Source organism: Mucor velutinosus, assembly GCF_035048745.1.
Source record: "Mucor velutinosus strain NIH1002 chromosome Unknown tig00001563, whole genome shotgun sequence".
In the NCBI taxonomy this organism is placed as follows: Eukaryota; Fungi; Mucoromycota; class Mucoromycetes; order Mucorales; family Mucoraceae; genus Mucor; species Mucor velutinosus.
Window position 1 is genome coordinate 2,568,885 of NW_027041904.1, and position 906,373 is coordinate 3,475,257.

Below are 906,373 nucleotides of genomic sequence, written 5' to 3' on the forward strand. Positions count from 1 at the left end.
GTTGAGATACTTTTGCAGTAAATGCTGACGGAAAGAGCATCTTTGCCAATCTTGCTGGCAAGTCGCGTATATTTATCCAACAGAAATGAATTTTGAGTTTTTAAGGTCACTCCTTGAGTGGAGCTACTTGTTATCGATTCCTGTAAAGGCCATCATTATACTAGCGCCTCAACGCATATGCAAACAAAACTTATTAATGGCAGTATATATCATATGGAAATAGATGCTATTTGGGCGTAAACTCAACTCTTTCAGTCGTTTCCGATTGCATGCTTCAAGGTAATCGACATGCTTTTTTGGAACATTCGAGTAAGAACATTGAATTCGACAGTTCAGACGAACCCACACCACTCAAGGCATTCATCAACAATTATAAAATCACAATCACCAATTCCATCTTACCCGTGCTATATGATTTTCTTTTGAATTATATATAAACCCTCACAAAAAACGTGCAATCTTATTTACAATTACCATACTGGCTAAATTAAATAAATACCTAAATGTCATTTAACTGATAAATGTACCTTTCAACAGAGTAAATTTTATAGTACTTCGCTTTGATTTACCACAACCTACTATAGGAGCATCTGTTCCATCATTATGCACTGAGTAATAACATGGTAAATCCGTTCCTGTTTCATATTTATTTAATGGCTCATGCGATCGTGAGTTTCAGGTTGTCTTAATTTTACAAGGATACTCTTGGTATTGATGGCAATCCATTGCACTGCGAGTTACGTCTCAGTGCCGCCGCAATCAAGAGTAACCGGTTTTACCAGCACATGACCCCTAAAATTAGCAGGTTCGTTAGTAGACATGAGAAGCTGCATCTTACCATGGGTGATTAGAACCTACCGAACGTTCATCAATATCAAGAATCCATCCCTTAAAGAGGTCTTCTTCGCAGAATGTTACGCTCCTTTGGTTTCCGTATACCGCTCATTAACGAGTACATGACTTAGAATACCTGCCCCCCCCCCATATATTTAATACCGCCACTGGAGATGATGAGAAACATTAGACTTGCTCCTAATCCTCAACCAAACCACAGACAACAACAAAACTACAGCCAGTGAGACTCTATTGAGGTCTTGTTAGGTACGTAAATGATGAGGCGGCTGGCGAATGCAATCTAGGTTTGTGTTAAACAAAGCATGTGAAGCTAGCACCTTGATACTAGAACAACAAAGCCAAGCTCGTGAGCTAAATGCTGAAGCAGTGCCTACAGTGTATAGTAGGCTTCCTCACGCACATAATAAATTTAACGGATATCCCTAACATGAAACTACTCAATGGATGCCAAATCAAATGATTGCACCTTAATTGACCTTTGAATAAGGAAGGGCTTCAATTTTATACATTTGATTACGCTTTTATTATTACAAAAGATAAAATAATGTTAAATGGCAGTGTTATATCAAATGTTATAGCAAGGTCTCACACTAAAGGTTTTAGGCTATTCTTAGGTCCTTTGGTTAAATTATGCTAATCATGATTTACAAATCAATTGTTGGGTAGATAGTAAACCTATTTGTATTATAGTTCATCATCATGCTGTAAACCCTAGCATAATGAAAAAGTATATAAATGCATCCCAAGGATGCATTCTCGATAAAAGTGTAATTCTTTGGCAGATTCAATTTTACATTGTATTTTGACATAACAGGCAGATCAACAGAAAATCAACTAGTTGTAGACCTTTTTTCTTTCAACACCAGAGCCAATCAAATCGCTTGAAAACTCCGCTGACCTAAAAAAAAATTTGCGAGGGTTTCCCCCTGTTTTGATGTGAGGCAAAATTTTAAGCTCCGCTATATATAGCAATATAGCCGTTACTATCATCAAATTTCCCTCAGGTGCTAGAGCATGCCTTACTTACACCACCTAGCTTTAGATTCTGGCGTTGAGACTCTCAATCATCACTAAAGTAAGTAATGATAACCAAGTGGAGGCAGCCTATCCATCTCCTAGTCTCGGATAAAGTCTTGTTGAGCTTCAGCGATAGGCACATCCACCACAACGTAATAAAGAGGTATGCTTCGAAAGAAACATAATAAAAGAAAAAAGGAAAAGAAGAAAAGAACATACTACTGTAGGAGTATAGTAGCATGTAGATAAAAAAGGAACACTCACACAAAAAAGTGAGTCAAAAGAAAAGCATAACACAAATACAACATCAAAGATGTTCAGGACAGCTTGTTGTTGTTGCAACAAAAATGCATACATGAGCAACGCGCATGGTAGTAGTCGGATGTAAAGCAACACAAACACGCACAATTGCAGGAGCAACAGCAGTATTATAAGTGTGCAATACAACATAATGACTAATGTTGTTTCATGTGAAGCGACAGAGGCAACACAAACAACAGTCCACGGCCATATAACAAAGTAGTATTACAAAGGCAATACAGGTATATAGCAGCACATCGTGCTTGTTGTTCGTACATACAAAGAAACAACATTGCAAGCATCCGTTGAACTGATCATATCACAGCCAACAAAAGAAAAAGAAAGCGCAACAAAGAAAACCTCATGAATGCACTATTATGAGAAAGGAAACAATAGTAAAAGCGTCCAGAGAAGCTTTATATCATTGCGACCAGAAGAAAAAAGATACTTACCACTTACCATAGCCACGAATAGACCAGAGAATAGGCAATCACCATAGATACACCAGAGAACGAGCAAATACCACAGATAGTACATCAGAATAGGCCAGACTAGCAGCAGCAACACCATCAGAAATACCAGCAGCGTAGAAAAACTGAAGAACGAGTGACACCAGAGACCAGACAAAGATTAACGAAGTAACCGCCAGAGAAAGAGACCAAAGAAGCAAACACTAGACATGATAAACCAAAGAAGCAAACAGCAGAGATAGCATAGAAGTAATAGCAGCAGCACTTACGTCAAGCAGGCAAAAAAATTATCGAAACCTAATAAACAAATTCGATTAGTGCTTGTTCTACATCTTTCTGTGCTCGTTATCGAATGGTACCTATTATATTCCAATTCAAAGAAGCAGTATCAAGTATTTTTAACAGTGCAAGGTCGTGTTATCAGATGATAGAGTGTTATTTTCAATCAAAAAGGTTCCAAAACCAATATGGGTTGATACTAAACGCGTTTTGCAAAAAGGCTGAAAAAGGGGTAATGTAAAAATGAGAATGCACCCTATTCGTCGACGTCACTGCTATCATATATAGCCTCATCAGTCTTCTGCCGTGGCAGCCGTGGTTGCGGTGCTCAAATTTGTATTTGTGCAGTGGCCATTTTTGTGATCAGACTTGACTTGGTCTGACATCCTTCGAACGTTTTTGCAAAGTTTGACTATAGAAAATGCCATTGTCGCGCCCAAGTTTCTAATACATTCATAGAGAGTTAAACATGGCCCATCGAATGGTGCTAGCTACATTCTGCTTACAGACTAAAAATAATAAGCAATTTTCAAAAATATGAAAACAGGTTTTTTGTGAATATATCGAAATCTAGCATACAAAACTCTCATAGAAACAATTTCCAGTGTTGCATTTTACTATTACGATTAATTTGATTTAATATGTATCATAGAAAAAGTTTTCGTTTTTGGGGTGAAAAACACGATTATTTGATTTTCAAGAATTTTCCCTTGCTAGTACTCAAGTAAAAACGATGATTTTTATGAATTTGCCATGACCCAAAAAAAAATTGAGATAAAGCGTTAGTAAGTAAGGCGTATCAAAGGAGAGACGTTTGGCGCTATTCCAAGCGTCCACAACGCTTTGTAGCATGAGTTATTCGTGCTTCAAAACGGCCAAGTTTGGACAGAATATAGCCTAAAAATAAGGCTTAGTATGTTGTGCTGCCAAAGAAGTGGGTAAATTATAGTTCTGTTGTCTAATGTCCCTGAAGTTCTGCACTGTACGGGACTCGATCCCTAAGTTAGAAAACTATAGCTCGATTGTGCGGAGAAATGGCTGATACTGGACATGCAGAGCCGGCACTAGCACGATGAGAGAAACAATCAGCGAAATCACGTATCAATATCGACGGAACAGAGATTCATGGTAATAACAAATTCTGTAATGTAATAATTGACATCAGTAAGCTGTAATGAAATCTGGTTTAAATGAATTATCCACGATGCTGCACTGCCAAAAAGGTCATCTTTAGGCAAAATTATCCAAAATCAATCGCTCAAACGGTATCTTTTGCTGTAGTAGTCGCGCATATACGTTTTCTTTTGCGCTCCATCACTAGTCAGTACGCGCCCTGGGTTTATTTTATAGACTTGAGCATCGTATGGATGCTTCTGTCCTGTTGTTATTGAAGAAGAAAGACCAATTTTTGAAAGATAGCATTGCAATAGATGTCCAAACGAGGTCCTCCTGTTTTGTAGAGCAAACACGAGGAGCAAAATTTAATCAATCGAAAGAAGCCTGGTCGAATTGGCAGTTGTATACGAATAATGGTGTCGAAACACTGATGTTTTATATAGAGTACTTTTACACTTTACTCGGCTGCTTAATTATTTGACAGCCAATGTAGCGACTTAAATCCAATCATATGCTTAGCAACTCATCAAAGTGGACATATAAGCTTTCTGATATGAAATATTTAGCATCAATATGGGGCAAAAAGCAATCCCCCCCCCACTTTTGCTGAAATGCCCAGCACAACTTCAAACTTTTGCCAAACCACAGAGAAGTAAGATATCAACGGTTTTTATTTCAACGTTTTTCAACACTAACCCATCGATTTATTACGCTTAGCTACTCGTAACCAACAGACTCTTAAATAAACATCATGCTTCAACATTGACTTATTTTAAAAAATTCTCGTCAATTATTCATCCAATCTAAAATTCAATTGCATTATCGTTTTTTCCGTAAAAACCAGCTACGGAGCATGCTACTTTTAAAGCTGTAATATCGACTATTCAAAACTCGATTTTGCATGTATCAAAAGTTGCTCGAACATGGTTTTTTTTTTCAATGGTAGCCATTGTCCCAAGTCCATGGTAAGTTTGCATAAAATCAAAATACACTTACGTTACATTACAATCAGCACGTTGAGATTATCAATCAAGGATCTGAAATCTTGTCCTATCCAAGTCTAGGCAAATCATGGCTGTACCAGACTAAACGCAGATACAAACATGCACACTAATTCTGAAGTCGTCATCCATTGCATGTATTTGGAAGAGGTCCATACTGACTCTGCCTCATTCAAATTGTTGTAGAAACAATCAAATACAACCACTTTATGAACAAAGCCCCCCTTCAACATATCTCTCTAGTATTTAACATCAATGAATTTGCCTTTTATCATGCCTAATAATCTATCGTTATAAAAGCAAACAATTTTTTAATGTATACAAGAAGAAATCAATGAAAAAAAGATGGAAAAAGAGAAAGCAAAACAGTACTATATTAATCTAAATTTTGGAGTTGTTGTTATTGTTGAAAGATGTTTCTAGCATATACATCTTCTACTTTGATGACCTGAGCAGGATGACCCATGAGATAAAAGGATTGCGCAACTTCTTGACTTTTTGCACATGAAGTAACAATGACATGGTTGGAAGTACGAGGATCGAAAATGGGTAAAATGTACTTGAGAAGAATTTTTGTCACATCTTGCATAGTGACATCCTGTAGATTGATAAGTCAATGGATGTATACACAATGGAGTTATGGTTCTATATATAAATGTACCTGAACAGCTTTAAAAAACTGACACTTTTGTCGCTTTGATTGTCGCAGCACCTTGTTGATGAATGATTGAGCAGCTGCAACTTCTCTCGTGTTCTCGCAATCAGCAATATCAAAAATCACACTGCTTTTGGCACCTTCTAAAGCATAAATATCTAATTGTATTTCTCCAGTAGCTAGTTGATGTGTGGCATTTTTGACATGCTCAAATGCGCCCAAGATGTTGGAGGAACGCATTATACACAATGATATCAGTCCAGATTCTGTTAAATTGGATAACCAACACTTGTAAGAAAGGCCAAGTCCTCGCACTAGCCGAGTATAGACACCTTCCATGGCATGCAGCATTTCCATCAGCACTAAAAGAGGTGGAATTTCGGGTGAATCGAAATCAGAGGGTCCCTTTGCCGAATGAATAGAAAAAGAACTCTCCGTAGCCGGTAATGCCACAATCGTTGTCTGCAAAGAGGCCAGAACTGTTACTATCGTACATTAATTTGCATGTATACCACTTACGCATTGCCCTGGCCTTTGACCAAATAACCCAAAAGCATCTTTGGAGCGGATGACAGGCGGGATAGCTTTTACCTTTTTCTAAAGAGCTTTGTATTAGCATGGCCTGAGCTGAATAGCCTCAAGCCCGACTTACCTGGTGCAACTTCCACGATCTAAAGACACACTTGGGTTGCTTCAGTCTCAAGATGTCGCCCATGACATGCACCCTTAAATTTTCACCTCGACATACTAAGGGAAAACAAACAAAAGCTAAGTGACAATAGAACTCTAGTGGTACCCAAACTTACAGATGGATCTAAATTCATTCATGTCCTGGATAACTTGGCTGGGGGCCTTCTTCATTTTATCCAGTACCTTGGGAAGAAAAGTATCTTGATATAGATAGCTGCAAGAGGCCTCTGTTGATTTTGTGATATCCGTGTTGATGGCACGAATGGTCCAGTCTGTGACCAATTTTCCGCTTCTCTTTGCTTGTGGAATATCATTCAGTGTCTTGTTGATGGCTACCACCAGTCTATATAAACATAAAAACAAAAACGCCCATGAGTGTTCTTGTGTCCATATTTGTTTTTCTTTCATAAAACAAACCTGTCATGTGTAAATTGAATGTTCCACATGAGATATCGTAACCAATTTACACCTGCTGAATATTTCTTGGCCTCCACTTTGATGGTTATCACAATGTATTCTCGGAAGGCTCCTTGGTAGCCTAGCGAAGCGTCGTAGGAAATAATGTCCAGGTCGAGCTTCTGCACCACATCGTCATGCGATATGAAGTTCCCATCGTCTAGGCAGATGGGAGAAGCGAAAACAGTATCCATGTACATTCTACCATAGGGTCGAAGATGAGAAGGCATGCTGGATGTGTTCATGTAGACTGAAATGGACACAAATGCCGAAGAAATGTCTATAGCAAATAAGGTTGGTAAAGCGGATCACATGCTACTTTACATCTGTTGCTTACCATCGTACTGGATGAAGAAGGGTATATTACTTGCAGGACCATCTCGACTGACATGTGCTTGAACTGGATTGTTGGGTAGCTTGGCGGTGGCATCTACTAGTTGGCAGTAAGGGTTGACGGCAGTCATGACTTCGATGGATGAGATGCTGGACACGTCAGGTATAGGAAACCCTTCCATGATTCTAGATGGGATTTGAGCTTCGTTGATGCGGTTGGCATGGTCTAACTGAGCAGCTAGTAGCTGTAAACCTTCTTCTCCTAGATAAGCTCGTTGTGCCTCGACTCTTGCATTTTCTTCCTTTATCAATCGTTCAGACATGGCGAGAGATGGTTTTCCAATCAAAGCAGTGTATGCTGAATCGATATAGGTTCTAGGTAATACGGGATTGTCAATACTGGAAACATGTCAATCAATGAGAGGAATGGTTTACTTTTTCAACAGGTGTAGCCAATCTTGTTTTGTAAAGTCGACAAGCACGTCTAGATATTTTGCTTGCTGCAAAGCATCTACGAAATCATCGCTACCTAAATCACCGTAAAGACAGGCTGTGCATTATACGTTATTACTAATATCCAAACACTTGCACACAATAAAACATACCTGTGATAGCGGGTAGAGCTACCATGTAGGTTGCACGAGTTTCATATTCATCTAGAAACTATACCACAATTAAGGAGAAGTTTTTTCAGGATTCACAACAAATAAGATTACCTTGAGCTTTTCCTTTCGAATGAGAGCAGCCATTCTATCCATATCAATTTCGAGCGAATGCAAGATGGAGTGCAATGTCGAGACCAAGGTAGGGACAATGTCGTCTGCCTTTGCCAAAGGTACATTTTGAAAACTCGCTGTGATGGCGATTCGGCTTCTTTCTTATATTCTGAAATCCAATTCCGTACAATAAGGATCATTCCTCTCCACAAAGACTTTCTTCAGTGGCGCAATGGGTGTCTCGCTCAAATACGCATTGAGCATATGGATGGCTTGAATCTCCAAAAAGGCGTTCCAGTGCGGACCCAACCATGTCACTGTAATCTCGCTCATGTCCTCCAATTCATGGCCTGGAAAATAAACAATTTCTGTGTGGTCGTGCAACAAGTCTGGAATCATGGGTGCTGGTATCCATGGTTTGATGCTTCTCGTCATGTTGTGGTTTTTGTCCAGTATGGATTTATCGATTTGCTCCAATGTAGACAGTAGATGCACTTGGTCCAGTTTGCCTGTAATCACAATCACCAGGTTATCGGGTGTGTAAAATTGACGGTGGTAATCTCGAACTGTTTGGAAGCGTTGTCAGTGACATGATGGTTTGAAAGCGTTGTTTGTTATTCTTACTAGATTCGATTTTGAGAGTGCGCAGGTTTTCCATCAACCCACCTGCTTCATTCTGATAACCGCTTTCTTTTGGATACACGAGATGTTGTAAACGACGCTGCATAATATCTGTCATTGAATTCTCGCGGGCTTGCATTTCGCAATAAACGACCTGTTGGCATGATTGAATCAGTGTAAATTATGTGTGGCATTCAAGCTGTTACTTACACCTAATGAGTGGAGGGGGGGGGGGAGGATAGTCATTTAGAGATATATAATTAGCGCCAGTCAAACAGGTTGGTGTAATGTTATACAATACCAGCGTCTTGTCCATCTTGATCAATATGATGCACTTCTGTATAGAATCCTTCGTTTGTCAGTGTTGGGTATAAAATATGGTCCACGTACACTGGGAGTAGCTGCAGAAACCCATCGCTGCCAGCTGTTGTAATTGCTACAATCACCCATTCCCAATTAGTTTTCTACAGGCAGGCATGCCACCGTCCAACACTCACTGTAACAAGTATGATCCACGTCTGTCCAGGCATTTGTTCCTGGCGCATACGCTCTAGGAGCCAATGAATCCAGCGCACCCTACCTCATCAGTGAGTTTTATTGATCCATCATTTCAACCCCACGATGCTTACCTTGTATGGGTACTTTTCGCTACCAAGAAACACTAGGCTACAACAGGACATTAGCGGATGACATGCTACAGCGCGAATTGTCTAATTACTGTTCAAGTGTGTGTGGACATCCATCATCATTTAACACTGTATAAATATTTTGGTTTGTTAAATGTTTCAGGTTGTGTATCGTGTATGTGTGTGTGTGTATGTGTGTGTGTGTGTGTGTGTATGTATATATATGTGTGTGTGTGTGTGTGTGTGTGTGTGTGTGTGTGTATGTATGTGTGTGTGTGTGTGTGTGTGTGTGTATATGTTTTGCAATACCTTTTGTCGCCAAAGCCAAAAATCCACTTACAAGCGGCCCTGCAGAATCAAGGTGATTAGACATACACACGAGCACATGTTGCTCTCTTGTAAAAACCTTCAATGTCGGCATGAACAGCTGTTAACCCAGTTTTTGAGCTCTTGTATCGCTTGATCTGGATTGTTTCACATGGATCCACTGAAAATGAACTGAAATGAACAAAATCATCTGTCACTGTGGGTGTCATCTTTTCATCAAACTTGAAGAGAACAAAAAAAAAGAGAGAGAGAGAGAGAGAGAGAAAGAAGAAAAGAAAGGAAAGAGGAAACCATAGAAAAAAATAAAAAAAGGGGTACAAATAAACCGTTGTTTTTTTTGGCAATGTCAAGTTGTAAGGAAATGTGTGCTGTCGGCGTGAATGTAACCATCAAGGTTTCACATTGTCAAAAAGAAACTTTAGTCCCGTCATGAAGTTGTAATAATGCAAGGGATTCATTTTTTTTTTCTTTGGCTTGCGCCTCTTTTTTTCTCTCTCTCTCTCTCCCTCTCTGTCTCTTCTTTCTCCATCACTCTTCAAAATGTCAATTGATACATCCAAGCTAAGCGATCTATTTCGCTACAAAGAAAACGATACCGAGCTCAAAGGTAAAATCATCAATGTGGTCAATCAGATCCCGTACAATTGCTTTATGCAAAACCAAGAGTACGAGGCTGATTTAATGAAGCGATTGAATTTGAACAACTCACAAGCACCATCCTCTGAGCTATTGGACACGACACCCATTTCTCACCTGGAGAGAAGGCGAAGATCGACTGTAGTTGCTCTCGGTCAAACCAACATTTGGCAGCTATCAACTAGACGAGGTCACTCGGCCATGTATGCCGCTCTTGATTCACTAAAAAAGGACTACCGAACCCTTTACATTGGTGGTACAGGCACTATCTTGTCGCATCACGACAAGAGCCATGTCATTGACCCTGCTTCCATCTCGGACAGCGACAAGGAGTCGCTCAAGCACTTGCTCAGGACACGACACGACATGGCTCCCATCTTTATTGATGATAAACTGTCATCTGGCCACTATGAAGGCTACAGCAAACAAGGTTGGAACCAGTTACACGACGGATTTTGCTTTATATAGACTAACCGATCTCTTACAGTTCTGTGGCCATTGATGCATTATTTAATGTGGTCTGATAGCGTGGATGAAGTATCCTTTTGGAATAGCTATGTTCAAGTCAATCAGATATTCGCAAATGAAACCATCGCCAACTACCAGGAGGGCGATATCAGTAAGTTGTCATGGGGGGGGTGTGCGTGTCCATGGAGGCTAACACACGCTGTAGTTTGGGTCCATGATTACCATTTGATGCTTGTACCACAGATGATCCGACAAGCTTTGCCGAATGCTCCCATTGGGCTCTTTGTTCATACGCCATTTCCCAGTTCAGAGATATTCAAATGTCTTCCACGTACGTTGAATTAAGCAGATACCCAACAGGCTCATAGACATACTCACTCTTGATTCGGTAGACCGCAAGGAAGTTCTGTTGGGTATTTTGGGTGCCAATGTGGTTGCATTCCAAACGTACAACTACGCCCGTCATTTCGCCTCAAACTGCACTCGCATTCTTGGCTATGAATACACGCCTTCCGGAATCCTTGCCAACGGTCTCTTGATTCAAATTGAAATTTTCCCGATTGGTATCGATGTAGAGCGCACACGCTATCACTGTCATCGGCCTGGCGTTGCTCCCAAAGCCAAAGCCATCCGCGAACGCTACGCTGATAAAAAGATTATCATTGGTCGCGACAAGCTGGATCCTGTCAAGGGTGTTTTGCAAAAACTGGAAGCATTCGAAACGTTTCTGACAGATTTCCCAGCATGGCGGGACAAAGTGGTACTGATTCAAGTGACATCGCCTGGTGTTTTGGGTGCTACAGAACTGGAAAACAAGGTGTCCGAGATTGTTGCTCGTATCAATGCCAAGTTTGGATCCCTTGAATTTACACCCGCCAACCTGTTTAATCAACATATTGATCGTGATGAGTACTATGCTCTGCTGGAGGTGGCTGATATCGGTTTGGTCACACCTATCATTGACGGTATGAATACTGCTAGTTTCGAATACGTGGTCGCACAAGAGCAGCACCATAGCCCTCTGATCCTGTCTGAATTCACGGGTACTGCCAACAGTATGGGCGCTGCAGTCATTGTCAATCCTTGGAATTGTAAAGAGGTGGCTCGTGCTATTGACGAATGCTTGTCCATGAGCGAGGAAGAGAAGACACTCAAGTATCAGCAATTGAGTCAGTTTGTCACATCGCATACAGCTGCTTACTGGGCTCGATCTCTGGTCAAGGGCTTATTGAATAGCCCCAAGAGCAACTGGGGAACAACGACACCTTTGGATGTATCGCGAGTAAGGGCTGAATACAGCGAAAAAAGAAAGAGAGCTCTCTTTTTCGACTATGATGGCACGCTGGTTCCCATCTGTCAGAATCCTGAAGATGCTAAACCCAGCCAGCAAGTGATTGACGTACTGACCAAGCTCTGCAAGGATCCTAATAATGTGGTTTGGATCGTGTCTGGTCGAAGTCAGGTAAGCACTGCTTGGATACCGTAGCAAAACGCATATTCATCATCTCCATACTACTACGCTAGGACTATTTGGAAAACTGGCTGAGTCACATTCCCAACTTGGGTCTCTCCAGCGAACATGGCTGCTTTATCAGAGATCCCAACAGTAAGACATGGATTAGTTTCGTTGAAAATCTCGACATGTCTTGGAAGGACGATGTCAAGGAAGTCTTTGAATATTACACCGAGAGAACACCTGGTAGCTTTATTGAAGAAAAGGAGTGCGCATTGACATGGCATTATCGTAAAGCCGATCCCAAATATGGCGCCTTCCAAGCAAGAGAATTGCAGAACCATTTGGAGCAAAACGTGGTTGGTAAGCTGCCTGTGGAATGCTTGATTGGCAAAATGAACGTCGAAGTCCGGCCCAGCCTGGTAAACAAGGGTGTTATTATCAAACGTGCCATCACTCAAAATCCAGACATTGAATTCATGTTTTGTGCTGGAGACGATCGCACAGATGAAGATATGTTCCGCATCTTGGAGAGAATGGAGTTGGGTGGCGTTCAAATGATTCAGTTCACAGTTATTGTGGGTAACGTGGATAGAAAGACGCTTGCTAGCTGGAAGGTGGATTCATGTCAGGATTTACACAACATCCTACAATTATTAGTTGATCAATGAATAAAGACACTGGCTATTTTTAACCAAGTAGTATAATAATTACACGGGAAAACTGGGGCTGATAGGATCTATTGTTATATCAAATATTATGCAATCTATCTCATATAACATCTGCCTAAGCAAGATGATAGAGAGACTTGATTTGAGCAGTAGCCCAAGCACCAAGAGCAGCATGGACCTCCTTTGAAGGGTGAGCAGAATCATAAAAGAAATGCTTATCAGGATCATCACAAGCAGCAGTGTTGCCCACACCCCAGGCACAGGGACCATTGGAAGTCTGTTGACCGAGCTTCTCTGGATGTTTGAGTTGCTCAAGGAAAACGCGTATATTGAATAAGCTATTTGCTGTGCTAAAAAAAATATATCTCAAAAGATGAACACTGGTCGCAATGCATTCGTTGTATCACTGGAATGATGATTAACGTGGATGGGATGTAGAAATTGTGGCCACGTTCTTTGATGGATAAAACCAAAGAGTACTTTTTTCCAGGACTTGACTGTTACAGGCCGTAGTTGTGATCCAATGCAAGACACGTTGGCCGTTGAGGTTTTTGTTGTTTGTACAATGTCCCCCTGGTAAATGTGCAGCAGAAAGCCTATAAGTTTATATAATCAAGGCATGTGCGACTTGATGAATGTCGATCTGGTACACACTAGATGCAGGCTATCTATTGCATCACTGATAAGCTGTATCATTGTGTCTATGATATAGCGATACGATACTGTAGTACTACTTGACCAAATATTTTCAGCTGAATATTTGGGTGTAACAACATACTCTAATGTTAGATCGATGAATACAGTGTTTTACGCCTGTCATCATAACAAACGCGCGTCTATTGACAAGCAAATGTATAAAGCACAGCCAAATTCGATAGCTTTCAAGCCTTCATATCTTGACATGTAGGCCTTTCTGAGCCGCTGGAATGACGCCAAACAAATGTACTCGAGTAGTAGTAACTTCCTGACACCTTTGCTCAACTTTTTGGGGACCAAAAAAAAACATGGCCAAAAATCGACCAAAAATCATGAGGGGTACCTCATGATTTTCATCGAAAATCAAACGATTGCGTTTTTCACCTTGAAAATGGAGACTTTTACTATGGTATATATCAAATCAAAATGTTTCTCTCGATCCAAAGCAACCTCTGAGACTACTTTTATGAGGTTTTCATATGCAAAATATGGTTATTTTCGCTTAAAGCCTCATTTCATACTTTCAAAAATTGCTCAATAAGTTTATTCAAAACATCTATATTACTTGGCACCATCGGAAGCGCCTTGAAGAATACTCCAAGAATGTACTAGGAAGCATGGGCCAATCATCACAGCTTATATAGTCGAATTGTTTATAAAAGACTAAAGAAGTCGAAAAAATACAAAATCTGGCCAATATTGAGCAGGTAAGGATGCTCTGAGTTTGAATCAATCTTTAGCACTGCTGGTTGACCAAAATGCCTTTCTGAGGATCACAATGATGATTGGGATGCTAATGAGAAGGGGACCATGAATTTGACAGGATTATAGCTTAGCCTAAAGATTCTATTTTGATTTTGTTTGTTATATCTGACAACGCCAGTCAGCTTGGCTCACTACCAAAATACATGTAATCGCAACTTTTAATCATAATCTGCAGCATTTCAACATGACATGCTGACAGCACGCGTTTCATTGAATCGTTTAAAAAAGGCTACTGCCACTAGCCAAAAAGTTATTTTGATATGTACTGAGGATATTTCTTAAATTTGTATCAAAATTTTCATTAGAAGTGATAACTGCAATCTCGTTGACAGTTGGCAGTTTCTAAGTGCGCCTATCTTCAGCAACAATCAACTCCAATCTCAATTGAGGGTTGAGCCAAATGTGAGCATCTTTGTTCATATGATTTCCACCTTGATGTCCTCTTTCCTTACTCAGTATTTTATAAGCATGCTTGTGAATACGAACAAAGATTTTTGAGTGCTTAATTTTTCTAAATTTGATGTTCTTTGATTGGTCACGACAACACTTTTTCATGGAATATCCACTGAATAAGCAAATGGTTTCAAGCGTCTTGGAGCATGAGATATGGCTTAAAGACGCCACATTTCATGTATTTTGTTTGATGAGCATATATAAGCAATAAAGCAACTGTAATATAAAGCATGACGACTCGGACAACTAAAGCAGTAGCAGGCATATCTCACTTGAACAGAAGAAAGTTAATGATCCGTATATGGTAGCTATCATATGTAGTAATTACTAAATCGACTATTGGAAGATGTATCTGTGGAGCCATACCTGGGTCTTTTAAGTGCACACTATGCGAGAAAACCTACTCAAAGTGTGCCAAGCTCCGTAGATTTCAGGTACGCATACACTCTCGATAAGACTTCATGTTGAAGCACGCTTAGTAGTATTAAAGGTGTCTTATATTTATACGTCAAGTGTATCTTGCTTGATTTGACATCCAGACTTGCCTTGTAAAACGATAGTTCTCGCCTCTCATAAAAATGGATAGTATATACCATGTCAATGGTATTGAATCCCTGGACCAAAACCAATGGAGCCATTCAGGGCAGGCTTCGATCTGCATAATTCTACAATTCTTTTGCAAGCTCCGCCAAATGACCAATGTAATTTGTACTTACTATCTCTAACAAACGGCTACTCTCTGCTAATCAAACGATTCAATTTAGTTTTAGGATATGCTTTTCAAATACTCTCAGTATCTTAATTAGGTTCAAATGCTCAAATTCAGACTCCCGGGCTTGATATACAAAGTCTACATAGTTTTCATGATTGTCATTTGGTGTAACTCGCAAAGCCAGGGCATTTCTATATCGTTGACAACAAGCGGAAACTAATCAACGATGGCATTTGGAGACAACAGCCTCGTTTTATTTGATAATGCAATTTGTAATGATATGATGTATGATATGTAATGTAGAAATATAGATGCAGATAGTCATTCAAGGATGAACAGGACAATGTTCTGTAAAAGAGCAAAAAAAAAAGTGAGTGTTCTTATCAGATTGAATATTCACTCTTTAAAGAGCTTACTTGTCATGTGTAATCGAGAACCACAAACAGCACAAGATTTGGCAGCATTTACTGTTTCGGTTTCTGTAACACCCTGGTCATGATCCATCATTAATGAAGATGATGGCAGGGACAGGTTGTTGTTGATAGGCATTGGGTCGTAATAAACAAGCTTGATGATGATGGTAGCTTTAATATGAGCAATTGAATGAAAATCCATGATGCGTATACAAGAGATAAGCGAAAATAAGGAGACAAAGTGAGCCAAGGAAGAGAAAAAGTTTTTTTTTTTTAGGATAATCTCTTTTTCTCTTGCCTCTTTTATACAAAACAAGGACCAATTCACAACATGGAGGCATAAATTGTATCAATTACGATAATCTTGAGTGATACAACTCTCTTATCGATCAAAAGGAAGAGAACAACAACAAAGAAACATGTATACTTATCAAGAAAATGAGGGTATTTTTTTAATTTATTACAAAATCTTCCACTGCGTTTGTTCAATCTTTTCCTTGCAAGAGTAGTGAACGACAACACCGTTAGGAAAGACAGCAAATACACTATCAACGTGGATTCAGCATCGCTTGTTCACTTTCATAATACCAGTTCTTACCTGTTTCCAATGCGCTTGTTACATTGAGGGCACATCCGATCTTCTGTGATTTTGACAGCTCGAGACCTATAAAACATCAATTGTTCCTCGACCTAAAAATGTTACTTATCTCTCTGTTCCACGATGGCATGTGAAAAATGTGTGTGTGTGTGTGTGTGTGTGTGTGTGTGTGTGTCCTACCTGTATCTGCTCGGCTTTGAGCAAGTTTTTCACTACTAGATCCATATTGCGATTCTTGTTTGTTTCTCTTATGTACTTTTCAAAAAACGGGAATAGTCCAAACAAGCGAGTGGAGGAAGGCAAGATAGCCAATACTTGGCTTGCATCGATATGAGATCCATGATGTGCTAGTAAGTCCAAAGCGGGCTCAATCAAAGGCTTTTGCTGGTTGCTTGTAGGTTGGAGATAGACTTTGAGCAGTGTTAGGTACATTTTCTCTCCCTTGACTGGATCCTCTTGATAGACTTTGGTGCAGTATCTGTATACACATGTCAGAATGAGGAGCAGAGATGCATATGTGTCTGATAAAATACTTACTCTTCTGCCATGACGTAGTTTTCGAGTTTGTATACATAAATATCCAGAGCTTGATCGTGCTGCCCGATACGACTCAGAAGAATAGCACGTTCCTCGAATAAATCTATATTAAAATGGTGTTACTATTAGTTGTTGTTGTTATATACGTATGTGTGTTATCAATAAATACCATCTATGGGTAACCGAGATAATATCTTTTCAGCTTTATAGCAAGACGAATCAGTCAGGAATGAGATAAGCCTAGATCGCACGTTGGCAGTTGCACTTTCTTTATCGACTACAAGTCAAATTAGCTTTTTGCCTTAGCCGCAACAACAACAAGTCTACTACCTCCGTGCTTATCTGAATTGATTTTGTCAAGATAAGCTATAACAAGTCTGTTATGAAACTCGGTGGATTCATCATGAAGCTCCTCGATAATGTATTCCAAATACTGAATGGCTAGATCGCTTGAAATAGATTCCAAATGGTGCAATACTTTCTCTCGTGGAAATGTCTCTACCTCGGTTAAATCATCGATGAAGATCTACAGTTGATGTCAGCACTCGAGCACAAAGCATAGCGAAACACGGGCCAACTTACATCCATGCCATGCTTGGGATCCTTCTCCAGCACCCAGCGAGAGTACTGTAATACAATATCAAAATGATCCAATCCTAATTTCTGTAAATACCGAATGGTAGGTAATACGCCTCTCAAAGGCCCATCTGATTGCTTTCCTAGTCTGTGATTTGTTCAATATACCTTCAAGTATATACAAATAACTTGCTACATACTTTTCTAGTAGATCCAAGGCTCTAGCATGCAATCCTTTGCAGTTGTATAAATCAACCAGTTCTTTGTATTTCTATACATCCTTTGTGAGTACATACTGGCTAGCAATGTTACTGCCATCAACGCACCTTTTTATCCATCAAGATGTTTTCGCACTCTTCCACATCACAATGATTTTGAACTCGGAGCAAGGGGCCCACAAGAGCGTCATTTGTCATCATGTAGGATTTGAGGAGCGAGGTATCTACTAAACTGGCTTGATAAAGTAAATCGTCTCCATCTCCACTGTTGCTGCTGCCATCTGACTTGAGTGAGGCGCTGCTGTTGAGTCTTCTGGCTAGTTTTTGTCGCTTATCGGTAAGATAACGGATCAAATAACTGACAGCATCTCGCAAATTCAAACCAGTCAGGGGCACTGTCTCTTTCTTTTTCAGTTGATGGCTCTGATGGCTCGCTACGGTCGTTGCTTTGCTTCGAATCGATGCTGCGCGGCTGGAAGGGCGACTCGTCGACTCGTCATTAAGGGCGGTTGATTTCTTGCTACCAGGCGAAAGCAATTCACTGTCCTCAGGCAAACCTTCTTCATCTTGGTCTTCATCCTGATCATGATGTTTAGCAGCCAAACTGCCAGATATCATCTCTGGATAGAGACGAATGACTTCAGCAGCGGGTGTATCCAACTCTTGAAACAAGCCGAGTGCTGTATCATACTCTCCACAGCGGAACAAATCATGTGCATAGGCTGTGCGGATCGTGTTGAGCTTCTTTTCCTTGTTCTCTACCAGCACGGCATCGATTTGATCCAACAAACTCACTGCCTCTTTGTATTCCTGTCTTTCCACCAGCTGATCAATCTGAACAGAGAAACTGAAAGGTGTGAGGCGGTAGATTTGAGAAGTGCTGGCTACGTAGACGAGTTTGCCCTGATTGAGGAACTTGGTATTGGCGAGATCAATCTGCTGTACCAGTGTGAGCGTTTGAATATTGCGCACCTCCACATGCTTTGGCAAGATAGCAATCACATAAGGGTAAGAGTAGCCAATCTGTTCGGGTGGGCCTGACCATTCAATGCCCACTTTCCGTGTGGGTGTTCCATCCAGACCCAAAAAGATACTGACATCTATTGTTCCAACGCTTCAGTATCCGAGAGCATTGCTGTAGTGCCACTATTATCACTTACGATCTCTAGCCAGCAGCATCTCGTTATTGGGAATCTTTGTAATCATTGGTTTTCCACCTCTTGCGCCAATGGACATGTTGTATAAACTGTTCAGCGTGCTCATGGGGCCCGCGTCTGCGGAAACACCAGTAGGAGCAAACAGTTCCGTCAACTTTCCTTGCTCCACATCCATCAGTGCATATTCTGTAGAGAATCCCAAGCAAATCTTTGTTGTGCCCACCCACGACATGGTTTTGATGCGGTCTGGTATATTCAGTTCTTTTGTCTCGAAGAATTCCGTGTCTTTCCATACAAATACAAATAGCTTCTTGCGGACAGCCACAGCTAACCGTGTTGTTAGTACGGGGATCTGTTCTTCAGGACTCATCTCCACCATGGTTTGTATAGCAAACAGGTTGGCTCCTTTGGTTTTGCCTAATGCCATGCGCAATTCAAATGTACGTAAATCGTGAAGACTGACCAAACCATCTACTTGTTACGATCAGTGGGGGGGGAGTGCGTGGATGCTGATGTGTAGATAGATATTACCTGACAGCGATACGAGTACGTCAATCTCCTTGATAATGTCTAGTTGCTCAATAGGCTTTTTGGAAAATTGCTTGATTGTTTGTACAAGCGTAACCTCAGGCACTTGATTATCATCAGCAACTATTTTGAATTGTATCAGGAGATGTAAGCTACATATTCGAAAAGGCGCTTACATAAAGGCTCTTTGATATCATAGATAAGAAGCTGACCCACACCAGTGCCTATCAATAGTCTATCACCTAACATTGAAGCAGTGAGCGTCCTTGTCGAGCAGCGTGCTCATCGTTCAAATCTACCATGAGCAAAGATGGATTCGATGCGAGTAAGTTTATCGACAACTGTTGTTACTTGAAAAGCGTCGTGCATTTTACTCGTTCGACGTTGTTTTCAAGCGATGATGTATAGTGAAATTAAGGGAGAAAAAAGTAAAAGCTCTACAAAGTGTATCATCTTTTTTTTTTTTTAAAGCATGTGAGGAGAAAATGCAGAGCAACACAGGTTGACTTCCCGATCGCTTAACGTGGTAGCATTGCTACTAGCCGATCTATCTCGCTACACTCAATGTTGTCGTCTCCCTTTGGGTTCTCGCCAAAGACATTTTAAATCAGACATTATAACATTTTGGTATATCAAGTAGATTTTAAACAACCACTTATTAGCTAGTAAAAGAAAGGTTATATCAGAGCCAGGAGGAGGAGAGGAGGTATCTCCCTCAGCATCGTTTTTGCTTACACTGATATCAAACGAGGCCTATTATTGAGACAATGTGAAAGAGAATCCAAATTTTATGCAGCAGTTGTACATCACAATCGCCATTTTCTGATAATACAATTGCCATATCATTCGCCTCTGTTGATGCTCTCAATAAGATGGCGACATAAAGCTGGTCATAAGTAAATACATGATTCAGAACATGTGTAAATTTTACAGCGACTTTTTTTTTTGAGATATAGCCATTGCAAAATATCCCTTTATTCATGAGGCAAAACTCTCCTAAAAATGTATTCGGGCTAATCAATTTTCCTTTCAATTCCATGATCCCCATTTAATCAGCATCGCAATCGTCATTGCCATCAACAGAAACGCATTTAGGTCAGACAGCAGCAGTGCCGCCGCCAATTTTGGTTCAAACTCAGTTTATTATTTCTGTTCAAGATTGGGTAAATTTTGTCTTTTTTCCTTTTCTCTTGGCTCCACTCGATTTCCTTCCTATCACTGGTCTCTCCTTTTTCCTCCATGTCGTCCATCTGGTCTTCCTAATTCTGGCCCCGTCTTCAACATCATTCGTGCTGTCGACTCTATCCAACGGAATTTCCACTTGTGCTTCGTCGATATCCCCACCATCCTACGCCTCCCCTTCCTATCCCTTCTTCAACACACTCTCCCCCCTTCCCATCCTCTAACACCTACATTCTCACCTCCATCCACCATCCTCAAAGACCACCCCACAATTCGTCTCCACCTCTACGGTTCTGACATTTTCGATTACAACTCCAATAATCTCACCCTTGATCTCAAACAATCTTTTCGCAACCTCCCTCACCCAACATCTACCTCTCGAGCCATTACCATGATCCGAGCCCATTCCTTACTGTTAAACACATTTACCCTCCAAACCATGATACCTCGCTACCCCATACATCTCTTAACTGCCTCACAACTGGACATTACCAACCCCCCAACCATTGACAGCCTTCATTCCTTTCTTACCTCCATAATCTCATGCCAATTCGACCTAGAGTCACACCAATTCCGAATGGCTGATCCATCCACCAAGGGCTTCAAATCCCTTCCCTCCTCCACTCCTTTACCAGCTCCAGTACCGATCCTGTCTCCCAATCGATGGAAAACGTTTTGGTCCCTTCGCATTCCCTTGAATGCACGGAACACCTGGTACCGTGTTCTCCATCACAAAATCGCTACTGGTGAAACCCTTCAACGCCGCTTAAAAGTCCCTTATGATGCCACTTGTACCATCTGTAGATCATCCATGGAGACAACAGAACACTTTCTCTTCGCCTGTCCCATTAAACGCTCCTTTTGGACCACTGCTCTCCGTACATACATGCCACCGCCCATTAATCAAAACAGTTACTCTAACTTTAGAAAATTCCTACTCTTAGAACACTTCCCGTCTCGACAACAGCATCCTCTTTTTCCCGACTTATCTGTTCCCCAAGTATTTGCCTGTATGCTACACACCATTTGGTACTATCACTATCAGCATCTTTTTCAACACACTCCTTTCTTACCTTCTATCCTTCTCTCCTACCTCCAAAAATGCCTTTCCACCCTACAATCCCAAGAAACCTTAGATCAAGTTCTCTAAGTTGTATCCCATATATCCAGTCTTTTTCCCCCCTCCCTTTATTTAGGTGACGTTTAAAGGACTTTAAATAAAGCATTCATTTGCCCTAAAAAAAAAATTTTGTCTTTTTTAGACTTCTTAAATTTATTTTGTGATATTCGACTATGTAAATTGTGATGATCACCCTACGCTTCCTAATAAATTCTTGAAATACTCTTCAAGGCGCTTCCAATGGTGCTAACTGTAATAAGTGTTTTGACTGAAATTATTGGGCAATTTTTGAAAGTATGAAATGAGGTTTTAAGCGAAAATAGCCATATTTTGCATATGGAAACCTCATAAAAGTAGTCTCAGAGGTTGCTTTGGATTGAGAGAAACATTTTGATTTGATATATACCATAGTAAAAGTCTTCATTTTCAAGGTGAAAAACGCGATCGTTTGATTTTCGATGAAAGTCATGAGGTACCCCTCATGCTTTTTGGTCGATTTTTGGCCATGTTTTTTTTTGGTCCCCAAAAAGTTGAGCAAAGGTGTCAGGAAGTTACTACTACTCGAGTACATTTGTTTGGCGTCATTCCGGCGGCTCAGAAAGGTATACATGTCAAGATATGAAGGCTTGAAAGCTGTCAGATTTGATTATGTATTACTTTATAGAGTTTATTTACACGGCATAAATCACATCTTTGGTAGCTGCCTTTTACTGGAATAGCAGTTCTGTAGCTTGAGCAATTTTTAATTCGAATAGGAGGCATGTTGATTTTGGTAAAGCTGATTCATGCATATTTTGATGCGATATGTTGCTGGTAAGCTTATTAACAATGGAAATGAAACCCCAAATTAGTTGCTTAGATACTCTGGTTTTGCATATTCGCTTCGCTACAATCAAGCCCTCACATAGATCAATGTTACCAAGTGCTGAATTAGATGAGTTATGTTCTTCCCCCAAACCCCCTCCCCATTGACGGCTCTGCCGGTGGATTTATTCATCTTGTACGGCACACAATTCTTTAAATTTTGGAAAGGATATGATTTGTTTATTTTTTTTTTGAATGTTTCACAGTATATATATTAGATCACTTGGTATCAGAATCAATGCTGTACCTCTTTCTACTCAAAATCATGCATAATAGGGTGCTATTCAGGTGCATCTGAGCTGTATTTTTTTGCGATAGAAGTCGTTTCAGACCGCCAGAATAGCACCAAACAATTGCTTTCATCCAGCATTTGCTTACTAGCGCCTTTGCTCAACTCTTTTAAGGCCTGAAAAACATGGCCAAAAAATCGACTCCAAACCATGAGGGGTACCTCATGCTTTTCATCGAAAATCAAACGATCACGTGTTTGGCCCCAAGAATGAAGACTTTTATTATGGTATACGAGCCTTTCAGCACTTCGGGTGATTTTCTGATCTACGCTTCGCTTCGGTGGAAACCAACCTACGTTCAAACGGCTCGTTATGGTATATATCAAAGTAAAATGTTTCAATTCAAGGTATCCCTTAAAATTCCCTTTTGTGAGACTTTACTATGTAAAACCTCTACATTTTGGTCAAAACCCTCATTTCATACTTCTCAAAATTGCTCAATAGATTTATTCGAAATGCGTCATTTTGCTGGCACCATTGAATGCGCCTTGAAAGGCACTTTAAGGAAGATTGAGGGTGTTTAGGATGACCATCGCAGTTTTATAGTCGATTCTTGCAAATTAAATCAAACAGGTCGATTTTTACTAAAGATTGACAAATTGAAACCATGTATAATTACGAGCGGCGTGTGAATTAGGTTTGGCGGCGGCGGCTGACAAAATTAATGCCTCCTCTCTCCCTTATGAAGGCAATAGATGTTTTAAAGCTAAAAGGAAGGAAAATGTGAATTGAAACGTGCTATAGTTGGGACTGAATACCATCCACCTCTTCTGATACATATTGGTATGTTTGACAGGCTTACCAGTAACAGCTTTATTATTGAAATTTGGCCATCATGGGAAATGCAAGGTCATACACGTTAAGATTGACCACGTTTAGCCGAATAGAGCAATTTATTACAATTGTTTTGCTGAAATACAATATTAAGAGGGACAACGGCTGCCGGTCAGTGGGTAGACTATAAATACGACATTTCATGTTCTTTTTTCCAGAAGGATAAATTCAGATATGGGTTTCATAACGGAAACACACCTGCCAAAGTGTCCTCAGTCAATTAAATGTCTGATTGTCTCATAAGATTAAGGAAAAATAGATCCTAGGCTTGATCTGCAATGGCATCTCTATCCATACGCACAACGATAGATGAGTGCTCAACAATTGCTTGTTGTAAAACATAAAATACAACCGCGGTTATTGGATGAACCAAGATACCACTGTATCCACATCACAAAGGATATAAAAAGTAACTTTGCTCCGCTTCAACAGGCGTGTTAATCCCTTCAGCTACGTTTGATGGCTGCCCCTCGTGAACCAATATTGACTTAATAGCAAACAACAAGAAACATGAAATAAATGAACTGTGAGCACGTGAAATTAGTATCTCGATCCTGCTTTCTTAGACTTTTGCTTTTAATCCTTACAAGACAAGAAACGCCAACATGATCCATGATTACACAAGAATCCAAGGAGAGATGTCATTGTTAAATCAGGAACAGAAATTAGCTGTAAAAAAAAGCTATTTTCGAATGAAACTAATTTTTTATTGATGCTCAGCGTGTGTGTGTGTACATTCACAAAGTCGATACGGGGTGGTAGAACCAAGATGGTGGCCAAAACGATGATATAGCTCAATGGATCGGGACACAGGGACCTTTCAATTTTTCGGTCAAGAAAAACTTTTGAGCCGTTGCATGTGTGTTGCGTACAAAAAGCATTCCACTTTTTTTCTTACTTCTTCTTGCTCTTTATACTAATACGCTCATTTCTTATACACATCGTTCCATTCCTTTCATATTTAGACATAGCATCATGTCCAATTACTATCCTCATCAGCATCAACAGCACCAGCAGCAGTTGAATGGCACGCCAACATTGCCGCATCAACAGCAGTCTCTATTACATCAACCTCCCATTGTCTATGGCAATTACAACATGCCATCATTATCGTCCCAATACAACATGTATCCCTACTACCATTACCAAGCCAATATGGACCTGACAAACTCAAGCCCCATTTCAATAGCTTCTTCTGATGAGTCTCCTCGTACACCTCCCACCGCCATCAACCATAGCAACAGCAATAAGCATTTGACACATGTTCCACAAGGCACAGCCTCTTTGATGGTCAATCCTCTCGTGCCTCCTCCACCGCCACCACCATTGCCATCCTCGCCACTTGCTCACAACCAATTGAAATCAACAGAAGATCGTGTCAAGGCAACCATTGCTCGAGCCAATGCACTTCCATTGGAATTTTACCAGACTGAATTTCTCGAGTATTCAACTACACCATCTTCTGCTGGTAAAAAAAGAAAGCGCACTGTAACAGCAGATAATGAACAAGAAACAGATGAAAAATACACACAAGATCAAGAGTAAGTGTAATTTCATAATGTAGGCATAAATCAAAGCTTACACCAAAAGCATATAGCACTCGTTTATCCAACGATGAAATTCGACGCCAAATCCACATTCAATCTGAACAAAAGAGACGTGCTCGGATCAAGGACGGATTTGAAGAGCTAAAGCAGCATTTGCCTGGCTGTAGCCACAAGAAACTAAGTAAAGCAGCACTCTTGACACGCACAGTTCAGCAGCTGGAGCATATGAAAAAGATGCAAAATGAACTTTTGGCTGAAGTAGAGCGACTTGCCAAGGAGAACTCGAGCTTGAAAAAGTTTGCTGCTGTTGGCACTTACATGTAAATACCTATATGAATACCTTGCTTTATTAAAAGATTGAATTATGCTCTATATTGTTTGGGTTTACATGACACATTACAGTAAAATGATGATAGGAGCAGTAGCTGCATATTTGATGTTGGCTTCAATGCACTGTCGCTACACTTCAACCCTCAGCACACATGAGCACAACTCTTGTAGATCGTAACTACGTGTTATCGCAGCAGCAGTGGTACAGGTATACAATGAACTATGTATGGTGTTGCTTGGTTGCAGTTTCTATCAAGTAAATCTTGCTCAAAAAGGTATTCATGCCACAACTAACACCAACTTTTGCTTGTCAAAAACCCAAGACGCATGATACTGAATGCCATAACAGCAGTAGAAGGTCTTGGTATATGTATCAAGGTCTGGCTGCCATATAGATTAGATGCTAGCTAAAATGCTCATAGTCTTTAACAAATACATATAGTTCAGGGCATTTTTTGCTACTGATACATACTCCCATTGCTACAAACATGTAGATAACTACCATGTATTATTAAATATTGATTTTTATGCGTCATTTTCATCCAATTTGTTTATATGTGATGTGTGTACAAGACTAAATTTAGCATTGATTTTATGGTGGCAAGGTTGTACATGCAATGTGGGTGCGTGGGCTGGCAATTGCTCTCTCTCTCTCTCTCTCTCTCTCTCCTCTTTTCTCTCTTTCCCTTTCTCTTTTTGCTTTTCTTCTGGTTGAAAGATGATATTATCATTCCAACAACATCTGAGTAGTCTATTTATTTTAGTATGGAGTGTACAAATGACATTACAGCAAGACGATAATAGCGACAACAGCAGCTGCTCATTTATTAGCGGGGAAGGATGTATGAATGGTGTATGCAAATTTTGTGCCATGTGTCTTCCCAGTGTGTGTATATTAGCAACACCTTATTCCACTGGAGATAATGATGGCTCCACATGCGCAGTGACCAACCAGCCCTATGGTTACGATTTTTACAACTATTGCCTATCATCTGGCTTCAGCAGCAGCAGCAACTACGACGGCGATGAAGATGGTAATGACGATGGTGATGATGAAGGTATATAGCAGAGATGGGCCATTCTGTTGTGCCTACGCTAATACATGCATTTTGCGTCTCAGATGATTGTAATACAAGCACTGCTTGCTACCCTTACCGACAAGGGGATTCAGCACAGCAGCATGTTTGGAGAAATTTGACATGTAGCAGTTCTTGTCAGCTTATATTGAACAATGGATCTCCTCCACCAATACCTATTCCCATCACCAATATCACTACAGTAACCAACACACATCATCCAACATATGGTACCACTAGTAGCGGCAATGCCAATCCACATCGCAGCCCGTTTGATCCCAGAACCAGAAGCCCGACCTCAATAGCGCTGATATCCGTCTGCTCTTTTGTTTCCTGTCTGCTAGTGATATGGCTGGTAAGGATCGTATTCTATAAAACCAAATACTGGCCATGGATCAATCGCTATTTATGTTGCGGACTCTGTCATCCACCCGTCAAGCCCTTACCCACAGCATCACTGACATCCACCAGCAGCAGTAGCATGAATGAGTCAGCACAACCTCATAGTCGACCCCCTTCATTCCAATCCACTCAGCACAATCCAATGCAACAACACAGCATTCATAGTCGCAACAGCAGCTATACAAGTCTGCCATCGTATCACTGTCAAGACCCTTCGCTTCCAAAATATGAACAAGCCATTGTCACACAGATTCGTGGAATGTCATTTTTTGATCATCACCCTTCTGCTGCTACATCAGCATCAGCATCATCTGGGCAACAGCCTATTTGGATACCTATTTACTTGTCCTCGTCATCCGTCCATAATTCAACCATTGTGAGTTCGCCTGTATTTAATACGTTTTTGTCGTCCAATTCAGACTGGGCCAGGCCTCCCAACACCAGACATCAACCACAGATGCAATCCTCCTCGCAGACCTCCCTATCAATACAAGAGCTAAATGATCAGGAACAAGAGCAAGAGCAAGAGGAAAGAAGACGGCCGCAAATACAGTAACGAACGCCCAAATTGCTTTTATGGATGACACAAAAAATTCAAGGAGTTTCACAAGCTTGCAAGGGGAAACATATAGATAGAACACAATGGTTGCTGTTGTTATTGTGTGTGTAAAGGAGAGCACATAAATAGTGCGTTTTTTTTTCGCTTTTCTTTTTTTTCCCTTTTGTTATTTTTTTGGCTCGTAAATTGAACGCTGGCTTGTAACCAAGGAAAAGCTTGCTTTATGGCTCTTTGCTCCATTCGCCGCCACGACCATCACCAACACCACAAGAAATGAAAACGACAGATTCATCCATTGGCAACAAGAATAACAAATGGACATGTCTGATTCACCTGACATTTATCATTCTTCTCGTCTCTCTCTGTGTCATTATACCCGTTGTCAGCAATACAGTTAGCGCCATCCCGTATTGGGCCATCCTCATCCTGTTCTTGGTGCCGTTTGCCATCTACATGTCTCTTTTGATCATCAGTCGAAAACTGAGTGCGGCGACAAACGTGCCTGTTGCCGACATGGAACAAGATCAAGATGAAATTACAGGTTTACATCAGCATATCGTTGTGACAGAGGAGCAGGAGGATGGCAATGGTGAGGATGATGATGAGGAGGGTGTGCCGTCATCCATAGACAATACAAGCTACAACCCTTCCACTGTAGGTATTCCTCCAAGCTCCTTCTTGGCACCTACCATTCATCAACAAGCATCCATCCGATCCTCCAGCTTAGAGTATACACCACCACCGCCAGCTTACCAAGACATGATGTATCCACCTTCTTACCGATCTACGAACTCGGCCAAAGACGATAATGTGTCTGTTGTGTATTGATCCATTGACTACAGTAATACCAATAGTAATAAAGTACCTTTCGTTTAAAGGTATTCATGTAAATATATTAAAACATTATAGATACGTCTACACTCAAATATAAAATAAAGCTCCTTCACCTGTTCGGCTCTCCCACTTGATGTCATTTAGAGGCAATGGTGATATCGACATAACCTGTGCTTACGCAGTAACGTATACGAGAGCTATATGCATGGTGTGGCTCTAAATGTCAAATGCTTCATACAGACACAACATACTCCCTCAGCGCATTCGCATTCTCTTGATTCATGCTCAACCATGATACACTTTGTTTATTGAACGCATCATCCACAAGAAAAGGGTATATATACATATATATTACTTGCACAAGTTCTTTGGAATAGTGTACTGATGTTCATCCAAATTCTGTTTGATCGAAGTCCACATGTAATTCAATCTTCTGCGCTTATTATTGCAATCCACCAAAAAGTCTTGCGCTTCTTTGAAGGCTTGTTCATCATCGCCTTGCTTGAGGTAATTTGATTTCAACATGGCTTGGTATTCAGCATTCAAATCGTAGTAGGATCGTTTTGTGCCCTTGGGCGGCTCTGTCGCTTGCAAGACTTGAATGTATTGAGGAAAATTGCTCTTGAAAAATCGTTTAATGCGAATATAGTCCTTTTGTTGTTTTACATAACTGTGGCAGTAGGCATTGAATTTGTGTTGACTCTTGATGTTGAGGGGTTTGATGCTGGTGGGTTCCTTGTTCGTTGGAGGAGAAGGAGGAGGTGGTGGTAAAGCAGTAGTCATGGTGGGTGTAGCAGCAGCCGGTGTGGGTGCTGCTGAGGTAGGTAACGCCATTTTGCTAGATTTGCTAATAGGTGGTGTAGGAGTAGAGGAGATGGCTGCAGATGATGATTCCTTTGCTCTCTTTTTGTGCCGAGGAGTTGGCATGACCAGCGCATTCTGGCTAGGCACATCCACTACAAATATCAAGTCAACCCATCAGCGCAATTCTCATTGTTATAATTAGATGCTTACCATCATCCATCATCATGTTCTTTCTTTTTGTTGGCGGGGATAACTTTTCAGTGGGCGTTGAAGCACTGGTGGTGGTGCCATTCTGTTGAGGTAATGCTTTGGAACCATATTTCTTGTTGGCCGAAGAAGGCTTCAAATAATGCTGTGTGGGTGTGCTCTGTGATGAAGAAGGCAGTGGGGGTGGCGTCATGGTTGCTGATGGTGGTGTCGGTGTAATGGGTTTGTTTTGTAGCGGGGAAGCAGCTAATTTCATCAATGGTGTACTGGGAGAAGCATGATCTACAGGCGTTAATCTACCCTTACCCTTTTCTTGCTGCTGCTGCTGCTGCTGTGCCGAAGAGGAAGAGGAGGAGGATGTTTTTCGACTACTTAGAGGCGACGCTATCTTTTTACCGTTGGCAAGCATGGGGCTGGTCATGGCAGGTGGTTTATAAGGTGAATCGGGATGATACAGGTTGGATCGATCACTGTCTACACCTTGACTCTGTAATAAATCGTAAGCTTCCTTTGCATTCTCAGCGGCAATCTTCTTGTCTTCATTTGAATAAAATGGCCAAGTCCAAATCTGTATGTCTTTGTAGTGTTTTGGCTTGAGGCAGAACTTTTTGCGTTCATCCTTCTTGATGGGGAATGCCACCTAATAGTTGCAGGTTAGTGTGCGAGAACCTCTCTTTCTTTCTGGCTGATGTGTATTACCATGTCCAAAATGTGCTTCACTTCCAATTGCTCGCAGCGTTCCAATTGAGATCGGTTCAATGATTTCGTCATCTCAATCAAAGACCATGGCTGTATAGCTAGTCGCTGCAAGATGCGAGACTTCATAGAGTATTTCTCCTCAGAGGGCGCTGTTGTCTTTGTTACAGCAGGGTCAAATGATTTGGATGATTTCAATGTCTTCTGTGTAGCTCTGGAAGACGAGGACGAAGCCGATAAAGGTGTGGTGGGTGTGGGTGGTATACTGTTGGTTGGTTTTGACTTTTTGTTGGAACTCGGCTTTTTCAAGCTAGATGTTGTCTTTGATTTCGTCTCTGGTGCTGTTGTTGATGTTGCTGTTGTGCTGGGTATATCTAACAATCGGGTCACCTTGTCCCGTTGTTCGGCAGAATCCTTGGCTTTGGGTTTCTTCTCCTCTTGTATCTTTCGAATAATAGGTGTAGCAACTACTGTATCGCCTAGGTAATGGAGCGTGCTGGAGTTGTTATTGTAGTAGGTGGCGTCAGCAGCTCGAGGCGATTTAGATCCCTTCATTGTATCGAGTCTTATTCGAGCATCATCCATGACAAGTTCCTGTTCTGCGGCTAAGTCCTTCTCGTTCTTTTGACAACTGCAAGAAACACCTTACCAAAACGCCTGATTTCCTATAAGCAACGTGAAGCGACTTTTGCTTTGTCAACTTTTCAATGGTATGAGCATCTAATTTAAAGTTGATGATTTTTTCTCCAGCCATTTGAAGAGATGTGTATGTATATGGTGAATGAATGGAAAGTGAAAGAAAGAGAGAATCAGAGAGGGACTGTCTGTGGAAAGACTTAATAATGGGCATCACAAACAAAGAACACCAACAAGAGAGAGGACTGTGGTTTAAAACGACAGATAACATGAAATGGGGCAATGAACCGGCGCTCCAGATTTACAAATTGTTTGTATTCTTTCTTTCTCTTCTTCTTCTTTCTTCTCCACACACACACACACACATCATCATCGTCATGTCTGCTCAAATTCTTACTTATGAGGAGGTTTCCAAGCACAACACTAGAAATGATCTCTACATGATCATTGACAAGAAAGTGTATGATATCACTAAATTTTTGGATGAGGTAAGACATCAAGTGCCTGTAAGCTCTGCGCGCGTGGAAGACTGATTTGTTTTCTGTCAAGCATCCCGGTGGTGATGAGATTTTGATCGAAGAAGGTGCAAGAGATGCTACTGGACCATTTGAGGATGTCGGTCATTCTCCTGATGCTCGTGAGATGCTCGAGAAATACTATGTTGGTGATGTGGATCCCGCTGTAAGTAAAGAAAACAAGAGGATGAAGGGAATTGGACATTGATGTGTATATATCTATAGTCAACACCTGTCAAGGTGGAAGCACCAGTTTTAGCTCACACTGCCAATGGACAAGGTGGAAAGTAAGTAATAGTAGTAGTAGCGTAGTGGATCGTACTCATAAAAAAAAAACACATTTTTTTTTTTTCTTAGTCCTCTTCGTATCATTATTCCCGTAGTTTTCTTCCTTGGTTACTTTTACTGGCGTTTCTTTATCCACAGCGCTTAATTCACTGGTTTTATTTATCGAGCATCATAAACGTAATAAAAAATTTAGATTTCACTCAGCATCTATTTCAGACATATCGCTCAAGTCAGGTCCATCATCAAAGATGCCTAGATCAAGCGCAATATCGCCTTCCGGCTGAGATCCAACGGCAGTTTGATTGTGTTGCTTGCGTCTTTTCAGTGTATGAGGTTTCTATAAAGAGATCAAAGCTCTGAATTAGAGATAATCCACTGTCCTGTAAGATTATACAACTTACAATGTGATGAGGTGCTTTGTTTTCGTTTTGTGAACCAGCACCTGGATAGAAATCATCTTCATCCTCATCTTCATCGTCGTCATCGTCAAAAATATGGCCTCGTTTAATGGGTTTCTGTTCTCGATGACGACTATTTCTGGCTCGCACTTTGTGTAAAATACTAGTAGATGTATCAATCTTGGTATCAGCAGTGGTAGTAGTTAGACTAAAGCTTTTGGCTCTTTGGAATTGAGGTGTGTTGAAAATAAGGCGCTTGGTCTTTGTGGGCCGAGGACTCGTCATGGGTTTACGAAGCATCGATGTTATTTGTTCAGGACGTCGTGGTGTCCTTGGGAGTAAACTAGTTTGATTCTGTTCTCTACGAGGTGTCTTTGGCTATAGCATTGAATTAGTGACACTCCATACAAGTAAACAACGGACAAAACACACACACCTTTTCCACCAGAGTCGATTCAGATTCCTGATCTGCATCATTGTAAATGACATTAAAGTAGGATTTACCATAGACCAAGAAAGGACGGCTCTTCAAGGCTTCGTATTCCAACAAGGCACCTTCCAATTCCTTGACCACCTTGGGTAATTCCCTTGAAATACGCTTTCTGAATCGCTCTTCACGCAGCAAACGACCAGGATCACGGTTTCCTTTACCAAACAATCGATTGGGATCACTTGTAGTTGCTTCAAATTCTTCCACTTCCTTTTTCAGTCTCATGTGCTTCTCAATCAGCTCCAGAATATAGCGGGAATCCTCCAGTTCCAATTGAAGTCTGGATATTTCATTTTCATACGCTTCCAGCACGACATCGGTGACATGATCTTGGCATTGATCTGGTTGAAATTGAGCTCGTTGCTTATCAGTGTAGTACAGTTTATCCCACAACGATACAAGTTCTTCTTTTGCTGTCTGAAGGAAATCGCCAATGCGCTCTTGCTTGAGTGCGTTTAGCTTGGTCAATTCTGCTTCAAACTGTTCACAAGGTGGTCAATGACTCTTCTATTCCATACCAAGAAACAGCGCTTCCTTACCTTGTCTAGGTCTTTTGTCGTCAAACCGCGATTTGCCATTAGAAACACTTCGCATTCTTGTTGATCAATATGCAGTCGATTCCAAAGATGCTTGAGACTGGCAATCATTTCTTCCTTGCGAGACTCCACTTGCTGTTTCTGCTCGTCTAGTTCTTTGATCCTCTTTGCCATGTATTTCATAAAGTCGTCAGACACCAGCATATTGCAAAGATGCATTTTTTCGTGAGGATCATTCTCGATGAGGAACAATTCAATGATTCTGTCTCGATCCCTTTCTGCCTGTAATCCAAGCTGATTCAACATACTGCAAATGCGTTCGACACAGTCATCCACAATCTCCTTTCTTCGCATGTATTCCACTTCGCATCGTGCAATTTCTTTGTCAATAGTTTCAACAGCGGTAGAAGAGACATCAACGTTGGTGTCTTTCAGCATGCTTGTATCCACGAAATCACCCATGGCCTGCTTGAATTCCTTTAACTGCAAATATTGTTCTATGAGAATAGTGATGAGCTTTCAGTTGTTTATTGCAGGCATGTTGTTTAGGTTACCCTCCACTGCAACAAGTCGCTCTTGATATTTCTATAGCAATTTTTAGAAACAAGTATTGGCACACGCCCTCTCTCTGTTTCAGCAAACCTCTTTCACCACAGCCAATTCCTTTTGTAAATCATCCAAATTTGCTTGCAACGATTTGGATGGATCCAAGACAGCTCTATCAGAAGCAAATTCACCCATTAGCTTCTTGTACGATAGAATTGAAGTCTGCGCTGCCTCTACTTCATCAATGATGCGCTGCTTTTGCTTTTCCATTTGATTCACTTTTTCATTTGCAAAACTGGTTACAGCATCAAAGAAATTGGCGTTAGATGCGTCCTTGGCCTCTGTTTGCAGACCAATTTCATCCTGTATTGTATTGAGTCGTTTGAATTCTTGCTGTATACTGTCAATTAGGCGCTCCGTCTGTTGTTGCTGTGAATCCATGGTATGGTGTATATGTAATAATGCGTGAAAGGGGGGGAGAAAAAGAGAAAAAAAAGAGAGGGAGGTCAAATGATATTGGGTGTGTAGGCACGAAATTCTACAAATTAAACAGTCCAGATGTGGGCAGATGTGGAAGTGTTCATCAACTACATTGCCCTTTGTTTGTCCAAATGAAACTTCACATTCGATCCTTCGCTACGTCAAGAGTAGCCTAGCCATCATTGCTCAGCCTTTGAGCATGCTTCATCATGGCTAACTAGTATGCAACATCCTGATGTTGGGTCAATGTGATTGAGTGTGCTTCTGCAAACAATACAATCATCTAGAGTAAACAGCAATCTTTTACATCCAGGCTCACTGTCTTGAGATCTTCAATGACACAAATTGGCCCATCATTGCACTCTGCTTTCAAAATATTCGTTTATGATAAAACAACGTTCTTAGCAAGTGAATATGTCCCATGTAAGACTACAACACATACCATCCTTTGAACAAGCTACGATATTTGATGCCATGATTGCAAAATGAGCCTTGGTCAGGCTGTCCATGGCCAAGAGTACCACTGTCTGTTGAAAGTCAGCAGCCATTTCAACAACAATCGAGCCAGAAAATCATGTCGAGTGCTTTTTTTTTTTTCTCTTTTCCTATTCAAAAGCATTTTGAAATGAGACGCAACTCGGCATTATCCGACACGAATTCAGACTCTAGCATGTCTTCAGCATTCTCAGCGTATTCAGCTGATGATTTGACAGAAGACAGAACACCTACATCCAACTCAAAGCAGTTTTTCACCAACCTTGTACAAAAGACTCGTTCTCAAGTTGAACAAAAGACGTCCGAGATAAATGCAACTATGCAAGAAAAGCTACCCGAGTGGAAGCAGCGTGGTGCCATGTATTCAAGCAAAGCAAAGGAAACTGGCATAGAATGGTCCAGGCGGGGAAAGGAAGCAGTCGATAGATGGAAAAAGGACAGAGCAGGTTTGTGGTTGCTGTGCTGCTGTGTGTTGCCAAGTTGCTTACAACAAAATACACAGAGGAAAATGCTCATAACAGCAACTCGAGACAATCTTCTTCTTCTTCTTCAATATCACAATCTGAAAATGCAGTATTTGGCATGCCTTTGGAGGTGGCAGTGGCATTGACTAAAATTGATGCCGATGATTTGATACCGGCTGTATTCAAACGCTGTATAGAGTACTTGGATCATGTTGGTATGGGCGGATGGTTTGCTTATCAGTTTTATTCATGCTAAAATATACTATTCCTAGGCATACACGAAGTTGGATTGTATAGGTAATATTTTACTACAATTAGAGGCCATGTCCGTGTGCTCATGATGAGTTAGGATTCCGGGAAGTACAATCACTGTGAACAAATTGAGAGCAGTGTTCAATGATGGTAAGTGGGGCAAGAGAACAGCTCTATTGCAATCAACTTGTCTTAACGCAACCCTTAGGATCCGACATTGATTTTGATACAACACAGCCAGATCCTCATGCTGTCGGAACATTACTCAAGATGTACTTGAGAGAATGTAAGTCTATCAGAGTGTGCACCACACCATGTCTACTGACCATTATTTTTAGTGCCTGAGCCCATTATCCCACTGGAACTCAACCATGAATACTCTCAACAATTTATGCAATCCATCAAATCATCCAACGAAGGCGACAGAAAAGCAATGGAAGATACTATTAATGTCACCACCTCTCTGTCCACGGTAGAGACCAGCAAACTACCGCCCATCTCACCCGAGCTGCTAAACACTGTTAAATCCATCACATCCAGGCTTCCCATTTACAACTTTTGTTTACTCCAGTTGTTATGCAAACATTTAAAGAACGTAGCAGATCATGAATCAGAGAACAGAATGTCGATATCCAATTTAGCCGTTATTTTTATTCCTACACTGAACATTGGAAGAGCACTCTTCCATTGCATGGTAGAGCATTACCAGGATTTGTTTGAAGGCATCAAAAAGACCAAGGCGCCTCCTCCACCGTTACCACAAAAGCCTCGCAATCTTTCCATATCATCAGCAGATCATGCCATCACACCGCCATCATTACCTCCCACCAATTCGCCGAGAAGGATATTCCATGCAAAGACAATGTCAGATACCGACTTGATGAAAAGACCAATGACCGCAACGACTGCCACAGCCACCAGCAGCCATAGTAGCAGCAGTACTAATAGCAACCGTACTACTAATTGCAACAACACACCTCCCTCCTCAATAAAGATTCCCCCTCCAAAACCAAGTCGATCGCCTGCAGCACACAGTCAGCAACAGCAGCATTTACCACCACGACCTCCTCAAGCACCTCCAGTAAAACCAAGGTCTAAATCGGTATCATCACCTCATCGAGTAGTGCAGCAGCAGCAGCAGCAGCAGCAGCATCAGCAACAACAACAGCTAGTGCAAAAACAACAGGCCAACAGTGAGGAAGCATTTTGGAAGCAAAGCGGTCGAGTAGAAGCCATTGGCAAGCAATTCGAGACACTGATGAACAGTAACATCACAATGTCTTCTCCTACATCTTTCTCCGCATCTTCCTCTTCTTTACGGAAATAACAATAAATGCATCAACCTACTTAAATTTGCTATTCTCATGCTCTTTTTCGAGGCACATGGAGTTTTCTAAATGTTCAATATAAAGTAAACCAACTACTAGATAATCAGCATTGCTTTAAAGTATAACTCCTTTTCAACTGAGCTCCGTGACGCTTTATCAAATGTGAGAACTGAAATCTTGACTGTTCATCTTGTATTGTTCTTACCAAACCATCATGAGTGTCAGTTTACAAAAAAAAACCATCGAATACAGTGAATACAAGTCAGAACTACAGCTGCCAGAGATCATTCGTCTGATCGAAAACGACCTATCAGAGCCTTATTCAGTATATACATATCGCTACTTTATTCACAATTGGCCAAACTTGTGCTTCTTGGTAAGCTTTGGTGGCTCTTTTCTTGAGAAACTCTTACTCATGTTTGGTCCTACAGGCAAAAGATGGCGACAAATACGTAGGCGTGATTATCTGCAAGCTAGATAGACATAAAGACAGACTTAGAGGATACATTGCTATGTTGGCAGTAGCAAAGACACATCGCAAATTGTCGATTGGATCCAACCTAGTCAAAAAGGCTATACACGCTATGAAGGATATGAATGCAGACGAGGTACGGTTTCATCATAACATTGCAGAGAACGGATGATTGACCAGATATCAATAGGTGGTATTAGAAACAGAATTTACCAACCAGGGCGCACTGGGATTATACCAACGATTAGGATTCATCAAGGACAAGCGACTCTACAGATACTATCTCAATGGCGTTGATGCATTTCGACTCAAACTGTTTTGTAAAACCATGATTAAACAAGATGCTCAAGTAGTTTGAAAATTTATTAGTGTAATGGCTTCTAAAGAGATAAGTCTGTGCTAGTTTTCGACATTAAGAATTCCTCAGCGACAACAGGATCCAGCATGAGTTGCGATGCTAATGTGAATACGGTAAACACGCCTTCTCTCATGCCACTAGACACTCGTTTCATACGTTCCTCAAATTGCTCCAATTTTGTCAGCAGAGGGATTTCGGGATTGGATATCTGCTGTTGTTCTTCGGGTACTTCAGTTTCTGCCATGGCATCCATCGCTAATTGTGAAGTGGATCCCCTTCTCAGTAAAGACGATTCTCTGGACAAAAATTTCCTTAGACTTCTATAGTAAGAGTCGGGTCTTTCTTGTGCTAGTTTATCCGCGTCTCTTGCTCGCTGAGACGTTACATCGTGTATAAAGATCTTTATGATTTGGTCTGGATATTGGTTGTAGATTTGCTGGTATACTTCAGGATCAATCTCCCCAGAGTCACCCACCAAAATGAATTTACGACGAGGAAAGTCTTGTAGAATCTTTGGAATCATCTCCAGCTTGTGTTTACCGGGTTTGCCGCGAATGAGCTCTTGAGTACTGACAGCCCTGAGATGCACGCTGCCTTGTGGAAATTGCTTGTTGGTGATGAATTCGCTCAGCGCGGGATACACTTGCCATGGTGAATTGGACACATAATGGACATGTGCGCCTTCGCTAGCCCATGACCTGTATACTTCGTTCATGTGGGGTACTTCAACTGCCGTCTTGAAGAATGTGTTTGTGAGAATAGCGTCTTTACCATCCAGAATATCCGTCACTTTGATTGTATCGTCTATATCAGAAATAATGGAAATGCCATAGGGCTCAATGATATCAATGTAACCCGGAAACGGTTGTTCTATGTGAGAAAAAAAAGACAGTTGGCTTATGTATCCATTGCATCATTATGTTTGTGCTAGTACCATTGTCGGTGAAACTTGCTTGCACAGTTAAGTGATCCTGCTTCTTTTTCAATGCCAATACTTCATCCAGATCCAAGAAAACTTCCTTTTGAAATCTACCACTCGGGCCCGTGTTTACAGAGGCAGCGAAATCTCTGATCTTTTCTTGTTGCTCAATGGGTATCTTGTCTGTGTTATCGTCAATGATCTTTTGCGCAATGATGCCTGGCAGAGTGAGTTGTATATCAACCATGCGCATTGTCTGACAACGAAATTGATTCAACAATGTTGAGAAATGATTATCTTCAACTGAATCTCGGGCCAATCCTCCATACGTTCTACCAGCAGCTAGTTGGTCAACATGAGCATCATATACTCTTTAATAACATCTGATAATCATGTACCTAGTAACCAACGGTCAAGACGATTTGAGCCAGGTTTTGCAAAAGCCCAGCCAGCAAGTATGATCTTGTATTTGGTTTCTTGATCCTCTTCATCTACTTGACAAGCATAAGTGGGGAACAGCATACATTGTGGCTGAATTATCTCGGGAGTTGGATCTTTTAGAATGTCATCAATCTCCTGAGTGTCGCTACGCTTCAGATCATTTTCTACTGCCATGTCTCTGCTTGTTGCTAATGTCGTTGTTGAGGAAGAGGCAGAAGGTGTGATATAATATTGTTTGAGAGCTTGGCCTTTTGAAGCTACAAATGATTTAAATTGATCACGTCTGCGCACTCGTGACCCATTGATGGCATTGCCGTTTACTGTGTTCATGATGATATGAAGGAAAGAGAGGAGGAAAGAAGGAAAAAACTCGAGCTCTTAATTAATGTTGGAGACGGTGTTTCATTACTCTCTGCGTTTCTTGATCTCATCTGGCATCTTCAGCAACTCGCATCAAGACATCCTTGATGCTGACTGATAATGGGAGCAAATCACACTCAAATGGTGTGGTATTGGTTCTGTCTGATGTATGTTTTTTGATAGCATATGATAAGCTGCAAAGATCGAGCCATAAATACATCGTCAAATACATTAACTGAACTCAAATATATGGAACAAACCTTGGTTTTTCTCTGTGATAAACTGCTGTTCTCGAATATACCCAACAGAGTAACGAGCATTTGTGCATTTCAAGGAGGGTGCAAATACCATAAAATCCATTAGACGGTCTATTCGCACATGATAATCAGCACATTATACAAGGATATTGAATATAGTGGTTTGCACTAGTTTAAGCTTCTCGTAAATGTGATTGTGTTACCAATTTCCAGGTGTTTACACAACAGCCGCAAGAACGGAAGCTTGCTGCTGGTGTCTATTTGCCAGTGTCAGTTCTGAAGGCAGTGAAATCGTACAACATTCTGAAATAACATGTTGTAGAAGGCCTGATTTTATACTTATTACTGATTTATCTAATAAATATTGGTTTGAGTTGATTTTATTGATCGAAACTGTTGAGATTAAAGCTTGGTTTATAGGATGGAATATAAATAATTTACCGAAACATGCTGCTTGCCTTCATACACAGTATGGCGCAGGCTCTTCATTGTAATATTCCAAACTGTGTTCCTCGTATGATACTTGATCAATCTTCTAGTTTAACGTCTTCTAGTTTTTCCTAATCTTGTTTGGCATCTTTTCATCTATCACCTCCTTACAACCTCTTCCTTACCATACCTTTTAATATTTTCCAATGTACAAAGATCTGTCTGTTAATGTTACCACCTCGCAACCATTGTGCAAGGCCGCCTTGCCATAGTACTTCTTGTTGTCACAGTACTTGATGTAAAAAGCTGTATTTAATTTGTGCGCACTGTAAGTTTTAGTATTTCCCATGCAAATTAAGCCGTCCCTAATAATTTCTCTTTCAAAAAGTATAAAAGACCACATCACAACCAGCTTCTTTCCTTAGTTTGGATTCTTCCTTTCTTTCTTCCTTATCTTTTATCCATCTTTGAATCATGCTTTGATGCTAGAGCTTTGAAAGTAGCATGTTTCTATAGCAATTTTTTGCGTAGAAAACGATGGTGCAGTTGGATTTTAGATATAATGCGTTGATGATGAGAAACGAGAGATTTTTGAAATTTGCAAAATTTGAGCAGATGCTACTAATAAAAGTCATTGAATTACTATATGAATGTTGATTGTATGTCTAGTAAAAGTTGTAGAAGGTACTTTGTTTGATCAGAGCGTGTTTTATTTGGGCTTGTTGAGAGCGATGTCGATGAGTAATGATGAAAAGGAGTGAAAATGGTCAATCTTCAAAGGGCCGTACCGGTTGATTGTACTAAGTGAACATGAGCTTAAAACTTAATAGCTTCTGTTTCTTTTTCAATTCTCTATACGATGGTATGGTTATTATAGATAAATAAATAAAAAGTTGAATATCCCCTGCTTGTAGCTCATAAAATATATGATTTTGAGCAAATTTATGAAAGGAACATACATCTGGTACTTAAAACTCTTTATATTATAATGGATATAATATAGAGCTATCGAATGGTCTTTGTTTTGTGCGAATCCAGTGAGTATTTGTTGAGATATGGTCAAAAAAGAGTATCATGCAAAATCATGGATTTTTCTTTGAAATCTGCCTGTGATAGCAAGCGAAAAATCTGGGTGACCTCTTTTTGGTCAGGATAGTATTGTCAATATTTTATGATAGAGTCATACCAGAGCTTCAAGCAATAGCTCATTCGATAGGAAATTCTTTGGCCTACAATGTTTAGTAATGCTTAACAAAATGTTTTGATGACAGATACTGATTAATCTTTAGAAAACAGTCAGAAAATCGCAAAAACAATTGTACCAAATATCAAGTGAACAATGTACACCAGAAACTTGATATGAATACCATTGTATTCTCCTTTGAATTCTCTACAAGTTTTATATAAGTTTGAAGGGGTGTTTACTATCAAGAAACACGTAATCGTAAGGTCGATAGATTTTGGAATCCCATGGATCATCATTCAGAACAATAGAAATTGAAGCTCCGTTGACCTTCCGCATGTGTACACCTCACAAGGATGAATTTGACCGAGCATTTTAAAAATCGGAGCGTACGAAAACGGCCATATTAACTTGCTGGTTTTAAGTTATCAATAGATACTTGACATGTTGAAGAATCTTGTTGTTAAGACTAGACAACTGTAGCTTGCTTTATTCAAGAATAATAACTTTTCTAATTTAAAGTATATATATTCCCCCGCTTAAAAACAGCATCTCCAATGTTGATTATCTCGGAAACCAGGGCATCAGTCAGCAGGGCAAAAATATGAGGTCCTTACGTGTTGGATAGTCCTGAATTCTATCGTCATATCATCGCATTGTGATTACACTGCGAAATTTCCCCTTGAAATTACTCAAAGCAGATAATATACAGATTCGCATCTTAAGGCCATCGTATTTACATGTTTCATATAGAACTGTCAAGTACAAAGAATAAAAGGATTATTATTTGTAGCTTATAAAAAAATGTTTGATATTATAAAAACAAGAAAAGACTTATTTGAATAAGATCAGACACAAAAACTAAAGATTTATTGAAGAAGACAAGAGCTATTCTATTTATACTAAGTTCTAAATGCCAAAGTAGCAATTTATCTTGAACAACGTTTATCACATCTGATGAACCTCAGTATTTAAATAGCTGAGATGTACTTCAATTATCATAGCTTGTCCATGTTGTTGCACAACACAGACATATCTACCCATCAAGAATACCTTAATCTTTATAGACAGTTGTAGCCTTTCTGGCACAACAAGAACATTGTCTTTTTGTTTTGAAAAACATTGCAACTTTTTGTACGGTAATAGTAGATTAATAATAGGGGCAAATTATACTTATTACCCTGTTGTGTAATATTTATGAGGAGGTTATTCGGCTATTTGCTGCTTCAATTTTTTTTTTGAAGATTCATTTAAATGTATGTGCAGTGAAATCAGGTTTAAATAGATTTTACAAAAAAATAAAGCAATAGTAAAACACAATAGAGATCAACTGTATTCTATTTGTGTATAAAATGAACTGAAAATCCTGGAATTGAGTAAAAAAAAAGAAGAGTATTTATACATTTGCACCTAGCTTGTAGGGTTAGTGATGATAGAGAGCAATAGGTGCTGCTATTGCGATATCTGGCAAATGTTGTTGACGTTTGATTTAAAGTGGTAATCAATGCAGGAGCACTGGCCATAAGGGTCGATTTGAGTAACCTTGATGGGCTTGGGTGAGCTATCGTCATAGCATGGTTTAATGTAACCTTGATGGTTTAAAGTGTAATGTTTGTTATTGAAGTATGGAACCCTTTATCAGGGATATTGTGCATCTATGGCAGCAGGGCATAGTTGTCATATTTGAATATGCTTGTTATTGATTTGATTTTATTTGGATAAAGATACCATCATCACTTATTACGACCATCATGGGTGTGATTGAATACACTGTGATCAGGAGTGATTCATTCACACGATGTGCGATATAAGCATGCATCTTTACTTTAGTACTTTTAAATGGGTTTTTGATGTACATTTGAGCGCTTTCATTAATAGATCCAAATAGCATGAATTCGAATGAGTGATATTTGATGAATTTCGCTTTTCAATCAAGTTGCGTTTGGGTGGCTATTTCATTACAGTATGTATTTGTTATTTAAAACATAGTGCAGCTCTAAAATTTTCAAAAGCACTTGATTTTCAGTTTACAGAGACCTTAAAGAACTTATCATCTACCTGCAATGAGGATACTCATATATTACCCCTAGAAAAATATAGAGTAAAATATCAAAAAGTTACAGTGCAGAAGAATTCAAAAAAAATTGCTGTATACATATGTATGTTTTTAGGCTAGTCATATCTGTCAGGGTTAAAGGGTATTCTGACAGTGATTTAGATCTGCAGGATATCATTGACAGGCTAAACACAAACAAGAATAAGAAGCGCAGGTTTAAACCTAGAGCGCCAGCAGCTAACAGGAACATCAAACAGCGATTAACCTGGATAGCACACAACATTACACAAACTATATTGGATAAAACCAATATTCAAATATAATATTAATAAAGCACCTTTTTTATCCATTCAAATAAAAGGCTATAACATCTTCTTGAACACTCTCTACATCTACTTCCTTATATATCTCGATCAGATCTCACGTCTTATATACTACATATAAATATTAGCGTCTAACAATTTCATCGGAAGCTGGTATAGTATAGTTGAAATGTTTATTGAAGAGATATAATATTGGAGCTGCGTCCCTGTAGGGCAAAGTGCTCATTATAGTGCGGATCAAAATGATGACAGCTGGAAATAAATTCGGAAAGAGAATATAAAAAAATAACAAAAAATTTAAAGATTAAATCCTTGGTTCAAAAAAAAGGCAAACGAAAACAGTTGGAAAAGGACAGCAGAGAAACAGCATCTTAGTGAGACAAAAGATGTGGAATAGCGGCAGTAATGCCAGCACTATCTGAGGAAGAGATAGGAGGCGTACCCGAAACAGAGGTAGTTGAGGAAACCGGGGTCAACCAGTCGAGAAAGGCAGAACCAGACGAGTCCAGAGCTTTACCAGTAAATTCAGCATCAGGATGACAGATCATGTCGATATCCAAAAAGATTTGGAGCATGACAGGCCAGCGAACAGACCAAAAGGAGCGAGACGACACGAGTTTAGAGGCAGAAGGTTGCATACGAGGTAGTCGATTGAGCCAAAAGTCCAGAGGATTGGGCAAATAATCAGCACCAAGAGGATCATCAGTAAACAAAAGCTTTGAAGCAACACCAAGACACTCTAGCAGATGGTTGCGGCTAGCGTGAGGAGCACCACAGCGACATGGAACTGGCCTAGCAGGTAGCCATCCCATACGCCAACGGAGAATACGACTACGGTCAAACACAGACATTGGAAGATACAGGATGGGATCCACCATGAGTGAAGGACGACAAGCAGAGAGGAGAACAGGAGGAGAAACAGGAGGAGCAGGATGTAACCGACATTGGAGGGAATCAAGACGATACACCTTGATCTTGTCAGCAAGACCACGACGATCCAAAGCAAGAGAATTATCAGCACCACCACCAGCAAAAGTAGGATCCCAGATTGGATTTTTGACGGCCAACTTGTTCAAACGATGCTTGAAGGACACAAGAGAGGGAGCCAAAACCATAAGAAGAGTATCACCAGGCAGTTGCGTATGCACCCGCCAGAGCATTTTACTAGTCAGAATATCAACACGTTCCTCCATAGTTGGAAGATTGGTTAGATGTCGAAAAACCACGACGGAAGAGGTACGATGGCCACCAAAAGCCAGACGGAGACACTGATTTTGAGCTTTTTCCAAAAGCTTTAAATGACGTTTCAAGAACCAGGAAATAGACAGACCAAACTCAAGTTTGGGCCGAATAAAGGCCGCATACAGTTTAGCAGATAGGAGCTTGGAGAAACCAGCAGAATGAAGGCCAAGAGATTGCAAACCACGCATAGCACCTAACGCTGATTGACTATTTCTAGTCAATAAGAGATCGGTGTCCAAGCTACCCTTCACATTGAACGGCAAACCAAGGTAGGTAAAAGAGTGAGCAGTAGGTATAGCTTGACCATAGAGAGACAGAGAAACACCAGCACCAAGACCAGGAGAGACACCAGTAGCACCACCACCAACACCAGCATTGAGGACGACAGATTTCAGAGGGTTCCACCGATAACCCAGAGACACAGAATGAGCTTCCACACGAGCAAGTAACAAAGGCATAGACTCGGCAGTTCCAATTAGCACCACATCATCAGCATACATCAAACTATTGATCCAAAGACCGTTATACAAACGAGGAGGACGCTCCACCACCCGAGGGTTAAATGGAGCACGCAACACCGCAGGCAGAGAGTTGATGTACACGGAGTAAAGAAAAGGACTCAAAATGGAGCCCTGCAACACACCAGTACCAGGCCAAAAACCATCAGAAACAGCACCAGACACCAAGACCTGAACAGACACCTCATCAAACAAATGCTGAAGGAGACCAAGCATCGCATCTGATACATACGTTTCGAGAGCACGCCAAATGACAGCTCTGTCAACCGTATCGTATGCAGATTTGATATCCAGAAAAGCCAAAACAGGAGGAGAACCATAATCAAGAGTATGGTGAAGACAGAGTTCATGTAGACAGAGCGCCTGATCAGGAGCACCACGACGCTCACGAAAACCACCTTGCACCACATCCAACGCAGGAGCAGAAGACACCAAAGGATCATAGAGGCATCGTTCCAACAACTTTCGAAACACAGAAGTCAAAGAGATGGGTCTATGATTACCAGGATCAAGAGGATCACCCTTCTTGTAAATTGGCACCACCTGTGCTAATCGCCAAGAAGCAGGAGTACGAGACCAACGCCAGCACAGCTGAAACAACAGGTAAAGTACAGGCACCAGAGATTCACGGATGGGAAGGAGCATTTCCGCACGGATATGGCCCCCACCAGGAGCACGCCGCCTGGCCAAACGCTTTCTTAAGTAGTAGTCAACATCATCGGCATCAAACGGACATTCATCCACAGAATGAGGCACAGGAGGAGTAGGAGGAGCATTAGGCCGGTTTGGAAGCAGGGAATCACCAGCATAGATACCACGAAGGTGTTGGGCCATAGTAGAAGCAGCAGCAACAGGACCTTCAGGGTGGGAAAAAGGAGCACTGAGACTACGACCACGGATAATCCGCTTGAGCGTACCAGTAGTATCACCTAAAGGCTGTGTAGCCATCTTGGTACAAAACTGTTTCCAGCTTTGACGACGCCGACGACGAATAGCCTTTTGGAATGCCTTCTTAGCAGCAAGATATTCACCCCAGCGTTTACATTGTTTGAAGGGGTTAGGAGAACGAAGCCAGCGGGTGCTGGTATAGTATAGTGGCAGTACATCACGTTGTGGCCGTGTCGACGCAGGTTCGATTCCTGCTACCAGCATTTTTTTCATTTTCAAGAAAATGATAGTGCGCCTAGCTTTTTCTTTTTGTGTTATAGATTGACTGAAAACCTGTCTTCCTTTCCTTTTGCTACCAAATCTTTTGGCAAACCAATATCAAATTGTATTGCCGACTTGTACCAAAATCATTTTGATGTTGTATTACTTGTCAGACCCAAACAAATAATTTGGATCTTACTATGAAAGATGTACGTCCTTGATTATGTTGACTAAGCCAATCTTCGCGAAATACTTACCAAAAAAAAGCATAATAAACGAGAAAGCCGTTATACAATCATCAATTTATGTATTTGCAAGCAATGAGCTATGTGAATAATCGCAATTCAATATTATTACTAAACCAAATCTCGCAATCCAAGATCTTATTAGATCAAAATCATCAAAGGTGTGGATCTCTGGATGTGTTTTGAGGCAATCATAATACCAGATATGCCTTTAGTGGTCTCTCACCCAGATCCTAATATGCCAAGGTTTTCAACAAGTATTTATCGTATAGATTAAACCATCGTATTTAGAGAAATACGCTCTTTACCAAAAGCTGAGAAAAGATGTTAGTATCCTTTTGATCTTTGTAAGGCTAATTGAATTGTAGCCAGAAAGAGATATGATATTTAAAGCAATAACAGACTGAAATTCTACTTCCACTTATTATCAAATTACGTTCCGCGGTTGTAATACTATGAACCCATTGTCTTTTCAACATAGAGTGATCTTCTTCCCTCAATTTCCTTCTATACTTCTCAAACGTGTTTTATTGCCGAACTCTGTAAATGCTAATATTGCCAATTGTAACAATGTAAATACTGATTTATGCATTGTTTACTACATGTTGAAATGTGTCAGAAGAAAACGGTATCGCCCTACAAAGTATACATTCAATGGCCAAGTGTAAAATAAAAACCTTGGACGTCATACTCTTGATGCAGCTATATTCTGCTTGAGTAGTAATTTTGGTACAAAGTAAGCTTAAAAGCGACACAACATTCAAAAGCAAATTCTGTTGTTGAGGCCGCTTATAAATCAACCACGGATGGGGCGAAATCAGCATTCTTAACTGTATTTCAATAAATTAACAATATAAAAAGATTAAGTGTTACAATTGTGGAGAGAAATAGTAGAGGAGATGGTAAATAGTCAAAGCAATTGGGCGAATGTTTGAGATGGTAATGGAGGAGATACTTGCAAGTAGTAGCAGAGTCTTTGATACGGGAATGCAGCGGTTTGATAATAGTATAATAGTAGTGATATTGATAATAATAGTATTGAATGTTGGAAAAGGCAGGGATATGCTCTTATGAGTCAAAAGTGTGTTGCTGTTGCTATCGTTATCGGCTTTGTCGGTTCAGGAGTAGTCTCTCTGATCCAATACTTTTTACTCGATTGACCAACGTCTGGAAGAGTCTGATTTCTCAATACCCAAAGGAGCCATCGAATGAGCTGAGGTAGCTGATGCTGTTGCATGAGAAACTATTACAATAGAATTAGGTAAACATGGGTTCCATCAAATGACATGCGCAACGTACTGTGATTCATTAAGCCGAGGTTAAAATTTCTTAGACATATGATGGCGATAGGTACAGAGGCCTGATATTAATTTAATGTTTATCAGCATTTGTCTATTAGAAGCAATTGCATGACTATAGCAACTTACCAAAATTAACACCATGTCAACACATACTATAGATGTATTTTGGGTTAGGGAGATGCTACATGAGATGTCTGAAAAAGGAGAGTGCACTTACAGAAAAAGGTCAGGAAAACCTTTGAACCCAGGAATCTTGCAGGGTCTGATGCAATCTGAACCAACATGTAAATGTAGTAGCCCATACTTGCCGCGCACAATATTAAAAAGATGTACATGTGCACCTTCTTTTCTCGCCTCAACTACCAAGATGAAACAAGCATTAATTATCATTATATAAACCAGTTTTTGTCCTAATTGCACTTACACCCCAATATGCTGAGCATAACATTGTAATTGAGAGCACACAACTCAATATAATGTGCTCTATCAACTCCCGGACAATTTCTGATTCATTTCCATTTATAGTGGCATCAGGCCACCATGCAACAATCAAAAGAGCAAGATACTGCACCGAGAATCCAAGGAAAAAGAAAAAATCAAACTTGAGCAACATCATGAAAATCTGATACATTTTGTAGCGATCTACAATAGGCAAGTTCCGTTAGTGTGTACACCGAGATATAGGTAAATTGATGATTACCTCGCATAGCCAAGTCTGCGCCGATCTTTTTATAAATATGCCAGCCAAATTCCAGATAGAGTTTGTATGCAAGAAATACAAAGATCATGGTGCTGACAATCATGACGCAAATTTGAGTGATTTCCGCCCACTTTGACAGATGATACGCATTGAGAAGATATTGTAGCGCCTCGCTTTTTGTTCCCTGATCATCGTCGATGAGTGTTGAAGACTGATGGAATTGAATGATTGAATAAGCACTCATGCCTAATTCAAAAGCGACCAGCGCAATAAGTTGAATTGTATTACGTTGATAGATCTACACTCTTGATGATTAGTCATTCAACACACATAATGATTATAAGGATATACTTACAGCATCAACTACTAGTATGACAGTGAATACTTGTGCGAGCATAAATAGGATAAAGTAGACCAGCAATGATCTTGCATTGGCGTAGGCTGTAGTCATAGAGGAGGATGTTCCTGGCGATGTCAAATTTAAATTGTTGATCGTGTTGATCTCATTGTTGTGAAATGCGAAAATTACAGCTTCAAATGCAATGGCCAGCAGCGCCTGGAGAACTACAGCACAAAAGATGGCTCTGGTCCATCGTGACTCACCAAACTACAGTAGAGAGAGAGTGTGTGTTATTATACAGGGCCATCACATCCACTGACTGTCTTACAACTCGAGATATGATCCACATTATATTTGTGCTGCTGTTGTTATTGTTGTTGTCACAAGAGGTGTTGTATACTTGAATAAAGAAGAAGAAACTGCTGTTTAATGCTTTGCTTCTAGTGACTGAAATGTAGATTAATTGAAGGACATATATAACTATAATAGTTATATATCAAGACAGGTATAGTGGGAGAAAATCAATCAATATTCAAAAGAGAAGAAAGTTAAAGAGAAGAAGAAAAAGGGAAAAGATAATTAAGTGAATCTAATATGAAGAGGAAGGAGGTGGGGGGGGGAATGAAAATGAGCAATAATAATAGATTGTTTAATATAGGCTGTGAAATTATATGATCTTTTGCTTGTGTGCCTGTACCTGTCCCTGTGCCTATGCCTGCCTTAGTTCGTGTGCCTGTGATGAACTGTGCAGAGGAAGATAACACCGCATATCGTCGAATCTTTTGATTTATGAAATATAATAGGAGCAAACTAACACATTAATTTATCCGCTGTGTTACTTTCACGATGGTTTATTGACTTTTATGATAATCGTCTTCGTGATAGTTTATTTTAAGAATGTATAAAAATACACATTTTACCATTGCTACATCTATGAAACAGCTTAATCTATATATACTGTCAACTTGGGTTTAGTTTGATGAAAGTAAATGACATTGAATGCTGGATTCAAACGCTCGATTTATTTATGAAATGTCCTCATGAAAACAGTGTTCAATTAAGAACACTAAAAGATAGCGTTGTATCATCTGGAAGAAACTATCACGTAGTACAATTTCTATTTCGTTCTCGCCACATTTACTTTTTAGTATCTTGATTATTTATATCTATCAGATTATCTTTCCACCATCATATGACGATGCAACAGGGATATTGCACTCTTTCAAAGATTTTATATACTGCATTTTATATATTTTTATTGCCTGATCAAAGCTACAGAATATATAGCAACGCATGTCTCGTATTCATTAAAGCTTTACTTGCTTGATTTGCTTGTGGTGTCAATTGTAGTGAGCACTTGATCTGATTGAAAAACTAAAGAACAGGAAGGTGATGACGGCTAGCATTTCCATGGCAACAAGGGAGAGACCTGAAATGGATTCATTGCCTCCTACCAAAGCTTTAAAATAAAACAAGATAATGGAAGATACAGCATAAAAGGAACCCAAGTAGATCAAGCAAACAAAAAGGAGTGAATGCGCATAAGATTCCGTAGCAAGATGGCATTTTGTAGATCCATTACCATTTCTTCAGTGGTATTGGCTTGATAGGAAAGCAATGTAATGAAAAGGTATGGGTTGGCACTGTCCATCTCATGCAAGCATTGCTAGACATCCAATTAGGAGCATCTGCTTGAAGCAAACGATTAGTTGAGATGTGAATGGTTGTGCCAAACATTTGGTCAGCTCTGATCGATGCCATTTGATCATCAAGTGCCTCAAAGCAAAAGCAACATCCTACTTCAACTTGGTGGATGGCCCAATTCAACGCAAACTCCATTTATTAGTATGCAGGCATGATGAGACAATCAAGTTAGCAATTGCATACGTGAATAGCTATAAATATTACAACTCAAAAGAGCTTTTCATTATCTAGCCTGCAATGATCGAAGCAGGTTAAAGAAACAGAAGTCTTCCCACACTCTGTACACACCTGTAACTCTACTTTCTTCTATATAATAACATGCCTATTTGGTGTTTTAAGCTTATACGCGTATCACAAGTTTGGCACTCACAATCCCGTGGGAAATAAATCAAATTTGTTTGGTGTAGCATGGCTGGTCTGCTGCATGATTTGGATTCATTCTACAGTTGGGATGTGATATGTGACGACAACCCTATCCCTTGGAAGGCTATAGTCTCCTTTATCTCTCATTGCATAGGGGTTTCTCTTTCTTTCTCTTTAGCTTTTTCTTTTATAAAATGACCTCAAAGCAACCGCTTGATTACAGCCAAGACCCAAAGCATGATTCTTGCCAGCTGATTGTCCGTAAGGATGCTCCATTCAATGCTGAACCTTGTCCTGTTGACCTAGTGAAGAATTACATCACACCTGAAAAGTACTTTTTTTGCCGCAATCATGGTCCATTGCCTGATATTCAGGAGGCAGAGCATACAATCCTGGTGCAAGGCATTGGATGCGAGAAGCCCATCCATTTCAACATGAAACAAATCAAGCAGGATTACGAAAAGGTGTCCGTAATGATGGTGATGCAGGTATGTAATGTGTTTTTTAGCCGAATATAAATGAATATAGACTGACCATGATACATGTAGTGCGCGGTAAGACGATACAAAGGTGCGAGCATCCAACATCCAACTAACATTGGCACAGGGCAATCGAAGAGATGGTCTTCATAAGGTGAAGCACACCAAGGGCGTAAGTTTTGTTTAGCTTGATTCGAAAGCACATCACTCATCTTATCCACACAGGTCATTTGGGGACCTGGTGCCTTAGGAAATGCTATCTACAGTGGGTGTAGACTGCGCGACATTCTTGCTACCGTTGGAGTGACCACAAAGATAAAAAATTTAAACAAACTCCACGTTGCTTTTGAGTCTGTGGAACAGGTAACAAATAAATAACGTTATTGAATGATGCAATAATACTCACGGTACAAAATAACCTGTTTCTAGTGTGAAGAAGACAAATGCTATGGCTCTTCAATTCCATTGTCCAAGGCATTGTAAGTATTTAATAGATTTTATTGGCTCATTCTTACCATGTATCAATGTTAGGGACGAGTTTGGAGATGTGCTATTGGCTTATGAGGTAAAACTACGAATATTTTCAATGCTATAGCAAATGTTCATCATGTGTATGCAATAGATGAACCACAAAACATTGACTCGCGATCATGGATTTCCTATTCGAGTCGTAGTACCAGGCTACATTGGCGGTAGATCAGTCAAATACCTCAAATCAATTACTATCCAAGATTATGAATCCATGTCGTATTATCAACGCAGAGATTACAAGATCTTACCAGAGAGTGTATGTAACGAGACCGAATACCATGTAACATGCACTTATATGATGTAGGTCTCTGATGAAAAGCAAGCTGATGCTTACTGGTGTAAAGTACCATCCATTGGAGAGTATAATGTGCAATCCTATGTCTGTAACCCATCTGACGGCATTCACGACGGAGCCAAATCAAATCAAACAGTGCAAGGCTACGCTCTATCCGGAGGAGGAAGATCTATTCAACGAGTTGATGTATCAGGAGATGATGGAAAGACATGGGCTACAGCTCAGTTATACCAGCCTGCTGCAGAAGGAAACAACTGTAGAGTATGGGGTTGGTGCTTGTGGTCTGTCACCATTGCAACAAAGAGAAATGTTAGAATTGTCAGCAGAGCAGGTAAAAGTGTCTGAATCATTTATGATAGGTGTGGTTTACTAATGTAATGTTCAAACTAGTTGACTCGTCTGGTAATGTCCAGCAAGAATACCCTGTTTGGAACTATCGTGGAGTCATGAATAATTCATGGAGAACTGTTGACTCAAATTCGATGGAAATGTCAAACATTTAATACCAATAAAAACCCTGCCATTTTTTTTTTGTAAATCAAGGCTCTCCTGCAGTTTGTCTTGTTGAAAGAGAATAACAACAGGGTCTGCATTTTCAAATCATGTCAGCGAGACCATGGTATTCGTCTACTTTGATAGCCTTGTAGCCAATTTTGATTCATGTTGCTCCGAGGGAGACTGGACAACTTTGATCCAGCAATGAATGTATAATAGCCATACATCTTAAGTTGATTTGATACTCTATTATTTTTATTGATTGATAAATGGTATAATAAATACGTAAAAAGTAAAGGGAGCGGTGTACATTGTTGTAAAACAAAACTACATGCAAAAAAAGTCTAACAGGTAATACAAAGTAGTTTAGCGTAAAAATACATGAAAATATAGGATAAATCAAACAAAATGATGCTTAACGTCTAGGCTTTCTAAAGATATAAACGAGGCCAATAAAGAGGATAATATTGAACGCAAAGTAGGCAACCAAGATACCAAAGTTGCGCCACTTGTGGCTAGCACTCCAGTCAAATCTAGATTCGTAGAATTCAGGTCCAGAGCTAAAGGTACAATAGCCACATAATTCAGGAGAGGTTGCATTGGGATTAGCAATGTAACCGGGAGCACCATAAGCAAAGAAATTGGTAGTGTACTCTCCACAGGTTTGACCGGGAGGAGCACTGAATCGAAGTAGATCACCTTCATTACAATCAACCTTGAGATCACCTAATTCATTGACAGCGAGACCTTCGATATAGTAATGGAAAGGATCAAGCCAATACATCCAAGAGCTCCAGAACTTGGGCATAGCGGATGGTGCTTGCATCAAACCACAGAAAAGAATCAAGATGGAAATGACCAATGGGTTAATAACAGCAGCCATCAAGGGAGACTCTGACACAGCGGCAATCACGAAGCCAAGAGTAACAGCCCAACACACTAGCATGGAGAACATGATGTAAAAGTAGCCACCAGATTCAGCAGAAGGGTTCATACCGGCAGTCCAGTAGAAACCAAACATGAAGCAGGCAGAATAGAAAAAGATGTAGGGAAGTTCAACGAGCACAGCAGAGATGGCCCAGGGCAACCAACTGTAGTAACGCGAGGCGTATTCGCGTCTGAAATACTGACGCTCAGTGATGAATTTAGGTTGAGCAAGAATAATGAGAGTCATGGCCATGATGAAGGTACCAAACAAAGCAAAGACTTTGTTCAGCATGTCAGAAGAAGAGGATCCCATTTTCCAAAAGGTAAAACCAGTGATCAAAGAGGTCAACATGACATTGAGGAAACGACCAATGTTGTAATCAGGAGAACGCCAGTAAGCCAAGGACATGCGAGAGAAGACCAATTTGAACTGGGTGCCCAAGCTAGTAGCGTAGGTTTGAGCATTGCGAGTAGGGTTGGGGTTTGAGCTGTTGTGGATCTCTTCAAGCTCTTCAGTCAAGGCCTTTGCTTCAGCAGAATTCTCCCAGATAGTAGCCCAATCAGCCTTGGCCTTACCAGCAGTACCAGCGCCAACGCATTCGAGGATGTATTCCGCAGGATTGGCATCAGGAGAACACTTGGGACCACCATTAGATTCAAAGTAATCAATCATAATTTGAGAATCTTGACCAATTTCGCCGTGATAGGCAGTACGTCCACCACGCACCAAAAGCAACAAGTGATCAAAGTGCTCGAAGAGAATAGCAGAGGGTTGATGAATAGTACAAAGCACAGGCCATCCAGAATCAGCAAGCTTGCGGATGAAACGAATGATGTTGTAAGAGGATTGGGCATCCAGACCAGAAGTAGGCTCATCCAAGAAGAGGAGCTTGGGCTTACCCACGAGTTCCATACCAATAGTAAGACGCTTGCGCTCTTCAATAGAGATACCAAAGCCGAATTCAACAGCACCAATTTGAGCATCACCAATGTCTTCCATTTCAAGCAACTCAAGGATAGTTTCAACATAGGCATCCTTTTCTTCCTTGGGCACATCTGCAGGTTGACGAAGATAAGCAGAGAAACGAAGAGCTTCACGGACAGTAACGGCAGGTTGGTGGACATCCATTTGCTCGCAGTAACCAGTAATACGCTCGAAATCAGTCATCAGGGCTTCGTTGTTCAGGTAGACACGGCCATCCACTTTACCAATGGTCTTTCGACGAGCCAAGACATCCAACAGAGTAGTTTTACCAGCACCAGAGGAACCCATTAATGCGCAGAGATGCCCAGGTCTGACCACACCAGAGACATGGTTCAGCAATTGAAGACTGCCACCCTTGACAGGAACAGTATAGTCAATGTTTTGCCACGAAAAGGTGGTGCCAGTGGAAACGCTGTCCATGTTTTTGCCGAAATCAGCTTGTTTTCTAAGACGGGCTTCTTCTTCTTCAGCAGTACGAGGCTTGGGAGCCTTGCCAGGCAAATAGAGCTTGGTGAGAGTACCGCTCTTACTGAGACCGACCAATTCCATAGCACTTGCTGTCATGACAGTGAACAACAAGAAGAAAGCAACAACGACAATGAAATCAGGAGCCCACATTTGACTAGGATTGTAACTAAGATAGTCATTCAAATAGTCGTCGCCAAGGACGTAGCTGTTACCTGGCTTGCCACCAGCCATGGTACAGACCTTGTAGTTCCAGTCATCGTAGCCAGGACCGTAAGGGACAGCATTGCCAGGACCTTCGCACGAATATTCGACACCCTTCAATTCGTTGATCAAGAGAGCCTTGTAACAGTAGGTCATAGGATTGATCCAGTAGATCCACGAGAGCCAGGGATGCATCTTGTTGTAAGGGATGGTATAACCGGTGTAGTTGGTGACAGCAATAAGAATAACACCAGACACTTGCGTAGCCAAAAAGAAACTAGTTGTAGAAGCACCAAAGAATCTAAAGAAGCCGTTCATACACAAGTTCATAAAGAACAAGATGACAAAGAAACTAAAGAAGGCACCGGCAGTCAATTTGAGACCCATCATAAAGTAGGCACAGATTTCAAACAGCAGCACTTGCACAATAGCATAGGGAATATCCATGACGACTTGAGCAATGTAAAAGGCAGAAGGACGGTAGAGAGCGTATTGCTTGTGCTTTTCCAGAATAGGACGACCCATCAAGAAATTAACAAGTTCAGCTTGAGAGATGAAAGAATTGAACAATACGGCGAAAAAAAGGGCACCTCCTCTTGCAAACTAATTCTTTTCGGTTAGCAAAGCAAAAGTAATAACGTATACATCTACTTACGGCGCCAGTGCCATCTTGAGTCATTTTGAAGAAACAGGAAGCAGTGATAAGAGATTGAATAAGAATGGTACCATAGCGAGAGATCAGGGCACCCAAATCAGTAATGTTGAGATAGTATTGACGGATAGTGAGAGCCTTGACTTGCTGATAGAAAGAAGCAGTGAAAGGAGCCTTCTTGGGAGCACGCTTTTGATGCTCTTCATCGACAGCCTTCTTAAAGACATCAGCAGGGTTTTCGTTTTGAACGGTCTGTTCATATTCGACAAAGTCAGCCATCATTTGCTTGTAGATATCAGAGGCAAGGTACTTCTCTTCGAACTCATAGGCGAATTTGGGAGCGACATTCTCCCAGCCTTTGAGAACTTCACGTTCATTGGGATTACAGAGACCTGTCAAAAAGTCAGGAACGGACTTTCTCTTGGGGCAGACAAAACCGAGAGATTCAAAGTACTCCTTTGCACCAGCAGTGGGACCAAAGTAAAGACATCGACCCTCATCCAGCAAGAGCACTTTATCAAACAAGGTAAAGATGTTGTTGGAGGCTTGATACAGAGTAGCAATTGTGGTCTTTTTAAAGACATCTGTCATGATGCGAAGAGAGCGCACATAATCAAGGGCAGAAGCAGCATCGAGGCCACGCGTGGAGCAATCCCAGCAGTTGATAGAACTGGATGTTGTCATTTGTTCAGCAATAGACATACGCTTGCGCTCACCGCCTGACAAACCACGGACCCAAGCATTGCCGACCATGGTGTTCATCTGCTTGGTCAAACCAAGCATGTTGCCGAGCATGTAGAGCACCTTGTTGACAAAGTCAGTCTTAGACTCATCAGGAAGACGCTTTCCAGGAGTCTTCATACGCAAGGCGAATTGCAGTGTTTGCTTGGCTGTCAATGTAGGATAGTGCTGATCTTCTTCTTCGTTGTAACAGACTTGACCTCTGTATCGCTTGGCGAATGTTTCAGCATCAATACCGCCATAAGACACGATACCGTCGACATCAGTGTAGGCACCTCGCATGTTGGCAATTACTTTGAGGAAGGAAGTACCTAGAAATAATCAAAATGTTAATTCATCATTGACATTGAAGCATCTAGTAATAACACATTACATCCAGCTCCAGGACGACCTAGAAAAAAACAACCAATGTTAGCTTGTTGTTAATAGACGCATTTAGTTAAACTGTACCGAGTACCAGGAGCATCTGGCCTGGTTCACAGTGGCCTGTCAGATCATTTAAAATGACCTTTTTGTTCTTGCTGACACCAATGCCCAGGAATTTCCAGAATTGAAGAAATGTAAAGACAGTTGGAATGGTGTGAGCATCCGCAGCTTGACCCTATGAAATGAACTGTCGTTTAGATCATGTAGCTTTGGCATGAATCTAGTCCAATTTTACCTTGACTGTCAAGTTTTTCCAGATCAAGCCTAAGTTTTTCAGTTCGTGGCCATTCTCGTTTTGACCCTTTCTCATGTCATGGAGAAACTCGTCGAGATTGAACTCATCAGCTTCTGCGGCACCTTCCTCTAATTTGCTGGCATGAGTAGATAAACGACTGATACGGGATAGCTCTCTTTTTAAATCCACATATTCGTCTTTGGCGGCTACTCATCTTGAGGTTAATAAAAAAAAAAATCCTAGGTGCAAGGAGTAGGTGTGTTTATTTACCATCAATATTGACCGCATTGGCAGTGGGTTCACCGAATGCATCTCCATTGGATTCATATTCATGGAGGCCGTTTTGATATACAGTTTGAGTAGATCCATCGCTGGAGTGTTGATCGTATTCTCGACCTTTTTCTCCTGAGGATTCTTGGAGATGATGAGTTGAAGTCATGCTTTAAATGACAAGTGGATGGTATGAATTAGTAAAGTTGTATGAAAATGCAAGAAATCAAAGTAATCAGAAGGAAAAAAAAAGGGAATCTATAAATGAGAGAAACGAATGCCTTTTGTGATTCAACATGATGGCCTCTTTTATACAGAACGTGCTTCTTGAGAGGATGAAACGGAGCGTCAGTGCCGTAGTTTTTCCGGTTTCTATCTTCTATATCTATATCTGCTGAAGTTGAACCAAAACGTATACAAAGTTTTTTTTTGAAACGAGCATTGATTTGAGAGACGGCACTATCATGGCCGGTCCTATGAAATGAGAAGATTTTAGACAATTGAACCTGAGCAATGTCTGTCTCTCCGCCTGCCTCTTCTCAGTGTAGAGTGACCAACATGTTTATGTGTTATATCCATCAATGATGCCTGAGGGCAATGGTATCACAATAAGTTGAAAATTGGGAAAATATACCTAATTCAGAAACATTTATTGCAGAAATATGTCAATTCAAAGCAGTTTGCTTGAGATTCAAGCCATACTGACCTAACAGTGGCCTAATGTGCTTCAGCCGAAGTTACCGATGGGATGTGTTAAAAGGATAATTGCTTGATCTGTTGACAATCCTAATCTATATACAACGCACCGGTAAATAGAGTTGGACCTACTCCGTGCAATCAACCTGCCTTTTCGGCAATGCGTATTCCACAACCACCTATTGGCTGATTCATTAATAAAGTAAAATTACAACGGAGTCGAGATACACTAGGTCCACCGGCCCGTTTTTAGATTCGATTGTTGTGAAATGTATTTAGAAATGGTATCATTGAAATGGACATGTTCTTTTTCGCAAAATAATGGTCTGAATTACGAGCTCATGCTTTGTACTCAGCTGCTGCTAGGACGACAGATCAGTAATGGAGTAATGATAGCAAGACATGTCTATAGCTGTAGACAACCTTGACTAATCTCGCATTTGAGAAGAATGACTCTCCAAGATCTACATTGGTAAATTCCCAAATGATCAAATAACACAGAGCGTATTTTTAGACTTGTATTACGCTTGGGGTATCACGTACGCAACACACTTCAAAGTACATGCCTTGAGAGCAAATGATAACTTATCTACATAGCCCGCAAAATACTATCGGCTATGCGTCTCACTTAGCATGTAAAACTGTTGATATGTCCTTTTTCTTTTTGAATACATGTTAGTCATCGCTGATTACAGGCTGCAATTGCGGTTATTCTGCAATTCTCATGTCCTGTAACATTAGGCAGAGTTTTCCTTCTCAGTATCATGTCGTAGGCAACTTTCACGCATTTGTTTGATGCTACACCATTTGCGATACGATAAACTTGTACTCTCGATGTTCAGAATTTGACTGTTTGCGAGAAATGTCGTAAATGTTTCTTCCAAATGTCTAATGGCAATATAACTCATTTTCTAAATTGAGATGTGTACATATCATTCATCACCAAATCACTTTACTTGTATTTATGATGCCGTATCAAGATTGATGATGATGAGGACAGCTCAATAATGAAACCACTTCTCTTCTGGGAGCTATCACTGTGGTGATGGAGATGTCTTGTTAAGGAATAAAATCCATAAAGCTATGCAACGAATGCGGCAGATGTTTCAGACTGAAAAAAAGAGCCAACGGATACATGTGCAGATGTGTTATTTTCGTCTACCTCCGTTAATCGCTAGGCTTAGCAAGCGATTTCTATTCTAATGTTTATTGCAATGTCTCAGCAATGGTTCAGCATAATAGCATCAGCGAGCCTAATCAGCGTAGAAGCAAGCGCAACAACAACAAAAAAAAGCTTTATACGCCATTACTCAATCACAAAGGTGCCCTGATGTAACCGTTCATTTTATAGCCTTTTCATGTGTTGCATTCGACATCTGTATGACGGGTTTTACTTTCAGCAAGGGCCATATTTGTTCCTGGATCAGGCTCCTCTTCGGAACCGAATTGCCACAGCAGTGAAGTTCTGCATGTCTGATCTGGATTGAGGCGTAACGTCTTTGAATTTCATGAAACGTTACACATTACAATCATGTCTGTCATGTCAAAAATCGGTATAAAGTAGAATAACAAGGAGTTCTACAGACTACATTTTAATTTGTATATGAGCATGCTGAATGCGAGGGGGGGGGGGAATAATAAAATATCATACAATAGATACACTCAATATATATATAAGAAAAGAACAACAGCTAGATTTACAGTTTCAACAAGACTCTTCCCTTCTTTGGCTTCTTTTTGTTTGCCTTGACTGTCCAATTTCTCACCAACCACAAGACAATGACACGTTCCCAGATGATGTTAATCAAGCAGTTGCCGAGCACAAAGCCCCACAGCTCCCAGCGAAACCATTTAGGCAGCACGTTATGGCCCAAAGGTGAGTTGTAGGGCTCAATCTTCCACCATGGATAGGGGTATCCAAGCGATTCTATCACATCAGGCGAGCCACAGTTGACACGAAACTGTAAAAGTGATTAGTAACATGTATTGTCGTTACAGCCTTAAACTTACAATGCAACTGTATGGATTGGGATCTGCCAGAATGAGGAAACTCGTGTGTACAAAGAAGCAGCAGTAGAACACTACCAATACATAGTTTCTCCACCAAGAGCGTCTGAATGCTGAACCAAAGTTGACAATGGCTGCACTGTTAAAGAACTGGAAAAGAACGACAAGAGAGATGATCTCTGCTTCGTAATTGTCTCCCAACAGCCACCATTTAGCCGAATCGATAGCAGAGCTATCAAATTCATTGCACACAAACCAGTCTTGCTGAAACAGCCAAACAACACTATATCAGAATTACATGAGTCGACGCATTCACAGGGCCATCAATTGTTATATTCTACCTTGTCACCATGAACCAAAAATTGACAAAAATTACACCTAAACAAGATGCCAGCGTGTAAGCACCCAAAGGCTTTGCTGTCGGCCTAGAGGGACCCAAGCGCTCTGCAGGTTGTGCCTGAGTGATGGCAAATGTCATTGTTGTCGTAATAAAACCATCAATAGTAATCCAGATGGGTTGACAGGCAATGACGGTGAAATAGAACATGATGAGCTCCCAAAATGCCATGGATTCACCGTAATAAATCAAGAACTAAACTCAACGCATGAGCCAAATGCCGCAATGCCAATTTGAACAACATACCTTGTAATTAGAGAAACTAGTAGCAAGAGCAGCGCGTCCTTGCTTGAGTAGCTCTACACACTGCATAATGGACCGATTGCTTGTGCTGAAAGGAGATACCATAGAAGCCTCTGCCTCTGACAGAGCCATACCCACATGCGCAGCACGAAGAGCACCACAATCATTGCCACCATCACCGCACATGGCAGTAACACCCTTCTCCATATGCAACTGAACACATTGCACCTTGTCATTTGGAGTCATGCGAGCAAACACGCGAGTAAGCAGTAAATACGGACGCATCTTGTTTTGCGCAGTGAGCGACTCAAAGGCCCTCCCTGTCAAAGCTAATTCGATCCTCTTTTCGTGATGTTGTCTTGGATCGTTATGAATAGCCATGTCAACACTGTCCACTCGCTCACCCGTATCAACATTATGCCACACCATCTGACCATTGACCAAATCGCCCAGCAGAACCGTCTGCTCGGGTTCGATCATGCCACATTGACGTGCAATGAAGATACCTGTCAGGGCGGTATCACCAGTAATCATCACGGGTCTCACATCACCCTCTTTTAGCTGAGCAATCGCATCGGTAGTGTCTTCTTTAAGCATGTTTCTAAACAGCACAAAACCAACAAAGTTGCAGCCTACTTCCAGATCATCACGACTCATCGTCTTGACTTGATCCATGGTTACGTCTACACCCAATTCACCTATATCGCGGTGGGCAAGAGCCAGTACATAACACCCCTCTTGCGCATGTTTTGCCGAAATTGCATCATAGTTGCTTGGAATAGAATCCTCAGTAGATAAATATTTTACCCGCTCAAAAGAGCCCTTGAGGTAGACGTGCACATGATTGTTGGATGGATCTAAAACGGCAACTGATTGCGATGCACGGGCATGGACAAATTCACACCGACGAATGACATGCACCGGGCTATCGGTGTTCCTGGATCCTTTGGGCGGCATAAGACTATCGAGATAATCAGGGCTGGTGGTTGGTATCAGCTCCCATTGCATGGCATGGTAAGATTCGATGTCCACTGGGTTGCCAATGAATTGATCTCCTACTCTGGTTACTGCGTGACAAGTGGCAATGCCCATCGCCAATAAAGGCTCCATCGTCAAAGGGTCCATGGTACGTTGGTCCAACATGGGGGAGGCCACAGAGCCGTAAAACTCGAGTCCTTCTTTGGTCAATGTACCTGTTTTGTCAAAACAAAAGATACGCACCTTGCCAGACAGATTGATTCGCGGTAGGTCAATACATAAAATGTGCTTTTTACGCAACCGAGCAGCACAGACAGATTGGTTGATAGTGAAAGCAGCAGGCAACAGAGGGGAGAAGATTTCAGACATAACAAACACGCCATAGTACCAACTGGTGATATTGCCACGGCCCATTAGATACAGTGTCAAGCAGAATGCCACCAAGCCCCACACCAGCAGAATACAAATGGCCACCTTGATGTGCTCATCAAAGATGAAGCTCACAGGCGATGGAAACAGAATCTTGTGAATTAGCATGCCCTTTTCGCTTGATATACCAGTACGAAGCACAAGGGCACACACTTTTTGATGCTGGCCATCCTCAGCAATGGCAGGCATCACTTGGGACACCAGTGTTCCAGCGTATAGCGTATTGATTTTGCCTGAGCCATCCATCTCATACACGTTCGTATCGTCAGGCAAGGCAATTTTTCGTATCGGCATTGCTTCACCGGTCAATGCGGATTCATTGACAACGACAGCTCCCGAAAGCAGGACGCAATCACAGGGCACTTGGGATTTCTCGTCAATCTGGAATACATCGCCTGGCACCAGCTGAGCGCTTGATATATTACTGACCCATTCGCCATCACGATAGACGCACACATTGTTGACATATTCTGCCATCGATTTGATGCGGCTTTCGGCTCTCAACCGTAAAAAGATGCGGATAAATGCTGAAATCAAGATAATGCTCGTTTGAACCAGGCCCATTGGGTAGTATTGGAAATAATACCAGACCCACATGCACATCATTTGGTATAGATATAAGAATGAGCTAAATCTGTAGAGAATATAAAAAAGTCAAATTATGGATGCCATCTACTGCTGGAAACAGCCTTGAACTTACTCTTGTACGATAGCCCACGGAATCGATGGCACATAGACTGGGATGATATTTGACCCCAATAGCTCTTGCCTATACACGGCTTCTTCAGTGCTGTTGCCTCCAGACCAGCTTCTCAGTTGTGCATTTGTTGAGCCAAGATCAAACTCATAGGGCTCAAACTTTCGCTTCGACGGGTTGTAGACATATCTCATGCATTGGTATTCGAAATAGCGCAACCCATTCGAGGTAAGGTGCACAGGACACGTCTCTACAACAATGTTCAATCTGCAAACAGTCAGCTAAACAACGGATTGCGGCACTGCCCATCATGCTGTATACAAACCCCAGTTTTTTGGTAACACGCTGCTCTAGTTTTCTGACGGTGGAAATCCACTTGTTGTCATCTTCCAGGAACACAATTTCATCTTGCTGTCGTTCCACTTGAACAAATGGACATGTGTGCGGGTGTGATTCAATTCTAAAGTAATTTTGAATGCGGTTTCTGAACAGCATGGCTGTAGCAAACCAAGCAGCAGCGATATGCCACACGGCACAGAAGATTTTCGACGAAGCATCCGACGATAAGAATACATGCAAGACTCCACCATGCAATTTTCCATCTATAGACGGATTAGTTCATCTTTCTTGTCAGTTGCCGTATACAAACTTACAGTAATCACCAACAAGACAGCCGAGAAAAATCATAAACAGCAATGTCGTTAGGATAACCGATGCAAATCCCAACAAGCCATAGTAATCTCGCTTAAACCCTCGAAATCTCAACCTTTCAGAGTCTCTCAGTGATGCAGTTTCTGATGTGCTTTCGCTTTTCGCTCCTTTGGCGTCGTTTATCACAACCTCCTCCTCCGTCGTAGCAGTGATTTCAGTGGATGCTGGTTGCTTCTCCATGCTTTGAATATTGCCGTTCGCATCAAGGCCTGCGTGTGTTGCTATCTTTTCATTGATGGCTGCAGAATCCGAACTGAGAGAACTGGCTGTGGCATTTTTCGCTGTCGGTTGCTCCTTATTGAATTTCACTTCTCTTGCGTATTTGTATAGCCTCCAGCTGATCAAGATGAATGCCTCTAAAGCAGCAATCGTCCAAACTGTAATCCACATGGGCTCCCTAAATGTAAACTCTGCGGGTGGTGCAGCAGGACACTCTGCCCACACAAGATCTGATGTGGACCCGTTGGGAAACCCCCAGATGCCAATGGTGGACGGCGCATTGGGTATGTTGGCATTGGCAGCACAGAGGTTTCGAGTCTGCAACTCTTTTTGACGTGGATTGTAATGAGTAATATTGATCACTTGGGTAGCAGCACAAGGCACCAGGTTGGCAGGTGCTGATGATGGGTCGTTACACAAACAAACATTGTTGATCGATGCTGAATCGCAAGAGGTATGGCAGGTGCCATCTAGGCAGAACTCTTGCCCGCTGGGACATGTGGGTGCCAGTGCAGGTGGACAAAGGTCATGACTAGTAACACACAGCACTGGGCAGACTACATTGTATTGCGGAAACAGTGGACATTGGTGACCGTATCTATCATGGTCATTGGCTAATTGAAGTGTTGGTATATACTGTGTAGACATTAGCGTGCACAAAACCTTTACCTGTTTCAAAGATGGGTAATGCTTCTGTCCATATGAGCAATGTCAGTAAGGTAACGAGAATAGAAGCAACTCTCATAACTTCTTGTTTTGTTTTAAATTGTTTTCAGTAAGAGAAAAAATTCCTATCTGATTACAATGGCTTCAAATATAGTAGGGGGGAAAAGGTGCAAAAAAAAAAACCTTTTTTTTTGGTGTTTTGTATTAAAAAAAAAGTTATACACTTGCTGTCAAATTCTCTTTTTCCGCCACGGGCCACTTTTTCATCTACATTTTGAATATCAGGGCCACTAACCATGGAACAGATATCTGTCTGTCAGAATGTCAAAACGGATAGGAGTTTTCAACGGATGAATAGTTGATCCGGTATGATGTAAAGGCATTGAAACATTTCAAAAGCGTTTGTAACTACGTTACCGGCGATAGTAACGAGTGATATATGGCTAGCTGCGATCTGATCACTTCTAATCAAGATGCATATCGCTTGGCTTCAGCTTTTAAAGCAGCATCTGCTTTCTCGAAAAGATGCCCATTATTTTACAATCTCAATTTCAGTCAGGCAACATATATATATATATATATATATATATATATATATATACAGTATCAGACTCCAGATCAGCTTCCAAATCCAACCTTTTCTACTTGGATGATACAGTGATGGTGTATTGGATACACACTAATAATGAAATGCCTCACATACAATGGATAAAAGTACAAATTAGCATGTGGTTTTCAATTTTTTGGGAATCTTTTGGCCGGATCAACCACCAACTTTGGCTATTGATCCATTCGTCTGTCCATGGTAATGTGAATGAATGATACAGCCCAAATGTTCAAAGAAGGAAATTGACTCGGTTATTTCTTTTAGACTCAGGCTATCAATTTTGCAGTTTCTTTTCAGTTAGCCATCAAAGCATACATATGTCTGAAGAGCAGCAACCCGAAGAGCGTATCAAAAAGAGGAAGTTTGTAACAAGATACAGCCGTCCTATCGAGTTCGTTGCCTCAGAGTCATCACCCAAAAAGCGAAAAGCAACAGCCACAGTTGTGGATTCATCTGACAAAATCAATGGGGACAAAGTTGCTTCATTCTACCGCAGCATTGTCTCTTCGCCGTCAATTGCAGCAACTGCTTCATCATCCACAAAGAAAGAATCAAAAGAAAAAGAACTAGAACCAAAGGAAAAGCCAACTGAGGAGACCATGAAGTGTGAGAGTTGTGACATGACAATATCTAAATCTGATTACAAACGACATATACAAGGGACAGCGCATATGGTCAGCAATCAAGCAATGTATCCACTGACACCTGATATTCTCACTCTTAATGGGAGCAATGTAGGATTCAGAATGCTCCAATCCCAAGGCTGGCAGTACGAACAAGGTTTGGGGCCAGATTCTCAAGGAAGAAGACATCCCATAGCCACGGTGCTCAAGCAAGATCGATTAGGTATTGGCCATCAAGACACTGGCAAGAAAGTAGTAACTCATAGATACAAGGAGATTGAAAAAAGGGCTATTGAACGTCAACGCATGCTAGCCGAAAGCCAAAAGGATCCTGGGAAAGAGATAGCGAAGCAATCAAAAGCCGAATCAGAGAAACGGGTTGCCATCTTGCGGTACATGAAGGAATGATATGTTCCGCTCAGACGCTCTATGTATATGTATACGCATCTATACCCTGTAAATAACATATTGAAGCCAATGAGTAGACTGCGCAATCACTTTATTGTCTGGCTGTGTCACTGTATCACTATTGAGATAATATAGATCTGAGTCAGAGAGTTTCGCATGTGGGTACAAGTATAAACTATCTCAAATCATGTCATCCTTCTTGAATATGTAATAAACTTTGTCTTTTTTTTTTTTTTTTTTTTTTCTCATCGAACAGATAGAATTCTCATCAACAATTCATTAGATAGATTATAAATCTACTCACATAAGTAGGATCACTGGATTTCCAAGCAGTTATGTAATGTGTTGAATTGAGTCCCATATTACATTATCCACTCTGGTGGACCCGATCAGAAGTTGCACTAATCAACAACAAACGAGGAAGGAATTGTGTTTGGGGATTTTTGGGCAGTCTGACCTGCTTCATGTCTCATAGGAATGGACATGCGAAGAGTCCTGTAGTTACCACTTAAACTTTGTATCGTTGTGGAGAGCGTCCATCAATTGCAAATGCTAGATGGGATTACATATCTTCCGCCAATGATAGATTAAAATCTTAAATTTGTAGAAAGGTTCAAGATTTCTCATGAAGCATCTCAAAATCTTTCAGATCAAAACACGCCATTGTTTTTAAAAAGACCTCATTACTATCTCTACCTTTAATACTTTATGCTTATGGTTAAATCACTGTACAAAGTGGACATGTAAAAGACATATAAACATTTAGGCTAAATTGATTGCTGCTGCTGCCGCCACAACACGACAACATTTAGAAGCGCCGCTCCTGGCTTATCAAAATTGGCAATTCAGGGGGGAGAGTTTGAGTACATTTACTTCATACTTTGTGGTGAAGTAGATGTAATGGCCCTCGTGTATGTGTGATTCAAGATGTATGGGCAAAATGATGCACAGACAAAAAAGGCAATTTTGAGTAGAATAGTGATGAATGGTAATAAGCAATTTCTGTAGTACATGCATCATGAGTCTGTAATATATCCTTAAGTTGCTATAACCGAAAATCCGGAGATGGCTTAATGGCATAGGCCAAATTACTGTAGGCATGTAGAAATTTGATGAAAGTGAGGGGCCATAAGGCTTTGTAATAACACTGCATATTAAGCCAGCGTTTGTTGGGTCCAATCAATCATCACAAACGAGGAAATTACGTTATTCTGTACAAGATGTTTACATTGGAAGGTAATCTACAAACAGCATCTTAGGTTTGTTCTACACAAGATATACCAGATTTAAAGGTACTCAATGTTTACGTTGTACGGGTATGACATGAGTGATTCAAACAAGACTAGATCTTTTTTGTTTGTATAATAATTGCAAGATCAGATACCCGTCTTTTTCAGCTTTTACAATCATCATACCAAGAGCATCCTAGACGATGATGGGAATTTGAAAAAGCTTGTTCTTAAAAAGTCTAAAAATCCTACAAAAGGAATTTTCAATATTCTTTGGGTATCAGTCAAGATGGTGCTTCTGTGTCTTTAGTAATAATAGCCTTTCTCTTTTCCTCTCAGCCAGCTAGGGAATAAATAGATTTATTTACAAAAGTGATTGGACATTGATATGGTTGCTGAACTGTTTGGAAAAGGGGAGATGATGGTGGGAACAACCTTATTACACATGCAATTGAATCAACGAAGTTATCAACCGGTGGGTGATCTGTCGATAATGATTTCATCTGCGGGAGGTGTTAATTTGCCTGTACTAAATCTTCGGTGTGGTGGTGTAGTTAAAAGGCTATTGCTCATGCCTCGATTCTCTTGCTGTTTACGGGCTAATTTAGCGTAATCTAGCAACATAATCAATCAATTTTTCCACTCACAAAGCTTTGTTAAGCATCAACTTACGAAGGCCACAAGCATTGCAAAGGGTACGTGCTCCGTCAGGACCCCTTCTCCACTCTGGTGTTTCGGATATGTTACAAGAATGGCATCTACCTCGAAACTGAGGACGCTTCTATATTTAATCATAAATATACAACAACAAACACTTCGGATAGCACAAAACTTACCCCTCTTTTACGCTGTCTGGCATGATTGTTGACGTTGGTTACAGATTCAGCAGATGATGAGCGCCATGCATCAGATTCTGCTTCATTATGGTGTTGGAGACGCTGATGCTCTGCGGCTGCGGCTGCTTGTTTCTGTTGTTGAAGCAAGCGGCATTGGTATTGCTCTGATGCAATCTGATGCTTACGAAGTCTCAATAAGGCATTTAATACCTCATTTGCTCTTCCAATCATGTCATCCAATAATGGTCTAGTTGATGAGTACTCATGATGATGATGATTGATAAATTGATCTTTGTGTTGAATCATGATGTCGCTCAATGTGTTGCATTGTAAAACTACTTGATCAATGTCATGGTCTACTTTATTCGATGTAGTGTTATGATACGAATGAAGCGATGAAGAGGGGCTGGATGATAAGTCCCTCTTTTGCTGTTGCTGTTGAAGATGGTATGCCTTTGATGTATATTGGAAGTATGAAGATTCAAGGGGTTTGTTATGATGTTGTTGCATGTTGGGTGAGTGCTGTTGATGTTGATGTTGCTGCTGTTCTGTCATCATATTTGTGCTTGAAAACAACAAAGGTGATTTATATAAACTGTCTCTTGTCAATTCATTTCTACTGTTATAGGGGGGTGATTTCCATTGCTCCGGCTGAGGTGGCGTGGGTAAAGATGATGTAGATGATGTCTCTTTAGGCGATATTGACGAAGCTGAATATGGCGGCGGGTTCCATGAGCGCGTTGGTAAAAAAGTATCCATTGATGAAATGGGAGGCAGCTTTAATCCGCTGTAGGTATCGTTTCTAAAAAAAATGGTTTGGTGTTAATGACATACTTGTCGCCATGGTGATACAAGTTCTCCTGCTATCAATCAATCCGGTTGACATGGCAACCAAATAAAATTGAGGGGCCGACTTCTGGCTCAATGTTACCTTGATGAGGATGAAGATGATGTTGGATATTTGTGCATATAGCTGTTCCTGAATACGATTCAAATCTTTAAGAAACTTGTCATTTCACAATAAATGGTGTTATTTACTTGTTGAATGCCATTTTTTTCCTGATTGATGGTGCTCTAGACGATTAAAGAAGAAGAGAAAAGAAAAAAAAAAAAAAGAAGGAAAGAAAGAGATAAAGAGAGAAAACGAACAGGATAGCCCTTTTTATTTCAAATCAACAATGCCTACAATAAATTGCAAATCTGGGGTGTATCTAATGCTTATACACACATCAACACAATCTCGATTTATATACCATCAGTGTAGCACAAGAAAAAAGTCTCTATAGTTTCCATTTTTGATCAAATCATGAAACTTTTTGTAATTTTTTCTCATATATAACGTTAATTTGTATGTGTGTCACATGGGCTTCAATTTGATCCAAAAGGTGTAACTCGATATACCCACGTTTGTGATTCGATATTACATTGTATGTCAATGACAGCAATCTTTTATCTCTACTCTTTAAGGTTTTATACTCGATACGCGCGCCACGTGGAATGACCCAGCGTTCTCCACCACAATCAACACCTGCTGATGCCAGCACGCATTGATTGGTTCAGCATGAATTTTATTTATTTCTTATGTTGATGTGGTAGTAACATTTGTGCTATTGGTAGCAGTAGATGAAGTAGATGCTGAAGGATTTACTTTGGGTGTAATGGCCTCTAGCAGGATGTCTCGTAATTTGTGATATTCTCTCTTTCGTCTCACATAGTACACTTGCCGACATCCCAAGGGATGAGGTCGGTTCTGTTCAATAGCCATCCTAATCGTCTCGGTCTCCTCATCCGAATCAATGGCTGCATTATTGGCAAGATCATCATCGATTGCTTGTTGCTGTTGCTGTTGCTTGTGTACATTCGCTTTGCCAGACAATGATTTTTGTTGTTGCGCATGTTGGTTTACTTGGCTCGACGTACCTCCAGCAGGCACTGTATTCTGTGGTGAGATGCCAGCAAACAGACATACATATCACAAGCTTACCTTGTGGTCTCCCAATACCTTTTTTCTGATAGGCTGCCAGTAATTCGTTAAATGGTTGTGTTCTTCCTTCGACAGCTCTTTTCGCTCCCATCGCATGAATTTTACATGTGAGTGATCTTGTGCATGGATTCATCAGTGGTGCTATCAGAACGCCACACTGACGATCCAGATCCAATGGTGCTGCAATTGCCATCCATTTGGATAAATTAATTATCTACTCCTGAATCCCTGCTATATAAACCAACCTTTCTTTTTGGGTATCGCTTTCGGCTTGGCTTTCTTCTCTCGTTTGATCTTTTTCTTTTCTTTCTCCTCTGTATCATCAGTATCTTCCAATTGTGGGGTATCTAGTAATCGATTGATAATGGATTTAGGTACATCCGCGCCTTGATTTCCTTTTTGTCTCCTTTCCCCATTGCACAGGTACAAACAAGCACACACTCACGCACAACAAATACACGTTTAGTATTGTCATTCGTAAGTGCGCACACAAACACACGCACACACACACAAACCACAATTTACCTTTGCTTGCTATCGCTGCTGTTGCTGTATTTGTGTTTGTTGCATGTTGCTCATCGTCAAATCGTTTTATCGCATTTCTCTTTCGCTTTTTGTTCGGTTTCGTTTGTGGTTTGTTTGTTCCCATATCATCGCTGTCATCATCATCGTCTGAAAATATCTTCTTACTGTGTATTGCGGCTGACATGACTACAAGAAAAGCGGATAAGTTGGTTCTTGGATATTTGGTAGAGATACGAAACGGGAAAAAAAAGATACACACAAAATTCATTTTCTCATGCAAAATCAGATTGAAATTTAATGAGGTCTGCATATAGGGTATGGAAAGCCCCTGGCAATCATGATTGGCTCACCAAAGCCACACTGGCCCTTGGATTCACTACATTCGCATAAATTTCATTCAAATGCTTGCTCAAAATTTGTTAAAATTGAATAAGCTATAAATAACCTGTCATTTGATAACGGTATATTAAATATTTCTATGTTTTGATTAGAGTAATTAGAGGAAATCAATGTCTTAAAGTTTCCTAAAATGCAAATGTTCCCAGATGTCAGATCAAAGATCATTGGCGCTCACTCCATCAGAGTTTGTTTCAGTGTATATTTGTGAAGAGTTAAAAATACAGTCTGTGTACTCACAGCGAAGCAACTTTCTTTTATGATTTTGAGCATCAGTATGAAAACAGAAATTCAAAGCAATACTATTCAGCAATACGAGATATAAAGCATTGCCTACAGTAAAAGGAGATTAACTAGATCAACCAAATCCTTATTCCCCAAGAGATTTGACATATGAGAGGAACAAAGTTTCCACTTGCTTCTGATAACTACCAAGCCTTTTGAAAATATACTGAAATTTCAGTCTTCAGCTTTTGTTTCTTAAAGAAAGCCTTCTGGAAACGATCTATAACTGCGAATCTAACTTTTCTACGGTACGCCACTTTGTTTCAATGGAAGCAATCCGTAAACAGGCATACAGTATGCTAAAATTGTCTCTTACTGCTCAAATGTATGCAAAACATTGCGAAAATTGGACACCTTTAAGCCGTGTTTCCGCGTATTAGAGGCCGTTTTAAACCGTCAGAATAGCACCAAACTATTGCTCTTGTCTAGCAGGAACTGTCTGATACCTCTGCTCAACTTTTTTGGGATCATCGAAAATCGACCGAATATCGACCAAAAAGCATGGGTGATACCTCATGATTTTCATTGAAAATCAAACGATCGCGTTTTTGACACCAAAAATGAAGACTTTTACTAAGGCATATATTAGATCAAAACGTTTCTCTCGATCCAAAGCAGCCCCTGAAACTTTGTTTGTGAAACTTTCATATGTGAAATCTCGACATTTTCGCTAAAAACCTCATTTCGTATTTTCAAAAATTCTTCAATAGGCTTGTTCATAACATCCGGTTTGTTTGGTACTGTTGCATGCGTCTTGAAAAGCGCTGCAAGAGTGTATTAGGAAATATTTTTTTTTTTTTTTTTTGTAGGGGAGTCGAGCTCCAGGTTTTATTTAAAGTCCTTTAAATGTCATGCTGAGGGATAGAAAAGACTGTTGGTGGACCCAATGTCTGCAAAGAAGGGGAATAAGATATTTTTTGAACTAAGTTGGGAAAGAAATCTACTACTAATAAGGTGCGACTCCTAGAGCCAGTACAGTCTTGCGGAAAATCGTCAAAATATAGATCATGGATAAGAGCACAAAACACCAAACGAGGACATCAGTACTACGTCAAAAAAAATCAAACAACTTGCGTTCACCAGGATTTGAACCGGGATCCTCCCGTTGGCATACGGGAGTTCTACCACTTCGCCCTACCACCAGGGACATGTATTAGGAAATATGAGGCGATCATCACACTTACTATAGTCGAATCTTGCAAAATAAATAAATCAAGTCGATTTTGAGCAAAGTGTAGCCAATCTAGGACATTTACAAAAGCGGAGTTATAATCTGGGTTGGATGCTGGTCAGTATGCCTTTCTCATGCAGACAAATGACGTTTGTGAAGTTAATGAGAAAGGGATTGTTGATGAAGCAGTACTGTAGCTCTGCCCAATCACTGTTCTAGCTCTATATTTGTGTCTTCATGGTCAACAGACAGTTCAATTGGTACAAATTGCGATTTCAAATGTGAACCTTAACGCGAAATGCAAATTTTCTACCCACTTCAAGGCTCCATACTTTGAGTGTGAGCAGTTGTGACTCATACTAATACGTTTGGAGATCAAAAACGCTACGTAAGCTTAGTTTTATCAGTATAGCCACCTTATAGCTACTGAACTTTGAAGAAACAGGTTCAAAACCAACAGATTTAAAGGATTTGATAGGAAAAGCCTCCTGAAATCTTACTTGCGATCGATAATTTTAATCATGTCAGTCAAATAAGAATTATTTTTATCGTTGCAGGCCCTAATCTGATATGCTTTTACAAATGATTCAGGGCATTGATTGCACCGTAGATCAGACATGCAGTCCTTGATTGCCGATCAGAGAAGCTCTTGGCGAAAGAATCCCTACCGATCCTCATGGATTAGCTATTCTGAAATATCATCTGCTTTGTGTTGCTTCAAAAGCGCAGGGAAAAAGATATATGATTTAAGCTTCCTTGATATTCTAGATAGATCTACAACAAAACCTTAGGAATCTCCCAATACCTGAATACAATCATCGCCGAGAGTATGTGCGTACCTGTAATGGAGGCAGCTGTCAAAATATCAAAACAGTCTCTTGACAGTCCCTTTACATGAAAGGAATAAAAAAGCCAGAAACAAAAAAAAAACTTCTTGTTAAGCTCTTACAAAATAATAATGCCACCTAAAAAGAGTATCCAGAAAGTGAGCAACAAAATTGCCTCCAAGGGACCCAAGAAGTCAGCTGGTAACAAGAACAACAGCAAAGACAACACTCCAAAGCCCAAGAAGACCAAAGAGCAAAAGGTAAATCCAAACATCTAGTATATAATGTTACCATGACCAACACTTCACATCAGGAAAAGGACAGAATTCCTGACTTTGTACCAGTTCCAGAGAACGACAATGAAGATGATATTGCTATCTCTGATGACGATCTTGAATTTTTCGCTGATAACAAGTCATTTACTTCCTTTCTGACTGGATTGGATCAGAATGAGCTTTCTAGGTACTTACTGCATGATACAGCACCGATACAACGTACTAAATCACCCTGTAGAAACACTGCCAAAAAGGACAAAAAGAGCAAGGTCAAGAAAGCAGCTCCAAAAAAGGAAGAAAAGGACGAGGATAACGAGGGCCTTGCATCATCTTCAGAAGAAGAGTTCAATTCAGACGATGATTTGGATAATTTCGAAGAGATGAGCGACGATGAGTTAGCGTTATTGGAGGAAGCCAATGAATCAGAGGACGATGTTGATTTGGATGATGAGGAGGAAATGGAGCAACTCTTGGCTCAACAGCAACAGCAGCAATCCCAGCAGAGCAAGAAGAAAGCGGCCAAGATGGACAATGAATCCGATGAAGAGATGGATTACGAAATGAAGCCTAGAAAGGTGGCCAGTGAGTGGACTCGCAAAGACTATCATACGAAGCTTCCCATCAAGTTGGCCTCTGGCAAAATTCATCAATTGGACGAGAATCAAGACTCAGAGGAAGAAGAGGAAGAGGTGCCCGCAGCACCTCCTGCCCCAGCTGTTGAAGAGAAGCAAGAGGAAGAAGAAGAAGTGGAAGAGCAACCCAAACTGTCAAAGAGAGAGTATCTCATCAAGAAAAAGGAAGAATTAGCGCTGATAGCTAGCAATCTCCAAGGAGATCCTGAGGAATATGTGTCCCAATTGAAGACCCTTCGTACAATCTATCGAGATGACAATGTCACTGTCAAAAAATTGGCATTGCTCACACAACTGGCTGTATACAAGGATATCATTCCTGGTTATCGTATTCGTCCTTTAACAGCACTAGAGGAAGAGGCTCAAGTTTCCAGAGAAGTAAAAAAGATGAGAGAGTACGAAAAAGCATTGCTTAGCAACTACGAAATGTACCTCAAGGATTTGAATGTCTTATTGACTAGTAAGTGCTTCACGTAACTCCAGCATGCCGATGACTGATATTTTCATCACTTGTAGAAAAAAAGACTGAGGAAGATGCCTCCTTGGCGTTTGTGGCTACTCGCTGTTTATGTGAGCTGTTGATTGCAAAGACTCATTTCAATTTTCGTTTGGAGATCATGGTCGCTGTAGTCACACGCATGAGCACTATCAAATGGAATGAAGCAGCTCAATTGTGTAGCGAGGCGTTGGTCACCGTGTTTGAAAACGACGAATCAGGTAGATCTTCGCTGGACGCAGTGAAAATGATCATTCGTATGGTCAAATCCAAGGGCTTTGCTATCAGTGAAAATGCCATCAATGTCTTTTTACATTTGCGTCTCAAAGATGAAATGGCCCACAACTATGCCAAGGACAATAACGATGATCAAGTTGGTAAAAAGAGAAAGAACAACAGCAAGCCATTTTTGACAAAGAAGGCTCGCAAGACATTGAAAGAGACCAGAGAGATTGAAAGGGAGTTCCAGGAGGCAGAGGCTGTAGTCAGCAAAGAAGAAAAAGAGAAAAATGTGAGTTGATCCACCAGATCTTCCTAGGCGTACTTACTAATCTTGCATAACAGCACACCGAAACCCTCAAATTGATCTTCACATTCTATTTTAGAATTCTGAAAAAGCAAACCTCTTCTCCTCTATTACCAGCAGTTTTGGAAGGTCTTTCACGATTTGCTCATTTGATTAGTGTGGATTTCTTTGACGATCTCTTGAACGCACTCAAGGATGTGATGCACTCCTTTGAGGACTCCAATGACATTTCTCGCACAAGCAGTGGCACTCGCAAGAGATTGCTCTGTATTATTACTGCATTCCAGCTGCTGTCGGGCCAAGGCGAGGCTTTCAACTACGATCTCAAGGATTTCTATACCGAGATTTACAACATTTTATTCAAAGCAAGCTATCATACCAAAATTGAGGATAAGCCTGAATCACAAAAGGAGACCGAGAGCGAAATGTTGATTAAGGGGCTTGAATTGATGTTCTTGAAGAAACGCCAGATTCCCGTTAACCGATTAGCTGCATTTACAAAGAGATTCACTTTGGTTGCACTAAACATGCCTAATAAGACAGTTTTACAATGTCTTGCTTTGGTAGATAGACTTGTACAGGTTAGTTCGAAAAAAATGGGATGGGGAGAGGTCTGGGGCCCACTTATTTTGGCTTGATATTGACCGTGTATAATCGCCTTGTAGAAAGACCACCGTTTAGATGCGCTTTTGCAATCAGAAGATAGAGCATCAAGTGGTATCTATGCTCCCTTATTAGAAGATCCCGAGCTCTGTAATCCCTTTGGTACAAGTCTATACGAACTTTTCCTGTATCAGGTTAGTTGTTGTTACTATTGCTGTAATTTAGGATGCTCATCTAATCACTTTCAATTAGAACCATTACGACCCTAATGTACGCACCATTGCAAAAGCACTACAAAAATCAGCACAGTAGATATAGATAGATAAATAAACATAATTGGGCATTGTCAAATATGCCTTTGATAGTAGAAACGCCTGCATCGGATACATGGGGAGGCGGAGATCCACGGATGATTGAAAAGGGCATGTGAAATGTTACATTTACAGCTCACTTGTATTACAACTATTTTTCGTCCATTTTACCAGCGAAATATATGACATGACATACCTTTAAATACAACGGCAGTGTTACATTGAGCAATTATTGTTTAGATAAGGGAAAAAATGCTAGTTGCATGATGTGATGAAGGCGTTTCTTCTCCATCTCCAGTTGCAAATGTTCATCAACAACCTCTGACTTGAGCATGTATAACACTGAAAAAGTCCAATTGGAGCCTATATGAGAAATCGGGTAATAATTGAAATTAACTCATGCTCACCGGAAAGTGTATCACAATTCAACATAAAAGCATCAATTACAAGTAACGTACCACCACAACCACAGGTCTAGTGTACTCTCATTTTTTTCCGTAAAATGATTGCCGAAGTAGAATGAAACAATGAGAGAGCAGTAGAGAGAACCGGGCTATCCCCATGCGCATATGTAATCTAGTGATTATATACTTCTATATCATCTTGTAAGCTTATACTCCTATTCTTGATCTGAACAGTGAGTACTGTACATTGGCCCTCACTCTTTTTACGCAATTCTCACGATTCAATCCTCTCTTCTGCATTGATTTCATAAGCAACAGCTATATCATTCCAAGACAATACAAGAGTCTCAGTTGTCATGGTATACAAAATGACTTGTGTACAACCAATGTCTAATCTCCATATGGCATTAGTTGTAGTATATAGTAGTGTTCACTCTGTAAACTGTATCATTATTACGTAGGACACGCAGTTGGGAGCAGCCATTCAAGGAAACAGAAGAGGCGTATCATTTGCTTTATCTTAGTAAATCCCTTGTCCAAAAGCCTCTTAAATAAAGAGATCTTCTCATACGTTTATTTTGCATGAAAATAGACATGTAAACAACAACATGTGAATAGTAACAAATCGATTATCTTCCAAATCAAAAAGAAAAAAGCCATCATATACTGTATACAATTCGGAAGACGGGAAGAATGCAAGTTGAACAGCTTGCTGTTGCTGATTTCCCCAGCCTTATTCTGCCATGTGCACAGTATGTGTCCATTTGAGCAAGAGTCCCCACGTTTATTGTGTACAATTAATATAAAGTTTATTTCTTCCAAAAGTGGCAATTCTTTTATGGAGCGGGGGGTGACAGATGAGAGAAAACCTCTCTCGTCTGCTCACTTGCAAGTAAAATCAACATGTAGTAGTTTTTATTTCTATAGCAACAATCATGGAAAATTTTAAGGACTTCTATATGGGTTGCCATGGAAATCGGCGGGGTATATACACATATTTTTTGCGATTTAGGTCTCTCACTTTCTTGGAGAAACGGGGCAATTCTATCAATATAGTCAGTACGATGATCAATGAGCATGCGAATCGAGCAACCTACCCGAGTTTGATGTACCCGAGAGCCACAAATCAGACAGCTCATAGCTGCATTGACTAGTTCTGAACACGGATGTGGATGTGATTGATTGACGGGATTATTGATTGATAAGTAGCTGATCATTTTTTTTTTTTTTTTTGCTGAAATAATGAATAAATGGGAAAGAGGGTGGAAGTAAAGAAGGTTTCAATTACACACTGTTTATATAAGAGCAGATTGTGTCAGTTGCCCTGAAGTCTTTGTGTTACAAAAAAATGTATCATAAAACAACGTTTTCTGCAATTCACATGCGAAAGACGTAAATTTTAACAAAGTGAGAACAGATTTCAAGATAACGAAAATAATGATGGTGATGGTAACTTTTTCTTTTGTCTTTTCTTTTTTTTTTTAAAAAAAAAATATAAATCTACATGTTACATTGTCTAAAATTATAATAATAAAACTTTTCATAAAAAATTATATAGCTATGGTAACAGAAAAAAAAAACGAAAGAAAAAAAAAAAAAGAGGTGATTTCTTGCTTTGCCTCTGTATCTTTTGAGTAGTGAGGATTATTTGTAATGCTGTTTGATTTATCCGAAATGGAAGCTGTAGCCACCTTGTTGCTGTTGACGTCTTCCACCTCCACCGAATCCTCCACCTGGGAATCCTCCACCAAATCCACCACCACCTTGTTGAGCAAACATTTGGGCAAAGATCTATATAATAAAACAATTAGAGACTGTTCTCATTTTGCTGATGCTAAACAAACAAACGATAATCACCTCATTTACATCCATACCTCCACCAGGGAAGCCTCCTCCGCCCATGCCCATACCACCATCTAAATCAGCACCTGAGTCAAATCTGGCCTTCTTTTCAGGATCACTCAAAATGGCGTAAGCTTCTCCCACTTCCTTGAATCGAGCCTCTGCCTTGTCGTCACCAGCATTCTTATCAGGGTGGTATTGAAGTGCCAGTTTACGGTAAGCCTTTTTGATTTCTGTTTCACTTGCAGTCTTTGATAAGCCCAAAATCTTGTAGTAATCTTTGCGAAGTGATTTCTTCAACTCGAGTTCTGCCTTGCGCAATAAATTATGGTATTCTACATTGGATCTTAATATGCTGTCCCAAAGAGCGTTTGTGAAAACTTACCTCTGTTGGATGCATCGACTTCTGTTAACTTTTTGTAGTCTCTGACAGCTTCTTCGTATTGCTCAGTTTCCATATAACAACCAGCACGTCTACTGTAAGCCTTGTAAAACTCTTCATCTAATTCAATAGCTTTGTCACAATCCAAGAGAGCTTCCTCGAATTTCTTTTGCTTCTGTAAAACTGCAGCACGATTAGAGTAGAGGCGAGAATTCATATGATCGTTGGTGGGATCGATATCCAAGGCAGCAGTGTATGCATCGTATGCTTCTTCTAATTGATTGGCTTTGAAGGCATTGTTACCCTCTTCCTTTTGCTTCTCAATGGCACGGGCCATTTTCAGTAGAGAACGAGCTTTGATGAAGTCAGGATCGCAACGAAGTGCTTCTTGACAATGTGCAACTGTCTTTTGGTTCTCTCCTTGACTGTAAAATACGCGAGCTCTGAGGAACAATGCATCTGGATTTTGACTGTTCAAGCGAACAAGAGAGCTACCACCAGCAAACATGTTAGGTTATCTGCATCAAAGGCTTCAACTATAAGCACAGAAAACTTACTTGACAATACGGCTCGCTTCTGAATAGTTCTTTTCTCCCAAAGCACATTCAGCCTGCATCACTCGCCATTTGACAGGAATCACATCTGAATCGACAAAAGAGATAGCACGGTCAAGACTGTTGCGAGCAAGACCCCATTGGTTATTTGCCATGAATGTGGTTACTTGAGCCATATAATTGAGTACATGTTGCAGATTGTTGTAATCCCGTTGAGCGCTGTTGGCATCAATTTGCATGGCACGGTTGTACTGACGGCCAGCTTCCTCCAAGTTGCCCATATTCAAGTGGCATTTACCGCCACGCAGGAATGCCTTGACATTCTGAGGATCCAACTCTGTGGCAGTGCGACAATCATTAGCAGCATCCTTGTACTTTTTCTGCATCATCAAAGCAGCAGCACGGTTGTTGTAGTAGGTGGATGTTTGAGGAGATGCCTCTGTATATAGGGTTTAGACGCTGATTCATACGATAGACAAGTTCATTTACCAATGGCTTGAGAGTACAACTTGACAGCTTCCTCGTAATGGCCTTGCTTGTATTGCTCGTTGGCCTGGTTCTTAATCTCCTCAGGGGACCTGAATAGCAGAATTCATGTTAGCATCAACTGGCTGCATCTCATTTTTGTGGGATCAATAGGTACAATTGAGGGGTATTGTCGATATCCATAGGTGTTGAATCTTCTGACATGGTGATGCTGTACTGATTTCTTGAAGAGAATGAGAAGAAGAAGGAGCTGATCAACGCTAGATGATGATAAATTTTTTGTAATGATTGATTTTCATTGAAAAAAAAAGTCACCTACAGCTAAGTGATGATCCATCGAACTTGCTAGAACCAGACAAGATGTGTTGCAAGTTGTAAGCCTATTTGGCGAGATCCATCAATCAGCAGCGGAGCTAGTCGAAGGACTGGATTTGTGATTTGAGGCTGGGCAGTAATGATTTCCATCACAAAGCAGCTTCTGTGTTGGGTTTCTGCCTTTCACATCAAAAATCACCATGGCAGATTACAACGGTGGCAACAGCTATTACTCTGGAAACGAATCAAGTCCAAATATGAATGAGGAGTTTATTAGCAATAAACGACAAAGGTTGGACACGCAGCAGCAGCCAGACGCCAACGCTACTTCGGATTTCTTGAATTTTGACTACAATGCAATCGTTGATGCAACGGCAAATAACACAGCAATACCCGAGGATTTCTTCATGTTTGTCACTGACAGCAATCAAGATGCGAATCAAGCCATCAGCACTCGAAGCTCTATCCCATCTTCTACCAGCAGCATCGCATCACCACAGCAGCAGCAAGCTATCCAGCAGCAACCTCAACTGACGCAGCAGTTGCCAATCCAACAGCCTCCTCTTCAGCAGCAACCGCTTCAACAGCAGACACCACCTGGCAACGATCCTCCTAATCATTCTGTACATACCATTGTTGTAGGAGGAAGGCCGTTCCGTCTTAGCTGGGAATCACTCAAAAGTGATGGCCCTAGCAACTTTTTCGTCGAGTATTTTAGAAAGAGGAGGACAGCCAAAGCCATGCACATTGATCGCGATCCAGATACATTTGAGCTCATTGTGCGCCATTTACGGGGCTATTATATTCGGTCTCAAGACGATATACAACACCAATCTCTACTATGCGATGCTACTTACTATGGATTAAATCGTCTGAAAAAGACACTGCAGGAACATTTGTATGTCAATGTTGGTGGACGAGTTTTTCGATTACCATGGAATTTATTTCAAAAAGGTAGTATCAAATTTTCACACACAAACTAAGAAGACAACCTCACAAACAAATAGACGGCACCCATAATTTTTTTACGGGACCTCTGATGCATTCACTGCTATCGCCTCATACAGAAGACGGGAATTCACCACCAATTTACATTGACAGAGATCCTGACATTTTTGCAGACATTGTAAATCATCTCCGAGGTTACACCATTCATATCAGAGACGAAGTGCATAGGAAAAACTTGTTAAGGGATGCACAATATTACGTATTTAGACAATTAAGTGATAAGCTACTCACGGCACAACAGACAGTGGCAGGGTTTGGTGATGGTAGTAACCCGGAAGTTTTGCTGCTCTTACAGGATATGCGAGTTGTCAACATGCTGCCATCGCAGGCAATGAAACAGGACAAATCGTACACCATACAAGACATGTCATCTGCCCGAGATTGGAGTCTGACTCAGTTACAGTACAAGCGCATTGCGGAAGGACCCCCTCATGCACTATTGGTGCAGGTGTCTGATTTATCTATGCAAATTCACAAGACTGCCGCCAATACAACCAGATTGCTGTTCGAGATGAATGAATCAGATTTGAAAAAGATGAGAAACATGGCACATGTTGCCAAGGCAACGCAGGGCGTACGAATGGAAATCTTTCTGGATGAATATTGCGCAATTAATATTGACGATAATCAAGTACAATCATTACAAGATTGCATAGACCAGGATTTAATAGAGACCAACTGGGAGCCATGCCAAAAAGCAGATCACCAGGATTGTCAAATGTCAAGGCTCATTCTTCAGCGGGCTATTTGCGGTGTGCATGTCATTGACTCTATGATAACTCTATGTGCATTAAGATTTGAATGTATTAGCTCAAAATATAGACTCAACCTCAAGAGACAATTCTTGTCTAATTAAGGTTATTCCAATCTTATCTCTACTTGCTCCTGCTGTTGATTGGATAGTGATAAAAGAAGTTTTTTACTTAATAGAGACGTATTTTCTCACACACACACACATACACACACATTTGAATGCTAAATAGAAAATGCCATATAAAAAGAAGCTGTTTTCATTTGTAATTTTCATTTTTCTTTTTTACTTTTTAAAACGTTTACAAGACCAAGATGCCTTTCCGTTGCAAATGTGGTAGAACCTTCGAAAAAACTGATTCCTTTGCATCGCATACTTCTGCATGTGCTCCATTCCATCATCGCCGTATGTCCGATACAACTCAATTATCAACCTCAAATCAACAGCAAAATCAAACATTGCCTTTCATTAACACAGCTTCATTCTCAAGAGGCTTCTTGGGAGGTTCTACTTCACCACGAGCTACGTCTCCTTCTGACTCTATCACTACTACGGATAGCACAGGTGCCTCGTCTCAAATAAATGATCTATCCAGCTCCGTGCCAAGTAGCTTCTTTATGCCAACTGCGCTCTCCCTTCAAAATGCGTTTGAAGGTGCCAGAAGAAGATCCATGTCCTACGGCTCGTCCCTCAAATAAGAAAACCTCTATCACAGACTATAGCAAATCAACAAAGAAAATACCCTCATGCCTTGCTCCCCCATCTTGCTCGTCGTAAATTATGTAAATTTTCGTTATATCAACACTTTTTTCTCTTCTTTTGTAAGTAACAAACATCACAATTTCAATTTAGTACCTCTCTTTCACATAAACATCTATACATATATCTATTCCTTTCTTCAATAAAAAAAAATGTCAATTCAATAAAAAAAAAAGGGAATTTCATGCAATATGCTTGAAGATCATTGGAATTGGGCGCTTTTTCTTTATTTACAGCTTGAAATTGAGGGGTGATATGACGTATTTGGAATATGGGAGTTACAGACTATATGTTGAACAAACCTTTCAGCTGATTCGTGCTTAAGCAAAGCAGCAAACAATCGATTAACAGCTTATAAGGTTAGGTTTTTGTACATTTACACATACTATGCATGCTTCTGTTTGTTTGTGTATGTGGACAAAAGTGTCACGCTATCATCGACTTGATATTTGCATGAATCTAATGTACAAAATTGGCTTGTGAATTTTTAATGGACACACACTCCCACTGACACACAACATCATGATTTATGATGAAATGTCGACCTCCTCTGTGAGTAGACATCTATCCTCGTCTGCTTTTTTCTTGATCAAAGACTTGTCAAATGGCTAACAATCTTTTATGATAATTGGTAGTACCAGGAAATTAATTAATTAGTTGTTAGTGATCAAGATGGTTTGGCACCAATCGTTCCGCTAAAAGAATAGTGAAAAGTCAATTTTTCAGCCTCAAAGACAAGAATCATCTTGTTTGCCAACAAAACTAACGGTAGAGATAATACAAACAAATCTTCATACTAACTTCTAAATTGGCGTTCATTTTGAAAGCAAACCGTTAGTTTCCATATCAAATAGATACATTTACAACTTGATTATTTAACTCAACACATCAATTGCGCTAAAACTGAATCAAATAGAGCTTAACCTAGTTGATTGCATAAAATCAAAGTTGCTCTGAACGGATATCAAATCTATATGGCCTCTGTCAAATTAAGCGTTGCTCCTCGGTTTTCCTTTCGTGCTTATTACTGGTTACTTATCTTATCTTACCGTGTAGGACAAGAATAATTTGGTTGTTCCTAGTGCACTTTGTAAGTACCACTGACAATGTGATAACGATAATCATAGAGTTCAGCCTGGCATTCATACAATCCGTAATCCTACTAATATACAGTAGAATTGTGCTTTTCAGCTTTCAATTATCACCCAAGTACCCTCCATATACGCGTAGATACTTCATATATAGGCAAGCAGCATACTGTTATTGCCCCCTTTCTAGTCGACAGTGTACCTAATACAACAAAATCCGAGGGCATTTGAGCTGCGTTTTCTCGAGTTCAAGGCCGTTTTAGATGGTCAGAATAGCACCAAACAATTGCTCTCAACTAGGAGTTACTTCCTGACATCTTTGCTCAACTTTTTAGGGACCAAAAAAAAATGGCCAAAAATCGACCAAAAAGCATGAGGTACCCCTCATGCTTTTCACTGAAAATCAAACGATTGCGTTTTTGACACCAAAAACGAAGACTTTTACTATGGTATACGAGCCTTTCAGCACTTCGGGTGGTTTCCTGACCTACGCTTCGCTTCGGTGGAAACCAACCTACGTTCAAACGGCTCGCGCTGCCGCGGGCCTTTGGCTAATATCCCAAAATTAATATAGCTAAAATGTTAGAAGAGGAACCCTGATTGTTGATTGATATATAATCACTAATCATATGAGTGTTTATGCTTCGGATGGTTCTCACCGAAGCGTAGCGAAGGTAGAGAACCAACCTGCGCAGCGGCAGCTCGTGCTACTGATTGCTCTTGCGTATTTTATCAAAATACTGCTACTTTCATTTTGACCCTCCACTTACACATAGTAACCCTTCATATTATCTGTGGATCTGATTCTTATGTGATGTTCTACATCCATATACACGTAGCTACTTCATATACGGGCAAGCAGCATACTGGTATTCCCACTTTTTAGTCCTTAGTGTCCCTAATACAGCAAAGTATGAGTGCATTTGAGCTGAATTTTCTTGCGTTCAAGGCCGTTTTAGATCGTCAGAATAGCCCCAAATGGTTGCTTTCATCTGGCAGTTCCTTTCTGACACTTTTGCTCGACTTTTTGGGGACCAAAAAAACATGGTCAAAAATCGACCAAAAAGCATGAGGTATCCCTCATGGTTTTCATCGAAAATCAAACGATCGCATTTTTCATCTTGAAAATGAAGACTTTTACTATAGTATATCTTGAATCAAAATGTTTCTATCAATCCAAAGCAACCTCTGAAATTATCTTTGTGGGACTTTGATATGTAAAATTTCGACATTTTGGCCATAAATCTCTTTTCATATTTTTACAAATCATTCAATAAGTGATTTCAAAACATCTATTTTACTTAGTACCATTGGAAGCGCCTTGAAAAGTACTCCAGGAAAGCTTAAGGAAGCATGGGGTGATTATCATACTTCACTTAGTCGAATCTGCAAAAATAGCTCGATCGAGTCCAGGATCATCAAAATTTGTCCAATCTGGAACAGACTATGATTCTGGGTTTGAATTAATTTTGGCTGGTAGGGCCAGCTGGAAAACTCATGCCCTTTTCATAAGGCAATACAGTAGTAAATGCCCTCGAAGCGTATAGAAAGTAGGTGGAAGGTCATAGCACTATCGTTTATAATGATATTTTATTGCCTTCTATATCGTTCATAATGATATTTTATTGCATTCTATATTTAATAACGTTAGTCTGGACATTGACAATGCATGGGTTGCATAAAATGTCTGCAGTAAGTAATGAAATCTCTGAGGCTCTGAGACGTCGCTCAAATAAAACATTGACAGCACTGAGCAGAGGAAAGAGGGTAGAAATTACAGTGGTTTTTGTTGATTGATTGTAAAATCATTATTCTCATATGAGCCAGGTCTGATAGATGCCTTGAAACTCAGGTTCCATATTAGGATTGTAAAGTGCAAAAGTACTGAACATTTATTATGTTATGATATGAGCCAGGTCTGATAGATGCCTTGAAACTCAGGTTCCATATTAGGATTGTAAAGTGCAAAAGTACTGAACATTTATTATGTTATGATATGAGCCAGGTCTGATAGATGCCTTGAAACTCAGGTTCCATATTAGGATTGTAAAGTGCAAAAGTACTGAACATTTATTATGTTATGATGATATGAGCCAGGACAGATAGATGCCTTGAAACTCAGGTTCCATATTAGGATTGTAAAGTGCAAAAGTACTGAACATTTATTATGTTATGATACGGAATTAAAATGTTTCTATCGATCCAACGTAGCCCCTGAAATCATCTTTGTGGGACTTTGATATGTAAAAATTCGACATTTGGGCCAGAAACCTCTTTCCATATTTTTGTAAATTATTCAACAAGCTTATTTAAAACATCTATCTTACTTGGTACCATTGGAAGCGCCTTGAAAAGCACTCCAAGAAAGCTTAAAGAAGCATAGGAGGATTATCATATTTTACTTAGCCAAATCTGGCAAAACAAGTCGAATCGTGTCCAAAATTATTACGATTTGTCCAATCTAGAACAGGCTACGAGTCTGGGTTTGAATTGATTTTGGCTGGTGGGGCTGGCAGGCAAACTCAATGCCCTTTTCACCATGAAGGCAATACAGCAATAGGTGCTTTTGAAGCGCATGAAAAGTAGGCGGCAAGTTATAGTACTATCGTTTGTCATGCTATTTTTTGAATTCTATATTCGATAACGTTAGTCTGGACATTGACGATTCATGGGCTGCATAACATGTCTGCAGTAAGTAGTGAAATCTCTGTGGCTTCGGGCCGTCGTTCAAAAAAAATGTTGACAGCATCGAGCAGAGGAAAGAGGGTAGAAATAACAATGATTTTTGTTTATTGATTGTAAAAGCATTAATTAATCATATATGAGCCTGACCCGACAGATGCCTTGAAACTCGGTTTCCATATTAGGGTTCTAAAAGTGTCTAAGGACTGAACATCACCATACTCCTAAAAAATACATTTTATTCTGCCGTTACATAGTAAAAAGTTAATTACAAGAGTGCCCATAGGGAAAGCAGCCATTACTGTCAGTTTGGCAGAAGCCTAACAAAATTCTTGGAAAATAAAGCATTTACGTAATCCTTTTCTCTTCATATTCCCAAGTTTTACCTAACAATCCAAATGCCTCGAAGCTTGAGAAGTCGTTTAAACCGCTCTGATTCTTTGAATACTCCAGTTGAGCCATATACTGTAAATTTTGTCTTTCACAACTTTGCCGAAACTGCAAATCCTGTTGTTCCTGAACCTATTGAAGGTAAGGTTCCAGTAACAACTTCCCCAACCTACATGAGCCCAATTTTGGAATTAGGAGCTACCGTCAACGAGAATATAGTAAGGTGTAATTGGTGTGGCCGCACTGGACACCAAAGGCGTTCGCATAAGGATTGTGGAATGAGGATACTTTGAAACACTTCTGACAGGAGAGCAGCTTGCCCATGGTGCCATAGAGAAGGACATACACGCAGAAATCATCTTGACTGTGCGCTAAATCCAATCAATCAGCCATCTGAGCAACCGTCTCCAACACCAATTGTACAAGACTTTCCAAATGCCTCTCAATCTGAGGCCACAGCTGAAACTCTGGACCCCAATGTCATCGTAACAGCAGTTGTATGCCCCTTTTGTGGAATAGAAGGACACCAACGCCGATCTCATTATAATTGTGCCGAAAATCCTCTACGTACAGGTGCAATAGATTCTTTTTTGATGGCGCGAAATCCTGAAGCACCTGAGGCTAACCGAAATGATTTGGGAGGCATGAATGCTTTGTGCTCAAAATGTGGAGCCTACATGTGGATTGATGAAAGAAAGCAAAGAACAACAAGAGCTTCTCCAACGTTTCAAATCTGCTGTCAAGATGGCCAGGCAATCTTGAAGCCAGTACACCATTTTCCAGAGCTTATTGCCAATCTTTTGAGTGGCAATGACGATGTTAGCAAAGAGTTCAAATCGAATATTAGAACGTACAATTCTGCTCTCAGCTTTACCTCCATGAATGCAACTTTAGATCAATCAGTTGCGAATAATCAAAATGGTGCCTACGCATTCCGTATTCACAGTAGCGTCTATCATCTCATGAGCTCTGCACTTATGCCAGCAAATGATACACGCCCAAAATTTGCTCAAATATATATATTCGACGGGGAAAATGAGCTCCAAAACCGACTGAATGTTGCTGGAAACCCCAACGCTGAGAGAACCACTATGCGTCTCCTCCAAAATATGATGCACGAAGTCAATCCTTTTGTTGACTTATTTAAAACCATGGAGGAGCTATCAGTTGGGCAACCTGGAGGAATTCAGAATATACGAATGGTATTTCGTTCAGAGGATTCTCCTGATCCAAGAAGGTGCAATAGACCTAGAGTTCCAGAAATGGGTATACTATTGTTTGATGGCGACGATGAAAGCAGCAACGAACAGCCAAAAAATCGTGATATCGTTTTAAGATTGAAAGGCTCTGGTGATAACCTAACAAGGATTAATGAAACCAATCAATTCTTTGATCCTCTTCAATACGTTTTGATGTTTCCATTTGGCGATCCTGGGTGGCACATCAAAGTGAAAAGCTTTGATCCCTCTGAAACCGAAATCGACATTGCATCTGATAGCAATAATGATGATGAGGACAAAACCATCACCATCATGCAATACTACAGCTCAAGATTGATGGTACGACAAGGACAACAGCAAGGACTACCAAAAAATCAGCAAATTAGCTTGCATTCATTTGGAAGGTTATTTCACCAATACGTCGTCGATATGTATGCAAAGATGGAACAACAGCAACTGAATCTTATTAGATTCAATCAAGATACCTTACGAGCTGCTGTTTATAGCGGTCTGTTAGATCCGAATGCTCCCTGTATGGTGAACGGCAAATGTTCAAAAAATTACCCGTACCCATTCATGGACGAAACGACTATCAACCCAGAAGAATCAAGCAAAATTATATACAGAAGACGATTGATGACTGATCGTACAATTTCCAGGCATAGTGGAAGAATCACTATTGATAATCGTTGGATCGTGCCTCATAATCTTTATTGGGTCGCTAAATACAACGCACACATCAACGTGGAGATTTGCAGCCAGGTCAACTCGGTGAAATACATATACAAATATGTATACAAGGTCCATGACAGAGCACAGGTATACATGGGTTCATCTGCTCAAGATGATCATCAGGATGAGATCAAAAAGTTTCTTGATGCAAGATATGTCTCGGCATCTGAAGCCTGTTGGAGAATCATGTCTTTCCCTATGCATAAGGAATACCCCTCTACACAGCGCCTGGATATCCATTTGGAGAACGACAGAAGGGTGTACTTTAACGAGAACGAAAGTTCTGACCAGGTCTTGAGTCGTACACTTCCAGAAACAACCCTGACAGCTTGGTTCAAGCACAATCTCGAAAATCCTGAAGACAACGAAGCTAAGCAAACTTTGTATCCGGACTTCTGTGAAAAGTACGTTTTTCATAAACAACAGAACCCAAGAGTTTGGAGACCTAGACGTTCAGGTTTTGGTGGAGCCATTGGCAGAGTCTACGCTGTATCTCCAAAAGATATTGAAAAGTATCATTTAAGAATCCTATTGTATCGAATTCCAGGAGCAACATCCTTTACCTACATGCGAACGTACAATGGCCGCGTCTATCCGTCTTATCAGGCTACTGCCAGAGCAATGGGTCTTCTTCAAGATGACAATGAATGGAATGATACCATGTCAGAAGCAAGCACCACTATGTCACCTCAAAAAATACGGCAACTCTTCTGTATTCTGCTCTCCTTCTGCGATGTCTCTGATCCTTTTCAGCTATGGTTGAATTACAAACTGCATCTAGCCGAGGACTATCTGTATCGTAGGCAACAAAAGGCAAGAGATCTGAATCAACCTGTTCCCACTGAAATAACAGATGAGATGTATGGCCACTGCCTTCTTGATTTGAATCAAATTTTGGTTGCCAACCAATTTGATTTGAAAACTATGGATGGTTTCAAGGACGTTTTCCCTACTGTTGATACCAGGGATAATTATGCTTACCCTGAGGACTCTACCCCGCTGGAAAGGATGCATGCCACTCTGCTAATTGAAGCCTTGGAAGTTCCTGACCCAAACTCTTTGTCATTCAATCCAAGCCAATTGATAGCTTACAATGCCATTCAACGTTGCGCGTTAGCTGACGAAAACTATGATGCTGCACAATCCAAACTGTTTTTTATTGACGGGCCTGGCGGTACTGGGAAAACTTTCATCATCAATGCTTTGTTAGATGCCGTTCGCAAACAAAATCATATTGCAATTGCAGTTGCTTCAACAGGAATGGTGACATTACCTGAGGACATTCCTTCGGATTTTGTGCGTATCCCAGATGAAATGTATTTCAATTCTACCAACTTGCTGGATTTGCTAGCTGCTGTGTTTCCAAACATCAGCAATAGCTCAACGATTGACCAATATTTTGCGAAACGTGTTATATTGACCCCAAAGAACCAAGATGTCTCAGTCATAAACAATCTGCTACTTGACAACTAGCCGGGAAGAAAGTTCACTTATTACAGCTATGATCAAGTCTGTGATCCTCAATTTCGAATGCAGGTGCCTCTCGAGCTTCTCAACTCCATAGAATCTGGCTCTCTGCCTCCACATGAATTGGTTTTGAGAGTTGGGTCTCCAATAATGATCTTGAGAAACTTAGATCCTTCAGCTGGATTATGCAATGGAACCAGGCTAATCGTGAAATCTTTGGGTGTTAGAATAATTGAAGCCACCATTGCCACAGGGCCAAAAGCAGGAGACATTGTGTATATCCCAAGGATCAAGTTTATTACAGAAGCCAACGGAAGAATTCCCTTCGACTTCAGTCGCACCCAGTTTCCTGTGAGATTGGCCTTTGCCATGACTATAAACAAATCGCAGGGCCAAACATTATCTAACGTTGGATTATATCTTCCCTCTCACGTCTTCTCGCATGGTCAGTTGTACGTCGCAATATCAAGGGTCAGTAAGTCATCATCGATAAGATTCATGGTTGATCCTGATATTTCTGTACTGGAAAACTTACCTGGCCACTATACACACAATATAGTATACTCTGAGGTCTTTCAATAAAGTTTTTATATATTTATATCTCAAATTACATCCATTTTTTATTGTCAGGCCGTTAATCTCATCATTTCTCAACAGATATAAAGCTTTGTTTAATGGTGGAGTAAGCCTGCGGCAGCACGACGTTGTATACACCGCGAAGCGGTGTTGTGCAACTAGTCATATTGATAATATGATATAAATGTTAAATAGGGATCACACTTATTGAGTAGTAACAGATTGTTGCGAGGGCTTGGTTACGGGATGTAAATTTACCTGTGCTTTAGATAAAATACGCTTATTCAACTAGATGGGTTCCTTCACGTCAAGTAGCTATTACAAAATAATACTACTTCTATGGTGACAGGACAGAAATCAAACAGAAAAATAAAACTTTAGGGGGGGTAAAAAACTTCTGTTTACTGATAATGCATACGATTTGTATATTTAATATATTGTTGGCTTTGTTTGCTTGTTTGGCTTGTTTGGCTTGTTTGCTTGTTTTACTCCTTGATTCAATCTTCATGCGGACATGACTGCTCACAACAAGCAAGTAATCATCAGCTTCAATGGCGTTAAAAAGATGGCAATTATTCTCTTCTCTCTCTTTCCATTAAGCCTAAATTTCCTGAGACCTAGATGTATCGCTTTCACTTGGATATATCTCTCTCTAGCTGTCGGGCAATAGCCTGAGATCTAGATGCACCGTATATCCTTGGGTTTCTCTCTCTAGCCGTAGGGTAATTTAACAACTGTCTGAGGCCTAGATGTATCGCTTTTCATCTACTGGGGTTTCTTTCCTTAGTCGTAGGACAGTTTCGTTATGTTTGAAAAGTTAAATGCGTGATCCCTAGATGTACCGCTTTCACTTGGATATATCTCTCTCTAGCTGTCGGGCAATAGCCTGAGATCTAGATGCACCGTATATTCTTGGGTTACTCTCTCTAGCTGTAGCGCGTTAGGACAATAGCCTGAGACCTAGATGTATCGCTTTTCCTCTACTGGGTCTTCTTTCTCTAGCCGTAGGGCTATCGGTCTGGGGGATAAACATAACTCTTTTTGGGAGTAGAAGCATCTCTACCTTCTCGTGGTTACTCCTGTTAGTAAAAGTGTTCAGCTTTGAAGCTAAAAGAGATGCATTAATTATACCAATCTTCCCATTTTTTCGTATTACATGTAATACGAAATCTAGTTTCGTTTAATTTGTTGTTCCTGTCTTGTAAATATCGTCAACTGACGATTTGATGTTTGACAAACCCCTATAAGCTATTGAAATCAAAATAGCATTGATAACTTAAAGATGCAGTTGTCTTTTATTGTGGGGCCAGGCTCATGGTTCTGTATCATTAAGGCCATATTACCTTTTATTTCTGATCCTATGGGTCTATTCTATTGTCTATCTATTTGCTCGTAGCATGTTTCTAGTCATGTTTAAAAGTATATCCACCACTAGATGAAGACTATCTATTGCCTCTAGAACGTCCAGCGTGCGTCATAACCGCCATCATCCCAATAACAAGCTATATCGTTGTGCTATAATACAGCGATACAGCAGTGCCACTCTGCATAATATTTCCAGCTGAACATTTGGATGTAACAGCATGCTTTGATTCTAGATTAATGACTACAAATGTCTTTACGCCTTTGTATACTAACAAAAACGTGCCTATTGGCAAGCAAATGTATGAAGCACAATCAAATTAACCAGCTTTCAAGCCTTCGTATTTTGGCATGTAAACCTTTCTGAGCCACCAAGCCCGTACCACGGATGGACAGGTTCCTCTTCGCCAGCAAATTGCACTGACGCTGCAGCTTGACGGTAATCGCATCCAAGAAATGACCCAGCTGTCCCTTTGTGTGATACAGTGGGTATCCAAGGAATCTAACAGAGCCGGTCGACGATTCATCATACCATTCGATGTTAGTGACAGCTGCCAGCTGCTTCCACTCGTCGTGGCTTCGGCCAGACAGCGACACAAGAACTGTTTTGTCCAGGTTGACTTTTGCATTGGAGGCTTGACCATATAGCGACAGTAGAGACAATAGCACTGGCCATTCCCTCGGATCCGCCAGGAAGACTTCCAGATCATCGGCATAACTGAGCAGCTTGACACGAGGAGGCAGCACAGGAGCACGCAAGAAATCATCAGAGGTAGCACGAGGAATTTGAGAGGAAGCAACCTCCATCCGTTCAGCAATCCGAGGGCGTCCATCGGTAGACATGGCCATACCTCGTAACTCTGAGCACGCTAGAATGGTTCGAAGGAAAGGCTCAAATGCAAGATTGAAAAGCAAAGGCGATAGAGGATTGCCCTGACGATGGCCACGCTGTTGTTGGATGGGAGCACCCAACCAGCCATTGATAGACAGTGAGATATGTGTTCCAAAGAACAGGCTTGACACACTCTCTACCAACGAGGCGGGAAAGCCAAACTGATGGAGTACTATCCTCAGATACGTGGGGTTTACTCGATTATATGCCTTTTCCTGGTCCAACAGCACAGAAACATTGAGGTCATCAGGAGCAGCAGCACGAAAGTTGTTCATCAAAGTTTGGTTCAATCAAGCATTGTCCGAGATAAGCCGGTGAGGCATAAAGCCCGTTTGATAGGGAGTGATCAGCTGGGAGAGAACTTTCTGGAACCTGTTGGCAAGCAACTTGGTGAATAGTTTGGCATCGCTGTTGATCAAGGAAAGTGGTCGCCAGTTTTCGAGTAATTCTGGGTCACCCTTTTTGAACAGGAGCACCATCCTCGTCTGCATCCACGATGCAGGAAACAAGCCATGCAAAGCCTCTGTCAACAGTTGTTGCAAGAGACGCAGTACAGGAGGAAATTTCGCAGCCAAATATCGATAGACCTCGAATGGAAGGCCATCCAAACCGGGAGACTTGTTCTTGGGTGCATGGTCAAGCAATAGCAAGACAGAGTCTGCGGAGGGTGGTTCGATGAGCCTTTCTGCATCTGCTTCTGGTAGCTTCACCTCTTCAGGGACATTGGCCAAGAGAGAATCAACAGCAGTCAGATCAATTGCTTCAGGAGTATATAAATCTTGATAGAAGGAGCAGGTTTCGTGGAGAATGTCACCCATGGATGTTAGTTTCTTACCCACAGTGGCCTTCTTCAGAGATTGAATAGTTTGTTGAGCCTCCCGATCCTTAATCACATTAAAGAAGTACTTGGTGTTTTGTTCCCCCTGCTCGAGCCATCGAGTGGCCGAACGCAGCATGGCTTGACGAGTGTCTTCCTGAATCTTTTGCTCAATGATTTCCTCTAGCTTCTTTATTCGAGCCGATGCCTTCTTGCCACCCAGCAACTGTTCACGTTCACGTTGAAGACGAGAAACTCGAGCTTCGTATCGGGCCTTCTGGCCTTTGGTAAACTGTTGTGCACAGTACTTGATGATTGACTTTAGGGACTCCCACTTCTCCTGCACAGACCGTATACCCAGACCCTAAGCACCAGCACCAGAGACGCCTGATCCAGAGCCATCAGCACCAGAGATACCAGCACCAGAGACACCTGCCAAAGCCACATTTTCCCCACAGTAATCCGAAGCCAAAAAGAATGCCACTGTTGTATCCAACAGAGCTTGGAATTCAAGGTTTTCCAGCAAGTATGGATTAAAACGCCAACTGCCCGGGCCCAGCTTCACGTCAGTTGTGATCAGACCAATGGTTAAAAGACTGTGATCTGTCCACGGTGGTGGTATGTGGTGGGTTTGAGCATTGACCAGTCGAGTAGCCAGATTGGGAGGAGCAAAAACATAGTCAATAGTGGTACCGGTGTGAGGGAGGGTCGTGGTGCCGTTGGGAAAGCAGTTGAAGAAGTGAGTATTTAACCATTCCACAAAGGGCTTGATCCTAGGACCTCGAGATTCGACGGCATCATGTAAATGTATGTTGAAATCCCTAAGCAAAATCCATTGAGAATCCAGCATATCAGACCAAAAAGGCATGGACATCAGCATCGGAAGGAAAGCATGGCGACTGGCTGCCTGTGCTGGCATATACACGTTGGCCATTTTACATATGGTGTGCTCGGCAGCCTTGACTGTAGCTGTGACACAGCGTTCATCGAGAGAAATGGTAACATCCGTTAGCTCTAGGCCTTGCTTCAGACAAATGATGGCGCAATGTTTCGACACGACAAAAGAAGACCGAGGAAACATAAACGAAAAAGTAACCATATTATCATCAGAGAGGTGATCCTGCTGACGATAATGAGACACCTCCTGCAGACAGAAAACATCAAGCTGGAGGGTTTTGGAGCGTAAGAAAGAGGTGAATTCTTTCTGTATAGATTTAGAGGAACCCTTAAAGATGCTCCGAGCATTAAGGGTACCTACGCGTAATGATTGTTGTATCATTATGCCCTATGGGCGACATGATACACTGGAGTCTGCGACATAGACGCCGAGCTCATGGAATGACGGCGGAGAGGGAGCACATCAGACGTAAAATCATTGGAAGACGAAGCAATGGCAGTAGGCTGTTGATAATCCACATGCATATGAAGAGAAGAAGCTAAGGGAGCATGCTTGGAAGCATCGCTACCATTGGAAGTACGCTGGATGGTCTTTGGGTCTATCTCCATCTGATCCACGTCCTGCTCTTGAGATGAGCTGTCAAAGTTTTTGGACAAATTAATGATCTGGCTGTCGGTCACCTCGGTTGACTGACTGGCTGGTTGGGTAGGTATGGCGGCCTTTGTTCGACGGCGTCTCTCTGGTGCCTTAACTGTGCTACGCTGGTTGTCGACAGTGGAATCAGCGCGATCTTTCTGAATAGCGACATACTCATCCAGTGCTTCGGTAAACGTTGGTTCCTCCTCACAACAGAACTTGGCTGTGTGGCCCGGTTTGCGACATTTGAAGCATTGGCGTTTGACCAGGACAGGACATGAATCTCGAATATGGCCACTCTGGCGACAAAAATGGCAGACGGGAGGTGCCTCTCGAAATGTTGCAGGTACATAGATATCCCAGGCTGACAGGTACATCATGCGACTCTAAGGCTGAATTTCATAGGTGTGGCCTTCAACGTCCGTGTGCTTGACAGCAGTGTCGATCAGAAAGCTGACAAGGTCCTCGAAGAATCCATCTACAGTGTACTTCTTGATCTGGTATACCTTGCCATAGTATTTCAAGGAGCGTTGTAAGTCCTCCAAGAAAGTGGTCATGTCGGGCATGCGAACAATAGTCATCTGAACACGGGTGAGTTTGCCTTCGTTGTTGTCCTTGGCTGCCGTAGCTTTGTATACGACCTCCCTATGGGTAATGCCATGACTAATGGCGAGTTTGGCAGCCTCGAAATTGTCAAATTTGGCTTCCAATAGGAGATCGCCATTGGCCTTTTGGTGGTACAGGCTCAGAGGACGGAATTGAGCCAGAGGGGATATTTGCTCCTTGATTAAGCGATATGCTGCTGTACGATGCTCGAATGTTTTGCTTGGGAACGTAAACAAAACAGATCCGGGTGTCAAATCTTGTTGCAAGATGGCTGTAGCCTTGCGAGTGAGTACCTCGGCTTTCAGATCTTTGTGTTCATACAGAACTTCGGGAATCAGTTTAAATTGGTCATCTTTTGCTCGTTGTGGTTGAGCATTGGTGACCTTCTTGGACAGGCCTCGAGAGAGAACCTTGACCCAGGAAAGGTCAGAGGTGGTGGTCATGAGGGTGGGTAATGGAACACTGATGGTAGTAAAGTGGTTGAGGTAATTTAAGCAGTGGCGTAATTTTCACCTTAGGGTTAGTGATGGTTACGCGAAAGAGCCTATATTGAGTCTATTGATCCAAAGCAACTCCTGAAGCTTTGTTTGTGAAACCTTCATATGTGAAATCTCGACATTTTCGCCAAAAACCTCATTTCATATTTTTAAAGAGTACTCAATAAGCTTGTTCAAAACATCTGTTTTACTTGGTACCATTGGATGCGCCTTGAAAAGCACTTCAAGAATGCATTAGAAAGTAAGGTATGATAATCCCGACTTATATAGTCGAAGTTATCAAAAACGTTCAAAATATTCGAAATCAAGTCGAATTTGAGCTCGAAAAACTTTCGTCGCTTTGCAGAAAATTAAAATGCCGCGCTATCTTTTGCTTGAAGTTTGCATTCTACACCATTATGCTTACGAGATGGTGAAATAAAAGTAATGATTTAGAGTATAAAACAGAGGGATCAACCGGCGAAAACTCTATTTTTATATCTGTCCCAAAAAGAAGTATCCGTTTATCCTCAAGTTTCTGACTTGCGCCATATTTGCCATCGAAGTCGTCATGCCTGTCAACAATTCGTATACCAATCTCCCTTAAGCACTTGAAATTATCTCTTTCTCTCTTTTCGTTTTGCAGAAACACTTTCCCTTGTTATTGTACAGCAGGATTGGATGGCAGTTTCCCGTCATTCTGCAACATGAATTGCAATGCGAATGTAGGTATATTCCCCATGATGAGTCACAGCATTGAAGCGGCTATATTTATTGTTGTAAGATTTTAAACTTTTACACATTTGTCTGACCATATATTGATCTTTTTCTCGCATTTGTCTTAGAGCCAAATCAACATCATAGAATGCCAGTAACCAGAAGATCTTCAGTGGAAGTAGGATCCGACATTGAACTGAAAAAGATCTCGCATACCAATGCCAATAAAGATGTAAGTCCATCTGCTGCATCGGCTGTCTCCGAGGTCTTCGACACAACATCGTCAACAGCGCCTTCAGTCGACAACAACAAGACCAAATCTAAACTCTCAATTCCTTTCAAATCTTCGTGGCTCATGTGGTGGAATTCAGAAGAATGGTGGTCTTGCTGGATTGGTCTCATTTTCTTTGGTTGTATAGCATCTGCAGTAAAGCACAATATACCTCAACCTGAGTTTTTACCCTGGGAAACAAATCCCTTTCACACGTTTGGTACCACAGGCAATTTTGGTCTACTTGTGATATTTGCTGTCATGGGCATACTGCTGTGGATTGCTATGGCAGCCACAAGAGCTCCCAACTACAAAAGATTCCCCATTGGCTTTGTGTGCGTGTTTATGATTGCCCTTATCAGCAAGATGCTTGCCAGTAATGGTATGTAAAAAATGATTATCCAAACTTGTAGAACAATGGCCGCTGAATTCTATATTGTCTATAGTTGTGCTCAAGAAAGGCAGTGTGGGAGATTCCATCTGGGCTATTATTTTGGGCTGCTTCATCAGGAATGTCATGTCATTTGTCACGAAATCAAGCATCTTGGCTCCATGGCTCAAAGTGGCGCAACAAACAGAGCTCTACATTGCCATCAGTTTGGTGTTGCTCTGTATTGATATCAGTGTTTTGCGTCCATTGGCACCCCGTGCACTGTTTGTCAGTTGGATTGATACACCTACTCTGTTCATTGTGGTAGCCTATTTCGGGTGGAAAGTGCTGAAGATTGATACACAAACAGCTATTATCATGTCTGGTGCTACCTTCATTTGCGGCTCCTCGGCAGCCATTGCATTGGGCGCCAGCATGGGCGTGCCACACAAAACTGAAATGCCCATTGCCATCATTTCCATCTTTACCATTCCCAGCATCATTGCCCTACCCTATGTTGCAAAGAGCATGGCATTATCAGCTACAGTCAGTGGTGCCTGGTTTGGTGGCTGTGTTGATTCAACAGGTGCAGTCATTGCTGCTGCTAGCATTTACGGTGATCACGATGCCATCAACACATCTGCTATTGTGAAGATGATGCAAAATGTCTTGATTGGTCCTTTGTCTGTGATCATGGCTTGGGCGTGGTCTCGCTATGAGTTGCAGGCAGCTTATAAACGTGAAGAAGAGCTGATTAATCGCAATGAAAACCTGGATGATGCTGTAATCCAAGAGCAAGTACTAGACGATACTGCTGGAGAAGACAGTAATACACCCTCTGTAAAGCATCCTCGCAATATTCACGCTCCCTCTAAACCCAAAGAAAAGGCGTATATCTTGCTGTGGAAACGATTCCCCAAGTTTGTCATTGGTTTCATCATTACGGCTGTCTTGTTCAATACGACTATCAGCGATAATACAGAGACTAGAACGCTTGTCAATGACTTTTGCTTTTACGTGTCTGAATGGTTCTCCACGCTATCTTTTGTTAGTATCGGAATGGGCCTGCAATTAAGTGATATCAAGCAGAATATTCGTAGCTTGGGCAAACTGGTAACATTGTACATTGTTGCCCAAATGGTCGATATCGTTGTTACGTGTGTTCTGGCTTGGACGGCGTTTACCTATTTGTAATGAATAAAGTGCTAGCTTGCCATTGTTATGCAGCCTTATTACTTTCCCCTGCACCTTTTTTTTTTTTTTTTTTTGTATGGCATATATTCAATGCTTCAAAGTTGGTATGATGATCTAGCTTCAATCCAATACCACGTTGAGATTCACCAAAGCAAACAAACTATATATGTTGCCGTTCAAGCGTATTCCCCTTGATATGGACATGCAAGAGCATAAACACTGTGCTGCTGTCAACAGATCGACATGGCTGGCTCCGTTTCAGTTGACTGTGGTAGGCATGATTTCTGCATTTGTGCTACATAAAATGCTTGTTGGTTGTATTCAAATTCCTTCTTTTCTTTCTCTTTTCAATACTTCTTATCATGGATAATTCTGTGATATCCACCCAGCCCAGTCGAAATGAAACAGCCTCCAGAACAAACAACGCACTGTTCAGCCCTGGGACAAGTACGTCCAGAACAGTGCGAGTGAATTGGCTCAAGTTTCTATTCTACTCTTGGAAAAGAATATCGATACTAAGCAAGGTTGTCGTTTCTTGCAACATAGTATTAGTCATTGCACAGGTACATAGCTATAAAGAGCGCTGTTCAGTATATCGGTTGATCTCACCCAGGGAAACATGTATAGGTTGCAGTCGGTATAGCCATGCTAGTGACAGCAAGAGGTGAAGCCTGTGATCAGCCGCTGCAAACATTCATCATTGTTTACATAGTGCGCACTGTCATATCTTGTCCTTTTTACGTTAGCCAACATTTTGAGAGGGCAGAGGAAAGATTGCGTATACGCAGACAACGGGAGAGAGATACACGGCGAGAGGAGCAGGTACGCCAAAGACGCCAGCAAAGGCGAGAGGAGAGACGTCGACAGCGTGCTCAGCAGCAGCAACAGCAACAACAGCAGCAACAGCAACAACAGCAAGCGGACAGCGAGCAAGTAACGCCAGCAAATACACAAGAGCAACTTATACCATCGAATGCCTCTATTCATTCCACTGTTATTGAACCTAGATCAAACCAAATTTTTACTATTACTGAAAGGTACATTGGGCATGCTGTCTGTGTCGCAGTGCAGCAAAACTAAACGTATGACATAGATTACGACCACTTATCGATCTCTTTTCTGTCTTATGGTTCATTGTGGGCAACTACCTATTATTCAGCTCCAAGACTTGCTCAACATTAGCACCAAGACTCTATTACACATCTCTCGCCTATGTGTTGATTGGCTATTTAGTCGTCATTGTACCTATCTTACTGTGCACATCTGCTATTTTCTGTCTTCCCTGCGTGATGTGTAAGTTGCTGAGCGGAATTGAAGAGCATGTAAAACTAACCAGTTCGTCTCATAGTGGGTATGCGTGTTCTGAATATCCCTGAAATGGACGGCATGGATCAAGGTGCGGGACAGGAAGAAATTAGCAAGGTCCCTGTGTATCGATTCAGAGTATCCGAGAGCCAGCAAACACAAGGCGTGACAACGCAACCTTCAGAACAAAAGGGTAAGGGCATTTTGGGCAATCTTATGCAAGGAGGATATCGTCATCAACTGGATGCAGAGCAAGGCTCTGTGGATGATATTTTTATCACGCCATCCGAAGATGCCATGTGTTGTATATGTCTGGCAGAATACGAAGATCAGGATTTATTGTGTCGACTGTGGTGTGGACATCACTATCACAAGAGCTGCCTCACTGAATGGCTTGCACTCAACAAGAAATGCCCACTGTGTAAACAAGATTTTCGAGGAAAAGAGTACGAAGAGGACAGCCAAGACGAAGACGATCCAGATGACGACGCTCTCGAAAATACAATTCCAATGCACCAGCTGCACACTGCGACTACGCCTGATCATCGTTCGTAAATACCTCTTGTATATAAAAATTCCGTTCGAGAAAGAAAACATCCACTGTACAATAAACAAGGAGCTTTTATCCAATCAACGGTATAATACCCGACAAGATCCTGTAAAGATCTCGGGATTTACTCTTTCTTCTTGTATTTCTCTCAACACCATGATGAGCAGCACAAAAGTATCACTGAAACCTGCCAATGCCTCAGAGAACCGCATGCCAGTAAAGAGCCATAGAAGACAAGCATCCATTGGTCTCGGTATTGTCACTCATCTCACAGAGCCAACTGTGATCGCTCCGCGACGACAGAGGATTTCGAAGAACGACTCATTCTTTGATACAGCTGCATCGCTTTCAAATCCAATGAAGCCTCCACCATCACTGAGCATACCCACCAAGCTCAAACATCATTGCTATCATCAGCATCAGCACCATCCAGAGACAGCAGGAGCAAGACCTACATTTGCAGATCGCATCCGAAGCATTGTATTAGCCAATAGAAAAACTGCCGCCAACACGCCGGTTGTTGAACGTAGCAACAGTAGTAGCAGTAATAGTGATCAAAAGAAAAAGAATGGCAAGCTAAAGAGTAGCTCCAGCAGCACCCACAGCAGTAACAACATCAACCTCTCGTTTCCTGAGGAAAAAATCATCCCACTCCCTAGTCCTGCACAGCCCTCGTTGTCGAGGACCAACACATTTACCAGACACTTAGTAATCACGCCTATACTGACACAACAAGATGCTGACACAGCCATGGAAGAGGACGAGAGCCATACACCGCCGCCTAGCTCTGCCATTCCCATTATCTCACTCTCTCCTAGCTTTTCGCCCAACAAGACCAACGTGATTCCACCACTGCAAGAAGTGCCCATGCTGGGAGACATGGAGGATGATCCAGAGTATCACTGTAGCAATGGCAATATCACTCGAGAGTTCAAATATCCTTCGCCCGCACCAACGCCTTACGACGATGTTGATAGTCTGCTAGGAAAGCATATTTGGAAGTTTCGCATCAAAAAGCTCTTGGGAGTGGGCGCGTTCTCAAAAGTGTTTCTGGCCCACAACATGGAAGAAGGCGGTTTGTTTGCAGTGAAGATGATCAACAAGGAAAGAATGTATCAAGATTTAAGAGTGAAATCCAGTATAGAAAGAGAGGTTGGTGTTCTCAAGGTGCGTATACATGTAGATGGCCCTTAATATGCTGCTGCTAACTTTTGTACTCTAGTTCCTCAATCATGGCCGCATTGTTCAGTTGGAGGCGACTATGGAAACAGAGCAACATCTATGTATTGTGCTGGAGTATGTTCAAGGCGGCGAGCTGTTTGATTTTGTTCAACACATGCATAATGATATACATCAGGTTGGGATACAGTCGAATATAGACGAGCTGCTGATCAAAAGGCTGGCATTGGAGTTGATACAAGTTGTACTGTGGTTACATGAGCATAATATCGTACACCGTGATCTCAAACTGGAGAGTAAGTAGGCGCTCAAACGTTGAAATTGAGACAATGATTAATCATAGGTTATAGATATCCTGGTTTACTTTGACGAAGAGACGGGTGAACCGCATATCAAGGTGACAGACTTTGGCTTAGCTCGCATTGTCAATCCACAGGAACCAAAATTAACAACCCGTTGTGGCAGTGAGGAGTATGCTGCCCCTGAAATTGTGCAAAGTCTAGGCTATGATGGCCGCTTGACCGATACATGGTCTATTGGTATCATCATATTTGCTTTGCTGGTTGGGTACTTACCATTCACGTATGATGCGAGCAAGGGAGAGAAAATTGCACACCTATTCCATCGTATTGTGATGGCACAAGTCAAATGGCCACAAAATGACAATATTAGCCTCGAAGCCAAAGAAGTGGTGGAGCAAATTTTGGTGCGAAATCCAGACAAGAGAGCTCGATTACAACAGATTAATACCTTACCTTGGTTCACAACTTAATCAATAATATATGTAGTAAAAAAATAAGCAAACATTTTGTATATAAACAGCCCAATCATCTTCCGTCCAAAGCAGCTATGACCAAACTTTGCGATAAAAACGATCATGCTGCAACTGGGTTCTTGATTGCAAAAGTTACAGTTCTGAGATGAATGCTTCTCAAGATAAAGCAAATTTGAGTAATGAATTTCATATAACAGCCTGCTAATCACAAGTGATTACGCGCAAGAGATTGATGTATCAGATGTGGACAAGCGTTCTATTCAAAACCGCTTGATTATACCTTCTTGCTTCGTCGTAGAGTGGCAAAGGTTTAAAGCTGTGGAATTTGAGGCTTTATAGACTAAAATTCACGGGGAAAAAAAATAAAAAACAGTAAAGTCAACTTGATAAAGGTATGCTTTATTATCAAACTGATAGGTGTAAAGTAAACTGAAGTATCTCTACTGGCCAGGTAGATGATCCTTCTTATATACTATAACAATGGATAAAAGTTCTATTAATTAGATTGAAAAATAAGTCAGCTCAGATCAGCTAATGTCTAATCATGCTAAAAGACAACTCCAGCAAGCTAATCATGATTTAGCTTTGCCTGGATGAATAATTAGACTCTCATCCGAAGTACCCTGATCTATCCTTTCTATAAGGATAATTAATATCGATCTAGTAGCATGTATCCGATAGGTACAATCTCCTTAGTCTATATCAATAGTACATATCTGAGTGTATATCGCTGAGCATACATCTTTAGCATGTATCTGGATATATGGCAGGTCTATAGCATATCGTATGCATGTCTATAGCATGTCTCATATATAGTACAAGTCTGTAGTACATAAAGTATCTGTAGCTAGTATCACGGATATAAGCATGTGTCTTATGGCGTGGATCATAAAATGCACATCTGAAGCAACAAGCTCATATTGCATTAATCTTGGTGCCTATCCAGATATGGTAAACATCCGTAGTCAATGTCGAAATACAAGTGTAAGTCTATAGCGCCATCCATGTTCGTGGTGCCATCTATAACCTATATCTTATATAGTATGAATCTTGTAGTACTAGCGTATCTGAAGTCCATATCTTCTTATAGTATAAATCGATATCGCACATCTAATCTAGTGTACATACAGTTTATATCTAAATCTAGTAACTGGATGAACTGTCGGAATGCAGATCATAGTGGACGTATTCCACAAATACATCCAAATAACATGAATTTGAATGAGAACTATTTGATGAATTTTGGTTTTCAATAAAGTTGAGTTTGGGTGGCTGTTACATTGCAGGTACATCGCATGTTTGGCGGGACATTTGGTACTGGGAGAACCCTATACCTAATGTTCCGTACTACTGTAGTACCACCTATTATATAATATTCCCTGGAAAATACCGGTATATTTTAAAAAACATTGCTCACATAAAATTATTTACTGGATAATGAACTCAATGATTGCACCTTATATTACTCTTGAATAAAGAAGGATTTAAACTGTTTCCATTTAATTACGCTTTTATTATTACAAACGACAAATCATGATAAATGACAGATCAACAGAAAATCAACCCGTTGTAAACCGTTTCTCTTTCAATCCCTCAGCCAATCAGATTGCTCAAAAACTCCGCTGACCTAAAAAAATTTTTGCGAGGGTTTCCCCCTGTTTTGATGTGAGGCAAAATTTTAAGCTCCGATATATATAGCAATATAGCTGTTACTATCATCAAATTTCCCTCAGGTGCTAGAGCATGCCTTACTTACACCACCTAGCTTTTAGATTCTGGTGTTGAGACTCTCAATCATCACTAAAGTAAGTAGCAATAATTAAGTGGAGGCAGCCTATCCATCTCCTAGTCTCGGATAAAGTCTTGTTGAGCTTCAGCGATAGGCACATCCACCACAACGTAATAAAGAGGTATGCTTCGAAAGAAACATAATAAAAGAAAAAAGGAAAAGAAGAAAAGAACATACTACTATAGGAGTATAGTAGCATGTAGATAAAAAAAGGAACACTCACACAAAAAAGTGAGTCAAAAGAAAAGCATAACAACAAATACAACATCAAAGAATGTTCAGAACAGCTTGCTGTTGTTGCAACAAAAATGCATGCATGAGCAACGCGCATGGTGGTAATAGTCGGATGTCAAGCAACACAAACACGCACAATTGCATGAGCAACATCAGTATTATAAGTGTGCAATACAACATAGTGATTAATGTTGTTTCATGTGAAGCGACAGAGGCGACACAAACAACAACCCACGGCCATATAACAAAGTAGTATTACAATGGCAATACAGATATATAGCAGTATATCATGCTTGTTGTTCGTACATACGAAGCAACAACATCGCAAGCATCCGTTGAGCTGATCATATCACAGCCAACGAAAGAAAAAGAAATCGTAACAAAGCAAACATCATGAATGCATTATCACGAGAAAAAAAAGCAATAATAAAAACGTCCAGAGAAGTTTTATATCATTGCGACCAAAAGAAAAAAAAAAGTTACTTACCACTTGCCGCAGCCACGGATAGACCAGCAGAGAATAGACAACTACCAGAGATAGACCAGAGAACAAACATACAACTGAGACAGCAGACCAAGAAGAAAGACCAGACTAGCAGCAACAACACCAGCAGCAACACCAGAAACAACAGAGACAGCAAACCAAGAAAGACCAGACTAGCAGCAACAACACCAGCAACAACATCAGCATCATAGAAAAACCAAAGAACGAACGGCACCAGAGACCAGACAAAGATTAAAGAAGCAACCACTAGAGATAGAGACCAACGAAGCAACCACCAGACATAATAAACCAAAGAAGCAAATAGCAGAAATAGCAGAGAAGTAATGGCAGCAGCACCGACGTCAAACAGGCAGAAAATTATCGAAACCTAATAAACAAATTCGATTAGTACTGATTTTACGTCTTCTAGTGCTTCTTATCGAATAGTACCTACTATATTCCACTTTAAAGAAGCAGTATTAAGCACTTTTAACAGTGCAAGGCCGTGTTATCAGAAGCTAGAGTGTTATTTTTAATCAAAAGTGTTCTAAAACGAATATGGTTTGATACTAAACGCAATTTGCAAAAAGGATAAAAAACGAGGGTATGGAAAAATGAGAGGGCGCCTTAACCGACGTCACGCCCAGTAGATTTGGCCTCAGCCTTCTGCCGTGGCAACCGTAACTGCTGCACTTTAATTTGAAATTGTGCAGTGGGTATTTTCGTGTTCAAATTCGACTTGATTTCACATTCTTTAAACGTTTTTGCTAAATTTGACTATGAGAATTGTCCTTGTTATACTTTACTTTCTGATGCATCTATAAAGAGTTAATGAAGGCGCATCGAATGATGCTGGTTGCATTTAGCTTTCAGACCGAAAATAATGAGCAATTTGCAAAAGTATGAAAACAGGTTTTCTGTAAATATGTCAAGATTTAGCTTATGAAAGCTCCAGAGAAACAACTTCTGATGTTTTATTTTATCTTTACGATTAATTTGATCTAATATGTATCATAGGAAAAGTCTTCATTTTTGCGCTGAAAAACGCGATCGTTTGATTTTCAAGAATTTTCCCTTGCTAATACTCATGTGAAAATGACGATTTTTAGTAAATTTGCAATGACCCAAAAAAATTGAGATAAAGCACCGGTAAGAGAAGCGTGGCCAAGAGAAGGTGTGTGGTGCTATTCCAAGCGCTCAAAACGCTTTGTAGCATGAGTTATTCGCGCTTCAAAATGACTAGATTTAGACAGAATTTGGCCTGAAAATAAGGCGTAGTATTTTGTGCTGACAAAGAAGTGAGTAGATTACAGTTCTGTCTAATGTCCCTGATGTTCTGCATTGTACAGAGTTCAATCTCTAAGTTATAGACACTTTTATTCTAATCCTGGCCATCAGATCTTTCAGATCTTTCTTTTTGAAATGCTCGATTACAGTGGTTCTAAGACTCGAGCGTCAGCGATGCAGTGAAATCAGGTTTAAATAGATTTCACAAAAAAATAAAGCAATAACAAAAATACAATAGAAATCAACTGTATTTTATTTTGTGTATAAAATGAACTGAAGACCCTGGAATTGAGTAAAAAAAAAGAAGATTATTTATACCTTTGCAACTAGCTTGTAGACTTAGTGATGATAGAGAGCAGTAGGTGCTGCTATTACGATATCTGGCAAATGTTGTTGATGTTTGATTTAAAGTGGTAATCAATGCAAGAGCACTGGCCATAAGGGTCAATCTGAGTAACCTTGATGGGCTTGGATAAGCTATTGTCATAGCATGATTTAATGTAGCCTTGACAGTTTAAGGCGTGCTGTTTGTTATTGAATTGTGGAACCCTTTATCTGGGATATTGTGCAACTATGGTAGCAGGGCATAGTTATCATATTTGAATATGCTTGTTATTGATTTGATTTTATTTCGATAAAGATACCATAACCTATTGATGATGTATCATTTCTAAACCGGATCTCCAAATGCGTAGAAACAATCAGTTCAGGCACCGACCACATCAGATTAAAAACTTTGACATGAAACAGGATTCAGTTACGATCCGAATTATGGCATGTTCAGGAAAATAGATTTGATCTATTATCCTATCACCCAAATCAACCCATCTAATACCTTATCCTCGCATCAAATCCCTCAATTCGAATAGTATATAAACCCTGTTATTTCCAGTGTAGTAAACGACATTCTTTACCTGATTAATTTTATACTCTTTTTTATAAATAATTTATTTCTGATAAATCACCTATTACGACCATCACGGGTGTGAGTGAGTACACTGTGACCAGGAGTGATTCATTCACACGATGTAAGAGATAAGTGTGCATCTTTACTTTAGTATGCTTAAATGGTTATTGATATACATTGAGCGCTTTTATTAATACATCCAAATAACATAAATTTGAATGAGAACTATTTGATGAATTTTGGTTTTCAATCAAGTAGTTGCGTTTGGGTGGCTATTTCGTTACAAGCGTGTTTCGTTTTGGTTATTTCTTCTTAATTATCAGCGTTGTTCAACATTGTGGATAGACTTTAAGCTTACCTTTACGGTTAAATATGATATATCTGTTGTGGACGACCATCAACAGGGTTTTGCTGAGTTGAAAAGCATTTTGATTAGCCCGAGCAAGCCGTTAGATTCAAATTTGCATAGTACCACTGACGCTCAAGTCTTAGAACCACTGTAATCGAGCATTTCAAAAAGAAAGATCTGAAAGATCTGATGGCCAGGATTAGAATAAAAGTGTCTATAACTTAGAGATTGAACTCTGTACAATGCAGAACATCAGGGACATTAGACAGAACTGTAATCTACTCACTTCTTTGTCAGCACAAAATACTACGCCTTATTTTCAGGCCAAATTCTGTCTAAATCTAGTCATTTTGAAGCGCGAATAACTCATGCTACAAAGCGTTTTGAGCGCTTGGAATAGCACCACACACCTTCTCTTGGCCACGCTTCTCTTACCGGTGCTTTATCTCAATTTTTTTGGGTCATTGCAAATTTACTAAAAATCGTCATTTTCACATGAGTATTAGCAAGGGAAAATTCTTGAAAATCAAACGATCGCGTTTTTCAGCGCAAAAATGAAGACTTTTCCTATGATACATATTAGATCAAATTAATCGTAAAGATAAAATAAAACATCAGAAGTTGTTTCTCTGGAGCTTTCATAAGCTAAATCTTGACATATTTACAGAAAACCTGTTTTCATACTTTTGCAAATTGCTCATTATTTTCGGTCTGAAAGCTAAATGCAACCAGCATCATTCGATGCGCCTTCATTAACTCTTTATAGATGCATCAGAAAGTAAAGTATAACAAGGACAATTCTCATAGTCAAATTTAGCAAAAACGTTTAAAGAATGTGAAATCAAGTCGAATTTGAACACGAAAATACCCACTGCACAATTTCAAATTAAAGTGCAGCAGTTACGGTTGCCACGGCAGAAGGCTGAGGCCAAATCTACTGGGCGTGACGTCGGTTAAGGCGCCCTCTCATTTTTCCATACCCTCGTTTTTTATCCTTTTTGCAAATTGCGTTTAGTATCAAACCATATTCGTTTTAGAACACTTTTGATTAAAAATAACACTCTAGCTTCTGATAACACGGCCTTGCACTGTTAAAAGTGCTTAATACTGCTTCTTTAAAGTGGAATATAGTAGGTACTATTCGATAAGAAGCACTAGAAGACGTAAAATCAGTACTAATCGAATTTGTTTATTAGGTTTCGATAATTTTCTGCCTGTTTGACGTCGGTGCTGCTGCCATTACTTCTCTGCTATTTCTGCTATTTGCTTCTTTGGTTTATTATGTCTGGTGGTTGCTTCGTTGGTCTCTATCTCTAGTGGTTGCTTCTTTAATCTTTGTCTGGTCTCTGGTGCCGTTCGTTCTTTGGTTTTTCTATGATGCTGATGTTGTTGCTGGTGTTGTTGCTGCTAGTCTGGTCTTTCTTGGTTTGCTGTCTCTGTTGTTTCTGGTGTTGCTGCTGGTGTTGTTGCTGCTAGTCTGGTCTTTCTTCTTGGTCTGCTGTCTCAGTTGTATGTTTGTTCTCTGGTCTATCTCTGGTAGTTGTCTATTCTCTGCTGGTCTATCCGTGGCTGCGGCAAGTGGTAAGTAACTTTTTTTTTTCTTTTGGTCGCAATGATATAAAACTTCTCTGGACGTTTTTATTATTGCTTTTTTTTCTCGTGATAATGCATTCATGATGTTTGCTTTGTTACGATTTCTTTTTCTTTCGTTGGCTGTGATATGATCAGCTCAACGGATGCTTGCGATGTTGTTGCTTCGTATGTACGAACAACAAGCATGATATACTGCTATATATCTGTATTGCCATTGTAATACTACTTTGTTATATGGCCGTGGGTTGTTGTTTGTGTCGCCTCTGTCGCTTCACATGAAACAACATTAATCACTATGTTGTATTGCACACTTATAATACTGATGTTGCTCATGCAATTGTGCGTGTTTGTGTTGCTTGACATCCGACTATTACCACCATGCGCGTTGCTCATGCATGCATTTTTGTTGCAACAACAGCAAGCTGTTCTGAACATTCTTTGATGTTGTATTTGTTGTTATGCTTTTCTTTTGACTCACTTTTTTGTGTGAGTGTTCCTTTTTTTATCTACATGCTACTATACTCCTATAGTAGTATGTTCTTTTCTTCTTTTCCTTTTTTCTTTTATTATGTTTCTTTCGAAGCATACCTCTTTATTACGTTGTGGTGGATGTGCCTATCGCTGAAGCTCAACAAGACTTTATCCGAGACTAGGAGATGGATAGGCTGCCTCCACTTAATTATTGCTACTTACTTTAGTGATGATTGAGAGTCTCAACACCAGAATCTAAAAGCTAGGTGGTGTAAGTAAGGCATGCTCTAGCACCTGAGGGAAATTTGATGATAGTAACAGCTATATTGCTATATATATCGGAGCTTAAAATTTTGCCTCACATCAAAACAGGGGGAAACCCTCGCAAAAATTTTTTTAGGTCAGCGGAGTTTTTGAGCAATCTGATTGGCTGAGGGATTGAAAGAGAAACGGTTTACAACGGGTTGATTTTCTGTTGATCTGTCATTTATCATGATTTGTCGTTTGTAATAATAAAAGCGTAATTAAATGGAAACAATTTAAATCCTTCTTTATTCAAGAGTAATATAAGGTGCAATCATTGAGTTCATTATCCAGTAAATAATTTTATGTGAGCAATGTTTTTTAAAATATACCGGTATTTTCCAGGGAATATTATATAATAGGTGGTACTACAGTAGTACGGAACATTAGGTACAGGGTTCTCCCAGTACCAAATGTCCCACCAAATAAGTAAAGTACCGCATATCATTGATTTCCAACATCTATGTTTGAATTTTTCCATCAAGATTAGCTATCTTTTACCTCATATCCAAGGCTCTGAATGTACAAACATATTTCCGGTTTTAAAAATTGGGCCATCTGAAATCCAGTTCTGAAATATTACTGATGCTAAAACTCTGACAATAACATGTTCCTAGTAAAACCTTACGAAGAAAACAATAGTGCAGTTGGATGGAACTTAGATTGCATGGTAGGTTATCGATGACTGATGATGAGAGACCGGTAATTTTCAAGATAATCTTACGATGCACCTTGAATTTCATATGAGAACCTATCAATTACAAGAAGTAATTGCAAGCCATAGATGGATGGATTAGAAATTGGAAATTGTTATATTCAAAACTGTTTGTTGATATTTACTTACATTATGGTTTGACAAACTCTAAAAGCAGTATAGCAGCACATTTTATGAAAACAGAAGGAACAGCTATTCCAAGCTCTATGTTAATGCTAGAACCTTTATATTAGGGCTATTATATACCCCCTTGGAGGGGCTGCTATACATATGGACGGATTTTCAGTCGCTATATTGGTTGTCAAATAATTAAGCGAGGAAAGTGTAAAGTAGCCAGTATATAAAAGAACAGTGTTTGGACGCTGTTTCTTGATCAACGTTATCCGACTACTGTTACATCTAACGGGTCCCTACCCATTAGTTTCCATGAGTGAAAATACCTGTATCCAATTCATCATAATGCTTTATATTCTTCTGATTTAATTTATATGTCGTCCTTTGATAAATTAGCCTTTTTTTCAAATTTCCTTGCAGCAGATGGCTCTATAAACTGTTTGGGATTACGTAATTAAATTCAAGACATTAGAGTACTGGATGACACGTTCACATACGAACCAAGTGGAGGCCACAAGATCCAACCCTTATGGCCTCAATTTTGTATTTTTTTTTTTTCTTTTTCTTTTTTTTTTTTTTTTTTACCATGGCGATAACGTAAGATGATTTTGTGCAAGAGCCCTTAATTTTACAGCACACAGCATCAAGAATCAATCTGTAGATACCAGGGAGACACTACCGAATAAGCTCCGTACATTGATCGTGGAAGTTGCTACAATCAACGAGAAAATGCTCAAATTTTTACGGAAGAACGCCCTGCACTAGAGCAATTTCACTCTCGAAATCTTCTAATAATCTCCACATTAACGCATCCCACCTAAGACAATTCATCGTCCCTGCCAAGAATGGAAATGAGGAAGAATTGGTAAAAGAGTGACATCTTAAGGAAATTCGTGATACATACAGAGCCATTCTATACTTTCAAACATCTTCCTCAATTGCCAACCAAGAAGCCCACCTTTATATGTTGTTGAGCAATGCATCGCACTACCTCCGTCAGCAGATAAATACAAAATGCACTGCAAAAAATTGTTTTCTGTGTTCAAGGTCGTCTGTAAGTCTTTGGAGCGTCTGAAAGTAGATTTGAGGTTTGACAAGGACTACAGTTTGACAAACAGCAATTGGTGTTGACTTCAGCAGAAGTTAGATATAACAAAAAACATGCATGCTAACAATTGAAAGTGATGATTGAATATAATACTACAAACAGATTACCTTTGGCTTGATGTATGGATGCTATCAAATGTAAAGTCTGGGGCAACAGAGATTGACCTCGTAGGCAGTGTCTGTAGTGCCCATATTAAATTTACCAGCCAATACACAATATTTTTTTCTTGTACTTCTTTCACTTTTTTTTTTTACCATCACAAAGCTCGACTTGCTCCATGACCCTCATCACAACAGAAGACAACAACAGTAATACCACAGCGATCAATTTAGCGCTTACAAAGGGACATTTCTCACATCCAACACCGAGCGGACGACAAGATGTCTTGGCCTTGAAGCAACGTTTAGCAGATGCTTTGGGTGAAAATGGGCCATTGTACTGGGACGCACTCAGAGACTTTGTGATGGGAAAGCTGAATCGACAAGAATTTGATTTCTATGCAAATTTATACCTCAGTAGACAGAATGGTAACGATGGTGTGGAGCACGATGGATGGCATTGCCCTAATTTAATGTGTTTGTTTTCTTAGCCTATCTTCACAACGCTTTCATTCTTAGTACAGTACATAATGCGCAAACAAACACACCGCCACCTTCAAAGCATAGACTTGTAGGCTGGGCAAAAAGAAAACGAGGAAAAGATGGAAGTCTCACAGCTGATGGAGAGTTAGAGCAAGACCCCAAGAAGCGAAAATTAAAATCAGATGTCATGGCATTGAGCAAAGCAGAGCGTGAGCGACTGAAAGCGCTAGTCAAGGTGCGTTAAATTTTGACCATGTATACCAAAGGAGCGTCTAACATCTAGCATAGTCTGGCGACAAGAACAGTTTAAGGCCATTTGTAGATAGACTATTAGGCACACGCATCAGTCGACCACCTACACTACCCATTGCATTCAATCAACTACCACCAAGTAAGGAGAACGCATGGATTAAAATCGATGCGAGCCTGCTAACCTTTTTGCAGATTACAGCCAAGAATATTCCAAGGGACTTATGGCGCCATTATGTGTGGATTTGAAGGAGCTGCCATCTCCAGAGACATTGCACGCAAGAATGACAAGTATTGCATTGGAAAATGGATTACTGGGAGGGATCGGAGAGGATGTAGTCAATGTAATGTTATTTGCAGCCGAGGTAACATCTAAAAATGATATTTGTCTTGAGTGGACATTACTAACTGTGGTGTATACAGAATTATATCAAATCATCAATCACCAGTGCCATCAGTAAACGACGAGTGAACCGATGCATTGGAGTTAAAATGGTGCGCGAGGAGGATGAGGACCAGGACATGACAAACGAGCAAGAGCAATCATCCATTTCATTGCGTGATCTTGCATTTACATACCAAATTACACCCTATGTGCTAGTGGAGAAACCATTGAATGCAGAAAAGCTTACAGCACTTTTGGAGGACAGTGAGGACGAAATGATGGTGGACAATCTCAGTGACAGTAGTTCAGAGGAGGATTATGAATTGTAAAAACAATAAATAAGATCAACGATCAATACGTTTATTACTGCTATAGTCATTGCTGTGGATGGAGTTTGATAGTGATGCGCTTAAAGCAGCTGCCACAGTCGCTGTTACACCAACTGTCGTGTATGCAATTTGTTGTTGCGATGTGCCTGCCAGTAATTTAGCCAGTGTCTTTTTGAAGGTATCTTCTACAGGGCCTCGCAGGAACAGGTATAATATGACCCAGTACAGAGCGCCTTTGTAGGCAAATGACAAGTGAAACAGCTTTCTTGTCAGTCGAAGCATCTTTTGTTCAGCTCGTAGCAGTTGATGCTTCATGGGCGAATTCAGATAGACACTTTGAGGGTGATTGTCGGGCAACATGTGAGGGAAATGCACTAGCGACTGCTGTCCATTCAATAAAAGAGCTGCTGTATCGCTATCTATAAAATCGTCCTCACCATTGTACAAGTCCTCGTCTCGTAGTTGCTGTAATTCGTCAGAGGAGAGTAATTGCGAAAGTCTATTTGATAATTCTTGGCCATCCAATGTATTCGGGTTGTTGTTGTGGGATACGCTTGAATTGAATCTGAAAAAGGAAGTTAAGAATGTGTCGCCCATGTGGAATCCATTCAAAAAGTATCTTGGCTCTGATGGAGATCGACTCACGAGTTGCTGTTGACGGTTTGGCAGGTATGAATTGATGGGTGTAAGTGTGCCAGGTGTGCCATAGATACTAGGACATGCGGATGTATAGGTGGATCGAATAATCTCAGAATGCCTAGAAGGCTGTCTGGATAGATAGGCGGGTGCATCGAAGAATATACTGCTGCCTGTAGAGGATATCGATGACACTGACGAGCTTCGAGACAAGCGAGTGGCTGGCTCTTCAATCTGAAATCTGTTTTCTGTGGCATACAGATCCAGTATTAAATCTGATTCTAGGCTCCAAACATACTCATCCTTGCCACCAAGCGCTACAGTCTTGTTAGTCATGTTGACAGCAAAAACGCTGCTTAGACCGAGCTTACCTTTGAGACAATCATTCTCGTCAATCACTTGCTGTATCTCAGCACCACTAATAAAATTCACTCGAGCCTTTGCTTGCTCGGATAACACCAATTTCACCACCTGCCATATACCTTGATACATCCATCCAAAGTTCATAATGTACACCGAGCCGATAAATCCAGGGAATCGAGTGTTTGTGATATTTTTCAAATTATGCATTAAGTTGGAGTCGATGGGGACAAACGGAGCTTTTTGAATGTCGATAATGATGGATATCTGTGAAATCAGCACTGGTTTGTCCTTGATTTGATCTTTTTCGTTTTTTCTAGTCAAATCTCGGGTCATTTGTCTTGCAATCTCCATGACGAGACAAGCAAATGGTTGCATGAAATCTGAAAGTGGTCTATTTTTCTCTCTAAATTTGGGAAAATGACGCATCTGAATCACTGCCACGGGACGACCGATGAGATCCTGCTTATGAAAGAACGCAAATCCACTTTCAAAGAACTCTGCTGCTATTGACTGGTACGTCATGCGACCGATCTTTTCGTCTTTTCTCCATTGAATTGTGTCAAGTAGTCGCTCCAATGCTAGGTCTTCCGAGAAATCCGAGTCTTTTAAAAATCTAAACAGTGTCACTATCGCAATATCAATACAGAATAAGATATTGGGCGAGTGGTGTCAATTGAAGAAAGCTTACCTCGATCGCTGGCATATTCCAGAGCATCTCGTTTGTCTTGTATGTCGAAGCCAAGTAATGGGATGTCTCGCTCAAGTCGTTGATGTATATTTGCAATTGAAGGCTGGTATTTGAGGTATTCATCGTTGAATAATATACTGTTTTCTCTAGCGACAGATAGCATGATAGATGTCTAGTGAAAGAAGGAAAAAGAGAGAGAACCCTCGCTAATGCCCCCCAGGTATCCCAACTTTTGTGGATAACTTTTTTTTTTATACGGCAATTGAATTTGCTAATGGAACTGCAAATCCACATCATAACGTCATTTTACACAAACAAACAAAGGACATGCAGTTCAGATTTGACGCATCTTGCGATTTATGCTGTGTTTATTGCCATGCTTTTTGGGCACTCTAGAGTCAATATTGTAAGATATGCAGTGACGAGAAAGTTCAGTTAATAAATGCAATGCAAAATTGTTTTTATTTTAACAGAAACGTTGCTTTCTAATTCTGTGCCACTTGGCCGCCATCTTCTGACTTGAACATGAAATTGACAAATGGTAGTATAAAAGACATTGCCAGCTCATCACCAATCCAACTATACTTCTCGGCTTATGCAGCTTCGCTTGATCAATGCCTATGTCAACAAACTTGAACTTCACAAGCATGAGCAACTCTTGTTCAATCTTCTCGGCCATCAACATCTGCGCTATGGTCCACTTGAGGGCTGTTGATTGTGAGGAGAGCACCGAGATTCATTCTGCGATACCTCTGATGTGTCTTAGCACTTTCTTCTTCGAGGATTATGAACTACCTGGTGTTTTCCCAAGGCTATACTTAATTGACATGCCGAAAACAATTTCAAATATACGCCTTTTACTGGAGATTGTCGTAAGCAATCAAGTCGATGATGTGCTCATGCACATCCGTTTGCATCGCTTGTGCAACCTTTTCAACCGAATTGACCTCTACATGACCACTTGCCCGAATTCTCTTCTCCTCAGTGTCCCTGATACAGCAAAACCTGAGTGCATTTAAGTTGTGTTTTCTTGAATAATGGTCATTTTAGATGGTCAGAATAGCACCAAACAATTGCTCTCATCTAGGAGTTACTTCCTGACACCTTTGCTCAACTTTTTGGGGACCAAAAAAACATGGTCAAAAATCGACCAAAAAGCTTGAGGTACCCCTCATGGTTTTCATCGAAAATCAAACGATCGCATTTTTCATCTTGATAATGAAGACTTTTACTATGGTATATCTTGAATCAAAATGTTTCTATCAATCCAAAGCAACCTCTGAAATCATCTTTGTGAGACTTTGATATGTAAAATTTCGACATTTTGGCCAGAAACCTCTTTTTATATTTTTACAAATCATTCAATAAGTGTATTCAAAACATCTATATAACTTGGTACCATTGGAAGCGCCTTGAAAAGTACTCCAGGAAAGTTTAAGGAAGCATGGGGTGATTATCATACTTCACTTAGTCGAATCTGCAAAAATAGCTCGATCGAGTCCAGAATCATTAAAATTTGTCCAATCGGGAACAGACTATGATTCTGGGTTTGAATTAATTTTGGCTGGCGGGGCCAGCTGGCAAACTCAATGCAATAATAATAGATGCTCTTAAGGCCAATGGAAAGTAGGTGAGGAAATACATATATTGTTATCGTTAGCCATGTTATTTTTCTTTAAAATCTTATTTTTTATTACGCCAGTCTACCAAAATACTTTCAAGGTCCATGTCTTTCTTTTTTGATGCTTCGAAAGTGTATAGGGACCATAAATTCATTATGCTATGATGTGCAAAAGCCATATGCATGCCATCAATCTCCTACTCACACAAGTAATTACCGGTGTCTCCAACCAAAGTCAAGCATCTGCCAAGTAAACACGGGGAGGATGTTTCAAAGGTATCAACTCCCTCATGTACTTGTAGAGTTTTCAATCAAATGCTACTCTTTAAGCCTTGAAATCTAGTAGAAGAAATGCCATCTAAGCAAGATGATTTGTCACAAAGTGGACATGTTGTCATGGTTGGCGGCTGATGCACTTTGTTATCCAAATATACTTTTGTGGTTCGCAAATTACCCAAGATAAGTTCGTTCGCATGTATCATTCAGGGCTGTCTATACAAAGCGGTTTATTGGGAAAATCAGCAGCTTACATGGAATCTATCATATTGTTTTAGTTCAATGTTTTTCTCGGATTACAGCATTCGCTTCTGCAATCAACACTACCTGTGTAGACAGCTGGAAATACACAGTGTGAATGCTCATTCAAGACAAATGAATACAAGGCGGTCCCTATCATTAGAGACGATATAAAGTGCCTTTGTGGGTGTTTGATCATAAAGATCAAAATCCTGACTATACATGATAGAAATCAAAAACCTCCAAGTGCGCGGAGCATGATCTACACAAGTGCAAACTGAAAATGTTGACTGGCTCTTTTGCCATTTTCTTTTACTCCCATCATGTCATTTTCACTTTATGGAGCATTGCCTCCATCTAAATCAGACAAAGCTGGAGCTGACGGCACCAAAAACGAAGCTTCAGCAAATCAATCAAGCGGGCTATACTCATCTTTGTCTGCTCCAGAGTCAGGATCCACGAAATTCAAAAGCAATCCACAAGAGTCGTCTTTGAAACCAACATCGCTAGCAACAACAACAACCACTACTACCACTACAGCAAGTACAGCCGATGTGCAACCAACTAAACCAGCAGGTAACTAGGTTTTATCACAAGTGAAGCGTATGCATTACTCACATATACTTAGGATGGTCTGCCATCAACACATTTAGACCTGTTTTGCGTCGACCGACTATCCAAGCAAAGCCAAAGCTCAACAAACCATTCATTCCCGCTGGAGCGACGATTGTATCAACAAAGACGATTACCAAGGAGGACAGAGAAAAAGAGCTCCAAATGGAATCCGAGGCAAAGAAGGCGTCCCTGGAAGAGCAGCAAAAGAAGAATGACAATATAGACTTGGGCGTTATCCCATTACTGACAACAGCCGACGATGTCAATGGATTTCGTGCAACACAAAAGGCCAGCAAAAAGAAAAAGAAAGGCGGCAAAGCAGCAGCAGCCAATGCACCTCCTCAGCCTGTTGTGTTTAATATGCTGGAGGATTACGATCCTCATCGACCCAACGACTACGAGCAATACAAGGAAGAGCGACGAGAATTAAAGGAACAGCAAAAGAGAAAGAGAGAATGGGAAAAGAAGCAGGACGTGGAGAGATCTTGGTCCAGATCAAGGTCGCCCTCGAGATCCAGATCCAGTTCAAGGTCAAATTCACCATCAAAATCCAGATCATCGAGTCCTCACGCACATGTTGCTGTGGATCCTTCGCCATCGTCCAAGATCAATGTAAACGAGACAGCAGAGGATGCTTATAGGCGACGATTAAGGATGAGCCAGCAACAACAACAACCAAATATCATGCCAGAGCCACCCAGGTAGACGAGATAAACTGGTGGTTGATAAAGACAGAGACTGACTTGTAGTTGTTTGTGTAGAATGGAAGAGTTAGGTCCAGCTCCACATGTAGCTGCCCCTATCATAAAAGAGATACCATCCCAAGTGATTCTGCTCACCAACATGGTTGGGCCTGGAGAAGTAGATGACATGCTACAGGAAGAGACAGCCGAAGAGTGCTCCAAGTATGGCAAAGTAGAGAGATGTCTTATATTCGAGGTCCCCAAAGGCAGGATCAGTGACGACCGAGCCGTTCGTATTTTTGTTCAGTTTTCAAGCATGGATTCAGCACGAAATGCCATTCAAGATCTGCATGGCCGTTTCTTTGGCGGCAGAATTGTGTCGGCTACCTACTTTGACATGAAGCGGTTTGAACGGCTGGATTTAGCTCCTTCCAAGGAGGAGTTTTGCTAGAGCAACACAGGAGCAGCGCCGTCTCAAAACCAAGGGCATGACAACGACGAGCTCTTTTGTCATAACACATAAAGCAAAATAAAAAATTACCTTCTTCTCCTTTTGTTCAAGTCTTTAAATACATATACACCATGAATGGGTAAATTAAATGCTGTTACGATGGGTATCAAACTGTATCAATTGACTGTCTCTTTCTGTAAAGGTTGGATTATGACCTGCATTCTCGTATTCTTATGAGTCTTGCAGGCGTGCTGGCAGACGCCAGAGCAAAGACAACAAACGAAGAAGTCGAACGATTGATATCCAAATGTCCTGATATTCCAGTCATGTCTATTGGCGATACAACCATCAATGTGCCTGGCCAGCAGCTCAGCGTGGGACGTATGGTAAGTGTAAGCAATCCACTAGTAGGCTAGTTTGACCGACACAGACGCTTCCTATACAGACGTACCGCTACCAACATACACTGGATGCTTTGATAAAATATACGACAGACGCAACAGAAGACAGACAGACTGAACTGGCACCTCGCATCCTCAGCTATTTGAAGCATCTGCCCATCTATGAATGGGATGAGCAGATTATCACAGCAGGGTCCACATTGCCAGACAATGTCACTTACAGCCTTGTTTCCGGGCTGTTGGAAATAGCTCATCAACGCTCAGAATTGAGAGAGCACATTTACAGCACACTGTGGAACTATGGACAATGCATCATCAATCTGATGGACGAGACGGACAAGGAATATATTGTCTATTTCATCCTGCCCTCCTTGGCAGGCCTGGCCCGTGCGTTGCAAGTGTCGCCTTACCTTTACAAAGCATATCAGCTTCAGGCGCTCTGCGAGTACATGCAGCCATTGATTGTAGACAAGACATTGGAAAACATTAGAAACGCCATTGACAGCTGTCTCAGGGAATGTGATGCCGAAGCCTACAGTAGACGAGTGCTAGCCAGTTATTGGGAAGCAGGCATACCTCTCAGCTCCAACAGAATCATCCACGACCTGCTCATCATTCTTCGCAATGTCACCGCACGTGTGATTGCAGTCTCCAACCCCACCAACGAGCAGCACGAACAAATCAGCCTTAAGAAGCTGCATCTCACCACTAACATTGAAAATGCCTGGTCGGATTTGATGATCAAGGTGGCAGAAGGTGTTCAGCCTCAAGGAGACCAGGTGTCTGACACGGACAAGAAACTCAACAAAAATCTGAGAGGGATCTATGTCATGAGTTTGGGCTATTTCGATGACATCAAAAAGTATGCGGTCAAGAGGGAAAACGAGGGCAAGAAGTGGTCGTTGGACTCTTACATGAAGGAGATCATGGGCACCAGTTTGCAGGTAGCAGCTTTGTCGTCTGTCTATTTGCATCAAGTGGATGATGTCTTGATCAATTATGTGTACGAATGCTTGTTTAAGAATCCCAGTGGCAGCGATGCCTGGGTCCACGTAGCGTCTCTAGACACTGCTGTGCTCTTGGCTATCAAGTAAGTCTTCTCCTTATGTATGACCGCAAAAATACTCATCTCGTCCTATAGTTTCCCTGGCTTGAACAACAAAATGACAGAAACTATCTGCCGTTACTTGGCTACACCATCTCCTGTGTTTGAGTTGACCACTGAGTTGGATCAAGAGACACTGACGATGCAAAGGTTTGCCATTATTCGCTTGGCTCAATGTGTGCAAACCAAACCATCTGCTCAGATGCGTCAAGCAGCCAACTCGACGTTTTACGCTCTTTTGAACGAAATCGCACGCTACTCTGATCAAGACACCATTGGCAAGCAGCCTTCTCTGGTGCATCCCAACGACATTGCAGGTACGCCTGCTGTACAACTACTAAACGAATCGCAAAAGCAGCAAGTATGCGTCAATGCGCTCTCTGCCATTGTCGGTGTGGCTGTGTATCTCAAGGATGAATCTGTAAGTAACTGCTGCTGCTATTGTAATCCGTATGATGGAAGCTCAACATATCATCTAGATCATATCTCAAGCTTACTCTGTCTTGTCGCTGCGTCGAAAATCCTTTTCCGTATCAGCCATCGCCACACTCACCAGCAGCTTGGTGGATTTAGCACTTGTCAGCTCTTTGAGCGTGTTTCGCGATATCATCAACTTGTTTTCTGTACTAAGCAGAGAGTCTTTGATGGTAGACAACAAGCAGCTCACCTCAGCCATCCTCAATGCTCAATACGGTCTCGCCAAGAAGCTCTCATCCAAGCCTGAACACTATGATTGCTACCTCAGCAACTTGCTGGGCTTGTTTGTGGAGAACGGTAACACTATTCAGCGCATGATCAGCAAGAACAAGAAGGAATCCGAACTGCCTTGGATATCCAAGCTGGGCAAGCTTCTCCCTGTGATTCGCACGCTGCTGGAGCACGACGACTTTAACCCTCATCTGAGCCCGAGCGAAGACACCGTGTCTCTCTTCCGCAACACTTGGTTCCATTGCATCTTGTTTGGCTTTGTGACAGAAACCATCTGGATCCGTGAATGGCACGAGTCGATGCTCTTTATCGCTAAAAAGACACCTGCCCTTGTCATTGAAAGCGCTACCAACTATCTTGAAAGCGACCTCGAATACAATTCCGTGCTGCGTGGAGCAAACACGTCAGATCGAGACATTGGATCCTTGCGACAAAAACTGACAGCATTGTTACCCGCTTTGGCCTACGACACCAAGAATTTCTCATTTGCTCAGGTTGTGTTTGCGCTCAGTGTATATCATATTGAAATGATGAGAAGTAAAGCAGGCGATTGCAGCTATATTTTGCGCTACTTTATGAATGACGGTGTCAGCAACAGCACCATGTCCAACTGCTTGGAAACCATTGCAGACCGAGTGGTTACTGCTTACATCAAGGACGCTTCTTACAAGGCTGCCTTCCAGAGTTTGGACAGTGAATTGCGTACACAAATGACTAATTTACTCAAATTGTGCTGTCATCGTCTACGCAAGGTGCACTCGCTCGCTGTCAAAATATCAGAGCGCATCGTCACTACGTTTCCTCAGGTATTCGCCGAGAAGTCATTGATTACGCTGTTGCTAGAACTGGTGCAACTGCTGTGGTTGAGTTGCGAAGCCGAATACCGCGACGAATACTATCCTACGTTCCAATTTACGTCGCCTCGCGTGGGTGTCACGATTGAGCTGGGCGACTCGTTTACTTATCGCAAGGACATTTGCTCTCACATGTATGAAAATGGCAAGAAATGGCTTCAGATATCCATGGACCGTGCTCCCATGGAGATCAATGGCTTGCTGCAAGACTATTTGGCCGAGTATGTGCGCTACGATCCTGGCGTGCCCATTGATTCAGCTCATCTAGGCAGAACGCTGGCTCTGGAAGTGGGTAAAGCAGCTGCCAAAAATGAAATGACAGTGGATTTCGTGCCTCGTGTGCGTGGCGTGCAGCTGGACGATTCATCTGATTTTGTCGATGGATTCACCTCAAGACGCTACTACATTGGTGAAGTCAGCGGGATCGAGTACCTTGCGGGCATGCGTCATGGCGCTGACAAGTTGCCAGATAACAATACAGGCACTGGTTTGAACGAACAGGTGCCTATTGTTTGTAAAACATTGCAAGCCCTGTTGGATGATGTGAAGCAAAGCCGTAAGATTCCAGTGGATCGTTTGAGACGCACCATGCTCCAAACAGCCAGTTTTATCGTGTCTCTACCGACCATTCATCCTGATCTGATTACGTATATTGTGCGTATCCCTGTCCATATCTTCACTCCTGAATCACTGGAAATAGGCACGGATGTCTGGAACTGGGTTCTTGTGGAGAGATCAGACATTGAAAAGCGATTGATGGTGGAGATTCTCAACATGTGGAGTTGGGCTCAGCGCTACAGAAAGGGCCTCTTCTCGCCTAAACTGAACGCAAAGCACCCGTTTGTCAGCAGAATGACCTATGCCCCCTCAGATAGATCCATCATCGACAAAAACAGCCGCAACATGACACGTCTGTTTACACCTCACATCACTTGGATCAAGTTCTTGACCAGTCGATTTTATGCCATTCGTCATCGCAGTAAGCATTTGATCAACATGCTGATCCGTCTGCTGCAGGATACCTTCCACAACTCGCACTTGATGAGCACACACTCGTTTGCTCGTCTTCCTCGCTTCCAGCTGCTGTTCTTGGGCATGAAAATTCTTCATTCGGCACAGATGGAGGCATTGGCAGAGTATCGCTTCCGCTCTCTAGTGTATGGCTCTGCGTTTAACTGGTTCTCTCTGCCGCCCAAATGGCATTATGGCTCTCGCAAGAGTTATGCGCTGGTGGAGCAAAAGATGCTCACGGATTTCTATGGCGTGGTCATCAACGATACGCCGCGTCTCACGGATCTTGTCACCAGCTCCACGTCTCGCAACAGTAGCTCTAAGGTTGCGTCTGGCCTCTACATGTTTTTGAGCGACAAGACCAAGGATGATATTTTGCGCGAACAAAAGCTGACCAAGCGCCTGCTTTTGTTGCTGTTAGACAGTGAGCTGTCTCGTCTCGCTGTGTGGTGCAACCCCTTGAACGCTGTGGGTCCTGGCTATCCTGCCAACTATATTGGCAACACGGAAAAGTCATTCACGACGGACGATAGCTGGAAAGAAATGGTGCGTTTTGCCTGGGAGACATCGCCCAAAGTAGCCGTGCAAATGGCAGCTCGTTTCGTGCAAGTGGCAGTGCAAAGAGAGTTGCATACCTTGATTGCCAACAACACATTGGATGTGGTGGATGTGCCCGAGGCATTGGAGCTGTTGCTGGGAGAAAAGGTGCAGCCCAACGCTAAGCTTGATTTGCGCTATTTAAAGTACTGGGCACCTGTACCAGCCATCACAGCCGCCAACTACTTTATGCCCGCCTACGGCAATCATCCCTTGATCTTGCAGTATGCTATGCGTAGCCTGGAATATTATCCTGTGGATACTGTCTTCTTTTACGTGCCTCAGATTGTGCAAGCACTTCGCTATGATGAATATGGCTATGTGGAAAGATACATCATGGAAGCTGGCCAGGTCTCTCAGCTGTTTGCACATCAGATCATTTGGAACATGAGCGCCAATTTCTATGTGGATGCAGACAAGGAGTGCGTCAAGGTAAGTGCTTTGATTTCTTTTGTAGATTGTGCTAATGTTTGACGCTCTCTTCTTAGCCTGATCCATTGAAACCCACTTTGGAAAAGATCATTAATAATCTAGTGTCATCCTTTACTGGCGCAGATCGTGATTTCTATGAGCGTGAATTCAAGTTCTTTGGTGATGTTACAGCCATCTCTGGTTATCTAAAAGAGTACATTAAATACGGCCAGACAGAGAAGAAGCCCATGCAGAAGGTAAGCATGTGGGGATAGTATTACAAATGTATAGCTCCTTACAAAGATACAATCATATGATAGAAACGCCTGGATGAAGAACTCGCTAAAATTAAGGTGGATGTGGGTGTCTATCTTCCCAGTAATCCAGATGGCCATGTCGTTGACATTAACCGCACCTCGGGCCGTCCCCTTCAAAGTCACGCCAAAGCACCTTTCATGGCTACCTTCAAGATTGAAAAGGAAAAGGAGCAAGAGGAAGGCATTGACGATAACGCCAATGACGATGAATCACAAAAATCCGTAGTGACACTCTGGCAAAGCGCTATCTTCAAAGTGGGCGATGATTGTCGACAGGATGTGCTTGCCTTGCAACTGATTGCCGTGTTCAAAAACATTTTCACCAGCATTGGCATGGATCTCTATGTGTATCCATACCGTGTGGTTGCTACTGCACCTGGTCGTGGTGTTATTGATGTGATCCCTAGATCTATTTCTCGTGATCAGTTGGGCCGTGAAAAGGTCAACAGCATGTATGACTACTTTGTTGCCAAGTACGGTGGGCCCAATTCCATCGATTTCCAGAGAGCAAGGACCAATTTTGTACAGAGTGTCGCTGCCTACTCGTTGATCTCCTACTTGCTGCAATTCAAGGATCGTCATAATGGTAATATCATGCTGGATGACGATGGTCACATCATTCATATTGATTTTGGTTTTATCTTTGACATTGCTCCCGGTGGTATTGGATTCGAAAGCTCTCCATTCAAATTGACAACAGAGATGGTACAAGTCATGGGCGGTAATTCAGAGGAGCAAGCCTTCAAGCAGTTTTCTGAGCTTGTCATCAAGGGCTATCTTGCCTGTCGTCCTTATGCTGAGCTCATCATGCAATTGGTTACTTTAATGTTGCAATCAGGGTTGCCTTGTTTTAAGGGCGAAACAATCAAGAGAATGCGCACACGTTTCCAGACAGACAAGTCCGATAGAGTAGCTGCTGATTTCATGATTCAAAGAGTCAAGGATTCATTTGAGAACCAGAGAACAGTTTTATATGATTACTTTCAGAAGGTGACTAATGGCATTCCATACTAAAGCTCATTAATAAAAACATGCTCTGTCTATACTGAATAAGAACAAGATCTGCATTAGAGTGCACAAACCTACACATCAAGGTGGTGGGTCCGGAGATATAAACGTATTCAACGCTGAAATGAGACGGAAATGGATCTTGTACGAGTGTGTACATTAATGTCGCTCTGTGTTCTGTATGACACTGATTAGAGTGTCTCGCAAACAAGGTGCTACACAAATCTGCAACAATTTAACCAAGATTCTGTCAAACCACGTTTGATTTATACAAATCTAGCTATTCGCAATGGAAAGGAGTTGAAATGCTATTTAGAACGTTTGAAGTCCCAGGCCATGGAGCTCTCTGTCTTCAAACAGAGGATACGGATATCCAAAGATGCTGTACTGTATGTATTGGCAACCGTATCGTACAATGCACTAATGCCTATCATTCAAAAGAAAATTGCAACAGTGAGAGATCGCATAATACCTGATGTACACAAGCGCATGTAACACCTATGCTACAAACCAGTACTGCATAAATCACACGTGCAAAGATCTCCAAGTCGATGCAAACAAACAGATATGCTGTGCAATAGGTGAGGAGGGGTTCAGAAGACCTTGGATGGAGCATATTGACCAGGCAACAGTGCTTGAATTCTGTGGATAACAAGACATACTTTTCAAATAATCAAGTGAGGATATTAAGCATAGTACAAGAAAGCATCCTTAGCATCTCTCCTGAATATGTAACGATAGCTTGTGTACAGTTGAATAAGAACATGAGATGATCCTCTTATTGACCAGTCAAATATCTTCCTGTAACAAGTTTTTTTCGAAATCAGGAATTGATGGATTGCTTACATACAAACAAGTAACCACTAGAGGGTTAGAGCGTGCATATCACATACATAACACACACACTGTCAAGTACATAGGTTGAACGTGCATTCAAGTCATTCACCACAACCCCCTTACATTGTTCACGACATTTAGATGAAGTGGGTTGTTTTCACATTACACAAATTAGATGAGAAAAAAAAAAGGCGGTAAACCATGTATACGTTGAGTGAATAAATATTTAGCATTATTATTAGTATTAAAAGGAATTATATAGTATAGAAGCGAGCGAGAAAAGAAGCAAAAATTACACGGTAAATGGAGGATCAAGGGGGGGGGAAGGAGAAGAAAGAGAGGGATCTAATTTTTTTTTTTGTCGATTTTGTACAGTTGCTTAAGAATTTCTGATGTGATGAATGATATAGCCAGGTAAGCCATAGACACCAAAGCCCATAGCTTTAGCCATCTTTGCAAAGCCCTCAGTCTCCACTTGGTGTTGATAGACATAAGGAGGAAAGTTGGCACCTTCTCTATGCACTTGAGCTTTCACCAGTGTAAATGTGGCACCGACACCATCCAAAGGCACTTTCTCCAATTTTCCCAAATGCGTAGGCATATCTACCATAAGATAACGATTTGTCAAGAATTCGTAGTAACCCTCTAATAAGACATAATCCTAAAATAAGAGTTTATAAATAAGTCATTATGGAATAGCAAGAATCTAATTAACTTACCGGGTCGAGATCCTTTTGCATTTCAATAGACTTTTCAGTTTCCTGCCAGTTGTTCTTATCGTAAGCCCAGAACGAGCCGTCTTCAGTTTCCAGCAAACAGTTTGGCACAACGACATCCACATCCACAGATTGAAGGTCTTCCAAGATAGTGTCAGGGTATTCAACAACATCCACATCCAACCAAAGCACCCAAGAATGGTATTCACGCAAAGCCGCAGTCAACAGATAGTTTCTTGAACGAGCCATAAAAGATCTTCTCAAGGGTTGCAATTCAAATGTGTGTCTCTTGTCTTCCGGCAGTTGAAAGTCGAAATCCTTTTCATAGATGGCAATTTCATGATAGCGTTGAGAGGGATCTTGGCGATTCAAGTACTCGTCTGCCTTTTCCTTCAAAATGTTTACAGTTTCATCGGTTGTATCTGATACCAGAAATGCCACAGTAATTAAATCCTTGGGATAGGTTAGACGGTCAATCAATTCAAAGTATCTTGGGAGATAGGCTTCAGCATTTTTAAGGGGAGTGAGGATGATAACATGTTCTTGCTGATCTTTTGCATTTGCAGTTGCTTCCAAATCATTCAGATTAATGAACTTGGCTTGACCACCGCCTCTTTGATTGCTATTGCTGCTACCAGTGCTGCTTGAAAGTGCAACTGCTTCGTTCAGTGATCTGATTGTTCTGCCACAGGAATTGAGGCCAAGTGATGATCTTGAAAATGTAAAGAATGACAGTGTAATGAATGATATGATGGCCAGCACAAAGACTGTCAGTCTCTTGTTTCCTCTCAAAGCTGATGTGTAAATGTTGGATGGCTTTTCTGTGAGGATCATTGTTTTGTGTAAAAGGGATATAAAGTGAAGGAAAGGAAAGAAGAAGAAAAAAGAAAGAGCAAAAAGGAGCAAGATTATATAAGGGTGTCCTGCCTTTTTTTGACGTAGATCTTGCAATCTATTTTTAACAGTAATGGGGGGGACAAATGAATCTATTTTTCTCTAACAAAGCCTCTTTTTTTAACTTTGCCGGTTACACATAATATATACACAAGGTAAATTTGATGAAATGTAGATTATTACAGTGAAAGTGGACATCTATTCTAGAGAGCATCCTAATGGCTTATTAGTGATCGTGCTACCATGGATCGACCCACCATACAAAATCTCATCAAAGGGAGAGTGGGCTCATAATCTGGAATCTGTACCTGTCTCTTTCCCGTTTTCTGTTTTAACTAAAAAAAGACTAATAGACTATAATCTACACTTTTTTGCAGTCTAAAGTATATTTAGTTCATTGATATGATAGCATTTCGTTCAACATGCTATCCGAACCGCACATGATACTCTATAGCAAGATGCCTTACTTGGCAATGTTGATGGTTCAGTGTAAAGTACTCATCAATTTGATTACATGAAAGCAATGGATCCGAGAAATGGCTATCGTTTTCAGCCACAGCATGTTCTAGTTCCTTGATTGTAATCTTGATTTACAGTTTAATTGGGTAGGTTTTGTTGATTGTCAGATACGAAATGAAGGGCTTTTTCGCCAAGAAGCCACTCCAGGGTATCAACTAGGCTGAAAAAAAAAAAAAGTATTTCCAAAAATCCCAACTCCCATTACGAAATGCAAACATGATCTTCCATCAATTTGTCATTTGTTTACTTTTACTCAGCCTAATCCAAGCTATCATCAGGGCATATAAAGCGAGTGAGCATTTAAGACCATTATATTTATCTGTAGATAGGCAACAAATCCAAGACTAGATGTGGAATACGATAAATAATATAATATTTGCCATGTATTTAACAGCATCATTTAAAGAAGCGGCTGTCGAACCTAGGAAAGAGCTTTCTTGGTGCCCTCAAACCAGATCTTGGCATACAGCATTAATTTAGAATGTATATCTCAAAAGAGAAGGTGCTTCTATTCTGATTTATGATAGATATACTTTATTAGAGTGTATCAGCTGTACAAGCAATATACTATTATACAATATCGGTATTGTCCCGGATGTAGGTTATGTAAATACTATCTGAGGCCAGAACGTTTTTGAAAGCCTGCTTTCTCAAGCTTCTTTTATAAAGTTGGGTCAGACTACCTTCTGGACTTTCGAGTAAAGACAACACTGACAATCTAGATTTAAAGCAACTACGATGGCACTGGTTATGGAGCCATTGTTTTTATTGCGGCGAAGATCACCTTTCGAAAGCAACGTGTCAAACTGATGCCATTTTCTCTCGAAATGATCTTCAATGGATCGTTGTTCAATTTGTTGTACAACCATCATAGATTTTAACAGTAACTGATAAATATTGCACTGTTAGCATTTTGAAGATGATTTTAAGGAGTAAATTTCCAAGTTTTAGTCATAATTTAATATTGTTTAATGAATTGTAATATGAAAGTAGCATATCTTCTGTTTTTGTCGTGGAATGCTGCTGTATGACAACACACATGCTTAGTGACACTGCTACAAAATATGCTCAATCTTTCTCATAGGTGACGCTTCATTGGGTGGTTTCATTGATCCTGAGCAATTTATGCCGATTCGTAGCCAGTGGCTTATTATACTCAAAATTGCTGTGTATTGCGTCTCTTTTCTTTTTTATTCTGGAGCATTTACATATCAAAGATGGTTATACTGATCAATGGAGAAAAATACGCATGGTAAGAGGCTTTAGCAGCTTGCAATGAGATGGAGCATACTGACAGACGGCTCCAGCGCTTCTTGTATCAGAGGACATCGAGTAAAAAAATGCAATCACAACGACAGACAACTTGTGCCAATCGTCAAACGAGGTAGACAGGTCAGTCAATGCAATCATTGCCGAGATTTACGCAAAACAAACGGCACACATGTTAAATGTACCTGCGCCATTGCGAGCAGTAAGTCATTATAACAAACAATATATAACATATATCACTAATTTATTTAATTTATAGCGCCTAATCCGATCAATGGCTGCCTGTGCGAAGTAATAAATAGCTGTTCATGTGTAGCGAGTCATCTACAAGAGGTGCGAGATGATAATAGTACAGAAGGAAGTGTGTATTCTGAAAGCCCTTCTGTTGCTGAGACATTTCCGCCTAGTACTGATATTAGCAGCTGCCATAAAACGGCAAACACCAACATGAACAATTTTGGGCAATTCTCTCCTCCCTTCCCCGATCATCAGCAATTACCTGAAACATCGACTAATACAGCGCCTTTGATTGATGATGACGATTTGATGAACTTTCTCGAAAATGACCTGGATAAATACCTTACAACAACTAACCCCGGTAATGCTTTTGTAACTTCAGCGAACATACCTGGCATCAATTAAGCAGATTCGATTGATTTATACAGCCTGCAGCAATTTTGTAAATAGTTCCTTGTAATAGAGAAATAAAAGGTTATTCGTTCTTTTTTTTTTGGTTGCCTTCGAATCAATTCGAACGTATATACCATTTCGAAAAGTACAATGCTTACATATTCTATCCCGTTATTGTTTATGCCAAGCTACGATGAAAGAAAGAAGTGATGGAACGCTAAAATTTTGCTTTGACCTTCTAATATCATGCAGGAGCCCTTCGCCAATGAGCCGTGGCTGTGTGTCTGACTTTTCTGGAATGATCCACATCTACATCCATGTGAAGGATTCTTATAAGGACAGACAGCATACTAGCATTGGTTCTTACTACTCGAAAATATACAAAATACAGCATAATCTGGCTGCATTTAAGCCGCAATTTCTTGCGTTAGAAGCCGTTTTAGACTGCCGGAATAGCACCAAACGATTGCTTTCATTGAGCAGTGGTTTCCTGATACCTTTGCTCAACTTTTTTCAGATCGTCAAAAATCGACCAAAAACCCATGAGGGATACCTCATGATTTTTATCAAAAATCAAACGATCGCATTTTTGACACTAAAAATAAAGGCTTTTACTAAGGCATATATTAGATCAAAATGCTTCTCTCGATCCAAAGCAACATTTGAAACCTTGTTTGTGAGGCCTTTATATGCGAAATTTCGACATTTTGGCCATAAAAGTTATTCCATATTTTTATTCATTGCTCAATAAGTTTGTTCAAAATACCTATTTTAATTATCACTATTGAATCCGTCTCTAAAAGTACTCTAAGAAAGCTTAAGAGAGTATGGGATGGTTAACACAGTTTATATAGTCGAATCCTGCAAAATATATCAAACAGGTCGAATTTAGATCAAAAACTTTCAAATTGGAGCAATCAGATCATAAGCGGAATTTGAATTAGGTTTGGCCAGCAAACATCTTTCACCTAGGAGGCAATGATGATTTCGAAGCTAATATGAAGGGAAATATGAAATGAAGCGTGCTGTAGCATAGCTTGGCTGCTTTTTGTCGATTTTTTTTTACTTATTCCTATAATCGACAGATTCGCTCGTTAAACAAGGCTCAATCAATTACAGATTCTAATTATCGCCCTTATCGGAACTGCATTCAACATTTTGAATGTGAATGTATTCAGTTCTTGAATGATAATAATGGTGCTGATTAGGTATATGCCAGATCCATGACTGTTGTTGAATGGTAGCAAAGAGCTTAAAAAAGAAGCACGCTATTCCCTGTATAATCTCGGATTGCATTGTGCTCTGTGTATGGAGCCAGCTGAGCATGTTCTGCCGCTGAATACACCCATTACCAGCTATTATACATTGTTTGATAGAAACCCATCTTCTCATCAAAGTGCTTACGAATGTTCCCTTTTAGGCAAATAAAGTATTACTACCCTGCATTAACGTCAATCTCACTGTCTGCTGTGTGAAAGTCTCACAAATCAGTGTATTGTCCTGTCATGTGATATCTACTGAATACATGTCCATCCCCAAGTATATCATATGAATAAATTTACGCTTTTGTTTTCACTGATGATTCTGTATCATAACCCCACCGTTTGCTAGCAAGAATTCTTATAAATCATTATGAGCAATTCCCCTTTTTTCTTATTTTACTCTACTAAACAAAATGTCTCTTGTGTATACTTCAGCCGAATCAATTGAAGACTTTGCAACTTGTCTTAGAGGGACATACGTAACAGGTAGCTTTATTTGCTATAATAGATCGCCTACGTCAACACTGACTGATTCCCATAGGCAAATCAAGAGACGCATTTGCAAGAAAGTTCTACCTCGAACGTCTTCATGCTCTTGTCAAGGAGAACGAGGAATTGTTTTACGATGCCTTAGCCAAAGATTTGAACAAATCAAGAGCGGAAGCATTGACAAGTGAGATCAGCCCTGTTCTAGAAGAATGTGCTTACTTTCTTGACGTAAGTAAAAAGCGTAAACGTTAGGTTTGATTGATTGCTAATTCAGTGTTTAGAACTATGACAGTCTAGTCAAAGATAAGAAAGTAAAATCACGCTCTGGAGCTAATAGAACAGATAGTGCTTACATTCGTCGTGAAGCTTTGGGCGTCGTTTTGATTATCTGTAGGTTAAGGAAATGAATTTTGTCTATCCTTGATACACACTAACCTGATGTTCATAGCAACCTGGAACTACCCTCTTCAGGTAAATAAGTGGAAGCATCTCATAAACCTATAATCGACTAACAATGAATGCAGCTTTCTCTAGTCCCATTAGGTAATAATAGGATTTGTATAACATATAAAAAGCACGCTCTAACCGTGGTATAGCTGGTGCACTTGCTGCTGGTAACTGTGCTGTTATCAAGGTATGATGGGAATTACCAAAGATGTAGGTATTTGCTGATGCATTTGAATAGCTCTCTGAAATTTCAGTGCACACATCGGCATTAATTACAGAGCTTTTGCCCAAATATCTCGATGCTGCCATGTACCGTGTAGTCAATGGTGGTGTTGAGGAAACACAACACTTGCTTCGACAGAAATTTGACCATATTTTTTACACTGGAAATTCTCAGGTAGCCAAATCTGTCATGGCAGCTGCATCCCAACATTTGACGCCTGTCACTTTGGAGCTTGGTGGAAAATCGTAAGCTGTTTATTCAATTTGATGTGAATATAACATAGACCAATCTTTGTATGTAGACCGGCTATTGTTACAGAAGATGCCGACATGCAAATTGTAGCTAATCGATTGGCTTTTGGCAAGTTTTTTAACGCTGGACAGGTACAAATCTCAAATACATGTGCATTGGCACTACGCTAAATCCATCACCAGAGTTGTGTTGCTGTAGATTATGTCTTTGTGCCAAAATCTCGCCAACAAGAGTTCTTAGCTGCCATTGGCAAGACACTGAACTCCTGGTACGGAAGAAACCCTCAAGCATCCAAAGATTACGGCCGTATTATCAATCACCGTCATTTCGACCGAATTGTGGCGCTTTTAAACAATCGATCCAGTGGAAACATTGCAATTGGGGGTCAAACTGACCGTGAAAGTCGATACATTGCACCTACTGTCATTTCTGACGTGAGATTTGATGATGCCTCATTGATGGAAAGCGAGATTTTTGGTCCTTTGCTGCCAGTGATTCCTTATTCAGATGTTGAAGAAACTATGGGCTTGATCTCCAAAAAGGAACCTCCACTTGCATTGTATTTATTCACCAAGAGCAGTAACACTATCAAGAAGGGTAATTCATTTGTGTTTATAAGATGAGCAAATCAGTATTCATCCAAATTGTATAGTGCTGGGTTACACTACTTCTGGCGGCGTCACCATCAATGACACTTTAATGCATCAATCAGGTATATGCTTGGCTATGACATTCAAATACGTATGATTCTGACATGCTTGTCTAGAATACGCTCTGCCATTCGGTGGTGTTGGAGCATCTGGTATGGGTGGCTATCACGGAGAGCGATCATTTCAATGCTTCTCGCATGAACGTGGCATTCTTGTCAAGAAACAAAGATTAGAGTGGTTGCTTCAATCTCGCTATCCTCCAGTGTCTAAAGCCAAGTTGACCATCTTGAGAGCAGTGCTGATCACAAATCCTGTTCATTTTTGGTTTATTGTCTTTAAGAGACCTGTCAAATGGGCTGCTTTGATTGTGGTCATTCTGGGCATTTTTATCAAAAGGCATTTAGCTTAATGTTATATACTTTGAAATGAAGTAAAAACATATATTTATTTGTAATATGCAGAGGGTGGTTGGGGGAGGGGGGGAGGGTATCCAGTGAGTATAGAAAACATTACTTATTGCGAGTCTTAATCCTTCTCTTCCTGAGAAAAAGAGATGATTTGTTGTTCTACTAGCATCAGGTCAGAAGCAATCCTGAAATCTACTCATTTCTGGCGAGGGCTTAACGTATTGATGTGAGCGGCTTCTTGTTTCTAGGAATAGCCTTCGTTGTCATCCTCTGATGGAAACAACTTTAAATTGATAAAATCAGTAATAAGACAGATTGCATTTGTGAATATGGATGAGTGTACCTCATCAAATGCTCTCTTCCAGAGCTCTCAAGCTCCAGAATTACTCAAAACAGGATATAATACGATCCCCACTGCATGTAAATTACATAGATATGAACGTTTCCCTGCGTTTCCCTGTATTCCCATGTAGTGTTATTCGTATCCCTGAGTTTTCCGTCCATTTCCGTGCCAAAATCATTTCTTTTTGTAAGGCGGTACCAGTGGCGTTTCCTTGCTATCTATGTATGCAATTTGGGGAAAGAGTGGATTGGGAAGAGGGAAGTTCAGCTTTGCCAGAATATATGTCGAAATGGCATTGGATGAGCCAACCAACAGTACCCATTGATAAATTTTTTTTGAATGTAATGATTACCTGAATGTTTTGTCAGCATCAAATAAAACAGGATTCATTAGTCAAGCAATCAGTTGCTTGGCTATATAATGGGCCTTCTCAGGTTTAAATTGAGTTCTATAATCTGACATGATTCTAGCATGTGCATGTGAACTTTGAAACGTGTTCTCCAGTATCATCATGCAAATAATGTATAGAGTGTACCTATTTTCTGGCTGGCTGATGTCCAGCATGCTGAAATTCAACTGCAAAAGACTAGTTTCCCTGGCCGACGCGGTGAGTCTTGGTCTTCTTTTAATTCTTTTACTTCTGTAATAAACAAAAAGCCAAGCGTCGAGACAGCAATATCATAAATCCATCAGGGCAATACCAAAGACTTTCTTTTAGCTTTATCAAACCAAAAAAGTTCAACAATATCGCTCATAGGCTGAATCAGAGATGAGTGTAGGATTAATAGGAATTTTGCATTAGGAAAGATTCCCTAACAAGTATAGCACACAATAGGACCCATATCAAACCAAGGTGAATGAGCTCAAGGCCAAGATCGTTCAGAATGAAAGGATGCGCGACAAAGCATACCAATTGAAGCCGCTCTTGACTGATCGCAATGCTCTCTCTCAGTGTGACACTGAAATAAGAGAGTGTCAAAAGTATATTGATTACTTTACAGAGGAACTTGCCAAGATGGCAACCAAGAAGGAGTTGGATATAGACCACAGCAACGGCAGTACATCAGATGGACATCTCAATCCCCGTGATGGCTCAACTCCTCCTCGCACAAGCAGCATTGGCCCTTCCTCAGACACCCATCATCCAGTGAAAAAATATTCAACGCTAGGTAATGCCAAGCATGATGTAACCAGCGTGTGTGCATGAAATACTGACATTGGGCACAGATTTGCTGACCACGGACACTTTATACAACAAATCAAAGGTGTCTCTCAAACTGCATGAACTAGAGTACAAGCTAGATGTCGAGAACAAAGTGTTGGCAGGTATCAAAACAATGGCTGATGTCATGGACAGAGATCCTTCCTTGAGCGACAGAAGAAGACGCATGGAACTTCAAGGACAAATGTACGAGAGCATTGAGAAATTGAATCTTTTGACAAAGGCCTTGCGGAAGTACAAGAGTCTGTATATTGGAGAGGGAGACGATGACGATGATTATGGTGAGAAACAGCTCTTTCATATAGTGTGTATATCCATCGATTAACCATGTTCGTGTACATAGAACTGGAAACGCCACCATCAGCTCGTATGCCTCCAGGCTTCAGAAGGCCAGTGACAGGAAAGCTACAGCTTGAACTTGTACAGGCACGCGGGCTTGCTCATGCGCCCACGAGAATGTTCAAAATGCCAGACACGATTGTCTATGTCAAAATTGATGGCAACATTGTGTATCGATCCAAGCTGTCTCGCAATGACAAATGGCTCGACATGTGCGAGACACATGTCAACAAGGCAACCGAAGTTGAAATCTCTATCTACGATCAAGAGGCAGAGCGCAGTTTACCTATTGGTATATTTTGGCTCAAGATCACTGACATTGCAGAGGGCTTACGTAAGAAGAAGATCCAACAAGAGAGTGGCCCTGGCTGGGTACCAGCTGAAGTGTATCAAAAGCAAGAGCAGAAGGGCATTGATCCTACTACTAACCAGCAGCAACAGCCACAAATTGTCCCTCAGCAGCCATCCCATGCTGAGTCTACGCAAGACGGCATCCAAGCTTGGTTTGATGTGGAGCCCTCGGGTGAAATGCTACTTCGAGTGAACTTTGTGCGTGAGGCTGCCAATCGTCGTCCATTGGACAAGTTGGGTCGTGCTGGTGCTGTCAGACAAAGACGTGAGGAAGTCCATGAAATGAATGGCCATCAATTTGTCGAGAAGAAGTTTTACAACATCATGCGCTGTGCTCTGTGCGGGGAGTTCATGGTCAACAGTGGTTATCAGTGTGAAGATTGTGAGTACACATGTCACAGAAAGTGCTTTACAAAGGTGGTTACCAAGTGCATTTCCAAAGCGAATGCCGACAAGGATGCTGATGAAGACAAGCTGAACCATCGCATTCCTCATCGTTTCGAGCCCATCACCAACATTGGCGCCAATTGGTGTTGTCATTGTGGATACATGTTACCCTTGGGATCTAAAGGTGCTAAAAAGTGCTCTGAATGTGGTGTTACTTGCCATACAAAATGTCAACATTTTATTCCTGATTTTTGTGGTTTATCCATGGAAATGGCAAATCAGATGCTGGCTGAAATCAAGGCAGCCAACAAGCGCAAGACCCTGGAAGGTGCTACTGTCACTCCATCTACCTCTTCGACTACAAGCAGCAATAAGCCAAGTCGTTCATCACGCCATGAGGACGAGAATAAGCTCAGTGATCAAATGTCTCAATTGTCGTTGAATCAACAAAAGCCGCTGCCTGTTCCTCAGCAACAGCAACAGCAACAACAGCAACAACAGCAACAACAGCAACAACAACAACAGCAGCAGCAACATATGCAAATGCCACCTAGTCCTGTTGGCCGCATTCAATCTTCTCCTCCACCCCTATTACCCCCTCATGGCCAGCCTTACCAGCCTCAACAACAGCAATACCCAGTTCAAACCAATGATCCTCGTTACCAGCAACAACAACCATTTGATCCTCGCTATCAACAGCAAGCCCGTCCTCAATCACCTTATCAACAGCCTGTTTCTGGTGGCAATTCACCCAACATACGTCCTGTGTACACGCAGACACCGTCTGCGATGGAAGTAGCACGTCCGCCTGTGCAAACAAAACCAGTGCAACAACAGCAGCAACAGCAACAAGTGCAGCAGCAGCAAGCAGCTCAAAGACGTGTTACACTCAACGATTTCAACTTTTTGTTTGTTCTTGGTAAAGGTAACTTTGGCAAAGTCATGTTGGCAGAGGACAAATATGATAAGCGTCTTTACGCTGTCAAAGTGCTAAAGAAGCGTTTTATCATTGACAATGATGAAATTGAAAGGTATACGCTTATACTGGCTTGCTTTGTGAGCTGAATACTCATCTAGTTGATATGTAGCGTTCGATCAGAGAAACGCATCTTCCAAGCTGCTAATCGTGAAAGACATCCCTTCTTGATTGGTCTTCAATCATGTTTCCAAACCGAATCTCGCGTCTACTTTGTCATGGAGTATGTCAGTGGTGGTGATTTGATGTGGCACATTCAAAGAGAACCATTTTCTGAAAGACGAGCCAAGTTCTATGCCTGCGAAGTCTTGTTGGCATTGGAGTATTTCCACAGTCAGGGTATCATTTATCGTGATCTGAAGCTGGACAACATCATGTTGGGATTGGATGGTCATATCAAGGTGGCTGATTACGGTCTCTGTAAAGAAAACATCTGGTATGATGACACTACAGGCACTTTCTGTGGTACACCCGAGTTTATGGCACCTGAAATCCTGCTGGAACAAAAGTATGGCCGTGCTGTAGACTGGTGGGCATTTGGTGTCCTTGTGTATGAAATGCTGTTGGGTCAATCACCATTCCGTGGTGAAGACGAGGATGAAATTTTCGACGCTATCCTCGAAGATGAGATCCTTTATCCTGTAAATATGTCGAGAGATTCCGTCTCCATCTGTCAGAGAGTAAGTGTGGATACGTAGAGTATACTATCGTGGTTATTGATGCGTTGCATGAATGTTAGCTGTTGAATCGTGATCCCAAAAAGAGATTAGGTGCTGGTCCATCCGATGCTGCCGAGATCAAAGAGCATCCCTTCTTCCATGGCGTTAATTGGGATGACATGCTTGCCAAGCGTGTACCTCCTCCCTTCTGCCCGTCTATCACTGGTCCTCTTGATACATCTAACTTTGACGAAGAATTTACGCGTGAGAGACCTGCCTTAACTCCCATCAACAGTGTCCTGAATCGTGTCGAACAACAAGAATTTCAAGCATTCTCCTATGTTGCTGATTGGACTCAAGCAGGGCCATCATGGTAAACTAATTTATGTCTTTTTTTTTTCTCTTATTTCAAATAAACAATGATCAATTCATTTATTTCTTGTGGAGACGCACTCTTTCAAGGTAAGCATCCCAGCCAGCTTGACGATAACGCTTGGCTTGAGCCTCAACTTGATCTGGGTTGCCATAGATACCACGGCCGACAATAATGATATCTCCTCCACTCTCCACAATAACTTCATGAGGGGTTCTGTATTGCTGTCCCAAACCGTCTCCTTTGACATCGAGACCAACACCAGGAGACATGACTACGAAATCTTCATCATCATACTCGTTCATCTTGTGTTGAGCAATGAAGCCAAAAACGAAATCCTTATTACGACGAGCCATTTCAACAGACTCGGATGTGTAGCTACCTTTGGTCAAGGCACCCTTGGATGACATCTCAGCCAGCAAAAGCAAACCACGGCCAAGAGGGAGGCCGATTTCACCAAGACCCTTGATGATACCTTCTCCAGGAACAGTGTGTGCATTTGTAATGTGAGACCAAGAGGCAATCTTGTAGACACCATTGGCATATTGATGCTTGACAGTGTTGCCTAGCAACTAAAATGAATATCGATCTTGACAGCTCACTCTCAAATCAAGCTTACCAATATCAGCAAATTTACGATCTTCAAAGATCAAAAAGTCATGCTTTTTTGCCAATTGCTCCAATTGAGCAACTAAATCATGGTCAAAGTCTTCAACAATGTCAATGTGTGTCTTGTTGTATGCTTTTAATCAAGGGAACTAATGTCATGTGTGATGCAATTTTTTGATTTACCTTGAGCACACAAACAAAAGGGCCCACAGCATCAGCGATGGATAATAATTCCTTCTTTGTAGTAACATCAACAGCAACAGATAAATTGGATTGCTTACGCTCCATCAATTCAAAAAGAGAGCGAGCACAGGCATTGGGATGTTGTTGTCCACGTTCGGTATAAGTCTTGTAAGTGTTCATATTAGAATTAATTTATTACTAAAGAAGTGGATGATGGATGAAATGATTAAAATGTTTTTTTTTTCTAGCTTGGAACTAAAGTCACGGATCTTCTTCCTCTATAGGTGATAAAAGACCTGATGAAGACGATGGTTTGCGATCTAATAAGCTCATACGTAGATTGTCAAAGCTTCCAGAAGGCAGGGAACTGTAGACCTTCTTTACCCACTCACTTTCCATTCGAAATATCACCCAAATCCAACGTCTAAACACTTCGAGTAGTTCCATCAAAAAGATGCTTCCATCCAGTTTCCGAATGTAGATGTGTGAACTTAGTTTCAGACTCCAGGTGATGCGAAGAAGGAAATCAAAGAAGATTGCAACAATGTACCAAATGGGCTGTGAAAAGTAGAGTTGTCGTCGAAAATGTACAATGGGCGTTGCGTGCTTTTGTGGTGGTAGTTGTACGGTTTTGTGGTGCCTATTCTCTTCTGTTTGTGGAGTGTCAAATGTAATGCTTAAAAGGTTCCAATCCATTGAAATATCCCACCAAAATGAATACATGGAGTTAATAAACACAAACATCATCCTAGACTTTCGCTGTTAATCATTTGCCCGGTAGGTTTCCCTGTGTCCTTTACATACCAGAACCTAAATATGGTGTCCTCTTTCAAGTACCAATGTTGAGGTACGGTGCCTGATTCTGCAATGTAAATGGCGGCTTTTCTCTGAACAGCTGAGAATACGACTACTGGTATCGATGATGTGTATTTGAGTGCATTAAATATATGTCGCCTTTCCTTTGATTCGATATATTCGGCTATACATTGTTTTAATCGGATCAGATAAGGAAGACTGTGCAATGGAGTTGTTAGTTGTCATTCAGAGACACATGTATCTTGTAACCTGCCTTATTAAGAGGGGGATCATGTAGTCTCTATAGTACAGATTGTGCGTATTATCCATGAAATAAGATGAATCATGTCCAGTAAGCATCACGCACGATGCTATAAACAAATCGCCAAATACATTCGAGAAACTGGTCAACATATCTGCCAAAATGATATCAGAGAAAAAGACTGGAGCAAATATGTTGATTGAAAACACTCTCTTTAACATCCTGAGTAATGTACGAGTTAGTATGTAGTACGCAAAAAGGATCATAAAACATTTACCTCGTGAAACGAACTCTTTCCCTTCGTTGCAGGGACTTCCCTGGCCAAAGCAATAACACTAGGGCAGAGATATATGGAACGATAGCCAAGGCTTTATCATAAAGCCAGTAGATAACCAGATTGGCAATGACGATGAGAGATAGTATGCCTGATAGTATGAATATTGGCTTATAGAGTGGTGTATGTTTGTCGGTTTGGTGAAGCTGCAGTAATGACACAGGGTCTATCGAGTACTTTGAAAGAATAAGCAGGTTCATGGCCCATCCGAATATACCTATTGAGAACAGAACGATGGGTCTATATGTAATAGGTAAGATTGTACCCTCTACATCCATGGGAAGGGGTTTTTAAATATAAAAGGAGTGATCAAGGTGAAAAAGAAAAATCCTGGTTGAGGTAATAGAACTCTTTAATTTCAAAGAACGTAACACAGAATGATTTACATTAGGCTTGGTTTAATGCCCTCCTTCTATTCTTTCTTTACTATCATTACTGCACTCGATAGTATCAGTAAAATGGCCATCAAAGAAGTACAGAAGCCTGGAAAAGGAGTTTCTACAAAGTTGGTGATGGTAATGAAGATTGTAACTTACTTAGTCAACCGTTGAATGTGGCTAGCTATTGCAAGTACGTCAACTTACTTCTTGAAGATGCCAAAAACCAAAGAATTGCTTACTTGAAAGTAAGCAGGAGTTATTCGCATCAAGAGCAGAGAAGAGACAAGAGAAGAAGAGATAGTAGAAGCCAATTGGAACTTCATACATAAGGGTCAAATGTAGGCATATTCAGCTGCAGAGCATGGATGCTTTGAGATAAACGCTAGCTTAGAAAGAGACAAGGCAAGAGGAAGGCAACAACGGCTGAGGATGCAGAAGGCGGCAAAGGTGATGGATGTTTTTGTCAGGGGAATTGGAGGAAAGCCATTGTGTAGTTTAATGTAGGTTAGAAATTAAAAGGCTTCTAGCAAGCTGTAGATTTATCTTTCCTCGCCACTACATTGGGAGGCACCTCAATTTTCCCCTTGCTATCACAGACAAATTTTGGCCAAAAATTGATGATGCCGAATCGCTCGTGGAGAGTCCTTACATGGCTTATATTACCAGTTTCGACCAAATGGAGCCTATATTCTTGATGAATCTAGGAAAAAAAAACATTGTATATTTCCAAATCTGAGGCAGATTGGAAGATGCAATTGCTGACATGAGTTGTTCACACACCTAATACTGTACCTCTCACTTCATGGGAAGTACAATGGGATTGAATTCATCAAAGCTTGTGAATTAAATAACTCTTGTAAAAATGGTCTAAATTGAAAATATCATCTCTGTAGAATGGTATGGACAATAATGTTCTTGTCTATTACACGATTAAAGGAGGCAACATACACGTCATGTATCCGTTTAGATTCGAAACAGTATCATGAGTTTTCAATTTATAGTGTGATGTATACCAATATTGAAGGGGCAAAAATTAGTTTGTTTGCCGGGATACGATATATGAAAGAACCATTTCAATTTCAAATCTCAATATGATACCCCTCTTTTACTCACAAGCATATCATTCATCATTTGCACACCATCAGTCTTATTACACATGGTGAAGTCTTGGATAGGTTCGCTTTTGCAGCAAGGCAATAGTAAATAGTACTACTGAGCTCTATTTCCTGTAAATCGTTACATAGTGATGCTATAAATGATTCACGCAACCGTTTCCATTGCCGTTTTCTTGCATTTCTGCTCCTTGATCAGTCGAGTCCTTTTACAGGAAACAGTAAGTATCACTATCATTGGTTTTTTTTTCTCTCTCTTTCTCTCTCTTTCTCGAGCATATATAATGGGCATTTGCTACTCAGGAGAAGATGCAAGGGAGGCTGAAAGAAGTTGCCAGATTGACAAGCAACTCGAAAAAGAAAAGATCAAGCAAGAATACAAAATTCTGTTATTAGGTAAGATGGACATTTAGCCTTAATGGTGCCAATTTAGATTGACTCAATATTTTTCTGCGGTTTTCAGGCAGTGGAGAGTCTGGGAAGTCAACTATATTAAAACAAATGAAGATTATCAATCAAAACGGATATACCAAAGATGAATTGCAATCATGGAGAACAATAGTGTATAAAAACTTGGTTGAGTCCGCCCAAACATTGGTGCAGGCTATTCTTACCTTTGACCTGAAGTTTGATAATGGTGTGAACAATGTGAGTGCGATCGCTTGCGTTGGGATGTTGTCAGAAATATCTGACGCATAAATATAGGAAAAGACAATGATTATCAAAAGTTACAAATTCTCGGGCGATAGTCGAATAATACTGGACGCATCCCTTATAGAAGCAATTGAGAGTGTTTGGGCCGATACAACTACGAAATTCTGTATTGAAGACAAAGCAAGTGAATTTTATTTGATGGATTCTGCGCCATAGTAAGATCTTCTTATCCAAAAATAGTTCATTGCACTCACACTAGTATGGATAGCTTTTTTGAGGACATAAAACGCATTGCAGAAGCTGATTACATTCCTAACGAACAAGATGTGTTGCGAGCAAGACTCAAAACGACTGGAATCACCGAGATTAAGTTTGCCCACGAAAAGCATACCTCAATACAGTAAGTAATCGGCGAGAGGGAAAATGAGCTGCACTGGCGATGATCCAGCCGACCAAGACAATCCTGAGAAGTTTGATTAACTTGTTCGTATATATACTTAGCATGTTTGATGTAGGTGGACAAAGATCCAAGCGACGAAAGTGGATTCATTGTTTTGAAGCCGTCAGTTCGATTATATTCTGTGTCGCTCTCAGTGAGTACGATCAAGTTTTACTTGAAGAAACGCGCCAGGTAAGAACAATAGTAACTAATGTTGGAGGTTTGGAAATTCACAAATTCATTCTATAGAATCGGATGTTAGAAAGCATTGCATTGTTTGAGTCTGTAGTCAATAGTCGCTGGTTTCTATATACATCAATCATGCTTTTTCTCAATAAGGTTGATCTTTTCAAGGCCAAAGTCGCCAGGGTGCCTCTCGAAAAGTACTTCCCAGATTACGGAGGTAAAATTTATATCCCATACACAGTTTTTGACACCCTGTAACACTGTAGTAGGAGGTGCTGATATCAACAAGGCTGTAAAATATATTTTATGGCGATTCCTGCAAGCCAACAGACCAAAATTGAACGTTTATCCCCAGTAAGTGGCTGCAATACCTAATGCTTTCCCTAATACTAACTAATAATATATAGTTTAACGCAAGCTACAAACACAAACAACGTAGGTTGCACTGTACATATTCATAAAATAGCACTCAAACCTAATTGCGTATCATAGATTCGGTTTGTGTTTGTCACTGTTGAAGAAACATTGCTACAAAATGCACTGAAAGCGTCTGGAATGATGTAACGTCGGTACTGTTTGCACATTTGTAATATTATCATTCTGTTATAGACCATACTTAACTTATCATCAAGCATACACTATTCATTAATTAATAAATTACAATGCAATGCCCATTGTAGACTGCATAACTATAACTTGAATAGCAGAAGCTCAGTAACTTTTTACCATATCGCGCGTACGTAATAGGTAGAACAAAAAGTTTTTATAAGATACGAATGTGTGATGGCTCTCTACCTTTGCTTCGTTTCGGTGAGAACCATCCTGCACAGCGGCAGCTCGCGCTACCGATTGCCCTTGCGTATCTTATCATAATACTACTACGCTCATGTTGACACTCTACTTACCCATAAAAATCCTTTATATTATCTGTGAATCTAATTCTTGTGTGATGCTCTACATCCATATACACATAGCTACTTATATACAGGCAAGTATCATACTGGTATTTCCCATTTTCAGTCCATAGTCTCCCAGATACAGCAAAATCTATGGGCATTTCAGCCGCGTTTTCTCGCGTTCAAGGTCGTTTTAGATGGCAAGAATAGCACCAAACAGTTGCTCTCATCTGGCAGTTACTTTCTGACACCTTTGCTCAACTTTTTGGGGATCAAAAAAAAACATGGCCAAAAATTGACCAAAAAGCATGAGGTACCCCTCGTGGTTTTCACCAAAAATCAAACGATCGCATTTTTCACCTTGATAACGAAGACTTTTACTATGGTATATCTTGAATCAAAATGTTTCTCTCAATTCAGGGCAGCCCCTGAAACCATGTTTGTGGGACCTTCGTATGTAAAATCTCGACATTTTCGCCAAAAACGTTATTTCATAATCTCATGAATTGCTCAACAAGTTCACTAAAAACAGCCATTATAACTAGCATCATTGGATGCGCCTTGAAAAGTTCTCCTAGATAGCTTAAGGCTGTAAAGGATGATCACTACAACTTTCATAGCCGAATCTCGTAAAATAAATCTTTTTTTTTTTAAAATTTTGTTTATTGATTGATTCGCGTACACTGAGAGTAATAGGTCAGAGTGAAGAGGCGAGTGCAATTTAGATAAAGAATTGGATAACTATAAGCTAAAATATGAAGAATAATATACTAAACTAAACTATATAAAAAAAAACTATCTAATAATTGGCTTTGGATTACAGGAGGGAATGGCACTGATCTTCCGCAATGGTCTGACGAACACTGGTTCGAATACTGGCCAATATCGCTGTATGGTCCATAGGAACATTGTCATAGATGAACCTCATGTGGGCAAGCCACAGTTGACCAAGGGTGATAATGAGGATTCGGAAAGGCTTGATTCCAGCAATTTGGCAATACCAAACGTTGGAGAAATCAAGTTGCAGAAGAGCCTCTTTAATATCTAGAATCGAGGTGGTAGGCCACAGAAACTCGAAGATGACTCCCTGCCAAACTTTCTCTTTAGAAGGACAATGAAAGAGGAGGTGACTTGGGGAATCGTTCATAGACAAACAAACTGGACAGAGAGGAGACACAAAGACTTTGGGCATAATAAAATGCAAAAATCGACGGTGAGGAATTCGACCCAGAATGAGACGGTATATCACATTACGTTGGACAGTGGTAAGAGACAGGGACCAAAAAAATTTCCAGCTGGACGCAGAGATTTTGCGCAATGCCAAAGGAGAGACCACAGACGAAAGGACAGCCTGACGAAATGCCTTAGCCGAGGCCTGAACATTACCAAGAGGTTGATCATCAAGGAGACGAAACTGCTCAATCAAAGGAGCAAATGAGACGACTGAATCCTCTAAAGGAGCTGGGCTACAGACTGGCTCGAAGTAAGGTTGAAACTGTAATTTCCCTGTCGCTAGGCCTTTGAATACTGTGGAGGGAGTTCTTTTCCAGGTGAGCAGAGAGGGGTCGCGAGTATCCTTCCAATGGACGAAATTGAGCCGGGAATCATACTGAAAAACGTCGGCCACCATCATTTCTTTGACACGAAGGGGAAGCACGAAGCTGGAGGAGGGAGGTACAAACACTGCAGCCTGCAGTGGCAACGCCATAGCAGTAGCTGTATTAATGCGGGCAGAGCCAAAAGAACGAGGGAGATAATCAACAGCACGATATATCATATCCACAGTGCCAGTTCGTTGTTTCAGTAACCCTTGAGAACGAGACGAGGGAAAAAGCAAAGGGATTTGGTGAAATTGGCAGTTGTTAACATTTCGAATGTGATGGCTGAGAAGAGATGACACAGGATGGGCATCAATGGTGGATTGATCATACACCAACAAAGGTTGCAACCATCGAAAGTACAACGCTGAAGCTTGTAGCTGGATGTCGATCACCCCGAGACCACCTTGTTCCTTTGGGAGAGTCCAGACAGACCATGGGATGACGGGGAATATGTTCTTTCTCAAAAATTGTATGGCAAGAGATCTCAGCTGTTTGAAGTCTGCCAGAGTCAACGGAGTAACCCGTAGGATGTACCAAAGTTTGGAGAGCAAAAGAGAGTTCAAGACAGTAGCTCGACCGACAACCGACAGTGATCGAGTAGAATGTATTTGAGTGGCAATTTTGATCTTTGTTACCAGCGAGCCCATGAAGTTGACACGTTGGAGACGACTTTGAACCAAAGGAAACCCCAAATAGATTAAAGGTACATCATCTTCGACGGAATGTAGATGATTGATGTGGATTTGAGCCAACAAGGTCTCCCAAATATCCCATGTATCTCTGCCAGATACCGAAAAAGCCTCCACCTTATCGTAGTTGAATTTGGCATTGGAAGCGCCGCAATACCTGGACATATGTATTTGCAACCGAGCGAGATCAGCAGAATCATGGACAAATACCAAGGCATCATCAGCATAACACAGAAGCTTGGTTCGTTCAGTTCCCATAAGGTACCCTTGGAATTGACGATCGTTAATAATGGCCAACAAGAAGGGTTCAAAAGCTAGATTGTATAGGATTGGAGACAGTGGATCACCCTGCTTCAAACCTCTCAGTTTCGCCACTTCGGACGATAAGTGTCCATTGAGGTTGATGCGAATCAGGTTGTCACCCATTAACTTGTAGATGCATTTCACCAAAGGACGGGGGAAGCCAAATTTCAGCAAGACGTGCCGAAGGTAGTCTAAATTTACACGATCATACGCCTTTTCTTGATCAAGGAGAAGGCCAATATCAGTATCCAAAGAGCCAAATGTAGGATCGTCGTCCCGTTGTTCCGCAACTGTCCATTTTCGTTGTGCGTCTTCCATGATTAGTTGACAAATCATACCATTTTCAGCAATATATCGTCCTGGAATGAATCCTAACTGGTGGCGGCTGATAAGCTGGGTAGAGACGTCCATGATACGCCGGTTGATGCATCGAGTAAAAAGCTTGTAATCCGAGTTGGCCAAGGATAAAGGTCGATAGTTTTTCATGTGAGCTGGATCGCCTTTCTTGTACAAAAGACACATAATGGTTTCGTTCCAAGATTTAGGAAACTTACCCTTCTGTAGAGCTGTGTTGAATACATCGGTGACAAGGGCCTGCAACGGAGGATATTTCAAAACCAAGTACAGAATCTCGTAAGGCAGGCCATCTGGGCCAGGGCTACTGAGTCTGCGGGTGTGTTTGCTATCTTCCAAGAGTTCTTCCATGTCGATTGATAACATCAGAGATTCCTGCTGTTCACTAGAGATTTTCAAATGACCAGGAATGGATCGGATCAAGGTACTAAGAGCTACTGAATCAGTTGGGTCGGGAGTAAATAGAGTAGAGTAGAAGTTAGTCGCTATGGTGGAGATACCCTGTTGATCGCGACAGAGTTCATCAGTAGTGGGGTCCCTCAATTCAGTGATAGAGCGCTGATTCTCTCTGGCCAAAGCTCTCCTCTTCAGGAAACCAGCAGACTTCTCACCATTTTCCCTCCAAAACTTGCCGGCTTTGAGAATCTCAATTTCCGCTATAGTGTGTTGCAGTAGTTTGATTTGAGTATTGACATGATCTAGGCCTTGGAAAACCAAACCTCTATGCTTGTGTTGTCTCATCATCTTGTTTCGCTTGGACAATAACTGATGCAGTTGTTTCTTCCTCCAATTCAGATCTTCTAATTGAAATGACTTGATGAAAATCTTGACTTCAGCTTTTACCCAATCCCACTGTTGTTGAGGAGTAGAAAAGGATTTGATTAGTGTAAATTGCTCTTCATTAGCCAAGAGAAATTCGGCTAATGCCTTGCGAAACTGTCGATTGCGAGCCAAAAATGGGTTAGCCTTCCAGCTGCCAGGTCCTCGTCCATTGTTGTCTTGATACTTGAAAGTGAAGCCTAATAATTCATGATCCGTCCATTCTGGAGAGAGATACTGTTGATGGATACTAGGAATTTGATGATGAGCATTCGTACTGCAAAACACATAATCCAAGATGGCCGAGTTTCTCCCACTATGCCATGTTATCTGTTTGTCATCTCCAAAAATGTCAATGTAGTAGTCATCTAACAGATCCGTCCATTCCTTAGGGGCGCTAGACAATGTTCCGTCCATCCTTCGATCCTTGTATTGATAATTAAAGTCCCCCATAATAAAAGTGTTGTGTAGTGTGTTGGTAATAGTATCCTTAACAATGGGTATGTCAAGGAGTTCTGTATAAAAGGCTGATCGAGCTGATGGAAGCGATGATCGACCATATATGTTTAGAATAGTTGCAATTGGTGTTGTAGTTGTAGATTCCTGTATATCGCGAGTTAGGTGAACAGAAGCTAGTATATAGCGTCCCTCATCGATGCCTTCCGATATAAGATTAATTGTTAAATGTTTGTTGAGGGCTATGATGCCACAATGTTGTGTCCAGAGACTTGATTTGCTGATAAAATGATTATTGAGTATGTCAATTGATGTTGAGTTTGTAGCATGTGTTTCTTGTAACACCAGTATATCATATTCTAGTGTTCGAAGATATCGAATGAATTGTTGTCTTTTTTTGGGATTTTCTGATTTGATTAAGCCACGGCAATTGAGGGTGGCTATTTTGAGTTGATAGTGGATATTATTCATATTTAAAGATTGGTGGAAGGTGGTGTACCTGGAGGTGCAGGTGGTGTCAAATTCCTATCAATCGTATCCGTATCATCACCAGACATGCGCCTGGCATCACTGTGGGGGTTAGAGGTTTCAGCGTGTTGATATCTGGCATAACCGATATCTAAAGATCCTTCCTGGCGGGTTAGCTTCTTCGCTGCTTTCGAGGGATCAAATTCAGGATGAGATCTGCGCACATCCTTGGAAACACTGTTTAATGCATCCGCATCAGAAAACTTTGTATTCGTGTTGTTCTCTTCCATAATGGTATCTCCAGTTATTTTGGTTTGTTGTTGAGAAGCTTCAGGGGAGGGTGCATCAGCATTAGGTTGAGGAGCATCCTGCATGATATGATCCTTGTCTTCTACTGGTTTGCTTCGACGTTCAGAATCGGCCCTCTTTGGAAGAGTAGGCTTGGCTCCCTTTCGTTCCTTGGGCTTAGCAGAAGTTCTGTCAACAGCACGAACCTTTGCAGGTACCGATTCTGCGTTGTTTCTATCACAATTCTTCGATACATGTCCACGTTTGTTGCAGTGGTAGCATATTGCCCATTTGTGGTAGTCTGGGCAGTCAGCACGACAGTGATCAGGTTTCTGACACTGGCGGCAAAAGGCTGGCATTTGATCCCATTGTAATAGGATTTGTCGCTGGTCATCTTCCTTCGAGCGAGTGTCCCAAATGATAACTCTCTTGAGAGGTTCCAAGTGTCGCTGTCCACTACATTCAACTCCAGCTTCATGTGAATCCATACATTCATTACCAGGAACATTGGATAAGGTGAGATTGAGGGTGACATATCCTTCACCTTGAAAGATACCAGTCTCTGTCTTGAAAATACCATGTTCCAATACGTCTCCAAAACAAGAGAAGCGCTCCGCCATTTCTTTCTTCAGCTGGACAGCAGGAAGAAAAGGTAGCTTCTCCATAGTGATACGCACAATGTTGGCATCTTCGGTAAAAGAGGGAAAGCCCTTCAGGTAGGTCCCATCCTCCAAGGTAATTCCCTGTTCGATGAGAGTTTTTCGGCCAGCTGCATTTGGTAGCCAAAGAGTTTCCAAGAATTGGTGACCAAGGTAGTGTCTAGTTTGTTTTCGATATCCTAGAAAATCCTCATACAGATCATCTCTTTCTGCCTCTTCATTGAACTTGACAAGTGCCTTGTCCAGAAGAGTTCTATCTTTAACTGTAGTCAAGTCTATGAATACCGAGTCCTCTTCTATACCATTCATGAATGGTCGAACCATTGCAATAGGTTTGGGAGGAGTGGTGTTAGCTGCAGACGCGTTCTGGATCGAGTCGGCAGGAGGGGTGATCAACGTAGGGTTGAATGAAACATTTTGCTGTTGTTGTCGTAGTTTGCCCTTCTTGTTGTTGCGAACGACATGAGTCCACAACTCAGGAAGTGGGTGTTGCGATGTCATTGATACCGTAAAACAGATTAGAATAGCTTTGGCAAAGTCGTAAAATAAATCGATCGAGTCGCAAAAGGGTCAAAAATCAACGAATTGTGATAGAATGTCGATCGAGATTTTAATTCCTTCTGGCTGGCAAAAAAAGACACTCCTTGATTGCTCAAAGCACTATAATATAACGGCAATGATACTCACAGGAAAGATTACGAGAAAGTGAGACTCCTTCCCAAATGGACAGCGTACCCAACGTGAGACCCAAAAAGAACAAGCTGGTGACATAGGAGGAGCGTGACATGATCCAAAGCAACAGAATAGCACACAGACAAAAATGATATTGCAGGTGAAGTTTAATTCAGAAACCTCTTTCTTTTGGAAATCCCACGGCCTTGTTTGATGAATTTCGCGATGTGTACTTTACTTAGAACCCTGAAAATAGTACCATTGGATTCCTCAAGCGATTTGCTTTCTAATGATGTACATACTTTCTAATAAAATATCCTCTCTTTGACCACAAATTGGCCATTTACTTGCTTATCTCTCTTCAATTCATGTCCTTTTGTTTACTTTACATGTGATTTTTTTAAAGCTTAATTTTGCCTAGCAAATGAATTATTTTGATCTTGCATGATCCGAATACCTTCTAAAAGAGGACGATCCCTAAAAAAAAAATGATATGAAAAATGTGTTGACTCTTTATGAGATGCATGCTCTTGGCATAAGAACTAAAAACAGGTTGCAGGAATGATACACGAGAATGACCAACTCACTATGTAAATGTGGGCATATTGATGATATCTAGTAGCGCAAACACTTGATTGACATCATTGACAGCAACCATGATAGCTGGAAACAAGATGACTTGCACTGGTTCGAAAACAATCCATTATATTCCATTCCATGGAGATTGCCGCAGTAATATTCATATGGCACGCTTGTTTTCCGAGGTGTACACTTGTTTCTTGGTCCAGAATCAGTTATGCTGGCTCCGATGTGATGTAAACGACAAGTAAGCCAACCTTAACACTCGTATTGTCCGATTAGATGGACAGTTTATGGCTGATGTAAACAACAAGAGAGATGGATCGAGAACCTTATGATCTTGGAGAGAGAAATTAAGGAGAGGTAAAAAAAAAAAGATTACTTAATCAAGCAACCAGCTGCATCTGTTTCAGTGTCAAATGACATTTTTTGTTTACTTTTTGATGAAGTTGAGCCAGTGAAAAGTTGTCTGTTAATTACATCTAGGAAGAGATGGGGGAACTCGTTTCATGTGAAGGTGGAAAAAGGGCTTTTTGAAGTAGCAAAATGGACATAACTCGAGACAGAAAACAGTTGAAAGCCTCGGACGAAGCGGATCAAATAGAGCAAGTGTCAAACGTCAAAATGGTACTATTTTCACGCGCTCAAAGTAGTATATCGTGGAGAAAAGTAAAAGGAAACGAATTTGAGTGTGGCAAGGATACTGGACTCACACAAAAGTCGATGAGAAGGATATAAATAGATGGTTGTTTCAACAGCTTTTCCTTCTTCTTCTTCTTCTTCATCTCATCTCTACTCTCTATTAACAAATCTCTCTGCAAGCGAACTCTCTCTGCAAGCGAACTCTCTCTTCAAGCGAACTCACTCTCTCTTCAAGCGAACTCTCTCTCTCTGCAAGCGAACTCTCTCTCTCTGCAAGCGAACTCTCTCTCTCTGCAAGCGAACTCTCTCTGCAAGCGAATTCTCTCTGCAATATTCTTGGGCTCTCTTTCTGCTCTATACATGGTCAAGTAAATCAAACACTCTACTGATGATTGGCTTTTTCTTACACAATGCTCTCATAGTTCCATGGTTCTCTTAGGTTGCGGTCCATGCAAAACATGGTCGCACTTTCCTCGTATTTTTAGATAATAGCAACATACAATCAACTCTGCAGGTATGTACTCGTCACTTCTAGCTTATAAAGCAGCATGACTCACCATCTCTCTATTAATAGAGCTCAGGTCCTCTATATTTTGACTTGCAAACACTCCATACTTGGTTGAAGCCTTGGATGGGGTCTAGGGGTCATGCGCGTAAGGTGGTTGTCTCGTGTGGCCTCAGCACCTGTTGCCCCGGTAGCTCGTAAGGGTGATGCGACGAGGCGCTAGGTGCGTTTCCCGGGAGGTGTCATCCCATCCTTGTTGCTAGGGATATGCAAGTTGTGGCGGATGGTTTGCCCTGGAAGCCTGGCTTCATCTTTTGGTCTCCTCGTGTTTCAAGCTGCTCTTTTCATCGTCCATCAAGTATGCTACAGGGTAAGTATCCTTTGTAATAATCCAATGTCCCGCAATATACTGTAGATCTATTTCCTGCAATGTCAAAACCACTTTAATACACGGTGCCATCTCTACATCTATACAAGACCAAGCCATGCTCGTATCTCTGCTGCCTGCCATCTATTATAGTGTCAAGACTCATGCTGCCTAGTATATACAAAGTCAAGCCATACTCGTATCTCTGCTGCCTGCCATCTATTATAATGTCAAGACTCATGCTGCCTAGTATATACAAAGTCAAGCCATACTGCCACATCTGCTGTCTCTATTCTATACACGAAACCTTGCAATACACACATCAATACTATCTCTTACCTATACAAGTTAAATCAAATTATATTCAAGTTAGCTAGCATCTATTCAAATCTAAACAAACTCTCATACATTACCATCGTTTTCTATAAAGTTACAAGCAAATTAATAATAAAAAGAGTTTTGCATTGCCTACTATATCATCGTCTTTTATTACATTCTCTATTAAAACCAATGTATAAACAGAAAGCCGTTTGAAGCAACTGATATCATAAGTGCCACTGATATAAATGTTCTTGGATCGTGAAGCTGTGGTTGAAGATGAATGGAGAAAGTCTGACTATGGCCATTTCGAAGCATTGTTAGGTTTGATGTCATACAGAGTACCGCTATCATTGTAGGCAATACAACTCTCCTCTCGGAAGAGATAGCTATTTAGTCATTGTACACACGCAGTCTTGCACAAGCTTCATGCCTCATGTTATTAGAGATAGACACATTTATTGGATAATGCGCTTGAGAGTTTATGTACTAATATACAAGTTGTTGGATTGCTATGGATACAAGGTATTCCAGACTTCAAGAAGTTTCTAGAGCAAAATATTTAGTCGTTGCAAAAGCACTAGTAGTGTGAGGGACTATATACACACATGTAATTATACAATGACCTACGTTCGCTCAACCCGTAGTTTAATATAAAAATAGCCAAAAATATCTTAAAGCTTTGATAGAGATATGACTTTTGCTACAGTATCTACGGTATCTATAGTTGTATTAAATGCTAGTATCATATGCATCTAAGAGGGTATTGGATACCGTAAGCGCTACTTGACAGAACCAGCCGCTGATTTTTCTGCATAAAGGTTATTCACAGTCTAGCGATGGTTTATGCTTGATGGAAGTATCTTGGTTCTGGCATACCAATACATTGATTTCTTCAAATTTCACTACTCAACAAGTGATCAAGGCATACATTATACCTGAATTGCCTCTTGGCATTCGACAGAATGCAAAGCACAGCAAGAAATGGGTGAATTTGAGCAACAATTTCTTGTGCTGGAAGCCGCTTAAAACCGCCAGAATAGCACCAAACAGTTGCTCTCATCTGGCAGTTACTTTCTGACACCTTTGCTCAACTTTTTGGGGATCAAAAAAAAACATGGCCAAAAATTGACCAAAAAGCATGAGGTACCCCTCGTGGTTTTCACCAAAAATCAAACGATCGCATTTTTCACCTTGATAACGAAGACTTTTACTATGGTATATCTTGAATCAAAATGTTTCTCTCAATTCAGGGCAGCCCCTGAAACCATGTTTGTGGGACCTTCATATGTAAAATCTCGACATTTTCGCCAAAAACGTTATTTCATAATCTCATGAATTGCTCAACAAGTTCACTAAAAACAGCCATTATAACTAGCATCATTGGATGCGCCTTGAAAAGCACTCCAAGAAAGCTTAAGAAGTTTTTTTTTTGTAGGAGAGTCGAGCTCCAGGTTTTATTTAAAGTCCTTTAAATGTCATGCTGAGGGATAGAAAAGACTGTTGGTGGGCCCAATGTCTGCAATGAAGGGGATTAAGATATTTTTGAACTAAGTTGGGAAAGAAATCTACTACTAATAAGGTGCGACACTTAGAGCCAATACAGTCTTGCGGAAATCGTCAAAATATAGATAATGGATAAGAATACAAAACACCAAACGAGGACATCAGTACTACGTCAAAAAATCAGACAACTTGCGTTCACCAGGATTTGAACCGGGATCCTCCCGTTGGCATACGGGAGTTCTACCACTTCGCCCTACCACCAGGGGCAAACTTAAAGAAGTATAGGAGGATCATCATATTTTATTTAGTCGAATCTACTAAAATAGTTCAATCGAGTCCAAAATTATTGAGATTTGTCCAATCTGGAACAGACTATGATTCTGGGTTTGAAATAATTTTGGCTGGTGGGGCTGGCAGGCAAGCTTAATGTCCTTTTCATAAGGCAATACAGTAATAGATTCCCTTGAAGCGTATGAGACGTATGTCGCAAGTCATAGCACTATCGTTTATCATGATATTTTATTCCATTCTATATTTAATAACGTTAGTCTGGACATTGGCGATTCATGGCTGCAAAACATGCCTGCAATAAGTAGTGAAATCTCAGAGGTTTCGGGTCGTCGTTCAAACAAAATGTTGTCAGCATTGAGCAGAGGAATGAAGGTAGAACTAGCAGTGATTTTTGTTGATTGATTGTAAAATCATTAATCATATATGAGTCAGGCCAGACAGATGCCTTGAAATTTGTCTAATCTAAATCAGAAGTAGATTGAAATTAGACAAATTTTGTTATTGCTGGCAGAAGCAACCTAAAGACAAATGTGGTATCACTTATGGGGAACATATTGTACTTGGAGACCTGAACGAACATAGAATTGGCTTTTTGTAATAGCTTTTCCAAAAAGGCCTGTCTGACAGTTCGGAAGTATAAATGGATCAAGGAACCAAAAATTTGACAGGCTCTCCATCATTAAATAATATTTCACAGCAACACTTCCTTCATACCAAAAAGAAACTCACAATGCAAAAACCAACACATACGTTAGTCAATTGTTTAGTCTAGTACCATAAGATTAAATTAAATTTATTTATGATAAAATGAGTTAATGGCAACGGAGAGAGAAAAGATTTACTCTTCATCATCCTCAGCATCATCACCACCAGCACCGGCAGCAGCTCTCTTTCTCTTGACACGACCAGCACGACCACCACCGAGGGGAGAGGTCAAGGCAAAGTCAATGTGCTTTTGAGAGTCCAAACGAACAATGAAAGAGGGAACGTTAACGATTTGCTTACCAACGCGGATATGACGTTGACGGATCAAGACACGGGCATGATGGATAGACTTGGCAAGTCCCAACTTGAAGACTTGGGTTTGGAGACGACGTTCTAAGAAATCCTCAATCTTCAAAGCCAAAACGTAATCAAGCTTCATACGGGATTCATCGAGGACACCAATACGGACAAGACGACGGATAAGAGCGTTACCTTCGAAAAGACGACGAGGATCCTTCTCATCAAGCTTCAAAAGCTCACGAGCAGCACGACGAATCTTGGAAAGAGTCAATCCGACTCTCCAGATTTCCTTCTTGTTCTTGAGACCGAACTCACCGATCAACTTGAGTTCTTGATCAAGACGAGCAGACTCGAAGGGACGACGGGGGACAGTGGAAGTCTTACTGTAGGTTCTGGAAGCACCGGTCATTTTGTTAAAGAGAAGGAGAAAAGAGAAAGAAAAAAAAACTTTTTTTTTAGAGGAGCAGGAGCCCAAATCCACTGTGAATTGTGTGCCTTTCTTTGCTGGTTTCGGTGCTCTCTCGGGGGCTGCAACTGCCGCAAATTTTTTGGATGGCTTTGACATTTCATGATCTCAGTGACCATTTTTCGACTACATTGGAAGCAAAGAAAATTTTTTTCTGAACGGGGAAGCGGTTGGAGGAGGAGGGGGTTACAATCATTAAGAGGATTGCCCCTTTAAACTAGACTTCTTTCTCTTTTTTTTTGTGCAAAGTTTGACAGGTAAACTTTCGTTTTCTGGAAGGGATCTCGATACAATAGATAGTACTAGCGAGCGACAGAGATAGCGATAGCGGGAAATGTGGAATCAGAAAGCAGAATGGTCGACTAATTTTTGATTGTTTTTTTTTTCTTCACCTTGTACAAAAATCAGTATGCCTCACTCATTCGGTCGTAAGTATTATCTTAAGCATATTTGAATTGCAATGGAACTGATGGGTCATTCATGATAGTCCGTGCTCGTACCCGTCATATGTTCTCTCGTAAGTTCAGAGAGCATGGTTCAATCCCTCTCTCTACTTACTTGAAGACCTACAAGGTTGGTGATATTGTTGATATCAAGGCCAATGCTGCTGTCCAAAAGGGTATGCCCCACAAGTTCTACCACGGGTAATGTATAGATGTGAGCATTGGGTATAGTCTTGATGAATTGACATTGGATCATTCTACAGTCGCACCGGTGTCATTTACAATGTCACCAAGTCTTCCGTCGGTGTCCTCGTTCACAAGAACGTTGGTAACCGTTATTTGGAGAAGCGTGTCAACGTCCGTGTTGAACACATCAAGCACTCCAAGTGTCGTCAAGAATTCTTGGACCGTGTTGTTTCCAATGCTCAAAAGAAGAAGGAAGCCAAGGAAGCTGGTGGTAAGTAAAAGTACTTATAGGTATGATTGAAGGCGTTGTGTTGATTTTGTGTTGCATTCTAGTCTCTTTCAACTTGAAGAGAATCCCTGCTCAACCTCGTGAGGCTCGTCACATCTCTACCAAGTTCAACGTTCCTCAAACTCTTGCTCCTATTCCTTATGAGACTCTCATTTAAGCAATAAAAAAGCATTGTTTCTATATATTAAAGAAAGAAAATTGAATAAATCAACACTGTGGTGATAGTCTTGCATGATATAAACATCGAAATACGAAACTACTGTATATAAATTTCTCTATTGATTCCGTGATCTCTTGTTTTGAGTCAAAATGTCAAAAGGCATAGCGGGATCTTTTGGATCTCAACCCTGATTGAGCCGAGCACAAGGGGGGGTTTTCTTGAGATTCATTAAAGAGACAAGGTTGCTTTCGTTTTATAGCCGCTTTTCGTAGTATGTCTTTATCTGTGGTAAGAAGCACCATCCGACAAAATGTTAGGTAACTTACAGCTGCTGCATGCTACCTGTAACACGTATTCATCCATCCTAACAGGCCATTCACAATGGGTTATCGTCCCTTGTTGGTTGCTACGGTAGCAAAGCCTAGAATCAGTCGCATCGGTCTGGCTCAATATTCTCTTAGATCATTCTCTACATCCATGATCCATTTCAGTAACGAGCAAATCGGCAAGCCTACCACCAACACCATCAATACCCACGTCGTTGAGGCTAATACAGAGACTGCTGCGTCTTCCACAGCCAAACAGCCTACCTCTCGTATTGGCAAATTCATTCAGCAATCCAAAGATCTCATCAAATTTTACAAGGACGGACTAAAGCAACTTTGGGCAAATAACAAGGAAGCCAAGGCGTTGCAGCTCAAAGTAGCTAACGAGGGCTATGAATTGAGCCGATCTGAATTCCAGATGATTCATCAATCAAAGAAAGACATGTTGAAACTTATTCCTTTTGGTTTCGTATTCATGGTTTTACCTGAATCTGTAGGTGTACCTGTAACATGTTTCCTCAGACATACTCATATTTAAGCGAATATAGATTCCATTGCTCGTCATGTACGTTCCTGGTATGGTCCCTGGAACATGTCTCAAGGATAGCCAAGTTGTAGGTAGCACCGTTTCCGCACTCTGAATACTGACACTTATATTGACTCAAACAGCAAAAGCAACGAGTGAAATTGAATGAGCTCAGACAAAAGATGACCCGCAATGTATTGGAATCAGCACAATATGTTCAAGGTGTAAGTGAAATTAGCAGTTATGGACAACACGACTCTGTATTTACGTCGACATAATAGATTGCACCAAAGGACTTTTTGTCGCTATCCAAGTTTCAAAAACTCGAGAAGAGCTATGGCTATGATTTCAATTTGAGTCGTATTGACAGAAGACATTTGCGATCTTACTGCAGATATATGGGCATCAATGATTATGGAACCAGATCAATTTTGCAGAAGAGACTTACCAAGTACATGGAATACCTCGATCAAGACGATAAGGTGAGATTGAGCAATTCGTATAAAGCGATGTGATTATCTAATCTGTTGCTTTTAGATGATTTTGAAGGAAAATCTTGTGGATCGCTTTACGTTGGCTGAACTGAGCCATGCTGTTGAGGAGCGTGGCATGAAATCAGTTGATGAAGACGAGGAAAACTTGAGAAGAGGATTGAAATATTGGTTGTCTTTGACACAGCCCGCTAATCCTCAGGACAAGATTGGATTTGGATTGCTTGTGTTCAGCAGAATGTTCTTGTTGAATGCCAATTACAAGGGAAAGCAATTATAATCCAATGTTAGACATGAAACTCTAGAATAAATCAATATATTTCATTTCAATTGACCATTTTGAGTATGCAATACTGCTACACATCTCATTTGATCTCTGTATGCCTCAATTTCATTCGTAAATGTCTATAACTGACAGCCAGACCAACAACAACAGTCCCAGCCTTTATTGTTCTGCAATGTGTTGCCTGAATGTTTGCCTTTTTCGACGTGTTTCTCTTTTCATTATAATAATGGCTGATACACCAACAGAAAGATTCAATCCATATAGCAGAGATGGTTTTCAACGCAGAGTTGCAAATGAAACAGCCAGTCAAATAGTCAAATTATTGAGTCGACGTAAGCTACAAACATTGCGCATACTGATGATTATGACTAACCAAGCCATAGAACCCCCAACTGATTCAGAATTCAGAGAGCCTAGTCAATCCAATGGAACTCGATCTGAAAGCACAGAATATGTCATGAACAGACCAGAGCGCCGCAGCCCAGTACGACTATCTAAAACAAGCGCCAGATTCAAAAGCTACAACCCCTCCGTGTTGGAGGATCAAAGACATATCCACATGTTCAAGAAGAGACATCGCCATAACGAATTAGCTGACGATACACTTTCTGTCATTACTGAATTGACCACAGATAAATACTCTCGCTTTGATCGCTTATTTCGAACCATAGAAGAGCCATTACAGAAACGAATACCGCTTCTACCCTCTCAACAAGAGAGCTTCGATCAATCAGCTAAAATGGTCCCGGAGAAAGTCAACATAGAGCAAACTGCGCCTATATTTGAAGAACTAGGGCCATTACGGCAGCAGCAGCAGACGCAGCGGTCAGATAGAGATATCTCAATGGACATTGATTCGTCGTCATTTTATGAAGGTGGTGAAGGAAACAACAATACCTCTATCGAAAATACGCAGCGATCTTTATTTCATGATATTCGATTAGCTACCCAAGAAACAGGTTATGGAAATACGCAGAAATCATTGTTTCATGAAATCACACTTGCTACACAAGAGATACCAGACAAAAGAGAATTATTACCGCAAGCACAAGCACAAACGAACATTGAGACACAAGATTTACCAATACAGCTATCATCACCAATAGCACCACACTCTCCGTCCTTACCACCACCAGCATCACCTGTGATAGAAACACAACATGATACGTTTGAGGAGGACATTCGAAGGGCGCAAGAAGGAATGGATGACGATAATGATTATTATGGAGGTGGTTTTGAAGAGGACTACGATGACGACGAATTGAATCAAAGAAATGCTGGCAGTGTGAAGAATTTCAATGAAGGTGATAGAGACCAAGACATGGGATTCAATCGATTCATAGATGGGCAGCCGAAATCGAGATCAAAGGATTCAGCTATGTTTGATGCGGATGATAATAGCCTGCTTGTACCAATGTAAATGAAACTAATAGAAATTTCCCATTTATATTACTCGATACTAATTTGAATGCATGCTTTTTTTTCTGCAATACTAGTAGTACAGACACAAGGAAACCCGTTGAACCGAGAAATAAGGTGGTGGTACAAGGAGATTCATTTATAAGCAAGTTGATGGATAAACTTCCAACTTCAGGGTAATGAAGCAAGCGTTTGTTGTGAATCGAAATGGCTAAGATAAAACACTAGACTCAACGTAATACCAACAGCACAAGTCAAGTCTTTATTTGATGGTTATTTAGGACTGAGCAAGCTGATTTCGATGCCAGTTGGTCACTATGCGCAACTGAGAAGCCTTTTTTTCGAGCAAATGTTGGATGATTTGAAAAGCTACAAAGAGAGCCAACCTGAGGATTTACAAGATGAAATTACACCGGAAGACATGATATTATTGATGAAGAGACAAAAGATCATAACAGACAGGCAATCATTGGAAGCAGTTGCACATAAATATTTACCCAAGGAATACTCAGATTTCGTTAGTCAGTCTGCATTAGCTTACAATCGATTGTATCCAGCAGGAATGCGTGTCAATCCAAATGACTCTATTGATGACGATAGATATGGCTATGGCGATGAATAAAGAAATGTGTTATAAAGAAAGCAAGGTTTTTAATCGTTTTAAAGATAGAGACATTTTGTTGCTATGGTTACTACGAAGGCTTATTGCGCTGTGATTGGTTGCCATGGTATCGAGATCAGCTGTTGCTGATGCTGGAGTTGTAGTAGGAGAGAGAGGGCCAAATAACTTGATGGACAGCTTCTTTTTGAGGCTTTTGGCTGCTGCTGAGCGATGTGAATGTTCATTCTTTTGTGAATGATTACTGCTGCTCTTCGGTGCTAATAAATGGTCATCGCACAGTTCAATGGCAAACTGCGAATCATCCCAACGTTTTCTCGGTTGCTTCTGAGTTGTTATTGTATTAGATAGTGAAGAATTGTAGCTTGAGATGGATGAACACAATGATGGTAATGTAGTCGAGTCATGGCTGTTTTGGCTTGAATGTTTTTTGGTAGTCGTTATAGTTGCAGACATTAATATTAAAATAATTGGAAAAGGGAAAAAAAGGCGAAAAATAGAAAACAGAAAATATTTTGTGCGTATTTAAAAGGGGAGTTGTGTAGAATAGAACATGTAGTGCTTTCAGTAATTCAAAGGGGGCATGATTGGGTTATTTTTTCCATTCAACAGCTTTATAGCAAACTCGGAAAATACAGCTGCTATCTATTTTTGTACAATATTTCAATACCCAAATGTTTCAATACACAATGGCATTTGATTGGACAAAAGTGTGATTAATTGTAAACATGTGCGATTACATCCTTTCTTTCTTCAGTGCAACAAATGTTGCCAAGATGAGATATAGTTCGCACAGGGCGGATATGAGAATAACATGACAGATTTCAACTTTTTCTGGATTGTATGAAATTCTGTTTTTGCACCAAACCATATAAATTCTAGCAGGTTTCACTATTTGCATGCAAACTTTATCACGATTTGAGTGATATTTCCATATTTGAAAGGCATTTGCGTTTTTTTTTTTTTTTTTTTTTTTTTTGCAGTGGAGAAGCAACAGAATAGTTTGTACATTTGATTGAGCGGAGCGTGGGCAACTGATACAATATATACACCATCATACTAAGGAGAGAAAAGAATCATCCCTTGTCATTGCTGCATCATGAAAATATCGTTTTTTTTTTAGAGATTTATACAATCCAGTATACATCATTTCCCAATGAAATGAAAAATGCCTCACCATAGAATCGAATTTTCTTGATTTATTCTATTCAAAGCAACGTGAACAAACAGCAACCCTTGAATAATCAGAACTCTATGTAAAGTAAAGGAATTTTTTGATGGAAACGGAGACCAGGAGAGCCGTTTAAAGTTAGCGTACATCATTGTTAATAGTAGTTATTATCGGTATTTATGAGTTGTTTGTACACAGCAATCAGTTGAAAACTGATACGGTATTGAGTTGAGTACAAGCAATTGCAGGCCACTGTTCATCCAAATCGTCCACACGAGCTTACAAACAAACTTTATTACCTCAATCTGGAACAGGCATGGCAAGTTATAGCAGCATGGCGTACAAACAGAGATGCAGCTCAGAGCTATGCATGGGATTGTTATGCGAATTGCGACGAAATTAGTTATCTCCCTCGTGAAGTGAGACACTTGACACGCACTTACGCTAAAGCACAGCTAAATAATTGGAGAGTCTCTCCCAAAAACCAACATACGAAGCATTCGAGACGTCTCTAAATTCAACATGGGATGTCTTCTGCAGGTTCTTCAATATAGGGGCAAAACTATGCATTTACATTGCGATATGTAGTGGCAAATCGCCGCTCTAGTGGCTTTCAAATCAGAAACTACAGAAGCTCTTATTGTAGCGCTTTTCAATCTGTAAGTTCCTTCCATTAGCTTCAAAGACATTGATTGCATTCATGCAAAGGTGTGTTTGCCTGCTGCAAACAGCCGCCGCCAATATCAATTCAAACTCAACTTTGCTTTTGCTCCAGATTGGCCAGATTTTAACGTTTTTCGACTTGATCCTTCAGTTTTGCGATAATCGACTATACGAATTGTCATGATCATCCAATGCTCCCTTAAGCTTTCTAGAGATACTTTTCAAGGCGCATCCTGTGGTGCTACTTACAAGAGGTAATTTGATTAGACTTGTTGAGCAATTTGGAAAAACATGAAATGTATTTTTTGATCAAAATGTTGAGACATTGCATATGAAGATATCACAAAAGTTGTTTTAGGGGTTGCTTTGGATCGAGAGAAACACTTTGAATTAATATCATAACATAATAAATGTTCAGTACTTTTGCACTTTACAATCCTAATATGGAACCTGAGTTTCAAGGCATCTATCTGTCCTGGCTCATATCATCATAACATAATAAATGTTCAGTACTTTTGCACTTTACAATCCTAATATGGAACCTGAGTTTCAAGGCATCTATCTGTCCTGGCTCATATGAGAATAATGATTTTACAATCAATCAACAAAAACCACTGTTATTTCTACCCTCTTTCCTCTGCTCAATGCTGTCAATGTTTTATTTGAGCGACGTCTCAGAGCCTCAGAGATTTCATTACTTACTGCAGACATTTTATGCAACCCATGCATTGTCAATGTCCAGACTAACGTTATTAAATATAGAATGCAATAAAATATCATTATGAACGATATAGAAGGCAATAAAATATCATTATAAACGATAGTGCTATGACCTTCCACCTACTTTCTATACGCTTCGAGGGCATTTACTACTGTATTGCCTTATGAAAAGGGCATGAGTTTTCCAGCTGGCCCTACCAGCCAAAATTAATTCAAACCCAGAATCATAGTCTGTTCCAGATTGGACAAATTTTGATGATCCTGGACTCGATCGAGCTATTTTTGCAGATTCGACTAAGTGAAGTATGATAATCGCCCCATGCTTCCTTAAGCTTTCCTGGAGTACTTTTCAAGGCGCTTCCAATGGTACTAAGTAAAATAGATGTTTTGAAATCACTTATTGAATGATTTGTAAAAATATGAAAAGAGATTTATGGCCAAAATGTCGAAATTTTACATATCAAAGTCCCACAAAGATAATTTCAGAGGTTGCTTTGGATTGATAGAAACATTTTGATTCAAGATATACTATAGTAAAAGTCTTCATTTTCAAGATGAAAAATGCGATCGTTTGATTTTCGATGAAAACCATGAGGGATACCTCATGCTTTTTGGTCGATTTTTGACCATGTTTTTTTGGTCCCCAAAAAGTCGAGCAAAAGTGTCAGAAAGGAACTGCCAGATGAAAGCAACCATTTGGGGCTATTCTGACGATCTAAAACGGCCTTGAACGCAAGAAAATTCAGCTCAAATGCACTCATACTTTGCTGTATTAGGGACACTAAGGACTAAAAAGTGGGAATACCAGTATGCTGCTTGCCCGTATATGAAGTAGCTACGTGAATATGGATGTAGAACATCACATAAGAATCAGATCCACAGATAATATGAAGGGTTACTATGTGTAAGTGGAGGGTCAAAATGAAAGTAGCAGTATTTTGATAAAATACGCAAGAGCAATCAGTAGCACGAGCTGCCGCTGCGCAGGTTGGTTCTCTACCTTCGCTACGCTTCGGTGAGAACCATCCGAAGCATAAACACTCATATGATTAGTGATTATATATCAATCAACAATCAGGGTTCCTCTTCTAACATTTTAGCTATATTAATTTTGGGATATTAGCCAAAGGCCCGCGGCAGCGCGAGCCGTTTGAACGTAGGTTGGTTTCCACCGAAGCGAAGCGTAGGTCAGGAAACCACCCGAAGTGCTGAAAGGCTCGTATGCTATAGTAAAAGTCTTCACTTTCGAGGTAAAAAACGCGATTGTTTAATTTTTGGTGATAACCGTGAGGTACCCCTCATGGTTAGAGGCCGATTTTTGACGATATTTTTGTGGTCCCAAAAAAGTTGAGCTAAGGTATCAGAGAATGAGTGCTAGTCGAGGGCTGCTGTTTGGTGCTATTTTGAAGGTTCAAAACAGCTCATAACACTAGAAAATGCTGCTCAAATGCACCCAAAGTATGCTGTGTTGTGCCTATCTTTGAGTAGTATTAGGCAATGCAAGTATGTTTATCTCCTCATATAAGGATTGCTCGCATTGATGCAGAAGTGGGGCATCGTAGAAGAATCAAATTCATAGCTGTAGGCCTGTTTTAGCGGGTCCTCATGTAAAATTTGAGAGTAGAGAAGCGAAAATTCTTAATGATTAATAGGAAGGCCACATAGATGGAATGCGACATCCTAAATGATTCAGCTGAGCCTTGTATAGGTTTTCTTCAAAGCTTTTTTCTATGAAAACCTCTTGCTCTTATTATCAAATTTTTCTTATTACAATCAATCTGCAAGCTTTTCTTTTGAACACATCTATAACTTAAAAGCCCTATGTTAAAAAAATAGAGGCAAACTTGCTATTAATGATTGTTTTTGCGCGAAATTCAACATCGCAACATTCTTGACATTCAAAGTATGCAAGTTTGCACACGTTTGATGCAACACAAATCAGTAACCAAGTGTGCTTGTAGAGACATCTCTCCCCTCTGCTGTGACCTTTTGGACAAGTCAGCTCGAGCTTTGATTGTTTTCCCTTCTTTTTTGATTATTTCCTTAATTTTGTGTTAAATCAAATGGACAGCAACGCCAAAACTGTAAAGTAAACATATGCCAAGTGGCTGTTGAACGATGCTAACGTGTCATAAAGGAAACCGCATTCAACTCTGAGCAAGTAACTGGCGTCATTAAAGAAGTCAGTAAGACCACATTTAGCAATACGAAACTACAGATATTCAGGGCTAACTCTCTACTTGAACAGATTGTCGAAACTACTTTGTCTGACTCAGAGTACTCTCACTCCAAAGTACCTGCTTGGAACGCCAACATCATCGAGACATGCATTGCTAGATTGAAGTCAATCAGCACAAATTACAAATACATAGGTAATGTATTGATAAATGAAGTTACACTATAGAGGGAGGAGACTAACTTTGGATTGTGTTCTCTTTCTCTCTCTCTCTCTCTCTCTCTCTCTCTCTCTCTCTCTTTCTCGCACTTTAGTTCATTGCGTGATTCTTCAAAATAAGGGTGCTGGCTTCTACGTTGGAAGCCAAGTTTACTGGGATAACCAAAACGACGGCAATGCAAGCTATAGACATGAATCAAGAACGATGTATGCCATTGTCAATGTCTATGCTTTGAGCATCAATTAAAGATATATAACTTTTACTTTATTCATTAAAAAGCGTCTACATTAATGTCATTTAATGCAACCGATTTGATACCAAACCCTAATCCCTCAAATCCCTTTTGAATGTCTACAATCTTTGTAGGTGTACTAATTACAACAACATTGCTTGTATCAGGTTTAAACATATTTACAAAATATTTGTTCAAGACATGTTGCAAATCATCCATGGTGACAGCCTAAATTCATCATTTGTTAGTATGTGAACGCCCGACATGTGTCAAATCAACTTACTTGAATAGCAATGAGCATGTCTCGATTGTAAGAGGCAGGCATCTTCTTCAACACTTGGTTGACAAATGATTGCAATGCTGCACGATCCATGGTATTTTCTCTAGCCACAAGACTGTAAATCACAGCACTCTTGGCACCATCTATAGAGGAAACATCAATGTCCATTTCATGGTTGGCCAGCTGCTCAACAACAATCTTGGCTTGCTCAAAAGCCTTAAAGGCATCAGGAGAGCGATAAATGGTGAAATTAATCAGCCCTGACTCAATGTTGGCATCCAAGAAGCACGAGTAGGCTAATCCTTGACCACGGATCAATTTCCAAAAGATACCTTCCATAGTATCCAGCAATTCAATCATCACCAACAAGGGTGCAATATCAGGATCATCAAATCTATCAGGGCCCTTTACAGAATGAAGCGAAAATGAGTTTTCAATAGTGGGCAGAGTGACCAATAGACCATGGTTTCCAGGTTCACCGCCAACGGGCTTGAGTACCTGCTTGGCCAATGTGATGGGTGCCAATGGCTTGATGGAATTTGTAGGAGCAAATGCCTTGAAAGCAGTGCGAGGGGTCTTGAGGTTCAAAATATCACCGGTAACATGAATGCGGATGTTTTCAGGAGAGCACAGGTGAGAACGGAACTCGTTTAATTCTTCAATGACAGAGGTTGGATCATCTTCCAAACGCTTGACGATTTCTTGCAAAAACGAGTTCTGGAACAAAATGTTGCGAGCAGCATCGACAGACTTTTTGGGATCTACTTGAAGTGCGCGCATGGTAGCATTGCCCATATCATGACCATCACGCTTGGCTTGAGGGATGTCGTTCAAAATTTGTGCAGCTACAATCTTGAGTCTTTCAGCGGTGAATTTGGTATTCCACAAAATGTCATGCAACCATTGAATGACAGCTTCAAATTTGGAGCTGTTCGCCTTGAGAGTAAACACTGCCAATTCTCTGAAACCAAAGCTGGTACCTAGGGTAGCGTCGTATTCGATTGTGTCCTCACCCAAGCCCTTGACGACATCCTCGTAGGCAATGAGTTTGCCATCCTTTTCGATAGGCAGAGAAAAGATGCTTTTTAAGAAGAGTCGAGTGTACAAGAGCAAATGCGTAGGAATAGATGAAGCACTGATGTGAGCAGAGAGCTTGACAAAGTGAGACTTGACATGGTCGAATTGGATAAACAAGGGAACATCAGCGCTGTTGTCTTGATTGATATACGTTTGGACTTCATTTGAGATCTCCTTGTCGTTGTTTCTGGCAGTGACCACATTGATAAACTTGATGGAAGAAGCTGATGGAATCCTGAATCCTTCCAGTAGCTCCTTGGGCACAGGGACGTCATTCTTTGCCATAGCATCATCCAGTTTGTGTTGCAATTGCTCCAGTCTCTCCTCGCCCAGATCAGCACGCTGCTTCTCAATACGACTGGTTTCTTCCTCTGACTGTTGCTCAGCGAATTCAGCAGAAGGCTTACCAAACAATGTGATGCGGGGTGCATCAATGTACCATTTGGACAAGACGTTTAGCCAATCTTCCACAGTGTATTTTGATAGAACATCCAAATACTCTTGATCCTTAACAGATTCCTTAAGATCTTTGCCATCAGCAGATCCGTACAAAAAGTCAGAGATGGCAACAGCAGCGGCAGTGTCGTGAGCGTCCGTTTCTGCACTATCCAAGAGCTTCAATGTCTCCTTTTCAATGACAGTGGCCATTCGAGTCATGTCAATTTCCTTGTCTTGAACAAGTCGCTTCAAGGTTGAAAAGAACTCTGCTGGGAAGTTTTCGATTTCTTCAATAGGCACACTGGAGGCTGTAAACATTAATGTGGATTTCAAATGGTCGGTAATGTGGAAATCGACATCTGTGCAGAGTGCGTCTTCCGTCTCTACAAATTTTCTCTGCAATACCGACACAGGTGAGTCAGTGAGGTAGGTGTTTAACACTTCCAATTCTTTTTGTACAAGGAATTCCTGAGGAAGCATCTTTTTTTCAGTTACTTGCAACTGACCGTGTCAACCAAATTTACTTACGCTGCACATGGGACCGTTCCAAGCAATAAGCACGGTGCCCATGGATTCGTCTTCATCCGCAAAGAGCACGGTTTCTTCAATGTTCTTGTCCAGGTTGGGGAAGTCGCTAGTGCTGATCCAAGGTCTCTGCATTTCAGGCAAAGGCCCTCTCTTGATGATGGACTCCTCAACTGGTTCCAATGCTTTCAACAGCTCATTCTTGTCCACCTTACCAGTGATTATCAGGCAGAGGTTATCAGGTCTGTAATAAGATTTGTGGTAATCACGAACTAGAGACATACCATGATCAATAATCCGCTATCGACACGCATTGACCAAACTTACTCTTTTCCACTGACAATTCGCGAAGTCTCTCCATAAGGCCACCCGTTTCTGATCTGTACCCACAGGTCTCTGGGTACATGATTCTCTTCATGCGAAGGTGAAGTCTGTCATCGCCTAGGTTTTGACATCCTTGCATTTCACTGTAGACAACCTAATCATCCAGTGTGAATCCGTGTGCCAATGCAGTGATGATACGTGCTTATACTACTTACACCAGCATCTTCGCCCTTTCCGTTGATATGGTGAACTTCAGTATGATATCCAGTCTCAGTCAAGGTGGGATACAAGATGTGGTCAACATAGATAGGCAGTAGGTTCAAAAAGCCCTTTGATCCAGCGGTTGTGATGGTGTAACACGTGTGGTCCACATCTGTCCATGCATTTGTGCCCTGGGCAATGGCTCTGTTGGCAAGTGAATCCAAAACACCCTAATGACGCCATGTTGGTAGATGCCATTTGTAGCGCAATGCCGTTCTTTACCTTGTATGGGTACTGATCACTGCCAAGGAAAACAAGGCTACGATTCGTGTCAGTATGCAAAATTGGCAATGCCTCAACAACTGTTTGCTTACTGCTCCAATGTATGAGGACAGCCAAAATCATCAAAACCTAGAGCGGTGTTGTTAGTGATATATCTACCCATCATTGATTGCTGTCTGCTTACTCTCAGTAGCCAAGGCAAAATAGCCATTTACAAGTGGCGCTATATTCATGATACAATGCAACCCTAATCAGCGCCTGCCATTTCAGCCCTTTCGTATCATGTCCCTACCTTCAATGTCTGCCAGCATGACAGTCAACCCCGTCTTTTCGCTCTTGAGCTTTGTAAATGTGACGCCAAAGTCAGTGGGCACAGTACAGATTTCTTTATAGTTGCTCATTCTGTTCAATGATATAGAAATCAGAAAGAAAAACGATGATAAAGCATCTGAAACGCGCGTTATCTTTTTATAGAGAATGCCTTTTAGTCTACAGGCGGTCACGTTGTGTCAAATAAACAATGTGGATACACAAATCGAGATGCTTTATTTTTACATGGTTACACTTTCTTTCTCTTCTTTTTATCACTATAGGCTTAGTCCTCTATGGGCTGATCCAGTACTGTCGTTTCCAACTTTACAGGCACAGGCAGTGGCTCATTTAGTGTCATTATGTTATCCAATCTGTTGATGCTAACCTTGACATCAGTATAGGGACAAGATGTGTCCATCATGTCATTCCTGTTAGACGCTTCTGCCTCTGCCTCTGCCTCTGCCTCTGCCTCTGCTGCTAACGCTGCCTCTTCAGGGTTCTCCCAAGTCCAAACTGGCTTTGGTGTCACAGGTAACTTCATCTTATGCACTCTTCGTAGATGGTCTCTGTAGCTCTCTCGCTTCAACCATGACCTCTTGCATGACTTGCAGTAATAGTTCGGATCATCGACATCTGGCACAATGCCTGGCGTTGGGTTGCAAGAGCCTGTTCTCTCAATCTTCATCTTGTGCAAATGTACAAGGTGATATCTATAGCGCTCCCAATCAGGAAACTTGTACTGACATGATTTGCAAAAGAAGTTTGGATCATTGCGGTCAGGGATCACTTCAGGTCTAGGATAGTACTTTCGTTTCCCTCCTTTGTCTTTTTTCGACATTGTATATACTACCAGGTGTTGCGTTCTCAAGTGCTGAGAATAGGACTTTTCGTCTTTGGCTGTTTTGCGACATAGATGGCAGTAGAGCTTGTCAACGTCGAAATCAGATACTTTGAGGTAGGAACCGCCATCGTCCACAGGTGGTTTCATGAGGTCTATGTGCTTATATGACAAGTGCAGTTTGTAGCGACGTCTGTTGGGAAATGTGATATCACAGGAGACGCAATGATGTTTTGGGTCATTCGGATCAGGTTTCACCTCAGTATTCATTTTACCTCGGCGTATCAAGGGCGACAGACGCATGTTATGTACTTTGCGCAGATGTCTGCGGTAGCACTGTGCATTTTTCAAGGTTCGTTTGCAGGACTTGCAGTAAGATTTGGGATCATCAGCATCAGGGATGATATTCGGGTTAGGCTTGTTCAACGGCTCCAGCTTCATCTTATGAACAAATTTTAAATGTGCACGATACTTGGCTTTGGTTGCCATGGTAACCTTACACGATGCACAGTGTAAATTAGGGTCATCTACATCTGGGATGATGGAGGCATCAACATCATATGCATTGTGGATGAGCCTGTCTAGCTTGATCTTGTGTCTGTAGCGCAGATGACTACGGTAATGGGTGTTATCGTTGAACTGCTTTTCGCAAGATATGCAATAGAAATCCTTGGAATGGATGTCTGGGAGAATGTTGGGGTTCGGTGTTGTCGCGATTTTCTTTATAGACGATTTCATGCCATGTCTTCGCTTGAGATGGCCTCGATAATCGGACACATTGGAGTAACCCACAATACAGGAGCGGCAGAAAAAATTGGGATCGTCGGGATCAGGGAGGATTCCAGGCGTTGGCGTGCACAGTTTGACAAGAGGCTCCAGCTTCATGTTATGGCGAGATCTGAGGTGAGCACGGTAGTCCCTGTTGTGTGGAAACGTCTTGTTGCAAGAGCGGCAATGGTTATTGGGGTCGTTGACATCAGGCTCAATGTCGGCATTGGGATGCGTCATGGTGCGCAATGGAGTCACCTTGTGCACGGCCATCAGATGATTTCTAAAAGAGTGTCGATTTTCAAATGTCTTTTTGCAGGAGCAGCAGTAAAAGTTTGGATCATCCACATCAGGCTCAATGTCCTTTTGAGGTCTGGCAAACATTGGCTTTAAGTTCAACTTGTGCATAACACGCAAATGAATTCTGTAATCACCCTTGGTTTCATACGTGCGGTTGCAGGAGCGACAATGGAAGTTTGGATCTTCAGGGTCAGGCTCAACACCAGGTGTGGCTACACTGATTTCCAGTAAGGATCCCAGTATCATTTTGTGAGGTCCCTTCAAGTGTACTCGATAAGCGGCTCTATTGGCATACTGCAGGTTGCAGGATCGACAGCAGAAACTGGGGTCATCCGGATCCAGCTTGATATTGGGGTCAAATGTGCGCCGGTTGGTCATTCTGACACTATGCGTGGTCTTGTAATGATTCACATACATGCCCAGTGAGCTAAACGATGCTTTGCAAGAGAGGCAGTACGTGTGCGCATTCTCAATGTTCTTGCCGTCTTGATTGAAAGCTCTGATATTCTCCAGATTCATTTTATGTTTGGTTACCAAATGAGTATGATAGGCGTCCGTCGTTCGCTTGTATTCAGCATCACAAGAGCGACAGTGCGAGTTCTTGTCGTCCATGTCTGGGATACCACCCGTGTTTTTTCTCTTTCTCAATTCTTTTGCAGGGAATTCAGCCCAGTGTTTCATGTTGAGATGCGTTGAAAAGGCTTTTGCAGAGGGAAAACTGGCTTGACATGCTCGACAATAGTTATTAGGATCCTTGGGATCGGGCTTGACCCCAGGGATGGGCTTGTACAGCTTTTTCAGGGTATCAAGTTTCATATGATGTATTCTTGTACAGTGCTTCCTGTATTCCCATAGCGCTGTATTGGTTGTCTTGCACACACGACAGTAAAAGTTGGGATCTTTGGGGTCAGGCAGAGTATCTACTTGACACGCATCATGAGTGAATTGACACGTTGTGAATCGGTGTCCCACTTACCATTTCCATTATCCTCCTGATATAAATGTGTCACTGGAGCATCTGTCTTGACAGTATGATTATCGCTACTGCAGCTCGAGTCTTCGTCATCTGAGGTCAGTTGTTGCTCTTGGATCACATCTTCCATTTTATTCGTCTCTTCTTCCTTGAGATCTGGAGTGGGTGAATAGCTGTGGGCAGTGACAGACAAGTCCTCCACGCTTGCGGCAGAATCGTCTTGCCTGGTTTCATTCTTAATCTGTAGGTTAGACAGCCAGCTGGTGATGGAAGCTTGTTGTCTGAGCCGAGTCTTGTTTCTTGAACCATTCACATTAGCAGTAGATGTTGATCTTTTTGCCCGCGTCATTTTGAGTATACCAAGTAAGAAAAAGAAGAAGACGAGAATTCAAGGGGTAATCAACTATTTGTTTCAAAAAAAAGACCTGTATGGCGTTTTTCCTTTCATAAACAAACAACGTGTGTGTCTCAAACTCTGGCCAGTGTTTAATGCAAATAATAGAGTTTTAATTTTGATGCAGTACATCAGTGCCTGACAGCTTTCCTGCAAGGTTTAGATACATTGAGTCAGTAGTTATGGCTTATTACCAATTGATGTTGAGAACAGCGACTACTAAACACATCTATCTTTTATACCCCCTTGCAAGTATATTGCCCAAGGTGGCATGCACCACTCGTAAATTCAAGCAAGGAACAGCTCCAAGTATGTAAAAATTAGGCTTAAACAATAACAAGCATCGACAATGCGCCATACCAAGATCGCCATACGGTAATTGACGTTGTTACTCTGCATCTCGACTCGCGTTGTCAATGGAAGAGTATCATGGTATATACATGGCATACTGTTGTGCTAAATAGTATTCAATACATAAAGGCGCATTTTGTACACACGTTATTTCAGTAGAATAACATGTATTTTTGGTTGAATTCGGCAGCAATATTGCTTCTATTCATTGATCCATGGCTCATTGTCCATTTTCGTTAACCACGTCTGGTTCAGGAATCTCATAATCAAACGAAAATTACATGATGCAGTTCTCTATATACCATGTATAATTCACTATGCTTTATTTAGCATGGGAACTATACCAGGTAGAATACACTGATCCATCCAATATGTTGCCAGAACCGACCGCTGTGGGAATTCACACTGGTATAAATGGTGATACAGGCAAACTGAGTACAAAGAGGATTGCTTCAACAATCACGCTTATCTTTAAATACAAGCATGATAAGCATGTCAAAGCATTCCAAGTATATAAGCTACTGGTATACGATCATACCCATAGAATTCACGTGGATCCCCCTTGCCGTGTGTTACAGAAAAAGCAATTTAAAACTAACTTTTAAAGACGTTATTCTGATTCTTCTTTTCTTTCGTATAAATACAGTGTGTAATTTCCAGCATTTCCTCATACAAACAACAATGCCCATTGTCAAATCCAAGCACACACCCGAACACTTAGTCGATACTCTTTTCGATACCACGGTCAACAAGATTATTCCCCTTACTGCTAAAGGGGTCTCTTCTGGATCCAAGCTTTTCGGTGCTGCCATATTTAAAAAGGACACTTTGGAGCTGGTGCATGCTTCTACTAACAACGAACAAGTATCACCATTGTTGCATGGCGAGACCAATTGTATTCAAGAGTTCTTTACACAAATTCCCAAAGAATCAAGGCCAAGTCCTAAAGACTGCGTGTTCTATGCTACTCACGAGCCATGCTCCCTCTGTTTAAGTGCCATCACCTGGGCTGGTTTTAATGAATTCTACTATCTTTTTACCTATGAAGATTCAAGAGACGAGTTTTCTATTCCATATGACATACAAATCTTGGAAGAGGTTTACCGCGTCAAGGCGCCCAGTGATACCGAAGAGACGTTCAAGAATAGACCACTGTACAACAAGAACAATCACTTTTTCACTTCAAGCTCTGTCGCTGCCATTGTAGATACCATGGATGCATCCAAAGTAGATGAATACAAGCAGCGCATTCAAGACATCAAGAAGCAATACACCGAATTGAGTAAAACTTATCAAGATGGAAAGGCAAAGGGCGTCGGCAGCTCTGCTGTTTGGGCATAATGATCATAAATAAAGTCTGTGGTCGATTGAATCCATAATCTATGAGCACAACGTAATGTTGCATGAGGCTATTTAAGTATAGTAATGTGGGCAGAAATTAACCCAATATATTTCACTCATTTGACAGCATTTCTCAGATTTTGAATCAGGCCGTTTTTTAATACATGTATTTAATATGTGGCTTCTTGAATGCTTGTATTTTATCTGTCAGAGAGCGATGATTTCATAAAGCAATGCTTGTATTATTAGATTTGCGCAGCTCGCTCCGATTCAGCCTCATTAAATAATGAATACAGTTGAAGCCTTGCTATCTGCAATTCGAAGTCTAACGCAGTATTCACAGTAGAAGACTTGCAGCAGCCTGTTTTGTTGTTGTTGAGAAACCTCGATTGCATATTTAAATGATCGATCCAATGTGGTATATTTATGATGCTGATTAAAGATTAATTGACACTTCCTGCTGTTAATAAACACGATTCAATTCTCAGCAGTTCCTTATTACTCGAATAAAATAACAGGAAGAAAAAGAGCCTCTTTTCTGTCTACTACTTTACCTCTCCTCCTCATCATGTCCAATATGAAGTCTGCAATACCGCTTGTAAAGGACTACTTAAATCCACCCTCTGCTATTATGGTAGGCTTATATTTCATTTTATTAAACAGAGCGAACATTTTTCAAGAGAAGTGCAGTTCATCAAGCGTTGCCTCTATCAAAGAGCTACATGAGAGATGAAAACACACATATAGCAAAGCTCTCAAAGAGTTTGGATCATTATTGGAAAGGACTGTGTACAGAAGAAAAACGTTACGGCTGCTATTCAGGAAATATTCAATGCTGTTGTGCCAGAAGGGCTACAACTGTCTATAAAGATTAAGGTATTCTTGATGGGGCAGATATGTCCATGTTGTTGCACAACACAGACAAGCTATGATAATTGAAGTGCATCTCTGCTATCTAAATGCTGAGGTTCACCAGATGTGATAAGCTTTGTACAAGATAAATTGCTACTTTGGCATTCAGAACTTAGTATAAATAGAACTAGCCGATTCATCTCGCTACGCTCGATGACGGCGTCGCCCTGCGGGCTCTCACCGAAGACATTTCAAATCAGAAGAGATAGTAAAACTCTGCTATAAAAGTACATTTTAAACAATGACTATATTAGGCATGAAGCTTGATTTAAACGTCAGAACTTTGGAGGTACAAATCAACATTTTTTATGAAGCATTTACGTTATATTACTATAAGACTTCTGGTTTACTACATCCTCCGTCCGAGTCGCATTTTCTGGCGGTAGAACTGTGATACCATTTGCGGATGCTGCTCTTGAGATGGCGACACAGAGCTGGCCATGCGTAAACACAGGACTTTTATGAGATCTACAGCGATTTTTTTGAGAGGTTATCATTGCAAAAGACACCTATATAGGGAAAAACTCGCAAAACAACCAAATAAAAAAGGATTCAAGCTAATTGATTGTTCTTTCAAATTCATAATCCCTAATTAATCAGCATCACAATCATCATTGCCATCAACAGAAAGGCATTTTGGTCAGCCAGCAGCAATGCCGCCGCCAAAATCGATTCAAACTCAATTTATTTTTTCTGTTCAAGATTGGACAGATTTTGTTTTTTTTCGACTTCTTTAATCTATTTTATAAGGCGTCATTTTTGAGTTCCTATGGCCCACCACGTCCATCACTGACATCAAAGAGGCTCTTCTGTCCCTGGACTTTTCAGATATCTGGTACTCCCAAGTCAAAGGCATCCATCCATACAGAATCCTACTCATCACCCTGTCTCAAATATGGCTAGCCCATATGCGCTTTGTTTTTGACGGCACTATCTTTGTCCCTGAGGCGATTCTGGTACATATCCACTCCACTGTCCGACAGACAGTGGATGAAGATCAAATCCATTCCCTCTTGTAATTTAGATAGTTAGATAGTTCCTTTTGTTAGTTTAGTTTAGTTTCCATTTATATTTATATTTTTTTCATTTCTCAATTGCACCCGCCTCTTCACTCTGACCTATTACTCTTAGTGTACGCGGCTCAATCAATAAACACAATTTAAAAAAAAAAATCTATTTTATATTATTTGACTATATAAGCTGTAATGATCACCTTATGCTTCCTAATACATTCTTGAAGTACTTTTCAAGGCGCTTCCAATGGTGCTAACTTTAATAAGTGTTTTGACTGAAATTACTGAGCAATTTAATAAAATATAAAATAACGTTTTTAGTGAAAATAGCCATATTTTGCATATGAAAGCCTCATAAAAGTGGTTTCAGAGGTTGCGTTGAATCGAGAAAAACATTTTGATTTATTATGTACCATAGTAAAAGTCTTCGTTTTCAAGGTGAAAAACGCGATCGTTTGATTTTCGATGAAAACTTTTTTTTTTTTTTTTTTTTTTTTTTTTGGATGATATTATTTTATTAGGATAGTAATTAGAAATAAAACAAATGCATCAAAGAGATGGACAAGTGTATGGAGACAAAGTGACTTGCCATATATAAATCTTGAATAATAGACTAATGGGAGAGTTGCCTAAGATTTGACAATCTTAACAGTTCTGTGCGGATGTGGCGACAGACTTGGATGGCATTAAAGGGGATGAGGTTGTAAAACTGTTGATAATGGTGTCTCCAGATAGTACGCATAATGGTGGCAAAGAGGTCATATATGGTAATGTGTAAGTCATAATTGTAGATATAATAATGCTTCAGTTTGAAGTGCATAATTGAGTTGTAGATAAGTTGTGGATCGGCGGTTTTGGGGTAGCTAAGGAACTCGTTGAAGGAGGAGTCCCAGACATCAAGTTTATGGACGCAACTGATGAGCAGGTGTTGAGCGTCTTCCACTTCATTGCAAAGGGTACAGCGGTCTGATGCGGCATGTTTAAGATTGCGTTGGGCCATTGCCAGTTGATTTGAGCTTTGTTTGTGGATCATTCTGTACCAAAGGTTGCGAGCTGAGTAGTGCATCGTGTTCTTGTAGAATGCCTTCCATTGCTGTTTGCTGAGTTGGTTACTGTAATGTCTACCGACATCGAGGTTAGCCATGTCTAGCATGACGAAACGGAGCTCTCTATTCGGCAGTTTGAAGATTGGGTGCTGTTGGTAGATCATGGATTCAACGAAAGGCAGGAAATCCATCTCACCGGCATTGTTGTGGTTGACAAAGCGTTGGAAGGAGATCTGATGGTTGGCTAGGGCACGACGAACTTTGTTCAAGGTGGTTGGTGTGGGGCATTCTGACCGAGGTCGAAACTGGAGGCTATGCTGAGCAAGGTCATATGCAAAGAAGTCGCGGATACAACTTCTCCTAACCGAATCTTTGGTCATGAATTCCAGGTCTGTTGTAACAGCAAAGGGGTTGAAGGCAGCAAGGAGGGGGAGACTCATGATGGTAGTGATTGTTGGGCGTCTATCCCAGTCTCTGTGAAGGCTGCAGATGTCCATGGCATTGAACATCGATAGGAATGGATGGAGACCATTCAGCGTATTCTTGTAGCGAGCAGATGGAAACAAGAGAGGCAGGGCATGATGAGCGACGTCGTTTGTGAGACGAAGTGCGTGAGTGAGCAGTTGATATGTGAAGCCAGGTAGGCGACCATGGTTACCGAGTAGTAAGACTCGTAGGTATCGAAACTGTAACGACTTTTGTTGTGCTCCAATGTCGATCAGGCCTAGCCCGCCTTGATCACGAGGTAGAAAGAATGAGTTTGCCTTGAGCGGTGGGAACAAACCGGACATCACAAATTGGTAAATGGTGGACTTGATCTTTTTCAAAACCTCTTGAGGGAGCGACACAACTCGGATAACATGCCACAGCTTGGAGAGGATGAGCGTGTTGGCGATGTTGGCCTTGCCGTAGAGTGAGACCTTTCTAGACCCGTAGATGTCAGTCATGACCCTGATATTGCCCAGTAGCTCTGAGACGAAGACATCGCGTTGGTGATTAGCAAACCAGAGTGGGTATCCAAGATACTTGATATAACCCGTGGAGTGGCTGTCGTACCATTTCATACGCAGTTGAGTAGTGACATAACGTTTGACCTGTTGGCCATCAGTATCTTTCATCTTACCGCCGTGCAGCGGGAAGGCGACGGATTTACTGTAATTGATCTTGGCATTGGAGGCTTGATTGTACACTCTGAGACGATCCTGGAGCTCAACTAATTCATCTTGCGACTTCACAAAGGACAGGACATCATCGGCGTACGCGAGGACCTTGATGGGAGCAGGAGATATCCATGGGTTCTGTATTTGGTGTGGGAGCTTGACGTGTTGCAGGCTGTATCCTGTGAGGTTCACATTGTTGACTATGGAGAGTAGGAACGGCTCAATGGCCAGGTTGAACAAGACTGGCGAGATACTATCACCTTGACGAATCCCTCGTCGCTGAGAGATTGCCCCGGTTAAGAAGCCATTTACATTGACATAGATGGAGTTATCGAAGAACAGGTTGGTAATGCATGTGACAAACGCTTCAGGGAAGCCAAACTTTAGCAGTACTTGGGAGAGATACTTTGGGTGGACCCGGTCATAGGCCTTGGCATTATCAAGCATGATGCCAGCATAAGCAGTAAAATTGGAGGGGTTCCGCCAGCTAGCAGACTGAGCATTATCCATAATCACCTGGAGAGACATTCCATGATCCCCAATATAACGGCCGGGCAAGAAACCGCATTGATAAGGGGTGATAATCCTGTTAGCCACTTGGACAACTCTAGAGTTCATGATGCGAGTAAAGACCTTGCAATCCGCTGCAATCAATGTGATGGGACGGTAGTTAGCTAGATCACTCTTGTCACCTTTCTTGTGTAAGATAATGATACATGAGGCCTGCCAAGATTTGGGGAACTTTGCCGAGCGAACAGCGTCATTAAATACCTGATGGATAATATCACGACAGCTTGGGTGAGAGACAAGGAGGTAAAGTATCTCATAGCCAATGCCGTCCAGTCCTGGGCTACTCTGTTTGGGGGTTCGACGGGCACCGTCCAAGATATCATCATAGTCTATTGGCTCCATAATCATTGTAGCATCCTCCGGTGATACCGTACGGTCAATATGACCGAGCATGATATTCAAGCAATCCATGTCAATTGGCTCCTCCGTGTACAGATCCTGGTAGAAGGATTCAGCAGCATTGAGTTTGGTTTCCGTGTCTAGGCAAGCTTCTCCAGTGCTAGGATGTTTCAACATTGCAATTGTCCGTTGGTCAACACGCTGGTCAATGGTGTGTTTGATATATCCTGGGGACTTCTCACTCTGCTCCAACCATCGGCGGCCTGCTTTCAACATCTGAATCTCCACAATTTCCTGCTGTAGCTTGGATAGCTCTCCCTCCACATCCGGCAGCAGCAGTTTCAAGCACTCAATGTCATTCCGGTAGCATCGCAGCAAGTTATTCCTCTCGCTTTGCAGCGCCTTGATTCTGGCCTTTCTCCAAGTATCATGATGTCTAGCAAAGTTGATAGTAACCTGCTTGGTCTTCCGCTTGATCAAATCCCATTTGTCTTGAGCTGAAAGATTGTAGTCCAATTTGGTCGCCACGAATCTCTCGATTTCATCAGCCAACTTCTGTCTGTACCTAGGATTTTTGGCAAGGTGAGGGTTTGCACGCCAAATGCCTTTACCACAGTTTGTCAATCCGGTTGTGTATGTTTTGGTCACAAGAGCATGATCAGTCCATTCAGGACGGAGGAACGAGTTGGTGGCATCGCTCATCTTTGAAGCTATACCCTGTCCAGCAAACATGTAATCCAAGGTAGACATGGTTGATCCGCGCTTGAAGGTGTATGCATGAGGTTCATTTCTCGGGTTGAGGCAATCAGAGAAATGGGTGTTCAAGAATTCCATAAACTGTTTCGGTTTACCTGCTCGGTGAGAGTGGTGATAACTAGCATTGTCAAAACAGTAGTTCATATCCCCTGCGATCAGTAATGATGGCAGAATGTTAGGCATAGTGTTGAGGTGAGTGATAATTTGACCAAAAAGCTGATTCCTGGCCCTATAGTCATCAGCATGTGCATAAATATTGAGTATATACATAGGTGGCATATTATTGTCGACAAGAGAGAGCTTAGCCAATATAGCTCTTCCATCGTCAAAGGTCTTTAGTTGTTGCAGGTGTAAGGCTTGATTGAAGTTGATAATTCCACACTGTCCGGTCCAGATGGCTTGGTGGTATTGGAACTGGTATTTGAAGGAAGTTGTAACAGTGTCAAACGAGTGTGATGGAGTGTTGGTTTCCTGGCATAGTAATATGTTGCATAGTTCTCCTTTGAGATATCTTATGAATTGTGTTGTTGTGTTTTGATTGTATTGTTTGTTAAGGTTCCTACAGTTGATTGAACCTATCTTAATTTTGATATTCTTAGTTTGGTTTGATTCACTCATTAAGATTATAATGATTTTGTTGTGGTGGAGTTGCCTTGCTCGGCCTCATCCATATGGCTGTCCTCTTGTTGCTTGGAAACCTTTTTGGCAGATCCCTCTTGGTCAGATCCCGGTGGAGTAGAAGCCAGTTCCCTGATAGAACGCTTCTGGGAAGCCTCCTGTGCTGTATCACCTTCAGCAGTAGAAGTCTTCTTTTTGCCCTTACTAAGATTGTATTTGTCCCGGTAGTTAGTATATTCTACAGAGCTTTCGGATGTATCACCGCCTTCATATTCAGATTCCTCACTGGTGAGATGAACGGTCTCCTGTTCATCTTTAGAGGCTGGTTCCTTGTCATCAAGGCTGTCATCTTGGTAAGGTTCCACCGTTGAGGGTGGATCAAAGACAGTGGTTGGTGCAACTGAAGGTAATGCTGCAGTCTGTGGCTCGACAGATTCAACTGAATCAACTGGTGCTACTTCCTCCTGATGGATTGAGTCGGCTGGTTCCTGAGCCTCTTGTTCAGGAGTGGTGGATTCATCGTCGGTTTCCATAGCGTCTTCGGCAACATCCACATCCTTCTTCTTGGCAAGGTATTTGGGTTGCTTGACATTCATCAGTTCTAAGAGATTGACCTCTCTTCCTGTAGGCTTTGATGAAGGGTTACTCTCCTTAGTAACGGAATTGCGACGACGTTCCTGAGTAGTTTGGTCCTTCTTTCGATTCCAATGAGCGCGGGGACACTGGGCAATAAGATGCTCGAGACTACCGCATTTATGACAGGCCTTCTTCTTTGCTCGAGGACAGTCGGCCTTGACATGTTCATCAGTATGACAATCCTTACAGATGGGCTGCATATTGGTCCAAACCAAACGGATTTTCTCCGGAAAATCTCCAAATGGGATCTGAGGTGCCAACTCAGCTTCATATTGCTTGGATTTATCCATATTAAGTGTAACAAAATCTCTACCAGTGAACCAATTACCATCCTTGGAGTGACAGAGACCGACATTGAGAATATCACCATATTGTTCAAATGTCTGGATTAACAAAGGTTTAAGAAACTCTACAGGCTTGTAAGGGATAGCCGAGACAGTAACTCTAACAACGTTGGCATTCTTGTCCAAAGCCTTGCTGACCTGAATAGTTTTACCCTGGAGGACGAACTCCTTCCCCAAGGCCTCCATACAGTCCTGTTCAGTGGGGAAGTTCATTTCAATAACCTTATGATTCTTGCCGACCATACGATGTCTAATACCAAGACCTTTGGGATATTGTGCACGAAGACAGCTGGGTAGCGTCTTCTCCTTGAACACCATGCCAATAAATTGTGAGCAGTCGATGATGAACGAGAAGTCGTCGGTCGCTTCAACAAAGGTGGAAGTGAAGTCGAGGGCCTTGCCTGGGGATGATCCATTATCAACAATGGAGGGAGCAACTTCAAATGGAGTGCGCTTTTGGTTGTGAATATCTTTGAAGAAGGAAGCATATGTGAACATATTGTTGCCTGGATTATGGCTAGAATCCAGCGTAGAGCCACCATAAGTGGAGACTCTGCCTTTATCTACTAGATTGTGATCTTTAGCGGAGAAAGCCATGTTTTTCGATGAAAACCATGAGGTACCCCTCAGGCTTTTTGGTCGATTTTTGGCCATGTTTTTTGGGTCCTCAAAAAGTTGAGCAAAGATGTCAGGAAGTTACTAATACTCGAGTACAATTGTTTGGCGTTATTCCGGCGGCCCAGAAAGGTCTACATATCAAGATATGAAGGCTCAAAAGCTGTCAAATTTGGTTATGTTTTTGCTTTGTAACTTTTATTTTCATGGCATGAATGACATCTTTGGTAGCTGAGATCTTCTGAAAGGGCGGTTCTGCAGCCTGTGCAAATTCTAATTCGAGTAGAGGCGTATTGCTTTTGGCAAAGCTACTTCATGCAAATTTTGATGCGATATGCTGCTGGTAGGCTTATTAACAATGGAAATGAAAACCAGAATTTACTGCTTGAATACTATGGTCTTACACCTTTGCCTGGCTACGGTAAACCCCATTAAGGCTAATATTACCAAACGCTGAATTAGATGCAACCTCGCTACGCTCGACGACAGTGTCGCCCTGCTGGCTCTCATCGTAGACATTTCAAACCAGTAACAATGAAAATCTGCTATATAAGTAGATTTCAAACAATCAATTATTAATTTAGGGAATGAGAAATTGGATTTGTTACTGAATACTATGGTTTTGCGCCTTCGCTTCGCTGCGATCAAGCCCTCATATAGATCAATAATGCTACCAACTATTGGATTAGACGCCGTATTACCATGACTTTGCGCCTTTGCTTCGCTACGGTAAAACCCCCCTATAAATCAATGCTATCGAGTGTTGAATTAGACGCCTTATGCTCTTCCTCAAACCCCCTCCCCATTGCTGGCTTCGCCAGTGGTTTTACTCACCTTGTATGGCACACAATTCTTTATATTTGAAAGGATATGATTGGCTTGTCTACTTTTTTTGAATGGTTTACAATATATATAGTGAAGATTACATTAGTGATAATAACTCTTGTCTTCATCAATAGATCTTCAGTTTTTGTGTCCGAACTTATTCAAATAAGTCTTTTCTTGTTTTTTATAATATCGGACATTTTTTATAAGCTACAAATAATAATCCTTTTATTCTTTGTGCTTAACAAATGCAATGCATGCAACAGATCTAAACATGATAATTGATAATCATGCATCTTTTGGCAAATATTTCTCAAATAAAACTGTTTGGTAGACGCCAGATCAAATGATTGCACCTTATCGTACTTTCGAATAAAGAAGGATCTAAACTTTAACTATTAGGATGGAAACCCTTTTATTACAAACACTATATCATGATAAATGAAAAATCAACAGAAAATCAACTAGTTGTAAACCTTTTCTCTTTCAACCCCTCAGCCAATCAAATCGCTTGAAAACTCCGCTAATCTGAAAAAAATTTTGCGAGGGTTTCCCCCTGTTTTGATGTGAGGCAAAATTTTAAGCTCCGCTATATAGCAATATAGCTGTTACTATCATCAAATTTCCCTCAGGTGCTAGAGCATGCCTTACTTACACCACCTAGCTTTAAATTCAGGCGTTGAGACCCTCAATCATCATTAAAGTAAGTAGCAATAATTAAGTGGAGGCAGCCTATCCATCTCCTAGTCTCGGATAAAGTCTTGTTGAGCTTCAGCGATAGGCACATCCACCACAACGTAATAAAGAGGTATGCTTCGAAAGAAACATAATAAAAGAAAAAAGGAAAAGAAAAGAACATATTACTATAGGAGTATAGTAGCATGTAGATAAAAAAAAGGGACACTCACACAAAAAAGTGAGTCAAAAGAAAAGCATAACAACAAATACAACATCAAAGAATGTTCAGAACAGCTTGCTGTTGTTGCAACAAAAATGCATGCATGAGCAACGTGCATGGTGGTAATAGTCGGATGTCAAGCAACACAAACACGCACAATTGCATGAGCAACATCAGTATTATAAGTGTGCAATACAATATAGTGATTGACTAATGTTGTTTCATGTGAAGCGACAGAGGCAACACAAACAACAACCCACGGCCATATAACAAAGTAGTATTACAACGGCAATACAGATATATAGCAGTATATCATGCTTGTTGTTCGTACATACGAAGCAACAACATCGCAAGCATCCGTTGAGCTGATCATATCACAGCCAACGAAAGAAAAAGAGATCGTAACAAAGCAAACATCATGAATGCATTATCACGAGAAAAAAAAGCAATAATAAAAACGTCCAGAGAAGTTTTATATCATTGCGACCAAAAGAAAAAAACTTACTTACCACTTGCCACAGCCACGGATAGACCAGCATAGAATAGACAACTACCAGAGATAGACCAGAGAACAAACATACAACCGAGACAGCAGACCAAGAAGAAAGACCAGACTAGCAGCAACAACACCAGCAACAACACCAGAAGCAACAGAGACAGCAAACCAAGAAAGACCAGACTAGCAGCAGCAACATCAGCAGCAACATCAGCATCATAGAAAAACCAAAGAACGAACGGCACCAGAGACTAGACAAAGATTAAAGAAGCAACCACCAGAGATAGAGACCAACGAAGCAACCACCAGACATAATAAACCAAAGAAGCAAATAGCAGAAATAGCAGAGAAGTAATGGCAGCAGCACCGACGTCAAACAGGCAGAAAATTATCGAAACCTAATAAACAAATTCGATTAGTACTGATTTTACGTCTTCTAGTGCTCGTTATCGAATAGTACCTACTATATTCCACTTTAAAGAAGCAGTATTAATCACTTTTAACAGTGCAAGGCCGTGTTATCAGAAGCTAGAGTGTTATTTTTAATCAAAAGATGGTTTGATACTAAACGCAATTTGCAAAAAAAATAAAAAACGAGGGTATGGAAAAATGAGAGGGCGCCTTAACCGACGTCACGCCCAGTAGATTTGGCCTCAGCCTTCTGCCGTGACAGCCGTAACTACTGCACTTTAATTTGAAATTGTGCAGTGGGTATTTTCGTATTCAAATTCGACTTGATTTCACATTCTTTAAACGTTTTTGCTAAATTTGACTATGAAAATTGTCCTTGTTATACTTTACTTTCTGATGCATCTATAAAGAGTTAATGAAGGCGCATCGAATGATGCTGGTTGCATTCAGCTTTCAGACCGAAAATAATGAGCAATTTGCAAAAGTATGAAAACAGGTTTTCTGTAAATATATCAAAATTTAGCTTATGAAAGCTCCAGAGAAACAACTTCTGATGTTTTATTTTATCTTTACGATTAATTTGATCTAATATGTATCATAGGAAAAGTCTTCATTTTTGCGCTGAAAAACGCGATCGTTTGATTTTCAAGAATCTTCCCTTGCTAATACTCATGTGAAAATGACGATTTTTAGTAAATTTGCAATGACCCAAAAAAATTGAGATAAAGCACCGGTAAGAGAAGCGTGGCCAAGAGAAGGCGTGTGGTGCTATTCCAAGCGCTCAAAACGCTTTGTAGCATGAGTTATTCGCGCTTCAAAATGGCTAGATTTAGACAGAATTTGGCCTGAAAATAAGGCGTAGTATTTTGTGCTGACAAAGAAGTGAGTAGATTACAGTTCTGTCTAATGTCCCTGATGTTCTGCATTGTACAGAGTTCAATCTCTAAGTTATAGACACTTTTATTCTAATCCTGACTGTGGAATTTGAGGCTTGATAGACTAAAATTCACGGAAAAAAAAGAATAAAAAAACAGTAATGTCAACTTGATAAAGGTATATTTTATTATCAAACTGACAGGTGTAAAGTAAACTGAAGTCTCTCTACTGGCCAGGTAGATGATCCTTCTTATATACTATAACAATGGATAAAAGTTCTATTAATTAGATTGACAAATAAGTCAACTCAGATCAACTAATGTCTAATCATGCTAAAAGACAACTCCAGCAAGCTAATCATGATTTAGCTCTGTCTGGATGAATAATTAGACTCTCATCCGAAGTACCCTGATCTATCCTTTCCATAAGGATAATTAATATCGATCTAGTAGCATGTATCCGATAGGTACAGTCTTCTTAGTCTATATTAATAGTACATATCTGAGTGTATATCGCTAAGCATACATCTTTAGCATGTATCTGGATATATGGCATGTCTATAGCATATCGTATGCATGTCTATAGCATGTCTCATATATAGTACAAGTCTGTAGTACATAAAGTATCTGTAGCTAGTATCACGGATATAAGCATGTGTCTTATAGCGTGGATCATGAAGTGCACATCTGAAGCAACAAGCTCATATTGCATTAATCTTGGTGCCTATCCAGATATGGTAAACATCCGTAGTCAATGTCGGAATACAAGTATAAGTCTATAGTGCCATCCATGTCCGTGGTGCCATCTATAGCCTATATCTTATATAGTATGAATCTTATAGTACTAGCGTATCTGAAGTCCATATCTTCTTATAGTATAAATCGGTATCGTACATCTAATCCAGTGTACATACAGTTTATATCTAAATCTGGTAACTGGATGAACTGTCGGAATGCAGATCATAGTGGATGTATTCCACACTGACCATCAGATCTTTCAGATCTTTCTTTTTGAGATGCTCGATTATGTTGAGGATATAGATCATCTCTGAGAGGCAAATGTATTGGGCGTTGTATATTACACAAGAGGATCTGAGAATGAGCTGAGATGCATAGTAGAAGTGAGAGGTCTTTATTCAAGCAGCACGAAGGAACATGAGTGGTGCCATCAAATGGCTAATCTATATCCTGGTTCCGAGAGAGTGGTAGCCTATGGCCTTTCGTCCCTGGAAGTGGGTTTCAATTCCGACAAATGTTCTTCCGTCAAAGCTATTAGGAAGAACATTCTATCCTGGATCATCTTTGTTGTTTATCCTTGACTGGTGGTTCATGAGTTCTGATGCAGCACATCCTCGTTACTGGTTCAAGGCTTATACAATTATCCCGCATTCAAGATCAAGGTCCTATTGCTGCGGCACTGTCAAATAACTATAAATACCTTTGATATCTACACTAGTTTTGATCCCTATTCAATCTTGGAATAACATAATAAATATATTCAGTTCTAATTGTATTTACTCTGTCTATATTTCGTTATTCTAAACAGATTACAGTGGTTCTAAAACTTGAGCGTCAGTGGTACTATTCAAATTTGAATCTAACGACTTGCTCGGGCTAATCAAAATGCTTTTCAACTCAGCAAAACCCTCTTGATGGTCGTCCACAACAGAGATATCATATTTAACCGTAAAGGTAGGCTTAAAGTCTATCCACAATAATATTGGACAATCATAATCAAGGAAAAATGGCTGATACTACGAGACAGCAGATTTAGTCAGTGTCAGCATCATTGGGGGACTAAACAACGAAGTCTTGTATCAGAGTCGAGCGAACAGAAACTCATGATACCTACGTATTCTGCGAGACAAGAATCGACATCAACAAACCGTAATATTGAGATCGGGTTTATATAATTTCACGGAGCTACACTGCCGAAAAGGTTTTCCCCCGCCAAATTGTCAAAAAACAATCGGTCAAGGCTAACTTTTGCTATAGTGGCGCATATAAAATTATTTTTGTGCATTGCTACTAATCATACCACGCCCTGTATTTATTTTATAGACTTGAGCACCGTATGGATGCTTCTGTTGTGCTATTGTTATTAAAGGAAAACATGTTGTTTTGCGACTGTGAACTCCAATTTAAGTGTTAAGCCCGATTTTTGAAAAAAAGTATCGCAGTAGGTGCCCAGACGAGGCTTTATTTGGTAGAGCAAACATAGGGGAATAACATATAGTTAATAGAGAAGAAGCTTGGATGAATTGGCAGTAATACATATAGTAGTGCTTGTCGAAACATTCGTTTTTCTCTGTATAATATTGGTTTCTTTACATTTTCCTCCTCGCTTAATTATTTGACAGCCAATGTAGCGACTGAAAGCCCCTTTATATGTTTAGTAATTCCTCAAAATGTGTATATACTCTTTCTGATAAGAAGTCTTCTTTGGCATCAACATAAGACGTAAAGAAGTTGGTCTCTGTTGTTGGTAGTAAAATATGCAACACAGCTTTAAACCTATATCATACCGCAACAAAGCAAGATATTACGAAGCAGTTTTTATTACAAGGTGTCCCAATGCCTCGTTTATCCCTTCGCCATTCTTAATTACTTGCAAATGACAAGCTGTAAACGTATTATCCATTTTCTTGAAAATTTTGGTCGAGCCAAAACTTGCCTGTGCAGCCAGCAGCAAAAGATCGTAAAGGCCTCTGCCCATTCTTTTTTAAACCATGAGATTATTTGCTTTCTCTCTCTCTCCTCTTCTCTTCTTCTGGTTATAAGTACTTGTGCAGAATAAGAGATGGCTATATCACCTCAATCCTTCATACCACTTGTCATTTCCAAGCTCTCCAAATTTGCTTTGTATAATGTAAAGTTTACACTAGACACTCGATGCGCATCAAATGGCTGGGTTAATTTGCCCCGGATCCACAATCTGAAAGTCTTAAAATACCTTTAGTCAACTTTCTTTTTCTTTTCAACTTTCCTCATTTCTCTTTTTATCAAGATCGCTACGACAATGTTCCCTAGCAAACTCTTCCCTGCCGCATCCAGAGCCATGTCAACACTGACTCGTGTCCGTAAGTACATGTAGTCTTTCCATGATTAAATCTCACGCGTGCCATCATAGACACCACTGGCGCACCTGCTGCCATTGGACCTTATGGTAAGTAAAGACGACATTTGCACAAGCACAACAACCGCTCACAATTGAAAAAGCTCAAGCTATCAAGGTAAACGGCATGGTATATACTTCTGGATCTCTTCCCGTCGTCCCTGAATCAGGTAGGTTATATAAAGTGTGTTTGACAGCATTCAACCTCTAATCCAGCTGAGATCAGGCAATGTCATTGAGGGAGGCATCACTGAACAAACACACCAAAGCTTATCCAACATGGAAGCTGTTCTCAAAGAATCTGGATCTGGATTAGACAAGGTCGTCAAGACTACTGTCTTTTTGAAGGACATGAATGATTTCGTCGCCATGAACGATGTCTACGCCAAAGTAAGCAAATGTGCAGTAAAAGGAAATGTTTAACGCTAACTGCTCCATCTTATATGTTTCCTTTTATAGTTTTTCGACAAGCATCAACCTGCTCGTAGTGCTGTCCAAGTTGCTCGTCTTCCCAAGGATGTTGCTGTCGAAATTGAATGCGTTGCAGTTACTGAATAAACTCTTTTCTTTTTGCATCATATATATATAGTATACACACACATCGTTTATTGGGCAGTTCAAGTATATAGTCTATCCGTGATCTTAGATGATAAATGTAGCTCCACCACTCTAATTATATCGCCATGAGTATGGAAACGTTCCTCCTTGGGTACTGTATGTCACTTACCTCGATAGCCTCCATCTCAGCCTCGGAAATGGGGGCACGCTTATACTTGGCAGCTAATTGGCTGAATTCGAGGACACCTTGTTGTTGAGATGAAGCAGCCTTACTGGAAGTAGCAGCGGCAGCAGCAGGCTTTGACGCCTCGGCGACATGCTTGACAAGATTAGGTGGTGTTAAAGGGTGAGGGCCAGTATGTTGAGGGGCATCTACAAACATGTTGCATTAAAAATCAGTAATTATGCTTATCCATGTTTTGGAGCTTGAGCTCACCCTTCCAGAGATTGGCTCTAGGACCCAAGAATCGAATCAAAGGTTTGTGAACTGCACGCAAAGTAGCTGTAGGTTGCATGTTTCTATAGTGTTATCGAAAAGAGAACGAAAAAAGCAAGAAATTAAAAATTGAAATCCCTGGACCATCTTTCATTGCTATCACGCTGACCCCAGATTTTTCGGCAAAACTTGGTGCAACTACTAAACATTCAGCTTTGTCTCTACAGCTACAGACACTAGCTGCGTCACGAGCCTATACTTCAGGTGAAGCAAGAGTGTGTAGCATCCCAAAGTTAGGCAGCACAGCGGGATAATTCTCTTTTTCTCTTTCTTTCCATAGCCCCACACACCTAATTTTCATTTCATCTTTTGATCAGCTCAGTAAGCACACATTTCCTGTAGAGTGAGAACCCTATGAAGCTATAAATGGACTCCGAGGTGATATCCCAAGTAAGTTGGATGATCTTGCAATGAAGAGCCTATATACTCACATGAGAACCAGCCCTTGGGTCGTCCCCATACACATCCAGATAAGTCTGACCCACATTGGTCCATCTTAGAGTCAAAAGGTAGATCACATTAAAGCATTTGGGTTCGCTAAATTGACGCAATGCAGTAGATACCCACCTAATTAAAGAGAGACGAGCGAGTGTGATTGATGCACCCGTTGCAGACTACTTCCAAGAAGACTACACATATTACTCGAATCAACCTGATAATACACATGACATCAAGGTTAGTGCATGCACGCAACAGCAACAAACAAAGATGATTGACACACACACACACATACTGTAACTACAGCCTACATCCTCGTATTCGACTCCCTCCATCACGCAGCAAGACCGCAACAATACGCTTGATGCCACTGAACGAATGCAATTCTTGCGAGAGATGGAGCAGGCCAGAGAGGAGCTTGCTGAATTTAGACGAAATATGGCTGGTCTAGTCAAACAAATGGATGGTATCGCTGTTGATTTGGAAAAGTCAAAAGACCGAGTGTGTAAGTCTCTGTGATGTGATGTGAATGCCGTCACTTGCAACTAACATAACCTGCTTCCAAACAGCTGAAATTGAGCAAGACCTAACAGCCACAGAAGAAGTCAATGTCAATCTACAAGTCTTGCTTGAGAGGGCTGTCAAAACGCAAAAGGAATCTGACGTCTTTGCAACTCAAGCCATCAGAAACATGTATTCGGATTTAGCATTGGTAAGAAAGAGCAACAATGCGCATGGAAACCCAACACACTGGATATTAATCAATCTGTCTTAGGTTGTGTACGAGAACAGTCAGCTACAAGGTAGATTGAAGTCCATAGAGAATCATCAAAAAGAGCAAAAGGGGAGTGTGCATGATATTGTAAAGAGGATGTTTGAATATACACAGATGCTTGAGCAGGCTCAAGGCACCATACACATGCTACAAGAACCACGGCTTGTCAAGCTGGCATCTGTTGCATCGTCCTCCTCCTCCTCCACCTCACGCCGCACCAGCATCATCTCCTTTTACGATGACGATAACTCTTCCATTGTGTCAAGCTCCACCACCAAAGAATCACACTTGAATACGACCACGGCTCGAAAACCAGCAGGGTCTACCTATATTCAATCACCACCACTGGGACCACAATCAACAGCCTCCATACTGAAGCCACAGCAGGGTTTGCGCATGTTGTTTGATAGCCATGCAGGAAATCAGCTTGGTTTAAGCTCGATTGCATACAAAAAATAACTCTTTATACACATACTCTCCTTTATACATAGCCTTTTATACTACACTCGAATGCATTATAACAACCATTAATCTACACTCTTTGTTTCTTTCTTTTCTTATGTAATATTAATAACTTTTCTAATACCATTACACAATTTGATTGATCATGCACTCGCATAAACATGCCAAATGATGATAATCTCACCGCCCAATGTCCAGAGTCTATGTTCCTTATAGTGGTCATTTGCAGTAGGGCTCTTGTTCCAATGCAATGGTGAAGCGATGCTATAATAGATCTACTGATCATCCAATGTCAACCTTATCCACATCCAAATGCTGATTTAGATAAATTGAGCCTTCAGCAGTGATCCAATTGACATGCCATTGATATACATATCAGATCAGCAGCTACACATAATCGCAACAACCAGCACATTTCACATACTAATCCAATAAATATCTAGCAACTGGCCAAGCAACGGAACACTGTGCCTTCCATGAAATAAAGTTTTGACAGTGGAGCAAAGAGGATATCGATGTTTGCATAGTGGCTTTTGCTGGGAGTCACAACATGAAAAGCAGGCGGTGGAGGCGTTTCTTGATTTCTCCATAAAAAGGCAGCGAAAAAAAATAGTAAACATGCAATCTATCCCCCCTCACACACACACACACACACACGCACACACAAAATTTTATAATGGGAAAATCTGTTGCTCAAGTCAAGGCTGAAGAAATCGTCGAGTCTGCCTCCAACGACGAGAGTTCCTCCTCTTCTGGTGAAGAATCTGGCTCTGAACAAGAAGAAGAAGAGGAGAAGGTAAGCATGAAGCGTTCTCGCTCTGATTCCGAAGAGGAGGACGATGTCGAGGAGGAAGAAGAGGAGGAGGAGGAACGTCCCAAGAAGACTGTCAAGGTGGAAGAGGTTGTCAAGAAGACCTTTGGTGCTGATGGTGCTACTGTGTGGGTTGGTCAACTTAGCTACGATGCTACATCTGATGATGTCCGTGAACACTTCAAGTCTTGTGGTGAGATCACTGACGTTAGACTTCGTTTGGATCCTCAAACTGGCCGCTCTCGTGGTTTTGCTCACATTGATTTCACCGAAGAAGCTGGTAAAATTGCTGCCATGGAACTCGATGGTACTGATTTCATGGGTCGCACTATCAAGGTCGACAATGCCACTCCTGCTACCCCTCGTGTCAAGGACAACAACTTTGGCCCCAAAACAAACACTGTGTTCATGGCCAACTTGTCTCATAGTCTCAACGAAGATGATATCCGTGCTGCATTCGAGAAGTTTGGTACTATCATTGGTGATATTCGTTTGCCTTTCAATAGAGAAACAGGTAAAATTCGTGGTATTGCCTACGTCGAGTTCGAAACTGACGGTCAAGCCGAGGCTGCTGTCAAGGGCATGAACGGTGTCAGCATTGAAGGCCGTCCTATTCGTACTGATTTCAGCGGTGGTGATGACTCTGACAGAGTCCGTAGCCGTCCTCCTCGTGGTGGATTCAACGGCGGTCGTGGTGGCGGTCGTGGACGTGGTGGCGATCGTGGTCGTGGCTTTGGTGGCCGTGGCCGTGGTGGTGATCGTGGCCGTGGTTTCGGTGGTCGCGGTGGTGGACGTGGTGGTGGACGTGGTCGTTATTAAAGCATTTCATTGTATAGCATATATTTGTAGTATTATTTTCTCGTTTCATTCTATTTCCTATTATTTGTTACATATTCCAAAAACACTTTATTGAATAAATTACCTCTTACTGACGTTTCTGTATATATTGGATCTGTTTATCCGAGTTGAGCAGAGTATGGCCTTTCTGATTCTCAACCATCAAATCTGACATCCAGCCAATCAAGATGTGCCCCTAAATTAAGTTTGTTGCCTGGATCAAATCCAGAGAAATTGATACAAGTTTAGTGTGGGGGGGGGGGTACTACAAGTTTGATTTTATTTTGAAAGATGCTTATATAAAACACTACACTCTATCCGCCTTTTGAAAATGAGATGCCAAATATGCTCATGCGTTGCAAACCTTCCTTATTCAAATTGATTTTTAGAGGATCCATTTCAATTCTCTTGAATGAGATACACTTCTCATCAGTTTGTCCGCTTGTCTGTAATCCGATTCTATCATCCACACTCTTTATGTCAAGCGAGACGCCGTCAATAGCCGTTTTGAAAGAAACTTGCAAATCCACCATTGTACCAGGAGAAAGCAACGGAGAATCCGGCAGATCAATCACGTATTCAGCGACCTTTTTTACGTTTTTGCCATCATTGGATGTGTAGGGTTCAACCTCCTTCTTACACTTGCCTACTGATTCAACTTCATCCGCAGCCTTGCCTTCTGGTTCATCGTGGGCGAAAAGAGCTAAAGTAAATGCAGTTGAGTCTTTATAATATCTACATCGATCGCTCTGTCCAACATTACCTATGACCGCGCTTCCAGGATACATGACTGATACAGTCTTTGTGTATAGCTTTTCTTCTACTTCAATGGACGCACCTTTTCGAATGAAATAACACAGATGGCTTGCGTTGTTCGACTTGTTAGCCAGGTCAACACATAGAGCATAAGAACTGGAAGCAATCTTTCTTGACACAAGACGAGGCTCCAGGAAATAGCTGACAGCACCGCGAGAGATGGCAGTGACACCTTTAGGAGGAGCACTTACATGAGGAATGTCTTCTTGCAAGCAGAAGCTTTGAATTCTTTGCTTCAGATACTTTGACTGGCTGAAGCCACCCACCATCAGGATAGCGGAAGGTCGATTATTGCTAGTTTTTTCCAGGTGTGTCTTGAGCACGTCAACTGCCTTATCCACAATCGGATCAAATATGCATCGCTTGATTTCAGCCACTGAAATCTCAAGAACAGTATTCTTGTCAATGAGACTACATTTTAGCTTGGGTCTACTAGGGTCATTCGATTCTCCATAGGGCTTTGGCTTGGTATCTAGAGGAATTTCAGGGAGAGCAGGTAGCGGGATTCTATACACGGCATCAGTACGGCTGCTAGGCATAAAGTTTTTCTACATGTGAATGATTCAAAAAAGTGTCCCGTTTATATCCACAAGACGCCCTACCTTGATATTCTCCTTAAAATACTCCACGTGATAATTGAAGAAGCCTTCTCCTTTGATTCTTTGTCCCATGGTATCATTGTAAAAATCAATGATGGCTTCTTTGAATCTTGTGTCCAAATAAGCGGCACCGCAAGTATCGCCATTACCATCTCCAATCTGCTTGATACTTCTTTCCTCCTTGCCATCCTCTGTCTTTCCAATGGTCTGCTTGAAAGTGACTAGATCAACAGTACCTCCTCCAGCGTCAAAAACAGTAAAGACCAATTCTTCTTCATAGAAAGCACTATTCAACTTCAAGGTATCCTTCATGAACTTCTCGCAAGAAAGTGCCGCTGCCTCGGGTTCTGTGATTAGTTGAATATACTTTCCTTCATTGCTTTTGACAAGGCCAGCCTGGATAGCAGCCTCGATCATAGTAGCTCGTCCAGTATCCGTCCACATGGCAGGCACAGTAATGACATATTTTAGTTTCAGTGATTTAGCCTTGATGCCCGTCTTTTTCTCCAAATGCTCCTTGATTCTGCTGTTAAAATACTTGAGATACTTGGCAATGATATCAACCGGTGTTAAGGCTTTGGAATTCCCGGCCTGTCTGTTGCCATTAGAGCTCAAGTCAACCATGTATAATTGGTCTTGAACGTCTCTGATCTCTCTGTTGCCATTGCCATAGAATCTCTTGACATTTTCAGGCGAAAGTAAGAGCTTAAAGTACTGTAATTTTAGGTCTCCAGGCTTCATTTCGTTCTTGGCTTTCAATGCATCAAACCCCCAAAATTTCGAAAACTTGCCAGAGCTCTGATTGTACCTCAGAGCAGTGGAGATCTTTGGATAGGTAGAGGCTTTGTCCCTGCCTCAGTATGAGTGAATGTACTGGAGCTGCCATTTCGTAGTGTGTCTTACCAAACGTCGATTGTTTCGATGGCGCGCTTCTCTCCCGGCTTCATCTTGCTAATATCAGCATATGAGCATCCCGAAAATGTGGTACCAAAATCTATTCACAAGGATGAGCAATGGCTGTATATTCATAACGATTTAACCTACCAATGCCAACTGCAAAATGGCCCTTGGGTAAATCTAAATGAGAGAACTTGTCGCTTGATGTAGTGCTGTCCTTCGTTTTCTGCACTTTACTGCTTTCATCTGATTGGTTGGCAGGAGTCTCTGTGGGCTTGAATAAGGGAACCTGTACCAAGGCAGAGCGAAGACCATAGGAAACAGCGCCATTGGAAATCATGTATTCTGGCTCCTTTCCCCAGACGAAACATCTGGGTATACGATGAAAACTGTATTGACCGTCTGTGACAAAGTTGCTGCAGGCCTTGTCAAAGTACGGATCTTGGCAATACTGTCCACGGAAAAAGATCTTGGCTATTCTGTAGGTTTGACAATGCTTAAAGACGAGGCTGAAAATGTCATCCAGGTAGGGTTTGAATACATGTTCTCGCAGATCTCTGTTGCTAATAATGACGGGCTCATTGTTGACAGTAAATTCGGTTTCTCCAGTGTCGTTATTCAAGTCAATATTGCTCTACTCCATGGCTTAGAATACGAGGGCTTTGCAAGGACAGATGGTGAACTTACCGTCTTGTATGTTTCAAAAGCAGCAACAAACAAATCCACCTTCTCGGGTTGAGTGGCATCCAGGTTGAATGTATCTGATCTCTCTGTGATGTACTTTCTAAAATTGTCACTGAAGCTACCATAGCCTGCAATTGCAGTTTCGTGTGCGGATGGTAAAACAGTGCTGGTGGCTGCAGTTTTTTGGGCTTGAACGATGGCGATTTTGGTTGAATCATACCCCAGATCAGCGACAAGGTAGTTGGTGTCAAGCTCTATGCCGCTAAAGTTCTGTGGTGCGTGAACACAACTGTAACCTGCAGCGACCGCGTCGCTTACGAATATCAGTCGATTGGCAACATCTTCCTGCTTGAGAAAACCAGCCTGCACAAAAGCCTTTCGAATGAGATTTGTATACTCTGATTTGCAAGCAAGACCATCAGGCACGGCGAAACTAAATCGACAATCACCCAAGCTATAATGTTTTGTAGCAGCAGCAGTTTTCGGGTTGCAAGCTTTTTGTTTTTGTTCTTGAGTCTTGTCCAGCTTTTCATTGAACCTCTTGAATGCGTTTTCAAAGTGAGTACGAGTAGCCTTGAAAAAATCGGAAAGAACCAGAAGGGCATCGGGTTGGTCATCTTGAGTGCCTTGTTGAATCCATTGGATGACATGGCGTTTGATGCTTGGGATGTAGAGATCACCTTCGTCCAGTGGATTTTCTTCAGGGCGGCCGTCAAAGCCTATTTTAATGTTGTTGCAGTCTGTTGTCTTTGACCAGTTCTTGTACTGGATACAAGAAGGAAAAAGCGGTTCGTTTTTCGATCCATTGGCCCAGTCCTGAAACACAGTGGCAGTAATTGGTGTCTTGTCATTGGAAAGCGAGCAACTAAGGGCAGATGATCCAAGATCTGTAAATATACATACACACATGGCGTCAGTCTCGCGGCTACATGCAGCCACTATCTTTCCCTACCAAAGCCTAGCACACGGCTGAATTGCTTCTTTGTCTGCTGAGAGAACAGAATCTCCGGTAGAACGTCGATTTCTCCCCGAGTCATTTGGAATAAGTAAATGAAGAAGAAGAAGAAGAAAAGAAAGATGTAACTAATCCACTCAAAGCGAGTAGTCTTTAAAGTAGATGCACCACTGAAATTTCCAAATCTGTGTAATCATGCCTAAGCCTAAAAGCTTAAACTGAACACAGAAGAAAACAGATGCAAATGCGCCCATTAAGACTATAGCAATGCCAGTGTCTTTAGGTATCTAGTGCCTGAGACATACGCAGCATCATCCACGCTGTATAATAAACGATGGTTTTCCATAGTCCATGGCAGAAAACGTGGTCATGGCATTTCCTCACATCCAAACGCTTATTATGTGGTTGCACAAACAAAGTGACAGAGATGGAAATAAGAGAGGTACACACTTCATAAACAACCCATCAGTGCATCAGAACTCAACCTATTTGTTCAGGCCAAGTTATTCACTACTACGGCTATTCTCATTGCTAGACCTGCTGATTTGTATCAATACGCCAAGTATAAAATGGTTGAAAACATAGTGTCATACAATGCATCATAAAGTGCGGGTGATCTAGAAGCTCATATCGCATTATACTTCGTTGAACAATCAATATCCACAAGAGGGGCATTTTGCTATGCCCAAACTGCATGCAAATAATAAGGAGTAGCTTTTTTTTACTACTGTCTGCTGTGCCCCAAAACAAGACAAACACCACACGCACATCCTATCAATGGCACCATGCCTATTACTTAAATAAAACTTTTCGATCTGTATATTGATATTGCTGCAAAAGAGTCTGTAACGGTAATGCCTAGTCTATGTATGTGTGTATATCACCATTACAATCTACGCGCGGGCAAATCACTCCAATGCCTCCTTGTCTAGAATGCCTTGCGACACTCGAGTTATCACCTTGTTCTTTGATGGATGAGGGAATAAGTCACCCCACATGGCCTTCCTGGCATCACGGTAAGGTACTTTGCCCTGCGATTTGGGAATCACCATGCGTTGTATCTCTCCTTCTTTTGAGCACACATCCATCACCACATGTCCATTCTTTTTGAGCGCAGGCTGTATCAATCTGGGCCATGCGTAGGCCTTGTCTTCCATGGTAGATCCAGCTGCTGTGGGCCGACTCTTTCTACGCAGTACCACATAACTGTATTTGGAATCTTCCGTGTTGAATTTTGAGTGTTTGGTCTTCATTAAAAAGGTTGGACGTTGCACTCTTTGTGAGAAATGGCACCATAGATCATCTGGCTTGGCTTGTGGTGAGAACAGCAGTGGACAGGGACGATCATGAGGGCACTGTTATTAGAGTGAATAAGACATGGTTTGGCTTGTTTTTCATAGTGTTACTTACAGGCGCTACTACGTGGGCATTAGCTCCCTCCAAGTCTAAAATCCATTGTCTGGCTCTGGCGATATTGGAGAAACCAATGGGTGTTCCTCTATCAATCAAAACCTAACGGTGCGGTTAAATCACACGTTAATTTCGAATGCTTGCACAAACTTACCAATACATCGCCTGTCTGCTCCCATAATTGCTCTATTGTGGACTTTTGGAGTGCAGTGGATGCAATGTCACCCAATGTAAATGCGCTGACCACCAAATCAGTCTTTGGTGCCTAAAAACCATCCTGTCAATATCATGTCCAAACTTCAATGTGCCATATGCAAAGTGACCTTTGGATCAAAGCCTAAATATCTCTTGAATTCTATCGCAGCATCGTCCTTGGATTTTACTGATTCTATACAACCTCTCGTCAGTCGCTTGTTCTCTACGAAATTTTCGACATCCTACCCTCTAATAGTTCGGCAACCCGCAGCATGTCCTCTGACAAATCGACGCCCACACATGTCTCTAGCTTGAACACCTTTCTTGTAGCCCTGTAGCGTCTAATCAGAACAACTGCACTTTATAAACCTACTACTCCACTTACCATATGGCAGTACCTGGTCCAGTGCCAAAATCCAGCATGGATCGAGGCTTGAAATCAGCAATTCTCCCTGCTATTTCATGCATGACATTGGTGATTGCTGCGAATGTAGAGGGTAGCACACCTGCTGCGTAGGCTACTGACTCTCTAGGGCCGTACGACAGCTTGTGTGGCTCAACCAGCGTTTTTGCTGATGAATTTCTCAGTTTTTTGGCTTTTCTCGAGCCATCAAAATCCTCGTTTGACTCTTTGGGTATTCTAGCTGTTGATCGCAATGCATCGTACAACCGAAGCGCATCCGTTCTGACCAATCGCTTGTCTTGTCCTAGAAGAACAAAACAACCTGTCAATAGACATATTCACTCAAAGTCGCTAGGCAGTTACCTTCAACAAGCTCTGTAATGCCATGAATCAACGGCTTTGGAAGCTCTACACATCCAATTCTCTTACGGCCAAAGTCAGCCTCTTCAGAGCTTCTTACATGATGTTCAGATGCGACGCTAATTTCCTTGGCAACCAACTCACTATCTTCTGTTTAGAGGTCTACACTTATGGTATACAATGAATAGCTTACCTCTCTTGATCCAAGGCGAGTGATTGCAATTGTTTTTCAGTCAAGAATATGGCCTTGTTGTTGCTGCTGCTTGAAGTCGAGTAGCTTCTACTTGCCAACCGTCTCAATAATTGCTTGGTAGCCATGTCTCTTCGGTGTGTTAGTGTAAGGTAAATGAAGAGAAAAGAACAGTCGTTTAACATGGAGCCTATTACATCCCAATTTTTTTCCTCTCGTCGGGCAATGCAAGACTGAGACCGAAATGGCATATGGCTTCTCTGCTACATGCTATCACACAAGATGCTCGCTAGAAGCACAATGCTGCTGTTTTCGTGTGCTTATCGTGTTCAGGATAGATGAATACAAACTGCTCTTTTTCAATGAGACGCACAAAAATATGTTACCTTAATAGTATCGCTTTGTTTTCACAACAAGAAAAAGGAGGTTTGCATTGTGCCAGAGGCAATAGAATCTAACTCATGATAGAACTTAGGGTACCGCCCATGACGCATAGTCTCGAGATGAACATAGGGCAATAGCATAGACAATAAAAATATTGTTACAGCGTGCTAAAGAGATACTGTGCTCAGGTGACACATTGTACGAACACAACCAACTAAGCCTGTCCAATATTAAAACGCTGCATGCTCCTGCTTCTTAATTTTTTTTTTCCAATTCTTTATTTGCAACATGAATCCCTCTCTCAAGGACGAATACGAGTTTGTTGTTAGTATAGGTAACTCGTCTTACGCTCAAGATGAAGCAATTGTGCTGACACTGTCTACTAGATTTTGGGACGACGTATTCCAGCTGCTGCTATGCTTCAGTCAGAGATCCAGAGACTGTGTATTCAGTAAAGAACTGGCCAAGAGCCTCCATTTTGGATGAAAAGATACCCTCAGTCATTGTGTATTCAGGAACCACCAACTGCCATGATAGCGACACCAGCGTCATTCCCTCCGTTATTGCCTACACTTTGACAAAACAGCAGAGCTCCATTGATATCGACAGTCAGATTGTAGGCTTTGGAAATGTGCCTGAGACTTCAACCTCCATTCGAATCAAGCACTTGCCGTTCATCCTCCACATCAAAGACTTAGAGCCTGACGAGAGCAACCGAAACCCTGCTGCTGACTACTTGAATCTGTTTCATCAGCATGTCATCAGAAAGATCGCTGAACAGCATGGCGAGAAGGGCATCCAGCGCATCAGATACTGCTTTACACTGCAACACCCTGAGCAGCCTAGATACAAGCTAAACCTCATCAAAGCAGTCAAACTGGCAGGTATCTACATCGACCAGGACATTGACGAGAAAGTGCTGTTCATCAACACCTACACAGCAATGGCAAAGCATTTTCTTAAAAAGCACAGTCTGCGGTTAGATACCAAGTTCATGATTTGCGATGCTGATTCAAAGTACCTCAAACTGAAAATAATGCGTGTTGTGAGCACTGGTAGAAATGCGGATATTGAACAACTAGAGCATGATTTGACGAGCGATTACTTGTGCAGTGACCGATTGAATGAGCTGTTTGAGGACTATGTGTTGGATATCATCAGGCAACATCCCACCTACACGGAAGACAAGGAGGCTGCCATGAAGAAGACGGCACTCAAGTACTTTAAAGAGAAATTAAAGGTATTCGACTGATGTGAACCCAAACAGACCACGTTTTCCAACTGTTGTATTGATAGTTTTCTTTGGATCTTCAAGCTGACAGAAAAGTAAACATACTTTTATCGCCTGCCATTTCAAAGAAGCCAGCACCTTATCTCGCACTGGACATGAAGGACCTCAAGCACAAGGTGTATGACCCAATTGTAGACGGCATTTGCAAGCATGTCGCTGAAGAGCAAAAGACACACGCAACTGATTACGTTTTCCTGTGCGGAACCCTCTCAACGCTAGAATACGTGAAACAGAGATTGGATGCAATAACAAACAATGTCATTGTTGTGTCAAATGATGACCTCTCGGCTGCGCACGGTGCTGTGTATTATGGATTGAATAAAAAGCTCGGGGTCCCAAGGAACGCACCCATCTGCATCGAGACTGAGACTAGCCGTTTAGCTGAGGACGATACAATGCACAATAAAGAGGAAGATGACTATACGCATATTATTGGTATTGGTAGGTACATCACTTTTACTTGGAGAGTATCTATTGACATGGCTCTAGACTTTGGCACTAGCTTTTCAAAATGGTACTATAGTAAATACGGCAGCAGCGAGCAGGTTGAGTTTGAGTGAGTATGCAGCAGTGCTATCATTGTGTTGCAACCGGCTTAACCGACGTTTATAATAGTAAAGCGACCATGCAGCTTCCAACATTATCTCTGTACGATGAAAGTTTAAGCCAACAGAAATACTGGGGAAAAGAGGCATTTGATGATTATTACAAATCTGGAGAATCAGGCAAACTCATGTCGAGGTTCAAGCTCTTCCTCGATGAAGTCAGTAAGGATGATGAAAATGAACAGCTCGTGATCGATGCAATATCCAACTATTTGCGAGCACTGAACGGCAAAATTAAAGAGACAATGGAATCGCTGTTTCCAGATACACCCAAGAGATACAGATACTGCTTTACAGTGCCTACCATATGGAGCGACAAGATGAAGCAAGTGATGCGTGATACTGTTACTTGTGCTGGTATCGTCTCCAAAGAAGACCCTCCTAGCAGATTGCTGCTTGTGAATGAACCCGAGGCAGCTGCCATCTTTTACGCCAACGACCCCAAAACTGACTTCTTCAACACATATTTCGAAATGAACCCAGAAAAGACAATAGTGCGAACCTTGATTTGTGATGCTGGAGGAGGCACTGTGGATATGGCTACTTATGAGCACTCTAGAAAGGATCAGAGCAGCAAATATTACATTGAAGAAATAACAGCAGGTACTGGCAGTCTATGTGGATCTTCCTTCTTGGATGATGCTTTCAGAAAATACATACAAAAGGAGTGCTATGACCAAGATTACAATGTGAGTAACTACGAGCGGGAGCAGATGGTCCTACACTTCATCTTGAACATCAAGGTAAGGCTCAGAGTAACAGGCTATATTGGCAGTGCTGACATTTAGTTATAGGAGAACTACACTTACAAGAACCAGCAAGACACCATCATTGATGTGCCAAATAAAAAGGGCGATAAAATAGTCATCCCAGCAACTGACATGTCTACCAAGATATTCGACCCCATTGTAGATCAAATTCTCTCACTGATTGAGAATCAATACAAGGCTATGCAGAAGGTTGAGAAGAAGCTTGATATGATTGTTCTGACTGGTGGTTTAGGCCAATCTGAATACCTTCGCAACAAGATTCAAGACACCTTTCATGACAAAAATATACAAGTACAGGCACCAGTGCAGTATGATCAGTCTGTTGTCAGAGGCGCTGTGGAATTAGCAAAGGATACAAGCTACATTACAAAGAGAATCGTGCGAAAATCATATGGTATACAGGTGATGACTCCACTGGCAGACGCTTCCGACTTAATGGACCCATCGTCCGAACCCACATTTGCAAAGTACAAGCTTGACACTCTCTTCAGAGCAAATCATTTCATGAAGAACCACGAATACATTGAAAAGAAGTACTATGTGACCTATCCTCATAACACTTTTATAAGTAAGTCGTGCTATTCACTGCGACATACAATTACTAACATTTGCGTATGTAGCCGTGTTCAGTTTCAGCGATGCTTATCTAAGGATTGATTCTACTTTGGATCCTCGTCTAGATCAAGTGCTCAAAAGAAACATTGACATGCCCAATATACCATCCTTACAAGCTGGCGATGCGGTGCCCATCATCATTAGACTGTATCTTGGCCAAACAGAGGTTAAACTGCAAGTTGTCCTGGATGAGAAAACGACAAATAAAATACCCTTACGCTCCATCATCAAAACACCAGGGAAGCAAGAGCTACCGCCACTACCACTACCACCACCACCACCACAACAACAACAACAACAACAACAACAACAGCAAAAGCAACCATTGCCATTACCACCAACGCACCAAAAGGCATATGGCCCAACCCCGAAAAAGAGCTTGTCATCCAAACTCATACCACAAAAAAGCTTTAACAAGGCGTTGGAAAAAGTCAATGGAAGTAAATCAGAGTAAGTTCAGCATATGTAAGCATGGTTAATCAAGCATTCTGATGATTAATACAATCAGAAAAGCATATTTAGATTCTTCAAAAAAGGCTAAATCTCACTGGGCTGGTGTATTCAAAAAGTTCAAATTACCATCCAAATGACACGTCTTGCCTTTCATTGCAAATAGATCTATATACATTCATCTATTCTATACGGTTGAGTTTTTTTTTTTTTAAAAAAAAAAATACCTGTTCGGCTGAAGCCAATGCTAGCAGAATACAATCCAGTTTTTGCTCAAATATGCGGTACATTGATCTGCTTTCTTTACTTGATCATTACAAGCAACAGAGAAATGTTGCTGGCCTTGCTAGACTACACAAGCCTGATTAAAAATTGCTAAGGAGGCGAATGTTGTGCAATTTTGGTTTTCTTCACCTAAATGACACATAAAAACGCGATAAACTCAAAATTCAACGCCATTGGCATGCGAGTATCCTAACAGATAAAGGTCAAATATGATCAAATCATTGGGTTGGTACGTAAACGACCTGATATGTATTCCTGTAAATGATACTATACGTGTAAATCTTGGATTGTTAATTCAAATACATGAAATACTTTGGTTAAAAGTCCCTTCAACGTGAATGTGAGTTGAGTGATTTAGCATTTGCTGCTGCCGCTTAAAAACTTCTTGCTCTGCGTATACATTATCTTTTATTGACGCATTTTACAACCCTGGTAATTGTTTACCAGCTTTCATAATCGCCAGAGATGGCATACATGTTCGCATTGTATAGCAAAGTATACCATAACAAGCAAATGTACGAAACACAACCCAATTTGGCAGCTTTCAAGCCTTAATACCTTGCCAGGTAGGCCTTTCTGGGCCGCTGTAATGATGCTAAACTATTGTACTCGAGTAGCAGTAATTTTTGGGCACTTCTGCTCAGCTTTTTGGGGACCCAAAAAACATGGCCAAAAATCGACCCAAAAGCATGAGGTACCCCTCATGGTTTTCATCGGATTTCAAACGATCGCGTTTTTCACCTTGAAAATGAAGATTTTTACTCTGGTATATATTAGATTAAAATGCTTCTCTAAGCCCAAAGCAACCCCTGAAACCACCTTTGTAAGGCCTTCGTATGTAAAATCTCGACATTTTGGCCAAAAACCTGATTTCATATTTTCTGAAATTACTCAATAATTCCATTCAAAACATCTATTTTACTTGGCACCATTCGAAGCGCCTTGAGAAGTGCTCCAAGAATGTGTTAGGAATTACGGGCTGATCATCACGTTTTATATAGTCGAATCTGTCAAAACAGATTAAAGAAGTCGAAAAAAGGCGAAATATGTCCAATCTTGAGTAATAGAATTGTTCTGAGCTTTAATTGATTTTGGCTTTGCTGGCTGACCAAAATGCCTATTGATCATGATAGTGATGATGGGAACCATGAATTTGAAAGGACTATCGCTAATCCTGATGAATAGTTTTTTTTTAGCAGGGTATTTTAATATCTTACAACGCTATTCAGCCTGGCTTATCACCAAAATATATGAAATCGCAACTTTCTAATCATGATTTGCAGCATTTCAACATGGCATATAGGCAGTCTGCATTTCCTTTTAAAAGAAACTATTACAACTGGCTGATGAAGAGCCATTTTGATATGGGGTGAGGATATGTTTAAAACTTGTATCAAAATAATTATTGGGGATAATGGCTGCAATCTCATTGACAGTTGACAGATTCTGAGTGCGCTTATCTTCACCGGCAAGTAGTTCCAAACTCATCTGAGGGTTGAGTCGAATGTGAACATCCTCGTTCATATGATTCAGGCTTGTTATTCTTTGTTACTCAGGATTTCATGAGCATGCCTGTGAATGCGAACAATAGATTCTTGAGCATCTTTTCCATAGTTGTGGAGTATAGTATATAATAGAGGCTACCTTACGAATTCATATAATATTCACACCGCCGTGTCTAATGCAAGCAGTTACACATGGCATGATATCATTTCAAAGATGACAACGTTTTACTTATCCACCACTATGGTGGATTACTACATATAGGTATTTTGACAGCATCCTATTATATTTCATGGTAAAAGTATTATTGTATTATTTAAGCTTATTGGTGCATCTTTTGAGGAATCAAAGGTGGAGGCAAGGTGTTTCTAAGCAAAATGCGATAGGCAATGAGTTTTCATGTTGTCTATACTGAATAGCCGTCTTACCCTGCATTATTCGAGGCATCGGAAGCCTGGTTTGTATCAGCAAATGGATCAAAAGGATCATCACTAGAGTAACCATGATAAGCTTACGGTAATACATATCGTGTTACTGCACATCTTACCTTAAAGTGTTGCAGATTTGATAGGGATTGTGTGAATTGGCCGTGTTGGCATTCGCAGTAGGAGGAGGAGAAGGGGGAGCGTATTGTTGAGATTGCGCTTGAGGTTGAGGATGAGGTTGAGAGGACGAAGAAGATGGAATCAAGTCTTCATCGATTAGTTGCTGTTGCTGCTGTCTAAGCTGCTCGTCCTAACGTTGGTACATGAGCTACGTGTTCCGTGTCCATGTCCAACCAACTTACATTGCGAGAGGTACGATCATGAAGTGTTTGTGAGTTGACAGTGGCTTGATTGACAGTGGCTTGCTCCAACATTTCATCATACGACTTGAAACAGCTCAATAATTCATTGTTGGCATTAATCAGGGCGGCTAAATGATTAGATGAGTAGTGTAACCCTTTTATCTTTGAAGAAATACTTTACAGATAATTTCAGAGTCTTCGCATGTTTCCAAATGAGAAGCTAATATTTGCTGTGCGTTTCTACAGTTGTTGTAGAATTCCTAAGCAATTTACCTGTCAACACTACAGTCCCTTATACCCATTGCAGCCATTGCACTTACTTGGATCAATGCGTTTTTGGAGATGTCCTCTTGTGTGGGGTCAGTGAAGGACAAGGTTTGAGAAAATAGTTGAGCACTGTTCTTGGCAAGCTCAATATCACCCTTCACATCTGCAGGCTGTCGTAAAAGTACGTATTAGCCATTTCGGTATCTTTGTGTCATGATGGAAAGTTCTGACCTTGGGAGGTTCTCTTGGCGTGCTGGCATGTGTGCTCCTAGATTGTCCATGCACCTGTCTTCTACTGTTATTGGTACCTGATAATGCAGCGCCGTTCATCATAATGTCATGAGCCCTTCTCACAGCTCCGTACTGTGGATCTCCACCAGTTTGACTAACCCACGTTTGCAAGCATTGTGCAAGTTTACCATGTACTCTATCGTCCGTATTCTATCAAATCCCACTAGAGATTTATCATTCTCGCTCTTGCCAATTGTTCCACTCGGCCACTATCCAACTTACCTTGGATGAAGCCAAAGTATGAAGCTCTTCACCGAACGATTTAGCAGCCAACTGTGGTTGAAACTTTGCAGGACAGTTTTCAGACAGAGAATTTAATATCTAGATTTATGCGACCATGTATCAGTAATTGCGGGTACTATGTCATATCAGCAAAACGCACCTCCAAAGCGAGCACCTGAGTCTTGGGATCATTCGAGATCATCTTTTTTTGAAGGAGTTTTCTGGCTTCTTTGGCACCTAATTCTGATGAATTTATAGAATCACAGATTTGAAATACAAGCGACCAATCCAGCTCTGTCACTGAGGGGTTCGTGGCTTTCTCGATGTTTGTCGTGATGTCAGTTGGCACGATTTTCTTGGAAAATAAAGGCATCTGTTTGTTTGTTTGTTTCAAAAGAGGAAAAGTATATGAAAAGAGGAAGAAAAGGCTAAACAATGAGCTAGGGAAAAAAAGAAAATCTTAAAAAGGGTGAGGCGAGCTTTGTGCTAAAAGGAAAAATATGTAGGAGTTTGTATATGATGATGTTGATGTGAATACCTCCAGCTGTGTCATTGATGGATATCTTGGTAGAATGGACTATAGCTCGAGCTGAGCTTCCTCTTAAGTCTCTCTCTCTCTCTCTCTGACAAATGCTTATCTAGTAGAGCTCTTTTATTACTCAAAATGCCTGCTTTTGAGCTGTCTATATGTACATTTCAGAACATGCTATCATCTATTACATAGCATGCCTCTTGCTACTATGTCTTTTATCAAAGGGAGATGATATGGTCTGATAGGAGAGACGCGCCTCTATACAGGCATCATCTTCTAGGTGGAGGAGGAGACAGGGAAATTTCAAGTTCGGAACGAAATTTCATACTTGTTGAACGATGTATATGAGGATGTTGAAAGTATTGCAATGTCGTCTCTACGTATTTCAGTCTCTCAGATTCTATGGAGAGTAGTTTTGTTATTTGATGAGAGGGTGTAATTTGAGAAATATGAGTAGCTTTAGATGGTAGTGCAGAGCTTTGATGTGTATTATTGCTGCTAAGGCTGGCAGCTGAAGAATTTTGGCGTCGTTGATCATGATGGCCCGTGGGATGATATGTGATGGGTGCCGACTTCTGGCGCTTATTATTATGATAGCCACTGCTAAGAGTGGATGCATGGCTACTAGAAGTCATGGTCGCAGGTTCAGAATATAGACTGCCATTGTACTCTATTGTGCGGATAGATTCGTTTGATCTGTGCTTGGATGTGGAGGACGATGAGTGTCCAGCCCCATTGCTATTGGAACGACTATGATTTGGAGAGCTGCTAGTGTTGGATCGCCTTGTAAAATAGTCTGAATCATCATCAGACCCATCATATAAATCCAGCTTGTTGAGCCATCTATCTAGCACACTGAGTAAAGCATGATGGCCGTGTGTGCCACTGTCTCTGTCATTATAGTGATGCGAATCCAAGGAGCAAAAGTGCGCTGAACAGCAATGAGAGCAGTTTGACAGTCTGTTGAGAATTGTCTTGATTCGTTTCATCCACAACTGCTGTTCTTCCTTAGTTTCGGCGTACAATATGGGTATCCAATGCCCTTTGTTGGTCTCTGACACCAGTTTAAAGCCAAACAAATATGATGTGTTGTGCTCTTCAATGTCCTGGAAGTCCCTGAGTTGAATGGCACCTGCTGCGTGAGTGTCGTCCTACATTTTGGATAAGCAGTGCGTTAGTTTGGCTTGCAGACATTCAAATGAGCGTAATGGAAAGATGCTGTTACAGGATGCTTGTAGTATCGCAACTCTTTATCGAGCAGCACAAAGTATCTCATTTTCAGTGGATGTAGTAGGCTGAATCGAGCGGATTTATGTAGCCAACCACTCGGCACATAACGGTCGTCCATGGGCATCCTGCTTTTATAGCGAGTGATATTCAAGGCAACAGAAGAAAATAAGAGAAAGGCATTATTAGTAAGGATTTTTGTATTTTTATTAGTATTTACGAAAATTAATATGAAACATGTTCAACAGAAACCGTTTCACGGAAAAAGGCACTAGTTCTCTTAACATTTGTGAATCTAAGCATAATAGCTTGGTGAGATCAACATGTCATTGAGCACTGACAACTGATCTTCGTTGAACTTGAGCATATCCTCGTGCCATGTGTCTGAATGTGTTCTTCTAAAGTCTGAAAATGTCTTTCGGATGGTTGCCTGTTATAATCAAAAACAAGGGGGGTTAATCCATTATCCTCTCGAGTCCTCCATGGTGTTTTTTTTTTTCCATTACTTACCTGAATCTCAGCCGCTGGATCAGAGATACAATCAGCCAACTGACACAAAGTGACAGGCATCCATTCAGGCACCTCGTAAGGGAACGCATTGATCAATGACGAGATACCAAGCACACCAGCATGCTTGTGCAGAACGGCCTCTGCAAATCCCTCGGGCTCTACATTTCTTCCCGTCACCTTGTCTCGCTTACGCTTTGGAATCTTGACCTGGATCCTGGCAGTGAACTCTGTCAGCAGCTCCTGAATAGCGTCTCTTTGAGAGCAGCGCACTAAACCGCCCAATGTCACCGAGGCCAGCTGTCGTACTTCGATTTGCGTATCCAAGAGCAACTGTCCCACCACTTGCATGATGCGCAACAGTTGAGCACTGGTCATGACAAACAAATGCTTGAAAAAGAAGATTTGCAACACAGGCAACGCTCTGATGCGAATGTGCCAGTTGGTGGATGTAGTCAGGATCTCGAGGAACTCATCAATCAGCGTAGGCAGCATGGAAGCAGGATAGTTGACTTGAGCAGTTAGATTGAGTACTCGTGTCGCCATGGCTTGCAGATCTTGGTCGTCGTTGATTTCTTGCATGGCAAAGATCTTGGGTAGCATGGGTACTATATATGGTAATGTTCCAGACACATTCCAGTAGTTCATGGCTTCATGGAGCCAGCAGAGCACTGTTGGTTACGTATTAGAAAAGAACCACTCACGATAATATTGCATACTGTTACCTGTCTTGCTAGCATGTGCGTAATCACTGGATCCACTTAAAACGGAAGCGCTGTTCTGTTGCATCTCAGCCAGCCAAGCATCCAGACTGCTGTTCAAGATATTGATTCTCTGTTGTTGCCGTTCTGTCAAAGTTGTAGGCACGTTACCAACACCATCTGTCATTGCATTGGCAGTCAAGAGTCTCTGGACCGACGGGAAAGAAGGAATCCATTCCAGCTGCAGCAGTTGATTGATATTCACGCCAATGACTTCACGCACCTGCTTGTAAGGATGCTGTATATTGTTCAGATACGTAGGCAGAATACGATGAATCAGAGGCTCAAAACGCCATTGCAAAGAGACTCCCACTTGGCGCACAAGCAAGAGCTTTCTAGACTCGTTGAAAGCAGCATCAGAGGTAGGATCCAGTTCAGCCTCCAGCAAGAGATCAATCAAGGGCTGGATTCTGCGAGGATCACGACGGTTGGTCACATAATGCACAAAAGACTCCCAGTAAGTCAGTGAATCAGGTGTGATGGAACTAAAGACCTTGCTGAGAAGAGGTGTCAGCCACTGCCACAGTTGGGCCATTTTAGCAAGACTCCAGTGCTTGGTACCGCGAATCAGACCAGCCAGCATCTCCGAAGCAGCACGTTGAGCATTCTTTTGGTCAACCGCATAGCAGAGCTTTTCAATGTGCTCTTTGGCACACGTCAAGGGCACATCACCAAACGTCTGGAAGATGCTTTTAAAGAGCGAAGCATGAATGGATTCGAAGCGATCGACATCCTCTTTGGGGTTGATTTCCTCAGACAGGTAAGCACACATCTTGCGCCAGTAATCAGACGTGCTGAACGTCTTTTGGAACTCGTCGTAGGCTTCTTGACACTCAGCAGCCACCGTATCAAACAAAAAGTCATTGGTGTTGACCTTGTAGCCAGTGTAGTGAGAAGGCCAGACATACCAACCAAGCGCCATGTTATCAATCAGCACGCTTTCTTGCGCATTTTCGGGTGTCAAGCCCTGATACGTAGCATCCAATAAGCGTCGTCCCATGCCAAAGTCTTCGGGGTCTTGCACTTGCATGTCTACCTTTAGAGGGTTCCTGGTCTTGCCAGTGATGAGCAGCTCTTCATTGCCAGCAGCAAAGGTACGTTGCTTGATGTACAGCAGCAACACGGTAGTCGCACGCAGACCTACATCACGCATGTCCGGTAGCTCAGACACAGTAGCTCTATTGGCAAATTCAGCAAGACGACGGGAGGCACTCACTTCACACTTGAGCAACATCTTGATGAAATCAGCTGACATGGTGGAGAATCGCCAGTGCACCTGAGGATCTTGAATAAAGTCAAGTAGAAAGTCCATCACTTCACGGCAGGCCGCAGTGTTCTTTTCCAACCTGGCGTTGACGCGCTGCTCAACTAGCGATACCCTTTTGCTAAAGTTGGGATCCTCTGTCGTGGATGGTGACAAGGGCTTGACGTAGTTGGCCATGGAATCAGGCGTCAGGGTCTTGAATATGAAAGAGTTAAAGGATTTGATGTATCGGTCGTGGATGTCTCTCAGCAGCTCCTGGATAGTCAGTTTGTCTTGATGCTGTGCACTACAAATGGCCTTGATAAAGGTGGGAATGTACGACCAGTCTCTCAAGCAGGGATGCAAAATGGACTTGTGAGAGAACAAATACAAGGCGCCCTTCATGCGATCTGATGGCACATTGGGCTTTAAGGCGTCCAGTAAGACAGGAATAAACAGCTTCTTGGAGCCGCGGAACGAGCGAGATGTAGCAGACAAGGCACTCTGACTCAGCTTTCGAATCTCTGCATAGGAACCCAGGGACAGTTCAAGCAAATCACACAAGATGGCATCATGCAGAGGTGTGCGAAGACGTGATTGATTGTTCTGGCGCAGACGCAGCAAATGATGATTGTAGGCACGACGCACCAGCAAGTTACGAGCATACTTTTTGCCACAGTGAGGCGTCTTGCTAATGTCCTTTCCAAGGCTGTAGTTTTGCTTCTTGTTGTCAAACACTGATTTCTCAACACCTCGTTCACTGAGAAAGGCGCGCGCAATCTTAATCCATATCTTGACACTTTCCACATCATCTTCACGGTGAGAGCGAAAGAAATCAGACAACTTGTGAATGAGCTCTCCCATCGAGCGACGGATAGTGCGGGCTTGTTCTGTACGAGGATCAGCAGCATCGTTGAAGGCATAGCCTACTTCCAAATGCTGTTCTGGCATACGTTCTATACTCTCATCATCGTCGTCGTCTTCATCCACCACCATGGCATCTTTCTGATCCAAGCTGCTAGAAACGCCGTCATCACCCACCATGGCAGAGCTTCCCATCAGACAGTTTCTGACCACTGCTAAATTGCGACAGAATTCGTTACTGACTTGATGATTGTTGGCAGGGTTTTGTTGAATGAGTTCTTCCAGTCGCTGCATTGCGGGAGCCAAGAATTCAGCTAGAAATTCCAGGGCAAAGTTCTTTTCAGCCTCAGATGGAACATGCCAGTCGATCTCTAGGTTGGCAGGATCACCAGGCTGGCCCCACAGCTGATGTGCGTGCTTAAGCATGTATTCTTTATCATTCCATAGAGAAGGCACTACGCTTCTGTAGTCCTTTGGATAGACATTAAGCAAAGTAGAGAGTACATTTCGCAGCAGCTTGCCGGTCCACATGATACCACGACGACTACGGCACTGCTGGATCATGGCATGAGCGACAGAGACAACATCTTGCTTGTAGGGCAGCAGCTCGGGGCCTAAAAAGCGGATCACAGAGAATAGGATGTTTTGGTACCAGTGAAAGGTGGAATCGGACTGAATCAAATTGGAGGAGGCAGCATGAGTCACTGTAGAAGCAGCACCATGTTCCAGCTCAACCTGAATGTTGGCGATACAGAGGGGAATAAAGGCTTTGGCTGCCTTTTGGGGGTTTGCTTTCGCGATGGCCTCACACAAGAGGCCCACCACACGAACAGCATTTGGCAAGACACGATCCGAGATGAATTCCACCATCATGCGCAAAACCAAATCATACAAATCGTCAGATAATTGACCAAAGATGGTATCACAAGCGTGCAAGAGGGTCTGGGTGATGGCAGTCTCGATAGTTGGGTTGCTGCTGCTACGGCCCTGCATCTTGCGGTTCTCTTGAGGCAAGTTTTCGAAAATGGTGAATACTCGGCGCATGAATTTAGCAAGCCATTCCTCAAATTCTCCCGTAGTCGCTTTGACAAGGTAGTCCTCTGTCTCTCGAGATAGCTCAGCATGCGGATCATCGATGAATTCTTCAGTGGGATAGTAGCCATCTTGTTGCTGTGACATATCAATGATGGGGACAGACATGAGTGCAATAGAGATAAAGAAGAACGAGCCGAGTGTCTTGCTGGGATCGTTCATGTCAATGCCTGGGATGGACAAGTGTAGCAGAGGCAATAAATGCTTTCCACCCGCTGGGTAGTTTTCACGAGAGATCAAGGGCGATGCAATGTCTTTGAGGATGTTGATGGCACTGTTTGTACGATGTGTTTCAGTCAGTGTCTCCAGAGAGGGGTAGATACGCTCCAGCAATCCAGGAAAGATGATGGCAGGCTCCAGCCAAGCGAGATTCTTTATGCTGCCCTGACTCAGTGTCACAACGGCATGGTCTTTACCAAACATACTGATATACAATACTGATCTCAATGTCAGCACGAATTCTCTGCGTATGCTAGGCGTCAATCGACGGTGTGGCGGTGTGGTGCAGTCTTCCTTTTGCTCCTCTTTCCAGCGACTCAGGAAGGTGCTTGTTAGGTAACGCAGGAAAAATGTCAACCACCAAGACCACATGCCATGATTGGAGGGATGAAAATAAAGCTCTGTCGCCTGGATAAAATCAGATAACAAGGACAAAGCGTAACTGGTGTCCTTATTCTCTTGATCAGGCATGATGGTATACACCATGAAACGAGCTAGTTGCGAGAATTTTTCCTACATGTGCCTTTTGTGTCAGTATCCAGCTTAATAACCTGTTTCAATGCTTGTATACTCACAGTAGGCCCTCTCTTGCAAAGATAGACAGCGCTACCAAGCTTCTTGTCATTTCTCGATCCAGCACTTCCATATCCAGTGGTCGCTCCTCCTGCTGAACTGCTGCCATCACTGCGACTACCCACTGGCAGATTAAACGCCCTCAAAGCATATGTAAACACACTCTTGACCTGCTGCTTTGAAAACACGCCAATTTCATTGTCTCCATGCTCGATCTGGTGCTTTGCGATTTTGGAAACCAGACATAGTAGTTGCGGATCAAATGCGTTTGAATTTGTGTACATGGACCATAATGAATAGATTGTTGGTAGGTAGTCTTGTGCTTGTACTGTTCGTTGAGGTTTATAGTCGACTGGCAAAAAGTAGACAAGATATCCTTCTGTCAGAATAGCGTCTGAAGGTGAGTGCGTTGTAAAGTGAGGCAGAAATTCCTCCAATATCTCCTTGGTGGCATTGGCTGGAAAGAATCGTTGCATGTAACCCACGGCTCGGAGCACTGGATGCATGGCCATCAGAAATGCATTGCGTTTCTTGGGAAACAATGATCTGCGGATCAGCTCGTATAGAGGTCGCCACTCGAGTGTCAAATCATCAGGGTCCAGTCTCTTTTTATGTCTATAAATACGAATAAGACACTGCAAAAGCTGCCGTCGCCACTTCTTTTCACTTACTTGATTAATCGCACACAAGTGTTTGACCACAATTCAAGCAGAGCATAATTCATGCCTGGCATGACAAGCATTTCGTAGTAAATCTTCGCTAAATGAGCTCTTGTTTCCCGGGAAATTGCATGTTTCATGTCCAAATAGCTAATATAACAGCGCTGTTGGTAAGCTATCATATAAGATAAAGACTTTTGAATACCTACTTGGCTAAGCGTTTCGTCCAGGCAACGGCTCCGCCGGTGTAATCCTTTGCTTGAATGCTAATGACAAGATTACTGCGTATATCATTGAGCCAATCTTGCGCTTCATGCTCTAGCTTATCGACGTAGGGCAGACTTTGAGCATAATGCATGGCATGTTCTTCGTCATCTTGAATCACAGATAAGGGTACCATGATGCCGTCAATACGAGATGTTTCTAATTTATAAAGGGAAGGATGAAATGTAAAAAAAAAAAAAAAAAAAAAAAAAAAAAAAAAAAAGTCTAAATTTCTGCACAACTTTTATAGTCAATCAAGCGTCCAAAAAGGAGTCTCTAAATGACGCGTCCACCCGCTAGACCAGAGAATCAGCAGTTGTTCTTTATCGCTGTTGGTTGCGAAAAGAGAGATTCATGCGGCGCATTGTGAATCGGGTCAGGTACACAGAGTTTATACATAGTTTGATTGATGTGTGATATACGAGCCATAGCAAAATGTGCTTTTTGTTTATTACACGACAATGACACTTGTCTCAAATCATCGTTTTATGTGAGCTGCGCACGGATCCTTTGGTAATTAAATGTGTACTTGTATCATTAACATTTAACCAAACAGCTCAAGGCCCATCCTCAAGCAAGATCATCATATTGGGCTCAATAATTAGCTTTTGTGATTACCTAATGACGGTCCTTGATTAGTGCTGACTATGCAATCTGAACCTTTCATGGCTGCTGTATCATCAAGCGTCTGTCAATTGAGACAGTAAAGATGCCTTCGCATGAGCAAGACAATGCAATTGTTAATTCTCAATTAAGCTAGCATCTGATTTCGTGTAATTCAAAATCATGGTTAGTCATCTAAGCAAAGCCTGTACTTTCATTACAATAATAGGATTATCTTTGATACAAGAGGAATATAGATATACAATAATGTAGAATTTGCTACATAGGAGATTGATCGATATTACGTTATGAACGAAAAGTGATAGCTTATGAAAAGAGGAATATAGCTAACATGGCACTAGATATGACTGAATGTTTTAGGTTTGCCGTTAGTTGTAGACTTCTTGTTGCATGTGCATGTTTTTTTGTTGTTCGCTTAGAGAATAGGCACACGTTTAGCAAAGTCAACTAAATGTGTAGATATGGGCTCTCGATGTAGCTGATTTTTGGGCAATCTAAGTATACTTGCTCCTTTCTCAATGTTGCATTGCAGCTTTTTTTCATGAATTATGCTGCAATCATGCGAAAAAGAAACTAGGTTTTCTTTTCGGATGACATATTGTCGTTTCTGTCTTTTTTTTTTTTTTTTTTTTTATTGTGTCCAAATGAAAGCTGGCTGAATTTTCAATTGTGAAGCAATTGATAATCAGAATCTGCAGAGTAAATATGTCGATAGTTTATTAAACTTGCTTTGAAACTGTCATTGCATGTACAGTTGGAGCATTGTTTGGGAGCGACTTGTCTGAGGGTTCTTCATTATAATGTTGGCAAGTTTAACAGATTCATTCGCATCATCTAATTGATAAGTGATGCAAGTCTGGTGCCTGTTGCCCTTGGGTTAGTCAAAATAATGACCCAATTGCATTAAATTTCTGGAACCCTGGAACCTTGTCAGAACCTTTCTCTCAACCGACAAGCGTCCACATGCCTAGCTTCGTGGTCATCATTGCGTCCTCCGCATTGGTTATCGAAACTGCCTTGAATATACGCTTGACAGTAACGTTTCGTCTTTTTTTGGGGAATGAGTACTTAAGGGCAATCAAGATAATGGTGCAGAATGATGGATATTCTCTTGATCATTTAAGCAAATATTGTCTGCATCACTTGGAGTTTTGTCATTTCCGTCACTTGTTATTCCATTCTCCTGATTAATGCTTTCCACAGAATGCAAGATGGAGTGTTTCTGATGGGATGCAAATACTTCACGACTTTTCTAAATTACTTACTTTCGTTGTGTGGATGTGGCTATCGCTGAAATCAACCGAAATTTGTTTCGGATTCTGAGTAATGAATGATCTGGTAGCAGTACAAGATTTTTTTGCAACGACACCATCCTCGCCTCTGGTTGTCGACTTTTGATCTTTCGTGAAAACTGATTAGATCTTAAAGTCACCAAGATGCTAGGCAGATTATCTTCATATACCTACCATCAGGAAATACTTCATTATTGACATGACAATCAATTTGGTGCTGAGTGAGAAGTGCCATTGCAGTTTTCACAAACAGACTGATTTATCAGAAATAAATTATTTATAAAAAAGAGTATGAAATTAATCAGGTAAAGAATATTGTTTATTACATTGGAAATAACAGGGTTTATATACTATTCGAATTGAGGGATTTGATGCGAGGATAAGGTATTAGATGGGTTGATTTGGGTGATAGGATAATAGATCCAATCTATTGTCCTGAACATGCCATGATATGGATCGTAACTGAATCCTGTTTCATGTCAAAGTTTATGATTTGATGTGGTCGGTGCCTGAACTGATTGTTTCTACGCATTTGGAGATCCGGTTTAGAAATGATACATCAATAGGTTATGGTATCTTTATCGAAATAAAATCAAATCAATAACAAGCATATTCAAATATGACAACTATGCCCTGCTGCCATAGTTGCACAATATCCCAGATAAAGGGTTCCACAATTCAATAACAAACAGCACGCCTTAAACTGTCAAGGCTACATTAAATCATGCTATGACAATAGCTCATCCAAGCCCATCAAGGTTACTCAGATTGACCCTTATGGCCAGTGCTCTTGCATTGATTACCACTTTAAATCAAACATCAACAACTTTTGCCAGATATCGCAATAGCAGCACCTACTGCTCTCTATCATCACTAAGTCTACAAGCTAGTTGCAAAGGTATAAATAATCTTCTTTTTTTTTTACTCAATTCCAGGGTCTTCAGTTCATTTTATACACAAAATAAAATACAGTTGATTTCTATTGTATTTTTGTTATTGCTTTATTTTTTTTTGTGAAATCTATTTAAACCTGATTTCACTGCATCGCTGACGCTCAAGTTTTAGAACCACTGTAATCGAGCAACTCAAAAAGAAAGATCTGAAAGATCTGATGGTCAGGATTAGAATAAAAGTGTCTATAACTTAGAGATTGAACTCTGTACAATGCAGAACATCAGGGATATTAGACAGAACTGTAATCTACTCACTTCTTTGTCAGCACAAAATACTACGCCTTATTTTCAGGCCAAATTCTGTCTAAATCTAGCCATTTTGAAGCGCGAATAACTCATGCTACAAAGCGTTTTGAGCGCTTGGAATAGCACCACATGCCTTCTCTTGGCCACGCTTCTCTTACCGGTGCTTTATCTCAATTTTTTTGGGTCATTGCAAATTTACTAAAAATCGTCATTTTCACATGAGTATTAGCAAGGGAAGATTCTTAAAAATTAAACGATCGCGTTTTTCATCACAAAAATGAAGATTTTTCCTATGATACATATTAGATCAAATTAATCGTAAAGATAAAATGAAACATCAGAAATTGTTTCTCTGGAGCTTTCATAAGCTAAATTTTGACATATTTACAGAAAACCTGTTTTCATACTTTTGCAAATTGCTCATTATTTTCGGTCTGAAAGCTGAATGTAACCAGCATCATTCGATGCGCCTTCATTGACTCTTTATAGATACATTAGAAAGTAAAGTATAACAAGGAAAATTTTCATAGCCAAATTTAGCAAAAACGTTTAAAGAATGTGAAATCAAGTCGAATTTGAACACGAAAATACCCACTGCACAATTTCAAATTAAAGTGCAGCAGTTACGGCTGCCACAGCAGAAGGCTGAGGCCAAATTTACTGGGCGTGACGTCGGTTAAGGCGCCCTCTCATTTTTCCATACCCTCGTTTTTTATTTTTTTTGCAAATTGCGTTTAGTATCAAACCATCTTTTGATTAAAAATAACACTCTAGCTTCTGATAACACGGCCTTGCACTGTTAAAAGTGATTAATACTGCTTCTTTAAAGTGGAATATAGTAGGTACTATTCGATAACGAGCACTAGAAGACGTAAAATCAGTACTAATCGAATTTGTTTATTAGGTTTCGATAATTTTCTGCCTGTTTGACGTCGGTGCTGCTGCCATTACTTCTCTGCTATTTCTGCTATTTGCTTCTTTGGTTTATTATGTCTGGTGGTTGCTTCGTTGGTCTCTATCTCTGGTGGTTGCTTCTTTAATCTTTGTCTAGTCTCTGGTGCCGTTCGTTCTTTGGTTTTTCTATGATGCTGATGTTGCTGCTGATGTTGCTGTTGCTAGTCTGGTCTTTCTTGGTTTGCTGTCTCTGTTGCTTCTGGTGTTGTTGCTGGTGTTGTTGCTGCTAGTCTGGTCTTTCTTCTTGGTCTGCTGTCTCGGTTGTATGTTTGTTGTCTGGTCTATCTCTGGTAGTTGTCTATTCTATGCTGGTCTATCCGTGGCTGTGGCAAGTGGTAAGTAAGTTTTTTTCTTTTGGTCGCAATGATATAAAACTTCTCTGGACGTTTTTATTATTGCTTTTTTTTCTCGTGATAATGCATTCATGATGTTTGCTTTGTTACGATTTCTTTTTCTTTCGTTGGCTGTGATATGATCAGCTCAACGGATGCTTGCGATGTTGTTGCTTCGTATGTACGAACAACAAGCATGATGTAATGCTATATATCTGTATTGCCGTTGTAATACTACGTCGTTATATGGCCGTGGGTTGTTGTTTGTGTTGCCTCTGTAGCTTCACATGAAACAACATTAGCCACTATGTTGTATTGCACACTTATAATACTGATGTTGCTCATGCAATTGTGCGTGTTTGTGTTGCTTGACATCCGACTATTACCACCATGCACGTTGCTCATGCATGCATTTTTGTTGCAACAACAGCAAGCTGTTCTGAACATTCTTTGATGTTGTATTTGTTGTTATGCTTTTCTTTTGACTCACTTTTTTGTGTGAGTGTTCCTTTTTTATCTACATGCTACTATACTCCTATAGTAGTATGTTCTTTTCTTCTTTTCCTTTTTTCTTTTATTATGTTTCTTTCGAAGCATACCTCTTTATTACGTTGTAGTTGATGTGCCTATCGCTGAAGCTCAACAAGACTTTGTCCGAGACTAGGAGATGGATAGGCTGCCTCCACTTGGTTATCACTACTTACTTTAGTGATGATTGAGGGTCTCAACGCCTGAACTTAAAGCTAGGTGGTGTAAGTAAGGCATGCTCTAGCACCTGAGGGAAATTTGATGATAGTAGCAGCTATATTGCTATATAGCGGAGCTTAAAATTTTGCCTCACATCAAAACGGGGGGAAACCCTCGCAATTTTTTTTTAGGTCAGCGGAGTTTTCGAGCGATTTGATTGGCTAAAGGACTGAAAGAGAAACGGTCTACAATTAGTTGATTTTCTGTTGATCTGCCATTTAACATTATTTTGTCTTTTGTAATAATAAAACCGTAATCAAATGGAAACTGTTAAGCACAAAGAATAAAAGGATTATTATTTGTAGCTTATAAAAAATGTTCAATATTATAAAAACAAGAAAAGACTTATTTGAATAAGATCAGACACAAAAACTAAAGATTTATTGATGAAGACAAGAGTTATTCTATTTATACTAAGTTCTGAATGCCAAAGTAGCAATTTATCTTGTACAACGCTTATCACATCTGGTGAACCTCAGTATTTAGATAGCTGAGATGCACTTCACTTATTATAGCTTGTCCATGTTGTTGCACAACACAGACATATCTACCCATCAAGAATACCTTAATCTTTATAGACAGTTGTAGCCCTTCTGGCACAACATTGCCCCCCCAGATTCAGGTACTTCTTGTGGACATTTCGTAATCCCAGATTACAAAACATCATGACAATATAGCACATAAAGCACTTTCCAATAAATAATTACCAAATGACACTGCATCCGAGATCAGTCAGTAAAAACCTTGTGTAAAAACCTTTCATAGGACAAAAATGTAAGGAAAAGACTTGATCCCATCATGCTAGTAGCCATTTAAGACCTGTTTGATCTACCACTCTGACCAATTTCGCGAGTAGTAGTAGTTCGCCAGTTAACTGTTTGAGGAGCTAACCTACGTTTACCAGCAGCCTTTGCACCTTCTCTTCGAGCCCAATACAGCTCAATGTGTTTGGCCGAATCAAAGTTTTTCACAGGCTCCCAAGTATCTTCACTAGAATCATCGAACCCTTTCCATTTTACCTTATACTCATAGTTACCAGGAGATCCTCTATGATCAATCACAGCTTGAATTTCGTAATGCTCTGCAGAGAATTCATCAATTGTGATTGGCTGAGGATTCGCAGCGACTTGGTACTTGATATGATGGGTAGGCACATCTCGACTAAGGAGTGCACCCGTCTTGTCAGCCAGCACATAGGAACCTTTATCGGTTATACTATAAATCAAATAAGGTCCTTCATACCGTTCATCTAACTTATTTTGACGATGAACATTTTTAATCATAACTTTACTACCAATAGGATAGGGTTCGGCAATGACCTTATGTTTCTTCGCAAAGTTAGCATGATCAGCATTTTGTGTATCCACAATACGCTTAGAAATAGCCGGGATAAGAACATCTTGTACAAAACGGTATCGTTTGTCAATGAGTCTGTTTGTGGAATTTGAGGCTTGATAGACTAAAATTCACGGAAAAAAAAGAATAAAAAAACAGTAATGTCAACTTGATAAAGGTATATTTTATTATCAAACTGACAGGTGTAAAGTAAACTGAAGTCTCTCTACTGGCCAGGTAGATGATCCTTCTTATATACTATAACAATGGATAAAAGTTCTATTAATTAGATTGACAAATAAGTCAACTCAGATCAACTAATGTCTAATCATGCTAAAAGACAACTCCAGCAAGCTAATCATGATTTAGCTCTGTCTGGATGAATAATTAGACTCTCATCCGAAGTACCCTGATCTATCCTTTCCATAAGGATAATTAATATCGATCTAGTAGCATGTATCCAATAGGTACAGTCTTCTTAGTCTATATTAATAGTACATATCTGAGTGTATATCGCTAAGCATACATCTTTAGCATGTATCTGGATATATGGCATGTCTATAGCATATCGTATGCATGTCTATAGCATGTCTCATATATAGTACAAGTCTGTAGTACATAAAGTATCTGTAGCTAGTATCACGGATATAAGCATGTGTCTTATAGCGTGGATCATGAAGTGCACATCTGAAGCAACAAGCTCATATTGCATTAATCTTGGTGCCTATCCAGATATGGTAAACATCCGTAGTCAATGTCGGAATACAAGTATAAGTCTATAGTGCCATCCATGTCCGTGGTGCCATCTATAGCCTATATCTTATATAGTATGAATCTTATAGTACTAGCGTATCTGAAGTCCATATCTTCTCATGATCATAGTATAAATCGATATCGTACATCTAATCCAGTGTACATACAGTTTATATCTAAATCTGGTAACTGGATGAACTGTCGGAATGCAGATCATAGTGGATGTATTCCACATTTGCCCCCACCAGTTTCAACGCATGTTGACTAATTCAAAGAATTATGTAAACGATCAATGATCTGTATTTCGCATTCGCTGACAAAGATATAACGCAATGTGATAGTCTAAAGGTGCTACTGCAATTTGCATGTTGCCCTGATATATCCCATGACAAACATCACTTTACTGTTCTGCAACGTTGAGTCTCTTAGAGCCTCTCAAACGCTTGTCAGAATCATCACGCTTACGCTTTGATTTGGAGGAAGCAGTGTCACTATTTAGTGCCTGTCTTCTCTTCTCAAGCAGCTCATATTCCTTGATCTTTGCCCAGTACTTACGAATGGTTTGAGGGTTGTTGAACGATGCAGCGGTTTCCCAGGAGTTGGCAGCTTCTCCAAATGTCTTCCATTTTACCAAATACTCTCTATTGTGTTCAGGACCACGATGCGCTCTGATCTCGTCAACCTCATATACTTCTTGTTCGATGATAGACTCGTCGATTGCTACCAGCTTCAATTCAGATGGCACATAGTCGCGATGTAGTAGTTCATTCATATCGTCTTTCAACACATATGTAGATCTTTTCTTTTGAACAACTTGATAGGGTCCATCATAAGCGGCCTCAAGTTTGCTTTCTCTATGCGGAAGTCTTACCATAACCCAATCACCAACTTTGAAGTGTGTAATCTTGTGATGCTTATTGAATCGCGTTGCTTGCTCTTCAATAATGCGTTGTGTTCTTTGGTTAATAGCTGGAAAGACAACCTGGTTCATAATCTCTGCCTTCTTGCGTAGCTCACCGAGAGTCATTGGCTTCTTTGGTAAGTTGTCCTTGATCTTAGGATCATCGTAGTCTACGAATCTATTCAATGGTCTAGCAAACATCAATTGAAAAGGTGCACTCTCTGTGCGATACCTAATTTTTGTGTTTATAGCCAGTTGAGTTCCAGGTAGAACCGAGTCCCAGTCATAGATGTGTTCACTGACCATCTTACGAAGTGCATTAAGAATATTTTTAACACCTGATTCGGATGCACCATTGCCCCTAGCGTGGAAAGCCGTAGAGTATCTTTGATTGATGCCAAGTGCTTTACCGATCTCGCTCATCAAAGCACTCTTGAATTCACGTCCATTATCAGATTGTAGTATTTGTACTATGCCAAAGTCTCCAAAGATAGTAGTCAGAGCTCTAGCGACAGTATCAGTTTGTTTGTTGGGCAATGCACGAGTTATAATAAATCTGGTGCAAATGTCGTATACAACTAATATATATATATTGCCATTGTTGGCTGGAGTTAACGGACCAAGAAAGTCAATGCCTATGTGATCAAATGGACCATACGCTACAACGTTTCTCAGTTCATGATAACCCTTTTGAACTACATTGTGTCTTGCACATTCCATACATGATTGACAAATTGCCTTTGCATCATCATATAGACCTGTCCAATGAATACCTTCTTCATGTAGTTTCTTGACAATACTAGCGGCACCAAAGTGTCCAAATTCATGAGTTTCACGAAGCAGTTGGTCTCTCTCATTGTCAGGTGGTGCAATGTAAGCAACGCTTTCATAATTGCCCTCCTTGATCTTCATAGCAAGTACATTCAAGTGCTTGTCTTTATTATAGACTACTTTGTTCTTGGTTAGATAATGCTTTGTTTGCTTATTGTTGCCAATGAATCGTTTCTTGGAGCCTTTGCTTCTCATGATATTCTTTTGTAATTTAGCAATTTTCTTATCACTGTCTCCCGCCAGCTCTGTATGATCTTCTAAAGGTTCATACAAGCGACTAAGTTTGTCAGGTAAGATGTTGTCTAAGCCCTTGATATGAGTGAATTGCAGTTGGGGATACTCGTTTAAAATCTCCATGTAATTTTGAATGACTCTAGTAGGACATTTACATGTGTAGATATAAATCAGAGCTCGATGATCTGTCATAACCTCAATCTCAGGATGCCCGTACAATAAGGGTCGCAAACGAACTAAACCGAATAACACGGCATACAGTTCTCGTCTCAGGACAGGCCAGTTCTGTTGGGATTTGGTCAGAGATTTGCTCAACATCGCCACATAGACTGTGCGTCCTTGATCGTCGCGCTGCGTCAAAATGACTGCAACTGCATATAAGCTAGCATCACATTCAAGATAAAATTTCTTATTCATGTCTGGTGCAGTCAGTAAAGCTTCAGATAACAAGACCTTCTTGATAATCTCAAGTCGTTTGGTGTGCTCATCAGTCCATTTGCTACCAGCATCTGGATCATTTCGTAGAGCATCAATAGGCGCCATCAGTTTTGACAGATTTGGGATGTGTGGTCTCAAATATGAAATAACACCAGCTAGTTGTTTAACCTGTTTGGCAGATCTGCATGGACCCCAATGATCAATGTCAGAGAGACGTCGCATGTCAACCTTGGAAACATGAGGACCAACTACAAAGCCTAGCAAGTAGATGCTAGATCGAAACCAGGAGCACTTTTCAACACCAATCTTTAAGTTGGCATGTGTCAAGCGTCTCAGCACCTCCTTAATCAATTCGCAATGACTGGATAAGGATGAAGATACGAGGCATAGGTCGTCCACATAGATCTCCACGTTAGGCATACCAGAAAACAAAATGTTCATGACCAAGGTTTTTCCTTTTCGAAAATATCGTCCCCTTCTGCTTGATCCGGGTGAAGATCTCAAATTGGTTTGTATTGTTGGGCATATGCTGGTTGATCCTCCGCACATCCATACAAACTCGAGTTTTGGTGGGTTTGCCATCATTGTCCTTCTTTGATACTGCAATGATAGGGCTGTTGAATAAGCCGTTAGGTCTACACTGTTCTACAATTCCTGCATCCAGCCATTCATTCAATTGCTTTTCGATTTCGGGCATTGCATGATGTGCGATCGGATATTGCTTGACGTAGTAATCAACATTCTCCTTGATTGGTATAATGATCTCAGATTCAGGCACGTTACAAAACGTTCCAGGCTTGATTCTCTGATTCTCATCAATAGCATCTTGGATGTTGCTCATATACTTATTCTCCTCAGCTTGGGATTCAAAGATTGATGCGGTTTCTGGATCAATAGAATGTTTAGTATCAAAATTGACATTTTCGAAATCGATGCTTTCAAGAAGCTCTGATTTCTCTTCCTCTGTAAGATGTCCAATATCAGCAAACTTGTGAGCAACGCCAGTTAGCCCAATTCTAAGTCGACTCAATGTGTCTACACCCAGTAGCACATCAAAATCGCCTAGGTCCTGAATAAAATTGGATAGCTCAAACGAGTGATCAAATGCAATGTCATTAAGATATCTTATCTTGATAGCTGGTGTTTTACCCAATCTCTTTACTGAATGACTCAGAAAGTTCAAATTGCCTTCAACAGAAATAATATCTTGGGAAGTGAATAGTAGTTTATTGTGAAAAATGTTTTTTATTTAAGAAGGTGGAATCTGATCCCGTATCTACTTTCGCGATCAAACGGACTGGTTTTCCTTCTTTGCTCTCTAAAATAATAGGAGTCAGTAACTGAAATGGATTGAAACTTTCAGGAACATTTTTCACATTAGACTTACAGTTGAGCGAGGCATCCTCTGCTTCAATCTCGTCCAAGCAAGCATCTATCTCCTCCATGGTGACATCTCCAACAGCATCACCAATGTCAGAATCAGTGCTACTTTCCATGGTAACATCGTTGGTCTCAGAACCAGAACCAGACTTGTTGTCCTTGCGAACAGTGGTTGTTTGTACAGTATGCACACCAATGTTCTTCCTTGATTCTCTCTCCTTCTTCCAGTCGTAGAACTCTTGACAACGATGACCGTAAGCACGGGGCTTACCACAAAAGTTGCAGGTTTTGGGATCAGAGGATGAGGAACTCATAGAATACGGAGCAGCAGTAGTAGCCCGGTTAGGCTTGTTGTCAGAGCCAAAGTGCTTCAATCTTGACTTACAGTCAATGGTGTTGTGGTTGGCATTGCTCCCGCCATGCTTCGCACAGAAATACCCAGTGGCAGATACCCTTGCCATCTTTGTTCTCGAACCAGAACCACCAGAACCACCAGAACCACCCTTACGCTTACCTCTGATGTTGACCTCAACATCATCATCACCACGATTTTGCTCGTCAACAAGGAACAAAGGCAACACACACTCATAGATCTCGTTGATAGTCCATTTGTGGTTGGAACCATGCTTGACGGACATTTGGTTGACCATCATTTGCTGATTCTTGCGTAACAGCGTGAACTGATAGAACTTGGCTAACATGTTGCTGTTAGGAGGGAAGCCACAATCCTTGACGTACTTCATGAACTTATTCGTATAGTCCTGTAGAGTATCATTGTTCTTCATGCGCATGCTGAAGAGTTTGGCCATGGATTCCTCAGAGTTGATGGGAGCACCAAAATGTTTGCGGAACAATGCCTTGGCTTGATCCCAATCATTACATGCCAGAAGATCATTCTTGGTCCATGATTCGAAGTCAAATGGCAGTGAAACAGGCACGTAGCGTTTCCAAACCAAATTTACTTCATTACCGGATGCTCTGATGACGTTCTCAAAAGCACTGAAGAAATGATCGACTGTGGTGAATCGAGGATGGTCAGGCCAATGCTTAGCTTGTCCTACCACCTGGAAACGGGGGATCTCATTGAGATTGACAGGTCTTGCTTTGGAATCAGCCCTCTTAGTAATTGCACTGACTTGCTTGCTGAGCCATTCGATAGACGCAGATGCTTCATCAGCCGCCAAGCGTTCTTCCTCAGTGTAAGTATCACCAGCGTTACGATGGATCTGATCCAAGCGAGCCTGAGCAGTGTCAATCTTCTTGAGAAGATGATCAACTGCGGAAAGTTGAGCGTGCTCATCCACTTGCATAGATGAGTCATTAGGAGAAGAAACACGGATAGAGTCTTGAGCAATATCCTCTTGAGTGTTTTCGGTAGCGTTGTATTGGTTGTGAGACATGATAAAAATAGTTTTTAAAGTAGAATAATAAAATGTAGAGTATAAGATAAAGTGTAAAAGTGATAACCTTTGAGTTGAAAAAAATGTGGAATTTGAGGCTTGATAGACTAAAATTCACGGAAAAAAAAGAATAAAAAAACAGTAATGTCAACTTGATAAAGGTATATTTTATTATCAAACTGACAGGTGTAAAGTAAACTGAAGTCTCTCTACTGGCCAGGTAGATGATCCTTCTTATATACTATAACAATGGATAAAAGTTCTATTAATTAGATTGACAAATAAGTCAACTCAGATCAACTAATGTCTAATCATGCTAAAAGACAACTCCAGCAAGCTAATCATGATTTAGCTCTGTCTGGATGAATAATTAGACTCTCATCCGAAGTACCCTGATCTATCCTTTCCATAAGGATAATTAATATCGATCTAGTAGCATGTATCCAATAGGTACAGTCTTCTTAGTCTATATTAATAGTACATATCTGAGTGTATATCGCTAAGCATACATCTTTAGCATGTATCTGGATATATGGCATGTCTATAGCATATCGTATGCATGTCTATAGCATGTCTCATATATAGTACAAGTCTGTAGTACATAAAGTATCTGTAGCTAGTATCACGGATATAAGCATGTGTCTTATAGCGTGGATCATGAAGTGCACATCTGAAGCAACAAGCTCATATTGCATTAATCTTGGTGCCTATCCAGATATGGTAAACATCCGTAGTCAATGTCGGAATACAAGTATAAGTCTATAGTGCCATCCATGTCCGTGGTGCCATCTATAGCCTATATCTTATATAGTATGAATCTTATAGTACTAGCGTATCTGAAGTCCATATCTTCTCATGATCATAGTATAAATCGATATCGTACATCTAATCCAGTGTACATACAGTTTATATCTAAATCTGGTAACTGGATGAACTGTCGGAATGCAGATCATAGTGGATGTATTCCACACTGTTATCAGCTTTCTCCAAACGTTTGGAATAGTCCACCTTTGAGTAATCAGCCAGACCATTTGGTTGACGATTAAACAAAAGTGTATACGGACGAGATTTATGTAGTCGAGCATACTTGACATTGATGCAGTAATTCACCCACGGAATGAAGTGCTCCCATTGATCCCTCTTACCTTTTAACAACTTGATAGTCGTTAACTTACATATTTTGATAAATGACTCAGAAACCGAGTTACCCAATGGATTGTACCCTAATGACAGGCGATGGTCTATCCCACTGATGTCCATCATAGCACGGACCACCTCATTTATCCATTCCAGGCCTCTGTCTGAAGTCAACTTGATTGGCCATCCAAACAGTGAGAAAACTTGAAGCATTTCCCTGGCAATTGTCGTAGCCTTCTTGTCTGGAATGCATCTTATCACAGTAAATCTCGTAAAGTAATCAGTAAGGACAAATAGAAAGTTGCTGCCGAAAGAGCTAGTAACACCCATATCACCGAGATCCATGCACCAATGATCCAAAGGTTGAGCTGCATTGACACTACGGAAAGGATGATATCCCTCTCTAGCGATATTGTACCTGTTACACTCGTCACAATCAGCTAATATTCTTTCTATGTCTTTCCGAATGTTCACCCAGTGAAACCCTTCATGATGAATTGCAGTTTCAACATGTTTGATCCCAAAATGTCCAACCAGATGCTGAGCAATGATCATATTGTCTCTTTCATTAGTAGGAGGAGTGATATAGTCAGCAAACCTAAGCGTACGCAATATGAATTCCTTTTGCTTTTGCGAGACAGCTGTGGTGGTGCCATCTTTGATAAGAGTAGCGTTTACCGCAGTGCGTGCATGGTTGCTAAAAGAATTAGATCGTAACGCCTTAGTTGTCTTGACCAAAGTACGTTTCATTGGAGGCGAAGGTGTGACAACCTTGAGTTTGTTTTTGGAACCCTTTTTCTTTCTCTTTACACTTTCATCACCATCAGCATAGTACCTGCCCCCCAGAAGATGTCGTGCTGAAGCATCAGCATCCGAATCTTCGTAAAGTCGAGATAAAGCATCAGGAATTACGTTAAGGACACCGGGCAAATGCACAATATCGAAAGTATAAGAAAAAATGGTCTCCCACCACCCAAGCATGAGTGCATTGGGGACTTCCTGTGTATTCAAGTAGATCAGACTGTTATGGTCCGTATGTAAGGTAAACTCTCGCATATACAGAAAACGATGAAACTTAACCAAGGCATAGCAAATCCCTAGCAATTCCCTTTTCGTAGTACCGTAGTTACGCTCAGAAACAGACAATTTACGAGATACGAGACCTACATATCGAATTTCATCGTTGACTACTTGATATAAAACCGCGCCAAGAGCAGTTAAACTAGCATCAGTAGCCAAGTGAAATCGAATCGAAAAATCAGGAGGTGACAGCACAAGTGCCATCGTAAGTGCATCCTTCAAGTCGGCAATCGCTTTTGTATGAGACTCATTCCAAACATCTGTTAGATCTTTGTACTGTTTCAAGCTATCAAGATCTCGAGTCAGACGAGAATAACATGGAATGGCAGCACGAAAGTACGACATTAAACCCAGGAAAGATGCCAATTGACGACCAGTGGTAATAGCCGGCCAATCTGCAATGTTGGTAAGTTTTCTACCGTCAGGCAGTAATTTACCATTAATAACACTCCATCCCAAGAGATAAATACTACGCTGAGCGAAGACGACTTTCTCAGGATTGAGCACCAAATTAGCATCGGTTAAACGACGAATTACCTCAGCAACCAACGCATAGTGATCTTGTAGGCTCCCATTACTACTGCATAAGATGTCATCTACATAGCAGGAAACCGAGTGATCACCATCAGTAGGAAACGAAGTAGAACTAGAGCTTGTATTCAAATCAGAGAGCAGTGTTTGCAATGTGCGTACAACCACCGATCCGACATGGCGAATTCCATAAGCAGCCTTTTTATGGGTATATTGGATATTCGTGAAGGGACAAGTAAATGAAACTTTATGAGCTTGCTCTGGATCCAAACCAAAGCTAGTAAAGCAAGCATGGATATCGAGACAAGTATGAATCATTTTTGTACCAATGCTCTGATGGATATGAGAGATCAAAGGTAACTGTTGTTTGTCATCCACTTCCAAGATAGCATTCAACTTACGAACGTCACACACCACTCTAGGCTTAGACATTGTGTAATTACCATCAGCGTCCTTTTTCTTTACAACCAACAATGAATGATTGAAACGTGTATGACTAGCAGATCTTTCAACAACACCCTCATCAAGCCATATCTGAATTTGTTTGGCAACAGCATCACGATAAGCTTCAGGCAAAGGATATTGAGCTCGCCAAGCGACAGCACCTGGTTTAGTATCAAGCTTAATAATCGAATCCGGCAGATTACACTGAGTATTCTTCATATCAATGCGCGAATTCTCTTCTAATAACCCCTTTAGTGCAAGTAAAAACGGTTGTCTCTCTTCCTCACTACCAAAAGGATGTGCGTTTGGAGTAATACCATCATCAATAGGGTCTGGTACACGAGGACCTGATTGAAAGCCATGTTGACTCACCAAGCCCGTAAGACCAATGCCAAGCTTGGACAAAATATCCATACCAAGCAATACAGGTACGTTTTCCTCAGAATAGAATGGAAATACTTCAAACAAATGGTTTTTATTTGATTTATTGTAGCTAATGTGCAAACGTACCGCACCTATTCTAGGCACAGTCGTTACTTCATGAGCCATTTGAACAAAGCTCTCATCATCATCATTAGCCTCAAATCCAGCAAGGGAGGTTCCTCCTAAGAATTGAAAGAACTTGTCAGTGACGCACGAAAACGTAGCACCCGTATCCACTAAGCCAAAGCAAATGACATTTTGAACCACAATAGGAACACAAATAGCATTGGTGGTCATAGTAGGTGGAGCACTAAATCTAGCATCGAACTTACATTGCTGAGCAAATATATTTTGTAGCGTATCGTCGTCCACAGACATGCTACTCATCTCTTTTTCAAGAAGAATAGACTGGGCACGATTCACCAGGTCAGTATCCTCAAAGATACCATGAGCTTCACTCATCACAGCATCTTGGTCAACATCAACATTGTCACTATCACCAGAAGAAGGAGCAAGGACAACATCATCCACCGATTGTTCAGCAGAGGAGACAGCAGGGGAAGAAGCACCTTTCTCAGCTAACGCACGATCAACACGAGCAGAGAGAAAAGCAGCTTGGATTGCAGCATCCATCGAATGTTTGCCACCACGTTTCTTAGTCATGGCACGCAAAACTTTTTTACCACCATTGCCCTGATGGGTGTTACCACCACCAGTACGAATAGCAGTGTTGCAGTGATGCATCTGCCCCTTTGGTCGAGGACCGTTACATTTGGAGCAAGTCCCTTCAGCAACATGTTCAGCAAATGTTTTGCCAAAACGATTAGCACTAGAACGTGGAGAGTTGGACGAGGGACCATTGGATCTCGACGAAGAGCTACTTTGAAAAGCGTTTCCACTAGAAGAAGGTGCGTACCGAGACTTCTTTGCTTCGTTCGAAACAGGTATGTCAGCAGCGCGTTTTCTTCCATCAAAAACAGAGCCCAAAGATTCTTGACCCGTCTCAATAGCCATCATATCCATCTTGCGCACGAGAGAGGACACATAATCAATGTCATAAAATGACGATTCTGGTGCCTGACTCATAGCAACCATTAGCAACCTAGCGGTAACCTTGGGGAAAGCGTCAAAAAACACCATCGCAACGACACCCTTATCACTGATGTCAGCTCTATTTCTCAACGTCTTAAACCGCTCTACGAAACCATCAACGGATTCTTCGTTTCCTTTAGTACAACGAAGAAACTCCCTAATTCTTTCGAATCTGAGCTGTTCTTTTGGTGTACCAAAACGACCGATGATAGCTCCCTTCAAGGTAGCCCAAGACACAGTGGAGCCAGATGCTTTCACAAACTCATCAAGCCAATTGCGAAGATCGCCGGGAAGACAAGGAGGAAGCAAACGATACCAGTGTTCGTCAAGATCAAGCGTGCAACTGCTCAACTTATCGGAAAACCGGCGACAACACTCCTCAATGTTGGCAAAAACTTCCTTTTTTTCATCTTTGACACGTCCAAACCATTGGAACAAAGGAAGATCATCAGGTACAGTTGAACTATTAGCCGCACCTTGACTAACCACTGTTACTTGGGAAGGACTCTGGTTAGGTGTGACCATAGAGAGAGCTTTCTCTATAGCCTCCAAGTTAGAGCACTTCTTTGACAGGGCAGCCTTCAAAGCGTCGACCTCTTCGTCCGACTTGTCCCCACTGTTCGCAACTTCAGCGATCAACCCATGAACCTCCTGACGAAGTCGCTCTACAGCTCCTCCGTATGAAAGCTCGCTTCCAACAGCTTGAACATCTGAACTCTTGTTCTGTTCTGCAAGAGACACAGTAGAATCATTCATAGTCATATTTCGGTTTAAATTAGATAGGTAGGTTAAAATCTGGAAGATTCTGATTTACACGATCTTAAAAAATGTTAAGCACAAAGAATAAAAGGATTATTATTTGTAGCTTATAAAAAATGTTCAATATTATAAAAACAAGAAAAGGCTTATTTGAATAAGATCAGACACAAAAACTAAAAATTTATTGATGAAGACAAGAGTTATTCTATTTATACTAAGTTCTGAATGCCAAAGTAGCAATTTATCTTGTACAACGCTTATCACATCTGGTGAACCTCAGCATTTAGATAGCTGAGATGCACTTCAATTATCATAGCTTACCCATGTTGTTGCACAACACAGACATATCTACCCATCAAGAATACCTTAATCTTTATAGACAGTTGTAGCCCTTCTGGCACAACACACATATATTAACCCCCATGTAAAGTAAAACCCTCTAAGCGCTTTTATTACACACATAAATCCTCCATTTTACTTTTTGAAAAGTTGCAGTGGGCAACAGCGGGTATACGAATAAATGTACGCCTTACTATCATCATTTTATCTTCCTCTTGTTGTCTGAGACAAATTACATCAGGCATGGTAACTGTTGTGCCAGAAGGGCTACAACTGTCTATAAAGATTAAGGTATTCTTGATGGGTAGATATGTCTGTGTTGTGCAACAACATGGGTAAGCTATGATAATTGAAGTGCATCTCAGCTATCTAAATGCTGAGGTTCACCAGATGTGATAAGCGTTGTACAAGATAAATTGCTACTTTGGCATTCAGAACTTAGTATAAATAGAATAACTCTTGTCTTCATCAATAAATTTTTAGTTTTTGTGTCTGATCTTATTCAAATAAGCCTTTTCTTGTTTTTATAATATCGAGCATTTTTTATAAGCTACAAATTATAATCCTTTTATTCTTTGTGCTTAACAATGGCTGTTGAGAAAAGGGAGATTTAAGAGAATAGTTCATTTTGAATAGATGCTGCTAGCAAAACTTTTTAAATTACTATATGAATGTGGTATGCATGTGTAGTAAAAGCTGTAGAGGGTACATTTCTTGACTAGGACATGTTTGATGTGAGGTTATGGAAAGTGATGCCAATGAGTAATGACGGAAAATGCTCCAAATGACCGATTTTCAAAGGGCCATATCTCTGAATTTTACTAAGTGAACGAGAGCTTCAAACTTAATAGCTTCTGTTTCTTTTTCAATTTTCTATACGATGGTATGGCTATTATAGATAAATATAAAAAAAGTTGAATATCCCCTGCTTGTAGCTCATAAAATATATAATTTTGAGCAAATTTATGAACGGACATACACCTGGTACTTAAAACTCTTATATTATAATGGGTATAACGTACATCTATCGAATGGTCTTTGTTTTTTTTTGCGAATCCAGTGAGTATTTGTCGAGATATGGCCAAAAAAGAGTATCATGCAAAATCAAATGTTTTACCTATATATTGTTTAAAACACGATTCGTCTTTTTTAAATTTTTCAGGCATCTATTTCTTGATTTGCAGGGATCTTAAATACCTGGTTGTCTAATTGCAAAAAGGATATCTGTACTTTACCCTTGAGTTAATAAAAGGTAAGATATCGAAAAATTGTAGTGTAAAAATAAAAAAAATAAAAACTCGAAGTTGCTAAAGTAATTAGAATAAACCAGCGCTTACAGCAAATATGGAAAACCGGCTTTAGCTCAGTTTAAAGATTGTTTTTATTTATATACGATGTTTTATAATTGGGCACTCGGTATGAGCATATGCCATAAAACTAGTAACTATATAGACTAAAGAAAGAAAACCTCAACAGAGACAACGGAAAAGATGAGGAAAAAAGTTTGAGATGGCAGTAAAAGAGCAGAAGACTACTTGTAGTGGCACGATTGATCTTGAGGGATGAACCAACGGATGGGAACTTTGATTTGACTTACCACCGAGGCACCGCACAAAGAAAACAATCGGCCAAACGTTCATCTCAGTTAGCCATGAGAGGGAGGATAGAACCACAATGATCCGGGATCAGGATCAGGGGCGATAGTAGCCAAAGGGTGGACCAGACAGTCGATTGCATGAAGCAAAGATAGTAACGCAGACCAGTATACTGGAGGACCAGCAGAACCACTTATAGGCAGCATGTTCAGGGCATTGTCAATGGCATGTACACCAGGAGGAGCAGCAGGCAGAGCATCCCACAGATCACGATCCAAAGCACGACATTGAGGGAAGTGATTTCGAGAGATGAAAGATCCATCCATGCAGGGACATTCCTCACGCATGTTTGCAAAACGACCAAGACGCCAACGAACCAAACGACTACGAGCAGATCGACCAATAGGTAAGTAGAGTATGGGATCAGGGCGAGAGACAGAAGGACGGCACGCACGAAGCAGAACATGTTTACCAGTAGTAGTAGCAGCAGCCAGTTGTTGGTCAACCTGATCTTGCCAGAAGTCAGAGAAGTGAGCCTTGAGACCAGCAAATGAAGGGACAGGGTCAGGCAGAGATCTATACAAACTGTTTTCACAGATGTACCGATCCAGTCGAGTGTACGACAGAGCACCACGAAGAACCACCACAAGACTATCCTCAGGTAGAGTAGCAGAACGAAGAGCATACCTAGTTGCCAAGACATTATACCGATGTTTCATTGAAGGGAGACAGGTAATGTGCTTAGCAACGTTGAACCAGGAACCACCCACGAACATACCAACCAGCCGGTTTTGGAGCTTGTCAAGAGCCTCAAAGGTACGATAGTCAAGATGAGATATAGCGAGGCCATACTCAATCTTGGGTCTAACGAAAGCCTTGTACAGACGAGAACAGAGCAGCAGAGAGAAACCATTACGGTTGACACCAACAGAGTTCAGCAAAGCCATAACCTTGACAGCACCAGCGGACCGCAGAGACAAGATACTAGGAGCATGTAGCCCTTTATATCGAAATGGCATACCAAGGTACACAAACTCATCTACCACCGGCAGCGGCTCATTGTAGAGAGTAAGACGAGCATCAGAGAGGGCAGCAGGAGAACCGAGCACAGCACATTTAGATGGCTTCCACCTATAACCAAGACAGACAGAGTGTTCAGCAGCAAGATCCAACATAGACTGGACACCAGACAAAGACCCAAAGATAGCAACATCATCGGCAAAGAGCAAGCTATTGATGGCAATAGGACGACTAGCACCAGGAGGACTGACCATCGTAGCACCAGTATCAACAGAACGCAAAAGATTCGGTAAGGAGTTGATATACAACGAATACAAATGAGGACTGAGTACTGAGCCTTGAAGTACACCAGTAACAGGAGAGAAGGCAGCAGAGGTATGATTAGCAATCAAGACTGAGACTGAGACATCGTCAAACATGTTCATCAGAAGACCCAGAACAGGACGAGGAAGTGTAGAACCAGCCAGGGCTTGCCATATAACCCTACGATCGACAGTATCATAAGCTGACTTGATATCCAAGAAAGCCACCACAGGATAGCGACGGTGAGTCAGAAAGTAATCATGCATCAAGTCATGCAAGCAGAGGGCTTGATCCAGAGGACTACGTTGAGGACGGAAGCCACCTTGAGCAATATCCAGAGCAGGGGAGTGTTCATCCAGAGCCGGCATGAGACAGAACTCAAACAACTTACGCACCACCGAAGTGAGCGAAATTGGTCGATAATTACCAGGATCGGAAGCATCACCCTTCTTGAAAATCGGAAACACCTGAGCTTGGCGCCATAAACCAGGAGTATAAGACCATTGATAGCAGAGGTGAAACAGCAGAGAGAGCACTGGGGCAATTTCTGAGGTCAGAGCTTTTAACATCTCAGCCTTGATATGGTCAGGACCAGGAGCTTTGTGAGTCGGCAGACGTTTAATACACAGTACCAAGGTATCAGTATCAAACAAAGACATGTCCGCAGGGAGACAGAAAGGCAAGTCAGAAACCATAGGAGTGACAGGAGCAGGACGAGAAGCAGTATTTAACAGAGCACCTTCGTAGACCGTAGCCAAATGAGAGCCCATAGTAGCAACAGAAGCAGCAGGACCATCTGGGTGACTGTACGTAGGTGAAGACTCTTTATTGCGCTTGATGCGTTTTATAGCAGCAGTAGCTTTTGAGAAGTCTCTTTCCAGAGCACCACAGAACTTATGCCAGGACTTGCGCTTAGCAGACTGTACCAAAGAGCGAAAACGGCGATGAGCTTGCTTGTATAAGACCCAACAATCAATCTTAGTATACCCAAGGGCATACCGCCATCGACTGTAGAGACGATCCCGTTCAGTAGCCGCGTCTTGGATCTCTTGCGTCCAGTATTTCTTCCAATGGCCAGGACGGCCAGACTTCACACCTATTGAGCTATCCAAACATTCATACAAACATTGGTTCAAAGAACCGTTGAGTGCATCAATGTCGGGACGAGTACCAGGAGGAGCAGACACCAAACCAGAGAGAGTAACAACCACACTACGGCCCAACTGATGTTCTCATGAGAACATCGAGGTGCTCATATAAGAATCTATTTTATGTTCTCATTCGAGAGCATCGATGTTCCCAAAAAGTGGAAAATGCTCTCATATGGGAACATCGGCGTTCCTAAAGATCTATTATAAGTCGGCCGATGTTCTCATAAGAACATCCGAGATGTTCCCATATGAGCACATCCATGTTCTTAAATAAGAGCAAATGTAGCTGTTTATGAGCGCATCGATGTTCTCAAATCAAAATATCGATGTTCTTAAATGAGCAAATCCATGTTCTCAAATGAGAACATTCATGATCGCGCATGAACCTATCGATGAGCTGAAATGGGATCATTGAAGGTCTGAATCAGCTTAAATATTGGTAGCTTTTATTGGACCATAATTCGTGGTTTAAATATTGGCAGCTTTCATTGGCTCAGAAATTGTGGTTTAAATATTTATACATTTATTATTGGTTAATTTTAATGGGTAAACGAAGGCTACGTGCCAAAAACGTGCAATAGTAAAGCCTTGTAGTGGTAATGGTCATGCTGTAGGCTATAGTAGAGTCAAAGATAATTGAGAATAATAGCCTGGATCAGTATGAACTGTTTCGTGTTTCCCAATATTATCAGTTTTTAGGGCAATATAAAAGTGATGTTTCCAGGCGAGATCCAGAGAGAGCATAGAATGAAAAGGTTGAAGCCATCAACAGTGTTCCATGTAGAGCAACGAATTGTACAAAAGCCAGCATAATATCAAAGATGTGCATGTACCTATCAGCAAAGATGTGAACTGAATCAAGTTAGTAAAGCGTTCCAGCAAAGGCGTAATGACTACAATACCTCTTTCACAAGACAGATAGAAAGTACAGCACACCACCAGGCAGCGACTCATTGGGAGCAGACATTCTTGAAAAGAAAACATCGAACGAATGTTAATGCGTCTTATGCTGTCAGAAGAATCAGATGTATAGACCGCATCATTCAACTATGAAGCATCTGCCATTGTTCACTGGATGCAAAAGGGGATCCATAAAGTATGCAAGAGATGTGCTCAGTTATCAAGCCAAACCCGCCAGACCCACTCGACGCTGGCACTAGTCAACTTATCAGGTGAGTAACGACTGATTCTTCCTGGTGATGCAGCAAAAGATGACTTACTACTTGAACAGTGATAAGCAAGAAAGCAGATAAATGGAACCAGCAAGATGGAGGGAAACGGTTAACCAAATGGCATACTTGCGACATCGAAATTGACCTGGCAAAGTCGCCTTTACATTTCTACAAGATATTTGTTAGCTTTTATATGGCAAGAAGCATTGGACATACCATAAATTTGTTGTCTCGAAAGGGTGTAAATGAAGATTCCATCCTGGATACTATGGCAGGGATATGAAGCTTCCCACGGCGCACATTTGAAATGGTATTCCTTCTTCAATGGCATTGAAACCTAGCCTCCACCTTTAAAGCCATGGACGGTAAATGCTGCCTCTTCTTCTTGCTGCTACAGAGTACATGTCTCTTATGCTGATAGAATTAAAGTGAAAATAGATGAAAAATGAAGAAAAAAGAGAAACAAAAGCACTTTTTTCTCAAGGGATGACCTAAATATACAAAGTTTCGATCTAAAAATATAGAAACACGCTCTAATCATGCACAGTATCAGACTGATGTAACCAAATCAAGTAACTTTTTAAGCTGAAGTGACCTATCAAATGTGATTTTAAATGTGGCATCGCAGCTAATCCATCATCTCAAATCCCAATAGAGCAAGGCAGCATCAAATGTACAAAAGCAAAGTAATTTTATTTTGGATGAAATATACAAGATCTCACAAACGCACACACCATTACATATTGCTAGTAGTACTAAGGTTGTCATCATCCTCAGCATTACCAACACCGGCAGTTTGAGCAAGCTGGGCAATATCACTGTCTCCAACAATTGCTGATTCAGTCTCCTAAAAGCATTTGAAATGTTTCCAATACTTAGATGTTAGCCATGGCCAAAACAAATAATAGGAGCTACTTACCAGAAGATGGCTTCTTGCCTCGTTTTCTTGCAAAGACACATTGGCAGCAGCATTGGCAGCATTGGCAACATTGGCAGCAGCATCAGCAGCAGCATCAGCAGCAGCATCAGCAGCAGCAGCTCGGTTTCTGCTTGCTCTATTTGCTTTGAAGGCCTGGGAGAGCAACAACCTGGCACACCACTGCTTCTTGCAGAGACAAATCATGAGATTGTCCCGTTGCAGGGCCTGCTCCTCCAGTGCCAGGCTGTAATATACCTGTTCATCCTGCACATGGTCCAGGGCATTCCAATGCGAGATATTTGGATGCATCACCAGTATAGCCTCCAAGACCCTCTTTGCTGTGCGGTGGAGCTTCTCCCTGCGCGATTTGAGCTGCCCTGGTGTCAAATCGGGTACAGATGCCCCATTGCATAGTTTGTGTAGATGCTGGAGCATTGCGTTGTATCTCTCCACAGGAGAAGCTCTGGCCCTGCCGGTAGGGTTTGCTTCAATTACCCGAGGACCTCTTCTGTTGCTGTTTGATAGTACCTGGCTTCTGTAAGTGGGATCCAGGATGCTTCTTGTTGCCAAATCGCTGCCTGCGTCTTCCAATGGCGACATGAATTGCTGTCGAAATCCATCATTCAAGACGTTCAGTTGTACGCCTTGTTGGCTGATTTCGGATCTCATTGCCATCATTTCTTGCAAGAGTCTTGCGGTGAAGTCAATGCTGGCAGCGTTGTTGTTGTTGTTGTTGTTGTTGTTGTTGTTGTTCATGGTTCGCGCTGATAATAAAAATTTAGTAAGCAAAGAAAAGATATGTTTAGAGTTGTGTTATACCGTATATCTCGTTGCGCACACACCACCACGTTGTTGAACGTCATTCGGTTCACAGGCTTCATGCAAGTAATGCTGACCTCATTGTACGCCCATAGTATAAGCATATGTGCACAGTGAATACCACTCGATTTGACATGATGTTGAAAGTGAAATGACGTAGAAGTAGCCTGAGGCGACATATCACATCATAGGAAACACGTTCCTTACTTGATCTTGGACTTTGAGTTACCAAACGTTATATGCAAGACTACGTATCACTTGCTTGTAAACGATGATAAACGCATTTGTTGGCGAGCGCAAATAAAACTTGAATTAGTATATAAAGCTGCCACTTGAAATTTGTTTTTACTTGCCTATTTTTCTTGGTTTCTCCAAACATGTCATTCTCAATCCGTATATCACGAGAAACAGAGCCATCCTTCTGTACAAATTGCTATACCAGCTTTGACAGTGCCCGTGCTCTACGCAACCATCGCCGAAACTGTCGTGCTCCCATTTTGAATGAAGATCAAGATGTTGAAATGGAAGAGCAACCTCCAATGGAAACAACGCTGATACAGCCACAATCTCCCCCCAGTGCGCTAGTCACAGCCAATTCAGATCATGCAAACCAGCTGCATGATGATGATGCCATGAGTGATATTGAAGAAATGATTCCTGCTGCTGACGATGCTGATTACGACTACGCAGGCTTTGAACAGACGCCGGGTGCTGCTGATCTGCTGCCTATTGTCGATAATAATGGTAAGGAATTGCAGCGCTAAAGTAGATGTATATACTCACAATAGCGGATTCCACACATGCGATAACAGGAGACAATCCAGAAGAACCAGGGCTTGAATTTGATTTGCTAAATGTCAAATACAAGACAGTTGGAGTAGTCGACCCAGATGCAGAAGATCAGGCTTGCTTCTACGATTGCAGATCCCTCGAAGACATCAACCAAAATACATATACAACCACAGAACTGGTTTCGATTGAGCTGTATGATATCGTCAATGATTTTGCTATACCACGGGATGCATACAGAAAGTTGGTCAGGTTGATGAACACTGTTTTGAGAGATACAGAAAAAATTAGTCGAGGTAATTCGCATTGCAATGACATGTCATTTATACAATAACTCACCAGCTTCCGATCCTCCCCCTCCCATGAACTGATAGAAAGCAATCCGGAGATTATGCATGGCCCTCGTGTGCAAAGCATGCTTCAGCGCCAATCATCGTTGACATCCCATGAATATGATGTGTGTATCAATGGCTGTAAGCTGTACGCATTGGAAGTAGATGACGAGGAGACAATTTGTGATATTTGTTCCCATGAAAGATACGATGCACGGGGAGATCGTCGAGCCCTGTCAACAATGAAAGTCATGTCAATTGGAGACATCGTATCACGATTAGTTGCGAATCCAATAACGAGAGAGGAGCTTCGGTACCGACATGCCTACGACAACAGAGACCTTGAAGAAAATCCATCCGATGTTATCATTGCTGACGTATTTGACGGCGCCACGTACAAGTCCATCAAGAATACGCATTTCACAAATGACCTGGATATCGCAGTTGCGATCATGAATGATGGCTTTGTAGTTGAAAAGAGAGGTGATCGGCTATTCACAATTATTCATCTGATGGTGTTCAATTACGATCCACACAAGCGTTACAAGGAGGAGTACACGCACGAGCTTTGTATCTTTCCAGGAAAAAAGAAGCCCAAATCATTTGACTCGTTCATTTCCATCATCTTGGCAGAGCTCCAGTGGCTTTCTACGTATGGAATGGTAGTCGAAACAAATGATGCTGGGCCAATTCGTTTGAAGGTTCATCCTCTAATTTGTGGTGGTGATACTCCAGGTAATTATCCTGATTGATAAAGCAACTAATCAGCATCCACAATGGCTAACATGAAATTGATTTACCTACCTGCTTTATTCTAGCCGTGTTTGACTGGAGCAAGTGTGCTCATCATGCATCTGAGTATGGCTGTCGTTGGTGTCTTTCGCGTGGTATGCACCCTGATAATCGCAGCCATGGGATGTACTTTCCAAATGCTGGAAGCATGCGTACGAATGAAGATTACGAGAGGGCTGAGTCCAACCTTGGATTCAACGGTGTTAGCCTTTTCAATCAGCTATCGTCATGCATTGCACCCCAATGCTTTGGATTCGAAGAAATGCATACATTAGCACGAGGTGTTGGTTCAGAACTCTTCGAGATGCTCACTGTCGACCTGTCTCCGAACAACACAAAGTTCTTCTACACATATCCAGATGGTGAATTGGAGCGAGAAAATTATCCATTTTTCATTCCAAAGCAACGGCTGTTCGAGATTGGCAAAGCAATTGAGGACACAAGATCATATATACCAGTTGCATTTGATGGAAGCTTTTTGAATCTGGTGGAGAAGCTACGAGGCACCCGCAGTGTTGACTATCTTGATAATTTGCTGGTAAGATCAGTTCCACTGTAATCTGCAAACGTACACATGTAAGGCGTGAATTAGGATCTGATTATTCTGATTTGAAATAGACCATCATACCTACTCTCTTTGTCCCAGAATTAGCCAGTCCACAGGCTAGGAAAGCAATCATGAAGCTGGTTAGAGGCGTCTGTCTTGCATTGCAATGGGAGTTCACTGAGTCTAGGTTGGCAGAGATTGATGAATGCATTGACTTCTTCATTGACTACTGCAAAGCTCAGAGAGATGCCATGTGCTTGTCACTTTCGGTCTTCCGTCCCGTAATGCATCAGCTTACACATGTAGTGTGGATGATAAGAGAAATGGGGCCAATTGTAGCCTACTCCTCACGAAGTCAAGAACGGTTAGTCATCTATACATGCTATGTTTATCACACACATCCAGTTACTTACATAACAACATCATCCATTTTACAGAAGCATTGGAAAGTTTGGTGATTTGATAACTGGCAAGTCAAGGACAGGCAAGCAATCTTCCAACTTGATTGAAATTGTTGCAATCAGAAACCAGCTGAAAAGGATCTTCGACTCAAATGAGTTCCTCCAAGGCATTCGACCGCAGCCATATGCATCCATCACATACCTCAATCATCCAGAATCTCTAACAAGCTCACAGTTGTGGGAACCTGATCAAGAAGAGACAAATTTGGATCATCATTTTGGCTTCGATGGTACTGATCGTGCTGAACTCCATGGTGTTCCAATTGCAAGATTCAAGCGTGCTTTGTCGAAATACTATTGCAGGATATTCTCTCTTCAAAGGCTGAACAGTCCATTGTCAATGACGATCAAGGTTGCCCATCGTGCTCTAATCGGTTCTACTGTCATAGGATCAGAAATATACAGAGAGAAGATGCATGAGTTTCGTAGAAGCAACCATCTGGTCATGTTTAGGTCAACTCACCTCAATCGACTTAATCACCCTGTTTCCTGTTGGTTTGTTTCGCGAGTGATATTCTTTTTCCAACATGTCTATGATGGGTCGACCTACTTTTTGGCTTTCGTTGAAACCATGAAAAATCATGGTGTTGCTTCTCACGACAGGTCTGTCCCTTTTGTTCGTATGAATGAGCCTGTCGAACAACAAATTGCAAGAAGGGTGCCGAGAGTGATTGATCCCAAGTATGCTGTCATTTCTATTGACGATGTTGAGATGCAAGTGGGATTGGTGAAATCTTTGGATAACGACTTGCACTTTAGCGTCATTGCAAACTACCATGCGTTTGAACAAGATATGTCGATCGATGCTGGCGATATTCGCAACCTTTAACGAGGATTGAAATCGCAACATACAGATTTTTTTTTTTGCTTTCGCGTAAAACTACCCACTTGAGGCTACGAAATAAAAGATAATACATTTGTCAATACAATACATAGCTACATTCATTAATCATACTTGTATACCTCTTACAGCTTTGTTGTCCATGAAGGCATGCGCAAAATAATTATAAAAAAAAATAATAAAAGAAAAGGATCCGCATCACTGACCATCAAAGCATTTTGAGAAAAGCATAATTAACCCAGCAAGGTTAACGTCCAACGAAGAAAAAACGAGTTTGCTCGGATTCGAACTGGCGACCTTCAGTTTGTTAGTCAGGAATATTACCACTTTGACATAGCGACTCAAAGTAACCAGAAACTTGGGTCACGTGATTTTTTCTCCTGATTTGTTTCAAATTGAGCAAGTTTGGAGGCTTCTAACTTCGTAGATAATGATGCTACGAATTGGCGTTCGGTACGAAAAATAAACAAAAGAACTCAAAAAGTCTGACCATACCATTTAAAAGCGCATATCTGATAACTATCTTCACAGTGTAAAGCCAAATGTTCTGATATGGGAACATCGAGGTGCTCACGAGAACATCGATGTTCCCAAAAGAGCGCATCGATGTTCTGTGAGAACATCAGTTGGGCCGTAGTGCCAGAGGAGCAACAGAAGATCGAAAGGATTCACGGAGTAGGCCCAAAGGCCTCTCTTTCGTCAATTTCGAGAGCTTCCATTGCCGCCGAGGAGCCAGAACAGAATCACCAGGAGCCACAGTGTCATCGAGAGGTGGCACATACCCGAAAGTAAGTGACATCAATCGATGGTCAGAACCAAGAGACAGATCAGACTCAACCACCAGTTGAGGGTTCACCAAAGCAACATCACCAATATTTGTCAGAAACAAATCGATAATACTACTCAATTCTTGCTGCTGCCGAAAAGAAGAGTAAGTCTTGACACCAAAAGCCAAAGACGCATTAAGCACAGATAAGCAATGTTCGTCAAACCAAGGTTTGAGAGCATTACCACGAGCATTGGAGATAGCATCACCAGTCAGAGGACCCAACCAAGCATTGAAATCACCGCAGAGAATAGTATCCCTAGTCATAGGTAATGAGCTGAGGGCCGAGAGCACCTTATCAGAGGATAAGGGTGGAGGAAAGTAAACACAATGAACCGTTAGGGTGCCAACCTTGAGAGACAGAGTGTGCGGATTGTATGAAGGGAGTTGGAAGACCGTAAAGGGGCAAGAAGGAGAGACAAAAGCAGTGATACCACCAGAACCACGGTTGAAAGCACCAGGTACTTTTGAACCATACAAGTGGTATTGAGACCAGTCAATCGGATAGGAACCAGAAGTGAGCCAAGTTTCAGTGACAAACAGAACATGAGTATCAACAATATGAGAAATAACATCATGAACTGTTGTTTGACGAAGACCATTCGCATTCCAAAGAGAGAGAGAGACAAAAACCGGGGGGACAGACACATTATTCAAATTACCAGACCATGATTCATTGTTAAGAGACATTAGATCTCCATTTCAGAATCAGTAGAAGTATCACGGCGACGCTTGAACAAGAAAGCAGCCTTTTTAGGGTCCTTTTCCTTTAGTCGGTCCATAGCACCAGCAACAGCCTCGTCCAGTTCGGCTTGACCTATCCATCCAAGATCCAGGAACCAACGGCCAACACTACTCACATTAAGTGGGCGGATGTGGGACAGAGCATCTACGCTGCGAGCATTGACCATCTCAGCAATGAGATCCATTCGATCGTGTTCAGAGTAGGCATCGTATTGTGGGTCGGCAATATTAGCAGGATTCAACGGGTCAAAATCCTCCAATATTTCCGATTCACTTGCACGGAGCAGAGCCAAGAATTCAGCAACATATTGGGTATGCAAGAGAATACCAATAGCTTCGGAGGCAGGGAAGTTGATGTCGAGGATACGAGACGTATCCACCCCAATGGCCTTGAGAGTGCGTCGAATTTCAGAGCGTAAGATCTTGCCAGATCTACCAATATATACATATTGGTATCCTTGGGGACCCTTAGCAGCAGACGTTTTGAAGAGACGACCAGCAGCCAACTTTCTCTTAGTAGCTTTAGTTGGATCAGGGCGATGTGCAGCCTTCTTAGCTATAGCAGAATAGCTAATAGTACCAGAATCAGTGGTGGCAGTAGCAGAGGTGGTGGATCCAGATGCCCCCTTGATGGGGGTGCTTGTAACAGAATCCTGTGACGTGGCTTGCAATTTTTCAATGACCAGATCCTTGTCGTGTAAAATTTTTTTCAAGGCTTGGTTTTCCTTTTCCAAAGCATCGAGACGAGCCAAAATACCATCATGTTGATTAACACGTTCAGAAAGAGAGGCAAGTTGTTGCTGTAACTGTTGCATGATAACAGTAACCTGATTCATATCAGTTGGGTGCTGAAACTCGGGCATATTGCTGATTATTTTTTTAGAAATTGTTGAAGATCCAAAAAAATATGAAGGAGATGTTCAATAAACTTGAAACTATAACACAATAGACAGAGACTAAAGGCAAGTATACTGGTATAGTTTTGGAGTTGATTGAATTGCTGATTGTTGGGAAAATAGCGTTTTTCGTGATTCTAAGGAGACTTTTTACGGAGAGGGTGGCAAAAAGTGATGAAAAACGGAAAGAGATCCCGGCTTTAGCTCAGTTGGTAGAGCGGAAGACTGTAGTGAAACTGTCATCTTTAGGTCACCTGTTCGAATCAGGTAAGCCGGACATCTTTTTTACATTTTACAGCAAATGTAGTGTATGTAGCCTATTGCTTTTGACTGTATTAACAGCTGTAGCATCTTACAAAGCTGCTATGGGGTAAGGAGCAATGATCATGTCTACAAAGTTGAGCCGAATCGAAGTTGGCAATGTTCTATAGCACTTTATACTATTTGCCTTCCATATGTTTAGCAAAGGGTATCTTGTGATATAACAATATTGATCCGAAGGTACCATTTGCAAGGCAATGGTCGCTAATCAAAAGTCTCCTGATGCTCCTGCAAGGAAAAGAACGTATGACATTGCTTAAACTTTTCTTCTAGCGTCCATAACCATTCGTAAAGCACCTCCAAGTTGAAATGTTACCAAAAAAAATTCTGGATGAGAGTTTAATGCAGCTGTTGATATGACTTTATTTATAAAATGGATCGATTGTACTAATGTCTAAAATATTCTAATGACGATGAGCAGGAGTGAGCTGAACATCACCCTCACCACTGTTTAAAAGTGCCTTGACTTTTTCCGTATACATTCTCAAACCATCACCCATAACAGTAATCTTGATCTGAACATCCTTGGTATTTTCCAGAGTATCTTCATTTTCAACGGGTGTGAGTGTCCATCGACCAAAAGCATGGTTCACAATAGACAATTGACCATCATCCAAACGAACAAAACCTTTGATACGGTAGATATCTTCCTTGGGCATGGACTTGAGGAATGTCTCAAATTGTTCGAGCGTCAACTTGTTGTCATTGACAGATTGGAGGATCTGGATCAAATCGACCTCGTTTTCTTGGTGCTTAGGATCAAATACAGATTCTTCCAAATGCTTCTCCCTTCCATAGCCCACCTTGAAGAGTTGAGTGTCTAAACCAAACACAAGATCAGGAGAGACGCCCTTTTTGTCGCATTTGACCTTGGGTGTATCGGTATTCAAAACGTTGATGTGATCAATGACATTGTCTAGTTGACGTTCATCGACCAATTCATGCTTGTTGAGTAAAATGACATCGGTATATTGAGCTTGCAACTTGGCTGTATAGCTAGTGTCCTCATAACCAGTAAAGTTCTCGCAATCGACTACTGTAATGATGGAATCCAAAACAAAACCTTCGCTCTCCATTTCACGAATTTGCCAGGCAATGGGAGCTAAAAAATTTTCAACTGGTATTAGAACAGCTGATATGATCATCTCGTCATGGATTGCACGTCTTACCAGGAAAAGCTGAACCGCTAGTCTCGACAATAATTCTATCAGGGTTGTACTGGTCTATGGGCAATGATATTAGTAATCAAACATACATCTACTTAAAATGAGCATTCACCTCTTAGTTCTTGAAGCGCCAACTTCATTTGACCAACAAGTACACAGCACATGCAGCCATTGACCATCTCTTGCACACCCACATTGGTCTCCTTTGCCAATTGACTATCAACTGTGGCAGTAAATGTCAGCATATGTTGGTATGAAAACCAGTTACCAGACCATTCTTACCTGCAATATCACCAAATTCATTCTTCAATAAGCACACTTTGTAGTCTTTGGGAACACGCTGTAATAAGCTCAAGATTTGTGTAGTTTTACCACTGCCCAGAAAACCAGTAAAGACAGTGATAGGGAGAGGTTTGATAGCAGTAGGCATTGTAGTTTGAAAATCACGAGTGTAAAGAAAAGAAAGAGTGCAAATGAGATTTCATGTTTCAAGATAAAATCAACTACAGGTTTCACAAATCCAAATAGAGACAGTACTAATCTTTGGTTATCAGAACGGATCTTTTATTAATGATGTCTTTGTTTCTTCTCCTCAAGAGACATCTTGTTCAATGTCATGATATCGCCCTCTCTTAGTAACTCTTCCTCTCTTGAGGCCCCATCTCCCTTTTTGCGCAAGGCGGGAAACTCCTTTCGTGGTATGAGAATTTGATGTTCTTCTTCCTCTTCCTCTTCCTCGACGTCACCGTTAAAGTAGCCATTTACCAAGTTTCTAATGCGAGGGCTTGCAGGAGCAGACAATGGCTTTGGGATCTTCTTGACGACAGCGTCTAGGTCTAATTGATCATCATCGTCAACAAATGACTCTGGGTACACGCGGCGCAATGCCAATTGACGTGCTTTAATGTATTCTAAACCCATGCGCTTCCAGTCTAGCAGATCTGATAATCTCTCGGTACGATTACGTTGATTGATACGCTGACGTCTTGTCTTTTGGCAGAATCTAAACATTTGCTCGCACAGTTGCTGGATGGACTCTTCGACAGATTTGAGTCTTCGATCGACAATGTAAATACCATAGTCCTCGCAGTTTTCAATGTTTTCATCCATAAAGCACCCAAAACCAGATAAGCTAGAGCCAAGTTAGTCATTGTACAAGTACGTATCATCTCATAGACACACTTACTTTGTTGTAATAGACGGCACACCCATCACTGTGCACTCAGCAGGTGTATATCCCCAAGGCTCATAATAAGATGGAAAGACACCCAAGTGGCAACCACGCACGAAATCTTCATAGTCGAGGCCCAGCAATGGATTGTTAGCATTTAGGAATTCAGGGTGGAAAATAGTCTTTACGCGGTCATCCGATTTGTTGTATAGCTGAAGGCGTCTCAATTGATTGATGATAGGGTCGATGCCATCATCCACCATGTTATGCGTGACAATAGGTGGTAGGCTGTGATTCTTCAGCGCAAATACTCGACGTTTCAAGAGCACCCTATCCTCACTATGCAGGAATTCCGCAGGATCCAGCTCTTCGCCTTTGAGAGCACTTTCAAATATACGCTTACCAATACGATCCTGAATCTCGTTGACAGTTTCACGAAGCTGCTTGGTGACAGCCTGGCCCTTGAGAGCTTCCACGTTGAATGAGCGAGTTGCAGCAGGCATGACGAGGAACACCACAACAGTTGTGTTTGATTTGGCTGCTTTCAAACGATCATTCAAACCTTAAATGGGTTGTTTCATGTCAATATGATGCGTGCTCATAACGAATAGCACATGTACTTACGTCCAAGTGCCTCTACAAACATATCCACGCCCTTGTTACGGAACTCGTAGCGACCAGCAGTAAAGAGATAGACAGTGTTGTCCAGATCAAAATCATAATGACCATAGAAATGACCTCTGACAAAATCATTGATCTTTTCCTTATTCAGGGCATGCTTATTTTGAAACTCGTGGACAGCTTGGAATTTTACTACGTTTAAACCGTTTGGCAAGACGCCATCTATCTCATATGTTGAGTCAGACGTCCATAAGACCATATTTCCAATCATCGCTTTACCTGGCTTTCGCTTCAGCAAATGCTCGCTCTCATAAGCAGTGATATGACTGACAGTCGTAAAAACATCGGAACAATGGGCTGCGCCTCGCTCAATACAGTAACGATGATAGATACCACGCTTACCGGCCTCGTGATCAACATCAAAGTCTCGGAGGTTGTTGTAGAAATCAACCGAGCCAGCACACAAGTAACGACCCAGAAGAGTAGCATGTGTTGTGAAGATGGTAGTGATGTCAATCTTGCGCTTCTTGATGAGAGGAATGGCAACACCAGCCAACCATTCGTGAAAATGAGCAATAATAGCTGGACTTGGTTCAGATTCGGTTGATTGTGCACTGTACTACTCCAAATCAGCGTGAATAACTTGATGTGTGTCTTTGACTAGGTGCCATTTTACCTTGCTTGCTACTTCGCCAAGGAACCAGGTAACCATGTATCCAAATAGAATAGCCTCATTGGTCTCTTGATCGCTTGGAGGACTAGGGATGCCTGCCACTCGCCAGAGATCTCCTTTCCATTCATCCAGCTTATGGGTCACACTACCTGTATCAAACAAGAGCACATAGGGAGCACCTTCGACTAGCCATCGACCAAAGAGATACTTTACACCCTGAGCGGACATGGCCTCTAATGTTTCCCGTATAATCCCAGAGGGTGGCTCGAGAGCCTCCACTTCCATAGGAGCCGTCTTGTAAGACAAGGGGCCGATCAGGCAATATCTATCTCCAAATTCTCGAACTGTAACAGGTACTTTTGTCTTGATGACAGTGTAGATGCCGCCCACTAACAGAATATAAACAATGGGCACAATAAGCGTATCTCAGTGCCATTTACCTTTGTTTGCAACTTCCCAGGCAATCTCGAATAAGAGCGGGTTGTAGACGTCTCTGTGTTCAGGCATTGTGTGTGAAATAGTGTTGCTGATTTAAGAGAAAAAGCAAGAAACAGAAAGGAAGAAGGAGCTATTTTATAGACGTCAGGATACCTCAATAAGATGCTACTTTTCCCAACAAAGTATTCATCACAGATTGATTGGGGTTTAATACACTTTTACTATTTGGTGGTTGCCGTGTAACCATTCTCACGTATAAAAATATCTAGTTCTTCTTTTGTTTACTACTACCATTTGCACATTGATGGAAAACAAAACAAACATAGTGCACCATGGAAGAACAATGCTCTTGATTCAATGCAGTGCTACCAGAAGACAGCGCTCCAAGCGATTACAGGAGGGCTTAACTAGTGCCAACATCTAATTGATCGAACAAAGTGTAAATGTATTCCTGGAGCATGACACAAATCAAGATCCCAAAACCGAAAAGATACGCACTCTTACAATGAATAACAGTTAGAAATTGCTAATGTATTACCATCCGCTCTCATCAGTTCATTCCATGTGTTTGTTTGTCTCGTAAATTGTGGCTATAACGCAACGGGAAAACTTCCCACAGGAAGTGTCGTTCATCAGAACAAGGCTTGAGCGTTTGCAATTTGATTAACCAATAACATTTTGTTGATCTATCTGTTGAGTCGTTTTCGTCCCTTGATACACAGCCCATTATGTAATTTTTTGATCCGACAAAAATGGCTGCATTAGCAGTTAATTATAGTTTGGTGGGCCATCTCTTTCTTTATCTCGGGAAGATCTATAAGGCTTTTTTAAACTCGGTCCTTCAGATTAGGTATGTGATGGTGTACCAGCAGAAATGAGAAATCAAAAGTTTGTACACGGCAATCTAGAACCACCGATTTTGCTTGCATATTGAACGCACTGACAGCAAATGGCGCTATAAACTACTCTAGAGATTGTCTTTGTTATTATACTGGCCACTACTTCTGTAGTATGATCCGTGGCAATGCTAGCTTCATTGACTCAACAGGAATAGGCGATTGCATCCTTTGCGAATGTTATTCAAATGCTAGAACTGGATGTAATTCCGGGCCAAAGCACACCATGTAATTCTTGAAATAAACATGCTTGCATTTGCGAATGGCAGGTAAGCACAAATGTCTGCCATCATTATGAAATAATCGTGTATTAAAGTAGGTTCATGTTTATTTGCATTTCATAAAGTATTCTACAAATAGATGTGCGTTTCTAACATTTCTTTTTTTTTTCTTGACAAAAAGCAGGCTATGAGTCCATATCAACATCCTTGGACGCAGATGGCTGTTCAGACTCGCGGATCACATCTGCACTTTCACCAACAATAATACGCTCTTCAACTTGATCTTCAGGTACAGAGAATTGGCGAGTGTTGATGTTTTCAGACTTGTTGATTAAAGCTTTGTTTTGAGTGTTATTTTCTTTTGTGTGCTTGTAGAAGCAGTTGGGTCGTGTGCAAGCGCCATCAAACTTACACTATTGCATACAAATGAATTAGTACCTCTTTGCAATCACATACATCCATGCCAGCTTACAATCACTTCGGTCTTGTTGAAATCAGCATCTTTGGGGTGAAGGAAATGGCAATCTGGTCTTGTACAAGCATCACCGTTTTTACAAGGAATTGGCACTCGTTGTCCAACCTTGGAGAATGAAGGCTGGGCTTGCATGAAATACGCTTGTTGAGGTGGCATGATGGGATGCATGTATGGGCATACTGGGTTGTTGCAGTAAGGGAAGAATTTGCAGGGATATGGTAATTTGGTTGTATGAGGCTGTAAGGCCGGCTTGCCGATTTCTGGGTGAATGCCTAGACATTCTGATGCCTTTTTTGGGCAATTGGGGAAATCGCTGTGTATTCAAGTTAGTACCTGCAGTCAATGAATCACAACATGAACTTGGACTTACGGGCAGATGCTAGTAGGGTGGACAAACATGCAATTATCACCGTTTTTGCAGTTGGGCCAGTATTTACAACGCTCTTGTTTGCTATTGTGGTGACGGTCAGGGATGTCGATAGGTTTAGATCCACCCAAGCGATCGAAAACACTAGGTCTATCACCGCTATTGCCTCTTGCATTTCCAATTCTAGAAAACACATCATTCGATTTGCGAGAATCCCTGTCTTCATGGCGAGAAGTGCGTTCAGGGCGTTCGTAACGAGTAGGGCGACGTCCAGGTGAGCGAGATCGACTGCGAGAACGATCGCTGCGGTGGCGTGCTGATGAGTAGTCGGTGCGCTTGCTGTCATTTGTCAAAGCTCCAAGTGCCTGACTAAACATTCTGCTCTTAGGCCTCTCGCTATCCATGCGTCCTGTTTGTCGAGAAGATGCTGTGTTCTGCCTATCAGATTGGGGTTGCTCTTGTTGTTGAGGCTGCTCTTCTTGCATTGGCGTGGATGTTTCTGGTGCGGATGAGGGCGCTTCAAGTTCTTGCTTACGAGTGAAAATCCATTCAGTGAGATTGGAATCTACAGTACCCAGCGGTTAGTGATTAATCCATTGCGCAATGTGATTTGCACTGTATATACCATAATCAGTTCCTACGACTATTAAATGATATGTTAGACAAAGAATGCTTGCATGGCTCATCAGGTAGCAGCATAAACTTACGTAAAAGAAGCTCATCATTGACTTCCTGAGCATTCTTTCCAACTTTCAATAAGGTAATGATAAAGCCAGAGAGGGTCTTGTCTAAAATGCAAATGGTCAACATATAAGAGCTTGATTACAACGATGCTGTTGCAGCGTTTACCTCCCGCGTCACTGTATTCATAAGCGACAACCTTGTTGTGAATGTCGTTCTGCAAGCAACATGTTACAGTTAGTTCCACATCCATGAAGTGAGATTTCAACCATCGTCTTTACCTCTAATTGCTCTAAAATTCTGTCGTCCATTGTGTTCAAAAGGTCAAGTGTAATCGAAAAGAAAAAAAAAAAAAAAAAAAAAAAAAACTTCAATGCTAAATGTCGAAGTTCATGTGACTTTCTGCATGTTATGTAGGTTGATTTGGGTGACTTGTGAAGGCGAATGAAGCTTCTAATGCCTCGTAAGTGAATGACCTCTCGACTCTCAATCATCTCTGATATGATATATAAATAGCAGTATGTGTTGAGAAAACTATGTCGTGGCCAGGATCTATATCATCTACGAAAGATGCTCAAATTATGATAATATAATCACTTGCATACGAAACATTTGGTTGCTAATTGACAATAATGGACATATGCGATTTTGATCTGAGGCAAATATGTCAAAATCGGCTTAATTAGACCCCTAGTTCTATAAGTAGAAATAACAGAATTACTCGCACAGACAAATGTGTAAGATCAAATTATCTCCTTTCAACGCGACATACTGCATTGGCAGTAGATGTTTTTGAATTGTTCATTATCTTCAAATCCCTCAATGTCTGACCCACCTCCAGGGAGTTGTACGATATACTGGGCTTCATGAATTAGCTATAGCAGCATCTCAATAAGAAAGAGAGTGTGCGGCAAAAGTAGCGACATCTAGTGTATTAGAAGCAACAGAAGCACTGTGCAGTCCGTAAATGAGCCTTCAGTGAAGCTGATCATCATCTCTAGTAACTGCAATGCAACTTGTTTCATACACTATAGCATGAAAGACTTGTTGTTAAATATGCTGATTTATGCCAATTTACTTGTTCGGAGAGGCATCAAACAATTCCTTTAGATGCAAACATCTGGAGTACCTTTTTTTCGACCCATTTAGGGCACTAACCCTCCATGCGCTAGCTATCTTGATAAAATTGCTAGTATATTTGCATCTATGGTGTTCAATTACTATGACAGCACACAAAATAAGCCTACAACGCTGTATCTCGGATAAACATTGATGAGCACTTGCTTGTACCCGAGCTTCAAAGCCATCTGTAACATGATGATAAATGAAGCGAGACTCTGGCTTAATTTTGTACCCTGAATCTTTCTGACATTAAACCCAGGGACCAGCATCAAACTGAGAGTCTATTACAAATCGATAATCACAAATCAAAATGGTTCCTTTTGTTTGTATTACACTGATCTATATCTCGTTAATTTTCCCAATTATGGTCAAGTGTGGAGAAGAAACAGAGTAAAAGCTGGGAAGAAATTGGTACAGAAGATTGGAATAATGAAATGCTCTTGATAATTGAATGAGTCGGCAGGATATGAGAATACAATATGGTAAGATATTTATTTCAGGTAATATACGTATATGATATTAAATTGCTACAATAAAAATACAGGCCAGCATCATTTTTCATTAAAACGATGGGAAAATGAAGGAAAAAAGTACATGGTAAGTTTGAGGAACAGGGGGTAGATGAATATTATGGTACAGTAGTTGAAAGTAGAGATGATGTGATGGCGACTTTGCTTAGAATTCGTCATCACGACTAATGGGAGTCTTCTTGTTGTCCATCTCTTCATCAACGATTTGCTGAGAAGACTTAGGAATCATAATCTTGTTGGCTTGTAGATAGTAAGCGACACAACACATGATGACCATAGCAGCTGTCATTCCCATAGTGGTGATTTTACCAGTACGATAGGTGGGTGCGTCTTGAACATTCCAGGCCTCGACATTGACGAAATTGGGTACGAGGTTGCCGATGGAATTGATGATGGCAATGGCTAAAGCGCGGGACTCTCTGTCGCATGCGTAGATCTCGTTTGCCCAACTCATCATGATGGGAGAGATACCAAATACAGGAGGAACAAGGTAAGCACAAGCAAACAAGAGGCCAACGGGCACGTTACCACCATTGACAGCTACCAAGACAATGTACCAGATCAAAGTAAAGAGGCCGCCAGCAATAATGTGGAAAGCACGATGACCGAATCGGCCAGTGTTAAACTTATCAGAAAGCTTTCCTTGAGCAATGATGACCACACCAACCCAACACCAGATAGGAACCATCATGTAATTGGCAAAAGAGGATTCGTAGCCCATGGTCTTGAGGATGATAGGGAAGTTTTGCAGAATACCCATACCCATTTGCATACAGATAAACATGGCAGTGAACAGGTAAATGAATGGTGTCGTAAACAAGTTACGGAAGGTGGTCATGTTCAAGCCAGTAACAGCAGCGCTTTTACCTTGGCGCTCAAGACGAACAATAGCCATGTCACGCAATTCACCATTGATGAAACGAGTGTTATGAGGGAAATCAGGAAGAACAAAGAAGCCAGCGAAACCAATGACAACGGCAATGATACCTTCAATAATGAAAAGCCATTTCCAACCACGCATGCCGTGAGCACCATCTAAACTATTGGCAATAGCACCGGAAATGAGACCACTGAAAGCACCAGAGACTTGAGAGCCAGCGACAAACACAGCCGTACGTGTACCCAATTCTTCTTTGGTGTACCAAGAGCCGAGTAAAAAGACAATACCAGGATAGAAACCAGCTTCAGTCAAGCCAAGACAGATACGGAGACCGTAGAGACCTTTGTAATCCTTAACGAGAGCCATGAAACAAACAATGGCACCCCATACAAAGACAATGAGAGGCAACATGATACTAGGACGCACTTTTGTGATGATATAATTGGAAGGAATTTGTAAGCTATAAAGAGAGAGTGTTAATGACATGTCATTCATATCCGAATAGTGAAAATACATTACATAATGTAACCGATAAAGAACATGGTGAGAGCCCAATTGTATTGGTTGCTAACAAGGTTCAAATCCTCACTGAGACCAGTAGTTTGAGCATTAGGCATGTTGTTTCTGTCTAAACCGTTGGCAAAGTAACCCCAGAAGGCCCAAATCATAAGACGGTAATCCAAGAGACGGACAAGCTTCTTTTCGACCTGAGCATCAGTGGCAGAAGGCTGGGCTTGATCCATGCTCAATCTCTCGCCATCCTCAGCAAATTCGCCATCCATATGATGGGCTTGATTTTTATCTTCTTGCATGTTTATATTTTGTAAGTTGTTGGAGTTATGAGAGTGAAATATAAAGAGAATAAGACAGACATTTTGACCTGGTTTATATATGATTTTCGATGGACTTTGATTTACATGTTGATTGGCTCCTTCCCCACATTTCCCCGCATTTTACACGCCAATCAATCTATCTCCGTGGAGAACGGGAAGCACATAAAGTTTAGCCAGACTAAATAAGTGCAAAGGTAATATTCATCATCCCAACTTTTAGATTGAGCATGAAAAACAACTGTCATGTGGGAATATTTAATGGCTAAATAAAGTCAATTACATATATCTTCATTTGTACAAATTGTCCTTGTATAGTTGATTTGCTTCTACAAAACAGAAATATTCTGTACATTTGGAAGCCTGAAGTAACAAGGAAAAATCTGGAGAAATGCAGCCATGATATTCATACATGAACAATAAGATTAAAAAAGGTGGGGTAGTTTTTTTTTTTTTTTCAACTGACGCAAAAAATTTATAGACTAAACGCATATTATTAATGTAACAAGCTGGGTTACCACTTGGCGATGAGTATAGTTTGACTACAATTCGGTAAATGGTGTCCATGACAACAAAACAGAGAGTAGTAGGAGATTGAACGGTAAAATACGGGGTAAAATGAACTTAAAACTCGTCCATCTACACTTGATTCCATTTAATCGCTGGCACTGGATCAAAGGGTCCTGCATGCGCAAAACATATTTCATCGCAAAGCAGGTGGAGCCATACAGAGAAAGTAAAGCTAGGCAGATATTTGCTACCTCTATTCTGCCTACATCTGGCTCTGTACTTTAATGGATCTGCCAAGCAGAGTTTCACCGCATCGCCGGAGGGTCGCACTAACATGACTGGAGATGCTTTTATCACTGGTATATTCAGTAGGATCGAAGAATAATGTAAGCAACCTATTTTTTTACTAGGGTCGAAAGGGGCAAAACGGTAAAAAAGCAAAAACATTTGAAAAACACAGGGTAACATTGTTCATGAGCTACAAGAAACCCTTCTAAACATCTTTATAACGAAATGAAGAGTGCTTTCCATTCCATAATGTCTTTAGCTTTGAAATTCCGGAAAAGATTGGGGTAGTTTTCTCATCTCGTAATGAAAGTTTGTTCTCATCAATATGACCATATTGCATCAAACCATGCAAACACTACCATTGCTTACCTAAGCATGTTCTCCCAGGCTTACGGAAAAAAAACGTATATAAATATACACAATGGCAAGACTGGGGCCACAAGATGACTGATACTATTTTATAGATTGTAAACTTCAATATGCCATTTTAATTACTAAAATAGGCACGGTATCATTCGTATTTACCCTCTTGGTTGCTATGATACCTACTTGGAAGCAAATGGATCATTTGCATCCGTTAAAGGATATGAGAACTGACGGCTCCGTGGCAGAAGAATTTACCGATAATTTAACCACCTAGTTTTGGTTTTGAAAATGGATATTTCTATAAGATTGAACAGTTGCATGCCATCTTGATCATTTCTTTCAGAAGTGAGACCGTGGTTGATTTCTTCTGCTTCCATTGTACGCCCGTTCTACCTCTTGAGACGCAAAAAAAAATATAGTATACAGGGGCCCTATTAAAGTTTGTTTGTTGTAGAGTTTGTGCACCGTAAAGATGCTCCCAGAAGTTCCGAGTGCCAATGAAGCAATGAGCGCGACCAAGAGATATTTTGGCAGTTTTCAAAAGACATATTGTATTAACGCTCTGAAATCTACATTTGCAGCAAATACAACGCGAAGAGACCTGGCCCTCCTGTTATGCTTTATTTGAAGTCTTTCAATACATTTGGATCAGCTGGCTATTTTATTACTCGTGTTGAGAAATGTTTCCAGATCAAACTTGACTTTGAGTTCAAGAATCAGAGCACATTAAATGTCCCATTTCACGCAATCAAACGAGCCATTTGTGTAAAGTAGTAGTAAGCCGCAGTTGAAACAAACGATGGGCTACCTTAGTTTGCAATTGTCTTTTATTGGGCCTCCAAAAGCATCGATTGCTTTTATAATTGAGCAAGCATTGAATTCGCCAGCCATCGACAAAATCAGCTGTAACTCCATCAAACATTTTTTGCCTTTATCTGACTTGATTGATCTATTTTGCTGTCTCTGCTGCTAATTGGAAATTCTTTTGGTCCCTATCTCTTACCTACATTCAACGTAATGTGATATACCGGTTCATCGCAGGCTGTATCCCTTCTAGAAGCAGATTACACTACATGATGCCTGCAGTCTTCGAGTCTCACAATTGTCCTGTCTGCTTGTCTCCCAATGAAACCGCCAGCCACCTGCTCTTTGACTGCCCATCCAAAGTAAAGGTATGGCAAGGCGTCATTTTCGAATTCCTTTGGCCCACCACGACTATCACTGACATCAAAGAGGCTCTTCTGTCCCTGGACTTTTCGGATATCTGGTACTCCCAAGTCAAAGGCATCCGTCCATACAGCATCCTACTCATCACCCTGTTTCAAATATGGCTAGCCCATATGCGATTTGTGTTTGACAACATCATCCTTGTCCCTGAGGCGATTCTGGAGAATATCCGCTCCACTGTTCGCCAGACAGTGGAGGAGGACCAAATCCATTCCCTCTTGTAGTTAGATAGTTTAGATAGTTCTTTAGATTAGTTTAATTTAGTATTTTATGTTCTTATAGTATTTCTGCTCAATTGCACCCACCTCTTCACTTCGACCATTACTCCTAGTGTACGCGGCTCAATCAATAAACAAAATTTAAAAAAAGATCTATTTTGCAGGATTCAACTATATATGATGTTCGAAATCTTTCAAACTCTCTTATGCTTTCTTGTATTACTTTCCATGGCAAATCCAACGGTACTGATTATATGAGGTACTATGAATAAGCTTATAGAGCAATTTTTGAAAACGTGAAATGAAGTTTTTGGCGAAAATGTCAAAATTTTACATATCAAGGTCCCACAAAGATGATTTCAGGGGCTACGTTAGATCGATAGAAACAATTTGATTCAATATCTGCTTCGTCCCAGATCCCCAGCGGATTTCCTCACTCCCTGGCTGATGTATACATTCCATGTATACTCAGGTCATGCTACTGTGCTGCCTTTGCTGCTATACCCACGTACCTGCTGGCCGCGTGTGCGGAAATGCCCTCACTTGGAGCATCTGGCTCGTCTACTCACTCGTTTGCCTCCCTTGACTCTCACTCCTGAGTGGCCGTCTTGGTGGCTCCTAGATCTGCCCTGGTTACAAGTATGCTCCCTGTCTCCCACAGCGACTTTGCCTTTGACTAGGAACAGTGACAAACTGCCACCTCATGCCTTGATTGCCAGCCTCTTGAGCGTGCTCCCCAACTCCCACATCTTGGTTTGCGTGCGTCCCCGTGATACTGCTGCATTGCAACATCTGTTCAATGCCTTGTGCCCCATCGAGGGTCCTCCTGTTTGGGTTGTCCCTGCTCCTCTCAGGTCCGTCATGGCCTTCACCGCTCCAGAGCGAACCGCACTGCTGGAGAGTTCCACTACCCCCTCTCCACCCACGGCTAGCTTTTCGCATTGGTTCATCACCACTGGCCCTCGCTCAAAAGCTACAGTGGACAAGATCACTCTCGGGGCGTTACGCCGTTCCTGGCATCCGTCATTTGACATGTTGCGTCGCCCAGCCCATCCTCCTGGCTATCGCCCACCACATCTCCTGCTTCCTCCTCACCTCTGGCGTGATTTCTGGTCTCTCTGTCTCCCGCCCAAGGCATTTACACCGTGGCGGCGTTTGCTGCATGGACATCTCTCGGTGCAGGTTCGCCTGCACTCCATGAACCGTGTGAAGTATCCTTCCCCACTGTGTAAGATGTGTCATGAAGCAACTGAAGATGAATACCATATGGTCATTGGCTGCAGTATGAAGTCCCTCTTCTGGTATGAGTTTGTCTCTCACCTTGGTCTTGCTGATCTGTTCCCTACGGACGAGGCCATCTGGATTGGGTTGACCACCCTTCACGGCCAGGACAACAATCCTCTGGACATTTCCATCTTGGAACTTCTCGGCGCTGCCTTCTCATCTATCTGGCAACATCATTGGGGCTGCACAATTGATGGTAAATCTTGGATCACTCGGGCTGTTTTCTCCTCTTTTCTGGAAGATCATTCCAAGTTAATTTCTTCTTTCTTAGACATGTAAGACCCTTATGGCACCTTACTGTCTATAATATAAATAAAAAACACATTTAAATACAAAAAAAAAAAAAAAAAAAAAAATTGATTCAATATTTATCATAGTAAAAGTGTTCACTATCAAGGTCAAAAACGCAATCGTTTGATTTTCGATGAATTTTTTTTTTTGGATGATATTATTTTTTTAGAATAGTAATAAGAAATAAAACAAATATTTTTGATAAAAACCATGAGGGGTACCTCATGCTTTTTGTTCGAATTTCATCCATGTTTTTTTGATCCTCAAAAAGTTGAACAAAGGTGTCAGAAAGTAACTGCCAGATGGGAGTAGCTGTTTGGTGCTATTCTGGCGGTCCAAAATGACTTCTAACTCTAGAAAACACAACTCAAATGTATCCAAACGTCGCAGTGTTTTGTGTGTATTTGGGCGGTGAGAGACGATATTAGTAGGATATCTGGCCGTATATGGTTTGTTCCCATTGATATAATTGTGGACCATCGCAAAAGAGTGAGATATACGGTTATAGCTTGTTTAAGGAAAGTTTTCGTGATAATTGAAGACTAAAAAGTGAATGTTTGTATAATAGTAGGTGAGAGATCCATGTGCTACCTATGCTATGTCCTCTTTTTTCTCAGTAGCTGCAACATCGCTTTTAATTAATACAGGCTGAAAACTAGCTGCGTATAATGTTGCCGCCTAGACTTCCAAGAACTCTGTCTTTCCATGCTACATCTCGCTTAAAGTCTGCGATATAGAGAAATCAGCCTGGCCAAGCCTGAGCAATTTTATGATTTAACCCTTGAATATATATATATATATATATACGAGACTCAAACTAGGTTGAGGGCGTCTTCAAACCAGTTTTGAATCTTTGCGAGACTTACACAGCAGGGTATGACACACACTATTAGTAACGGAAATGTGTTTGGAAAGGGTAAGCTTTGTAACTGCTCAATTTGTACTACACAAAATCCAGTGCCCCCCTAGAATGCAAAATGTCATTCAAACAAGGTTGTCATTGTACCGAGTATTTCTGTAATATCAAACAAAACAAACAATTTCAGTGGTATAAATAGCATGACAGGCGGGCAAAACCATAATGTAAAGTGCCTTCAAGTAATATAAAAGAGTATATGTTATTTTAATTAGGTTTTTCAGGAGTGATAATAATAGGAAAAAAATTAGGGAGGCAATAGAGAAAAACTTGTTATTGTTTGTAATCATCATCCAGTGACTCATCGCTCGTTTTCCTTGTGAAAAAAAAGGGGATTATTATGAAATTATATGTGGAGGCTATATGAAATATTTAAGATAATCAGAGTTAGACTCGATTGTTTAGTTCTGTCAAAATGACAACTTCTTGGTGCTGCTTGATTTCAAGTCTGACAGGCTTGTCACCATTGACTCTTTGAAGGGCTCTCTCATTCAATTGGATTTCTGCAGGATGTGTGGTAACTATAGTAAAAAAAAAAAAAAAAAAAAAAAAAAAAAAAAAAAAAAAGTGAGTTGAGATGGCTTCAAATGATATCATAGCTTGTAACCTACCCCAATGGATCACCATACAGACGATAGTAAGACTCAATGCAGATGCACTGGAAGCAACCAATCCTCTCTCGTGTCCGTTCAAGCAGATCAAGATGGTAAAGTTGGTGCTAGATGTAATTAATGCAGTGATGGCGGCTATAGCATTGCGTTTTGCCATCATATGCAAAGACGACGATTGGTGTGCTGTTTGTTGTGCTGTATTGGGGAAACAGTAAAACTTGATGAAGATGACAATGTAGAGGATCGATATCAAAACATCATAACAGAGAGCCGCGGCGGAAGCGGGTAGACCAAAGCCCACAGTGCAATGGAAAGGATATTCACTTGACACGATATTGGTGCGAAACATGATTTGGAGCAAAATAATGGCAACGTGAGGCAGCATTAGACCTAGATTGATTAAATACAAGGGTGATTTAAATCGAGTACTTTTTGGCACAGAGATAATGTGGATCTATACAAACAGCATGAGTAACTGATTATTCATATACATTCTAGAGAGGCGTACCTTTTCAATAAAGTACAGGTAGAGCACCAATTTGGCAGCAGTGTACAGAATTGCGCAGTTGAAATTGGTCAAGACACAAGAGATGAAATTACCGTTGTTTGTGCTAGTGAGCATACAAGCAATCAGATTGAACGCCCAGCAGAGACCGTATAAAAGCAGCAATAGGCCTCGAACATAGTGAATGGGGCCATCTATACTGGCAATCTTTCTTCCAAAGATCAATGAGACGATGGTAATGCAGGTGACGCTATTCACTTCGGCGAGGATTTCCCATTGATCGGGCGAATACATGATAGTTATTTATTAGAACGATGAGAAGAAAAAGAAGAAAGATAAATTCACAAAAAAAAAACATCAAGTGGAAAATAAATAACACACAATCAAGGAGGGAGGCAGAGAGGATCAAGTTACAGGTTCAAACAACAACATCAAATATTAAAAATCAAGGAGTAAAAAAAAAACATAGAGTTGCATGCTAGGTCTGTGTAACTGTAAACGATGGCATCTGCTATTTACCAAGGTCTCTTATGAAACTACTAGCACCAGGAGGCAAAATACAAGCAGCCAGGCATGGAGAAAGGTGGAAGGATCTGTAATATGTTATATCTATCGTTATGATATATCATTGCGCCATCCACCTTTATCTCTTCATCCTTATTTTTTTTTGTAAATGTCTCCTTTATCACTATTACCTTTATATCCCCCCCCCCTCCCTTCATTGATATACTTATGCATTCTAGGTTAGTGTCGTCAAACAATAACAGGATTTCGCCTTCATTTCTCTATGCTGCCAATCCATGGCAACAACAACAATAAACAGACAGAGCATCAGGAGAGAAGAGGCACAATTTGATCTCCGTGTATCGCCTTGACACACGGCTTTCCGGGCTATGAGAGAATGCAACTACATGCTACTGCTGCACCGCGCAGAAGCGCGTGTGTTGAAAAAAATAGGAAAAAAAAAAGTAGACACCTTCTTTTCCATAAAACCCGCGTTCTTGTACTGCCATTTACAATTTACACTAGACAACATGGATGAAGAAGCACAAGAGATCGAGGGAACTAAGGGATACATCCTGAGCTTGTGTTCTGCTATCGGTGGTCTGGAGGAAATCAAGCAAGATGATGGAACAGTGGGCCAAATCTACTGTGCTGGTGACGAAGCGCTAGGTACCAAAGACATATCATGATGAAGTGTGATTGTGCTAACAATGCGTACAGCTTGTCTGAGAGATCTCAAGAAGGCCATTCGTATTGATAGCCAAAATAACGAAAAGATTGTGCTCAATACCCTCAAGGAACACAATGTTGTAAAGACGGATATTGTACCTCTACTGTTATCATACCGCAACCAACGTACAGAAGTAGCAGATCGATTCATCCTTGCCTGTGGTAATGTAGAAACAATGCAATAGTAGAGCGAGGTCATGCTGATAAGTGAGCACACAGTTGAACTGCTGGTGCCAATGACATGGCCATTGGAAAAGAAGAGTCTCGACGATGAAGACGAGGACGATCAAGAGGAAAATCCCAATGTGATGCAATGCTACCGAAGATACAAGTTGGAATTACTGACGCCTGGTGTATTCGAGACTATCCTCACCATGATTATTAAAGCACTTCGCAAACCACACAGGTAACAAACAAAAGGAGAGACATCCCTGACTCAATGCATCCAGAAGGGTAACCGGCATTCGCCTTTCTGTTGTGTAGAGAGAGATCCACTGTCGATCACACCAGTATTCGACTTGTGCTCTATCTTTTGCGTAATTTAGCTGCGATTCCTGACTTAAATATGCCCGAATTTGGTACTGAAGATCAAGTGAGAATGTCGCATATGCAGGAAATGCTGCTGGTTCGATTTTACGAGTCGGATATCATGGAGTTCTTGCTGACAATTGCATCCAACAGCGAGAGACAAGGCGGTACCTCAGAATGGAATGTGCTGGTGCTGGAGACCATTTACAACTTGATCAAATACGTGGATCCCAAAGATGTGTTTTCATACAAGCCCTCAGAAGATACAGTAGGTTCATGCACTTTGAGGACGACGACAAAAGAAAACCAACTCTATTTGTAGAAACAAGGAGAGCTCCAGGAAATAGCAGCTAAATTATCGACATTACTAACAAACGAAAACTCCAACAAACGACGCAAAACTGGATACACACCATCAAGACACAATCGATTCGGTGGCACCTACGTGCTTGATTGGGATGGCAAAAAGCGAGTTTCGCACAAGCAAGTGGCTGGCTTCGCTGACTCTGCATTTCTCGTGGAAGGAGACAAAAAGACAAATAGACTAGGAAAAAGACGCAAACTGGAGGATATGCATACAGCAAAGAAAGTATACCAGAACAGGAAATCGCTGAAATATCTCAAAACTGTCTCTCAGTCATTCCTTACATCGTGTTTCAATGGTAACCTCGCGCAATGTGGATGCTGATTACAATTGCTCATTTTTTCCTATTTAGCATTTTTCGATTGCATCCTCAAAGACATGCAACGTGAAGATGATAGCATTGTCGAAAAAGACTATCCTCGCTACTTTTTCACCATGAAGTGGTTCCTAGAATTTCACATCTACGAACACAAGGCAGCCCTTGAGCGAAAAGCAGATGGATTCCACATGCCAAATGAAGACCCACAGCAGGAAAATATTGACAATAACCATTACGACTACTCTCTCGTTGCCAGCGCACTGAATCTCAAGACTGTTACATATTGTTTGCGACACATACGAATCAAACTGGATGAAAAAGCGTGGTTTGATGTGCAAATGGCAGTGGATTGCTTCCGCCAAATGCTGGTTACAGTGGGTACCATGGTCAAATCAGACGTAGAAGAGCACCGAGAAGTAGCAGAGCACATTCAGCAAAACGTGTACTATGAGCAATCATTCCTGGATCTGTTCCTTGAATTAGTGAAATGCTACAAAAATCAGTCGTATGGTTATCTGAAGGCTGTTGTCATGCTGACACATGTGCTGCTAAAGTCACTGGGTCACTATCAGAGGGGAAAGAAGATGATGTTTGTCCGCAAAAAGAAGAATCAAAAGAAAAAGAAGCCAACCAAAAGAGGGGAGGCACCTGAAGAAGAAGAGGGCGTTGCAGTCATTACATCCATTGCATCAGAAGATGAAACTGAGCCTGAAGTGGACAGGAGCAAGGAGCAAGAATACAAAGACATCCAGTTCAAATTCTCAGCATTCGAGCAACGATATGTTTCCTGGGATGTGGTGCGCGCCTATACATCTCTATTGGAATTATATCAACACTTGACACCAGAATACTTGGTTTGTATAGCGGGTATGTTTCATAGACTGATGGTCAAAAGAAAGGCAGAATATCTCTTTTGGAAGGTAAGACGATAGATCACTGCGAAAACTGCAGCCATTGATGTCCCCCCCCCCCCTCTGTAGCTTCCAATCCTGGAGTTGTTCAATCGCATACTGCAAGACGCCAGCAAGTTTTCTAATTCACCAGCATTTGCAGAGCTGGAGCAATTCATTCGGTATTCAACCCGCCAATTCTTCAAGGCAGCTGCTGAATATCCACTCCTGTATGTAGAGGCACTGAACCCTAGCATCAAGTCGAATCGCACTTGGTGGGAAATGCCCAGTGAAGAAGAGCAACTAGAGAAACAAAGATACGAGCAAGACGTCAACTATATCCCGCCTGCCACTTGGGAGCGTGAGGGGCCTCAGCAGGCGGGGCAAGCACAAGTAGATAAGGAATTAGATGAAAATGGATTGGATGCTTCCACGGAAGACTATTACTACTCGGCATTTGACAGACGAGATGAAATAGAAGCTGGGGGCAGTGGCACTATAAGTAGCAATCCAGTAACAACACCAAAAGATAATACGAATGATAAGCCTACAAAAGAATCGAGCACTAGCATTAATGAAGCCGATATATTCAGTGACGAAGAAGATCCACTTGAGGCTGCTTATCGCAAATATAAGGCCGACTTGACTAAAGAAGCAGATCATGAGATGACAGAGAAGCCTCAAAAAGACAGTAATTTATTAGACACAGAAACGACAGAAAAGCGTCATGAAGACACTGTTTTATTAGATTCGGAAATGACAGACATTTAACTGTAGTAGTAATAGTAATAAATTCATGTACATATATATAGCAATTAATGTTTGTCTTTTTGAGCCTTTGAAAATATAAATACGCCTACAACAACGACACCCAGGAAGCCAATGGCAGCATGCAATAGCAAGTTGCTCTTTGCAGCTGGTGCTGGTGCTGATTTTTTGGTGCTTTTTGGCTTGCTTGCATTTGGCTGTACATTGACAGTATGAACGTCTGCCTCATCTTCGACATCAATCATTTCTAATCTAGAAGGTACAATTGATGTGGGTGGCACTACTGATGCTGATGCTGCTGCTGCTGCTGCTGCTGTTAATTGCTGGTCATGAACAATCAACTTGACATTGGATTGCTCTAATTTCAATGCCAACTGTACAGCGTCTACTATATCGGAATCACTAGAAATCAACACCTTGTCTTGCTCATCATCCACATAAGATATGCTAAGCCATTCCTCTTCTCCCACATCGTCACCGTGTTCTGGCAGCAATTTAACCCGAACTGCCTCCAGTAGATCACTGTACAAAGGTCTGCATACCACACGGTGTGTCTTTTGTCCTGCAGAGGTAAACTTGAATGTAAAGGTGTCACTCGTTGCTTCCATGACAGAGGACGATTGATTCACCATGCTGGCAGATTCATTTGGTGATATGTCAGAGTAGCTTTTTAATTGTGAAAGTGATGTGGATGGTTGAGGTGATATCGTGTTGGAAAGATGTGATCGTGTGCGTTGGTGAGATGATGTATCTGATAGTTGCGACGAGCTTTCAGTATGATCCACAGCGCCAAAACTGTCCCAGAAGCGTCCCCACATTGGTCCTTCTCCTTCCTTGCCTTCCATGCCACTCATCTAGTATTTCATGCGATAAGTAATCCATGATTCTCTGTGCCGTTCATCTCAATATCATGTACCTGCTCTAATGTAACGTACGTCAACTTTAATACATCTACCATGCCAGTAACAATGCCACTATCAAGAACTGGGAGATTCAAATAGTGTCCCTCTACAGCGATAAAAAAAATGAGATAACAAGCAGAACAAAAAGCACAAGACCTTACCATTCATCAATTTAAGAGCATCCAGAACGGTCGTCTCGGGAGTAGCAGTATCAGGGTTGGGTGTCATTACCCTGACAACGGTGCAGTTTTCAGGATTCAAACCTGCTGCAATGACACGTAGTACGATATCTTTTCTATTACAAGCATGAATTTGGGAGCCCACTTTGCATATACAATCAACCGCTTACGATGTGAAGATACCAGCCAAGTTGTGATGCTTTTGAACCAAGACGGCTGTGGTATGCAATTCCTTCATCATGACGGCAATGTCTCTCACATTGGTTCTGTACTTGACTTCTGCTGGAGGTGTTCCATCCAACACAGAAGCCAGATTGGGACATGACATTTTCTCTCGTAGCGACTCCATATACTCGGTCAGTTGTGCTGGTGTGCCTGCCCATTCCTTTTCCACGCCTTCAATAGCATCGTATAACAATCGAGATGATCCAAAGGCTCTTTCCATCTTTTCCAGAGCTCCATATAAGCATTTTGTAATGTCCAATAAGCCAAATATGTCGCCATCTTCATTGCAAACGGGCTACCATTATGCAACACTCAATATTTTGAAATCTGTCATACGATCAAAAACTTACCAAATGACGAAATCCTTTGGACACCATGAGATTCAAGGCCTCTGTAGCCGAAGTATCTGATGTAACACACATGGGATTCTTTGTCATGATATCAATGACGGGTGTGGTTCTATCATTCAAGGATTATATAAGTATGGTATGCATGTCGTGTCGAGTATGTGGCATTTCTTACTTGGCGTCTAAATTTTCCGCAACAAGCCTGTATGCTATATCCTTTGCCTATCATTACCAAGAGTGTCAGTTACCATTGCAAATAGATTCTAATACCTCTTACTCACTGTAAATATACCAGATAAATGATCGTCCTCATTGATGACCAAGACACAATCACAGCGCTTGGCTGCCATGAGTTGAGCAGATTCAATCACCAACATATTCTCCTTGACTGTTAGTGCTTGGCCTGGCCTCAGGGCAGACACTGTACCCGGCACACGTTTACTCTGGAGTGTTCTAGAGGAATTTCCCTTCTTTTTCGAGAAATCTTGCTCTAATTTCTTGCGAATAGCCTATACTTGGTTTCAGATATTGAATGACTGAGGGCTTGTATTGACTATGTTATTTTACCTCGTCTCGTTTCAACTGTCTTTGACGACCTGTGGAATCCGCATTCTCAACGCTCTCTACTGCACGCACTTTTGTTTGTCTTTTGGAAGACGACATATGTTGTTGTTGTGTGTGTGGTAAGGGAATAAAAAAGAAGAATGCACGTTTTCCGTTGTATAATGTATTACGCGGATATTCAATTGGCATTGCTTTGACTGAATGATGCATCATTTCATCAATAACTATGTGGCTTTTTTTGTTCTAAATATACCATTTACCACATGTTTTGCCTGATTCTTTACTATTTGATGTAGCTGTTTGATTTTTTGGTAATACTAAAATGTGTCCTTCCCTCCTTATAAGTAGCCCACTAACGGGAGTGATATTCATCATCTGAAGAGATAAATTAAACCGTGCCTGACTGTCGAGACAACATGTCAAATTTTTCCGAAACCAAACAGTAACATGCCATCCTGTAAATCATGTTTGGAGATGAAAGCGATGCTTTGACAATGCTTTAAGCTTGTTCAATTCGACCCAGCAAAGACTCGCAATTGCATTTATTATATATTAGTTTACATGCAAGCAAAAAATTATCACTATCAACGTCTCACGCTAACATAAATTTGACAAAAATATATTGCTGACTGTGAGATTCGAACTCACGCCTCTTGCGAGACCGCAACTTGAGTGCGGCGCCTTAGACCAACTCGGCCAAATCAGCTTCTGTGATTTTGAAATATTAGTATAATACATAGATCTAAGACACAAGTTTTTGCTTGGCGTGGCCCCTGCCTCTGTAACTTTCTTGCGTGTCAGCTAAGGTTAATACAATGAATATACCTTTAAACAATAAAAAGAAATAGTTTACAAAATTCCGATACGTTAGGGACAGTTATATCTCAGTGTATGTCAAGACAAATTCTGAATACAATATAGAAAAGACGACACTTTTCAATAATATATAAAAGAAGTTGTAATGAAATAGCCACCCAAACGCAACTTAATTGAAAACCAAAGTTCATCAAATAGCACTCATTCAAATTCATGCTATTTGGATCTATTAATGAAAGCGCTCAAATGTACATCAAAAAACCATTTAAAAATACTAAAGTAAAGATGCATGCTTATTGCAGTGAAATCAGGTTTAAATAGATTTCACAAAAAAAATAAAGCAAAGGTAAAATACAATAGAAATCAACTGTATTTTATTTTGTGTATAAAATGAACTGAAGATCCTGGAATTGAGTAAAAAAAAGAAGAGTATTTATACATTTGCATCTGGCTTGTAGGATTAGTGATGATAGAGAGCAATAGGTGCTGCTATTGCGATATCTGGCAAATGTTGTTGATGTTTGATTTAAAGTGGTAATCAATGCAGGAGCACTGGCCATAAGGGTCGATTTGAGTAACCTTGATGGGCTTGGGTGAGCTATCGTCATAGCATGATTTAATGTAACCTTGATGGTTTAAAGTGTGATGTTTGTTATTGAAGCATGGAATCCTTTATCTGGGATATTGTGCAACTATGGCAGCAGGGCATAGTTGTCATATTTGAATATGCTTGTTATTGATTTAATTCTATTTGGATAAAGATACCATCACCTATTACGACCATCATGGGTGTGATTGAATACACTGTGATCAGGAGTGATTCATTCACACGATGTGCGATATAAGCGTGTATCTTTACTTTAGTATTGTTGTGCCAGAAGGGCTACAACTGTCTATAAAGATTAAGGTATTCTTGATGGGTAGATATGTCTGTGTTGTGCAACAACATGGACAAGCTATGATAAGTGAAGTGCATCTCAGCTATCTAAATACTGAGGTTCACCAGATGTGATAAGCGTTGTACAAGATAAATTGCTACTTTGGCATTCAGAACTTAGTATAAATAGAATAACTCTTGTCTTCATCAATAAATCATTAGTTTTTGTGTCTGATCTTATTCAAATAAGTCTTTTCTTGTTTTTATAATATCGAACATTTTTTATAAGCTACAAATAATAATCCTTTTATTCTTTGTGCTTAACATTTTTTAAGATCGTGTAAATCAGAATCTTCCAGATTTTAACCTACCTATCTAATTTAAACCAAAAATATGACTATGAATGATTCTACTGTGTCTCCTGCAGAACAGAACAAGAGTTTAGATGTTCAAGCTGTTGGAAGCGAGCTTTCATACGGAGGAGCTGTAGAGCGACTTCGTCAGGAGGTTCATGGGTTGATCGCTGAAGTTGCGAACAGTGGGGACAAGTCGGACGAAGAGGTCGACGCTTTGAAGGCTGCCCTGTCAAAGAAGTGCTCTAACTTGGAGGCTATAGAGAAAGCTCTCTCTATGGTCACACCTAACCAGAGTCCTTCCCAAGTAACAGTGGTTAGTCAAGGTGCGGCTAATAGTTCAACTGTACCTGATGATCTTCCTTTGTTCCAATGGTTTGGACGTGTCAAAGATGAAAAAAAGGAAGTTTTTGCCAACATTGAGGAGTGTTGTCGCCGGTTTTCCGATAAGTTGAGCAGTTGCACGCTTGATCTTGACGAACACTGGTATCGTTTGCTTCCTCCTTGTCTTCCCGGCGATCTTCGCAATTGGCTTGATGAGTTTGTGAAAGCATCTGGCTCCACTGTGTCTTGGGCTACCTTGAAGGGAGCTATCATCGGTCGTTTTGGTACACCAAAAGAACAGCTCAGATTCGAAAGAATTAGGGAGTTTCTTCGTTGTACTAAAGGAAACGAAGAATCCGTTGATGGTTTCGTAGAGCGGTTTAAGACGTTGAGAAATAGAGCTGACATCAGTGATAAGGGTGTCGTAGCGATGGTGTTTTTTGACGCTTTCCCCAAGGTTACCGCTAGGTTGCTAATGGTTGCTATGAGTCAGGCACCAGAATCGTCATTTTATGACATTGATTATGTGTCCTCTCTCGTGCGCAAGATGGATATGATGGCTATTGAGACGGGTCAAGAATCTTTGGGCTCTGTTTTTGATGGAAGAAAACGCGCTGCTGACATACCTGTTTCGAACGAAGCAAAGAAGTCTCGGTACGCACCTTCTTCTAGTGGAAACGCTTTTCAAAGTAGCTCTTCGTCGAGATCCAATGGTCCCTCGTCCAACTCTCCACGTTCTAGTGCTAATCGTTTTGGCAAAACATTTGCTGAACATGTTGCTGAAGGGACTTGCTCCAAATGTAACGGTCCTCGACCAAAGGGGCAGATGCATCACTGCAACACTGCTATTCGTACTGGTGGTGGTAACACCCATCAGGGCAATGGTGGTAAAAAAGTTTTGCGTGCCATGACTAAGAAACGTGGTGGCAAACATTCGATGGATGCTGCAATCCAAGCTGCTTTTCTCTCTGCTCGTGTTGATCGTGCGTTAGCTGAGAAAGGTGCTTCTTCCCCTGCTGTCTCCTCTGCTGAACAATCGGTGGATGATGTTGTCCTTGCTCCTTCTTCTGGTGATAGTGACAATGTTGATGTTGACCAAGATGCTGTGATGAGTGAAGCTCATGGTATCTTTGAGGATACTGACCTGGTGAATCGTGCCCAGTCTATTCTTCTTGAAAAAGAGATGAGTAGCATGTCTGTGGACGACGATACGCTACAAAATATATTTGCTCAGCAATGTAAGTTCGATGCTAGATTTAGTGCTCCACCTACTATGACCACCAATGCTATTTGTGTTCCTATTGTGGTTCAAAATGTCATTTGCTTTGGCTTAGTGGATACGGGTGCTACGTTTTCGTGCGTCACTGACAAGTTCTTTCAATTCTTAGGAGGAACCTCTCTTGCTGGATTTGAGGCTAATGATGATGATGAGAGCTTTGTTCAAATGGCTCATGAAGTAACGACTGTGCCTAGAATAGGTGCGGTACGTTTGCACATTAGCTACAATAAATCAAATAAAAACCATTTGTTTGAAGTATTTCCATTCTATTCTGAGGAAAACGTACCTGTATTGCTTGGTATGGATATTTTGTCCAAGCTTGGCATTGGTCTTACGGGCTTGGTGAGTCAACATGGCTTTCAATCAGGTCCTCGTGTACCAGACCCTATTGATGATGGTATTACTCCAAACGCACATCCTTTTGGTAGTGAGGAAGAGAGACAACCGTTTTTACTTGCACTAAAGGGGTTATTAGAAGAGAATTCGCGCATTGATATGAAGAATACTCAGTGTAATCTGCCGGATTCGATTATTAAGCTTGATACTAAACCAGGTGCTGTCGCTTGGCGAGCTCAATATCCTTTGCCTGAAGCTTATCGTGATGCTGTTGCCAAACAAATTCAGATATGGCTTGATGAGGGTGTTGTTGAAAGATCTGCTAGTCATACACGTTTCAATCATTCATTGTTGGTTGTAAAGAAAAAGGACGCTGATGGTAATTACACAATGTCTAAGCCTAGAGTGGTGTGTGACGTTCGTAAGTTGAATGCTATCTTGGAAGTGGATGACAAACAACAGTTACCTTTGATCTCTCATATCCATCAGAGCATTGGTACAAAAATGATTCATACTTGTCTCGATATCCATGCTTGCTTTACTAGCTTTGGTTTGGATCCAGAGCAAGCTCATAAAGTTTCATTTACTTGTCCCTTCACGAATATCCAATATACCCATAAAAAGGCTGCTTATGGAATTCGCCATGTCGGATCGGTGGTTGTACGCACATTGCAAACACTGCTCTCTGATTTGAATACAAGCTCTAGTTCTACTTCGTTTCCTACTGATGGTGATCACTCGGTTTCCTGCTATGTAGATGACATCTTATGCAGTAGTAATGGGAGCCTACAAGATCACTATGCGTTGGTTGCTGAGGTAATTCGTCGTTTAACCGATGCTAATTTGGTGCTCAATCCTGAGAAAGTCGTCTTCGCTCAGCGTAGTATTTATCTCTTGGGATGGAGTGTTATTAATGGTAAATTACTGCCTGACGGTAGAAAACTTACCAACATTGCAGATTGGCCGGCTATTACCACTGGTCGTCAATTGGCATCTTTCCTGGGTTTAATGTCGTACTTTCGTGCTGCCATTCCATGTTATTCTCGTCTGACTCGAGATCTTGATAGCTTGAAACAGTACAAAGATCTAACAGATGTTTGGAATGAGTCTCATACAAAAGCGATTGCCGACTTGAAGGATGCACTTACGATGGCACTTGTGCTGTCACCTCCTGATTTTTCGATTCGATTTCACTTGGCTACTGATGCTAGTTTAACTGCTCTTGGCGCGGTTTTATATCAAGTGGTCAACGATGAAATTCGATATGTAGGTCTCGTATCTCGTAAATTGTCTGTTTCTGAGCGTAACTACAGTACTACGAAAAGGGAATTGCTAGGGATTTGCTATGCCTTGGTTAAGTTTCATCGTTTTCTGTATATGCGAGAGTTTACCTTACATACGGACCATAAGAGTCTGATCTACTTGAATACACAGGAAGTCCCCAATGCACTCATGCTTGGATGGTGGGAGACCATTTTTTCTTATACTTTCGATATTGTGCATTTGCCCGGTGTCCTTAACGTAATTCCTGATGCTTTATCTCGACTTTACGAAGATTCGGATGCTGATGCTTCAGCACGACATCTTCTGGGGGGCAGGTACTATGCTGATGGTGGTGAAAGTGTAAAGAGAAAGAAAAAGGGTTCCAAAAACAAACTCAAGGTTGTCACACCTTCGCCTCCAATGAAACGTACTTTGGTCAAGACAACTAAGGCGTTACGATCTAATTCTTTTAGCAACCATGCACGCACTGCGGTAAACGCTACTCTTATCAAAGATGGCACCACCACAGCTGTCTCGCAAAAGCAAAAGGAATTCATATTGCGTACGCTTAGGTTTGCTGACTATATCACTCCTCCTGCTAATGAAAGAGACAATATGATCATTGCTCAGCATCTGGTTGGACATTTTGGGATCAAACATGTTGAAACTGCAATTCATCATGAAGGGTTTCACTGGGTGAACATTCGGAAAGACATAGAAAGAATATTAGCCGATTGTGACGAGTGTAACAGGTACAATATCGCTAGAGAGGGATATCATCCTTTCCGTAGTGTCAATGCAGCCCAACCTTTGGATCATTGGTGCATGGATCTCGGTGATATGGGTGTTACTAGCTCTTTCGGCAGCAACTTTCTATTTGTCCTTACTGATTACTTTACGAGATTTACTGTGATAAGATGCATTCCAGACAAGAAGGCTACGACAATTGCCAGGGAAATGCTTCAAGTTTTCTCACTTTTTGGATGGCCAATCAAGTTGACTTCAGACAGAGGCCTGGAATGGATAAATGAGGTGGTCCGTGCTATGATGGACATCAGTGGGATAGACCATCGCCTGTCATTAGGGTACAATCCATTGGGTAACTCGGTTTCTGAGTCATTTATCAAAATATGTAAGTTAACGACTATCAAGTTGTTAAAAGGTAAGAGGGATCAATGGGAGCACTTCATTCCGTGGGTGAATTACTGCATCAATGTCAAGTATGCTCGGCTACATAAATCTCGTCCGTATACACTTTTGTTTAATCGTCAACCAAATGGTCTGGCTGATTACTCAAAGGTGGACTATTCCAAACGTTTGGAGAAAGCTGATAACAGACTCATTGACAAACGATACCGTTTTGTACAAGATGTTCTTATCCCGGCTATTTCTAAGCGTATTGTGGATACACAAAATGCTGATCATGCTAACTTTGCGAAGAAACATAAGGTCATTGCCGAACCCTATCCTATTGGTAGTAAAGTTATGATTAAAAATGTTCATCGTCAAAATAAGTTAGATGAACGGTATGAAGGACCTTATTTGATTTATAGTATAACCGATAAAGGTTCCTATGTGCTGGCTGACAAGACGGGTGCACTCCTTAGTCGAGATGTGCCTACCCATCATATCAAGTACCAAGTCGCTGCGAATCCTCAGCCAATCACAATTGATGAATTCTCTGCAGAGCATTACGAAATTCAAGCTGTGATTGATCATAGAGGATCTCCTGGTAACTATGAGTATAAGGTAAAATGGAAAGGGTTCGATGATCCTAGTGAAGATACTTGGGAGCCTGTGAAAAACTTTGATTCGGCCAAACACATTGAGCTGTATTGGGCTCGAAGAGAAGGTGCAAAGGCTGCTGGTAAACGTAGGTTAGCTCCTCAAACAGTTAACTGGCGAACTACTACTACTCGCGAAATTGGTCAGAGTGGTAGATCAAACAGGTCTTAAATGGCTACTAGCATGATGGGATCAAGTCTTTTCCTTACATTTTTGTCCTATGAAAGGTTTTTACACAAGGTTTTTACTGACTGATCTCGGATGCAGTGTCATTTGGTAATTATTTATTGGAAAGTGCTTTATGTGCTATATTGTCATGATGTTTTGTAATCTGGGATTACGAAATGTCCACAAGAAGTACCTGAATCTGGGGGGGCAATGTTGTGCCAGAAGGGCTACAACTGTCTATAAAGATTAAGGTATTCTTGATGGGTAGATATGTCTGTGTTGTGCAACAACATGGACAAGCTATGATAAGTGAAGTGCATCTCAGCTATCTAAATACTGAGGTTCACCAGATGTGATAAGCGTTGTACAAGATAAATTGCTACTTTGGCATTCAGAACTTAGTATAAATAGAATAACTCTTGTCTTCATCAATAAATCATTAGTTTTTGTGTCTGATCTTATTCAAATAAGTCTTTTCTTGTTTTTATAATATCGAACATTTTTTATAAGCTACAAATAATAATCCTTTTATTCTTTGTGCTTAACAAGTATTTTTAAATGGTTTTTTGATGTACATTTGAGCGCTTTCATTAATAGATCCAAATAGCATGAATTTGAATGAGTGCTATTTGATGAACGTTGGTTTTCAATTAAGTTGCGTTTGGGTGGCTATTTCATTACACTTATATCGCACATCGTGTGAATGAATCACTCCTGATCACAGTGTATTCAATCACACTCATGATGGTCGTAATAAGTGATGGTATCTTTATCCAAATAGAATCAAATCAATAACAAGCATATTCAAATATGACAACTATGCCCTGCTGCCATAGTTGCACAATATCCCAGATAAAGGATTCCATACTTCAATAACAAACATCATGTTGTAACTGTCTGAAATACGTGAGAATGGATATGTCTTTTTATTTTCAGTAAAATCAGATGGAGAAAAGGGAAGGGTGAATGTCTACTGCTATTTATATGTATGATTTATGGATTGCTTACACACCCGTCTAGAATGGTGTTCTCATGCTAAGTTTTAGTGTCAATCCTCACTTATGCTAAATGGTAATTATTTCAGATATAGATGATCAGTCTAAATATCTTTAGTAGCTCTTGGCAACGTTAATTACTTACATTCCTTATCTGCTATCTTTTGACATATAGAGAATAGCTTATCGAAACTTAGCTTATGTGAATATCATGATTATCGTTTACATGTTGAACAGCTTATTTACATATGCTACATATGTGCATAGTTTATTGCTCAATTCAATCTACGACATTATGATTCAGGAACAGTTATATGTGTGAATACAACACATCACACTTTAAACCATCAAGGTTACATTAAATCATGCTATGACGATAGCTCACCCAAGCCCATCAAGGTTACTCAAATCGACCCTTATGGCCAGTGCTCCTGCATTGATTACCACTTTAAATCAAACATCAACAACATTTGCCAGATATCGCAATAGCAGCACCTACTGCTCTCTATCATCACTAAGTCTACAAGCTAGTTGCAAAGGTATAAATAATCTTCTTTTTTTTTTACTCAATTCCAGGATCTTCAGTTCATTTTATACACAAATAAAATACAGTTGATTTCTATTGTATTTTACTATTGCTTTATTTTTTTTTGTGAAATCTATTCAACCCTGATTTCACTGCACATTCAACTAAAAGGCTATAACATCTTCCTGCACACTCTCTATATCTACTTCCATTTATATCTTGATCAGATCTCAGATTGAATATACTACCTATACTTATTAGCATCTGACAAATCTGTCGTCTTGATAGATAGATCCAATGGCAGGAGTTAACAAATAACTTAGAGTGTAACTAATAAATTGAGATTATGTTCGAAGATGCTGTTTATTGAATGCATTTACAGCTTATATTTATACTATTTCTACGATCGATAATTACTTGATCAATGGAGCTTTCGAGTAGATATAGTACATGATATAGCAACCGATAATCAGATCAATGCCTGCTATCAGTTTCCAGAACCTTCGAGTATATGCTGGCGCCTTTAGTTGCTTTCTTCAAATTTGACTTAAATTTAAATTTAGGCACAACAAATCTGTCAGATGCTAATACGTAGAGATAGTATATGCAATCTGAGATCTGATCGAGATATAAATGGAAGTAGATATAGAGAGTGTGCAGGAAGATGTTATAGCCTTTTAGTTGAATGGATAAAAAGGTGCTTTATTAATATTAGATTTGAACATTGATTTTATCCAATATAGTTTGTGTAATGTTGTGCGCTATCCAGGTTAATCGCTGTTTAATGTTCCTGGTAGCTGGCGCTCTAGGTTTAAACCTGCGCTTCTTATTCTTGTTTGTGTTTAGTCTGTCAATGATATCCTGCAGATCTAAATCACTGTCAGAATACCCTTCAACCCTGACATCACCCCCCTTCGAGACAAATGTTCGACCCTGAACATCACTTGAACTTGATGAACCAGTGGCAGTGTTTGGCATATGAGAAGAGAGATCGACGATTTTTGCAGGTTGGGTGGTCTCATTTTGCGTGTGGATCTTTGGAATGGCAGGAGTTTTGAAGACAAAAGTACTTTTTGGTGGCCCAGGACGAGAAGTAAGTGCAATGGGAGTTTGGTTTGTAGCAGCAGGAGGGAAAAAATTCACAGTAGTAGTGGAATCAGGTTCTGGAGTAGCTTGAATAACGGAAGATGGGCTGGCAGGAGAAACAACATGAGGTTCATTTCGAAGACCTGGCACCATTTCTGTGTTTTCTGGCTCTGATACACGCTCATCCAGTTCAAGACCTGTATCAACACTGACTGTTTCATTGATTATTGCTGCATCACCACTACTTATATTCGATACTGTAGACTGAGATGACAAATAAGACGATTCTGTAGAAGGAGATGGTGGTGGAGACATGGTATGTGGTGGGGATAGTGTTGGTGGTTGATCTGTGTCTTCAATATCGCTATCAGTAGATGACAAAAAGTCGTATCCATCCATGATTTGACCCAATCCACGTTCGTTGTCCTCTGTTTCATCCATCACACTACTCCCATGTAGAGAGCTATCCTCATCTGATATTTGTTGTGTAAGTATGTGATGATATTGAGAGTGAGTTGGCGGTTTATTAGTGGTAGTAGGTTGTGTAGTGGAGCTGTTGTTTGGCGTGCTCTGATCAGAAATTGGCATGTCGATAAAATCATCTTGAGGTTGATTTAGACTTGGGTTTGATGAGAAAATCGAAGGTGATGGTGAAGAGGAAGTAGCAGTGGTACCATTGGGGTCAGTGGAACTAGTATTTGAGGCCATACGAAGAGAATCGGCTTCACGAACAGCACGACGACTAGTAGTAGGATCATACCATGGCTCCCTGGGTTTGTCACCTTTCGCTGCTTTCAATCTGTCCACATGTACTAACGATTGCAATGGTTCACCAGCAATAGTTTCCAGTTGATAAGTACCAAAATCAGGGAACACCTTTGTCACAATGTAGGGTCCTTTGTAGCGAGGTTCTAGGCCAAATTTGCCTTCATGAGTCAGCATAACCATATCACCCATTTCGAAGTGCGTGGGTTTAATCTTGGCATCCCAACGCTTCTTGTCCGCTTCGCTCATGGCTTTCAAACGAAATTCAGCAGCAGCACGATGTTGACCAAGTAGTTCTAGTTCACGCGAGGTTAGGTCAGCTACCGTTCGTTTGTCCAACAGCATTTCCTTGGTGATATAGGGTCTCAAAACATCTCCAGGCAGTCTAGGTTCACGTCCATACACCAAGTAATAAGGGGAAAAGCCTGTTGTTGAGTGCACTCGAATTCGACTTGCCCACAAAGCCGCATTCACAAAGTCATCCCAGCGATGAATAGCACCATTGACATACTTACGAAGCATTTGCTTGATCACGCCATTGTATCGCTCTACCTTGGAGTTGGTGCGCGGGTGAAATGCCGAGGTGAGCTTGTGATTTATTCCAACACGTTTGGTGTAAGCTGTTACAAGACCACTAGTAAAATTGGCACCTCGATCCGTCACAATTTCAGAGGGACAACCAAATCGCATGACAATCTCCTCATAGATAAAATCCGCTACCGCTTCCATAGATGCTACTGGTACTGATCTTGCAATAGGCCAGTTTGTGAGGTAATCCACAGCCGTCAACAACCATTTGTTTCCGTTTCCAGTTGTAGGCAATTCACCCACAAAATCCAAATGCCAACGATCAAAAGCTTGAGGTATTTGCAGAGGATGCATGACATCTTGATGAACCTGATCACGGCGACTATTCAGCTGACAAGCAGTACAAGTTTTCAGCCAGTCTTGAATATCCTTTCGCAAACCTGGCCACCAGTACCTTTCAGTGAACATTTTTAGCATAGTCTTGATACCAGCATGGCCAAAAGCTTCATGATACTTGAAAACCAAATCAGCACGATCCGAGAACGGAATAAATTTGACTTGCTTTATGCTTCCATCCTCCATCTTGACTAGTCGATACACTGTTCTTTGGCGTACCACAAACTGATCCTCCTCTTTTTCCATGCGTTTTCGCAATGCATCTGATTTCATTTTTTCGTAGTTCTTGTCGACATACAGAATAGGCCAATCAGTCTTGATAGTATCAGACAACTGATCCCAAGCAGCATATAAGTATTCAGGTGCCAACGAAGGTATATTCTCTCCATTTTCCACAAGTAAATCTGGTTTTCTTGAGAGAGCATCCGCCACTTCGTTGTCTTTTCCAGCTTTGTACTCGATATTTGGCGAGAATGCCTCATAATCTGCAATCCAACGAACAAGACGAGGTGTTGGGTTCAGTTGAGACTTGAAGTAGATCAGAGGCTTGTGATCACTATACACAGTATAACCACCTTGACAACCGTCCACAAAACATCGCCATGTTCTCAAAGCATGGATGATAGCAATCAGTTCACGTTCCTGGGCAGGCAATTTTTGTTCAGCTTGAGATAATTTCTTGGATTCATACGCAATTGGCAACCAAGTAGAAGAATCAGGATCCTCCTGTAAAAGCACGGCGCCTACTCCAAAGTCACTTGCATCGGTTTCAATGCGGTATGGCTTGCTCATATCAGGTAGTTTCAATAAAGGAGATGATGTTAGCATTTGTTTGATAGCTTTGAAACTAACTTCACATTGATCATTCCAGACAATAGCACGTTTCTTAGCACCATTACCATGAGTCAATTCAGTAAGAGGAGCAGCCACAGAAGAGAAGTTCGGGCAGAAACGGCGATAATGCTGTGCTAATCCAACAAATTGACGCACCTCTTGCACATTAGTAGGTCTTGGCCAGTCTTGGATAGCTTTCACTTTCGATGACGATGGTAAAATACCATTCGCGGAGACCTTGAAACCCAGAAATTCTAGCTCACGCTTACCGAATTCACATTTCTTCAAGTTGACAATGAGCCCTTCCTTTTCAAAGATGGAGAGTACTTGACGAACATGCTTGATATGGTCTTCTAATGTCTTGCTAAAGATGCAACAGTCGTCCAAGTAAACCAAAGCGAATCTGTCAATGCAATCTTTTAAAACTCCGTTCATCCAAGTTTGGTAACTGGGTGGAGCATTTGAAAGTCCGAAAGGCAGCACGAGCCATTCCCATTTACCATATCGGGTATTAAATCCAGTAAGTGGGATATCAGAGTCTTTTAGCCTAATTTGGTGGTAGCCGGAACGAAGATCCAGGCAAGTGAACCACGAAGCGCCTTGCAAACGATCCAGGCATTCATCTATGCGAGGCAAAGGGGTAGAGTTGCGAATAGTGACCTTGTTCAGAGCGCGGTAGTCAATGCACATTCGCATTTCACCATTTTTCTTCTTGACGAATAATACCGGAGCACCCCATGGTGACGACGATGGTCGAATGAGGCCCAGAGATTGCAATTCGGTCAGTTGACGCTGCAATTCATCAAGTTCAGCTGGACTCATACGAAAAGGAGGTCTGTTGATGGGATTGACACCTTCAGGAACGTTGATCACATGTGAGAAATTTTGTCTGTTGGGTGGTAGGCCAGGTAATTTGTCTTGAAAAACCGTTGGAAAATCCTTCATCAGTTGATCTGTCCATACCACATTCTCTTGAGTAATTCCAGTACTTGCGCCATCCTTCTCTCCTTGATCCATCATGTACAAGAAACATGCATTTGTGCCTTCCTCCTTCAACATTTTCTCTGCTTGAAGATGAGATACCAAGTAATTTAATTCAGGCGGTTGTTGAGTTGGTGTGCTTGACACACAGGAAGACGACGTGGGTGAGATAGTGGTTTTACCAGGACCACAACAAGACAAGGTCCACGTATCATCAAACCAATCTGCAACAGGTTTGTGTTCCTTGAGCCAGGATCTACCAAGAATGACATCGAACTTTGTATCAAAGACGAATGCTGACATTGGGCTTGTATGACCTTGCAAATTCAAATCGTAGACAATCTTTTCATTAATAGGAGATACATTGCCACCTGCAGTTTCAACCTCTCTTCCATGGATCACGCTACGATGGCCTTCAATCATGTTTGCAATTCTACCTGAGATGTAGTTTTCACTAGCACCATTGTCAATTAGGCACTTGACTTTGACTACACCCAGAGAATGTTTGAGTCTGACGGTTGCTCCATACAAAGGTAGAGTTGAGGTATTTGCTGCATTCAATAAATTTGTCAGGTACACAGAGTCAGTGGTGAGGTCAATGGTGGTTGACGTATCCAAGTCTTGAATGATAGGAGACAATTCCACAGGACGACGAGTATTTGAGTTCGCAACGACAGGGTTTAAATTCACCACTGGATTGTTGTCTGGCACAGGTACAGAGACATTATCCGGGGTAGTAACAGGCACAGAAACCAAAGCAGGAGAAGACGCAACAGAGGAATCCATCATGGCAATGACTTGATTCAATTCATCCATCTGTGCGTTTCTTTTCTCAACCGCAATTTTATCACACAGGGACAACAGGTAAGAGGAACCGCTAGCTTTATTACTACTTTGACATTGGTTGCAATCACAACCATGGTTATCCTCTTCTCTGTATTCAACATCCAAAATACAGTTCAAAACACCAACATTCTTGAAAAGCTTGCGTCTAGTGTCCAGATCCAACTTGTCAAATGCATGCATAATTTCAGTGGCACGGGAGAGGCAATTCTTGGTGGTATGTCCAACTTTCTTGCAGTGAAAACATGTGAGGCTGGAATCATACCTATTACGGCCGCGATTATTGTTGTTTCTCCTGTTGTTATTTCTGTTTCTGTTGTTGTTGTTGCTGTAGCTGTTACTGTTGTTGTCGTTGTTACGATGCATGATGGCATCTAGGTCCATAGGCTGTACATCACCGTTGTTGTTATTGTATCTAGTGTTTGTCTGAACACCAGCACTGATCTCCGGATGGTGGGCGAATTCATGAGCCAGAGCATCAGAGAACAGCTTCTCCAACGTACGTGATTCAATAGGCATGGCGCGAATTTTGGCAATCAATTCCTTGTCCTTTAAACCTCTCATGAAACGATCACATTGCTCACGTTCACTAATATCCTTGATGGGAATGACAGCATCCATAAAACGATCCACATAATCCCGAATTGAACTGGTTTGGCGAATGGTGACCAAAACATCACGGGCCAAATCTTGATCGTTGGTGGGACGGAAATTGCTAATCAAAATGTCCTTCAGCTCCATCCACGTTGTAGGTGTGGTAAGATTACTGTCGGGATCTTCATAATGGGCAACAATAGTGGCAGCACGTCCAGATAGCAAAGAAGAGGCAAAATTGTAGGTGCGTTCTTCATTCCAGCTGTTGTGCAGCTTTTGTTTGTCAATCAAACGAATCCAGGCATCAATTTCACTTGCATTGCGAGTGCCACTGTATGTAGGTGGTGTTGGCAACTTGACAGCAGGTGCTTGATTTTGTGCCTGAATGAAGGCAGTCATCATGCTGGTGAGCATGTGTTGGTTTTGTTCCATGAATTGAACATAGTTGGGTGGTATTTGTGGTTGTTGATTGTCTTCAGCCATGTTGTTTTAATAAAATGTGGTGAGAGAGACCAGAGAGAGTGTTGACTCGAGATTTGTGTGTTTGTTTTGATAGTTGGATTATTATTTGGGATCTCCGAGTTCGTGGAATAGGAATCAACAGCGAACGAGATGGGGTAGGTAGTGTTCACAGAGAGGAACTATGAACAACTGTAGTAAAGAGGGTTGACTATTATGATTCAGTAAATGCAAAGATCTAATATAGATGTTTCGATCTTTCCCTTTAATGAATACTTAGCCGGCGTGCCTTGATGATCGACTTTTGTTTACTATCTGTTATAGGCGACAAATAGAAAAAAAGGATTTAAAAAATAACAGAAGTTGCTACCAATTGTCAGATGCTAATACGTAGAGATAGTATATGCAATCTGAGATCTGATCGAGATATAAATGGAAGTAGATATAGAGAGTGTGCAGGAAGATGTTATAGCCTTTTAGTTGAATGGATAAAAAGGTGCTTTATTAATATTAGATTTGAACATTGATTTTATCCAATATAGTTTGTGTAATGTTGTGCGCTATCCAGGTTAATCGCTGTTTAATGTTCCTGGTAGCTGGCGCTCTAGGTTTAAACCTGCGCTTCTTATTCTTGTTTGTGTTTAGTCTGTCAATGATATCCTGCAGATCTAAATCACTGTCAGAATACCCTTCAACCCTGACAAATCACGGAAGCTGATTTGGCCGAGTTGGTCTAAGGCGCCGCACTCAAGTTGCGGTCTCGCAAGAGGCGTGAGTTCGAATCTCACAGTCAGCAATATATTTTTGTCAAATTTATATTAGCGTGAGACGTTAATGTGTGTTTTATTTTTCACAGGCTTTGTGAGCAACCTTTTAGTTAGTATTAAAATCAAATTTGTTTGTAAAACTGTCGCGAATAGAGGTATGGTTATTGAATAGACTTACGCTAGTGTATATAGAAGAAGAGAATTGATATAAAAGATTATCTTTATTATTTTGCAAATTGATTTGTTACTTATACTAAATTAAAATGTTAAACACAAAGTCTGCGTGTACCTGACAAAATAATAGAACATTATATTTTATCTTATATCTATTGTTACAGATGAGTTGGTAGTATTGTGTATAGTTCTGATAAATGAGTTTGACAAGGGATGGTAAATTAGCTTAAGCAGATTGAACTACTAAATGAGCACGAAGTTTACAGTTGTCCATTTGGAGTAAACAAATAAACAGAAGAAAGAATAGAAGGTAGATAATAATACAGAGATATATACAAAAGAATTTTTAATGAGTCAATTATTCTATGAAATATGTATATATATAAAGAATTCAAGGGGTCTTACAAGTGTCAGATGTAAAATATAAGGAAAGAGTAAATATAATAGCTAGCAAGCTTTATAAATGATACGTATTGAAATGTTTGTTGAAGTATAAGATGATTTTATTAACTGACTTTTGAGATTTATGATTTTTGCTATTTCTCTATTCTATATGTTTGTGATAATGTCCTGGTTTACAAGGATTGAATTGGGGTTTGATAATACTACTGTACTAATATCCTTCGATGAACGAGGGATAGCTTGCTTAATTTACAAGGGCTAGTATATATAGTTTTATATAGCTTGGTTATGTAATAGCACTTGATGGATCTAAGATATAGAATTTGATAATATGGCTGTCCTTTTTGAATACGGAAAACATTGCAGGGCTGATTGGGGCCTTTAATTTATACCCGCTTGATGTGAGTCAGAGTGAATTGTGAATGGAATGTAATTTACGCGGTACCAAGTGTGATGTATTTTATTCGTTTGATGGTGAAGAGCAAAAAGAATGGTTGTACATAGTGACAAGGAAGTGGATATTACGACTCGTAACACTACTCTTTTGTATGCTTGTCTAAATCTACTTTATAACAGCGCGTGTATTTATGCTTTGGATGGCTCTCTACCTTCGCAGCTCGCGCTACCGATTGCCCCTTCTCGTTTTATCAAAATACTGCTACTACTTTCATTTTAACTTTTATCTTGCACCTGAAAACCCTCCATATAATCTGTGGATCTGACTATAATGTGATGTTCCACATCCGTATACGCGTAGATGCTTCATATACGGGCCAGTATCATACAGATATTTCCTCTTTTTAGTCAAGAGGGTGCTTAATACAGCAAAATCTGAGTGCATTTGAGCTACGTTTTCTCGCGTTCAAGGCCGTTTTAGATCGCCAGAATAGCATCAAACAACTGCTTTCATCTGGCTGTTACTTCCTGACACTTTTGCTCAGCTTTTTGGAGACCAAAAAAAACATGGCCAAAAATCGGCCAAAGAGCATGAGGTACCCCTCATGGTTTTCATTGAAAATCAAACGATCGCGTTTTTCACCTTGATAACGAAGACTTTTACTATGACACACATTAAATCAAAATGTTTCTATCGATCTAACGTAACCCCTGAAGTCATCTTTTTAGAACCTTGATATGTAAGATTTCGACTTTTTGGCCAGAAACCTCTTTTCATATTTTCATAGATTGCTCAATAAGTTTATTCAAAACATTCATATTACTTGGTACCATTGGAAGCACCTTGAAAAGCACTCCAAGAAATCTTAAAGAAGCAAGGGATGATCATCATATTCTTATAGTCGAATCTAGCAAAAGAGTTCAATCAAGTCGAAAAACTATTGAAATCTGTCCAATCTTGAACAGAAACAGTATTTTGGGTTTAAATTAATTTTGGCAGCTGGTGGGGCCTGCTGACAAACTCTATGCCCTTTTAATCGTAAAGGCAATACAATAATAGATGCTTTTGAAGGGTATAGAAAGTAGGTGGTACACTACATATTGCCATTGTTAACCATCCTGTTTTCCTGTGAAGCTGTATATTTAATAACACCAGCCCATCAAAACGCTTGTAAGATCGACTTTTTTCTTTTTGAGGCTTTGAAAGTGTCTAGGGTTCATAAATTTATTATGTTCTGTTATCTATACACACGACAGCATAGTACTGTACATAAACAATGACAAGTATAACTGATTAGTGATAAATGTGTGTTCAATGTGTATTAGTAGTTGTGCATTAGAATAATTTTGTTGGATCCTTTTTAAAGACTTCAACCAACCCATTTGATTTACCATCTTAAAATGTATGACTTTGATTCACACAGTAGCAACATGCTCTATGGTTCGCATAAGAGAAAAAGTTGTTGTCTAAACAGCCAATGTGCTTTTATTATGGATGAATCAAAACAAATGCTAATTAGTTTTTAAGGAATGAGACTCGTCTTCAGAAGTGATAGTGACAGTTGGTACATTTACAATTACATTTTTTGTTGGAGAAAGTTGTTGTTGCATATCTATCGCCGTACTTGGTGGTTGTTGTGAACGATGTGCCTCTTCAGGAGGAGTGGATGAGCTGTAACCTTCTTCTTCATTGTCCATTACAAGCAAATCGCTGGTCATAAGGATCTGGGTATATGTATGAAGCGCTGCTTCAAGCTCTTCCTTTCGAACAGGTTTACTGACATAACCATTCATACCTGCATTTATACACTTTTCACGATCTCCAGGCATAACACAAGCCGTCATAGCAATAATGTAGGGTTTCACAGCAGAGAAAGCCAATTCTTGACGAGTTTTGGTGGCAGCTTCAAGACCGTTCATTTCAGGCATCCAGATATCCATGAAGATGAGGTCAATAGGTTCACCAGCATCTCTGGCACTTGCAATAATATCACACGCTTCACGTCCATTGCCAGCGATTTGAGGATGCATGCCCATGCGTGTCAACATACGAGATAGCACCTTTTGGTTGATGGGGTTGTCATCTACTAATAAAGATCTCACACTAGACAAGAAATCAGCAAGTGGACGGCCGGATGACGTGCTTGAGAAGCTATTTGATCGATGCCCAAGGTATTGAGGAGACTCAATATTGGAATGAGAAGAGGATAGAGTAGCAGGGTTTGATACTTGGGATCGAGTTCGAGTTAATAATGCATCTGCAGGAGAATTAGAAGATGAAGAAGCCTCCTGGTTGCTATTAGAGCCATTGCTGGTCAAACAATGAAGAGTAGACAAGAGTTTAGAATTCTTGAAAGGCTTGTAGACACTGAAAAATGAATCGTTGACTATATCAAAGGGGTTGCTTAACTCATCTTGAGGGGTGGATGGGCTGTCGTCCAATGCAGGTGAAGCACTGACTTGTTGACCTATAGTTGAAGGAGGTTTCTCCAGTTTAGTTGGTTTTCGAAGTCGCAAGTCATTGATGCACAATGTTGGAATGCTGGTCAAGAAGGGAAACTGTGTCCGAAGCTCATTAATAATGGCCTCGCTTGATGTGGTTTGAGGGTCAAAACCATCAACTACGTGCAGGTCGTCATCCACAATAAGTACTGAATGCTTGGTTTGCAATGTATCATAATCTTCAAAGTAAGGCAGGGATTCCTTGTAGCTTAACGATTTCGTGCCTGCAATTTGAAGGCTGGATAAGATGCTCTTCCAGCAGGTCTTTGAGGATTCCTTTTCGGTAATAACCAGCGGGTTCTTGCACAGCTTTGCAAGTTCACCCAAACGGTTCTGCTCGCCATATGTAGGACTATCTGGCTGCTTTTGTAGCAGCATTTGAAAGTTGAATGTTGAGCCTTTACCCAGTTCAGATTCAACCCACTAAAGAATAACATAAAGTGAGTATTCGAGTGCATATATATTATAAACCAATGCATCATACCATATCACCTCCCATCATGCGACACAGTTGTCGACTGATGGCCAAACCCAAACCAGTGCCGCCAAAATTACGGGTTGTAGAAGCATCAACTTGAGAGAACGATTGGAATAGTTTGCTTGACTTGTCCTTTGGAATGCCAATACCAGTGTCAGTAACGGATACCAGGAATGGCACTACATCGTGTGGTAGCTCGGATTCTTCAGTAATTAGAGGCACAGTTTCCGAAATCTCTTCGTCATTTGTTACATAATCTGACGCTGGTTTTGCGATATGCAGTTGGCTATGCGGACACAATTGCACATGAACATATACATGGCCCGATTTCGTGAATTTGAACGCATTGGACAGCAGATTCAGAATGACTTGACGGATGCGCACTAAATCACCATAGATCCGCACGGGTATATTAGGATCAATTTCATACCAAAGTATGAGGTCTTTGTCCAGGTAATTGGGCGCAACAAGCTTGATCGCGCTTTCAATGACAAATGTCTATACATTTAGGCGAGACAAAGTACATTAGTGCATAAATTCCATGTAAGACATTTGCAATAGCTTGTGTTACCAAATCCAAGATGCGTTTTTCCAGCGAGAGTTTTCCAGACTCGATTTTTGAATAGTCTAAAATGTCATCAATGATGGCCATTAGGTGATTACCTAGTATAAAAAAAATCAATAGCCGTACCTGGCGGTGCATGCGATCATGTTAACCTACCAGAAGATTCGATTGTCTCGGCACACTCGTACAGGTCGCTAGGTAGATCGCTCTCCATAAGTATACGAGACATGCCAATGACAGCGTTCATTGGAGTGCGAATTTCTAAGGATCGGCAATTAGCGCAAGCATTCAGAGCATAATTGCGCGGAAAAACTCACCGTGAGACATGTTTGCTAAGAAGTTTTGTTTAGCAGCAGCAGCAGCCTCGGCTACCTCTTTAGCTGCCTTCAAGTCTAGTTACAATAAGAGTTAATTTCACCAAATTAAGGCAATATGGCTTGTATTCTGTTACCTTGTAACAAAGTTTGTGCGCGTGCCCGTTCTTCCTCCAGTTCTAAAGTTCTTTGTTGGAGATTCGCCGTACGCTTACGAACCAGGTTCTCCATATCATTCGCGTATTTCTCTAGCTAAATTAGGCAGTGGGAAAAGAAATGTTTGTTAATCTGACATTCACGGCGTTGATTTCAAGAATAATCCTACCAAGTTGGCCAGATTGTCCACCACATTATCAGAGTCTGTCAAGTAGGGATCAATGTTTCTCATTTGACTCTATACAAATATAAGTATTAAGAAAACTGAAGGCAAAACATGCTCTACAGCTTACCTTGATTGCTAAACAACTGGGCCTAGAATTAGGATCAGACTGAAGGCAATCATGGATAATCATATTAATCTTATCAGCATATTCATCTTCTGCAGCCGCTCTCATGGTGACTCGAAGGTTCTCCTCGGAAACCCTCTGAAAAATGTTCTCGTATGAAATTCCTTGATTTATCAGTTTCTGATAGGGCCTCTCCCGTGTAAGAATTTCATTCATAATGATGCCAGCACTATTTTTAGCAGAAGTATGTTTGAGTGTTTGTCAAATGAAACAAATTGTGCAGATATACCTGTAAATGTCAGCAAGCTTTGTGGGGAATGTCCTGTAAAGACCTATAGGCGTACATGCCACTGACTCCGGTGCCACCCACAAGAGATGTTCGCTACTGGCCAAAATTCGAGTGTGATCTGAACACAAATCCTTGCAGTCCACATGAGAGTTCTTTCGCAATGCACCTATCACTGTGGGATCAACTTGTGAGCCATGAACCTTACGAAGGCCGTAATCGGTGATTTTCAGCTCCCATTTGCCAGTAATCAAGCAAGAGAATGACGTAAGGCTGCCATGATAATTAAACCGAGAATGCTGGAGAAAGTCTAAACCATTTATTAGATCATTGATCAGTGAAAATCTGAAGATCCAACTGAGGTCAATGTCAGAGTTTGCGAGCACATCAGCTAGGGATCCTTTGGCACAGTACTCTAAAAGCAAGAAACAATCTCAGTATATTCCCGCAACGCTGGCTTCAATCACATTACCCTCAACAACAAACGTGGAATGAGGCTCTGCACACAAGCCTACGAATTCAACAAGTTTGGGGTGTCTTGCACACTTCATCAATGCGACTTCTTCACGGATAGAGTCATCAAGCTTGAGCTTTCTGAACCCAATTTGCTTGATGAACACCGGTAAATTTCGACTGATTATATATCAATTTCTGGCGTTTCCACATATTACTAAATGACACTTACTGATAGCCAACAGTGAATTTGAGAGTGTAGTTTTGTTTTTCATATGGATGATCTGCTGATGACCGCGCGGTACTACAGGAACATACACTTAGTTCAAACATACAAGCCGACCGCATCATACACTACCTTGGGGATTTGGTGGAGTCACTTGGGGCTGCAAGACTTGAATCAAATGCGCTGCCTTGCTGATTTATTTGCTGCTGAAATGGAGACAAAGGGCTCGAATAATCTGGTGTAGTGAAGGTCGAGGCAATGTTCTCCGCATCAGGACCAATAAGTGGAACCTCCATCAGAGAAGATGGCACTGGCGACATGTGGGGCAACGAAGGATGGGTCAGTTTTTGATACGATAGCAACCAGGTCTCATCACTAATGTCATCGACAGAGCGTTTCCTCTTTCGCAGTAACCATATCAGCCAGCCTATGATAAGACAGACTATAACGATACCAATGGGTAAAAATATGGACATGTAGAGTTTCTTTTTGGCATCAGATTTCGACGCAAAATAATCTAGACAATGGTCATTGTGGCTACTGTCAGCTTCACCCTCTACACAGGTTTTGCATTGGTCAGATCCAATATCGGAGTAGGTGCCCCGAGGGCATGGTAGGCATTCGACCATATCATCAATGGGTGAATAGGTATTGGCAGGGCATTGGGCACAGCGAATGGATTTGATAGTATGACCAGCTTCATCCATGCAGTAGTAGCTCTTGGACAGCTCATAGTAGAATGTGCCTGGGGAACAGACAGAGGCGACTTTTGGCACTGATAAATATGTCAATTTCCATGGCTGGGCTGTCAATACCTTTGAGAAGAGCACGTCCAAGACTGATGTGAATCCCATTGAAAATGTGTTGAGGAACCAAAACTCCCTCACTCTCTTCTCCAAGTAGGCTTGAATTTGATCAAACAGGTCAGCAGAGGTAAACATGCGCGTTGAGTTGCTCAGATAACCCTTCAGTATCCGCTGTAGGGAAGAAGAGAGAGAGAGAGAGAGAGAGAAAAGGGTAAGAAAAGAATCAAGATCACTTTAAACTATCCACTTACAGAATTTATAGTTTCAAAAGTATATTCAGACATTGTAACATAGGTATCAGGACTGGACCCTGTTTCCGCTAAGCGAGCCAGAATAGCAGCAACTTCTAGATCCATTGAACTGTCGGTGGAGATATTCATATTGAAGGACGGTAATCGATCTACAGTCATGTTTCTTTGTGTTGCTAATGAAGTGAGTTCATTATAGAAACGGTCGCAAAGCCCACTCTGTTTCCATGGTGTAATCTCTGCGATGCATAAAGGTCGAGAATAGTTGTCATTCACCACAGTTTCTGCTATATTTCTAGAAAGATCAAATGTATCGAGAGCAATGTTGTGGATTTTTCTATATATAGTATGTAGTTAGATCAAATGGTCGTTCCTCTGAGTTCTGTGGTATTTACGCCGAGGTTGTGTGATTCAACTCCTCGTAAAAGGTGCCCATGGTAACCAGTGGTATACCAGACGCATTGGCTCTCAGCACGCTGTAGTTGAGCAAATCTTGGTCGCTGGTCTGCATCATGATTCCCGCTACATTTTCATTTACATAGTAGTCAATTTCCTGCTGAATTTGTCCTCTAAAACCTATGCAATTCGATTTAGCTTCGTCTTGAAATTGTGTAACTGTTCGAAGTTTCTTATTTTACCTAATGGACCTTGCTAGAATTGCACACATCAATTATGGTTAGCATGGTCTTAGTTTTTTTTTTTTTTTCTGTTTCGCTTCTTTAGTACAGATGCTTACCTCAACAATATTTAGGACTTCCCAGTTTAATTTTGTAGCTAAATCCTTGATTCCAGTCATAATAGCACCGTTGTATGTGTCGCCTTGAGCATTGGGTAAAATAGCGCCTATACGAGCTTCTTTGGCAGACAAAGGGATCAACGTGGATTGCTCGTTTTCGCGCACAAAAGAAAGGGTCTCATTGGTAACTAATAAGGGTCCGGTATTGATGGTTTGATTGTTGTACACATTGTGCCCTGTTGTAATTCTGAGGTACATTAAAAACACAGGTATAGCGGCTTGATAGTAGGGCAGCTGTGATATGCCAAATACATCCGGATGCTGATTCATAAGCCTTGTTAAGTTACGCCCGCCAGTGTCAAAGAAGGCGACACCCAATTTTCTAGTGCTGTTTCTACTCAATACATTCAGCGCTGCGCTACTGACAATATCTGTTCCAAGCTATTGGATAAAACTTAATAAGTCTATTATGTAATCTGCACATATCCATCTTACATAGCCACCTAGCGATATAATAGAGTCAAACGATGCGTGTTGTTCAAAATAGTTGGTGAGCTGGGCAATGGCCTTCTGAGTATCATTGGAATCAGAAATAGCCATCATTTCAGGTTCAAAGCCGAGTATTTCTGATGCACCTCGATAACGAGAAGAGAAGCTTGTACCCTCAATGTTTGTGAATTGTAGGACAAGCGGTCTATTGTACCCTCTATTCATTAGCTCTTTGGCAACGTATTTTCCCGTTTCAAAATTGTCAATCATCACTCGAGTAAGCCCTAGTTTCTTGGCGTAATCAAGGCCAGTATTGTATACAATAACAGGTATACGATGCGATATGGCATACTGCACTGCCTCTAGCACGTCTTCGTTTGGTATGGTAACAATGATGCCTTCTACTTTCTATAATTTATGGAGTCAGATACAGCCATATGTCATAGCATATTTTTCATACATTGTCTACAGCATCGTGGATATCAGCAATCATTTTAGAAGCTGAATTGATAAAATGTCGATTCCAATCAATCTGAACGTCCAAGATAGCAGCAGCATCTCTTGCTCCTTGCTCTGGGTTCTGCGCAAATGTACTGATGGCTGATTCGTGTGATATCACTGCAATTTTGGGACGCACATTGGGATCGTAGTATTGTGAAGTTGCGCATTGAGGTATGGACGTCTTTCGAAACGTGAATTGTGATGTGTGTCGAATTTGATTGAATACGAGGATTAGCAGAATAATGTAGAATTTTGGCATATTCAATGATGCATTGTATTTTCTTTCATATAAAATTGAAAAAAAAGAACGTAATGGATTATGAATCTGATGTGTTTAACCTGATGAAATAATTAGACTGAATGGTTTCATATTTCGGCAAATGTAATGTATAGGGAGTTTTCCTTAAATCTCTTTCTGAATCAAACAGTAATCCTAACATGAAGCTTTGGATGTGGTAGTCGGTCGATTAAGTATGCATACTGCTCAGAAACAAATGCTTTCAATAGATATATCTATGGGCTTCTACAAAACTACCAGATGTAACATTTTGCTGATGTAAAGATAGCGCCCAGCCACTAGCACATCATTTTCAAATAACAACACATTGAAATGTTTCCTAGATGCTGCATAGTTTCATACGCTGATCCGCATTATGGTTACGATAGATTGGATAATAATCCTTTAGCTCAAGGCAATTCACTAGATCACAATTAAACATATTCGTACTATAATAGTATACGTTTTTGATGTTTACAAGAAATGTCAAATGCTAATGTATTAGAATGGTTGTTTACCCACCAGGGCATAAAGAGAAGGAAATAAAATGGAAAATGCAACATAAATATATATATATACGAAAAGCAAAAGGGCATAAATAAATTAGGGTGAGAGCAAAAGTACTGAATACAATTGTTAGGTTTTAAACATAAAGTGCTATAAAGAGAATATGTGATACATGCAATGGGATGAGTAATGAATGTTTGAATCAGCTATGCTATCGTACATAGTATTAAATACGGGGTTTGAGGAGGGGGGGTTGTTATAATGGTTGATGTTGTAATATTCGAGAGGAAAGGAGTAGTAGTAAGGTGATGGTATTGTTATTGGATCAACCAATATCATTCTTGCCTTCTCTCTTCATAGTTGGATTTAGCTTTGACGCGAAGTTTTCTTCTTGATGATGCTGCTGCTACCAACTTTTGTAGATCTCATTTCACATTCCTTCCAGTTTCGATTTCCCATGTCTTGAGCAACAGCTTTCCAAGCTTGCTTGAATAACCTCGAGTTCTTTTTGATAGCCAACATCAAAAGACGATCCTCAGAATCAGACCATTCTCTCTGTTCCAATGACTTTGCTTGTAGTGTTTTGAAACGACCCCAGCAACAGCCTCTTGAGCGGTGAGGCAAATAGACGGTAGATATCATAGCCCATGATAGACCTTGAGAGTAGCCTTGTTGTAATAATTGATCCTCTTCAGAGGACCATGGAGTACGGGTTTGTGAATGTATATGACGATTGTTGTTGGTGCGTTGAGAAGTGGAACTAGTGTTCTCAACGACAGAAGCAACAGAAGCAGCAGTATGAGAAGGAGAAGAAGAAAGAACAGAAGCAGAGGTAGTCATGGGTGAGGATGGAATGTCAATTTCTGGGGATGAAGGAATTGAATAGTAAGACGAGCTGCTAGACGAGCTGGCTGGGCTGCCAGGAGATGAGGAACATGATGATGAAGACCAAGAAGGTTGACGCTGATGAAACTGAATGGGTGTTTTTTGTTCTGATGAGTACAGGTTGCTTGTTTCGATCGATTGTGGAGAGCACAATAAGCTTTTGATATCCATTTTAATAGTTGTAGTAGATGTGACGATTGTAAAGAAGATGATAATGATCAGATTCTTCAACGAGAAAAAACTCTATCTTTATATACTATTTTCATTTCTCTGGTGAGCCCCTTCCACGTACATGCTCTCCTCGATTGTTTGAGATCAGCCCAAATCATCCCACAATAGCTGCATCTGTCAACCAGACATCTTCCACAGTAAGCAAAAATAGGAGATGGATATATTAGACTAAATGCAAGGTTACACGAATTAATAGGATCATCATGTCAGATTTCATTGTGGACAGTATGCTACCTGTATCTGCGTTATGTGTGTGCATGTGTGTCAGTGTAAATGCCTATGTATATGGAATGATTTGGATACCAAAAGTCCTGGTTTATATTTGGATTACACAGGTATACATGAACGACTTCAAGTCTATTTTAGCCATTTGCCTAATATTCGAGAGGAGTATTGTCCTAGATGATAGCAGCTACAGATGGTGATGAGAATATAGATGATGATAAAGTAAATGACAATATAGTGTGTTAATAAACAACATCTCCTATTACGCATTATATTCAATTGGTCATTCTATCATAGCATCCTGGACCTGCTTTTCTCTTGCAAACAAGTAAGCCTTACTTGCAATGTTTTTTTTACCATAATAGTTCATTAATCCGACATGATTTTTTCATGTATGTAATCATGGTCTGTTTTGCTATTTAATAGCCTTGGTACTACACTAGAATCCCTATTTCTTTGCACTTAGTTTTTGCTCCACGTTTGCAAAAGGAGAAAACAATAGGAAATGGGGGAAACTATGGAAATTAGCAAGCTGAACAGATAAGCAATCTTTGTTCCATGAGAACCCTTCATCCCAATCTCGCTCGCTTGCTTCACGTTGTCAAGGGGATGAGGGGACCTTGATTCTCTCTCTCGCTTTTTCATTTCGATTTGTATGTTTTATTATTTTAAAGGAGTAAGGAAATAAAGTGCCTCCTCGCGATTCAATCTACTTCGTTCCATTCCATACTCCTCTTCGACCTGCATTTGCTGGTGCTACTGCTATCTGCTGCTGTTTCTGCTCGCTGCCTGCGGGATATGAGTGCTTCTGCTTTTACTGTTGAGATGTTTGTTCAATCTGTAACTAAGCACGTTGAATGTAAAGAAAAACGCGCGTTGGCCCCGTTTTTATCAATATTCTTGTGCATCTTTCCTGTTTCTCTAGTCATGCTAGCATTAAAACCAATACAGTATCAACATTCTCGAATCAGAATTTTATTGACATTTAAGTCATCTAATCCAAGGGAATGCCTCGTCGTTTATGCAAAATATAAAGAATAATTACTCTTCTTGGTGGCCTATACAGCTTGTAAGAATGACACTCTGTTTAGTTACCATGGAAACCTCCACTAGAGTTTTTGCCTTAGGCCTTGGTAACATGGCAACAACCATGATAATCGCTGCCCTTCCCTAATCTTTTGGAATTATTATAATGTTGCGCCTATACATGATGCGTATGTGTGTTTTTGCTGTTACAATGGTCCCCTATACAATCTCTAACCAGCACAAAAAAGAAAGACCACTAGTCTCCTAAAAACACAAGGATTAAGATCTAGTAATGGATACACCGTCCACGTTTTGATTTTATTTTGATAATGCTTAGAAAGCATGTTTTGTAGCGTAGGAGACGGAGGTTAGGCATGATCATATTTTAATAAACCGCCATTTTTATTGCAAATGTTGCTGTATATGTACCTTGTTCAAATTGTAAAACGCCCAGGCTTGGTTATATGTATCTACACTCATGAGTATATATGCAATATTATTACTAATTCTCTAATACAAATTCACAAATTTCACAAACGAATGCAAGGTCAATCTTACATTTTAATAATGTAATATGACATTCAGGGAGAATACTACGAACATAGAAGAAGCTCGGATGACATGCAACAAGGGGATGAGCAGGAGGAGAGAAGCACACACAATAAGTATATTTCCATTAATTTCTATATCCATGAAAATGATCCTGATTTAGGAGATCGCTCAATGTTTATTCAGGGTCTGGATATCCGTGCATACACCTTATTAAGTGAGCCCGTTTCATTAGTTTAGAAGACGAAGAGATACATTTTCGTCACAGAATAGGTGTAGTAACATTATTTCCTTTTATACCACAATATGTCAAGCCATTAACTCAAAATATCAACAGCTGTAGACTCTACCAGAGTGATAGTCTCTACATTTCATAGAAATAATTTGCTGTACACATTTGCCAATGATGCATGCGTACAATCTAATGATGTAAAGTGTCCTGATTTCAATGAAAACACAATGCAATAGACGTTTCCTTGCTGGGTAATCAAGATCACACATAGCAGGTGTATTTAATGATTTCTTGACGCCAAACCCTAAACTTGAATACATGCATACATAAATGCTCAAAACAGGGATCACTGCTGCTGCTACTACTGCTTGGGGTACAAACAATGAGCTTAGTAATGCAAGTTTTTTGCAATGCGATCTGTGGGCTAATTGGCGCATTGCACAATGGATGATGTTTGATACATAACCTTGACTCTTCCTCCCTTTGCTACCCTGTAGAGCCATGCTTTCTGGTGTACGTTGAAATTACAGCCATGACCTGTAGCATACTATCATTGCTATGGAAATTCTCTACATGTAACGCATCATAATATATGAAAGAAGCTTCAGCAACTTAATTACTTGCTTACCTTGAGCTGCATGGTTGCATTAGTAAGCAAGTGTTCCCAGGCCTCCGCTTTGAGTAATGTATCATAGCTACTGCTGCTGTAGAATGACCTCTTACTACGCTGGGTGTCTAGGTACTTGCTGCGAAAGGCAAAGGACCCCTCCCACTTGCAATATGCCTTGTGATTCATACGTTTAATAACTGCCATGATGGACAAATGCCATTCCCCTACTTACAATATAGGACTCGAAGCTGTTTCTCCTATCTATTTAGTTCCCTTTCTGCTGCTGTAAAGCGATGGCTTGCTTGTTTTCTCCCTTTTTCTTCGCTTGTTCGCAAATCCCGGCGATTTTGCTCGAATTGTACTTCTCTCGATCATTTGTATATAAAGCCTCCTTCCCTAATAATTTTCTGAAAGGGATGATGTGCTCTCCTTGCTATAATAATCACTTGGGAATACCTTTTTGGGTCTTATTACCGAATTCATGTCATTCCAACAAGCACTTGCATTCATATGAATGTTTTGATTACATTAATAACGTTTCGCTAGCGACTACTCTAGCTATATGAAAGTCAAAGCACCACTTACTATAATGGTATGTTATTCATGCACTGTAAACATGAATGCCACGTTGAATCCATCACAAAAACGTGTTGTCTTGTTTACCCAAAGCTTCGGTGTTGAAATCATAAATGTCAAGAAAAGTCGTATTTCAAAACCATCGTTCAGGGCAGCAAACTTAAACTTTTAATTCTTGGGTGTAATTGTCCATTTAGTCTTTCTCATAGACCAATGCTCTCCAACGTGTTCCAGAGCAATCAAATTACCAAAGCATGTTTTGCGCTAGATTGGCTAGTAAGATTAAAAAAGCTATATTGTGCATGAAAAACACAAGTTTCTCTCACATGTAGACTACCAAGAACAACAAATGTTCCTTGAATTTTTACAAATTTTGTTTAATGAAATAGAAGAAAAAAGCAAAGATGAATGTGTGTATTGATAAACGAAGGAGTCTAGATTAATATTTAACAAGTTTGTGTTTTGATTGATTTACTCGATTTGCTCAACTTGACCATTGTGATAATAGCTGATCAAATCAACGCTGAACTCAGCAAGTTGATGGTAGAAGAGTTTACAGAGATGAGCTTGATTTGTTGAAAGAGTTTCACCTTCCATACAGATGGTATAAGGAACAAGCAATGTAACAATACCGTTCTTCAACACAGTGGGCATACCGAGCGATCTGATAAGAGGCTCCATGTTGTGAGGCATGGGATCAGCTCCACGCTTGACAGGTCCTTCAGGAAGTGTGATGGTTTGAGTAGCGATAGCTCCTGAACGAGCATAATCAGGCTTAACAAATTCAGCGAAATATGTCTTTACTTCCTCTGGTTGCTTGTTGGTGAAAAGAAGACCGACTTCACTTGACAATTCCTACATTAACGTAGATCCATATCAATCATCGGATCTTCACATATTCCAATCCCTATAGTTACCTTGGCAATAGCAGATAAGCCTTCCTTGTATTCCTCTTCAGCAGTTGTACCAAGAGCCTTGGCCATGACACGATTCTTACCATAAAAGAAACGAGAATCTTTGAAATCATGACGGATCTCCTTGAGATATGTGTTACGCATGTCCTTGACAGAATACAAGTACAAGTAGTCATAGTTATCAACACATTCATGAATCTATTTGGCCAGTTGATTAGCATGATAGATCCTTTCCAATACAATAATGCCCATTTACATCTTCGATCAATTTCTCCTTTCCTTCACGACCCTTCTTTTCAGTTTGAGTTAAAGAAACTAAAGATCAGACAATTGAGTTAGCGTTTTGACTGCTTGAGTTGGAGAGGGTCATATCAACTTACCAACGGTACTACGCTTTGACTTGGGCATACTATATAGATATTTTGATACTTAAATAAGAAAAGGGATTTGACGCTTTGTTTTCTATCAAACTTTTTTTCTAAACTCTCGAAAAGCTTGATTTTTGCATCCGTTTTTACAGTCACCAGAAGGAGGGTAGAAAGTCACCATGATTCAAGCTGTGGCTGCCACCGACTAGTATAATGCAGCTCATTTCATCGAATTGTGATCAGTGCAGAATATTTAATAGTTGTCATGGCAACCAGATACGGCTGTGATAGCCAGTGCTTCTTCAGATATGATGAATACCCTAAAGATTAGAGGAAAAAAAGCTGGAATTGAAGAACATGCCATGCAGTGTCGAATGCAGATCTGTTGACAAGAGTATGCTGTGATATGTATAATATGTACATTTTATTCATGGCTTAAACAATGATATGTTTTCTTGCCCAAATGCTCAATCGATTGATGGGCTTCTTCTTTTGATCCTTTTGTATTTCTTGATGCGGTATGATATTGGACGGGATGGATAAATCAGATATAGATCGTTTCATCATGCTATGTTCTATTACATTATTGTCGCAAGTTGCAATGCTGTATAAGTCACTAGGATAGCTATTGGTTCTTGGAAATAACGATGGTGTCAATGCATGGTGATCAACCTGTTCTTGTTCTTGTTCTTCTTGGCTATATACAGTAGAAGACGCTTTCTTTTTTAGCAGGTCCCATTGGGAATATTCTTCTTCTAATTTGAATGGTGACAGAGGTATAATGGGTAAATCAAACAATGCACTGGTTGCTTTTGCTGTCGTAATCAGCTGTGCATTGTCATCGTTGTTGTTTGTAAAGAATGGGTGGTTCAATGCTTCTGATGATGTGATGCGTTTGTAAGGATCAAACTGTAACAATTTTGATAGCAAATCGAGGCCATCGTTTGAGATTGGGTGAGGCTGTAATACAGATGAGAGGCAATCAATTCTTGGTGAAATCTAGAACTTCAAAATTTAGGTTATGATTAAAATACTGTCCCTATTTCTATACCTTTGGAAATTGAAATCCCATTTTCTGAGCTAGCTTGACTCCATCTTTCCATTCACCACCGATACCTGTATAGATATTGACTAGAGGCGATGGTATCTTTTGATGCGTCAATAGCTGATGATAGCTCTTTTTTCGTGACACAGTTGAGGTTATACCAGGACTACCGAGGACCTGACATATTCTGAACAACTGATCAATCTCTGATTGTCCTGGGAACAGTGGCCTTAGGGTCACCAGCTCTGCAAAGATAGTACCCACAGCCCATAGATCAATGGGATAAGAATAAGCTGGGGATTTCAGTAAGATTTCTGGTGCTCTATACCATCTGGTAGAGGTGTAAATGGTGTACGGAGGCTTTGATTTTATGCTTGTTGCTAGCCCAAAATCAGCCAGTTTTACCAGCAAAGTGTCATTATCGTAAGATATCAATATATTTTCTGGCTTCATGTCTCTGTGAAAGATGCCTTCAACATGATGAATATGGTGTAGTCCAGACAAGACTTGAAACAAAATAGTTTTCACTTCGTGGGTCTGGATGTTGTCAAATGCTTCTTTTCGATCCTTGATGAATTGATACAAATTGCCGCCATTCATGTATTCCATGACAAAGTAAAAGTCTTTGGTGGTATCAATAAATGTTTCGTACAGCTTTACAATGTTTGGATGTGCTGTGAGCTTCTTGAGAGTGTTGTATTCTTTAATGTGGTCGCCATTTAGCTTCTTTTTCATAATCTTTATGGCTACCTGAGATATCATATTAATATAGTGATCTAGGATGTGATAAGGACAGAGCTACTCACTATTTTGCTGGATGTAATTTTCCTTGCTTTGTGAACAGATCCAAACGACCCGTCGCCAATCTGCTTTAGTAGTTTGTAGTGTATTAATGGCGATTCTTTTCTTGGTTCCATGATCTTGTAAGATAGGAATACAGATGGAAAGAGAAGCCAAATAGGCGCCTTTTCAATCTTTATATGGATGCTAAATTGCCATACATTTTCGGAGCTGCCTCTATCCTTTCACAGAACATGCACGCTTTACATTAACTACTACTGTAGCATCCATGTTTCTCCTTACCATGATTCCACTTTGTAAAATAAAGAAAAAAAACATGACAATTTCAAAGATGGATGAGAATACCCCCTTTTCTGTGTGTGCTATTTACGTTGCTTGTGTGTGATAACAAACCCTTAAAAGCATCATCATTTTTACGCCCGTTTACAGGATGCACATTTCGTTTATTAATTTCAGCGTCATTGTACTGGCTTGGCCCTTCTATAGAATACTTCGAGCAAATTGGAATGTCCTTAATTAGCTGAATTAAATCCTTCCTTTCAATCTATGGGTTTAGAGGATCTACATTTAATCTTTGAGCATTTGATTTCTGTTAATTAATGAGGCATTGGATGCTAAAAATATTGTACTTGTGTGCCTGAACATCAATTCAAACAGAGTTTCAATAATATTTAGCAATACACACACCGCGGATCCTAGATACGTTTCTGAGAGATGAATTACAACCGAAGATTGGTATGGAGAGACACGTAAAGCAATTAAAAGGGCCTTTTGAGAACCCTATTTTCAGATTAGACGTTTTAGAGAATTACCTTACATTGGTGTTTCTTGGTACAAGCCTCTATAAACTATAGCATACGGAATTTGAACAAATCTACACTCTCAATGCATTGGTAGATCTGTATGAAGAAAGACTTTAATTGCCCATGTTTGGAGTATGCATCTGTAAAATTACTCGCAATCACCATGAAATGCTTTGTTATATGTATCAGTGTCTTAGCCTTGTTTACGTTGGCACAAGGTTTTCCCGTTTGTAAGTACCAAAGATCCCTTCTGTGGTGCTCATAATGATCCACAGCGGCTGGATGTGCCATTATCACATGCTTATCTTGGACAAAAGAAATGTGAAACCTCGCTAAGCATAAGTGGTCTATTGGCAGTAAATAATTAACTGACAGCAGCTAAATTGATATTACTTAACAGTATTACTTATAGAAGCAGCGATGTAGTTGGTGTAAGGCTTTACGCTCATGAACTGGCTAGAGTACGTGATACTGTTTGTTTACAACAATTAGATTCCATAAATAAAAAATGTATACAGTAAGCAAAAAAAGGTATAAGGGCCTAGTGGAAACGCTATTAGATTTGTGATATTCTTCTTAAAAGCCTCTAACATCATCCATTACCTTCCTATTAGAATGAGAAAAATCTCATCGTCAAACAGCAGTAGCCAAAAATTACTTTAATCTTCGCTCAATATACTGACCTGATTTGTTAAATTTGATAAATCTGCAACTTGATTGAACTCTTTTGCCAGATTCGACTATAAGAATATGATAATCATCCCTTGCTTCTTTAAGCTTTCTTGGAGTGCTTTTTAAGGCGCTTCCAATGATACCAAGTAAGATCGATGTTTTGAATAAAATTACTGAGTAATTTACGAAAATATGAAAGGAGGTTTCTGGCCAAAAAGTAGAAATTTTACATATCAAGGTTCCAAAAAGATGATTTCAGGGGTTACGTTAGATCGATAGAAACATTTTGATTTAATATATCACCACTAGCCCTCGTTCAACAGCTGCAGTGGCCCAAATCAAGCTCGGGGCCTTACGCCGTTTCTGGCATACATCTTTTGCTTTGCTACGTGGCCCAGCCCACCCTCCAATGTCTCGTCCTCCACATCTCTTGCTTCCTCCTCGCCTCTGGCGTGATTTCTGGTCTCTCTGTCTTCCCGCCAAGGTATTTACACCTTGTGGCGGCTGCTACATGGGCACCTCTCGGTGCAGACTCGCCTATACAATATCAACCGTGTCAGGCATCCTTCCCCTTTATGTAAACTGTGTACTGAGGCACCTGAAGATGAATACCATATGGTCATAGGCTGCGGTATGAAGTCCCTCTTCTGGTATGAGGTTATCTCCCACCTTGGTCTCACAGATCTGTTCCCTACGGACGATGCCATTTGGATTGAGCTGACTACCCTACATGATCAGGAGCACAATCTGTTAGATATTTCCATCTTGGAACTTCTTGGAGCCGCTTTCTCGTCTCTTTGGCAACATCATTGGGGCTGTACCCTTGAGGGTAAAGCATGGCGTACGCGCATAGTTTTCTACTCTTTTTTTGAAGATCACTCTAAGTTGATTTCTTCTTTCTTAGACATGTAGGTATCCTCTCGGATATCCTGATATCTATAATATCAATAAAAACCACTTTTAAATACAATTTTTTTTCGATTTAATATGTATCATAGTAAAAGTCTTCGTTATCAAGGTCAAAAACGCGATCGTTTGATTTTCAATGAAAACCATGAGGGGTACCTCATGCTTTTTGGCCGATTTTTGACCATGATTTTTTGGTCCCCAAAAAGTTGAGCAAAGGCGTCATTAAGTAACTGCCAGATGAAAGCAGTTGTTTGGTACTGTTCTAGCGGCTCAAAAAAGTATGTAACCCGAGAAATTACTGGTCGAATATACCCAGATTTTGCTGGGTATTGCATATTTTTTAGTAGTAACAGGTAATGCGAGTATGTTGTTTGTCTTTGTGTGTCCTGTTTCTATCGATGCAAACGTGGAGCATTACAGGAAAGGCAGATCCACATCTACAGATCGTTCATAGAGAGTTCTTGTGTTAAATTGGGAATGGCAAAAAGTGAAATGTCGTAGAAATACGCTTCAATATCCAACCAACTGCGAAGCATAACATGATTTTCAAATCTCAATTTTGAAGCTTGATTCTTTGATGCGTAACACCTAAACTCTTTCTTTTTGGTATGCTATTCGACACTAACGAGCAAAGCGGTTTCATGCCTTACATGAACACTAAACAAATTACTCCATCATGATGACTTTCGTCTAGAAAAAAAATGGTGCCTGTATTTATAAAGCTTAGTTTCATTGATTTTGCTTATCAGATGATATTTTCAGTTTCCTGCTTGATTGACATTTGCTTATAATGACGGCATGCTGTTGTGTGCCACGCTAGCGAAACTTGAGGCTATAAATAGAGCCAGAATATGGGATCAAGCTTCCTACAAAAATCAACAAGAAAAAAAAAAATGAACTCATCTCCCTCAAAAACTGAAGCTAGAAAGGACCAATACGTTGGTGATGCCAAGCAAACTGTTGGTTCTGCTGTAGGCAATGATCATCTCCAAGCAAAAGGTCAAGCACAAAACAACGATGGTTTAATTCAAGAAACTACCGCCAATGCAGCCAATCTTGTCACTGGTGTCGTTAATGGTGCTGCAGGAACTGTTCAAGGTGTCCTTGGTGGTCTCTTGGGCGGTAACAACAACAACAGATAAAGGCTTATTCTCCCTCTATACCTTGTACATAAATAAACAACTGTTTTATTCGACAAATTAATGCTTTTTGCACCCATGACATGCTCCTTTCCATTCACTTCCATCTTGATACACCTCTTTTTTCCAGATCGGACATCTAAATTTGAGTTCGTCTATAAGATAGCGTGCTGCATCCATGGAATCAGCTCTGTGCTTGGAGGATGTAGCTACTACCACACTGACTTTGCCGACGGGCACGATACCGGTTCGATGATATATCGCTATATGCTTTAAATCCCATTTCTCTCGAGCTTCTTGAATCAATTCTTTCAACACTTTCTTTGCCATGGGTATATACGCTTCGTATTCTAATTCGACTACTGCTTTGTCTATCAATATTTGTGGCTATGAGTATGATTAATCATCGAAAAACAGTTGAATGATGAACCTTCAAATGTGTCTCTCGTTGTACCAGAGAATGTAGTGATAGCTCCAGCTCCATCGTCTTGAACTAGTCCAGATATATAGTCTAGTGCCGGTAATCCTTCAGCAGATATCTCTATAATGTCCCTGCAAGCCATTTTAAGTTGATGTGTGCAGACAAGAAGAAAGAGAGAATTGCATTTGATGGCGGTTTCTTAAATAGTCTCAGATCCTCATTGAAATGTAGTACTCATAATGGCTGGGAATTGTTGAAATCAAACAAATTTGTAGGCATACTATGAGTAAAAGATGGAGCCATACGCTGAGGCTATCTCAATCCATCTCTACTCGCAAGATCACCCACAAGGACGCTCTAGATCAAGAGAATATTGGATCCCCCTGCTTCATGTGAACACCAAACTTGTCAATACCGTCACAGATATAAAGGGACATAAGCTTTAATTTCGCATTCTTTGTCTCTTTCTTAACATTATTACCACTTTGCAATGATGCTTCTAGGTAGAAAACGCCCACACAACGGCAAACCTATAACACAAACGTAAGGCAGCATTATGTTAATTTACGAGTCTTTTGCTAACATACCCTGTCTTATTGTAGTGCGATTGTAGATACCAAAAGCCAGTTGAAGGAAACGGTAATGAAGCGATGCCCAGGTCTCGACAGCTCAACATACTGATACGCAGCTATAGAGATCCAAGGAGGTCATGGACATATTCATGCAACAAACTAAACTCACACCTACCGAGAATAACCTACCCACAGCGAACTTAAGACAGGATGCCAACATGTCCTCTTATAAGACCACCACACTATCCAAACACTCAGAGGATGTCCAATTGATTTGGTCCCTGGCCATAGCACTTACTCAAGCAAATCAAGCAGCCTCCGTCAAGAAATGGATGCGTGATCTTGTTCAGCCAGGCCTCGAGAACCAACTGAAGCGTTCACAGGAACTCTACGTTAATGATCCATTTATCACCACATTTGTCTACATGACATTTGGACAAACAGACGCAGCGAGTGAATCAGCACAAGCACAGAACGACTTCAATTTGGCCATGTTTATTATTCATTCAGAGACCAAAGATACCACACAAGTCGTTCAGCAACAGATTTTGGATTTCAAGGCAAACGGACAATGGCAGACAATGACAGTGTTTCACAAAAAGTGCTGGTATGCTGTTGCTGGCGATTTGGGATACATGGCAGCCGATGATTTCGCGGTGACAGAACGTGTTTATTGGCAATGTGCACTGGGCATGTACATTTGGTTTGGCACTCGACATGGCAGCTTTGATCTGAGTCGATACAACAAAGCGCTGGATGACCGCACAAGCTCCAACATCAATCAGTTCAAGACAACTAAACACACCGCAGTGCCAGATGTTCGATGTCTGTGGTACCAGCTATTACAGTGGTGGATAGGCAATGACAGAGTTGCAAACATTGACGAATGGCCATTGGATTTAGTGTGGCTGTTGACTTTGTACAAACAACCGAACACAATGAACGAAACGTACGCCTTGAGATGGATTGAGTATCTGGAGACGCAAGATATGGCAGAATTAGCCATCTACGCCACATTTTTTTTGAAGAGGTAAGTTGTAGAGTAGGAAAGTGGTGCTTCAAGGTGTATTCAAGTCATATTTACTACACAGGCCAGCAGAAAAGTTGAACCACATTTTGCGTGAATGTGAGTGGAGCAACGAAGCCAAACTGATCAACAGCTACCACATACCCAGAAAGCAGGTTTACGTTGCCAAAGCACTGAACGCACATGATTCCTGGGACTACGAAGGCGAATTCAGATGTTTGATCCAAGGCGGACTAAAGGAACAGGCGAAAATGGCATTGTTGCACTTTCTGCTGCCAAAGATATATGATGGTAAATATGCCTATTAATTTTCCAGTGGATCATTTTTGTACCAACACTATTTACATTAGATAGCGACACTGCTTTGACAAAGAGTATACACTTTCTATCCGAGATGCCAAATCCTGACGAGGACGACGACATCAAGACATTGACAGACACATACAGAGCGCTCCTCACCAAAGACAATATGGAGCATGCTGAGCGCTATATTAAAGAGCTACAGCAACTGCAGCAAAAGTATAAATCAAAAAATTTGCACACGCTGTTACAAGGATTGATCGAGTCATTAACGGACCACATGTAATAAAGAATTTATTCAATATCTTGGAGAATTGGAAACGTATTTCTTGTAAGCCAAGACGATAGCGACACCAGTGACCAATCCCTTGTAAAAATTGACAGCGGCAGGAGAGGTGAGCAAGTTTTCTGCTTCTTGAATCTTTGGCCCAGCTCTTCTCTTGAGATCAGCTAATTCAGCCTTGAGCTTGTTGACTTCTTCCTCTGCTCGTTGGGCTGCTCTGTCAAAATCTTCGTTGGCATTGTCTAATTTCTTGTCAACTGCTTTGGCAGCGTCGGAGGCACCTTCTCGAAGTGTGTTTTCGATTTCATCAGCCTTCTCAGAGGCTTTGGATTTGTTATTATTGTGAGCCATCGCGTTGTACTAACTTGTTTTTAAAAAAGAAAAATATACATTTGTTTATTGTGCTTTCAATTTATACGCTCAAGAGACGAACAACCAAAAAAAACATCCTCGCTGAATTATCTAATCTTTTTCTGAGACATGTCGACTATAGCTTTAATGCACGTAGTCTCTCTTGACAATAGCATTGAATGTCTCTGCGTTAAAGGCGTATTCCTTGACAAATTCAGCTTCCATTTCATGCATACGAGAGCCGATCAAGACAAGTGAATGAAGAGGGCCTCCGAAATCGACATCAACCAGCTCTTCCAATGTACCAGCCACAATCTTTTGGGTATCTGTGCCAATACGAGCACAACCAATTGCTAGTGAATCAGGTTTGCAAATGCCCTCTTCACGCTTCTCCTCAATCTCCAAAAGCTGCTCGACTGCTTGATTGACTGTCATGTAGCGAGGAGGCTCGTAGATCAAACGACCTCTGATAGAGACATGTCAACAAACACACTCTCCAGACCCTCTCTACTATGCTACTTCTTACCTTGCCATGTTTTCGATGCTTTGCTCCTTGACCTTGATGTCCAATAAACATAACGTGTGAAGGCCGAACTGATGATTCTCCTTGACACGATCGTAGAAACTGTCAGGACGCCATGTCTCTGTAAAGAACACAATGGAGATAGTTTGTCCAAAGTTGTATAATTGAAGACCACAAGCACCAATGGCATTCATGATGGAAGCATTGTGAATGACCTTGACGGGAATGTTCATCTCGCGAGCACGGATAACAAGATCAGTGTGAGTGGTGGCACTATAATAAGAGTCAGTAAACGTCCATGCTGAAAGCTCTATACAAATACCCATAAGGATCACCAACGACCAAGAAGGAGACATCTACCTTGTCAGCATTGGCGAGAATGGTATCGCTGTCAGATTCAACCATCTCACGATCGGCGACAACAACATCCTTGCCATAGTACTCTTCCAATTTCTCTTTACCGACAGTCAAAATGGAGGTATAAGCTTCGAGATAAATACGCTCGGAACCCTTGACGGCCTCTAATCCAGCGACAGTGATGTCCTTCTCGTCACCTAGACCAAGACCCACAACGTACAACATAGTAGTAATTAAAGCAAAAGATGAATTAAACTTTTTTCTTTTGGTTATTGCTATCTAATTTAAGAACCTTTACAGTAGTCACTGCCGAATGTATTGGATTCGAGGATGTGTGCAATAATGCCTACAGTCATGCTTTTGATTATAGCTAATGGTAGCAACTATAAGAAAGCAGCTTGTCTATCAGAAGAGCGTAGCCAAATTTGCATTTAGGTTGAGGCATTTTATTTCATGATATCTCTCTCACAATCCTATCGAAATGTTTCTCAACATTTGATGGCTAAATCATACATCCAACGCTTAGGTAAGTTAATTGTGAGGACTTTGCTCAGTCTAAATGAACATTTTATGCTAAAATCATACAGTATGACCACATTGGCATGCACTCTCCAGGGTAGATCACCAATGTTTATTTTGAATAATAACGCAAGACCTGTCAAGCTTCCTTGAGTTCATGAGATGACAACAAGCCACACATTCTAAACTGTCACGAAGTGCTTGATTTTTTCATTAAAAAGCTGTATCCGCAACTCTATTAACGTCTTCTCTTTCATAACACTTACATATAAATACACAATGGCACCTGCTATCAAAAAGGAAGACGAAAAGCCAGTTGCTGTTGATCAAGGCGATCAAATGGATGTCGATGAAACATCTGAAGTCGAGGAACAAGAAGAGGAGGAGGAAGAGAACTCGGACGAGGAAATGGATGAAGAGCCTGACTTGGTTGTTAGTGCTGATAAAATTGAAATTGTAAGCACTGACCAATACATATCAACAAGCTGATATTTACAGTGCATTATTGTAGGTTGGAACTCATGGTGATCCCACTGCCATGACCTTCTGTTTCAAGGAAGAAGATCACACTCTTGGTAACGCACTGAGACATGTCATCAACAAAAAGTAAGCGTCATGTTGAGTACAAGGTAGTATCGACTAATGAACCATTTGGGTATAGCCGCGATGTCGATTTCTGTGGTTACTCTATTCCTCATCCTTCAGAAGCCAAGATGAATGTTCGCATTCAAACAACAGGTAAAAAACATCTGTCTGCAGTATTTAAAGTGCAAGGAATTGACGCAACATTCGCTAGACAACACAAATGCGATAGACGCTTTGAAGACAGGCCTTCAAGATTTGTACGATATGGTTGCCCATGTCCGTGAAGCATATGTCGAGGATTTGGAAAAGAAGGAGTATGTCGAATTCGAGGAAGTTGCATAGAGTGGAAACAGCAAACAAGGATATCTTAGTTTCCTTGACATCAACACAGAAAACGATCATTGTTATTTAGAGCTCGATATCAGATTATTATTACACATTACACCCATTGACACACAACAACACATCAACACTGTCATTGCAGCGACTTTTTTTTTTTTACTGTTTTTGACACTATGAATAAATAAAGTTTTGAAAAGCAACCTTTGAATGTAGGGAAAACCAATGTATATTCAGTGGCAACTATAGTAATAGGAAGATCAAACCTGGAGCCACCATGATGATAGACAGAGGCTAACTGGTTCTTATTGATGCATATGCTTTTTCCCGATTGCATTATTTTTGTTGCTTTGCCAGTGGAGGAGCACCTGATTTCAATTGTTCCTATTTCTGCCATCTGTCATGATTGCTGCCGTCGACGAGATAGAATATAGTACGCAGGCCGATCCTTTGGCTGATGACACTTTCCTTGAGCCCACTATACTCACTCTGGGATCAAGCTCTGTAGCATCCGATATTGGTACGCGAAAGAATTTTGAGGATAGGCTTCTACCTAATGTAAATCCTATGTCTGCTCGGTGTTGACACGTTTGTCTCTCTCTTGTACTGCGTCATATTCAGTATGAATTCCATATTATCCAACAGTTTCAATTCAAAGCATTGTGCGTAATTTTTTTGTGGAAGCATATAATATTGCTCGTCTTTGACATACGTGAATCGAAAACATATTTCGATGCAAAGTGTTTTAGGATTTGAGCCAGCACACTCAAGCAATTGATGTCCACTTCATTGCTCAACGTTGGTAGTATTCACGCTTTGAGTACGGCCAAAGGCGTTCATCGATGCAATGAATAAGGTATTGCTATTTGCACTATCCAAATTTCTATTTAGATCATAATTAGTCACTTTATAGACGCCTTCCTGGTACAATTGTCACTAATTTTGAGGGAGGGAGAGAGAGACAGAGAAAAGGCTCCGATATCCAGCGTTTATAAAGTAATGCTAAGAAAAGAGCATGATGCAAGTTTACATCTGCCTAATGCTGATTAAATAAGCCATATTTTCTTTGCTACTGCTGATGCAATTGCTCTAAATTCATTGTGATCTGCCGGGTAACGCTCTTCAATTAGAGAGAATAATAAAGATGTTTTGAGACCAATACACTGCTCCTATCGTGAGGCTCCTCCATTCCTGTCGTCAAGAAAGATATCTATTTTTACAATGTCAATGCTGAACCAAGAACAAGTTAACTCAAACTGTGGAAGTACAACACGGATACCAAGACATGAGCCGAGCTCGCTGAATTGCTACTCGTAAAGCGCTGTGATTTACTTGCCACAGCAACGACAAAATGTACTTTATAGGCGCTAATAATGATGGCGTTCTAAGGAGTATTATCTATACCCACAATCTGGCTACTGACTACTGGGAAGATGTCATATCTAATTCGGAAAACGCATAACTGCAAGAAAAATTGTTTGCCACTATACGCATATATCCATGATTGACGATGAGATATAAAACAAAGCGAACATGTACGGCCCAAGTTCCAAATAACTAGTATAAATGTTCCCTAGACACTTTTAAAGCCTCAAAAGGAAAGAAGTTGATATGTCAAGTATTTTGATAGACTGGCTTTATTAAATATAAGATGCAATAAAAATAGCATGGCTAACAATAGCGTTATGTAATTTGCCACCTTCTTCCCATACGCTTCAAAAGCATCTATTACTGTATTGCCTTCATGGCTTAAAGGGCATTGGGTTTGTCAGCCAGCCCCACCAGCAGCCAGCCAAAATTAATTTAAACCCAGAATATTTTTTCTGTTCAAAATTGGACAGATTTTGATAGTTTTTCGACTTGATTGAACTCTTTTGTTTGTCCCTGAGGCGATTCTGGTACATATCCACTCCACTGTCCGACAGACAGTGGATGAAGATCAAATCCATTCCCTCTTGTAATTTAGATAGTTAGATAGTTCCTTTTGTTAGTTTAGTTTAGTTTCCATTTATATTTATATTTTTTTCATTTCTCAATTGCACCCGCCTCTTCACTCTGACCTATTACTCTTAGTGTACGCGGCTCAATCAATAAACACAATTTAAAAAAAAAAAAAAAATGAACTCTTTTGCCAGATTCGACTATAAGAATATGATAATCATCCCTTGCTTCTTTAAGCTTTCTTGGAGTGCTTTTTAAGGCGCTTCCAATGGTGCCAAGTAAGATCGATGTTTTGAATAAACTTATCGAGCAATTTATGAAAATATGAAAAGAGGTTTCTGGCCAAAAAGTCGAAATTTTCCATATCAAAGTCCCACAAACATGATTTCAGGAGTTACGTTGAATCGATAGAAACATTTTGATCTTATATATACCATAGTAAAAGTCTTCGTTATCAAGGTCAAAAACGCGATCGTTTGATTTTCAATGAAAACCATGAGATACCCCTCATGCTTTTTGGCCGATTTTTGACCATGTTTTTTTGGTCCCCAAAAAGTTGAGCAAAGGTGTCATTAAGTAACTGCCAGATGAGAGCAATTGTTTGGTGCTACTCTGAAGATCTAAAACGGCTTTGAGCGCGAGAAAAAACAGCTCAAATGCAATCAGATTTTGCTGTATCAGGGATCCTAAGGACTAAAAAGGGGAAATACCTGTATGATACTGGCCCGTATATGAAGCATCTACGCGTATATAGATGTAGAGCATCACATAAGAGTCAGGTCCACAGATAATATATAGGGTTTTTATGTGTACGTGAAGGGTCAAATGACAGTAGCAATGTTTTGAAAAGATACGGTAGCGCGAGCTGCTGATGCGCAGTTTGGTTCTTACCGAAGCGAAGCAAAGGTAGAGAGCCACCCGAAACATAAACACTCGTATGTAATGAATAAAAACAGGCTTTTTTTTTCTCAGAGCGACGTCAGTGTTCTTATAGAAATAGAGCTTACCAAGTTGACAGACGTTTGGCCATTATGACGATCCTATTCATTCATCTAGTGATTTTTGCCCCACAATCTATAAACACTGACTTTCAATACCACCACTAAACCCTGGTGAAGCAAGATAATTTGATAGAGGGGTAGAAAGACAGACAGCTTTTCTTCTTCATTTCACTTACATTACTACGGAAATCTCCAATGAGCTTGCTTGTTCAATCACGACGTCAAGCTATTGCAGACATCTGCAAAGCTTCCTTCACAGCAACAAGGCACCATTCCAGTGTCAGCCTTGAACGTATGCAAAATGCTTTGAATTACTGCAAAGATTCCGTTAGGTAAAAGAAACGGAATTCACTCGTGTGTCAGATATAGGTTGGCTAAATGTATGGCGATGATAGGCAACGAGATTACGAAGGCTATTTATGCGTGCCTTTTTTCCCAGCACATTTGAGAAATACGCAATACGCTATCCGAGCATTCAACGTAGAATTAGCATCTATCCGTGAAAATGTGTCGAAACCAGAAATCGGTAAAATGAGAATGCAGTTTTGGAAGGACACCATCGACAAAATCTATGCAGTAAGTATAGTGCTAGTAAGGGCCGACATGCGGAGGGTCATTGATTCAGTTTGTATAGGGCCATCCACCTGAGCAGCCTATCGCTTTGGCTTTGTCTGAAGCATTGAAAACATCAAAAATGTCAGCCATGTGGATGAAGCGTATTATCTCAGAGAGAGTGAGTTTTTCATGGAATTATGGAGAAAAACAGCATGACTAAACGAATGTGATTAGACCAGCAACTTGGACGATCATCAGTTCATGACAATGAAGGACATGGAGGATTATTCAGAAAATACCCAATCCAGTTTGCTATACCTTCAGCTGGAGTCACTTGGCGTCAAAGATGTCAATGCAGATCATGCTATTAGTCATATTGGTAAAATGATTGGTATCGCAACATTCTTGAGATCCTTGCCTTTCCATGTCAGTCAAAAGAGATTGGTTTTGCCAGCCGAGATCACTGCCAAGGTAGCTTTATAGTGTGGATACAATTGATGGAGACTGGACTGACATGTACCGTAGCATAATTTAGTGCAAGAAAACGTGTTTAGAGGCGAGATTGATGGCATGGAGGACGCAGTGTACGATGTGGCAACTGCGGCTTATGATCAGTTACTGACAGCCAGGTCGTTGTTAAGCCAAATACCTGGAGAGGCATTCCCCGCCCTTTTATCGGCTGTAAGTTGTGCTTGTTTGTGTGTGTGTGTGTGTGATAAGGATGATTGTCATCTGACGCTTTACATACCTCCTTAGATCCCTTATGTGAGATATTTGGAAAATTTGGAAAAGGCCAATTTCAATGTGTTTGATGTTAAATTACAAAAGAAAGACTGGAAGTTGCCCTTGGTCATGTACAAGTCATACAAAACACATACAATTTAAGCATAGAGTATATTCAATAAAGCCTTGTAAATATTAGATAAAAGTACAGTTAAGAATAAAAGATACGATTCAGCGTTTGGTCAATGATTTGCGACTACTTTGTGATTCATGGATGGAAGAAGAACAGAAATTACTGTCTGTCGATGATTGATCTTCGCACGTTGTTTCCTTCTTGTTGACGAACGATGGCTTGTTGCCGATAGTAGTGACATTAGGAGACGCAGAATAGGGAGGCACTGTTTTCATGTCTTGAATATGGAGATTGTTATTTGTGAAACCATATCCAACAGCAATGTCATTTGTGTGATGCGTGGCTAATATCTCGACAATATCACTGTGATTATGATGCAATGTGGTGTCTGGGTCATCGTGGGCATTATGATGCTGGTAAACTGAATTCTCATGATTGGAGTCTCTTTGATGTGTTGAGTAGTCGACGCCTGTTTCCTTCATCTTTCTGCCAGGTGTTTGTGAAGTGACCTAAAGCAAAATTATGCGGTAAATGCTCGTAGCTCTGTATGTGTTATTTTTGTGAGCAAATACCCAATGAATAGTAACAACATTGATGGTTACATCAACAGTGCAACATGTTAAACAGACGAGACCTCTTTCACGGCCGTTGAATAGAACGAGAGCAAGAACATTGGCAAATGAAGCTACTAAACAAACAACAGATGCCACCATGGTTCTCAAGGCCACTTCGTTCAGACGGGATGTTCTCCAGCCTACTTTGACACCAGCACCGAGTTTCATCAGAGGTTTGACAAAGAAGATGGTCATGTAAAAGTTGATGAACTAATAAGGCGATTGTTAATATCAATTCATGTCTGTCTGAGCTTTTGCTTACAAAATCATAGATCTATGCCAAATAGTTAATACAAATGTTGAAATTAGTAGGCATGAGCCTTACCAAAAGTGGCAGAGATGCAATAGACTGTAATCCGATAATGCAGATGCCACTAGCATCAATTTCAGAAATATGAAAGACCAGCTATGGATGTTAATTAGAATCAGGTCTTTCCTGCTGCTGCTGTCGTTCTGTATTATAGTTTACCATCAATGTGAAAATGGCGATATAAGGTAGCATGAGACACAAATGAAATCGATATGCCTTGGATCGCCATCTGGTCTCGCGGATCGAAGAGACTACATATACCTTCTCAATCAGCCTATAACTGAAGTATTAGTGTATTCTATCTCTGGTTGAGTAAATTGGCACGACACACATACCAAGCATAGATTGTGATCTTGGTGCCCGAATAGAAAATATCGCAGACCATGATTGACAGAAAGCATGATGTGTAGTTTTCTGTGTAATGCGTGTTATTATTGCCATCTTCAGTTATGAGACTTTACCTACTGTTGTTTGTTGTTACTAAAAGCATGCTGATGGTAGTAAATGACCAAGAAAATAGATAAAGAGCTAGAATCAACCATTTCGAATAGGAAAGGTATTTGAAATGCACATTGTACGTTTTGACACCAAACAAAGCGGACAGTAATGTGATTGAAAAGACAGAAACAAGCTTTGCTGCTATTTCAGGGCCATCTGGTTGTGGTGATTGAGCGAGATAGTGAGACGTATCCATCGAAAACTGTGTAAAAAGGAAAAGAGAAATCATCAACTACAAATCACAAACACAATGCTTTTATAGGCACCATATGGAAACACAATTGGATTTGTTCCATGGATTTCGCATCAAGTATTTTTTAACCCCTTAAATTTTCATAAATCAATTAGGTTCTGTCATCTACAATTTCATTTTCTGCATGCAAGAATATCTGTTTTGACACTGCATTTTCGCAGTTCTCTAATGCAAATGACTTGAATTTGTCATTAGACCTTTATATATCTTTGCTTGTTTGATTCAAAGAAACGAAAGTAAATTGAACAAACAGGGGGGGGGGGGCAAGAGCTTAGTATTGTTTGTTTTGTATCGTGGTTACACTACAATTTTCTTTCGGATTCTCTATCGCCCAGAAAGAGCCTCCTTTCATTTTAAGCAATAAAGTTATCAGGCCATAATGCTAAACTGTTATTATGTCTGTTTTCTCCCTTAATTATATTGATTTGGGCATTTGGGTCGTTCAAAATGAGCCAAATCAAGTAGATCCATCTCACGAAATGACATATAATCCACTTCCGCCTCAATTATCACCTTCAATCGAGATTTGCCCTTCAGTGAGAATATTAATATCCTGCCGTGTATTGTCAACAACCAGGCTTGAAACTAGATTTCGTTGTGTGGATTGTATCACTGTAACCACTGTATCAATCACCAAGACTCTGTAAATGTTGTATCGTACAGAATTACATATTATTTTATTATAAGGATTACATTTAATGGATAGGCTTGGCTTGCATGTTGGTAATGCCAGCCTTTTCGGCCATAGCAAGAACGTTGGCATGAGGCTTGAGCAAAGATTCAGGAAGAGTTTCCTTGAAACCCTCTGTATTCATCCAATCAAGGCCATGTTGGAGAATAACAGCAGCACGATGATGACCACCTTCAATAGTGCCCATAGAGGCATGAAGAGTAGCACGCTTTTGCGAAGAGACATAGGAAGCACGATGCAAGATGTTGTTATCGTAGAATACAGTTTGGCCAGGCTTCAAATCAACACGCAATTGGCCAGGCATCTTGTGGCTCTTGGGATCATTGATGGTGATATCTCTCTCGGCCTCGGTTCTGACACGACGATGAGAGTTGGGAACTACAAAGAGACAGGAGTCGTCATACAAGGCTGTATTCCATTGAGTGCCGTAATGAGGGATTTTGAGCTTCTCCCTTTCTTCCTCTTCCGATGCCTCGGCTTTGACAGCATCACGATGCCATGTTAAATCAAAATCAGAGTCTTGAGGATTGATCAGCAAGTTGAACAATTCTGATGGAGGGCGGTTAATTGTTGCGCTCATAAGCAAGTGTCCAAAACTTACCAAGTTGAAGATCATCGTGCTTTGTGTCTAATAACTGCTCCACAGCCTCCAAAAGCTTGGGAGATCCGTACCATTCGGCAAATACCTTTTCCTTTAAATCAGGATGAATCATATGTTGAACACCCCACACATCAGTGCCTTCAGTCCATGGAGGGAATTGTGTGCCAACAAGGCGTCTATGTACGTGTGTTTGAGTGTGAGTGTGTGCATGCATGTGCGAGTAGGTGGAGTATTACTGCGTACCTGTACTTCCAATCACCCTTTCTGGCTCTATCGACTACACGATCACAGGCTTCTCTGAGTCTAAGGAACATTTCCTCCGGGATCAAGTTGTCTACAATGACAAAGCCATTTTCCTTGATAGCTTGATCGATGGGGACGTTGTTAATATCAGTGAGCATAGTGAGAAGAGTGTTTGTGAAAGAGATATGAATGCCAAAAAACTTGGATTTTGCAGGGTCTTTTAAACTTTAACAGAATGGACTACAAAAGGAGCATGAGCTCCGCCTGATTGGTAAGATGTCCATGTTTTCACACGCTAAAGGTTTCCCCAGGGTTCCTATCGTTGCATTTCATAAGATATCCTTGAACTTTATGGGCAGGGTTCTTTATTGTAGAGGATTCGCCCTTGTATCACTTGTCTAGTTTACGTAAGCAGATGTTTATCTATTACGTCCTGAGAAAAAAATATGGCATGATCCTCTGACGATTGACCTATAAAAGTTAGTTTACAGCAGATCAAGGAATACCAGTCGAAGTAGAATGACAAGCACTAGCTGAGATGGCTGCTGTTTCTACAAATGCCATACTGCAGATTAACAAAAGGAGGTTGTGGGATAGAGTGTGATGGAATGCATCAGAGTTAGATTTGTTAAATGCACCGATGATGTTGTGGTGAGATAAAGCTTGATGATATATCTCACATTTGGCCTGCACCAGTTCTCCGTGATATAATCGTGATTGAAATATGCTGTGAATATAGTATTACAGTCCACTTCCCAGAATCGGCACCAAAAATGCTGATGAATGGTAATATATACTCTGTTGGAGAAAGTTCCATCTTCCCATGAGTTTAGTACGCTGGTAAATACTAGATCAGTATAACTCTCAAACCTCACCATTTGCTCTTCTGAGTAGAGGTAAACAAACAGCTAACCGGGATTGCACAGAAGCATATCTTATCTTCCTTCATACGATATCTGTCAATGGCAAACTTTCTCTTTGCCCGAATGTTACAGTTGGAATGGACATCGCTTCCTGAATCTTTAGTTACCCCACACGGATATATTGTTATCCATGTCTCACAAGCGTTTGTCCCCTTGTACAGTATGTCTCAAGGCTCCCTTTCTCTTGCCAATAAACACATTTGCTTGAAGCAAGCATCATATCAGTCTGAAAATGGGTACAGTGTGTGCCATTCATTGGCGTTGGATAAAAAACTGTTGAAAATTATGAAATGTACTAGGAAAACACCTTAATTGGCTATGCAAAGATGCTGTTTGCCATTGTATAACGTCAAGAGATACAAATTCATATATCAAAGAGATGCATAGCCTTCAAAAAGACCCAAGATGAAGGCCTCACCTGTCAAATCTTATAGTTATCCAGTTGCGTTGACGATTTACTCTGAATAAAGACTAGTTAAGCGATCTAAAAGTGCCAGGTTGCTATCATTACACGGAACAGGATGATAGCAGTTATCCTTCTTTGTGTACTCGAGAGGGTTTGAGGGGGGACGGAGATCTTTATAATATGTAATTTCACTAGCAGTTTTTTTTTTTTTTTTTTTTTTTTTTTTTTTTTTCACACTCGAGAAGGCATCCTACATTCAGAGCTGTTACATTTGCCTTTTAATGTAGCCTTTGATTGCAAACATTTGGATGGCCTTTGTCACTGATTTAGCATTCATTACCTTTGATACATGATATAATAATCAAACACGTAACTCGTCAGTTCACCTTGTTACTATTTGACTGATTTAACATTGGGCGAAGCCAGCCAAGCGCAGCATTTAGTTGCCACTGCTGAATTCGGAATGCTACCAAATGCAATACCAGATTCACTATGTGACTCGGCGCTATTGTGTGAGTGTGCTGAACGAGGCTGAATAAAGCACACGAGTAATGCCTTGATAAAATCAATTGCATTTCTTTTGATTTATTCCTCGTTGAAATGGCTTATCCCGGATCATACGGTACTCACGGCTATGGACAGCCTCAAAAATCACAACAGCAACAACAGGGATACCCACCACCATCGCAAGGTGGCTATCCACCACCATCGCAAGGTGGCTATCCACCACCATCGCAAGGTGGCTATCCACCTCCACCCCAAGGTGGATACGCTTCTCAAGGTTATCCACCTCCACCACCCCAACAAGGTGGCTACCAAGGCGGATATCCCTCCCAAGGATATCCTCCTCCTCCTGCTCCTCAGCATTACGGCGGCTACAATCAGCCTCCTGCTCAGTATGGTGGTGCTGGATTCCCATCGCCTCAACAACAACAGCAGCAGCAATTTTCTCCACCTCCCAATTACGGCAATTACCCACCCCCATCTGATGCTTCTGTAAGTAAAAAAAAATGATATAGACACTAGTTGAAACTAACCAATGTGCGTACTAGCTCAACAGCAACAATCGTCAGCAATCCAGTGGTATTCAGCCACCAGCATATCAGGGTATATCTAGACTATATATATATATATATATTGCTGCCAAATGAATGTACTTAAATTTCGTCAATTCAGGCCCTGATCCCGTCTTCCAGCCTACAGATCCCACGTTGAACCAAGCCAACTACCCTCAGCCTCCCAACTCATCTCACAATCAAGGAACTCACCCAAGTAAGAAGGGCAGAAAAAGAGCGTTTTGAGTATCATCTAAATCAAAAGTGTAGTCCCCTACGGTAAACCACAAAGTGCAGACGTAGCCAACAACTTTGTGATGCATGTGAATCCATCTATGCAAAATGAGAGGCCACCCAACTTTCAACTTTCCAACTGTAAGTGAACGTCTTTTTTGAAATTAGCAAGACGGTGTATTTAATTACAACATAGGTCAAGGAAGAAAGAGAGCCTTGTTGATTGGTATCAATTACATTGGTAGTAAAAACGCACTGAACGGCTGTATCAATGATGTCAAGAATGTGAAACAGTTCTTGACCACCTTGTATAACTTTAGGGAGGTACTGTTGATGGATGTGTATTACATGTACTTGTATTGACCTTTGTGCACGGTGTAGGAGGATATGGTCATCTTGACCGACGATAAGCAGGATCCCAAATTTATTCCTACAAAGCAGAATATTCTTAGTGCTATGCAATGGCTTGTAAGTGGAGCAAGAGAGAACGATTCGTAAGTGTGTCACAACAGGATTGAGGTCAGGAGTATTTACATATCTTTATCAGATTCTTTTTCCACTTCAGTGGTCATGGTGGCAGAGTAAAGGATACAGATGGCGATGAAGATGATGGCTATGATGAAACCATCTATCCAGTCGATCATGATAGATATCAAGGCGATTCTGGTCAAATTGCAGATGATGTACGGAACGATGTACACAAGTTGTATCAAATTGGAATTCATGCCTTTTTATGATAGGAAATGCATGCTATTATGGTGCGTCCCTTGCCTAGAGGTGCTCGTTTGACCTGTATCTTTGATTCATGCCACTCTGGAACCGCTCTCGATTTACCTTATGTGTATAGTACTCAAGGTACTATCAAGGAAGACAATCCTTTCAAAGATGCTGGATCAGGTCTGTTGAGTGCTGGTCTTGCTTATGCCGCCGGCAACAAGTCTGGTGCTTTATCCTCTCTCATGAGTTTGGGTAAGAATATCATGGGTAGAAAGAGCGTCGATGATCGCGTAAAGCAATTCAAGAGCTCAGAGTCAGATGTCATCATGTTCTCTGGTTGTAAAGACAATCAAACATCTGCTGATGCTATGGAAAATGGTGCCTCTACTGGTGCAATGTCATATGCCTTTACTAGTAAGTTGACCAACCGTCTATATTGCACTCAACATTATACTGATTATGTGGATATAGCTGTCTTGCGTCAAAACCAACAATTAACCTATCTTCAATTGCTCAATGCAATCCGTGAAATCTTAAAGTCTAAGTATTCTCAACGTCCTCAGCTTTCTGCATCTCATCCTATCGATGTCAACCTTTTATTTATTATTTGATCGTAATCACATTCATTAGTACAATAAATAATAACTCAACAGTGCACACACGGCCATAGGGGGCAGTAATCTAACTAAAAAATTCATCGTCGTCTTTTGAACAATGCAGTAGATAGCTGAGATCAAGTTTTGCTTTAATAGTTAGATGTTTATACTGTGCTCGAGGCTCAAGAATAGAGGATATAGATAATTTGACATATGCTAATAACAGCATCTATCTCACCACTGATACATGATTGCTATTTTCATACCCAACTTGCCCCTCATACGCCGTTTTCTTTAAATTTGTTGCCTGATGGTATGCCGTTGGTGCTGCCTTCTTTGATCAAGTCCATTCGAATGTTGATCTACGATTTTGGCGGCTGCTCCGTCAAATGCTGCGGAGGTTAGGCAGGGTTAAAATTTTATCGTTTAACAGATTATTAATTTACAGCGAAGCAACATCTGCCAACTGTTACATCAAACGTCCTAGCAAGGTCTCATACTAAAGGTTTTGAGCTATTCTTAGGTCCTTTGGGTAAATCATGCTAATCATGATTTACAAATTACTTGTTGGGTAAATAGTAAACCCTAACATAATGAAAATTATATAGATACATCCTCGGGGTACATCTGTCTTCATCAATAAATCATTAGTTTTGTAACTACTGATCTTATTAATTTAATTAAGTCTTAGCTTGTTTTTCTGAATAATATTAATTTTTTTTACAAGCTACACATTATGAACTATGTGTTCGTTTTTGCTGTTGTGCATATCATAGTTGAGCCAAAGTAACAGATTTCTTGAACACGCCTCTAAAGAAATTTAGTACAGTTTTAAAGAGCATCATCAATACAAATGTATTCTCCATGAAGAAAACTAATCGGCCGCAAATACTAGATCATTGTACATCTCGGTTGCACTACCACCCAAAGAGCCTAACATGGCTATTCTGCTATCAAACGCGAGTAAAACAAAGAGAGAATCCTGTTGAAGATGTGGCAACGATGCTTTATTGTCCTTAGTTCATAAAAGCTACCTGTATCAAGTTCCCTGCTGATTCCTGGTTAAAACTTATTGATGAGCTGATTATGATACGTTTTTTTTTTATCATAGTTAAGCTTTAAAAATCTCACTAAAGCGCTTATTATAATTAGTACTATCTGATATTTGCATTTATTGCGAGGGGGCTCCTTCAAATCATGGAATACGGTCTTGATCTACTCTATAAATCTTCTGGCAATACAGCCTCTCACCCTTAAATTATACTCCAAATCAGACCCAAATATGATAGTTTTTATCGCAAATATCTTTTGCTACAAGCTGTTTTGAACGCTTAGACGGTTGTCAAACAGTTGCCTATGATTGAGATTTATTTACTGATACTTTATCTCATTTTTTTTCGGGTTATTGCAGATTCATGAAAATCCTCGTTTTTTCATGAGTATTAGCAAGGGAAAATTCTTGAAAATCAAACGATCGCGTTTTTCACCCCAAAAATGAAGACTTTTTCTATGAAACATATCAGATCAAATTGATCGTAATGGTAAAATGCAACATTAAAACCTGTTTCTCTGGAACTTTTATATACTAAATTTTGACATATTGGCAAATACCCTGTTTTCATATTTTTGCAAATGGCTTATCATTTTCGGTCTGAAAGCTAAATGTAATCAGCATCATTCGATGCGCCTTCATTGACTCTTTATAGACGCATTAGAAAGTAACGTATAGCAACGACAATTTTCATAGTCAAATTTAGCAAAAACGTTTAAAGAATGTGAAATTAAGTCAAATTTGAACACAAAAATACCCACTGCACAATTTCAAATTAAAATGCAGCAGTTACTACGGGTGCCACGGCAGAAGACTGAGACCAAAACTACTGGCCGTGACGTCGGATAGGTCGCCCTCTCATTTTTCCATACCACCGTTTTTTTATCCTTTTTGCAAAACGCGTTTAGTATCAAACCATATTGGTTTTGGAACCTTTTTGATTGAAAATAACACTCTATCATCTTATAACACGGTCTTGCACTGTCAAAATACTTGATGCTGCTGCTTTGAGGTGGAATATAGTAGGTACCATTCGACAACGAGCACAGAAAGATGTAGAACAAACACTAATCGAATTTGTTTATTAGGTTTCGATAATATTTTTTGCCTGTTTGACGTGGGTGCTGCTGCCAATACTTCTTTGCTATCTCTGCTGCCTGCTTCCTTGGTTTATTACGTCTGGTAGCTGCTTCTTGGTCTCTATCTCTGGCGACTGCTTTGTTAATCTTTATATGGTCTCTGGTGTCACTCGTTCTTCGGTTTTTCTACGCCACTGTTGTTGCTGATGGTCTTGCTGCTGGTCTTGCTGCTGCTCGTCTGGTCTTTCTTGGTCTGCTGTCTTTGTTGTATGCTTGTTCTCTGGTCTATCTGTGGTGATTACCTATTCTTTGGTCTATTGGCGGCTGTGGTAAGTGGTAAGTAACTTTTTTTCTTACGGTCGCAATGATACAAAGCTTCTCTGGACGCTTTTATTATTGCTTCCTTTCTCGTGATAATGCATTCATGAGGTTTTCTTTGCTGCGCTTTTTTTTTCTTTTGTTGGCTGTGATATGATCAGCTCAACAAATGCTTGCAATGTTGTTGCTTCGTATGTACGAACAACAAGCATGATGTACTGCTATATATCTGTATTGCCGTTGTAATACTACTTTGTTATATGGCCGTGGGTTGTTGTTTGTGTTGCCTCTGTCGCTTCACATGAAACAACATTAGTCACTATGTTGTATTGCACACTTATAATACTGATGTTGCTCCTGCAATTGTGCGTGTTTGTGTTGCTTTACATCCGACTATTACCACCGTGCACGTTGTTCATGTATGCATTTTTGTTGCAACATCAGCAAGCTGTTCTGAACATTCTTTGATGTTGTATTTGTAGTTATGCTTTTCTTTTGACTCACTTTTTTGTGTGAGTGTCCCTTTTTTTTATCTACATGCTACTATACTCCTATAGTAATATGTTCTTTTCTTCTTTTCCTTTTTTCTTTTATTATGTTTCTTTCGAAGCATACCACTTTATTACGTTGTGGTGGATGTGCCTATCGCTGAAGCTCAACAAGACTTTATCCGAGACTAGGAGATGGATAGGCTGCCTCCACTTGGTTATCACTACTTACTTTAGTGATGATTGAGGGTCTCAACGCCTGAATTTAAAAGCTAGGTGGTGTAAGTAAGGCATGCTCTAGCACCTGAGGGAAATTTGATGATAGTAACAGCTATATTGCTATAGCGGAACTTAAAATTTTGCCTCACATCAAAACGGGGGGAAACCCTCGCAATTTTTTTTTTAGGTCAGCGGAGTTTTCGAGCGATTTGATTGGCTGAAGGACTGAAAGAGAAACGGTCTACAATTAGTTGATTTTCTGTTGATCTGCCATTTAACATCATTTTGTCTTTTGTAATAATAAAACCGTAATCAAATGGAAACAACTTAAATCCTTTGTGGAATTTGAGGCTTGATAGACTAAAATTCACGGAAAAAAAAAGAATAAAAAAAAAATAGTAAAGTCAACTTGATAAAGGTATACGTATGTTTTATTATCAAACTGACAGGTGTAAAGTCAAACTGAAGTCTCTCTACTGGCCAGGTAGATGATCCTTCTTATATACTATAACAATGGATAAAAGTTCTATTAATTAGATTAACAAATAAGTCAACTCAAATCAACTAATGTCTAATCATGCTAAAAGACAACTCCAGCAAGCTAATCATGATTTAGCTCTGTCTGGATGGATAATTAGACTCTCATCCGAAGTACCCTGATCTATCCTTTCTATAAGGATAATTAATATCGATCTAGTAGCATGTATCCGATAGGTACAGTCTACTTAGTCTATATCAATAGTACATATCTGAGTGTATATCGCTAAGCATACATCTTTAGCATGTATCTGGATATATGGCATGTCTATAGCATATCGTATGCATGTCTATAGCATGTCTCATATATAGTACAAGTCTGTAGTACATAAAGTATCTGTAGCTAGTATCACGGATATAAGCATGTGTCTTATAGCGTGGATCATGAAGTGCACATCTGAAGCAACAAGCTCATATTGCATTAATCTTGGTGCCTATCCAGATATGGTAAACATCCGTAGTCAATGTCGGAATACAAGTATAAGTCTATAGCGCCATCCATGTCCGTGGTGCCATCTATAGCCTATATCTTATATAGTATGAATCTTATAGTACTAGCGTATCTGAAGTCCATATCTTCTTATAGTATAAATCGATATCGTACATCTAATCCAGTGTACATACAGTTTATATCTAAATCTGGTAACTGGATGAACTGTCGGAATGCAGATCATAGTGGATGTATTCCACAGGGGAAATCATATAATAGGCACTACAACAGCGGTACGGTACATCAATTACTTTCAACATGTATATTATAATCTTTCCATCAAAGTTTGCTATCTTTTACCTCATAATATCCAAGACTCTGAGTGTACAAATATTCCCGGTTTTGAAATATTGGCCATCCTAAATCAACTTTTGAAATATTATTACTGATGCTAGAACTCTGACAATACTATGTTCCTAGCTAAACCTTACGAAGGAAACAGTAGTGCAGATGGACGAATCTTAGATTGGGTGATGGGTTGTTGATGATCAAATACAGACGATTCCGACAGTAGTAGACGGTTTTGAACAAAGACATATGTGTTGCATACAAGCATGCATCTTGGGCTACATTCACTTTCTCCTCAAGTCACCTTTTACAGTGTAGCAGCATAGATGATGTTTATTGTATCACATCACATCTATGTTTACAAATCCAGTCAATTGTGTGTGTACATGTGCCTCAGGAACTACAATACATTCAATCTCCCCAATGTCAAGATATCGAGATCCACCTACACTACATGAAACATATTATCGAATTGGGTGGCCTCTCAACAAGCTATACCAACAATCCATAAGGCCCCAGTGGCCCGCTATTTATATACCATCTCAACGTAGTAGTAGTCATTGACCAGGGATCTACCATATTTAAGCAAGCTAGATGCCCTGTAATAAAGAAGCTTTTTGCTTTCGTTTTAGATACAGTTGACAACTGATTATTATCATCGACTTATTATTACGAATTCACCAATATGTATAAAAGTTACTACTGAAAGCTGTTGTAATTGCAAGAAGTGGTGAAAGGTATTAGATCAATGGATTAGGTGTTGGGAGGCGCTGTAGTTAGTGGAAACCTGCTTGTTATATCTTCCTTAAGATTTTTTGGCAAGAAGTCAAAGGTGTGCTGAGTATATTAGCAAGTTTTGAGTAATGAGCTTCATATAAAAGCTTATTAATTACGAGCGACTACGAGTAATAGATCAATGGAACAGAAAGTGTTGGAGAGCGTTGTGCAAAACCGCTTGTATATGCACAACTGTCAATCACTAGAAACTTTCAGATTTTAACGAATCTAAAACTCATCCAATGACGGCTGGATGATGGTCTCTCAGCCAAGTGTGTGGTTGATGTTGAGCTCGCTGTGTGCCATACCTTACTTTATAAGTTGCTATTTCAAGTTATCTATGAACACTTGATATGCTGGTGAGTCATACTTTTAAGATTAGATGACTGTGGCTTGCTTTGCTTAGCCCTTGTAAGCCTTCCAATTTAAGGTATTCATGTTTTCCCCGCTTGAAAAATGCCATCCGTAGAATATCGTTTAGCTGGTCTACTAAGCTACTCCAGCTTCCCAGTAATTAAATATGCCTTGCTTCGTAAAGATGTACCACAGACTTCACTAATGTGGGGCGTTATATTTCACCTCGTCTTAGTTACTGAATGTGATATTCAATGCTCATCAATCAAACTTTTACCTTGGCAAATGGCATCAGGAAGACAAACGATTTTACAGAGGACGTGGAAGCATAAAAGATGTGCTGGCTCATGCTGATTTGCAATCATCGCATTGTGCGCGCTATAACATTGCATAAATGATGCTTCCCTCCACACTGGATACACATGACGACATGTATGATATGCAAAAGCTCAGGACCCAAGTTTGCTGCGAAGGTTTGCAAATGTAATACAACTGTCTTTGCTGCGAAGGCCTGCCTCTTGATATATTATAATTCGTTAGCAAATTGACTTGTATGCACTATGTGGTTATTGCTCTCTGCAGCTGTACATCATGTTTGTGTCAACCGAACTCTATTAACTAAAACTGGATATCAATGACGATTTTGCCATTACCGGATGTTTACCGAATCTGTGCGATGCTCTTTTTTTTTTTTTTTGTACAAATTATCATTCACATTTACGTATTTCATTCACACAAGTATCAGCAGTGACTGAAAACAGAGGCAAGCATCATCAAATACGCGAAGGTTTCGAATGGGTTACTCTTTTGCTTTAGGTCGCTCTTGCATACCACAGACTGATCTTGGTCAGGAAAGCCTATTTTTGGACGTCGATCTGTATCAAATAAAGACAAGCAGTATCAGTTCTGTCCGACTGCAATGTTCCACACTGTTGCACCTGCATATTTATATGACTTCATGTGCGGATATCCTTTTGTAGTCTAAGCCTACTGTTCGCGGCCGGTAAGAAATGATGGGATGAGCAGCATACAACGATACGAGTGGCTCTGACTTCATCTTGTGAGATTTGCACTGAATCGGATGCTACTTGACAAGACCTACATCCGCTCTTGACAAACAATACATCATCTTGGTATAAATGTTGTGTACCTGGGTTGATTAAGTTTGTACAATGTTGGTGTAATCCAAAAGAATAGATTTCCAAATCTAGTTGCTGTCCCAGTAAATTGTATATAAAAGGCTCATTTCATAAAGTTTTCCTTCTCGCCCTTCTATTCACACTAATACATTTAATTATAAATTTTCTTTGTATGGATAAACAGCTGAGCTTTGAAGGTTCATCTGCTGTCATGATGGATCAATCTCCCACTTCGTCCACAGCGGCCATGCATACACCTGCTTCAGCATCGTCAACAGCCACGGCCCCAGCACCACCGCCACCACTGGCACATCAGAAAACCATGTCGAGCAGCATTCACAGCGAAAAGTCATCAAAGACACCTAGAAAGATCAGCGCCAAAGAGGGCTTCATGGCTATTGTAAAGTCCTCCTGGGTAAATGTGCTTCTGGTGTTTGTGCCAATCGGCATTGCTTCTCATTTTGTGTGGTCTCCTACTATTACTTTTATAATGAATTTTTTGGCAATCATCCCACTGGCCAAGTTGTTGGGGTTTGCTACTGAAGACATTGCTCTCAGAACAGGCGAGGTAAAAAATAAAAAAAATAAAAAATAAAACTACATGGCAGATCCAGGCCCGTTGCTGATACTTGCTCATAGATCATCGGTGGTCTGCTTAATGCAACATTCGGAAACGCTGTAGAACTCATCATTTCAGTCATCTCTTTAACCCAAAATTTAGTCGTTGTTGTTCAAGCGTCCATGTTGGGGTCCATTTTGTCTAATCTGCTTTTGGTGCTGGGAATGTGTTTTTTTGGCGGTGGAAGTCGCTATAGAATACAATACTTTAACAAGACAGTTGCACAGACATCAGCCTCTCTACTGTTTATATCTGTTGCCTCCTTGCTGATCCCAGCATCATTTTACGGATCGATTCACAATACAAATACAGAAACCAGTGGTGAATTGACTCAGGACATTTTGAACATTTCAAGAGCTACATCCATCATTTTACTGGTCCTATACTTTTCATACTTGTTCTTCCAGGTATGTGATACATAATGTATTTGTGGCTCGTGAATAGTACAGCTAAACAGCCTTGGTTTAAAATTTAGCTTAAAACTCACAACTATTTGGTACGTACTGTGCAACATGACATTTTACCATTTTCGTATTAAAACCTTATATCCATAGTTTACGGGTCCTTCTAGCCCAGAGAATCGCAGAGCCAGCCGAATTCAATTGCAAGAACAGCGCCAGAGCCGTCAAGCTACTGCTGCCGAAGAAGGCCAAGCCTTTATAAGCCCAGCCGAAGAGGAGAAGGAGGAAGAAGAAGAAGAGGAGGAGGAACCTCAGTTGCCTGCATGGATGTCTATTGCTCTGTAAGTTGCCAAGCCTTGGAGTAGCACACACATTCTCACCATGTTGCATGCTAGCTTGATTATTGTCACCGTGATTGTAGGCGTTTGTGCAGAGTTCCTGGTATCCGCTATTGAGGAAGTAACCAAAGTGTGGCACATTAGTGAAACCTTTGTAGGCCTTATCCTCATTCCTATTGTGGGCAACGCAGCAGAGCATCTGACTGCAGTTACGTGTGCTCTCAAGAACAAGATGGACTTGGCCTTAGGTGTTGCTGTGGGAAGCAGCATGCAGATTGCACTCTTGGTGACTCCATTGATGGTGATCATTGCTTGGCCCATGGGAGTAGAGATGAGCCTCTTTTTCAACATTTACGAAACTGCTGTTTTGCTGATTGCTGTGATTATGGTCAACTATTTGATTATGGTAGGTTTAGTATACTAGAACTGTATGCAGATTCACTCATATCAATCTTTGATAGGATGGCGAGAGTAATTGGCTGGAAGGATTGATGCTTATGGCTGTTTACATTGTGATAGCTATCAGTTTCTACTATTATCCTGATGAGAACACCGGCGCTTCGTCAGGTGCATCTAATTCCACCATGTCTGGATAGACGACTCTAATGTACTATATTAATAAATAAACGCATTCAATTTACATGGCATTTTTGCTTAGTAGATCAAGTTGGATGGCCAAGACAGAATCGCATATGCTGTCCCATTTCTTTTCCAGCTTGATTTACACCATTCCCCTCGATATTCCTTTGCTGCTTCATATGCATCTGCGACGCCCAAGTGGATGATGTTGATGCACTTCCATTTGGTTCAGTTGCCGCTTGGACTAATATTATCTCATCTCGTGAAAATAGCCTCTTTTTTTTATTTCTTTTCCCATACCATTCAAGATGGCAACGACTCATGCAGCAGGCTGGACAGCAACAGCCATTACCAAAGCGCTACACATTCAGTATCCTATCATTCAAGCACCCTGTGCTGGGCATACAGGGGCTGACCTCATTGCTGCTGTAAGTAACGCAGGTGGTTTAGGCTCATTGGGTGCTGGCATGATTCCAGCTGCTCAGCTACGCACCACTATCCACAGCATTCGCGAAAAGACATCTCGCCCCTTTGCAGTCAATCTCTTTTGTAGAGCAGCCAAACCTCCCACGCACGCTGAATTGCAGAAACATTATCCTGGCACCGATGATGTCTTGAACGAGATTCGCACAGAGCTGAATCTACCTATTCCCACTGAATTCCAACTACGTTCTCCACCATTTGAGGATCAGGTCAATGTGGTTGTGGAGGAGCGTGTGCCTGTGGTGTCATTTACATTTGGTCTTCTGCCCGATAGTGTTCTACAACGACTTTGGAGCGCAGGCACCTTTTTGATAGGTACAGCTACTACGGTGCAAGAAGCATTGGCTTTAGCAGGTTTAGACCCCTCGGATCCCACACGAAAAGCAGATGCGATTGTTGCGCAAGGCTTAGAGGCTGGAGGTCATCGTGGCTCGTTTTTGAAAATCAGCCATGACGATAAGCATCATCAGCAATTGCCCGTTGCAGACTTGGTGAAGGCAATCCGATCTACACAGAACAATGGTCGATTTCCTATTCCCATTATTGCTGCAGGAGGCATTAGCTCTGGCGCAGATGTCTATCATGCTATTCATGACTGGAAAGCGGATGGTGCTGCCATTGGCACTCTGTTCATGCTGTCCAAGGAATCCACCACGCCACAAGGACACAGAGATTACATGTTGAGGGCCAAGGCCAATGCTGTGGAAGAGACCAAGATCACCACAGCCATCACGGGCAAGAGTGTGCGTAGCTATCCCAACCAACTGATGAAGCGCATTGAAGCGGCCAGCAAGAAGAGTGGAGGCGAGATTCCCAACTATGACATTCAATCATCAAAGACCAAGGACATTGCTGCTTATGCGACTCAAAATGGCATCCAGGATTACATGATGCTGCTCTCTGGTGTGAATGCCCCGTTGGCAGCCGAGTATTCTGAGCAAGGCACATTGTCTGCAGCAGAGATTTTGAACAAGCTTGTTAACGATGTTGATGCAAAGATAGCAGCCGCATAAATAAACGGTTTTTATTGAACGACTTGTGTAGTAAATGTATCGAGTAAGCGTTGGTCAGGGTGGTAAAGCGCTAAAAATCAAGCGAGGTTTCTCTGCTATGAGCTCCATCAACATCAATCTGCTTTGGCCTGGACTTAAGCGCTCTGATCTCTCTTTAAAAGAGCACAGGACCTAATTCTCTGCGCTATCTAGACAACAACAAACATCCCAGCGCGCAAAAGATGGGCCACGATATAATATCATTTAGATGCAGCTCATAAATACAATCCACTGCTACACATCATGAAAACCAGCCTCGGTTTATCCACAAATCCAGGCAGAGAACTCCGTTCATACAAGGGGATTTCCTCAATCTCGGTTGCAACTAGAAGCTTTCCCCATTTAACCGTACCAAATGTCATGTTGTTGTTGTTTCATAGTAGGCTTGAATTGTTTGTATTTATATCTTTTCATGAATAAAAAGGTACCATTCACTACTGAGTTCAAATGAGCTTAATTGCCATGAATGAGATGGAGATGGATCGAATCGACTTTAGAAGAATGAGAAAAACCAGGCACATATCCTAGTTGGTGCGTGATTTTCCAGAACATGACATATTTTACCTGCCACACTGGGCTAACACAGCGTAACCTAGAGATCTGCGCACTGGAGCCTTATAAATACATCCTCATGTTATTTTTATGTTTGTATCTCAACTTGAAATCCTGTAGATTTGATCATGTTGGTGGCCTGGATAAGATGGTGTGTTTTCTAGTGCTATCAGGCAGCCCTGCGATGGCTCTGGCCTCTGCACAGCAGCGCACTGGGTGCCCTCATTATCCTCTCAGTAGGTCTACAGCAGCCACCTTGCTATCCATCATGGTTGGCCTTGACTTTCCTTGTGTTCCCTCACACAAATTATTGAAATTTGATTAATGAATCAATCCTAAAATAAAAGGCGAATATACAAAACATTCAAAATCCAAACGAAATGTAGAGGAGATGTAAATAGAGTAAATGCACCTTTGCTAAATACGGTTATATCGATACAGCAACAAAGGATCAACACGCTGGAGAAGACAAGACTCTGTCTCCCTTGTACAACCAGCGAGCCCCCCTTCATTAATGGTTTTAACGAACGCCCAACTAGACTAATTTCTTTCTCTCTTTCTTTCCTTTTCATTTTTCTTTCAGTTGATCCGGAAATCCCTACAGAAACATGATTCGAGTACAGAGATTGCTATATTATATCGTCATACTGGCGTTTTTCGCCTTCATCTCCATCACAATATTTCCGCATTTAAAAGCATCCAATCCCACTACGGGCGCTGTCAGGGAGCAAGTCGAGACAACCACCAACACAGCACCTAAAAAAGTATACGACTCCAATGAAGAAAGATACTTGTCGTGGTTTCCTCACAGGTAAAACAAGCCTAGATCTCGTCTTGTACATCTATTGAACCCTTTCTATTTTGCAGTGATTTCCCTGAGCAACAGGAATCATTCAGAAATGCACTCCGACTTGCTTTAGAAACCAAGCGTACCATCATTGCACCTATGCTTAGAATCAACAACATATATCCTTGGATGCCGTTTGAAGATCTCGCTAAACGCTACGAGGCACAAGAGAAATCCACCTTACAGAAAGCATGTGACGCACATCAAACCAACTGGCAAACCGAATTAGAGCCTTGCGAGACCATCCATGATTGGATTGAGATACCTTGGTCTAGCATCATGGATTTGGAGGTCATCAAGCGAGAGTACGGTATCCGCATTATAGAGCGTACACACGGACATGGCTGGGGTGTCCATGAGTCTGTTCTCGGTGGCCATGTCGATCCAGAGGATGTCGCTATTGTGGATGTCATGTCATTTAAGGAGAACGGTACAGATTGGGAGCATGTGGATCCAGCAGAGGAAGCATTGAAACAAAAGCCATCTCGTTTCTCCAATTGGATTCAATCTCATTTAACACCAAAACAGCCTGAAAAGCTGACTCAACCATTGAAATTTGTACTCAATGTGGATCAATTGCATGCTATTGACGCTAAAATCATCCAATTCGGTGCACTAAACTCGGCTGCTCGCTATTTAACCACACAGAACGAAATCCAACAAGACTTGCGAAAGGCGCTGATGAAGACTCGCTTTGTTGTGCCTGATAACATGGCTCAGCTCACTGCCCAATCCGCCAAGATCATCGATGCTCTCGGTGGACGATTCCAATACAGCACTCTGATTTTGAACCTATCCAAATTAGTCGCATTGGATGCACGCGCTGGTACAATTCAGCATTTAGCAGTAGACGGATTAAAGAAGCAAGACGAGGATACATTGGTAGAGAACGGACCTTCTACCATGGAAGATTTGGATGTCAAGTCTAGAAAAGAACTGATGGAGGCAGTGGTGCTGGAGATCTTTGGCGACATTCCCATCAACCAGGCTGTTTCTGCTGCGATGCCCATACAACCATCTAAATTGGCTGATATTTTAAGTTCAAAGACCTTGACCAATCAACCAAATGATCGACGTCAATTGTTGGAAGCTTGTGTTGATTATCACAAGAATGTTGAACAGCGCTATCCCGTCTACTACTTGATGAATGATATGGGTGTTGCACCTGAAACTAGACCAGATATCTTTGGCCCTTTGCTCGACATGTTTCCCTGTGTCTTTTCTCGACAAGACATGCTAAAGTGGGGCATTCAGACAGAATCATGGGCCTTGGGTCAGCCTGGTTTGACTGATTTAGCTGTAAACTATGAAAAACTACTCCAACCTCTCCTTGACATTTTGATTGCAGGCAAAGGTAAATAGAGGCGAGACATGTGTAGTGTGATGTGATATACTCAAACTACTCTACATTTACAGGCTACTCATTTTTCGAGATTCCTACAACACCATTAACACGGTTCCTCAACTGGAGTCCAAAGGAATGAGATGATGATGGAAGACTTATATATAGAAACAATTAAAACACTGTAAAGTCATCTCTCTCAGTGTGTGTGTGTGTGTGTGTGTGTCTGAATTGTGTGAATTTATCCGAATCATTGTATAAAATTGTTGTCAAATGAGGTCATGATACAGTCATTTATGTAGAATATTACCACACATGCAAATGGCATAATAAGACAAGATTTGGTAAGAATATATAAAGCACTGCACTGTTGACAGATGCCTTCTATTTTTCTCTCTTCTTTTTCTCTACTTGTAATACATTGTATCCTCTCCCATCTCCACACAAAACCATGAATCAATTCAACCTCAATAAGGCATCTCCTTTGATGAGACGCCAATCTGCCCTCATGATGATGAACACCAGACGTCTCATGTCATCGCAATACCGCCAACCAGTGCGTCGAGGTGGTGTCAACAAAGGTCTAGTGGCAACGCTTGTCGTTGCTGCTGCTGGTTTTGCATACTACAAACGTACAGTCGATGAAAAGAGTAAGTAGCCATCACATTCATGCAAACAATTTCAGATTTCTAATACTTGTTTCAGAATTCTATAACGGTGATTCAGATCCCTATGAAAGAACTAAAAAGAACGTGACTCAACTGGGTAACAAGGTAACCAAGGACGCAGAGCCTGAGGCCCATGGTGCTGTTGATGAACTCAATGCCGCTGGTAAACACATCAAGAAATCTGCCAATTTGGCTGGTCAAGCTGCTCAAGATGCCTACCAAAGTGCTACTTCTTCTGTCAAGAAGGAAGGCGAACACGTTGCCAACACATTCAAGAAGGAATCCAGTGAACTCGCCTCTGAAGTCGACAAGTTTCGTCAAGAACACCATTTGAAGGAAGGCGACCGCACACCCGAAGACGTCTTGTCTCACAAATACAACCAAGCTGCTGACAAGGTCTCTTCCAAGGCCAACGAATGGAAGCAAGACGCAAATGAAGCTGCTTTCAAGGCTGCCGACAAGTTCAAGAATGCAAAGACCTCTGCTTCTTCTGGTAACAACGTGGACCACAACCCCATGGTAAATGAAAAGGTCTCTGCTGATAAGACCAAGTCTAGTTATGAACGTGGTTTGGAACATCACGCAAAGGAGAATGTGCGTGATACCTCTAGCCTCGTTGGTAAGGATACCGACAAGGTCAAGAAGGTCTGGGACGACAAGAACAGCCAAGAACATCCTACCGAGGAGAAATCCAAGGGCTTCTGGTCTAGTCTCGTAGGTGGTAGTGGTGCCTCCAATGAAGCGGCTCCTCCCAAGTCAACTACTCACAGCAGCACTCCTTCTGTCCCTTATGGCCAACCCGAGAAGAGAGTCTACGACACTGCTTCTACTGACCACGGCAACCCCATGGTGCACGAGAAGCACAACTTTGACAAGACCAAGCCTGGATGGGAAACGCGCTTAGAAAACTATGCTGAAAAGAATGTCCACGATACCAGCACTCTTGTTGGCAAAGACACTGAGAAAGTCAGAGGTGTTTGGGATGAGAAGCACGTTCGCGATAACGGTGGTGTTCCTGTTGCTCAAGAGAACTCCAACTCTTTCTGGTCTAGTCTCTTTGGCCAAGCCAAGGACGTTGAACAAAAGGTGGAAGAACGTTTGGAAGAAGGTTGGGAAGACGTCAAGTCCAAGGTCGGTCTTTCTGCTCATGACGTAAAGAAGGATGCCTCTGAAGCCTATCAAGACGCTAAGGATAAAGCATCTGCTGAAGCCAACCGTCTCAAGCGCGATGCTAGCAGCACTGCTGATAATCTCTCTCATAAGGCTGATCAAGAAGCCAATCGTGTCGAAAGCAAATGGAACAACCTCAAGTCCCAAGTCAAGGACGATGCCCAATCTGCCTATGATAGTGCTGCTAACACTGCCTCCAATGTCTCTGATAAGCTGAAGCGTGAAACAAGCAGAGCTACCTCCGAAACACAACGTAAGGCTGATGAGTTGAAGCGCACTGCATCTGGTCGTCTTGAGGCTGAAAAGAACCGTGCTTCCAGCAACTTGAAGGATTTGCACAACGAAGTCTCCTCCAATGCTGAAAAGTGGAAGGATCAGACTGAGGAAACTGCCAAGAGCTGGTATCAAAAGGGTACTGAACAGATCAAGAGTGGCCTCGAGACTGTAAAGACGACTGCTGACAAGGATCTCCATTGGGCTGAAGACAAGGTCTCTGAAGGTTTATCTACTGCCAAGACTGAGGTTGATCGTCTATTAGGTAAAGAAGTTCCCAAGGAGTCTGGCTACAGTGGCCATGTCATTCGTGGTGAGAAGTTCGCAGAGGAAGAAGAAGGCATGCTGAGACACACTCGCACCAACACCAACTTGAAGCCTGCTGAAGTTGTCGTTGGCAATGCTGATGGCAAGGAAATGTAAACCATGCACCAACTACATATAAAAGAATCTATTTATTACTATTCTCATTCAAATCATCCTGTAAATAACAAAATAAAGAAAGCTTGATTTTCCAATCCAACGTGTGTCTATATCAAGTGTTCTATTGTACATCTTCATGCTCCATTATGTGGACATACGCTGCTAAACCGGGGTTCAAAGCACCACATCAACAACCAAGCAGTAAATTAGTCACAGGCGCCCTGTCGAAACTGGTAAATCTTGTCATTCATGCCCCCAGAGCTGTCTATTTTATCCTTTTTCTATTAATACCAAATAGCATCTAAAAGAACTTTATATACACAAATGACGTCTAGATTCGGTAGAGTGGTTTTACTAGCCAGTCGAGCTTCATTGCTACGACAAGTACAGAGATCTACAGCATTCCATCTGACAAGAGCAACTGCAGCTTGTCAAACTAGAAAAATTGCCACTACCACTGTAGCCAAAGAGCAATATTTACATGGCTACAAAGACAGCGAGCGATACCATGGTATGTGGTTCATGAGAAGCACCTTTTTTCAGCATTGACATTACTCTATTCAAGGTGAATATCCCGGACGCACGCATTATTGTGGAGAACTGCGTGCTTCCAATGAAGGCGAGAAGGTTGTACTGTGTGGTTGGGCTCAATCGTCAAGGTAACTCATGAGATAATGGTGATTGTTGGCTTATTTAATAATGATGTGATTGTCGTTAGAGATATGTCTCAAGATCTGATCTTTTTGCCACTAAGAGATCATTCAGGTGTTACACAGCTTGTTTATAGAAATTCCAATGATGACCATCTTAAATCACAAATCCAATCATTATCAGCTGAAAGTGTGGTTTGTGTAGAAGGAGTTGTGAAGAAGAGGCCTGAGGGCATGGCCAATAAGACACAAGCTGCTGGCGATATCGAAGTTGAGATCACCAAAATCTACTGCTTGAATCCAGCTACACCCTCCCTGCCCTTCTGGCCAAATCAAGCTCAATTACCAAATGAAGAGGTTCGACTTCGCTATCGTTATTTGGATTTGCGTAGACAAGAGTTGCAGCACAACATTCGCCTTCGATCATTGACAGCAAACACGGTGAGAAACTATCTTACAGAGAATGGATTCACTGAAATTGAGACGCCCACACTGTTTAAATCCACACCAGAAGGTGCTCGTGAGTTCATCGTACCTACCAGAAAGAGAGGTGCCTTTTACGCACTACCACAAAGTCCTCAACAGCACAAGCAAATGTTAATGGCCGCTGGTTTTGATCGCTACTTTCAGATTGCTCGATGCTTTAGAGATGAAGATTTGAGAGCTGATCGTCAGCCTGAATTCACTCAAATCGATCTGGAAATGTCGTTTATTAAGATCAAGGATATTCAGCAGATTATTGAAGGCATGGTAACGTCTATCTGGGACAAGGCATTAGGCAAAAAGTTGACCAAAGAGCACTTCCCTCACATGACATACAATGAGGCCATGTCCAAGGTAAGCGCACATGCGTATAATCCAACTTGCAACACACAGCTCACTCATCGGCCTTGTATAGTACGGCTCTGACAAACCAGACATCCGATTCGACATGAAAATCAATGACATTGGATCCTATGCAAAGGATGTTGCAGGCGATGACGCGATTGATTGTATGGTTGTCAAGAAGGGATCCGCCCTAACTGGTGGTGATTTGAAAGCCATGCAAAAGGTATTGGATCTAACTGACGACAAGAATTTTGCATTTGTCAAGATCAACGAAAACAATATCCACTCTTGGTCGTCTAAATGCAACTCATTACGCCACTCACAGCACATTGCGCAATCCAAACAACTTGAGCAACTCAATCAGTCACTCGATATTGAGCAAGGGGATTTAGTCTTGGTGCATAAACGTCCCAGCTATCTTTACGGTGGCAACACAACCATGGGCCGCGTCCGTCTTCTCGTCTCTGATTTGATGCAAAAGAAGGGGCTTTTGACATTGGATCAAAACGAAAAGTTCAAGTTCTTGTGGGTTGAATCTTTCCCCTTGTTTACACCGGATGAGCAGGGTATCCGCGCATGGCAAGCAACACACCATCCCTTTACTGCACCTTACGACGAAGATATCCCGTTGTTGGCTACTGAACCCGAGAAAGTCAGAGGCCAGCATTACGACTTGGTGTTGAATGGTATGGAGATTGGAGGCGGCTCGATTCGTATTCATTCACCAGTGATGCAAACATTCATCCTGGAAAAGGTGTTGCAATTGGAAAAGCACGAGTACAAGCGATTTGATCATTTAATTGATGCCCTGGGCGGTGGATGTCCTCCTCATGGTGGCATTGCTTTAGGCTTTGATCGACTGATGGCTATTCTGTGCGAATCTGCCTCCATCAGAGATGTCATTGCTTTCCCCAAAGCTGCTGGTGGTAAAGACTTTGTCGTGAATAGTCCCTCTGAAGTGACAACGGCTCAATTGAATGAATATGGTCTTCGACTGGCCAATGTGGATGAAAAGAAATAAAATAGAGTATCACATTAGCCTTCTAAAAATCGGTAGATATTGTATGGGCGCACTTTGCAAGCAAAAGATACCAGCTTTTCTACGCAGTGTATTGAGCTTTCTTGTCTTCTCGATGGGATGCCTGGTGATGGTAAGAATAATAACGTTGAGGAAACCATCCACTATTTCTGCGCCTGATACGATGTCGTTTTCAAGACTTGCCAGCCAACCAAAATCAATTCTATCTCCGCTCAACCTCTGCAATAGATTGGATAGCTTTTGCTTAATTTCGACTTGATTGATCTATTTCTTGAGAACCGACTATATAAATTGTCCTAATTGTCCCATGCACTCTTAGGCTTTCTTGAAGTACTTTGCAAGGCGCATCCAATGGTACCAACTAAGATGAATGTTTTGAATAAACTTATTGAGTAATTTATGAAAATATGAAAAGAGGTTTCTGGCCAAAAAGTCGAGATTTTACATATCAAGGTCACACAAAGATGATTTCAGAAGTTGTGTTAGATCGATAGAAACATTTTGATTCAATACATACCATAGTAAAAGTCTTCATTTTCAGCGTGAAAAACAAGATCGTTTGATTTTTGTTAAAAACCATGAGGGATACCTCATGCTTTTTGGTCGAATTTTGGCCATGATTTTTTGGTCACCAAAAAGTTGAGCAAAGGTGTCAGGAAGTAAATGCTAGGTGAGAGCAATCGTTTGGCGCTAATCCGGCAGTCTAAAACGGCTTTAAACGCGAGAAAACACGACTGAAGTGTATCCAAATTTCGCTGTGTTCTGCATATCTTTGAGTATTAAGAGGTAATGCCAGTACACTGTCTGCCCGTGTACAAACTATTTCTCTGTGTATGAATGTGGAGCATCGCATAAGAGTCAGACTCACAGATATGGTGGGTTCTCGTGCAAGATTGGAGAATTACTCAATCTTTAATCATTAATATTCTGAGGCACCAAGCGGAGGGAAGCTGACGCTTCAAATGTCTAGTTGCCAGCTGTAGAGTGTCTTGATCCGCTTTCTCTTGGCTTTCCACCTTCCATTATTTAAGACTTCGTAAATTGGAAGAAGATCTGGGTTTCTTGAATCAGCAGTAGCCGTAAACAGCCTTATTGGATTAGATCAACAGTTGAAACTCCAAACGAGATCCTCAATCTAAGCTGAACCAGTCGATGCTCTTCATTTTTTCTGTGTTATATCGCCTCAATGTAACGCATAGGCATCGATCATTTCAAAAAACTGATGGCATGTACCTCGAATAGCATTTACTAATAGTAACTGATGTATACAAAATATTCATCTGTGCTGTATCTGACAGGTGGATCAAGTTTCAGTCTCCGACTCAGGGGTAAAATAAATTTCGTATATGTTTTAGCTCCTTTTCATGAATTGGAAAGAGTGTGGGGTAAAGGAAACTAGTGTTTGGATTCTTGACTGCACGGTGAAAGAGTCTGCGATCAAACTGATTGCTTTTATATGGAAGATCAACTAAATAAATGGACTGAAATGTTATCATTATCAACAAAAATGACTTTTTCTTTCATCTTTAGATATTTTGGACAGGCTTTATATATGAATACTTGCTCCTTCCCGGCAATAGTTTGCCGAATTGGGAATCATTTAGCACATGAAAAATAGATCCATCTCATTTTTTTTTTTCGGTGACTTGTTGATTTTTGATTGTCAAACAAAATGAATATGACTAACAATGTAGTCCAGATTAGACTTTTAGACTATAATGGTCCACATGGCATGAAGTTTTACCCGATTCATTTGTCTGTAGTATTATTTAATTTTACATAAAAATTGGGATTTACACAAACCAAGCTGGAAAACTCGCTCAATTGATTCGAGATGCTTTTCATTGACACATTTGATCTCTTGTATTTTATATCTCCACATCTCAATTCTATCTGGTATCTCTGGAATAGCATGGCGCTAACTGGAAAAAGACAATCTTATTTGGTACATCTGAGAACCAATGCATTTCATTTTTCATCCAGCTTTTCTTATCAACATCCAAAACAACACATCCGTTGATGGCATACCATCCGGATATATCATGGATTGATCAGAATGACAGCATGATGAAAACAAGATGTTGGCTCTCTTTTTTTTTCATCATTAAACCTTTGTCCAACTCTGAATTCCAGCTCTACTCGTACAACAAGTAACATTGCATTCCTTGTTTGTAGGATGGCATCCCATCATGATTGGTTTAGAAAAATTTGTACCTGAAAGCCTCGCTTATCTTGAACTCCATATCCAATCAAGCAATTCGGAAGAGGAATTAGTTTCAAGGCAGTGTTTGCAAGTATGACACATCTTGTATAATGGCGAGTCACTATTTAGGGGTATATTAGATCTACATCTTTCACTTTTGCCCCAGATTTTTTCTCTTCTTTTTCTTCTTCTTCTTTGTCAAAAAAATCCTCTTTTTTAACAAAGCCTCTACTATCAATTATCAACATAGCATAGGCAATTACCTTTACCGTTCTTTACAAGACGTAACTTTATGTATATTCACGCTTACGAAAAGTGCTCAGCCGATTATATTTGCGATCAAAGTAAGTTGAATGTCAATTGGGAATGTTGATTCAATGCTGATTTTACCGACCACTATCAGTTTGGAAATCCTCAGTGAATCTCTAAATTAACCACCAACTCTATCTAAACAACATTCAATCAATCTATTTAATTAATTAACTCATATAAGAAAATAATTCTTAAAACTATCAAGAAATCTCTAATTATTCTATACATTCAATTCAATTATTCTCAACATGTCCAACAACGTTATCGACAACACTCTTCCTGCCTCTCTCAAGTTGAAGACTGGTCAAATCTTCCACGGTACCTCCTTTGGCGCTCCTGTCAACACTTTTGGTGAAGCTGTCTTTACCACATCTCTTGTCGGCTATCCCGAATCAATGACTGATCCCTCTTACACTGGCCAAATCTTGGTTTTCACTCAACCCTTGATTGGTAACTATGGTGTTCCTGGTCAAGATAAGGACGAATTTGGTCTCTACAAGTACTTTGAATCCGATGGCATCCAAGTTCAAGGTATCATTGTCAATGATTATGCCACTGAATACTCTCATTGGACTGCTGTCGAGTCCTTGAGCGAATGGTGTGTGCGCCACAATGTCCCCGCCATCAGCGGTGTCGATACTCGTGCTTTGACTCAACTTTTGCGTGATCAAGGCTCCACTTTGGCTCAAATCTGCGTTGGTGATGAATCTACTGTCGATAACATTAGTGCCCTCCAATTCCCCAACCCCAATGACGAGAATTTGGTTGCCAAGGTTTCCACCAAGGTCCCTGTTACTTACAACCCCAAGGGTGAGCTCAAGATTGCCGTCATTGATTGTGGTGTCAAACAAAACATTCTCCGTTGTCTTGCCAGCCGTGGTGCTTGTGTCACTGTGCTACCTTACAACTACGATTTCAACGCTGTCGCTGATCAGTTCGATGGTGTCTTCGTCTCCAACGGTCCTGGCTCTCCTGTTGCTTGTGTTGAGACCATCAAGAACCTCAAGGTTGCCATTGACCACTTGAAGAAGCCTATCTTTGGCATCTGCATGGGTAACCTTTTGCTCGGAATGGCCGCTGGTCTCCAAGTCTACAAGTTGCCTTTCGGTAACCGTGGTCATAATCAACCTGCTCTCAACGTTGATACCGGTCTCTGCTACATTACCTCTCAAAACCATGGTTATGCCTTGAATGACACTTGCATGCCCAAGAGCTGGAAGCGTTTGTTTGTCAATGCCAATGATGGTTCCAACGAAGGTATTCAACATGAAACCAAGCCCATCTTCTCTGTCCAATTCCATCCTGAGGCTAAGGGTGGTCCCCAAGATACTCAGTACTTGTTTGAAGAATTTTTGAAACATGTTCGTGCTCAAAAGGTTGAAAGTGAAGGCTTCCATGCTTCTATCAGTGATCTTCAAACATCTACTGTTGCTGCATTTGCCTAAATCATTTTCTTACTATCAAAGCATTATTTCATATCAAAAAGAAACAACTTTTATCAAGATAATTTATCCATTCTCTTATACAAACCAACTCAATTATCCCTTTCATTTTTTGTTTCTAATTTTCTCTTCGTTAACGTTTTACTCTTTTATTTTTCTGCATAATTATTTCACTTAAAAGTTTTTTTTTTTTTACAAAATAAAAAAAAAAAAAAAATTCCATATTAAACACTTATACATAATACCTTTGAAACCTCTGAATTCAACGCATCCTCACTCCTCTTCAGATCATAAAATTCTATGCTGGACACGATCGATGTATACTTGAGACAAAAAATATATTTTATTGGTAAAACGTTGAGTTATCTGACAAAGATACTATGGATCTTTTCAAATTCCAAAAGGCTGCTCAATTGGACGCATCTGTTTTGGTTGCTCAGTTGTGTTCCATTCAAGGGCAGCTGCAACTTGGCCAATGATTTTAAATTCTTGGTTGACTATTGAATATGAGATTAGATCAGATATACATATGAAGATCTGTATGAAATCTTACCTTGACCAGCGCATTGGGGTTGATGTGCGACACTGGTGCTTGGTGCTGATGTTGATCTACTCGCACTTTATCCATCTTGTCCTTTAATTGATCACATCGTTGCTTCAGGGTATACAACACAGATTGTTGTGTTTGGTATTGATAGTCTGGTAATCGCTTCTCGCTTTGCCATTTACCGCCCCTACGATCAGCGGATAATTGAATGACTTTGGGTGTTGCACTCGCTGTACGCATATCCTTGACCAGCATGCGTGTCTCGAGAGCAAAGGATCGCATCATGGCTTGCACTTGTGGCTCTACAGGCTTCTTTTGCTTGTATTCGTCTTGCAAGTGGAGTGATCGAATAATATCCGAACTCTTGAGATGGGCATTCTCTGCTCTCAGGTAGCGAATAGCAGCTTTCAAGGATTCCACTTGGCTGGTCATTTCGTGAATATTGGTATTGGCCATTTCCACATTTGATGAGGGTTCTTCCATCATATCGAATTCTGCCTTTTTAGGTGCTGATAATCTCTTTTCCTCTTTCTTGGCTGCATTCTTTTTGAGTTGTATATTCTCCTGCTCCAATGCATCGTATTCTGCTTGAAGATTCTCGACTGCTTCTGTGTACATCTTTTCTTGTGCCTGTGTCTTTGCCAAGGTCTCTTCCAGTGCTTGATCGGCTTGTTTCTTTACTGTCTCCATTCTCTTTTCAAGCAGTTCGATCTTTACACTGGATTCCTGCAGCGCTTGGTCCTGTACATGTGTTACGAAGTGCCTGTGCTACCCTGCATGTGGGATTCCCGACTTTACCTTGAATTTCACATCCTTGATCAGTTTCACAATCTCATCACAATGTTGTTGTAATTTGCGCTCCATATCATGGTTCATTACTACTTCTGCCTTCATGTCAGAGGCTCTTTGGACCCACGGAGCGACGCCAGTGGCAACTAGGATCATATGTTGGCACCTGGTATTGCACACACTATCATTCTACTTACTTTTTTCTGTCTTGTTTTCGTTGGAAATACGCTCGAATGTAGTGCCCAGCTCGTTTGTCAATGACTTCAACGTTTTGAGACATGCTTCCCACATGGTGCTCTCGGCGATTTCGAGTATTTCGTCAGCCTTGCTGTATACAATCTGCTGTATGATGCCTAGACTAATTTCCTCCTTGCTGCTCACTTTGGCATCCACATAGACTGATATCTGCTTGTACGTTTCGTAACAGAATTTGCTCAACTTTGAACTGATGGCGTACAACATTTTGAATCGATGCAGATACTCAGACTTTAAAGTGAGTGCTTGTTCAGAGAGGTCCTCTAATTGTCGCAATAGTTTTCTAGATACACAGGGGCGTTCATTTGTCTGTTATCACAACAGCTTGTCTAGACTTACTTTGCCAAAATCTTGCTATTTTTAGCTTGCACAATCAGCCTGCCTAAAGGCTCCAGATAGTCATAGTCGAGCCTCTCTCTTCCCTCAATGATATTGATATCTAGTTACAGCTGTATCAGTTTCCGATGTCCACGCTAAACAACGACTACTTACTCTCATTTTGAGCCGCATGATCCACAGCTTGCTTGACATAGGTCAACTCGACTGTCATTCTATCAGCATTCAAATCCAAAGCTCTCGTCAAACCAAAGAACTGATCCACATGGTTTGCCTCACTTTGCGCCAAGTGAATTTCACTCAAATGTTCCAATTGAGCAATCATTCGCTGCAATTCCACCACGCATTCCGTCTCGTTGATCTCATCTGTGCGCAATAGATCCACAATTCCCGTCAATCTTCTTTCAGTGCCCACCAAATCATGGTATACCTGGCCCATCTTGATGAATGTTAAGGGATTGCAGTTGATGACGAACGTAACAAATCGTTTGCCCAGATCGCTCAACCAACCAGCGCGCTGCCTCATCTCGCAAACAGCCACAAGACTCTCAGGCACAGTATCCATGATCTTTTCGCTGATGGGATGATTCTGATCCAAATGCTTGATGATCAATTCTGCCTTGAATACCAGACGCTTGTACAGCAATACGCATGATATAGCGTCATTTTCAGTCTTGAAGAATGAATCTGGGAGATAGGGCTGAATGTAACTGAGGCGATCATTGGCCTGCGCTGCGTCCAGCTTACGCAGCTCGAGGTCAATGGATTTAGCTTGGGCTTTCATGACGGTGGATTGTAGCTGCATGTTGAGCGACATCATGGCTTGAGACTGACTACTGAGTGTTCGTTTCTCGGATTGTTGGCTCACTTCCTTGTGTCGAAGCTGCTCCAAATCGTTCTGCAAAGTGGTCACCAGCTCTCTGAACTGCTGGATAGTTGCTTCATAATCTGCATTTGTCTCTTCGCAAGAACGAAGACGTTCCACCTGTTCGCGCAGTAGCATGTCTCTGTGGTCAATTTCGGCCTGTAGTTGCTTTTCAGTTTCCATGTGGTTCTCTTCCAACTCGTCTGCTAGCTCCTTCAACGCTTCCAAGTCATCGATCACCATGCGCATCTCATCCATCTTTTCAGTCAAGGCCAGATTCTTCTCAGTAAGTTGCTCCACGAGATCTTCAGCACCCAACGCATCATCAAGACGCTGCTTGAGCTCTTCAATCGTGTATTCAGCATCTTCTAATTTGCCACGAGTTTTGTCGTACTGTCCTTTGACTTCTTCCAGCTCGTACGTCTCCTTCTCCAAGTCTTTGATTCGGTTGCTGAGCTCGTCTTCTCTTACTTTGGCTACGTCTCTTAACCTAAAATCGCATTGACATCTGAGCCATTTGCGTGTATAGCCACAATGCACATCAACCTACTTCATCAATGCCTCCTTGAGTCGCTCATTGTGTCTCTCCAGTTGAATCACTTCTAAGGGCGTCTTCTCATCTCCATCACGATCAGGTACACGGTTGATGATATCAGCCTCCTTCTTTAACACGTCAAGGTCCACACTAATCTCCTCAATTTTATCCTTGAGAATGCTGACTTCTTGCTGTAAATGCTCTGCTCGCTCCTCTGCTACTTCTTTGTCCAGTGTCATCATTTCAAGCGATTCAACAGCATCGTTGTAATTGTTCTCATACGCCTCTCGCTCAGCGGAAGATTCTTTGAGCTGTCTCTTTGTGTCTCGCAGCTCCTTTTGCAACTCGGAGATCTTGTCTTGTAGCTTATTTCTCAGAGTCAAAAACTGCTCTGCTTCTTCTTTGACTTTCTCATGCTCGCGATAACGCTCTCGATCCTCCTGGCGTTTGCTCTCCAAAATCTTGAGTTTCAGGCGAAGTTCCTCGTATTCTTTGAGTGGGATCATTTGTTCTGATTTGCTGACAGGCAAGTTGATAGCCAATGATCCATAGCTTTGCTGTTGTTGTTGTGGTTGTTTCTGAGGCAAAACGGTGGAGGATGTAGTGGAGACCATGCCTACCCCTCCTCGATCTGATATGCTGCTCATGGATTCTGATTCAGACATTTCTTGTTGCTGCTGCTGCTGTTGTTGCTGTTGCTGCTGCTGTAGCTCATAAGCGTCTTGCTCTTCTTGATCTCTACCAGCTAATTCCTCCTCCTCTTGCAACTGTCTATGCAATTCTGCTTCTTCTTCGTCTTCCCTCTTTTGCTGTTGCTGTAGCAATTGTTGTTGCTGCTGTAGCTGAGCGAGTCTCTCCTGCTGTTGCTGCCTCAATTGCTGTAATTTATTCTCCTTGACATCCTTTTGTGAGTTTGTATTAGAACGAGGTCTAGTGGGTGTGGTAGGCGTGGCAACCTTGCTCTTTCTTGCTGCATTGGTGACACTGGCAGTAGGCGAAGCAGATTTTCGACTGCTAGCAGTAAGCCCAGCTACATTTGTCTTTCTGCTATTTGCATTAGGAAGTCTACTGATTCTGGAAGGAGATGTGATGCGAGAAGGCAGCAAGGTGGATGAACTCGACGGTGTATGCTGTTGAACTGTTCTTGCGGCTGCTAAATTTGGGTCCTGAGCAGGTGCAAATCGACGTTCAGAGAGTGAAGGAGAAAGGCTTTCTTCATCTTGTTGCTCTTCCTCCTCCTCCTCCTCGTCTTCTTGTTCGTCGTCTATTGTAATGACCTTAACTTGGCTTGGCCTGACAAATACACCATGGTTTGTTTTGCATTCAAAGTAACGTTTACCCTGAACGACACCACTGTTCTTGCCTTGAGCTTCGTCTAGCTCAATACCCACCCATTTTCCAGTTTGAAAGCTGGTTGTGCCTACAAATCTGATGGTGCCAATTTTCCCTTGAACCTGGGCACGAGCTCCTGCTTTGAGTTCTGAGGAGATGTCATGATTTACGCTGCTGAGTGAGGAATTACGTGAAGAACTCATGATGGAACGACGTTTTTGTGGGTCGAAACCTGACATTATCTTGTACTGTTATATCGCTTGGTTGTCTGGTGGATAGTGATTACTGCTGTATAGTCGTTAATATATAGTGCGTATAGTAGAAAAAGAGATATTAAATTAGATGGTTGGAGAAAAAAAAAAAAGAAAAGTATTTATTGTTGCCTGAAATTCCACCACGGGTTTGCACCTTTTGTATCCCCTTAGATTGCCTTTTTAGGCCTTATTATACTGAGCAATGATATGGTCAATGGCTTCGACAACTGATTTGAATACGTGTAAATCAGTATCTTGGTTGCTGTCTTCTGGGCGATATTTTCCTGTTTGAACTTGATGTATGACATGTGTCATTTGAGTGCATTTCGAGTGCAAACATTGGATCAACATTTACCTAGAAATCGATGCAAGCCCAATTCCTTTGCACCGCCCCCTAGATCATTGGAGACATCATCACCGATGATGGCAACCTGCCCGGGTGTACTTTCCATGTTGCTGTAGCAAAGAAAAAGGTGAATAGTCTATTGATATGCACTAAAGTGATCGACCTTACATTTGCTGGAGAGCCAGCCTGAAGAAATTAGTGGTGGGCTTGCCCACGATACTAGCTGTAACACCTGATGCATATTCAAGAGCTATCACATCACTGTCAGCATCGCATATTGACAGACCAAACAAACAGAGTAATATACCTTGAACAAATCCGCCAGGGCCCATTGACAACTTCTCATCTTTATCAGCAAAGTATCTCGCCTTGTGAACAGCAATCAATTCAGTGCCAGGATTGGAAGACAACAAACGAAATGCCTCATTCAACTATCGCATGCCGATTTATGAGTACAAAGCTCAACTGTAATAGCATCTGTTTCAACTCGAGACAGGCTCCATCAAGTCATCGTTATACCTTCTCATAGTTGAATTTCGATGGAGCCAAACCAACCACAACAGCATTGGGATCAGCTACATCTATGTCCTTAAACTCTTCCATAGCAGCATCCTCCATAATCAAGAAGGGCCTATTCAGTTCAATTAATCTTCCGTCTACGAATTATTCCTGCAAAATGACATACCTCAATTGCTTTGATTTAATCATATCGCGGCATGCTGATAAGGAAGTAAACACCTAGAATATCGGTTACTTCTTCATCTCGGTCGAATATAGCAGGTTTGCAATACATCTCTCTCCTCAACATCAAAGCCCAAAGTAGTGAGTTTATCCACCAGCTGCTTTGATGACACTTTCGTAGTATTAGTTGCGAATCTATCAGAATTGGTCAATTTTGGTATAAAGATTCGCTGAAAGAAGCTGTTTTTTGATACCTAAAAGGTATTTTGCTAGCTTGGAGGCGTTGAATGGCTTCAATTGCGCCGGGAATAACCTTTTTGTCGATATGAATCGTGCCACTCAAATCAATAAGAACGCCTTTGATAGTTGACATGATGAATATAAAGAAAGAAAAATGCAGTTTAGAGACGCGAACTCGGTGCAGGATTCAAAAATAGAATTTGCAGCTACAGCAACGTCTGAATGTATAGGTTGATTATCACATTTCAGTAGACGGTTTCAGACATAACGTTTCAAAAGCTTACGAATAACGTCATGTAAGGGTGCAGCCACCTAGACAGCCCATTGCCTAGCAATAGCTGCCATCTTTTCTTTGGCAAAAGAGACGCTGCTGGTAGGATAGCCTTTAATAACTCTCAGTCGCTTCTAGCAGCGATCATGTTAGGAAACTTTGCTTTGTACAAGTACATGTAGATAATTTATTATATATCATTCATAATTAAAAGATATGTCATGTTGTTTAGAGTTGACCACAGTTATCAATGATAATCTTCTTGGTGGTACGACCAGAACCAGTACCGTAAGATTCAATCTTCTTGACGATATCCAAACTAAACACCAAATGTGTTAGTAATCAGCCCCCGTGTATGTCTGCTTGGCATTTCCATTCAAAATGCTAACTTACCCTTCAATAACCTTACCGAAGACGGTGTGCTTGCCATCTAACCAAGTAGTCTTGATAGTGGTAATGAAGAATTGAGAACCGTTGGTGTTGGGACCAGCGTTAGCCATGGACAAATCACCGGGACCAGTGTGCTTAAGAGTGAAGTTCTCATCGGCGAACTTGTTACCATAGATGGACTTACCACCGGTACCGTTGTGGTTGGTGAAATCACCACCTTGGAGCATGAAATCAGGGATAACACGGTGGAAAGAACAACCCTTGTAACCGAAACCCTTCTCACCAGTACAGAGAGCACGGAAGTTCTCAGCAGTCTTGGGGACGACATCAGATCTCAATTCCATGACGATACGACCGAGAGGAGCACCATCAGCAGAGACATCGAAGAAAACCTTGGGGAGAGACATGTTTAAAATATAAATTTATACAGAAAAAGAAGAAGAAACCCTTTTTATGAAAAACTTTTTGCAATTTATACTCTTGCCTTTGAAATGATGGCACACATCATCCTGATAGTAAGCTTTCTGACGCGCTTTTGAACAACCGATATTCTTTTAGCTTCCAAAAGTTGCCATTGCTCGAGTTTTACTGGGAGAACTAAATTGAATGGGGTTGAAATGCCTTGACATTTGTTTAAAGATTCATGGATCAAGACATGTTTATCATTGATTTGCATTGTTTGTTTGCTACTTGTATGATTCATGTGAACCTTATTTCTAGGCTATCGTCACCTACATTTTGCGTGCATGTATATTTAACATGACAATACAAGAGTAGTGAGAAATTTTTGACATTTAACACAGTCTTCAGTCTTCAGTCTTCAGTCTTCAATCTCAGTGTTGTTTTATGGAACTTTACTCCACTTTATAAATTCTTTGAAAAGACATTTCATTAGTCGTCCATACCATTAGCACACATAGAACTAGACTGGGGTAATGTTATAAACCAGCGCGTTCAAAATCTAATAGCATTACAGCGAAGAGCACTAATCCGTCCTTGCCAAGAATGAAATCTCGTCGTCATTCTTCATTTTAAATCCTAGCGCATTGATGGGCACATTAACGCATTGATGGGCACATAAACGTATTGAATTGAACATTTCGGGGGCGCTGCTTTGAAGGGCAAAGCTTATAACAACACAGATACAGAGCTGTTATCCCAAGATTTACCAAACCTTCATAAATTTATTACTCGTGAGAATCTTTTGCAATATTTTTTCAAGCCTTTTGAACCGTAGCAACGCTCAAATCCCCTAACTTGGATATTACGACATGAGAAAACTATATGATCTACATGCTTGTGAGATAATAGCATGGGATTTCGAAGCAGCACTGCGCATTGGCTCGGTCTATTTGTTCGAGACTTGATGTCAATGTTTGATTTCAAAATATTTCACTGAAGAGATCCTGAAACAAGTATTGTCAGAGGTGTTTTACTACCATAAATCAACATTTTCTTGTTGAAATTAATAGAGAACAGCTTACGATGTGAAGGTTATTCTAAAAACGAGATACCATTGTGATGACCTCTAAACCCACAACTTTGTCAGTGATTAAAAATGATGGCTTTAAAAAGAATAAAATTTTGGGATGAAAATTGTCATGTCTTCGGACCTCTGACACTTATTAAAATTGGAACGATACAGAGAAGATTAGCATGGCCCCTGCACAAGGATGACACTAAATCTCTGAGAAGGAAGCTCTACGGAGCACATTTTTTTTTTTGTCAGTGCTCTCTATCAGTCCATCTTCTGGATATCTCTCTAATTGTCTTCTTTTTTGAAAAGAAAAATACAAACAAATCTCCAGACATCCTTGCTTTTTGGCTGGTTGCTTGAACTTCTTTTATAGGGCCACATCCCAAAGTATGGGATCATGAAAAAGGGCTGAGCGATTTACATTTCCCATTGAAAGCCGCATATGGACGAACAATTTGTAGCGATTACCTGACGTAGATAGACCAAGCTACATTACGCATTTGATTCGCAATTTCCTTTTTATGAGTCTCCAATAGCATTGATTACGTTCGGTTCAAAGGTTTTTATTACTCACTCAACATAAATCATAGTATAGCACGATTTTAATCAAGCGGCAGACGTAATTTTCTGTGATATTATATATTGAGACAAACGTATGAAAACGATTAAAATAAGGACAAATTATAGGCTGGCATGAATGAGATCCTTATCGATCATCTTTTGGATGTTGAGTCGGATAATACTCAGCACAGCGACGGGAGCGAAGGAAATTTGATCAAAGATAAGACAATAGTGAGCCTTCCAACTGTTAGCTATCGAAATAACAGATTTATTATGGGAGGAGTCACGAAGCCGTTGACTATATCGAATATTGTGCAAGTCAAGAGTAAAGAGAGAATTTGATTATCTTCGCACTGATCTTGCCAGCCAGAAATTAATTGAACCATCGCTTCACATTCTGTCCTGATTTGTTCATTTTCGAACTTTATGGACTCGATTCGACCTATTTTGCAAGATTCGACTATATAAATGTTATGACCATCCTATACTTTCTAATGCGCCCGTGGTGGTAGGGCGAAGTGGTTAAGCATCCAACATGCCATCTGGATGATCCCGATTCAAATCTCAGTGAATGCATTTTGGTGATTATTTTGACGTAGTACTGATGTCCTCGTTTGGTGTTTTGTGCTCTTATCCAGTATCCATATATCCATATTTTGAGGATTCGCATGATTGTATCGGCTCTAGGTGTCGCACCTGATTAGTAGTAGATTTCTTTCCCAACTTAGTTCATTATATATCTTATTCCCCTTCATTGCAGACATTGGGTCCACCAACAATCTTTTCTTTCCCTCAGTATGACATTTTAAGGACTTTAAATAAAACCTGGAGCTCGACTCCCCTACAAAAAAAAATACTTTCTAATGCATTTACGGAGTGCCTTTCAAGGCGCATCTGATGGTATTAAATAAAAGGTGCGTTTTGAACAAAGTTATAAAACAATATTGAAAAACATGAAATGAGGTTTTCGGCGAAAATGTCGATATTCTATATATGAAAGCCTCGCAAAAGTGATTTCAGGGGTTTCTTTGGATGAATATCATCATTTTGAAGTTATATATGCTACAGTAAAAGCCTTCGTTTTGAAGGTCAAAAACGCAATCGTTTAATTTTCGAAGAAAATCATGAGGTACTTTTTTTTTTTTTTTTAAATTGTTTTTATTGATTGCTCCGTGTAAGTAGGTCCCTAGGGCACTACCAAGAGGCGGGCGCAATTGATATGATATTCAATTGTATTTAGGATAAAGCGATAGATGACAGGAACAGATGATAGATGATAATTGTGATTAGAGAATTACAATTGCTTGTGAATTTCAGTTTGGGCATGTAGTTGAAGGAGCTCGTTCTTGATCTGCTGGACCACATCGATCCATATAAATGGAGTCGAGTGAAAGATCATACGAACTTGAGCTCGCCAAATGTTGCCAAGTGTTACCAGTACGACCATGTGAGCAGTGGTGTATGATTTGGAGACATACTTGATGTTTTCAAAGTCAAGAGAGGAACAGGCTTGGATAATATCACCAATCGAAACGGTTGGCCACAAGAATTCAAAGATGATAGCTTTCCAGATGGATGCCTTACTGGAACAGAGGAAAAGCAAGTGTACAGCATTTTCTTCGTTACCACAGATCGGGCAGAGAGGTGACTCAGCTATCTCAAAGTAGTGTAGCAGGCGTTTGGTCGGGATGGTGTGGGTGAGGAAGCGATAGATGACATTACGGTGGACAAGGTTCAGGGACAGAGACCAGAAGAAATTCCAGTTGGACCTGGCAATGCTGGAGGTGTGAGCCTCGATGCATGCTGTGCGGAATGTTCTGGTTGAAATCTGTCGAGTGAGGCCTTGCTGGCTGTTGAAATCATAGGAGTCAATAAACGGTTTGAAGGAGATGTCGGTTGTGCGGTTGGTGCCACCCTGAGGGGGTTGTAGCATGAGGCTAAAGTACGGCTGGATATGTACTTTGTTCTCGTTGATTTGCCTCAGGATTTTCTTGCAAGCGCGTCGAATGTCAGCTGGGATGGTTGGTGCTTTTCGTGCTTCGAGTTGCAGAGGTTGGTCAGGATTGGGTTGATAAAGATCCTTTACTTGCAACTGAGTGGCCCTAATCGGCATTTTGGAGACAGTGGCAGACGGCTGCAGAATGGCTTTGACAGGTAGGATTGAGGCGGTAGCAATATTGAGGTGAACTGGTTCATTGATGCGTTTGAGGCGGTCAACTGATTTGTAGATCATTGTTACCGTGTTGGTGCGTTGTTTGGTGAGACCAGTGGTTCGTGTGAGGGGAAAGAGCAACGGAACCTGCACATGCGCACTCTGATTTTGCTTATTCACTAGCATGACCAGCATGAGATCTAGGATGTGGGGCGAGTCAGAGGGATGGAGGAGCGGTTGAACCCAACGAAAGTATAGGGCTGATTGTTGCAGAGCAACATCCAGAACACCTAATCCACCTAATGGCTTCGGCTTGGTCCATGTGGCCCAGGGGATAACAGGAAAGATGCCTTTTCGTAGAAACTTGGTGCAAATGGACTGGATAGCTTGGACATTACTTTGAGCAAACGGAGTTACTCGTAGTACATACCAGCATTTGGACAAAATCAAACTGTTGAGCACTGTAGCTTTGCCAACGACGGAGAGACTTCTTACACTGTGGATTTTGGTAGCTGTCCGGAGATTGTCGACAAGACCACCGATAAATACTTCACGTTGTTGAACCGATTGCAGCAGAGGAAACCCGAGATAGATCACTGGATTGGAATCCTTGTTGGATGTGAATTTTGTGATATTCATTTCCGAGAGTCGTGCTTGCCAATATGACCATGTGTTTTGACCAGAGAGCGAGATAGCTTCGACCTTGTTGTAGTTAATCTTGGCATTGGTTGCATTGCAATAGACATCTAAGTGGTACTCGAGTCTTGCCAGATCAGGAAGGTCTTGAACAAATACAAAAGCATCGTCAGCGTAACATAGGATTTTTGACACATGAACTAAAGGGTCATTAGCATTATAGTTGGGATGGTCAGTTGCATACTGCATTTGATAGCCGTGGTATAATGGATCATTGAGAATAGACCGCAGAAAGGGTTCAATAGCCAAATTGTACAAAATAGAGGAAATGGGGTCACCTTGCTTTAAGCCTCGCAGCTTGGGAATATCATCAGTAAAGTAACCATTCACATTGATGCGCAAGAGATTTTGGCCCATCATGTTGATGATGCAGCGGACAAGATTAGCAGGGAAGCCATAAGTAATGAGTGCTGTTTGAAGGTACGAGAGGTTAACTCGATCGTACGCTTTTTCCTGATCAAGACTAAGGCCAATTGCTTTGGGCATTTGGTGTATCACATTGTTCTTCTTGGCCAAGTTCATGGTTCGTTCAGCATCTTCCATTATGACCTGACACCGCAGAGCGTTTTGGGCAATGAACCGCCCAGGTACGAATCCCGCTTGGTTCTCGTTGATCAGTTGCTTAGCGACTTCCATCATTCGATGATTAAGCAAACGTGTCAAGAGTTTGTAGTCAGTGTTGCAGAGGGAGATAGGTCTATAATTTGCCATGTCATTGGGGTCATTTTTCTTGTAGAGGATTGTCATGAGGGAGACGTTCCAAGACGCAGGAAATATGCCTTTGGTGAGGGCATCATTGTAGACCGTGGTGATGAGAGAGTGGAGGGGCGGGAACTTGAGAATCAGCCGGAGGAGTTGGTAAGGGATGCCATCGCTGCCGGGAGACGCAAATTTAGGCGATCTTTTACATTCAAACAACAAATCATCTAGCTCTACTGGTAGTTCGAGGAGTGATTGCTGTTCACCGTCAAGTTGCATGTCAGGTGTGATTTGATCCAACAATAGCCGCATTGATCTGGCATCGGGTGGAGTTGGTGTGTACAAATTCGTGTAAAAGCTGCCAGCGATCTCGCTCATAGTACCTTGATCAGAATGCAATTCTTGAGTAACTGGATGCCTCAGTTGTTTCAATTGACGTTGATTCTGTCTAGATACGGTGAGTTTCTTCAAGAACCCAGCATTTTTCTCTCCATTTTCTCTCCAATACTTCCCTAATTTGAGGACTTCAATTTCGGCGATAGAGTCTTGTAACGCACCAATTTGTTGGTTGATGGTGTCTAGCCCTTGAAATATCAGTCCCCGGTTCTTCTTTGCTCGCATACACCGATTCCGTTTTGCTTGTAACGTCTTCAGTGCCTTTCTACGCCAGTTGACTTCTTCCAGTTGGAATTGTCGGACATGCTCCTTAAACTCGTCTTTGATCCAGTCCCAGATCTCTTGAGGGGATTGGGTGGCTGTCTTGAGCTCAACTTGCGGCTGTAGACCTTGCAAGAAGATCACCAATTCACGACGAAACTTGTGGTTGTTGGCCAAAAAGGGATTGCATTTGTAGGCGCCAGGCCCCTGTGTTGCATCCTTTTGCAGTTGTAAAGTAATGACCAGCATTTCATGATCTGTCCATGTCGAGTTCATAAACTCCTGGGTACATTCTGTAACTGTTCCATAGGAAGTGTTGTTGCAGAAGATGTAGTCCAAGATGTAATGGAGATTGTTGGATCCATGAAAAGTGGCGCTCTTGTTTTCCCAAAAGCAATCGATGAAATATTCCTCCAATAAGGCTGTCCATTCGACTGTAGTTGCTTCGACTGTTCCATTAGATCGGCGAGACTCATATTTGTAGTTGAAATCTCCCAAAATAATCATGTTGTTCTGAATAGTTGTAATCTTGTGTATCAAAAATCTGTGTTGCATCAATTCCGTGTAGAATTCCACGTTGTCTTTTCTTGATGCTGCTTTTCCGTATATGTTGAGTATTGTGGCTATGGAGTTGGAGGAGTTTGGTTCCTCTTCCGTCGCATAATGTACGTGTGCTAGTATAAATCTACCGTCGATGCCAGTGTCAATGGGTGTAATAATGTATCTGTTGTTAAGTGATATGATTCCGCAATGTTTGGTGTAGGTGCTGGACTTGCTGGAAAACTGCATATCTAAAGTGTCTTGAGTATCTTTTTTGTCAGCATGAGATTCCTGGATGGCAAGAATATCAATGTCTGATGTTTTGAGGTATTTTATGAATTTTTTTTCTGCGTTTTTTATGTTTTTGTGTGTCAGACCACGACAGTTGAGAGTCGCAATCCGCAATCGATGATTAGGTGCTCTAATCATCATATTATTCTAAGTGTTGAGGGTTGGACTGAGCAGTTTCTGATGTTTCCTGCCCTTGGGAGTCGTCTGAAGCTCCTTTGCCGCCCTTGTCGGTGACAGTGTTGAATTTGCTGGCTGCACTGCCTCTGGTGAAGCGCCTGGTGAGATTGGCGCGCTGTTCCTGCTCCGTTCTGAGCTTTTTGCCATCTCTGCCATCTTCCAGATCTGGTCGTTCCTGAATGAGAGGCTCCTTCATACTGTCATCAGGCATAAATTGCTTGATCAGCTCTTGTCCATTCAGAGTTGATTCAGCTGCATTAAATGATGTCAATGTTTGCGTGTTGTTGGCAGATGTCTGTGCGCTCGCAGCATCTGCATTTGGTGTAACGTCATCATTGTTACTTTTGGGTTGAGGAGTGGGAGAATCAATATTCATGTTGTCCTCATCAGTACCCTCTTCCTCCTCCTTGGTGGGTTCAGGCTTGTTCTGTTGCTGTTGCTTCTTGGCCGACTCAGTGTCTGTGGTTTCCTGGGTCTTGGCTACTACCACTCTAGGGCCAATGGGAGGGTTGGGCTCTCGGGGAATGATCGGAGTAGGTACCTTGCGATCTTTCCTGGGGATCGTAGTGGGCTTCTTGTTGGGGGTGTCAGTGTTATCCTGTCTAGGGCAGTTGCGACTGACATGTCCATGTTGATTGCAGTTGTAGCATTGCGTGTACCTCTTGGCATCAGGACAATCGGCTTTGCAATGATCCGGTTTTTGACAGAGACGACAAAAATCTGGCATATCTTGCCATTTGAGAAGGACCTGACGGTTGGTGCCATTATCCAATCTGAAGTAGATAATTCGATCCAAGATTTCATACGCTGGTTCGTCTGGCTTGGGGGTGATGTTCAGAGTGGCATAGCCTTGTCCGACGTAGTCGCCCTGAGTGAAGGAGATGCCATAGTCCAAGACTTCTCCAAAATGTGACAGTCTATCCTTTATCAAAGATTTCAGGACAGGAACTGGCTCCATGGGTAGTCTGTCTAAACGAACATTAACTATAGTATCATTAGCTGGAAGAGAGGGGAAACCCTTGACAAAGGTCCCATCCGTCAGATTGAAGCCCTGCAGGATTGCGATGTGGCCAGGACTGTCGTGGATCCAACATGTTTCCATGATCTCTCGATTCATATACTTGCGAGTGCGAGATACTTTGCCGATATAATCGTTGTAGCCTTTTCTGAGATGAGCATCTTTGTTGAATGCTTGCAGAGCCTCTCGTAAGAGCTGTTGATTAGGCAAACCAGTAATGTCGATGAGCACCGAGTTGTCTTCAATGCCCTTGAGGAAGGGTCGAACCATTTCCACACTTTTGCTGACGGTGGCGTCCTCGGTCATCAGAGACTGATTCGATTCACTGGTGGCGGTGGAAGGTGTGATGGGTGTCTTTACGATCGTTGGATTGAAGGTCATCGTTGTATGCTTGATGCCCTTCGTTACCTTTGCCCATGATGCGTCAACAACGGTATTTGTAGCCTTGGAGGTGCTACTTTCGGTCGTTGAACCTGTTTTCTGTTTTTTAGCGGGAAGAGCCATGTCATGAGGTACCCCTCATGGTTTGGAGCCGTTTTTCGACGATCCCAAAAAAGTTGAGCAAAGGTGTCAGGAAGTAAGTGGTAGCTTGAAACAATCGTTTGACACAATTTTGGTGGTCTAAAACGGTTTTTATCACGAGAAATTGTGGGGTAAATGTCATCATCTTTCATTGTGTTTTGCATACTTCCAAGTAGTAAGCAATAGTATAAGAATGCTGTCCGCCTGACGATGAATTTTTTCCATGAGGATAGACGTAGATCATCGCAAAAGAGGTAGATTCACGGTGACGGATGAGTTATAGAGGGTTCTCAGGTGATTTTGGACCGCTGAAAGGCGAAATTTTACTATAAATTCATAAATAGACGAGCTGTGAAGATATAGCAGCCTTTCAGCTTATCATAAATCAAGAGCCAGATAATATACTGTTCTCTGAAAAGTTTTAATTTCGTGTTATTTATTAGTAAAATCAATCACTACGCTATTTAAAGGTTGTATGGCTTTATTTTGCTCTGTTCTACTTGAGTAAATTTCCTAAATTAATGTATGTATTTCCGCCAGCTCTTACACACGACGTGCAATGTCGATTATTATACGAACTAGAACTATTCATTATGTGGTTTCAGCTAAATACGATGTAATCTAAAGACATCCAATTCATTTGCGTGCACATCACACAGGGTAAAGACTAACAATGGCTGCATAATTGAGTTTGTCAGGACGCTGACTCTACAGGCAAGACAGGTTGACCTGTGATCGAACGCAAACATCAGTAGGAACAAAAATTCATTTCATATAAGCTGTTAACTTGAACTGTAATGCCCTCACATTAAAGGACAAGTTGCTCGTCATTATTATATTACCAGGTGTTTTAGCTGAAATTTGGTAAAACAAATGTACCGGATGTCCGTTACGCCATCAGTTGAGGCAAGACGTTATTGAGCGTTCATCAATAGTACTTGTGGGTTACATGGAGCTATGACTAATAAACAGATCTAGTAAGTTACAGGATCATTATTCTATATGTGGTTTCAAATCTCGCTTGAGTGAGTCTTGCACTCTAAAGCAGAGTTCTCCTGCATGCAACTAGACGTAAACTTTGAAACGCTTATCAGATGTGATAGGTCGTATTATTCAAAACTGTAATAGTACAATACTTATCAGGTACTGACAGTGCAATCTCAATCATTATCATTGAATGAGTAAATAGGTGCATGCATTCTTGACCGAGTTCGAATCAAATTAGCTTGATACTTGGCTATTGAAATTCACTACACTCAAATTAATTAATAATGAAGAATGTAGTTTCCTCATTACACTGATAAAGCTCAATCTGTGTTAATGTTACGAGCTTGATATCCTTGCGCTTGTAGTGTGTAGTGATCAAGGTTGAGGCGAGATCTTTGCGTGTAATTCAACCACAACACAACACAACTAGCTACAAGTGCCAAATGAACTACTATTTTTATTAATGTACTACACAAAGGTTTTCAAGAGCGTCACATAATCAATTAGCAATACATTCTCGTGAAGATAAACAATGAATGGAGGGCTTAAACTAAATTAGCAATATGAATTAAAGTATACGAGTGTTTATGCTTCGGATGGCTCTCTATCTTCGCTTCGCTTCGGTGAAAACTAACCTGCGCATCGGCAGCTCGTGCTACTGATTGCTCTTGCGTATCTTATCAAAATACTACTACTTTCATTTTGACCCTCCACTTACACATAAAGATCCTTTATATTATCTGTAGATCTGATTCTTATGTGATGCTCTACATCTATATACACGTAGCTACTTCATATACAAACAAGCAGCATACTGGTATTGCCACTTTTTGGTCCTTAGTGTCCCTAATACAGCAGAATCTGAGCGCATTTGAGCCGCATTTTCTCGCGCTCAAGGCCGTTTTAGATTGTCAGAGTAGCACCAAACAGTTGCTCTCATCTGGCAGTTACTTCCTGACCCCTTTTCTCAACTTTTTGGGGACCAAAAAAACATGGCTAAAATTCAACCAAAAAGCATGAGGTACCCCTCATGGTTTTCATCGAAAATCAAACGATCGCGTTTTTGACCTTGATAATGAAGACTTTTACTATGGTATATCATGAATCAAAACGTTTCTATCGATCCAAAGCAACCTCTGAAATCATCTTTGTGGGACTTTGATAGGTAAAATTTCGGCATTTTGCCAGAAACCTCTTTTCATATTTTCATAAATCATTCGATAAGTTTATTCAAAACATCTATATTACTTAGTACCATTGGATGCGCCTTGAAAAATACTCCAGGAAAGCTTAAGGAAGCATGGGGTGATCATCATATTTTATATAGTCGAATCTGCAAAAATAGTTCGATCGAGTCCAAAATTATCAAGATTTGTCCAATCTAGAGCAGACAATAATTCTGGGTTTGAATTAATTTTGGCTTGTGAGGGGCCAGCTGGCAAACTCAATGCCCTTTTCATACTGCAATACAGTAGTAAATGCTCTTGAAGCGTATAAAAAGTAGGTGGTAGGTCTTAACAATATAGTTTATAATAATATTTATTGCATTCTATATCGTTCATAATGACATCGTCTTGCATTCTATATTTAATAACGTTAGTCTGAACATTGACGATTCATGGGCTGCGCAAGATGTCTGCAGTAAGTAGTGAAATCTCTGAGGCTCAAAGACGTCGTTCAAAGAAAAAATTGACAGCATTGAGCAGAGGAAAGAGGGTAGAACTAACAGTGGTTTTTGTTGATTGATTGTAAAACTATTATTCTCATATGAGCCAGGCCTGACAAATGCCTAGAAACTTAGTTTCCATATTAGGGTTATAAAAGTATCTAGGGACAATAAATTTATTATGTCATAAAATAATGCTCATTGTGGATCACGGAATGTAATCGATTGTTTTCTACAAGATTAAAACGGAAAAATTTAAACAGTCTGAGGTAGCTCAAGATCTGTACACTTAATCCCACTTTTCAGCAATATGTATTAGGTATTTACAATGATAATAGATCAGCTACCCCCGGCTGCCGTTATCGTTGGTTGTATATTTATAGATACTGCCAGGTACCATCGCTCAACATGTGCCCTTCTTTCAATATTTCGATCAAATATCAAGAAAACAAAAGTAATCCGCTTATATTCTATATCACTTGGCTTCGCAACTTCCCATTGTATCCACATTAGATTAAATTGATGATCTGATTCAAATCTAGCTAAAATAGTAACCATAGTCCTCCCTATACGGCTTGTGATAGAAGCATTCTTTTGCATACATGTGAGGCCTCAGTTAATGCATACGTAATTTGTATTAGCAATATTATCCTACCATTATCTTCAGTCAATGATAGCGATCATTCTAAGTGATTTTTTGCAGTACAGCGATTTCTAGCAGAGATTCCGTTGCCAATGTTTAATAAATTTAAAGTTTTTTTTATACAGAAATTCGTACAACCACTACATAAAGTCAGTACACCAATAAGGCAAATTGCAGCTTTTGAGAAAATATATAGCATATTCGCTTATTACATGATCCGGAAACCTAGAAGAAGGGTATAAATGAATTTCCATGATATCAGCTGGCTTACAAGCAAGCAAGCATCCCGCATTTATGAAAGGGCAAAAAGTGATGCTCATACATCGCATTATATCAGATTCACAGAGCATCATTGAGCAAGTTCGGAATTGCATAGCCTTGTTTTAAACAATGTAAAGCATAAGGAAATGAAGCTCAGGCACATTTCACATATTACTTCAAGGCTATTCAATCATTGATGGATACGAAATCAACCGAGAATTTCAAGATTATAAGCAACATGCCTATTGGGTAAATGCATCTATGCAATCTCCATTGAAACTAGGCACAAAAAAAAGCAAAGATACCGATCTGGTGGTATATTAGAAAAAAAAAGGGTCCCTTACTGTACAATTAGGCAACTCTTAAAATTTAATGTAAGCTGGATAGTTGGTCTTTCTGCTCGTATTGAACAAGCTGAGCAGGATGTAATTTCGCATACATTGAAGTCAACTAGATGCCTCGATAGTATTGCTTTGGAGTGATCCTTAAATCTACGAGCACTGATAAAATATATTATAATCTGATAAAAGGACAGGATCAGGCACTAAATACACCACTCATTTGCCATGTTGTATATACGCTGTGCCTCCACAGTGAGAATATACCCGCCCTTTAAAGGCAACAAATAAGATGTACAATATCGGAGTGACAGATAGATAATAGCAAGACATTTAATACTTTCCTTCTCAATACAATTTTCTGTTCATCCTCCTCAGGAGCATGTACGTGATATGATCCACTACCTTTATATTTCAAATAAATATTTAGGGTCGTGTGAGATTAATTGTGTTAAAGAGACGTTTCCCACGGCTAATGACAAACATCAAGCCATTTTTAGAAAAAGAAGAGACTTGTATGATGTCCAGCAGTTTTGCTAGAGAATGAAGGCAATTTCCGTATTCTTCCACTTGTAGGATTTGAAGAGGAATTAAGGCAAGATAGATATTCGAACTTCTAAATGTGGAGAAAAGAGAGGGGTCTCAATTAAAGGCACGCATAGGAACACACACACACGCACACATATACACACGGATGTGCTTTATTTGTGTGTCAAGATGTACATACTCCGTTTTATCCGCTACTCTCATTTCATATAAATACTTGGGTTCCTCTTTGCTTTTCTTTTGCTTTCTTCTTCTTTATTCAATTCCACTAAATCCAATATCTTCATAATGGCTTTCCTCTTGAGACGCTTACCGTAAGTCAATTTATTGGAATCCTTTAGATGTTTGCAATGTCCTCATTCATGTTTGCATCAATCCAGTGCTACTGCTCGTCCTTTGACCACTCCCAACACCCTCAACCGTGTTATTTTCCCTTCAGTTGCCAGATCATTGACTACTGGTAAGTGGCCTGATCCAAATCTTATATCAGCATCATATTCAATCCCATCAATCAATAGCTGCTACTCAAGCTGCCTGTAACAATGATGAGCCTTCTTTCTTGCAATCCGTTGAAAAGTACTACGATCATGCTGCCGGTCTCAGTGAAGTTCAGCCTCACACTCTTGCTCATCTTCGTGCTGTTGACAGTGTCCTTCGTGTCACTTTCCCCATTGAAGTCGAAAACGGCAAGTATGAAGTAATTGAAGGTAATTTTGAAATGCAGATATATTCCGTTAGTGCGTGTATTGATAGTTAAATGCTTAGGTTATCGTGCTCAACATTCCCGCCATCGTTTGCCTGTCAAGGGTGGTATTCGTTTCTCCGAGGAAGTCGATATGCAAGAAGTTGAAGGTAAATTGCACGCGTGTTGCCATGGCAATGGGAATCAGTCTGAGGCTAAAATCACTGTACAATAGCTTTGGCTTCTCTCATGACCTACAAGTGTGCTGTTGTCGATGTTCCTTGTAAGTAATTGAATAGCACAGTGCATTCAGAACCGCAGTTCTAACCAGTACATATAGTCGGTGGTGCCAAGGGTGGTATTAAGATTGACCCCAAGAAGTACTCTGTTGAGCAATTGGAAAGAATCACTCGTCGTTATACCATGGAATTGTGCCAAAAGAAGTTTATTGGTCCTGGTAAGTTCTAATGCTGTTGCTATTTGAATGTGGTTACCAACAGCAATGTGTAGGTGTCGATGTCCCTGCTCCTGATGTAGGAACTGGCCCCAGAGAAATGGCCTGGATCATGGATACTTACTCTCAATTCAACGTGGGTGATGTCAATGCTGCTGGTTGTGTCACTGGTAAGCCCTTGTCCTTAGGCGGTGTTCGCGGTCGTAACGAAGCTACCGGTTTGGGTGTCTACTACGGTATTCGTGAGTTCCTCAGCTACCCTGAAGTTCAAAAGAAGACTGGTGTCAGCGGTAACATGGCTGATAACACTGTCGTCGTTCAAGGTTTCGGTAATGTCGGTTACTTTGCCGCCAAGTTCTTTGAAGAGAACGGCGCCAAGATTGTCGGTGTCGGTGAGAGAGACTGTGCCATCTACGACCCCAACGGTTTGAACGTCGAAGATCTCCACAAGTACTATAAGGCCAACGGTTCCTTCAAGGGTTACTCCAACACTGCTCAAATCTTTGAGCAATCCACCAAGATCTTGGAAGCTGAATGTGATATCCTCATTCCTGCTGCTCTCGAACGTCAAATTGGTTTGCGCAATGTTGCCAACATCAAGGCCAAGATCATTGGTGAAGGTGCTAACGGTCCCGTTACTCCTGCTGCTCACGATATCCTCGAATCCTCTGGTAAGGTCGTTGTTCCCGATTTGCTTCTTAACGCTGGTGGTGTCACTGTCTCATACTTTGAATGGCTCAAGAACTTGTCCCACGTTAGATTTGGTCGTATGAACAAGAAGTGGGACGAACGTGCTCGCTCCAAGGTTGTTGCCCTTGTCGAGGAAAATGCCGGTCGTGCCTTGACTGAAGCTGAACGTAAGGCTATCGTTCACGGTGCTGAGGAAGCTGATTTGGTCTACTCTGGTCTTGAAGATACCATGATCCAAGCTTGTCAGGAAACCAGACAAACTGCTGAGCTCAAGAAGGTTGATTTCAGATCTGCTGCTTATATCAATGCTATCCAAAAGATTGCTGCTGTCTATGAAGGCTCTGGTATGCTCTTCATGCACTAAATTCCTAGATAGATGTCTAATTATTTCGCAATCAACTGTATTAATTACATCTCTTTTTTTGTATTATCCACTACCACCTATATATATAATAAAATCAATTTCTGTCTTAAACATGAATTTTGTGTCATTTGCGCAGAATTAGTAGAATAACTGGGCTTTGGAGACGGAAATCAAGCTGATTGATAGTTTTTAAAGTAGGAAACTTCTATCAAAGATGCAACACCAGACGATTCTATGATCTTGCGATTGAATCGGATTTCCGAATATCTGTTGGCATGAGTGATTTTTGCTATGCGTATGCGTCTATTGAAATGTCCCAATAATAGAGTTGATAGCAAGCAGTTAGACAGCACGTCCATGTCATGAACAGTACTAAGTATCTCAGTACAGAGAAATATAAGTTCATGCGACACTTGCCTCGCAACATATCTGATTTCACCCTTCAGCCAGTCAAATGCCTTCTTCATAAGCTTCCATTTTGACTCAAATGAGAGGACGATACAACATGGGCCATCCTTTTACCCACAGAGAGGGACCGGCTTCTCCCATATTTTACGTAGTTGCCTGCAGCTAGCATAAATATAGACGCACTGGGGGTTTCCGCCATTTTGACACTTGTTTACCTTCTATTCTACAATGCTATCACGTCTTGGCTTAGCCAATGCAAAGAAAACGGCTGCCAAATATGCTGTACGTAGTACAGTAGCTACTGCTATTCGCCCAAAGAATCACAGCAAAATGCGTCTCTATACTACAGAGAGCAACAAACCCGATCAGAACCATATACCAAAAGGATTCGAAGGTTTCTTTGGTAAATCAAAAGCAAAGCCTTCTAGCAACAGCAGCGCAAAGCCGAACGAAACCTCCAAGCCAAATTCTAGCAACAACCAAAAGCCACCCGAGATGCCAAATATCAATGTTATTGTAGGCACTTTGGCAGGTACTTACCTTCTTTACAAAGCAACCGCGCCATCAGAAAACGCTCGCGAGGTCACTTGGCAATCATTTCGCTCCAATCTACTCGACAAGGGTCTTGTAGATCGTTTAGAAGTGTTGAATCATAATAGAGTGCGAGTGTATCTGCGAAGCGAAGCCAACTCGCTCGGTGTATCACCTCAATCCTCGTTTTATTTCTCCATCGGATCTGTGGACGCATTTGAGCGCAACTTGGAGGACGCACAAAAGGAACTGGGCATTCCATCAAACGAAAGAGTACCTGTCGCCTATCGAGATGTCGTGAGCGTTGGCCAGACCTTACTCCACTTTGCCCCCACACTGTTGATCATTGGTGTGATCTACTACATGACCAAGAAGGGGCCTGGAGGTGCTCAAGGCGGTATCTTTGGTATTGGTAAAAGTAAAGCCAAGATGTTCAACCAAGAGAATCAAGTCAAGGTGACATTCAAGGATGTTGCTGGCGCAGATGAGGCCAAGCTCGAAATCATGGAATTTGTCAGCTTTTTGAAGAACCCTGCCATTTACGAGAAGCTGGGTGCCACCATTCCTAAGGGTGCTGTCTTGTCGGGTCCTCCTGGTACTGGTAAGACATTGTTGGCCAAGGCCACCGCTGGTGAAGCTGGTGTGCCCTTTTACAGTGTCTCTGGTTCTGAATTCGTCGAGATGTTTGTTGGTGTTGGTCCTTCCCGTGTGCGTGATCTGTTTGCCACTGCCAAGAAGAACGCTCCCTGTATCATCTTTGTGGATGAAATCGATGCCATTGGTAAAGCAAGAGGAAAAGGCGGTCAAATGGGTGGTAACGATGAGAGAGAAAGCACACTGAATCAATTGCTGGTTGAAATGGACGGTTTTGACTCCAATCAGCATGTTGTAGTCTTGGCCGGTACAAATCGTCCTGATGTTCTAGATCCTGCATTGCTTCGTCCTGGCCGCTTCGATAGACACATATCCATTGATCGTCCTGATATTAGTGGTCGTGCTCAAATCTTCGAGGTGCACTTGAAGCCTATCATCACCAAAGTGGACAAGAAGACACTGGCTCGTAAATTGGCTGCATTGACACCCGGCTTTGCTGGCGCTGATATCCACAATGTCTGTAATGAAGCCGCTTTGATTGCTGCGCGTCATGTCAAGGCAGAAGTCGAGGAAATCGATTTCGAAGATGCCATTGAACGTGTGATTGCTGGCCTCGAGAAAAAGTCAAAGGTGCTATCCCCTGAAGAGAAGAAGACGGTAGCCTACCATGAAGCTGGCCATGCTGTTGCTGGCTGGTACCTCCGGTATGCGGATCCTCTGTTGAAAGTGTCTATTATTCCCAGAAATTCAGCATTGGGCTATGCTCAGTATTTGCCCAAGGACCAATACCTGTATTCCAAGAAGCAGCTGTTTGATAGATCGTGTATGACATTGGGTGGTCGTGTCTCTGAGGAAATCTTTTTTGATACCATCACTACTGGCGCTCAAGATGATCTACAAAAGGTGACCAAGATGGCGTATGCTCAAGTTACCGCCTATGGTATGAACGATAAGGTGGGTCCCTTGTCATTTAGTGATCCTCAAAACGAGCAGCAATTCCAGAAGCCTTTCTCTGAGCAAACAGGGTCATTGATTGACAACGAGGCCAGAAAGATTATTGTTGATGCTTATCAACATACTCGCCAGCTGCTGACTGAAAAGAAGGCTGATATCGAGAAGGTCGCTCAATTGCTGCTGGAGAAGGAAGTGCTGAGCCGTGAAGATATGGAAAAGCTTTTGGGCAAGAGACCTTTCACTGAACTCACAGTGTACGATGAATACGTCAGAAGACCTAATAATCAGGTATGTATTAACTCATTTTGAATCAGTTTCGGATACTCATTCGGTATATTTTCGTAGACGGAAGGTGCTCCTCCTGATTTTCCAAAGGAGGATGGCGATGGTAGTGTGCAAATCAAGTAGTCTTGTTCTTTTAAAGTGTTGTACATGTATATAAAATACACTTGATAATTTAATCTGACCAAGTAATCTGTGATTGATTGGAAGCAGTGCCTAAAGAGCTGTGCAATTTGAAAACTCCATTAAAATCATCATTCACGCGCCATCTCACACTTTAAGCTCTATTTCATCCTGAGCCATGATGGGACCTGAAATCTGTACACACAAACGCAATCATACGTGAATGTAGCCAAGTGTCAAAATTATCTCAAAAGACAGATCAGAAATACACATCACAGGGGCTGGTGCAAATGTGGGATTTATTAGTCTTTTTCGATGGAGCAAGCTATACAACTACCAATTTTCATCTCCTTTGCTGTGTACAAGGTTCTATAGTAACTCGCCTGCTCTTAATCTCTTGCGCACCATGTTATATACAATACTTTTTTTTTTTCCTTTTTTTTTTTTTTTCTTGAGCCTAATTCACTTGCACGTTGTTTTGAGATATAAATTGATACAGTTGCTCACCCTCTGCGGTAGACTGTGGCTGCTCGTTTTGCTGCTGTGGTTGACTGGTGGTAGTGGCGTCTGTGGTCATATTGGCGTTTGCGGCACTGGAGGGATCCATGTTGTCAGTAGGAGCTGAGGCAGCAGCAGCAGCAGCAGCAGCAGCAGCATTGCGGGCAGATGCACAACTGGCTAAAGCGGGTTTGCTGCCTTGGGTGGTGGGTTGTAATGTTGTTTGAAAGGCTCCAGATAGATCAGCTGCTGGTAATGATGATGGAGGAGCTTTAACATACAAGAACTGCTGTGGTTTTTGCATTTGGTTACCTTTCTTTGATTTGTTATTGAAGTGTGCTTGTCGGATGTTTGCAATGTCCTTCTTGAGTACGTTATCGATACCTTTCAGTTGAAGATATTCCATGATGGTGGAGTTGGTGGATCCAGAGTTCATCAAATCAATGATTAATTGTTTTGTCTCTGTAGACAGCTTTCGATGTTGAGCATAGGCCTTGATGTCTGTAGCCATCTCATGGTTGTGCTCGTAATTCACCTTGTAGATGATCCAGCTGGATCCCATGGGCTTTGCTCGGATTTCAAATGGACACTGGATCTTTTGACTTAGCTTTTTGCGGGTGTTTTTCTTTGTGCTTGAAGTGCTAGCGGCCTCTTGTGTGGTTGTGGATGGATCAGCAGCGACAGTGGTAGTAGTAACTTCCGTAGATGCTTGCGCTTCGTTGGATGGCTCTTCAGGGGTGGCTAATTGAGAGTCGTTTGTAGCTGTCTTGGACTTTGTAGCACGATAGGCACCGGAATGCTTGCAGACAAGGACTAACTGCCTTGCCCCACTTCTCAGAGTTGATACAGCGAATTTATGTCTTCTTGCATAGCGAATAGCGGCTTGACGGATATCATTGATGCTATCGAAATTCTGTCTCACCTTGATCAACTCGTCTTCTTGTCTGTCGTTCTCCAGCATTTGTGTCAAAGAGTCGCGAATGAATGATAATTCTTCTGTCATTTTTGCTCTCAATGGGTGCAAGATGAAAGAAAAGCAAACAGAAAAAGAAAAACCTTTTATAATTCAACTGAAATACATCAACTTTTGCTTAGTGACGTCTCCTTGCCCGGATGGCTCTGCTTGTATGACTCTGTTTTAAGCATCTCTCTTCCTTTATTCAACTCTCTTTTTCTCCCTTCAAACGACTCTATTTCCTTCATCATGTCCGTGCCTTCACAGCAAGGAGAAACACCCTTTGACAGCTCAAGCAGGCTCAGCATGCCATCCAATGCCAATGTCAATCAGATATTGCAAACCTATTTTCAAAAGAAGGGCTTCAATCAAGCAGAGCTCGCGTTTATACAGCAACAGAATATCGCCTCTGAGCATAGTGTCCTTTCTCTAGAGCAATTGTCCAAGAAATTTAGCGCAGAGACGGAATCCATCAAGGAAAAGACATTGCCAGATCACATCAAGCTGCTGAAAGAGGATCCACATACCGGAGGAGGAGATTTAGAAGCACCTTGTCTAGAATATCGAAGCTTGAGAGAATGGACTTACAATGCTCTTGATCTGTACAAGGTAGACGGGGTAATGGCACATGGATATAATGCTTGACACTCAACGACTTGCACATGTAGAATGACCTCAGCACGCTATTGTATCCAGCATTTGTACACACATTCCTCCATATGATGTCCAAACAACTGGTGGATCATGGTAACGTTGGTTGTAGTTGGATATAGCAATGTGTGTGTGTGCTCACTGCATGAAAATAGCTGTCGATTTCTTCCAGGACTACAAAGACGATCACAATGAGAACCACAGCAAAGATTTAGACCAACTGCAGCAGATCAAATCAGTCAACGACATTCAGGACAGCACCATTGCCAAACTATATCTTAACAACAAGTACAATATCCGCATGCCATCCGTTCCCTTCGAGCTCTTTTTCCAATACATTCAAGACAACAAGTTTATCAACCTGATACGAATCGTAAATCAGTACTTGAATATACACATTGTTACCAGCAAACTGTCGCCGGTGTCTGCCAGTGGATCAGCCGCAGTGGATGAGGGTATTGCTGGCCATGCGAATAATCAATTGGACGACTTTCATCAAGCAACCACTGTGACAATAGACAGCCAGGTAAAATATGGCATTTGACAGGGGAATCAGAGTCATGCATGTACTCATATCTGTGCGGATAGGACAAGGCGGATGAAGACGAAATCGATCTAAACAAAGTAAAGGAAGAAGCTATTTTAGAGACAATGCAGCTGGATGATTTTGCTGCAGTGCCATAGTAAGGATAGATCTGCACTGACGTGAATGAGTAGCGCTGACCTGCTTGTTACATTAGCCGTAGCACAGACATCCAAGCAGAATTAGACTCGCTCAGTGATCTCAGAAAACGTGTGTCCCAAGGAAGCGCTGCATTACCGAGTGTCTGCATTTATACCTTTCACAATACACATGACAAGTAAGGTAGTTCTGATAGCAAATATGGATAATAGACTGACTTTCTTCGTTTCAAGGCTGAATTGTCTCACCATATCAGACGATGCAACACTGGTAGCGGGTGGGTTTTCAGAATCGTTCATCAAAGTCTGGAGCTTACAAGGCAAAAGGCTACTCAGCAAATCAGAAAGAGAGCAAGATCAGCCAGGCACAGCGTACAAGAAACTGATCGCTCATGCGGGGCCTGTGTATGGCGTCAGTTTCAGCCATGACAACCAATATCTTATCTCATGCTCAGAGGATCAGACAGGTAGGCATTTCAATGTACAATATGCAACGACACACTGTATTGATGGCCGAGACAATAGTGCGATTATGGAGCCTAGACACATTTACCAACTTGGTGTGCTATAAAAGCCATAATTATCCTATCTGGGATGTCAACTTTGGTCCTCATGGATTCTACTTTGCAACGGCGTCTCACGATAAAACGGCAAGATTGTGGAGTTGCGATCATGTAAATCCTCTGCGTATATTTGCTGGGCATTTATCCGATGTCAATGTGAGTGTGTGTGGTGTGTTTATGATGTGAATAGAGACTGATCACTTTGATAGACTGTCCGATTTCATCCAAACTCCAAATACGTGGTGACTGGTTCCAGCGACAACACAGCTAGATTATGGGATGTGCAGAGAGGAACTTGCGTGCGTGTGTTTACGGGACATACTGGACCAGTACATGCGGTCGCTGTGTCACCCAATGGACGACTCATGGCATCAGGAGGAGAGGATCACAGCATCATACTATGGGATCTAGGCAGCGGCAAAAAGCTAAAGAGTATGACAGGCCATACAGGCTTTATTTATACCGTGTGCTTTAATTATGAAAGCACTGTGCTCGTGTCGGGTGCTGCAGATGGTACAGTGCGCTCTTGGGATGTGAAAATGGGGACGCCGTATGAACACAACAGCGATTCCCCTGATCCAAAACGAAACAAACCCAATGGAAAGCAACAAAATGACAAAAAGGAGATGGAAAAGGCGAAATCCACAACGGATACGAGCAAAAGAAAGAAGGGATCCATAAAGAGGTTTGTTTCAAATGTTTGTTTTCTTGGCTTATATCCAACTCACCTCACACTGACATAGCAATGATCATCTCGCTGCATTTCATACAAAAAATACACCCATTTATACTGTACAATTTACACAACGTAATTTATGTCTTGCTGGTGGTGCTTTGAGTTCACCGTCTCTTGATTTGTAAAAAAAAAAGAAATATATACTCATCATACAATAAAACGTATTTGAGTGGGTTAAGGGTCCATCATTCAGTGGATATCTGGTCATTGTTTTTACTTGCGGGCTTATTTTTGTCAGTGTAGGCTTTATTTGTAGTGTAGGAAGTAATTGACATGTTTTTCAATCGCTACTTCAAGATAGCATTCATGCAATTCAAGATGCCTTGGTATATATTTCCTGAACAGGTCGATATCTATCATCAAAATGGTAGGACATGCACTAAAATGGTAGTTAGAGATCTCTGGTACACATTTTCGCCAAGATCTTGCCATTTAAATCCAAATATAAGCCTAGAAGTAAGCATTTGCTCATGCTTCAATGCCAAACGGCTCTTCAAATCATTGTAACTCATACATTCAGAAATTCTTGATACAATAAGGGCCATTTTGAGCCTTAAGCAAGAGCTCCAATTAGTATTTAGTGTCTTGTGAAGCAATTATTAACACTGGAAGACGCTCCTAGATACAGTGTAGCTGTTGAGTTTTGTCCGTTTTGAAAAATAAATAGCGATTTCCGAGTTTTCGAAATTTGTCACTTAGAAAAAAGGTTATACAGATAGAAGTGAAATGTTCAATTAAAGTGAGCAGCTAATTAATAGTTTGTTTTGCTATAGCGTTTGACAACTTGGCGCTTGGAGTGTCTACAGAATCCCAAGATATCAACAAGACGTACGTTGTGCTTGGGGTGACGCTACTCTTTTATGGAAATAAAGTGTGGGTGGGCTTTTCTTTCTAATGAGACATCGTCTTTTCCCGGTGATCCAATGTTGCTTGGTGCATGCTATTTCTTACTATGAGTTAGGCGTTTCGCACAATTGAAATCCGATGCTCGTGCTCGCACGTAACATCAAATTAGTAACTGTCAATTCATTTCGTCTTGCAAGGCAACCCGTTCCTGAAAAAAATCAGAAGAGCCATTTGTAGTTTTTGCGACCATCGACGCTGCCTTTATTCCGCTGGCTATTACACAAAATGACATTAAAAATAAAGAGCCTTCATCTTGACCTCGGGCCTTTTTTTTACGCATCTGTAATTCTTTGCGACAGATTTTCTTCATTCATCAACCTACGGCGCTTTATTTTTCCTTTCACAAGAGCCCAAAGCTGCTCAATAGGGTCAGCATTAATACACCACAATCTTCATTTTCTGATAGTAGAATTGCCACACTATTAGCTGCTGTTGATGCTCTTAAGATGCCCACATAAAGCTGGTCATGTGCAAATACAGGACTTGTATTAGATCTTCAGCGACTTTTTTTTAAGAGATTGTCATCACAAAAGACATGTTTATAGGGAAAAACCGCCAACAAAAACAAGAAAAAAAGTATTTAAGCTAAGCAATTGTCCTTTCAAATTCATGGCCCCAATTTAATCAGCATCGCAATCATTCTTGTCATCAACATTGTCATGATCAGAAAGGTATTTGGATCAGCCAGCAGCAGCAACGTCTGCCAAAATTGATTCAATCTCAGCTTATTTTTTTCTGCTCAAGATTGGTCAACTTTTGTCCTTTTTTCGACTTGATTGAACTATTTCATGATATTCGACTATATAAGCTGTAATGATCATCCAATGTTTCCTAGTACATTCTTGCAGTGCTTTTCAAGGCGCTTCCAATGGTGCTAATTGTAATAGGTATTTTGAATGAAATTGCTGAGCAATTTGGTAAGATATGAAATGAGGTTTTTAGCGAAAATGTCGAGATTTTGCATACAAAGGCTTCAAAAACAGAGTTCCAGGAGTTACTTTAGATTGAGAGAAACATTTTGATTCAATATATACCATAGTAAAAGACTTCATTTTCAAGGCGAAAAACGCGATCGTTTGAATTTCGATGAAAACCATGAGGGGGTACCTCATGGTTTTCGGTCAATTTTTGGCCATGTTTTTTTTGGGTCTTCAAAAAGTTGAGCAAAGGTGTCAGGAAGTTACTACTACTCGAGTACAATTGTTTGGCGTCATTCCAGCGGCTCAGAAAGGTCTCTATGTCAAGATATGAAGGCTTGAAACTGTCCAATTTGGTCATGTTTTTGCTTTATGGCTTATATTTACAAGGCATGAATCTCATCTTTGGTAGCTGAAATCTTCTGAAGGCCAGCTCTGCAGCCTGTGCACCTTCCAAATCGAATAGGAGGCAGATTGATTTTGGTAAAGCTAATTCATGCAAATTTTGATGCGTTATGTTCTTGTTAAGTTCATTGATAACAGAAATGAAAAGCCAAATTCTCTGCTTGTATGTTATATGATTAAAAGTAAAGCTTTCTAAGGCACGTTGTTATAAAAAGCCTGGGTATTACTATCTCGGTAAAAGCCTTATTTGTGCTTGCCATATAACGATTAAGAGTTTATTTAATTATGGTATTGCTTTAAAAAATGCAGGTGTATTTATTACTTATTTATAGAAAAAAAAAACTACCAACCCTACCCAACCATCCAACCAAAGGGTATGCTTAAGAGAAAGAGATAAAGAAAAAGTATAAGAAAAAAAGACTAATCATTGTCGCCTCCATCATCGTTATCCTCCTCGTCATTTTCATCATTAACGTCGTCCTCTTCATCATCGTCGTCCTCTTCATCATCGTCGTCCTCTTCATCATCGTCGTCCTCTTCATCATCGTCGTCATCTTCATCATCGTTGACCTCGTCTTCCAATTCATCCTCTTCTACATTGTCCCAGACAACCTTGCTGGTACCATTTTCTTTTTGTTTTACTGTGATATTACTTATACAATCGTCAATGCCTTTTCGTTTTTTTCCTCTACAAGCTTGCTTTTTTATCGCTTCACATATAGCCTACAAAAGCATTGTTAACAATATTATTATTATTGTTATTATTTTTTCCACTTACCACGAGATCCAAAAGACCTTTTGCGACTTCAGTTGATTCTTCAGCAAAGCTATTCAGGTTTGAGGGAAAGGTTATTGATTTAACCTTCTTGGTAATATAGAGGTTATTAGATTTTAAAAATACGACACATAAGTGCATTTCAAAACCCATAGCAATGAGGTAGGGAATGTAGACATCGTCTTTTTCTTGATTGATTGCGTTCTTGTTTATCACCGAGTTGAGCAAGGCTTTTGAAGCTACAACAGTCTTTCTTTTGTCTTTGAAGTATTTGGGTGTTGAACATTCTTTCGCAACTTCACCGTAGCCATGGTCTTGAAGTTTAGAGTTGCTGATTGCTATTAATCTGAGGTCCATCTTCATCTTTACCCCTAACGAAAGTAAAGATCCAGGGATCGTATCGCCCCTAAGATAAAGAGTTGTTGAATGAGAACACAGGGCACGTAAAATGCAACAAAGTAGTATATTACCAATGGGGGATGATGGAGGAATTTTTGAACGCTTTTTCAACCAATGGTCCCCAGAATTTGACAACATAATCACATTCAGAATAAGACTTGATCAGTGAGCTTTCGAAAAGGTAGGCTTCTTTTAGATGCTTTTTGATCCTATTCTCGTAATAAAGTCAGTACATACTTGCAGTCAGCCAAATCATTTAGATACTTACAGAAATTTAAGGATTGAGACACAAGTAGTAGTGTCTTTGTTCTTCTTTACAGTAGTTTCCAGCTGATTAAGAGATAATTGTAATCCCCTATTTGTTGTTTTATTGCTCTAAAAAAGGATGAGTTTTTTGAACAAACGGTTACTTTCAGATTATACCTCATCACGTGGTCAAGCTCTTTTTCGTCGAACTCAGGACCCTTAGAGAATTCAACAATAATATTTCTTAAGGTTGGTGACAACAGCATCAAGGGCGAGCCAGGGCTTGTATCTGATATGTCAAGTATATGATTTCTTGATAGTCTTCAAGTGTACGTGTTAGAATGAAATGTATTCTTCAAGAAAAAAAAAAAAACGATACGTTTTGTAGTATAGAGTCTTGTAGTTTCTAGGCTTTGTGCGACTTATTGAATTAAACATAGACTTCACATCGTTGAACTAAAGAGGCGTGTCAGTGAGGGCAGTTAGTGTTTAATCCGTCAGCACCTACTTGCTTTGGTTTCTTTTTCGTTTTCTTCTGCTTGCTCTTTAAAATATAGATGAGAAACTAGATTATCAGTTCAAAAAACTGTTAAAGGTTTACCATTAATGCTTTTCTCTATTTGAAGTCTGTCAATTAGTCTTTTATAATGACATATTAACGATGAATGATTATACCTGTTCTAAAATTGCCTTCTCTTGAGCCTCTGCATAAAGGAGTTCTCTGTTTTTCGCGTTCCTGAAAAGTTTTTTATTTAACTTATTGGTGTACATTTTTATTGAATAGTAAAGATAAAGGGATAATACTATGCGCTTCTGTACTCCCAAATATTTTCAGTATATTTTGGAGACTTGGCCAAATAGCAAATCATATCTTGGGCTTTCGATGACGTATGCTGACAAGAAACGTATGTTTCAAAATTTAAAAAAAGTTGATAATAATTCTGTTTTTCCTTGTTTTATATTTCATCTAATGCTCCAATATCAGACTGAACTTGTGGCAAGGAGAGCGACATCAACGCGTCTTGTTGCAAGCAGTAGGTCTAGCTGCTCGTGTTTGATATTGTTGTGTGTATAGGTGGTGTGGCCTGCAGTCAGTAGCAGATATTGGGTTGATGTACCGTGCTGCCAAACATCGCTAGAATTTGAAAGCTGTCTCTTTTGACTGGTTGATTGTAGGTTCACATCACAGTTCTCTTATCAGCATACAAAGGTAAGAAGATAGCAAGTTTATATTCAGATATATATATTGACTAGCTGCGTGCTGTCTTGAAAACGTTCTGTAGCGGGCATACGCATGAATCACCCACAGCAATATCAGGCTGAACTTGTGGCAAGGAGAGCGACATCAACGCGTCTTGTTGCAAGCAGTAGGTCTAGCTGCTCGTGTTTGATATTGCTGTGTGGATAGGTGGTGTGGCCTGCAGTCAGTAGTAGATATTGGGTTGATGTACCGTGCTGCCAAACATCGCTAGAATTTGAAAGCTGTCTCTTTTGACTGGTTGATTGTAGGTTCACATCACAGTTCTCTTATCAGCATACAAAGGTAAGAAGATAGCAAGTTTATATTCAGATATATATATTGACTAGCTTCGTGCTGTCTTGAAAACGTTCTGTAGCGGGCATACGCATGAATCACCCACAGCAATATCAGGCTGAACTTGTGGCAAGGAGAGCGACATCAACGCGTCTTGTTGCAAGCAGTAGGTCTAGCTGCTCGTGTTTGATATTGCTGTGTGGATAGGTGGTGTGGCCTGCAGTCAGTAGTAGATATTGGGTTGATGTACCGTGCTGCCAAACATCGCTAGAATTTGAAAGCTGTCTCTTTTGACTGGTTGATTGTAGGTTCACATCACAGTTCTCTTATCAGCATACAAAGGTAAGAAGATAGCAAGTTTATATTCAGATATATATATTGACTAGCTGCGTGCTGTCTTGAAAACGTTCTGTAGCGGGCATACGCGTGAATCACCCACAGCAATATCAGGCTGAACTTGTGGCAAGGAGAGCGACATCAACGCGTCTTGTTGCAAGCAGTAGGTCTAGCTGCTCGTGTTTGATATTGCTGTGTGGATAGGTGGTGTGGCCTGCAGTCAGTAGCAGATATTGGGTTGATGTACCGTGCTGCCAAACATCGCTAGAATTTGAAAGCTGTCTCTTTTGACGGGTTGGCTGCAAGTCCTCCACCCTAGTTGCTGTTACGAAACTGGTTGGCTAAACGTGGTGCTTTCAACGCGAATTGGCCTTACTAAAGAAGTGCTTTTTGAATAACTTGACTCGATGAGATCAAACATCAAGATACAATTTTGACCACAAACACTTCTTGATGGACTATCTTTTGGACAAATATACACTCATCCCGGTTCCCAATAGCTGCCTCACGGGCATTTTCTGCTAAAGTTTATCGACCTTGTAGGCTAACTTGCAAAAACTAAAAATAAACTGAACACTGATTGAGAATGGATGGGCCATACCTTTATGAACAACCAGAGGTCTTTTTTTTTTTCAAATAGGCGTGTCTGGCGACTTTTGCACATGAGATCATGGCTACTTGCGTATATCTGTGGTATCTAATGTTATACAGTATGCTGCATCTGACTTTTAGAAATTGTCATGCTTCTCGAAAAATTACTCTCAATTTGTCGATTTCTTCATCTGATTGCTTTTTAGGCACAAGTGAATGTCTATTAAAATAAGCAGTTAACCAGAATTGCTTTTTTTCTATAGCAATTAACGATTTGGCGTTCAGGTTGTCTACAAAATCTATGAACATCACTGAGGCGTACAATGTCACACGCATCCGCAAATCTTCGAGATAGTTTTTTGCTCAAAACTGCTCGAGGGAAGCACATTGCTCTATAGCCCTACGCTCAATCTCTGTTATCGTTAGATGCGACTCATTAATAGTGTAATTATTCGTTACAATAAGGCCTCCGTCCGTGTCCATGGTATCAAGAAGCTCATTCATGAATTTCACAGAATGGGGAGAAGCTGTGCCCTTTGCTACTGGCTTGTTGTTCTCGATGACAGTATTCTCCTCAACATCAACTTACTCCATAGTAATCATGTGCTTTATTTGATAATATTTACAACTTGTTATTGGTGATAGGATCAACCTTGGCGAGGAACTCCTTCAAGTATTGATTACACTCTTCAGGCTTCTCCCAGAGAATCCAATGACCAGATCCAGGAACAAGGTGCATCTCTACACCAGGGATGAATTCAGGCATCTTGGCAGCCATGGAGGGAGGCAAAGCTCTATCGAGTTCAGCAATGACCATCATGGAAGGTTTCTTAATAATGGGGTCCAAATCCTTGCATTGAACATAGTTGTTGTGTGTTTGCTTGTACCAATTCAAACCACCACGAGCACCTTGTTTGGTATACCACTCAATGTAATAATTCATCACCTTCTCGGGTATCTTTTCACTGCGAGGTCTGTCTTCACGACCTTCAGCCAATTTACCAGTCTTGGGGTCAATCAAGGGTTGAGAGATCATTTCATCGACAGGACGGAAGATGCGACGAAAGAATTTGCCCACATTTTCATTGATGTCCTTTTCAGCTTCAGGTGTGGCCAAGTACAGTTGGTATTTGAAGTTGGGAAGTACTTGGACAATTTGCTCTAAAGTGACATCTTGTTGAGCAGGAGCTGTGTAGGGAGTACAGAAACTAGCAAGAGCTCTGACTCTCTCGGGGTAGAATTGACCAAAACGCCATGTAACGGCTCCTCCCCAATCATGACCGATGACAGTGATTGTAGGAATCTTAAGATGATCTAAAAGACCAGCTAAATCCTTCGACACAGTGCCAAAGCCATATTCAGCAGGATCGGCAGGACCATCCTTGAATTTTCATGCAAAACGGGTAAATAAGGTTTACCTTCCAATCTGATTCTAATACTTACTGTTTCACCAAAACCACGGAGAGAAGGCACAATGACACGATAACCGAGCTCTACGAGGAAAGAGATTTGCTCTCTCCATCCAATCCAACTATAGACAACATGAACATGTTGGTTTGTATACAGTTGAATCAAGTACACGCTGAAATTACTTACAGATCAGGCCAACCATGGATAAGCAACAAGGCCTTTGAAGAAGACGAGTTTTCATCCACATAATGCATACGTATGCCATTGATTTGAGCGTATTGATGGTTGTAGGTAGAGGGATCGTATTTATCCAACATGTTTATTTGTGTGTGTGTGTGAAAACAAGAAATGCGAAAAAAAAAGAAAAGGATGGGTGTGCTTTTATATGCTAAAACGAAACATTCAATGAACGCGCACACTGCTATTTTGGGATTCTGCTTACTTGATGAGAAATAAAGGTTAAACAACAGAAATTGAAGGGTAAAAATGTTTAGCCCTTTCGATCACTTGTTACTGCCAAAGAGTCTATTCCAAAAAGAGCTCTTCTCCTCTCTGCTTTCCTCTGTTCGGCCATCGGCATAACGTATCTGCTTGATCGTTTCTGTCACACCGTTGGATTTCTTGGTAATGGTCGTTTCCTGGGTCCCATCCGGTTGATATATAGTTCGAGAAGTTGTGGATGTGAATGACCAACCACCATTCTAATGCAAAGGAGTTTAGAATCAAATGGATTAAATCAAGCAAATTCCAGCTTACCTTATCTTCAGAGGGTGGTGCATCCTTACTGTTAGTATGCGTTACAGGAAGTGCATCTCTGTTTATGTTGAATATCTCGGCGGGTGGTTGCTGGAAAAGTAAATTGAATATCAATCCTGCTGGTGAGGGTGTCGTTGCTGTTGAAGATGATGGCACCATGTCTCTTGATGCTGCTGCCACTGGGGTTTCTTCTGTAGTAGAGATACCTCTACTTTCTTTGGATTTTCTGGCTAATCGCTTGAAATCGCTTCCACCATAGCCATCTTCCTCTACTACAGTGGATGCAGGCACCATACTATCCAAGTTTCTACCATTAAACACGGTGGTAATTGTATCGCCAATCTGCTTCGCTCCAGGAAATCCACTCTTTTCTTCATCTTCAAATATGCTCGAGTCAATCAGCTGTCTAAACATGGTTGAGAATGCCCCTTGCATAATGTTGTTCATGGCATTTTCAATGGCCTCTAAATCAGCGTCAAATTGGCTGGCATGGTTGTTGTTTGTTGGTGGTTGCTTTGACATTCCCGTGCGTAGTAAACTAGAGAATCTTGAAATGAAAGTGGAGTGTATTTGTAAGCTACTAGCAGGTTGTTTTTCAAAGTGACCGCAATTCGTTTATCAGGGTTGCATTGATGAGGATTGTTTCGTTTCTGGTAGTGTCTACTTGCACCATTTTGAGTGGTATATTAGGCTTTTCGAGTAACGAATGGTTTAATGAGGCTATATCATTTTCAAGAGGTTACCAAGGCTCTAGCCATGGATCTGGAGATATCGTTAGTAGTACCATTGCCTGATCAACTCGCTCCAAATAAACACTGAACTCTTTCAAATGAATCTTGCTCATTATTACTGAGGATGCCGCTAAATATGAATGGTATTTCCTACTCTACTTCATTTGTTGCATATTCTCTTTAGCGCGATATAGCTGCGCTACTGATAGGTACAATTAGATGGCGTAGTAAAGCCTTGCTAAGCATGTATTTGTAAGCCAAATACTGTTAAAGTGACCGTAATTTGAATTTAGTGTTGCATAAGATTTGTCATTGAAAAGCAAAGATAAATTTTCCATACTCCTTTCTCTCTCTCTCTCTTTATATCCAACAATGTCTACTATTCTCAGTGAATTCAATCCTTCTTTCAAGACGCATCAATCCAAGCCAAATGAACCCAAAAGTACCATGTTTACATGCCTTTCATGTCAGGTAGCTTTCCCCAACTCTGAAAAGCAAAGAAATCATTATCGTACCGAGTAAGTGTAGTATACTATAGATGAACACCTCTTCATATGACTAACATGATGATAGCTGGCACAAGTACAATCTGAAGCGTAAGATTGCTAATTTGTCCTCTGTTAATGCTGAGCAATTTGCACAAAAGGTGCTTGGTAAGTGGATCCAAAGCAGGAGCATGGCGAAGAGTTACTGACATGGACCGTCTATAACAGCCCAGCAGCAGCAAGGTAGGGAGGAACAGGAAAAACAAGGGCTGATTTATGAATGCCCTCTTTGCAAGTAAGTCGCTATACTTGATCTGATATACATGGGATGCTGATGAGCATTTGATCAGGAAATCCTACTACTCTGAAAATGGCTACAACAATCACATTCAATCGAAAAAGCACCTGGAATTAGAACAAAAAGCTGACGAGGAAGCGGAAAGAGACGATCTAGAGGATACTGTAATGATGGATGATACCACTTCACCTACTAGACAAGCAAAACCGACTGATCCTCTTACTGACTGTTTGTTCTGTAACCAAAGCAACCAAGACATCAACACCAACCTCCAACACATGTCCAAGGCTCATGGCTTCTTTTTACCCGATATCGAATATCTTAAGGATAGCCAAGGACTGATCAAGTATTTGTCCAACAAGATCCAGCTGGAAAAGTTATGCTTATATTGTAATGGTCGTGGAAAGGAATGGCAATCTGCAGCAGCAGCTCGTGCTCACATGTTGGATCGAGGACATTGTAAAATGGCATACGATGAAAGTGAGGATCCAGAGCAATTACTTAAATTCTACGATTTTGGCATAGAGGATGAGGCAGAGCCTATGGATGTGGATGAGGATAAAGTCAATTCAGACGAACTCGTGCTGGAGAATGGAATGAAGCTGGGTCATCGTAAATTTCTCAAATATTACAAGAGAAACCAAGCTAGAAAGGTAAGCATATAGACGAGATAATAAACGGTTTAGCTGTGTATTCACACACACGGGTAGACACTTGTTTCTGAAGCCGATGAAGCACAGCAGCAACAACAAGACCAACCAGAGACACTTCGTAGAAAGGAAAAACGCCATCTGGCTATCACAGATGGAAAGGAACAAGAGATCCAGAGAACTGCAGAGGGAATCAAGGAGACAGCCAAGAAGCAAGATTTTGCTAGACAACTTGCTTTCAAACAAAACAACAACCAATTACTTCGTGCTCGTATCCAGAATCCCATTTAGACACTCTTTTTATGTTGCATTATATATCGAATTACTAATAAAAGTGCATTTTTGATCTTGTATGAGTGTTTCCTTCAAGAATTTGCTCCAACCCTTATATTTTACATTATGGTATGTCGTATGAGACAGTGTATGTCTTGGAATCGGGTGCGATGTCCAAGATCTAATCAACGTAAAAACGTATGCTTCAAAGAAACATACTAAAGACACAATACCGTAAAGAAAGAAAGAAAGATATTATGTATGATAATTCACTTGAGGACTATTAATCAAAGAAAGCAAGTATATCATGGATACACCATTAAGCAATAAGAGCACCAGACATTACGGTTAAAGCACATTACAGCAATAATGCAGCAGGAATACAAGTATACAATGCATCATATTGGCAACATTACAAAAATGAGGTATCAACCTGCATTTACACTAGAATTTTATATGATACACACTCCACGGAACTTTTCAGATCAAGGTACACGAAGCAAATTGGATCAAATACGATGCTCCCCATATACAACAATACACACGGCTCATTTCTAATCTTACAATACACCAAGGCTGTGCCTTTACATACGGTAATATACCCAAACGCTGCAACATTTGGCTATATTGAAGTGTTAATTGCTCGAGTTACAGGCTGTTTTAGACAACCAGGGTAGTGCCAAACAGTGTTTCTCGACTTGTAGCTACTTGCTGATGCTTAATCTCAAATTTTTTTGGGTCACGTCAGATTGATGAAAATCCTCAATTTTTCATGAGTATTAGCAAGGCAAAATCCTTAAAATTCAATTGATCGCATTTTTCACCCCCCAAAACGTCGTTTTGTCCTATGATGTATATTAGATCAAAATGGTTCTAGAAACCCAATGCAACACCCTAAGCTGTTTAATCAAGGCTTTCATAAACGAAACATTGACTTTTTTGCCAAAATCTTATATTCACATTTTTGATGATTACATGGTACTTTTGGTGAAAAAGTTTGATGTATATAGCACCGTTAGATGCTTCTTCAAAAATGCTTCAAAAAAGTATAGGACGAAGAGTACGGCAAATACGACTAATGTAGTCAAATTTGCTCTGCAAGCTCAAAGAGGTCGAAAATTAAATATCTGAAAAGGAAATAAACCTACCTTGCGGAATTTGAAATACTCACTGTCAGCTTAAATGCTCATTACAAATGTATGAAGCAATCGATGCTTACTGTAGCTACCTCAAGGAAGTGTATTACGTGCTATAGTAATTGCCTACATTTTAGAGAATAAAATACACTTATATGAGCCTTTGCGCCTCTTAAAAGAGCTAAACGGTTGCGAAAAGCTGTCCGAAATGCAGCGAGTTATTTGAGGATGTGCAAACTTGGAGCAGCAGTGATATTACATTTCATCTTGTGTCTAGATACGTTTTAAATAAAACTTTAACAGGCAATACCTCAAAAGATAAAATACTATAAATACACCTTTGCTACTATAATCTGGCAGAAGCTCACTGCTTGTCTTTTTGAGATCAAATATGCTCACTGTCGTAACTTGAATTGAATATGGGTGGGTCCATTCATATTGAGCCAGCGCGATGAGCAAGCAAGCGAGAGAGAGAGAGAGAGAGGACCTTCGCGTCACTCTACAAACTAAATTAACAAGTACCTTTTCTTTCTCTATTAGAAATTAGCATATAAAATACCATGGTAAACACATTTTGGCTTTTCTCAATGTCAAGCCAAGCATCTAAATCTTTGTAAATTAGGTTGTATTAGCCGCTGCCGTTGTCACCAAGAGTGGAAAAGGTATTTATTTACACTCTTTTGTTCGAAACAAGTAGAGAAAGCTAACCCTTCTTCAAAGCTGTTATCTCTCGTCAGTTCCATGAGATGCAACGTTCTCGTATTGAAGGTCTTTTGGCCTCTTTTCCCAAATTAACCAGTACTGGCCAGCAACATACAACAGTTGAAACTGAACATGTTCGTTTTGTCTATCAACCTTTGGATGAATTGTTTATGGTTTTGATTACCAACCGTCAGGTAAGCTATACTGGCAGTAACTATATCCAACAGAAGAGCCTGACGACTATATAGTCCAACATTCTGCAAGATATCGAATCTCTTCATCTGTTTGCTCGTGTTGTTACTGATCTCTGCCGCTCCTGTGATGAAATGAGTATTCTTCGTAACGCTTTCGAGTTATTATGCGCCTTTGATGAAATCATCTCGGTTGGTTACAGAGAGAATGTCAACTTGTCTCAAGTAAAGAGTTCCATTGAAATGGAGAGTCATGAAGAAAGAATTCAGGAAATTATTGCCAAGGTAGGTGGACATTGAGTATTACACCTTATGGCGATTGACACACATACGCACTTCGAAATAGAACAAGGAGCAAGAGGCCAAGGAAGAGCTCAAGAGAAGAGCTAAACAATTCGAGATGCAAAGAAAGGAAGCTCAAAAGCGTGGACAAGGATTTATGCAGGGTAACTTCAACTCTAGCAACAGCAGCATGATGGGAGGTTACGGTGGTGGCGGAAGTGGATACTCTCCTTCATCAGAATCAATGCCATCTATGAGAGAATCACCATCGTCTTACAGCAGACCTTCCAGCAACGCACCATCTGCTACATCCAAAGCAAAGGGTATGCAATTGGGCCGTAAACCCAAGGCTGCTGATCTTTTCGAGGCTATCAAGCCTGATGTCGAGGAACCTTTATTGAACACCGCATCTTCTTATCATCAAAAGACTGCTCAAAGCAACCAAGAAAGGTGTGTTTGTATGATTTATGGAGAAATTGCAAATATTCATCACTTCTGCATAGTGTTCACATTGATATCGAGGAACGTGTGTCTGTTGCTGCCAACAAGGACGGTGGATTAGAACAAATGGAAGTGAGAGGTGTCTTGACACTGAAAATTGCTGATCCCTCTAGCGCACGTATCAGCCTTGCGCTCAGAGCCAGTGATGATGCTTCTATTCAATTCAAAACTCATCCCAACGTAGACAAGAACGCATGGAAAGACCAACATATTGTCCAAATGAGAGATTTATCGCGACCCTTTCCAGCTAATCAAAACTTGGAAGTTGTTAGATGGAAGCTATCTACAAGAGACGAAACAGCTGTTCCTTTGACTAGTAAGCATGCTTGAAAAGGCTAGCTATTAATGCAAGACTAATCGAGATTTTTTTCAGTTACATGTTGGCCATCCCCCGCTGGAAACGGTACATGTGATGTCAATGTAGAGTATGAATTGGAGAACGATGATTTAGAATTACGAGATGTGGTCATCTCTATTCCTTTACCGTAAGTAACCTGCTATACACTACTATTTACAAGCGACTAATAGCTTATAGTGCTGAACCCACTGCTGATGTGACTCAAGCAGATGGATCCTACTTTGTTGATCGTGCCAGAAGAGTACTTGAATGGCAACTTCCTGTCATCAACAGTTCCAACAAATCTGGTCTTTTGGAATGCAGTATTCCTGGTGATGATGCCAACAGTTTCTTCCCTGTTGTGGTTTCATTTATGAGTGAAAAGTTGATTTGCGGTGTCGATGTCTTGAGCATCTCCAATGTTGAGAATAACTCTGAAGCTCCCTACTCAAAGGAGATTCTAATGACTGCAGAGGATTACGTTATTGGATAAATTTACATGAAATAAACCGTTTAATCATATCGTATTATACTATTGTCTCGTATGCAATGGTTGGAAGCTCAGGCGACGTTTGCAGTGGGGCGTTTCAATAAAAATCAAATATGAAATGTCAAGAGTCGGTAAGGCGAGCTGACGATCATTTAAGTTGAGGTAAGCATCGTTCTAGTTGCTTGTAAATGAAAGTCCTTGGAGGCATTTTGGAATGAATGACGTCTTTTACATGTTCTCTACCTCATCTTCAAATGCAAGAGCCAAGAGAAAAGTGCACCATGTCTCCCCAGATGAAAAGTTTATACCCAATAGCGAATGCACTGGTAAGTTCGATGAGTATACCAAACAACTTAAAGGTTCTCACTATTTCGCTTAGCATAAAAGAGAGCCCGCTGGAAATCTGAATTTACCATCGAAGAAGAGCTGTATCACCAATTGCTTGTACAATCTATCCATGGAATTCATTAACAACTTTGCGAACCTCACTCTCAGTCAGACGTCATTATTACAGTAACTGTGAAGTATATAATTACTAGTCGATCTATCTCGCTACACTCAATGTCGGCGTTGCCCTGCGGGTTTTCGCCAAAGACATTTTGGTATATCAAGTAGATTTTAAATAATCAATTATTATTAAAAAAGGTTATATCAGATCCAGGAGAAGAAGGAGAGGAGGTATCTCCCTCAGCATCCTTTTTGCTTACATTGATACCAAACGAAGCCTATTATTGAGACGATATGAGAGAAAATTCAGCATTTGTATACCACAATTTCCATTTTCTGATAGTAGAATTGTAATGTCATTCGCTGTTGCTGATAATTTTAATAAGATGGCTGCATAAAGCTGATCATGCGAGAATACAGGACTTGTGTAAGATCTACAGCGACTTTTTTGAGATATTCTCATTGCAAAAGACTCCTTTATCAGGCAAAACTCCCCAGAATGTGTTCGTACTAATCAATTGTCCTTTCAAATTCATGGCCCCAATTTAATCAGCATCGCAATCATTCTTGTCATCAACATTGTCATGATCAGAAAGGTATTTGGATCAGCCAGCAGCAGCAACGTCCGCCAAAATTGATTCAAACTCAGCTTATTTTTTTCTGCTCAAGATTGGTCAACTTTTGTCCTTTTTTCGACTTGATTGAAATATTTCATGATATTCGACTATATAAACTGTAATGATCATCCAATGTTTCCTAGTACGTCCCTGGTGGTAGGGCGAAGTGGTAGAACTCCCGTATGCCAACGGGAGGATCCCGGTTCAAATCCTGGTGAACGCAAGTTGTTTGATTTTTTGAAGTAGTACTGATGTCCTCGTTTGGTGTTTTGTACTCTATCCATTATCTATATTTTGACGATTTCCGCAAGACTGTTTTGGCTCTAGGTGTCGCACCTTATTAGTAGTAGATTTCTTTCCCAACTTAATTCAAAAATATCTTATTCCCCTTCTTTGCAGACATTGGGTCCACCAGCAGTCTTTTCTTTCCCTCAGTATGACATTTTAAGGACTTTAAATAAAACCTGGAGCTCGACTCCCCTACAAAAAAAAAAAAAAAATGTTTCCTAGTACATTCTTGCAGTGCTTTTCAAGGCGCTTCCAATGGTGCTAATTGTAATAGGTATTTTGAATGAAATTGTTGAGCAATTTGGTAAGATATGAAATGAGGTTTTTAGCGAAAATGTCGAGATTTTGCATACAAAGGCTTCAAAAACAGAGTTCCAGGAGTTACTTTAGATTGAGAGAAACATTTTGATTCAATATATACCATAGTAAAAGACTTCATTTTCAAGGCGAAAAACGCGATCGTTTGAATTTCGATGAAAACCATGAGGGGGTACCTCATGGTTTTCGGTCAATTTTTGGCCATGTTTTTTTTGGGTCTTCAAAAAGTTGAGCAAAGGTGTCAGGAAGTTACTACTACTCGAGTACAATTGTTTGGCGTCATTCCAGCGGCTCAGAAAGGTCTCTATGTCAAGATATGAAGGCTTGAAACTGTCCAATTTGGTCATGTTTTTGCTTTATGGCTTATATTTACAAGGCATGAATCTCATCTTTGGTAGCTGAAATCTTCTGAAGGCCAGCTCTGCAGCCTGTGCACCTTCCAAATCGAATAGGAGGCAGATTGATTTTGGTAAAGCTAATTCATGCGTTATGTTGTGGGTAAACTTATTAATAATGAATATAAGAAACCAAATTTGCTGCTTGAATACTGTGGTTTTGCGCCTTCGCTTCGCTACGGTAACGACTTCATATAGATTAATGTTATCAAATGTTGAAATAGATGCTTAGTTACCATGGTTTCGCACTTTTGTTTTGCTACGGTAAACCCCTTCTATAGGTCAATGTTACCAAATGTTGAATTAGATGCGTTATGTCTTTGATAGGGGGGCCAAGCCCTTCCCCAAACCCCCTTCCCATTGCCAGCTTCGCCAGTAGTCTATTCGTCTTGTCCAGCACACCCAATTCTTTGAATTTTCGAAAAGAAAACAAAGTGTGTAAATCATATCAATATATTATATGATTATTGCATTAGTTTCATTGGACATTCCCATGCAATGTGCGCAAATGATTGCATAGTCATTCTCACCAGGAAGGATTTTATTTCCTTTTTATATGTTCTTTACTTTCAAAGAAATTTGCGTATGGTAATGTATTAACGTTGTCAGGTATTGCATGGTATTGTATTCGAAATTGGAAGACCGAGGCTTGGCTGAAAAGCGACAAAGTTTCTTTCTTGCTGAGGGATCAAAAAGACACGAAACAAACAGCCCAGCTCAGTGTTGTTAGACTTGGAGGCTATTCCTGCCTCGACAAAATGGCTCATCTTGCGGTGGTAATGATACTTGCAATCATATCGTTTCCTGACGGCCCTAGTCATCATGCTGATATTACCTTCATTTATTTTTGTGGGAAATGCTCTTTTATCCCATCACTACTAAATTCTTCATGTAGGACCGATTAATAGGTATTTGTACAATATTGAAGTAAATTTATTGGCAACTCCCATAGGATTGCTTCGTTAGCCTAGTGGCAACGTATGTCTACGAAACAAATCGCTTTGCAATCCGTTCCTTAACCCAGTATTAGCAAGGCTGTCAATTATGGTGCTCCACGAACCAACAGAAAATGGCCATCTGGGTAGTGAAACTGCCAGCCGCACGATGCAATTGCCTCCTCATTTCAACGCAATATTAGGAGCCTGCGGAATACCGTTCAACAAATAGATCCTTGCCGTCATATACTATAAATATTATATTAATACACATCGTTAAGATTTCAACGCAAAGAATAGTGCAGTAGCAAGCAGAATCGTTCATGGGATATTAAGATAGCCAAAATATCTCTTTAAGTAGACTCTGGAAGCTGTTATCTTGTGAGGTTCATGCGCAGATATTCCTATTATAAAATGTTGCTCATCTTCTAGCACACATGAACTTTGACACGCACTATGTCAATTTGAACGGCGCCAAATGTTGCACATACAAGAGTTGTGTGTATTCTTCATAAAGTGCGCTTTTCTTCTCTTTCTTTTCTCTCGAACAACACACTATAGTAACATGTCTGACGGTATAAGACAAGCACTTATCTCAAGCTTGTTTCCTCCAAGTAAGTTGGAAAGATACACATCTAAAACATCCGCTCATCTCACCCACATGTAGGCTCTCAGGAAAAGCTAATAGTTCACGTTAAAACATACAAGGATATCCAATCTTCAGAGACGAGCAAAGACATCAAGGGAACCCCTCGTTATCTATGCTTAACCCGTAATTATACAATGTTCTTGATCAGGTATAATACTGTTGCTAATTTGAGTATGTATTTTGATAGAAAAAAAGAGCGCTATACGACTCTTGAAGGTCAAGAGAAACCAAAATGGCACCTTCAGCATCAGCAAAGCATGGTCTCTGGATGATATCAAGCAAATTCAGATTGTGGATGTAAGCTTCATATCATATATATATATATATACCAGCTGCTTGACATCTTACGCTTCCTGTAGGCTCATCAATTTTCTATTACACTCAACAAGACCTACTTGTGGGCCGTTGAGCGAGGCAGAGATAAGATGATATTTTTAGCCTTCTTGATCGACGTAAGAGCACCTATACAGACTGATTGACTTTGACTCACACCATTCACAGTCTTGTAGACGTTCAGCAGCTCGCATGCCAAAGTTGGTCAACATTGATGAAGCTCGTATCATTCGCTGTAAGTGTCTCATGTTGAATGTTTCCCGACCATTGTATTGAATGACTCGCTTAGTCCTGGCTGATCCATCTGCACCCTCCATGGGATCCACCAACACAATAACCACCAACATTTCTGACAGCAATGTGGACAACCATCTAATGACTCAATCTCCTGTTGCGCATGACAATTCGTATCCTCCATCGCCTTCCACAAGCACTGGATACAATTATCACAACAATAGTCTGCCAATGTCTGCTCGATCCGTCAGTGCCATGTCTGAGAATCAACGTCCAACTTCCCCTAAAGCTGCATTTGCCCCATCTCAACCTCCTGCTCAGTCAACACCCCCGCCTCCTCAGCAACAGCGTCAACATGAGCAGCCTATGCCTTCTTCTCCACAGCCATCCAGTTACGCACAATCTCCCGTCAAGACCAGCATGCCCAAGCAACAGCCCGCTGTAAGAGCTTCCCCGCCACCCCAAACTGCAATTCAGTCAGGTAATGTTATAATTTGTGATGTGTGCCTAAGTATCATCTAACTTCCAACTCAAAGCATCTCGTGAAGATACTCATAACAGGTACAATGCCTCTGAACAGCAGCAGCAGCAGCGCAATGATCGTAAAGAAAGAGATCGTGTCCGAGAAGCCAAGCGAGAGCGTGATAGAATGGAGAGACGAGCTCAAGAGGAAAAGCAGCGTCAAAAGAAGGCCGAGGAGATTCAAGAAAAGATGGCAGAGCAGGCTTCTTTGATGAATGTAGAAGAGTTGTTGACAGACTTCAATTGGAAGGCAAGCGGTAATGCAGCAGCATTGGAAAAAAGACTACTGGGTGAATTACACGCATTGGAAGCAGTAAGTGGGAACACAACGTGGGACTCGAGAGTCAGCTATTGACATGACCTTTGTATAGGCCAATGTGCATGCCATGATCCAATCAGACGAACGAGTTCGCTCCATTGTAGAACACATTGATAAGTCGTTAGAGGAGCTCGATAGTATGGAAAGTTGGTTGTCGCTTTATGGCGCAGAGCTCAACGTAAGTGATCAGAAAGCAAAAAGTGCTTAAGCTTCTTCTTCCCCTCCTCTCCCTCCTCCCCCACACATTCATGCATTGTTACATATGTTCATCCTTTAGGCATTTTTTTTTCTTTTCTTTCAATGTATAATTAAACGCATCCTTTTCTCTCTCTTTTGTATACTGTTCTAGAGTATGGGTGATGATATTCGTGAAATTGAGACACAAAACAAAGCGCTTCAAATATTGAATTCGAATCAGCATGCTTTGATTAATGAATTGGATGGTTTATTGGTAATATCTAACAAGTGTGTGATGCGGTAGTTTCTAATGCTTTCAAGTAGACAGCCATCTCTATACCCAGGCGTTGTCTTGACAGCCTTCAAAATGACCCCATGGACACAGTCGATGATGTGATTCGCATCCAAGAGTCTGCTGAAATGCTGCAAAAAGTCATCAAGACCAAACTAGGCGACGGACTGCAAGACATGGCTGCTGTTCAGCAACGATTAGAGACTTACAACATACACGGCAACAAGTTTAGCGAGAGAATCTTCAAGTTTTTGAAGGAACAGTTTGAATATCAAGCCAAACAGTACTTTGATTACAAAACGAGAGCTTCGCCGGTAGATACCAGGAAAGGAGGCACAGCAATCATCGCTCAGCCTCATGAACCTATTGAAGACAAGCTGATCAAATACCAAGGATTCAATCTATGGGAGAAGGAGATGGAGCCAAGAATGTATAATGAACTGCAAAGAGTAAAATTGCTACTTGTAATCTATGAATGATGTGAACGCTAATCAATCTGAATCTAGTGCTATGCGCAAGCCATGGCGCCTTTATATGACCGGGATGTTCGTGATTTGATTGAGAGTACTCGCGCTTATTATGCTACTCTGCGCAAAAGAGACGTTGATGAACTTGAATACAGTAAGTACATGTGTGTATTACCGATGCCACTTAGACTCAATGTGTGTGTGCGTGTGTGTGTGCTAGTCTTCAAGCCCGAAGAATCTCGTCCTGCAAGAGCTCTCGCTTATGCTCCCAACTTGAGAGGTGATGATTCCAAACCTCATCGATACAGACACATGCTTCGTGGTTCAGTAGAAGGTGTGATTGGAGGCAGTTTTAACAACGGTAGCGGACGTGCTAGTGTAGATGAGGATGAAAAGGCTGCTGACGATGTAAGTTTTCAAACGATACGCTACCTGGACACACCCTCTAACATCGATTCAATCCAGGCCTTTGCTCAAATGATCAGCCAAGCAGTAATGCTAGTTTGTAGAGAGCAAAATTACATGAGTGATTTGTTTGAACAGACATTAAACGGGTCAAGATCTTTCTTGGAGAGAGGTATGGTGTACTCACAAGTGCCCAACAAATCAGATCTGTACAGTCGAAGAGATAAAATCAGAGATGTCAAGGTCTCTAAAAAAATTCTGTAAGTACCACTTAGCCAGTGCTTTATGTGGTTTCATGTACTCATACCGTATGCGTAGCACATGGATGGAAATCATCTTTGAGACGCTAGAGCCAAATCTTGTGGGTCTGTTGGAATACGGTGTAAAGAGTGATCCTACGTAAGTACCTCAAATCAGCTAGCATGTTTTGAGTACCAACACATGGCGATATAATAGACAAGCTGTCAGCATGCTGGGAGCAGTAGAATTTCAGCAAGAAAAATGGGATGGCTCAGATCAGGAATTCACCTTGCGTCTGTGCAAATCTATATTACAGAGATTGACAAAGATGTTTGAGAGCTTCATTGTAAGTGGTCTCTGGGCCATTCGACAACGCACGTCTGACTGATAGTATGTAGGCGGATCAAGTGCGCATCATTGAAGAAACCAAAGTGAGTTCCAAGAAACGAAAAGGCATCTTATCCTTCTTCCGCACATTCCCTGTGTTTGCCATGCGTATGGAAATGGCAGCTGTCAATGTGCAGCCTGAATCAGAAACTCGTGTTACGGTTAGTGAAGCCTATGAAAAGATTATTCAAGCCATGATGGGAAGTTTAGACAGTATAGCTCGTGAAAGTGATCAAACTGGTGATGATAAAGAGCAACTGAATGCCACCATTATGTACATTGGTATGTAGTGTTTCTAAAAGCTGCTAGCAGATAACTGACTCCAACTTGATGACACAGAAAACATGCATCATATGTACCACACATTGCGCACAAACAAGCTCCATGTATTAGAAAAGTGGATCAAACATGCCAAAACGCAATACGACAACAGTCTGAATGCATACATCAAAGTCATCATTCGCCGTCCTTTGGGCAAACTACTCGAGTTTTTTGAGGGTGTTGAGCAAATGACACATACCAGCACACCTGAAGAAGTCTCCTTCCACATGAACTACAACAAGACTCAATTGCGTCGAGTCATTATGATGTATCCTCCCAAGGAAATCAAGAAATCACTGGAACAGCTGTACAAGCGTGTGGACAAGCATTTTTCAGAGGAAGAAGGTTTATTGCAGGTGGTATGGCGTGGTATCCAGGAAGAGTTTATTCGCCAGCATGAAAAGATGGAAGACTTGATCAACAAGTGCTATCCTGATGCCGGGGCTCATCTGGAATTCACCATTCAAGACCTGCTAGGCATGATGAGTGAACTTGCTCGCAAGGTCAATGTATAAGCTATTTATGAATAAAGACAATCAGCATTTTGACAGGTCTCAGTTACCAAAACTGTGAATCATAGGCATCCATTGGCTCAGGATGCCCCGGATATTCAATTGCATAACGCCTTTACATCCTTAGGAGCGACATGCTGCTGTTTTAAAAAGCTTAAGGAGATTCTGCTTAATACATTTTGTTTCTTTACAGCATACATCGATATCATGAGTGACTTACCAGCTCTTAGACAAAAGATTGACTCATTGGATACGACACTTGTAAATATCCTCAATGAGCGTGCTCGTGTTTCATTAGACATAGGTGCTGCAAAGAGAAAGGACACGTAAGTCATCCTGTCTGTCTTCATCTGTCATGTATTGATCCCTGTACAGTGGGGCTGACGAGACAGCCGAAGTCGATGTTCAAGTATTCAGACCTGGCCGTGAAAAGGAGATTTACAAAAAGGTAATTGATCTATCCAAAGGTGGAGTGTCATCCATTCACATTTCCTTAGCTGACCCGCCTAAATTCTGGTCCCTTGAACGATGATTCATTGCATGCCATCTTTAGAGAGGTAAGTGGACGGAGCGATCTGTCAGCCCATTTGGTTCAATATCTCACAGATAAATCAGATCATGTCTGCTTCAATTGCGCTTCAAAAAGACGTTTCCATCGCATACTTGGGTCCACCAGGCACCTTCTCACATCAAGCTGCATATAAACGGTTAGGCGACAGTGTTGCCTATGTTCCTCAAAAGCAAATTGATGGCAAGTTGTTCTGTATCAGAAGTGTAAAGTTGTATCTATGTTAATCCTTTTATTTAGATGTCTTTGATGCCGTTGAAAAGGGTCAAACAACATATGGCATTGTCCCCTTTGAAAATTCTACCTTTGGCTCAGTTGTAGAGACACTCGATTACTTTATTCACACCTCAGTCAGAGTGCGCGCAGAGACATATTTGACTGTACATCAATGCTTGCTCTCCAACAGTAAGCTAGACAAGATCACCAAAGTGTACAGCCATCCTCAGGGATTAGGACAAACGCAAAAATGGCTTTCAGCACATATCCCCAATACCAAACGCATCGCAGTGAAATCAACAGCTGAAGCAGCAGAAAAGGCAGCGCTAGAGACAGGCGCTGCTGCTGTTTGTAGTGAAATCTGTGCTGAATTGTACGGCTTGGAGATCGTTGAGGCCAACATTGAGGATCTCGCAGGTAAGTTCGAGGCTGCATTAACGATTATATCAGGCCAACTCATACAGCACATAGCCAACACCACTCGTTTCTTGCTCATCGGTGCTGCCAGTGATTCACCCACCAACGACGACCACACGCTCATCACGTTCACTGTAGATCACCGTCAACCAGGTGCATTGTGTGATGGACTCAAGGTGTTCAAGGATTACGGGCTGAATTTGTTCAAGATTGACTCACGTCCTAGTGGACAACGTCCATGGCATTATGTATTCTTTGTCGAATGTTCAGGCCATTTTGAGGGAGAAGACATCAAGAAGGCACTCAAGGATTTAGAAGAATTTTGTCTAGATATCGTGGTACTGGGCAGTTTCCCAAATCAAAGACCTGAATAAAAAGAGGTGGATTATATGTGAATTTATTAAAGTCTAGCTGTTCCCTTTTCAGAGGATATAACGTGGCGTCTCAAATAGTCATTCAGGAACATGCCTTGTGGGTCTAATTGTTGGCGCACACGCAAAAAGTCGTCAAATTTAGGATAAGAAGCTTCCAAATCTTGTCTTGTTTGACCATGAGCCTATATTCATAAACATTGTTGTGAGATCAAATGCCCATATCGTATCACCCATCCATCAACAAGCTTACCTTGGCCCAATGAGGGCGTCCATTGTATTCACGCATAATGTCTTCATAGCCCTTCCAGTATTTCTTATAGGGCACAGGCTTACCATAAGGTCTATACATGATCACGCCAATATAACACGTCTTGCGACCATACGCAGGGCTCAACCACACATCGTCCTCATCCACAAATCGAATTTCCACAGGAAAATGCACCTTCAGATCATTGTCGGTGATAAACTTATCCAACTTGCGCAAAGCATCAGGTGCATCCTTCCAGTCGATAGCCCATTCATTGACATACTGAGGAAACAGGCAATCAAAATTGAACACCTTGTTGGATACATCCACTACTTGCAGAGTTTGAGAGTGGAGGGTATTGAACATCAATTTAGTAAGATAGGGGATGAGGTAGGTGCTGTAGCGAGTGATGTTCAACATGGCTTGATAGGCATGGAAGCCGTAGCCCCTCTCCATCAAAAAGCTAGGACCAGATCGAGAGATCTCCTTTGTTGTACGATTTGCCTTCCAAACAACACAATCGTCTGTATGGGGATACCACCACACACGAGCATGCTGAGCAGAATGAATCACTGCATCCCAATCGTTCAAGATATCAGAAAACTTATATGGCCTTTGAATGGCTTCCAACTTGAAATCAGGTTCAGCTTGCAGTGTCATCCGGGTGATGATGCCTAGTGCTCCTAAACTACAGCGTGCTGCCTCGAATACATCCTTGTTCTCTGTGGGTGAGCAAAACAAAATGCTGCCATCGGCTGTGATCAAAGTTAAATCGACGATCTATAAACATTAAACCAATGAGAACCCTATTGTATCTTTTTCATTAAATATTACGAACCATGGTAGATAAGCAGCCGTATTCAGCACCAGTGCCATGAGTAGCAGTAGCCATGACACCTGCGATGGTTTGATCCGAAATAGAGCCCAAATTGCTGAGCGCCAGTCCGTTCTCTCTCAACACCTGATGTAACTTGTGAAGTGACATGCCTGCTTGTACAGTGGCTCGACAAGCCTTGGTATCCACAGCAAGCAAATTGTTCATCTTGTCGATATTTATCATGAATCCTGGAGAGCATGCTAGATCAGAGGGAGAATGGCCGCAACCAAATGCCTTGAGTGGTTTGTTGAGGCTTTTGGCCAACAAAATCACCTAGTGGTCATCTGTCAATTCTAGAGTGCTATCAAAGAGTTGACATGTAAAGAATTCTATACCTGGCGAACTTGCTCTTCCGTAGTAGGCTCAAATAATAATTCCGGTGTACATTTGAAGGTCTTGGCCCAGTTTTGAAATGTAAAGTTATCGCTGGCAATTGCTTGCAATTCAGGTGATAATTGATCGAAGCGATAAGGACCCATGTTTGTGAACGGAATGTTATGTAGAACAGTAGAACAATGGAATAAATGAGACAAGGACAGGTCTCGATGCTTAAAAATGAGGAAACTGGGTTTGAAGAGTGGAGCCCACCCCCAACTTCCCATCAATCACCTACAGCATCATCATCATCATCATCATCATCATGATGGATGGCTATCGAGATCGAACGTCAATCTATGGAAGCATTGTGCATAATTCATGCCAGGCACTAGTAATTGCGGATGAATGATTTCTTGATTGCCCTTTATTTGCGTACCTTTCAAGCACTACCTTCTATCACATCAAACAAGGATCTTGAATTTCAACCATGGCTGTTGAATTGCTATGGATGTGGTATCCAATGCTGAATCAGAACTGCCATGTGAAAAACATTTTAGTCGTAGGCTTCTCCAACGAAATGGCTTAAAATTCGATACAAAGCAAAACAACAACGAACAGAACAAAACGGACTCCTTTTTTGTGTACTATGGGGATAACTGCTAGTCGTTTGCCATTGCTAATGCTCAGCAAGACTCCTGATATATTCTGCAGTTTGATTGTTGACAAAGTGACTAAAGCAAAACGGCTCTATTTCGTTGCTAGTTATCGTATACAATACTACCATTGCTGCAATAAGCATTGCTCGCCTACATTTCACATTAAGCTTCGCATGCGGATAAGCAATTTCTAACGATAACTTTTTTTTTTTTTTTTTTTTATAAATACAACAATTTGCGGCATAGTCATACTAAAGTCGCTTAGGCTAAGCTAAATTACGTTTTATAATGCGCGATTCCCTTGTTACGAGGCTCCAGCAGCATCAATTACCTTCGCAATCAGCTTGGCATTGATCTTGCCAACCAAATAATCAACTGAATTTCCGCTTTACATTTTGTTCTGATTTGTTCATTTTCGATCTTTTTGGATTCGATTCGACCTATTTTGCAAGATTCGACTATATAAAGTGTGCTGATCATCCCATACTTCTTTAAGCTTTCTTGGAGTGCTTTTCAAGGCGCATCCAATGGTACCAAATAAAATATATGTTTTGAATAAACTTATTGAGCAATATATGAAAATATGAAAAGAGGTTTCTGACCAAAATGTCGAAATTTTACATATTAAAGTCCCAAAAAGATAGTTTCAGGAGTTACGTTAGAACGATAGGAACATTTTGATTCAATATATACCATAGTAAAAAGTCTTCATTATCAAGGTCAAAAACGCGATTGTTTGATTTTCGATGAAAACCATGAGGTATCCCTCATGCTTTTTGGTCGAATTTTGGCCATGTTTTTATTGGTCCCCAAAAAGTTGAGCAAACGTGTCAGAAAGTAACTGCCAGATGAGAGCAACTGTTTGGTGCTATTCTGGCGGTCTTAAACAACTTTTAGCACGAGAAACATTACTCAAATGTACTCAAATTTCGCTGTGATTTACCTATTCATGAGCAGCAGGAGGCATTACTAATACGTTCTTTATCTATATATGAACTTTTTTCATTGATACGCTCGAAGAGCATTGTAGGAGAGCCAGACCTACAGTTACATAAATTTATAAAGATTCTCACTTGACGATGGAATGTCAAAAAGTGAAATCTCAATAATGCATCGGTAAAATTGATATAGTTTTTGTGGAGATTGATTGCCCTTAAGAGAAGGGTACTTGGTTTAGAATAGATAGCATAAATTGCCAAGAATAGCTCAACAAGTTCTTTGCAAAAAACCTTCTCCTACATCTGGCTCGAAAAACTAGCACTTCATTGCATGGGATCTGGTTCAATACAGATCAAAAATCATCTTTGTTCAGGCACATTTTATTACTATTCTCGCTTGTGCGGATCGCGGGCCAATACATCTTTAATGTTGGTAGCTCTTGTGACGCCCCCTCTACTCGCCTTGTCATGCATTTTTTTTTTCGTACAATTTTGCAGAATTGTCCTGTCTTCTCTTTGTATTTTCTTGATGAATATGTTCCAATATGATCCCTTAGAAGACGACCATGGTCATAATTTTGAAACTATGCCATGGCATAGGCGGCATCATCAACAACAGCGGCAGAGTCCATTTCATGACGATAAATCTTTGGGTAAATAGGTTTCCACACTTTACTGAAGGAGCACAACAGTATTAACAAAGAAATAGAGTCAGATTGGATCCACCAGCAATTGCAGTTTCAACCGCTTTCCAATCGGCCATTCGACTTTCTGGACACGGATGCTTCCATTGGGAGTGCGATTACAGATGGCAATAGCACGGATACATCCATCTCACAGTACCAGCACCAACAGCAATCACAGGGTCAATCACACTTACAACTAGAGCATGAATACCAAGACATGAACGAAGAAGAGGACATTTGGACCGTGAATGCAACAACACATGCTCCCTTCAGATACAATACTCTATCCTGGGATACTCGAAATTCGCATTTTCCTTTGTATGAGCAAACGCAACTGGCAGATCGCAACATTGGGACGCCCTTCATCACCGAAGTTCCTCACAGCTTATTTGAGCCTTTGATTCGACGATTGCAGGACCCTTCCAACACTGTTGTCATCCACGAAGCCGAGCTAGTCAAGAGTTTGATACAAGCCATCACTGGATTACCCTCTATTTACTTTTACTGGGACCATCAGCAACATGTGTTTAAACAACGTTATACGCACTATCGCATTCTTGGCATCAGTGCATCTGCTATTCAGCCGGTATTGGATCAAGTGTTGTTGTTTGGTACTCGCATCAAAGGATTGGAGTTTGTGTCTCAGCAGTGCCAGTTACAGCCCAAGGTGTATGGACTTACAGGCGTGGCGTTTGGTTGTTGTTTGCAGGATCTGTTGATGCACATTCAGCAAACTACAATGTCTGTGTTCTCAACTGGCAACCATGAGTCCATGACAGTGTTGAAGCTGTATCACTCTATTCAGAGTCTAGCTACTGTCGTCGATAAGCTATATGGACTATGTCAAATGCAACAACAGCAGCAGCAATTTACAATACCCAAAGGCGCCTCATTGTTGAATTTACTGCAACGCGAAATCAGCGGGTTTGATTTGGCTTCAAACGGAGGAAATTCTGCCTTGTACCGAGATATCTGTCTGATTGCCTTGAGCTATACCAGTGTGCCGTATTCAAACATGCTGAGCAGGTGGCTACATTTCAGCAACACGGGCTCAGATGATCAAGTGAGTGGAGATCCTTACAATGAATTTTTCATTGGCGAGAAATCCACAACGAATAGACATGATTTGCTTCAAGGCTATAAAGTAAGGCGCAACATACAGACGTACTAAAGAAAGGTGTCACTTACTTGTGGATAGATCCGATCAGATATCGAGTTACCGTACTTTATAGATAAGGAGCTTGCACTTTACATACTTCGATCCGGTATTTCAGTTCGACTGCTGAAGCTATCAAGACCAGACCATCCTTTATTTGGCTTGACTGACTGGATTAGTCTTAAATTTTCAGTGAGCAACACGGATAACGAAGAGTAAGTGTTATGTTGCTCTATGCAAGCGATGCCGGATCTGACATGTTTGACATGCTAGGTACATGTTTAGACTGCGGCGGGTATGCGACGCTATTAGATCTTACAACACAACAGGCTCTATTGCTCCACATCAAACGGCAACTATTACTATTGATGATGATGACTACGACAGCAATCAGGATACTATGCAGCATGACATTCCTACGTTGCCCCCACTGGCAGACGACACCAAACAAAGCGGCTTTTCTATCAAACTGATGCAACTATTACAAGATGAAACCAGCCACTCTATACCCACATTTGATACCATCACTCTTCAAACCTACATTGTGCCTATCCAAACATGGTGTCCATTACTCAATGAATCCTTCATGATTTCCTTCTTAAACCAGTTCAAACTGCAATCGCATCTGTCATTATTATATCGCTATTTCCTGTTTGGCAATGGTACTTTTGTGAATGGTCTCAAAGCTACTTTCTTTGCCAAGATTGGATTAAACCACATGGGCGATTGCTGGCCGCCCAAGGTATTCAATCTGAATCTAGCATTGCAAAGCCTATTACTTGAGAATTCGCAGCATGAATACGATGATCTCATTACATTTTTTGTGAGAAAAACTACAGCAGACAGCCCTTGGTGCCATCCGCACGGTAAGGAATCACGATTTACACAGGAAGTGTTTGGCTCACACGTTTTATTTGTTTAGCCGTTGAAGCATTAAGCTTTTTGCAGCTCCATTATGATGCGACATACCCATTGAGTATGGTCATCACACCAGCTATCCTAGACAAATACAACCGAATATTTACATTCCTGATACAACTATTACGAGTGGCCACAGTCATCAAGCGATGCTTTGAACCACTGCGCAACATACGGTGGTACAAGGCATCTACGCGAGATGCTATTTGCAGATACAGATTTCAGATGGATCAGTTCACAAGTGCACTACAGAGTTACATTCACGATACCGCTATCGAAAGCACCTGGTCCTCGTTCATGCAACATGTACAGGCCATGCAATCGCAACAGACGTCCTCAAGCAGCAACAGCAGCAGTAGCAAAGACTATGTTTCGGTTATCATGGAGCCCCACAGTTTCCGAGATTATCATGAACACGTCCTTGACCGTATCTTGTTTCAATGCTTCTTGAAACAAAGCCAGACTCGTATCTTCAAAGTGCTTAGACCCGTACTGCAGGATATCGTATTTTTTAGCGTGATTCTGGAAGATTATGCAGTCAAAGATATGGAGAGTGAAGATAAGCTCAATATGAAATGTGCCCGTATCTTTGACCAATTCAAGAACCACGCGAGGGTGTTTGTGAGTGTGCTACAGTTACTGGAAACCAAGGGATCAGGTAGATTAACAAACGTGCTCAATAGCACACAACCCAGCATATTTAATGATCTATACGCAAGGCACGAGGCGAAAAACGGAATGGATGTATTTGTGAAGGATTTGCTGACTCGATTTACATTGAACGGATATTACAGCATCAGGCCTGGAACGGAGGCACCTTTTTCCTATTTTAATGAAAATTCCTCCTTTAATGAAAATAGAGGAAATGGCGATAGTGACACTAATTTCACACGATGAGCATGGGTAGCACCCGAGGAAGATTTGCCCTTTATCTCCCAGCAATATCGTTAGAAAGTTTATATCATAATAAAACCAGGGGTGCCCTTTTCTCTTTTAATAGTTCAAGATATACAGGAATCTCAAGAATTCTAGTATAATCTGTCAATTTTGATCTCCCGTTGAAATGGAAAAGGTGGATTTTATACAAATCTAAATCTATAGTAACTCAAACAAAATTTTGCGTTTTGTTTATTGTACACATGTGCTGTTTATAGAACTTTTTAGACATGCAAATCTGAACACAACATTATTGTAATCTACATATATATATATATAAATACACAGTGCTTTTTTGTATAATGAATATACGTCGACACATCTAACATACCCATTATTGCATTTGAGGCGGCGTTCATGATGTGTATATCGACATGATGGCGCTATATCGTGTATGTACAATATACATGTTGGCATAATGAAACAAGAAATCCATTATTAGAAACCTGTAGAACTTTATGATGGATATGATTTCATTCATGCTGTTAATTACATACTGTCAGTTGAATGGCTGAATGGATTGTCCAGACGAAATCCGCCCAATCAACATTTTGCCGTCTTTTGCAACAAAGAAAAAAAAAAAAAAAAGATTTTCGAGAAGAGTATTTGTTGTTCTCTCAATCGCGCATATACATCTTGTTTGTAATGAATGGCCCTCTTTTTGCGTTTTCGAGTTGTCATGGCAACCTCATGGCACACTAGTCCAAACATGTAATAAGATCAACTTTTCCTATGACTTTTTTTTTTTTTTTTTTTTTTTACTTACCTTTCGGTTTTCCCTGCAAAGCCTGTCAAACTAAACAAGGTTGGCACACCTGTTGTACATGCCATGATTGGTTCGAATGGTGGGAAATTACTAGATTTAGTGATTTTGTCCTACACTGTGGAGTAGCCATTTGGAGCTGAGATCTTCTTTAAAGTGATTTGGCCTTATCCCCACATTTTCAGGTAAAAAGATAAAGGGATTGGTTTAAACTCGTATATAGAAATTTCATCCAAAATGTTTATATAAAGGCCAACATTTTTCCTTGATTTTCGTCCTGATATTTTTTTAAAAAAAAGCTACAATAAATATCGACTTTATATCACCTACATTCAATGCACCGTATTGTTTCTCGCACTGCTATCGCTTCCCCACTCATCCGTCGAACACAGTTATTGAACAGAGCTAAATTACCGCAATTACCCATCAGATCCTTCGCTACACAACATCAACAACAACATCATGTAACTCGCTTACCGTTTAAGACTATCACTGCTAGTGTTCTTTTGACATCTTCCTTCTACATGTACACTCAAAGTGTAGCTCAAGCCGAAGCTCAAATGAAGGCTGCTACTCCTGCCTCTACCATTGATGAACTTCATGACAAAGAAAACCGTATTGCTGTTCACTCCAAGAGCACTGCAGAATTAGCAATGGCTTTGTTTGTTTACAGATTATGCGCTCTTCCATGGCTCGTGGATGCTGCTCCTCATCTCATTGCTATCTCTGAGAAATTCGGTCTCCAAGCTCCCGTCTACTGGTTTGTTAAGCAAACATTTTTCCGCCATTTTTGTGGTGGCGAGACTCCAGAGGAATGTATTTCTAGTATGGACAAGTTGGCACAATCTGGTATCAACTGTATTTTGGATTTATCCGTTGAGGCTGATTTGCATATGGATGCTAATGCTCCTGCTTCTACTGAAGGTGGTAAATATCATCGTGATGAACAACAAGCTGATGTTATCGCCAAGATGATCAAGACCTGCATGACCACTGCTGCTAGTAGCGTCAAGGATAATGCCATGGTTGCTGTCAAGGTCACTGCTTTCTCTCCTCCTGAACTGTTGCTTCGTTTGAATCAAGTCATTGCTGCTTTGGATCAATCCTTCTTGGAGAATCAATCCAATGGTTTCATTGATGCTCAAGGCATTCGTCAAGTCATGAACCGCGTTTTGCCAGCCCCCATCTCTGAAGACCAAGCCATGCAACGTGAATCTCTTGTCGCTCATTTGGAAAAGAACAAGGCTTCTTTAGATGTCATTGAATTCAGAAAGTTGTTCAACTTGCAAGGTCCTGCTCGTGATGTCTGGTGGAAGACTGACAGCCAAGATGCCTCGTCTGTCTTGTTGACTTTAGAAGATCTCGAGGCCTATGATCGTATGATTGCTCGTCTTGAAGATACCTGTAGTCTGGCTTATGATTTGAAAGTGGGCGTCATGGTAGATGCTGAGCAATCTTATTTCCAGGATGCTATTGATCACGTCGCTGTCAACTTACAACGCAAGTTCAATGCCAACAAGAACCAACAACCCACCATCTTCAACACTTACCAGATGTACACCAAATCTGCTCGAGGTAGACTTGAACTGGATGTCGCTCTCTCTGAACGTGAAAACTTTACTTTTGCTGCCAAGTTGGTTCGTGGTGCTTACATGGTCTCTGAACGCAAGCGTGCCGAGGAGATGGGCTACAGCTCTCCTATCTGTGATACTTTGGAGGATACCCATGCTTCTTACAATGGTGGCGTTCAGTTCTTATTGAACAAGATCAAGCAATATCAAGATGCCACTGGTGAATCTGTTACCAATACCACTTCTCCTATCGTTTTCATGGTTGCTAGTCATAACCGTGATAGTGTCATCTTGACTATTGAAGAGATGGAAAAGAACAACGTACACGCTCAATCTGGTGTAGTTCAATTTGGTCAATTGTTTGGCATGCAAGATCAATTATCTTATACTTTGGGTCGTAACGGTTATGCCATCTACAAATATTTACCGTATGGCATGATTGATGAAGTGATTCCTTATCTCTTGCGCCGTGCTCAAGAAAACTCATCCGTATTGGGTGGTGTTGCAGTAGAACGCCAATTGATGTGGGAAGAAGTCAAGGACCGCATCACTGGTAAGGCAACTAAGCCTGTTTCCCCCAGTCCCGATGTCACTATCACCACCACTACCTCTGTTTAATTAATGTTATTTGATTCCCTTTCACCTTTTGTATTATACTCTCTCTCTCCCTCTCTCTCCCTCTCTCTCTCCCTTTGTACTTTTATGCTATTTAAATTTGCATCATTTCCCTCCATAAAAAAAGATAGACAACCATCTCTAATAAATTATATATTCCATTCGAAACGAGTAAAAAATTCGAGATTATCAAGTGTAACAATGTCTGTTTCTGGTGTCCCCCGTTAGCGCGGGCAACTGGAGAGAGAATCATGAACAATAAGCAAAAAACGGGTGAATTTTAACGGCAAATGGTTTCCAATTTGTAGCACAACATGTAAAAATAAGTTCACCTAGAGTTAAGATTAGGTTTATATTTGATTTCTATGTGTGTAGGACAGAACTAGGCAAATTGTGATACAGATTCATTTCACCATGGATGTAGTCATTAAATGGTATCTTTTGGGTCACCATGTTCAAAGTTACCAGAAAATGAATATGTATAAAAAAATGGTGTAGCTGTTGCTTTTCAAATGTCTCATTATGCAAACATGCAATCCAAGAGTTAATGGTCGTCTATTATGCTGGTTGGCATACAGAATCACCTCGGAGCGGGACGGAACTGATTTCTATAGAAAATGGCAATGCATGTTGATTTATCGTTTGAAAGAGCATGCTTGTGATGAGTGTTTTAGTCTCGTTGAATGAAATTTTAGTCTGAATCAGACGTTAGGTGTAATTTCATAATCAAGATCAGAGAACTTTAGTGCCAGGTACCGAGTTTAAAGTCGATTCCTAGCTCGTTTATGGATTCTTTTAGATTTCTGCAAGTGCATGATGAATCATCAAAGCGACAGTTCTGTGCAATAGCATCGCAATTGCAAAAAGGCGGGGTACATGCAGTCATTTTAGCCGCAACTGAACTGTCATGGCGTGATAACTAGCTTCAATAACATGGCATACGAGTTCTTTACACTTGTATGATAGTTTTTGATGGTTTGATCAACCCTCATTTCCACCACTCATATTCATGCCTCTTCAATACACGACAAGCCGCTAAACCATGCTTTGATTCGCACTGTTGGAGCCTTTCCAAGCATCTGAAACTTCCAATCCAGGTTATTCAAATTCGAGCATCGAATAAATATGAGTTATAGAGACTCATTTCATGATTTGCAACCATATAAACTATGACGAGAAGCCTCATTATGGATGTGCAAGGTATGATCAGTCGTTTTTCACCTAGTCGGCTTGCTCGCACACGTATCAGAGGGTCCACATTCATTGCATCCCCAGCATTTACAATAGTGCTATGGAAATACAACATGTGTGATCCCAAGGGCCGCTTTAGAGCTCTTTAAAATGTCAGGAACACTATCAAAACTCTAGCTTGGAGTGATCTTGTTTGCATTTGTCTACAAAGAAGCACACTGTCGGTTATCATACTACTTGATTCCAAGCAAAAATGAATCCGCTGATCACTGCCCGCAAATAACAAATAATTGATCGACATCCATTAACATTTATTTGGCAAACTAGCCATTTACACTGCCTACATCAAAATTTCGTTATGGAAACATGATTTAAGTTCCTTGTGAGGCAAAACAATGCAATTACGAATAATTGTCTCATCCATGACAGATACATCTTTACCTATATAGTACAGCATGCATCAGTATTAAGATCACAACTACACAAATCAAGAACTACTGACCCAAAATGGTAATGCTTTGACTCTTGACGCCATTCTTCATCATAGAACTGTCTTCCTCGTGAACAGGACAGCCCTCCACACGAGCCCATGAACCAATACGACTATTCCAACCAATGATTGAATGAAGCACACAACTTGCTTTCTGTTGTATAACATGATGTTAATACTCTAATGTTGAATCTTGCACTTGAGCACTTACGCCAACGTGGACATTGTCCAAAAGGATGGTATCCTTGACACGAACACCTGCCATAATATTGACACGAGGTCCAATAGATACATTAGGGCCAATCTAAAAGATGCTCCACATCAGCAGCTATACTCAACATTCCGTCTTCAATATACACGTTACCTTGGCAGTGGGATCAACGTGAGCAGAAGGATGAATATACACAGCGCCAATAATCTCGGGTCCACCAGGAGTATTCTTTGCTAAACGCTCAGAGCCTTCATGGGCCTCAGCCTCAAGGTAGAGAGCATTGGCAGAGATAGCAGATCTACATCCCATTTATAAATAAACTCTTTTCTGCATGATCCCACACAAACAATGATTCTTACCCAGCTGTCTTGATTTGTCTCCAGAATTGCTTGGTGACATGAACGTAAAGGTTGTTGTTTTCAGTCAAAGGTCTCAAGATGTCTTGCTCCAAACGCAATTCATCACGAGAAGAAGTGACAAATTCACCTTGCTCCTGGCTCTCCTTCTTTTCCAAAGCCTTCTTCATCTCGGCAAATACAGCAATATCAAACAAAAAGACACCACAAGAAATCAAATCCGAAATGAAAGTATCTGGTTTCTCGACATAGTGGAGCACTTGGTTCGTCTCATTGTCTGCCACAAGACAACCGTACTTGGTGGCTTCACTAGGAGGCACCTAGTTTTCCACGATGAGATACATTACCTTCCCCTCGCTCCCATCACACAACTTACCTTTGTTCCCAACATGGTACAGATGCTACGATGACCTCTGTGAGCAGCCACCATCTCGTTCAAGGGAAATGAACAAGCAATATCGATGTGCATAACGAAGAACTGTTTTGTATGTCCACGCAAGATTTCATCGCGGAAATGGTAGATGCCACCAGCTGTACCTAAAGCTTGATATTCATGGAGATAGCTATACACAATGTCAATCACCAAGACGGCCGCTCGTGCGAGATGTGTGATTTACCGAATATTCAAATGAGGGAACTCCAGAGCAGCATTATCGATATAAGGAGCGAAAACCTTATCCTCAAATAAACCAATGATCAGAACTTCCTTCAACCCCTTCACCTTGGACAAAGCGTCCAGATGATGAGAGATCACAGGGCGGCCTGCTACGGGGAAAAGAGGCTTGGGAGAGTTGAGAGAAAGAGGTCTGAATCTGGTGCCTCTGGAGGGGCCACCAACAAGAATAACAGCTTTTGATTCTGACATGCTATATGGATGATAACAAAAGGGAAACACGTAAAAAATGGAACTCAACAAACCTTTAGTGTGGATCCATCTTATTGACCTCTGAGTTACAAACATCATCCTATACTATCCATCACATTTATGGCCTCATTAATGAGATTGGTATAATAAACCATCTCCAATGTCCATGCCTTCTTTTGCTTCTTTACCCTCCATTGATTAAAATGCCTGACATCAGCGCTCCATTTCTGCCTACGATCAAATGTACCGGCTGCCATCTCTATATTGACATTCGAACATTGGACAAACATGCTTGTGTTCCCATCATTAAAACCAGCTCGACACTGCCCTTGTCCGAATCCATTGACATCCAAGACAATCAAGCATTACCGCCTCCCAGCACGCAGAGACGGTCTAGAGAGAGATCGAATGCTCTAAACAATAGTGTCAGACGTATATTCCAGAAAATTAGGGGCAATGATCAGCAGTACAAGAGCACAGACAGCAGCATGCTATCACCCACTCTATCCATGTTCTCGTCCGCATCATCGCATCAAACCATCCCAACCCCAAGATCATCGGAAGACCATATCCAGCAGTACCTGTTGAAGCAAGGTACATGATACAAGCAATGCGCTTTGCTTTCAATTGACTCTTTGTATAAAGTAGATACGGATTCCATTATTTCTCGAGAGAGCAACAACAACAGTCTGATTCGTCTCGAGTCAAGAGATCGCAAAAGTAAGGTTTTGTATTAATTGAATATACAATTATCTAAATTTCCTTTTACAGAACCAGTTACCGAGACAGCAGTACTCGAACAATTAGTCACCAGCATGAACATCAAAGATGACCTTTGTCAAGCATGCTCCAAGTTCATCACTTTTTGCGATGATGAGGCTGTCAAAGACCCTATTACTCAATACAGCTATCACCAGGCATGCTATTGTTGCAGTCTTTGTCGAGTGTCATTATCCATCTCTAGCTCATTCAAATACCATGGCAGACTATATTGCGTTCGAGATTACCAAGTGATGAAATCAAGGTCAGTCAGGGGCCTAGTCCATCGTTCTGTGCTGTCATTCATTGCATTGTGAATCCAATAGATCGAAACCATCGCCCAGACAACAGAAAGCACCGCTACCTATTGCAACTAAAATGGTAATGCCAAAGTCCTGTTACCATTGCAAGATGACATTTGATGATGAAGACTTGAATTACAAGACATTCAGAAACCGCATATATTGCAACTCGGATTTTAGGCACCTCTTTCATCCTAAATGCCAATCCTGCCACAAACCAGTAGAGAAAGAAGCCATTTCTGCAACGGATGGTAAATTACAAGGGAAATGGCATATCGAGTGCTTTCATTGCCAGGTAAGTTCTGATGTATGCAATTAATTGAAAGCAGCTGGATTTATGATCTCGTATTAGATGTGTCATGCTCCGTTTCCAGACAATACGTTTTACGTTTTTGAGAACCAACCCTACTGCAAAACACATTATCACTATCTGAACAACTCACTTTGCAATCGCTGTCATCAAGGCATTGAAAATCTATGTGCTCATACAGCAGAAGGGTGGCGATTTCATCCCACATGCTTCACTTGCGAGGTGTGGATTGCATGCGTTTAATCAATTTTGAATCATGACATTGACATATCCATTGTAGGTGTGCCAGGAGAGATTGAATGACACGTACTATGTCTTTGAGAGTAGAATCTATTGCGAAACGCATATCAAACGACAACTTGCCAAGAGCCATAGCAACGAACACCATCATGAGCCCCCACTGGATAAACGACGCACACAAATTTATGACATAGTTTAGACAATCAACCCCTTTATATATATATATATATATATATATATATATATACATACATATCCATCCTGTAAATTTTAATTCACTAAACACCATTGCATCCTATGTAATTCACTGCATGCTATCAAAATAAACGTCTGAATCAGCCACCTCTACTTGCCAATTCACATGAAAGCGGTGATCAGCATCAAAATTGACATGACAAACACGAATCCACATACAATGATCATGGGTGTAAGGATACCAAACACTGACCAAAGTGAATAGTTGAACCCAAAGAATGACACCATCGTGCTGATACTGGCAATTTGGATGTATAGACGAGTTGTAGGGTCTTGCTGCCAATTCTTATACTCGGCACCTTGCACTTGCAATACAAGAAACACACCGCAAATAACCAGACCTGCCAACAGGGATATATAAAATGCGATGCCTCTACAGAAATTGCATATGAATACTCTCGTCATGTATGAATGGTACTCTATATCATACCCTACTTGGCTTATGCCCGACTGAAATTGATTTCCTGCGAAGAATAGAATCGCAAATGATATTGCTAGTTGAGGGAGCGTTGAAACAACGTGTTGAATAGCGTTCTTTTTAACTTTTTTTGACCTGCTGTCATCTTGTAAAGCAGTGTATTTAGAGCCTTTGTTATTGAATTGTCGTTTGTGCATAATGGACCAACAGTGTCTACGGGAGAAAAACGCGTGTTTGAGATTATGAATTCATCGGCTATTTAATCGTTTCATTTCATAAACGGCAAATGCAGAAGCATGAATGATGGTCCAGCGTAAAGATGTCTCTCTGATCCATCAAACCCTATGAAGCAAAGATAAATATGGTATTTTGGAATGATGATACTTGTGTGGATGCAGGGTACATGCTCATCGCCTGTCAGCCCCATGAAACAATCTCCTTGTGCACCAGTTCAAAAGCAATCCTCGTTTCCTAAAGTGAATTACTATCATTCAGAGCCGTGAAACAAATAAAAGTGATATATTATATCATGTAAACTCAAATTATATTTGTAAATGCCAAATTAAGGAATATTCAAATACATAAAACTGGCATTTATGCCAACATGTGAATTCATACTTTCGTTTGTATGTTTACTAAGCGAAAAGAGGCATTTTGTCAATAAAAGAGCTTTATTATTGATTTTCTATATTCTACTCCAAATTGCCTCCCTCCCTCCATTCCTTAAGAATCTGCCCTAAAAAAAACCCCAGTTCTTTCATTCTTTACTACCTTTTTTTTTACTTCTTCATTACACTAACCCACAATGACCGATTACCGCAATACTGTATCTCGCGATAGACTTGCAGAATTCCGAAGGGTTTGTGTCAACTAATCTTAGCACAAAACGCTTGCTGATCGGTCTACATAGAACTCGAATAACTTTGACGATAATGTGAATGCTAATCAGCACGGGTAAGTAATCATCAGATAATTAGGATGCACAAAACTGACGCAAAGCACAGTAATTACTCTTATCAACCTGCTGTACAACAATACCAACATCAGTACCAGCAATCAACGTTTGATCGCCGTGATTTACAACCTTATTACAATGGCCATGCAACTGCATATCAGGCACCCTCACAGCTAGCATCCACTTTTGCGTATAGCAATTACAACCGACATGAAAATATCATAGCACAGCCCATTCCAACTGATTTCAATGAGAAACAAAGCTCAATCGCATCCACAGAGGCCTTTTTTGTAAGGGTAAGTAGGCAAATCATGGCTGCAGTAAGAGTTCCCCGCATTGACACGTTCAAGTTTACAGGTGGAGAACATCAAATGGCTAGTGGGAAAGATTAATGAAAATGTAACTCAAGTTGAGTCATTGCAAACGGCTGCATTGTCGAGTATCAACGGTGAGAAGGCTAGTCAAGTCAACTTGCAATTGGAACAACTAGTCCATCAGACGAGTAAACTGAATAATGAGGCAAAAGAGCACATTCAAGGTAGCCATATACACGTTTCCCCCCCCCCCCCTTGAATTTAATTAACTTGATCGCTGACTCCATTTTCTTTGACCAACAGCTTTGGAATTGAGCAATGCTAAAATAGCCTTGAATGCTAGTGATGCTCAAATGAGGAGGACACAGGTAACATCTACATCAGCACATCGTTGCAACGTATTAATTTGACAGTCAGTTGCAAGCCTTGAAGAGGAAATTTATCGAAACGATTCAGCGTTATCAAGATATTGAACGCACATTTGAAAAGAGACAACGACAGCGCATTGAAAGACAAATCTTGATCGTAAAACCAGAAGCTACACCTCGAGAGATTGAGAATGCCATCGATTCCAATGATGCGCCTCATATATTTGCGCACTCTGTGAGTACATATTCCATGTTCTAATAGCTGCAAACTCATCTTGACTATAGTTGCTCAATTCTAGTAGACTGAGACACTCGGCACAAGTGTTGGATGAAGTCCAAACTCGTCATAGAGACATAAAGAAGATTGAAAAGACGATTCTGGTAACTCAATTCAAGGCAATGTAGATTGTTTCCATTATATTGACTATTGGACACAACAGGAACTGCATCAACTGTTTCTAGACATGCAAACAATGGTCGAAATGCAACAGGAAACTGTAAGCAGCATTGAAAAAACAGCAGAACATGCCGTTCATGACCTTGAGCAAGGTAATAAGCATGTAGCTGTAGCCGTAAAAACAGCTAAAATCACTCGCAAAGTAAGTACATCTTTTGAATTATGTTTATAACGATGCCTGACACGAGAATCACAGAGAAAATGGTGCTGTTTTGTTATTTTCATCATATTACTAGCGGTTGTCGGCATTCTTATTTGGTGGTTTGTGTTTCCTAAATCACATTCATCTTGAATTGCTTGACATTATGCGAGATGATTGTACTATTTGAATAAAGCCTACAAAGAGCAGCTAAATGCATTGGTTTGCTCAGTAATGTCGATAACATCCAAATGTGAGTGAACGTCTTTGCACAATCAGCAAGACATCTCCATCGAGACAACGCATAGCACCTGATTCCGGATAAAACTACTAGCCGAGAGTGGAAGACGGCTTTTAACACGATTTTTCATTAGCTTGGATACGTTTGCTGTTTCTCTTGTCAAAAAGCACCATCAGACAATCATGCGTTTTAAGGCGATACTCAATAACCCTGTTGGCCTCCACAGTGAGTTCAGTTTGTATTGTGGTCAATGGATTATGTCTAAAGTAGCACACTAGAGCTTGGACAGACAATGGAAAAGTTGGGTCCTGTTTGTATTGCCTCTTTTGCAACGGATAAGCTACGATTCATTACATATCAAGACACTGCTGTTGGACCGCAAGCGTGGACGTAAGTTTTATTTGTACAATGCGCTACACTCAAGAGATACTAACAATATGGTTTACAAGTGATGTAGTAGCTGTAAATATACAGCTCCCCATAGTAAAAGGTGCTGCGCTGACCCAGTTCTGATAGACGTCTTTGTTCTCGGATTATCGCATCGAAAGCCAGCACGGCAACGAGATCAACTTTTTCTTCAAGATTCCCGATCTTCTTCATATCACGAAAGATTTGCATGACATTACACGCATTCAAGTTGGATTGAAACGACGAGGAGAGCAGAGTATCATCTTGTTCAGATGGACTGGCGTGGTATGGTTGCATTAGAGATAGTCAATGCTGATCTTATGGCTGATGTTATCACGGACAGAACTTTGTGGGATCAAAATCTTTGGAGCAAAAGGAGCTGCCCATCGAATTGGTTCGAAGAGATAGATTGGAATTGATCAAGGAGCCTGTTACGATTCGCACACCCGAGGTAGATCGAGGTTGGCGATTACACAATTGAATCCTAATTGCAGTGAAATAGACCTACATCCTATTGCCCCCACTGGTATCACTGACGCCAGCAGCTGAGCAGTTCAGAAGGCTTAGTAAATACATCACCATTGCAGCCAATATGAACGGAGAACTCAAAATTGAAGTGGAATCTGCTTATGCAGTTTGTAGTGCCCATTTTGACAATCTGTGCAATCCCAGCTTGAGCAAGTATATACAACAACCGAACTTGAACAGGAAAGGCTTACAGCATAATTAGGTGGCCATATACCCACAGGAGATCTGACAGAATACTCGCATGTCCGTATCAAAAGTGAAGATTTTGTCAACTTCCTCAGTTGCACACATTTAGAGCCTGATGATGTGATTTGCAACATTGCGAGCGAGGCACAGATTGTCTTTCTTGTGTATTTAAATCTGGATACGTATCAAAATGAGGATGCACCTATTCGAACTATGCAAATGAATGCCAATCGATGCCAACTGACATGTCATTTACCTATTCATTTTGAGTAAATGGCAAAACACATGTTGATCTGAACGCGGACCATTAAATCAATGGAAAATTTCTTTGATTGGATCCTCCCCCCCCTTTAATTAGCTTTTCTTTTTCTTTTGCTTTCCATTCGATTATTATACCCCTCCATTCACCATGTGTAAGCATATTCTCAACGCTCAGGTACGCTATTGATTTCTGCAGAAATAAAGCATGTGTTGATCATGAACCATATACAAAAGGTCGCTATCCGTGCCCCCTGCTGTAAAAAGTGGTTTGATTGTGCTGAATGCCACGCAGCTGTATCAGACCACAATCTTAGAAAGACCAACGAAATGGTATTTGCATGTAAGAAATGCAAAAAGGTGTTCCGCAAAGACATGACGTAAGTTGCTAAAGGACATGGCTTTGGAGAGCTGTGGGCACTCATACATGGAGACACAGTGATTACGAGGAAGAGGATGAGTTTTGCCCTCACTGTGATAATCAATACGTGGTGGATGCGGTGATGCCCGAAGCATCCATTGGTATCGAAACTGAAGATATTCGTGTAGACAATAGGTAATATCAGGTATAAAGGAGACGAGGAACAAGACCATCTTACTAGTTTTCAAACAGAGTTGTCAAGGATGATCGTTTAAGGACCAAACAGGAACAAATTGACAGCATTTTCAAGATTGATGGATCGCATATGTTGGGATAAATGTTCTAGTAGATGAACACAAGAAAATATAAAGTTACATTTGAAGCTTGTGTGTGTGTGTGTGTGTCCAACAATGCTAAGGATGGGCCACGCGCAATCATTTCGGATGATTAGATACTATAAATGAAAGATTAAATGTATGCCTTTATTTCCTTCTCTTTTTTACTCCCTTCTTTCTATACAAAATGATTTGGCACCTCTATGGAGATAGCTCTAACGATGGCAAAGTTATCATGACAGATTCCTCTGGTCAAATGATACATCAATACAAATCATTCACCAGCAGTGACATTGATTCAAAAAAGACCACCTACACATCTCCTCATTCACAATCACTGTTTCTTAATTTTACAACAAATCCAGGCAAGGTCAAAGAAGTCAAAATAAAGCCTAAAGCTGCCTCCAGGAAGACTGCCACACCCTCTCCTTCATCCACATCAGCAGCACCGTCAGCAGCGACCAAAAAAGCATCCGTCAAAGTCAGTGGAGTCAATATTCTAAACAGGAAAAACTTAGATAGCAAAACAATCATTGACAGAATTCAAAAACGACGAGAAAGCCACAACAATTTAGAGAGACGTCGAAGAAGCAGTATCAACCATACAATCTCTGAATTATCTCGAGTGATTCCATCGCAAAGATCATCAGGGCAACCGCAAAAGCTGAACAAACACAGCATATTAAAATTGGCCCTTGATCATATATTGGTAAGTCTACTAATTTACTGGCAAATGTTGAGATCTATCAAATTAAGCATATATTTCCCTTTTTAGTATTTGCAAACTGAAAATGCCCTAATTAAGCAACAATTGCGTGATGCTTATAATGGTGTACCGGTAGAAAGATATCCCCAGTATGAATGTTATCATCCTCATCCTGGCCCTTACTACAGTAGTACCAGTAGTGCCAGTAGTGCCAGTAGTGCCAGTAGCATTTGAATAAATACATTTTATTGTTTGTCATCATTCTTTATGAGGAATCACAACACAAAGCTTCTTCTTGGAGCCTTTAGGGCCATTGCTTTTTGGTACCCAATCGTATTCAGGGGCAATAAAGAACTGGGCACTGGTAATCTGTTTTCTTCTTTCAAATCGTGTCATGGACGTTGAGGGCGATATGTCTCTGATACTGACATTACTGCCACGACGAGAGATATCATGTGGCAACAGTGAGGGTCTCATTAATCTGCTCTCTTGTCTTGGCTTCTGCTTTTCGTCAGTCGTTATAAAGAACGGCACATTGTCCATTTGCCATAGTGGTGTCGGTGGAATAGAGACGTCGTTGTAGCCAGCAGTGCTGTCATTTTCCTCCTTATCATTTTCTTCCTCCCCGTCCTCCTCATCATATTCGTAGCCATGATTTGAATTATGATCGGATGATGATACTGCTGACAATGATACACTCGGTGATACTAGCAACGAAGGTGTTTTAACGATAAATTCTTGAGGTATCTGCGGTGATTCGCCCAGTAAAACTTTGCGAAGCTTGTAGATGGCAGCATCAATGGCTAATTCGATTTTGAGACTATGATGAATCTTGGAGAGATCTACATTGAAGGTTACGTTAATTTTTCGCTAAAAAAAAAAGATTGTAGATACACTTACTATCCCATGTTCTCCTTTCTCCTCGTTGAATAAAGCTCACAGCCTCTTCCCTCGTCAGATTCGTCAAAATCTTTCCAACGTCTGTAAATGTCAAGTCAGGCGACAAAGTGATGTCTCCTACGTATCTTTGATTCAGGACACCCTGCAAACGTAAAACTGCATTGGATGATACGCCAATTTCCATCAACTGAGAACATCTATGCTGCAGTTCTTCTTTGATCAAGCGTAATACAAAGTTGATACTAGCTCTTAACCAGCTTGGTTTTCCCTTTCCTCTGTGTAAGAATGGAGCTACATGAGGATTGACTATGAGGATGTCGTATTAGCCACCATGAGAACTACACTTGATCTACAGTTGATTTTACTTTGAACGACAATGAAATGGTTGACGCTGAACATTTCAGAGATCTTTTTCAATGGCAAATCACTATTTCCGCCAATAAGTATATCAGAATTGAATAGCGTGTTGAACTTACTTGTCGATTGAGCCATCACGGTATTTATCATCTGTTGAACGAGAATTTTAGGCGGATTGCTAATGCCATTGTATTCGGCTGTGAGCTTACCAGTAGGTGTCCATTGCTTTAATCCGCCTTCTTTGTCTTTTACGTAGAGATATCCGTCTGGATACACCAGGGGCACAGCACATGATAAGATACTGTAATTAAGCCCATGTGGGTTGTTTAGTCCACTAAACAACGATGACCGTAACGAGACTATATACAAATCAGCAACACTTACACTGCCGACCAAACAACCTAAATACAAGAAATGTTAGGGTCCAAGCTCTGGTGTATTTTATCCCACCTCCCATCTTACCACATCGGGCGCAGTAATATGGTTCAGCAATCTAGGCATTTCGTAGACACTGGTCGAACTAACAGTTATGTTCAAAATAAGTTGCGATCGGTTATATGCTTCTGCAAACGTGATATCCCCGTATTGATTTCTCAATGCATCTTTGAGAATGACGGGATCATACAGGTTGCCGTTGAGTAGATATCGATTCAAGCGAAGCAGAAGCGTGTCTGGTGCCTCTGGTCGACTAAACACATCCTAGACGAGATGAATGAGAGTGAGCTCAACGTTTGGACGCTTTTACTTACCACTGGAATAGCATCATAATCATTCAGCATGGTTACTCTGTCTTGCTCATTCAGTGTACAGACGATAGATGCCATGACGCTACCAGTAGATGCTCCTGATAGGATCCGAGGCAGAAGCCGAGCATTGACCAGCGTCTTTAGCACACCGATATGAAAGTACCCTGTACAGTGGTAAGATTAATCTTTTGTAAACACACGCCCACACACACACACACACACACACACATGCAACTCTGATATACCTAAAGTACCACCACCACTCAATAAGAGAGCAGTTCGGCCATAGCTGTGTCTCAGATTCATAAAGTAATCGTGTCTCTGTTTGAAATCCATATCTACCGTTGGGGTAGTGGTATCTCCAATCCATTGAACTTGCTCTATAATGTGATCAATGTAATCCGAAATCAATGTCTTTGTGCCGATGTAGCAATGCCCGTATAGCTAGAGAGGAAACATATTAGCATGTGAAAACTCTGCTATCAAACGCACATACTGCACTGTTGCCCATATCACCCAAATTTCTGGATAGACTTAGTCTCAATGCAAATGTCATGGCTCTTCGGTCCTGTCTAGAAGAGCGGATGCGATCAATTTCATTAATACGGGATTGCAGTAGCTTGTAGTCGTAATCCTTTGAAACAGGCGAGTTTTTCCATTCATTGGCACCAGTCAGATTATCCAATGCTATGGCTGCCTGGCTCCATGCCTTGTATGATTTCGCACCGTCTAGTTGTTTTTGGAAATATTCAAGATAGGAATCCTTTTTGTGATAACTTGTTGAGCGGAAAGCGGTATTTTGAAAGAAAATCAAGCACTTGATCAAAGTATAAATGTTCTCGAGGAAGATCAGACACGGTTGCATGGATTTCAGTGTAACACTACGCAGCGTAGGTTTCACCCAAATGTTATCATTCACTGACATGTCTGTGGTGATGGTTGAATTCAGTAGTGTTTTCAGCATGTTTTGTATGGATAAGCTAGATGAAAAAAAAAGGAATTAAAAGGAGAGCACTAACCTCGATACCCAACTTGTACTTATAGGTGTATGGCATTCGTGTAGAGCATCGATCATAATCCGGTAAATATGTATATACCATGTGCTCGTTGATCTCGTTTGAATAAAATACAGGCACAAACGGGGCCCTCCTACAGCAACAAGAGCAGTGATTGAATACCGCGTTTTGTGCATGTGCTTCTTTTGAACAAAATGCTACATTGTACTTGTTGTATATTGATTACCTCGTGAAGCATGATGTAATACAGCTCTTCCAAGTGTTGTGCAAACCTTGTTTTTCCATCAGAAGAAACATTCGGTACAAAAAAGAAAAAAAAATGGTTTTTATTTCGTAAAGCCGTGCGATCTAATTCATGGAAACAAGTGAAGGGGGAGGGGGATATACATGTATTATACGAGGAAAGATTACTATTTACAAAAAGGTATACAATGACGATAATTATTGATCAATGTGGTTGATAACATCAGTGAAGCCTCTGACTTTTCTACATTCATTGCGCAAGTTGTCAGCAACAGAGGTTTCCCATTGATTGTTGGCTACAAACTGGCGAGAATAACGCAGACAGAGCTCTTCGCGAAAGTTGGCATAGACCTTGCGGTTGAACAGGCGCTGTGAATGATGGGTGAGAACAATGCAGCATGTTATCAGATTTGTCTCAACTTACCTCTCTTTTGCGGGTGGCCTCAGGGTAGTCATGAGATTGGTGAATAATGAAATCATTTGGCAGCACATAGTAATCGATGCCAGAGATGTAAATTTCATAGAGACAAGCAGCCTTGTTTGCACCGTAACCAATGAAACGCTCATCGCACCATGGAGATCCCTGTCTTTTGAAAATGACATAGGGCTCGTATGAAAAGTTGTAGTCTTCCACGAGATAAGGTTCGGTAGCAGTGTACCATTTAAAGTAATTAGTAGCAGAATGACCCTTCTCCCAGCTACGATGAAACATGTCGAGCTTTTCTTCTTCAAAGACCTCCATCAGCAAGTCATCTTTAGTTTTAGGGAAGTTTTCATAGTTAAATCCATCCGATTGGACAATGTATTCAAATGCGGGTATAACCAGAGCTGTATTGCCTTGTCGCAGCTTGTTCATGATAGCAGTGTTCTCCAGAATGTCTCTTCGGAAGTCGGTGCAGAGATAGAAATCGATATCCAACATCATGATATAATCTGTACGAGCATACAGCTTGGCTGTGTTTCGCCACATGTTGAATTGTCGATCAAACTTGTCAATGATCAGATGCACATCAACATGACGTTTCATATCTGGATTTCCATGGTAAGTTTGCTGCAGTTTGGCCAAGATGCTTTCCTTTTGTTCATCATCATTAATGTGAATCGCCGCTGAAATTGGACCTGATTCATGAATGTCAAAATGGAAATTTCTGTTAGCTTTTTTCTTGTCCTACTCAACATCGTCATTTCCTTTTAGGCTTCATGTATATACCTTGATATCGAGATGCCAATCTACTAAGAACAGGAAATCTGTCGCTAGTGACTATAGTGGAGATGGTGATATCTTCTCCTTCCGTTCTCTCTGAAGCCTTGTAATAGTAAGGTTGAACATTAGAGGGCCCCATTGCACCAGAGAATACTTTAGATTGAAAAATAGGATCAGAAGTCATATCAATGCTTGGTCCTATACAGTGTCGCTATGAGCCGAGTGTGCCTTTTTTTTTTTTTTTTTTCTTTCTTAATATGACCAAACGTACCTCTTTTTACACCGAAATCTGTTTGCGATGATTGCAATTGATCATAATAGATAATGCTCTCCAGTTCTTGTTGTGCATCCTTTTCAATAGAAACTTGATCTAAAGGAGCAACGAAGAGGGGTTTCTTCTCTTGCGGTAAGGGTTCAATGACACTGCGACGAGTTCTTGCATGTGAAGAACCAGTGATATTGTAGAATCTAGCTGTCGTGTATGTAATTGACACTACAGCATACGCCAGTAAGACGTATTTAAGGTATCTTCCAATGTGCTTCAAAAAGTAATCCAACATGGTGCAATTGTCAAAAGTGGAAAAAAGTTGAAGGAGAAAAAAGAAAGAAGGTTACCTGTTCATCTGTCATTGCCATTTATATTTAAACATGTCCGTTCTACGTGGTGCCCACATTTGAGCTTGAAACATGATCAAAATTAGTGTAGAATTTGGCCAATAAGTGTCAATGCACTTGTTGATTCCATCTATGAAGACTTTGAGGAAAGGGTATGTTTCAGTTGCTTTGTTATATTTTTACTTGCAAGATAAAGTGTAACGCGAATTTGCTACTATTTTAAAATGGAGCAATGATTGGAAACTCGAAAAAATTGTCTAAAAAGCAACTGTAATCTACATAGTTTCGGTATTGCAACAATGACTTGATCATGGAATTGAAAGTTAATTCTGTATAACGGACTGATCCATGACAACAATTGAAGTAGAAAAGGAAACTGTGCACCTCTTGGCGCTAAAATGAGCTACAAGTGATGATCTGGTCCCATCATTTTGACAGGTGTTGTTTCGAAGGCATCTAGTGTAACAAACCCAGTGTTTACTGTTGTTATTTTTGCGGTTGTTTTCGTTGCGATGTGAATCGAATTGCCTCGGTTACTGAATAGGTGAATGATAAACATCTTGTTCAGTGAAGTCCATTTTGTCACTTGTAGCTTTACTTGATACTTCGTTGTCAATTTTAGGTCAGCCTTTCCATGTGCACAATGTAAATGCCTCAATCAGATTGAAACAGCATAATATTCGGATTGAATTATATAATAATACCTCAATGCTACCCTTGTCAATCTAATTATGATGCTTTGTCCATGTTCCAATTGTGTAAAAATACGTTACAAGCAGAGAAACTCAAATCTATATAAAGCTCATACAATCAAGGACACAAATTTAGAAGATTATGCTTAAAAAGCGTCAATTTAAGAAGATGAATCGAGAAGATGTGAGTAACGGAGATAATTTTACACGTCGCATTAAGCTTCGCCTTTGGATGAGTAATTTGCAGCGACCGAGTCAACCGGACAGGATGAATCATGGCAAAAGCATATTAAAGTAAACAGGTAAAGCCATAGCTCTTTCTAATTCGCAATGCTCTATTCATGTGCTTTCAGCAGCATCAATCACCTTTAAGAAGAGCATGAGATTGCTTACACCAGCAGTCAAATAAACATTCAATCTCCTCTTTACAATCTGATCTGATTTGCTCATTTTCACACTTTTTTGAATTCGATTCGACCTATTTTGCAAGATTCGACTATGTAAAGTGTGCTGATCACCCCATACTTCCTAATGCATTTCTAGAGTACTTTTCAAGGCGCATCCAATGGTGCCAATTGAAAGAGATGTTTTGAACAAGCTCAATGAGCGATCTTAGAAAATATGAAACGGAATTTTTGGCCAAAATGTCGAAATTTTGCATATGAAAGTCTCATAAAAGTGATTTCAAAAGTTGCTTTGGATCGAGAGAAACATTTTGGTTCAATATATACCATAGTAAAAGTCTTCATTTTCAAGGCGAAAAACGCGATCGTTTGATTTTCGATGAAAATCACGAGGTATCCCTCATGCTTTTTGGTCGATTTTCGTCGATGTTTTTTTAGGGTCAAAAAAAATTGAGCAAAGGTGTCCGGAAGTTACTGCTAGGTAAAAGCAATTGTTTGGCGCTATTCTAGCGGTCTAAAACGGCTTCAAAGACCAGAAATTGCTGCTCAAATACACCTAAATTTAGCTACGCTTTGGTTTATAACTGAAGAGCAAGACATAATTTTTATATATTGTGTGGATGGGAATACATTGTATTCATCGATCTAGATATGGAGCATCGCTTGGAGTCTGAATCTTTGTGTATAGGTGGTTTTCTACTAGTCTAGACAGCTATGTATCACCCGAAATCGCCGTGCAAAAGCAAGTTAGTGCCCCTTATAAAGAGGTTATTACAGCGTACGCTCAAGAGTAATTCCGTATTCTTCGGCTTGTATATTGTCGACAGAAGGCTATGAGAAAGATGCTTTTGAATTTGGAGCATACAATGGCAATGGTCAGTGTTAAGTGTGTCGTTCTTGCGGAAACGCGGCATTTTATGGCGTTAATTTCATAAAGCTTATTCAACTAACATGGCTTGAGATGAATACAGCTGCTGCTGGTATCACAACGCCCATATTATAATGGGTAGGGTGTATATGATATTCGTGTTCTCTTCATCACTTTCTGGTCTGCAATAAGCTCATTTTGCTACCAGGTATCCAATATTGTACAGACATAACTCGACCGATATTCAAGCCATGTCGTAAAAAAAAAATGTACACAAAGCAATACAAGGTTCATCTCGTAACAGAATCTCGGGTATCCCGAGCACATAATCAATCACTACACATGTAACCCACCTTAAGATTTGACAATCTGTGGAACTGTGCGCACGGTGGGATGCTCTTAGCGATACGACACAGACCACGGAATTGTAGAGATGGTATACTTCCAGTGTATTCCAAGCAATTATAAATCATACAAGGCCAATAATATTAAGAGTCGTAACTTCTCTGATTCAGCATTCTATGTAATCTAAGTTTAAATTACACTCTTGCCAAGCAATATATCTACCAACCAATCTAAAGTGGTTTAAAACTGAAATATTCAAACCGCAAAAACACTGTCCTCCCTCCATCACCTCTCTTGTACTCCTCTTTTCCTTCTTTCATTTTCTAATACACTTCTTTAGCCAGCTGTACTATTCTCTACATTATAAAAAATGCCAGGTTATCAATCGTTTCCAGTCTTGAATCAACAGTTTATTGTTGACAAAAAGTTCCAATTTATTCGTGAAATGGGCCAAGGTGCTTACGGTGTCGTTTGGTAAATGAAGATTGAATCAGATGTTATATATGAACAAGGAAATAACCGGGAATATCGTACAGTGCTGCCAAAGATTGCGAGACAAATGAGCAAGTGGCTATCAAAAAGGTGAGTGGGTGGCAAAGTGGGGAATAAGGGGTTGCGTTGCTGAAGGACGCTCTGTAGGTTTGTCGTATTTTTGAAAAGACCATCTTGGCCAAGCGTGCTTTACGTGAAGTCAAGCTGCTGAAGCACTTTAATGGACATGAGAATGTAAGTAGACACGCTTTGTTGTGTAGAGCAAAGGCTCAAACTGCTTTTTTCCTCGACCCAGATTACATCCATCATTGACATGGACATTGTCAATCTGCAAGACTTTAATGAAATGTAAGGCAAGTTTGTTTAATCGTTGGATCCAAAACTAACAAAACTTTACAGCTACTTGGTTCAAGAGTTGATGGAAGCCGATCTCCACCAAATCATCCGTTCAGGCCAGCCTTTAACAGACGCTCATTTTCAATACTTTGTATACCAAATCTGTAGAGGTCTTAAATATATCCACAGCGCCAATGTAAGCAAAGCAAAAAGAAGGTTTTTGGTTTAAAAATAGAATTCCCTGTTCTCATATTGGCATATGTTAGGTTTTACATAGAGATCTAAAGCCTGGTAACCTGCTTGTAAATGCTGATTGTGAACTGAAGATCTGCGATTTCGGTTTGGCTCGTGGTTACTCTTCCTCTCCTGAAGGAAATGCTGGTTTCATGACTGAATATGTAAGTAGACAGACATTTCATTATGTGATTTGACGCTAAATGGGGCGTGTTAGGTCGCTACCCGATGGTACAGAGCTCCTGAAATTATGTTGAGCTTCCAAAAATATACCAAAGCGAGTAAGTAGCGTTTAGAAAGGAAGGTTTAGCCATTTGAACTAACATATATGCAGTTGATATGTGGTCTGTTGGTTGTATTTTTGCTGAAATGCTGGGTGGCAGACCTCTGTTCAAGGGAAGAGATTGTAAGTGTTGGCATCAGTGGAGAGCAGTGCAGAGAGAATACTGACATGCTTATATAGATGTCGATCAATTGAACCAAATTCTCGGTATTCTGGGTACACCTGATGAAGAGACCTTGTGTCGTGTTGGAAGTGAAAGAGTGAGTTTGTGAAATAGGACAGTGCCTAGTGTGCAGACAACTCATCAGGGCTATAATTTTAGGCACAAGTCTATATCCGTAGCTTAACAAGAATGCCCAAGATCCCCTTCCAAAACCTTTACCCCAGAGCAAGTCCTTTGGCCATTGATCTTCTCAACAAATTGCTTACATTTGACCCCGCAAAGAGAATTACTGTTGAAGAAGCTCTTGCTCATCCTTATCTCAGCGCCTACCATGATGAAGATGACGAGCCTTCTCATACGCAAAGCTTTGATTTCTCGTTTGAGGTTGTTGAGTCCATGGAGGACATGCGCAGTATGTATTTCGAATGCCTAATTACCACAATTATGTTAACATGTACCATGTAGAAATGATTGCACAGGAAGTTATGACATTTAAAGCACAGAAGCAAGGATTGCCACCATTACAAATGGGAGCAGCCAACCTCAAGCGAAAGGAGAGTTTGAGTGCAAACGACCGTGAAGCGCTTGAAAGAAGTAGAGATGTTGCAAAGGATCTTGACAACAACAGTAATAGAAATTCATCTTCTATAGCAGCCTCAGCCGCTGCTCCAGTCGCTCAAAACCGACAGGACAGCATGGATGTCGATGCACTTGAAAGAGAATTAGGTGGTGGGATCTAAGCAGATCTAATGCTTTTCCTTCAAAATTAAATAAATAAGTTCAAACAGATATGGCAGATGCTTGTGTTATGAATGATATAACGGCCCTACGATCCCCATATAGTAGTCATGTAATAGTGTCAGTCTTTGTACCCATTGGAGACGTCTAGTTTGATATGTTGTAAATGTAGATTTCGATCCTTTATTCAATAAATAAATATATATATATATATACAAGCACAGTGGTTTATTGGCCTTTCTTGTCTATTTGTTCCTTGGCCAATACTTGTTGTTCAGTAGGCAAATCATCACCTGTCTTGTTGTGGCCAAGGCGAGCAACTACGTTACGTGATACCTTTTCTTCAAGAGGCTTGAAGACCTTGTCTACAATGTGTTCAATGGGCTCATCAAAGATGTAGGGCAAGAAGGGCACAATACCGAGACCCAATAATGTAGGACCCCATGCTTTCACCTTGACATTCTTTACATTTTTGAATCCGTAGGCACTGTACTTGACGATGGAGTGGATAGTCATCATAGGGAAAGCCATGGAGGCCAATGATTGGAACACACCTCTCTTGACCATGGTAGTAGCAACCACTGCATTTTCCTATATGATACTCTATCAGCGACTCATGCGAGATTCACCCACAATGGAGATACTACTTACTTGACCAGCGTGATGAGATTTATAACCTTCATAGCTCACATCCAAACCCAAATAGAGCCAACTGATACCATAAGCAGCTGTAACAACAGCAGGAGGTACAATGGGTCTGAAGGCCTCACCCACATCCGAGGTATACGCTAAATAACGAGATGAAGCGGCAAGAGCTGTACGCAATCTACCAGCATAAGCTAGGTAACGAGCATTTCCTTCAAGAGAATCGAGCTTTCCCTCAACTACCTTTTCAGTCAAGGTTTCCTGGTGAGGCTGAATTTGTTGAGTGGTGGTGATAGCGCTGTTCTCGTTGGCAGACATGGAGTGATGAAAGAGAAAAGAGGGGGAAAAAGCATTCAGATTCAATTTTAGTGCAATTTCATGTGAAGCTGAAAAATTTGGTGATTGGCTTGACACGGAAATACCATTTTTTTACCTGGTCCCTCGTTTCCTATTTGATTTGATATCTGTGCGGCTCTTTACGGGCTAAATTTAGAGTCATAGATACTCTGGATAAATCGGGTTGTCATGTTGATTTCATCGTATTACACCATGCTGTAATCATTTCTTGCATCCCGTAGAATGCGAGCATGGCTATAAACAATGGGCACCCCTGCTTGTCATCAGTTTCAAGTATATCATAGACACATACCATGTGTAAAAAGTCTGCTGTAGGGCCAGTCAACCACCGTCATTATATGGTACAAATGTATTCTTTTTATTAGTGTTATTATATTTTTGAACGGTTAAAAGCATGCATGGGGTTTAGTTATACGCCTTAATCTTGAGATGCGAGAGAGACAAGTGTGGGCGCAGTGACAACCTTGGTTTGAGGTTCATGTAGCATGGTGTAGGCCAAAGTCCATTGAATTCTGTGTACAGCCCACAAACCCAACTGCCACCACCTTAAACTATCTTTTTCTAAGCTACGCAGCGCTCTGATGCCGTCCCAATAGCCAAGACCGTCTTTGTGTCCGTAGGTCTTGACCATCTTCGTCACCTCTTCCTTGGGTTGATGCAGCATGGGCGTCTTGTAGCTGAGAGCATAGGTCAAGTTGTCTGTATAAATTGGTAGTAAAATGAGATCAAAAGGTGACCTGTAGATGAACGGGAATCCCCAAGGAGACGTTAGTGGCGAGAGACGAATGTGCATCAACAAAGCGCCAGGAATGATAGAGAGCCATGAATAGCCGAGTCTATAAAGAGCAAACATGGTATGGAAGATGGTGATTCTACCAGTTTGACTACTATCGAATGTACCAAGACGGGCAGCCAGTGCGTCTTCATCTTGGCCATGCTCTCCAGTGACAATTTCTCTACTCTTTTCGTAGGTTTGCTTGTCTTTCTCTTCTTGCTCCTTTTGTTCTTTGGTGGGTTCAACCTCTTTCAATTCTGTTGTTCGATAAAATTTAGTCTGTGTCCATACTGTTGTCAGTGTAGACTGCCTACCTTCTTCCTTGATCAATTGCTCATTGTTGCCATGTTCAGCTTGAAGATTCTTTCTTTCTTCTCTCTTGGCAGTTTCCAGGTAGAGGGTTTCTTCATCATAGACGGGATGCTGATCGACGTGAGGAACAGCAGAAGGAGGAACTTCGTCCAAATTGGAGCTGGTGATGTCGGCAAAAGACTTTTTCAAGTTGGGATCTATACACCAACCGCATTAGTAGCTATTCCTACACTCTCTCTCTATGACAGTATTTTGCTTACCTTTGTTTTCCTTGGCTTCTTCCTCATGGAGTTGATGGAATCTTGAGATTTCAGAGTATACAGCCTTGTCTTCTACAGGAGCATTTTCCTCAGACATCAGGTTGGATTGCTCCAAAGTAGGGAAGTTTTCTTCAGTCATGGCCAAAGGCTCTTCCTTGGGTTGGTTATTGATGATGTGTTGTGCGCGCTCGCTTAAAGGTCTATCCTCGGGAGGAATTGGCTTTGCGGCTATCTTGGCAAAACTTTGAGCAGGAGGAACTGGAGGAACATGAACGGAAGGTTGTTTCAACATGTCCTTAACATCAGGTAAATCAGATAAAGGAGGCTGTTCTTCATCTTGAGGAACAGAGTTATCGTGCTCAGGAGTAGGGAAGTCCTTGTTAGAGGTGACAGCAGCAAAGGATCTATCTGGATCAGGTGGTTGTGTGGTGTCTAAGAATGATAGAGCTAGATGAGCACTCGAACAAGCTTGAGCCCTGTCCTTCCACCCGGTATCCTCTTACCTTCTACGTGTGTTTCGGTTGAGTTGCTGTTCAACAAGTCGCCTACGCCTCCAGATGCAGGCAGCGATTCAGTGTCCACCGTCTTGAGAGCCTCTTGTGGGGTAGGGAATTCCTCTTCTTGCTTCTTTTCATGACCCGCGATTTCAGCAAATGTCGCCTTATCCTTTGTAGCTTCCCACGCATTGGGTCTGTGATCTACCTCAGAAGTAGCCTTTTGCTTTGGTTCAAGAGATGTGTCCTCCTCAGAAGCAGCGGTAGACGCGTTGGTTGTATTGATGTCGTTGTGGGGTTGAGCTACCTCAGCCCAGGATGAGCCTAATGCCGATTTCTCGACACTGGGAGTAGCCACTGACTCGTCGAGTTTGGGAAAATCACTTTTATCCATTGGCTGCCATCACAAGCCTCATGTTAGTCCAACTTGTATGAAAGATGGCTCAAAAATACTTACAATGCTTGTTCTTTTTTTTAAAAAAAACTGTTGAAAAAAAAGAGAGAAAAAGCAAAAAGGAAATGAAGCCTCACAGACCTGTTTATTTATTGAAACCTGGGGAATTAAAAAGAACGAACGACAACATTATTACTCCATACCCACAATGATGTCATTGCATTTCAAACACCATTTTTTTCTATTCTTCTGCCATTTGTTTCAATTTCGAGCTCTTTTCTGCATTGATATCAGTTCGCCGTTCGTCTAAAAGATCTCTGCTATGTGGTTTATGAGTTCATCACCAAAAGCAACTGATAAGTAGCAGAACATCTACTGCTGCAAATGCATTTGCATTGATCTGTACCACAAATGCAAATCATTTTCTTTTTTTCAATACCCCCTCCGATGTAAGGTTGTACCAGAATAACGTCATTTTATCATTTGCACATGAAGATTGCGATAACAATGGTGAAATCCTTAATTTATTTATGCGGATTGACATGGCTTTTCATGCAAGGTGAGTCAAGCCACACTGTGCTTGTCTCTGACAATGGATACCGTATAATCTATTATATTTATGAAGCTGATCTAAGGTAGTGGGTATGGAAATTATTCTTCGCTTTACATTACACACATAGTTTTAAACGAGTAGTTGGTAGAAACCGAGAAAACAGCTTTTCCATCATAATGCTTTATTTGAGATACTTTGAATCAGAGGAGGCAGGTGTCGCACGATCAGTAGATTTGGTAGATCAACAATGTTATGTATCCAATGTTGAATATTTAACGTTGGATCTGGCACAATGAACGACCATATTCTTTCCAAGCCGAGAAAAAAAAAAAAAAAAAAAAAAACGTCTGTTACATAATCAAACAATATAGAAGCTCCAATAATCTGCCAACATCGCTACCATTTCAGATCATTCGCCTTTGAACCAAACAAACACCTTCACTACACCACAGTGGTTTCGCTATGAACTGTTTGATATCCGCCTTATTTATTGAAATGTGTGGAGAAATTAGGTATACATTATGACTTGTGCACGCAGCCATCACCATCTCATCATCTTAGTCAAAGAACTCCTCGACGACACCTGCTCTTGCTACTTGCAGTACGGGCGATGACTTTTCCTGCGTCGTGGCTTCCTTCAAGTCAGGCAACTGGCTCATTTTCAATAATTCCAAGAGACCCTGATTCTCCTTTTTTAGCTGTGATATTTGCTGTTCGTGCACATCTACCGATTCGTGTTTGTATACATCTCGTAATGATTTCGATAATTGTCGAAGTTGTGTTTGTAACATGGTATTTTCAATAAATAATGCAGCTGTCGTTCCCTTATCATAGCGGCATGTTAATCACTACCCCTTCCTCGACATCTCCTGAATATACAACGCTTACCTTTTCTGCGTTTAATAGCGCCTCGTATTCCCTTCGAAGTCTGATTTGCCCCTCTGTTGTCGCATTCTAACAGGGCGAGCTGGATTAGTACCCCTTCTCTCTTCTTCTGGTTCATCTCATTCAGGCTACTTTACAGCATGTGTTCGAAATTTGCTTGTGATCGACTCCAATCCTGTTTCGTACTCTTTCACAAGCCCTTGTAGCTCTTTTACTTCCTTTTCCAGCTGCTGATTTGCCTGTAATGTCGTTTGCTGGTCTAATAGTGCCTTTTCTAGTCGATTTTTGAGGTCTTCCATGACTTGATCTCGTTGCTCGGGTAGTATAAGATGAGGGATCAGAACTTTCTGGTCTAGAAAGACTTGTTAGTCATGTCCAGCCCCTCTCTCGCCTTACTATTCATTTACCATCAGTAGTTGACTTTGATGCTGCCTTTGTCTACATACAAATGAGTAACAGAGAAAACCAGATTACATGACCTGTGTACAGCACCTTCAAATCAGCCAGCTGCCCATTCAGCGTGTTCGCTAGATCTTGGTTGCTCTGTTGCTGTGATGCGAGCTCGTTGGTTAACTTGTATATCTTTTGTATGATTTCTTCTTCCATTGTGGGTAGTGTAAAAGTATTGAAAAAGGAGAAAACAGTGCTGTTGACTTCTTTCAATGACCGTAACTGTTTTAATTTGGAAAACAATGCAGGCTAGAAGCACTACTCTCTCTCACTCGGATGAATTAAAGCCGTTGAATCTCACTGCCTGGAAGTAGTATCTAGACATTCTGGTTTATGGATTCCATTGCGTATACACGATAAAAGAAAGGTCGATACTCTTTGAAAACACATGGAATAGAACTGGTTTGCATGGCAATCTTTAATCAACAGCAAGAGTAATGCATTCCATGTCGTCTTGTTCATGATCTATCATTGAATTTCGATTCTTAATCGCTGGCAATAAAACGGTCTGTAAAATTAGAAGCAAACCAACAAACTGTGATAGATATAAACAATAAATCTTTTGAATTGACTATATCCTTATCATTAAACCTGCTAGAAAACGTTGAAAGTAGCAACGTCAAGGCTGGAAGGGGAGCGTCAGATAAAACAAAGCTAACTGTACATTGATGCGAGTGTTTATGCTTCGGATGACTCTCTACCTTCGCTTCGCTTTGGTGAGAACCAACTTGCGCAGCGGCAGCTCGCGCTACCGATTGCCCTTGCGTATCTTGTCAAAATACTGCTACTTTCATTTTGACACTCCACTTACACATGAAAACCCTTCATATTATCTGTGGATCTGACTCTTATGTGATGCTCTACATCCATATACACGTAACTACTTCATATACGGGCAAGTAGCATACTGGTATTTCCATTTTTTAGTCCTTAGTGTCCCTGATACAGCAAAATCTGAGTGCATTTGAGCTGCGTCTTTTCGCGTTCAAGACCGTTTTAGGTGGTCAGAATAGTACCAAACAATTGTTCTCATCTGGCGGTTACTTTCTGACACTTTTGCTCAACTTTTTGAAGACCCAAAAAACATGGCCAAAAGTCGACCAAAAAGCATGAGGTACCCCTCATGGTTTTTATCAAAAATCAAACGATCGCATTTTTCACCTTGAAAATAAAAACTTTTACTATGGTATGTATTGAATCAAAATGTTTCTCTCGACCCAACGCAACCCCTAAAACCACTTTTATGAGGTGTTCATGTGCAAAATATGGCTATTTTCGCTAAAAACCTCATTTCAAATTTTATTAAACTTCTCAATAAGTTTATTCAAAATACCTATTACAATTAGTACCGTTGGAAGTGCCTTGAAAAGTACTTCAAGGATGTATTAGGAAGCGTAGGGTGATCATCACAACTTATATAGTCGAAGATCAAAAAACAGATTAAGGAAGTCGATAAAAGACAAAATCTGTCCAATCTTGACCAGAAATAAATAAACTGAGTTTGAATCGATTTTAACTAATGACACTGCTGCTAGCTGGCCCAAATTTCTTTCTGATAATGACAATGATGATGACAATGATGATTAAGACATTAAGCAATTGTCCTTTTAATTCCTTAATTCCCATTTGATTAGCATCGCAGCCATCGTTGTCATCATCATCGTCATTATCAGAAAGACATTTGGGCTAGCTAGCAGCAGTGTCATCCGCTAAAATCGATTCAAACTCAGTTTATTTATTTCTGGTCAAGATTGGACAGATTTTGTCTTTTATCGACTTCCTTAATCTGTTTTTTGATCTTCGACTATATAAGTTGTGATGATCACCCTACGCTTCCTAATACATCCTTGAAGTACTTTTCAAGGCACTTCCAACGGTACTAATTGTAATAGGTATTTTGAATAAACTTATTGAGAAGTTTAATAAAATTTGAAATGAGGTTTTTAGCGAAAATAGCCATATTTTGCACATGAACACCTCATAAAAGTGGTTTTAGGGGTTGCGTTGGGTCGAGAGAAACATTTTGATTCAATACATACCATAGTAAAAGTTTTTATTTTCAAGGTGAAAAATGCGATCGTTTGATTTTTGATAAAAACCATGAGGGGTACCTCATGCTTTTTGGTCGACTTTTGGCCATGTTTTTTGGGTCTTCAAAAAGTTGAGCAAAAGTGTCAGAAAGTAACCGCCAGATGAGAACAATTGTTTGGCGTCATTCCGGTGGCTCAGAAAGGTCTACATGTCAAGTTATGAAGGCTTGAAAACTGTCAAATTTGGTTGTATTTTTGCTGTATAGCTTTTATTTACACGGCATAAATCACATTTTTGGTGGCGGAATTCTTCTGGAAGGGCAGTTCTGCAGTCTTTGCAATTTCCAAATCGAATAGGAGGCATATTGATTTTGTAGAGCTAATTCACGCAAATTTTGATGTGTTATATTGTTGGTAAGCATATTATTAATTAATAATGAAAATGAGAAGCCAAATTTACTGCTTGATCATTATGACTTTGCACGTTTGCTTCGTTATGGTAAAACCCTCTTAAGGTCAATGTTACCAAATGTTGCCTTGAAACCACGAATCACTCAATCCACACCCCAATAGCAGGCAAGAAATCACTTGAATTAGATGCGTTATGTTCTCGGGAGAGGAGGTTTTAATCTCTGATTCCAGTATATATAATGATGGACTAGTTGTATTGTAAGATCATCCTATTTCAAATATTATTGCCAAATTCAGAAAGTAGAGATTTTGGTTAAATATATAGTTTGTGGTCTAAGAGAGAAGATGTAACGATAATGTAAGATTTATATTGCTAGTGATCTCGATCTACTAGTACAAAATATACTGAAAAGATATGTTCTTCAAAACACTGCTCTTCAAATCACCAGCCAAGTCTCTGATCATAGCATGATGAACGCCATTCACTTTTTTTGCCAGGAAAAGTGGCCTATATAAGAGTGTTAGTGGATTCTATTAGCAATGCTGGATAGGGAATGCTGGATAGGGAATGATGACATGGAAATGATTTCAGCCACTACGTACTTCCAAGCGAGGCACAACATACTGTTCATGGAACGCCTCTTTTTTATCATGCAAATGCGACATTCACCTCCTTTGGTTCCACTTGAGACATAGCAATGCTCTTGTTGGTGGCGTTGGCGAAGGTATGATTTGATGCTTGACTTTTCATCTTAAGAAGATAGAGATACTCCGATAGATCAAGATGAACACTTGTTCTAAGAGTGTAGGGTGACGATGGCATCATCTGCATCCACCATAGAAAGCGTCTCTACCCATGTGAAAAGCCAGCCTTATCAACTCTTTCAACAGAATCATTAAGAAGCTCTCAATGCTTTCGCGCACCATTGATCTTCAAAAAGCTATCCTTGTCCTGGTTCATTTGAGCATTTCTTGCCCTGTTGAAATGGTGTCGCCTTCCGGGCGTCCATGCTTGCCCTGTTGGATGGAAATGGGAATAAGAAGATTTTTGCCATCTACATTCTTTAAAACTTTGTAAGGCTTTTCGGCCTCGCCTTGTCATGGTGGCTTGCATTTGTCATGAACATGGCATTGCCGCCAGGTTAGCGGGAACATCCATCAAAAGTAACGGGACGAGCTCATCATTTTTGTAAGCAGTAGAATTTCCCGAAATTAGCTAAAACTATGAATTTCGCTGTACATCTACTATTTTCTTCTGTTTCTGTATCTACTTGGCGCAGTACTATGCGACATTGATACAGACGATAGCTTCAGAATGACAAAGACTCATTTCCATACATGTAAGAATGATAGACTACAAACGACTGACCCATCTCATTCAACAACCGATTCCTTTCATAGACAGGTTTGTTTTGTAATCTCCATTTTCTTTTTCTTTTCTCTCTCTCTCTCTTCTTTTTGTATAAAACGAGACCTAAACAACATGTATTGTATGCGTTATTTTGTGCCTTTGCTCCTACTACCGTTTCCCGATGCACCGCCCATTTTTGTCATTTTGTTCTTGGTATCCTTTTTTCTTCATCAGAAGCCATGGTAAGCGTCGAGATTTTCGTTAAAGAAACACCTATTCTAACATCAATTCAACATAGTATCTATTGTACGTTATTATTAATAGCATTGTTTTCATCCACTTGCTACTGGGGTCAAGGTAGATGTTGGATAGATTTGCAGCAAAACCGACTGTTTGATGTTCGACCTGACTCAAATGCAACATTTGGACAAGGAGATGGATGGTGGAACTGGAAGATTACGTTACCTATAGGACAACAACCGCAATAGTAATGATCCACCAAGCGCATTTTCATATACTTTAGAAGGACACCAAAAAAAACTAATTGTATCATATACATGACAGCTCTACGAAACAAAACAAGAAATAACACGCATTTTTTTTTACAATACCCAAATGTATTCTCTCGCTCGCTCGCTACGTCCAAGTCTCTCTCTCTATTTTATCTCTTAACGCACATACCGCATATATACATACACACACATTTATATATAAAATATCAATTCAACACCACATGCCCTCTGATCACGTTCTTGCACGTTTGATGATGATGATGGTAATGGTAATGGTAAATGATGAACGTGGCGAAATTAGAAAGAGAATGTCGGAAATCCTGTTTGTGTATATGTACATGTCAAATCTGTGGGCGATCCTTGTAGTGCTAAATCTAAGCTTGCATAGGTACATGCCTCTTTTCTTGTCTTTTACACTAGCCAAGCACTAAGCTGTGAACATGATGACAGATCCAGCATTGGATGAGAAAATAGCCACCATTTCACATGAATATAGAGCAAAATCTACACACGGCCATAGTCTATATAGATTTTGTATCACCTAACCATTGGTACACTAAATTATTGTACGAGTACACATTACAAATTCTTTCTCTTTCTCTCATCCTACATACAAAAAAAAAAAAAAGTACAATGAACAGTATTCGTGCCAAGCTACGCAAGTTACCGCCCAAAGCCGTCATCAAATTACTGCGAAAAGTGTTCTCATTGCCTGCGCCTGCAGCTAGGTTGATCTTGAACGACATAACCAGAGCCCGAAAATGCCATTTACCTTGGATACATCGAGTCAAGCTCAATCCTCATCAGCATCAAGACTGGTCTGGCTGCTGGATTGGGGAAAATGTCCAGAAACTGGACGAGCAAGCCTTGTTGAAACGGATCCACGAAGCAGACATCATCTTATTCTATGTACATGGTAAATGCTGGGTGTATTATTGTGTGGGGTAAATCATAAGCTTACTAGAGAAATTTCAAATTAGGCGGTGGATTTCGTATTGGTAGTTGCACCATGTACATGGACACCAATATCGCATGGATCCAAGTACTCAAGGAGAAATACAACCTCAATGCCATGATCATGGCGATCGACTACAAGTAAGTGCTTATAGAGTGGGGGGGGTGGGGAATCAGAAAATGATGCTCATTGTATTAATTTAGATTAGCACCTGAATACAAATATCCAAGTCCAGTTGAGGATGTAGTGCGTGCCTACGAACATCTCATACAGAAACTAGGGATCAACAGCGAAAAGGTCATTGTCATTGGCGATAGCGCGGGAGCCGCATTGTCTCTGGAAATGTTATTCATCACGCATGACCCAAGCATGTTTGAAATAGTGACAGAAGATGATGGCAACTCAACTGAGGCGGCGGTTTTGCAAGAACTGCCTAGACCGGCAGGCACCATTCTCATTTCTCCCTTGGTCACGGATGAAACAACGTCTGAATCATGGAAGCATAACCAGAAATACGACTACATTACACAATACACAGCAAAGGTCATCAAGAAGGACTATTTCGAGCCTGTAAAAAAGGGCCAGGAACCAGAGCAGCAGGTACTGGGTATTGCCAAGCTCAAATCAGGCTTTCAGGCATTCATGTCGCCCCAAGTGCTCATGTACATTGGCAATTTGGAAGTGTTGCGCGATGATGCCTTACAGCTGGCCATGAAGGCAGAGCAAGACGGTGTCGCCTGGCAGACGGTGATTGAGGATTGTGTGCATGATTGGTTTTGCGTGCGTGAAGTGGTCAAGGACAAGGAAGCATTGAGAAAGGCAGATGATATATTTGCTGATTTCTGCTATTCTGCTATTGGAGGATCTGTGCATCAAAACAGACCTTATGCCAGCAGACGAGAGTACACACCCACGCCCAGAGACAGTCTATTGGAAGCAGTAAAGGAAGAAGCATCTGACGAGGAGGAGGAGGACTATGACAGTGACTCTACCCCATCCACATCATCCGTCTATGACGACTTTCGACTATCCAAATTATCCATTTTCGAGCATAGCAACAGCAGCAGCCAAAGCGATGAAGTAACGACGCAACCGCCCACCAACGCATCGTCCAAACGCTCTTCAGATATTGTATTTGTTTAGTTTCTTTGAGTTCATCACAAACAATTAAAATAAATAGGGGGGGAGGTTATTACAATGTGACGTATTGGGGGATATCCCCCATTTAAATAACTGTTATCTAGTATGTTTGGTTAGTAAGAAGCATTTCTCTCTTTTGCTCCCTCCTTTTATGAAACTTTTGTTGTTCCTGATCACAGTGATAGTCCTGTGTGTCCATCAATCAGATCAAATCAATCTCAAATCCAATGAAAAAAGCTGCCAGTTGCTGGATGGATTTGGCATTCTGATTCAGTTCCTGCTCGCATTCACAGCACTGATAACATTGATACATAAACGGGCCAAAGAAACACCACAGCGGCCACTGCAAATATGGTAACCATACTGCGAAACCGTATATTGAGTTTCCACTGTATTAACCACCCCCCTCCCTCCCTCAACAAGGGCTCTCGATGTCAGCAAGCAATTTTTCGGCGCTGGCATGATCCACTTCATCAATCTAGGCATCAGCTACTATGCATCCGAGCCAACATCAGGGCCGACCACCAATCTGTGTGTCTGGTACTTTCTCAATGTGGGAATTGACACTACCTTTGGCGTGCTGTTGCTGTGGTGTTGGTTCACTCTCTTGATGAACGCCTGCGAGAAATGTCGTCTATTCCATGTTGGAGAGACGGGAGACTATGGACCTCCGCCATTGTCTCGCATGCTCTGGCCATGGATGCGTCAAATGTCGGTATTTCTGCTGGCCGAGATGCTCACCAAGGCTTGTTTATACGAGATTGTCATCAGCTCACCATGGCTATTTTGGTTAGGTGAGTTATGCATCAGTTGGACACAACACGACCCCAAGATCCAAGTGGTATTTGTCATGTTGATGTAAGTGCTTTTCTTGCTCTCTGCACTGCTTATTTACCTGATTTGCTAGATTTCCTCTGATCATGAATGCCATTCAGTTTTGGCTGACGGACACGATCCTCAAAGTACATCAGGATCTCAAAGAGACCAGCAATGACAAGCAGCCCTACATCTCCACACCCATGCTCGCTGTGCTGATTGAACAGACAGAGCGGACGCCTCTGCTGTTTCCGCCTTCCAAGCACCGCATGGCTTCTTGACTTTAATGTAGATATACCCTCGATTACATTTGTACATATTCCTCCATCTCGTTCCTCCCTTTCTTGTTTAATAAAGCACGGGGTTTGTTTATTGTGTGTCAGTTTTTATCAGTTTAAACTTTTTTTTTTTCTTCTTCTCTTTTCCTCTTTCTCTCCTTACCCATAGCAAGAGATGGAACCGTCATCATCTGCAGACAGGCCAAATCTACAAAAGACTCGCACAAATTCCTCGTCTTTTAGAGTGAGAAGACCGAGTCGTACAACATCTAAATACGGATCCATTGTAGAGGAAAGAAACTATCCAAATGTCAACAGTACCCAAGACGACAACGATGCGGACAATGACAGCGAGCAGGATATGGACCCTAATCACGACACGCGTCAAGGCAGCACGTATCATGCTAGCGATCGAATGTCATTCAGTAGTCTGGACCATGAAATCACACTCAAAGACAAGCAAGATGTAAGCGCCCTAGAGAACCATAGCCAACTCCCCTTTTACACACACTGACACTGATTTGCTAGGCCATGAATACGCAACATCCCTTTGGGTTGCCTCTCTGGAAACCAGCACTCTACAAAAAATCTCGTTCGGTAGTTCGTAAAGCAAACAATGCTTTGCATTCATCTCCGGCTTCATCGTCCGATTTCTTTCTCAATCCAGGTAACTTGCTTTGGGCTGCTCTGTTTGGCTGGTGGCTGGCTCTGGTCGTCCTGTTTGTATCACTTGTCATCTCACTCTGTGGTGGCCATGCTTATGGCGTCATGCTGAGAGAACTGAGCTCCTATTTACTATGGCCATTCGGCCGCTATGTCGAGCGATTGGTGGAAATCACACCTTCTGTCATGAGTGATCTGGCAAGAGAGCGGTCTTCGGGCCAGTCGTCGGTAGTGATTGATGACGATAATGAGATTGACGTGGACGATGAGGAGGGTCATCATCACCACCATCATAGACGCAAGAGATACAACTGGCTTCGTGCTGTACTTGAAACCATCAAATTGGGACCTGTGGCATGTCTGTATTATATCTTGTTTTTCAGTATTATTGGTAACGTATAGAGGCAACCGAGATACAGCACGACATACTCACTATGGAGCAGCGCCTCTTTTGCTGCTGGTCTCTAGCATCTGCTGGATGTGCGTTGTCACTGTGCCCATGGCAAAACTCAACTACATCTTGGTCCGTCATCTGCGTCGCCATCCATTGAGCCTACGATTCCATTCCAAACCATCCATTCTGACAGGAGCACATCAACAGCCGACCATCATCTTGCTGTGTACATATCAAGCATTTGGCTGGCAATACTACAAATACACTTACAATGGCATCAACATCATGTTTATCAACTTGATCCCCTTGGTATTCTTTGTCATTTTCGATGATTATGTGCTCAAATCCTACTTTCCAGATGCCTTCATCACATCGCCGCATGTCATTTTTAGTTTGTCGTTGGCCTCTGTGATTCCATTGTCCTATTTCATTGGTATGGGTGTTAGCAGTGTGTCCGCTCAAAGTAGCATGGGACTAGGTGCAGTCATCAATGCAACATTTGGTAGTATCATTGAAATTATCTTGTATGCAGCTGCCCTCATGGCTGGTAAGAGCTCGCTTGTGGAAGGTTCCCTGATCGGTAGTATATTGGCGGGCGTCTTGCTGATGCCAGGCTTCTCCATGATCAGTGGTGCTGTCAAGAGAAAAGAGCAGCGATTCAATGCAAAGAGTGCGGGTGTTACTAGTACCATGCTAATCATGGCCATCATCGGTGCCCTGTCTCCCACACTGTTTTATCAGTTCTTTGGATCCGTAAGTCAATCGCTTCACATTTGCTTCCTGTGTATTTATCTTACTGCATAGTTTGAATTGCGTTGCACAGGATGCCCTGAAGTTGCTGACCCAAATGGCTCTCTTGCTTGCTCACACTGCTACTATGATCAAATGAATCCATCTGAGGATCCCGTGTACCAAAACAGTGTCAAGCCCTTCATGTTGATTTGTGCCGCTATTCTACCATCTGCCTATGTCATTGGGCTTTTGTTCAGTTTGCATACGCATGCAGACATGGTGTGGAAGAACCCCACATCCACCACTACGAAGCATCCCATTGTAGAAGCACATACAGCAACTGTTGTTCATCCTCAGAGAGTATACCCTGTACATATCATCTCTCAACAAGAACAAAATCATCCCAGTGAGCAAACACCCATCAATGCCTACAGTATCCATGGTAACACACAACAACGCACACGAGACATCACGTTGACTGACATGTTTGTTTAGCTGTCGATCAATCTGCCACTTCATTCATTGCAAATCCAAGCACAACTACCAACGCAACTACAACCACGACGACGCTACCTCAACCCTTGGCGTTTGTGCATGCTAAAGAACCAGAAGAGGAGGAGGAGGAGGAAGCAGCAGCAGGTCATGATTCGCCCAACTGGGGTAAAGCCATGAGTTATTCAGTGCTGTTTGGCTGTACATTGCTGTACTCTATCATTGCAGAAATTCTAGTGCAGACAGTGGATTTGGTCATGGAGAATGTAGCCATTGACGAGAAATTCCTGGGTTTGACATTATTTGCTCTGGTGCCTAATATTACAGAATTTATGAATGCCATCTCATTTGCTCTCTATGGAAACATTGTACTAAGGTAATGTATCGTGGACATGGCCCCGCACAAACAATCCATCCTGTGCTGCCTCTCCTTATTTCTTTTTTTTTTTTATGGAAACTAACTTTCTTTGTGTAGTATGGAAATTGGCTCAGCTTATGCTTTGCAAGTCTGCTTATTACAGATTCCTGCCATGGTAGCATTTTCATTGTGGTACAACTGGGGTAAAGAAGAGATCAAAAAGTTTACATTCAAGTAAGTATAAAGTATCTAATGCATAGGTCACAGCAAGCTCATTATGTTTAAATAGCTTAATGTTCCCTCGTTGGGATGTCATTTCTGTCATATTCTCAGTCTTTTTGCTAACCTACACCTACCAGGAAGGCAAATCCAACTACTTTAAAGGTTCGATTCTTTGTCTGAGTTACGTTGTGTTGGTAGCAGGATTCTATTACATACCTTCCTTTAGTAATGCGTCTAATTTATACGTTGGTATTGAGCCAAGAGCATAGGAGTAATAAAGGGATGAAGAAGGTGATACGGAGCCCCTTGTTGTTTATTTTGCATTATTTGAAAAAAAAAGGGCCGTCAACTCGACATTTGCATATCTATTAGTGCATGGCATCTTTTAATAATTTGATGACGGATGAATCACTAATGTAAAGTAAAGCATAGAACTTGTGTAGTCTAATAAAAGCGCGCATTTGCTATATTTTAGCTAAATGAGTATTGGGATAAGAAATGATAGACTTTATAGACTAGTCTTGATGCATAACTCTGCGACAGCCAAGAAACAGATTCTAAAAGCATCTCTTACACGTCGAGCTTGATAGACTTTACTATGATATGCATTTTGTTTTTTTGTGGCAGATAAATTTAACATAACTATAGAAAGCTCATGCTGGATACAAAGCTTCTGTCAGCCCACTGCTGATACTCTCTCTTCATGTTGGGGTCTTGATGAAGCGCTGTCTTGTTGGCGGATAAACTGCACCTCTTTCGTTCCTTGTCGAGCAGGTTTCTCTTTTCATTTTGAGACAATTGGATGACGGAAATCTTGTCAGCAGGGATGCCTTTAACAACGCTCTCAAAAACAGCAACAGGCAGTATTTGCTCATCACAAAGGAAGATGCCGTATACATCGTTGAAAAGTGGGGTTTTCTCCAGTGAGACAGGTGCCACTCCCTGAGGACCAAAGTACGCTGAATGAACCAATTGCAAATGTGTGTCGTTGAACAGTTTCTTGTATTAATTTGCAAAAACATCGAGCTGAGGAACCTCAGTTTGCAAAGGAGGCGCTACGAATATCTACTGATACTCTAGCGAGAGCCAATCAGGAAGAATAGAGCCACATTGGAAGGCTCGACGCCCTTGGACGATGATAGTATTGCTGGTGCCCACTATAAAGGTATGGTCCTTGAACAGAATCATAAGCTTAATATAGCTGGAGCTCGTAGGCTGTTATGTAGTTGGTTGCATTATAGATAGTGCTTGAGACTCTTTGGACAAATGCAAGCTTCAGCTCATCTGAGAGATCTTTCTGATAATAGACGACAAAGAGACAGTGCTTGAGCTAAATATTTGGGCGCAATACAATGCTCGAAGTTTAGATTAATGCATACAATGTCTTTTACGCCTTTTTATCAGAACAAAAGCGTGCCTATTGGCAAGTAAATGTATGAAACACAGCCAAATTTAACAGTTTCCAAACCTTCATCTCTTGACATATAGACCTTTCTGAGCCGCCGGAATAACGCCAAACAATTGTACTCAAATAGCAGTAACTTCCTGACACCTTTGCTCGACTTTTTAAGACCCAAAAAAACAGGGCCAAAAATCGACCAAAAAGCATGAGGTATCCCTCATGCTTTTTTACGAAAATTAAACGATCGCATTTTTTCACCTTGAAAATAAAGCCTTTTACTATGGTATATATTGAATCAAAATGTTTCTATCGATCTAAAGCAACCTTTGAAACCACTTTTATGAGGTGTTCATGTGCAAAATATGGCTATTTTCGCTAAAAACCTCAATCCATATTTTACCAAATCTCTCGGTAACTTCACTCAAAACATGTGTTACAATTAGCACCATTGGAAGCGCCTTGAAAAGTACTCCAGAAATGCATTAGGAAGTATGGGATGATCAGCACATCTACATAGTCGAATCTCGCAAAATAGGTCGAACCGAATCCAAAAAGATCAAAAAATAAACAAATCAGAAGAGAAAGTAAAGCGGGAATTGAATTGGTTTTTGGATGGCAAGATCAATCCATGCTAATTGCGAAGGTAACGGTTGTTGATGGAGGCACATAATAAGAAAGGAATTGCGAGTTGGAAAAGATACTTCAGATTAGCATAAATACATGGTTTTGCTTCTGTTAAGAATCTTCGGGTCTATGGAATACAGTTGTTACAAATTGCTTATGCAGCGATGATAGTATTGTTGTTTATTATGAATGCAGCCAAATAAAGGAATCTGCCCAATTTTACTTTGTTGAGGCGTGATGGATACCGATGCCTTACGCTATATATTAAACCTAATACTAAATCAATCCCATACACACAATTAATTGGAGAGTAAAATTGTGGAAGATCCTCATTGAGCTATAGAGAGATCCGAAAGCTAATTCACAATCACGTAAATAAGGGCAACACTTTTTATACAACCGGAATTAATCCAAGATTTCTACATTGAATAAGAAAAAAAAAGGAGAGGATTGCAACCATCAGAAAATTCTAATCCAACATGTAGTACTCGAGAGCCCCTGCATCCATGTATAAATATATACTCTCTTGATTATAGCAAGCAAGTGCTCCTATAGCTTGATTGTAAGTCTTCTTTTTTACTTTTACGTAGCATTTATGGAGGCATACTTTCTGTCTCTTTCCCACTTTTTTTTTTGTATCTAGATGTTGTTGTGTACACACAGGCACACACACACACACCAAACCTCCCTTTTTTTGTATGTGTATCTAAATGATCCATGATCTGTAATTCTTTATTTCTTTCTTTTCTCTTTCTCTCTTCTTTTTTTTTTTTGCACGACACACACATATCAGCTCTTTCCCAACTGATCTCTCAAACGCTATATTACTATAAAAGGACGATACACATTGTGCGTACATTGATGAATTTCAACCGAGACTATTGCAACTAGAAAATAGAAACAACATTTAGCAATCAACGTATTTCAACCTTTTTTTTCTCTCGTTATTGAACTTTGAAGCATGTCAAGCACTGTCTCTAATATTGTGCAATTGGCAGAAATACAATCCAATGACACACATGTCACAGGTCAGGAAGCCATTGTGCGACTATTACAGTCTCGATTCAAAGCAGATCAGCCCTATACACAACTAGGAGATCATCGTTTAGTTGTCGTCAATCCATTCAAGCCATTGGATCTATTGAATGATGCCACATTACAAGCGTATGGCCAGCATGGATACAAAGACATTTCACCAGATCGATTTGCACCACCAGAGCCTCATGTGTATGATATGGCAACTCGAGTGTATCTACTGATGAGGCGTAGATCAGAGAACCAAGCAGTGATATTAAGGTACACTACCACTCGACAACCATTGCTCAATTACATACTAATCTTTCATCACCAGTGGAATGACTGGATCAGGGAAATCCACCACACACCACCACTTGATCAAAGAACTGCTTTATCTCTCGACACACACACGAAAAGAAGAAAAGACGCAAAATCAAATATTAGGAGTGCACACTATTTTCGAAGCATTCGGCAGTGCTGCATCCAATACGAATGAAACTGCATCTTACCTGGGCCAATTCCAAACCTTGCAATTCAATGAACGAGGGAGGATTGTTGGATGCAATACGTCCGTCTTCTTACTTGACAAGCATAGAATCTCTCGCAGCCATACACAACAGTACACTATATTCTACCAGCTATTAGCAGGCACTACACCCGATGAGAAGCAGGCACTGCACATGACACACACCAACTTTAACTATCTTAAGCAGCTAAACCAGCGCAACTCGCAGCGAGATCAGATAGGCTTCAATGACATTAAAGCAGCATTAAAAGTGTGCGGCTTCAAGACCAAGACAGTAGCACAAATGTGTCAGTTGCTGGCTGCTATACTTCATCTTGGCAATGTGCAGTTTGTGGATGGCAACAAGCACTTTGTAGGCGGTGATAGCTCATTTTCCTCTTTCGCAAGCCCTAACACGACTTCCTCCAACAGCACCAACACAGCAGCAGGTGGCCACGAATCATGCCGCATCAAAAACAAGGAGATCTTGGTATTGGTGGCGGCTGCTTTGGGTGTGGCCACTTCCAAACTAGAAACTACATTGACCCACAAGCTCAAGCTGATTGGCAACGAATTTTGTTCCGCCTTCTTGACGACAGATACAGCCTCACAACAGAGAGATGCGCTGGCCCATACGCTTTATTCTGTGCTGGTGCTGTGGATCATGAATGCCCTAAATCAGAAGTTTGACACAGCAGCTAACAATGCCAATGCTATGCTGCGCACTATCAGTATCCTAGACACTACCGGATTCCAACTGTCCACCAGCACAACACAACGAGGACGCACATTTCATGATTTATGTGTCAATTATACGGTAGAGCAATTGCACAAATACACGTTAGATCGCACCTTGTTTCCCGACTCGGCCACCAACGCAGCCTGTCAACAAGACGGTATTTGGCCCAATCGCATACCAATGCAAATCAGATCCGTGCCTTCGCCTCTAGCATTGTTTCATGGCACCAACAGAAACAGCTTTGCACTGATTCCTTTAATGAACAAAGAGTCAAAGCGCTTTCAGGCTTATGCGTTGGATGCTACGGACAGCAATTTACTCTCTGTGCTGTTTCAAAAGAAGAGATCCAGTCAAAATAACCCCAGTAATGATTACACCACGCTGCTGCATCCATCTACACCATCCTACAGCTTTGCCATTCGACATTTTGATGACTCAGTCAGTGTGGATTACTCAATTGATGGCTTCTTGGAAAGCAATCTGGATGCTATCTCGCCTGATTTCCTTCACTTGTTCAAGTACAATTGCACCAATGCCTTTGTGCATGGTCTGTTTGAGGCCAATTCTTTGGCTGGCTGGATCACAGACGTTCATCCCAGAGATGCGCGCACTGTGATTAAAGCGCAGTTGCCTGTATGGCCATCCTCATCAACAACCAGTGACAACAGCAACAAAAAGATCACCACGAGAGAGGAGATCAAAGCAGCAGCCAGCACCGTGGTAGATGATTCTCAAAAGATCGAGCTCGCAGATGTCAGTGAGGAGAAGCAGCAGCAGCAGCAGCAGCCCCCTAAACCCCGTGCACCCTCTCTCAAGCGAAAGAAATCTGTAGCAGCAACGCCGCCACCCGCCAGCAACATACAGTCTGTCTTTGATCAAGTGGTTCACAGTGTCGAGTCTCTGAAACAAATATTGGACACCATGTGTCTCTCTGAAATCATCCACATCCGTCCCAACGACCAGCAAAAGCCAGACGCATTCGATGCAGACTTTGTTCAACGGCAAATCCAGGCGCTTCGTATAGCAGAATTGGCTGTGCACGCTGTGCATGTTGATGTGCTGTATCCCTACACACAAAAGCAGTTCATGTCGAGATACAGACATTTGATGGACAGTTACTTGCAAGAAGAAGAGAACAGCAGTAGCAGCATGACAGATCTGGATGACACGATTGTCGATGACGATGGCATTGGCGATGATGATCATGAAGACCAAGACATTGAAAAGGAAGACAAGGTCGAAAAGCAAAAGCAATGCATCTCGCACTGGGTTCAAGTCATGAAATGGACACACCAGCAAATTAAATTTGGCAAAAACGACATTTGGCTGACGTTTGATCTCTGGAGAAACTTGGAGAACCAGGTACGCACCATGGAGAAAGAGGCTCGACTGCGTGAAAAGGAGAGGTTGGCTGCCATAGAAGCTGAGAAGGAAGCCATGCGACAAGCAGCCATTGAAGCAGCACTAGAGGCAGAAGAGTACGAAGCAGCACAGAAAGCAGCGGCAGAGGCAGAAGCAGAGGCAGAAGCAGCCGCGCAAGCAGCAGAGATTGCAGTCATTGCAGCAGACAGATGGTCCAGTGATAAGAATCAATTTGATGATGATTGTCGGTCAGATATGACAAACGAAGATGACCGTACAGAGATCGAAACACACTTCGATCAGCCTGGTAAACGAAGCGAATGGGGAGACGACGATGATGACACGAGAGGCATCGCTGAAGGGTAGGTTTAAAATGCTATTGTATGATAGCAGACAGCAGCAGAGGTTGATAGTGTAATTTTAGATATGGTCCCAACTTGGACATGAGTAAAATGATGGAAGACTACAGTGTTGAGCCAGAGGAACAAGTGGAGGAAGTAAACATTTCTAGCATTCGTCGATGGTGGGCTCGGTTTGTCTATTTCTCTACATGGTGGGTTCCCTCTTTCACGTTAAAATACATTGGCAAAATGTCTCGTCAAGACGTTCAGATGGCATGGCGTGAGAAGGTGACCTTGTGTCTACTGATCTTTGCCTTCTCTGGCAGCATCATTTTTTTCATCGTGGGCTTGAGCCAGATTATCTGTCCTGGAACCAAGGATCTCTACTCTGCAGAAGATGTCACCAACCATCAAACCATCAGTGATTACTGGGTGTCTGTTCGAGGCACTGTGTATGACATGACCAAGTTTGTAGCTACCGATCATGGCACTGCAGCCTACATGGCTGGCAAGTCTAACCTGGACCCTTTGGCCGGTCGAGACCTGTCGTATACGTTTCCTCCTCCTTTATCTGTTGCTTGTGCTGGCTTAGTCTCTGACCCCATTATCACTGTAACCCCAAATGAAACCGTCGTATTGGGTCCCTTTGTCCACTTTTCTGGTCCTCAGCAACCCGAGCGCTCCCTGGATAAACTACAAGATCCTTACTGGCTCAACAAATATTTTGGACCTACCATGAACATTTACAAGCGAGGCGATTTGGTAATTCCTATGAAGCAGATCAAAGACGACTACTCGAGCTGGGGCCGATTGATTGCCTCCATTGATGACAAGGTGTACGATTTGACAGATTACATGGCTTCTGCTCGGAGATATCCTAGTGCCAGTGCTGGTGTTCCCAATTACCATTATTTGGATCCATCCATTGAGACCTTGTTCAGCAAGTTTGGCGGAAAGGACGCCACTGCAGAATGGAACAGATACAGTGCTGCCATGGATGAACAAACAAAGATCAAAAACAAGGCGTGCCTGGACAATGTGTTCTATATTGGCCGTCTGGATTACCGTGAATCACTCAAGTGCACATTTGTCAACTACTTACTACTGAGCTTTGCAGTGGTCATGTCGGCGGTCATCCTGGTCAAGTTTCTGGCAGCATTGCAATTTGGAAGTGCCCCTACACCCGAGGATCACGACAAGTTTGTCATCTGTCAGGTGCCTTGCTATACAGAAGATGAGGAATCACTGCGCAAAACCATTGACTCGCTCACCGCCATGACCTATGACGATAAACACAAGCTGCTGTTCCTCATTGCAGATGGCATGATTATTGGAAGTGGTAACGACAAACCAACGCCTCGCATTTTGCTCGACATTTTGGGCCATGATGAAAACGATGATCCTGAGGCACTGATGTTCAAGTCAATCGGCGAGGGTTCCAAGCAACTGAATTATGGTAAAGTATATTCCGGTGTGTATCAGCATGAAGGTCATGTTGTTCCCTATGTGGTGGTGGTCAAAGTGGGTAAATCCAGCGAACGCGCCAAGCCTGGTAACCGTGGTAAGCGAGATTCACAGATCATTTGCATGAACTTTCTGAACAAGGTCCATTTTGACTCTGAAATGTCTCCTCTGGAGCTGGAAATCTTTTATCACATCAAGCACATCATTGGTATCGAGCCTAGGCTGTACGAGTATATCCTCATGGTGGATTCTGACACGGAAGTCTATCCAGATGCCCTGAATCGACTGGTATCGTGCATGCTGCATGACAGCCGCATCATTGGTTTGTGTGGTGAAACTGAATTGGGCAACGAGGATCGCTCTTGGACTACAATGATACAGGTCTATGAGTACTACATTTCGCACCATTTGGTCAAATCTTTCGAGTCACTGTTTGGGTCTGTCACTTGCTTGCCAGGATGCTTCTGTATGTACCGTATCCGCACAGCAAGCAAGCACCAACCGCTGATTGTATCGCCCAATGTCATTCATGCTTACTCGGATAACCAAGTCGATACACTGCACAAGAAGAACCTGCTGCACTTGGGCGAAGATCGATACTTGACCACATTGATGATGAAGAATTTTCCTCAATACAAGATGATGTTCACGCCGTATGCGAAATGCAGAACAGTTGCGCCAGACCAATGGCGCGTATTGCTGTCTCAAAGAAGACGATGGATCAACTCGACTATTCACAACCTGCTGGAACTCATTCTGCTCCAAGAGCTATGCGGCTTTTGCTGTCTTTCCATGCGATTTGTGGTATTAACCGACCTCATTGGCACCATCACGCTCCCTTCTTCTGTCATCTACCTCATCTATCTTATATACGAAGTCATCTCTGGGTCTGGACCTATACCCACAATTGCGCTTGGCATGCTGGCAGGTGCTTATGGTCTTCAATCCCTCATCTTCATCTTCAAAAGACAGTGGCAGCATATTGGCTGGATGGTCATCTACATGCTTGCTATTCCCATCTTTAGTTTCTTTATTCCTCTCTATGCATTCTGGCATTTCGATGACTTCTCATGGGGGAATACGCGTGTGGTAGTGGGCGACAAGAAGAAGCAGATTATTGTCACCGACGATGAAAAGTTTGATGAAAAGATGATACCACTCAAGAAATGGGCCGTGTACGAGCAAGAGATGTGGGAAACCAAGACATTGCGATCCGAAGTAACTCATTCCAAATGCTCTGTTTACTCTTGCGACGATGACGAAATGCCTAGCGTCTATAACAGATCATATAATGATGACCACAGCTTACAGAGCCATCCCAGCTTCATGACAAGCAGCAAATCAAACTCCAACCACACCATAAACAGTCGATATCAGCTGCTACCTCCACTTATATCTAGCTTCTCGGACAATAACTCACTTGGCCTCGACCTTTCATCGGTATTCAGGCCCAATGCATCACCATCAGCAGCAGCAGAGGATAGTAATGGTATGAGAAGAGAGGATATCAAAGTGGCCATGCTGCCAGAGGACAACGACATAGAGAAGGAGATCATCAGAATTTTGACTAGTTCTAATCTTATGACATTGACCAAGAAGCAAGGTATGTTGTTGATACGCTTTTAGATTATATCACAATGACTGACATTGGGTGTTTAGTGCGAGATCAACTATCCAAGATATTTGGAGTTGATTTAACCATCAAAAAAGGATTCATTAATGCAACCATTGAGCGCCTTTTAGAGCAAGACTTTTAGAATACATAAATACATATACATATCTCAACATAATGTAAATCATATAATAAATAACGCATTCTATTTTCGTGTAATTAGCTATTGTGAGAAAGCAGGCAGACTTGCCATCATTGTATCATGATATTGTCATATGTGGGCACAACAATGTAAGTAGTAGCCTTTTTGGTTCTTATTGTATGCTGTTTAGAAGCGTATTCCCTCGGCGACGTGTTGATGTTATCTTGGTCTGTGAAACGAGTGCTAATGATGTCGAATTGGAATTATGCCACCTTGGGTTCAAGAGAAGTGCAGTTAGCGATCCGGTATTGAAGCAGCAGCAAAATAAAAGCTTGAAGATCAACGCCGGTATCCCGAATGGCATCAATCTTTCGCTGGACAATATCCCAATTACTACCTACTCCATGGACTTTGCTGAAAGTGCTGTATACGCAGTACGGCTAATTCGCTTTCAATATTGTATGGCCGTATTCCCCATGGGCCGTTTTTCTTTGATGACTTCTCTACTGTAACTCAATAACTTCATCGCCTTCTCGCCAAGCAATGAATGTTTTGAGCAACGTTGCAATCAGCACATGGGCATTGCACCAGCCTCCTTTATACTTATCCATCTATCGCTCTCTTTCTGCTACACCTGCATCATCCATAAACATAGATCTTTCACTGATCCATTAATGAAATCAGGCGGCAAACTATCCCTCCTAGAAATATTGAATAAAACTGCGCCGAGATATTGTCACAAGCATCCTCTGCAAGGACTATATGTATGTAAAAGAAGGCTAGATCAATAAGCAAATATGTTCACATAGACTCCTAGTTTGTATAGAAATTCTTGAAAAAGGGCGAGTTCACAAGGCAATGTAGACACTGGATCATTGCCTGGAATAACGAGGGAAAGAATATACCATCCAATAGGAAATCACATAAAAAGGATTTGTTTCTACTGGTAGGTATAGTCTTTGCTGCTTTCTACACTTGCAGAATCGGGTTACATCCCGTAAATGATCCAGGGCTCGATGTGATGTTCTTTATACATGAAAAAGTAGATACTCTTTCAGCTTTAAGAAAGGTAAAGTATATATCCCCACAAAGCTAGGCAGTCGTTCCACAAGATGTGCGATCATTCAAATATTAGGAGCATCTAAAGTATGGGGTATTCGATCCTTGTTTGAAACGACCAACAAGGTGATGGAGTTTGTAAATTAGAGTTTCTTTGGAAACCGAATTAGCTTATCTAATTCATTTTCTTATAAGAAGACTAGGAATACTTTTATTATGCATAGAACGAAATTTGAATGAATGAAATTTGAATGAATGAACTGTTTTTACAAGAGACAAAGGCACTGCGGACGAATGAGGCATATATCTTTGTTTCAAATGAGTGGATGAGTCAATTTTGTCTATGGAATAACGGATGATGCTGGTTTCTATGTTTGATATTCACGGAAAACGAATTATGCCTAGTGTAACATAACGTATGGTAATACGATACTCTTCTAACGGATCGATCTTGTTGTAAACAGTGGTAAAAACTGGTAATTTACAGTTCGTAGTTATTTTGTCATTCCGTGGAAGCTTGAATATTACCTTTCAGAGGATTTTTATTGTGAAATCAAGAGAAAACAAAATGTTTCTATTGTAATTTTTGATTTGAGGCGGTTGCTGCGCCAAAAGACTGAAGCAGCTGCTAGATGTCTAGTATTTTTGACAGCGGCAAATGGCTGTATTCAGAGCAGAAAAGATGGTATATCTCATTTGTATGATACCTTGTGTTCTGTATGAATTGTAGACATACATGTAATGACATTGTTATACGGTCATTTCTCACATGGAAAGCGTAAGCGCTTCAACATGGGAAAAAATGGTCTGATTTGGTTCTCTTTTTCTTGTTATTCTTGTTTCAGAAATAGATTTACATAATCAATTCTTTAGAAAATGTAGGTTTTGATCCCTCCCTTCCAAGTTAACATGTACTAAACATGGTATTTTTCCATGGTATTGCTACTTTTTTTTTTTTTTTTAGTCATGAGTAATAACAAATACGATGCCATGTTGCACTTGGCTACTATAAATAAAATCATCATGGTTATTGGTACATAACAAGCAAGTTGGAGAAACATTGGGATTGGGCGGTATTTCATTCATCAAGAAGGGCTACTCTAAGGGTCTACCTATGGAATTGCTTGTAATTTACTCCAAAGAATGTGAGACAACTAGAAAATCTCTTGAAGGCGGATACCAAATTGTGCTTCTCCGGCAAGTTACTCCACTCGAGTTCCCATTTTGAGCATTCATTGTCGAATGATATAGCTGCTCTTAACGGGAATAAATGGTAAAAATACCAGCTCAAAATAAAACGGTATCCTAGGTCATATCAGGAATGGCAACAGTTGAACAGTACTGAGCATCTAGACACCATATTCACTGCAATCATGCATGGCCATTTAGTGAACCAAATTTCAACATTGCGGATAGAAAGAAACCGAATAGGCATTTCTGATTTGATCTGTTTTAAACGAAAGAATACAAAACGTGCACAGCTGAAACCCTCCAGCGGCAACATTGGCTGAAACAACAGGCATTCTTATATTGAATTTCATATGAATGAATATCAATCAAACGGGTCTGAAATGGATGTAACTCTTGACTTTATACAACATTTTGGATGTCAATCGAGTACATGTCTAGTAAGCAGCTTGTCCGAATGGCCAGGTGTCATTTTCTGTCCAGGGTAACCATTGAATAAAATGGAAAATTTCAAGAAACATACGACCTGGTAAAGTTTCTCTATTTCTTTCGGATCAGATAGAAATCAGATCTACGCATTCATGCATAAACAAACGAAAACCAAAAGAAAAGCAAGGCCCTTTGGTTACTTGGAAGCACACTGGTACAACTGCATCTCACACTCAATGGCACCTATAGATGTTGAACAATCTGGTGGCACATTTCAGCCAATATGTCTGTATAACTCCTTCATTGGATGCTAACCCACTCTTCTACTCATTTGCCTGAGTGTCAAATCCATGTACAACCCAAATGGCGTGACAATATCGAATGGTTCTTTGCTTCTAAAGCTCAGTTTCAACCAAAAGGTTATTTCCATTTTCGTTAAGTGGGGTAGGTTCATTGAAATGTATATAAAAGGAACCCGCAAAATCCAGTTTCCATTTCATTATTATTTTCTCCATCAAATAAATATATTAAAAATCAAAATGAATTCTCTTGATATGAAGCTACCGGGCTACATGGTCTACTGTGTAGTCATCGCTTGTCTTGGCTCCTTTAGTAACGGTTGGGTTATTGGTTCTGCCAATGTCCCTGGAGAAGTCACTCATGCCTGTGCTAATGGTGCTGCTCATGTTGCAAACAGTGCTTTCCCTGATTGTCTCCCTATGAACGACGCTCTCTGGGGCTTTGCTGTCGCCTCTTTCTGTGTTGGTGGTCTTTTCGGTGGTCTCTTTGGTGGTCATATTCAAACTAAATTCGGTCGTAAGAAGACTATCATTTTCAATAACATTGGTTGGATCATTGGTGCTATCTTGATCGGTGCCTCTGTCTCTCCTGCCATGTTCATCATTGGTCGTATCTTCTGTGGTCTGTCTTGTGGTCTTGGTTCTCTCTCTACTCCTACCTATGTTGGCGAAGTTTCTACTGTCAAGGGTCGTGGTACTATGGGTACTTGTAACCAATTTGCTATTGTCATTGGTATCTTGCTTGCTTCTGTTATCGGTCTTCCTCTTGCCTATGTTCCTCTCTGGAGAATCAACTATGCTATCGTTGCCATCCCTGCCATTGCTCAATTCTTCTTGATGGCTGGTTGTGTCGAATCGCCTCGTTACCTCATCTCTCAAAACCGTCTTGAAGAAGCTCGTGCCAACCTTCAAAAGCTTCGTCCTGGAGCTAATATTGAGCAAGAGTTCTTTGAACAAGTTGAAGGTATCCTTGGTTCCTCTGCTGCTCGTGCCATCACTGCCTCCAATGCGGCTGCCGATAAGCTTGAAATGAAGGAAAATGAAGAACAAAAGGAAAACTACGAAGAGGCCAAGCTTGAAGATGGTGTTGTCCCTGAAGAACGCAATGAAGCTGCTCGTGCTCCCATGAACATGATCCAAATCTTTGTTGATCCTCTCATCCGCAAGATTGCTATCACTGTCCTTCTTCTTCACGTTATCCAACAATTGATTGGTATGAACGCTGTCATGTATTACTCCACCACCATCTTCAACATGTCTTTTGATGCTAATATGTCCAAGTACATGGCTATTGTCACCACTGTTGTCAACTTTGTCTCTACCATTGCTTCATTGATTTTGATTGATCGTATGGGTCGTCGTCCTTTGCTTTTGATTGCTGAAGCTGGTGCTTGCATCTTCTCTGTTCTCTTGATCATTGGCTATGTTTACTCTATCGGTGCTCTCTTGATTGTCGCTGTCTTTGGTTATGTCATCTCCTTCGCTATCGGTGTTGGTCCCATTCCTTGGATGATTACCTCTGAAATGTCTCCTGTCTATGCTTCATCTGCCGTTGGTGCCATTGCCACTGCTGTCAACTGGGCTATGAACTTCTTGATTGGTCAATGTTTCCCTGTCATCTTTGCCAAAATCCAAGGTTACTCCTTTGCTATCTTTGCCGCTATTGCTGCCATGGCTTTTGTCTTTACCTGGTTCCGTGTTCCTGAGACCAAGAACCGCTCCATTGAAGCTATTGTCAAGTCTTTCGAGTCTTAAATTGCCTTTTTTTCACTTATTTTTTGTATTTTTATCTTGCTACATGTTACCTTTTTAATTCTTCGCACCCCATCCTTGTATATTAGTCAATTCTCTTTCATATAATTTCTCAATACGTTGATCGTCAAATAAAAATTTTAAATAATCATTCAAAACCTGTCTTTTGGGTAAAAAAAAAAAAAAAAAAAAAAAAAAACGTAAATGATGAAAAACGTGTAAATAAATCTTCAAATATGCATTATGCATCAAAGCATTGAAAAGGCTTGAGATGCATCAGTAATGCGATGATGTCAACTCACTTGCTAGTAAAATGATTTGGAATAGGCTTTATATCGTACAGTAGACAAATTATGAACAGCCATGATGATGATAGCATGTAATACTACCAGATTTTATATGTTTTTAAAAGCTTGATCTATGCATTCATCTCGATACTAGGCATCCACCATCAGCATTAGATCCGTGTCTGAATAGCCAACTGTCCAAATGTGCATACCAATGTCTAGGTACCACTTGACAGTTCTGAGAGGATAGAGGTGGCCTAACGTTTAAGTGCTGGGAATCAGCTATGACCTCAAAAATGCAACTGAACTCCCTGTTCGACGCAAGCATTCTAATTGCAGTTGCAAGGCGAACATTCTCACTAGGTGTCACCCAACTCTAACTGCTTGCCTAGTTGTTGGTGTCCTTTCATCAAAGCGGTCTACATATGTTTTACTAGCATCGCCAGTATGATGGAATGCTGAGGCGACCAAGAGGTTAATTCTGAATGGGCGGCTATTGATGCTGGTAAATACATTACCGTGAGTGTTATATGAGGGCTTGCTCTTGGATATTAACAATGATTTTTGCTTTGCTAGTCGTCAAACAGTCTGACTATGTATGTGAAGGGACCCAATACCTGTTGCAGCTGATCCTGCCAGTAAGCAAGCACTTGCTTCAATACACTGTTGCGCAAGAATATCCCTGAACGACTTGTAAATGTGAAAATGAATCTTCTGTGATGCTATACGTCTGTATCAATGGGAATAAGTCAAAGGTACAGGAGCAATCAGCTCCTCAATACTCAAATGCATGCAAAATACAACGAAAACCAAGTGCATTTAATTGGCAATTTCTCGCGTTAGAAGCCGTTTGAGAACGCCAGAATAACACCACACGATGACTCTCAACTAGCGCTAACCTCCTGACACCTTTGCTCAACTTTTTTGAGATCATCAAAAATCGACCAAAAAGCATGAGGTGCCCCTCATGGTTTTTTACGAAAATTAAACGATCGCGTTTTTCGCCTTGAATATGAAGAGTTTTACTATGGTATATATTGAACCAAAATGTTTCTCTCGACCCAAAGCAACTCCTGAAACCTCTTTTGTGAGACATTCATATGCAAAATCTCGACATTTTCCTCGAGAACCTCATTTCATATTTTTGATATTGCTCAATAACTTTGTTAAAAATACCTCTTTTAGTTGGCATCATTGGATGCGCCTTGAAAGGTATTCCAGAAATGCATTAGGAAGTATGGGACGATCAGCACACTTTACATAGTCGAATCTCGCAAAAATAGGTTGAACCGAATCCAAAAAGATCAAAAATGAGCAAATCAGAAGAGAATGTAAAACGGGAATTGAATTGGTTTTTGGCTGGCAAGATCAATGCCATGCTAAATTGCAATGATAGTCGATGCTGCTGGAGGCTTTCCAGAAGAGAATTGCGCATTGAAAAAAATATTATAGTTTATTTTGGCGGCTTTATTTTGCTTTTGTTAAAGTATCGTTATTCGATCGTTTCAAACTATATATCTCAATGTAATGTCAACTCCCTTTGCATGTGTCATTGTGATGCCAACCCTAGCTCTCGTAGGATAATTTGTGTCAACTGCTATCAGTCTCTCAAATGATTTTTTTTTGTCAGTTATAACAAAACCATGATGATAATACAGGTCCATTTTAGGGATTACAATGATAACATGACTGATGTGGATCCTTGTTAAATATTTGAATAAGGTTTATCAAATATAATTTTGGCTTATCGTTTACTTGAATCTACATGCATGAGACGTATCAATAACAACGTTCAAAAATGTATCTTCTATTTTGCGATAGCACAAAGAATTTAATCAGTTTTTCTTGTAGAAGAATCGATTTACCTATTGCAATACAAATCCCAAAATTGGAAGCCTCTTGACAGGTAAGCTCCGACAGCTACATCCAGTAAATGGTCTTTATCTGATAATCGTGCTATGCGCAAATACTCTATCAGATCTTAAATGTGATTTCTTGAATCTTTGGTTACTAGAGCTTTCCAGTACAACTATTCTGTGAATTCAATAAGAAATCAAAAGCAATTGAAAACTTACAGTATGCAAAGTTATTGATTATTTGAAACTGATTAACAAAAAGTCAATCTTTTGATCAACTTTTTACATGAGGTTTATTTTTATATGTAACAGATGTATGAAAATGCAATGTTTTAAATGATTGATTGATTTAAAGAGCACCATCAACCTTGGCAGCGTGGACAAGGAGATCGACAACACGGTTGGAGTAACCATATTCGTTATCGTACCAGGCAATGAGCTTGACGAAAGTAGGGGTCAATTGGATACCGGCAGCAGCGTCAAAGACGGAAGAGTTGGGCTCACCAACGAAGTCAGATGAGACGACAGCGTCAGTTGTGTAACCGAGGACACCCTTCATGGTGGTTTCGGAGGCCTTCTTGACAACTTCCTTGATTTCATCGTAAGAAGCACCCTTGGAGAGGTTGACGGTCAAATCAACAACGGAGACATCAGGGGTAGGGACACGGAAAGCCATACCGGTGAGCTTACCGTTAAGAGCGGGAATGACCTTACCGACAGCCTTGGCGGCACCAGTGGAAGAGGGAATGATGTTGGCAGCAGCGGCACGACCACCTCTCCAATCCTTGTGAGAAGGACCATCGACAGTCTTTTGAGTAGCGGTGGTGGCGTGGACAGTGGTCATCAAACCATCAGCGATACCGAAGTTATCGTTGATGACCTTGGCGAGAGGAGCCAAACAGTTGGTGGTACAAGAGGCGTTGGAGATAACCTTGTATTCAGACTTGTAAGCCTCGAGGTTGACGCCACAGACGAACATGGGGGCATCAGCAGAGGGAGCAGAGATGATGACCTTCTTGGCACCACCCTTAAGATGAGCAGAGGCAGCTTCAGTAGTGGTGAAGACACTATTACGTCAATGTTAGTTTAGATATCCCATGATAAACCCCATTCAATATATTTACCCAGTGGATTCGACAACGTAGTCAGCACCAGCGGAACCCCAAGGAATGGAGGTAGGATCACGCTCAGCAGAGACGGCGATAGCATGACCGTTGACAACGAGCTTGCCATCCTTGGCCTCGACGGAACCGTCGAAGCGACCGTGAACAGTGTCGTACTTCAACATGTAGACCATGTAGTCAAGAGGAATGAAGGGATCGTTGATGGCAACAACTTGGACGTCCTTGTTGGACTCAGTAGCACGAAGGACAATACGACCAATACGACCGAAACCGTTAATACCGACTTGAACAACCATTTTTAGAATTTATAAAATATATATAGAGATATAATATGAAGAGAAAAAAAAAGAAAACCTTAGCAAGACGAGAAATGCATTGGGTTTATATACCATTTGAAATGTCTCACACTTCATGGGTATTTTGAGGGAGAATTAATCTTGTTTGAATCGGATTCGGATCCATTGGAAAATAGAAGCATAAATTGTGACCTGATGTCGGATGAGTGATGATTGCGATGGACTCAGTCAGACATGATATTTTAAAGTGATAACATTGATAACGTGTCATCCATTGTCCGCTTGTCGAGCAATCAAATGTATCTCACGGATGTCCATGTAGATGTTGAACGATAGAAGATACCATTTCATTTCTTTCCTTGGTGAATAAAATGGGTCGATGGTGGAAATTGTCCGTTTGAACTATCCCTGAGCTACCTAGTGCAATGCTGAAAAATACCCACGAAGGCTGCTACACGTGGAAATTGGATATCAAGGGTTTCTAAACCATTTTAACGTTGCATTATTTGTCAAACGTCATTTTTTTGCAGTAAAGCATTTTTGACTAGTAGTATGGCTGCGCGTGGTTCAGACTAATGCTTGTACCACAGCATTTTTTTTTTTTTATGAAACAGATAATATCAGTGAGATTATAATCACATAAACAGCAGCCCCAATCTATCAAATGTGATGCTGTGTAGATCTTCGGGATTTCATCAGAGATTGCAGGATGAATTGTTCATCCAACACATCTGAAAGCTTTACATCATTGACCTTGGCTGCTCGAAATCCTGATGGGTATATGATGAGTAGAGATAAGAGATGATTGCATCATGATAGTATGTTGCGAGCGAGTATGAAGCAGTAATTTAGTCATTCAACTTTGGTATATTTGTGTGGCGTTTATTGAACACAGATGTCTCAAATCTCAAAGGATCTATTCCCAGTTTTACCCATAGAACATTCAGGTTTCGCAGTTATTGTTAGGAGAATGCGATGAATGTGATGGCATTTACGCGATATCCAAGCGATAGAGAGTGCGTTGACTCTAATGCAACTGCTGCATACATTGGCGCATTAAACGTTGCTCGCAAATGATAAAAAACACGCTTTTCAGTGACACTGGCAGAGATGAAAATTTATGGCATGTTTCATATCGTGTGTGGTACTCCTATTGAAATCTAAAAATTATCCTCCACTTTTGGAATCAAAACAATCGATGCAATCGCCCCTGATCAAATTGCTCTTATCCGATATCGAAAATACGTAATGGATTTTATAATGAAAATGTGAGTTGATTTGCTTTTCTTTCCACTACTATATACAAGTTTCACTTACAAGATGAAGTTGCACGCAGAATGAATGTAAACAGTCGAGGTATTGTATCAGTAGGTCATAGAGTGTGAAATTAGTATCAAAACGCGTGTGGAGAAAAGAGCTGAATACAACGTTTGCACAACACGGTAATAGCAAATGATACTGGATGAGGGGGGGGGGGAGTAGCCATATAATGCATCATGTCAGACCTAGTAGAGCAGCACAATATCAATTATTTTAGATGAGTAGATTCTGAAATGCAATACATCTTTCATGCGAACATGCTAACGTTGATAATGATGGTGATAAGGCTGTGTACTCGGTTTATAAGGGATGTGCTGGAAGCGGACAGTTGCTATTGCTTTTTATGGTACTTGTGAGCTATAGCGTCTAGAAAGCTTTAAGGATATAGGGGTTTTCAAACTTTTATCATAACGAGGTCAATGCGTATCGCGTTTGAAATGTTCAGGCGGATTACAGACATATGGGATGATTGTTCAAGCTGTACGACATACAGTATACTTTTGTAATACAAAAAAAAAAAAAAAAAAAAAAAAAAAAAAAAAAAACGTCATTTTGACAGAATCTCTACACTCTATCTTTACATACAAAGTCGCGAGCTCATGCAGACGACACCAAAGATCTGCTTACATTTACTTGTTTGCAAGGGGGAGCTGCGAGCTTTCCTAATTAGTAATTCATGTCAATTCCTGTTCCTGGTCATTGAAAAGGTTTCAAATGTAGTTTTTTTTTTTTTTTTTTCCAAGGGGAAACTCGAATTTCGGTGATTATTGTTGATTGTCCTCGATTAATCATATCAGATACCATACGTATGAAAATACCTTACGACATTTTTGAGTGTAGCAACTTGGGGCCAATTGACTACACATCATTACCGAGCACCAAGAATGCAAACTTAAACAATAAATATTATTTATTCATTCAGGAAAAGTGATATCGACGCTGTAATAGCAGTAAAAAAAAAAAGGGTCAATTGAAACTATTTGTTACTCTTCTTTTCGTTTGTATAATCATAGGGAAGCAACTTCTTGAAGCCAGCAATCAATTCATCTAACGTGCTGAACAGCTCATTGCTTTTCTCCAAGTACTGTGCATCCTTCTCATCCTCCTTTGAACCTTTACTACCATTGCTGCTAATAGCGGCCTCTTCATCGTATTCTTCGTATTCATCTGGATACTGACTGGCTTCACTCATGTTACTGTCGTCTTGGTTGTTGAGATGTACTTGAAAATGGTGCTCCAACTCATGAGGTTCAGAAAAGTGCTTCCAACAGGAGGGACAAGCAAGGCGCTCCACTTGACAATCGGCCTGGTCCTTGCTAAATTCATATGCAGGATCCCTGGGTCTATTTTGACCTGCTTTTCTAGCTGGCAATACCATCTGATGCTGGGTCTTCAAATGATTGATGAGGGATTTGGGCTGAGACATATCTGAGGCACACACAGGGCAATGATCGCGGAGGTAGGCAGTGATTCTTGGAGACATAGATGAGACTAAGACTCGATGGATAAAATCGAATAGAGAAATAGAGATTCAGAATGTGAGGTGGTTAATCGAGGTGTATTTATACTAAAAATGTTGCCAAAGCAAGAGTATTCTTGAATAAAGACGCATTATACACTCATAAAGTGCCACTTGTATTTGATTGTCTATGTATACATACGAATGACCTTGCAGCATTTCATTGAAATGATTGCCATCAAAACATTGGTTCAATCAAGCTTTCTTTGTTGGGCTCATGTATGGTTCTACATAGAGGGGATAATTTACATTGCATGTAATCGTGCGACTGATTTAGCAACTATTCGCACTTGTACATATCCATGATCTCCAATCTTGACCGTAAACTACCAACAGCAAATGTGTATCAAACTACAGGACAATTCTAATTGGATTGCCAGATACATTGGCTTTGATTGTTTCCATACAATTCAAGAACCTATAGCCTTGAAATGGATGAAAGTTGGAGTCTACATTGTACAAATTAGTCAATGTAGAGTCAGGGTAAATCCTCAAGAACAATGCTTTTGGAACTGCACTGTTGGATCAAACGTTTATTGGTAAAAAAAAAAAAAAAAAAAAAAAAAAAAAAAAAAAAAAAAGTATATCATAAAGTTATCCCTTTAGCTTCAAAATGTCTTTAAATAACTCGGTAACATCAGTTATCTGCTGAAATATAGATCGTACAGCTTCCTTCTCAAAAAACTTGCCATTGTAGACAAAATCAGGATCACTCTTGGCACCAGACCTGCGACGAGGAACAGTGACTCCAGGATCATGGTCATTCATATGCTTGTTGAGAAGCCCCAAATCATCTGTGTGGTACCAGCAGCTTGGACAAGCAAACTGCTGTTCATCGTACTCCTTGTTGCTATCAGTTTCATAAAAGTAATCTATGTTTCTTGGTCGATTGATGCCAACGGCTCGACTGGGGAATACATAACCATGGTGTTCTCGGATGTGTGCAATGCACTTGTTGGCCTTTTGGTAACCGGGTCGATGATCTTGGCAAATGTGGCAAGGATATACCAAGAAGAGAGTCTTGTTTTTACTGTTGGCCATAAAAAGACGATGATTGTTATGAATAGTTTGGAAAAAGAGAGATGCCATTACTGATTTTTAAGCTTTATTTATACTACTACTGAAGGCTCCCTCAGACAACATTTGCGTTGAGGTTGTTTTGTAACTACGGGAATGGCATGTGTCCTTTAGTTTTGTGGTCATCTGTGGCAACATGCTGCATATTTAGATCTTTGAACTTCCTAGGCCAGCAGGCACCATTGTACTCCCGTTTTTGTGATATCAAAACATTCTGAAGAAAAGAGATAATGAAAACCGAGGGCTCTCGAAACATGCACATGATCCACTAAATCAAATACGTGGCATACTGATTGATCTATCCATGGTGACCCCATTGTAAAAACTGGTGCAAACGGCGTCTTTGCAATTTACAAGGTGTTTTAAAGTGCTCATGATCATGGCTGATACAGAGGGGTTGAACTATTATGCACACTGTTTACGGCTTTTATTATGACAAACTGATCTAGCAAAACCACTGAATTTACTTTTGCTGTGTGGCTAAAAGTTCTTGCATACGTTGTTGTGTCTACTCATGAACTGAGAGTCAGTAAAGATGAATCATGTCCATATGAGCCTACATTACCTTGGATGTCAAATAATGAAAAACTGCCTCCTTTACCCAAGGTTGCTTATAGAAATCAGTTTGTCGCACATCCTCCAAATTGACCTTGGTTTCTCCCAAGATGGCCTACAACCATCCATCATCAAACAGTGCACAACCAACGACTAATGCATTATGAACATACCTCCAAATTTCTAGCTTGACTTGTAATCCATTTGTTTGTAAACTCGATTGGATCCATGGAGAACTGAGTCAAGAAATCCCGCTTCACTTTCGAATTGTTGATGCTTTGAACGCATTGCACAATCTTATCATCTAATGCCATCACTTCCTTTTGTGGTTGACTTGACGAAACGATATTCAGCATTTTCTGGCGCAGAATACTGTCCAGTTCCACATCCATATCATAGGCAGTGGGCCCTTGATTGAATTGCTTATCCACTCGAATCTTGTATTCAAGCACAATGGGGTCTGGTTGAGATAGATGGCGATTGATCAAGTCTGGTAAATCTGAAAAGTGCACTTGAGATGAGCCGAATAAATCTTTCAGTTTGTCGTCGCATTGAATCACTCGTTTGTCTTGTTTATCGTGTAATTGGCGAAGCTATTTTTTTTTTTTTTTTTTTTTTTTACCATCGCATTAGATCACTGTCAAAAGCCCTTCTCATCTATTTGCTTACCTTGACATAATTCCATAATTCATTGAGAATGTGTGGTTTAGCAGCCAAGGGAGGCGACACAATCTCTGCCAAGGCAGCGCTCAATTTGTATTTTTGAGGGTTGTAATCAGGTACAAGAATGATACGTGCATTTACATCCACATCTCCTTTGCGTTTCAGTTCGATGCCATCGGTATCCACAGCATTGGCTTGCTTATGCCACTATCACGATACACACGCTTGAATACCATGGTAATCGCTCCAACTGGTATAGTCTACATACCTCTGTGATGTTACCCTCTGGGAATGCTTCTGGATCACGGTCAAGTTCAACAATGATGGATTTGAAGAATGATGTAAACTTTTGAACTGGCTGTGCTTTTTTCGTTGGGATCAATGGCTAAATGAGCATTAGACATGAGTGTCAATAAAATACATGTAGCTGCTTACATCCAGCAATCTGCCCTCTATCCTCAGTGTCCAGGATGGTGCGTTGTCGTCATTCAGTTCAAAGCTTGTTGCTTCCTCTAGTTGTCCTGACTGATCAGCAGCTGTGTTGGATACAAAGATGCGAAGCGTACGACGCACTTTGGTAGGCTTCCCTAAAGCCTCTTGTATATCAAGTCGCTTTCTCATGATGGCTACATCCAAGTTCTTTTCAAATTCGCTCAATTCAGTATACAATTTCGACTCTGGCACGTATGCTTCAACCTATATATGCAGCAGTAGTGTGAGATGGCTGACTCGTATAGCATGTCAACAAGACATACCCTTGGTGGATTGTTGCGGTCTGTAGGCCTCTTTTTTCTACAAACATTGTTAGTTTCTTGTACATTGGCAATCTGGAGCAGCAGTACTTTATGTGCTTTGTGATAGAGTCTGCCTCAGCCAGTCTTCTTTTGATTTGTATCGTGGGTGTTATTGTGGATTGTTGCATATGGATGAGAAAGGTGAAAGAAAGGCAAAATCAAATGAGGAAAAAATTTATTTTTTAAAAAAAGGTCATTAAAGCAAAACAGGCGTAAAATAAACCGACTGGATATGCGACTAAAAATCTCTGCTCGTTCAAATGAAGCACACTGGAGAACATACCAGAGCTCGAATAGGTGCACCACAGGATGCTGATCACCGTAAGAGCAGTTCCAATAATGTTATCCAGCTTCAATACAACGCTAAATCCACTCAACATCACCATAGGCAACAAACAGTATCCCAACACACTTGCTGTTCTCGACCAATCAATGCCGTTTTCACTCATTAGATTCAGGATGAGGTAGATGCTAACAACGCCCATGACACCAACGCCATAAATATATCCAAAATGTGCTTTTCGTGACAGTAATAAGAATGTACCAAACAGAAAGATGAACAAAAGTGGACCTGCTAGATCAGTGTCGTCCATGATTGTATGAGGCACAGTGCGAAATGGATTTAACACGGCAAGACTCTATCTCTGTGGAATCAGTGATGAGTCCGAAAGCTCCCAATAACCAACGACTTACCTTTGTCTTGATGTGGCCAAAGTTGAGTCCAAGTTCTTCTAATAAGGGTGGTTCATCAGCAAACCCACCTGTTCCAAACGCGCTCCAGAAAGACCCAGAGGATCCAGTGGTATAATTGTAGTTGGGAGTATGCATATCGCCTGTGGGTGGACTACTGTAGTAATTGTTGGCATTGGTACTGTACTGGTCTCCATAATTTGATGAGTAAAATTGTAAGCCATCTCCTCCTCCACCACCACCACCAGCAGCGCCAGCAGGTGCAGTGGCAGAAGGCTGGCCATAGTATTGGTTTTGGCCTTGGTTGTTATCAAACAAGACTGAATGAACAGGTTGTCTCGAAGCCATATGTAATTAATTAATTGAATAGAGAAAAGAAGAGCGAAAAAAAGCTTGAACGTGGTCCTCTCAAATGAACGGCTTTCAAATCTCAGCCTGTGATGTGCAGCAGTGTTCTCTCGCTGCCAAGTTTGCATCATCCGCTTCTTTCTCTCTCTCTCTCTCTCTCTCTCTTCTTGATGCAATAGACAAGACATTAGGCACTATAACACCAATAAGCACTGTACATACAAAGTTGGATTTATTTAGAAAGGGATGATTTTTTTTTTTTTTTTTTTTTTTAGTAGAATGAAATGTTGGAATCGCCTTCAGCAGGAGCATCGAGGTCAACATATGATTTAACTTGACGAGGATCCTTGGGAAGCAGTGATTCCTCTAGATCCATCATGGCAGCATTAGCAGGAGCAGCTCTTGATCTTCTTGCAGCATTGACAGCATTAGCCCAACCAGCAGGATTCTCACTACCGCCAAAGCCAATACGAGGTATTTGATCCCAAGGCGTGCCAGGCACAGCAGCAGGCAAACCGCTCATGCGCATATTTTGATGTGGCATCATGAAGGGCTGTTGACCACCTGCGAATGGCATGTTCATGGGCACCATCTGTGTATTGGTGTGGTTCACTGTGCTAGGAATAATGTGATTTGGATCGCAAACATAATTGTTGTAGTATTCGACTTCTGATTTGATGCGTTCGATTTCCTCGGGATGTTTGGACAGAATATGTTTTTCCACATAGTCAAAGCCCTTGAACGCCTTGGAACATTCGCCGACTTGACATTTGTACTTGGATTCATGCTCCTTGAGGACATGTGATTTCACGTAATCGTCAATTTCGCTATTATACAGTGATGAGTGGCATTCCCCTAGGAATGTAGATCAGTCGCTTACGTTTGTAATACACGGCCACCCAAGCGCTTTAATTCGCGATCATCAGGTGTATGGATTTTGAGTGATATCTTTTGATCCAGATTCTTGGCCCATTGTGCGACTAGTATCAATGTGAGCATAGATCTCATTATGCGGATTGGCACTCGACAACTCACCTCCTCTCTCAGTTTTAGCGGCTTGCTTGGGATCTACAACTTCATCGGTAGCAGCGGCACTTGCGATGGTGCGGCAATGAGGATCACAGCACTTTCTCGACAATTCTTCAGCCGAGTCGCACTCCAGAGCACAGTAATAACAGTACATGTGAACACGTCTCAGATAAGCAATGATCATATCCAGCGACTTTTTCAGATTCCATCTATCCACAGACTCTTCTTCTTCTACTTTGCCATCTTCGCCTTCACCTGCTCCTTTGGACTCGTCTGGCTTGTGTTCGCTGATTACTTTTTGAGCACGCACTTCCACAGCCTTTAGGCCCTCTTGCGTATCTTCTCCTAGCAGGGATTCCAGAGCTAAAGCAACTTCCTTGGCTTGCTCCAAATCTTTTTGCAGTCGCTCGGTTGTGTTGGTGATGTCAGGTGCAATTCTTGGTGAACGTGTTTGAGTCGTGTTTTTACGGTTCATGGCCAGATGAAATACAAAATCATCCACCTTTTGGTTGTCCATGAGCTCGAACACTTTCTTCATGTCAGTGCCCTGCTTGAAATTGATCCAGCCAATGCGGTGAAACTTCTTGTTGGGTCCTGGTTCAGAAAGAGACAGGTAGTCGAATCCTTCAATCTTTTTGCACATCTGCAGAATGATACACATCAGCATGCGAAACACGAGAGCTGCCTGTCTGCTGCTTACCTCCATGATCTTTTCTCTGGCAATGGTGGGTGGTACGGTCTTGATGACCAGCCTTGTTTCGTACTCTGCATTAGCGTCATCTTCGTTGGATTCAGAGCCAACTGCTGCTTCAGCAGGCTCGTCCTCGTCGTTCTGTGTTGTGGTGGTGGTGGGCCCATCTTTGTCGTAATTCACCTTGTCATAGTCGCCACGCTCCAACTCTTCCAAAAATTCCTTCAAATAGCGACGTCTACGCACTTTGATATCGTCTAGTCGAGGAATGGAGATGGTTGGGTGATATTTGTCTTGGAACCACTCCTTGTCCTTGTTGGCGGCAAAGAATTGTGCGAGTAACCGGACGGCAAACTTCTCCTTGTACTGAGCAAACCGCTTTTGCATGTCTTCGTCGTCAATGCGCCGTGTGGATGTTCTTCTGGTGAATTCGAAAAAGTGCTTAAAGGGCACAAGGTAGTCTAGCTGTGCGGGATCCACTGGTGTGAATCTACAGTGCGTGTGTTAGTTGCCAGCAACCGTTTCTTTCCTTGGCATTCTACCTGTCGACATTGCCTGCCCAGCCCTGATTGACCATAGGCGCACTCATCATGTCTACCATCCAATGTGTGAGCACACACATATACACTCAATCATGTATCAACATTACATACCTATCATTGGATAGCCATTGCCAGCACCAGGCGCACCCACCGCAGGATTGTTGTTGGCAAAAGGCATAGGTCCAGGGATTTCAGGTTTGTTTCCATAGCGAGGACCAGGTACGTACCCATCGCGCTCATAGTTGGGGATGTAATGATCGGTTTCTGGATCGTTTCTGATATCTCTGTTGTTTCTATAGTTTCTCATGGGAGGAGGAGAGTATGAAGGTCTTCTTTTGTGTCGACGGTCTATTGTAATTTCATTTTTTTAAAAATAAAAGAATGAAAAGAACGATAATAATAATAATAATAGCAAGAATAAGATAAAGAAATAGGGAAAGATGGTTGTTATACCTTCAGGAGGAGTAGGGCTGCGTCGACCGCGCTTCTTTCGATCATAACGCTCGTATTCTTCACCATACCTCTCACGCTCTAAGCTTCGCTCATGTCGAAACTTATCACGCCCATGATTGCGAGAGGCATTTTCATCATCAGACCAGTCATTGAATCCCATGTTTCTTTAGCAAAGCGAACAAAGAAAATGGATAAAGTAGAGTAAAGTATGAAAAGAGAAAAAAAAAGGAGAACCTGATGGTTTCTTCAACTCTTATATATATATATATCGCCTTGATGACGACAACTACAAGAAGATCATACAGAGCTTCTCGGTTGTTTAAAGCTAATTTGGTGACCGTTTTGGTTTGATTCATGAAAATTTTGACATTTGCAATGAAAAGCTTTTTTTTTTTTTTCTCCCTTCTGCACACTTGACAAGAGTAAATCTCTCTCTCTCTCTAATACATTAACAATGGGAAAAGGTGGTTACGGTGAACAAAGAGGCGGTGGACGTGGTGGTTTCCGTGGAGGTACAGTATCCATCTCATGACAGTCTTCAACATCATTTTGGCTGGATGTCAAATGTCAACATGTATGGATCTCACTTACACACCTTCTTTTCATGATTTCACAGGTCGCGGTGGTGGACGTGGTGGTTTCAACAACTCATTCAATCAAGGACCACCTGCTGAAGTTGTCGGTAAGACTGTCGACCATGGATTTGATCCTGATTGCCCTGTGCTCACTCCATTTTGTAGTCGTCGGTGCTTTCCAAAGTGCATGTGAAGGTGAAATGGTCTGCAAATTGAACAACCCCAAGGTTCCCTTCTTCAATGCGCCCATCTACCTCGAAGATAAGACCATGATTGGCAAGATTGACGAAATCCTCGGCCCCTTGAACGAGATTTTCTTTACTGTCAAGATGCAAGATGGCCAAATTGCCAACAAATTCAAGAAGGATGACAAGGTCTACATTGGCCTCGATAAGCTCTTGCCAATGGACAGATTCTTACCCAAGCCCAAGGTTGCTGGCAAGGGTAACGTATAGACCTCACCTAAATGCATGAATGGAATGATATTGATTTGCCGTTCCTTATAGCTTCCAAGCCTACTGGTCTCCAAGGAAAGGTCGAAAAGAAGCAAAGCGCCGGATTCGGTGCCCGTGGCGGCCGTGGTGGTCGTGGCGGTGGTCGCGGCGGATTCGGTGGTGATCGCGGTGGCCGTGGTGGAGGCCGTGGTGGATTTGGAGGCTCTCGTGGTGGCCGTGGTGGATTTGGTGGCGATCGTGGTGGCCGTGGAGGCCGTGGAGGCTTCGGTGCACCTCGTGGTGGTCGTGGTGGATTTGGAGCATCTCGCGGCGGATTCAGTAGTGGAGGCGGTGGCAATCATGTCACCTTTTAAACAAACCAAATTGTACATATAAAGCCCTTTTTTTTTATGCAAATACGTTTTCTATAAATTACGGTAATTCAAATACACAGATTTGAGGAGACCCATACACGATGATTGGTTCCAGAGAGTATGAATAAATCATCATCATCATCATTTTTTGCAACCCATAAATACCTTGTTTTTTTCTTTTTTTCCTTGTATCTGTTTTTTTTTTCCACCTTTTATTTCACATCATTATGAGAATTTTATCCATCTATACACCCATACTAAAGACCTCTTGCTATACGAAGTCTGCCATAGTGTTCAGCATTTCTACCAAATCAAGCCGGTTCTACCACAGTGCTGATTACAGTGGAGGAGGGCTCATGGGAAGAGGCGATTTCCCAAATATGTCTATCCCACCTTCCTCTTCACATGCATCGTCATCATCGTCAAGAGGACCCGAAGATCCATTTGCTCATCTAGATCTTGGCCAAATCGCTGATCCACGCTCCGTAAGTGCTTGTGTTTATCCATGTGTATGTGTGTGTGTGTGTGTGTGCGTATTAAATTTGCATGCAAATTAGATTGTACAACATCTCAATGAGTATGTTATTGGTCAGGAAAGAGCAAAGAAAGTGCTTGCCGTAGCCATCTTCAACCACTACAACCGTGTAAGAGCCAATATGAAGCGCAGTTATTTGCAGCAACAGAAATTGCAGCATCAACAGCAACAGCAACAGCAGCAATTACAGCAACAGCAACAGCAGGCAGCCAATATCGATGGAGTCATTGCTGTGGATGAAAGACTTCATGCTGAGCACCACCACCAACCTACTACTCCACATCATGACGGTTACTACTCGAACCAAATACCCATTCAACCACATCCTGCTGAATTTCCTTCCACAGAACGAAGCATGTCATTTGGTACTTGAAACTCCAAGCTGCTTGATATTTGGCCTAACATGACTAATGATCAAACATCTAGGTGCACAAAGAAGAGCCTGGCTAAATCCCCCTACCGAGGCAACCAACGACAAGTCCGCTTTTCCCCATAATGATGCGAAAACAGCTTTAGCCGGCCTTGCAGACGACATAGCAGAGGAGGAAGAGGAGAGCACTGTTCATGACAAGAGTAATGTTTTATTGATCGGCCCCACTGGCTCAGGCAAAACACTGTTGGCAAGAACATTGGCTCAGGTATTACAAGTGCCATTTTCCATGTCGGATGCTACACCTTTCACACAGGCTGGGTATGTGGGAGAGGACGTCGAATTGGTCATCCAAAGATTACTCCAATCGTGTGATTTCGATGTGAAGAAGGCTGAAACTGGCATTGTATTCATTGACGAGATTGATAAAATCTCAAGAAGATCAGATAGTCATACAGCATCCAGAGATGTGTCTGGTGAAGGTGTACAGCAATCCTTGCTGCGAATGTTGGAAGGTACAGTCGTGAATGTTACTGACAAATCGGGTGCAGGCAACCACAAGCGAGGACCCAATGGTGGTGGATCCATGTCGCCCAACAAGGGAGAGACATACTCTGTTGATACGAGCAATATCTTGTTTATTCTGAGTGGTGCATTTATTGGACTAGACAAGATTATCGGCGATCGTATGTCTAAAGGAGTAAGTACTTTGGCATAAACGTTGATAGCAGCAGTAGATACTGACATGATATGTATAGTCCATTGGCTTTGCTGCCCAGCTGAAATCTGATGCTGATATTGAGAAGGAGAGCAAAGACTCTTTACATCAAGTGGAACCTACTGATCTTGTGAAATTTGGGTTGATTCCGGAATTCGTGGGCCGTGTTCCAGTAGTTGCCTCTGTCAATAACCTGCGTGTAGATGATCTTGTCCGTGTGCTCAAGGAACCAAAGAATTCTTTATTGAAACAATACGAAGGCCTATTCAAGCTGAACAATGTTGATTTGAGATTTAGTCAAAACGCATTAAGAGCTGTAGCTGCACAGGCCTTGGAGAAAAAGACGGGTGCTCGAGGACTGAGAAGAATCATGGTAAGTAGAGTGTGTAGAACCAGAGTATATGTATCATGCGCAATTAACAACAGTGATTAGGAAAACTTATTGTTGGAACCCATGTACGATGCACCAGCTTCTTGTATCAAGCAAGTCATTATTGATAGCAAAGTAGTCAACAACGAAAAGACACCCGTATACATCACATCTGGGAAATCACAATTGGCCGAGAAAATAATTGCTGAAGACGATGGTTTGGACTTGTCATCAACCGAAGACGATGTGCCTCAACAAATGACTCAAATATAACTGTAAAATCAAGCTGTAAATACCCCCCTTTTCTCCTCCTGTTTCTTTCCCTTTTCGCGTTACATTACCACTACATCAGTCGCTTTCTGTTTGCTTTTTTATTTTTATTTACGCCAAGTAATAAATTTCGAAAATCTGTAAAATGAAGCCTCCTCTCAAGATCATCTTCAAGTGATTATAACAATCAAAATTTGCTTGCTTAAACTGGACTCAATATGTTGGTGTCTAGGTAACTTTCCTCGGTCTGTGTGAGAAGTTATATCAGCATACTTTCTTAGGCAACCACGAATGTGTGAATGAGCTCTAATTTACTATATGCAGCCGACCAATTTTCCTCATGGAGAATTCATTCGTTTTGATGATATTTCTTAAAACTGCCAGAGATCTCTTTAGTGGTGGAGAATAGTGTGTTGTTTAAAAATCGGTTATTTTGCCTCAATAACTAGCTTGAATAGAATGAACAGCGACAGTTTGCAACACCATAATTGCAAGTGACAGATCGAACAGATGTTGGAAAACGGTGTATTAAAAAAAAACAGCTTGGTAGTAGCTTGCACCTACTGCGATACTTCCTTTCAAAAATCGGGTTTGACACTTAAATTGGAGTTCACTGTCGCAAAACAACATGCTTTCCCTTAATAACAACCGCACAACAGAAGCATCTATACGGTGCCCAAGTCTATAAAATAAATTCAGGGTGTGGTATGACTAGTAACAATGCACAAAAATACTTTATATGCGCTACTATAGCAAAAGTTAGCCTTGACCGATCGTTTTTTTGACAATTTGGCAGGGGAAGACCTTTTCGGCAGTGTAGCTCCGTGAAATTATATAAACCCGATCTTAATATTACGGTTTGTTGATGTCGATTCTTGTCTCACAGAATACGTAGGTATCATGAGTTTCTGTTCGCTCAACTATGATACAAGACTTCGTTGTTTAATCCCCCAATGATGCTGACACTGACTCAATCTGTCTCGTAGTATCAGCCATTTTTCCTTGATTATGATTGTCCAACATTATTGTGGATAGACTTTATGTCTAGATTTTTGGCTAGATATAGCATCTCTGTTGTGGACAACCATCAAGAGGGTCTTGCTGACTTGATAAGCATCTTGATCAATCCGAGCAAGTCGTTAGATTCAAATTTTCATAGTATCGCTGATGCTCAAGTTTTAAAATCACTGTAATCGAGCATCTCAAAAAGAAAGATCGGATGGTCAGAATTAGAATAAACGTGTAGATAACTTAGAGATTGAGCTCCGTGCAATGCAGAACATCAGGGACATTAGACAGAACTGCAATTTAATTACTTCTTTGGCAGCACGACATACTACGCCTTGTTTTTAGGCCAAATTCTGTCCAAACTTAGCCATTTGAAGCACGAATAACTCATGCTACAAAGCGTTGTGGACGCTTGGAATATGACCAAACATCTCTCCTTTGATACGCCTTACTTACTGATGCTTTATCTCAATTTTTTTTGGTCATTGCAAATTCATGAAAATCCTCATTTTTGCATGAGTATTAGCAAGGGAAGATTCTTGAAAATCAAACGATCGCGTTTTTCACCCCAAAAATGAAGACTTTTCCTGTGATACATATCAGACCAACTTGACCGTAAAGATGGAATGCAACATTGAATGCTCTTTCTATGAGGCTTGCATATGCTAGGTTTTGACATTTCTGCAGAAAACCTATTTTCATAATTTTGCTAATTGCTCGCTACTTTCAGTCTAAAAGCAGTACATAATTAGCATCACTCGATACGTCTTCATTGACTCTTTATAAATGCATTAGAAAGTAAAGCATAACAACGACAATTTTCATAGTCAGGTTTAGCAAAAACGTTTATAGAATGTGAGATCAAGTCAAATTTGAACACGAAAATACCCACTGCACAATTTCAAATTAAATTGCAGCAGTTACAACTACCACGGCAGAAGACTGAGGCCAAATCTACTGGCCGTGACGTCGGTTAGGGCGCCCTCTCATTTTTTCATACCACCGTTTTTTTTTACCCTTTTTGCAAAACGCATTTAATATCAAACTATATTGGTTTCGGAATCCTTTTGGTTGAAAATAATACTCTAGCTTCTGATGACATGGATTTGCACTGTTACAAGTACTTGATACTGCTTCTTTGAGGTGGAATACGGTAGGTATCATTCGATAACGAGCATTGACATACTTAAAATCAGCACTAATCGAATTTGTTTATTAGGTTTTGATTATTTTTTGTCTGTTTGACGTTGATGCTGCTGTCATTACTTCTCCGCTATTTCTACTGCTTGCTTCTTTGGTTTATCATGTCTGGTGGTTGCTTCTTTGGTTTTTATCTTTGGCGGTTACTTCTTTAATCTTTGTCTGGTCTCTGGTGTCGCCCGTTCTTCGTTTTTCTAGGTTGTTATTGCTGCTTCTGGTGTTGCTTCTGGTATTGCTGCAGGTGGTGTTGCTGCAGGTCTTGCTGCTGCTGCTAACCTGGTCTTTCCTGGTCTACTACTGTATTTGGTGCATGCTCGTTCTCTGGTCTGTCTCCGGTGATTGCCCATACTCTTCTTCTGGTATATCTGTGGCTGCGGTTAGTGGTAAGTATGTCCTTTCTTCTGGTCGCAATAATATAAAACTTCTTTGAACGCTTATATTATTGCTTCCTTTTTCGTGATAATGCATTCATGATGCTTGCGTTGTTGCGTTTTTTTTCTTCTTTTTCTTTTGTTGGTAGTGTTTCCTCTGTAGCTTTATATGAAACAACATTAGTCATTATGCTGTATCGCAAACTTATAATACCACTGTTGCTTCTGCAGTTGTGCGTATTTGTGTCATGTTGCTTTACATCCGACTATTACTACCATGCACGTTGCTCATGCATGCATTTTTCTTGCAACAACAACGAGCTTTTTTAAACATCTTTGATGTTGTAATTGTAATACTTTTCTTTGGCTCGCTTCGTGTGAGTGTCTCTTTTTTGCCTACATACTACTATACTCTTAGAGTATTATGTACTTTTCTTCTTACTTTTATTATTATTATGTTTCATTTGGAGCATACCTTTTTTACGTTGTGGTGGACGTGCCTATCGCTGAAGCTCAACAAGACTTTATCCGAGGCTAGGAGGTGGATAGGCTGCCTCCACTTGGTTATCGCTACTTACTTTAGTGATGATTGAGGGTCTCAATGCCTGAACTTAAAGCTAGGTGGTGTAAGTAAGGCATGCTCTAGCACCTGAGGGAGATTTGATGATAGCAGCGGCTATATTGCTATTATAGCGGCGCTTAAAATTTTGCCTCACATCAAAACAGGGGGAAACCCTCGCAAAATTTTTTTTAGGTCATCGGAGTTTTCAAGCAATCTGATTGGCTGAGAGTTTGAAAGAGAAATGGTCTACAACTAGTTGGTTTTCTGTTGATCTGCCGTTTAACATTATTTTGTTTTTTGTAATAATAAAAGCGTAATCAAATGGAAACAATTTAAATAATCTTGTGGAATTTGAGGCTTTACAGACTAAAATTCACGGAAAAAAAAGAATAAAAAAACAGTAATGTCAACTTGATAAAGGTATATTTTATTATCAAACTGACAGGTGTAAAGTAAACTGAAGTCTCTCTACTGGCCAGGTAGATGATCCTTCTTATATACTATAACAATGGATAAAAGTTCTATTAATTAGATTGACAAATAAGTCAACTCAGATCAACTAATGTCTAATCATGCTAAAAGACAACTCCAGCAAGCTAATCATGATTTAGCTCTGTCTGGGTGAATAATTAGACTCTCATCCGAAGTACCCTGATCTATCCTTTCTATAAGGATAATTAATATCGATCTAGTAGCATGTATCCGATAGGTACAGTCTTCTTAGTCTATATTAATAGTACATATCTGAGTGTATATCGCTAAGCATACATCTTTAGCATGTATCTGGATATATGGCATGTCTATAGCATATCGTATGCATGTCTATAGCATGTCTCATATATAGTACAAGTCTGTAGTACATAAAGTATCTGTAGCTAGTATCACGGATATAAGCATGTGTCTTATAGCGTGGATCATAAAGTGCACATCTGAAGCAACAAGCTCATATTGCATTAATCTTGGTGCCTATACAGATATGGTAAACATCCGTAGTCAATGTCGGAATACAAGTATAAGTCTATAGTGCCATCCATGTCCGTGGTGCCATCTATAGCCTATATCTTATATAGTATGAATCTTATAGTACTAGCGTATCTGAAGTCCATATCTTCTTATAGTATAAATCGATATCGTACATCTAATCCAGTGTACATACAGTTTATATCTAAATCTGGTAACTGGATGAACTGTCGGAATGCAGATCATAGTGGATGTATTCCACAAATCTTTTTTCAGGAGTAATATAAGGTACGATCATTGAATTTATCACCCCCTATTAAAAAATTTTATGTGAGTGATATTTTTTTAATTGTATTTCGTAAGGGAAATCATAATGTAATAATAATAGGCACTACAGCGTTACGGTACATCATTGTTTTCTAACATGAATGTTTCAATTTTTCCATCAAGATTTTCTATTTTATATATCATATCCAAGACTCTGCACGTGCAAACATGATATTTCACATTTCGAAATTTGGACTGTCCGGTACCAAGTTTTGAAAACTTGATGCTGGAGCCTTGAGACTAGTATATTCCTGATTTATCAAGGACCAAATGTGAATTAAATTAGCATAAAAAGTACCGTTTATTAAGATGGATATAACGTGGGTATGATGAATTCGTAATAATAAGTCGATGATAATAATCAGTTGTCAACTGTATCTAAAACGAAAGCAAAAAGCTTCTTTATTACAGGGCATCTAGCTTGCTTAAATATGGTAGATCCCTGGTCAATGACTACTACGTTGAGATGGTATATAAATAGCAGGCCACTGGGGCCTTATGGATTGTTGGTATAGCTTGTTGAGAGGCCACCTAAGTCGATATGTTTCATGTAGTGTAGGTGGATCTCGATATCTTGACATTGGGGAGATTGAATGTATTGTAGTTCCTGAGGCACATGTGCACACACAATTGACTGGACTTGTAAACATAGATGTGATGTAATACGATAAACATCACCTATGCTGCTACACTGTAAAAGGTGGCTTTAGGAGAAAGTGAATGTAGCCTAAGTGTTGCATACAAGCATGCAACAGGGTATTTATAATAATGAATTACGGGTGATGGGAACTAATGGGTAGGGCCCCATTAGATTTAGTCGTATGTGGGTAATAGATGCAGTTATGCTATATGATATGTTTCAATGGTAATTTTGCTATAAGGTATGTTTCATGGCTGTCACCTTGGGTATTTTTGGTACGATTATCCGTCAATTTATTTCCAAATGCAGATATTGTAATTCTGATAGATTAGTTCCTATATCGGTTTTTTGCCCTCTAAACGATGGTGCAATTGAAATTTGCGTAGGTAGCATGGTTGTTGAGAAAAGGGAGATTTTAGAAAATAGTTCATTTTGAATAGATGCTGCGGCAGTGAAAAGGGGGTTAAAAAAGCAGGTAGAATATTGTTAAAACCCTTCTTTATTTGCATCTCGGAGATGATCTACATCCTAAACAATATCTCTTATCTGGCAGCAGTTTAGTAGTTGCCATTGATTCCATTATTTTATATATTTTTGTTGGGTCATTTAGTTGTTGATCTGATGGATCAAAAACGGTATTTCAATATATGGTTATTGAATCATGCGTAAAGAGTAGCTCTTCATTTTTGAGCCTGTATCCCTTTTAGGTATATTCATGTTATAACACATTACAACACCCTTGACATTTACTTTAATATCTATCATCTTGTTATGTCAAAATAATACAATGTAAAATTGAATCTGCCAAAGAATTACACTTTTATTGAGAATGCATCCCAAGGATGCATTTATATACTTTTCATTATGCTAGGGTTTACAGCATGATGATGAACTATAATACAAATAGGTTTACTATCTACCCAACAATTGATTTGTAAATCATGATTAGCATGATTTACCCAAAGGACCTAAGAATAGCCTAAAACCTTTAGTGTGAGACCTTGCTATGACATTTGATATAACACAACTCTTATTTTTAGAGCATTTAACTTTTGCTATCATCATGCTAATACTATTATTATGCATGCTTATCTGCTGATGGTAGCATGGTTTGATTGAGATGACATTTATTTTGGGCTTTGTTTACGATGGAAATCTAGTCTAGTTCACTTCAGCTGTTAGTAAAAGTTTTTAAATTTACTATATGAATGTAGTATGTATGTGTAGTAGAAGTTGTAGAAGAAACTTTTTTTTGACTAGGACATGCTTGATGTGAGGTTATGGAAAGTGATGCCAATGAGTAATGACGGAAAATGTTCCAAATGACCGATTTTCAAAGGGGCATATCTCTAAATCTTACTAAGTGAATGAGAGCTTCTAATAGCTTTTGTTTCTTTTTCAATTCCCTATACAATGGTATGGTTATTATAGATAAATAAATAAAAAGTTGAATATCCCCTGCTTGTAGCTCATAAAATATAGGATTTTGAGCAAATTTATGAAGGGAACGCACATCTGGTACTTGAAACCCTTATATTATAATGGATATAATGTAGAGCTATTGAATGGTATTTGTTTTGTGAGAATCCGGTGAGTGTTTGTTGAGATATCGCCAAAAAAGGGTATCATGCAAAGTCATTGATTTTCCTTCAAAATCTGCCTGTGACAGCAAGCAAAAAATCTAGTAACCTTTTTTTGGTCAGGACAATATTGTCAATATTTTATGATAGAGTCAGGCCAGAGCTTCAAGTAATAGCTCATTCGATAGGAAATTTTTTAGTCTACAATGTTTAGTAATGCTTAAAAAATGTTTTCATGACAGCTGCGCACTTTAATTCTTTAAAAACTTACTATGGACTGATGAAGGCAGTTATTACTGTTGAAAAGATTGCTGGATTTTTAGATTTTTAAACCTTTTTCTCAGTTTTCTCGCAGTAGATGACTTCTGGTCGCGCAATTGCATTTTGTCTTTATAAATAACTAAAATATTACGTAATAAAATAGTATTGTTATAGTCCAGTGAGTAACGCGTTCAAGTGAAAGTTATAAGGCCACAAGTTCGGCTCCTGCTGCGCTCATTTTTTTTTGTCTTTCCCATCCTTAACGTATGATGTTTTCGTGTGGAAGGTTATAGCCATTGATTTTACAAGTAGAAATGTATATGAGATGAAAAAGTTTTTGTTTCTTTTTTGTTTGGCAAACTGTGATAGTTGCCTGTATGTGTACTACAGTCTCCGTGTTCCTTTTTGTTGTATCTGCGAGAGATGTTAGTTTGAACGAACTGTACACCAGATTGAAGAAGCTCAAAACCAAAGTTATACTCTTCTTAATTGTTACTGATAATCATTATTGTAAACGTTATCTGTAAAGAGGTTATTTATTCATACTATATCAATTACTAACTAATTTATCAAAGTGTGTTACAATTTCTATTCAAGAAAATAAAACATAACCATTGACTGTAGTAGTGCCTGACCTAAAGGCCACATACTCCAGAACGGCAGGTTTCAATGCAATCATCGCTGCTAGTGCAGCAATAGCCTGAGTCGCCGTTGCCTTGCTTTTTGCCCGATACGCCAGCTGTACATTTTGTAGATGTAGATGTGGGAGCTTTGGTAGTAGTGGTCTTGGTTGTCGCTTTAGATGTCGTTTTGGTGGTGGTCGTTGTCGTTTTGGTGGTGGTCGTTGTCGTTTTGGTGGTGGTTGTTGTCGTTTTAGTGGTGGTAGGCTTGGTTGTTGTTGCTTTAGTGGTTGAAGAACTAGTGCTAGTAGCGGTAGGTGTTGTCTTGGTAGTAGTTGAGCCGTCAGCGCCATACGTAGGATACTCGAAATCTTCCCAATAAATGTCTTTGGTAATACCGTTACAGGACAATGCAGGAATGACATTGAAGGTCTTTGTTAATTTGGGCAACCAGAACATGGACATGTTGACAGTGGCGTGATTGAGCTCATGTTCCAATACAATATGACCGGATGTATCCTTTCCACTCTTATACGTATTTATCCAATTAGAGAAATAGCCATCCACGACAGCAGGAGAGAGTGAGCCGGAACCCAAGGCTGGAAGATTCCAATCTTCAGAATCTCGGTCCCAAAGCACAGTACGCATGCCCATTTGCCATGCGATTGCACGTACACGATCATCAACATCACCTTGAGGAGGACGGAAGCATCTTGAAGTGACGCCTGTAGCGGCCTTGATAGCTTTCAATGTCCAATACAGCTCAGCTACAATCTGAATATTGGTTTGAGTTGTCAAGGGTGGATGCGACCATGTGTGGACACAGAGCTGATGGCCATCATTCAAACCTCGCTGAGCTGCAGCAGGATAGGTTGCAACATTTGAGCCAATGTACTATAAGCATATTAGAGCATGTACAGGAGACAACATGATAGTTGACACTTACAAATAAAGTAGAATGAAGGTTGTTCTCAGCCAAAAAGTTGTAAAGAGCTGGCTCAGCATACTTGTTTTCAACAGCAGCATTGGAGTCAGTGTATCTATTAAATGGACCATCATCATAGTTTAAACCCCAATCGCCTCTACAGAATGAATGAGTACAATGCGACATGTCATAAATCAAATGACCTTACTTGTTGGGACATGTATAAATGTCTGGAGGTAGCAGGTTTGTCTTGGGAACTACACAGTTTGTGCTGGACCACCAACAGTAAGGGTCGCTGGCACCATCAGAGCTCGAGACCCAGCTTCCATCCGATTTTTGCTTTCTAACAGGTGCTTTTGGGATTTTGCTGAGATCGAGCTTGTTATACACAGCCTGTACTTCTGGATGATTTGTATCTGGCTTTGACCATGGCTCGGGGAACCCGCTCAATGGAGTGGTAGACAGGGTAGATGAAGTGTCATAAGGACCCGGATTATAAGATGTAACTACGCCGGTTGGTTTAGCCATGGGAGGGAAAGATGGGGAGAATTGAGGAGCATAATTGTAGCGTTTATTGATTGTTGCGCCGTAAACTTGGGCAACAGCCGCAAACAGAACGATGGAATTGGTAATAATCATACTATACTAAATCAATAAAGAATGAATACACCTTTGATAAACAGACAAAAGATTTAAGAGGAAAAAGGAAAGAGATAAAGAAGATGGACGATAATGAAAGGGGAGGAGAGGGATAGATAGATGAGGATCAGATCAATACATACAAGTATTTATACATATACACATACAGTATCTTGAGTTACCTAAAATGTCGCAGGGACATCACTTTTCTGTTCCTTATTAGATTGAAAGAGTCGGGAACGAGTATCAAAAAAGGCTGATCGACGATCGACCTTGTGTGTTCATGTACCAGTGAAAGCACTGATATTATTTATAAATTTAAGGTTCGCTACATGATATCCTGCCTCAGGCGATATGTGCTGTACAGAGGGATGAGCACTCCTTAATTGTCTGTTTTACACAAAAGAGAAGAATTGAAAACGTTTTTTCAATGTACGTGTACCCGGAATGATCCCAAAATGACATTTTTTCTTATGGTATATGTTGTGTCTCTTGTACAACGCAAGAGGGCATTACACAGGAGATTCCCTAACCACCAATGACAACGTAGAGGAGGAAACTCTCAATGTATATTAAAAATGCGAGGTTGAGAGACAACAGCAGTGTGATTTTCAGATTTTTCAATTGTACCAAAGAAAAAGAAGCATGCAAAAAAGAGACTTGACTGATATTCAATGATGAGCTGGTTAGCATGATGCTCACACAAGTTTTTGTAATTAGTTGCTATAGCGTCTTTAGGAGAGATGCCAGTGATTTGCAAATTACGATAAAATTTCCTATTTTTAACATCTCTTAATAGGCTCAATTCAAGTAAATCGTGGTTGCCAGTAGCTGAACAGTGTAACAATCCTGTATCCAATCCCTATAGTCTTGGCGTCAGATTTTCGTTTTAAAGCAAGTTCCAGGTTGGCGAGTCTGTAGGCACACTCGAGCCATGCTTGTAGCAGAGAATCGTTTACGGTTTATTGCGTACTAACACAGTTTCTCATCGCTCAGTAGAAAGAATACAATATGCTAATTTTTTTCATTGAGGAAGGTGTAATCGTCACAAGACTCGTGCTTTTGTTGGATAGGATAGCCAGCAATAAGGGCAATAGCATGTCTTTTATGATTTATAGCAACAGAAAGTGCTCTTGCAAGTGATCCAATTGCACCTTTTGAATGGCACATCCTACATTAGATTGCGGAACTGAAAATTTTTCGTGAAAAGCCAAATCTTTCATGTATGAAATACGCAGCTCTTCTTTCTCTCTGTTCAACTCATCACGAAATCAACGCCCTCATGGATTCAGACGACGCCGAAGAAGTCAACATCAACACCGAAAACAAGTACGTCAAAGATGCCAAAGTAGGTGAAGGTACCTATGCCGTGGTCTACAGTGGTAAGCATATTGACATAGTGCATTAGAGGAGAAAAAGCTTGTCCTAACGTTTTGCTCTAGGTACCTCTGTACAAACTGGACGCAAGGTCGCCATCAAAAAGATCAAAATGGGCCAATTCAAGGATGGACTGGATCTCACAGCGATAAGAGAAGTAAAATACCTTCAAGAACTACGCCATCCTAATGTAATTGAGGTATGAACATAACAGCATCAGCAAGTGAGATAAAATCAGCACTGATACAGGAGCTTCGCAGCTGATAGATGTCTTTTCACACAAAACCAACTTGAATCTAGTATTGGAGTACCTGGATTCAGATCTAGAACAAGTGATCAAAGACAAGAGCATTTTATTTATGCCAGCAGACATCAAATCCTGGATGCTGATGATGTTGAGAGGGTTAGATCATTGCCATAGACACTTTGTATTACACAGGGTAAGCAAGGGCTCTAAGCCTATATCCAGCAACATGGCGCACTGAGCATTTGTCACTAGGATATGAAGCCCAACAATTTATTGCTTACCAGTGGAGGTGTGCTCAAGATTGCAGATTTTGGTTTAGCAAGAGATTGGGGAGATCCAGGAAAGCAAATGACATCTCAAGTAGTTACTAGGTAAACTTTTTGATTGTTGTAAGCATAAATGCCTGTAACTAAAATCCTAAAAACTAGATGGTATCGATCCCCTGAATTACTATTTGGAGCAAAAGAGTACTCATATGCAGTGGACATTTGGGCTGTTGGATGTATATTTGCAGAACTCATGTTGAGAACACCTTACGTAGCAGGCGACACAGACATAGATCAACTCACCAAAATATTTCATGCATTGGGTACGCCGAGTGATGCTGACTGGCCGGGTATGAGCTCTTTACCAGATTATATTCAATTCAAATCATTTCCCAAAGTACCACTGCGACAATATTTCACTGCTGCAGGCACAGATGCACTCAGTTTACTGGAGCAAATGTTGGTGTTTGATCCCAACAAGCGATGGACAGCGGAGGAATGCCTTAGCCATTCCTACTTTAGAAACACACCATTGGCTACTGAACCGTCAAAGCTACCACAGCCCAAGAGAGCAGAAGTAGAGATATCCTCATCGTTGAAACGCAAAGCGACAGATCATTTGGATAGAAAGGTACCAAGAAAGCTGAACTTTGCTGTCTGAATGCCTCCGTCGCACCGAGCCATAGAGTCACAAGAAAACACCACTTGAAATGAGAGAGCACCAAAGGAGCGAAAAAAGAAATACAAATCAATCAAATCTTTTTTCCCTTTCTTATTTCTTGTCAAAAAAAAAATAAAATAAAAAATAAAATAAAAAATAAACCCTTTTTTTTTTGTTTTCGCCTCTTCCACTCTTCATAAAAGATACAAAATGAGTCGTCAAGATCCTGCTGGTAGATACAACAATGCTGCTACTGGATACAACAACACTGGCAGTACAAATAGTGCCAATTGTAAGTTGAATCAACATGTGCCCTTAAGCGATTTCTAACCTGTTGAGAACACAGCTCAAACCGAGCAATTAAAATCATTGAGATGTGTCTTTTGCGATATGGTAAGTCGATGGCCATTTGATGGTGAAATTTTTTGTCTAATGCAATCTTCAGGACAAGCCCCTTGATGCCTTTTCCGCCACACAAATCCAAAAGGCTACCTACAACCGTAAGTATAAACCATCGCTTGGTCAAATGCACAGCCAGTGCTGACATCTCGCTTCTACAGCTTATGCCCCTCCCTCTTTCAACGCCAAAAAGAAGACCATCAGCTGCAAAAAGTGCACTCCTGCCCAAACTACTCAGCTGACTTGCATGATCTGCTCCAAGACCTTGCCACTGGACAAGTTTGCAAAGGTAAGAAAGAGAGAATGAAGGGCAAATGGAGAGGAATTGGAGCATTGACTGTTTTGTGCATGTTAGTCTCAACGTAGAAACGCTGAAAAGGCTCGCTGTATCAAATGCATCAAGAAGCGTGAAGAAGAGGACGTTTGGGCATCTGACCCTGATACCGATAGTGAAGATGATTACTATTAAAGATTTATTTCTTTTTGTTCATGTAGAATAAAGGGGGTAAAGAGGAAATATATGAGAGATTATTGAATAGCTATTAAAGATACATGTTTATGTTTATATGGCGTGTTTTTTTTTTTACAAGGTATATTTATATATTATTTGCCACCTAACCAGCTTGAAGAGAAATTGGTAGTTGAGTTATCTCTATCGGAAGGTATAGGTCGAATGGCTGCTGGTCCAATGCCTTCGTAATCAATGTGCATTCTGTGTAAGCTGCGTTTGCTACGGATAGGTATAGCAGGTGTAGGTCGAGTTGTATTGTTGCTGACGGATGTGGACATGACGGGAGGGAGATAGGGTATTTGACGTCTTTTTGTTGGATGAACAACATTGCGGGCATATTTCGTGTGTGGAGTGGGGTCTTCATGGTGTAAAGCAGAGGCTGTAGTGGCTATCATAAGTTTTCGTAGTGTATTGAATCTACCCTCGTCCACGTCGTCGTCTGCGTTTTCGGAAGGGCTTAGTATTAGAGTGGATGAATTTGTGGTTGTTTTAGTGAGTGTGGATCCTCTGTCATAGTAATGATGATCTGTAGTCGATGCTGTCGAAGCTGTAGTAATGGAGGAAGGAGTCGTGGTATTGCTACTCGTGTTACAAACTTCGGGCTGTTTGTTGTTATTTGAAAACATATTAGCAAGCCAAGATAACGGCCTTGTATTGCTGTTGGCATCGGCAGTGGATGTAGATTTAGACGACTTTAGTTTCAATGTAGATTCTCGCTTGAGCTGCCTCTTTTTGATAATCTCTTCTTCTACCCGTAATCCGCTTTCCTCTACTTTTTTGACGTATTCCACTTGTAATTCGTTCATTGTGTTTCTTAAAATGCCTAATTCCTTGAGCATGTCTTTTAGCAAATCCACCAAGGGAAAGAATGCTAGTGTGTCTGTATCCGCTGTATTGACCCACAGAAATCGAGTGTCTAAAATATCCACATCCATCAATATGTTGTCAATAATCGAGTTGCTCATGTTGCTTAATTCTGTGATTTCAAATGCTCGTTTCAAGCGTCGATTCAACGCTCGGATGTCTGAACCCCTTAATCGATCCAGGACTTGTGTTACATGCTCCTGTAACAGTATGAAGGGTGATTTTGTCAAACCAGGGGCTGAAGTAGTAACTGTTCCATCCTTGATTGTGATGACTGAAGATGTGGATGGGGTAGGTACAAGTTCTCGCTGGTTTGGCTGTTGCTGTTGCTGTTGCTGTGAAGGTGGAGGCGGCATATTGTCCATGTCGTCCAATGTATTGTGCTGTTGCCGCATGAGTTCATGTCTTGTCCCTAAATCACGATTCAAACATACCTCGCTGTAATCCAGCATGATCTCATGACTGCTGCAATTGCTGGCAGTGCTCTTACTACTGGAACTATCCATATCATCTGTGATCTGAATTCTTTCTCCTCTACTGTTCTTGACATAGTAATGATAGTGATGATGAACCACTGCATTCTTGCTATTGGGCGAAACCACAGGTGATGAAGCTAATGAAGACGTAGGCATCGATGAAGACACCGAAGGCAGTGGCGGCTGCATCGTTGTCTTTGATCTGATAGGGAGTCCAACCTTCTTCTTGGCGGAAGAGGTGGTAGTTGCTTCGTCCTTGACAGAGGTGGCTCTTTTTAGCTTTTTTGATCTCTTGATGCTAGCCTTGATATCATCTTGCAGTCGCTTGCCATCTTGCTCCGTCGTGCTGCTAGCTGAATCTTCTAATTTTTGATTCAATGCAATGACTTCTCCTCTTGATTCTGACAGCTGTTCTTTGCAGTTGATGAGATCAGATTTTAACTTTGTATTTGCTGACGATAGTTCTTTAATTAAACTAATGAGATCATTATTGTTGTTGCTGTTGCTGTAAGATGACACAGACTAACATGAAATAAGAAATCATGTGAATACACACACTGTTGAACAAATGATGCGCTTGTGTAAAACTTGCCTTGATTGTATCAGATTCAGTACGTGGTGCTTGGGATAATATCATGGCGTTTTCTTGTACTTGGCGAGAGAGTTGTTCATGGTTGCTGTAAAGAGATTCTTTTTCTGATGGTCAGCCTTGCAATTCAAGCACTCTGTCATGAATGCTTACCATATCTGATCTTGAGCTTCTTGATTTTGGATTCCAACACCAGCTCATTCTTTCGACAAATCGCCAACTCCTGATTTGTGTCTTCCAGCTGTATCGCATTCTATCAGTAACATGGACGTATTAGACCCGCCCACACGCTCTCACCTTGGATGTGAGTGTTGCCTCATTGGATTCAGCATGTCTTGCCATAAATTTGTACAATCTCAACTTTTGCAGTTCTGACTCCTTGATTTTCAGATCCATCTCCAGTTGACTGCACTTTTCATTTGTCATTTCGAGATCTGCTACTGTTTCATCCAGAATCTATTTAATGCGTCAACCTTTGCGACCCCATAATAAACGGCATTTAGCCCACCTTTTGTCTCTTTTGATACTCCCAGAGCCACTTGTTCTTTTCCTTTGCAATGTCGTCTTTCTGATTCTCTACTTCGTCTAGCGACTGTTCTAATCCAGCAATTCTTTCGTGGCACTCGTTCAGCTAGAAGAAAATGATACAACAGTGTTTGTTACACATGTGAAAAAAAAAGAGGGCACAAATATCCATGCAAAAAATGCTCACCTGTTTCTCCAATTGTGCTCTTTGTTGGCTTGATTCAGCTACATATGTTTCGTGTTTGTGGAGAAGTCCTTGGCCGATTTCTACAATGTATCTGAGTCAATAGAAGAGATCAAAATCAAACGAATCAAGGCTACCTGCAGCGAGTCTTGTGTCAGATTCAAGTTTCTTCATTGTTCGGTTATAATACTCGAGATGCTCGCAGTTTTGTCTTGAACAGCATCTGCACACTTCAAACAGGCTACTAGCAACCGAAGAAGGGGTGCCCAGCACTAGCTGTTGGCTGTTGGTCCAATCTTCGTCCAAGATTGACGTGGATCGAAATTCCATGTTGATGGTCGTAGGTGTTGTCGTTGTCGGTAGAGGTGTAGTCGCTGATTTCATAATGTATGGTTTTCCACTGCTGGTCATTCAAATGGAAGGGAGGAAAATAAAAAGGAAATTTAATGGTTGAAAGAGAAGAAGAAAGAGAGAGAGAGAGAGAGAGAGAGAGAGAGAGAGAGAGAGAGAGAGAGAGAGAGAGAGAGAGAGAGAGAGAGAGAGAGAGAGAGAGAGAGAGAGAGACAGAGATAATTGTGCGAGAGAATAATTTATAGGCAAAAAATAAGGGTCCACGCACACGACCACAAAAAAATTGGGCACAAACAGAGAGAAACAATATAGGCACGAACAATAGAAAGGTAAACAAGTTTCAGCGTCAATTGTCGTTCAAATGTGCATTGTTGATCAAGGAAAAGAGAGAGAAGGAGAAGCAATTTTATTAAGGAATTCATAAATAAGAAATAAAGCGGCCCACATTTTAAATGTCCAAATAAATCAGATGAATCGAGTTACACTGTCGAGATGTCTCTTCCCCAAATAGCGCAACGAGTCCAATCTAAACTGAGGTTCATTCGAGTGCGCATGCTCACTTGCTCGCTCCAATACACACTGCGCCATAAATACAGTGCCCATAAACCACCGATCATTTGATATCCCCACTTGAAATCTCCTACGGCTGTGTTTCCCAAATAAGCCAGCGTACCAAGATGGTTGTATCGGAATGGGCCCACTGCCTGCTTTGTGCTGGATTCGTCCTTCTTTTCGTAGAGTGTGTTTAGGTATTTGGCAAGATATTGGCCTTGCTGACTTGCAACTTGGGCAGTCTATGTGGGCAATAGAGCCGGAGATGGGTGAGCTTCTTGTATATTGGATCCAGTTTATTACTTACAGCTGGCAAATTGGTTAATTCGCTGTCGACATCCTGTAACATGGCCTTCATTTCGTCAATGTCCAGTGTTCCGCTGTGGTCCTTGTCGTATTTTCTAAACTTTTGCTCTAGATTCACCAAATGCTCTTCGGTCAATGGGAATCGCTCCTTCATGACATTGCAGATGGCTGAAAATTCCTGTAACGAGAGAGATCCGTCCTTGTCTGAATCGGCTTCTTGGAAAAACTCCATAATGTGTTCCAACAGATTAGGGTTTTCAATCGAGGCACAGTCGCCTAGTGCGTAGATGGAGTCATCTTCCAGCCCTCTTAAATGAAGGTAATTGTCGGTAGTGAGCACACGTTTATGTGCTTGTTCCGGCAATTTCTGAGTCAAGTGCTGAGCAAAAGGTGTCATGGCTACACACGCCCATCATAAAATTAAACACTCTACCCCGCTTATATGATATCACCTTACTTACCAATACCAGTTGACCACAGGCACAGTCCGTAAGGCAGCTTTCGAATGACAGGTTCGGCATTGGGATCACTGGTTTTGAGCTTGTAAACCACCTCCTTGTCTTCAATACGAGCCACACGGGCATTAGTAATGACATTCACATGTTCACGATCAAATCTCTTTTCAGCGTATTCACTGATCTTGCTATCGAATGTGTTGAGGATATGATCTCTTGATTGAATAATGTGAATTGAAATGTCTTCACGCACCAATTTGGGAAACTATAGGCATGAATTTAGATGGTGTTCAATTCTTCCTCTTATATACAGTTATCGCTGCTTACCCATTTCACTAAATCCTCGTTGATCCAGTCAGACATTTCAGCAGCGAACTCAACACCGGTAGGTCCTCCACCACACACAACGAATGAAAGAAGTCGTTTACGCTCTTCAGGTGATGTTGTAGGCAAACAGGCCTTTTCGACATTTTCAGTAACCAGATGGCGGATACGGATAGCGTCTTGAATTGTCTTTAGTCTCACTGTATTGTCAATGCCTTCGACACCATGTGTCATGCTGGTGGCTCCAACTGCCACAATCAATTTGTCGTAGGGCACATAAAAGTTCTCGTCGCCGTTGCATCCTTGCACCTCCACCAACTTGTTCTCGAGATCGATATCAGTAGCACGTCCTTCTACGAAATGCGCCTTAATTCTAGCTGTAATTTTGCGTACAGGCTCAATCAGAGATCTAGAGTCATGCATTTAGCATTGTGTTACACTCTTGCAAAGATACACTCACCTTAATTCCAATGTTCCCACTGTTGCGCTTGGTAACAGAGGTGTGAATAAAAAGTAGTTATTATCGCTGACCACGGTGACATTGTATTTATCCTTGTCCAAGTTCTTGATGACTGAGATAGCGCCCCATCCAGATCCAAGAATAACCACTCGCTCTTTCGTGTTTTCATGCTTGGTGTTATCATCAATATAGTATTTTGAGATGGGGAGTCCCTTGGCACCGCCTCGTTCTGGATGAAGAGCCAAGTAGGGCACATGTTCTGATTCACCAAAGGCGCCGACGACTCGGTCTTGGTCTTGGGATAGATAATAAGCAAAACTGCCAACTGCACCCACTGTACCTCCAACGAGGAACAAACGCTTCAGCTTGGGGCCAATCCATGCATTCGGTACCTTTGGTGATGAAGAAGAGGAAGAACCGAGAAAGGCTCTTTGAACCAAACGCACGTTGGTTTTCCTGGGTAAGCTCTTTGATGTAGCTAATAATGAACGCGAAAACATAATGATGCCAAAAAGTGAAAAGAAGGAAATTGCGTACCTCTGCTCCTCTACTGTTTATATCTCTTTGCATTACCTGTTTCATAATTACATCATATCCGCCAATCGAATTGCTATTACTGTACAACCCCAGGGCCACATCTAAGTGTTTAAGCTTTCCCTGATAAACTCGAGAAACAAGGCCAAATACATTCGAAAAAAAAACGTATCGTTGTATCAATGAGCATAGAGACGCTCTTTTTTTGCGATTTTACATCTCTATTTATCATGGCATGCCATGCATTTAAAAGTCGATTTCAACAGTGCTTTGAGCATGATAACAAACTCACTGATATTCCGAGAAACCCAATCATTTCCCAGTTGAATTCACCGTCATCGGCCCGTCAATTCATTATTCATTCTGACAACAATAACCACCACACAGTGCTTAGAAAGTGCAATAGTTTACCCACCCGAAATCCAGAAGAAAAGAACGCAGTTATTGTAGTGGTTGCAGCGTCCATCTCTGTTACTACTTCTCCTCGTTTGCTACAACCGACGGCAAAAACAACTGCCTGTTCTCTAAAGAGAAGAAACCACATTCGAAGGAATAAAAGGAAAATATATAGACAGAAATCATGCAGTTCGTCCAGCAACTCACCTTCATCGTCATTATTACAATCACATTCTGTTACTGCTGCTACTACTGCTACTAGTGTTGTGGAAGCTAAATAAGCATCCTGTCATCATCTTCCTCACATTCCGCAAGCGATAATATCACTATATTTATCCATTTAATTTCAAATGGAGCCTTTATTTAACAATAAACACTAAATAGAGGAAGCATATTATGGTTCCTATTTTCTTGGTGCTAGCGTATTGTAGATAAGAAATCCCATCAGCCTATTTCTTGGGTGGCAAAGGATAAGGGCTTGGGAGAGCGGGCTTGTCAGGTCTTATCTTGGGCATGTTATTAGTGAGAAAGTTTAGCAAGAGATAGATGTAAATGTAAATGTAGATTCAATTGTTGATTTGAAAAAGAAAAGAGTCTTGTTGTTTATATACTTTTCGTTTCTATTTCGACTAGACAAAGAGTAACCCAAATCAACTTGTATTCAGCATGTTTTAATCAGGTATTAAAGCGTAGAAGATACTTATCAAAGGTCTAATTTGATCGTTTATCAAATGTGTTGGATGGCATCACGCAAATCCAAATAATGAGGGACGTGATATAAGTTCTCATAACTGTACTGTACACATAATGAGCCTCCATTAACATGATACTTACTGTGATGCCATGACTATCTTAGGACAATTGAACACCACTATGGTACATGTTTACCACAATTGATCCACTTTATAGACACAATCACACTTCAATGACCATGGCCCTTATGGTAAAGCATATTGCTCTTGAGACCATTGACATCAAACCAGGGTCACAGCATGATACTATCATCATGACCTGAGCGCAATATATTTTACATCTATTACAATAAGGGTTTCTCTGACTAATCTTACAAAGAACTTCTTCTCTGAATTTCATTAACAAGGTTTCATAGTCGAAATACCATTCGAAACGTTGATTAGGCTGGCAAGTTTCCATTTCACATTAACATTCCCATTTAGATGAGCAATTTGTAACCATTAAATCTAATAGTAAAAAAAAATGGCTAGCAAAAGTAAAACGAAGTATCCAGGCTAATCTATAGTATTCTTCAATTCGCAATACTCTTCTTATTAGCTTCGAAAACATCAATTACCTTGAGCGAAATACAGTTGTGCCAGCAGCAGCCAAAATGCTTAAATCTCCGCTATCCATTTTTTTCTCTCGAAATGGAAAATTTTGATCGATTTTCGACTTCCTTGAACTATTTTTCCCGCTGGTGGATCAATTTTGTCTGCACGATGGCCAATCTCTTAGAAACGCTCAGGCTTCCGCCAAAACATTTCGTCTGTCTGTACTGTCGTCGGTGGAACAGCCCTTGGTCTTGCAAAATGTCTCTGCTGCTAATTGGAAATTCTTTTGGTCCCTGTCTCTTACCTACATTCAACGTAATGTGATATACCGATTCATCGCAGGCTGTATCCCTTCTAGAAGCAGATTACACTACATGATGCCTGCATTTTTCGAGTCCCACAATTGTCCTGTCTGCTTGTCTCCCAATGAAACTGCCAGCCACCTGCTCTTTGACTGTCCATCCAAAGAAAAGGTATGGCAAGGCGTCATTTTTGAGTTCCTATGGCCCACCACGTCCATCACTGACATCAAAGAGGCTCTTCTGTCCCTGGACTTTTCAGATATCTGGTACTCCCAAGTCAAAGGCATCCATCCATACAGAATCCTACTCATCACCCTGTCTCAAATATGGCTAGCCCATATGCGCTTTGTTTTTGACGGCACTATCTTTGTCCCTGAGGCGATTCTGGTACATATCCACTCCACTGTCCGACAGACAGTGGATGAAGATCAAATCCATTCCCTCTTGTAATTTAGATAGTTAGATAGTTCCTTTTGTTAGTTTAGTTTAGTTTCCATTTATATTTATATTTTTTTCATTTCTCAATTGCACCCGCCTCTTCACTCTGACCTATTACTCTTAGTGTACGCGGCTCAATCAATAAACACAATTTAAAAAAAAAAAAAAAAAAAAAAAAAGAACTATTTTTCGGGTTTCAATTATGTAAGTTGTGATGATCATCCCATCCTTCCTTAAGCTTTTTTGGAGCACTTTTTGAGGCGGTTCTAATGATGCCAATTATGGGAGGTGTTTTGAATTAAAGCATTGAGCAAATTTTTAAAAAGTGAAATGTGGTTTTTGCCCAAAATGTCGAGATTTTGCTTATCAAAGTCTTACAAACAAAGTTCCACGGATTCCTTTGGATCAAGAGAAACATTTTCAGTTAGTATGTACTATAGTAAAAGTCTTTATTTTTGAGGTCAAAAGCGCGATCGTTTGATTTTCGATGAAAACCATGAGGTATCCCTCATGGTTTTCAGCTCTTACACACTACTGTACTCAAAAAGAGTTGCATGTGTCACTACAAAAATGAGCATTATTTGTACTCATTCAGAGTTATATATTTTTCCATTAACACTTGGGGGATTTTTGTACCAATCACAGATGATATCGAAATTACATGTAATATCAAAATCCAATGCTGTTGGGCTTAATAGGCCCTGCTGCCTATACCGAGCTGCCTATACATGGCTGCCTATACATGGCTGCCTATTCCTAGCTGCCTATACCTAGCTGCCTATTCCTAGCTGCCTATACCTAGCTGCCTAAACCTAGCTGCCTATACCTAGCTGCCTAAACCTAGCTGCCTATACCTAGCTGCCTATACCTAGCTGCCTATACATGGCTGCCTATAATGCGTTCTGCCCTCTACTATACCTTGCTGCCAATTGTTTATTGATCGCAATCATTGGGGAATACCTTCTAAATATCATTTGATCCCAGTAGGCTATCATGCCTTCCACAACTCACTTGTACCCCCACGCTACTAGTTGCGCTTGGTTTAGCTTTCTCTTTCGACTGATGCAGAAGCTTCTTCCCTTAACTATATTGCCCTGCCTGCCTATCTAATCCTAGCTTCATTCTCTACGCTGCATTATTTTTGTAACAATAGTTTCAAGCATGCTATTGGCAGTTTTTATCAGTAGTTTCTTTTGCGAAAGCATTTGATGCGCAACCTCCTCAAAACATTGCAAATAATTTTGATGAGCACGCATCAAATACAAATTTCTGATTGCAGTCAACGCAAAGCACTTTCATCTGCTGGTATGTAATTCAGCAAATTGGTGTTTAGAAAAGAGCACAAACATCTTCCCCAACTGTGTAACTGTGTAGGTTGTGGAACAATCGAGTCGACTCACCAAATACTCTTTATAAGGAAGCCAGCATCACTTTTCTATTTTCGTCCGCTATTCATCAAATGTTGAAAAACGACGCAGCTTATAAAATTGCTAAGAGAGCCAAGAAAGCCACTGAAGAAGAGGCAAACAAGGAATCAAACAAAAAGGTTATCAAGAAAATGCCAACGAATGCAGAGGAGATAGCCTTGAAGAAAAAAAACAAAAAGCACGCAAACAACGTAGCCGCTCTATAACAAAGTCTCAGATGATGAAGAAGAGCGCAAAGACTGCACATGCGAAAGCCATCAAGTACATCAATGAGCTGGAGAAACGGAATAGGCAAGCTGTAACCCAGCCTAATGCTTCGCTGAACGACAACACTAAACAACTTGTCCATGCAAACGGAGCATTTCATTTTGACGATGACAGCATCGACCATGGCTTCGACTACATAGAGCCTTCTAACCAGCGTTATGGTTTCACAACCATTTTCAGACAAAAAAAACAAAGGAGAATTAGAAAAGACTTTTGGGCTCAAGAAAGTGTCTCGCTCAAGAAGTGGTATCTTGAATCTCACGAGATTCATGGCCATGCTGACCCTACCCTCAAAGTCCCAAATCAATTGAAAAGCACATATCAATGCGACTGCAGCAATAAGAAAACATTGGAGGTATATTGTTATATGCTACACAGTAAGTAAATTTAGTGAAACTCCAAATATTACACAAGCTAAACTGACACTTGATTTGCAGACCATCAAAAAATCAAAGTTGATTATTGTATGCATCAACCAATCCTAAAGAAATTGGTATTGATGCAAATGTTGCCAAGCAGCACAATTCAACCAAAAGCTGCGGTCCATTTCGCCGTCTTTGAAAAACTGATGAGCTTGAAGCTACATGGAAGCATTACAAATTATGCATTCGTGAAGACGCAGAATGTTGATAATCTCTTGTTGAGTAACTATGGTGAAAACGACGTAAGTTAAATGCTGCAGACCATTGTGCTGTTTATCTCAATATCTCGCCGTTCTCTTTTCTCTTTAGTTTAAAAATTTGAATAACGGCTTGTTCAACACACTACAAGTAATATATCGAAATTTGAAGAGCCATGCCTTGGATGATTTACGACTGGTCAACCACTCTTTGTACTGTCATGCGTGTTTTGTGAGTTGCGTTGCAAGGCATCTCGTTAGCAAAAACTGATTCAGGCTTTCTTTTAGGATGGTGATACCGTTGGAGTTGTAATGGATGGCAACTTCCAATTAAAAAGAAAGATGAACAAGCGAAACCGAAATGATGTAGATCTCTATCCTAGTATCTTTTCAACAAGCTACGACATTGCACAGCTGTGGGAAGTCGAAGGTGAAGTTGAAAAGTTTGCTAATGAAAAAGATGATGCGAAAGAAGAGCTGGTAAGCATATTGACAATATAGATGCACTAAAATGTTTGTACTTGATGGTGCATACTAATCACATTTTCATCAAGTGTGGTCTTGAAGAACTAGACAACATCAACAACCCTACGTTCAAAGCTGGCTCAGAGAAAAATCGAAAGGTGAGTAACCGTTTTGACGAAGAAGGAGTTTTTTCTATGAATTGTGCAAGACATGGCGTGCCTATTCGATTATACGATATTTATAATGGCGAAGGGTAAGTAGATCTTGGTAATGCTAAAAAAAAAGACTAACAACTTTCTGATTCCCCTAAATGATTGTAACAGGCGTAAGTACGCACTTGCGGCTATCAGTCATCTTATGAGTTTATTGGGTAACTCTCAGAAACTACTAATTATGTATGACATTATTTGCTTGTGTAAGGGCAAATTAGAGGTAGGCATATACATATTCAGAGACTGCATACATCGATTCCAACACAAGAACGAACTATTAGTCGTGTATACCAGGGCTAAAGGAGAGGGCTCCTTTATATCTCGTGACAGTGTTCCACGCCTATGCCCATAGCATGCATTGTCAAGTCCAACACCATCCACGAGTTGTCAATGGCAGTGGCAATACCGGTAAATAAGCATGAACAATAAAAGTGGAGAACAAAATACTGACTCAATAATCAGATGGCGAAGGTGTAGAGCGCTTCTGGAGCACAGCAAATCGCTTCATTTCCATGATCAGACAGATGAGCAAATTCAACCGCAAATCATTGTTAACAGATGTCGTATATCATTTTAGACAGAACAAAATGTTGGAAATTCGTAAGCTATACATAGCTTTCATATTGTTGTCTTACTAATCTATTTATAACAGCGGGACAAATCTTAAAAAAGTACACCAATGCAATGAAGAAGGTGAGCGAGCTCAACATTACAAATGAGAAATTTTTTGCACTGGAAGAACAGTGGAGTGAGCATGTAGAGATCGTGATGATTCCAGCAACTCCTGCCGGTGTGCAAATCCTTATAGATAAGGCAGAACAAGAAACCCATGTCAGTAGGTATTCTTACTACCTAAAATTAACCGTTGAATATTTGCTGTTGAATGACTTGAGAGATGAAAGGTAACTTTTAAACATGTGCATAGAGGAATATTACTGTTGAACCATTTTTAAAATGTAGTGGAAGAAAAATTGAAATCACTACCAAGAAAGATATCAATAGAAACAATTTTTTGGTCGATCAAATCAAGCAATTACAATCTGTGTATGGGTATGCGATGATCAACAGCCTAGATGATCCAGCCTTGCAAGAACATCGAGAACGGATCATTGAAGTTCGATACAATGTAATGAATACATTTGTAAAACACCTCTTGTTTGCAATTCTGATGAAAGAGCACAAGATATCTCAACCTGGCTCATTTGGTAATGGCTTGGCCTTTTGTGAGAACGAAAACTTCCCTTAGATTGAACTCTAACCCAAATGATAGGCACTGCAAAGGCGGCCAGAGTTATTTTGTCGCTTGAAATATTGAAGAAGAAAGCAGAGGCGATCATTTCGATGATCAACAAATTTGTAGAAACCTCATACAGTGAGTTATAATTTTGAATCGCAAGCGAGAGCAATATCTTAGTGTATAATGGTATGAAGGTACGCAGGCAGAGATCGACAGAAGAAAGAAGAAGACAGTCGGAAAAGAAGTGGAACGGATCAGACTGTATGCTGCCGAAAATGGTCTGGATTTGCCCACCCCTTTGAACAACTGGCATATATTGAAAAGAAACGTCGAAGAAATTTCTATTTTGATAGTAGGCTCGAGTAAACTCAATAGCATAAGAAGCATGTATACTAATGATACTTTTCGATGAAGGGTGAAGCAAAGAGGGTTCTTGGCAACTACGAAAGTGAGTTGTCATCGTTGAGGGGAAAACAGAACAATCATTTTGTCAGAATGAGAGTTCTGGACGTTGCTCGCCGTCAACGCAGTGCCAAGTCACTGTTGAAAAATATTTCAAGATCCAAACCTCCGGTATTGCTTGCAAGCAGAGATGCCTCTGACTTGCTAAACAATGTCGTTATTTTTCCTGAGGTGGATCTTAGCGATGACGGGAATGAAATTTTCGACAACATTGAGGATGATGTGGTTGACGCCGGTGATCCAAACGATGCAGATCCTGGTGAAGGCGGTGAGCCAAACCCAGAAGACGAAATTCTACTCACATTTCAAGACATTGAGGAAGGATCATAAAGCATCAAGTGCCTATTTTTTTATTTTATATATATATATTATCTAGTAAAACTTTATCGTATGAAAAAATCTCAACATATATGTTCCTGTATCAAATTATCCCTGAATTAAATGAACGTTGCTACAAACACTAATAATGGCAATTTTCTCTAAAAAAGAGAACGCAGGGACTTGAACTCGTAATCTTGTCTGTTCCGTCGACAAAAAGTTACCATTTCGCAAAGCAAAAATTTAAGAAATTTCAAAAATTCTAGGTAATACTATAGTTATTACAATATTTTGTACTACTACTCACGTGATGTGAATCAACTTGATTGTCTACTAGCTTTACATGTATACAAAACTAATTGTATTCTTGTAAAAGTATCATAAATCTAATATTTTTAGCTTCTCAAAGGTATTTCCGATGTATCAGAAATGTAGAAACAGTGATCATATTGACTTAAACTAACGATAAGCTAATAATAAACTATGAATCTTCTGAATCATCTTTAATACAGTCAGCCCAACATAGCATCGTATTAAATCATATCAATAATACAGCAATAAAATGGTAAAAAGCTTTTAAATGGCGTATTTGTTGAACTGGATCATATAATATATTAATGTAGTGAGTACACTTTGTCACAGAAAGCTTCTATGTGGTACCTTACTGTAATGCTAAGTTTTCTTGTTTGCTTTGTACTTTGCTATAAAATCATTGAATTAATAATATTAGCTGTTTCCAACGATTCTCTTTATTTGAAATAACATTTCTAGTATTGAATACATTTGCCACGTGTGTCATTCATCGCGTTTGATTAAGAACAAGTACTGTAACGACAGCGAACGGCTGTTGTTGTTTTATGCCTCAACAGTGACTAACGCTATCTAACAAGATATATTCAACATATGATTATGAATTACAGAGCACTGTTGTATTATAACTGAACCTCGTCATTGACATTACTTTTGCTGCTAGGTGCTTCCGTTTGTTTTCTATTTCGCAGATAATTTGACGTACAATTATATATTATTTATAACGCTATTATGAAAAAGCTACTGTGATGTATGAAAACCGTTTCATAGTTGACATCCTCATATTCCAATAACTGAATGCATTTGCTTCCTAGTCATATCAATACACTGATAAAGCAAATCAATTCAAGCTAGTGGTTTTATCTTTAGCTCTTCTTCCTCCACTTCCTCCTGACTATCACCTCTTAACAATAAAGGTACGTTCTTTTATTGCATACACAAATATTTTTAGTACTTGTACCTAGCTGCTATTGCTCTCAGTACAACTGATCAAAGTGGGCTATAGTCATATAATTGAGGTAGCAATCATAGTCATAGAGGCATTCACGCTTGCTTTGTCATGAGTCAAAAGTCATTCGTACTTTGTCAAGTTAAGCTACCACTAGTCTCGTGTATGATGAATGGCACAATAATTTATTGTATATAGCATACTGCTAGTAGAAAAGCTCTGTGTGAGCACCGTTTTTGCCATACTGTAATTCAGCGATGGTTTACTTTGAGGCTTGAAATGTCCTTTTTGAAATATTGCCTTGTCCATACTTGAATTTCTCCTTTGTGCGTTAATCAGCTTTTGCAATTTGTATCATGTATATTTTGCTGACGGGAATCTATGTCTTTGTATAATGTAGTAATAGAGCAAAATTCAGCACTTGGTTTCGACGCGCTTCTTGAGTTTTTAATGATTAATGGTCTCAAACACTGAACAACCTGTATAGTCAATGGAATTGTCGTAGCAGGGTCCATAAATTGGCTAATAAAGCAATATAGTAATATCTGTCATATAGACGGTAGTGGTGACACTGTTTGTGATGTTATACCCTTGTCTCGGCTTTCGTTGTATATATTTTGAAGGAAGACTCATACTTACTCTTGTTCAACCACATATAGCTTGATTTAAAGTGGCAAGCTTTCGTCTCAGAAGAGTTTTTTATTCGTCTTATTAGACAACCCTCTCTTGAGTTCAATCTTTTGTTGAAATCGAATGATGAAATTTAGGAACGAACATGAAAATGACGAATTCCAGAGGGTATTTTGACTGCAATGCCTATAATTCCCATGCTTCATTTTGTGTTCGCCCCAGAAGTCCAATGAAATCCTCTTGATACTGTACGTGGAATGGATAAAGCTAATAAAATCAGCAATCTGTTTACACTAAAAGGTGTAACACACGGAACAAGTACTCGAGTACGAAATCCCTTTTGTAGATGCGTCAATCTTGATCAAGGTTCAATTCTATATTGTGTATGATCTGTTTTTCAAGTGCCAGCTCCTCCAGCGACTATCAAAATATCTATACGTTGTGGTCTATTTGTTGATTGACTTCAAAATTCGCATTATGCTTTAGGTAAAGCTCATACCAAATAATCGTATATCGTGACCATACAACACCGCCGAAATTGAATGCTAGACAGCAAGAGGATGATGAAATGGGATGGCAATGCTGCTCTACTGATTTTATGATGTATCTTGATCAATCAAAAGTAAATTGGAAATGAAGCGTTGATAAAAAAGATGAAAACAGTTGACTGCAATTATTGAAGAAAGCCTCACTTTTGATCAGCAAGGTGATACATTTTAATAATCTGTGCAACATTTATTAAAGGAGTGCTGGCCCAAAGTATATATAGATACACGCAATATTAAATTAACAATCCCCCTTTTTTTTCGAATTTACGTCTTTTTACCACTTTATAAACACATATACAAAACTACATCCAAGCTAATCAACTGTCTTTGTAAAGCATTTATTCAATTAACAAAATAAAGATGGCGACACTCGATATACAACTTCAACTACAAATGACCATTACACGCAAACCACATCAATTGAGCCTTTTAAAGTCAATAACACCATCGCGAAAGCCTTTTAAAACCCTCTTTGCATCATCAGTAGATAAACCCTCAATATCATGATCAACTTTGCCCTTGCGGTTTGTTTTTGGGTATGGCAAGTCCTCTGGCCATCCAACGAGACCATACACATGACCATCACGATATTTAGTTTTCGTAAACACCTTCTTCCAACTAGGAGCCACTTTTTTTTTGTCAGACAAGCCAATTGCCTTTGCTATAAAAATTATTAGAAATGAATTACATGGATTGGTTAGATGTGCGATACTCACACCAGGCATCTTTGGCTACGACTCGTAAATCTTTGATATCTTGCTCTTTGCTTCCACGAAGCTTCTTGTTTGATTTTTGAACAAGGTCAGCTGAAATGGCATTATTGCTCGGATCAAAGGCAGCCAGTAGAGCATTCGATGATTTGGAAGAAAAGTTCGAAGGAACAGGCGCAATAGCTGCAAAATATCCAGCGATCGTTGGTGTATCGTCCAGTGTTGAAATTGCTGCAGCAGGCCTTTTTTGAGAACCTCGTGCTTCATTATCCTCTCGTGAATCATCACCATCCTGGAACGAGCCATCAGAGTCATAATCGTCATCAGAGTCCTTCAGGATTTTGGGATACCTGCGAGTAGCAGTGTGGGGAGTGTGGGGAGTGAGGGCAGCATGGGCAGCGAGGGGAGTGAGGGCAGCGTGGGCAGCGTGAGGAGTGTGGGCAGCGTGGGCAGCATGGGGAGTGTGAGCAGCATGGGCAGCGTGAGGAGTGTGGGCAGCGTGGGCAGCATGGGGAGTGTGAGCAGCATGGGGAGCCTTCGTATTACCTGCCAAAAATTATCAATTTTAGACATTGAAAAACCAGTGTAATACATACCTGGGGTAATACGAGTTTTTCGCATCTCTCTTTCCAGAAAACCGATGATACTCATCGATGGCAGCGTTTCATCGATTTGTTTAAAGGCTTCTTTTGATTCATCTATGACATACATGTTAACGAATGTCCTTATAACCGACCGTAAAAAATGATTTACTGTACCAGAATTTGGCTGATACAATGGTACGTAGAGTTTATCATAAATGGTGTCAGTTGCTCGGTAAATCATCAAATGTGTGCGATAATTCTCTCTGAAGAAATCTGCACTTCTGCGAAATTGTTTCCAATGTCTATCAAAAGACTTGTACTTGGCCAACATGTCAATGTTCGAGGACCGCTTCTTCTCTTCCTCTGCCTCTAGTTTGTATGGCCGTTGCTGCTCTGCACTAAGCGCCTTCCATTGGGCTCCAAGTTGCTGCAAATGGGCTTTGCGCTCTGATTTCAGAATTTTTTTGCCCTGAGTATGTTCCTTCTGATACATACTCCAGCCACTGAGCTTTGTCTTGATTGCTTGGGGAGGCTTGAACTCTCCAATGAATTTTGTGTGATGCTCGTAGCACACATGTGCTCCAAGGTATCGCTTCACTTGGTCTTTGGTGAAGGCTGCATTTGTTTCAGCGAAATCATTTATCAAGAGATCCACTTTTTGGAATAATGGTCTTAATAAGATTTCATCATCACTTCCATACATGAAGAACGACTCAGTATGACTGTGTTTGTCTTCATCCTCATCTTCGTCTTCATCTTTGTCTTCATCTGCGTCTTCATCTTCATCTTCATCTTCAGGCTCTACAGTTAGGCGAGTGCCGTCGCTGTTATCACTCCAAACGTCCCCAGCATCTTGTTCAATGATTGATTCATCATCGGAACCACGACCAGTCTGCTGGCTCGCGTAATCCATCTCTCCTTCTAAGGCGCCAAAATAGTTTTTAATCAATTTACTCATTTTAATGTATAAAGAAAGAAAGAAAGAACAAAAGCAAAGAAAATCTCAAATGTATTTATAAAGATGGCTTGCTCTTAACGAGAACTGTATAATTGCAACGGCTTATCAACAGAAAATATGATCCACAGCTTTAACAACGCATGCATGAAGCGAGATCAATTCATAAATAGAAGCATGCGAAGATTTCAAAAATGGTACAAACCCGTTTGTGCTTCTCCCTTATGATAAACAGACAACACCTCGTCATTCTCCTTGAAAATGTTCTATAAGAATTTGAGTTGTTCCACAGTTGCGTAACATCGCTTTTGTCCAACATTAATTATCAACTAGGTTCTGAATGGCAAAAAACCTATGCTTATTTAAGAAGTGCAGCTTAAATGCCGACAATCACTGTACTAAGCAGCTACTTTGACGAATAATACAACGAAGCCATAATAAATGTAGGCATAGGCATATATGACAGTTGGCAGAGGCACACAGAAAAGTGGGCAGAGATGTATCTAAATGTGGGCAGAGGCATATATGAAAGTTGGCAGAGATGCATATGAAAGTAGGCGGAGATGTCTTTAAATGTAGGCAGAGATGTTAATGAAAGTGGGCAGAAAGTAGGCAGAGAAGTATTTAGATATGGGCAAAGGTATATATAAATGTAGACAAAGGTATATATAAATATAGGCAGTGGTGTATTTGATAATAGGCAGAGATATATATAAACGTAGGCAGAGATTTATATAAACGTAGGCAGAGATATATATAAACGTAGGCAGAGATGTTAATGAAAGTAGGCAGAGATGTTAATGAAAGTGGGCAGAAAGTAGGCAGAGAAGTATTTAGATATGGGCAAAGGTATATATAAATGTAGACAAAGGTATATATAAATATAGGCAGTGGTGTATTTGATAATAGGCAGAGATATATATAAACGTAGGCAGAGATATATATAAACGTAGGCAGAGATATATATAAACGTAGGCAGAGATTTATATAAACGTAGGCAGAGATTTATATAAAAGTAGGCAGGGATATATTTAAATGTAGGCAGAGATGTATCTTAAAGTGGGCAGAGATGTATATAAAAGTGGGCAGAGGTGTAAATGAATGTAGGCGAGAAAGGTATTCATGGGTTGAAATGAACAACGTTTCCATTGGACTAAAAATCCATGATGTTGGGGGAAATCTGATTGAACTCTGTAATAGTTAAATTTGCGCACTTTGTTTAATGTAACATGTAACTCTTTTTGAGTACAGTGTGGTACGCAACAGGTCTGGTTTTTGGTCGAATTTTGGCGATCCCAAAAAAGTTGAGCAAAGGTGTCAGCAAGTAAGTGCTAGCCAAGCTTGATGGTGTGGTACCAGTCTGACGGTTTAAAACGGCTTCTAGCGCGAGAAAATACTGCTCAAATGTATCCGAATTTCACTGTTTCTTGCTGGTTTTTGAGTAGAAAGACGTGATGTCAGTATGCTGTCTGCCCCTTATATGAATTATCTCCCTTGGCAAAGATGTAGAGCATCATGGAAGCCTTGGATCTTAAGTCGCAGGTGAATTCTGAAGAAATTTCACACGAAAGTAGTAAAATTCCAGTAGAACCCACACATAAATTGTACATATTTACATATTCGGTCATGGTATAAGTACTGCAGCAGTAGTAATGCCGCAGACGCCATTGTATATCAGCATTCTCTGGCCATGGTGGTTGTCGAATTCGAAGTGATGGAACACATTTCTATAAAGGCGAAACTATTAGGGATTTTGAAAGTTCTTCCATTCACGTAGTGGTTTTTAATGTGCAGATATCATAGAGCTCCCATCATAACTTATAAGTATCAGCTTTAATGAGAGAAAAAAAACTCTTTTTCTCCTTCAAACAAGCGTCTCATTACTGCCGCATTCTGAACATTGTGTCCTAGCTACGGAAAACGGTACTTGTCTATTAGGATCTTAACGAATCTGTCAAAGAAGCAACTCAGCTAGAACTGAAAAGAGCCAGCTTCCAACGCTGACACCACCTTGCGTTCGTTGTGAGCTATTTTATCAGTAATCCAACCAGTATTTTTATGTTGTTAGTAGCACCACGTGGTTTCTAATGTTGATCAAGAAAACTAAACATGCTAATGAGTAGCCATATCATTGATCCTTAGGCAACCCGTGGTACCTCAATCATTGGATCACGAAACTGAGGAAATAAATGTTACATTCTGATCCTAATTCTCACTTAGTAAGAAGCCTATTGCGCAATCCTTTGTTATCTCAGCAATGCTGATGCAAGCCCCAAGAAACTGAATATTTTACCATTATTGTGTATTACTTTTAAAACTAGATCATTGACAGATGACAAGTTTGATTTACTTGCTTATCAGCTTAACTATTCATGCTGTACACTCACTTGTTGTCCAATTCATTTACTCGCCCTTGATGTACTCTTCAACCATTGTAGAAACTTGGGAATTAAGGTTGAAAGCCCTTTATTGCCAGAGAAAACTTCTGCTTTCAATTTTGAATTGAAGATCAAATTCGAATGTTAAGGTTAGAAATACAGATCTTACGAGATTTTCATATTACGGAGTCAGATTCAAACAGACAGGCAGACACAGATTACATTCTCATATCCAATACACCCATTATCAGATTTGAATTAATAGTTCATGTAGCAGCTCGTACAACTTAAACTCATGTCGCTTGAATGCCTATAAACTGATATTTCGCATATTGCTTAAACAAGCAAAATGTAGGTATATCTTGACCAAGTAAAATGATTCCAGTCCTCGATCAAGTACTACTAAACAAGCTGGTGGTACACATCGAATTCTGGTACATAATCACAGGGCTTAAACCTCAAAAAATTTCTAAAAGAAATCAAATATCCGGGCAGAAAATCTTTCTATGAAATTTAAATGTAACCATGAACCACAACGCTTATCCAAATACACAGGATAAAAAAAAAGTACTTTACGATGGTAATAAAGGGATATATATATATATATATATATATATATATATTATGAATAATAATGATACAAAGTACACAAGTTTGAAAAAAAAAGAGTAGAGAATAAGGAGGTATAAGAAAAATATGTATACATAAACTAGAAAGTAAAGTTGTTGAGGTTACTATTATACGTTGTTGTGGTGGTAGTGGCAGGAGATGGTTCAGTTGCTCGAGTAATCAATACGCCCATTGTATCATCTTGCGCTGCTACACAGTATACGGACACTGGTTCATCGGTAACAAAGTTTTGCTGCTGATTGTACAAGCCATCACCAAAGCAAATGTTGTCAAAGTCCATTTGAGAAGACAAGAATTTGTCGAGATCAGTGTTTTCAGTGGATGAATCCAAGAATAGGTTTTGTTGTTGTTGTTGTTGTTGTTGTTGTTGCTGTTGTGGCTCAGCCGCTGTTGTTGTTGTATAATAATAAGGTTCTTGTTGAGGTATCATCTGAAAGTCTAATGGAGTAAATGGCACTGATGAGTTGGCACCTTTGGCCTGATTTGCCATCATTCCAGTGTTGTTGTTGTTGTTACTGGGAATGTATTGCATGTAAAATCCAAGGTTTTGCTGTGCTATTGCATTATCAAACTGGAATTGTTGTTGCGCCAATGATGGCTGCTGCTGCAGATGATGATGGTGATGCTGACGATGCTGCAGTTGTTGCTGTTGCAGTTGTTGTTGTTGTTGTGGTGGTGGTGATGGCTGTGGTGGCTGTTGTTGTTGTTGTTGTTGTGTATATTGGATAGGCTGATCTTTATCGAATTTGATCTCAAATTGATCTTGTGGCTGCACCGTTGGTTTCTGATCTACAATGCTGCTGGAAGAGGTTGAAGCAGAGGGAAATACACGCTGCAATTTTTGTTGTCTTTGCTTTTGCTTTTGCTTAAGCTTGTGCTGTTGATTTTCAAGAGCCATCTGCTGCTGCTGTTGTTGTTGTTGTTGTTGTTGTTGAACCTTGGCCCTCTTTTTCTTTTTGTTTGTAGCGTCAATTTGATGGTTGTAGTCTTTAATTACAATTGAATTGCGCAAAGATGAAGCATTGGCGTCGAGCTGGTGCACGGATGACTGAGACATTGATCTATCGCTGTTGCCAGGTCTTTCTTTTCTCTTTTCTGTTGTTCCTGGTGAAAAGACAATTTGAGCAGCAGTAACAATGGGCTGATTCATCTGCATCTGCTGTTGCAATTGCTGTTGCATGCGATTATCGTCTTCTCGTTCCTGAGCCAGAGAGAATCTGTTATTGTACTGTCGCTCCAGATCAATGAGTGCATGATGCAGCATGGAATTGGTGTCTTGCGATTGAGGTAGTTTGCTTAACGTGGCGAGACTCAGGCTAAAGTTTTTGTTGGCATTGTATTTCTCGGGATTTGCGCTGGCAGCGTTCATGATATGTACACGGAGAGCCATGACAAGAGCGTAGGCAATCATGGGCGATTTTGAATGATAGAGAAGCTCACTGAGATCTAGTTTTCTTGCTGCATCAGTGATGATAACAGCGGCGTAGGAGCAAATGTCGTAAGAAGGTCTGTTGCTGGTGTTTCGAACAGCCAGCACATCATTGACGTAGGGTCTATGAAGGAGAATCAGGTTGGTGCACAAGAACATTTGCTTTTGGAATGCAATTCGCTTCGAGATGGTCGATTCTTCCATAAGGACATTGGGTGAACTCGATATAGGCGATTCTGGTTCTTTCATCGGGTGCATGATGTCGATCAGCCATGAGTCTACACTGACTAAAAAGGCATTGTGTCGCTATAACAGACGGATGAGATGATATGACATGTCATGATCTACTGTTCTGCATACCTTGACGGGCCCCTGAATGATAAATGGGGGTGGCGGGCAGTAATTGAATTTGATGACTCTGGCAGTGATCTTGCTAAGGGCAATCAGCGTGTTTAGACCATCTATCCATTGAGCCGTGGCATGATCGTCCGTTGGTATTTTTATTGGCAATGTAACATCACTTAGTAGGACAAACAAAAGAAAAGGTCAATATACAAATAAGGTCATAGTGTTGTATTTCCTTTGGTACTCACAGCACTTTCTCCTCGGTTGCAGAGGGTCTTCCATAAGTCATACTGATGGTGCAATCCGCAATGTAGGCCAGCCAAAATGTGCGTATACAGAGTTGCCCTGTTGAATCTGCCTCTGTGGAAATAACGGCCCGATGAATTCCCAAATCAAGCGCCATACGAAAAGCTTCTCCAGCCCATAGCCATGCTTTTGTGAGATCTTGATGCTTCTTTTCTTGTTCTAAATGGTTTGTCATGATCACCAATGCCAAGACAGTGCTGATTCTCGGTCTGTCTTTATAGTAATTAACAAGAGTAGATGCATAATTCATGCATTCTGTTCCCAGCGATTGAAAAGAGCGATTATCAGTTGTGAGTCTGCCAGTTGTTTCCACATGAGCAGCACGTGCAAATAAAGCGTAAAAGAAGAGAGGAGATAGATAGCTGCATTTGGGGTTGTGTAATTGCGACAAGACTTCCTGCTTTGACATTAAGGGGTAGAATGGGTTCATGTTGTCATAGTAAGTGTCTATTAAATAGAGCTTGTCGCTTGTATCGATATATGGCTCTTTTGGTATTGAAGTAAATGTGGGGAAACTTTCTTCAACGAGTACGACCGAGGGTTGTTCCAAAGAGGGAAGATAACCACAAAATGAAGTTTCCCCTGTATAATGGCCTGATTTTAGCAGACCGGGTTTACGGAAGACGGTTGTCGAGGGTATTGATTCACTGGATTGAGTGGCTAAAGTGTTGGCAGTAACAACGGAAGAGGAGGATGGAGAAGGAATATCTACTTGATCTTCTTTTGAGACATCTTCATGGTGCAAGCATTGACAATTTGTCCTTGTGCAATGCTCATGAGGAAATGAATTTATATCACATCGAACCTTCTTCTTTTTGCACACTTCGCAGGCCTTGTTGGTGGGCCTCGCCTTCTTCTTCTCTGCTTGCGAATTGCTGGGCTCCGGCTCAAAAAATCGAAATTCGACATCTGGCGTTGTTGGATTTCTTTGGATCTTTATTATATCAGCTGCTATGGCTTTGAGGTTTTGTAGTGATGGAAAGGGCAGTGGTGGTGGCTCTTCATACATTGGAGAAGGAAAAAAATCAAGAAATGGAAAGAAGAAACCAAGATATGAGAAGAAAAACGGGCGCGTTACTCATATATACAACAGCAGTAAGGTAGCACACATATCTATACACACACACAACCAATATACGAAACTTTTTTTTTATATATAAACCACGCACACGCTCACTCTTGTCTCTACACCCTAGATGGTAAATCTATTCTCACTGGTTTTGGAGGCAGAATCACCGTGAGGAGTAAATTCCACAACTAATGCACTGTTGAGATTGAGGAATTCCTTCAATTGACGACTATACATTCAAATGTGGGTTAAGACCTAGTTCCTTGAGGTGATCAGCATGGCATATACTTTACCCAATAGTTTCGATTCTCTCATTTCTTTCGGAACTCTTGATCCAAAGAGCAACTCTATAAAATACTTTACGCACAGAAACAACAGCACCACAAATCTCGTCCTCGTACTTGAATTGCTCTCCCAACATGGCGAGAATCTGCGTCGCATGGTTAGTGATATCATTTCATCCTTTCTGTCATCATCCAACATTACCAAATTAAGCCAGTAATCGTTGATAGCCTCACCGGTTCTATTTCTAGGGAATTGAATGCTGAATTTACCACCGTTTGCATTGGCAGCATCCTCCCATTCAGGACGGATACCCTTTTTGAAAACATGGTAATTTGTGTTCAGTTCGAGATGGTTGACTTTGACAATGTTGTTGTGAACACTAGCCACAGTATCAGTATCTCGAGTAAAACAACACTACGACATGCTTACCCCCAGAAATCTTCGACGGTGCTAACATTGACAATCTCCTTTAAATTTTGAGACCAAGAAGCTGCACTGGCCTTCTTTGGTGGGTTATCAAACCATAGAGTCCACGTATTTTGGAGAGGATGCTTTACGTTGTAGTTTTTGGAGTCGTGGAAAACTGTCTTTACTTGGTCAGAGCTGGCATCCACGGGCGATTGTGTTTGTTGTTGTTGTTGTTGTTGTTGTTCGTCACTGATAGTCTGGTTGGTCTGTTCTTGAACAACTGGACGTGTTTCTTGTTCGGTCATGATATGTATAAGTTATTCTGTTAAAGTCGATAGTATTAATATGCGAATGTTATAGTCGAAATAGTGCTTACTGACCCTTTTTGAGAAATAGAAACGCTGAGAGAATGCAAGGCAACCAAAAAAATCTTTCATTCAGAAGGGCATCATCCATACTAGATGCCATTTAAGATCCGGGAATGTGACGCTATACGGTCTGAACCGGGTGTTTCCCGGGAAGATGCGAGTGAGATTTCAAGCTCTCGTCAAACAGCAAATCCATTACATCAAAGGGAAAAAAGTGTACAAACCTATAGATCCTCCTCTCTATCTGCGGTATGAAGGTCCGTAATATACACCAACTTACCATCATCGTCAATGAAACAATCCATCCAACATGATTACAGCACGAGATGGATGTTATAGATGCATAGATCTAACCATCCATTTTTCCCAATCTTATAGTTGAACATTGCCAACCCAGCCACCGGCTGCCAAAAATTGATTGAAATCGAAGACGAACGTCGTCTGTAAGTTGTTGTTGTAGATGCAATGAGCATTAGGGAATCTGTCGATGATATTAAATGCATGTTAAATAGCCGTGGTTTCTACGATAAGCGTATGGCCCAAGAGGTCTCTGGTGATTCTCTCGGTGATGAATTCAAGGGTTATGTTTTCCGTATTTCTGGTGGTAACGATAAGCAAGGTTTCCCCATGAAGCAAGGTGTCCTTTTGCCCCACCGTGTTCGTCTCTTGTTGTCCAAGGGTCACTCTTGTTATCGTCCTCGCCGTACTGGTGAACGTAAGAGAAAGTCCGTTCGTGGTTGTATCGTTGGTTCTGACCTCTCTGTCTTGTCTCTTGTTGTCGTTAAGCAAGGTGAGCAAGATATTCCCGGTTTGACTGATATTACCGTTCCTAAGCGTCTCGGTCCCAAGCGTGCTTCCAAGATCAGAAAGTTCTTTGTAAGTTGACATGTGTAGATTTAGGCACCTTTCATTAGACATCTAACATGTTATTGTATAGAACTTGACCAAGGAAGATGATGTCCGCAAGTATGTCATTCGCCGTGAAGTTCAACCCAAGGCTGAGGGTAAGAAGGCTTACACCAAGGCTCCTAAGATCCAACGTCTTGTCACTCCTCTTACTCTTCAACGTAAGAGACACAGACAAGCTCTTAAGCGCAGAAGAGCTGAGGCTTCTCGTGAGGCTGAGTCCGAGTACAAGCAATTGCTCGCCAAGCGTGTCAAGGAATCCAAGCAAGAGAAGATTGAACGTCGTCGTACTTCTTCCATGCAAAAGTCTGCTTCCGCTTAATTTCAATTAAGTTATCATCATTAAAGAAAATTTTTGATTTACCTATTTTTTGGGCACCTTATTTCAACATCTGCTACGTTTGTGAGAAGAGGGATGGCGATGAGCGAGAGAGAGAGAGTTGCTCGTGATTCATGCATTGACTAGTTGTCATGTAATGGTGCATTTTGTGTGATTTATTGGGTTGAAGGGGTTTCTTAAGCTTTGGAAATTTCGAGTCATTGAACCTGTTGACCCAGCCAACAATTCCTCTATAGTATTGGCTTGACCTTTGATTCATCATTGAGTATTGATAGCGTATCCTAGAATTAACGATTGTATCCATGTTAATGCCCATCATTTACCGATAGTACAGTGCTCTGACATCAATGCCAATGATTAGAAACTAATGCTCCAAGAGTACGAGTAATTCGTAGTGTTTCCGAAACGAGAATCAGTCAGGCACCATTATTCAAACAGCTTGATTTGACAGCTACAGCATAAAAGTATGTTGCTTGCCTTCGTTCAACAGCATCCCCTTGATTCAATCACTTTACCATCATGGCAATACGCTCCACCACAATATCGTAATTTTACCACAAAAAAAAAGTAGGAGAAAAGAAAGATGAAGCAATGGAAATAATAAGAAATTTATTTGTTTATTTTAAACTGGAGAGATTTAAGCACGGGCAAGACGAGCGTTACGGGCCAATTGACGAGCATTGAGCTTGACAACCTTCTTGTCGTCAGCACGGGGAACAACCTCATCCTTTTCAGTGAGAACAACCTCAATGTGAGAGGGAGAAGACATGAAGGGGTTGATTCTACCGTGAGCACGGTAAGTACGACGACGGTGTTTGGGGGCTTGGTTGACGACGATGCTGGAAATGTAGAGTTCCTCAACGTTCAAACCCTTGGCCTGTATTAAAAGTAGCGTTGTCAACAGACCACATCACAAATAACAGAAATCAACCTACCTCAGCATTGCTTTCGGCATTCTTCAACAAGTCAGTAACGAACTTGACAGACTTGACGGGCCAGCGACCTTGAGTGGTACCGAATTCCTTGGCTTGAGAAGCACGGCCAACACCACCGTTGAATCTACGGAAAGGAATGACTTGCTTGTGTTCGGTAACGTTGTTGAGGTAGGCATAAGCCTTGGATAACTTCAAACCCTTGACAGCGACAGCAACTTCGTGGGTGTTCTTGAACTACAGTTTGAAATGAAGGATGAGTTTGCTTGCGCTTTGTAGACATCATTTGCAAGTACATACGTGAACACGAAGGTAAGAACCTCTAGACTTGGAGGCTACAGGAAAGAGTTAGACATGTCAATCATAACATTTGGCATAGTAAATGTCAATGTATTTACCCTTGGCGGGGTTAGCCGGTGTAGCAGCGTATCTGACCATTATTGCTCAAGTCTATTAAGGGTGACATGAAGGTTAGCTACTGTTTACTCGTACATGCCATCATGCCAATCCATCCAATCTAACAATGCAATTTCTTGACCCCTCTCCCCCTCTTGATTTTCAAATCTACACATCCATCCGTATCTGTCATCCAGCATCATCTACATTACAGTATCCACATCTGTTCCATATCTCTATAAATCCACCCATCCATGACACATACTTGGAAATACGCAAAGAGAGAGGAAGATTCAATACATGCTTGTTGATTTCTTGTGCTAGTAACAGCAGGCAAGCCTCGATTTTTTTGCTTATGACTCCGGGGGGGGGGGACAAATCTCAACCGGACACATCACGTGCTGTAAAGCATGGCATCTAAACGTCTGTTGATATTCCTAATACATTTGCCAAGAACATTTGCCATTTTACTACACAATTTCATTATAATGAGGAGGAAAATTTTATTGATTGAAATATACATTTTTATAATACAAGTATGCAGGATGATTAAAACAAAGTAGGGGGAGAATATAGATAGATATGAACATGAATAAATGGTTAAGAGGAATGACATTTGCGGGAACAATCCTGGCATTTAAGCTTTGAGGAACTAATCGCCGAGGTCAAGAGAATATCAGGCGATTGTTGTTTGGCTTGATCATAGTTGCTCAGGACAAAATAGCCTCGACTACGACCACCTTCTTCTTTGCTGCTAGCCATCATAGCTCTGAAGAGATCTTTTGTATGCACCCACACGCTAGGATATTTACCACGAGCAACGTCCATGATCAAAATTTGGCCTTCAGCCTTGTTGTAACCACCAATGGGACTAAAATGAGCAAAGTGGTCTTGCTGGCCAAGACAAGCTCTGGAATAATTGACCACCATTTGGCTTGTAGTGTCCGATGTTACAGTCTCAAGATCTGAGAGGAATTGGCTATAGCTTACACCACGACGAGGTTGAACTTTGCAATGGGTTTGAGCGAGACATGTGAATTCATCAAAGGGGATGCCATGTTCTTGAATAGACTCTGCAGGTGAACACGTTTTCATTTGCTCAGATGAGAACCAGCGCCAGTTTCCCTTCCATGTTCTTTTAGGATCAATCTCAAGAGCATTTAGTACCATGGCCACTATAAAATCAAACTGCTGTTAGTTATTAGAGCATCAAGTGATTTGTAATAACTACTTACAAGAGCTGACTCCGCCATGAGATGGAGACGATTGTGTAGAGAAGTTACCCATCAACTTGAAGAAGCTTTCAGCATGTCCTTGAACCATGGCGTTACGAAAGAGTCTCTTACCCTCAACAGATGTAAATTTGACGAGATGCACGTCTTCTTTGTTTCTATTTGTGAAATCAAAGAGCTGGAAAGAAGCTTGTCTTCCTTGCGTAGCAGATGTATCTATTGCAGTAGTTGTAGTTGCTTGGCGAGATGCCTGAGACCCAGGAAAAATAGTGGTACGATTATTCAAAATGTTCTTCTTGTTCGCTGCTTGTATGAGAGAAGATTTGAGGCAAGTTTTTGATAAAAGTGTGCGAGAGGCCATGATGATGATGAAAAAAAATGAAAATGTAGATGGGAAAGATAAATAAAAAGATCTATTATCAGATCCTTTTTTTCTAGGCCTTTTTATTCTTTTCTCCAGGGCGTAAAAATTTTATCAGATTCCGACAGATCTGATAAACTGTTGTGTTACTTTTGACCCAATCAAATTACAAGGATCAATCAAGCAGTTATACGTTAGTAATGAAAAACAATCTAAGAATTATGTATGTATATTATGTGTCACCACAATGGGAAGCACCCACGACCTGTTATAAATTAGCCGGGAAGATCATTCATTCTCATTCAATACTGTAATCTTTAATCTGAAATCTCACTCGGCATTCTCTTTATCTCTTTTGGAGAAAGTAGAAGAAGAATTTACTAATTGTGTACTTTTGTCATTTTGTAAAGCATGCCCATTGATATTCTGATTTAAAACGCACATGAAGTTTTGTTGATATGTATTTCATTATGGTAATTTTGATCTCCACACATAAAACAATCTGATAACATGTCCCCTGCGGTATAAGAATTTCTCATATCTCGAGATGGAAGTGAACGGAAAGTTTAAATTGAACTAGTAAACACATGGATCCCTTCAATTTACCATGTTGAAAATCGCCCACTCCTATTGAGCCTTCCTGATTGTTGCCTAAAGCTCTATAAATTCTACCTGGATCAGGCTCATTATAAATGTATGAAATATGATAACAGGAAAGGTGATGGCATCCATGATGAAAACCCCGGGAAATAATACTGATAAGATCCTTTTTTAAAAACATAAAGGTATTTGTAAAAAAAAAATCAGCGAGATGAAGTTGCAGACATATGGCTCTCTTCTATCGTGGTAAAATAGCGAGGGTTTATATCCAAAATATCACCTGCAATGTTGGATAGGGCGAGCATTTATATTTTGCGTTTGGGTAAGCGAATCTCCGCAATTAACTACCGTTAAACATAAAATCGCGCATTATAATTAGAGTTTAGTAGCTAGGCTTAACTGTAGTACTGTTTGATTCGCAATCCCCATCTTATTAGCTTCAAAAACGTAGATTGCCGATGTTAGAAAGGCATTCTGGTCACCAGCCTGAAAGCAATTTTAACTTCGCTTGCCATTTTTTTTTCAGATTGGTCAAATTCTGAGTAGTATCGACTTGATTGAGCTACTTTGCCAGATTCGACTATACAGATTGTGGAAATCATTCAGGTTTCCTAATACTTTCTTGAAGCACTTTTGAAGGCGCATACAATGGTACCAAGTAAGATATATGTTTTAAATAAACTTATCAAATAATCTACGAAAATATGAAAAGAGGTTTCTGGCCAAAAAGTCGAAATCTTACATATCAAGGTGCCAAAAAGATGATTTCAGGGGCTACGTTAGATCGATAGAAACATTTTGATTCAATATATGCCATAGCAAAAGTCATCATTTTCAAGGTAAAAAACGCGATCGTTTGATTTTCGTAAAAAACCATGAGGTACCCCTCATGCTTTTTGGTCGATTTTTGGCCATGTTTTTTGGGTCTTCAAAAAGTTGAGCAAAGGTGTCAGAAAGTAACCGCCAGATGAGAACAATTGTTTGGCGTCATTCCAGCGGCTCAGAAAGGTCTATATGTCAAGATATGAAGGCTTGAAAACTGTTGAACTTGGCTGTGCTTCATGCATTTGCTTATCAATAGGTACGTTTTTGTTATGACACAAAGCCATAAAAACATTGCATGCATTAATCTAAACTTCGAGCATTGTGTTGCATCCAAGTATTTAGCTCAAGCACTGTTTCTTTGTTATCTATTATCAGACAAAATCTCTAGATGAGCTAAAGCTTGCATTTGCCCAAAGGGTCTCAAGCACTATGCACGATCCAACCAACTACATAACAGCTTACGGACTCCAGCTGTATAAGCTTATGATTCTGTTCAAGGACCATACCCTTAAAGTGAATACCAGAAATACCATCATCGTCCAAGAGCTTCGAGGCTTGCAATGTGGCTCTATTCTTCCTGATTGGTTCTCGCTAGAGGATCAGCAGGTATTCGTAGCGCTTCCTTTGCAAACTGAGGTTCCTCAGCTCGATATGTTTGCAAATTAATACATGAAGTTGTTCAACGACACACATTTGTAACTGTTTGTTCAGCGTATTTTGGTCCTCAGGGCGTGGCATCTGCTTCACTGGAAACAAACCCACTTTTCAACGCTATATACAACATTATTCCTAGTAGATGAGCAAACACTGCCCCTGAATTGGATCCATTCGTAATGCACATCACTTTGGCTCAGTACAAGACCAATTTCACCAATATATGAAACTCAAAAAGGTTCACAAAGCTCTCAGATTGCACATTGCTTCTGAGCATGAGCAAAAGAAGCGGGGTTGCATTCATAAGAAGCAAGCCAACACAAGAGAGGAATCTGCTGCTGTTTTTGAGCATCCCTGTTGACAAGATTTCCGTCATCCAATTGTCTCGAAATGAAAAGAGAAGCCTGTTCGACAAGGAACGAAAGAAGCACAATTTATACGTCAATAAGTCAGCGCTTCATCAAGATCCCAACACGAAGAGAAAGTATCAGCAGTGAGCTGACAGAATTAGTGCAAGCAGCAGCATCAGAGGCTATTATGTATTGGCACCAAGCCACCCAAACCTGTTCAGAATATGCAGGAGATTAAATCATTGCAGTGATTAATTGTCACACAATGTGCAAAACAGTATGAGAGAAGAGTATGAGCAAGGCTGCTTGGGATAATGTGATAATGAGATAAGTATATTTAGACATAAAGGAGGGGCATAAGTGGTATCATCAGACGGCCAACGTATACATTGGTGCGGATAGGATCTCAGAATATATCAGCCCAAGATATCTCGTTCTTCAAAGTGGGTCGCAACGCTGATGAACATATTTGGATCAATCCTACTATAGCAAGAGGAACATATTATTCATTGTTCTAATAACTATTGGAAAAGCGCCTTTAGATATATGCCTTACCGCGTGCCCCCAGATGTATATTGGTGACAATTACTTCTTTCGAACCAGACGGCCCTTTTTGCAATGTCTACTCTATGTTTTGTATGGCACACAACGGCTATTCCATTTGTGTTAACCCTATTACGGAAGCAGCTTATGCTAGGCAGGTTCAGTATTCCCTTCGAGCCCTGTACAAGCTGCTTGATGCGATCCCTTGCCTGTTCTGCGCAGATACCTTCCTGCCCTTTCTACCAGATGTAGACTGACCGCATTCTCAACTGAAAACACCAATCTCATATCTGACAATTCACAGTATCATTCATGTTGCAATTGTGGCTGTACCCTTCAATCTGTGTGTTGGAAATATCTTGATCTAATTCGCATTTAATTGCTCACAGTTCGGAATGACCATTTGATATCAAAGCGACAGAGGTCATCTTGTAGCATTTATAAGTTTTGTATTGCAGTTTTCATCACTAGTGATAGTAGTCTGTATGCTTCTTGATACATGTCATTTTCGCCTTCCCCATCAACGGAACTATCTCAACTGCCATTCAAATAGACCCGAAAGTACGGTACGAGTAAGTTCTAAAAGGAAATTCGTGAGCTACAATTAAGCATCAGTTTTGTTTACCGTCATAAACATTCAAAATGAGTAGAACATGATGTATCCTCAGTGTGAAAATCGGGTACCTCATTTCTTTTTTCGAGTAGATTATCGTAAATCTTTATTACAACTAATTGCTACTCAAGATCGTCATCTTCCGTGTCATCTTCCGATAGATCAACTGTCGCTAAAGATGATTTTCTAGTACTTTTTTTGTGGGTTATAAGAGCCCTATTTGCTTTTTCTTTTCGAATGGGTATTTTAATTCCTTGTCGGGCAAAGCATATGGATAGTGGAGTAGATTCTATAAGAAGGGCGTTTCAGTTTTGGGCTTTTCTTACTCTTTTCGTCTTTTTTCCACGATAATCTACTTACGAACGACCCCTGGGTACTTCTTTACTGTGTAGACTATAAAAGAATCTGTCTCCACTACTGCCAAAACTTTAGATACGGTAGTTGTATTGACGCTATTGAAGTGGGGCCTAGATGGAAGGAGGTAAGAGAGAGAGAGAGAAGGGGTTCGTTTTGTGAGACATTATATCGAGCAATTCGCGTATTTGTGTGTTTACTTACGATCCAATATCTGTAAGAGAAAACTGCAGCCGAAACAGCCCTTCAGTCCTTAAACTGATGTCTTGGAATATGAAAAAGATGCCTAGTTTTCCATCCAGATCGTATAGTTTCGTAGCAGATGCTACTGACGCGCCCACGAGATTCTTTAATTTCGTAGCTGTATATCTATCGCTTTCGAGTTCATGTTCTGTGCTATTTGAAAAACTGACGACTTGAGTCGTGAATTGCCCTGACTGGACAACATCCATTGACGACGAAGCTTTGTCATCAGCCTTTTGAGCAACATGTTCCTGGCATGCGTCGCACATGACAACCAAAAATGAAATATCAAATGTTCTATGGATTATCAGCTCAACTTGTCAATACTCTTCTAGAAGAAAATAGAAGGATCACTTACTCTGGGTCTATGATGTTCCCATTCTTGGTGAAAACTGTCAGCTTGAGGATAGGTGGAGGAGAAATGGGTCTTCTATCTTTATCGCCAAATCCGCACATCCTAGCCCTTGAAGGTTGTTGCACAATTTCTAGCTTATAATCTCTAGAAGATTCCGATTAGAATTAGTTTTGCTTTTCGTACTCTATACTACCTGTACTCATTCGCGAAAAGATGTTCGTAATCTTTCTGTAGCACTATACCGCTTTTTGCATTTTTATCAGCTTGCAGAGGCAATGAAAAATGCGCATTGTTTGGTGGATTCGCAGCCGTAGGGTTGTAACAAGAAGCATCTTGCCCTTGTTGCGTAATCAACGTGGAAGTATCCAAGTTGTTGATGAATGCCGTTGTATGTGTTTGCTCACTATGCCACACGTTGTTTTGCATATTGTTCATCGAAGCCATATTGAGCAGCTCATTAAATACATCTTGTTCTTGTCTGGCAGGTATTGCTGGGGTCTGTTGTTGTTGTTGTTGTTGTTGAGAAACATAACCTTGCAAGTTTGAATCAAGTGTCGTTGGATGATAACTATGGTTGTTCATCATTTGAAGGTATTGCTGGTAGATGTATTCGTTTTCGTCTTGTATAGCATTGGATTCTATGATATCTACGCGTTGTTGCTTTGTCGGATCCATCGTGTTATTAGAAGATGCGGATGAGGATATCCCCTGATGTTGCATGTACAGCAATGAATGACTAGCAAAGTTCTGAAAGGGAGCTAACGTTTCAAAGTTATTAGCATTTCCTGCTATAGTTTGTACATTATCGTTTGAAAAGTATGCCGTGTAGCTATTCTGTTGCGGCTGCTGCTGATGTTGTTGATGCTGTTGATCAAGCTGTGATGATAATGCTTCTTGTATGAATTGTTGATTGATACGGTCGTTTTCTGATTGATTTCCATCCATGATTTTGGATGCCCACTCCTTCAAGGATTGTATTACTCGAATGCTTAGTCTAAACCTGATTTGTAGGTGCTGCTTTTAGGTTGAATATATGTAGATCTTTTTTTATCTGGAAGCTTTCTTTTCTGTGTATGCAATACACATGAGCTGTTACCAATCCTGTAAACTAAAACTAGAATGTAAATGTCTATGGACAGAAACTCTAATCTAAAAGAGCCAGAATTAGTCTTTTGATGCCGAAATGTTTAAAATGAAATGGATATTGAGTACACTGAGAGGAAAAAAAACAAGCAATTCAGTGATTGAATTGATGTAAAGAGGAAAGAAAAGGGAATGAAAAGGAGAAAAAGGACAAGAAATTAAATAGGGCAGTGGAAAAGAGGTTGTGCTACTGAGTGCCTAAAAAAATTACCATTTCAAATGTCGAAAGCCAAATCAAGCAGAAAGTTAAATTGAGAAGCTCTTCAGAAATTGATCCCGTCGTTCGACCCAATATATTCAATCAAAATTAATATAGCTTTCGATTCAAATCGTACATATCTAGATACCAACTGTCCTTTCAAGCTCCCATGTTGTACATGACATTAGACTTTGGACAGCCTGCCATCAAAGCTGTCCTTCTAAACCGTGCTTACAACAAATTTGGCAAGTAAAGAACATTCTTATGCATTCTTCTTCTACTTGGTAGAATAAATCACGTTTTTCTACTACTATACCATGTAGAAAGAGAGTGTATGGCGAGAATACTGAGAAGTGTTTGATACAAGGCATTCCTCTATAAGTAAAATAAGGTTATTGCTATTGTCCATCATGTCATCATCCTACCTTTCCAAATAACACTAAAAAAATATTTAGATTTTTGCATGTAACATATAAACTGCACATTTCCTGGACGCCATACATGTGCAATGTTTTTGGGGCCATGTATACTCACTCTCTGCTGAGTATGTTGGTCGCTTTTTAACACTTTCAGCCATGACTATTACGATACGTTAGCATAGGTATCATATACATCCAAGCATTCTATCATTGCTAGGCAGCATAGCCCCTTACGTTTCTTCCTAAAGTCACCTGGCAGTTTGGATCAGTTACACGGCGGGGTCTAGTACCAAGTTGTTGGGCCTCTCTCCTCTTCAAATGATTGATTTGCTTGTTCAGAATCATGAAGCAATCAAGTATGAGTGGGCTAGTTTTTCATTTGTAGAATTATGTAATGTAAGGCTGATTATTAATGAAATGTAACTTTGTAAAGGCTTAAAGCTTATACCAGGGTAATGTGAAGTTAAAATCAAGATTTGTCCTCCCTTATTTCAATTCGAATTGAGAATATCCATCCCATGATGTTTGTATCTTTGTACATGTTGTCCAATAGCTCATCGTTTGAGTATCTGAACTCTGCATTCAATAAATAAGACATTAGCTTAGCTTGCTGCATGAAATAATATTCAAAAAATGATACACTATTCATCGTTCTGTCACAGTTTCAATACTTCTCGGCACCCGTTTGAACCGTATACCTAAGCTTTCTCAGACGGAGTTACCCTTGTTGCTTCAATTTCTATTATTCATTCATAGAGCTTGAGGCTTATATGATGTGCTTGCCGTTCCAATCTCGAAGGCTCTGCCACTCGGTTTCCTTTGCAGGCATACTGCAAATAGATTTCAGCATGTAGGCTTGATTCGAAGTATTCGCAATGCTGCCGGAAGTACTGCTACAAAAGCTTCTATGAAAGAATTAGCAACGGATGCTGCTATTTAAAGTAATATTTGTATTTTAAGGTTGAGTCGTGTAATACAAGTGAGCCGACAAAAGTAGTTTATATAGCTTATTCTGATTGATTCAATCTCTCAGCTATTCTCTTAAATAATCTTCCTCTGCAAGTGAATCTGACTAACCAGCAACTGCGATGCTTCAACAATCAGTCGTAGCCGATCGATCAGATCGTATCAGATTTATAGAGTACATGCAACCGACCTACAATGTCTGGGCTACCGAAGCTGATTCTAGACTGATCAATGTCTTTGATCGATGCAGCCGTGAGCGTATATAGAGATACCCTTCATTTTTACCGCAAGGTTTTAGACCCATTTGTAGAAGATATTTGAACTAAAGTTTTGCCTCAATTTTTCTTTATATACGAGAAAACTCTTCTACATGTACTCACTTTCTTCAGTTGTGATATGTAATATACTTCTTTTGGTTTACAAGACTGGGCAAAAAAAAAACGAAATCTTGTGAAAACTGGTCCACAGTAATGTTTAAAGAAAAGATACACGAACTAAATCTTATTTTGACGAATGATATAGCAGAAAATAGATGTCATTCTTGCATAAGACCTAAAGTTTTGAACCAAACATTCCTTTCAAAATTTTAAAGAATTATGTGCCGTACAAGGTGAATAAAACCACTGGCGAGGCCGGTATTGAGGAGGTTTGGGTGAGAAGTTTAGCCTCTCCATCAAGAACATAACGCATCTAATTCAACATTTGGCAACATTGGCCTAGGAGAAAGTTTTGCCTTCACTTCGCTGCGGCATAAAACCATGGCAACTAAGCATCTAACCTAACATTTGGTAATATTAATCTTAATGAGAGTTTTACTGTAGTGGAGCGAAGGTGCAAAATCATAGTATTCAAGTAGCAAATTCGGGTTTTCATCTCCATTATTAATAAGCTTATTACTAACATGACGCTTCTAAATTTGCATGAATTAGCTTTACCAAAATCAATATGCCTCCTATTCGATTTGGAAATTGCACAGACTGCAGAGCTGCCCTTCCAGAAGATTTCAGCTACCAAAGATGTGATTCATGCCGTGTAAGTAAAAGCTATAAAGCAAAACATAACCAAACTTGACAGTTTTCAAGCCTTCATATCTTGACATATAGACCTTTCTGAGCCGCTGGAATGACGCCAAACAATTATTCTCATCTGGCGGTTACTTTCTGACACCTTTGCTCACCTTTTTGAAGACCCAAAAAACATGGCCAAAAATCGACCAAAAAGCATGAGGTACCCCTCATGGTTTTTTACGAAAATCAAACGATCGCGTTTTTTACCTTGAAAATAATGACTTTTGCTATGGCATGTATTGAATCAAAACGTTTCTCTTGATCCAAAGCAACCTCTGAAACCACTTTTATGAGGTTTTCATATACAAAATATGGCTATTTTCACTAAAAACCTCATTCCATATTTTACTAAATTGCTCAACAATTTCATTCAAAATGCCTATTACAATTAGCACCATTGGAAGCGCCTCGAAAAGTACTTCAAGAATGTATTAGGAAGCGTAGGGTGATCATTACAATTTATATAATCGAACATTGCAAAATAGATTAAAGAAGTCGAAAAAAGACAAAATCCATCCAATCTTGAACAGTTAAAAACCCCCTGAGTTTGAATTGATTTTGGCGGGCGTCTGTTGCTGGCTGGCCCAAATGCCTTTCCGGTGATGATAATGATGATTGCGATTCTGATTAAATGGGACAATATAGTTTATGAAAGGACAATTAATTAGCTCGAACACTCTTTTTGGGTAGTGTTGCGTCATAAAGGTATCTTTTGCGATGAGAATATCTCAAAAAAGTCGCTGTAGATCTTATACAAGTCCTGTATTTACGCATGGCCAGTTTTATGTCACCATCTCAAGAGCAACATCAGATCCAGTTCTTACGGTTGAATGTAATCAGCAAAAAAAAATTGATAACTGTTGTTGTTGTGCAAACATCATATGATATACACAGCTACAAAGGGAGCATCAAAGGTTGTTCCCAAACAGAGACAAGCTGAAATCTTGCAAAAATGCTCCAAGGTCAACGTATTCAATCCTATAAACAATATCAATATGAATACTACTGGTATAATCGCATTGATCATATTGATATATGCGAGATTGCTCTCAAACGCAACAAATCATTCTCTTTTTTGGGATGCCATGCCAAACCAGTCTTGCAAACAACCCAATCTTAAGGAACACTGGTAAAACAAAGCAGCTGGGTCGAGCTTGCTTCCTCAAGCTTGAAGTCCCTGACTTGGGCTACCCGCTGAAAGTTAACGCCCACTGGCACCAGTTGCTAAACAAGTACATATTATATATCATGCAATATTTGAAGAAAACTCACCCGTTCACATTATATTCGTTATAGATTCATGTCCAATTATGCCCACGTTTGGCGGTGTGTTCATTCCTGTCGGATGGGAGATGAAAAAGGGTAATTACCTATGCTTTGTACGATGGTCAACATGGTACATCTGCTAATAAAGCTACTGCATCATGAAACTATACCTTACAATATCGTGATATAGTATATGGGTTACATCAGATAAGCCTTATAGCTTTTGAGCGACAGATTTAATGAAACACGCTCTGATGTTGGTGCTACATGATAAATCATTATCAAAAGCTCAACATCTTACGACACCTTGATAGAATATACTTGTTGAATGAGCGAGCAATAGACACTACGATAAGAAAATTATAAAATTGTCATATATTAGATGTATATCTGTAAGTTGGCATTGTCTTAATCAAAGTACTCTCGGTTAAGAACTATAAACACTTACATGTTGCTTTCATAAGCTGTAATTCCATGACAGTAAAAACCGTATGACGGCAAATCCTGGGCAAATTGCCTTATATTTGACCGAAATGAGAGTCTTAGCTACTCGCATATACTTATTAACAAGCTCCAGGTATACTTGATATTGAACGAGGAGATGATTGTGGATCAAATGATCCAAATAGCAGTGCATATGATAGGATTTTGATCCAATTAATGAGAAAATCTTTCGGCCTGTTGTATCAAACCATATTATTGTACCACGAAACTGTCAAAGCAGGTAGGATTGGATCTCTTTCCCCAAAACTTTTACCAACTAATAAGATTCTACCGCATGAACGTGTATCCAAACACCATCACAGCCTCCCTTCATTCCATATGACAGCATAAGTAGCAGCTTCTCTAACCTTGTGCCAACTCCCGACAGTCTCTATCAGCAATTCAACAATTGGCCTAGCAACAACCAATTCGATCATCAGGACATCAAGGAAACTGACAGATCCAATCATGCAATGTCTTCATCTGATTTTCTATTACATAATCACAAGAGATCGTCTCTTTCCTTTACTGCCATCAACAACCGCTATCATTACAGGAACGGGTCAATTTAAATCAGGATATTCCTTATTCTTGTTGGTGACCATGGTGGCCATGTTTGGCTCCAACCTGGCTGGTGCGTTGGAGGCATACTTTACGACACAGCATAATTAGGAGCCTTACTTGGCATACAAATTGTTCACTGGCGTTGGGTACATACTAGGCGCACTTATTATAATTGCTTTGAAATGAAAGATCAACCATGGTCATTTGCTCTCGAAGCTGTGAGAGATCCAGGCACATTATTGAATTATTCTCTATTAAAACACCGTTCTTCCATGTCCAATCGACTCCTGCTTTGCAGTGGGCTCTGTTGCCCTCTGTTTATTAATATATTACATTGATTTAGCTCTCTTTTTGTTTCCAACGCTTTCTTTCTGTTTCGTTTCCCTTGTTCACTAACAATTTAGTAATGTCTTCTTCACCACGATTCTGGCAAAAGCTGGGGATAGGAAAGCAGCATAAACCAACATCCTCTTCTACTGTAAATTCAGGTACGAACAATTGAGCTGGATACTACAACAACGAAATTCATGTATCTAGCAGATAACCAAAGCCAGGATGGCGCATTTCTTCATTCTTCAATTTCTTTCTATCATCACCAGCAAATAAACCACACGGATGAAAACCATGAGAACATGAAAATTAACAACAATATGAATAATGGAAAACAAGTGAAACGTTTCAGGTAAATTAGAGTTATCTCCAAGGAAAATTCGCTCCTTAATCAATCCTTGTCCTACAAATATTGCCAAATACAACAGTAGCAATATTTCATTACGACACAGAGCAAGCTCAGCTTCATTGTATCAGTTGCAACAACAACAACAGCAGCCCAGCTCAGAGAAGCAAATAAGGAGAAGTTCCTATACAAAACCATTGAAACGTATAGATCCAGGTAAATAGCTGACTTCATGTGATTTTCAGTAGTACAATTGCAATTGTCAAATAACAAAATCATACAGACAACTCATTCATGCCAATCAATACCAGCTTTAAAGTGAATCAAGATATGGCTGTAGGTATGTTGCTGCCGTTGTCATGCAGTTCAGGCACATTTTGATCCAACATGATATAGAAGCTCAGCACAGCATCCGAAAAATGCCATCTTCCATTGGCACCACATCAAAATTACCGACATCTGGATTACCAACGAGAAAACAATCATGTATCGATATCTCTAATACCGGTAACAATAAAAGCACGCCTCCACCGCCTCCCTCTGCACCTCCTCGCTTAAAGAAAACCAAAAGCAATCAATCTCTCATGTCTACATCTACTACCACGTCTGCTGGAAGCAGGCCCAGTGTGGAGTGCACTAATAAGTCTAATAGTAACAGTAGCAGACTGCGCCAACCCTCTCCTGCTATTTCTCATACTAAACTGCTTGTCAGGAGCGAAAGTAACTCATCGCTCCATCAGCATGTAAATAAGAAAAAAAGCCTCCCAAATATACCTCCTCCGCCACATTCCACAACCAACAGTAGCAGTGGAAACGATGAAGATGATGAAACTAAATCCTTTCTCACAAGAACTTCATCAAATGGAAGCACAGCTACTATTGACAAGCGAAGCAGTAGACGTAAAAGTAGTCTAGTTGAGAAACGAAAGAAATCGACTACAGCAGTAAATGATCAATGCGGAGACAACTTTGTCATGGAGATGCTCAGGGACGAATTAGAACGTGAAAAATCCTCAACAAAAGCACTACAAGGGCAGAAAGATGGTATATTTGCACAGTGCCTAACCCATCTAGAAGTGAAATTAACTAGTCTTTCAGCTATTTCTAAAGATTTGGACTATTTCTGTAACCTGGTGGACGAAGTGACCGAAGAAAAAGATGAATACAAGCGTAAATACGAGGATGAAAAGGTATTTTGGAGCAAGCAAGCGCTGCAGCTTACGCTAAACTCTAAACATGTTGCTTACAGAATCAAAACAAGCAACTGCAAAAGACAATTAGAGACTTGGAATTAAGGTAATCCTGAAACTCCTATAAAGCAAGTATAATCTAAAAATGTATATATGCAACAGGGCTTCTTCATCATCTTCCATGACATCCAGGGATTGTTCAGGAGAAGCTATAGCCCAGTTACAAACTGAATTACAAGTACAGTGTTTAAAAACAAGACAAAAGATGATGCATGAGCTGATATGTTTACATTTACTTGTATACGTGTACATGTTAGAACTTGCAGCAACAAACAACAGAGGAACAGTATGCATATTATAACAATTTGCAGTATAAAAACGAAGAAATCAATGTGCTCAAGACAGAACTGAAGCAAGCTCAGCGGCAGATCCAAGTGCTTCGCAAAACCATGGAACAAATGCTGAGAGCAGAAGGAGGAGGAGATGATTTTGAACCTAGAAAAAGGTAAACAGATTGAGCATTTGTCCAAGTATATGCAAAACATGCACTTACATGAGAATTGTCTAGTTTCATCGTGGCAGAGCCAGCAACAGCAAAAGGAGAACACAAATGCCTGCTGCTACAAACAGGCTATCACCCAGATCACAGTAACTCAACAAGCCCGCCATCGCCGTTGCCATGTTATCATAATGAGCTGCATGATGATGATGTATTGTCCATCTCATCTAAAGACTCGTATCATAGCAACAAGAGCCATCACCAACTGAAATTACAGTACGAGTTTCTAAAGTACGATGATCAGGACCATCATCAACTGTCGTCGCTTGCCAAAAGGAGATCAGAAGATTTTAGCAAGAAGATCGCCATGTCGAGACGACGAAAAGATCAACTAGAAGAGATGCTTGGTGAAGTGGACACTCAATTGAACAGAGTCAAGCAAAAGATCAGACCTTCCCCGTAATAAAATATACAAATAAACACTAAAAATCTTTTATTTATTATTTTTTTATTTTAAATGATTTTTTCTTCCACAACTTCAATCAAATGATGTATGATATAAGAAAATTTAGTAACCGAGAGCAGCAATGGAAGCATTGACATCCTTGAGGGCATCAGCCTTGGACTCAACAGCCTTCTTTTGGATGGCAGCGAGAGCAGACTTGCGTTGGTAGTAAGCAGCAGACTTGGCCTTACGCTTCTCTTCGAGCTTGGCAACAACATCTTGGTACTTCCAGCCAACTTCGTGAGAGATACGACCAATGGTAGTGTACTTACGTCCGGGCTTGAGACGGAGGACACGGAGGGCAGCAGGAATGACCATACGCTTCATACGGTCATAGGGAGCAGGAACACCTTCGAAAAGCTTGATACGATCCAAAGCAGCGGCACCACGAGCAGTCTTGTGGGGGACCATACCACGGATGGCCTTATACAAGATACGAGAGGGAGCACGGAAATGGAAAGGACCACGAGTAGGGTTGACGAGACAACGCTTGTTGAGGTAAGCGTGATACTTCACTATTGATTGCATGGACTGATTAGTCGATCAATTCGAATCAAGTCGATCAATTCGAATCAAGTGTTCCATCACAAACACACACACGCTCTCTCTCTCTCTCTCTTCCCCCCCTTTTTTTTTCAAGCTGAATGACATGCCCACATCACACAGATCATTCTGCCTACTCTCTCATTCTAGTACACACACGCCCACACACATATATATAGAAAGATCTACAACATACACTTGTTACGGAAGAATTCACCAGAAACGTTCAAGGCTTCACATCTGACGACGACAACCTTTTGACCATTGAGGGCTTGCTTGGCGATGATGGAAGCAAGACGTCCGAGCAAATGACCCTTGCCATCAATAATAACGGTCTGTGTAATTTTTCAAATTGATTGATGTGATTTTATATTAGTCTGATTGCATGAATCCATGTACACTTGTGTGTTATATACCTTTTCGAAGGTACTCATAGTTAAAGTTGTATGAAATAAAGAGACAGAGCAAAATTTTACAATTCACAAGTTAATTTCTTGACTAGTAACTAAGCCACTATCCAATTCGACGTTTAAAATTTTTTCTGGGCAGCCTCCCATTCACAAGTTTGCCCATCATGAATCACCATAAATTTATGGATCAATCTAAAGTCACGAGAAAGACATCCTTCATTCATTCATCCTGTCAAATGTGTGCTTTCTTCCTGAATAGAATGTAACTGTACATTATGAGCTCTTGATCTAAATACTTGGAACGAGATCCAGAGGCAACTTTTTTGACATTGAAAGTGCTTTGTCATGTATTGCATTGGATCTGATGTCATGAATGAGTGAGATGGCCACTCTATGTATTATCACAGTGCCTACAATGATATTTGATTACCAAATAGCAATTGAGAATGTGCCATCGAAGAAGTATCTTATGAATGAACACTCTGGATGATCTAAAATATTAGTTTCATGAAGGCATGGCTATATCTTGCCTTAATTTTCAGCAGCTAGCGTCTCACGTTGAGGTACATCAGGGTCTTCAAAACCAGCATATGGCAAGGTCAGGTATTCTCAGAGGATGCTAATATGCATATATACATATACCGTCGTATATTCTCATAAACAAAAGTGGAAGAAATCTCAATTTGATAATTTCTACGAGATTCGTCCGTCAGAGAATACCAAGAGACAAACCCCTTATTAATTTCATCAAATTACATCAGTTGACAGACATTTTTAATAAAAATGTCTGTCTATACTCTCACCAAGAGAATGTTTAATATAAAGGTACGATTATTAATTAATCGCTTAAAGAAGGTAATACGTTATATGTATCTCTCAAGGTTGATTGAAGACTTGCTTAGGACTGTAACTCCAAAGCCTTCTAAATGACTTGAGAAGCCTTTCAAGCACATGGAAAAGGGAGTAAATCAGGAGCAAAGGTTATATTACTGCTCGAATGCAATGCACTCGCCTCGATTAGTACTATTGAGGCAATCCAGAGTGGCAAATATGAAGAGCCCTTAACACTTTACTTGGTATTAAATGCACTTTTATTCTACACAAACATAGCAAGTTAGCATTCCGTCTCATGCTATTTTCTACGTTATGCTCCCTTTTCGATGATCTTTGCTACTGTAAAGTATTAAATGCCTAATTCACCATATCTCTCCCTGTTCCATTCGACTCAAACAGTATAAATAGGGCTTCACATCCACCAATGCCCATGTTCCAGAATTACCTCTCTATATTCATCAACCCATCATCATGTTGACTGTATTTCGTACTCTGTTTGGTGTGCTTCTCTTATTCAATCTGATCTCTGCCTCTTTTATGGTAGAAAGCAGACCTATTGTGGACAAACGTGGTGTAGGTCATGTAGTGGATATTGTAGCAAATTTGTTTCGAGGTACTGGCACGTTTTTCCATCCGGTAACTGAAGGCGGTGCTATTGGATCGTGTGGGCCTATTGAAAATGATCATAGCCGAATCTGTGCCATGAACATAAAGCAGTATGGCCAAGCATCAAAAAAGAGCCCATGGTGCTTTTTACAGCTGCGTGTGAAGCATGGTGGTAAAAGTACGGTGTGCACAGTAACTGACTGTTGCCCTGGTTGCGCAGAAGGTATATATATATATATATATATATATATGTCTATTGAGAGAATACAACAGTACGGCTCATACCATTCAACAACATAGGCTCACTGGATATGACACCTCAAGTCTTCAATGATCTGGCCCATCCCAGTGTTGGCGTTATTCCAATTGAATGGTGCATCCGTGGTTATCGTGGCTGTACCTGATTACAAGCTACATGTAAATTCCGTATTTGTACAATAAATGGTATCTTTATTTCATCCACAAAACGATATGAGGATTTGTATGTTGCGTATAGTTATGTGTGTGTATACTGTATATCATACTAGCAAGTGTCAGGTGTTAACTGAGAATAGGCAAAAACTAAGAGTAGAGATGTTTTAGTCTTTGATTCAGTACAGTGAAGATGAGATAACTTACATTGCCCACAATGACACTTGGTAAATCAAAAATATCTCTCTTGATGGTAAAGCAGAATGTACATGGTACTGGTTTTTGCTGTGGCGTACGCAAAATGCAAGAGTAGCTACAGGCCTTATCTGTATTATCAAATGCGTGTGTACTGAACTTTTCCCAGTATTCTACAGCTGACTGATTTTCCATCAACTACGACTCGTTTAGTACACGCCCGCGTGCTCTACTGTATCCTGTTATGTTACCTCGTAAATATATGTTTTTTTGTTCAGCAGCATGTCTCTTGTCCACTGAGTGAGAAGCGAGAACTCCTTTCCAACCAAACACACCTCACCCGTTCTTCTCCACACAACAGTGGGTGTTCCAGAGAAACTAATCAGCTTTTCGTATTCCAGCAAGGTTCTTTGAATACAGCGCTCCATAAACACCAGGTCCTCCTCTGTCAAATTCATGATCAACGATAGAAACGAAGGTCGAAATAGCGATAATGATTTACTGATTCGCATCAAATCTTCACGCCCCATACGATCCGTCACATATTGAATCAGGTAATGAAATCCCTCTGCGTAATTGAATGGTCTTTTCACACTATTGTACACAGCCTCGGGTGTGTTGCCACAATTGCCCTTTCGCCTCGATGTTGATTTGGTACTGGCAGCAGAAGACGTGCTATCTCTTTTCATGGGTGCAGTAGGTGGAGATGAGAACTGCTGTGGTTGAGGCTGTGGTCTACGCATGGGCGATTGGAACTGCACTTGCTGCTGCTGTTGTAGTTGATGCTGGTGGTGAGGAAGAGGGCTTGTAGGCGATGAAGTGAATGGAAATAATGCTGAGAGTGCTTGAAATGTACTAGGAGAAGATGCTGCGGTAGTGGCTGTAGTATTAGTAGTAGGTGTGGTTGCGGATGTCGTCAATGTCTTTTCATTCATTTGAACCGTAGTCGGTGTGGTCACAGTTGTGGTAGTCGTAGTAGAAGACGAAGGAGGGCCATCCACCAGCATGTTGCCCAGTATACCGTATTCCAGCCCAGTTGTCTCTGATCCAAATCCAAAATCAGTCAATGAGAAGTTGAATAACTGCGATGTATCTATGAAGCTGGTATTGTTGTTGCCTACATGTATATATCACATATGAACATTAGTAGTGGAGTGGGAGCGATCCAGAATGTAGACAACATACCATCGGCAGGCGTAAATGGCACATTGGCATTAGGTGAGTACAGCTCCTCGTTGCTGTCCATGGCATTCGTAGCAGGCGTATTCAGTTTCATCTTTTTGCGGTTGTTGTCTGAACATGTAGTTGCTAAATCACGTTTTATACATCCTTGACAAGGTCGGCCTTTCGTACAAAATAAGAAACGTGAGAAATACAGCTTTCATGTTACAATTTCATGTATAAACGCATTTACCTCCATCACAACTAAGATGAGCCTACGGATAAAGGTTAGTGTGGCTCATGCAAATAGCAGCCTTTGTAGAGCTTACCTTTTGGCAGTGCGTGCATGATTGAACTAGATTTTTTCTCTTTTCAATTTCGATTGTGGGATGAAAAGCGAAATAGTTTTGGTAGGCAATTAAATCAGGTCCACCCACATTCGATGTTGCTGCTGCTGCTGATGCTGTTGTGGATGATGAAGACGACGATACTCCTTGAGACATGATGTGCAAAATCAGTAAGCAAATGTGCTTGTAAAGAGTGATTAAAAAGAGAGAGAGAGAGAGAGAAAGAGAAAGAGAAAGAGAAAGAAAGAAAGAAAGGTATACAAAAAAAAAAAAAAAAAAAGTTTGTTTATTATTGTTTTCATGTCGTGTGTGGGGAGAATCTGGCACCTGACCTTTTTTACCATACACTTTTTTTGCTTGCCCTTTGTGCGACAATGCTCGAATTATTTGATTTAGTATTCACTTCAACTTGTAGCATTCAACTTGCCCAATTCAGTTCAATTCAGTGCGCTACAGTAGTGCGGTTTGGCTCAGATGTTGCTCTTTTCCAGTCTGATCGACCTTCATCAAAATGAACCCCTCGAAATCCCCACTTTTTTCCCTAATGAATGTGTTCCAATTGGAGTACAGAGATGTGCGTTTAAATTAGGGATGTTTGTTCAACCAATCAAGAACGTTGTCAATCAGGTTTTCTCTCACAAATGCTACTCGAAAAAATGCAGCTCTCCTACCAGATGATGGCAGTGAGGTCGATGGAATCGCTTCTCCTGCTCTTTAAATAGATATTGGGATCTAGGCAGGCCAGTCCAAATGACATGGCTCCGTCTGCAGTAGGTATGGTCTCGGAAGCACGGCGTTACTCGGTGCAAATGTTGACGCTGATCAGACATGCATGAGGTGGCGCTTTTTTCTCATGTCTTACAATCAAGGTGGTAAGGCTCAAGGGGATTGCCAGGTCTCAAGTACTGCTTGTGAACAGAAGGCACCAAAGATCTGAATCTCTCACACTGTCTATTCTAGCTAGAAATGAGGTATTGCACTTGGATCCATGACATGTGAGTGTATTTCAGCATAAAGCAAGTAGAATTTATCTCTGACTCGTATCTAGTTCAATTCAATGTCTCATGCCTTGCTGATTACATTGAAAGCAAGCAGTGTTTCGTTATGTAGATGGCATGACAAATCAAGGTACCAAACTACACTTCAAAAGGCGAATCTAATGTGACTCTTGGGATACTTATCTCTGCTTGAAAAAAAGATCATCTAAATTGATCAACATCTCTGCGCTTCTTTCTCATTTGTCAACAAAATCACAGCAAGAAATGTCAAACGGTATGTCCTGGACGTTTCACCATAAAACCATACTGATCTTTATGCCAACAGATCGCCAGGCAGCAGCTAATCCAGAGCTCACAGACAAATCCTTGAAAAATAAATTTCGAGGTTTCGCCGCAGGAATGGCGTCTGGCATTACAAAATTAGCAGTGGGCCATCCATTCGGTATGTAGCATATATCCACGCAACAGTGCACGAGTACTGAACTATATACAGACACTGTCAAGATTCGTATGCAGACGACAAGCAAATCAGATGGCAAATTCAAAGGCCCATTGGATTGCTTTCTCAAGACAATCCGACAAGAAGGCCCAAGAGCTTTGTACAAAGGTGCTACTCCACCACTTGTCGGCTGGATGTTCATGGACAGTATCATGTAAGTGTTGTGCTGGATGTTGGCGCCGTATCCGAGATTGAACCTTAGTGTCTGGAAGGCTGGGCACGTTGCATAATGCTCGAATGATCCAACAACAGTGGAATGGAGATAAGCCTCTCAGCATATTTCAGCATGGTTTGGCAGGTTTGGCAGGAGGCATTACAGTGTCCTTTGTCGCAACGCCAGTGGAACAAATCAAAGCAAGATTACAAGTGCAATACGACGCTAAATCGAAGACTTATTCAGGTCCCATTGATTGCATCCGGAAAGTGGTAATTTCATTTCCAAGGTGTACATGTATCAATCCAATGTGCCTGACTGTATCCCTTATTAGGTGCGAAATAACGGTATATTTGGGCTGTGGCAAGGCTTGACACCTACTATGCTATTCCGTAGTTGGTTTTTCGTCTTCTGGAGCTCGTATGAAGTCTTTACAACACAACTCAAAAAGACGAGTTTAACAGACGGCAGTATTACCTTTATTGCAGGCGGTCTTAGTGCCACTGCATTTTGGATAGGCGCGTTTCCATCAGGTAATCCATGGTTGGTCATATACACAGACAGCATACTGAATGAGTCATTTACAATACAGACATGGTCAAGAATCGCTACATGACGCAACCAGATGTATCTCCTAAAAAGTTCCCCACGCCAACCTCCGTTGCACGTTATGTATACCAAACAGAAGGCCTCAAGGGCTTTTACAGAGGCTTCGTGCCTTCATTTTTGCGTGCATTCCCTACCAATGCCTCTGCTGTATTCATGTTTGAGCTCGTCATGAAGCTGCTAAGCACCAACAAATTAGAAAATGAGCCTCTTTAGACATAAAACGTTGATTGTATTTATTAATTAACCATGTTCATTTGATTGCATCCCTTATTTCTTCAATCTCTTGCTTAAATCCTTGAGGATCTCATTCATGCTCTCCAAATGATGCAATACGGATCGCTGGTACTGACGCTGTTCTTCAACGTAGGCTTGATCGAACTGAATGTAGTTGAAGACAGGAGGAGGAACGGGTGCAGCAATGTATTGAGGAGGAGGTCCAGGCATTGCGGGCGTGATACCGCGGCTAGCGATTTCAACAGGTTTTTCACCTGCCAATCTTTGAATGATCAATCGCTTCATACGCTTTCTTTCCTTCTTGGATTCTTGCTGAATGAGCTTATCGGCCTTTTCACCCTCATGCTTGTTTCGCTATAAACGCAAAAGATGTAAGTAGATGGCTACATATTACTAGGCAAATTTTTAAATTACCTTTGTCAAGGCCGCAATAGCCGCCTTTTGGATACTTTCTTCCTCCATGTATCTTTCCGAAATTCTGTCTACAGCACGTCTGCAGGCATCATAACGAAGTGGCGTGTCATTGGGCGCAACAGCATTGACAGCATCCACAATTCTTTGCCATGCTTCAGTGCTCTTACCCCAGGGAGCTCCAGGTGGAAAGTGTTCAGCATACTTTTGCAAGAGGACAATTTGCTTTTCAGGCGTCCATGAACCACGATTCTTCTTGGATTCTTCAGCATCATCACCATGGTTATTTTTGTTGCCGTCGTTTTCACTTTCGTTGTCGTTGTTGTCCTGGTTACCAGCAGAAGTATCACTTTCATTATCTTCCACGGCTATGGTTTGAGTCGCGTCGGATACTGGGAATTCTTCTTCTTGCGACGTAGAAGCGGACGTGGATGGAGCGGCAGACTCTGCTTCAGGTGTGCTAGCCTTCTTTGCCTCAGCTGGCGTTTGAGTTTGTCTGCGAGGACGGTAAGGTCTGATTTGGAGTGTCTCTCTTGATTTACCCTTTCTTCTTGGAGCCATTTTAATGATAAGGAAAATTGATGAAAAGACTTAATAGGAGGGGGAGTTTGGTTTTCGACTTGTTTTGAACACGCAATAGTCGAATTAGCCGTGTCACAATTGCAAAAATCTTCATGTGAGCCACTCATCGTTCAATATTTACGTGGGGATCAAGGAGCCCCCCTCCTTTTTAGATGGGTTGATTTTTTATAGGTCGATGCCCCAGCCGTAAAAGCGAAAGTACAAACAATTGGCGAGAGTTGTATTTCAACCAGTGTGCATAGGCAATGAGGGTCTTTCTGATGTGGGCATATAAATGACAGTGCACTCTAATGGCTTTTGATTTGCAATTGGGCGCTATAGCAACAAAAAGTTCGCTTGTGATCATGAAATATGTTTCGCAGTTGACCAGTACGTGATGTAATAGTGATAGTAGGGTGGGTGTGATACACAATTGCTTGAATACATGGCTTGCTCTGAATATGATCCATAAGCAAAAATGCATCATAGCCCCTTCATTCAATGGCAAGCATCATATTCGTTGGTCTTTTGAGTCTTGTTGGCTGAAGGTGGAGCATCCTAATTAGTCTACTAACAAGGCATTAGCAACCGTTCATTGGCATTCAGATTGCATGAAGGCTCATCTTTGGGAAAGATCTTTGTGTAGGACCCAGCCTCTGCAATTTCGCAGATCCTCTCTTGATAGGCTCCGTTTATAGTTATATGAATAAAGAAGCAGCGCCTGGCTGTGAACCTGACCTTTCTAGGATGCTACCGGCTTGTATCAATGGGAAAAAATCATATACAGATAGACTACATACTCGGAATACCTCTTGCTATGCAAAAGCATGCAAAATATAGCAAAATTTAAAAGTATTTGAGCCGTGATTTCTTGTGTTAGAAGCCGTTTTAGACTACCAGAATAGCACCAAACAATTGCTCCCATCTAACATTCACTTTCTGACACCTTCGCTCAACTTTCTTGATCCCTAAAAAAAAAACATGGCCAAAAATCGACCTCAAACCATGATGGATACCTCATGAGAAATATCAAAAATCAAACAATCACGTTTTTGACCCCAAAAATGAAGACTTCTACTATGGTATATATTAATTCAAACCACTTCTCTCGATTCAAAGCAGCCTCTGAAGCCATCTTTATGAGATTTATATATATACAGTCTTGATATATTCGCCGAAAGCATCATTTCTTATTTTCCAAGATTACTCAATAAGCTTGCTCAAAGCAATTACTTTCTATGGTACCATAGGATGCGCCTTGAAAAGTACTCCAAAGATGTATTAGAAAGTATGGGATGATTATGACGACTTGTATAGTCCAATTATCCAAAATATGCGAATCAATTTAATTTTGAACGAAATCTGACCAATCTGGAGGAAAAAAAAAAAAAAAAAAAAAAAAAAAAAAAACCACAAATCGAGGTTTTAATTAATTTTGGCGGTAGGCAGTATCATCAGTGCTATGCTCATAGCAAGGTTCCACATCTCGAGTATGAGCATTGGCTCTTTGAATGCTAGCTTTATATGTCTAGAATTCTATTCAGCATAGTCCACATACTTTGAACTGGCCGAGACATGAAGCTATTTCGACACTGTATCTGGGTATCACAGTCATGATCTGCAAAGAAAAATTGGCTTTCAAGGCATAAACAAAGGCTGTAATTACTACAAGGAACATCCCAGTACCTCAAAAGCTACGCATTTACCTACGACTATTGTAAATGATTCTTTTGGAAAGACTTATATCGCTGTGAATCTAGAAACTCATAGTTTATTGAAGGGCAAATCTGAAGATGGAGATCTACACCTTGATTGGTTCACAAAGAGAGGACAAAAGCGTACAATCTTTTTGCCCTATTTTTTGGGTTTTCTTTCTTCTCACAACAACAACAACAACAACAACAACAACAACAACAACATGACCATACCATCAGCAGCACCGTTTTTCACCTCCAATGAAACCAGTAGCTGGCTGCTCTACATTTTGACCGATTCTGCTTTACCAACAGGTGGCTTTGTTGCATCTTCAGGCCTTGAAGCGAGTTGGCAAGCAGGACTCATCGATAATGAAAATCTGGCAGCCTGGGTCACCACCTCAGCACACAATTACGCTTCCAACACCAATTGCTTTGTGAGAGCTGGCTATGAAGCACCTGACCATGAAGATCCACTGGCCTATTTGATTGAATCCGACAATATATGCGATGCAGTGATGGCAGCCAACACAGTAGCTCGAAGAGCATCCTTAGCACAAGGCATCGCCATGCTAACTCTATATCTAAAGTGCTTTACAGATAGCCCTGAACATATCACAGAGAAGGAGCATCAGCGAAACATGGAGGTTGTTAAAAAGTGGAAAAGTATGATTCGAGGCGAGAAGATCGATGGCCATTTTGCCATTTGTTACGGACTCATTTGTCGATACCTCAAAGTGGATCTCGACAACACGCTTCACTTGTGGCTCTACCTCTTTACTCGTACTATTTATTCCAGTGCGGTTCGATTGAACGTGGTGGGACCTTACGAAGCACAGAAATTACTATTGCAATCTAGAAAACCCATTGAAGTGATCATCAAGGAGACCAAAGATATAGGTATTGAGGATTGCTGTCAGACAAATCCACTTTTAGATGTATGTCAAGGCATGCATGATAGACTTTATTCTAGATTATTCAACAGTTAAATAAATGAAGAGGGATGTGATGGGGGGGGGGATATCTTAAACTCTACAATTAGTAAATGCCATGACCAAGATATCGGTAGCACCGACTTCTGACAAGCGATCCATAATATCACCCTTTTGCTTCTTTTCAATCATGGCGGATACAGCAACCCAGCCCTCATGAGAATCCAATGATGAGACAGTAGGCCCTTGACGGCCAGGAGTCATTTGAACAGCACGAGCCAAGTTGTTGCGCTCGACATTGTAAGTACAAAGCACATACTTGCTGGCAGTGATGACACCGCGAATGCGAGAGGTGATTCTATCGATGAGTTCCTGGTGCTTGGAGTTTTTGTTGGACATAAGAACAGATTGAGTCTCCAATAATGTATGAATATCGTGAAGACCAGCTGCACGCATCGTTTCACCAGATTCGACAAGATCAACTAGTTGACATGTTAGACAACCGACAAATGATGTCCCCCCATCCTTAACTTACTGATACCATCAGCGAGGCCCAGGGCGCAAGCTGCTTCTACAGATCCAGAGACATAGTTGATAGTTGTCTTTGTGCCCTTGGCAGCGTCGATGGGCTCAAATACCTTTCTAGCAAAGGCATCAAAGCTAGTGACGATACGCTTACCAGCCAATTGTTCAATTTCCTTGAAATCACCCTTGACAGGCACCTGCACACACAGACGACATTTACCGAAACCGAGTTCCATAATCTCAGTGACCTTGTCTTGTACTTCGTTTTCAACAATCATGTCCTGTCCAGAGATACCTAAATCAACGTTGCCCTCAGCGACGTACTTGGGGATGTCTGCAGCAGGCAAGAAAATAAGAGCCATGGGCAAGTTGGTGCTCAGAGCAATGTCTTGACGAGAACGACGGTTGAAGTGGATGTCAGATCCTGATAAGAGTTGCATACATTGCTCGTAAAGGCGGCCCTTCTTGGGAACAGCAAATAAGAGTCGATTGTCGAGATCCTTGACGAAATCCATGGTGTTTGTGATGAGAGTTGGAAGAAAAAGACTTTTTTTTTTTTTTTTTGGTTGCTTCTACCATTATGACTAAATAGTTGGTTTTACTTGTCAAGCAACGTCACAGAGAAAGGTATAAAGAAGATCCTATGGATACCAGTTCTCATCAAATGCCTGCCACGAAGAGCAGTGTAACTGTAGTGAGCCACTAGTCAATGTTGTTGAATCAGTAGTGTGGCATGCTTTGATTATTTGTTAGAGCATAAAACTTGGAAAGCAGACACTCAAATGCTTTTTGACGGTGTCAAATGTCAGACCGGAAATGACCTTCTGATGAATCCAATGGATGATTTGGTCTTGCTTGGAGCATGTTGAAAAGGGCCAGTTTCCTGCTTAAGGCCTCTTATCACTCACATGCCTTGAATTTGTGTATTTGAAGGCAAAGCAACTCTTTTTCATTTTCTGACTCATATTGAATCACATACGCTTATCGGGAGTTGATCTCCAGATGCTTGAAAGTCGCTCAGTTTGCACAGCCATTCAGATTCCATGTTAAAGGCATGAGCAACAGTGTGTATTTTATTATATACGAGCCTTTGGCTAACATCGCAGAATCTATATGGTTAAAATGTTATAAGAATCTTGGTTGTTGATTGATATAAAATCACCAAATAGATGAAAGTTTATGCTTTGGATGGTTCTTTACTTTTGCTTCGCTCCGGTGAAAATCAACCTGCAGAGCGGCAGCTCGCGCTACCGATTGCCCTTGCGTATCTTATTATAATACTACTATATTCATGTTGACCCTCTACTTACACATGAAAACCCTTTCTATTATCTGTGGATCTGATTCTTATGTGATGCTCTACATCCATATACACGTAGCTATTTCATATACGGACAAATATCATACAGATATTATCCCTTTTTAGTCAAGAATGTATCTAATACAGCAAAATCTGAGTGCATTTGAGCAGCGTTTTCTCGCGCTCAAGGCCCTTTTAGATCGTCTGAATAGCACCAAGTAATTGTTCTCATCTAGGAGTTACTTCCTGACATCTTTGCTCAACTTTTTGGGGACCAAAAAAACATGGACAAAATTCGACCAAAAAGCATGAGGTACCCCTCATGGTTTTCATCGAAAATCTAACGATCGCGTTTTTCATCTTGAAAACGAAGACTTTTACTATGGTATATCTTGAATCAAAATGTTTCTATCGATCTAACGTAGCCCTTGAAATCATCTCTGTGGAACTTTGAAATGTAAAATTTCGACTTTTTGGCCAGAAACCTCTTCTCATATTTTCATAAATTGCTCAATAAGTTTATTCAAAACATCTGCCTTACTTAGTACCATTGGATGCGCCTTGAAAAGTGCTCCAAGAAAGCTTAAAGAAGCAAAGGGTGATCATCATATTTTATATAGTCGAATCTGGCAAAATAGTTCAATCGAGTCGAAAACCATCCAAATTTGGCCAATCCGGAACAGACCCTGAGTCTGGATTTTAACTAATTTTGGCTGGTGGGGCTGGCAGGCAAACTCAATGCCCTTTCATAAGGCAATACAGTAATAAATGCTTTTGAAGCGTATGGAAAGTAGGTGGCAAATCATAACACTATTGTTTATTATGCTATTTTCTTGCATTCTATATTTAATAACGTTAGTCTGGACATTGACGATTATGGTCTGCACAGCATGTCTGCAGTAAATAGGGAAATCTCTGAGGCTTCGGGTCGTCGTTCAAAGAAAACGTTGACAGCATTGAGCAGAGGAAAGAGGGTAGAAATAACAGTAGTTTTTATTGATTGATTGTAAAATCATTAATCATATATGAGCCAAGTCTGACAGATGCCTGGACACTCAGTTTCCATATTATTAAGGTTGTAAAAGTGCCTAGGGACTGTATAATATGATCTTTTTTTTTTTTTTTTTATTATATTGCGAGCATGTTGATAAACAAAAAAAAAAAAAAAAAAGACAAAAGAGAGTGCCTGATATGAATGAAAAAGAGGTAAAGCCTATTTTACTATTTTCAACCAAAAGCAGGTACAGATCTAATAACAGAGATTAAGCCTCCCTTTTTCTGTCTCACTGAGATCATGATTCCACTTACTTGTTAGATTGTGCAGGACTTCCCACTGCGGAGCTAGCAGCACCAGGACTCGCGAGGGCATTGCTGACTAAACTGTTGGGGCTGACCATGGTATTAAGGCTATTGGGAAGCATGCCATTGGGTGTGGCTCCAAGGGAAGCTTGACTACTAGCAGGTTGAGTGGATTCCTTGATAGCCAACAGTTGCTTTGCACGGAATGCCTCATAGTGGATCTGTGCAGTTGTCTCAATCAAGTCTTGGAGGTGAGTGCGAGTCAAGAAGTTGCGGAGATAAATGAATTCACAATGCTCTTCATTTTCGACTAGATATCCACACGAAAATCAGATTTACAATGCCATAAACAACCTGTCATCCACTTACCGTTGATCACGCCGTATCTGTTCTTTCTGCCTCTGACTGGTTTACCATCAATAACAACATTGCGCTCCGAACCGACGATAGCAAAGGGCAAGAGTTCCTATCCAAACGTATCAATGGCTCCATGCTGTGCTCAGGTTATCGCCAATGAACTTACTCTAATGCTCTCGTTCAAGGCTTGTTCTTGCTCATCATCCTCATCGCTTTCATAAGGGTATAATTTGATGTTGTGGAATACGAGTTCTGCCTTGATCTACAAAGGGAGTGCATTTTTAGGGGATTTTTTTTTCCAAACGAGAAATGTGAGTTTATATTTACTCTTTGCTTGAATGCAGCACGCTCATCAATGGTAAGTGAATCAGACTTGGCAATCACAGGTACGACATTGACAACTTCAGAGAGCTTCTTGAGGACGACAATATCAATAGGCTTCAACCTAAACAGAAGAAAACAAATAAGCAATCATGACAACATACACATGCGAAGGCTCCTATATTTACGCATGTCCTGTGGGGCCAATAAAGAACAAACAGCAGTGGACTCTGGTATCTTGGATGTAGCGATCACGGGTAGCAGTTAACTCTTTGCGCAAGTAGGCTGAATGTTGGTCTTTGATGTATTTGATAATGGGCTCCCAGCTAACACGCAATGCAAGTTTAGCACGACTTGGTCTCAACTTGCTATACGAGTGATCTTACCAGTTTTCGTTATTGACCTGATCTCCGTAACCAGGGGTATCAACAATATTGAGTCTGAGACGCACTCCGTTCTCCTCAATCACTGCAGCATTTTTAGTTGTAATTAGAAATCAAAAATTAGGAGAGAAGTCAAGGGATAGTTACAGTGGGATACAGTTTGGATTTCGGTAGTCTGTCTTGGCGGTTCATCAGCAGAGAGGCGAGCCTTGCTTTCAATCAAGTGAGAAGCAAAGATGGTGTTGACCAAGGTGGATTTACCCAAACCAGATTGGCCTGTAAAAGAGGTGATTTAGCATGAATTCCAGTGCTACTATAGCGTCAATTGTACCTACCCACTACCATGACATTAAAGTGGAATCCTCTTTTCAGCAGCTTCTTTTCAATTTGCTGCGTGATGGTATCAAACCCAACATAGCCTTCCAAGGCAGTTTGAAGTGAAGACTATATAACAGACTTTATATTAGCATTTGCGCACACGTATAACACTGGCTAAGCATTGATGGGATCAGTTACCGCAACAGGTTCAACAGTTAATGACGAAGATGACATGATGGATTCTTGTTTGTCAAAAAAGAGCAACAAGAAAGAAAGAGAGCAGAAAGCAAACAAAAAGCAAGAAAAGAGATGGGATACAGGAATCAAGGAGATAAAGAAAAGAGGGGCACAAGGGAGTAAAGAAAGGGGCGATGATTTATTTGGAATGTGTATATCATCAATACGGCTGTAACTCGTTTTCTGCAGTCAGGACACTTCTATCCAAGCTGCCATCTTGACAACTGCCTGGCTTCCGTTCGACATGTTTATTGATCCCATCCATTATGCTAGCAGTTCCTAATGCTAAACAACAGAGTCACGAGCATTTGATTATACCTCTGTTACAAACCTAGTAGAAAACAATTTTCTCTGTTTTACTGGATCCAAACAACACCATGGTAGCCAACACAGAGAATATTAGACGCCTCCATTCATACTTGAACTTCAAGTCGCGTATCAAAATCACCGATGGCAGAACATTCATTGGCACCTTTGTATGTATTGATAAGGAAAAGAACATTATTTTGGCTCATACAGAAGAATTTCGAGGAGGTACGTTTGGTTCATGTACAGATCGTTCCAATGCTGATGGCATACCATAGCTGAGAAACGACTTGTTGGCCTCATCATGATTCCTGGAAAGCACATTGTAAAGATTGAAACTGAAGATTTGGATGTCTCCAGCCACTCCAACAGCAGCAATGTGGATTCGCCCATGTACACCTAATGCAATCCTACACACACTGTATATATATATATATACCCTAAGCTCTACACTGCATGCCGCTCTAGACCTTATACTGAATAAAACGAACATGTACCAGGAAATTCAAGTACAGTGTGATCGACATGGATGTGTTTATTTGAAATAGTAGATGGCATAGATATTTGTAGTAGTTGTATCAAGTTTGCTCTGCTGATAGATGTTTCCAAGGATCTTGTGTCATGCTTGGTAGATAGAACGCTGCGAAACGGTGTTCAATTGCCTCTGGTGTGTAATCGACATCCGGATGATAGGCAGGCTGTCTAGGCGTATGTTGATGGAAACCTCCTCTGCCTCTGCCTCTACCTCCACCTCGACCTCGACCTCCACTGCCTCTTGATCCGCCTCTGAATCCGCCTCTGAATCCGCCTCTGAATCCGCCTCTGAATCCGCCTCTGAATCCGCCTCCGCGCCCTCCTCTTGACTGATATGATTGTTGTGGTGCTTGCGACATGGATGGAGAAGAACAAGGTACAATTCATTTTGAAATTGAAAGTATGGTTTACTCGCCTTCTCCTAAGCAACAAGCCACTTGGTGGTGGCTGCAATTGAATTCTGCATAATGATCAAGGATACCAAATGCCATCTTGCTCTATTTTAAAAGGACAACCAAACTACCAATTGTGCAGTATGATGCACTGGTCTATCATATAACAAGAGTAAAAGACACAGCAAGCATGCCGTCCAGAGCAATGCATGTACATGCTTTACCATATACCAAAAATTACATCATGTGTCAAACCAGCCAAAACTCAATTTATCAAACAACAACGTGCTCCCAACATCGCTGGACAATGAGCTGAGCTCTGTCTCTGTCTCTTCAGGATGATTTTTCCAATACGGTTATGTTTTTACCGAGAAACCCAAAAAATTAATAATAGAAACAGACTAAAAATATCCCTCGCGGCTATTGTGTTCTTTCCTTTCGACCTTTACCTCTTTTTATCTAAGCAACAGTATGGGTAGAAGCGTAGAAGAAGCTTACAACAAATGGAGATCTAAGTAAGCAATTGAGCACAGCATCCATTCATGCGCATGTTAATGGATGACATAGATATTTGCGTGCGTACGGGGACGGTTTCTATGTCTACTACAAGGAACCGAGTGAAGGATGCCCAGAAATGACATGCTCAGAAGCACATGGTAAGCACACCTATAGAGGTCGATAAAGAACGTCTATTTATATCTCATGTAGGCTACGGCATGTTGATTGCCGTGCTCAAGCGCAATCAGCAGGACTTTGATGGATTATACAGATATTTCCTGCAATGGAAAAATTCAAAAGGATTGATGCAATGGCAACAAAAGAGCACAAAGACTGGATCATTCGTGCCAGGCGATCAAGGAGGACAGAACTGTGCAACAGACGGTGATGTGGATGTGGCCACTGCTTTATTTATTGCTGGTAAAGTCTGGGGAAGAGGTGGTGCTCAAGGAGAATACGATTATCACGCTGCTGGCTGTGCACTGGCCGCCTCTATTTGGCAGTACTGCTTTAATCATGATACGTTTATGCCTTTGGTGGGCGATTGGGCTGATCCAGGAGATGAAGCTTATGCTTTGACAAGACCCAGTGATTTCATTCTGAGCGGGTATTTGATGTTTTACCATGTAAGTCTTTAAGGGATGAATTCACCATATACTTGCACACTCACTCATTATCAGTGCGATCAAGAAAGGCAACAGACTTGGGGAAATGTCATCCATACCATTATCAATACATGCCAAGCACAATTGGCTTTAAACCCGCAAACAGGCTTGATTGCTGATTTCTTGACCTTGGATCCAAGAACAAAGACATACAATCCAGTGCATAAAGAAGTCTTGGAGAGTAAGCATGACCCCGATTACAACTGGAACTCGTGTCGTGTGCCTTGGCGGTTGGGACATTATTACATGCTTTCAAAAGACGAGCGACTGTTACCATTACTACAGACAGAGGGGCAATTCTTTGCTAACCAACTGGCTAAAGATGGCGACGAGTGCCCTATCAGAGCTGGCTACAAGTTGAATGGAAAGTGTATCGCCGATTATAGCGATCTTGCATTCAGTGCGCCTGTCAGTTTCTTGTTCTGGGTGCTTGGTTGGCAGCAGCAACTGCATCAATTAATGCGGTATATTGATGAGGATGATGAGTGCACGTATTTTGGAGAAACAATTGCCATGCTAGGATTTTTGCAAGCGCAGGTACCGTACTAATAAATTCCTCTCCAACATCAAAGTGACCTGATGCATGCTTTGCGCTACATACGTACAAATGTACTCTATGAATCGACCCCCCCCTTTTTTTTTGTAAGGCTCTGATAAACCTTATACATTAAGAAACAACCCCTACTTTTCCGATACATCTTATTTTTAGACAGTGAACGCAATAAAGATATCTTTTTTGTTTCTCCCTGATTCAGCAAGCTTTCTTTATCCAATGTATAGTATAATATATTATATCGCATTTCTTTTGACTGTGATCACAGTTGCTATGACGGATGAAGCAACGACAAATGTGCTTGTTACCATTACCAACCCAAAGGCAAATCAAATACTTATTCCAAGCCAACAGCTTATTTTCCAATATACCGTCAATGGTGCATCTTCAAGTAAGAGAAAAACATGATATTCGGTGTTTGAGGTACTCATATAGTGTATCAGATGGAACCAGTCGCCCTAATCCTGCTCCCAACTATCCATCCTCTCTCGACGTCTATTTCAAATGGACACAGAACAGCCAAAATATTCAACTTAAAGCTGCTAGTGGTTTGGCAACCGATGTGGTGGCAGGTGGAAGTAGTAAACTATACAACCACCGCTGGAAGCTCCCTAATTGCCGTTTCTTCAGACGCTACATGCCATCTGAATGGTCGTATAGTTTAGTATTTGATCCACAATACCCGGATCCAGCAGCCAATAACATGTCTAAACCGGTGCACACTCCTCTTGTACCTTTAGGCCCTAAACAATCCCAGATCACTATCCCAATTTCTATCCTGTTCAATGCAACAGCCATGGCAGATTCCCATCATAAAGGATGTTAGGTTTTTAATAATTCAAATAAACCATTATTTCTCAAAGTATCTATTAGCATCAATGTAAGAATCCAACCCACCTACATCAATACGGCCAGAGATGGGATATGTGGAGATGGTGTAGCGAGGGTAGAGATAGGCGAGGCACTTGCCAGTGGCATCATACGCTTCCTTGGGAGCATTAGATTCTCTGCATGCTGTGATAAACTCGTCAATGATTGGCAGCGACTCTTTGCGAAATAGGTAAAAGCAAGGGCAGGCAGATCGAGCATTAGTTGCAGTAGGTTCAGGTTTCTCGAGAAAACTTGTGATGGCGCCCTGTTGATCTGTCTCGACGATGCCAAATTTATGTACATCTTGATCGGTCACTTGATAGGTTGTCACTAAGCAACTGGATGGAAGCTCACTGAATGTCTTGAGGAACTGAGCCAAATCAAAATCATGCAAAAACAAGGTATCTCCACCTACAACCAGCACATCCTGTTGCATCAAGTCAAATGCTTTAATACCAAACATGATGTCAGGAACAGCACCGAGACGGGTTTCATTGGTAGTTGTGCCATCGCTGACAATATGCTCTGGTGGAATCGCATGCAAGGAAGCCCATTGCTTGAAGGCATCGCAACATTGTCCATTGGTTACAACATAGATGTCCTCTTGTGCTGATATATGGTGCGATTCAAACAGCTCTATCCAGTGTGTAATCAGTGCATCTTTGTCGCCCAGTGGCAAAAGTGCTTTGGGCACGCCCAGCAAGTGATTGTATTCTAATGAGGCCCTCAAATCTCTTTGCAGACGCGTGCCGTAACCAGCTCCGAGAATCAATACTAATACGAGATGTTAATGCTTGCCCACAGAGCGAGATGTGCGTATGTTTTACCTTTGACCATGATTTAAATGTGTGAAAAACTGGGAAGAAGACTGAAAAATGGGGGGTTTTTTTTTAGTAACATTACACTGCAACCAGTGCTAAATGGCGCTTTCTGAAATCAATGTGCGCCTTTGAGCATCTCAATCCGCGCATACATTAGAATGGCAAAATGCGCATATTGACAGGCTCAAAAGTGTTACTACGTGAATGATGGCAAAGCATGGCTTGTTTGAGCTTGTTAAATTCCAGAGCGGATTTCGGTATATCTGATACTAGCCAATCTATCTCGCCATACTCGATGTCGGCGTCGCCCTGCGGGCTCTCGCAAAAGACATTTAAATCAGATATATCAAAGTTTTGGTATATCAAGTAGATTTTAAACAATCAATTGTTAGTAAAAAAAAGTTTATCTCCCTTAGCACCATTTCTGCTTACACTGATATCAAGCGAAGCCTATCATCGAGATGATGTGAAAGAAAGCTCAAGTTTCATGCAGCATTTGTACACCACAACCTCCATTTTCTGATAGTAGAATTGTCATACCATTTGCTGCTGCTGCTGCTCTTAATAAGATGGGGAGAGGGGTTTGGGTGAAGAACGTAACGCGTCTAACTCAACACTTGGTAATATTGATCTATATGAAGGCTTGATCGCAGCGAAGCAAAGGTGCAAACCTATGGCAATTAAGCATCCAATCCAGCATTTGATAGCATTGATCTATAGGAGGGCTTAAATGTAGCGAAGCGAATATGCAAAACCATAGTATCTAAGCAGTAAATTTGGTTTTTCATTTTCATTATTAATAAGCTTACCAACAACATAGCACATCAAAATATGCATGAATTAGCTTTACCAAAATCAATATGCCTCCTATTCGATTTGGAAATTGCACAGACTGCAGAACTGCCCTTCCAGAAAATTTCAACTACCAAAGATGTGATTCACGCCGTGTAAACAAAAGCTACAAAGCAAAACATAACAGTTTTCAAGCCTTAATATCTTGACATATAGACCTTTCTGAGCCGCTGGAATGACCCCAAACAATTGTACTCGAGCAGCAGTAACTTCCTGACACCTTTGCTCAACTTTTTGAAGACCCAAAAAACATGGCCAAAAATCGACGAAAAAGCATGAGGTACCCCTCATGCTTTTTTACGAAAATCAAACGATCGCGTTTTTTACCTTGATAACAAAGACTTTTACTATGGCATATATTGAATCAAAATGCTTCTATCGATCCAAAGCAACTTCTGAAACCACTTTTATGAGGTTTTCATATGCAAAATATGGCTATTTTCGCTAAAAACCCCATTTCATATTTTACTAAATTGCTCAACAATTTCATTCAAAATACCTATTACAATTAGTACCATTAGAAGCGCCTTGAAAATTACTTCAAGAATGTATTAGGAAGCGTAGGGTGATCATCACAACTTATATAGTCGAATATCAATAAATGGATTAAAGAAGACGACAGGAGACAAAATTTGGCCAATCTTGAACAGAAGAAAAACAAACTGAGCTTGAATTATTTTTGCTGGTGGTGCTGCTGATGATAACAATGATGGTTGCGATGCTGATCAAATGGGGATCATGGAGTCGAAAGGACAATTGCTTAGCGTCACAATCATCATTGTTATCATCAGAAAGGCATTTGGGTCATCCAGCAGCAGCGCCGCCCCTCAAAAAGTGTCCAAATTTCTATTCAAAGGACTCCCAAGTGAAGCCCATAATTCTACGCCACTCAGAAATTTTGCAGTGTAGTGCTGTTAGTAACATCATAATAGTGTTTCAGAATGTGACTCTGAAACAAGTTGTATTTTTATGCATAATGACACTGGTCTTTTGGTTTTTCTCCACCTTTCTGTCTGCTTTTTTGGTCGTCTCTTTCTATTTGGTCTTGGTCTCTTTCTATTTGGTCTTGGCCTCTTTCTATCTGGTCCTTTGGCGGTATCAAGTGGTGCCTTTATATCCTTGGCCGGCTTGCCACTGGTCTTGGCTCTGAAAAGATGCTGCTTTTTACGAAGAGATTGGGTTGCTTTGCCTTCTCATACAGATCTATCTTGGCAATCATTCGATGATGGAGTATTAGCCTGAACTCTCCCCAAACCGGATTTAGCCACAAATGCGTCCATTTATATACTACGGAATACATGCCATCTCCTAGTAACTTTCGTGTTGCTATGTACGCTATCCGTATTGGTTCTTTACGAGAATAGGGTAGTTGGTAGGGTGACGGCCTACCAAGCTGTTGATCTCGCGTATACATGTTACATCATGTGCTCTTTTGCATGTGGTCTATATCATGTAATTGAAGAGTAGGTAGTTGGTGGGGTAACGGCTCACCAAGCTGATAATCTTCGTGTGCTATCTGCCCAAAGTAAGGAAAAGTTCCTCTTGTTTTGGCTGCGGCAAGAGACGACTATACGCTATGCGTGAGGATAAGGGTAGTGAAGGGTCCTAAAAAAACTCCTGTGTATGAAAGCAATCAAATCTAGGGAATGCAATCCTCAAGGGAACTGTTCTGTATGGCTGCTTTGATATTCTTTCTGGAGGTGAAATCGAGTCAAAGCGGCCATATGCAGTCATATACAAACTGGTACGTATCTTTTATGAATGCAAAAGGTTCCTTTTACTAATATTGTTTCTCTGCTTAAAACTGCTTTACGCCCTAAATTTATTGATGGGCGTGGGTGATTAGGGGGGCATCGTTTGTGTGCGCCGCGGTCAACCCTCCTTTCACTCACTCGGTTGTAAATAGTCGGGCTATCGATACCTACTCTGGCCTGGCGACCCTCTCTGGTGAACTGCTATCACTGCTATTGGAGTGATAGTAGTTTCTCTCCCTTGGTCTTGGTTTATCTTCTTGTTTTTTATAATAAAAATAAAGCTATATTCTTCGTTATTTTTCAATGCAACCTCTATACTCCAAAATCATATAACAGGCTCAAATAAAAATATTGTCGTCGTGGCCAACCAGATACATATTAAAAAGTATTTGTTTGCATTTACAAGCATAATCATGAGATTCTGACTGATGAGGAAGGATAATAGACCTGAAATTTTATCAACAAGGATGTCCGTATTCGATTAAACCCTCAAATGAGATTGGAGCTAATTGTTCGCGAAAATACGCGCACTCAAAACCTGCCAGCTGTCAACGAGATTGCAGCCATCATTCCTAGCGAATATGATGATACAGGTTATAAAGATGCCAAAAATCATTCAACCTCAGTTGGTTTTTCTTCTGTTCAAGATTGGTCAAATTTTGTCTCCTCTCGACTTCTTTAATCCATTTATTGATATTCGACTATATAAGTTGTGATGATCACCCTACGCTTCCTAATACATGTCGTCTTGATAGATAGATCCAATGGTAGGAGTTAACAAATAACTTAGAGTGTAACTATTAGATTGAGATTATGTTCGAAGATGCCGTTTATTGAATGCATTTACAACTTATATTTATACTATTTCTGCGATCGATAATTACTTATTAATCAATGGAACTTTCGAGTAGATATAGTACTTGATATAGCAACTGATAATCAGATCAATGCTTGCTATCAGTTTCCAGAACCTTCGAGTATACGCTGGCGCCTTTTAGTCGCTTTCTTCAAATTTGGCTTAAACCTAAATTTAGACACGACATACAAGTCCCTGGTGGTAGGGCGAAGTGGCAGAACTCCCGTATGCCAACGGGAGGATCCCGGTTCAAATCCTGGTGAACGCAAGTTGTTTGATTTTTTTGACGTAGTACTGATGTCCTCGTTTGGTGTTTTGTGCTCTTATCCATGATCTATATTTTGACGATTTCCGCAAGACTGTACTGGCTCTAGGAGTCGCACCTTATTAGTAGTAGATTTCTTTCCCAACTTAGTTCAAAAAATATCTTATTCCCCTTCTTTGCAGACATTGGGTCCACCAACAGTCTTTTCTATCACTCAGTATGACATTTAAAGGACTTTAAATAAAACCTGGAGCTCGACTCCCCTACAAAAAAATCGCTTCCTTAAGCCTTCCTGGAGTACTTTTCAAGGTGCATCCAATGGCACTAAGTAAAATAGATGATTTGAATAAACTTATCAAATGATTTATGAAAATATGAAAAGAGGCTTCTGGCCAAAATGTCGAAATTTTACATATCAAAGTCCCACAAAGATAATTTCAGAGGTTGCTTTGTATCGATAGAAACATTTTGATTCAAGATATACCATATTAAAAGTCTCCATTTTCAAGGTGAAAAACGCAATCGTTTGATTTTCGATGAAAACCATGAGGGATACCTCATGCTTTTTAGTCAATTTTTGGCCATGTTTTTTTGGGTCTTCAAAAAGTTGAGCAAAGGTGTCAGGAAGTTACTGCTGCTCGAGTACAATTGTTTGGTGTTATTCTGACAGTCGAAAACGGCTTCCAACGCAAGAAATTGCAGTCGTTTTCATGAACCATTGCTGGTCATATTATAGTGTTGTGGCGTATCAAGATTGAATTGCTTAAATAAGCGTCTGTATTCAATCTCTGTATGACACCTTTCTGCGTTTTTTGCATTGAAGGAGCTTATACTGTTAATATCAAGAACATTCAGATGCCTGATATGGCTATGATTGTTCAGGCTCAAGTTTTGAAAGGCAAAGCCTGCTTAGATCACGCAAGAAACGATTAACAGCTCACAGTCTAATGAAGTATTTAGAATAATTAAGGGGTAAAGTCGTCCAAGCTATAATTTGAATACTTGAATCACATCAGCATTTCTCTATGAACCTACTTGAGAGACAAATCCAAACATTAAGAAGCAATTCCCTTGGTAACTTCAACACAACACTTGATTTCTTTAAAAACAAGAAACCCCTTTCTATCACCACCAAACATTTACAGTTATCTCAAAATTTGATGAGAACTTGTTCAGATCTAAATGCATTATTGTCACTTTTTGTGGTAAAATGATGTGCTTGATCACACTTGCATGAATATCTCAATTAACTATTATACAACGTATAGTTCATCTTGTGCGACTGCAAAGCCGCAATAGGGTGGGCATTTTGCTAGGCCACAATCTTTAGTGACGATGTGAATCTAGACTTTGTACAACACCGAGCGAGCAAGCATACGGATTTGCTTGTATGTGGTTGAAAGAAAATAATGAGATGGAGAAAGCTTCAGATGATCCATGGTGCCGCATGCAACAAAAAAGATATTAACATCTTAAATGCGTATCAAACTCTTAAACGGAGCAAATGGGGAAACTTGATTTGGACGCAGTAAAACATGAGATGCAATGATTAGTGACCCACGTTTCTGTTCTCATCCCAAGTACTACAAACAAAACTGACAAATATACAAACATAAATTACGACATATGAACTTTATTTTTTTTCGATTATCAACAATAATATGCAATATGACTCCATAATGTATCGCCCACCCTCCAAGCACTTAGCTTGAAATTTTTCTTCTGTCGAGATCCATCGCTTGCTGTTGGTTCGTGAGTGAAAAGTCTCTCCGGTGTTTTGAATGCCAGGATTACACAATGGAAATATGAATTATATAAGACTGGAAACATATGTGCATATTATGATACACACATATGTAGGTGTAAACAATTACTGTATTTCTCTTTATTGTGTATATATAAGGATGCAAAAATTAGTGTGGTTGATTGTGTGGGGGAGTACTTGCGCGCTGAAAGAGGATGTCTATAATAGAGAGGGGGGGGGGGGGAATACAGGTCTGATTGACTCAAGCAACATCGCCCACAACAATATAACTACGATTCAAGCATTAGATACACTTGAGCTGCAATACCAATGCCACCACTTACCCTTTGTCGGCCACCACACTTCTACATTTGAAAAAGACATTGTACTTGAGAACCCAGCGAGGCTGAACATTGGTATCATCCTTCACAACTTTGTGTTTACACAGTAATGCGGACAAAGCTTCAGGTGTTAAAATTTCTACAGTAGGATTGAGGCGTCAGCTTACACCGCCATCTATAATTAGATTCTCGATGTGTACGTACCTGTGGTATCTCCATTAAAAGTCATTTCAATTCCGTGCTCTTTACCAAGGTTGATCAGATCTTTGGGCAAAGAACAGCATTGATCAACATGCACTTGATCGATAGAAGGCTTTACTTTCAAATCTTCCTTATTGAGAAAATCTGTCAATGTTTGGTAATCAAAATCAGCCAACCCCAGCTTTGAAATCACTCCTCTCTCATGGTAAACCTCCAAGTCCTTCCATGCTTTGTTTACTGATGAATCGCTGTCATCGGCATCGAAAGAAACGATAAATGTATCAATAGATTTGACATCCAAAAGTTGCTGGAGATGATGAATAGCCTTGTCAATGTGGGATGGCTGATATTCGGTACAACGATCCAGGTAAAACAATTTAGCTGGATAGAAAAAAGAAGATTTAGGGTTCTCCGATCTTGCCCAAATGTAGCGACATCTAACCTGTAACTTCGACATCATTACGATCATCAGGATGAATACGGCTGCTTAATCTCAAGTCAGGGACTTCCAACAATTCAGTTTCTGTATAGTAGCGGAATGAGGGCTTATCAGGACCATTCAACGAGATGTCAAGTGTGTCAGAGATTGCTTGGACCAACTAATCGAGACATACATGAGCCATCCATACAATCTCTCCTCCCAATGGATGACCTACCTCTGTGTTGGATTTTTTATTCCAATGTTTCCCGGCAGTAGCGGTAGTTGATGTGAGCATGACATTGCCAGTATAGAGAACCAATTGCTTGAAATCAGGCACTATGGTTTGATCAGGGAAATGTTGGGAAGGCATATCAATTTTAAGAATTTGTTTTTTTCACTGAGAAAAAGAGAATGATGGAGGGGATCTGCTTGAGAGGATCTCCGTTTATATATGTTTTTTTTCGAGAATATTTGGATTTGTCAGAAAAACAAGATCCCCAGTCACTGAGATGTCCAAAGGGTCACGGTGAATCCGGCTTATTGTCTTGCCTCTCTTACTCATGTGGGCTGAAATCCTACTAGGTACAATATCAGTGAGCAAATTGTGAGTATTTCCGGGCTTTATCATCGGCTTACATTGCATCGTTTAGCATGCTGATTTAGTAGTTTTTTTTTTCTGATTTTTTAATGGAATAATGATGACAGAGTAAGCCTGATTACTAATACCCAAAATAAGGGATCCTGTCAAGGGTTACTATCCTACTTCGGCTGATATTGTCGGCTGATTTGCATGACAGAAACGGCAGCAGCAGGGAATTGCTGCTTAATCTCGCTCCGATTTGAATTGTCTTCTAAGCTCGTTATCTCTAATAATACATCCATTCTCTTCTGGATGATGAAATGACACAAACTTCAAAATTCGATTAGCAGGGCTTTCGTAAATGAGCCCTAGTATGGTGATTTACTTTTAAGTCCGTCTTGGAAGAATAGCAAAGAAATTGTAGCTAGAATCTGGCTCTGTATGAGAGTCGCCTGTTGACAGCCATACTAGTAAGCACGTGCTTTAAGAGGAGGAACAATCTCATTTTATGAACAATCTTAATGCTAAATTCATGTGTAGCTGATAAACTTAGACCTTGCACGAATCAATGTTATCTATCGACTGCCTTATTTCAATATGGAGGCACTGCTTGCTTGACAGTAAGATTATAAGTAGAGCAATCTGTATCACAGCATATCAAGTTGCTAATTTCTATAAAGCTATATATTCTTGTATAATGGGAAGCTTAGTCTTCAGCGTGCAAAAACCGGAGGAAATATCAATAGATCAAGCACAGCGGTAACTGTGCTGGCAATATTATGGTATAAACCGGCTCCATTGTGTATGTTTGGAAGGGATTTGTTAGAGAATAACGAAATTCAAGGGCTTCTTGTTACAACTTGCGAGGGAAATGACCTATTGTCGATAAATGAAAGTACACTGTTGTTTACTTGAGGACTTCCAGACTAGCTTGGGTTGCCAGCGTCCCACTGAGACTTGTGGAGGATCTTGTATGTTTGGTTTTCTTGTAAGAAGCTAACAGCTGTACCAACGCTTGCATCAGTCAATTCTTTGCCTTGAAGCAGCAATTTCTCATCTACAGGCTGTACATGCTTCTTGGTCAGGGCAATTGTTAATGGCATGCATGATCTATTGTGGGCCAGCACCTTTTTCTAGCAAAGTGAGCAGCAATGAGTACTATGGACACAGTGTGTGTAGTTACTTACAACGTGCGCCTTTAGCATTTCCCTCTGATGAGTTTTCATTATGGCCATTGATAGCTGGTGACACCATTAAATGGGAAGTCATGCCGATTCCAGTTTGAGTAAAAGGTCCTGCGCGAAGATTTCATGGCTAGTCGTACTATAAACATGAAGCAAAGGGTAGTATCGCATCAAGGAATGCCTTCTTTTAGCATACTTTGCGATTTATCTTTATCCAAGAGACTAAGAGGAAATGATGCGAAATCAATGAATTCAGACTGTGCATTCAGGTATCAATTTCACAAGCAAAGTGTATAAAGCTGCCTCTCAAGAATTGAGAGAAATGCTGAACATTTGCTCAGCCCTGCTAGCTAACCATCGTACTGAAGAGAGTTTACTTGACCTAATGTGGACTTAAACAGGCATTTCAATATCAAATTGAATTTAATCTATCAATGCACAAGAACGCGATGTTATATATATATATAATTGAAGCTTAAATAACCATGTGGCTTTCCTTTTTTTTTTTCAAGGTGTAACCTTACGTTACTAGCTTTATCCTGCTTTGTGTGAAAACTATGGAAGAATACCAATTTTTTGGTTGCACATTAACGTTATATATTCCCAGGTGTGTATTTGTAATAAAAATCAGAGCAGCGCCAAGGGAAAAAAAACAGCCAGGGACAATCCATTTGATCTAGTCATGGTGTTGATCGAAATAAACCAAATGAGCTCTGCCGCATTCACATTTGAGCATAATTTGCAAGCTGGACGCAGATCAAGAAAGTACAAGATGTTTGTGTGGCATCTTATCTCGAACCAATTATGTCTATCATCCTCGGCTGGAAAACTACAGGTTTATTTATTCCTTTAATATGTGATGATCCCAGTCTTCTCCACAGATTAATACACATCTGATTTTGTAGTAACTCCAATGACAATGGAAACATCCCGTTCTTGTAGTAGTATACCACCATGACTCTGTTCAAACACATGAAACGAAAAAAACTGGAAACTTTGCTTTATATGCCTGGATGATGGTTTGCTGTAAAAAAAAAAGCACTTCTTGATTTGGTAGGCTTAACAATGGCCAATATGTTAAAAGTATAATAGTGTGTGAATTTCCAGGAAAATATACACACTTTGGCGGCTATTCAACATGGGATGGAAGCAAGCGAAAACATCTCAAGTGTATAAGCTTACAAGAGAATTGCAAAGAAAATCAAGGCAGTTCACACTGTTCACATGCAAATGACAGAAGTGGCATCTACTGTTGCTTTTTCTGCAGTATCTCTTGATTTTACCAGATTCTCATTTTTGTATTTGAAAAATCCATTTGCCTGATTTAGAGACACCACTCTAAAATCTCTCTTTTTTATATAAAATTCCTTCACACCCAATGAATTCTCTCTCTTCTCTCTCTTGTTCTCATTTTTTTTCGTCTTTCTTCATTCTTCTTTCTTAGATACAACCATAAAAACCAAGCAATCAGACCTTAAATGGATTACAATGTCATTCAACAATCAAATAATTCACCGTCCTTATTACTGTCGAGCAACGGAAATAATATGATGGAGCCAAAGGCCATTTTACCAAGCAAATGTAATCATCATTCATAACCTAAAATCTACCCCACACTTACACAGACACATCCATCAATTTTAGGTTCAAATTGCAGAGACAGTAAAGTAGATTGCAACTGTAAATACGCTCTAGAAGCATTTGCCATCAAAGTATCTGACATTTTATGTAGCAGGAGCTCCTTGCAGTCATTGCAAATCAATTGGAAAATCGGATATTTGCTCCAACAATGAAACAACTGTGCTGCTAAAGGACAACAACAGAGATAAAATATTTGAATACAAGACGGATAAACAATCTTCAGCCATCAAAGCACCCAAGCGAGGCTATAAATCGCATGTTCCCAGTGCTTGTAAAGTTGCAATGAAGTATTTTGCATCAATTCAATACCAGTGTTAACATGTTTCTTTGAAAATAGGTGTAAACTGCAAAACAGCACATTTAGCATGTGATGGTAATCATCTATATACCCCTTTTTTTCAACCAAAATAAGCCATTAAACGAGATCTTTTGTAGTATCCAGGCCTTGCAAAAGATGCGTTTCGCTCAAGAAGGAAGATACATGTCAAGATATGCAGCACAAGAAGCGAGGAAGACCAAAGCTTCGAGAAAAGAGAATCTATTCCTCCAACGAGCACACATACGAGATTTTATATGGTACAATTCAGGAACCAGCCATCATGATGAAAAACTCATCTAGAAGCATTATACCTAATCAACAAGCTCCTCCATTCAAAGCAAATCCTTCTCATTCACAACAGCATCAGCCGATCATACCATCATCATCAGCCAACAACACCAAACGCTCATCCATCATTTCGTTTGTCCATGAATCTTTCCAGCCTTCGCCTCCATGCCCATCACCGCCCAAATCCATTGCAGCTACACACTTGTCCATTTCCGAAATAAGCTCAACAGATCAGTCTGCTCTGACCATAGATACAGTAGCGGTGGCTATACCCACTGTGCAGCTTTCATCAAATCCCCTCACATCGCAGCCCTTATTATTTAACAATCATATCAATTCGTCTGCTGCTGCTACTTACAATCCTGTTTTGAATCCATCGCCATCGCCACCCGCCTCTACCTCAACAACGACAGCATCAGAACAACAAGCACCGAGCTCGCTCACCATCATTTTGTCCATGGAAGTGTGCTGTGCAAAAGTATCAGACGACACCATCAAATGCTGGGGCTATTACCCGCAAGAGCTAGCGCATCGATCGCTCTATGATTTTATATCCAACAAAGATTCTGACCGGCTCGCTCGATTGCACAGACTGTTGATAGATAACGCCATCAATGTCATCAAGAGCAACCAAACAAACGATGCGGCGCCCTTGCCACCTACGGAAAGAACCACTTCTTCATTGTTTAGCAGTACAAATCAACAGCAACTGAGTGTCATTGCCCATGGTTCAAGGTCATTTTCGGATACGATACATATAAAGAAGCGTTCAGGCGAGTATGAGCTGTATAAAGTCATTGTCTACATTGGCGGCGGTCTTGGTGCTGACCTATATGATGCGTCCACGCTGTCCAAACAGTACATTGTTGCCCAGTTTCATCGCCATGAGTATGAGGTAATTGTGCCTCCACCACAGCCACAGCCACAGCCACAGCCACAGCCACAGCCACAGCCAATGCCCGCGACTACAACAACCACAATGGCAGCTATATCAACATCAGCTCCAACTGGCACAACGAGCTCAGTACCTACATCAAACAATAATACACTGCTATCCACCGATAATTTTGCATCTTATTACAGCAACAACACCACGATTCAGCCGATAGCCGTGTTCTCTCCCATGTCTCCCCTGACACCAACTTCGCCAAGCAATAGCAGTATCACAAATTTTGGAAATAACCATACCACATCAATCAGCTCTGCAGCTATTCGTGGACCCAGCACTACTACAAATCTAGATTTATTTAGACGGGATTCAAGTTTTAATAATAGCAGCTCTACGACTAGTAATCCCAAGTTCTCCAAGATTTCCTCTGCGCTACATCCCTCCTTATCGCCCAAATTCAACATTGCACCTACCACCAATACCAGCAACAGTCTGTTTCATCGATTCCAGTCTTCATCTTCCGTGTCACAGGCTTCTTCATCGACCCCGACGCCTGTGCACATGCAGAGCAGTTCCATGACAGTGACACATCCCACTCAGCAGTACTTCTTGCAAACATCTAGTAGCACACTCAATGCTGCTGCCTCTGCCGCGCAAAACAAGTCGAGATCCAATATACCTTCGCAAGAAACGACTGTTGTGACATCGGATAGAAAGATGGAAATGAGTATCCGATCTCTGTTATGTTGAATTCTGTACATATAAAGTATAACTAGAATCTATCCAATAAACCTATTGCAAGCACTTTTGCTTATTTTGATAAATACATGCTGTTGTGTCTACTTTGATTTGAGAATTCATAAGGGGATCAACCTCTATAACACTGACTGTCTTGCAACAGTTATTCTTCTCTAATAAATAGTCATCTCTTATAATGATCTACATTATAACTCTAGTTGTGAAACTCTTGAAGTCGAGGTCAAGGCTACAGAATAATCGAAAGCCTTAAACAGAGAATTCAAGATCAAGATAGCATTTTAAGTCATCTACAGAATCTGTATTTGTATGGCAACGCTTTGAAGAATGATCTCACTTTATAGCACTAGAGCATTGAACCTGATTTACCCTTTAATTTGCGAGTAGACATATATTTATCATGTATACCACAATCGAAAGACCCGTAATCACTACTACTTGTCGCTTACCACAAACAAAAGAGATTGAAGACTACTTCAAGAAGAAAAGCGAGCACAGAGAGACTATCCCTGCCGAATGCATGCGACTCATTTATTACTAGTCAGTCAGTCCTAATTATCAACAGGCGTTCCATTTGCATAGAATTTGCTTACCTCTATATGTGGTTGCGATTGCATTTATGTCTGCGGCATTTTCCTATACATCAACATTCTTAGTTGGCTCTACGTTTTGCATATTCAACAAGAAAATGCCAGCTGAAATGTTTCCGAATGCAAACTTCATCAAGAAACTTGAGCAAACAGCATATAAGATCGTTCTTTCTTTGCAACAGCAACAATTGGCAGCCTTCCACGCGAGATCTTGATGACTATCTTCAACTGCCTGAATTCACTTGCTGAAATGCAGATATGCAGCCATGTCAATAAACGACGGCTACTCTGTTCTACTGATACTTGTATCACAATGAGGACAAGCAGCATTTCATTAAGCATATCACTGCTATCGATACAGAGGAAGATTTTGAGGGTATTGAGCAAATGCTGGATATTTTAATCAACAGTTTGGAAACTTTGGAGGGCCAAGTGTCTTCTTCCATGTTTTTCATCATATTTAACAAGCTTTTGTACAACTTCAGATATTCTTTATAGAAAGTCGAAATGGGGTTCCCAACTGATTTTGGTACTTCATACTCCAACACGGGTGCAGTGGGACATTTGAATGAATTCAAAAAGCTGAAATCGTTGCGACTCAACTTTTACTTTTATGATATTGCATAAACAGGAACGATTTTGAAGAATTGCGACACGATACAAGACTTGACAATTCACCTGCATCTAATCAATGGAACTGGAGTACCAGGAGACTTTGATACTTGGCTGAAAGAGAGTGTAAGACAGATTCAATCCCTCAAAATACTTAAAGTCAACGTCAGTCGACATTATCATCTCTCACTGACCAAGTGCCTCTTTTACAAGTATCCAAATGTTGAAACTGTGATCGTTGAAAAACTCTTTTGCAGATTACGACTGGGCAACAGACCTTATTCTGGATGTTTTGCAGGGTATTAAAGTGAAGCCTAGGTTTAATCTCGAATGCGCTGTAGTTGATGATGGGTTTGATGTGATCATTGAAGATCTGCAATCAGAACGTTACGTTGACTTAGAGAATGATCCATGTTCTCTGAAGACAGCAGCAGTGCTATTGCAAGTAAAATCAGATTCTGCAATGGAAAATATGGTTCCTTCTCCTATCGAACGCCCAGCTCCATCGCGCGTTCGCTTCCCCACTCAGGAGGAAATCTTGACAGCCCCAGACTCTAAAGATTCCTCCCCTGAAGGCTATTCTGAAGGCTATTCTGAAGACCTTTCTGAAACCTCTGATTACTGAATAATGATATTGTGTATTATTAATTAACTAAAAAATAGATTCATTGGTAAAATCTAAACTAAATTGCAGGTATACACAAGTGCGTCGACTCTAAGGATTTTCCAAGTAAATGAACTCAAAGACGGTATCGTCATTTTCAATATCTCCATCAGCCCTTTCTTGAAGAGCAGCATCACCAAAGATATGTTGATCGTTCAAATTGGCATTTCATGCATCGATAAAAAGGCCCAAGATGATGTCTCTATCGTCACTGTTGAGAATAAGATTGTTGATAGAGACTTTTTCTTCACCGCCCATGTCTTGTGAATTCAGTTCTTGCTGGTCGTTGACTGCACTCTCTTCGTTACGATCATCATCAACGCTATTTTGACTGTCTACGCCAGAGGTTGGATGTCCAGTATCCTGCTGAAGACTGTTTTCATCCTCATTATCAGCATGAAAGCCCTCTTCATTGATCATTCCATTATCTGTTCGAAAACCCCCCATTCTCGTCCTCAAAAGCTTCAGCGACATCTTCTTGTTGATAAGAGGTCGCTTGATTAGGTCTATAGTTACAAGGGTGGTCGTCAGAAAACTGAAACGTAAGATCAAGTTCATCGATTTCATCATCATGTCCGTCTTGAGTTTCTACCCTAAAATGTGCCTCCATATGGCGAAATAGCCGTTCGAGGGTGGGATAGTGAGAGTGATACAAGCTACAGGCATGGCGGATAGCGACAAAAACTGCATGCTGTGGGATATTATCGGAATTGGGTGCCAACGTGTTGAGGTAAATGTATTGCTCGGTTGGTATCATTTCGATGTGTGGTGGCTCAGGTCTATTGTATCACACACTAGGAATAGCATGATCTTCATACAAATGTCTGTTGAGATCTCTTGTGTTAATATACATGCGACAGCAAATGAAGCAGGTGTTGAGTAGCTGTACAGTAATGCGGTTGTCGTTGAGATACATTGTAGATGTTTAGTATTGATGTATTGTTGATTTATGTAGATAGGACCATTTCAAAACTCGATTTAGCCCGTTTCTTATATACTCCTTGCTTGCGGTAATGGGTATCCCATGAAAAACGTTGCCATTTTGCTTGCTCATCACCACCTTGACGGTGATAACTATCAGTCAATGAGACAATAATGAAATTTGAGAGTAGTTTGTGCTACATGTAAACCTGTCATTATTGTCTGTTTGTGTATCTGATGCACACAAAGCGCCCAGACCATTCGGTATCCTAAAATGTAGATGCTCTTTATCATTTAACTCGTCCAAACGGACCTTTTATTTCAGATGCTCATTCTCTCATGGCAAATGTCTCAATTTCATTTGTTCATCCAACTATAAAAGATGAAAGCATCTCCTTTTTTTCTTTTTACAATCCTCTATTCTCTTTGGATTTCATTGTTGTAGAATATAAAAAGGGGCGTTTGAATAAATTTCAAGGAGCAAATCAATGAGGCTTGTGTTCTTTTATAGATTACCCCTTTTTTTTCTGCTTCTATTCATGGCCTCGGTTTACGTATGTTTTGATGTTTTCATACATTTCAAAGGCAGATAATTAATATAACTGACCCCTTCCCGTATTATTCCTTTCTTTTCCTCTTTCTTCACATAAAAACAACAATACAATGGGATTGCGAAACGATTATAGAGTCTCGACAATTGTAGTACTATGCAAAGATTGTGACCAAGATGTAGGGTTATATCCTGCCAGACACAAGTGCAATTCCAGCAACAAGCTACCACAGCTACCAACGCTTTGCTCGAGCACTACGACCTCATTTGCAAACTGGAATAGTCGACAAGATGATCAAGATGTGCCAGACCTTGTGGATTCTAATCCCATCTCAACCACTGTAACACGGCAAGCTTCGGATAGTTCAATGGAAAGCGGCAAATGGAGCTTTTTTAGAAGTAGCAGCACATCAGATGTCAAAAAACATTGCAATGATGAACAGGAACGCCCAGCTGACGATGAGGATGGATCTATATATTTCGATAACTATGCATCCCATCTCAAAAACTCTTCCTCTTTGAATGATCTCAGTAACACACCCTCTCCGAACGGCAAGAGACTATGGGGTAAAATGAAGGAAAATGAAAAATGGAAGGAGTTGATAGCAGAAAAAAGTAAGTACTACAACGACATGGCGTCATGCATGCTGAAACTTATGGCATCAGAAGAAGAATCAAATAAATCTGGCAAGCTTTGGGAGAGAATCATCCATGCAACCATGTCAAGCTCAGCGGAGGAGGATGGACCAGGTACGTAAATGATGTGTAATCGTGCAATTTTTCAAGGAGATTCATATTGCTTTATACCCTTTTAGAGTCAGATGACGACGATTGGGAGGGAGAAACGCATGTGTCTAGAATCCTTCGAGAGTATCATCAAAGTATCGGTACAAAATTATTGCCTCCATGGCTGTATGATGATCGCACACCCATCTCAGCATTAGCCGACGTTCCAAGTACAGAGCATCATGTCATACAAGATCAGTTTATGAATCGCAAAAACTCATCTCGCACTCGTCGATTATGGCAACCTGTAGAAACACAGCAATTATCATCTAGAGAAAGAGAATTACAAACATTAAGAGGAGAGAAAAAGACATCATTCGAAGAGTTTTACTATAAAAAGCCATCTATTCTACGTTCTCAAAGTGAACGCATGCCCTCGCATGCCTCGTCTCTGAGGAACACTCATCATGTCCAACATCCAAATATGACAACTGATGCGGAATCTGATCAAATCTATGGATCCACAACACCTAGACGTATGAACACCACTCGATTGCCACCATCTTCACTGTACCAACATGAATCTAAGCATAATATACCAACAAACTCGCTGCCAAGACCCGTTAGAAATAATACTTATTTTTAAATTCAACATCGTTTTCATATCCATGAATAAAACTAATGGCTATTAATTTGATATATAAATTGTATGTAAATTGGCCTCACTCAAATGAACATTGGGGGCCCATTTTGTTGAATTAGAGTCTGTTTTTATAGTGTCAGGCCACTACAATCAAAGAGATAATATGAGTACATGTCTGTTTTCATTGTTGCTCAGAATATTGCCAAATTTGGAAATTGTTGTCGGAGTATGAAGTTAATGGCAGATCAGAAATCTGCTGTCTACTATAAGATTTCTACAACATAATAATCAACGAAAGCATTCGATTTATTCAATAAATAGTAGGTATTTGACACTGAACAGCAATTTAAAGTCTAGCACCTTGGGGATAATACTTCATGGCTTGTCTGATACCGAGGTCGGCCATGATTTCTTCAGAACCACCAAGAATGGCGCCAAACTTGTAAGTTCTTTGGAATGCTTCAACAGTACGGCCCATACCGGTCTTGGTGATAGCGCGACCACCGAAAATTTGACAAGCATCATCCGCAATGTTGTGGGAGACTCTGGTAACTTGATACTTCAATAAACCAATTGGACCTGCTAACTTGACTGATTGTTCCAAGTAAGGCATGTTGCACATCTGATAGGTAATATTTTCCAGCCAGCTCTCAACGGCCTCTAGTTGGGCAACCATAGAAGCGAGTTTGTTGCGGATGACAGGTTGATCTATGAGACGTTTACCAAAGACCTTGCGCTGAACAGCCCATTTAAAGCAATCCTCGACAATTGCGCGCGAAGCACCGGTTACAGCAGCGCAGATGTAAACTCTTTCGTGCGAAAAGTTGAACATAATGACCTTAAAGCCTTCACCTTCCTTGCCGATAATATTCTCTGCAGGTACCTTGACATTTTCAAAGGTAATATAAGCGGTACCAGCGGAGGGAGAGTAAGAAGTTTTGATCTGCTTGGTCTCGATGTTGTCATCTCGCTCAACGAAAAATACAGTGATTCCCTTCTCAGTGGTGGCAGCAACAGTAAAGTAATCAGAGAAAGCACCATTGGTAATCCACTTTTTGACGCCGTTAAGAATAAAGTGCTTTCCATCAGCGGTACGAGTAGCGGTAGTGCGAATACGAGCAACATCTGATCCAGCATAAGGTTCGGTGATGGCAAGACAGATACGCTTCTTACCGAGTAAAACTTCAGGTACAACACGGGCTTTGAGAGCAGGCTTACCAAAGTTGAAGACAGGAGGAAGACCGATACTGTAGCCGGAAGAGATGCCATCAGTAAATCCAGGGGCACCAAGGCGAGCAGTTTCTTGGTGAGCAATCATTTCATGGAAGAAATCAAATTCTTCGGGAGTAACACCACCAGGCAACTTCATACCTTTGAGATGGTCGCCAGGACCGAGCTGAGATGCCAATACACCAGCCTCACCTAACTTGGCATAGAGTTCCTTGGAAGGATAAGTGCCTTGATCTTCAGCTAAGATAGCTTCAGGTCTAATCTCATCATAGATGGCACGAAGAGCCTTGCGGAATCTAGTGTGACTCTCGCTAAAAGGCAACGCATTTGACAGTTAGTAATGCAATGAGTTTTAAAAAAGGTACGCTGGCATCAACATACTTGAAATAAGGACTCTTAAAGCCCATCCAGTAGCTAGGTTCAGCATAAGGGACAGTAGAAAGATCGCCAGGAGCAGGAATAGTAACTTGAGCTACTTCACCTTCAATGGTACCAATCTTGAGACGAGGAGCGTATTTGATCAAGACTTCTTGACGATGAAGACCATAAAAATCATCTAAATTGTTGGTTTTGGTGGATGTTAGAAATGTGCATCTATATTTGTATAAATTAAATTGCTAGTTCTTTACCTGTAACATCCTTTCCACCTAGTTCAATCAAGATTTGGCTTCCACCAGGGTGCAATTGAGCAAATGTGGAGACGTTGTAAACAGCACCATCAATAATGATCCAGCAATCATCTTCGGTGTTGTGCTTGGCAACTTCAGCTCTAGTGAATGATTTCAATTCGGGCATGTTGTTTTGTAAAGAGTAGGGGGTAGGATGAAAAAAAAAAAGAGAAAGATGTGAGAGATGAGGTGGGAAACTTTTGTGTTAAAGTATGCTTTATTGCTTGTTAAAAAAACACATGTGAAATTTATGTTGCTGTTTATATGTCATCAGTCATCAGAGTTACTCGGGAACCAATGAGACATTTAAAGGAGACACAATAACTTGAACTTGCCGGGCTACAATGCAAATTGATGTAACGACTAAACTTTCCAGGTGCAGGAGGAATCATTTATCCTGGTTATATCATTCATAGCAAAAAAAAAAAAAAAAAAAAAAAAAAAAAAAAAAAAAAAAAAAGAACACGCTGCTATTTAATGATTCAAGATTTTCTCAGGAGCATTCGATTATAGAGGCAATGTTTACAGACCTCACAATTGCATAGTCATAAATCACATCAAACACATGCACTTCCCACTGGTTTGTGCATATATTTTGCAATGAAATGCGCCTTTGATAAAAAAAATGTCATGGCATATTTTTCGATACTATTCCACCACAATCAATAGTTTTATCAATGTAATGCGTAGCGAGTATACATAGTTATTTGGAAGAGTCCTTTGCTATTGTTAACCAACTTAAACTGCCTTCGTATTTACTGTCATCACAAGCTCAATCACTTAGTCTTGCATGTATCTTAACATTTCACTGCCTTTTTCCTTGGCAATCACATTAATTGTACCTGTTACATTTGACAGTTTTTCAGGATTCATTTGCTTCAAGACTTGATACGAAGCCATGGTAGTTTCGTCAGTCTCATCAAAGTCGATATTGAGGGTGGCATAAGCCTCTGCTAATCCAGACGTAATTTTGTTATTGAGGAGATACTGCTCGACAAGTCGACTCAATTCTTTCGAGTTTTGCTCTGATGTAGTTGAATATGGTGTCCGTGTCCATTGAACCTTCTTGTAACACCAACTCGCACAGCCATTTCTGAAATTTCAGCCTGGTGCCTGGCGTAACTCCCAAGTTCAGGAATGGATCTGCAAAGCAGGTAATGTATAGGAAAGTCGATTTTCAAGCTAATTTTGCATCCGCAACAAGCAAAATGGGTTGCTTCTTTGTTCTAGGAATGGAAATGACGATCCAAGTAGCCCTGGGCTTTGCAATTTGTAACACTGTTGACTGCAATGACTTGTAAATAATGATTGCATTCGCTACATGCAAATTCGAAGATTTTGCCAATATAGTCCCTGTCAAATTGCTCTTCACAATGCAATGAAAAGTAATGTAAATCGCAATGCGTTTCATCTGTTTTCGTTATTGTATTGAGGTAGTAGATCAATCGAGATGTCGAGAAGCCGCATTCAAGGTTTGAACTTTTCAAGGGCATTTCACTGATGAAACTTTGGAAGGGAAGTGAAAGGGATAAAGAAAGATGTCGACATGGATTTTACCAAATTTATACAAATACAATACCCCCCCCCCCCAGGCAATATAACTGCTAAATCAAATGCCGTATTATGCCCTACACAAAGCTAATATTATTTCCAGCACCACTTCTATTCGAGCCATTCTATACACTAAAAATCTCACTGGCACCCCATTAAAAGGAAGCAGAAAAAAGAAGCAGAAAAAAAAAGATGTCCTTGATTTTTGCTCGACATATAATTTGGGATACATTCAATGAAATCACTGTGCACTGTTATATCACAAGAAAATACCATGGCACCATAGTATTTGATCTGCCCAATTCTATAATCAAACCTGAATTTCTTTTTTGGACGTGGGGTATCTAAATTATGGAATACATTCACTCTGATTTGCATTGCGATAGTTCATCCAGTTATCCGATTGAGATATAAACCGTATGCACTGGACTAGATATACGATACAGATTTATACTACAATAAGGAATATATAAACTTCAGATACGCTAATACTATAAGATTTATTCTATACACTATATAACATGGAGGCTATAGACTACAGATGTCTGCCATATTTGGATGAACACCAGGATCGATGCAATATAAGCTGGATACTTCAGATGCACACTTTATGATCCACACTATGAGACACATGCGTAAATTCGTAATACTACCTACAGATAATATATCATGTACTACAGACTTGTGCTATATATGAGATATGCTATAGACATGCCATAATATCCAGATACATGCTAAGAATGTATACTCAACGATATACACTCGGACATGTACCATTAATATAGACTAGATAGACTTTACCTATTGAATACATGCTAATGGATCGATATTAATAATCCTCACATAAAAGATAGATCAGGGCACTTTGGATAAGAGTTTAAATATTTATCTAGACAGAACTATATCACGTTTGGTTTGCTGGAGTTGTCTTTATGAATAGATATTAATTGATCTGAGTTGGCTTATAGTATATCCATTCTCATTAGTAAAGCTTTTATCCATTGCTAAGGTATACAAGAAGGCTCATCTACCTGGTCAGTAGAGATTTTTTTTTACTTTATTATACCTTTCATTTTGATAGATAATATACCTTTATCAAGTAGGCTTTATTGTTTACACTGTGACTAAAAAAGATTCAAATTTATCTGAATATATTAGAATTTGACCAATTTTTTCTGAAATATCCTAAAAATGTCTTAATCACTCTGAATTTGTCCAAATCCCTTTGGAAATATTCAGATAAATTCATGCAGATGAAAATTAATAAATTAAGCTTAGAGAAATTTGGAGAAATTTAGAAAAATTTAGATATTATTCAGCGATTTTTTTTACCACGAAACGATCTTCATCAGAAAAGCGAGTAGTCATCGCTACGCCATTTTTATTTCTTATTTGTCAACTGCTTCAGATTCTTTCTTGTAAGGGAGTCGTGCTCCATTTTTTATTTAGAGGTCTCTGAATGTCATAATAGGATAGGAAGAAGAAAGAAAGAAGATATATTATTACAGAGCAACAATAGAAAGGAAACAATATTAACTAGTTATTATTATTAGGAATGAATTTTCAGCTTTGCATGCGACCGGGCAAAAGAATGAGCATTAAGATATAGAACAGTGGGATGGCTAGTAATTTGGAAGGATGTACAAACATCAGTTTGAGAGAAAGGTGACCATGATGTTGGCGTATATTTATTTTATGCAAAGTCAAATATAGAATCATCATTGTATACTTTCAAACCAATTCTTTTCATATCAGGCCAAACAAAGAAGAGCTTCCCAGATATGGCAGACTTCAGAACTGCAACTGAAGACAAAATATCATCGACAGCTATTATATCCAGATCCCATGCACCATTGGAAGTATCCGAGTTGGCATTGTCAAGGAAACATTCAGGGATGCCGGACGTTGATACCGTTACGTTCTGATAGACTTGGCAAACGGCTAGAGCATGTGATGCACCAGAGAAGTTGTGCTCAAAGATGAGCAACACCTTTACCAGCAATGGTAGCGAACTGCGGCGAGCACAATTGACCAGGGCATGGTCTGACAGCTTCTTCTTTCTACTTGGTGGATCGAAAGTAGAGTCGATCGTGATGTTGTTGCCAAGTCGTAGTGAGGTAGCGCACTTGATCTGCGGATTGACACGAGCAGTGTTGTAATGTTTGCACAACATAGAAGCAATAGACGGTGACAGCTTGATGTCGCCCATATTCAATGATTTCGAGAAGGTGATGGCAGTATCCGTCGAATTGTCAAATGCAATTGTCCTTCTTTTTTCATAGCTGTTACATGCAATATCCAGCATGATATTTTCCGCTTGTTTTGCAACTTGACTACAGCCATGGATCCTCTTCTTGATCATTTGGATCCTTCTCTCCAAAACACGGCAACTGTACTGAGGCATGGGGCCTATCTTTCGAATCACCATCGTGATATGCTCCAAATAATGTTCGCTGGTTGGAAAGAATTTTGCTGAGATGTGAAGACGAAGAAATTGGTGCCACTTGGTTATTAGTTCCTCCAATTTTTGTATCTCGCTCTCAGATATATCCTGCTGCAAGCATACTGAGCAAATCAGAGATATTGTACGTAGGGCTTCCTTGGCAGCTTCAGAGACAGTAGGATCCAAATGGCATAAATCAACGTGGTCGATAAGAACTGTGGGCACAAAGTACTTCAGGAACACCAACCAATCTACTCCTCGAGCTGTCCCTCCCTTGCTGAAGACATCCATGAAATTGCCTTCGAAGATCAAAGGTGATGTGCTTGCAAGTTGGTTCAAGCAAATGCTAATCTTCTCTATTTGTCGCGGCTTCAAGCGAAGAATCGATTCCTTGTCCGTAAACATTTTCTTGATTCTTGGTCCCATGTTTTGTCCAAACAAATGAAATTCATCCAAGCCCACAAACGTTGGATCAATGAATGATGGCAGGTTTCGAAACAAAGAAGGCCTCTCGATACCAAGTTCTGGTGCACTGGATTTGTATTCTTCAATTGTTAGCAATCGTAGTGGTCGATCTTCATCATTAGCTGCTAGTTGAAAAGAAATAACACCATTTTTGCTGATGCCAATGATCGTACAAAAACGGCAGCCTTGAAGCGACGTATGGGATGCGAGGAAATTGAGTTCGCTGACGCTGGGGATATCACCAAAGGATCCCATGAGGTGGACTTTGAGCGAGATATTTGTTGAGTTGTTTCTCTGCACTTGTAGTCCATCACGAGCCAATTTTTCCAATTCGCTGACAAGGTATTGAAGGTAACTGTCTAATCTCTTGGTGTTTGGGATAATGGCGAAATCAATCAGGAACTCCATTTTGTATCTATAGGCAGAAGGAAGGTTCAAGATTTGTAGCATGACCAAGTTCAACTTTGCACCGCCTTTTTTGTGTGATTGGAATCCATCTACGTACAGGGACAGGCCAATGTCGTATCTATTGTTGAATAGATGCTTGTTGTTCACTAAATTTTGCATTATATCGCCCTTGAACCTTGCTCTGATGGATGAATTCTCGTCATCAAGCACTCTGATAAAGTTTGGATTTTCGAACAACGTGGCAAGTTGTGGACCGATTGGCAGCATCTTGATGGTTCTTCTGGGGCTACCATCAATATCGAATCTCTTTTCAAAGCACACTGGACATTCGTCCCCATCCTCTGGTTGAAAGGCATAGCAATACCTGATGCACACATCGACTGTATAAGGTGCAAAAGAAGTTGCCCTTTTCCTAGCAGAGCTGGCCTTGAATGTTGAGACTATAGGCGTTGCAACTTATCATAGTAGATGTTAGCGCTTTGAAACAACCAACTTTGTTATGGTTACTTACAAGGATACGTTTGGTTGTGTCATTGAACAAGTCTTCGGATGCTTGAGTTTGTCAAGTTTTCTTCCCTGAAGATCTTGTGGATCTCAGTATTTTTAGCATCCAGTGGTGGTAATGCCTCGCAACTGTCAGACATCTGATTGTCACTATAGTTAGCGCCGAGTCCATCAGAGTCTCCAAAGTCATATCCGCCATCGCTACCAGGTTCACCATCGCTGTTTTCTTGCTGACTATTTCTTTCAGTGTAAGATCCAGCCTGAGTATCATGTTCAGTTCTTGCTTTCTTTCTTTGATACTGATTAGTCTCCAGGTTGTGCAAGTCTACAGTTGTTGTGTCATTTGAAGAGTGCCAAAGTTTATGCTGTTTTTCATGTCTATTGCGAATTCTTCGGCAACACTGGGCACAAAAAAATGGCATCGTAAATAATATTAGAAATAAAGGTTAAACACAAATCTGTCTGGATTGTCTTTTATGCTCCTTATATTGCATGCGTTTCAATCATACAGATTGAAACGCATGCAATATTGAACATAGAATACACTTTGATTGGTATTGAATAGCCATGTGAATATCTATAGTGAAATCTAATAGTTCACATTGCATGCGTTTCAATCTGCATGATTGAAACATCAATGTCTGTGATAGCGGGTGCTATTAATTATTGGAAACATTACTAGACCAGTTTTTCTCTGTCTTTCATAGATTGTTACGCATTTATCGCAATTGATACAACCATCTCAAAGCACTGCTCTATTTTACACTTTACACTAATCACTTATTCAAAAATGGATCAAGCACAACAACTATTCTTACAAAGATTGGAGAACATTGAACAGGAGTTGTCTAATCTTAGCAAACAGGTCAAGGAATGTAATGACAACCAGACCGAAGTAAAAGATATGCTGCAGCATATTGTTCAACAATCTACCTCTTCGAGCACGGCCAATGTTGCGAGACTAGATGGAGTGATATGCCGTCCAAGCAAAGCAGATAGCAAACATCTGGAGGAGCTTTCTGTTGAGCTATGCATCAACGTCCTTGAGGAGCATCGATTAGGTGGGGAAAACCTTGATGGCAAGAAGGTCTGGGAGCTTGTCAAAGATGCAGCATACAACCAGGCAAAGAAAGCTGATAGACAGTTCCCAAATATCACTTTTAGCAAGCTGGACAACAGGTTTCAAGCCTTGTTAATCAAGACCGTCATAGACGATGTAGCCAAAAAGGGCGTTGACATCTCTGGGTTCTTCAAAGATTGGTTGCCGCAGTTTGCTGTCTCCAAATCATTGTCTGGCATAATCGATTACAAATACAATGCCAGGCCAAGCAATGACACCGCAACTTACCAAACCCAATTCGATGAAGATGATCTGGTATTTTCTGAGGGATCCCAAGCGCAATCCGAAGAAGATTCTGTCGACGATGACGAAAATTCGATTGTAGACAAGATCAATTTTCATGTTTCTCGAAATACTGGATCACAAAAGTAAATGCTGCATAGAGAAAAGTACTCTTTGATACTAATCGTAATATTATAGAAGAATCAGCACGCAACATATGCCTCTAGTAGAACAAGTAATTAAGTTTTCATAGATATAGCGCAGTAACTCACATTTCTTTTCCATTTTATAATGTGCACTATCATTATTATAGCCAATGCAGCCATCTCCAGTATCAAAAAATGTATCTGCATCAAACAAATCAAAGGCAAAGGAATATGAAAAGCACAGAAGATATTCATCACCAGAAACGCAAGATTTGCAAAGACAGTAAGTTTCTCATCATCACCTGGAGTTAGCCATTTTATGCTGATATTCTCTCTATCTCTTAAATTGTAGAAACATAAAGGTAATCGTAAGGCATTGATATCATAGATGGAGCTACTTATCTTTGTGTATTAGGGACCCAACAATAAGAGAGTGCGCAAGTCGTAAGGAATTCTGATCTCTATGCTTATTCTGATTAGGCTACGCTTTGTTGTTACTGCCCGTAATGTAATATCATCATGTTTCTCTGTAGTAGTAGCGCAATTATTATATGTCAAGAAATAAACAATAGTTTCTATTATAATAGCACTAAATGCTATTATATTTCTGATTTATTTTTTTATGAATATTTTGCAAACCACCCTAAACTACATGAATTTTTCTGAATTTTCCAGAATGAATTTCTCTGAATTTTTCTGAATTAAGTGAGCACTTTTCCGAATTTCTAAGAATGCCATTCAGAAAAATTTCGACAAATTTTTCGTAAAGTGGCAGTTTTCCGAAAAATGGATTCAGAAATATTCAGCAATATTCAGATCTTTTTTAGTCACAGTGTTATATACATCTTTTTTTCATGGATTTTAGACTCAAAAGCCTGAAATTCTACAAAATCTCTTAGACCTAGTTTCATTGCAAATATACTTTAAGTCTAGTTTTACGACTAGAAAATATATCTCTGTTGTAGACGTCCATCAAGAGGGCCCTGCTGACCTGACAAGCATCTTGATCAATCCGAGCAAGTCGTTAGATTCAATTTGCATAGCATCACACGTTCTAGTTTTAAAATTACTGTATTCGAGCATCTCAAAAAGATTTGATCGTCAGATCTAGAATAAAAGCGTCAATCGCTTAGGTATTGAGTTCCGTACAGTACAAAACATCAGAAATATTAAATAGAACTTTAGTTTACTTACTCCTTTAGCAGCACAACATACTACGCCTTATTTTTAAGCCAAATTTTGTCCAAAATTAGCCATTTTGGAGCACGAATAACTCATGCTACAAAGCGTTCTGTGCGCTTGGAATACCACCAAACGTCTCTTCTTAGCTACGCCTTACTTACTGAGGCTTTATCTCAATTTATTTTGGGTCACTACAAATTCATGAAAATCCTCATTTTTACATGAGTATTAGGCGGGTGGCTAACGTACCAACAAAATATTAAAGCTCATAAATGCACACCCTGTCCGGCAATGCTGTAGCAGCGCTTGCTTTGTCTGCTATTTTTTCCTTGGGTTAACGTACCAACAAATTGTCTCTAGACATTGATAGACTTGCAAACTTCTCGTATTGCAAGTAATATAAATACAAGACGATGAATGACAAAAATGCAAATTTCTGGTTCCTATTAAGTATAAATTTGTCAATATAGGCTTTCAGTTTGAGTTGTGGTGTAATTTATTGATTTACATTACTGAGGAATAGTTGTAAATTTGTGCAGTCCAGAGAATGATTTTGAGCTTTACCAAAATTAATATGCCTCCTATTCAAATTAGAAGTTGCACAGACTGCAGAACTGCCCTCTTCAAGAATTTCAGCTATTCATCCACCAAGATATGATTCACGCTGTGTAAATAAAAGCTGTAAAGCAAAAACATTACCAATTTTGACAGCTTTCAAGCCTTCACATATTGACATGTAGACCTTTCTGAGCCACCGGAATGACACCAAATTGTTATATTCGAGTAGTAGTAACTTCCTGACACCGTTGCTCAACTTTTTGGAACCCAAAAAAACATGGCTGGAAAACCATGAGGGGTACCTCATGGTTTTTTACGAAATTAAACGATCGCCTTTTTTACCTTGAAAATAGAGACTTTTACTACGGTATATCTTGAATCAAAATGTTTCTATCGATCCAAAGCAACCTCTGAAATCATCTTTATGGGACTTTGATATGTAAAATTTCGACATTTTGGCCAGAAACCTCTTTTCATATTTTCATAAATCATTTGATAAGTTTATTCAAATCATCTATTTTACTTAGTACCATTGGATGCACCTTGAAAAGTACTCCAGGAAAGCTTAACGAAGCATTTTTTTTTTTTTTTTTTTTTTTTTTTTGTAGGGGAGTCGAGCTCCAAATTTTATTTAAAGTCCTTAAAATGTCATGCTGAGGGAAAGAAAAGACTGTTGGTGGACCCAATGTCTGCAATGAAGGGGAATAAGATATTTTGAACTAAGTTGGGAAAGAAATCTACTACTAATAAGGTGCGAAACCTAGAGCCAATGCAATTTTGCGGAAATCGTCAAAAATAGATAATGGATAAGAATACAAAACACCAAACGAGGACATCAGTACTAGGTCAAAAAATCAAACAACTTGCGTTCACCAGGATTTGAACCGGGATCCTCCCGTTGGCATACGGGAGTTTTACCACTTCGCCCTACCACCAGGGGCTGTAGCTTAACGAAGCATGGGATGATCATCATATTTTACTTAGTCGAATCTGCAAAAATAGCTTAATCGAATCCAAAACCATCAAGATTTGTCCAATCTGGAACAAACTGTGATTCTGGATTTGAATTAGTTTTGGCTTGTGGGGCCAGCTGGCAAACTCAACGCCCTTTTCATACTGCAATACAGTAGTAAATGCTCTTGAAGCGTATGAAAAGTAGGTGGCAGGCCATGATGCTATTGTTTATAATAATATTTTATTGCATTCTATATCGTTCATAATGACATCGTCTTGCATTCTATATTTAATAACGTTAGTCTGGACATTGACGATGCATGGGCTGCATAAAATGTCTGCAGTAAGTAGTGAAATCTCTAAGGCTCCAAGACGTCGTTCAAATAAAACATTGACAGTACTGAGCAGAGAAAAGAGGGTAGAACTAACAATGGTTTTTGTTGATTGATTGTAAAATCAGTATTCTCATATGAGCCGGGCCTGACAGATGCCTTGAAACTCAGGTTCCATATTAGGGTTGTAAAGTGTCTAAGGACTGAACATTTATTATGTTATGATATTAATTCAAAACGTTTCTTTCGATTCAAAGCAATTTCTGAAATCACTTTTACGAGGATTTCATATGCAAAATATGGCTGCAGTGAAATCAGGTTTAAATAGATTTCACAAAAAAAAAGCAATAGTAAAATACAATAGAAATCAACTGTATTTTATTTGCGTATAAAATGAACTGAAGGTCCTGGAATTGAGTAAAAAAAGAAGAGTACTCATACATTTGCGACTAGCTTGTAGGATTAGTGATGATAGAGAGCAATAGGTGCTGGTATTGCGATATCTGGCAAATGTTGTTGATGTTTGATTTAAAGTGGTAATCAATGCAAGAGCACTGGCCATAAGAGTCGATTTGAGTAACCTTGATGGGCTTGGGTGAGCTATCGTCATAGCATGATTTAATGTAACCTTGATGGTTTAAAGTGTGATGTTTGTTATTGAAGTATGAAATCCTTTATCTGGGATATTGTGCAACTATGGTAGCAGGGCATAGTTGTCATATTTGAATATGCTTGTTATTGGTTTGATTTTATTTGGATAAAGATAACATCTCTTATTACGACCAACATGGGCGTGATTGAATACACTGTGTGTGGAATTTGAGGCTTTACAGACTAAAATTCACGGAAAAAAAAGAATAAAAAAACAGTAAAGTCAACTTGATAAAGGTATATTTTATTATCAAACTGACAGGTGTAAAGTAAAACTAAAGTCTCTCTACTGGCCAGGTAGATGATCCTTCTTATATACTATAACAATGGATAAAAGTTCTATTAATTAGATTGACAAATAAGTCAACTCAGATCAACTAATGTCTAATCATGCTAAAAGACAACTCCAGCAAGCTAATCATGATTTAGCTCTGTCTGGATGAATAATTAGACTCTCATCCGAAGTACCCTGATCTATCCTTTCCATAAGGATAATTAATATCGATCTAGTAGCATGTATCCGATAGGTACAGTCTTCTTAGTCTATATTAATAGTACATATCTGAGTGTATATCGCTAAGCATACATCTTTAGCATGTATCTGGATATATGGCATGTCTATAGCATATCGTATGCATGTCTATAGCATGTCTCATATATAGTACAAGTCTGTAGTACATAAAGTATCTGTAGCTAGTATCACGGATATAAGCATGTGTCTTATAGCGTGGATCATGAAGTGCACATCTGAAGCAACAAGCTCATATTGCATTAATCTTGGTGCCTATCCAGATATGGTAAACATCCGTAGTCAATGTCGGAATACAAGTATAAGTCTATAGTGCCATCCATGTCCGTGGTGCCATCTATAGCCTATATCTTATATAGTATGAATCTTATAGTACTAGCGTATCTGAAGTCCATATCTTCTCATGATCATAGTATAAATCGATATCGTACATCTAATCCAGTGTACATACAGTTTATATCTAAATCTGGTAACTGGATGAACTGTCGGAATGCAGACCATAGTGGATGTATTCCACACTGTGATCAGGAGTGATTCATTCACACGATGTGCGATATAACACTACGGCCCAACTGATGTTCTCATGAGAACATCAATGTGCTCATATGAGAATCTATTTGATGTTCTCAAATGAGCACATCGATGTTCCCGAAAGGTGAAAAATGCTCTCATATGGGAACATCGGCGTTCCTAAAGATCTATTATAAGTCGGCCGATGTTCTCATGAGAACATCCGAAATGTTCCCATGTGAGCACATCCATATTCTTATATGGGCACATCGATTTTCAGAAGTTTGAAAAAAAAAGAATGCTCCTATCGGGGTCGAACCCACAACCTATCGGTTGTGGATCTGACGTTCTTCCCACTAAACTACTCGAATATCTTATTGATGTCAGATGCGAATACGTAGAGATAGTATATGCAATCTGAGATCTGATCGAGATAGATATAGATATAGATGTAGGGATTATGCAGGAATGTATATAGCCTTTTAGTTGAATGGATAAAAAGGTACTTTATTAATATTAGATTTGAACATTGATTTTATCCAATATAGTTTGTGTAATGTTGTGCGCTATCCAGGTTAATCGCTGTTTAATGTTCCTGGTAGCTAGCGCTCTAGGTTTAAACCTGCGCTTCTTATTCTTGTTTGTGTTTAGTCTGTCAATGATATCCTGCAGATCTAAATCACTGTCAGAATACCCTTCAACCCTGACATTGAAATATATTCTTTTACTTTAATAAGTAGTTATTAGGTAATTTTAAATTGCCATTTTCTCGTGCAATTTATAATACGTTTAGTAATTTTATGAATCTTACAGATAATAGAAGTTTCTCTGTTGCCTACAATATGATAGTTTAGCTATTAAAACCATTTTATTCTTGTGGAAAACTACACCTTCTCAAATGAGAACATCGATGTTCCCAAAAGCGCGCATCGATGTTCTGTGAGAACATCAGTTGGGCCGTAGTGATAAGCGTGTATCTTTACTTTAGTATGTTTAAATGGTTGTTGATGTACATTTGAACGCTTTTACTAATAGATCCAAATAGCATGAATTTGAATGAGTGCTATTTGGTGAATTTCGGTTATCAATCAAGTTGCGTTTGGGTGGCTATTTCATTACAACTACGTTGAGATGGTATATACATAGCAGGCCACTGGGCGCCTTATGGATTGTTGGTATAGCTTGTTGAGAGGCCACCTAAGTCGATATGTTTCATGTAGTGTAGGTGGATCTCGATATCTTGACATTAGGGAGATTGAATGTATTGTAGTTCCTGAGGCACATGTGCACACACAATTGACTGGACTTGTAAACATAGATGTGATGTGATACGATAAACATCATCTATGATGCTACACTGTAAAAGGTGGCTTGAGGAGAAAGTGAATGTAGCCTAATATGCATGCTTGTACGCAACAGCTTTTTGCTTTCGTTTTAGATACAGTTGACAACAACCGATTATTATCATCGACTTATTATTACGGGTTCATCATGAGTGTTATTTTAAGAATTCTGGTTTTCAATCAAGTTGAGTTTGGGTGGCTATTTAATTACAGAAAGAACTGCTATTTACTTATTTCTTTGACAGTACAACATATTACGCCTTATTTTTAGGCCAAATTCTGTCCAAAATTAGCCATTTTGAAGCACGGATAACTCATGCTACAAAGCGCTGTGGACGCTTGGAATAAGGCCAAACGTCTCTTCTTAGCTACGCCTTACTTACTGAGGCTTTATCTCAATTTATTTTGGGTCACTACAAACACTACCGCGAAAAACTTAGCGGAAATGCTCTAAAATAGGTGTTTTTGTTGGTGCTTTTTTACAGCCAAAGTATTTGGAAAAGTTGGTGCTTTCGGTACAGGCTTCAAAATTAAAACACTCTAAATTTGGCGTCAATGCGCTAAGTGGTACAAATTGAAAATATTCCATCAACATTGCAGCACAAAGGTAAACCTTATTGAAAATAAAAACTGTTGTATAGCCGATGATATTTACTGCATTACACAACAGTTGAATCCTATACCGTGCAACGTTGTTCAGTTAAAAGACCAATAGTTGCTCATGGGGATTATGACATTGGAATGATATGGTTGGTGGATCTTTATTAATAGAATGCGCTATATATTACTCTTGGGGCAATTGTTGGGGCAGCAATCGTGCGATTATTGGATAGAATGATATGGAAAGCAGGATTATTGATGGATAAAATTTTCTTTTATTGATGGAAATACAGCAGAATATAGAATCATTGCTTTCAAATACATGCAGCGTGCTATACACATGGTAATGGGACGTTGCTCCGTTGGGTAGGCAATTCTTTTGACTCGTTATACAGCAGTTAGCTAGCTACCCTGTCATTCAAGAGCCTCCTGATTGTATTAAAGATAAAGCGGCAGTAGCTATACATGTTTACCCATTACGAAGAGTTCCATACAAGAGTAACAGAGATGAGGATTGACATGGAGATAAGCAGCCAGATTAGAGTTGATTGGCACCCACCACACGAGTATCTAAATGCAAAACTAATGTTAGTCATAGAGTTCAATCCTGAAAAATATTTAACAGCATACCACATTTGCCACGTACCATCATCGTAAACTTGACACACAAGCAGAACAACAACAACAGGATAGGAGGCGGTCATGAGAAACTATAAGAGATGATAGGAAATGTGAGCAACGATGGTACGGCACGATGTAAGATGCACAGAGTGATTGACAACTTACAAATATACTTTAGTATATGCTGGTTAGCGAAGATCTTCCAGCAGCAGCACCAGGGGAGGATGTTCTATTCTATATTCAATGTTTAGTCACTGCCATACTTCTCAGATGATGCTCCTTACCTACCGTTATTCCCACAGAGATGATTAAAACGGTGTGATACTAATAGGCAACAGCCACATTCGAGGAGAACCTACTGCGTTATCATCTGGCGTATGCTGCCGATAATATGTTTTTAATAAGAAAGCCACCAACAGAAACATTTGGTCAGATAAATTACTTACTTTGTACCAGAAAATGAATTGAAATTACGGAAAGAAAAGAAAAGAAAAAGGATTTAAAATAATTCACGAAAAAAATACTCTTTTTATAGACAAAATTTAAAGTTTTATTACAGCATGTCATAACCATCAGAGTAGTAATAGTCATCAGCATCATCATTCAAAGCCCACTCCCCCCAAACATACGTTATCCAACGATCCGAAAGCTTTTGAAAGTCATCAACGTGTTCCCCCTCCATTGTAAAGCACATTGCTACTATAAGAGAAGAATAGACACACTGCATCATTGTATAACTGACTTTGCTTTTTCCTTCCAGACTGGCATCATTCAAACGCTTCGTTAGCACTCTTTCATAATCACAAGCTCGTGCGTAGTACATGAAATGCTAGCTTGGATTATTTTCAATATCAAGCGCAGGTCCAAAGCGATACTTGTAATATTCAACGAAGCGCTTTACAGTGCTACAGACAGATGTGCAATGATAATTAATACTTTATTCAAAGAACTCGCATGACGTATTATTTCTATTCTAACCTCATCAAATCTGCAGAGGAACAGGAACTCCAGCTATAGTCTAGGTAAGATTCACTAGGGTCTCTTGGAACCATTGGGGTTGCGTGTACGCTTCTTGATGCAGCTAAGCGACCAGCAGTAGAGTTGCGGAAATCTTCATTATCATCGTCATCTTCACCCTCATCTGGGCCATCATCACCACCAGGACAATTGCCAGTAGCTCCATTACCAGAAAGAGAAAAAGAAGACGAGAAACCATCAAAAGAGCTACTGTCAGAAGTACTACCAATAGCTCTTGTTGCAGAACGGCGGCGAGTCTTGTGGACAGAAGCCAACAGAGCAGTGGCACCCCAGCTGTTGGTACAACGATGCAAGATGAACCCATACTTCTGCGCATGTGCTTCAAAATACAGAGCATGCTTCAGGATTAATGCCTCATCCACACGACTCCAAGCTGGAACGACCTTGTCATCTACGGCCAAATCGTTGACATAATAGTATTCATCAAGAAGACGTTGGTGATAAACTAGACACATCTTGCGAAGGGCTTTGTATTGAGCAACGACAATCGGATGATTGAAAGCGTAGCCCCTTTCATTGACGTCCCCACTTGACTTCATACTAAAGTTAATGAGGCCAAGCAAACGAGTTCTGGCATCAGGGTAAATGGCATTTCCTTGGGAGTTAACCTTGCCAGAGTTGATCCAGTACTCCAAAATCTCAGGGACAACTGGATTTATATCGCGAGGGCCACGCAAATTAGGGTTTCCTACAGGAGCAGGAGCCAAGTTACGCGCTAAAATAAATAACAATGTCAATGTCTATTTCAATTCAATGTACATCAATGTTTACCTGTAGCAATCACTCTTCCGACATCAGTTTTATTGCCAAAAACACCATCATTCGTGGGTTGAACGGGAGGAAAGGTAGGAGACAACTGCTTGATGAGTTCCAATAAAAGATCACGATTAAGCTTAGACTCTTCCTTGAGTTCACCAACAAAAGCCTTGAGCTCCAGCATCTCTGTCTTGATAGCATCGAGGGGAGAAACTTGGGTGCGAATGGTTCTGTAGTTATTGTCCATTTTAGTGCAAAAATATTAAATTTAACTTATAAATAATAGTTGATACTTTCCTGAAAACCAAGACACATGTTGCACTTTTATACGTTCCACCCTGCTCTTGAATTCTATCTTTGCCATTCCAAGTGTCTTAATGACTCACTACTTGTCTTTATTACTTGGACTTGATAGAGTCTTCATGAGTCATTAAGTCAGTTCAAATTGAGCACCCTCTGTAATAACGCGACTGTAAGTTCGTGTAATGTCAACTGTCAATCATCTTTAAACTCACAGTAGCAAAACATCCAAACATTGAGACACAACCGACACCTTTGTGCAACTTGAAGAGTCAAAAATCACTATTAGTCATAGGTGCTACTATGTACCACAGAGACGATCAAACTACTATTTAAGCTTCACTACACATCACTTTGGTCTTGTTGTCATTCATTTATACATCACCTTATCCTCTCAAAATGCCTGCACGACGAGTTTCAGGAAACTGCGAAAAGTGCCACATGCCTTACAATTCTGCTAGAGCATTGAGGACCCACTATGCAAACTCGACTTTTTGCGAGCCCAAGAAAGCAAGAACAGAAGACACTCCCTTATCGAATAGTCAAGAACGATCCCAGGCAAGCATGCATTCACAAGACGATACTCCAACGGCTACCGCAAGTAATCAAGGAAATCAGTCATTACAGCAGCATGCTGCAGAGCAAAGAATAGAACGTGAGTTGTGTGAACTATAAGCAATGCATGACGTACCGTTCTAACTCCCATCTAAGTGCCATCAATTGAGTCCTTTTCATACTACAGTAGCTTCACTCTTGAACAAAAGGAAGGCCTTCGACATGTATATGATCTTGACACCCTCTCTTACGCCACTGATTTTAATGAAAGTGAATTGCTTTCATTGAAGCTCCGTGACATATTCGACAAGTATCCAGCATCGAGAGAAATGAGTCGTGAAAGTATATACTTTACAAATACAATCATTAAGAATATAGCAGAGGCAGGAGGTGGCACTGAAAGAGGTAAGCATATGAATACCACTATGCATTGTATCTTCAAACGCACTCACCATATTGACATCTCCCTTTAATGCACAAAGGCATTGTGTTTCCAAAGCTGATTCAGTTCGATACTCTAGAGGCGCGCATGAGAAAGAAGACTGGCGTACAAGCATTCATCTACAAGGTCTGTCCTCAAGGCTGCAAAGTTTATCCCAAGAACGATACATCAGTCCAAGGAGTGTGCAATCACTGTGGAACTCCCAAAAGCGAAGCACAAAATATGAAGGTCTTGAGCATCGGTGATCAGCTAGCAAGAGTCTTGAGTGACAAGTCCAAACGAGATGAGCTCATGTCGTATCGACGTAACTACCAACATGATCCACATTTTTACCGAGACTACTTTGACGGTCAAGAGTACATTAACTTTCAACAAAGACGGAAAAGACATGGCACCAACGTAGATGAGGAACCTATTCTGCTTGCCTTGTATGTCGACGGCTTCAAACCCCAAAGCAACTCTTTTGCTGGCGATACCTTAACGCTATTCCACGTTGTAATTTTGTCAGCCCCTCCACACCTCAGGTGAGTTATCTCTATTTGTATGGGTATAATATCCAATTAGTACCGGATTCTAACCACCAACGATATTGCATTTATGTCTACCAACCCACAGATACTTGGATGACTGGACCGTTCAGACAATGATTGCACCCGGCAAGAAGGCTCCAGTGGATCTTGAAAGCTACTTGGCTATATTTTGTGGACGAAATTCGTGATCTTAGTGAACATGGCATGCTGGTTCGAGTGAATGGTGGTGAAGTTGCCCGAGTAAGCGTTCATTTGGCAATGGCGACAGGCGATCTTGTAGAAGTATCACATTTGATGTTGCATGGAGGAGTCTCCAGTCAGTTTGGCTGTATGAAGTGCCTCATAGACACACAAGGAGGCCAATGCTTTACTCGCACAATCAGAAATTTCCAATACAGAACTCTCGAACAACTGAAAGCACCACTGCCTGTTGGCGTAAAACATGTGTTTGTAAGTGAAGCGATTTCATTAAACAATCATGTATAGTTCTTGTACCAACCATCATCTCTTCTATAGAACATCAAAGGACCATCCATATTTACCACTCTCAAGTCTTTTCCTGCCAACCCATCGTTCTACGGTCTCGACACACTTCACCTACTGAGCATTGGATTAGCTAAGCATTTGTACGAGCTCTTGTCTTCTCCATTGCATCCATCCAAGTTTGATAACCGATACAAGCCCTCTATCGAAGAACTGAAAGAAGCAAAGCTTGATAAAGCAAGTGCCTGGCCTTACACCTTTGATTTAGATCCCAAAGTTCTGGCAAAGATCGGTCAGTATGTGGCTCAGTCAAAGAAGACCATTCCAACTACCTTCAATGCACCATTCAACGACATTTTTGCACCAGGAGGAGTTACCAACTACCGAGCAGTTGACTATGAAGAGTTCATGATTTTCATTGTTCCAGCCCTGATAGCACCACACTATCCTGACTCAATCAGAAAACCTCTTCTGGGTATCGTTAAAGTGGCAGCTTTGGTATTGCAGAAGAATGAATTGCATGCTTCAGACTTACAATTCATAGAAGCGTAAGTATTGGCATCTTGAATAACAAAACCCGTTTTATCCACAGACTAAAAACTTACTTCTTTCTATCTCTGCACAGTAAGGTTAACGATTGGCACAAACTGCTGATCACTGAAATCAAAACCAAACGCCTTCCTATCAAGACCTTTCGACCAAACGCCCATTATTTAGGACACTTGACTTACATGATCAAAGCGCAAGGTTTACCGGCTTCGACTTCCAGTCGATCTATCGAAAGATCCATCGGCAGGTACAAACGCTTGATAAGTGCTCGCACAAATGTTGGTATAAATGCCGGAAACATCATTGATCGTTTGGCAATTATGCGAGCCATCAAGGCATCTACAACTGGTGATGGTACAGGCGATGGTGAAGACAAACTGAATGATCTGGATGCTCGAATCAATCTCTTAGTGCCTCGACGATACGATCCAACTACCTTCGTAAATCTAAAGAATGACAATGGCAACGGAAGTCAGCTCTGGTATCCAGTCATCCACACAACGGTTTCAAGTATCCCAACCTCCATCAACGTCAACACACCTCTTTTTGTCAAGGCTATACAGTCCTACTACGACCGGCAATACTCAACTAATGTTCTGCAGAATGTCCATATCAATGATCAACTGGATATTGTCGTCTCTGGAAGTGCCTGGGCTTACAACTGCACTTATCGTTCAGAATACTATCGCGATCTCACCGGTGCTAATTCTAGAGGAAGCCACTACATCATGGTATGGGCAGAACACTTGAGGTATGCCAATTCACAGGTTCATTATTGCCTTTATCGTTACTCATCAAAACCCACATTGACGTCTGAATTTCCTACAGTAACTCTCGTCGCAAGGTCAAAGCTTTCTATGTAGGGGCTGTTATTTTCATGTTCAAGCTCGAAATTGAGGGGATTGGCGATGAGTTGTTCTTGCTTATTCGATTAGGAAAGACTCATGCTGTTGACGACAAAGACAAGACGATGCCCATAGTGGAGCTGGATGATGACCAGGATTCATCCGCATATCTGGTGTGCACATTTGAGCAGGTCATTTGCCAAGTTGGTCTGATGCGTTTTAGCGAGAATGACAAGAGATATAAAGTGATAACGAAGGAAAAGGTTTTCCGGGCCTCGATAGAGACTTATAAACCTGGAAAAAACTCATTTGTGCTACCTCAATAATAAAGATAAATATAGATTTTATCATCGTATTATTACCCCCAACAAGTTAACAGACATTCAGCTTCATGATGTCGTTCTCCTCTTCTTCGCTTCTTCCCTTTTAGCTTCTGACATCAAAGACATCCCATTCATCTCACTACACAACGCTCAGTTCCTTTAGTATGTGCCGAAAAGCACCATTAATTGCGGAGTAGGTGCCCCAACCTTAACTTGAGTAAAACACTAGTGCGAATAGCACTGTTACCAGACAATGGCATCTTAAAATTGTATGAAATTCCTATTTTTCCTTCATTCAATTGCCAATGCTTTTATGTCTCACCCTTGCTATTAAAACCTAAGCGTGTATACAAAACAGATTCCGACAAATGTCTTCTTTTTTGCCGTCTCCCTCACCTTCCATTCTTTATTGAATTCTTCCTTCTGTTTTCCCCTCGTCCTACTATTACTTAAGGCTTTGAACACTGATTTTTTGCAAATATCAACGAAACACAAGGGCCACGATGGTTAAAATTCCGCCCACAACAATCTTTTTGCTCTTGTAAACCGGAAAGGTTCTATTGAGCTGTTTCTCCCGTATCTCTAAGATGATTTTTACCACTTTTAGCATCAAATAGGTGTTTCCTACTGCTTTTAGCGCTGAATACGCTGCTAGCTCCTACTTTGAAGCGGTATTTTAAATACAAAAGACTTTCAAGATCCAACGCAAATATGATTCTGATAAATTTCAGTTTTCCCCTTTCCTTCATGGTTTATACGGTATTCTTCAATGAATGTTTACTTGATCTCTCTTAGTTTTGATAGAATAGTGATAGATCTGCCGTTCAATTGTACACATAGGAAGGTATTACGAAAAAACCGAGAAAAACTTTAGATATTGATATTGTGCTTAATTTCCTGCCTAAACATGCAGAACAAAAAAGCTATATAAGAACTAGACACCTTGATAAACACAAAAAAAACTATCCTGAACACCGCATGTGCAACAATCAATTTTCAACTGCGAGATAAAGTGTTTAGAGGCCATTCTCTTTAGATTTGTTCCGGAAACGTATATAACAAACTAGATGTATAAGAAGAGGAAACATTGGGCAATCGTATTATTATTCTTGAGCACCCGATGACCCTTTGGGAATTCATAAATTGACATTTACTCGAAAAATATGCCTAATTTGCTTCTTTTTACATATGTTTATAGATAGATTTTGAAACCTTCGTTAGGCTATAACAAACTATACGTGCTGCAATCTTTATTTCAAAGTTTTATATACTCAAAAAAATGTGTTTTTGTGTAATATATTTTGTCCTTACTTCCTCAAATGGTTAAGCATTTGATGTACCTCCATTTTTTGTGATACCACTGATAATTCTTTATTGAAAAAAAATCCAATGCACCTTCAAAACCCCAATTTTGGTGCAAATGATCTAAGTCTTGGTGCTTTTGCTCTAAACTTGGTGTATTTGCACCAAGGTTTTCGCCGTAGTGAAATTCATGAAAATCCTTGACAATCAAACGATCGCGTTTTTCACCCGAGAAATGGAGACTTTTTCTATGATACTTATTAGATCAAATTGATTGTAATGGTAAAACGCAACATTGAAAACTATTTCTCTGGAGCTTTTATATGCTAAATTTTGACATATTGGCAAAAAACCTGTTTTCATATTTTTGCAAATTGTTCATTATTTTTGGTGTGAAAGCTGAATGCAACCAGCATCATTCGATGCGCCTTTATTGACTCTTTATAGATGCATTAGAAAGTAAAGTATAACAACGAAAGTTTTCATAGTCAAATTTAGCAAAAACGTTTAAAGAATGTGAAATCAAATCAAATTTGAATACAAAAATACCCACTGCACAATTTCAAATTAAAATGCAGCAGTTACTACGGCTGCCACAACAGAAAACTGAGACCAATACTATTGGCCGTGACGTCGGATAGGTCGCCCTCTCATTTTTCCATACCACCGTTTTTTTTTTATCCTTTTTGCAAAACGCGTTTAGTATCAAACCATACTGGTTTTGGAACCTTTTTAATTGAAAATAACACTTTATTATCTGATAACACGGTCTTGCACTGTCAAAAGTACTTGATACTGCTTCTTTGAGGTGGAATACAGTAGGTATCATTCGATAACGAGCATTGACATACTTAAAATCAGCACTAATCGAATTTGTTTATTAGATTTCGATAATTTTTTGCCTGTTTGACGTAGGTGCTGCTGTCATTACTTTTCTGTTATCTCTGCTGTCTGCTTCTTTGGCTCATCACGTCTAGTGGTTGCTTCTTTGGTTTCTATCTTTGGCGGTTACTTCTTTAATCTTTGTCTGGTCTCTGGTGTCGCCCGTTCTTCGTTTTTCTAGGTTGTTATTGTTGCTTCTGGTGTTGCTTCTGGTATTGCTGCAGGTGGTGTTGCTGCTGCTGGTCTGGCCTTTTCTGGTCTGCTATCTGTGATGTATGCTCGTTCTCTGGTCTATCTCTGGTGATTGCTTATTCTCTGGTCTATTTGTGGTGGTGATAAGTGGTAACTTCTTTGGTCTTTGTCTGGTTTCTGCTTGTAACATTCGTTCTTTGGTTTTTCTATGGTGTTGGTGTTGCTGCTGCTGCTAATCTGGTCTTTCCTGGTCTACTGTATTTGGTGCATGCTCGTTCTCTGGTCTGTCTCCGGTGATTGCCCATACTCTTTTGGTATATCTGTGGCTGCGGTTAGTGGTAAGTATGTCCTTTCTTCTGGTCGCAATGATATAAAACTTCTTTGAACGCTTATATTATTGCTTCCTTTTTCGTGATAATGCATTCATGATGCTTGCGTTGTTGCGTTTTTTTTCTTCTTTTTCTTTTGTTGGTAGTGTTTCCTCTGTAACTTTATATGAAACAACATTAGTCATTATGCTGTATCGCAAACTTATAATACCACTGTTGCTTCTGCAGTTGTGCGTATTTGTGTCATGTTGCTTTACATCCGACTATTACTACCATGCACGTTGCTCATGCATGCATTTTTTTTGCAACAACAACGAGCTTTTTTAAACATCTTTGATGTTGTAATTGTAATACTTTTCTTTGGCTCGCTTCGTGTGAGTGTCTCTTTTTTGCCTACATACTACTATGCTCTTAGAGTATTATGTACTTTTCTTCTTACTTTTATTATTATTATGTTTCATTTGGAGCATACCTTTTTTACGTTGTGGTGGATGTGCCTATCGCTGAAGCTCAACAAGACTTTATCCGAGGCTAGGAGGGAGATAGGCTGTCTCCACTTGGTTATCACTACTTACTTTAGTGATGATTGAGGGTCTCAACGCCAGAATCTAAAGCTAGATGGTGTAAGTAGGGCATGCTCTAGCGCCTGAGGGAAATTTGATGATAGTAACAGCTATATTGCTATATACAGCGGAGCTTAAAATTTTGCCTCACATCAAAACAGGGGGAAACCCTCGCAAAATTTTTTTTAGGTCAGCGGAGTTTTCAAGCGATTTGATTGGCTGAGGGGTTGAAAGAGAAACGGTCTATAACTAGTTGATTTTCTGTTGGTCTGCCATTTAATAAGATATTGTCTTTTGTAATAATAAAAGCGTACTTGAATGGAAAGAATTGAAATCCTTCTTTGTTCAAAAGTAATTGTTAAGCACAAAGAATAAAAGGATTATTATTTGTAGCTTATAAAAAATGTTCGATATTATAAAAACAAGAAAAGACTTATTTGAATAAGATCAGACACAAAAACTAAAGATTTATTGATGAAGACAAGAGTTATTCTATTTATACTAAGTTCTGAATGCCAAAGTAGCAATTTATCTTGTACAACGCTTATCACATCTGGTGAACCTCAGTATTTAGATAGCTGAGATGCACTTCACTTATCATAGCTTGTCCATGTTGTTGCACAACATAGACATATCTACCCATCAAGAATACCTTAATCTTTATAGGCAGTTGTAGCCCTTCTGGCACAACATTGCCCCCCCAGATTCAGGTACTTCTTGTGGACATTTCGTAATCTCAGATTACAAAACATCATGACAATATAGCACATAAAGCACTTTCCAATAAATAATTACCAAATGACACTGCATCCGAGATCAGTCAGTAAAAACCTTGTGTAAAAACCTTTCATAGGACAAAAATGTAAGGAAAAGACTTGATCCCATCATGCTAGTAGCCATTTAAGACCTGTTTGATCTACCACTCTGACCAATTTCGCGAGTAGTAATAGTTCGCCAGTTAACTGTTTGAGGAGCTAACCTACGTTTACCAGCAGCCTTTGCACCTTCTCTTCGAGCCCAATACAACTCAATGTGTTTGGCCGAATCAAAGTTTTTCACAGGCTCCCAAGTATCTTCACTAGGATCATCGAACCCTTTCCATTTTACCTTATACTCATAGTTACCAGGAGATCCTCTATGATCAATCACAGCTTGAATTTCGTAATGCTCTGCAGAGAATTCATCAATTGTGATTGATTGAGGATTCGCAGCGACTTGGTACTTGATATGATGGGTAGGCACATCTCGACTAAGGAGTGCACCCGTCTTGTCAGCCAGCACATAGGAACCTTTATCGGTTATACTATGAATCAAATAAGGTCCTTCATACCGTTCATCTAACTTATTTTGACGATGAACATTTTTAATCATAACTTTACTACCAATAGGATAGGGTTCGGCAATGACCTTATGTTTCTTCGCAAAGTTAGCATGATCAGCATTTTGTGTATCCACAATACGCTTAGAAATAGCCGGGATAAGAACATCTTGTACAAAACGGTATCGTTTGTCAATGAGTCTGTTATCAGCTTTCTCCAAACGTTTGGAATAGTCCACCTTTGAGTAATCAGCCAGACCATTTGGTTGACGATTAAACAAAAGCGTATACGGACGAGATTTATGTAGCCGAGCATACTTGACATTGATGCAGTAATTCACCCACGGAATGAAGTGCTCCCATTGATCCCTCTTACCTTTTAGCAACTTGATAGTCGTTAACTTACATATTTTGATAAATGACTCAGAAACCGAGTTACCCAATGGATTGTACCCTAATGACAGGCGATGGTCTATCCCACTGATGTCCATCATAGCACGGACCACCTCATTTATCCATTCCAGGCCTCTGTCTGAAGTCAACTTGATTGGCCATCCAAAAAGTGAGAAAACTTGAAGCATTTCCCTGGCAATTGTCGTAGCCTTCTTGTCTGGAATGCATCTTATCACAGTAAATCTCGTAAAGTAATCAGTAAGGACAAATAGAAAGTTGCTGCCGAAAGAGCTAGTAACACCCATATCACCGAGATCCATGCACCAATGATCCAAAGGTTGGGCTGCATTGACACTACGGAAAGGATGATATCCCTCTCTAGCGATATTGTACCTGTTACACTCGTCACAATCAGCTAATATTCTTTCTATGTCTTTCCGAATGTTCACCCAGTGAAACCCTTCATGATGAATTGCAGTTTCAACATGTTTGATCCCAAAATGTCCAACCAGATGCTGAGCAATGATCATATTGTCTCTTTCATTAGCAGGAGGAGTGATATAGTCAGCAAACCTAAGCGTACGCAATATGAATTCCTTTTGCTTTTGCGAGACAGCTGTGGTGGTGCCATCTTTGATAAGAGTAGCGTTTACCGCAGTGCGTGCATGGTTGCTAAAAGAATTAGATCGTAACGCCTTAGTTGTCTTGACCAAAGTACGTTTCATTGGAGGCGAAGGTGTGACAACCTTGAGTTTGTTTTTGGAACCCTTTTTCTTTCTTTTTACACTTTCACCACCATCAGCATAGTACCTGCCCCCCAGAAGATGTCGTGCTGAAGCATCAGCATCCGAATCTTCGTAAAGTCGAGATAAAGCATCAGGAATTACGTTAAGGACACCGGGCAAATGCACAATATCGAAAGTATAAGAAAAAATGGTCTCCCACCATCCAAGCATGAGTGCATTGGGGACTTCCTGTGTATTCAAGTAGATCAGACTCTTATGGTCCGTATGTAAGGTAAACTCTCGCATATACAGAAAACGATGAAACTTAACCAAGGCATAGCAAATCCCTAGCAATTCCCTTTTCGTAGTACTGTAGTTACGCTCAGAAACAGACAATTTACGAGATACGAGACCTACATATCGAATTTCATCGTTGACCACTTGATATAAAACCGCGCCAAGAGCAGTTAAACTAGCATCAGTAGCCAAGTGAAATCGAATCGAAAAATCAGGAGGTGACAGCACAAGTGCCATCGTAAGTGCATCCTTCAAGTCGGCAATCGCTTTTGTATGAGACTCATTCCAAACATCTGTTAGATCTTTGTACTGTTTCAAGCTATCAAGATCTCGAGTCAGACGAGAATAACATGGAATGGCAGCACGAAAGTACGACATTAAACCCAAGAAAGATGCCAATTGACGACCAGTGGTAATAGCCGGCCAATCTGCAATGTTGGTAAGTTTTCTACCGTCAGGCAGTAATTTACCATTAATAACGCTCCATCCCAAGAGATAAATACTACGCTGAGCGAAGACGACTTTCTCAGGATTGAGCACCAAATTAGCATCGGTTAAACGACGAATTACCTCAGCAACCAACGCATAGTGATCTTGTAGGCTCCCATTACTACTGCATAAGATGTCATCCACATAGCAGGAAACCGAGTGATCACCATCAGTAGGAAACGAAGTAGAACTAGAGCTTGTATTCAAATCAGAGAGCAGTGTTTGCAATGTGCGTACAACCACCGATCCGACATGGCGAATTCCATAAGCAGCCTTTTTATGGGTGTATTGGATATTCGTGAAGGGACAAGTAAATGACACTTTATGAGCTTGCTCTGGATCCAAACCAAAGCTAGTAAAGCAAGCATGGATATCGAGACAAGTATGAATCATTTTTGTACCAATGCTCTGATGGATATGAGAGATCAAAGGTAACTGTTGTTTGTCATCCACTTCCAAGATAGCATTCAACTTACGAACGTCACACACCACTCTAGGCTTAGACATTGTGTAATTACCATCAGCGTCCTTTTTCTTTACAACCAACAATGGATGATTGAAACGTGTATGACTAGCAGATCTTTCAACAACACCCTCATCAAGCCATATCTGAATTTGTTTGGCAACAGCATCACGATAAGCTTCAGGCAAAGGATATTGAGCTCGCCAAGCGACAGCACCTGGTTTAGTATCAAGCTTAATAATCGAATCCGGCAGATTACACTGAGTATTCTTCATATCAATGCGCGAATTCTCTTCTAATAACCCCTTTAGTGCAAGTAGAAACGGCTGTCTCTCTTCCTCACTACCAAAAGGATGTGCGTTTGGAGTAATACCATCATCAATAGGGTCTGGTACACGAGGACCTGATTGAAAGCCATGTTGACTCACCAAGCCCGTAAGACCAATGCCAAGCTTGGACAAAATATCCATACCAAGCAACACAGGTACGTTTTCCTCAGAATAGAATGGAAATACTTCAAACAAATGGTTTTTATTTGATTTATTGTAGCTAATGTGCAAACGTACCGCACCTATTCTAGGCACAGTCGTTACTTCATGAGCCATTTGAACAAAGCTCTCATCATCATCATTAGCCTCAAATCCAGCAAGAGAGGTTCCTCCTAAGAATTGAAAGAACTTGTCAGTGACGCACGAAAACGTAGCACCCGTATCCACTAAGCCAAAGCAAATGACATTTTGAACCACAATAGGAACACAAATAGCATTGGTGGTCATAGTAGGTGGAGCACTAAATCTAGCATCGAACTTACATTGCTGAGCAAATATATTTTGTAGCGTATCGTCGTCCACAGACATGCTACTCATCTCTTTTTCAAGAAGAATAGACTGGGCACGATTCACCAGGTCAGTATCCTCAAAGATACCATGAGCTTCACTCATCACAGCATCTTGGTCAACATCAACATTGTCACTATCACCAGAAGAAGGAGCAAGGACAACATCATCCACCGATTGTTCAGCAGAGGAGACAGCAGGGGAAGAAGCACCTTTCTCAGCTAACGCACGATCGACACGAGCAGAGAGAAAAGCAGCTTGGATTGCAGCATCCATCGAATGTTTGCCACCACGTTTCTTAGTCATGGCACGCAAAACTTTTTTACCACCATTGCCCTGATGGGTGTTACCACCACCAGTACGAATAGCAGTGTTGCAGTGATGCATCTGCCCCTTTGGTCGAGGACCGTTACATTTGGAGCAAGTCCCTTCAGCAACATGTTCAGCAAATGTTTTGCCAAAACGATTAGCACTAGAACGTGGAGAGTTGGACGAGGGACCATTGGATCTCGACGAAGAGCTACTTTGAAAAGCGTTTCCACTAGAAGAAGGTGCGTACCGAGACTTCTTTGCTTCGTTCGAAACAGGTATGTCAGCAGCGCGTTTTCTTCCATCAAAAACAGAGCCCAAAGATTCTTGACCCGTCTCAATAGCCATCATATCCATCTTGCGCACGAGAGAGGACACATAATCAATGTCATAAAATGACGATTCTGGTGCCTGACTCATAGCAACCATTAGCAACCTAGCGGTAACCTTGGGGAAAGCGTCAAAAAACACCATCGCTACGACACCCTTATCACTGATGTCAGCTCTATTTCTCAACGTCTTAAACCGCTCTACGAAACCATCAACGGATTCTTCGTTTCCTTTAGTACAACGAAGAAACTCCCTAATTCTTTCGAATCTGAGCTGTTCTTTTGGTGTACCAAAACGACCGATGATAGCTCCCTTCAAGGTAGCCCAAGACACAGTGGAGCCAGATGCTTTCACAAACTCATCAAGCCAATTGCGAAGATCGCCGGGAAGACAAGGAGGAAGCAAACGATACCAGTGTTCGTCAAGATCAAGCGTGCAACTGCTCAACTTATCGGAAAACCGGCGACAACACTCCTCAATGTTGGCAAAAACTTCCTTTTTTTCATCTTTGACACGTCCAAACCATTGAAACAAAGGAAGATCATCAGGTACAGTTGAACTATTAGCCGCACCTTGACTAACCACTGTTACTTGGGAAGGACTCTGGTTAGGTGTGACCATAGAGAGAGCTTTCTCTATAGCCTCCAAGTTAGAGCACTTCTTTGACAGGGCAGCCTTCAAAGCGTCGACCTCTTCGTCCGACTTGTCCCCACTGTTCGCAACTTCAGCGATCAACCCATGAACCTCCTGACGAAGTCGCTCTACAGCTCCTCCGTATGAAAGCTCGCTTCCAACAGCTTGAACATCTGAACTCTTGTTCTGTTCTGCAGGAGATACAGTAGAATCATTCATAGTCATATTTTTGGTTTAAATTAGATAGGTAGGTTAAAATCTGGAAGATTCTGATTTACACGATCTTAAAAAATGTTAAGCACAAAGAATAAAAGGATTATTATTTGTAGCTTATAAAAAATGTTCGATATTATAAAAACAAGAAAAGACTTATTTGAATAAGATCAGACACAAAAACTAAAGATTTATTGATGAAGACAAGAGTTATTCTATTTATACTAAGTTCTGAATGCCAAAGTAGCAATTTATCTTGTACAACGCTTATCACATCTGGTGAACCTCAGTATTTAGATAGCTGAGATGCACTTCACTTATCATAGCTTGTCCATGTTGTTGCACAACATAGACATATCTACCCATCAAGAATACCTTAATCTTTATAGGCAGTTGTAGCCCTTCTGGCACAACAGTAATATAAGGTGCAATTGTTAAGCATAAAGAATAAAAGGATTATAATTTGCAGCTTATAAAAAATGTTCGATATTACAAAAACAAGAAAAGACTTATTTGAATAAGATCATACGCAAAAAACTAAAGATTTATTGATGAAGACAAGAGTTATCCTATTTATACGAAGTTCTGAATGCCGAAGTAGCAACTTGTCTTGTACAGCGCTTATCACATCTGGTGAACCTCAGCATTTAGAGAACTGAGATGCGCTTCGATTATCATAGCTTGTCCATGTTGTTGCACAACACAGACATATCTACCCATCAAGAATACCTTAATCTTTATAGACACTTGTAGCCCTTCTGGCACAAAAACAATCATTGAATTCATCGTCCATTAAATAATTTTATGTGAGCGATGTTTTTTTAAATGTATTTTGTAGAGGAAATCATTTAATAGACGCTACATTAGTGCATTGGATAGAGGGTCCTGCCAGTACCAAATGCCCCGCCAAACATGCATTTTTTTTTATCAAGGATTTCCACCACGTTTTACTGTCATGCGTTGCTATCTTTTACCTGATACGAAAAATTATTGATTTACGTATTGCCAGTCTATATTTATAAACAATGCAGTTGTCAAACTTTTCTTTTGCGTATTACCCCTGTGGAAGATCTTACCTGTAATAAAAAACGACTCTGTTATTTATTAAATGCTGTTCTATTTGAATGCTCATGATACCATTCCTTGCAAAAGGCTAACTGAAATTCTGCTCCTCCTCGATTCAATGGGTTCTCCATTGGTTTTGCTCTCGTCGTCCTTTCGTTCAAATAAAGATGTTTGGTCTTCAACGTACGATAAGAAGATACGTACCACACAGTTGAGATATCAAAGCTTGACTTTGAATGCTTGGATATGTTGACTATTTTCCTGACATGGTATTTCTGTTCAACCTGACCTGCTTTGTGTTGCGAAGCTCGATGTCAGTTTCGAGCTTGGTAAACTCTGTCTTCTTGCCGTTGCAGTGCTTTTTACGCAATCGTTCCTTTAGCTTGGCTTCGTCGAACGGTTTGCATTTGGATTCTCTTACTTCGTTTTTCATTTGCGTAAAAAAGAAGCAAATCACATTTGATGCGGTTCTGGATCTATTTCACTGCTGTTGACTGGTCATTTTCACTCTTAAAAGGTGGTTTGTCAAAGTTCCGAGAGGCTACTACAGCACTTGGAAAGGCTTCCCTTGTTACTTCTACGGTGCAATATGAGATGTCTTGGTTTAGGGTAATCGACCATGAATTCAAGAACAGTGCAGTATGAGTGGGTTCAACATAAGTTGTTGTTGGAGACCTTCCCTAAAGTCATACTCTTCAGCCAATACATAGCCATAATCAGTTATCCATTTGCAAATGTTTCAACAAATATTAGCGCCGAGGATTACTTCTATTTGTATTTATTCTGCATCTAGCATGCGATATTCTTTCATTTCTTAACGCCCGCCAATTTGCTTAACAAGGGAGTATTAACTGTATTTAATGCCTCTTTCTTTTCAACAACATCTCTGCTGGCTTTAACCATCAACTTGACCCATTCATCTCGATCTTGATCTGTAAATGCGCAAAATTGATATTCTACATACTGATTTGTGATGCCTCTCTTTTCTATTACACGGATGACAAGCCCATGTCGACAATTTGTTGTTGGATCCGGATCAGCATAATTGAATCTTTGTGGATAGATATCACCTAGCGCCAACGATATATTCCCTAGCAGCTTGCCTCTTTTCTTATTTTTTTTTTTTTTTTGAATTGTTACAATTTCGAGTCATGTTCTGGTTTGTAAGATACACCTACGGATGAATAGTATTCCAGCTTTGTACCTTCAAGAGCAAAATACATTGATTTCCATCCACCGATAAGGAACCCTTTGTATTTACTTAATACACCCTCTTTGGACGATCTTGGATTCACTTTGGTTTCGTCAAAAATATTTGAGCTTAAGAATGCACTTAGGTAAGATGGATCCTTTGTGTTGGTGAATGCTATGGCTTGCTGGAAATACAATTCCAACTGGAGAATACGCTTATCGCAATTGATTGGCGAATTGTTGGTTAGTTTATAGACACTGGGTAATGACTGGTCGAATCCTTGCGTCGTGAGCTATGAAATATGGTGTTAGTATCAATTTCTTTCTTCACAGATCACTTACATCAGAATGGAGCTTCACGAAATCAGTGTATCTCTTTTCAATCTTTCTTATCTCCTTGTACCGGTCGTTGATAGCATTTTCTCTTGTTCTGCGGATGATGTGCCTTACAGATATGATGGTCGAATACATTAGCTTTTTATCTGATTCATTGGGATGCACATTCATGCCGATTACTTTAATCTGTATGGATGGCAAATCAGTTTTAATGGCAATAGGCTCTGCGAGTTTTTGTTTAGAAAAGCCCAAATCCTTATTTGTAAGCGTAGCTGTATCGTCATCAAGAACAGTGTATGTGCTATCATGATCTACGAGTGTACTGTTATCTGTAAAGGCCGTATTTATAGACGCATTGTCTATATTATCGATATCTGAGAAAGAGAGCATGATTTATACGTTTTATTAGAAGCAAAGTGTGAAAGTATGGGTAAAAGGGATTGATAAAATGCAGCGGATTGCGGCTCAAGTGGTACAAGCTGTATATTCAGGGTGTCATCATCATGGTAGTCGAAGCAGGTGGATCTATTTCTATACGCATAAGAACACCTCTTTGATTCTCTTTGATTCCGCCATGAAAGTCTTTTCCAATTCGCACGATGTCTCCACTCTCTAATTTATGAGGAACTGATACCTGTTTCTTTTTGGCCAAACGAACGCCATTGACATAGGTGCCAAAATTCGATTTAGTGTCCTTGATGAGCAGCTGTAGTGCATTGCTTTAGTAACACATGATGCATCTGATGTTCTTTAATAATTCTACCTTGCTCTTCTTTACGTAGATTTTGGCATGTCTTCTACTAACTACTTTTGAGTTCAAATGAATGTCGTTTTCGTCAGTAATCGTTGTAAATCTTCCTAAGCGTATTTGGGTGGATGGTGCAAGCTCTCGTTCAATGGTATCGATGACCATGGACGGCTCTTGTCCAGGTAGGTCGTTTGAAAGGATGCAGAATCGAATTACAGTGCCTGGGTGCATTCTCGGTGATTGTTTGGCAGGAAGAAAGGCAACATCGCATAATTTACACTCTTGATTACTTTTTCGCTGAGCAAATTGAAAGCCACTTGCCATTCCTACCTTACATCAATGACGAAATGAGTTCGCTAGCCATGTCCATTGCCACAATGACTCCGTCACGCTATTCATCATAACATATTCATTTTCTCTTTGCTGCCTTCTTTTCAAGTGTAGCCATTGAGTCTTTTACTTGCTCCATCAATGTATTCCAGGGTAGAGTGATGACTGGCGGCTTGGAAAAGAACAGAAAATCATAGCCTAGCAAGGATGGCAGCATGAGATACAGAGCACCACGCTATTTTTCACTTTTTACCTTTCATCTTGAGATTGGAGTATATTGTCTGCAATGCTGACTTGATGCGACGATCAGCTCTGTTTCTGTGCACTGCTGATTTGCCAATTTTCTTTTTTCCTGTAATGATTGCAACACGGTTAAGATCTTTGGTTTCATTGTAGATGGCCTTGACATTGAATGCGTCTGTTGACTGTGTCAGACGAGATTGTTTGGAGAATATGGAGGACAAGCGTTCTGTCGCGATGCCAGGAATCTTCATGTTGGTTTTGTTTGGAGGAAAAGGAGAAAAAAAAAGCATTATCAGAGGCTTATTCAGAATCACACACATTTCAAAGACGGATATTCAATCTTTGACAGTGCTCCACAATGTTGGAATTTACAAAGACCATGTTGATTTCGACGATAATAAAATGCAAATGAAATTTAATTTTATATAAACTAATTATAATCCGTTCAATGTTTTTTTAACTATATATATATTTTACTTTATGTAACAAAATGGCAATAGATGTTCTTTACAATTCCACTCCATTTTCCCCTTGATCTGACTGATGAGCCATTTAAAGCTTATCGTAGTAGTTCTCGAGACCGGGAATATCTTCCTTGAGACCCTTTCTCTTACGGACGGCACGAATGATATCGTAGACCTTGTTACCTTCTTCCATGGGGTTACCAGACATGAGTTGCCAGTGATCAAAGACAGCTTGAGGGAAAGCTTGACCACCAGTGGCGGCACGAAGATCAGCAGTGAAACCGAAAGACTCGTTGACAGGCAAGTAAGCCTTGACGGTCATCATGGGGGTACCAGCCTTTTGCTCTTCAGAGAAGACTTGACCACGACGTCTGTTAAGACAAGAGTAGATACCACCAATAGCGGAATCGGGACATTGGATTTCGACGAGGTAGATGGGTTCTTGAATACCAGGAGTGGCAGTGATGACAGAGGCGTAGACTACACGACGACAAGTGGGGATGATTTGTCCACCACCACGATGGATAGCATCAGCGTGAAGAGTGACATCAAGAATGTTGAAACGACAACCACGGAGGTTCTCTTCGGCAACGGGACCTTCCTTGGTGGCCCATTGGAAAGCGGCAACACAAGAATCCTTGATTTCACCGAGGTATTGGACTTGCTTGGTAATATCAACCATAACGTTGGGACCAGTACCGTCAGGACCGAAACACCAGATCTTACGGGCTTCAGTGACATCCCACTCGTACTTGTCGGCGAGGACACGAGCACGGAGCTTGAAATCATCCTTGGCAGTGATCTTACCAGCATCAATCTCGTTGGCGAGGTCTTCATCCAAAGGAGTGGCACGCATGTAGATACGGTTGTGCTTGTTGGGAGACTTAGAGAGACAGTCGATGCTGGATTCAGCAGTGACAGTTTCACAGTAAGGGACAACGGGGTCACCAGTCTTGAGGGGAACTTGAGCGTGATCTTCTTCAAGATCCTTCAAACAAATTTCAAGATGGAGTTCACCGGCACCGGCAACAATGTGTTCACCAGAATCAGAAGTGAAGGTAAGGACACAAGGATCAGACTTGGCGAGACGCTTGAGACCTTCAACGAGCTTGGGGAGATCGTTGGCGTTCTTGACATCGACAGCAACTTGGACGACAGGAGAGACAGAGAACTTCATGACCTTCATGTTGTGAGCGACCTCAGAGGTGGTGATAGTACCAGACTTGACCAAGAATTGATCAACACCAACAAGACCAATAATGTTACCAGCGGGACAATCCTCAATGGCTTCGACGTTACGACCCATCATGAGAACAGTACGTTGGATAGACTTGATAGAGAGATCGGTCTTGGTACCGGGAACGTAGTTGGGACCTTGAATACGGACCTTCATACCAGCACGGACGGTACCAGAGAAGACACGACCGAAAGCGTAGAAACGACCCTTATCAGAGGTGGGAACCATCTTGGAGACGTAAAGCATAAGGGGACCCTTGGGGTCACAAGCCTTGATACCAATGGCACACTCATCGTCAGCGGGACCTTCGTACAATTGACCGCAACGGTAAGCTTGAGAGGTGACGGGAGAGGGAAGATGGATACAGATCATTTCCAAAAGAGCATCACCAGCGGGCAAGAACTTACGCATAACGACCTTGAGGAGAGCCTTACCTTCCAAATCCTTCTCATCAGAAGCGAGGTTAACCTCCAACTTCTCCAAAAGAACCTTGGTTTGATCCTTCTTGAAGTTCATGATGGAATCGAAAAGACGGTAGATGGGATCCAAGATGAACATGTTGAAGGCACGTTCGAGTTGAGCGCCAGAGGCATCAGTACCCTTGGTGGTCCACTTCTTGGTCTTGGGGTTGAAGTAGTTCTCACCCCAGAGCTTGTTCATCATCTTTTGCTTATCAACACCAAACTTCTTGGCATAACGAGTAGCGAATTGACGAAGAGTGAAACCCCAACCGTGGAGACCAGAGGCGAAGGAGACGGTACCCTTTTCGGGGTAGACTTGACAATCACCGAGAGCCTCATCAACGTAGGTGGAGATGATAACGTTGACGGATTCGATGGTACGAGAGAAAGAGTTGTAGAGTTCTTCCTTGTCCAATTGGAGTTCGAGAAGAGCACGATCAACCTTGTTAAGACAGATAACAGGCTTGATACGTTCGTTCAAAGCTTGACGCAAGACAGTCTCGGTTTGGACACAGACACCATCAATACAATCCACAACAACGAGGGCACCATCAGTAACACGAAGGGCAGCAGTAACTTCAGAAGAGAAATCAACGTGACCAGGAGAATCGATCAAGTTGATCAAGAAGTTGGAACCATCGGTCTTTTGGTTGATTTCTTTGAGACCATCCTCATCTTCCATCTTGAAGTACATGGAGATGGCAGTGGACTTGATGGTAATACCACGTTCTTGCTCATCCTTACGGGTATCCATGAAACGGGCTTCACCAGCACGGCCGGAAGAAATAATACCAGCCTTGGAAACCAAGGAATCAGTCAAAGTAGACTTACCGTGATCGACGTGAGCAATAACAGACATGTTACGGACGTTGGTAACCTTGTCCATCAATTCACGGATCTCTTCAATTGTGAAATTCTATAGAGCAGCATATGTTGAGTTTCTCTTGCCCAGATATCCGTATTAATGCAAACTATACTTACAACTAGAGAGTGTCAAATGTGCAGAGATAGTGATGTATATATGATAGAAAAGAGAGAACGCATCAGTTAGTCATCTGTAGTCATCTAGCAGCATCCATCTGTATATCCAGTAGATGGATGGATGTTGTATTGCTGTAGGATGGATTACATACCCATTTTGTTATATAAATGAAATTGGTGTGAACAAAAGAAAATCAATTTTCTTGCTTGAATCTGCCTTTTTGCACATATTCACACACACACACAGACACACTGCGGCATCCATTTGTTGCGCCCACTTGAGCCAAAAATTACCCGGAGCTCCTTGATTGATTTAGTGTTTAAAAAAACTTTTTTTTTTTTTTTTTTTTTCGCATAAAACTGAAACTTTTTGATGGTTCGATATTTAGACACGCATCTAAAACCCTTTCTCTCTGTGTGGGAGCATGGTTTGGTATGTCAACTTTGTTGTGGATAGCTGGTCATTTACACCCAAGGCATAGCAAATGAATCAAGCAATGCATGGACACTCATCGCAAGATAAGAGGCTCCTCATTGTATAAAAAATTTAGACAGCATTTGCTATTTTAAGATGTTTGATTGTCATACAAGAGCCAAATTAGTTGGGGACGCAAGATCACGTTTGATTTACGTAAGGCTATAGTAAGATTGAGATCCAGGAAGTCCCAGATGCCTATAGCCAGAGACATTGGCACAGCAAATGTAACATGTCTAAAAGCGCAGTGGATGGTTTACTTGTGAAAGCTTATATATATATCTATCAGTGCCACAACACCATCTTTTTTTTTTTTTTTTTTTTTTTTTTCCAAAGATCCCAGTTCTCTTTTGAGGTATTACAGAAAGTTGCATCGGGAAGTTGCTGGATAAATAGCGTCCGAATGATTAACATGAAATCTTGCAAATCTTGGCTGCGTATTTGTGGTGGTGTTGAGTGCGAGAGTCCTTGCCTGCCTCCGCAGTATATGCCTGAGGATTTGCGATACGGTAGGTGCACTCTAGTTATGGATCAACAAATCGTTTCTTCAAAGCACAATTCTGAGATTGGATATATGGTATTTCCACGGTTGAATTAGCTTCACACTGCAGTTTTTGTACCAATATGAACAGGTTTATTGCATGAAAATCATGCTCTTGAGCTTTATTTGATTCATCTGCACGCACTGAAAATGTGGTATCATCCCGTTATTTACATAAAACTACTATGAAAGCTCTCTTGATGTCCCTACACATACAAATTGGCAGACATGTGTTAATGCCTAGAGGAATAAGTTTTGAAACACTATGGTATTGTCAATGTGGTAGAAGAATTGGAACGGCAAATCGAGCTGCACTTTTTGTTCGGGATGAAATCAGGCTCAAAGCTGCTTGCACTTCTCTTTCTTCTCAGCGTTGCGATTCCCTTTTCTGTGCATAAAGACTGCAAAATGTCCACAACATCAGGCTCTTTGTTGCACGCAAGTTGAGTGAAATAAATAGAATGGATATCCTTCAAGATCTAAATATTAATGTCGTGTCAATTCACATATGATGTACAATCACAACCTTACACACATCCTACACACCTTGCCGACATGGTCCAAAGCATCGTCGGTTTCTATTTCTTCGGGTATAATATCAGCAATGTTTTTGTCGAGAAAAACATCAGGTTGTTTTGTACAATGGGCTGAAGAAATAGAGAACTGATTGCTGAAATCTTCAACAGGTGGTGATGGTGGCGGCAATGCAGGTACCGCAAAATCAGCATCCGTGTTATCCAGATCAAATTCATCTTGTTCGAGATGAAACGAGGTGCTTTGCTTGGTGGATGTATAGCTATTTACAAACGAATAATACTGATTCTGGGTGGGTGCAGCGTAAGCTAAAGCATTGAGCTCTTTTACGTTTCTGAAATAGGTGTAAGGTTTGATCTGAATAAGGTTGGGGCTGTCATCCCAAACATTGGCAGAGTCGTCCAATATAAGCACCTGTGTACGATCCGTTGGGTATATTCTACTGATCTTCTTTTTGAGAATGCATCCATTGCCATCTCGTGTGAGCACACTTCCTTTAAACAAGTTGCGGTCAGGATCTATTCTGTCGAGAAAGACCTTGGCGTATGCTTTGTTGCCCATGGTATACACATGTAATTCGTACATGGTAGATATGCGAATAAGAAATCTGTACAATCCAGGCCTATGTTCATGTGATGAGTTTTATTTTCGCAGTAAACATTTGCATTATTGATTTTCTCTATTTACCGCAATTTAAACGAGAAATTGTTGGTGGTTGCAGTTGTAAACACATCCTTGACCCGAGACTTGTTGGTTTTACTACGCTTTTGTTTATTTATCCATTCGGCTACGTCGTATACAGCAGTTGCGTGCATCAATGTGTTGTCCAAATCAATGATCAACGATAGCTTCTTGTCGCTTCGTAGTCTCTTTAAATCGTCCTTTTCTCTTTGTTTCGCTTGCTGCCACCTGTTTGTTATTTGATGAGTCTTATTTGTTGGCCTCTTGGGATGAACAAAAACTTACTCAGCTTCATCTACATGACTACAAGCTACACATACACCACTAAACTTGGTTTCATGAGCACAGTACGAGCAACCATCAGCCCAACATCGACCCTGTTCCATATATTTGTGATTGCAACGAGACATTTTGATTGATATGAGATAAATTTAAAAAGAAAGAGGCAAATCGGAATGAAGCATGAAAATTGAAAAGTTTAAACTTGAATTTTGAGGAGGAATAAAAGGAATGGAGGAAAAGGAGGGAGAGAGAAGAGGAACAAGCAGCAGATAGCTGAGGAGAGCGTTTAAAAGAGAAAGAGAGGTGCAAAGTAAAAAGCAGGCAGAGTATCATTGGACTTGAGATAATTGGTACACCGTTCGTTTTGCCTCATTACCTTCTGATGATGCTCATTCATCTTTAACAAAACAACCATGCCATTCTAGTTGAATCTGTTAACTGCAATGCAATCTTGTCTTGAATGCACATTACGTCCACAGATGTAGTTAGTTTGCATCACAACTTGTTACAAAAAGTCATGCATCATGTACTCAGGGCACAAACATGGTCGACACGCAAAAACACGTAGTAAGCATCGGGAGAAGAAGGCGAGTCGTGAAACCCGTCTTCCTTATTAGGAACTAACGATGTGGACTGTAGATCACAAACATTTGATACTCTTACATTTTTTTAAAAAAAAAAAAAAAAAAAAAATTGTAAACCAAAGAGTTTATTAATGAAATGGATGGCAGGGAATATAATTTTGTTGCATGATATTTGTCTCTAGATATAAGTGTGTATATATCATCTATGGAAATTCGTGGAGAGAGAAGAAATAAAAAGAATGGAAATATCGTATTTACATGATGATTCTTTTTCTGTATATAAAGTGTGGAGCGTCGATTTCTTAATCAAAGATAGCGCCATATTCAGCCCATTTGTGATTAACATTGTGATGCGCATCATTGGCAGCAATTCGAGGTTGACTAGTTGGCAGTGCCTTTTTCTTTAGCATGTCAGCAGTCTGTAATTTGCGAGTAGGAGACAGCATGTCATCGGCTGGAGTTGCAGGGTGAGGTCGCTTACGGTCAGGCACGAATTCCACGTTTTTGCCATCAATGTTAGGGTCGATCAGATCTCTCATGCGTTCAGGCAATGGTCTCTTGTAACGACGGTGTGTCTTTGCGAGTAATTCATCGAGTTCTTTAAAGTTGTTTTGATCACGAATGAAAGTCTGGTGAGATTGTTGCTTTGCATGCTATACTTCACATTGAATACACTATACAAAATCAAGCATTTACATCCACGTACCTCTTCCAAATTCTCAAATAAGACGTTACAATTCTCGCAGAATCGAGAGTCTCTCTTCTTCTTCAACTCTCGCTCCCGGCGAGCCTGTTCCTCCCTTTGGGCCTTCTGTTTGCATAGTTTCTGATGTTCATTGAGAGTGACATTTTCCACCATGCGTTTATCCAAACGGTTGACGCTATCGCCTGGAGGTAATCGTCTATTTTCGCCTTGCAGGATGGACACAGATGTAGACACAGAGCGGGTGGATGCGGATTGAATGTTGTTAGTACAGGAGGGCTGAAATCCAGATGCACGTAGACTGAAGTTTTGTGAATCTGGCTGCTTTTGTGTTGTTTGCTGTGGTTGATGTAGCTGTTGGGATTGCGATTTTTGTGATGATAATGGAGACGATGTAGCTGTTAAGGATTTGTTGACTGCATGATGGAAAGACGTAGTTTGCTTAGGCATAGGCATGTTCTCCTTGTCCTCTTGTGCGTTGGCCTTGGCAGTGGTATTGTTGTCAGCTGCTGTTTTCGATAGGGCACCGTCAGCAACAGTGGTTTTGGTGGTTTCCTGTTTGATGCCCTCTTGAGCAGTAGCAGCAGCAACATCCTTTGCGTCAGCAGTGGCAGCGGTACCATCAGCAGGCTTCTTGGGAGGAGGTGGGCCTCTCTTTCCAAATGGTGATCTAAATTTAGGTGTTTGTTTAAAATAGGGCCATGGCAATTCAGCAAGTTTTTTAGTTGTATCTCTTGTCCATTGTTTACAGATGGGGGGACGATGAGCTTGAGTTGCGTCCTCCACAATGAGGAAATAGCCGGTAAAGGGCACAAATTGGGGTCGTTTGGATTGTGCGTCACTGTTTGTGCCAGTCGATGGGCCAAACAGCTTGTCTTCTTGCAGCAAATTGCCTAATCCTCTCTTTTCTTGTACTGGTGCTTCTTTTCTGTTGGGCGATACATTCATTAAGAATTCTACGGTCTTTTGCATGACTAGAGGGATGCAGTAAAGTAAGCATGGTGATTAAATACATTGAATGAATAGCACTTACCATCCGCACTCCACAATACAGTATTAAACTGGATGGCGCTTTCCACAATAGGATCATACCTTTTCAGACTCTTTGTTGCTTTAGCATTTGATGTTGTGCTGCTGCTAGAACTGTAGAGAATGTGTTATTTTTTCAAGGAGTCCATCATTGTGTGCCTTTTCATACCTGATTGTGGGAGCAAGTAGATTTTCGTGGATGGGAATGGGCTTTGTGGTGATGAGGTGAGTGCATTTCTTTGAGAAAAAGGGCTCATGTGCCTACGGAAGAGATATGATCAGACGTGGAAGAGTAAACTGCAATGTGTTTTTACAAACTTACAGCTCCCATGATTCTAATGCCTCTTTCGATTCTCTTTGATACAAGTGGATCCAGGTTGTCCAAGTAGAATTTGAATGTGCCAAACTTCTTTCTTCTGGCTGTGAGCTCTCCTGGAGGAAGTTTAGGGAAATCACCGCTGTTGACATTCTTTGTTGTGGATGATGTGGCAGCAGGGTTGAGTGAAGTTTGTTTTAATTTGTGCTGTAATTCCTGCTCGCGTGAAATGTTGGTCTGGCGAGGTAAATGTAGATCTGCTGGTTTCATCCATGTGTGCTGCTGATTGCTTTGTCGAACAGTGTTTGTATTGTTGTTCAATGGATACGACATGATCAGAACTACAGAATGAAAGAGAGAGAGAGAGAGAGAAAGAGAGAGAGAGAGAGAGAAAAAAAGAAGAAAGAGAAGGCAATCTAATAAGTTACCAAAAGAACAAAAAAAAAAAAAAAAAAATTGTAACAAAAAGAAAAAGACTGCTAAGCTCGGCGTTGAAAACAACAGAAATGGGTTCATTTGGCTAATTCAAGGGGTTGGCTATATGAATACCTCCACTGTATTCATGTTCTCATCTTGATGGTTGCCACTTATTCATTGTATTCATCCAGTTTGCACCCTGTAAAGAGAGCATTTATATATACATGCATCATCAAGACATGTAGTACATAAACACTTTGGCAGCAAGGAGATTCCAGAAGCATCTGTTGCTGGCCTACATTGACGTGTTGATAAGTCAGCGTGGTTTTGATATCCATAAACACACATCAGATACAAGAATAAAATGTACACTATACGGCTATGAAATGCGTGTATTCTAGGATGGATACACTGTATCAAATGACTGTGCAACCACATCATCTGTTTAAATACAGTGCTACATTGAAACTAGAAATGATCAGCTCTTGTGCGATCTTGCTGGCATGAGGCATATGTTCTCTGTGAATCAATCGTCATGCCTGTGTGATTGTGCGCCTCTAACCTTGAGTTAAGCTGATATAGCAAAGAGTTGTTGTTTATTTCGGGAACCAACGTAGTAAATTAACATCTAGTAACGAATCATTGTACAATAGTCGTGGTCTCCTCAAGGCTTGCCTTGAACTGTGTAATCAGAGGTATACCAAACTTTGCCCACCAGCCTATGCTTTCAATGGCCTCTGATGATTTTGCAAAGGGGAATGCTTGAAATACATGCACCATATCTTCGTAAATCTCATGATGCACCATAGTGGATTTCGAGTTCTTGACCTTGGTTGTCAGATCACAGATTTCATCTCTCAGAGATTCACAACCACCAGATTGGATCAGTATGGGCGGCATGTTGCTAAAGTTGTCTGCAAATATAGGTGATACGTAGGGATGTCGGATTAGCTCTTGATCATCCAGGTAAAGATGAGCTGGATTCATGGCTGTGAGTTCTGCAGGGTTCGAAGGCAAATAGTCATACAAGGAAGCATCTTGCCAGGAAGGGTAAGAAAAGGTCAAATCAACCCAAGGCTGTTGCAACCAGGTTAGTGCTTGTCATTCTCTGTAAAAATCATCAAGTCTTACTGATATTAATACGGCTCCCTCTGGCTGTGGTAATCCATGATCCCGCAAATAGAGCATCATGGCTAAACAGAGGCCTCCACCAGCACTGTCTCCCATGACAATGATATTTTTAGGGTCTAAACGGTGCTTCTCCTTGGGGTCAATCAAATACAGGTACGATTGTACTACATCGTAGAGTGCGCCAGGGAACTTGGTTTCTGGTGCTAAACGATAGTTGACAGCTGATGCAATATAACCAAATACGTTAACTTGATGTTCATAATCCACACAAAGCAAATTCACTATACCTAATACTCTTCTCTTTGTTGACTTGCTGATTTTATGTGTAAGTATTCTATGTGTTTGGGCACTCATAGCGCAATATGCGCCGCCATGTAAATAAAAGACAATCTTTTCACAACAAGGAGGTGCTTCCAACAGCAGCGTGGCATTATTGTTACTACGTAGAACAGGTGTGGGTCCGCCATAGATCTTTTCCCAGGTGGAAATGGCAGACATCCATTCCGCTTCCAGTTTGCTCCCTTTCTCTTGCTGATCTAGCTTCTTGAGAATACCGCACAAGTGTCTTCTCTTTACAAGAATGTACTCTGATTCCGTCTTGGATGTCAACGGTTTAAGCAGTGTAGGTGCAATCAGCATGAGCCTCCAAAACTCGAGGCTGTTGGTCAGTGATTGGTCTCTGAATGCTTGCAAGAATCCCATGACAATGGTGGTCTGAATGTTCCAAGTAGGCTTCTTGGGCTCTTTTCTGACATGAGACCAGATATCCGTAGCGAGTCTGAACAGACTGCTGGGTATTTGATAGACTGTGCTGTAGAGTTCTTGAGCGACAGTAGCTGTGATGGTAGAAATCAAGCTGGCATTGGAGGCATGACGGTTTAACAAGATGATCTCAGAATGGGTAAAGGACACCATGGATGCAATATCAGACGTGCTGTGGTGCTTGTCTAGAATGACACAGCAATCTTGGCTGGAACAATGTTGGATCCATTCATTGTTTCTCAATGGCATTGTTTATTGGGTAGAGATTGAAAAAGAGAGTGAGAATAAAGCAATGAATGCAAATGTGCGTATATATATATACATCACTTTCCCCTGCTTTTTTGTTTGTGCCATAGTATATATCACATAAATCAAAACAATTTGTTTTCATATGAAAAATATCACATGGTTCATTAAGGTTTACCCCACAATTTTATTCATCTCGATGCAAAAGACAAGTAGGCAGCAATAGCATCATGATGCCACAAAGAAGCTGTTTTCCGAGTCAGTACAGTGTGCATACAATACACCTTATATAAAACTCACCTAATGTCTGTGCTGTTCTTCCCTGCTTATCCTTGCTGCTGGGATCGACCTGGATCGTTTCCATCAGATATTTGACAATATCAAAATGACCTTGTCTAGCTGCATGCATTAATGGAGTCCAATTGTCCCACGCATCTGGTGCATTCCAATTTAATCCCTTAAGCGTGTTGAGCATTTCCAGGACATTTAAATGGCCCATCATAGCAGCATGATGGATCATGTTTCGACCCAGTGAGTCTGCATCATTCGCATCTGCTCCTTGATCCAATAAAAATTTCAACAATGGCAAGTTTTGTGACACTGCTGAATCCAAGAGCATATTTCGGCCCGAGTTGTCACGGTGCCCAAGTAGTTTGGGTAATGGTATGATGGCGTGTGATAGTAAATAATAGCTGATTTCCATAGCGGCATCATGATCGTTGTGTAATGCAGCGGCTGCTTGTGTGGGGAAGCGGCCTGAATTTGTGGCCTGTGTTATTGCTGCTGGATATTGATCTGTCAGGTATTTTGACAGCTCTATGTGACCTAGCACAATGGGTTACTGTAAGGTATCTTTGGAAAGCATTGTCAAAACCTGCAAACAAACCTTCTTGTACTGCTAAATAGAGTGCAGTTCTGCCGTCCTTTGTATGTCGGTTCAGTAATGCGCCTGCTTCTGTCAAAAATTTGACAATCGCTAGGTTTCCTTTCAGAGCTAAATAGAATACGAGTTGATGGTGTGCTGATCGACTCTCATCTTGTTGAACCTACCAGCAATCATCACTGGTGTCCAGTCACCTCGTTTCATCGCATTCACATCCACATGGTATTTCTCTACCAGAAACTGCACACAGGCAAATGAGTCAATCACTTCATGAATCGGTCTTCGGCCATGTTCATTGACAGCTTCTGGATCAGCACCAAATTCAAGCAATGCCGCCATGACATCCATGTTGTGAACTCGAGATGCAAAATGAAGCAGCGTATCGCCATGTTCGTCTCTTTCATTGATGTCTTGTTGAGCTTCCGGGTGAGTCTCGAGGAGTTGTTTAATGTGGTCTGCGTTATCTATATTGCGTATGGCTTTTTGTATGAATTGAGCGTTGTCCATCTTGCTTTGTAAAAGGTAATGTAAGTATAACTAAAGCAAAAAAAAAAAAAAAAAAAAAAAAAAAAAAAAGAGCATTTGGTCAGGATTTAAAATACTTTTCATCCAATCAAATCCCAAACTTGCATGAAACTATCCTTATTAGCTTCGCAAACATCGATAGTCTTCAAGGACAAGGCTTGTGTCAGTCAAAAGTCAATTGAAATTCCGCTCGTCATTCTGTTCTGATTTGTTCATTTTCGAGCTTTTTGAATTCAATTCGACCTATTTTGACAGATTCGACTATGGAAAGTGTGCTGATCACCGCATACTTGCTAATAGTTTTCTGGAGTACTTTTCAAGGCGCATCTAATGGTACTAATTAAAAGACGTGTTTTGACTGAACTTATCTAGCAAAATATGAAAACATGAAATGAGGTTTTTGACCAAAATGTTGAGATTATACATATGAAAGTTTCACAAACTAAGTTTTATGGGTTGCGTTGGATCGAGAGAAACATTTTGGTCTAATGAATACCTTTGTAAAAGCCTTCATTTTGGGGTCCAAAAACGCGATCGTTTGATTTTCGATGGAAATCATGAGGTATCCCTCTTGGTTTTTGATCAAATTTTGGCGATTCCAAAAAGTTGAGTAATGGTGTCAGAAAGTTAGTGCTAGTTGAGAGTGCTTGTTTGGCACTATTCTGGCGGTCTAAAACGACCTCTAACTCGAGAAATTAAGGCTCGAATATGTTCAAATTTTGCTGTGATTTGTACATTTTTGGGTCTTGAGCAATAATGTAAGTATTCTGTCCTGCCTCCACATGGATAGTTTCCACAATACAGACGAGAAGTAGCGTAAAAGAGGGATTTTCAGTTGCTACACCGGTCGTCAAATAATTAACAAGTGCAAAGTAAGCGACATGGGAAGAAAGATTTCACGCTCTCAAGATCCAGGCAAACTATAAAAGTATCAGATTACATGTATATAGTAACGAAGATAAAGACATAGACTTTTCCAATCTTTGCAAAGTTATTATAAATACATTGAATGAATTTAAGGAAGATTCGCGCCGACTTCAAGCCATACAATTCAGTATGAAGTCAACTAGCCGATCAATCTCACTACGTTCAATGACGGCGCCGCCCTTCGGGTTCTCTCTAAAGATATCTAAATTAGATAATAAAAATTTGGCATATCAAATAGATTTTAAACAATCAATTAATAGTAAAAAAAAAAAAAAAAAAAAAAAAAGGCTATATCAGAATCAGGAGGGGGAGGTATCCATTCGCTGATGCTGCTCTTGAGATGGAGAGATTGTCATCACAAAAGACGTCTTTACAGGGAAAAACTCCCAAGAAAAAAAAAAGCATTTGGGCGAAGCAATTGTCCTTTCAATTCCATGATCCCCATTTAATCAGTATCGCAATCATCATTGCCATCATCAGAAATAATGCATGTGGGCCAGCCAGCAGCAGTGTCGTCTGCTAAAATTTATTCAAGCTCAGCTTATTTTTTTTTCTGATCAAGATTGGACAAATCTTGTCTTTTGTCGACTTCTTAAATCTATTTTTCGATATTCGATTATATAAATTGTGATGATCACCCGATGCTTCCTAATACATTCTTGGAGTACTTTTCAAGGCGCTTCCAATGGTGCTAATTGTGAGAGATGCTTTGAATGAGATTTTTGAGCAATATGATAAAATATGAAATGAGTTTTTTAGCAAAAATAGTCATATTTTGCATATGAAAGCCGCATAAAAGTGGTTTCCGAGGTTGCTTTGGATCAAGAGAAACAATTTGATGTAATATATACCATAGTAAAAGCCTTCATTTTCAAGGTGAAAGACGCGATCGTTTGATTTTCGTTAAAAACCATGAGGTACCCCTCATGCTTTTTGGTCGATTTTTGACCATGTTTTTTTTTGGTCCTAAAAAGTTGAGCAACGGTGTCAGGAAGTTACTACTACTCGAGTACGATTGTTTGGTGTCGTTCCGGTGGCTCAGAAAGGCCTACATGTCAAGATATGAAGGCTCGAAAGCTGTCAAATTTGGTTATGCTTTACTTTATAGCTTTATTTACACGGCATAAATTACATCTCTGGTAGCTGACATCTTCTGGAGGAAGGGCAGTTACGCAGTCTGTGCAATTTCTAATTTAAATAGGAGACATATTGACTTTGGAAGCTAACTCCTGCAAATTCTGATGCGTTATGATGCTGGTAAGCTTGAATTTGCTGCTTGAATACTGTGATTTTGTGCCTTCGCTTCGCTACTGTTTCAGCCTCATATAGATTAATGCTATCAAATGCTGGATTAGATACTTAATTGTCATGGTTCTACACCTTTGCTTCGCTACGGTAAAACCCCAATAAACCAATGCTATCCAATGTTGGATTAGATCATGATATATGATCATATCAATCTCCGTAAAGCAGACTATACATTGCTTGACCTAAATCTTTAGTTGGCTACGTAATAAACTTGGAAAGTACTATGCTGTCTATTTATATCATAATAGAAGCGCATCGAGCAAGACTCAAGGCTCATATAATAAAGAGTTTTTCTAGCAAAAGCTAATGAGGTATGCAAAAGCTCTAGAAATACAGACACATTTGAGTTTTTTTTTTTTGACCTTGTTGAAAGTTTATTGATTTTGGGTAAAAAAGTCTAAAAAAAATTTTGAATAAGAGAAATATGTACACTAAAATGCAAGAGATAGGATAGCTGTAGATAAAGGAATGAGTTGTTGAAACACATATTTACAGAGATATATAATATAATAAAGATTAACATGTAATAATATTGAGAAAAAAAGGTAAGTTAACTTAGGAGATCTAGGCAATGACGCTGATGATTTTGGACCAAACCTTCTTCCACTTGGGAATAGGTTGACCATTGATATCCAAGCCTTCATCCTTACGAAGATCAAGAACAGTTTCTTGGAAGGTACCAGTCTCAAAGTCCATGTCTTCATTCTTAACGAAAGCAGGACGCTTCCATAATTTGTGGCCAACGTAGAGAACAACAGCCAAGATGAGACCAATGTAGGTGGAAATGATACCTGTGGCAGTGATTGGGGCAATGAAGGACTTGTAGCCTTGACCAAAGATAATGATAGTACCGACAATGATGACAAAGATATCACAAATAGGGAAGAGGGGAGCGACATAAGGAAGTGCAGTCAAAGAGCGACCCTGAGCAAGATAGCCTTGACGGAATCTGACGTGAGTGATTGAAATGGACACCCAGGTAATCAAACCAGCGAGAGAGGTAAGACAAGTCAACCAGGTAAAGACAACACCAGAACCAAAAAGAGATGTCAAGAAAGCAAGACAGCCAATAGCACAGGTAGCCAAGACAGACCAGATGGGAATACCCCAACGGTTAACGCGTGTAAAGACCTTGGGAGCATAGCCATCGGTAGCCAAAGACAAGAGAGTACGAGATGAAGAGTAAACACCAGAGTTACCAGCAGAAATCATGGTAATCAAAATGATGGCATTCATCAAATCAGCAGCCCAAGCAGCACCAGCCTTTTGGAATACAAGAGTAAAAGGCGAGACGGCCACATTGGAAGCACCCGACATGAGATCAGGATCAGTGTAAGGAATAATGAGACCAATGATCAAGATGGAGAGGATATAAAAGAGAACGATACGGTAAAAGACTTGCTTGACAGCGGCAGGTACAGTCTTGTGAGGATTGGCAGATTCACCAGCAGTGATACCAACAATTTCAACACCATTGAAAGAGAAAGCAGCAGTAATAAAAACGTTGAACACGCCGATGAATTGATTAGGGAAAGCACCACCTTCCAAGTGAAAGTTGGAGACACCATAATAGTGACCACCAGCAGCACCAGTATCTACACAGATACCAACAATCACAAAGATGACAACAATGATAATCTTGACAAATGAGATCCAGTATTCGATTTCACCATAGCCTTTGACGGAGAAAACATTGATAACAACCAAAATGACGAGACAAATAACCGACCAAATGACACTATTGACTGATTTTACCCAGTATTCCATAATCATGGCAACACCAGTCAGTTCAACAGCGACACCGACAGCCCAGTTGGCCCAGTAAACCCAACCAACAGTGAAACCGAGAGATGGGTCAGCAAAACGAGTAGCGAAATGTGAGAATGAACCAGCGACCGGGATGTAGGCAGCCATTTCACCCAAACTCATCATGACACAAAAGACGAGAATACCAACGAGAGCATAACCAACGAGAGCACCACCTGGACCACCGGCAACGATAGCCTTACCAGAAGACATGAAGAGGCCAGTACCAATAGTGCCACCCAAGGCGATCATTTGAATATGACGAGCCTTCAAGCCACGTTGAAGGGTGTGTCCCTTGGTTTCGGTTCCAGACTCATCTGAGGTGAAGCTTTCGGCATCTTCAATGACGGTTTGATCAGTTGTTTGCGTTTTTTCTCCAAGATCCATTGTTTGAGTAATTGTGAATTGATTGATTGTAATTGTAAATGTAGATATTTGCTGTGATTGCTGTGTTCTTTCTTTTTTTTTATATGTGAAAACAAAGGAAAAAAAGAATAGAAACGATGGTGTGTATTATGATTTAACTTTGTTCTGACTTGTGTGTGGCCAAAGACCCGGATGTATGTATAATAACTTTTTAAAGAAAAAGAGATGTAGGGAAAAAAAACGAAAAGAAGGGCTAGATGATGGCCCTTTTTATAGGGCAAATGTCAAAATCCAGTAGCCCAGTTCCATTGCAGTTCCGAATGAAAAATTGTCATGAAGCGCCTTAACCATATATTACTGCCTAGTGCTACTTTGCTATGATTTACTAACTACAATCTTGATAAGATATACATTCTCTCCATCTCTGCTGTCTGTGCCCATGTATCCTTAATCAGATCAGATCTTGTATTCATTGTGATTAAAGTTTTCGCACGCTAAAACATGTTGGCAATTCCAACATTTGGTAACCAGGAAAATCTTTTTACTGATCTTGAGCTTCAATTTGAGCAAAAAAGATCAAGTAAAATTGGGGAAACACTGTATGATTGGTTATCGAGTTTTATGGTGTCAACTAACACTGGTTTCATTGGCTCCCCTGTCAGCATCACTCTATACGCTCTCTGTTGTCTGAATCGTAATGAATGACAATCGCGCAATTTGCTACGAAAAAGGAAATAGATCAAATAGAAACATGTACCATATGATTCCAATTATACGTCCTTATCTTGTCCAACAATGGTACAATGCGAGTGCCTGCTCCCAGCAGATGTACAATCTCTGGAAATATCACTACTTGTTTTATCCTTGAAACAAGATGTAAATCATCGGTATCCAACTCATTTGGAACAAAAAAAAAAGAAAAAGAAAAATCACTATCCAACCTATGATATCACTCATTTAGGAGATAAGGAATAGGATTTGCATCGAGACATTTATGATGTGATTCTTAATAACTAGCCAGACAGCAACGTGAATCATATAGCGTATCATCCAAACACTCTTGATTAGCTGTTTATACTTGTGCATATAATACTGATTTGTGTTACATTTGGCTTTTTAATTTTGGAGTCTGGAGATGTTCACTATCCCATGGCTGTTACCAAGATCGTAAACTGTTATTGATAAACACACTATTAAAGTTTCGATCCAAAAAGCGCAACCAAAGACCTTTTCAGATTCTCATTATTTTCTTTTTGGAGCTGCTAAATGTACATCACTTCTATGTATTTTTTAGAAGCTGGTCTATCTTTTTTATTGTGATTTCCACCTGAATGAAAATTCAAGAAGTGTACATCCTCAAGATCACAGGAAAGCAGACCTTAATACATTCTCCCATCTTGAGCTATATCAATTAAGACGCCCCTTCAATGTAGTGTCACCTCTTTCGTTCTATCGTCCTTTACAGCATCTGCTATTTCATAGTCCACCACATCCAAATGATTGAATTCAGATATCATTTGAACTAGTTATCTACTAATGCATTAGCAGCAGCTCTGCTGTTTCTATTCTTGACATAAAATGTAGCTTAAACTCTTTGCAGATGCATGAAATTTAAAAATTGAAAAAAAATGGCATGTTGGAATTGTACGTAATGGTTGTCATAATTCATGTTGAATATTGCACCATTTTGTACGATACAAAAAGTTTCCCAGGATTTTATAGCTATTTCTCAGGACACATGTCAATTGAGGTACCAATAACGATACGAAAGGGAATTAATACGACATGTTGGAGTGGGATGACACCTTTGCTGAGCTACGGTTACTACTATCACTCTAGTAGAACTTTAGCTTTTATAAAACATCCATACTTTTCGTGCTAAAAATACATACTAAATCATATATACTAACGTATACGAGCCTTTCTACACTTCGCTTCGGTGGAAACCAACCTGCTCAGCGGCAGCTCGTGCTACTGATTGCTCTTGCGTATCTTATCAAAATATTGCTACTTTCATTTTGACCCTCCACCTACACATAAAAACCCTTTACATTATCTGTAGATCTGATTCCTATGTGATGCTCTACATCCATGTACACGTAGCTATTTCATATACGGGCAAGTATCATACAGATAGTATCCCTTTTTTAGTCAGGAGCATGCCTAATACAGCAAAATTTGAGTGCATTTGAGCTGCGTTTTCTGGCGTTCAAGGCCGTTTTGGATCGTCAGAATAGCACCAAACAACTGCTCTCATCTGGCAGTTACTTTCTGGCGCCTTTGCTCAACGTTTTGGGGATCAAAAAACATGGACCAAAATCGACCAAAAAGCATGAGGTACCCCCTCATGGTTTTCATCGAAAATCAAACGATCGCGTTTTTCACCTTGAAAATGATGACTTTTACTATGGAATATATCATATCAAAATGTTTCTATCGATCTAACGTAACCCTTGAAATCATCTCTGTGGAACTTTGATATGTAAAATTTTGACTTTTTGGCCAGAAACCTCTTTTCATATTTCCATAAATTGCTCAATAGGTTTATTCAAAACATCTGCCTTACTTGGTACCATTGGATGCGCTTTGAAAAGCGCTCCAAGAAAGCTTAAAGAAGCAAAGGGTGATCATCATATTTTATATAGTCGAATCTGGCAAAATAATTCAATCGAGTCGAAAACCATCAAGATTTGGCCAATCCGGAACAGACTCTGAGCCTGGATTTTAACTAATTTTGGCTGGTGGGGCTGGCAGGCAAACCCAATGCCCTTTCATAAGGCAATACAGTAATAGATGCTTTTGAAGCGTATGGAAAGTAGGCAGCAAGTCATAGCACTATTGTTCATCATGCTATTTTCTTGCATTCTACATTTATAAACGTTAATCTGGACATTGACGATTCATGGGCTGCATAAAATGTCTGCAGTAAGTAATGAAATCTCTTAGGCTCCGAGCCGTTGTTCAAAGAAAACGTTGACAGCATTGAGCAGAGGGTAAAGGGTAGAAATAACAGTGGTTATTGTTGATTGGTTGTAAAATCATTAATCATACCTTGGAACTCATTTTCCATATTAGGGTCTAGGGACTGAACATTTTTTATGATAAAAATGACACTAGTACCCAATCATGCTATGAAACCCAGCCCTGTTGATTTGTCATGGCATGTTACGCAGCAAATGCTGTTTGCGTAAGGCTGTTTGCATACAAACATTCGCTATAGCAAAAACAAGGGTTAGTTATTTTGGCGTAATGCATAAATGTTGACTGAATGAGAATCTCAAGTTGGAGTGTTTCGCATATTCGAGGTGTATGCTCGCTATAATGCTCTTGACGAAGTATAAGCATTACCCTTGTATAGAGTCGCGTCTGATTGATTCTTATTGGCTACCAAGTCCATGAAACAAGCTGCCCTGAACAGATCATACGCGCCAAATGAGCTGTTGCATCGAACATTGCATCTTTTCACCTATGTATCAGGTTTTCAGGAGGGCATAAAGGCACTTGACTGTCAATCGAACATGAAACTTTTGTTTATACCAAGCGCATCAAACAAACATAAACAGCTAGCACTGATGGGTACACACACAGACACCTAATTTATTTAAGGTTTGAATTCAATCTACGTGTTACATCAAACCCGAAATCCAGGCACTAGTCTTTCTCAAATCGTTTCCATCTTTCTTCCTGCAACGCTTTTTGTCGACGGCTATTTTGTAATTGCAGAATAGAGAAAGCATACTGAATGGCGTCAATTATTTCAGTATTTGTTGAACACAAGACGTCGTAAGTGTTATATCGTGTCAGCTTTCGTTCTGAATCAATAAACATCACTTTTTTGCCTGCATCGTACAAAATCAGTTTATAGTGCTTGAAAAAGTTGAGCTATGTTGCAAATGTATGTAAGTCAAGGCATGCTATGGCCCATTATTTGAAAATGTTCTCTTACCTGAATCGCACCATTACTCAGTCTGAATGTGATGGCTTCTTCGCTCACGTAGTATTTCAAAAGATAAACCTTATTCAGTTGCTTTGTTTTTGGAATGGACTGGTCATGCTTGAGTTCTTTCTCCTCATACAGTCCAAACTTTTGTAACAGGCTGGCTTTTTTTTCTAATTCGTGCGGCACATGTGTATAGATTTGCTCTACATAGCGATCGTCTTCAGCGCGGTACGACACATAATAATATGCACTATCAGAAGAGAAGAAAAAGAGTTAGCCAGAACATCTCGCTTGATCAAATCATGTATCAACCTACCTGCCATCACAACATGTGAGCACTGAACCATCGTTATACAGAAATCCTAGTGTACCATCCGACAAACGATAGGCAAAACCATAGTGTTTCGAACAATCAACCCATGTCTCTATGAATAAATTGCTAATAGACCATTGAAAATCGGGGCATTGATGCGCTTTGGTACGATTCTCCATCTGCACTGACTCGCTTCTACCAATCATGACCTTTATATTATCTTCCATCTGCTCCATCATAGGACGTCGATTAGGTAATGCGGTTGGTATGGCTATTAAAACACAAATTATAGTGAGTAATTTGACATGGCATGTCTTGCACTTCAAAACTCACCAAAACCTTGACTATCGTACTTTGCAGATTGTTGTGAAGAGTTAAGAGAGATGGGTGGTTTTAATCGTTTTGATTGAGTTTCTTGTGTGGAATACACTGATATGGGTGTTGCTGGCTTTAGAGATTGAGATCCTTGTGAGTTGATCGAAACAAGGTCTATCGTTTTCTGACAAGTAAGCAGTGGCTTTTTCTGGCTGATCTGTGTCGTTTCAAGCTTGAGGGCCAGCGATGAAGAAGGAGAAGGGGCGTTGGTATTGAGCAGTGCTTTTCTTGTTGCTGTATGAGTGGTGGGAGTAGAGGCAGTCAAGGCTGTTGCCACCGGTGCAGAGATAGCAGGTTTGATATCACCATCGCTGCATAATCGTTTGGGAGGCACAGGTGTATTTGGTGGGCTGCCACTACCGCCATGGTGATGCATATGAATACTAGCAGTACGTTTCTTTGATGCAGTGGACGTGGATAGCGTTTCTTGGACACTGGGTACCGCTGGAACAGCAACGGGCTGCGATGATAACATGGCCATGCCAGACTTTTGTGAATTTGGAAGAGGGTATTGAGATCGGTGGTCGATAATGGTTTCGCCCATGATTTTTAAAGGAGGCTGAATATCTGTATCTTCGTAGCACTTGTTCGTATCTTTTGCATCTTGAATCGCTACAGTGACTTTAGAGGTAGAAGGCATGCTTAAAAACTGGGTATCTGGGGTGCCAAACAATGCTTGGTTGGTAGGTATTGTTTCGAGAGCACTCTTTGGGATTTGGATGGGCATTGCCATGGAGAAGAAGGGATGCTTCAAGGCCTCAATCACTGTTAAACGTTGATCTGCGAATAAAGTGTGAGTATAATAATCTATTATAGGCTTGCATTTCGCCCGTTACCTGGATCATTGACGAGAAGACTGGAAATCAAATGCTTGGCTTGAGATGAAATCACAAAACTGTCCACTGGAAACTTGAATCCTTGTTGATGCTGATTCTGTCTCACTTGTCTACAGAGAAAGAGTACTCTAAGTAATGGCATTGCGTGCTTGAAATAGGCAAAGGACTTACTCGCGCAATTCTCTAGGTTCATTCTTTGGGAAAGGGTGTTTGCCAAACAGTAGATTGTACCTGCGAATCAGTTAGTACAATTAGTATTATTTCTTCGGTAAGGATACTTACATGAGTACGCCAGCGGACCACATATCTACTCTATGGTTATGTCCATCCACTTCTTTGTGAAACAAGATCTCGGGTGCGATATAGTGTAGTGTGCCACAGACGGTTCTTTTACGATCTTCGTGTGGTCGCAAAAGAGCAGCAAGACCAAAATCACCCAGTTTACAATCCATATTTCTATCCAAGAGCACATTACTCAATTTGAGATCTCTGTGAAGGATACGATTATCAGACATGTATCGAAGTGCAGTCAATATCTGGCCCATGTAGTATCTAGTCTCTGGCTCGGTCAACGTGCCTCCTCTTCGTCTGAGCATGGTGCTTAGCGTCTGAAATGATGGAATTAGCAAGCGAAACGCAATGTAAATTTGAGGTACTTGCTTTATTCTCGCAAAGCTCCAAAATCAAGTAAATGTTATTCTTGTCCTCAACGACGTTGTAAAACCGAACGATATTGCTATGCTTCAGACTTCGATGAATGTTGATCTCTGCCAACAGCTTCTTCTTGGTGCTTTTATCAACGATAGATGATTTGGCAATGACTTTGGCAGCCCAATGTTTTCCATCATGAAAGCTTTGCACACGATACACTCTTCCAAACGCACCCTATAACGATATTAGATGTGGATAGATCCAAGATCAATGCCAACTTACAAATCCCAAACACTCCATCTTTTTGTACTGCACTTTTCGTTTAAAATCTTTGATGATCGGTGGGACATCCTTGTCCTCAACTAGCTTGTACGGTGCTGTTCTCTTGTTTGGCTTTTTCTTGTCATGCTGATTTGGCTCTGTTGTGGCAAGAGGTGCTAGTGGAAACTGATTCACAGGATCTATAGGATTGCTCTCTATCACTTGTTGCAATGGCTTCAATTTCTCTTTCTGTGAGCTGGTCATAGGCTTTCGATTATTCGTCTGTAACGGCCGCAACCCAGCCTCTGTTACAGCAACAGATCCTCTCGTCAAGCCCATCTCGTTGGCTAAGGATGTTGGTATATTGACTTTCCAAGGGGTCATACGGTCCACTTGTTCCTGAGAAGATACAGGTCGATACTGTTCCTTTAACTGCTGTTGCTGGGGTAGAGGCTTGCGTGGGTTCAATGATTGAATGCGGCTTTTGTGTTGTGCTGAAGAACTCATGCTGCCTGTGGTTCAATCGCTTTCCTCTTCAGATTTCTGTGGCAAGCTTCTAGATTAAGCGAGAGGAAAAAAAGACAATCAAATTGAATCAAGCACGAAACATTTTGTGGTTGCACATTTCTGGTGTTTCAACGGTCACGAAAGATCAATGTAATGCTGATGTTTAGGTGTAAAACTAGACCAGTTTGTTCATGATGATACCATCAACAGCATTGTGTATAGACTGTAGCACCTTGTGTGCAGTAATACTATCATACAGTAAAGTTTCTGCTTCGAAAAAGGGCATATTTCAAGAAGATCACGTCTTGCCATGCCAACAGTCATCATTGTTGTGGTGGTCCAAGACCGTCAATGCTATGACAACTTGCATTGCAGAGCACTTTCGAGCAAGCAGCTTTGTTGTATGTGAATCGAGCGAAAAGAAAGCTCAACAAGGAGCTGATGCAAGGGTTAAATGCAATTCCTGAGTTGGACAAGTCTCGTCAACTGAACAGCATATAATTCTTTCAACAGCTAGAAAATTGACAATGTAAGTCAGGTACATTATAATAGACGTCCAACAAGTAAACGGCATGGCAACATATATAATGTGGATGATTAATTTTATTCAGCAAAAATAGGTTCCAAAAAATGCTGTTGTTGCAAGGAAAATTAATATTGTTTTTTTTTTCGGTAAGTTTTTGACAAAAAGAACAGACGCAATGTGTATTCATATCCTTTTCAATTTTCTTGTGTTTTTTTTTTGCAATGAGGTTTTCTTTATTTGAGTCGTTTTGAGGAAGGTAAGTGATCTTGATCGTATAGTTCGGCATCGTCTAATCCTCTCTTTTGCTTTTTGGATGAAGATGAGGACATGGAAGAAGCTGACGCCACGCTCTCCACGTCTCCATAATCTCCTTCTGCTTCACTATCATCCATGCCATCCAGTACGTCTCCCAGCCAGTCATCTTCATTCATTTCTTGGTCCTCCTCGTCGTCATCATCAGTAGCCGTTGGTGTTATCTCATCAACGAGATTTGAGGGCTCAAGGGAGTGTGCAGGAAGAGGCGTGCCGTTGCCTTCTGTACCTGTATCATCAGCCAAGGCTTCATCAATCTCGGAATCAGACCAATCCATATCCAGCTCTACCTCTTCCTCATCAAAATCCAGTGATGCCTCCTCTGGGTTCTCCACTTCCGAGGACACATCTTCAACAGGTATGATATAAGGCGCTTCGTTTTCTCGCTTAAAGCTCCAGATTGAATTCATTAACCATGGCGGTGACACAATCTTGATATGTGGATATTTACGAGCTGTATTGACTTTGGATGTACCAGCCTATGTCGATATTTGATTAGATCATCAGTTTCCACTTGTATTATACACGTGGGCCACTTACATTAGCAGCAACGAGGTGAGTAACTTTGCCTGTCAACTCTTCAAGACAAGTGGCGCCAAATGCAGTAGCCATTTTCCAAATTGTCGCATCTTGTGGTCTGTAGTGGAGAGGAATGACACCTGAGAATACAAGCGTACAATCCTTCAATACATTGCGTTTGATTTCAGGTAAAATAACGGCAACATGGGGTTCTGACTCCCCTTCATCCACTCGACGATAGAATTCATCATGCACGTTCGTCAGTGCCCTGTCGATCACTTGCAAAATTCTGTCTGCATCTTCATGTTTAGGGTTGAAACTAGCTAGTATATTATTGACAGGCTTCTCCTGAGTTGGGACTTTGACATGAGGTGATGGTTTCTCTGCAGGCCGAGAATTGTCTTTTGATTCAATCTGATTGTCAGGTTCATCTTTAAAAGTATCTGTGCTTGTGCTGACGTTATTGGTATCCGCATCACTCTTGTCGTTTGCATCGGGCGAGTCCTGGCTAAGCGAATCGAGTTGACTTGGTAATTTGCCCTTCTGTTGATCTCCATTCTGCTGATGCGAACCTGCTAAAGCATTATTGTTGTCTCGAGTTGATTCATCGCTATATCCAGCATTGCTCTTGGCATCGTCTTCGTCATCTGATTCTTCAGAACTTGAGCCTGAACTTGATTTCGAATCCAAATCGTCCTGGTTCTTTGCCTTATTGCTCTCGCTATGTACAGGGCTACTAGACTCGCTTGATTTGACTTGATCCTTACTATTTACAGTTCTATCTGTTTCACTGACAGTGCCTTGTTCAATGCTATTTACATCTGCTGTAGTATTTACATCATCCTTGAGTATTCCTGGGGGTATCACGTTAGTGGATTGAGCGTTGGGTGGTGCATTGATGTCGCCTACACCAGCGAAATATTCGTAGGGCTTGATCTGAATGAGATTGGGCGAATAGTCCCAAACGTCAGCTCGATCATCCAGAACAACCACTTTGCTTTGATCCGCAGGAAATAATCGGTCCAAGCGCTTTTTTGTCAAACTGCCATTCTCATCACGAGTGAGGATACGGTCTTGGAATAACTCCATCGTGGGGTCAATCACTGCGGCAACAGCTTTAGCATAAGCACGAGTGCCCATTGTGTACACATGCATTTCGTAGAGCTTTGACATATCTTTAAGGAATTGAATTGTGCCAGGTCGTAATTTGATGGTGTATTTGCTGCCGTCTAGTGTAAATGTGCTCATATCCTTTGCTCGACTGTCTCGTTTCTCCTTGTGATTATCGACCCATTCAGCAATATGAGGTTCCCAAGCAGCATGTAAGATGGTTTGATCCAAATCAACAATGAGAGAGAGCTTGCGTGCTTTGAGTAGTCTCGCTTCGTCTTCCTTCTGAATGCGTTCAGCTTCCTATTGTATTATCCAGTCAGTCCCATATGCATCAAAGAAACTTCATGTAGAATGTACCTTTTTGCTCACTGTGATACCACTCGCATCATGAGTCATGTCAATATGATTGCTCGTGGCGTTACTGTCTTGACTATAGATAGCATGGTTAGGCCTTACATAAAGTCAATAAGTAGTGCTTGACTTACTCTTGATCAACGACAGCTCCACAAAGAGCACATAAACCACCAAAAATAACCTCATGTGAGCAAGAGCCACACTCGGAGCAACTTGCACCGTCAGAATTGTTTTTTACATGCGAGCAAGCCATATTCGATTATTTACACTTAAATGATGATGATATGAGATGTACAGGTGTCTTTTTCAAGGGGTAAAAACAAGGTGTTCAAAAGAGAAAAGAAAAAGAGGAAAAAAATTTAAACGCGGCTTATAGCGCAACCATCAATTTATACAAAAACAATAGGCAAGTGACGGCAGCTGAATGTCCAATCAAACATGTAGTAAGATCACTTCTTGCTTGTAAAGGAGGAAGTCAATGATGGATGAAATTTGTTTATTGCATGATATATTAGTAGTACATTGTATATAGTTTGTCTAGTTCTTCTTTTTGGATGCAGTCTCTTCGTTCAGTACTCTCAGCAGATCTTGCTTGGCCATGCCATTGAAGTCTACTTTCTCAAGTCCAGCACTCGTTGCTATTCTGTCCTTGATTCGCTCGCCGTATTCCACAGCTGTCTCGCCCCTACGAGGCACCTCTGGCTCGCAATACACAACATCGACTGTGGTAATCCATCTCGTCATTCTATAGTAGGCGTATTGCATGAATCCTTTGCGCGTGTCCCAGTATGGATCACCAAAGGAACGTCCATATCTAGTCGACACTTAGTCACCATGACTTACTCATTATTCTACTTTTGCACCTACTTGATACCAACTGGACACACTTTGACGCCCAGTTCAAAAGCGCCTTTCTGGAAACGAATGGCGTATTTGTTGTTCACACAAGTTCCTTCAGGAAAGATAATCATGGGGTTCTTCCAGGTATCGGGTGATTTGACATGCCTCTTCAAGCTATTTGATACCATGATTTAGTTTGTTGATCTGCGGCTTCATTCTGTATACGCTTTGTTACCTCTCTGATAAATCTTTGCGTTCTGTAATGTTGGCACGGTCAAAGCACATAGAGTGAAGGTAATTTAATCCATTGTTTTGCAAAAATCCTAGTAGAAAACGGTAAGATCATCACTTTCAGATTGTCACATGCAATTGCTTACCTAATGCACCCGTGTGTCTGGCCATCACCACAGCGTGAGGAAATTTGTGAGCACCGAGCAAGATGTAGTCCAAATATGAAGTATGATTAGCCTGGCAATACGACATGTTAGCTACGGGTCGATAGTGGACATTAAATCAGTTTACAGACCACAAAGACATGTGGCTCATTCAGTTGAGGTTTTTTTCCAATGTAATTCACTTTGACACCCAATGAAAACAAGATGCCTTTACAGTAGTACTTTACACAAAGAGACTGAAACACACAAACAAACAGGGCAAAATTAGAAACCTTAAAACAACCCATCAGCATTAAAGTTTAACTTACCACAACATCACTGCTTTTCAATGTAACGCCAATCGGTAATGTCATGAAGAAAGCAATTGTTGATGCGCCTAGTGTGAGGAATCGAAGAGGAAACAAGAGGCCGTATCGAATGAGAATGCTGGGTACTGCTGTGATGAAGTTGATTGCTTTGAAAAATCGACTTGATGCCTTTACTGCATCTGATGTAAAACATTTTGCAAATGACAGCTACCGCAATGGTCAATATCTAACAGCCCCTATGTGAATGTATGCGCTTACCAATTGCTCACGGGTATACTCGGTATGACTTGATCTACATAATTGTAACATTGGATAAATAAAACAATGCCCACTTGAAAATGGCAACGACATGTCTGACAACTTACTTTTTTGCTGTGCCCTGAATATAGTCATTTCTCATCAAGTCCAAAGACTCGCTTGATGAGTTCTGAGATGCCAGTAGAGTCGACGATGGAATGGTAGGTTCCTGAGGTGGCATATCTGGCGTAATTGAAAAAGGAAAGAAAGGGCTCAACTTGTCGACATTTGTCAAATTTAGAGGAAAAAAAAAATCCCCCAAACATTTGCAGCGGTAGATGGAAACGGTGACCAATTGAACCCCTAAGCTTGGGAAGGCAGTCTTTAAGGTTTGAGGTGGCGCTTGCACTGAAATGGCCTTATTTACAGGTTTTATTCCTGTATTCTGAAGTCAATGCCTATTTGAAAGGACGTAATGTCCTAGCAATCATCCCATTCCGATCAATAATGAACTTGTTTAATTTCAAGCAAATTTAAAGCGGTAGTGATTTGAATTGTACCTCTCTATAGGCGACATCGCATAATACAATTACTCCATCTACCATGATGTCGTTGACTGAGAGAGAGCGAGAGAGAGAGAGACAGCGCCGAGCAAAGAAAATAGAGCATTAATAACCTGCACTTCAACTACTATTTGAAGCTTCAACTGTAGTCGCAATCCCACTTAGTAATCAACAAAAAGCTATTCAAGAAGATGCTCAACAAGCGAGATCGCCGTGTGCTGATTTAGTTCCTTCTTTGTTCTTGCCTAATATTAAGGCAGCCAATTGATACGGTCAAAAGCTTTATGAAAATGAATAATATGCAAGTCTTAAAATGAGTTGTGCCGTATACGATAGTTCATCGAGCTTGGGCATCTTGATCTTGTGATAGTGTAGGATGCTTGTATATTATACACTTCTGTATCATTCAGATTTCTCAGCAGCGTCAGTCCCTAACAACAGTTAGTGATGGCAAAGAGAATTGTAACACACTTGGAATATAGTTGGCAATTACCAGTGTAAGAGAATAAACCAGCTATTTTCAAGAGAAATTTGGCATCAACTGAGGACAGACACTTTTCCATTCAGACAAAAGAGATGGCACTAAGGCTACTATATGATTAGCCTTAAACTAAAAAGCTTACTGAAGTAAAACGATGTAAGCTACAGTCATCTGATATTAGATGAATGATCCACCAATATGTCAAGTACCTATTGATAATTCGATATCAGCAAGTTACTGATATGGTTATGGCGAGGTTTTCAAATTTTGGACGATCGAAAATCGATTTTCTAAATATTGATGCTAGAGCCTTGAAACTAGCATGTTTCTATACCAGTTTTTTGCCCTCTAAACGATGATACAATTGAAATTTGCGTAGGTAGCATGGTTGTTGAGAAAAGGGAGATTTTAGAAAATAGTTAATTTTGAATAGATGCTGCTAGTAAAACTTTTTAAATTACTAGGCGTGTATGTGTAGTGAAAGTTGTAAAAGAAACTTTTTTTGACTAGCACATGTTTCATGTGCGATCATTGAGATCGATGTCGATGGTTGTTCCCAAAAGATTTAAAAAAAGTTCGTTATATATTAAAGTTGTTGTATCGACCAAAATATACAAGCAAAGCTAAAATCGTAGCAAGTGATAGTGTTGAATACCATTTCCAGAGCAGCAGAAATTTATAAAACTCAAATTTTAAGCAGCGCACAGCGCTGAAATTAGGAGTACACAAAAAAGTTTTTCGGCATTAAATCATGATACTCTGCGGTGCTGATTTCGTGAAATGTGTAGCGAAATGTGTGGAAGATCTTGCAGTAATAGTTGATCCCGAGACTAAACCAAGTAATTAAAGCTGTTTAAGTTGCTGATATGTTTGCAGTAACCTTGATGTAGACAGTATCTCAGCGATAAAATGTATATATATATATATATATATATATATATAAAGTTATGTACCCAAGAGATTTAAACGAAAGAAAGTTTAATTTATTTCAAATATATTTGTCAAAATAAAAAATGTAAGAATGAAAGATTTGAACACCAGCTCAAGAATAGCATTCTGATAGGCCGAGGGTTCAGATACCGCTTCTTAAAATTGTCATAACCTCAAAGATTTTTTACCATAGTCACAATTAAATTGAGGGGCTATGGCCCAATGGATAAGGCGTCTGACTACGAATCAGGAGATTCCAGGTTCGACCCCTGGTAGCCTCAATTTTTTTTGGCACCTTTAATAAGATGATACGTTATGAAGACTTTATCGAATTTGTTACTTTTTTGCTTTTGATTCACCACTACCTGACTGCGATCAATAGAAAAGTACGGTTAAATGCAAATGTTTTCACCAAGAGTTTTTCATTATTTGTAAGTATCAATAATCAGCTGCTTGTGTAGGGTCAATGCTATTGTAATTCTGGCCTGACATCATGCGTTTTTTAAGGAACCATCAACAGTTTCTATATGCTGCTATCTTTCTCAGGAAAAGCAGCTCAAATATATGGAAGCTATCTATCAAAACAATTCATAAAGTCTGGTCAGCTTTGAAAGCGTATACCCATTGTTCTACGTATTTGATAAATAATACGAAATGGTAAGACTATTCGTCTATTGTAGTAGTTGCTGATTTAATTAGCATAATGCCAATACTCAAGCTCCGTCCGTGTTGAAATGAATGTAATGACATTCTCCTTTTTTTGTAGGCACGCATTGGCTGAATAAATCAACTTTACAGAAAAACTGATTACAAGCTCGATAACAGTGATGCTTTGGGTTGTTGTAGAAACATGCTGTGAGTACTGTCTACTCAAGTAACGTACATGCAGGAGACTAGTCGCATAAGAATAAGCATGAAGATATTGAATTTTCAATCCACAGAGCCACCCACAGAAGTTCAGTACTAAAAATCTGGATAGATTGCTCTTGAACGCAGTTTGAGCATGATCTTCTAAATGCAGCCATCATTGCCATCTTATGCTTGATCATCCTAGGCTGCAATTCGCTCTTTATGCAACGGAATCCAGAGTATAGATCTGTGCATTGTAAGTTGATGCAAGACATACTATTTTACTGGATGCTCTCACACGTCATGTTGGCAATGCCGAATAGATTCACTTGAGATATTCAGGAACATTTAAGCACTTATTGAAACTACTTTTCCTTCAGAACTGTGACCATTGTGAAAAAGCTTTGTCCAATAAAAAAAAATATGAATTGAAATTTTTTTAATATGGAGGAAATTGAAAAACATGTAAATCCTCCTCTTTCACCCTTACAACCTCTTTAAGGATTATATAGACGAGTATGTTTCCATCATCATGACAGCAACTAGCTTGGATTTCTTGCTTTCCCAGCAGTTTACTCGAGAGAGAGAAAAATCGGTTAATGTGGATAGCGTGCTTTTCATTTGGAAACTTATTTCTGTAAAAGTTATCAACATATCGAATCACACCTTCAACATTCAATGAAAATTTTTTTCAGCATGTGTAAACTTGGGAAATGTGGAAATCCAATAGCGAGTGCATTTAAACGCAAAAGGTCAATGATTCACTAACGTCTCTTTGTTTTCTTTTTCTGTATGGTTAGAAATGCCTCACTCATTCGGTCGTATGTATCATAAAGAATGAAATCAAAACGAGGTACAAAGGAAACTGATCCAACATTTCAACATAGTTCGTGCTCGTACTCGTCACATGTTCTCTCGTAAGTTCAGAGAGCATGGTTCTATCCCTCTCTCCACTTACTTGAAGACTTACAAGGTTGGTGATATCGTTGATATCAAGGCCAATGCTGCTGTCCAAAAGGGTATGCCCCACAAGTTCTACCACGGGTAATGTATACATGTGTGAGCATTGGGTATAGCTTTCATGAACTGACATTGGATCATTTTGCAGTCGCACTGGTGTCATCTACAATGTTACCAAGTCTTCCGTTGGTGTCCTCGTTCACAAGAACGTTGGTAACCGTTATTTGGAGAAGCGTGTCAACGTCCGTGTTGAACACATCAAGCACTCCAAGTGTCGTCAAGAATTCTTGGACCGTGTTGTTTCCAATGCTCAAAAGAAGAAGGAAGCCAAGGAAGCTGGTGGTAAGTAAAAGTACTTATAGGTATGATTGAAGGCGTTGTGTTGATTTTGTGTTGCATTCTAGTCTCTTTCAACTTGAAGAGAATCCCTGCTCAACCTCGTGAGGCTCGTCACATCTCTACCAAGTTCAACGTTCCTCAAACTCTTGCTCCTATTCCTTACGAAACTCTCATCTAAGGTGGATACTGTATTACCATTTTGCTTGTTGTTTTATATGTAGCCTTATCATGTATAGAATAATAAACTCGAATCAGCGTAATTTGATCAACTATCCTAAGCCTTCTCGATCCCTCTTTCTCTTTAGATTCCTCTCAGTGACAGTGTTTACTATTTGTCTTTTTTCTCTCTCAATGATTCCCTTTTCTGATTGTCGGCATTGGTCCGCTTGAAATGTTTGAACCAAGGATGTTGCCTTGAAGTCTGCGGGTTTTGGATTGAAATTTCTCTTATTAGACACATTTCAAGGACCCCTTTCTTTTCACTCTTTCCCTGTTTCTTTATCCTCAACTCTCTCTGTCTCCCCATCTCGCCATTGTTTCTCTTTTCAGATCAGACATAGGAAATGACTACAACTGCTACCGCTGCTCCAGTTTACCAGCATCTTCCCTCTCTTGAGGCACCCAAGCTGAAGCAATCACAGCAATCCAAATCCTATGTACATTTCATTGCAGGAGGGTAAGTTAACATTGGCTCGCTTTTTTTTTTCAAGAGTGTGGCATTGAATCAAGACATCATAGTGTTGGAGGACTCGCAGGTGCTGTATGTACCTCACCCTTGGATGTGGTAAAGACAAGATTACAGGTAACTACTCAACCAAAATGTCATCATGTGGTACCATTTGGCATTGACACTCCTTGATATACAGTCTACTTTCTATCAGCAAACAATGAGACAACCAAACATACATAGAAGCGGGTTTATTCTAGGCCATTTTGTAGAAACTGGAAAGCTGTTGATGTAAGTAGTATCTCTTGGCAAGTGCCGTTGCTTTGTTTGCTGAGATTTCACTATGCACAGGCGTATCAACCAAGTTGAAGGATTTCGTGGATATTTCAAAGGCTTAGGGCCCAACTTGGTGGGTGTCATTCCTGCCAGATCAATCAATTTCTTCATGTATGGAAACGGAAAGAAATGGTATACCGAGCTGAATGGTGGGAAAGAGACAGTCGGTGTACATTTAATATCTGCAGCTACTGCAGGTAAGTTGAATGAGACGAAATCAACAAGGACAGACGAATCTGACACATTTCATTATTGTAGGTATTGTTACTTCAACAGCAACTAATCCTATTTGGGTCATTAAAACTCGCTTGCAACTACAAGGAGCAAACGGCTTGCGTAAATATTCTGGTAGTGTGGATTGCTTATTGAAAATCGTACGCCAGGAAGGTTTTGGTGGCCTTTACAAGGGCATGAGTGCCTCTTATTTGGGTACAGTATTCAGTGAATAAGAATATCGTGGAAGACATGTACTGATTTGCGTAATATAGGCGTTGCAGAGGGCACAATTCAATGGGTCATTTACGAGAATCTAAAAAAGAAGTGGAGCGTACCCAAAGACGATCTTGGACTGAATCAGAAAATGTATGGTGGCAAGACATTGCAAGATTGGGCTGGTCACTTGGGAGCGGCCGCAACCTCCAAATTTGTAGCAGCATGTATTGCCTATCCTCATGAAGTAATTCGCACTAGACTTAGACAGCCAGCAGAGAATGGCGTGCGTAAATATACCGGCCTGTGGCAATGCTTGCGTCTGGTTGCCAAAGAGGAGGGTATTGTGGCATTATATGGCGGCATGACAGCTCATTTAATGAGAGTCGTACCTAATGCAGCCATCATGTTCTTTTGCTATGAGGCCATTGTTCAGAAATACGAACACTCGCTGTAGATTATTTTGTTATACTTTTCCTTTATTCCTTCTCTCTATTGTACATTATTTTCCACGATCCCACCTTAGATTTTTCATCATTTCCATATATTTACTTCATCCTTTCCAAGCTTGCTGACCTCAAAATAAACACTCATCAAACCTCGACTACAACGCGCACAAAACGTTCCATCTTTTCACTTTTCAAACATCATAAACGTTGCAAATGTCTCCATCAATCATCAAATCAGGAGAAGCTCCAACTGATTCAGACTTTGATTTGCAAAAGTGGCTGAAAGAAATCGAGGGCGCAGAGAACCTGATGAGCGAAGTCGAAGCAAAAGCAGATACTCTTCAAGCCAAGGTAGATGCCCTTTTGCTTGAAGTTGGTCAACCTGCTACGTCTGAAGAGAAGCAGGATACTGTTATGATTGAATCAAGTACCACTACCGTTATTGAAGAGAAAGATGACGACAAGATCCCCAGCCAAGTACCAGAGAAGAAACAGTGAAAAAACCTGGCCACGGCGAGCGTAGTGCTATAATCCTACATTAATTTGGACTGAGGTTTCTATTTTTTTTCTAGAGCAATGATGTGATGTTTATTCATATTTTGGTATCTCAATGTAATAAAGAGATTCATGAAGACTTGTGAACGAGATATACTTGTCTGACTTGACTATTTCAGCGTTTGTAAAGCTATTATCGATAAATGTGCCATTTTTAGCTGTATTTTTATTGACATATACTGGCTTTCAGAAGTATATTATTATTGGCTTACTAGTAGCACGATATTTACATCAAATCCATATTGTACTTACCCTTGGTGTATCCTTTGGGTGAAGAGCGATAACCCTTGAGGCTGAATTATATCATTTCTTCTTGACGGCGACGAAATTGTGAGCGGGGGGGGGGGAGGCAGGATGCCTTGACCAGCGCGGACTGATGTCAAGATTTGAATCATGTTAAGACATGCAGACATATCACGATTCCATAGTCTGTAGACAGTGCTTTGGATAGTTTGAGCCTGTCTATATACCAATGTAAAACTTTCTTCATATAAACAAAAATCCCTTGTAAATAAGTTTTCGTTGCAAAGCCTACTGATTCTGATTGGTGTTTGTCATTTGTGAAGCGTAATGATCTCTCAGGATGCCATGGACAGCGCTTCTTTGATAGATAGAGTAAATTCGGCCATGTTGTAAGATCTAGAATTCACTAATCGCTGCTCTGCCTCTCTCGAATTTCTCTGTTTGTACTGGTCTCTGACGGTCATTACGACTGTGGTGATCTTCAATCGTTTTCTGATTCGCCTGAGTTTTTCTCTTCTTATTCTTGTCTTGATTCTGTTTGGTGCAGCGAAATCGTCTTGGTGTACTAGCGTCGCTGTCCTTGTGAACGAAAAGAGTATGTCTCTGCGACCTCGGTCTACGACAACACAATTGTTCTGGATAAGAGCTTGGCCATCTTCATTCAATCGGTGGACGTACTGAGACTCTGGCGTGTCTGCCTCTGCAAGAGCTGCTACTCAAGGTTGGGGTGGGCGACGTCTACTTTCAAGCACAGAAACACCAACTCCATCAGTCAAAGTCATGCAATGAAGCGTAAAATCAGGTACTTGAAGGTATTCTGCAGCATCTGAACATTTTATTTTGAGAAGACTGGCAAACAGTTGAATAATTTTGTAGCTCTCTGCACCTAATCTTTTAATTATCTTGACAAATCTAGTGGCAAGCATCATTTTATCATGCAAATCTTCACTAGAGCTGGGCAAAGATGAGCTCCTTCATCAAGAACATAATAATGCATCTAATTCAACACTTGATAGCATTGGTTTATAGGGGGATTTTACCATAGCGAAGCAAAAGTGCAAATCCATGGTAATCAGGCGTCTAATTCAACACTTGGTAACATTGATCTATATGAGGGTTTGATCGCAGCGAAGCAAAAGTGCAAACCTATGACAACTAAGCATTCAATCTAGCATTTGATAGCATTGATCTATACGAGGGCTTGATTGTTGCGAAGCGAATATGCAAAACCATAGTATATAAGCAACAAATTCGATTTCTCATTTCCTTTATTAATAAGCTTACCAGCAACATAGCGCATCAAAATTTGCATGGATCAGCTTTACCAAAATCAATATGTTTTCTATTCAAATTAAAAACTGTTCAAGCTACAGAACCGCCTTCCCAGTAAATTGAAGCTAGCAAAGATGTGATTTATGCCGCGTAAATAAACTCTGTAAAGCAATACATAACCAAATTTTACAGCTTTCAAGTCTTAATATCTTGACATGTGGACATTTATGAGCCACCGGAATGACGCCAAACAATTATACTTGAGTAGTAGTAACTTCCTGATATCTTTGCTCAATTTTTTGGGCCAAAAAAAAACATGGTCAAAAATCGACCAAAAATCATGAGGTACCCCTCATGGTTTTCATCAAAAATCAAACGATCGCATTTTTCACCTTGAAAATAAAGACTTTTACTATGGTATATATTGAATCAAAATGTTTCTCTCGATCCAAAGCAACCTCTGAAACCATGTTTGTAAAGTCTTTATATGCAAAATGTCGACATTTTGGTCAAAAACCTCATTTTATATTTTCTGAAATTGCTCAGTAAGCTTAGTAAAAACATCTATTTTACTTGGCACCACTGTATGCACCATGAAAAGTAGTCCAAGAAAGCTTAAGGATGAATTGCATGATCATCACAATTCATATAGTCGAGTCTCATAAAATAGATTAAAGAAGTCGAAAAACCATCAAATTTTGGCAAATCCGGATCAGAATAGGGGTCTGAGCTGGAAATAATTTTGGCAGGTGGGGCCAGCTGGCAAACTCAATGCTCTTCTAATCATAAGGCAATAATAGATGCTTTTGAAGTTAATGAAAAGTAGGTGGCGAATTTTATAGTACTATTGCTAGCCATGTTATTTCTTTTGAAGTCTTTATTTAATAACGACAGCCCACCGAAATTACTTGTAAGATCAATTTCTGTCCCTCTTGAGCTTCAAAAGTATGTTGGGGCAAAAAAAAATTCTCATTCAAATTCTCTTACTCCAGGCGAAAAAACGTATATACTTAACTAGCCGATCCATTTCGCTATGTTCGAAGTCGGCGTCGCCCTTTGGGCTCTCACCAAAGACATTTTAAATCAGATATTATGACACTTTGGTATATCAAGTAGATTTTAAACAACCACTTATTGATTAATTAGTAAAAGAAAGGTTATATCAGAGCCAGGGGGAGGAGAGGAGTTATCTCCCTCAGTATCCTTTTTGCTTACACCACTGATATCAAACAAAGCCTATTATTGGGACAAGGTGAAAGAAAATTCAGGTTTTATGCAGCATTTGTACATTATAATCGCCATTTTCTGATAATAGAACTGTCATATCATTTACTGCTGCTGATGCTGATGCTCTAAATATGATAGCGACATAAAGCTGGTTATAAGTAAATACAGGACTTGTGTAAGATATACAGCGACTTTTTTGAGATATTGTCATTGCGAAAGACACCTTTATGAGGCAAAGCTCCCCAAAAAAAAGTATTTGTGCTAAGAAATTGTCCTTTCAATTACATGATCCTCATTTAATCAGTATCGCAATCCTCATTGTCATCAACAGAAAAGCATTTAGATCAGCCAACAGTAAGCCGCCGCCAAAATTGATTCAAACTCATTTTATTTTACTGGTTGTGATTGGACAAATTTTGTTTTTTTTCGACTTCTTTAATCTATTTTATGAGACTCGACTATATAAATTGTGATGATCATGCAATACATCCTTAAGCGTCCCTGGTGGTAGGGCGAAGTGGTAGAAACTCCCGTATGCCAACGGGAGGATCCTGGTTCAAATCCTGGCGAACGCAAGTTGTTTGATTTTTTGAAGTAGTACTGATGTCCTCGTTTGGTGTTTTGTACTCTATCCATTATCTATATTTTGACGATTTCCGCAAGACTGTTTTGGCTCTAGGTGTCGCACCTTATTAGTAGTAGATTTCTTTCCCAACTTAATTCAAAAAATATCTTATTCCCCTTCTTTGCAGACATTGGGTCCACCAACAGTCTTTTCTATCCCTCAGCATGACATTTAAAGGACTTTAAATAAAACCTGGAGCTCGACTCCCCTACAAAAAAAAAAAAAAATACATCCTTAAGCTTTCATAGCTCTTTCCAGTAAAAAAAAACAGAAACCACCTGGTACACCAGTACCTGGTCAAAAAAAGTTATGCTGCCGCAGCCAAATTTCGCATTACCACCACATCACACTCTCTCATGCATGGAGAGGTTGTTCCTGCCAGCAATGGTACGCCTACCGCATCTACAACCACTTCAACAAACGGCAAAATTAAGACTCGAATTTGGAGAAATGCTTGAACAGACAATGGTTATCTTCTTGACATTTCCAAGATCCCCAACAAGACTGAACAACAGCATCTGCAGACCTTCGATCAACAGTACAAAGCATCCAATTTCTTTGGCATCAAGTTTTTGGGCAAGAATGCTCAAAGGTACATCGAAGTCTATCCCAACAACGAGATTGTCGATCGCTTTGTAACCGAAGGTATCCTCTACGAATCTGAACAGTCAAAGATTCAACTCTTCCCGTGCAAAGCAATCGATGGAGAAGGCAAGCTCATCCAACTTTCTCTTAGGGATATTCCATTCCTTCCTCAAGCTCAATTGGTGGAAGAACTGTCTAAGGCTCTAGGAATTTTTGGACCTCGGTCTGAATTACGAGCAGTCTATGGGTTGGTTCATGGGTACTGGCTATGCTATTCTTCAGCAATTACCCGGTGTCAACTATCCAACCCTACATCACAGCATTACTAGGAAGACCGCCTCTGAGGCTGAAGAATTTTGCCATGCAAACTTCCCGGATATGGCCACTTGGTGTCGCTACTGCCACGAAGAGGGCCACACGAAATTTGAATGTCCCAAGGCATTGGCCCGCATTATATGTTACAATTGTAATAACGTTGGTCATCGTCAAGATACTTGCCCTAAACCCAAGAAAGGATCCTCGGATCGTGAATTCAAGAAGGCTCGAAAGATCCCATCTACCACCTCTTCTGCGGAAGCTGACAAGTCCAAGTGGGCACCAAGCAATATCCAGAACTCAGATGCGGGTAAGCCACAACCCCAGGGACAGCGACAGCAGCACCAGGACCAGCAACTCGGCACTACGTCAAGTGATCAGACCACCACAGTAACTCGGACAATTTTGAAGCCAGAATTCACGGCAGAGAAGCAGGCAGGTCCCACAGATCAAACTAACACCCCAGAGGTCAAGCCTATGTCTAAGGACGTGGATACTGACGATGATGATTACATGCCATCAGCAAGCGAATCCGAGAACGAGGCAGAACTGATGAGCGACATTGAAGCGACTGACGACGAAGTCGCCAACCTCCAGCGTGAACAGGAGGAACATCCAGCACACATGACTTTTGACAATGGTGATAGCAACACCAACGACAACACCACGGTAGCTTCTCCCGCAAATTATAATGATTCTACGGCTCACCACCAGAAATTGTTATAATTATGCCGAAGAACATCCAATTCAAATACGCTTCACTGAACTCCAACAGTCTAGTGAAAGTAGGCCATCCACAAACACAATCATCATACCTCCACCACATTCGACTTCAACAGTTCAACATAGTATCATTCCAAGAAACTCACGCTACTGATACTACTATTACTATAATTGAATTACAACTACAAGCTAAACAATATTTATGGACATACTATTGCGGTATTGCCTCCTTCTCTTCAGATTTTATACTGACCAAGATTGCTACTAGTCACCTATATGATTCTGATAGATACACACTTTGCAAGGTTCATCACCCTCACAACTTTTATGAACCCTTTTACATACTCAACTTATATGCACCAGCAACTTCTGACAGTCGCCCTCGACAGGAATTCTTCAAGTCAATCTACAGCCTGCTCTCAACCCTTTCTGAGACCATCGATCTCGAACGACTACTGATATCAGGGGACTTCAATTATGATTATGTGCGGGACATTACCAATGCCACTCGTATTGTCAAGACATTGCGGAATTGGTTGGGTTATTTAGATCAGCACTTCCACAACCGCTTGATCCTTAACGACATGGATTCGGTGCCAACTTATCAACATGCCTTATCCACCATCGATTTTATATACGCTGGACATGCGCTACGACACTTGCTGAGCGATGCGAACGTTGGATTTATTCCTCCCTCTTGGTCGGATCATGCCATCCTTGAAGTTACTCTCAAACTTGGAAAATCCAAACTGGGCCCAGGACTTTGGAGAGGCAATCCATGTTACGCTAACAACCCAACATTCAGGAAACAGCTGAAAGAGAAAATCAACACAGCCATGGATACAATAGACGTGGATATGACACCGCAGGAATAGTAGGAACGCATCAAATCGGTGACTAGAAAGGCTATCCAAAAGTTTGGAGTAAAACATGTGAACTGACGTAGGATGAGTATCAAGCATTTGGAACGCAAACGGAATCGACTATTGAGATCCAAGCCTCCCAAAGCTACTCTCCGCATCCTACTGCCAAGGATTGACTCTATGTTACACGTATTACAACAGGAACTGGTGGATATTGCTGCACTCAAGGCTGGGAGAAATCCGCTGGGTATTTGAAAAAGAGCTTGTCCTTCGGCTGTACAATGATGCTCTCAAGGGCATCTTTCCCTCTTCCTGGCATGATCTGCGTATTCGTCTACTACCTAAGAAGGGCCTACTTGCGTTGCTCAAAATTTGGGTGTGGTACAGTCTGCGCATGCTGAAGCCTACCAAACGGTTTGTAGAGAACGTAAAGTCCTGTGTTTATCAATTTGTCTGGAAGAAGAAGCGGCCATTACTACGCAAAGAACTTATATTCCTACCCAAGTCCAGAGGTGGTCTTGCTGTTCTCAACCCTTCTCTTCAACAATTGATCCTCCAAAAACGCTGGCTCAATTGCCTCGTTGAACCGCAGAAATATCCGTCCTTCTTGCGTCCCTTCATGCTCTATCACGTATCACTGCTACCAGCGTCATCAGAGTTTCCTTACTTGGCCTTCGTAGATGCTGAATACCGCAAGTCCTACCTGATACACAAGGATCTTTCTATTTGGCATTCTATCTTCGCCATGTATGACTATTTTGATTTCAGTGGACTTCAACACGTGGATTTCCTTCCGGTCCAGACCATCCTGCAATTGCCTTTGCACAAGCTTCTCATAGGCCTCAGCGATGATCACTGGTTCCAGCGTCATCCCAAATTTCCAGCAAACAAGTTTCTGATCTTTGATAGCCAACAACAAAGGCTGCGGCTTCGTGTTGCTTCTGAATATTCACGCTACTCGCTTCTTTGCGCCTCGCTTTATCAAGATATTCTCATGCTCAAAACCGTCAAACTGATTCCTGGGGTGTGGCCTCACAATACTACGCCAAGTATCCTTTGACTTCCGAGATCATATATGGCACAGTGCGGTATCTACATCTTCCTCGCTTTATAAAAGATCGATCCAAGTATATCGCCGTCATATCTACCACCTTATGGCAAATGTGGAATCTATATTGGCTTCACGGTTCACAGAACCCTCTACCACTCTCCACCGCCTCCATAGAACACTTTTCCTCCAGGACAGTCTGTCTAATTGATAGACTGCTACCTACTCCAACATAATTGAGATTAGATGCTCATTCCGTTGCTCGAGGTCCACCACTCCGCGATGTGTCCCTCATAAAATAATATTTGAATAAAATAAAATATTAACTACAAAAAAAAAATCCTTAAGCTTTCTTGGACTACTTTTCATGGTGCTGCTAGATAAAAGCAATTGTTTGGTGCTATTCTGACAATCTATAACACTCATCAACGCAAGAAAACACAGCTCAAATGCACCCAAATTTTGCTATACAGTATTGAGCACATTCTTGACTAGAAAGGGGTAATATCAGTATGCTGCTTGTCCGTATATGAAGCATCTACGTATATACGGATGTGGAACGTCACATAAAAGTCAGATCCACAGATAATATGAAGGGTTCTCATGTGCAAGTCGAAAGCTAAAATAAAATGGAAGTAGCAGTAGTTCGATAAGGCGAACAAGGGCAATCGGTGCCGCGAGCTGCCGCTGCGTAGTTCTCGCCAAAGCGATGCAAAGGTAGAGAGTCATCCAAAGCGTAGACATACTCGTATGCAATAAATATAAGATCTTTGAATTATGTCAATGGCCATTTCGGGAAATGTATTATGTATAAAACCCTGCTCTGCTTGCGTGCGGCTTTATCTTTTCTCCCTCTTTTTCCATCACTGCATTTATACTCACCACTACAAATACTGACACGGAATGTCATCACTTCAAAAAGACATGTTCAAAAAATCAGCATTGCCACCATTAGGCAGCTTGAAAGAAGACGGAGATGACAATACAGAGAGGTAACATGGAGGAGTGTCAGAGGAGAGAATCATGAGGTTCTGATACTAAGCAGATTGCCTATGAATGCAACAACGGCTTCATCAGCTGCTAGACAACCAAAAGCATCTCATTTCAGTCCGTCCAACTGGCAGGATTATTTCGACACAAGTCTCGATGTATCAATATCAAATACATCTGATATATCCTTTTCTTGAATTGAATATGAATGCATGATTCCATCTAAGCTTGTATTTGCCCTTGACTCTATTCACACATCTTTCGTGTCTATAGGAATGAGCCCAGCAAAGAAAATGGCCCTCTTTTTGTCATGCATCACGGCGCTGGCTCATCTGGCTTGACATTCGGAGTAACAGCAAAGTATGTCAAAGAGGTATCTCAAGGCCAATGCGGTGTCATGGCCATCGACTGCAGAGGTCATGGCGCTTCGAAGACGGAGGCATTTGATAACGATTTTTCTCTGGAAACACTATCAAACGATTTAATCAACATCATCAAGGAGACAGTCAAAGTAGGCCAAGACATTATTCTCGTAGGCCACAGGTACATTCCATTATCACAAGCCCAACATTGCGGTCCTCTCACGCATTGCCTAGTATGGGTGGATCTGTCGTTGTCAATGTAGCATGTAAACGAGTGCTCAAGAGCGTTATTGGCGTGAGTGTATTGGATGTAGTTGAGGGATCGGCTATCGACGCATTGTCCTCCATGACAAAAATCTTGAGCTCGAGACCAAAGAGATTTGATTCAGCAGAACAAGCCATCATGTGGAGCATTCAATCAGATACAGTGCGAAATGTAGAGTCAGCCAGATTATCCATTCCTGCATTGATAGAATCCACGGAAGACGACAAATACAAGTGGATCACAGACCTAATCAAGACACAGCCATTTTGGACAGAGTGGTTTACAGGATTGAGCGACAAGTTTTTGAACTCGGGTACAGCTAAATTGCTCATATTGGCAGGTACAGATAGATTAGATAAACCGTTGATCATTGGCCAAATGCAAGGTAGAGTATTGTTCTAGGTATTACTGTACTGATGTAGCTAATTGCATTCAAATGGATAGGTAAATTCCAACTGACCATCTTCCCTGACGCTGGTCATTTTTTGCAAGAGGATACACCTAGAAAGACAGCGGTGTGCCTGGTTGAGTTTTGGAAAAGAAATCAGCGTCTTGTGCTGCCTCCCAAAGTGAAGGTTTAGTTTCTAGCATGATCAATAAAGATATGTATGTTGATAGATTTTTTAGCATGTATTTGAAGCTTACAACCAAAGATTTATTCGGTATATCTACCAGATATTGGTGATTTATTTGCAATGTCAAAGATCCATTTTACAGACTGCATTTGTAAAACACTTCATATCCTGAGCCGACAGCACCAAACACATCGAACTGCACATCGTCTTGGAAAGTAGCATGCTCAATGTGTCTCAGGTGCATTGGCTTCAACGCATTGGTCTCATGAAATTGGTCATGTTTGATACCGTTCTCCAGATCTACATGTTGTTAGCTTTTGGGATACCATTCTGGGGCTTTCTTGTTGACTGCTGCCTTGCATTTCTCCTTCAAATCATAGGATAGCTACGATGGTCTCGGTGAACAACCAATGCCTTGTATTAAAGTGTATGTCTTACCATATCCAGGTTTCATGAGAGTCTCTCCAGAATGATGCTATCAATGAATGGCAAATTCGATGCTTCGCAAAGAAGCTCAAACGCGATTTTCAAAGCTGTGGGTGATGTCTTGTGCATGTCGTTTCTTACTTTCAAAGAGAATGCTGGACCTTCATCCTCCAAAGCGGTCAATATCTCTTCTATTGTGTTATATTTACAGCACTCTATGATGGTATATTCATTGCTGAGAGTTCATATGCAACCCGGTAGAGATCATCAGCACTCTGATGAAAATGTCTAGTAGCTATTTGACCTTGAAAGTTGTTGTTTACTTTTGTCGTTGTAGTAGGTTATGAGCAACTTTTACTACATATAAATGCCAAAATAATACCTGAACTAGTTTCTCGAACAGCAAATGCTTCATATCTTTACCCCTTTATGACGATCATGCTTATCTCACTCTCTTTTTCTTATATCTTCTCTATCCACATTAGTTTTCCAATAACAGTAACTTGGATAGCATAGGCGAAACCATATCTGTGCTAGTGGCATGCGAATAATTGGGCCTATTCAAGATCAAAATGACACTCTCATTGACTCTTTTATCGAGTATATTTTGCTGATCTATAGGCATTTAGTATACAGTAAATTAAGAGAAAAAGGTGCTGAACCTAATGCTACATTTGCTTTTCCTAGCGCTCTCTATAGTAATGGCATTGATAGTGGAAATAGGATGAACAGCAACCAAATAAGCACAGTTTGATTGTTCATAGTCTTATTCACGACGATTGCATACGTGAGATCAGTGCTATTATCCAAACGAACGCAACTTCACAAGCAGACGCCGTATGCCATAAATATTACGATTGAGCTTAGTATGATCGCATTTTACCCAAGGGATGCTTTATTCATTAGTCATCAATACAGACAAGAGTTTAATCCAATTTAGGCTTTTTGACCTCTTCTTCTCCCTCCTTCTCTCCTTCTCTAGCAGCAACCTGATCAGCTTTACGTTTTACGAGATTAGATACGTCATTTGCAGGTTTGCGCTTCACAAGTGTTGATAGATCATTGACTGGTGTGGATGCTGTTAATTCAGTAGATGCCTTGGTGAAGCCCAACATGGCTTTCAACATAGCCTCTGCTTCCTTTTCAGTAGCCTGTCTTGTAGCGAGTTCTTCAATCTATACGTCCAGGGTTAGTCTACGTTGACCCAGGCCAAGCATACTGGTAATTCTACCTTGAGTTCCATATCAGGGATAAGTTCATTTATTTCCTTGATCTCCTCCAAAGCTTTTTCATCTATATCTGTTGCTTTTCCCTTTCCTTTGCCCTTGTCTCCATCTGCTCCAGCTTCTAAATTAGAGATTCTCTTTTTCAAAACGTTGACAGCTTTTTGTAATTCGGAAAGTGCTTGATCTGCTTTCTCTGTGGAGAACTCTAATGCTAATGCGTACTTGTAATGTGCTTCGGCTAATTCTCGGTTATCGTCTTCCAATACGGATTGTTTGATCTCGATAGCTTTTTCATAGTCTGACAAGGCTTCGTTGAACTTTTCTGTTTCAAGAGATACATCACCCAGACATAAGTGCACATCTGCCAAGTTGAGCTTGGATTTGATGTCCTCTCCCTTTTCAAAGATAAGTCGAGCAACATCGAGAATATCCCACGCAGTCTCGAAATCTTCATCTGCAGTGTTACCAGCCTCTCCCTCGTCGTTCTCCTCTTCCTCATCGTCGTCTTCTTCCTCTTCTTCGCCTTGTTTAAATTCAGGTACACCGCTCAATTGAAACAAGGGATTCTTGGACTCCACTGTAAGATATCGACAGATGAATACATGTGCAACATGTCATATCTCGAGCATAACCCTACCTTCCTCCTCCTTGGCCATCTCTTGCTGTTCCTCCACCTTGGTGGTAGATGCTTGAGCAGACTGACCCAGCACTGTATTTTGTTGAATAGCAAACTGAAGCAATGCTTGGCCATACAAAAAGTAAGCATCACCATTGGCAGGTGCTAAATCACCGTTAAGCTGGTCCCTGTATTGAATGTATTAGCTGACATGGACGTTCTTTAAGTTGCAAGATACTTGCAGTAATTGACATGCTTCACCCAATTTGGTCACACTTGACTCGTATTCGCCCTTGTTGAAAGCGAGCTTGCCTTGATCAAATAGCTCTTGGGCTTTAGCTTCTGAGGAGGATTGTTGCTCTGACATGTTGGAGTGTAAAATAAAAGATGCACACACATACACCACTTTAGCAAGATACGCGTTTTAGATCTAAAGCCAAATCCAATGTCCCGGACGCCCCGCCTCAAAAGTGTTCGGTATGGCAAAGAGAAATGATTTCTCATCAACATGCATCGGTTAGTCATGCTGATTTGTCACATTCGACTGTGGTTGAAATGCCAATATAAATGTGTTGTTTCATTACTAATAATCTACATCTTTGCTCTCTTCTTTATATACGTATTTTCCATCATGAATACAAACAACTCGATTAACCCTGATAGACCTCTCATTGTGGGTCCCGAGAATCTCGAGGCTCCTTATCCTATCTCTGTCTCTGGCACAGTGGTAAAGGGCTTTGGCCGTGGCTCAAAGGAATTGGGTATCCCAACAGGTAACGTAGTATTAGCAATGCGCGAATGGATAGTGTGTCATGGGCTGACATGTGATGTAATTGATGTAGCCAATATGAATGAGGAAGCACTTGAAAAGATGTTTAACGATTTTACTACGGGTGTCTACTATGGTTGGGCTCAAGTCGGTGCAAAGGATACAACTGTTTATCCTATGGTCATGAGTTTGGGCTGGAACCCTTATTACAATAATGAAAAGAGGTCTGCTGTAAGTAGTGAAAAGTGCTGAGTGAAGAACAGAAGCTGATTGTTTGCATTAGGAGGTTCATATTCTCCATGAATTCGAGTCTGATTTCTATGATGAATCTATTAGAATTATCGTGACAGGATACATTCGTCCTGAGCAAAACTATCCTTCTCTCGGTAAGTTATTGAGTTGGATGTTTGTGTAATATTTACGGGGAAACTGATCTGTTGTTTGTATGACAGATGCTCTCATCTGTGATATTAAGACAGATATCGAGGTGGCAAAGCATTCCTTGAAGCGCAAGGCATATGATGACCTTCGTCACGACACGCTTTTTTCTGCAGCAAGCAAGAATTAGACACAGACCCTAGAATGTAGTAGACGATAGAGATAGATTTGTACAAATTGTATATTCCAAATTCAATAAATTATTAGCTGATACTAAGTAGCATTTGTGGGAGGCTGTTGTTGTGTGGATGCATTGGTCCTAGAGTAGTTTGCCTCCACAAGGATAGGGACTAACGAGCATGCCACATCCTATGCTAGCTATTAGTTCAGGTTGAATGTGTCATTTAAGGTTCCAATTCATCAGATCCCTTTATGCAACATTTAATGAGCCAATTAATAACCGTGAAGAGTAAATGCCTAAAAAATGAGAATAATGCATTGATACACATCATATACATGTACTGATATTGACGTTATCTGCCTACGTAAAATGCCTTTCAATAAAACAGCTCTTGTATTGGTATCATGGACAACCATCCTGATGGACATTGATATTACCAATGGGCACGACCCGCGACTCCGGCATTAATCCCATTGAAACTCACCGAAATAAGGTATATAAAAAGGGTCTTACATGTATCAAAATTGCTTTTTTCTTTCTTTCCATTACGCACACATACTCTACACAATGTGGAATTCAGTTATGAAGAGTGTTGGTTTATTACCAACCGAAGAGTATATTCAGCCTCGTTTGTCCATTGGCAATGCAGTATCAGATCATGAATTCTCTACTGGCCACTTCAAGATCCAGGTAGACGCCCAAGCATTATGTTTGACTGTCAAGAACGTCCATGGTCGTATCATTTGGAAATGTAAGTATCTATCATCACAATTACTGCTTTGCAGTACTTTTTGTGTAGCCTCAAAAGAGAACCACGTTTGTTTGTGTACTCTATAGGTACTAATTATAGTCACTATGTTAGCTCTACACAACTTGCCCTTTTTATCTACATGTCTCGGGAAAGACAGTGTCAGTCCCGGAGATAATGGGGTATTCAAGATTACAGAATGCAGCGAGAGGCCCTCTCGTCTTCAAACCATCACCAAAATTCAGAGAGAAAATGACACAACCATCCGCCTCCATGGTGGCCTTAGTGCTAAATTGGTGTTACCTACTCACATGGATTATGTTATGACTTTTAAAGAAGTGTCTCACCGTCAATTACAATTCTCTGTGCAAGTGACACACAGAGATCCCTCCATGGAAGACTATGATCGACTCATTTTGACGTACGAGAGCAGAGCAGATGAACACTTTTACGGCTTTGGTGAACAGTTCTCTTATGCTTCTGTCAAGGGACAAAAAGTCCCCGTTCTTGTCAGGTAAGTGAAAAGAGGACAAATGGACGGATTTCATGTATTGATTCCTAAATTAGAGAGCAAGGTGCTGGTCGTGGTGCACCTGCTGTAAGTTTTTCGTGCAAGAATTTGTAACTCGAACTATATTGACATTATATAAATAGGCTGCCTCATTCAAGGAATCCGCTCTCAGTATGCTCGGGTCCTATGGCTCAGCTGATAATTTTGCCACGTACGCATCTGTGCCTCAGTACATTTCCAGCGATATTCGATGCCTGTTGATGGAGAATTCAGAGTACATGAGTTTTGACATGACAGAGCCGGACCGTGTATCTATTCGTTTGGAATCTGATACAATGAGAGGTAGCACTGGAGACAATGAAAGGAATGCAAGAAGCTAAACTCTGTCTAATAGGCCGTATCCTGGACGGTAGAACCATGCTTGATTTGATCACGGAATACACATCGTATGCAGGAAGAATGCTTCCTTTGCCAGATTGGGTCTCCGAGGGTGTCATTGCTGGTCTTCATGGCGGCAAAGAAAAGACCAAGCAGGTGATTCAGCAATTGAGACAAAAGGAAATCCCAATTGCAGGCGTGTTTTTGCCAGATTGGACAGGAGAACGCTTGCAAGAGACAGGCCGTGATGTCCAATTCATCCGTAGCTGGTGGAATTGGGAAAGTGATGATGATCTTTACCCTGAATGGGATGCATTTGTACAATCATTGGCTAACGACGAGGGAGGGAAGATCCGTGTCTTGTCTTATGTGAACCCACTGTTGACATCAACACAGCTTAAACATCGTTTTAAAAAGAACTTGTTTGCAGAGGCTCAAGAGAAGGGATATCTGGTCAAGGGCACGCAATCAAGCTCGTCTGATAGCCAAGCACTGTCTATTAGGTTTGGGTTGAATATGGAGGCTGGCATCTTAGATTTGACTCATCCTGAAGCAAGAGCCTGGTTCAAGGAGATCATGAAGGAGCAAGTGTGGAAGTCTGGCATCTCTGGTAAGCTGGTGTTTGTGTTGGTTAAACAGAATAACATTCATCAAGTCTTTGATAGGTTTGATGGCTGACTTTGGAGAACATTTGCCTTGCGATTCAAGCAAAATCACATTACATTCTGGAGAAACTGCTTCTACATATCACAATCACTACCCTGAAGAGTGGGCTCAATTGCACCAAGAAGTGGTTATGGAGCTAGGCAAAGAAGACGAAGCAGTTTGTTTCTTTCGCTCTGGATATATGCATTCACCAGGCCACATGAATCTCTTTTGGGCAGGCGATCAAACAGTGACATGGGATGCTCATTACGGCATCAAGAGCGCAGTAAGTTTGTTTCTACACATATACACTCATACGAAGGGCTAAATTCGATGGATTTCTTAGGTTATTGGCATGCTTTCTGGTGGGTTTTCTGGATTCTCAGTGACACATTGTGATGCAGGTGGCTATAATACTGTGCCCAGTAGTATTCCAGGCATGAGAATGACTCGCACAAAGGAATTGTTGTTTCGATGGTTAGAGCTGGCCGTATTTACCGCGGCGTTTCGTACATCCGAAGGTATTATTCCCTCATTGAATGCTCAGTTTTATGATGATGAAGGTGCGTAATGATCAATGCCAAGCCAGCGGATTATATTTATATACTCACAAATCGTATGTATAGAGTCATTGACTCATTTAGCACATACTGTCAAGTTATTCACCGTCATTGCCGCTTACAAAAAGACAGTGCTGAAAGAAGCGTATGAAAAGGGCTGGCCTCTTTTGCGCCATCCTGTGCTCTATTACCCCAATGACAAAACCGCTCGTGAACTGACATACCAACAGTTTATGTTGGGCGGTTTTATGATGGTAGCACCTGTCCTGACCCCCTCCACAGCGTTTGTCAAGGTCTATTTCCCCAAAGATGCTCAAAAGGTAACTTGGCGTCATGTTTGGAGCGGCAAGTACTATACTGGGGATGGCACCTACCAAGCGGTTGATGCTCCTCTTGGTCAGCCAGCCATATTCATCAGAGAACCAAGAGGTGATGATGGTTTGCTCAATGGATTGCTTGATTATGCTACTACGTACTACCAGCAAAAAACACAACCCAAATAAAGAGACAAATGTATATTTATTGATTATTGATTAAATGTGTAACTAGTAGAATTTATTAAGATGGACTGATGGAGGGTATGGCTATAGTACAGGTGTTTTGGTTTAGAAGAAAGGAACTCGAATGAATGTGTTTGTTTCATTGTAAATCATGGCGGCTAAAGCGTACCAAGCAACAAGGGCCAAAGTAAACGAGCACCAACCACCAATCTTTGCTAATACAAGGATGCCAGTAAAGGCACTAATAGCAGAGAAGAAGAATGACAAGGTAGAGAGGCCCAAAATCATGCGCACCAAGACGGGTTGACGGAAGGTGCCCAAGAAGAAGATGAAGGCAGCAAATGAATAGCCAATCTCAATCAAGCCTAAACACATTTCCAGTTCACCAGCTGCAGCTGCAGGACCCAAGAAACCAGCGCCAGGGATCATCATGATGCCAAATGCAAGAAAGAAACTGGCAAATGTAAAGAAGGAAGCAGCAGAAAAGGTGTTTTTGTGGACAATCTCAATCACAGCAGCAGTGTATTGACCAAGTGCACCATAGGAGATGGCTACACCCGTAGCGACTTGAGGTAGATTTGTAACAATGCCAGCATTATAGATACCCAAGATAAACGAACAAAGACCGAATGAAGCAAAACCGATAGCAGGACCTACTAAAGTCTTTTGAAATTCTGCTAATTCTGTTGTTTGAGGAACAGGAAAGAGAGTTTTCTTTTGTTCTTGCTGAGCTTCCAGATTGCCTAAAGATACAGATTCTTGATGAACAATATCTTTTTCAATAGAGGTTGTAGACATTTAAAATAGAGAGAAATGGAGAAAGAGAGAGAGAGGGTAAAGAGACATGATATCGAAAGGCTTGCCTCTATTTATAGTTGTGGGATTGACACTGTCTTTCTACTACAGATCGAGACAATACACAATGCAGAATAGGATGCGCTCTATGCCGAATCAGTTGATACTCACGAACACAAAAATTCGAGACAAATGAAATTGCTTTCCCATCTATTGTCTGTACTCTATTCACACTTGCCTTATTCAACTTTTAAGGAAATATAAATCCCTTTTCCCGTTTTATTGTATTTGTTTGCAGTGTGTTTCATTGATGTGTGTAATTCACACGGGCTATGGATTTATCAGAGTAGTTGGCGGCCATCATTCTCTACTATAGACACAGTGCAGGACATCACTGGCCATAGTATTATCAAGTACTGTATGTGGCCTGCAGACACACATCTTGAGCCACAATAATACGACCCCATCTGCTGCATTAAATTTAATAAACTCATGTTCTAAGATTACACACACCAGATGTCAACAGCAACTTTAAATCTACCAAATTGGAATTTGGTGCAATGCTCGGCGCTCTCTTTCTTGAGAATATTTCCATAATTTGAGACGTATATCGTCTTTGTCATCTTAATTCCCCACACTCTTCATCGAGATATACACATCCAGTTTCTGGAATTACCTTGTTGAGAATCATCTACCACAAATTTATCCTTATTGTCTAAATCAGGCTGAAAGCCAATCATCTCTCTCAAACTATGCTGAAAGGAGTATGTTGTGTATACTTGATGGCCGAGATTTATGCACTTCTTTTTATACCAATGTTGATCAAACGTATGCATTCACCGTGATGAAAGCAACAAATAGAAGGAACTATTTCATTGACCCACAAACACATTGAAAAAAAAAAAAACTGAATACAGAGATATAATAAATAGCAATAAATTCAGCTCAATTGCCATTAATTATGTCAGTGTAGCCTGAAGTTTTACTTTCCATTCTAAAGCGATAACCCTCTATAAGCAATCTACAACCGTGGATCTGACTCTTTTGCGATGTTGCACGGTTGTATCTATGGGAACAACAGAGTTACGGACAGGCAGCATACTTGAATTGCCATGAGTTACTCAAAAATACGCAACATGTAGTGAAATTAGGATGCATTCAAACAGTGATTTCTCGTGCTGAAAGCGGTTTTAGACTACCAGAATAGCGCCAAACAGTTGCTTTCATCTAGCAGTTACTTCCTGGTATGTTTACTCAACTTTTTTGGAGTCTCCAAAATTTGACCAAAAACCATGAGGTACCCCTCATGGTTTTCATCAAAAAACAAACAATCGCGTTTTTGACCTCAAAAATGAAGGCTTTTATTATAGTATATATTGCATCAAAATGTTTCTCTCGATCCAAAGCAACCCTTGAGACTTTATTTGTAAGACCTTGCGATATAAAATCTCGACATTTTGGCACTAAACGTTATTTCATATTCTCAAGAATGGCTCAATAAGTTTGTTCAAACCACACACTTCAAATGGCACCATCGGATGCGCCTTGAAAAGTATTTACAATAAGCTTAAGGGTGTACGGGGTAATCAAAGCAAATCATACAGTCGGATTGTCTAAAACAAATCAAACAAGTCGAAAACGGACAAAATGAACGAGTAGAAACATGATGTTTCGAAGTCAGAATTTGAAATATTTTATGGTGGTGGCTGGTGGCTAGCTGGCTGGCAAGAGCAATGCCCTGCCTATGCAAAGGTAATTGATGCTGTTGGAAGGTCATCAGTGAAGGATTGCGGATTGAAAAAAGTAATATCGCTTCGTTTGACTACACTACTTTCTCTTTGTTACAAATTTGCTTGTCCAAATGCAGTTCTTTTGATCCGAAATGTGAAACTGACGTCTACATTGCACATGCTACTTGGATTATACCAGACGGTATCGTCTTTGTACTCTTGACAAGCTGGGCACCCTTATCGACAAGATGAATCACGGTCTACAGAGTATCGAGGGGAGGATCAAGCACTGTCGCTCAAATCAGGAAACTAAACAGGGACAGAGACATGGATTTGTTGTAATAGAATCAGATTGGGTTTTGACAGAGTTAGGTATTCGGTCCATCGAGGTTTACTGGATTATACCAAGCAGCTTGCTTCTAACTCTATTCGGTATACATAGTCGAAAGTGCGCATTGTCATGGCTGCTGGTTGTATCAATCTCAATCTCCTTCTCAAACACATTTCAACATCATCCTACGAGATGATGTCTTTTCCAGCGACGCTCATGTAGACCACTTAAAATGTAGTGACACATAGAAGCTCATGCAATTCCATTCTATATTGATCATGGTTCCTGATGATTCTTTTTTCGCAACTCTAAAATCAAGCATCTGAATTGAAATTTACCAAGGAACAATAGCGTACAGTGTTACCATTATGATAGGATGGAGAGATCTTTTTTTTTCATCATCTCGATTTGCGTTATGTTTCATTGAATTCCAATGTCAAAAGTTTCGCTTTGAATGGTACCGGCCTTGTGTCGGAAATAGCTGTTCATTGGTACATTTCCGTAGGTTGTATATCAATAAGCCACCAGTGCTACAATTTGATTTTTTTTTTTTTAGGATGAATCAACTGTATGCGGAGGCCAGATTTTTTTTTCACCACAGCTATTAGTCAATGCTTGACATTGTTTGAATTTCATTTTTTTTCCTCTTGACCAAAACAAAATGCCAATTTTATCCGTTTCTACACCATCTTCAAGTTCCAACAGTACAGAAACGATGCCCATCATTATAGAAAAGCCAGCTGTAGTACTAGCAGCCGCATCAACATCAGCATCAGCAACGCCGTGTGATTGCAGTGTGCCTTGTTGCAAACAACATGCAACCGAGTCTGTGAAAGATGTATCCAAGCAGCTACCAAACAACCGAAAAAAGAGAAACACTTCGTTGGTCTCTCGTGACGAAGATGATTATTGGGTTGATATCTCCAACAAGAGACTGAGAAATACTCGTTTGGGCGCATTGTATGCTGGTTCTCGTTTTAAAGGTGTACAGAAATGTGGTATTAGCAAATACAATGTGATGGTGGACATTCAGGTAAGTGTTTGTGTGTATGCCATGTCGATTTAGGACATGTTTATTTACACTGGCAATTCATCTAGCATGTTGATTTAAAGGAGAGCAAAATCAGTGGATATTTGAATATTGAAGGACTCACGAATGAGTGTCCAGAATTAACAGTGAGTGTCTACTTGTGATCTCATTTGATATACCACCAATAGCTCATACGTTGACTAGACATTCTTCGAAGGCGAAATTATTGGACCTCAATACCCATTCTTGACTAGAAAATGGCAAGCACAGCAATACATTGATGCGTTGCATTGGGTAAGTGAGGAGAAGTGAAGGTGGTGATTTGATTTTGGATATTCAACATTGGATACAACAGGGCAAATTTCCTTCCTTTGAACCATACTTGCATACCTTCAACGACGACGATTTCACATATGATCCATTTGACAATGATTTCATCTACATGCGTTGGAAGGAGCATTTTTTGGTGCCTGATCACTGCGTGAGTAATATTGAAGGAGCCAGTTTTGCAGGCTTTTATTACATTTGCTATCAACGTTCCACCAATGAAATCAAAGGTTTCTACTTTTACCACAACAACCCTGAATGGTAACTCGAGTGTGAATATGTCGTGGTAGAGATCAGTCGAATTAACTCTTTGAATCTCTATAGGTTCCAGCAATTGGTATTGGAGCATGTGGAGGAACACTCTTTCAGCAATTTTGAATTTCGTTGATTCAAACATCTCTCTCTCACTCTCACTCGTTTTTCCCACGAATGCACATATACCTTGTATATACACTTTAACAGATCAAATAATCTTCTTATCTCCCCTTCCTTTTTCACTTTCAACATACAAACAGCAGACACACTCACCTTCATTATTCTATCCAACAGTCATTTAATATATAAATTTTATACACACTAAGATACAAGTTTTTTGAATGTATGCAATGCTTCCGACGCCAATCGACACTTTCCAAGGAGCTGAACATCCCAATGCCCTTATAAATTAAGGTTGAAGCAAAAATCAGTAGGTCAAATTTACACTTCTGAATGACATTGCTGCAAACTTGTGTAGCAGTGTGTTACCTGTGATTTAATGCCGAAGATGTCTGTGGTGGGCTAAATATAATGGCTGATTTACGCTGATGCATACAGGCTGTAATTATCGAGCACAGCTACTTGCACAAATGAAGGCGACTGTAGCGTTGGCCATGATATGTAAAATAATAAATCACCATTAGACCATCCATCGGGAGATTATGATTTACGCTTTACATATTTGTGCGATGATACCAACAGCATAGAAAATGGATTAACAAACACAGCATGTGCTGAACTGTCCATCTCAAGACATCCAAGAATATATAGCTATTGCAAAGCAGACTGCAAAATTCAGCTTTTCAGTATATAGAATCGACATTTGGATTCTCTGTAACAAACAAGCAAAATCCGATGCAGGACACTCATCAAACAGGACAACTATAAATACCTTCCTATGCTTTCAGTTTGTTTCTCTTTTTTTTTGGCGTTCACTTAAAAATGATCAGATCAATGAAAAGGTGGACAATCACTGCTTGTATCACGCTTGTTGGTATTCAAGGTTTCGTGCATGCTAAGGTATTGCCTCAAGAAAGAGTGATAGTCAATGGTATATGATTGAAGATTATAAGCTGAAGCCATTTATGTCTTGTTAAACTACTACCAAAGACAATAGTAATTCACATAAAGTGTCAGGCACACAGGGTGCTGTCGCTGTAGAGAATGAACAGTGCTCTCAGGTTGGGTTGGATGGTATTTAGCTCAGAACGATTGACTGTGCATGAAACCATGGATTCACAAGTGTCATTTGTAGTGTTGAAAGATGGTGGCACTGCCGTGGATTCTGCAATCGCGTCAGCGTTATGTATTGGTGTTATCAATAGTTTTGCCACAGGTATGTCTTTGTGTCATGACATGTCACTACTATGCGTTTGTACTCATTGCAGTTATTATACAAAAGGCATTGGAGGGTAAATAAAAGCAACCAGCACATGTCGCACATACCATATAATATCAATGTACCATGTAGTGGAGGATTCATGCTGATCCGTGATGCCAATGGTGAATACGACTTTATTGATTTCAGAGAGACTGCCCCAAGCGCATCTACAGAAGACATGTATGCTCTTGATAGCATTTTGTCTCAGGTTACTGGACTCGCTGTAAGCGTTCCGTAAGTAGATTCATCACGTATTTTTGCATGCTGATATTAATATGAACTGTAGTGGCGAAATTCGTGGGTTTGAAATGGCACATAGCAAGTAAGCATGGGTCCAAGCTGATCGAAGCAGCATGCTGACACACATCACACACACATAGACATGGCAAGCTTCCTTGGTCTAGACTTTTCAGAGACTCCATTGATATAGCAAGAAATGGATTTCCTGCAAATGAGCTCATGTACAAGCGGCTCAAGGTACTTAATGATGCCCCATCCAATGAATCCTTGGTGATAACACACTGTTTGTAGGACTCGCAAGATTGGATGCTCGATTCAGCGGAATGGGTGGAAGTGTTTGCACCCAATGGCACTATTGCGCAGCCAGGTGATATCATTAAACGACCTACTCTTGCTACAACGCTTGAGACGATTGCCAGCAAAGGCGCCGATGCATTCTATTCTGGCTTTATTGCTGAATCTATCGTCAACACAACCGTAAACAATGGAGGCATCATTACACTAGAAGATCTTAAGAATTACAGAGCATTGAGTCGACCCGTCATATCCACCACTTATCACAACCACAAGATATTCACCACATCTGCGCCCACAAGTGGTCCCGTATTACTCAACATCTTGAACCTGATAGAACCCTTCAATTTTGCCAAGGATGGTGGTCGAACGGCGCTGAATATGCATCGATTAGTGGAAGCATTCAAGTTTGGATACGCAGCACGCACTGAGATGGGGGATCCGGCATTCACAGACATTGAGGAGAGAATGGAAGAGCTGATATCAAAAGAGTGGGCTGATTTAGTTCGAATGAATGTAACAGATGTAGGTAGATGAGCGAGGAATTAGATGATTTACATGGGCCTGACACTCTATACAGAACGAAACACATGGTCCTGAATACTACCAGCCTCGGTTTGAAGGAAACGAACCTCATGGCACTATGCATTTGTCCGTCGTGGACAAAGAGAATGCAGCTGTTGCTTTGACATCTACTGTCAACCTCATTTTTGGATCAAGAATCATGGACCGTGCAACGGGCATCATCTTGAACGACCAGCAAGATGATTTCAGCAGTGCTGGGATCTCTAATGCATTTGGTTTTAGTCCCAGTGTGGCCAATTTTGTTGCGCCAGGCAAGAGACCTCTGTCTTCTGTAACAGACACGATCATCGAAACTGAAGATGGGCAGCTCAAGATGGTGGTAGGTGCCTCTGGTGGGTCTGAAATCATCACAGCTACTCTCAATGTAAGTATCTAGTCTTTTACCTTGTGTCTATGAGACTCATCCTACGTAGGCCATTATCAACACACTTGATTTCAACATGGACCTATACGAAGCGGTTGGGCTACCCCGTATCCATCATCAGCTGCTTCCAAATCAGATTGGCATTGAACCAGGATTTGATGCTCGTATTGCTGAGGGATTGATCAAACGGGGACATGAGGTTTGTTGTATGATAGTCTCTACTGATGAAAAAATGACATTGACTCGTCACTTTCTATAGATATACAAATTAGATGCAAACGGCATCTTCTCGGCTATTCAAGCCATTGTTCGCTTTTCCAACGGCAGCCTCGATGCAGCCAGCGATCCAAGAAAGTTTGGGCTTGCTGCTGCCTACTGAACTACATAGGCCGGTTGTTCAAACACACTGACTAGGCATACGTGACATCATTTATAGAGAGGATAGACAGATATATAACTCGCGAGTTTCCCTATTCAAATAAAAGAAATTTTACCTTTTTTTTTCTTTCTTGTCTGTACATAATAACACTGACAAATCTGATGAGCCAGAAGAAGCAAGATTCCAATAACAAAGATCAGAGTCAAAAGGGCTTGAATTTCTCTTTTCAAGACATTTTAGGAGACGAGCAAGGAAACACGGGCAATCCACAATTTCAGTCTATCGTTCAGACATTTAGAAATCAAGACAATCAATCTGCTTCTTACAATAACATGCCACCTGAACTGCATCATCTGTTTGATCTGCCAGAATCGTCATACGCGTCTTCAAATGCTCAAACATGGAATCGACCACAGAGCAACAGTAGCACACCCAACGTCTCATTCAATACGCCACCTGCCGTTCAAGAGTCCACCTCTTCTTCTTCTCCCATGAACAGTAATAACAGTAACAGCACGTCTCCTGCTACGCAAGCAGCATCGCCTTCATTACCAGTGCAATCATCACCTGCACCCGCTTCCAGCCTACTGCAATCATCACCCCAACCAGTAGCAGCAGCAACAACCAACACTGCAACAAGTGCACAGACATCGCCTCAAGCGACACCAACTCCTCCTACTACTACAAGTGCGCATCCATCCCCCCAAATTCATTCGCCATTAGCAACACAAGCTTCGCCTCAAGTCAATATACAATCACCTGCCACACATCAATCATCTCCTCATCCCATCAAAGCATCTCCGTCACCACAACCAAGCATTGCTCCATCACAACCTGCCTCAGGAGCAGCTACGCCCATTGCTGTGCAATCGCCACAGCAGCCACTGGCACAAAAGACACAAAGCTCGCCTGTCCATGTTCGTTCCTCACCTGTTGCACCGCAGCCATCGCCCAAAGTGATTGCTCCTCAACAACAACAGCCACTTCAACCTCAATCTGTTAATGCAGCAGGGACGACAACTACGAGTGCTCCAACAGCAGCAGCAGCGGCAGCAGTAGCCACCCATGCTACCACACAACCTTCTTCTGGAGGTAAATCGCAACGATACAAATACTATTTATAGTGTACTAACCTCATCCTATTGACAGCGACATCTATGACATTGTTGGACAATTTGACAGCTCAATTATCACCCGACCGCAAAGAGCGATTTATCGAGTTATTTAGACAATTACAAGGAAATGCAGTTACAGCAAACCAATTTCTGGCTCAAGCAAGGATGTTATTAGATCAGCAACAATACCAACAATTAGAGAATCTCAAAAGTAAACCTGCTGTACCTAATGCTGCTGCTACTGCTGCTACTGCTCGCAATCCAGCCATCCGACCTCAGCAATCGCCTAATATTAAACAAACCATGAGCAGTTCTCAGATACGAGCAGAGGATACGCAACGAGCCATGTCAGGATTAATGTAAGGGGTCGATCTGTGAATAGTGAATAGCCATGCTGACCCTTATTTTGCCATTGCTTAGTGCCCCGCAAGCCAAAAGAGCGAGAACATCAGATATACCCATCAACTCATCACAGCCTTTACCCATGTATAGAGCAAACCCTGCGCCTGTTTCTCAGTTACAGCAACAGCAGCTAATGCAACAGCAACAGCTCCATTTACAGCAGCAACAGCAACAAATGCTGCAACATCAACAAAATCAAATGAAGCAACATTTGATCCAACAACACCAACAGCAGCAATTATTGCAACAGCAAGCACAACAGGCACAACAAGCACAGCAACAACAACAACAACAACAACAACAACAACAACAGCAGCAACAGCAGCAGTTGTTACCGCAACAATCGTCATCTCAACCACAAACTCCCTTGATACAGCCACAACCACCTCAAAGTAGCCAGCCAGTTGCACCTGATCAATCCAAAACCGACAGTGCATCTGCAAAGGTAAATTCAGAGTATAAATGGCGGTGTTGTGCAGAATTTAACACATTTCTTTTTTTTTTCTTGTAAAAGACTGAGGCCGCTGAACAGACATCCGGTATCCAACAAGACTTTATGAATGCAGACATGCTCAAAACGATTCTTGAAAAATACAGTAAGTTGCTTTAAGTAAGAAAAGGAATGAGTGTGTATTGAGCCCTTGCTTTCATTAGCTACTGCTGCTGATCTCAAACTAGGCAGTAATGTAGTTGCATTGATGGCACTGGCGACAGAAAAGCGAATTCAGGGCCTTGTGCAGCACATGATCTTTGCGTCCAAACACCGAGTTGATTCACAAACGTTTACACAGCCAGCAATGGATGAATCGGGCCATCTTCCCTTTAAAATTGTGGATATTCAAGACATCAAGAAACAGCTGCTTGCTATCGAACGTGTTGAGAGAGAAGAGGAAAGAAAACGCAGAGAAATACTGCTGGAAAGAGAAAGAAAGGCACAGATGGGAGAAGACGGTGGAGACGCTGGCGATGATGACAGACCCTCCAAGAAGAAAAAGAAGAAGGAGATGGGACCTGGTGTCACAGCAAGATACATGAGTGATGATGTTCGCAATAAAACAACCAACGAGACAGCGTTGATGATTGCTGGTGGTGTGATGAAGAGCTGGATGTTGACGGGCAGCATGGGCGGAGGTGGTGGTGGTGGTGGAGGAGGAGGAGCTTCCTCAAAGGAAAAAACATCCTCATCAGCATCAGTAGCAGCAACGCCCATTTCTAGACAGAATAGCAATGCAGTTGTAGGAGCTCCCGCAATCACACAAAATGATACCATTGCTGCAAGCTCACCTTTAGCTATATCACCACTAGGCGGCGTCAACAACTTGAACTCACCTGTTGCAACTGCACCTTTATCAACATCTCCCACTAGCGCAACATTCCATGAGGCAGCATTAGCAGCCAATATAGCCGTACCTACGACGCCTACAGCAACACCAGATGAAGATCAACCCAGGGGAAGAGGCAGACCAAGAAGACGAAAGTCTGGGAGTGGGCCTGATGTCATGACTGGCAAGAAAGTAAAAGGATTTGGTAGAGCAAATACATCAGCAGAGGGTGGTTTATTCTTACCGCCTTCGACTATTGGTCGCCCTCATCGATTAGGCGAACAAGGTGCTCGTAAGATTACAGTGAGAGATGCTTTGTTTGTCTTGGAGGATGAATATGAAAATAGTATGGATAGTGCTCGTCGTACATTATTGAAGGCGTATTCAACCTATTTGAAATAAATTGACCATGTCTGATTGATTATCTATCTTTTTTTTTATGTGAATGTTGTCGGACCTGATCATTGTCTAATAGTAATACTCACCAAGAAACAAAGAGCCACACACACACACACTGCTATCAGTATTCAGCCAATTTCTTGAAAGGAGGATGTTGTGGTTTCCTGTAAAAACCACTGTAAAATACTACATGGCCACTTTTTTACATGCTATTCCAATTAAAATGATATAAAAGAGCTTTACAATGGTTTCGTATCAGCTATTTATTCTTTCATTTCTTTAAACAAAAGAGTCGTATCTCGGTTCTCAAGGTAATAATATATTCTTTGCAATTCAATATTATAAAACATATAGAAGAGGCTATTCAATAACATGTACTTTTTTTGACAGATCTTTGCCAATACTTGACTGAAGCTGCAAATGCTTCTTTCACAGACTTCTTGAAGCAGTTTTGGTGCTGGCATTGGGATAGCATCTCAGGAGGTCCCTGAGTCTAATTGTGGCGCTAAACATACAGGGAAGAAACTGACCAGTTACGAAGATGAGAAAACGAGTTCTAATGCTTTGAAATTAACCAAAAGCACTAGACGGCAAAACTCATTGCTTCCGCGAGACGAGCAGTTTGTGCAATCGCCGTTGCTATCGGCAACGTAAGAACAGTGTGATTAATCACATTTTTATTTCGTGATAAAACTAACACTGTTTTCATTGTAGAATTTTTGCTGCATACAGATCGCCGCTACCGTACACACCATCTCGAACGTGTACACTACTACCATCAAGATGTTTACACGGAGAGAATCACCGCCGCAAGAAGAGCATTGTAGGAAGCTGCTGCTGCCTATCAGGCACAACTACCCTGTCAGGTACGTTTCAATCGCTACGTTTTAAAACAAAAAAAAAAAAAAAAAGACGTAGGCAAGATTATCTAATTATTCTTCGAACAAGATAGCCCATTAAATTGAAACATGCTGGTTATCAATATAAACAACACATGTTTTGCGGGGCATTTGATACTGGGAGAATTCTTTACCTAGTATACTGCTGTGTAGTACTTCCAATTTCTTTTTTTTTTACCATGCATCATATAGTAAGTTTGAGAGATATCCCTCATATGAAAGTGTTTAATGGATGCTAGATCGAGTGATTGCACCTTGTCTTGCTTCAAAATATAAAGAATAATTTAAATCCTAACTGTTTAGATATAATTTTATTACAAACACAATATTATGATACATGTCAGATCAACAGAAAATTAACTAGTTGTAGACCTTTTCTCTTTCAATCCCTGAGCCAATCAGATCGCTTGAAAACTCCGCTGACCTAAAAAAAAATTTGCGAGGGTTTCCCCTTGTTTGGATGTGAGGCAAAATTTTAAGCTCCGCTATATAGCAATATAGCTGTTACTATCATCAAATTTCCCTCAGGCGCTAGAGCATGCCCTACTTACACCATCTAGCTTTAGATTCTGGCGTTGAGACCCTCAATCATCACTAAAGTAAGTAGTGATAACCAAGTGGAGACAGCCTATCTCCCTCCTAGCCTCGGATAAAGTCTTGTTGAGCTTCAGCGATAGGCACATCCACCACAACGTAAAAAAGGTATGCTCCAAATGAAACATAATAATAATAAAAGTAAGAAGAAAAGTACATAATACTCTAAGAGTAGAGTAGTATGTAGGCAAAAAAGAGACACTCACACGAAGCGAGCCAAAGAAAAGTATTACAATTACAACATCAAAGATGTTTAAAAAAGCTCGTTGTTGTTGCAAGAAAAATGCATGCATGAGCAACGTGCATAGTAGTAATAGTCGGATGTAAAGCAACATGACACAAATACGCACAACTGCAGAAGCAACAGTGGTATTATAAGTTTGCGATACAGCATAATGACTAATGTTGTTTCATATAAAGCTACAGAGGAAACACTACCAACAAAAGAAAAAGAAGAAAAAAAACGCAACAACGCAAGCATCATGAATGCATTATCACGAAAAAGGAAGCAATAATATAAGCGTTCAAAGAAGTTTTATATCATTGCGACCAGAAGAAAGGACATACTTACCACTAACCGCAGCCACAGATATACCAGAAGAGTATGGGCAATCACCGGAGACAGACCAGAGAACGAGCATGCACCAAATACAGTAGACCAGGAAAGACCAGATTAGCAGCAGCAGCAACACCAACACCATAGAAAAACCAAAGAACGAATGTTACAAGCAGAAACCAGACAAAGACCAAAGAAGTTACCACTTATCACCACCACAAATAGACCAGAGAATAAGCAATCACCAGAGATAGACCAGAGAACGAGCATACATCACAGATAGCAGACCAGAAAAGGCCAGACTAGCAGCAGCAACACCACCTGCAGCAATACCAGAAGCAACACCAGAAGCAACAATAACAACCTAGAAAAACGAACGGGCGACGCCAGAGACCAGACAAAGATTAAAGAAGTAACCGCCAAAGATAGAAACCAAAGAAGCAACCACTAGACGTGATGAACCAAAGAAGCAGACAGCAGAGATAACAGAAAAGTAATGACAGCAGCACCTACGTCAAACAGGCAAAAAATTATCGAAATCTAATAAACAAATTCGATTAGTGCTGATTTTAAGTATGTCAATGCTCGTTATCGAATGATACCTACTGTTTTCCACCTCAAAGAAGCAGTATCAAGTACTTTTGACAGTGCAAGACCGTGTTATCAGATAATAAAGTGTTATTTTCAATTAAAAAGGTTCCAAAACCAGTATGGTTTGATACTAAACGCGTTTTGCAAAAAGGATAAAAAAAACGGTGGTATGGAAAAATGAGAGGGCGACCTATCCGACGTCACGGCCAATAGTATTGGTCTCAATCTTCTGTTGTGGCAGCCGTAGTAACTGCTGCATTTTAATTTGAAATTGTGCAGTGGGTATTTTTGTATTCAAATTTGACTTGATTTCACATTCTTTAAACGTTTTTGCTAAATTTGACTATGAAAACTGTCGTTGTTATACTTTACTTTCTAATGCATCTATAAAGAGTCAATAAAGGCGCATCGAATGATGCTGGTTGCATTCAGCTTTCACACCAAAAATAATGAACAATCTGCAAAAATATGAAAACAGGTTTTTTGCCAATATGTCAAAATTTAGCATATAAAAGCTCCAGAGAAATAGTTTTCAATGTTGCGTTTTACCATTACAATCAATTTGATCTAATAAGTATCATAGAAAAAGTCTTCATTTCTCGGGTGAAAAACGCGATCGTTTGATTTTCAAGGATTTTCCCTTGCTAATACTCATGTAAAAATGAGGATTTTCATGAATTTGTAGTGACCCAAAATAAATTGAGATAAAGCATCAGTAAGTAAGGCGTAGCTAAGAAGAGACGTTTGGCCTTATTCCAAGCGTCCACAAAGCTTTGTAGCATGAGTTATCCGTGCTTCAAAATGGCTAATTTTGGACAGAATTTGACCTAAAAATAAGGCGTAATATGTTGTACTGTCAAAGAAATGAGTTAATTGCAGTTCTTTCTGTAATGAAATAGCCACCCAAACTCAACTTGATTGAAAACCAGAATTCTTAAAATAACACTCATGATGAACTCGCAATAATAAGTCGATGATAATAATCGGTTGTTGTCAACTGTATCTAAAACGAAAGCAAAAAGCTGCTGCATACAAGCATGCATCTTAGGCTACATTTACTTTCTCCTCAAGCCACCTTTTACAGTATAGCAGCATAGATGATGTTTATCGTATCACATCACATCTATGTTTACAAGTCTAGTCAATTGTGTGTGCACAGGTGCCTCAGGAACTACAATACATTCAATCTCCCTAAAGTCAAGATATCGAGATCCACCTACACTACATGAAACATATCGACTTAGGTGGCCTCTCAACAAGCTATACCAACAATCCATAAGGCCCCAGTGGCCTGCTATTTATATACCACCTCAACTTAGTAGTCATTGACCACGGATCTACCATATTTAAGCAAGCTAGATGCCCTGTAATAAAGAAGCTTTTTGCCTTCGTTTTAGATACAGTTGACAACTGATTATTATCATCGACTTATTATTACGAATTCATCATTTTTTTTAATCAAAACCTTGATTGTATCATTACTACTACTCTTACTACTACTACTTCTCAATTTTGTATACTCTGATGCCTGCTCAAAGTACCACACCCCCCTTCCGAATCTAAGCCTGCTGGAAACACTGAGCTGCGTCCTTCAGACGCCAGTGCCACCAAGGCTGTAGATATTACTGGCCCTTCTCAGTTTTTTCTCGCTGAAATGTTTCAGAAATTGAGTGGTCATGCTGGCGAAGCTCCCACTACTACTGCCAGTGAGGCGATGGACCTCGATCCCCCTTCCTCTGCTAGTTCATCTTCTAGTGATGTGGATCTTCAAGGTCGCACTGATCAGTTGAAGCTAATTGTTGACAATCAGCTCGCCGAAGTTCAGCTTCTCTCTACGACCTTGCTCCTCGAGCAAAGTGAGGAGGCCAGAGCCCAGGCCCTAGCTCGGTTGATCCAGTTGAATACGTCCATTCAAAGTATCATACAGATTCGAGATTGTTTGCTTGCATCCAAAGCTACTGCAAATGATAACCTCGTTTCTTCGGCTGCTGCTTCGTTTGGCTCATCCTCAGTCGATGGAGTCAAATCCAACAAGAGCGCCTCAGTACCGGTTTTCTTTCCCAACAACTTACCTGCATTTCAGTGGGTTGGTATGGATGAATTCGACCCCAAAAGCCCTATATTTCCTACAGTCGACGCTTGTCTGTTGAAGTTTGAGGATGTCATGTTCGCTTACAAGATGGATTTCGACAAGGAATATGCTCGCTTAGTACCACCTATGCTGTCTCCAGAACAACGTACTTGGTACGGCTCGTTCACTTCTGCTTGCACTGCTCCTGCATCGTGGAATGATTTCAAGTCGGCTATCAAGGCTCGTTATGGCATTAGCGTATTGGAAGAACGTCAACGTTGTGCGTCTGATTTGTTGAGCATTCAACTTTTGCCCGGTGAAAACGTGAAGGCCTTTCTTGATCGTTTTACTGACTTGCGTCGTCGATCCCTGGATCAAGCCCCATCCGATTACTTGTTGGCTAAGTTGTTTCTGGATGCCATTCCTTGGGTAGTCAAGGATAAGATCAACACCATCCGTCAATCCAAGGGCATCATTGATAGTTACGATGTTGACATTATCGTCAGTATCGCTCGTGAATCACTATCAACTATGACCGCAAATGAGATTGCTGCCATCTCAGCACCCGCTTTTGCTCGCACTGCTGCTGGATCTGCTGCATCACAATGGGCTCCAGTTGCGTCTCCCCGCCGCTCACATACCATGAAGGCATCATCCTCAACTACTGATAGTCCTGCCGCTGTGTCTCGTGCTGGTGTCTCTTCTGGCCGCGTGGGCAAGCCTCACTTCAAGGCTACCAAGTCGTGCACTTTCCACCATGGAAAGCCTCACAACCATGACACCTCGGAATGTAAGCTCTTCTTGGAAGAGTTGAAAAACAAAGATGGTGCCAACTCTATGCCAACCAGCAACCAAGCATCGGGTCGCCGTTACATGATGTCGCTTGCGGATGCCAAGGCATTAGATCGATGCCGTACTTGTGGTGCCCACAATTACTCTGCTGGTCCCCATGAGTGCAACACGGCTGTGCGCACTGGTGATGCTCCTACTAGTACCTTACATCGTTTTGGTATGTTGCGCCTTCAAGAGGGCGTGGTGTCGTCTGCTACCACCGCTGGTAGCACTGCTATTGTAACTGCTCCTGCTGTTGATCCTACTGTGGGCTCGTTGTCTGAGGCTGGTGCAGCCATGTTCTGCAGATACCATCCAAATAGCAAGACCCATAGCACTGACGACTGTGTTGAGCTTTTGCAAGTGATCAAAAAGAACCCTCCGCGTTCTCAATCTCGTCTTGCTGTCGAGACCAATGGTGGCCGCAGTGCCGCATTATTGTCGTCATCGTCTATTTCGTCTCCTCAGGCCCAACCTACTACTGGTAATAATTCTGTTGTTGTTCAGGAAGATCAGCAAAGTAACAACAACTCGAGTGAATCTGGTTCCTCGTTGTTGGTGCCCGCTGCTGTTGCTAAACAGAGTCGTCACGATCAAAGTGATTGCCACTCGGCTGTTGAGCCTATGGACATTGATCTACATACTGCAGTTCATGCACACAAATGTAAGGATAATCAACGTTCCATCTTGCCTGTCAATAAGTCTAATTCACTTCTTATTCCGCTTGTCGTAGAATCGCACAAGGTATATGGTGTTTTAGATACGGGATGTACATTTTCAATTTGTTCCCCTCGTTTCGCCAACCAGCTTGGTGTTCAAATCAACCGCTCTGTTCATGGTCAGGTCCAGTTAGGCCATACAGACAGTGTTAAACCTCGTATTGGCACTTGCTCACTTAAAATCTCGTGTAATAAACGCAGTTTTATTCACACATTTGAGATATTTGATTTCTTTACTGATTCGGATGATTGCCCCATGTTGCTTGGGTTGGATATCATGCCTGATCTACAGATTGGAATCACTGGCCTTGCTTCAACATGGTTTGAAGAGCTTGGACCCAGACTTCCCGACCCCATTGATCCTGACATTGAGCCTAATAACGATCCATACGGATCACCTGCTGAGCGTGTAAAGGCTTTCAAACCTATTGAACAGTTATTGGTAGAAAATGCTGCCATTGATCTTGCTACTACTCATTGTAACTTGCCTGGTGCGATTGACCAACTCGAGACAATCCCTGGTAAGGTTGCCTATCGTGCTCCCTATCCTATTCCAGTTGTCTATAAGGAAGCTGTGTCTAAGCAGTTGATGGAGTGGGAACGAGACGGTGTCATTGAGCGCAGTCCAAGTCATAATGGCTGGAATTCTCCTTTGCTCGTCGTTGCCAAAAAGAATTCTAATGGTGAATATTCGTTTCACAAGCCATGTATTGTTGCTGACGTTCGCCTACTCAACCAAATCTTGGTCTCCACTGACAAGTACATTATGCCTCGCATTGATGAAATCCATGCTCGTCACAGCCGCGCTGTCATGACAAGTTCCATCAATATCAAAAGTTTCTTCACGAGTTTCTTGGTCGATCCACGTCATCGCCACAAGTTAGCCTTTACCGATCCATTCACGCAAACGCAATGGGTCCACAGGAAGGTGTGCTTTGGAGTAAATTTCATGGGCAATTTAGCTATGCGCTTGATATCCAATTTTTTTACCGACATGCTTGATCAGGTGTCACTTTATATCGACGATTTAGGGTGCCTTACGTACACTGACTCTCTGGATGAGCACGTTGCGTTAGTCGCTGAGGTGATCCGTTGTCTGACCAAGGCTAATCTCCAAATTAACCAGGACAAGTTTGTGTTTGCTCAGCGCAGTACTCATGTGCTGGGTTGGAGCATCATTCAGAACCGCCTTGTGCCTGACGCTCGCAAATTGACCAATTTTCATCTGTGGCCTATACCTACCACTGGTAAGCAGCTGATGAAGTACTTGGGGTTTTGCAATTACTTTCGAAATGTCATCCCTGGATACAGCGAACTGGCTGTTGTATTCACACATATAACTGTTCCTGAATCATAATGTCGTAGATTGAATTGAGCAATAAACTATGCACATATGGAGCATATGTAAATAAGCTGTTCAACATGTAAACGATAATCATGATATTCACATAAGCTAAGTTTCGATAAGCTATTCTCTATATGTCAAAAGATAGCAGATAAGGAATGTAAGTAATTAACGTTGCCAAGAGCTACTAAAGATATTTAGACTGATCATCTATATCTGAAATAATTACCATTTAGCATAAGTGAGGATTGACACTAAAACTTAGCATGAGAACACCATTCTAGAGGGGTGTGTAAGCAATCCATAAATCATACATATAAATAGCAGTAGACATTCACCCTTCCCTTTTCTCTCTATCTGATTTTACGGAAAATAAAAAGACATATCCATTCTCACGTATTTCAGACAGTTACAACACTGGCAGCACCTCTCGATGCGTTGCGCAATTGTAAATCTCTTTCTGGTTTGTGGACTGATGCGCACACCAAGGCATTCAAATCGTTGCAGGATGCTCTGTCATCTCCAATCGCTCTCAGCCCAGTTGATTTTCGTTACAAGCTGCACGTCGCTACTGATGCCTCAGCTACTGCTATCGGTGGTATCATCTACTACATCAAGGATGGCGTGGTTCATTACGTTGTCATGGCGAGTCGTAAGCTTTCCCCTTCTGAAATGGCCTATTCTACCACCAAACGTGAGTTGCTTGCCATTGTCTACATGCTTACCAAATACCACAAATGGCTTTTCGGTATTGAGTTTGTCTTGCACGCAGATCATCGCTCTTTAATCTGGCTCCAAACGCAAAGTACGCCCAACATGATGCTGTTGACGTGGTATGAAAAACTGTTCTTTGATTGCAAGTATGAGCTGGTTCATATCCCTGGTACGCGTAACCTATTACCTGATGCACTCAGTCGGTTATTCACCTCTGACGATGGCGAGGGTGGCAATAACCTGGGTGGGGATAATCGTTATAACAATCAAAGTATTATGCTACCTGAAAAAAAGCGTAAACCTACGCGAAAGAACAAACATGGCTTCACCAACGCCAAAGAGTCCCAAGTCACTCAATTTTCTCTTGCTAAGCCCAATCACTCCAATCGTACGCAGTTCAAACGCAAGAAGCAATTCAACAATCAAAAGCAATTGCAGCAGCTTTCCTTTGGGATGCCAACCGAATTGGATCCACACTATTATTCCAAGGAATTGAATGATAGCAATGTTGATATTTTTGATGCGAGCACCTACAACATGCCATCTGTCAGCGCTCAAGATTTAAAGAATCAACAGACTGCTGATGCCAAAAGTTCATACAATGCTTCATCTGGTGGACAGTCAGATTGTAATGCTCTTATTTCACGTGCTATGAAATATGCTGATTACATGACTCCTCCTCCGAAGAAGGATCGTCTAGAGCTTGTTATGCGAGTGCATTTACTCGGTCATGTGGGCATCAATTCGATGGAAAAGATTTTGCACAATGATTACAAGGTACATTGGACCAACATGCGCAATGACATTGCCAGAGTAACCAAGGATTGTCATGCTTGTCAATCGCATGGTATCTACCAAGTGGGATATCATCCTCCTCGTAGTGTGTTGCCAGACAATGTGTTCGATCATATAGCTATCGATTGAGGTGATTTCGCTACGACTTCCACCTCGGGCAATAACTTCCTGCTAGTCATTGTCGATTATTTCAGTCGATTCACCATTTTACGAGCTCTTCCTGATAAGAGTCCAATCACTGTTGCAAGAGCATTGCTTAGTGTATGTTGTCTATTTGGATTTCCCAAGCGACTCACTAGTGACAATGGCTCTGAATTTGTTGGAGCATTTATGAGAGAGTTCAGTCAGATTAGTGGCATGGGTCGCTTGACCTCGTTGCCGTACGCTGCACAAGCTAATGGTGTTGTCGAAGCGTATGTGGGCATTTCGAAACGATCCATCATTAAATCATTGACACACGATGCTGCAGAACCTGAGGCATGGGATGAGTATCTCGATGTCATTCAGTACGCCATGAACATTCAATACGCTAGATTGCATCAATCGCAGCCGTTTGCTATCATGTTGTTTGGGCGTGCCCCAAATCTCTTCCAGGATTACACTCAATTGCGTAATGCTGACCAGACACCCGAGGATCCTACCAAGTGCAGTGAAATCAGGTTTAATGGATTTCACAAAAAAAAATAAAGCAAAGGTAAAATACAATAGAAATCAACTGTATTTTATTTTGTGTATAAAATGAACTGAAGATCCTGGAATTGAGTAAAAAAAAGAAGAGTATTTATACATTTGCATCTGGCTTGTAGGATTAGTGATGATAGAGAGCAATAGGTGCTGCTATTGCGATATCTGGCAAATGTTGTTGATGTTTGATTTAAAGTGGTAATCAATGCAGGAGCACTGGCCATAAGGGTCGATTTGAGTAACCTTGATGGGCTTGGGTGAGCTATCGTCATAGCATGATTTAATGTAACCTTGATGGTTTAAAGTGTGATGTTTGTTATTGAAGCATGGAATCCTTTATCTGGGATATTGTGCAACTATGGCAGCAGGGCATAGTTGTCATATTTGAATATGCTTGTTATTGATTTAATTCTATTTGGATAAAGATACCATCACCTATTACGACCATCATGGGTGTGATTGAATACACTGTGATCAGGAGTGATTCATTCACACGATGTGCGACATAAGCGTGTATCTTTACTTTAGTATTTTTAAATGGGTTTTTGATATACATTTGAGCGCTTTCATTAATAGATCCAAATAGCATGAATTTGAATGAGTGCTATTTGATGAACTTTGGTTTTCAATTAAGTTGCGTTTGGGTGGCTATTTCATTACACCAAGGAAGTCATTGATGCCCGCTTACAGAACATTAAGGATGTGGTAATCCCTGCCATCCATAAGCGTATCAAAGAAACACAATTGCGCAATCATGAGCGCTTCGAAAAGCATCACAAGATCATCGAAGAGAAGTACCCCATCAATTCAAAGGTCATGCTCTTCGACCCTGTCAGATCAACTAAACTTCACCCCAGATGGCTCGGTCCATATTTCATCAAGAACTATACTCGCAATGGTAGTTATACTTTAGCCGACATTACTGGTGAATTGCTGCCCCGTGATGTGCCTACCCAGCACATTCGCGTTGTCGATTTCTCGGACAATCATGTTACAAAAGGCTTACTTCCTCGCCACTATGAAGTGCAAGCCATCGTCAATCATCGCGTTGAAAGAAAGACTGGTCGAATGAAGTTTCTTGTCAATTGGGTAGGTTATCCGTCCTCGAAGGACAATACCTGGCAATATGAAAGCGATTTTGATTCCAAACGACCTATTCGCGACTACTGGGATCGCATTGCACCGGATCACAAGAGTCCCAATCGACTCCTTCCCAACACTGTCAATAAGCGCAAGATTTATAGTCGTCGTAAGCATGCAGGACCGTCCGTCACATTGCGTTATCCGTCGATTCCAAACTCTCGTAACCACAACATTCAGCAATAGCCGTGATCTTTTTGTCCTTGATTTGTTTTTTTTGGCCTGAATATGTTTTTTTTTACAAGGTTTTTCTTCGATCTGCTATTCCCTTTGCTGCTATTATCTTCTGATAACCTCTCCTCGTATACCCCATGTATGTTGTTTTTTTGGCACCATCTCGGTTTTTTTACTTCATATTGGTTTCCATCGCTTTGCCTGTCTACCTGTTCGTATCGCCTTCTCTTGTTTCTTGGTTCTGTCTCTTCGTTATGTGTTGTATCCTCGATTATTGCATTCGGCTCGTATGATATCCTAGTTTGTGGCTGGTCGAAAGCTGGGTGGGGGTAATGCTGCATACAAGCATGCATCTTAGGCTACATTCACCTTCTCCTCAAGCCACCTTTTACAGTGTAGCAGCATAGATGATGTTTATCGTATTACATCACATCTATGTTTACAAGTCCAGTCAATTGTGTGTGCACAGGTGCCTCAGGAACTACAATACATTCAATCTCCCTAAAGTCAAGATATCGAGATCCACCTACACTACATGAAACATATCGACTTAGGTGGCCTCTCAACAAGCTATACCAACAATCCATAAGGCCCCAGTGGCCTGCTATTTATATACCATCTCAACGTAGTAGTCATTGACCACGGATCTACCATATTTAAGCAAGCTAGATGCCCTGTAATAAAGAAGCTTTTTGCCTTCGTTTTAGATACAGTTGACAACAACCGATTATTATCATCGACTTATTATAACGAGTTCATCATGAGTGTTATTTTAAGAATTCTGGTTTTCAATCAAGCTGAGTTTGGGTGGCTATTTCATTACAGAAAGAACTGCAATTTACTTATTTCTTTGACAGTACAACATATTACGCCTTATTTTTAGGCCAAATTCTGTCCAAAATTAGCCATTTTGAAGCACGGATAACTCATGCTACAAAGCTTTGTGGACGCTTGGAATAAGGCCAAACGTCTCTTCTTAGCTACGCCTTACTTACTGATGCTTTATCTCAATTTATTTTGGGTCACTACAAATTCATGAAAATCCTCATTTTTACATGAGTATTAGCAAGGGAAAATCCTTGAAAATCAAACGATCGCGTTTTTCACCCGAGAAATGAAGACTTTTTCTATGATACTTATTAGATCAAATTGATGGTAATGGTAAAACGCAACATTGAAAACTATTTCTCTGGAGCTTTTATATGCTAAATTTTGACATATTGGCAAAAAACCTGTTTTCATATTTTTGCAGATTGTTCATTATTTTTGGTGTGAAAGCTGAATGCAACCAGCATCATTCGATGCGCCTTTATTGACTCTTTATAGATGCATTAGAAAGTAAAGTATAACAACGACAGTTTTCATAGTCAAATTTAGCAAAAACGTTTAAAGAATGTGAAATCAAGTCAAATTTGAATACAAAAATACCCACTGCACAATTTCAAATTAAAATGCAGCAGTTACTACGGCTGCCACAACAGAAGATTGAGACCAATACTATTGGCCGTGACGTCGGATAGGTCGCCCTCTCATTTTTCCATACCACCGTTTTTTTTTATCCTTTTTGCAAAACGCGTTTAGTATCAAACCATATTGGTTTTGGAACCTTTTTAATTGAAAAAGCCACTTTATTATCTGATAACACGGTCTTGCACTGTCAAAGGTACTTGATACTGCTTCTTTGAGGTGGAATACAGTAGGTATCATTCGATAACGAGCATTGACATACGTAAAATCAGCACTAATCGAATTTGTTTATTAGATTTCGATAATTTTTTGCCTGTTTGACGTAGGTGCTGCTGCCATTACTTCTCTGCTGTCTCTGCATCCTGCTTCTTTGGTTTATCATGTCTGGTGGTTATTTCTTTGGTCTCTATCTCTGGCGGTTGCTTCTTTAATCTTTGTCTAGTCTCTGGTGTCGCCCGTTCTTCGTTTTTCTAGGCTATTGTTGTTGCTTCTGGTGCCGCTTCTGGTGCCGCTTCTGGTGTTGCTGCTGCTAGTCTGGTCTTTCTTTTCCTGCTGTCTTTGTTGTATGCTGGTGTTCTGGTCTATCCCAGGTGATTGCCTATTCTCTGATCTATCGGTGGTTGTGGTAAGTGGTAAGTAACTTTTTTTTTCTTCTGGTCGCAGTGATATAAAGCTTCTCTGGATGTTTGTATTATTGCTTCCTTTCTCGTGATAATACATTCGTAATGTTTGCTATGTTGCGCTTTTTTTTTTCTTTTGTTGGCTGTGGTATGATCAGCTCAACGGGTGCTTGCAATGTTGTTGCTTCGTATTCTGCATGAACAACAAGCATGATGTGCTACTATATATCTGTATTGCCGTTGTAATACTACTTTGTTATATGGTCGTAGATTGTTGTTTGTGTTGCCTCTGTCGCTTCACATGAAACAATATTAGTCATTATGTTGTATTGCACACTTATAATACTGCTGTTGCTCCTGCAATTGTGCGTGTTTGTGTTGCTTTACATCTGACTATTATCATGTACGTTGCTCATGTATGCAGTTTTGTTGCAACAACAGCGAGCTGTTCTGAACATCTTTGATGTTGTATTTGCTGTTATGCTTTTCTTTTGACTCACTTTTTTGTGTGAGTGTCCCTTTTTTTTTATGTACATGCTACTATACTCCTATAGTAGTATGTTCTTTTCTTCTTTTCCTTTTTTCTTTTATTATGTTTCTTTCGAAGCATACCTCTTTATTACGTTGTGGTGGATGTGCCTATCGCTGAAGCTCAACAAGACTTTATCCGAGACTAGGAGATGGATAGGCTGCCTCCACTTGGTTATCACTACTTACTTTAGTGATGATTGAGGGTCTCAACGCCTGAATTTAAAGCTAGGTGGTGTAAGTAAGGCATGCTCTAGCACCTGAGGGAAATTTGATGATAGTAGCAGCTATATTGCTATATAGCGGAGCTTAAAATTTTGCCTCACATCCAAACAAGGGGAAACCCTCGCAAATTTTTTTTAGGTCATCGGAGTTTTCAAGCGATTTGATTGGCTCTGGAGTTGAAAGAGAAAAGGTCTACAACTAGTTGATTTTCTGTTGATCTGCCATTTAACATTATTTTGTCTTTTGTAATGAAAGGTCATTTAAATATATAGAATATAATTAAAGTCCAAAAGTAAGATGCAATTATTTGATCTGGCATCTATATTACACAGTTTTATGCAAGAGATATTCTCTAATAGATTCACTATGTAAGGAAATTCATATACCGTCGGTACAGCAGTACATTACGTACCAGGTCCTTCTAATGCCATATGCCTTGCCAAACCTACGGCGTTTATGATTAATCCCCAACATGTTCTAATTTCATGGGTTACTACCTTTTATCTCATATTACATTTTGGATGTATAAAAATGTTTCTGAAAAACTGTTTCCGGTTTCAAGATTTGTGTTGTGCTAGAAGGGCTACAACTGTCTATAAAGATTAAGGTATTCTTGATGGGTGGATATGTTTGTGTTGTGCAACAACATGGACAAGCTATAATAATTGAAGTGCATCTCAGCTATCTAATTGCTGAGGTTCACCAGATGTGTTAAGCGTTGTACAAGATAAATTGCTGCTTTGGCATTCAGAACTTAGTATAAATAATAGAATAACTCTTGTCTTCATCAATAAATCTTTAGTTTTTGTGTCTGATCTTATTGAAATAAGTCTTTTCTTGTTTTTATAATATCGAACATTTTTTATAAGCTACAAACAATAATCCTTTTATTCTTTGTGCTTAACAATATAGATTTATAATATAAGGAGGTATGAACTTCAGATACGTTAGTACCATATATATGATTTATACTCTAGATAAGGTGTAGGCTATAAATGACACCACAGACATGAATAGTCCTACTATTATAGACCTCTGCTAATATTACGACATTGACTACTGACGCTTGCCATAATATTTGGAGGATAAACATCAGGATCGATGCAATATAAGCTGAATGCTTCAGATGCGCACTTTACGGCCCAGGCCACACTATAATGCAAATGTCTATATTCGTGATACTACCTACAGATATTCAAAAGATTGTATTTTTTTTGGGAAAGATAGCAAATTTTGTGTTCAAAATGAATCATAAACTCAAGCCCTTATATTCCAGAAGAGAATAATATTGGATCATGAAAGCAAATACTTGCACAGATCAACGTCATTCAAGAACCCTACGAGAACCGAGATATTCTGTGAGGTTTTTAAGCACTAAATGTACGTCCTCTTCAAACCTTTGCTCAAAATCGCGATTTTGATTGCCCTCAAACTTGGGCTCACATCCAATTTTGTAGAATCACGTCTTTATTATGCACATGCTAGACTGCTTCCCCGCTGCTTATATAAGACAGATAATCTGACCACGGCTCGAAAACTGCAAAATTACTATCCATTGCATTGTACAATGATACAGCATCCACACGTTGACATTTGACATGGATAACAATGTTATAATCGAAAATATCATCGATGGACGGCTGGTTCAAAGAGGATATAATGCGTTGATGTTGAGGGCCACATTGATAGTATAAAGTATAATCTTGTGCCATTTGTATCTTGATTAGTAGAGGAAAAATTTGCCTCGCTTGATCCCAAAAGTCAAGTGTTAGCTCGAGTCGTGGTATATAAAGGAGTTCTTGAAGGTTCAGCACGATAGCACCCGAGATATCTCTGTCGTAATAGCAACGACTGATTTTCAATGTATGGACATTCAACAAGATGGACATCACTTGCAACAAGTAGGATGATATTTGCATGCTTTCAAAAGACGCGCATTTCAGATTCTCTTTGGTGCTGGCTGTAACGGGTGTGCTGGTATCGATGCATTTGGCCTTGTATTCGGCATTTGAGGGACGATCAAGTGATGATGGCGAGGTGCCTACAGGACAAAAGAGCATTGACGAAACATTGGATCCAATATAAAGGTATTTGAGCGAATGACAACGCGATAACAAGCATTCCAGTAGTTGGATCATCCGTCTCAGGCTTCTAGAATAGAATAATGTGAAATCCACGCACAATGAGTTGATAAAAGGCAGACCATGATTGAGAGTATTGGCACAAAAGAAGGGATCCCAGGTAAAACTGTTGTTGCTATTAGCAATATTAGGATACGACAAGCACGTCCGTAACTTGATAGCTTGGCCATCAATTACTTCAATGCACGGGTTCAGCCGGTTGAAACGAACGTTATCCAAATCAATCACCACGCAACCAAATAGCGGCCGATTATTTCGAAGAATATTCATGATTTCCCATAATGATATCGTCGCCTCTCTCAGCATCAAACTCGCCAATGTCATTCTCTCTGGTAATGTCACTATGCTAATCTTGACCTTTTTGAGGAAACTGATATGCCTAGTAAATGTTTTCATTGATTCAAACACACGATCGTCAACCCAATGCTTCAAAGAGGCTTCGTATAATTCCAATGTTAGTGAGTCCAGAGTTGAGAAGGTGATGCAAGACATCAACTCCGTCAAGTAATGATTATTGATATCAGGGATTCCCAGTGTCAGACTCTTCAGATACTTGAGTTGATATGGCTGTGTTTCTCTTCTCATCAGGGCTGGAAAATACGACCGAAAGTCCAATTTTTCTAGATACGGGCAGACTGAAGCAACAGATGCAAGATCCAGATTGGCTATGCCACCATTCTTTACACTGTTCATGAGAACAAGTTGCTTGAGTCTTTTGAAGTGTACCAAATATTGGATCAAATTCCGCCGATTAGCTTCGAAAGAGATGCGAAGGTATTGCAGTCGTAAATATTCAATGTTGCCGCATAACCGCATATTGTTCAGAATGTACAGACGCTCAATATCGCTGCTGGTACCATGTTGGCCGATACGGATCTCCTTAACATTTCGCAGTTGATTTAGTGAGATTTGAGATAACGTCTGCAGATGTTCTTGTGTATCATTCGTGTCAAAATAAAGTCTATTCAGATACGGCATATTTCCAATCAATTGGCGTAATTCTTGTCTCCCAAACGACCGTTGGTGGCTCTGTAATCCTTGTATTTTCAGTGTTCGAATGCAGACAGCAATGCTGGGCGAGTTGAGCAATCCTGATATTTTCTTGGGCCGATGTAATGGCAGCAGGAATTCAGAAAAGTAGATCTGTGCAGCAGTTGCATGCCATGATTTGCATACAAACATGCATTGATACTGAGATTGTTTCGATAAATACTGAAATATGATACAGTAGACTTCAGTTGGTATGTCCTTGTAGTTTGCCATTGAATGTGAATGCCCAAAAAAAAAAGGAAAAGAAATGCTGCTTGCGTCCATTTGATCTCAAGTGTGGGAAAAGCTCGTTGCGTATTTTATGCATTTTGGATAATGATGATGAACGTGGCTTGTTTCACATTACTTTATTAAGCATTTGGAGAGCGGGCACGCAAAACAGTTCATTCAACTCTTTTTCATCTTCATTTGACTGTAATGCAAGCATTAATGAAGAACTTATCCTTGCGCACGCCTTTGCGTGCAGTTTGGGAGGTAGCTGGCTATCAGACAGAGACTTTGTTGTGGCCAGCAAGCAGCAAAGCCAAAACCATCTTGTTGTTCATACCGGGAAACCCAGGTCTTGTTGAATATTACACTAGTTTCCTTCAAGGCGTTCACTCCAAGATTGACTCTTCGTCATTCGAGATCATAGGAGGTGAGAATCACCATGAGAGCAGTGTTGGAACAGGGCCATTCATCAGTCTATAGTATCGCACAAGGGTCATTCAATCAACTATCACGAAAAGAACAGTGACAATAAGACACTGTACTCTCTTGAAGATCAAATCCAGCATAAAATAGACTGCTTAGATACGCTTAGAAAGCTTAATGGACCTGACACCAAATTCATATTAATGGGCCACTCCATCGGCTCCTACATTGCTGCTGCAGTGTTGAAGAAGAGACAAAATCATGGCATTGCCAGAGTGATTGCACTATTTCCTACCTTGAGAGAGATTGCCATCACACCAAATGGCGTGAACATCACGGTAAGTAAAAATGTGGGCAGAAGTGTTAGTGGACCTGAGCCTTTGATTTTGAATGTAGCGTTTGGTGAATGCAGTACCAGCATCTGCATTTGGGATTGCAGGGTCGCTTCTTTCCTATTTAGCACCTCCAGTCCGCCAATTCCTTGTCAAGACAGCTACAGGCCAAGATGGAGAGGGATTGCAAGTAACATCTCATCAATTACTGCACAGCCACGTTTTAAAGAACGTTGTAACCATGGCACGCTTTGAAATGGAAACTGTCAAGGAGCTGGATCATGAGTTCTATACCCAGCATCTGGACAAGTTCATCATGTACTATTCTGCCAATGACAGGTGGGCCCCCAAGGATCATTATGACTACATGACAAAGCGCTTTCCACAAGGTAAGGGGGTATATCCTGCGGCCGGCTTGAGGAGGGAAGATTAATGTGTAATCTAGGCAAAATCCATCTCTGTTCTGAAAACATTCCCCATGCTTTTTGTTTGGAGACAAAGCATGTTGACTACATGATTGAAAAAGTGGGATCTTGGATACACAGTGATATTTATGGTATCAACTGAGAAGTTTGTACGCATTACATACTAATAAACAATGGTGCCTTGATCGATTTTCAAGACATTGCGCCTTGAGTGATGTCGACCTCGAGTCTTGCGAATGATTGATCTACTTATTTAGAATGTATTACCCTGCGCAATGTACTAAAACACATCCGCACTCTTCTTTCAGCTTAAAGTCAAATGTAGTGTGGCACATGGCAAAAGCGCCACCTGACGAGTTCCATGCCCTACCACCGCAATTTCATGCCCAAATCGATGAACATGGACATCAAACTGACCTTCAAACGGAAAACGAGGGCAAGGCATTTTGTTCTCAACTTGAATCGTCTACAACATAACCAATGGGTCCTGCAAAGAATGCGGATATACCTGGTATATTCTCAAGAAGCATTGAAGGACCATGCCAAAAGGCCTCAACTATTCTAGGCTTTTTATCCTTCTTTTTCAGACGAAATATTGTGATAATGAATGTGCTCAAATGTTGTTGGATTCTTGGTACCACAAGATTCTCCCCAGCCCTGACGACACGGCCATTATTTGGCATCGAAAGATAGCACCAATGACGACGCTTAGCCCGCTCCAAAATAAATCCAAACCAATCGCATGTTTTGATCTCAAACTTTAATATTTATATTTTCAGCCAAGGGCTCGGTAAGCAGCTTTTGCTTTTCTTCCCCACACACATACAAAAATGAACGACCAAGAGCTTGAGATACTGTACACACAGCAACTGAGCGAAGAATTGATTCTGCAGACCAGAGGAAAGATCAACCAGTTCATCGAGACGCATCCTCACAGCTTTGGCATGGACATGCTCTTTACTGCTTCTGTCAACAACGGAAGCATGCCAGAGGAGTTGGCCAAATTATACCAAGAAGTGTGTTCCTACTACAACGACAATGCAATTCAGTTTGACCATGTCTGGGTAGGTTGTTTCTATGCACAGCGACGGTGCCATCATCTAATGCTGTGTTCTTTCTTACAAGAGTTGGTCGTTTATTTGGAGACAGCAGCTTGCCTACAAGAACCTAGCAGCAAATTATGGTTTGGAGCAGATTGTCAACACATCGCATCCCAGAGCTAGAAAGGCAGTAAAGCAGATATACTTGGAAGGACTGGATCAGTACATGCAATGGTTTCCCTGGAGCTGGTTCTCCACCATGCAGTTTATTGGAGCAGGTGGATTTTCCGCAGTGTATGCTGCTCTCATGAGCCCACCTTACGACGTCGAGCCTGTTAAAGTGTCACTCAAAGTAGTGGACGACAAGATCTTGAATGAGGTATATAATTTGGGGGATGGGGATAATGTGATACAGCTTTTATATATTCATACTCACAACAAATCACATCAAAAGATCTCCGTTCAATCAAAAGCATTCCTGCCATTGCTCTTTCAGGGGCTCACTGTATGCGAAAGCACGGGCGACTTGATGATGGTCATGAAGATGAGCAACGACGGCAATTTGGAGGATCATATGCAGCAGTTGCCACTGGGAGATTTGGATCTAAAGACAATTACAGGCACCATTTTGCGACTCTCGGTAAATTTGGCCGATTTACACAAAGCTGGACTGTGCCACCGAAATGTTCATCCAAGGAATATCATGTGTACCGACAGCGATTACTTTCTAGTTGACTATCGATTTTCCACCCCATCCAAAGAGTCTTCGTCGGTCACCGCACTTACCAAAGCAGTCTATGGACGGTTACCCTATATTGCACCTGAAGTCAGACGTGGAGTGTACACCGAGAAATCTGACATCTATAGTCTGGGAATTATCATTTGGCAATTAGTGAGTAAAGTGATTTTCCCATCTCCTGATGTCCTGCTGGATGCACACAGCGCGCATGGTGGATTTGCAGAAAATGCGTATCGTATTGAGCCTGTGCCTGGATTGCCAGATTGGTATGAGAAACTCTATGTGTCTTGTCTAGAACCCAAACCAGAGAACCGACCCACAGCAGCTGAATTGTGCGAGTTATTACAGATCATTCACGACAATTTGGATATCTCGGTGCCATTAGAGAGAGATGTGACGGAATACATTGTAGCAAGACGTGCAGAAGTGGCAGATCATTTGAGAACATACTCTAAAATCAAGGGCATCGTGTCAGCATCTACAACAAGATTATACACCTTAACCAATGTGCCATCCACCGAGCATTATCTTATGCTGCCATTTTCCAGCAAGCTGTTCAGCGTACCTGAATGGCAGCAATACCAAATCCTCCAACAACATCATCAATATGCATTAATACAACAAGCTCAATCCACAATTACACCAAGTGACATATTTGCAAGTCTAGAAGCAGCACACTTGCTAGTGTAAAATGTACAGTCTTCAGGGGATGGGATCATCCTATCCAGTAATAAAACTTATATATTTTTCGATGGCCTGGTAAGCCCACAACTCAAAAGAGGCTATTTACATGTTGTTTTGTTGCATTTACTGCCAAGCAAGTGCTATGGATCGCACGCATAGCTCCCGGATCCACGATGGGCACGATGTTCCAAAGTGTCAACAGAGAGATTTTGTGATTTAATCGCACTAGCACTCCTATGCACCTTGAGGTTCATGTTAAAGAATCCTATGCGAGCAAATGACACTAGTTGGGAGCTTTCTATATACGGCTCATCCACAAAATGCTAATCTTGTCTTTGTTTGTTTATATGTGTGGTTGATGGCTTTTTCTAACATGTCCCTTTTTCTTCATTTTTACCCATTGATCCCTTTACTTTATCTTAAAAGGTATCACGTATGCATAAGCCCCCCCCCCCCTCTTCTGGCTACGTATGGCATCAAAAGTTGGCCATATTGATTGTCGGAACCAAAGGAGGATAACCATCACATCCAAGCACGAAGATTAAGCATGTTTCACGTAGTGCATCCCGGGAAGCACTCGATCCAAAAAAATTTTGAATGAGCGTTCTTGATCCCATAGGGTCAGTCGCATGTCAATCTTGACCTATTTGGATGGAGCAAAAACGTCACGAACTGAAGGGTGTGTGATTCAAAATAGGACGTAAAAAATCTCTTTGCTCTTTTGTCCTCTGCACCTACAAATATAACAAAATGTCTTGGGATCCTTCTGCAGCTGGTTTTTCTACAGATTTCTCCAATGGTGATGTCCAAAACGACTTTGCTTCTGGCAATGTTCAATCTGAATACAGTAACAATGGTGGTAATCAAGGTGGCTACGGTGGTGGTCAACAGCACTCTGAACGCCCTCCTCGCCCTGAACCTACTGAGGAGCAACTTCAACACAGAAGTTACAACTGGGCTTCTAATCGTGCTCGTTATGAATTCAATGAAAATGCTGTTGATGAGCATGGCATGGCTCCTCGTGATGCTACTCTTGAAGCTGAACTCTTTGAAGAAAACTCTGCTGAGCAACAGACTAGTCTTGATTTCTCCAAGTATGAAAAGATTCCTGTTCGCGTCGAACGTGGTACCGCTCCTCCTCCTATCAAAAACGTAAGCTTGATTGGTTTATTGCGGAAAAAACAGTTGCTAATATATCAATGTAGTTTGATGAAGCCGATCTCCATCCTGTCATGAAGGAAAATGTCAAACTCGCAAAGTACTCTAACCCTACTCCTGTCCAGGTAATTTAAATTGAAGAATTAATTGTGTTCGCATGTACTAATTGCTGCCTATAGACTTACTCTATTCCTATCGTTACTAGCGGTAAGGATTTGATGGCATGTGCTCAAACCGGTAAGTTTCAGTGTTCATTGTTGTGCATGGCGTAAGGTACTGATGGGTATACATACATATAGGTTCCGGTAAGACCGCTGCCTTCTTGATCCCTACTCTCTCTGCTCTTTTTGCCAACGCCAAGGAACTCCAAAAGCCTCGTCCTGCTCCTTACGAGTACAGAACCTACAAGGCTGAACCCCTTGTTCTCATCATTGCTCCTACCCGTGAGCTGTGTTCTCAAATTTTTGATGAATGCAGAAGAGTAAGTGTTGTTGCTGTGCATTGTATATACAACATGAGACTCACCATTCCATAGTTCACCTACAGATCCTCCCTTAGACCTTGGTAAGTGATGTTTAGTGTTATATTACGGGTTAGTGGTATATAATTTTTTTTTGCTACTAGTGCTGTTTATGGTGGTGCTGACTCTATTGGTCAAATTCGTCAACTTGAACGTGGTTGTGATGTCTTGGCTGCTGCTCCCGGTCGTCTTATGGATTTCATTCAACGTGGTAAGATTGGTCTCGGTAGAGTCAAGTATCTCATTTTGGATGAAGCCGACAGAATGTTGGACATGGGTTTCGAAGCTGTTATTCGTGCTATTGCTCAAAAGAACGGTATGCCTCAAGACAGACAAACTCTCTTGTTTTCTGCTACCTTCCCTCGTGCCATCCGTGTCCTTGCTCGTGATTTCTTGCGTCCTGACTATCTCTTCTTGAAGGTCGGTCGTGTTGGTGGTACATCTAATGATATTACTCAAAAGGTAAGCGAGCGTCAACTACTATTACACAAGATTACCCAGTGTGTCTAACATGCGCTTGCCATTACAGATCATTTATGTCGAGGAAGATGAAAAGAGAGAGGCTCTCCGTACCTTGTTGAACTCTCAACCTCCTAGCCGTACCCTTATTTTCGTTGAAACCAAGAGAAGTGCTGATAGTTTGGATCACTACCTCTATGAACGCTCTTTCCCTTCCACTTCCATCCACGGTGACCGTACTCAAATGGAAAGAGAAGATGCCCTCCTTGCTTTCAAGAGAGGCAAGTGTCCCATCTTGGTTGCCACTGCCGTTGCTGCTCGTGGTATTGATATCCGTAATGTCATGCACGTTATCAACTACGATATGCCTCAAGACATGGATGAATACATTCATCGTATCGGTCGTACCGCTCGTGTCGGTAAATCTGGTCTGGCTACCTCGTTCTACAATGAGAGAAGTGATTTGCTAGCTCCTGAGCTTACCAAGCTGTTGAAGGAATGTAAGCAAGTAATTCCTGACTTCCTCCAACCCTATGTTACCGAAGATATGACTTTTGATGAAGATCTCGATGATAACGATGTGCAAGCTCCTTCTTATGCCGGTCAAGAGTACGTTCCTATGGAGAGAAATGCTCCTGGTGCTCCTCAAGGTTATAACAATGCTGACGCCACTGGCGCTGCTGATGGTGCCTGGGATAGTGGAAATGGCGGTGGTGGCAACAGTGGCCGTCCTGGTGACTGGAACTGTCCTGACTGTGGTATCTCCAACTTTGCCTCTCGTTATGAATGCTTCAAGTGTTCTACTCCTAGACCTGAAGGTGCCGGTGGTGATGCTGGTGGTAGACAAAGCAATAGTCGCCCTGGTGATTGGAACTGTCCTGACTGTGGTATCTCCAACTTTGCCTCTCGTTATGAGTGCTTCAAGTGTTCTACTCCTAGACCTGAAGGTGCTGGTGGTGATGCTGGTGAAAGACGTGGTCCTCGTCCTAGAAGAGATGGTGATTGGGATTGTTCTGGGTAAGTCAATCGAGTGTTTTTTTTGGGTTCAACGCATACATGTACTTACAATGCTATCTGTCTATAGCTGTTCCGCTGTCAACTTTGCCAACAGAACTGAATGTTTTAGATGTCATGCTCCTAAGGAAGGCGGTGATAGCTATGGCGGCGATGCTTCTTATGGTTATGATAACTCTACTCCTGCTGATACAAACACCAACTTTGATTCTACCAACTGGGACTCTGCCGCTCAAGCTGGTTGGGGCGCCTCTGAGCCTGCTGCCGCTGCTCCTGCCGCTTCCTCTGGTGGATGGGGCGAGCCTGCCGCTGCTCCCGCCGCTACACCATCGCCTGCTCCTGCTGCTGCCGCTGGTGGTTGGGGTGCTCCCGAGCCTGCTGCTCCTGCCGCTTCCTCTGGTGGATGGGGCGAGCCTGCCGCTGCTCCCGCCGCTACACCATCGCCTGCTCCTGCTGCTGCCGCTGGTGGTTGGGGTGCTCCCGAGCCTGCTGCTCCCGCTGCTTCATCTGGCGGATGGGGCGAGCCTTCTCCTGCCGCTGCTGCTCCCGCCGCTACACCATCGCCTGCTCCTGCTGCTGCCGCTGGTGGTTGGGGTGCTCCCGAGCCTGCTGCTCCCGCTGCTTCATCTGGCGGATGGGGCGAGCCTTCTCCTGCCGCTGCTGCTCCAGCACCTGCTCAACCTCCTGCTGCCCAATCGCCCGCACCTGCTGCTAAGCCTACTCCTCCTCCTGCCACTGCTGCTCCCGCTGATGATGGATGGGGTAGCGCTCCTCCTATCGCTGCTGGCGGATGGGGTGATGCTCCTTCTACCACTAATGGAGCTGGCTGGTAAAATTAAACCTAAGAGCAATCATCAATTCAATGTAAATTATATATTAGCTCGTTAATGCATCATGATTCTAAACCAAAAATTAAAAATACGAAAAAAAAAAAAAATCACATATTCAGCCATATAAATTTCGCCATTCATCGTCTCACAAACTACACACATGAATAAAAAGCAAATGCTTGCATTTGTATAGATAAATTGTTGCAAATGGTCATTATTTTTTTATTTTGTACAGAAACTATAAATTTATTCAGCCTTGAGAACTTGCTCTAATGTCTCGACAGCATTCTTCTCGATGATCAATTTTTCATAAGTCATTAAATCCAACACATTGGTCTCCTCTACATGAATCACTTCGCAATTGGGAATGTTACGAGCAGCTAATTCAATGTTGGCGTTGCAATCGTCAATGATAACTAAAGTTCTGGGTGATCCATAAGTTGTATCCAAAATATTCTTCAATTCACGAGTCTTGGGTGTTGGGAGATCTTGAAGGGATTCGACCACAATGAGTTGATCTTGGGCATATTTAGCACTGAGGGCAACACGAAGGCCTAATTCTTGAACCTTTCTGGGCAATTCTGTGCTGTGATCTCTAGGCTTGGGTCCAAAAGCAATACCACCACCTGTCATATGAGGTGCTTTGCCATCACCTTGTCTGGCCTTACCACGACCCTTTTGAGGAGCAGTCTTCTTACCACTACCACGAACGTCAGCACGGCCCTTGGTAGAGCTTGTGCCTTGACGCATGGCATCTCTTTGCCATACAACTACACGATGTAAAATATCTCTACGAATGGGTGCTCCAAACACAGTTTTGTCCAAGTCGATGATGGATACTGGCTCATTTGTCTTGAATTCACGGAGAAACGCTTGGATGGTTGTAGGGAAGACTATCAAAACACATTTAGTATGAGGGACTATTGCTATTCATTTCTATCCATATCTCACCTTTTGGTGCAGTTTCAACAGCTGAAGCAAAAGCTCTCTTTTGAATAGGTGCTGTCTAAAATGAAGCCAGGGTGATGAGTACATTGAATGGCGAGCCATGAGCTGTCAACTTTATGTAATTACCTTGAACAAGACGGAAGCATTGGCAAGTGATTTCACAAAAGACATGTTGATGATGGTTTTGTAGTATAAATATGTTACAAGAATAAAACAATTGCTGTTTGTATCCTTGACAGGATCTCCAAATATAAAAAAAAAAGAGGCACCTGGGGTTAGGTTTTCTAGTCACATAAAATCAAACATTGGACGGGGTATAGCAGTAGAAAGGACTGAAGGGGGAGGTCCATTTCACTGGAGTAAATGCTTGTCAGGTGTATTTTACGATTTCATCAAAGAATAATTCTTTCAAGACTTTAGTTATCGACGACTACGTCTATTCTTGTGATGAAATCTGGCAAACAGGCGCTTTAACATCTGGTTCTACAAATGAGACTTAGTGAAGATCCATCTATTATAGATCCATAATTCTACAGATACCTCTATTCCGTACAAGTGTGTTTATGCTTCGGATGGCTCTCTACCTTCGCTTCGCTTCGGTGAAAATCAACCTGCACAGCGGCAGTTCGCGCTACTAATTGCCCTTGCTCATCTTGTCGAAATACCGCCACTTCATTTTAATCCTCCAGTTTCACAAGAGAACCTTTCATATTACTATAGATCTGGCTCTGGTGTGATGCTCCGTTTCCGTATACACATGGCTACTTCATATACGGGCAAGCAGTATACTGGTATTGCCATCTTTCTAGTCAAACACATGCCTAATACAGCAAAATCTGGGTGCATTTGACATGTGTTTTCTCGTGTTAGGAGCTGTTTCAGACTGCCAAAATAGCACCAAATTACTAGTCTGATGCAGCAGTAACTTTCTGGCATCTTTGCTCAACTTTTTTTGGGATTGTCAAAAATTGACCAAAAACCCATGAGGGATACCTCATGGTTTTCATGAAAAATCAAACGATCGCGTTTTTTGCCTTGAAAATGAAGACTTTTACTATGTTATGTATTATATCCAAATGTTCCTCTCGATCTAAGGCAACCCCTGAAATCATCGTTGTGAGACTTTGATATGATGTTTTGGCCAAAAACCTCATTATATATTTTCTAAAATTGCTCAATAAGTTTATCCAAAACATCTATCTTACTTAGCATCATTGGATGCGCCTTGAAAAACACTCCAAGAAAGCTTAAAGAAGTATAGGTTGATTATCAGATTTTATATAATCAAATCTGACAAAATATATATATATATATATATATTTTAAATTTTGTTTATTGATTGAGCCGCGTACACCAAAAGTAGGAGGTCATGGCGAAGAGGCGGGTGCAATTTAGATGTGAACATACGGATAAAATATAAGATAAAATATACTAAAAAATAATAATAATAATAATAATAATAATAAATAAACTACCTATTAGACAGTTTATGTTACAGTTGAGAGTGACTCTGATCTTCTGCAATGATCTGATGGACAATGCTTCGGACCCGGCTCAAGATAGCTGTATGATCAATAGGAACATGGTCAAATATAAATCGCATGTGGGCAAGCCACAGACAAAATATATCAATCAAGTCGAAAATCTACAAACCCAGAGCAGACTATGATACTGAGTTTGAAATACTTTTGGCTGATGGGGCCAACTGGCAAACTCAATGCTCTCTTCTAATCATCAAGGCATGCTTTTGAAGCTAACGGAAAGTAGGTGGCGAATATCATAATACCATCGTTAATCATGATACTTTCTTTTGAAGTCTTGTATTTAACAACGCCAGTCTGTCGAAATACTTTCTAGATCAACTTCTTTGCTTTTTAAGGCTTTGAAAATGTCTAGTAGGGATAATATTTGTAGCGCAATGTATTGGAGCTTTTAGAACATACACAAACTGAGCAGCAGTGAACGTGTGAAGAACAAAGACATTGATAGTATACCTAGATCAATGCATGACATAAACAGTGGGATACAATGAAAAGACATCAATTAATCATTGTAAATGTTAAATTTTGAATAGCAATTACTTGTGAGAAAGCGTCAAATCAGCTTGAAATTTCAGATTTATTCAAGGATAGTATGAGCTACTGATACTGCCGCATCACTCTAGCGATACGAGTGAGCCTGTCCAGCTCTTTCAGGGCCTGGAGTCGCATGTCTCGTACCTCTTGGATCTTCTGCGTTAGATTGGGTTGCTGTTGCTGCTGTTGCCGCTCTTGCATTCGTTGTCCTTCAAGCATCTTTAACATCTGATGATCCAATTGATCGACCAAGAGAGCCAAGCCCTTGATTTCAAGTTCTGTTGGGTTGTTATTTGGAGATGTCATACTGGTATGAAATGTTTGTAAGATGATCTAGCAAAACCAACCATATACAAGCGCTTTATATATCTGATAATCCAGCACAAAGAGCCCATGACATTATAGATCATCGGTGAATGCACTTATTAAGAATCTTGTTGGTGTTATTGTTACATTTTCATATCGCGTTGAATCAAAACATTTGAGGGGGGGGGGGGTTTGACAGAACCTAAAATGAATCACAGCAAGAGATTTTCATGTCACATGAGATTAGGATGATACACAAGGAACATCGCGCTTGAATTTAGTAGGCAAAGAAGGCTATTATTATATCATTATCCCCTTTCTTGGCTTTCTTATTTATTATCTCTTGAGCAGCCATGAACGAGGCCAATATACTCAATTTCGAGCTAGGACCCGAGAACGAGCTTCAGCTCGTCAAGCAGTTCAAATCATTTCAGCGACAATATCTCGCTGTCTATCTCTTGGTGATGGGTAGGTTCTTTTGAGGAGAGCATCATGTAGCTGGCTAAAAGGCTAACATACGCAACATGACAAAGGTGCCGATTGGATACAAGGCCCTTATCTATACAAACTATACAACTCGTATGGTCTTGATTTGACCCAGATCGCCATGTTGTTTTTAACAGGTTTTGTCAGTGGTGCTTTTGCAGGAACTGCAGTTGGATCTCTTGCGGATACATGGTATGTATAAGCTCACAAAAAATTGTGGGCTTCCATTAACAGCGGATATTAGGGGACGCAAGCGTATATGCATTGTATTTTGTTGTACACTATTGACAGCACTCTCGCTTCGTCTTGTCAATGCATACATGCTATTGTTCTTATCTCATGTGTTATCTGGATTGGCGACAGCATTGATGTATAGTGTGTTTGAATCATGGTATGTCTCTGAACACACTAGCCGAGGATTTCCCGCAGAATGGCGTGCTCGCACATTTGCCTTGGCAACACTATTGAATAGTGTGGTAGCTATAGTGGCAGGTATATTGGCCAACTCATTGGTGAATATATGGGGATTTAAAGCTCCCTATGTTGCATCCATGCTTTTAGTCTGTTTCGTTGCCACTACTGTTGTTAGCACGTGGACTGAAAATTATGGCAGCAATAATCAATCGGTAAGTTGGAGCATTATGTGTGTCTCTGCGTGTGTGTCTGTGTGGTTGTATGGCTGACCATTCTGCATGTTTGTGTAGAAGGATGTCAATCTGTTAAAGACATTGATCACAGGTCTTGTTACCATGGCCAAGAGCAGAAACATTTTGGTGATTGGCACGGCACAGACATTTTTCGAGTGCTCCATGTATATCTTTGTGCTACTGTATACACCAGCTATCGAGGAATCTATCAACAATGCAGCTGGATCGTCATCTACTAATGTGCCGCTGGGATATCTCTTCTCTACCATGATGTTGGCGGTCATGGTGGGCTCATTGACTTTTCAAGTAATGGAAACGCAGGCTAAGAAGGGCCCTCGATTCTGTATGCAGTTCACAGAGGACCGATTACTGACACTGGCATTGGCATTTGCTTCATGTGCCTTTATGCTGATGGCCTATCAGGGCCACGCCTCCGTAAGCATAATTCGAGACAAATATACGCATCCTTTCTAACGGCAATGCTCTTGCGCAGACCTCCACCTTGTTACTAGCATATCATATCTTTGAATTCACCACTGGTTTGTACTATCCCTCCATCTCTTCATTGAAGGCTGATGCTATTCCAGAAGAGACAAGAGCAGCCGTCATGACACTGCTGAGAATACCCATGAATTTAGCTGTTGGTGTCATCATGTGGCATGTAAGTTTGATGATCCATGTAGATAGGACATCCAACTCATCGTCTTGCTTTTTTTTTTTACAGGTGGACGACATGCCAGCCTCTATGCTATTCTCTATTTGTGGCATCATGACATCTGTTGGCTCTTTCCTCGTCATTGCTTTCTACCGTCCGTAGGATCTGTTCATTGAATTCGTATATATACCACTTTTTCTTTTTCATCACTTTTAATTGTAACATGCAAGACTATAAAAACAACAGCTGTATTCAACGCAAAACAAATTTATTACATCCTTGATAAGGCCACTCGCTTGCTGTAAGGAGAGAGCGACCTCTCTCGCTTGGGTGGAGACGGGGTTCTTTGTCTACTGCTAGTCATGGAGCCTCTTGTTCTGTCGTCATGGCGTCTGCTTGGTGATCTTTCTCGCTCTCTGTCTTGATAACGTACAGAGTCTCTTTCTCTACAATCATCATCGTCGTAGCTTCTTCTACTGCTACCGCCGTGGTGTCGAGACGATCTTGTTCTGCTGGTGTCTCTGTCATCATGATCACGTCTACTTTTGCTACTGCGATGACTGTGATGGCGCTCCTCTCTATCACGCTTTTCTCCATCACGACGGCTACTGCTACGATGGTGGCGACGATGTTTGGATGATCTCTCTTCGTCTTCACTGTCATCACGACTATGGTGTCGATGATGCTTCTTTCTTTTCTCGCTCTTGTGATGCTTGTGATGTTTCTTTGATCTCCTCTTGTCTTTTTCCTCGTCTTCACTATCGCTGTCTGCGTTGGCTGGTGTAGTTGAAGCAAAGGATCGACCTCCTCCATTCATGACCTCGACGGCATTGCTGCCAGTAATGGATTGCTGGTTTTGAGGAAAGCGATTGGATGATTTGCCGTACCCTAATCCTTTCTCTGATGCGTTGAAGGTAGATTGCTCATTATCGGAATCATCGTCCTTGTTCAAGGCGTGCTTAAGATCGTCTGCTGTTACATGGCTCTCCAATGTCTTCTTTTTACGAACGCCACTACAAAAAAAAATGAATAAGATGGCCCAACCTTTGAATAGCATTACATACAGTGCAACAGCCATGGCTTCAGCTTCAGCTTCTTTGATTCTCGCCAACTCGTCTGCATTTGCCTTTGCTTTTGCTTCATCTGAGCCTTCTTTAGCATACCAAGTCAAGTCTTTGCCTACAAGCACTGTATGAGTTTATGTAATGATATACACTATTGTTGAATTACCTTTCTGCCAGCGACCTACAGGTGCCATCAATGAATGGCCAAGGTAATTTTCACGATGTTTGTCGTCTTTCACATCGTCCCATTTAAACTAGCAACCAAACATGTCAGTACATTCCACACGCTGATGTTGCAAGGCATTTACCTGATCTTTGCCACCGCGAGTGCCTCCTCTAGTAGGATGAAACATCTTTATACAATTGTTATAATGCTGAAAGAAGAATTTTAGCACTAATCATCCACTGGCCTTTTGTTGACTGAATGAGCTTCAAATCAAAGACGCAGCAACGGAAATCTGCTCGGTGAAAATGAGTGCACATCTAGCTTAAATAACGTCTCATTTATTTCAAATATCTAATAGTTGACGGCAGTTTTAATGGCATCATAACATCTAATCATACTGGGAACATAAAACTTTTCAAACACGAGAGGGAAAGGTGTATCCCAACCACAAACTCGCTGAACAGGTGCCTCCAAGTTCAAGAAGCAATGCTCCATGACGGTAGCAGCAACCTCAGCACCCACACCGGCCGTTTTAGGAGCCTCATGAGCGACCACTAATCTACCCGTCTTCTTGACTGATTCAACAACAGTTTCAACATCCCAGGGCATGATGGTACGTAAATCAATGAGTTCACAACTTAGGCCAGGCATCTTCTTTTCGGCCAACTGTATTGCGTTCTCGAGTGTGTAGATCTGAGAGCCATAGCCGACAATCGTGACATCTTTACCCTTCTTGATTACTTCAGCTTTGCCCAAAGGCAACTCATAATCTGCAACAGGTACTTCCTCCACAGCAGCACGGTATAGGATTTTGGGCTCGAAAAAGATGACTGGATTTCTGTCACGTATGGATGCTAAGAGTAGACCTTTGGCTTGGATTGGACTTCTGGGTGTAACAACCTAAATGAGAAGGGAACAATCGTGAGAAAAAAATGGCATGCTATTGTGAGAAAATTTTATAGAAACCTTTAATCCCGGAGCATGCGTAAAGAAGGCTTCAGGACTTTGAGAATGGTAATGACCACCATGGCCCACTGCAGATGAAGGTGATCGAATGGTCAAACCACCTACGTTGAACTGGTTGCCGGAGCGATATCTGAACTTGGCGGCTTCATTGACGATCTATGGATTTGATGGATGGAGGGTCAATTTCAATCTTATCTCATCTACTTGTGTTCTTCCTCCTACCTGATCAAAAGCAGGAAAGATGTAATCGGCAAACTGGATCTCGGCAATGGCTGTATGGCCTACAGAGGCCATACCGACAGCAAAACCGGCAATACCTTGCTCTGTAAGAGGTGTGTTGAATACTCGATCTCTACCAAATTGTTCAGCGAGGCCGGATGTAGCTCTGAACACACCACCGAATGATACATCCTCGCCAAATACAACTACAAAGGAAAGGGTCTTGTCAATGGGCTATTCTCGAGCAATACCATGCTCACACTTACCAGCTCTCTCATCTGTGGTCAATGCAATGGACATGGCATCGTTCACTGCTTGAAACAAGTTCATCTTTCTGGTTTCACTGTTATTAGCACTCATGTGAGCCAGTTCAGGAGAGCGAAATGCCTCCTCAGGCTCTCTCTTTAGCAAATGAGAGAATGCTACACCTTGTTGGATGCCATCATTGACCTGAGCAGTGGCTGCATAAGTTCGGCGCTAGTATAAATCATTGAATAAAGGCTTGGTGATCAGTGCAGTGGAATGACATACCAACAGAGGAGCACTTTGCTTGATGGCTTTGTTTAAAGAGAGCATTTTTTGTTTGAAACAGTGAATAAATCAAGAACAAGAAGAAAAAGATGTTTAGGAAGATGCAAACGAGAAAGTGAAAGATATGGCAAATAACACGAAAAGCGTGGGAAGTTTTTTTTTTTTTTTTTTTTTTTTTCAAGAGGTACACCCACTTTGGTAATCAATGTGTATAATAAGATGCTGATTTGACAGGTACATGTATATATATATAGAGAGAGAGAGAGAGAGTGTGTGTGTGTGTGGTTTATTATATATATATACAGGCAAGAAAAAAAAGGAGCAACAGGTATCTAGACTTTCAGTTCGTTGAACTCTAGCTCTTCAACAGATCTACACAGTAATAAAACTGCACCGAATTGTATATCTTTCTCCCATGATGCTCGATCTGAGAATGTCTTTCGCTTCGGTGCATTTTTCACCGCCTTCCACTTTCTGTCTGTCATTTCAAAGTTGGCAATCATCGCTGCTTCCTCTGTGCTTAGTCGTCGAAGCCGCTTATCGAACTTTTCCTTCTTGGATACATCTGTCTTGTGCACATGATAGAATCGCCACATTTCAGGTGCTGTGACATTTTTGAATTTGCCCTCTGCCCTCTTCCATCGCTCTGTCTGATTCGCATATCGAGTAGATTCGTAAAATGACAGAATGGCTATATTCGCCTCGCTCTTGCCAGCCGATCCTCCAGGATTCAGGTGAAGTGAATTCAGTCGAATCGATTTGAAATTGTGTTCTGGCATGCGAATAACGACAAATGCTGATCGGCGGGGGTTCTCTTGCGTACAGTTGGTAATCCATAACTTGTCCAGGTATAGACAACTCTTTGCAACGTAATCCATCAAATGGTCTCCTAGCACCGCATCCTTCAGCCTAAGGCTCTTGATAAGGTATTTCGTGTCTGATGCTTTCTCTATGGATCGACCTGTCGTCACTAACGCATGCGATACACCAAACGTCTCGAGTGCAGGACAATTATCCAACAGCAGATCCAGTCTAAATCCATTTTTCAGGGGCACATCGCAATCCAACTCCAAATGGGTTAAATGGGTGCAAAATTTCAGGTTTTTGAATAGTGCCACATCCGACTTTTTGCCTGTCCATGACCACTTGAGATTGGCGTTTGACAAGAGGCCTGTTTGTGCTGTCACTGCTTTGAACGATGAAGCGGGATCGATGGTGGACCACCAAGCGTAGTCTGTCATCTCCACCTTGACGTTGTCTTGATGAATGTCGGCTATTTCCTGGAAAAATGCATCGTAGGGAAAGGGAAACACTGAGGTGCTGATTCGTCTAAATCGAATCTTTTTCAAAAAGATGCACAGCTGAGCAAATCCCATGCAAGCGTCCATCGATTGTTCGTATAATTCAATGGTTACATTTTCGTTGTAAAACCAGTCAAATGTCATGTCAAAATCCAGTTCCTCCACACGATAGAAGGCCAGGCTCAAAAATGTAATCATACGCCAATTCTTTAAATGCACATCATCCAGCGTCAACGACTGAGCCGAGGTGAAGAGGGGAAACGTCGTCGTGGAACTCATATCGTTTTCTTGCAGCGGCAGTGTGAGACATCCCAGGGTCAAGTGCTTCAATCGAGGTAACTGTGCCCCCAACGCCATGATCATCTTTACATTGATATTGTTGTGTGTGGTGCCTCGAATCACTAGTGTTTCGAGCTTGGGCATGCGGCTCCACAACGACGTTGTCAATAAGCTGCTGTTCAGCAGATGCTCTGTTGCTTGGCCGCTGATAGCGAGGTACGTGAGTTGCGCATTGAGAGTGGTTTGGTCGGTGATGAGAGGCTGAAAGATGAATTTTCGAGTAAACATGGGGAATTGGCGTATACACTTCATCTGAGCAAACTTTTCGGAATATCGCATGTACTGCCAGAGATCAGGGTCAAAGTCTAAAATCTCGAGGTGCGTAAAGTAGTCTGGAAACGTTTCAAATTCATCGCGCGTGAGGCCAACATGGCATCCCTTGGTACTGTGGTCGAATACAAGCTCTTTGACGTGATGGCCCAGTGAATCCTGAATGGTGGCTGAACTCTTGATGGAACGGTAAAAGAGTCGAAACTGGTGGCGGGTATGTATATGTACTCGTGTGTAGAGAAGATCCAGGAAGGGTTCGTACCATGCATAGCAGACACGGATACATGCGCCTTGTTCTGCCAGTGTCAAGTATGAGCCTACTTTTTTGATGATCTCTGTGGGGAGATACATGGTATTGGACAATGAATGTTGAAACTGCTGCAAACGATTGAAATGAGGGAGAAAGAGAGAAATAAAGAGGTGCGTATGTCTAGATGAGTGTGTCGGTGGATTAAGCGCGCAAGTGTGTGCGTATGTGCGTGCAGTGAAGGGTCACTAAAATGTATGAATCGTGTCAAGTAATGGAACTATGAAAAGAAAATTATTTTTCAATACAGTGGTAGCTTTCACTTTTTTCAATGTACACCGCTGATTGGGACCGGATATGTGGTGAATGGTATGAGGGGGTCGATTGTGGAAAGGCATTAAAGTCAAGTGTGAGTTTGAATGATGACAGACTCTTATATCAGATGTATCAAGATGGAAGCTGCATCTCGGTTGTCAATCAGAAAAGGCCATTGCCACTGTAAAAACCGAACATTGCGTTTATTGTGTAGTCTAAAACGGTTGATTTAGGTACAATTGGCACAACAATGGTCCATGTATTTTAGATCTATGATAAACAGAGAAAGAATTCAAGTTGAATAAATCACCATAAAACGAGATTAGCAGGCACACATCTGCCCCACACATACCATCTCTATTGCCCCACCATGTAGGAAAAGGATAAGAAACACCACTCGCACCACCATAAAGACCCATTGCAATGATAAATACCATGAGCGATGTACCTGAATCAAGTGCTGTTGAAATCAAGTAATTGTACTTTACAAACCAATCTCTGTAACGTCTCTTGACATAATATTGAGACACTATGATAATGATAAAAGAGACAGTGATCCAACTTGTAGCACTACCAGGGACTTGTGTCAAACCTATGAGCACCATGGGCATATTCACGTATTTAAAGCCGGTTCTGGGATAATGACGATGCAACAGCCAGAATGGCACTGGTAGCGTGAATCCAATCTTTTCTATCGTGTTTAGTATCAGATGTAGGGTTGTACTTTTTGCATCAGCTTACCAGAAATGCCCACAAGATGATGGAATAGTCTGTTCCTGGGCCAAACATAGCGAAAGGTCCAATCGCGCCTATTGCAAGCATCACGTTATACACTTGTAGTTACCATGACATGATACCATAAATACCCCAAGTGATGGCTGCAGAGTTGATTGTCTGTAAGCGATACACTGTTCAGTTGCATTCATCAAGCTTGACCATACAACAGACACTTACCTGTGGGGTGGATCCATTCCAGATGTTGCTTCCTGTTGGATTCAGCAGCACTTCTCGTTGAGAATTGACCACACTCTAAATGACAATTGGAATGAGTCAAATGCTAATCAGCATGATACAATGCAACATACATGGTTGACAATGTAGTTAAATATGCAACCAATGAATGTTCCCAACATTTGATTCAAAAATACTGCACGAGGAGGTATCTTTAGATAATGGCCAATCTTCAAATCACTCGCCATGATGCCTGCTTGACTAAGCGTGTTGTATCCAAGCGTCTTGAAGTACATGTTGGCCACTATGTATGTATAAGGCTCAGTTTAGACAGCCTCTAATGATAAAACGACAGCATTACTTACCTGGCAGTCCAGGCAGAACAAACCCACATATCATTTCTGCAAACACATTCAGACCAAAACCAGTGCCTGTGATTGCCGTAATCATGTTCAATGGTAACGACAAGAGAGTGGACATGGCAATAGCCATAACGACGCCCCACCAAGGCAATTGGCTCTTATTGATATAAGCAATAGCCACGTTCAATGCCATGCCTCCAAAGTAGACAATATAATACCACCAGGTTGGAACCTAAATTTGACGGTTAGATCATCGACGCCTTTTTCATATGATGTTACTACATGCCTCTTTGTAGGCTGCCATCATCCTCATGTGCACATCTGTGTATTGTCTTTCTTGCTGTACCACAGGACCATCTTGCTGCTGCTGTTGATGCTGCTTGTAGACTCGTCTACTTGCCTTGAACTCTACTAAGCTTGCCTTGATGCTCTTCCAAATGTCTTGTCCATGAAACAAGGCAATGTGCGTGATGGAAGCAGTAACGGCAAAATTAATGATAATGTACTGAATGGCGCCCCAGCTTGAAAAGTATGGCCTTCCTACCGCTTCTAATGCCGTTTGATTCAATGAGTTGTCAGGAGCCAGCACTTTATGCTGAGGATAAATGACAGACGTGCCGTTAGGGAGTAGCTGGAATATAGAGTTAGATAGGAATGGGAAACTCTGAGCGTGCCACACGTTATAGTGATACATCAATGGTGCCAAAATCCACAACAGCAAAATACCCGTGTAAATATTCAACTGAACCCATAAGGGCAAAACCAAGGGATTCAAATTGGACAAATAATTCCAATCAAAGCTTAATTGGAACATACCAAGACCCTCGTTTACGGATAATCCACCAAACAGACGCTGCACCCACACTGAATCATTTCTGGCCAAGCACATGATGGAGATGCCACCTAGAATGGGCATCATGTACTGCGGAATAAACTCGTACACAAAGACACAGCCAAATACAATGAAAAAGAAGCGAGTACGCCATCGTGATTCTTGCTGGTTGGAGTTGAGTGTTCTCAGCAAGGATACGGTGGGCAGGGATGTGGGCCAAATCATGTTGGCAGGGTACACTAGAAAGTTGCGCAGTTGCCCTGCAATGCCATAACCTACCATTTGAGTAGCCAGCAGCAAGAAGATGGAGCCAGCCGGGCCAGGAGCATCTTGGTAGTATAGATTCTGAGCAGCCAAGATGTGGGTTGCATACGCAGATGTGTTGGCAGATGATACAATGACATAGATACAAGCATGTTCCTTGACGTTGAATGGGCCAGGATTCAGCCAGCCTCCTGATGGCAGGTATTTGGTCCATGCAGTGCAAAAGACGTAGGCAATCATGAGCATGAAGGTGTTTGTCAAAGGCAGCCCTACAGGCTTAAAGGACATCAATTGATACACTGATGAGCTGAGACATGCCAGTGCCTATGATTTACAGTTACGTCGATGCCAATGGTTAGGTAAGAAGCAACTTACCACGCCTGTTACCAGCACGCGCAATGTGAAGCACGGCATTGTTGGGTCATCTTTCATGGTGGACAGCTCATTGACGATTTGAATGTCTGTATCTTCTTCCTCAAACGCATCTGTGGTGGCATTGTTGCTTGCAATCTTCTCGCTCAAGGATAGATTTTCAATTTGAACCTCTTGAATGTGTTTGACATGGTCTGATTTCTCTTCATCCTGCGTGGAGTGATCTAACATTTGAAAGATGGTAGCAACTATATAAAACGAGAAAAGACGTCTGTTCTAGTATGGAATAGATGAGAGGAACAAACAAACAATGTTCTCACAAAAAACGGGCAATTTATCGTTCTAATGATCAAGCAAGAGAAAGAGAACAGAAAAGGGAAAATAAAGGGGATATGAACTTCTTTAATCGACAAGCAAGAAAGGGGATTCTCGGACATGCATCGTGCATGTATCATGTAATCATTCATCAACCTGTTGCATGACATGAAAATTGCAACTAAAACTCATTTTATTTGCTTTCAAACTTTTCAGTCAATGGCTTAATCAGCTTGGCATGATAAGGTGCTACTCCGGTACTTGCGGGTGCTTGCAAGAGTGTTTCGAAATAAGCTATTTAGATTGAGGTCAGTGTTCCCATGCACTGCAGATCAGGTGTAAGCATTACTTACCTTGATAAATATTGCCATCGTATTTAGCAATAGGCGCTTTTAAAACAAAATCAGGCAGCCCAAACCCATCAGTAAGGCCGATCACTTGGTATCGCATGCTCTTGCAAAGCTATGTACACAGATTGGGTCCATGTTGGGCAGATGCCATTGCTGTGTTAACTTACCTCGAGGTATTCCTTCTCAATGTCCTTCATTTGCTTGGGACTGAGGAAGCCTTCCAAATAGCCTTGGTCGCCGTACACACGCAGTATATGCAAGCCCCACAGAGCTGTCATCTGTCGCATGATGCGCTGGACACTGGGATCAATATCAGAACCAGGCACGCTAGCAAATTGTCGAGCATTGACCGAAAACAAAAAGGCAGCACAGTGGAGCTCAGCAACACGCACCGACTCCAACAACAGATCATTGTGGGTAGCTCCGCCGTTCAAAGCTTGCTGTATACTGTAAAGCTATAGCACGAATATCAGCATCCCACTCATGGATATAACATCTCAACTTACTCGCTTGACTAAAATGACATGTAACGCCTCTTCAATCAATGCAAAATCTTTGGTGGCATCCGCAATGACATGGACAGACCAGCGCTCCATTTTCAATAGCTCTTTGGCGCGGGCAATGTAATGCGTTGCACTCTGGTATTTGAGCTCTGGGTACTCGTCAAATTCCAGTTTTTGGCTCAAGCGATATAGCAGATAGCGAGCAGCTTGTTGCAGCAAGACCACATTGTCACCGCCACCCGTTGTCATGACACCAAAATCAGAGATCAAGTTGCCCAATGCATTGTAAGCAGAGTAGGCATGGCCACCGCAAGAGCGGCGGCAGATTTCAAGAATCTCAGTGGCATAAGCACCAGACAACCCCTTCAAAGAGGCCGAAATGGAGTGCATGTCACCCATGTGGTTGAGGTAGACAATAGGGTCCATTTCACCACCAGCTGTCAAGATGGCAAACTGGTCATCCAGCGTCTTGAACGAGTTTTGCACCATGTACATGAAGGAAATTGCAGGCAACAACTTGACATAGTGAGACTGGTAATCCATGATTTGCTGGTTCTTTGATCCTTGACGTCTAACAACACCATAACGCGTAGCAATCGTCAATGCCTGTGTGACCAAAGTCAGTGTGATAGTAACCAGAGAGAATCGCTCTGGAATCAAGGTGGCATACATGACTGCAGGATTAGGCGCAGGCTGGAATTCACCGCTTCTGTCCATGCTCACCCATTTGGTCAGCATGTTTGTTCTGGGAATGCGCTTTTGGTTGAACTGGATCCAGCCATTGTCCACACCCTGATGGCCTACTTTGGAGCCTACATCGCCCGCTTGCACTCCAGGCACTACTTTGCCAGTAACCGTATCACGCAACTGGACAATAAACCAATTCAACCCGACATTTTTGCCGTGGATCAAGGTTTGTGCAATCACCACTGTGTGTGTAGCTGTTTGACCTGCCATACCAATCCACCATTTGGTCGATGTAATGTTGGGTGAATGGATGATAAACTCGTCTGTTTTAACGTCAAACGTCGCTGTTGTTTCAATGTCCCTCAGTGCTGAACTATGGCCCAATTCAGTCTACTTTTACTGATGAATAGTCTTGGAATATACTCCATTGTGTATATACAAACCATGGCAAAGCATCCAATGATCTTGAATTCATTCACGTTCTCTATCCATTGCTCTTGCTGCTGCTTGTTTCCTAACATTTGGACTACGTTACGAAATAGTGCTTCATGTACGCCGATGCGCAATGCAAAACTCTCAGAGTAGAGAATCACTGCCCGGCTAATGTCCTCCAGAAACTCTCTGTCATTGATTTCGCGACCCAGGCGAACGATTCTGTTGATTTGCCCCATAGCACTGTCATTGAATAAAAATTAGATACACACACAGCAATGGCATTCATTGGAATGCTATCTTACTATTCTCTCATCTCCTCTCTTCCAAACTCGAGGATATTTCTAGGCGCTTGCACCACAAGTTCAGCATCCTTTTCAATGAATTCTAATGCTTTTTTCTATACATCATAGCATTCATTTCAGACATATACTATAAGCAATGTATAGACACACATACTCTGCGTTCAAATTTCTCCTTTCCACCGACCCAAAAGTGGGAGAGAGCTTCAATGTTGAATGATGCGCTTGCACGTTCCTTTTGCATGTCTTTGGGAGCCTGAAGCGACATGGGCGAAGGCAGCAAGTTGAGTTGCTGCTTGATTTGCTCAAGACGCTCTACAGCATTGGCTTTATTCATAAGTGATAAAGTTGGTTCCTGTGAATAAACTACAGAAAAACGCAACGGCTTATTTATATGGCAAGTAGCATGGTTGCACAATCCCACCCTGTTTCCATGATAATTCCCATCATGCGATAATGAATGTCCAATTACCATTTACGGATCAAATTTGGCATGTAATTGCATTAATTTCCACTTTAAAAAGACTTGTTTCCTCTTCTTTTTATTACATGTATACGAGACTTTCTACACTTTGGGTGGTTTCCTAACCTACGCTTCGCTTCGGTGGAAACCAACCTACCTTCAAACGGCTTGCGCTGCAGCGGGCCTTTGGCTAATATCGCAAAATTGATATAGCTAAAATGTTAAAAAGAACCCTGATTGTTGACTAATATATAATCACTAATCATATGAGTGTTTATGCTTCAGATTGTTCTCTACCTTCGCTTCGTTTCGGTGAGAATCAACCTGCACAGCGACAGCTCGAGCTACCGGTTGCCCTTGCATATCTTATCATAATACTACTACTTTCATGTTGACCCTCCACTTACACATGAAAACCCTTTATATTATCTGTGAATTTGATCCTTATGTGATGCTCTACATCCATATACACGTAACTATTTCATATACGGACAAGTATCATACAGATATGATCCCTTTTTGGTCCTTAGTGTCCCTAATACAGCAAAATTTGAGTGCATTTGAGCTGCGTTTTCTCGCGTTCAAGGCCGTTTTAGATGGCTAGAATAGTACCAAACAATTGCTCTCATCTGGCGGCTACTTTCTGACACCTTTGCTCAACTTTTTGGCCAGAAACCTCCTTTCATATTTTCATAAATTGCTCAATAAATTTATTAAAAACATCTATATTACTTGGTACCATTGAATGCGCCTTGAAAGTACTTCAAGAATGCGTTAGAAAGCATGGAGTGATCATTACGATTCCTATAGTCGAAGTTGGCAAAATATTTCGATCGAGTCGAAAATCATCAAGATTTGTCCAATCTGGAACAGACTATGATCTGGGTTTTAATTAATTTTGGCTGGTGGGGCTAGTTAATCATACGTGAGCCATGCTTGACAAATGTCTTGAAAGTCAATCTGCATCCAGATCCTTTAGTCGTGAGGTGAACACCAAGGGCAGTACTTGCGCAAAAGCAAGCATTGTTGGGTGGCTTACTGCAATCCTTGTTATTAACGGATATATGCTTGATGAGACCTCTGTTGCTTGGTTTCTTGAGTAAATGGTGGTAGAACTTGATGGTCGTGTCTTAACGCTAGATATAGACTCTCTTACTAAATATGACCATCTCTGCAGCAGAGCCCCATTCACTGCACACCATTCTATAGCTTATTAGGTCTTTGATTGATTTGAGACCATCAACGGTTCTATGCAAGAGCTGTACATTTAAACATGGATCAAGCAAACTTTCGTAGCAGACATAATGCCAGCTGCTATAATTCTACAGCACCTGTTTTGCTATCAATATAAGATCGTTTGATGACTCATTTTAAACCTCAACTTTACTTTGGAAAGTCTAAAAACCAGATATGATGACTCCTGAAATCGCGATTTGCAACAAGAATGCTATGTTGCTAGTACTCGCATGTAGATGAGCATCTCGCAACAGTTTAAACTATCTTGTATAGAAATGTAAAGAAAGAGCAAAAGAAAATACTCTTGCTAAGCTACAGTGCACTTTATTTGCATCGCCCTTGTTTATGGCTTTAGAGACATCGATAAATTTCACGCAAAAATACAATTTGCGGCCAACCAGTAGCCAAAATTAGTTTAAACTCAGTTCGTCGTTCTATCTCAATTCGTTGATTTCTGATCACTTTTCGATCTTTTTAATCTATTTTGCAAAATTCGACTATTGGAATCGTAATGATCGCCCCATATTCCTAATGGCATTTCTGGAGTACTTTTCAAGGCGCATTTAATGGTGCTAATTAAACGTAATGTTTTGAACAAGCTTATTGAGAAATGCTTGAAGATATGAAATGAGGTTTTTGGCCAAAATGTCGAGATTCTACATATGAAGGTTTTGCAAATAAGATTTCAGGGTTGCTTTGGATTGAGAGAAGCATTTTGAATCAATATATACCTTAGTAAAAGTCTTCATTTTCGAGGTCAAAAACGCCATCGTTTGATTTTTGAGAAAAACCATGAGGTATCCCTCATGGTTGGGAGTTGATTTTCGATGATCCCAAAAAATTGAGTTAGGGGGTCAAAAAGTAGCTTCTAGATCAGAGCAATTGTTTGGTGCTATTCCCGCTGTCTAATTCGGCCTCTGTTACGAGAAAACACGCCTCCAATGCATCCAAACTATACTGTGTTTTGCATACTTTTGAGTGGTAAGAGGTGTTGCTACTAGGTTGTATGCTCGTATATCAATTACTTCCATTAATATAGACGCGGGCCATCGTAGAGAAGTCATATTTAACATTAAAGTCGCTCAGAAAGGATCCTCACATGGCAGTTGAAAGGTTTAGACGTGAGTATATCTGTTGCTCTGAAATACATAGCCCGTATAGACCATTCTGCCTTTATGTACGCATATCTCCCAGTCTGCCCCTTACTCCAAGCACATAAGACTGCTTGATGGGCGTGATACTTTGAATAAAGCCCCATGCGATCATTTGTTTCAATGAATGGAGTAGAAAGCCCAGCGAATCAATCTCTATTTATGTTTATTGAACATCTCAATCGGACTACGCGTATTAGAAAACCTTTGAGAGACCACTGTTTTTGGATGTAGCCGAAATTAAGGCCATAGTTTTGTGCCGTCTTCGATGCATCAATTGCTCAAATATGCTTGGGTTCTACGTGACCCTAAAGTTGGTGAGGTGAGAACCAGTTCAATAGCGCCAATAGTAGGGTATTTTAATTTGAGATATTCTAGTGCAATATGAGTTCGTCGGATATCCAGCGTCAGAGTGTTTAAAGGAGCTATAATAGGAGCATCGTTTTCTCGAAACCATTTATGTAAGCAAGAGCTAAGTCTTTCCATGTGAACATCGACACCACACAGTTCCAAATTTTGTAACTGTCGGCAACTCTTCAGAATATCCCTCAGTTTATTCAAATTTATATTTCCCCAAGCCAACGTGAGTGATCTCAGAGCAGAAAACTCGTCAATTTTGCTGACAAAAGCAACGTCTCAATGCCAATCGTTGAAAAGTATCAGCTGCCCAAGTGTTTCCTTGAGGTAATAAGCTAGTTGCTGGTACTCTTTCCTCTCTTTGTCGCTGCACAGACATGGAGGATGTGGAATAATTTTGAGATTTTTGACTCTGCCCGCAGAGGTTTGGATCATCTTCGCCGTCTTTCTGTAAAAGGATTCACAATCAATGACACCGCCAAATACTTCCAGTCTGTCGATGACGATCAAGGGAAACAATGCCTTGGCGTAAGTATCCGGCTGCTCTAAATGATAATATCGAAGCAATTCTACATGTCGAATGCAATTCTACATGTCGGATGCAATGCTTGATATGTGGTGCATTTTTTAGATGATCATAAAATGCTCTAGTTGTTTCGTTGCTGCAAAGTTTGATATCGGTGCTGAGCATTGCTTCTTCTGCCAATCTGTTCCAAGCTTTACAGGTCAGTCTGTATTGCGATAAGTAAACAAGTGATTCAACATGGCAGAATATCTTGAGTAAAATCTCTGCAGGTAGCGTTGTGCCTGACATCTGTGATGTGGTTTTGATTAGAGATAGTGTTGAGAGAGCAAAAAGAAAAAAGAAAGAGACTCTCTGTAGCGATTCGTTGCCTTTGTTGCACAAGTGGGCTTCGTAAACATTTAGGACATGCAATATCAACACTATCCAATTCAGACAAATGTTGAAAGAAAGCCTGCTTTTACTCTATACATGCTTTCATTGTTGAATGATACTCACATCGCCATAATACCAGCCTTGTCATAACAGATTACAATAGCAAAAATGACAATATCTCAGTACCTTCGCTTGAGCATTTAATGCAAGAGACCTAGCAATTTTATGGACTTTTACATATGAAAAAATGGAGGTTTGTTATAAATCCAACAAGATGCTATAATGAAGTAAGACGCTATCGTGTTAGGTATGAAGGTACCAGAGCTTCTTAACACGCATTTGTATGAGGCCTTTGCTTGGGTCGACTATTCTGATCGTAATGACATTATCACTCACTTGAGCATGATAGATAATGTCTTCCAGACGATTGTTTCTCAAGGTACAATACTTGAAGTCATAGTAAAGCGTATCTTGAAGAGCTTGCACCACACGGATATGATGATCATGAATATCTTCATCCGTTACTTGAATTACGCTATCTTCAATGAATACCTGATACATATTCATATCGACCTCAGCTGTTTGAATGTGCTGGAATTTGTACACCAAGTATTCAATAAACACGGGAGAGAAGCAATTTGATACCTTGAGCAATTTCAAAGGCTTCTTTTGCTTCTTGGTTTTGTCATGGATACGGAACCAGTTTTCAACGTTGGCTTTGGTCAATCGCGGGTTCTTGGCATCAACCAAGACAAGCTTTAGAGTTTCAAGTTGATTGCAGTTATCAATGATGCGACGAACGGTGTTGAGATCAGGCATGCCCCATGTGAGAATTAGCTGAGTCGAGTTATCAAAGGCTTCCAATTGTCCAGTTGGGTTTGTTTTCATCAGTAAAAGTAATTGTAACAACTTTCAACGATTTCTTGAACAAAAGACATGCGGTTTTGAAATCATTAGAGTTGATCGCCATGTGTTGTTCTTGAGGGATAACTTGCAGCTTGTCAAACTTCTTTGGAGACTCTCTAGCAATAGACAACATTTCTTTGTAAATATTCTTGATAGGAATGTAGCCATCCAGAACAAGAAGATTGGGCGTAAAAATGAATGAGAGCAGCTTCAAGTATACATCATTGGCAGTAGCGTTTTCCTGAAAATCAAAAACCACATATTTCACCAGTTTACCAAAGGGCGGAGCCTTCTTCAAGTGATAAACCAACTGCAATACGTTCTCTTCAGACATAAGAAATATTTTCTTTCTCAACATGAGCTGTTCAGAAATGGGCTTCCATGCCTTGCAAACCAAACGGCACTCGGCCAAGTCTTGTACAGCTTCCAAACAGTCGAGGATTGCTTGAATGATCTCTGGGGCTAAATCAGTAAAAGCCATAATGAGCGCCAGAATATGGAATTGGGAAGGAAAAGAAGCTGAAAGAAAGAAAGAAATCGATTGAAGGGTAAGCAGCTCTCTTGTATCTATAATCTATCATTTTGATTGCTCTCTGACATGCATGATGCCCGCTTCATAGGACTGTGGTCATTTCCATTTCTAATAAATGACAACCTTTTGAATTTGTATGAGCTGTATCGCATATATGTATCATTGTTATGGCTACTCAATGGTATTTAAAAATTATGGCAGATCAATGCATCAATACAGCATCTCTGTCCATTTCAAGAGGATGAGGTTTTTGTACCTTTGCCGGATTCTAAAATGTATACTATGCCAAAGATTATATCTGTAATTGCTGGACCGTGTCATCATCGATCAAATGTACTACTGAGCTAACTGCTTTGTGTAGCCATTCTGAGCATTAACTGCTCTAGATTTATTATAGCATGCAGCTTATTTCACATTGCGATGAGGCATGATACCATCCTATACCAATTCAAGGAGAACCAGGTTGATCCATATGCTAATATCTGCCACCCATTCCTCTATTCTTCTCGCGATTTGTCCCGTCTGAGGCGCTAACCCCTACTACCACCAGGCATTGACCTTCCTGCTGTCATTCCAAATGTATTCGCTGTTGCTGTTATCGTCAACTTTGAATGGCAACATTGAAATTTCGAGAACTTCGTCGCTTTGCTATGATATCGTTAAGCAATGCATAGATATGGCTACCGTCTTTCGAGATGGAGACAGAGTTTTTTACTCGCATTTTTTTTAATGGGAGTCAGAGACAATGACAAGATGGTTCTTGATGATGGCTGATCCCAACGGTATTGCTTTTGGTCAACGTAGCATGGCCTGCACCTTTGACACAGGAATTTGATGCCATCTGATTGTTGCTTACCGATGATAATCATACAAAATTCAAATGAATAGCACGTTTCATCTTTCCTTTGATATGCATTAGAGAGGGTCAACGATGTATGATATCAACTACATCTGGTCCGTGCCTTGAAGCTTGACACGACAAAATTGTTAGAGGTTTCACGTTTCTGGATTGTACGTAAAATATAGGATAATTCAATCAATCGAAATGATAGCCTGCCAAGAGCGCACATTGCAAACACTGTTTGAGAAAATAGCATCCCACACAATTATACATTCGATATTAATTAATGACCATTGGAAACCCGAATTAATAGCATCCATCCTCCTGTCATAAATACGAGTATAGCAAGCAGTTGTAGCACAGATGTAACCATCTAAGAATAGTCCTTGGGATAGTGTAGCAAGCGTCACTGTTGATTCTAGCTAGTAAATGATTATTGTTGTTGCTCTTGTTGTCAAGGCTTTTCCCCTTTTCCCTCTTTTTTCCTCTCATTGAAATCCAGTTATTATAGATCTGGATAGCTTTTGCCCCGCTGCTTCCCCTCTTCCACCTCTCTCTCCCCACCAAAACCCCCCCTTATACTATTTTTGCATTGTCTTTATTAAGTTATCCAGTAAACAACTCCTTAACTTTTTCCTTTTCTTCCTCTTAAACACACACACACATATTTATCATGGATCAGCCTCCAAATACAACATTACCAGAGATAAACATGCTAAATCAAGATGACTGGGATTTCCTATCTAAACCGCCGGCAGCTACAGACAGAGAAGAGCAACAGCAGCAGCCATCCAAAGATACCCAGCCATCATCCACATCAGACTCTGAATCCAGAACCACAGGGCTCACTCGAGCACTTTCATTACCAAGGCAGCTCAACAAGACGGCCGATAACAGCACCAACGACAAAGATGACAGCATACGTACAGAAGTAATCAACATTGCCACCGCAAATCCATCTCACTTATTTTGGTAAATGGGTAAAAAGCTTCATCAGAAAGAAGTAAACAAAATATACATGTTTTGTAGCAGTGTATTGACCCTATTCAACGCTTTTATAGGGTGCCTGCTTCTCAACATCCTGAAATTGCACCAGCAGAATTTGAAAAGTATGTGGATGCGCATGGTTTGATGATACGGAAGAAAAGCGTTAAACGTAGACAATCTGTGTTGTCTGTGTATTTTACCGCAAGTGATCAACAGAAATTAATGGAGGAATGTGATACAGCAGAAGCTGAGAAGGATCGACAAGCAGCTCTAAGTGCGCTGGAGAGCAAACACCACACACACAAGGAGTCGAGCGAGTCATCAGAAGAAGAGGACACGAAAAAGCGAAAGATGATGCTGCGTAGAAGTGTGAGTCTGCACTTGCCAACCACAGGAGGTATGTCCAATACATACACCCAGACGCATTGGCCATTGATGATGATGTTATAGAATATTATAGAAATGTGCCTGATTTGCTGGTCTTTGATAGAAATTCATCGCCCTTGGATGAATCAAGAGCATTAGTGCCCAAAGGAGATCGACCTTTGCTAAGAAGAGGAGCTCGCACTAACTTTAAACGCAATTCATCACTGACTGCACCACAACGAAATCGAAAAAGTGAATTGGATAGTATAAATTCTTTGAGACGCTTGGATGAGAATAGCAGCGACAACAGCAGTATTGTACGCTCCACTTCAGCTGAAGGGATCGCACTGTCTGATGCGCTTGGCGAAGAGACAACAATCAGTGGAGGAACTGCGGTGCTGATGGAGGAGCCTTCGCCTATGCTTTTACCTGTAGCAGAGAATGAGGAAGCGAGAGATTTATGCATAGCCACGAGAGAGGAGCCATCACTTGCAGCACCTTCACCACCTGCACCTGTAGTTATGGCTAGATCCGTTTCAACATCTACCACATCGACTAGTCAGAGCCGAAAAAGCGCATGGTCATGGGCATTCTGGTCTGACGAGAAATCGTCTAAAAAGAACAAGATTGGCCCCAATGCTACTGCTGCTGCCAACACGATGAATACGAGTACAGCTACAGCAAGCCTAGCTACCACAGAGGACAGTAAAGCGGCGGATGCTACTACCACTGCTCTTACAATAACAACTGGCAGCAGCAATAACAAACGATTCACACTCTCTTCATTATTCTCGAGAAAATCAAAATCCAACAACCAAAGCAGCGCTTCATATACCACCAATTTTGATTTGTTCCTGGATGAACAAAAGAAACCGCCCAAAGATTTCCAGCTGAACCGCATGCACATGACTCGACTACCACTTCATGTAGAGAGAGCCATTTACAAACTATCGCATGTCAAGCTAGCAAATCCCAGAAGACCATTGCATGAACAAGTGCTGATTTCAAACCAGATGTTTTGGTATCTATCCGTGATTGCTACCAATGCTCCACATCCAGCATCAGCAGCAGCGCCCTCAGCGTACGACATGTCATTAGAAGAACAAACGCAAAAGAAAGCACCTAGAAAAAGACTAGTCAAAAAGCAGAATCAAAGACCTGTATCAGCGCCTCAACAACCGCACCAACATCTTCCACATCAGTATCGACAACAACAATCCAACAAAAAACGAACAAGCAGCCATACGGTCAACAGCAATCCAAAGGGAACTACGCCCATGTTCATGGCAAATCCTCGTACTGCCACGAATGAATCCACTGGATTTGTTGTGCCTGAAAACTATCTGAATCCCAAGCAGCAGCAGCAGCAGCAGCAGCAGCAGCAACAGCAAAAAAAGAGACCGACATTGGGAAACAACACGACTAAAAAAGTACCATTGTACCATAAGCAACAGCAAGGCAGTGATAGTTCTTCGTCGGATGAGGATGATAGCAATGATGCGGATAGTGATGATGATGATGATGAGCATGGACAAGATTCAATAGCTGAAAAGATTGCTATATCACATAGTGAAAAGGAGGATGAACTACCGCTTGCCATGTACAAGTCAAATGGTTATAGTAACAAGAAAATAAAATAAGAAGAGGGATCTTTTGTTTATTACATGTAAACAGCTTTGCAATACAGAAATACTAGATGGGCAGCAATAATACTTTCTAACTTCCAAGTTGCTGTTGCTGCAACAATTGCTGCTGTCTCCAATGCATCTGTTTCGTATATTCGTAAATGCAAATAGCACCACTGACATGTACATTCAACGATCTTGTAATACCATACTGTGGAATCTCAATGGTAACATCCAGCATTTGCAATAAATCAGCAGGCACGCCTTGTCTTTCTTTGCCCAACAGCAGTACACATTTCTCTGGGAACTCATATTCACCCAACGTAGCACTGGTAGTAGTTTGTTCCAAACCACACAATGTATAACCCTCCTCCTTTTTGGATTGCAAATAGGCAGCCACGTCAGGTTCAGCAACTTCAATCATGGGCATCCAGCGTTCAGACGACACACTGATGCTAGTGAACCCGATATCTTCCTTGATCTTGAGAGTGGGCACCACCAATTGAGAAGCATTAAAGATTTCACAGGTACGGCAAAGACCAGCCAAGTTGGGTAATCGATCAATCAAGCTAGCAACGACAATCAAATCATTGGAGCGACGGTTCTTTTTGTGAAGATTCTTGGTCAGGTCCATGTCTGTCTCCAACATCATTTCCCAAGGCATTATCTTCTTTTGATAGACATCATCTGCTGTGCTGCTACTCGTGGCTTCGGCTTGTGCATTTTCGATTTCTTCTTCAATGCCTATCATTTCAGAGGGATCAGCAGACGTATAATATTCTTTGCGGGCAGGGTTTTCAAATGGACAACGAGGTGGTGCCTGACCATTGAGACGAATGAATGCCTTGGAGCCAATCTTTTCATTATCAATGACCTGAAATTCAGTCATCATTTGGCGAAATATGAACTCCACATTGTAGTCTTGGATGGGATCAAATTTAGACATGTAGAATTGATTCTGGATCTTGTCAAAGAACTTGATACAGTCAGTATAAGTCTCCATAAAGGTGCTGAGCGACTTGATGTATTTGTTGTCTTCTAATTGTTGGCCAAGTCCTCTGGTAATACAGCTGTTGTAGTTGCGTCTCCACGAACAGAAAGCGAATAAGCGGACGGTAAAGTGGTTAGTGATGAGCCATGGAATTAAACGCACAAAGACAACATCAAAGTAGCCTTGGATAGCATCTTCTGGCAAGACGTCGCAGAGTGAGAATGTCACAGTGATCAAGGAAATCACGAAATTGGGCTTGTGGTTAGGGTCAGCAACCTTGTCAAAGAGAGTAGACAGCAATTGAGGGTAGCGACGCATGATGCGGACAAGCGCCCACTCGACATAACAGCGGACAGAAGCCACCGTCTCTTTGCGCATCAATTCAAATATGATATCTAGGTAGTGTTGCAATTTGGCTTCTTCAGCGAAATCGACAATCAGTAAAAGTGAGCAGCACACACGCAGCTAGTAAAGGGCTACCATAAGTGCTTGGCCGTTATATGATGTGTATGCTTGGCTTACCTTGATTCTATGCTCTATTGTTGATGTGTAGGTAAATTCAAACAGAATTTCATCATTCATCAACTGTAATAACTGATCTAATAGTAGATTGGCAAACTCCTTGTGCTGCTTATTGTTAATGTCCAATCTCAACAGAATATCGTTCATGTCAACACGAACGAGGTAGTCGTTTTGATTCAACATGGTCTCTGCAGTTCTAATGACGAGAAAGATAAGCGTCAAATTGAAGACAGCAAGAGACAATCATTGTTCCTACCCTTCAGCTTCTAAAATCTCTGCTGGTGTTGCTAGTTTGGTGGTTAATGCGGCCTCAATCTTTTGATCGTCTCTGTCTCTCAAGGGCCCAAATACAAGCAGTTTGGCAACCTCAGGCACATATTGAATAAGCGAATGATTGGACTCGTTTGTCATTGAGGACCAGTATTGATGCAACAAGTGCGAAGTTTGTGCCATGATAAAGGGTTTGAGTTGACCCGTTTCAATCACCATGTTCAGCGCTTTCTTCATAGGGCCATCTTGTTGATTCAATTCAGGTACAGAGAGTAGCGCAGGCTGGAAAATAACATCAATGAAAGCTTTGATCATCAGAGGATATGTCTTGGACTGGAAAGCGTTCTCCTTCATTAATGCAATAGCGTGATCTACACAGCGTTCAATGGTGTCTGGTGTCTTTGCCCAAGGGAAGGCTAACAGAGGACCAAAACTGCGGATGATGGCTTCACCACACAATTCAGATGAGTTTTCGAGTTGTTCCACAGCTTCTTCATAGAGTGCAATGGGGTCAAAGAACTCCTTGTCGTTATGGCCATTGTCTTTTAGCTAATGCTCAAATAGTTGGTAAATGTGCACTATGGTCGCTCATGCCGTTTCTCACCTTGATAGCATATTGGATGATGGTCTCTACGCATTCCCATTTACTTTTGATCAATCTCGATATACAATCACCCCAAGTTCTAGTTGTAAAAATGTCAGTCATCAGCTCGCTGCAAGAGAATGATGCACAAACGATACCTCTCGCGTAATGCCTCCTGTGTACGTTTCATGGGGAGGCCATAGACTAATGTTACAAGAGTGTCATTGCAGTCAAAGTCGGTGATAGCAAAGAGAGTAGCTGCTTTGTATACGATTCTCAAGACACTGATATAGGTTGGTTTCGACATTTCATGATTGACATTCAGGGCTGATAACAAGGATGGTTAGTACTGGCACTATGTTCAAGGTAGCATGTTGAATCATTTACTTGCAGGACGGTATTTCAGCAGCTCAAGACAGATGTTGTAGTGCTGTTTGATAGAGTCAATGCGTTCTGTCTCTTCCAGTGTCTCGCTACCTAAAAGGACCTTCTCACTAAGTGAAATGTACAGAGCCATGACATCGTCGTCTAGCAGGTGACAGTGAGTGATACATGCTTAGTCAAATTGTTAGAAATGGCTTACCAACAGGCTCTTCCTCTTCCTTGTTCAGATATCTGCCATCGATTCTCTTCAAAAGTCTTGCAGCATCTTGCTTGTTGAGGCCAATAGCCTGAAGAAAATTGATCTCTTTCACAAAACTAGAACCAAAGTTTTCCCATAAAGCATTGAGCAATGTCAGTAGTCTACCAAATTTCACTTGATCACTACGGTATGTTAGTTTTATCCATGTGCCGTGTGCATTTTCACGTCATTTACCATTCAGGATCCTTCAAGTTGGCAGAGAACTCGGACAGAAGGTTTGTCACCAAGTCAGAGTCCAATTCACAGTTCTGGGTGGATACAACAAAAACAGATGTGCGCGCCAACACGTTGGCTTGAGTGCGCAACACAGCTTCAGGGATATCTTGCGACTTGAGGTCATAGATGTACGTTTTGATGCGATCCTTCAATCCATTCAATACGCTGTCCATGGACTATTATGAAGTTAGTTTCACTTGAATGCTAATAAAATACAGTGCCAGCTATACCTGATCCTTGGAAATCTTGTGTTCTAACCAATGTCTAATCAACTGGAATTCAGTCGAGTTTGTCTTGATGGGATATTCATTGACCAGAGATGAAATAGTTCTAAAAAAAAAAAAAAAATCCCTAGATTAACCACTTGAGGTCAGTGTTCATGCTAGCATCTCTTACTTGGCTATATCCGAGAATGACAACGTGGCTGTATTGCCAAGTCGAACAACAGCTGCTATGCCCAGTTTGCGCAAAAACTGCTTTGTTGCAGGAATGCTACAAGAAAATCAGTATCACTCAAAACCACATGCAGAGGACTCTGCTTACTTGAAGTTTCTATGACGATCCACCAACACTCTCAACGACTTGAGTTCCTCAGGTCCCCATGCATTGGTAGGTTGTGCTTCAGCCAGTGCCTCCATGGTGTATAAAATAGGAACATAACTGCTCACGACATGCGAAATATGATGAATCAACTGCCTCAGAAACTGGGTCTTTTCTTGCTTGTCTTGAATAGCATCAATCAGATGCAACATGAAGAATCTGAAATGCTCGCCAAAGGGACTCACCATGGTACCCTGCGTAGGTACTTGGAAGAGACCTGTATTATCGACTGTCTTGAAGAGAGCACCAAACATGAAGGCTTGCTGCACGCCCAACTGATTTAACACATCTGGATCTTGTCTGGAAAAGATAAACTCGAGCAAACACTTTTTCACCGAAGCAATGTCGTTCTGGAAGCCTCGATGCAGCAATAGCACCCACCATGACGCATCCAAGAAATTCGCCTTGACCAACGTCTCAAATCTGGGTAGCACGGGATCCACAAGATGAATGACACTTTCATGCATAATGTCGTAGAGCAAGAACCAGTCATCCCAATGCTCGGCATAGGCTTGTGATTGTGCTGAATCCCATTTGAAATAAGGTGTCCATGTTGCAGTCGCTGGAATGGCGGAAGGGTGCTTGTCGCTGAAATCAATGATGCGCTTCAGGATGTAAGTCGAGTATTTTCTGGCCAACGAGTCGTTACTGCGAAGACCGCTCTGCAAAATATGAAAGAAATCCACATCAAATCGAAGATCCTTGTGTACAACTGGTTCTCTTGTCGCATCGTTCAATCCAAAATAAAAGTCGAAAAATCTGGCAATCAGTCCATAAATCTCTAGACGCAGTAAATTGGTGGCTGGAAGGCCGAAAATGGCAAGCGTACGCTTCCACAGTAGCTAGAGCAACTAAGATCAGTCAATCTGTCATTTTTGCCTTACTAGGGGCTATAGGCCTACCTCGCACCAGTTCACTTGCATTTTCGGATCCACTTGCTGAGCACTGTTCTGCTGCCAACGGAACAAATTGGGTAACAGATCATGAGCCAATTTGTTGCGTATAGTGGGATCTGTGCAAGGAATCATGCCCACAGCGACTGAAAAGACCAGATCCATCCACTGCTCCAAATTTGAGTGTGAACCATGTTCCCTTAACAAGGCCAAAATCTCTTCATTTTCATTCACATCTCGGACAAACAAGTTGAGCGTCTCCAAACAACATTCGAGGTCCAATGGTTGATTTGATGCACTGGTGTTAGTTTGTTGCATGATGACACGATCCCATAATGCACGCCCCTCGGTAGTCAAGCTTGTCTCGATGAATGCCAATGGCTTGAGATCGACGAAATCTGGCTCTGCTTCCATGGCTGCTATTAACTGAGACAGCATGGTAACTAATGTGGTTTGACCAAAGCACTCTTGCGTATCGTACAAGATCATAGAGCGACTCATCAAGAAGGACACTGTCTTTTCCAACAGCCCCACACTCTCTGTAGCCACCATCGAATCCTGTGAAAAGCTGGCTTGCATCCAAGGCTGTAGATACTGCTGAATACAAGCTTTCTCCTTGCCTGCGTTGTTCAATCGCATCATATGAGCCTTGAAGATGGGCAGCAGAATCTGCAGAGTGCCAAAACGAGCCTTTTCGTCAGTCGCATGAGTGTACTGCTGATCCAGTTGCTGCAAAAAGTGAACAAGCTGATCATTCTCGGCATTATCGATCAAAAGAGCCTGGAATGGGATCGATACGAAATCCATAATGATCGTCTTTTGTGCAAGATGTGAGATGAAAGAGAAATTTTTTTTTTTCTTTAATTTGATGAAATGTTAAACTTACTACTGTTCTGATTTGATGTCCCGCATTTTGAAAGGTGCTGTTGCTGTTGTCGTTGAGCCATCAAAGTAGGAAAAGAGGTCTTGGGTCAAGGAAGATGCAGTAAGAGCAAAATGCAATCAGTCAGTTTATTGAAAGCAAGGAATAGATGCAAGGTATAATAGTAGAATGTAGAGACAGAAAAGTGTATGAATGATAAACATGTCAATGCGAGGTGTTGGATCGAATTCTCTTGGGAGGAAGCACAAGGAATGAAGTCAGCTGTGGTAGCCCTTCACCCTTGGCTGCTGGTTTTCGCTTCTTTCCTTGAAATTCCAATGCTAGGGAGGAATACTTGTGGTGCACATCATCGGCGTCTACCCATTGTCTCTTGACAAGATCAAACGGCTCCTTTTTGGAGGACTTGCTTTGACTACTACTGCTGCCCACTTCGTCCTCTTCCAGCTGTTCGTCCTCTGAATGAACCTCCGTGTGCTGTGATAGTACCAATGTATAATCAGGTGTGTTGTATGCTTCAGAGTCCAGTCGAGGTTTCAATAGCGTTATGAAATGCTCCCAGCAGCTCTTATCCCACTCTACTCGGTATTGCTTCAAATTTCCTTCGGGTATCACCTTAACAGCTGTCAAACGTACAACTTCACTCGGCTTTTCCACATTTCGACAACGGGAGCTAGATCGAAAGTAATCATCTATGGCTCTTTGCTGCTGGGAGGAGGAATTGGAAGACTGTGAGCTTGATTGCAAAATGACAGGAGAGCGGCTTGTTCGTCGACGCATACGATTTGCCATGAAAGCAGGAAACAGCAATGATGTGAATCTCTTTAGCAGATACTCTGCAGGCCACTTGAAGGTGTGTTGAGCAAAGTTGGCAAGATTCTGCCAATCTGGCTCATGGAAGACGTCCAAGTTTGCTTTGAGATCTTTGGCTGCTTTCAATATGGATGGATCGTTCTTTTCAATGTTGGTCAGTGGGTGAATAAAGTCAATTACAATTGAGAAATCGGGAAACTTTGGGTCCAATGTTACTCCAGTGTGTTTCCTTAGCATATTCTTGGTGCTGTTATGCTGTAATTCATAGGTCAAGTCGTCGAAAAGATGCTGTACACGTTCATCATCCAAAGGTGTTCTACCAGCAATTTGTATATCATCAAACAACCCTCTGTGAAAATGGCATTTCGCCAATTGTGCAGCCATGTTGATACCAATCCCTTTGGTGCCTTTGGTGTCATAGTCAGATCCAAGTAGCAGTGCTATCAATATCAAATCAGACCTGTCCAAAGAAGTACTATCGCAAATCCAAGTAATGTCGTAGACTGGCACTGCTTCGTAACGCCTGGTTGGCCACTGACGGATCACACGACGAGCACCAAACAAAAACACATCAGAATCGCCCGTATAGACAGCATCCACAAAGTCTAAGCGCTGTAAAAGAGCACACTCTGCTTCTGCTTCTCCATAAGCATTCCATATTGAGAAATGAAAAAACTTGATCATGGCGATGAGATTGGCGCGAAATGTGGTTTCGAGCGGCCTGGTGTTGATAAACCTGTTGCGCTTATAATCTGGTCTAGAGGGTCCATCAAACACGAATACAGGTCGAATGCCAAGCTCGTACAGTTTGTTGAATCGAAAGAAGAGAGATCTGATTTCGCTTTGACTAGAGACGATGCGCCAAATACATCAATCAATATGAACAGAAAGGTGAATTGTATGTGTAAAATATACGTTACTCGCCCACGACACTTGATCTTGACTGAAATACCCATAACGCAACATCAATTGCTACTCTTAGACCAGAGCCTTGCTTCTGATGAGTTTCGTGCGATAGTTCTTCTAGAGTGAGCTTCTTCTCTCCTGCACTTAAAACGTTCCAAAGCTTATGAATGCCCATAATGAAGTAAGTGGAAAAGGCACTGCTCGTTTTTCGTAGCACCTGTCCCTTTCCTTCATGATGGACAAACCCCGAATATATTGAGATGGTGCCTGTTGTTGGTGTTGTATATCACTGTTCTTTTTTCTTTTTCCTTATATCTGTATATACCCACTCAACTCTTATTTTTATGGTAAAAAAAAAAAAAAAAAATGACCTGCTAGTGGGCGATCCATTCATTTATCATTTCTTGACATAGACTATCGACGTGGATGAAACATTAAAACGCATTTCCAGCAAGAAGGGAGTCAAAGCTGTGGTCATTCTGAATAACGAAGGTCAGGCTATTCGATCTACCATGGACCACGATATGACAAAGCAGTATGGACAGTTAATATCGTCCCTTGTTCAGCAAACACGCACTACTGTAGCCACATTGGACGATCAGGTAGAGATGCCGAGCAAAGATCTATACTACATTTTATTAACAGGGTATACAGAATGAACTAACTTTTATGAGAGTGCGAACCAAGAAACATGAAATTATGATTGCTCCTGGTAAAGTGCACTAGATTAAGCTTGACTTTAAGCAAGACTAATACTCTATGGCTTTCTAGATCATGAATACTTGTTAATTGTAGTCCAAAATCCAGCAGAAGTAATGCAACAATAAGAACCCCATCAAGCAGCATTGATTGTTGGCTCAGTTTTAGCCAGCTCAAACGACCTGATATCATCCTTGTGTTTACTGCCCTCCAAATGTCGTTTCAATAAATACGTATTTGTAAACTTGAATTGACATTCTGCAATTGGACATTCCAGTTTTTTGGCACTATTGGCGTAGTGATTATAGCCCGTAAGCTGTTCAGCGATTGATTTCTTGGGTCGTGGTGATGCGGATACAGATCGTGATTTCTATTAGATGATGATGAGATGTTGATCTTGAAGATGACATGGCATCATTTAAAACTTACCGGTGTGTGGGATCCTTTGTGTCTTTCCAGCATGGATTTATATGGAAACCCTTTGTTGCAGACGTCGCATTTAAAGCGAGTATCTTGTTCATGTACCAATGCTACATGCGTCTTATAGCTTCGTTTCTATATATGACAGTGAGTTGCCAATGTCATGATACCAACCTTTCCCTTCCACAACTTACATTCTGCAACACGGATGCACAACCTGGCCATTCGCATGTAATGGCTGTTTCGTTTGTGTGTTTCTCTTTGATATGGACTCGCAAATTGGATGATTTGGTATATACTTTGTCGCACACCGAGCAGATGAATGGATGGTCGCTTTGAACATGCTTTCGTAAATCAGACCACTTTTTGAATGACTGTTGGCAGGTACTGCAATCGTACAAGATGGGATCTACATCATGAATGCATCAGTTCAGCCCGCTTCAATTGCTGACTCCTGGTTCGACTTACTTTCGTGAACTCTGCTGATGTGCTTTTCCAATGCTGGCAATGAATCAAATGCTGCTGAGCATTCACTGCACACATGTGTGCCTTTTTCATGAGATGCTCTATGCCATCTTAATTGAAAACGTTTTGGAAATTCAGCTGTGCATCCTGGATAATCGCACTAGCTGAAAATGAGTATACACAAGCTGGAAGCGGATGACCTGGATCTTACCTTGACATTGGGAGAGACATGTCCCTTTTCATGACGTTGTAAATGCTGCTTTGTGGCAAACGAAGCTGTACAGTTTTCAAACGAACAATGGAAATCCTTGATATTTGAATGTGATTTCGAATGCACTGCTAAATGACTAGATCGAAAATACGCTTTATCGCAGCCAGCAAAAGTGCATACAAAAGGTCGCTAGCGTTTGCTTTAATCGTTGAGTCTTTTCATGTCTAGGGGGTTTATCATGATCTTACCTCGCCTGTATGAGAACGCTCATGCTCTGCAACCTTGCTTGGTTTTCTGTAGGATTTGTCGCAGTAATGGCATTTGTATTCCACTCTCCTCTTCTTACTACTACTACTACTACTACTACTACTACTACTACTACTACTACTGCTATCAGACATTTGAACAGAAAAAATTTACTCAAGAGAAGAAACGTCTGAAATTGGAAAGTGTTGCACCAAAGTCAAATAATTTGATAAACAGGACGGAACATTTGTCTTTCATCGCTCTTATTGGTACAAATTCCAAGTCGATGATGTTGTGTTAATGATAAATGGACGATATTCAATAGAAGAGTGCTTATGAATTGTGCATTACTGGCATGGTATATTGCACCATGCTCTCCTATGTTGATTGATCGAACCACCTCATGTATTTTGCAAGCTTGTCTTACAATCAAAATACAATGCAACAATAAACAATGCTCTTGCAGTTGACCAAGCTTTTGTCATTGAGCTAACAAAGCCCAGACTCGACATTTTCTGACCTCCATTTGTCAATTTATGCTGATCAATACGGCGTTACTGGTGATTCTATGATTCGAGTAGAGTTGCCCATTCGCTTTTGCTTCGGCGAGAACCATCCGCCTTAGTCCGTCTTCCTAAAATACTATACGCTGCATCAAATGTCTTGCAAATTTACACTTCTTAGCCTTCTACATTTTTGCGGAAACCTACCACAAACGCTTTGTAGCTCTGAATTTGACTGTTCTTTGATGCTTTACTTTTGTATTAAGGGAAACGATTCACGTACGGGCAAGTAGCATACTAACATTGCTTCCTACTAATAAATTATATGTAAATCACAGCAAAATTTGGACGCATTTGAGTAAATTTTTCATGTGAATATCTGTTTCAGACTGCCAAAATACAACCAAATTACTAGTCTGATCCAGCAGTAACTTTCTGGCACTTTTGCTCAACTTTTTTGGAATCGTCGAAAATCGACCCCAAACCATGAGGTATCCCTCATGGTTTTCATGAAAAATCAAACGTTTGCGTTTTTTCGCCTTGAAAACGAAGACTTTTACTATGTTATGTATTATATCCAAATGTTCCTATGGATCCAAAGCAACCCCTGAAACCTTGTTTGTAAAACCTTCATATGTGAAATTTCGACGTTTTGACAGAAAACCTCATTTCATATTTTCAAACTTTGCTCCATATTTTCTTTCAAAACATCATGTATAATTAGCACCATTGAATGCGCCTTGAAACGTACTCCTGAAATGCGTTAGGAAGTAGGGGTTGATCGTTACGATTCCCATAGTCGAATATTTTAGAATAGATTAAAGAAGTCGAAAAGTGATCAGAAATCAACAAACCGGGACAGAATGTCAAACTGGGTTTAAACTGTTTTTTTTTTAGCTGGCGAAATACCTTTCTCATTGCAGTCGATATTTCTGAAGCTAACAAGAAGAGAATGACAACTTGAAAAGAACTCTCGGTCAGTCCAACTATTTTTTTTTCCTTGGTTGTACGTTATTAAATCTGATATAGCCAGTCAGCTTGGCAAACTATCGAAATATCAACAAGACTTATTATGCTGATTACCGCTTTGGGAGTGTCTAATGGCCATAGATTTATTAGGTTATGATTTCTACTGATAGTTCATATTGATCAACGTACACAATAAATGTAATGAAGTAACAATATGCAAAAATTTCTATAGAGTGTGTATCGTGCTGCAGCAGATCTATCCAAACATCATAGCAATGTACAATAGGCACAATGATCACCACTGGGCTCAACCCAGTTACATGTTGTTCGTTTCTGATCCAGTAGGAATAACCTGCGCTCCTCTTTCAACCTCTCAATCTCGCTTCTGCACGCCTCTCTGATACTCTGCTCATCGATTTCATCAAATCTTTTATGGAAATCTCCGTTAACGACCCCATTTAGAGCTGATTTATGGTATTGTGTCCTTGTGGTTGCAGCTGCTGTTGCCATCATGATCCTTCTCATCATTCTTGATTGCGTTGTAAACAAATCCCCCTTTTTGCGTATAATTTTGGGTGCAGATGTGATTGCATCTAGAAATTGAAGAGGTAAATTCACGGTCTTTAATTCGAGCTGCATCCCATATTGCAATTGCATGTAGTGAAACTCGTAAAATATGTTACTAGAAAAGCAGCAAGCGTTGAGTCTGACATGTCTTTCGTCTCTGAGCAGACGAAATGACATGTTTGCATCTTGCTGAGCGTTGTGTTTGTAGAGCGAGAATGAAGGAAGCGGTTCATGCGGATGTGAATGTTCTATTTGTTATATTTTTAGGTAAATAAAAGCGTCTCGTCGATCCATTCCCTTATGATTTACCAATATAAACTCCAGGAGCAATGGGTGTTAGAAATCCGTCCAATTCTTGCTGTCGATCTCCAATCAGGCCAAAACAAGTTTCGATTTCTAGTTTATCATCGTTTTGAAAGAATTGATAGTAATCTACATGGTGCTCATGAATGTCAAATGCATTGAGCAGGTGTTTGTTGAGCTGATTTAATGTGATGGTTGGTGACACTAAAATATCCCTTAGGCAATCTTGGTTCTCAGCATGAACAATAATGGCCTGAAATGTGTGCTGCTGCTGTTGCTTGTGGCTGGCAGACATGTTTGCAAGGAAAGCAAGAAAAGCAAGAAAAAAAAAAGAAGAGGAAAATAAGAAAAAGAAGAATAAGAAAAAGGGAGGATATTCACTACTCGATTTGAATATATACATTTATATTCACAGTTGTCGAAATTTTTGTTAGAAGCAATCATGTCTTTTAAAGAAACAAGCACCAACTAGATTTGGATATATTATTCGAGATTCCTTTTTGATACATGAATAGTAAAAAAAAATAAAAAAAAAATGCCAGATGCTGGTTCTTTTTGCACATTGTTCATGTCGGTTCTATTCTGGTGCATGCAATGTATATCAGTTAGTGAGATCAATCAATTTACACACTTGCGCTCACCATTTTGTATCGATCAAGGGCGAACAAGATATCAAATCAAACGGCTCGGACTGTATAAGGCTTGTGATTCTCCTGTGTCCAGCATATGAACGGCCTTTTACAGATGTGTTTATGCCCCTTTTTTTTCTACATCGTACGTGGTTCCATGAAAGGAAGAAGTAAAGGAGAGCAACGTCTACTAGATGGCAAACAAATATGGTAAAAGTGCTACACTTTGCTTCCAATCATTGTGGTCAAACTGTTTTTAAGTGACAGCATGGCCATAATCGACATTGCAACAATCAGATGTCTGTCATACGATTCAGTTAAGAGTACATGCAAGTCGTTCAGGCCAATGTCAAACAGCTTCATAATAGGAAATGGCGCTGATACATGTACAAAATCTCTGCTATAAGTCTTAGGCTTATTATGCAACATGACCAACGAGGCTATTTGAACTAGTGCCACTAAACACATTACATGATGGCAACGTACATTACGTCAGCCCAAATGTATGGAGTACATAAATCTAAATCAGGTAATTCAGCATTATTTGGTAACAGGCTATAAAAAAAAAAGGTATCGACAATTTGTTCTATTCTTCTTTTTCTGTTCCTTCCACTCTACTTTATATAAATCTACTAATACAGAATCATGAGCAGCTATTTATGGAAAAAGAAGGTCCAAGAACCTGAGATACAACTGCCTGAGAGAGATGCTAGAGTATTAGAAAAGTATACACACAAGATGAAAAAGTTTGATGAGATGATCAAGGTGTGCTGCTGTTGGATTGGTTACGATGTGTTGCTGGGTAGGTGATCTGCTTTGTTTCGTGATGGCATCAGTCGAGAGGTTCATCGCCATGCAATAGAATTCATCCCCATCTTTGGTAAAGTGATATCCTTGTATTTTGCGCTGTCTTTGTATCGATTAGCGTGTCAATGTGATTTGCCCAGATCAATCAAGCGACGCATGTTGTATCATGTCAGCATTGATTTTCTGGTAAGTTTCTTACTAATAGAACCATCGCATGCGTACTGAATAAGCCCAAAAGCTTGGCTTGATACCCATTCTAGGCATCCTCTTGGATATGTTGTACAGAGCTCACAGCAAAAATGCACGCATATTACGAAGATTCTTGTACGAAAGAGCTAGACAAGGTGCGAATAAAGCAGAATCAGCGGCATTGGATGTAGGGAAGGAGCATGAAAACAATCATTTATCAGATCCAACTAGCGTTTTGATGGAAAAAGATCGACAAAATCAGTTATCCAAAACGAAATAAATAATATATGATATTGTAATATTCGATCAGCATATGATGCACGTTTGTCGTCATGTATAGTTTTGCTATCAACAGATGGTATCTGTGTTAAGCCGCTAAAACAGTTTTGCTGCACTGGTGCTTGGTATTACATTGTTCAAGGGATTCTGATCGTTAGCTTTGGCTTGATCCATTGAAATAGTATGGCATGGAATGAGAAAACGATGATGCTGTCAATGCTCAATGTATTTACTCTCCGAAATACGCTACCGATCAAACATTTAAAGGCAAAAAGAATACAAAACTTTTTCTTTCGTGAATACAACTAAAACATCACATTATGCAATCAATAGACGAAATAGCCCAAGTAAGCCAAGAGCTATAATGTGATACTACATGTTACTTATTGGTAGCACTTAAAGACCATAGCATCGCATTTGTCCATCTTTGAAGACACCAGTACTCGAGAACGCCCTGCCAAGCGAAGAGCCATGGAAGCCGTCAAGAGAGAAACTTTGCATGTCAAGAACATAGACGACGCATCCACAGCAGCCATCGCACTACTGAAGAGCCTAAGGGAATCCATATTCATGTGCAGCAACAGCGCAATTGAGAGTGTGCGAGAGCAAACAGTAGATATTTTAAAAAGGTAATGGGGGCAAATGCTACTTGTCCATTCTACTCACTCACAGAGAAATCAGCCTTCTGGACAGGTGCGAAAGAGGGAAGATTCCAAACTCAATAGTAGACAGCCTGCTTCAGCATGTATTGGAACGCTTAAAAGTAGAAGCAACCGAAGAAGTGCGAGATGCATGGATGCTACTGTGTGCGACATTACTCAGTAAATTAGCGTCTGGAAAGATACCCGTCAAGACAGGTGAATTGTTCATGGACATTATGGAGGTTGCTGGCAATGACCCTTATTCCGAGATACAAAAGCAATGTGCAATTTTGATTGTTTTGTATGCCAAAGATCAACCCAAATCTGTGGACTATGCTTGCGAAAAGATGGTGAAACTGATTTTGCCCATGTTATTGCACAAACATGCAGCAGTGAGAGTCAAAGGAATTAAGGTAATAGTAGGGCTGCAAACATGCTAGTGGACGATGTGCTGAATATGCTTTACAGGCTATGGAAGCTGTGCTCACTGCATCACCCAAGGGATTGCATTTGTTATTTGAATACAACGAGCAATTAGATAGACAGCCCGTAATTCCCTCATTGATCTACGACAATTCAGCCCTTGTAAGAGACAACTTGTTTATTGTGCTGGGCAGTTTACTGTGTAGCTGGAATCCTCGGGACAGATATCAGTATGGAGAGCGTATTTTACCTATTATACTGTCAGGCACATTGGACGATCTTCCAAGCGTACGATCTACATGCAAAGCAAGCTTATCTGATGTGGGGAGAAGTTGTACACAAGATTTACTGGATGCTGATATTATCAAAGAGATACCAGCCGACGACAAGCAAGTTATTGCCACTGGTAAAGATGGCATTCTCTAATGAACTGCTCATATACTGATCATACTTTGGCAACCATAGGTTTGAAGCATTTGGTGCACATGTGCTATGACCATAGTGTTTCGTACATGTTGCAAGGAATCACTGATTTCATCACGGTTAAACAAGAGATCGGGCTCGATTCACTTAAGCTGTTTTTGGAGTATGCCTCTTCAGATGACTTGGTCAAATCAATCAAGAAACTCGTGCACTATTTGTTCATTGCCTATGCCAATCACACTGAATCCACAACTGAAGACAAAATATACGAGACACTGAATTTGATACTTCAGCGACTGCCATCGCCAGAGATTTACTTAGATGCGCTACTTCCACGACTTGAAAGTAAATCCTTGGCAGCAGAGACAAATGGTTATTCTGGCATTATCACTGCTGGAGTGGTGTTGGCATTCTTGAAACACTTTGTCAAGACAGTGACCGTAACTGATTCAATTCGAAAACGCATTCTTGCATCCATTGATAGACCCTATTTGGGCGAGTATATAGACAGAGAAAAGCTGGATGGTCTAAGATCAGACATTGCATAATAGAGCTACTCATTTAATAGAATAAATGCAACGTTATTGGTGTGTGTAAAATGGTGTCTGGATGGAAAGAGTAGGAAAAGCACCTTGTAGGCTTCTGTCATTTTCTGTGTTTTAGTGTCTGATGCTATAAGTCAAGCAAACAAATGGCATTCTGGTGCGTACAGAAATATATCAAAATAATGAAGAAAAAGGCTCGTTCTTTTACACTGAAAACCAGCATGTTTTTCGAAACATCCCTAAAAAAAAAAAGAAGCATAACCATTGATTTAGGCAATTAAGTTCTCTTTTAGCCAATGGCAACTGAATTTTATAATTCGGCGTGTTCCTTTTCATTTGTTATGGGATTTAGCTACGGTTACAGTGCATAATAAGTCTTAATAGAAACCCCTTTTTTGAAGAAATTTCTTACTGTTCCCTTAATTGGTTGTAGTATTTCACCTCATTTGTATATTTAGCGCAACGTGTCTGTAACATTTCCATATTATACATCAAGGGCGAATGAGTCGTTCTACGCTTGTTAACGCCATGCTGACATTGTGCTAAAGTACTGCATATATTATAAATCTCCCCAAAAAACAATAAAATTAAACGACATCCTTCACATAAAATTGTCTAATAATGGATGATAAATTCAACGATGGTGCCTTATATCACTTTTGAACAAAGACGGAATTAGATTGTATCCATTTAATTACACTTTTATTATTACAAAAGACAATATCATATTATATGGCATATCAACAGAAAGTCAACTAGTTGTAGACCTTTTCTCTTTCAACTCCAGAGCCAATCAAATCGCTTGAAAACTCCGCTGACCTAAAAAAAATTTTGCGAGGGTTTCCCTCTGTTTTGATGTGAGGCAAAATTTTAAGCTCCGATATATATAGCGATATAGCCGTTACTATCATCAAATTTCCCTCAGGTACTAGAGCATGCCTTACTTACACCACCTAGCTTTAGATTCTGGCGTTGAGACCCTCAATCATCACTAAAGTAAGTAGTGATAACCAAGTGGAGGCGGCCTATCTACCTCCTAGCCTCGGATAAAGTTTTGTTGAGCTTCAGCGATAGGCACATCCACCACAACGTAAAAAAAGTATGCTTCTAAAGAAACATAATAATAATAAAAGAAAGAAGAAAAGTACATGATACTATATGAGTATAGTAATATGTAGGCAAAAAAAGGGACACACACAAAAAAGTGAGTCAAAAGAAAAGCATAACAACAGATACAACATCAAAGATGTTCAGAACAGCTCGTTGTTGTTGCAACAAAAATGCATACATGAGCAACGTGCATGGTGGTAATAGTCGGATGTAAAGCAACACAAACACGCACAATTGCAGGAGCAACAGCAGTATTACAAGTGTGCAATACAACATAATAACTAATGTTGTTTCATGTGAAGCCACGAAGTCAACACAAACAACAACCCACGACCATATAACAAAGTAGTATTACAACGGCAATACAGATATTATATAGCAGCACATCATGCTTGTCGTTCATACATAATACGAAGCAACAACATTGCAAGCATCCGTTGAGCTGATCATATCACAGCCAACGAAAGAAAAAGAAAGCACAACAAAACAAACATCATGAATGCATTATCATGAGGAAGAAAGCAATAATACAAACCTCCAGAGAAGCTTTATATCATTGCGACCATAAGAAAAAAAATTACTTACCACTTACCACAGCCACGGATAGAGCAGAGAGTAGACAACCACCAGAGATAGACCAGAGAACAAGCATACACCGAAGATAGAAGACCAAAAACGACCGGAAGAGCAGCAGCAGTAACACTATCAGAAACACTAGCAGCAATACCATCAGTAACATCAGCAACAACACTAGCAGCAACACCATAATAGAAGAACCGAAGGACAAGAGACACCAGAGACCAGACAAAGATTAAAGAGGCAGCCACCAGAGATAGAGATCAAAGAAGCAACCACCAGACATGATAAACCAAGGAAGCAGACAGTAGAGATAACAGAAAAATAATGACAGCAGCACCAACCTCAAACAGGCAAAAAAAATATCGAAACCTATTAAAAAAATTCGATTAGTGCTGGTTTTATCTCTTCTAGTGCTCGTTATCGAATGGTACTTACCGTATTCCACTTCAAAAAAGCAGTATCAAGTACTTTTGACTGTGCAAGGCCGTGTTATCAGAAGCTAGAGTGTTATTTTCAATCAAAAGGGTTCCAAAAACAGTATGGTTTGGTACTAAACGCGTTTTGCAAAAAGGATAAAAACGGAGGTATGAAAAGATGAGAGGACACCCTAACCGACGTCACGGCCAGTAGATTTAGTGTTAGTCTTCTGCCGTGGCAGTCGTAACTGCTGCATTTTAATTTGAAATTGTGCAGTGGGTATTTTCGTGTTCAACTTTGACTTGATCTCACATTCTTTAAACGTTTTTGCTAAATTTGACTATGAAAATTGTCGTTGTTATACTTTACTGTCTAATGCATTTATAAAGAGTCGATTAAGGCGCATCAAATGATGCTGGTTACATTCAGCGTTCACACCGAAAATAATGAGCAATTTGTAAAAATATGAAAACAGGTTTTCTACAAATATGTCATAATCTAGCATATAAAAGCTCCAGAAAAACAGTTTCTGATGTTGCATTTTATCATTGCGATTAATTTGATCTAATATATGTCATATGAAAAGTCTTCATTTTTCGGGTGAAAAACGCGATTGTTTGATTTTCAGTGATTTTCCCTTGCTAATACTCATGTAAAAACAAGGATTTTCATGAATTTGCAATGGTCCAAAAAAATTGAGATAAAGCATCAGTAAGTAGAGCGTAGCTAAGAAGAGACGTTTGGCCTTATTCCAAGCGTCCACAACGCTTTGTAGTATGAGCTATTCGCGCTTCAAAATGGCTAATTTTGGACAGAATTTAACCTTAAAATAAGGCGTAGTAGTATGTTGTGCTGTCAAAGAAGTAAGTATACTGCAGTTCTCTCTCTAATGAAATAGCCACCCAAACGCAACTTTGTTAAGCACAAAGAATAAAGGGATTATTATTTGTAGCTTATAAAAAATGTTCGATATTATAAAGACAAAAAAAGACTTATTTGAATAAGATCAGACACAAAAACTAAAGATTTATTGATGAAGACAAGAGTTATTCTATTATTTATACTAAGTTCTGAATGCCAAAGCAGCAATTTATCTTGTACAACGCTTAACACATCTGGTGAACCTCAGCAATTAGATAGCTGAGATGCACTTCAATTATTATAGCTTGTCCATGTTGTTGCACAACACAAACATATCCACCCATCAAGAATACCTTAATCTTTATAGACATTTGTAGCCCTTCTGGCACAACAAACTTGATTGAAAACCAAAATTCATCAAATAGCTCTCATTCAAATTCATGCTATTTGGATCTACTATTAAAAGCGCTCAAATGTACATTAACAACCTTTTGAACATACTAAAATAAAGGTACACGCTTATATCGCACATCGTGTGAATGAATCACTCCTGATCACAGTGTATTCAATCACACCCATGATGATCGTAATAAGAGATGTTATCTTTATCCAAATAAAACAAATCAATAACAAGCATATTCAAATATGACAACTATGCCCTGCTGCCATAGTTGCACAATATTCCAGATAAAGGATTCCATGCTTCAATAACAAACATCACACTTTAAACCATCAAGGTTACATTAAACCATGCTATGACGATAGCTCACCCAAGCCCATCAAGGTTACTCAAATCGACCCTTATGGCTAGTGCTCTTGCATTGATTACCACTTTAAATCAAGTATCAACAACATTTGCCAGATATCGCAATAGCAGAACCTATTGCTCTCTATCACCACTAATCCTACAAGCTAGTTGCAAATGTATAAATACTATTCTTTTTTTTACTCAATTCCAGGATCTTCAGTTCATTTTATGCAGAAATAAAATACAGTAGATTTCTATTGTACAGTGCGCGAAAAAAACGTTCCAGTGTTTTGCCAAATTGCACTTATAGCCAGTTTTCTCTGCAAATATCAAAGCTACAGTAGTCGCTCTATATAAGGCCGTCCTATATAAGGCTATGCGGGGAATAAGGCTGAAATCTTTCAGATTTTTTTTTTACCAGCTATTTAGCCTTAATAGCCTAATTTTATATAAGGCTACAGATTCTAAAAATTTTAGCCTTATTTCATAGTGGTGGTTGCTGCGATTGAATTTAGGGCAAATCAGATATTAAAAAATAGAAAGCTTTTATTGAAAAGTAGTACATTTAAACAAAATAATCACGTAAATCTGTTTGATTTTTCTCTGCTACTTCCTCCGATCTGATATCGTTCAGATTCCTACGGATAGTTTTCAGCATAGACTTTTCTTTTTCATCCATTGGGATGGTATGGTACAAGATAGTTTCATACGCATGCTTCAACTTCTCCCTTATCTCCTTCGTATCAACATCGTAAATCTCTACTGGTTCTTCCTCTACCTCAAGCTCTTGTGACCCCTGGGTAACATCATCGCCATCCTCAAATTCAACAATCACGGGATTAAAAACGATTGCATCAGACTCATCTGCATTTAGATCCAAGTCGTTTACTTCAGTTACCAATTGAACCCCATCATTACTTCTGTTTCCAGGAAGTTCAGGGATGATTTTGTTCAACTGGCTGACTAGATCATCGTCTAAAGGTAGCTCGAAAGATGGGAGTACATCCTCCGAGTCGACTCTCTGTCTCTGAGCAAACTTAAAATCAAGGATCTTCGTATGATCCCAGCAATTTTGGATTGTTTGAGGCTTAACTTTGATCCAAGAATCAGCAAGAAAATACAGAGCATCCACCTCATCCATTCTGTATTCCTCGGTAAGATCAAGGTTTACCCCGGCAAGATACTTGTTCACTGCCCTGTAGTATTGGTGCCAACGAAACTGAGCCTTGAAGTTCGCAATGATTCCTATCGAGTGTGTGATTAGAGATGAGTACGGATATCAATGAAATTTGTTGATTTACCGGCATCCAAAGGCTGCAACTTGCTTGTTGTGTTTGCTGGAAGGAAAATCAACTTAATGTTGCTGAATTCTTCTTTCAATTTATGCACTAAAGCATTGTCAACCAAGAGAGCAACTTTTCTTCCGGCGTAAACGAAAGACGCATTCAAACGTTTGACGTACTTCCTAAAGATGTCGGTGTTCATCCATGCATTGGGAGATGAATGGTACTCCACATAATGGGATTGCCCGATGTTGGTGGTTCTTCTGTACAAAGCAGGTTTTTTGTTTGCTGCCTTTGGTGTCTTTCGTTTCCCAATTACAATGGGGTGCCCTTTATAGGATCCATCATAGTTGGTGATTAGTCCAACTGTGAATCTGTTCTTGCTTTTCTTTGATCCACCTAAAGGTTCCTGACAAATGGTGCGAGTTGGTTGTTGCTCGTAGTATAAGCCAGTTTCATCAAAGTTGAGAATATCTTTGGGATCATATGGCTCCAACAATTCTTCAATCTTTCTGAGTTCTTCGACAATCTTAGATGATGTTAAGTCCACTGAGCTTTTTTCACCATATAAATGTCTTGACTTGACACCAATTCTCTTGAAAACATCGGTTAGCCATCCATCTGAGAAATGGATTTGCTTATTCTTTGGCAATTCATGCATGCGGTACTTTCTGTGTGCGACTACTTTTGCAAAAGCTGCAATAGTTCCACGATTGACAGGAAGAGATTTTGCATTCATGGCTTGAATGTACTCCAAAATGTCATTGTCCAATTGTGGCATCGTCAAGGCTCTGCTGCTTTTTCCCTTCAAATTTCCTCCTTCGTAAGCTTTGATCACCTTGTCCTGTGAATTCAAGACGTTCGATACAGTTTTTTGCTTGACTGAGTGATGAAGGTTGAATTCCTTTTGAGCCCATTGACCGAGTTGCATTTGCGTCAGATTAGGAAAGTGCATGTTGTGCATAATAATGCGATACTTTTGCTCGATTGTGAGGCGATCTCTTGATCTTTGATTAAGGCACATGATAGGATATTGCGTTCAATAGAAGTAAAATAAACAGATAAATGAATGTTACTGGGGAGGTGTCAAATTGATTTATTCGATCAACTATTATAGTAATAGATCCTACGCGCACGACTTTTTTTGACAGAAGTCACGCGCGTCAGTTAAGGCTATGCGGGCAATAAGGCTAAAAAAACCTCGCCAAAAAAGTAGCCTTATACAGAGCGACTACTGTACTGGGGTTTGCTTAGTTTCATAAATAGCCTAAGTAGTTGGCTATCAGATGATATATTATGCACTTTATTCACGTAATTAGAAAAAAAAAGGTAGCCTCATGAAAAGTGAAAAGTCGAATTTATTAAATCTTATAAAAAAGCTCAATATTTAGTTGGACCACCTTTACTCTTGATAACCGCTTTGATTCGGCGTGGCATGCTGCCTATGTATTTAAGACAGTCTTCTTTTGTGAATTTATAACATTCCTGTTCAATTCTGTCTTCTAACTCAGAAATGCTGGTGGCCATAGTAGGGTACTTGTTCAAACGACGTTTTAGTTGATGCCAGACATGTTCAATGGGGTTTAGGTCAGGGCTTTGGGGGGAGGCCAATCAAGAACATTTTGAACAGAGAATCCGTGATGCGTGAACCATTTTTTAATGGGACCAGAAGTATGTGGTCTTGCGTTATCTTGCTGGAATCTAAACGTTTTCTTGTCCAGCCCATAGTACTCGATAGTGTCTAGCAAAGATGAGTCCAGAATTTCAGCATAAACTTCTGAGTTAACAGTTCCTTCGGTGATGGTGGAACCATAGCTGGGTTCCTCCGCTGTTATCATGCCCCAGAAAACAACGCCACCACCATCTCCCTGAACTTGAGCCTCAGTTTGATGAGGCATCAACTCAGTGGGCCTGTCAGTCCAGTAGAAAGATTCGCCGTCAGATCCCCACATGTTGACCCTGGTTTCATCGGAAAATCCCCATTTACGCCAATCGTCCGCAGTCAAATGTCGATGTCTCTTGGCCTACACAAGACGCTTTTTCCGGTTCTCCGCAGACACGAAATTGGTCTTTACCTTTCTTTTATTAGCCTTGAACCCTTTGGGCTTGAGTATATACTGTATATTCCTCAAAGTCATCTGAACTCCCATATGAGCAAGGTAGCACTGCACACCCTTGGGGCCGTCTAAATTACCATTGCGGAGATTCCTTTCAATGTAGTTCATATTTTGCGTAGTGATTTTGCTGCGTCTTCCGGGTTTGGCATGTTTTGAATGACCAAGAAACTTCTTCCTATAGCGAGAAAGTACACTGACGGACAAATTTGGGAAGATTTTTTGAATGGCACGGAGGGAACAACCTTGGTTGAAAAGAGCCTTGACAGATCCTTGAACCTCCTGAGGAATGGGACGTGTCATGTTAAAAAAAGTGAAGTAAAGATGGTAAAATATAATGAGGGAAAAGACCAAAATCTCAGGCTTCTTTATACTTTTTTAAGCATTCCTCGGATAACTAACATTTTAAACATAACTGATATAAAAAATTACGGCTCTCAGATTATTTTTGTGGAATGTATACAAACAATAAGGTCATCAAGCGATATTTCCAATTTTACAAAATCGAAATTTTTTACTTTACGTCAGTTGCACTTGCTTAATATCTAGTGTATCAATTATTTTAGTAGCTCATTTTGTGGCTAAAAACTCAAGCTTTTGTAGTCTTACTTTAGTTTTAAAACTGAAAAAAATTGACAGAGCTGTAAGTGTAAAACTACGAATTGGCAAAACACTGGAACGTTTTTTTCGCGCACTGTATTTTATTATCGCTTTATTTTTTTTTTGTGAAATCTATTCAAACCTGATTTCACTGTACTTTCTATAGGGATAATTAATATCAATCTAATAGCATGTATCCGATAGGGATAGTCTACTTAGTCTATATTAATAGTACATATCTGAGTGTATATCGCTGAGCATACATCTTTAGCATGTATCTGGATATATGGCATGTCTATAGCATATCGTATGCATGTCTATAGCATGTCTCATATATAGTACAAGTCTGTAGTACATAAAGTATCTGTAGCTAGTATCATGGATATAAGCATGTGTCTTATAGCGTGGATCATAAAGTGCACATCTGAAGCAAGAAGCTCATATTGCATTAATCTTGGTGCCTATCCAGATATGGTAAACATCCGTAGTCAATGTCGGAATACAAGTATAAGTCTATAGCGCCATCCATGTCCGTGGTGCCATCTATAGCCTATATCCTATATAGTATGAATCTTATAGTACTAGCGTATCTGAAGTCCATATCTTCTTATAGTATAAATCGATATCGTACATCTAATCCAGTGTACATACAGTTTATATCTAAATCTGGTAACTGGATGAACTGTCGGAATGCAAATCATAGTGAATGTATTTCACAGAAAGATTCAGTCTTAGAATTAGAATCAAAACATCTATCACTTAGAAACTAAGTGCCGTACAATGCAGAACATCTGGGTCATCAGACAGGACTGTAATCTACTAACACCTTTGGCAACGCAGCCTACTACGCCCACTTTTTAGGTTGAATCTTGTTCAAAGCTAGCCATTTTCAAGCACGAATAACTCATGCTACAAAGCGTTTTGGGCGCTTGAAATAGCACCAAATAACACTTCTTGGCTACACCTTACTTACTGATGCTTTATCTCGATTTTTTTTAGGTCATTGCAAATTCATGAAAATCCTCATTTTTTTCATGAGTATTTGTAAAGGAAAATTCTTGAAAATCAAACGATCGCGTTTTTCACCCCAAGAGTGAAGACTTTTCCTATGATATATATTAGGTCACATTAATCGTAAAGATGAAATGCAACATTAGAAGCTCTTTCTATGAGGCTTACATATGCTAGATCTTGACATATTCACAGAAAACCTGTTTTCATATTTTTACAAATTGATTATTATTTTCGGCCTAAAAGCTGGATGCAATCAACACTATTCGATGCGGCTTTTTTAGTTCTCTAAAAATGTATTAGAAAGTAAGGTGTCTCGACGACAACTTTCATAGTAAAATTTAGCAAAAGCATTTAAAGGATGTGAGATCAAGTCAAGTTTGAACACGAAAATACCACTGCACAATTTCAAATTAAATTGCCGCAATTACGGCTGCTACGGCAGAAAACTGAGATCAAATCTACTGGTCATGACGTCGGTTAGGGTGTCCTCTCATTTTTCTATAGCACCGTTTTTTATCCTTTTTGCAAAACGCGTTTATTACCAAACTGTTGTGCCAGAAGGGCTACAACTGCCTATAAAGATTAAGGTATTCTTGATGGGTAGATATGTCTATGTTGTGCAACAACATGGACAAGCTATGATAAGTGAAGTGCATCTCAGCTATCTAAATACTGAGGTTCACCAGATGTGATAAGCGTTGTACAAGATAAATTGCTACTTTGGCATTCAGAACTTAGTATAAATAGAATAACTCTTGTCTTCATCAATAAATCTTTAGTTTTTGTGTCTGATCTTATTCAAATAAGTCTTTTCTTGTTTTTATAATATCGAACATTTTTTATAAGCTACAAATAATAATCCTTTTATTCTTTGTGCTTAACATTTTTTAAGATCGTGTAAATCAGAATCTTCCAGATTTTAACCTACCTATCTAATTTAAACCAAAAATATGACTATGAATGATTCTACTGTATCTCCTGCAGAACAGAACAAGAGTTCAGATGTTCAAGCTGTTGGAAGCGAGCTTTCATACGGAGGAGCTGTAGAGCGACTTCGTCAGGAGGTTCATGGGTTGATCGCTGAAGTTGCGAACAGTGGGGACAAGTCGGACGAAGAGGTCGACGCTTTGAAGGCTGCCCTGTCAAAGAAGTGCTCTAACTTGGAGGCTATAGAGAAAGCTCTCTCTATGGTCACACCTAACCAGAGTCCTTCCCAAGTAACAGTGGTTAGTCAAGGTGCGGCTAATAGTTCAACTGTACCTGATGATCTTCCTTTGTTTCAATGGTTTGGACGTGTCAAAGATGAAAAAAAGGAAGTTTTTGCCAACATTGAGGAGTGTTGTCGCCGGTTTTCCGATAAGTTGAGCAGTTGCACGCTTGATCTTGACGAACACTGGTATCGTTTGCTTCCTCCTTGTCTTCCCGGCGATCTTCGCAATTGGCTTGATGAGTTTGTGAAAGCATCTGGCTCCACTGTGTCTTGGGCTACCTTGAAGGGAGCTATCATCGGTCGTTTTGGTACACCAAAAGAACAGCTCAGATTCGAAAGAATTAGGGAGTTTCTTCGTTGTACTAAAGGAAACGAAGAATCCGTTGATGGTTTCGTAGAGCGGTTTAAGACGTTGAGAAATAGAGCTGACATCAGTGATAAGGGTGTCGTAGCGATGGTGTTTTTTGACGCTTTCCCCAAGGTTACCGCTAGGTTGCTAATGGTTGCTATGAGTCAGGCACCAGAATCGTCATTTTATGACATTGATTATGTGTCCTCTCTCGTGCGCAAGATGGATATGATGGCTATTGAGACGGGTCAAGAATCTTTGGGCTCTGTTTTTGATGGAAGAAAACGCGCTGCTGACATACCTGTTTCGAACGAAGCAAAGAAGTCTCGGTACGCACCTTCTTCTAGTGGAAACGCTCTGCAAAGTAGCTCTTCGTCGAGATCCAATGGTCCCTCGTCCAACTCTCCACGTTCTAGTGCTAATCGTTTTGGCAAAACATTTGCTGAACATGTTGCTGAAGGGACTTGCTCCAAATGTAACGGTCCTCGACCAAAGGGGCAGATGCATCACTGCAACACTGCTATTCGTACTGGTGGTGGTAACACCCATCAGGGCAATGGTGGTAAAAAAGTTTTGCGTGCCATGACTAAGAAACGTGGTGGCAAACATTCGATGGATGCTGCAATCCAAGCTGCTTTTCTCTCTGCTCGTGTCGATCGTGCGTTAGCTGAGAAAGGTGCTTCTTCCCCTGCTGTCTCCTCTGCTGAACAATCGGTGGATGATGTTGTCCTTGCTCCTTCTTCTGGTGATAGTGACAATGTTGATGTTGACCAAGATGCTGTGATGAGTGAAGCTCATGGTATCTTTGAGGATACTGACCTGGTGAATCGTGCCCAGTCTATTCTTCTTGAAAAAGAGATGAGTAGCATGTCTGTGGACGACGATACGCTACAAAATATATTTGCTCAGCAATGTAAGTTCGATGCTAGATTTAGTGCTCCACCTACTATGACCACCAATGCTATTTGTGTTCCTATTGTGGTTCAAAATGTCATTTGCTTTGGCTTAGTGGATACGGGTGCTACGTTTTCGTGCGTCACTGACAAGTTCTTTCAATTCTTAGGAGGAACCTCTCTTGCTGGATTTGAGGCTAATGATGATGATGAGAGCTTTGTTCAAATGGCTCATGAAGTAACGACTGTGCCTAGAATAGGTGCGGTACGTTTGCACATTAGCTACAATAAATCAAATAAAAACCATTTGTTTGAAGTATTTCCATTCTATTCTGAGGAAAACGTACCTGTGTTGCTTGGTATGGATATTTTGTCCAAGCTTGGCATTGGTCTTACGGGCTTGGTGAGTCAACATGGCTTTCAATCAGGTCCTCGTGTACCAGACCCTATTGATGATGGTATTACTCCAAACGCACATCCTTTTGGTAGTGAGGAAGAGAGACAGCCGTTTCTACTTGCACTAAAGGGGTTATTAGAAGAGAATTCGCGCATTGATATGAAGAATACTCAGTGTAATCTGCCGGATTCGATTATTAAGCTTGATACTAAACCAGGTGCTGTCGCTTGGCGAGCTCAATATCCTTTGCCTGAAGCTTATCGTGATGCTGTTGCCAAACAAATTCAGATATGGCTTGATGAGGGTGTTGTTGAAAGATCTGCTAGTCATACACGTTTCAATCATCCATTGTTGGTTGTAAAGAAAAAGGACGCTGATGGTAATTACACAATGTCTAAGCCTAGAGTGGTGTGTGACGTTCGTAAGTTGAATGCTATCTTGGAAGTGGATGACAAACAACAGTTACCTTTGATCTCTCATATCCATCAGAGCATTGGTACAAAAATGATTCATACTTGTCTCGATATCCATGCTTGCTTTACTAGCTTTGGTTTGGATCCAGAGCAAGCTCATAAAGTGTCATTTACTTGTCCCTTCACGAATATCCAATACACCCATAAAAAGGCTGCTTATGGAATTCGCCATGTCGGATCGGTGGTTGTACGCACATTGCAAACACTGCTCTCTGATTTGAATACAAGCTCTAGTTCTACTTCGTTTCCTACTGATGGTGATCACTCGGTTTCCTGCTATGTGGATGACATCTTATGCAGTAGTAATGGGAGCCTACAAGATCACTATGCGTTGGTTGCTGAGGTAATTCGTCGTTTAACCGATGCTAATTTGGTGCTCAATCCTGAGAAAGTCGTCTTCGCTCAGCGTAGTATTTATCTCTTGGGATGGAGCGTTATTAATGGTAAATTACTGCCTGACGGTAGAAAACTTACCAACATTGCAGATTGGCCGGCTATTACCACTGGTCGTCAATTGGCATCTTTCTTGGGTTTAATGTCGTACTTTCGTGCTGCCATTCCATGTTATTCTCGTCTGACTCGAGATCTTGATAGCTTGAAACAGTACAAAGATCTAACAGATGTTTGGAATGAGTCTCATACAAAAGCGATTGCCGACTTGAAGGATGCACTTACGATGGCACTTGTGCTGTCACCTCCTGATTTTTCGATTCGATTTCACTTGGCTACTGATGCTAGTTTAACTGCTCTTGGCGCGGTTTTATATCAAGTGGTCAACGATGAAATTCGATATGTAGGTCTCGTATCTCGTAAATTGTCTGTTTCTGAGCGTAACTACAGTACTACGAAAAGGGAATTGCTAGGGATTTGCTATGCCTTGGTTAAGTTTCATCGTTTTCTGTATATGCGAGAGTTTACCTTACATACGGACCATAAGAGTCTGATCTACTTGAATACACAGGAAGTCCCCAATGCACTCATGCTTGGATGGTGGGAGACCATTTTTTCTTATACTTTCGATATTGTGCATTTGCCCGGTGTCCTTAACGTAATTCCTGATGCTTTATCTCGACTTTACGAAGATTCGGATGCTGATGCTTCAGCACGACATCTTCTGGGGGGCAGGTACTATGCTGATGGTGGTGAAAGTGTAAAAAGAAAGAAAAAGGGTTCCAAAAACAAACTCAAGGTTGTCACACCTTCGCCTCCAATGAAACGTACTTTGGTCAAGACAACTAAGGCGTTACGATCTAATTCTTTTAGCAACCATGCACGCACTGCGGTAAACGCTACTCTTATCAAAGATGGCACCACCACAGCTGTCTCGCAAAAGCAAAAGGAATTCATATTGCGTACGCTTAGGTTTGCTGACTATATCACTCCTCCTGCTAATGAAAGAGACAATATGATCATTGCTCAGCATCTGGTTGGACATTTTGGGATCAAACATGTTGAAACTGCAATTCATCATGAAGGGTTTCACTGGGTGAACATTCGGAAAGACATAGAAAGAATATTAGCTGATTGTGACGAGTGTAACAGGTACAATATCGCTAGAGAGGGATATCATCCTTTCCGTAGTGTCAATGCAGCCCAACCTTTGGATCATTGGTGCATGGATCTCGGTGATATGGGTGTTACTAGCTCTTTCGGCAGCAACTTTCTATTTGTCCTTACTGATTACTTTACGAGATTTACTGTGATAAGATGCATTCCAGACAAGAAGGCTACGACAATTGCCAGGGAAATGCTTCAAGTTTTCTCACTTTTTGGATGGCCAATCAAGTTGACTTCAGACAGAGGCCTGGAATGGATAAATGAGGTGGTCCGTGCTATGATGGACATCAGTGGGATAGACCATCGCCTGTCATTAGGGTACAATCCATTGGGTAACTCGGTTTCTGAGTCATTTATCAAAATATGTAAGTTAACGACTATCAAGTTGCTAAAAGGTAAGAGGGATCAATGGGAGCACTTCATTCCGTGGGTGAATTACTGCATCAATGTCAAGTATGCTCGGCTACATAAATCTCGTCCGTATACGCTTTTGTTTAATCGTCAACCAAATGGTCTGGCTGATTACTCAAAGGTGGACTATTCCAAACGTTTGGAGAAAGCTGATAACAGACTCATTGACAAACGATACCGTTTTGTACAAGATGTTCTTATCCCGGCTATTTCTAAGCGTATTGTGGATACACAAAATGCTGATCATGCTAACTTTGCGAAGAAACATAAGGTCATTGCCGAACCCTATCCTATTGGTAGTAAAGTTATGATTAAAAATGTTCATCGTCAAAATAAGTTAGATGAACGGTATGAAGGACCTTATTTGATTCATAGTATAACCGATAAAGGTTCCTATGTGCTGGCTGACAAGACGGGTGCACTCCTTAGTCGAGATGTGCCTACCCATCATATCAAGTACCAAGTCGCTGCGAATCCTCAATCAATCACAATTGATGAATTCTCTGCAGAGCATTACGAAATTCAAGCTGTGATTGATCATAGAGGATCTCCTGGTAACTATGAGTATAAGGTAAAATGGAAAGGGTTCGATGATCCTAGTGAAGATACTTGGGAGCCTGTGAAAAACTTTGATTCGGCCAAACACATTGAGTTGTATTGGGCTCGAAGAGAAGGTGCAAAGGCTGCTGGTAAACGTAGGTTAGCTCCTCAAACAGTTAACTGGCGAACTATTACTACTCGCGAAATTGGTCAGAGTGGTAGATCAAACAGGTCTTAAATGGCTACTAGCATGATGGGATCAAGTCTTTTCCTTACATTTTTGTCCTATGAAAGGTTTTTACACAAGGTTTTTACTGACTGATCTCGGATGCAGTGTCATTTGGTAATTATTTATTGGAAAGTGCTTTATGTGCTATATTGTCATGATGTTTTGTAATCTGAGATTACGAAATGTCCACAAGAAGTACCTGAATCTGGGGGGGCAATGTTGTGCCAGAAGGGCTACAACTGCCTATAAAGATTAAGGTATTCTTGATGGGTAGATATGTCTATGTTGTGCAACAACATGGACAAGCTATGATAAGTGAAGTGCATCTCAGCTATCTAAATACTGAGGTTCACCAGATGTGATAAGCGTTGTACAAGATAAATTGCTACTTTGGCATTCAGAACTTAGTATAAATAGAATAACTCTTGTCTTCATCAATAAATCTTTAGTTTTTGTGTCTGATCTTATTCAAATAAGTCTTTTCTTGTTTTTATAATATCGAACATTTTTTATAAGCTACAAATAATAATCCTTTTATTCTTTGTGCTTAACACAAACCATGTTTGTTTTGGAGTCCTTTTGATTGAAAATAACACTCTAGCTTCTGATAACACGGCCTTGCACAGTCAAAAGTACTTGATACTGCCTCTTTGAAGTGGAATACAGTAAGTATCATTCGATAACGAGCACAGAAAGATGTAGAACAAGCACTAATCGAATTTGTTTATTAGGTTTCGATATTTGTTTTGCCTGTTTGACGTAGGTGCTGCTGCCATCACTTCTCTGCTATATTTGCTGTCTGCTTCTTTAGTCTATTATGTCTGGTAGCGGCTTCTTGATCCCTATCTCGGGCGGTTGTTTCGTTAATCTGTCTGGTCTCTGGTGCCACTCGTTCTTCGGTTTTTCTACGCTGTTGTTGTTGCTGCTAGTATTGCTGCTGGTGTTACTTCTGATCTTGCTTCTGGTCTTGCTTTTGGTCTTACTGATGGTCTTGCTTCTGGTCTTGCTTCTGGTGTTGCTGCTGCTGTTAATACAGTCTTTCTGGTCTACTGTCTCTGGTGCATGCTCGTTCTGTGGTGTCGCTCGTTCCTCGATTTTTTTTACGGTGCTGGTGTTACTGCTGCTGCTGATAATATGGTCTTCCCTGATCTACTGTGTTTGGTGCATGCTCATTGTCTGGTCTATCTCTGGTGATTGTGTATCCTCTGGTCTATCTGTGGCTGTGGTAAGTCGTAAGTATCTTATTTCTTCTGGTGGCAATAGTATAAAACTTCTTTGAACGCTTATATTATTGCTTCCTTTCTCGTGATAATGCATTCATGATGTTTGCCTTGTTGCGCTTTTTTCTTCTTCTTTTCCTTTTGTTGGTAGTGTTTCCTCTGTAGCTTTACATGAAACAACATTAGTCATTATGTTGTAGCGGAAACTTATAATACCACTGTTGCTTTTGCAGTTGTGCGTATGTGTGTCATGTTGCTTTACATCCGACTATTGCTATCATGCACGTTGCTCATGCATGCATTTTTCTTGCAACAGCAACGTTCTTTTTTAAACATCTTTGATGTTGTGTTTGTTATGCTTTTCTTTGACTCGCTTCGTGTGAGTGTTTCTTTTTATCTACATACTACTATATTCTTATAGTATTATGTTCTTTTGTGCTTTCTTTTATTATTATTATGTTTCTTTAGAAGCATACTTTTTTTACGTTGTGGTGGATGTGCCTATCGCTGAAGCTCAACAAAACTTTATCCGAGGCTAGGAGGTAGATAGGCCGCCTCCACTTGGTTATCACTACTTACTTTAGTGATGATTGAGGGTCTCAACGCCAGAATCTAAAGCTAGGTGGTGTAAGTAAGGCATGCTCTAGTACCTGAGGGAAATTTGATGATAGTAACGGCTATATCGCTATATATATCGGAGCTTAAAATTTTGCCTCACATCAAAACAGAGGGAAACCCTCGCAAAATTTTTTTTAGGTCAGCGGAGTTTTCAAGCGATTTGATTGGCTCTGGAGTTGAAAGAGAAAAGGTCTACAACTAGTTGACTTTCTGTTGATATGCCATATAATATGATATTGTCCCTTGTAAAAAAAAGCCTGTAATTAAATAGAAACAATTTAAGTGTTTATTTATAACCAAATTAAAATGCAATCATTTGTGTAATGAAATAGCCATCCAAATGCAACTTGATTGACAACCGGAATGCATCAAATATCATTCATTCGAATTCATGCTATTTGAATGTACCAATAAGGCGCTCAAATGTGCATCAAAACACCAATTAAACATACTAAACTAAAGATGCATACTTATCCTCCCGCATATCGTGTGAATGAATCACTTCTGATCACAATGTATTCAACCACATCCATCATGATGGTCGTAATAAGTAATGTTGTATTCACACATATACCTGTTCCTGAATCACAGTATCGTAGATTGAATTTAGTAATAAACTATGCACCTATGGAGTATATGTAAATAAACTGTATCAACATGTAAACGATAGCCATGATAGTCACATGTGCTAAGTTTCAGTAAGCTATTCTCTATATGTCAAAAGATAGCAGATAAGGAATGTAAGTGATTAACGTTGCCAAGAGCAACTAAAGATATTTAGACTGATCATCTATATCTGAAATACTGTAGGGGGAAAAACTGTCCCGTTCGTTCAAATAATCTTGAATTTTACCCAGTATATTGCCAAAACTCAGAAAACAAAGCTACCCCATACTGCGTTCGATAGAACAGCTTATAAAGATTACAGCAACATAAAAACCTTATGGCTGGACTATATTTTAATCCCAGTATAACCAGCTAAAGTGAGACGTAGCAAAAATATTAGGTGGGTAATTCTAGACGATATAAAGTGGTTGATATCTTTACTTCCAATAAACGTATCGAAGAAATCTAAAAAACTACCCGCGGTATGCTCAGGATATCTAATATTCTAGGAGCATTCTAAAAGTATAAAAGAAGCTAGTTTTTTCATGTTTTTTTCTTTATTTCTTTGCTTTCTTATTTTTTTTCAAAACTTTCATTATGCCTGCTCGTTTAACACAAGATTTGCGCAACACTCTCCAATCTTTGCTCCAACGTGGTCTTTCGTTCTCAAAGATAAGAAATTTGTATCCAGGAGTGGGTAATTCTACTCTTACAAGACTCAGAAAACTATATTGCCCTGACCCAGCTAGACCTCTTGGCGGAAGACCGAAAAAACTTGGTGCTGAAACTATGTCCCTAGTGTCAAGAGGACTTCGATCAGGTGCTTTAGATGATCCCCGAGTAGCACAAGAAAGTTTAAGATCGATGGGCCATGATATATCAATTAATGGCATCCGCAAGTCATTGAGACGAAATGGACTTAAATCTCGTAGAAAAGTAAAGACCAATTTTGTTAGCAAGACAAACAAGCGGCTTCGATTGGCGTGGGCTAAAAAGCATAGGCATCTTACTATTGCTGATTGGCATCGTTGGGTGTCTTCGGATGAAACAAGAATAAACCTTTGGGGCTCAGATGGTAATTCTTTTTACTGGACGAATGGTGGCCGAATCATGCAGTCGTATCAAGTCAAGTCTCAGTTGCAGGGAAATGACGGTGGGGTCATGTTCTGGAGTTGCATAACAGCGGAGGGGCCTGGTTATGGTACTACCATTATTGAAGACGCAATAAACTCGGGCTTGTATGTCGATATTTTGAAGACATCATTGAACGATACTCTTGAGCACTTTGGGAAGACACCATCTGATGTCCGATTTCAACAAGACAGAGCAACACCGCATACATCGGGCATTACTAAACAATGGTTCACCGAAAATGGGTTTAACCTAGACGAAATCATGGATTGGCCACCCCAAAGTCCCGATCTTAATCCCATTGAACATGTCTGGCATCTCCTAAAGCTTCGTCTTAATAAGTGTCCCACTAGGCCCTCAACAAAAGATGAATTAGAGCGGCGTATTAACATTCAGTGGTAAAAAATAACAGAAAAAGAGTGCCAGAAATATATTGATAGTATGCCTGCCCGAATCAAGGCTGTCATCAAGAGCAAAGGTGGTTCAACTCACTATTAATGATTTTATAATAAAATGTACATTTTTCTATATTTATTTTTTAACCAATAAAATCATTGGATTTTAGTTTTTGAAAAAGTTATAATTATGTATAGATAGCACTACTTTCTCTCATTCAAACGATATATATTTCGACTTTGTATACAAAGAAATGACCAAAAACTTGTGCAAAAAGACAAAATTTTAAACGAACGGGACAGTTTTTCCCCCTACAGTAATTACCATTTAGCACAAGTGAGGATTGACACTAGAACTTAGCATGAAAACATCATTCTAGACGGGTGGGTAAGCAATCCATAAATCATACATATAAATAGCAGTAGACATTCACCCTTCCCTTTTCTCTCCATCGGATTTTACTGAAATAAACTTATATCCATTCTCACGTACTTTCAGACATTTACAACAACTGTATTCCGTGCATTCGAGCAGATACATTACCTTGGAGCTTGGGGATCTGCGCAACATAAAATCAACACCAATCATGCTAAAATACTGTATAAGATTGTTTGTCTTTCTGGATATGTTGCTGGAAAAGGGAGAACTGAACATTGACGGCGACGTTGAAATAGAGCAAAAAGTTACATAGGCTGCAGACTGCCCTTTCAGAAGGTATCAGCCACCAAGAATGTGATCAATGCTGTATAAATAAAATCTATAAGGCAAAACATTACCAAGCTTGAATGCTTTCAGGCAATTATAACTTGAGATGTAGACCTTTATGAGCCACCAGAATGACGCCAAACAATTTTACTTGAGTAGTAGTAACTTTCTGGCACCTTTGCTCAACTTTTTGGGATAAAAAAAATCATGGCCAAAAATCGATCAAAAACCATGAGGGGTACTTCATTGTTTTTATCGAAAATCAAACGATCGCATTTTTGACCTTAAAAATGAAGACTTTTACTATCGTATATATTGAATCAAAATGTTTCTCTCAATACAAAGCAACTTCTGAAACCACTTTTATGAGGTTTTCATATGCAAAATTTTGACATTTTTGTTATATCAAATGTCATAGCAAGGTCTCACACTAAAGGTTTTAGGCTATTCTTAGGTCCTTTGGGTAAATCATGCTAATCATGATTTACAAATCAATTGTTGGGTAGATAGTAAACCTATTTGTATTATAGTTCATCATCATGCTGTAAACCCTAGCATAATGAAAAGCATATAAATGCATCCTTGGGATGCATTCTCAATAAAAGTGTAATTCTTTGGCAGATTCAATTTTACATTGTATTTTGACATAACACTTTTTTGAATCCCATAAATTTTTTACACTTACTACTATGAATAACGCAAACCCTACTACTGTTTCTGTTGGAGCTGGTGTTGGTCATCGCTCTGCATCGGGAGATGCAAGTTTTGGTTCTGGTTCATCTTTGTCGTCTCTACAAAATGAACATAGCAATGCATTGAGCAATGATGCTCTGCATAATGGTATTGATGCTTGTAGCGAAGACGCTCGCATTGATCAGGCATTGAGCGATGACGCTCTGTCAACTCTTGATAATGATACTATCATGAATGATAGTGGTGAGCTATTGGAATTTGATTTCGATAGTGAGATCCAACCCTTGGGAATGGATCATCAGGCTAGCATGGCCAGGGACATCAAGATGTTGAGGAGAAGGCTTTTTGAGGCTACAAGGCTGTCTATCACTATGCCTGAGGATGGCACGCTTGCATCCAATGCTGGGGCCCTGAAACGCCAATTGATCATGGCTAAGGAAAACTACGATTTGTTGTTTGATGATACTCCAATGCTCTCCCCATCTATGGCCTATTCCAATGCTGCTAATAGCATAGTACCTCCAGATACGCCATATATTCAATGGAAAGGACACAAGTTTAACAACAAGAAGTTTGTCTATCCTACCATGGATGCATGCCTTCAACAATTCCAGGATGTACTGGAGTCTCGTGGTGTGTCGATCGAAGCAAACTGGAAGAGAATTATTAAGCCGAAAATGTCCACGGGTATGTCTGCCTGGACAAGAGAAATCATACAAAAGTATCCCGAAATTACTTGGGGCCAGTTCAAGAGCAAGCTCAAGGTGAAATATAGCCCTTCGGAAGCAGAAGAAAGAAAAGCTGCACTCAATAAGCTAAAGACGCTTAAATTGGACAACTGTGACAATCTAGAAGACTTCATTGACAGGTTTAACTCCTTGAAGGACTTAGCGGGAGTCAAGGAAAATACGTCTCTTGTAGACTATCTGCTTCGTGGTCTGGATATCGACTTGTATGGACCGGTGTCTATGGGCATTTCACAAGCCCGTTCCAGGGGAAGCGACACTTTGGATTTTGCTATCTCACAGTTGCGCAGTGCCTACGATTTGTTGAGAAGAGATGATTATTATAGGCAGGAAAAGCAGAGAAAGGATGCTGAACTGAACAATAAGATCAAGGATGCGATCAAGGCACATCAGCGTGCTGAGGGCTCTGCTTCGTTGAGCAACAAGAAAACTCGTCGTGCTGGTCGCCGCCATGACAAGCAATCAAGAAAGAGGAATGATAGTCCTGGTGAAGTTCTTAAATGTTATGATTGTGGTTTCACACCATTTACGTATGCGCATAAGGCATTATGCAAGAAGAACCCCAAAAATATCAAAAAGATAACAAAGAAGAAGAGCAAGTTGATTGTGCCAAGACCTGCTTCCAATGATGATACTGATTCATCATCCTCTGATGAGGAAAGTGATCAAACTTTTGCTGTTGCCACAATTTCTACAAAGGACAAGCAAAAGGAGGAAGTCGTATCCATGGATACTGATAGTGAATGTAAGCATTTGAATAATGAATATTTCAAAAAGATGCCTAGTAATAACATGGACACTAATGGACTTCTTTATCTACCTGTGATATTAGAATCAAAGAGTGGTGTTAAGGTTAACACATGGTTTTTGTTGGACACTGGTTGTACATTTAGTGCAATCTCGCCCAAGTTACTTGATTTCATGCAATTAAATGTTGTAAATAAAAATGGTATTATTAAGCTGGCTCAAAGTAACACTGTTGTTAATCGTAAAGGACAAACTGAAGAGGAACTAAAGATCAATTATGGTTCCAAAGTTGTCTATTCCAAATTTGAAGTTTTTGACTTATTTGATGATGTCCATTGCGTGTTTGGCATGGATCTATTATATAAAGTTGGTATTACATTGGGTAATATTGCTGCAGATTGGTCTGATCGAATTGGATATGAGATTCCTGATATTGAACCCAATCCATACAAACCAAATGAGGATCCTTATGGATCTAAGGAAGAGCGTCAATTGATGATGAATGAACTACAGCCATTCATTGATGCAAACACTAGTATCAGCCCTAAAGCATATTGTAATTTGCCTGATAGCGAAATTAGATTGCCTATAAAGAAGGATACTCCACTTTCGGACACATGTCGAAGACAATTTCCAATTGCTGAAGCAATGCGACCTGTGATCCAAAAGCAAGTTGAGAAATGGCGTGAAAATGGTGTGATCAAACGAGCTAAACCTAATACACCTCATAACTCTCCCATTTTCACTGTACGCAAGAAGAACAGTGAGGGCGAATACACTGGTAAAGAGCACCGTGTAGTGATTGATTGTCGGTTGATTAATAATGCATTGGATCCAGAGAAGCTTGAACGTTTCCCATTGCCTTTGATAAGTGATTTACATCGTAAAATGTCGAAGCATTCCCTCTATACGGTAATCGACCTATCGCAATGTTTCCATGCATTTAAGGTAGCTAAGGCATCAAGACCTTATTTAACGTTTACCGACATGAATGGACTGACGTGGTCCTTCTCTCACTGCCCTTACGGATTAACTATGGTCTCATCTCATGCCCAGAAAATTCTTTCTAATTTGCTGGCTGATCTAAGTAATGTCTGTACACATTTCATCGACGATGTCACGATCCATACTGAAAACGACCTACAAAAGCATACAGAGGTTGTCAAAACAGTTATTGATCGTTTGACTAGAGCTAACTTACGTATCAACACGGAAAAGATGCATATTGCACAAAAGAGCATCTATATTTTGGGTTTCTGCCTATCTAGTAATGGACTAGCACTCGATCCACGAAAGGTTTCCAACGTATTGGATTGGGATCCTGTCGTAAAGAGTAGTCGTGAGCTGATGTCTCGCCTTGGATTGATCAATTTCTTTCGATCCAATTTACCTTGCTTGTCAAGATTGACAGCCCCACTAGATAAGCTTCGAAACGCACATGATATAACCAAAGTATGGAAGCCGGAACACACTGCATTGATGAAGCAGTTGCAGGAATTGTTAGTCAGCTCAGCAGTGTTGAGTGTGCCCAACTTGAATTATCCCATATGTGTTGTAACGGATAGCTCTGCATATGCAATTGGTGCTGCAATGTATCAAGTAATCAATAATAAAGTCAAGTATCTTGGTTTCATTGCACGCAGTTTGGGACCATCAGAGCAACGATGGGGAAGCTCCAAACGTGAATTAGCTGCTGTTGTGTACGCATTCAAAAAGTTCCATCAATGGTTGTATGGACGCCCATTTCATTTGTTTGTAGACAATCGCGGTATTTTGTTCTTACATACAAAACCTAAACTGGATAGAATGGTTGAGAACTACTATGATACTATCTTTGAAATGGATTTCGATATTACGTTTTGCAGTGGTATTAACAATATATTGGCGGATACGTTGTCGCGTCTTTTCTGGCCATACAATACGCTGGTGGAGAGTGGTAATACACGTTCCATCAAGGATCTCGACAGGGAGATATTGATTAAACAGGATATTGTTAAGCAAAAGGGTAATAAGAAGAGAAAGAATACTCATGATGATGAGGTAGTAGCAGCTACTAAGAACAAGAAGCAAAGAGTACTGAATGAAGAGGAAAAGGGGAAAAAAGATATCAAGGGAGCACAAGATAAGAACACAGTTTTATCATGTGAGTCTTCCAGCATCTCCAATTCCAGTAAAGTAATCATTCCAAATAAGACTTCTGATCTATTTAATAATTCTAAGTTGACAGCGTATGCGAATTCATTGAAAAGAAAGAATGAAGATTTTTACTTTTGCGTCAGTCATTTAGATGTTTATCAAACGCCTACAACTGATGAAGAGAAACAGAGCATATTAGAAAAATCTCATCTGCTAGGCCATTTCGGTATACATGCTATGGAGCAAGTAATACACCAAGATTTGAACATGCATTGGAAAGGGTTAAGAGAGGATATAACCCAGTACATCCGTAATTGCCACAAATGCAGACAGTTCAATCTAGCAAAGCATGTATATCATCCTCCAAAGCAAGAAGCGCCTGAAGGCATTATGGATCATGTTGTGTTTGATCTAGGTGGTTTCGATTGTACAACGCCTAGAGGCAACAATTTTATCCTTGTGGTATTGGATCTATTTTCACGTTTTATTGTACTGCGTGCTATTCCTGACAAGTCTGCTACGACTGTTGCAAAGGAATTAGTGTCCATATTTTCCCTGTTAGGCTACCCTAGGGTGGTAGGACATGATCGTGGAGCTGAATTTCACAATGTCCTGTTGGAAAAGATCCTGAAGCATGCAGGAGTGGAGAATAGAGCTAGTTTGGCCTTTACACCACAAGGCAACAGTTGCTGTGAAGCGGCAGTTAAGAATTGTAAGACAATCATCATGAAGATGTTGGAAGGTCGAAGTGAAGATTGGGATCTGTACCTGAATGGAACAGCCTTAAGCTTAAATGTTCACAGATCGAGATTACACGGAATGATGCCATTCGTAGTAATGTTCCACAGACTACCCAATGAGTTCAAGGATTATCGAGGAGATAAGCCTGTTCTTCATGAGAAAGAAATTGATGTGAAAGCATTCAAAGAGAAGCTAGATCTTATCGATAAAATCATTGTACCAGCAATCAGAGATCAGATAATGAAGACGCAAGATAAGGATAGTAAATACTTTAGAAAGAGACACAGAATCTTGGAAAATCCTTATCCTGTTGGATCTACTGTGATGATAAAGAATATTGAGAACAAGAACAGAAAGACGGATCCAAATTATGAAGGTCCATTTTACGTTCATGGTCATACTAGAAATGGAAGCTATATTCTTACTGATAGAACAAACTCGTTCTTAGCTAGAGATGTACCTACGCAGCAAATCAAGTTGATTAGCACAAGTGATACTAGAGACAATCCTTCAAATGCGTATGTCGTCGAAGCTATTATCAATCACAAAGGTAGCGCACCCAATTACAAGTATTTGGTAAAATGGAAAGGTTATAGTGAAGATTGGAATTCATGGGAACCTCCATCTATGTTTGATTCTCCTGATGTGGTCAAGCAGTACTGGGCGCGAGTAAATGCTAATAATAGCAAGACATCTAAGGGCAAGGCACCGAAAGCTCTGAGTACCCGAGAGATTGCTACGCGAGAGACTAAATCAAGAAATAAGCGCGAAAGGTTATTAGCTAAAGATGATGTATAATTGTTTGGTGAAAGGCTATACCTTTTCCTGTTCACAGTTCCTTTTGTCCCATCGGGTTTTGGATGTGTATAGGTTTTTAACGGTTGCCCTAATGATTAATTATCTATACCAATAATCTATACATAAGTTATATATGCAATTCATGTTTACTATACATAAGATTAATCAAGCAGTAACATGCACCAGATTGTCATATATTAATGATGGTTTTCTTTTTTTTTTTTTTTTCTTTTTTTGTTATGTCGGCCTATTATATACTATATGAACTACTACAACTACAATCTACTACAACAATGGTTATGTCCAAGTTTCGCATGTGTCTTATGCTGGTGTGGGGTGGTGTTATATCAAATGTCATAGCAAGGTCTCACACTAAAGGTTTTAGGCTATTCTTAGGTCCTTTGGGTAAATCATGCTAATCATGATTTACAAATCAATTGTTGGGTAGATAGTAAACCTATTTGTATTATAGTTCATCATCATGCTGTAAACCCTAGCATAATGAAAAGCATATAAATGCATCCTTGGGATGCATTCTCAATAAAAGTGTAATTCTTTGGCAGATTCAATTTTACATTGTATTTTGACATAACAATTTTGGCCAAAAACTTTATTTCACATTTTGCCAAATTGCTCAATACTTTCACTCAAAACACCCATTACAATTAGCACCACTGGAAGCGCCTAAAAAAGTACTCCAAGAATGTATTAGGAAGCATCGGGTGATCATCACAGTTCATATAGTCGAGTATTAAAAAATAGATTAAAGAGGTCGACAAAAGACAACATTTGGCCAATCCTGAACAGAAAAAATAAGCTGAGTTTGAATGAGTTTTGGCGGCGGCGGCAGGCGAAGCTGCTGCTGGCTGCCCTAAATGCCTTTCTAATGTTGACAAGGATGATGGCAAGGATGATCGCGATACTGATTAAATGGGAATCTTGGAATTGACAGGACAATTGCTTAGGCAGAATAACTTTTTTTTTCTTGAGAGTTTTTTCCCTATGAAGATGCCTTTTGCAATAACAATATCTCAAAAAAATCGCTACAGATCTCACGCAAGTCCTGCATTTACACCTGGCCAGCTTTATGTCGCCATATCAAGAGAAATATCAGTGAATGGATACCTTCCCTCCGACCCTGATATAGCCTTTTTGTTTGCTACTAAGTGATTGTTTAAAATCTACTTGATATGCCAGATTTTTAGTATCTCTGATTTGGAATATTTTCGTCGAGAGCCCGCAGGGCGATGCCGTCATCGAGAATAGCGAGATTGATCGGCTAACGTAGAAATATACAAAATCAGGAGCTTTTGCGGAATATAAAGTTTGTGATTCTATTCTTTTTGTCAAGATGTCAGTTTCAAATGGAGTAAATGTAAAGTTGATTCCCAATCAAGATATATATATCGTATTGTAGGTAGATTAGGCTTTTGAAATGCACTGGATCAGCTAACACGAACTTTGCATAATGTTTTTCTGTAGAATATATCTATTGCAAAGATATGTTAGGATATCACCCAAACCCAAGGTTTGCAAAAACGCCTCAGACCAGTGGCCCCTGAAAGGTCAGTGGCGACTCGATTAGGTTCTGCGACCATTGTTTTTCAAAACGTGGTCGCGTGAGTATGGAAATTCAACCACATTTGAAGGGCAGCGATTGCGCGGGCGATGACCTATCAAGATTAATCTAGTGTATTCAAATTATACAGTATCAAGGCTTCTTATATCAAGATCAATCGTGACCAGAAGTAGTCCCAAATGATAGCCATCAGCACAACCTCCCCAGCAGCGCATAAACCTACTGGAGCAGTGTCATCATCGTGTGTGATTAGACCTCCCTCTTGTGTACTAAATGTGTGGGATCGCATCTATATACCAACGTCATCCAAGATGTTTCTGATTTCTGCAAAACAAACACAAATGATACATGTACATTTCATTAAAAATGTTTTAGAGCGACCAACTCAAATGAACATTTAAGCAATTTCATCAGCCACAGAAAGCCTCTCCATTCTAATCCAAATAAGCTTTCCAATGAGAACCTTTGGGTGGCCATCTACTGTACATTTTGCCAAAAATGTTTGGCCAAAGCTTATTGCATTTGCCTTGTGCGACAACTCTAACGGAAAACTTTAGAACTCTAAAAAATTATTTCTCGTCGCACCACCTCTTTTCTTCTTCCTATTGTTCTGTGCAAAAGAAAAAAATGGCCACAGTAGCAATTAACGCAAGGAAATCACGGCCCCTTGGTTTGCTTGAGAAATATCAGCTCTCCAAGCAGTTAACCAAAGCGTATGGTAACATTACGTTGACAGCCGAGCTTGAACATCCTGTTCTTTATCACGACACCATGCTAGCTAATGATCAAGAAAAATTGTACCAGCACAGCTTTGCTCCAGCCCTCACGTGTTTGGTGCAAACACATCCCCATCTATCATTAACTGTGCGTGACAAGACAGAAAGCACAGCTCATTTCGTTCAGCTGGATACAATCAACCTGGCAGACAACGTGCAATTGACCGACATCGCATCATTGCAAGACCTCATTGCAGAGCAAACAGGCGCCGAATTCGATGTGGATACATTGCTTCCTCTTTGGCGTATAAAGATCATGCCTCAAACATCTACTAGTTGCATTGTTGTATTGGCTGTACATCACATCATTTTCGATGGCATGAGCTTGACGACTTTCTGGGGCGATTTCTTGAAGAAGCTGAATGCCAAGCAGGAATCTCAAATGGTTGACAAGGAGGAAGGCTTGATCATTCGTGTAAAGGAAGCAACAGTGCCTCTTCCTTATGAGGCATCAGGTGCTCCTTCTTTGTCCCTTACTTGGGATGTTGTTCCTGTTTTGTGCCATTCTTTGATTCCCAAGTTATTGCCGACTGCAATTGCTCGTTATGTCGATCCTGTGTCTTATGATGGTTGGAAAGGAGACTTTGCTGCAATTGATGGCGAGGCACACAATACGGATGTGCGATTGATCTCTGTGCCTTGTGACATTTGGAAACCCATCATGAATGAGTGCAAGCGTCAAGGCATCTCCGTTCATGCCATCTTGTTCATGGCCCTAATGTTGACATGGAAACGCTTGTATCCTGACCAAACAACCGAAGCGTCTACTCCGATCAATTGCCGTGGATTGTGCAACCCACCTGTTCCTAACAACCAGATAGGCAACTTTGTAGGTGCTTACACGAGTATTTGGACAGGAAAGCAATTACAACAAGACATTTGGTTATTGGCTAAAAAGTACCACAATGATTTGAACAAAAACAAGATAGATGGAGCCAAGCAACCATTGTTTCTCAAGTACCTGCCTGAATTCCCGGCATCCTACTGTGATTTCTGGTATGATAAGAGAAAGAACTCTGCAATGGGTAGAGCAGGTGGCATCGAGTTATCTGATCTGGGAAGATTTTCATGTCCTTCTCAGCAAGACACCGCTTGGAAAGTCAAGCAAATGTATTTCTGCCAGAGCGCCCAGACATTTACCAATGCATTTCACTTGAACTCAGTGACCACAAATGACACCTTGTTCTGTACTGTATCTTGGCAAAAGGGCTCACTAGATACTGCTAAGATCAACAAATTTCATGATACCTTTATTGGCATTTTAAAGAATCTTCCTTTGAAAGAATTAATAAATTAATGTTGTACTATTACAACGCACCCTTTTATATATATTTTTTGTGCCGGAGACCGTAAAAATGGCTAAAAATTCTTGTTGGGAGTATTCTCCCTTTTTCTTTTCTTTTACATAACTTTTTCTTGTTTAATATAATATAATATAGCACAATGCAAACCATTAAATGTGTTGTCGTTGGTGATGGTGCCGTTGGTAAAGTAAGTTTTCTATCACTCATTGCTCTCGTTTGCAAGAAATTTGTCCTTGATTGCTGAATCTCATTTCCAATAGACATGTCTTTTGATATCATACACAACCAACAAATTTCCTTCTGAATATGTTCCTACTGTAGGGCGAGATAATAATGACACATATACACACATGCACGCGTATTTATTTCATGTATTTCGAACCTAGGTTTTTGATAATTACGCTGTTACTGTGATGATTGGAGAAGAACCCTACACATTGGGTTTATTTGATACCGCAGGTCAAGAAGATTACGATCGTCTGCGTCCTTTATCCTACCCTCAGACGGATGTTTTCCTTGTCTGTTTCTCAGTAACCTCACCTGCATCCTTTGAAAATGTAAAAGAAAAGTGGTTCCCTGAAGTTCACCATCATTGTCCTGGTGTACCTTGTTTGATTGTAGGCACACAAATCGATTTACGTCAAGATCCTGCCGTTTTGGAGAAACTCACAAGACAAAAGCAAAGACCCATCGCCTTTGATGCTGGTGAGAGATTGGCTCGTGAATTAGGTGCTGTTAAATACGTTGAATGCTCTGCACTGACACAAAAGGGTTTAAAAAATGTATTTGACGAAGCTATTGTTGCTGCACTAGAGCCTCCTGTCAAGAAGAAGTCAAAGAAATGTAGCATCTTGTAATTGGAAAGATTAAAAAAGGGAAAGAGAACGAGAAACACAGGAAGAGAACACATAGAGTGAAAGTATATGATGAAAAGAAGAAGGGGAGAGCAACTGCAATACTCTGTTGATGTCCTCTTTTCTTTTGGATCTTTTTTTTATCTCTTTTTACTTTTTTTACTTCATTTAATATCTTTGATTAATAAAGCTCATATAAACATCTCAGTAGTAGCAAATGTGCACATACACATCAGGGTGCTCTCCAATTTAGAAACATTGTAAACAACCTCATTATCTTTGAATTCACATTTCCACGTGTAACATGAGTGAATACGATATTTCATCATCATCGCTCTTGGAAACAACCAACTGTAATTTGGTACCATATGGCCTGTCTTGCCTCTGATACGTGCTCTGGTTCGAGTATTTCAAAGATGCATTACAGGAGTTGATCGTTGCCATGGCAACATATCACTGCATATACAGCAACATGCGGCAATCTAAACCGAAATCAAATCATCATTCGCTTGCATTCATCTGATGATGGCATCCCATACCATCCATAATCAAGAAGCACCACACATCTGGACTACCTTTTGTCCGAGCCGCAGGATCTGTAGCAGACTTTTTTCCATATAGCCTAGCTAAAATTTCTTCCCTTTCTTTTTCCTTCTCTCATTTTGTTTTCTTTCGAAATATCAAAGGGAAATATATATTCACATATACAAAATGGCATCATCAAGAGTTTATATTGGTCGACTTGCTCGTGATGCTACCAAGCGCGATCTTGAGCGTTTGTTCAAGAACTATGGTGACATTCGTGAAATCAATGTAAAGACTGGCTTTGGCTTTGTTGAATTCAGTGATGAAAGAGATGCCAAGGATGTTGTCTATGATTTCCACGGCAAAAGTTTCCTTGGTGAACGGTAACGGAACGAATGCAAATATGTCTAGATTAGCAGCTCATATCTCGTTGTAGTTTGATTGTCGAAATCGCTCGTGGTGCTCGTCGTAATGATGAAAGACGCAACAATGGCAATGACCGGTAAAAATGGAATTCTAATGTGGCACTGCCAAAAAAAAAAGGCTAATTTTGACATGATGGATAGTCGTCGCTCTCATTACAGATTGATCGTTGAGAACATTGCTTCTGGAACAAACTGGCAGGTACGCATCGTTTCTTCTTCCCAAAGAAGCCCATCATACACATAAACATTATCCCCTCCTCTCTGTCTTTGTCTGTTACTGGATTCTCATCATGCCGCTGGCTTTGTCCTTCTTCTTTTTCTTCTACTATTTCGGAAATTACCACTCCATAGGATCTCAAGGATATGATGCGCAAAGCTGGTGAGGTTACTTTTGCTGACATTTCTCGTGATCGTCCTACCGAAGGGTAAATTAGATACCACTAACATTTTGATCTAATATCTATACAAGAAAAGCAACATTTAGAAACTAATTACCCTTTTCACGCTAGTATTGTTGAATTTGCCGTTCGTGATGATATGGAATATGCTTTGAAAAAGTTGAATGATCGTGAATTGAACGGTCAGCGTGTTACTCTTCGCGAGGTATGTGTTTTACAGTGGATTTGTGCGGTTCAATGGATGGCGTCTAATTTGTACATGTTTGCAGGATACTGGCCGTAATGATAGAAGCAGTGGTCGCTCTTCTGCTCGTCGCTCTCGTTCGCAATCCAAGTCTCGCTCTCGCAGCCCTCCTCGCCGCCGCAGACGCTCTCCCTCTGAGTCTCGTAGCCGTAGTCCTCCTCGTCGTAGAAGACGTTCTCCCTCTCAATCTCGCTCTCGCTCTGCCTCCAGATCCAGATCTCCTCCTCGCAAGAGAGAGAAGCGTGATTCCTCTGATCGTGAAGATAGCCGTGACAGAAGAAGAAACAAGTCTGAATCAAGATCCAGATCTCGTTCTCCTGCCAAGTCTGCTGGTTCCGCTCAGTCCCCTGCTAGATCTCCTGCTCAATCTCCCGCTCGTAGTGAGGGAAGGTAAGTTGGTATGATATGTTAACGCAGAGCTAGATTACTCACAAATGATGATTGCAGTGCTCCTAGAGAAGATTAAGCTTTGTGTACAAGAAACAGATTCAAAACTCTCAAACAATATTTACATAAAAATCTCTTTCCATCACTTTTATTGTCCAACATCAAAAAAAACCTTAAAAAATAAAAACTCGACCTTTCTTCAGCTGGAAAAATGTTTTCGAATTACTTGAATCGACTGTAAAAAACAATTTGACTGAATCTGCATGTTTATTGTACAACTGACAGATTGAGATGTAGTTACCCGTTTCAGTCGTTGAAATTGATCGCAAAGACAGCCACCGCATCTGCTAACAGCGTTATTAAGTCATCACCCCTGGCAAAAAAGGATGCAGTATCAACAGTGGAATCCGTCCTGACAAGCATCGACAAATCTGCCATCGACTTCACTGTGAAAAGAAAGACATCTAGTATACCCGATGCAGGTTTGTGGGTACACTTTACTAGATAAGCAGCGTACTGATGATGGGAATCTCAAAGGCTTAGGCGTCTATCTACATGGTTCTACTCAACAGAAGGGATCCATCGTTTGCTTCTATCCAGGAGCACTGTATATGCCATCAGAACCTATTCTGTTTGTCAGCATTGCGAATCAATACATTCTCAAATGTGTTGATGGTATCTATGTCGATGGTAAACCAAAAGGATTGTCGAAAAAAGTGTACAAATCACTGTACAGAAGAGAAAACTGGCCAGGAGCAATACAAGTTAGCGATTGGACATGGATGAGTGAGGATGATACAAGACTGAGGTACTACAAGCAACTGCCATGCAGTTTAGATGGCTAATATGTATACTATCAGCAACCCTCTAGCTATAGGACAATATGTAAACAACGGCACACCAACACATAAAGCAAATGGTACAGTCAATGGGTGAAAATTTTATAGCTCTTTCTTATACATGTATATAGTTTGCTATCAAGAAATAGACCTTCCGCCTACATTTCCACACAAACTGAGGCGACTCATACCTAACATGTATTGGGATGCTTGCCACAATCCATTATCAAGAGAAATGCGAGTGGTGGCTCTAGTAGCTTTACGAGATATTCAAGATGGCGAAGAATTGCTCTCTACATATATGGATGTTGTCTAAAGAAGCTCTATATACTATTCAATTTTAACTCTCTTTTTCTTGAAACATTCAAATGATAGTACTGAAAGTCGAATAAATCAGACCTGTCGAATTCCATCCAGCTGATTCATCCCGTATGTGTAAATGAATGCTAAAGAGCTAATGTAGCTGTAACCTGAACGCTGTAGTCTAAGCTTCTGATACTGGATTTAACAAAAAAAAATATCTTTGCACGTCTATATAGCGTAAGTGAGTTGCAGTTCTCTAGATCTGCTGTCTTGCTCCATGAATGACTGATACTGTGGCAAAAATGACCAATTATGGAAGAGAGAGCATACTAGACAATGCTGCGAAAGCTGCAGCGGTTACATCCAATGTACTAGCTGATATTGTACACTGAGATTTAGTCTGAATTGATTCCATTTCCAAAAGAGATGCCAGTAAACCTAGCAGCATGTGCTTAGATGTACTGAGATGAATCACGCTGCTTATTAAACGCACTGAATCACGACTTTGACCAGCGTGGTACCTTTTAGCTCTGTTTTGCTGTATCAAGAAGTGTCCCTAGTTGTAATATTTAGAAAGATCAGCCACTTTATATCCTTTCTGTTCTTAGATAACGGAAAACGCACCTATTTAAGAGCGTGCTTGATTTCGAACATTCACATTCATCCTTTTTTATCATATTGAGAGCAGACTTTTCAAAAAAGACCTAAAGTCTATCTTCTGTCTACTCATGATTAATTCAAGTCGTTTCGCACTAAAGAATATACTAAAGCTACATAAAAGCTCACAGCGACTACAAAGATATGGAGTAGGTGATGGTTGTCCTGACACATGAATTTTGTCTCACTGTCTTTAACTTGACATAGCTTGCACAACTTTCGGTATGATGCACATGCCGTTTATTATACGCATAGCTAAATGAACAGCTTCACGTACCTGCAGAGCAACTCCCCATCTTCCTCAGTTCTTGTCACGGAAAAGCAAAACAATAGTATTTTGATGACATTAAACAGACCCAAAAGCTTCAATGCTGTCAATGCAGAGATGGTTTCCATAATCTACTCTAATTTAAAGGCTATTGAAACAAGTCCTGATGCGATAGATATGGTCATCCTCAAGGGTGCTGGAAAAGCTTTTTCGTCAGGTGGAGATGTCAAAAGTATGTATGCAAAGACAAAGATGTTGATTTCCAGTATATTGATGTTAAACAGCTTTTCTTAATGGCATGCAACTACCTGAAAAATTTGAGGATTTGAACACGCTGCTAGACAATACGTACAAATCGCTATTCAGACTTTCAACGTTGAAGGTATCTACTGTATCCTTGATGAACGGGCTCACAGGTAAGATGCATTAGAATTCAAGAGATGTTTCCAAACTGACATGGAAGATAACTATAGTTGGACTCGGTGCTGGTTTTGGTTATTGCACAGATTTCAGAATCGCAACTGAAAATACATTGCTGCTTATGCCAGAGACAACAATTGGACATTTCTGTGATGTATCAAGCAGTTATTATTTATCCCGTTTACGAGGCTACTATGGTAGATATCTAACATTGTGTGCCGAGAGAGTCAAAACAGAGGATCTTTTGTAAGTACAAGGTTGTGCAGACACTATAAGATTCAACTTTTCATACTACCTTACTAGACACGCAGGAATCATCACCCATTTTGTTCCCTCCAATAGACTTGACTCTATGGTGAGTCAATTGACAGGTTTGCAATCTCCAAACTCAAGCGCTATCAATCAAGAAATCAGCAATTTTACAGAGGACTTACCTACTGAGGTTCGACTCACCACAACCCCAGATATTTCGCAATTAGAGAAACAAACTATTATAGAAAATTGCTTCAAATATGATACTGTTGAAGAGATTATCAGTGCACTCGAGTTGGAAGGATCGAAATTTGCATTGCATTGCAAAAACAAGATACTATCGGCGTCACCAACAGCCGTCAAAATTACTCTGGAGCTGCTTTGCAGAGCATCAACCTTGTCTTTGGCTGAATGTCTCGTATTAGAACGCCAATTATGGGTCACTGATATAGTAAGTGCCTTGTCAAATGTAACATAAAGACCCTAAAGTTCTCTCTCTGTAGGGTACGCATGATTTTGTGGAAGGATGCCAATCAATGTTGGAAAAGAGACCTCCTAGATGGTGTCCACAGCAACTACAAAACTGCCAAGCACATTTAGAACGTTTTGAGCAAGCAAAATCCATTGCACCGCTTGATCTGAGGGTCTGATGCACAGAATAATTCCAACTAAATAAAATAGACACTGTTATCAATATACCTTAGCAAATATATGTAGGATACACAGCCAAACTTGACAACTCTCAAGCCTTAATATCTTGGCATGTGGACCTTTCTGAGCCACTGGAATGATGCCAAACAATTGTATTCGAATAGCAGTAAATTTCTAACAACTTTGCTCAACGTTTTAAGGACCCAAAAACATGGCCAGAAAATCGACTCCTAACCATGAGGTACCCCTCATAGTTTCCATTGAAAATCAAACGATCGCTTTTTTCACCTTGAAGATGAAGACTTTTACTAAGGTATATATTAATTCAAAACGTTTCTCTCGATCCAAAGCAACCTCTGAAACTATTCTTATGAGGCTTACATATACAAAATCTAAATATTTTTGCTAAAGCCGTCATTTCGTATTTTACTGAATTGCTCAAAATTTTTGTTCAAAACGCCCATTACAATTAGCACCACTGGAAGCGCATAAAAAAGTACTACAAGAATGCATTAGGAAGTACCGACTAATCATCACATTTTATATAGTCGAATCTTTCAAAATAATTCAAAGAAGTCGAAAAAGGGCAAAATTTGGCCAATTCTGAACAAAAACATGTATTGTTCAGGAATAAAGGGACCACTATAATATGTAGGAAGAAGAAAGACTGACGTTTATTGATGTGGATGCTTGGATCTTTATACCATTGATATGGTGTTACACGACATCCCACCGCTGTGATAAGATATAGAATTTAAATAAGGACTATGATATAAATGTATGAATGAAAATCGCGTTAAAAAACCTAATATAGGAAAAAGCTTGATGATAGGTAGAAGTTGATCAGTGAGATGGTTTCAGAAAAGACACATGGGTGTTTTTGTGTTTTTGACCTGTGGCATCATTGATTACATCGTATCTTGTGGTGGACAGGACCTTCTGTATTGTGCAAGGACCTATCCAATCTACTTGTAGTTTTCTTGGATTGTTGCGAGTGGAAATACGATTGTTGAAAATGTATACTTTGTCATTGATTTCAAATTGTGGTGTTAGTTTTTGATTATCATATATTTTCTCCAAATGTTTGTGTACATGTTCAAATGTAACTTGAAGCTTGATTTGTAACTGTTTCGCGAAGTGTGATTCCGGGGTGTCTTGTTCATTGTATGAATCCGGTAATTTCTCTGGTATTATCGTTGATAATGGTGTGCGTGCTGTGCGCCCGTGGACCAACTCAAATGGGGACGTCTTGATAGAATGGTGATACATATTGTTGTATACAAATCGAATTATCCTCAAGTTGCTGCTCCATCTTGTAGAAATCTGGTTGATATCCGTGTATGATAAAATCATTGTTCGTAGTGTTTTCATGAATCGTTCCACTATCCCGTTGGATGATGGATGATACGGCGGTGTGTATACGATGTTGATGTCTACATATCTTGCTACTTGCTGGGTGAATTGTGATCCAAGGCTGTTTCCGTTATCACACATGATCTCGTTGGGAACGCCATGTCGCAATATAAACTGAGTGTACATGATGGAAGCCAATTCTTGAGATGCTGTAGACCTGGTAGGATATAGTTCTACGTATTTTGTGAATGTGTCTATAACCACCAACACGTATTGATGTCCCGCGCTTGACGTTGGCAGAGGACCAAAGTAGTCGATTGCGACCTTGATGAACGGAGCTGTTCCATGGGTAGTGGTCATATTATGCTTAGTAGCAACATGTCCCTTGATTCTTTGACAAATTTGACACTTCTGAATATAGGCATTGATATCATGAGTCATGTTGGTCCAGTACAAGTGCGCTTTTACCAAGGAAGCCTTGGTCTTGGCGATACCGCCATGTCCTGCAAACTTGGAGTCATGATGTTTGCTGATCAGATTCGCTACCAGATGGCTAGGTACCATTATGTACATGTCTGTGGCTATGGTCTTGTGCTGTTTGTTTTCTACCTTGTATAGTATGCCATCGACGACTTTATGCTTGGAGTACTTGACATTCGTGTTGTTAAAGTATGGTCGTAACATGGGATCCAGTCTTTGTTCCTTGGCCCAATCGATGTCCGGATGATGAGAGGCAATTGCATGAATCGCAGCACGAGATAGTGTATCCGCAGCATGGTTCACCTTTCCAGGTATGTATATGACCTTGAAATCATAAGCCTGTAGAAAGAGGCACCATCGCCAAAGTCTGGGTTGTTTGTCCGCATCGGTATTAAGAAGCCACTGGAGGGATGAATGGTCAGTGAATACGGTAAATTGGTTGCATTCAAGATACATTCTAAATTTCTTAACCCCAAAGATGATGGCTAAAGCTTCCAATTCACGGATGGAGTAGTTTTTTTCAAACTTGGTGACACTGCGGGATGCGAAGGAGAGAGGGTAAGGTGTGTCATCGTACCGTTGGCAGAGTATGACAGCAATGCCTGCTGAGGTGGCAGCATCGCAATGAAGCTCGAATGGAAGTTTGAAATTGGGTTGTTTCAAGTAAGGTAATGCAGCGAGAGACCTTTTGAGTTCTTGAAACGCGTGCTCCTGTTCGGATTCCCAAGCGAATGGTACATCTTTGATCTTCAAGCGTCGAATTGGTTCCACCATTACTTGATACTTGGATATAAACTTGGAATACACTCCTGCCATGCCGAGTAACCTTTCAACCTCTTTTATATTTGTGGGAGCCCGTAGATTAGTGATAGGTGTAACTTTATCCATGTCAGCATGGACACCCTGATCAGAGACAATGAAACCTAAGAAATTGATTTGATTTAGCCCAAATTGGCACTTTTCAATGTTGATGGTCAAATTGGCTTCCCTCAGTCTCGTTAGGAGTTTGCGTAACTGGAGCACATGATTGTCAAAGGTATCAGAGAACAGTATGGTGTCGTCTTGATAAGCGATAGCAGTTCTGTATCTCATGTCCCCGAGTACCTGATCCATTAATAATTGAAAGTGTGCTGGGGCATTTTTCATCCCCATGGCCATCGTGTTAAAAACATATGTAGAGTTAGGTGTTACCAGGGCACTCTTGGGCTTGTCAGCAGCAGCAATGGGAATTTGAAAATAGCCTGACAGGAGATCTATTTTTGAAAAATATTTTGCGTTGCCCAGAGACTGCAGTGCATGATGGAGGTTGATAAACGGATACTTGATAGTCTTTGTGATCGCATTTAGTTTGACGTAGTTTCCGCATATGCGAAGAGAGCCGTTTGGCTTAGGGACCGCTGTTACTGGGAAGCCCCAATCCGTGAAGTTGACTTTGCTGACAATTCCATTGCGTTCCAGTTCAGAGAGCTTGGCGTCGATCTTCGATTGTATGTCAGGATGGTAATGTCTTGGTCGAATGTAAATGGGAGGATGGTCTCCCGTGTCGATGGTGAATTCCATTTTGGTAGTAACTGAGGGCTTGTCCGAGTCTTTGCGTAATAATTCTTTGAACTCTTGTAATACATCTTGTATCCGAGCATCTTGGGAATCGGTTAATTGGATGTTACAACGCCTCGTAGCTGTGGTCTCGTAATGTAAGTTTATAAGATGATTGTCAGTTTGTAGTGTGAACATTTTGAGTTTAGTATTCATATTGACCTGAAATCTGCACATGAAATCCCAGCCGATGATAGCCTGACGAGCCAAACCGCGTATAACATGAAATTTCGTTTCGTAACCAAAAAGATTCAATTTAGTAATACCCATCGTTTGTGCTGTACGATTGTTCACGTCTGTGTAACTGATGATCTGATTGTTGTCTATTGTCAACTGCAGTGTAACGCATGTGTCATAATCCATGGCAGTGATAGCAGAACCTGTGTCCCATAATGCATGAATAGTGTGATCTCCAATGACGATTTTAGTTGTGGGAGTGAAACTGTCATGTTGAGTGGTTCGAATAGCATGCATGGAAGTAGCACGAATGTGATTAAGAGGAACCGGGGACCCCAATTCCATTAATCCTGAGTCATCCTCTGGGTGTTCAATAGTGTCTGTCTGATGCACAGAGGATGCCTGTGTGGGACATTCGTAATTTCGATGTTCGCCGAAGCAGTGACCGCAGACAGGATGTCCTTGTTTGTTGTATAATCGAGGTACAGGATCCGGAGGAAATCGTGAACGAGGTTTGGAATTGAATGACTTTTTGCTATTTCTGAATGGTCTTTTAGTACTTTTGTCTTTGTACGAGTTTGAGCTATTAACATAATCAACTTCCATTGGGTCATCCATCGTGGATTGAGTGTGGGATCCCGATAAGTGTGCTTGTTCATCAGTATTATCATTGAGCCTAGCCTTGTGTTCAAAATCGATGGCCTTCGTGATAACTTCTTGCACCGTTGTGACCTTAGCGAGTTCTACATACGCTGTTAATGTAGCACGTAATCCTCTGTCGTGTAGCGATTGAGTAAATAAAGATATTTGATGAGCATCCGAGATATGATTATCCGGCAGCAGACTTAGCAAATGTTTCCATTTAGCACTATGTAGTTTGATGGACTCCTGCTTGGGTTGTTGACATCGCTTCAAATTGGACTTGAACTCTCGATATTCCTCGTCGGCAGGACGACCAAATTGTAACAGCATTTGTTCAGTTACGTTGGCCCAGTTTTGTCTGACTGAGGAAGGTAAGGTAGGTAACCAGTTTTTGATGACGGGAGGCATGAAGCGACCTAGTTGGACGGTACAGATATCCATGTTTTCAATGCCTACGAAATTTGCCTGTAATTCAAATTCTTTGATGTAGGTACGTAAGCTAGAATGCAATTCATACCGTGGCATGTCAATAGACTTGACCTTTTCAAGGTTCATGTATTGGATGAACTCCTTGGTGTTGGAATCGGCCATGTTAACGGACTGTGGGGTGGTGTGATAAGATGATGTGATAGACGAGGTACTGTTTGTTGTGGTGTAAACCTTTCGAAGGGATGCGATAAATTTTACTTGCTGCGTGAAGTAGTTTTTTGGTTCTGTTGTTCGGGCCTGTTTGCGAGTAGGTGATTGCAGCTGTGTGCTGGAGCGATGTTTTGTGATCTTGCGATATGTGTGATCTTGCGATATGTGTGATTTGGTGTAGTCGAGTGTGAGCCTTTGATATATCTAGTGGTTTCCGGGTTCGAGAATTCAGTTAGGGAGCCTCACCATGTATTGTTCAGGAATAAAGGGACCACTATAATATGTAGGAAGAAGAAAGACTGACGTTTATTGATGTGGATGCTTGGATCTTTATACCATTGATATGGTGTTACACGACAAACAATGCACTGAGTTTGAATCAGTTTTAGCGGGCATCACTGCTGCTGGCTGCCTCAGATGCCTCTGATGATGACAATAATGATTATGGTGCTGATTAAATGGGAATCATGTATTTGAAAGAACTATTGCTTAACTTGAATAATTTCTCTTGGTATTTGAGTATCATAGTATAATAAATGTTCAGTCCCTAGACACTTTTACAATCCTAATATGGAAACTGAGTTCCAGACATCTGTTAGGCCTGGCTCATATATGATTAATGATTTTACAATCAATCAACAAAAACCACTTTTATTTTTACCATCTTTCCTCTGCTCAATGCTGCCAACGTTTTCTTTGAGCGACAATTCAGAGTTTCAGAGATTTAGTCAACGGCTGCGATCGAGACAACAAAACGAACGTACTCGACCATTGAGAAGATCACTTCGTAATAGAAACCTAAGTAACATATTGTTTGATATACTAAAGAACGTTGAATTATTTATTTTGTTTCAAAGTTGATATTGTTGATAATACCCAGTTTAACAAAACTGACCCTCTATTTGAGAGAAATGTTGATTACGATCCAAATTCTCCTACTTACTACAGACATGTTATGCAGCCTATGAATCGTCAATGTCCAGACTAACGTTATTAAATATAAAATGCAAGAAAATAGCATAATTAACGGTAGTGCTATAGTTTGTCACCCACTTTCCATACGCTTCAAAAGCATTTATTACTGCATTGCCTTCATGATGAAAAGGTCATTGAGTTTGCCAGCCAGCCCCACAAGCCAAAATTAATTCAAACCCAGAATCATAGTCTGTTCCAGATTGGACAAATTTTGATGATTCTGGACTCGATCGAGCTATTTTTGCAGATTCGACTAAGTGAAGTATGATAATCACCCTGTGCTTCTTTAAGCTTTCCTGGAGTACTTTTCAAGGCGCTTCCAATGGTACCAAGTTATATAGATGATTTGAATAAACTTATCAAATGATTTGTAAAAATATGAAAAGAGGTTTCTGGCCAAAATGTCGAAATTTTACATATCAAAGTCCCACAAAGATAATTTCAGAGGTTGCTTTGGATTGATAGAAACATTTTGATTTGATATATACCATAGTAAAAGTCTTCATTATCAAGGTAAAAAATGCGATCGTTTGATTTTCGATGAAAGCCATGAGGGGTACCTCATGCTTTTTGATCGATTTTTGTCCATTTTTTTTTGGTCCCCAGAAAGTTGAACAAAGGTGTCAGGAACTAACTGCCAGATGAGAGCAACTGTTTGGTGCTATTCTAACAACCTAAAATGGCCTTGAACGCGAGAAAACGCAGCTCAAATGCACTTATATTTTGCTGTATTAGGCACACTCTTGACTAAAAAGGGATAATATCTGTATGATACTTACCCGTATATGAAGTAGCTACGTATATATGGATGTTGAGCATCACATAAAAATCAAATCCACAGGTAGTATAAAGGGTTTTCATGTGTAAGTAGAGGGTCAACATGAAAGTAGTAGTATTTTGTTAAGATACGCAAGGGCAATCGGTAGCGCGAGTTGCCGCTATGCAGGTTGGTTCTCGCCGAAGCGAAGCGAAGGTAAAGAACCATCCGAAGCATAAACTTTCATAGGATTAGTGATTTTACATCAATCAGCAATCAAAGCTCTTCTAACATTTTAGCTATATCAATTTTGCGATACTAGCCAAAGGCCCGCTGAAGCGCGAGCCGTTTGAAAGTAGGTTGGTTTCCATCGAAGCGAAGCGTAGGTCAAGAAACCACCCAAAGTATCGAAAGGTTCGTAGTACATAATGATGTTACGTGCGAGCACGAGCATTGGATTTCAATTGTGCGAAACGCCTAACTCATAGTAAGAAATAGCATGCACCAAGCGAAGCATACTGAGCATAAAGTTATGCTATTCCTGCAAAAAAAGTGATCATGTTTGGTTTTATGTGGTCCAGATCCGTATACTAGAGTATTGATGAAGCAGTAGCGATACTAGTGTCGACAATACTGCAGAAAGCTTACCCATCCGAGAGGAACGAAATGTATTTAGCATGTAATAACGTGCTGGAAAAAGCTCGAATACGTAAATGAGAACAAGCGCACCTCTGACGCTTTTTTTGAAATTCACAGTATTCTTTCATACTAGCCGATCTATCTCGCTACGCTCGATGACGGCGTCGCCCTGCGGGCTCTGGCCGAAGACATTTCAAATCAGAGATAATAAAAATTTGGTATATCAAGTAGGTTTTAAACAATGATTATATTCGATTCGAAGATTTTAAAACAAAAAATAGACTTGAAACTTGATTGAGACGACAGGAGTTGGGAGTTACAGACCAACTTTTTTTATACAGCATTTATATTATATAATACTTCTGGGTAGACAACATTCTCTGTCCGAGTCGCATTTTCTGGCAGTAGAATTGTCATACCATTTGCAGATGTTGCTCTCGAGATGGCAACATAGAGTTGGCCATGTGTGAAAACAGGACTCCTGAGGTCTACAGCGACTTTTCTAAGGGATTGCCCCTGAGACTTGTTGATTGTCATCGCAAAAGACACTTTTACAGGGAACTGTTTCCTAGTCAAAATAAATGGTAATGTACCAGGCAATGTTGATAATGTAAAGCGAGGAATCAACTCTACTGCACCTGACCCTCCGAGGATTTTCACCTTGAGGACATACTGTCCAATTTGCTGAATGATCAGCCTTGTACCATTGCACAAACCTCTTTCAGGGTTGAGGTTTCTCAAGAGCATTACAGGAAGACCTACTTTCAACTCCAAAACTGCTGGCGGCAGCCCTGAAGGCGAAAGGGTTTGCAAATACTCTGAGGGATAGGCTTGGGTCTCCGTGTTGGTCAGATCAGACTGAGCTGTGTCAGCAGAGTACAGAGTGACCTTTTCCCCAATCACGTTCTCCATCACCTTGCTGTTAATAGCATCAACGTTGACGTTCTTTGAACAGAGAATAGCTCTTTCCTTGAAGAAATCACTATTTTGCAGAGGACACTGCAGAACATGCTGAGGATAGATATCTTCAATGAACTGATCAAGATCAGTCATCTGCCTCAAAAAAGAGGGCAAAGCAATGCTGCCAATCATGGATGGTTCATACGACATTTTTCCTATCCAATCTGCAAATTGCCTATCTGTGTCATTGGAGTTGGCAAGTCTCATATTCTCAGTCAGGCTCAGCTTTTGTAATTTGGGCCATAATCTTGACGATTTCAGTGAGGCATTGACGATTTCAGGACGGCCACCTTGCCTAACAACAGGTGGAATTTGAGCAAAATCACCGCCAAGAACAACAGGAATACCACCAAAGGTAACTTCATCACCACGACTACAAATATCACGAAGTGTTCGATCAAAAGCTTCAAAGCAATATCGATGCTGCATTGGCACTTCATCCCAAATTATCAATGATGTCTCTCGAATGAGATCAGCAAGATCATCGTTTTTCTTGATTGCACACACAGACTGCTCGTGGATGTTGAGTGGAATGGCAAAGCGAGAGTGCGACGTACGCCCACCAGGAAGTAGCAAAGCAGCAATGCCAGAGGAGGCAACACAGAGAACAATTTTTCCTTGGCTTCTATAAAAGTGACAAAGAGTATTGTAAATGAAGGTTTTGCCAGTGCCAGCTGGACCTTGCAAAAAGAAATGTGAGCTATTGGTGTTGCTGTTGATGGAGGAGGTGATGGTATCAAATACGTGCTTCTGGGTAGCGTTCATTTGAGCGTACTTTTGCTGGTACGAAAAGGCTTCTTGATCTTGGAGATATGACATTTCATTGAGTATCAATGAATTGCGCTGTATGCCAGTCATTCTGCTTATCAAGCCATTCCAGTTGAAGAGAGGCAAAGGCAAATTGAACTGACCTAGAGATCTGTCTTGTGCACCAAGAGATGTTTGCAACAGATATAAGCCGTAATCAAGACTTCGCGTTCCATGGTAAAATTCAGCGTCAGGTTGCACGCTGAGCAGCAGCGAATACCCTTTTTGCACGATTGCATGCTCAAGATCATCACAGAAACTTTCACAGAATTGATCCCAAATCTGAACAGGCGATACCAATGAGTTGAACATGAGCGCAGAGACAAACATTGAACGCATTGCGTAGCCAGAGGCAAAGGTAGCAGCTTCTTCAAAGGCTCTGGTCCATTCTCCATCATCTTCGATCAAATGCAGCATCATACAGGCCTCGCGAAAGGTGGCGTACTCGTGATTATTGACAGTTCTCAGATGAGAAAACGACATGGCTCCTCTGACAACTGTGAGCAGCAGACGCAGATAATACCTCTCGCCGGCAGCAGGATTGCAGTAATACATGCGCCCAATTGACATTCTACTCGAAGACCTAGGCTTCCACTTTTTTGCATTCTGCTGCCAAGTCATATGTTCAGGGAACTCTTGATAAAGCAACGGTCGAAAACCGGGTTTGCCGTGATTTGCATGGTTGTAATGAAAGTAAGCCATCAAAGTAGAGCGACTCTCTCTCAATACTTTGTCAATTTTCTCCTGTGGCCATTGGGGATCAAAATAAACAGGTTGCTCGTTTTCAAGATGCACAGCAAGTGGAGTAACAGATGGGCTTTCCTCATGCATTGGGAATTCAAACAACCTCCATGCAGCTTCAACAGGACTAATATAACGGCCATTTAGATACTTGGCTACTTCGTTATTCTGAGTTGTTGCTGTGGTAGTGGCATTTGCTGTTTCAGTGGCTGTGGTGGTGGCTGTAGTTTTGAGCGTTGTCTGATCAGAGCCTTTGTAAATATACTTGTTGATGTACTTGATTGCCTGGACGCTACCACATACTTCGACATTTACATGGGCATTGTATTTTTTTGACAAATAAGGGTTGTATGGCACCACCCACTCATTCGTCATGTGGAAATCGCGGTAGACACCCAACTTGTCCTTGACGCGCACCTGATGAGAACGACCATCTCTTCTTCTTCTATAAGTAGGATAACCATCAGCACTGGTCACCGTTACTGGCTGGTAGTTTTTGGGAAATTTCTTTGAGCATACATCATTGCCAAAAGCATCTTGTACCATACACGGAGACTTTGAGTTTAGCTCGCCACATGGGCCATGCATCATATTGCGAGTGATGATTGCATGCAATTCAGGTTCTTCTTCAACATTTGGGATCTCAGCGCAAATGATCTGATCAATCCTCTCTGGCGTATCAAATCTATCTGTTTCTGCATCCAAAAACAATAGCATATGACCGTGAGGGAGACCACGCTTTTGATACTCAATAGTCCTTACAATGCCTTTATAACAGCCAAAGACCTTTCTGTCTTTCAAGTCTTTAAGCAGCTCTCGGTGCTTAAGGTTGAATACTCGAGCAACCAAGTCGGGGCGATCAGCGGCTGTTTGGCCTGGCAACAATTCATCTTGGATCTCCCTCCAGTTTGGGTTGGCAGTAAATGTGATGAATAACGTTGGCTTACCAAAGAATCTAGAGATAGCCATTGCATTTTGATATAGCTGCATCATGAATCGCGGTCCACCAGTGAAGCTACTGGGCAAGATGAACGTCTTTCCCACCTGTTCGAGGTCTGAGTCAGCAGCAGAGGTAGCATCAGCAAGTCCTTTATACACATCAGCGCGAAGATTCGTCTGATTGACTTTGATCCAGTTCAGTTTTGTTTGCTCACAGATTGCCCAGGCATCAATCACATATTGTTGAAATAGACGTCTTGACAAAAAAATGATCTTTGACTCGTTGTTTCTAACATGCAATCGAAATCTGTAGAACACGCCCTGGGTAAGTCGGCTATCTGACACTTGTTGTTGTTGTTGTTGCTCTGCTGGTGTCTCATCTTCTTCGCTCTCAATAATCATGGCATCAGCAGTTTGCGCTGACGATTGCAGTCTTTGGCCCCAATTCCACCCATATTCACCTCTAGGAAAAAGCAAAGCATAATGAAGAGGCATATATGCAGCATGCGTCTCATTGATACGCTTAAACTGGCCTTGAGCCCTGGCCGAGGAATTGCTACGATATGTGATCAAAATATCTCTGAAACTCCTGTCAGAACACTCGTTTGGAATGATGGCAGCAATCTCGTTGACAGTTGGCAGATTTTGAGTGCGTCTGTCCTGGCCAACAACCAATTCCATTTGCATCTGAGGACTGAGCCTGATGTGAGCATTCTCGCTAACACCATCTTGAGCTTGCCTCTCCTCTTCTTCTTTCAGGATTTCGTGAGCATGTTTGTAGATGCTTACAAATGGATTGCCACAAACTACAGGATCAGCAATCATTTCACTCAGTTGCTCAATGATCGTGTCGTCCAATCCTTGATTTCTGGGGTCTGCACAGCGAATCGCAGCGGCATACTCTGGGTCGTAAACGTACAGCTGGCTATACTTTGGCACATTGCTCAAATTTAGTGGTGCTTGCAAGTGATAGAGTTCCCCATGAACACGAACCGGCGTGATGCCGCCTCTCATCTCATTCTCTCTATCCCTTTGGAGCTGCTCAGGCGTAGCATCGGTGCCAAATGATGTAAATGCGAACAAAGTGTTGTATTGTCGCATGTGCTGCAAAAAATGAGAGGATCGAGGATGGCTTCCGTTGATCAAGCTATTTAAAGGCTCGGGAGGCTCTTGCAAAAGGGGCAAGACAGCTCTACCTTTTTTGCAGCAAGCATGAAAGCAGTTGTCGTTTACTCGCTGTTGAACAGCCCTCTCTGCGGCCCAATGCAAAGCTCCACATCCATCACATTGGTTGTCCATTCTGCCCAAATCTGAACGTTGTACTCTTCCAAGTTCTGATACAAACGCTGCAGGTGCTCTTGGTGTTCTTCGATTCGCCAATCTTCTTTGCCTGGCGTAATTTCGCGCTCGTTCCTGAATTTGAGTACAAACAAAATAAACCATTGCGTCTCAGGGTTTTATTAGGCGTTAAAAGCCATTTTACTTACTCGACATGAATCACATTTCCGATAAGCATAGTCTACTGGAAGAGCAGCTCTACAGGTCGTGCAGTGTCTTGTTTGAATAGTAGGAGGCATATTATTACGTACGTATAATAACAAAAAGCAATGTATCAAATTTTTTTTTTGGTGCCTTATATTCTTGGTGGAGGGGCTAAGCCCCCTCCCCCAAACCCCCTCCCCATTGCCGGCTTCGCCGGTGGTTATGCCCTCGTTTGTTCTGGCTTTTAATACTATTAAATTTTAAAAGGATATGATTGGCTTGTCTACTTTTTTTGAATGTTTTACAGTATATATATTAGATAAAAGAAATAGTATCTACGATACAAGAGCCCTTCATACAACGATAGCATGAAGCGATTCGTTATTTCAGAAACAAGCCAGCATCAAATCAAAGCAGCCAGCTATCTCGGTTCACAAAGTCAAAACGTAAGGCATTCACCAAAATATGAAGGCTATGCTACGAAATTGACATTAACTGCTGTATAGATTTCTCTTGTCAAGGTATGCTGATTCTGAAAGAAGGTTTTTGAACATCCTTATTCATAAATAATTTAGTCAGGAATGCCTTTTTCTAGTCTTTTGACCGAGAAGAAAAATAGCAGCATTACCACGATGCTCAACAATCCAAGGCTCTTAAATGCAGCAAATCCGGAAATGATCGAGATGCTGTGCTCCAGCCTCAAGGTATGAAAACTACAGTGATCAAGAATTGGGCATTTTTGTGATGGGGCAAGTAGCTATTATCTCTCTCGTTTGAAGGGCAATTACGGTGTTTATCTTGCATTATGCGCAGAAAGATCCAAAGCTGAACATCTTGTGTAAGATCTATTATTCTTAGACTGTATGATTTCGTTGCTATTACGGTAGTCATACTCATTTTATTCCATCCAATCGCCTAGGTGCCATGATACATTACTTGACAGGTTTGCACGCCCCAAGCACTGCTCACATCGAACAGGGAACGAGCAACTTTACAGAAGGGCTGCCTTCAACTGATCGTTTGAGCACGACACCAGGCATTTCTCAATCAGAGAAGCATACTATTGCCGAACACTGTTTCAAATACAACACAATTGGGGAGATCTTGGATGCTCTGGATAAAGAAGGATCCCACTCTTCACTAGCTGAAAAGGAAAGATTCTTTTGGGTTCAGCAGCGAAGCTTACCTTGGAGCTTTTGCGTAGAGCATCTCATTTATCATTCAAAAATTGTGTTTTATTGGAACAAAAATTATGGACTCTCGAAATAGTAAGTATGTTTTCAACATCTCAGGTGGATGATCTTTGGCTAATTTCAAAGAAAGGGATCTCACGATTTGGTAGAAGGTTATGGATCAAAATTGGGTAAACGATTGCCTGTATGGTACTCTATAAATCATAGCGAGTCAAGCTTCAAAGCTGATGCGAACACTCGATACTTTGATAAGGTTAAAACACTGCCTGCATCAAGTTTAATGTTTTGAATAGACAATTTGAAATACGTTAGGCTCAGGAACAATCAATATCCACTAGGATTAAATCTATTTTTTTATTATAATCAAAATAATGTTGTGTTTACATTCTAAAGACACCAAAGTTTGTCTTTTCGATAGGAGCATTTAAGGATGCACTGATGGCTAAACCAAGGACTGTGCGAGTATCGCGAGGATTGATAACACCATCATCCCATAATCTGGCACTAGAGTAGTAAGGATGACCCTCAGCTTCATACTTTTCACGAATGGGTGCCATGAACTTTTCCTCTTCTTCCTGAGACCAGGATTCTCCCTTCTTTGCTTTACTCTCTCTAGTGATTTGAGCCAACACATTGGCACTTTGTTCACCACCCATGACAGAGATACGAGCATTCTATCAGATTGAGGTTAATGATAATTGCAAATCAAAAAGATCATATCTTTTACTTACAGGCCACATCCACAAGAAACGAGGAGAATAGGCACGACCACACATACCATAGTTACCAGCACCGAAACTACCACCAGTGATAACGGTGAATTTAGGCACCTTGGCACAAGAAACAGCATTGACAAGTTTGGCACCGTTCTTGGCAATACCACCAGCTTCAGCAGAAGAACCAACCATGAAACCAGTGATGTTTTGGAGGAAAACAAGAGGAATACCTCTTTGAGAACACAATTGAATAAAGTGAGCACCCTTCAATGCAGATTCAGAAAAGAGAATACCGTTGTTTGCGACAATACCAACGGGATTGCCATGAATGTGAGCAAAACCTAAACATTCATCATGAGTGACATTTACAAATTTACCAGATCCATACTACTGTTTTACCTGTAACAAGTGTGGTACCATAGTTCTCCTTGAACTCGGCAAATCGACTACCATCAACAATACGAGAAATGATATTCTTACTGTCAAATGGCTTTCTCAAATTGTCACCCACGATACCACCAATTTCATCAGGGGAATACAAGGGCTCTTCGGGCACACGCAAGTCCAACTGAGGCTTCTTAGTTCTGTTCAAAGTACCTACTACTCTACGGGCCAACACGAGAGCATGTTCATCATCCAGAGCGTAGTGATCAGTAACACCAGAAGTCTTACAATGAAGATCAGCACCACCCAAATCTTCAGGGCTAATAACTTCACCAATGGCTGCCTTGACAAGAGGAGGACCAGCCAAGAAAATGGTACCTTGATTCTTGACAATGATACTTTCATCAGCCATGGCTGGTACCTGTATAATCCTGTTTAGTCGTCTGTAACCATGGCAACGGTGAATACAAACTTACATAAGCACCACCGGCAGTACAAGAACCCATCACAGCGGCAATTTGAGGGATGCCTTGAGCAGACATGTTGGCTTGGTTGTAAAAGATGCGACCGAAATGCTCGCGGTCAGGGAAGACATCAGCTTGTCTGGGAAGGTTAGCTCCTCCAGAGTCGACTGTATGTTTATAGGTAGTTGAGTGGAATGTGTTGTATAGATTGGACCTGAATCACTTACCGAGATAGATACAAGGAAGGTTGTTTTCCTTTGCAATTTCCTGAGCACGAAGATGCTTCTTGACTGTGATAGGATAATAAGAACCACCCTAAAGCAAAGCGAAATGATTGTGAGAAAAAGCGCTCGAGTTTTAATTTTATTTTTTCTCATGTTACCTTGACAGTTGGATCATTTGCAACCACCATACACTCCACGCTGGTTTGAACTCAGGTTAGAGATTCCCACGGACCATTTGGTTGTTTTGTTTGATGAAAATCCACTTACCCATTCACGCGTCCAATACCTGTGATAATGCTGCCAGCGGGAACCTCATCATCGTATAGTTCATGACCTGCTAAAGCGGAAAGCTCGAGGAAAGGAGAACTTGTGGCATGACAGTTAAAAATCGCCATCTATGCAGTCGAGACAAATGGGTAGTAACTTACTTGGGATCCAACAAACGATTGATTCTGTATTGATTTACAGTTAACATTCAGATCCAAATGCCTCCATCTTGAACATATTACATACCTATCTCTGGGAAGCATCTTCTTTCTGGACAAATGTCTCTTGCGAGCAGCTTCACCACCACCTAGTGTCCGACAAGACGATGAATTTCCTTGGACATGAACTACTCTAGATGTATCCTCAACTTACCAAGCTTGATCTTTTCTGTAGTCAAGTTCAAATCATCCACCAAGCGTTGCATCCTTTCAGCATTTTCCTAGATCCGACAACGCACATCAATATGGTTGTCATCTGTTTCAAGTCAAGATGCTTACCTTGAAAGAGGCACTGGCAGTTTCGACATTGTTGGGCAAGACAGATGCACTGTCTTCATGGATAGAGTGGAATTGACGAAACACAGAAAAGGAAGCAGGCTTCACTGATCTAGCCAACTGATGGCGAGTGTGTTGAATGATTCTTTGGGATAACATGGTGTAAAAGAGTAAAGAAACAAAGAAAAAGAGGTACCAAAAAGATCAAGATATTTTTTTTATATCAATCCAAGCGTTAGTTTTTCCCACGGCATTAATTGGAGAAGGAACAGAGCTTCTTTAGGCCTTGTAGGGCAAACGTGACACCAGATCTCGAACGCTGGGCTAACAGATGAATATCATCGTCATGGTTTAGAGCAAAGTATCCGGGTCCAGTGTCTGTTATTCGAAAGTAAAGGGCTCAGAACAGTTGCATGAATTCTGTCATCTCATTGGATCACCTCTGGAAATCAAGCTTTGATGGGCTGTAGGAGCCATGGATGGTGAAAAGAACGCATTATGAGTCAAGCTAGCTTATCAAAAGACAGAAACTGTATAGCAGGCTGCTTGGGATTGCCATCGCGTACATGGCTTGAACCATTTTTAAATAGAGATATGTCAAATGAATACAACATTTGGCTTTTGTCAGCATTACATTCGATTATTTATCCCATGTCTTGAGCATTCAATCCTCAGTAGTGCAAACTCCTGCTAACAACGCAAGAGACCAACACTCGCAGAAGCACGCATACACGGTTTATGCAGCATTTAACCTTCTAGCATTGATCTCACTCAACATTGCTATCTGAATGTGCCCTTAAAATGACAGTCAAGAATATCTCATGATAATAAATCCTGCTGCTGCTCTGCTGGGGGATGTCATTTGCCTTTTTTCAACCACCTAAAACAACAAACCATGCCATCTAACTGTCAAGAGATTCGACAAGAACTGATTGAATGCATGCTCAAATCAGACTGCGTGTTAAAGAAGAGAAACACAGTAAAAGAGTGCTTTAAAGAAGAACACAAGGCAGATGTGCCTGATGAATGTCTAAGCATCAAGAAGAGTTTTGCAGAGTGTAAACGTGGCATGGTACAGTAACATCCCCTTGATACATATATGAATCCACAGCACTGACACCAAGCCCTCCTAGATTGATCCTCGTATGCGTATGCGTGGCAACAAGACACAATAATACCACATTTTTGTATCAAACAATAAAGAAAAAGCACTGTTTATTCATTCTGTTCGATATGTGTAATATACAACATCCAAGGTATCCTCTCTTCAATCATCTACAATTTAATCTTCGCCAACAGGTACTTCTTCTTCCAAATAACGAACCAACTTGATTCTCATTTCAGTTACATCATCACCGCGAAGTGTATCACTTACAAAGTGAGTCTCTACTTGCATTTGAACCTACATATCCAGTCGTTTAGTGACCCTGTTTATTTCTTTGAGCACACACAATGATTACCATCTCCAGGGCACCACGCAATACACCACAATACACATTGGAGTACCATAATTCACCTTCTAATGCTTCATCAGGTAGTTCGACGAAATCAGTCAATGGATTCTCATCAAACACAAGCGAGAACTCTTTATTATCGCTTGACCAATTCGTCACTGTGGGCGAAATATTGAGAAACATCTTGAATCCCACCTATTACGATATACTTGTTGGAGCTCGTTCTCGGTCTCTGACATGTCCACCTACCTTGGAGACGGCCTCTGCTGTGTCTCTGAACTCTGAGCAACGACCAATGCCAGATCTGGCCAAGAAATCCTCAATCATACGCTGACCAATGTTGTAACCCCTATATTTAGATAGTGATTTAAGCAATCGTCTCGGTGATATACACATCAGGGCACATTTTACATCTTTTCCAGCTGCTTATTGACTTCTCCATAATCCTCGAAATCCTTGACTAATTGAACCACCATGGAACCATATGTTAGAGTAAAGAGCTCAGCATTCTAAAGGAGTGTATGTGTGATGATGTTTGTTAGAAAGAGCATACATCCACGCGCGTGTTCATCAACGTACAATCTTATCTACTTTGGACTTCCAAACTTCTTCGCCTAGAGCTTTGTATTGTTTCACTGCTGGAGTAGAGGACATGGTGTAAGGTGTGTATATTTATTTTGCTTGAAAAAACAAGGTGTTTAAAGGGGGTGGAAAAGAGAAAAAGAGAGAGAGCGAAATAAAAACTCAATTAGTGTATGTGTGCGAACCCACAGCAAGTGACACTCGAATGATCATCAACCAGCGACTTGCGAAAAGGCATTTGACATTGTATTTACACCCCAATTCACGTTTTGAACAGCTTCCGTGCTTGAATCCATCGGTGTGGGCTCCTGTTCGTCCCTCCAAAATGCAATTTGCGATAGGACATGGCCCTTGACAATTTTGGTGTAAATCCAAGTGAATATCATCATGAAAAATGTTGCTAAACCAAACAAAATGTATCCCACCATCTGAGCATGGCCAATATCTGTGCTTGTCAACACAACAATCAGCTTGACGACAAAGGCGGCGATCAGCAAGAGTCCCCAGGTTACCGTCATAAAGCGCATATCATGACGAAATTTAGCCATGTTGTCGTAGAGATAGTCCAGTCTTTTTCGTCCTGAAGCATGCTTCGTGGTGGACGTAAGGCGCTGATCATCGTTTTTCTGCAAATCCTCGTCTTCAGGTCTTGGCATAACTTGATTAGCCATTTGAAACACTAGTGGCTTGAGCTCGAACGAGCCAATTTTGATGGGGATGACTGAAATAACACAACAGATACCAACGAGCAATGGCACAATGCCTTCGCAAATGGCGCCGGTTTTCTCATCTGGTTCGGCAATAGACTATGATGATAGATGAGAGTGCATGCTATGAAAAAGAACCACCATTGTATTACATACCAAAATGCCGGATACAAGAAAACTGACACCAGCCACACATCCAAGAGGGTCAAACGTACGATCCTTCAACATGCGACTATATGTACACCAACATGAATGCATCTCATGATATGCTGTTGCATTTTACTTACATGACGACAATGGCTAATGGCGGTGCGGATGCTACGATCATGGCTAAAACTTGGCCAATATGAGGTTTCAAAATGTTGTAAATCAATATCGGCAAACCAACACTCCACAAGATGGCTAAAAAGAAGTTGAGTATAGGTCTTCCCTTCATAAAGCTAAAGCTGAATATGTCTTGAAGGTCGCCTAGATCCATTGGAATCTCTTCGTCTCGTCTCTGTGGTGCATATTTGTACTTGCCAATAAACTCATCGCTCTCCTCTTCTTCCTGCTGTTGCTGTGCCTGAGGTTTGATGTTGCTGGGATGTGGCGGCATCACAGTTTCATCAATGGCAGATGAATTCTGCCGACTATCGAGCAGTTTGCCCGAAGATTCAGACCTAATTTGATTATTGTTGCTGTTGAATGGCCAAACCATAGTTTGAGGATGATGCTGAAAGAGAGAGAGAGAGAAGGAAAAAAGATTTGCTGGAAACAAAGAGAACAGCAGTAAAATGAAGGGATCGTCGGCCTATTTATTCTGCCGTGGGTTGCAACTGTAAACAATGGGCTCTTTTGATGGTACATATATTAAATACTTGTTTTCAAATGCAACAAACGCCTTTTGCTCTCTTTTTGCTATGCTTTACCTCATTACTCTGCTAGGGTGCTTTACTACAGCATGGGCGATCACCATCATGAAGCGGTCTGTTCATGCGGAATTCCCGGATTACTCACTGAGATACACACATCCAAATCTATGTGATACAGGCACTAAACAGGTACAACAGAACGGGTCTCATTGTGTGTCCTATCAACTGATAAAGTGGCGATTATATAGACATCTGGCTATTTTGAATTGCCAAGCGGAAAGAACTTTTTCTTTTGGTTCTTTGAGAGCAACAACGACCCTGCTCATGATCCAACATTGCTATGGATCAACGGTGGTCCTGGCTGCTCATCCATGATGGGCTTATTTATGGGCATTGGGTAAATTGCTAGCGAAATGCAAAGCATTGTCTAGTTTAACCATTTATAATATAGACCGTGTCATGCCAATAACAAAGGCGACGGCTTATTGCGCAATTCACAATCATGGAACCAAGTAGCCAACATCATTTATCTCGATCAGGTATATTCAATGACAGTGTGCACACGTTCATTTTCACCAATACATTCTACTAATAGCCTGTCAATTCGGGCTACTCGTATCAGGAAAATACCACAGTGCCTCGCATTAACGATAGCAACACGGCTGCTCATGATGTTTATGTGTTTCTACAGCTATTCTTTAAGGAATTCTCGCGTAAGACCAGCTGTTCATATACACTCAGCAAACAAAACTGATTCTCTTTGTATACCATCATAGAGTTCTCTGAATCGGATTTCCATATTGCTGGTGAATCATGTAAGTTGATGGTCTTCAAATATGCAATCAGTTGGCATTAAAATACATGCTCGACAGATGCAGGGCACTTTTTACCTGCCATTGCAACTGCCATCACAGAGAAAAACGCAGAGACACCGCATTCACCCATTCAGCTAAAGAGCCTCATCATTGGCAATGGATTGACAGACCCTTTGCAACAGTACAAGTATTACAGATCCATGGCCTGCGAAGAATCAGCTTATGGAACCCTTGTGTCGTCCTCTGAAAAATGCGATGAAATAGAATTGCATCAACATGAATGCCAAAAACTGATAGAATCATGCTATAGAAACTCAAACATCACCTCCACTCCATTCGCCGAGAAATCAACAGATACTTGTCTTTTGGCGTCTAAGGTATGCAACGCACTCGTTGTTCAGCCCATCCTGAACGACTTGAAATTAAACATGTACGATATTCGGAAACAATGTCAAAGTAAGATGCAATCAAAACGTTGAGAAACAACCAGAAACTGACACCTCTCGACCTCAATTTGAATATCAGGTGGGCCCTTGTGTTATGATTACTTTGCTGCAGTTAAAACATATCTAGATCGTTCGGACGTTAAAAAGGCATTGGGTGTCAAATCATCCCTTTCGTTCGAATTGTGTAGTCATAAAGTCAACATGGACTTTCAGGTTGCAGGCGACTGGATGAGGCCATATGTCCATCAGATACCCGCTCTATTGAACAGCAACATCTCGCTACTGGCTTATGCTGGGGATGCAGACTTGATGTGCAATTGGAAGGGCGTACGTGCCTGCACCATCAATGTACCTTGGTATGGTCATCTCAAGTACTCTCAACAAGAGGATGCCGATTGGTACTCGAATGGAACGGCTGTTGGTACTATCAGATCAAGTGAATCGTTGACTTTTTTGAGATTGTTTCATGCTGGCCATATGGCACCGTACGATCAACCTCAAGTGACATTGGATATGTTTAGTCGATGGATCTCGGGTAAAATATTATAGGGGAATTACTACTAGTCTTTTTGCTTTAAATCTAATAAAGATTACTGTATACTCACTCCAAGAAAAGATATCTATACTTTCCTAAGTACAAGAATGATGACGAGTTGCTACTTGCATACATTGAATCTTTGCTGTTCTTGTATGTACTTGCCTAAGCGAGCCTTGAAATTGCAACATTGGCATGGCGAATTCAAACAATCAAAATGTATTGCTTTGAAACATGGACAAGCCAGCTTGTCTTTCCATAGAAAACCAATACAAACCCCTTCTTACTAATGTTGCTCAAACAAGGAAATCACCTTGGGGAAGGTACCGAATACTTCTAGTTGGCATGTAAGCTTTTTCCCAGTAGGTTTGAGGGAAAAGTCTGCTAGTAGTGGATCTAATGCATTGGAACCTAGTGCCATTCTATAAAGTATTTCCTGTTCCCAAGCACAACTAATAAAGATGCTCTCACTTGGTATATCTGTTGAGACACAATAATGCAACCTATATCTTTTAAAACACACACTTTAATTCGAAACAAATAATGCGAATACAGATATCAGGTCAACCGGCGCTCATCCATGATGGTTTCAAGGCACGTCTAATTCCCAAACGTATATAAATGTCTAGCGATTGCAGACCCTGTTCTTTTTCATCTAAACGTAAATTCTCTTATAAAGCTCTCAACAAAATGGATTCTCTTGATATGAAAATGCCAGGATTTATGGTCTACTGTGTAGTAGTAGCCTGTCTTGGCTCCTTCAGTAATGGCTGGGTCATTGGTTCCGCCAATGTGCCTGGTGAAGTGACTCATGCTTGCGAAAACGGCGCTGCACATATTGCTAGTGCTGCGTTTCCAGATTGTCTACCTATGAATACAGGTCTCTGGGGCTTTGCTGTTGCCTCTTTCTGTGTGGGTGGTCTCTTTGGTGGTCTCTTTGGTGGCCAAATCCAAACAAAATTCGGTCGTAAAAAGACCATCATTTTCAACAATATGGGCTGGATTGTTGGGGCCTTGTTGATCGGTGTCGCTGTCAATCCTGCCATGTTCATAGTTGGTCGTATTCTTTGTGGTCTTTCTTGTGGCCTTGGTTCACTTTCCACGCCTACCTACGTTGGTGAGATCTCCACTATCAAAGCTCGTGGTACCATGGGTACCTGTAACCAATTTGCCATTGTTATTGGTATCCTACTTGCTTCGGTCATTGGTCTTCCTCTTGCCTACGTCCCTCTTTGGAGAATCAATTATGCTATCGTCGCCATTCCTGCTATTGCTCAATTTTTCTTGATGGCTGGATGTCCTGAGTCTCCTCGTTATCTCATTTCCATCAACCGTATTGAAGAAGCTAGAGAAGCTCTTCAAAGGCTGCGTCCCAATGCCAACATTGATAAAGAGTTCTTTAGTATGGTAGAAGGCCAGTTGGGTCTAGCCGCTGCTGAATCTTTGACCGGCACCGATATCAAGCCTGGATTTGATGAGACTGACTTGAAGGATAACTACAACGAGGAACACATTGAAGATGGCATTGAGCTTACAAAAACACCTACCTCCATAACAGAAGGTCCTGGTGGTGCCGCTGGTGTCCATGATACGTTGGGCATGGTGGGTATCTTTAAGGATCCTCTTATCTGTCGTATTGCTCTCACTGTCATCACGCTCCACATCACTCAACAATTGATTGGTATGAACGCTGTAATGTATTACTCTACTACCATCTTCAACATGTCGTTTGATGCCGAGATGTCCATGTACATGGCTATTGTCACTACTGCTGTCAACTTTGCTTCTACCATCTTGTCCTTGATCTTGATTGACCGTATGGGCCGTCGTCCTTTGCTCTTGATTGCGGAAACCGGCGCTTGTATCTTTTCTGTGCTCTTGATTATCGGCTATGTGTACAATATTGGCGCTCTTTTGATTGTATCTGTCTTTGGTTATGTCGTTTCCTTTGCTATTGGTGTTGGACCCATTCCTTGGATGATGACCTCTGAATTGACACCTGTCTATGCTTCATCTGCTGTCGGTTCTGTCGCTACTGCTGTCAATTGGGCCATGAATTTCTTGATCGGCCAATGTTTCCCTCTTATCTTTGCTGGTATCAAGGGCTACTCATTTGCCATTTTTGCCGGTGTCGCCGCTGCTGCTGTTGCCTTTACTTACTATTGTGTTCCAGAAACCAAGGGTCGTTCAGTTGAAGACATTGTCATGGACTTTGAAGTCAAGAAGGCTGCCTAAGCACTCCTATTTCTTTTATTCTAAATCATTCCTCTATCCATTTTTCATATATACTCCTATACTTCACTTCATCTGTAAATAGCGAATAAAGAAAAGCAAGTTTCTTTTGATAACGTAATTGATTCGCTTGCTTAAACGAATAAAAAAAGTGGACAATTTTTGCCTTTCGCTTTTAGAATCTTATTTAGAGGTACGCCTTGCAACAACTGAATATCACAACTATAAAATGTATAAGATTGAGTGAAAAAATTAGCTAGAATAATTGAGAGTACTTTTCAATTTGCAATCTCGCTGCTATTAGCTTCAGAAGCATCGATTATCATCGTAAAGGCATGTTGCCTGCCAAAAAAAAACATTTAAATGCCGCTCGACATTCTGTCTCAATTCGTTAATTTAAGATCAATTTGCGACTTGATTGAATTATTTTTCAAGATTCGACTATAAAATATGATAATCATCCTATGCTTCTTTAAGCTTTCTTGGAGTGCTTTTCAAGGCGCATCCAATGGTACCCATTAAGATAGATATTTTGAATAAACCTATTGAGCATTTTATGAAAATATGAAAAGAGGTTTCTGGCCAAAATGTCGAAACTTTGCATATGAATGTCTGATAGACGTGGTGTCAGGGGTTGCCTTGGATATATAGAAGCATTTTGATTCAAGATATATCATAGCAAAAGTCTTCATTATCAAGGTCAAAAACGCGATCGTTTGATTTTTGATAAAAACCATGAGGGGTACCTCATGCTTTTTAGTCGAATTTCATCCATGTTTTATTGATCCTCAAAAAGTTGAGCAAAGGCGTCAGAAAGTAACTGCTGGAAGAAAGCAATTGTTTGGTACTATTTTGACAGTTTAAAATGCCTTCTGTCACGAGAAAACACGGCTCAAATGCATCCAAATTACCCTATGTTTTCCATTTATTTGAGTCATAAGAGGTAATGCAAGTATGCTGTTTACTTGAATCGGAAATTTTCTCGTCAAAACAGACGTAGAGCATCCTGGAAACGTGAGGTCGACAGCTCCAGATCAGTTTGGAATGATTTCTAGTGCTTGCAAACAGTTGAAAGATGAAATATTAGTACAATATTGGATGATAAAGTATTTTGAAGTAAAGTTTGAAAGAAGATCAGCATTTTAGCTTTTGGGAGCTCAAGCCGTCTGTCAAAAAACGTGTCAGACTATCTTCCCCTCATTTTGAGATCGAGAATGGATAAACTATTACGAGAAGTATTAGGTAAACTTCATTTGCACACACTCAAAGGATATTGATGCGGCCAACGTTGATAAATGTTAGCACGGTTAATTTGTCTATCAAGTAGCTTATTTAATGCGCAGTTATCCGTCAATATAGACAAGGTATACACATACTTTATCCCATGTTTGCTGAACAAACAAGGTTGATCCCCGTATTCAACTACAGGCGGTGGTTTAAAGCATCTAAATATGGTTTGAAACATGCAATGTCAATAAAATGATCTATAGGGGTGCCCTGAATTTTGAATTACATACACAAGTGTCTCTAAAAACCTAGTAATTCGACCATTGCATGCACATGCGACTCTTGCGCCAAAAACAAGGAGCATTCAACTATTAAAGGGAACACTTGCTGAGAATTTTCATTGTTGGAAATTCAAGTTAAATGTCGGGGAAACAGGGCAAATTCCAACATACAAGATGGTTACACTTTTTCTCCAGGGTTGCCAGTGGCTCTGTTGCATGTGCCCAGAAAATCAGAAACATTACATTTCTCATATTAATCAAGGCTTGTATCGACTGAAAACATGATGCATAAATCGACATTTTATTCAGATAAAAGCACATTTTCTTTTGTTTGCATGCTATCTATAGGGATTTGGCTGATATGTCTCCACATTTAGAGCGGAAGCACCGTTTAAAACCGGGAGAATTTCCCGTATACAAGCGATGTGCCTAAAGTTGAGCCGTAATTTTCGTGTATACGTCACAAGAGCACCATTGAAGTTCTCTTAAATATGGACCTTTCCCTTCAATATTTACCCCACAAAACACAAACAACCACCCCTTTCCTCCACTCTGACTTTTTCCTAGTCGCTTTCTTTTTTCTTTTTTTTTTATATATTAAAAATGTATCGCTTATCAGCACTCAATAGAGTGTCTAACGCAATTAGACCCTCTATCAAGACCATCCCTCGAGTTGCTCGTCAATCAGTTGTACGTGCTTCCGTTGCACCTTTCCATACCAACAAAGCTCGTTTCGCTGCACCCGAGACAAACGATGGTTTCTTGCATGGAAACTCTGCCAACTATATCGAGGAAATGTACGAAGCCTGGTTAAAGGAGCCCTCCTCTGTGCATTTATCTTGGCAAGTGTATTTCAAAAACATGGCTAACGGTGTCTCTCCTGGCCAAGCATACACTCCTCCCCCTACTTTAGTGCCCTCTGCCAGTGCTCGTTTGCCTGTCTTGCCCGGTGATGGTATTGCTGGTGCCAGTGGTTCCTCTGAAGTCATTGACCACATGAAGATCCAACTCTTGTCCAGAGCTTATCAAGTGCGTGGTCATCACATTGCCAACTTGGATCCCTTGGGTATTCAACATGCTGATCTCAACTCATCCACCCCTCCCGAATTAGAGCACACTTACTACGGTTTCAAGGATAGCGATCTCGACAGAACTTTCACCATTGGTCCTGGTATTTTGCCTGCTTTCACCAAGTCTGGCGCCACTCTCACTCTTCGTGAAATCATCTCTCACTTGAAGAAGATTTACTGTAAGTATATTTGATTAAGTAGCGAGGCGGTGGAGGAAGGCAAAGGGAAGGAAGGGAACCATAATTAACTCAATTCTATCATATAGGTGGTTCCATCGGTGTTGAGTACATTCATATTCCTGATCGTGCTCAATGTGATTGGATTCGTGAACGCATTGAAACCCCCGAGCCTTTCAAGTATTCCGTTGAGGAGAAGCGTGTTATTCTGGATCGTTTGACTTGGTCTGACAGTTTCGAGCGTTTTGTTGCCTCCAAGTATCCTTCCGAGAAGCGTTTCGGTCTTGAAGGTGGTGAGACTTTGATCCCTGGTATGAAGGCCATGGTAAGTTGCTATTTAGCTTGAGAGAAGCATGTATTGAAAAGGTTGACTTTTGTAGATTGATCGCTCCGTTGATCTTGGTGTTGAATCCATTGTCATTGGTATGCCTCATCGTGGTCGTCTCAACGTCCTTTCCAACGTTGTCCGCAAGCCCAATGAATCCATTTTCTGTGAATTCAGCGGTGCTCTTGAGCCCTCTGAAGAAGGTTCTGGTGATGTCAAGTACCATCTTGGTATGAACTATGTCCGTCCTACTCCCTCTGGTAAGCGTGTTCACCTTTCCTTGGTTGCCAACCCCTCTCACTTGGAAGCTGTTGATCCCGTTGTTCTCGGTAAGACCCGTGCTCTTCAATACTATGGCAAGGACCCTAACGGTGATCACTCCATGGCTGTCTTGATTCATGGTGATGCTGCTTTCGCTGGTCAAGGTATTGTCTATGAAACCATGGGTTTCCATGACTTGCCCTCTTACTCTACTGGTGGTACCATCCACGTCGTTGTCAACAACCAAATTGGTTTCACCACTGATCCTCGTTACGGTCGCTCCACTCCTTACTGTACTGATATTGCCAAGTCTATCAATGCTCCCATCTTCCACGTCAACGGTGATGATGCTGAAGCCGTTACCTATGTCATGCAATTGGCTGCTGACTGGCGTCAAACCTTCCACAAGGACGTTGTCATTGATTTGGTCTGTTACCGTAAGCACGGCCACAACGAAACTGATCAACCCATGTTCACCCAACCTCGCATGTACGAGGCCATTGCCAAGCAAAAGCCTGTTGCTCAGATCTACGAGACTCAATTGAAGGAAGAAGGCTCTCTTACTGACAGCGATATCAAGGAAAACAAGAAGCGTGTCTGGGATATCCTTGAAGACAGCTACTCTCGTAGCAAGGACTACAAGCCTACTTCCAGTGAATGGCAATCCAGTTCATGGCCTGGATTCAAGTCTCCCAAGGAATTAGCCGAAGAGAACTTGCCTCATTATCCCACTGGTGTTCCTCTTGAAACCCTCCAAACTGTTGGCAAGGCAATGAGCACCCTCCCTCACAACTTCAACATTCATCGCAACCTGAAGCGTATTCTTCAAAACCGCGAAAAGTCCTTGAACGAAGGTAAGGACATTGATTGGTCTACTGCTGAAGCTTTGGCTTGGGGTTCTCTCCTCACTGAAGGCAAGCACATCCGTATCTCTGGTCAAGATGTTGAGCGTGGTACCTTCTCTCAACGTCATGCCGTTCTCCACGACCAAAAGGATGGCAGCAAGTACACTCTCTTGAACCACATCAGCCCTGAACAAGGTGCTCTCTCCATCTCCAACTCTTCTTTGTCTGAATATGGTGTTCTTGGTTTCGAATTGGGTTACTCTCTCGTCAACCCTGACTCTCTCGTTGTCTGGGAAGCTCAATTCGGTGATTTTGCCAACACTGCTCAAGTTATTGTCGATCAATTCTTGGCTGCTGGTGAGCAAAAGTGGCTCCAACGCACTGGCCTGGTGTTGTCTCTTCCTCACGGTTATGACGGCCAGGGCCCTGAACACTCTTCCTCCAGAATCGAGCGTTATTTGCAACTCTGTGATGACAACCCATACGTCTACCCCTCTGCCGAGAAGTTGTCTCGCCAACATCAAGATTGCAACATGCAAGTTGTCTATGCCTCCACTCCCTCTCAATACTTCCACGTCTTGCGTCGTCAAATCTGCCGTCAATTCCGTAAGCCTTTGATCATGCCCTTCTCCAAGTCTTTGCTCCGTCATCCCCTTGCCAAGTCCAACTTGGAGGAATTGACCGGTGAGACCCACTTCCAACTCTACTTGCCTGAAGAGCATCCTGAGCATCTCGTTGAGCCCGAGAAGATCACCAAGCACATCATGTGTACCGGTCAGGTCTATTACGCTCTCTTGAAGGCTCGTGAACAAAACAAGATCAACGATGTCGCCATCTCTCGTATCGAACAACTCAACCCCTTCCCTTATGAGCAAGTCAAGGAACATGCTGACAAGTATCCTAACGCTGAGATTGTCTGGTGTCAAGAAGAACCCTTGAACATGGGTGTCTGGCAACACGTCCAACCTCGTATCACTACCTCCTTGTCTCAAACCGAACATCATGCTGGTAAGTCTCCTCGTTATGCTGGTCGTGCTCCTTCTGCCTCTGTCGCTACTGGTAATAAGAAGAAGCATTTCCAAGAAGAATACGGTCTCTTAAGTAAGGCTTTGACTGGTGAGGTCCTCAAGCCCAAGGAGATCACTCAAGGTGTCCCCATCTTTTAAGCAACCCTGATTTGAAGAAACCTAGTATACAACGGATGTAGTTATTTCTTGATCATTTCCAATTAGAATCTCTCTTTCTGTATATTCGTTTTATTCTATTCGATCCACTTTAAATTTTATCATAATTATTCATTAAAATATCAAAAAATTGGAAAACAATGAGTATTAATTCATTAATGCATTTCAATGCGCGGGAAATAATCTTAACTGGCTCGTGTAGCATGGAAATAGACTTTTTATCCGTGTACTGGATCTTATTTCCCTTGGGTACGAGGTACAGGGCAACTCAGGCACACCCAATGAGTTTCTGATCTAGCCAATGGCAACGGCTGAATGAATCATTAGTAACATGAAACCACCTTAATCGGTGCTATTAAGATGATATATAAAGGTCTCCAATCTGTATAACTTCCACAGCCTTGCGATTTCGGCCGCTTATATATGTATCAAGCAGACAGAAAAAACTTGATCTTGCCATGTTTAGAATATATCATGTGTTGTATTAAGGTATATAATGTGCAAGGGAAACTATCGCGTGGCACAACAGTTGCTAAGCGAATAAAACCAATAAAGCAAAATTGCATACAGAGATCCAAGCACAGTACTCTGACCAAGAAGCACACCTACGTCGACAGTGCTAGATTACATATAACCACACTCATTTCATACAAGCAAACTATAGCGTTCAATATGAAATTCCATAGAGTATACAGCATTACACAAATCTATTTGTTTGGAGTGATGTTGCACACACAACACTGTTCTTCTCTTTCCTTGATGAAATGAATAACATGATTTGTAGAATAGGATAAACTATTGGAATAGAAAGCATTAAGGAAAAAATCTCCCAAAGGATCTTTGTTTGTCTATATCAAACAATAGAGAATGACGCAAATCGAGAAATCCATCCCTTATTTCTTGGGTCAAGTTGCATTTTCAACTCGTCTTGATCCCGTTTCTTTTTCTTTTCTCTCTTTTCCCTTTTTTTTTTTTTTTTTTTGTAAACATCCCTCCATACACATCTATACAAATCATGGTAAGTTGAAATTATATTCATCAAAAGGAAGCACATGTGTTGATGCCATGCATAGACTGGTTCAACACTTACTGATGCTGAGATCAACCACTGGCAAGCCAAGTTCGAGTCTCTTACAAAGGGTAATGGAATGACTGCAGAGACCTTGAAGGAAATCTACAAGACTGCCGGTATCAAGGTTACTGATGCTGAAATCAATTCTCAGGTAAAGAATCATCATGTCCTAAAATCCCTGAAAGCGGAACATTTCTCACCATCTGGAAACCATTAGATCCGTGCTGCTGATGCAAAGGGCCATGGTAAAGTTGATTTTGATGACTTTTTAGCCGTCATGACCAAGGTAAAAGAAGAGCAGCCCCTTGGGAATAGAAGCCCTTACATCTTGGGTTCTTACGTTTCTATATTTTTTTTTACTAGCAACACGATACCAATGCTGAAGAGGGTATTCTAAAGGTTTTTGATATGCTTGATACCGATAATGATGGCCAACTCACTGGCGAGGATTTAAAGCGCGGTGTTTCTTTGTTTGGTAACATTTTACCATCTGAAAAAAAAAAACTCACACCACAATATATTGATCTATCTGATTTACCTAGGCAATTCTGTTACTGAGGCCGATGTTGAAGAGATGATGGCATCTGCAGATGTTGATGGTGATGGTTTGATCAACTATGAAGAGTTCTTGAAAGTCATGGTAAGTAGCAACCTTGTTATACACAGGATCCACCTCATTGTGTTTGTGCTTGTGTAGACGCCCTCCAAGGTCAACGGACAATCTTTGTTTTAAATTTGATTTACTTGCACTAGTGCTGCATTGTGTGATCTCTCAATAAATTTTATATCTTTCTCCTCTACATGAATATGCATTATGATAATGGCTTATCCTCAAAATGTCATGAGATCCATGATAGTAGTATTAAATCCTGTTAGACCAGAGTGTTCATAGCACATGATGATTTTCATCCGGCTTGGAGCGATTAACAGTTGGGCTCCAGCTCGCTCATCAAGTATGCACATATTGAGAAGCTCCATCACTCGTAACACCCAGATTTCATAACAAAACTTGATACACAGCAAGACCACTGCCTTGCCTGATATAATTCAATGACCTAAACAACGCAAACGCCTTATATAATTAGCACAAATTGTTTTTTTATTTGCAAAATCATTATACGGTGATTTAGATGTGGGGGCCTGCATTGCAAGTTTCAGGGCTAGCTTCATCTTGGAACGTCTTGAAGTTGTTTACAAACATTTCAGCAACACTAGTGAGAGAAGTCTGGAAATCATCAGGAACGCCTTGCCAAGCCTTTCTGGGATGCAAGATTTCATCAGGAACACCCTCTACAGCAGTTGGAATAGCGAGACCAAAGACCTCATAAGTTTCAAATTGACCTTGAGCCAAAGTACCCTTATGGATAGCATCCAAGATGGCACGCGTGTATTTGAGGGGACAGCGCTTGCCTCCGTTCTTGGCCGAATTACCCACCCAGCCTGTATTGATCAACCAGGCGTCAGCTGCATGAGCGCTCATCTTTTCAGCAAGCATGGTAGCATACTTTTGAGGATGCAAGACAAGGAAAGGTGCACCAAAGCAAGCACTGAATGTAGGTGTAGGCTCTACAATGCCGTCTTCTGTACCTGCTACCTTGGTAGTGTAGCCACTGATGAAATGGTACATGACTTGGCTAGGGGTCAGCTTGGAAACAGGTGGAATCACACCAAAGGCATCGCAGGTCAAGAGAATAATGTTCTTGGGATGGCCACCAATGCAAGGAATCTTTGCATTGGGAATAAAGTCTGAAAGAATAAGCATAGTGTTAGTATATCAAGCAAGTCTACATCATGTTGATTTTTGTATTATACCAATGGGATAGGCACAGCGCGTGTTCTCGGTCAAGAAATCATCTTCGTAATCCACTTGGCGAGAATCTTCATTCAGGACCACGTTCTCAAGTACAGAACCAAATCGAATGGCATTGTAGATCTCTGGCTCCTTCTCTGCAGATAAGTCAATGCATTTAGCATAGCAGCCACCCTCAATGTTAAAAATGCCTGTATCACTCCAGCAGTGCTCATCGTCTCCAATTAAACGACGTTTGGGATCTGCACTAAGCGTAGTTTTGCCAGTACCTGTTTGTTTATCATGCATGGTTTTAGAACAAATTTCTCTCACGGTATGATTATATTTAGCCTCGCTATTTACCAGATAGACCAAAGAAAAGTGAAACGTCGCCATCAGGACCTTCATTAGCAGATGAATGGAGCGATAGAACACCAGCTTTGGGCATCAAATAATGCATGACGGTAAAGACCTGTTGTATGATGATCAGTATGGGCACCCTGGATCAGACCTCAATACACACTTACACCCTTTTTCATTTCACCAGCATACTCAGAACCGAGAATCACCATTTCTTGACGCTTGAAGTTGACCGAGATGGAAGTGGTTGAGGTCATACCCGTGGTATAACGATTTGCAGGGAATTCACCAGCATTGAAGATGGTAAAATCAGGGGTACCGAAGTCCTCCAACTCTTCTTCAGTGGGTCTGATCAACATGTTGCGCATGAACAAGATGTGATAAGCTCTGGAAGCAATTACTCTGATCTTTTTGCGATACTTGGGATCCCAACCAGCATAGCCATCAAAGACGTATAAACGAGGATGGGTGTTCAAGTAGTCAATAGCACGTTCACGATTGATCAAAAAGACTCGTTCGCTCATTTTGGTATTGACAGGCCCCCACCAGATGTCTTTGCTAGTAGCTTCCTCCTCGACGATACGTTTGTCATTAGGACTTCTACCTGTCTTTTTGCCAGAGTAAGAGCATAGGGCGCCAGTGGATGAGATGACAGTGCCCATTTCATGTGTCAATGCTTCTTCGTAGAGCACTGCGACAGATGGATTGTGCTTGATAGTGACCTATACATATCGCGTAAGCATTGGCTGTTGTTGTTGGTGTGAGTTTGTAAGCTCTCTACTTGCCTTATCATAATCAATACCAGCCATGGTGTGCAAATCTTCTTCCACCTTTGTATGAACGCCAGGAGAGCCAGGTCTTGAGGAACCAGGTCTACCAGGTGAACCAGGACGATAGCCAGCAGTCATTTGTAAATGTAAATGTGTTGTAGAGAACAAGAAGAAAGAGGGAAAAAATAAACTGACCTCTCGAGTTGCTTTATATTTGTAAATAAACACAAATGGAGGGGTTCTCCTGGATTTGTTGATGGTTCTACATGAATTGACGTCGTTTGGATCCAAACGTTGAAACGGCTTGAATTCTCTCACTGTTCCCACGTGATATTAAATCTCTCATTTGCATGAAATTTGAAATTGACCACACAGCTAATCTGAGCATGGAGAATAAACAAACATGTAGACATGATAAAATTAAGGTATTTTTCGTTTTATATATATATATTCATCTAGTGTAGGTGAATATTATCATCAAGATGTTGTTGTTGTTGTTGTTGTAAGTAAGAAAGTGTCATAAATAAAATAAAATAAAAAGTGTGATTGTTTGTAAATTAGAGAAAAGAAAAGGGCTTATATAATGAGGTATATATATATATATATATATATAATGCTAGATGGCGAAGAGGAGAAAGAAGCAGGGGAGAAACAGTGTTGAGCGCTTTTTTTTTGGGGTTGTTTTCATTGTATAGAGTGCAAATGGTTTTTGGGTGGTAAAGCATAACATATATATAACATAAAACGTGTTATCATAAGAGATTGTGTGTGTTGGAAATTTACCATGGGTGTCGATTGATATCAGCAGCAACAGCAACAGCAGCCATGCTGTGCTGTTGCTGGCTGTCCAGGTCACCGTCTTTACGATCTTCGTCCAGAGAGGATTGGCGATAAGATTGTAGAGACGACATGATGCTTGGCGTGTACACTTTTCCAGGTGACATGTACGGATGATGTCGAGGACTAGCTACTCTGGGTGTTGCCATGATCACACTTTGTCTACGCTCAGCAGATGTCGGCGTCGATGTGGTAGATGAAGATGTAGCGGTAGTGGTCGCATTGCTATCGTATTCACCACTGCCACGTGAAGGTGGTAGATGAAACGCAGATGCCTTATTACCTAGTAGAGCAGAGTGTTATCATTAGAAGCTTCGCAATCGACAACAGGAAAGACATACCAGCTTCAGACGATGTAGGAGACGAGAGGGTGCCAGGTAGCATTGATTTATGTCCTGCATTGTATACACATGTACAAATAAATACATATGAATTTTGCATGAATTATGTTGCAAGCAGCTTACCGTAGAGTGAACAGTCGTGGTTCTGCTTTCCTCCTCCATCATCAAGCAGTTCATCTGAAAAGTACATGCGATTATTCGATCCAGTTTGAGAGGGCTTGTCTTGATGCTGTTGATAGACGGAATATGGCCCATTGGAGCCAGCATTGTTATTGTACCCGCCCACGAGGCCGCCAATGGATTGTCTGTTACTATGACCGTTGTGATTGCTGTTGCTGTTGTATTCTACTTGAGAAGACAGTATAAACATAGCGTCACTAGGATGATTCATCATTGAACCATGAAATCCTGCATTTCGATAGCCTAAACAAAGAGAGCAACATGGAGATTAAGGAGAAATAAAGTACACAGGAGAAGCAAAAGATATAAGGAGAAAGTAAACAAAAAGGGATAATTAGTAACAAGTACATACACGCACGCACGCACGCACGCACGCATGCACGCACAAACATAAAGAGCCATTCGACCGCGTGCGTACGGAAACCAGACACACTCAACTTACTCGAAGTATTGCTTTCGTTATTATGGCGATCCCAGTTGGTTGATGATGTGGGGTTGATACTAGAAGCGTTGGGTGTAGCACCTGTAGCAGCACTGGATGGAGATGATGACGAATTGAAATTACCATACTGCTGTGTTCTGTAGCCATTCAAGCCGTTCATTCTGCTTGTATTGATGGAATTATGTAAAGCAGTTGCATACAAAAAGACGCTTGGATCTTCCACAAACAAAGGATACAGTATCTCTTGAATCTTGTACTGAGCAGCCAACAGTTTGGCTCTTACAAAAGTGATCCAAACACCCTTCAAGTGCATGGCTCCTACTTTGACAACCACACGACCCTTTTCGTTCTTCAGTATGCCATCACGCTTGCCACGAGACATGCCAGCAACATTGAGTAGTTTGGTGCCATTGATCATATCATTGTCTATAGGTTTTGCAGTTAGGTTTTGTTATGTATGTAGATGCGCTGATATGCTTGTCCTAATACAAACCTTGACGTCTGGCGACACAAATACCGTTGGCATCGACTTGGTAGCAAATGGTGCCTTCATCTTCCCATAAGGTGGTGGTAAGTTTGGGCCGAGCAGCCAGACTATGACGAGCTTGGCTTGGCATGCTGGAAGTCATACCATAAGCCGAGTAAGTGTTGCTTTGTTGCTGCTGATATTGCTGTTGGTGGTGCGAAGCAGAGGAGAGAGACGAGGCAGAAGGGGGATGATGGTGGTGGTGAGAGAGATGAGGACTATTGTAGACTGTATTGGCGGTAGTAGGCGAGACAAAGTAATTGGGTGAGCTGTTGTAAGCAGACATCAAGTTGGCACTGGGCGAGTTGGAGTAGTGTTTATCAATAGAGGGCAAATCCATGTTTGATTTAATATGATGAGTAGGTGATGTGGTAGCTGCTGTTGTAGTAGCAGTAGAAGAAGAAGAAGAAGCAGTATTGTTATCCGCATGATTTGTATGCATCATGGTTGAAAGAGGAGGAGGGGGTGAAGTAACAGTGGTACTATTGCTACCATGATGAGTGCTACCTCCAATGTTATTGTCGTGATGAGGATTGTGATTCCAACCACTGCTATTATTACTGTTTGGTGTAGCCCAGCTATGACTTGCGCCTGTTGCAGCACCAGCAGCATGATTAGAGTATGGGCCATGGCCATCCAAGCTTGATCGTTGCTGAATCAAGTCCTCATTTACTACTTTATAATTGCCGTTGGATGATGATGGTGGATAGAGCGATGGCATAGATGCAGGTCTTCCGAGTGGATGTGCATGGGCGTTCTCACGTGATAGATTATCATGATTGTAATGATGCTGTGAATACATGGATGCGATCAGATCAAGTGTTGTTGGATAGAGTGTCGTTTGAGTTGCTTTTGGGTTTAATATGAGATGTAAATGTAAAAGCAAGAATAAGAGAAAGAGAGATACAAAGAAAGAGAGAGAAAAGGAAAAAGGAAAGAGGAAAATATTTATTTCTAAAATGTGTTAAATAAACTGCTGTTTACGCTTATGCTTATGCTGCTGCTGCTGCTGCTGTGGTGATGATGCTGATGATGATGATGATTTCTTGCTTCTTATTGTAAATTCATGCAAAATTATCACTCGCACGCGCACAACACTCAAAAAAGACACATTTTAATATTGTGAATTAAAGGAGCATTTCAAAAGAAAAGCTTTAATATACAAATGAGCCAGAGATTAGTTTTTAATTTTGACAAGTTGATCCATATAGGAGCCTTGCTGCTCACACAGTTTTATATTAGGTCAAGGCGCACTTCTTTATCATGATTACAAGGAGGTGAAGAAACAAAAAAGATATACAACAACAACAACTTGTTGAAAGAGGAGGTCATTATATAGGATAAAAAAAAGGGGGGGCAAGTGAAAGTATCCGTGTTATATTTCATATAGAATGAAAAAAGGGGGGGAACCTTTTATGAAGGAATATTGCACTATAGTATCAGCATGTACATGGAGTGTGCTGTAGCAAAGACATGTCCTTGGCTTTGACGGCTGTAAGCGAGAGTGTGTCGCTGCATTTCATATTGTATAGATTCAGCTGCATTGTGTACAATTAGACGCATCAACAAGGATAAACTAAGGGGGTTCTACTCTATAGAGTAGTAGATGAAGCAATTGTGTATGCGCCATGTACTCCAATTTCTATGGCAAGTGATGGATAGTGCATCAAATTCATGCAAGCTCATGTAAAGTATGCTTTATATTTTAGAAATGCCTATTGTCTATTTATACATGGCTTGAAGCGTTTGAAATAATCGTATGCAACAAAAGGAGGCAACATTAGGTTTCATATCCTGTATAACACTCATTATACAAGATCATTTTACAATCTAGGAAACACTCTTGTTGTATACACCTATACTGGCGGCTGCTTCTGTTGAGCAGCATGTCTGTATTAATATGTAGCGGTTAACAGATCAAATCGATACATATGAGACCTTGTGGCGGCAAGTTGGTTAGAGTGTTTCATTATACCTTGATGAAACAGTGATCTGAAAAAAAAAATCCAGGTACGGATTTGGTATCATTTTGACAGTTGTAGTTGGCATCGTAGTCTATTTGCATCCATTATTTTAAACATCTACACGTTTCGTCTGATACAAAATTTTACTCCTATATTATCACACATTCACAACTACATATGAAGCCTATTCGCACATCATTTCATGTACAACATTCAATACAAGAAAGTCGAGATCAAATGGCATGATAATCGACGATACACACACACAGAAAAAAAGAAATGAGTCTAGATGATGCTATTGTAGCACTCATCTATTAAATACTCCATTTGGAAGTTGTCGCAAAGTAGTACAAAATTACAGATTATGTTTCATTATGGCACACACGCTTTGATTCTGATTGATATTGGCTGATAGATCAAGGTACAATGTATTTCAATCGGTTCTGTAGCGGAATAATGTGTGTATTCAAAGTATTGTCTTTCAAGCTGGCTATCGTTAGCATCATTAACAGTTTTAATTCAGGAAATGGAACCAACTTTTAACACACGATTGCTCTTCAAATACGCCAAACAAGTCTATGAGGTCGCTTCTATATCTTTTGCTTTTTATCACGCTCATTCTCTTGATTATAGAGATCATTGATAAAATGCGGTCTGGAAGAAAGGAGTATAATAAATATTATGCTGATATTAATATCCATTGAAGACCTGTTGCCATAAATGCTGCTTTTCTAGGATGCTTCAAGTCTCTATCGATAGGCACATGTCATATATGGGCTGATACCATTGCTGCATCACCTCTTACTGGTCAAAATCAGGCGAATCATAGCGAAATTTAAATGGATTTGAGCAGCCATTTCTCAAGTTAGAGGCCGTTTTAGACCGCCAGAATAGCACCAAACAATTGCTCTCATTTAGAAGTAACTGTTTGATACTCTTGCTCAACTTTTTTGGGAACATCGAAAATCGACCCCAAACCATGAGGTACCCCCTCAAGTGTTTCCATCAAAAATCAACCGATCGCGTTTTTCATCTTGAAAATGAGGACTTTTATTATGACATGCATTATATCAAAATGTTGCTCTCGATCCAACACAACCCCTAAAAGCTCTTTTGCGAGACTTTCATATGTGAAATCTCGACATTTTGATCAAAAACCTCATATCATATTCTCAAATATTGCTCTATAGCTTCAATCAAAAAACCTCTAAGGATTAGCACCATCGGAAGCGCCTTGAAAAGTACTCCAAAAATGCATTAGAAAGTATGAGATGATCATCACAACTTTATAGTCGAATCATGCAAAATACATCAAACAAGTCGAAATTTTGACAATATCAACGAATTGACACAGAATATCGAGCGGAAATAGAATTAGCTCTGGCTGCTAAGACTGGCCCCAAAGTTATTAGAGAGACAATCAACGATGGTAAAGCCAACATGAAGGGAAATGCGACCTGAAGAGTATTATAGCTTAGTTTTGCTATGTCTTGATGCGTTTGGTGATTTTATTATATGCTTGAAGGATTTGATCAGTGCCAAATGCTCACTTATAAGCGAATTCCAAGGCGAAATATGATACATAAACTACAGTATAACCAGCTGCTAGACCCTCTTCGATACATGAAATGCTCGAATAATTTCTTCTGGACTTTTACCCAATATACGCTCTCAAGTAATAATCATTTGCAAAACATTGGAAACTAAAAATAGTGGACGTGGAAGGTTCTTTCTAGTATTTTGTATTTTCCGACAGTTGTCTAGAGTCTCTGTGATCTCGAAGCATCGCCGCGGAAATGACTCACATTGCCAACAAATATTTTATCATGAAAACCCTGAAAAAGAAACATCGTGGGAGATATTGGAATAAACAATTCGATAGGCGCAAAGTCTCCATTGTTGCACATATTAGATGCTATCAAACAGATAATCTTAACTCCAACCACATTTTCTGTCAATTTGTGGTTACCAAAATGACAAATCAAAACTGCGATCCACGTTTCTTTTTTCACGAGCCTTCAACCTCATTTTCAACATTTGATAGGCTTAAAAATTTTGTTGATCCTCTTCAATTGAATGTGAAATCAACATTTATTAAAAATAGACGCAAAATCCCTCCGGCTTTTTACAGATAAAAATCGGGTAAAAAGAGTTTTTTTTTTTTTTTTTTTTTTTTTTTTTTTGAATGTGATGAATTGTCACGAAATGTGAGGTTTTTATTATGATTTGAATAGAATGCAATTGAGGATTTTAAATTAATTAAATGAAGAGATTTGCTCATAGTTATACGAATGAGTGTCTAGTTGTGATGGAGGTGATATATATGTATAAATAGTTTGTGTTTGCAAATAAAGCAGGTAGACCACGCAGCAGATCAGGTATTAGCAAGAGCGTATTTACTTGGATTTAGTGTAAAAGAGCACATCATTCTTGCATTCTTGTGCATATGCAAGAGCAGCAGAACCACCGGCAACAGAGAAGACAACCTTCTTGGTAGCAACCATACGAGCAATTTGAGAGAGCATATTGATAGAGATGTGTAGAGAGAGAAAACTAAGAGTTTATAATGAAGAAAATAAAATTAAAAATCTGGCCTCTTTATATATGGATTTGAAGCCCTGAAATTTATTTAGGGTTACTGCCCGATAGAAGGCAGTGGAGTTATTCATCCGGGGAGACATTTCCTTAATCGATGGTGTGAGTCAGTTTTCAGATTTATACCAATCAAGGTTTGCAATGACTAAAAATTTACATCAAAGGGACATGTCCACACATTTGAAACGCCTATCGACCCTGTATTCAAACGCTTTTTTGTTTATACGTATACAAACAACAAAGCAGCTCACTCTACAGGCATCACGAGATGTAGCAAGACAAAACCGCATATATTTTCTCTGGCCAGATGCTTGCTTTTTCTCTTTTTTTTTTTCTTTTTTTCTCTCTTCGCCAAGATTGAATAAAAAAAAAAAAAATTATTCAAAAAGTTTATCAGATAAAATCTCCATTTGATTAAACCTCAGTTCTATTGTTGTATTACCATCATGATGCTTTTTAGAAGAAATAACACTGATTTGGCAGCGATACACAACTTTTATGTATCCACAAGCTCAGGCTCTGCTGATAAACCTATCGCCTATGGGCCTGGATCCATTATCAACGGTAATTATAGAGTGCGCAATCGTATCATGTTGTTGCAAATGTTGATATCGTAATGTTAGGGTCGTTGATGATCACAAATGATAAGCCATTATCTACTAAAAATATCCGTATTGTCTTCAAATGCGAAGCAATGGACAGCTCCAAGCGGGAAAAGGCCAGCATCTTCTCTGTGGATACAGTCATTTGGGGAAATCCAAAGGAATCTGCTACTCACGCAGAATTGCCTCAGGGAAGCCACATGTATTTGTTTGCCATTCGACTGCCTCAAGTCAACTACCCGCCTTCCATGCACGACTCTCATTTTGGTCATCGTATTGGCTATACGTTGCAAGGTGTCATTGACCTTGAATCTGAACCTCATTTCACAGCCACTGTGCCCATCCTCTACCTGCCTTTGGTCACCACCAATCTACCCACATCCAAAATGACTCAAGTCTTTGAGAAGGAAAACAGAAAGATCCAAGTCACCGCAGAATTAATTAAACCAGCTTACTGTCCAGGTTTGTATAGATTGGATCCAACGTATGCTCAACATGATAGAATGACGAAATTTCTCACACTCTCTCCATATATAGGCGACCTTTGCACTGTCAAAATGATCACCAATAACAATTCAGACTCAAAAATCAGCAGCGTTCAGGTGCAATTGCTAGCAGTAGCCACAACATTGAATCCGAATCATTCCGCCGCCACACTTGAAAATGAGCATATTCACAAGCAATACAATATACTATCCGAATCGTTCTACGTATCCATTGCAAAGCAAGCGCGTGATCATCAAGACATCTTCAGGTTCCAGATACCCTCTAACTTAGTGCCTACATTTACAAACAAGATGGGCAAATACATTGATATCGCTTACCGAGTAGAGATCACATTGCCGAGTCATTCCAATGGGGGCGGCATCTTCAACAGCCAGCAGCAGTTGGTCACCAACACCATTGCGCTGCCTATTACCATTGCTACCGTACCTCCTTCCTATCCAATTCAAATTGAGATTCATGAATCCACCAACAATGACGAACTGCCTACGTTTATACCAAATATAGAATCACCTCTGCCTAGTCCTGTGCATTATCCCGCTGACCGCGCTTATTCTGTATCACCTTCAAACTCTTTCCAAATGTCAACCGACATGGAAATCTCTGAGGAGGATGCTGATTTCGTCTTGAACAGGAATGAAAGCCAAATTGATGCTTCAGGTCATTTGATGGTGCCAGGTGCTACTGATGGAAGACGCAAATCTTCTTCTGCCTCTTCAGAATTGTCTGAAAATGCCAGTACTTTGGCTAATAGTAGACTTGAAATTGTCTCTTGATTGAATAAATCATAACTTAATGAATGCTTAGTCCCTAGATACGTTTACAATCCTAACATGGAAACCGATGAGTTGCCAGACATTCGTCAGGCCTGGCGCATATATGATTAGTGATTTTAAATAAATCAATCAACAACCACTTTTATCTTTATCCTCTTTCCTCTACTCAATGTTTGCAACGTTTTCTTTGAACGACGACCTGGAGCCTCAGAGATTTCCCTACTTACTGCAGACATGTTATGCAGCCCATGCATCGTCAATGTCCAGACTAACGTTATTAAATATAGAATGCAATAAAATATCATTATGAACGATATAGAAGGCAATAAAATATTATCATAAACGATAGTGCTATGACCTGCCACCTACTTTCTATACGCTTCAAGGGCATTTACTATTGTATTGCCTTATGAAAAGGGCATGAGTTTTCCAGCTGGCCCCACCAGCCAAAATTAATTCAAACCCAAAATCATAGTCTGTTCCAGATTGGACAAATTTTGATGATTCTGGACTCGATCGAGCTATTTTTGCAGATTCGACTAAGTGAAGTATGATAATCACCCCATGCTTCCTTAAGCTTTCCTGGAGTACTTTTCAAGGCGCTTCCAATGGTACCAAGTTATATAGATGTTTTGAATACACTTATTGAATGATTTGTAAAAATATGAAAAGAGGTTTCTGGCCAAAATGTCGAAATTTTACATATCAAAGTCCCACAAAGATGATTTCAGAGGTTGCTTTGGATTGATAGAAACATTTTGATTCAAGATATACCATAGTAAAACTCTCCATTTTCAAGGTGAAAAGCGCGATCGTTTGATTTTCGATGAAAACCATGAGGGGTACCTCATGCTTTTTGATCGATTTTTGACCATGTTTTTTTGGTCCCCAAAAAGTTGAACAAAGGTGTCAGGGACTAACTGCCAGATGAGAGCAACTGTTTGGTGCTATTCTGACAATCTATAACTGCCTTGAACGCGAGAAAACGCAGCTCAAATGCACTCAGATTTTGCTGTATTAGGCACACTCTTGATTAAAAAGTGATAATATCTGTAAGATACATGCCTGTATATGAAGTAGCTACGTGTATATGGATGTAGAGCATCACATAAGAATCAGATCCACAAATAATATGAAGGGTTACTATGTGTAAGTGGAGGGTCAAAATGAAAGTAGTAGTGTTATGATAAGATACACAAGGGCAATTGGTTCTCACCGAAGCGTAAATACTCGTATGCTGTAACCTGATTCTTGCTTCATTTGTTCAATAATAAGTGGCTTTTGTAGAACAGCACTCATAGTCTCATCTTCAAGTTAATATTAAGTCTTATTTCTTTGATTTAAATGAATAGCAATCGATGTGAGTTTATAGTGCTCTGTAGGGTGCCAAGTTTATTAGTAGACCAGTGGGACCAAAAAGACCACACCTCCTTCTTCATTTGATGCAATGCCGTAGCTGAGGATGTTACGTTGGGCCCAGTAAGAAGAAGACTATCAGCCACTTCTGAGTTGTCTCCAAATCAATAAGCCTGTTGAGAAACACTGGGTACTCTCTCTATATCACATTTCAATTCTTATTCCAAGGACAGAGTCAAGATTTGCTGAGGCGAATGTTTGCTTCTAGTGCTGAAATAAAGGCTTGATCTAGTATTTTGTATCAACCAAAAGCTACATGAACATATTCTCAAACTGCACAATCCATTTCTAAATCATCTGAGCGTTATACATTTTGACATGATTCATCAAAGAGCACTCCAATGCCAACTGTACACTCAAAATGACAAACACTCAACCCTCATCCTATTAACTACCACAAAACCAACCATCTGATCCACTACATAATTACTATGTATCTAACATTTTATTGATTTATAAATTTCCCATCTTCTTCTCGATAGCTTGATCAATGCTCTCTAATGAATTTGCGAATTGAATCTTCTTCAAGTTACGTACAAGTGTCTTTGGTAAGCCGAGTTCTTGAGCTTTGTTGTTGTTGCTTTCGAGGATATCCTTGACAGATACCTTTTGTGTCTCTGAAAATTTACGTGCAAGTGTGCTGGTCACTGTTTCTCTCAAGGTGTCTGAGGGCCCATCAATGTATTCAATGATAGCCATGGGTGCATTGTCTCCGTAACGTTTACCGATTCTTTGAATACGAGTATATCCACCTTGTCTGTTGGCAAAGCGAGGAGCAAGTTCGTCAAATAATTTGGGCATAGTGATATCACGGCTCTACATGACGTTCCATTTAGCTATACATTCTATCCATCCATAGCATCAGATCTTACATTGAGGTAAGCAAGGGCCTGCTTCTTGGCTTCAACATCACCCTTTTTGCCAAGGGTAATAATGGAATCAGCAATGGGTTGAATGGTCTTTGCCTTGGCAACAGTGGTCTCAATACGGCCATGCTCGACCAAAGAAGAAACCATGTTTCTAAGCAGTGAGTTTCTGTGTCCAGAGGTACGGTTAAGACGACGCAAGTGTTTGCCGTGGTGCATTGCTGTATGTGTTGTGTATGTGGAAAGAGAAAAATGTCAAAATTTAGACCCTGGGTTGTAATTCCACTCTTTGAGTGGCGAGAGAAAAAGCCCCCCCTCCCTTCACCCCCACACACACTACACATTTCACCACAAACCTTCAATCGATGTGACTAGGTAACCTTTGTGAACAAGATTACACATGCATTTGAATCTATTAAAATGCACTTTATCTGTAAACAATGCTCGCCAAACATCTACTACGCTCAAATACAAGCCTTTTGGTCAAGCAATCCTTGTTGAAACGTAACATTTGAACCACAATGACAGGCTATGTTCCCCTCACTCATCGTTTTATTATAGCTACATTGGCTCGTTCCTTTGCCAGTTCACCAGCATCCCACCACTTTCAAGAGAAAGACGAGCTTCACAAGGGGGATCATTACACACCTGTTCCTGGCCGTAGCTTGCTTGAGCTGGAAGGACCCGAAACGGCCAAGTTTCTGCAAGGCCTAATGACTAACCATATGCCAAAGATCTCGCCTGGTGGTGATGGGTTTTATGCTGCATTTTTAACACCTCCCGTAAGCACATATCAACTCTAATCTTGATTTCTGTTAACCAAGATTCACCGTAGGGACGTATGCTGTACGATACATTCATCTATCCCGTCAATGTGGGTGTCAATTTCCCACATCCCAAGTTCATCATTGACTGTCCAAGTGCCACGAAATCGACATTTTTACGCCATTTGAAACGATACATTCTACGAGCCAAGGTCAAAGTAAGAGATTGCTCGGAGGAATACAAGCTATGGCACATTTGGGGACCTGCACTCAACAAGGAGGATCCTGCTCTCGTCAAGAAGGAAAAGCGATTTTCAGATATTGGTTGTATGGATCCTCGCATCCCTGGTTTTGGATATCGAGCCGTCTTGCCAGCAGACCAGGATGTCCAACATGTATTGCCCACATCGGGCCAGTTTGAAGCATTAAATGAAGACGAATATACAATCCGTCGTATGCTGCAGGGACTGCCTGAGGGACCAGATGATCTCTGGCCTGAAGTCTCTTTGCCTTTGGAGTCTAACTTTGATTATATGAATGGCGTGGATTTCCGCAAGGGATGCTATGTTGGGCAGGAATTAACTATTCGCACATTCCATACAGGTGTCGTTCGTAAACGCATTGTACCTATTCAGCTATACGACAAGGATAAAGGGTAAAGTCCATTTTGTTGCCATGTGTAATGTTATTAACAGTTTTCTGGTAGGTCGCCATCTGTTCAAAAAGTGGATCGCAATGCTGTTTGGCCATCTGTGCTTGAACCTCAAAGCGACATCAAATTAGTGGATGGCACCAGCAAGCGAGGTGTGGGCAAATTCTGCTCTGGTATTCACAATATTGGCTTGGCATTGATGAGATTGGAGCACATTCAAAACGATGAAAAAGCGTTTACTTCTGCGAAAGACGAGTCTGTCCGTTTGAGACCCTTCTTGCCTGAATGGTGGACTGAAGAGCAATTGTAGTAATCTGCTGCATTTAAAACCATTTTGATGTTGTAATAAAATTTTTGTATTTGTAACCGTTAAAACTTTTTCATCCATCACTCTTCTATTTCAAAATGGGTAAAAAGAACTCTGAAGATTACAGCGGACGTTCCTCTAAATCGCATGGACACAAAGGCGCTAGCGCCAAGAGCCATGGAAAACCTCAGTATGTATTTTGCCTAGTGATAGTTTGTAGCATACTGACATCATGCCAAGCTCTAGTAAAGGATCTCGATATGACAAATATGCAGATGCCAGTTTGATTGCTCCTGGTACAGAGCAAGGGCAAGGTATCAATTGACAGAGTATCGGCATCAGCAATATGCTTACATGCTATCATAGTTGAAGAGGGACATGTTTCAAGCATCCCTATGCCTGTAGCCATGTGGGATTTTAAGCATTGTGATCCCAAGAGATGTTCCGGTGTCAAATTAGCTCGTTGTGATATGCTCAAGACACTCAAATTAACACAACGGTTCCGTGGTATCGTTGCTAGGTAACTACTTTGAGCAGCAGCATTTCAGATCACCTACTTACAGAGACACCATTCTAGTCCTATAGGCGAAAAGGTGGTTTCACCAGCAGATCGCAAAGTAGTTGAATTATACGGAGCCGGTGTGGTCGATTGCTCCTGGGCTCGTGTAGATGAAGTCCCATTCTCCAAGATCAAAGGACCCACCGATCGTTTACTGCCTTATCTAGTAGCAACAAATCCAGTTAACTACGGCAAACCATGGAAATTGAACTGCGCAGAGGCACTGGCAGCCATATTCTACATTACTGGATATCCCGAGCATGGAGAAGCATTGTTGGGCAAATTTAAATGGGGACACGCATTCAAAAAGGTCAATGGTGGGTTGCTGTCCAGATATTCCAAATGTAAAGATGCTGCAGAGGTGTTGGAAGTGCAGAATGAATACCTCAAGAAATTAGAAGAAGATGAACGCATCAAAAAGGAGGAATCTCTTGCTCAGCAAGACGGAGATAGCGAGGATGACGATCTGCTCTTTAAGAATCACAATCGCGACAATGCCTTTACTGCGTTTGCTGATGACACCGATGACTCTGAGGAGGATTCAGACGAAGAAGATTCAGATGAAGATAGTGAGGGAGAGGAGAACTCTGGAGATGAAGAGAAAAACGATGACAGTATAGACTTGATTACAGACAATTTGGGAAACACTTATATTCGTAATCATTAATAATTAATGCAAAACAAATAAACAAAATTACAAGTTATCTCCCACACATACAAAAGACGAGAAATGCAGAGATGCGTTCAATAGAATATTTTATTTACATGGCGTATGTGTACATTTACAACTTGGACTTGTCACCAGCAAGTTGCTTGAAGACGGTATCAAGCTTGGTAGCCAACATCATTTGGCCCTTGATCTTGAGCTTACCAGACATGTAGGCCTTTTGACCATTCAATTTACCAGAAGCTAATTGAACAAAGTCGGCATCAGCAATAGAGATGATAGCATCAGGCTTGTTGGCGCCCTTTCCCTTGACAACAGACCCATCCTTCTTGAGATCCACAGTGAAAGTCTCAGTCTTTCCCTCGGCATTCTTTACAACGAACTCAAAGATGCCATTGACTTGCTTGATCAGCTTGGCCTTACCATCGGCAGGAAGAGCATCGAGTGATTGTTTGAGAGTGGCAAAGACTTCAGAGCTTTGGAAACCGGCAGTTTTGATATCAGACATATTTATATAATTGAGTAGGGTAAAGAAGAAGGAAAAGAAAAGAAAAAAACAAAACGGGCATACAGATGGCTATTTAAATACGCCTTTGAATCAACAAGACTTTCACATGTCGATACAATACACCGGCATTTCAATCGTAACCCTTCTGCTCTCCACAATGTTTAACGATTGATGGGAAAACTGGAATTTAAGGTTTACTCCACATTCAAACACTTTTAGCATATGAAAACGACTCATCTTTTATTCAATTGTCTAAACTCTCTCAGCAACCCAAATTGCAGTCTTGCATCCTTGCATAATCACACCTTTGAGTACGGAATGAAAAGGAGCTTGTTGAGCATCGTGAGCCACTGCAATATCGTGATGTTCCAATTCTTCATCTCTAAACTGAGCTACCGTCTATTCAGAATTTTTTAAAAAAAACAAAGTGGTTAATACCAGAAGCGTCAGATACGATGCCATGCTGTTTACCTTGCTGAGGTCAGCCAAATCTTGATTAGGATCCTTCATAGCAACCAGCTCTCTCAATTGATCATCGTAATGGTTTCCAATCACAGTTTCTACTGCTTCAGTACAAGCCATAGCAGCTTCCTTGCCCAACAGCGCAGTACCCGCACCTACAGCATAGCCAGCTACTTCCCACAAAGGTCTCAGCAAGCTTGGTCTTACACGATGTTGCCCAACCAAATGATCAAAGCGAGCTAAATGTTCTTTCTCTTGGTCCCACATTTCTTGCAAGATGGGTCGCAAGTTCTTGTCGTTACCCAACACTGCAATTTGTCCCTTATATATGTAATAAGCGCCTACTTCGCCTGCTTGGTCGACACGAATCATGGGATCCAGATATGCACGCTCTTCATCTGTTAATTTACGATCGCTCAGTGCCTTATCGTTACCCGTGTAGTTGTATAGAGTGCGCTTGTATAGATGTGTTGTGCTGCGTGGAAGCTGTTTGCTGGCAGTGATGGCGGTTGCTCGGAGCATGATGGAATGGTGTGAAGATGTATTTGTTTTAAATCTGATAAACGACCCCCTCGCCTTTAATTTTTTTTTTGTGTGTCCAGGCTTCTTTTTTTTTTTTCAATGCCGAGTCGGTCTAAATTCTGAATTTGCATACACTTCATTCATTCTGTCAAGTGTCAAGCTTATCTTGAACATTCCTCTGCAACATTTGCGCATAAAACTGCTTCCAAAACTCATTTCTTTCATAGAAAATGATGCCTGTGCTGTCAATTATAGCCTTTTATATGTCGTATCTTAAATAGATTGTTGGTTTCATTATTGAATGCACTGGAGCGATAGTTGCTCCTAACTGATTCTTCGCCATGATCTATTATCTATAAGGATGCGCTACTTTTGCATCCAACAAACGTGGATTTTATGCCGCAATAAAAGAAATCCACGTTATAGCTGAGGATTTGGAATGGTAACGGCCTGTTTGTTATATAATCAGTATCGCCAGGCTGGAGCAAATATACTCAAATTCAAAGAAACATTTAGAGCGATGCAAAATAAGCACACGCTAGAGCCTACGCTTTGCAACGCTTCGAGCACAAAGCTGGCCATACATAAGATTGTGCATCGTATAAGGTGTCTTGTCTGATAGTCCAGAGTTGTCATTAGCCAAGAGCGATGGCCATCATTGGCTTTACGCCTGCAATAAATGACGCATAATTGATAGTGACAAAGCTCACGAGGACCATGGTGATAGGTTGGTGACCAAGTATATCCCTCACTTCTTGACAATATAGAGACGCAATAAGGGTCGCTTGCCGCATTCAGAAAAAACCGTACCTGTGATAGTCGTCAACGGCAGCGATGTTGCAAGTTTTTTTGAATGAAGATGGCAGCTTTTCCACCGAATTGCAACAGCAACATGATCGCGAAATGAAGAATCAAGTTTACAGCGAGATCATCTAGAATCCATCGTACAACACAACTGTAAAGTATGGTTACGGACAAATCGTATTCTTCAGTCCTGCGAGAGATACTTTGCATTTCTGCCATTGCCCGAACGCTTTCAAGCAAACGAAAAAACACTGCTTGCATTTATGATGAAGAAGGTAGGTTTTCGTTAAATATATACGAATGTTTATGCTTTGAATGGCCCTCTACCTTCGCTTCACCTCAATGAGAACCAACCTGCGCAGCGACAGCTCGCGCTACCGATTGCCTTTGCGTATCTTATCAATATTATTATACTGTTACTTTCATTTTTGTTAAGCACAAAGAATAAAAGGATTATTATTTGTAGCTTATAAAAAATGCTCGATATTATAAAGACAAAAAAAGACTTATTTGAATAAGATCAGACACAAAAACTAAAGATTTATTGATGAAGACAAGAGTTATTCTATTTATACTAAGTTCTGAATGCCAAACTAGCAATTTAGATAGCTGAGATGCACTTCAATTATCATAGCCTGTCCATGTTGTTGCACAACACAGACATATCTACCCATCAAGAATAATTTAATCTTTATAGACAGTTGTAGCCCTTCTGGCACAACAATTTTGAACCTTTACTTACATGAAAAACCTTCATATTAGTTGTGGATCTGATTCTTATGTGATGCTCTACATCCATATACACGTAGCTACTTCATATACAGGCATGTATCTTACAGATATTATCACTTTTTAATCAAGAGTGTGCCTAATACAGCAAAATCTGAGTGCATTTGAGCTGCGTTTTCTCGCGTTCAAGGCAGTTATAGATTGTCAGAATAGCACCAAATAGTTGCTCTCATCTGGCAGTTAGTTCCTGACACCTTTGTTCAACTTTTTGGTGGCCGAAAAAAATAAACAAAAATTGACTAAAAACCATGAGGTACCCCTCATGGTTTTCATCAAAAATCAAACAATCGTGTTTTTCACCCGAAAAACGAAGACTTTCTTTATGACAAGTATTAGATCAGATTGACTGTAGTGGTAAAATACAACATTGTAAATTGTTTCTATGGAGCTTTTATATGCTAAATCATGACATATTGGCAAAAAACTGTTTTCATATTTTTGCAGATTGCTCATTATTTTCGGTCTGAAAGCTGAATGTAACCAGCATCATTTGATGCGCCTTTATTGACTCTTTATAAATGCATTAGAAAGTAAAGTATGACAACGAAAATTTTCATAGTCAAATTTAGCAAAAGCGTTTAAGGAATATGAAATCAAGTCGAATTTGAACACGAAAATACCCACGACAGAAATTCAAGTTAAAGTGCAGCAGTTACGACTGCCACGGCAGAAGACTGAGATCAAATCTACTGGCCGTGACGTCGGTTAGGGTGTCCTCTCATCTTTTCAAACCTCCGTTTTTTATCCTTTTTGCAAAACGCGTTTAGTATCAAACCATACTGGTTTTGGAACCCTTTTGATTGAAAATAACACTCTAGCTTCTGATAACACGGTCTTACACTGTTAAAAATACTTGATACTGATTCTTTGAAGTGGAATATGGTAGGTATCATTCTATAACGAGCACTAGAAGAGATAAAACCAGCACTAATCGAATTTTTTTATTAGGTTTCGATATTTTTTTTGTCTGTTTGAGGTTGGTGCTGCTGTCATTACTTTTCTGTTATCTCTGCTGTCTGCTTCTTTGGTTTATTATGTCTGGTAGTTGCTTCTTGGCTCCTATCTCTGGCGGTTGCTTCGTTAATCTTTGTCTGGTCTCTGGTGTCACTCGTTCTTCGGTTTTTCTACGCTGTTGTTGTTGCTGCTGGTGTTGTTGCTGCTGGTGTTGCTGCTGCTGCTAATACGGTCTTTTCTGGTCTACTGTCTCTGGTGCATGCTCATTGTCTGGTCTACTTCTGGTGATTGCGTATCCTCTAGTCTATCTGTGGCTATGGTAAGTTGTAAGTATCTTCTTTCTTCTGGTCGCAATGATATAAAATTTCTTTGAACGCTTATATTATTGCTTCCTTTCTCGTGATAATGCATTCATGATGTTTGCCTTGTTGCGCTTTTTTCTTCTTCTTTTTCTTTTGTTGGTAGTGTTTCCTCTGTAGTTTTACATGAAACAGCATTAGTCATTATGTTGTCTCGCAAACTTATAATACCACTGTTGCTTCTGCAATTGTGCGTATTTGTGTCACGTTGCTTTACATCCGACTATTACCACCATGCTCGTTGCTCATGCATGCATTTTTCTTGCAACAGCAACGAGCTTTTTTAAACACCTTTGATGTTGTGTTTGTTATGCTTTTCTTTTGGCTCACTTTTTTGTGTGAGTTCCTTTTTTGCCTACATACTTCTATACTTCTATAGTAATATGTACTTTTCTTCTTACTTTTATTATTATTATGTTTCTTTGAAGCATACCTCTTTATTACGTTGTGTGGATGTGCCTATCCCTGAAGCTCAACAAGACTTTATCCGAGGCTAGGAGGTAGATAGGCCGCCTCCACTTGGTTATCACTACTTACTTTAGTGATGATTGAGAGTCTCAACGCCAGAATCTAAAGCTAGATGGTGTAAGTAAGGCATGCTCTGGCACCTGAGGGAAATTTGATGATAGTAACGGCTATATTGCTATATATAGCGGAGCTTAAAATTTTGCCTCACATCAAAACAGGGGGAAACCCTCGCAAATTTTTTTTAGGTCAGCGGAGTTTTCAAGCGATTTGATTGGCTCTGGAGTTGAAAGAGAAAAGGTCTACAACTAGTAGATTTTCTGTTGATCTGCCATTTATCATAATATTGTGTTTGTAATAAATGGATATCTAAATAGATATAATTTCAAATACTTTATATTTTATGTTAAGGTAAGGTGCAATTATTTGATTTGATATCCGTTAAACAGTTTCACAGGAGAATTTATTATGTGAGAAAATTTATATTGGTACTGCTTCAGCACAGTGATTTTTTTTACGTTTATTGTTGTTGATACAACAGTATTAATTCGGAATAGTTTCAAGAGCTGCTGCTCCAACAGTGCTGAATTGCGCGACTCCAGTTAGCCTCCAGAAGCCTTACCTAATGTTATACGCGGCGCACAGCAGTGAATTCCACTATACTTCCGCAACATGGCGAAAAAGCCATGCCAATCTTTGAATATGTCGCAAATTGTAGTTCCATAGTTAAGATACTTGACTTGGAATTAGAGGTTGGAAGCTCGGTCTCTGGTGCTCTCTTTTTTTTTGAAAATATTTTCTCCAGCGATGCGAGATGTTGCCGAATGGTAAGATGTTGATTCAGTAGACTTGCATTTATGTTTTTATCAGAGCAGAAACGCAGATAATGATTATTTTACGAACCACGTTTTTCTAATTCCAAATGCTCAATTGAGATATGTCTCTCTCAATCAGGGCTTAGCATTTTTTTTTAGTAGTAGATACTATTATATATAGGATGAGCATGGTTGTGGATATTGATGAAAATTTGATTGCTGGAGTAAATTTTATGATGCGATCGCCAATCTGGCCAAGATAAACTAGAGAACAGTTTCACCATATTTGACAAAGACAACTTTTTGTATGAAAAAATGATTCTAATAACAGCTATATTATTACATGTGCAGGGCACGAGATAAGACTGCATGATGACTGACATTTGACAGGATTTTCGTTATATAAATCAGCATGGTGTTTATTGATAAGAGACCGAGATACGTTACCCCTCTCAGTAAACCTGAATTATACTTCGTCTTGAGCATTGCTATTCTCTGTAGAAGAAGGGGCTTTTCCTCTACCACTTCGATGTTGACGGCCCCTACCACCTCTACCGCCTCGATGGCGATTCCTCTTTCCACTTTGACCAGCAGGGTTGGCTTGACCAAATGTCTCTAAATTGAGCATGCTCTCCTCTTTGTACTTTCCTCCGCGAGTACTAAATCACACAATGAGTTTCCATTAGTAAAAACATGAATCTATCTACAATCTATATTTTTCAGGTACCCTTTTTGATATTCCTTTGATTCACATGAAATATCATCAAAGAAACTCTTCTTCTTGTCGTAAAAGTGATCTGCTTCTGGGATGATGACGGTTTCCTCCTCATTTACTTGCCTGACGTCGTCAATGACATTCATGTCACTCTTGTCAAATTTGGCGTTAGAAGATTCGAAATCAAAATCTGATTTGGGAATGACGATGCTGCTGTTGCGTCGATGAGTATTGCCAGAAGAATTGCGTTGCCCATTGTTCACATTTCGATTACCATTGATGTTGTTGGGCTCCCAAGCACTGTTGGCATTTCCATTCGTGCGAGTAGAGTGATTCTTGGTGGGAATTCTAGCACTGTTCCTTCTTCCGCGGTTGCCATTGCTGTTACTACCTGCTGGCACTCGAGCATTGTTACCACCGTTGACTTGAGTTTGTTGCTGCTGCTGCTTTTGTTGTCTCACAGGCGACTTTTGCTTATTTACAATGAGTGGCTGCTTGATATCCAGATCTGATACTTGCTTTACCAATGAATTTAAGAGCGCCTTGTCAACTTGCTCAATGGCAGGTGCTACTTCCTCCTTCTCTTGACTGACCTTTACTTGCATGCTTGTAGACGTTAAATTCATAAGAAGTATCTCTTTTTTAGGCGATGCCACAGTCTTTTCTTCTTCAACTTTGTACTCTTTCTTTGAGGGAGGACTGGCGCCATTCTCATTCATATTCAAATCAGATATAGCCGCTGCAGGAGGTGCACTAGGAACCGTTTGGTAATTCTCAGGCACTGGCATCTGGTAGCGGGGTTGCTGAAGGTAAGGATTGTATGCAGCAGCATTTCCGCTACCTTGCCAATGATTGGACGTAGTGCCATACGTAGCCGTGTAATCAGTGGAACTGTTCTTGCTATTAGGAAACATATTCGGGGTTGAATAGTACGGTGCAATATTGGACGGAGGGTAATTGTATGGTGCCTGGATTTAGAGATGATTAGGATCTGGAGCATTGGGTGTTTATAAATATCACGTTACCGCATTAACAACCGGCTCCACGACAGGCTTGGGTTGCTGCACCGGTTTCTGCATCTGCTCTGATTGGAAAGAAGGAGGGGCCTCAAAGACCTGGAGATCCTTTATGTCTGAGCCACGAAACACAACGTAATCAAATGTGTTGTTTGATGGAGGAATCTCTTCGCTTGGACTATCTTTTCGACCCTCCGTACCATAAGATTTGACTATAGTTTGGTTTAATCTACACTGCTTAAACCTGATAAAGCCGTCAATTTACCATTCTGTAATGCAACCGTAGATTCTACTAGGTTGATATTGTGCAAGATGCCAACGTATCGTATATCACTCAGACTAATAAGCTATATATCACGATCAGTTTGTATATTGTCTGTAGGATGCATTATGAATACGTTACCGAAATCTTTGAACCAATGTAGTTCTGGCCGCTCATATTAAAGAGTTTAGAATATATGCTATATTTTGGAAACTTTTGGAGAGGAGCAGTAAAAAAAAAAGGAAAATAAAGAATTGCTTGTTGAAAGAAAAAGGGGAAAACAGTTCTCAAGGTCATCCTGCACTATTTCCACGCACTCTAGGAAAAAAAACACTGTCGCACGAATGAAGAAAGTTATGTCGCACATTCGGAATAACACATCTACAATCAATGTCCTTTGATATGATCCTTCTTTTGAAACCAACCCACGCCGGAATATTGGTTTAATGCTAAGCTCATGAAGGCTTAAGAGTCTGCCAAAAGAGATGGATCTCAATGATATGTAGCCACAGTAAAATGTGAATTACCGCTTGTGATAATCGGTCGGGTAAAGTCCTCAAGTTATTCAGTGGCGATGGTGCTTGTATGGCAATCCTTTCCTTGGTGCCAATGGAAGCTATACCTTTTCATGACGGTCAATGGCTGACTCTGCCCATGAATACAACATACAGGATTACCAGGAAACTGGATGAAACGAGTAACTGGTCTTTCCAAGCAGACATTTCTATCTTAAAAGCATCTGTCTTACCCCCCAGAAGAGCTCCATAACATGGCCTCTTCTAATGCTGATCTGTAAACGGACAGAATTCAAGGGAAGGCAGCCTAGATTACCACCAGCGGATGCTTGAAATTACTCAAGTCCTCGAGTGTAACCTTTCTTCTAATATGCAAAAATGCTGTTTGAGCACCCATGACAAGTGTAATGGATTCGAGATGTTGGTGATTCCATAGAGCAGTACTAAATCCATCAGAAATGTAATTAAACTGGATGCATGTTATAAATACTACTTACTACACGGCTAAGTTTCTTTTTAATTGCCATTTGCACCGCCCAAACCATTATTCGCGCCATTCTGGATCAGTGGGGATCACCACAGCTTTGATTGCAATCTCATTGTCTTCTACTCTAAAAGCCATGAACAGTCGAAGCAAACCACGATAGACACCTGGCGAAATTGCTCTATCATCGAGAGAGATTGAAAAAAGTGAAAGCAGAAAGAGATCACAAATCAATCTCTTATATGGATTCTGATTAAAACCTTATGATTACCACTTCATCTTACGCTTTAGTTTGAGTAAATTCGATCACCATTTTTTAATAATGAAAATACACACTTTTGGAAGATACAAGTAGCTAAACTCATTTATTTATTTACATTGCAATTGAATGATCGATAAGATATAGATAGAAATACAACTTAGGCAGACACTTGAACAGCCGTACGCCTATTAATACCACCGGTTACTGGCAAACAGGTGCTACCCATCAAATGCAAATCAATCTCACGAGCGCACATACGGCCTTCATTGATACCCCAGACAATCAAGGATTGACCACGACGACAATCACCAGCAGCATAAACGCCAGGAACAGAGGTGACATAGCGACCCTTCAAAGTTTCAATGTTGGATCGGCCATCTTGCTTAACCTCCAATTGCTTAACGATAGCATCTTCAGGGCCAAGGAAACCCATGGAAAGAAGGATCAAATCAGCTTCAAATGTTTGCTCTGAGCCTGCAATTTCAGTCATTGCCCATCGACCAGCTTCATCTTTGGTCCATTCAACACGCACTGTCTTGATACCCTTGACGGAGCCATTCTCTACTACGAATTCCTTGGAAAGAACGCAATACTCACGAGGATCTTTGCCAAAGTGAGTTTGGACTTCAGAATGACCATAGTCTACACGGAAGATACGAGAGAATTGTGGCCAAGCATTGTCCTCTGCGCGCGTATTGGGAGGCTTAGGCAGTAATTCAAAGTTGACAACAGATTTACAGCCATGACGAACAGATGTACCAATACAATCATTACCAGTATCGCCACCACCAATGACAATCACATGTTTATCCTTAGCTGACAGATAATGACCATCCTTCAATCCTGAATCGAGCAAGCTCTTGGTATTGGCTTGTAAGAAATCCATGGCAAAGTGAATACCATCTGCTTCACGACCAGGAATTTGGAGATCTCTAGGCCAAGTAGCACCTGTAGCAACAACCAAAGCATCGCTCTGATCACGGATCTGATTGACATCCACATCTACACCCACATGAGCATTGGGAACAAACTTGATTCCTTCTGCAGCTAAAAGATCCACACGACGTTGTACAATCTTCTTGTCCAGCTTCATATTGGGAATACCATACATCAATAAACCACCAATACGATCATTGCGATCATAGACAGTAACAGAATGACCAGCCTTGTTGAGTTGATCTGCAGCAGCAAGACCAGCAGGACCAGAGCCAATGATGGAAATGCGCTTACCAGTGCGATTGGCAGGAGGAGTTGGCACAATCCACCCCTTATCAAAGGCATAGTCAATAATGGCACATTCAATGCTCTTGATGGCTACAGGAGGTTCGTTTATTGAGAGTACGCAAGAGCTTTCACATGGCGAAGGACTACAAAGGATAAATCAGAGAATATTAGCATCATTTTTCGTAAAAGAATCATGTAAAAAGGGCCAAAATTGATGGAGATGGGTGAAAATGTCAAACGGCATTCCCTCCCTGAATCCTATTCAACCCCCGTTTTGATCTGCCAGTCGAATCACAATCCGATAGACTGAGAAAACTTCTGAAAGTGGGTACTTACCACACACGGCCAGTGAATTCAGGGAAATTGTTCGTCATCATGAGACGATCAAGAGCCTCTTTCCAATTATCCTTATAGACCAGTTCATTCCACTTGGGGATGATGTTACCAATAGGACAGCCAGTATCAGATTGACAGAAAGGGACGCCACAATCCATACAGCGAGCAGCTTGTTCATGCAATTGAGGACGAGTAAGACGGACATTGACTTCTTCCCAATCACCCAGACGCTTCTTGGTATCACGGTAAGGGTCTGCCTTGCGTTTGTACTTCATGAAGCCTCTTAACTTGTCAAGCTTTTCACGACGCTTCAAGATTTCTTCTTCGTTCAAGACACTGTCTTCCACATCTTCCACGCTGGGTTCCTTCTTTTTGTGTGCATGAGCAGTATCATCGCAAGACTTTTTGTCAGAATTGGGTTGTGCCTGCATGTCTCTTTGGCGCTTCAGTAATTCACCATACTCTCTAGGCATCACCATGACAAACTTGGGAAGATATTCATTAAAGTTCTTGAGGATACGATCAGCAACTTCAGAGCCAGTGTAATGGCGATGGTCTTCAATAAGATCGCGCAGTTCAGACACACGCTCATCATCATTGACGGTCTCCAGATCCACCAATTCAGTGTTGGCGATATTGCGGAAGTTGCCATTGACATCCAATACATAAGCAATACCACCAGACATACCAGCAGCAAAGTTTCGTCCAGTAGGGCCCAAGATGACAGCACGACCGCCGGTCATGTATTCACAACCATGATCGCCTACACCTTCACAGACAGCAATGGCACCCGAGTTACGAACACAAAAGCGTTCAGCAGCAATACCTCTAAAGAAAGCCTTGCCACTGGTGGCACCGTAAAGACACACATTACCCACAATGATGTTTTCCTCAGATTTAAATGTGCTACATTTGGGTGGGTAAATGGCCAGCTTACCACCAGAAAGACCTTTGCCAACGTAATCATTGGAGTCACCTTCAAGTTCAAAAAAGATGCCAGGAGCCAAGAAAGCACCCATTGATTGACCAGCAGAGCCTTTCATGGAAACGTGAATAGAGTCTTCGGGCAAGCCCTTCTCACCAAAACGTTTAGAGACATTATAAGAAAGAGTGGCACCCAAGGCACGATCCGTATTGACCACTTGAGCTTCGATATCGACGGTCTTTGCAACGCCAGAGAACACAGGTTCAGCCTCATCAATAAAATAGTTATCAAGACGCACATGGAGCTTATGCCTTTGTTTGGTGACATTGTGCGTGGCGACACCGGGACGCAAAGCACTAGCAGGAGTTAACACAGGCGTCAGGTCGATATTGGAAGTTTTGAAGGTACGAAGTGAATCATTGACCTTGAGGTATTCAGCATGGCCCACCATCTCATTGATTGTGCGGAAACCAAGCTTAGCCATGATGGAACGAAGCTCTTCAGCAACGTAGTAGAAAAAGTTGACGACATGCTCAGGTTTGCCTTGGAACTTCTTTCTTAATTCAGGGTCTTGAGTAGCAACGCCTACAGGACATGTATTCAAGTGACACTTTCTCATCATGGTACAGCCAAGGGCAATGAGAGGCGTAGTGGCGAAACCCCATTCTTCAGCCCCCAGCAAACAAGCGATAGCCACATCACGGCCTGTTTTGATTTGACCATCTGTCTGAACAATGACACGGCCACGCAAATCATTGAGCACCAATGTCTGTTGTGTTTCAGCAAGACCCAACTCCCAGGGAAGACCAGCATACTTGATACCCGTCCAACGCGAGGCACCAGTACCACCATCATGACCAGCAATCAAGATATGGTCTGCCTTAGCCTTGGCAACACCAGCAGCAACGATGCCAACACCTACTTCGGATACAAGCTTGACAGACACACGAGAGCGAGGATTAGCACATTTGAGATCGTAAATCAGCTGCTTCAAATCTTCAATCGAATAGATATCGTGGTGAGGAGGAGGAGAAATCAAACCAATGCCAGGAGTGGTTTTACGAGTAGAGGCAATTTCTTCGGAAATCTTGGGACCAGCCAATTCACCACCTTCACCAGGCTTAGCACCTTGAGCCATCTTGATTTGAAGTTCATCTGCATCAGCCAGATAGAAACTAGTGACACCAAAGCGACCAGAGGCAACCTGCTTAATAGCAGAACGAAGCGTGACACCGTCAATCTCCTTTTCAGATCTTTCAGGCTTCTCACCGCCCTCACCTGTGTTGGATTTACCGCCCAACTTATTCATGGCAGCTGCCAAAGCAGTGTGTGCTTCCCAAGAGATGGAGCCGTAGGACATAGCACCCGTGACAAAACGCTTGACAATAGAATCCCAAGACTCCACTTGCTCAATAGGAATCTCATTGCAACCTTCAAAGTTGAATTCGAGCATGCCACGAAGAGTACACTTCTTGATGGCAGCATGCGCGTTCTTGGCATAGGCATCGTAAGAGTCTTGATTCTTACGACGGACAGCATCTTGCAAGTTGGCAATACCAGAGGGTTCAGCAATGTGAGCTTCACCACCATCACGCCAATGGTATTCACCAGATTCAGGCAGATCAACAGGCTGAACAACGTTACGTGTGGGCCAGGCACTTTCGTGCAGTGTCAAAGCATCCAAGGCCAAGATGTCGAGTGTAGCACCCTTAATACGCGAGGCAGTACCAGCAAAGCAGCGACTGATGACTGAGTCATCCACACCAAGAGCTTCAAAGATTTGAGCACCCTTGTAGGAAGCCAAAGTAGAAATACCCATCTTACTCATGACCTTCAAGATACTGTGATTCACCGCATCAATATAGTTGAAAATAAGATTGTCAACAGTCAGCCCTTCACGAACAGCATGCTCTCTGTGAAGCTTCATCATAGACTCCATGGCGAGGTAGGGACAAATAGCATCAGCACCGTAGCCCAGGAGAACACAGAAATGGTGGACTTCTCTCGCTTCAGCAGTTTCAACCATGAGAGAGACGCGGCTACGCTTCTTGTTTCTGACCAAATGATGATGCACACCACCCACAGCGATGAGAGATGAGATGGATACGCGTTCAGCAGAGACAGCGCGATCAGACAAAACAACCACCTTGTAGCCTTGATCAATAGACGACGAGACCTGTTCGCATACACGCTCCAGAGCATTGATATAGCCCTGCACACCATCTGCTTTGTCAAAGGTAATGTCAATGGTAGCTACTTTCCAGTCAGAGAACACGCTTGACATGGCCTTGATAGCCTCCAGTTCTTCCATCTTCAAGATGGGTGATGACAAGGTCAATTTACGGCATTGAGATTCATCCATTTCAAGGATATTGCCTTCAGGCCCCACATAGCACTCAAGAGACATGACAATTTCTTCGCGAATGGGATCAATAGGGGGATTGGTGACCTGGGCAAAGAGTTGACGGAAATACTCGTACAAGAGACGAGGCTGCTCAGATAAACAGGCAAGTACTGTATCGTTACCCATAGAACCGACGGGCTCCTTACCACTGGAGATCATGGGCAGCATGAGCAGATTAAATTGTTCCAGCGTATAGCCAAATGCCTTTAAGCGAGGATCTGTTCTGATGGTTGTATCATCCAGTTGAATCGTTTTAGCATTGCTCTTGGTGGCAGTGACAACATCTTGCAAGCTGATCTTGTTATTCTTGATCCATTCGACAAACGGCTTCTTGCTAGCTGTTTCCAACTTCAATTGTGTATCGTCCACAACGATACCCTTGACAGTGTCCACCAATAACATACGACCAGGTTGAAGACGGCCCTTTTGCACCACAGTTTCAGGTTCAACAAACATGGTGCCCACTTCAGAGGCACAGACCATAATGTCATCTGAGGTCAGATAGAAACGACAAGGACGCAAGCCATTGCGGTCAAGAGAAGCGCCACAAAAACGGCCATCAGAGAAAGTGAATAGGGCAGGGCCATCCCAAGGCTCCATTAAAGAAGCAGCCCATTCGTAAAACGCCTTCTTTTCGGGGTTCATGTCAGGGTTGTTTTGCCAGGCTTCGGGAACCATCATCATGACAGCTTCAGGCAGGGTCAAGACACCATTGACCACCAACAACTCCAGCACGTTGTCAAATGCAGCAGAATCAGAACCGCCTTCTTCAATGATAGGATACAGGAGATCCAACTCATTGCCAAACTTGTCAGATGTCATGACGCCTTCACGAGATCGCATCCAGTTCTTGTTACCACGCAATGTATTGATTTCACCTGTTATTGATATGAGTATTGCGATTCATCCAACTGAATGGATAACTTACCATTGTGAGCAGACCAACGCATAGGTTGAGCACGATCCCAGGAGGGAAATGTGTTTGTAGAGAATCGAGAATGGACCAGAGCCAAATGAGAGGTATATTGAACGTTAACCAGATCATAATAGTACAAGAACACTTGCTTCGTAGTCAATTGACCCTTGTAAACAATAATCTTATTGGACAATGAACAGATATAAAACCACTTTTTCATGGTAAGCGTATGGGTGGCATGTTTGCGCAAGACAAACAATTGACGCTCGAAATAAGCTTCGTCGAATGCGTTGCTATTCTTGAGCACGATGAAAGGCTGAAAGATGGCAGGCTCTTTTGATTTGGCGCTGGGGCCTAGAATGGTGGAATCCACTGGGACTTGACGCCATCCAAGAATCTTGAGATCCAGAGCGTCGGCTAATTTCTCAAAGACCTGCTGACACTCCTCAACATCCTTCATAAACAGATTGCCTACCGCATAATGACCTTCTTTGGGCAGAGTGATGCCTAGCTCACGAGATGTCTCATTGACAAAGAATTGGTGGGGAATAGCTGTTTGATGTGTTAAATGAATCAATGCCATTGACAGAAGCTCGTCCAACTTACCAGTCAGGATACCACTACCATCGCCATCCCTAATATCAGCACCACTGGCACCACGATGTGTCATATTGCACAGCACATCATTGGCATCACTGACAATCTTGTGCGAGCGATAACCCTTTACATGTACGATAAAACCAACACCGCAAGCATCCTTTTCGAGATCTGGGTTATAGAGTCCCTGAGCTTGAGGAATAGCGGAGGCCCATGATGAGTTTGTCATATGAATTTGCGTCTTAATGTAAGTTTAGTATATGAAAAGGAATAGAAAAGAAAAGAAAAAAGAACAGCAAGAAGGTTTGTATTTAAGACGAGGAAAGTTGGAAAAAAAAATGCGAGACATTTTATAGAGATAAAAAAAAAAAAAAAAAAAAAAAAAAAGTGAGACAACCCACAGACCTGCATTTTACCAAACCTTTCAATAAGCCAGGTAACATTGACATGAAAACAATAGCGAGGTGCATTGCCATGCATGTTGCACAAGATGTTGAGATTCCTGTTCGTGTTGAAAAACCAGGATGCGTGTTTTCTCTTCCTTTGACACTCATCACATGTCGTAGTAGAGCATTAAGTTTACCGTTACCGAACTGATCCGATAGCCAGATACCCACAAGAGGCCTTGTAGATTTATTACGAGGAGGAGAAACAAATAGCTAATCAGTTTCGATGATAACACAAGATTTCGATAGCCTATCAAATCTAGCACCTGCGTTTCAATCATGATAAAGATCTCATTTGCTAAATGTTGTGTTCTTGTACTTCCAAAAAGTACCCACGCTTCTTCTAGATGCCACTGCTGAAAAGGTGCAAACAAGTGCATTTGGGTAGTATGCATCGCTAGGTAAGAAGACCAAAGCAAATGCCAATGAGGCACAGTGATACGGAGGTATATCAGTGTTCAATCAAGTGTTATCAGCTGCGTGTTGACTAACGACATGTCATTGCCGCCAACGTCTTATTGCTATAGGCTGCAATAATCTAATCTTTCGTGATACTTGAAACTTTAAATCTATAGAGTATTTATCCCTAGCTGATCTCTAGTGGTGTAAGGGTACGAATGATTTAACATTGGACGATAGGCTCCAGAGAAAGATGGCCATATGCAGTTGAATAAAGACAGAACTGTGCCACTGTATTCTATCTTCTCTTCACATATTATAAAACTTTCCTTCATAATAAATATAGTTTTGCAGTCGATGCGATGGTAGTACATTTTAATGGCTCCTAATGAAAATTAAATCAAGGTCCCTCTACGCTTTGCATATGATGTCTTTTATTTAATTGACATTGAAACCATCAGCTTTACAAGCATTTTAATGCACGTATTGCGTTATGAGAAAATCAGTTGAAAGCATCTCAAAATAGACGTGCGCCAAGGATGAATATAATGCAGCGCATATATATATATATATATACAGCATAGTGGCAGTTCTCGTATATGATGTAATGTGGCCTCAAAGTAGACACTGTATGTAATTAAACGGCTTGAGCTCTCAAGACGACATCGGAAATATCAGGAACTGACTCATGTTGTGCCACATTATGTATCTTTATATAACGCTATGTTAAGTCAACTCATAGCCAAACCATTAAAGAGCTGAACATCAACCAACGCCTTGAAGTTCCGTCAATTACAGACACAAGTCAATAACTGCACAGAGTTTGATGGCAGGTATCTAAGCCAAGATGTACAGGCTGCTGTTGTATTCATATTACATTTAATTTCTCTTTTAATCCTTACTTTTATAGCAAGATGCAACTAGTTTGGACGCATTTGAGCACTACCGTCTTCTGTTCATAAGCTGTATCATTGCGCTATGATACAGCGATGCAAAAATGCCATTCAACTTGATACTTCCAGCTGAATATTTGGATGTGACAGCATACTCTGTACCTAGACTAATACCTACAATACCTTTACGCCTTTGTAACATAACAAGAACACGTTTATCGACAATCAAATGCATGAAACACAGCCAAATCTGACAGCTTTCAAGCCTCCATATCTTGACATGTAGACCTTTCTGAGCCACTGGAATGACACCAAATAATCGTGCTCAAGCAGCAGTAACTTCCTGACACCTTTGCTCAACTTTTTGAGGACCCAAAAAACGGCCAAAAATTGTCCAAAAACCATGAGGGGTACTGGGGTTGGCTAACGTACCAACAAAAAATTTCCTTTTTTGCTTAACATACCAACAAAATATGATTTCCTATGGACATACTTTGGTTAGTGTACGAACAAAATATCGTTTTCTATAGACATACTTTGGCTAACGTACTAGCAAGATATTCTTAAAGTACCAACAAAATGTTCTTAGCGTACCAACAAAATATCCTCTTCATTCGCCATACATTTTTTTTTCGATCCTGACATGTCAACTCAATCTAACAATGTATTTGATCTCTTGTATAGGACAAGTAGCCAATTGATATTGCTACGCTGGATGACAGCGTTGCCCTGCGGGCTCTCGCCGAAGACATTTCAATTCAGAGATATCACATAAATCTTAGACATTCAATTAATAGTGAGAGATTATTGTCATTGCAGAAGACACTTTTACAGGGAAAAACTCTGAACAAAAGTAAATGTATATACATATATTTGGACTAAGTAACTGCTCTTTCAAATATATGGCCTCCATTGGGTCAATATCGCAATTATCATTGTCATCATCAGAAAGGCATTCGGGTAAGCCAACATCAGCGAAGTCTGCCAAAATTGATTCAAACGCAGCCAATTTTTTTGTTCAAGATTGGTCAGATATCGTCCTTTTTCGACTTGATCGAACTCTTTTGCGAGATTCGACTATATTGATTGTGAGGATCACCCTACGCTTCCTAATACATTCTTGGAGTACTTTTCAAGACGCTTTCAATGGCACTAATTATAACATGTGCTTTGAATGAAACTATTGAGCAATTTGACAAACCATGAAATGAGGTTTTTAGCGAAAATAGCCATATTTTGCATATGAAAACCTCAGAAAAGTGGTTTCAGAAATTGCTTTGAATTGAGAGAAACGTTTTGAATTAATATCATAACATAATAAATGTTCAGTCCTTTTGCACTTTACAATCCTAATATGGAACCTGAGTTTCAAGGCATCTATCAGACCTGGCTCATATCATAACATAATAAATGTTCAGTCCTTTTGCACTTTACAATCCTAATATGGAACCTGAGTTTCAAGGCATCTATCAGACCTGGCTCATATGAGAATAATGATTTTACAATCAATCAACAAAAACCACTGTTGTTTCTACCCTCTTTCCTCTGCTCAATGCTGTCAATGTTTTATTTGAGCGACGTCTCAGAGCCTCAGAGATTTCATTACTTACTGCAGACATTTTATGCAACCCATGCATTGTCAATGTCCAGACTAACGTTATTAAATATAGAATGCAATAAAATGTCATTATGAACGATATAGAAGGCAATAAAATATCATTTTAAACGATAGTGCTATGACCTTCCACCTACTTTCTATACGCTTCAAGGGCATTTACTACTGTATTGCCTTATGAAAAGGGCATGAGTTTTCCAGCTGGCCCTACCAACCAAAATTAATTCAAACCCAGAATCATAGTCTGTTCTAGATTGGACAAATTTTGATGATTCTGGACTCGATCGAGCTATTTTTGCAGATTCGACTAAGTGAAGTATAATAATCACCCCATGCTTCCTTAAACTTTCCTGGAGTACTTTTCAAGGCGCTTCCAATGGTACTAAGTAAAATAGATGTTTTGAATTCACTTATTGAATGATTTGTAAAAATATGAAAAGAGATTTATGGCCAAAATGTCGAAATTTTACATATCAAAGTCCCACAAAGATAATTTCAGAGGTTGCTTTGGATTGATAGAAACATTTTGATTCAAGATATACCATAGTAAAAGTCTCCATTATCAAGATGAAAAATGCGATCGTTTGATTTTCGATGAAAACCATGAGGGATACCTCATGCTTTTTGGTCGATTTTTGACCATGTTTTTTTTGGTCCCCAAAAAGTCGAGCAAAAGTGTCAGAAAGTAACTGCCAGATGAAAGCAACCATTTGGGGCTATTCTGACGATCTAAAACGGCCTTGAACGCAAGAAAATTCAGCTCAAATGCATTCAAATTTTGCTGTATTAGGGACACTAAGGACTAAAAAGTGGGAATACCAGTATGCTGCTTGCCCGTATATGAAGTAGCTACGTGTATATGGATGTAGAACATCACATAAGAATCAGATCCACAGATAATATGAAGGGTTACTATGTGTAAGTGGAGGGTCAAAATGAAAGTAGCAGTATTTTGATAAAATACGCAAGAGCAATCAGTAGCACGAGCTGCCGCTGCGCAGGTTGGTTCTCTACCTTCGCTACGCTTCGGTGAGAACCATCCGAAGCATAAACACTCATATGATTAGTGATTATATATCAATCAACAATCAGGGTTCCTCTTCTAACATTTTAGCTATATTAATTTTGGGATATTAGCCAAAGGCCCGCGGCAGCGCGAGCCGTTTGAACGTAGGTTGGTTTCCACCGAAGCGAAGCGTAGGTCAGGAAACCACCCGAAGTGCTGAAAGGCTCGTATACCATAGTAAAAGTCTCTATTTTCAAGGTGAAAAAGGCGACCGTTTAATCTTCGTAAAAAAACCATGAGGTACCCCTCATGGTTTTTAATGGAACTTTGGCTATGTTTTTTTTGGTCCCAAAAAGTTGAGTAACGGTGTCAGGAAGTTACTACTACTCGGATACAACAATTTGGTGTCATTCCGGTGGCTCAGAAAGGTCTACATGTCAATATATGAAGGCTTGAAAGCTGTCAAAATTGGCAATGTTTTTGCTTTACAGCTTTTATTTACACAGCGTGAATGACATCTTGGTGGATGGATAGCTGAAATTCTTGAAGAGGGCAGTTCTGCAGTCTGTGCAACTTCTAATTTGAATAGGAGGCATATTGATTTTGGTAAAGCTCGAAATCATTCTCTGGACTGCACAAATTTACAACTATTCCTCAGTAATGCAAATCAATAAATTACACCACAACTCAAACTGAAAGCCTATATTGACCAAATTTCTCAATAAATTCAGTCAAATCACCTATTAGAATTAGTGCCATTGGAAGCGTCTTGAAAAGTATTTCGAGGATGTATTAGAAAACATAGGGTGATTATCACAATTTATATAATCGAATATCACAAAATAGATTTTTTTTGTTAAATTTTGTTTATTGATTGAGCCGCGTACACTAGAAGTAATGGGTCGAAGTGAAGGGGCGGGTGCAATTGAAAAGAAAATAATAAAAAGAAGGTAAAATATTAACTAAACTAACCTAAACAGAACTATCGAAACTATCTAAACTACAAGAGGGAGTGGATTTGATCCTCATCCACTGTCTGGCGAACAGTAGAGCGGATATTCACCAGAATTGCCTCAGGGACAAGGATGATGTTGTCAAAAACAAAGCGCATCTGGGCTAGCCATATTTGAGACAGGGTGATGAGTAGGACTCTGTATGGATGGATGCCTTTGACTTGGGAGTACCAGATATCCGAAAAGTTCAGGGACAGAAGAGCCTCTTTGATGTCAGTGATGGACGTGGTGGGCCATAGGAATTCAAAAATGACGCCTTGCCATACCTTTTCTTTGGATGGACAGTCAAAGAGCAGGTGGCTGGCAGTTTCATTGGGAGACAAGCAGACAGAACAATTGTGAGACTCGAAGACTCCAGGCATCATGTAGTGTAATCTGCTTCGAGAAGGGATACAGCCTGTGATGAGCCGATATATCACATTACGTTGAATGTAGGTAAGAGACAGGGACCAAAAGAATTTCCAATGAGAAGCAGAGATATTCTGCAAGACCAAGGGTTGTTCCATCGACGACAGCACAGACAGACGAGATGTTTTGGCCGAAGCTTGAGCATTTCCAAGGGGTTGGCCATCGTGCAGACAAAATTGATCCACCAGCGGTGCAAAAGAGACTCCAGGATCCACAAGGGGGGCTGGGTTATACACTGGGAGAAAGTAGGGCTGGAATTTAAGAGTGCCAGATGCGAGGCCTCTGAACACTGTTGAACGGGCTCGCTTCCAACTGAGGAGGGAAGGGTCACAAGTGTCTTTCCAATGTACAAAGTTAAGTCGGGCATCGTACTGAAATACATCAGAAAACATCATCTCTTTGACTTTAAGAGGAACAACCAGTGAGGAGGATGGAGGAACATAGAAAGCCGCATCAAACGACTTGGGAAGGTAGTCAACTGCTCGATATAACATATCGACAGTTCCCGTGCGTTGCTTTTTCAACCCCTTGGTGCGCCGAGCAGAGGGAAATAGCAGCGGGATTTGATGGTAGGGATAACCATTGACATTGCAGATGTGGTAGCTTAAGAGGTACAACACAGGATGGGAATCAATGACATCTTGATCTTGAACCAGTAGTGGGTGAAGCCAACGAAAATACAAAGCCGAAGCTTGTATTTGGATGTCTACAACACCGAGACCACCTTTGTCCTTTGGTAGAGTCCACACCTTCCAAGGGATGACGAGGAAGATGTTTCTTCTCAAGAACTGAAGAGCCAGAAAGCGCAGCTGCTTGAAATCAGCTTGAGTCAAAGGCGTAACACGCAGGATGTACCATAGCTTGGACAGCAAAAGAGAGTTCAGCATTGTAGCCTTTCCAACGACCGACAAGGAGCGACCAGAATGAATCTGGATGGCAGTTTTGATCTTGGTTACCAAAGCACCCATAAAATGAACACGCTGTATCCTACTTTGGACGAGGGGAAATCCCAGATAGGTTAACGGTTCACCGTCCTCAACAGAATGGAGATGTGTGATGCCCATTTGAGATAATGAACCCTCCCACATATCCCTCGTATCCCGACCAGACATTGAAAAGGCTTCCACCTTGGCATTATTGAACTTGGCGTTGGAGGCAGCACAGTAACGAGCCATATGGAGCTGTAACCGAGTCAAATCATTGGAGTCATGGATAAACACCAAAGCGTCATCAGCATAGCACAGGAGTTTTGTTCGTTCAGTACCCATCAAGTAGCCTTGAAATTGACGATCATGCAGGATTGCAAGCAGAAAAGGTTCAAATGCCAAGTTGTACAGTACAGGAGAGAGAGGTTCCCCTTGCTTTAAGCCACGAAGTTTCGCCACTTCAGTTGACAAATGACCATTGATGTTGATACGTATGAGGTTGTCACCCATCAACTTGGAGATACACTTGATCAGAGGGCGAGGAAACCCAAATTTCCCCAGTACCTTCGTCAAATATTCCAAGTTCGCCCGATCGTATGCCTTTTCTTGGTCCAGAAGAAGACCGATGTCATAATCCAAGGTGCTTAGGATCATTTTCCTGTTGTTCAGCAATAGACCATTTACGTTGTGCATCTTCCATAAGCAGCTGGCAGATCATGCCATTTTTGGCAATGAATCGACCAGGAATAAATCCAAGCTGATGTCGGCTGGTCAAGTTGGAAGAGACTTCCATGATTCGACGGTTGATATTGCGAGTGAAGAGCTTGTAGTCTGAATTAGCCAGAGACAGAGGACGGTAGTTCTTCATTTCAGCTGGATCGCCTTTCCTGTAAAGCAGACACATAACGGATTCTTTCCAATGTGGCGGGAACTTACCCTTCTTTAAAGCTTTACTGTAGACTAATTGGATGAGATCATGGAACGGTGGAAATTTCATTACCAAGTGCAGGATTTCATAAGGTAATCCATCAGGTCCAGGACTACTCAAACGACGAGCCTGCTTGCTATCGGTCAAGAGTTCCTCCACATCAGTAGGCATCATCAATGATTCCTGCTAATCGCTGTTGAGCTTCAAATGACCTGGGATGTTGCGAATTATAACACTGAGGGCTGTTGAATCCAAAGCCTCCGGTGTGAAAAGTGAGGTGTAAAAGTTGGTAGCAATGTTGGAGATGCTAGATTGATCTTGACATAGATCGCCAGTCGTAGGGTTCGTGAGTTCCGCAATTGAACGACAATTTTCTCGAGACACCACAGAGCGCTTCAGGAAGCCTGGAGATTTCTCACCATGTTCCCGCCAAAATTTACCTGCCTTCAAGATCTCTATTTCTGCAAGAGAGTGCTGGAGAGATTGGATCTGTTAATTAACCATGTCCAAGCCTTGAAAAACCAAGCCTCTTGTCTTCTTATGCCGTATCATCTTGTTTCTCTTTGATAGCAGTTGGTGTAGCTGCTGTTTCCGCCAGTTCAAATCCTCCATTTGATATTGTTTGATAAACATCTTTACTTCGGCTTTGATCCAATCCCATTGTTGTTGTGGAGTGGATAAACGCTTGATCTCTGCCAGACGTGCCTCACTATCAATGAGGAATTCTGCCAATGCCTTCCTAAATGCCTTGTTGCGAGCCAAGAACGGATTTGCCTTCCAGTTACCAGGGCCACGGCCATTCGCATCTTGAAATCGAAAAGAGAATCCCAAGAGTTCATGTTCGGTCCAGGCAGGAGATAGATACTGCTGGTTAGTGCTAGTGACTAAATGATGAGCGTTTGAACTACAAAAGATGTAATCCAGAATCCCTGCATTGCTTCTACTATGCCAAGTGTTATGTTTATCATTCCCAAAAACGTCAATAAAGTAGTCATCGAGTAGATCGGTCCATTCCACTGGCGCACTGGTGAGGGTGCCATCGACTCGACGATCCTTGTACTGGTAGTTGAAGTCTCCCATGATAAAGGTGGTGCTTGTTGTATTAGTAATAGTATCTTTGACAATTTGTGTGTCAATGAGTTCTGAATAGAATGCTGATCGGTCGGTGTGAGCGGACGCACGACCGTAAATATTAAGTATTGTTGCTATTGGTGGTAAATTGGGTGAAGTTTCCAAGTCTTGAGTAAGATGAAGGGAAGCCAAGATAAATCGACCCCCATCAATGCCTTCTGAAATGTGTTTGAGTGTGTAATGAGTGCTGAGGGAAATGATGCCGCAATGTTGAGTTCAAAGACTCGACTTGCAAGTAAATTAAGTGTTGAGTATGTCTATAAATGTGTTGTCTGTTGCATGTGTTTCTTGAAGTACTAAGATGTCATATCCTAATGTTCGAAGATATCTTATACATTGTTGTCTTTTTTTGGTGTTATCTGTTTTTTAGGCCACGGCAATTGAGGGTGGCTATTTTCAATGTATTTTGCTGATTAATCACATTAATGTTGGGGAGGTGAAGGAGGGCCTGTTAAGCCGAGTTGGTGTCCAGTCTCTACTTCATTAGATGCAGCTTGTTGTTTGGCAGAGCTAATATCATCCGCGCCATTAAATTTACCGATCTTCTTCGCAGGGCATTCAGGGCGCTCCTCTCTTTCATTAGCAGAATGGATAGAAGAGTCGTACATAACAATATCATTGGAAGCTTCTTTCCCATCGACTTCTTTAACTTGGAGTTCTGGAAGATCATCCATTTGAACATCTCTATCAACTGCCTGCTTTCTAGCACCTGTTTGACTGTCATCGTCACCTTGAGAGCTACCTTGCTGGGTAGCAGCAGTTCGATTATTGGAACCACCCTGGGGTCCACCAGATGCAACATCCTGGCCTTTTCCTTGGGCATTACCTTTGTTTCCAACTGGAGCACCACCAGGAGTTACTTTGGAGCCACCTTGAGTACCCTTTTTACCCTCTTTGGCCACCTGAGAGCCCTTTCGGGGTTTGGCAGGAGTGTTTTCCACCGCACGGACCTTGTTTGGGCTGTCATTGCGACTGCAGTTCTTCACCACATGTCCAGTTTCATTGCAATGGTGGCAGCGAACCCACTCCTTGTAGTCAGGACAATCAGCCCGACAGTGTTCAGAGCTTTGACAATTATGACAGAAAGCCGGCATTTGATCCCATTGGAGTAAAACTTTTCGTTGAGCCGAAGCTGTCAAATTTCAGACAATGACACGACTGAGTTTCTCCAAATGGCGATGACCAGGGCAAGATTTACCATCGGGATGTAACTATTGACATTCATAATCAGGGCTGGAAGGAACCGTTAGATTAAGAGTAGCATAGCCTTCTCCTTGATAGATCCCATCAGTTCTCGAGATGCCGTGATCCAAGACATCCCCGAACGCAGAAAGACGGGCAGCCATTTCCTCCTTCAACTGAAGGGCAGGCAAGAAAGGGAGATTCTCCAGAGTCAGTTTCACAATCCTAGCATCGGCATGGTACGAGGCAAACCCTTTCACAAAGATGCCATCTTCTAGAGTAATACCTTCTTCAATGAGAGTCTTACGACCTCCGCTGTTGGGCAGCCACATGGTTTCCAAGAAGGCATGGTTGAGGTAGTGTCGAGGTTGTTTCCTGTATCCAAGGAATTCTTCATACATGTCTTCAGCATTGGAGGATTCGTTGAATTGAAGAAGAGCCTTGTTCAAGAGACTGCGATCCTTGATAGGTGTCAGATCGATGAAGACGGAATCCTGTTCCACGCCTTTGAGGAATGGACGGATGACCGCCTGAGGTGGTGGCGAAGTATCCCCATTGATGGCCTGTTGCGAGGCTTCTGCTTCAGTAACAGGTCGTTTGACGATGGTGGGGTTGAAAGAGACGATGGATTGTTGTTGTCTGTTGTTGCCTTTGCGGCGTGAGTTAACCACATGAGTCCACAACAGTGGAGCCGCAGTGTCAGCTTGCGAGGAACGTTGATGTACTTGACTAGTGTCTGACATGCGAAAGAGATTGCTACAAAGTAGATTAAAGAAGTCGACAAAAGACAGAATCTGTCCAGTATTGAACAGAAAAAATAAGCTAAGTTTGAATTAGGTTTGGCGGTGGCGGTAGCGAACTCTGCTGCTGGCTGACCCAAATGCCTTTCTAATGATGACAGTAATGATTGGGATGCTAATTATACGAGGATCATGAATGTGAAAGGACTATCGCTTAGCTTGAATACATTATTTTGCTTTTTTGGACATTTTCGTATACGGCAACGCCAGTCAGCCTGGCTCACCGCCAAAATATATGTAAAATCGCAGTGTTTTCGTTCATGATTATTCAAGGCATGAAAAACGGCACCTGCCATGCAGTGTTCAGCTTTGAATGGGCATAATTCCGAAAAAAAATCCATAAACTGTCAAAAGACACTTTACCTTCAAGATAGCTCTTCATATAATGATAAAAACAGCTGCTGTATGAAATTGCGTTAAATCTGGATACAAGCTGAATTGGTTCGTAAGATGTACATCTCAAGTGTACTCCTCGCAATTCCTTAAAATATAAATATTCAAGAATACTCATTCAAGATCCACATCAAATGGCACTATTTCGACGCAAGCTGGTCAAATTCTTGTCAAAGTGTCTGAAAAAAGGAATAGATTGGCTATTTGTCATGGCCTGTTTGCAGCTGATGTTGCCTCGTTTGGATGTAATATGGGACTTAGCTCATGTCACAGAGCTTGATTCTATTGACAAACCCTGTATTTGCAATATTGAACATGAGTTCCCGTGATATTAAGTTTTTTTGGGGGGAGGATGATAAGAGATGACTGACGTCGTTGGTACGTAGGTAGCTGGGTGCATTGTGCGTAGTAATAACACTGCTCTATTGTTTTTAGCATGGAAGTGATCATAATTGCCGATCTAATGTCTGATGATGTTCAGCTTCTTTGTAATAGCTAGCATTTTAAAATGATAAGATTGAAAAAGCTGCCAAGGCATCACTGGGGACTAACCCATACTTTTCTGTTACAGATGTGCAATGTAGACTTTACTAAATATGTAAAGACGCACTTGATGACACTAAAACAAAGCAAAATTTTATCACCAGATGGGGATTTCATTAAATGCTCTCGTACTATATTATTATCTAGAGAGCCTTATAGTTGATGTGATAAAACTTTTTCCATTTATTGATACTTCTTGGTTTATAAATACTATAGCTATTTACATATAGGGAAAAAAAAAGGAGCGAGAGCGACACACATTAAGAAATATCTACACATTAAAATCAAATAAAGGGAAAAGCGGCATAGGTCATAAATAAGATAGAAAATAAAAAAAAAGAAATGCATACTATAATTTATAAGCAAATGAAATAATTAAACAACAATACAAATCTTCTTTCGAGATAAAAAAAAAGGGGGAGAGAAGATATAATGTGTGCGCGTGTGTGTGAGGGGCGTTTTAAGTGGGATGAAGGGTATGAATATATAAAAAAATTATATCTGAACATTTAGCAAATGTTCATAGTAAAAAAAAAAAAAGCAAGAGGTATCCGAGTTTTTTAAGTGTTATCGTTATAGGTTTCTCCAGATGGCATGCCATTGTAGTAAGATGGTCTGTTCAAATCAGCTGGTGCAGTGTACATGTTGTAAGGTTCGGCATTATTATCAGGGTTGGAAGCAGAAACTCCAGTAGAACCACCAACGGCAACTGCTGCTGCTGCTGCTGCTGCTGCCATCATATCATCATTACCGCAACTAAAGTAGCTCCTATTTTGTTGTAAGGTGTGTGGTGATGGACCAGCAGGTGTTGTAGGTGTGTAATTGGATGCCTCTGATTCACTAGGATAGTTAGGTCCAAACGAGTCTGAATAGTTCATCGTTGAAATGAACTGGCGATAGCCTCCATCAGGTGTCTGATTGACATTGATTTTAGGATCCCTATTGTTTGTATTGTAATGCATAGGATACGGTGGTTGCGGTTGTTGCGGTGGCTGCATGTGAGACATGGAGTTGTTTCTCGACGGAGAGGGTTGAGTGTATGATTGCATCTGAGATGCCATGGAAGGTCTGCCCATTTGCTCTGTCTGCTGTTGTGATTGTTGCTGAGGCTGTGGTTGCTGTCTTCGTTGCGGTTGTTGCGGTTGCTGTTGCTTTTGATGATGTCTTTGTTGCTGGTACTGTAGAGAGGAGGGAGGCTGTTGCAGACTGTACGTAAACTGATTCATATTCTGATCGCTATTCATGTCATTGTAGATCTTGAAAGGGTCTGCGGTACTAACGCTGTCATTATTATTCATCATCCCATTGTCCTGGAAACAACGCTCTGAGACCGCATCGTCATCAAACTGGTTGGGGTCAATGCCCAAGTCGTTGGCTAGTGACTCAATATTGACTTGCAACATATCGATATCTTGCGTAATATTCTGGGCAGAGCGGGTGGCTGTGTTAAGTGTTTTTGAAAAATCGACAAGAGAAGGGGGTGTAGCATCTTCCTTCTTTTCTCTGGGCGATTGAGGATAGAACGAGTCTGAGGAAGAAGACATGGATGAACTCTCTTTTGCTCCCGATGACGAAGCCTGCTGTTGATGATGTTGTCTATTGTGATGATTGTTAATCATAGATTGTGATAGTTCTGGACTGGGTGGTGAGTTGTTTGAGTAAAGTCTCAGTACAGATGACAAGATGTTGGACAACGCAGATGAAGCGAGTGAATTAGGCAAAGGTGCTGCAGATTTCTTTGCGCTATCTAATTTCGATGTCATGCCAGCTAGCGACGCTGCTTCTTCTATTAAAGCCTTTGGGAATAAATCTGCGTTATCTACAAATATGGTTAAATATACATTTGAAATAGTGAGCTTCGTTTTGTACGTACTAGCACTGATAGCTAAATTATCATTGGCAAAGATGGCGGTGAGAAATTGCAAGATCTTCTCGATAGCTTCTTGGTGTCTCTGATACTTTTCTCTGGCATTGAGTGTTTCCTGCCATAGAATTTCGTTATCTCGATGCAGATCGTTCAATTCTGTACCGATGGTAGACTGGTGCTTCTTGAGTGCATCTAAATCTTGAGCCAGAGTAGATAAAGTAACAGTTTCGCTGTCGATGGCATCTCTGTCTCTGTTACGCTTACGGGTGACGAGCACCAAGAGATCAGGACGACCACGCTGAAAATGAGGATTGCTGAATTCCCAAATTTCATGCTCTGCTTCGGCTATCAACACGCCTTGTTGAAGATGTGGCACTTTATGGAAATCGTACATATTCAATTGTCGAACAAAAGATGCAAATGTGTTGTGCTTGTAGAATCTTGGTAGGACGGTTTTGGCAAATTCTTCATGCTTTTCCACTATTTTTACAAATTTAGTTTGGGTGGACAGTAGACAGACGATGGATATGCTCTCTACCTATAAAAGATGTGCCGTCGTTTGACCATCGAATCAAATCAGTCGTTGAAAAATCTTCGACCATACTATATAAAAGTTTTTTTTTAGTATATTTATACTTTTGTCAGAATAACGATTTTACTTGTAAAGTTTGTTCAAAAATGCCGGTACGCTTCTTTGCGCTGTCAATCGAGGTGGGATGATGTTTGGCGAAGCAAAGGACGAGCCTGATGTTTTCGATGGCATCGGGGTAGATGAAGCGCCACTCTCTGCGGATGAGGAGTCTGTGCTACTACTATTCAATGTGGAGGCATTTCTCTTTTTCTTTGTAGGGGTACTTTTGATGGATGCCATTGTTGATGAACCAGAATCAGAAGAGCTTGCAGTCAAGAAGATGTTAGTGGAAGGAGACCCAGATGATGAAGTCGATGAAGATGATGAGTGAGACCTCTTTCTGTTATTATTTGAAATCAACTTGGATGCGGTACGTTTCTTTTGTACTGGTTCAATTGAAGGTGGGGTTGGTTGAGCGGCTGAAGGATGTTGCATCTGCTGCTGAAATTGCTGCTGTTGCTGCTGTTGCTGCTGTTGATGCTGCTGTTGTTGCTGTTGCTGTTGCTGTTGCTGTTGCTGCAAAAATTGATTTTGTCGATTCATATTGATTGCTTTTTATTATATGATATAATAAAATTCGACTTTGATAATATAAATCTATAAATTCAACAAAAAAATAAGCTTCAAAGGAGAGAGATGATTTTTTGGTATTTTTACCTAAATGTAAAAAACAGGTATTTTTTCTTTTTTTCAATAAAAATAAAAAACTAAGAGAAAGGGGAAAGAAAAGCGAAAAGTTGGTTTTTGGCAAGATAATCGGAAAAATCCGAAGAAGAAAAAAACTACCAACATTTGCCGATTTGGACGGGATACGGATTCCCTCAGGTCTGGCCCATAAAGTGTAAAAAGGCGTCTATACAAATTAAGAACTATATGGGCGTTCCACAATGGCAAATTTTTACATAAATCACCCACATTACTTGAGAGGAAAAAAATTGGAAAAAGGAGAGCATATCTTATATAACTCAAAACTGCTTTGCTTTTACGACTCTGCTAATTGTATCCATGCGAATGAATTCTTGAAAGACAAGGTTTAATAGATAAATGTTCAAATCGACTAATTTCAAAATCTATATAAAAAATTTTCCACTCGATCACCCATTCTCGCGGCCTCTCCTGCTAGCCCCTTTAATCGAACCCCTCTTTTTCCCAACATAATGTGAATTATATGACAGAAATTAGATACGATACGAAAACAAACGATTAAATGTTCATGATTATTTGTTTTTAAACAAATATATTCGAAGGCTGATATAGCAGATACACTATAAAAAAATAAGACAATCTAAAACACTGAAATATGTTTTAGCATTTTTCTTAAAGAGGTATAGTCTAGTACTCAATTAGAAAAAATCGATGTTTTCTCGGGGGTATCGTGAAATGTATCTTATGGGAGATAGTTGTGAAACCGGTGATTTCGACACTAGCATTGATTGGGCGTTATGTACACTATTGCATTGCATATTATCATCTGGTTTTATCTGTTTCTTTTGGTAGCATCTTTTTATTTCTGTGTATTGGAATCAATAAGGCCGCGCTTCAGATATTCTCTCAGAGAAAAAAATGGACATGGGTAGAGAAAGTTGTTATATGTAAGGTAAAAATCGATGAATATCTTGATATTCCGCGATCTACTGCAGTAAATGTGTGTCCTGTGTGATGCTAAACTAAAAGCCCCTTTACCTTTAACCCCCCCCCCCCAATTGTACAGAAATTTAGTATTTTTACTATTGAGGCTATTCTGACACAGAAACGTGTGTCCTTGTAATCATTTAAAGTGCCTCATTTTTTCTCACCAAATTGAAATGCACCATCTTGTTACTCAGAAATCCATGACCTTGGCTCCAGTCCCCAATGGAACGATAAACTATAAACTTGTAGAATTTATTTTGTGAAAAGTGTTAAGTATATCAAATGGGGAGGTAGTCAGACGTTTCATGTATTCATTTGTTGAATGTTGTGCATATCAACTGAGGACATAACAATGTGTCTGAATTTAGCATGTATGTGTTTGTATATGATAAACAGGAGTGAAAATTTATAGTCTATTTACTATTTGGGACCAAGATGCTTGTGTATTATTCTTTTCTTCTATTTTACAAGGGATTACAACTCTATAATGTCATCATCATCATTAATATCGTTCAATAAAAACAGCCATTCTTTATTCACATCTATATTGAAGTAGGAATCGTTTCGTTCCTTCTTTCTTACATTATAAGAGCCTATCCAACTGTTGTTTTGTCTAGGAAACCCTTGTATTGATTGTTTCTTTGGTAGCGATTATAATATACATCTAGCTACATTGAATCTTGAGCAATAGCTCATTGGATACGATGGATTGTTTATGAATACATTTCCTTGCTTTGCATTGAGGGGCTATTTCATGCGCGCAGGAACGTGCTCCCTATAGCATCACACAAACTTTCAATCGTTGAATATTTTGCCATTCATCTACTTATTTGTTCATCAGAATAATTCAGAGCATTGGTCCCAAATTCCCGGTAACTATTTCCTTAAAAAGCCAAGTGACACTTAAATTAAAGTTCTTAAATCCTCTGCAAATGAAAAAGCGAAAATCAAACTCGCCCCCCGAGATCGCGATATTGAAGACGATATAAAAAATTGATCCATCAGCTTCTATTCACATGTGTACAGTCAATGATATAAACATATATTGTCGGTCATAGTGAAACTATTTCCTACTCAAATTACACAAGGTTTTCTCAGAGAAAACCAATTAGAGCTACAACATGAAGAATTAAATAATTTATGCTTTTTATGTAAAAATGGTAAAACTGCGTTCCGTATTTCAATGAAACAAATGGTTTAAGCATTATAATTTAATCTTATCACCCCCCGTGTCGCCGGCCGTGGTTCATGCCATTTCAAATGAAACTCAAGTGCCTGATTATCATTTTCTTGGTTTCGAGACCTAATAAATGAAATATACTGCTACATATCACAAGGTTTTTGGTTTTAAAGTTATGCTAGGAAAACAAGTTCATATTTGCTGCATTTTAGTCATCCAATTCATGCTAATCCTCAATCCCTCAAACACCCGTTCTTTCAATGACAATTATTTCTATAATACTATAGATCCAATTCAGTTGTGTAAACATGACATATATTTAATTTTATGCAAACCTGATTTTGAAAAATGTAGTAACTCATGATCCGTAATTCTGTGATAATGACACTGAATGGTGATAAAGAGCAAAACCAGTTTTGTATTTCGTTTTGAAATCCATCTGCATTATTTTGATGGACATGTGTGTAATTAATGACCCATATTGCGAGAGGAAAAAAGCCTGATGTAAAAAAATTGGAGGGAAAATAGTGTATCAACTGATAACCAGATACAAACAAAACCTTTTGTATTGTTGTGTATGTTAGTCGCTCGCTCGAGTCTACGTCTTTGAACTATTCAAGAACCTTAAAACCTCTTGTCGACACTGCTTATTAGTTTTAAGATGAAACTCAAACACATAGTTGACATATCATATGCAATGTTGAGTATGGCCACGATTTTCCATTCTGCTTTAGAATCCGCCTCTAGTGGGCTATATTCTACCATCAAAGCTTCCAGACAAAAAAGGCGTAGTAAAGTCAAAAATAAATAGACAAGCTAAACTATAATACTCCTCAAATCGTAATATCTCTCTTATTAGCTTCGCAAGCATCGATTGTTGTCATATGAAAAGCATTTTGCCAGCCAAAACCGATTAAATCTGCGCTCAACATTCTTCAGTATGCCTCGAATCTTGCGAGCATAATGTCTGGCATCTCCCACCCACCATCACCTCTAATATATTTACCAGAAAACTATAAAAATCATCGGAGCGACTAATCAGAGATCAGAGACGTAAAAAAATTAAAGCACTGAGTACCGTATAAGGCTCGAAAAAACCACCAGCGAAGCTAGCATTGGGGAGGGGGGAAACTTGGTCCCTCTACCAAGAACATAACGCATCTAATTCAACATTTGGTAATGTTGACCTATAAGGGGGCTTTACCTTAGCGAAGTGAAGGTGCAAAACCATAGCATTCAAGCAGCCAATTCAGCCTTTTATTTCTATTATTATTAAGCCTACCAATAATATAGCGCATCAAAATTTGCATGAAATGGCTTTACCAAGACCAATATGCCTCCAATTCGATTTGGAAATTGCACAGACTGCAGAACTGCCCTTCCAGAAGATTTCAGCTACCAAAGATGTAATTCATGTCGTGTAAACAAAAGCTACAAAGCAAAGACATAAGTAAATTTGACAGCTTTCGAGCCTTCATATCTTGACAGGTAGACCTTTCTGAGCCACCGGAATGACGTCAAACGTTTGTGCTTAGATAGTAATAACTTTCTGGCACCTTTGCTCAACTTTTTGAGGATCAAAAAAAACATGGCCAAAAATCGACCAAAAAGCATGAGGTACCCTTCATGGTTTTCATTGAAAATTAAAGGATCGCGTTTTTCACCTTGATAATGAAGACTTTTACTATGGTATATATTGAATCAAAATGCTTCTATCGATCTAACGTAACACCTGAAATCATCTTTGTAGAACTTTGATACGTAAAATCTCGACTTTTTGGCCAGAAACCTCTTTTTATATTTCTATAACTTGCTCAGTAAGCTTATTCAAAACATTTACCTTACTTGGTACCATTGGAAGCGCCTTGAAAAGTACTCCAAGAAAACTTAAAGAAGCATTTTTTTTTTTTTTTTTTTTTTTGTAGGGGAGACGAGCTCCAGGTTTTATTTAAAGTCCTGTAAATGTCGCTATGAGTGATAGACAAGACTGTTGGTGGACCCAATGTCTGCAATGAAGGGGAATAAGATATTTTTTGAACTAAGTTGGGAAAGAAATCTACTACTAATAAGGTGCGACTCCTAGAGCCAGTACAGTCTTGCGGAAATCGTCAAAATATAGATCATGGATAAGAGCACAAAACACCAAACGAGGACATCAGTACTAGGTCAAAAAAATCAAACAACTTGCGTTCACCAGGATTTGAACCGGGATCCTCCCGTTGGCATACGGGAGTTCTACCACTTCGCCCTACCACCAGGGACCAAACTTAAAGAAGCATAGGATGATTATCATATTTTACTTAGTCGAATCTGCAAAAATAGTTTGATTGAGTCCAATATTATCAAAATTTGACCAATCTGGAACAGACAATGATTCTGGGTTTGAATTGATTTTGGCTGGTGGGGCTGGCTGGCAAACTCAATGCTCTTTCCATCATAAAGGCAATACAGTAATAGATGCTTTTAAAGCGTATGGAAAGTAGGTGGCAAGTCTTAGCGCTATAATTTATTATACTATTTTCTTGTATTCTATATCTTATAACGTTAGTCTGGACATGGACGATTCATGGACTGCATAAAATGTCTGCAGTAAGTAGTGAAATCTCTTAGGCTCCGGGCCATCCTTTAAAGAAAACGTTGACAGCATTGAGCAGAGGAAATAGGGTAGAAATAACAGTGATTTTTGTTGATTGATTGTAAAATCATTAATCTCATATGAGCCAGGCCTGACAGATGCCTTGAAACTCGGTTTCCATATTAGGGTTGTAAAATGTCTAAGGACTGAACATTTTATTATAATATGATATGGATCAAGTGGATATTAGAGTAAAACCAATTGCCATATTATAGTTCGTGTAATCTTGTTGGTAATAATTCAATGCTATTCATCTTGAACGAATTATCTAATTCTCTGTTGATACATTTGATTACTGTTTGAGGGTCGAAAGGTGTTCCGCGGTAATGTACGAAATAATGATTTGTCTGAACGACTCTGATGGTGATAGCGGGGAAGCCAAAGATATTGACCATTAGGTTCAAATTGTCATGAAGTATTTTGACAGAGTTAAGTTCTGTAGGTCTTTGTATATAAGATGTGCCTTGAGAGTGGTTGGGTAAGAGATGGCCGTCTAGACGTCTAGTTTGTTACCATAGTTCATGAGTAGATGCCTGGCGTCTTCGACTTTATTACATTGCTGACATCTGTCGCTTTCAATATCTTTTAATTTGCTTTGATACAGGAGACTTCAGCTCGAAATTTTGTTGTAGATGATTTTGAGTCATACATTTCTTGAAGCTTGATGCATAGGTATTCTGTAGAATGCTTTCCATTGCTTGGGGTTCATGTTTTGATTGTAATCTTTGAATGATAACAGAGGAAGATTTTTAAGCAATAGTTGTCTAATGACTTTATTTTTGCTGAACCATATGATGTCGTGGTTGTGTTGGAAATGCTGCAAAAAGCAGGCTGTTCCTTCTTGGTGGACAGGCATAGAAGTGTTTGGTTGGAACAGCTTGACGAAGAACTCCTGCAGCTGAAGTTGGCTGCTCGAGTGGTCTTTTTTGAGCTTGTAGAGTATTTGAGGTGATTTACAATCTTGTCTATTTTTGAGGAGGTCAAAAAACGATCAAAAATTTTACAATCGGTTAAATTTGTGAAAACTTGAATGTTGCGAGTATGATGACAAATTAATGAAGCGGTTCTTTATATAAGCTAAACTGAGCACATATCCTTGAAAGACTCAAGCGTCCGGCAATGCAGCACCGCTGCCGTTCCTTTTCTCGTTTCTGTTGCAGAAAGAGGTGGTCTTGAAGATAATGCCAATGCTGAATTATCTGGGTTTTGGATTGAATACAGGCATTGGCCGCTTGAATAAGAGAGTGGAAAGTCCAGAGACAGCGATGGCCAAAGCAGATGTCTTGTCTCTATCTTGAATAACTCTGTAGTTGAGAACAGACACGCAGGCTGGATTTAAGCTTAGGAACGCACCATGAATGGATCTTGTCTTAGTCTTACCATCCTTTGCTTTGATAGTTTGTGTAAGATGGGAGGTGTAGCCAAAGCAGTACATACACGTATGGGATGTTTTGTGTTCGTTAATAGTATGTATAGTGGCAACGGATGAATGTAAGCGAGAATTCCATTTTCCATTATATTTCATATGGTCATTCAAACGAGAGCCGATACAAAGACCACGATCTCCAATAAACATTGTAAGAGGCGTTTGGGGACAGCCACCAGCACAAAAGAATCTTTCACGCGAAGCAAACCAAAAACGGAAACGCTTGCCAATTTGCTCAAGCTTATTAGAGTATTCTGCTTCTTTGAGTGATAGAACGCTCTCGCTGAAGCCATTTCAAATCTGAGATAATATAAATCTGGTATATCAAGTAGATTTTAAACAATCAATTAATAGTAAAAGAAAGGCTATATCCGAGTCAGAAGGGGGGGGGGAAGGAGGTATCCCACCTTGTAACCGCTGTTTGTCTATAGACTGATATTAACGAAAGCTATTATTGAAAAGATGTGAAAGAGAGTTTCGTTAGTGGCACATATTTTGGTCATACCATTCGCTGATGTTGCTCTTGAGATGATGACATAAAGCTGGCCACGCGTAAATACAGGACTTTTATAATATCTACAGCGACTTATTTGAGAGATTGCCATTGCAAACGGCATCTTTATAGGGAAAAACTCCCAACAAAAGCAATAAAAAGGCATTTAAGCTAAGCAATTGTTCTTTCAAATTCGTGGTCCCCATTTAATCAGCATCGTAATCAGCATTGCCACCATCATTGTCAGCATCAGAAAGACATTTGCTCTAGCCAGCAGCAGCGTCGCCCATCGCCGCCGCCAAAATTAATTCAATCTCAGATATTTTTTTTTCTCTTTAACATTGGCCAAATTTTGCCTTTTCTCGACTTGATTGAACTATTTTATGAGATTCGACTATATAAATTGTGATAATCAGCCCGTACTTCCTAATACATTCTTGGAGTACTTTTCAAGGCGCTTCCAATAGTACCAAGTAAGGTAAATGTTTTGAATAAGCTTACTGAGCAAGTTATAGAAATATAAAAAGAGGTTTCTGGCCAAAAAGTCGAGATTTTACGTATCAAAGTTCTACAAAGATGATTTCAGGTGTTACGTTAGATCGATAGAAGCATTTTGATTCAATATATACCATAGTAAAAGTCTTCATTATCAAGGTGAAAAACGCGATCCTTTAATTTTCAATGAAAACCATGAAGGGTACCTCATGCTTTTTGGTCGATTTTTGGCCATGTTTTTTTTTGATCCTCAAAAAGTTGAGTGTTGAGTCTGTAGCGGTTGCGGACATTCAGTAACTCAGCAAGAGTCGGATCATGATTTACATTGTTTCTCACTGTCTACATTAGGACATTAGGTTCGACACAGAAGTGAATCATATAATCGATTATGATGGTCTCTGATAGTGAAGGATAATGATGGCTACAGATCGTATCATCATGGCTGATTGAACGAATCAGATCCTTCAATTGACTGATATTAGATAAACATGATACGATGTATTGACTCAGTTGAAACAACAAGATAGATTGATGATTCATCAGTAATGATCTCTTATAAATAGGATGTGTTTGAATCAGTTAATAAATCTAAAGTTTTCGTATCTGGTTACTTTTTATAGTCTTCCTTTTTTGAAATCTATCTTAATTTGTTAATACTGTATCTTTGAATACAACATTGAGCAAACGTGTCAGAAAGTAACTGCCAGATGGGAGCAATTGTTTGGTGCTATTCTGACGATCTAAAATAGCCTTGAACGCAAGAAAATGCAGCTCAAATGCACCCAAGCTTTGCTGTGTTATGCACAGTTTTGAGAAGTAATAGTAATCCAAACATGCTGTCTGTTCGTTTGTATATCATTCGTATTGGTATGGATGTGGAGCATTACAACAGAGTCAAATTTACAAGTTCAGAAGCTTTTGCAAGAAGTTACTCGTAGAACGGAAAGCATTGTATGAGATCTACCAGCAAGAAGCACCTAACCATGTAGATGAAGCTTTACGAGGTTTGCAATATTCGAACTCACTTCTAATGTTGCTTTTTAGTTGCGCTTGCTTCACCATGTACCAGATCTAAGATTGATCCTGATGTTTGGACGGGCCTTGATGAATTAGGTGCAGCAGATTCATCGTAACCTTTGATTTCTTTGTAAACCTTTGAACGCTGCGCATCACTCTAATGGGGCTTGATGACCAGTGGGATGAAGATGACAACTTTGACACGAAGAGTGTCTCCACAGGTTGATGGTAGCATAGTAAACTCTTGTTAGCATCAAGAACCTGGAAGCTCTGGAATGTTAATCAAGCCAAGATATTAAAAAGATCAAGTAACAGCTGTCTGGCGAGGAAGGCTATACCAGCAAATAAGCTACTAATCCTATAGCATTTTCATTCTTCAACTCGCAGCACGCTTATCATACTACAACGAATGCGAGATGTTGGGTTTGACTACACTACTCTGCTTCTCAGGCCATTTACGAATATCTCATTGAGTAATTTCAGAATGCATTTGAGGTATATGCATCTGTTGCATTTCTGATCTAACGATCAAAAATTCTGCCATTTCATTAGCCAGATCTTGGCCCATGCAGGCTATGAGTTTCATATAGATAAGCTGCATTACGATGACATTCCAAGACATTTTGTCTCTTGTTAAAAGTGACTCAGAAGAAAAAAAATCTATTTTTAAACAATATTTTTAGCATGCTCAATTTGGTTTTTTTAGCATCGCAAAATGCTAAAAATTTATTAAATCTTTTTGTGATGTAGGAGTTTAGCTCAAGTTTTCCATTTCCAAGAGTTTCTCCACACTGTTTTCTATTTTCGTTAGCTGTATGTCATCCGTCGATTAGGAAATAACCTATGAGTGCCAACCAATGTTGCACATTGGCGCATGGCTTTTTGTCAACATGCACGCATCCTTGTAATTTGTGCAATGTTTCTACATACATGATTTAATAATACCATGGTTGAGTGCTTGCTGAACAAGGCAGTGACCTCGTCTTCTGTTTGAGATGTTTGATCTGGAGTGATAAGCTCCTTTTTGTTCAAGATAAATGAACTAGAAGTAATCAGGTGTAGTAATATGAAATGAAACTTTCAGGCAAACTCAGCGGGAGAAACGGAAACTCCTGGAGCAAATGTGGGATTTCCTGGTGCCTTATTGGATAAATGCAGGATTACTATTCATATTTACAATCAAAGAGGATGTCTTATATTTAACCTGCACAATTAGCCTGCTGTGCTAATGCAGTGCTAGAAATTCCAATGTTACACCATGTAAGTTGCTAATATGCATGACAAATCCCCTGCTCTACTATTAAATGTCGAGCCAAAACATGTTCGCTTAGAAGAGTATACGCAAAGTCTATTAGATCCAGATGTATTCCTGATCATTTCAGCTATTGTTCTCGCCACTTTCAAGTCCTGCTGCAAGTTGCTCGACACAATTCAAAATGCCTACCAATGACAAGTGCCAAGTAAGCGTTTTTTACCCTTTTATGGTAACCTAAACATAGGCAGAACTATTGTTCCAGGAAACGACTTTTCTTATGGAATAACCATTTTGACATGGCTTACATTAGAAATTCATGCCTCTTGTAATTCTATATAAAAGAAACATTTTTCTTTCATCCCGAGATATATTTTTCTTTTCTATCATTCAACACTTATATTTATATACTTATTTATTTATTTAAATCATGTCAAAAGACAATACAACTTCGCTCATCGTCGTATTGAAAGGAACGAGAGATGTCGAGAACGACGGCCGCATCATTCGCTTCGGAAATGGCGCCAATTTAGACACTGTTCGTGGTCTTGTTGCTGAAAAGTTGAGTATTGCTGGAAATCCTTCTGATATTCAACTCTTGAACGATAAGGATGAATTGCTCGGTGGCATTGATGCGCTTAGAAATCAACAAGTGGTCTATGTCGATGTCAAGGATCATATCAAGGAAGTCATTCCCGGTCCTACCAGTCTTCCATTTGTAGGTGCTCTATATGAAATGTTGCCCAATATGTAAGTACAATATATCTGGGTTCTTGTGTGATGTATGGCTAATATGCGTATATGTGTCTGTGTATAGCACTGAGGGTTGGGTACGCCAATTTGCTAACTATGGTCCTCTGGTCGAAGTCAACATGTTGGGTAGAAAGGTGATCGGTACCAACTCTCCTGATATTGCAGAGCTTTTCGTCAAGGAATCCGAGTATTTTACCAAGAAGGTATCCAATTCTGGTTTATCTGAAATCAAGGCTTTTGGTGGTCAAGGTCTTTTCACTACTGACACTGATGAGATGGATTGGAAGCTTGCTCACAAGCTTTTAATGCCTGCCTTCAGTCCTCGTGCTATTAAGGTAAGAACCTCCTTTTTCTACTGTGCTGCAAAAAGAGAGATACTCATACAAACCAAACTATAGGTTTATCAAAAGGAAATGGGCATTCTCACCCAACAACTCATCAAAATCTTTGATCAATTTTCTCCTGACGAGCCTGTCGAGATCATTGACTGGACTACTAACATTACATTCGAAACAATCGGTCGTGTTGGTTTTGGATATGACTTCAATTTGCTCTCTGAACGCAATCAACCACCCAATGAATTCATCCAAGCTATGGGCTACTGCTTGAAGCAATCAATTCAACGTATGCAACAAGCTCAATTTGTCAAATCTCTGCCCATTGAAGCCAACCGCAAGTTTGACCGCTCTGTCACTTTGATGCATAACGTTGTGGATGAAGTGATTAAGGAACGCAAGCAAAGCCCTGACGCCAACAACATGGACATTGATCTCCTAGGTTACATGTTGAATGCTCGCGACGAACACAGCTTGGGCTTATCTGATGAGAATATTCGTGATCAAGTAGTTACTTTCCTTATCGCTGGTCACGACACTACTGCCAATACACTTGCTTGGGCTCTCTACGAACTCTCTAGACACCCTGATGTTAAGGCTAAGCTGCTTCAAGAAATTGCTGATAACCATATCACTTGGGATGAGTACCCTACCTCTGAGCAAATCTCCAACCTCAAGTACATGCAACAAATTATCAAGGAAGTCTTGCGTCTCTATCCTCCAGTCCGTATGCTTGGAAAGTACTGTAAGCAAGACTGTATTGTACCTGGTGGCTATCAAGTAAAGGCTGGTGATGTCTGTGCTGTGTCTGTATACGCTATGCACCACAATGAAGCTATCTATCCCGATCATAACCGATTCGATCCTGACCGTTGGACTCCTGAGGAAGAACAAAAGCGTTCTCGCTTTGCTTGGTTGCCCTTCTCCACTGGACCCAGAGGCTGTATCGGTATGGCATTTGCCTTACAAGAAGCAAAGACCGTTTTGGCTATGATTTTGAACAAGTTTGACTTCCGTTATGAAGGCCCTGATGTCCAATACGATCCCAAGATGGCTACTACCAAGCCTGTTGATCTCTACATGACGATCCATCCTCGTGAAGACTTCCCCGAGCCTAGCACCGAAGCTACTGAAAAGCGCAAGACCGAAAGTGCTGCTCCCCCTGCTGCTACTACCAAGAGCATGCCTGTCATCTCATCTGCTGCTACCCCCTCTGACATCAAGTTACCTCCCATTACCTTCTTGTACGGTACCCAAACTGGTACTGCTCAAGATTACGCTAATCAATTAGCCACTCAAGCCAAGAACTTTGGATTCGCCAATGTCACCATCTTACCTATGGATCAATGGAAGGTCTTGCAAGACGGCAAGTTTGTCTCTGAAGACAAGAGCAAGCGTTTGGACAAGGAGTTGGTTATTATCTGTACTGCTACTTACAATGGTCAACCACCTGACTCTGCTGAAAAGTTCAACAAGTTCTTGGATGAGAAGCTCAAGACAGACGGTCATGAAACTACTTTGAATGGTCTCTCCTTTGCTGTCTTTGGTCTCGGTAACAAGAACTGGCGTACTTACCAACACTTCCCTATCAAAGTCACTGACAGTTTAGAGGAACTCGGTGCTGAGCGTTTCTTCTCCAATGGCGAGGGTAATGGTGACAAGGACATGGATGCTGATTTCAGTAACTGGTGTGCTCACTTCTGGACCCACACTTTGGATAGCTATGGTATCACTGCCTCTGAATCCAAGTCTGTGGTTCCCGCTGCCGTCTCTTCTTCTCCTGAAATGAGTGCTGTCAAGGTCAAGTTTATCCAACCCACCAACAAAGAAGATTGGGAAGCTGCTGTCAGCAATCACTACGGTGAACCCAAGGCTATCTTGCATACCAACCGTGAAATACAAAAGGACGGTTCTCCTCGCAGTACTCGCCATATTGAAATTGACATCTCCAAGTTGGCACCAGTTGGTGATAACAGACTCTACAACGCCGGTGATCATTTAGAGGTCATGCCTGAAAACGCAGAGTCTACTGTTGAGGCTGTTGCTTTGAGCTTTGGCTGGATCTTAGATTCTGTCTTTGAGATTGACCAAGAAACCCTCAAGAATGTCTCTCCTCGTTCTATTGCTGCCAACATCAAGGGTCCTTGTTCTGTGCGCAACATGCTTACCTATTACGCTGATCTTTCATCTCCTCCTTCTCGTGCTGTGCTCGGCTGCTTCGCCTCTCAATTGAAAAAGGTGGCTCCTGAAACTGCTGCTACTTTTGAACAGTTGCTGATGCCAGATAGCAACAACCAAGATCAATACCCTGCTTTCATTAAAAAGCACCGTACCTTGTTGGACTTGCAAAACGCCTACCCTCAAGTTACTCGCCTGGATTTGGGTCAATTTTTGGCTTCTGTTCCTGTTATCCAACCTCGTCGCTACTCTATTGCCTCTTCTCCTTTGGCTCATCCTAATGCTGCTCACTTGACTGTTGGTGTCGTAGATGATGTTGTCAACGATAAGCATTACAGTGGTTTAGCCTCCTCCTTCTTAAAGCGTGGATCTGACGGTATGGCTCTTCGTGCTAATCTCAAGTCTTCCAAGAGCACTTTCAGTATGCCCAGTGATCCCACTGTTCCCTTGATCATGATTGCTGCTGGTACTGGTTTCTCGCCTTTCCGTGGTTTCTTGCAAGAGCGCAAGGCCCAAAAGGATGCTGGTGAAAAGGTGGGTGATGTTGTCCTCTTCTTTGGCTGTCGTCGCAAGGACCAAGATTACATCTATAACGACGAACTGGAGCAATATGTCAAAGAAGGTGTCTTGACTCATTTGCATACCGCCTTCTCAAGAAGCATCGAAAAGTCTCCCAAGAAATATGTTCAACACGAAATCTTGTCTAACGCTGCTGAGGTCTGGAGCATGCTCTTCCCTACTGATCCCAATGTCAAGCCTGCTGCTGTCTACATTTGTGGTAGTGGTTCCATGAGTCGTGATGTGCGTCGTACTTTCTGCAGCATGGCCATCTCCTTTGGTGCCGCCTCCGATGATGAAGAAGCTGACAAGGTCATTGATAAGCTCATGGACGAAAACCGTTACTTGTGTGATGTTTGGGGTTAATTCTCTTCTGTCTCACTTTTTACTATTATTCATTATCCATCGTTTCTGTATATATAAAATCATAAATCAATAAAATCAATCTTTCTCTTTCAATCAAGCGAGTTTATTCAAGTGCGACGTAGTTGTTTTATAAAATAGCAAGAGGGGGCGGGGGGGGGGGAATAATGGAATGTAGGCTGACCTGAAATATGAGGCTGCGATGATCAGTCCATGAATACATGCAAAGAAACAAATGAATAGGATCGAGTAGTGATGATGTGTGCAATGAATAGATTTCTCCCTCATTATTGTCGTCTTATTCACCTTCAAAAGAGAGTTGATAGCCACGGTAGGTTTTGTAGGTTGAGGTGTCTCTCTTGCGCTCCATTCCCAATTCCTGAGCAAAGTTAGCTCTACCTTCAAAGCGATGTGCAGAATCCAATTGACGAGCAGACTTCTTGGTAGCTCCATTATTGGCATTAGGAGATACCCACTGAGCACGACAATAGACACAGGTAACATCTCTGCCCTTGGATGCCTTCCACATATTGAAGCACTCTTGATGAATGTTGTTACCACAGACCTTGCAGTAATCAATCAAGTTGATCTTGGCTTGTTCGAATTCCTCAAAGCAGATAGGACAATCAGACGTATCCAGAGGTCGACGCTCGTTGACTTGTTCAGTTGAGTGGGCTTCAGAATGCCCAGTTGTCAATTTGAGGATCTTTTCGCGGATAGCGGTGGGTACCAAGACGGAATGGTCAACATTGCGGCCACCACTTCTAGCACGCAATCGATCTTCATTTGAGGTACGCAAGCTTTGGAACATTGGGCTGTCCAATCCAAGACGATAGACTTTGAGTAAGACCATCAGGATGTGTTTGCAGTGTGTGCGTCTGATTATGTGGTCCATACATGAGCATGAAATGACATTACCAATGGTCACCGTGTAAGTCTATATTGTAGATGTCTTTATCAGTAACCTACAAGACAGCAACATTCGCCAGCCCAAGCTTACATTGCCAATGCTTCCAATGACCTCAAAATTTTCAATAGTGTCATCTTGAGGAGACAGCTCTCGCGACATGACAAACATGCGTTGCTTCATGGCTCGTAATATTCTACCTCGCATAGCCTAGTTATAAAGAGTATTGGACCAACTATCACAATTTATGCTCACATAGTTTCACTTACATCATCCAAGTAGATACTAGCTTCAGGTGGAAGCTTATAGATGATTCTTGATTTTATTTGTCTCATAGGCTTTGGTTCCTTCTTGATCACTTTCTTGACCACCTTCTTTGTCTTGGCAGGCTTCATCTCCTTGGGTTGCTTCTTGGGCTTCACCACCCTCTTGACTTTTGACACAGAGTTCGCAGCAAGCTCTTTCTTTACCTTACGCTCCTTCTTGATAGTAGCACTCACTGATTCAGCTTTGGGCTCCAACTTGACAGCAGCCGTTCTCTTGGGTCTAAGAGGTCTCTGTACTACGGCCTCCTCCTTGACCTTCTTCAATATGGCACCTTCTTCTGGTTCAACTGCTTTTCTTTTGAGGGCAGCAGTAGTGGCAGAAGCAGGAGCAATCTTGCGAGGTCTGCCTCTTGAACGTTTGACTGGTAGAGCTTCTGTTTTTACTGTTGCTTTTACACTAGGCATTTGCTTATTCTTCAATTACTGTTGTCTGAACAAAGGTGATGTATAGTATAATAACATCAATAAATGAAGAAAGGAGAAAAAAAGTTTGAAACCTTCCATGCACAGCTCTTTATAGCATTTCGTTTGAAAACCCGTCTCTTGATTGATTGATTAGACATGAGATCAAGTATAGCAAAAGACCAAGCATCAAGCATGATTGAATGTACATACGCAGCTTAAGCAAAAGTCTACTCATCTAAATGCTTAGTAAAAGAAAAAGAGAAGAAATCTGATAGGCGTTTTGTCAACCAGTGATTTTGACATCTGCTGGTTGTATATTCAGCATGTATGCTTCACACGATGCAACTTGTTTGTAGGCATGATCAGGAAGATGTTTAAGCGTACAGACATACTCTACGTACAAGGAACAAACCTCTCCATGAAGCCATGTTAAAGAAATAGTGATTCATTCTAAATGATATACTTCCTGGAAACCACGTAACGTGCATCCTCTACCAACAGGTTCATCGAATGCCAATGGCGTCAATACTACATTCTCTAGTGCGAGCATTTCGACAAAGAATAGCATTGCAGCCTTAGATTTAGCTGGTATACTGTAGTTACTAACAAGAAATTTATCAATACGCATACTTCAAAGAGTAAATTAAAGCTTTTATTAGTAAAGATTATGTATTTTGAGACAACAATGACAGTGCTTGTTATTCTATTTTCCTAGGTTTATATCAATATCGACCGAAGAAGCTTTGGTCGCAAAGAAGTTTAATATCGTAAGCGTCTGACCCAATTTCTGGTGATTTGTAAGGTGCAATTGGCTCAGTATTGGTAGGACTGCATAGGGTGGATTCGGCAATATTACGACGATAGATGGGTGTTAGTCTCTCCTCATTCAAAATGGTGACAGTAGAGCAAGATCTTGCTACTATAAATATGTCAAAGTTAGTAATGTTCATGTGCCATAAATAAAATCAAACTTACAGTGAGTGTCAATGTGTCCTTCTTGATCAGCGGACGCTTCAAAGGCAGCCTTCATGCGGTTTTCCTTCTTCGTTTCCTTTCGTTCTTGACTAAGACGGAACTTCATACCACGGATCAGCTTCATGCACTTGCTCTTGAGACTTCCTTCGCGACTGGGTGCCCTTCTAAAGCTGTTCTTCATCATGAAATCAGGTTCTTGAGCCTCGTCCAAGAGCTCGCCTTGATGGGTAGTATAGGAAGCTTGAATGGGTTGGGTGAAATCATCTTGTGCTTGTATTCGTTCTTCCATTTGATTGTCCATGACATCAACAGCAGTAAAGGGGTCATGATACACTTCCATTGGCTCTTCGCTATATGTAATAACCTCCTCCATATCATCTGGTTGCTGATCAGAAACAGCAGGCACTTGTAAAGGGCTGTTGACAAGGTCTAGTTGTTGGTGATGATCCATGGTGTCAATGAATGCTTGTTCTTCTTCCATGAGCTGAGGAGGAGTGACAGGTGTAGTGCATTCCAAAGGTGATGAAGGCATCTTGACCGGCTCTTCCAGCTCTTCATCTGGTGTGATTTCAGTAAGCGTTTCATTTCCACTGTCAGTCAATGACATGGTCAAGGAAGAGGATGAAGAGCCAAAGCTTTGGTAGGTTGTGTTGGTGCTCATGGCAGTGGTCTCTGCTGGAGCAGACATGGAAATCAGTTCTTTCTGCTCTAGTTGCTGGCTGTCGTCGTTGTTGTCGTGGCAGGATTCAATCAACAAGTCGTTATCACACATGTCAAACGCAGTTGGCTTTTCGTGTAGGACGATGGCGGTCTCTGTGGTTGATTCATCGACTGATTCCACCAAGGTCTCTTCAGTGGACAAGCCAATCATGTTGTTGTACGGATTATTGGTTGGAGGACTCATTGGCAGTGCAGGAGACAATACTGCGTCATGCTGCTTTTGCTGCAAACGCTGCGATTGAGGCAATAAAGGTGCCAAAATTTTAGGGAGTGGCATTTTTAAAAGAATAATCCAGAGAGATTCCATCCTTGTCAGAAGCATGCTTATTTATATACACAATGTTGAAGTTTGTTTGTATATAGGGAAATTTAAGCTTTCAAGCAAGAAAGACAGGAGATGGGAAAGCTTAAATTTTTGGAAATGGCCCGTGGAGTATACTTGTGAATGCAATATCGCCTCATCCTTGGGCTATATTACACGAGGGAACGAATGAAACTCTATCTGTTTGGTACATCTCTCAATTACATTGCGCATGTTGATAATCTTTCATTCCGTCATTCGACTAGTAGTAAGAGTGGCAAGAGAATAAGAATTTATTGTTGTAACAGAATAGCAATGACTTAAGCATCCTTGATCTTCTTGGTACCACGGAGGAGACCAGTACGACGAGCAGCAATCAAACCGACCTTTTGACCAGCAGGAGAATCACGAGCCATGGTAGAGGCCTTACCAATGTGTTGATGGTTACCACCACCGTGAGGATGGTCAACGGGGTTCATAGCAACACCACGAGTCTTGGGCCAGCTGTTACGCTTGACTCTGTACTTGTGGAAAGCACGACCGGCCTTCAAGAGGGGCTTGTCAATACGACCACCACCAGCAACGACACCAATGACGGCACGAGAGGTAGAGGGAATGACCTTCTTGGAACCAGAGGGAAGACGAATACGGGTCTTACCATCATCACCATGGCCAATAACAGTGGCATAGTTACCAGAGGTACGGGCAATGGATCCACGATCACCAACCTTCTCCTCAACATTACAGATAACGGTACCTTCGGGCATAGAGGCCAAGGGCATAACGTTACCAATGTTCAAGGTAGCCTTCTTACCGGCATAGATGAATTGACCAGTGTACATGCCTTCAGTGGCAATGAAGGTCTCGGTACGGAGCTTGTACCTATGATACAAACAATTGTCAATCATCCAAATCCAAACCTTAATCCCCCTCCCTCTCTCTCTCTCAACGTTTATGTGTATAACTTCTTATCCCTTCCTCGCTCACTCGCGCGCTCATCTCTACATCTATTTCATGCTATCCACTCCAAATTCTCTGTCTATACGTACTTGTAAGGATCACGGAAAACAACCTAAATCAAACCATAGCTCATGAATACACAATGTTCAACATATCAGCTACATATCTTTCAATCTTACCTTGGCAAGAGGAGCACCTCTTCCGGGGTCATGAACGATATCCTTGACAATACCACGGACATAACCATGACGTTCAGCAAAATCAAAGACTCTGAGCTTGGCAGCACCCTTACGACCAACGGTGTGGGAGCGGAAGATACTTCCGGCACCCTTTCTCTGAGCACGAATAACACGACCCATTGCTAGTAACTACATACATCCATATAGACTTGATTAGTTTTCCATCATGCATCCAAACATAAAACTGAAAAAAGACATCATCTCGGAGGATTGAGATCCATCCATCGCTCTCGTTGTTCAACATTAATCGACATATCCAATAATCCAAGATGATGCTTTCCATGTTGTAACACATACACTAGGTTGTAGAAGAAAAGAGGCTGTTCATGGAGTTTGCAGTACCATGCTGCTTTTTTTCCTCGGCCCCCACACACTCGAGCACACCCCCTTCTACGACACATGGCGCTGGCCTATACCATCTCCCGCTCTGTCCAATCTCCGGTCCGCACTCCTCTTACTTGTCATTACTATTGCTATCATTAAATATCAATGGATCTTCACATTCTTCATCTATATTTACTTGTATTTTATCAGCACACTGCTACATGTATTCTTTATATATACAAGATGTAATGAGAAGCAAGAATAATCGAGACATTTTAGTGCAATATCGAATGACATTGACATGTAACAGCGTCTCCGACTATCATACAACCAGTTTGAGCCGCTTCTATATAATTCACATGTCAGATTTCATACATAAACTCTGTGCTGTAGTAGTAAACATCATCAAGAATTCTAGTTATATCCTCAATAATCAACATTTCAATATCTCATGTCAAATGTTGTGTTACCCTTGAGCTGAGTTGAGATGTCAAAATAGACGGCTTCATATCACACCTGCAGCAATTCTTTGGGTAATTCTTTTGAACAGATGTCATTGACCTTTTGATGTATCCCGCAGTTGTAACTGCTCTGATGTCACGTCTAAACCTCTTCAGCGCTTTATTCAAACATAGAAAGATCTAATCTCATCGCCCTTCTTGATATTTTTACTGGCAGTGGCAGTCAAAACGTTCGAGTTATCCCTGAATTCAATTGAAATGTTGGAATCATCGGCGTTATCTGATTTTCCAATAAAGGTTGAGATTTTGTAGAGAGAAGAGCCCACACCGCTGGATCCAGTTGCCAATGAACGAGCAGGTTCCATAGATTTCTACATAAATTATAAGTCCAATTGCAACTGTTATAGGTAAACATCATATCACTTACCTCCACTGCAACATCGGAAGCGGCAGGAATCTCAAATGTATTTTCGTTCAATTTACCCTTGAGCAACAAATAAATTTCATCCGACAAAAATTCGTCAATGCCAGGCACCTTGGAAGCAAGCAACTCTTTGATCATAGTAGCCTCTTTCACTGTCTCTTCATTAGCCTGTAATTCTTGCTGATTGAATCGTTCAATGTGATCCCAGGCACTGTAACGAGGCGCATCCTTTCCCAGCTTGTTCTTCTCCATCTCTTCTGCTACCATGCTCGATAGGAATTGAGCAATCATCTGAGGATATTTCACATTGTTGATTTGAGCATAAGATCTGAATTCTACTGCCTTGTTGTCGGAGGTGAGCTTTGAATTGGAGCATAAAAAGGTGTGATATTGTTCGCTGCCCTTGGTCTCGCATTCTTTGCTGCAGAAAGCTACTTGATCGCAGTTTGTGCATTCAATCTTGCTGTCGTCTGTCAGCTTTTTCATGCAGAAGTTGCAGTAAGATCCTTCCAATTGAGGATGGAGTGCAGAGATCAAAGGTGATTCGACGTAAACAACTTCGCCTTGATTGAAATCTCTGTCAGCCACAAGCGTATGCTTTGTCTTTTCGCCTTCCGTGCTGGTGGGTTGTAGTTTAATGTTGAGTTCAGCAGGAGGGAAAAGATCGTAGAATTCAGATTGACGCTTTTGTTGCTCCACAGCCATCAAATTGACAATAATGCGGAACACTTTCTCGGGTACAGTTTTTTGGTAAATCATGATCAATTCCAATGGAGCAGGATAAATCTTGAGTGCCTTGTAAAAGGGCAACACAGCATCATCTTCGCGACCTTCTTTGCAAAGTGCCTCTCCCAATGCCACCTTTTCCATGAAATAAGCTTCCTTCTCTTGGGCGGATTCAGGAAAGTCTTCATTGGCCACTGTCTCCAAGACAGAGGCAATCAAACCCTCGACACTGGTGATTTCTTTCTCTTTTTGTAACTTTTCTTGCTTGGCAGCCTTCTTGCGCTCACGTTCTAAGTAAATGACAGATTAGACAACGTTGAATTGTTATACAGCGTGTTAGGACACCTACTCAATTGCTTTTTGAATTGAGGATCGCTTCTTCTCTTGCTGTCATAGTAGATCAAAAATCCGAGGCCAAATGAGGCTACAACAGCAGTAGAAATAAGTGCAATGGTGGATGGTTTCAATGCCATGTTTGTTTGTTTGTTTGTTGCAAGTAAAGAACAAGAACAAAAAAGAAATTTGCTAGTGCAATATTCGAAACTTTTGACGCCCCCCCCCCCATGAACGAACGCGGAGTCGGGTTTTCATGCCAAACTAAAGGGATATAAAACTTGGATCTTCAACATGTATACCGTAAAACGTTCAAAAAGAAGTAGACAAACAAATCATATCCTTTCAAAAAATTGAGTACCGTACAAGGTGAATAAACCACCGGCAAAACCGGCATTGGGGAGGGGTCTTGGAGGAGGTGTTAAGCCTATCCACCAAAAACATAACGCATCTAATTCAACATTTGGTAACAATGACCTATGAGGCGGTTTTACCGTAGCGAAGTGAAGGTACAAACCCATAATATTCAAGTAGCAAATTCGGTTTTTCATTTCCATCATTAATAAGCTTATTACTAGCATGACGCTTCTAAGCTTGAATGAATTAGCTTTACCAAAATCAATATGCCTCCTATTCGATTTGGAAATTGCACAGACTGCAGAACTGCCCTTCCAGAAGATTTCAGCTACCAAAGATGTGATTCATGCCGTGTAAATAAAAGCTATAAAGCAAAACATAACCAAATGTGGCGGCTTTCAAGCCTTCATATCTTGACATGTGGACCTTCCTGAGCCGACGGAACGGCGCCAAACAGTTGTACTTGAGTAGTAGTAACTTCCTGACACCTTTGCTCAACTTTTTGGGCCAAAAAAAACATGGCCAAAAATCGGCTAAAAAGCATGAGGTACCCCTCATGCTTTTTGACAAAAATCAAACGATCGCATTTTTCACCTTGAAAATGAAGACTTTTACTATGGTATGTATTGTATCACAATGTTTCTCTCGATCCAAAGTAGCCTCTGAAACCACTTTGATGAGGTTTTCATATGCAAAATATGGTTATTTTCGCTAAAAACCATATTTCATATTTTATTAAATTGCTCAGTAAGTTCAGCCAAAACACCTATTACAATCAGCACCATTGGAAGCGCCTTGAAAAGTACTCCAAGAATGTATTACGAAGCATTAGGTAATAATCACAATTTATATAGTCGAATATCCCAGAATAGATTAAAGAAGTCGACAAAAGCCAAAATCTGTCCAATCTTGAACAGAAAAAATAAATTGAGCTTCAATTGATTTTAGCGGGTGGCACTGCTGCTGGCTGGCCCAAATACCTTTCTAATGATGACAATAATGATTACGATACTGATTAAATAGAAAGAACAATTGCTTAGCCCAAATACTTTTTTTTGGGGGGAGCTTTATCTCATGAATGGGTCTTTTACAATGACAATATCTTAAAAAAGTAGCTGTAAATCTTACAAACGTCCTATATTTACTTATGACCAGCTTTATGATGTCGCCATCTTATTAAAAGCATCAACAGTAGCGAATGGTATGATCAGAAAATGGAGATTGTGATGTTCAAATGCTGAATGTTCTTTCACATCATCTCAATCATAGGCTTCGTTTGATATCAGTGTAAGCAAAAAGGGTCTGAGGAAGATACCTCCTCTCCTCGTCGTGGCTCTGATATAGCCTTTCTTTTATTAATAATTGATTGTTTAGAATCTACTTGATATACAAAACTTATTATATTTGATTTAATGTCTTCGATGAGAGCCCACAGGGCGACGCCGACATCGAGCTTAACGAGTTAGATCGGCTAATTAGTATTTACACAAATTCATTTAAAGTGTAAGTTGAATGTGATGACTTGGCTTTCATCTAACGTGTAAGAGTCGCTCGGTGCGGTAATAGTAGTCAATCACTATGAAATTATCTTCAGTTTGCATCCAACTGACAACATCATCTAAATGCGCCCGTGCTGGAAAATTGATTTGTATTTCATATCCTTTCAGTTCATTGAAAGCAGACAAACAACGATGCAAGTTTCTAGTTGGTTTTATGATTCAACCTTCTTCATCGCCATCATTCATTGCGTCGCCGCTTTGGAATTCTACCACGCAAGATCCAAATACAAATTCACAAGCATTTAGATATTTGCAAAGTATTCAACCATAACCGGGACGAAAAAACACTCATCTGTTCAAGTAAAGTAAGCCCATTGGAGATGCTGTTATATTGGTATTTGTCCAAGCAGTAACTTAGCGAAAGACTGGTAAAGGTACACTTCCAGCTTCGAGGTCTACATCCAGTTTTCTGACGCTGGGGCCATTGTTTAAAATGGCTTCCACTCTCTGAATTGTAAGATTTCGGGCCACAGCAAGGTTGAGTTGGTCTACATTGACAAATTTGCGTAGATGCTGATTTATGAAAATGTTGCTGGAGAGAATCAGGTCTCTAAATCGCAAAGAGTTGTGATAGACGCTGCAAAGTTGAGCAGTAATCCATCGTCCCATTGACTGGCTTTATGATAAGAAATAGTTTACACGTTAGTAAATTTGAACTTTAAGTTTTTGATGATGCTGCATGTTTGGATTAAAAACTAATCGGATAGGTCTTTCTACATGATCGCTGGATTGACCTTTGCTGAAACCGTTTGAAAGAAGGGATCGTTTTTTAAATAAAACAGATGCTACTACCATGCATTCAAAATCAATCTACCAGATCAAAGAACCACTTTTATTAACATTGTAGACAGGGTTTATCCTCTTTATTCATCATCATCATCAATAAGAACTATTTGAGGATTACTAGATGGTGCAGAGTGTTGTGAAGAGTATTCTTCCTCGTCATCTTCACCCTCCATATCGTCTTCCTCCTCCTCCTCCTCTTCTTCTTCTTCTTCTTCTTCGTCCAATTCCTCTTCATCGCTCTCGCCATCTCCAACGACGGCTATTCCATTGTCAATATTGACAATGAGACTATCATTTCCTGCGTCCTCTTCGCTGTAGTCATAATCTTCTACATTCTCGTCATCTTCCTCATACTCATGTATGACCAAATCACTGTCGTCACGAACAATCTCGCTACTAACAACCAATTCATTGTCTTCTTCATCCTCTGTGTACTCCTCATGTTCAATCATCTCGCCTTCATCATCAGATGCCACAGTCAAACTAGCAGGATTGGGCTCGCTTTGCACTGTAAAGTCCTCTTCTAGCACGTCCATCTGGTCGTCATGAATGCGGGTTTCTTCATCGTAAGGCTCAAAGTCGTCTTCATCATTGACCTGCATAAAATCGACTTGCTCTCCATCTTGCGACAACATGGATTGTTCCTGCTGTTTAGCATTGACATAGAAATCTTGGGCAGCAGCGCTTAAAAAGGCAGGGATATTGCGATCTTGAATGATGTAAAGTTGATACATGTCCTCCAATTGCTTCATATAATGCTCCTTTTTCGAGCCCACCATACGAAGCATGCCCTTTTCAGATTCACTGTGAGTATCGCCTATTTTGACAATGAACGCCAGCTCTGTGGGGTCGACAAGGATGCTTTCCAAACGAGTAACGCCATCATTGCGGAAAATGACATTGTATCCCAACAATTGGCGGATTTGAGAACTGGTTTCGTTGATCTTGGTTTCCCAGATGCTGTGAAGACGCTGAATACGCTTTTCGCGAGATTGCAAGTCGGATTGAAGTTTTTCATTCTTGGCTTCCAAATTGGTAAGAGAGGATTTAGGCACAGTAATCAGATCAGTGTCAGATGAAGCTTCCGAGGTAATTTGACGCAAAAGATCGGCATTCTCTTTTTCAAGACGCTTTAATAAGTGGGTGCGAACAGCAAGGTCCTTTGAAGCTGGGTTGTCTGCTAATGTCAAGATACGAAGATTGGATTCATCGGAATCAGTCTGCTTCTCTGCTGCTGTTGCTTGTGAGTTTATAGCTGGCGCTGCTTTTTCGCTGTTCGTCAGTTCAGATGGCAACTCAACCGCAGGAACTGTAGGCACGGCAGGAGCAAAGGTACGAGCCTGTCGCTGCTGGCTCTCAATAGATTTACTCAGCTGTTCAATCTGCTCTTGAGCTGACTTGAGTTGTCGTTGCAGTAGCAATTCATTCACTGATTTTTCTCCCAAATCTTGCATGAGTTTGTCTTGTTTGGCAACAAGTTCAGACAATTGCTTGGACGCGCTTACGCCTGATTCCAACATTTCGTATGGGCCGCTGCTCAGTTGCACTGGAGGCAGCTCGCTGGCATGCTTGATCTTTTCCTGTGCCAATTCTTGCGCTTGCAACGCAAGGCGATTCTCGCTTTCTCTCAGCAACTCTTCCAACTCTTGAATTCGCTTGGTTTTGGCTTCATCGTATTGGCCTTGATCCATGGCGAGCATTTCCTCTTGATCGTACATGGCCAACTGTCGCTCCAGAATAGCAATATGTCTCTTGAGGGAGTCTGCGTTTCTGATCAGGATATCTCGACTAGCTTGATCGGCTGTATGTAGGCGTTCATTCTTGACCACCATCTTTTTCAACTCGTCAATGTGATCTTCCAGTTTTTCAATCGCTTTCATTTGATCTCTCACTTGCGATTGGTAGTGCTCAATCGATTGTTTCAGGTAGCTGGCTTCCTCGGCTTGTTGTGTAAGCTTGTATATGATGCTGTCAGGACTCTGCGTGTTGTATTCAGGCTGTGATTCCAAATAAGATGCCCACGAAGCTCGCTCGGCCTTCAATTTGATGTTCTCCTTTTCTATTCTGTAATTCTCTTCGCAAATATCATTCATTCGCTTCAGCTGGTGTGATAAGCTTTCTTTTTCTTGTCGAAGTGTCTCGATATTCTGTGAAATGCCTTTGTGATGCTTCAAATCGCTTGCTAATTTGGCATTTTCGGTTTCGAGATCCAATGCACGTTTTGATATGCCTTTGAACATTTCATCAGATAAAGCACTTGCACCCACAACAGCGAGAGACTTACTTTGATATTGGGTTTCTAAATCTTGGTAAGCTTGGGGATTACTTGGGTATGATGAGTTGTTATTGAGTTGCTGCTCCAGGGCGTTGATCGTTTCCGTAAGTTCTTGCTCTCGCAGTAAGCTTCTTTGAATGACGCTTGCTTTTTCTTGGACCTATATCTCACATTTAGTTGACCATTCCTTGACTCAATACTGTATCCATAATTTACCTCATCCTCCAAGCCATCAATTCTCATGTTCAAGTCTTGTATTTTGGATGTCAACTGCCTTCTAGTCTCATTCTCTGACAAGGCTGCTCTTCTAGATTCATAGATCTGTTCACTCAACTGACTATCCAATTCATCCACTTGTGATCGATATGATTCCAGTGATTCTCTCAACTCATTCTAATGTGTACAATCAGTAAAATGCTGCTATTGTCGTGTCAAGTATCACTCACTGCAACCGAGTTGTGTTTCTCTTTCATTTTGGCTAATGTTGCTGTTGCCTCATCGTAGCGTTCTTTGTGATAGATAGCCCTTTTTTGACATTCCTATTTTGAGAGCTTAGTTGTAAACAGGGCTCATTAAATGAGAGCCTACTTACAGCTTTTTCATCAATGAGAAAGGAGATAGTTTTCGCCTTTTCTTCCAGCTCCAGATTATATGATACGGCCTCGCATTTGAGCTTTGACTCCAATGATGATTTCTCCAACTCGAGCTTGCTTACTAATGACTCAATCTTTTTGATTTTGTCTACAAGATACCAGCTTCATGTTAGTTGATATGATACCTTTTGTCATGATGTGTGCAAGTATTACCATTTCTATGATTAGGTACAATCACATTAGAGCTAGCGATGGATAAAATGTCTGATGTAATTCTCTTGCGTTTAAGAGGGATCTATTATATAAGGTCGTTTGAGTACTCGATATACAACATGTTGTGCTTTGTGCTATGTACCTCTGACATGTTGTAGATATTTTAGTGTCTTGAAAAGAAAAAGAACACACGAGAATTCAAAATGGGCATTATTTACAATGGAAACTTAAGATTGCAAAGGAGTCACAGCCAAATTGACATTGGAGGGATTAAAGTCTTATGCAAGCAAAATTTTGTGCTTATGGCTATGTGTTCATATATATTTCTACATACGCAAGCTACTTGAATTTTGCTACGTATACGAGAAAACAATGAATGTGCTCAGCGCTTACTGATTAGGACCCATGTAAGTATTTTGATAAAGGTGGACAAATTGCCATCTCGTAAGAGAACTTACATCTGGAAGAGTAATTTGCAGCGATTAAATCTTTCAATGGTGAGAATAAGCAATTTTATCTAAGGGAAAGTTGTATCAGGCTATAATGTACTATACTTTACTATTCCCTTCTTGTTAGCTTCATAAAACATCCATTATTCCTATGAGGCAGACGTTTTGGCAGCTAAAATCAATTAAATCTCAGATTAACGTTTTTTTTTTTTTGCTTCAAATTGGTTCAATTTCAATAAATTCGACTTGATTTCATCAATTTTGCAAGTTCGACTATGAAAGCTGTGCTCATCATTATATACTTCCTTAAGCTTTTTTGGAATGCTTGTCAAGGCGCATTCAAGGGTACCTATAATGGCGTATGTTATGAACAAACTTATGGAGCAATTTTAGAAAATAGAAAATGAGAGTTTGGACCAAAAAGTTGAGGTTTTTCGTATAAAGATTTCATGAACAAAGTTTCAGGAGTTGCGTTATATCGAGAGCAACATTTTGATTCGATATATACCTTAGTAAAAGTCTTCAATTTTGCGGTCAAAAACGCGATCGTTTAATTTTTGATGAAAACCATGAGGTATCGCTCATGCTTTTTTGGTCGATTTTGGTCGATTTTCAACGATCCCAAAAAAGGTGAGCAAAGGTATCAGAAAGTATCTGCTAGATGAGAGCAATTGTTTGGTGCTACTCTGGTAGTCTAAAACGGCCACAAACACGAGAAAACACAGCTCAAATTCACCTGGATTTCACTGTGATCTGCTTATTTTCGACTAGTGAGTGGCCATGCAAGTGTGTTTTATGTCATGTATGGATTGTATTCATTAATACAGATGTGGACCATTGCAGAAGAGGTAATATTCCCAACGACAGGCTGGTTGTGGATGGCTCTCAGTGATAATAGGGGGGCCAAAGTTAATTGGTAGTATACTATCAATCCAAACAGAATATCATGCAGATCCCTATATCACTAACATTCGTTTTACATGATAGGCCGACACATTCAAATCCAAACCCGTTCGTTTGATGTATTCCAGACTTATGTTCCATATACTGTATATTATACAATGAAACCATGATTGTTTAAAATAAAATGCATGCAGTTTACGCCTCTGTTTATTTTTGGAACCCTAACAGGTTGGCGCTCGAGCTCAAGGCCTTACTTACTTTGATACGATGGAAACATTGCACATATATTTTTTATGCGTACATGCTTCCGCGTGTCTTGCATTCTGAATTGAATGCTCGGATTATCTTGCTTGTTTCGAGTCCTTGTTCTAATTGACAAATACATAAAATGTAGGTGTTTGCACAACGTATGGAATAAATTCTTTTCTTCTGTTTGTATACGTACATGAACTGTTGAGTTTCTGACTAGCCATTTACATTGGATAACCAATGCTCGATTTCGCTGGCAGGTTCAAAGAGCCTCCTTGTTTCTACGCATAACAGTTACTGATAGACTGACTCCTTTATTTGTTACTGTATTCATATACAAGGTCAAGTCGAGCTTATATATATATATATATGAAAGGAGGCAGGGTGTGTATGTGTGTGGGTATATGAAAGCGCTCGGACCTTTGCTGATGTGAGTTTATTGTGCATGATAATATACAATGACATTGAGTTGCTAAAGATAAACATGTAGCTGTGGAACTGTATCAGAGTCTATTAGTAGCCATTCCAATTACTGCTGAGAAGTAAGACGCTCGAGTTAGATGCTAACCTATAAAGGTATGCTGTAATCACTGTGTAGAAATAAGGTTGTTGGTGTTTGATTCTGGCTAAATGATATTATCATGAACGCCTCTTTTTGTTTGGCCCTGCATCACTCCTTACTATTTACATCTCCTCGAAGAAAACATTGGCTTTTTTGTTTATGTGGTACCACTGTTATACAGCGCAGATGATATTTCCCATTGCATTTCGTATGATGAGCCGTCTAGGCGTTTATACTAAATGTATATGATATCAGCCCAAGTCCTTTGCTTATAAACATGAATGCTGAATGGATTATCTTTTCTTTCGTATATCGATACATGAATCATCCTGCCATCAAACAAGTATGCAGCATAATTTGAATGAATTTTAAATCGTCTCATCCCATTAAATGTGCTATTAAAATGATTGATTTTTTTTTATTATAATAAATGTAGCTGATGTTGCAATGATTAATGTATATGTATTCCCATAAAGTTGGATAAAATGATATGTAAAAGATTAAATGAATGCACTCGATGAAGAGGATGAGGAAAAGCGTCGATCAAATGATGATGAGTAGGTAGATGATGACCAAATGTTGTTTGATTCTGGTAACCCTGCAAACATTATACCCTTCCACGTGTTGAGATCATGATGAGGGTAATAATGAAGGCTATTAGAAGCAACAGCTGTAAACAGTGGAGACGAGGAAGCACTGGACGAAGATGAGGAGGATGAGATGGAGGCATTGGAGGATGTGTCTAGATGGTGTGGCTGTTCATCATGGATAAATGTACAGCGGACACCATACAAGCATGTGCCTGTGAGATGAAAAGTTCTACAGATCTCTGTCTTGTATCTAGCATGTCTTTGAACACATCGAAGTTCATGTTGACCGTGAGCAAACCGGCATTTTCTTGCATATCTACAGATCAAAGCGTTAGAATTGGGGGTGGAAGCATCGAAAAGAGTGACAACGTGCCTGCATTCGCCCATCTCTTGCCAGTTTCTGCACATTTCAGTCTTGAACAGTTGATATTTTCTAGAATCCATTTTTCCTTCTGATAGATAGCGAGCAGTAACGTATGGAAAGTGAAAAAAAAAAAAAAAAAAAAAAAAAAAAAAAAAGAAAAGGCAAGAGAAACACAAAGTGATGACGGTCCTATTTATACTAGATCAACCGACTGATTTAAATTTTCGAGTGGTTTTTAAGATCAAACCACCAAACAAGGTTCATTATTATTATTATTATTATTATCGTCTTTGTGTCCTTCAAGTGCGCCTCCTATTCCATCTTTGTACAAAAACACAATCAGCTGTCTAGAGTGTCTTGTCACACTTGCAGGCAGAAACAGGAATTGTACAAACATTTGGCCACAAACACAACATTGTTATTATTCTTTGAGTAATAATTAGATCAAGAACAAAAATAAAAAACGAGTGATCAACACATTTGTTTAATTTGTTTGAATTTGTATCTTTGTCATAATATTCTTTAAATTGTAATGTTCAGATGATGTGGTTGTTGCTTTTGGTGCCTGTGCTGTGCTACCATTGCATTTGGTTCCGAGCCGATGCGTGCTATTAGCCTCAGCAGTGGGAGTGGTTGCATTCATATTTGAGCAGAACAACGTAGCTGGATCCAAAAGGTAATCTGCAGGTACCAAATACGATGCCATTTTATTGGCTACAGGCAGTAATGGTGGCTGTATTGTTGCTTTTTCTTCTTGCTCTTGTTCGTGTTCTTCATGTGCTTGGACCATAGCGTACGTTTCAGCATAAGGCCTGCGTAATCTTGAGAGAGCATGTGTTACTGGGTGTATTTTGTTTGCAACATGAGCGATAGGCGTACTCAGCAACATGAAAATATATCTCGTTCGTTTAGGTTTTCTATTATTCATCAGTATCGAGTCTGTCATCATGGATCTGCCGGATAAAATAGAGTTGAAATCGCGTTGATAGACACCACGACACAACATGGGTTTTTGCTGTTGACTCTGAACATAACCCAACATGTGATGTATACTGATTTGCTGCTCCATCGCGTAATGGCTGAATAACCGAATCTTTTGTAATGTAGCCATATAGATTCTGCTGATTTCATCTGTACAAGACAATTTGTTGGACCAGCCATGTTTTTGTTCTTGTCGTGAACGATGATGCTGTGATGGGTTGAAAAAGGACAGTATGTTAGCTCTTATGGGCACTTCTGTGGAGGAAGCATACAATTCGAGCTCTGTTGCGTCGGATGGCGGATGGTCCCATTGATGCTCTTTTAGTTGGAGGATGGCCTTGTTTTTATTTCTAGTGGAGAATATGCGATAGATCAAGGAAGAAGAGGGCTTTTGCTTGGTGTAGATGGTTAATGGAGGGGGGGATGTTGGATCAAATAGCCTGTCTTTTTTCCAAAGACCTTTTATTCTATGGGGCACCTTCTTCCATATATTTACATGGTCTCTGTTACGCTTGGACATGGTAAATATACAGAAGTATTGCGAATGAGAAAGAAAGAGCTTGCAGTGGTATGAGAAATGAAGAGAATATATCCTCTCAGTGAGGTTTTACAGTGAAATTTGGCGAGGAAGGAAATGCGCATGGGGTTTTTTAAGGAACAAACAAACAGATTGAAACCTATGACAAGAGAGCAATTTATAAAAACTTCCAGCTAATATTACAGACGCCTTCTGCCAAATCACCACAGACCCGTTTGAAGGCTAACGAATAAATGCATGAATTAGTATTTAGCATGCAGAGATATAGCCTGGTTAGCTTACTAGTAGGTGACATGTCCAAGGCTCCTGCATGTTCATCGCAGCAAGAAACGCAATGTGTTAGATTCATCATTATTATACGACGGGCAATTATAGACATGTTTTACCATTTGCACATGCAGGACATGTATCCACTACTCTGGCTGTTACTGTGCCCTTGTCTCCTGTGATGGACACCATTTTGTCGCATTTAGGGTTGTTATTGGGGTTTGATCCTAAGTGAACATGTGTCAGGTGCTCAGGCAAGATGCTTGCACACACTCTCAACAATACCATTGCCCATTTGTGCTTTATTCACTGCTACCACCAGTTCACTGTCTGTATCGTGCTCACCACATGAACCAGATCCCACCTTGTAATATGTACCCGAGCCTGAAAATAACTTTCCTTTCACTCGTAGTAATTTGGAAGCTCCTATGATGCGGCGTTCGAGAGGAGCGGTACAGACAAATAGAAAGTGATTGAAAGCAATGACCAAAAAGAAGGCGCTGGTATAGAATCGAGCTGAAACCATGTTGTTAGAGTAAAGAGAAAGAAAAGCAGATGAAATGCCTTGGTGCTCTCTCATTTATATACGCCATCTCTTGTTGCCTAGTAAATGACATTCATGAGAGAGTGGTAGAGTGCTCAATAATGTCACAATGTGAAAAATGTCTGTGTATTATCATGCTTCTCCTTGATCTTGTTTCCCCCTTCCCCATTCCATCAATCGATCCCCCCCCTCTCCCCTCACACAGTTATTAGCGCTGGAAATTCAAAAAAAAAAAAAATGTCATTTTCAAATTGTAGGCTGCATCAGAAAGCTCACGATGACAATTTTCACAGCATCTGCAAACTTCTTTCCTCGTTTTCAGTGTCGTTGCGTTTATCATTGTCACCGTCAATACCAAGGACAGCTTTGGAGCATTGACTCGACCATCTTATACAGAGTATCATCCAAAATGTAGACGAGAAAGCCAGGTTCGAAGTTTAGACACAAATCAGTGTGACGATACTATAAGCAGACACTAGGCCGAAGCTAGAAAAAAAAAAAAAAAAAAAAAAAAAGGAATCGCATACCACTAATTCGTGATAGAATCACTTTTATAAATGTAGACTAAACGTCATTTAATGAAATGCCTATTGTAATGTTTTCAAATATGTAACTTTTTATTGATTAATTAACAATGCTGTGATGATGATATAGAATGAATAATTTAGAGTGATTTCCAAGCATCAATGAGCACTTGGACTTCAGGTTCCTTGCGAACAGCTACTCGCACAAATGAGTTGCATTGGTAACCTGGCTTACCGCTTCTCACTGGTACACCAGAAGCACGGGCCAGCTCGATGGCTTTGGCTGCCATCTCCTCAGATTTCATGTCCAACCATACCCAACTCAAAAAGAGTTTACCATGGTATTCCCACTCTGAGTGGCCCAATGACTTGAGTTGCTCAATCAACCAAGCTCTCAATCTAGTGGTATTTGACCAAGTCTCTTGCAAATAATCGTCATCGTTCACCACGGCTTCCACAAACTTGAGTGCAGGACCATTGACAGACCAAGGTACTTGAATTTTACGCAATGCTTCACAATGTTGTGCTGTAGGACAAATGACGGATCCAACACGAAGGCCAGTACAAGACCAAATCTTGGTCCATGAATGCATGACATGCACAGAGACACCTTCATTTTCAAACATGTCTCTAGCATAAGCGTGTTCCGAGATGAGTGAATCGTTTCTGAAATCAGCAGAATGCCAAGGTTGCATAGATTCATCTAACAAACGGGGGATTAGTCCTCTATGATACTCTCTTTTGTGGCACACAAGACACACTTACCAACAATAACACATCCGCCAGATTTGACATTGCTTTTAATCCATTCCTTCAAAGGCTCAACAGAGAAATAATCACCGGTGGGGTTGCAAGGGTTGACAATACAGATCATATCGGCTCTTTCAGGATTGGAGGGATCCAAGATTTCAAATCCGTTTGTCTCTGCACTACGTTGGTATTCTCTGTACTGCAAAATGTAGATGCAATCAGTACATGGATCCACATCAACACGCCGACTCAAAACTTACCTGCACATTCCAAGGGCTGCCCTTCCATGTGGGCTGCTTGATTCCTCTTTGTTCGCAGGATGCAAGTGCCTTTCTTACTACTAAATCAATCAACTCTGAAGCTCCGTTGCCCATCAACAAACGTCCGTGATGCTCGGCATAGTCAGATCCCCATAAAAATTCAGCCAAACATGATTTGGCGGGTTCCTGGTTAGCAGCAGGATAGTGGTGAATGTCGCTCATCTACACCACAGTTATGAGTGATTGCACGCAACACGGCCAGACAATACACTTACGGCTTCTCTGGCAGCTTCAAGTGCCTTATGAGGAGTACCGAGATAATTGGTAGTGACACTAAAATCTTCTACAAAGTTGTTGATGAAACGATGTTCCTGGCCACCGTGAAATGTTTGTGTCTTGGTGTCCCAGACATTGTTTGCTGTGGTCTTGGTAGTTTCAGTAGTAGCCAGCATAGTCTTGATAAAAGTTCAAGTGAGAAAAAAAAAGGCAAGTGCGTCTCATCATGGCAGATCAGTAACCTGGTACCTATATATTTTTGGACTCTGTTTTTTTCTCGTCTCATTTCCTTGTGATTATACAAAAATAAATGGGGTGTGATGGCAACGTGGAGCTTAGACAATCATTCGGGTATTGAACCTTGTCTTGAGATGGGTGTTCTTCTCTGCATCTCTTTGGCAGCCCATCTCAAGTGCCACTCTATACAGTGCCAGCTTGCACAGGAGACATGCAACCGCCTCGCATGGCCGTCAGTCTCTGCTTGATCTGCTCAGTCAAACACCCTACATCTGACACAGACTCACTCTCTTTTTCTTTTTTGGATTACACAAGATACACCAGTGTAACAAATCTATAAACCTTTATTGAAATACAATTTTGTGATAGGCTTGCCATCCATATCTTTAAGATCTTGGAACTCCTTTTCCATATTGGCCGTTTGTAATTCACCGATTTGAGGGAATACAGCAATAGCAGCAGGTAAAGCTGTCATTAACGAGAGCGCAATCAAACCGAAATTAAGCGGGATAATCAACTTGGGTCTTTGTTTGACGAAATCAGTCTTTTCAAGACGACCAAGAATGACAGGAGGCAGAATCAAGACGGGAGCATTTGTCAAGATGCGAGAAATTGCCACTTGAGACACAGCAGAGAAGCCAGCTTCTTTGGATTTACCCACAGATTGCCCTTCCTTTGTAAACACATCGATACCATCACGGATCTCTTTTCCTCTCATCAAAAAGACATTGACTGTGCCTGCAGCAGCAACTGCTGTAAAAGGGACAAGCTTCATACAGAGTGATTTGATCGTAGGAGAGACCTTGAGCTTGGGAACGGACTGATTCAACCCGACAGCAATGGCACAAGATGTAGTGACAGCAGATACATAGGCAACTGTGTACATGATGTTTAGTATCTCGTTTCACCTTTTCATATCCACACTCTTACTGCCAGTTTCCTTGAGACTCATCGGTGTCGTCTTGTTGGCATTTGCAGAATTGAAGGCGACATTGACACTTTGATTGGCCCATTGCCAAAACAATATGCTCTTGATCTACAGCCAATAGCATGTTGAATGATTCATTTGTGATCATCTCTTTCTCCTGAAAACTTACGCTTGGATTAGGTAATAGCATACCTGCTACCAAAACCATGTTGGTAGGTACAAAGCACGACATTCTAAATGGCAAGAATACGGCTTCACCAGTGTCTGGATGGATAGTCGAGTCCACGACTTTTTTTTAAGTTTATTAGTGTCGATTTCATGTAGGGATCGTGAGAAATTTGGTTACCTTTTTTTGCCTTCCAAAGTTTCTCTGGGTCCATCTTGTCATGTTGCGATGTGTTTGCTAACAGTTGCTTACATTTCTCGAGCTCAGAGGAAGAGACAAACAACGTTCTGGTGTATTTTGGTTAATTGAGTGCGAATATGAGTAAGAGATGGCATTACCTTGGATCAGTAACATCTATAAAATGTCTGATTCTACCCCAGTATGTATCTTGAGGATATCTAGGTTTTGCTGAAAGAGTAACTGAGTCAGAGACAACATTGGGTGGCCTCATGGGCGAATTACTTACTCAAGTCGATAGTACTTGACATTGTTCGATCAGCAATAAAAGTGAGAGAGAACAAAAAAGAGGGAAAAGGAAGGCCGAGGATGTCATGCCGCTTTTTATAGCTCAATGGCGAACTTTACCTATTGAGGTACAAACAGATTGACAACTGTCAGGCACTCTCCAAATGTAGCAATCAGTAGTACCCTGTTAAATGTCTCATGACTCAGGGTATGCAGACTATGTACTATGCTGGAAAATGTCCCAAAACTCACAGTAGTATAAATCATGCAATCCCACGTAGACTAACATACGGCATGTAATTATATTCGGATGTAACTAGTATTGCTCATGGCACTTGCAGTAGGGCTAATTTTTTTTTTTTTTTTTTTTACTCCATGTTGTTACCCAAGAGGCGGTGCCTTGACAAGTATGTCCAATTGACTTTTCTTTTTTATATATATAATAAAAAATAGAGGGAATAAAATTACAAGAGAAAGAGCGATTGCTGTGCTTGACGTTGAGTTAAAGAAAGAGAGTATACAAATAGAAAATGGTTGGTGAAAAGAAAACAGAGATATATAAAGATAATAGACTATAAACTAACAGCACAAAGCTTCCCACTGTCATCCATCAACTTTTTATCGCCCTGCTGTTGTGAAGAGCCATCACCATTGTTGGTATTATTAGTATTTGACGAAGATGACGGCGCGTTGGTGGATGAGTTAGCTGCCGCTGTGGTGGATGATGCTGAAGCAGCAGCTGTATTGGACGTTGCAGCAACAGCAGTGTCATTGTTATCATCCAGTTTGACGAAATCGTTGTTATCCCAATCGAAACCATCCAAACCCAAATCGATGCCTGATGTAGTGGAATCGTACCAAGAAGATTGCAAATCACCGCTTTCCACAAAGGCATCCTCTTCCTTGATAACTGATGTGGGCTTGGTCAATAAGCTCATATCAGGTGTGCCAAATGTCTCGTCTTTGTAGCCTTCTTTCAGTGCAGAGGAATAACCGCCATCAAAGTGCTGTTGCTGAGACGGTTGTTGAGAAGGGGGTAGCGAGGAAGATGGCTGTTGTGGAGTGTGTTGTTGCTGCTGATGAGGTGTCTGCTGCTGTGACGGATGGTGGTGGTGTTGTTGTTGTTGTTGTTGTTGTTGTTGTTGTTGATGAGGTGATGCATACATATCGGCAGGGTTGGTGCTTGGTTTAGCATTCATACCATTGTTGGAGAAGTACAGTGAGGACATGAGATCGTCTCCATTACCACTGCCATTGGGGCCGGCTCCAACCATCCCAGGATGTAGCGTCATGGAGGGTTGCACTATCATGGAATTGGTCTGCTGACTGCTGGATGTGCTGGGTATCTGGCCATCTTGTTGTGACATGCCTTGCTGCTGCTGCTGTTGCTGTTGCTGGAGCTGGAGCTGCTGCTGTTGTTGTTGCTGCATTTGCATTTGACGCATTTGCTGCATGTGCTGTTGTTGCTGCAAATGTTGCAATTGCTGCTGTTGCTGCTGTTGATGGTGCTGCTTTTGTTGTTGCATATTAAATTGCTGCTGCTGTGGCGAATCTTCTTGCTTGATATAGGCATTATTCACTTGGGGAGACTGTGTGTGTGCCATGGAAACAGGTGTATTGGTAGCGGATGAAGCTTGCTGCTGTTGCTGTTGTGGGTGATGATGAGGAGACGCGTCTGAAGATTGATGACTTAGTTGCTGTTTAGCAGCCTCAATATGGTCATTCAACAGTGCCTGGATCTGCTGCTGTTGGTTGGGCATCAAAGTCATCTTGTTTTGTGCAGCCTGTTGCAAAATCCAGTTGAATTGCAGTGCTTTGGGTGGTAGCAGATTGACAATTTGAGGTGGAATACCGTTACTCACAGCCGCCATGTAGAATGCCTGTGATTGCGCTTGATGTTGACTGAGCGGCATGCCTCCCTTCACTGGAATACCTCCATTATGATTGCCCATCATCACACCGTTTGGATTGAATGGACTCATGTCCATGCCATTGTTGGGCTGCTGTTGCTGCTGGGGATGTTGGCCCATGCTAGTGTTGTTGTTGAAAGCAACAGGATTGGAGGGATGTGACAGATTGATATTAGTATTGTTCATGATGGCAGGGCTGTTTGATGCAGAGACGGATGTCACTTCAGGCGCTGATTGAGGAGGTTGTTGCTGGGCCAGTGTCGATGAAGCAGGTGCAGAGGCAGGCGTGCTATTACCAGTGTTTGCTGTTGCAGATACAGGTGTGCTCTGAGAGGCTGCAGAAGTAGCAGCGGTGGCGGCGGCAGCAGCAGCAGCAGCAGTTTGAGCCTTTTCTTTATCTGCTGCTTTTTGATTCTTTCGACTCAAAGTAGGTGATTGTGATGCAGCAGAGGATCTCGATCCACGTTGTTTCTTTGCAGGAGGTAATTTCAAATCAATGCTTCCACGTCTGATACCCATAGAAGGTGTTGTAGGCGTCGCAGCAGGTGTTGTTACTGCAGTAGAATTTGCCATCACTGGTGTATTTTCATTTGAATTAGACGGTACAATGGCGGAGGAAGAGGATGCGTCGGCGGCAGTACTGGATGTATTAGCAGCAGCAGTAGTAGAGGGATCTAGCGAGATTTGGTCTTGAGATGGCGCTTGTTGCTGGTGCTGGTGCTGTTGTTGTTGTTGTTGTTGTTGTTGTTGTTGTTGTTGTTGTTGTTGTTGTTGGGCTTGATGTGCTTGTGCCTGTTGCTGAGCGATAGCCTGCTGTTGCTGTTGCTGTTGACGAAGCATGGCAATAGCCTGTGCTTGAGATTGTTGGCTCATGGATTGAGCTTGATTCATGGCACCTTGATGCATCAAAGCGGATTGCATGCCTTGTGGATTCATCATTTGATTGTAATTCACAATAGGACTTCCCTGCATGCCTTGCGCCTGTTGTTGCAATTGTTGCTGCTGTTGCTGTTGCATGTGCATAGGCAGTAATCCGAGGCCAATTTGCTGTTGTTGCTGAGGATTGCCATTGCCAGCCATAGCGTTCATTTGCTGCTGCTGCTGCTGTTGTTGTTGTTGTTGTTGCCCTACAGCATTGCGCACCCAAGTAAAGTAGCCGCTAAACTGTTCGCGTAATTTATGCAGATTCTCCAAACTGATGAAAAACTTGTTTTGCGGTAATGCCACCAGTTGGTCCTCGAACATGTACTTCATGAGTATCAGTCGACGCGTTGCTTCCACGTTGCTTGTCATGGCCAAAAAGACAGGCAGCAGATTATCAATTTTGTCGTACATGGACTTCATCTGGCTGATTTGATCGCGGATAGCCATCTTGTCACTTTCTGATAGATCTTCAATCACAGGGCCACGCACTGAAAACACGATGAGTTATTCGCAATTCTCTGCTTGGACTGACATGATTACTTTACCTCTGCCTTGACGCACACTTTCGTCCATTTGTTTGACAATGCCAGCAGCACTGTTTCTTTGCTGCAATGTCAGTGGTTTCAACACACCATTGGGCTGCATTTGCATCTGTTGTGGCTGTTGTTGAGCCATCATAGGTCTTTGCAAGCCTTGCTGTTGTGCATGAATACCTGCTTGCTGCTGTGGTACGAATTGCGGGGTCTGTTGTGGTGGAAGAGGAGGTCGTGGGCCACCACTCATGTTCTGTTGTGCTTGTGCTTGAGCCTGTTGTTGCTGCTGTTGTTGCATGCGTTGCATCAACATTTCCTGGTTGACCATTTGCTGTGCTTGTTGGCTGGTTTGTTGTGATTGAGGTGGAGGCCTCATGTTAGCAAACTGCTGCTGCTGTTGCAGCTTTTGCTGTTGTAGCTGTTGTAATTGCTGTTGCTGCTGAACAGACGCCAATGTAGCAGGCACCGAGACAGGTGTGCTTGAAGCAGATAGCGCACCACCGGGATTCCCCATGGCATTAGCAAAATTTGCAGTAACAGCGTTTTGTTGCATTGGAGATCCAACAGCAGAATTAGCATCAGATTGTTGTGCGAATGGTGCTTGCTGCTGAGGTTGCCCTGGCCTGAAATTACCATTGTTCATTGGCCCGTTAGGCCCATTACCAGCGGCACCATTACTATTGTTACCCATAGCGGCTTTGTTCATTCCCATATTCATCAATTGTTGCTGCGTCATGCCACCCATGCCATTGTTACCAACACCACCAGGTTGTCCTTGAGGCAAGAAACCATGTTGCTGGATTGGAGATGATTGAGATTGCTGCTGTTGTAGCAGCATGTGGTTTTGAATGTGAGGAGAAGACTGCTGCTGCTGTTGTTGCTGCTGCTGTTGTTGTTGTTGTTGTTGCTGTTGTTGTTGAAGGGCCATTTGACGTGCAAAATACATTTGAAATTGCTGAGGAGAAATGTTGAGACCTGCTTGAGCAGCATTAGAGGCATTCATGTTTTGTAGCAGATTAAGTGGTATTTGGTTTGGCTGCTGTAGCTGTTGTGATTGCTGTTGAGGCGGTCGCTGTTGCACTTGTTGCATAGCTTGAGGGGCATTGGAGACAGCCATGGCAGCAGCAGCAGCAGAGCGTTGGTAAGCGAGCATTTGAGCCTGTGCTTGCTGTTGCGCGGGAGACTGAATGGCTTGTTGAGGCGGCCTTCCTTGCTGTAGCATGGCTTGCTGATAATTTGTTTGCTGAGGACGCATTTGATTTTGACCCACTGCTTGTTGCTGTTGTTGTTGTTGTTGTTGTTGTTGTTGTTGTTGCAGTTGCTGCTGGTTCAAATTCAAAGGTGATTGGAAATTAGTGCGTTGGCCCTGTTGCTGTTGCTGCTGTTGCTGTTGTAACTGAGGCGATGATGCGACCTGACCACTCACATTACCCACCAGAGGAGACATTGGCTGCTGCTGTTGTTGCATCATACCATTCATATTGTTTCCCATATTCGAGCTCTGGTTGATTTGATCTTTGATGTGCTGAAACTTCTTAGCGTAGGCCAGAATGTATTGATTCTACATAAAAAGTAACACTTCAATACACACACACACACACACACACACACACACACACACACACACACACACAATCACTAATTGCACCAAGAAATTAAGTTTTACCTTGCTTGTACATCGTTGATAAAGACCTGCTTCAAAGTTACTTGCAACGTTATATGTTTCAGTTTCTGATGTGGTGGGTGATAAATGTTTAAGAGCTAACGATCTAGCAAATCGAGAATAAATTAATACCTGTTATTACCCTCATGGCTCTCCATCTCAAAAGCGAGAAAGAGAAAGAAAAAAACACGCGCGCATCAAAATGCACCATCTTGTACTTACAGTTGACTCACAAAACGACTTCTGTCAGGCATGGTCACTTCATTTCTCCAATTGGCATTGGGGATATCATTGGGATGGCCTAGATTGACTTGCTGCTGCAGTTGCTGTTGTTGTAATTGCAGCGGCTGTTGTTGTTGTTGCTGCTGCTGTTGTTGTTGTTGCTGTTGAGCTTGATGCTGTTGCTGTGGAGTTTGTGGTTGAGGTGGTGGCTGACCATTGGGCGTTTGTAGATTGGGATTCTGTTGATTCATTTTTGTTGTATATGGACTTTTTATATGATTAAGGAGCAGGTTGGTAATAAAAAGCAGAAAAGGTTAATTAATATATATTTCAACATGCAAATTTTGTTTATACTTACATATTGCACACACACTCTCACTCTGGCAATCCTTCTCTATCTGATAGTGTAGTCTCTTTTGTATATTGGATGGTATCAATCTTTCTCTCCCTCTCGCACTGTTTGTATGGGCGTGGCAAGTTAGCTTCGTGTGTGGTGGGGTGGTCTTTTTTTTTTCTGTATATATAATTTCCAATTTCTCTTTCTTTTTTTCTGATTTTAGATGGCTCAAATGTGTATTAAATCCCTTTTTGTATAGTGATTTTTACGCGCGAAAATTCAATATGACAACAACAAGGTCACAGTATTTAGGCAAAATGTAAAAAAGAAGGTAGCGAAAAAAAAAGAGTTAAAAAAGAAATGAAGAAAACAAAGGTTATATATAAAAAATATATATGAAAAAGAGAGGATATATAAAGTTAAGGGCAGAGAAGGGAGGAGAAAAGAAGAAAAAAGGGAGGATTTCATTGGAAAAAAATTCTTTGCCTATACACGTGATTCATTGACCCATTTCTGTTAAAAAATGATGCTTACAATGCTCTTTGGCCCCATCGCATGCTTCAATTGAACCATTCAAATGTTTGCCTATAGGTATCCGTGCGAGTTGTTGGATCCACTTCCTTTGCATTCTATACAAAAAGCGAGAAAAAATTTTCGAGATCAAACCCGTTGACGTATCACATGAGCTTATTTTGCCTGAATCAAAAGTATCTGATGCCATTGTCAGACTTCTGCAGTGCATGAATACCCTGTAGCTGGCCACTCTCTATATTGTGCAGTAGTACAGATTAATCCGTGGTAGTCGATCCATGATCAAAATTAACATGGATGTCGCAATGATTTACCACATCTGACGGACCTTTTTTTCCCATTGCCGATCAACAACCATCAACAAAACGCATTTGATCGCCATAACAATGCTGACGAGGCTCAGATCAGGGAACCTTGGAGTAATCAACAAGAGTTCCAAGCACGCAGTCCCTTGGCTTCTTTATTGTGTAGATATATGTTGTGTAGTTCTCGCAATTAACAGAGGATGAACTGGGAATATGTGATTTGATCGCCTCCCAAATGAGGATGAAATAGCCAATTCTCATCATCATACCTGGTATCATTGGCGAAAAATTTTAACATCAAGCAAGTGTTTGAAACGTGTCCAGTTGTAAAATCTGTTGGAAGACGACATTTGGATGCGTTTAGGTGGATTATGTGTGTATACTCATCAGCAGAACTTTCAGTTGCTATATTCAACTTGACTTGAGATGGCTGGCCAGAAAGAGAGTCCATGTAGTGTTACATGAGCAGATCAAAATACCGAAATATATAAAAATAAACAAACGTATTAAACCATTGCCTGGATATTGAATAGATCAAGGCATTGAAGACTCGACGCATCCATGCATAAATCATTAATAAAGAAATGCTACATTTTTGTGTATTAATAGCGAGACACGCAAAGGGTCAGATGTTTCTAATTGAGGGAATTGAGGTTGTCATCTGGACTGAGTAACTGTAAGCTGCTCAATGACCGCAACCATGTATATAATATAATTGTATACTATATCGTAGATTTACAAACACGCTTATCAGAGATCAAATGTCATGTCATGATTCTCAAAGCATGGCATGAAGTAAATATCATATTTGAAGTTGTCATACACACATGCAATTAGCATGATGTCAATTGGTGGTGCGTGCGTTTCTTACGTAATTCAGGCATCGCTGTGTTCTTTCATCTTTCATATCATTCGGCGAGGCTTTGATATAATTTAGTAGTAAGCGAAATCAAGTAAATCTAATCAAGTATCTGTATTGGGTTATAAAAATGCTTCACTGCCATTCCAATAGGCTGACGGTTTTGCGTTTCGCATTAGAACTCGCCTTTGAATGAGCAATTTACAAGGATTAAAGTCTCGCAGATATAAATAAAATGGTAACCGAAGCAAAAAAGAATAGCCAGGTAGAAATTGAGTATTGTTTGATGCCCAATATCCTTTCCATTATCTATATAATCAATATCGATTGTCATCTATATTAGACAGGCACAGCTGTTGCCAGTAGAATTTTATTTAATCTCCGCTTACGCTTTTTTTGCCTGATTTGTAAATTTTTTGTTTATTTAAATAAAGCATTGATTTGCCCTAAAAAAAATTTTTTTTGTTTATTTGCGACTTCCTCGATCTATTTTATGATATCCGACTATATAAATCGTGATGATCATCCCACACTTCCCTAAGCTGCCCGTGGTGGTAGGGCGAAGTGGTTAAGCATCCAACATGCCATCTGGATGATCCCGGTTCAAATCTCAATGAATGCATTTTTGGTGATTATTTTGACGTAGTACTGATGTCCTCGTTTGGTGTTTTGTGCTCTTATCCAGTATCCATATTTTGACAATTCGCATGATTGTATTGGCTCTAGGTGTCGCACCTGATTAGTAGTAGATTTCTTTCCCAACTTGGTTCATTATATATCTTATTCCCCATCATTGCAGACATTGGGTCCACCAACAGTCTTTTCTTTCCCTCAGTATGACATTTTAACGACTTTAAATAAAACCTGGAGCTCGACTCCCTTACACAAAAAAAAACGCTTCCTTAAGCTTTATAAAAGTACTTTTCAAGGCGCATCCAATGGTGCTAATTATAAGTAGCGTTTTGAATAAACTTGGTGAGCAATATTAAAAAATATGAAATGAAGTTTTTGGCGACAAAGTCGAGGTTTTTCATATGAAAACCTCATAAAAGTGATTTGAGAGGCTGCTTTGGATCGAGAGAAACATTTTGATTTGATATATACCGTAGTAAAAACCTTCATTTTCAAGGTGAAAAACACGATCGTTTAATTTTTGATGAAAACCATGAGGTACCCCTCATGCTTTTTAGCCGATTTTTGGCCGTGTTTTTTTTGGCCCAAAAAGTTGAGCAAAGGTGTCAAGAAGTTACTACTACTTAAGTACAATTGTTTGGCGTCATTCAGGTGGCTCAAGAAGGCCTATGTGTCAAGATATGAAGGTTTGAAAACTGTCAAATTTGGTTATGTTTTTGCTTTATGGCTTTAATTACAAGGCATGAATCTCATCTTTGGTAACTGCAATTTACTGGAAGGGTAGTTCCGTGGCCTGTGAAATTTCTAATCCGAATAGGAGGCATATTGATTTGGTAAAGCTAATTCATGCAAATTTTGATGCGTTATGTTGTTGGTCATAAGCTTATTAACAATGGAAATGAAAACCCGAATTTGCTGCTTGAATACTATGGTTTTGCAGCTTCGCTTCGCTACAGTAAAGCCCCCTTATTAATCAATGCTATCAAATGTTGAATTAGACGCGTTATGTTCTTCCCCCAAACTTCTCTCCCCATTTACAGCTTTGCTGGTGGCTTTATTCACCTTGTACAGCACACAGTTCTTTAAAATTTTGAAAGGATATGATTTGTTTGCCTACTTTTTTTTAAAATGCTTTACAGTATATATAGTGAAGATGACGTTGGGGTGCAAGCTAATCTTGTCAAGGCCCAATATTTGCATAGCCTTTTGAACAGCCTTACAGTACCTACATAGTCATGCAATGTGCTATATCTTGTTTGCGAAGAGCGTAGAGTATTATTTAATAACACACTGCCAAATCATGCTATCGTTTAATGGTTTTCCTTATAAAATCGGCAGATTTTGTAGCTAATCCAAGTAAGTATGGCTATTCTATAATGTTGTACATCTGTAGCAATGGAAATAGTTTATATCCGGACAGACAACCTACTTGTAACGCCCTATATCAATCGAAAATGCGCGAATCTCTGCTAAATTTTGATATATTTGGCCAGCAATTTCCCGTCTTATAAGCCGTTTTAGACCACCAGAATAGCGCCAAACAATTGCTTTCAACTAGTACTAGTTTTTTGACACCTTTACTCAACTTTTTTGAGATGGTCAAAATTCGACTAAAAAGCATGAGGGGTACCTCATGGTTTTCATCAAAAATTAAACGATCGTGTTTTTCACCTTGAAAATGAAGGTTTTTACTATGGTATATATCAAATCAAAATGTTTCTCTCGATCCAAAGCAGCCTCTCAAATCACTTTTATGAGGTTTTCATATGAAAAATCTCGACTTTTTCGCCAAAAACTTCATTTCATATTTTTTAATGTTGCTCACCAAGTTTATTCAAAACACCTATTAGATTTGTTACCATTGGAAGCGTCTTGAAAAGTACTTCAAGAGTGTATTAGGAAGTACTTTTTTTTTGTAGGGGAGACGAGCTCCAGTTTTTATTTAAAGTCCTGTAAATGTCGCTATGAGTGATAGACAAGACTGTTGGTGGACCCAATGTCAGTCATGATGGGGAATAAATTATGGAAAGGAAGTTGGGAAAGAAATCTACTACAAATAAGGTGGGCACTTAGAGCCAATACAATCATGCTAAGTTGTCATACAGAGATACTGGATAAGAGAACATTCACCAAACGAGGACATCAGTACGACCGTAAATAATTAATCAAAAATGCGTTCACTGGGATTTGAACCGGGATCCTCCCGTTGGCATACGGGAGTTTTACCACTTCGCCCTACCACCAGGGGCTTGTATTAGGAAGTACGGGCTGATTATCACAATTTATATAGTCCAACATCGCAAAATAGCTTAAAGAAGTCGAAAAAAGACAGTATCTGTCCAATCTTGAACAGAAAATAATGTACTGAGTTTAAATTAATTTTGGCGGCGGCATTGCTGCTGGCTGACCTAAATGCCTTGCTGGTGATGACAATGATGATTGCTTAGCCCGAATAGTTTCTTTTTCTTGCAAGTTTTTCCTTATAAAGGTGTCTTTTGCAACGACTATCTCAAAAAAGTCACTGTAGATCTTACCCAAGTCCTATATTTACTTATAACCAGCTTTATGCTGCCATCTCAAGAGCAAGGTCAGCGAATGGATAACTCCCTCTCCTGACTCATAGCCCCTCCCCCCCCTTTTTTTTTTTTTTTTTTTTACTGTTTAAAATCTACTTGATATGCCAGGCTTTTATCATCTCTTCTAGTTTGAAATGTCTTTGGCGAGAGCCCGCAGTGTGACGCCGTCAATGAGCGTAGCTAGATTGACCGGCTAGTCAATATATACACTAAATGCAAGATCTGAATGTCTCGAAATACAGTAAATCTATTCTAAAATGGGTGTTTTTCTTGATTGCTTTATGAAACATAGCCTAGAATAAATCGATCTTTGATCCAAAAGGTATAGCGTTTGTGGATATCTTAACTTGGCATATGAGCCATCCTCTTCCAGTTTTGTTTGATTCAGACTCAATAACGCTTTGTATCACTTGGAATATGTATAGGAGTAGCACAATAATGAACCAATTCAAATCCTTGCCTCTATCTTCTTTGATAAAGCCGGAGCAGAAGGACAAGAGGGGCATTGCTTTTCAAATATAAACAAAATGACTCTTTCGAGCGAAATGCGCCCCTTGAAATACCATGTACCTGGCTGTTAGGTATTGTAAAGGCATTATTGTTAGAGGATTAAAGATAAACGAAGACAATTTGCTGTCAAATGCTGCCTGCTGATATCATTAGCTTGTTATGGAAGAAACACAGGTGAAGGTAATCAACTAGGCACGAATGGCAAGACCGTTAAGGAAATTTATGTTACAAGGCAGGTAATTGCACACGCTCCGTAGATCCAAATGCCTGAAATCACATTATAGTCTGTTTCTTCATTAGCTGATGCCTTTCATGATTGAATGATAAGCTCCTTGTTTGAAGTCCATTGTGGACCGTTAGCATTTCAGGCACTCCCATATTCGTCAGAACAGCTTCTATTTGTGTGACATCCAAGAGCACTTATTACCTTCCCAATGTAATCACTATGAGTTAGGCCATCATGCTTACACGGGGAGACGCTTTATTCGCTTAAATTCTGCTTCAATGTAATGCTCTTGTTGGAGAAAGGATAGATGAAATGTCTTGCACTAGATATTGCCGTATTGCCTATTCGTTGTAATGACCTGCTCGAATGCTACCAATACATGGTAGCACCTCCTTGATTTGAGACTCACAAAATTTTCTATTTGGTAATATCTTGGAATAAACAACTGAGGCTAAATAAGAAACCAATCATTATAGTGTCCTTTTTTATTAGTTTCCCTTTTTCTCTTCTCTTCTCTCTTTCTTTCTCTCTCACACTTTCTTACACCTTTATATTTTAATTAAGCCAAACAATATGTCTTTGGTTTTATCTGCCAATGCAAGTGAAGGGGCTGGAACCCTTCAAGATGATTTAGTTGAGGAAAAAAGACATAGCAGATCACTTGACCTCGAGCCAAACGCAAGAATGCGATTACACCAACGTTCAGCATCTGAAAGTGATGGTATCGATATTATTGCAGCGACAGAACAGAAAATATCACCCTCAGAAGTAGCATCTTCTGTGCCAACAACAAAAGAAGAGACTTCGATTAGTAACTCTATGTTTTCACTGTACAAGAAGCTGGGATCTCCTCGTCGCAATCGCAGCCTTACCAGCAATAACAGCAAGGGCTTTACTAGTAAATCAAGGGCTTCCATTGGTTCTGCATTCTCCAGTTTTCGTCAACCTAGCCTATCCAGCATGTCTACCAATACAACAACAGCTTTCTCTACGACTGCCACATCCAATAATACCAACAAAAAGAATCGATTCAGCATGCCTATAAACAATCCAGGTATGCGGTCTATCTGTGAGTGTAGATATATATATATATATACTAACAACCGTCTAGATGCTGCTATTGCAATGAATCCCATGAACTATTCGATCAAAGAAGAGGAGCAGGAAGAGATCAAGAAACCTAATCTGCTGGAACAGACTGGTACCTCAAAGTAAGATTTACTGATATGCATTTACCATGATTTCCCTTTTTCTTAACCAAATTCACATGAAAAGACGTTCTTTGCCATTTAGCTTGCAACATGAAATCAATCAATTCTCCATCGACGGATTTGCTCATAAATATTTTGCCACACACAAAAGAGGTCTATTCAGAAGAACTGTGCCCATGAATGAACTGCTCTGTTGGACGAAAGATTCGATTAAACAGCCTCTTTTGACCAGCAACAAGACATTGTTTAGCAAAGATGCGTTGAAATGCTTCAAAATACTACAAATGCTGATGAACGACAGACCAAGGCCTCGTACATTCAACTACATTGAAAGCTTTCAAACATTACTGAGCTGTGGTATCACAAAAGGACAAATGCGTGACGAAATCTATGTTCAAATCTGCAGGCAGTTGAACAAGAATCCCAAAGAGTAAGCGATTCAGATGTTTTAGGGTGCCAAATTACTCACATTTTTCGTCCTCTCTCGTCATAGTGATAGCATCAGAAAAGGTTGGGAAATTCTGTGTGTTGTCAGCGTCACCTTTCCGCCTTCAAAAGACCTGGAAACCTATTTGCACCGATTTGTCCAACAGCATTTTGATCAGCACAAGAATCAATTGAATATTCTTAGTCGGTATGTCTCTGCAAAGCTAGTTCGTATCTGTAGTAGAGGTGCAAGAGGAAAGGTGCTATCTGCAGCCGAAATTGAACGAGCCAAGGCAAGTGGTTTAATGGTGTAATTGGCAAATAATTGAAATTAACGCATCTCTACAGGAAGCCCCCTTTAAGCCATCTGTATTTGGTGAGCCGTTGGATGTCATTATGGATCTACAAAAAGATAACACTGCACTCTTCATACCCAAAATTGTCACGGTCTTGACACAATCAGTGCATGATTTGAATGGATCCACCTCAGAAGGTATTTTTCGTGTACCTGGAGATGCAGATGCTGTTACTGAATTGGTAAGATTGCTTGCTCTTTTATTATTGTGCAACCATCTAATTAAGTCTCCATTTGGTCTTTTTTTTTTTTTTTTTTTTTTTTTTTTTTTTTTTTTTTTCTTTTGCTTTAGCGTATTCGTATTGAGAATGGCAATTACGATCCAACTGGTATTGAAGATCCCAATGTACCTGCCTCTCTCTTGAAATACTGGTTGCGCGATTTAGCGGAGCCTTTGATACCAACTGATCTTTATGATGACTGCATCAAACATGCCCATGATAAAAAAAAAGCCATCGATATTATTAATTCTTTACCCAATGTGAACCGACGAATTGCATTGTACATGATACGATTCTTGCAGGTAAGTAGATCAGTGCGGATTCTAGACTTGCGCATTCTAAATCACTCTTTCCAGGACTTTGCTGACCCTCAAGTGATCCAACATACCCTAATGAATGTAGTCAATCTGGCTATGGTTTTTGCGCCTAATTTCTTGCGATGCCCCTCTGTCAATCTCACCACCATTTTTGAAAATTCCAAATACGAACAATTGTTCCTCAAAACATTGATCACCGAGCTGGAAGTTGACAAAGACGATTGTGCCTATAGCGAAGAAGAAGTTATTGGTAGAATCAAAGAACAGGTCTAGTTGCACAGCAACTCAATCAAATTCTGGACATTGTATATACTTATTCAAAATAAAGAACACTCTTGGCCTCTTTGTTTTCATCCAAGCATATCGACCACATCATCCGTAAAATTGCATTGCCATCAGATACACAGTTTGTGGCAGGAAAACTAAATTTTACCATCCAATGCCATTGTCCTACATCAAATAAGCACATTATTTTCTCGTTGGACAAGACGAGCAATCCACTTGTGTTTCCTCAAGACTAAATATATAAGTTTTCTCATCTAATTTATTCGAAATCATACACTCCTTCTTCTTCTTTCCTTAACATATACATTGCAATGAAGGCATTCTCTATTATTGCCTTTGCTTCACTCATTTCAGCAGTATTTTCGCAACAGTTGGCAAACAATGCAACAGCCTCATTCAATAAGGATGAGGACAATTACCCCTTTAAAACCGAAATTACAAATGGTAAGCTCTATAGATTGACTCATCTGCACATCATGCCTGATACATCAATCGATAGCCACTTTAAACGGATATACAATCGAGTATCGAAACTACTACAAGATTGTTACAAACACCATCCTGGGAAAGACATATTGTTTGGTAAGCGGGAATCAAGGCGTTCCTGAAGGCTGTTCCACTGAATCAGTCATTCAAGTTCCCGTACAAAGCTTCAGCCTCGACAGGGATTCATATGGTGTCGTGCCTTTTATCGAGCTACTCGGTCTGCAGAACAATGTCATCAAGACAAGCACAGCCAACATGACCTCTCCCTGCATCAAGGACGGAAGTGCAGACACTAGCACAAATTCACCTCAATTGGTCTTTTCGTCATCAAGCTCATTTGGTGCCTCATATGTCGCATTCTCAGGCGATGATGATAGATTAGCCCCGCTTCAGGTAAGTTGAAAGTGTTCCAAAGCGGCCAAGAAGCAGTGGACTCAATGATTTGCACATTAGAAAGCTTCGTGGTTGATGTATATCGGCGCATTCTTTGATATGGAGCTGAAGTCATATTCCATTTACACTCAAATCTCTGACAATTACAACTGCCATAGGCGCAATTTGGGGTCTCCTCTGACACCAAAGGCTGTCTCTTGGACTACATTTGATCCCTCTACTCACTTATTTACTGTGCACAGCGATACTTATTATGCTCAGCTAAGTCAAGATGCAGGTGGTCGACTCGTATCCACCAATGTTGCTCAAGGAGATACATTCAAAACCAACTACACGACTGACTTACTGCCTTTGGCTAATACACTTCGTGGAGCCGACTTCATTATCGACTCCAGTGCGTTGGACGTGGACTACAAAACTTGGCTTGGAGCTGATTCCATGTACTTTACTGGGGGGAATGGCATTCAAAAAGTCAATGCCATTGTCAACAATCAAGTGTATTCAATTAACGGCCTTGTAAGCAACAATCAGTCAGGTAAGGGTCCATTCTACGCTTTTCTATTTATCTTTATTCACTGTTTGAAAACAGATTGGTTTCAAAGATCAGCCGCTCGTCCTGATCTTGCGTTACTGGATTTGATAAAGCTCTTCTATCCTGATTTTGCAATCGAGGCCAGCTCTGATATTATCCAATTTCCTGTCTGGTTAACTCCCTTCGCAAATGAAACAACAACTAGTCGTGCTATTACACCTGAAATTTATGGCGGTTGCGCTAACATGGCCAGCACAGCATTTGCGCAATCTGCATGTAACATTGGCGGCAATTCTCTCAGTGGAGGCCAATACACAAAGAAATTATCCACAGGAGAAACTGCAGGCATCTCTGTAGGCACAGTCATGTTTATAATTGTAGCTGCATGTCTTGGTATTTGGCTGTATCGCAGATATCGCAGACAAAAGAGACATAACTTTTATCGCATGAACGATTTCTAATAAATTACATATTCCCAAATTTGGATAAATTTTGATCATTTACTGCCGTTCGTTTTATTATGTATGGTACAGATAGAATAGTAAAGAAAGGAGGACAGAGAAAAGGTACATTGGAATCTATACAGCTGTGCATGCGTATATACCTCCTATTATAATTAATGAGAGAAAGGAGATTCTTTTTTGCTAGATAGTAAGAAATCGACAAGAAATATAAACTGTAAAGGAGAGTGTGTATATGTAAAATTAAAGAAGGTATGGTTATGTTATGTACACAAAATATAGGAGAAAATGAAATGGAAGGGGGGGGAGAGGGGAATAAATTAGAGAATATCGTCAATGAATGAAGGAAGGGGGAATAGTAATAAATATGTAATTCAGCAACAAACACTTGCAATGGTATCAACGGAGACTTTTCTTGCTTTCCACCAGCCATCATCTTCTCCTTGTTGTTGTTCTTGTTGCTGTTCTTGCTGAGCATCAGTCTTTAATGTGGGCTTTGACTTTAATTTACGTTTCCAAGCACTTGTTAAGCAAAGCGAGCTAGCACGAATCAAGAACGTTGTCTTTTTGGGTTTAGATGTCAATTCGGATGGACAAGCAGTGGTAGCGGAATGAGTTGGGCTGATCCAGCTTTTTGGGCGACTGCTGTAGCTGTGGTTACGTCCGATGGCGACAGTAGCGGGTTGTGGTGGTACTTGAGGTGTTGAAGCCACTGTTGGAGTAGGTAGAACTTCTTGCTCTGGTGCTGTTACCACTGCAGGACGAATCTTTTGCTCGAATTCCCTCAATTGAAATAATAAACCAAGATTTGGGCTGATGGGAGGAGCCAGATGTTTGACATGGTTGTAAGCATCTTGCATTGGCATGTTGTAAGTCTTCATGATGTAAGCAATGATGACAGTTGCAGAGCGAGCTACACCGCATTGACAATGCACAAGAATAGTTTGGCCAGCATTGCGGGCACGATCAATGATATCTATTGCTTTGGACAATTCAACTGCCAAATTATCTTGATTGTGTTGCCATGGTAGCTTTTGATAGGCAACATTGGGTTGTTGTGATGGTGGTAATGGTGGGTCCACGAATGTTTGAATACTGGAAGCAGTGCTACTAACAGAGGATGCTTTTGAGAGTGAAGGAGAAGGTACGATTGATGAAGAGAGCAAATCATCCATGGATTGGAACATGTACTCGTATGGATTGCTGACTTCTGCCGCAACATTCAAGATGGCTTGCACATTCAATTGTCTCAAATGATCCATATCCAAGGCGTTTTTTTCTGATCCCAAATAGAGAAGAGGCATGATCTTTGCTGGACCTAATGGATAAGCATTGACATTGTCTTTTTGCTGCTTTGGTTGCTGGAATTGAGGTACATTGAGCAATTGAGATGTTGATTCTGGTGAAAGGCACAATGATAGATTCTTGTTGTTTCTTCTACGATTAGCCAATCCGCTCGAGGTTGAGCAAGTAGGGGTAATTGATAATGATAATCTTTTGTTCATTTGAAGTATATCAAGAAGAAGACAGAAAAGCAGAAGGAAAGAAGGGCAGAGAAAATGATAATTTGTGATGCTATATATATAGAAAATCGGTTTCAAACGGAAAAAAAACAACTATTAATTAGTGAGCCAATTAGAAATACTTGTGCTAATTAAACCAATTTTCATGTTTGCCCCTCCTTGTTTATTATTAGCCTGCACTATTTGAAAACGCCACCTTTTTTAGGTACATTTGAGCTAATTGATTATTTGTTTTTTCGTTTGTTCTAAAATGACGGGTACCTTGCTCTTCTCTCTCTTCTCTCTCTCTTCTCTTTGTATGCCTCCCTCTTGGCTCCTGAATATACAAAATGATAGACACAATAAAATAGATGTGCCGGAAAGAATGAAATGTTAGAAATCTATTTCCATGTTTGTATCACAAAATAATGGTATATTAATTTGTTTTGATATGGTAAATGTTTTTTTTTTTTTTTTTTTTTTTTTTTTTTTTTCATCATTTGGGCTTTTAGCCAAAACATACCCAAACTCTAAAAATGATGTGAAACAAATGAATATTCTTTCCTTCTTAATAAGATGGTCGTACATTATTATTAATTGACAACAATTCGTTCTTGCTTTTTACGATCATCCGCTTTGACGGAAACAGCATCATCATCACCCATGATTGTGATGAGTAAACACCTGAAAGGGAAAACTTAGCTCCCCTCGTTCTATAGCGTCATCATTGAGTATGTCCATTATTTTTAGTTCTTTGTATTCCACTTTCATCAATAAAAAAAAGATCCATGCGTTTCTACAGCACTGTTAGCAAATGGAAACAGGACATTCTCAAAAAGAAATTACTCGAGAAGGATGTCATTTCAGCATCGCAATTCAATCTGATGGCGAACACGTTAAACCACCCTAAATATGCATACAATAAATTGCCTGCCAAGGGAACCATCTTACCGCCAGCATGGCATCTAGCTTATTTTCCTCCCCGTGTGCCTGAATCAGAACTTTCTCCAGACGGCTATGAGACGGACTGGAGTCCTCCTTATCCATACGTACATCGCATGTGGGCATGTGGTGAATTAAGCTGGAGCAAAGACAACCCTTTGAAAGTAGGCCAAAACGTAACAATGCAATCTTCAATCCGTGATATTCAAATGCGCCAAGGAGGAAGACGTGGGGATTCCATCTTTATTTGGGTTGATAAGGAATTGCACAATGAGCAGGGCTGGTCAACTACAGAGTCTAGATGTTGGGTGTATGTCAAACAGCAAGACAAAGGTACATGCATTGTGATGATGGTATCAACTGCAAGGTAATTAAAATCTTTACAGATGCTATCAATCAACGACAACAATCGCACCAGCTCATAACGAACCCATCGCCGACTCCTCCACCAACTGCTTCTCCTGATTTCATTATCAACTTGAAGCCAACTCCAATTACTCTGTTTAGGTTTTCCGCATTAACTTTCAATTCTCATTTAATTCATTACGATCACATTTATTCAACAACTGTAGAGCATCAAAAAGGTAATCAATAAACATGCATCAAAATCAATATGCATTTACATGATACATAATGACAGGTTGTCTTGTGCATGGTCCTTTGTCCTTTACTTTAATGGTGAATCATTTAGATCAATATTTATCCAACAAAAAGACCATTACCAACTTCGATTATCGATGTCTGAGTCCGCTGATTGTTAATGATCCCATTACTGTTATAGGTAAAGAGACTAGTGCTAACGATTACGACTTGTGGGTTTTAGATCATGAGGGGAAGATTGCAGTCAAGGGAACGGCAACTGTAGCTTAAAAGCTCACCAGAAGCACTGAAATAAAAAGAGCGGGTAAATTTGCGGTTGAATTTCTTGCATGTATGTTTGTTGTTGTATGTACAGTGCATCATGTATCGTAGTTAGTTACATGAGCAACTAAAATAAACAAAATTTGGCGCTTATTTCAACAACTTTATTTCATTCTCATATGTGCCCTGAGTGCTGGGGGGGGGGGAAGACTTGTCATTTGATCTGTGTGCCGAAATGTATTTCAATTGTTGTAACTGAATTTAGTTTATAGATTATAAATAATCTCGTCATTAAGCCTTTTGTGAGACAGAAGTTCATCTTCTTAGACATCTGTTTACACTGAGAATTCTTGATTCAAGATGTATCTTCCAACCTTGCATAGAGAATATATCTTTTTGTAAATAAAAGAAGGTGTAAAGCTATAATCTAGAAGCATGTTTGTTTTCATTATTATTCATCACCTGAGTATCAAAGACATTTTCTAGTTTATGCTCTTGACATGATAGTGATGGAGTGAAGTAAGCCGATGGCTCATCCATAACAATACATTTTACTGCGCAATTTGAAATCAGAAGTGTGATACTCCAGAGTTTATTTGAGTAACATGAGAGTCATTAAGAGTCTTTTTCAGTCGCGCAAAGACCATTCAATCAAGACCTAATACTTGGCATGTATAGACAAGAAACTTTACATTGTGATGGCTTAATATCTCTTTGTACTAAATAAATTCAAATGAGTTGTTTGGTATGCTCGAGTTATATCGTTTCAGAGATGACTCTTATATTTCCATCATGATATTATATTCAACTGGAAAATCAGCAAGATATTAAGAAAAGATTTTTTTCGGCCATTATTTGCCAGTAAATGTAATAAATATGTATGAAATATTCCAAGAAAGAATATAGTTGGTGTTACAAGATTTAATATTCGATTAATTTATAAAAAATTGGGGCTAAAAGAAGGCTTGTGATCGAAATAGCCGAGTCCAGTCTCTTTTTGCTGCTTTCATGTTCAAAAATCAAAAGCAGAGGATTATGAAAGCCCTTCGGAATGACAGCATTTGTGTCTCTGTATTCAGTGTTAATTAGGTAAATGCATAATTAAATGCACTAGTGTGGTTGCAATGACGGGAAACGGATCAGTGCTTAGCGGTATCCCCAAGCCTCGGCAACATGACGAGACACAAGATCAAAGATGAGGTACACAGCATCGGTAGAGATACAGCATTAGCAACAGTTTTGCATAAAGCTCTATTATTTATTTTCTTTCTGTTGGTACGAGTATGATGCTTACATTGCATATATTACTAATCAGCATAATAAGTTAAATTTGATTGCATGCTGACAATCACATTCTGAGTTCTGGTTTCTTTCTCTATGAAAGTACAAAAGTTTTTGTCATATCTAATGCGCTTTGTATTTTTATCAAGGCTGCTCTTCAAGAAATTTGTATGAATCCTGGACAAATATTCTATCAGTCAATATTTCCCAAACACATCAAAAAAAATGTATCAAAACTATGCTAAAGGTTTTTTCATCTTCTCTTCTGCGTTTAGCATAACTGAAAAAATAATCTACACTGATATTGTCATTGGTTGGCAACTAACACTGTCGAAATGGTTGCCTAGCAACAACTGCACCTGTCAAACCGGAGTTTAAACAAATGCAGGTACCATATATCTGTTTATATTCCGACATTCTGTTCCTGATTTATGATTTAAAATACATTATCCACAATTTTTCAAACAATTGAGAGATACAATGGTACGTATGGGTTTCTCTGACACATCATACGTTTTTGCGTCATAGAAGAGAAGGCTGTTATATGAGATTTCTGATTGATTGCCCTATTTTTCGATTGGAAGTACTATTTTTCAATTAAAGCATCCAGATTTGCAATGATGAATCTAGATTACGATTTTCATGACACCCATTGCAAGTATACAGTGAGCAGTTCATCTCAAGAACTGCTTCCTGTGCACTTTCTATAGCGTTCTTCACAGGCATAATGCAAATCCGAAACTTATGGCTTGGCCCCACTAGAAATTTTAGTGACTCTTCTACCTGATGGTGAAACAAAAATCAAGAGTAAAACAGTCCTTTGCAATTGCTGTTCCGCGCCAAAGGAAAAAAGCATAAATAGGCCAGAAAAATTTCAAATGGTTGTATTTCTTTAGACAAATCTTTCCTGACAGGAATGTATGATGATCTTTCCCGGCTCAGCAAACGATCACCCTCCCTAGAGATGCTTTGGTATTTCCTGGGAGAAATGACGATGCACGCTGGAGCCAAACATATCACACCTAATTATCAGCGTGTTTTATTAATCGATCTGACTCAAATGTCTCTTTTCCTTTTTTTAACACAAATTTCAAACGAAAAATGATAAATGATTAGTTTAGTTGGGGAAATAAGGGAGGCTTGTGTGTGGTTGATTTATTAGATTTAGTCAATGGATTAACATAAAAGGGAAATCATTATCTCTGATAGCGTGTAACAGCTGTAACTTTACCTATCCAAGGATAGGTGTCCTGTTTTTGTCAAATCACTTCATACTCGTGTCATCCCTATCGCTTTCTAAAGTTTCCTTTTTCACGTCATCTTGTAATTGTTTGTCTGCATTTTTCTTTTTGGCTAATTTTGCATAGTCTACATGTATTTCATGTTCAATGGCGTTTTCTTTTCTGTATAAACAAACGATACTTACGCAAACCACATGCATTGCACAGTGTGCGGGCCCCATCAGGTCCCCTTCTCCATTCCGGTGTTTCGGATATATTACATGAATGACATCTACCTTGAAACACGGGTCGTTTCTAACATCAAAAAACTTTAAATAAAGGCAAATTATTATGTACGTCAGATTCTTACCCCTCTTTTTCTAAGTCTACCGGCATTGTTAAGAGATAGCACATTGGTGGATGCATTCTTAAGCGTAGAAAACCCTTCAGATTCCTGTACATTTCAGATTAAGAAAAACGAGCACGCACAAAAATGATAGATTTAGTATAACCCAATGGAGATATTTTTAAAGAATGAGTCATTCTGAACAGATGGTAAAGATATACATTGTGTATTTTTTTTATACCTGATATTGTCCATCTAGACTATTCTGCGCAAGGTGATCAGGGACTCTATGCAATTTTGCATGTTCTGCAGCTAATTGATGTTTTCTCAATCGAAGTAATGCATTTAAAACTTCGTTTGCTTTGCCAATCATGTCATCCAGCCAAGGACGCATTGTTGCAGGATTCGTGAAATACTGATCATTTTCTACGATGGAGTGCTTTCTCTCTGTCATGTTTGTTGTTAAACTGTTGCAATGCTGAATAACCTGTTGATTTCAGTAAAAAGCGAATGTAAATATTTACTTCTAAATACAACCTAAATCCGTTTGATTGAACTTACTTGTTCAATGTCTCTTTCAATGCTGCGGATGGAAGGAGTGGATAAAGACGAGGGCGTCAATACTAGTTCAATAGATGTATTGTTGCTGCTGCCTTGGTTGTACACATGCTGATGGTGTTGCTGAACATCTTTATTTAGAGTAGATATCTGAGGTAGCGAATTTTGACGATAATGGTAATGATGTGTATGTTGAGGCTTATGCTGTTGATCTATAGCGGGTAGCGTATGACTGGATGCTGATGGTGATGCTGCTGTAAAATAATCTAATCTGTTTGTGTGATTTTGAGTGTTCTCGTTTAAACTGGGGATTGGACTCCAAGGCTCTTGATTTGATGGCTGATGATGATGTATAGGTGATAAGTTGATGCTGTTGTTGTTGCTGCTGCTGCCGATCTCCTGCATTGTGATATTGCTACTGGTCGTACTTAAAGCAGAAGGAGATAGCGTAGATGGTGGTGGCCAAGATCTGCTTGCAAAACCTGCATTTATAGATGAGATTGGCGGTAAAACAAGGCGTTCGCTACTGATTCTATCCTTCGCTTTATTGCTACGTTCCATATTCTGATAGCTATAGATTCACATGTATTTAGATTAAGGCGAAATTACATTGGAATCACATCAAGAATGATTACTTTTTTATATGAAATGTTTCATTACCTGAATGAAGGAGGAGATGGTGAATTTGTCATGATAAACTTATGTGCGTTAAAATAAATAGTGAATAAATAAATAAATAGAATGATGATTAAGAAGAATAAATTTTGTAAAATTTATATCAGTAAAGAAATTTGAGAGCAAACAGAAAGAAGGAGGAGAAGAAAGAGAAGAAAGAAGAAACGTAAGATGCTCAATATAAATGCAAGCTATATTTTAGTTATCTTGATGATCGATATCTAATGTGACAATTTTTTGAATACAACAAACATCAAGAGAATGCTAGCAATCGATTATAATACGCAATGCCAAATTGGAAGAGAGTCTCTTACAAATATTGGACAGTAAGCCAACACTGTAAGACAAGAAATCAGCGTTGAAAGAGTGAATTTTGAGCAGTAAATCACATGCTGTTATAATCTTTCATAACCTGCGTAACAGCACACACACACACTTACATACACACACATATAAATAGTGAGTTGATTTACCCACAGAATGATGGACGTGTCTTTACCCAGTTCTGGGAGTTGTTACTAATGCTAATTACCATTTAGATGTTGAATGATTCATGTATGCAAATCGACTCATATCTTTCAAATATATCACTCTCCGCTCTAAATTCATTTGAAAGATTGTACCTACAAATGACAAATTATACGGGGTATTACAAATTATACTAGATGGAAAAGGAGATGTGTGGTTTTTTATGTATAAAAGGGATTATATGTACATTTTTTTTATCGTACAGAGAATGACGCATTGATATTATTAGGGTTTTCGCCGTATAAGGTGTTGTTGCCTATGACCATACCATTGAACATCTGCTGTTGTTGCTGCTGCTGCTGCTGCTGCTGCTGCTGCTGCTGATAGTGTTGTTGATATTGTTGTTGCTGCTGCTGTTGTCTAGCGTAGTTTGTATATCGGCTATCTACTACTGGTAAAGCTGGAGTATGGCTGTCATTTGTAGTTGCTGATTTGGGAGTAATTGAATCCAATAAAACATCTCGTAGACGAAAGCACTGACGTCTACGTTTGACAAAGAAAAATGGCTTCTGTGCCAATGGAGTCGGTCGGCTGAGCTTGAGAGCCTGCATCACATTTTCTACCTCTTCGTCCGAGTCAACGAATGGTTCCTCATTTAGCTGAGTTGATGCCGAATTCGATTTGATGCCACTACTATTCGAGCCATTATTACCATTTACAGATGGCGGCATCTGTTGGCCTTGTAATCTCTTGAGATTCTTTATCGATTTTCCTCCAGATGTAGTTCCATTGCCATTGATACCAGTGAATGCAGCAGTGTTGGATGCAGGAGCTAGCAAAAAAAAGTTGGCATTGATTTGAGAGATACATTTTAGGAGCACATACCCTTGTTCTTAGCTACATGTTCCTTACCATTGGGCCGGCCGATTGACTTTTTCTGGTAAGCTTGCAACAACACATCGTACTTCTGTGATCTCCCTTCGACTGCACGTTTGGCACCCATTGAATGACTTTTGCATGTAAGCGATCGAGTACACGGCAAGTTGTTTTGTCCCTGAATGACGCCACATTGTTTATCCAAATCTAATGGAGCTATCAAAATTGCATGAATATGTAGATACGCATCATCTGGCCACTTTCAAAAAAAAAAAGATAATCTACCTTTCTGTTTTGTGGTCTTCTTTTGCTTTTCCTTTTTCATCTTTTTCTTGTCAGGTTTTTCTATGAGCACTGTGGGTGGTCTTTTCGCAGTTGTGGAAGGGGTACTCAACTCATCTAGTTTGTTTGATCTGATAAGCATTCACTCATTATACAAGCGTCCTTCTTACCCTCCAGTGCCGTAGCCTTTTTCTTCATGTTCTTTATCAATTTCTTTCTGGTATCTGGCTCTTCCTCTTCATCGTCATCTGTAAAGGTCGCTCCAATACATGATTCTATATTGGATAATAATTACCATATTCCGATCAATATCTCCTTTTTTGTTCATCCAGCAAATCTATTGTCTACTAACCCGAATGCTCTTTGAATTTGCTTGGTAGTATGGGCCGTTGACAGTTTTTGCATTTTACAACTACAAATTCCTCCTCCAAGGGCATTGAACCAAATATATCCATGTCCTTTACATCCAAGCGAGTCGTCACTGGAGATCCGCTTTCTGAGACGCTCTCAGCTATACAAGATGACAGAATAAGCAAGCAAGAATCCAAGCTATCTAAGCAAATACCTACTTTCTGATTCCAGATGCATGGCGTCCCTCACTTGATGCCAACTCAGGCCATATGAATCCTTGAATTCCTTGATGTTGGTCTTCTTTTTCGGCTCAATCGTGTGAATACCGCTCCAGCTCTTTTCGTCATGGAATATCGATAACGTAGCAGGTGTAACATGCTTGGACCAATTCAAAGAACCTTCCGACTGAAGTAATGGTTTCGATAGTTGAGTAATATCTACAATGTACATGGTGCAGTCGTTATATATGTGTCGTTTTTAACAAAACAAGCCCATCGTATTCGTAGCAATTTTCAATATTATTACCAGATTGCAATCTCTCTATTTTACTGCCTTTGTTTCGAAGTACATCTTGTTGCTCTTCACTCAAAAGGTCAACTGTGTGTTTGTGGATTGTCATCAACTTTCTTCATTCTGTATACATCTACTCCCTTTTGACATTACCTTTAGTGTTACCATATTTCTTCAGGCTGCTGTTTGCTGAAGCCATCCTTGTTAATGCAAATGAATGAATGAATGATGTCTGATTACAAGGGAAAAAAGATGAAGAGGGTGAAAATGTGTTTTGCTTCTTCTCCTCTTTTACTTTCTCACAGTTGTATCAGGAAAAGAAAAAGTTAAATTCCCTTGATGTTGAAAAGAAGTTTGAATCAAGTTGCTTGTCGCTCTCTTGTTCGCTATCCAATCTTAGCAGACAAAGAGCTGGCTGCCTCGTTTGCTTGGTATGTTAAAAGGGTCACTCTGATGAAAGCCTCCCGAATGCGTTAAACGACGTCACTGTTTATAACATTGCTAATTTATCGTGTATAGTAAGTACTAAATGTAGACTATCTATTGCATCTAAAATGTCCAACGTATCTTAAGCTGTATCATTGAGCTATGATACAGCGACACAACAGTACCACTCAACCTAATATTTCCAGCTGAATACCTGGATGTAACAGCATGCTCTGAATCTAGATTAACACATACAATGTCTTTACATCTTCGTATCAAAACAAGAACATGCTTATTGACAAGCAAATGTATGAAGCACAGCCAAAGTTGACAGTTTTGAAGCCTTCACATCTTGACATGTAGATCTTTTTGAGCCACCGGAATGACGCCAAACAATTGCACTTGAGCAGTAGTAACGTCCTGGCACCTTTGCTCAACTTTTTGGGGAACCAAAAAATATGGCCAAAGATTGATCAAAAACCATGAGGTGTACCTCATGGTTTTCATCAAAAATCAAGCGATCGTGTTTTTCACCTTGAAAGTGGAGACTTTTACTATGGTATATATTACATTAAAATGTGTCTTAAACTTCAAAGCAACTCCTGAAACCACACTTGGGAGGCATTCGTATGCAAAATCTCGACATTTTTGCCAAAAACCTGGTTTTAAAATCTCTTGAATAGCTCAATAATCTCATTCAAAACATCTAATTTACTTGGTACCATTGGAAGCGCCTTGAAAAATACCCCAAGAATATATTAGGAAGTACGGGCTGATCATCACAACTTATATAGTCAAATCTCACAAAATTGATTAAAGGAGTCGAAAAACGGGAGATTAGTCCAATCTTGAAGAGAAAAATTTTCTGAGTTTGAATGGGTTTTGGTGGTTGTGCTGCTGCCGGCTGATCCAAACGCCCTTCTGATGATGACAATGATGCTTGAGATGCTGATTAAATGAGGGTCATAAATTTGAAAGAACTGTCGATCAACCTGAATACTTTCTTTTGATTTTGCTGGGCATTTTTGAATCAGACAAAGCCAGTCAGCCTGGCTTACTACCAAAATAATATGAGTAATCGCAACTTCCTAATCGTGATTTGCAGCATGCCTTTCATTATTTGTTTTTTGAAAAAAAAGCTATTGCCACTAGTTGAAAAACTGTTTCGGTATGTGATGGAGATATCTTTAAGACTTGTATTAGAATATTCATTGATGAGAGTGATGGCTGCAATCTTGTTGACAGTTGGCAGACTCTGAGCACGCCTATCTTTACCAACAATTACTTTTAGTTTCATTTAAGATTGAGTTGAATGCGGGCATCATAGTTGACGTGATTTTAGGCTTGTGATTCTTATTCTTCACTTAGAATCTCACGGGCATGTTTGTAAATGCAAACAAAGGTTTTTTGAGCCTTGTTCATTGCTCAATGTTTTGAATTTTATACGACTCTGATTGTACGTTATATGATACGAGTGTTTATGCTTCAGGCGGCCCTCTACCTTTGCTTCGCTTCGGTGAGGAGCAGCCTGCGCAGCAGCTGCTCGCGCTACCAATTGCCTTTGCGTATCTTATCGAAATACTGCTACTGCTTTTATTCTGACCATCCACTTATACATCAAACCCCTTCATATTATCTTTGGATCTGATTCTTATGTGATGCTCTACATCCATATACACGAAGCTACTTCATATACAGGCAAGTATCATACAGATATTATCCCTTTTTAGTCAAGATTGTGCCTAATAAACAAAATTTGAGTGCATTTGAGCTGCATTTTCTTGCGTTCAAGGCCGTTTTAGATCGTCAAAATAGCACCAAACGGTTGCTCTCATCTGGCAGTTGCTTTCTGACACCTTTGCTCAACTTTTTGGGATCAAAAAAACATGGCCAAAATTCGACCAAAAAGCATGATAGGGCGGCCAAAGTTGTTTTTGGGCGTGTTCTGGTTAAAAAACAGCACCAACCGAACGCCCTTCAACATTGGCCACCCTTGATCTGCTGCTGTCAATGTGGTCTCATATCCTTTCCTTTTTATCAATCTACAACTTGTTTTGATTACATTTATTATGCCACCATCTGCTTATAATTTGAAAGAAGCGTGAGTATATCAAGAGATGAGAGGAGAAATTGAAGGAGCAATCAGTGACAGAAGAAACAGCTAGATGTAATGATCCACATTACATACGTTTTAATCCGCATGATTGAAACATTAGTATAACACACATATATATAGATAGTCTTCTTTTTTGACAAGCATTGAA

The 906,373-nt window shown here is 40.8% G+C and overlaps 300 protein-coding genes and 4 non-coding genes across 304 annotated transcripts; 135 read left to right on the forward strand and 169 right to left on the reverse strand.

The window, feature by feature from the left end:
* Positions 1 to 5,438: 5,438 nt before the first annotated feature.
* On the reverse strand, positions 5,439 to 8,648 carry ATC70_009455 (uncharacterized protein; the record flags this gene model as incomplete). Its single annotated transcript, XM_064828687.1, has 12 exons — positions 5,439 to 5,636; positions 5,700 to 6,155; positions 6,213 to 6,290; positions 6,346 to 6,440; positions 6,500 to 6,726; positions 6,801 to 7,119; positions 7,177 to 7,547; positions 7,608 to 7,722; positions 7,778 to 7,835; positions 7,889 to 8,025; positions 8,077 to 8,454; positions 8,513 to 8,648. The coding sequence occupies 12 exons, from the start codon at positions 8,646 to 8,648 to the stop codon at positions 5,439 to 5,441; spliced, it is 2,568 nt and encodes an 855-aa protein (XP_064685889.1).
* A 151-nt stretch (positions 8,649 to 8,799) lies between these two features.
* ATC70_009456 (Cytochrome b5 heme-binding domain-containing protein) lies at positions 8,800 to 9,189 on the reverse strand (the record flags this gene model as incomplete). The annotated part of the gene is made up of 3 exons (XM_064828688.1): positions 8,800 to 8,945; positions 9,007 to 9,085; positions 9,139 to 9,189. 3 exons carry the CDS (start codon positions 9,187 to 9,189, stop codon positions 8,800 to 8,802), a joined length of 276 nt encoding a protein of 91 aa, XP_064685890.1.
* Positions 9,190 to 10,002: 813 nt separating this feature from the next.
* Positions 10,003 to 12,690, forward strand: ATC70_009457 (uncharacterized protein; the record flags this gene model as incomplete). The annotated part of the gene is made up of 5 exons (XM_064828689.1): positions 10,003 to 10,528; positions 10,586 to 10,717; positions 10,772 to 10,897; positions 10,959 to 12,028; positions 12,091 to 12,690. The coding sequence occupies 5 exons, from the start codon at positions 10,003 to 10,005 to the stop codon at positions 12,688 to 12,690; spliced, it is 2,454 nt and encodes an 817-aa protein (XP_064685891.1).
* A 2,951-nt stretch (positions 12,691 to 15,641) lies between these two features.
* Positions 15,642 to 15,931, reverse strand: ATC70_009458 (uncharacterized protein; the record flags this gene model as incomplete). Its single annotated transcript, XM_064828690.1, has 2 exons — positions 15,642 to 15,664; positions 15,733 to 15,931. The coding sequence occupies 2 exons, from the start codon at positions 15,929 to 15,931 to the stop codon at positions 15,642 to 15,644; spliced, it is 222 nt and encodes a 73-aa protein (XP_064685892.1).
* A 258-nt stretch (positions 15,932 to 16,189) lies between these two features.
* On the reverse strand, positions 16,190 to 19,712 carry ATC70_009459 (uncharacterized protein; the record flags this gene model as incomplete). The annotated part of the gene is made up of 13 exons (XM_064828691.1): positions 16,190 to 16,274; positions 16,328 to 16,419; positions 16,508 to 16,805; positions 16,865 to 16,967; positions 17,034 to 17,141; positions 17,195 to 17,390; positions 17,447 to 17,588; positions 17,641 to 17,711; positions 17,767 to 18,758; positions 18,819 to 19,286; positions 19,347 to 19,466; positions 19,520 to 19,585; positions 19,643 to 19,712. 13 exons carry the CDS (start codon positions 19,710 to 19,712, stop codon positions 16,190 to 16,192), a joined length of 2,811 nt encoding a protein of 936 aa, XP_064685893.1.
* A 1,390-nt stretch (positions 19,713 to 21,102) lies between these two features.
* On the forward strand, positions 21,103 to 21,675 carry ATC70_009460 (uncharacterized protein; the record flags this gene model as incomplete). Its single annotated transcript, XM_064828692.1, has 1 exon — positions 21,103 to 21,675. The coding sequence occupies one exon, from the start codon at positions 21,103 to 21,105 to the stop codon at positions 21,673 to 21,675; it is 573 nt and encodes a 190-aa protein (XP_064685894.1).
* Positions 21,676 to 24,608: 2,933 nt separating this feature from the next.
* ATC70_009461 (uncharacterized protein) lies at positions 24,609 to 25,504 on the forward strand (the record flags this gene model as incomplete). Its single annotated transcript, XM_064828693.1, has 2 exons — positions 24,609 to 25,174; positions 25,231 to 25,504. The coding sequence occupies 2 exons, from the start codon at positions 24,609 to 24,611 to the stop codon at positions 25,502 to 25,504; spliced, it is 840 nt and encodes a 279-aa protein (XP_064685895.1).
* A 784-nt stretch (positions 25,505 to 26,288) lies between these two features.
* On the forward strand, positions 26,289 to 27,544 carry ATC70_009462 (uncharacterized protein; the record flags this gene model as incomplete). Its single annotated transcript, XM_064828694.1, has 3 exons — positions 26,289 to 26,352; positions 26,410 to 26,568; positions 26,631 to 27,544. 3 exons carry the CDS (start codon positions 26,289 to 26,291, stop codon positions 27,542 to 27,544), a joined length of 1,137 nt encoding a protein of 378 aa, XP_064685896.1.
* A 276-nt stretch (positions 27,545 to 27,820) lies between these two features.
* On the forward strand, positions 27,821 to 28,375 carry BEM3_4 (Rho GTPase activating protein; the record flags this gene model as incomplete). The annotated part of the gene is made up of 1 exon (XM_064828695.1): positions 27,821 to 28,375. One exon carries the CDS (start codon positions 27,821 to 27,823, stop codon positions 28,373 to 28,375), a length of 555 nt encoding a protein of 184 aa, XP_064685897.1.
* Positions 28,376 to 28,732: 357 nt separating this feature from the next.
* ATC70_009464 (uncharacterized protein) lies at positions 28,733 to 30,842 on the reverse strand (the record flags this gene model as incomplete). The annotated part of the gene is made up of 4 exons (XM_064828696.1): positions 28,733 to 29,337; positions 29,396 to 30,032; positions 30,092 to 30,682; positions 30,738 to 30,842. The coding sequence occupies 4 exons, from the start codon at positions 30,840 to 30,842 to the stop codon at positions 28,733 to 28,735; spliced, it is 1,938 nt and encodes a 645-aa protein (XP_064685898.1).
* Positions 30,843 to 31,101: 259 nt separating this feature from the next.
* Positions 31,102 to 31,672, forward strand: ATC70_009465 (uncharacterized protein; the record flags this gene model as incomplete). Its single annotated transcript, XM_064828697.1, has 4 exons — positions 31,102 to 31,212; positions 31,274 to 31,405; positions 31,465 to 31,526; positions 31,597 to 31,672. 4 exons carry the CDS (start codon positions 31,102 to 31,104, stop codon positions 31,670 to 31,672), a joined length of 381 nt encoding a protein of 126 aa, XP_064685899.1.
* A 51-nt stretch (positions 31,673 to 31,723) lies between these two features.
* On the reverse strand, positions 31,724 to 33,938 carry EFT2_2 (translation elongation factor 2; the record flags this gene model as incomplete). The annotated part of the gene is made up of 6 exons (XM_064828698.1): positions 31,724 to 31,864; positions 31,929 to 32,303; positions 32,362 to 32,895; positions 32,955 to 33,448; positions 33,506 to 33,536; positions 33,594 to 33,938. 6 exons carry the CDS (start codon positions 33,936 to 33,938, stop codon positions 31,724 to 31,726), a joined length of 1,920 nt encoding a protein of 639 aa, XP_064685900.1.
* A 664-nt stretch (positions 33,939 to 34,602) lies between these two features.
* Positions 34,603 to 36,515, forward strand: fcp1_2 (CTD phosphatase Fcp1; the record flags this gene model as incomplete). The annotated part of the gene is made up of 6 exons (XM_064828699.1): positions 34,603 to 34,918; positions 34,975 to 35,151; positions 35,209 to 35,233; positions 35,286 to 35,338; positions 35,397 to 35,474; positions 35,527 to 36,515. The coding sequence occupies 6 exons, from the start codon at positions 34,603 to 34,605 to the stop codon at positions 36,513 to 36,515; spliced, it is 1,638 nt and encodes a 545-aa protein (XP_064685901.1).
* Positions 36,516 to 36,730: 215 nt separating this feature from the next.
* Positions 36,731 to 37,346, forward strand: ATC70_009468 (uncharacterized protein; the record flags this gene model as incomplete). Its single annotated transcript, XM_064828700.1, has 3 exons — positions 36,731 to 36,892; positions 36,948 to 37,124; positions 37,179 to 37,346. 3 exons carry the CDS (start codon positions 36,731 to 36,733, stop codon positions 37,344 to 37,346), a joined length of 507 nt encoding a protein of 168 aa, XP_064685902.1.
* A 22-nt stretch (positions 37,347 to 37,368) lies between these two features.
* ATC70_009469 (uncharacterized protein) lies at positions 37,369 to 39,036 on the reverse strand (the record flags this gene model as incomplete). The annotated part of the gene is made up of 3 exons (XM_064828701.1): positions 37,369 to 38,216; positions 38,281 to 38,607; positions 38,664 to 39,036. 3 exons carry the CDS (start codon positions 39,034 to 39,036, stop codon positions 37,369 to 37,371), a joined length of 1,548 nt encoding a protein of 515 aa, XP_064685903.1.
* A 4,649-nt stretch (positions 39,037 to 43,685) lies between these two features.
* ATC70_009470 (uncharacterized protein) lies at positions 43,686 to 46,226 on the reverse strand (the record flags this gene model as incomplete). The annotated part of the gene is made up of 1 exon (XM_064828702.1): positions 43,686 to 46,226. One exon carries the CDS (start codon positions 46,224 to 46,226, stop codon positions 43,686 to 43,688), a length of 2,541 nt encoding a protein of 846 aa, XP_064685904.1.
* Positions 46,227 to 47,616: 1,390 nt separating this feature from the next.
* On the reverse strand, positions 47,617 to 49,158 carry ATC70_009471 (AA_permease domain-containing protein; the record flags this gene model as incomplete). Its single annotated transcript, XM_064828703.1, has 8 exons — positions 47,617 to 47,711; positions 47,768 to 47,828; positions 47,896 to 47,921; positions 47,987 to 48,128; positions 48,194 to 48,411; positions 48,470 to 48,767; positions 48,825 to 49,076; positions 49,138 to 49,158. The coding sequence occupies 8 exons, from the start codon at positions 49,156 to 49,158 to the stop codon at positions 47,617 to 47,619; spliced, it is 1,113 nt and encodes a 370-aa protein (XP_064685905.1).
* A 1,912-nt stretch (positions 49,159 to 51,070) lies between these two features.
* On the forward strand, positions 51,071 to 51,394 carry CDC5 (Cell cycle serine/threonine-protein kinase cdc5/MSD2; the record flags this gene model as incomplete). The annotated part of the gene is made up of 1 exon (XM_064828704.1): positions 51,071 to 51,394. One exon carries the CDS (start codon positions 51,071 to 51,073, stop codon positions 51,392 to 51,394), a length of 324 nt encoding a protein of 107 aa, XP_064685906.1.
* A 583-nt stretch (positions 51,395 to 51,977) lies between these two features.
* On the forward strand, positions 51,978 to 52,684 carry fcp1_3 (CTD phosphatase Fcp1; the record flags this gene model as incomplete). Its single annotated transcript, XM_064828705.1, has 3 exons — positions 51,978 to 52,142; positions 52,191 to 52,512; positions 52,572 to 52,684. 3 exons carry the CDS (start codon positions 51,978 to 51,980, stop codon positions 52,682 to 52,684), a joined length of 600 nt encoding a protein of 199 aa, XP_064685907.1.
* A 407-nt stretch (positions 52,685 to 53,091) lies between these two features.
* Positions 53,092 to 57,750, reverse strand: ATC70_009474 (uncharacterized protein; the record flags this gene model as incomplete). Its single annotated transcript, XM_064828706.1, has 6 exons — positions 53,092 to 55,860; positions 55,913 to 56,961; positions 57,024 to 57,041; positions 57,101 to 57,251; positions 57,312 to 57,517; positions 57,582 to 57,750. The coding sequence occupies 6 exons, from the start codon at positions 57,748 to 57,750 to the stop codon at positions 53,092 to 53,094; spliced, it is 4,362 nt and encodes a 1,453-aa protein (XP_064685908.1).
* A 2,224-nt stretch (positions 57,751 to 59,974) lies between these two features.
* Positions 59,975 to 64,703, reverse strand: RPL21A_2 (60S ribosomal protein L21A; the record flags this gene model as incomplete). The annotated part of the gene is made up of 8 exons (XM_064828707.1): positions 59,975 to 60,238; positions 60,288 to 60,567; positions 60,626 to 60,876; positions 60,928 to 62,965; positions 63,032 to 63,295; positions 63,354 to 63,630; positions 63,682 to 64,572; positions 64,628 to 64,703. The coding sequence occupies 8 exons, from the start codon at positions 64,701 to 64,703 to the stop codon at positions 59,975 to 59,977; spliced, it is 4,341 nt and encodes a 1,446-aa protein (XP_064685909.1).
* An 845-nt stretch (positions 64,704 to 65,548) lies between these two features.
* RIM2_2 (Pyrimidine nucleotide transporter, mitochondrial) lies at positions 65,549 to 66,262 on the forward strand (the record flags this gene model as incomplete). The annotated part of the gene is made up of 1 exon (XM_064828708.1): positions 65,549 to 66,262. The coding sequence occupies one exon, from the start codon at positions 65,549 to 65,551 to the stop codon at positions 66,260 to 66,262; it is 714 nt and encodes a 237-aa protein (XP_064685910.1).
* Positions 66,263 to 67,959: 1,697 nt separating this feature from the next.
* ATC70_009477 (uncharacterized protein) lies at positions 67,960 to 69,086 on the reverse strand (the record flags this gene model as incomplete). Its single annotated transcript, XM_064828709.1, has 3 exons — positions 67,960 to 68,105; positions 68,164 to 68,272; positions 68,328 to 69,086. The coding sequence occupies 3 exons, from the start codon at positions 69,084 to 69,086 to the stop codon at positions 67,960 to 67,962; spliced, it is 1,014 nt and encodes a 337-aa protein (XP_064685911.1).
* Positions 69,087 to 69,906: 820 nt separating this feature from the next.
* On the reverse strand, positions 69,907 to 71,020 carry ATC70_009478 (uncharacterized protein; the record flags this gene model as incomplete). Its single annotated transcript, XM_064828710.1, has 4 exons — positions 69,907 to 70,259; positions 70,312 to 70,491; positions 70,557 to 70,658; positions 70,837 to 71,020. 4 exons carry the CDS (start codon positions 71,018 to 71,020, stop codon positions 69,907 to 69,909), a joined length of 819 nt encoding a protein of 272 aa, XP_064685912.1.
* Positions 71,021 to 73,646: 2,626 nt separating this feature from the next.
* Positions 73,647 to 76,359, forward strand: ATC70_009479 (uncharacterized protein; the record flags this gene model as incomplete). Its single annotated transcript, XM_064828711.1, has 7 exons — positions 73,647 to 73,775; positions 73,829 to 73,977; positions 74,029 to 74,882; positions 74,939 to 75,429; positions 75,483 to 76,025; positions 76,110 to 76,241; positions 76,300 to 76,359. 7 exons carry the CDS (start codon positions 73,647 to 73,649, stop codon positions 76,357 to 76,359), a joined length of 2,358 nt encoding a protein of 785 aa, XP_064685913.1.
* Positions 76,360 to 78,427: 2,068 nt separating this feature from the next.
* Positions 78,428 to 80,230, reverse strand: PPE1_2 (Protein phosphatase methylesterase 1; the record flags this gene model as incomplete). Its single annotated transcript, XM_064828712.1, has 6 exons — positions 78,428 to 78,553; positions 78,620 to 78,939; positions 78,990 to 79,477; positions 79,544 to 79,979; positions 80,030 to 80,118; positions 80,184 to 80,230. 6 exons carry the CDS (start codon positions 80,228 to 80,230, stop codon positions 78,428 to 78,430), a joined length of 1,506 nt encoding a protein of 501 aa, XP_064685914.1.
* A 311-nt stretch (positions 80,231 to 80,541) lies between these two features.
* Positions 80,542 to 82,205, forward strand: ATC70_009481 (uncharacterized protein; the record flags this gene model as incomplete). The annotated part of the gene is made up of 2 exons (XM_064828713.1): positions 80,542 to 81,295; positions 81,349 to 82,205. The coding sequence occupies 2 exons, from the start codon at positions 80,542 to 80,544 to the stop codon at positions 82,203 to 82,205; spliced, it is 1,611 nt and encodes a 536-aa protein (XP_064685915.1).
* A 209-nt stretch (positions 82,206 to 82,414) lies between these two features.
* On the forward strand, positions 82,415 to 82,798 carry FMN1_2 (riboflavin kinase; the record flags this gene model as incomplete). The annotated part of the gene is made up of 1 exon (XM_064828714.1): positions 82,415 to 82,798. One exon carries the CDS (start codon positions 82,415 to 82,417, stop codon positions 82,796 to 82,798), a length of 384 nt encoding a protein of 127 aa, XP_064685916.1.
* A 4,229-nt stretch (positions 82,799 to 87,027) lies between these two features.
* ATC70_009483 (uncharacterized protein) lies at positions 87,028 to 90,444 on the forward strand (the record flags this gene model as incomplete). The annotated part of the gene is made up of 2 exons (XM_064828715.1): positions 87,028 to 87,237; positions 87,409 to 90,444. 2 exons carry the CDS (start codon positions 87,028 to 87,030, stop codon positions 90,442 to 90,444), a joined length of 3,246 nt encoding a protein of 1,081 aa, XP_064685917.1.
* Positions 90,445 to 92,691: 2,247 nt separating this feature from the next.
* ATC70_009484 (uncharacterized protein) lies at positions 92,692 to 93,543 on the reverse strand (the record flags this gene model as incomplete). Its single annotated transcript, XM_064828716.1, has 1 exon — positions 92,692 to 93,543. The coding sequence occupies one exon, from the start codon at positions 93,541 to 93,543 to the stop codon at positions 92,692 to 92,694; it is 852 nt and encodes a 283-aa protein (XP_064685918.1).
* A 15-nt stretch (positions 93,544 to 93,558) lies between these two features.
* Positions 93,559 to 95,166, reverse strand: ATC70_009485 (uncharacterized protein; the record flags this gene model as incomplete). The annotated part of the gene is made up of 2 exons (XM_064828717.1): positions 93,559 to 94,367; positions 94,458 to 95,166. The coding sequence occupies 2 exons, from the start codon at positions 95,164 to 95,166 to the stop codon at positions 93,559 to 93,561; spliced, it is 1,518 nt and encodes a 505-aa protein (XP_064685919.1).
* Positions 95,167 to 95,363: 197 nt separating this feature from the next.
* On the reverse strand, positions 95,364 to 96,668 carry ATC70_009486 (uncharacterized protein; the record flags this gene model as incomplete). The annotated part of the gene is made up of 2 exons (XM_064828718.1): positions 95,364 to 96,005; positions 96,078 to 96,668. The coding sequence occupies 2 exons, from the start codon at positions 96,666 to 96,668 to the stop codon at positions 95,364 to 95,366; spliced, it is 1,233 nt and encodes a 410-aa protein (XP_064685920.1).
* Positions 96,669 to 97,566: 898 nt separating this feature from the next.
* Positions 97,567 to 99,253, forward strand: ATC70_009487 (uncharacterized protein; the record flags this gene model as incomplete). The annotated part of the gene is made up of 2 exons (XM_064828719.1): positions 97,567 to 98,071; positions 98,136 to 99,253. The coding sequence occupies 2 exons, from the start codon at positions 97,567 to 97,569 to the stop codon at positions 99,251 to 99,253; spliced, it is 1,623 nt and encodes a 540-aa protein (XP_064685921.1).
* Positions 99,254 to 99,615: 362 nt separating this feature from the next.
* ATC70_009488 (uncharacterized protein) lies at positions 99,616 to 101,113 on the forward strand (the record flags this gene model as incomplete). The annotated part of the gene is made up of 4 exons (XM_064828720.1): positions 99,616 to 99,816; positions 99,881 to 100,290; positions 100,347 to 100,546; positions 100,602 to 101,113. 4 exons carry the CDS (start codon positions 99,616 to 99,618, stop codon positions 101,111 to 101,113), a joined length of 1,323 nt encoding a protein of 440 aa, XP_064685922.1.
* A 151-nt stretch (positions 101,114 to 101,264) lies between these two features.
* On the forward strand, positions 101,265 to 103,059 carry ATC70_009489 (uncharacterized protein; the record flags this gene model as incomplete). Its single annotated transcript, XM_064828721.1, has 3 exons — positions 101,265 to 102,275; positions 102,331 to 102,583; positions 102,638 to 103,059. The coding sequence occupies 3 exons, from the start codon at positions 101,265 to 101,267 to the stop codon at positions 103,057 to 103,059; spliced, it is 1,686 nt and encodes a 561-aa protein (XP_064685923.1).
* Positions 103,060 to 112,693: 9,634 nt separating this feature from the next.
* On the forward strand, positions 112,694 to 113,960 carry ATC70_009490 (uncharacterized protein; the record flags this gene model as incomplete). The annotated part of the gene is made up of 5 exons (XM_064828722.1): positions 112,694 to 112,943; positions 113,006 to 113,232; positions 113,286 to 113,388; positions 113,442 to 113,611; positions 113,670 to 113,960. The coding sequence occupies 5 exons, from the start codon at positions 112,694 to 112,696 to the stop codon at positions 113,958 to 113,960; spliced, it is 1,041 nt and encodes a 346-aa protein (XP_064685924.1).
* A 15-nt stretch (positions 113,961 to 113,975) lies between these two features.
* Positions 113,976 to 115,810, reverse strand: ATC70_009491 (uncharacterized protein; the record flags this gene model as incomplete). Its single annotated transcript, XM_064828723.1, has 3 exons — positions 113,976 to 114,913; positions 114,968 to 115,585; positions 115,648 to 115,810. The coding sequence occupies 3 exons, from the start codon at positions 115,808 to 115,810 to the stop codon at positions 113,976 to 113,978; spliced, it is 1,719 nt and encodes a 572-aa protein (XP_064685925.1).
* Positions 115,811 to 118,107: 2,297 nt separating this feature from the next.
* Positions 118,108 to 119,533, forward strand: ATC70_009492 (uncharacterized protein; the record flags this gene model as incomplete). The annotated part of the gene is made up of 3 exons (XM_064828724.1): positions 118,108 to 118,360; positions 118,413 to 119,100; positions 119,161 to 119,533. The coding sequence occupies 3 exons, from the start codon at positions 118,108 to 118,110 to the stop codon at positions 119,531 to 119,533; spliced, it is 1,314 nt and encodes a 437-aa protein (XP_064685926.1).
* Positions 119,534 to 119,664: 131 nt separating this feature from the next.
* Positions 119,665 to 125,951, forward strand: ATC70_009493 (uncharacterized protein; the record flags this gene model as incomplete). The annotated part of the gene is made up of 7 exons (XM_064828725.1): positions 119,665 to 119,672; positions 119,736 to 119,919; positions 119,979 to 121,024; positions 121,076 to 121,460; positions 121,519 to 124,641; positions 124,698 to 124,877; positions 124,941 to 125,951. 7 exons carry the CDS (start codon positions 119,665 to 119,667, stop codon positions 125,949 to 125,951), a joined length of 5,937 nt encoding a protein of 1,978 aa, XP_064685927.1.
* Positions 125,952 to 127,161: 1,210 nt separating this feature from the next.
* Positions 127,162 to 128,332, reverse strand: yml6 (54S ribosomal protein yml6, mitochondrial; the record flags this gene model as incomplete). Its single annotated transcript, XM_064828726.1, has 2 exons — positions 127,162 to 127,443; positions 127,502 to 128,332. 2 exons carry the CDS (start codon positions 128,330 to 128,332, stop codon positions 127,162 to 127,164), a joined length of 1,113 nt encoding a protein of 370 aa, XP_064685928.1.
* A 1,796-nt stretch (positions 128,333 to 130,128) lies between these two features.
* On the forward strand, positions 130,129 to 130,822 carry ATC70_009495 (uncharacterized protein; the record flags this gene model as incomplete). Its single annotated transcript, XM_064828727.1, has 3 exons — positions 130,129 to 130,163; positions 130,219 to 130,382; positions 130,440 to 130,822. The coding sequence occupies 3 exons, from the start codon at positions 130,129 to 130,131 to the stop codon at positions 130,820 to 130,822; spliced, it is 582 nt and encodes a 193-aa protein (XP_064685929.1).
* Positions 130,823 to 132,485: 1,663 nt separating this feature from the next.
* On the forward strand, positions 132,486 to 134,542 carry ATC70_009496 (uncharacterized protein; the record flags this gene model as incomplete). The annotated part of the gene is made up of 11 exons (XM_064828728.1): positions 132,486 to 132,558; positions 132,614 to 132,789; positions 132,843 to 132,951; positions 133,010 to 133,032; positions 133,086 to 133,104; positions 133,158 to 133,195; positions 133,247 to 133,476; positions 133,533 to 133,614; positions 133,666 to 134,080; positions 134,136 to 134,195; positions 134,250 to 134,542. 11 exons carry the CDS (start codon positions 132,486 to 132,488, stop codon positions 134,540 to 134,542), a joined length of 1,518 nt encoding a protein of 505 aa, XP_064685930.1.
* Positions 134,543 to 135,652: 1,110 nt separating this feature from the next.
* ATC70_009497 (uncharacterized protein) lies at positions 135,653 to 139,194 on the forward strand (the record flags this gene model as incomplete). Its single annotated transcript, XM_064828729.1, has 6 exons — positions 135,653 to 135,658; positions 135,719 to 136,052; positions 136,111 to 136,386; positions 136,449 to 138,213; positions 138,271 to 138,838; positions 138,898 to 139,194. 6 exons carry the CDS (start codon positions 135,653 to 135,655, stop codon positions 139,192 to 139,194), a joined length of 3,246 nt encoding a protein of 1,081 aa, XP_064685931.1.
* A 55-nt stretch (positions 139,195 to 139,249) lies between these two features.
* Positions 139,250 to 140,162, reverse strand: ATC70_009498 (Transket_pyr domain-containing protein; the record flags this gene model as incomplete). Its single annotated transcript, XM_064828730.1, has 3 exons — positions 139,250 to 139,755; positions 139,810 to 139,921; positions 139,983 to 140,162. The coding sequence occupies 3 exons, from the start codon at positions 140,160 to 140,162 to the stop codon at positions 139,250 to 139,252; spliced, it is 798 nt and encodes a 265-aa protein (XP_064685932.1).
* Positions 140,163 to 140,243: 81 nt separating this feature from the next.
* ATC70_009499 (uncharacterized protein) lies at positions 140,244 to 141,573 on the reverse strand (the record flags this gene model as incomplete). Its single annotated transcript, XM_064828731.1, has 4 exons — positions 140,244 to 140,730; positions 140,787 to 140,996; positions 141,052 to 141,261; positions 141,317 to 141,573. 4 exons carry the CDS (start codon positions 141,571 to 141,573, stop codon positions 140,244 to 140,246), a joined length of 1,164 nt encoding a protein of 387 aa, XP_064685933.1.
* Positions 141,574 to 143,366: 1,793 nt separating this feature from the next.
* On the forward strand, positions 143,367 to 144,708 carry ATC70_009500 (uncharacterized protein; the record flags this gene model as incomplete). The annotated part of the gene is made up of 8 exons (XM_064828732.1): positions 143,367 to 143,513; positions 143,571 to 143,734; positions 143,788 to 143,919; positions 144,021 to 144,150; positions 144,208 to 144,361; positions 144,411 to 144,498; positions 144,552 to 144,579; positions 144,637 to 144,708. 8 exons carry the CDS (start codon positions 143,367 to 143,369, stop codon positions 144,706 to 144,708), a joined length of 915 nt encoding a protein of 304 aa, XP_064685934.1.
* Positions 144,709 to 145,857: 1,149 nt separating this feature from the next.
* ATC70_009501 (uncharacterized protein) lies at positions 145,858 to 149,259 on the reverse strand (the record flags this gene model as incomplete). Its single annotated transcript, XM_064828733.1, has 1 exon — positions 145,858 to 149,259. The coding sequence occupies one exon, from the start codon at positions 149,257 to 149,259 to the stop codon at positions 145,858 to 145,860; it is 3,402 nt and encodes a 1,133-aa protein (XP_064685935.1).
* Positions 149,260 to 149,735: 476 nt separating this feature from the next.
* ATC70_009502 (uncharacterized protein) lies at positions 149,736 to 151,178 on the reverse strand (the record flags this gene model as incomplete). The annotated part of the gene is made up of 1 exon (XM_064828734.1): positions 149,736 to 151,178. The coding sequence occupies one exon, from the start codon at positions 151,176 to 151,178 to the stop codon at positions 149,736 to 149,738; it is 1,443 nt and encodes a 480-aa protein (XP_064685936.1).
* A 5,217-nt stretch (positions 151,179 to 156,395) lies between these two features.
* KRE5_11 (killer toxin resistant protein) lies at positions 156,396 to 156,971 on the reverse strand (the record flags this gene model as incomplete). Its single annotated transcript, XM_064828735.1, has 1 exon — positions 156,396 to 156,971. One exon carries the CDS (start codon positions 156,969 to 156,971, stop codon positions 156,396 to 156,398), a length of 576 nt encoding a protein of 191 aa, XP_064685937.1.
* A 466-nt stretch (positions 156,972 to 157,437) lies between these two features.
* On the forward strand, positions 157,438 to 158,103 carry ATC70_009504 (uncharacterized protein; the record flags this gene model as incomplete). The annotated part of the gene is made up of 4 exons (XM_064828736.1): positions 157,438 to 157,456; positions 157,516 to 157,672; positions 157,735 to 157,928; positions 157,991 to 158,103. 4 exons carry the CDS (start codon positions 157,438 to 157,440, stop codon positions 158,101 to 158,103), a joined length of 483 nt encoding a protein of 160 aa, XP_064685938.1.
* Positions 158,104 to 158,487: 384 nt separating this feature from the next.
* On the forward strand, positions 158,488 to 159,729 carry ATC70_009505 (uncharacterized protein; the record flags this gene model as incomplete). The annotated part of the gene is made up of 5 exons (XM_064828737.1): positions 158,488 to 158,925; positions 158,981 to 159,046; positions 159,102 to 159,182; positions 159,240 to 159,440; positions 159,496 to 159,729. The coding sequence occupies 5 exons, from the start codon at positions 158,488 to 158,490 to the stop codon at positions 159,727 to 159,729; spliced, it is 1,020 nt and encodes a 339-aa protein (XP_064685939.1).
* A 232-nt stretch (positions 159,730 to 159,961) lies between these two features.
* On the forward strand, positions 159,962 to 161,776 carry ATC70_009506 (uncharacterized protein; the record flags this gene model as incomplete). The annotated part of the gene is made up of 4 exons (XM_064828738.1): positions 159,962 to 160,067; positions 160,119 to 161,151; positions 161,232 to 161,330; positions 161,383 to 161,776. 4 exons carry the CDS (start codon positions 159,962 to 159,964, stop codon positions 161,774 to 161,776), a joined length of 1,632 nt encoding a protein of 543 aa, XP_064685940.1.
* Positions 161,777 to 166,390: 4,614 nt separating this feature from the next.
* On the forward strand, positions 166,391 to 166,969 carry ATC70_009507 (Dynein light chain roadblock; the record flags this gene model as incomplete). Its single annotated transcript, XM_064828739.1, has 4 exons — positions 166,391 to 166,411; positions 166,465 to 166,509; positions 166,576 to 166,699; positions 166,818 to 166,969. The coding sequence occupies 4 exons, from the start codon at positions 166,391 to 166,393 to the stop codon at positions 166,967 to 166,969; spliced, it is 342 nt and encodes a 113-aa protein (XP_064685941.1).
* Positions 166,970 to 166,994: 25 nt separating this feature from the next.
* On the reverse strand, positions 166,995 to 170,483 carry ATC70_009508 (uncharacterized protein; the record flags this gene model as incomplete). The annotated part of the gene is made up of 9 exons (XM_064828740.1): positions 166,995 to 167,183; positions 167,239 to 169,218; positions 169,279 to 169,547; positions 169,603 to 169,753; positions 169,815 to 170,030; positions 170,083 to 170,119; positions 170,175 to 170,211; positions 170,267 to 170,305; positions 170,375 to 170,483. The coding sequence occupies 9 exons, from the start codon at positions 170,481 to 170,483 to the stop codon at positions 166,995 to 166,997; spliced, it is 3,027 nt and encodes a 1,008-aa protein (XP_064685942.1).
* Positions 170,484 to 170,677: 194 nt separating this feature from the next.
* ATC70_009509 (uncharacterized protein) lies at positions 170,678 to 173,622 on the reverse strand (the record flags this gene model as incomplete). The annotated part of the gene is made up of 2 exons (XM_064828741.1): positions 170,678 to 173,220; positions 173,277 to 173,622. The coding sequence occupies 2 exons, from the start codon at positions 173,620 to 173,622 to the stop codon at positions 170,678 to 170,680; spliced, it is 2,889 nt and encodes a 962-aa protein (XP_064685943.1).
* A 1,077-nt stretch (positions 173,623 to 174,699) lies between these two features.
* Positions 174,700 to 175,359, forward strand: ATC70_009510 (uncharacterized protein; the record flags this gene model as incomplete). The annotated part of the gene is made up of 1 exon (XM_064828742.1): positions 174,700 to 175,359. One exon carries the CDS (start codon positions 174,700 to 174,702, stop codon positions 175,357 to 175,359), a length of 660 nt encoding a protein of 219 aa, XP_064685944.1.
* A 2,538-nt stretch (positions 175,360 to 177,897) lies between these two features.
* On the reverse strand, positions 177,898 to 181,338 carry ATC70_009511 (uncharacterized protein; the record flags this gene model as incomplete). The annotated part of the gene is made up of 1 exon (XM_064828743.1): positions 177,898 to 181,338. One exon carries the CDS (start codon positions 181,336 to 181,338, stop codon positions 177,898 to 177,900), a length of 3,441 nt encoding a protein of 1,146 aa, XP_064685945.1.
* Positions 181,339 to 181,778: 440 nt separating this feature from the next.
* On the reverse strand, positions 181,779 to 183,350 carry ATC70_009512 (uncharacterized protein; the record flags this gene model as incomplete). Its single annotated transcript, XM_064828744.1, has 1 exon — positions 181,779 to 183,350. The coding sequence occupies one exon, from the start codon at positions 183,348 to 183,350 to the stop codon at positions 181,779 to 181,781; it is 1,572 nt and encodes a 523-aa protein (XP_064685946.1).
* Positions 183,351 to 189,892: 6,542 nt separating this feature from the next.
* ATC70_009513 (uncharacterized protein) lies at positions 189,893 to 190,546 on the forward strand (the record flags this gene model as incomplete). The annotated part of the gene is made up of 5 exons (XM_064828745.1): positions 189,893 to 189,953; positions 190,004 to 190,039; positions 190,093 to 190,158; positions 190,215 to 190,378; positions 190,448 to 190,546. The coding sequence occupies 5 exons, from the start codon at positions 189,893 to 189,895 to the stop codon at positions 190,544 to 190,546; spliced, it is 426 nt and encodes a 141-aa protein (XP_064685947.1).
* Positions 190,547 to 190,630: 84 nt separating this feature from the next.
* ATC70_009514 (uncharacterized protein) lies at positions 190,631 to 191,061 on the reverse strand (the record flags this gene model as incomplete). The annotated part of the gene is made up of 3 exons (XM_064828746.1): positions 190,631 to 190,657; positions 190,716 to 190,918; positions 190,983 to 191,061. 3 exons carry the CDS (start codon positions 191,059 to 191,061, stop codon positions 190,631 to 190,633), a joined length of 309 nt encoding a protein of 102 aa, XP_064685948.1.
* Positions 191,062 to 191,408: 347 nt separating this feature from the next.
* Positions 191,409 to 192,714, forward strand: ATC70_009515 (uncharacterized protein; the record flags this gene model as incomplete). Its single annotated transcript, XM_064828747.1, has 6 exons — positions 191,409 to 191,432; positions 191,485 to 191,551; positions 191,602 to 191,717; positions 191,787 to 191,985; positions 192,050 to 192,192; positions 192,256 to 192,714. The coding sequence occupies 6 exons, from the start codon at positions 191,409 to 191,411 to the stop codon at positions 192,712 to 192,714; spliced, it is 1,008 nt and encodes a 335-aa protein (XP_064685949.1).
* A 679-nt stretch (positions 192,715 to 193,393) lies between these two features.
* ATC70_009516 (uncharacterized protein) lies at positions 193,394 to 194,347 on the forward strand (the record flags this gene model as incomplete). Its single annotated transcript, XM_064828748.1, has 1 exon — positions 193,394 to 194,347. One exon carries the CDS (start codon positions 193,394 to 193,396, stop codon positions 194,345 to 194,347), a length of 954 nt encoding a protein of 317 aa, XP_064685950.1.
* A 332-nt stretch (positions 194,348 to 194,679) lies between these two features.
* On the reverse strand, positions 194,680 to 198,398 carry ATC70_009517 (uncharacterized protein; the record flags this gene model as incomplete). The annotated part of the gene is made up of 7 exons (XM_064828749.1): positions 194,680 to 195,068; positions 195,129 to 195,729; positions 195,784 to 196,630; positions 196,684 to 196,774; positions 196,825 to 197,311; positions 197,365 to 198,248; positions 198,314 to 198,398. 7 exons carry the CDS (start codon positions 198,396 to 198,398, stop codon positions 194,680 to 194,682), a joined length of 3,384 nt encoding a protein of 1,127 aa, XP_064685951.1.
* An 826-nt stretch (positions 198,399 to 199,224) lies between these two features.
* On the reverse strand, positions 199,225 to 201,002 carry CDC42 (Rho GTPase; the record flags this gene model as incomplete). The annotated part of the gene is made up of 8 exons (XM_064828750.1): positions 199,225 to 199,671; positions 199,727 to 199,828; positions 199,881 to 199,991; positions 200,050 to 200,114; positions 200,168 to 200,253; positions 200,307 to 200,628; positions 200,688 to 200,827; positions 200,878 to 201,002. 8 exons carry the CDS (start codon positions 201,000 to 201,002, stop codon positions 199,225 to 199,227), a joined length of 1,398 nt encoding a protein of 465 aa, XP_064685952.1.
* A 544-nt stretch (positions 201,003 to 201,546) lies between these two features.
* Positions 201,547 to 204,993, forward strand: ATC70_009519 (uncharacterized protein; the record flags this gene model as incomplete). The annotated part of the gene is made up of 7 exons (XM_064828751.1): positions 201,547 to 201,592; positions 201,645 to 202,498; positions 202,555 to 202,990; positions 203,039 to 203,105; positions 203,165 to 203,897; positions 203,949 to 204,492; positions 204,545 to 204,993. The coding sequence occupies 7 exons, from the start codon at positions 201,547 to 201,549 to the stop codon at positions 204,991 to 204,993; spliced, it is 3,129 nt and encodes a 1,042-aa protein (XP_064685953.1).
* A 2,106-nt stretch (positions 204,994 to 207,099) lies between these two features.
* On the reverse strand, positions 207,100 to 208,717 carry EHD3_3 (3-hydroxyisobutyryl-CoA hydrolase; the record flags this gene model as incomplete). Its single annotated transcript, XM_064828752.1, has 9 exons — positions 207,100 to 207,145; positions 207,206 to 207,268; positions 207,325 to 207,512; positions 207,565 to 207,692; positions 207,746 to 207,824; positions 207,885 to 208,001; positions 208,063 to 208,272; positions 208,345 to 208,443; positions 208,505 to 208,717. The coding sequence occupies 9 exons, from the start codon at positions 208,715 to 208,717 to the stop codon at positions 207,100 to 207,102; spliced, it is 1,143 nt and encodes a 380-aa protein (XP_064685954.1).
* Positions 208,718 to 209,145: 428 nt separating this feature from the next.
* ATC70_009521 (uncharacterized protein) lies at positions 209,146 to 210,230 on the reverse strand (the record flags this gene model as incomplete). Its single annotated transcript, XM_064828753.1, has 2 exons — positions 209,146 to 210,027; positions 210,102 to 210,230. The coding sequence occupies 2 exons, from the start codon at positions 210,228 to 210,230 to the stop codon at positions 209,146 to 209,148; spliced, it is 1,011 nt and encodes a 336-aa protein (XP_064685955.1).
* A 168-nt stretch (positions 210,231 to 210,398) lies between these two features.
* On the reverse strand, positions 210,399 to 216,421 carry ATC70_009522 (uncharacterized protein; the record flags this gene model as incomplete). Its single annotated transcript, XM_064828754.1, has 6 exons — positions 210,399 to 210,533; positions 210,614 to 211,281; positions 211,336 to 215,302; positions 215,365 to 215,977; positions 216,034 to 216,171; positions 216,231 to 216,421. The coding sequence occupies 6 exons, from the start codon at positions 216,419 to 216,421 to the stop codon at positions 210,399 to 210,401; spliced, it is 5,712 nt and encodes a 1,903-aa protein (XP_064685956.1).
* Positions 216,422 to 222,245: 5,824 nt separating this feature from the next.
* Positions 222,246 to 222,716, reverse strand: EHD3_4 (3-hydroxyisobutyryl-CoA hydrolase; the record flags this gene model as incomplete). Its single annotated transcript, XM_064828755.1, has 1 exon — positions 222,246 to 222,716. One exon carries the CDS (start codon positions 222,714 to 222,716, stop codon positions 222,246 to 222,248), a length of 471 nt encoding a protein of 156 aa, XP_064685957.1.
* Positions 222,717 to 223,921: 1,205 nt separating this feature from the next.
* Positions 223,922 to 228,705, reverse strand: MCCC2 (Methylcrotonoyl-CoA carboxylase beta chain, mitochondrial; the record flags this gene model as incomplete). Its single annotated transcript, XM_064828756.1, has 3 exons — positions 223,922 to 226,286; positions 226,348 to 227,113; positions 227,313 to 228,705. The coding sequence occupies 3 exons, from the start codon at positions 228,703 to 228,705 to the stop codon at positions 223,922 to 223,924; spliced, it is 4,524 nt and encodes a 1,507-aa protein (XP_064685958.1).
* Positions 228,706 to 229,617: 912 nt separating this feature from the next.
* On the reverse strand, positions 229,618 to 234,174 carry ATC70_009525 (uncharacterized protein; the record flags this gene model as incomplete). Its single annotated transcript, XM_064828757.1, has 1 exon — positions 229,618 to 234,174. The coding sequence occupies one exon, from the start codon at positions 234,172 to 234,174 to the stop codon at positions 229,618 to 229,620; it is 4,557 nt and encodes a 1,518-aa protein (XP_064685959.1).
* A 1,981-nt stretch (positions 234,175 to 236,155) lies between these two features.
* ATC70_009526 (Trafficking protein particle complex subunit BET3) lies at positions 236,156 to 238,841 on the reverse strand (the record flags this gene model as incomplete). Its single annotated transcript, XM_064828758.1, has 2 exons — positions 236,156 to 238,651; positions 238,836 to 238,841. The coding sequence occupies 2 exons, from the start codon at positions 238,839 to 238,841 to the stop codon at positions 236,156 to 236,158; spliced, it is 2,502 nt and encodes an 833-aa protein (XP_064685960.1).
* A 1,646-nt stretch (positions 238,842 to 240,487) lies between these two features.
* ATC70_009527 (uncharacterized protein) lies at positions 240,488 to 241,426 on the reverse strand (the record flags this gene model as incomplete). Its single annotated transcript, XM_064828759.1, has 2 exons — positions 240,488 to 240,598; positions 240,671 to 241,426. 2 exons carry the CDS (start codon positions 241,424 to 241,426, stop codon positions 240,488 to 240,490), a joined length of 867 nt encoding a protein of 288 aa, XP_064685961.1.
* Positions 241,427 to 241,866: 440 nt separating this feature from the next.
* ATC70_009528 (uncharacterized protein) lies at positions 241,867 to 245,239 on the forward strand (the record flags this gene model as incomplete). The annotated part of the gene is made up of 6 exons (XM_064828760.1): positions 241,867 to 242,233; positions 242,302 to 242,574; positions 242,653 to 243,345; positions 243,429 to 243,940; positions 244,021 to 244,313; positions 244,387 to 245,239. 6 exons carry the CDS (start codon positions 241,867 to 241,869, stop codon positions 245,237 to 245,239), a joined length of 2,991 nt encoding a protein of 996 aa, XP_064685962.1.
* Positions 245,240 to 245,873: 634 nt separating this feature from the next.
* On the reverse strand, positions 245,874 to 246,344 carry HGT20_18 (Bifunctional purine biosynthesis protein PurH; the record flags this gene model as incomplete). Its single annotated transcript, XM_064828761.1, has 1 exon — positions 245,874 to 246,344. One exon carries the CDS (start codon positions 246,342 to 246,344, stop codon positions 245,874 to 245,876), a length of 471 nt encoding a protein of 156 aa, XP_064685963.1.
* Positions 246,345 to 246,766: 422 nt separating this feature from the next.
* Positions 246,767 to 247,684, reverse strand: KGD1_1 (2-oxoglutarate dehydrogenase E1 component; the record flags this gene model as incomplete). Its single annotated transcript, XM_064828762.1, has 1 exon — positions 246,767 to 247,684. One exon carries the CDS (start codon positions 247,682 to 247,684, stop codon positions 246,767 to 246,769), a length of 918 nt encoding a protein of 305 aa, XP_064685964.1.
* A 227-nt stretch (positions 247,685 to 247,911) lies between these two features.
* Positions 247,912 to 247,994, forward strand: ATC70_009531. The gene has a single exon. It is a non-coding gene; the product is annotated as a tRNA-Tyr (tRNA).
* Positions 247,995 to 248,442: 448 nt separating this feature from the next.
* Positions 248,443 to 249,634, reverse strand: PCK1_3 (Protein kinase C-like 1; the record flags this gene model as incomplete). Its single annotated transcript, XM_064828763.1, has 4 exons — positions 248,443 to 249,140; positions 249,208 to 249,261; positions 249,317 to 249,427; positions 249,487 to 249,634. 4 exons carry the CDS (start codon positions 249,632 to 249,634, stop codon positions 248,443 to 248,445), a joined length of 1,011 nt encoding a protein of 336 aa, XP_064685965.1.
* A 137-nt stretch (positions 249,635 to 249,771) lies between these two features.
* On the reverse strand, positions 249,772 to 252,176 carry ATC70_009533 (HTH APSES-type domain-containing protein; the record flags this gene model as incomplete). The annotated part of the gene is made up of 6 exons (XM_064828764.1): positions 249,772 to 250,336; positions 250,391 to 250,937; positions 251,000 to 251,218; positions 251,276 to 251,615; positions 251,673 to 252,058; positions 252,110 to 252,176. The coding sequence occupies 6 exons, from the start codon at positions 252,174 to 252,176 to the stop codon at positions 249,772 to 249,774; spliced, it is 2,124 nt and encodes a 707-aa protein (XP_064685966.1).
* Positions 252,177 to 253,409: 1,233 nt separating this feature from the next.
* Positions 253,410 to 255,058, reverse strand: ATC70_009534 (uncharacterized protein; the record flags this gene model as incomplete). Its single annotated transcript, XM_064828765.1, has 7 exons — positions 253,410 to 253,637; positions 253,697 to 254,012; positions 254,070 to 254,631; positions 254,692 to 254,709; positions 254,774 to 254,854; positions 254,916 to 254,964; positions 255,029 to 255,058. The coding sequence occupies 7 exons, from the start codon at positions 255,056 to 255,058 to the stop codon at positions 253,410 to 253,412; spliced, it is 1,284 nt and encodes a 427-aa protein (XP_064685967.1).
* A 1,486-nt stretch (positions 255,059 to 256,544) lies between these two features.
* Positions 256,545 to 258,091, reverse strand: mrpl8 (54S ribosomal protein L8, mitochondrial; the record flags this gene model as incomplete). The annotated part of the gene is made up of 2 exons (XM_064828766.1): positions 256,545 to 257,739; positions 257,799 to 258,091. 2 exons carry the CDS (start codon positions 258,089 to 258,091, stop codon positions 256,545 to 256,547), a joined length of 1,488 nt encoding a protein of 495 aa, XP_064685968.1.
* Positions 258,092 to 260,346: 2,255 nt separating this feature from the next.
* CAF17 (ccr4 associated factor) lies at positions 260,347 to 260,724 on the forward strand (the record flags this gene model as incomplete). The annotated part of the gene is made up of 1 exon (XM_064828767.1): positions 260,347 to 260,724. One exon carries the CDS (start codon positions 260,347 to 260,349, stop codon positions 260,722 to 260,724), a length of 378 nt encoding a protein of 125 aa, XP_064685969.1.
* Positions 260,725 to 261,165: 441 nt separating this feature from the next.
* Positions 261,166 to 262,281, forward strand: TSR3_1 (ribosome biogenesis protein tsr3; the record flags this gene model as incomplete). Its single annotated transcript, XM_064828768.1, has 1 exon — positions 261,166 to 262,281. One exon carries the CDS (start codon positions 261,166 to 261,168, stop codon positions 262,279 to 262,281), a length of 1,116 nt encoding a protein of 371 aa, XP_064685970.1.
* A 1,315-nt stretch (positions 262,282 to 263,596) lies between these two features.
* Positions 263,597 to 264,619, reverse strand: TSR3_2 (ribosome biogenesis protein tsr3; the record flags this gene model as incomplete). The annotated part of the gene is made up of 3 exons (XM_064828769.1): positions 263,597 to 263,730; positions 263,821 to 264,274; positions 264,329 to 264,619. 3 exons carry the CDS (start codon positions 264,617 to 264,619, stop codon positions 263,597 to 263,599), a joined length of 879 nt encoding a protein of 292 aa, XP_064685971.1.
* Positions 264,620 to 265,359: 740 nt separating this feature from the next.
* ATC70_009539 (SCP2 domain-containing protein) lies at positions 265,360 to 268,430 on the forward strand (the record flags this gene model as incomplete). The annotated part of the gene is made up of 7 exons (XM_064828770.1): positions 265,360 to 265,498; positions 265,550 to 265,720; positions 265,778 to 265,964; positions 266,042 to 266,354; positions 266,409 to 266,748; positions 266,803 to 267,689; positions 267,750 to 268,430. 7 exons carry the CDS (start codon positions 265,360 to 265,362, stop codon positions 268,428 to 268,430), a joined length of 2,718 nt encoding a protein of 905 aa, XP_064685972.1.
* A 44-nt stretch (positions 268,431 to 268,474) lies between these two features.
* On the reverse strand, positions 268,475 to 270,743 carry COQ7_2 (ubiquinone biosynthesis monooxygenase Coq7; the record flags this gene model as incomplete). Its single annotated transcript, XM_064828771.1, has 8 exons — positions 268,475 to 269,281; positions 269,344 to 269,435; positions 269,491 to 269,624; positions 269,679 to 270,028; positions 270,084 to 270,192; positions 270,256 to 270,302; positions 270,362 to 270,589; positions 270,648 to 270,743. The coding sequence occupies 8 exons, from the start codon at positions 270,741 to 270,743 to the stop codon at positions 268,475 to 268,477; spliced, it is 1,863 nt and encodes a 620-aa protein (XP_064685973.1).
* Positions 270,744 to 271,267: 524 nt separating this feature from the next.
* On the reverse strand, positions 271,268 to 271,350 carry ATC70_009541. The gene has a single exon. It is a non-coding gene; the product is annotated as a tRNA-Leu (tRNA).
* A 1,380-nt stretch (positions 271,351 to 272,730) lies between these two features.
* GLT1_2 (glutamate synthase [NADH]) lies at positions 272,731 to 277,848 on the forward strand (the record flags this gene model as incomplete). The annotated part of the gene is made up of 1 exon (XM_064828772.1): positions 272,731 to 277,848. The coding sequence occupies one exon, from the start codon at positions 272,731 to 272,733 to the stop codon at positions 277,846 to 277,848; it is 5,118 nt and encodes a 1,705-aa protein (XP_064685974.1).
* A 2,229-nt stretch (positions 277,849 to 280,077) lies between these two features.
* On the reverse strand, positions 280,078 to 285,876 carry ATC70_009543 (uncharacterized protein; the record flags this gene model as incomplete). The annotated part of the gene is made up of 1 exon (XM_064828773.1): positions 280,078 to 285,876. The coding sequence occupies one exon, from the start codon at positions 285,874 to 285,876 to the stop codon at positions 280,078 to 280,080; it is 5,799 nt and encodes a 1,932-aa protein (XP_064685975.1).
* Positions 285,877 to 286,565: 689 nt separating this feature from the next.
* ATC70_009544 lies at positions 286,566 to 286,648 on the forward strand. The gene has a single exon. It is a non-coding gene; the product is annotated as a tRNA-Leu (tRNA).
* Positions 286,649 to 289,103: 2,455 nt separating this feature from the next.
* On the reverse strand, positions 289,104 to 293,802 carry ATC70_009545 (uncharacterized protein; the record flags this gene model as incomplete). Its single annotated transcript, XM_064828774.1, has 12 exons — positions 289,104 to 290,516; positions 290,578 to 291,069; positions 291,143 to 291,234; positions 291,293 to 291,397; positions 291,454 to 291,528; positions 291,588 to 291,702; positions 291,776 to 291,844; positions 291,900 to 292,125; positions 292,186 to 292,597; positions 292,655 to 292,815; positions 292,868 to 292,939; positions 292,994 to 293,802. The coding sequence occupies 12 exons, from the start codon at positions 293,800 to 293,802 to the stop codon at positions 289,104 to 289,106; spliced, it is 4,041 nt and encodes a 1,346-aa protein (XP_064685976.1).
* A 104-nt stretch (positions 293,803 to 293,906) lies between these two features.
* Positions 293,907 to 295,900, reverse strand: ATC70_009546 (uncharacterized protein; the record flags this gene model as incomplete). The annotated part of the gene is made up of 6 exons (XM_064828775.1): positions 293,907 to 294,252; positions 294,311 to 294,491; positions 294,554 to 294,566; positions 294,652 to 295,092; positions 295,147 to 295,548; positions 295,601 to 295,900. 6 exons carry the CDS (start codon positions 295,898 to 295,900, stop codon positions 293,907 to 293,909), a joined length of 1,683 nt encoding a protein of 560 aa, XP_064685977.1.
* Positions 295,901 to 296,791: 891 nt separating this feature from the next.
* Positions 296,792 to 297,481, reverse strand: ATC70_009547 (uncharacterized protein; the record flags this gene model as incomplete). Its single annotated transcript, XM_064828776.1, has 1 exon — positions 296,792 to 297,481. The coding sequence occupies one exon, from the start codon at positions 297,479 to 297,481 to the stop codon at positions 296,792 to 296,794; it is 690 nt and encodes a 229-aa protein (XP_064685978.1).
* A 3,749-nt stretch (positions 297,482 to 301,230) lies between these two features.
* Positions 301,231 to 302,081, reverse strand: CTA8_4 (Heat shock transcription factor; the record flags this gene model as incomplete). Its single annotated transcript, XM_064828777.1, has 4 exons — positions 301,231 to 301,614; positions 301,677 to 301,871; positions 301,930 to 301,988; positions 302,054 to 302,081. 4 exons carry the CDS (start codon positions 302,079 to 302,081, stop codon positions 301,231 to 301,233), a joined length of 666 nt encoding a protein of 221 aa, XP_064685979.1.
* A 395-nt stretch (positions 302,082 to 302,476) lies between these two features.
* CTA8_5 (Heat shock transcription factor) lies at positions 302,477 to 304,003 on the reverse strand (the record flags this gene model as incomplete). Its single annotated transcript, XM_064828778.1, has 3 exons — positions 302,477 to 303,040; positions 303,093 to 303,836; positions 303,893 to 304,003. 3 exons carry the CDS (start codon positions 304,001 to 304,003, stop codon positions 302,477 to 302,479), a joined length of 1,419 nt encoding a protein of 472 aa, XP_064685980.1.
* Positions 304,004 to 307,164: 3,161 nt separating this feature from the next.
* On the forward strand, positions 307,165 to 307,413 carry ATC70_009550 (uncharacterized protein; the record flags this gene model as incomplete). The annotated part of the gene is made up of 1 exon (XM_064828779.1): positions 307,165 to 307,413. One exon carries the CDS (start codon positions 307,165 to 307,167, stop codon positions 307,411 to 307,413), a length of 249 nt encoding a protein of 82 aa, XP_064685981.1.
* Positions 307,414 to 307,470: 57 nt separating this feature from the next.
* On the reverse strand, positions 307,471 to 307,973 carry ATC70_009551 (uncharacterized protein; the record flags this gene model as incomplete). The annotated part of the gene is made up of 2 exons (XM_064828780.1): positions 307,471 to 307,781; positions 307,841 to 307,973. The coding sequence occupies 2 exons, from the start codon at positions 307,971 to 307,973 to the stop codon at positions 307,471 to 307,473; spliced, it is 444 nt and encodes a 147-aa protein (XP_064685982.1).
* Positions 307,974 to 308,321: 348 nt separating this feature from the next.
* On the forward strand, positions 308,322 to 310,016 carry ATC70_009552 (uncharacterized protein; the record flags this gene model as incomplete). Its single annotated transcript, XM_064828781.1, has 5 exons — positions 308,322 to 308,374; positions 308,434 to 308,470; positions 308,526 to 309,433; positions 309,495 to 309,721; positions 309,781 to 310,016. The coding sequence occupies 5 exons, from the start codon at positions 308,322 to 308,324 to the stop codon at positions 310,014 to 310,016; spliced, it is 1,461 nt and encodes a 486-aa protein (XP_064685983.1).
* A 12-nt stretch (positions 310,017 to 310,028) lies between these two features.
* Positions 310,029 to 310,364, reverse strand: RPL2_3 (60S ribosomal protein L2; the record flags this gene model as incomplete). Its single annotated transcript, XM_064828782.1, has 1 exon — positions 310,029 to 310,364. The coding sequence occupies one exon, from the start codon at positions 310,362 to 310,364 to the stop codon at positions 310,029 to 310,031; it is 336 nt and encodes a 111-aa protein (XP_064685984.1).
* Positions 310,365 to 310,508: 144 nt separating this feature from the next.
* Positions 310,509 to 311,469, reverse strand: TOM20_3 (mitochondrial import receptor subunit tom20; the record flags this gene model as incomplete). The annotated part of the gene is made up of 3 exons (XM_064828783.1): positions 310,509 to 310,830; positions 310,891 to 311,160; positions 311,210 to 311,469. The coding sequence occupies 3 exons, from the start codon at positions 311,467 to 311,469 to the stop codon at positions 310,509 to 310,511; spliced, it is 852 nt and encodes a 283-aa protein (XP_064685985.1).
* A 573-nt stretch (positions 311,470 to 312,042) lies between these two features.
* MAD1 (coiled-coil domain-containing protein mad1) lies at positions 312,043 to 312,690 on the forward strand (the record flags this gene model as incomplete). Its single annotated transcript, XM_064828784.1, has 4 exons — positions 312,043 to 312,219; positions 312,275 to 312,369; positions 312,425 to 312,501; positions 312,560 to 312,690. 4 exons carry the CDS (start codon positions 312,043 to 312,045, stop codon positions 312,688 to 312,690), a joined length of 480 nt encoding a protein of 159 aa, XP_064685986.1.
* A 3,134-nt stretch (positions 312,691 to 315,824) lies between these two features.
* On the forward strand, positions 315,825 to 317,069 carry ATC70_009556 (uncharacterized protein; the record flags this gene model as incomplete). Its single annotated transcript, XM_064828785.1, has 6 exons — positions 315,825 to 315,961; positions 316,025 to 316,205; positions 316,264 to 316,362; positions 316,419 to 316,655; positions 316,710 to 316,865; positions 316,941 to 317,069. 6 exons carry the CDS (start codon positions 315,825 to 315,827, stop codon positions 317,067 to 317,069), a joined length of 939 nt encoding a protein of 312 aa, XP_064685987.1.
* Positions 317,070 to 317,138: 69 nt separating this feature from the next.
* On the reverse strand, positions 317,139 to 318,658 carry ATC70_009557 (uncharacterized protein; the record flags this gene model as incomplete). The annotated part of the gene is made up of 7 exons (XM_064828786.1): positions 317,139 to 317,549; positions 317,613 to 317,864; positions 317,917 to 317,928; positions 317,980 to 318,060; positions 318,124 to 318,238; positions 318,300 to 318,378; positions 318,430 to 318,658. 7 exons carry the CDS (start codon positions 318,656 to 318,658, stop codon positions 317,139 to 317,141), a joined length of 1,179 nt encoding a protein of 392 aa, XP_064685988.1.
* Positions 318,659 to 319,410: 752 nt separating this feature from the next.
* ATC70_009558 (uncharacterized protein) lies at positions 319,411 to 320,408 on the reverse strand (the record flags this gene model as incomplete). The annotated part of the gene is made up of 3 exons (XM_064828787.1): positions 319,411 to 319,955; positions 320,008 to 320,183; positions 320,251 to 320,408. 3 exons carry the CDS (start codon positions 320,406 to 320,408, stop codon positions 319,411 to 319,413), a joined length of 879 nt encoding a protein of 292 aa, XP_064685989.1.
* A 1,771-nt stretch (positions 320,409 to 322,179) lies between these two features.
* Positions 322,180 to 324,196, forward strand: ATC70_009559 (Aminotran_1_2 domain-containing protein; the record flags this gene model as incomplete). Its single annotated transcript, XM_064828788.1, has 9 exons — positions 322,180 to 322,575; positions 322,632 to 322,686; positions 322,756 to 322,851; positions 322,905 to 323,009; positions 323,065 to 323,192; positions 323,250 to 323,362; positions 323,416 to 323,551; positions 323,609 to 323,999; positions 324,057 to 324,196. The coding sequence occupies 9 exons, from the start codon at positions 322,180 to 322,182 to the stop codon at positions 324,194 to 324,196; spliced, it is 1,560 nt and encodes a 519-aa protein (XP_064685990.1).
* A 2,264-nt stretch (positions 324,197 to 326,460) lies between these two features.
* Positions 326,461 to 326,733, reverse strand: fsf1 (Sideroflexin FSF1; the record flags this gene model as incomplete). Its single annotated transcript, XM_064828789.1, has 2 exons — positions 326,461 to 326,596; positions 326,669 to 326,733. The coding sequence occupies 2 exons, from the start codon at positions 326,731 to 326,733 to the stop codon at positions 326,461 to 326,463; spliced, it is 201 nt and encodes a 66-aa protein (XP_064685991.1).
* A 4,360-nt stretch (positions 326,734 to 331,093) lies between these two features.
* GAL11_2 (mediator complex subunit) lies at positions 331,094 to 332,875 on the forward strand (the record flags this gene model as incomplete). The annotated part of the gene is made up of 6 exons (XM_064828790.1): positions 331,094 to 331,489; positions 331,561 to 331,947; positions 332,016 to 332,036; positions 332,095 to 332,282; positions 332,337 to 332,685; positions 332,741 to 332,875. The coding sequence occupies 6 exons, from the start codon at positions 331,094 to 331,096 to the stop codon at positions 332,873 to 332,875; spliced, it is 1,476 nt and encodes a 491-aa protein (XP_064685992.1).
* A 291-nt stretch (positions 332,876 to 333,166) lies between these two features.
* On the forward strand, positions 333,167 to 334,354 carry ATC70_009562 (uncharacterized protein; the record flags this gene model as incomplete). The annotated part of the gene is made up of 1 exon (XM_064828791.1): positions 333,167 to 334,354. One exon carries the CDS (start codon positions 333,167 to 333,169, stop codon positions 334,352 to 334,354), a length of 1,188 nt encoding a protein of 395 aa, XP_064685993.1.
* A 1,199-nt stretch (positions 334,355 to 335,553) lies between these two features.
* On the forward strand, positions 335,554 to 337,276 carry ATC70_009563 (uncharacterized protein; the record flags this gene model as incomplete). The annotated part of the gene is made up of 3 exons (XM_064828792.1): positions 335,554 to 335,756; positions 335,813 to 337,146; positions 337,209 to 337,276. The coding sequence occupies 3 exons, from the start codon at positions 335,554 to 335,556 to the stop codon at positions 337,274 to 337,276; spliced, it is 1,605 nt and encodes a 534-aa protein (XP_064685994.1).
* A 309-nt stretch (positions 337,277 to 337,585) lies between these two features.
* On the forward strand, positions 337,586 to 339,668 carry CPP1_1 (tyrosine/serine/threonine protein phosphatase; the record flags this gene model as incomplete). Its single annotated transcript, XM_064828793.1, has 2 exons — positions 337,586 to 337,784; positions 337,840 to 339,668. 2 exons carry the CDS (start codon positions 337,586 to 337,588, stop codon positions 339,666 to 339,668), a joined length of 2,028 nt encoding a protein of 675 aa, XP_064685995.1.
* Positions 339,669 to 339,992: 324 nt separating this feature from the next.
* Positions 339,993 to 342,167, forward strand: ATC70_009565 (uncharacterized protein; the record flags this gene model as incomplete). Its single annotated transcript, XM_064828794.1, has 4 exons — positions 339,993 to 340,179; positions 340,234 to 340,327; positions 340,387 to 341,155; positions 341,217 to 342,167. The coding sequence occupies 4 exons, from the start codon at positions 339,993 to 339,995 to the stop codon at positions 342,165 to 342,167; spliced, it is 2,001 nt and encodes a 666-aa protein (XP_064685996.1).
* A 2,781-nt stretch (positions 342,168 to 344,948) lies between these two features.
* ATC70_009566 (uncharacterized protein) lies at positions 344,949 to 346,145 on the forward strand (the record flags this gene model as incomplete). Its single annotated transcript, XM_064828795.1, has 1 exon — positions 344,949 to 346,145. The coding sequence occupies one exon, from the start codon at positions 344,949 to 344,951 to the stop codon at positions 346,143 to 346,145; it is 1,197 nt and encodes a 398-aa protein (XP_064685997.1).
* Positions 346,146 to 346,504: 359 nt separating this feature from the next.
* On the reverse strand, positions 346,505 to 351,004 carry sgf73 (SAGA complex subunit Sgf73; the record flags this gene model as incomplete). The annotated part of the gene is made up of 7 exons (XM_064828796.1): positions 346,505 to 346,639; positions 346,696 to 347,430; positions 347,488 to 347,624; positions 347,676 to 348,016; positions 348,073 to 348,172; positions 348,226 to 349,424; positions 349,485 to 351,004. 7 exons carry the CDS (start codon positions 351,002 to 351,004, stop codon positions 346,505 to 346,507), a joined length of 4,167 nt encoding a protein of 1,388 aa, XP_064685998.1.
* Positions 351,005 to 351,235: 231 nt separating this feature from the next.
* On the reverse strand, positions 351,236 to 352,455 carry ATC70_009568 (Cation_ATPase_N domain-containing protein; the record flags this gene model as incomplete). Its single annotated transcript, XM_064828797.1, has 8 exons — positions 351,236 to 351,348; positions 351,411 to 351,511; positions 351,570 to 351,651; positions 351,709 to 351,832; positions 351,921 to 352,032; positions 352,087 to 352,139; positions 352,193 to 352,277; positions 352,337 to 352,455. The coding sequence occupies 8 exons, from the start codon at positions 352,453 to 352,455 to the stop codon at positions 351,236 to 351,238; spliced, it is 789 nt and encodes a 262-aa protein (XP_064685999.1).
* Positions 352,456 to 352,821: 366 nt separating this feature from the next.
* Positions 352,822 to 353,390, reverse strand: RPS19A_2 (Protein component of the small (40S) ribosomal subunit; the record flags this gene model as incomplete). Its single annotated transcript, XM_064828798.1, has 2 exons — positions 352,822 to 352,912; positions 352,987 to 353,390. 2 exons carry the CDS (start codon positions 353,388 to 353,390, stop codon positions 352,822 to 352,824), a joined length of 495 nt encoding a protein of 164 aa, XP_064686000.1.
* A 2,925-nt stretch (positions 353,391 to 356,315) lies between these two features.
* On the reverse strand, positions 356,316 to 360,014 carry AIP1 (WD40 repeat-like protein; the record flags this gene model as incomplete). The annotated part of the gene is made up of 1 exon (XM_064828799.1): positions 356,316 to 360,014. The coding sequence occupies one exon, from the start codon at positions 360,012 to 360,014 to the stop codon at positions 356,316 to 356,318; it is 3,699 nt and encodes a 1,232-aa protein (XP_064686001.1).
* A 184-nt stretch (positions 360,015 to 360,198) lies between these two features.
* ATC70_009571 (uncharacterized protein) lies at positions 360,199 to 361,755 on the reverse strand (the record flags this gene model as incomplete). Its single annotated transcript, XM_064828800.1, has 1 exon — positions 360,199 to 361,755. One exon carries the CDS (start codon positions 361,753 to 361,755, stop codon positions 360,199 to 360,201), a length of 1,557 nt encoding a protein of 518 aa, XP_064686002.1.
* A 4,747-nt stretch (positions 361,756 to 366,502) lies between these two features.
* SMC2 (Structural maintenance of chromosomes protein 2) lies at positions 366,503 to 368,404 on the forward strand (the record flags this gene model as incomplete). Its single annotated transcript, XM_064828801.1, has 7 exons — positions 366,503 to 366,528; positions 366,595 to 366,674; positions 366,733 to 366,921; positions 366,980 to 367,066; positions 367,132 to 367,179; positions 367,237 to 367,353; positions 367,407 to 368,404. 7 exons carry the CDS (start codon positions 366,503 to 366,505, stop codon positions 368,402 to 368,404), a joined length of 1,545 nt encoding a protein of 514 aa, XP_064686003.1.
* A 636-nt stretch (positions 368,405 to 369,040) lies between these two features.
* Positions 369,041 to 371,299, forward strand: UNG1 (uracil DNA glycosylase; the record flags this gene model as incomplete). The annotated part of the gene is made up of 2 exons (XM_064828802.1): positions 369,041 to 371,179; positions 371,237 to 371,299. The coding sequence occupies 2 exons, from the start codon at positions 369,041 to 369,043 to the stop codon at positions 371,297 to 371,299; spliced, it is 2,202 nt and encodes a 733-aa protein (XP_064686004.1).
* A 454-nt stretch (positions 371,300 to 371,753) lies between these two features.
* Positions 371,754 to 372,797, reverse strand: ATC70_009574 (uncharacterized protein; the record flags this gene model as incomplete). Its single annotated transcript, XM_064828803.1, has 1 exon — positions 371,754 to 372,797. The coding sequence occupies one exon, from the start codon at positions 372,795 to 372,797 to the stop codon at positions 371,754 to 371,756; it is 1,044 nt and encodes a 347-aa protein (XP_064686005.1).
* A 201-nt stretch (positions 372,798 to 372,998) lies between these two features.
* ATC70_009575 (uncharacterized protein) lies at positions 372,999 to 375,505 on the forward strand (the record flags this gene model as incomplete). The annotated part of the gene is made up of 9 exons (XM_064828804.1): positions 372,999 to 373,358; positions 373,418 to 373,496; positions 373,556 to 373,926; positions 373,989 to 374,083; positions 374,141 to 374,260; positions 374,316 to 374,548; positions 374,607 to 374,800; positions 374,854 to 375,329; positions 375,388 to 375,505. The coding sequence occupies 9 exons, from the start codon at positions 372,999 to 373,001 to the stop codon at positions 375,503 to 375,505; spliced, it is 2,046 nt and encodes a 681-aa protein (XP_064686006.1).
* Positions 375,506 to 378,028: 2,523 nt separating this feature from the next.
* Positions 378,029 to 379,799, reverse strand: KRE5_12 (killer toxin resistant protein; the record flags this gene model as incomplete). The annotated part of the gene is made up of 9 exons (XM_064828805.1): positions 378,029 to 378,331; positions 378,387 to 378,789; positions 378,854 to 378,991; positions 379,051 to 379,137; positions 379,206 to 379,349; positions 379,408 to 379,484; positions 379,537 to 379,572; positions 379,630 to 379,644; positions 379,704 to 379,799. The coding sequence occupies 9 exons, from the start codon at positions 379,797 to 379,799 to the stop codon at positions 378,029 to 378,031; spliced, it is 1,299 nt and encodes a 432-aa protein (XP_064686007.1).
* Positions 379,800 to 382,111: 2,312 nt separating this feature from the next.
* Positions 382,112 to 383,216, reverse strand: ATC70_009577 (uncharacterized protein; the record flags this gene model as incomplete). The annotated part of the gene is made up of 3 exons (XM_064828806.1): positions 382,112 to 382,870; positions 382,933 to 383,020; positions 383,086 to 383,216. 3 exons carry the CDS (start codon positions 383,214 to 383,216, stop codon positions 382,112 to 382,114), a joined length of 978 nt encoding a protein of 325 aa, XP_064686008.1.
* Positions 383,217 to 383,402: 186 nt separating this feature from the next.
* HGT20_19 (Bifunctional purine biosynthesis protein PurH) lies at positions 383,403 to 384,177 on the reverse strand (the record flags this gene model as incomplete). Its single annotated transcript, XM_064828807.1, has 2 exons — positions 383,403 to 383,600; positions 383,656 to 384,177. The coding sequence occupies 2 exons, from the start codon at positions 384,175 to 384,177 to the stop codon at positions 383,403 to 383,405; spliced, it is 720 nt and encodes a 239-aa protein (XP_064686009.1).
* Positions 384,178 to 384,758: 581 nt separating this feature from the next.
* On the forward strand, positions 384,759 to 386,110 carry GAT1_2 (Sodium- and chloride-dependent GABA transporter 1; the record flags this gene model as incomplete). Its single annotated transcript, XM_064828808.1, has 5 exons — positions 384,759 to 384,904; positions 384,960 to 385,039; positions 385,100 to 385,166; positions 385,222 to 385,822; positions 385,880 to 386,110. The coding sequence occupies 5 exons, from the start codon at positions 384,759 to 384,761 to the stop codon at positions 386,108 to 386,110; spliced, it is 1,125 nt and encodes a 374-aa protein (XP_064686010.1).
* Positions 386,111 to 387,788: 1,678 nt separating this feature from the next.
* GNA1_2 (Glucosamine-phosphate N-acetyltransferase-like protein) lies at positions 387,789 to 389,734 on the forward strand (the record flags this gene model as incomplete). Its single annotated transcript, XM_064828809.1, has 8 exons — positions 387,789 to 387,791; positions 387,851 to 387,890; positions 387,949 to 388,124; positions 388,179 to 388,406; positions 388,468 to 388,853; positions 388,907 to 389,220; positions 389,278 to 389,389; positions 389,440 to 389,734. 8 exons carry the CDS (start codon positions 387,789 to 387,791, stop codon positions 389,732 to 389,734), a joined length of 1,554 nt encoding a protein of 517 aa, XP_064686011.1.
* A 3,562-nt stretch (positions 389,735 to 393,296) lies between these two features.
* On the forward strand, positions 393,297 to 397,592 carry ATC70_009581 (uncharacterized protein; the record flags this gene model as incomplete). Its single annotated transcript, XM_064828810.1, has 17 exons — positions 393,297 to 393,345; positions 393,399 to 393,503; positions 393,568 to 393,677; positions 393,740 to 393,832; positions 393,882 to 393,948; positions 394,003 to 394,428; positions 394,484 to 394,782; positions 394,841 to 394,966; positions 395,138 to 395,239; positions 395,290 to 395,706; positions 395,764 to 395,878; positions 395,945 to 396,132; positions 396,190 to 396,389; positions 396,448 to 396,528; positions 396,586 to 396,715; positions 396,768 to 397,038; positions 397,096 to 397,592. The coding sequence occupies 17 exons, from the start codon at positions 393,297 to 393,299 to the stop codon at positions 397,590 to 397,592; spliced, it is 3,276 nt and encodes a 1,091-aa protein (XP_064686012.1).
* A 204-nt stretch (positions 397,593 to 397,796) lies between these two features.
* On the forward strand, positions 397,797 to 399,164 carry ATC70_009582 (uncharacterized protein; the record flags this gene model as incomplete). Its single annotated transcript, XM_064828811.1, has 6 exons — positions 397,797 to 397,915; positions 397,965 to 398,037; positions 398,087 to 398,146; positions 398,205 to 398,340; positions 398,398 to 398,790; positions 398,845 to 399,164. The coding sequence occupies 6 exons, from the start codon at positions 397,797 to 397,799 to the stop codon at positions 399,162 to 399,164; spliced, it is 1,101 nt and encodes a 366-aa protein (XP_064686013.1).
* Positions 399,165 to 399,190: 26 nt separating this feature from the next.
* ATC70_009583 (uncharacterized protein) lies at positions 399,191 to 400,767 on the reverse strand (the record flags this gene model as incomplete). The annotated part of the gene is made up of 4 exons (XM_064828812.1): positions 399,191 to 399,346; positions 399,415 to 400,191; positions 400,250 to 400,561; positions 400,624 to 400,767. 4 exons carry the CDS (start codon positions 400,765 to 400,767, stop codon positions 399,191 to 399,193), a joined length of 1,389 nt encoding a protein of 462 aa, XP_064686014.1.
* Positions 400,768 to 402,735: 1,968 nt separating this feature from the next.
* Positions 402,736 to 405,857, forward strand: ATC70_009584 (uncharacterized protein; the record flags this gene model as incomplete). The annotated part of the gene is made up of 5 exons (XM_064828813.1): positions 402,736 to 402,853; positions 402,910 to 404,030; positions 404,085 to 404,257; positions 404,316 to 404,908; positions 404,965 to 405,857. The coding sequence occupies 5 exons, from the start codon at positions 402,736 to 402,738 to the stop codon at positions 405,855 to 405,857; spliced, it is 2,898 nt and encodes a 965-aa protein (XP_064686015.1).
* A 1,137-nt stretch (positions 405,858 to 406,994) lies between these two features.
* ATC70_009585 (uncharacterized protein) lies at positions 406,995 to 408,848 on the forward strand (the record flags this gene model as incomplete). The annotated part of the gene is made up of 1 exon (XM_064828814.1): positions 406,995 to 408,848. The coding sequence occupies one exon, from the start codon at positions 406,995 to 406,997 to the stop codon at positions 408,846 to 408,848; it is 1,854 nt and encodes a 617-aa protein (XP_064686016.1).
* Positions 408,849 to 410,376: 1,528 nt separating this feature from the next.
* Positions 410,377 to 411,958, reverse strand: ATC70_009586 (uncharacterized protein; the record flags this gene model as incomplete). The annotated part of the gene is made up of 7 exons (XM_064828815.1): positions 410,377 to 410,477; positions 410,539 to 410,680; positions 410,738 to 410,830; positions 410,891 to 411,035; positions 411,097 to 411,413; positions 411,470 to 411,656; positions 411,711 to 411,958. The coding sequence occupies 7 exons, from the start codon at positions 411,956 to 411,958 to the stop codon at positions 410,377 to 410,379; spliced, it is 1,233 nt and encodes a 410-aa protein (XP_064686017.1).
* Positions 411,959 to 412,161: 203 nt separating this feature from the next.
* ATC70_009587 (uncharacterized protein) lies at positions 412,162 to 413,034 on the forward strand (the record flags this gene model as incomplete). Its single annotated transcript, XM_064828816.1, has 3 exons — positions 412,162 to 412,552; positions 412,607 to 412,678; positions 412,730 to 413,034. The coding sequence occupies 3 exons, from the start codon at positions 412,162 to 412,164 to the stop codon at positions 413,032 to 413,034; spliced, it is 768 nt and encodes a 255-aa protein (XP_064686018.1).
* Positions 413,035 to 415,047: 2,013 nt separating this feature from the next.
* On the forward strand, positions 415,048 to 416,284 carry ATC70_009588 (uncharacterized protein; the record flags this gene model as incomplete). Its single annotated transcript, XM_064828817.1, has 7 exons — positions 415,048 to 415,101; positions 415,153 to 415,196; positions 415,247 to 415,493; positions 415,555 to 415,735; positions 415,815 to 415,879; positions 415,929 to 416,114; positions 416,165 to 416,284. 7 exons carry the CDS (start codon positions 415,048 to 415,050, stop codon positions 416,282 to 416,284), a joined length of 897 nt encoding a protein of 298 aa, XP_064686019.1.
* A 614-nt stretch (positions 416,285 to 416,898) lies between these two features.
* PRE6 (Proteasome subunit alpha type-4) lies at positions 416,899 to 417,854 on the forward strand (the record flags this gene model as incomplete). The annotated part of the gene is made up of 6 exons (XM_064828818.1): positions 416,899 to 416,941; positions 416,995 to 417,106; positions 417,166 to 417,178; positions 417,233 to 417,409; positions 417,468 to 417,575; positions 417,627 to 417,854. The coding sequence occupies 6 exons, from the start codon at positions 416,899 to 416,901 to the stop codon at positions 417,852 to 417,854; spliced, it is 681 nt and encodes a 226-aa protein (XP_064686020.1).
* A 393-nt stretch (positions 417,855 to 418,247) lies between these two features.
* Positions 418,248 to 418,794, forward strand: ATC70_009590 (uncharacterized protein; the record flags this gene model as incomplete). Its single annotated transcript, XM_064828819.1, has 4 exons — positions 418,248 to 418,274; positions 418,334 to 418,476; positions 418,536 to 418,652; positions 418,710 to 418,794. The coding sequence occupies 4 exons, from the start codon at positions 418,248 to 418,250 to the stop codon at positions 418,792 to 418,794; spliced, it is 372 nt and encodes a 123-aa protein (XP_064686021.1).
* A 185-nt stretch (positions 418,795 to 418,979) lies between these two features.
* On the forward strand, positions 418,980 to 419,732 carry PEX10 (peroxisome biogenesis factor 10; the record flags this gene model as incomplete). The annotated part of the gene is made up of 2 exons (XM_064828820.1): positions 418,980 to 419,501; positions 419,568 to 419,732. 2 exons carry the CDS (start codon positions 418,980 to 418,982, stop codon positions 419,730 to 419,732), a joined length of 687 nt encoding a protein of 228 aa, XP_064686022.1.
* Positions 419,733 to 419,756: 24 nt separating this feature from the next.
* Positions 419,757 to 422,465, reverse strand: ATC70_009592 (uncharacterized protein; the record flags this gene model as incomplete). The annotated part of the gene is made up of 8 exons (XM_064828821.1): positions 419,757 to 420,340; positions 420,399 to 420,704; positions 420,764 to 421,089; positions 421,140 to 421,156; positions 421,218 to 421,454; positions 421,505 to 421,665; positions 421,747 to 421,945; positions 421,998 to 422,465. 8 exons carry the CDS (start codon positions 422,463 to 422,465, stop codon positions 419,757 to 419,759), a joined length of 2,298 nt encoding a protein of 765 aa, XP_064686023.1.
* A 493-nt stretch (positions 422,466 to 422,958) lies between these two features.
* SNT2_2 (putative PHD type zinc finger protein with BAH domain-containing protein) lies at positions 422,959 to 424,524 on the reverse strand (the record flags this gene model as incomplete). Its single annotated transcript, XM_064828822.1, has 4 exons — positions 422,959 to 423,129; positions 423,185 to 423,879; positions 423,971 to 424,162; positions 424,236 to 424,524. 4 exons carry the CDS (start codon positions 424,522 to 424,524, stop codon positions 422,959 to 422,961), a joined length of 1,347 nt encoding a protein of 448 aa, XP_064686024.1.
* Positions 424,525 to 427,258: 2,734 nt separating this feature from the next.
* Positions 427,259 to 429,136, forward strand: ATC70_009594 (uncharacterized protein; the record flags this gene model as incomplete). Its single annotated transcript, XM_064828823.1, has 11 exons — positions 427,259 to 427,362; positions 427,425 to 427,470; positions 427,528 to 427,614; positions 427,676 to 427,728; positions 427,780 to 427,912; positions 427,983 to 428,114; positions 428,168 to 428,231; positions 428,285 to 428,356; positions 428,414 to 428,493; positions 428,556 to 428,808; positions 428,862 to 429,136. The coding sequence occupies 11 exons, from the start codon at positions 427,259 to 427,261 to the stop codon at positions 429,134 to 429,136; spliced, it is 1,299 nt and encodes a 432-aa protein (XP_064686025.1).
* Positions 429,137 to 429,362: 226 nt separating this feature from the next.
* ARP8 (actin-like protein arp8) lies at positions 429,363 to 430,097 on the reverse strand (the record flags this gene model as incomplete). Its single annotated transcript, XM_064828824.1, has 2 exons — positions 429,363 to 429,725; positions 429,786 to 430,097. The coding sequence occupies 2 exons, from the start codon at positions 430,095 to 430,097 to the stop codon at positions 429,363 to 429,365; spliced, it is 675 nt and encodes a 224-aa protein (XP_064686026.1).
* Positions 430,098 to 430,554: 457 nt separating this feature from the next.
* Positions 430,555 to 432,371, reverse strand: ATC70_009596 (uncharacterized protein; the record flags this gene model as incomplete). The annotated part of the gene is made up of 4 exons (XM_064828825.1): positions 430,555 to 431,168; positions 431,226 to 431,420; positions 431,484 to 431,915; positions 431,987 to 432,371. The coding sequence occupies 4 exons, from the start codon at positions 432,369 to 432,371 to the stop codon at positions 430,555 to 430,557; spliced, it is 1,626 nt and encodes a 541-aa protein (XP_064686027.1).
* A 1,110-nt stretch (positions 432,372 to 433,481) lies between these two features.
* Positions 433,482 to 434,415, reverse strand: ATC70_009597 (uncharacterized protein; the record flags this gene model as incomplete). The annotated part of the gene is made up of 5 exons (XM_064828826.1): positions 433,482 to 433,748; positions 433,813 to 433,878; positions 433,947 to 434,161; positions 434,217 to 434,247; positions 434,302 to 434,415. 5 exons carry the CDS (start codon positions 434,413 to 434,415, stop codon positions 433,482 to 433,484), a joined length of 693 nt encoding a protein of 230 aa, XP_064686028.1.
* Positions 434,416 to 439,196: 4,781 nt separating this feature from the next.
* Positions 439,197 to 440,661, forward strand: ATC70_009598 (uncharacterized protein; the record flags this gene model as incomplete). The annotated part of the gene is made up of 3 exons (XM_064828827.1): positions 439,197 to 439,479; positions 439,544 to 439,658; positions 439,722 to 440,661. The coding sequence occupies 3 exons, from the start codon at positions 439,197 to 439,199 to the stop codon at positions 440,659 to 440,661; spliced, it is 1,338 nt and encodes a 445-aa protein (XP_064686029.1).
* Positions 440,662 to 441,118: 457 nt separating this feature from the next.
* On the forward strand, positions 441,119 to 441,755 carry ATC70_009599 (uncharacterized protein; the record flags this gene model as incomplete). Its single annotated transcript, XM_064828828.1, has 2 exons — positions 441,119 to 441,516; positions 441,566 to 441,755. The coding sequence occupies 2 exons, from the start codon at positions 441,119 to 441,121 to the stop codon at positions 441,753 to 441,755; spliced, it is 588 nt and encodes a 195-aa protein (XP_064686030.1).
* A 172-nt stretch (positions 441,756 to 441,927) lies between these two features.
* On the forward strand, positions 441,928 to 444,882 carry ATC70_009600 (uncharacterized protein; the record flags this gene model as incomplete). The annotated part of the gene is made up of 7 exons (XM_064828829.1): positions 441,928 to 442,218; positions 442,281 to 442,806; positions 442,859 to 443,562; positions 443,614 to 443,983; positions 444,037 to 444,409; positions 444,509 to 444,625; positions 444,681 to 444,882. The coding sequence occupies 7 exons, from the start codon at positions 441,928 to 441,930 to the stop codon at positions 444,880 to 444,882; spliced, it is 2,583 nt and encodes an 860-aa protein (XP_064686031.1).
* Positions 444,883 to 447,600: 2,718 nt separating this feature from the next.
* On the forward strand, positions 447,601 to 453,824 carry ATC70_009601 (uncharacterized protein; the record flags this gene model as incomplete). Its single annotated transcript, XM_064828830.1, has 4 exons — positions 447,601 to 447,935; positions 447,991 to 450,624; positions 450,687 to 453,670; positions 453,727 to 453,824. 4 exons carry the CDS (start codon positions 447,601 to 447,603, stop codon positions 453,822 to 453,824), a joined length of 6,051 nt encoding a protein of 2,016 aa, XP_064686032.1.
* A 176-nt stretch (positions 453,825 to 454,000) lies between these two features.
* Positions 454,001 to 454,333, forward strand: TYR1 (prephenate dehydrogenase (NADP(+)); the record flags this gene model as incomplete). The annotated part of the gene is made up of 1 exon (XM_064828831.1): positions 454,001 to 454,333. The coding sequence occupies one exon, from the start codon at positions 454,001 to 454,003 to the stop codon at positions 454,331 to 454,333; it is 333 nt and encodes a 110-aa protein (XP_064686033.1).
* Positions 454,334 to 457,036: 2,703 nt separating this feature from the next.
* On the forward strand, positions 457,037 to 458,551 carry ATC70_009603 (uncharacterized protein; the record flags this gene model as incomplete). The annotated part of the gene is made up of 1 exon (XM_064828832.1): positions 457,037 to 458,551. One exon carries the CDS (start codon positions 457,037 to 457,039, stop codon positions 458,549 to 458,551), a length of 1,515 nt encoding a protein of 504 aa, XP_064686034.1.
* A 2,489-nt stretch (positions 458,552 to 461,040) lies between these two features.
* On the reverse strand, positions 461,041 to 462,111 carry ATC70_009604 (uncharacterized protein; the record flags this gene model as incomplete). The annotated part of the gene is made up of 2 exons (XM_064828833.1): positions 461,041 to 461,758; positions 461,816 to 462,111. 2 exons carry the CDS (start codon positions 462,109 to 462,111, stop codon positions 461,041 to 461,043), a joined length of 1,014 nt encoding a protein of 337 aa, XP_064686035.1.
* A 2,296-nt stretch (positions 462,112 to 464,407) lies between these two features.
* Positions 464,408 to 464,914, reverse strand: ATC70_009605 (putative NRPS-like protein biosynthetic cluster; the record flags this gene model as incomplete). The annotated part of the gene is made up of 1 exon (XM_064828834.1): positions 464,408 to 464,914. The coding sequence occupies one exon, from the start codon at positions 464,912 to 464,914 to the stop codon at positions 464,408 to 464,410; it is 507 nt and encodes a 168-aa protein (XP_064686036.1).
* A 630-nt stretch (positions 464,915 to 465,544) lies between these two features.
* ATC70_009606 (uncharacterized protein) lies at positions 465,545 to 465,991 on the reverse strand (the record flags this gene model as incomplete). The annotated part of the gene is made up of 1 exon (XM_064828835.1): positions 465,545 to 465,991. One exon carries the CDS (start codon positions 465,989 to 465,991, stop codon positions 465,545 to 465,547), a length of 447 nt encoding a protein of 148 aa, XP_064686037.1.
* Positions 465,992 to 466,490: 499 nt separating this feature from the next.
* Positions 466,491 to 468,167, reverse strand: ATC70_009607 (uncharacterized protein; the record flags this gene model as incomplete). The annotated part of the gene is made up of 8 exons (XM_064828836.1): positions 466,491 to 466,535; positions 466,593 to 466,697; positions 466,756 to 467,175; positions 467,252 to 467,452; positions 467,514 to 467,630; positions 467,681 to 467,941; positions 468,001 to 468,037; positions 468,088 to 468,167. 8 exons carry the CDS (start codon positions 468,165 to 468,167, stop codon positions 466,491 to 466,493), a joined length of 1,266 nt encoding a protein of 421 aa, XP_064686038.1.
* Positions 468,168 to 468,221: 54 nt separating this feature from the next.
* ATC70_009608 (uncharacterized protein) lies at positions 468,222 to 469,077 on the reverse strand (the record flags this gene model as incomplete). The annotated part of the gene is made up of 2 exons (XM_064828837.1): positions 468,222 to 468,677; positions 468,733 to 469,077. 2 exons carry the CDS (start codon positions 469,075 to 469,077, stop codon positions 468,222 to 468,224), a joined length of 801 nt encoding a protein of 266 aa, XP_064686039.1.
* A 271-nt stretch (positions 469,078 to 469,348) lies between these two features.
* Positions 469,349 to 471,952, reverse strand: ATC70_009609 (uncharacterized protein; the record flags this gene model as incomplete). The annotated part of the gene is made up of 7 exons (XM_064828838.1): positions 469,349 to 469,904; positions 469,958 to 470,057; positions 470,113 to 470,749; positions 470,807 to 471,287; positions 471,340 to 471,391; positions 471,451 to 471,687; positions 471,793 to 471,952. The coding sequence occupies 7 exons, from the start codon at positions 471,950 to 471,952 to the stop codon at positions 469,349 to 469,351; spliced, it is 2,223 nt and encodes a 740-aa protein (XP_064686040.1).
* A 294-nt stretch (positions 471,953 to 472,246) lies between these two features.
* On the forward strand, positions 472,247 to 473,175 carry RAM1 (CAAX farnesyltransferase (FTase) subunit beta; the record flags this gene model as incomplete). Its single annotated transcript, XM_064828839.1, has 4 exons — positions 472,247 to 472,304; positions 472,409 to 472,474; positions 472,533 to 472,811; positions 472,874 to 473,175. The coding sequence occupies 4 exons, from the start codon at positions 472,247 to 472,249 to the stop codon at positions 473,173 to 473,175; spliced, it is 705 nt and encodes a 234-aa protein (XP_064686041.1).
* A 227-nt stretch (positions 473,176 to 473,402) lies between these two features.
* HAT2_2 (Histone acetyltransferase type B subunit 2) lies at positions 473,403 to 475,441 on the forward strand (the record flags this gene model as incomplete). Its single annotated transcript, XM_064828840.1, has 5 exons — positions 473,403 to 473,660; positions 473,733 to 474,075; positions 474,137 to 474,780; positions 474,839 to 475,171; positions 475,232 to 475,441. 5 exons carry the CDS (start codon positions 473,403 to 473,405, stop codon positions 475,439 to 475,441), a joined length of 1,788 nt encoding a protein of 595 aa, XP_064686042.1.
* Positions 475,442 to 482,982: 7,541 nt separating this feature from the next.
* ATC70_009612 (uncharacterized protein) lies at positions 482,983 to 484,531 on the reverse strand (the record flags this gene model as incomplete). The annotated part of the gene is made up of 3 exons (XM_064828841.1): positions 482,983 to 483,861; positions 483,914 to 484,049; positions 484,101 to 484,531. The coding sequence occupies 3 exons, from the start codon at positions 484,529 to 484,531 to the stop codon at positions 482,983 to 482,985; spliced, it is 1,446 nt and encodes a 481-aa protein (XP_064686043.1).
* A 1,282-nt stretch (positions 484,532 to 485,813) lies between these two features.
* Positions 485,814 to 487,082, forward strand: ATC70_009613 (uncharacterized protein; the record flags this gene model as incomplete). The annotated part of the gene is made up of 5 exons (XM_064828842.1): positions 485,814 to 485,913; positions 485,974 to 486,107; positions 486,169 to 486,348; positions 486,408 to 486,526; positions 486,584 to 487,082. 5 exons carry the CDS (start codon positions 485,814 to 485,816, stop codon positions 487,080 to 487,082), a joined length of 1,032 nt encoding a protein of 343 aa, XP_064686044.1.
* Positions 487,083 to 487,292: 210 nt separating this feature from the next.
* Positions 487,293 to 487,950, forward strand: ATC70_009614 (uncharacterized protein; the record flags this gene model as incomplete). Its single annotated transcript, XM_064828843.1, has 5 exons — positions 487,293 to 487,374; positions 487,429 to 487,475; positions 487,528 to 487,582; positions 487,643 to 487,770; positions 487,837 to 487,950. The coding sequence occupies 5 exons, from the start codon at positions 487,293 to 487,295 to the stop codon at positions 487,948 to 487,950; spliced, it is 426 nt and encodes a 141-aa protein (XP_064686045.1).
* Positions 487,951 to 488,084: 134 nt separating this feature from the next.
* On the reverse strand, positions 488,085 to 491,014 carry ATC70_009615 (uncharacterized protein; the record flags this gene model as incomplete). The annotated part of the gene is made up of 7 exons (XM_064828844.1): positions 488,085 to 489,807; positions 489,860 to 490,022; positions 490,075 to 490,162; positions 490,219 to 490,377; positions 490,430 to 490,552; positions 490,634 to 490,713; positions 490,768 to 491,014. 7 exons carry the CDS (start codon positions 491,012 to 491,014, stop codon positions 488,085 to 488,087), a joined length of 2,583 nt encoding a protein of 860 aa, XP_064686046.1.
* Positions 491,015 to 491,460: 446 nt separating this feature from the next.
* ATC70_009616 (uncharacterized protein) lies at positions 491,461 to 493,578 on the reverse strand (the record flags this gene model as incomplete). The annotated part of the gene is made up of 5 exons (XM_064828845.1): positions 491,461 to 491,775; positions 491,841 to 492,238; positions 492,301 to 492,559; positions 492,622 to 493,027; positions 493,079 to 493,578. 5 exons carry the CDS (start codon positions 493,576 to 493,578, stop codon positions 491,461 to 491,463), a joined length of 1,878 nt encoding a protein of 625 aa, XP_064686047.1.
* A 2,090-nt stretch (positions 493,579 to 495,668) lies between these two features.
* imp3 (U3 small nucleolar ribonucleoprotein imp3) lies at positions 495,669 to 496,046 on the forward strand (the record flags this gene model as incomplete). Its single annotated transcript, XM_064828846.1, has 1 exon — positions 495,669 to 496,046. One exon carries the CDS (start codon positions 495,669 to 495,671, stop codon positions 496,044 to 496,046), a length of 378 nt encoding a protein of 125 aa, XP_064686048.1.
* A 1,632-nt stretch (positions 496,047 to 497,678) lies between these two features.
* ATC70_009618 (PKS_AT domain-containing protein) lies at positions 497,679 to 501,053 on the forward strand (the record flags this gene model as incomplete). The annotated part of the gene is made up of 13 exons (XM_064828847.1): positions 497,679 to 498,105; positions 498,166 to 498,392; positions 498,460 to 498,579; positions 498,636 to 498,827; positions 498,902 to 499,065; positions 499,136 to 499,244; positions 499,306 to 499,432; positions 499,487 to 499,624; positions 499,677 to 499,926; positions 499,985 to 500,229; positions 500,295 to 500,396; positions 500,456 to 500,613; positions 500,676 to 501,053. The coding sequence occupies 13 exons, from the start codon at positions 497,679 to 497,681 to the stop codon at positions 501,051 to 501,053; spliced, it is 2,637 nt and encodes an 878-aa protein (XP_064686049.1).
* A 2,840-nt stretch (positions 501,054 to 503,893) lies between these two features.
* ATC70_009619 (uncharacterized protein) lies at positions 503,894 to 505,729 on the reverse strand (the record flags this gene model as incomplete). The annotated part of the gene is made up of 4 exons (XM_064828848.1): positions 503,894 to 504,138; positions 504,194 to 504,733; positions 504,784 to 504,885; positions 504,946 to 505,729. The coding sequence occupies 4 exons, from the start codon at positions 505,727 to 505,729 to the stop codon at positions 503,894 to 503,896; spliced, it is 1,671 nt and encodes a 556-aa protein (XP_064686050.1).
* Positions 505,730 to 508,813: 3,084 nt separating this feature from the next.
* On the reverse strand, positions 508,814 to 511,823 carry PBY1 (putative tubulin--tyrosine ligase pby1; the record flags this gene model as incomplete). Its single annotated transcript, XM_064828849.1, has 3 exons — positions 508,814 to 510,469; positions 510,524 to 510,596; positions 510,757 to 511,823. 3 exons carry the CDS (start codon positions 511,821 to 511,823, stop codon positions 508,814 to 508,816), a joined length of 2,796 nt encoding a protein of 931 aa, XP_064686051.1.
* A 183-nt stretch (positions 511,824 to 512,006) lies between these two features.
* Positions 512,007 to 512,881, reverse strand: ATC70_009621 (uncharacterized protein; the record flags this gene model as incomplete). The annotated part of the gene is made up of 4 exons (XM_064828850.1): positions 512,007 to 512,112; positions 512,177 to 512,313; positions 512,370 to 512,547; positions 512,598 to 512,881. The coding sequence occupies 4 exons, from the start codon at positions 512,879 to 512,881 to the stop codon at positions 512,007 to 512,009; spliced, it is 705 nt and encodes a 234-aa protein (XP_064686052.1).
* Positions 512,882 to 513,195: 314 nt separating this feature from the next.
* On the forward strand, positions 513,196 to 514,172 carry ATC70_009622 (uncharacterized protein; the record flags this gene model as incomplete). Its single annotated transcript, XM_064828851.1, has 4 exons — positions 513,196 to 513,201; positions 513,323 to 513,387; positions 513,457 to 513,820; positions 513,882 to 514,172. The coding sequence occupies 4 exons, from the start codon at positions 513,196 to 513,198 to the stop codon at positions 514,170 to 514,172; spliced, it is 726 nt and encodes a 241-aa protein (XP_064686053.1).
* A 655-nt stretch (positions 514,173 to 514,827) lies between these two features.
* On the reverse strand, positions 514,828 to 515,560 carry ATC70_009623 (uncharacterized protein; the record flags this gene model as incomplete). Its single annotated transcript, XM_064828852.1, has 4 exons — positions 514,828 to 515,067; positions 515,126 to 515,359; positions 515,423 to 515,457; positions 515,521 to 515,560. 4 exons carry the CDS (start codon positions 515,558 to 515,560, stop codon positions 514,828 to 514,830), a joined length of 549 nt encoding a protein of 182 aa, XP_064686054.1.
* A 558-nt stretch (positions 515,561 to 516,118) lies between these two features.
* Positions 516,119 to 517,111, reverse strand: ATC70_009624 (uncharacterized protein; the record flags this gene model as incomplete). The annotated part of the gene is made up of 2 exons (XM_064828853.1): positions 516,119 to 516,693; positions 516,754 to 517,111. 2 exons carry the CDS (start codon positions 517,109 to 517,111, stop codon positions 516,119 to 516,121), a joined length of 933 nt encoding a protein of 310 aa, XP_064686055.1.
* A 4,139-nt stretch (positions 517,112 to 521,250) lies between these two features.
* CCP1_2 (heme peroxidase) lies at positions 521,251 to 522,593 on the reverse strand (the record flags this gene model as incomplete). The annotated part of the gene is made up of 3 exons (XM_064828854.1): positions 521,251 to 521,590; positions 521,652 to 521,792; positions 521,842 to 522,593. The coding sequence occupies 3 exons, from the start codon at positions 522,591 to 522,593 to the stop codon at positions 521,251 to 521,253; spliced, it is 1,233 nt and encodes a 410-aa protein (XP_064686056.1).
* A 6,132-nt stretch (positions 522,594 to 528,725) lies between these two features.
* Positions 528,726 to 530,583, forward strand: ATC70_009626 (C2H2-type zinc finger transcription factor; the record flags this gene model as incomplete). The annotated part of the gene is made up of 6 exons (XM_064828855.1): positions 528,726 to 528,771; positions 528,828 to 529,621; positions 529,681 to 529,727; positions 529,784 to 529,859; positions 529,939 to 530,126; positions 530,190 to 530,583. The coding sequence occupies 6 exons, from the start codon at positions 528,726 to 528,728 to the stop codon at positions 530,581 to 530,583; spliced, it is 1,545 nt and encodes a 514-aa protein (XP_064686057.1).
* Positions 530,584 to 530,688: 105 nt separating this feature from the next.
* ATC70_009627 (uncharacterized protein) lies at positions 530,689 to 531,602 on the reverse strand (the record flags this gene model as incomplete). The annotated part of the gene is made up of 3 exons (XM_064828856.1): positions 530,689 to 531,140; positions 531,365 to 531,503; positions 531,585 to 531,602. The coding sequence occupies 3 exons, from the start codon at positions 531,600 to 531,602 to the stop codon at positions 530,689 to 530,691; spliced, it is 609 nt and encodes a 202-aa protein (XP_064686058.1).
* A 1,281-nt stretch (positions 531,603 to 532,883) lies between these two features.
* Positions 532,884 to 533,422, forward strand: ATC70_009628 (uncharacterized protein; the record flags this gene model as incomplete). Its single annotated transcript, XM_064828857.1, has 2 exons — positions 532,884 to 533,241; positions 533,319 to 533,422. The coding sequence occupies 2 exons, from the start codon at positions 532,884 to 532,886 to the stop codon at positions 533,420 to 533,422; spliced, it is 462 nt and encodes a 153-aa protein (XP_064686059.1).
* A 136-nt stretch (positions 533,423 to 533,558) lies between these two features.
* On the reverse strand, positions 533,559 to 535,288 carry ATC70_009629 (uncharacterized protein; the record flags this gene model as incomplete). The annotated part of the gene is made up of 6 exons (XM_064828858.1): positions 533,559 to 533,579; positions 533,637 to 533,822; positions 533,876 to 534,741; positions 534,810 to 534,968; positions 535,039 to 535,060; positions 535,115 to 535,288. The coding sequence occupies 6 exons, from the start codon at positions 535,286 to 535,288 to the stop codon at positions 533,559 to 533,561; spliced, it is 1,428 nt and encodes a 475-aa protein (XP_064686060.1).
* A 1,106-nt stretch (positions 535,289 to 536,394) lies between these two features.
* ATC70_009630 (uncharacterized protein) lies at positions 536,395 to 537,605 on the forward strand (the record flags this gene model as incomplete). The annotated part of the gene is made up of 6 exons (XM_064828859.1): positions 536,395 to 536,404; positions 536,456 to 536,572; positions 536,624 to 536,783; positions 536,842 to 537,055; positions 537,118 to 537,316; positions 537,376 to 537,605. The coding sequence occupies 6 exons, from the start codon at positions 536,395 to 536,397 to the stop codon at positions 537,603 to 537,605; spliced, it is 930 nt and encodes a 309-aa protein (XP_064686061.1).
* Positions 537,606 to 537,659: 54 nt separating this feature from the next.
* ATC70_009631 (uncharacterized protein) lies at positions 537,660 to 538,598 on the reverse strand (the record flags this gene model as incomplete). Its single annotated transcript, XM_064828860.1, has 2 exons — positions 537,660 to 537,980; positions 538,041 to 538,598. The coding sequence occupies 2 exons, from the start codon at positions 538,596 to 538,598 to the stop codon at positions 537,660 to 537,662; spliced, it is 879 nt and encodes a 292-aa protein (XP_064686062.1).
* A 1,918-nt stretch (positions 538,599 to 540,516) lies between these two features.
* Positions 540,517 to 541,281, forward strand: ATC70_009632 (uncharacterized protein; the record flags this gene model as incomplete). Its single annotated transcript, XM_064828861.1, has 1 exon — positions 540,517 to 541,281. One exon carries the CDS (start codon positions 540,517 to 540,519, stop codon positions 541,279 to 541,281), a length of 765 nt encoding a protein of 254 aa, XP_064686063.1.
* Positions 541,282 to 541,317: 36 nt separating this feature from the next.
* ATC70_009633 (uncharacterized protein) lies at positions 541,318 to 542,264 on the reverse strand (the record flags this gene model as incomplete). The annotated part of the gene is made up of 2 exons (XM_064828862.1): positions 541,318 to 541,706; positions 541,760 to 542,264. 2 exons carry the CDS (start codon positions 542,262 to 542,264, stop codon positions 541,318 to 541,320), a joined length of 894 nt encoding a protein of 297 aa, XP_064686064.1.
* Positions 542,265 to 544,276: 2,012 nt separating this feature from the next.
* ATC70_009634 (uncharacterized protein) lies at positions 544,277 to 545,961 on the reverse strand (the record flags this gene model as incomplete). The annotated part of the gene is made up of 10 exons (XM_064828863.1): positions 544,277 to 544,298; positions 544,358 to 544,658; positions 544,718 to 544,814; positions 544,872 to 544,967; positions 545,033 to 545,150; positions 545,215 to 545,352; positions 545,413 to 545,494; positions 545,557 to 545,685; positions 545,745 to 545,853; positions 545,926 to 545,961. 10 exons carry the CDS (start codon positions 545,959 to 545,961, stop codon positions 544,277 to 544,279), a joined length of 1,128 nt encoding a protein of 375 aa, XP_064686065.1.
* Positions 545,962 to 546,341: 380 nt separating this feature from the next.
* ATC70_009635 (uncharacterized protein) lies at positions 546,342 to 546,673 on the forward strand (the record flags this gene model as incomplete). The annotated part of the gene is made up of 2 exons (XM_064828864.1): positions 546,342 to 546,498; positions 546,549 to 546,673. 2 exons carry the CDS (start codon positions 546,342 to 546,344, stop codon positions 546,671 to 546,673), a joined length of 282 nt encoding a protein of 93 aa, XP_064686066.1.
* A 175-nt stretch (positions 546,674 to 546,848) lies between these two features.
* On the reverse strand, positions 546,849 to 547,163 carry ATC70_009636 (uncharacterized protein; the record flags this gene model as incomplete). The annotated part of the gene is made up of 1 exon (XM_064828865.1): positions 546,849 to 547,163. The coding sequence occupies one exon, from the start codon at positions 547,161 to 547,163 to the stop codon at positions 546,849 to 546,851; it is 315 nt and encodes a 104-aa protein (XP_064686067.1).
* Positions 547,164 to 547,667: 504 nt separating this feature from the next.
* On the forward strand, positions 547,668 to 548,908 carry SNX3_2 (Sorting nexin-3; the record flags this gene model as incomplete). Its single annotated transcript, XM_064828866.1, has 4 exons — positions 547,668 to 547,711; positions 547,764 to 547,852; positions 547,905 to 548,320; positions 548,375 to 548,908. The coding sequence occupies 4 exons, from the start codon at positions 547,668 to 547,670 to the stop codon at positions 548,906 to 548,908; spliced, it is 1,083 nt and encodes a 360-aa protein (XP_064686068.1).
* A 277-nt stretch (positions 548,909 to 549,185) lies between these two features.
* TRM1 (RNA methyltransferase tRNA(m5U54)methyltransferase) lies at positions 549,186 to 549,738 on the forward strand (the record flags this gene model as incomplete). The annotated part of the gene is made up of 2 exons (XM_064828867.1): positions 549,186 to 549,303; positions 549,356 to 549,738. The coding sequence occupies 2 exons, from the start codon at positions 549,186 to 549,188 to the stop codon at positions 549,736 to 549,738; spliced, it is 501 nt and encodes a 166-aa protein (XP_064686069.1).
* Positions 549,739 to 549,762: 24 nt separating this feature from the next.
* On the reverse strand, positions 549,763 to 550,619 carry ATC70_009639 (Aminoacyl-tRNA hydrolase; the record flags this gene model as incomplete). The annotated part of the gene is made up of 2 exons (XM_064828868.1): positions 549,763 to 550,556; positions 550,610 to 550,619. 2 exons carry the CDS (start codon positions 550,617 to 550,619, stop codon positions 549,763 to 549,765), a joined length of 804 nt encoding a protein of 267 aa, XP_064686070.1.
* Positions 550,620 to 556,336: 5,717 nt separating this feature from the next.
* Positions 556,337 to 557,407, reverse strand: ATC70_009640 (uncharacterized protein; the record flags this gene model as incomplete). The annotated part of the gene is made up of 5 exons (XM_064828869.1): positions 556,337 to 556,364; positions 556,419 to 556,554; positions 556,620 to 556,997; positions 557,059 to 557,215; positions 557,273 to 557,407. The coding sequence occupies 5 exons, from the start codon at positions 557,405 to 557,407 to the stop codon at positions 556,337 to 556,339; spliced, it is 834 nt and encodes a 277-aa protein (XP_064686071.1).
* Positions 557,408 to 558,543: 1,136 nt separating this feature from the next.
* On the reverse strand, positions 558,544 to 558,852 carry ATC70_009641 (uncharacterized protein; the record flags this gene model as incomplete). The annotated part of the gene is made up of 2 exons (XM_064828870.1): positions 558,544 to 558,750; positions 558,805 to 558,852. 2 exons carry the CDS (start codon positions 558,850 to 558,852, stop codon positions 558,544 to 558,546), a joined length of 255 nt encoding a protein of 84 aa, XP_064686072.1.
* A 2,081-nt stretch (positions 558,853 to 560,933) lies between these two features.
* ATC70_009642 (uncharacterized protein) lies at positions 560,934 to 562,688 on the forward strand (the record flags this gene model as incomplete). Its single annotated transcript, XM_064828871.1, has 1 exon — positions 560,934 to 562,688. One exon carries the CDS (start codon positions 560,934 to 560,936, stop codon positions 562,686 to 562,688), a length of 1,755 nt encoding a protein of 584 aa, XP_064686073.1.
* A 1,671-nt stretch (positions 562,689 to 564,359) lies between these two features.
* On the forward strand, positions 564,360 to 564,521 carry NUC1 (nuclease; the record flags this gene model as incomplete). Its single annotated transcript, XM_064828872.1, has 1 exon — positions 564,360 to 564,521. One exon carries the CDS (start codon positions 564,360 to 564,362, stop codon positions 564,519 to 564,521), a length of 162 nt encoding a protein of 53 aa, XP_064686074.1.
* A 207-nt stretch (positions 564,522 to 564,728) lies between these two features.
* On the reverse strand, positions 564,729 to 565,317 carry ATC70_009644 (uncharacterized protein; the record flags this gene model as incomplete). Its single annotated transcript, XM_064828873.1, has 2 exons — positions 564,729 to 564,988; positions 565,077 to 565,317. The coding sequence occupies 2 exons, from the start codon at positions 565,315 to 565,317 to the stop codon at positions 564,729 to 564,731; spliced, it is 501 nt and encodes a 166-aa protein (XP_064686075.1).
* Positions 565,318 to 566,144: 827 nt separating this feature from the next.
* On the forward strand, positions 566,145 to 567,403 carry cut9_2 (anaphase-promoting complex subunit Cut9; the record flags this gene model as incomplete). The annotated part of the gene is made up of 3 exons (XM_064828874.1): positions 566,145 to 566,646; positions 566,701 to 566,781; positions 566,847 to 567,403. The coding sequence occupies 3 exons, from the start codon at positions 566,145 to 566,147 to the stop codon at positions 567,401 to 567,403; spliced, it is 1,140 nt and encodes a 379-aa protein (XP_064686076.1).
* A 343-nt stretch (positions 567,404 to 567,746) lies between these two features.
* Positions 567,747 to 569,425, reverse strand: ATC70_009646 (uncharacterized protein; the record flags this gene model as incomplete). The annotated part of the gene is made up of 3 exons (XM_064828875.1): positions 567,747 to 568,941; positions 569,012 to 569,186; positions 569,260 to 569,425. 3 exons carry the CDS (start codon positions 569,423 to 569,425, stop codon positions 567,747 to 567,749), a joined length of 1,536 nt encoding a protein of 511 aa, XP_064686077.1.
* Positions 569,426 to 572,542: 3,117 nt separating this feature from the next.
* ATC70_009647 (uncharacterized protein) lies at positions 572,543 to 574,432 on the reverse strand (the record flags this gene model as incomplete). The annotated part of the gene is made up of 1 exon (XM_064828876.1): positions 572,543 to 574,432. The coding sequence occupies one exon, from the start codon at positions 574,430 to 574,432 to the stop codon at positions 572,543 to 572,545; it is 1,890 nt and encodes a 629-aa protein (XP_064686078.1).
* Positions 574,433 to 574,695: 263 nt separating this feature from the next.
* On the reverse strand, positions 574,696 to 575,091 carry ATC70_009648 (uncharacterized protein; the record flags this gene model as incomplete). Its single annotated transcript, XM_064828877.1, has 1 exon — positions 574,696 to 575,091. The coding sequence occupies one exon, from the start codon at positions 575,089 to 575,091 to the stop codon at positions 574,696 to 574,698; it is 396 nt and encodes a 131-aa protein (XP_064686079.1).
* Positions 575,092 to 575,459: 368 nt separating this feature from the next.
* ATC70_009649 (uncharacterized protein) lies at positions 575,460 to 576,161 on the forward strand (the record flags this gene model as incomplete). Its single annotated transcript, XM_064828878.1, has 1 exon — positions 575,460 to 576,161. One exon carries the CDS (start codon positions 575,460 to 575,462, stop codon positions 576,159 to 576,161), a length of 702 nt encoding a protein of 233 aa, XP_064686080.1.
* Positions 576,162 to 584,266: 8,105 nt separating this feature from the next.
* On the reverse strand, positions 584,267 to 585,478 carry ATC70_009650 (uncharacterized protein; the record flags this gene model as incomplete). Its single annotated transcript, XM_064828879.1, has 3 exons — positions 584,267 to 584,342; positions 584,416 to 585,190; positions 585,247 to 585,478. 3 exons carry the CDS (start codon positions 585,476 to 585,478, stop codon positions 584,267 to 584,269), a joined length of 1,083 nt encoding a protein of 360 aa, XP_064686081.1.
* A 452-nt stretch (positions 585,479 to 585,930) lies between these two features.
* ATC70_009651 (uncharacterized protein) lies at positions 585,931 to 589,261 on the forward strand (the record flags this gene model as incomplete). Its single annotated transcript, XM_064828880.1, has 7 exons — positions 585,931 to 586,186; positions 586,243 to 586,491; positions 586,569 to 587,052; positions 587,253 to 587,508; positions 587,575 to 588,089; positions 588,167 to 588,841; positions 588,919 to 589,261. 7 exons carry the CDS (start codon positions 585,931 to 585,933, stop codon positions 589,259 to 589,261), a joined length of 2,778 nt encoding a protein of 925 aa, XP_064686082.1.
* Positions 589,262 to 593,426: 4,165 nt separating this feature from the next.
* NEP1 (18S rRNA pseudouridine methyltransferase) lies at positions 593,427 to 598,544 on the reverse strand (the record flags this gene model as incomplete). The annotated part of the gene is made up of 1 exon (XM_064828881.1): positions 593,427 to 598,544. The coding sequence occupies one exon, from the start codon at positions 598,542 to 598,544 to the stop codon at positions 593,427 to 593,429; it is 5,118 nt and encodes a 1,705-aa protein (XP_064686083.1).
* A 2,189-nt stretch (positions 598,545 to 600,733) lies between these two features.
* ATC70_009653 (uncharacterized protein) lies at positions 600,734 to 601,514 on the reverse strand (the record flags this gene model as incomplete). The annotated part of the gene is made up of 2 exons (XM_064828882.1): positions 600,734 to 601,081; positions 601,131 to 601,514. The coding sequence occupies 2 exons, from the start codon at positions 601,512 to 601,514 to the stop codon at positions 600,734 to 600,736; spliced, it is 732 nt and encodes a 243-aa protein (XP_064686084.1).
* Positions 601,515 to 601,611: 97 nt separating this feature from the next.
* On the reverse strand, positions 601,612 to 602,103 carry ATC70_009654 (Aa_trans domain-containing protein; the record flags this gene model as incomplete). Its single annotated transcript, XM_064828883.1, has 2 exons — positions 601,612 to 601,830; positions 601,888 to 602,103. The coding sequence occupies 2 exons, from the start codon at positions 602,101 to 602,103 to the stop codon at positions 601,612 to 601,614; spliced, it is 435 nt and encodes a 144-aa protein (XP_064686085.1).
* A 178-nt stretch (positions 602,104 to 602,281) lies between these two features.
* ATC70_009655 (uncharacterized protein) lies at positions 602,282 to 602,696 on the reverse strand (the record flags this gene model as incomplete). Its single annotated transcript, XM_064828884.1, has 2 exons — positions 602,282 to 602,400; positions 602,456 to 602,696. 2 exons carry the CDS (start codon positions 602,694 to 602,696, stop codon positions 602,282 to 602,284), a joined length of 360 nt encoding a protein of 119 aa, XP_064686086.1.
* Positions 602,697 to 602,997: 301 nt separating this feature from the next.
* Positions 602,998 to 605,466, reverse strand: ATC70_009656 (uncharacterized protein; the record flags this gene model as incomplete). The annotated part of the gene is made up of 1 exon (XM_064828885.1): positions 602,998 to 605,466. The coding sequence occupies one exon, from the start codon at positions 605,464 to 605,466 to the stop codon at positions 602,998 to 603,000; it is 2,469 nt and encodes an 822-aa protein (XP_064686087.1).
* A 1,401-nt stretch (positions 605,467 to 606,867) lies between these two features.
* Positions 606,868 to 608,205, reverse strand: ATC70_009657 (uncharacterized protein; the record flags this gene model as incomplete). The annotated part of the gene is made up of 4 exons (XM_064828886.1): positions 606,868 to 607,083; positions 607,151 to 607,760; positions 607,826 to 608,047; positions 608,105 to 608,205. 4 exons carry the CDS (start codon positions 608,203 to 608,205, stop codon positions 606,868 to 606,870), a joined length of 1,149 nt encoding a protein of 382 aa, XP_064686088.1.
* A 782-nt stretch (positions 608,206 to 608,987) lies between these two features.
* On the reverse strand, positions 608,988 to 611,066 carry ATC70_009658 (uncharacterized protein; the record flags this gene model as incomplete). The annotated part of the gene is made up of 5 exons (XM_064828887.1): positions 608,988 to 609,338; positions 609,392 to 610,362; positions 610,422 to 610,531; positions 610,587 to 610,678; positions 610,740 to 611,066. The coding sequence occupies 5 exons, from the start codon at positions 611,064 to 611,066 to the stop codon at positions 608,988 to 608,990; spliced, it is 1,851 nt and encodes a 616-aa protein (XP_064686089.1).
* Positions 611,067 to 611,789: 723 nt separating this feature from the next.
* ATC70_009659 (uncharacterized protein) lies at positions 611,790 to 613,292 on the reverse strand (the record flags this gene model as incomplete). Its single annotated transcript, XM_064828888.1, has 2 exons — positions 611,790 to 612,227; positions 612,282 to 613,292. 2 exons carry the CDS (start codon positions 613,290 to 613,292, stop codon positions 611,790 to 611,792), a joined length of 1,449 nt encoding a protein of 482 aa, XP_064686090.1.
* Positions 613,293 to 613,480: 188 nt separating this feature from the next.
* ATC70_009660 (uncharacterized protein) lies at positions 613,481 to 614,679 on the reverse strand (the record flags this gene model as incomplete). The annotated part of the gene is made up of 4 exons (XM_064828889.1): positions 613,481 to 613,536; positions 613,590 to 614,114; positions 614,176 to 614,283; positions 614,340 to 614,679. The coding sequence occupies 4 exons, from the start codon at positions 614,677 to 614,679 to the stop codon at positions 613,481 to 613,483; spliced, it is 1,029 nt and encodes a 342-aa protein (XP_064686091.1).
* A 2,817-nt stretch (positions 614,680 to 617,496) lies between these two features.
* Positions 617,497 to 619,125, reverse strand: ATC70_009661 (uncharacterized protein; the record flags this gene model as incomplete). The annotated part of the gene is made up of 1 exon (XM_064828890.1): positions 617,497 to 619,125. The coding sequence occupies one exon, from the start codon at positions 619,123 to 619,125 to the stop codon at positions 617,497 to 617,499; it is 1,629 nt and encodes a 542-aa protein (XP_064686092.1).
* Positions 619,126 to 622,755: 3,630 nt separating this feature from the next.
* Positions 622,756 to 625,987, reverse strand: ATC70_009662 (uncharacterized protein; the record flags this gene model as incomplete). The annotated part of the gene is made up of 9 exons (XM_064828891.1): positions 622,756 to 622,986; positions 623,051 to 623,294; positions 623,361 to 623,628; positions 623,691 to 624,512; positions 624,569 to 624,678; positions 624,740 to 624,799; positions 624,851 to 625,176; positions 625,280 to 625,453; positions 625,502 to 625,987. The coding sequence occupies 9 exons, from the start codon at positions 625,985 to 625,987 to the stop codon at positions 622,756 to 622,758; spliced, it is 2,721 nt and encodes a 906-aa protein (XP_064686093.1).
* Positions 625,988 to 626,746: 759 nt separating this feature from the next.
* Positions 626,747 to 629,064, reverse strand: ATC70_009663 (uncharacterized protein; the record flags this gene model as incomplete). The annotated part of the gene is made up of 4 exons (XM_064828892.1): positions 626,747 to 627,304; positions 627,366 to 628,757; positions 628,815 to 628,887; positions 628,943 to 629,064. 4 exons carry the CDS (start codon positions 629,062 to 629,064, stop codon positions 626,747 to 626,749), a joined length of 2,145 nt encoding a protein of 714 aa, XP_064686094.1.
* Positions 629,065 to 629,348: 284 nt separating this feature from the next.
* On the reverse strand, positions 629,349 to 630,832 carry ATC70_009664 (uncharacterized protein; the record flags this gene model as incomplete). Its single annotated transcript, XM_064828893.1, has 8 exons — positions 629,349 to 629,625; positions 629,679 to 629,825; positions 629,887 to 629,974; positions 630,029 to 630,119; positions 630,178 to 630,282; positions 630,355 to 630,561; positions 630,613 to 630,646; positions 630,720 to 630,832. 8 exons carry the CDS (start codon positions 630,830 to 630,832, stop codon positions 629,349 to 629,351), a joined length of 1,062 nt encoding a protein of 353 aa, XP_064686095.1.
* A 1,941-nt stretch (positions 630,833 to 632,773) lies between these two features.
* On the forward strand, positions 632,774 to 632,846 carry ATC70_009665. Its single transcript has one exon. It is a non-coding gene; the product is annotated as a tRNA-Arg (tRNA).
* A 1,370-nt stretch (positions 632,847 to 634,216) lies between these two features.
* ATC70_009666 (uncharacterized protein) lies at positions 634,217 to 634,891 on the forward strand (the record flags this gene model as incomplete). The annotated part of the gene is made up of 4 exons (XM_064828894.1): positions 634,217 to 634,235; positions 634,302 to 634,458; positions 634,523 to 634,716; positions 634,779 to 634,891. 4 exons carry the CDS (start codon positions 634,217 to 634,219, stop codon positions 634,889 to 634,891), a joined length of 483 nt encoding a protein of 160 aa, XP_064686096.1.
* A 385-nt stretch (positions 634,892 to 635,276) lies between these two features.
* Positions 635,277 to 636,602, forward strand: ATC70_009667 (NodB homology domain-containing protein; the record flags this gene model as incomplete). Its single annotated transcript, XM_064828895.1, has 6 exons — positions 635,277 to 635,389; positions 635,452 to 635,515; positions 635,580 to 635,671; positions 635,732 to 635,913; positions 635,975 to 636,145; positions 636,205 to 636,602. The coding sequence occupies 6 exons, from the start codon at positions 635,277 to 635,279 to the stop codon at positions 636,600 to 636,602; spliced, it is 1,020 nt and encodes a 339-aa protein (XP_064686097.1).
* Positions 636,603 to 636,807: 205 nt separating this feature from the next.
* Positions 636,808 to 637,092, forward strand: ATC70_009668 (uncharacterized protein; the record flags this gene model as incomplete). The annotated part of the gene is made up of 1 exon (XM_064828896.1): positions 636,808 to 637,092. The coding sequence occupies one exon, from the start codon at positions 636,808 to 636,810 to the stop codon at positions 637,090 to 637,092; it is 285 nt and encodes a 94-aa protein (XP_064686098.1).
* A 3,780-nt stretch (positions 637,093 to 640,872) lies between these two features.
* ATC70_009669 (uncharacterized protein) lies at positions 640,873 to 643,014 on the forward strand (the record flags this gene model as incomplete). Its single annotated transcript, XM_064828897.1, has 4 exons — positions 640,873 to 640,903; positions 640,979 to 641,348; positions 641,431 to 642,135; positions 642,192 to 643,014. The coding sequence occupies 4 exons, from the start codon at positions 640,873 to 640,875 to the stop codon at positions 643,012 to 643,014; spliced, it is 1,929 nt and encodes a 642-aa protein (XP_064686099.1).
* A 382-nt stretch (positions 643,015 to 643,396) lies between these two features.
* Positions 643,397 to 644,062, forward strand: ATC70_009670 (uncharacterized protein; the record flags this gene model as incomplete). The annotated part of the gene is made up of 1 exon (XM_064828898.1): positions 643,397 to 644,062. One exon carries the CDS (start codon positions 643,397 to 643,399, stop codon positions 644,060 to 644,062), a length of 666 nt encoding a protein of 221 aa, XP_064686100.1.
* Positions 644,063 to 644,974: 912 nt separating this feature from the next.
* On the forward strand, positions 644,975 to 646,248 carry ATC70_009671 (uncharacterized protein; the record flags this gene model as incomplete). Its single annotated transcript, XM_064828899.1, has 5 exons — positions 644,975 to 645,042; positions 645,096 to 645,161; positions 645,314 to 645,583; positions 645,637 to 646,052; positions 646,112 to 646,248. 5 exons carry the CDS (start codon positions 644,975 to 644,977, stop codon positions 646,246 to 646,248), a joined length of 957 nt encoding a protein of 318 aa, XP_064686101.1.
* Positions 646,249 to 647,594: 1,346 nt separating this feature from the next.
* ATC70_009672 (uncharacterized protein) lies at positions 647,595 to 648,877 on the reverse strand (the record flags this gene model as incomplete). The annotated part of the gene is made up of 4 exons (XM_064828900.1): positions 647,595 to 647,843; positions 647,900 to 648,471; positions 648,532 to 648,691; positions 648,749 to 648,877. 4 exons carry the CDS (start codon positions 648,875 to 648,877, stop codon positions 647,595 to 647,597), a joined length of 1,110 nt encoding a protein of 369 aa, XP_064686102.1.
* A 264-nt stretch (positions 648,878 to 649,141) lies between these two features.
* Positions 649,142 to 649,847, forward strand: ATG8 (ubiquitin-like protein atg8; the record flags this gene model as incomplete). Its single annotated transcript, XM_064828901.1, has 4 exons — positions 649,142 to 649,283; positions 649,353 to 649,510; positions 649,563 to 649,665; positions 649,732 to 649,847. The coding sequence occupies 4 exons, from the start codon at positions 649,142 to 649,144 to the stop codon at positions 649,845 to 649,847; spliced, it is 519 nt and encodes a 172-aa protein (XP_064686103.1).
* Positions 649,848 to 650,405: 558 nt separating this feature from the next.
* Positions 650,406 to 653,183, forward strand: ATC70_009674 (uncharacterized protein; the record flags this gene model as incomplete). The annotated part of the gene is made up of 8 exons (XM_064828902.1): positions 650,406 to 650,589; positions 650,701 to 651,100; positions 651,154 to 651,184; positions 651,241 to 651,439; positions 651,492 to 652,085; positions 652,141 to 652,406; positions 652,467 to 652,683; positions 652,747 to 653,183. 8 exons carry the CDS (start codon positions 650,406 to 650,408, stop codon positions 653,181 to 653,183), a joined length of 2,328 nt encoding a protein of 775 aa, XP_064686104.1.
* Positions 653,184 to 653,285: 102 nt separating this feature from the next.
* Positions 653,286 to 653,978, reverse strand: ATC70_009675 (PITH domain-containing protein; the record flags this gene model as incomplete). The annotated part of the gene is made up of 1 exon (XM_064828903.1): positions 653,286 to 653,978. The coding sequence occupies one exon, from the start codon at positions 653,976 to 653,978 to the stop codon at positions 653,286 to 653,288; it is 693 nt and encodes a 230-aa protein (XP_064686105.1).
* A 2,719-nt stretch (positions 653,979 to 656,697) lies between these two features.
* On the forward strand, positions 656,698 to 657,781 carry ATC70_009676 (uncharacterized protein; the record flags this gene model as incomplete). Its single annotated transcript, XM_064828904.1, has 5 exons — positions 656,698 to 657,069; positions 657,135 to 657,212; positions 657,271 to 657,360; positions 657,422 to 657,654; positions 657,718 to 657,781. 5 exons carry the CDS (start codon positions 656,698 to 656,700, stop codon positions 657,779 to 657,781), a joined length of 837 nt encoding a protein of 278 aa, XP_064686106.1.
* Positions 657,782 to 658,812: 1,031 nt separating this feature from the next.
* On the forward strand, positions 658,813 to 660,891 carry ATC70_009677 (uncharacterized protein; the record flags this gene model as incomplete). The annotated part of the gene is made up of 9 exons (XM_064828905.1): positions 658,813 to 658,984; positions 659,051 to 659,060; positions 659,120 to 659,263; positions 659,316 to 659,351; positions 659,410 to 659,506; positions 659,561 to 660,088; positions 660,144 to 660,512; positions 660,562 to 660,711; positions 660,772 to 660,891. The coding sequence occupies 9 exons, from the start codon at positions 658,813 to 658,815 to the stop codon at positions 660,889 to 660,891; spliced, it is 1,626 nt and encodes a 541-aa protein (XP_064686107.1).
* A 7,402-nt stretch (positions 660,892 to 668,293) lies between these two features.
* On the forward strand, positions 668,294 to 671,747 carry ATC70_009678 (uncharacterized protein; the record flags this gene model as incomplete). Its single annotated transcript, XM_064828906.1, has 2 exons — positions 668,294 to 668,306; positions 668,365 to 671,747. The coding sequence occupies 2 exons, from the start codon at positions 668,294 to 668,296 to the stop codon at positions 671,745 to 671,747; spliced, it is 3,396 nt and encodes a 1,131-aa protein (XP_064686108.1).
* Positions 671,748 to 672,168: 421 nt separating this feature from the next.
* ATC70_009679 (uncharacterized protein) lies at positions 672,169 to 673,931 on the forward strand (the record flags this gene model as incomplete). Its single annotated transcript, XM_064828907.1, has 3 exons — positions 672,169 to 672,183; positions 672,243 to 673,326; positions 673,420 to 673,931. 3 exons carry the CDS (start codon positions 672,169 to 672,171, stop codon positions 673,929 to 673,931), a joined length of 1,611 nt encoding a protein of 536 aa, XP_064686109.1.
* Positions 673,932 to 674,744: 813 nt separating this feature from the next.
* ATC70_009680 (uncharacterized protein) lies at positions 674,745 to 675,254 on the forward strand (the record flags this gene model as incomplete). Its single annotated transcript, XM_064828908.1, has 1 exon — positions 674,745 to 675,254. One exon carries the CDS (start codon positions 674,745 to 674,747, stop codon positions 675,252 to 675,254), a length of 510 nt encoding a protein of 169 aa, XP_064686110.1.
* A 4,309-nt stretch (positions 675,255 to 679,563) lies between these two features.
* On the reverse strand, positions 679,564 to 681,486 carry ATC70_009681 (uncharacterized protein; the record flags this gene model as incomplete). Its single annotated transcript, XM_064828909.1, has 1 exon — positions 679,564 to 681,486. One exon carries the CDS (start codon positions 681,484 to 681,486, stop codon positions 679,564 to 679,566), a length of 1,923 nt encoding a protein of 640 aa, XP_064686111.1.
* Positions 681,487 to 681,702: 216 nt separating this feature from the next.
* ATC70_009682 (uncharacterized protein) lies at positions 681,703 to 682,805 on the forward strand (the record flags this gene model as incomplete). Its single annotated transcript, XM_064828910.1, has 4 exons — positions 681,703 to 681,910; positions 681,964 to 682,244; positions 682,303 to 682,627; positions 682,684 to 682,805. 4 exons carry the CDS (start codon positions 681,703 to 681,705, stop codon positions 682,803 to 682,805), a joined length of 936 nt encoding a protein of 311 aa, XP_064686112.1.
* Positions 682,806 to 683,493: 688 nt separating this feature from the next.
* Positions 683,494 to 685,132, forward strand: ATC70_009683 (uncharacterized protein; the record flags this gene model as incomplete). Its single annotated transcript, XM_064828911.1, has 3 exons — positions 683,494 to 683,727; positions 683,789 to 684,082; positions 684,158 to 685,132. The coding sequence occupies 3 exons, from the start codon at positions 683,494 to 683,496 to the stop codon at positions 685,130 to 685,132; spliced, it is 1,503 nt and encodes a 500-aa protein (XP_064686113.1).
* A 744-nt stretch (positions 685,133 to 685,876) lies between these two features.
* Positions 685,877 to 689,110, forward strand: ATC70_009684 (uncharacterized protein; the record flags this gene model as incomplete). Its single annotated transcript, XM_064828912.1, has 8 exons — positions 685,877 to 686,278; positions 686,332 to 686,409; positions 686,464 to 686,521; positions 686,584 to 686,765; positions 686,820 to 686,848; positions 686,909 to 687,266; positions 687,334 to 688,280; positions 688,348 to 689,110. The coding sequence occupies 8 exons, from the start codon at positions 685,877 to 685,879 to the stop codon at positions 689,108 to 689,110; spliced, it is 2,817 nt and encodes a 938-aa protein (XP_064686114.1).
* A 243-nt stretch (positions 689,111 to 689,353) lies between these two features.
* Positions 689,354 to 690,226, reverse strand: ATC70_009685 (uncharacterized protein; the record flags this gene model as incomplete). Its single annotated transcript, XM_064828913.1, has 3 exons — positions 689,354 to 690,000; positions 690,059 to 690,113; positions 690,182 to 690,226. 3 exons carry the CDS (start codon positions 690,224 to 690,226, stop codon positions 689,354 to 689,356), a joined length of 747 nt encoding a protein of 248 aa, XP_064686115.1.
* A 1,967-nt stretch (positions 690,227 to 692,193) lies between these two features.
* On the reverse strand, positions 692,194 to 692,436 carry ATC70_009686 (uncharacterized protein; the record flags this gene model as incomplete). The annotated part of the gene is made up of 1 exon (XM_064828914.1): positions 692,194 to 692,436. One exon carries the CDS (start codon positions 692,434 to 692,436, stop codon positions 692,194 to 692,196), a length of 243 nt encoding a protein of 80 aa, XP_064686116.1.
* Positions 692,437 to 692,789: 353 nt separating this feature from the next.
* ATC70_009687 (uncharacterized protein) lies at positions 692,790 to 694,386 on the forward strand (the record flags this gene model as incomplete). Its single annotated transcript, XM_064828915.1, has 6 exons — positions 692,790 to 692,904; positions 692,970 to 693,114; positions 693,167 to 693,548; positions 693,627 to 694,004; positions 694,063 to 694,230; positions 694,294 to 694,386. The coding sequence occupies 6 exons, from the start codon at positions 692,790 to 692,792 to the stop codon at positions 694,384 to 694,386; spliced, it is 1,281 nt and encodes a 426-aa protein (XP_064686117.1).
* Positions 694,387 to 694,495: 109 nt separating this feature from the next.
* ATC70_009688 (uncharacterized protein) lies at positions 694,496 to 695,641 on the reverse strand (the record flags this gene model as incomplete). The annotated part of the gene is made up of 4 exons (XM_064828916.1): positions 694,496 to 695,237; positions 695,289 to 695,403; positions 695,455 to 695,542; positions 695,597 to 695,641. 4 exons carry the CDS (start codon positions 695,639 to 695,641, stop codon positions 694,496 to 694,498), a joined length of 990 nt encoding a protein of 329 aa, XP_064686118.1.
* A 164-nt stretch (positions 695,642 to 695,805) lies between these two features.
* On the reverse strand, positions 695,806 to 697,215 carry ATC70_009689 (SPX domain-containing protein; the record flags this gene model as incomplete). The annotated part of the gene is made up of 5 exons (XM_064828917.1): positions 695,806 to 696,354; positions 696,421 to 696,576; positions 696,643 to 696,845; positions 696,906 to 697,116; positions 697,171 to 697,215. 5 exons carry the CDS (start codon positions 697,213 to 697,215, stop codon positions 695,806 to 695,808), a joined length of 1,164 nt encoding a protein of 387 aa, XP_064686119.1.
* A 287-nt stretch (positions 697,216 to 697,502) lies between these two features.
* Positions 697,503 to 699,431, reverse strand: ATC70_009690 (uncharacterized protein; the record flags this gene model as incomplete). The annotated part of the gene is made up of 1 exon (XM_064828918.1): positions 697,503 to 699,431. The coding sequence occupies one exon, from the start codon at positions 699,429 to 699,431 to the stop codon at positions 697,503 to 697,505; it is 1,929 nt and encodes a 642-aa protein (XP_064686120.1).
* Positions 699,432 to 699,871: 440 nt separating this feature from the next.
* ATC70_009691 (uncharacterized protein) lies at positions 699,872 to 702,654 on the reverse strand (the record flags this gene model as incomplete). The annotated part of the gene is made up of 9 exons (XM_064828919.1): positions 699,872 to 699,912; positions 699,995 to 700,328; positions 700,384 to 700,451; positions 700,500 to 700,536; positions 700,597 to 700,671; positions 700,728 to 700,897; positions 700,959 to 701,187; positions 701,302 to 702,375; positions 702,427 to 702,654. 9 exons carry the CDS (start codon positions 702,652 to 702,654, stop codon positions 699,872 to 699,874), a joined length of 2,256 nt encoding a protein of 751 aa, XP_064686121.1.
* Positions 702,655 to 702,931: 277 nt separating this feature from the next.
* On the reverse strand, positions 702,932 to 705,349 carry ATC70_009692 (uncharacterized protein; the record flags this gene model as incomplete). The annotated part of the gene is made up of 7 exons (XM_064828920.1): positions 702,932 to 703,032; positions 703,092 to 703,200; positions 703,256 to 703,543; positions 703,595 to 704,668; positions 704,722 to 704,953; positions 705,016 to 705,110; positions 705,170 to 705,349. The coding sequence occupies 7 exons, from the start codon at positions 705,347 to 705,349 to the stop codon at positions 702,932 to 702,934; spliced, it is 2,079 nt and encodes a 692-aa protein (XP_064686122.1).
* Positions 705,350 to 709,420: 4,071 nt separating this feature from the next.
* Positions 709,421 to 709,936, reverse strand: ATC70_009693 (uncharacterized protein; the record flags this gene model as incomplete). Its single annotated transcript, XM_064828921.1, has 1 exon — positions 709,421 to 709,936. One exon carries the CDS (start codon positions 709,934 to 709,936, stop codon positions 709,421 to 709,423), a length of 516 nt encoding a protein of 171 aa, XP_064686123.1.
* A 31-nt stretch (positions 709,937 to 709,967) lies between these two features.
* Positions 709,968 to 710,504, reverse strand: ATC70_009694 (uncharacterized protein; the record flags this gene model as incomplete). Its single annotated transcript, XM_064828922.1, has 1 exon — positions 709,968 to 710,504. One exon carries the CDS (start codon positions 710,502 to 710,504, stop codon positions 709,968 to 709,970), a length of 537 nt encoding a protein of 178 aa, XP_064686124.1.
* Positions 710,505 to 712,069: 1,565 nt separating this feature from the next.
* Positions 712,070 to 714,389, forward strand: ATC70_009695 (uncharacterized protein; the record flags this gene model as incomplete). Its single annotated transcript, XM_064828923.1, has 3 exons — positions 712,070 to 712,368; positions 712,458 to 712,780; positions 712,834 to 714,389. The coding sequence occupies 3 exons, from the start codon at positions 712,070 to 712,072 to the stop codon at positions 714,387 to 714,389; spliced, it is 2,178 nt and encodes a 725-aa protein (XP_064686125.1).
* A 76-nt stretch (positions 714,390 to 714,465) lies between these two features.
* On the reverse strand, positions 714,466 to 719,899 carry HIVEP2 (transcription by RNA polymerase II; the record flags this gene model as incomplete). Its single annotated transcript, XM_064828924.1, has 12 exons — positions 714,466 to 715,830; positions 715,888 to 716,083; positions 716,144 to 716,706; positions 716,762 to 716,840; positions 716,899 to 717,067; positions 717,128 to 717,268; positions 717,324 to 717,505; positions 717,558 to 717,775; positions 717,830 to 717,929; positions 717,996 to 718,091; positions 718,143 to 719,041; positions 719,102 to 719,899. 12 exons carry the CDS (start codon positions 719,897 to 719,899, stop codon positions 714,466 to 714,468), a joined length of 4,806 nt encoding a protein of 1,601 aa, XP_064686126.1.
* Positions 719,900 to 720,179: 280 nt separating this feature from the next.
* ATC70_009697 (uncharacterized protein) lies at positions 720,180 to 721,866 on the reverse strand (the record flags this gene model as incomplete). The annotated part of the gene is made up of 2 exons (XM_064828925.1): positions 720,180 to 721,632; positions 721,706 to 721,866. The coding sequence occupies 2 exons, from the start codon at positions 721,864 to 721,866 to the stop codon at positions 720,180 to 720,182; spliced, it is 1,614 nt and encodes a 537-aa protein (XP_064686127.1).
* Positions 721,867 to 722,035: 169 nt separating this feature from the next.
* ATC70_009698 (uncharacterized protein) lies at positions 722,036 to 722,518 on the forward strand (the record flags this gene model as incomplete). The annotated part of the gene is made up of 4 exons (XM_064828926.1): positions 722,036 to 722,038; positions 722,105 to 722,293; positions 722,346 to 722,403; positions 722,463 to 722,518. 4 exons carry the CDS (start codon positions 722,036 to 722,038, stop codon positions 722,516 to 722,518), a joined length of 306 nt encoding a protein of 101 aa, XP_064686128.1.
* An 8-nt stretch (positions 722,519 to 722,526) lies between these two features.
* ATC70_009699 (uncharacterized protein) lies at positions 722,527 to 723,887 on the reverse strand (the record flags this gene model as incomplete). The annotated part of the gene is made up of 6 exons (XM_064828927.1): positions 722,527 to 722,760; positions 722,820 to 722,945; positions 723,005 to 723,219; positions 723,279 to 723,435; positions 723,487 to 723,675; positions 723,735 to 723,887. The coding sequence occupies 6 exons, from the start codon at positions 723,885 to 723,887 to the stop codon at positions 722,527 to 722,529; spliced, it is 1,074 nt and encodes a 357-aa protein (XP_064686129.1).
* A 1,584-nt stretch (positions 723,888 to 725,471) lies between these two features.
* Positions 725,472 to 726,369, reverse strand: ATC70_009700 (uncharacterized protein; the record flags this gene model as incomplete). Its single annotated transcript, XM_064828928.1, has 2 exons — positions 725,472 to 726,019; positions 726,081 to 726,369. The coding sequence occupies 2 exons, from the start codon at positions 726,367 to 726,369 to the stop codon at positions 725,472 to 725,474; spliced, it is 837 nt and encodes a 278-aa protein (XP_064686130.1).
* Positions 726,370 to 727,348: 979 nt separating this feature from the next.
* ATC70_009701 (uncharacterized protein) lies at positions 727,349 to 727,979 on the forward strand (the record flags this gene model as incomplete). The annotated part of the gene is made up of 3 exons (XM_064828929.1): positions 727,349 to 727,505; positions 727,566 to 727,696; positions 727,749 to 727,979. The coding sequence occupies 3 exons, from the start codon at positions 727,349 to 727,351 to the stop codon at positions 727,977 to 727,979; spliced, it is 519 nt and encodes a 172-aa protein (XP_064686131.1).
* A 319-nt stretch (positions 727,980 to 728,298) lies between these two features.
* ATC70_009702 (uncharacterized protein) lies at positions 728,299 to 730,013 on the forward strand (the record flags this gene model as incomplete). Its single annotated transcript, XM_064828930.1, has 5 exons — positions 728,299 to 728,325; positions 728,381 to 728,607; positions 728,660 to 729,032; positions 729,088 to 729,448; positions 729,508 to 730,013. 5 exons carry the CDS (start codon positions 728,299 to 728,301, stop codon positions 730,011 to 730,013), a joined length of 1,494 nt encoding a protein of 497 aa, XP_064686132.1.
* Positions 730,014 to 734,290: 4,277 nt separating this feature from the next.
* On the reverse strand, positions 734,291 to 736,032 carry ATC70_009703 (uncharacterized protein; the record flags this gene model as incomplete). Its single annotated transcript, XM_064828931.1, has 2 exons — positions 734,291 to 734,970; positions 735,027 to 736,032. 2 exons carry the CDS (start codon positions 736,030 to 736,032, stop codon positions 734,291 to 734,293), a joined length of 1,686 nt encoding a protein of 561 aa, XP_064686133.1.
* A 559-nt stretch (positions 736,033 to 736,591) lies between these two features.
* On the reverse strand, positions 736,592 to 737,425 carry ATC70_009704 (uncharacterized protein; the record flags this gene model as incomplete). Its single annotated transcript, XM_064828932.1, has 2 exons — positions 736,592 to 737,032; positions 737,084 to 737,425. The coding sequence occupies 2 exons, from the start codon at positions 737,423 to 737,425 to the stop codon at positions 736,592 to 736,594; spliced, it is 783 nt and encodes a 260-aa protein (XP_064686134.1).
* Positions 737,426 to 739,686: 2,261 nt separating this feature from the next.
* On the forward strand, positions 739,687 to 744,804 carry ATC70_009705 (uncharacterized protein; the record flags this gene model as incomplete). Its single annotated transcript, XM_064828933.1, has 1 exon — positions 739,687 to 744,804. The coding sequence occupies one exon, from the start codon at positions 739,687 to 739,689 to the stop codon at positions 744,802 to 744,804; it is 5,118 nt and encodes a 1,705-aa protein (XP_064686135.1).
* A 3,032-nt stretch (positions 744,805 to 747,836) lies between these two features.
* Positions 747,837 to 748,772, forward strand: ATC70_009706 (uncharacterized protein; the record flags this gene model as incomplete). The annotated part of the gene is made up of 1 exon (XM_064828934.1): positions 747,837 to 748,772. The coding sequence occupies one exon, from the start codon at positions 747,837 to 747,839 to the stop codon at positions 748,770 to 748,772; it is 936 nt and encodes a 311-aa protein (XP_064686136.1).
* Positions 748,773 to 750,160: 1,388 nt separating this feature from the next.
* On the forward strand, positions 750,161 to 755,332 carry ATC70_009707 (uncharacterized protein; the record flags this gene model as incomplete). Its single annotated transcript, XM_064828935.1, has 1 exon — positions 750,161 to 755,332. The coding sequence occupies one exon, from the start codon at positions 750,161 to 750,163 to the stop codon at positions 755,330 to 755,332; it is 5,172 nt and encodes a 1,723-aa protein (XP_064686137.1).
* Positions 755,333 to 757,538: 2,206 nt separating this feature from the next.
* Positions 757,539 to 758,984, forward strand: ATC70_009708 (uncharacterized protein; the record flags this gene model as incomplete). The annotated part of the gene is made up of 1 exon (XM_064828936.1): positions 757,539 to 758,984. The coding sequence occupies one exon, from the start codon at positions 757,539 to 757,541 to the stop codon at positions 758,982 to 758,984; it is 1,446 nt and encodes a 481-aa protein (XP_064686138.1).
* A 146-nt stretch (positions 758,985 to 759,130) lies between these two features.
* ERG6_3 (Delta(24)-sterol C-methyltransferase) lies at positions 759,131 to 759,848 on the forward strand (the record flags this gene model as incomplete). Its single annotated transcript, XM_064828937.1, has 3 exons — positions 759,131 to 759,178; positions 759,252 to 759,308; positions 759,378 to 759,848. 3 exons carry the CDS (start codon positions 759,131 to 759,133, stop codon positions 759,846 to 759,848), a joined length of 576 nt encoding a protein of 191 aa, XP_064686139.1.
* A 708-nt stretch (positions 759,849 to 760,556) lies between these two features.
* On the forward strand, positions 760,557 to 761,903 carry MVP1_3 (Sorting nexin mvp1; the record flags this gene model as incomplete). The annotated part of the gene is made up of 7 exons (XM_064828938.1): positions 760,557 to 760,753; positions 760,807 to 760,872; positions 760,937 to 760,994; positions 761,147 to 761,220; positions 761,305 to 761,398; positions 761,463 to 761,827; positions 761,885 to 761,903. 7 exons carry the CDS (start codon positions 760,557 to 760,559, stop codon positions 761,901 to 761,903), a joined length of 873 nt encoding a protein of 290 aa, XP_064686140.1.
* A 1,791-nt stretch (positions 761,904 to 763,694) lies between these two features.
* Positions 763,695 to 765,213, forward strand: ATC70_009711 (uncharacterized protein; the record flags this gene model as incomplete). Its single annotated transcript, XM_064828939.1, has 7 exons — positions 763,695 to 763,772; positions 763,831 to 763,845; positions 763,907 to 764,123; positions 764,176 to 764,307; positions 764,365 to 764,557; positions 764,615 to 765,014; positions 765,067 to 765,213. 7 exons carry the CDS (start codon positions 763,695 to 763,697, stop codon positions 765,211 to 765,213), a joined length of 1,182 nt encoding a protein of 393 aa, XP_064686141.1.
* Positions 765,214 to 766,057: 844 nt separating this feature from the next.
* On the reverse strand, positions 766,058 to 770,053 carry ATC70_009712 (uncharacterized protein; the record flags this gene model as incomplete). The annotated part of the gene is made up of 1 exon (XM_064828940.1): positions 766,058 to 770,053. One exon carries the CDS (start codon positions 770,051 to 770,053, stop codon positions 766,058 to 766,060), a length of 3,996 nt encoding a protein of 1,331 aa, XP_064686142.1.
* A 2,752-nt stretch (positions 770,054 to 772,805) lies between these two features.
* Positions 772,806 to 777,362, reverse strand: ATC70_009713 (uncharacterized protein; the record flags this gene model as incomplete). Its single annotated transcript, XM_064828941.1, has 1 exon — positions 772,806 to 777,362. One exon carries the CDS (start codon positions 777,360 to 777,362, stop codon positions 772,806 to 772,808), a length of 4,557 nt encoding a protein of 1,518 aa, XP_064686143.1.
* A 407-nt stretch (positions 777,363 to 777,769) lies between these two features.
* On the forward strand, positions 777,770 to 778,670 carry ATC70_009714 (uncharacterized protein; the record flags this gene model as incomplete). Its single annotated transcript, XM_064828942.1, has 5 exons — positions 777,770 to 777,847; positions 777,908 to 777,922; positions 777,977 to 778,105; positions 778,215 to 778,239; positions 778,321 to 778,670. 5 exons carry the CDS (start codon positions 777,770 to 777,772, stop codon positions 778,668 to 778,670), a joined length of 597 nt encoding a protein of 198 aa, XP_064686144.1.
* Positions 778,671 to 778,974: 304 nt separating this feature from the next.
* Positions 778,975 to 781,302, reverse strand: ATC70_009715 (uncharacterized protein; the record flags this gene model as incomplete). Its single annotated transcript, XM_064828943.1, has 11 exons — positions 778,975 to 779,268; positions 779,326 to 779,651; positions 779,710 to 780,115; positions 780,171 to 780,325; positions 780,386 to 780,473; positions 780,541 to 780,580; positions 780,650 to 780,748; positions 780,811 to 780,834; positions 780,896 to 780,956; positions 781,022 to 781,088; positions 781,147 to 781,302. 11 exons carry the CDS (start codon positions 781,300 to 781,302, stop codon positions 778,975 to 778,977), a joined length of 1,716 nt encoding a protein of 571 aa, XP_064686145.1.
* A 736-nt stretch (positions 781,303 to 782,038) lies between these two features.
* ATC70_009716 (uncharacterized protein) lies at positions 782,039 to 782,318 on the forward strand (the record flags this gene model as incomplete). Its single annotated transcript, XM_064828944.1, has 2 exons — positions 782,039 to 782,215; positions 782,277 to 782,318. The coding sequence occupies 2 exons, from the start codon at positions 782,039 to 782,041 to the stop codon at positions 782,316 to 782,318; spliced, it is 219 nt and encodes a 72-aa protein (XP_064686146.1).
* A 107-nt stretch (positions 782,319 to 782,425) lies between these two features.
* ATC70_009717 (uncharacterized protein) lies at positions 782,426 to 783,251 on the reverse strand (the record flags this gene model as incomplete). The annotated part of the gene is made up of 5 exons (XM_064828945.1): positions 782,426 to 782,545; positions 782,604 to 782,792; positions 782,847 to 782,946; positions 783,009 to 783,106; positions 783,177 to 783,251. 5 exons carry the CDS (start codon positions 783,249 to 783,251, stop codon positions 782,426 to 782,428), a joined length of 582 nt encoding a protein of 193 aa, XP_064686147.1.
* A 140-nt stretch (positions 783,252 to 783,391) lies between these two features.
* ATC70_009718 (uncharacterized protein) lies at positions 783,392 to 784,586 on the reverse strand (the record flags this gene model as incomplete). The annotated part of the gene is made up of 3 exons (XM_064828946.1): positions 783,392 to 783,985; positions 784,043 to 784,118; positions 784,174 to 784,586. The coding sequence occupies 3 exons, from the start codon at positions 784,584 to 784,586 to the stop codon at positions 783,392 to 783,394; spliced, it is 1,083 nt and encodes a 360-aa protein (XP_064686148.1).
* A 259-nt stretch (positions 784,587 to 784,845) lies between these two features.
* ATC70_009719 (uncharacterized protein) lies at positions 784,846 to 786,550 on the forward strand (the record flags this gene model as incomplete). Its single annotated transcript, XM_064828947.1, has 7 exons — positions 784,846 to 784,929; positions 784,989 to 785,137; positions 785,192 to 785,279; positions 785,336 to 785,453; positions 785,517 to 785,555; positions 785,613 to 786,011; positions 786,081 to 786,550. The coding sequence occupies 7 exons, from the start codon at positions 784,846 to 784,848 to the stop codon at positions 786,548 to 786,550; spliced, it is 1,347 nt and encodes a 448-aa protein (XP_064686149.1).
* Positions 786,551 to 787,226: 676 nt separating this feature from the next.
* On the forward strand, positions 787,227 to 788,771 carry ATC70_009720 (uncharacterized protein; the record flags this gene model as incomplete). Its single annotated transcript, XM_064828948.1, has 1 exon — positions 787,227 to 788,771. One exon carries the CDS (start codon positions 787,227 to 787,229, stop codon positions 788,769 to 788,771), a length of 1,545 nt encoding a protein of 514 aa, XP_064686150.1.
* Positions 788,772 to 790,879: 2,108 nt separating this feature from the next.
* Positions 790,880 to 794,119, forward strand: ATC70_009721 (uncharacterized protein; the record flags this gene model as incomplete). The annotated part of the gene is made up of 3 exons (XM_064828949.1): positions 790,880 to 791,525; positions 791,612 to 791,847; positions 791,903 to 794,119. The coding sequence occupies 3 exons, from the start codon at positions 790,880 to 790,882 to the stop codon at positions 794,117 to 794,119; spliced, it is 3,099 nt and encodes a 1,032-aa protein (XP_064686151.1).
* A 1,033-nt stretch (positions 794,120 to 795,152) lies between these two features.
* Positions 795,153 to 795,942, forward strand: ATC70_009722 (uncharacterized protein; the record flags this gene model as incomplete). The annotated part of the gene is made up of 6 exons (XM_064828950.1): positions 795,153 to 795,155; positions 795,211 to 795,360; positions 795,427 to 795,495; positions 795,573 to 795,684; positions 795,752 to 795,849; positions 795,907 to 795,942. The coding sequence occupies 6 exons, from the start codon at positions 795,153 to 795,155 to the stop codon at positions 795,940 to 795,942; spliced, it is 468 nt and encodes a 155-aa protein (XP_064686152.1).
* A 393-nt stretch (positions 795,943 to 796,335) lies between these two features.
* On the reverse strand, positions 796,336 to 798,266 carry ATC70_009723 (uncharacterized protein; the record flags this gene model as incomplete). Its single annotated transcript, XM_064828951.1, has 5 exons — positions 796,336 to 796,955; positions 797,022 to 797,288; positions 797,362 to 797,470; positions 797,526 to 798,080; positions 798,144 to 798,266. The coding sequence occupies 5 exons, from the start codon at positions 798,264 to 798,266 to the stop codon at positions 796,336 to 796,338; spliced, it is 1,674 nt and encodes a 557-aa protein (XP_064686153.1).
* A 641-nt stretch (positions 798,267 to 798,907) lies between these two features.
* SUV3 (RNA helicase) lies at positions 798,908 to 801,256 on the reverse strand (the record flags this gene model as incomplete). The annotated part of the gene is made up of 5 exons (XM_064828952.1): positions 798,908 to 799,248; positions 799,307 to 799,360; positions 799,430 to 799,729; positions 799,929 to 800,354; positions 800,422 to 801,256. 5 exons carry the CDS (start codon positions 801,254 to 801,256, stop codon positions 798,908 to 798,910), a joined length of 1,956 nt encoding a protein of 651 aa, XP_064686154.1.
* Positions 801,257 to 805,459: 4,203 nt separating this feature from the next.
* FUN31_3 (serine/threonine protein kinase) lies at positions 805,460 to 806,895 on the forward strand (the record flags this gene model as incomplete). Its single annotated transcript, XM_064828953.1, has 3 exons — positions 805,460 to 805,577; positions 805,637 to 806,077; positions 806,153 to 806,895. The coding sequence occupies 3 exons, from the start codon at positions 805,460 to 805,462 to the stop codon at positions 806,893 to 806,895; spliced, it is 1,302 nt and encodes a 433-aa protein (XP_064686155.1).
* A 1,869-nt stretch (positions 806,896 to 808,764) lies between these two features.
* ATC70_009726 (uncharacterized protein) lies at positions 808,765 to 809,396 on the reverse strand (the record flags this gene model as incomplete). Its single annotated transcript, XM_064828954.1, has 2 exons — positions 808,765 to 809,127; positions 809,184 to 809,396. The coding sequence occupies 2 exons, from the start codon at positions 809,394 to 809,396 to the stop codon at positions 808,765 to 808,767; spliced, it is 576 nt and encodes a 191-aa protein (XP_064686156.1).
* A 221-nt stretch (positions 809,397 to 809,617) lies between these two features.
* ATC70_009727 (uncharacterized protein) lies at positions 809,618 to 810,903 on the forward strand (the record flags this gene model as incomplete). Its single annotated transcript, XM_064828955.1, has 4 exons — positions 809,618 to 809,681; positions 809,739 to 809,959; positions 810,013 to 810,596; positions 810,648 to 810,903. 4 exons carry the CDS (start codon positions 809,618 to 809,620, stop codon positions 810,901 to 810,903), a joined length of 1,125 nt encoding a protein of 374 aa, XP_064686157.1.
* A 95-nt stretch (positions 810,904 to 810,998) lies between these two features.
* On the forward strand, positions 810,999 to 811,225 carry ATC70_009728 (uncharacterized protein; the record flags this gene model as incomplete). The annotated part of the gene is made up of 2 exons (XM_064828956.1): positions 810,999 to 811,090; positions 811,141 to 811,225. 2 exons carry the CDS (start codon positions 810,999 to 811,001, stop codon positions 811,223 to 811,225), a joined length of 177 nt encoding a protein of 58 aa, XP_064686158.1.
* A 70-nt stretch (positions 811,226 to 811,295) lies between these two features.
* ATC70_009729 (uncharacterized protein) lies at positions 811,296 to 812,126 on the forward strand (the record flags this gene model as incomplete). Its single annotated transcript, XM_064828957.1, has 2 exons — positions 811,296 to 811,420; positions 811,478 to 812,126. 2 exons carry the CDS (start codon positions 811,296 to 811,298, stop codon positions 812,124 to 812,126), a joined length of 774 nt encoding a protein of 257 aa, XP_064686159.1.
* Positions 812,127 to 812,241: 115 nt separating this feature from the next.
* ATC70_009730 (uncharacterized protein) lies at positions 812,242 to 812,634 on the reverse strand (the record flags this gene model as incomplete). The annotated part of the gene is made up of 1 exon (XM_064828958.1): positions 812,242 to 812,634. One exon carries the CDS (start codon positions 812,632 to 812,634, stop codon positions 812,242 to 812,244), a length of 393 nt encoding a protein of 130 aa, XP_064686160.1.
* Positions 812,635 to 812,886: 252 nt separating this feature from the next.
* Positions 812,887 to 813,618, reverse strand: GCS1_1 (Zn finger-containing GTPase- Activating Protein for ARF; the record flags this gene model as incomplete). The annotated part of the gene is made up of 2 exons (XM_064828959.1): positions 812,887 to 813,033; positions 813,106 to 813,618. The coding sequence occupies 2 exons, from the start codon at positions 813,616 to 813,618 to the stop codon at positions 812,887 to 812,889; spliced, it is 660 nt and encodes a 219-aa protein (XP_064686161.1).
* Positions 813,619 to 818,270: 4,652 nt separating this feature from the next.
* On the reverse strand, positions 818,271 to 819,974 carry SMF1 (Manganese transporter smf1; the record flags this gene model as incomplete). The annotated part of the gene is made up of 5 exons (XM_064828960.1): positions 818,271 to 818,463; positions 818,532 to 819,487; positions 819,545 to 819,747; positions 819,801 to 819,882; positions 819,939 to 819,974. 5 exons carry the CDS (start codon positions 819,972 to 819,974, stop codon positions 818,271 to 818,273), a joined length of 1,470 nt encoding a protein of 489 aa, XP_064686162.1.
* A 1,241-nt stretch (positions 819,975 to 821,215) lies between these two features.
* mge1_1 (GrpE, mitochondrial) lies at positions 821,216 to 827,689 on the reverse strand (the record flags this gene model as incomplete). Its single annotated transcript, XM_064828961.1, has 4 exons — positions 821,216 to 822,425; positions 822,619 to 826,825; positions 826,876 to 827,415; positions 827,470 to 827,689. The coding sequence occupies 4 exons, from the start codon at positions 827,687 to 827,689 to the stop codon at positions 821,216 to 821,218; spliced, it is 6,177 nt and encodes a 2,058-aa protein (XP_064686163.1).
* Positions 827,690 to 832,819: 5,130 nt separating this feature from the next.
* On the reverse strand, positions 832,820 to 834,676 carry ATC70_009734 (uncharacterized protein; the record flags this gene model as incomplete). Its single annotated transcript, XM_064828962.1, has 1 exon — positions 832,820 to 834,676. The coding sequence occupies one exon, from the start codon at positions 834,674 to 834,676 to the stop codon at positions 832,820 to 832,822; it is 1,857 nt and encodes a 618-aa protein (XP_064686164.1).
* Positions 834,677 to 834,794: 118 nt separating this feature from the next.
* ATC70_009735 (uncharacterized protein) lies at positions 834,795 to 835,268 on the reverse strand (the record flags this gene model as incomplete). Its single annotated transcript, XM_064828963.1, has 1 exon — positions 834,795 to 835,268. The coding sequence occupies one exon, from the start codon at positions 835,266 to 835,268 to the stop codon at positions 834,795 to 834,797; it is 474 nt and encodes a 157-aa protein (XP_064686165.1).
* A 318-nt stretch (positions 835,269 to 835,586) lies between these two features.
* CHS4_3 (Chitin synthase 4) lies at positions 835,587 to 836,174 on the reverse strand (the record flags this gene model as incomplete). Its single annotated transcript, XM_064828964.1, has 1 exon — positions 835,587 to 836,174. One exon carries the CDS (start codon positions 836,172 to 836,174, stop codon positions 835,587 to 835,589), a length of 588 nt encoding a protein of 195 aa, XP_064686166.1.
* Positions 836,175 to 836,647: 473 nt separating this feature from the next.
* On the reverse strand, positions 836,648 to 837,319 carry ATC70_009737 (uncharacterized protein; the record flags this gene model as incomplete). The annotated part of the gene is made up of 1 exon (XM_064828965.1): positions 836,648 to 837,319. The coding sequence occupies one exon, from the start codon at positions 837,317 to 837,319 to the stop codon at positions 836,648 to 836,650; it is 672 nt and encodes a 223-aa protein (XP_064686167.1).
* Positions 837,320 to 837,436: 117 nt separating this feature from the next.
* Positions 837,437 to 838,150, reverse strand: ATC70_009738 (uncharacterized protein; the record flags this gene model as incomplete). Its single annotated transcript, XM_064828966.1, has 1 exon — positions 837,437 to 838,150. One exon carries the CDS (start codon positions 838,148 to 838,150, stop codon positions 837,437 to 837,439), a length of 714 nt encoding a protein of 237 aa, XP_064686168.1.
* A 1,553-nt stretch (positions 838,151 to 839,703) lies between these two features.
* Positions 839,704 to 841,612, reverse strand: ATC70_009739 (uncharacterized protein; the record flags this gene model as incomplete). Its single annotated transcript, XM_064828967.1, has 3 exons — positions 839,704 to 840,962; positions 841,017 to 841,490; positions 841,549 to 841,612. The coding sequence occupies 3 exons, from the start codon at positions 841,610 to 841,612 to the stop codon at positions 839,704 to 839,706; spliced, it is 1,797 nt and encodes a 598-aa protein (XP_064686169.1).
* Positions 841,613 to 841,665: 53 nt separating this feature from the next.
* On the reverse strand, positions 841,666 to 842,184 carry ATC70_009740 (uncharacterized protein; the record flags this gene model as incomplete). The annotated part of the gene is made up of 1 exon (XM_064828968.1): positions 841,666 to 842,184. The coding sequence occupies one exon, from the start codon at positions 842,182 to 842,184 to the stop codon at positions 841,666 to 841,668; it is 519 nt and encodes a 172-aa protein (XP_064686170.1).
* Positions 842,185 to 852,201: 10,017 nt separating this feature from the next.
* ATC70_009741 (uncharacterized protein) lies at positions 852,202 to 855,961 on the forward strand (the record flags this gene model as incomplete). Its single annotated transcript, XM_064828969.1, has 3 exons — positions 852,202 to 852,521; positions 852,589 to 852,859; positions 852,923 to 855,961. The coding sequence occupies 3 exons, from the start codon at positions 852,202 to 852,204 to the stop codon at positions 855,959 to 855,961; spliced, it is 3,630 nt and encodes a 1,209-aa protein (XP_064686171.1).
* A 295-nt stretch (positions 855,962 to 856,256) lies between these two features.
* Positions 856,257 to 857,596, reverse strand: FEN1 (Elongation of fatty acids protein 2; the record flags this gene model as incomplete). Its single annotated transcript, XM_064828970.1, has 3 exons — positions 856,257 to 856,895; positions 856,959 to 857,075; positions 857,135 to 857,596. The coding sequence occupies 3 exons, from the start codon at positions 857,594 to 857,596 to the stop codon at positions 856,257 to 856,259; spliced, it is 1,218 nt and encodes a 405-aa protein (XP_064686172.1).
* A 722-nt stretch (positions 857,597 to 858,318) lies between these two features.
* VPS70_3 (Vacuolar protein sorting-associated protein 70) lies at positions 858,319 to 859,568 on the reverse strand (the record flags this gene model as incomplete). The annotated part of the gene is made up of 2 exons (XM_064828971.1): positions 858,319 to 858,515; positions 858,572 to 859,568. The coding sequence occupies 2 exons, from the start codon at positions 859,566 to 859,568 to the stop codon at positions 858,319 to 858,321; spliced, it is 1,194 nt and encodes a 397-aa protein (XP_064686173.1).
* Positions 859,569 to 859,912: 344 nt separating this feature from the next.
* ATC70_009744 (uncharacterized protein) lies at positions 859,913 to 860,911 on the reverse strand (the record flags this gene model as incomplete). Its single annotated transcript, XM_064828972.1, has 3 exons — positions 859,913 to 860,474; positions 860,642 to 860,664; positions 860,732 to 860,911. 3 exons carry the CDS (start codon positions 860,909 to 860,911, stop codon positions 859,913 to 859,915), a joined length of 765 nt encoding a protein of 254 aa, XP_064686174.1.
* Positions 860,912 to 861,740: 829 nt separating this feature from the next.
* On the reverse strand, positions 861,741 to 863,199 carry HUL5 (ubiquitin-protein ligase (E3); the record flags this gene model as incomplete). The annotated part of the gene is made up of 3 exons (XM_064828973.1): positions 861,741 to 861,947; positions 862,004 to 863,016; positions 863,076 to 863,199. 3 exons carry the CDS (start codon positions 863,197 to 863,199, stop codon positions 861,741 to 861,743), a joined length of 1,344 nt encoding a protein of 447 aa, XP_064686175.1.
* A 2,639-nt stretch (positions 863,200 to 865,838) lies between these two features.
* ATC70_009746 (uncharacterized protein) lies at positions 865,839 to 868,993 on the reverse strand (the record flags this gene model as incomplete). Its single annotated transcript, XM_064828974.1, has 7 exons — positions 865,839 to 867,991; positions 868,046 to 868,196; positions 868,253 to 868,429; positions 868,483 to 868,575; positions 868,629 to 868,777; positions 868,843 to 868,924; positions 868,985 to 868,993. The coding sequence occupies 7 exons, from the start codon at positions 868,991 to 868,993 to the stop codon at positions 865,839 to 865,841; spliced, it is 2,814 nt and encodes a 937-aa protein (XP_064686176.1).
* A 2,512-nt stretch (positions 868,994 to 871,505) lies between these two features.
* On the reverse strand, positions 871,506 to 872,039 carry ATC70_009747 (uncharacterized protein; the record flags this gene model as incomplete). The annotated part of the gene is made up of 2 exons (XM_064828975.1): positions 871,506 to 871,911; positions 871,969 to 872,039. 2 exons carry the CDS (start codon positions 872,037 to 872,039, stop codon positions 871,506 to 871,508), a joined length of 477 nt encoding a protein of 158 aa, XP_064686177.1.
* Positions 872,040 to 872,443: 404 nt separating this feature from the next.
* ATC70_009748 (uncharacterized protein) lies at positions 872,444 to 873,460 on the reverse strand (the record flags this gene model as incomplete). The annotated part of the gene is made up of 1 exon (XM_064828976.1): positions 872,444 to 873,460. The coding sequence occupies one exon, from the start codon at positions 873,458 to 873,460 to the stop codon at positions 872,444 to 872,446; it is 1,017 nt and encodes a 338-aa protein (XP_064686178.1).
* A 175-nt stretch (positions 873,461 to 873,635) lies between these two features.
* On the reverse strand, positions 873,636 to 874,271 carry FBP26_1 (Fructose-2,6-bisphosphatase; the record flags this gene model as incomplete). Its single annotated transcript, XM_064828977.1, has 4 exons — positions 873,636 to 873,700; positions 873,761 to 873,784; positions 873,865 to 873,972; positions 874,031 to 874,271. 4 exons carry the CDS (start codon positions 874,269 to 874,271, stop codon positions 873,636 to 873,638), a joined length of 438 nt encoding a protein of 145 aa, XP_064686179.1.
* Positions 874,272 to 874,953: 682 nt separating this feature from the next.
* Positions 874,954 to 876,275, reverse strand: ATC70_009750 (uncharacterized protein; the record flags this gene model as incomplete). The annotated part of the gene is made up of 4 exons (XM_064828978.1): positions 874,954 to 875,516; positions 875,579 to 875,762; positions 875,824 to 876,045; positions 876,099 to 876,275. 4 exons carry the CDS (start codon positions 876,273 to 876,275, stop codon positions 874,954 to 874,956), a joined length of 1,146 nt encoding a protein of 381 aa, XP_064686180.1.
* A 395-nt stretch (positions 876,276 to 876,670) lies between these two features.
* Positions 876,671 to 877,918, reverse strand: ATC70_009751 (uncharacterized protein; the record flags this gene model as incomplete). Its single annotated transcript, XM_064828979.1, has 6 exons — positions 876,671 to 877,212; positions 877,267 to 877,372; positions 877,434 to 877,552; positions 877,611 to 877,717; positions 877,769 to 877,838; positions 877,897 to 877,918. The coding sequence occupies 6 exons, from the start codon at positions 877,916 to 877,918 to the stop codon at positions 876,671 to 876,673; spliced, it is 966 nt and encodes a 321-aa protein (XP_064686181.1).
* A 549-nt stretch (positions 877,919 to 878,467) lies between these two features.
* ATC70_009752 (uncharacterized protein) lies at positions 878,468 to 883,398 on the reverse strand (the record flags this gene model as incomplete). Its single annotated transcript, XM_064828980.1, has 4 exons — positions 878,468 to 881,217; positions 881,275 to 882,823; positions 882,929 to 883,031; positions 883,148 to 883,398. 4 exons carry the CDS (start codon positions 883,396 to 883,398, stop codon positions 878,468 to 878,470), a joined length of 4,653 nt encoding a protein of 1,550 aa, XP_064686182.1.
* A 6,410-nt stretch (positions 883,399 to 889,808) lies between these two features.
* On the forward strand, positions 889,809 to 891,927 carry ATC70_009753 (uncharacterized protein; the record flags this gene model as incomplete). Its single annotated transcript, XM_064828981.1, has 7 exons — positions 889,809 to 890,178; positions 890,236 to 890,335; positions 890,400 to 890,765; positions 890,829 to 891,058; positions 891,114 to 891,298; positions 891,409 to 891,639; positions 891,694 to 891,927. 7 exons carry the CDS (start codon positions 889,809 to 889,811, stop codon positions 891,925 to 891,927), a joined length of 1,716 nt encoding a protein of 571 aa, XP_064686183.1.
* Positions 891,928 to 892,250: 323 nt separating this feature from the next.
* On the forward strand, positions 892,251 to 893,811 carry ROM2_4 (RHO1 GDP-GTP exchange protein 2; the record flags this gene model as incomplete). Its single annotated transcript, XM_064828982.1, has 4 exons — positions 892,251 to 892,383; positions 892,439 to 892,818; positions 892,879 to 893,353; positions 893,408 to 893,811. The coding sequence occupies 4 exons, from the start codon at positions 892,251 to 892,253 to the stop codon at positions 893,809 to 893,811; spliced, it is 1,392 nt and encodes a 463-aa protein (XP_064686184.1).
* Positions 893,812 to 894,185: 374 nt separating this feature from the next.
* On the reverse strand, positions 894,186 to 895,316 carry ATC70_009755 (uncharacterized protein; the record flags this gene model as incomplete). The annotated part of the gene is made up of 1 exon (XM_064828983.1): positions 894,186 to 895,316. One exon carries the CDS (start codon positions 895,314 to 895,316, stop codon positions 894,186 to 894,188), a length of 1,131 nt encoding a protein of 376 aa, XP_064686185.1.
* Positions 895,317 to 896,101: 785 nt separating this feature from the next.
* ATC70_009756 (uncharacterized protein) lies at positions 896,102 to 897,125 on the forward strand (the record flags this gene model as incomplete). Its single annotated transcript, XM_064828984.1, has 3 exons — positions 896,102 to 896,588; positions 896,642 to 896,839; positions 896,896 to 897,125. The coding sequence occupies 3 exons, from the start codon at positions 896,102 to 896,104 to the stop codon at positions 897,123 to 897,125; spliced, it is 915 nt and encodes a 304-aa protein (XP_064686186.1).
* A 2,536-nt stretch (positions 897,126 to 899,661) lies between these two features.
* On the reverse strand, positions 899,662 to 901,082 carry ATC70_009757 (uncharacterized protein; the record flags this gene model as incomplete). Its single annotated transcript, XM_064828985.1, has 5 exons — positions 899,662 to 899,765; positions 899,824 to 899,932; positions 899,988 to 900,071; positions 900,205 to 900,450; positions 900,525 to 901,082. The coding sequence occupies 5 exons, from the start codon at positions 901,080 to 901,082 to the stop codon at positions 899,662 to 899,664; spliced, it is 1,101 nt and encodes a 366-aa protein (XP_064686187.1).
* Positions 901,083 to 901,918: 836 nt separating this feature from the next.
* Positions 901,919 to 903,882, reverse strand: ATC70_009758 (GDP-mannose 4,6-dehydratase; the record flags this gene model as incomplete). The annotated part of the gene is made up of 8 exons (XM_064828986.1): positions 901,919 to 902,496; positions 902,550 to 902,756; positions 902,826 to 902,939; positions 902,993 to 903,097; positions 903,175 to 903,333; positions 903,392 to 903,610; positions 903,699 to 903,770; positions 903,837 to 903,882. 8 exons carry the CDS (start codon positions 903,880 to 903,882, stop codon positions 901,919 to 901,921), a joined length of 1,500 nt encoding a protein of 499 aa, XP_064686188.1.
* Positions 903,883 to 906,373: the final 2,491 nt, after the last annotated feature.